At 38.8% G+C, this 960208-nt stretch overlaps 7 protein-coding genes, 4 long non-coding RNA genes, 1 other non-coding gene and 2 pseudogenes across 82 annotated transcripts; 7 read left to right on the top strand and 7 right to left on the bottom strand.

Annotated features, from left to right (window-relative positions):
- Positions 1–15188: 15188 nt before the first annotated feature.
- Positions 15189–17106, top strand: LOC134809596 (uncharacterized). The gene is made up of 2 exons (XR_010155793.1): positions 15189–15244; positions 15496–17106. It is a non-coding gene; the product is annotated as an uncharacterized LOC134809596 (long non-coding RNA).
- Positions 17107–66303: 49197 nt separating this feature from the next.
- On the bottom strand, positions 66304–73356 carry NUDT16 (nudix hydrolase 16). 2 transcript variants are annotated; one of them, NM_001359380.1, is given in 3 exon segments: positions 66304–71958; positions 72805–73074; positions 73178–73356. In NM_001359380.1, coding segments are annotated over 3 exon segments (588 nt in total). In that variant the 5' UTR covers positions 73316–73356; the 3' UTR covers positions 66304–71778.
- Positions 73357–73587: 231 nt separating this feature from the next.
- Positions 73588–84464, top strand: LOC101059375 (uncharacterized). Its single transcript, XR_010155792.1, has 4 exons — positions 73588–73839; positions 78417–78516; positions 82814–82969; positions 83657–84464. It is a non-coding gene; the product is annotated as an uncharacterized LOC101059375 (long non-coding RNA).
- A 5585-nt stretch (positions 84465–90049) lies between these two features.
- NUDT16P1 (nudix hydrolase 16 pseudogene 1) lies at positions 90050–93331 on the bottom strand (annotated as a pseudogene). Its single transcript, XR_002943200.3, has 3 exons — positions 93094–93331; positions 92721–92990; positions 90050–91817 (listed from the first exon to the last, which is right to left on the bottom strand). The product of XR_002943200.3 is annotated as a nudix hydrolase 16 pseudogene 1 (transcript).
- A 189-nt stretch (positions 93332–93520) lies between these two features.
- On the top strand, positions 93521–126286 carry LOC107970768 (uncharacterized). The gene is made up of 3 exons (XR_001713635.4): positions 93521–93596; positions 124337–124395; positions 126209–126286. It is a non-coding gene; the product is annotated as an uncharacterized LOC107970768 (long non-coding RNA).
- NEK11 (NIMA related kinase 11) lies at positions 104751–428380 on the bottom strand. 50 transcript variants are annotated; one of them, XM_063807176.1, is made up of 21 exons: positions 427605–427751; positions 427295–427367; positions 425418–425683; positions 419475–419615; positions 373986–374151; positions 363046–363200; positions 362105–362322; positions 344702–344820; positions 321865–321929; positions 320711–320837; positions 302108–302257; positions 301936–302014; positions 299524–299609; positions 292123–292242; positions 289142–289235; positions 286057–286164; positions 284095–284209; positions 226333–226493; positions 211490–211550; positions 181415–181511; positions 104751–105654 (listed from the first exon to the last, which is right to left on the bottom strand). In XM_063807176.1, exons 7-21 carry the CDS (start codon positions 362174–362176, stop codon positions 105435–105437), a joined length of 1674 nt encoding a protein of 557 aa, XP_063663246.1. In that variant the 5' UTR covers positions 362177–362322; positions 363046–363200; positions 373986–374151; positions 419475–419615; positions 425418–425683; positions 427295–427367; positions 427605–427751; the 3' UTR covers positions 104751–105434. The 50 variants fall into 50 exon arrangements, with proteins under 50 accessions (XP_063663246.1, XP_063663248.1, XP_063663255.1 ...); XM_063807178.1 differs by lacking the exons at positions 427295–427367; positions 427605–427751 and adding an exon at positions 428291–428380; XM_063807185.1 differs by lacking the exons at positions 362105–362322; positions 363046–363200; positions 419475–419615; positions 427605–427751 and adding exons at positions 356871–356996; positions 375978–376084; positions 428291–428372.
- LOC112208742 (U6 spliceosomal RNA) lies at positions 361682–361788 on the top strand. The gene has a single exon (XR_002943318.1). It is a non-coding gene; the product is annotated as a U6 spliceosomal RNA (small nuclear RNA).
- A 56-nt stretch (positions 428381–428436) lies between the features above and the next one.
- On the top strand, positions 428437–441429 carry ASTE1 (asteroid homolog 1). Of its 3 annotated transcripts, none has more exons than XM_009446463.4 (7): positions 428437–428790; positions 429704–429824; positions 429967–431293; positions 436587–436797; positions 438248–438307; positions 438958–439153; positions 440917–441429. In XM_009446463.4, exons 3-5 carry the CDS (start codon positions 429992–429994, stop codon positions 438295–438297), a joined length of 1563 nt encoding a protein of 520 aa, XP_009444738.1. In that variant the 5' UTR covers positions 428437–428790; positions 429704–429824; positions 429967–429991; the 3' UTR covers positions 438298–438307; positions 438958–439153; positions 440917–441429. The 3 variants fall into 3 exon arrangements, with proteins under 3 accessions (XP_009444738.1, XP_063663262.1, XP_063663263.1); XM_063807192.1 differs by having other exon boundaries at positions 428437–428794; XM_063807193.1 differs by having other exon boundaries at positions 428533–429109.
- ATP2C1 (ATPase secretory pathway Ca2+ transporting 1) lies at positions 438585–602688 on the bottom strand. 17 transcript variants are annotated; one of them, XM_054680997.2, is made up of 29 exons: positions 561078–561245; positions 560420–560605; positions 524663–524773; positions 523054–523170; positions 520484–520573; positions 517723–517758; positions 514496–514557; positions 513524–513632; positions 501270–501425; positions 500166–500234; positions 499067–499142; positions 495929–495995; positions 491177–491301; positions 490227–490324; positions 488033–488128; positions 487854–487943; positions 485877–485981; positions 479798–479954; positions 475867–476037; positions 474603–474700; positions 462307–462357; positions 461210–461376; positions 459185–459253; positions 458500–458616; positions 457542–457689; positions 456908–457003; positions 455638–455779; positions 453961–454085; positions 438585–439145 (listed from the first exon to the last, which is right to left on the bottom strand). In XM_054680997.2, the coding sequence occupies exons 2-29, from the start codon at positions 560423–560425 to the stop codon at positions 439050–439052; spliced, it is 2850 nt and encodes a 949-aa protein (XP_054536972.2). In that variant the 5' UTR covers positions 560426–560605; positions 561078–561245; the 3' UTR covers positions 438585–439049. The 17 variants fall into 17 exon arrangements, with proteins under 17 accessions (XP_054536972.2, XP_063663230.1, XP_001145788.1 ...); XM_063807160.1 differs by having other exon boundaries at positions 453991–454085; XM_001145788.5 differs by having other exon boundaries at positions 560857–561237.
- On the top strand, positions 536492–537093 carry LOC129143532 (cysteine and glycine-rich protein 2-like; annotated as a pseudogene).
- A 13776-nt stretch (positions 602689–616464) lies between the features above and the next one.
- LOC107970767 (glutathione S-transferase omega-1-like) lies at positions 616465–625428 on the bottom strand. Its single transcript, XM_054680995.2, has one exon. The coding sequence runs from the start codon at positions 625385–625387 to the stop codon at positions 624680–624682; it is 708 nt and encodes a 235-aa protein (XP_054536970.1). The 5' UTR covers positions 625388–625428; the 3' UTR covers positions 616465–624679.
- Positions 625429–629883: 4455 nt separating this feature from the next.
- On the bottom strand, positions 629884–649129 carry LOC129143531 (uncharacterized). The gene is made up of 3 exons (XR_008547091.2): positions 648974–649129; positions 638890–638972; positions 629884–630358 (listed from the first exon to the last, which is right to left on the bottom strand). It is a non-coding gene; the product is annotated as an uncharacterized LOC129143531 (long non-coding RNA).
- Positions 649130–706534: 57405 nt separating this feature from the next.
- On the top strand, positions 706535–774180 carry PIK3R4 (phosphoinositide-3-kinase regulatory subunit 4). Its single transcript, XM_016941905.3, has 20 exons — positions 706535–707067; positions 708108–708883; positions 717368–717501; positions 719249–719831; positions 722923–723057; positions 724723–724944; positions 729843–730016; positions 734579–734724; positions 736516–736719; positions 744616–744817; positions 745974–746161; positions 747339–747549; positions 749231–749396; positions 762458–762622; positions 766687–766898; positions 768732–768863; positions 771510–771610; positions 772038–772126; positions 772382–772490; positions 773624–774180. Exons 2-20 carry the CDS (start codon positions 708151–708153, stop codon positions 773792–773794), a joined length of 4077 nt encoding a protein of 1358 aa, XP_016797394.1. The 5' UTR covers positions 706535–707067; positions 708108–708150; the 3' UTR covers positions 773795–774180.
- Positions 774181–777451: 3271 nt separating this feature from the next.
- Positions 777452–928522, bottom strand: COL6A6 (collagen type VI alpha 6 chain). Of its 2 annotated transcripts, XM_009446459.5 has the most exons (37): positions 928283–928521; positions 885210–885304; positions 882295–882891; positions 880345–880965; positions 878687–879247; positions 877345–877902; positions 874547–875122; positions 871427–871996; positions 864053–864396; positions 863889–863967; positions 859294–859448; positions 856789–856881; positions 854930–854983; positions 853412–853483; positions 853302–853328; positions 852926–852970; positions 852779–852832; positions 851688–851750; positions 847595–847660; positions 846215–846268; positions 839033–839068; positions 837051–837113; positions 835310–835372; positions 825786–825848; positions 821121–821183; positions 820299–820349; positions 818585–818620; positions 817454–817516; positions 811407–811469; positions 810278–810313; positions 810122–810158; positions 808149–808160; positions 803584–804077; positions 794344–794440; positions 790803–791474; positions 788016–788109; positions 777452–777943 (listed from the first exon to the last, which is right to left on the bottom strand). In XM_009446459.5, exons 1-37 carry the CDS (start codon positions 928297–928299, stop codon positions 777748–777750), a joined length of 6840 nt encoding a protein of 2279 aa, XP_009444734.4. In that variant the 5' UTR covers positions 928300–928521; the 3' UTR covers positions 777452–777747. The 2 variants fall into 2 exon arrangements, with proteins under 2 accessions (XP_009444734.4, XP_063663229.1); XM_063807159.1 differs by lacking the exons at positions 777452–777943; positions 788016–788109; positions 790803–791474; ... (2 more) ...; positions 808149–808160; positions 811407–811469 and having other exon boundaries at positions 810011–810158; positions 928283–928522.
- Between the last annotated feature and the right edge of the window lie 31686 nt (positions 928523–960208).

Raw genomic sequence — 960208 nt, 5'->3', positions numbered from 1 at the left:
CCGTGTTACTGCTTATCATGCTTTTATGAACAGTTTTATAATGGAGCACTTTCGTGATGAGGTAGGGCATGTTGCTGATAACTTACTGAACTGCTGAACCAAGAGAGTGAAGACAGGCAGACAGAAGCAACTCGCTATGCTATGAGGCCACCTTGGGCAAACATCTTCAATAGCTTTATAATCGTGTTACTTCATGGCTACCTGTTTTCTCTATGGGAAGAAGTTCTTCACATGAGAGTTTATTTTAGTAGTGATAGATAAAGCTTCTACTCTCTTCAGGGACTTTTCTTAAAGTTGACTTTACTATAACAACAGACAGTTCTTCAGTTTTCAGTTTTATTGCTATTTCTGCTAGAACACCTCATCCACCAGCTTGGCCCCATAAATGATAGTGGTCTCTCAAAGCATGTCCCACCAGACAAATGAAGACTGTCATTCAGACTTTGCCTCCAGCAATTACCTAGGATTCCCTGGAATAAGAGGACTCAGTGTCATTATCCCCTCCAGAAAACAGCCAGTCCTGAGCATGCAGGGTTGCCAGCCTCAATTTCATCATTTGCTTTTCTGCTTTTAAATGTTTGCAAACAATAGCAGTCCATGTCACATGTTTTATTCCTTTTAGATTAATGAGGTGGCCTGTTCAAGTTAGACAGGCCATATTAATTTCAGCGAATGCGGTCCTTAGCACCACAAAAGCAAACAAATGATTTTGACTCAACTGGACAAAGAGTCTTGGCATAGTAGGTGCGTAATTGTTGGTTTTTGGATTTGACTGGAGACTGAGAGTTGTGATTTTGATTCTCCAAAAGCAGACTATATGAGCACCAAGTATATTTTAGGTCATTTAGAAAGTTTGTTGTTTGAACAAATGAGGATAAGACATCCATCAGTTTTTGACACTGCACCAAATCTGCTTGATTTCAAAAGGAACTAACTAAACACTCCATCACAAGAGTCCTGACAAAGATGCACGGATGGCTATATTAACGAGACTGTGTCAAAATGAATAATAATAAATGGCTGTCTTGAGAATCCAACGTAAATTTCGTTATCTAAAATAGTGGTTTGTTTAAATGATGAAGCAAAGATGGCATTGGAGCTGTTGGCTGACTGTCCCTTTTTTTCTGCTAACTGCAGAAGCACGGAATCTGATGCCCTACCTTGTGGGGTAATGGTGTGCTTATCTCCCCCTCCTCAAACAGAGTTTGGCACGTTGCTAATAACAGCCAGCCTACTGCTAAAATATCAATGACAGAACAGAAGAAATAGATATTTAGGAAAACATAAATCAAAGCTGAGGAAGTAGGCAAAAAAAAAGTACTGATAGAAAGCAAATAAAGAAAGATCTATAATACTGGGACAGGCAGCATCTCTCTGCTCACATGGTAATTTTCTTTAGCCAGTAACCAACGAGGATGCCTGCCATGGGAAGAAGGTGTGATTTTGTGATTTAATGATCCAAAGCCCATTTTTAGACACCACTTAGCCATAAAGAGAGGCCCAAGTTTCTGTGGTCCAGGAGTCATTGAGATAAGTATTTATGACAAGGTCCACCCAAACACAAGGGGACACAAGAAGGGGGCATGTCAGGCACAGGGAATTTTCACAGTGGCTTACAAAGGCAAGTCTTACTCTTACCTAACACAGTAGTTCTCCACACTGGCTGCATGTTAGATCCCCACAGAAGAGCTTTTAAAATCCCCAATCCAATATTCTTGGAATTGGGGGGCAGGAGAGAGTAGGAGACCCAGTCATTAGTGGTTTTTAAAGCTCCCCAGTTAAATATTTAACTCCCATTTGAAGAGGGGCTAATAAGCTGAGATTAAGAAATACTGACCTAAAACAACATGACGTAGACAGGCAAATCATTTGTGGAACTCAGGCCAGTTAATTGGTCATCTCCCTGAAACAATTCAAATTGGAGAAAATTCTGTACAAATGTAGTAATAGTGATGTTTTATATGTGTATAGTATTTTAAATTTTAAGGTGTTTTTATGTTCATGTCAGGGTGCTCTCAGGAAAATGCTTAGCATCTTGTAAAACTGCAAATGTTAGATATCATCAACCCAGTGTTATAATTGAGAAAACAAGCAGAGTGCAAGTCTAGGACTTATTTGGAGTCTCACCAAAGAAGTGGCTGGCAAAGCCTAAAATTGGGGCACTGGACACTTTCCTATATTCTTCTATCCTGGGAATCATGATTTCCTTTGAAGAATGCTGTAAAATGTTGAGTGTATTTGTTTTTGTCTGTTATGAACTGTGATTGGCCTCACACATAAATAATGAATTCTTTTAGGTTGCTTTAGGAATGTGTTACTTTAGTATCTCAAATCAATAATACAATCACAAGTGAAACAAGCTGTCAATCTTGCCTAAAGTTTTTAAGTTAGGGTTGTCCTGCATCTGCACCAAGTATCAAAGGTTTAAGAAAGAGTACTGAGAGGAAAAATTGAGAATGAAGAAAGTTTTATCCATTAACTTAGTTTCTGTTTTTACAAACTGGGATAGATCAAGATTGTTATTTTCTTTTTATGGCTGAATGTTTTAGTACAACTCCAGAGAAACTGGTGTGGAGATGGATAATCTTGAGTATAGGATGACATTGCACCAGCAGATTCCTAATGGTTGACTTAGTAATCAATGAATCCTCCTTCCCAGGCCTCATCAGGGCCACTCTCCCTTAATACTTGAAGTTTTGAGTCAAAACTACATGGCATTTATTGAACACCCACTGTCAGATGTTTCACACATGGTCTCTCATTTAATCCTCAATCACCCTGCCAGGTCATTGTTATCTTTGCTTCATAGATGAGAACATTGAGACTCAGAGATTGTGTAACTTTTCTGAGTCAGATATCTAATGAGTGGCTAATGTAAGACTAAGAGTTAAAGGTTGCCTCTGCACTCCAAGTCATTCATTCTGAGAAGAACCCCAGCTTCCAGTCACCCAAGTTTCCTAGCCATTCTGGTGAATGCCGCTGCATAAGCCCTCTCTTAAGCTTTGGGGAGAGATGAATCCCCCTCCCCTGTGTCATACCCAAAGACATGGCATAGACAAATTTTCTGGGAGGCAGTTTCTCCCATGTATCCAAAAGAAAAGAAAGTGTGCATTGTGTCCTTTAAGTTCTCCGCTTCCCTCTTCTCCCATCACCTGAGCCAGGAAGACAGTTGAAAGAAGATTGCTAGAGCTTGAATGAGGGTGGGCCAATTCACCTACTGGACTGCAGAACTCTGGGTGATGCCATTCCTATTTATATGTGAGTGAAATTGCATATTTTTCAGGGCTGTCTTCACCATCCTCAGAGGTGAAAAGGGTTGAGTATGTATTGGGGGGGCTGAGTGCTGTTGAGGATATATTAAAAATAAGGAAAACATTTGCCCTTTCACTCCAGGTTGCTGGTCAAGATGGTCAAATTACCCTCTCAACAAACTCCAAAATTAGACTTGAGCAAGGGTCCTGGGCCTAACAGATATTGTTTAGACCTGGAAATAGCTCTGAGCAGTAAAACATGTGAAACTTTTTTTTTTTTTTAATCTTCGAAATGTTTCCTTATTAGTACTACAGAGCTACGTCTGAAGGCTCTAGGGGAGGATTCTTTTTGCCTCCCAGCTTTTAGGGGCTCCAGGCTTTCCTTGGCTTGTGGCTGCCTTTGTTTTCACATGGCCTTCTTGAAACTTTCTTTAAGAAGACAAATTCTTAAAAGACAGTTTCCGGAATATCAAAGAAGTCATATAAGCCAAAACTGCTGAGTCATCTAAGGATTGATTCAAACATTAAAGAGAGTTCTTGCAGCTTTTTAAGGACGATGTTCCAATTTTCTCTCCACCTAACAAAGTGGTAAGGTACATTGGACAGGACAGAGAGGCACCCTTGACTTCTGCGTGTCTCTTCATGGACAGGCAGACCTAGGAAGAATATCCATGGATGAGTCATTTCTCTTCTTTACTTGATAAATTAGGTTGACCTAATCAACCTGATTAGGTTGATCTGGCCAACTTTAAGAAATCCTCTAGTGATCCTTTCCTCTTACCATTAAGCAGAAAAGTGTCTGAACGTCGTGTTGCCCTTAAAGCATAACATTACTTATGTAATTTCCCAGTTGAGAATGCATAACCTGGATCTAATCATTGAGAAATATTAAATCCCACCAAAAAAAAAATGTATTTCTCCACACTCCTTGGTGGCCTCACATGTACACATCCCCAGGGGTCACCCACCCCCCGACCTTGACCCCTCCTTGTGAGCTCAAAAAAAAGAGAGAAGAGAATGTATTCTTCAAAAATGTCAAATGTATGTCTTATGGCGAATCAAACCACCTTTTAAAAGAGAGGAAAGACAGACTTGGTGGCACGCCTTTGACCCTCTCTCAAAAAAAAAAAAAAAAAAGACGGGAAGGAAGAAAGGGAGATCGACTGGAGGCTTTTGCGAGTGGCTGATTTGAAACTGGAACTGTAATTCTTCGGTTCCACTTTAGTTTACTTAAATGTATTCCCTCCCATTTATCCAGAAGGAGTTGGACATGACAAGTGTTCATTGAATTCTTGTTTACTAAAGACTTAAATTCAGGAGTTAGGAAAATACTTGAGGTCATGTTTCCCAATACTTCCTTGTGGGAAGGAAGGATGAAGAAAAGAAGGAAGGAGAAATAAATGATGGCCTGGGAACATCTCTTTAAACTACAGATAGAGCCTAGAGCTAGAATTAGCACTGCAGAGCAGTTGTGCCAGCCATTTCTCCCCGCTATGAATGAAGCTTGCATCTGAGGGTTCAAGCCTAATCTGTAGACAGTGATCTAGGGCACATTCCAGGGTCTCTGATTCTGCCAGTGCTTCTAGTAACACAAACTGATGTTTCTAAACAGAGATGACAGACTCCTAAGAGATGCTGAGAAGCTGTTAAAGGCTAAAGAAGGGAGCAGCATGCACGTTGAACCCATTTGTAGTTTTCACTGGTGTCTGATAATTGCTTATTGCAGAACACAGAAAGCCAAGGTCTGCATGCTTTCAATTGATGCCATGGAAGTCCCTGCCTTTTCCAGGTAGTTCTGTCCCATGGGGCAGAATATAGAATGGAGCTCTGAGGAAAAGTCTCCAGATTTTAAATTATATTTTTCTCAAGAGAATTTTCTTTAATGTGTGATATACTGGCATTTCCTTTTTGTGTACAGTTTTTCTAGACTGTAAATTAACAAATTATGAATTAATCATACAACATTAAATATCATCAAACTATTGATGATATTCCAACAAGCACTTTACTACCTGCTGTGTTAAGCAGGGCTTTCTACTATTATTTGATCCACCTAGTTATTTTATTTGCTTTTCTCTGTTCTGGTTTCCCTTCTGCATCCCCATGTCTAGTACAGTGCCTGGCAAATGACATCTAGAACTTCCAGAAGGCTTATTTGGTAAATGGATGAAATGAACATAGAATCTTCTTCATCTTCATCTTTTTATTTCCTTGATTGTTTGATTTTCTCTCGGTTGACTTCAACACCATAGTGATATTCTTGTAAAAGTTTAAGATCATTCTAGAATCTTACAAGCCAATAGCACATCCATGTACCCTATGCGTATTACAGAAGATATGCCCATTAGAAATGTTGGCCAGATTAAAACTTTAATAAATGGAGAGCAGACCTGTTGCTGATGAAGAGACTGCATACCACAAAATTCCCTGTTATTTCTAAGTTAATTTGTAGGTTCAACACAATGCCATATTCCACCAGCGTTGAGGAGAGCCATGAGTAGAAAAGGCATGGGGGGTATAATTTTGTAAAAGTGGTTCTAAAATTCATCCAGAATAATACGTAATAGGGTCAAGATTTATCTTTCCAGACTCTAAACGATAGACTCTGTCTTAAGAAAGAACAAAGTGCATGTGGTACTAGCACAACAATAAGTAGATTTAAAAAATAGAACAAGTACAGAAAAATACTTTTAAAGGTCAGCTTACTATTTTTAAACTTGGAAAACAGGAATCCGGAGTTCATACCCATAATAATAAATAAACAAGAGAAAAGGGAGGACTGTCGATTACAGTAGAATGTTGAGTACCAACTAATAAATATAGTAGGGGTGTTCGAGTTGGAAAATCCAACTTTATTATTAACTTCATTATTTTGCAACCATCATGATAAAGATTGGTTCACATAAGAATCATCAATGGATACTAAATCTAGGATTAGGGAGGGATAGATTTTGTTGGGGAGCAGGATATGTGTATGGTCTTAAAGTGTCCCCCCACAGCTTGCTTATTAGTTGAAAGAGGAAAATTCTAACTATACAATGATTACTAAGTGAACAAAATTAATATGTCAAATGAGGGACAAATGAACATCATTTGTCACCAGATATGAGACACCAAAGACATAACATCACTTATGTAATATCCCAGCTGGGAATGCATAACCCAGATGTAATCATTAAGAAATATCAGGCAAATCCCACGAAAAGACAAAGAGAATTTCTTCAAAAATGTTAAATGTCATAAAAGACCAAACAGAAGACTATACCAGATTAAAAGAGATTAGGGAGCCATGACAACTAAATGTAATACCTGATGCTAGACTGAATCCTGTATTGGATCAATTGGTAAATCAGAATATGTACTTTAGATAAAAATGTTATCAATGTTTACTTGATAAGCCTACTATGGTTATATAAGAGAAACTCTTATTTTTAGAAAATGCACACTGAAGGTATATAGAGGTAAATAGATATGGGATATACAACTTAGTTATTCTCAAATGTTCAAGAAGAGGCTCAGAAAAAAATATTTAGGTAGATGATAGAGATATATAGGTAGGTAGTAAAGTAAATAATAAAGCAAATAAAGGCAAAATATTACCAATACATAAATCTGAGCAAAGGGCATATGAATGCACTGTACTATTATTGCAACTTGTGTGTAAGTTTTAAATTATTGCTAAAGTTTAGAAATACATACAGTTATGGTTCCATTTATATGAAGTTCAAGAATAGGCAAAACTAATATTTTATATGAAGTTCAAGAACAGGCAAAACTAATATGTAGTACTAGAGATCAGAATTGAAATTGGCAAGTTACTTCCACAGAGGAGAGGATATTGACTGGGAAGGAGCTCACAGGAGCCATCTGTAATGTTGGAAATGCTCTGTATCTCTATCTGGGTAATGACTACGTGAATGTATATGTTTATATGTAAAATTTTATTGTGTTCACTTAAAACTTATGCACTTATATATGCTATATCTCAGTTCAAAATGAATTTAAAATATTTTTTATTAATTGTTAAGAGCAAGTCGTGTATGGAAGGGTGGAAATGGAAAGTAAGGGATATAATGAAGGGCTGTCAGATGGGCTCAAAAGTGAGTAATAGAATGGTGCCGAAGAAAAACTTCAAAATTTGCCTCAAAACTTTATAGGTGAAGCAACTGTTTTAAAGTACCATAGAACCATGCACAATAGAATAATAATAATATACCTTTACCCACCATTGCTGAAGGGATTCTAAGTCAGAAGGATTGTCAGAAGAGTTGCTTAGGAAAGATATCCAGGAGACTTGAGCTAGGATTGGAAAGGAAATTTAGAAGTTGGAGGGAAAGGGAAATATACAGCATACTTCTTCCAAATTTATCTTCTTTGACCATTTATGTAAGCTTTTAGGTTTGTGAGGCCTTTGTTTGAGACTAGTTTGATCTTCTTTTTAATGCACAAATATAGAACTAAAAAATTAACACCTATAAGATAAGGAAATAAATGAACATCTCTCTCTGAGAAGAGGCTTTTAAAAAGGACTGTAGTGATAGATTCTCAAAACATGAGGCTTCGAGATAAGGCTGGCACCTACCAAGTCAACAAACTCAAATCAGCATTTATGGAAGACCTCTCCCATGTCCTGGACGTTGTACTAACTCTGGGGAGACCATGATGTGGAGCTCATAGCCCCTGCCTTCCAGGAGCTTATATACTTATAGGATTATGCAAAGAGTAATATTAAGAATGGCAAGTTGGGACTTCTGAACAAAGTGAAATGAGATCATGGTTTTTTTGCACCTCCTTTGCTTCAAAACATAGCAGTGATAGATTAAGTATAAAAATAGACATAGCCATGTTTCTCAACAAGATAAACCATAAAAGGAAAAAAAAAAAAACATAAAGCAGAGAATAAACTGAAGCACAAGACTCCTAGGACATAGGTAAGAAGAAAAATGGTAGCAGTGGGATTTAAGGGGACCAAAATGCTTCACCCAAGAGGAGAGACCAAAGCCAAACTTGTTGCATGAAGCCAGAGGTTCAGAAGGAATTTCACCACTCCAACATCTACATCAAATGAAGACAAGAAAGAAAAACTGTACTGCTGCCTATGGCATTTGCTTGCCTGAGGATGTGGGAGATCACCTTCGAAATTTTATGACACCTAAGGGATAAGTTTTCATTGGCTCAGTAACAGGAATTGCAAAGTCTTCAGTATCACTAAAGGTCAGGATCCCTTGAGGCCATTTTGTACTGCAGGCTCAGAAGCCAGATAGAAGCAACTATGCAAACATCAAATAAGGACAGACGAGCATTGAACTATAAAGACAAATAGAAAATACTGCCTTTTTTTTTTTTTTTTTTTTTTTTTTGAGATGGAGTCTCGCTCTATCACCCAAGCTGGAGTGCAGTGGCACGATCTTGGCTCACTACAACTTCCACCTCCTGGGTTCAAGCGAATCTCCTGCCTCAGCCTCCTGAGAGCTGGGACTACAGGTGCGTGCCACCATGCCTGGCTCATTTGTGGTATTTTTAGTAGAGACAGGGTTTCACCATTTTAGCCACGATGATCTCGATATCCTGACCTCGTGATCCACCCGCCTCTGCCTCCCAAAGTGCTGGGATTCCAGGCATGAGCCACCACACCCGGCCCAGAAAATACATTGTTAAGAGGAAATAAAATATCTCCCATTCAAAATCCAAATTCTAAAACATAAAAAATCAATGCAAAGAAAGAGCCAATATGGGTCAGGAGCGGTGGCTCATGCCTATAATCCCAGAACTTTGGGAGGCTGAGGCGGGCGGATCACTTGAGGTCAGGAGCTCAAGACCAGCCTGGCCAAAACGGTGAAACCCTGTCTCTATTAAAAATAAAAACATTAGCTGGGCATGGTGGAGGGCACTTGTAATCCCAGCTACTCAGGAGGCTGAAGCAGGAGAATAGCTTGAACCCAGGAGGCAGAGGTTGCAGTGAGTCAAGATCGTGCCATTGCACTCCAGCCTGAGTGACAGAGTGAAACTGTCTCAAAAAAAAAAAAAAAAAAAAAAAAGCCAATGTGATCAACAGAACAAATGTCTTCCATATAAAATTAATTTATGCAAGAGTTCAACAAAAGTCTTAATATGTTTAGGATGCTGCTATGGTCTGAATATGTCTTCCTAAAATCAATATGTTGAAACTTAACTGCCAAAGTGATAATATTAAGAGGTGGGACCTTTAGGAGGTGACTAAGTGATGAGGACAAAGCCCTCATGAACAAGATCAGCACCCTGATCGGTTCGAGGTTCAAGGGAGCTATTTGCCCCCTTTTTCCATGTGAAGACACATAAGGAAGTGATATCTTGGAAGCAGAGAGCAGCCCTCACCAGACACCAAATCTGCCAACCCCTTGATTTTTAACTGTTCAGCCTCCAGAACTGTGAATAAAAATAGATTTCTGTTTTTTATAAATTACCCAATCTTAGATATTTTTATAGCAGTAGGAGTGAACTAAAACAGATGCTCAAGGAGGTAAATAAAACTAATTTTATTCAACATAGCAAGAAATTACAAAATAGAAATAGGCAGATAGGAAACGAATGGATTTCCATGAAGAATTTAAAATGCTAGAAATGAAAAAAATATTTAATACAAACTTTAGATGACTAAAAGGAGAATTAAGAAAGAAGATAGTACTGAGAAAGTCATACAAACTATAATAAATATAAATGGATTAAATTTACCTATAAAAGATCGAGATTGTGAGATTAAAGAAATACCAGCTAGATGTCATTAATGAGAGATCTCCTAAAACTACAAAGAAGGGTTTAAAATACTTTGAAAGGAAAACTATGTGTATCAAGAAAATATTAACAAAAAGAAAGCTGGTTGTAGCAAGATTGACATCAGACAATGTAAGCAAAAACTGTTAGCAGAGATAAAGAGGAACACTAAATAATAATACAAAAAAAAAAAGGGCTGGGTGCAATGGCTCATGCCTGTAATTCCAGTACTTTTGGAGGCCAAGGTGGGAGGATAACTTGAGTCCAGGAGCTTGAGACCAGCATGCGCAACATAGCAAGACCCCCATCTCTACCAAAAAAAAAAAAAAAAAAAAAATTAGCTGGGCATGGTGGCATGTACCTGTAGTCCTAGCTACTTGGGAGGCTGAGGTGGGAGGATCACTTGAGCCCAAGAGTTCAAGGTTACAGTGAGCTATGATCATGTCACCATACTCCAGCCTGAGCAACAGAGTGAGACCCTGTCCCTTAAAAAAAAAAAAGTAAAATCTTTTATCAACAACTGTTATAGTTATTACATGTTGGACACAAACAATTTCATGTACACCAACAGCAGACTAGGCTACTCTGACCATAATGGAGCAAGACAAAAATAAGGTCTCTCTAAAGTTGTGTCCAAACACAGAAAAAACAAGAACAATCCAACCCATTAAAAATGACCAAATATCCCCCTCTTTTAGCTAATATGAGTGATTACTTGTTCACAAATTACAGCCTTTAACTTGCTTTATTCCTCTCATCTCCTATATAAAAATTATTAAGCCATAATAGAATTGCTCCCACTTCTAGACAGCACTCAATTCAGAGCAAAACAATACTTTGAATTCTCTCCCACATCACCTAACACAAGTTCATATTCCTGTAAACAGCCTTACCCTAACATATTGTTTTGGAAATGCCTCATGGCCTCTTTTGATGTGGCATTTTCCTTACTGCAGCAAGCCACTGAAGGGACTGTTTAATTACAGTGTATTCCTTATGGTCTTTGGCTAGAGGATATTGGTAGCTCCATTTAACACATAAGAAAACAGGCACAGAAAGGTTAAGTAACTCAGTTACACAGGATATTGGGCTGCAAACAGTGGTCCTCAATCCTGGCTGAACATCAAGTTCTTTGGAGATAGGGCCTAAGTATTCATATATTTTAAAAGCTCCTTACAGTGATATGCAGCCAAGATTGAGAAACATAGATGATGTCTATAGCAGTACTTCTCGAACTTTCACATCCCTATTTATCACTTGAGAATTTGTTAAATAAAATGCAGATTCTGATTCAGTAATTCTGGGTGGAGCCTGAGATTCCACTTTTCTAACAGTTTAGCAGGTGATGCTGATGCTGCTGGCCAACAGAGCATATTTTGAATAACAGGGTCTAAAGTACCTTACAGCTCCAAATCACTGACTTTCTAGAAAAGTGCTTTGTTTGCCGGGGTCAGTGGCTCCTGCCTGTAATCCTAGCACTTTGGGAGGCTGAGGAGGGCGGATCACCTGAGGTTGGGATTTCAAGACCAGGCTGACCAACATGGAGAAAACCTGTCTCTACTAACAATACAAAAATTAGCCAGGCATGGTGGCAGGTGCCTGTAATCCCAGCTACTCAGGAAGGCTGAGGCAGGAGAATCGCTTGAACTCAGGAGGCGGAGGTTGCAGTGAGCCGAGATCACACTATTGCACTGCAGCCTGGGCAACAAGAGCAAAACTCCGTCTCAAAAAAGAAGAAAAAAAGAAAAAGAAAAGTGCTTTGTTTATCAAAAAATTTTATGTATTCATTTATTGAACACGTATAATTTATCCAGCAACATCCTAGGCAGTGGAAATACAACAGTAACCAGACAGAAAATGTCTCTGCCCACCCAAGTATCAGGCTGTCCAACTAAAGCAAGGAGTCTGGAGACCTAGGATCAGCTTTTTATGCTTCCACTGTAGCTTGGTGACTTTGACGATGGTTGGGATCCTGATATCTTCCTTCTAGCATTAACATTTTATTTTATTTTTCCCCTGAATAGTATGATTTGGGGAATCATACGTTGTTTCTAGATGCATTTGTTTGCTAAAATAGCAGGAATGCTGTTGGGGGAGGAAGGAAAACCAATATACAGGTCATGAAAATACAAAGTATGTTGTTATTTTAAAACCACAGCAACTGTAATGGAATTTAAAAGTAAATTATTTAGCGTCCACGAGCTAATCCCCCAAAGATTATCACAGTTTTAAAGTAGGTCAGACTCTGAGACTATGTGTCTCTAGACTGTACCTATAATAAGTAAAATTCAAATGTTTTCATTGCCCTTGCATTCAAATATTTTGAATGCAAATTTTATTATTTTTGCATTCAAATTTTAATTCGTCTTCAAAAGCATTCTACTGTTGGGAGCTTGAGGAACATGTTAACCCTGTCTTTTGTGTTTCTCCTGAATGGGAGACTAGTAAAGCCAGTTTATTTAAAACTGGAATTTTCTTTCTCTTAATGTGTGGTTAGTTCTAAGGGGTGACAAAAGCGAAAAGCAGTCCTTGACACCTGGAAGCTGGCCTGGTACTATCAGCTGGGCCTTGGTGTTCTCCTGTCGAACACAACTCTTTCACAGAAAAACAACATCAGAGAAGGCCACTCAGTGACCCTGATGGATCAAAACAAAACAAGACCACACTGTAATCATGTCTGAACACGAAGCATGAACATTGTCCAAATCACAAAAATGACCAAACATCCCACATTCTAGCTAATGTGAGTGACTTCTGCTTCTTTGACACTTCCAACTTTAGCCTTGGTCTATTCTGTCCTCCTTCTAGACAAGATTTACAAAGTAACTTAATCATAGAATTCTCCTGGCATATAGTGGCCACTCACGATAGAATTGTTGAATAAAACTCCAAATTCTTGATTTCATACACTCCTTTCTTTGACCACTATTTTCTGTTCTAGCTCATCTGCCTTATCTCATATGCACTGATCTTATTGAAAGCAAAGCCTGGCTTTTCGTCTTCTCCAGGCCTGGCCTCAGCAGCTGAACATTGCTGGAGAAAAATCACACCACTTTAGGTTCATGAACTTGGGCAGTATCAGACTGCTCACACATATTGTGGGGCTTGTAGGACAGATGATGCAGGATATTTTCCTGGTGGTAATGCTGAGCAGTGTTAAAATCTGGGGAAGGGAAGAGAAGTTTGAGATGGAACTAAAGGTGTGATGGAGAAAGCAGAACTTCCAGTATTCGGTTAGGCAAACATGACTGCCTGGGGCTGGCGGCAGAGGAAGGCCAGGTAAGTTGACACTACTGCTGTTTGTTTAGAAGTGGCTGGAAACACCAGGGGCTGAAACCTTTGCAGAAAACCCTTTTATTTTCTGAAATGATCACTCAGTTCACGCAATTCCAGTGTTCCCATTGCAATGTTTAGCTCTCACTTATAAGTGTACCCAATATTTAGCTCTCACTTATAAATGAGGACATCCAGTATTTGCTTTTCAGTTCCTGCATTAATTTGCTTAGGCCTAGTTGAGAAGAGAGCTCAGTGGAGCTCAGCTAAGGTTTGGTCAAGGAGGGAGTCTTTATCAGAGCTAAGAGGGCAACCCACTTGGGTCCCCTTCCACACTGTGCAAGCTTTGTTCTTTTGCCCTTCACAATAAATCTTGCTGCTGCTCAAAAAAAAAAAAAAAAAAAAAAAAAGAGTTTAAGTAGATCTGCTGATATCATGGAGGATAGTATAGAAAGTTCATACTGCTGATCTCCAGGTTTCTTTTATGTGAAAGAAAAGTCCAATCCCTAATTTGTTTTGAGAGAAATTGTTGTCTCCAATATGAGCTGAATACAGTTACTAACTGATACATTCCTAATAACTGACCTCCTGTGAATACTTACCATGGGTTCAATTTTGCTGCACCAAAAACTACTTCGCTTCCTAAAACCATTTTGATGAGCTACCTGTGTTCTGGAGTGCCCTGTGGGGTTGGTCAAAGGTTTGTCAGTCCTGTATCAGGGTTCACCTTCTTCCGCCGCCTCATTCTTCTTGCTCCCTGCCTCTTCTACAGGTATTGATCTCTAAAAAACATCCTGTGCCCCAAACTCCATCTCAGCCTCTGCTTCAGGAGATCTAATCAGATATACACTCTGTGATTTGTACTTGCTAGGGTATATCTGGTTCTAATGGTCAGTGTGGAAATAAAAAGGGAGAAAAAATAGTGTAGAGAGCAAGGACGTGGGCAAGCCTGGTTTAAATTCTGTGCTTCCTAGCCATGTAACCTTGAAGTAATGACTTGAGTTTTCACATCTTTGAGAGACAAATAATATTCTCTCCTTTAGATAATTATTATGTGAATTAAAATGAGTTAAGGCTAGGCATGGTGGCTCACACCTGTAATCCCAGCACTTTGGGAGGCCAAGGTGGGTGAATCACTTGAGGTCAGGAGTTTGAGACCAGCTTGGCCAACATGGCAAAACTCCATCTCTACTAAAAATACAAAAATTAGCCGGATGTGGTGGCACATGCCTGTAGTCCCAGCTACTTGGGAGGCTGAGGCAGGAGAATTGCTTGAACCTGGGAGGCGGAGGTTGCAGTGAGCTGAGATCACTCCATTGCACTTCCAGCCTGGGTGACAAAGTGAGACTATGTCTCAAAAAAAAAAAAGAAAAAAAAAAGTTAATGTTCCAGGCACAGTGGTTCATCCCTGTAATCCCAGTGCTTTGGGAGGCTGAAGTGGGAGAATTACTTGAGGCCAGGAATTCAAGGCCAGCCTGGGCAACATAGCAAGACCCTATCTCTAAAAATTAGCCAGACATGGTAGTGCACACTTGTAGTCCTACCTATTCGGGAGGCTGAGGCAGGAGGATCACTTGAGCTCAGGAATTAGAGGCTGCAGTGAGCTATGATCATGCCACTGCACTCCAGCCTGGGTGTCTGTTACAAAAAAAGTTTAAAAAGTTAAAAGATAAAATAAAATGAACTAATACACGTAAAGTGCCTGGCATATATAATAGTGTATGCTAATAACATTATTACAACTATTCTTTTGGCAAAACCTTATTGTCTTCTCTGCTTCATACAGTGACCTACATAAAAGAGCTATATATCAAATGCTTATTAAGCAGCAAACACTGAGATTTATATGTATTTTCTCATTTAATGCTCATGGGAACCCTATAAGGTGATAGTTGTTGTTACCTCCATTTTACAGGTGAGGAAGTTGAAGCTCAGAGAAGTTGAATAACTTGCCCAAGATCACATAGCAAGTGAGTATTAGAGCCAAGATTCATATCTGGGTCTCTCTGTGTCCAGAAGCTAAAGGCATAACTATTTTGCTGCACAGCCTTCTGTCCTGTGGCTCGTTCCCCACCATGAAACCCTTATATGGGTAGTGGGAGCTAAAATAAAGATTGTTAGTTTAATATTAGGCATTGGAAAATCTCAGGGAGAATAGATATAAAAATATTTACTTATATGCATTTATATTTGTATTTAAAAAAATTTTGTGTGTGTGTAGAAAGATAACCTCAACACATGCCCTGGATCAAACTAGGAACATGACTGAAGAATAAAATTGCTCCTCCTGCAAAGATGGAAGAATGTTGAGCTCTGTGAGAGCTCCCCACAGCATGAGGAAATAAAGGGGTTGAAACCAGAGAGAAGCTGAGTGGAGACCAAGCAAGAAGGCAGGAAAGTAGGAGCCAGGAAGAGACAGTGAGTAGCAAGGTACAGGTGGGAAGATTGGTGGAGGAACTTCTGAAAACAGGGATCCCTGATATCTGATATTAACTGACCTGCTGTGTTTACCCACGGGGCCTCCCAACCCCAGAACTATGATTGCCCCCACAGACCCAGTAGCAAAGGCTCCACAGGAGTGTGAGGTATATTTGGAGAAGGCAAGGAAAGAAAGTTGGATCCAATGTTTGGGTGGATGCAAGGCAGAAAGAAGGAGGTGGCTGCAAGGGACAGCAATCAACAGAAGCAGGAAGTCAGAGCAAGCAATAACTACAAAAAACATGTGCCTTCAAGAATCCCCCCAAATATTGGGGGGGCCAGGATTCTGGAGGACTTGAGACAGTCCAGTGGTGCTAGGTCGGACAGATTAAAAGCCAGCTGGGTGGCTTCCGCTTGGTGTCGACTGCACCTGTACTGGCAGATTCAGGGCCTTGGATGTTCCCACCAAGCCCTTTAAAGGATACTACTGGGGGCAGGGGGAGAGAGAGATGCTGTCCCACCCCGGGTTACCTAGAAGCATGTAGGGGACAGGGAGGAGGGTTTTCTAAGACTGGGGCTGGCACTTCCTTGGTCTCCCCTTAGGCTCCAGCTCTCACAGTTCTCCAGTGCCTTTGAGATCCTGAAGAAGGGAGAACCTCAGAAAGGGTTGCTGAGGGCTGCAGGGAGTCATGCACATGAATGGGTCCTGCAAAGACCTAACATTTTCTCTCCTCTAACCACAGTAAAAATAAATGCCTCTAATATCAATACTTATAAGGTTAAGTTCTGCAAGTTAATGGAAATCACTGAAGAGAAGCCACCTGGAGGGAGAAAAACAAGGGGGACATTAACAGCTATCAACTAGTGAGACCCAAGTAAATTAGACTCATAAGATATTGGCTCCCTATAAAAGCAAAAGATGACATCTTGACATATGTTCTTATTTTTTCCCCCAACAAATGGAAAATGTTGACCACCATCAAGTAGACCTCAGTTAAGAAGGAATTGAGAACTACATTCTGACCATTGTTCTTTGTTCTAAATTTCTTCCTGAGGGTCCTGGAAAAGGTCATGCCCACAGACCACACCTTAACATTTCTTTCTGCTGACCCCAAGTTTTTAGCAAAAGCCTTGCTTCCTTGACCAATTGCAAAATCAAAGAATCTCTGAATTCACCTATGACTTGTAAGCTCCCACTTCAAGATATCCTACCTTTTTGGGCCAAACCAATATATAACTTCCATGTATTCACCTATGATTTTACTTGTAACTTCTGCTTTCTTAAAATATACCCCTGCCTTTCAAAACTCTTGCTTGTAAGCCATCAGAGAGTTCAGGTCTTAAGCATTAGCTGCCTGATTCTCCTTGCTTGGCACCCTACAATAAATGCAATAATTTCTCTTGCTGCAGATCTTAATATTAGTGTTTGGCTTTTTCTGCACACAGGGCAAGTAGAGCCAAGTTTAGTTTGGTAACACAGCCAAGTCAATCTCCATTTCCCAACCCATGGAACTGTGAGAGATTAATAAATTACTACCTTTGCTTTAAGGTACTAAATTTTGGGGAGATTTGTTATACAGCAATAGAAAACCAATATATTTCATTATATATCTAAATTTCAGGTAAATTTTCATTTGAAAAACTCTTGCTTAAAACAATAACAACAACAAAAAATTATAATAGTCTAATCCAACTTTCTTAATTCATTGACGGAGAAACAAGCCATGAAAGGTCCAGACAGTGACATAACCAAGTCATGGCAGAGCCAAGACTAGCACATAACCTTGATTTCTACTTAATTCCAAAGTCTATGGCCTATGCATCTATTACTCTCTATCATTCACTGTTGTCATTTCAATAGAGGTGTTCCTAGTCATTTTCCAGATGGGAAGTGTCATAGCGAGGCTATCTTTCCAGGCTATCTTTCTACTTTCCTGAAGAATTCTATTCAACGAGATTAGATATTCAGGGAAGAAAGTACTAAGAGTGCTGTTTAAAGAAAAGACTGATTTATCCAACCTAGTTATTAAGACAAGTACCAAGATATTCTTAAGTTTAGATAAATATGTTCTTCAGTGTTGATTTGACAGGAAGAGTTGAAGTAAATGGTAAAAGAACTTACTGTTAATCACTACCCTGAATATAATGAATGATGAGTTGGAACTTTATGGGCCTTTTAAAAAATACATGTATTTTATAAACAAGTTTAGAACTCCTCAATCCATTAACTAAAAAGCTTTGCTGCCCAAACATGACAATTTCCTAAACACCAAATCAGTGATTTGCTGCATAAATAAAGCAATCAGAGTGATGAAAATAGAAGGCTTCAGCAAAATCCACTTCTGAAAGCTGCTGCCAAAGGGAGAAGGGAAAAGCATTTTCAAGCTAAAATGTTGACTGAAAATGACCTAGAATAAGCTGAAAATTATCACTACTCCCTGAAACCTACCGGTTAATTATGCTGTTTCACAGCAAGGTAGGTATAGATGCAGCTGGGATAAAAGAGAAATAAACGCACATTCAGAGAGAATTCAAACCACAATTTCGTTGGTGGTATATTACATGCCTTTTTTTTCTAACATAGGCCAGGTTGCAAATGTTATGCTGATTTCAGTAGTAGTTGTGAAATTGCTAGAAAATGGCTACAAGTCTTTGCTCTGTCTTTTCAAATGACCTGTTACCAGATCTCTCATTTCAACACTCCCTTTTCATTGCTTATTTATGTTCCCATCTGGGAGCATATGGCAGTGATGTGGGAGAAGCCCCAGAACTTGCTGAAGTTCTGGTTGCTTCCTCAGACTGTATAGCAAAAACTAGAATGTCTCTTATGTGCAACTGCTGGGGTCACTGCAACTCTAGAGGAACATTCTTTCCCCTCAACGGACTCAAGATATGCTTTATATTATTTAATTTTTATATAAATGTCATCTACTTATTGAAGACAGACATTAATAGGACTGTTAAAACAATTAGAGCAATCATATTAGCTCATGCTGGATGCATGAGCAGGATCATTTACTGAGAAATCAATTTGTAGATTTCCACAACCTTCTCTCCTCAAGTCCTAAACTGGTATTCAGGTCCATAATATTTCCTTGCCTTGGGGATTCTTGTAGAGGAAATAATAGAAAATGCTTACAGCTGAAAACATGTCTTGCTTTTTGTGAAACCCTTGACCTCAACAAAGAGCTCGGTCTAAGATGGGCAGAGGGGAGCACAGAATCCCTAGAAAAGTAGTAGAGAGAGAGACTTCCCCTGAGACAGAGAAGAAGAAAGATCTGTGAATGCAGGCCCACAGCCTGGTTTGTGGCAACACCTTTGGAAAGGACCCTCCAGAGGGGGAGGTATGTGGTGCACTCAGCAGGAGTAGACCCAGGTTTAGGGGCCCAAAACTTCTGGAGGACTCCCTTTAAGGAATTTACGCAGAATAAGGCACCAGTGTTAATATTTATTTAGAGTAAAAAAAAAAGATTGCAACAAATGAAAAATTAAAATGTTCTAACAGAAACCACATGCATTATAAAATCCAGGAAAAAAGTGATAGTTTGATTAATTAACTGCCCACCACACTTCTATAATTTTTTTCTCTATATTTTTAATTGTAAATTCTTTTATCTCTTTTTTCATATAAAAGTTCTGTAACATTATTTTCTATAGAGAAAATGGAAAGATTGTATATTATCTAACATGGCTGATTGAAACTGTTAATGTTTTATTTTTTATTTGTTTTTAATTTTTATGGGTATATAGGTATATACATTTATGGGGTACATGACATATTTTGATAGAGGCATACAATAATCACAGGATAATCACATCAGGATAAATGGGGTATCCATCACTTCAAGCATTCATCTTTTCTTTGTGTTAAAAATAATTGAATTATACTCTTAGTTATTTATAAATGTACAATAAATTACTGTTGTCTGTAGCCACCCTGTTGTGCTATCAAATACCAGATCTTATTCTTTTTTTTTTTTTTGAGACAATCTTGCTCTGTTGCCCAGGCTGGAATGCAGTGGCAGGATGTCGGCTCACTGCAACCTCTGCTTCCCAGGTTCAAGAGATCCTCCTGCCTCAGTCTCCCGAGTAGTTGGGATTACAGGCATGTGCCATGATGCCCGGCTAATTTTTCTATTTTTAGTAGAGACAGAGTTTCACCATGTTGGCCAGGCTGGTTTTGAACTTCTGACCCCAAGTGATCTGCCTGCCTCTGCCTCCCATGTAGATCTTATTCGTTCTATCTAACTATATTTTTGTACCCACTAACCACCCCCACTTTTTCCCACCCCCACTACCCTTTCCAGCCTCTGGTAACCATCATTCTATTAATACTTTCTATCTCCATGAATTCACTTGTTTTAATTTTTAGCTTCCATACATGAGTGAGAATATATGAAATTTGACTCTCTGTTCCTGGCTTATTTCACTAAACATAATGTCCTCCAATTCCATCCATGTTGCAAATGAAAGTATCTGATTCTTTTTTATGGCTGAATAATACTCCACTGTGTATATGTACTACTTTTTCATTATCCATTTGTCCATTGATGGACACTTAGGTTGCTTCTAAATCTTGGCTATTGTGAATAGTGCTACAATAAACATAGGAGTGCAGATATTTCTTTGATATGCTGATTTCCTTTCTTTGGGATATATACCTAGCAGTAAAATTGCTGGATCATATGGTACTTCTGTTTTAGGTTTTTGAGGAACCTCCAAACTGTTTTCCATACTGGCTGTACTAACTTACATTCTCACCAACAATGTGTGAGGGTTTCCTTTTCTCTACATCCTTGCCAGCATTTATTATTGCCTATCTTTTGCATAAAAGCCATTTTTACTGCAGTGAGATAATATCTCATTGTAGTTTTGATTTGCATTTCTCTGATGATCATTGATGTTAAGCACCTTTTCATATACCCGTTTGCCATTTGTATGTCTTCTTTTGAGAAATGTCTATTCAGATTTTTTGCCCATATTTAAATTGTCTCATATTTTTTCCTATAGAGTTGTTTGAACTCCTTATTCTGGTTATTAATCCTTTGTCAGATGGATAGTTTGCAAATATTTTCTCCCATTCTGTGGGTTGTCTCTTCACTTTGTTGATTGTATCCTTTACTGCACAGAGGCTTTTCCATTTGATGTGATCCCATTTGTCCATTTTTGCTTTGGTTGCCTGTGCTTGTGGAATATTACTCAAGAAATCTTTGCCTAATTGCTCTAAGACTTCCAGTATTATGTTGAATAAGAATGCTGACAGTGGGCATCCTTGCTGTGTTCCAGATCTTAGAGGAAAAGATTTCCATTTTTCTCCATTCATTATGATACTAGCTGTGGGTCTGCCTACATTGCTTTTATTGTGTTGAGGTATGTTCATTCTAGACCCAGTTTTTTGATGGTTTTTATCATGAAGAAATGTTGAATTTTATTAAATGCCTTTTCAGCATCAATTGAAATGATCATATGATTTTTATTCTTTATTCTGTTGATATGATGTATCACATTGATCGATTTGTGTATGTTGAACTGTCTTTGCATCCAAGGGATGAATCTCACTTGGTCATGGTGAATGATCTTTTTAATATGTTGTTAATTTTGGTTTGCTAGTATTTTGTTGAAGATTTTTGCATCAATATTCATGAGGGATATTGGCCTGTAGTTTTTTAAAATGTATCTTAGTCTGGTTTTGGTATCAGGGTAATACTGGCTTTATAGAATGAGTTTGGAAGTATTCCTTCCTCCACTTATTTTTTGAGTTTGAGAATTGGTTTTCATTCTTCTTTAAATATTTAGTAGAATTCAGCAATGAAGCCATCAGGTTTAAGCTTTTCTTTGCCAGGAGACTTTTTATTATGGCTGTGATCTCATTACTTGTTATTGGTCTTTTCAGGTTTTGGATTTTTTCACAGTTCAGTATTTGTAGGTTGTATGTGTCTAAGAATTTATCCATTTCTTCTAGATTTTCAATTTGCTGGCAGATAGTTGCTCATAGTAGTCTCTAATGATCCTGTGAATTTTTGCAGTGTCAGTTGTAATGTCTCCTTTTTCATCTCTGATTTTGAATTTTCTTTTTTTCTTAGCCTAAAGATTTGTCAATTTTATCTTTTCAAAAAAATCAATGTTTCATTTTGTTGTTCTGTTCTGTTTTTTGTTTCAGTTTCATTTATTTCTGCTTGATATTTATTATTTATTTTCATCTACTAATTTTGAGTTTGCTTTGCTCTTGCTTTTCTAGTTCTTTAAGATGCAATGTTGGGTTATTTGAAATTTTTCTACATTTTTGATTTAGGTAATTTTGGCTATAAACTTTCCTCTTAGTGCTGCTTTCACTGAATCCCATGTTTTGATGTGTTGTGTTTTCATTTTTGTTTAAGACATTTTAAAATTTCCTTCTTCATTTCTTCATTGATCCACTGGTCATTCAGGAGCATATCGTTTAATTTCCGTGTGTTTATTTAGTTTCCAAATTTCCTCTTGTTATTAGTTTCTAGTTTTATTTATTTGTGGTTAGAGAAGACACTTGATATGATTTCCATTAAAAAAATTAAGTCTTGTTTTGTGGCCTAACATATGGCCTATCCTTGAGAATGATCCATGTGCTGAGGAAAATAATGTATATTCTGCAGCCACTGGCTGAAATGTTTTACAAGTATCTAATCTATTAGATCTATTTGATCTATAATGCAGATTAAGCCCAATGTTTCTTTGTTGGTATTCTGTCTGGAAGATCTGTCCAGTGCTGAAAGTGGGGGTGCTAAAGTCTCCAGCTATTATTATATTGGGGTCTATCTCTCTCATTAGCTCTAATAGTATTTGCTTTATATTATATCTGGGTGCCTTAGTGTTGGGTGCATATATGTTTACAATATCCTCTTACTGAATTGACTCCTTTATTGTCATATAATGACCTTCTTTGTCCTTTTTATAGTTTTTGTTTTGAAATTTATTTTGTCTGGTGTAAGTATAGCTACTCCTACTCCTTTTTGACTTCCATTTGACTTCCATGGAATATCTTTTTCTATCCCTTTAGTTTTAGTCTGTGTGTGTCTTTATAGGTGTAGTATGTTTCTTGTAGGCAACAGATTGTTGGGTCTTATTTTTTAATCAGTTTAGCCACTCTGTTTTTGTTGTTGCTGTGATTTGTTTGTTTGTTTTTAGAGACTGGGACTCCCTCTGTTGCCCAGGCAGGCATGCAGTGGTGCACAGTTATAACTCACTGTAACCTCAAACAGCTGGGTTCAAGCAATCCTCCCACCTCAGTTTCCCGAGTAGCTGGGACTACAAGTGTGCACCACCACACCTGGCTAATTTTATTTTTTGTAGAGATGAGGTCTCACTATGTTGCCCAGGCTGGTCTTAAACACCTGGGCTCAAAGCAATTCTCCCACCTCAGCCTCCCAAAGTACTGAGATTGTAGGCATGAGCCACTGTGCCTAGGCCACACCCTATGTCTTTTGATTGGAGAGTTTAGCCTGTTTACATTCGATGTTGTTAGTAATAGATAAGGGCTTAATACAGCAATTTGGTTATTTGTTTTCTGGTTGTTTGTGGCCTTCCCTCCCTCCTTCCCTCCCTTTCTTCCTTCCTTCCTTCTTTCTTTCCTTCCTTCCTTCCTTCCTTCCCTCCTTCCTTCCTCCTTTCTTCCCTTCTTCCTTCCATCCATCCTTCCTTCCTTTTTTGTGAAGGTGATTTTCTCTGGCAGTAGGTTTTAATTTCTTGCTTTTTATTTTTAGTTTTTTTGGATCTGTTATAGGTTTCTTGATTTAAGGTTACCACAAGGCTTAAAAATAACATCTTATAACCCATTATTTTAAACTGATGACAACTTACCATTGACTGCAGAAAAAAACTAACTAATGAAGAAGCAGAGAGAAAATTAATAAAAACTCTACACTTTAACTTCGTTCCCCCTGCTTTTTAACTTTTTGTTACTATTTATACCTTATTGTACTGTCTATGTCCTGAAAAGTTGCTGTAGTTATTATTTTTGAGAGGTTCAAATTTTAGTCTTTCTACAACATATGAGTAGCTTACACACTACAATTACAGTGTTATAATATTCTGTGTTTTTCTGTGTACTTACTATTATGTGTGAGTTTTGTACATTCAGATGATTTCTTATTGCTCATTAACATTCTTTTCTTTTAGATTGAAGAACTGCCTTTAGCAATTCTTGCGGGATAGGCCAGGTGTTGATGAAATCCATCAGCTTTTGTTTGTCTGGGTTAGTTTTTATTTCTTCTTTATGTTTAAATGATATTTTCACTCAGTATACTATTCTAGAATAAAAGTTTGTTTCCTTCAGCTCCTTAAATACCACTCTCTCCTGGACTGTAAGGTTTCCACTGAGAATTCTATTGTATTCTATTGTATGTATTCTATTGTATGTATTCTATTGTATGTATTGGAGCTCCTTTGTATGTTATTTATTTCTTTTCTCTTGCTGCTTTTAGGGTTTTTTCCTTTATCTTTGATCTTTGGGACTTTGATTATTAAGTGCTTTGAGGTAGTCTTATTTCACTTAAATCTGCTTGGTGTTTTATAAACTTCTTGGATTTGAATATTAATATCTTTCTCTAGGTTTGGAAAGTTTATTTGTTATTATCTGTTTGAATAAACTTTCTACCCCGATCTCTCTCTTTACCTCCTCTTTAAGACCAATAACTTTTAGATTTTGAGGATATTTTCTATATCCTCTAGTTTCAATAACTCTTAGATTTTTCCCTTTTGAGGCTATTTTCTATATCCTCTAGTCATGCTTCATTCTTTTTTATTCTTTTTTCTTTTGTGTTCTCTCACTCTATATTTTCAAATAGCCTGTCTTCAAGCTCACTAATCCTTTCTTTCACTTGATCAATTCTGCTGTTGAGAGACTCTGATGCATTCTTCAGTATGTCAATTGTATTTGTCAGCTCTGGAATTTCTGCTTGATTTTTAAAAAATTATTTCAATCTCTTTGTTAAGTTTATCTGACAGGATTCTGGAATGTTTCTCTGTGTTATCTTGAATTTCATTGAGCTTCCTCAAAACAGCTATTTTGAATTTTCTGTCTGAAAAGTCACATATCTTTGTCACTCTAGGATTGGTCACTGGTGCCTTATTTAGTATGTTTCGTGAGGTCATGTTTTTCTGGATGGTCAATGCTTGTGGATGTTCACTGATGTCTGGGCATTGAAGAGTTAGGTATTTATTGTAGTCTTTGCAGTCTGGGCTTGTTTGCACCTGTCCTTCTTGAGAAGTCTTTGATGTCTGGGCATTGAAGAGTTAGGTATTTATTGTAGTCTTTGCAGTCTGGGCTTGTTTATACCCGTCCTTCTTGAGAAGTCTTTCCGAGTATTCACAGGAACTTATGCATTGTGATCTAAGTCTTTTGTCACTGTAGCTGTATCTGCATTAGGGGACATCCCAAGCCCAGTAATGTGACTATTGCAGACTTTTATAGGTACTGCCTTTGTGGCCTGGGGTAAGATTCAAGAGAATTCCCTGGATTACCACGCAGAGACTCTTGTTCTCTTCTCTTACTTTCCCCCAAACAGAGTCTCTCTCTGTGTTGAGCTGCCTGGAACTAGAGGAGGGGTGACACAAGTGCCCCTGTGGCCCCCACCAGTGGGACTGCAGTGGATCAGACCTGAAGCCAGTGCAGCACTGGGTCTCACCCAAAGCCCACAGTGACCTCTGCCTGGCTACTGCTGATGTTCACTCAAGGCCCCAAGCTCTTCAGTCAGCAGGTGGCAAATCCAGCGATGTTTGTGTCTTTCCCTTCAGGGTGGCAAGCTCCCCACCAGCCCAGGAATGGTCCAGAAATGCTGTTCAGGAGCCAGGGCCTGGAGTCAGGAACCTTAGAAATCTGCTCTATTCTACTGTGGCTGAGTTGGCACCAAAGCTGCAAGACAAAGTCCTTCTCACTCTTCTCTCTCATTTCCTCAACCTGAAGGAGTCTTTCTTCACAGCCACCACCACCTCAGGCCTATGGCGAGTACTGCTTGGCTACCACTGATGTTTACTCAAGGCACGAAGGCTCTTGAATAAGCTTGCGGTGAATGCTACACATCCTGGGTCTCTCCTCTCAGGGAAACAGGCTCCCCTCTGGCCCAGGACAAGTTCAGAAATGTTGTCCAAGACCCAAGGCCTGGAATTGGGTACCTCAGGAGCCAGTTTGTTGCTTACCCCACTGTGGGCCAAGCTGATACCTAAGCTGCAAGACAAAGGTCACTTATTTTTCCCTCTCCTTTTCTCAAACGGAAGAAGTCTCTCCTTGCGGCCACCACAGGTCAGACTATGTTGGGTCTCCCCTGAAACCAGCACAGCACTGGGTCTCACCTAAGGCCCACAGAGAGTACTACGTGGCTACCACTGGTGTTTATTCAAGGCCCAGAGTTCTTCAATCAGCAGGTGATGAATCCTGCCAAGACTGGGTTCTTCCCTTCAAGGCAGTGGGTTCCCTTCTGGCCCAGGGTATACCTAGAAATGTCATTCAGGAGCTAGGGCCTGGAATGGTTTTCTGTTATACCATGACTACGCTGGTATACACATTGCAAGACAACATCCTCCTTACTCTCCCCTCTTTTCTCCTTAAGTGGAAGGAAGGAGTCTGTCCCACAGCTCTGAGCTATGCTCCTGGGGTTGGGGGATTCGGGGAGGGATGATGCAAGCACTTCCTTGGCTGCTCCATCTGGTGTCTCACTAGGGCATGTATACCCCAAGTCCACTGGATTCAAAGCCCAGTAACACCAGGACTTGATTAGGATATGCAGTCCTTGTGGTCTAGAATACCTTGCAAGTTTATTTAGAACCCCAGAAGGCTTTAGCCTGTGGCGATGGGATTAGCTGGAACTCAGGTTCCAGTTGCTGGAAGAGATGATTCCTCTCTGGCTAAAGGCTGATCTAAATGCTCCTTCCATGGGTGCCAGCTGAGTTCTGCCCTGTGTTGCTTTCCGCTATTGTAGGGCAGCACTGAGTTTCAATGCAAGTTCCACAGTCACTGCCCTGTCCCTCCCCCGAGTACACAGATTTTCCCCTCCACATCACGTGGCCACTGCCAGGGGATGGAGGAGGGGTGGTGCTGGCAATTCAGGACTGTCTTTCCTACTCTCTTCAGTGCCTGTTTCCTTGATATGATGTTAAAACCAGGTACTTTGATTACTTACCTGATTCGGGATTCTTATGGAGGTGCTTTTTTGTGTGGATAGTTGTTCAATGTGTTATTCCTGTGGGGGGAATGATCATTGGAGGGTTGTATTTCGCCATCTTGCTTCTGTTAACATTATTTAATTTTTTTTTTTTTTTTTTTTGAGACAAGGTCTTGCTCAGTTGCCCAGGCTGGAGTGCAGTGGCATGATAATAGCTCACTGCAGGCTTGATCTCCTGGGCTCAAGAGCCTCCTCAGTAGCCGGAACTACAGATGTGTGCCACCACACCAGGCTAATTTTTTATTTTTATTTTTTGTAGAGATGAGGTCTTTCTATGTTGCCCACGCTGATTTCAGACTCCTGAGCTCAACCAATTATTTTGCCTTGACCTCCCAAAGTGCTGGGAATACAGGCCTGAGCCACTGTGCCTGACCTGTTATCATTATTGATAGCTCTGAAAAGTTTCTTCGATCTTTAGTGCTCCTTATTGTGAAGTTATATAGGATTTCAGAATTGTGGTTAACAAATTATCCAGTTCCTTTCACATATGCACTGGAAGATTTTGAGGTATGTTTTATTTGAGTGGGTGTAAAAATTGCTTCTAGATATACTGATTGCTTAGTGCACAAGAATTATCCAATCAGTATACTTAGAAACCATTTCTGTGCCCAGTCACATACAACAAACCCTGTATTAAGGGTTTGAATTTATATATGAGCCACTGTCTGCAAAACTCTCCTAAGAAACCAGCCTGCTACCTTGCTAATGAGTTATCAACCTCACAGGTGTTAAGAAAGATCACTTCCTGGCAGGCCAGGAACTTTAGAAAATTGGGTAGACTTCAAGATGATAGGAACTAACCAAATTTACAGGTTCTCCAGGACAAATACGGTGGAAAGGTTTATTGGTCTTTGTTTCCAAGCTTTGGGGTAGGAAAGAAAATAGAGACTTTCCCAAGTTCAATTTGAGAGTCCTAATCTTTGACATCTTCATTTTATACTTGTATGAAAGTCATTTATATAATGTTTTGAAAAGTATTCTTTAACACCTACACTATAAATATTCCATCACTTTTGTAATGTGCCTCCATAGCCCAATCTTCCCACCCAGTTTATACTGTACAACCAGATTAAGCTTCCCAGTGCCCAGCTCTGACTATATCACTCCCTTGCTCAAAACACTACAATAGCCCCTTCCTCTGGATTCAAGATGGTTGGTATTCAAGCCCTCTTACCATCATAACCCAGCCTCTCTACATCTACCCTGGGCTCCAGGCACACAGAATTCTTCACCTCCCCAGATACCTTTTACTCTCTCACCTCCTCACAATTACTCTTATTGTTTTCTCTGCATAGAATGGCCTCTGGTTAAATCTTCCGTCCACCTTGCAAAGCTTTTATCAAATACCCCATGACCACCAGCAGATATTCTTTCTTCTCTACTCCCACAGTCCTTTGATTTGAATATCCTTCAATCACATTTCATGTTGGTCTTATAGTCAAAACTAGATTTAAACACTTTAAATTCTTTGAGGACAGTGTCTAGCCCAGTATTTCGCATACAGTAGGTACCCAATAAAAGTTGATAACAAATGAATGAATGAGCAAATTGGTTGATTCATTATACCATTTACCTAAATGTAATGGTTTGCTTTTTGTTTTTAAGAAAGAATGAAAGCTATTCCTTACCCTTATTGTGTGTGTCACCTTAAATATTTTCTTGTCATCCTTGTCTTAATGGGACTTACCTCAGAAGACAAGGATTCAAGTACAAGTAGTTTATTTAAGAGGTTATCCAAGAAAATACCAGCAAAGGAGTAGGAGAGTGAGTCAAGGAAAAGAAAGAGGCAATAAAGGATATGTTATTAAGCCAATTCCCACTGTGAGCAACAGGAGCTAAGTCCTATTGGGGTGATCTAGGGGGTAGTGCAAGACCCTCTTCAGAGCTGTCCCAACCAACAGGTGAGGACTCTGAGGGGGTATTTATCTACCAATTGGGTGAGTGTTGCTTCTAGGGATGTTATCTCCTGAAACTTCTAGCTCACCCTGCACACAGACCAAGCATACTCCCTTGGCCAGGCAAAAACCCTCAAGCTGAGAGTCAATGGTGTTTGCAGCATGCAACTATCAGTGTGCTCAGGGAATGTAGGTGAGACACCTACAGCTTGTGCTATAATACTGGAGGAGCTCCCAGCCAAGCAATTCCATGTATGTACTCCAGTTAAAGAGAAAAAACAAGTCCCATTCTCCCACTGTCTCTCTCTGTGTCCAAGAATGAATTTTTTTTTTCTGATTATACTCTGACACTGCAGGGTTCCATCACAGTCCTAGATTTAGCATTATGGTTTTGGAATATATTGATGGATCTCAGGAGTCACTAATGTTTGGCCATAAAGGAAACTAGACGTCTGCATTTTTTTTTTAAGATTGTATAATGTGGCTGGGTGCGGTGGCTCACGCCTGTAATCCCAGCACTTTGGGAGGCTGAGGCAGGTAGATCATGAGGTCAGGAGATCGAGACCATCCTAGCTAATACGGTGAAACCCCGTCTTTCCTAAAAATACAAAAAAATATTAGCCAGGCCTGGTGGCGGGCGTATGTAGTCCCAGCTGCTTGGGAGGCTGAGGCAGGAAAACGGCGTGAACCCGGGAGGCTGAGCTTGCAGTGAGCTGAGATCGTGCCACTGCACTCCAGCCTGGGCAACAGAGTGAGACTCCATCTCAAAAAAAACCAAAAAAACAAACAAAAAAAGGTTTATCAATTACAAGCAAGATGAGGCTGGTTGAGACTTCTGCTTGCCTTTATGGTATTACTTCTCTATGCATTTAATGTGCTCCCTCTGAGCTCTATTTAGCATGCTATTTACTGTGCTGGGAAGCAGAGGGAGGAGGAAAGGCCAAATGCTAGAAATTTGAATCATCCTTGTTAAAAAGATATTCTACATGCAAATAAGGAAAGAGAGGAGGGAGGTTCATATCCCTCTCCAAGGGGTGCTTGAAAAGCAATCACAGGAAGCCATCTGATCACCTCTGGAATGGAAACCAGAATGGAACACAGATTTGGGAACCCAGTGGGTCATGAGACATTTTAATTGGTGACAAAATTTAACCACCAATATGCTGCTCTACTGGTAGATGGCTGATTGTCAGTTCAGAGTGGATAATTACACCTGGAGAAATGCTACAGGCCATTAATTTATGCACCAAGCTGCTAGTCCTCTACCACTTCCCTTCGTCTCCCTCCCCCATCTCCAGCATGCTTCTTATCTCTCCGTGGTTCCAGTGTTCTTAGAGGCACATTCAGACTTGTAGTTATACTCAGGAACAGTGGTTCTCAAACTTCAGCCATATCAGCATCACCTAGGAGACTTCTTAAAACACAGATTGCTGGAATATACTCCAGAGTTTCCAATTCAGCAGATCTGGGGTGAATTTACAACTGTAACAAGTTTCCATGTGATGCTGATACTGCTGGTCCAAAGATCATACTTTGAAAGCTACTGCTCTGGGAAGAGTAGCAATTGGAGACAGATCTTTAGGGCCACCAAACATCTGCTCAGTCTTTACAAAACTGGTGAAAATATAGCACCTATTCCAAAAACCCATGCATGTCACTTAGCTCAGCTTTAGGCTGAAACTATCAGAACATCCCATGCTGGGCCTCTGAATTTTGTAATTTGCATCAGAAAGACCTCAAAAATTATCTGATCCACAATGGTCTACATTTTTGTTTCTCCTAAAAGCTTGTGGATTTTACTTGAGACCCCAGATGCATTCTTTTCATTAAATCTTTCACTCCCAAAAAGCCAAATAGCTGTCTGGTGTAAGTGTGACTGCTCTACATATGGGAAAAAAGAGTATATATCCCAGGAATCAAATCTAGAGATTATCATGGACCATGAACCAGTTGAATTGTTGAATTTAATGGAATTTGGGACTGGGGTCTTCTGGCTAAATAGTTGTGTCACTCTGGTTCCCTGGTCCTTTCTTTTCTTTTCTTTTTTTTTGAGACATGGTCTCACTCTATCACTCAGGTTGGAGTGCAGTGGCATGATCATGGCTCACTGTAGCCTCGATGTCTCAGGCTCAAGCAATCCTCCCACCTCAGCCTCCCGAGTAGCTGGGACTATAGGCATGCACCACCACACCCAGCTAATTTTTGTTTTTTTGTAGAGACAGGGTTTTGCCATGTTGCCCAGGTTAGTCTCAAACTCCTGTGTTCAAGCGATCCACCTGCCTTGGCCTCCCAAAGTGCTGGAATTACAGGTGTGAGCCACTGTACTGGCCATAAATCCTTTCAATTAATTTTCTTACTTCAAGGACAGCCTTTGGGTCACAACTGGGAAAAAAAAAAAGTAGCACCTTTGGAAATTAGAGCCCTGCATCCCAATATCCCAGTTCATTATACTTAATGGATGCTTTAGGCATTAGAATTTTATTTTCTCATAGAATACTCAGAAAGGCTGAGTGGTCAAGAAAAAGGAGTAGTTCTCAATTTTTTTCAAAAGTAGAATTCCTTTATATGGTCAATTTTTTTTTTTTTTTTTTTTAGATGGAGTCTCGCTCTGTCACCCAGGTTGGAGTGCAGTGGCACCATCTTGGCTCACTGCAATCTCCACCTCCCGGGTTCAAGTGATTCTCCTGCTTCAGCCTCCCCAGCAGCTGAGGCTACAGATGTGCGCCACCATGCCCAGCTAATTTTTGTATTTTTAGTAAAGCCGGGGTTTCACCATATTGGTCAGGCTGGTCTCAAACTCCTGACCTCAAACTCCTGACCTCATGATCTGCCCACCTCAGCCTCCCAAACTGCTGGGATTACACACATAAGCCACTGCACCCGGCCGGTCAAAATATTTTATATGTTCCCTTGCCCAAGTGAGTACCTATTAAATAGAAAGATAACTGACCCTTTAAAAAAAAAACCCAACACCTAATGTCCCCAGCTTGGAACTACAGTCCAGGCTCAGCAGTTAATGCTCAGTGGGTCATGGTCAGGCAGGCCACAGGGACAAATGAGTAAAAGTGATCAAGTTGAGATGGGAGGTAAGGCGAGGCAAGCAGGCAGGAGCTAGGAAGCAGGAGTTCTCAGAAGCTGGAATAAACTCAAAGGTCAAGAACAACACAGCATAGACAAGAGATTTTGAAAATGAGGGAAGATATGGCCACCTTGCTTCTGGCAGAAAGTCTTCTCTATGACTGTGGTTATATTAGCATCAGCTGATGCTAGGACATGGCCCTCCAGAGTCCAGGACTCAAAGTATAGATTAGTACAACAATCCTCAATACTTTACAGGGTCTAATAATGTGGGTCTAGGAAAGAGAAGGCTAGGAAGCAACATAACGATTAGAAGTCCAGATTCTGAAACCAAACTGCCTTTGTTCAAATTCTGCCTCTGCCACTTGCTAGCTGTGTGGCATTGGCTGGCCCTGAATTATTTGCTAGAGCTGGCTTGTCTGGTTCCTGAGAGCTGATTGTGCATATCTTCTCCCAACTCTCTGCTCAGTGATATTCTCTTGGTGGATTGAAATCAGCCATAGTAGGTATGTTCACATCATGGAAACCTACTGCAAATCAGGGCTTCCTCCATACTATCTCCAACCCCAGAGCTGGTTGTTAAGCATCTACCAGCATACCACTGCTCACTGCTAACATTTATGGGGCTCAGAATAAGAGTATAAAGACTTATCATGTATACATCCAAATATTTAGAAGTTATAGATTATTCTAGCAAACTGTCACATAGAATTATTCTATCTTCAACCTTGGCAAATATATCTTCATAATGACCTGGAGTACCTCCTTTTTTTTTTTTTTTTTTTTTGAGACAGAGTCACTGTGTTGCCCAGGCTGTACTGGAATTGCTGGACTCAATGGTTCCTCCTGTCTCAGGCTTCCCAAGTAGCTGGGACTACAGGTGCACACCATTGCACTTGGCTCTGGAGTGCCATTTTTTAAACTTAGAATTCTAATGCTCTTCAGAGTTTTGTGTTAGGTGGCAGTGAGGGAAGAGCCAGCCCTCCTATTTTCCCTCTCTTTCTACTCTGCCCCCAGCTCCCTCCCTCACCATGTGAGGACTCCCCATCCTACACACTCAAGCTGCCCCCAAACCTCACAATCAAAATAGCTGCTCCTTGGCCATCCCTCTGGCCCTAGGGTACACACATGTGAGGGGAGGTCCACACTCCGGAGGCCAGCCCTGGAGGAAAATCCTGCACAGGACCTGGAAGTGTTCTCAGGGCTGTTTGGGCAGGGAATTCTAGGGTACATGGCTGTGGTCTAGAAGGTAGAACAGAGCCTCCTGTTAAGCAAGCATCTTGGCCCCACTAATTATCCCACAGGGAACAATAGGCAAGAGGAGACCAGAATGGGGCCCTCTAAAGCCTAGGGCCCAGGGTTCCTGTTGTCCAAGTCTAAAGGAGGTACTGACTTTGGGCCAGTTACTTAACCTCTCTGTACTCAGTTGTCTCTTTTCACTATAAATGGCAAATAAGAGTAGCACGTACCTCCTAGGGTCATCATGAGAATTAAATATGTTAATACTTGTGCAGCACTTAGTGTTGGCCCGTAAGTGCTTGTATAAGGTTTTGTTACATATATAAAGCAAGTATTCATGATTTGAAATGCATACTGGACTGGAAGTCTAAAATCCTAGACTCTAGCCACTGCTTGCCATCTATTAACTCAGGGACATTCCTTCACTTTTCTGAGACTCAGTTTTCTTATCAGTAAGAATGAGAGTTGGACTAAATAATCTTGAAGGTCCCATAATTTACCATGGTTTATTTTTGTAATTAGTAGAAATTCCAGAAAAATCTTGTATTCACAAGGAAAGAAAAGATAGTTTCCATGGGGAGGAAAAAAATTATCTCTAAACCTAGTATTTTTGACTGAATTAGAATTTTAACCACATATAACCAAATGTCATTTAAATTTCTCCCTCCCTAGGATATATAATTTGAAGGGTATTCTTGTATTAATTATGAGTTTAGTATTATATTTTGATGACATTTACATTTGAAGAATCCCCGGCTGATCCTTTCAGGTCAGTGGCAGTGGAGTGACCTGCCCCTCAGCAAGGCTGCAGACAGAACTGGCAGTGAGGTACCACACAGATGGTGGCCAATCTCCATAGCTCCTCTCGCCTGTTCCTTCCTCATCTCAGCAGTGCTCAAGGATTCTGTAGCAGTTATCTATTGCTGTATAACAAAGTAGCCCAAACTTAGTAGTGTAAACAGCAACTGCCATCTATTATTAGATCTTTCACAGGTCTGAGGTCTGACTAAGCTCAGCTAGGTGGTTCTTACTTGGGGTCTCTCATGCATTTGTTTGTATTCAGATGGTGGCTGGGGCTGGGGTCATCTCAAAGTCTTCTTCATCCACTTGTCCAATGCCTGGGTTAGGTAGACTCAAGTAGCTGGGAGCTGGAACGGCTGGGGCTGCCCAGACATCTGTGCTCTCTCAACATGGGCTCTGCATCTGGTCCCCCAGTATAGCAGCTTCAGAGTGGACCTATTTCTTGCATGACAGCTGAGAGAACAAAAGGTGCATGTTCCAAAGAGAGACCCAGGCAAAAGCTCTATCACTCTTCATGATCTAAACTTGAAAATTGTGGGGAAAAGCAAGAGAGATCAGATTGTTACTGTGTCTGTGTAGAAAGAAGTAGACATAGGAGACTCCATTTTGTTCTGTACTAAGAAAAATTCTTCTGCCTTGAGATTCTGTTAATCTATAACCTTACCCCCAACCCCGTGCTCTCTGAAACATGTGCTGTGTCAACTCAGAGTTGAATGGATTAAGGGCGGTGCAAGATGTCCTTTGTTAAACAGATGCTTGAAGGCAGCATGCTCCTTAAGAGTCATCACCACTCCCTAATCTCAAGTACCCAGGGACACAAAAACTGCGGAAGGCCACAGGGACCTCTGCCTAGGAAAGCCAGGTATTGTCCAAGGTTTCTCCCCATGTGATAGTCTGAAATATGGCCTCGTGGGAAGGGAAAGACCTGACCGTCCCCCAGCCCGACACCCGTAAAGGGTCTGTGCTGAGGAGGATTAGTGTAAGAGGAAGGCATGCCTCTTGCAGTTGAGACAAGAGGAAGGCATGCCTCTTGCAGTTGAGACAAGAGGAAGGCATCTGTCTCCTGCCCGTCCCTGGGCAATGGAATGTCTCGGTATAAAACCCGATTGAGGGAAAAACTGCCTTAGGGCTGGAGGTGGGACCTGCGGGCAGCAATACTGCTTTGTAAAGCATTGAGATGTTTATGTGTATGCATATCTAAAAGCACAGCACTTAATCCTTTACATTGTCTATGATGCAAAGACCTTTGTTCACGTGTTTGTCTGCTGACCCTCTCCCCACTATTGTCTTGTGACCCTGACACATCCCCCTCTTCGAGAAACACCCACAAATGATCAATAAATACTAAGGGAACTCAGAGGCTGGCGGGATCCTCCATATGCTGACCGCTGGTTCCCCAGGTCCCCTTATTTCTTTCTCTATACTTTGTCTCTGTGTCTTTTTCTTTCCCAAGTCTCTCGTTCCACCTTACGAGAAACACCCACAGGTGTGTAGGGGCAACCCACCCCTACAAAAATCACACAGCATCACTTTTGCTACATTCTATTCATTAAAAATGAATCATTAAGGTTGGCCTGTATGCAAGGGGAGGGAAACTAAAGTCCACCTCTTGCAAACAGGAGTGTCAAAGAATTTGCAGACATGCTTTGAAACCACCACAGATTCTTCACACAGAGATTGGATGAAGTTAGAACACAAGGAAATAGACAGCAGCCTCCCTTCCCAAGGAAGTTTGTAAGCCTTGGGGAAAGAAGAGGCCAAAATGAAGTCCGCAGGGACCAAGTAAGGAGCCACACTCCTCATAGAAGGCTGGGAAATCCTCAGGCAGAGTGGGGCTTTGTTGGCCTGTCTCTTCAGAGTCCAGCACAGGGTCAAGCATGCCCTGTAGATGAGAGCCCTTACTCTCTGCACCAGGAGAAGCTAGTTTTTCCAAGTCTGTACTCTTCTGCCTGTAGAATCTGCCCCTTCTTGGGGAAGACAAAGACTAGCTGGACCAATTCTGTGATTCTGAGGGAGTTTCCTGAAGCAAAGCAGTTCTTTTGAACACTAGACCTACCATCGTTTCCCTACAACTAGATTAAGGGTTGGGGCCACTTGGACAGTACATCTAGCTAATAACTATGTATCTAGGTAGGAAGAACATATTTACTAGAACTCCTCTCAGAGAGAAGGTAAAATATGATAGAAAGAAATACTCTGATATTTCTTTGATGTTTGAGTCTCAAAGGGTATACTTTAGAAATGCTTTAAAATTGTCTTTTGTCACATAACAAACCACCCAAAATTTAGTGGTTCAAAGCATCAATAATCCATTATTTCTCATGATTCTGTGGTTTGACTGGACAGTTTCTCTTCTAGTCTTACTGGGGCTCACTCTTGTGGCTGTATCAGCTGGTTTGGTTGGGTTTTGAGGCCAAGATGGCTTCCTTTGCATGTCTGACAATTGGTGGTGGCTGTTGGCTGGGGCATCTCAGTTCTCCACATGGTTGCTTATAGTCCTGGAGCCAGACTGGCTTTCTTACATGTTGGTCTCTGGGCATTGTACCAAGTAAAACATGTAGTGTCTCTTAAAGCCCAGTCTCAACAGTTGATAAACAACACTTCTGCCATTTTATGTTGGTCAAAGCATGTCACAAAGCTAGCCTATATTCAGAGGGGGAGGAAACAGACTCCACCTGTTGGTGGAAGGAGTGGCAAAGGAGCATGCATATTGGGATGGGAGGAATTTGTAGCCATTTTGTTGCACTCTCCCTCAAGAAACACTTGATTTCTTCTAAGGAAGGTGGGCCCTGGAAACTCAGGACTTAAGGACCAAAGCTGAACTGTTTGGGAACACTAAGTGTGAGACTGAGCCCTGCCTCCAGCATTCCCCATCTCTGCCCTTACCCCTCCCTCAATCCCCCAGCTATCATCTGAATGTATATCTTAAGGCTATTTAAAAGGGTACTAAGTTATTAGCCTTACTGCATTAGTACCCACATGCCTCAGCATGACCTTACCTGTCCACTACCCCATGCCCAAAATTTATGGCAAAGATTCTCTGATACCCACTGAAGGGAGAACCACCCAAGTGGCCGTAGAAGATCCCATCAACCTGAGAGATGAAATAAACAAACAGAGGGTGGCCACACCATTTAAAAATAGAACTCTGATCCACAAACTCAGCAGCAACCAGTCCAGAAAGCCGAACCACCTCTGCAGCAATTGGTCTAAAATGGTCACAACTTGGCCAGCTTCCAACTCAGGACCAACCAGAGAAAACCAAATATGCTCCCCAGCCCAATCACATAGGATGCCTTGCTTCTAGTTAGCCCATTTCCTGCTTCCCCATACCAACAACTTCCAATCTAGCAAACATGAAGCCTTCCCTTTTCATACTATAAATCATTCACACTGCATTGCTTGCCTTTTAGTCTGTGCCAACCAAAAGGAATGGAGGCCAACTCTCTTGCTATAGCCAACTCTGAATACATAGTTTCTGTTGATTTTCATTAGAGTGGTCTTCATTTATTTCCACAAACCCAAGGGTTTCCCTCTAAAAAGGACTACAGAAGTAAGTTTTGTTGAGAGGTGGTAATGGTTTGCACCTGGTAGCAGGGGAGCAGGGGAGAACCAGAGGGTTTCTGAAAATATTTTAAAAGGAAGCTGTAGGAGTTGCTGATGGATCAAATATGTGGTGAGAGAAAGGTTAAGGATGACAACAAGTTTTGGACCCTAAGCAACTGGGTCAATGATGAAACCGTTTTCTGAGATGGTGAACATTGGATCAAGAGTTTAATTTTAGACATTTTGAGGTTACAGTTGAAGGTATAAATTTAGGAGTCACCAACTAGTAGATGGGCCTTAAAGTCATGACACTGGATGATATCACACTGGGAAACACCATTTCTTTTACTCAATATGAATTGAGCACTTACTATTTGCCAAGCATTATTTAAGCTTTGTGGATTTAGTGGAAGAAGACATAGACATTGGCCCACCATTGAGAAGTATATAGTATGAATTAACAGCACTGTATTGTACATTTTAAAAACATTTGTTAAGAGGGTGGATCTCATGTTAAGTGTTCCCGCTATGATACATTTTTTTTAATTGCAGTTTTGAGATCTTGCTACTGGAATTTATTCATGCCAGTGAATAGGGGACAAATATTATGAGAAGCAGTAATGAGAGATATGACCCAGCAGGAGACTTCTGAGTTGAGACTTAACTAAATGATGATTTGTTGTTAGCCAGGTGAAATGGAAAGAAGAAATCATTTCTGGCAGGGGTAAGAGCATGTGCAAAGGTCCTGCGGAAGAAGAGAGCTTGCCATGACAGACAGACAAGAGGCCATTTGGGTTATGAGCCCAGAGGTGGAGGGGCAGCCTCATGGGAGATAAACAGGCAGGGTCTAGACCATGTAGGACCTCATAGGACATGGAAACATGCAGAGTTTGGGTTGTTGTTGTTTTCCAAAAACAATGGGAAGCAATAGGAGGATTTTAAGTGTGGAGGATACAGGATCTGATTGGTTTAAAATACAGGGTCCCCAAACCTACCCTTGGAGACTCTGATTTAGGAGGTCTGGCCTGAGACTTAGGTTATTTGAATTTTCAGCCAGCACCCCAGGGCATGCTGTCATATGTATGAACCCCACTTGAAGAAGTACTGGGACATTCCTATTTATCAAAGTGTTGCTAAGCATCCAGTGACACTAAACAAGACTTGGGCATTGCAGAAGTTTGCCTCAGAAAGGGATACCTGTGGCCAGGTGCAGTGGCTCACACCTGTAATCCCAGCACTTTGGGAGGCCAAGGTGGGCAGATCACGAGGTCAGGAGATCGAGACCATCCTGGCTAACACAGTGAAACCCCATTTCTATTAAAAATACAAAAAAAAAAAAAAAATTAGCCGGGCGTGGTGGCGGGCGCCTGTAGTCCCAGCTGCTCGGGAGACCGAAGAGGAGAATGGCATGAACCCGGGAGGCGGAGCTTGCAGTGAGCCAAGATGGTGCCACTGCACTCCAGCCTGGGTGTCAGAGTGAGACTCCATCAAAAAAAAGAAAGAAAGAGAGAGAGAAAAAAGAGAAGAGAAGAGAAGAGATACCTGTGGGGGTTTACCAAGGCCATATGCTGCCTGATTAAAATAGAAGAAAATGCATGGAGAGGAATGTGCTACCTTGCAGGCACAGAAGACAGAGGACGCTGTCAACCTGCTAACCATGTGTGTGCTCCCAAGACAGCCAGCTTTGCATAGTTTCTTTTCTGTTCATGGTGGTTAAGCTGGGCTTTTCAGTAGTTGGATTTCAAAATTGCAAGTTCATAATTCCCAAGACTGGTGTTTGGAGAATATCAGCTCCAAACTTTGGGAAATCCCTATCCAAGCTCCTCTTCGTATTCTCCTTGCTGCTCATACAAACCTTTTCTCTGAGAAGTTAGTACCCACAATATTTGACTTCAGGTTACTAATTTGTTGACAAATATCACTGTAGCTCAGCCAAACCCTCACCCCTCACCCCTTCTGTACAATGATTTGTCTTCATGCCCCTTGCATTCCTGAAATGAAAAAGAGGCAACAGAAAAATAATCAGCAATTATGACTTTATTACGTATAAAATTTGAGAGTTTATTAAAAACAAGTATGATCTAAAGGAAATGAAGACACAAAAAGTTATTTGAATGCTTTTTCTTGGTCTCATGAGAATCTGGGCAGGTGATGGTGGCTTGAACTAGGGTTGTGACAGTGGAGATAGAGAGAAATCGACTGAATTGCCAAACAGTTTAGAGGTAAAAGCAACTGCAATTTCACCTTTAGTCCTTTGACTAGATTGCAAAAAGAGTTCTCAAATAATTACTAGGATTTTTCATGATTAGGGTGACAGGATTATGGGAAGGTTCTTCCTTAAATGACAGAATGCAAATCTCCCAGAGAAAGATAGCACCATCTCAATCCTTTTCTAGCCTTATCACCTTCGTGTGACTGACTTGACCAGTGTCATGCACAGGAGTCCCAGCCCAAAGGCCTTCCTGGCCTGGCAGATAAAGTAAAAGCCCCTCTACTTGGAAAAGAATAAACAGTGGTCAACACTATTGCCAGGCAACATGAGGAGTGCTGAGAACAGTGGGGATCTGCAAATCAAGCTTGCGTCTGGAAACAGCAGTTTTCCCAGCCCAGCCCATTGCTAGCTCCTGACAAGGTGAGCACAGGATTGCTGGTTTCTGCCTTTCTAAGAGAAGCCAAAAAATGTGGATTTTTCAAAAAGTGTGAGATCTTTTCACTTTTAAATATTGGAAATCAACTCAAACTTTAAGAAACTCTGTTGTCCAGACTGTATGCTCAGACATTAACTCATTTAATCCTTACATTCATCCTATGAGGTTAAGTGTGATTGTTCTATTCTGCAAATGAGAAAAACAAGTCTCAAACGGTGTGGGGCTTGCTCTATTTTAGTCCAAGATCATAGGCCTGAGTTTCTGTATCTGTAGAATGAGGAAGGGGTGGTTTCTGAGTCCCCTGAACTTGGGTGCGAGGGTCTGTACCAATGAAAATGTAGGCCATTTGCTCAGAAACAAATCCATAGGCTTCATCATATTTTCAAAGAGATTCCCGATCCAAGCAGGCTGGGTGTCACCATCCCAGAGAGGATTGAATGAATTCTACCAGGTAGTCAGATGTCCAAAAACATGAAAAGATGCTCAGCTTTCCTGTAGTCAGGGAAATGTAAATGAAAGAAATGGGCTTGTCAGAAAGATTAAGCTATGCATGTCTAAGTGCACATGGCTGGTGCAGTGAAACTGTAAATGGTTCATTCAATCATTTATGGATCCTTTGGTCACCCACTTTTCTCTTTCTGTCTGTGGTAGTTCTAGAGCTGATACATGCTGACATGTGCCCAATAGTGTCACAATTTCTGTGCGCCAGCCTTCAAGGAACAATTTTAAAGCTCAGTGCTTCAGAGTACACTGTTCAAGGCCAATTCTAGCTGTTTAAAACCATTTGGGTGTCTTTTTACTGGTTTTATAACACCCTGTCCTCCTCTATACTGCAAAAAAATTTTCAGTAATAATCATGGAATGAAACTAATCATAATGAAGATGAGAAAAGAAATGCAGACTGAGAATGTTTCTATTATTGTATTATATATGTTTAATTATGCCAAAAAATTTAAAAAATTAAACAAATATTGTATTACAAAAAGGAAAAATAATTATTGTTTTAAAATTATATCAATCTGATTTTTGAAAAAAGAAAATTACCAACTTTATCTCAGTAATGAAAACATTATATTTCTGTTTTAAAAATATTTTTATATTTCAATTGTTTTTTGGGGAACAGGTCGTGTTTGGTTACATGTATAAGTTCTTTGGTGGTGATTTCTGAGATTTGGCACTCATTATCCAAGCAGTGTACACTGAGCCCAATGTGAAGTCTTTTATCCCTCACCCTCCTCCCACTCTTTCCCCCAAGTCTCCGAAGTCTATTGTATCATTCTTAGGTCTTTGTGTCCTCATAGCTTAGCTCCCACATAGGAGTGAGAACATACGATGTTTGGTTTTCCATTCCTGAGTTACTTCACTTAGAAAAATGGTCTCCAGTTCCATCCAGGTTGCTGCAAATGCGATCATTTCATCCCTTTTTATGGCTGAGTAGTATCCATGATATGTATGTATGTATATATATAATATATATGTATGTATATATACTATATATTATATATGTATGTATATATACTATATATTATATATGTATGTATATATACTATATATTATATATGTATGTATATATACTATATATTATATATGTATGTATATATACTATATATATTATATATGTATGTATATATACTATATATATTATATATGTATGTATATATACCACATTTTCTTTATCCACTCCTTGATTGATGGGAATTTGGGCTGGTTCCATATTTTTGCAATTGCGAATTGTGCTGCTATAAACATCTGTGTGAAAGTATCTTTTTCGTATAATGACTTCTTTTCCTCTGGGTAGATACACAGTTGTGGGATTGCTAGATCAAACCGTAGATCTACTTTTAGTTCTTTAAGGAATCTCCACACTGTTTTCCATAGTGGTTGTACTAGTTTACATTCCCACCAACAGTGTCAAAGTGTTCCCTTTTCACCACATCCACACCAACATCTATTTTTTTTTGTTTTTTGATTATGGCCATTCTTGCAGGAGTAAGATGGTGTCACATTGTGGTTTTGATTTGCATTTTCATAATAATTAGTGATGCTGAGCATTTTTTCATATTTGTTGACCATTGGTATATCTTCTTTTGAGAATTGTCTATTCATGTCCTTAACCCACTTTTTGATGGGATTGTTTGTTTTGTTCCTGCTAATTTGTTTGAGGTCCTCGTAGATTCTGAATATTAGTCCTTTGTCAGATGTATAGATTGCAAAGCTTTTCTCCCACTCTATGTGAGAGAGAAAAAGCTGTCTGTTAACTCTGCTGATTATTTCTTTTGCTGTGCAGAAGCTTTTTGGTTTAATTAAGTCCCATCTATTTATCTTTGTTTTTGTTGCATTTGCTTTTGGGTTGTTGGTCATGACGTCTTTATCTAAGCCAGTGGCTAGAAGGGTCTCTCCAAAGTTATATTCTAGAATTTTTATGGTTTCAGGTCTTAGATTTAAGTCTCTGATCCATCTTGAGTTGATTTTTATGTAAGGTGAGAGATGAGGATCCAGTTTCATTCTTCTACATGTGGCTGGCCAGTTATCCCAGCACTGTTTGTTGAATAGGGTGTCCTTTCCCCACTTTATGTTTTTGTTTGCTTTGTCAAAGATCAGTTAGCTGGAAGTATTTGGCTTTATTTCTGAGTTCTCTATTCTGTTCCATTGGTCTGTATGCCTATTTTTATATCAATACCATACTGTTTTGGTGACTGTGTTAGTCAGAGTTCTCTAGAGGGACAGAACTCATAGGATATATATAGAGAGAGAACTCTGAGGGGTTGAAGGGGAGTTTATTAAGTGTTAACTCACACGATCACAAGGTCCCACAATAGGCCGTTTGCAAGCTGAGGAGCAAGGAAAGCCAGTCCCAGTCCCAAAACTGAAGAACTTGGAGTCCGATGTTCGAGGGCAGGAAGCATCCAGCACAGGAGGAAGATGTAGGCTGGGAGGCTAGGCTCTCCTAGTCTTTTCGTGTTTTTCTGTCTGCTTTATATTCTAGCTGTGCTGGTAGCTGATTAGATGGTGTCCACCCAGATTAAGGGTGGGTCTGCCTTTCCCAGCCCACTGACTCAAATGTTAATCTCCTTTGGCAACACCATCACAGACACAACCAGGATGAATACTTTGCATCCTTCAATCCAATCAAGTTGACACTCGGTATTAACAGTGACAATAGCCCTATAGTATAGTTTGAAATCAGGTAATGTGATGCCTCCAGATTTGTTCCTTTGCTTAGGCTTGCTTTGGCTATGTGGGCTCTTTTTTGGTTGCATGTGAATTTTAGGATTTTTTTTTGTAGCTCTGTGAAGAATGATGGTGGTATTTTGATGAAAATTGCATTGAATTTGTAGACTGCTTTTGGCAATATGATCATTTTTACAATATTGATTCTACCCATCCATGAGCATGGGATATGTTTCCATTTGTTTGTATCATCTATGATTTCTTTCAGTGGTTTTGTGATTTTTCTTGTAGAGGTCTTCTACTTCCTTGATTAAGTATATTCCAAAGTATTTTAATTTTTTTTGCAGCCATTGTAAAAAGGGTTGAGTTCAAGGGGTCAGATTCTCAGCTTGGTCACTCTTGGTGTATAGCAGAGCTACTGATTTGTGCACATTAATTTTATATCCTGAAACTTTGCTGAAGTCATTACCAGTTCAAGGAGATTTTTAGATGAGTCTTTAGGGTTTTCTTGGTATATAATCATATCATCAGCAAACGTGACAGTTTGACTTCCTCTTTACCTATTTGGATGCCCTTTATCTAATTCTCTTGTCTGATGGCTCTGGCTAGGACTTACAGTATTATGTTGAATAGAAGTGGTGAAAATGGGCATCTTTGTCTTGTTTCAGTTCTCGGGGGAATGCCTTCATCCTTTCCCCATTCCATATAATGTTGGCTGTGGGCTTGTCATAGATGGTTTTATTACATTGAGGTAAGTCCCTTGTATGCTGATTTTGCTGAGGGTTTTAATCATAAAGGAATGCTGGATTTTGTCAAATGCTTTTTCTGCATCTATTGAGACGATCATGAGGTTTTTGTTTTTAATTCTGTTTATGTGGTGTATCACATTTTTGAGTTGCATATGTTAAAGCATCCCTGCATTCTTGGTATGAAACTCACTTGATCATGGTGGATTATCTTTTTGATACATTGTTGGATTCTCTTAGCTAGTATTTTGTTGAGGATTTTTGCATGTATGTTCATCAGGGATATTGGTCTGTAGTTTTCTTTTTTGTTATGTCCTTTCCTGGTTTTGGTATTAGGGTGATACTGGCTTCACAGAATGATTTAGGGAGGATTCCCTCTTTCTATATCTTTTGCAATAGTGTCAATAGGATTGGTACCAATTCTTCTTTGTCTGATAGAATTCAGCTGTGAATCCATCTGGTCCTGGACTTTTTTTGTTGGCAGTTTTTAAATTACCATTTCAATCTCGCTGCTAGTTATTTGTCTGTTCAGAGTTTCTATTTCTTCCTGGTTTAATCTAGGAGGGTTGTATATTTCCAGGAATTTATCCATCTCCCCTAGGTTTTCTAGTTTATGCACGTAAAGGTGCTTATAGTAGCCTTGAGTGATCTTTTGTATTTCTGTGGTGTCAGTTGTAATATCTCCCATTGCATTTCTAATTGAGCTTATTTGGATCTTCTCTCTTTGTTTTGTTTTGTTTTGTTTAGTCTCATGAATGGTCTATCAATTTTATTTATCTTTTCAAAGAACCAGCTTTTTGTTTCATCTATCTTTTGTAATTTTTTTGTTTCAATTTCATTTAGTTATGCTCTGATCTTTGCTATTTCTTTTCTTCTGCTGGGTTTGTGTCTGATTTGTTCTTGTTTCTGTAGTTTCTTGAGGTGTGACCTTACATTTTGTATTTGTGGTTTTTCAGACTTTTTGACATAGGCATTTAATGCTATGAACTTTCCTCTTAGCACCGCTTTTGCTGTATCCCAGAGGTTTTGATAGGTTGTGTCAATATTATTGTTCAGTTCAAATAATTTTTTAATTTCTATCTTTATTTCATTGCTGACCCAACAATCATTCAGGAGTAGGTTATTTAATTTCCATGTATTTGCATGGTTTTGAGGGTTCCGTTTGGAGTTGATTTCCAATTTTATTCCCCTGTGGTCTGAGAGAGTACTTGATATAATTTTGATTTTCTTAAATTTGTTGATACTTGTTTGGTGGCCTATTATATGGACTATCTTGGAGAATGTTCCATGTGCTGATGAATAGAATGTATATTTTGCAGTTGTTGGGTAGAATGTTCTGTAAATATCTGTTAAATTCATTTGTTCTAGGGTATAGTTCAAGTCCATTGTTTCTTGGTTGACATTCTATCCTGATGACCTGTCTAGTGCTGTCAGTGGAGTATTGAAGTCCCCCACTATTATTGTGTTGCTGTTTATCTCATTTCTTAGGTCTAGGAGTGATTATTTTATAAATTTGGGAGCTTCACTGTTAGGTGCATATGTATTTAGGATTGTGATATTTTCCTGTTGGACTAGTCCTTTTATCATTATATAATGTCCCTCTTTGTCTTTTTTTAACTGCTGTTGCTTTAAAGTTTGTATGGTCTGATATAAGAATAGCTGCTCCTGCTCACTTTTGGTTTCCATTTGCATGGAATATCTTTTTCCACCCCTTTACCTTAAGTTTATGTGAGTCCTTCTGTGTCAGGTGAGTCTCTTAAAGACAGCAGATACTTGGTTGGTGAATTCTTTCTGCCATTCTGTATCTTTTAAGTGGAGCATTTAGGCCATTTACATTCACCTTAGTATTGAGATGTGAGGTACTATTCTGTTCATTGTGCAATTTGTTGCCTGAATATCTTCTGCTTTTTTTCATCATGTCATTATTATACAGGTCCTGTCAGAATTGTGCCTTAAGGAAATTATATTTTGGTGTATTTTGAGGATTTGTTAGAGCTCCTTTTAGCAGTTCTTGTAGTGCTGGCTTGGTAGTGGTGAATTCTCTCAGCACTTGCTTGTCTGAAAAAGACTGTATCTTTCCCTCATTTATGAAGCTTAGTTTCACTGGAGACAGAATTATTGGCGATAATTGTTTTGTTTAAAGAGGCTAAAGATAAGACCCCAATCCTTTCTAGCTTGTAGGGTTTCTGCTAAGAGATCTGCTGTTAATCTGATAGATTTTCCTTTATAGGTTACCTGATGCTTTTGTCTCACAGCTCTTAAGGTTCTTTTCTTTGTCTTAACTTTAGATAATCTGATGACTATGTTCTGAGGCGGTAATTTTTTTTTGTGATGAATTCCCCAGGTGTTCTTTGAGTGTCTTGGATTTGGATCTCTAAATCTCTAGCAAGGCCAGGGATGTTTTCCTCAATTATTCCCTCAGATATGTTTTCCAAACTTTTAGATTTCTCTTCTTCCTTGGGAACACCAATTATTGTTAGATTTGGTAATTTAATGTAATCCCTTCTTGTCAGGGATTACAAACTCTTGGAGGCTTTGTACATTTAAAAAAATTATTTTTTCTTTGTCTTTGTTGGATTGGGTTAATTTGAAAGCCTTCTACTTGTTTGATTCTATTGCTGAGACTTTCCAGTGCATTTTGCATTTCTCTAAGTGTGTCCTTCATCTTCAGAAGTTGTGATTGTTTTTTATTTATGCTATCTATTTCACTGGAGACTTTTCCATTCATATCCTGCATCTTTTTTTTTTTATTTCTTTAAGTCAGACTTCACCTTTCTCTGGTGCCTCCTTTATTAGCTTAATAATCGACCTTGTGAATTCTTTTCCTGGCAGTTTTTCTCCAGCAATTGAGAGATTTTGTCTTGGTTTGGATCCAATGCTGGTGAGCTAGTGTGATCTTTTGATGGTGTTAAAGAACCTTGTTTTATCATATTACTAGAATTGTTTTTCAGGTTTCTTCTCATTTGGGTAGACTGGGTCAGAGGGAAGATCTGAGAGTCAAGGATTGCTGTTCAGATTATTTTGCCCCACAGGGGTGCTCCCTTGATGAGGTCCTCTCCCTCTTCACCTAGGGATGGGGCTTCCTGAGAGCCAAACTGCAGTGATTGTTATTTCTCTTCTGGATCTAGCCACTCAGCAGAACTACCAGGCTCCAGGCTGGTACTGGAGAGTGTCTACAAGGAGTTTTTTTTAAGTGACTCATCTTCTGGTCTGTCGGCCGTGGATACCAGCACCTGCTCCGGTAGAGGTGACAGGGGAGTGAAGTGGACTCTGTGAGGGTCCTTGGTTGTATTTTTCTTAAGTGCACTGGTCTTGTGTTGGCTGGTCTCCAGCCAGGAGGTGGTGCTTTCAAGAGTGCATCAGCTGCAGTAGGATAGGGAGGATACAAGCTTGTCCTTGGTCAGGTGGTGTGCTGGGCCACAGAGCTCCTAAGAGATTGTGTCCTTTGTCCTTGGAGTTCCTCGGCTGTCCCATGGAGCCTGCAGTGGCAATCCACCTCCTTCAAAGGGCTTGCGGATTCTTTTCTCTTGGCTTTCCTGGTATATTCCTGTGGTGGTTCTTGGAGCAAAATTTCACGATGTGGGTCTCCACATGCTGGTCTGTCTATCCGAGTGAGAACTGCAAGCTAGTCCTGCATCCTATCCACCATTTTCCTCTGAAAACATTACATTTCTTGATTTTGAGCTTTAACTTCTGCAAATGTCAGTTATTTTGTCAACATTTGCATATTCATGTTAAAGAAATAGCCAGATTTCTCCACCTATCTTCACTCACAGTTCAGTAAAAACCCATTATTAATTTTAATTTTGAAAGTTTCAACACGAAGCAACAGAAATCTTTAGAAAAGTCTTAAGCATAAAGATAAATTAGAGATTAATAAAAATCACATTTCACAATAAATTCCAGAAATTGTACCATTGTTCACATCTTTGTTTCTTCAGGATTGACCTCAGTGGATTTCAAATGTCTCTGCAGTTGAAACACTTCCACTAAAATATTTTTGCCAGAAAACTCATTGTAAGTGTCTATTACATTTTAGAAAATCTCTGAAGGTTCCTCTTCTACTGAAACTTAACAAATGATTGAATAGTGAACACTGACATGATTTGATCCTCTGCTGTAGAGTAAATGTCTAGTTCTTGGTGAAAATAATCAAGGTGTTTAAATATTGCCCTTGTGATTTCTTTGCACTGTAAGACCAGCACATTTTATCATTTTTCCTGGCACTCTTTTTCAACATTTGATTATGTTTTTCTATGGAATTATTTATTTCCTTATTTTTCATGGTTATTGTGTTGTTCGTGGGCTTCACCACAATTTCTGTGCACCAAACTTCAAGGAACAATTTTAAAGCCTGGTGCTAATGTATCTTCAGAGTACATTATTCAAAACTGATTCTAACTGTTTGGAAATATTTTTGTGGTTTTTTTAATCTCAAAAAAGAAAAATTGCGTTCAGCTATCATGGTTTATTTTAAATCTCCTGTTTAAGCACAAAAATGTGTGGTACCACAATGGCTGCATACGTAAACCACACCTGAAATTAGGGAGAATTTTTGAGAACCTCATAAATTTACTCTTGAAACAAACATGTGTAGCTGAGTCCATGGATGTTTGAGGCCAAGTACATAACAGGGATTTGAAGCTTTACATATGTATTCTATCTATTCTTAAGACTCAACGGTAACCACAGAAATTGCCTAGAAGTTAGGCCAATGAAAGATTTTTGAGGGGAGGGATATGTTACCAATAACACTGTTTAGCATGGCCAATGTCTGGTGATAATAAAAAGCAAACCAACTTTTAGTCAGTTTTATTACTGTTTTTGTATCCTCTACATACAGTGTGACGTTTTATTGTTTATACCTTGGGCAGCTACTCCCATCGTTCCACCCTTGGTATGCTAATGTTGACAGATGTTACATTCATTAATAATTCTGAGAGTCATTAAAAGATGTGATAGCATGCAGTGCTGGCCAGGATGGGGGTGTCTGGAGTAGGGGGAGACAGAAGAGGAAAAGAGAGGGCAGATTACAGTAGACTCATGCATTGCTGGAGGACATGGAGATCATTCTAGCCCTTCGATAGAATTTGGCAATAGCTATTAAAATTAAATGTAAGCATTCCTTTTAATCCAACAATCCTACTCCTGGGAATCAATCCTGTAGAAATAGAAGTTTTAGTTTATAAGGATCTATGGCCAGTAATGTTTATTGGGCATTGCTTGTGATAGAAAAAATGAAAAGAAGCACATCAATAAGGGAAGATTGGAAATATTGTCATATGTCTGAACCATGGAATTCCACACAGCCACTGATAATTAGATTTGTACCGACCAACTTAGAATGATTTTCATAATGTTTTATTAAGTGAAAAAAGAAGGTGGGCTAAAAGTGTTTATCAACAACAACAAGGCCTTATGCATGTGAATATGTGACTTTGTATGGTTGTAAGAGCCTAGAGAAAAACTTTTATGAATCGAAGGGGTCATGCACTCTTGGTTTATTAGAGAGAAGAGAGGGGAAAGGCCAAAGGAAGAGAAAAAATATTTTAAAAGCTGTTTTTAATTGTGGGGCTCTTCTTTATTTTCTTTTATCTACAGCTTTTTACCATTTATGTAAAATTATGTGTGTGTCTGTACATAGCCACAGAGGGCTATGAAGAGAGAATGCCAGCAGACTCTCCAGCATCATCCACTAACACTTTCTAAGATGACAGAAATGTGCTACATCTGCACTGTCCAAAACAGTAGCCATGAGCCTCCTGAGCTGCTGAGCACTTGGAATATGGTTAGTGTGACCAAGAAAGTAAATTGTACTGTACTGGCTAAACTTAAATAGTTTAACTATTGTAGACAATAGTTTTCTATAAGCAATAGAGTGTGGTTTATTTGTATTTTCTTCCTTCTACTCTTCTATAGTGTTTAAATATTTCTATAGTTACTAATTATGTAATCAGAAAAAATTAGGGAGAAGTAGTATGTGTAGTGATTAAGAGCTCAGAGTTAGATCCAAACAGCCTGGTTCAAATCCTAGACCTCCTTCGTCATTGCTTAAAATTTTGAGAACATTTCTTAATCTGAAATTATTTCCCTCACTGTGCCTCAGTTTTCTCACCAGTAAAACGGACATAATCATGATACCTATGTCATGGAGTTATCATGAGGATTAAATGAATGTATACTTGTAAGTGCTTAGAACAATACCTAGCACATGGCAAGTGTTTGATAAGATTTACAAATAGATATATTATTGGTTGTACTTGTCAAGGGTCTTAGTTGCAAGGAATAGAAGATTCTGGCTAAAGAATTTACTGAATAGATACTTGTGACTCACAAAAATGTTAATGTGTCTGGAGGATCAAGTTCAAGGCCAAAGGGCAGATCCCAAATGATATCTCATTACTGGTTCTGGTGAGGAAGCCGCTGTGCTAATGTTGTCTGAGAGTAATTGCTTCCCTTCTATTCCAGAGTAAAAGTCTTTGCTGGTGCATCAGATTGGTAGAGCATAGATCACATGTCTGTGCCCTAGCTGCAAGGGAGTCTAGGTAAGCAAGCCCTCTTCTAACACTTTCAGCTTCTGTTGGGAAGGTGACCAAAAGTTGGGAGCTCCCTGCAAATAAAAATGAACTTCATGTGCTGGGCAGCCAAAAACAAAAGATTTTTAAAATATACAATAAATGCCATTTAAACTAGGGAAAGACTGGGGAGAAAGGGAAACTAATGTAAAATTTTTAAGTAGACCTGGATTCTGGACTCATTAAATACATTTTAGGGGTAACTAGCTCTCTGAAACCTTGTTTTTGTATCTGAAATCAAAGTGTTGAATCAGATGAACTCTCTGGATGTTGATGCTGTGAAGTGTCACATTCTCAGATCATCTCTGTGGTTGGCATGACTTGAAACAAAGAAAAAGAAGATCCCATAATTATGCTGAAAAAATGATTATTTTTATCTTAAGTCACCCCAAAATTTGTATTTAGAAATGGACAAGGTAAACATTTTTATAGGAATTTTTATTTCTTCCTTTAAAGTAACTTGTCAGTATTATACTGTTGGTTATTGGATTTGAGAGAAGACCTTCTCTCTCCAGACCCAAAGCCAGTCATCTTGTGTGCTCTGAAATGGACCAGACTATTTTTAAAAGGGAGAGAAAGAGGTGCCATGAGGTGATAAAAGGGACAAAAAAAGGTAGACTTTGTTTCTGTAAAAGTTTTTTGGAACATGATAGCTTTTTTCATGTCAGCCATACTCAGAGATAAGTGGGAAAAACTCCTGTCTAGTTCTCCCACATCTGCCATGAAAGTTACTAGGGTTCTTATAGGCTTTTCTTCTGAATTACTATAGCATATATTTAGGATTATCCCTATTTCATCTGAAAGTTTTTACTTAAATGTACTGCTTGTTTGCACATGTTTGTTTAAGTTTTGCTGAAATCTTAAGTATCATTCCGTGACTTCTTAATTTCTCTTCCTGTGGGGGGTGTTTCTCTTACTTCATAAACTGAAGACAGGGCTTTCCAAAAATGTTCACATCCAAGCACTCATAAAAATTGTATTTGTATCTGAGATTACTTCAGATCCTGAGTTGTCTTGGGGACTCCAGCCTAACCACCCTGAAAACTGAGGGCACCAATGATGCTGCCATCTGTCACTTTCGTGGTTCACCAGTGTGTGAGGCACTCCTCAGAAAACTCTGGCCTAAGCCCATGGGAAAAATTAAGTTTGATATACCAAAGCAGTCTTTACATACAGTTTTCCAGGGATGGGTCTGCTAAAGCATGCAATATATCAGAAAGGATAGATTTCATGAAAGTGAAGAGAATGGTGGACTAGCCCAGAGGTCTGTTTCAGTGAACTGAAATGGATGAGGAAACTGAGGCCCAGAGAGATAAGTGACTTGGCCTAGGTCACACAGCCACTTGGCAGCAGGCCAGGCCGAGATTGCTAGGTGAAGAACCCTCTCAGTTCTATCAGTTAGAAGAGGTTTGGCCTCAAACTTAAGCATTAATATCAAATGCATTTTAGAATCTTGGAGTTTTATTTTTATCTAATAATAGAGTTCTGCAAATTATAATCTTGGGATTTACCCAAGCAATTAATTAGTTCAATGATTCTTTTGTAAAGTTTGTAGACACTGGGGTTAAAAAGGAATGAAACAGTACTTTATTTTAAGCAGCTTAATTAATGTCTTTAGCTACTCCATCTATTTATCGCTTTATTCTAGAGTGTTTTTGCAATGCCCAATTCTTTGGCAGTGCATAGAGAAACACAGTTATTAATTACTATTATCATAATCACTTCACAAAGCAATAAGTACTCATACTTCCTAGGATTGAAAGTTTCACACCAACATTCCTCCAAGATAAGCATCTTTAGAGTAAAATATTCATATGAATCATCAAGAGCTATTATTAAACGCTTTTCAGAGTTTCTGAGTCATTACCTTAAAGATTTAACTTAGGTTTACTTTGAGGAAAATGGAAGGCTAGCATTTAATATCTTTTCTTCTCCTGTAAGAAGTGCTGGTTCTTGACTAGGCCTCCGTGGGTGGCCTTCCCTACCACTCTTATGGGGGAAGTAGACTCAGAGGTGCATTGTGTCTATAAGGAACATGTTCAGGCCTCTTCCTCTTTCTGTTAAGGTGGTATACGAGCATGGGCTGCTGGTTCCCTTCCCCTAAATTTACTGCAGATAGCTCCAGAAGCAGATGCAATCAAAGCTCTGAGGAAATTATCAGTGACACCCAAAAGGGTGAGAATGCCCTGGAGAGACAGAAGGCTGTCTAGCGCAGGAGTGTGAGGAATGAGCAGTGACAGGCTGGGGCAGACAGCTGGGCATGTGCAGCAGGCAGAGGGGATAGTGGAGGAAGGCCTTTTCCTCTTCACTGCCTGGCTTTAAATGAATCCTTGCCTGGTCCCTTTGCAATTGAAACTGGCAGCATCAACGCAGGCTGGTAGTGTTGTCAGGGTGCATAAATGTACTGCAAAAACCCTGTTGGGATGAGGGTTGATGAAAACAGGACTGGCCAGCTGATATTTAACATCCACTCATCCACCTCTTCCACATCAAACTCCCTGGGATGGCAGATTTTAATCTAGGCAACTATTGCCCACAGGAGTTGCCTAGCAGAGTGGTACCAAAAATAGTAGCCTATCGAATTCTGTGGTATCTGGAGCATCCAGCTCTGGGGTTTATTCCTTCTCTGTTCTTAAACTCACATAGAGGGATTCAGCTCCTGCTTAAAACACATTACCAGGCAGGGTAGATTAAAACAGAAACATGATTTCCCAGGGCAATATAACTGTCTCCTAAAGACAACAAACATTGACTGGAACTTATAGAGCAAGAGCTTAAATAAACAACAAATATAACTTAAAGTGAGAATGTATTAGCAATCTGAAGCAGGAAAAGAATGTTTCAGAGGTATATACATATGTGAACATTTATCAAATTGTACACTTTAAATATGTGCAGTTTATTTTATGCAAAGTATACCACAATGAAGCTGTTAAAAAGAAAACTAACCACTTACTCACAAAATAAAATGCAAGTCTAACAATATCACCCTATTTAACACTCTTCAATGGTTTCCCAATTATCTTAGGATAAAATTCAGTCTTTAGAATGTGGCTTGGAAAGCTTGCATGATCTGGTCCCTACTCAATACATCCTTTCCATACCCAAACTCTCAAATAGGAGACCCAGACATCTCAGTTTCTTTCAATTCTTGGGTCTGCCTCCAAGCATTTGCATTCTGTTGCTTGTTAGCATTTTTCCCATATTCCACCCCTACACATACATATACACATTTACCTGGATAATTGCTTTAGGATTCTGCTTAGATATCCTTTTCATGAAGCTCTCACTGACCATCTCTCCCACCCCCATGACTGGGTGGAATCCCTCCTATGCGCACCTGCAGTACTCTGGGCTTCCCATATTGCTACAACGTGGGTGTAGTTTATTTGACCCCACAAGTCTCATGTTGAAATTTGATTCCCAGTGTTGGAGGTGGAGCCTGGTGGGAGGTGTTTGGGTCATGGGGATGGACCCCTTATGAATGGCTGTCTGATGCCATCCTCACTGGGAGTGAGTCCTTATTCTTTGTTCCAATCAGAACTCATTGTTGAAAAGAGCCTAGCACCTCCCTCCCCTCTCTGTTGCTCCCTCTCTCACAATGTGACACACTGGCTCCTCTTTGCCTTCTGCCATGAGTAGAAGCAGCCTGAGGCTTCTGCCCACAGCAGATGCTGGCACCATGCTTCTTGTACAGCCTGTAGAACTGTGAGTCAAATAAACCTCTTTTCTTTATAAGTTACCCAGCCTCAAGTATTCCTTTATAGCAACAAAAATGGATTAAGACACAGAGCTTATCATGTATCCCTCTGTCTTGTGAGTGCCTGTTTACTTCTCTGATGCCTCACACCATCCTGTGAGAATGTTTGAGAGCAATAAATGTCCCTGTCTTGTGTATTGCAGCTCCAGTGCCTTGGATACTATCTAGAATATGGTATATTTGTTTAATGATTCAATCAATAAGTCAGTGGAACATGGAGGATCCGAGAGTAAGTCTTAATACCAAATTTAAAGGAAACCGAGGACAACCCTGTGAAAGGGAGAGAAGCAGGGAAGTACAGGGGTAAGAGCTCAAGCAATGTCAGGTAGACTTGGGTTCTCATATCAGCTCTGTCACTTAGTAATGTGACCTTGTGGAAGCTCCCTAACCTCACTGTGCCTCACAATATCCTCATCTGTTAAGTGGAGATAATAGTGATACCTATTTCATTGGATTATTTTGAGGATAAAATGAGATAATCTGTGTAACTTTAGGTTCAATGCCTAGTTTGGCCCAATAAGTGTTAATTATAACTAAACAAAACAATATCATAGTGCTTAAGAGCAAAAAGAACTAAATAATAACAAAAGCCAGTCAAATAAATGTTTCTGGTGTTACCAAAATGGAAAAGCCAGTTATAGGTAAGTAGCAGATTTGATCAATGGTAGCTCAAACTTACAGCTTAGCCTTATAGGCTTTCTGCCCAGTTTTCCTGTAGTGTTGGTGAGTCTAAGGGTACTGAAGTTTGTGTTTCATGTTTTTGGGATTTCTGATTTTCTTCAAAACCTTGCTGAAGTAATATCTAGAGCTGCGGAGCCCATAAGAACGTTCTAGCTAGGGAAGGTAGGGAGGAGATGCCACTCTCTGCTTACACGTGAAGAAGCCCTTTGCAGTGGAGACTGTGGTGTGTTTCCTGGAACCTCCACTCTAGGACCGAAGCATTCATTCCTCCAGCTTCTAGGTGTGTTGAAGTCCAACACTCAGGTGAGACCCTATCTGGGAATTTGCCATGGCTAGAGAGAGCTACCTCCCCCAAAGTCACTCTCTTCCCAGGGCGGCCTACATCTAACAGCTGATTGAAGTGGGAGTACAAAGGCATCAATCTCTCACACCAGTTGGGCACATCTCTGAAGGCCATTCTAGCCCCAGGCCTCCCTGTAGAATTGACCTCTGTGGTGGGTGCATAGCAGTTCAGCATTTCTCTCTGCCCAGTATGTGCCTGAGAGCACTTATCAACAAACTCCTTGCCTGCACATCTCAGGCTCAGAAGCTGCTCTCCTGGAAACTGGACCTGCGACTACCATCTCTTGACCCACTGGATGCCTTAATGCCCATATATCCAGGTGTCACTGGGCAAGCAGTCAATGCAGAGATTGGCCACCTTCTCTGAAGCTGAAGCAATGGGGCAGCAAAGAGTGTCTGCGATCAGAAGAATAAAGGAAAATTGCCACCATCCTTAGGAATTTGACATATGGAGTTATATTTCAGACAACATTTTGGGGAGAGGCCTTGAGTTTATTGAATGATCAGAAGAAAAAGGTATTTAGGATGGAAATCTGGGAGATCAAGGCACAGTTGACTGAACCATTCCAATTCCAAATTGTAAGCTCCATGAGGGCAGGGATTTTTGTCTAGTTCGTTCATTGCTGCATCTCTAGCCAGACCTAAAACAGCATCTGGCATATAAGAGGTACTCAATCAATATTTAGTGAGTCAGTGACTATGGAATTCAGCAGAGGAGAGGTGGTCAGGGAAGGAGGCAAACCTAAAAAGCAAAATGAGAAATGTGACTTAATTCAAGTCCTAGAGAGGGAATGAGGCAGTGAAATTTGGCGAATCAGATCATGAGCTGTGACCACAGGCAGATTTGAGTTCAACTCAGGCTTTGCTACTTAGTAGCTCTATGACTACTGGAAAAATCATTTAGCCTCTCCAAGACCCAGTTTTATCATCTGTACAATGGGACTTATATTAAATATGGTGATTCTGCAAATTAAATAAGGTGATTTGCATGACATCTTGTACATAGTAGACACTCAATTATCTGTTCATAAGGAGGCACATATGGTACATACATATGCATACACACACACACATGCACACACACGCACAATCTCAAGGGATTCTAGGGTAATAGTGTTTATAACATGCTTTCATATCCCCAAGAGGAAGAAGTATGCTACTTCGTCAGTTGTAAAAGGCTTGATAATATATTGGCTTTAAGGATGACACAAATTAATGCAAAAAACATGTGAACAAGTGGAGCTTATAAACTTACGAGGCTGCACCAGCCCATTACTTCGAGTCCTAACCATATGACTAAGTTTTTAGTTGCTTAAGCAAATAAATGTTATCAAACACCCTTTGAAGAACAAGTTAATTTGAAATTGAAGTTTTTTCTTAAATTGACCATTTGAGATATGGCTGCTGAGGTTTAAATATTCAGCTTTGACTTAAAGTAGAACAGTTATGCCAGATAGACGAGAGGCCATTTGACCCTTTTATCTCTGCCCAAGTATTCTAAACAACACAAGCTATGGACACAGATTGGCTATGTTTTTAGTTACCACAGTATATAAGCTGCACAATCCATTTCTGACTTTGGTCTCTTATTAAATATGGGGTGGAAGTGGGTAGGCTGTCAAGGAGAACCAACAATTTCATATAAATCCTTCAATTCCAGGGAATTGTTTGAAATCAGGCAGAAAATACAAGTGTCATTTGTGAACCTTTTATACTTCAATTGACAAAAATAATCGTGTACTTAATTTGGAGACAGAGTTCTGCCTTCCATGACACCCTTATTGTGGTTCTCTTCCTCTCCTCATTGAATGGTAGCCATGAAATTTGATCCTGTCCCTCTTGGCACAGTGACGGCTTTAGGTCGCCCAGGTCTCAGTCAATCAGCTCAATCCCTTCCTCTGACCACAGGGATTGGTTCAGGGTGGACCAATCATTGCAAACGTAAGGACTGTCTCTTAGATTCAAATAAGGGGAAGCAGCCTTGAGATGGAGCCTTCACTATACATATTAGAGTCTAGTGAGACAGAAAAACTGAATTATCAAGCCCCTGGATCAAATTCCCCTGAAACTCATATACCCTGAGATTTTCCAGTATACGAACCAAAAAGGTTTAAATTGGATTTTCTATTACTTACAACCAATGACTTCATAAATAGTACATGTCCATCAGCAAATAACAATGTATTTGCATTTCCAAAACTATATTTGACTTCCTACATTCCATGACAGGGGGCTCAGCACACAACTCCCTGTATTGGCACGTATAATAAAGGGAGATAGGCTTACTTAAGCAAAATGATTTTTATTCACATCGGAAGTGGAGTTTGAGTCCTGAATTTGCACTTTGTTTGTATGTGAGCACTGAATTTGAGCTATAGAGTTCCAGTCATTATGGCTGCCTCCATGAGTAGTAATTAAGCAGTTACTGCTCAGAAAGTCATGCAGAATCAGAATTAGATCTGGCACCCACCTGACAGGTCCAACATCAATGAGGCAACCAGACAGGCAAAACACCTTAATATCCATTAGCCAATGAATAGGTCAGTAGAAATTAAGGGTGAGTGCCCATACTTCTACAGGGTTAACTTCAAAAGGTCAGTTTTCTAGCTTGCTTTGTCAACAAGAAAGGGAAGATGGGTTTGCTTAAGGAAGTTCGGAATGAAGTTTATTAGTGAACTTACCCACCCTTTTCTTCCTGTCCATTTTGTTTGGTCTTCCATAATTGGCAGGCAGCATTTATTAATACATGTTCCTGACATAAAGCTATGAAGTAGGTTTTCCTCTTCTAGTAAGAAATTCGGTCAAAACCACCCAGGTGCCCACATCTCAATTAAAAACAAAAAGATAGGAAACAATTGGGTAGTTCTACTAGTTTTTAATATTCTGTTTTTTCACAGCCCAGAATGTTCTAATTGGGAATGACAAGATTGCAGATCACAGGCAGAGCTGGGAGGTTTTCAGCCAAATGTAATGATACCTGAAAAATCCACCATTCTTCCAATGGGCTTGGTTTACTGGAAATAACACCTGCTGTAAATAACTTACATCTTAGTATATGGGATAAATTGCATGAATAGTTTTTTGTTGGTTTGTTTGTTTTTTGAGATGGAGTGTCACTCTTATTGACCAGGCTGGAGTGCAACGGCATGATCTCAGCTCACTGCAAACTCAGCCTCCTGGGTTCAAGTGATTCTCTGGCCTTAGCCTCCCAAGTAGCTGGGATTACAGGAGTATGCCACCATGCCTGGGTAATTTTATATTTTTAGTAGAGTTGGGGTTTCACCATGTTGGTCAGGCTAGTTTCGAACTCCTGACCTCAAGTGATCCACCCACCTTGGCCTCCCAAAGTGCTGGGATTATAGGCGTGAGCCACCAGGCCCGGCTGCATGAATAGTTTTAATTCTCCACCTCTCCTTGTATCTATTCCCACCTGTTAGCATTTGACTTTGAAGTTCCTCTTACCAAAAGGCAGAATATATTTCCCTGCCTCTTAACTTTGGGTTCAGCCATGTGACTTGCTTTCACCAATGGAATGTTAGTGGGTGTGGTATCACTAATGGCTGGAAAAGCACTTGTGTAATTGTTCCTTGCTTCACTGCTGTAACCAAGAGATGAACATCTTGATCTAGCCCACTGGTCCCAGGAGAAGGATGAGAAACACATGCAGCAGAATCAGTCCCAGCCAAGCCCAACCCAGAATAGTTAACTCCAGGCCAGCTGGAGGGCTGCAGACACACAAGCTAAATAGATGATTATGTTGCTCACTGCTGACATTGTGTGTTGTTATAGAGCATGATTGTGGTAATTGTTAATTAATGGAATGTCAATTAATTGTTATTTAGTAAAATCCAGGGTGCCCCATGCCTCCTTCTGAACATAATTTTGTTTCCATTTTAGTAATGCCTCTGTCCCTCCATTTTTTATCCTTGAAACTTTGTGGTTTTTCCCCGATACTAACTTAATACCTTGACATCCAATACAGAGCTCCAAGGGAAATGTGGCTTGCCTAAGATTTTTAGCAAAGACTTTTGTTATACCATTGGCTATAACATATGAACTTGCAGGCTTAACCTGCCCACTACAACAAACGTATGACAAATTGCCACCAGCTGTCATACTAGCAGATCTGCAGTGACGATTTACTAATTTAATTCCCTTAAAATGTTATAATGGGCCAAGTGTGGTGGCTCATGCCTGTAATCTCAACACTTTGGGAGGCTGAGGCAGGTGAACGACTTGAGCCCAGGAATTCAAGACCAGCCTGGGCAATGTGGCAAAACCCTGTCTCTACCAAAAAATATATGTATGTGTGTATATATATATATATATATATATATATATATATATATATATAAATATAAATTAGCCAGGTGTGGTGGCACACACCTGTAGCTATTTGTGGGGGCTGAGGTGGAAGGGTCACCTGAACCCAGGGAGGTCAAGGCTGCAGTCAGCTGTGATCGCACCACTGCACTCCAGCCTGGGTGACAGAGTGAGACCCTTTTCTCTCTCTCTTTCTCTCTCTCTCTCTCTCTCTCTCTCTCTATATATATATATATATACACACACACACAGATATACATTCATATACATAGAGATATATATACTACTATATATATGATATATATATATGATAGCATGAAACAGGAACAATATTACTTCTCAACTCACCAATGTTATCTTTAAAAGCTCCATGTAGCTAATACATAAAGATATTTATTCTAGTATTGAGCACTATTGAAAAAAAATATGAATATTATACAGTTTTTTTAAAGATAGACCTTCACACTAAGAAGATGAATGATAAAATTTCAGGTATCAGCCAATAGGTGGGAGAGGGTCTGAGGAGTGTCTCTAGGAACCAATAAAACCTTGTTACTTGGTAATCGATAAGAATTAAGTTCCAAACTTCAACATGTACCTTAGGTAAATTTATCTGTTCTGTACCCATCATTTGAATGTAATGGTAGTAAGTTGCTAGGATGGTAATAAGTTGCTGAGATACCTCCAAGCAGCCTTACAAGTTTACTTTGTTAAACTATGTCCTATGAATTAAGAATTATTAAGTGTTTTGATTGGATGAGGTGAGAAGTGTTTATTTGCATTATGAGGAAACCAAAGAGTGCCCTTTGAGATTTGTCCAATCCCTTCATTTGTTTTACAGATTACATTGTTAAAATAAATATTTATTGAGCACATTCTGTGTGTCAGGCACTGTGCTAAATAATGGGAAATACAGGATACCCTTGAGAGGTCCACAGAAGACAGGGAGACCAAGAACCAGTAAGGTTAGGGAAGTTGCCCAAGGTCATAGGACCTTGTAAAAGAGACTTGAATCTTAGTCCAGTGCTGTTTGCCACAATGTGAGAAAACTCTTTGACAAAAGTTAATATAAATTAATATTCAAAATGAACTTCTATGTGGAGGCTTCTTTAGCTTCCATAAGAGCCAAGACTTCTCATGAAGCATGTGTTCAATAAGCATTTTACTGAGTGCTTATTGAGTTTACTTCATAAGAAACATACCATATGCTGGGGAAATAAAGTCGTGTTCTAGTAGGGCCAAAAGCAATTGAAACACAGAATCCTGGGCAATGATATATGTACTATTGTAGAGTCATACTCTGGTTGCCACGGTAGCCCAGAAGAGAGGGGGCGAAAGCTGCCCTAAAGGGATTATGAGTTTTGAAGGACAAGTCAGACATTACACGGGCTCTTGACAAGTGGGACATTCCAGGAATGAACAGCATGTGAGTTGCACTTAATGTGATTAATGTTACTAAAAAGAGGATTGACATTTTCTCAGTAGTGTCTGAGAGCAAGATGCCTGATACCTATGGAGACCATGTGTCCAGTTTCAAACATTCAGCTTCTTTGTCCTAAAAATTGGAAGTACCGTGGCAGACCACAGATCTGAGTTTGGGAAATGAGGTATTAAAGCCAATATTTGAGGCAGATCTTTAGGTAGAAAGTGTTGGATTCTCAGATAGGGGATGGGCCTACACATCATTGACATTTCTGACTTCTCACCTCTCAGACATCACTGCATTCCATGGGCTCTTTCTTAGAAGTCACTTAAGACTTCACCTGCCTCCGAGGTGAAAATGAGGCTCATCTCCTGTGTTTCACCCACTCTGAGACATCATTGATTGCAACGTGCATTAATATTTTAGGTACCATGAAGAAAGAAAAATACTGCCATGGAGCCATAACATGATGTTTTCTTGCCTATTAAAAGGTATTTTTAAAATTTTCTGCACATTAAGAGAGATCTTTCAGACTAATTTAGACATGAGCTTTTATTATAGATCACTTTTGTACATACACAGAAAGGAAAATAAGCAAAATAAAATGATTTAGATATCTCTAAAACTTCTACACAGCATCCTTCTCTTTGAACCACTTCAAATTGGGATCATAGGTGTCCGTATCTTTCTATAAAACATCATCCTCTGTGCCATTAAGAGCCATGATTTGCAACGTTTCTTAAGAGTTCCCCACATTCGTCTCTTGGATTTCTTCCCAAGCTGCTGACATTCCTTCTAAAACTTTTAAAGCCGTATGCAGCAAATATCAACTATGTCAAGAACAAAACCTGGCATCAATTGTAAGACTCATTCCTATTTCAGAGATTTTAAAGATGTGTGTCTTAGAATACCTGAAACAACGGTAAGCCAGACCTGAGGTTTCTTAGAACATTATTACGGCTTTAAAACTTAGAAGAAAAAAAGTCCAGAATCCAGAACTTTCCCTCTGACTTTTTACATGGCACCAACCTGTGTCCATCTGCAGAGGTTTCTAACGTGATTTGGCAGCCTCACGTCTGTCAGGCCCATGTGAGGTGGGAGCACGATGACAGCTGCAAGTCAAGCACCGGAGCAAGACCTGCTGCTTCAAGCACTCTGATTTTAATCCTGTCAGTTAGTGCTTGGCTCCATCCGAAATGTATTCAGGGCTGTGACAGAGTTCTCAGACCCAGTGCCTCCTTTTTACAACAAGGATTTCGGCCTGGCAGGGTGGCTCACGCCTGTAATCCCAGCACTTTGGGAGGCCAAGGTGGGTGGGTCACATGGTGGAGAGATCGAGACCATCCTGGCCAGCATGGTGAGACCTGTCTCTACTAAAAATACAAAAATTAGCCGGGCGTGGTTGTGGGTGCCTGTAATACCAGCTACTTGGGAGGCTGAGGCAGGAGAATCGCTTGAACCCAGGAGGCGGAGGTTGCAGTGAGCTGAGGTTGCACCACTGCACTCCAGCCTGGTGACAAAGTGAGACTCTGTCTCAAAATAAATAAATAATAAAAAATACAATAAGGATTTGGGGACACTGTAGCAGATTGTATCTTCCAAAGATTGCCATACAATATCTCCTGTCCCACACCATCTTCCAGAACTGTGCTGCTCCTTTATCAAGATTTGGAGCCCAGTCCTCCCACTTCTTGAATTTGTGAGTTTGTGTCTAGTTTGTTACCAATGGAATGTGGGAAAAGTAAAGTTGTGTGACTTATAAGGCTGAGTCAGAAAAGGCCATGAGACTTCCACCTTGCTTGATGGAACATTCATGCTGGAGCCCAGACCTGCCATGTAAGCAGTCTCACTGCCATAAGGTGGCCATGCTGTGAGGAAGCCCAAACAGACAACATGGAGAGGCCCTGAGATGATCTGAAGAGAGAGAGACTACTGCTCTCAGTTGAGAGACTACTCAAGCTCCCAGCTACTCGAGCTGTCGCCTCCATCTGACTGCAACCATGAATTGCTGTTATTCTAACCCACTAAATTTGGGGATGGTTTGTTATATGACATTGGTAACAGGAAGACTCCCTTTAAGGAGGGGTGTCACTCCCGTGGAAGACAACTGCCTTAGGGACATTAAATCCTCCATGTGACCACCAAGTACACCAACACCAAGGAAAGGCTTCAGGTTCAGAGGCCAGCGTTTCTCAGCCACTTACACTCACTGGGGTTCGATTACTCTCTCTCCCTCACCTCTTATCCTCTTCATCACCTCTAAGTCCTAGTATAGAACATTTACATAACTTACCGTCTCTTGGATAAATAAGGAATAACTTCAGTTAGTTCTACAAACTGAAAAAAACTCAAACAGATGATAGTTATTTCCCTATTCGTTATACCCCAGCTTTCTCGTTTGGGTCTCAGCCCCAGCATCAGGGTCTTCAGGGAAGGTAAGATAGTGAAAAGCTACTTCCGGCCCCACTTCACTCCATCCAAGTGTCCAGGGCTGCCAGGCCTCAATGCATAGGCAGAGCTATGTGTTGTGTGGGGCTTGAATCTTTTACAACTCTGGGAACACTTTTTAAGAAAAAGGAAATCAAAATTAGATATGAAAGGAAAGTGATTTAGAATATAAATTCACAACAAATTACAACTTGAAAAAACTAAAAAATCCTACAATCATGAAAAAATCCAGAAAAATAACATAATTAATTAATTACCTAATATGCTCTTATAATATTTTTCTACCTTTTTTTAGTTGCATACTATTTGATTAGTCTTCATATGACAATTTTATGCTATCATTCTACACATGGTGAATTGGAAGTTTATTCAGTTTTCCTCTAGGATGGTAATCAAACTGTGTTTTAATTACTGATAGTTTAAACAGTTTTTTTTTGGTTTCACAACTTGTTATTGGTAACATAATGTAAAGTTTTAAAATTTTTCTCAAATGTTAAAAAAACTCAAGTTTTTTGTGTTTTTGTTTGTTTTTGTATATGAGCTGTAAGATTAGGAAGAATTTTCCACAGACTAGCTTCTGGCAATATTAATTTCTAGCCTTGTTTCCTTTTTATTATCCTCATAATTCCAGGTTGGATGCCATAGGGCATGCTTCTTTTTTTTTTTTTTATTATACTTTAAGTTTTAGGGTACATGTGCACATTGTGCAGGTTAGTTACATATGTATACATGTGCCATGCTGGTGCGCTGCACCCACTAACTCGTCATCTAGCATTAGGTATATCTCCCAATGCTATCCCTCCCCCCTCCCCCCACCCCACCACAGTCCCCAGAGTGTGATATTCCCCTTCCTGTGTCATGCTTCTAACATAACATGGTCTCTGGCCCTGCACCTTTGTGTGAGTTCACCTGGCTTTGTTCTCCCTGCTGTGTGGTGGACATCAGGTGTTTGTGCTATACACTGCCTCCTCCCATACAGATCTTCTTCTCCCCCAGATCTTGATCTGGTGAGACTGGCAATCACAACTCTCCACCCTGCTGGCCACAGAGAGAGCAGAGGGCCCAGTCACACTGCATATTCCAGTCAGCACAGGGGATCCATGCGAGCACACGGCCCAGAGTCAATCAATCAGCCTCTAATCTGATTCTGATCACTTGGGGCTGGGGAAGAGATCTTCCTTCAACTCCACATATTACCCCAAAATGCTTATTGGGATAGGTCCCCACTTACCCATGAGCCCTTTTCTTTTGTTTTTTTAGATGTATTAGGGCTGGTTTCTATACACCACAAGAAAAAAATAGTTCCTTTTTATTATTTTTAACTGATCATTTTATGACCATAGAATACATACATATTGTGCAAGATTCGAACAATATAGAAAGGCATAACAGGAATATTTCAGAGTGTCTGTCCCTGTAATTTATTTCTAGTTTTACTACATGTGGTCCAGAACTCGGTATGTGCTTTATTATTTCTTAGAGGGTGATAGAAGACCAGAGGATTTACTGAGGTTATATATATATATACACACTGTAAGTTCAGAGGTTCACGTGCAGAATGTGCAGGTTTGTTACATAGGTATACATGTGCCATGGTGGTTTGCTGCACCCATCAACCTGTCATCTACATTAGGTAGTCCCCCTAATGCTATCCCTCCCCTAGCCCCCCAACCCCCATCAGGCCCCGGTGTGTGATGTTCCCCTGAGGTTTTGTTGTTGTTGTTTGTTTTGAGATAGAGCCTCTCCCTGTCACCCAGGCTGGGGTGCAGTAGCACGATATCAGATCACTGTAACCTTCGCCTCCCAGGTTCAAGCAGTTCTCCTGCCTCAGCCTCCTGAGTAGCTGAGATTACAGGTATGCGCCACTATACCCGGCTAGTTTTTTTTTTTTTTTTTTTTTGTATTTTTAGTAAAGATGGGGTTTCACCATGGTGGCCAGGCTGGTCTCGAACTACTGACCTCAGGTGATCCACATGCCTCGGTGGCATGAGCCATTGTGCTCAGCCTACTGAGGTTTTATAAGGTCCAATAAACGACTAATTTGCTAAATGTTTCCTGACCCTTTAAAATTATATTCACTGCTTGAAGTTACAGAGCTCAATATTTAAGCAAAGTACATTCATTATATTTTTGACTTTTGTGCTGAGTCTGTTTCGAGTATGAAGACAATAGTATCCCTACATCATAAGATTGTTCTAAGGACTCAATATGTTAATACACGAAAAGAGCTTAGAATAGTGCCTGCCACACAGTAGGCATCCCTAAAATGTTAATTGTCATCAGCATCTTCCTTTTTATTCTTTTTCGATACTACATAGGCATACTTACACCTGACATTTTAACTGTCAAACATTGATTGAAAGTATGGTAGCACTCTCTTAATTAATACTATTTTCTTAATTTCTAATAGACTTTGCTGTATATAATCTGAAATTGTTGGTGATTATGTGATTATTGTGGATAATCTCTTGATCAATTAAAGAATTCTAGTGCCTTTGATATTAATATTATGATGATCTCTTACTTTCTTACTGTAATTCCCTGGCATTCTTTCTCATCTTTTCATATTCAGCCAGAATCATATTGTTTTGGTATGTACTTTGAAATAGTAAAATTTCACGAGTCTTACCATTTTCAGAAATCAAATCCTGCTAATTTCCTCAGCAGAATCACATTTTTATGCTTCTTTTTCCCTCCTCACTACTCACTTTTACTAAAATAAGTGAGAACCTGGGAACTAGCATAAAATCAAATGATTTATTGTTATTCTTTATAAAATAATTATTTATTATGCTCAATATACATATTTCCTTTCAGATGTTAACATATTGTTTGATAGCCATCATTAACACAGTACTTAGCACTAAAATTGTACATAATAGGAGCCACTGCCTCACAGCCAGCTCACAAATTTCCTACAGTTTTCCTGTCGATCAGTTATTTCCTTTGATTCATTCTGTACATTCCTGAAAAACATCTGTATGGTTTTCCAGTAAAACTGCATGAGTAATATCCATGCTTTTGCACTTAAACGTCAATTTAGATAGACATGCAATTTGTGCTGTAGTAAGTGACCTAATTCTCCTACCTTACAAATTTCCTTCACACAAAAAACAGTCTGATGCTTTTTAGTTTTTATCTTTTTGTTCCCCTGAACATAGTGAGTACTGCCCACTTCTGGTGTAGTATCTTGAGTTTAGGGAAGTTTTTGTCCTGTTTCCTCTAAAATGTTGTTCCTGTTACATGTGTTCTGTTAGTATTTTCCTTCTATCACTTAACAAGACTCTGGATTCTCATTGTCTGATCTCTGTATCTATGATATTCTCTTTGGCCATTTTCCTTGTTTTGCACTTTTTCTCTGGGTTCTAGGGGATTTTCTTAAGCCTGGTCTCCATATCAGAGGTAGATTTTCCTGGGGCTGATGATGCTCTTGCTGTTTCGAGGGTAATGTTAAGTTCTCTAACAGAGAGATCCCTCTCCTTAAATTCTTTCTTGGTGTTGCCAGCTGTTCCTGCATGTCTTATCTTTTCTCTCACCTCATTTCAGAGTCCCTGCTCTCCTTAAATGCCCTGAGAAAATACCACTTCTACTCCTTGGAATGAATCTTCCAGAGCATGGTCTTTATCACGTGCATCTGGTGCTCGCATCCTCTTCTATTTAACAGACCTATGTTACTTGCTGTTTACTTAAATCAATTAGGGGCAGTTCTGCTCTTTTGGTTTCAAACAATTGGGGTCATTCACCTGTTCTCCCTTCCTTGTTTACCTGGCCTTTCCCTACATCCACAACCTAGGACTAGTGCTGGATAATAGGATGTTGTAAACCCATCAGTTCTGTCTTCTAGAGACCTGAAGAAGGTGGGAGGACTGGGACTGTAGGTGAGGGTCTTGGCTGAGTCCAGGAGCTTTCTATACTTGTTGAAAACCCCATCCAGGGGTTGTTATCCTGAGTGGAAAGAGGGAATCCTCTGCCCCCGCATCACCTGGGAATGCCTGTGGGGGGTACATACCCATGGTGAGGGCACAGGCAGCAGCTCCAGTCTGCATCTGTGCATCAGGATGAGCAGCACTTTGGTGAAAATGCTAGACACACAAACTCCCTCCATCTGGGAGCTGTTGGTGAGGAGCTTCCTTTTCTTGTTTTATGTCCTTCCCAAAGTCCTTTTGCTATTCTTGCTTTTCGAGTGTAAGAAGGGTTCCTTTGCAAGATTTCATCTCTGCCCAGCTGGCCCCTGTAGACTACCTCTACCCCTAAAGGGAACATAGCCCCTGTAGAGTACCTCTACCCCTAAAGGGAGCCTCATTTGCCCAAGCCAGAAGGGAAGTGGAGAGAAGGCACATGGTTTCTCTTTGTGGAGGCCCTAAGTCCATGGGGGTTTCCCATTTTTCCTTTTTCCTCTGCCCTGCCCATACTCCTCTTCCTCAGAATTGAACATGTTGTAAATAAAATCCCCTACCTGGCTCTTCTATACTTCTCTGATAAGGGCCAAGGTCCAGCATCTTTTACTTTGGTTCAAATTCTGATGCCATCCAATGATTTGTTTATAGACTAAACTTTTTCCTCTAGTTTTGACTCTCTGACACCCGTTTATGATTCTATTGGAGATAAAGGTTTCAAAAACATTTCTGTGCAACAAACTGAAACTCATATAGGAAACATGCCTTTCCTCTTCTCTTCCCCTCCCCTTGTCTGTTTCACTGGCCGGCTCCCGGCTCTAAGGGTTCCGGTAACTAGGAAAGGAGGAAGTCACTGTTGCCTCAAATGCTACAGCCCACAGCAGCAGCTTTGCCATATGCCAGGTGACCACAGAGGACTTTGTCTCAGGACAGGGTGGGGCTCAAAGTGTTTTTATTCTGCACCAGCAGAAAAGTGCAATGCTGAGAAGTGGGAACATCTTGCTGATTATGCTGAGAAAGGCAGAAACACGTGTTTGTGGAGAGGCGGCTGGGCCACTCACCTTGCAAGAAACAAAATGTGCTGTGAAGCAGGAAAGTACATAGCATCCTGTACTTTCATACCGCTCAATGCATCTCTGCAAGCTTATCCCAAGTGCTGCCTCGTCTGATCTCACCACAGGAATCACAGCAACATTTCAGATAAGGAAAAGGAGGTCAAGGGCTTGGGTCAAAGTCACCACAGCAGTTAGTGGGGGTCAAAGATTGCAATGAGCATTTCTCTTCTTCCCGCCCCAGATGATTGGACTTAACAAGGCCAAGGAAAGCTTAAGTGGGTCATCATCCCTGGCTTTCCTTAAACATCAGCAGGGTGGGAATGGCTAACAGGAGGAGAAACACAGAGTGTGAACTTGTATCACCCCCCCACCTGCCTACCCAGAGACTGTCTATGTGAGTGAGATGAACACAAACCCCAGTACAGTGAAACACTTTTATGAAGGCTGCCTGAGAGGTAATCTACTGACTTGGAGAGTATGTTCAAGGGATCATACAGGAAAGTCATGGGCTTTTCCCCACGCAACCATCTCCAGAGACCTAAATAAAAAGCAAATTTAATACAAATAAGTGGACAGATGAGCTGCCCAGTAGGCAGGCACTGAGAGACTGATCAGTGGGATACTCAAGCAGAGTGAGACAGAGCGGAACCTTCCAAGTGGTATTAGTGTTGACCTGGATTACATCCCATAATGAGTTCTGGATCCAGAATTACCTGAAGGGGTCTGTTAGCAGTGCCATAAAGGGTCAGTGGCTCTAATCTCCCGGGCGTCAGGGTCCCTTGCAGAGATGACTGAGAACCAAGTGCACAAAGCACAGATGAAGCTGCTACAGGCTGGAACCCCAGGGGCCACTGGAATGTCCATTTCCTGCAGCCTGCCTATACTGAGGTTTAATCTAGATAACGTTTGACAAAAGGGTCAGGGTAAGATTAGGAGATGATAATTAACTTCTAGGAGTCTACCTCATTGTACAGCTGCTCCCCCACTGGGTACTCCCATTCTTCTAAGACCAAGGGCTGCCAGTGGGAACCACACTGCTCTGCATCAAGCTTCCAGACCACTGCCCACCCTCCCTTCCTCAAAAGGCTCTCACCTGGGAGATGCTATCCTGTCATGCCTGCTTTCCCCTCTGGCAGGTGCCACTGGCCTTGTGGCCACTCCTCTTGTTCACCAAGGATGCTGACTCCTAGGTCACACCATTCTCCTCAACATCTGTCGGTTTCTTGCTTCAGCACCCATGTGGAGGCTCACCCTGCCCTCCAGCCTCGCCAACCCTAGATTTCACTTCTTAAGGCTCCTCCCTGGCTCTGGCCAGCAACCCCAGGTCATACCCTCTATTTTGCCTTTACCTGAGATTGCTCCACCTCTCAATTTCCAAAGCACTCCTGTCTGGCTCAGATATACCTCCCTGCCCAACCCCTCACCATGCTGGAGTTTCTATCTTGTCAAGACCTCTAATTTCCTAATCCCTCCCTAGTCACCTCCTGTTTTCAATTCCAATTTCTTGGTCAGATTAAACCTTAGACTGCACATTTCATCACTACAATTTCTCCTGTGTATGTCTTCTGAACTGACCCATCTTTCTCTCAACTCCTTTTACTTCCCTGGCAAAACCCCAACACTGCAGTAAGTGTACCCATCCCAGCTCCTGAATCCTAATGAGGGGAAGACAGGTGTGTGCAGATCCCCACTCAACACACACACACCTGAGTGCCCAGCATCCTACTCTAAACTGACCATCTCAGAGCTCAGCCTTGCCCTGCCCTTCTGCTGTTGCCTTAATCAACCTGTTTTCCAACACCTAGGAAAACATCTACTTCATACCTTCTGAGAACACACTCCACCCACATCTAGCTGATAGTCTCACTTCATTTCACAAAGAAGAGATTCAAACTCCTTCATCATTTCCCCATTAATTTAGTCATCCTAATCTTCTATACTTGCCCCTTTCTGTTTTATTGAGCCCTATGAGGCTGCAGGACTGTGTCTCTTCCTACAAAGGTCCCATCCCTACTCCTTTCTCATGGACTCTGCTCCTTCAGGGGTCCTCCTCTTCGTGCCCCTCCCATCTCTCTCATCACACCGTCTTGACTGTTGCCATCAATATTGGCATGCTCTACCTCCCATCTTAAACATGCCTTGACTCCATAGCTCTCTATTATTAACCTGAGCCCCTTGAAGGCCAACTTCTCACACGTTCTACTCCCCAACTTTCCATTCACTCAACCAATACAGCCTGCCTTCCACACTGCCCTTCCTGAAACTGCTGCCATCATAGTCATCAAACACTTCATGTTACTGAATTCAATGGACAGTTTTGCCTCTGTTTTAGTGAAACCCTCACAAGCACTCTGCATAGTCCACTTTCTGTCTTCTTTAACGTGCCTGGTTCCCTCTGCCCAAACTTTTAGGATTGGGCTTCCTCAGGGCCTTGTCCTGAGCCCTCTTCTTTTTCTCTCTCCTCCAGTCTATGTTTTTATACCACCTTTATGTAGATGAAGTGAAGGCAGGGTGGTGCTAGACTGGGGTGGGTCAATTCCCTTCTGATAGTCTCGGAGTCTCAGGCATCCCAAAGATGAAAGCTCTAGAGGAGAGACACCAGTCCTCACAGGTCTCATGTCCATGCTCAGTCCAAGGAGACCTAGCCACTTCCTTACCCTTCCTGCTCAGTTTCAGAAGAAAAGGATTGGGGATTGGTTGGGCTGCTCTCCCACCTTTTAAGAGCCAACTGCTTTGGTCACCACTCAAGACAAGAGCAAGTCTATTTTCAGGAAGCACAGGGGGTGCTCTGTTTCTCTATCCTCCCTAACAAATAGGCTGGGCTAGACCCTGGAGGGCAGCCATGGAGGAGTGTGGGAAGGATTCACCCTTGCTTCAGAAGCTCCTTGCAATCAGGGACCAGGGTAGTGTGACAAATGCCACTTCAAGGTTAAACTGGACATGACCAGGGGAAGGTGTCAGGCTGTGTGTTGTTACAGATTGTATATTTGCATGCCTGGGGGTTACCAGGCTGTATGCATATAAACAGGGAGGAGGCAGGCTCTGAGAACCTGCCAGGGTGCCTGGGATGAGCTGTGACTTTTTGCCCCTGATGCCTTAAGTTGGAGGGTCCTCCGCTCAAAACATATGGTACACACTTCTCCTTCTTTTCATCTGGTATCATGTATCATCTCTCAGATCCAATAAGAAAACATTCCCACGTCCTTCCCTCCCTCCCTAGTACCAAGGTCCTCATCTCAGTTTTCATGGGTCCATGGAGGGCTGCCTCTAGTGATGAGCTGGAATCTTAAGGCCTGAAATAGAGCCAGACTGCAGCAGTCCCAAGTCCTGGAGAGCTTCAAGTAACTGCTCCCGCGCACAGCCAATAAAGGAATTCTCCAGGAAGGTAGGCAGGCCTCCCACACCATCCCGCAGGGTATACAGGGGCACTCGCACCAAGCCCAGCACCTGTAAAAGGAAGGAGACAGGAGACACTAGGGCCCCAGGTGGCTCATTCCCTTAACTCCATCCTTTCTCCAGCAGATCAGGCCTCACCCCTTAATACTCCAGCAGAACCAGGCCCAAGGCTCACACCTCACTAAAGCCTAGTGGCCCAACCTTCTGCAGGAAAATGACCCAAAACATATTATCTAGCTCTATCAATTAATCTTTCCCACATCTGCTTCTAAACCTCTAGTGGCTACCGCCTCAAAGATGTATTCATACCCTTTCACCAGTGGTTGTCAAAATGTGGTCCTCAGATTATTTGCATCAGCATTATTTGGGAACTTTTGAAAACTACAAATTCTCAGGTTTCCTCTCCCCCCGCCCCACCACCAATGCAGGAATGCTGAGAGAAATCGCTATTTTAATAAGACGCCCCGATGATTCTGCTACCTGCCAAATTTTGAGAACCACCTTCATACATAATCTATCTACTAGCCCTGCCTGAAATATCAGGGCCACATCTCCTACACAAGAAAAGCAAACCCCAAGAATAAAACCTAGGTTGCCACACCTAGATAATGTGATAATCTATCACACTGTCAATAGGGAACAGCAGAGAGACATGGATGAGTGTGTTCTAGAAAGGATCTCTCCTGGTAAAGGGTGGGAAAGACCTTTACAGAAAGCCCAGGTTGGCAGTACTAATTCAGAGTATAGATGACCACGATCCCAACTCCACCAAGAAAACTGGGGAGAGGGCAAGGTCAGAGGGGCAAAGACTTTTCTCCAGGGATGCTTTCTTGGGGGAGAGAAAGCTTTGGGAGAAGAGGAAATTGGGAAAGGGACAGAGTCCCAGGCTGGTCCCACCTCCAGCCCGTGGTCCTTGGCGCGTGTTGCGCCGGCCTCCACAGCCAACAGCTCCTCGAGCGTCAGACGCTTGGCATAGAAGTGGGCCACAACGCGTGGCCCTGACCCGACGTGGGAGCTGCGGTAGTCAGTGCGCTCCACGCGGAAAGCGGCAGCCGCTTCGCCCAGCTCCTCGCGCAGCTCGCGGTTCAGCCCGTCCTCTAGGCTTCTGTCCTGCGTGTCCACGAATCCGCCGGGGAAGCCCAGGCGTCCATCGAAGCGCATCTGCATCTGCGGGAGGGGGAAGCGGGGATTGGCAGGGGCGCCCCAGAGGAGACCACCAGAGAGGGTGCGGGGCTCAGGCAGAAAGTGGCCGGGCACGCCCCCTTCTCACCAGTATGGCGTAGCGCAGCGGGATGCGGCCGAAGAGCATCCCAGGGTCCGGCGCGTAGAGGAGAGCGTGGCACGCATGACGCCAGCCCGACCCCAGCGCCAGGGCCTCGCCTAGCTCCAGCCTGCGGGCTCCGGCCATGGCCGGACACTGCTCCTCTGCTGTCCCGAAGGCCCAATGGGCAGAGGGGCGGGGTCTCACCTCGGACCAATCCGAGCCTGGGCGGTGCTGCCAGGCCCAATCCCTGCAGGGATAAGGGGAGGAACCTAGGCGCCTGAGGGCGGGGCGCCGCGACCGGTGCCGGAGGCAGCTAATCAGGGCGGGGCTTGCAGACCGGGTTGAAGTCCAGGGCCCAGGAACCCTAGGGAAACCGAAAGCAGCCTCTGGGTTGGGCCTGCGGTGGGGCGGGGCTAGAGGTGTGGCCGCGCCCTAAAACTGGAGCAAGGCCGGTACCTAAAGGCTCCTGGGAGCCAAAAGAGCAAGTCAGGGAACTAGCTTTGGTTGGGTTCGGTGGTACACAAAGCACAAGGCCTGGGTTGGGGTTAGGAGGAAATGAGACTTGCGGCGGGTCGGGGCTGAAGATGTGGCAGCGCCCTGAACCTGGAGAAAGGCTGGTACGTAAACGCCTGCGTCGCAATCTGGAGTCAGCTGGAGTGTCCCGGCAGGTGAGGAAGAGCTGGGGCGCTCAGTTGAGTGCTGGGAGCCAAAGAAGTAATAACTACCTTTGGTTGGGTGTGGTGGTACACAAAGCACAAGGCCTGGGTGGGGGTTAGGAGGAAATGAGGCAGGGTTGGCCTCAGACACCAAGGCCTATCCTAGGGAAATGGGGATGGACAGGCGCCAAGGTCTGACAACTATCTTGAGTGGTGAAATTGAGGGGACTTGGTGACTGAGTGAATGGGGAAGAGGGAGCGCTGGGCTAGTGGTGGTTCCGAGTTTCCTGGATGTGGTGTCATTTTCTGAGAGGGGGAGAGTAGGAGAAGGGTGAGCAGTGATAAGTGTAGTTCTAAGGAATTGGGGCGGCCATAGGCAGTGGGCAGCTGATCGTGGGGGTCTGACGCACAGGAAGTGGCACATAGAGAAGTCACAGGGCAGTGAGATTTTCAGGGGAAGGGTGGGGGTGGAAGGAGCTGTGAGTGAAATCCTGTGGCACAGGACTGGGAGTGAGGAGGGGTGAGAGATAGAAGAAGCCTCCTAGGCTTTCTAGTCTTTCCCTCAAACACCCTCAGACCTCTGAGCTATGAAGGAGGGTGGGTTACCCTACCACAAGGGCAGAGGTCTACTCAGGGCCTGATGCTGAGATGCAGGATCCCTCACTCCAGGCCAGGCCTTCCCCACCCTGCAGAGCGCCCCTACACCAGGTGTCGATATTGATTATGCAATAGAAAGCAGGAGGCAGCTCCTTGAGGGGGGCTGGGCATAAACTCACAGCCTGTAAGTGACAGCATATGGTGGGAAAGAGTCCGGACCCACCCAGAAACAGGTTTGTGCCCTTAACAAGTCACTTAACTCTCTCAGATCCCAGTAGCTCATCTGTTAAGTGGAGATGATACCAACCTATTAGGGATGTTGAGATATGTTAGGCACTTAGAACAGTGCCAGGCAGAAAGTAAATGTAGCCATTCTTGGAGTTGAGGGTTGGGGCACAGAGGGTTGGGGTCGTACGTTGAGGACCCAGGGCTGGGCACATACCTATAATCCCAGCACTGTGAGAGGCGAGGTGAGAGGATCATTCAAGGTCATGAATTTGAGACCAGTCTGGGCAACATAGCGAGACCCCGTTTCTACAAAAAATAATAATAATAAATAAAGACCCAAGTGTTGGAACTGAGCTGCACTCATCACGCTCCAGTGTTTGAAGGAGGGATGAGCTGTATGACATCATCTTTCCTGGCTTAGTCTTCTGCGTTGTGGGGCAGGGATATTATCTAATAACATGAAGCAACTGCATTAAAGTGGTGAGTCTGTAGGTGTGACACAATTGTCATTGGCCTGCTAGAGTTCCAGGGGGTTTGGAAATAGCCCTGCTTTAACATTAGAGTCACCTCGCAAAAAGCTTCTAAAAATTTTTGAAAGCTGCCACTTTTTCCTACCACAGACCAGTTGAATCAGAATGTATGGGGTCCTACAGGGACATATGCGGTTTTTAAAATATGTTTTAGGTAACTAATAACCAGGGTGGAGAACCAGGGCCTTCCCCCTTCCACTAGCATTCCAAAGGCGACTTGGTTTTTCTCCTAGATAGGCTACCTTTAATGATTTAGGATCAAACATGCCCTTTCCAGATCTTCAGGCTGTTCTTTCTTTCCTGGTTACTTGAGACTTTAAAGATGGACTTTTAAAGATGACTTCAAAGATTTCAAAGGCAACATGAAAAACTGTAAAACCAAGGCAACAGCTGTACGAGTTTTCATGATTTTGGAGACCAGAGCTTTTTCTAGATGAATATGATGAATATGGAAGTCCTTTAGAGCCCCCAACTTTGCCATCCCTTTCAAATCCTTCTCTGCCTCTGCCCCACCCCCACCAACCATCCCCCATTCCACTATCCTAAGGCAGAATGCCCAGGACTCAAGGCTGCAGGTAGAGGGCTGAGCCATGTACCTAAAGAGCTGTTCCAAGTTCATAATGGTACCTGGAACCAAAAATAACTCTGTAGTCAGCATGGGAAGATTCTAGAAAACCAATCTATTATTTTAAAAATAATAATGAAAAGAACTAAGCATTTATCCTGCCTTTTTTATATGAGCTCTTCCTCAGGGCCACCAAATAGTTAATGAGAGGAAATTTATTTCACAAAGTATTCCAGGTAATCAAAGAGGAAGGACAGAGCCAATCAAAATTTTAACATTTGTTAAACTTTAAAGAATTAATGGAATCTAGGGAATGATCATCATTGGTTGCTAACATCATGAATAGACAGTTGTTATACACATTGTGATAAAAGAGCACACTACCTCCTTTGGATTATCTCTGCCAAAATATTGAACTGTCATCTTGATCTAACAATTTATAAGAAATTCAAAGGAATACCTATTTAAAATATTAGGAAGAGACTAGAATGATCTATGTAGTAATAGATTAGAGTTTGAAACATCAGTATGAATTCATTTTTAGCTTGATGTAGATATGGCTATATATATACACACATACATACATGCACACATATATGTATACATACAAAGGTTAGTGTGCACACATATTTCCTTCCTCTGTCAGCTGAGTGGGCTTAGAAGCAATGATATTCCAGTAGCAACAAACACACCAACTGCCACATTTTGGTTTCTAATACCATTTTCCATTAAAGGAATCAAAGCCCTTTGGAGAAATGGCTGATTCTAACATTGGGCCAGGAAATATGCAACATGGATATACAATAAGCCTAAAGCATCTTGTGATGCCCGAAATTAAGGAAGTTCACCAAATAAAAAAGGACAAAAATTGATACTGATGGAGGTATGTCAAAGAAACAGAGACACAGGGACCAGCTGAAAAAGTTCCTAGTGGCCAAAGCTGAAAGAATTTGAGCAACAAAATAAGTAGTATTGGATTATAACTTGAGGTATCAAATAAATATCTACAGGCCCATACTGATAATACAAATAAATAATGAAAATTTGTTAGTAAATAAATGGAGGAGAAGAGAAAAATATCCCGTGCAGAAGAACTGGAAATAATTCATGTAGCTACTCTGTCCTCAAGGAGGTGGAGCATAGCTCCCCACTCCTTGTGGGTTGTGAATAATGACTTCCTTCCAAAGAGTACAGTATGAAAACAGGAGAAGAAAGGAGTAACTTTGTGGAGAAACCTGACAAACACTACCTTGAACACGTGATCAAGGTCAAAATCATCATTGACAAGTCATGTTGGTAGAATGCACCCTTAATATGAAGTAATGAAAACGGTACTTTTGTCTGTGGTTTTCCCTCAAAAAGATATAATCCCTCTCTAACCATGAGAAAATCACCAAGCAAATCCCAGTGAAGGGACATTCTACACAATACCCGACCAGTAAGCCTCAAAATTGTTATTGTCTTAGTCCATTAGGGCTGCTGGAACAAAATACCACAGATTGGGTGGCTTAGAAACAACAAATACTTGATTTCTCCCAGTTCTGGGGCCTGAGAAGTACAAGATCCGGGTACTGGTAGATTGGGTGCCTACTGAGGGTCCACTTCTGGGATCATAGAAGATAGTCTTGTGCTGAAACCTCATGTGTGAGAAGGGGTGAGGGAGCTCTCTAGAGTCTCTTTTATAAAGTCACTAATTTCAGTCATGAGAGCTCTGTCCTCATGACCTAATAACTTTTCAAAGGCCCTACTTCCAAATACCAGCACAATTGGAGTTAGGATTTCAACATAAGAATTTGAGAAGAAAAATATTCAGTCTATAGCAATCATGAAGTATAATGAAAGTCTGAGAAATTCTCACAACAAAGATGAGCCTAAGAAGACATAACATGACTAAATGGAATGTGGTATCCTGGAGAAGAAAAAGGACATTAGAGAAAAACTAAGGAAATCTGAATAAAGCATAGATTTTGGTTGACGATACTGTATCAAAATTGATTTATTATTATAAGAAATGTTTTATAATAATGTAGATGTTAATTATAGGGTAAAGTAGGTAGAGTGTATGGGAACTCTGTACTATTTTTATAAATTTTCTGTATATGTAAAACTTCTAAAAAATAGGTTTGTTTTAAATCAGGAGAATACAAACAGTGAAATATAAACTGAACAAAAATTTAAAGGAAAAATGACCTGATTTATTTAATTAATAAATTACAAAGGGAAAAAAGGCATGGTGGCAGAATCTATACATTAAGAGATTGAGGAAACATATCAATTGAAGCAGTTGGTTTATTTGATTCCTAATTTGTCCAAACAAACTTAGTGATCATTGTTTGAGGTGCTAATAGTATGGGGCTGTTTTGTTAGGGTTTTTATCTGTTAGAGATACATACTGAAACATTTGTGAATGACATGATAAAAATAATTCAATGAAGGGGCAGAGGCTGAAGTTATAGTAAAATTGGCCATGAATTGATAATTTTTGAAGCTGGGCGATGATGGATCTATTAAGGACTTATGTTATCCTGCTTACTTTTACTTTTATATAGCTTGATGTTTCCATAGTAAAAAGTTAAAAATAAAAAGATCTTTGGCATCTCATGAAGTAAAGGTAAAAGTTGTCATTTACATTTGAATAAAACTTTGCATTTCACAAAATTCTTTCACAGACAGAATCCCTTTGGTCAAGGAGAGGGAGAGAGAGGTAAGGGTCTGGTCTTACTTTTTAAGCAGGAAGAAGACTACAAACCACCATCTACCATCTGCCAGGTAATTTTAAACCAGTCCACTTAATCCCCATCAGATTTTCCAAATGCTTTGAATGCAGAGCTAAGGTTGAGAACCACTGATTTAGACAAATATACTATGGGGGAAGGGGAAGGAGGTTCCACCGGCAGAGAGCAACCAGCTAGAGCCATTTGGGGCTTATCACAAAGGACTTCTTGTCAGGGAAATTCACCTATTGAGAGACATTTTGGTTGTTTCCAATTCTGGACCATTGAAAAGAATGCTAATAAGCAAAGCCCCTCTTCTGCTATGAAACTAACAGTGGGCAGATATTCCCTCTCTGGCCCTTGAGTAACTGAAAGGAGGCTTATGACCAAAGCACAGCCAGTGAGATGCTCCTGCTCAGGATGTTGATTTTGGAGAAGTGACACAAGGTATATGATCAGAGTTAAGGGTTCAGTAGGCCAGTAATGAGTGCCAGTGGTGTTGGTTCCAGTAGCACAGTGGTAAGTATCCAGTTGAGAAGGCTCGGGTGGCAGCATCCTAAGCCCACTATCCCTAGCGAGATGCTGGCTGTGCCTCACCAACCCTCATCCCTGCCTCATCCTTGTTCTCCAGCTTCCCATTAAAACTGTGAGCTTCCTAATACTTTTCCAATAAATTAAATTTTGTCATAACTATACCATAATCCATTTCTATTGTTTGTTTGTTTGTTTCTTTTTTTTTCTTTTTTTTTTGAGGCAGAGTCTTGCTCTGTCACCCAGGCTGGAGTGCAATGGCACAATCTCGGCTCATGGCAGCCTCCACTTCCCAGGTTCAAGCAATTCTCCTGCCTCAGCCTCCCAACTAGCTGGAATTACAGGTGCATGCCACCATGCCCGGCTAATTTTTGTATTTTTAGTAGAGATGGGGTTTTGCCATGTTGGCCAGGATGGTCTCGAACTCCGGACCTCAAGTGATCCGGCTGCCTTGGCCTCTCAAAGTGCTAAGATTACAGGCGTGAGACACCGCACCCAACAATTTCTATTGTTACTATCCAAGAACATTGATGAGTATATGAGGACAAAAATACTAATCAAAAAGTCACATACAAATGAATGATTTGAAATGGCAATAAGTGACTTGAAGAAAAGGTACATGGGTGAAATTAATCTGGTCTGGAAGTTCAAAGTATAAAGAATGCTTCCCTTAGGAAATGACACTAAAACTGAGACAGACTCAAAGTTAATGAGGTAAAACATGTGGAGGGGTGGAGCGGTGGGAGGGTGATGGGTAGTAACAAGGGGAAAGAAGAGTGGGAAATGGAGCGCCAGTAGCCTGAGATCAAAATGGCTTTCTTAGCTCTGGTTGGTTTGGAGGGTAAGAAACTAAAGAGGAGGTGATTGAAATGCAGGTGACACATCTCAATGGAATATTATGATCCTTGTGGAGACTGCATAGTACCATGGAGCAAGTATTATGGTTGAAGATAGTAGACCTGTAGTTCATACACCAAAGAATTAAGGAATCACGCATGCCTGTTGGAACAAAAGGGTAGGTAGGTAGAATACCTGGCCTTGTTTTTCCCCCTGTGGCGGACATCAGGTGTTTGTGCTATATACTGCCTCCTCCCTTAGAGAACTGCTGCTTCCCCAAATCTTGATCTGGTGGGATTGCCAACCACAGCTCTCCACTCCCCTAGCCACAGTGAGGGCAGAGGATCCAGGCCTGACCAGTCAGACCGCATATTCCAGTCAGCACAGGGCAATCCATGTGAGCACATGGCTCAGACTCAGGCAGGCAGGCTCTGCTCTGATTTTGTTCATTTCAGGCTGGAGAAGAGATCTTTCCTCAACTCCACAAATTACCCCAGTATTCTTCCTGGAATGGATCCTTGCCCACCCATGAATCCTTTTTTGTTTTGCTTTTTGATTTATTAGGGCTACTTTCTGTATACATATAAGGAAAAAATTTTTTACTTTTTAACTGTTGTTTTATGACCATAGAATACATACATATTGTATAAGATTCAAACAATAAGAAAACACATAAAGAAGACCATTTCAGAGTTTCTATCCCTGTCACATATTTCTAGTTTTACTACATGAGGTAGTCTAGAACAATGTGATTTATGATTTCGGAGAGGGACTAGAAGATTCGAGAAGATTTGCTGAGGTTTGATAAGGTCCAATATATGACTAATTTGGTAAATGCTTCCTGAGCCCGTAAAGATATATTCTCTGAAGTTCCAGAGTGCAATATTTATCTGTTAGGCAAAGTATATCAATTACATTTTTGGCCTTTGTGCTGGGTCTATTTGGAGTATAGAGATAATAGTATCCCTATATCATAAGGTTGTCCTAAGGACTAAATGTTAATACATGAAAATAACTTATAATAGTGCCTGCCACACAGTAAATATCCCCCAAATGTTAATTGTTTTCATCATCATCGTCATTTTTATTCTCTTTAGATCCAGATATGCATACTTAGAAGCTGACATTTTGGCCAGGTACGGTGGCTTATGCCTGTAATCCCAGCACTTTGGGAGGCTGAGGCAGGCGGATCATGAGGTCGGGAGATCGAGACCATCCTGGCTAACACAGTGAAACCCTGTTTCTACTAAAAATACAAAAAAATTAGCCGGGTGCGGTGGTGGGTGCCTGTGGTCCCAGCTACTCGGGAGGCTGAGGCAGGAGAATCGCTTGAACCTGGGAGGCAGAGGTTGCAGTGAGTGGAGATCGCACCACTGCACTCCAGCTAGGCAACAGAGCGAGATTCCATCTCAAAAAAAAAAAAAAAAAAGCTGACATTTTATCTGTCAAGCACCAAAGGAAGTGTGTTTGCACTCCTCAATCTATTTTATTAATTTCATCCTACATTTGCAGATCATGCTATATATAATCTGAAGTTGGTGGTAATTATATGATCATTGTAGATAATCTCCTAGTCAATTAAAGAATTCTAATGCATTTGACATTCAATTTTGATATTAATATTATGATTTCTTACCTTTGACTGTAATTCCCTGACATTCTTTCCCATTCTTTCATATTCAGCAGAATCTATTGCTTTGGTATGTCCCTTAAAGTAGTAAAATTTCACAAAGACTCTTATCATCTTCAAAAACTAAATCATGCTATTCATCCCCTCAGCATAATTAGCACATTTTTATTCTTCTTCCCCATACTCCCTATTATCTAATTTTCATGGAATGACCTAGAATTGTGGGGCTATCATGTTAATCAAATTATTTTTTATATTACATACATTTCCATGTATTGGTAACATATTGATAGCCATAACACAGCAACTTAGCATTAAATTTGTACATAATAGGACCCACTGCCTCACAACCAGCTCACAGATTTCTTACACAATTTTCCTGATCAGTTAGTTACTTTGATTCATTTTGTGCATTCCTGAAAAACACCTGTATGGTTTTCCAGTAAATCCAAGCATATCCATGCTTTTGCACATCAATTTAGATAGACATGCAGTTTGTGCTGTAGTAAGTGGCCTAATTCTCCTACCTTACAAATGTTTTTCAATGAAAAACATTCTGAAGTTGTTTTTTAGTTTTTATCTTTTTGTTCCCCTGAACATAGTGAGTACTGCCCACTTCTGGTGTAGTATCTTTTGAGTTTAGGAAACTTTTCTTCTTGTTTCCTCTAAAATGTTGTTCCTGTTACATGTGTTCTGTTAATATTTTTCTTCCATCACTTAACAAGACTCTGGATTCTCATTGTCTGATCTCTATATCTACGATATTTTCTTTAGCCATTTTCCTTGTTTTGCACTTTTTCTCTGGATTCTAGGGGATTTTCTTAAGCCTGTTCCCCACATCAGAGGTAGATTTTCCTGGGGCTGATGATGCTCTTGCTGTTTCTAGGGTAACGTTAAGTTCTCTAACAGAGAGATCCCTCTCCTTAAATCCTTTCTTGGTGTTGCCAGCTGTTCCTGCATGTCCTATCTTTTCTTTCACCTCATTCCAGAGTCTGTGCTCTCCTTAAATGCCCTGAGCAAATACCGCTTCTACTCCTTGGAATGGATCTTCCAGAGCATGGTCTTTATCACGTGCATCGGGTGCTCACATACTCTTCCATTTTGTAGTATTTCTGGAACAGACCTATTAATATTACTTGCTGTTTACTTAATCAGAGGCAATTATTCTGCTCTTTTGCTCTCAAACCATTGGGGTCATTCACCTGTTCTCCCCTCCCTGTTTACCTGGCTTTTCCCTACATCCACAGCCTGGAATTACAGGATGTTGTAATAACAGGATGCTGGATAACAGGATGTTGTAATAACAGGATGCTGGATAACAGGATGTTGTAAACCCATTGGTTCTGTTTTTCAGATACCTGAAGAAGGTGAGAGGACTGGGACTGTGGGTGAGAGTCCTGTTTGGGATTTGTTTATCCAGGAGCTTTTTATACTTGTTGAAAACCCCACCCAGGGGTTGTTATCCTGAATGAGAGGAGGGTATCCTCTGCCACAGCTGAGAATGCCCATGGTGAGTTCCTAGGTGGGGAGACAGGGGTGCAGCTCAGGTTTAAATCAGGATAGCAGCACTTTCGTGAAAAGCCTAGGCACACAGACTCCCTTCATCAGGGAGCTGTTGGTGTGGAGCTTCCTTTTCCTGTTTCATGTCCTTCCCAAAGTCCCACTGCTATTCTTGCTTTTGGAGTGTGAGTGCTGCCTGTGAGAAGACTTCTTCTCTGCCCAGCTGGCCCCTGCAGACTGCCTCCAGCCCTAAGGGGAGCATGAACTGCCTCATTTGCCCAAGTCAGAAGGGAAGCGGGGAAGCAGGGAGAAAGCACATGGTTTCTCTTTGCTGGGGCCTTAAGTCCATGAGGGAGTTTCCCATTTTACATTTTTCCTCTGCCCTGCCCATACTTCTCTTCCTCAGAACTGAACATGTTTTAAATAGAATCCCCCAACCTGAGTTCTTCTGCACTTCTCTGTCTGATAAGGGCCAAGGTCCAGCATTTTTACCCTGGCTCAAATTCTGATGCCATCTAATGATTTGCTTACAGACTAAATTTTTCCCCCATTTTTGACTCCCCCACACCCGTTTGTGCTTCCATTAGAGATAAAGGATTTCAAAACATTTCTGTGAAATGAACTGAAACTGAAACATGGCTTCCCTCTTCTCTTCCCCTCCCTTTGTATGTTTCACTGGCCGGCTCTGAGCGTCCAGGTAACTGGGGAAGGAGGAAGTCACTGTTGCCTCAAATGTTCCAGCCGAGAAGTAGCAGCTTTGCCATATGCTGGGTGACTTTGTCTCAGGACAGTGTGGGGCCAAAGTGTTTATTCTGCACCAGCAGCTAGCAGACTCAAGGGAAAAGTGCAATGCTGAGAAGTGGGAACATCTTGCTAATTACAGTGAGAAAGGCAGAAATATGTGTTTGCGGGGAGGCAGCCGGGCCACTCACCTTCTAAGAAACAAAATGTGCTATGAAGCAGGAAGCACACACGGCATCCTGTACTTTCATATGGCTGGATGCATCTCTTCAAGCTTATCCCAAGTGCTGCCTCTCTAACCTCACCACACGAATCACAGCAACATTGCAGATAAGGAAATGGAGGTCAAGGGCTTGGCTCAAAGTCACCACAGCAGTTAGTGGGGGTCAAAGATTGCAATGAGCATTTCTCTTCTTCCCGCCCCAGATGATTGGACTTAACAAGGCCAAGGAAAGCTTAAGTGGGTCCTGATCCTTGGCTTTCCTTAAACCTCAGCAGGGTGGGAATGAGTAAGAGGAGAAGTATAGAGTGTGAGCTTCTATCGCCCACTGCCTGCCTACCCAGGGACTGTAAGGTCTAGGTGGTGAGATGAACTCAAAACTGACAACAATTAAACACTTTTATGAAAGCTACCTGAGAAGAAATCTACTGACTTGGAAGTTACGTTCAAGGGATCATACAGGAAAGTCATGGGCTCCTCAGCCATCTCCAGACACCTAAATAAAAAGCAAATTTAATAAAAGGGACTGATCACTGGGATACTCAAGCAGAGTAAGACTGAGTGCTGTAAAGGAACCTTCCAAATGGTATTAACGTTGACCTGGATTACATCCAGAATGAGTTCTGGGTCCAGAATTGCCTAGGACCAGATCCTCAGGGAAGGGATCTATTAGCAGTGTCATCAATGGTGAGTGACTGTGATCTCCCAGTCTTCAGGGTCCCTTGCAGAGATGACTGAGAGCCAAGTGCACAAAGCACAGATGAAGCTGCTGCAGGCTGGGACCCCGGGAGCCACTGGAATGTCCATTTCCTGCAGCCTGCCTATACTGAGGTTTAATCTAGGTAACGTTTGACAAAGGGGTCATGGTGACATTAAGGAGAAGAAGGTAATTTACCCCACCAGGAGTCTATCTATCTACCTAATCTGTACAGCTGTTCCCCCACCAGCCACTCCCATTTTTCCAAGACCAAGGGCTGCCAGTGGGAACCACATTGCTCTGCATTTAATTTCCAGACCACTGCTTACCCTCCCTTCCTCAAAAGGCCCTTGCCTGGAAGGCACTATCCTGTCATGCTTGTTTTCCCCTCTGGCAGGTGCCACTGGCCTTGTGGTTCACCAAGGACACTGGCTTCTAGGTCACACTATCATCCCCAACATCTGCCCTCTAGTCTGGCTAACCCCAGATCTCACCTCTTAAGCCTCTTCCTTTGGCTCTGGCCAGCAACTCCAGGTCATACCCTTGACTGCCTTTTCCTGAGATTGCTCCACCTCTCAATTTCCAAAGCACTCCTGTCTGGCTCAAATACACCTCCCCGCCCAGCCCCTCACCATGCTGGAGTTTCTACCTCGTCAAGACCTCTAATTTCCTAATCCCTCCCTAGTCACCTCCAGTTTTCAATTTCCATCTTGGTCAGATTAATCCTCAGACCACACATTTCATCACTACAATTTCTCCTGTGCATGTCATCTGAACTGCCCCATCTTTCTCTCACCTCCTATACTCCCCTGGCAAAACCCCAACACTGCAGTAAGCATCTCCATCCCAGATCCTGAATCCTAATGGGGGGAAGACAGGTGCATGCAGATCCCCACTCAACACACACACACCTGAGTGCCCAGCATCCTACTCTAAACTGAGCATCTCAGAGCTCAGCCTTGCCCTGCCCTTCTGCTGTTTCCTTAACTTGCTTTTTCACACCAAAGTGAATGTTTACTTCATACCTTCTGAGAACATGCTCCACCCACAGCTAGCTGATAGTCTCACTTCATTTCACCAAGAAGAGATTCAAATTCTATCATCTTCCCATCAATTTAGCCATCATAATCCTCTACGCGTGCCTCATTCCTGTTTTCCTTGAGCCCTGTTATGCTGCAGGCCTGTCCCTCCTACAAAGGTCCCATCCCTTCTTTTTTCTCATGGACGATGCCTCTTCAGGGGTCCTCCTCCTGATCACCCTCCCATCTGTTTCCTCTTGCCATCTTAACTGTTGCCATCAACATCCACATGCCCTGTCTCCCACCTTAAACACTCCCTGACCCGACAGCCCTCTCTAGTGATCACCCTAAGCCCCTTTAGGGCCAGCTTGTCCTACCTTCTGCTCCCTCATTTTCCATTCACTCAACCAATTGAGTCTGTCCTCTATGCCACCCTTTTTGAAATTGTTGCCATCACGGTCATCAAACCCTCATATTACTGAATTCAGTGTACAGTTCTGCCTCCGTTTTACCTAAACCCTCACAAGCACTCTGCATCGTCTACTTTCTAGAAGCAGGTTTCTCCTCCTCTTCTCCTTTTACATGCCCTGTCCCTCTGCCCAAACTCTGGGGGTTGGGCTTCCTCAAGGCCTTGTCCTGAGCACTCTTTTTCTCTCTTTATGGATTACCTCACCCAGTCTAAGTTTTTCTATCACCTTTATGCAGACAAATCACAAATTTGTCTTAACCTGCCCAGAATGTCTTCCTTGATCCTGTCTCTTTCAAAAGCTTATTCCCCCACCCACCAGGCTTTCCCTACATCCTCAATATCAACGCCTTAAGACACAAACATAAAAGTCATCTTTGAATCTTCTTTCTTCCTTACTCCCTTCCTCCCACAACCAGTCCATCAGTAGGTCTTGTCAATGCCACCACCAATATCTCACGCAATCACATCCTTTCTGCCCATCTCCACTGCCCCTCCCTGCTCCAGATCACCACCATCTGCCATGTAGCTATGTGGCAGCTCCCTCCGTCTCCTCCTTCCTCTACTAGCCCTTCTAGTCCATGTTCCACACAACATCAGGAGTGATTTCCCCAAAGCATACTCCAAGCCCCTCACATGGCCTGTGAGGTCCTATCTCATCAGACTCCCACCTACATCTCCACCTTGATCTCCTCTTACTCTGGTGTGCCCATATGGCCTTTTCCATTTATAGACCATACTTTAGTAGGTTAAAGTTGACTACCAGTTATTTGCTAGTCCTCTGCCCTATTCCTCATCACCCCTATCAAGAAATGGAGTCTAAAAAAATATTCCATGCAAGTGGAAACTAAAAGAGATTAAGGGAAATCTACACATCTATATGTAGATATAATTACTTCAAATAGACTTAAAGTCAAAAACTGTGAAAAGAGACAAAAGAATATCTTTATATAACCAGAAAGAGGTCAATTCATTAAAAGGATATAACAATTTTAAATACGTATGCACCCAACATCAGAGCACCTAAATATATAAAGCAAATATTAATAAATCTCAAGAGAGAGACAGACTGTAATACAATAATAGTAGAAGACTTTAATACCCCACTTTCAGCAGTGGACAAATCATACAGAAAAAAAGTAAATAAAACATCAGACTTAACAAATTTAGTGAGATTAAAATCATATCAAGTATATTTTCCAACCACAATGGCATAAAACTAGAAAGCAATAACAGGAGGAATTTCAGAAAATTCACAAATACATGGAAATGAAACAACATGCTCCTGAACAATCAATGGGTCAAAGAAGATATTAAAAGGGAAATTAAAAATTACCTTAAGATAAATAAAAATGGGGACACAACATACCAAAACCTATGTGATGCAGCAAAATCAGGTCTAAGAGGGAAGTTTATAGGATTAAACACTAACATTGAAAAGAAAAATGACCTAAATAAATAACCTAAGAGTACACCTCAAGGAACTAGAACAAACTAAGAACAAACTAAGCCTAAAGAACAAACTAAGCCTAAAGTTAGAAAAAGAAAATAATAAAGATCAGAGTAGAAATGAATGAAATAGAGACTAGAAAAACAATAGGTCAATGAGACTAAGAAGTTGGCTTTTTGAAAAGATAAACAAAATTCACAAACCTTTATCAAGACTAAGAAAAAAGAGATTATTCAAATAAAATTAAGAGGAAACATCAGAACTGATACTACAGAAATGCAAAAGACCACCAGAGGCTACTGTAAACAAGTATATGCCAACAAATTGAATAACCTAGAAGAAACAGATAAATTCCTAGACACACATAATTCTACCAATACTGAATCATGAAGAAAAATAAAATCTAATCAGACCAATAACAAGTAGATGCATTAATAAGAAATGCTTTCCCATCAAAGAAAAGCCTAGGACCTGATGGTTTCATTGCTGAATTCTACCAAAAATTTAAAGAACAATTCCTCTCAAATTCTTCAAAAAACTGAAGAAGAGTAAATACTTCCAAATTCATTTTATGAGGCCAGCATTACCCTGATGCTAAAGCCAAAGACACTACAGGAAAAGGAAACTATAGGTCAATATGCCTGATGAACACAGATGCAAAAATCTCAAACAAAAAATGCTAGCAAACTGAATTCAACAGCACACGAAAAGGATCAGTCACCCTGATCAAGTGGGATTTATTCCTGGGATGCAAGGATAGACCTTGTCAACAAATGCAAATCAATGTGATTCATCCTATTAACAGAATGGATAAAAAACATGTAATCATCCCAATAGATACATCTGATAAAATTTAACATCCTTTCATGATAAAAACTCTCAACACATTAGGCATAGAAGAAATGTACCTCAGCATAATAAAGGCCATATATGACCCACACACAGCTGACATCACACTCAATGGTAAAAAGTTGAAAGCTTTTCCTCTAAGATTATAAATAAGAGAAGGATGCAACACAGTACTGGAAGTCCTACCCAGACTTGGTAGGTCTTCCAAGACCTTGAAAGCCAGGTGGGGTGGCTCATGCCTATAATCCCAGCACTCTGGGAGGCCAAAGTGGGTGGATCACCTGAGGTCAGAAGTTGGAGACCAGCCTGGCCAACATGGCAAAACCCCATCTCTAGTAAAAATACAAAAATTAGTTGGGCATGATGGTGCATGCCTGTAGTTCCAGCTACTCAGGAAGCTGAGGCAGGAGACTTGCTTGAACCTGGGAGGAGGTTGCAGTGAGCCAAGATGGTGCCACTGCACTCAATCCTGGGTGACAAAGTGAGACTCTGTCTCAAAAAAAAAAAAAAAAAAGGAATTGAAGAAGACACAAATAAATGGCCCAACAAATAAATGAAAACAAATCCCTTGTTAATGAACTGGAAGAATTTATGTTGTTAAAATGTCCATATTACTCAAAGCAATCTGCAGATTCAATGCAATCTCTATCAAAATTCCAATGACTTTTTTCAAAGAAATAGAAAAGCAATTCAAAGATTCATATGAAACTACAAAAAAACCTTGACTAGCCAAAAAATCTTAACCAAAACAACAAAGCTAGAGGTATCACATTGCTTGACTTCACAATATATCATAAAGCTATAGTAACCAAAACAGCATGGTACTGTCATAAAAACAGACACACAGACCAATGGAACAGAATAGAGATCTTGGAAATAAATCCACACATTTATGGTCAATTGATTTTCCACAGAGGGTAAGAATACACAATGAGGAAAAGATAATCCCTTCAATAAATGGTGTTGGGACAACTGCATATTTCTGTGCAGAAGAATAAAATTAGAACCTTATCTCATACCATATAAAAAATAAACTCGAAATAGATTAAAGACTTAAATGCAAGACCTGAAACTGTAAAGCTACAGAAAACAGGGGAAAAGCTCCATGACATTGGTCTGGACAATGATTTTTTTGGATAAGACTTCAAAAGCACAGGCAACAACAACAAGAATAGACAAATGGGATTATGTCAAACTAAAACTTTCTGCACAGCACAGGAAACAGTCAACACAGTAAAGGGACAATCTATAGAATGGGAAAAAATAACTTCAAATCACACAACTGATGAGAGGTTAATAGCCAAAATATATAAGGAACATGAACAACTCAATAGCAAGAAAACACATAACCCAATTAAAAATGAGGCAGATGACCTGAATAGACATTTCTCAAAGAAAGGCAAATAGGTGTATGAAAAAATGCTCAACATCACTAATTATTAGGGAAATGAAAATCAAAACCACTATGGAATATCACCCCATATCTGTTAGAATGGCTATGATTAAAAAGATGAAAGGTAAGTATTAGAGAAAATATGAAGAAAAGGGAATGCTTACACAATATTGGTGGAAATGTACATTAGTATGGTCATCATGGAAAACAGCATGGAGGTATTTAAAAATAAAGAACTACTATATGGTCCAGAAATCCCATTACAGGGTATTTATTCAAAGTAATTGAAATTAGGATCTGGAGAGATAGCTGCACTCCCATGTTCACTGCAACACTATTCACAATAGCCAAGATGTGGGATCAACCTAAGTGTCCATCAACAGATAAACGAATAAAGAAAATGTGGTATATATACACAATGGAATACTATTTGGCCTTAAAATAGAAGAAAATTCTGTCATTTGTGACAATATGGATTAACCTAGATGACATGTTAAATGAAATAAGCCAGGTGAAAATACCACATGATTTCACTTATATATGGCATCTAAAAAAGTTAAACACATAGAAACAGAGAGTAAAATTATGGTTACCAGGGGTTGGGGGTAGGGAACAGTAATTGAGAAGATATTGATCGAAGAATATAAAACTTCAGTTAGGAGAAATAAGTTCAAAAGATCTGTTGCACAAATGGTGACTATAGTTAATAAACTGCATTAATTTGTGAAAATTGCTAAGAGTAAATTTTGTGTTCTTACCATGAAAGATGATAAATATGTGAGGTAATGCATATGTTAATTAGCTCAATTTAGCCACGCCACAATGTATACATATTTGAAAGCATCATTTTGTACACAGTAAACATAGACAATTTTTATTAGTCAATGTTAGAAAATATTTTTTAAAAAACTATGTAGTTTACAAAGCTTAAAGTATTTGCTATCTGGCTTTTAAGAAAATGTTTGCCCATCCCTTCCCTGGAGTCTTGGAGAGCAAGGATGGCTCTCTATACCTTTTATAGTACCTGGCATTTAGTAGGTACATATTAAATATCTGTTGAAAGAAGTGAAGAGCCTCAAGGCCCAGCTCTAACCCCTCTTTAATGGGAGGCTCTTTTTTTGGAAGGGCAGTGCTAGACAGGTATGGGTCAGTTCTCTTCTGATAGTCCCAGAGTCTACAGCGAACCAAAGATGAAAGCTCTGAAGGAGAGACACCAGTACTCACAGGTCTCATGTCCATGCTCCGTCCAAGGGGACCTAGCTACTTCCTTACCCCTTCTCAGTTTCAGGAGAAGAAAAGTGTTGGGAGATTGGTGAAGACCCTTTCCCACCAATTGCTGTGGTGAACCCTCCAGCAAGGGCATGGCTACTTTCAGGAAAGCAAAGAGGGTCCTCTGCTTCTCTATCCTTCCCAAAAAACATGGGCTGGGGGTAACCCTAAAGAGCAGCCATGGAGGACTGTGGGAAGGACTCAGCCTTGCTGTAGAAGCTCTCTGCAAAGCAAGAGGCAGGGTATGGTAACATGCCAATTCCTGGTTAAATTGGACTTGATAGGTGAAAGATGTCAGGCTGTGTGTGGTCACATTGTACATATGCATGCCTGGGGGTTACCAGGCTGTATGCAAATGTACAAGGAAGAGGTAGGCTCTGAGAACCTGCCAGGGCCCCTGGGATGAGCTGTGGATTTTTGCCCCTGATCCCATGAATTGGAGGGTCCTCTGCTCAAAACATATGATGTACATGTCTTCTTTTAATTTGGTATCGTCTTTAGGTCCGGAAGAGAAAACATTCCCTTCCTTGTACCAAAGTCCTCAGCTCAGCTTCCCTGAGTCCACAGAGGGTTGCCTCAGACGAACTGGGATCTGAAGTCCTGAGAAAGCACCAGCTTCCACCACTCCCAAGTCCTGGAGGGTATCCAGTAACTGCTCCCGGGCAGCACCAATAAAGCAATTCTCCAGAAAGATGGGCAGGCCTCCCACACCATCACGCAGGGTATACATGGGCACTCGCACCAGGCCCAGCACCTGTAAAAGGAAGGAGACAGGAGACACTGGGACTCCAGGTAGCTCATGTCACTACCTCCATCCTCTCTTTAGCAGATCTTTCTAGAGCAGATGCCGCAACTCTTAATACTCCAGCAGAAACAAGCCCAAGGCTCCTATCTAAAGGAGGCCCAGTGGGCTCAACCCTCTGCAGACAAATGACCCAAGACATGCTATCCAGCTCCATCAATGTTAATCCTTATGACTTCTGTCCCCTAAACCTCTAGTGGCTCCTAACGCCAAAATTCATGCTTAGCCCTGCAACAATGGTTCTCAAAATGGGAAACCTAGACCACCGTTATCAGCATCACTTGGGAACTTTTGAAAAAAGCAATCTCAGATTTCTGAACCCCTGCCCTCCCAGAACTTGGGAGTGGTGGAAGCTGGTGCTTTCTCACCCACAACCAGCGTTCTGGGAGTAGAATCTAGTCATTTTTGTTTTTATAAGCCTCAGAGATGATTCTGATACTTGACAAAATTTGAGAACTACCTCCATATACAATCTGTCTCTCGCCCTGGCCTTAAGTATTAGGGCCATATCCTCTTCCTAAGAAAAACAGAGGCCCAACAATAAGGGACTAGGGTAGATGCCTGGCCATTTTCACATTATCAATAGAGAGCAGCAGAGAGATGTAGATATGTGTGTTCTAGAAAAATCTCTCCAGAGCCCAGTAAAGGGCGAGGTGGGTGGAAATCTTCCCAGGAAGCCTAGGTTGGCAGTACCATTCAATAAGAGAAGACCAAGATCCCAACTCCACCAAGAAAATGGGGAAGAGGGCAAGTTCTGACAGACGGGGACCTCAATCCAAAAAGAGTTGCTGAGGCAAAGGAAGACATGGAAGGAAAAGGAATAAGATATGGGGCAGGGTCCCAGACTGGCCCCACCTCCAGCCCGTGGTCCTTGGCGCCTGTTGCGCTGGCCTCCACAGCCAACAGCTGCTCGAGCGTCAGAGATTCGGCATAGAAGTGGGCCACAACGCGTGGCCCTGATCCGGCGTGGGAGCTGCGGTAGTCAGGGCGCTCCACGCGGAAGGCGGCCGCCGCCTCGCCCAGCAGTTCCAGCAGACCACGGTTCAGCCCGTCCTCCAGGCTGCTGTCTTGCGAGTCCACGAATCCGCCAGGGAAGCCCAGGCGCCCATCAAAGCGCATCTGCATCTGAGAGAGGAGGAAGCTGGGATTGGCAGGGACACCCGAGAGTAGCGCCGCAAGGAAGGTGCAAGGCCAGAGCGGAGAGTGGCCGGGCGCGCGCCCTCCTCACCAGTATGGCGTAGCGCACAGGGAGGCGGCCAAAGAGAATTCCAGGGTCCGGCGCGTGCAGGAGCGCATAGCAGGCATGCCTCCAGCCTGGCCCCAGCGCCAAGGGCCTCGGCCAGCTCCAGCCTGCGGGCCCTGGCCATGGCCCGACACTACTCTTCCGCTGTTCCGAAGGCCTACGAGGGCACAAGGGCGAATCTCACCTCGGACCAATCCGAGCGTGGGCGGTGCCGCAAGGCACCATCCCTGCAGGGATAAGGGGAGGAACCTAGGCGCCTTAGGTCAGGGCACAGCGACCGGTGCCGGAGGCAGCCAATCAGGGCGGGGCTTGCAGACCGGACTGATGTCCAGAGCCCAGGAACCTTAGGGAAACCTTAAGCAACCTCTGGGTTGGGCTTGCGGCGGGGCGGGGCGGGGCTGAAGGTGTGGCAGCGCCCTGAACCTGGAGAAAGGCTAGTACGTAAACGCCTACGTCAGAATCTGGAGTCAGCTGGAGTGTGCCAGCAGGTAAGGGAGAGCTGGGGCGCTCAGTTGAGTGCTGGGAGCCAAAGAAGTAATAACTACCTTTGGTTGGGTGTGGTGGTACACAAAGCACAAGGCCTGGGTGGGGGTTAGGAGGAAATGAGGCAGGGTTGGCCTCAGACACCAAGGCCTATCGTAGGGAAATGGGGATGGACAGGCGTCATGGTCTGACAGCTGTCTTGAGTGGTGAAATTGAGGGGACTTGGTGACTGAGTGAATGGGGAAGAGGGAGCGCTGGGCTAGTGGTGGTTCCGAGTTTCCTGGATGTGGTGTCATTTTCTGAGAGGGGGAGAGTAGGAGAAGGGTGAGCAGCGATAAGTGTAGTTCTAGTCAGGAATTGGGGCGGCCATAGGCAGTGGGCAGCTGATCGCGGGGGTCTGGCACACAGGAAGTGGCACATGGAGAAGTCACAGGGCAGTGAGATTTTCAGGGGAAGGGTGGGGGTGGAAGGAGCTGTGAGTGAAATCCTGTGGCAGGAGTGGGAGTGAGGAGGGGTGAGAGGTAGAAGAAGCCTCCTAGGCTTTCTAGTCTTTCCCTCAAACACCCTCAGACCTTTGAGCTATGAAGGAGGGTGGGTTACCCTACCACAAGGGCAGAGGTCTACTCAGGGCCTGATGCTGAGATGCAGGATCCCTCACTCCAGGCCAGGCCTTCCCCACCCTGCAGAGCGCCCCTACACCAGGTGTCGATATTGATTATGCAATAGAAAGCAGGAGGCAGCTCCTTGAGGGGGCTGGGCATAAACTCACAGCCTGTAAGTGACAGCATGTGGTGGGAAAGAGTCCAGACCCACCCAGAAACAGGTTTGTGCCCTTAACAAGTCACTTAACTCTCTCAGATCCCAGTAGCTCATCTGTTAAGTGGAGATGATACCAACTTACTAGGGATGTTGAGATATGTAAAGCACTTAGAACAGTGCAAGGCAGAAAATAAATGTATCCATTCTTGGAGTCGAGGGTTGGGACACGCTGCTGTGTGTTATGTTAAAGACCCAGGAGTTGGAACTGAGCCACACTCATCAAGGCCCCAGTGTTTCAAGCAGGGATGAAAACTGTTAGGCATCATTTTTCCTAGCTTAGTCTTCTGAGTTGCAGGGTGGAGATGCCAAATACTAACATCAGATGGGCAGATCAAGGTGATAAAGCTGTAGGTGTGACACAATCCATGTTGGCCTGCTATCATTCTGGGGACTTGGAAATGGCCCTGGCTTCATGTTACACTCACCTTGCTCTAAAAGCTGATAGCAACTGCCGATTTCCGGGTTTCAACCAGAGCAACTGAATCAGAATCTGTGGAGGTAATACAGGGACATGTGGCTTTTCAAAGATGTTTCAGGTAACTAATAGCCAAGGTGGAGAGGAGGTGACCTACCCCTCTCCCCAGCATTTCAAAGGTGACCCTCTCTCCTAGATTAGCTACTTTTAAGGATTTAGGGTTAAACATGCCCTTTTCAGATCTTCAGGCTATTCTTTCTTTCCTGGTTGCTTGAAGAGACTTTTAAAGATGGACTCAACTATTTATAAGGCAACATGAAAATCTATAAAAGCCAAGGCAACAGCTATACAGGAATTAATGCTTTGGAGACCAGAGCTTTTTCTGGATGAAGAAAATGGAAGCCCATAAGAACCCCCAACTTTGCCATCCCTTTCAAATCCCTCTCTGCTTCTGCCTCACCTCCCCACCTCCGCCAACCATTCCCCATTCACTATCCTGAGGCAGAATGTCCAGGACTCAAGGCTGGAGGTAGAGGGCTGAGCAATGTACCTAAAAAGCTGCTTCAAGTTCATGGTGGTACGTGGAATCAAAAATAGCTCTGTGGTCAGTCTGGGAGGATGCTAAGGAACCAATTCATTTTTAAAATAATGAGGAAAAGAATTAAGCATTTATCATGCTTTTAAATTTTATTTATTTATTTATTTGAGATGGAGTCTTGCTCTGTCACCTAGGCTGGAGTGCAGTGCCGCAATCTCGGCTCACTGCAACCTCTGCCTCCCAGGTTCAAGCGATTCTCATGCCTCAGCCTCCCTGAGTAGCTGGGCTTACAGGTGCCCACCACCACACCCAGCTAATTTTTGTATTTTGAGTAGAGACAGGGTTTTGCTATGTTGGCCAGGTTGGTTTTGAACTCCTGACCTCATGTGATCTGTCCACCTTGGCCTCTCAAAGTGCTGGGATTACAGGTGTGAGCCACAGCGCCCAGCCCATCCTGCCTTTTTTATATGGGCTCTTCCTCAGGGCTACTAAATAGTTGATGAGAGGAAATTTTATAAGTATTCTAGCTAATCAAAGAAGAAGGAGCCAATCAAAATTTTACAATTTTTTTAAACTTTAAAGAATTAATGGATCCTAGGGAATGATCATCAATGTTTGCTAAAATTATGAAAAGGCAACCAGTTACTGTGCACTTCATGATGGAAGAAGACATCACCTCCTATTAATTTTTCTTGCACAAAATTGAAGTTGAATCTCAACCTAAATACCAATTATAAGAAATATAAAGGTGCCCCTTTTTAAAATATCAGGAAGAGACTAGAATGATCCATGTAATAGTGGATTCGAGTTGGAGACATCAGTATTAACTCATGTTTAACTTAATATAGCTACATATGTTTATATAGGGAAATATTTGTAGATATGTACACACCTCTTTTATAAAGTCACTAATCTAATTTGTGAGGCCCCTGCCCTCATGACCTAATCACCTCCCAAAGGCCCTACTTCCAAATGCCAATAAATTGGGAGTTAGGATTTCAACATATGAATTTAGGGGGAACAAAAATATTCAGTTGATAGCAATCATGAAATACAATGAAAGTCTGAGAAACTTTCACAACAAAGACTAGCCTAAGGACACATGACATGACTAACTGCATTAGATAAATCTGAATAAGATATAGACTTTGTCTAATGATAATGTATCAAAATTGGTTCATTATTGCAAGAAATGTACCATAAAAATGTAAGATGTTAATTACAGAGTAAATTAGGTGGGGTAATGGGAACTCTAGGTACTATCTCCACGCTTTTCCTGTAAATGTAAAAAACTTTAAAAAATATATAGAGGAGGTCTCAGTATATTGCCCAAGCTGGTCTCCAACTCCTGACCTCGAGCTATCTTCCCACCTGCACTTCCTAAAATATTAGGATTACAGGCGTGAGCCACTGCACCTGGCCTGCAAATGTAAAACTTTTTTTAAAGTTTGTTTTTAAAACCCATGAGGATGCAATCCTAGACTGAAGGAAAGTTTACAAGAAAAATGACCTGGTTTCAATAAATGAATTACAAGGGAAAAAGAAACATGGTGGTAGACTCTATACATTAAAAGAGATTGAGAAGACATATCAATTGAAGCACCTGTGCTTTATTCTAATTTGAACAAACAAATTCAAATAGTGAGGGACAGGAGAATACTGATTGGATATTTTATATACAGGAATTATGGATAATTGAGATGTGATAGTATTGTGGCTATGTTTCTTAAAAGAGTTATCTTTTAGAGATACATATATTTAAATAAAGTTTTGCATTGTACAAAACTCTTTCAATGAGAGGATCCCCTTTGGTTCAGGAGAGGGAGAGAGGTAAGAGTGTAGTCCCACTTTTTAGGCAGGAAGAAACTGACAGCAAACATCTGCCATCTGACAGTTATTTTTAAACCATTCCACTTAATCCTCATGAAATTTTCCAGGTGCTTTGAATGCAGAGCCAAGGTTGAGAACTACTAATTTTGAAGACTATACCATGGTGGGAGTGGGGAGGAGATGCCACCAGCAGAGAGCTATCAGCTAGAGGCTGTAATTTTACCCAATTACTTCCTGAAAGTGCTAGATGCTGTTGCTTCTTCTTCTTCTTCTTCTTATTATTATTATTAAGCATTCACATAACCTAAAATCCCATTCAGGAGCCTTAAAGGAGGTGCATTTTCTAGAAGCTAACACTGTTTTTGGTTATTTGCAGGTATAGCATCAAAACTATCCACTGCTCTGTTATCCGGAGTTCATTAAGTAGATCCATTTCACACTATCAGGACAGAATTTTTCAGACACCTGAAGCTGCGTGCCTAGACCTTTTATTTATTTATTTATTTATTTATTTATTTATTTATTTATATTTTGAGACTGAGTCTCACTCTGTCACCCAGGCTGGGGTGCATGGTGTGATGCACTCCATCTCCCAGGTTCAAGCAATTCTCCATCTCCCAGGTTCAAGCAATTCTCCATCTCCCAGGGTCAAGCAATTCTCCATCTCCCAGGGTCAAGCAATTCTCCATCTCCCAGGTTCAAGCAATTCTCCATCTCCCAGGTTCAAGCAATTCTCCTGCCTTGCCCTCCCCAGTAGCCGGGATTTCAGGCGCCTGCTGCCATGCCTGGCTACTTTTTGTATTTTAGTAGAGATGGGGTTTCACCATGTTGGCCAGGTTGGTCTCGAACACCTGACCTCGTGATCCGCCCACCTCGGCCTCCCAAAGTGCTGGAATTACAGGCGTGAGCCACTGAGCCCGGCCACCTAGACCTCTTTAATTGAATACCCCACAAGCACCCCAAACTCAAAACACCCAGGAATGAACTCAGTATTTTTCCAGCCGCCCAATCTGCATGTCTTCCTGTATCACCAGCTCTGTGAATGACCTATTTCCTGCCCAGTCACCTGTGCTGTAAAACTACCAGTCCTCACAGACCACTCCATCACTCCTCTACCCATCCAGTCAGTCCTCAGTTCTCTCTCATGACCTCCCCTCAGGATGTCTTGACTTCATCAGATGCAAGTCAGGCCTTCATCTTTTCTCACCTGGACAAACCTCCTGCCTTTCTGTCCTGCTTCCAGTCTCACCCTTTTCAAACCTGCTCTCCACCCAGTGCCATGATACAGCTAAAGATCATGTTCATCAATAACTTGGCAGTGGCTGCCCCTAAATACAGGACACAGCAGAGAAAATGTGACAGCATATATCTGAGCTTTGCCTTCTGTATTGGTGATGTTTTGCTGAAACATACCGTAAAATGTGTTAACACCATCACAAGAAACATTCATTATTTCACAGTGTCTGTAGGTCAGGAATTAAAAGGGGGTGGTTCTAGCTTAGAGTTTCTCATGAGGTTTTAGTCCAGATGTCAGCCAGATCTGTAGTCAAATGTAGGCTTGACCAGGGCTGGAGAATATGCTTCCCATAGCTCACTGACACAGCTGGCAAGGTGGTGCTGGCTTTTGGCAAAATGCCTCAATTTTTTATCCCATAAATCTCTCCATAGGGTTGCCTACATGTTCTTACAACATAGTGGCTGGCTTCCTCCAGTGTGGGTGATACAGATGAAATCCATGTGTTTTATGATCTAGTCTCAGAAGTCACACACCATCACTTCTACATTATTCTGTTGGTCACACAGGCCGCCCCGAGGCAGTGTGGGAAGGATCTACACAGGACGTGAATACCAGAAGTGAGAATCACTGGAAGTCATGTTGGAGGCTGGCCACTATCCCCTTCTCGCTAAACCTGACATTATCACTCTCATATTTCATGTTCCACCGGCACCAAAAGATTTCAGATTCCCAGAACCTATAGGGCTGTGTCTTCCATCTTTGTGTTCCTCATGCCTGCAAGATCTTTTCCTCCCTTTTGTCTGGTGAATTCTTATCATTCAAAATTGTGTGCTTATACTTAGTGCCTAGTACAGAATGGGAGCTCAACACATGTTGAGCTGAAATCCAAAGAATAGAATTAGAAGGGATAGTCCAGGTAGGCTCCATGCTATCATCCCACATTACCTTGAAATATGCTGAAGGCCAGGAAAGTCAGAGTTTGTGGCTCACCTGGGCCATATTGAAAAAGGGTATCCATATTTTGTCTAAGAAGCCACAGAATAATATAGTTGGAGACAAACTTCCTCCAGATTTATAAAAATCAATGCCAAAAAAATTTTTTTAAAGCCCAAGGATTTGATAAAAAAAAAAAAAAGTATTGGAGGAGGAATAAAGAGTGATGTCAGGAGAAGGAAGACATGTTGGTTAGCTTATTGACATAATAATGCCACATAACAACCAACCACAAATCCTGAATAGCATGCAGCAAGAAATATGTATCTCTTGCCTGGGAGTTTTACGTCCCCTGGAGTGGCTCTGCTTTGCCTGCAGTGGCTGAGATGACTTTGCGTCACTCTATGGGTTGGCTGGGGTGGCTCTGTTCCATCTCTGTCATCCTCCTATGATAGGCTGGCTGGTGATGAGGGAGATGCAAGAGAACATATCCAACTGCACCGACACGTTTCCAGCCCCTTAGGATATTCCTCAGCCAAAACAAGTTCCATGGCCAAACTCAGAGTCAAGGAGTGGGGAAATATTGAGAACTACAAAGTTATAAGGCAATAGTCAGGGGTTTAGGGAGGGGTAAATTGGGACTAAAAATTCAAACTATCAAAGTGGGAAAAGCCACAAAATTTTGGGAAGGAAAAAGAATGTTTCTAGCTGTTGAAAGATTGTCTCCTGAACTAAACCTAAAAATCTACTTTGCAAATATTCCTACCGGGGCCAGGTGCAGTGGCTCATGCGTGTAATCCCAGCACTTTGGGAGGCCGAGGCAGGCGGATCACCTGAGGTCAGGAGTTCAAGACCAGCCTGGCCAACATGGTGAAACCCTGGCTGTACTAAAAGTACAAAAAATAATAGCCAGGTGTGGTGGCACTTGCCTGGAATCCCAGCTACTCAGGAGGCTGAGGCAGGTGAATCGCTTGAACCCGGGAGGCGGAGGTTGTGGTGAGCCGAGATTGCACCACTCCACTTTAGCCTGGGCAACAGAATGGGACTCTGTCTCAAAAATAAACAAATAAATGAAATAAAAAAGAAAATATTCCTATTGGTGTCAAGTTTTCAATTCTGTATAAGTGTTAATAACTGTGGTACTCCTAGTGAATATTTGTATATTATTTTATAATGTATATTTGTTGAACCAAATTTCTGAACTTCCTTCTAAAGTTAAGGAAAAAACTTGAGCATCCTAAGATTTCTGGCAATGATGAACACTGTGGCGTTGCAGATTCATGAAGTGGGTTGAGGCACTGAAAGAAAGCAAGGCTGGTCTGGAGAGTCCACTGACTTGCCTTCCAGAGCTGTCTTCCTCATGGTTCTGTCAGCTCTTAGCTGGCTCTCAGCTAATTTCTGGTCAAGTGCTAGCTGAAAATGGCTAAAAGTGTTTATCTTTCAGGGTGCATTTGGATGGTAATTATAGAAGCCTAGAAACCTAAGGAAGTCTTCAGGGATGAATCTCCAATGGTGGAAGATGAGGTAGCTTAATAATACATTTAATGATTTTTTTTCCTCAAAGTTGAGAACATTTTATGGCATTTAAAGCACTTCTACACATTAGGCTGAATCACAGTGGCAATTTCATGTGATTCAACCTATTGTATTATTTATTCTTTACAGCAATCTTCAGACACAGGCAGGAAACAGATTCAGGGGAAATCACTTAGATCACACAGGGGAAATTGCTTTAGATCACACAGTAAATGTTAAGAATAGGCCTGGAATCCAAGTCATCTGCTATCAAGTTCAATTTTTTTCCTTACACAGGTGTGGCAGAAGTACTTTAAAACATTTTTTTTGCTCTGTGTCCACCCGTGCCTCTCTCCTTCCCCCAGCCCCACACTTTCTCCTTCTCTTTGCCTGTTTCTGTTTATCACCTTAGTGGCCTGGCCCCATTCTCTTCTGATACACTAGCTAGTGAACCCATCATCTTGAAAGAGGAATGTGGTATATTTCCCCCTGTTGAGCTACTGCTTAATTTGTCAGCCTCCTTTACTCTGAGCCCACTGTGATGGCTGGACTCTTAAAATATACCTAGGGCTTTGCTCCAACTTCAGCCCCAAAGACATTAAATAATTAACTTCCAGCACTCTCCTTTGTGTGCTTTATCTCTGCATCACCCAAAATAGCTGGTGGCATTTCCTCTGTATAAATAGAAAGCAGAAAGGTCAATTGGCATTTTTGAAATATATATGTATATATATATTTTTTTACAAAGCAGCAAGCTAGCAGGGTCCCTTTATTTGCTCATACCTGTGACTGTTTCATAACAAGAAACTTCCTAGTTTAACTCCTTAGTCAATTTCCCCCACCATCTTGCAGTTGGATCGTTACTAATACAATTTGAAGTCGTTCAAAATTAAGACTGAGTACAGCTGAAAGAGAAAGCATTTTCTCAATGGTAATAAGTAAAAGATTTAACATTCAAGTAATGTTAAATCTTGTTCCCCACTCCCACCCCAGTGAACCAAATGAAAGTAAACTTGAGTGAGCTTCTCTTTAGAGGCATGGAGCTATGATTCAAAATGATATTTCTTCCTAGCTCATTTTTCTTTTGAGCCTGATGAAGTGCATAACACAAATCCCTGGAGAGTAAGCTGTTTTTAGTCTGCACCTGTCTTCTAAGAACCATGTTCTGAAATGCAAGATAGGAATGTGAATCTGTTTGTGAAAGAAACTATTTGAAAATCTAGCTATTTCCTCTTAGGACCCAGCACACAAGTTTTGTTCTGTTCTCATGTTATAAAAACCATTGACAAGAAGATTGGGCAATTTTTATTAACTGGGGTAATATTATGGTCCCCGCTCTTCCAGTCATATTTGCAATCTGGTTGGTCACAAAAGGGCGTGTGAGCTCTGGGGAGCATTTTCTGGGGTGAGGTCTCTTCCCTGTTAATGTGATGGCAATTTGCATGCCTGCTGTCAGCAGCAGTGTGGTCACATGCCCCCATCATCCTAGGTTTCCCAGGGCAAACCTGATTTTCAGTGTTCTACCATGGCAACAACCACGGGTCGTAGATTTTGACCTGGGAAACGCACTCAAGTTCCAAATTCTGAAAAGTCTCAGATCCCACCTCCAGAAGCAGTATTTGAGGTCTGCTTTTCCTGCTGCAGACACAGGGGCTGTGAGAGCACAGACATGCTCCTGACCCCCAGCCTCCCAGCCAGGAATAATTCTCCAGTATGCAGGGAGGGAGGGTGAGAATGGGCATCGTTAGCTTTGGGAAGAGGCAGAATGAAGATTTGTGCAGCCCCCAAAACCTCTCTATAGTGTAAGGGAGTTGTGGGAACTCAGAAGAGTGATGTTCATAACCCTTGAGCACTAGAGAAATTGTGGGTTCACCTGGGTGGTTCCTTTGGTTGCTGGGCAGGGATAGAAGTGAAGCCACAGGATAGAGTGTTAGGGCACAGTGGCCATGCCCCTTTGTCCTTAAAATAAGCCCATTAAGTTCTCTCAAGTTATTCACACTGACTCCCCTACCACTCCACCCCAATCACTACTTGCTTATACTCGCTGTGAAGCATTTGAAGTCTTTGGACTCTTCTTGGAAGTCCTCATACCACCTTCCAAGATGTGAGATTAATTAAGCCCCCAATTAAGAGCAGCCAAAACACTGTTCCAAAAAGAGGGAGGGGGAGAAGAGAGACAACAGAAAGAAAGGTCTTGAACAATTGTTCTGTGTGGTACCAGTGGCACTGGCACCACCTGGAAACATGTTAGAAACGGTGATCTCTTGAATCAGAAATGCTGGTGATGGAATCCACCAATCTATGCTTCAACAAGCACTCCAGGTGATTCGAATGCATGCTCAAATGTGGGAATCACTGGTCTAAAAGAGTGCATCATGCAGGAAGCACAGCACCACTGAAAACAAGTTAGTAAGATGAAGAAACTCTCTTAGTTTCCTCAGTCATCAGCAGGAGGCTGAAAAGTGAGTAACAGTACTGTGGGCATCAAATTCACCCAGACAGTTCTGAAACAATAGATATGTTTTAGCCCTTTATCTTCCCAGAGAAGGGAGTGGGGTGGGTCTTGGTATTGACAAAGATTATCTCCTCGACCAAACTTTAGACAGGCTCTTTTGAGCCCTCTTTTTTATGAGGCCTCATTCTTGGCTCTGTCTTCAGCCTGCCAAACCCAGTTTTAGCAAGAATTCTGGTAAAGTCAGTTTATTGAGAATACCCCACATTTGATAGCTGATCACCCTCAGTATCTGATCAAATTCCTCATCACCTGCCCTCAATCTCTGATGACCCTGGCCTTCCTCCAGTGGGAATCTTAAGTCAGTTTAGCAGGAATCTCCCTGCTATGGTGTGAATATTTGCCTGCTCCAAAACTTATGTTGAAATTTGATCCCCAAAGTGGTGATGTTGGGAGGTGGGGCCTAGTGGAAAATGTTTGGATTATGGGGGAGCACCCTCAAAAATAGCTTGCTACTGCTCTGGAGTTCTTGCTCTCTAGGCTGGATTGTTTCTTGAAGGAATGGATTATTTCCCCAAAGGGTGGGTGTTATAATGCCAGGACACCCCTCAGGTTTCTCTATCTTCCCACTTGTCCACTTCTCCTTCATTGCCGTGTTGTGATGGAACACAACAGCTTTTGCCAGAAGCCAGGGCCATGCCGTTGAACTTCTCAGCCTACAAAACCGTGAGCTACATAAACTTCTTTTCTTTATAAATTACTCAGCTTCTGGTATTCTTTTATGGCAACACTAAACAGATGAATACAACCCCCAACCTTTGAATACTCCTTTTAGAAATTTTCCATCCACCAAGGCCCGTATCCTGCTAATTGGCTATTAATCTCTAGTTTTCTTTGCTTCAGCAAAGAAACTTCAGAGTTGAGCCCAATGCCTCTCCCATATTGCAATATTGTTGATACCTATCAAAATAGTCCTGATTACAGTCTTTTTGCCATTTCAATAAGCGTCAGAATAATTTTTTCATTAACAGTATATTTAAATGTGTCTATGTTTAAAAAGCTTCACAAGCAAATCTAATATAGTTCCATGGTTGAAAATTCTGATAGACACTGGTTAAGAGTATGGATTCTGGAATGAGACAGACCTAGTTTCAAATGCCAACTCTGCTTCTTGCAGCTGAGTGACTAAGCAAATTACCTAACCTGAGCATCTCTCTTTCTCTGTTGTCTCTCTCTCTCTCTTTCTCTCTCTTTCACTCTATCTCTCTCAAGTTAGTGAAAAGATCCAATGAAGGCCCTTAAACTACTAAGCACAGTACTAGTACCCAACAGGCACCAAACTAACCAAATATTACTGGCTCTAAGTAATAATTATCAAAGGATGGATATGTTACATTCAATAAGAAAGTTTTACATAAGGAAAAGATAAAATAGGTGATTTATTTTGTAACTGTGAAAACTATGTTTATTTTGAATACAAATCTTGAATTATCTATGGATGAGTTTGAAATAAATCATAGAAGAGAATCACTTGTTGGATTTTTAATCCAGGTCCTTGTGTGTGTATGAAATACACACATATCTTCCTTGTTAGTCATGGAAGGGCAAAAGTGGACCAAAAACAGGTCAGCTAAGACAGGCATGTCTGGCTTCTGGGCTGTAGCTCAGCATGTTGTAGGCTAGAGTCCAGTGACCTTCACTGGCAGGCTGCCCACAGTCCACGAGACCCTAGGCAGTCAGGCACTGAGCTCTGTCCTCCAGCTAAAAATAATGAAGAGCACACGGCTTCTCCCCAGTCATCGTCAGGGTGACTCAATCCTGCTGGAAGCCCTGAGGGCGCACATGAGAGAAATGCTTTTCAAGGGAGCCAAACTTGATCTATAAGCTTATCTCAGGGTATAGTCCAAATAACACTTATGACTCCAAGCATAGGCAGCCATGCTTACTACTCTCTAAAGAAGCTAGTACTTCTGATGAGGAATTGAAAGTCAAGATGGGAGCTCTGCTTTTGTATCCATTCCCCATAATAGAGTTCAGCTCATATGTTAAATGAATTTTCACATAAATTTGTCCACTTGAACTTCTGCTTCTTTTTGATAGTTGCCTAGAGATGGTTCTGGAGAGTAGGTTCTTTTCCCATCATGATCAGCAACTGCTCTTCAAAGTACAGGAGCTGGTCCACTTCAAAACAGTCACTGGCTCGAGGCACCACTTTTTCCAAACACTCGTGGATCTCTGCTTCGCTAGCATTCTGATGCCTTGCTCTCGTGAGGTAATTATAGACCTCTTCAAATACTTCTGTCCCCAGCTTCTGCATGGCTGATCTGTCAAAAAAGTTACAAAAGATTACAAAGAGTTACACATTAAGATCACCTGCAGGAAAATGTGCTTTTAAATCATTGATTTTACAAACATTGTCATTCTGGGATTTAGAAAAAAAGGGGGAAGAAAAGGCACAATATCTCCACCCTAAACATTTGACAGTATTCAACAAATAATGCCTCAATGTCTATTATGTGCCAGGTACCCTTCAAGGAACTGGGAATATAGCAGTAAACAAGTTAGGCAAAGTCCTGCCCTTGTGTGTGTGTATATATATAATACACAGATATACACACAGATGTGTTTATATAAACGTATGTATATATACACATATACACATAAGATATCAGATGGTTCTAAGTGCAATGAAGAAAAAGCAGGGTGAGGCGGACAGGAAAATCCTTCTGAGGAAGTGTCATTTGAGCAAAAGCTCTCAGGAAGTAAGACAAATACTAGGGACAAAAGAATTTGGGCCCTAAGGCTAAAACATATTGGAAAAATAACAAGAAAGCTATTGTGGCTGGAGTTAGTAGAACAAAGGGAAACAGGATGGTGGGATATAAAATGCAGAAATAGTTAATAATAACAAAATAATAATGAGGAGGAGGAGGAGGAAAATGAGGGGGAGAATAGTTTTATTTGCCACTTGCCAGGTCCTTTTCTACTCACTTCGCCCTTTCAATCACACTTAACCTTTACAACAGCGGTATGAAGGAGGCAATTTTTTAAATCCCTATTTTACAGATGAAGAAACTGAGGCTTAAAAGGGGTAAAGTTATTTGGCCAAGTTTCCACCAAGGCCAACATTCATTTTTTCCACACTTCCAGTGTTTGTCCATATGTCAACATAATCTTTATGTTATAATCATATTGCCATATCTAGTATGTTTATTTCACCGTTGACTATTTTCCTCTATCTCCAGAAAGGGTCACAAACTAAAGACCTATGGGCAACATTTGGTCCATAACATGTTTTGTTTTTCAATACCATGTTTTATCTTCCTTTATTATTTTTAAATGTTTTAATGTGAATGTCTTTCTGTGGGGCCTGCAAGCACTCTGTACTCTGCATTTTCTGACTGTCTTTGACCTACCTCCCCTATCTTTTATCATCTTATAGCAGGCTCCTTCTCATAGTTCTTCTACCCACTTAACTCAAGGGCATTCAATCTGGTGGATTTTGTTTTGCGGTTCTTCACTGTTGTCGTTTTTAATGGCTCCATATTGTTCCACTGAATTTATGTGCCAATATTTACTCCATTTTCCCTTCACCAAACAATGAGCTTTTTTTTTGCTCCTTTTCACTATAACATAGTGTGAATACCTCATCTTTAGATATTAGGCTTTTTCATTTTAGGGGAATATTTTATGACATCAAATTTTTAGGAGTTGGGCTATTATGTGTGTGTTCACTCTAAAAATTTATATGTGTACTTATGGTTTCTGCACTTTTCTCTGAAGAACAGAGGAAAGAGTAAATATATGTTGTGCTTGATTAAATGATAAAAATGTTATGGGAATGAGATTATTAGGTCAAAGTGTATAAATATTTGTGTGACTTTAACTTGAAGAAATATTACTTTTTCTTCATTTCAATGGATTTGGTAAAAAGAAAAACCAGGATGTGTATTTTTTTTTTTTTGGAGACGAAGTCTCTGCACTGGTGTGATCTCAGCTCACTGCATCCTCTGCCTCCCAGGTTCAAGCAATTCTCCTGCCTCAGCCTCCCGAGTAGCTGGGATTACAGGTGCCTGCCACCACGCCTGGCTAATTTTTGTAATTTTGGTAGAGATGGGATTTCACCATGTTGGCCAGGCTGGTCTCGAATTCCTGACCTCAGGTGATCCCAAAGTGCTGGCATTACAGGCCCACCTTGGCCTCCCAAAGTGCTGGGATTACAGGCGTGAGCCACCGTGTCCGGCCTTTTTTCACAATTTTTGAAGCATTAATGCTTAACAGTAATGATGGTAATGTTGATAATAACATTGGAGACATTAGTCACAGACTCATTCATTTTATAAACTTTTATTGTTCAGTGTTATTCAAGCTTGTAATCTCTAAATCATAGGATATGTGTTACGTATTGTGGCCTATAAAGAGATGAATAGGTAATTCTTCTAGCTCTGGTTTAAAGGCTGGTCATGACAATGCAAGACATAAATTTTTAATTTTAACTAACATTTCTATAGCCCTTTAGAGCTTGCAAAGTGCTTTTGCATTCATTATTTCAAATGCTCCTTATGAACTAAGCAATTCATTGAACATTTGTCTTCATTTTACAGATGAGAATAAGCAGGTTTTTAGTAGCCTTTCACAAGCTCACACAGTTAGTGTGGTAGAGTTTGGACTCAAATGCTGATCTTAAAACACCAGATGCTGGAGAAACCAGCAGCCCTAGGCTCCACAATAAGTTTCCCACCTTCTGTCATGAGATTGTCAGGACTGATTCCAGCATGCCTAACATCCCTAGTCACCTCAGTCACCCCCCCAAAATCCAGGTGTTTCTTTTGCTGACATCTACCAAACCCTGGTCATTCTCTTCATACACTGATTACTTCAGTGACTAGCCCACTCTTTCTTCTACCTTGTACTCCTATCATCATTCTTAACTTCTGTATTCTTGCTGTCTCTGGTTTTGAACTGCCTCGCATTCAGCCATCATTTCTTTTACCCTACCTGAGTTGCCCATTCCCATGATCATATCAATTGACCTCATCAGTGCCAATGACTACATGACCTCTGAAATTGATTTCAAGCCTCCTACTCTCTAATCACCCCTTCAATGCCCTCCCACCATACTTACCAGCTAATCTTCCACTTCTTGGTGCCCTTCACTTCGACTCTACCCCCATGATAATAATTACTCACTTCTTTTGTAACCTCATATACTCACTCCCCACCTACCTCCTCACAGTTAATTTCATGGCCCATCATCATAACCATTATCTCACAAATACCTTTGACTTTTTCTACCCCTTTCCCTTTGTTTGGCAAAGACCTAATGGTTAAACTCAGTCGTATACCTACTCCATGGCTGTACCCAAACAAGAGAATATTTATGGAGAAAAGCATCCAAATATACCAAGTCTCTCATTTAAGATGATAATCTTGATTCAGAATGGCACTCAGCACTGCCCAATGATCTTACCGTATTTCCCCAGTATGTTTATTTTCCTCCCAAAATGACTATTTCAAATGTTTTCCTTTATTCTTTTAAAAAATATTTTATTTTTGATTTTTAAATTTTATTGTGTATATTTGAGGTTTACAACATGATGTTTTGGGATACATATAGATAATAAAATGGTTACTATAGTGAAGCAGATTAACATATCTATGACCTCACATAGTTACTTTTTTATGACAAGAACAGCTAAAATCTACTTATTTAACAAAAATTCCCAATACAATTTTATTAATTTCAGTCCTCATATTGCACATTAGATCTCTAGACTTGTCCATCCTACGTATCTACTGTTTTGTATCCTTTGACCTACATTCCCTCATTTCCTCTCCCCTACCAACCCTGCCTGAGGTAACCATTGTTTCATTCTCTATCTCTGTGTACTTGAGCTCTTTTTTTTTTTAAATATTCCATATATAATTGAGGTCATGCAATATTTTTATTCCTATGTCTGGCTATTTTTCACTTAGCATAATGTCCTCCAGGTCTATCCATGTTATGGCAAATGACAGGATATCCTTTTATAAGGCTGAATAATATTCCATTGTATATATATGCCACACTTTCTTTATCCACTTCTCCATTGATAGACATTTAGATTGTTTCCATATCTTGGCTATTGTGAACAATGTTGGAATGAACATGGGAGATATCTTTATGAGGTGGTATTTTCTTCTCCTTTGGGTATATACCCAGAAGAGGGATTGCTGGGTCATTGGTAGTTATACTTTTAATTTCTTTAGGAACCTCTATATTGTTTTCCATAGTGGCTGTACCAGTCTACTGTCCCCCAGCAGTATATATTAGGGTTCTCTTTTCTCCACACCAACATTTGTTATTTCTTCTTTTTGATAACAGACATTCTTAGGGGTGTGAGGTGATATTTCATAGGTTTTAATTTGCATTTTCCTAATGATTAGTGACCCTGAGCACCTTTTCATATATCCGTTGGCCATTTTTATGTGATCTTTGGAGAGATATCTGTTCAGGTCCTCTGCCCATTTTAAAAATTGAGTTATTTGGTTTTTTGCAGTTAAGTTGTAAGAGTTTTTATAAATTTTGGATATTAACCACTTATTAGATATGTGGTTTGCAAATATTTTTTCCCAGTCTGTAGGTTGTCTTTTCCTTTGTTAATTGTTTCCTTTGCTGTGTAGAATCTTTTTAGTTTTATGTACTCCCATTAATTTATTTTTGCAAAAGATCAGAATAAAAATAAATAGGGAATAAAAAACATAGAAAAAAATTAATCAAACCAAGAGTTGGTCATTTGAAAAACAAAACACAATTGACAAAGCCCTAGCTAGACTAACTATGAAAAAAAGAAAAGATGCAAATAATAAATCAAATCAGAAATAAAAGTGGAGACATTACAACAGATGCATCAGAAATAAAAAAGGATTATAAGGGACTGATATAGTTTGGATATCTGTCCCTGTGCAAATCTCATGTTGAATTGTAATCTCCACTGTTGGCGGTGGGGCCTGCTGGTAGGTGTTTGGGTCTTGGGAGCTGTTCCCTCATGGCTTGGTGCTGTCCTTGTGATAGGGAATGAATTCTCACAAGATCTGGTTATTCTAAAGTGTGGCACCTCTCCCCTCCCCACTGTCTCTCTTGCTTTTGCTATGTTACATGCCTGCTCCCACTTCCCCTTCTGCCATGAGTAAAAGCTCCCTGAGGCCTTCCCAGAAGCCAAGCAGATGTTGGTGCTATGCTTGTACAGGCTGGAAAACCATAAACCAATTAAACTTCTTTCTTTATAAATTACCCAGTCTCAGATATTTCTTTATAGCAATGCAACAAATAGCCTAATACAAAAAATTGATACCAAGGAGAGGGGCATTGCTATAAAGATTCCTGAAAGTGTGGAAGCAGCTTTGGAACCTGGGTAATGGGCAGAAATTGGAAGAATTCAGATGGCTCAGAAGAAGACAGGAAGATGAGGAAAAGTTTAGAACTTCTTAGAGACTGGTTAAATGGTTGTGACCAAAATGCTGATAGTGATATGAACAGTGAAGTCCAGGCTGACAAGGTGTCAGATGGAAATGAGGAACTTATTGGGAACTGGAGCAAAGGTCACAGGTGTTATGCCTTAGCAAAGAGCTTAGCTGCATTCTATCTATGCCCTAGGGATCTGTGGAAGTTTGAACTTCAAAGTGATGATTGAGGGTATCTGGTGGAAGAAATTTCTAAGCAGCAAAGCCTTCAAGATGTGTCCTGGCTGCTTCTAACAACCTATGTCCAGATATCAGAGCAAAGAAATGACAAAATTTGGAATTTATATTTAAAAGGGAAGGAGAGCATAAAAGTTTGGAAAATTTGCAGCCTAGCCATGTGACAAAGAAAGAAAAAGCTTTTTGGGGGGAGAGAAATTCAAGCAGGCTATGGAGCAACCACCTGCTAGAGATATTTGCATACCTAAAAGTGGGTTAAGTGTAAATATCCAGACAATGAGGAAGAGGCCTCAAAGGCATTTCAGTGATATTTGTGGCAGCCCCTCCCATGACAGGCCCAGAGGCCTAGGAGGGAAGAATGGGTTCAGGAGCCAGGCTCAGGGACCCACTGCCCTGCACAGCCTCGGGACACTGCTCCTCACATCCCAGCTGCTGTGGTTTCAGCCTTGGTTCAAAGAGGTCCAGCTTAGGCCAGAGCTCCAGAGGGTGCAAGCCATAAACTCTGGCAGCTTCTACATGGTGTTAAGCCTGCAGGTGCACAGAATGCAAGAGTGAAAGTGGCTTGGAAGCATCTTCCTAGGTTTCAGAGAATGTACGCAAAAGCCTGGTGTTCAGACAGAAGCCTGCTGCTGGGGTGAAGCCCTCACAGAGATACTCTACTAGGGCAGTGTGGAAGGAGAATGTAAGGTTGGACCCTCACCCTAGTTCTCAGCCAATGACTTCACCTGTTTTCTCAAATGGAAAACCAAAATAATCACATAAACATTCCATTTTCCCAGTATTCAAACTGCCCACTTATTTGGATCAGTAACTATATACTTGGCCTCCTCTTCTGTGCCTAATTAAGGGATCCTCCCTGATCCTATCAAAGATAAAACTCTATCTGAGTGCTCTGGATCCTGGCCTCTGTCACCATCACAGTGACATTCCCTCCTGCAGTCATCTTCTCTCTTTACCTCACAATCACTTTCTACCTCTACTGGATCATTCCTGTTAGGGTACACACATGACCTGCTATATCTTTTCCTAAACAATGAAACCTCCTTTAACCTCCACATCCCCCAAGGCTCATCCCCTTCTCAACCCATCACTTTGATCTCTATTCCCAACAAAACTTGAAAGAGTTATGTTTGTTGCTTTTTTACTGCACACTCTTTCTGAATCCACTCCTCTTGAGTCTTGGCCCTTTCTTTTTCCCTGAAACTACTCTCACTATGGTATCAATGACTTTCATATGGCCAATTCCCCTGGTCACTTCTTTGTATACATATATTTTTTCTTTTTTAAAAATTGAGGTAAAAGTCATTTATCATAAAATTCCTATTGTGTATAAATTGGCCAGCCTGAAGTATTTTGTTATAGTATTGGAATGGAGTAAAATACTTAAATTTTCTATGTCTTCGGTTTCCTATATTTAAGTGGGGATTTCATACACAGACATACATGCATACATATACACACACACACCTCTTATCATGCTAGGTATTATTTTACTATCATGTACGTTATTGTTGCTTTCTCAGTGTGAATTGCATAGCAATCCTATTTCTGTTAAACTGGAAGCCTCAAACAATTTTGTAGCTCTATGTTGGTTAAGATACTATTTTAGATTTTTTAACTTCTCTGGATGAATTTGAAAAAAAAAAAAAAAGACACCAGGGACTAGTGACACAGTGGGAGTGAAAAACATGTAATTTCTTAGAAATAATCATGAAAACCTGGTTTACCAGAAAGCCTTAAGAGAACACAGGCATAGTTTAAGGAAACCCTGAAAATGATTTTGTGGAATGTAAGAAATCCCTGCACATCAAATATGTGTGAGTCACTGCAGGAATGGAATGGTACAATGTATTTTACCTTTAATATTGTCATTTCAACAATCATTTGGTGCTAACAAGCATCCGGAATCTTCATTAAGGATACATTTTACAGAAAGAGGTTTAAAATTCTCCATGTGTAGTGTTTCAAATGGCTGTCTCTGAATCAGGTGGGCAAAGACAGAACAGCTCTCTCTCCAGAAGCAGGCAGGTGAACTGGTAGAGGCTTCCATAGCCTGCAGCGTGCCCAGATAGAGCACGTGCCTTGAAGGCCTCTTTCTGTCAATGGCACTTCCCTCTTTCTCAGTTCACTCTGGGCAGGATCCTGAGTGCAAATGTTGGTTTAATATACTGTTAAAAACCATTTCTAAAAGGATTATATTAATTGTGACTTAAATACCCACCATCATTCATAATTATAGTAAATGTAAATGGACTAGACTCACTGACTAAAAAACAAAATCCAGCTAGGTGTTGTTACAAGAAATATACCCATAACATGACGGCATTGAAAGATTGAAAGTAAAATAATTTTTGACAAAGCTACCAGGCAAATAATAACCAAAAGAAATCTAGGGTAGCCATATTAATATGATAAAAATACATTTTAAGTTAAAAAAGCATTATTAGAGATAAAGAAAGTCACTACATAATAATTCAATTCACAAAGAAGAAAAAGAATTATAAATGAGCATATATCTAATAAAACAGAATCAAAATACATAAAGGACTACAAAGAGAAACTGTCAGATATATTCTCACAATGTTGGATTTTAATATACCTTGCTCAGTTATTGATAAGTGAAGCATTCAAAATATTAGTAATGATAGAAAATATCTGAATAACATACTTAATAAGCTGAACTTAATAGATACACATAGAGCAAGACATTCTTCCTAGGCTCTCATGTAACATTTGCGAAAACTGACCATGTGCTAGACAATTTAAGCCTCAATAAATGCTGAATAATTGGTTTCATATAAAATCTAGTGTCTGACCACAATAAAATTGTTAGAAATCTGTAATAAAAATAAAGATTAAACATTTACACATGTGAGTAAATTTTAAAATAATACATTCTAAATAAATTACGGGTCAAAAACAAAATCAGTCATCCCATAAACAAACTCATTTTAGGCTGACAGAAAAGCTATAGGTGTTCTAGTCTTGGAATATTGCCGTGTAAATTTATTCTGATATTTGGAAAACACACTATATTAGTTCTGCAATGATGCATTTGAATTTTTAGATTCATAAATAGAAAATTCAATTTAAGAGGACTCTCTTGCTGTTATCTAAGATGTGAGAGGGGAGGGCAGTATTCTCTGTGCTGTTCAAATTAAAAGAGTTCCTATGTTTCCTTTTTCAAAGAGAGGGACATGGGGTGGCAGGAACTATTCCTTTAGTTAGTTGGGTATCTCAAATAAAAAGAATTTATATTTTCATTGTTTTCTATTTCTTTCTATGGTGCATTTCCTTTCTAAATTTTATCATTTTGTTCAAGAATCAAAAGCCTTTTAAGTTTTTTAGGGATCGTCAAACATCATTTTAGTCCAAATACTTCATTTACAGGTTGTTTTGCCCAAGATTGAATTGGCAGTTGGGGACAAATAGGGGACTAGAGTCCAGGTTTCAGGACTCTCAGGACAGTGCTCGTTGGGCTGGATAATGGTCCCTTGACACAGGAGTCCTGAAGGAAGGTTCCCTAATGTTCCAAAATTTGAACTGCTTGGGGTCACATCCCGAATACGTGTTTGGCTGACTCCCTTACTGGTGAAAAACTATTAAACACCAAGAAAGCTCTTCTTCTCTCCCCTGCCCATTTCCTCCAAACTCAATCTCTCATCCTCCAAATTCCTTTATTACCTCTTCCTGTGCTTACCTTTCATTTATAAAAAATACATTTTATCACATCTACTTATTTGCCCATCAATTATAGACTATGCTGTGTACCCTCTAATTATTTATCTCTATCTAATAAGGGCTCTAAAGAATACAGCCATAGCTGCTTAGTTTTATAAGGATAATATCTAAAATGTCCTCATATTTTAAATATTATTTTAATTTTGAATCCCATACTTACAGAAAAGTTACAGGAATAGTATAAAGAACTATTTTGTCCCTGAGTCTTTTGAGAATAAGTTGCTACCCCAATGTCCCCCACTCATACTTTGTGTGTATTTTCTACGAATAAAAACACTTCTACATAACCACAAAACTGCCACCAAAATCAGGAAATTCACATTAATAGATCTGATTCTGTTATCTTGTATATGGAAACATTCAGATTTCCCCCAATTGTCCAATAACACTGCCTGATAACAAAGCATTCAAAATAATCATGAGTTCCATTTACTTGTCATGTCTCTTTAGTTTCCTTCAATGATCTGGATGCTAGAATGTCCCTCAATTTGCATTGCTCATGCCTTTGGGATTTACCAGCTCTTACCCTCTGGTCATCCATCCTTTTATGTATTAGCCTAAAGGATGACTTCAGGAGTAGTGTCTTTCATTATCTTGGGGTATTATTAGAGAGCTCCACCTACACCAGTTCAAGAAGGTTCTTACTGCTCTTGGGCAAAAACAAAGCCTTGATAGTAACAGGAGAGGGATCTTGCCACTTCCAGGTGCCTACTAATGATTCTTCCATGCAATCTGTTCCTATTGTTCCTGTTTACTGTAAGAAACAAGGACTCCTTTTAGGGAAGGGAAGCAGCTTGTGAAGTGAGTTTCCAGAAGCTCAGAATACAATGCTTTGTCCCAAATATTTCCCTGTACCCCCACCATCACACTTTATAAATCCCACCAGTGAAGGGTACATTCACACAGCTGAAGAAATCACTTCTCAAAGCAGCTGTTAGCTTCTTAGGATAAGGTTCAGGGGCTGCAAAGATGAGCACGGTGAAAAGACCAAAGCCCCGTTAGACACTCTAAGTGCTGGCTGGGATTCCGCCACCAACTTTCTGGGTGGCACTGGGTGAGTGACTTTCACTTTTCAGAGCCTCAGTTACTTCATCTGCAATGTAGACTGATTTCTAAGGATTCCTTCAGCTCTAAATGTTCAGATTCAATTACAAGTGAGAGCTCAGGAAGATATTCTTTGCTTATAGGTGATCGATAATTATTTGTTGAAAAAATGAAGTAAAAAATGACTTAAAAGCCAGAAGAAAATAGACACTTTGTGAGTCATGAATTTCACTCCTTTTAAAAATAATATCTGAGTAAGCAAATTCTTTTTAAGGGCTTTCAATCATGAGTAATTCTTGCTCAGGGAAAGGAGGGGAAAATAGAAGAAAACTTGTTTTTCAAAGAGTCTGTTAAGTCCCAGGAATGTTTTGTTTTTATTTCATCTTTGGGATTCCCTCTTTTATTTTTTATATATTTTTTAAATTGATAAAAAATATATATAACAAAATTTCTTCTTTTGAATGTACAGCTCTATGAGTTTTGATAAACTCATTCAGCCATCTAACTCACACTTCAACTGAGATACAGAGCAATTTCATCACACTCCAGAATTCCCTCATATCCTTTTGTAACCAAGTCCTCCCTCCACCCCTTGGTGATAACTGACCTGTTTTTGTTCCTTCAGTTTTGCCTTTTCCAGAATGTCATATGAATGGAATCATTCAGAATGTAGCTTTTAAAGAACTGGTGCCTTTCACTTAACATAGCATCTTTGAGATTCATCTAAACTGCTGTGTGTATTATAATTTGTTCCTTTTATTGCTGATCAGTGTTTCACTGTACGGATGTGCTGCAGTTGGTTTATGCATTCATAGCTGACCAATATTTGGGTTGTTCCTAGTTTTTGAAGATCGTGAATAAAGTTGCTATATGTATTCATATGTAGGTTTTTGTGTGGACATATATTTTCACTTGACTTGGATAAATACCTAGGAGTGGAATTTCTGGGTTGTATGGTAAGTGTATATTTAACTTTATAAGAAACTGCTTATTGCTTCTCAGCCGTTTGGTGAAGATCAAGTGTGAAGAAACCACTCAACTGTTTTCCAAAGCAGATGTTCCATTTTGCATTCCCACCAGCAGTGTATGACAGTCTTAGCTGCTCCATATCCTTGCCAGACTTAGTATTAAAAAAAAAAAAAAAAAAAAAAAACAGCTGGGCGCCGTGGCTCACGCCTGTAATCCCAACACTTTGGGAGGCCGAGGCCAGTGGATCACGAGGGCAGGAGATCAAGACCATCCTGGCCAATATGGTGAAACCCCGTCTCTACTAAAAATACAAAAATAAGCCGGGCATGGCGGCGTGTGCCTGTAGTCCCAGCTACTCGGGAGGCTGAGGCAGGAGAATTGCTTGAACCCAGGAGGTGGAGGCTGCAGTGAGCCAAGATCGTGCCACTGCAGTGACCTGAGATCACGCCACTGCACTCCAGCCTGGGTGACAGAGCAAGACTCCGTTTCAAAAAAAAAAAAAAAGAAAAAAAATTTATGCCAAGCACTTGATATCTATTTTTTAATGTTATTTACACAATCATATGAGGTATGCAATATAACTCCTGTTTCACAGTTGAAGAAACTGAGGCACAGATGTTAAGTATCTATCTTAACCACTAAATGGCATTACATGGAGGGGGGGTTCAGATTGATTCTCATTCAGGCTTTGCTCCTAGCTAGCTGTGCAGTCTAGTCACCCAATTCTCTAGGCCACTCACTGTCTTCCTTTATAAATGAAGACATTAACTTCTGGAACAATTTCTAAGCTGATTTTTATTTTTATTTATTTTTTTAAATTTTATTATTATTATACTTTAAGTTTTAGGGTACATGTGCACAATGTGCAGGTTAGTTACATATGTATACATGTGCCATGCTGGTGTGCTGCACCCATTAACTTGTCATTTAGCATTAGGTATAGCTCCTAATGCTATCCCTCCCCACTCCCCCCACCCCACAACAGTCCCCAGAGTGTGATGTTCCCCTTCCTGTGTCCATGTGTTCTCATTGTTCAATTCCCACCTATGAGTGAGAACATGCGGTGTTTGGTTTTTTGTCCTTGCGATAGTTTACTGAGAATGATGAGTTCCAATTTCATCCATGTCCCTACAAAGGACATGAACTCATCATTTTTTATGGCTGCATAGTATTCCATGGTGTATATGTGCCACATTTTCTTAATCCAGTCTATCATTATTGGACATTTGGGTGGGTTCCAAGTCTTTGCTATTGTGAATAGTGCTGCAATAAACATATGTGTGCATGTGTCTTTATAGCAGCATGATTTATAGTCCTTTGGGTATATACCCAGTAATGGGATGGCTGGGTCAAATGGTATTTCTAGTTCTAGATGCCTGAAGAATCGCCACACTGACTTCCACAATGGTTGAACTAGTTTACAGTCCCACCAACAGTGTAAAAGTGTTCCTATTTCTCCACATCCTCTCCAGCACCTGTTGTTTCCTGACTTTTTAATGATTGCCATTCTACCTGGTGTGAGATGGTATCTCATTGTGGTTTTGATTTGCATTTCTCTGATGGCCAGTGATGATGAGCATTTTTACATGTGTCTTTTGGCTGCATAAATGTCTTCTTTTGAGAAGTGTCTGTTCATATCCTTCGCCCACTTTTTGATGGGGTTGTTTGTTTTTTTCTTGTAAATTTGTTTGAGTTCATTGTAGATTCTGGATATTAGCCCTTTGTCAGATGAGTAAGTTGCGAAAATTTTCTCCTATTTTGTAGGTTGCCTGTTCACTCTGATGGTAGTTTCTTTTGCTGTGCAGAAGCTCTTTAGTTTAATGAGATCCCATTTGTCAATTTTGTCTTTTGTTGCCATTGCTTTTGGTGTTTTAGACATGAAGTCCTTGCCCATGCCTATGTCCTGAATGGTAATGCCTAGGTTTTCTTCTAGGGTTTTTATGGTTTCAGGTCTAATGTTTAAGTCTTTAATCCATCTTGAATTAATTTTTGTATAAGGTGTAAGGAAGGGATCCAGTTTCAGCTTTCTACATATGGCTAGCCAGTTTTCCCAGCACCATTTATAAAATAGGGAATTCTTTCTCCATTGCTTGTTTTTCTCAGGTTTGTCAAAGATCAGATAGTTGTAGATATGCAGCGTTATTTCTGAGGGCTCTGTTCTGTTCCATTGATCTATATCTCTGTTTTGGTACCAGTACCATGCTGTTTTGGTTACTGTAACCTTGTAGTATAGTTTGAAGTCAGGTAGCGTGATGCCTCCAGCTTTGTTCTTTTGGCTTAGGATTGACTTGGCGATGCGGGCTCTTTTTTGGTTCCATATGAACTTTAAAGTAGTTGTTTCCAATTCTGTGAAGAAAGTCATTGGTAGCTTGATGGGGATGGCATCGAATCTATAAATTACCTTGGGCAGCATGGCTGTTTTCATGATATTGATTCTTCCTACCCATGAGCATGGAATGTTCTTCCATTTCTTTGTATCCTCTTTTATTTCATTGAGCAGTGGTTTGTAGTTCTCCTTGAAGAGGTCCTTCACATCCCTTGTAAGTTGGATTCCTAGGTATTTTATTCTCTTTGAAGCAATTGTGAATGGGAGTTCACTCATGATTTGGCTCTCTGTTTGTCTGTTACTGATATATAAGAATGCTTGTGATTTTTGCACATTGATTTTGTATCCTGAGACTTTGCTGAAGTTGCTTATCAGCTTAAGGAGATTTTGGGCTGAGACAATGGGGTTTTCTAGAAATACAATCATGTCATCTGCAAACAGGGATAATTTGACTTCCTCTTTTCCTAATTGAATACCCTTTATTTCCTTCTCCTGCCTAATTGCCCTGGCCAGAACCACCAACACTATTTTGAATAGGAGTGGTGAGAGAGGGCATCCCTGTCTTGTGCCAGTTTTCAAAGGGAATGCTTCCAGTTTTTGCCCATTCAGTATGATATTGGCTGTGAGTTTGTCATAGATAGCTCTTATTATTTTGAGATATGTCCCATCAATACCTAATTTATTGAGAGTTTTTAGCATGAAGGTTGTTGAATTTTGTCAAAGGCCTTTTCTGTATCTATTGAGATAATCATGTGGTTTTTGTCTTTGGTTCCATTTATATGCCGGATTACATTTATTGATTTGCATATATTGAACCAGCCTTGCATCCCAGGGATGAAGCCCACTTGATCATGGTGGATAAGCTTTTTGATGTGCTGCTGGATTCGGTTTGCCAGTATTTTATTGAGGATTTTTGCATCAATGTTCATCAAGGACATTGGTCTAAAATTCTCTTTTTTGGTTGTGTCTCTGCCCAGCTTTGGTATCAGGATGATGCTGGCCTCATAAAATGAGTTAGGGAGGATTCCCTCTTTTTCTATTGATTGGAATAGTTTCAGAAGGAATGGTACCAGTTCCTCCTTGTACCTCTGGTAGAATTCAGCTGTGAATCCATCTGGTCCTGGACTCTTTTTGGTTGGTAAGTTATTGATTATTGCCACAATTTCAGATCCTGTTATTGGTCTATTCAGAGATTCAACTTCTTCCTGGTTTAGTCTTGGGAGGGTGTATGGGTCAAGGAATTTATCCATTTCTTCTAGATTTTCTAGTTTATTTGCGTAGAGGTGTTTGTAGTATTCTCTGATGGTAGTTTGTATTTCTGTGGGATCAGTGGTGATATCCCCTTTATCATTTTTTATTGTGTCTATTTGATTCTTCTCCCTTTTTTCTTTATTAATCTTGCTAGCGGTCTATCAATTTTGTTGATCCTTTAAAAAAAAGCAGCTCCTGGATTCATTAATTTTTTGAAGGGTTTTTTGTGTCTCTATTTCCTTCAGTTCTGCTCTGATTTTAGTTATTTCTTGCCTTCTGCTAGCTTTTGAATGTGTTTGCTCTTGCTTTTCTAGTTCTTTTAATTGTGATGTTAGGGTGTCAATTTTGGATCTTTCCTGCTTTCTCTTGTGGGCATTTAGTGCTATAAATTTCCCTCTACACACTGCTTTGAATGTGTCCCAGAGATTCTGGTATGTTGTGTCTTTGTTCTCATTGGTTTCAAAGAACATCTTTATTTCTGCCTTCATTTCATTATGTACCCAGTAGTCATTCAGGAGCAGGTTGTTCTGTTTCCATGTAGTTGAGCGGTTTTGAGTGAGTTTCTTAATCCTGAGTTCTAGTTTGATTGCACTGTGGTCTGAGAGACAGTTGTTATAATTTCTGTTCTTTTACATTTGCTGAGGAGAGCTTTACTTCCAACTATGTGGTCAATTTTGGAATAGGTGTGGTGTGGTGCTGAAAAAAATGTATATTCTGTTGATTTGGGGTGGAGAGTTCTGTAGATGTCTATTAGGTCCACTTGGTGCAGAGCTGAGTTCAATTCCTGGGTATCCTTGTTAACTTTCTGTCTCGTTGATCTGTCTAATGTTGACAGTGGGGTGTTAAAGTCTCCCATTATTATTGTGTGGGAGTCTAAGTCTCTTTGTAGGTCAGTCAGGACTTGCTTTATGAATCTGGGTGCTCCTGTATTGGATGCATATATATTTAGGATAGTTAGCTCTTCTTGTTGAATTGATCCCTTTATCATTATGTAATGGCCTTCTTTGTCTCTTTTGATCTTTGTTGGTTTAAAGTCTGTTTTATCAGAGACTAGGATTGCAACCCCTGCCTTCTTTTGTTCTCCATTTGCTTGGTAGATCTTCCTCCATCCTTTTATTTTGAGCCTATGTGTGTCTCAGCACATGAGATGGGTTTCCTGAATACAGCACACTGATGGGTCTTGACTCTTTATCCAGTTTGCCAGTCTGTGTCTTTTAATTGGAGTATTTAGTCCATTTACATTTAAAGTTAATATTGTTATGTGTGAATTTGATCCTGTCATTATGATGTTAGCTGGTTATTTTGCTTATTAGTTGATGCAGTCTCTTCCTAGTCTCGATGGTCTTTACATTTTGGCATGATTTTGCAGTGGCTGGTACCGGTTGTTCCTTTCCATGTTTAGTGCTTCCTTCAGGAGCTCTTTTAGGGCAGGCCTGGTGGTAACAAAATCTCTCAGCATTTGCTTGTCTGTAAAGTATTTTATTTCTCCTTCACTTATGAAGCTTGGTTTGGCTGGATATGAAATTCTGGGTTGAAAATTCTTTTCTTTAAGAATGTTGAATATTGGCCCCCACCCTCTTCTGGCTTGTAGAGTTTCTGCCAAGAGATCTGCTGGTAGTCTGATGGGCTTCCCTTTGTGGGTAACCCGACCTTTCTCTCTGGCTGCCCTTAATACTTTTTCCTTCATTTCAACTTTGGTGAATCTGACAATTATGTGTCTTGGAGTTGCTCTTCTCAAGGAGTATCTTTGTGGCGTTCTCTGTATTTCCTGAATCTGAATGTTGGCCTGCCTTGCTAGATTGGGGAAGTTCTCTTGGATAATATCCTGCAGAGTGTTTTCCAACTTGGTTCCATTCTCCCCATCACTTTCAGGTACACCAATCAGACGTAGATTTGGTCTTTTCACATAGTCCCATATTTCTTGGAGGCTTTGTTCATTTCTTTTTATTCTTTTTTCTCTAAACTTCCCTTCTCTCTTCATTTCATTCATTTCATCTTCCATCACTGATACCCTTTCTTCCAGTCGATCGCATCGGCTCCTGAGGCTTCTGCATTCTTCACGTAGTTCTTGAGGCTTGGCTTTCAGCTCCATCAGCTTCTTTAAGCACTTCTCTGTATTGGTTATTGTAGTTATACATTCGTCTAAATTTTTTTCAAAGTTTTCAACTTCTTTGCCTTTGGTTTGAATTTCCTCCTGTAGCTCGGAGTAGTTTGATCGTCTGAAGCCTTCTTCTCTCAACTCGTCAAAGTCATTCTCCATCCAGCTTTGTTCTGTTGCTGGTGAGGAACTGCGTTCCTTTGGAGGAGGAGAGGCGCTCTGCTTTTTAGAGTTTCCAGTTTTTCTGCTCTGTTTTTTCCCCATCTTTGTGGTTTTATCTACTTTTGGTCTTTGATGATGGTGATGTACAGATGGGTTTTTGGTGTGGATGTCCTTTCTGTTTGTTAGTTTTCCTTCTAACAGACAGGACTCTCAGCTGCAGGTCTGTTGGAGTTTGCTAGAGGTCCACTCCAGACCCTGTTTGCCTGGGTAACAGCAGCGGTGGCTGCAGAACAGAGGATTTTCATGAACCGCGAATGCTGCTGTCTGATCGTTCCTCTGGAAGTTTTGTCGCAGAGGAGTACCTGGCCATGTGAGGTGTCAGTGTGCCCCTACTGGGGGGTGCCTCCCAGTTAGGCTGCTCAGGGGTCCGGGGTCAGGGACCCACTTGAGGAGGCAGTCTGCCCTTTCTCAGATCTCCAGCTGCATGCTGGGAGAACCACTGCTCTCTTCAAAGCTGTCAGACCTGGACATTTAATTCTGCAGAGGTTACTGCTTTTTGTTTGTCTGTGCCCTGCCCCCAGAGGTGGAGCCTACAGAGGCAGGCAGGCCTCCTTGAGCTGTGGTGGGCTCCACCCAGTTCGAGCTTCCTGGCTGCTTTGTTTACCTAATCAAGCCTCGGCAATGGCGGGCGCCCCTCCCCCAGCCTCGCTGCCGCCTTGCAGTTTGATCTCAGACTGCTGTGCTAGCAATCAGCGAGACTCTGTGGTTGTAGGACCCTCCGAGCCAGTTGTGGGATATAATCTCCTAGTGCGCCGTTTTTTAAGCCCGTCGGAAAAGCGCAGTATTCGGGTGGGAGTGACCCGATTTTCCAGGTGCCGTCTGTCACCCCTTTCTTTGACTAGGAAAGGGAACTCCCTGACCCCTTGCGCTTCCGGAGTGAGGCAATGCCTCGCCCTGCTTCGGCTCGCGCACAGTGCACTGCACCCACTGTCCTGCGCCCACTGTCTGGCACTCCCTAGTGAGATGAACCTGGTACCTCAGATGGAAATGCAGAAATCACCCGTATTCTGTGTCGCTCACGCTGGGAGGTGTAGACCGGAGCTGTTCCTATTCGGCCATCTTGGCTGCCCTCCTTCTGATTTTTAATATCTATTAATTCTTAACAAACTGGAGACATTGCTAATGGTTTAATGGATACGCGGAAGGTCATTATCATCTAATATTCATTACTCAAGCCCCCAAATTTACAAGGATTTTTAAAGCATCAGAACTTAAAAATATCTACTGATAAATGGTTGTGTATAAAATTAGTCCACCCTGAAAACTGCCTCTTTGCTGAATGCTAGTTTCTATCTCTGTCCATCACACTAAGAGTTCTGTTACCGGTGAGCTGTGACAGGGTAAACACAAAGTGCAAGTGCAAAGTAAACTGACTTCATTAAAATGGCACTGCAAAACTTGCAGATGCAGGATGTCACATAGTGCATGAATGTGTCCCCCAAGGTTCACGTGTTGGAAACTTAATCCCCATTGCAGCAGTGTTAAGAGGTGGGACCTGTAAGAAATAATTTGGTCTTGAGGGCTCTGCCTTATGAATGGATTAATGCTGTTATTATGGGAGTGGTTAGTTATTGTAGGAGTGGGTTCCTGGTAAAAGGATGATTTTGCCCCCCCTCTTCCTTCTCTCTTTTCCCCTCTTTCTTGCCCTTCCGACTTCTGCCATGGGATGATGCAGCAAGATGGCACTTACCAGATGCTGGCACCTTGATATTTGACTTCCCAGCCTCCAGAACTGTGAGAAACAAATTTCTTTTCTTTATAAATTACTCAGATTGTGGTGTTCTGTTACAGCAACACAAAATGGACTATGTGAAGAAAACCATGTTGGAATCTTGTGCTGTCATTGATAAGAAAGGATCTGAGCATTAGGTCAATTACCAAAAAACTGAAAAATCAGTAACAATGATGACAGACTCTTCAAATAAGATGATTTAAATTTTAGGAAATTGGAAGAAGACTCCAAGAAACTTAACAAGGCCCTCCAATATTTTCCCCAAAATGATCTTCTCTGATTTGACTATGCTTGTTCCTCCATATCTCCCTGATCCCTAGACTTCTTCTGTCCTCTATCCACATTCTCTCCCAAGGTGGGTCATCTAGTTTCATGACTTTAAATCCTCCCTTAAACTGTTGGTTCTCAAATATGCACTTGTCACTTCTATCCTAAACTCCAGACTCATGTATTCAGCTACCTACTTGACACTTCTGTGTGGATGTCTAGTAGGTAATAATCTTAGTATTATTGTGCCCTGTCAAATTCCTGCTCTTCCCTCTAAAATATCTTAATACTATTCAGTCTTCCCCATTTCTGTTTATCTCAGTTCCTGCTCAGGTCAAAAACCTCTGAGTTATCTTTGATTCCTCTCTTTCTCTCACATTCTAGTAGTCCAGTTTCTTTCATAATCAGATCAATTAGTAAGCCCTATCAGCTCCATTTTTAAAATGTAACTAGAATCCCAACACTTCTCACCATTTCCACTACTACTCTGTCTCCCACCTGATTCTTTCAGGAGCCACTCAATTAGTTTCCTGCTTCTACCCTCACTACTCTACAGTCTATTGTCAGCTCAGCAGCCATGGTAAGCCTACTTTCACTTCCCTGCTCAAAACTCTATTGGATTCTTCATCTCAGAGTAAAGGTCTTTTCAGTGGTATACAATATCCAATCATATCTCTCCAGATTGCCTACCTTCCTCCCCTCACTCCCTCCATTCCGGCTGCACTGGCTCCTTGCTCTTCTTTGAACACATTAGGCACATCCTGCTCCAGGACATTTGCACTTGATGTTCCCTCTAACTAGAATGCTCTTTCTCTGGATATTCATATGTTTCTCTCCTCATCACCTTCAAATCTTTTCCCTCATGTCATCTTCTCAGAGAGACATATTCTGACCACCCTCTTTAAACTGTAATCTTTACTGATATTCTGTACTACTTATTCACCATCTCTGCTTTTGTATTTTCTTCTTAGTATTTGCTACTTTCCAGCATGATCTGCTTTTCCCTAATATTTTATGATTTATCAATCACCCATTAGAATATAAGGTCCATGAAAACACGAAAAATATTTTCTTCTTTTTTTTTTTTTTTGACTGATCCCACTGCCTAGAACAGTGCTTGGTGAATAGTAATTACTCAATAAATATTTGTTGGATGAATGAGTAGCTGTCTTGAAAGTCAAATAGGAAGGAATATGGTGATGTCATACAATTTTATTTAAAAATATATGCATCCCTAGTATTCTAAGAATTAGCACATAGTAAAATTATAGCCTAATTTTATAAACTCTAAAATCACTTTTATGGTTTTTAGCTGCTGTTTTTCAAGATAAAACTCCAAACAAGTACAGTTTTCAGTATTTCTTATGATATATTCATCATTATTTCAAATGAATTGGCTTTATGGGGCCTGCACAATCATCTGTAGATAAAAATGACCTCTTATATTTCTGGGTGACTAGACACAAGCCTTAATTAATTTTTAAAAAGGAATTCTATGCAGAAGGGACAGTGTTTCTGCCTGTCTTCTTTCACACTTTGCACACCCAGGCCATCTGGAGTGAAACTGAAGTCTGCCCAGAGCTGCTGGAAGCCCCAGCTGCCCTGCTGCCCACGGAGTCCTCTGAGGACGACTCCAGAGTCCCTCAACTCCTTGGAGGAGATAAGCAGCCAACACAGTGTTGTTCAGCAGATGCCACCGTCTGCCATGTAAGTTAAATAAGGCAGACAGCAGCAGCTAAGGAGATTTTAGCCTCCTGTTCTAAACAGTATTTTAGCTTAACAGCAGAAAACGTTTAACATGTTCCCCCCCTCCTAGAAAAACAAGCAATTTATCTTCAGGGAGAGGGAGAAAAAGCACTTTCCACCATTCTGATGGGTCATCAAGTTTAAAAGCTCTCTTATCCCTAAACCTTTAGAGAAACTAACAGAAAGTATGTTTCCCTTTCCCTGGAGCTTATTTACCTTGCAAATCGTTTGTCTGCCTGGAAGTGCTACAATAATGGCTACATATATATTTTTGTTTCCAGATTCATTAATGATGTCAGAAGTGTAAAACTAAAGGCAGAAGACTGTGGTTTTCAAGATTGCTCCCCAACTAGGCTTGGCGACCCATGAAGGCAGAGGACCTTTCTGAGTTATCTTTGTACCCTGCATAGTCCTGGCACAAAATAGCACCTAAGTCATTCATTTAGCAAATTTTTTAAAACAATATTCCTGTCATGACACATTCAGCAATTATTTATTTATTTATATTATTTTTAGAAACAGGGTCTTGCTCTGTCACCCTGGCTGGAGTGCAGTGGTGCAATCATAGCTGCAACCTCGACCTCCCAGGCTTAAGTGATCCTCCCACCTCAGTCTGTAGAATAGCTGGGACTACAGGAATACACCACCACAACCCAGCTCATTAAAAAAAAAAATTCTGTAGAGACAAGGGTGTCTTGCTATGTTTCCCAGGCTGGTCTCAAACTCCTAGCCTCAAGCAATCTTCTCATGCTGGCCCCCCAAATCACTAGAAGTACAGGCATGAGGCACCATGCTTGGCTATAAGCACATTTTTAATGAGCACTTAGTATGTGCCACATGCTGCAGATGTAGCCACAAGCCTCTGACCTCACAGACCTCATATTAAACAAGTAAACAAGGTAATTTTAGATTTTTTTCAGTGCTACAAAATAAAAACAGGGAAATAGGAGAGAGAGTAGAGAACAGGACTTTGAGAAGAAAGTCTGGAATCCCCAAGAAGGTGGGTGTCAGAAAAGAGATTTGGCACAGACCCCGCCCCCTTTTTTTTTTTTTTTTTTTTTTTTTTACCACCAGGCCCTGGAATTTGAACCACCATCTTCTGGAATTTGAATCACCATCTTCTGGACTGACTCAAATGCAGAGGAAGCCAGGCCTGCTGCTAACATTTCTGAGAGGCGGCAAGAGTATAAATGGAGATCCACATATGTATAAATAAAGAGTGTGAATCAAGCTAACAAACTGTTTAATAAAATATGATCTACCCTCTTAGCTTGACAAATCAACTTTTCAAACACCTGGAAGAACAAGTTTGCACTCAGGATTCTCAGACTCCTCAGAGTTCTGCACTGGGATGTGGAAGGGCTGTGCAAGCCAGCCCTTGGGTCCCTGATCCCTGTCTCCTGGCCTGTGCCCGTCTCTTCTCAGCCTGGCTCCAACTCCCATTGAGAGGAAGTTCTTGTACACATATGATACTGCAGCCCCTATGTCTAATATTTATCCATACCTTCTGCAAACAGCCACTGTGTGACCACCCTTGGGCTTCCCAGGGGTCTGCAAACTGACAATACAGACAAAGGGAACCAAGGCAGAGGCTCACAGACTGTAGAAATGGGCTTGGGGCCATTTGGGCAGAGACTTGTGGAATCCCAGGTAAGCAGGGCATCTTAGTTTGCTCGTGCTGCTTAAATACTATGGAAGAGGTAATTTATAAATATTAGAATTTATTTCTCAGAGTTCTGGAGGCTGGGAAGTCCAAGGTCCAGGTCAAGGTGCTAGCAGATTTGCTGTCTGGTGGGAGCTGCTCCCTCTGCTTCCAAGATGGCACTTTTTTGCTGTGTCCTCTGGAGGGGAAGAAAGCTTAGACGGGCAAAAGGGGGCAATTATCTCTCTGAGACCTCTTTTGTAAAGGTATTAATCCATTCCTGAGGGCTCTGCCCTCATGACTTAATCACTTTCCCAAAATCTCATCTCTTAATACTACCTCAATGAAGATTAAGTTTCCATATGAATTTTGAAGGGGTCACATTCAAGCCACAGCACAGAGCATGACCTAGCAGAGGAGATGCAAGCTCTGGGTGTGTAAGTCCCCTTTGCTCCATGGACTTCTTGCTTCATGGGAAGGGATGTGGCTGGAGGGTACCCCTCTACAGCACAGGGCCCAGAGCACCCCTCTTGCCTTGGGTTTAGGGATAGTATAGGTGGTGGTGGTGACGCTACTTTTGCTCATTAAGAAAAGCCTCTTTGAGGGGTGGGACCGAGAATGTCATTTGAATGGAAACTTGAATCATAAAGATGAGTCATACAAGCCAAGACTTGGGAGAAGGGCATTCCTAAATGAGAGAAGAGGATATGCCCAGCTCTCATAAGCTCTAAAGAAGAGTCACCAACTGTGGTGGGTGGAGCCTAATTAAGAGGAGAAGAATGGTAAGAGACAAGGTGAGATGGTCAGGCAGGAGCAGGGAGCCTGGAGGTCAGGTAAGGGGGCTTGACTTTGCCATGGGTGCAATGGGAAGCCTCTGGAGGGTTGATATGATTTGAATTCTGTTACAGCACGATCACTCTGGGTGCTGTGTGAAATGGATGAATAGCAAGGAGCTGCAGCCAAGAGCAAATCAACAGAAGCACCACTCAAAATGCGTCAGTACCCATTACATAAGGATTCTTGTGATTAATTCTTCCCCAAAATTTAGAGCCAAGAAAAATCCAGCTCTCCTACTGAGAGTTGTAGATTAGAGCTTCTGTTTCTAATCTACAAACAAATGTGTGCAATGTCTTTTCATGACAATTCCAACTTTATCATAAGGTTGTCTACTAAGAAACTAGCAGGCAGGTTTCTCTTGTCTAGACCACCTGAAAGCTCATAGCTGAGTGTGCACTTATTTGCAGAGTAAACTGCTCATTTATCAATCTGGCATCCAATCAACTTTTTAGCTAACTACCTATATGTTTTCATAAACTTTTCTCACACAGTATAAATTTTAAATAAATAACTAGCAATTAAGTAGTAACAACTCGAGACTGGTATCTGACTAGTGGTTCTTTCACCAGTGTGTACACTGGAAGTTTTGTTTTGTTTTTTGATGTTTGTACATTGTAATTGCAGGACAGGTAGTAAGAAGATTTCAAATTCACATTAGCTTTGCTACCACTAAATTATGGTGACTGTTTCTAATTTGCAAACAAATGTATGCAATCTCTTTTTATGATTATCCCGACTTTATCGTAAGGTTGTTATATTTTAAGACATATGAAAAGGTATAAAGTATAATACAGTGAATACATATATATCTAACTCCCAGTTTAAGAAATAAAACATTAGCAAATACAGCTGAAGTTCCATGAATTCCCCTCCCAAATCATACTCCCTTCCCACCCGCAGAGGGAACCTCTATTCTGAGCCTGGTGTTTATCACCACCAAGAATTAAAAAAATACTTTTACTATATATACACAAGTATGTACCCCTTAGAAATGAGTAGTAGTACTGTTCTGTGTGTCTTTACACTTTAAGTAAATGGTATAAGTTTTTTCTTGTTTTTGCTCAAAATTGTTGATATTTATGCCCTTTGATTCTATAGCTGATTGACTTTCACTGTGAGTCATTCCATCATTATTTCTGTATTCATTCTCCTGCTGAAGTACATTTCAGGTTGTTGCTATTCCTCTGCTGATCCCCCTCCCCCAACACACATGATTTGTTAATAAATCTGCTGGAACATTCTTGCATACATCTCCTTGGATGTGTTGTATCATAAACCACAAAATATACTGAGCTTTTCAGACAGAGGTTCTACATTAAGTCATTATTTTCAGATTGATTTACCATTGCTCATATTCAATCCTTTAGAATGGCCTCAAGAGGATATTTTATAATATTGGAGCACAATCCAGAGAGGGACAGAGTAATCTTAAAAATCAGAATTATAGAATTTTTTTTAAATCCCTGTAAGGTACCAAGGAGCTCACCTAATCGAACACCTTCATTTTATGGACAAGAAAACCAATGCTCAGAGGGGGAAGGAGTTGTCTAGTAGTGAGCACTGGGCTATCGGGGGAAGCAGATACCTTCATTGAGCCTCCACTGTGATGGACATGTGTACAAACCATAAAAATAAACCCCTTGCTTTCCCTTCTGTTCTCTAAGCCTCACTAAACAATGTGCCATGAAACATAGCCCACTGGATGAAGTCCTTCCTGAATGAATTACAGTTGTGCTTCCTTTATCAATTCAAGCCACACTTTTTTTCATTTTTGAAGAGTCAATTTCACCACAGCTTTACTGAAGTAGAAGCAAAGATCAGAAGATAAAATAGATTTCTTTACCAAGCATAACTAGAATAACTAGATTTACAAAGGACGATTTTTTAAAAATCAAAAAGGAGAAAATAGAGCATAAAGTTGGAAGAATTTCTCAGAGCAAGGATGACTTCCCATGACTGGGAAACTATTCAGCTTCCTTAGTTAAGAGTGAATTTTTAAATCTGCATTTCATTTGGTGAGTTTCAACAAGGACTCTTTCCTTGACCAAACCTTAATCATGTTCCTCTGAGGCCTCTTCTTGACTAGGCCTGGTCCTGGCCTGCAGAGCCCAGCTCAGCAAGAATCCCCTGACCCTTAATACCTAACCAAATTAGTAATTTCCTATCCACTGACCCCTTCGCCATGCCCATTGGCCATAAATCCCCAGCTGTCCCTGCTGCAACCAGAGTCAAGATTAATCTCTCCCCTGCTACAGTAGTCTTGAATAAAGCCTTCCTTGCCTGTTTAATTATGTTTCATGCTTTTTTTCTTCAACAGATTCACCTCCCAATACCAAACTGTCACTGAGTCCTTCATCCCAAACTGCCTGTAATTAGGATGGCCATGTGTAGCCGTTTACTGAGACAGTCCCAGTGCATGCCTGACACAGAAGCACAATAACCAATGGCTGCCCAATCTACTCTCAAAAGTGCCTTGGTTTGCACAATAAATTGTCTTCACACACATGAGGTGTGAAATTTACTGGCTAGAGACACTCATTAAGAAGAGGACTTTAAAAATGGTGCTACAGCAATATACACAGAACAGAAGAGAGCAAATTCATGAAACTAGAACACTCCCTTTTTCATAGTGCCTCCAGAGGCATAGTTACATTTGATTTGTATCATATTCTATCCAAGTTAAGTGTTTCACCATAAATAAAAATTGATTTTCACGAATTTCTCATTCAAACATATTCATACAATGCCTTTATTATGCCTCTCCTTTGGCAACTACAAATGGGTTTATTATAGAACACTGGCCGGAAATGTGACATGCATTCCAGAAAGAGAGGAAGATGGGGGAAGGAGACAGGTAGAAAGGAGATAGATAGAAAGAGACCAGGAAGGCCAATGTGGTATAGGCTTCAGGAAAAACAGCTGAGATTGGGAAATCGATACCTCATTTTACAGAAATTGCATTAAATGACTGAAATGAATTTGCAAAACAATAATTGAGGCTGACACCTGCTCTTGACAGAAGGGATGAATCAAGACTGAGCTGTGCTTTAGCACCTGCTGTGGGGAGAAAGAACAAGAGGGGAACTGCTAAAGCTTTTTGCCTAGAAATGCTGAGTTTTTTAATTGCTTTCTGAAGCCAAAAGAGAACATTCCTCGTTAAGGTAGGGTTTGCTGAGTGATTTTTGAGCAATGGTTTGTTTGTCCTAGCTACTTCCACGTATTTGAAAACATTTGCAAGAGACCCTTATTCTGCAGAGCTTTCTTAGGTCTGATGGAATGAGATGAGAATAACAACTGCACACTCAGTGAGTAGGATCTCAGGCATGGGCTTTCAGACATAAGATGTGATGCAGGGAAGAAGGGAACAAGTTAGATCATATAATCTCCAAAGTTTCCTCTAACTGGAAAGTCTAAGGTTCTGCCATTCAGTGGACTCTCTACATGGGTTTGTTAATCCCATTTTACAGAAGGAAAGATTCAAACAAGGAGAGAGCAAGGACAATGAAGGGGAGCGGGAGCCTCTTCATCAGTGCTCAGTATGTGACCCACAGGGTCAGACTGACAATTTAGAAAAGAGGAGCCAAGGCCATCACAAGGATGCTCCGCTGAAGCCTCAAGGAAACGTGATCCCACCAGCAGCATTGCATCACATGTGAGCTGCTTAGACATGCAGAATCTCTCACCCCTCCTCAGACCTACTAATCACAATCTGCATTTAATGAGACCCCAAGTTCTTCATATACACATTAGAGTTCGAGAAACACAGGCTCTGGTTTGCATTTCTCTGATGATTAGTGATGTTGAGCAGTGATTACATTTATAGTAGCAAGACTCTAGAAAGTAGTTACAACTATGAACTAGCTTTTTAAAAATATAATTTCAACTTTATTTTAGATTCGGGGGCATGCATACATGTGCAGGTTTGTTACATGGGTATACTGTATATTGTGTGATGCTGAGGTTTGGGATATGAATGACCCGATCACCCAGATAGCAAGCATAGTACTCAACAGTTTTTCAACACTTTCCCCTTCTCTTCCTCCCTCCTCTAGTGGTCTTCATTGCCTATAAGTGACAACATGTGGTATCTGGTTTCTGTTCCTACAATAATTTGCTTAGAATAATGGTCTCCAGCTGCATCCCTGTTGCTGCAAAGGACATGATTACATTCTTTTTTATGGCTGCAGCATATTCCATGGTGTATATGTACCACATTTTCTTTATCCAGTCCCCCATTGATGAGCACCTAGGTTGATTCCATGTCTTTGCTATTGTGAATAGTGCTGCGATGAACATACATGTGCATGTGTCTTTTTGGTTGAACACTTTGTTTTCTTTTAGATATATACTCAGTAATGGGATTGCTAGGTCAAATGGTATTCCTGTTTTAAATTCTTTAAGAAATCTCCAAGCTGCTTTCCACAGTGGCTGAACTAATTTACATTCCCACCAACAGTGTATAAACCTTAGCTTTTCTCTGCAGCCTCACTAGCATCTGTTGTTTTTTGATTTTTTGATAATAGCCATTCTGACTGATGTGAGATGGTATCTCATTGTGGTTTTGATTTCCATTTCTCTGATATTTAGTGATGTTGAGCATGTTTTCATGTTTCTTGGCCACTTGTATGTCTTCTTTTCAGAGGTGTCCATGTCTTGCCCATTTTTTAAATGGGGTTATTTGGTTTTTTGCTTAATTATTTAAGTTCCTTAAAGATTCTGGATACTAGACCTTTATTACATAGTTTGCAAATATTTTCTCCCATTCTGTAGGTCGTCTGTTTACTCTGTTGATAGTTTCTTTGGCTGTGCAGAAGCTTTTTCATTTAATTAGGTTCCACTTGTCAATTTTTGCTTGTGTTGGAATTGCTTTTGAGAACTTATTCATATATTATTTCCCAAGGCTGATGTCCAGAATGGTGTTTCCTAGGTTTTCTTCTAGAATTCTTACAGTTTGAGGTCTTACATTTAAATCTTTAATCCATCTTTAGTTAATTTTTATATATGGTAAAAGGTAGGGATCCTGTTTTATTCTTCTGCCTATGGCTAGCCAGCTATCCCAGCACCATTTATTGAATAGGGAGTCCTTTCCCCATTGCTTATTTTTGGAAGACTTTGTCAAAAATTAGACAGCTGTAGGTGTGAGGCTTATTTCTGGGTTCTCTATTCTGTTCCATTGGTCTATGTGTCTGTTTTTGTACCAGTATCATGCTGTTTTGGTTACTGTAGCCTTATAATACAGTTTGAAGCCGGGTAATGTGATGTGATGCCTCCAGCTTTGTTCTTTTTGCTTAGGATTGCTTTGGCTATTTGGGCTCTTTTTTAGTTCAATGTGAATTTTATAATAGTTTTTTCCTAATTTTGTGAAAAAATTCTGTTGGTCATTTGATAGCAATAGCATTGAATCTGTAGATTGCTTTGGGTAGTATTGCCATTTTAACAATATTGATTCTCCCAATTCATGAATATGGAATGTTTTTGTATTTGTTTGTGTCATCTATGATTTCTTAGCAGTGTTTTGTAGTTCTCTCTGTAGAGATATTTCACCTCCTCTGTTAGATATATTCCCAGGTATTTTATTTTTTGTCTCGCTATTGTAAATGGGATTGCCTTATGAACTAGCATTGACATAGAATTCTGACATTCTTATAGGATCAGGCCAGCTTTCTAAGCTGGGAGGCATTGTTTCCCATACAGCATCCTCTACTGAAATACTAAGCTTTCTTTTTTACAATATGAGTTTAAATCTGGTAAAGGTACTGTAGAAGGAGTTACCATCAATTTCAGGCTACAGCTGTCTTTCCTTCTCTCTCTCTCTCTCTCCCTCCTCTTCCCCATCTCTGGAGGACAGATTTGCATTAATAATAGTTTTGATTTTTAACACATTGTTAGTATTAATTAGTCTACTGTTCTATGTCTTAAGAGGAGACCAGCCTTGCATGAGATGGAGATTATGAATCACAGTTTGTTTGGTAGTTTGCTGGATCTCCTAGTCCACATTTACTCCTGACTTCTAATTCTGCATTGGCTAGAATTTTCTTTGCTTAACTAAGCAGGAAACTATTTTCTCTTTAATTTGGGTACTACTACATTCTAATTTTATTTTACTGATGATCTGACTAGAAAGTGACAACCAAGCATAAACCTGTGGTAATAATTTAATTTTTCTTTTATTTTCTTTGTATCTGGGGAAGGTACTGCAGAAATTATTTGTTGTAAGACAGTTTTGATAAGATCTAACATATGGGCAATCCTGGGGAAGAAAAAAAAGAATTAAATCACAGGTTTTATGTTGAGCTATATGGAATTGCCATTTTTACAGGTTAAAAACAAGTCAAATATGGGCAATTTCATATAGTTCAGATTAATTAGAATATTTTAGTTTAGAATTTCTTGACAAGAAATATTGAAAAAATAGAAAGTGCTATTTCTGGAGGCTGCATTGTTTATTTTACTTGGAGACTTGTTTTTGTGAAATTAAAAAAAAATGTTTTCAGAGGCTAGATAACCATCTTTGTATTCTAAGCCACCATAAAGAATAGTGTATTAGAAAGTAAGGTTCAGTTATAGATTCAGGATGAATGTATGTGTCCTTGAAGGAGATTTATTTTTTGCATGTGTGAAAGAAAGGTAGATATAAATGGTGCTAGACTTTGACACCAAAAACTAGGGCAAGTTTCTTTTCTACTTCCTTGTCACAGTCAGGTAAACTCTGATAGGAGTAAGAAGAGAAGATATTTCCCCTACAGACCCACCACCAAGTTACCACCACTCTAGTTGGAAGGTGGCAGAGTATTTGAATATTTCAAAGCAAAGTAGTCCCTTTTTGGTTAATTATTACAATCATACTATAAGCATGCTGAGTCTCCTTGGCACTCTGGGCATAATTCTATGACAGCCTGAACTGCATCACAGTGTAATTGTGTGTTTCAATGTCTGTTTTTCCCATACCAGCCCAATATCACACTTTGAGTAGTAAAGTAGGAATCATGCTTATTTGTAATGATGTGCCTAGTGAGTGCCAAGGGAGCTTAGCACACAGTAGGCATTAATAAGTATTTTCTTTCAAATGTAAAAGTTTGTTAAATAAATGACTTTTAATAACAAGTCACATTAGAAAAAATTGAAGATTATATTAAAAATCTTTGTGGAGTATGGAAATCAATTTGGCAATAAGTAAGAATCCTGTGAACTAGCAATTATAATAAAAGGTCACATCTATGAACTAGTAATTACAAGATATTTATCTTAGTCTGAAATTTGAAAATAGCATTAGGTAAAAAAAAGTTTATGTCAAATATATGAGTTATAAAACTGAAAACAACCCAAAAACCCAAGAGTACAATATTATATTATAGAGAAATTAATGATGTTTTTGGAATATTTAATAATATTGGAAAATGCTCAAGAAAGGTGGGTCAAAAATAAAAAATGATATTAATGTCCTGCTTACATTAGTTCAGTTAGCATTACATCACCAGAATGTCCTAAGTTATTCAAATTTCTACCAAAATAGTTTTTTTAATGGCTATAGAATATGCCATTGGATATAAATATTATAAATTATCAACTGTTTTATAAATATATATATATACACACGTACATACACATACTAAACAATGACATATGGATGAGATCATATTATGCCTATTGTTCTGCATCTTCCTTTTCTCGGTTAACAATATACTCTAGAGAGCTCACCACACAAGCGTGTGCAGATCTTTCTCACTTCTTTTTAATGCCAGGACAGTATGCCTTTGCAGAGATATATGTTGACTTTCCAAAACAACTCTTATTGATACTTTTAGGCTATTTATAGCTTTTTGTTATTAAAAAATTCTGTAAGTATATACCTTTGATATATGTTTTTGTGTATTTATACAAGTATTTATATAGCATAAATTCTGAAATTTGCTGAATTAAAGAGAATTTTCACTTAAAAAATTTGAACAGACGTTGCCAAATTGCTCTCCAAATTATCACACTAATTAACATTCTCTTCTGTATGAAAGTAACTGCTTCATTTTAAAATGGAAATAATGAATGGGATATATTCGTGTTTATGTATTTGTTTGGGATTGAAATAGAGCTCAAGAACTCCAATGATACTATGGCACAACTGAAGTAGGTTTTTCTCCCTCCTTCCCTATCTCCCTTCCCACCTCTTTTTCCTCTTCACTTTCCTTCAATTTTTCTTTCCTTACTTCCCTCTTTCCCCTCTTCCTCCTTTCTTTCCCATCATTCTACCTTAGTATTTTATCTAATGGGAGAAGAGATAGAGGAAAAATTAGACTGAAGGACAGTGAAGAATCTGAAGAAAGCAGGAAATGGGATTAAGTTGGAAGCAGACTGTTGGGAATACATGGAAATCTGCAGAGTGGAGCAAGTCAGACATACTGAGGAGGACAGTTTGGATATGATTTTCTCATCCAGGGAACTTGTTTAAAAATGAGGTCTGCAGTAGGGCCTAAGATTCTGCATTTCTTTCTCTCGTTCCCTCCCCTCCCCCTCTCCTTCCCCTCCCATCCCCCTCCCTCCCTCCCCCTCCCCCTCCCCCTCTCCTCATCCTTCTCTCCTTCTCCTCCTCCTTCTCTCCTCCTCCTCCTCCTCCTCCTCCTTCTCCTCCTCCTCCTCCTTCTTCTTCTTGGGTGGGGGTAGAGACAGGGGTTTCACTATGTCACCCAAGGGTTTCACTGTGTCACCCAGACTGGTCTTGAATTCCTGGCCCCAAGCAATTCTCCCGTCTCAGCCTCCCAAAGTGCTAGGATTACAAGCATGAGCCACCACAGCTGGTCAGATTCTGCATTTCTAATGGGACCTCCAGTGATACTGCGGCTCCTCATCTGGGACCACACTTTGAGGAACACCAATTAGTTGCCATAAATTATAGGCAGGAGTGTTCCTAATCAGTGGTAAGGACTGTGATCATCACTATTTACAGCCAAGGATGCCTCCTGGAAATGTAACAAGGGGATGAAAGCAATGAGTGGGAGCAGTGTATCACTACTGCTTCACCCATCAGTTGCAACCTGTGCTGAAACCAGCACCAGGACCAAACAGCTGCTGCACTCATACTAATGCTTAGTTTTTCACTCTGGCAGGAACCCTTATTGAGGAATCAGGTCAAATTTTATTTGTTTCATCTCTAAAGCTCTGTCACAGAGTCCTTCAACATTTCCTTGATTCACATAATATCTGGTGCTGCTGACACTGTCCTAGGTTTAAGTGGCAATTGCTTGCCTTAGCTTCAGTCCTGAGGGTGCCCACAAACTGCAGCTGGTAGGATGGAAGCCTCACCCCATTATTTTCTATATTGGATGAGAAGAACAAAAAGGAAATTATTGCCTAAAGGCCCAGCATTAAAATAGTTTGAGTCCAAGCTTGAAAGCATCTCAACTTCCATTTGAAATTTTAAGCCATTTTTAAGCTCCTCTATAAACTCTCCATGCTCCACTGAAATGGTTTTTGAAGTATTACATTCCAGCAAAGTTAGGATTGTTCGTGTATGCTTTGGAACCAGGTGCTTTTATGTTTAATTCTTCCTGTGTAATAGTTTCTTTACCATCAGTTTTTGCAAATCAAGGAAAGTACAAATGCTAACTTCAAAAAACTCGCAAGCCGAAGTTGAGAGGAATATTTTCTTCCTCTCTGATCTAAGCCAGACAGTGTTGGATGCTGGCATGCCTAGGTTTTCCCTCTCTCAGTTTCCATCTAAGGACAGGATGACATAAAGATACTGTTTTTAAAGTACCAACAAAAAAAGCAAAAACAAAGAAAAACAAAAAAGCAAAAACACACATAATCAAAATACAGGCAGGAGCTCAGGCTTGGAGCCTTAAGAAAACTAGTTAATGCATATATTCTCATTTACAAAATATAATCAAAAGGACAACACTCAGAATAGCACAGGTCTTAAGAACTTTGTCACCCAGTGAAGCTGTTAAATGTACCTTCTGTGTCATGCCTAGGATGATGGCACTTGCATTCGAGAAATAGGTTCAGTGTGAGTAAAACTGTGTGTTTCTCTAAAGCTGGGGAGGGGAACAGGCATGCAGGGTTAGCTTTATGAGTGACAGATACAAATTAAGGACACACAAGAAAAGTTTCTAATATGGCAGTATTCACTTTAGATTTTTCTCTAATTAAGGATAATTTTAAAATACAGTGATTAGCAATTAGGTTGTTTTATGCTTGATTCATGATTTTATTTGAAATAAAAAGTTCTGTTTAAGTAGAAAATAAGATAGGCATAATGTTTTTTTCCTTTTTCAGAAAATTAGGCTGTTTGAATCATATGTTTATAGTAACCACAGAACTACTGTCTGTCTACCTGGTGTATGAAACAAAACAAATAGCCTTTTGAGAATTTTCTTTGTATATCCATATATAGAAATCCATAAAAATATTTATGCCTTTGTACTGATAACTAAAAAAATAAAAGCATGCCATCAATAACAGACTGGATAAAGAAAATGTGGTAAACATACACCATGGAATACTATGCAGCCATAAGAAGGAATGAAATCATGTCCTTTGCAGGGATATGAATGGAGTTGGAAGCTATTATCCTCAGCAAACTTACACAGGAACAGAAAACCAAATACCACATGTTCTCACTTACAAGTGGAAGCCGAATAATGAGAATACATGGACACAGGGGTGGAACAACACACACTGGGGCCTGTCGGGGGTTGGTGGGGGAGGGATAGCATCAGGAAAAATAACTAATGGATGCTGGGCTTAATACCTGGATGATGGGATGATCTGTGCAGCAAACCACCATGACACATGTTTACCTATGTAACAAACCTGCACATCCTGCACATGTACCCCGGAACTTAAAAGTTGAAGAAAAAAAAAAAAGAAGCATGGCAAGATATAGAAACAACCTGTGTTTACTGATGGATGAATACACACACACACACACACACACACACACACACACACAGGAATATTATTCAGCTTTAAAAAGAGGAGATCCTGCCACTTGTGACAGCGTGGATGAACTTAGAGGACATTGTGCTAAGTGAAATAAGCCAGACACAGAAAGAAAAATACTGCATGATCGGAATCTAAAAAAAGAAAACAGATTGCATACAGCACATAGAAACAGAGAATAGAATGGTGGCTGTTGGGGGAAGGGATTAAATGGGAAGATGTAAGTCAAAGCATACACAGTTGCAGGTAGGATGAATAGTCTAAAGATGTAATATACAACATGAAGACTAGAGTCAGAAATATTGTATACTGGTAATTTGCCAAGATAGTATATTTTAGGTACTTTTATTACATACACACAAAGAAACTATATGAGATGATGGATATGTTAATTTGCTTGACTACAGTAATTACTTCACTATGTATGTGTATATCAAGGTACATATATCAAAACATCATGTTGTGTACCTTAAATATGTACAATAAAAAAGTGAAATAAAAATAAAATATAATAAGCTCCTCAGTAATTTCCATCCCTTAAGATAATTTATAAGTTATTTGTTTGTTGCTTTTTAAACTATTTAACTTGAAGCTTGTTTGTCTGCTATATTTGGCATTGAATAATAAGTGAATAATGTAATAAAATATATTTTTAAAACATGAGTATGGGAGCTTAGAAAGGCTTGTCCCAGGACAACTGAAGTCAAGGCTGTTTTCCACCTATGATGCTGAAGGAATTGCTCAAGTTTCATGGTGAAGCAAGAAACACAGAAGCATGATATGCTCCAAGAATGTTTTTGGTGTGTGGTGGGCAGGCAAGTTGTGCCAGTTTTTCAGCTATTATCTCAGCTCCAAGCCCACTCTTCTGTACGCCACCTTGTGATGTTGTGCCCAAGGCTCTGCCAACCCTATTATAGCTTTCCAGCTGCTTCCTACTAGGTAGGCTCTGCCAATAGGAGGTGCTAAAGAGAGATTGGAAAGCTGGAAGAGAAAAAGACTTATCCTACAGTTTCTGTGAATGTCATGGTGAATGACAAACAAGTTGAGAATGGCTGGGTAGGATTCCTTTTCAATATGTAACATTCTTAAGCATAGAGGATTTTCTCAAAAGATTTGTTGTGTAATTTGATATTAAATCAGCTACAGGTGGAACAACCTGGTCCTTGTGTGGAACATCAGAAATGAGCACAAGAGAACACAGTATTCTTGATGGTTGTTCCATGAGTTTCCACCTCCAGCTCCTGCTGTTGATGCTGTAACAGCACAGAAGATAAACAGTGATGTGGTGCAAAATTGTGGTTACAGTATTCTACAACTTCCTTAATGCAAGACACACACACACACTTTTTCTCCATGGATAAACTGGAAGAAGGCAATGAGATATTTCTGGAGAAGAATCTGGAGATTATCAATCAGAATACTGGGTATAGTTAAACAGAATTAGATGTCATTACAAGAATAAATGCCAGCATTGTTGAGTTGGCAGCTGACACTTATTTCCCAATATATTGTACTGAAAAGTAAATATACCTTAACTTGAAAACCTTTTAAATGAGTTTTTAAAATTGCCAATTCATTTATTGTTAGGAAAACGCACAATGTTGAAATGCTACTTGGTTCATATGTAAACCTGTGGGGCAAAACTGTTATCCCAACTTTGCGCTAAAATGCTACTGTTGTAAAAACAGTGTTTGTTGTAAAGTCCCCTTCTTGAAAATTCCTAAGATTGTTTTGTTTGTGTTGGTTTAAAACAGCAAAATTTTGCATGGAGACATGGTAATATGAACATCTTCAGATGTGTTGCTCTGTCTATAACATAGTGAAAACTTCCTATGTCTTACTTTTCAGAAGATATACGTGTGGCCAACAAACATATGAAAAAAAACTCAAGATCATGGATCATTAGAGAAATGCAAATCAAAACCATCATGAGATAGCATCTCACACCAGTCAGAATGGCTGTGATTATAAAGTCAAAAAATAACAGATCCTGGTGAGGTTGCAGAGAAAAGAGAACACTTACACACTGCTGGTGGGAGGTAAATTAGTTTAACCATTGTGGAAAGCAGTGTGGAGATTCCTCAAAAAGCTAAAATAGAACTACCATTCGACCCAGTGATACCATTACTGGGTATGTAACCAAAGGAATATAAATCATTCTATCATAAAGATACATGCATGTGTATATTCACTGCAGCACCATTTACAATAGCAAAGACATGGAATCAACCTCAATGCTGATCAATGGTAGAATGGATAAAGAAAATGTGGTACATATACACCATGGAATACTATGCAGCTGTAAAAAATGAGATCATGTCCTTTGCAGCAATATAGATGGAGCTGGAGGCCATAATCCTTAGTGAACTAACACAGGAATAGAAAACCAAATGTCACATGTTCTCACTTGTAAGTGGAAGCTAAATGATGAGAACACATGGACCCAAGAGGGGAACAACAGATGCTGGGGCCTACTAGAAGGTGGAGGGTGGGAGGAGGAAGAGGAGTGGAAAAAATAACTATTATTGGGTAGTAGGCTTAGTACCTGGGTGACGAAATAATCTACACAACAAACCCCCCGACACGAGTTTACCTATATAACAAAGCTGCACATGTACCCCTGAACTAAAAAAAAGTTTTTAAAAAAACTTTTGTCTACTTCCCTTACCTCTAATTTTTAGCCTTCCTATTTGAACTATTCTGAAACAGGTGCTCGTGAGCATCTTAGGGGTTCTGAAACTTGGCTGAATCACCCTTGGCCCTATTCTAGATTAGTAGGGATCAACTTGAGTTTGTGCTGTTTGTTACAGATGTAGAAGGTACAATTATGAGGCTGAGTTGACTGACCATTCAACAAATATTAAGTGTCTTCTAAAGAAACAGATTCAGGCTATGAATAGATTCCTCAGAGGAAGGAGCCCTGGAGCCCACACTCACCCTGGTACCCACACTATACATAAATTGCCTGGACTAGTTCTCAGGAAATTTGGATTCTAGGTCTTCTCTGTACATATGTTGAAGCTTAGAAGATACTTGTTTCATCTGTAAAATGGGCTCATGTCTACAATGATTATCCCACCCTCACTCCCCCATTGCCCCAAGGTCATGGCTTTCCATGAGTCCATTATGCTAATCACTTAACGTGTTATCTAATTATTTCAACCCTGGAAAGCAGGCATTGTTATCCACATTTTATAGATGACTAAATTAAACCTTGAAGAGGTAAAGCAACCTGCCCAAGATCATAAAATTGTTTAGTGGCAAGAAAAATCAGAGTCCAAGTCTCCCTGACTTAAAGAACCGTGCTCCTAACATCTCGGCAATCACACATCCTCATCCAACTCCACCCTTCCCCATTTTGGCTTTACATGCCCTCTCTTGGACAATTCAAATTTTATGGACAAAACCCATGTCTTCTTGGGTGACTGTGGCCTGGTTGCCTTCCGAGCTTTTCTATATATACCTGGTAACTATGGCAGGTTCTAACATTTTCCTAAGATACGTTACCCAACCAGTTATTTCAAATCAAAAATAAATTCAAATATCTCTAGACTTTGTGGGCTTCCATTGAATTTTTCAGCAGCTCTCTAAAACAACAGACAGTGGTTTACAATTTTTGCTAAATCTTTATCTTCTCTGGGATGTTTATCACTAGATTTTACTGATTTGCATACAACAAATATTTGCAAGAACTATACTCTTCAAACATATTCCTTTCAGTGCTGCTCTCAAGTCTCACTTCCAAGTGGCAAACATCAGCTGCCTTAGCACACTCTGTAATACTTCTGCTCTTCCACAATCATCCATGTTTCTAACATTATTCACTCAGCAATATTAAGCCAACACCACAGAATACAACAAGGTGCTTCTATTTGCTTTGTTGCATTTAATTCAAGGTTCATAATAAACCAATGAGAGTAGGCAGCATTAATGATCTTTTACATTTAATGGAGCAGGAAGAGGAAGCCCGGAAAACTTAGGCAATTTGCCCAAAGCTACAGGACTAGTAAGTCACAGAAGTGATTTAAAAGTCTTGGGCTTTCTTGTGTGGGGTTGAGGGGGGTGAACAAAGGTTAGTTAATGGATACAAATATACAGGTAGACAGAAGGAGTAAGTTCTGATGTTTGACAGCAGAGTAGGGTGACTATAGTTAACCACAATGTATTGTATATTTCAAAATAGCTACAAGAGAGGACTTGAAATGTTCCCAACACATAGAAATGATAAATGCTGTAGGTCATGGATATCCTAAATACCCTGACTTATTACACACTCAATGCAGGTAACAAAATATCACATGTATCCCATAAATATGTATAAATATTATGCATCGGTTTAAAAACTTTTTGAAAAAAAGTCCAGGGCTTCTAAATCTCCCAAAGCTGATATAATTCTGTACATATTTACTTAAGCAAAGGATGAGGGATCCCAGGAACCCCACTAATCCACAGGGGAGTTATGAGAGGGGAAAATAGCTATCAGGGTCAATAGCTATTTCCTTCTCTCCTAACCATGGCTTAGGAAGGTCTATGATGCTCATGCTGGGGAGCTAGAAGCAATTACTAGGCTGCATATTTTCAGACATCCCATCAAGGGTATTGACAACAACAGCTTAAAAAATGAAACACCTTCATTTTAGGGCACAGTCTGGGTGATGCAAACTGCCTAAGGTGCTGCATTAATGTTGCTGTGTGACTCCTGTCTTTTCCTGCATTTGTCATTCTTCTGTGCAGATACACACTGTATTTTTTTTTTGCAGATGTTTTAGAAGCAGCCAAGAAACACATCTCCCTGCAGCTGACACTCAAAAGGTGTGAATATCAGCACCTCTGACATCACTTTTCACTTTAAAGTTTGAAAGTATATTTGTCATGTATAAAGTAAAAGTAAGAAACAAAGAAGAAAAATTGAGATGCAAGGGATTTTTAAAATAAAAATCTTTAGAAGATAATAGCTAAGTCGTTCATCAGTGAAGTTGTCTACAAAATATCTCGCATCTAATCCTGAAAATTAGTCTTTGAGGTCTATGAGGTATCTCCTATAATCACCTCGTATTAATCATCACATTAAAACCCAGTTCCTCACTGGAGCCTTGCATCTTGTCCAGAGAAAACAAACCTATCGGCACCTGAAAACTGTCCCTAGAACCCATTTTTCTTAAGCCTAATCACAATCCATTTAGGATAATCAAATATCTGAATTATCATAAATTAGTGAGCAAACTTTTGGAGACTCAAGGGTACAACAGAGAATAAATACTTTTTATGACCTCATATTTCATTCATTCATCTATTCACTCACCCAACAGCTATTTATTGAGCACTGAACTTTGTGCTGGGGAATTAGCAATGAACCAATGAATCCTGTCTAAATCATGTGTCTTTTTTTTCAATAGAAAAATGCAATAAGGAAATCATGTAATCATGTAATCATATCTACAGGTTTTTTTTTTTTTTTTTTTTTTTTGAAACATGGTCTCATTCTCTCACCCAGGCTGGAGTGCAGTGGCATGATCATAGCTTACTGCAGCTTCACTCTCTCAGGCTCAACCGATCCTCCTGCCTCAGCCTCCTGAGTAGCTGGGACTACAGGCATGTGCCACCAAGCTTGATTAATTTGTCTTTTTAATTTTTAGTAAGAATGACTCTTACTATGTTGTCTAGGTTGATCTCAAGCTCCTGAGCTCAAGTGCCTTTTAAAATAAAATGTTTTACCCTCTTATTTCTGAACAAAAGGGTAGTTTTATTTATAGAATTCTTCAGGCTGTCTGGCAAAAGACCCACTTCCTTAATTTACTCAACATCCATTCTTCCACTTCGGCAGATAATATTGTCAAAAAAAAAAAAAAAGTAGAAAGCATTTTTCTTGTACCCAGATGTTCCAGTTCATAAAGAATCTTGGTGTAATTTTGAGAGGTAATGAAACATCACTGTTTGGGACTTGTGTTTAATGAGAACATCTTCCTGAGCTACTGCAAGTAGGAGGAGAGGAGGTTGTTTTAAGACATATATGCTTCTGACAGTAGAAGATCCATTTTACCCTGGATTTCAACTAGGAAATGACTCTATGCCAATGATTACTTTTTTTTAACAATCCAAGTAATAATGCCAGAGCCCAGCTTATGTTGCTTTGTTTCTTCCCCCAAAGATTCAATTAGGAAAGAGTATGTGAAAAATGAATTTTAAAATGCCTTTCCCAGGACCACAGCAGTTAGAACACTTACACAGACAACAAGAATCCCAAAGTTAGAGAGTGATACAGGCCAAATAAACAGCAGAAAGCATTCTGGGGGAATTAAGTAACACCAAGCATTTCACCTAGTGCGTTAGAGCAGGGGTCCCCAACCCTTAGGCCGCGGACCAGTACCAGTCCATGGCCTGTTAGGAACCGGGCCACACAGCAGGAGGTGAGCAGCAGGTGAGCGAGCATTACCACCTGAGCTCTGCCTCCTGTCAAACCAGTGGCAGCATTAGATTCTCATAGGAATACAAACTCTGTGGTGAACTGCATATGCAAGGGATCTAGGTTGCGTGCTCCTTATGAGATTCTAACCAATGCCTGATGGTCTGAGATAGAACAGTTTCATCCTGAAACCATCCCCCACCCTACCCCCACCCCATCCTTGGAAAAATTGTCTTCCACAAAACCAGTCCTTGGTGTCAAAAAAGTCAGGGACAGCTGCGTTAGATGATGCACAGGTTATAGAAATCATCCAATGGCAATTACACTTAAATTGAATCTTGAGAATCCTCAGGTGCGTGTATAAACTTTTGCAAATTATAAAAGGACTCTGTTACAAAGAATAGATTATCCTAGTTCAGAGTAGAATGGGACATGCAGAAGACCATCAGCAAAATGTGTACCATATAAGGAAGAGAAAAATGTAGACCAGATGGGAGAAGTCATACAGTGAGAGGGTAATTCCTAATTCTTAAAGACAGGGGTGTAAATTTATTGTGTTCACTTACTCTTGTCCTCTGCCCCCATTCACTTAGCCATCAGAATTTGTTTTTATCTATTTTTGCATTCATAAATTATTCTCATGCCAGAGTGTAAAGTTGATTACACACAACAAATCCTTGAGCTGCTTTAGACAATTCTGAGTTAAGAACTGTTTTATTGTATTAAGACTTTCTTGACTATTATGGGTAAGATTCTACTGCCTAAAGAATAGGCAAACCAACCCAGCAGAACCCCTTACTAAAGACTGATGAGGCTCCATGTTGAGTTACTAATGGATGCTATTCTGCATCTTGCCTTTCTTAGAATATCAATAATAGTAATTGTGCTTTAACACTCCTTGATTAAGAGGTGACCATAAAAATAGAAAGTCAAAACACAGTTAATTAATGCATGACAGTAGAGAAGCATACTCATCAAATCAGCCAAGGGCATTCCTGTCATTTATTCCTCTGAGAATTTAAATCAAAATCTGCCTTCAGTTTTTTTTCCTTCTTCAAGTGTCACATATTTTTAATTTTAAAAAGTGAGAAGCAAACATTTAATTTTAATTAAAACCAACAGATTGTAAATTCTCTAGGTACTTGAAATTTTACCACTGAATAGCGTTAGACCCTTGGAAGGCTACATAGTTTAGTTCATTATAGAACAGCTTTTTGTCACCAAAGAAACCGCCTTTATAAAATTCACACTGCAGTTCATGCAGAACTATTGAAGATATTGCTGTGCTCAATATGCTCTATATAAAACATCACATGATAAGCTCTGTCTTCCCTGAAGAACTGGCAGCACATTTGCATTCTTGATAATGAGAACTAGGAATTGTATCATGTTTTCCCTTTTTGACCTGGCTTCCTGGAAGCTCAAACTATATATTCACACAGCAACTATGGTCAGCACATTGACTTCCTCACCTTCCCTTTGATCTTCACTTTCTATAGATATTACTTTGTTATTAGCCTTACTATATATTGCATTTGATGTAAAAGGGGATTAAATAAATGTCTCTCAGATAACTCTAATGAGTTAAGCCCTGCTCAGCAAAATGTGCTACACATATGCATCAACTGGCAACTTGATTTTCAAATCCTTTTGACAAAGAGTTCGGGAACAAATATATTTTCAAATGAAATAGACTTTCAGTCTCTCAAAGGCAAAGACTATTCTATTTCTCTCTCCACTTTATAGCAGTAAGCACTATTCTCTGCAAACGCAGTGGCTCAGTAAAGGATACTGAAGGCAACAAGAGTTAACACTTGTTTATTGAGGGTTTGGTTTATATTTCTTGAAAGTTGATATAACTTGGGAGGTTATTTTTAATCCCAAAATAGGAGGTACAGGATACGAAGAAAGGTGGAGGACTTCTAGTTTCTCATTTTCCATGAAAGTCACTTAGAAGGCATCACTCCCTCCTAATAAGTAAAAGGCTGAACAGAGTTTTAAAAAAATCAACAACTCTTTTAGGATCCATTAGAGAGGTGAGGACACAGGGCAAACCTCTGCCCCCAATATTGGAGACACAGGCAGGCAAATCCATGGAGTCATGGCTTACCAGAGGAAACTCACAAGTAGAAACCATTGCGGGGACCAGTGCTGGGGTAGGAAAACATGAACTGTAACTGATGAATTCCTGGAGGCTCAGTGTGGACAAATCAGAAAGTTAAAAGCTCCAGGTAAACCCAGTTATACAGGGTCCCCATAATTGAGTGAGATATACCTCCAGGAGCTTGACTATGTTATCCCAGTAAATATGGGAGAAACAGCTCTCCATGCTTCCAGTAGGGGGAAAAGAGAAGGAACCATTTTGAAATATGTCAGTGCACTCTGTTCTTCTTAGCAAGCCTTGCTCTTAGGAGAAATTAGTTAACCAGAGCCTAATCTACTAATCAGAGCCTAACTGGCCCAGGTGAAAGAAAATGTCCAACTCCAGTTAGTTCTAGCCTTCCATGTGGAAGAAGAAAAATAACCAGCTCTAGCCCACTCAACATGAGAGAAGGAAAATACCCAACTATAGCCCACTTTAGCCATCTTGCCCCTGAGTAACTGAGAACTGAGAAAGGCTTGCAAAGTTCACAGCCAGAGGCACAGACACATTTAAAAGCAGAGAACTTATTCCTAGGAGTGTAGAATGCTTCTCCTCCCCCTACACTTACTGCAACATTACTAAAGGCCCATTTACAGCAGAGATTTTACTCAGTGTAACATGTTTGGTTATCAAAACAAAAATTATAAGACATATTAAAAGGTAAAAAACACACTTTGAAGAGACAAAGTACCAGAACAAGACAAGGCAGGGATGTTGAAATTATCAGACTGGGAATTTAAAACAACTATGATTATGCTAACTCTAATGGATAAAGTAGATAGCATGTACAAAAAGATGGGCAACATAAGCAGAAATCTTAGGATTTCTTAAATCCTAAGAAAGAACCAAATTTCATAAGAAATCTTAGGATTTCTTAAATCCTAAGACAGAACCAAAAAGAAATGCTAGAGATAAAAAACGAGGGCCCAAGCCAAAATGGCTGTCTAGACACAGCCAAGAGGAACATATCCCATCAAGAGACGGGGACACTGGGAAGACTGGGACACTCCAAGCAGATCTTTGGAGAGAAGGCATTGAGAGTGGATAGAGGGAGGACCCAGATGCTTAGCTGTAAGGGGAAGAAGCTGGGAGCCCTGCGTGGGGCTGTCAAGAACCAAGACTCATTCCTAGCCCCAGTGACTCTGAGAAAGGGTGAGTTGAATAGGTGAGGAATGGCCCACTCTTGCCATCAACCTCTGGAATCCTAGCAGCAGAAGACCCCAAGATCTCCAAGGACACTTGAGCTGGCAGGGAGAACTGTTCAGAGAGGTGGACGGGGTGAGATTCCAGCCTGTGCAGAGCCAAGAGGGTTTGGTGTAGGAACATCTGCAGTGGAGCCAGGGACAAGACATGCCAATTCCCCAAGGCTCACCATGTTCCTTTAGGAGACTTTAACCTTAGGGAGACTGTTGGACCTAGGCAGAGCATGGCAATCTTGCCTGTGGAATGGGGCCAGTCCAATCTGAGCACTCCTATGTCTGCTGGCTTCTCCTGGGGCCCCACCCTCACCATGCCTGCTAGCAGTGCAGCCTTGGATGCCCAACCAGGATATTTCCCAGAGGCCCTCATCATAGCTCTTTCACCAGCAGGCCACAGTTGACTGTTGGAGAACTCCAGCAGACCTGCCCCTGCCAAAACACACCAGCTCACCTGAAGCTTCCCTTCGCCGTTTTGTTAGCACGCACTCACCAATGACCTTCTTACCATTGTCTGGCTGCCATGCATGTGTAGACAGACCTTCCCTCCCTCCCCCACCAGTGCACACACCATAGCACTGCTTCTGCTGGTGTGAGCGTACCCCACTGCCCCCTCCACCAATGTGTGGGCACCCCACCATGCTGCCACCACAAATGCATGCACAGATGTTGGAAATCCCTCCCCTGCTGCCACCAGCACAAGCACACACACAAATGCTGGCAACCCCACCCCTGCTTGCACCCCACCCAGGCATGCCATCACTGCCACCAGCACGAGTGGGTGCAGGAATGCCATCACTCCATTCCCAATGGTGCTCCACCCCAGCTGACACATGTATACCCCATGACTATGTCTCAGCTGATGGCATGTGCGCATGAACACAGATCCCACTGCCATTGCCCCAACAGAACTCTTTGGCCAGCACCAACTATTGGCATGTTGTGGCTAGCAGACCGGGAACACCTCAACACCCCCCCAGTGCAGCAGGTTCCTAACCTCAAGGGTCCAGAGAACAAAGCTCGGGCACTGGTACCAGCCTCTAGAGTTAGAGCACACAGCTCAGCTTATTCCATAAACAAAGCCAGATGCCTGAACCCACCCTGTACCACAATCAAACTCCCAAGGGCATCAAAGAAGATAAAAGCAAAAAACCCATCCACAAGAAAGCAACTTCAAAGATTGAAGGAACATCAGCCCACAAATATGAGAAAGAACCAGCACAAGAACTCTGGCAACTCAAAAAGTCAGAGTGTCTTCTTACCTCCAAATAACTGCACAAGTTCCCCAGCAATGATTCTTAACTTGGCTGAAATGACAGACGTAGAATTCAGAATATGGATAGAAAAGATCATTGAGATTCAGGAGAAAGTCAAAACTCAATCCAAGAAATCTAAGGAATGCAATAAAACAATACAGGAACTGAAATATGAAATGGCCATTTTAAGAAAGGACCAAACTGATCTGATAGAGCTGAAAAACTCACTTCCAGAATTTCATAATACAATTGCAAATAGTAATACCAGAATAGACCAAGCTGTGGAAAAAATTTCAAAGCTCAAACGCTGGTTCTCCAAATTAACTCAGACAAAAATAAAGAAAAAAGGATAAAAAAGAATGAACCTCTAAAAATATGGAATTATGTAAAGAGACCAAATCTATGACTCACTGGTATATGTGAAAGAGAGGGACAGAAAGCAAGAATTATGTAAAGAGACCAAATCTATGACTCACTGGTATCTCTTAAAGAGAGGGAGAGAAAGCAAGCAATTTGGAACATATATTTAAGGATATTGTCTATAAAAAATTTCCCCACCTTGCTAGAGAGGCCAATATTCAAAATCAGGAAGTGCAGAGAACCCTTGTGAGATACTATACAAAGATGAGCATCCCCAAGACACAGTCATCAGATTCTCCAAGGTCAAAATGAAAGAAAAAATGCTGAAGGCAGCTAGAGAGAAGGGACAGGTCACCTATGAAGGGAACCCCATCAGGCTAATGGCAGACCTCTCAACAGAAATTCTACAAGCCAGAAGACATAGGGGGCCTATATCCAGCATTTTTAAAGAAACAAAATTCCAATCAAGAATTTCATACCCAGCCAACTAAGCTTCATAAACAAAAAACAAAAACACAACAACAACAACAACAAACCCTGAGATCCTTTTAAGACAAGCAAATTCTAAGGAAATTCATTACCATCAGACCCACCTTACAAAAGGTCCTTTAGGGAGTGCTAAATATGAAAAGGAAAGACAGTTACCAACTACCACAAAAGCACACTTAAATACATAGACCGTTGACACTATAAAACAACTACACAATCAAGTCTATATAATAACCCCAGCTAATAACATGACGACAGGATCAAGTCCACACATATCAATATTAACCTTGAATGTAAACAGACCAAATGCCACAATTAAAAGGCACTGTGTCGAGTTGGATAAAGAAGCAAGGCCCAACAATATGCTGTCTTCAAAAGACCCATCTCACATGCAATGGCACACATAGGCTCAAAGTAAAGGGACTGAGAAAAATCTGCCACAAAAAGGGAAAACAGGAAAAAGCAGGGGCACTATTCTAATTTCAGACCAAACAGACTTTTTACCAACAATAATCAAAAAAGACAAAGAAGGGCACTACATAATGGTAAAGGGTTCAATTCAACAAGAAGACCTAACTATCCTAAATATATATGCACCCAACACAGAAGCACCATGTTCTGAGAGACCTACAAAGAGACTTAGATAGCCACACAATAATAATGAGAGACTTCAACACCCCACTGACAGTATCAGACAGAGCACCGAGGCAGAAAACAGATATTCAGGACTTGAACTTGACATTTGACCAAAAGGACCCGACAGACATCTACAGAACTCTCCACCCCAAACAACAGAATATACATTCTTCTCATTGCCACATGGCACATACTCTAAAATCAAACATACAATCAGCCACAACACAAATTCTCAGCAAACTGAAAAAAAATCGAAATCATACGAACCAAGCTCTCAGTCCACAGCACAATAAAAACAGAAATCTCTAAGGAGATCTCTAAAAACCATATAAGTGCATGAAAATTAAACAATCTTCTCCTGAATGACTTTTGGGTAAGCAATGCAATTAAGTTAGACATCAAGAAATTCTTTGAAACTAATGAGAACAAAGATACAACATACCAGAATCTCTGGGACACAGCTAAAGTAGTGTTAAGAGGAAAGTTTATAGTGCTAGATGTTCACATCAAAAAGTTAGATCTCAAATTAACAACCTAACATCACAACTACAAGAATTAGAAAAACAAGAGGCAAACCAACCCCAAAGCTGAAGACAAGAACTAACCAAAATCAGAGCTGAACTGAATGAAACTGAGATGTGAAAAACCTCCAAAAGATTAATGAATTCAGGAGTTGGTTTTTTAAAAGAATAAATAAGACTGATACACCACTAGCTAGAATAATAAAGAAAAAAATGAGAAGACCCAAATAAACACAATTAGAAATAACAAATCGGACATTACCACCAACCCTATAGAAATAAAAAAAAATCCTCAGAGACTACTACAAACATATCTATGCACACAAACTGAAAAACCTGGAAGAAACTGATACATTCCTAGAAATCTACAACCTCCCAACATTGAACCAGGAAGAAAATGAACTCTTGAAAACAGACCAGTAATGAGGTCCAAAACTGAATCAGTGATAAAAAGCCTACCAACAAGAAAAAGTCCCATACCAGAGAGATTCACAGCTGAATTCTTCCAGATGTATAAAGAAGACCTGGTACCATTCCTGTGGAAACTATTCCAAAAAATTAAGGAGGAGGGACTCCTCCCTAACTCACTCTATGAGGCCAGCATCATCCTGATACCAAAATATGGCAGAGACACAACAACACCCTGATGAACATAGATGCAAAAATCCAGGATAAAATGCTAGCAAACCAAATCCAGCAGCACAACAAAAAGCTAAACCACCATGATCAAGTAGGCTTTATTACTGGGATGTAAGGTTGGTTCAACATACACAAATCAATAAATGTGATTCACCACAGAAACAGAACTAAAAACAAAAACCACATGATCATCTCAATAGATGAAGAAAAGATTTTTGAGAAAATTCAACATATGTTCATGTTAAAAATCCTCCACAACAAACTAGGCATTGAAGGAACATATCTCAAAATAATGAGGCATCTCTGACAAACCCACAGCCAACATCATACTGAACAAAAAAAAAAAAGCTGTAGCATTCCCCTTGAGAAACAGAACAAGACAAGGATGCCCATTCTCACCATTTCTATTCAACAAAGTACTGTAAGTCCTAGGCAGGGCAATCAAGAAAGACAAAGAAATAAAAGGCATCCAAATAGGAGAAGAAATCAAACTATCTGTTTGTAGATAATATGAGTCTATATCTAGAAAACCCCATAATCTCTATTCAAAAGCTCCTAAATCTGATAAATGACATCAGCAAAGCTTCAGCCTACAAAATCAATGTACAAAAATCAGTACCATTTCTATAAACCATCAATGTCCAAGCTGAGGCCCAAATCAAGAATGCAATCTCTTTCACAATAGCCACGGAAAGAACAAAACACCTGGGAACATAGTTAACCAGGGAGTGAAAATTCTGTATAGGGAGAATTACAAAACATTGCTCAAAGAAATCAGAGATTACACAAGCAAATAGAAAAAATATTTCATACTCATGATTAGGAAGAACCAATATTGTTAAAATAGTCATACTGCCCAAAGCAATTTACATATTCAATGCTATTCCTATCAAACTAATAATGACATTCTTCACAGTATTACAAAAAACTATTTTAAAATTCATATGAACCTTAAATAGAGCCCTAATAGCCAAGGCAATCTTAAGCAAAAGAACAAAGTTAGAGGCATCACATCACCTGACTTCAAACTATATCAAAAGGATACCATAACTAAAACAGTATGTACTGGTACAAAAAACAGACACACAGAACAATGGAACAGAACAGAGAGCCCAGGAATGAAGTCACACACCTACAACCATCCGATCTTGGACAAAGTTGACAAAAACAAGCAGTGGGGAAAGACTTCCTATTCAATAAATGGTGTTGGGATAACTGGCTAGCCATATGCAGAAGATTGAAACTGGACCCCTTCCTTACACCATACACAAAAATCAACTCAAGATGGATTAAAGACTTAAATGTAAAACCTAAAACAATAAAAATCCGGAAGGTAATCTAGGAAATATCATTCTACACATAGGCCTTGGCAAAGATTTAATGATGAAGATGACAAAAGTAATTTCAATAAAAACAAAAATTGACAAATGAAACTTAATTAAATTAAAGAGCTTCTGCACATCAAAAGAAAATGTCAACAGAGTAAACAAACAGCCTACAGAATGGGAGAAAATATTTACAAACTATACATCTGACAAGGTCTAATATTCACAATCTATAAGGAACTTAAACAAATCAGCAAGCAAAAAACCAACAACCCCATTAAAAAGTGTACAAAGGATATGAACAGACACTTCTTAAAAGAAGACATACACATGTGGCCAACAAACATATGAAATATGCTCAATATCACTAATCCTCAGAGAAATGCATATCAAAACCACAATGAGATACCATTTCCCACCAGTCACAATGGCTATTATTAAAAAGTCAGAAAATAACAGATGCTGAAGAGGATGCAGAGAAAAGGGAATGCTTATACACTGCCAGTGGGAATGTAAATTAGTTCAGCTATTTTGGAAACCAACTTGATAATTTCTCAAATAACTTAAAAATAGAACTACCAATCATCCTAGCAATTCCATTATTGGGTATGTATCCAAAAGAATAGAAATCATTCTACGATAAAGACAAGTGCAACACATGTGTTCATTGCAGCACTATTCACAAAAGCAAAGACATAGAATCAACCTAAATGTTCATCAGTGGTAGACTAGATAAAGAAAATGTAGTACATATACACCACGGAATACTACACAGTCATAAAAAGAATGAGATCATATCCTTTGCAGTAACATGGATGGAGCTGGAGGCCATTATCCTAAGCAAGCTAACACAGGAATAGAAAACCAAATGCTGTATGTTCTCACTTATAAGTGGAAGCTAAACATTGAGTATACATGAACACAAAGAAGGGAACAACAGACACTGAGGCCTACTGAGAGGTAGATGGTGGGAGGAGGGTAAGGATCAAAAACTACCTATCAAAGGCCAGGCATGGTGGCTGATGCCTGTAATTGCAGCACTTTTGGGAGGCTGAGGCAGGTGGATCACTTGAGGCCAGGAGTTCGAGACTAGCCTGGACATCATGGTAAAACCCTGTCTTTACTAAAAATGTTACTGTGATGGCACACACCTGTAATCCCAGCTACGCAGGAGGCTAAGGCATGAGAATCACTTGAAACCAGGAGGTTGCAGTGAGCTGAGATGGCACCACTGTACTTCAGCCTGGGTGATAGAGTGAGGCTCTGTTTCAAACAAAAAGAAAAACAAAAGCCACCTATAAATTAAATGCTTATCACCTGGGTGATGAAATAATCTTACATCACACCCTTGCTACACACAATTTATCTGTATAACAAACCTGCACATGTAGTCCTAAGCCTAAAATAAAAGTGTAAAAAAATACTGTAACAGAAACAAAGAATGCCTTTGATGGGCTTATTAGTAGATGCAAAATGGCTGAGGAAAAAATCTCTGAGCTTGAGGATGTCTTAATAGAAACCTCCAAAACCTGAAAAACAAAGAGAACACAGACTGAAAAAAAAAACAGAAGAGAATATCTAAGGATTATGACACTACTACATACATACATAGATGTATGAAAAATACTAGAAGGAGAACAGAGAGAAAAGAAGAAATATTTAAAACAATAATGCCTGAGAATTTCCTCAAATTGATGTCAGACAACAACCCATAGATCCAGGAAGCTTAGAGATCACTAAGTAGGATAAACACCAAAAAGAAACACCACCACCATTACCACCACCACCACCACCACCACCACCACCTAGGCATATTATTTTCAAACTACAGAAAATCAAAGGTAAAGAAAAAATCCTGAAAGAAGCCAGAGTGGGGAAAACCATTTTGCCTATATAGGAACAAAGATAAGAATTACATTAGACTTCTCAGAAATCATGCAAGTATAAGAATGCTTGTGATTTTTGTACATTGATTTTGTATCCTGAGACTTTGCTGAAGTTGCTTATCAGCTTAAGGAGATTTTGGGCTGACAGAGAGCCAAATCATGAGTGAATTCCCATTCACAATTGCTTCAAAGAGAATAAAATACCTAGGAATCCAACTTACAAGGGACGTGAAGGACCTCTTCAAGGAGAACTACAAACCACTGCTCAATGAAATAAAAGAGGATACAAAGAAATGGAAGAACATTCCATGCTCATGGGTAGGAAGAATCAATATTGTGAAAATGGCCATACTGCCCAAGGTAATTTATAGATTCAATGCCATCCCCATCAAGCTACCAATGACTTTCTTCACAGAATTGGAAAAAACTACTTTAAAGTTCATATGGAACCAAAAAAGAGCCCGCATCACCAAGTCAATCCTAAGCCAAAAGAACAAAGCTGGAGGCATCAGGCTACCTGACTTCAAACTATACAACAAGGCTACGGTAACCAAGACAGCATGGTACTGGTACCAAAACAGAGATATAGATCAATGGAACAGAACAGAGCCCTCAGAAATAACGCCGCATATCTACAACTATCTGATCTTTGACAAACCTGAGAAAAACAAGCAATGGGGAAAGGATTCCCTATTTCATAAATGGTGCTGGGAAAACTGGCTAGCCATATGTAGAAAGCCGAAACTGGATCCCTTCCTTACACCTTATACAAAAATTAATTCAAGATGGATTAAAGACTTAAACATTAGACCTGAAACCATAAAAACCTTAGAAGAAAACCTAGGCATTACCATTCAGGACATAGGCATGGGCAAGGACTTCACGTCTAAAACACCAAAAGCAATGGCAACAAAAGCCAAAATTGACAAATGGGATCTCATTAAACTAAAGAGCTTCTGCACAGCAAAAGAAACTACCATCAGAGTGAACAGGAAACCTACAAAATAGGAGAAAATTTTCCCAACCTACTCATCTGACAAAGGGCTAATATCCAGAATCTACAATGAACTCAAACAAATTTACAAGAAAAAAATCAAACAACCCCATCAAAAAGTGGGTGAAGGACATGAACAGACACTTCTCAAAAGAAGACATTTATGCAGCCAAAAAACACATGAAAAAATGCTCACCATCACTGGCCATCAGAGAAATGCAAATCAAAACCACAATGAGATACCATCTCACACCAGTTAGAATGGCAATCATTAAAAAGTCAGGAAACAACAGATGCTGGAGAGGATGTGGAGAAATAGGAACACTTTTACACTGTTGGTGGGACTGTAAACTAGTTCAACCATTGTGGAAGTCAGTGTGGCGATTCCTCAGGGATCTAGAACTAGAAATACCATTTGACCCAGCCATCCCATTACTGGGTATATACCCAAAGGACTATAAATCATGCTGCTATAAAGACACATGCACACGTATGTTTATTGTGGCACTATTCACAATAGCAAAGACTTGGAACCAACCCAAATGTCCAACAATGATAGACTGGATTAAGAAAATGTGGCACATATACACCATGGAATACTATGCAGCCATAAAAAATGATGAGTTCATGTCCTTTGTAGGGACATGGATGAAACTGGAAATCATCATTCTCAGTAAACTATCGCAAGAACAAAAAACCAAACACCGCATATTCTCACTCATAGGTGGGAATTGAACAATGAGAACCCATGGACACAGGAAGGGGAACATCACACTCTGGGGACTGTTGTGGGGTGGGGGGAGGGGGGAGGGATAGCATTAGGAGATATACCTAATGCTAAATGACAAGTTAATGGGTGCAGCACACCAGCATGGCACATGTACACATATGTAACTAACCTGCACATTGTGCACATGTACCCTAAAACTTAAAAGTATAATAATAATAAAATAAAATAAAATAAATCATGCAAGTAAAATGAAAGTCGTGTGAAATACATACAGTTATAAAAGAAAATCCCACCAACCTAGAATTTTGTTCCTTGAGAAATTATCCTTCAAAAGTAAAGGAGAAATAAAGACTTTCTCAGACAAACAAAAATTGAGGGAATTTGTTGCTAGGAGACCTGCCTTGCAAGAAATGTTAAATGAAGGAAAATAACATAGGTCAGAAACTCAGGTCTACATAAAGAAAGATCACTGAAGAAAGAATCAATGAAGGTAGGTTTTACAGACTTTTATTTTTCTTAATCTAACAGACAACCTGTTCTAATAATAATAGTAAAAATGTACTCAGTGATGTATGCTTATGTGTGCATGTGTGTGTGTACATATATTTTCTTATGTATGTTTATATATAAATGGAGTGATGGTAATTATAGAAGGGATGGAGGAGAGAATTAGGATTATTTTGTTATTATAAGGTACCCACATTACCTATGAAGTGGTATAATGTTGTTTGAAAGCAGACTTGGGCCAGGCGTGGTGGCTCATGCCTGTAATCCCAGCAATTTGGGAGGCCAACGCAGGTGAATGGCTTGAGCTCAGGAGTTCAAGACCAGGACCAGGTTGGACATCATGGTGAAACCCTATCTCTACAAAAAATACAAAAATTAGCCAGATGTGGTGGCACTCACCTTTGGTCCCAGCTACTCAAGGTGGCTGAGTTAGGAGGATCACTTGAGCCCAGGAGGTCAGGGCTGCAGTGAAATGAAATTGTACCACTCCACTCCAGCTCAGCAACAGATGAGACCCTTTCTCAAAAAAATTTAAATTTAATTTAAAAAGGAAAGTAAACTTGGATTAGTTGTAAATGTATACAGCCAATTCTAGGGCAACCACTAAAAAAAGTATAACTGATATGCTAGAAAGGAGAGATAAGGGAATCTGCTCAATTAAAACCATAAAAAGAAATCAATAGCATACTAGTTAAAAATAGATGGTGTATCCATAATATAGAGTATTTTGCAACAGTTAAATGAAATGGGGCAGATATATTAACTTTATGTAAAAGGCAATCTATTGTTTTTAGAACCAAATTGGCCTTAAAAATTGTTTAATGCAAAAAAATTACACATAACAAAATTACAGCCTCACAATATGATGTGCACTCATTTCTAACTTTTCCTTCATGATTTGCATGATAACGTACTACACGTTGAGTATCCCTAATCCAAAAATCCAAAATTTAAAATGCTCAAAAATCTGACACTTTCTGAGCACCACCATGAAGTTCAAAAGAAATACTCATTGGAGCATTTCAAATTTCAGGTTTTCAAATTAGGGATGCTGAACCAAATATTCCCAAATCCAGAAAAAAAAAATCCCAAATCTGAAACAACTTCTGGTCCTAAGCATTTCAGATAAGGGATACTCAACCTATACTGACTATTCAAATCAGCCTTAAAAATCTTTATTTGCCCTGTTTAAAAAAAAAGGCAGAAAGGACTAGAAGATAGAAATGGAACAAAGAACAGAGACAACAAATAGAAAACAGTAAGAAATAGGGTAGATATTAATCCAACTACATCAATAATCACTTTGAACATCAATGATCTAAATGTACCAATTAAAAGACAGAAATTGTCAGGGTGGATCAAAAAACAAGATCCAACTACATGTTAATTACAAGAAACTCACTTTAAATATAAAGACACAATTAAAAGCAATTGGTTGGAGAACAAGATACCATGTGAAAACTCATTAAAAGAAATCAAGGGGAGCCTTAATAATTTCAGACAGAGCAGATTTCAAAGCAAGGGAAGCTATGAGGGATAAATAAAGGCATTACATAGTAATAAAGGGGTCAATTCTCTAAGAAGTCAAAACAATCCTTAACACACATGTTCTTTAATGTGTATGTGTCTAACAACAGAGTGTCAAAATACATGAAGCAAAAACTGACAGCACTGAAAGGAAAAATAGATAAATCCACTATCATCATTGGAGACTTCCAAAATCCTTCTTTCAGAAATAGACAGATACAGCAGATAGAAAATCAGTAAGGACATAGTTGAACTTGACAATACCATTGATCAAAAGGATAAAACTGACATCTACAGACTACTTCATTCAACAGCAGCAGAATACAAATCTTCTCAAGCTCACATGTAATATTCACCGAGATAGACCATATTTAGGGCCATAAAAGACATAGACTTTATTTAAAAACAGAAATCATACAATGTCTGCACTCAGACCACAGTGGAACTAAATTAGAAATCAATAACAGAATAACTAGAAAATCCCGAAACACATGGAGATTAAACAACACACTTCTAAATAACATATGGGTTAAAGAAGAAATCTCAAGATAAATTTTAATGTATTTTGAACTAAATACAAATGAAAACACAACTTATCAAAATTTGTGGATATAGTGAAAGCAATGCTTAGGAAAAAATTTATAGCAGTGAATACATATATTAGAAAGGAAGAAAGATATAAAATCCATAATCTAAGTTTCTACCTTAGAAAAAGAAAAAGCAAATTTAATCAAAGTAAGCAGAAGGAAAGAAGTAAGAATTAGAGCGGAAATCAATGGAATTAAAAATGGGAAATCAATACAGAAAATCAAGAAGACGAAAAGCTGGTTCTTTGAAAAGATCAGTAAAATTGCTAGGCCACTAGACAGGCTAATTAAGAAAAAAAGAGAGAACACAAATTGCTAGTATCAGAAATGAAAGAGGGGACATCACTATAGATGTAAGAAACATTTACGAGATCATAAAACAATACTATGAGGGACTCTATGTCCACAAATTTGATAACTTAGATGAAATGCACCAATTCCTTGAAAGACACAAGTTGCTAAAACTCATACAAGAATAGACTATTTATTCAATAAATTGAATCAATAATTAATAACCTTCCACATCAGAAAGCACCAGGCCCAGATGGGTTCACTGTTGCTTCTACCAAACACTTAAGGAAGAAATTATAACAATTCCCTACAATCTCTTTCTGAGGATAGAAGCAGAAGGAATATTTCCTAACTCATTCTATGAGACCACCATCAACCTAAACCAAAATAAAAACCAAAACCAAAGATGTTATAAGAAAATTAAACTACAGACCAGTATTTTTCATAAACATGCACATAAAAAGTTTTAACAAAATATTTGCAAATAAAATCCAACAATATATAAAAAGAATTATACAACATGACCAAGTGGGATTTATCCCCTCTAAGTGAGGCTAGTTCAGTGTTCAAAAATCAATTAATGTAATTCATTACATCAATAGACTAAAAATAAAAATATCACATGATCATATAAATAGACACAAACAAAAGCTTTTGACAAAATACAACACCCATTCATGATAAAAATTCTCAGTAAACTAGGAATACAGGAAAAATTCCTCAACCTGATAAAGGATATCTACAAAAAACTTATAGTTAACATCATACTTAAGGGTGAGAAACTCAAAGCTTTTCCAACTAATGTCAGTTACAAGGCAAAAATGTTCTCTCTCACCACACTTTTTCAACATTGTACTGGAAGTTCTAGCTAATGCAACAAGATAAAAAAGGAAATAAATATATAAAGATTGGGAAAGAAGAAATAATGTTCTCCTTCAGTGATGACACGATTGTCTATGTAGAAAATTTTTAAAAATCGATAAAAAGACTGCTGGAACTAATAAGTGATTCTAGCTAGGTTGCAGGATACAAGGTTAATATACAAAGGTCAATCACTTTTCTATATATCAGCAATGAATAAGTGGAATTTGAAATTAAAAGCATAATACCGTTTACATCAGCACCCCCCCAAAATGAAACAGGTATAAATCTAACATAATATATACAAGATCTATATGAGGGAAATTATGAAGCTCTGATGAAATAAATCAAAGAAGAACTAAAAAAATGGAGAGAGATTTTATACTAATGGATAACAAGACTTATTATTGGCAAGATGTTAGTTCTATTAGCTGGACATAGTGGCACACCTCTGTAGTCTCAGCTACTTGGGAGCCTGAGGCAGAAGGATCACCTGAGCCCAGGAGTTTGAGGCTGCAGTGAGCTATCATCACACCACTGCACTCCAGCCTGGGCTATAGAGTGAGACTCTAACTCTAAAAAAAAAAAAAAAAAAAAAAAAAAAAAAAAAAAAAAAAAAAAAAAAAAAAGATGTTAGTTCCTCCCAACTTCATCAATAGATGCAAAGCAATCCCAATAAAAATCCCAGCAAGTTACTTTGTGGATGTTGACAAACAGATTCCAAAGTTTATATGGAGAGGTAAAAAAGGTTTAGAATAGTCAACACAATTGAAAACAAAGTTTGAAAACTAACAATATCTGACATCAAGAGTTACCATAAAGGTGCAGTGATCAAGACAATGTAGTATTGGCAAAAGAATAGACAAATAGATCAATGAAACAGAACAGAAAGTCCAGAAATAGACCCACATAAATGTAGTCAATTGATCTTTGACAGATAACAAAAGGCAATGCAGTGAAACAAAGACAGTCTTTTCAATAAATGGTGCTGGAACAACTGTACATCCATATGCAAATAATTGAATCTCGGCACAGACCTTACACCCTTCACAAGAATTATCTCAAAATGGATCATAGACCTAAATGTAAAGTGCAAGACTATAAAACTCCTAGAAGATAACATAAAAGAAAACCTAGATTACCTTGAGTGTGGCAATGACTTTTTAGATACAACAAAGGCATGATTTTTGAGAGCAAGAAATGATAATCTGGACCGCTCCGTGAAAGACAATGTCAAGAGAATGAGAAGACAAGCCACATACTGGGAGAAGATATTTGCAAAACACTTATCTGATAAGGGGCTATTATGCAAAATATACAAAGAACTCTTAAAACTCAACAATAAGATAACAAACAACCTAACTAAAAAATGGGCCTTAACAGGTACCTCACCAAAGAAAATATATAGATGGCAAGTAAGCATATGAAAAGATGTTCCATATCACATGTCATCAGGGAAATGCAAATTAAGACAATGAGATACTACTACATACTTATTAGAATGACTAAAATCTGGAACACTGACAACACCAAATGCTGACAAGGATGAGGAGCAACAGGAACTCTCACTCATTGCTGGAGGGAATGCAAAATGGTTCAGCCATTTTGGAAGACAGTTTGGAGGATTTCTTGTTTTATTTTGTTTTTTGTTTTTACAAAACTGCACATATTTTTACCACATGATTCTGTAATCACACTCCTTGGTATTTACCTAGAGGAGTTGAAAATATGTCCACAGAGAGAATTGAACATGGATGTTTATAGCAGCTTTATTTATAGTTGTCAAAACTTGGAAGCAACCAAGATGTCCTTCAGCAGATGAATGGATAAACTGTGGTATATCCAGACAATGGGATATTATACAATGCTAAAAAGAAATAACCTATTAAGCCATGAAAAGACATGGAGGAATCTTAAATATTACTAAGTGAAAGAAGCCAAACTGAAAAGGGGCACATACTATATCATTACAACTATATGACATTCCGGAAAAGGCAAAACTGTGGAGACAGTAAAAAGATCAGTGGTTGCCAGGGTTGGGAGGGATGACTAAGCAGAGTACAGAGTATTTTTAGGGTAGTGAAACTATTCTGTATGATACTATAATGATGGATACATGACATTATACATTGGTTGAAACCCATAGAATGTACAACACCAACAGTGAGCCTTAAAGTTAACTGTAGACTTTGGGTGATTATGCTGTATGAATGCAGGTTCATCAGTTGCAACAAATGTACCATCTTGGTGCAGGACATTGATAATGGGGAGGTTATGCATGTGTGGGGGCAGGAGATATATGGGAAATCTCTGTATCTTCCTCTCAATTTTGCTGTGAACCTAAAACTAAAGACACCTTTTAAAAAAAGAAAGGGAAGATCTTGATTTTTCCAGTAAGCAGTTATCTGATCTTACAGAGTTTGGCATACTAGTAGAAATCTAGGTGCATGGTTGAAAGCTGTCTCAAGCCTCCTGCATCAAGTGCTGGGTGGGGTCACAGAGAGTCTGGCAGCATGACAGCAGCAGGGGCCATCCCTGGGCCTAGAACACTAATTGACAATTGTCTAGTCAACAATGACTTTGGCAAGAGACAAAGGAGACAGAACCCCTGACCTGGGTAGCAGCCTGGGCTTATGTAAGCTGCATTCTCCCTGCTTCTCTCAAGTCTCAGCTAGTTCACTGATTTTCACCATGGTGAACATCACAATTTCTTGAGATCAGAACATTGCTGCTGACAAAATACAGTGCAAAATAATTCTGCCTTCTTTTCTCTTACGAGCTGATACAACAGCAGAGGCACTCCTGCTATGTCTGAAATTCCTCTTTCCTCTCATTTTTGACCTGACACTGGTGAGGGTGCACACATTTTGATGTAAGTCAGGACCACACATTAGCTCAGTTTCCTGCCCATGCTGCCAGGCATCAAGGGTAAGTCTATGACCAAGAACTGTAACAGGGCTCTGCCCAATAGTGTAATTAACAGTGCAAAACAGAGGCTGAGCCATTTCTGACTTGCATGGGAAAATACATTTCAGTGTCTCATAATTATTTGTCTGTTCAGAGACCTGGATAATGAGTTGGCTTTCTTCAGACCTCCTGGAAAACTCACTCAGTTGTCTGCTTCAATCAAAGGCCCTGTGTTTTAACTGCTGGTGTCAAGAATTTGGACACTTTGACTTGCAGAGATAATGTTAAGAAATCAGAGTTCTGTCTCCATCTTTGGATGACAGGTAAGGCAAAGATGGGCCTGCTTTTTCCCATTTCTCCAAGCTGCGTTGCACCATGACAGTGAAGTCAGTAGCACTGGGTTTGTCTTATCAAGAACCTCTGGGTGATAACAGACCATCCTGAGAATAATCTGTGTGAAAGTCAGGTGTGCCCTGGACCAGTTGTTGCTGAGATACAAGCTGTGGTGCTGCTGGCAGGTCTGGAACTGTACACCACCTAGAACCTGAGACCTAGGCACAGGAGTGGACAAAAATTTCTAATGGGAGAGCATAAGGCTTGTCCTCCTTATCTGTCACGGGTGACACTAAGCAAAAAAGGTTACAAACCAAATCCCATCAGTCACCTCTGTTCTACAGGTGGAGATACTTTGGAAGGCATTTGATGCTACTGCCATGGTCTGTGCAAGTGCCTTCCAAACACTCATACCTATCCCTCATGACCAAGGGAGAAAAGGGCCTGTAAGAAAGTCCTTCCACCACAGATAATAAAAACACCTTATGTTATAGACTGAACTGTGTAGCCCCCAAATTCATATGTTGAAGTCCTAACTCCCATTACCTCTGAATATTTGTATATTTGTAGACCAGGGCTTGAAAGAGGTGATTAAGTTAAAACAAAGCTGTTATTGTGGGCCCTAATCTAATCTGACTGGTGCCCTTATAAGAAGAAATTTGAACTCACAGAGACACCAGGGATGTGGGTCCACACAGAAAAAAGGACATATGAGAACACTGAAAGAAGACAGCCATCTGTAAACTAAGGAGAGAGCCCTGAGGAGAAACCAAACCTGCTGGCACCTTGATCTTGGACTTCCAGCCTTCAAAACTGTCAGAAAATACATTTCTGTTGTTTAAGCAACTTGGTTATGGTACTTTGTTATGGCAACCCAAGCAGACTAATACATCTGATTTTTCTGATGAGTTCTGATGAGTAGCTTTAATCTGGGAGGGGAAAGGAACGTTTTTAATCTCCGTTTTATAGTTCTGCAATTTATTTATTACTATCTACCCTTGCATTTCACAAAGCATTTGAGGGAGCCTAAAAGAACATATATTATACTATACAAAACATTAAACTAATTAGTTGAAATCAGGGTAGAGGAAAAATAAAGTCAGGAAAGTCATAATCTAAGAGTAAGATTAACACAGAAATGCATACCATATAGGCGGGGCGTGGTGGCTCATGCCTGTAATCCCAGCACTTTGGGAGGCCAAGGCGGGCGGATCACCTGAGGTCGGGAGTTCGAGACCAGTCAGACCTACATGGAGAAACCCCATCTCTACTAAAAATACAAAATTAGCCAGGCACGGTGGTGCATGCCTATAATCCTAGCTACTCTGGAGGCTGAGGCAGGAGAATCGCTTGAACCTGGGAAGCAGAGGCTGTGGTGAGCCTAGATCACCCCATTGCACTCCAGCCTGGGCAACAAGAGTGAAACTCTGTCTCAAAAAAAAAAAAAAAAAAAAGGAAAGAAAGAAAAGAAAGAAAGAAAAAGAAAGAAAGAAAGAAAGAAAGAAATGCATACCATATAATCTTCGAAGACAGAGGTAAATTTGATTCTATGATTCCTAGTGGCCAAAGCAGAAAAGATGATCAGTATGCTCACCAACTCAAACCCTAGGATTAAAAACAAACCTGCTACTCAGGAAAAACAGCTTCCCAGATACTAAGGCAGCAGAGAAAGAGAACATTGCAATGTGGAGGAGGAAGACCTGAAAACATGGCATGATACAGAAGGTGACAATATCTCTTGTCATATCCTTAATTGAAATCAACAGCATGAAATCAGAACACACTCAGGACAAACAACTGGGAGTGAGAGCAAGTGGGCAGAGGAGACCTCTCTCCCCTTAAATGTCATGGTCATGAAATGGGTGGATCCAGTAGTAAGATTTAGAAGATGGGGAGAAATTGGTGGTGGTCATATCTTTCCAGCAAACCTTTATGAATATGAATTTTTGCCACCAGGTTTTTTATGAATATTGGACAGCAAAGAACTCATGATAGTTTCTATGGCAGGAACATGGAATGCATGTAAATCTATATCATGTCCAGAGAAAGGGATACCCCTGGGATGAAGTGGAGAATGTTAAGGCAAACCAAAATCTCAGCCTTCCTTACATAATATTACTGGTATAATAGTGTTCTCCAAGGGCTGAGATGCCACGAGGAAGCACAAATCAGAATGCTCTGGAGTTAGACCAAGGTGGGCTGGCTCAGCTTGGCATCTGGAGGGTTGAAGGACTTGTGGCAAGTAGGTCAAATCCACAGCCTTTCCCATGTTGATAGAGGGAGGATAGCATTTCTGAGATACTCTTATAATTCAGATATCCCCTGGGCCTTAAAAATCTTAGATAGAAGTAGGCTTGAAACAAAGATCTTTGGCAGGGCGCAGTGGCTCACTCCTGTAATCCCACCACTTTGGGAGGCCGAGGCAGGTGGATCACCTGAGGTCAGGAGTTCGAGACCAGCCTGGCCAACATGGCGAAACCCCATCTCTACTAAAAATGTAAAAATTAGCCAGACGTGGCGGCACATGCCTGTAATCCCAGCTACTCAGGAGGCTGAGGTGGGAGGATTGCTTGAACCCAGGAGGTGGAGGTTGCAGTGAGCTGAGATCGCACCACTGCACCCCAGCCCGGGCGACAGAGTGAGACCCTGTCTGAAAACAAACAAACAAACAAAGAAACATCTTTGGACCATCCTTGAAACAGATAAAGTGGGCCATGGGTCCCATTCCCATGATACACCCTTACCTCTTGTTCTGGAGGCAGGGATCTCTGTGTCTGCTGAACAATCCTTGGCTGCACCAAAGAGTATGCCTGCTCCTATGAGATTACCTTTCCCTGCAGTCCAGCTTCCATGGGCACAGATGGACAGAAAAAAACTGCTATTTCATATGGAGTGGGCAATACTAGGGCTCTAATATTCTTCCAGTTTTTCTAAGGTTTCGCCCATTATTCTGCACCTGACTCTACCCAGAGTGCTTCTGGCTGCTCTGTTTGTGCATTCATGTTGCACAAGGGTGACTTACCTGCATGTGCCCCTCACACCCCGAGGGGCTTAATGAAGGACAGGTGCAACTCCTTGATTCTACCACCACCTTATCAAGAATCCAAAATAATCTCTTTGTAAATTTTTTTTGTCAATATCTTCATACCATACTGTCAGAGTAAACTTGCCTCCTTTCTGAGATCCCAGGCATTGGAAGCCCAGATATGGCAGTTTATTCTGAGAATTGAAAGGTTCATGTTGCATGCTTTCTTTTTCTAATTTGGCAATTTGAAAACTATTAGGCAAAACTCAATGATACAGAAATAAAAACAAAACTTCCTGCTTAGCCTGTAGTACCTGGTGGTGTTTAGGGTTTTCAACACTGAATAATATAATATAGATATTTCAAAATACTATAGGAACAGCTGTATCCATTTATTTAATTTTATCATAAAACATGCTTAATTGTTTAAAAATATCTAGCCCTCAGCTGGGAAAAGTACACTTTACTACAATTCAGGCATGGTCATAATGGAAATCAAATACATGTAACATAGTTTACTTACAGCTCTAAGAAGAAAAAAGAAACATGAACAAGAAAGAGTAAACAGGAGCTACTAGGAACACTGAAGAAGCCTTGGCACTATGAACATAAATACTGCCCAAGAAGTCCTTGAACTCTGCTCCCACATGCCCGCTACACCCCAACCCTGGCCATCTGTTTTGCAGTTGATAATAGCTAATGGGTCTGCTTTAGGATTGTTTGCTTGGAAGCGGATTTCAAATTTGTGTAGTGAAAAAACTAATAGAACAAATATTTTCATAGTCAATGAGACACTAACTCATAAAGTCAGGGCCTGCAGAATGGCAATTGAAGTGGCCAAGAAAGAGGGGTAGAAGGGATGGTATTTATTGGGTGACCACTTAATACACAATATAGTGCTATTTTTAATTATTCCTCCATTGTACAGGTGAAGAAACTGAGGCTCTGAGAAGTAAAGGGACTTGTCTAAGACCACAGAGTAAAAGTAGCCAAGTTGCAAACCCAGATTGTTCAGGTCCTAAAATCCACATTGTTCTCATTATAGCGATTTATCTCTCTGATGCTTCCCATCATTACTGAAATGGAGCAAATGGAATTAGGGTACAAATGTGTTAAGCATCAGCTGGCACAGACATGCGTGCACACACACGGAAATTATTTATTTAGAAAACAATAGGCAAGGATGACTTTTGTGAAGAAAGATGAAAGCCTGAGGACATAGTTATTAGTAAAGAAGCAGAAGAATGACTCAGGTGCCCGCATGAGAAAAGTTTGTTTTGCTCCTGAGAAACGTGGGAAAGCGAGAGATGCCAGAAAACTGGAATGGAGCTGGGGATGAAGACTGTTTTTCAAAATAGAGAAGTTTTATTCTCCACCTACTTGGAGTGCCCTTGGGAGACAGATTTCAGCCATCAGCCCTCTTGAAGAATTGCCCTCAGCTGAGCTCAGCTCAAGAACTGCCTCATCAGGGCTCATGCCCTTCCTGCATTCCTGCAGTGAGTGACTGGTAGATGTAGGGCTCTTGAGCTCAGCCCCCTCAATGAACTCTGCAAGGCCATCCCAACTTCAGTGCACCCTGTGCTGTTGACCAGGCCTTGCTGAGATGGTACCACAGCCCACCTTCTCTCTCTACCCACTCCTGTTTCCTTCCTTGCCCCTGTATAAATGGATCCAGAGAGCTGGCCATCCCCAGAAACCTTTCCACATGAAAATCATCTCAGAGCCTCCTTTCCAATGGGCCCACCTGCTAAAGAGCATTTTTAAAGAACAGGGATGCCTAATGATTAGTTTGAAGTTGCTTATGTCTTTGTGACATGAGGCTTTTATTGCTAGCTTTCAAATTTTCAAAAAAGTCAAGTGTACTCACAGAAGATTTGGGTGAATAGGAGTACATTATTCAGGGTTCTCTAGAGGGACAGAACTAATAGGATAGATGTATATATGAAAGGGAGTTTATTAAGGAGTATTGACTTACACAGTCACAAGGTGAAGTTCCACAATAGGCCATCTGGAGCCAGGAAGCCAGTTCGAGTCATAAAATCTCAAAAGTAGGGAGGGCAACAGTGCAGCCTTCAGTCTGTGGCCGAAGGCTTGAGAGCCCCTGGCAAACCACTTGTGTAAGTCCAAGAGACCAAGAGCTGAAGAACTTGGAGTCTGATGGGCAGGAAGCATCCAGTATGGGAGAAAGATGAAGGTCAGAAGACTCAGCCAGTCTAGTCCTTCCACGTTCTTCTGCCTGCTTTTATTCTAGCTGTGCTGGCAGCTGATTAGATAGTGCCCACCCAGATTGAGGGTAGGTCTGCTTCTCCCAGTCCACTGACTCAAATATTAATCTCCTTTGGCAACACCCTCACAGACACACCCTTGACTGGATTTGCATCCTTCAATCCAATAAAGTTGACACTCACTTAACCATCACAGGGAGTATTGGGGAAAATGAATTAAAAGCCTAGATTTTTCACTCTGCATCAATATGGGTCAGAATGGGGACAACAGAGACAGAAGCCCAGAGGATGAGATCATCACAGCACCCAAGAGTCTGTAGAAGTCTTAGGAAAGGCTTTGAGCTACCACAGGGCATGTCCTAAGGGCTTAAGTCAAAGTTGCCTAGACCTGGAGAGGCAGGGACAAGCTGGCTGACATCTGGGCTACAGTTATGCTAGTGAACCTCCGCTTCAGAGAAAGATGATAAGTCATTCCTGGAGCAGGGAAACAAATACAACAGGTCAATTTCAGGGAGAAGTGCATGAATCTGCTCACTCCTTTATAAGAGATGGGCCTCCTCCTCTGAACTTCCAGAGTGCTGGCTCCACTCCAGTGGCTCCTGGCATTTGCCCTCAGTCTTGTAAATCACACTTACAGGTGTCCGGTTTCCCTAGCTAGGTGGTAAGGTGTCTTTTTGTTCTATGCCCCAAAGCACAATGCCTCACACCTAACAGACTCTCAAGAAGAATTCAATTAATTGCTTCCAGGCCTTGAGACAGCTGAGTAAGAGGTCTGACAGGCTCTTTAAAGGATCTCTTAAAACCGACATATAAATTTAGAACCACTACTCTTTGGGTAAGGAACCCTTATTTGCTGATTACCAAGCTTTTGTTACGTACAAACTTTTGTTGTTTTGAAATTGAAATGCTGATTTCAATCAGCAGTTTCTTCAGAAACACTGCCTGATACTGACCTTTTATTTTAAAAAGGGAATGTTGGAGGTACAACTAGCACTTTTTCAATGAGATTTGGAAAAGGAATGAGAAAAGAACCATCACTGCATCTGTTTCTCCCTTAAAGGGTTACTTCAATCAGTGAAACAGAACGAGCTTTGTTCATAAAGCACTTGGAAATCTTGAAATAGTAAAATAGTACATTCTAGTGATACACACACACACACACACACAGTAATAGCCTGAGTTCAGAGAATGAGTGCTGTCAAAATACACATACCAATACCTGCCAATTCAGAAAAGCATGTAAAAGGGCATAAAATATGACAGCAGACAGACCAACCCTAGAAGCCAGCTTTGGTCTTGGGTGTTTAACTTAACCTCTTTGAATCACAGCTTCTGCATCTCTAAGGTGAGTTGGTTTGTACTTATGGCTACCAAATGAAAACAAATAGGTTCCAGAGCATGATGCCAGGTACATAAAAGGCCTGTGGTAATTAAGAGGCTTCTTTAGAGTTCCTGATGAGATCTAGACTTTAGCATCACTCAGCTCCCACTGTTCCCATCTCATCTTGGCAGTACTTTCCAGCTCTAGTTTTAGAATTAACTACACTTATATTTGAAGTGTAGCCTTGCCACTTACTAGCTATATGGCAATGGGAGGGTTTCTTCACCTCTTGAAATACAAACTCTTTACCTATAAAATGGAGAATCCTCCGCACCCCACAGGTATATGGTGAGAACTTCAGGAAACAGAAGGTGTCTGGCTTAGCACACTCCCTGGCACAAAGGAGGCATGCATTGAAAGTTAGTTTCCCGCCATATAAACATTGCTATGGCTTTGGTCCAGTTCAAAAACTGAGCTGGTACGATTATAAACTTCATGTTACTACCCCATCTTAGGAACATTTTTAGCAAGTGCTTAATGTCTCACCATCATTTTTACAAGTGATTGCTACTGTACCATGAGCTATATATCAGGTTAACAAGAAGGACAATAAAGATCACGGACTTCTCATGTTCTGTTTAGATCTTCCTGTCAAGATCTTCCTGTGATTGAAAGTGAAAGAGAAATTTCAAGAACTTGTGAACCGGCTATCTGAGACTGAATCAGTTATGAGGTCTGACCTCACTGTTATTTATAGAAAATCCCTGTGCCTTCTGCAGCCTCTAAATAGTTGACTTCAGCCCTCACGGCAGCACTATACCAGGGCTGTGCTCTGACCTGGGGAGGAGAACGGGCATCTATGACACAGATGCAAAAATACAGAAACCTGTTTTGAGCATCAGCAGTGGCATGCACTGTGGTAGCCATTCAATATACCAGGGCATGAGACAGTTCTATGAAGATCACCTTACCCCTCATCTTCCTCTATAAATACTATAAACACAATGTCCACATATAGGAGAAGCAATGCCCACTTGGGCATGATGTGCATGTCACTACACTGATCTCTATGGCATTAATAACGCCAGACTAATGTCTGATCTCTAGGCATTAATAATCTAAAACTGATGACACCAAAATCAGCAGCCCTGGAAAGGTGATTCCTCCTAGATATTAGAGATTTAGAACACCACAAACCCCCACTCCTCATTAAGATAATTTAAACAAAAATCTCTGGCTAAATAGCTAAATGAGAAAAAAAAGTATCGCTTTTATTAATCTTTGCAAGCAACACCATTTGACTCCCAGTAAGCAAGGTTTCTGGAAAGCTGTGTTGGATATCTCAGCTGAAACCTGAGGCTAAAAGTGGTTTCTTCCCTTCCACTCCAAATTTAGATGTGGGGACATTTTGTGTACTTTAATCTCAAGTGTGTTTGCTGTAAGACATGAAAATATAGCTTCCTAAATTCCAAAAAATATACCAAAAGCAAGTAAAATAGACCACACAATGAAATACTACATTTATAAAAGACAAAAGTAGATATACAATAGATGGATGGATGGATAGATAGATAGGCAGACAGACAGACAGGCAGAATAAACTCCAAAAGTTTGATAACGTACTTTGTGGGGAAACATCACTCTCATACATTGCTGGTGGGAATGCAAAGTGGCATTTGGAAATACCTACCAAAATTATGTATGCATTTATTCTCTAACTAAGCAATCTCACTTCTAGAAATCTATCTCAAAGATACATTGGCAATAAAACAAATAAAAAACCCTGAATGCGCAAGGCTATTAATTACAGCACTATTCGTACTAGTGAAAGATTGCAAATACTCGTATGTCCGTCATTAGGTTACAGGTTGAATAAACAATAGTACATCTACACAGAGGAGAACTTGGAAGCTGTAAAAAGAAGTGAAGAATATTGCCATATACTACTGTGCTCCAGCATATATTACTAAATAAAGGAGACAAAATGTATATAATATGTTACCAATTTCTTAAGCAGTAGGAGAGAGATTCATTTATCTGAATATATTTTTAAATGAAAGGATGAGCCCTGAAATTTTTAAACATGGAAGGGAGGAAATAGGGCAAGGGATCAAGGATAGAAGCTAGTCTTCATTAAATATGGCTTTTAATAGATCTGACTTTGGACCCATGGAAACATGTTACATAATTAACAAAAGTATTAAAACAAAAGCAGTTTAAAAAATGTGAAGCAAAAGAAATCAATAAACCTGTGTATACCCACACATACAGTGTGATTCAGCTGAGTGTAGACCAGCACGTGCATGTGAGGAGATTACTGAGCTGAGAGAGGGAAGGACATGAGAGGATGAGAGAGAATAGTACTTGGGGCTCACATTGGGCCATGAATGGTGCCTCTTCAGACCTTCATACTTCCCAAACTGGTAAACCTGGTCATTCATCAGCCATTGCATAGAGAACCCAGAAGGGTCTTGCTGCAGTAATGGGAAATAACCAGCTGTAGCCTAAATGCTGCCCTGGTCCCACATAACAAAGCTCAAAGTAAAAACCAAAAGTATCAAACTGCTTCCAAGCAACTAAAACAAAGATCCAGGCATTTATTGGAATACAAAATTATCCAACACCCACACAGGGTGAGTTTTAACTCACAATGTCAAAGACATCAAAATAATTAGTATAACTGTACTCTACTTGTTAAATAGAGGAAATATTGAACATGTTAAACAGAGACAAGAAAGATGTAACAAAAAGACTCAAACCAAACTTCTAGAGATGAAAACTTAATGTCTAAGATAAAGAATACACTGAATGTTCCAGTCAATTTTGCTATGAATCTCAAACTGCTTATAATGTCTATTTATAAACATACACTGAATGAGATTAACAGTAGATTAGACATTGCAGAAGAAAAGATTAATAAATTTTAAGACATAGCAAAAGAAACTATCCAAAATGACAGACAGAGAAGGAAAAAAAGCCTTAAAAAAAAAAGAGCATAGCACCAGTAAGCTGTGGGACAACTTCAAATAGCCTACTATATGTGTAATTGCAGTTCCTAAAGTGGAGAACACGTATCCCTACAAAGATTATTTTTTTCCTGTGCTCACTGCATGAATTGGCAATGCAAAGGTGATTCAGAGAATGTCACCAGAAAATGATGTCATCCCTGTCATTAAACTGTTTCTTAGGGCCCAGATGTTTTTCAGGTCCCTGACTTCCAATTGGAAAAGTGGGCTCAGAAGATCCCCCAGATTCTCAGGCCTTTTCCATTATTGAGCTTTTTAGTGAGGTGGATCTGATCCCTAGAAATCTCAATAGAGCAAGACGAAGGAGACTCCCTCTACTCACACTGTTTCCAGGAACTAAGGCCTCCCAGCCATTGCAAAAAGCTGACAAGTCTGACAGGGAAACCAGCAGTTCAGCCTCAAAATTTTCTGGGTAGCAAGTTTCTCTAACAGCAGACTCTTACTGGGGACAGAAACCTTCGGGACAGCTGCTAGTGAGGTGCCTGTGACTTTAATGCCAGACCTGAGTCTCCTTGTGACAGTTCTGTGGAGAATGAAGTTATTCAAAATTGCAAGGCTCTAGCATATGACTATGCATAGATCTAGATCCATATTCATAACATTGTAACTATCCAGTTATAATGGGGGTCTATGATGCTAAGTGATGATTTCACTAATATGACATTATAAAAAGGAAAAACTATAGGGACAGAAAGTAGACCATGGTTGTGAGGTACAGGGTATGGTGGGAGGAGCTGACTACAAAGGGGGAGCACGGGGAATTTTCGGGGACAGAGAACTGTTCTATAATAATCTTGATTGTGCTGATAATTATACGACTATTTGCACTTGTCAACACTGATAGAACTGTTTACTAAAAAGAGTGAATCTTATTGTATACAAATCAAAATTTATAGAACTATATATAAAAAGAGGTGAGTTTTGCTGCATGTAAATTATATACTCCTTATTAAAATAAATGGAAAATAAGTGAATTTATTTTATTTTTTGAGACCGAGTTTCACTCTTGTTGCCAAGTCTGGAGTGCAATGGCGTGATCTCAGCTCACTGCAACCTGTCTCCTGGGTTCAAGTGATTCTCCTGTCTCACCCTCCCTAGTAGCTGGGATTACAGACATGTGCCACCATGCCCGGCTAATTTTTGTATTTTTAGTAATTTAGGCTGGTCTCAAACTCCTGACCTCAGGTGATCAATCTTCCTCGGTCTCTCAAAGTGCTGGGATTACAGGTGTGAGCTGCCACTCCCAGCATAAGTAAATTTTAAAAAGTCAAAAATATTAGGGCCTTAAAACATAAATATATTAATATATTTTATATAATATTTGATTTTTATTAAGACTGATTCCAACTCACATTCTGGTAACAAATAAATTTCCAAATAGTTTAAAATTCAGATTCTGATTCAGGAGGGATGAGGCCAGAGAGTTTGCATTTCTCACGGGTTTCCAGATGATGTCCCTGGTGCAGGTCAGGGACCACACTCTAAGTAGTAAGGCACAGGACACCAGTGGTCTTACGTGATGTATAAAGCTGAGGCCAAGAGGATAATTCATTTAGATAGAGCAGGCCCTTCGTGTACATTGCCTTGGCCTCTGTGAGTTAAAGGACCAGTCTTAGTCACAGTGTGCCCCTTGCCCTCCTCAGAGCTGAAAGCTGACGAGCCGTCATTCCACAGGGTCTCCTTTTTGGCTTCTAGTGGGAGCATGGAGCCAGGCCTGGAATTTAATCTGGCTTGAGGTGTAAAAAAACAAACAAAACAAAACAAAACAAAAAACTTTTTTGAACAGAAACCCTTTCCTGACAGCAGAAGTTTCAGGAGGACCATGGAGCCACAAAGGCCCACTTATCCACCCGTTCACCCATCCATCCACCTACCTATCCATCAATTCATCTATCCATTCATCATTTATCTATCCATACATGAATAGCAACCTCTCTTCAAATGTACATGGAAATTCCTCAGTCAGAAAAGAAGTCAACACTGACTTCTTGTCATTTTGCCAAACTTCCAATGACTTTGAGCAGTACCACCTAATAACTTCTGAGAGCTGGTGTTGTCTGTGCACCAGTAGGGGAGTTTCATTTATGGAGTAGTCTCCCTGCAAAAGTGAGAAGTGGCTGTGGCCAGAAGTCAGTTGGAGAATGGCAAATGTCTGGAATTTATATTAAACAACTTCATGGCATTTTCTCAGAGAATTGGCACTAGCACTTTTCGCATGCTAAAAAGATACTACATGCATGTCTTAACAAACAGCTGCTTCACTTACCAATGCCCTCAGGTATAAAACATCACAAACACATGTCAACACCTTCAGACACTTGGCTTGGGGATTTTCAAAGTGTAGCAACCACACATATATTGAGAGTCTAAGTTGTTAACATTTACTGAGCACTTACTATGTGCCATAAACTATTCTTAGTGCATTTCATACATTATCTCAACTCACCCTAACAACAACTCTATGAGGCAAAAATCATTATTAGTCCCACTTCACATATGAGAAATCTGAGGCCCAAAGAGTTTGGTTAACTTGTCCAAGGACACATATTAGTCAGTGGCAAGGAGGGATATAAATCCCAGCAGCTTGCCCCCTGCATCTTCCCTTCTGACCACTGTGCTAGGGTCTACTCTATGCCTGACATCGCATATATTAATACTTACAAAGCCCCAGGGCCCCCAGTTTAGAGAACTTGGAGAAGGATGGCAGCATGATCACCAGGTGTGTTGCCACCCAACTTCTTCATAGAGGAGATGACAAAGTCATTTGCCTGATATCCTTAAATTGTCACACACTAAGTAAGCCTTCAGGCACTACTTACTGAGCTGGAAGGTTCTTTCTTAACTAGATCTTGCCTTTGCTTATGTAACAATGGGGAAGTCTGTGGAGGGGGCAGATGTGGTAGGGAAATTTAGGAGTTCAGTTTTGGAAACCCTGAGCTTGAGATGCCTAATGGACATCCAAGGGAAAGTGTCAAAGAGCAGATTAAAATTCACATATTTATTTAAATACTTATGGATATAACATATGATGAATAGGACTTCCTTAAAAGTAACATGTGAGAACAGTTGGAAGTATAGAAAAACAAGATTGGTCATGGGTGATAACTGTTGAACTGGTTGGGTTGATTAGTCTACAGAAAAATTATACTACTCTGACTACTTTTATATGTGGCTGAAACTTCCTATAATTAAATGTTTAAAAGTTCAGGACACACAATATTTCTTATGTAGGCTACCACCAAAAGTGTATAACCTGAAGCTCATAATGAGGAAACAACAGACAAACCCACAGTAAGAGATATCTTACAAAACAACTGGCCTGCACTCTTCAAAAATGTCAGAGTCATGAAAGATGAGAATGACTAAGGAACCATTCTAGAGTAAATACACCAAAGAGACATAGCAACTGAGTGTAATGTGTGATCCTGGCTTGTATCCTGAATCAGAAAAACAATTGCTATAATGGGTATTATTGGGATAATCAATGAAATCTGAATATGGATTTGTATGTTAAATAATAGTATGTACTGATGTGAAATTTCCTGAATTCAATCATCATACTATGGTTATATTAAGAGAATGTTCTTGTTTTTAGAAGCTACTCATTTAAATATTTAGGGTTGAAGAATCATGAAGCATGGAATCTATTCTCAAACGGATCAGTAATAATAATAATTTATAAGTGTATATGTATATATATTATATAGATAGATATAAAGAAGAATTACAAAAATGTGACAAAGTGTTAACAACTGGTAAATCTAGTTGAAGTCTATACTGGTAAATACAGAAGTGAACATCTTGTTCAGTCACGGCCCCTTCCCAGAGTGGCCCACATGCAATGTCTGATTGACTTGGGGTTACAAAGGCCCTTTTGTCCCAACTCAGCACAGTTCTGCAGGGCCATCTAGCCCCAGAACTCCCAATGGGGTTGGCAGAGGCCTCTAATGACCCATGTCACAGCTTGACTTCTCCCTGACCAGTCTGCTTCCTTCCTCCTCCTTTCTACAGGTGTTGGTCTCCAGAAGATTCCCTCACAAACCTCCTCCTACACATTAATCTCCATCTCTGAGTATGCTTCCTGGGAATCCAGCTGTGGCAATTAATATGACCATTTTATAGATAAAGAAACTGAATCTTAGAAAATCACTTGTCAAAAGTTAGACAGCCATTTATTAGTGAAGCCAAGACTCAGACACCAAATCTGCTGACCTCCAGCTTCTCCTCCTTTTTCTTTACCTCTCCAAATTACATCCCTCTGTGAAGGCCAAGGTGAAGGCTAAGTCCCTGCTTCTCCCAGAGGTCTCCCAACTTCCCCTTTCTGACCTTAGAGCTCTCATCATCTATTTGGCTCATGGCCATGCTCCTATTTGGGGACTTTTCTTAATTATCACCTCATATTACATAACCATTATGTTGTCACTTAACGTTTTGCATTTGAAGTTTTGTGTTTTCTCTACATTATAATCTCTATGGAGACAAATGTCATTAAGTATTCTTCTTGGCATCCCAATAGTTGCCATCCATATGCTGAGCATGCAGTATATCACAGTGCAGAGAAAGAACAGCAAGATTTCCTCTCTCTGGCTGGCTTCTAAGTCTTTGAAACTGAGAAAACACAACATGCTCAAAAGATACACAGATTTGCAGCCTTGATTTCCTTTTTGCCTTTTCTGGAATGGCATAAGGATTCACAATATAAAATATAAAAGGATGGCAGGTTATTCCACTAGAGGAGCAATACCATCCATGGGGGAGTAACCCAAACTGCAGTAGCCCACATTAAAAAGGTGAGCCAGAAAGTACTTGGTCAATTACAGCCAAGCAATAAGGAGAAAAAAAACAACACACTAGGAATAAAATCATTAGAATGCATCTTGGCCAATTAATTTAGCAAAATATTTTCATTTTAATTATTTAAAACATTTCATAATATGCTAGGAAATGGGGTATTGTGTACTTTGCAAAAGTAATGAAGTCTTAGATCAAAAATCTGACACCACATTGTTAACTTTTACGGGTAAAATAAGCAAACCACTTTTCTTCTCTTTAAAGACTATCAACTGGGAAATTAGCAACACCTTCTATATTATCTCCTCCAAGCAAGGAGAGGTGGAGGTAGTTTCCCTCTACAGAGGGAAAAATTAATCCATACTCCCTCACTTTCAATTTCTGGGAATCAGTTCTTGCCATGGTAATTATGTTATTATAAGACCACTCTCAAAAGAAGACATTTATGCAGCCAAAAAACACACGAAAAAATGCTCATCATCACTGGCCATCAGAGAAATGCAAATCAAAACCACAATGAGATACCATCTCACACCAGGTAGAATGGCAATCATTAAAAAGTCAGGAAACAACAGGTGCTGGAGAGGATGTGGAGAAATAGGAACACTTTTACACTGTTGGTGGGACTGTAAACTAGTTCAACCATTGTGGAAGTCAGTGTGGTGATTCCTCAGGGATCTAGAACTAGGAATACCATTTGACCCAGCCATCCCACTACTGGGTATATACCCAAAGGACTATAAATCATGCTGCTATAAAGACACATGCACAGGTATGTTTATTGCGGCATTATTCACAATAGCAAAGACTTGGAACCCACCCAAATGTCCAACAATGATAGACTGGATTAAGAAAATGTGGCACATATACACCATGGAATACTATGCAGCCATAAAAAATGATGAGTTCATGTCCTTTGTAGGGACATGGATGAAACTGGAAATCATCATTCTCAGTAAACTATCGCAAGAACAAAAAACCAAACACCGCATATTCTCACTCATAGGTGGGAATTGAACAATGAGATCACATGGACACAGGAAGGGGAATATCACACTCTGGGGACTGTGGTGAGGTGGGGGGAGGGGGGAGGGATAGCACTGGGAGATATACCTAATGCTAGATGACGAGTTAGTGGGTGCAGCGCACCAGCATGGCACATGTATACATATGTAACTAACCTGCACAATGTGCACATGTACCCTAAAACTTAAAGTATAAAAAAAAAAAAAAAAGACCACTCTGGTACAGGTAGGGCTAGAAAACAATAAGTATATAAACATAGTAACAGCTTTAGGCTTGGAAATAATTTTCAGCATTTTTTTCTCCCTTGCTTTCAAACATTAGCATGGATGAGAATGTGCTGTGCTGCAAGAATACTATAAGTGCAAATCAACTGAAAAATAATTCTTGCTAAACTTCCCTAATTATTCGACCAGCACCAATACAGAAAGTGAATTTTAGAGAGAAGTTTCTAAGTTGGAACAGCTTAGTCCAAGGTATTTTGTCACAGCAGCACAAATGGACTAAGACAGTATCACATGACTGGGTCACACACTTGGTCAATATGCTTTAACACTGCACCTTCCTAGGGGGCAGGCAACATGCTACTTACTCCCTCATGCGTTTCATCTTGGTCCTGGCCATCGCACTGTTGAAAATTGGTGGTCCTGGGGACATGTCTTCAGCCATGGTGGTGATGGTCTTTGTGTCTGAAAATCAATGCACAGCCCTTATTGACTTCATCAGCAATCCTGCAACTTCAAGGCGATGTTCAAGGTCAATCAGAAAACAGAAGCTAATCCACCTTTGCCACATGGTAATGCTACATTAATTAGAGATGAATTCAATTATAACACACACATTAAGAAGATTTATTCCAAATGACAAGATTATTTACAGTTTTAATATGCACAAGGCATTCCAGGAGAAAGCCTCTCTCACAAAGGATTGTTTAAACAAAACACCATTATTTAAAAGATGAGCTTTTTATCCTAGAAAACTCAGGGGGAAATGTATCTATAGAAAAGCAAGTGTTCCTGAGGACCCTTTGGCCATTCTCTGTCAGCAGGTGTGGATGTTTGACTAAGTGACTAGGAATTTTTCTAATAAGCTTAGTTTTCCTTTTATCTTAATCTTATACCTGAGCATTAGCTTTTTTTGCAATGGAAAGCAAAATGCTGACCAGAGGTCCTATCTGCAGCTTTAAACTTCAGCAGAATGGAGCAGAAGGCCAAAGTTGTGTTCAGAGGGTAAGAATTGGTAATGAAAGTTGAGGTGTAATGAAATCTGCTGAGAGAGCTACAGTTTTTAATGAAACATCCTGAAGGCTCTTATAAAACATGTTGAAACTGAGGGAAAGAAATATTCCATCAACTGAAACAACACTACTTTCCATTAAAAAGCTAAAACTGGGTTGGGTGCAGTGGCTCATGCCTGTAATCCCAGCATTTTGGAAGGCTGAGGTGGGCGGATCACCTGAGGTCACGAGTTTGGGACCAGCCTGGCCAACATGGTGAAACCTCGTCTCTACTAAAAATATAAAAATTAGCTGGGTGTGGTGGCACTTTCCTGTAATCCCAGCTACTCTGGAGGCTGAGACAGGAGAATCACTTGAACTTGGGAGGCGGAGGTTGCAATGAGCTCAGATCGCACCACGGCACTCCAGCCTGGGTGAAAGAACAAGGCTCTGTCTCAAAAAAAAAAAAAAAAAAAAAAAAAAGAAGCTAAAACTGGCCCATTAGCAAGAGCTCAGGGCAATCCATAGAGCTGAATTTACAATTTGGCCCTATGCTGCTCTTTCCTCCCTGGAACTGGGAGCAGAGTACTCCCTGTGCATTTCCTTAGATCTCTTATAAGGTGCTTCACATCCCATCAGTAAAAAACTGTCCACTCCAATGATCATTTATAAATTATATCCATGTAGTTGCTATGTCAGAGAGAAGAGACTCATGTTATGAAATTCCCATTCTTTTCTCAACATATCTCATATAACATGTGCCTGCTTGACTTAGGGACCAAGTAAAGAAGCAAGGTGGAGTCCCCATTTTACATATTAGTAAAACTTTTTCTTCTTCTTCTTCTTTTTGAGACAGAGTTTCGCTCTTGTTGCCCAGGCTGGAACGCAATGGCGTGATCTCGGCTCACCACAACCTCTGCCTCCCGGGTTCAAGTGATTCTTCTGCCTCAGTCTCCTGAGTAGCTGGGATTACAGGCGTGCGCCACCATGCCTGGCTAATTTTGTATTTTTAGTAGAGACAGGTTATCTCCTGTTGGTCTCCTGTTGGTCAGGCTGGTCTTAAACTCCCGACCTCAGGTGATCCGCCCACCTCGGCCTCCCAAACTGCTGGAATTACAGGCGTGAGCCACCACACCCGACCTTTTTATTTTTTTGAGATGGAGTTTTGCTCTTGTTGCCCAGGCTGGAGTGCAATAGTGAGATCTCGGCTCACTGCACCCTCCACCTCCTGGGTTCAAGCAATTCTCCTGCCTCAGCCTCCCAGGTAGCTGGGATTACAGGCTCCCGCCACCATGCCCAGCTAATTTTTTTCTTTTTAGTAGATACGGGGTTTTGCCATGTTGGTCAGGCTAGTCTCGAACTCCTGACCTGAGGTGATCCGCCTGCCTCGGCCTCCCAAAGTGCTGGGATTACAGGCGTGAGCCACCCCGACCGGCTCTATTTTTAAAATTTTAAAAGTTAAATGCAAATTCTAATATGTCTCACATACATCCTCCTTTTGCACTACCTGTTGGGGCATGTATCCCACTTTGAACTTCCTGCTCCTATAGATGTAATTGAGATGAATATTCTCCAGCTTAATTCTGTGCCAAAGTCTCTGATCTTTCCTTGGACTAGATCCCTAGTTATGGAAATACTGGATTAACAGGGACAAACCTTGTAAAGGGCATAATACAAATTAACAATGTGTTGCTCATAGTACATTCACCAGTTATGCCTTCATGATAAAGACACAAGTACCAGCGACTGATTGCTCCCATTTCTCTCACTCCTGGAGATTGCCCCTTCCACACCTGGAGAGAAAATTTGCCTCGGCCCTCACTGCAACTGGACAGCAGCTTTCTGTCAGCTCCAACCTTCCCACTAGCTCTGGCCAGGACAGATACTTTTCCCCAGGAAGCTTGGGGAGTGGGCAAGAGGAAGGCATAGGGGTTTATTTCATATTCCTGTTGGTTGCTTTTTACAATAATCTTTCCTAGAACCTAAAAAGTTACTAAAACAACACCAACCATACCATGTCAAGTAACTCACATGCAAGCTCAAAAATCAGTTCCACCAAGAATAAAAATAAGGTGCTCCTTTCCCATCTTTTCCAGAGCTAGCAAGTTTTGAAGACTTATGCAAATAAAGGTCAAAGCAATTTCCAGGAGAGCTGCAGTTTATTTTAAGCTGGCTACAGTTCCCCTCAATAAGGCACTCAGTGCTGCTAGGAAAGATGCTAAGCCTTAAGCCCAAGGGTAGAAAACAGGGCAAGTATAATTTCGAGTAACAGGGTTGGCAAAGCTTGGTGCTCAGAGCAATTCCTTTTTCAGTGTTTCTTATTGGCCAACTTTCTTTCCCTCTGCCTCCCATCTTCCAACATGAATAGTAGTTGCTTTATGTCAAAGAAAAGGGCAATTCATTTAACAATCATAATAAAAATAATTGGGGCAAGAACATAGATGTCATCCAATAGGTGACTGAAGCCCAGAGTGTGTTTTAGACCACTGCTTCTCAAACTTTAATGTCATACAAATCATCCTGGGATCTTGTTAAAATGCAGATTCTTCTTTAGTAGGTTTGGGTAGGGCTTGGGATTCTGTGTTTCCATACGTTCCCAGGTGATACCAGTGCTGCTGGTCCTGCAACCACACTTTGAGTAGTAAGGCTCTGGACAGGCCAGCTACATAATTTGTGGGGCCCAGTGCTAAATGACAACGCAGAAATCCTTGTTCAAGAAACAAGAGAAAAGCTGTTTTTTTGGGGGGTCTGTATTTGTCTGTGGACCTGTCATTGTGCTTTTTGTTGGGTATTTAATGTCATTCTCCCTCGGGAACTAGGGCAGATACTCTGCAGGGGAGTGTAGACACTTACAGGGACCTGGCAGTCTTACCTCACGGCAACCCTTCCTCACTATTACCTAGGATCCCATTGGGAATGGAAGATTGCAGTAGTTATGGGATGGGGATTAAGGGCTAGGTGGCAGAGGAACCTTCCCAGGTAGATGTCTTAAAGGCAAGACAGCACATGAGCAAGGCTTTAAGCCTTGAGCCTGTGTTCCACTGTGTTATCAGCTTTCACTCATAAAACACAAATTCAAAGATAAAATTTTACGAAACCCCATGTGTGGGCTCCTTCCTGAACCTAGGGCTCTGTGTAACTGCACTGGTCTCACGTCCATGAAGCCCTGGTTCTAGAGCTCTGCTTTCTTAAAGCTCTGCTTTCTGAAAAATAGCTGAATCCTTAATCCCCATGTTAATTTTAAAAAACTACTTTTGGATGGAATGGGCAAGATGGCCGAATAGGAACAGCTCCAGTCGGCAGCTGCCAGTGAGATCAACACAGAAGGCGGGTGATTTCTCCATTTCCAACTGAGGTACCAAGCTCATCTCATTGGGACTGGTTAGACAATGGGTGCAGCCCACAGAGGGTGAGCTGAAGCAGGGTGGGGCGTCGCCTAGCCAAGGGAAGCCATGAGGGACTGTGCCATGAGGAATGGTGCACTCTGGCCCAGATACTATGCTTTTCCCATGGTCTTTGCAACCCACAGACCAGGAGATTCCCTCGGGTGCCTATGCCACCAAGGCCCTGGGTTTCAAGCACAAAACTGGGTGGCCATTTGAGCAGACACTGAGCTAGCTGCAGGAGTTGTTTTTCATACTCCAGTGGCACCTGGAATGCCAGCGAGACAAAATCGTTCACTCCCCTGGAAAGGGGGCTGAAGCCAGGGAGCCAAGTGGTCTAGCTCAGCGGATCCCACCCCCAGAGAGCCCAGAAAGCTAAGATCCACCAGCTTGAAATTTGCACTGCCAGCACAGCAGTCTGAAGTCAACCTGGGATGCTCAAGCTTGGTGGGGGGAGGGGCATCTGCCATTACTGAGGCTTGAGTAGGTGGTTTTCCCCTCACAGTGTAAACAAAGCTGCTGGGAAGTTTGAACTGGGCAGAGCCCACCGCAGCTTGGCAAAGCCTCTGTAGTCAGACTGTCTCTCTAGATTCCTCCTCTCTGGGCAGGGCATCACCGAAAAAAAGGCAGCAGCCCCCGTCAGGGGATTAAAGATAAAACCCCAATCTCCCTGGGACAGAGCCAATGGGGGAAGGGGAGGCTGTGGCACAGCTTCAGCAGACTTAAATGTCCCTGCCTGCTGGCTCTGAAGAGAGCAGTGGATCTCCTAACACAGTGTTCGAGCTCTGCTAAGGGACAGACTGCCTCCTTAAGTGGGTCCCTGACCCCCATGCCTCCTGACTGGGAGACACCTCCCAGCAGGGGTTGACAGACAAATACAGGAGAGTTTGGGCTGGCATCTGGTGGGTGCCCTTCTGGGATGAAGCTTCGAGAGGAAGGAACAGGCAGCAATTGTTGCTGTTCTACAGCCTCCACTGGTGGTACTCAGGCAAACAGGGTCTGGAGTGGACCTCCAGCAAACTCCAGCAGACCTGCAGCAGAGGGGCCTGGCTGTTAGAAGGAAAGCTAACAAACAGAAAGGAATAGCATCAACATCAACAAAAAGGACATCCACTCAGAAACCCCATCTGAAGGTCACCATCAAAGACCAAAGGTAGATAAATCCATGAAGATGAGGAAAAACCAGCACAAAAAGACTGAAAATTTCAAAAATCAGAACGCCTCTTCCCCTCCAAAGGATCACAACTCCTCAACAGCAAGGGAACAAAATTGGAGGGAGAATGAGCTTGACAAATTGACAGAAGAAGGCTTCAGAAGGTGGGTAATAACAAACTCCTCTGAGCTAAAAAAGCATGTTCTAACCCAATGCAAGGAAGCTAAGAACGTTGATAAAAGGTTAGACGAATTGCTAACTAGAATAACCAGTTTAGAGAAGAACATAAATGACCTGATGGAGTTGAAAAACACAGCACGAGAACTTTGTGAAACATACACAAGTATCAATAGCTGAACTGATCAAGTGGAAGAAAGGATATCAGAGACTGACTATCAACTTAATGAAATAAAGCATGAAGACAAGATTAGAGAAAAAAGAATGAAAAGGAATGAATAAAGCCTCCGAGAAATATGGGACTCTGTGAAGAAACCAAACCTATGTTTGATTGGTGTACCTGAAAGTGATGAGGAGTATGGAACCAAGTTGGAAAACACATTTCAGGATATTATCCAGGAGAACTTCCCCAACCTAGCAAGACAGGCCAACTTTCAAATTCAGGAAATACAGAGAACACCACAAAGATACTCCTCGAGAAGAGCAACCCCGAGACACATAATCGTCAGATTCACCAAGGTTGAAATGAAGGAAAAAAGGTTAAGGGCAGCCAGAGAGAAAGGTCAGGTTACCCACAAAGGGAAGCCCATCAGACTAACAGTGAATCTCTCAGCAGAAACCCTACAAGCCAGAAGAGAGAGAAAGGTCAGGTTACCCACAAAGGGAAGCCCATCAGACTAACAGTGGATCTCTCAGCAGAAACCCTACAAGCCAGAAGAGAGTGGGGGCCAATATTCAACATTCTTAAAGAAAAGAATTTTCAACCCAGAATGTCATATCCAGCTAAACTAAGCTTCATAAGCGAGGGAGAAATAAAATCCTTTACAGACAAACAAATGTTGAGCGATTTTATCGCCACCTGGCCTGCCTTACAAGAGCTCCTGAAGGAAGTACTAAACATGGAAGGGAACAACCAGTACCAGCCACTGCAAAAACATGCTAAATTGTAAAGACCATTTAAACTATGAAGAAACTGCATCAACTAATGAGCAAAATAAACAGCTAGCATCATAATGACAGGATCAAATTCACACATAACAATATTAATCTTAAATGTCAATGGGCTAAATGCCCCAATTAAAAGACATGGACTAGCAAATTGGATAGAGAGTCAAGACTCATCAGTATGCTGTATTCAGGAGACCCATCTCACATGCAGAGACACACATAGGCTCAAAATAAAGGGATGGAATAATATTTACCAAGCAAATGGAAAGCAAAAAAAAGCAGGTGTTGCAATTCTAGTCTCTGATAAAACAGACTTTAAACCAACAAAGATTAAAAGAGACAAAGAAGGACACGGCATAATGTTAAAGGGATCAATGCAACAAGAACAGCTAACTAACCTAAATGTATAAGCACCCAATACAGGAGCACCCAGATTCATAAAGCAAGCCCTCAGAGACCTACAAAGAGACTTAGACTCCCATACAATAATAGTGAGAGACTTTATTAGACAGATCAATGAGACAGAAAATTAACAAGGATATTCAGGACTTCAACTCAGATCTGGATCAGGCAGACCTAATAGACATCTACAGAACTCTCCACCCCAAATCAACAGAATATACATTCTTCTCAGCACCACATCGCACTTATTCTAAAATTGACCACATAATTGGAAGTAAAAACACTCCTTTAGCAAATGCAAAAGAATGGAAATCATAACAAACAGTTTCTCAGACCACAGTGCAATCAATTAGAACTGAGGATTAAGAAACTCACTCAAACCACACAACTACATGGAAACTGAACAAGCTGCTCCTGAATGACTACTGGGTAAATAACTAAATAGGCGGAAATAAATAAGTTCTTTGAAACTGATAAGAACAAAGACACAACGTACCAGAATCTCTGGGACACAGCTAAAGCAGTGTTTAGAGGGAAATTTATAGCACGAAATGCCCACAAGCAAAAGCAGGAAAAATCTCAAATTGACACCCTAACATCACAATTAAAGAACTAGAGAAGGAAGAGCAAACAAATTCAAAAGCTAGCAGAAGGCAAGAAATAACTAAGATCAGAGCAAAACTGAAGGAGTTAGAGACAGGAAAAACCCTTCAAAAAATCAATGAATCCAGGAGTTGGTTTACTGACAACAAAATAGATATACCGCTAGCCAGACTAATAAAGAAGAAAAGAGAGAAGAATCAAATAGACACAATAAAAAATGATAAAGGGGATATCACCACTGATTCCACAGAAATACAAACTACCATCAGAGAATATTCTAAACACCTCTATGCAAATAAACTAGAAAATCTAGAAGAAATGGATAAATTCCTGGACACATACACCCTCCCAAGTCTAAATCAGGAAGAAGTTAAATCCCTGAATAGACCAATAACACATTCTGAAATTGGGGCAGTAATTAACAGCCTACCAACCAAAAAAAGTCCAGGACCAGATGGATTCACAGCCAAATTCTACCAGAGGTACAAAGAAGAGCTGGTACCATTCCTTCTGAAAGTATTCCAAACAATAGAAAAAGAGGGATTCCTCCCTGACTTTTTATGAGGCCAGCATCATCCTGATACCAAAACCTAGTAGAGACACAACAAAAAAAAAGAAAATTTCAGGCCAATATCCCTGACAAACATCGATGCGAAAATCCTCAATAAAATACTGGCAAACTGAATCCAGCAGCACATCAAAAAGCTTATCCACTACAATCAAGTCAGCTTCATCCCTGTGATGCAAGGCTGGTTAAACTTAGGCAAATCAATAAAAGTAATCCATCACTTAAACAGAACCAATGACAAAAACCACATGATTATCTCAATAGACACAGAAAAGGCCTTTGACAAAATTCAACACCCCTTCATGCTAAAAACTCTCGATAAACTAAGTATTGATGGACCATATCTCAAAATAATAAGAGCTATTTATGACAAACCCACAGCCAGTATCATACTGAATGGGCAAAAGCTGGAAGCATTCCCTTTGAAAACCGGCACAAGACAAGAATGACCTCTCTCATCACTCCTATTCAACATAGTATTGGATGTACTGGCCAGGGCAATCAGGCAAGAGAAAGAAATACAGGGTATTCAAATAGGAAGAGAGGAAGTCAAATTGTCTCTGTTTGCAGATCACATGAGTCTATATTTAGAAAACCCCCTCGTCTCAGCCCAAAAACTACTTAAGCTGATGAGCAACTTCAGCAAAGTCTCAGGATACAAAATCAATGTGCAAAAATCTCAAGCATTCCTATATACCAATAACAGACAAACAGAGAACCAAATCATGAGTGAACTCCCATTCACAATTGCTTCAAAGAGAATAAAATACCTAGGAATCCAACTTTCAAGGGATGTGAAGGACCTCTTCAAGGAGAACTACAAACCACTGTTCAACAAAATAAAAGAGAACACAAACAAATGGAAAATCATTCCAGGCTCATGGATAGGAAGAATCAATATTGTGAAAATGGCCATACTGCCCAAGGTAATTTATAGATTCAATGCCATTCCCATCAAGCTACCAATGACTTTCTTCACAGAATTGGAAAAAAACTACTTTAAAGTTCATATGGAACCAAAAAAGAGCCCACATTGCCAAGACAATCCTAAGCCAAAAGAACAAAGCTGGAGGCATCAGGCTACCTGACTTCAAACTATACTACAAGGCTACAGTAACCAAAACAGCATGGTACTGGTCCCAAAACAGAGATATAGATCAATGGAACAGAACAGAGCCCTCAGAAATAATACCACACATCTACAACCATCTGATCTTTGACAAACCTGACAAAAACAAGAAACGGGGAAAGGATTCCCTATTTAATAAATGGTGCTGGGAAAACTGGCTAGCCATATGCAGAAAGATGAAACTGGATCCCTTCCTTATACCTTATACAAAAATTAATTCAAGATGGGTTAAAGACTTAAATGTTAGACCTAAAACCATAAAAACCCTAGAAGAAAACCTAGGCATTACCATTCAGGACATAGGCATGGGCAAGGACTTCACGACTAAAACACCAAAAGCAATGGCAACAAAGCCAAAATTGACAAATGGGATCTAATTAAACTAAAGAGCTTCTGCACAGCAAAAGAAACTACCATCAGAATGAACAGGCAACCTACAGAATGGGAGAAAATTTTTACAATCTACTCATCTGACAAAGGGCTAATATCTAGAATCTACAAAGAACTTAAACAAATTTACAAGAAAAAATCAAACAACTCCATCAAAAAGTGGGCAAAGGATATGAACAGACACTTCTCAAAAGAAGACATTTATGCAGCCAACAGACACATGAAAAAATGCTCATCAACACTGGCCATCAGAGAAATGCAAATCAAAACCACAATGAGATACCATCTCACAGCAGTTAGAATGGCGATCATTAAAAAGTCAGGAAACAACAGGTGCTGGAGAGGATGTGGAGAAATAGGGACTTTTACACTGTTGGTGGGACTGTAAACTAGTTCAACCATTGTGGAAGGCAGTGTGGTGATTCCTCAAGGATCTAGAACTAGAAATACCATTTGACCCAGTGACCCCATTACTAGGTATACACCCAAAGGATTATAAATCATGCTGGTATAAAGACACATGCACATGTATGTTTATTGTGGCACTATTCACAATAACAAAGACTTGGAACCAACCCAAATGTCCATCAATGTTAGGCTGGATTAAGAAAATGTGGCCAACTATTGCAAGGACAGAAAATCAAACAAAAAGAGCCCACATTGCCAAGACAATCCTAAGCCAAAAGAACAAAGCTGGAGGCATCACACTACCTGACTTCAAACTATACTACAAGGCTACGGTAACCAAAACAGCATGGTACTTGTACCAAAACAGAGATATAGACCAATGGAACAGAACAGAGCCCTCAGAAATAATACCACACATCTACAACCATCTGATCTTTGACAAACCTGACAAAAACAAGAAATGGGGAAAGGACTTCCTATTTAATAAATGGTGCTGGGAAAACCAGTGAGAACCACATGTTCTCACTCATTGGTAAGAATTGAACAATGAGAACACTTGGACACAGGGTGGAGAACATCACACACCAGGGCCTGTCATGGGGTGGGTGGAGGAGGGAGGGATAGCATTAGGAGATACACCTAATGTAAGTGATGAGTTAATGGGTGCACACACCAACATGGCACATGTATACATACGTAACAAACCTGCACATTGTGTACATGTACCCTAGAACTTAAAGTATAATTTTAAAAAATGTGGCACATATACGCCATGGAATACTATGGAGCCATAAAAACGGATGAGTTCATTTCCTCTGCAGGGAGATGGATGAAACTAGAAACCATCATTCTCAGCAAACTAACACAAGAACAGAAAACCAAACACTGCATGTTCTCACTCATAAGTGAAAGTTAAACAATGAGAACACATGGACTCAGGGAGGGGGACATCATACACCAGGGCCTGTCGGGGGTTGGGGGACAAGTAGAGGGATAGCATTAGGAGAAATACCTAATGTAGATGACGGGCTGATGGGTGCAGCAAACCACCATGGCATGTGTATACCTATGTAACAAACTTGCACCTCCTGCACATGTATCCCAGATCTTAAAGTATAATACAAAACCCTAATTTTGCCTTTATTAAAATACTAGTACGTCAAATCCAGTAACATGAAAAAAGGATAGTATATCTTTCCTCCTGACAAGAATGTCTTCTCTTGCCATTTTTATATGACATTGTACTACAGGTTATAGCCAGGGAAATTGGGCAAGAAAAAGAAGTCAAAGGAATCCAAATTGGAAAGGAAAAAGTAAAATTATCTCAATTTGCAGATAACATGATTTTGTATATAGAAAATCTATGTCCTATAGAATATGATAGGCATATTCAGGTTTTCTATTTCTTTTTGTTAAAAAAATTATTTGTGTATTTATGTTTAGAGACAGACTCTTGCTATGTTGCCCAGGCTGACTTTGAACTCCTAGGCTCAAGTGATTCTCCCACCTCAGCCTCCCAATAGCTGGGACTACAGGTGCACATCCCTGTATTCAGCTTTCTATTGCTTCTGAGTCAGTTTCAGTGATTTTTGTCTTTCTAGAAATTTGTCCATTTCATCTAATTTATCTGATTTGTTGGTATACTGTTGTTCGTAGTATACCTTTACAATCCTTTTTATTTCTTTAAGGTTAGTAGTAATGTCCCCTCTTTCATTCCTGATGTATTAATTTGAATCTTCTCTTTTATTTTGTTGATCAATATTTGTTGTTCTTTACAAAGAACCTATTTTTTTTTTGTTTCACTGACATCCTTTATTGTTTTTCCATTCTTTATTTTGCTTATTTCCACTCTGGTTTTTGTAATTTTCTCCCTTCAATTTGCTTTGGCTTTAATTTGCTCATCTTTTTCCAGTTTTTTAAGCCATATATTTTATATGCTCAATAGATGGGAGTTAAATCAAAAGCAATATAAATAGTAGCTGTGATTCTTAACCTATAAAAATCTTGCAGTCAATTAAGAAGATAGGCTATCTATACAGATGATCCCTAGTAGTACTATGGAGTACATATACATAAGACACTATACTAGGTATGGGGCATGCAAAGAGGTATAATGAGGTCCGTGGAAAAAGCAATAACCTTCATGTTAGGGGACCACAGTTATTCTTTTAGTTCTCTCACCAGCTCAGGCCACCTCCCTGGGTCTCACTTCCCTCATTTTATATTTCAGTAGTTTCATTAGACTGAAGGCCTTCCCTCAATTCTAACATTCTGTGATCTAAGACATAGGTCAGGCATAGCATTTACTTGGGAAGACAATGCCTATGCTAACAAAGATAAAGAGCAATCAAAGGAAACAAATGCTAAGAAGCAAATGGCTGGGACCAACAGTAAATGTTATGAGCATTATGTCAGGCAAAATCATCCTGAAGTCTCTTTTCTCATCTGTGAAATATAGAATGATGAGCATTATGACACTTGACAATATCCCATGGGGATGTTTTGACAATGAGATGAAAACAAAATGATACGAAGACACATTTGGCAATTGGATGCTGTGTTTCCTAAGAGTGCAAAGCACAGCTCATAATAGTAATATTGTCAGGATTCTTCCTACTTCTATGGTCTCTCACCAGCAAAGTTATTTTCCCTGAAGGAGTGACAGCTTGATAATTCTGACATTTCACCAGCAGAGAGTTTCTTCTCTCATTGCTTTGAAAAATTTCTTCTAAAATTTCCCTTTACCCATTTCAGTTGCTGGACAAATGACCTTGATCATAAAAGAAAAAGCTGTGTTTGCCCTCCCTGCTAAACACCCTGCCATGTGGGTAATAAAGAGCTGATGCAGGGACCACAGAGGTGGATATTTTGGCAAACAAGATCTCACTTAAGCACCTGAGACATTGCTTACTCAGGAATCCTCACAGACACTGCCCTTGGTGCACTGTACATTTAGAATGCTTCTTACCTAATCTTTAACCCTCGTCTTGCTCTTAATTTCCTAAGGAATACTTAGGAAATAGCAGTTACTTGACTGATACCACTCTTTGCCAAATTATTGCAAAAGCATATCCTCATGGCTCATATTTCTCCTCCTACTCCTTGGAATGCGACATGACAGAAGATTTGCCTAGATCAAGGTCAGCAAACCCTTATCTGTAAAGGCGCGGGTAGTAAATATTCTAGACTTTATAGACCATAGAATTTCTGTTGCAACTCAAGTCTGCTTCAGTAGCATGAAAACAGCTATAGGCAATAGGTAAATGAATGAGCATGGCTGTGTTCCAGTAACATTTTATTTACAAAAACAGGCAGTGAGACAGATTTGGAATGCAGGCCATAGTTTGCTGACCTCTGGCCTAAATGATAGAGATTCATCATGATTCTGAGCTGGATGTGACCCTAGAACACCTCAAGTCAAATTTCTTCATCTTACAGGTGTGGAGACTCAGGCCAAGAGAGGTTTTATGACTTGCACAAGGTCATAGAAAGGGGCAGGGCCCAGACTAGAACTGTGGTTTCCTGACTCCCAAATGAGTGCTCTAACATCCCATAGAAGTGCCACAACCAAATAACGAGTTTCATGTGATAATTAAAAAAAAATAAGATCATCAGACAGAACTTCCCCTCTAAAAGGTTGAAATTTGGGGTGATCATTATGTCTTCCATCTCATTTCTCCACCTCTCCAGATGACAGCCCCATGACTTATTATGAGGGGCTGTGAATCAGCAGGGCATTGTGAAAGCTGCTCTACTCTGCTGAGAGGCTTAGCTGACCCAAACTTGGTGAAGATTTTTCCTTGAGCTTCTCCTGTGACAATAGTGGACATCAGAATGGCAACAAAACTGTCGAAGAATCTGCAAAACAGGGTGGTCTCTGCACTGCCTCACCTCAACACCTCAACACCCCAGAAATGGAGATGCACTATGCAGATCCTCCTTGAACTAAGAACTTGCTACCCCAGCTGTTGGGAGTAGACAGCCTCCAGCTGTGGCCCCTTCAGGAAATTCTTCAGCCTTAGAAAGCTGCCTTCCCCCAAATCATGCCCCTCCAAGTAGCAACCTTTAATGACTGATCATGGTAGAGGTAGAGAACCTAACCATTATGGCCTTTGCTGGCAACACCCATGGGACTGGAGCTCCCTGAGGGTTTGGCTAAGGCTTGTCAGGCCTTCATCACTGCTCAACTTCTCCCTCTGCCTCATCCTGCATCCTTCTCCTTCTGTCCACAGGGTCAATCCCAAGGGCACTCATGCATAAAAGTCCTGCCTACTCAACTCTGTCAGAGACAGCTTCCTAGAAAACCCAGCCTAAAGGTTGAAGTGGATAAGGTTGAGGGCACGGAGATTATTGTCTTGGTTCCTTTAACAAGTTGGGTATTTGATAAGAGCAGTATTAGAAATAATGACATGACCATTCCTACCACTTCTTGTCCATCCCCAGCTCTTTCAGAGAATTGATTTTATTGGTACAGGGCAGAAGCCACTGCCAAAGAAGTTGTTGTCAACCCTGTGGCATCGGCGGTGTCAATGCCAAACCACATTAGGATGCTGGAGTAGAAAAGCACAGGAGGAAAAGGAAGAAGATGGTCTAGGAGAGAACAACCTCAAATGCTTTCCAGTAGGAAGGGAGCTGGGGCATATTAGGACAAGTATGTGAGCTGGCTTAGAGGACTTGGGTTTGAATCCTGATTCTGTGAGGTTTGGAAAGGTAAAAATCTGTGACTCAGTTGCCTCATTGATACAAAAAAAAGAATCCTATCTTCTATGGCTCTAGTAAAGCTTAAATGTATATTAAACTTATATATAAAGGTGCATTATTGCTACAAAAGACCCAAGGCAAATTTACACTACCTCCCCATGATGTCCACCACAATGCTTTGCATGGAGCAGCTTCTCAGTGTATCAATAGGACTCCACTGCCTACACCAAAATTAAATAGTTGGGAAAAAGCGGATCAACTTGGGAAAAGCAAACTTGCTACTTATAGGAAATATGATAAATACCAGAAGATAGAAAATAAAATATTTTTATTATGGTTATTTCACACTGCAAATATTCACCTGAATTTTATAGATGATTAAAAACAACAAGAGTTAAGGAGTTTGGAAATTCTTGTTTCCTTTTGAATACACCAGGAAAAACCTCTAAGAACAGTAGCTACCAGTAAAAGGAAGAGACGAAGTGTCTGTTTTTTGGATTGACATTCCGTAATTAAATGTGGATACAGGCTAAGATGAGATTTGTGGAAGCCAGACCCTAACTTTTTCATTTGTGCTTTCCCTGTGGAGACAGTAGCCAATGTTTGGGGAGTTTAATTATTCTTATCTGCCAACATGAAGAAATTTAGCTTTAAAAACAAAACCTGCTTTTCTGTAATAGGAGGTTGATCTGGCTTCAAGACTGATTCAAATACTTAAGGAAAGTGTATCAGCAGTACTTCATTCTCTTTTTTTAAGTTTTTTAAATTTTTGTTTTATTTTATTTCAATAGTTTTTGGGGAACAGGTGGTTTTTGGCTATATGGATAAGTTCTTTAGTGATGATTTCTGAGATTTGGGTGCACCCATCACTAGAGCAGTGTGTACTGTGCCCCATGTGTAGTCTTTTATTCCTCACCCCCTCCCACCCTTCCTCCTGAGTCCCCAGAGTCCATTATATCGTTCTGCCTTTGTGTCCCCACAGCTTAGCTCCCACTTATAAGTGAGAACATATGATGTTTGGTTTTCCATTCCTGAGTTACTTCACTTAGAATAATGGCCCCTCTAACTCTATCCAGTTTGCTGTGCATGCCATTATTTTGTTCTTTTTTATGGCTGAGTAGTGTTCCATGGTGTATATATATATACCACATTTTCTTTACTCATTGGTTGATGAACATTTATGCTGGTTCCATATTTTTGCAATCGCTGCTATAAACATGCATGTGTAAGTATCTTTTTTCATATAATGACTTCTTTTCCTTTGGGTAGATACCCAGTAGTGAGATTGCTGGATTGAATGGTAGTTCTACATTTAGTTCTTTAAGGAATCTCCATACTGTTTTCCATAGTGGTTGTACTAGTTTACATTACCACTAGGATGCGTTCTCACTTTTCATTAGAATGTGAATCCTGACAATTGCGGGGGAAGCATGTAGCTCTCTCTATCGTCAGCAGAACAGAAGATAAATTGAAAAATGATTACCTGGTATCATCTACTCCTTAGCTTCTATGAAAGCCAAAAGAGGAGATGTTTCCACAAGACACCGCAAGGGCCATCTCTCCTTTCACATCTCTAGTTATTCCTAAAATTCTATCCTTACAACAGTGGAGCTCATTAATATAGTAAATATTTGTTATTTTTGGCCTTACATTCTCATTTCCCTTGTAAGGGGAATCTTCTACTTTGTGAGACAGAGCCTGGCTCCCATTAAAGCCATGAATGCTGAAGACTAACTTACCAGTCTCCCATGTAATTAGGGTGTAGAAATATGACCAGCCTCTGCCAGTAAGATGAATTTGGCTGGACATGGTAGTTCACATCTGTAATCCTAGCACTTTGGGAGGCTGAGTCAGGTGAACCACTTGAGCCCAGGGGTTCAAGACCAGCCTGAGCAACATGGCAAAACCCCATCTCTACAAAAAATACAAAAAAAAAAAATTAGCCAGGCATAGTGGCACATGCCTGTAGTCCCTGCTGCATGGGAGGCTGAAGCGGGAGGATTACCCTGAGCCCAGGAGGTCAAGGCTGCAGTGAGCCATGATTGTGCCACTGTACTCCAGCACAGGCAATAGAGTGAGACCCTGTCTTAAAAAAAAAAATTGATAATGAGAAGAAGCAGAGACCACATGAAGTCCATCCAGGCAGGTTTGCGGTAGGAACATCAGCCACATCCAGGTTCCCAAGGCAGCAATATTGGTCAGTCTAAAAACTGTGCCCAGTATCTAACATTATTAGCCTTGAGGACACTCAAGATTCTCTGTGGAAAGGCCAATTTGGAAGGGATCTGAGGCCAGCTGTGTGAGTCATCTGGGAAATGCAATCTCCAGCCCCAGTGAAGCCTTCAGATGACTGTGGCCCTGGGTGATAGCTAACTGCAAACTCATGAGAGACCCTGAGCCAGAACCAGCCAGTTACGCCCTCCTAAATTCATGACCTACAGCAACTATGAGAGGTAATAAATGATTATCATTGTTTTCAGCCCATATGTTTTTCAGTAATTTGTTATGCATCCATAGAGGACCAATATAGGCATTGAGCTTTTATGGTAGGTCAGGATAAGAAACAAATACATAAAAAATATTTCTGCATTTACCTTAAAACCAGTTTTGCAATCACTATATTGGTGCATAGTCTTTGTAGAAGACCTATGTTACAGTAAGTTTTTAGAACTTAGGGTTAAAAGATTAACTTTGAACAAATTAATTTCTTAAATCTCTTAAAAATGTTTTAAATTTTGTTTTCATTGACACATAATTATTGTATGTAATTATGGGATACAATGTGGTGTTTAGATAAATGTATACATTGTATAAAAATCAAATCAGTGTATTTAGCATATCCATCACCTTATACATTCATCATTTCATTGTGGTAAGAACATCCAAAATCTTCTCTTCTAGCCATTTTGAAATGTACAATATGATATTGCTAACCACAGTCACCCAACTGTGCAATAGAATACTGAAATTTACTCCTCCTATCTAATTTTAACTTTATACTCATTGGCCAATCTCTTCCTATCTTCCTCTCTTCTCTCCTCCCCAGCCTTTGGAGACAAATTTAACTGTTTATTTAAGCAAAGAATGATTTATGAATTGGACAGCCCTCAGAACCACAAGAGGTTTGGAGAACTCTATTCTGCAGGCAAGCAGCATTTATCGATAGAAAACGTAAGTGAGGTATAGAACCAGCTTTATTGGTTACAGCTGGGCATTTGCCTTATTTGGACATGGTCTAATCAGTTGGCAACCCAAGGAAAGCTTTACAGAGAAGTAGAAGGTTTGTAATTCTGGTATTTGTGAGGGCAGGGCAAGGTTGTGTTCACTGTAATATTCTCAGAGGCCAACACATAGTATGGCATACAACTTTTTTTTCAATAATCACTTAATGAATGAATAGAAAGATAGAAGTAGAGCTGCCAAGCAGTCGGGAGGGGAAGCATTCTCCAGAAAGGATCAAGCAGTGTGAAAGCTCAGAAGTGTGAAACAACTGAGTATATTCACGGAAATATCAAGAAGTTTGGTGCTACTGGAATGTAAGGTGTGAGGAAGGGATTGATGAACCTAGATGTATAGGGCCAAGGCCAGAAAAAAATCTTGTGTGCCAGGTTAGGAGTTTGAATCTCATCCTGTGGGTTAGGATACCACTGTTTTATTTTTTTAAAGTATGATCTGAAAAGGTCACCTTTAACAAACAAGGAGAGTGCTTTGAAAGCAGTGACTTGAAATGTAGAACTGGGTATGCGTTATTACTACTCAGATAACAGATCACATGTTACTATAGTAACTGTTTAGGATCATCATTGCTCAGTAAGAAAGACAGAAGATGACCTCTAACTTCATTTTCTTTGAACTTCTTGGAAATGAAAATTCTGTCTCCATATCTTAGTAACTACATTATGAGCCAAGGTAATCTACAAACTTTAACATTCTTAAATGTTTGGGAAATTAGCTGTTCTTTCTCTCTTTCTTTCTTTCCTTCTTTCTTTCTTTCTTTCTTTCTGTCTGTTTGTCTGTCTCTCTCTCTCTCTCTCTTTCTTTCTTTCTTTCTTAGATGGAGTCTTGTTCTTGTCACCCAGTCTGGAGTGCAGTGGCGTGATCTTGGCTTGCTGCAACCTCCACCTCTTGGGTTAAAGCGATTCTCCTGCCTCAGCCTTCTGAGAAGCTGGGATTACAGGCACCCACCATAACGCCTGGCTAATTTTTGTATTTTTAGTAGAGACGGGGTTTCACCATGTTGGCCTGGCTGGTCTTGAACTCCTGACCTCAGGTGATCCACCCACCTTGGCCTCCCAAAGTGCTGGGATTACAGATGTGAGCCACTGTGCCCAGCCAAATTAGCTGCACTTCTAGCTGAGAAAAGTTATCAGCAGAATTATACATGTCCTTGGTAAACTATATTTATAAAAAGGCTTTGTACATCCAAACTGGATGTTGTTTCAGAAGTAATTAGAATTTCACAGATGCTCCAAAACCTCACTTCCCATTAAGATTCTTTTAATGTGTTAATAGGTCTGATCAGTTTTGCTGTTTGAAAATTGTTACCCCTCAATTCTTCCATAGAACTTTGGTAATAATTCCTTAATCTCTGCTAAACAGTAACACTGATATAGACCAGAGAAATCATCAGGGCTTCTGAATCCCTTAGAAACTTCCCTTGCTTAAGCTCTTCAAACTCTTAAGCCATTAAGTGTGGTGATGACTTAAAGTCAGTTAATCTTGCACTATTGTGTTTTTCACCTTGACAGAAAAAAATTTCTCATGCTAGTCTCACAGAGATTTCAACATACTGTTTTACTTTGGTTACTGACACATTGCGACCACTTTCATTGGAAGAGAGAAGGGATATTCTGGATTATAAGCCACTTGGATCATTTTGATGTGGATACACAATATCTGTTTTCCCTTATCCCTTCTGTTTATGTCTTATAGAGATTTATGTCTTATGAAAAATTTAAATTTCTACAACTTCTTTAAAACTCCAAAGAACGCAACAGATTCAGGATTAGTGACAACTTACGGAGAACCTGCTACATGTCTGCTACCTTGCCAGACAGCTCCATTTGATCCATGTGTAGCAAGGGGAGGTGGCAAGGAAAAGACTTTGTAATATAAATAAATCCCTTTAACAATATTATTAATTACTCTAATTAGCATACTCATAGCAAAGAACATTATGTATATTGGTGTTAACTAGAAAGAAGTTCCAGTAATCAAGTTTACATAGCTAAAAGAGAAACTCACCAATCATTAATTCACTTAATACACATGCATTATGGTTTCATTGAAGTTAATATACTTTGTAGCAGGGATATTGTACATTGCACTGGGGTTATACCCCAGTACACACCCAACACACATTTGCCTTATTCACAGTGTATGATGTACTCATCACAGTATTCTGTAATTATCTGCCTCCCTGACTATACTGGGAAATCATTAAGACAGGGACTTGTTTTCTTCGCCACTCTATCTGTGACATCTGGCTTATAATGCAAACTTTATAAACATTTGTAGGGAAGGAAGAAGAGGAAAAGAAATCAAGGATAGAAATTTCAACTACTGAAATGTCATGTTTCAAAGTATCTGCCCTCAGTAAAATAGCTATTGGCTATATTATTGGCTATTCCCCATGCCCTCATTCTGGACTTTTTTTCTGTTCCCTTTTCATTTCTTCCCTCTTTCTTTCTCCTAATTCTGCCTAGAATCACTTAATATCCTGTTCATGTCTGGTCTTGCTTCTTGTATCCCATGGGAAATTTTGGTGGGAATTTAGGGTTTTGTAAATGAGGGGCCTTCATGTAAGACAATTTGTTTTCCATGTATGGAAAAAGCACCTAGTAGGTATTCCCTGGTACTTTCACAAAACTTTGCACTGATCTGTCCAGGAGCCCACCTCATGACAAGGACCATATTCTAAATGAGTCTCAATATCCAACTCTTTATGCAATGCCTTGAACCTTCATGAGCTCTCTAAATGCCTGATGTGGATGCTGAGGATCAGGCAGAAATACAATACCACTTCTAAGGAAGCTCAGTAACTCTTATACACAGTGCCAGATAGCCCATCACACAGGACAGGATCACAGAAAGAAAGAGGAAAAAAATCTAGGAAGAAAACATTTCATTTTAGCTTAAAGCTTTTAAGTTCTCTATAATTTTTGGAAATAAAATTTTTATTTTACACTTTAGTATTGTTCTGTTTGAATTATAAATTGGGGTGAGTGTGCACGATAATCCTTTCAAGGCTTAAAGATTATAAAGCCATAGTTCTTAAAGTGCAGTCTGGACCCAGAGCATCAGCATCATGTAGGAAGTTGTCAGAAATACAAATTCTTGGACACATACCAAACCTGTATTTTAAGCCCTCTAAGTAATTCAGATGCATGCTCAAGTGTGAAAATCACTGATCTCAAGGCTTTAATCTGATCTTGATGCTATAAAGGAGACTAATACACTGAACTTGAAATGCAAAAGGTCATCTTCAGGATCTCCTGAAGCCACACAGATGCTAACTCATTCATTCAGTCCACTCATCTGTGATGTAAGAAAGAAAAATATCACTGTCCCTGTTCCAAGTAGAATTCAAACTAAATCGGGGTCAGGAATGGGGCCAAGCCACTACACACAGCATTTTCAGGGTTTCGAAGTTAAAAATTTCTTGGTTGAAATTACCAGAAAGAACATGTGTATGTCTGTTTTTCTTTCTTCTCTGGTTAAGAGATAGAAGAAGCTCTTGAAGATGTTTGTAGAAGATACATACATATCTTGACATGCTCTGCAGGCAGGTGCATTACCAAAGTGCCTAGGCAGATAATGAGCATGAGTAAAGCCTAGTTCAATTCACAGAGGTTTCACTTTGAAGTGAAAAAGCTTATACTCTGACATACTTAAGCTTAAATTGTCCCCGGATCCTGTTAACATTCTGACATATATTAACAACCACAATGATTAATAAGCTCTAACTATTATTACAGTTAGTGGGCCTCCCAAAAATGTAATAGGAACAAAGCAGACACCAGCTACCTGGGCAATGTTAGACCCTTATAAGACTATGTGATGGGATTGTCTTCATGATTTCTATATAATGACAGGGAAGTTCTTGCAGTCCTGAAAGCAATAAAGTTCTCATGTGTAATGAGGGTCCTGCTATGAGTTTCCACACCAGACAGGTATTTCAAAAGCATGTGCTCCCACCATCTCAATGTCTGTAGCCATAATCAAAGAACTCCTTCCATTTCAGCAGCAGCATTAATTAAATTCTACTGTTCTGGTAACATAAGAGGTCACACACAATAAGGGGTCATCATAGTCATAAGAAGCAGTAGAAGGGTTAAGGGGCTTCCTGTGTTGCACAGTTTTGGGCAGCAAGCACTTTAGCAGTTACATGGAATGAACACTGAAATGTCCTATAAATCATCCCAGCAGATGCCAGGACATAAGCAGAGAGTAAAGGTATCCAAAACTGAAAAATACATTTAATTAACGTATTCAGAACCTTGCAATCAGATAATCTGAAAAGAAGCTATTATAACTTCGGGGTATATGTATTTTTTATTTTATAATCTAGTTTCTTTTTAATTTACAAATTTAGTTTACTATAATCTTCTCAGAAATCAAAGTGTCCAAAAGTCTTAATCCAGCCTTAATAGCAGGCACACTAAAATAATGGAGGGCAGAATTGGGCTCTTTGCTTTCCAACACTTACCTCTTTTTAAAAATTGACTTCTAATCTAAGAATTCATGTACCTAGTACTTTTTTAAGTCAAAGCTTTTAATGTTAAAAACAAGAAAGCTTCCTGCCTCACCTTCAAGTTCCAGTCTCCAAAGTCAACCATATTCTACTCTTTAACTTGTTTTTTTTTTTTTTTTGTATTTACCTTTATCTCTCTATAGCACATGTTTATACAACTATTTTTTTTTTAACTTTTCTGTTTTAGACAATCTGTTTTGGACTTCCTACTATAAATAGGGAATGTTAATTTTGTTCTTTCTTTCCTCTCTCTGTTATAAACACACACACAGATGCACACATACGCTTACAAATATTTTTCTTCCCTCCATCTTTCCAATATAGTTACATCACATTTAAAAAAAATTATTATGACTATGCAAATATTGTATACAGCTAAGCACTCAGTGTGTGCAGATTACATTTTCTTTTTAAAAAATGACTTTTTGTTTTTCCAGGAGTTCATAATTGCCCTGGATTTTTCACTTTGTTTAGTTTTCTAATAACTTCTAATTCATCCCTAAACTCACCAAAGGAACTGCAAACTCCTCTCATTATGATAAAATCCAAATGGGTTATCCATTAGTTCCATTCCTCTCTAGGAGATATTTATTTACCCCTTGGAATTCTCTGACTCATTCTAGTCTGAATGGATTGTTTCCCAGGCCTGTTGCCCACCTATCATTCAGTGACCTTTCTTTACTCTCATTCTGGGAATCCCCTTAACCTCTCTCCTATATTGGATTTCCTATCACCTGAAGTTCATGTCTTCCTCTTTCTTGATTGACTCTTAGGTTTGATGAAGCATATCCTCTAGGAACTTCCTAAGTAAAGTCATGGGAGGTAGATATTTTTCAGACCTCATTTTTGATATTCGATGCCTGCAAATGTCTTTCTTCCTTTCTCACACTTGATTGATAGTTTGGATAGATAAATATTTGTAGGTTCAAACTTTATTATCTTCTAGCTTTTAGGTATTGTTGAAAAATAAGACACCACTCTTTTCTCTGATACTTGATAAGTGGTCTGTTTGATTCTCTCTAGATATTTTTCTTATTTATTTGATAATTTTTTTCATTTTCTGTTCTTTTTTCCTGGAATTTCTATTTGTTAGGTGCTGAATCACGTAGATGAATCACTTTGTTTTCTTACCATCTATTAATTATATTCTGGTAAATTTCCTCACTTTTATCTTCCAAACCTTCTACTGAATTTTTATTTCTGCCATTAAAATTATAACTTTAAGAGCTCTTTCTTATTCTCTGTATGATTTGCTTCACAGAGGTAATACTTTCTCTGCTGTCTTTTAGAATTTTAATATTGTTTCTTTAATTTTTTATTTTAAAAAACTTTTGTGGATACACAGTTTTTGAATTTTTATTTTCTTGCCTACATTGTCTGTTTCCTGAGTTCTTTGTATATTTTTGTCTTGATTTCTCTTTTTGGTTAGATTTCCTCAGATACTGGCTACTGCATTGCTACATGTTCACATTTAAGTGTGAAAAATTAAAAGTCAGTTTAAGCTCTTTCTGCAGATTCAGAGATTGTCAACTGGTAGCGCTCATTCCCACCATTTTGCTGAGGAAATGTTAACATCCTTAGGATTCTCAGGCTGGTAAATGCTGTCAGAGAGATATCTTTTAAAGAGTCCATGCTTTTCTGAACCTGAAGGAGTCCATGCTGTTCTTCCAGTGTTTCAGAAGCCAAGAAGGAATGGTATCTGGGGGTTTCGTAACTTAATATGAAGACTTTCAACTCATCTCTTTGTTTTCATCACATCACATCACCCTGTCCTTTGGTGTCCCTAAATCCAGAACCTTCCTGATTCAATGTTCCACCAAATCGAGTCTATTTTCTTCTGTCTTGACTGTGGAGAGGAATATTGTGGCTGTGCCAGTGGAGAGAAAGGCACCTGGGGTCTATTTCTCCTTACGCACACTGTCAACCAATCTTCCCATTTTAATCTTCACCTATACTGTGCCTTCAGCGGTAGTTGAGGCCTCCAAATCTTAAGCATTTATGAGATTCTGTAGGTTCAGTTGCCTTGCTTCTCCTAGCCTACACCTTACCTTCCCTTCTTTCCTATATACATCTTAGGCACTTAGCTTTCAGCTTTCTCTGTTTTCTAAATCAGTTATCACTCATCTATCTGCTTTATATCTTTCTCAAGTTCACTAAAGCTCTCATCTGCTTCCAACTCCTCTTATGTTCTCTTTTTTTTCTGTAGGTTTATATTAGCTTTTTTCCTTTTTTGTCATGTTAGTGGGACTTCAAGCAGAGATAAATGTGTATTTTTACTCCATGATTCTAATGCTCATTTCTTTAAGGAAAAAAAAAAACACCCAGCCTAGAAAGGAATTTGGATATTAACTATTCAATCAGTGCTATTTCAATTTTTAGCAGTGGAATCTATCTTTTTCCAGACACAATCTTTTATAGAAATTCAATTTATAAAACAGATAAGAGTGAAGATAATTTTGGTTGAAACTGGTAAAAGAACAGGGTCTGCATCTAATTTCTCCTAAAAATATTTTTAAATATTTCACATGGAAAAAGCAAAATAGTGCACAGAGATTCACACTATAATCTTTTATTCAAGAAAGAACAGAGGAATTCACTGGAAAAGGAAAGATCCCAGTGAAGAGAGGATGGGTAGACAGCCTGCATGCCAACAACTGACTGAGAACTGTGAGTAAAGAAAGCCCTAATATGGGAGAGTGAGAGAGACTGTTTCTCTGTGATCCAGCTTTCCACTGGGGGACCATGCAATCCAGGCCATGGAAGAGCACCTTGTCCCTCACCAGCCCTGGTGCTAACTTGGAGAAAGGCTGGCAGGCTGTAAGAAAGAAAGGCTCCAGGAAGTGCCCCAAGCATTTTTCCAGACCCAAACCTCAGCTTCCATGATATGATTATTATGTATTGTATGCCTATTTAAAAAATCTCATGTACTCCATAAACACAAACACCTACTATGTACCCACATAAATTTTTTAAGAACCATATGATCATCTATATAGATGCAGAAAAAGCATTTGAAAAAAGTCAGCATTCTATCATGATAAAACCTTCTATAAATGAGGCATAGAAGAAACCTACCTCAAAATAATAAAGGCCATATATGACACATCTACAGCCAACATCATACTGAATGGGGAAAAGTTGAAAGCAATTCTCCTAAACCTGGTACAAGTCAAGAATGCCCACTTTCATTACTCCTATTCCACACAGTACTAGAAGTCCTACCCAGAGCAACCAAGCAAGAGAAAAATAAATAAATAGCACCCAAATTGGAAAAAAGAAAGTCAAATTATCTCAGTTTGCTGATCATATGATCTTATACCTAGAAAACACTAGACTTCTCCAAAAACTGTTAGATTAGATGAACAAATTAAGTAAAATTTCAGGATACAAAATAAACATACCAAAATCTATGGCATTTCTGTACACCAATAACAATCACATTAAGAACCAAATCAAGAAGGCAATTCCATTTACAATAGCTACAAAAAAAAAAACCCTAGGAATACATTTAACCAAATAAGTGAAAAATTTCTACAAGGAAAACTACAAAACACTAATGAAAGAAATCATAGATGATGCAAACAAATGGAAACACATCCCACGCTCATGGGTGGAGAGAATCAACATTGTGAAAATGACTTCAATGCAATTCCCATCAAATACCACCATCATTCTTCACAGAACTATAAAAAGAAACTCTAAAATTCATATGAAACCAAAAAAGAGCCTGCATACCCAAAGCAAGACTAAGAAAAAAGAATAAATCTGGAGGCATCACATTACCTGACTTCAAACTATACTATATTATAAGGCCATAGTCATCAAAACAACATGGTACTGGTATAAAAACAGGCACAAAAACCAATGGGTCAGAATAGAGAATCCAGAAATAAAGCCATATACTTATAGCTAACTGATATTCAACAAAGCAAACAAAAACATAAAGTAGGAAATGGACACCCTATTCAATAAATCGTGCTGGGATAATTGGCAAGTCACATGTAGAAGAATGAAACTGGATCCTCATCTCTCACCTTATACAAAAATCAACTGAAGATGGATCAAAGACTTAAATGTAAGACCGAAACCATAAAGATTCTAGAAGATAACATCGGAAAAAACCCGTGTAGACACTGGCTTAGCCAAATACTTCATTACCAAGAACGTGAAAGCAAATGCATCAAAAAACAAAGATAAATAGATGCGACTTAATTAAACTAAAAAGCTTCTGCACAGCAAAAGAAATAAACAGCAGAGTTAACAGACAACCCACAGAGTGGAAGAAAACCTTTACAATCTATACATCCAACAAAGCACTAATATTCAGAATCTACAAAGAACTCAAACAAGTCAGCAAGAAGAAAACAAAAAAAAATCCCATCAAAAAGTGGGCTAAGGACATAAGTAGACAATTCTCAAAAGAAGATATACAAATGGCCAACAAGCATATGAAAAAATGCTCAACATCACTAAGTATCAGGGAAATGCAAATAAAAACCATAATGTGATACCACCTCACTCCTGCAAAAATGGCCATAATTTTAAAAATCAGAAAATAATAGATATTGACATGGATGCAGTGAAAAGGGAACACTTTTACTCTGTTGATGGGAATGTAAATTAGTACAACCACTATGGAAAACAGTATGAAAATTATTTAAAGGACTAAAAGTAGATCTTCCATTTGAGCCAGCAATCCCATTACTAGGTATCTACCTAGAGGAAAAGAAGTAATTATATGAAAAAGATGCACATGCATGTTTATAGCAGCACAATTTGCAATTGCAAAAATATGGAACCAGCCCAAATGTCCATCAATCAATGAGTGGATAAAGAAAATGTGATACACATACACATGTGGTACACACACCACGGAATACTATTCAGCCATAAAAAGGAATGAAATAATGGCATTTGCAGCAACCTGGATGGAAATGGAGACTGTTATTGTAAGTGAAGTAGTTCAGGAATGGAAAACCAAACATCCTATATTCTCACTCATGTGGGAGCTAAGCTATGAGGACACAAAGGCATAAGAGTGATACATTTGGACTTTAGGGACTTGTGGGGAAAGGGTGAGGGAGGTGAGGGATAAAAGGCTACACGCTGGGTACAGTGTTCACTGCTCGGGTGATGGGTGCACCAAAATCTCATAAATTGCCATTAAAGAACTTATTCATGTGGCCAAACACCAACTGTTCCCCAAAAACCTATTGGAATAAAAAAATTTTTTTTGTTTAAAGAAAACCTAGGGAAAACTCTTCTGGACATTGGTCTATGCAAAGAATTCATGACTAAGACTACAAGAGCATAAGCAACAAAACCAAAAATAGACAAATGGGACTTAATTAAACTAAAATGTTTCTGTGTAGCAAAAGAAACAAATCAACAGCATAAACAAACAATCTGCAGAACAGGAGAAAATATTTGCAAACTATCAATCTGGCAGGGACTAATATCCAGAATTTATGAGGGACTCAAACAACCATCACCAAAAACAAACAAACAAACAAAAAAACAAAAAACAAAAAAACCCCAACTAACTCGAATAAAAAGTGGGCAAAAGACATGCATGAACAGACATTTTTCAAAAGAAGAAGACATAAATGGGCAAAAGACATATGAAAAAATGTTCAACATCACTAATCATCAGATAAATGCAAATTAAAACCACAAGAAGGTATCTTACACCAGTCAGAATGGCTATTACTAAAAAGACAAAAAATAACAGATGTTGATGAGGATACAGAGAAAAAGGAACATTTATACAGTATTTTGGTAGGAATATAAATTTGTACAACCTGTATGAAAAATAGTATGGAGATTGCTCAAAGAACTACCATTCAATCTAGCAATCCCACTACTGGGTATATACCCAAAGGAAAAGATCATTATATCAAAAAGATACCTGCACTTTTATGTTTATTGCAGCACTATTCACAACAGCAAAGATATGGAACCAACCTAAGTGTCCGTCAAAGGATGATTGGATAACAGTACACACACACACACACACACACACACACACACACACAATGGAATACTATTCAACCACAAAAAAAGAATAAAATCATGAATTTTGCAGCAACATAGAAAGAACTGGAGGCCATTATCTTAAGTGAAACAACTCAGAAACAGAATGTCAAATACCAATGTTCTCACTTATAAGTGGGAGCTAAATAATGTGTACATATGGATATAGAGTGTGGAGTAACGGACGTTGGAGACTCAGAAGAGTGGGAAGTTGGGAGAGAGGTGAGGGATAAAAAAATTACTTAATGGGTATAATGTACCATATTCAGGTGATGATTACACCAAAAGCCCAGACTTTACCACTGTGCAATATATCTGTGTAAGAAAACTGCACTGTACCCCTTTATTTTATAGAAATTATAACAATAATATATATTTTTGAGATAGGGTCTCACTCTAGCACCCAGGCTGAAGTACAGTGGTATAATCACAACTCACCGCAGCCTAAATCTCTTGGGCTCAAGGAATCTCCTAGTTTCAGCATCCCATGGAGTTAGGACTCCAGGCACAGGCTATCATGCCTGGCTGAATTTTTAAAAATTTGGTTAGAGACAGGGTCTTGCTATGTTGCCCAGACTGGTCTCAAACTCCTGACCTCGAGTGATCCTCCCACCTCAGCCTCCCAAAACGTTGGGATTACAGGTGTGAGCCACCACCTTCGACCACAAATATTTTAAAATATTTTTAGAGCCTCTGCTGCACCAGACACAGTGTTAGACTCTGGAAAAATAGAGATGAGCAGTACAGACACAGCTTCAGTTCTCATGCTGCTTAGTACCCCCAACCCCTCATCCTGGAGGTCTCTAAGGAGCCTAGATTGAAAATTAGTCATCTAATCTGAGGTCTAGAGAGGAAAAAGCCTTCCTGGTCTTAAGTCATGCTTTGATGTTAAATGTACTTGTTAAATGTTAAATGCATCAAATAAGTGTATTTGATATACAATTAAACAGATCACAGGGTGATGGTCAGGTGAGAAAATCAAAGACCTATGTTATGACTGAAGCTTCCCATATGGAGATGTGGAATAAGCTAGAAAAAGGCTATAAATTGTGCATAAAGCTCCTAATAAAAGAGTGAATGTTTGCCCACCTGAAAACTTAATTGTTTGTTTTTACCCTGCCATTCCCTTTGAAGAGATTGCTTTTGGTTTAGAGTTTAAATTTTTTAAATAAAAACTTGTAATCAAATTTAGAAGAAAAAAAATCTCAGCCCTTTTCATCTAGTAAGAATACTCTGTGTCACTGTTTATCATCTAGTGCTAGAGTGTATCACAGTTAGGCTTCTCAGATTAAAAAAAAATAGAAGAAACTAAGAAATAGGGCTTTATCCCTGAAGCATAGCAATCCTATTTATTGAGACTGACAATGCTAAACAAGTTTTAGTTTCGTTTTTCAGACCAAATCTCTTCAAATAACTGACTGACCTTCGGAGTGATGGTCCTCCCAGCTTAACTGAATGTACTGTGCTCTCTGCTTCTAAAGGACAAGTTAGGTAGGGAGGTTCCTTTTTCCAGAAACTGCACAAACTTGTTATTATGCACTGCTAGGCTGCCATTTGATCACAAGGGACCACTGAATTTCAATTATTTCATCCTTGGAGACTAAGAGTTACTTACAATAATAATAAGCAATTTTTCTTTGAGTTTCCTGGCCTTTGGGTCAGACATTCAACTTCTATTGGCCTCAGTTTCTTCATCTGTTATACTAAGATATCAGACTTAAACACCTGTAAGATTTCTTCCAAGTTATTCCAAGATAATCAGTAGCTGTCAATGTATTTTGAAGCCTAAAGGAACTTACTCACCTAGAGAAGTGCAACCCAGGACATTTTCCAAACACCTGGCCAACGCTTCGATATCACTGTCCTGTCAAAATAAGGGAGAAATGTTTATTTTCCCTGTATAGTAGAAGCATACTTAATAACATGGAAAAATGTTCTCACTACATTTAGGCGAAAAAAAAATCTGGTTCCAAAATTATTTCAGTATAATCCTATTTTTAAAAAGAAAAATAACTTTATGTATATCTACATCACTCTCTCCATAACAATCTCTAGATTTATTGCTCTATCTCTCATGGCAAAAACATACAAAAAATTGTTAGCAGCGGTTTTGACTAAAAGGTTAAATTATGAGTGATCTTTATTGTCTCCTTCGTGTGCTTATGTCTTTTCCAAATTATCTATAATAAATACATATTAAATCTATAAATATAGTAAACGCTATTAGAATAAAAGAAATATTTTATTCAATTTACAATTTAGTCAATACAGCAGAAATCTAATGCATTTTTTCCCTTGGAGAACAACTAGCTCTTCTTTGGAAATGTATGGTCTTCAAGGAGTGCTAAATCTAAGAATACCACTCGTCATTTACCTTAACCCTCATTAAGAGTCAGACTTCCCCCATAATGGTTGGGGAAATCACAGAACTGTATTTGATTTAAAATATTGTCTTCAATACAAAATAAATCTGTCCTCCACCAAGCAGGCTTGAAATAATCCAAAACAGCATCCTAATGATCTGGGAAAAGTATTAATTATTTTCAGGTTTGTGGTTATACTAAGGAAAATTAAGAATTTATGGCTGGGCACAGTGGCTCACGCCTGTAATCCCAGCATTTTGGGAGTCCAAGGTGGGCAGATCACCTGAGGTCAGAAGTTCAAGACCAGACTGGCCAACATGGTCAAACCCCGACTTGACTAAAAATACAAAAATCAGCTGGGCGTAGCAAAGATTCAGTCAAAGAAAACATCTTTCAGGAGCATATTATGGCCAGTGTGATTGAGAATTATGCTGCTGATTGGAACTTTTGCATTTCTTCCCTGTTTCATAATTTAAATTGAACTTTACTGGAGCTAAGTGGCCTGAGAGAGTAACTGCATCTTGCTAGATGCCAAATTCCAGTGTCACCAGCCTTCAGTCATCTCAGCCAAGTGCTGGGAAGCCAGATTTTCAAATGCTGTGAAAATAACAATGGCTTCTTTGTTGATGAACTTAAATGTTCTTCAAGTCTCCTTCCTCCATAGCCACAAACCCCTCCATTATAATAACATGCCTTAGAGGCATGAGGAATATCTCGTAAGATTCAATTCTGAAAAACTGTCCCACAGATTCAAGTTTAGTCAAATGCCCACATTTTTTTTCAGAAACCTATGCAGTCATTTCACTAATGAATTAGACATTGCTTTTATGGAGAAATGGTAGCTGTTCTCAAAAGGTCCAGTCAGATCCATGAAGTACATGATAACTATCAATGCCTGCCTAGCAGCCACAGGAAAAAACTATCATATCTGAAGGAATCTCCCTTTTTAGACAATGTCAATATACAAATATTGAAAATAATGTTTTCTCTAACAATTCCCATTTATTTTTAATCTGGAAAATATAGAAAATTATCAAAGAAAATAAATACCCCAAATCCCACTGCTATTAATACAAACACACACACATAAACATATATAGTCAGTCTTTTCTATATACATCTATCTCTTAGATATTTCAGATCATACCATATATGTATGCTATATGCATGCCTATCTTTTAGATATTTGAGATTATACTATATATGTACGGTATGTGTGTCTATACATAAAATACACAAAAAAACAGTACAATGTACTGTTGTACAATATTGTTTGGAATATTAAATTTATTAAATTAAAGGGAGTTGGTACTGATATAAAAAATGTTTCTGTTTTTAGAACACACATTTCAGTCACTGCATTCTCAGGTATTCCAAGCCAAATATGATGACATCAATAGATTGCATTTTAAAAACATTGTTTGGTTTTTCTGTTTCCAAACAGAAAATGTACAATATTGTTCAGACTTTTTTCTGACGCTATTAAAAATTCTTCAGAAGCATAATTTTAATGGCTGGACCATTGCTCCCTAAAGGCATATCATATGTATTTATCCATACCCTTATCATTGGACATCTAGATTGCTTTCATTTTATTTTGTTTTAAAGAATACTGCAATGACTATCTTTACACATACATCTTTGTTTCATGTTTATTGTTATTTCTTTAGGTTGGCCCATCAGAAATAGAATTATTGGGTCAATGAATATGACAATTTAGAAACCCTCCTCTTTCTCTGCTCTTACTCTTTTCTCTACACTCCTACACTTCCCAACGAGTATATTTTCTTCACAAGGAGCTAATATATGCCTTCATATTTATTTTCATTCTCCTATCTATTAAAATATGCTCTCTGTCAAGAAGAGATATGACAGATCCATTAAAACCAAAAATGGTTGATAAAGTTTATGTGTTATCTCTCTCAGGATATTTGTATTTCATAAGGCATATGACCTCATATCAGAGGAGTTAATTTCTAATAGGAAAAGTTTAGGCAGCAGCAAGCAGGCAATCTCGAAGGAGAAAGTCAGATGGGGTCTTCACAGGATTGTAAAAATCACTCCATGTAGATCTTCATTTAGTTATCAGGCAGTTGTTTGACAAAATAATCCAGATGATCTCCTCACTTAGAGCTAGTCATAATGAAAGATTCAATTCACAAGAAAAAAACGGTGTCACTTCATTATCCAGTTGTATTTCATTCAGAAAATATTTATTAAATTAAAAGGGGTTGGAACTGATATAAGAAAATGTTTATGTTTTTAGAACAGACATTTCGGTCACTGCATTCTTGTGTATTCCAAGCGAAATATGACGACATCGATAGACTGTATTTTTAAAATATTGTTTGCTTTTTCTGTTTTCAAAAATAAAACCCTGTTTCTAACAACAACAACAACAACAACAAAAACCAATTATGTGTCAAATGTATACAAAGACAAGGAAGAGAGATGAAGCCTTAGCCTCCCATTTGGAGAAAAATAATCCTTTTCTGACAGTTTGTTTCTCAAGCTGTTGCTGACAGTCACTTATCCAAGAGACTCTGGTTGTGGTGTACTGTCCAAGCTGCAGCCAACTCCAGTGAAAAAGGTGCAGCAAGGTAGGAAAGAGGTTTTGCCACACCTATTAGGGAACAAACCAATAAAAACCCACTCATGGGAGAAGCCTAGTTCTAAGAGGTTTGTTTTTCCCAAGTCTAAGAACAGTTAGCCTTTCTGTGGATAAAGATTCTGAGAAAGGAGCCAGAGGAAGGCAAGGCTTAAAGACATAAGATGCCATATTCTTCCCTCCTCCACTATCCACAGTGAACTTGCTCTCGCTAAATGAGTTAAAGGGAAAAAAAAATTACATTGACTAAAAACAATAGATAAATGATTTGGTTAAGAAAAATATTGACCAAGTTTGAAACTTAAAGAGTTGGAGATGAAAAACCAATGACAGAGTTTTGTTTGAAAGTTAGGTAAGTGAAAACCATTTACACAGTTCTCATTGAAGCTGAATGGATAACTAAGGGAATGATATCTGTAAAATGATAACTATATATAATATTATGTATATTGTTTGGTAACAAATGAATTGTGACTGTGTGAATGAATGAATGAATGAATGAATGAAAGCTACCTAGCTGCCACAAGAACTTAGTTTGGGATGAGAGCTCAGTTTGAGCACCAGCAGTCCCTTAGAGATTGCATATCTATCTTTAGATGTTCTTGAGAGTCTCCCAAAAGGTTATTCTTTTGCTCACTGCTCCTTCACCTTGAAGGTGTGAAAACTCAGCCATCTGTCTACATCTAGCACCCTCAGCACTCTCCTGGCTGGTAGGCTATACTGACTCCCGAAGGCATATCTAGAGAAGGCTTGGCACATATCAACACACACATAGATGGGTTCAGAGCTACAGAAGTGTTTTATGTTTCCAGTGGCTGAAAGCTGCTCTGAGTGAGAATGGATGCATGCATGCTTTCATGCTGTGCTGCCAGGCTTGACACCATGTCCTCCATCTGCCAAACAATCCTGAGCAGGCATAGACCTATAAATGTATATATAGAGTAGAGTACGCATAACCTTCTATCATAGCCCCAGCTAGGAGAAGTGCTCAGCTGAGCTTCATCTTGCTCAGACCCCAGGCACATCCTCAGTCAACCTTATGTCAACAGATGTTAGGGTATAAAGGGGCTGATTTCTTTCACCTCTTGGTCACCTCTTCTCTCAGAGCCATCCCATAGAGAAGTAAATCCCACCAAATCATACAAAACCCTCTTCCTCTTCCCTCCTCACCCAGAGTCACTCTGGACCCATGTTTTTTTTTTCCTGAGAGGCTTCATTTGAGTGTATCCAGACCTTCTTGAAGCTGTGGCCAGGCACTGTCCACAAGCAGCCAGGAAGTGGCCTCAATGCAGGCTGCGGACCTATAGAGCTCATCTATCTACATGAATATTGCCACTCTGTTGTAGTTTTTTTGTAGTTTTTCTTTTTTTGATGTCATTATTAATGATGCATTATTTTTATTGAGATAAAATTTGCACATGGTGAAATGCAAGATCTTAAGGGTACAATTCTATGAGTTTTCAAAAATGTATACACCTGTGTATATGCCACCTAAAGCAAGGTAAAGAATATCTCTATCATCCCCAAGATCTTTTTGCTCACTATGATCTTTTTGCTCACTATGATCTTTTTGCTCACTATGCAGTTTCTGGAACGTGCCCAGTGTTTTCATGACCTGGAGCTTTCCCTCACTCTCTGTTCCCTCTCTGTGAAGCACTCTTCTCCCAGTTCCCTTTTGTCCCATCAAGGGCTGGCTCCTTTCCATCCTCCAGGTCATGGCTGAAAAGTCAATCTCTAGAAACTCTCCTTGACTTCCCTTATTAGTAGGTCTTCCCTAAACCCCAAATGCCCATTCCTCTATCACTTCAGCTTCTTTGTTTTCTAGTTGCTCTTACTTCTTTGTTTGTGTCCTGGCTAATTGGCTACCTGTACCACTAGACTGTACACTGCATCCATTCATTCATGTATTCCACAATATCTACTAAGTATTTGTTCTGTGATAAACACTGTTCAAGGTGCTGGGAATATAGCAGTGAAAAAAAATAGAATATCTGCTCTACTGGCTTTCATTCTAGTAGAGGGAGACAGGCCATAAAAGAATAAGCAATAGTGGCCACTCAGACGGCAATAAAGACTATGGAAGAAAATAAAGTAGGAGAGGAAAGAGGGGATTCTCAGTCCAGTGAAAGCTATTTCATATAAGGTGGTCAGAGTCCTCCCTGATAAGATGACATATAAACAGAGACTTGAAGACAGGGAGGGAGCAAATCATTTGTGTATCTGGCGGGAAGAGCATTCAAGGCTCCCAAAGGCAGGGACATGCTTGGTGTGTTCCAGAAACTGGAAAGAAGCCAATATAACAGGGGTGGAGTGAGTGAGGACAATTCTCGTGTTGATGGAAGAGAGGGGCTTAGTGAGGTGATGATGATGAAGTACTGAAAAGCCTTTCTTTGCTTTGAATGAGACCGGAGGGTTAGTAGGAGAACAGTAAGAAGCTATGACAAGGTGATGATGGCTTTCGCAGTAGGAATGCAGGTAGTAAGTAGTGGTCAAATTCCAAGTATACTTTAAAGGTCAAGCCAATAGGTTTTGCTTATGGATTGGATATGAATGTGAGTGAAAGGATGTCAGTCGAGGTTGGCTCAGGAGGAGCTAATTTGGACTGAGGGTAGAGTATATGAGGGGCTTAACTTTAGTACATGCTTATTTCAGGATGTCTATTAGAGACTCCTAACCCTACTCCCAGGCAGACTGGATATGTGAGTCTAGAGTTCTTTCGTACAAGCTTATTTCAGGATGTCTATTAGAGACTCCTAACCCCACTCCCAGGCAGACTGGATATGTAAGTCTAGAGTTCTGCGAAAATAGAACTGAAGAATAGAAGGCACACATTTAGGAGCTGTCAATCAATAAATACTATGTAAATATGTAAGGCTGAGTGAGATCCCATGAAGGTAGAACTATGTCTATTGTGTTCACTACCATATACCCAGTGCTTAGACCATTCAAATATGTGATGCATAAATGAATGACCCAAAAAGTAACTCATCTATGTTGCATTTTTAAAAGTGTTTTCTTGAGACAGGGTCTCATCTGTTGCCCAGGCTGGAGTACAGTGGCTTAATCATTGTTCACTGCAGCCTCAACCTCTTGGGCTCAAGTGATGTTCCTGCCTCAGCCACCCAAGTAGCTTAGTGCCACCATGCCACCATGCTCAGCTATTTTAAAATTTTTTTGTAGAGATTAGGTCTCACTATGTTGCCCAGGCTGCTCTCAAACTCCTGAGCTCAAGCAATCCTCCCACCTCAGCCTCCCAAAGTGCTAGGATTACAGGAATGAGCCAATGTACCCAGCCCCACCTACTTTTTTCTCCAAGTTGCATTTTTAAACTATCATCTACTCTCCCACAAATGGTGTCCAGAACAGCCCTGGAAAATGTCACTAAGTTACAGAAACCAAAACACCAAGGTGACCTTATCCATCTTCTTCACACTCAGATGTACCTTTCACAACTCAGCTTGAACTCATTAGAAGCCAAGTCCTTGCTTATATGCATTCATAATTCATAGGAAGGCAGAAGATGCCGTTTAGCACAAAGCCATAGGACAGAGCTGATGGCACCTTTGTGAGGGCTTCCCTGAAATCAGGAAGCTAATATCGTAACTCCTATCTCACTACTGATGGCGGCCTTCTGCCTTAAAGTGTGTGCGGTGATAGGAACACAGAGCCACATCTGCAAAACTCAAACTGCCAACAAGCCCCCACAGCTCCCATAAGACTAAAAGCCTCTTTCACTGAATTCCGAATTGCTGAAACGTGACTGTCAACGTGTCCACATTTCACTGCTAATGCCTTGTTTACTCTGCATTATTAAAACCTTCTAACTGCAGCTGTCTCTTATTAATGCCCAGGTTCTCAGCAAGTCAATGCCTGTGGGATTGCTTTAGGGTTTCAAAGACATTCATAGGTATCCAATGACAGAACTCTTAAGACATTTAGAATTACGGTTTAGAAATGTAAAGGATAAAGAGACGAAAAAAAAAGCAGGGCTGATAGAATGGCAACGTAACACCTACCCAAAACAGGGCAATGGATTTTCCAGGAACTGGTGAGGCCTGTACTCCCTCTGCAACAATCCATTTCTAGAATTCCAGCACAGTGAAAGAAAAGCTACCTCTAATCAATCCTTCCACTTGCTCTTTATTAACTACTTAATCTCTTTCCACTCTATACATACAATAGCCTAGAGAAGAAAGTCCTGCAATTTAAGGGAGGTTTATTGCCACAAAAAGACAAGAATTTTTCAGTCCAAAAGATAGTCATTGTGATACACAGTTGTTTATTGCAGATTTCTATTTTTAACTCTAGTTCTAGCTTTACTTTTATTTAAATCCCACAGAGTAAGTGAAAAATGTAGCCCTGTGATTTAAACATGATTTTAAATCATCAGCTCATAGTCCATTTTCACGCACTTTGGAGCTGTCACTTAGGTCCCAAGAATCTCCTTTTCTTCTCCTTTACCAACTTCTACATTAAGTTCTATACTTACTCCAAATTCCTAATAGTTGGTACAACAAATATTTGCTGGTTTAAACCCCAGCTCTGTCATTGGATGGGGTAACTTAGGTCAAATTAGTTATTCTGTCTGTTTCATAGTCTTCTCATTTGTAAATGGGTGAGAGATGTTAATTGCATTGAGTGCTGTGAGTATGAATGGGATAAGGCATGTAAAGGGTTTGGCACAACACCTGGATGCTGCAAGGTAGCTCTGTCTTATTATGACTGGTGTTTTCCCAGGGATGACATAGACCCCTGTGCCTTCAGATTACCAGGTTATGTGGGAACAATGCACCCCCAACAATGGCCCCCATGTGTCACAACCCTTTCCTCCCAGGCTGGACACCATGAAATGGTATTTACTCTCCCTGTCTAGGTGAATGAAATATTCAGAAAATTAAAATAAATTTCTGATCACAAAACAGTTGGATGGGACTTGTATTTTTGTTTGCCAACACTGTTTAGGATGGTTTTCATATTTTTTGCAGGGTTTCTGTGCACCATATGGTCAGGGCACCTCAGCTCTGATGATAGCTAGGGAAATAGGGATTAATGTAGGGTAGTGGAGGGAGAAGATTGTTGGAGAGAAAAGCACTAGAGGGTCCATTGCAACTACTCTTATCAGCTGTGTCTCACCACTCTCACCCCAAAGTTCCAGGAGCAGCACAGCGGAGCACAGGACATCTCACAGTGAAGGTCACCGTCCCTTTATTTGCCCATTGACCTGTGGACCTCTGATCAGCCACCAACAAGGGAGACTGTGGGGCTGGTGACCTCTCCATCTTCACACTGAAGGGAACACTCAGACACTTTGCATTCCTGCTCAGATTTGCTTTGCCCTTTTTTCACCCTGTTGCCTTTCTCCTTTTTCTCCATGCTTTGGTATTGGGGTGAAAAATGTAGGTGTGATCCTAAACCCTATAATGGACCTAATTTTAAAGACTTAATGTCTAAGCCTCCTACAAAGCCCACAAACTCACGCATGTACCCCCTGAACCTAAAATAAAATAAAGGCCAGAAGAAAAAAAAAGAATAGTATATCAAATTGTTAAGAGAAGTAAGTGATATAATGTAAAAAAAAAAAAAAAAAACCCCACTGTGCTGTATTCCACAGCAAGGTTTGACTGGTCCTAATATGACTAGCAATGAGCTATGCTTTGATCTGGACAAGAAATGGGAGAGAGAGAAGGGGGAAGAATCATGACGGAAATGAGGGCTGGGATGGGGGGTAGGGGTGGAAATTGTCACCTCAAAGTCTCTCCTTTGAGCAACACACAGTCTACAGAAGGCCCATCACCTAGAAGGAATGACACACCAAACTGGGAGTATCCACTAACACTGTAGCAAGGCTGATGGCTTTACAGCCTGGGACGCGGGCCAGCGGAATGCTAATGGAAAAATGATCGACAATCTGAAACAGCTGGGAGTCTGCTTTTTAGAACTGATGACCTCTAAGGTTGATTTAAGACAAAAAGTGTTTCTTCCCAAGTATGAAGGTAAATTAATTAGGTCAGATCATGTAAAAATAACAGGCAAATAAGTCCCACTACTGGGACTCAACAGTTCTGGCAACTTATCTTAAAAAAGAAAAGGACATAGTAGGAGGAGATAAATCTGTATCCCATAACAGATGAGAGATGTTGGGTCTTTTTTGTTTTACTTTTCATAACTCAGCACTCTTCCTGGAACTGGTTTAAATTTTGCCTTGTACATAGCACAGTCATTCTGTTTAGTAAAAAGGTCTTGCCAGAGTACCAGATAATGCAATGGCCCTGCAGCTATTCCCTTGCATCTAATGCATTTACTCTATCATCAGTGGAGGAGAAGCAATTCTAATTGTTGTGCAGAGGAAAGACTGTATAAAGCAGAGGCTAAAAATAAATTCATACAGTCCAGTTCTGCTACTTACTAGCTGTGTGGTCTTGGAGATGTAACTTAATTTCCTTATGCCTCAGTTTCCTCTTGTGTGAAGTTAGGATGTCACAAACAGTATCTTTCAAGGGACTTAGGTTTTAAAGTCAGCACTTGAAATATCCTCCACTGCTGTTTCTTTTTTGAGCAAATGAAATAGCTGATTTGCACTTAGGGACTAGATTGTGTGAAAAATATGTATCTTAAATACTGGAAGTCTACAACAATAATTCAAAGCAACAAGAGGCTTACAATCTGAGAGATGCAAGAACTGAGATGCAGTAGAGGGACTGGATTTATATCTCTCAGCTCATTTTGACTCTGGAGCATTCAGTAAAAGTCACATGAAATCCCTAACTCATGATCCCTTCCTTTCTCCTACCTTCACCTTCTCCTTTATCTCTGCCTTCTCCCTTATTTGAATTCCAGCCAGTTAAATTCTAGTTTGATGCAGTTCATCTAGAATATATGCATCAGAGTTGTTGCAAGAATTAAATGAAATAATACACCTGTGACAGCCATGAGATATGCCACTTACAAGTCCCTTCAAGATAGACCCTGCTGCAAGGAGCCTAGTGATCTGACAGCCCTCGGCTACAACACCTTTGGGATGCAATGCAGGGTCCACGCTGAGGCCCTGCTCTTCCCAGGCAACTCCCAGGCAATGTAAGCACTATGGGGAAGTTAGGGCCAGGCCATTCTTTCGCAGTGCTGGACTCCAGCAACACACCTTGCGCTCCCTCTTGACAGGGCCAAACCTTTTTCAGAAATGCAGTGCAGCCTGAGGCTCCCATCCAATTGCTCCCTCTCTCTCTCCCTCCCTCCCTCCTTCCCTACCTTCCTTCCTGCCTGCCAGCCTGCCTGCCAAGGTTTTATCAGAATTGCACTGCAGTCTGAGGTTCTCATCCAACCAACCTTCCTTCCTTCCTTCCTTCCTTCCTTCCTTCCTTCCTTCCCCTCAAATATATCAGTATGGTTTAAGACTCCTCCCACCTACTTGATAGGAATTTCCTTTTTATTTCTAATTCTGTCTCATCACCTGCTTCCTGGAGTACCTGAACTGACACAGCATGCAAAGTACCGAGCATAGAATGAAGATTCTGGAAATACTAGCTGTTACTGTTATCATTACTATGATCTGATTAAACTAATGACTCGACTAACAGCAGGAACTCTTGGAGGCACCTACCGTCATGACAATCAGATCCAAGGGTCCTCAGCAGAATCTCAGGCCTTGCCTATCGCATATCCAGTTCTCTGCCCCTGGGACAATGTTCCAAGAAGAAAATCAATTGTTTTTCCTAAGAATTTCAAAACCTCTGAATGATTTGGGGAAAAAGCATTGAGAACTTCAGAATTAACTGGAATAGTGGAACTCTGCCGCCTTTCATCTTAGGAAGAACAAACACCATAGTCCTGAAGAGCCTTCTTAAAACAAGCCTCAGTGACAGCCACATTCATTAAACAAAGCCCTTCCAAGGAAGATTTGTGTCGAGTCATTATTGTCCACCTAGTATGTGTATTACTGGATGCATCTGAGCCATTTATTAGTCTTGGAGAGAAAAATGATAGTCAAGGCAGCAAAGGAAAGACAGAAGAGTCTGTGAAAACACTCGTCAGCCTGCAGCCCTAAGCCATGTCCATTAGAGCGCATAAAACACTTTTTAGTGACAGGTTGCACAAGTGTTGTGGAGAACCCTGTTATGATGGCAGCTATAAACTCAATTCTCCTGAGATCTAAGATGCTGGCTCCAATTCAGTGACCACAGACTTGGCAGAGGAGCCATCAACAATATGATAATGGCTTGTGATAAAGGTTTTATTGATGCTGTGCTTATCACAGCAGAGAAACAGTTGGCAATCATCAGCAATTAGGTGCTTAATAAAACTGCTTTGGAGACACTGCTACTAAAAAGATTGTCATGGGTGGCACAAAGAACTCAGCAATCAATCTCAATGAAGTCCATGGCTGTGTTTCTTTTTGAAAGCACTTCTTTCATCAAAATAACTATGTGACTTTGGCTCCATCTAAAGGAAGGGGAATCAACTTTGATCTGATTACACACATAGAAGGCATTTGTGTGATGACCACCTAAGCAGACCCTGGCACACTCAGAGGTCCAGGGAAAGACCAGGGAAAGGGGAGAAGAGGCCAATCTGAGAGATGGCAGCAGGTCTCTCTCAATTCACAAAGTTGACCATGACTGAGTTCTGTAGTGTAATTTGTATGTTGCTAATGAAAATAACCTGAAAGGGAAGAGTCCACATTCATCACCTTTGGGGAAGGAGAAACTATATTGAATTACTGGAAGAAAACAAATGGGGTTGTAATTACCTGTCTCTAATACAAATTACTCTATTGTGTAATTTTTTTTGCTACTCTATACAAATTACTCTATTTTTTGCTAATCTATACAAATTGCTCTACTGTGTATTGTTTTTGCTACTATAGAATGTATATTGACCTAGAATGGACTTGGCAACACTTCTGTTTCCCTTATGCCAAGTCCATTCTAGGTCAATATATATTCTATAGTAGCAAAAACATTGACTTGAGAATGTGACTGATGTGGGCCTGAGGCATGAGTCTGATCCTTGCCTAGGTACGTGACCACAGGAAGGCTACATCTCTCTCAGAAACTAACTTTCCTCAATTAGAGTGAGCAGAGATCATGCCACTGCACTCTAGTCTGGGCAACAGAGCGAGACTCCGTCTCAAAAAAAAAAAAAAAAAGAAAGAAAAGAAAGAAAATAGGAATAAGATAACTACCCAACAGGGTTTGTGAGACAAAATACCACCATGTATGTGAGAGGCTGTATTTAGTCTGTTCTCACACTGCTAATAATGACATACGTGAGGCTGGGTAATTTATAAAGAAAAAGAGGTTTAATGGACTCACAGTTCCACATGGCTGGAAAGGCCTCACAGTCATGGTGGAAGGTGAAAGCCATGTCTTACATGGCAGCAGGCAAGAGAGAATGAGAGCAAAGTGAAAAAGGAAACCCCTTATAAAATCATCAGATCTCGTGAGACTTATTCACTACCATGAGAACAGTATTGGGGAAACCACCCCATCATTCAATTATCTCCCACCATGTCCCTCCCATAACACATGGGAATTATGGGAGCTACAATTCAAGATGAGATTTGGGTGGGGATATAGCCAAACCATATGAGAGGCCTTAGCATCTTGTCCCAATAGATTACTTAAAATCAATCACAATCTGTCATGTAACATGTGATAGATATACAACCCAGAGAACAAAACTGCTGCCCTTATGTTTATCATCTGCCTTAAGACTAATAAGAAGGAATTTTTAAAAAATTACTTAAAAGCAAGTTAGAAAATCTCACTTTAACATTAAGGAGTTTTGGCAGTATCATAAAGAGGTACTGGATACCTTGACTGAGTAACTTCATAATAATAATAGCTAATATCTCATGAAGTATTTTATTAAATTCTGAGCATTATTCTAATTACTTTATATTGATTACTTCATTTAATCCTCAAAACCACTCTGTGAGGTAGAAACCATTATTCTCCCACTTTACAGATTAGAAAACTGAGGCACAGTGAAGTTCAGTAATTTGAACAAGGTCACGCCAACTGCAAGTTATAAAGACAGATGCAAGCAATCTGATTTCCAACCCTATATTCTAAGTGCCAAAGATGGATATTCTGAGACTGGAAAAAATGTATTTCCTGACCTAGGAGCTGTTTGCCATATAGTATTTTATTCATGTGGTTCTAAATCTGTTTTATTTTCTTAAAAAACATTTCTAAGTGATAATATTAGTAGCTAAAATTTTACCGCTTGATGCTTTGACCAAAAATTGAGCACTGTATGTATTTTGCATATCATGTGTTTTGCAACCATAGGCCCAGAATGAAGGCTCTGTAATGCTGCAATAATATCCGTTACAGTTGTTTATGACAGTGGCTCAGAAGGTAGTAGAAATTATATTTTCGATTTGTGGTAGGAGGTGCTGTTGTTTTCCAGATTCCGTTGGAAAAAAATGGGGAAACGGTATAAGCAAAGTTTTTATTTTGGCATTCTGAATCCCCCCTTTAGCTGTATTTTTCTCAAAATGTATTTGTTTCTCTCTTCATGTATTTGTCTCCTAAATTATCTCTCTCTAATCCTTTCTCTTTATCTCTTTCTCCTCTTTATCTCATCCCTTTTTTTGCTTGGCCCCATACCTGTACCCTTCACTTGCCTCTCTCTCTTAATATCAAATTGGAGAGCACTTCTTACTGCTTTTATTTATTGAATATTATGACACATAATCTTTATTAAAATGGTTGAATGGATTTAAGTGGCTGAATGGATTGAATATTATGATATATTGCATAATCTTTATTAAAAATGGTTGAATGGATTTTTGGAGTGAATCATCTTCACTCCAAAAATCATCTCCTCTAGCTGAGTCTTCACTCAGGTGCCCTTTGGTAGACTTTTATTTTAGTAGCTGCATGGTTCTCAGTTAATAAAAGCTTCTGTAACTCATGGAAGTTTAGGATTGGAAGGTAAGAAGAAAAGAAGGTATGTATGTACATTGCCCAAAGCTTTCCCCTTCATCTTCATATGCCTCTTGCTTTTTATTCCTCTCTTGCAGACACTCAACACTGAAAGCACATGTCAGGGGTGTTTCTTGACCTATGGCCCATATAAGGCTTAATCTTGCTATAGTTAAAAGAGATCTACTACAAGGGCATAGGGCATATACTCAGAGAGACCTCACCACTTAAGCAAGAATGTGTCCTCAGAGGCTAAAAGTAGCTAGAAAGATTATCCCCTAAGCCCAGGATCTTTGGTTCTGATCCCCAAAACTAAGTCAGTCTTTACAAATTTTATTTGCATTCAATTTGTGAATATGACCCCAAAATATGATTACCAGACAGAAAGGTATATAAAAAGTGCCATTCTCTCTGCTAAAGAGATATTTGCATTTTTTAATTCAATAGCTGGGTATACGAAGCCCTCCTCAGTGTGCAATATGGTGTGTGCCATCTCCCAACCCCCCAAATAAGTGCAGCATGCTCCAGTTCTTCCCCCATCAACATGGTCCAGATCAGATTCTCCAAATTCCATAGGGCCCTGCCTGCCTCTGGACCTTGAAAAGCCAGACTTACCACAAGTAGCTATTATAATAACCCTGTTCCCCATGTCCCCAACTTCACCTTATAAGACTTCCTTTCTTCTCTGGGAGAGTCCAATCAGTACCTTGAACAGTTCCATGGCTTCTGACAGGGAGCATTACATACCTGTTGGTTTGTTCTGTAAGCAGGCTGGGATCCCTCATTCCTGATTTCTTTCTCTGGTCTTTCTAGCGCTATTTCTTCCTCCTCCTCATCACTCTCTTCACAATAGGAATCAAATGCATCAGCGTAGTACTCTTCAGCCACAAGTGGGTCTTCTGGGATCTCTGAAATAATGAACCAACAGTCAGATACTACCAGTTATTAAAATTATAATGAGGTAAGAATACTGTATCTTTTCACAGGGATGTATATTTTGCTTGCGCTGACAAAGCTTCCATGGAGTGTAGAGCTGAATCTCAGCTTCCTGGAAGTATTTGGTTGAATGTAATAAACACTCAGCAAAATAAAACCAGTACAGGAAAGGAGGAACATTTCCATTAGCAACTACCGTTTGAAGGTAAGAAAAAAAATCATTAAATAAGAATAAATAATATGCTTTAACATTTTGACATTTGGAGGCATGAATCCTTATTAAAAATGAGGAAATTTAGGAGCAAAGGTAGGACAAGATGTCCTGGCTGAAGGGTCCTACTACACAACACACATAAAGTTTTTAGCATAGGAAGTTGGAGCAAAACTACCACAGCATTTTTCCTAGATATTTCTTTTTTTTTTAAATGTTACTGGTAAGACCAAACAAGATGAACAGGATATATAGCAGCATCGTTTTGGCAAGCTGGGAAAAACACAATTCTTTTCTAACAGGTAATGATGGCTTTTGAGATGGAGTTCACTCTGGTGGGTCCTACTTACTCAACCTTACATTCAGCACTTATTTTAAAAAAGAATACCCACCTAAGCTGATGACAATAAGCATCTACCCAAGTTACTTGATGCAACATTGTTAGTAACTAGAATAAAGTTGGTGTTTATAACAATCTTCAGTGAAGAAAGGCCATGAATGGATCACAAGAAAGCATAACAATATAAACTCTAATTTACTAATGGGGGGCTAGAAATAAAGAACTACCCAAACAACTACCCTTGGGCTGGGGGAGGAGAAAATCAGAATACTCAGCTGCAGCAAAACAATAGGCATTTTAGACTTTGCACCATACTCAGACTTAAAATTAAAATTTTTCTTCCAAATTGTAACACATTATTTTTCAATCTATTGTTGCTATTTCTGGTCTAGTGGGAAAAATATGAAATTTGGGTTCAGAAAATCAAGGCTAGAATCTAGCTCTTCCACCTTTTAGATGAAAATTTGTGCAAGAGACTTAAACTCACAGAGCTCCAATTTCTGTGATAAAATTAACATAAGTGTAATCTAGTAGAGTGGCTGCTGAGATTGAGTAATAGAATTCTCATGAAAGCATCGGTATGCAGGGAAGTTTCATACAAATGTTCACTCAATTTCCAAGTCTGTACAAATGGGCTTTTCATTAAATGAGTCCAGAATCCTTTGAAAGTAAGATACTTAATGGATGTAGAATTCCCTGGAAATAGAAGATGTTAAAATGTGTTTGTTATCTATGGTTTCCCACTAAAACATAAAAGGCTGCTGTACAGTAGAATAAAAATTAGTCAGCTCAAAAGACAAAAATTACATATATTCAAAATTGCCTTTGCCAGTTCCTCAGAAAGCAGTGTACTAGGGATCTCATACCTTCTCTCAGCAATTTCAACACAACGTATTTTTTTTTTCACATCAGTTCAGATCACTGATTTTCAGCTGAGCAACAGATGAGATAGAATACTGTTATGGCGAAGCCACAGTTTTTATTATTTTTATTATTTATATTGAAATGATATATATTATTTTTATTAAACGTGGCTTCTAGTCATTATATCAAGACACCTGCACGTGTCTGTATGTACACATATATATATAACATACCTATCCACATATGTACATGCATATAGAACTTCAATACCTTTTGCATACAAGTGGTTTTTGGTTACAGGGGTGACTTTTGTAGTGGTGAAGTCTGAGATTTTAGTGCAGCCTCACCGAGTAGTATACACTGTACCCAATATGTAGCTTTTTATCCCTTACCTTCCTCCCACCCTCCTCCCTTCTGAGTCTCCAAAATCCATTATACCACTCTGCATGCCTCTGTGTACCCATAGCTTAGCTCCCACTTATAAGTGAGAACATATGGTATTTGGTTTTTCATTCCTGAGTTACTTCACTTAGAATAATGGCCTCCAGCTCCATCCAGGTTGCTGCAAAAGACAGTATTTCATTCTTTTTTTAATGGCTGAGTAGTATTGCATGGTGTATATATGCCACATTTTCTTTATCCACTCATCAGTGATGGGCAGTTATGTTGGTTCCATATCCTTGCAATTGTGAATTGTGTTGTGATAAACATAAACGTGCAGGTGTCTTTTTGCTGTAATGACTAGAAGCCATGTTAATAAAGATCTTCATTTTACTTACACTGAGAACGACAAGAGAATCACAGCATGAGAAGTGTATGAAAACTAAAATCTCCTGAGAGATCTCCAGTTCTGCCATCAAGTAGGGACATGTGCTTGCTGAGTGGAATGAAAGACAGAACCATACGATGTCTTCCTTCTCTTGCCCACCCTCAACTCTCCCTGAATCTCTGTGTTTCTTTCTCTGAGTTGTCCATTCTCCCTCTTTCCCCACTCTTTTCTACTTCCTCTCCCTCTCCTTGAGTCTCTTTTTCCCTTTGACAGTTATTCATTCTCTCACTCATTCATATTTTTCCCTCTTGCTCTCCCATTTTTTCTTTATCTTCATTCCTCCTTGTCCACTCCCTTGGCTTTCAAACTACGACACGGTAAGAAATATCATTTACATTGTTGCCCAGTGCACAGAAATGTGCTTATATATGTATGTTTATAAATATCTTTATAGTCGAAACAAAAGTTTCATACATCAAGACCTACTTACCCAAACTACATATGACACACTCTGGTGTTTTTCATCCTGTTAAATTAATTTTTTAATGCTGGTTGCAACTCACTAAACTGACCTCTCAACCTGCAGTTTGAAAAACACCCCAACCTAGCTAGAGAGGCCAACATTCAGAAACACTCCTTTAGAATGCTGGCTTTGGCATAAAAACAAAATCTGCATTTAAATCAAGCCTCTAGCAATAGCTCTGTAACACTGTGTTATTTAAGCTTTCTGCACTTCAGTTTTCTCATCTATAAAATAAAGATGATAATATTCATCTCATGGAATTGTTGTGAACATTACATAGTATAATGGATGCAAAGTATGTATCAAATAAGGCAAACACTCAGTAGTTTTTCCTGTAATACCCAACACCAGGAAGAAATAACAGTCATGCCTCACTTAACAATGAGGATATGTTCTGAGGAATATGTCATTCAGGTGATTTCATCATTGTGTGAACATCATAGAGTGCACTTATTACAAACCTCGATGGTATAACCTACTACACATCTATGTTTACGTGGTATAGCCTATTGCTCCTAGGCTACAACCCTGTACAGCATGTTACTACACTGAATACTGTAGACAATTGTAATACAGTGGTAAGTACTTGTGTATCTTAACATTAAAAATGTACAGTAAAAATACAGTATAAAAGATTTTTTAAATGGCACATCTGTACAGGGCTGTTACCATGAATGGAGCACGCAGGACTGCAAGTTGCTCTGGGTGAGTCAGTGAGTGAGTGGTGAGTGAATGCGAAGGCCTAGAACATTACTGTACGCTACTATAGACTTATAAACACTGGACACTTAGGCTACACTACATTTATAAAAAATGTTTTCCTTTCTTCAATAATAAATTAAGCAGCTTACTGTACATTTTTTAAACTTCTTGACTCTATTGTAATAACACTTAGCTTCAAACACAAACACATTGTACAGCTGTACGAAAATATTTTCTTTTTTTCATATCTCTCCTAACTAGGAGATAGTCAACAAGCATTTTTTCTTTCTTTTTCTTTTTCAACTATTTTGTTAAAAATGAAGACACAAACATACACATTAGTCTACTGCTACACAGCCTCAGGATCACTGATACCACTGTCTTCCACCTCCACATCTTGTCCCACTACAAGGTCTCTAGGGGCAGTAACACACACAGAGCCTCCATCTACTGTGATAACAGTGCCTTCTTCTGAAACACCTCCCGAAGGACCTGCCCAAGGCTGTTTTACAGTTAATTTTTTTTAATAAGTAGAAGGAGTACACTTTAGAAAAATGATAAAAAGTATAGCAAGCCAGGCATGGTGGCTCACTCCTATAATCCCAGCACTTTGGCAGGCCGAGGCAGGCAGATCACCAGAGGTCAGGAGTTCGAGAACAGCCTGGGCAACATGGAGAAACCCAATCTTTACCAAAAATACAAAAAATTAGCTGGGTGTGGTGGCGCACACCTGTGGTCCCGGCTAACTGGGAGGCTGAAGTGGGAGGATCACTTGAGCCTGGAAGGTGGAGGATGCAGTGAGCCGAGATTGTGCCACTGCACTCCAGACTGGGTAACAGAGTGAGACCACACCTCAAAAAAAAAAAAGTATAGTAAATACATAAAGTAGTAACAGTCATTTGTCATCACTATACTGTACATAAATACATGCATTACACTTTTATATGACTGGCAGTGTAGTAGGTTTATTTACCCAGCATCACCACAAGTATGTGAGTGGCTATGTTGCTCTGCAATGTTATGATGGCTATGATAGCACTAGGTGTTGGGAATTTTTCAGCTTCATTAACTGGACCACCATTGTACATGCAGTCTGTCATTGACCAAAAGATTGTTATGCAGTGTATGACTGTATTAGACAATTGCAAATATATACTCAAGTTTAAAATATTTATTTATTTTAAATAGAATAACTTCTCAAAATCCATACTGAACCCAACTGAAATGGGCAATATGGAATCTCGCCTCTCTGTGGTTTCCTTTCTGTGGACTCCACAGGAACCCGCAGGCATTTCACCACACTGTTCACCTCCCACTGTCCTTCCTGTCCACTGATTCCATCAAGGTTTCCTTCAAGCAGCTCAGAAGAAACCTCTGCAAGGGGGGTTGACAAATATGTTCTGTAAAGGGCTAGACAGTAAAACAATTTTAGGCTTTGCAGATTACGTGGTCTCTGTCACAACTACCCAACTCTGCCTTTGTAGTGTGAAAACAGACAATACATAAATAAATGAGTGTGGCTATGTCCCAATAAAACTTTATTTACAAACATAGGCAGTGGACCAAGTCATATCTCTACAACACAGACAAACCTTTCTTTTGTTAAAATACTAAGCTCCTTTTCCCAAAACGTAGCTCATTGTGTACAGACAGCCTTAGTCCCTTTCCCTCTCCTACCTAAGATTTCCTCCTAGAAGGGGAAGAAGGAAAGAAGTGGCCAGGGAAAAGTGCCATTCTGCCACCTAAGCTGTGAAACAAACTGGAATGAATCTGTCTCCAGTATTTCTTAAGTAAGCACCACTAATTTGGTGCTTCCCACAAAAGGACTCATTTTCATTTTCAAAGGGAAAAGTCAAAAGAAACGTAAGTCCGTTCAAACTGTGTTTGTCAAGCCTCATGTTTTTCATACATAGACCCAATTTGAAGCCTTGTTAGCTTAAGATTCCTTTCTCCTGTCACTAAGGGGAAAAGAGTCTGATAAATAGCTTTAATTTCCTTGCACCCTGAAGTCAGCCTCATAATGGGTATACTGGAGTGGCATTCCAGATCTTCTGTATGCCAGGCAAGCAGTAACAGAATGTGTTTATGAAGGAATCCAATAATGGCTGCACGAGTTTGGACACAGATGTTTCAAATCCATGCTGGAAAAACGAATACATCACCCTGTTCCAGGAAAATGATGGCCTTTATCAGATCCTTCAATTAAGACCCAAATAAATGCCTTTCTCTAAGACTTGTGTGAGCATCAGGATCACCTGCGGGCTTGTTAAAACGGATCTCTGGGTCCCACCCCAAGACTTGCTGATTCAGCAGGTCTGGTGTGGTACCTGAGAATCTGCATTACTCACAAGTTCCCAGCTGATGCTGATGCTGCTGGCCTGGAGGCTGCACTCTCAGAATCACTGCTCTAGAATGTGACTAGTTCAAAGAAGAGTATACACTATAATAAAATCTAAAAGATTTTATACTATTTCTACATATTTCAACCTTTGTATGTTAAAGACAAAACGTAAACGTAAGAAAAACTTTACCTTAGAAGAGCTCAAGTTACTGTGCTATTAGTTGTCTAAATTACTTAAAATCTCCATGGAGGTATAAGTAATTCAACTACTCCCATTTTGTTGATAGAAAAGAACAAAGCTAAGGGTGAGCAGCCCAAAGTTATAATCTTTATATTTGTGTGCATTTTACAGTTTAAAAAGCACACTGATATACATTTGATACCACAAAAATTTGATACCATTTAATAGCACAAAGATACCATTTGATCTTTGCAACAACTCTTCAATGTAGACTAGAATGACATTTTTCTGCCCACTTTTCAGATAGGAAAAGTAAGGTTCAGACAAGCTAATGACCAACCGAAGGTCACACTGCTGCATCTGAATCCCCTTTCTTTCACTGAATAAGTCTATTTATGGTTAGTTAGAAATTTTCATCTTTGCTAGTAAAACCATTTCAGAAAGGTCATGATTACCTTTCTTGTAGCTCTGAAAGATATTAGACAACAAGGGATAGACTTTTGACTTACGAGACAGAAAAACTGAAGCTTAGTCATCCTGGTAAACCGTCTTAAGGGAGCTGGGAGAATCAGATTCAGCCTGAGCCTAGTTCTCACTACCATCTATCTCAGATGTGTCAAACTTGAGTGTGCCTCAGAATCAGCTGGAAGCCTTGTTAAAACAGATTCCTGCTCCCACACCCAGTGTTTCTGATTCAGTAGGTCTGGAATGGGGCCTGAGATTCTGCATTTCTAACTATGCCACTCGTCTGGAAACACACTTTGAGAACTATTGCTCTATCTTATAGAACCTTCGAGGAGAAAATGACATACAGATGCAACTGTTAAATGAAAAACTCCCTGTCACTTCATCTACTGCATTAGCTCTTTAAACTGCTGAAACGATCCAGATATACATTAACAATTTTTTTTAAAAAGCGTGTTTTCATAAAACAGGAACTTTGCCTGAAGAGAAAACCAAGTTTCCTCTAAAGGAACTTAGTTCCTTTTAGACATTTAGAAGATCTCAGCCTGTGGGCCCACCACCATCCCAAATGGTTTTAACCATTAGAATGCCTTAAGCAAATCCGTGTGACAGGCTTCCCAGAATGGTTCTTAAAGGGTGGTCCCCAGAATAGCAAGAACAACATCACCTGGGCTCTTATTAAAAATAAAAATTTCCAAATTTGCCTATACCTCCAACCTACTGAATCAGAAACTGGGATGAAGGTCCAGCAATGTGTGGTTTGACAAGCTCTCCAGGTGATCCTGATGCACCCTTAAGTTTGAGAACCACTAATTCAGCACAATGACTGGCACTTTATGTCTGCTGAAATAAAAATCCCTTCTAATATTCCAGGTAGATGGTAAGCTCCAGGAGGGCAGAGGCCACACCCATCCTGCTTACCATGGTATCCCCAACACATGATTCAAAGCAGACACCCAAAACTTCTTGCTGAATAAATGAGTACATAAATCTCTAAGAGATAAGGACTTTCAAATTGCCACATAATATCATATACAAATAATTAACTAATCTTTTGGGAGAGTAACGTGGAGAGGGGAAGCTGAGGAGAGGAAGGAGATACAGATGTTTTTCCTAAGACCCCCCCACCCCTTTCCTCTTTTTCACATACTTTGAACTTATATCTCAGATGTAGTCATACCTTCGAACTGCAAAAAATGTCTTCACCATACTAAAACTTCCAGTTACATCCTGCAGGCCCACTCAGTCAAGTCCCAGAACTCAGTCAAGAGGACCCAGAGTGTGACAGCAAATGCTGTTAGGCTGGAGCTTTCTCCAGGTGCCCTAGAGTCTGCCCCAGACACCCTGCCTCTCTCTGCATATCTAATCATAGTTCAGCATTAAAGTTTGCGGAGCTGGCTGTCATGGGGCAGACAGAGGGTGGGTGGTGGGAGCCCTCAGCAGAAGGCAGCTACCAAAAGATGTCCATCTCTATTTTTCCTTTCTTTTCTAGTTTTCTGAAGAGGGAAATGGCTTTATTACACCAAGCCAGAAAATACTGAACAAGGCTATTATAAGGCTCTAATAAGAACAAACTGATTTATTCTTGATCTCAATGTGGCCTCTATGAAGACCATGTTCATTCATTACAAATTGGGAGTGGCAGTGCTTAGAATGATTACAGTTATTATTTGTATTAACATGGCAGCCATCAAAGCATTTCTTAATTTCCCAAAAATAACATTTGTGGGTGTGAAAAACTGCTCAAATTCATTTTTTAATAAAAACATTAAAAATAAAAATATTATTTTCTCATATGTATAGGAAACCTATGATTAATATGCTACAACGTCCCCAAAACCATAAGATTTTTTTTTACCTTTTACATAAGGTAAAACTCAATACTTAGAGAAGACACACAGACATAGGCATTGTGCTGAGTTGCCTCAATTTCCCCCAGAAGCTCCATTTTGTATAAGGTAAGCACAATTTAGATGAAAACAAAACAAAACAAACAAAAAACCAAAAAGAAATTGAAGTCAAAGTTAACTGGTGACATCTGCTGCTTCTGAGAAAAACTGCCTTGCATCGGAAGTGATGATACAAAGTAGCGACTAGGAGGACCAGCTGTAGGGTCAGATGGCAATCAAATTCTGCCTCTGTTGCTTATTGGCTGTGTGACCTCAGGTGGGCTACTTCACTTCTCTGGGTCACGGTGTTCTCATTTGTAAGTGGGTGTAGTGGCTACTATCAATGCCCCACACAAATTCTCTTCCCAGACACACTCCAAAGTATAATTGGCACACCCTCGTCTGCTAGCTGCTGTGCATGTTGGCTGCTGTATTAAGTCAGCTAGAGCTGTCTTGAGAAGATACCACAGATTGGGTGATTTAAACAATAGAAATTTATTTCCCAGAGTTCTGGAGGTTGGAGATTAAGGGGCCAGCAGGGTTGGATTCCTCTGAGGCCTTTCTCCTTGGCTTCCCTCTTGCTGCTTCTTCACAAGGTCATCCTCTGTGCATGCATACCCTGGTGTCCCTGTGTCCTAATCTCTTCTTCCTCTTTTTTTTTTTTTTTTGTATACTTTAAGTTTGGGGATACATGTGCAGAACATGCAGGTTTGTTACATGGATACACACGCGTCATGATGGTTTGCTACACCCAGGTTTGCTGCACCCATCAACCCATCATCCACATTAGGTATTTCTCCTAATGCTATCCCTCCCCTAGTCCCCCACCCCCTGACAGACCCCAGTGTGTGATGTTCCCCTCCCTGTGTCCATGTGTTCTCATTGTTCAACTCCCACTTATGAGTGAGAACATGCAGTGTTTGGTTTTCTGTTCTTGTGTTAGTTTGCTGAGAATGATGGTTTCTAGCTTCATCCATGTCCCTGCAAAGGATGTGAACTCATCCTTTTTTATGGCTGCATAGTATTCCATGTTATATATGTGCCACATTTTCTTTATCCAGTCTATCATTTTTGGGCATTTGGGTTGTTTCCAGGTCTTTGCTATTGCGAATAGTGCTGCAATAAACATACATGTGCATGTGTCTTTACAGTAGAATGATTTATAATCCTTTGGGTATATACCCAGTAATGGGATTGCTGGGTCAAATGGTATTTCTGGTTCTAGATCCTTGAGGAATCACCACACTGTCTTCCACAATGGTTGAACTAATTTACACTCCCACCAACAGTGTAAAAGCATTCCTATTTCTCCACATCCTCTCCAGCAACCCTATCAAAAAGTGGGCAAAGGATATAAACAGACTCTTCTCAAAAGAAGACATTTATGTGACCAACAAACATATGAAAAAAAGCTCATCATCACTGGTCATTAGAGAAACGCAAATCAAAACCACAATGAGATAAGGTCTCATGCCAGTTAGAATGGCGATCATTGAAAAGCCTAATCTCCTCTTCTTATGAGGACACAGTCAGATTGGCTTAGAGCCCACCCTATCAGCCTCATTTTAATTTAACCACCTCTCTAAAAGCCATGTCTTCAAATACAGTCACATTCTGAAGTACTGGGGGTTAGGGCTTCAACATATGGCTTTTAGTGGGGACTCAGTGAAGCCTATAACAGTTGCTGACAGCACACAGATACTCTATTCTCCACAGAATTGTTCTTGGATCAAAGAAGCCCTCCTTACTGAAAAGATGATGCCACATCTCTGCCCCAGGGGCAGTCCTGGCCAATGACTGAGTGACTTAAGGTAAAACCATCTTTGTGGTGTTACTCATGCCCCAGAGCTCCCTGTGTGAGCAGACTGAGGCTAGTCTCCAGCTGAGACCACATCCTTGCTCAGCTCCTTTTATCTGGACACAGCCCCCAACCCCACACCAAACTCTATATACACACACCCACATCCTTAGAGCTCTCCACAATAAGATACATGCACCAGATACACATCTCAGGCTGTGCTTCTAAGGAACCCATCTAAAGACTTGGACATTATAATAAAAATATCTTGACTCATGGTTACAAAACAAAATATAAAGGATAAGTGACACTATACAGTAAGATAAACATCTCTTAAAGAAAAATAGTCAGGTGCCAGCAAAGTCACATTCTTTAATATTATAACTTTAATCCTCAGACCTTCAAGAAAATAATAGAGCCCACATCTGTGGCACTGCTAAAGTGAGTCCTTTGTCAGATATCAATTACATCTCAGATGACTAAATTTTTTTCTCTCTGGAGGTTTAGTCTCCTGGCCCTCTTCAAAGTCTTCTTAAAATGCTTCATCTTGCATAATGTCCAGAACATGGTAGATGCTCCATAAAATGGCACTTATTAATTTAGTAGGTAGAAAGATTCGCTTTTATAATTGTTGTTGTGAGAATTTTTTTTAAGAAATTGTATTTAGAAAAATACCTAATAAAAGTGCAGGGAAAGAAAATGATATGATCCCTTCTGCCAGGGAACAAGAGGAGGGCTTTGGCCCTGTTCCAGAAAGGTGGAGGGAAAGAGAGTGGGAGGGGCCAGAGTGAGATGGTGGCCGATCATGTGCTCTGTAAGACGCCAAATTCACCTGAAACTTAGCATAAATGTACCATCTAGGTTTGTGGGAGTACACTCTATGATGTTTGCTCAATGACAAAATTGCCTAAGGACACATTTCTTAGAACACATCCCCGTTTTTAAGTGATGTGTGACTGTACACATAAAGGGCCAACAGCATAGCTAGAGGAAAACACTTCCCAGGCAGAGGTCACCTGCCCTTCAGGATGACAGCTGAACTCTCCCAACAAGATAAAAACCACTCCTAAAACCCCAGCCTTCCATTCTCCCAGCAGCTTATAAGGATACCCAGTCTCTCCCTCCCCCATGCCTTCCCCGGCACTATTAAAGAAAAAAAACTGACTCTTTTGATACTTTGCTGTTGGGGAAAAGGCATTTTATCCATCTCAAAACTTCAATTCAACATATATTGTATTTTATTTTTTCCTTTTCAATTTTTAAAAGCAATCTCTCTCCCCACTGTGAACCATGAAATAGTTTATCAGAATTATGCAGTGAGTCATCGGCTGGGCCTCGAACACTGTTTTCACGGTGTCCTAGTTCCCGGTGACAGCAGTTAAGATTGCTCATTGGAGCTCAGAAGTCATAGAGAGGGAAGGGCACACTCTGAGACCCACAATTGTTCCTTTCCCTGGTGACTCATCCCCTTTTATGATACCATGGGCCCCTGCTGGAGGTCCCAGAGAAGCTGTTACTCCACATGCCAAATGGCTGCTGCATCTCTATTTCATTACAAAGAGCCCCCTCTGCGCCCAAGGGAAGCAACTGTAATTTTCAATCACCGTAACTTTTAGTGGGACTGGAGGCGTGCAGCAGCATATTTGCTAAGAAATGTTTCAAACCAATGTTCAAGCCAGAGAAGAATATGGACAGCCCCCAGTGAAATAAACACACTCATATTCTGAGGGAGAAATGAACAATCCAGGTATCTTTTAACACTCAGGTCTGCAATCATCTCCTATCTTCCATTGGCATCATGTCTTACACAGGCTGCTGCAGAAATGTTTTGAACCAATGTTCAAGCCAGAGAAGAATATGGACAGCCCCCAGTGAAATAAACACACTCATTCTGAGGGAGAAATGAACACTCCAGGTATCTTTTAACACTCAGCTCTGCAATCATCTCCTATCTTCCATTGGCATCATGTCTTACACAGGCTGCTGCAAGCCTTGCCTAATGCACTCACCATGTGACTCTCCCCTTTCAATGATGCCCTCGCTGCCAATAAAATTGAGTATAAAATCTTAAGTTTGGCAGGCAAGACCTTTTATCATTTGCAACCCACATTCCCAGATCTGCCTCTTCTTACCAATGAATATGGTAGATCTCATTTAAAGGTATGTACCAAAAGACTCTGACTGGGCTGTCCTGGTCTGGGTCTAGGAAGCTTTATTTTTCTGATGCTTTCCAGATAGTTCTCATATGTACCTTCAGAATCCTGGCTTTCATAACCTGAACTCTGTATTTTTCCCTGAATTCACTCTTGCTTTCCCACTTCATCTCTTTAAAGTACCACTTCTTTTAGAATTGACCTAATATGGTAGACACTAGCCACTTGTGGCTATTTGAATTAAAATTATTAAAATTAAATAAAATGACAAATTCAGTGGCACTAGCTACTTTTCAAGTGCTCAATAGTCACCTGTGACAAAATTTTAGAATATTTCCAACACTGCAGAAAATTCTACTGGACAGCACTGTTCTAGGCTGTCACCTCTCTAAATAGAGGGCCACAGCCGCTGCTTTCAGTTTGGCCAGATTTCTTTGAAGCTCTGGGATGTGAGTCACTTTACCTCTCTGATCCTCAGTTCCTCTCCTGGCCAGCACACCATCTACCATCACCAATCCCCACCTCTGCAAAAAGAAGGCAGAATCTCCTGGCCCTTGAAAGTGCTCCAGCTCTCACAGTTGTGGATGTAGCAGGGGAGAGGTAGTGTCTCCATCGCACCCCAGCCCTAAGCCTCTTCATGTAACCGAGTGCCATATCAAAGGATGTATCCAATCAAATCTTCTCATCTGTAAGATGCCCTTTTCCGCCTTCTTTTACACCATATCTACATGCACAGGTTGAATAAATGCCCAACCCCAGCCTTCTGGGCAACCCCCTTGCCCAGAGAAAGGCAAGCTCATGGACCTCCCACACCCCCATGGTAGACAATATCTTTCTTTTCTTTTTTTTTTATATTTTTTTTTGTTATACTTTAAGTTCTAGGGTACATGTGCACAACGTGCAGGTCTGTTACATATGTATACGTGTGCCATGTTGGTGCGCTGCACCCATTAACTTGTCATTTACATTAGGTATATCTCCTAATGCTATCCCTCCCCCCTCCCCCAACCCCACAACAGGCCCCAGTGTGTGATGTTCCCCTTCCTGTGACCAAGTGTTCTCATTGTTCAATTCCCACCTATGAGTGAGAACATGCGGTGTTTGGTTTTTTGTCCTTGTATATTTCACAGCACAGCAGGAATCAAGACAACTTTGAGAATAATATCACTAACTGTAAGTGGAACTGAACCTCAAATACAAACAATATGTTTATATTCTTAGGATGGGGGTGCACATCAGTTGCTTGGTTTGCCATGATGCTTTCTTTCCTCACACAATAAACTATAGGGTTAGTACCTTGACCTTTTCTAAAATAAACTTTCAAAACCAGGGCTAAATTTAACTACATTGATTAGCTTAGCCTACAGCATCACACATGAGGTTGTGAAAAGAAATAATTTTCTTAGACAAAATGCATATTCATGACCCTTTCTGGAGGGCTAAATTAAGTACAGTACAGTACTGGTTTTTTATATATAGGACAGCAGGTTCTGCTGTAAGTGTCTCTCTAAGTGACACCTCTATATTTGACTGAGTGTACTAAAAGCTCTCCACTCCCTGCTACACACACACACACACACACATGCACGCACATTCACGTGACAGAAATAAGCTCCATGATCCTTTTGGAAATAGGTCTCCCTCAAGCTCTAGAGTCTGCACTTTTATCCTATATGTCAAGATGATTTTCCCTCAGGAAAAACTGTAATGTTTCCCTGAAACTTTTCTTTCCTGCTTTAGAGAGTAAAAGCCAAAATGACAAGGTAACATTTGTCTTTTCTCCCCCAAATTCAGAGAAATGAATTCAGGCCAGGAAATTCATTCTGTCAAGGAGAAATGTAGAAAGACTTCACAGAGACTCTGAAAAATTTGGTACATAGTGGGATGTGCTGTGTTTGGAGGCAGAAGACAACTCGTTCTATGACTTTAGGCAACTGGTTTAAGCTCCCAGGCCTTAGGTGTCTTACGTGTAGAATGGGATGGTGATAACTCACCAACCTTAAAACCAGAGCCTGAACTGAATGATTTCAGGTTACTTTTCTGCATTAAGACTTACAAATTTACGACAAGGAGTAATAAACTAGACCAATATCTTAGTTACTTTGGGCTTCTGTAACAGAATACTATAGACTAGGTGGCTTAAACAGCAGAAATTTATTTCTCACAGTTTTGAAGGCTGGGAAGTCTAAGGTCAAGGTGCTGGCAGATTCAGTGTCTGGTTGAAGGCTCCCTTCCTGATTTGCAGACTGCTGTCCTCTTCTTGTATCCTCATATGGTGGAGGAGCATGGAAACATAGAGACAGGAAGCCAGCTTTCTCATGTCTCTACTTACAACGGAACTAATCCCATCCTGTGGGCTCTACCCTCATGACCAAATCACCTCCTAAAGGCCTCATCTCGAAATATCATCCCACTGGGGATTAGGGTTTCAATATGATGAATCTGGGGGGACAAAAACATGTACTGCATTACAACCAGTGTGCACATGAATCATCTGGGGAACTTGATGAACTCTGGGTTCAGATTGGCAGGACTGGAGTAGGGCCTGAGATTCTGCATTTCTGACATGCTTCGAGGTGATGGAGATGCTGCTAGTCCACAAACCACACTTAGAGTAGTAAAAGAATAGACCACTGATTTCTGTTCCTGGCCACCAAATATTTGTCAAAAAGTAAGATTCTAACTAAGACCACCACAGCTGAAGGATTTAAATTACTACCATAGGCGGCCTGTCCCTACTCTCTTTTACTTTTTTCTGGTTGTATTTTCTCATTAACAAAGTTTCTGTCATGTACATTGGAATGCACTTAGCAACTTGTATGATTGTTGGCAGACAGAACACCTTGTAAGCCAAATGAGAGTTTCTCTTCAATAAAATCCTAACATCATAATTTCTCTTTTCCACCTCTGGTCTCCTGGAAAACATTTGTCTCCCATTGGCAGCACCCTTCTGTTAACCGGCCATCTGGAGGCAGTCAGGAAACTGCTAGAACATGCTTGCTGGCCTAAAGACATTCTCGGCTCACCAATGTGAAGAGGCAAACTTAACACAGCAAGATGGGATGTGTGTGTGTGTGTGTGTGTGTGGAGATGGGTGGCATGGGGGGGTTTAAGGAGTTGGTTCACATTCACACAATTACGGGGGCTGGCAAGTCCAAAATCTGCAAGGTAGGCCATGAGGGTAGGGCAACAGGCTGGACACTCAGAAAAGAGTTAATGTTGCAACCTTAAGTCCAAAGGAAGCCTGGAGACAGAATTCCTTCTTCTTTGGGGAAGATCAGTCTTCTTCTCTTAAAGCTTTCAACTGATTGGATGGGGCCCACTCACATTACGACATTATCAAGAGTAATCTGCTTTACTCAAAGTCAACTGATATAAAAATATTAATTGCATCTTAAAAACACCTTCACAGCAACATCTAGACTGGTGATGGACCAAACTACCATGGCCTAGCCAAATAGACACACAAAATTAACTATCACAGGATCTAACAGGAGAATTATTTTGCAACTTGAAATCTGACAGAGAATAAAGTTGCCAAAGAGAACTCAGATCTTCCATGCAGGCTGCAAAAGTCCCTAACAGTAGAATTCCAGGCCTCTTCTAGTACTAAGAAACATCTTGACATTTAGATGTTGACTTTTTGGCAAGGGTAATTAACAGTTTCTTAACAAAGATGGCCTAATAGGAACAGTTCCAGTCTATAGCTCCCAGCGCGAGTGATGCAGAAGACGGGTGATTCTGCATTTCCAACTGAGCTTTGAAGAGAGCAGTGGTTCTCCAAGCACGGAGTTTGAGATCTGAGAATGGACAGACTGCCTCCTCAAGTGGGTACCTGACTCCCGAGCAGCCTAACTGGGAGACACATCCCAGCAGGGGCCGACTGACACGTCATACAGCCAGATGCCCCTCTGAGATGAAGCTTCCAGAGGAAGGATCAGGCAGCAATATTTGCTGTTCTGCAATATTTGCTGTTCTGCAGCCTCTGCTGGTGATACCCAGGGAAACAGGGTCTGGAGTGGACCTCCAGCAAACTCCAACAGACCTGCAGCTGAGGGTCCTGGTTGTTAGAAGGAAAACTAACAAACAGAAAGAAATAGCATCAACATCAACAAAAAGGACATGCACACCAAAACCACATTCGTAGGTCACCATCATCAAAGATCAAAGGTAGATAAAACCACAAAGATGGGGAGAAACGAGAGAAGAAAGTCTGATAATTCTAAAAACCAGAGCGCCTCTTCTCCTCCAAAGGATCGCATCTTCTCACCAGCAATGGAACAAAGCTGGAGGGAGAATGACTTTGACGAATTGACAGAAGTAGGCTTCAGAAGATCGGTAATAAGAAACTTCTCCAAGCTAAAGGAGGATGTTCGAACCCAGGAAGCTAAAAGCCTTGAAAAAAGATTAGAAGAATGGATAACTAGAATAAACAGTGTAGAGAAGACATTAAATGGCCTGAGGGAGATGAAAACCATGGCACGAGAACTACGTGACGCATGCACAAGCTTCAGTAGCCGATTCCATCAAGTGGAAGAGAGGGTATCAGTGGTTGAAGATTAAATGAGTGAAATGAAGCAAGAAGAGAAGTTTAGAGAAAAAAGAGTAAAAAGAAATGAACAAAGCCTCCAAGAAATATGGGACTATGTGAAAAGACCAAATCTATGTTTGATTGGTGTAACTGAAAGTGACGGGGAGAATGGAACCAAGTTGGAAAACACTCTGCAGGATATTATCCAGAAGAATTTCCCCAACCTAGCAAGGCAGGCCAACATTCAAATTAAAGAAATACAGAGAACACCACAAAGATACTCCTCAAGAAGAGCAACCCCAAGACATAATTGTCAGATTCACCAAAGTTGAAATGAAGGAAAAAATGTTAAGAGCAGCCAGAGAGAAAGGTTGGGTTACCCACAAAGGGAAGCCCATCAGACTAACAGCAGATCTCTCAGCAGAAACTCTACAAGCCAGAAGAGAGTGGGGGTCAATATTCAACATTCTTAAAGAATGTTCAACCTAGAATTTCATATCCAGCCAAACTAAGCTTCACTAATGAAGGAGAAATAAAATACTTTACAGACAAGCAAATGCTGAGAGATTTTGTCACCACCAGGCCTGCCTTACAAGAGCTCCTGAAGGAAGCACTAAACATGGAAAGGAAAACTGGTACCATCCACTGCAAAAACATGCCAAATTGTAAAGACCATCAATGCTAGGAAGAAACCGCATCAACTAGTGGGCAAAATAACCAGCTAACATCATAATGACAGGATCAAATTCACACATAACAATATTAACCTTAAATGTAAATGGGCTAAATGCCCCAATTAAAAGACACAGACTGGCAAATTGGATAAAGAGTCAAGACCCATCAGTGTGCTGTATTCAGGGGACCCATTTCACATTCAGAGACACACATAGGCTCAAAATAAAGGGATGGAGGAAGATCTACTAAGCAATTGGAAAACAAAAAAAAGCAGCCATTGCAATCTTAGTTTCTGATAAAACAGACTTTAAACCAACAAAGATCAAAAAAGACAAAGAAGGCCATTACATAATGGTAAATGGATCAATTTAATAAGAAGAGTTAACTATCCTAAATATATATACACCCAATACAGGAGAACCCAGATTCATAAAGCAAGTCCTTAGAGACCTACAAAGAGACTTAGACTACCACACAGTAATAATGGGAGACTTTAACACCCCACTGTCAACATTAGGCAGAACAACGAGACAGAAAGTTAACAAGGATATCCAGGAATTGAACTCAGCTCTGCACCAAGCAGACCTAATAGACATCTACAGAACTCTCCACCCCAAATCAACAGAATATACATTCTTCTCAGCACCACATTGCACTTATTCCAAAATTGACCACATAGTTGGAAGTAAAGCACTCCTCAGCAAACGTAAAAGAACAGAAATTATAACAAACTGTCTCTCAGACCACAGTGCAATCAAACTAGAACTCAGGATTAAGAAACTCACTCAAAACCACACAACTACATGGAAACCGAACAACCTGCTCCTGGGTAAATAACGAAATGAAGGCAGAAATAAAGATGTTCTTTGAAACCAACGAGAACAAAGACACAACATACCAGAATCTCTGGGACACATTTAAAGCAGTGTGTAGAGGGAAATTTATAGCACTAAATGCCCACAGGAGAAAGCAGGAAAGATCTAAAATTGACACCCTAACATCACAATTAAAAGAACTAGAGAAACAAGAGCAAACACATTCAAAAGCTAGCAGAAGGCAAGAAATAACTAAGATCAGAGCAGATCTGAAGGAGATAGAGACACAAAAAACCCTTCAAAAAATCAATGAATCCAGGAGCTGGTTTTTTGAAGAGATCAACAAAATAGATAGACGCTAGCAAGACTAACAAAGAAGAAAAGAGAGAAGAATCAAATAGACGCAATAAAAAATGATAAAGGGGATATCACCACCGATCCCACAGAAATACAAACTACCATCAGAGGATACTATAAACACCTCTATGCAAATAAACTAGAGAATATAAAAGAAATAGATAAATTCCTGTACATGTACAACCTCCCAAGACTAAACCAGGAAGAAGTTGAATCCCTGAATAGATCAATAACAGACCCCGAAATTGAGGCAACAGTTAATAGCCTACCAACCAAAAAAGTCCAGGACCAGATGGATTCACAGCCAAATTCTACCAGAGGTACAAAGAGGAGCTGGTACCATTCCTTCTGAAACTATTCCAATCAATAGATCAATAGAAAAAGAGGGAATCCTCCCTAACTCATTTTATAAGGCCAACATCATCCTGATACCAAAGTCTGGCAGAAACACAACAAAAAAAGAGAATTTTAGACCAATATTCCTGATGAACATCAATGCAAAAATCCTCAATAAAATACCAGCAAACCAAATCCAGCAGCACATCAAAAAAGCTTATCCACCACGGTCAGGTTGGCTTCATCCCTGGGATGCAAGGCTGGTTCAACATATGCAAATCAATAAACATAATCCATCATATAAACAGAACCAAAGACAAAAACCACATGATTATCTCTTTTCTGCATCAACGGATGCAAAAAAAGCCTTCAAGAAAGTTCAACAGCCCTTCATGCTAAAAACTCTCAATAAGCTAGGTATTGATGGGACGTAGCTCAAAATAATAAGAGCTATTTATGACAAACCCACAGCCAATATCATACTGAATGGGCAAAAACTGGAAGCATTCCCTTTGAAAACTGGCACAAGACAGGGATGCCCTCTCTCACCACTCCTATTCAACAGTGTTGGAAGTTCTGGCCAGGGCAATCAGGCAACAGAAAGAAATAAAGGGTATTCAATTAGGAAAAGAGGAAGTCAAATTGTCCCTCTTTGCAGACGACATGATTGTATACTTAGAAAACCCCATCGTCCCAGCCCAAAATCTCCTTAAACTGATAAGCAACTTCAGCAAAGTCTCAGGATAGAAAATCAATGTGCAAAAATCACAAGCATTCATATACACCAATAACAGACAAACAGAGAGCCAAATCATGAGTAAACTCCCATTCACAATTGCTTCAAAGAGAATAAAATACCTAGGAATCCAACTTACAAGGGATGTGTAGGACCTCTTCATGGAGAACTACAAACCACTGCTCCACGAAATAAAAGAGGACACAAACAAATGAAAGAACATTCCATGCTCATGGATAGGAAGAATCAATATCGTGAAAATGGCCATACTGCCCAAGGTAATTTATAGATTCAATGCCATCCCCATCAAGCTACCAATGACTTTCTTCACAGAATTGGAAAAAACTACTTTAAAGTTCATATGGAACCAAAAAAGAGCCCACATTGCTAAGACAATCCTAAGCCAAAAGAACAAAGCTGGAGGCATCATGCTACCTGATTTCAAACTATAATACAAGGCTACAGTAACCAAAACAGCATGGTACTGGCACCAAAACAGAGACATAGATCATTGGAACAGAACAGAGCCCTCAGAAATAATAACACATCTACAATCATCTGATCTTTGACAAACCTGACAAAAACAAGAAATGGGGAAAGGATTCCCTATTTAATAAATGGTGCTGGGAAAACTGGCTAGCCATATGTAGAAAGCTGAAACTGGATCCCTTCCTTACACCTTGTACAAAAATTAATGCAAGATGGATTAAAGACTTAAATGTTAGACCTAAAACCATAAAAACCCTAGAAGAAAACCTAGGCAATACCATTCAGGACATAGGCATGGGCAAGGACTTCATAACTAAAACACCAAAAGCAATGGCAATAAAAGCCAAAATAGACAAATGGGATCGAATTAAACTAAAGAGCTTCTGCACAGCAAAAGAAACCACGATCAGAGTGAACAGGCAACCTACAGAATGGGAGAAAATTTTTGCAATCTACCCATCTGACAAAGGGCTAATATCCAGAATCTACAAAGAACTTAAACAAATTTACAAGAAAAAATCAAACAACCCCATCAAATGTGGGCAAAGGATATGAACAGACACTTCTCAAAAGAAGACATTTATGCAGCCAACAGTCACATGAAAAAATGCTCATCATCACTGGCCATCAGAGAAATGCAAATCAAAACCACAATGAAATACCATCTCACACCAGTTAGAATGTTGATCATTAAAAAGTCAGGAAACAACAGGTACTGGAGAGGATGTGGAGAAATAGGAACACTTTTTTTTTCTTGAGATAGAGTCTCACTCTTTCACCCAGGCTGGAGTGCACCCAGGCTCGGCTCACTGCAAGCTCAGCCTCCCGGGTTCATGCCATTCTCCTGCCTCAGCCTCCCGAGTAGCTGGGACTACAGGTGCCTGCCACCGCGCCCAGCTAATTTTTTGTATTTTTAGTAGAGACAGCATTTCACCGTGTTAGCCAGGATGGTCTCGATCTCCTGACCTCGTGATCCACCCACCTCAGCCTCCCAAAGTGCTGGGATTACAGGCATGGGCCACCGTGCCCAGCCAGGAACACTTTTACACTGTTGGTGGGACTGTAAACTAGTTCAACCATTGTGGAAGACAGTGTGGCAATTCCTCAAGGATCTAGAACTAGAAATACCATTTGACCCAGCCATCCCATTACTGGGTATATACTCAAAGGATTATAAATCATGCTACTATTAAGACACATGTGCACATATGTTTATTGTGGCACTATTCACAATAGCAAACACTTGGAATCAACCCAAATGTCCATCAATGATAGACTGGATTAAGAAAATGTGGCACATATACACCATGGAATACTATGCAGACATAAAAAAGGATGAGTTCATGTCCTTTGTAGGGACTTGGATGAAGCTGGAAACCATCATTCCCAGCAAACTATCGCAAGGACAGAAAACCAACCACCACATGTTCTCACTCATAGGTGGGAATTGAACAATGAGAACACTTAGACACAGGGTGGGGAACATCACACACTGGGGCCTTTCGTGGGGTGAGGGGATGGGGGAGGGATAGCATTAGGAGAAATACCTAATATAAATGATGACTTAATGGGTGCAGCTTAATGGGTGCAGCACACCAACATGGCACATGTATACATATGTAACAAACCTGCACGTTGTGCACATGTACCCTAGAACTTAAAGTATAATAAAAAATAAATAAATAAAACAATGCATGTTAAGAGAATGATGCAGTACCTGTAATGTTAGCCCTCTAGTGATGCATATTTTTATTGTTTCTTACTTGAATTTTTGCTTGTGTGATAGATAAATGTGTTATTGTATTCATTTTAATTGAATTTTAAAAATTAAGAGTGAACCCTAATGATTCTAATATTTTTATTAGCTGTTTTACTTTTTGCTCTGTGACTTGTTAATATTTGGCTTAGGACCAAGGTATTTGTGCATAAATTTTTTAAATGTTAAAGCTATTAAACCTTTGTTAAGTTTAATAATAAAAACAGTTTCTTAACAAATAGAAACTTGCAACTACTATATCTTACAGCCTATCTGGAAAAGCTCTTTATCTCTAAGTATTCATGGTAAACTGTCTACAATTTTCTGGTAGGGTTCTCCTCAGTCATTCTCAGAAAATCATTGTCATCTTCACTTTGTCTGAAGTTTTCAAACCTATCTGGAGAGCCTGACTATTTGGGTGAAGACACTGATGCCCACCATGGACAGAACCAGGTAACCAGGTCACGTTACGGCGTGGTGCCTGTACAACGCTTCTTTTGGTGAATGTGGGTGCTCTGTGTTATACTGTAACCATAGAGAAAGTGTCAGCACTAAAGACTCGGAGATTCATTAAAATCATTTTCCTTACTTATACGCAGTGATTCCATGGTTATCCTGTGACACAGACAACACATCAATAAAATCATCAATATTCTTTAAAAAATGTTTAAAGCCTAATTCAGGAAAAACTGATAAGAAAACTCCCCCAGATCTCATAAAACAGCTAGGAATTACTTCCAAATTTTTGAAAAGCTAGGTGTCTTAGGCTGAATTCCCCAGAAAAAGACTCTTGAGATGAGAATTTTTGTAAAAGTTATTTATCAGAAAGGCAGTATCAAGCAGAGGTCCACAAGGCCTAACTTTGGCTTAATCCCCTGGAGCTCTAGAGACAATTAACAGGGAGGTACTGGAGTGTTTATGCTCTTCCATACATTAGTCATTTTGAAAAGTCTGCCTCTTGAGGGCTGGGGGTGTGGGAGAGAGGTATATATTCCCAGGCCCTTCTGGCTGTCTGAGTATAGACAGGTGGAGCTCTGGCAGCTTGAGAGCAGTCCCCCCAAAAAGAGACACAGCTGGGACACAAAGCACAAGGAAATGGTAAAGGGATCAAACAGGGTATGAACAACCTGATAGCAACTGCTATACTGGTGCCTTTTTTCCTGACACTTGATTCCTATTCTGCTTTCTCCAGTTCTACCTGTTTGTGGTTCCTCTAATCAGACACCCTCCTGCTACATGCCTCCACTGAGAATGAGTAATGAAAGCCAAGGTGGTTACCTGTTCTGGATTCAAAAGTGCATTCCAACACTTGTTGGCTGTCAACACTTTGGACCAACACTTTCATTTCTTATTTACCATTTAAATTTCAATTTGATCTAGCCCTGTCCATTTGTGATTTTGCTTTTACCAAACCCAAATCCCAAAACCAAGTGAATCTTTAGTTCACTTTGCACCAAGCCCACCCAACTCCAGCATCTTGCCATACAGAGGTTAGTTCCTTAAGGATGGTGAGTCTTACCTTCATCCCTATCCCCAGTCCACTTGGCCTCCTGATCTGGACTGGGCCTTTTATATATCATCTTAAATTGCTCAGCCATGGTGTTTATTGAACTATAACTCATGTTTAGCTGATCACTTTCCCAAAAAATTAGCACCCTCAATGGAGAAAATCTTGAAGTCACAAGGTTCAAGGCCCTCTCCCCATCAATATTCTGTTTCTGATTCTCTCAGAGCACTTTGACGGTCCTCACGCTGCAAACAATGAAAAAGCCCGGGGCATGCCTACTGATTTGCATCAAATTATTTTCATAAACAGCAATGCTAAGTCCTTCCACTAGAAAATTAATTTTGGCCTATTTAATGAGTAGGGAGAAATAGATGTGTTGTACATTTGCATTGTAATAGTATTTATTTAAAAAAAAACCTCAAACCATTTTTCCTCTGCTGTCCCACCAAGAAAACAATCAATACAGAAGACACCTGTGACCAAATGTGTGGGTGTTTTTCCCACAAACAAACAAGCAATTAGTACTGCAATGGACACCAGCTGGGTGTTCCCCTAATTCAATTCTGACTATCTACAATATCTATCTATGACACTGGAGATGGTGTCAGATCTCACAGGTTGAGAGCTCAGTCCCCAAGACTGCCCCCCTTCAAACACCAGTCACAAATCCAGGCCTTCTGATCAACTGGCTATAAATCAGCTTCTCACAGCCACCTCCTTGGGTTTGATTAATTTGCTAGGGTGACTCACAGAACTCAGGGAAACATTGATGTTTACTGGTTTATTATACAGGATATGACATAGGATACAGATAAAGAAATGCATAGGGTAAGGCATGGAGGAAGTGGCATGGAGCGTCCATGCCCTTCCTGGGTGTGCCACCCTCTAGGACCCTCCATGTGTTCAGCCATCCAGAATCTGGGCAAACTCCATCCTTTTGGGTTTTCTGGAGACTTCATTGCATAGGCATGGTCAAAGCATGGATAACCGTGTCAAAATGTGATTGGACAAAAAGAGTAAGATCTAAACCTAGCAAAGCCTCTTTGTTCAGATTCCATTTGGCCTCTCTATGCAGCATCTCTTTCTCCAGGGTATGGAGCAGGACCCTCTCTAGAATGAAGGTCTTATGACTCACAATCAGATTAGAGTTCTATTGTAGGTGAGAGAAAGGAGGGCAGGGGAAGGTCAGAGAAAGAGATTCTGTTTACTGAAACAAGAGCTATGGAAGTTATGAGCTAGGAACCATGGGTGAAAACTTTATATATATACACACACACACACACACATATATATACATATATATAATATACATATATACATATACATATGAACTTTATATATGTGTACTTTATATATGTGTGTGTGTGTGTATCACAATATCACTGTTTTGAAAAATTTTGTTTCAGCGGAGCTGAAGCCAAGTTTCTTTTTTTTTTATTATACTTTAAGTTTTAGGGTACATGTGCACAAAGTGCAGGTTTGTTACATATGTATACATATGCCACATTGGTGTGCTGCACCCATTAACTTGTCATTTAACATTAGGTATATCTCCTAATGCTATCCCTCCCCCCTACCCCCACCCCACAACAGGCCCCGGTGTGTGATGTTCCCCTTCCTGTGTCCATGTGTTCTCATTGTTCAATTCCCATCTATGAGTGAGAACATGCGGTGTTTGGTTTTTTGTCCTTGCAATAGTTTGCTGAGAATGATGGTTTCCAGCTTCATGCATGTCCCTACAAAGGACATGAACTCATCCTTTTTTATGGCTGCATAGTAATCCATGGTGTATATGTGCCACATTTTCTTAATCCAGTCTATCATTGATGGACATTTGGGTTGATTCCAAGTGTTTGCTATTGTGAATAGTGCCACAATAAACATACATGTGCATGCGTCTTTATAATAGCATGATGTATAATCCTTTGGGTATATACCCAATAATGGGATCACGGGGTCAAACGGTATTTCTAGTTCTAGATCCTTGAAGAATTGCCACACTGCCTTCCACAATGGTTGAACTAGTTTACACTCCCACCAACAGTGTAAAAGTATTCCTATTTCTCCACATTGTCTCCAGCATCTGTTGTTTCCTGACTTTTTAATGATCGCCATTCTAACTGGTGTGAAATAGTATCTCATTGTGGTTTTGATTTGCATTTCTCTGATGGCCAGTGATGATGAGCATTTTTTCATGTGTCTGTTGGCTGCACAAATGTCTTCATTTGAGAAGTGTCTGTTCATATCCTTTGCTCACTTTTTGATGGGGCTGTTTGTTTTTTTCTTGTAAATTTGTTTAAGTTCTTTGTAGATTCTGGATATTAGCCCTTTGTCAGATGGGTAGATTGCAAAAATTTTCTCCCATTCTGTAGGTTGCCTGTTCACTCTGATGGTAGTTTCTTTTGCTGTGCAGAAGCTCTTTCGTTTAATTAGATCCCATTTGTGTATTTTGGCTTTTGTTGCTATTGCTTTTGGTGTTTTAGACGCCAGGCTTGCCACCTCGCAGTTTGATCTTGGACTAGCAGTGAGGAAGGCTCCATGGGCGTGGGACCTGCTGAGCCATGTGCTGGATATAATCTCCTGGTGTGCCATTTGCTAAGACCATTGTAAAAGTGCAGTGTTTAGGTGGCAGTGTCCCGATTTTCCCAGTACAGTCTGTCAGGGCTTCCCTTGGCTAGGAAAGGGAAATCCTCCGACCCCATGTGATTCCCAGGTGTGGTGATGCCCTGCCCTGCTTTAGCTCACCTTCCGTGGGCTGCACCCACTGTCCAGCCCATCCCAATGAGATGAACCAGGCATCTCAGTTGGAAATGCAGAAATCACCTGTCTTCTGCGTTGATCATGCTGGGACCTGCAGACCGGAGCTGTTCCTATTCCGCCATCTTGGAATGGACCCTTGGCTCACACTAATCCCAGCACTTTGAGAGGCCAAGGTGGGCAGATCATGAGGTCAGGAGATCGAGACTATCCTGGCTAACATGGTGAAACCCCGTCTCTACTAAAAATACAAAAATTAGCCAGGTGTGGTTGTGCACACCTACAATCCCAGCTATTCAGGAGGCTGAGGCAGAGAATTGCTTGAATCCGGGGAGGCAGAGATTGCAGTGAGCAGAGATTGTGCCACTGCACTCCAGCCTGGGCGACAGAACGAGACTCTGTCTCAAAATAAAATAAAATAAAATAAAAATCTGAATTTACATTTCTCATGTGCTGTAGGATTTCTTGATAAATTAACATTAAATTGGTCTGGAGTAGTTATACAGGATGCCTGCCAGAAAGAAAGAAAAAAAATGACTGGAGGGACATTCCTACAACCTGCTGTTTAGCATTTGCTCAGAGAAAAATCTCCACTCATGATAAACTCTCAACCTAAATTTACTTACACACTTCAATGTTGTGGTGAACAGATAACTTTGCAAAGTTTGTAGAGGTATTTCTGGATGATAAACTACTATAAGAAAATGCTGGGTAAAAGGAGAGGCACATTTCTGTCAGAGAGAACATTTCCCCTAGATATGTACAGAGTTTGCTCTCTCATTTCATTTGTTTCTACTAAAATGATACCTCCTAAACACTACCAAAGAAGTGCAATATAATAAATATAAAGCAAATACTTGCAAAACTACTATATAGGTCGAGAAACTTAAAATTAACCAGTGGCCCAAATGCATCACCGACATTCCGATATTCCACATCCCTTCCTATTTGTAAGCCTGCTTTTCACTCTAGAAATAACCAATATTTTAACTTTAATGGTAAGCACGTCCTTGCTTTTCTTTATAGTTTCATATATATATATATATGAAAGTATATATATATATAGTTATATATATATGAAAGTACATATATATATAGTTATATATATAATTCCTAAATGATATAGTCTGGTTTATCTGGTTTAATGGTTATGTAAAAGAAATCATATCTTAGGGAATCTTTCATATCTTGCTTCTTTTAGTTATATCATGTCTACAAGATTTATCTATGTTGTTACAGAGAGCTGAAGTCCATTTACTTTTATTGCTGTAGAGCATCCCATTGTATGAATATGCTATAATTTATTTGTTATGCTATTAATAGGCATTTCATTGTTTCTAAGGCTATTACTGCATTCTTGTATATGTCTCCTGGTGCACATGTTACCGAAACACCATGGGTTTGGTCTAGGTCCTGCTGCTCACAGCACAGAAAGCCAATCACTGAGACAATGAGTACACCAAGGAAGAAGGCTTTAATTGGGTGCCGCAGCCAAAAAGATGGGAGCTCAGCCTCAATTCCATCTCCCTGGCTCACTAACTCTAGGGTTTATATAGCAGGGAAGAAATGTAACAATGTGTAAGAAAGCAAGAACTACAGAGGGGCAAGGAGGCATCTGGTGAGTTTTGGTGCTTTGATACTTTTTTGAGAGGCCTGATAGTCCTTTCCTGAGAAAGAAACTCAGATAAAACAAAGACAAGTTTCAAGCTTTAAGAGCAGAAGGGTCAATTTCTATGTTTATCCCAAAACAATTGTCTATAGGACTGTTGGGCTGGTTTCACACATATGCATACATGTTTCTAAGGAATACACCCAGGAGTAAAATTATTGAGTCATAGGGTATGCATCTTTATTAGATGATGCCAAGAGCTATTTTCCAAAGAAGAGGCATCAGTTTATACTCCCACCAGTAATGGAAGCATAATTTGTCTTTGTAGTTCCACATCCTTAACAACACTTGGTATTATCAAACTTTTACATTTTTGTCCTGAGTGGTATGTAGTGGTATCTCAGTGTGGACTTTAATTTTCATTACCTTGATTTACTCTATGAATTACAGGTTGGAAGTTACTTTCTTTCAGTACACAGAAGATGTCAATTACTTATGCCTTTCTTTATTGCTATTTAGATTAGCAATAATTAGTTTCCTTGTCACTTGTTTGAAAGTAATTTATTGGTTTTTCTCTGGATTCCTTCAAGAATCTCTATATCTTTGGTTGTCTGAAGTTTTAATATGATATATCAAGCTATAGATTTCTGTATTTTGTTACTCGGTATTCTTCAGTCTCTTGAATTTATTGAATGATATCCATCAATTCTGGAAAATTTTCCCCTGTTATTTCCTGAAATACTGTTTCTCTCTGGGACTTCAGTTAAGTGATATTAGATCTCACTGTGTTTCCCCGGTCTTTTGCCCTTTCTTCTGTAATTCCCTGTTTTTGCTGTCAGTATTCTAATGTATTCTCACCTTTCTTTCAGTTCATTAATTTCTGCTTTAGTGGTATATAAGCTTTATGAAAACTAGTCTAGTCTAATCTACTGAAATCTTGCTGGCATTACCCAGCCTACATTATCAGAAGTAGAATGCCACTGTGTTTTATAAGATATTATATTTTACTTCTATTTGTAGTTTTTTGTTCATTTTCTAACTTCTCCTACAGAATGTTATATTCCAAGAGGTTAGGGACTTAAAAAAAAAAGCATTGTATTCTCAACACCCAGAGAGTTCTTTACATATGATCTTTTTTTAAAAACTGTTGAATAAAAATGTTAATTTTTTAAAAAGTTGTAAAATATTTCTTCAAAACTATTATGCATTTTACCAACAATGTATAAAAGTCCTGTTTTCCCCCACACTTTTGTTAACATTGTATATTCTGTCTTGTAAATCTTTCCTGTTTTACAAAACCATGACATATTATAGTTTTATTTTTATTTATTTAATAAGGTTGAATCACCTTTTATTAGCCTTTTGTGAGATTCTTCATGAAATTGGTAATTTCCTCCGCTCATTTTTCTGTTGGGTTTTCTTTTTTTGCTAATTTAAAGGGGTAGGTAGAATATATATTTTATACATTATAACCTGTATATATTGTAAGAATTGTAAATGTTTTCTTAATTTGTTATTTCTCATTTGTCTTTTATCTTTATTATGTGTTTTGCTATATAGAAATTTTGCGGCCAGGCTAAATTTCCTCATTACCTGTGGCTACAAGGTTTCCAAACCAAAGGCTCGGCTCTGCTCATAGCAGGTTAAATACGTAGGGACAAAATTATCCAAAGGCACCAGGGCACTCAGTGAGGAACATATCCAGCCTATACTGGCTTGTCCTCATCCCAAAACCCTAAAGCAACTAAGAGGGCTCCTTGGCATAACAGGTTTCTGCCGAATATGGATTCCCAGGCACCGCGAAATAGCCAGAACATTATATAATTAAGGAAACTCAGAAAGCCAATACCCATTTAGTAAGATGGACACCTGAGGCAGAAGCAGCTTTCCAGGCCCTAAAGAAGGCCCTAACCCAAGCCCCAGTGTTAAGCTTGCCAACGGGACAAGACTTTTCTTTATAAGTCACAGAAAAAACAGGAATAGCTCTAGGAGTCCTTACATAGGTCCGAGGGATGAGCTTGCAACCCATGGCATACCTGAGTAAGGAAATTGATGTAGTGGCAAAGAGTTGGCCACATTGTTTACAGGTATTGGTGGCAGTAGCAGTCTTAGTATCTGAAGCAGTTAAAATGATACAGGGAAGAGATCTTACTGTGTGGACATCTCATGATGTGAATGGCATACTCACTGCTAAAGGAGACTTGTGGCTGTCAGACAACTGTTTACTTAAATATCAGGCTCTATTACTTGAAGGGCCAGTGCTGTGACTGTGCACTTGTGCAACTCTTAATCCAGCCACATTTCTTCCACACAATGAAGAAAAGATAGAATGTAACTGTCAACAAGTAATTGCTCAAACCTATGCCACTTGAAGGGACCTTTTAGAGGTTCCCTTGACTGATCCCGACCTCAGCTTGTATACTGATGGAAGTTCCTTCATAGAAAAAGGACTTCGAAAAGCGGGGTATGCAGTGGTCAGTGATAATGGAATACTTGAAAGTAAATCCCTCACTCCAGGAACTAGTGCTCAGCTGGCAAAACTAACAGCCCTCACTTGGGCACTAGAATTAGGAGAAGGAAAAAAGGGTAAATATATATACAGACTCTAAATATGCTTACCTAGTCCTCCATGCCCATGCAGCCATATGGAGAGAAAGGGAATTCCTAATTTTGAGGGAACACCTATCAAACATCAGGAAGTCATTAGGAGATTATTATTGGCTGTACAGAAACCTGAAGAGGTGGCAGTTTTACACTGCCATCATCATCAGAAAGGAAAGGAAAGGGAAATAGAAGGGAACCGCCAAGCGGATATTGAAGTCAAAAGAGCTGCAAGGCAGGACCCTCCATTAGAAATGCTTATAGAAGGACCCCTAGTATGGGGTAATCCCCTCCGGGAAACCAAGTCCCAGTACTCAGCAGGAAAAATAGAATAGGGAACCTCACGAGGACATACTTCCCTCCCCTCCAGATGGCTAGCCACCAGAGAAGGAAAAATATTTTGCCTGCAGCTAGCCAATAGAAATTACTTAAAACCCTTCACCTAACCTTCCACTTAGGCATTGATAGTACCCATCAGATGGCCAAATTATTATTTACTGGGCCAGGCCTTTTCAAAACTATCAAGCAGATAGGCAGGGCCTGTGAAGTGTCCCAAAGAAATAATCCCCTGCACTTCAGGCCATACATTTCAATCCCTGTATCTTTAACCTCCTTGTTAAGTTTGTCTCTTCCAGAATTGAATCTCTAAAACTACAAATTGTTCTTCAAATGGAGCCCCAGATGCAGTCCATGACTAAGATCTACCACGGACCCCTGGACCGGCCTGCTAGCCCATGCTCCAATGTTAATGATATCGAAGGCACCCCTCCCAAGGAAATCTCAACTGCATAACCCCCACTACGCCCCAATTCAGCAGGAAGCAGTTAGAGCAGTCATCGGCCATCCTCCCCAACAGCACTTGGGTTTTCCTGTTGAGAGGGGGTACTCAGAGACAGGACTAGCTGGATTTCCTAGGCTGACTAAGAATCCCTAAGCCTTGCTGGGAAGGTGACTGCTTCTACCTTTAAACCCGGGGCTTGCAACTTAGCTCACACCTGACCAATCAGGTAGGAAAGAGAGCTCACTAAAATGCTAATTAGGCTAAAACAGGAGGTAAAGAAATAGCCAATCATCTATCGCCTGAGAACACAGTAGGAGGGACAATGATTGGGTTATAAACCCAGGCATTGGAGCCAGCAATGGCTACCATTTTTGGGTCCCCTCCCTTTGTATGGGAGCTCTGTTTTCACTCTATTTCACTGTATTAAATCTTGCAACTGCAAAAAAAAAAAAAAAAAGAAAAAAGAAAAGAAAAGAAATTTTGTGGCCAGGCATGGTGCCTCACACCTGTAATCCCAGCATTTTGGGAGGGCGGATCACAAGGTCAGGAGTTCGAGACCAGCCTGGCCAATATGGTGAAACCCCATTTCTACTAAAAATACAAAAATTACCCCAGCGTGGTGGCACCACCTGTAGTCCCAGCTACTCAGGAGGCTGAGGCAGGAGAATCACTTGAACCAGGGAGGCGGAGGTTGCAGTGAGCCAAGATCACGCCACTGTACTCCAGCTTGTGTGGCAGAGTGAGACACTGTCTCAAAAAAAAAAAAGAAAAGAAAGAAAAAGAAAAAAGAAATTTTGCATTTTTAAATAGGCAATTCTGTAAGTCTTTTATGACTTCTGGGTTTATTTCATAATTATAAAGAAATTCCTTACTCCAAGAATATGAAGTTATTCTTCAATATCTTCTTTTATTATTTGTTTCATATCTTAAATATTTAAATTTTTAATTCACTGAAATTTATTTTTGTGTGTGTTATACAGTAAGAATCTATTTTTTTTCCAAACAGGCAATTTTTCCAAGACTACTTATTTAAATATGTCTTCTTTCTTCACTAAATAAAACGATGCATTTGTATATACTAAACTCATATTTAGGCAATGTTCTGGATTCTTTACTTTGCTCCATTGATCTGCTTATCATTGCATATCTCTGGAAAATCTTAAGGACTGCTAATAGGGTATTTGAAAAGACATTTAAGAGTTTTATATCACAGTAGGACCTAGATATTTTACTAATAATCATTTTTCATATTCTATTTAATGTTTATCATAAATAATAACTTACAAAGGACTTTCAGTATATTATCACATATAATAGTCACCAAACCCACATAAAATATGCTCCCATTCATTCATTAAGCAAGTATTTATCAGACGCATTTTACAAATAACTAACTGTACTGGTTAATGGGTATAAAAATTATCAAAATTGACAGAGCTCCTACACTTATGAAACTTACATACCAATAGGGTGTATAAAAATTTCTTCAATTTTATATATATATATATTCTGAAATATATATTCTTTATATATACAATTTGTAGACATTATATGTACCACAACTGACAAAGGTGCTATAAAGGAAAAGAACGGTTTCAGCATCAACTCATGGTACAACTCCGGGGACCACCTTCACATCATCTATGGAGGTCCCTGATGTTGTGCAGCACACAGCAGGCACAACTGTATGCAGTAGCCCTGTGGGTGCTAATATAAGAATGACACATGAGATCTAATTTATATCTGTGACTCAGGGAAGGATTCTCTGCAAATAGGACCTTTAAACTGAGGCCTGAAGGATGGATAGGCATGAACTAGGTACATGGTGAGGGCATATGATGTGGCTTCCAAGACAAACAGACATTTCAAAGATGGGAAAGATGTGGGCACACCCAGAGAACAATATGGCTGGACTATCAGGAGTGTAGTGGGCAACCATTCTTGTTTTCAGTGCTTAAACTAAGAAAATCTCAGGCAAACTGGGATGGCTGTTCACCATAACAGGAGTGAGATGGAGTGTAGTAGCATGGGGTGAGGTTGGAGGTGGGGTGGGGAAGAGCAAGCAAGCAGGGGCCTTATAGGCCACGTGAAAGTTTTTCTGTTGTATATCCTACACACAACAGAAAGCTAATAGAGGTTTCAAGCAAGCAATGGCAAACTCTGCTTTACATTTTTAAAAGATCACTTTGGTATGCATGTAGAGAATGAACTCGTTGGGGGCAGGAGACTAGCTGGAGGCAAATGCAGCACTTGAGATGAGATGAGGGCTCCTCAGAGTTGGGCAACTGGAGGTTCTTACCACACTCATTACCATGAGCAGCCTGGTAATAGTACCTCAGAATCCATGTTATAGATGACAGTGTTGAAACTTGGGAAAGTTTCAGAACTTGTCTGACATCACACAGCCAGCATAGGAAGGCTAGATTCAACCTCAGATCTTTTCACTCTGTATCTCTTGATTCTCACTATACCATGCAGACTTCTTGCTTTATATTTCCTATATAAGAAAACAAACTTGAAAAGATGCATTCAATTGCATGATCGGTAGGATGACAGTTTCTTAGAAAAATAAAAGAGGAAAATATATTTTGTATTTAATAAATGTTGTAGTTTCTCCTAATCGTTTGTTAAAACTCAATTTAAAACACAAAGTTCACGGTAAAATGTTGAGATAATTATTTAATTATAAAATATAAATTTATAAAAACTTAATGTAAATAGTGTAAATATTGTGTGGCTTCACTCAAAAAATGAAAATGACTATTTTGAACAGTGGGGAAGAGAAACATTATCAATGTTGAAGTAAGAAAATATTATGCATTTCTGACTCCAAGTTCTGAATTTATAGGATCGTATTGAAAACACCTAGAAAACTCTCTAGGATGTAATAAATCTTGACAATGGAAGAGGTGCATATATATAGAAATATAAATTTGGGCCCATCATACTATTGCTGTACATTCAACTAGAACTGCATTTATTCCAATTGTACATTAAGTGTCTTTGTCAAATGCACCTAATTTTTCATAAGCTATTCGACTAAAAATAACTATATATCTTTACAAGAGAAAATTAAACAACAAAAGGAATACATTCATTTAAGAATATAACTGGGAAAACTGAAATAAAACTATACTTGCAATTTGTCAACGCTGACATAGAGCAATCCATCTAAAGATATTCTCTGAAATCCATGCCACTAGGGGCAGAAAAACATTTCACTGTCACCATACCTCCCAGTGTCTGAAAGTTTTATTTCCATGACGATAAACCTGCAAATCAACTTGCTGTAATGTGTTGATTGCATTTGCTGATACTACAGCTTTCCAAGGACTATTTTTTTGAAAAGTTGACAAGTAACACAAAATTATTTATCAGACAATTGCATCTTATTTGAGATTCTTCAGTGATGAAAAACTGCTGTGCCTAGTGAATGCTGGAGCCAGGCATTTGGCTGATTCATTTAGAAACTCTCAAACTCTTGGGAGAAATATTTAAGTAAATGACTGTACTTCACCACACAATTATCCCCATAGGAGGCCCCCCAACAATTTCAAGATCTTGCACCTACCTACTTAGCACATAAAATGATATCTATTAAAGCATAAAAGTGCATAATCTCAGTAAGAATGTAGAATTTTATGATCATTACAATAACACTGAAAACATTAATTCTGTTTATTAATGATTTCACACCCATGAAATTCAAATAAAGTAGGGCTTTTACCTTACATACCCTATTTATGAAATGGATTCCTATTGCTTCATTATTCCTTTTCCAGTTTATTAAAATTGTTTAATAGTGCAGAACAAATGGAGAAATTATTCATGATATCCTGGAATATTTAATGCTAGCTCTTGCAGTGTCATTTTATGCCTAGAATAGAAGTTCTCAAACAGTGGTCCAGGAACCCCTGGAAGTCTCGAGACTCAGGAAGTCCAAACTCTAACAATACCAATATGTTATTTGCCTTTTTCACTCTTGTCCTATCATTAATAGACAGTTTTCCAAAGGCTATATGGCATGTAATATTACAATAGACTAAATACAAAGCAGATATGAGACTACCACCGCCTTCTCTTAGGCTAGTCACTAAAAAAAGGTAAAAATGTAAACTAACACCATTTCTTTAAACAAATTTTTTATTTTGGAAAATATGGTTAACTTTCATGATAAGTATGCAATTTATGTTAATATGTATAGATTTATTACTGTTATTTTTAAGTGACTATTTTTAAATTCTGTTTTACTTTCTAATACGGTATATATCTATAGATATAACCATGTAAACAAAAGCTCTTCAGTGTCCCAAGCAATTTTTAAGCGTGTTAATGTGTCCTGGTGCCAAAAAGTTTGAAAGCTGCTAACCTAGAGTTTATTCAGTAGCTGGGGACACCAGCCGATTACCACACCATCACACTGTTGTGCAACCATCACCACCATCCCTGTCCAGAACTTTTTATCTTCCCAAACGGAAACTCTGTACCATGAAACAATAACTCCCCATTACTTCCTTCCCCCAAGCCCCTGACAACCACAGTTCTACTTTCTGTCTCTATGATTTTGGCTGCTATACGTATCTCATTAAAGCAGAATTATGCAATATTTGTCCCCTTGTGTCTGGCTTATTTCATGTAGCATAATGTATTCAAGGTTCATTACATGGTGGCATGTGTCAGAATTTTCTTCCTTTTCAAGGCTGAATAATATTCCATTGTATGTATGTTATACTTTTTTTATCCATTCATCCATCAATGGACATTTGAGTTGTTTTCACCTTTTGGCTATGGTGAATAGTGCTGCTGTGAACATCGGTATACAAATATCTCTTTGAGACCCTGCTTTCAATTTTGGAGGGTATATAATCACATGTGGAACTGCTGGAAAACATGGTAATTCCATGTTTAATTTTTTGACAAATCACCATACTGTTTTATACAGCAGCTACCCCATCTTAACATTCCCACCAGCAGTGCATAAGGGTTCCAATTTCACCACATCCTGGCCAACATTTGTTATTTTGTTTTTTGATAGTTGCCATTCTAACAAGTGTGAAGTCGTATCTCATTGTGATTTTTAATTGCATTTTCCTAGTGATTAGTGATATGGAGCATCATTTTATGTGCTTATTGGCCATCTGTATATCTTCTTTGGAGAAATTTCTATTCAAATCTTTTGTCCATTTTTTAATTGGGCTGTTTGATTTGTTGTTGTTGTTTTCAAGAGTTCTTTATATATTCTGGATACTAATCCCTTATTGGATATGTGCTTTGCAAATATTCTCTCCCGTTCTGTGGGTTGCCACTTTACTATGTTGATACTATTCTTTGATACATAAAAATTTCTCATTTTGATGAAATCCATGTTTATCTATGTTTTCTTTTGTTGCTGGTACTTTTGGTGTCATATCAATAAATTACTGTCATATCCAATGTCATGAGCTTTCTTCTATGTGTTTTTATAGTTTTAGGTTTTTGATCTATTTTAATTTTAATTTTTGGTATGAGGTAAGGGTCTAGCTTTAGTCTTTTGCATGTAGATATCCAGTCTTCCTAATATCATTTGTTGAAAAGACTGTCCTTAACTCTCTTTTTAAACATTGTATTTTTTTTATCAGAATTCAGAGTATTTGTAGTAGGCAGAATAATAACCCCCAAACAATGTTCACATCCTAATCCCCAGAGTTTTGAATATGTTATCTTACATGGCAAAGCAGAGTTAAGATTAATAGAATTAAGATTGTTAATTAGCTGCCTTTAAAATAGGGAGATCATCCTGGATTACCTGGGTGGGCCCAATATAATTATAAGAGTCCTTAAAAATAGAAGAGGGCACAGCACAGAAGAGGGAGAACCAGAGAGATGGCAGCATCAGAAGGGCTTGGTCCAGTGTTGCTAGCTTTGAAAATAGAGAAAGGAGGGCACAAACCAAGGAATGCAGGAGCTCTATGAGCTGGAAACAGCAAGGTCACTAGAGCCTCCAGAAGGAATGCAGCCCAGTGACATCTTGATTTTAGCCCAGTGAGACCAATCTTGGACTTTTAATCTCCAGAGCTGCAAGAGAGTCCATTTGCATTGCTTAAGCCACTAAGTTTGTGATTATTTGTTACAGCGGCAATGAGAAAGCAATACAGTATTATTTTTTCTAGGTATTGAATGTATTTTTTGAAATTATCAAAGAAAAACTGAAACTGAGTAGTTGCTGAACTTTAGATAATTGTTCCTTTACCACAAGAGATATTAGTTAATAACATACCTCTGTAAGGATAAGAATAATAATTATAACAATGTGAAGAGGCTGGAGTCATTGTATCTTTTATTGGCTATGTGTTTCACTTTTAGATACTATTAATTGACTTCCTGCTGTTAAAGAAGTCTGTACACTAAGGCTTTTTTCCAACTCACCTTTCCATACCTCCCAATTTTGGTAACATGTTATTTTTATGTTGTTAAATGTTGTAATATTTACAATCATTATATTTTGTTCTGAAATCATAATTTCTAGAGATCTTTTAGTCTTCAGAACTGGAAGATTATCTTCTAATTTTACCCTGGATTAAGAGATTCAATGCCCCACTAAACTTGTTACCATAGCGTATTAGTCCACTTGTATCACTATAATTATAAAGAATACCTGAGGATGGGTAATTTATAAAGAAAAGAGGTTTATTTTGGCTGAGGGTTCTGCAGGCTGTACAGCAAGTGTTGTGCCAGTGTCCACTTCTGGTGAGGGCCTCAGGAAGCTTAAAATCATAGCAGAAGGTGAAGGGGGAGTGGGTGTCACATGGTGAGACAGGGAACAAGAAGGGGGAAGAAGCTACACTCTTTTAAACAACCAGATCTCATCTGAACTCATCAAGTGAGAAATCACTCATTACTTTAGGGATGACATTAAGCCATTCAAGAGGGATCTGCCTCTATGATCCAAATACCTCCCACCAGCCCAACCTCCAACATATTTGTCTGTTTATTTTCCATCGCCCCCAGTTGAATGGAGGCTCCATGGAGGCAGGGATTTGTGTCTGCTTTGTTCACTCCTGAATCCTCAGTGCACAGGACAGTGCTGGGCACATGTGAGTGCTCGAACAGTAGTTTTTGAGAGCATGAATAAGTTCATTTGCTGCTAAAGAATTTTTGCTTCTTTAAAAAAATAATTTCTAGCTCAAGTTTCCCAAAATGACTAGCAAAATACCTTGAACTTAGCAGTTTCTCAGTAAATATTTATGGATCTATACATCGATGTGTAAAGTTAAATACAATCACAAGGCTATATGTGATTAAAAATAGTAGAGATATAAAGTCCTATGGTAAGTGAGCAATTAGAAAAAACATTTCTGTTTGGACTGGCTGTGAAATATTCTGTAAGCCTTCAACAATAATGAAAATTAGTAAAATAGTAGTAAAATAATTATTAATCACTACATTCCAGCAACTTCTCTAAGTGCTTTTAAATTCCTCACAGTAATGCTATGACATCAATATTATTGTGGTTTCCATCTAACAGATGAGGAAACTGAGGCACAGAGGTTTATGGCATTTGACCCAAATGCCATAGTGATTGGCAAAGATAGAATTATAACCCAGACAGTCTGCCTAAATAACCTGTTCTCTTGACTGCTATACAAAAATGAGATAAAAGGGTTTATGTTTTTAAAGTGAATAAAGGAAATGCTTTGGTTTTAATGTTTGTGTCTCCCCTAAATTGATATGTTGAAACTTAATCACCAATGTGATGATATTAGAAGTTGGAGCCTTTGAGGGGTGATGAGACTGTGAGAATGGAGGCTTCATGAATGGGATTAGTACCCTTATAAAAGATGCAGTGAGAAGTCATCATCTATGAACCAGAAAATAGGCCCTTGCCAGACACTGAATCTGCCAATGCATTGATCTTGGATTTCCCAGTCTCCAGAATGGTAATAAATAAATTTCTGTTGTTTATAAGCCACCTAGTCTATGGTATTTTGTTACAACAGCCTGAACAGACTAAGACAAGAAGTGTTTTAGTTTTCTAGGCCTGCTGTAATGAAGTCCCACAAATTTGGTGGTTTAAAACAACAGAAATTTATTCTCTCGCAATTCTGGAGGTCAGAAGTCCAAAATCAGGGCACTGGCAGGGTTGGTTCCTTCTGGAAGCTCTGAGGAAGAATCTGTTCCAGGCCTCCCCTCCTTCCTGGCTTCTGGTGGCTGTTGGCAATCCTTGGTCTTCCTTGGCTTGTAGGTGCATTACTACAATCTCTTCACATCATCTTCTTTGTATTAATATATCTCTGTGTCTGTTTTATTTTCTCTTCTCTGATGAGGACTTGTCACTGGATTCAGGGCCCACTGTAATCCAGGGTGATCTCCCCCGAAGATCCTCACCTTAATTTTATCTGCAAAGATCTTTATTCCAAATAAGGTCACATTCTGAGGTTCCAAGCAGACATATCTTTTGGGGGTCATAATTCAACTCACTACAGGAAGTAATGAGACACTTTGGGGTGGAGGAAAACTTCACTGTAGGCTCTATAGGGCAGAACCAAGTCTGTCTTGCTCACTACTGGATTCCCTTTTCTCAGCAGAATGGATGCCTGATAAATATTTGTTGAAGATTGACTGTTGATGAAAGATAAAAGTGGTGCTCAGGGAATGCTTTTTCTAAAGGATATGAAAGGCAATTGCCTAGGAGCAGGAAAATCAATTAGGATTCAAAAGTGCAAGGATATAATGGTACCTACAAAGTACAAGGATAACAGCAATGTAAAATTCCTAAAAGAAAGGACTCCAGAATTCCTAAAAGGAAGCCCAGAAAGAAGAAAACAGGTAAATTTGAAGAGATTTCTACAGAGCCACGTAAGATAACCACTTTTGAAGCTCAAAGAGGCAAACTGCCACTTAAGAAAATAAAGTCTATTATACTAGGTTAGTGCAAAAGTAATTGCGGTTTTTGCCATTACTTTCAATGGCAAAAATTGAAATTGCTTTTGCACCAATCTAATAATAAATCTTTTAGAGGAAAAAGAAATACCACTGACTATTTTCTTATCACCTTAAAATCATACAATTTAATCACAAAGGAGCCAAAATAAATGGACATTGTTTAGGCCACACAAGCACTTTGGAGACATGAACTCACAAAATGCACTTCTATGTACCAGGCTATGTAAGAAACAGCTCATTACACAACTACACACAAGAGACACACTCACACTATGGCACTCCAGGCCAGCTCTAGTCCCAGTGTCAAGCCTCTATCTGCCTGTGTACCCTTCATTAACTCAGGGTTTGTTTATTTGCTCCTAGATGTCACTAATGACTGTTAGCTATTTTACCTGACCATCTCTAATTAAATTGTATTTTCTCTTCAGTCTTGTAAAATCAGCTGGTTTGAACACTTCTGACTCATTAACATGATCAACTGGTTTTTAATAAATGTAAGCTTTGTCTTTCACTGTGGGAAGGAATTATTATTAGGTAAACTCTGAAATACTTTATTTTCAATCTGTGTGACTTTTGGGGCTTTCACTTACTACACTATGGTCTGAGGCAGCATAATAGTATCACAGTGTTTGGTCCTAATATGCTCTGGAAGTAGGACTTCAACCAAAACACCTGTACTCATTTCTTCTATTTAGTGGAAAGCTGTCACAGCATAGAAGAGAAACCTCTGAAAAAAATTTGCAGATGGGGCTGGGCCCAGTTCAACAATACCTCCTTCATCTTTTACCTCTTTGCACTTCAGTGTCCTTCTCTATGAAAAAGGAGAAGAGTTATTGACACATGTTGTCAGTATTTGAGAATTTCAGTAGACCAATCCCTCATTCCAAGGAAGAACTGGAAAATGAGGGAAATAGAATCTTTTGTGAGTTTTAAGTTGAAATATAAGATCAACATTTAATAGTAGTTATAGTGATTTTTGAAACAGGTTTCCCACCAGAATCACCTGTGGAGCTTTTTCAAAATTTAGATACTTAGATTTTACTCTGGAACAGTGCTGCCCAATAAGACTTTCTTCGATGATACAATGTTCTAGAAGTATGCTGTCCAACACAGTACCCACTAACCACGTGTAATTATTAAGCACTTGAAATGTGACTAATGTGACTGAGGAACAGATTTTTAATTGTATTTAACTTTAATTAATTTAAAGTAACCACATGTGGCTAGTGGATTTCAAATCAGACAGCATACTTCTAGACAAATTGCTTTCAGTGTGTGCTCCTCAAACGCACAGCACCAGAAACAAGCACAGACTTTTCCTTGTCTTCAAAATCTATGCTATGAAAAAAACGCCTGCTGAAATTTCTTCATATTCCAACTAAAGGAGAAAATAATGGAAGTAATTCAAAGCAATTTGTCTAAAACCAGGAGTTCACTTATACATACAGCCTCTGAGGTAGAGTGGATAACAAATCCCTATGTATCAGGAAAATTACCTGATTTTATTATAAACCCAAAGCAGAGGATTACATTAAAATAAGCCACATGTATTACCTAAATATTTCCATTGCAAAAGTCATGGTTATGCCTACCAAGCTCTATATTTTAATCTATTGAGTTTGGCCTAAATCTCAAATGAGACTACAATGGAAAAATGGATACATATTCTGGTCCTTCTTATGCTCCTTAGCACAAAATATATTTACATTCATAATGTACTTAGAGTAAATAGATGGAAATTTTAACTGCTAGTGTATGGGCTCTAAACGGCTGGCAAAGGAGCGTCTTCTAAGGAAAGAACTTTGTCCCAGGTCCTACTTCTGGATATAACAGTGGTATCCCTGATGCACCAACAGGAGGGCAATGCCTTCCTTGGCATGAATTGGGTCATTAACAGTTTGCTGCACTCTCCCTACATTATCTTGATACACATTTGTAGGGCCTTGGCTCTAATTCTGGGGGCTGTCTACAGACCTGACGAAGATGATAATTTATTTTGGTACTAAGTTCACTGGCCCAGATAGGCATCATTAAGACCATCATTTGATATGCAGAACTAATCAGCCAAAGTGATTTTATATTTTTCATAAATGCAAAAACAATAGCAAATAAAAATACTGTATTCTAAATTATTCTTAATGCATATAGTGAAGGTGTTTATGGGCTAAAATTATAAGGTTTCCTGGTGATTAAAGTTGAAATACTATTGATCATCATTTCAAAGGTTTTATGTGAAACTTGAGAAAATATTGCAACTTGCTTTGACACTGATTATACTCCTTTAGTAAAAAATCGTTGTGTACTTTCTGTTTCACGTGCTGTGCTAAGCTTTGTGTATCATCTTATTTGTTCCTCACTAAACCCCTGCAAAGTGGGTGTGATTATTCCCATTATACAGATGAGAAAACTGAGGCTTGGGAATATTAAATTTTTTGTCCAGGTCCACATAGTTGGTAAATGCCATAAGTAAGGAAAAGACAAAGTCTGGCCCCAAATCTCTTTAAAGTATACCAGTGGCCATCAGTTTAGTGGATTTTTCTGAAATGTGTACGAATATTCCAGAAATTTTAGTCATTCTTACTTTGAACATATTGGAGGTACAGTTACTTTAAGTCAGAGAAAACTACTGAATTATAGACTGTTATCGAAATACTCTTTTACCATCTCAAGCATATGGAATGGCTCAAAGGAACCACTATCTATGAATCATCTGTGGAAGTCTGCTTCTCAGGTCCTTCAAGAATTTGATGATTAGCTGCCAGGCATGCAGTGAACCCAGCGCCTCCAACTGTAAGATATTGGGGATCAGTTGAGCATTTGAGTTGGTGGGGGACAGTAGGGCATAGCATTTCTGTCCAATATGGGATTCCTCTATGGGAAATCTTTGAACCAGTAAAAGCTGGTTCAAAGCCACCCATTGGGCTGAATGAGGCTGTCTCAGAGCTCCAGTGCTGTCTGAGACTCTTCTTGCCCAGTCTGTTTTCCTTCCTGCTTGCCTTTCACAGGTGTCAGACCTGCATCATAGTCTGAAGGTTCTCTGCCTACTCCCAATCTTTCTATCAGTTTTCTTTCAACAGACATTACCCTAATACAGCTCTTATACTTCTAACTCTGTCTTATTATCTGCTTTCCAGAGGATCCAGCCAACACAACCACTAAAAAAATATTTTCACGTAATGGCCCTACTAGGCCTGTTATTAAAAAATAGTGACTCAACCAATATTTGCTAATGTTCTGTCATATGGAAAGTGCTGTCATGAATTCCATGGGGAGACTAACTGATACAAACAAAAGAAACAAGTGTGCACCTGTAATACAGACTATACTTCATACAACCCTTTAATTCCCAGTAGTTCTTAGGCAGGACACATCCCAAGGAGTCTTGGGAGGATTACTCTGTGACCCTTCTATTAAAGGATGGCTGGCCATTTCTATTAAATTAAATACTATTCTATAGTTACTGCAGAAGAACAAACCATATTTTTAAACTGTTGGTGACTTACCTAAAATATTATTTAAATGTAGGGGTATCAATAAAGAAAGATGCAACAGCTAGGGGACTCAAAAAGTATGCATGGAGAATTCTATTTCCTTATTTCAGAAATTCCTTTATTTTTCATTTTTCCAGTATTCATCTAGCGAAATTAGATTACAGTCTCCTTTAAGAAGAAAGAGAAAAATTTTATAGATGAACAGTGATGCATACAACTTATCCTCTCCTGGCAACTTGTTATTCTACTGCTTCCCCAACTGAATTAATCTCTGCGTGAAATGTATGCTGTTTAAGATAAAAAGCATTCGTGTTCTTAATAGGATTTTTCCCTAGGTTTAGTCATTCATTCAACAAATACTTAGCAACACCAACTCTGAACTAGTTACTGTATAAGTAGGTAGGAATAAAATGGTGAGCAAGACGGACATCGTCCATACTCTTTTGGGTTTAGAGTCTAGCTCAGTCCTTTTCAAACTTTAATGTGCCTACGAATCACTGAGATGTTGTTAAAAATGCATCTTCTGATCTAGGAAGTCTGAAGTGAAGTCCGAGATTCTGCATTTCTAACAAATTCTCAGGATGCCAGTGATTGTAATCCACAGGTCACACTTTGAGTAACAAAGAACTAGTTTATTGACTCTAAGTTGCTGTGGTATGATACATTCCTATACTGTGAGTACTTCCTCTGACATTTTTGAATCAATGAATATTGCCAATATAATGGAAAATACATGTTTTTACCATGATGCCTGCTGGATGGAATTTTGAGCTGAGAGAGCAATGATTATAGGAATATGATTTACTGAGAGCAAAAAGTAAGAGGCGAGGCATCGAATGACATCATGATGGCACCAAAGAATCATGGAGTTCCTAGGGACAGGTAAGAAGATGGCCTCTGCGATTATAAAAAGTCGAGAAACAACAGATGCTGGCAAGGCTGTAGGGAAATAGGAATGCTTTTACACTGTTGGTGGGAATACAAATTAGTACAACCATTGTGGAAGACAGTGTGGCGATTCCTCAAAGGCCTAGAACCAGAAATACCATCTGACCCAGCAATCCCATTACCAGTATATACCCAAAGGAATATAAATCATTCTGTTATAAAGATACATGCACATGTATGTTTATTGCAGCACTATTCACAATAGCAAAGATATGGAATCAACCCAAATGTCCATCAATGATAGACTGGATAAAGAAAATGTGATACATATACACCATGGAATACTATGCAGCCATAAAAAGGAATGAGTTCATGTCCTTTGCAGGGACATGGATGGAGCTGGAAGCCATTATCCTCAGCAAACTAACACAGGAACAGAAAACCAAACACCACATGTTCTCACTTATAAGTTGGAGCTGAGCAATGAGAACACATGGACACAGGGAGGGGAAAAACACACACTGGGGCCTGTCGTGGGGCCAGGGGGAGGGAGAGAATCAGGATAAATAGCTAATGCATATGGGGTTGAATACCTAGGTGATGGGTTGACAGGTGCCATAAACCACCATGGCACATGTTTACTTATGTAACAAACCTGCACATCCTGCACACATATCCCAGAACTTTAAATTTTATTTAATTTTCAAAAAAGAAGTTGGCCTGTGAACATGTTAGCATAGTCAGGGCAATGACCTACTCTCCTCAAAAATGGCACAGAGCTAAAGGGGCCAAGGGAAACATTTTAAAATTTTTTCTAAAATCTGCTCTTTCTTAATCGGTAGTCACCTTTCAACCCTCTCAAATATACCACTAAAATTTTTCATTTGGGATGTCAAAAACACACAAAGGTTGGTCCTGTTCAAAATGTATAATCTCACAAATAAAAGGAGGCAAAATTTATTTGACTAGACACCATATGCTCATAAGCAACTGCTTATGCAAATTGTCAAATTATTATATCTTAAAATGGATTTGTGGGAGGTAGAGGGTGGAAGGAAAGAAGCAGGTTAATTTAGTTTTATGCTATTTGAAGCCAAGAAAACAGGTCATGTGGAATTGAGCTGGAAGAAGGGTTGAGTTTTTTCATTTCTTCTAGAGTCAAAAGAGAAAATCAATCTGAGATATAAAAAAGGGTAAAGTCTCTTTGATTTCTACAACCCAAAATGCCCAGGCGCCAATGCATGCAATGAAAGACTGCAGGCATCTTAAACTCACCTACAAATATTTACTTTGCCAGCTAATCTTCAATAGTAAGAAGAACTCCCATTAATAATTTAAACAAGCCTTGGCCAGAAAAAAAATTCAGACAAATGAAGGGGTTAGCAGGAAAGGATCATCAAGGTTAGCTGTAAAGGTAGGTAGGTATGTTTATACTACACATTCATATAGATATATCCCCACATGTGGATGCCAATGCACAGAACAATGAGATGGGTTTGCAAGAAACCCATCCTGCAAGATCAGAGACAAGTCTACCTGGTGAGTTGTAAATGCTGGCGACTTCGCATACTTCCCTGAAGACAGAAGTGGAAAATTGACGATAAAGGAGAGAATAAGTCAAATTCATTATACTGCTCACACTTATACACACTATTATGAAATGCAACGATCATTTTGGATCTTTTTAGAGGTTTCCTATTTTTCTTTTTTTGAGTTTTTTAGAAGCAAGAGAAAAAGAGAAGTCAGTTGAAAATGTTGTTACTGATGAGTGAAAAAGATATTAGGTTTTGCTGCCATAGTTACTTGCCAGAAAGTTCTTTTTTCTTTTCTTTTTTCTTTTTTTTTCTGGAGATGTGCTATTTCACTTCAAAAAATGAAAGAGTTTGACAGGTGATTCTAGGGGATCTCTCACTTACAACAATTAGTGTCTGGTACTGAGGTGGCCCTTAATGTCACAAAACAAAATAGGAAGTTCCTTTATAAAAATCAAAGAATATTAATTAAAATGCCTATCATAAATTTCTAAATTAAAGTCTGGCCTAAACACCAAAGCAAGCTATTTCAATCACTTCAACAAAAAAAACTAGCATATGAATCAAAGATGGTGGTTATTTGACTGGAAGCAGACATAATCCAATATAGCTCTATTAGTTTTCTACGTCTACTGTGACAAATGACCACAAATTTTGTGATTTATCATAACACAAAGTTATCTTTTCTTTTTCTTTTCTTTTTTTTTTTTTTGAGGGGGAGTCTCGCTCTGTCGCCCAGGCTGAAGTGCAGTGGTGCGATCTCAGCTCACTGCAAGTTCTGCCTCCTGAGTTCACGCCATTCTCCTGCCTCAGCCTCCCAAGTAGCTGGGACTACAGGTGCCCGCCACCACACCCTGCTGATTTTTTGTATTTTTAGTAGAGATGGGGTTTCATCGTGTTAGCCAGGATGGTCTCCATCTCCTGACCTTGTGATCTGCCCGCCTTGGCCTCCCAAAGTGCTGGGATTACAGGCGTGAGCCATTGCGCCCAGCCAACACAAAGTTATCTTTTAGTTCTGTAGATCAGAAGTCTGACATGGATCTCACCAAGCTAAGATACACTTGTTGGCAGGGTGCCTTCCTTTCTGGGGGATCCAAGGAGGAAGAATCCATTTCCTTCCCTTTTCTAGCTTCTAAAGGTCACCTGCTTTCCTTGGCTCATTGTCTCCTTCCTCCATCTTCAAAGCTAGCAATGTTGGGCCAATTCCTTGTCTCACTGCCATCTCTCTGGTTCTCCCCTGTCTGCCTCCCTCATCTACTTCTAAGAACCCTTGTGGCACTGAGCACATCCAAATAATCAGAATAATCTCCCTATCTGATTAGCAACCTTAGTTCCATCTGTAACCTTAATTCATTCCCCTCTGTCATGTAACTTAACATATTCACAGGTTCCAAGGATTAGGACAGCCTTAGGACATCAGGATTTTAAGGACATCTTTGGAGCCCATTCTTCTTCCTACAATAATAACTTTCGTTAGCTGGCAGAAATGAGGAGCTAAGAAAGACTGTAAATATTGCCCTTACAAATATAACCCTGTTCTCCAGCAGTTTTAGCAAGGCTTCATATGGCCCCAATATAGAATTTTACATATTATAGACTGAATTAAGAGATTCAAGAACCAACTTAATAAATGTCTCACATATATTGCACATTTGAACACCTCTGAAATGGAGATGCATTTTAAAATAGATGGCATATCATAATTTCATGGACAGTAGTTTTATTAATGATATATAATATAATGATTCATTTCAAAATTGATGGTGTCTTTGATTCTGTAAAGTACAGTATGATATTTCTCAATTGTATTGGTCAGGCTAGGCTACACTTGCTGCTGTAACAAATACACCTGCTGACCTAGGTAACAAGGGATTTATAGCTCATTCCTTTTTTAATTATATTTTGCTTTTTAGGTTTAATCAGGAAATTTAAAACTAAATAAAATATTGTTTTTGTCATCAGTTTTATGATAGAATATGAAGAAATAAGCCTATTTTATAATAGTTCATTTTGGTACAAGTCAATATATTCTTTTGTAAAAGAATAAAGGTATTAGTTTCTCTAATTGGAACATAAATTTCACATCATTCAATTATATATTTGGGTTTTGTTCATTACCCTAATTTCAGAGTCAGGTAACTAAGATAGATTGTTGTGGTAAGATCAGTAGTGTTCACCCATGTCTGATTCTCTCCTCCTTGGGCACAGGAAAGACTGTACTTCCCAGGCCCTTGGTGGAAAGTTGGGCCACATGACTAGTTTTAGTCAATGAAATTGCGAGGAAGTAATTTTCAAGCTGAAGAATTTATGTGTGGGTGTGCTACTTCCAATCTACTTCTGCTGCTTGTGGGAACATTGAAAGCCAAATGCTGAGATGGTGGTGGTATAAAATAGAAGAAGCCTTGGTCCTTAGTCACTGCACAGGGAATATCTGCCCTGAGAGATTCTTTCCCACATAGGACTTTATAGGAATGAGCTATAAATCCCTTGTTACCTAGGTCAATAGGTGTATTTGTTACAGCAGCAAGTGTAGCCTAGCCTGACCAATACAATTGAGAAATATCATATTGTACTTTACAGAATCAAAGACACCATCAATTTTGAAATGAATCATTATATTATATATCATTAATAAAACTACTGTCCATGAAATTATGATATGCCATCTATTTTAAGATGCATCTCCATTTCAGAGGTGTTCAAATGTGCAAAACTGTGTATTTTAGACTGGATGAAATATGGTATATGTCTAATTGTAAGGAAACCTAGAAAATTTTAAGACTTGCCTCATTTTCTAATAAGAATATCAAACTTGAATGTTGAACTATTAGGAGTATAAGTCAAACAGATAAATTTCTATTTATAATACATTGTTAATTTAGTAACAAATTTAAACTTATGTTCCCATATTATATAAAATATTTAGAGCTACTGCTTTTTTCCCACTCTGAAATTTCATGAAATACAATTATTTAAACTCCTCACATGCATACAGACTAAGTGTCCTTGTCATGACTATGAGTTGTGCAACTCCTTACTTCCAGCTCATATTTTTCAGATAAAGCTCTCCTTGAAATCTGCATAGGAAACTGTCAGTACAAGTTCTATCCTTTTCTTGGCCTGTCTGTGCTATTGTAACAAAATACCACGGACTGGGTAATTTATAAAGAACAGAAATTTATTTCTCACAGTCCTGGAGGCTGGGAAGTCCAAGATCAAGGCAACAGCAGGTTCAGTTGTGTGGTAAGGGCTGCTCTCTGCTGCCAATATGGCGTATTATTGCTTGATCCTCTGCAGTGAAGGAACACTGTGTCCTCACATGGTGGAAGGTAGAAGAACAAGAGGGATGAACTCACTCCATCAAGCCCTTTGATAAGGGCACTTAATCCCATTCATAAGGAGGGAGTCCTCATGAGTGAATTGCCTCTTAATGACCCCACCTCTTAATACTATCACACTGCCAACAACTGAGTTTTTGAGAGCAGACATTCAAGCCATAACAATCTTAAAGTACAAGTACAGTCATGCACTGCATAATGACGTATCAGTCAACAACGAACCACATATACAGTGATGGTCCCATAAGATAATAATTAAACTAAAAAATTCCTATTACCTAGTGATGCAGTGTAAACACACATACTGCACTGTCAGTCATATAAAAGTATAGGGCATACAAGCATGTACAATATAATCGTAATTATGTTACTACTTTACATATTTACTATACTATACTATTAACATTATTTTATAGTATACTCCTTCTACTTATTTAAAAAATGTTAACTGTAAAACCTTCAGGAGATATTCCAGAGGAAGGCATTGTTATCATAGGAGGTGACAGCTCCCTGCATGTTATCGTCCATGGAGATCTCCCAGTGGGACGAGATATGGAGGTGAAAGGCAGAAGGCCTAGGCTAATATGTGTGTTCGTGACTTCGTTTTTAACAAAAAAATTCAAAAGTTAAAAAAATTAATGTTAAAAATAGAAAATGCTTATAGAATGATATAAAAAAGAAAATATTCTTGTACAGCTGTACAATGTGTTTGTGTTTTAAGCCAAGTGTTATAAAATAATCAAAAAGTTTTTAAAATTAAATTGTATAAAGTAAAAAAGTTACAGTAAGCTCAGGTTAATTTATTGTTGAAGAAAAATATTTTAAAAATAAATTTAGTATAGCCTAAGTGTTATATATATAGTGCTTATATATAAAGTCTACAGTAGTAAACAGTAGTGAATATCCTAGACCTTCACATTCACTCACCACTCACTCACTGACTCACCCATGGCAACTTCCAGTCCTGCAAGCTCCATTCATGATAAGTGCCCTATACAGGTGTACCATCTTTTATATTGTGTTTTTACTGTCTATTTTCTATGTTTAGATATACAAATACTTACCACTGTGTTACAATTGCCTACAATATGCAGGACAGTAATATGCTGTACAGGTTTGTAGTGTAGGAGCAACAAGCTATACCATAGAGCCTAGATGCGCATTAGGCTATAACATCTAGGTATGTGCAAGTATACTCTCTGATGTTTGCTTAAGGATGAAATTGCCTAATGACACATTTCTCAGAACATATTCCTGTCATTAAGCAGTACATGCTGTATTCACGTGAGTGATATTTGAATAGGTTTTTTGTATGTTGTTGTTCATCCTGTGTCTGTAATTTTTATAATATAACTACTTACTATTCTTTTTAAAGTGCTTTTCAAAGACTTGTTAACAAAGACATCCCAGTTTTTCAACCTACACTAGGGCAAGAGTCAGGTTCACAACCTCAGTACTGTAAGGCAGCATAGGATATGTTCTAAGAAAGGAGAAAAATGATCAGGGAGATTAGTCAAAGAGTCCTGGTAGGAGACATCTTCTGACGACGAATCAAGGAGGACGTCTTTGAGCTGGGTCTTAAAAGATTAAGTTCAATTCTAACAAGTAGACAAGAGGTGATAAGCACCATCTAACCATTCTATATCTGTCTTGGTAGTAATAGCTCCTGTCACTGATTGAGCGAAATACAGTAACAGACATGTATGTTACTGTATGTTAACATATGTGTTATATCAAATACATGTTGTCTCACTTAATACAGTAAATTTTTCAGATTGGTATTACTAACTGCATTTTATTGATGAAAAATAAATTTGAAAACTGCAGATGACAGAAATTATGTTCCTTAAAATCACAGTGCGATCACATGGGAAAGTCAGGACTCAAAGGCAGATCTGAAAGATTCCCTTTCATATGGCAGCTTAGCTTTCTTTGGCCATCATAACAATGTTCTCCAAGTGGTAAGCACATAAGTATGGAGCACAACTGTGAAACCTGCATGCATGGAAAATAAATTCATCAACTAAAGGAAAACCATACCGTGGTATGTGCAGAGCACTGTCTGAAACACACATTCTATACGGTTTTACTCTATTACATTTGTTTCTATCCAACCTTAAAGCTATGATTGATACTTATTTAATTTTCTGCTTAATTGATTTGTTCCAAATCTGAGCCATGATGACCCAAGCAAGGCCACTTAAGGATGCCCTCTGCCTTACTAGCATGACCTTTAGTATAATAACTACTATATGATTTATATTTAGCTAAGTGATGATCCATGGGATCACATATAGCCTTCCCAGGCGGTTTACTTATTTTGGGATGTCCGTGGGTGCTGGTTTTCCCCATGAATACCTGACGTTCTGGGACTAATTTTCCCCCTATTTATATTACGTTTGCTTAGGATGCCATGTCAAAGTGGCTTGTTGGGCAGGTGTTAGACAGCACCCAGCTTAATTTTTCAAATTGGATATAATCTTTGAAATTTTAGTTAGTGACTTGTCGTACAGAAGGAACACTCTAAATTATTAAATATGCCTCAGGGTGGAGAATCAGCACATCTTCATTCAGTATTAGATTCATTCTAATTATCCTCTAGAACTCAGAAATTAGTGAGAACTGCAGGCATCTTTATTCCTGAGAGCAAGTATTAGAGTCAGGTGGAAACACTATTATGAAATGCAAATGTAACTCAGTGGAATAAGTGACAATTATGAAATAAAACCACCATCAATTTATCTTTATAAATCAAGTCTTGAAGACATCTAAAGCTCCAGAAGTGATGGAAGATCTAGGAATGTGGAAGTAACCCCTGGCATTTGTTTGGTCTTCTTTTCTGAGAACTAAAGAGCCAGGCAGCTCCACCAGCTTCTCCATCTTGGGCTGGGCATTGGAGTCTGAGCTATCACCTTTTGTTGTATTATGCTCCAGTGGCCTTAGTGAGCACTAGGTCCTTTTAGATCTGCTGGTAGGGCTCTCTGCTACTCAGATGTGTGCACCTCCACCCCCAACTATAAAGACTGAAGAGAGAGGAGCTAAAAGATCCCTGTCCCTTATCTCCAAATAGCCAACTTTCCTCCTTGGAAAGGACCCCAAAGCTTTGTTAACACTCCTTGTGGAAGACAACGTTGTTCAGCTGATGCTAGAAGAAAGTCTCAAACCCTGTGATCACCTTCTGGATTAAGGAGTTTGTGTCCCAGGTGATACCCAAAGATCTCCCAATTCTTTTCTATCTCCATGACTTCACTCACATCTTTCTTGGCCATTCATTCGCTAACACATAGACAGCTAAGCATTACATTGTTTCTTCTGAATATTTTAACATTTTTTTAATTTATCAATTTTATTTAGGTATAATTTATATACAATAAAATGCACTAATTTAAAGTATTGAGTCCAATGAGTTTTGACAAATTTACACATCTGGGTAGCCATCACCACAATCAAGATAGCAAACTTACAAACTTTTCTATCACAAAAAAAGGTTTCCGTGTGCCCTTTTAGAGTCAACTCCCACCACTACCACGCCCAGGCAACCACTGGCCTAATTTCTATTACTATAGATAAGTACTTCTGGTTCCAGAACTCATAGAAATGGAATCATTCAGTATGAACTCTTTTATGTGAGGCTTCTTTCACTTCACATAATTTTAAAAGTATTTATCTATATTGTTGTATATATTGGTGTGTGTTCCTTTTCAGTGTCAAATAGTATATATTCCATCAACAAACTACACATTTGCTTATCCTTTCACCTATTGATGGACACTTGTTTTTCATTTTGAGTACTTATGAATAAAACTTCTAGAAACATTTGTGAACAGGTCTTCTTGTAGATGCATTTTCAGATAACTATCTAAAAGTGGAATTACTGAGTGAGTAGAGGTTTTCTTTCAGATAACCATCTAAAAGTGGAATTAGTGAGTGAGTAGAGGTTTTCTTTTTAAAATTAAAACAATAAAAACATATCATATTTAATTAGCAAAGTTCAAATCACTTTATTTCCACTTGGACATTTAAAAAGAAGAGGTGATGTCGTAAGTCATAGACAGCCCAGAACTGTAAAGGGCATGTGGGGCTCCTACAGGCAAGCAAAGCACAACCACCTACAGGTCTGAGCTATCTCTGAGCACTGGGCTCAGTGATTGCTTAAAGAGTGGCTGAACAGGAAATGAAGAGGTGACAGCTGGTCAGGATGTGGGTAAGCAGCCAAGGCCTACTTCACTGCATTCTCCACATCTGAATGGTGGGGTAGGGAGTCATGCTCCTTGTAGACCCAGGCCCTAGAGTCTCAGGCTATTCCAGCTTTGGAAAAAACACTGCTCTGAAAGTCAGCTGTGAGTTGCTAAAAAATAAAATAAAAAACAAATGCTAGAGTACAAAGAAGTTCCTGGCAAAAATTAATGTGCAAGATATCATTAGCATTACATATAAGAAGTTAAATGGGGATAATTTCTTTAACATTCCAGTTGTACTTTCTCATTTGGTTATAATGGTTACCCATGACTTTCACTAGATTAAATCAGCTATAGTCAACTAATGCACATCAAATGTAAATAATAAGTCTTATCCTGTCTTTCTTCTCTGCAACTAACTCCTCATATGCCAGAGGGAATTTTCCAATTCAACCTCAAAGACTAATTAAATGTTTGGTGTAGGAGCTTTGAAAGAATGACTGTATAATTTTATTTTACATATACATGCCAAATAAAAAATAAATACAAATTTCCTTTGGGTGCTGAAAGTTTGCAGTCTAATCTTCTAAAAGGCAAAAAATAATTAACCACTTCAGAGTTCATCAACAAATTAAGTCTCATGTTTCAAAATTTCACTTCAATTAATCTCTGTGATCACTAATTTTCTGGTAGTTGCCCACCATTCTAATGATTTGTCAAACCCAAAGGTTGCATTTTCTTTTTTTCTTCTTTTTTTACTTTTATTTTAGGTTCATTATAGCACTATTCACAATAGCAAAGACATAGAATCGACCTAAATGCCTATCAAGGCTGTATTTTCATAGTTCTAAGTTTATTTTTTGAATTTAATATTAAGAAAGAATAGCATTTAGAAAGTATGAATTTACAGACAGGAAAAAATAACGGAAATGTTTAAAGTATTTTACAAGGCATCTGATCCACCTAAAACTATTATGTATTTTTTCTAATCTGATAGTTTATCATAGAGGCCTAAATAGTGTTTACATTACAACATGAACAAAGTGGTCAAAGAAGTAGATTTGACGATTTCCAGTCTGGCTGGTAAATCAACACACTGTCTACCATACTGAAACCTCCATGACAAAAGACAAAATGAGAGGTAAGAAGGACATAGCTTGGGTTTTCCATAGTAGCCAGAACCTGTGGTCAAGACTAGCTTGGGAGTAATTTGGCTATAACAGTTCACAAAAATTAGCAAAGAGACACATGACAAAGACTCTGCCTTTCGAAAGTCCAGTTCCTTTGACATGTTTTTCTGTTTCTTACAAGTCAATTGCTTCTACCTACCACCACCGAAAACACACACTTTGGGGGAAATGGAAAGGGTGGTATACTAGATAGAAAGCAGGAACTCTGTGGTCCTTAAGCAAACCACTTAATGTCTTTGGCTTCCCATCTATGAAATGCAGTATTAAGTACTTTTCCTATTTGAAACCAGGAAGAAGCTCAGACTTTTTGGTCCTAGACCACCCATTCAATATCTTGTCCTGGGGCTTCCTATGCATAAATAGTGATGGCTCTGTCCTCCAGCAAAGCACAAGCCACAGGTATTGGGAGCTACATATTGCCTAACTTTCTCAGCTTTCTGTCACTGGCAAAGGGTCCGATCCAGACCCCAAGAGAGGGTTCTTGGACCTCGCACAAGAAATAATTCAGGGCAAGTTCATAGAGAAAAGTGGAGGCAAGTTTATTAAGAAAGTAAAGAAACAAAAGAATGATTACTCCATGAGCAGAGCAGGGGCATGAGCTGCTCGACTGAATAGACTTATAGTTGTTTTTTGATTATATGCTAAACAACAGGTGGATTATTCATGAGTTTTCCAGGAAAGGGGTGGGAAACTCCCAGAACTGAGGATTCATCCTACTTTTAGACCATATAAGGTAACTTCCCATGTCATCATGGCACATGTAAACTGTCACGGTGCTGGTGGGAGTGTCTTTTAGCATGTTAATGCATTACAATTTACATATAATGAGCAATGAGGATGACCAGAGGTCACTTTCTTTGCCATCTTGGGTTTGGTGGACTTTGGCTGGCTTCTTTACTACAACCTGTTTTATCAGCAAGGTCTTTGTGACCTGTATCTTGTGCTGGTCTCCTGTCTCACCCTGTGACAAAGAATGCCTTAACCTCCTGGGAATGCAGCCCAGTAGTTCTCAGCCTTATTTTACTCAGCTCTTATTCAAGATGGAGTCGCTCTGGTTCTAATGTCTCTGACATTTCTATTTTTAGAAAGAGAAGTCCATGGGATATTTCTATACTTCCAAATTTCACTTTTGGAAATTAACAAATAATATATCAAATACCATAAAAGGCCTAAGACAGAAATCCATCTGAAATATATATTTGTTTGTCAAGAATGTCTGTTACAAGATGGCTTCCATAGCACCATTTTAAAAGCTGGCTAATGCCAATCTAAAGAGCTTCAGGTGCTTGTCTCCATACAGCTGAAGGAGGCAGCACAGGCTTTAACAGCTCTAGTAAGTGCAAATCCGGTGAGAAGACAAGATAATCCAAGGTTCACTACCTTAATTCTCAATTTGAGAAGACAGCTAAACTGCTGCCAAAGAGAGTTGTTACATCATTGTGCAGCCATAAGGATGCACTTGCAGACCTCCAACAACACAGAGTGCAACTGGCCCAGGATCCCAGCTGCTATGCTCTTAAATCCATCTCTGCATTCTCTCAGAGGCTATGATGCCTCCTGATGGGCTACTACTGGAGCACAGTAGGAATACAAAGGCAGGCCTGTAGGATGGCTGACTTTGCTAGAGGACTTCCTGATGCCTTTGCTACCTCTAACTGCAGAGGAATCTAGTTCACCTTCACCAAACCTCTCTTTTCACTTGGAATAAGACTTTAATCAGTGGTCTAATGGTTCCCCTGGTTTTTTCTAGCTCTTTCCTATTTTCTTTTATATAAGCATTTTCTCTAAAAGTAACGTTGCAATTGTAGTCCCATCTTAGCATCTGCTTCTCAGAGGACCAGACTAACATTCACTCATGTATTCATCCACTCATTAATTCACTCAAGAAATATTTATTGAGTGCTTAGCATGTTCCTGGAAATTTGCTCTAGGCACTGGGGAGACTGGTGAACAAGACTGAGAAGACACCTATATTGATAACCCTCCTCTGCTCAAAGTGTCATAACTGCTTCCCCTTCTTTAGCACTTACTGTGTGCTGGGCACTGAACTAAGACCACTCCACATGCCACGTCTCATTTGCTCTTCACAACAACCCTGAAAGAAGGCATTATTATTCTTATTTCATAGATAAGAAAACTGAGACCTAGAGAGATTATGTTGTCAGGGCCTTCTCTGATAGGGCCAAATTTTTTACTCCAAAACTCATGCATTTAACCATTAGCTTATGATGTACCTACTCCATTTGCATGTATCTGCTCCATTTGGACCACTAATTAAAGTCTTATTCCAAGTGAAAATAGAGGTTTACTGGAAGTGTACTCATTTGCTGTGTGGTCTGAGGTAGCAAAGGCATCAGGAAGTCCTCTAGCAAAGTCAGCCATCCTAAAGGCCTCCCTTTGTATTCCTGCTCTGAGCACTTTTATTTTCTGGTAATGCACATCTGCATAGCTGATTTTCCAAAGCCTGGCTTCATTTCTTCAATTTAAATTTATGACAACTGGAAGAACCATTTACAGAACAGGGAAGACACAGTGCTCCGGAGTATTCGGAGTTTGCACAATTCCAAAGTCAGCTTAACGACAACATTGTTTAACCCACCCAGAAGAGGTCTCTCACCAGGTGTGAGTTTCCAACTCATCCTCACTATTGCAAAGAAGATAGAGAGGACAGAAAAATCCTTGGCTTCTCCACTTTTCATCCTGGTCATAGCCCAGCCCTGGTAAACTGATAATAGCTGCATACACTCAGAGCTTCTCCCAGAGGCCAGACAGACCCACTGCAAAGTCGGCCACAGCAACCTGTGCAGCAGCTGTGAGCATCCTTCTGAAAATCAATGCAAACACATACCATGATATCCAAGGTCAGATGTGGCATCCTCTACAATTGATTCAAGTTCGCGGAGGTCCATGGAAGGAATAGGCTGAGACTCAGGCAGGTTCTCTAAAGTTGGTTCATCAGATTCCTTGTGGAAGGTAATTAACAATTCATGAGATGCTGATAGAAGGAAACAGCACTACCACAAATGAAAAAAATATTCTTATTTAGAAGACTACTTGGAAACAAGCCTAACTAATCCTCTCCCTTAAACGTTTTCAAACTTCAGGAGGTAAGTTGGGATAAGAGAAACAGCCCTGAATCAATGAGACAGGTGACCTTGCACAAAGCATTTAACCTTCATGGGCTCAGTTTCAGGATCATGACTAGATAAGCCAAGTGGGATGCCCAAGGTACCAATTGAAGGTACTCACTCCATTGGCAGCTGAGGGGGGCCTTCTTCAATTTGGCACCTAGGGTGTTCCACTTACCACACCCTACTCCAGCCCTGCTCAGTTTCTGCATCTCAAAATTAAAGGTGTTAGCCTGAATGACTTACAAGTTCCCCTCTAGCTTTAAAGCTCTGTGATTCTATGAATTCCAATTTCCTGAAAGAAAAAGATCTAAGAGACCACATGATGAAAGAATTCACACTTCAAAAAAATAAAAGGTTTAGCCAAAATCAATAGGTATTTCAAGAAATCATTTTGCCTTTTTCCCTTAGTTTTGTGTGTGTGTGTGTGTGTGTGTGTGTATTTGTGTTTGAACCTGGAGCTGGTGCTGAGTTGATCTATTTTTCTTGATAAATGGTTTTCATGGGAAACTACTCCAGGAGTGTCTTTTTAATAAAAGAAAATTTAAAAGAAAGTTCAAACTAATCTTAATAAGTAAAATGAAGCCATGCCACACTGCAGTGCGGTATTTGTGAGAATATCATCATAAAGTGTTTTTAAGAAGTCAGTTTTCTGTACTGTATAATAATTGTTTCAGGAGGTGAAATTGGTTCCAGATTTCAAAGGATCACTGAGAGCACACAGAGAACTTTACAGATAAAGAACAGAGAGTACATGAAATACGTCTTTACGTGCACTTCAGAAATTATTTGAAAATAAGTATGTATTTGGACTCTCAATTAACTTTGATTTGCTGAGTTTCTCTTTGAAGAGAAAGATAGAATTGTTATAATTGCTTCTCTTAGAAAGAGAAGGACATGGTCTGATCTTTGATCCCCATTACCTCTCCACGTATGGAGACCTGATCTGCTATGTACTTTTCACAGAGACCTAACTTTAGCCCCAGCAAAACTGTATATGCCACAGGATCAAAGACAGACCTGGCCTGTCTTATGTATTATGGTATCCAACTGTTTTAAGCTGTGATTCTTTAGAGAAACAGTGCCTAACATGATTCCACATTCGATGGTGCTTCAAGATTTCAAAGCCCAAATTCAGCCAAGCAGAAAATGCCTGCTAAAATAAAAGGCCTTGTCAGCTAGGGTCTGAAAAACAAAGCAAGCCACTCTCTCTACATGCCTCAAATAATTTTTATAACATGTTTGAGAGGCGACATAGAGCCCATTCTCTCCCATAACTCTGATTCTCTCCTGTAAGTGCTTTTGAAATATAAAGTAGCTTGCTTCCACCAGGCAAGAGAGATGCAAAAAGGAATAGAGAACAGAGCCCCAATGAGATTAGCAAGAAATTAAATCATAAACATGTATATGGGCAAGGGGAAGGAAAGCACTCAAAGATGGGAGCATTTTCCTCTTCCTCTTCTCCTTATCACATTTTTCTTTAGCCTCTTGCATCTGATTAATCTAATTTCTTTCCTATATTTATTTCATCTTTTTCAGCTCAATGAAGCTTTTTCCTGCTACATTTAAAACCCTTCAGGCTCCTCTGCAAAGTGTTCGGCTTCCCATTTTCTTTCCCCTTTGTTCTCTGGATATCATTAAACCTGCCTCACTTTTGTGCTTGTGAATATGATTAAACTTGCCTCTTCCCTGCCTTGCCACCTCTCTTCATCCTCATCCTGGGGTGAACAAGAAAGTCTTGCCTCAGGTTGCTCCTCCTTTTCTTCCATTCCTTTTAAATGTGTTTTTTCCTAAAGAGATTATGACAAGGTCTGTTCAGCAGTGGTTTTCCAAGTCTTTCTTCATCTAGAGGTGAAGTGCTGCTTTCAGGAGGCCCATTTTCTATTCATTATTAATCAAGGTATACATAGGAAACAGACCAGCAGCATAGGAATTAGCAGAGGGATTATAAGAAATGCAACATCTCAGGCTGCACCCTGGACTAATTGAATCAGAATCTGCATCTTAACAAGATTCATAGGCAATCAAGGTGCATTCCAAGTTTGAGAATACTATAAGCCATAAGAATTTGGAGGAGGGTCCACTGATTGTGGACCCAAGTAGGCTGACAAGGTTTTCCTGAAAACAATTGAAAGAGAGATGGATGCTGACAATGTGCCAGAGGGAAATGACTGATGTGACTGCACAAAAGAGGGCAGGATGCCTGGCGATGCTGAGCCATCCAGTCTGTGGGCCTGAACCAGCTGGCAAGAGGACACAGTGTTCAAGCAGAAAGACTCAACAGCCATCTATCTGCCTGGAGCATTTCTGCCCCCATCAATATATAAACATAGGAAACATGCTTCTGGAAAGCTCAGGGCCAAAGACAGTGGTGGCACTAATCTCAGAAGATCAAAGAATAAACCACAGTCTTTGTCCAGAACAGCATCAGCATCAGTCGCTTCCCCTCCTGCTCCCTTTGCTCCTTGCTGATGGGAAGGGGATGAAAATGGGAAGTCACTGGGGAAGTGATGAGTTGGGAGTTCATAGGATCCTTGTGAAATCCTCTCTTTCTTCATCTGAGTTGGGCCAAGATCAGAACTTTGTGTCTAGCTCCCATGTTCTGTGGAGTAATATATGCATAAGAACATTTTTTGGGATTCTGCCTGCCATATGGTCTCAGGCTTATCTTCAGTTACTTCAGGGCCCCCAAAGGAACTTGATTTATAAGAGGAAGACAAGACCTCATAGAGTATAGTTATAACACCAATAATAATTCCATCCAATAAAAAAGAACACAAACATGGTGATCTTGAAGGGTCAAAGAAGAAAAGCAAAAAAGGTAAGTAAATTATCAGACACTAATATTTAAGCTCATACTTGAAACTACATTTCTTTTTTGCCATATGGTAACTTCAAGAATGAAGTCATTTAGATTTTATAGAACAAAATAATACCATGCCTGTACTTCTCAATTTTCAATCTTAGGGGGAAAATCCCTTAGAATCAGTGATCCCTGATTTATAAGAGGAAGACAAGACCCTGAAGAGATTATGACAAGGTCTGCTGAGCAGTGGTTTTCCAAGTCTTCCCTCATCTGAGGTGAAGTACTGCTTTCAGGAGGCCCATTTTCTATTCATTATTAATCAGAGTGTACATAGGAATCAGACCAGCAGCATAGGAATTAGCAGAGGACTCATAAGAAATACAACATCTCTGAGCAGTCTAGAAAAGTATGTCCCCATTTCTATAGCTGAATAAACAGGTACTTTACACATTAACAAACTCGGAATTCTTATAATTCTGTCAGCCTCCTTGTCAGGATTTGTGGAAATGTGCAGTTCTCAGCACTGCAGGGGGACAAAGCAGACTGCACCAGAGAAGAAGAGCCACCTTAACAGGCTATCATTTGCAGGGCCTAGAAGTGTGTGGGAAGCTGAAGAAATGCACCCAGTTTTCAGAGGGGGCTTGAGTCCTTCCATAGTGGTGGCATCAAGACCTTTCTCCAACTAGGGATCCAGCCCTATTGTTGACCCCATGGCCTTTCAGTCAGCAGGTTCTTCACTCGCCAAGTTCCCTGAGCAGGAAAGAACCCATCTCCCAATTCTCTGTAGCCTGCAACAGATCCCACAGGGGGGCTTCACTTAAATGGTGTGTCAGAGGGGTTGGAAAAGGGGGATGGAATTGAGCACATATTACCATCATCCCCACATTGTCTGCTAACTGGTCCATCAAACAGAGGAAGACTCCTGAAATTAGAGGAAGCTAGGCCTCTTATTGGTCCCCACTTGGGATTTTTAGAACTCCAAAGCACACAGAATCCCTAAATAATTGAGAAAGATGCATTACTGGCAGATCTCCCCCTTAAAGAGGGGCCCTGTCTGGCTGAGGGTGAGGTCTCCTGCATGCCCCAGGGCTTGGAGCCATCTGATAACTAAGCTACAACAGAATTAGCATCCCTGGGGCTTGGGGGATTGTCCCCACAGCCTCAGGGAGCTTGGTGCTTCCTGCTAAAGGACAGAATCTCTCGCATGCAGGGATCTCCATGAATAAAAATCAGAATTTGAGACAGTAGAAGTTCTCTATAAAAATGGCTTCATCCCAAGTTGCTTTTACCTGAAGTGCTATGAGGTTGGTATTGATGTCTATTGCCCAAATTTGACGTTGTAAAGACCACCTTATTAATCAGAGCCTACCCAAGGCCTGTGGAGATATTGTCAACCATTAGAAAAAATGGTGTTTGCTATTTACAGATTTGGAATGCTGAGGACATGAATTTGGGGTCATTTCATGTAAATCTGCAACTCTATTCATTATTGAACATCTATGACAGTTAAAATTTGAATGAAATTATTAACACAATGTACAACAAAATGGGTAGGAAACAAAATAAAAAGGAAAAGAATAAAAACCAGACAAAGAGAACAATGTACTAAAGAGGTAAAGCAACAATAGCATGGGTGGAATTAAAAATTAGATATACACACATTTGTTCTGTCAGCTAATCATTTTAACCCATCAGTTATGCATTCAGTGCCAATTCAGTTGTCTTGTACAGAGTAGGAGCTTGATTTTTGTTAAATGGATCAATTGATCCACCTCTCGCTACAGCCGCTTTGAATCGTTGTCACCAGCTGTTGACCTACATTCTAGAATCCTTCCTGGAATTGGGTGAAGTTAATCTGGATGTTCTTGTTTTCTCCCTTGTCCCTTTTCCTACCCAATCATCGCCATGAACCTAAAGCAAGAAAAATTTTTATGTAAAATTTAAAATAAGAGGGTACTTACATGGAGTACATCAACACTCAGCTGCTGAAAGTTCCGAGATCTCAATTCTTGCATTCGTTTGCTATTTTCTTCATATTTTTCTTCCACAATCTTTCTGTAAATTTAAAGTGAATGTAGAAAAATAACTGCGAATTGCTAAAACCATGTCTATATTATACAGATGAGTGTGATCCTTATTTCAACAGACTGACTGGGGGATTAGAAAGCCAGGCCATCAGGTCTCTTCCTCATCAAGGTGGATGTGGTGCAGCACCCAGCTGATTCTCTTTTAAAGCACACACAGGATACTCTGGTTCCTTATTCACCCTTACAAATCCCAAAATGCAGCAGCAGGAGAAGGCAGTGCTCCTCTCTGTGCGTTCTCCAAGTGCGATGACAGGGCTATGTGTTCCCAATGCCTAGCACAGTGCCTAACACATACTAATAACACAAAAACTGCTTTCAGGATGAACAAACCCATAAAAAGTAAAACTAGAGCTACATATCAAAGGATTTATGAGGAAATATATGGGAGTCATTGCACAGGGGAATTTTTCTAGACACATTTACTTTGTTTTCTCTATTACAGGAGAGTGAGTTTAAGCGACCTGCTACTAAACTGGAAGAAAGATTTGAGTTCTTATGATTACTTGTGGGCTAATTTATACTCAGGTTTTCATCACTGAACACCCTTCTAGTCAAACTCTCTTGTCTCTAAAATGGGTACATTATAATTCTTCTGACAATAGAGTCATTTTCTAGCTAAAACACATGATCCCCCTTGATTCTATAATCAACAACTAGAAACAATTCCAATACAATTTATTCACAAAATCAAGACCAAACTTTATTTAAAACCATTACTTTCAAATAAGAAAAATATATTAGTGTATCATGTGAAAGATATGTGACTTCTTTGTATTAAAAAACAGTTTTAATGTAAATATTTTGTAATCTGTATATGTTATTAAATTTGCCTTTTTAATCTGTTCCTATCAGAGATTTAATTTTCCTTTTACCCTCAGCCAATGACACGAATCATGGCACCTTGGAAATATCACCATTTCTGAGGTATTACGAACAGATTTGGGGCTGTGAGCTGATGCAATGGCTCAAGCAATTTATGTGAATATATTTTCCCAGTAAAACTCACACTCAATGTCATAGTGGTTTGCAGAATCCAACTTGTATTGGCTCAAGAGCAGATTGTGTAAATATCTTCCCAACTGAATATTAAATGGTATCATATTGTTAGCTTGATATTGGCCACAGTGGAAGTATTTATATCACAGAAATCAGCAAACAAATCAGCAGTCCCCTTCAAACCCAGAGCTGGTTGTTAAATATTTACCAGCACACCACTGCTCACAATGTACTTTCATGGAAATCTTTCTCTACCAATTTATTAAAGAAAGCAAATGTTACGGGAAAATAGACTCATAGATTCTTACTTGGCTTATCATGATATTCATTCCAAGTACAAGGACACCTCTAAATCATTTTTTGGATAAATTAACAAGGGAACAAAATGCGTAGATTTGTGTTCAGGTTCTTTCTGTCTCTCTAGTTCTTGATTGGGGCTCCTAAACTACCAAAATATTGGCAGAGGAAGAAAAAATAAGAAAAATTTGGAAATTTGATAACCTACCAACACATAAATCAGTCTTTCAGAAATTGAGGCTCTAAGCCTCTTTGAAATTCCATTTTTATGCATGTATTTTTTCAGCTTTATTAAAATTTAATTGACAAAAAATGTTTAGATTTATATATACTGTGTGATGTTTTTATATATGTATACATTGTGGGATAGTTAAATCAAGCTCTACTCTGTTAGCAATTTTCAAAAATACAAAACATTGTTATTAATTACAGTCACCATGCTGTACAATAGATCTCCAGAACTTATTTCTCCTGTCTGAAACTTTTTACCTTTTGACAACATTTCCCCATTCATGCCCCCCTGCCCCTAGTAACCCCATTCTACTCTCCCCTTTTGTGAATTTAACTTTTTAAGATTCCATATATAAGTGATATCATGCAATATTTGTCTTTCTATGCCTGGCTTATTTCTCTTAACATAATGTCCTCCTGGTTCATCCATGTTGTTGCAAATGATGGGATTCCCCTCTTTTTTAAGGCTAAATAGTTGTACTCCATTGTGTGTATTTATACCACATTTTATTTATCCCCTTATCTGTTGATGGATACGTAGGTCGAGTCCATATCTCGGTTACTGTGAATAATTCTGCAATGAACATTGGAGTATAAGTATCTTTTCTATATACTGATTTCATTTTCTTTGGATATAAGTCCAAATGTAGGATTGCCAGATCATATGGTAGTTCTATTTTTTAATGTTTAGAGGAATCTTCATGCTATTTTTCCATAATGGCTGTACTGACTTACATTCTCACCACTACTGCACAAGGGTTCCCTTTTCTCTACATCCTGGCTAACACCTGAAATTTCACTTTTTCATGTAAATACTCTAATTAGCAACACCGCCCTGAGCATAGACTTTTCTAAATGCTTCACTTGACAGAACAGAGCTCTGTTTCCAGTCTACTTCTTCCAAAAGCTAACAATTTCCTGCCAATAAAGTCTCCTTCCTATAAATAAGTGAGGTCTCCTGGTAGAAGGTACGCAGCAAGCACCTAGGGAATCCGGGTGAAACAGTGATGTCTCCTGCTGGGGTATGTGCAGAAGCTGTCAACAACAATGAGATTTCGTTTGGAAACTGACCCTATTTTCATCACTAAATAACCTCCCAAATAGTTAATCTTTCCCTTCACACAAGACTGAAAGCCTGATATTAATAGCACCTGACATTCCATCTATGGCTCAATAATCATCTTGGAGTGAACGAGTGAATGAATAAACACATAAATACATAATCGTATGCATTGGGGTTTCCTGTTTTGGTTTTTGCTTTTCCCTGTAAATTCCCTGAGAGCCCTGAGAAGTAGTCCCGAGCATGAGTGCCTAAAGGAAAAGCAGCTTACTTCAGCTTCCTGGCTTTCTCATCAGCCGCCTGGAGCTTCCTCAGCCGCATCCTTTCTCTTGGCGTCATTTTCTGTACTTCTGACAGTGCCCTCAGAGTCTGCAGGTGGATCCTTTTTTGCCTATAAATAACAAAGATTCCCCTCATATAGCCCATCCCAAACATGTTCAGAAAAATTAAACAAATATTTTATAAAAGTATCACTACACTACTGAGAGCAAAAGCATCTTGAGACAGGCCAGGCAAAAACTAATAAGCTTTGGGTATGTAATGAGCCAACCAGGACTGTAGTTAATAAGCAACATTTTTCAAATTAGATTTTTGTTTAAAGGAAATTATTTACTTTCCAAATTCCTGCTCATTTCATCGCCAATGACTAGTTTTCATAATGTAAAACAAATTAGGATCTTGGCCATTAAAGAGTAAATAGACTGGCTCAGTAATTCCACCATGTGGATAAAACACATAATCTCTAGAGTTAGGCAGGGTTTGAATCCCACCTCCACCACTCATTAGCTCTGTGGCCTTGGGCAAGTAACTGAACCTCCCTGAATCTCAGTTTTCTCATCTGTAAAGAATGGGCTACAGTAAGTATCATATGAGATAACATATGCACAGTGCCTAGCACATAAAAAGTATTCCAAAATGCTAGTATTTTAATAGCTAAATCTTATTTTTTTATTTTTTAACTTTTATTTAAAGTTCAGGGGTGCATGTGCAGGTTTGTTATGTAGGTAAACTCAAGTGATAGGGGTTTGTTGTACAGATTATTTTGTCACCCACGTATTAAGCCTAGTACCCATTAGTTATTTTTCCTGATCCTCTCCCTCCTCCCACCCTTCAACCTCTGAAAGATTCCAGTGTCTGTTGTTCCCCTCTATGTGTCCATGTGTTCTCATCATTTAGCTCCCACTTATAAGTGAGAACATGCATTATTTGGTTTTCTGGTCATGCATTACTTTGCTAAGGATAATGGCCTCCAGCTCTGTCTATGTTGCTGCAAAGGACATGATCTTGTTATTTTTATGGCTGTGTAATATCCCATGGTGTAAATGTACCACATTTTCTTTATCTAGTGTACCATGGATGGGCATTTAGGTTGATTCCATGTCTTTGCTATTGTGAACAATGCTGCAATGAACATATGCGTGCATGTGTCTTTATGATAGAATGATTTATATTCCTTTGGGTATATATCCAGTAATGGAATTGCTGGGTCAAACGGTATTCTATTTTTAGGTCTTTAAGGAATTGCCACACTGTTTTCCACAATGGTTGAACTAATTTACATTTCCACCAATGGTGTATGAGTGTTCCTTTTTCTCTGCAACCTCACAAGCATCTATTTTTTGACTTTTTTTTCTTTTTTTTTTTTTTTGAGATGGAGTCTTGCTCTGTTGCCAGGCTGCAGTGCGGTGGCGCGATTTCGGCTCACTCCAACCTCAGCCTCCTGAGTAGCTGGGACTACAGGCACACGCTACCACGCCCAGCTAATTTTTGTCTTTTTAGTAGAGACGGGGTTTCACCGTGTTGGCCAGGATGGTCTCGATCTCTTGACCTCATGATCCACCATTCTGACTGGTGTAAAGCTTTCTGAGAACTTGCCCTATGAATCTGGGTGCTCCTGTATTGGGTGCATGTATATTTCGGATAGTTAGATCTTCTTGTTGAATTGAACCCTTTACCATTATGTAATGCTCTTGTCTTTTTTGATTATTGTTGGTATAAAGTCTGTTTGGTTTGAAATTAGAATAGCAACCCCTGCTTTTTCCTATTTTCCATTTGCTTGGTAGATTTTTCTCCATCCTTTTCTTTGAGCGTATGTGTGCCATTGTATGTGAGATGGGTCTCTTAAAGACAGCATATAGTTGGGCCTTGCTTCTTTATCCAACTCGACACTGTGCCTTTTAATTGTGGCATTTCGTCTGTTTACATTCAAGATTAGGATTGATCTGTGTGGATTTAATCCTGTCATCATGATGTTATCTGGTTATTATGCAGACTTGTTTGTATGGTTGCTCTATAGTGTCACTTAGAGTCTGTGTACTTCAGTGTGTACCAGTAGTGGCTGGTAATGGTCTTTCCTTTCTATATTTAGTGCTTCCTTCAGGAGGTCTTATAAGGCAGGTCTGGTAGTAACAATTCCCTCAGTATTTGCTTGTCTGAAAAGGATCTTATTTCTCCTTCGCTTATGAAGCTTATTTTGGCAAGATATGAAATTCTTGGTTGGAATTTCTTTTCTTTAAGAATGTTGAATGTTGGCCCCCAATCTCTTCTGGCTTGTAAGGTTTCAGCTGAGACATCTGCTGTTAGTTTGATGGGCTTCCCTTTGTATGTGACCTGACCTTTCTCTCCAACTGCCTTTAAAATTTTTTCTTTCATTTTGACCTTGGAAAACCTCATGATTATGTGTCCTGGGGGATGATCTTCTTGTGAAGTATCTTACTGAGGCTCTCTGCATTTTCTGAATTTGAGTGTCGACCTCTTTAGCTAGGTTGGGGAAGTTCTCATGGATGAAATTTCTATGTTTCTATGCAATGTATTTCTGTGTTTTCCAAATTGCTTCAATTTTCCCCACCTCTTTCAGGGACATGATTTGACCTCTTTTACATAATCCCATATTTCTTGGAGGTTTTATTCATTCCTTTTTCTCTATTCTTCCCTGGCTGTCTTATTTCAGAAAACCAGTCTTCAAGCTCTGAGATTCTTTCCTCAGCTAGGTCCATTCTGATACTAATACTTGAGATTGCATTCTTTTTTTTGGAGACGGAGTCTCACTCCATCATCCAGGCTGGAGTGCAATGGTGCTATCTCAGCTCACTGCAACCTCCGCTTCCCAGGTTCAAGCGATTCTCCTGCCACAGCCTCCTTGGTAACTGGGATTACAGGCACATACCACTACACCTGGCTAACTTTTGTATTTTTGTAGAGATGGGGTTTCCCCATGTTGGCCAGGCTGGTCTCGAACTCCTGACCTCAAATGATCCACCCACCTCAGCCTCCCAAAGTGCTGGGATTATAGGCATGAGCCACTGGGCCCGGCCTGAAATTCTTACAGTGTGGTTTTCAGCTCAATCAGGTCAGTTACATTCTTTTCTATACTAGCTATTTTTCTGTCAGCTCCTGTATCATTTTACTATGTTTCTTAGCTTCCTTGGATTGTGTTTGAATGTGCTCCTGCATCTCAATGATCTTCATTCCTATTAATATTCAGAATTCTATTTCTGTCATTTCAGCCTTCTCAGTCTGTCTCAGAACCCTTGCTACGGAGGTACTGTGGTCACCTGGAGGAAAGAAGGTAGTCTGGTTTTTTGAGTTGTCGAAGTTCTTGCACTGGCTCTATCTCATCTTTGTGGGCTGAAGTTCCTTCAATCTTTGAAGATGCTATCCTTTGGATGTTTTTTCCTTTTATTCTACTTGATAACTTTGAGGGTTTGATTGTGTTATAAGGTGGATTCAGTAGACTGGTTTTGTTTCTGGAAAATTTTAGGCAGCCAGTGCTCAGCTCCCAGCTCCTGGGCTGTGTGCTCTAACTCTGGGAGACTTGTACTGGGCCCCAATTTTGCTCTCTGGCTCCTCAAGGTCGTCAACTCATTGTGCTGGGGGGGCCAATGTGCTCCTGGACAGCTGGTCACTACACTCTGATGGATGGTGCCAGCCATACCATTTTGTAGGATGGTGGCAGCAGATCCATCCTTGCTTGCATGTGCCAGCGGCGGCAGTGGTGGTGGAGTGGCAGTGTGGAGGGGTGCACACTTGTCAGCTGTGGAAGGGTGCTAGCAGGTGTCAGGGTGCCTGTCTCCCTGTGGGCATTCACAGCAGCAGCAGAGACAGAATGGCTCAGGGAGCCGGGGCCCTCCACTGGCAACTGTGCATGTGGTCCTGCTGGTGGTGGTGTTAGCACAGGGTGCAGCACTTGTAGGCATAGGTCTGTGTGCAACCTCTGTGCATGCTGACACAGGTAGGGGTGGCCACTCAGGGCAGGGAAGGGTCCGCTGTTCTCTGCACCTAGTTTCACTCCAGCAGCAGTGTTGGTACAGGGGCAGGGTGCTGGTAGGGCCAGGGCTGGCTGTCTCTGTGCCCGCCAAGGCTCTGATTGCAATGGCAGGGGAGGTGAGGTGGGATACACTCCTGTCAGCAGCAGTAGCAGGGCAGTGTGCATGCACATGCACGCTGGCAGGGCAGGAAAGTCAAAATCTGCCCATGTATATAGATGCCAGAAAAGCAACATGGGGAGGGTGGTGGCTGTGAGCCTGAGGAAGCTGCAGTTAGGGGAAGGAGCAGGCCTCCCTACTGGATCTCTCCTCCAGTCAGGCATGATTCCTCAGCAGTACAGGAGCTATGATGTAGACCCCCAAGACACCCATGGCTGCACTGCAAGCAGGCATGGCCAGGCTGGGCCTCAGGAGAGGCCAGAAGATCAAGGGGTGCTCAGGTCAGATCAGCCCCCTCTGATGGGTAAGACTGCCTGCAGAGTTCAAGTCTGACAGTTCCCCTGGGTCTAAAGTCTCCCATGGGAGCAAGTCAAGCCTAGGGGGATGGTCTCCCTGGCCATGCTCTGCTGCAGACACTCAAGCACCAAACCCTCTGGACTCCACATCAGCTGGTGTGCTGCCCCTACCACTTCTCTAAGCAGCTCTCCCTACCAACTCAAGTGTCCCTGGTAGTCAAGGGGTGTCCTCCAGCCAGGATTCCAGAGGCCTGTGGCAAGAATAGGTTGCTCTCTGCCAGTTCAACTCACCCATTCCCCCAGCGTCACTGGAGGTCCCGGTGCACAGGTGTACAGTGGCCCCATGCAGGATTCCCACCTTCCTCCCCCTTCAGCCCAGCTTCTGTGTCTTCTCTCCAACCACTCTCAGTTGTTTCCTCTGAAGATCTGTTAGGAGTGTGCCAGTCATCCTGGTCCCTCAGTGGCAGCTGTTCCACCTGGCTCACCTGGCTGCATCTAGCCAACTAGAGGTAGGGCATCTTGTCCCCTACCTCATGCTAAATTTTATTGACTATGTTTTCTATTCCAGGCTTAATACAGTAGATATTTTTGTTGCAGCATGGTGTAGTGGTTAATCGCACAGATTAATAACACACTCTGTGTTCAAGAATACACAAACTTTTTCCCACCGCCCAGACTGTAATGGACAATGATCACACTCCCAGGGCCAATGCAAGGTTTAGGCTAGTGAGATACCTCAGGCGCAAAATCTAAGGGGGCACCAAAAAAATTCAGTAACCAACATAATTTTAATGAAAATTATTTTAAAAAGTCAAAATTAATGTCAAAAAGCCATAAAGAATACAATAGCAAAATTTTAAGGACAGGATCCTACCCTGAACTTACACAATTCCACCTCACTTGCCTCACCTGATCCTGGCCCTGCTGGACCCTGTCTTTAAACTTTTAATATTTTGTTACCAGGGATTTTAAGCATTAATTTGGAATTTTACAATATTGCATTAAAATTTGATCTTGATTCTGAATTTTGGTGTCCCATTGAAATTTTGCCACAGGGTCAAGGGCCTCACTTGCCTCATCCTCCTCCCAGCAGATCCCTGTGAATACCTTTTGACTTTTTTTTTTTTGTGGAATGCTCACAGCCTCTTCAGTGTTTTCGATCCCAACAACCAGCACATAAACATCTTTCAATGTATGATTAATGTTAAGCATATTTCCTTAACTGAAAAAGAGGCTAAATAATCACATTGGCTAACATTTTAGCAGGTAATAACTCCGTGCTTGTAAGCACTTTACATGAATTAACTCACTTAAATGCAGAGCAACTCTATGAAGTAGGTACTTTTTTTTATAGTCATAGAGAGGTTAAGTAACTTGTCCAAAGTAATACAGAGTATTACCTGGGAACTAGAATTTGAATTGAGAGAGTGTTATTAGTCTGTGCAATTAACCACTACACCATGCCTCAGCAAAAAATATCTACTGTATTAAGCCTGGAATAGAAGACACAATCAATAAAATTTAGCATGAGGGAAGGGGCAAGATGGCCGACTAGAGGCAGCCAGATAGACAGGGATGACTGACACACTTCTAAAAGTCTTCAGAGGGAAGGCACATTGAAAGAACTCCAACCACATTCTCAATGGCATTTGCTTCTCTTCCTGACTGGGTTAGGACCCAATACTATAGAAGACCTTTCACACCCAACTCTTTCCTTGACAAACACTATGAGAAAATTGTAATGACCTCTGAGGACAGTTCTAATACCTCTCTGATACCATCCAGACAACAGACTCCAGAGGACATGCAATTTTCAGGAATATACATCTCTTATTTTGTCAGACCAATGGATCTCCTTGAAACATAGTCATAGATCTCGAAAATAGCAGTGACCATCTGAAGTCAATATTTCATAATGTAAAATACCCTCCAAACAACTGGATTCTAGAACACTGTTAATTGTAAACAGTGTCAGTTTTATAACTACAGTACAAAATAATAGCTAAAACTAGTCCAGTATTTAAAAAATATCTACTACTCTTACATCTCTAGTTAATAAAATACAATTGGAAATTTCGACATTTCTTGAAATAGCAGATAATAAACCATAAAAACAAGGTTATTAAGAACACGTCTAAAAATTTACCCCCTGTGGTATATAGTGTATCTTAACTGGAGATCATGCAAATTTCCTCAGTTTGAAAGTGAGGATGGAAAGCAAACATGGTAGCGTTGAGAAACATTGGACTGGGTGTTGGAGGAGTATATTTGTGCTAGATCAGCCTATTGAGGGCTTCTGTTTTCATCCCACTTCCTGCACACCTCCTGTATACCATAGTTGTGCATGACTGCAAAACTATGCAAAAATCCAGAACATAAGAACCTAGTATTCTGGGTTCTTGCAAGTTATAGAACAAAAATTTTGAACGAGGTAGGAGAGAGAAGTTAGATCAGGAAATAATTATGTTTCTTTGGGGAATACAATGTTTAGTTCTTATGTGAAGGAATGTATATTTCAAGAAAGTGAATTTCGGCTTATTTTCAATTGTCTCAGGACTCCACAATGTTTTCTTGTCAATAGATACTCTGTCAGTTCACATTAAACAAACAACATGTGAAAGCCATTTATGGTTATTATGGAAGGCTCATTAGCATAAATGTTACTAAATATTTGAGATATTAACTTCTCTATATCCTTGCAAGGCAACTGCAGAGCTACCCTGCAGATCTGTAAGCTGTGCAGTGGTTTAAACTTTCATGATTTCAATTTGATACCACCTGGGGTAAAGGGCTTTGGAACACCAAGTTCCTGAAGCTCCTTAATTTCTTGGCAAGACTTAAGTGAATTCTAGGATACTCGATGCAGTCAGTTTAGTGCTAATAGATTTTTAAAGACAAATACATTTAACATTTACACTCGATGGGCTTTTTAAAAACAAAGCAATTACTTACATGGCATTAATTATATGAGCAGCCTCCTTCTGACAATCCAAATTTTTGTCTTCCAGAGTCATTTCTGAATATCTACACATTAGGTTCTGAAAAAAAGATCAACCCTGACATACCTTAAAGGCTCCTCTTTAGGGATGAAAGGGAATAAATTACCAAGAATCTTTTCAGATTTGGGGTGCTTTTGACCATGGCAGGGAGCCTGAGAACAAAGCATGCTAGTTTTCCCTGGGTTATGTAAAATTACATGTAGCTTTTCCAAGAAGATCTTGCAGGGTCAGGCTCCTGCCTGTCTCTCCAGCTTCATCTTGCACTGCTTGCTCTCTCACTCCCTTTTGCCAATCATGGGCAGGCCTACTTTCAGCTACAAGAAGACACAAGCTTTTTCCAACCTCCCAGACTGTAGAGGACAGTATCTACACTCCCAGGGCCAGTGCAAGGTTTAGGCAAGTGAGATACCTCAGGCACAAAATCTAAGAGGGCACCAAAAAACTCAGTAGCCAAGATAAATAATTTTAATGAACATTATTGTTAAAAATCAAAATTAATGTCAAAAAACTATAAAGAATACAATAGCAAAATTTTAAAGATAGGATCCAACCCTGAACTTGCACAATTCCACCTCACTTACCTCACCCTAATCCTGGCCCTGCTGGATTCTGTCTTTAAAGTGTTAATATCTTGTTACCTGGGATTTTAAGCATTAATCTGGATTTTAAAAATATTACTTATCTTGATTATGAATTTTAGTGTCCCCTTAACTTTTGCCCCAGAGTCAAGGGCCTCACTTGCCTCATCTTGGTCCCAGCAGATCCCTGTGAATACCTTTTGACCCATTTTTTTTTTGAATGCTCAAAGCCTCTTCAGTGTGTTTTTGATCCCCACAACCAGCATATGAGGCTCTTTCCAGAGGACCACCTGCAGGTTCTACTGGATCCCATTTGGCCTGCACAGAAGGAGAGCTGGAAGTATCAGGAAACCTAAGCCTGCCTCCCTCTCCTGTCCAGCCTTCCCCATGACCGCATGGGCTTCCCTGAGAGCATATGCTTGCATAAGAACCCTCCCATCTGTACCTACCTCCAAGGCACAACATAATCAGGACCTCTCTGTGCCAGCTATTCCCTGTGATTCAAACACTGTTTCTGAGGCTCTTTACATGGCTGGTTGCTTCCCATTGGCTCACTGGTAAAGAAATGTCACCTATTCCTTTGACCGCCAAAGCCCTTCCTTTCTCCCTTATTTTTACAGTATCCTGTTTGTTTATTATACTTTCTTCCCAGTGCTAGGCATATACTTATTTTATTTACATCCTTACTTTTTCTTGGTTATTGGATTCTCTCACTAGCAGTCAAGCTTCAAAAGGACAGGAAACATACCTGTTCCTTTCATTTTGGCATCCCCTGGTGTCAGCACAGTGCCCAGCACTCAACTAATAAGTACACATCATTTATCACCTTTGCTTCCTTTGGGTTTGGAACATGCCCCACTGATGAAAAGGTACCCACAGTTTTTAAAGTGGATGACCATTTTGTGGTTCCTCTTAAAGTTAAGCATAAAATTACAGAGGAAACTTGCTTCAGGGACCTGTATTGTAAAACCCTGAGAAGTTTAAAAAAAAAACAAACAAAAGCCCTCTAAAGAGGGGACCATTTTCTGCTTTCTTAATACCTGAGACACAGCCTCTATGTCAAATTTCCTAATTTACAAGAAAACAAAATAAACCTAGCTAATCATTAAAAAGTATTATTGAGATATGTAATAAAGGATTGGAATTATATATGGTCAATGATAACCCTAGATTTTAGTATCCTCTGTTAGCATATTCTTGTCCTTGCAGGGATATAGTTACAAAGTGTTCAGGTAAGATCTGTCAACAGAGCTCCAAGGGTGGATGTTGAGTTTTGGCATAAAATCAGAAACCTAACTTCTTATTTTCAGTGGCACTGGGGAATGGGAGTTCACACACACCTTATTTTGGAAAGGGATTGTCCTGACTACTATTTTTCTCAGCTTTAAAAAAATTTTATTTATTTATTTTTGAGACAGAGTCTCACTCTGTTGCCAGGCTGGAGTGCAGTGGCACAATCTCGGCTCACTGCAACCTCCACCTCCTGGGTTCAAGTGATCCTCCTGCCTCAGCCTCCTGAGTAGCTGGGACTAAAGACATGCACCACCACGCCCAGCTAATTTTTTTTGTACTTTTAGTAGAGACGGGGTTTCACTATGTTGGCCAGGATTGTCTCGATCTCTTGACCTCGTGATCCATCCGCCTCGGCCTCTCAGCTTCTTTTTGGCCTTTTTCCTCCTTTCTGGTTGATTCTTACTGAATCATATCCCCACTGCATATCTTCAAGTCATGGAATGTGTATACAAATGCTCATACCTGTTTCCCAGAATCCCTTTCATTTTAAATACCTGTAGCTGCTCATCAATGTAAGGGATTTTTAAAATTTCGATAGCAGATGGTCTTAATGAAGGATTCTTGTTCAACATGCTGTAACGTTTAAACAGAAAATTATTTTTCAAATAAACTAAAATATAAGTACAATTTTAAATTATTTCTGTGACAACATATTTATTTCTGTACCTTTCCATGATGGCATTTAGTTCTTTTGGATATCTCTCAGGGAGAGAAGGTGTGTCACCTTCAACAATTTTTAAAACAATGGATAAGAAATTGGAGCCAGCGAATGCATGATTCATGCAGCACATCTCATACAAAATGCATGCCAGTGACCTGAAGACAAAGTCAAAGAATTTAAATAAGGAACAAATATCCTATTTTAAATTTTTTCATCATACAAAACCTCAGATGTGTTGGGGCATTGGCTGTGAGGCACAAACATACAATCAGTAGTTGACTTAAAACTGCAGTTTCATACTGTTTTTTTCCATTTAAATACATGTTTACCAAAAAAAAAAAAAAAACAAAAAAGTGAAAGAATAAAGCACAAAAGTAAGTCTGAATGACAGCTTTTTTATCAAAGAATAAGCAGATCAAGAGTTAACAATATGCCTGCACATTGTAAGAATTCTAAGTATTTGATAAATGTAAGGATTTTTTGAATTAGCTTTTAATAAATAAAATGCAACTGAATATTATCTTCCTAAGGCAGTTTGATAATTTTATATATGCAAAATATAATTTTAATTTAGCAGCCTAACCTTCCCTCTAATGTGTATCCAAGCATTTTGAAAAGGAAACTGGCATTATTTATTATTCTCTGAATATAATCCATTTGCAAGTGGAGTGGAAGAGCAGCTACTTGAAGCCCACATTAAAATGTATAATTCTCCCATGGTGAGTATGAAACAGAATATTAAAATTCTAGATAAGTCCAACACTGATTTGGATTAACCATGCAAATCAATAACCTCTAAACCAGCAGGAAAATATTTTAAATAACTCTACATCATTAAAAAAAACTGAAAGGGAAATTCCTGTCTGAGCTTATTATTAAGAAATAATGGCACTTCTCCTGAATAATGAATTATTTTTATCTTATGGACATTATGAATTATGTAACTGTCCAGGTTTTCCTTTTCATGTTAGTCACTTGAAAGATAAGAAATAAACTTGTGATTGACCTTGTGTAAGTTACATTTTATGTAACTTTTAACAATGTCCTTAATACAACAAAGGATAGACAGAAATAAATACATGAATAATACCATTGAACTATTTTGTGGGTGCTCATGAAAATGTGCATTTGTAAGAGAATTTTGGATACGTAGACTGAGAATATTTCTGTTCCAGTAAATAATAGCACTAAACATTTCCAACTGAGCTGACTGGTACTTTACATTTTACAAAGCACTGACAATATCTCAACAATCCCTTATAACTTCCCAGTGAAATAGAGCCTGTGTAATATTTTTCCCATTTTTATAGATTAAAAATTGGCTCAGAAAAGTTAAATGACTTGGCCAAGGTCACATAGGTAGTAAATGGTAGAACTGACTCTTGAATTAAGGCATTTATCTTTCCAAATCCTAGACTGTTTCCATTAAAGAATGCTAGAAAGAAGAGGGAGATGTTAGAAGAAAGTGCATGAAATCAACTAGAATACCAATATCAATGTAAATATTAAAAATAATGAAAATTATTTGAAAATCAATAAATTTTGCATCTATCTGCAAGACTATTAAATGGCATCTGGTTAGATTTCTATACCCAGAAAAAACAGTCCTTCAAATTAAGAGGAAATAAAGATGTTTTTAGCCAAGCAAAAACAGAGATTTCATTACCAGCAGGAAAGCATTTCTTAAATCCTAGACATAAATTTTGCTAACAGAAGAAAAATGATCCAGACAAAAACAATGAGTACAAGAAGAAATAAAGAGCACCAAAAATAAGCATAAATGAATATTAACTCTACAAAATAAAATTAACAATATTTTGTGGTGTTTAAAAATTATGTAGAATAAAAATTCATGACAAAAATAAGGCAAATGTCACAAGAGGGAAAAGACTCCAATTACAAAACTAAATTATCAGACTGGAAAAAAGGTATATTCTGCTCACAAAACAAACTTTAAATGTAGGAACACAGACAGGTTGATAGAAAAACCATACAAACACCAAAATGGCAAGAAACACTACTAAGATTAAGATGGTGGATTAATAAAACAAACCACCAGGAATATAAAACAATTCTAAATCCGTATACACCCAATAATGTGTATGTGTGTGCATGTGCATCGTGCGTGTGTGTGTGTGTGTGTATGAAGCAAGAACTGACAATTAAAAAAATCAATAAAGATAGAAAAAATCTACACGATGACAAAATGGACATAATTGGCAAGGTGATGTAAATGCAACCAACAATAACAGAATTCAATTTTTTTTCAAGGGCACATGGAACATTTACCAAAATTGACAATACACAGGGCCATAAAGCAAGCCTCAACAGATTTTAAGGACTGAAATCTTCAAAGTCAGACCACAGTAAAATTGTGCTAGACATGAATAACAGAGTGACAGAGAAAAAGAGATAATTGAAAAACTATAAAATTGCCAACTGCTTGAAAACTAAGAAATACACATCTAAATAATCCTTAGGTCAAACAAGAAATTAGAAAACACTTTTAATGGAATGCTAATAAAGATACCAAATATCAACACATTGAATGCAGTTAAGGTGCTTACAGTAAAATTAAAAGTATTAAATGCATATATTACAAAAAAACTTAATATCTATCATATAAGTCAATTTGAGAAGTTAAAAAAACAGCAAATCACACCAAAGAAAGTTTAAGGAAATAAATTTTAAAAGAGAAGAAATTAATGAAATAGAAATAAACAATAGAAACAAAATCAGCGAAGACTAATACATTTAATAGATTTCTAGCAAGGCTGATCAAGAAAATCAGAAAAAAACACAGATTAACAATAACAAATAGAAAAAAGTGCAACACTGTAGATTCCACAGATATTAGAAAGTATTAAGATGACATTATAAACATGTTTTTTCAATAAATTTGATAATATGAAGTTAACAGTCTTTTAAGAACACAACTTACTGACACAAGAAGAAAAAGATAATCTGAATAGTATTTATCTATTAAACAGAGATAATTTCTTATTTAAGATAATAAAACTCAAAGCAGAATTACCATTTGACCCAGCAATCCCATTACTGGGTATATATACCCAAAGGAATACAAATCGTTCTACCATAAAGACACATGCATGCATATGTTCATTGTAGCACTATTCACAATAGCAAAGACATGGAATCAACCTCAACGCCCATCAACGGTAGACTGGATAAAGAAAATAAACTATGGAATATTATGCAGCCATAAAAAAGAATGAGATCATGTCCTTTGCAGCAACATGGATCAATCTGGAGGCAAACTAACAGAGGAACAGAAAACCAAATATCACATTTTCTCACTTATAAGTGGGAGCTAAACATTGACTACACATGAATGCAAAGAAGGGAACAACAAACACTGGGGCCTACTTGAGGGTAGAGGGAGAGGAGGAGGTTGAGGAACTCAAAAATAAAAATAAAGAAGGCGGTTGCTGTAACAAACTATAAACAAACAAATAAATAAAGGTTTAAACACAAAAAATATAGTTAACAATAATTTATTATATATTTCAAAATAGTTAGAAGACTTGAAATGTTCCCAACACAAAGAAATGATAAATGTTTGAGGCAATGAATATCTCAATAACCTAGATTTGATCATTATGCATTGTAAGCTTGTATCAATATATCACATGTGCCCCATAAATATGTATGACTATTATGTATGCATAAAATTTATTTTTAATGAAAAAAAAACTACCTATTTTGTACTATGCTTAACACCTAGGTAATGACATAATCTGTACACCAAGCCCTTGTGACATTATATATATATATATATCTGTAACAAACCTGCACATGTACCCCGAACCTAAAATAAAAGTTAAAAATAATAATAACTGAGATAGACAACTGAAGTATCCCCTGACCCTCTATCTCAAAAGTAAATATTATAAAGCAATCCTTATAAGGACCCTATATTTGTTTGGCTTTGTTTTTGCCTACCAATGTATTTTCAGCACAACAACAGAACAGTGGCTACCTTTATCTTCTCAATATAGATATTTGTTGAATACAGAAAAATAAAATAATAAAAAGCTCTTGCAAAGAAAAACTCCAGGACCAGATGGCTTTACTGATAAATTCTTCCAAATATTTAAGAAATAAATAACAATAATCTTACTCAACCTCTTCATTTCGTAAGACCAGGACAAGTTTGATACTAAAATATAACAATGATATTATGGGAAAGGAAAATTATGAGCAAATGTTTTCGTGAACGTTGATTCAAATAACCCAAATTTACACACACATATTAGCAAATAGAATACAATGACATATTAAAAAGATAATACATCATGACCATGTAGATTTTATTTCAGAAATACAGAGTTGACTTAATATATGAAAATAAATCAATCAAAATATATCTCATTATAGAAAAAAGTTGAAAAATTGTATCACCATCTCAACTGATGCAAAAAAAGCATTTTATAAAATTCAAAATTTATTGTATTTTTAAAAAGAAGAAAACTCCTAGCACACCAGATATAGGAGGGAACTTCCTTAATGTGATTTTTTGAAGCTTAAAAATATATAGTAAACATTACGCTTATTGGTGAAATATTGAAAGTTTATTATTTTCTTCTGAGATTAGGAACAAAATAAGAATGCCTACTATCATCACTTCTATTCAACATTGTAATGAAGGTGCTTCCCAAGGCAATAATGCCAGAAAAAGTAAATTTTTAAAAAAATCTATAAAGATTAGTAAAGAAAACATTAGACTGTCATTAATCATGTCAACATGATTGTGTACAGAAAAAATTCCAAAGACCTGACAAACTGTTAGAACTAACGAGGGAATTATGCAAGACTGCTGAATACAAAGCCCTTTATTTCTATAAACTTGCACAAAAACACACTTAAAGAGGCCCATGAAATACCAACCAAAATCCTAGCAGACATTTTGGCAGGAACTGACAAGCAGATTCTAAAATTTATATGGAAATACAAAGCAACCTGAATAGCCACGGCAATTAAACAAGAACTAATTTGGAAGTTTTGTATGACCAAATATCAAGATTTATTATAAAGTTATATAGCTTATATTATAAAGTTATATTACCTATGAAAGTGTGGTATTGGCAAAGAAGAAAAAATATATACCAATGCAATCAAATAGAGGGCTCAAAAACAGATTCACACATATTTAATCACTTGATTAATGCAAAAATAAACTGCACTGCATGGTAGAGGAAAATATGGCTTTTTCAACAAATTATGCTGGGCCAACTGAATATTCATATAGAAAAAAACGTACTTGGATTCCTGTCTCATACCATATAGTCACATACACACACAGATCAATTATAGATAGATGTTACTGTGAAAGATAGAATGAAATTGAGTCAGCTTTAAAAGAAAACAGGAGAAGAAAACTGAGTTTTAAAAGAAAACAAGAGAATATCTTCATGATCTTGGAGCAGGCAAAGATTTCTTAAGACATAAAAGGCACTAATGATAAAGTTATGAACTTATAAAATGAACTTCATTAAAATTACAAACTTCTACTCATAAAAAGACACCATTAGGAGAGTGAAAAGGAAGACACATAGTGTAAGATATTTGCAATTCAAATATTCATCAGACTACCAAAATATGGATAAAATTAATTAAAACTTCTATAAATCAATAAGAAAAATGAGAGAATCCAATAGAAAAATGGGCAAAAGACTTGAACGGACACTAAATGGCCAAAAGTCATGAGAAGACGCTCAACATTTTTAGTCATCAGAAAAGTGCGAATTAAAACCACTGTGTACTACCACTACATGCTACACACTCATCAGAATGGCTAAAAAGAAAAAGACAGACAATACCAAGTCAGTACTTGTTATACTATGAAAAAAAAAGTTTCCTTAGGAAAACAAGAGGGGCTAAATATCACTAAAAATATATAATCATCAAGTTGAACCAAATACTTTTACTAATGTAGAATGTTTATGTTATGAATTGCCACAATATACTTGGTTATTTCCCCACAGAAGAATCTATAATTCAAACTTCAAGAATGTCTTCTTACACAGAATAGTAGAGTTACAAGAGACTATAAAGATTTGCTCATTTCAAACTCTGGTTTTATCAGTGAGAAAACCAAAGCTCAGAGAGAGGAAGTAATTTGCCCAGAAAGGTACCATGTCAGATCAGCTCATGTTGGTATTGGTATTAGTTCTCATCCAATACTTTTTAAAATTTCTCTTTTAAAAAGTTACATTGATCACATTCTGTTATGTAGCCTAATACACACATAATAATCTGAAAACTGAAAAAAAGAAATCAAATTTGCAAGTCCAAGTAACAGAAGGCTAGCAATCACTCAGCACCTACACACTCTATTCTGATGATTTATGCTCACCCCACGTAGGCTCAGGGTCTCCTTGAGGACAAGATTAGAAACAGAACAAGCTAGACAACCTCTCCTGGCCTGGGCATATCGGAAGGGCTATAACAACAACCCTTGGGAGCAACAACCCCTGATCCAGAACATTTTAAAGTGTCTTGGAAGCAGCTATTAGATTGTCTCCATCAATAACACAAATGGTAACAACAATAATGATAATTATAATAATAATAATGAAAATGATAGCTGGAATGTTAATAGTGTTTACTATGAGCCAGGCCCTCTTCTATGTTCCTTTCATATTTTAACTCATTAACTTACACTCACAACAATCCTGATGAGGTAGGAACTATTATTATTCCCATTTTTCAGATGAGAAAACCATAAGATTAGGTAAACTGTTCGAGGTTCCACACTGAGTAGGTCATAAAGCTGGGATTGTAGCCCAGGCTATCTGGCTCTAGAGACACAGACTCTCTATGCTATCCTGCCTCTGGATCTTGCACCAATCAGAGCATTTTGGATCACGAAAGTCTCTCTTGAGTTGGAAATCAGGGCTAGCCCTGACAGAGCCTTTTAAGCAGGGGCTGATTTCCCAAGGTAATTTCAGGTTCTATATAGAACCTTAATTCACTTTTAAAAATCACTGGGGCCTTAGACAACAAGCTATGCAGGGCGTCACACCACGGCAAATATAGGGCACACAGACTATGAGACCTTCTGTGGAAAAAGGAAGGCAGACAAGTTTGGCTTTTGTCTTTTCATTGCTTGGAAGGAAAGAGGGCTTAGTGGTCTATTAACAGTGAATTGATCACCATTCTGGTTTGATGGAGATATAACTCTACTTTGATGAATTTATTAAGGTTATAAAAAGATGTGGTAGGCCAGGCACAGTGGCTCACACCTGTAATCTCAGTGACTTGGGAGGCTATGGTGGGACAATGGTTGAGGCCAGGAGTTTAAGACCAGCCTGGGCAACATAGCAAGACTGCATCTCTACAAAAAATAAAAATATATTAACTGGGCATGGTGGCCCACACCTGTATTCCTAGCTACTCCAGAGGCTGGAGTGGGAGGATCACTTGAGCTCAGGAGTTTCAGGTTACAGTGAGCTATGATTGTACAACTGCACTCCAGCCTAGGCAACAGAGTGAGACCATCTCTAAAAATAAATAAAAATAAAAAAGATATGCAATTATCTGGCTAAAGAAACTATGGAACAATTAGATTTATAGGCTAACTTAGTAATCAATTAATTCTCATATAAGACTACAGTACTCTCTGTTTTGGAAATCCTCTCAGCTACACTGTAGTATGCAGTGCAATTACCTGTTTCACTTTGATGACTAGTATTTGCTTGCACTCTAGCACATAGAGAAGACTTCATTTATCAGCCAGTAACTTGTGGAAACGGACCTGCTATAGTGGTCCCAGTGCACCTACCTGGAATGGGCGCCAGTAACTGAAACTTGGACAATCTGATTACAGAAACTACCTTGATATTCAAAGGTAAAAGATTTTTGGTTACCTACCATATCTCAGAACCACTGTCAGTGTTTCCCAAACTTTAACATACACGCAAATCGCTTAGGGGTTTTGTTAAATACATATGGTAGGTAACCAAAATACATATGGTGACTATATTTCTATGTACCAGTGTTTCTTTTTTCTAGTTTCCAACCAGACATTTCCATATAGGAATCATCTAAAACTCTTCACTTCCATCCTTTTAAAATAATTTTCTCTTATTTGACTCCCAGGTCTTAAATCTGCTGATACAAAAGCAGATTGGGGGTGGGGGAGAACTGAAATAAACAAGTGAGATGTGTATTTTACTTAGAAGTCTATAATTTGCATTTCTTTCTTTTTCCAAAATACAGACAACTGTGAAGAGATAAGCAAATAAATCCCTGAGGGAGTATGAATACAAGCAATGAAAAAGAAGGCTGGGATCAGGTGTCTGTGAAGCAAATTACACCTGAACTCCATAAACTTGCCATCTGTCCAAATTGAACAACTTGTCCGGAACTACTGAGAAAATTTCTGAAGCACAGGTTGATTGATAATAAATCACAAATGTAACTCAGACTTTGTCTTGTCTTAAGGTAACTAAATTTACCCTTCAAAATCTGCCAGACTCTGCAAACAGATGCCTGCCCCAGAGCAATGCATGACTCTAGTTGGTTAGGAAGTTTTGTTGATCTTCTAGATAATGTTTTATTTTGATGTAATTGAGGAGCATCCTGATATATTCATCTAGAAAAGAGGAATCAGTTCAATCTATGGAAAGAGTAATGGAAATGCAATAAAAGAGTAGTGGGTTTTGCTTTAGTGTGTATCACCCTAAATGAAAGTCTTTACTTAGGTAGAATTGAGTATTAACCTAAATTCAGTCTAAATATAATGAAATGAAAATAAATATAGTGAAAAACATTGGGCTGCTTGAAGTAATAGTACTTAAGAAAAAATATTATATAGCAATTTTTTTATGAATGATCTACCTTATCTCAAAACCTCTATCAGTGTTTCCCAAACTTTAACATATATGCAAATCACTTAGGGGTTTTGTTAAAATGCTGATTCCGAGCATTTGGGGGGAAACAGTAGATACAGTGGAAGCATAGTTTTTAGATCTTTCTTATCTTTCTTGAATCCACATATGAAAACAGAGCAGCTACAGAACAAAACTCAAAACCCATGAATAATATTTATTATAATTTAATAATAATTTAATTTATAAAGCCAAGTTATAAGGTGTCCCCTTGAACCTTGCTGTGCAAGTGAAGGAACACAAACCACACAGCTACTTGACTGGCATAGTATCAGCATCTGTGTGAGAAGAAGCAGAGGGAAGCAATGGAGTGATCAAGGCACATGAGAACAGAAGAACCTCAAACTATCCAAAGTGGACCAATCTAAGCATAGCAATTAAACCCAGCAGGGGTTCTGCCCAATCCAAAAGCAGGATGAATGCAAGAAATCCCAAGATAAGGCTTAAAGCAGCTGGAGCAAAATAGTTCAGGGCTGTCCAAAAGAATTTATTGAACTCATAGAAATGTTCTTATTTCTACAAACAATAGCCACCAGCCACATTTGGCTTTTGAGCACTGAAAATGTGGCTAGTGTGACTGATGAGCTAAATTTTTTAAAGAATATTTAAAAAGAAAAGTGAACTCATTTCTCTTATCATATTCTAATATACTGTCACATTTTAGGGAATACGACCCATAAAATTATAGACAAAACAAGGTTTGGGTGAATTTTCTCCTGTTCATACCAGCTCTTTCTAATTACTTTCCTCCACAACTGAGCTTTACAATGTTTCAAGGAAGATTATCAAATCTCTCTCCTCTGTAGTGGTCCCATGTCCTCCATACCATAAGAATGTGGCTAATGGAGGAAAAAGATCAAAACCAGTGAGTGAGGAGGACAAGGAGACCACAGGGTGGCAGAAGAGAAAAACTGGCTAAAAGTCAAAGCTTCTTTGCATCTTTAGCTATTCTTAAGGTCACAGTTATAGATTTTATGCAAACCATACAGCTTAGGAAAGGATGTGGATAGTGTTTGGAGTTGGGGTAGGGAGGTAGGTTGGCAATGGAAACAATGATCAAAGCATCCTTACATAACCAACTGTTATTTACTCAGCCACTCTATTAAGACCGAATATGGCAACAGCCGACACTGCTTATGGGGCATGAACTGCTTCACATTTTGACTGAATGGCTGTGTTCCAACTGCTTTAATAATTTTATATGATCTCCAGAGGCTCTTTTATGATGGACAGAACATCAAAAGTAGTAGAATGTGCCAGGTTAATAGAAGACCTACCTATCTCCCTCCTTTAGTCTCCACCAATCTTCTCCCTCCTGTCAGTTTTCTATAGCCCAGCTGGCATCATAATAAGACTGACTCCCCTGGTAGATTGATTGCTCTTTGCAAATATTCTTTTTCCCTTCCCCCACAGGGGGAATTGGCACAGGACTTGCTTCAGCCAGTGGAATATGGGTGGATATGAAGTGTGTCACAACTAACTGAGTGGAGGATCTAAAGGCAGACACATGCTCTTTCTCTCTAGCACTGTATTGTCCATGTTTTTCAGAGCATAACCTGTGTCCTGGAACTGGGAAAACTATGGATCAGAGCAGGACTGCAACTGGAGCAGAAACTCAGTTAATCTGTAGTCCTCAGGTAAGGCAAAGAATCAATATATGAAGTACCTGAGATTTTTTGGAGTTCTTTGTTACTGCAGCAAAGCTGACTGATACATCATTCCTCTGCTTAACAGCCTTTAGCAGTTTCTCATACTCCAGAAGATGAAAGTACAAGCTTCTTTTCATAATTACATGGGTCATTCACCATCTGACCCCTGCCCGCCCTTCAGTCAAATGTACCAACACTCCCCTCCTTGCCACATACACACTTTGTCCTACAGCTAATCAGAAGAACCTGAGCTTTCTCATGCTTCCATGTCCTTTCATACCATTTCTCAGAGTCTTTCAGTAGTCAGAGAAGGTCCAAGTCATTTGTAACTATTTTTAAATTCCCAGTATATATTTTAAATGAACAAATAAATACCCCAATAAAAGTTTCAAAATTGGTGATATATCTGAAATTTTGGCATTAAATAAACACCTTTAACATATACCACCTCATTTGGAAATAATTTTAAACACATACATTTGAGGCCCTTCATGAATGAGAAGGCCCTGGCCAAATGGTTCTTCTGGCCAGCCACTTTCTTTCCCTGCACAGTTCCCTCCCTCTTCTCCCAGTGGGCACCCCTCACTTATGGTCATTGACATTGGGTCTTTTTACCTGAAATACATTTTGCCAAACTCTTCTCCATTTTTCCCCATCCTGAGCAGGAATCATGCACTCTCTAAGACTGTAGCTGATGCTCTCTACCCCTATCCCCAGCTGTCAATCACTCTCTGCTTTATACATCAGAACATGTATTGCACTATAACAGTATACAGCAGTTTGTTTATATGTTTATCATTCCTTTGAGGACAGAAACCTTCATGTCTTCACGTCTCTTCCCTTCTGCAAATACCACCCTAGGGGCAAGAAGGAGTAAGGCTAAAGGTATGAGCTATTCTGGTACACTGCCTTTCTGAGGTAGGAGGAGAAGCCCTAATTTACAAATTTCCATGGTATAAATACCATGGTTGTTTTCAAGTTACTAATGTGACATCAGTGAACATTGACTTGAGAAGAAAGTGGATAATTGGGTCTTATGAGCTGGTATGAGCTCCAGCATACCACTGAATCATGGGAGTGATAGAAAGATAAGGCTGGAGTCAGATGGTCCAGTGCTAGGGGTGACGTTGAGGTGGGGGTTGGGAGAAAGAAGGCAAAGTCAGGAGGAATGAAAGAAGAGTTCTGAGGCACATGGAAAAGTTGCTGGTCTGGAAGTTCTCAGCTGTGGTCCAGGTTCTTGGGTTCTACCCATCAAACAGACCAGCAAGTAGAGTGCCAGATTGCTTTTCTGGCACAAGCCACTTCTCTTAAGCAATTTATTGAGCCTTTTGACATAAAGAAAACAAACACTGCCAGATTGTCACATGGAGGCCTAGATTAGAGGCTACTTCTCAACTCCTGCTTGCCGTTCTCCTGATGAAGTCCTGCTCCAGTCACCACTGCTGCCTAAAAAACCACCCCAAACCTTAGTACCTTAAAACAACAATAATCAGTCATTTTGATCATGAATCTTTTTGGCCAGAGATTGACAGGGAAGCCTTGAACCTGCTCCCCACAGCATCTGCTGGTGATGCTCAACTGAGGCTTAAGGATCCACTTCCAAAATGGCTCACGCACATCACTGGCCAACTGATGCTGGCTATCAGCTGGAAGCTCAATGGGAGTAAAGACCAAAGGCCTTGGTTCCTCTCAATGTGGCCCTCTCCATGTTGGTCTCTCAATGTGCCACTCAGGCTTCCTCACAACAGGGTAGTTGGGTTCCAAGAACAAGAATTTCAAGAGAACCAAGCAAAATCTATATTGTTTTTATTACCTAGATTCAGAAGTCACATAGCATCAATTTTGCCATAATCACAGGCTTACCCAAATTAAAGGTGAGGGAACACAGACCCCACCTCTCAGTAAGAGTGTGTCAACATCACATTATAAAAAGAACATGTGAGAAAAGAACACGTGAGAAGTGATATGTTATGATGGCCATTTTTGGAAAATACAATCTGCCACATGCCCCTATGGATCATGGGACATTTTACCTTATGCTCCTATCCAAAGGGGTCTCCTTCGTCAGAAACCCAGGCCCTGCCCAGGCTCTCATGGCCACACTCTTTCCTCGCCCCTGATGCTCCTCGCTACAAAGTGCCCAATCCTGGAATTTGAAAGATTCAATCCCAATTTGACTTCCTATAGAAAGACTAGTCTCAACTAGGGATTCCAAGACTTAAAACAAATTTAAAAAGCAACGTAAACAATGAAGTGTGGTGATAAGATTTAATACTTGCCAAATAAATTTGCGTGTTTGAAATAAGAACTTGTTAACACAACTAAATTTTTCTTTAGTAAGAGGAATGAAAGAAAATCCTGAACTAACCCTCCCTTCTCCAGCTCTCCCACAGAATTAACAAAACAAGAGTATATAAATTTGCCACATCATTTATTAATGAGTTAAATCTGTTTGGTCTTCTATAACCTTCTTATACTTATATATTAATATCTTTTTCTAGATTCAGGAAGTTCTCTGTTACTATTCCTTTTAATAAACTTCTTACTCCTATTTGTTTCTCCACTTCCTCTTTAAGGCCAATAACTCTTAGACTTGCCTTTTGAGGCTACTTTCCAGATCTTGGAGGTGTGCTTCATTCTTTTTTTTTTTTCTTTTTTCTCTTATCTCCTCTGACTGTGTATTTTCCAATATCCTGTCTTCGAGCTTACTAATTCTTTCTTCTACTTGATCAATTCTGCTATTAAGAGACTCTGATGCATTCTCCAGTCAATTGGATTTCTCAAGTCCAGAACTTCTGCTTGATTCTTTTTAATTATTTCACTCTCTTTGTTAAATTTATCTGATATAAATCTGAATTCCTTCTCTGTGTTATCTTGAATTTTGTTGAGTTTCTTCAAAACAGCTATTATGAATTCTCTGTCTGAAAGGTTGCATTTCTCTGTTTCTCCAGGTTGGTCCCTAGTGCCTTGTTTAGTTTGTTAGGTAAAGTCATGTTTTCCTGGTTGGTCTTGACACTTGTGAATGTTCATCAGTGCCTGGGCATTGAAGAGTTAGGTATTTATTGTAGTATTCACCATCTGGGCTTGTTTGTACCCATCCTCCTTGGGAAGGCTTTCCAGGTATTTGAAAATACTTGGGTGTTGTGATCTAAGCTACATCTGCATTGGGGCCACCCCAAGCCCAGTAACACTGTAGTTCTTACAGACTTGTAGAGGTACCACCTTGGTGGTCTTAGATAACATGCAGAATAATTCTTTGGATTACAAGGCAAAGACTCTTGTTCTCTTCCCTTACTTTCTCCCAAACAAATGGGGTCTCTGTATTAAGTTGCCTGGAACTGGGGGTGGGGTGACACAAGCACTCCTTTGGTCACCACTACTGGGACTGTAGTGGCACCAGGTCTCGTCCAAGGCCCCCATAACTACTTCCTATTACCTATGTTCACTCAAGGCCCTGGAGCTCTACAAGCAGCAGATGATGAAGCCAGCCAGGTTTGTGTCCTTCCCTTGAGGGGTGTGAGTTTCCTAGGTCCTGGGCAGGTCCAGAGATGCTCTCCCAGAGCCAGGGACTAGAGTTAAAAACCTTAGAAATCTGCATGGTGTTATATTCTACTGTGGCTGTGCTGGCACTCAAGTCACATGACACAGTCCTTCCCACTCTTTCCTCCCCTTTCTATGTGCAGAGGAGCTTCACCCCATGGCCACCACCACTACAGGCCTACAGGGAATATTCCCAGGCTACCACTGATGCTCAATTAAGGCCTAAGGACTCTTCCTTCAGCTTGTGGTGAATACCACCAGGCCTGGAACTCACCCCTCAGGGCAGTGGGCTCCCCTCTGGCCCAGGGAAGGTCCAGCAATGCTATCCAAGAGCTAAGACATGAAATCAGGGACTCCAAGATCTCACTTGGTCCTCTACACCACTGTGGCTGAGCTGGTACCTGGTTTTTGGTTCTTATGAAGGTGATTCCTTTGTGTAGACAGTTGTAAAACTTGGTCTTCCTCAAAGGATAAATGCTGGAGGAGAAGGATACCACATTTTCCATGATGTGATTATTATGAATTGCATGCCTATATCAAAATATTTCATGTAACCCATAAATATATACATCTACTGTGTACCCACAAGAATTAAAAATTTAAATTTTTTTAAAACCTGGTGTTCCTGGGGAGGGGCATGATCAGTGGGGCCCTTATTCAGCCATCTTGCACTGCCCCTCCTCCATCAATATCAATTTAACAAGGATTTATTAGCTATGTTATTAACCCTTTTAAAATTCATCAGGCCAAATTAGTACTATCTGCAGAGTTTGTATCAATCATTTCATGCTAGTCATTGAAAAAAATATATTAATGTTCAAATATACTTCACCTGACTGAAATGTTTTCTTACCTAAGCTTCCATTGGATGAAAATACTGACACCAGTGCTTATTCCCTGGGAAAGCACTCCCTGGTCAATAGCTTTCTTCTGAACCCACATAAGAACTTCCCAGGCCATGGGCAAGTGAAAAAAATTAATTCTTTTGCTCCAGAGCTTTCTTCACCAAGAGGGAGCTGATGAAGCTGTTGGCTGCCAGCTACTAGATGGCCTCATTTTAGTTACAGGAAATGCTGGCAAGTTGGACTGTATTTCTCAAAAAAATAGGCTGTTGTCCCCATCCCTTCCCTGTCCACCCTGGAAATGTTCTTCCATGAGGATACTTTCTTGGTCCTGGCAGGTCAGGCAGGTGCTGGTTCTTCTCTGTTTTCTTCTACTCACAGCTAATCCTTGCATGACACTTCTGCCCCAAGATCATGAAAGCCTGAGTCCAATGTCGGGCATGAACTAGATTCCTTCTCTGTCCCCCACCCAACCAACCTCCACACCAAATTTCTGAGAAAGACCCTGAGAGCTTCACAGTACACTCTAGATGTTGCCACTATTCCCACCACTGTTCCCTTTACTTATATCACCCAAAGAATATGGGGGCTACAAGATCAAAGAGCCATCTGGTTGGGTTCTCACAACAAAGTAAATAAGACCAACAGTGAAACATGGTTTTCTTTCTGTCTAATTGCAGTACCATTATTCAAATAATATTGTCCTTTATTTGTTTCTCCTACCAAAATAACATACTCTAAATATTCATAGTTTAAATCAATTTAATGAGCTGGCCTAGGAATCCAACTCATATTTGTATTTCTCCTGTGGGTATAAGAGTATTCAACAATTGCTTATACAAATCAGCTGTGATCAAAGCATTGTTCTCAGTAAACCTAATTATCCTAACTTTGCAAATAACTTTATAAACTTTTGGAACCTAACCCACTTTTAGGAGAAGGACTTCCTGTACTGAATGCTATAAATAAATGAAGCCAGAAAAGTTTAACAGATTGCAGAATGAAGATAATGTTACATATGGGCAAATATTACAGATGAAAACATAATTAGTATTAGGCCAATTCTCCTTTAAGCAAATTCTCCTTTAAGCATTATAAATATAATATGTACAGCTATTAGTGCTAAAACAAAACACTTGTCAATTATTCATAAGTGTTTCTAATCCTAAAAAAAAATTCCACAATAAACAGATGCTACACACTGAGATTCAGAGACAGGTTCTCAACCTCATTCAATCTAATTTTTCTAAGAGTGTCTACTAAAGATTACTCATCACACGTATGTATCTGACACTATAATTAATAGTTCTCTCTTATTATTTCCATTTTAGGTTTGGCAATAGAAATTTCATTACCAGATAAGCCCACTTTGATTCTGATACAACCAAGGTAATTACTAAATCCATAATAAGGTGGTTATTTAGGGTCAGGATGATGATGAATCCTAAGCTTGTACTTGCTGAAAAGTTAATCTCTGCAAGGAGAGCTAACCTAATGCTCAGAGAAACACATTAAAATCCTTCTGCTTTGTATATTTTGGAGGTTTTGGTTGTTTTTTTTTTCTTGAGTCAGACAGTTTTGTAATCCTAAAGTATAGCAATACTATCTGATATCCCATAATACTCCGGGTAATAGTAGGAGCAATTTTTTAAAAAGAAATAACACTGACATAACTGAGACAAATACTCTATGCTTTCCTTTCCTCTCTGTGGGTTCTGTTGCTTTTGTTTTCTAGGAGATATTCATCTGATCTGGAAAGCAGATATAGCTGCCTGTCAAAAGGAGCCAGGTTTGTTACATATAATTCCAAAAACTTAAATGATAGGCTTTGTAAATTAATTTACTCTTAATTCAGATGGCATAACATAACATCTTCTTGAGATACCATATAACCTTAAACTATAAAGATATATATTTGAATCTATTTTAAAATGTCCATAATATTAATTTTTAAAATTAAATGTAAAGAGATATATAGGTATATAACTGAAATTCGATCTGAAGCAAAGCCCAAAATTGATTTCTCAAACTAGAGAAAGGGACTCCAAAAGAAGCAAGATTTCTCTTGATAGGTAGGAATCCTATCACTTTTGCTTTATACCTAAGGAATGTTACACAGTCTTGGGCAAATAGTAGATGTTCAATAAAGCAAAATTTAAAGGAACTCATTAGTTATTCCTCTATACATACCTTTGCGATGTTTGGTTTTATTTGGTTTGGGTTTTCTTTTTCTTTTGGATGTGGTAGTTAAGGGGGTTAGAAGGAAAGAAGACAGAAGATGATAGGTGAATTTGAAAAGACCTCCAGGGCAGAAGTAAGCCAATGATGAAAAAAACACGTGAATAATTTAGAAATGAACAATTGCAAGACTGAATTGAAAGGACGGGATTCATGGGGAATTGCCATACCCAGACCTAATCTTGACAATGTTCTCTCCCATTTGGTAGGCACGAGAACAAGGAACAGATAATGACCCTTGTGAAAATCCTAAGCAATATCCCCTGTTGTGATTCACTTTTCCCTAACCAGAGAAAATGTAATTTTCTACTTTGTCTTCTTTAGAAGAGTGAAGTAAGCACATCTTTTACACTGCTTGTCTTTGAAAGCTCAGAACTATTTATGTTGATTTGCATACAGTAATTATTTACTTAATTAACAAGCCCTCAGCTAGATTGTTCTTTCAACCCTCAACAAGCAGAAAAGTATATAATAAGATTCCTCTTCTAAGGAAAAGAAATAGGATCTATTGCTTACACTAGAACATACTGAATACAATTTTCCACATGGCTTCTGCAGTGAGATTTCACTTAGTTCCATAACAAGGAAGGAGAAATTCCTTTAATATAAGAGCTCAGAGAAACTGAGACATCTCAGATGCATCTGTCACTGAAAATCCAGAAATTTTAAAATTTAGTTTATCCTAGTCTGGGCGCGGTGGCTCACACCTGTAATCCCAGCACTTTGGGAGGCTGAGGCAGGCAGATCATGAGGTCAGGAGATTGAGACCATTCCGGCTAACACAGTGAAACCCGTCCCTACTAAAAATACAAAAAATTAGCCAGGCGTGGTGGTGGGAGCCTGTAGTCCCAGCTACTAGGGAGGCTGAGGCAGGAGAATCACTTGAACCCAAGAGGTGGAGGTTGCAGTGAGCTGAGATCACGCCACTGCACTCCAGCCTGGGCAACAGAGCAAGACTCCATTTCAAAAAAAAAAATAGTTTATCCTTAAAGCCAATATCTTTAGTAAAATTCTTAAAAGTAACAAAAAGAAAAAAAATATAGAAAAGCTGTACATTCCCCACAGAGATTGAAGTTAACCTTAAAATAGAATAAGCACAGTACTTAGGGTTACAAATACTTTATTTAATAGGTTAACAGAAATGTATTAAAATTTAATGCTTATGGTACATTAAGAACTTTCCCTTGTGATTCAGGAACCAAAAATCCAAAACCAACCAATTATCAATGAATAAAAAGAATTTTTGAAACTAGTTTAATGAAATATATCGAGTTCTAAATGCAAAAGACCTTCTTTTACTCTGGTCACAGAAATATTCATGTCAAAGGGATAAAGTGAATGTATGCAGTAAGTAAATGAGCTGAAAGACAAAATGTACCATTCTTTTAGGGAAGCAGATGAAGAGTCTAGCCCACTAGCCCACTCACCAGATGTCCGACTTTGTGTCATAGCCTTGGTGTTTCAGAGCCTCAGGACTCATATAATGGGGAGTTCCAGTTAAAGTTGTGGCCAGGTCACAGGATCCCATTAGAAGTCGAGAAACTCCAAAATCTCCTTGAAATAATAATTAATTTTTATGAATACTTTAAGCCAATGAAAAATTAGCCCTGGAAATTAACAACTGAATGAGTGCCTAATTTGACCATTTTATTATGCAATGGTTCATAGCATTTTAACAGGAAAGAAAAGTAATATATCTGAAATTATACAATGCTGGTAAATAGTTTTAAAAACATAAGTTTTATAGGAGAAAGAAGACTTTGAGCCAGGAAAGTGAATTATGTAAGCTAAAATTCTTTATTTCTGGAATTATGGGAAACTAGACAATTTGATATAAAAAGCTATTTCAAGTCTGAATAATGGCAAACAGAATGATTTTGGAAAAACTGAATAAGATGATATACAATTTCACCTGAGGGGAGAAGAATTTGTTCTTAAATTTACAATAATGGAGCATTTTAAAGAAAAGATCTGAGACTATTTAAGAACATGACTATAAAAATTTGAATCTATCAGCTTTTTAATACTTGCCTAACTAGTTGCACGCTTTTATTCCTTCCTTCCTTCCTTCCCCAAGAACACCCTATATGATGATTAGATGATCCAGTAGCTGTTATGAGGAGAGGTACAGTTCTGAAGAACTAAAGGTTAATAAAGCCATTATATCAACATTTTCATTATCTATAACCACTTATTGCTTGTGATGAAATAATATAAATGAGAAACCTGTAGTAACTAATCAAACCAGTAAAATGATTCTAATAACTTGTAAAGTGCCTGGCATGAAACAGGGAACTCAAAGTATATTTGAAAAATCTATCAAATATGTGGTAAATTTGTACACCTCAATTTATATCAGATACTCAGAAACAAAACAATTAGGTTTTGTTGGGCCCATCAGGTAAGAAACCTGAGAAATTTAGTGTTCGTTTCAGCAGCACATGTACTTAAAAATTTGAGAAATTTAAATAAACCAATGATTACTCTAATACTTCCATGTACCATTTACTTCAATTTGATATGATAATATCTAGAATATACTGTTCTGCGTTTTTGGAATTCATACTTTTTAAAATCTTACCAATTTTAAGTAGATTATTTTTCAGAAATACATTCTTTGACTTTAAGTCTCGATGAAGTATCCTCCTACAAAAGGCAAAAAAGATATACAACTTCATGCAGAATATAACATTTTTAAATCCCCATGTAAATAATATATGTTGTTGCACATGATTTACACATAAATATATACTCCCATAGATATATCTTTCAGTGTTTAAAAGCTACAAAGCCACAACACTTTCCAGTTTCCCTGAGGAAACAAAAGTTTTAAAATAAAGATTTTAAAGGTTGGGGAACATGTAGTTTGGAGAAGGGTGATATGCTTTCAACTATTTCAATAGGCTATATTTTATTACGTTTTTGTAGCATAATCTACATAGTACTATATCCAGTAACCATATCCTCAATTGATAGACCAGTTTGTAATCTATTATTACCCAAATGTCCAAGTTTTGTATACTTGTGAAAATAATAACGTTGTTGATGATATTTAAGAATAGGTAACATTTATTAAATCCGACTATAAGTCAGTAATGTAAATTATGTCAGTTAAGACCTTTATTTTATGGAATTATAAAGAACTAGAAAACTTGAAAATCTTTGCATAAAAAAACTAAAATGCCGAATAAAGTATACAAATATCTTCATATATGCACAGTTGAGCTCACATAAAAATGAAAAAAAAATCCCTGGGAATTATTCAAAAAGAAACTGAAAGTCATTCTAGGCCATAAAACATTAACAAATTTGAAAGAAGAGAAATCATACCATTTCTGCTCTCACATCAAAATGGAATCAAACTAGAAATTAATAACAGAAAGATAACTGGAAAATACCAAAATATGTGAATATAAAACCACACACTTCTAAACAATGAAGAAGAAATCTCAAGAGAAATTTTAAAATATTTTGAACTAAATGAAAATGAAAACACACTTTATCAAAATTTGTGTGATATAGCAAAAGCAGTGCTTAGAGGGAAATTTACAGCACTGAATATATATATTAGAAAAAAAGAAAGCTCTAAAATCAGTTATCTAAGCTTCCACCATAGAAAACTAGAAAAGAAAAGCAAATTAAACCAAAAGTAAGGAGAAATATTACAGCAGAAATAATAAAATTGAAAACAAGAAACCAATAGAGAATATCAACAAAAATAAAACTGGTTCTTTGAAAAGATCAATAAAATCAACTAGCCTCTAGCCAGCCTAAGTAAAATAAAAAGATAGAAGACAAAAACTATTAAAATCAAAAATGAAAGAGAGGGCGTCACTACGGATTCCGTGGACATTAAAAGAATAAAAAAGCAATACTATTAACAATCTATAACCACAAATTTGATAACCTAGATTAAAAGAACCAATTCCTTCAAAGACACAAGCTGCCAAAAATCATACAGGAAGTAGACAATCAAATAGGCCCATCTTCATTAAATACATTCAATCAAAAATTAGTAAGTTTCCAAATAAAAAACACTGGGCCCAGATGGGTTCACTGGCAAATTCTACCAAATATTTAAGGAAGAAATTGCACCAAATATCTATAATCTCTTTCAGAAAATAAAAGCAGAGGAAATACTCCCTAACTCATTTTAAGATGTCAGCATCATCCTAACATTAAAACCAAACAAAGAAAAGAAAACTAAAAACCAGTATCTCTGATGAATGTAGATGAAAAAATCCTCACTGAAATATTAGCAAATCAAATCCAACATTGTAGGCCAGGCATGGCGGCTCATTCCTGTGGTCCAAGCACTTTGGGAAGCCGAGGTGGGTGGATCACCTGGGGTCAGGAGTTCGACACCAGCCTGGCCAACACGGTGAAACTCCGTCTCTACTAAAAATACAAAAGTTAGCTGGGCATGGTGGCAGGGGCCTGTAATCCCAGCTACTTGTGAGGCTGTGGCAGGAGAATCGCTTGAACCCGGGAGACAGAGGTAGCAGTGAGCTGAGATCACCCCACTGCACTCCAGCCTGGGTGACAGAGCGAGATGTTGTCCAAAAAATATACATATATATATCCAACATTGTGTCAGGAGAATTATACACCACAACCAAGTGGGATTTATACCAGGTATGCAAGGCTGCTTTAACACTTGAAAGTCAATTAATGTAATCCATCACATCAACAGAATAAAGAAGAAAAATCACATGAAAAAATCAATAGATGCAGAAAAAGCAATTGACAAAATCCAATACCCATTCATGACAATAACTCTGATAAACTAGAAATAGGGAATATTTATAACAAACCTACAGCTAACATCACACTTTACAATGAGAACCCTGAAGTTTTTCTGCTGATATCAGGAACAAGGGAAAAATGTCCCCTCTAATCATTTATTTTCAACATTATACTGAAAGTCCTACCTAATTAAGTAAAACAAGAAAATGAAGTGTAAAAGGAATAGAGATGGGAAAGGAAAAAACAAACTCTCTGTTTACAGATGACATGATCAGCTAAGTAGAAAATCCAAAAGAATCAATTAAAAAAACCTCCTGGAATTAACAAGTAATTAATTCTGCAATGTTGCAGAATACAAGGTTGATACACAAAAATCAATTGCTTTCCTATATACCCGCAATGAACAAGTAGAATTTGACATTTATATCAAACTATATTTACATTAGTACCCCTGAAATGAAACACTTAGGTATAAATCTAATAAAATATGTACAAGATCTATATGAGGAAAGCTACACAACTGTAATGAAAAAAAATCAAAGAAGAACTAAATAAATGGAAAAATAATCCATGTTCATGGATAGGTAGACTCAATATTGTCAAGATATGGATTCTTTCTAAATTGATCAATAGATGCAATGTAACCCCAATCAAAATCCCAGGAAGTTATTTTGTAGACATTGATAAACAGTTTCTAAAATTTGTATGGAAAGGCAAAAGACCCATAATATTGGGTCTTTTGAAGGAGAACAACAATGTTGGAGGACTGATACTACCTGATGTCAAGACTTTCTATAAAGTACAGTAATTAAGACAGTACAGTATTGGAGAGAAAAAAAATCAATAAAACAGAATAGAGAGCCCAGAAATAAAACTGCATGAATACAGTCAACTGATCTTTGACAAAGAAGCAAAGGCAATGCAATGGAACACAGTCGTTTCAACAAATGGTGCTGGAACAACTGGGCATTCATATACAATAGATGAATCTAGACACAGACCTTACAGCCTTTGCAAAAATTAACTCAAAAATGAATCATAGGCCTAAAAAATGTGAAACTATAAAACTGCTAGAAAATAATATGTGATAAAATCTAGATGATTTTAAGTTTGGTGATAACTTTTTAAATATAACACCAAAGTCACAATCCATGAAAGAATTGAGAAGCTAGACTTTATTAAAATAAAAAATTTCTGCTCTGTAAGAAAACACTGTCAAGGAATAAAAAGATAAGCCACAGACTGGGAGAAAATATTTGCAAAAGACGTATCTGATAGACTGTTGGCCGGGTGCAGTGGCTCAAGCCTGTAATCCCAGTACTTTGGGAGGCTGAGGCGGGCAGATCACAAGGTCAGGAGATCGAGACCATCCTGGCTAACGTGGTGAAACCCCATCTCTACTAAAAATACAAAAATAAAATTAGCCAGGCGTGGTGGTGGGCGCCTGTAGTCCCAGCTACTTGGGAGGCTGAGGCGGGAGAATGGCATGAACCTGGGAGGTGGAGCTTGCAGTGAGCCAAGATTGTGACTCTGACACGCCTGCGTGACAGAGCGAGACTCAGTCTCAAAAAAAAAAAAAAAAAAAGACTGTTATCCAAAATATACAAAGAACTATTAAAACTCAACAATAAGAAAATAATCTGGTTTTAAAATGGGCCAAAGACCTTAACAGACACCTAACCAAAGATGATATACAAAAGGCAAATAAACCTGAAAAGATGTTTTACATCATATGTCATCAGAGAAATGCAAATTAAAACAACAATGAAGTACCACTACACACCTATTAGAACGGCCCAAATCGAGACACTGACAACACCAAATGCTCACAAGGATGTGGAGCAACAGAAACTCTCATTCGCTGCTAGTGGGAATACAAAATGGTTCAGCCACTTTGGAAGACAGTTTGGCAGTTTCTTACAAAATGATACAAATGCTTATCACATAATCCAGCAATCATGTTCCTTCGTATTTATTCAAATGAATTAAAAACTATGTCCACACAAAAACCTGCACAATGGTGTTTATAGCAGCTTTATTCATAATTGCCAAAACTTGAAAGCAACAAAAGTGTCCTTCAGTAGGGGAATGGTTAAATAAACCATGGTACATTCACACAATAGAATATTATTTAGTGCTAAGAAGATATGAGCTATTAAGGCATGAAAAGACATGGAAGAAACTTAAATGCATACTACTAAGTGAAAGAGGTCAGCCTGAGAAATCTATATATGATTCCAGCTATATGACAATCTGGAAAATGTTAAACTATGGAGACAACAAAAAGATAAGTGGTTGCCAGGGTTTAAGAGGGAGGGAAGAATGAGTAAGGAGAGCACAGAGAATTTTTAGGGCCATGCAACAACTTTGTGATACTAAAATGATGGGTACATGTCATACATGTGCCCAAACTCAAAGAATGTATAGCACTAAGAATGAACCCTAATGTAAACTATAGACTTTGATGATAATGATCTGTCAATGTAGGTTCATCTGTTATAACAAATGTATGACTGGTAGCAATGCTGATAACAGGGGAGGCAATGCATGTGTGGGAGCAGGGTGTATAAGGGAAATCTCTGTACCTTCCACTCAATTTTGCTGTGAACCTAAAACTGCTTTAAAAAATAAAGTTTATTTTAAATTTTTAATCAGAGCTTTGAGTAGATTCAATAAACTTGGATTTCAGGGTCCACAAAGGAAGAGGTATCTTAGTAAAAAACTAAACCCTTCAGCTGAAATCTCTGAAAAACTTCTTCATAGAAATAAAGGCAAACTGAAAATAGACCAACCCTCCAAAAGCCTACAGCCTACAGTTAAACTATTTCAGTTCCTCATTAGATCAAGGTGATCTGCCCTAAATATAACTGTCAGGCAGAGAAAAAAAAAATAAATCCTTTCCAGAGAAAAGTAATATCATCTAACATCTCTCAATATTTCACATATATTGTTCAGCATTCACTCAAAAACTACCAGGCATGCCAAAAGATAAGATCAAATGATTAAAAACCAAAAGAAAAAAAGAGATATAGAAATAAATACACAAGTGATCCACCTATTGAAATTATTGGACAAGGATTTGAAAATAACTGTGATTATTGCTCAAGAAAATAACTGACACAATGGAGAATTTCAATAGAGAGCTAGATTCTATATATTTTCTATATAGAAAAAAATATATATTTTTATATGCACTAGAAGGAGTGCATATATATATATTTTCTAGGAATCAAATGGAAATTCTAAAACTGAAACAAAATTTTACTAAAATTAAGAATTTAGTGCATATGTTTGAAATCAAATTAGACACAGCAGAAGAGAGGATTTAGAAACTGGAATAATGGTTAGTGAAAAGTATTTCAACTGAGGTGCAAAAAGAAAAAAAGATTAAAAACATAGAAAAGGCTAGGCACAGTGGCTCACACCTGTAATCCCAGCTCTTTGGGAGGCCGAGGTGGGTGGATCACCTGAGGTCAGGAGTTCAAGACCAGCATGGCCAACATGATGAAGCTCATCTCTGCTAAAAGTACAAAAATTAGCCAGGCATGGTGGCAGGCACTTGTAATTCCAGCTACTCAGGAGGCTGAGGCAGGATAATTGCTTGAACATGGGAGGCGGAGGTTGCAGTGAGCCAGGATCGCGCCACTGTACTCCAGCCTGGGCAACAAGAGTGAGACTCTGTCTCAAAAAAAAAAAAAAAAAAAGAAAAAAAGAAAGAAAGAAAGAAAAAGAAAACATAGAAAAGAGTATAAGAGACATCTGAAATACAGGCTTAAAGTTCTAATATATATATAAATGGATTCCTAGAAGGAGTGCATAGCAATGAAGAACAGAATGTGATGGTCTAACATACATCTTTAAGCATTGTAAAAGGAGAATAGGGGAGAAGCAAAATTCAAAGAGAGAATGACGAGGTATTTTCAGAATTTAGAAGTTTTCATGAATTCACAAGCTCAGAAGCAAAAGAAATCCCAAGCAGAATTTAAAATAAAAATCCACAAGTAGACATAACACTGTAATATTGGAAAACACCAAGGACAAAGATGTTGAGAATCAACTGAAAGAAAAGATATTACCTTAATAAGAATGTCTGTTACATGGAAAGTGACTTAACATCAATAACAGAATCCAGAAGACAGTGAGATAACATTTTCAAAATGTCAGATAAAAATCTGTCAATCTGGAATTTCATTTTTAATAATAGCTAAATAATAATACATTTTTAGCTGAAATAGTAGCTAAACTATTATAAAAGGATGAGGAAAAAATAAAAACATTTTCAAACAAACAAACAAAGAAACTGAGTGTTTATCATTCACGTAACTTAAGGATTTGTTTTAGGGAGGAAAAAAAATGACCACAGAAGGAAGACATGGGGTGGAAGAAGTGGTGAACCAAGAGATTGATAAAAGTGGGGAAATCTAAACTAGTTTTGGCTTGTAAACCAATAATAATGGTAGCACTAATTAATAATTTGTGGGGTACATAAAGGAAGTAGAACTGAAATCCTGAATAAAAATAATAGAAAAGAAGGACACAATTGGAGTTAAAGTCTTTAAGAAGAAATTGACTGCAGTGTATCTGTCCCCCTGCTTAAATAGGAGAACCCAGTCTGGGAGCAGTATTCTTGAGCCTTAGGTCAGAAATGGGGTTGTGGCTTTATAAAATGAAAATCTGTCCTTTAAACACCAACTTAAGTCCTTCAATGGCTCTGCACTGCTTCCAGAATAGTCTACAGTTCTATACGTGGCCTGCTAGAGATTTCAAGATCTGGCCCTACCAATGCTTCTGGCAGCCTTAGCAAATGCTTGAGCCACATTTCTATTAATATCATCTCTTCCTCTTCACAGTTCTTTACTCACAGGAGATGCTCAATAAATGCATGTTGGTTTTTAAAACACTATCCTTGGTACAAAGATGAATACTATCTAGTGGGACTCATTCATTAATCCAAAAAACAATTATTGAGTGCCAACTAGATGTTATGTGCTGTACTACATAATGTGACAGATACAAAGATTCATAAGACAAGGCTATGTATCTCATAATGCTTACACTCAGGTTAGAGAGTTTTTTTTTAAGTACATCAGCAACTGTAAGAGATGGCAGAAGGGAAACCTAACCACTGTCACTTTACTAAAGAATTATTTATAATTGTAAATAATTACCAATAAAGACATTCACCTGGTCATAAGGAAATATCTCTCTCAGTAAATGATCACTCTCAGTTACATGCCCACCAAATTAATATTACTATTATTAATTAAAACCAGAAATATCAATTATAAAAATAATTTTTACCATTAGAATTAATGATAGTACACATGTAATAATGTTACCTTTGTAAAGTGTTCAGGCCTCAACCATCCAGCTTTATTCTGACTAAGCAAATTCTGACTAACAACATTTTAAAGAAAAGTCACTCATAAAGATCATATAGTTTACTTTATAGGACACAAATGGGCAGAAACTCAACCGGGCCTATAAAATCAGCATATAAAGTGAAGAACTGGATATGATAGTGAGAATTTCCCCTAATTCAAATAATCTTTAGCCTCTTTAACCCTTTAGTGGATTAGAGAGGAATAAGTATGTTTCTAAGAATAGAGAGAAAAGAGAAGAGCAAAACTAGACAATGCAACACTAGGCCACTTCATCTTGAGGTCCATAACCCCAGATGCTATCATCCTAAGCACTATACTACTATTTTTTTACTGTTATGCCCAATCTGGAGATGAGGAAATCAAGGCCTAGAAAGGCCAAATAACTTGCCCAATGTTGTATAGCCTATTGGTTCAAACTGAGGTCTCTTTGACTCTATAAACCACTATTCTCACATAGGTCTGTTTATCTATAAAAACTTTGCTATTTAATAACTATTTTCTACTGCCTTCTTACATTCCCACGATACCTAGACCTATGCTGTACATGAGTATGTTGCTGACTTCTTAACTGATTTAAAAAGAGAACAACAGTATTTACTAACCGTGTTAAATGAAACCTGGCTTTCTCTATGCCTACTCTGGGGTTCTCTTGGTGTGGCAGGAACTGTGAAATGCCTACCCAATAACCATTCTCCTCCTCTTCTCCCTTGACACCAGAACCCCATGAGCCTCTGGGGAGGCTCAGCCCTCCTCAGGCCTGTTAGGTAAAGGAAGTGGGGGGTGTAGGGGGTGAATGTGGCAGGGGGATATGATTGCTGAGTTAGATACAAAACTGGTTAATGCCCAACAAGGCCATAAACCATCATCACCAGGGATATCTGTTCTACTGGACAGAAATTATTTGCATCTCTGCTGGAAAAAAATATTCAAGTGTGCCTCTGCCTCCACAGAGTTAGGAAGTAGCCCAGATAATAGAAAGTTAAGTCCAGCACTGCAGTGGAAAAATATCCACTAATATCTTTTGTCTCTTCCATGTTTTTTGAAATTTTTCTAACATCAATGAGACATAAGGGAAGTCTGCTGGAATCTTGTAGGAAATACTTCCCTACTCTTATAAAAGACAAAAAAAGGGGGGAGTGACATGCCATATGTCCCTTTTACCTTTTCTGGAGTTTGGTTACTGTTGTGTGAAGGCGGGATACGTGGTCGTGTTACAGCCATTCTGGCAACCACAAGAGGACAAGTCTGACTACAAAAGCCAAACACACTGAGAATGGTGGAATAAAGAGAAAGAACTAGAACCCCAGAGAATACTGCTCAGCCACCCAAGTTAACCAGCTCTAGAACAACTCACTTTGGAGACTTCATGTTAGGCAAGGTAATAAATTTTCTCTACTGTTTAATCTGCTTCTGTTATTTGCAATTAAGAGCGTCTTAAGTTGATCACTTGGTTTCTATAGCTATTGATTCTAGGAAGTCAAAGAGACAACAGGTTTAGGATTTGCAATAGTGAGCTAAGGAGCCCACCAGAAGACTTGGTGCTGTAACTTTGGAGTAAGTAAAACATTCCAAAGAAACTCACCTGATGACACCTAGACTAGACAAGCAGAAGATGAATTACAAATAATAATACATTGATAGGCCTCTATAAATATATAAATTAGTAACTCATCAGTAGATACTTTAAGAATAAGGCATACAATATGTTAGAAAGCAGTTATGAGAAGTAATTAGCTGGCACTGTGGTAATGGAACAATAAATTCTATGCAACAAACCAGGTATCAAGCTATTTGCTAAATATCTATTGAAAAATTATAATTGGCCGTGCATGGTGGCTCATGCCTGTAATCCCAGCACTTTGGGAGGCCGAGGCAGGCAGATCACAAGGTCAGGAGTTCGAGATCAGCCTGGCCAGCACGGTGAAACCCCATCTCTACTAAAAATACAAAAATTAGACGGGCATGGTGGCGTATGCCTGTAATCCCAGCTACTTGGGAGGTTGAGGCAGGAGAATTGCTTGAACCTGGGAAGCAGAGGTTACAGTGAGCCGAGATCATGCCATTGCACTCCACCCTGAGCGACAGAGCAAGACTCCGTCTCAGGAGAAAAAAAAAATCGTAATGTATTGGCTTTGTGGTTACAGTAAGCCAAAATGAGCCAGCATAATTTTATCCTATGTTTGGCTAATATCCATTCCTTTGAAGTATATGAAAATGAAATCCAACAGATAATAAGGTAACAGGCAATAAAGTTTATATGAAATCTTTCTTCTAAAAAGCTCAACACAGTTCTCCATCTATTATCTCAAGTGCACCATACCATATCTGTTCAAGTGGTGGGTCCCTCTCATTTCTATGTTTCATGACACCCAAGTGATCTGGTTAAGATTTGCTGACAGTTTCTGGTTCAAATTCATGCTAAAAATCCCATCTCCATCTCCCCATCAGGTCATTCTTCCCCAGCATCCAGGGCCCATGCTAGGATGAAGAACAGTCTGTGGAGGTACAGAGGGCAGGCATTTCTCAGGCCTCCAGCCCAAGGTAGAACTGTGGAGAAGGTATGGACAATTCCTCTCACCTCCCCTCAAGCCCTAATATGAACAGTTTATGAAACCCTCCCTGGAGGTCTATCCTTCATCTAGCAGGTTCTCAGGGTGGATCACAAACTCTTCTTGCCAAAGGTGCTGGCACAGCCAATGGCTCCTTTGTGATGCACAACCCAGGCAACTCCTGTTACTGGTCTTTGCCATGTGGCCCCTGTCCTGGGCACTGAGGCACCTGCCTTTCTTCATCAGTCTCATGTCCCCTCACTAACACAATGAGTCCTCTACGTTGTAAGTCAGAAGCAGGGTCAGGTCTTCCTCAAACTATTGGCCACTGTCAGCATATCAGGAGTGTGCCTACACCTGGCTCAGGGGTGAGGTTACCTTGAAAAAGTGACTGCAGGATATCCTCAAGAAGTGAGGACCAGGAGAAAGCAGGAATCTCCAGTAACACCAAACACAACTTCTCTCTGCTTTTCCATCTTCAAATCTGGGGTAGGACACCTCCTTCCACAGTCATATTTACTGACTCAGATTTCCAAGTATGGCTCTTCCCTGGAAGCCTCACTACATTAAAAATGAGTTCTTAACACTACCTTTCAGGAAAAAACACAACAGGGAGGAGGTTCCAAGATGGCCGAATAGGAACAGTTCCAGTCTACAGCTCCCAGCATGAGCGACACAGAAGATGGGTGATTTCTGCATTTCCAACTGACATACCGGGTTCATCTCACTGGGGCTTGCTGGACAGTGGGTGCAGCCCACAGAGCGTGAGCTGAAGCAGGGCGGGGCATCACCTCACCTGGGAAGTGCAAGGGGTCAGGGAATTCCCTTTCCTAGTCAAGGGAAGCCGTGACAGATGGTACCTGGAAAGTTGGGACACTCCCACCCTAATACTGTGCTTTTCCAATGGTCTTAGCAAATGGCACACCAGGAGATTATATCCCATGCCTGGCTTGGAGGGTCCCGCACCCACGGAGCCTCTCTCACTGCTAGCACAGCAGTCTGAGATCGAACTGCAAGGGGGCAGTGAGGCTGGGGGAGGGGCGTCCACCATTATTGAGGCTTGAGTAGGTAAACAAAGTGGCCTGGAAGCTCAAACTGGGTGGAGCCCACCGGAGTTCAAGGAGGCCTGCCTGCCTCTGTAGACTCCACCACTGGGGGCAGGGCATAGCTGAACAAAAGGCAGCAGAAACTTCTGCAGACTTAAACGTCCCTGTCTGATAGCTTTAAAGAGAGCAGTGGTTCTCCCAGCACAGAGTTTGAGATCTGAGAACGGACAGACTGCCTCCTTAACTGGGCCCTGACCCCTGAGTAGCCTAACTGGGAGGCACATCCCAGTAGGGGCCAACAGACACCTCCTACAGCCAGGTGCCCCTCTGAGACCAAGCTTCCAGAGGAAGAATCAGGCAGCAACATTTGCCATTCTGCAATGTTTGCTGTTCTGCAGCCTCTGCTGGTGATACCCAGGCAAACAGGGTCTGCAATGGACCTCCAGCAAACTCCAGCAGACCTGCAGCTGAGGGTCCTGACTGTTAGAAGGAAAACTAACAGACAGAAAGGACATCCACACCAAAACCCCATCTGTACGTCACCATCATCAAAGACCAAAGGGAGATAAAACCACAAAGATGGGGAGAAACCAGAGAAGAAATGCTGAAAATTCTAAAAATCAGAGCACCTCTTCTCCTCCAAAGGAGCTCAGCTCCTCGCTAGCAACGGAACAAAGCTGGACGAAGAATGACTTTGACGAGTTGAGAGAAGAAGGGTTCAGCCGATAGGTAATAACAAACTTCCCCGAGCTAAAGGAGGATGTTCAAACCCATCTCAAAGAAGATAAAAACCTTGAAATAAGATTAGATGAATGGCTAACTAGAATAAACAGCGTAGAGAAGACCTTAAATGACCTGATGGAACTGAAAACCATGGCACAAGAACTATGTGACGCATGCATAAGCTTCAGTAGCTGACTTGATCAAGTGGACGAAAGGGTATCAGTAATTGAAGATCAGATGAATGAAATGAAGCGAGAAGAGAAGTTTAGAGAAAAAAGAGTAAAAAGGAACGAACAAAGACTCCAAGAAATATAGGAGTATGTGAAAAGACCAAATCTACATCTGATTAGTGTACCTGAAAGCGACAGGGAGAATAGAACCAACTTGGAAAACACTCTTCAGGATATTATCCAGAAGAACTTCCCCAATCTAGCAAGGCAGGCCAATATTCAAATTCGGGAAACACAGAGAATGCCACAAAGAAACTCCTCAAGACAAGCAACTCTAAGACACATAATTATCAGTTTCACCAAAGTTGAAATGAGGAAAAAATGTTAAGCGCAGCCAGAGTGGAAGGTCGGGTTACCCACAAAGGGAAACCCATCAGACTAACAGCGGATCTCTCAGCACAAACTCTACAAGCTAGAAGAGAGTGGGGGCCAACATTCAACATTCTTAAAGAAAAGAATTTTCAACCCGGAATTTCATATCCAGCCAAACTAAGCTTCATAAGTGAGGCAGAAATAAAATCCTTTACAGACAAGCAAATGCTGAGAGATTTTGTCACCACCAGGCCTACCTTACAAGACCTCCTGAAGGAAGCACTAAACATGGAAAGGAACAACCAGTACCAGCCACTGCAAAAACATGCCAAATTGTAAAGACCATCGATGCTAGGAAGAAGCTGCATCAACTAACGAGCAAAATAACCAGCTAACATCATAATGACAGGATCAAATTCACACATAACAATATTAACCATAAATGTAAATGGGCAAAATGCTCCAATTAAAAGACACAGACTGGCAAATTGGATAAAGAGTCAAGACCCATCAGTGTGCTGTATTCAGGAGATCCCTCTCACGTGTAGAGACACACATAGGCTCAAAATAAAGGGACGGAGGAAGATCTACCAAGCAATTGGAAAACAAAACAAAACATAAAAGCAGGGGTTGCAATCCTAGTCTCTGATAAAACAGACTTTAAACCAACAAAGATCAAAAGAGACAAAGAAGGCCATTACATAATGGAAAATGGATCAATGCAACAAGAAGAGCTAACTATCCTAAATATATATACACCCAATACAGGAGAACCCAGATTCATAAAGCAAGTTCTCAGAGACGTACAAAGAGACTTAGACTCCCACACAATAATAATGGGAAACTTTAACATCCCACTGTCAACATTAGGCAGAACAACGAGACAGAAAGTTAACAAGGATATCCAGGATTTGAACTCAGCTCAGCACCAAGCAGACCTAATAGACATCTACAGAACTCTCCACCCCAAATCAACGGAATATACATTCTTCTCAGCACCACATTGCACTTATTCCAAAATTGACCACATAGTTGGAAGTAAAGCACTCCTCAGCAAACGTAAAAGAACAGAAATTATAACAACTGTCTGTCAGACCACCGTGCAATCAAACTAGAACTCAGGATTAAGAAACTCACTCAAAACCGCTCAACTACACGGAAACTGAACAACCTGCTCTTGAATGACTACTGCGTACATAACAAAATGAAGGCAGAAATAAAGATATTCTTTGAAACCAATGAGAACAAAGACACAACATACCAGAATCTCTGGGACACATTTAAAGCGGTGAGTAGAGGGAAATTTATAGCACTAAATGCCCATGAGAGAAAGCAGGAAAGATCTAAAATTGGCACCCTAACATCACAATTAAAAGAACTAGAGAAGCAAGAGCAAACACATTCAAAGCTAGCAGAAGGCAGGAAATAACTAAGATCAGAGCAGAACTGAAGAAGACAGAGACACAAAAAACCCTTCAAAAAATCAATCAATCCAGGAGCTGGTTTTTGAAAAGATCAACAAAATTGATAGACAGCTAGCAAGACTAATAAAGAAGAAAAAAGAGAAGAATCAAATAGATGCAAAAAAAAATGATAAAGGGGATATCACCACCGATCCCACAGAAATACAAACTACCATCAGAGAATACTATAAACACCTCTACTCAAATAAACTAGAAAATCTAGAACAAACGGATAAATTCCTGGACACATACACCCTCCCAAGACTAAACCAGGAAGAAGTTGAATCCCTGAATAGACTAATAACAGGCTCTGAAATTGAGGCAATAATTAATAGCCTACCAACCAAAAAAAGTCCAGGACCAGATGGATTCACAGCCGAATTCTACCGGAGGTACAAACATGAATTGGTATCATTCCTTCTGAAACTATTCTAATTAACAGAAAAAGAGGGATCCTCCCTAACTCATTTATGAGGCCAGCAACATCCTGATACCAAAGCCTGCAGACACACAACAAAAAAAGAGAATTTTAGACCAATATCCCTGAGGAACATTGATGCAAAAATCCTCAATAAAATACTGGCAAACTGAATCCAACAGCACATCAAGAAGCTTATCCACCACGATCAAGTTGGCTTCATCCCTGGGATGCAAGGCTGGTTCAACATATGCAAATCAATAAACGTAATCCATCATATAAACAGAACCAAAGACAAAAACCTCATGATTATCTCAATAGATGCAGAAAAGGCCTTTGACAAACTTCAACAGCCCTTCATACCCAAAACTCTCAATAAACTAAGTATTGATGGAATGTATCTCAAAATAATAAGAGCTATTTAGGACAAACCCACAGCCAATATCATACTGAATGGGCAAAAACTGGAAGCATTCTGTTTGAAAACTGGCACAAGACAGGGATGCCCTCTCTCACCACTCCTATTCAACATAGTGTTGGAAGTTCTGGTCAGGGGAATCAGGCAGGAGAAAGAAATAAAGGGTATTCAATTAGGAAAAGAGGAAGTCAAATTGTCCCTGTTTGCAGATGACATAATCGTATACTTAGAAAACCCCATCGTCTCAGCCCAAAATCTACTTAAACTGATAAGCAACTTCAGCAAAATCTCAGGATACAAAATCAATGTGCAAAAATCACAAGCATTCCTGTACACCAATAACAGACAGAGAGCCAAATCATGAATGAATTCCCATTCACAATTGCTTCAAAGAGAATAAAATACCTAGGAATCCAACTTACAAGGGATGTGTATAGGACCTCTTCAAGTAGAACTACAAACCACTGCTCAATGAAATAAAAGAGGACACAAACAAATGGAAGAACATTCCATGCTCATGGGTAGGAAGAATCAATATCGTGAAAATGGCCATACTGCCCAAGGTAATTTATAGATTCAATGCCATCCCCATCAAGCTACCAATGACTTTCTTCACAGAATTGGGAAAAAAAACTAAAGTTCATATGGAACCAAAAAAGAGCCCACATTGCCAAGACAATCCTAAGCCAAAAGAACAAAGCTCAAGGCATCACACAACCTGACTTCAAACTATACTACAAGGCTACAGTAACCAAAACAGCATGGTACTGCCACCAAAACAGAGATATAGACCAATGGGACAGAACAGAGCCCTCAGAAATAATACCACACATCTACAACTATCTGATCTTTGACAAACCTGAGGAAAACAAGCAATGGGGAAAGGATTCCCTCTTTAATAAATGGTGCTGGGAAAACTGGCTAGCCATAAGTAGAAAGCTGAAACTGGGTCCCTTCCTTACACCTTATATTAAATTTATTCAAGATGGATTAAAGACTTACATGCTAGACCTAAAACCATAAAAACCCTAGAAGAAAACCTAGGCAATACCACTCAGGACATAGGCATGTGCAAGGACTTCATGACTAAAACACCAAAAGCAATGGCAACAAAAGCCAAAATTGGCAAATGGGATCTAATTAAACTAAAGAGCTTCTGCACAGCAAAAGAAACTACCATCAGAGTGAACAGGCAACCTACAGAATGGGAGAAAATTTTTGCAATCTACCCATCTGACAAAGGGCTAATATCCAGAATCTACAAAGAACTTAAACAAATTTACAAGAAAAAATCAAACAACCCCATCAAGAAGTGGGCAAAGGATATGAACAGACACTTCTCAAAAGAAGACATTTATGCAGCCAAAAGACACATGAAAAAATGCTCATCATCACTGGATCAGAGAAACGCAAATCAAAACCACAATGAGATACCATCTCACACCAAGTAGAATGGCAATTATTAAAAAGGAAACAACAGGTGCTGGAGAGGATGTGGAGAAATAGGAACACTTTTACACTGTTGGTGGGATTGTAAACTAGTTCAACCATTGTGGAAGACAGTGTGGCGATTCCTCAAGGATCTAGAACTAGAAATACCATTTGACCCAGCCATCCCATTACTGGGTATATACCCAAAGGATTACAAATCATGCTGCTATAAAGACACATGCACACGTATGTTTATTGTGGCACTATTCACAATAACAAAGACTTGGAACCAACCCAAATTTCCATCAGTGATAGACTGGATTAAGAAAATGTGGCACATATACACCATGGAATACTATGCAGCCATAAAGAAGGATGTGTTCATGTTCTTTGTAGGGACATGGAAGAAGCTGGAAACCATCATTCTGAGCAAACTATCAGAAGGACAGAAAACCAAACACTGCACGTTCTCACTCATAGGTGAGAACTGAACAATGAGAACACTTGGACACAAGGTGGGGAACATCACACACTGGAGCCTGTCATGGGGTGGGGGGAAGGCGAGGGATAGCATTAGGAGAGATACCTAATGTAAATGACGAGTTAATGGGTGCAGCACACCAACATGGCACATGTATACATATGTAACAAACCTGCACGTTGTGTACATGTATCCTAGAACTTAAAGTATAATAAAAAAGAAAGAAAGAAAGAAAACACTACCTTTCAGGGAACATTTTAGCCACTCTACCACAATACCTCGCCAAGCTGGCTGGGAAATCCATGGGCAGTGAGGTGATGAGGAAGCCGTCTTGGAGTAAGTGCCCAGCCCTGTTCTCTCCTCCACTTGGAAAGCACCAAAATCAGCAAGGCCTTGAGACCACCAGCAGGTGGGCTCTCTGCAGAGAGGCTGCTCTGTCCTTTATCTTAAGAAATTGACATAACTGAACTCCCCGCCCAGAACAGTAATGGGTTTCAGTGCAACATTCTCAAGATAGCTTCTAGTGAACTGTGAATTTTCTCAGCTTTTAACATCATTATTTATGTGTTTATGCCATATGTTATAGATTTAGAATAATGTATAAATAAACCAAATTAAAATAAGTACAGGAAGCTCCAAAGGAGTGAACAGATTCTTCACTTTTTCTGTAACTTCATTCTTCTTAGTGTTTCCAGGGTCTTCTTTATCTCCTCTACGGCTGCACTGTATTAGTCTGGGTTCTAATGATAAATGATTTATTATGAAGAATTGGCTCATGAATTAGGGAGGCTGAGAAGTCCCACAATCTGCTGTCTACAAGCTAGAGACCCAGGAAAGCCAATAGTGTAATTCAGTCCCTGTCCAAAGGACTGAGAACCAGGGGAGCCAATGGTGTAAATCCCAGTCTGAGGGTAGGAGATGAGATGTCTAGCTTAAGTAGTGAGGCAGGAACAAGGGGGCAAATTCCTCCTTCCTCTGTCTTTTGTTCCATTCAAGCCATCAAGGGATTGGATGATGCCTGCCCACACTGTGGAGGGCAATCTACTTTACTGAGTCCACAGATTCAAGTGCTAATCTCATCCAGAACCATCTTCAAAGACACACCTGTAAACAATGTGTAATTCTGGGCATCTACTGCCCAGTCAACTTGACACATAAAATCAACCATCATATATATAAACTAAAATTTTTGCAAGGCATTTGCAACAAACCTAACCTCTTCACATGTATTGTTTCCAGCGTAATCTTAACTCATATGTAAGCCAATTTATGTAATTTTCAAAATATACTTTAATATATACTGTAGATCATATAAGGAGAAAACTAGAATAATGCTTTGTAGACAAGCCTATATTTATCAGCTGTAATTTGAAAGATTTTAGTTTAAAGCTGAGTGAAACATTGTAGTAGACTTATTCTTGTTCCCAAGTATTCACGCTTCTTATTCCTTGCAGTGAGGGGTCCCTTTGGGAGGAAGAGGCATCTCCACCCCCTCTGACATTAAGAGTGGTCATGTGACTTCTCTGGTTAATGACATGTGAGCAGACTGGATGACTGTCATGTCTGAGCAAGGGGTTTCCACTCTCTTGCTTTTCCCTCCACCAGGAGTAAAGCCTGTCCTGGATAGGGCTGCTCCTTCAGTTTGGGTACTGGAACGAAGACATGTAGAGCAGACTTGCAGATGACCCATATCTGTCAATATGCAACATGAGCAGGAAATGATTGCTGCTGTAAGCCACGACACTGGAGTTTTGTTAATACAGCATGACTCCCTTCGGCAAGAACATGTTTTAGTGCTACGTTCTCAAAGTAGCTTTCAGTGAACTGTGAATAGTCTTGGCTTTTTAATTATTTATAAATGTTTATGCCATATGCTAAAAAAAATCATTCCTTTGGATTTAAAAAGTTTTAAAGTCAGACAATTAAGATAAATAAGTTTATTTTCTGAAGGAAACATGTTTTATACTAAATTAAATACTGAAAACCAACAGAAGTGAAACATAGATTATACATTTACAATCAGGAATAATATATATATAACTGCTCCATTTAAAAACCATTCTAAAATTGGATCAAGATGAAGACAACTTCCTCCCCCTCCTCACTCCAACTTCCTCCCCCTCCTCACTCCAAATTCCCAGAAATACAAGAAATTTTTCAAGAGGAAATTCACAATAGTGCTAGAAAACAATAGTTATATTTAAGCAAGATTGCTTTTTTTTTTTTTTTTGAGATGGAGTCTTGCACTGTCATCCAGGCTAGAATACGATGGTGCAATCTCGGCTCACTGCAACCTCCACCTCCCAGGTTCAAGCCATTCTCCTGCCTCAGCCTCCAAGTAGCTGGGAATACAGGTGCCTGCCACCATGCCTCGCTAATTTTTTGTATTTTCAGTAGAGATGGGGTTTCACTATGTCGGCCAGGCTAGTCTCAAACTCCTAACCTTGTGATCCATCCGCCTTGGCCTCCCAAAGTGCTGGGATTACAGACGTGAGCCACTGTGCCCGGCCTGCTTTTTTCTTTTTCCCCCCAAAATTCAGGAAAGAATGCAGGAAGAGAAACTCAAAACTTAAAACACTATTAGAAGAGTCCTGCCTCTGCATCCTTCTACCCACAGCAGCCACTAGTTCAACCATGCATTCTGCACAGCTTTTCTGGCTTCTCCTTCTCACTCTTCCCACTTATTGGCTTCTGATTTCTAAGATTACCTCCTAAAACTCTATTTGTACCCTAGTCTTTGTTTCAGGGCTCTGATATTGTAGGAACCCAAACAAAGTCAAGCCCTGATGGTTCCCTAAGATCCAGAGCCTCACTTCTAACTTCCTTCTCTCATTCTCATTCTCTCTCTCTCCTCCCTCTCCTTCTTCTCTCTCCATATTCTACCCAGCATATTCATAATTAAACTCATCACCATTGTTTCAAACCTGTCTTTCCAATTTCTCATTCATCCAGGCACAAAACCTCAGGTTCATCTTTGACCTTCTATCACATCTCAGATACACTTAATTGCAAGTCCAGTCATGTCAACTTACTGAGTTCATTCTCATCTTTCCTCATTCTACCCACCTCTGCCAGCTTGGTTTAGGTCTCACAATCTCATGCATGGATATTATAAAAGGTTCTTGACTGATAACCCAAGTTACCTTCTCTCCTTGATATAATTTATCATCTAACCTTCCTGAAGCAAGCTCTGGCAATATTATATAACTCCACTCAAAAAGCTCTTGTGGAGTTCAATGTCTATGCTCCAAAATAAAGCCCTCTTGACCTCAGCCTACCTTTGCAAACAACTTTATTCATTACTCCAACAGCCTTCCCAATAGAACTACTCATGATTCTCTCTAAAAGTTCCATGTTTTCCCACCTCTGTGGCTGTGCTCTGTTCCCTATATCTGGAAAGCTCTGACCCATTTTTCATCATACTTGAAACCTACCTTGGGTCAAGTGCTACTTCTTCCAAGAAGAAGCCTCCATTGATTCTCCAAATGAAAACATTATCTCTCTTCTGATCTCCTGTAACACTAAATTGTACTTTTCTTGGCCCTTTTATCACTTGTTTTAAACTAGAGTATAACTTACATTAAAATGCAAAAATCTTAAATTTGATGATTTTTTACATATATATCAACATCTGTACCACTCTTGTAATCCTCTATCCAGATTAAGATATAGAACATTTCTAACATCCCAGGTTTCTTTGTGCCCCTTCCAGGCAAAACCCCTTTGCAAGAGTAATCACTATTCTGACTTATCTTAGGTTAGTTTTGCCTATTTTTGAACTTCATATAAATGTAGTCATGCAGTATACACTCTTTTGCATCTGGCTTCTTTCATCCTACCTCTGATCTCTGAGATTCACCCAGGTCATGCTTATTATCAATTGTGTATTGTTTTTAAATTATAGAATAGTAATTTAAAAAGTCCATTATAGGGCCATACCACACTCATGTTAACCATTCCACTGTAGATGAATATTTTTTAATGTTTTCACTATTACAAAAAAGGCTTCTATGGACATTTCTGCATACCTTTTGTTGGACATCAGCACTCATTTCTACCCTTAGGAATAGAATTACTGGGTCATAGCTATTTGTATGTTTGGCTTAGAAAGTTTTGCAAACATTTCTCAAAAGTGTTTATATCAATGTATACCCTATTAACAATATAAAATAATTCCAGGTACTCCATATGTTTACCAACACTTGCTACTGTCATCGTTTTTAAAACCCCTTTTGATGTCTGTGCTCTCATTTCTATATTAAATTATAACAACAACATTACATAGAGCTTAACATTTTGCAAACTTTTAAACTGTCTAATATCTGAATGCATATTTTCTACCCTTTAATGTAAGCAAGGAGAGTCCTATTATTATCCTTACTTTATATTAGGTAGGTGCAAAAACAATTGTGGCTTTTGTCATTAAAAATAATGGCAAAAACCACAATTACTTTTGCACCAATCTAATAGATGAGGAAACAGGTTCAGAGAGGAGAGCTTGCTCTCATGACCAGCTTGCTCAAGGTCATGAATCTGGTGAATAGTGGAGACACTGAATTGTGCACATCCACCATGGTACATGGCCTATAGTTATAAGGGTACATGTTTTATGTCGGCTAGCTTACTAACAGCTCTTTGAGGTTGAGACTTATTTTTAATTTATCACTATCTAATGAAGGAATGAATGAACCGAAACATAAAATTGTGATTTCTCTGTACATAAATATTTTACAGTAATTGGTTATAATAACATAATGACTAAGAAGCACCATCACTTGTTACCTGAATCACAAAGGATTGTATTTCAGATCCACAGATTCACAAATATCCAAATATTTAGTCTCATTTAATGACTTTCTTTGAATATTAAAGGATTAAAAATTATAAGCCTCTGTTCAAAGGGTTATTTTAAACTCATTTATTTTAACTATTACTAAGCAGTCTTAAAGGTATCAAAAATATGTGGGTTCTTAAATCAACCAAATTCCAGTTTTGTATTTTGTGCATAGAATACCATAGTTAGCATCTTAATATGTGTTGTTTTTTAGTTGTTTTTCTTGCATATAACCTAACAATATGCTAAGAAATAAAGAAATAAAAGAAATACCAATATAAATGTATGTACACAGAAGTTTTACAGTCAGTAGCTTTGGGTAGCTTATTAAAAGATTATTTGATTCATTTAAGTCAAATAATCTTTTAATAAAAGATTTCTAAAGATAGTTTGACATCATCCAACAGATTGTTATGAGGTGTCAATAAATCAGTAGCTATCTGTATCAACAAGCATGTGTTTTAGAAGATACATGGCGAATTACAGAATAATCCGATTACTTTTTATGCTGTCAGAAAGTACAGATGACACATTTAAGCAATCTGACATCCATGGATAGTTAGACCTTGGTGTGCTTTATAAATTACCCCCTTTCGTTCAAGAAGAATGGTACCATGTGTTAACGCCCACTTCCAAGGTGAAAGCGACCACAGACACCTCAGAATATCCACTTCTTTTTTGTCTATGTATGTTCATCTTTTCAAACGTGTTCATATCATTTTATGGGTCTCTAAAATATTTAACTTCTAAAACTTCTTACTTTTGACCTATAAAAATTCATTAAAAGTTTTAAAATACATTTTTGAGGCAGAGATTGTAAATGTAAATCATAGATAATCAAAATAATTGACCTTCATTATCAGATACTTCATATCAAAACTGACTTTCTATCTGAATACTTATCCCTCTGAGGTGAAAGAATACATTCTGTCTTAATTACTGAGCTCTTTTGGGATGTGAACCTAGCTAAGTGTGCACTGACACATTCCAAGGCGACCACACAATTCATTTGTGGCATACTAAGGTACTTACAACTCAAGCCTGCTGTAAGATACAATAAATTCATAGGATGCCAAAGGTTTCTGAGAACTTCCTGTAATTCACAGGACATGATCAGACATAATGAAATGTGTTTAATACAAATTTCTGTCTTATATTCAAGGCCAACTTGAGTTTTAGAACAGCAACAAAAAGCTATGCAAGTAAATCCTCTAGATATAATCATTCAACAGTTTTCTCAAGGAAAAACATATTATAGATGTTTAATTTTAGCCATATACCTTTTGAACTTGTTTTCTTTCAATTATAGAAAAAAAATTCACTTTTCAAGTTCAAACATGACTGTTAAAAATATATCATGCTCCCAGTAGCAAATGAACATACCTCTCATGCATGTAGTCAACTCCCAGCAGCAGCTGGATAAACCATTCTATTATTTGATTTTCTGGAAAGATTTTTCCAGCTTGTTTATATTCCTGAATTTTATCGTCCAGATCTCGGCCCTGAAATGAAGAGCATAATCTTTCGCATTTTTTCAGCTTATATGTTAAAATCAAGTTCACTTAACAACAGTTAATACATAGCAGTCACTGTTTATAAGAAAGTGCCATTCTGTAATTATCACTGACAAAGATTCTCTCTTTAATCAAAGTCTATCCAGGTTCCTTTGAGCACTCTTCTCAGCTCGGCCTCAACATTAACCTATAAAGACGTTAACAAACACGAATCTATTAATAGTTTCTAAAAGCCCAAGGCCACAACCCTAGAATGGTCCTACCCTCCTACCCCTTAAAGTTCCTACCTGAGAAAACTCAAGGTAGACAGAAGAATTGACAGTTTCTTCCAGCCAATGCCTGAAGATAGGGCTCTTGTCTCCCAATCTCTAAGGAAGGTTAGGAGTCTAACTTTGATGAGCACCAGATAACAAACCCATATGAGTTTACAGGGACCAACCTCCACTTCCTGATTTTTGTAATTTTTCACTTCCTTGACTCTGCTCAGGCCCCTGCTGTTCCTCTTCCCTACTCCCTTATTCTCCCTGAATACCCAGTCACTCTGCACAAATTAGAATGGAGCTTAGCTCTTTCCTCTAGTATCAGTAGTTACTTCATAAAATCTGTTTTAAATGCTTTAATGATATCACTCCAGGAAAAAACCCTTATAAGGAGAAAAGTTATCACACAAACCTTCAATCTAAATTATTTTTTATTATATTACCTATATATGCACCCACATAAAACTAGCAATAACTTTTCTTACACTTAGAGTTGTATATAATTATAGAATCTTAACATATATAAAACTCAAAAAGGTCGGCCAATAAAATTCAAATCAGTGATATGAATTTAATATAAAGTGATGATTTTTGGTGAAACTAAATTGGTACTTATATTGTGCATATAGCTGCTGTAGTATAGCTTCTTTTGAGTTCAGCATGCCCAGGGTACCATGTGCATTGGGATGACTGAATTCTCCTTTCCTCTATGTAGCTATAGCAAAACCCTAAGGAATATAATAACTGTGGATCTATGTGGGGATCCAAGCACATCGTTTAAGCATTTAGTTAAGCTCTATCCTATCACTCACTGGCAATAAGTAAAATAATAATACTTATTATTAAGGCCAAAAACTAACTATGATCAAAAATGACAAACATCTAAAATAGCCTGGCAGTGTCTGATATAATGCCCTTTCTGAATATGGTTGTACTGATGTATTTCAATTGCTATAAAAATAAAAATGTCAAATGCTAAATTTTCTTAGAGAACCCTTAGACCTGATCCATTTTACTGTAAAACACCGAAAACTTAGAGATAATTTGAGAAATGTTCCTCTAAAGAAAAGGATGGATTCAATGTTAACTGTGTTTGGTCTTTGCAGGATGCAAAACACAGGCCCCATAAAGAGTGGGAGAGGTCCTTATCATGTTCATGGGGAGCAAAAGTGGAAAAAATAAGCTAGTCATAGACTACTCATGACAGAGTTGTTGTTAAGATGCAAAGGAAGAACATTTATAGGCAATGAGACAATCCAAAAGAAATTACTTCTAATGAAACAATATGAGGTCAACTGATTCACTTCTAATGCATTTTTTATTTCCTTACAGTGCAATGTGCAAATATTTGCTTAGCATTTTCTCTCCTACACAGGGCCGTAACAAATCAAAAGTATAGCAAATATTCACTAGCAGCCTAGCTCAAGTACGGTTTCCTGATAGTTTTTCTGGGCCAAGGAGAGTGTTCCAAAGCTTGGTGGAATTCAAAAATATGGCGAATTGAATACTTAACTCCTTGTCTAAAAGACTATCATTTCTTTCTCATTCTTCAAACCTGCCTTTATTTCTTCTCTCTTTTTACTCCTTGAGTTTATCAGAATTCTGTTGAGCCATATAAGCTGTACTCTCATGTTTCTGTAAGTTGCAAAGAACATTTCTGACAATAGATCATTATAACATCCTGTGTTGCAGACATGAAAGTCCTTCAGATGAAAGGTGACCTGTAAACATACAGTTGACCCTTGAATAACATGGGTTTGAACTGCGTAGGTCTGCTTAATATATCAGTTTACAAGCTTATAATATCAGCTTCTAAACTGATATTTTTTCAACCAAACACATATTGGAAATACAATATTTGCAGGAATGGAAATCTGCATATATGAAGGGCTTTTGTATATACGAAGTTTCTGCAGGGCCAACTGCAGGACTTGAGTATGCGAGGATTCTGGTATATCTCATTTAGTTTCTCTGAACACGATAAAACATCTCCAGTGGCAGAAAGACTATTGCCTACATGTTGCCATCTTCTTCCTGAATACCTTCAGAGGAGGAGTGAAAGGAGAGAGAAGAGGATGAAGACAATGATAAAGAAAAAGGAAAAGAAAAATTTGCCTTAAAGAAATATCAGTGAAGCTACCTGATAGCTTCTTTTTTTTTATTTTATTATTATTATACTTTAAGTTTTAGGGTACATGTGCACGACGTATGTCAACCCAATGTATCGCTTTAAAAACACCAAAAATAAGCACAATTTTCTCCACGTACAAAAATTATGGTCCCAGAACCTGTGCATTTTTAAAAAATGTGTTAACCTTACTAAGGACAAGCTAGAATTACAGTGGCCACAGTGAAGTTTTAACCCAGATAAAATTGGTCACTTGTGAGGCACATTAGAGAAGAAAGGATCCAACATACCACAAAAGCAATGGGACACACTCTTTAATGGATACACAGAAGTATTAAATATCTAAGATATGAAATGAATCAAAGATTTCCTCTTTAAAAGATTCCTTAGAGAAGGCCAATGGAAAAAATCTTAAGTCTTTTCTACAAATATCAGTCAAAAGCTTTAGCCATCTGGGTGGGTAATCTTGTTCCCTGGGCCAGAAAAAAATTCACTTCCAGATTAGTGAGCTTTGTGTTATTGTACTTGGCACCTGGCTAAAATTTTTAAATGAATACTACAAGATCTGTTTTTATGTTTATATTCATGTATGTCAGTATGTATGTTATGAATGTGTAATATATTTCTTTTTCTTTATGGTATTGCCAAAATTAAGTTGTAAAAGAGAACTATTTAATTGGCTTAAAGAAAAATAAGTGCTTATATAAAATAGGTATTCCTTAAACCCTTAGAAACAAACCTAAAATATTTTTCAAGTTGACATAATCTTGGATAATCTTGGGTAAATAGTAGCTAATAAAAACATATTGGCTTGATTAATGCAGGCATACCTTCAGAGTTGTCAGCATTTAGTATAATACAGATGCATAACTCTTCTCCCCTAGGTTTATTTAGTAAAATAAGTTCATGTTATCTCTATGTGACATAGCTTGTCAGCAAGAAAAATAACTTAAGGTGATGGCTAGCTATTTAATGTCTCATCTTTATGAGCATTTCAAGCATAATTGTTAAAAGCAAGAGTTAAATAGAGGTAAGATAGAATTCCCATGTGAAAAATGTCATTTCTATACCAGAAACTTTTAACATTCTTACGAAGGATGGGGAAAAAAAAAAAGCCCTAACAGGATAGAAATAAAAATTTGTTTCCTCTACAGTTTCTTACTACAGAGAGACTAAAGACAGTTGGGACTGTTAATAAATGTTCTGTGCCACATTGAAAAAAATGTATTATAAAAAAGTACATGCTCCTAGAATTATAATTCACAGGTTTTCCAATCTATAGACTGCTGGCATGATATTCACACTTGCTTGCTTCCTAGTGTTCACTAGAAATTAAAGTCATAAAGGGCTAAGAATTCTAATTAAAATATGTAACTAAAATTACTAGAAATCATAAGGAAAACAACTTTATATGCAAGTATACAATATAGGTAAGATGTGCTTTTGGTAAGGAAAAGCATAAGTTATGAGGATGTGTATTGTTCTGTTAAAACAAAAAGAGAATAATTTTTGTTCTAGAGTAGAATGATTGATCCAAAATGAGAAAGAACTATTTGGGGAAAAAAACTGACTGGATATTAGAAAGTGATATGGTTTAGCTGTGTCCCCACCCAAAATCTCATCTTGAACTGTAATCCCCATAATCTCCACAGGTCAAGGGCGGGACCAGGTGGAGATAATCAAATCATGGGGGTGGTTTCCCCCATGCTGTTCTCATGTCAATGAGTGAGTCTCAGAAGATCTGATGGTTTTATAAGCATCTAGCATTTCCCCTGCTTGCACTCACTCCATCCTGCTGCCCTGTGAAGAAGTGCCTGCTTCTCCTTTGCCTTCCAACATGATTATAAGTTTCCTGGGGCTTCCCCAGACATGTGGAACTGTGAGTCAATTAAACCTCTTTCCTTTATAAATTACCCAGTCTTGGCTATTTCTTCATTGAGAATGGACTAATACAAAAAGTCTGTAGAAGGGAAACCTTGGGAAAGAAATTTTATACGTGATTAAGCTAGCTAAGATTAGACGTGCTATTTATAAATTTTTCTAAAAATTAAGCATTAATATCAAAAACACTATGAAGGGAAATTAGAATTTCATCCTTTATGTTAAAACAACTTTTTCTTGAGGTACTGGTCTACTTTTAACAGGAAATTGTGAAAAGGTTTTTTGTTTGTTTGTTTTGTTTTTACCTTTTAGGTAATTGGCTAAGGAAATATTCTGCATTTTGTCAAGATAATTAAGAAAGTTAAAGAAATGCCATGATGGCTGACTTGCCAAGATGACTGACTAGAAGCAGTTAGTGCATGCTGCTCTCATGGAGAAGAGGCAGAGCTGCAAGTAAACACTAGATCTTCAAGTGGATCATACAGGAGGCCATGTTTTGATTCATCAAAGAAGCAACAGCGACCCACAGAAAGCAAAGAAGAGCAAGGTAGGACAGCTGCCCACCCAGGATTGGTGCAGAGCCAGAGGAGGCTCCCAACTGCAAGGAAAGGATGAGTGAGAGTCCCCAAGGACCATATGTCTGCATGAGCTTTGTAATCTTGGGCACAGGAGAGGCCCCCGGCTCCCCTGGGCTTCCAGATCGACACAGAGAGCTTGTGGAGTCTGCAGAGCTACCACTGAAGCCCACATTGAGCTCCATGAGCCTTGGATCTCCGAGCATGTTGGTGCCAGCTGCCATAGCCCTACAAACAAAGGAGCTCAGGCTCTCTCGTGCACCTCTAGGATAGGTACCACATGCACGGTGCTGAGGAGAGGATGAACTGCAGACTGTACCTCATCAGGCAAGGTCCAATCACAGCCACCCCACCCCAACCTGAACATTCCAGCTGGTCATCGCTCTTCTTTCCTCTGGGATGGAGCTCCCAGAGGCAACTGACAAGCCTGCTGCAATTGCCACTGCTACAGCCCCTGCCCCTGCTGTCCTCAGGCTGGGGAGAGAGTAAAGAATCTAAGAACTGTCATTGGCCTCCAGAATGCCACAGCTGCCATACAGTAAGGCGGCCAGACTGTTTTCCATGCAGCTCTCTGAACTTGCTGCTCCTGATTGGGCAGGGCCTTCCAGCTTAGGCCCCCAGAGCAGCTGTGCCACTCCCACCTGATCAGTTAGTGGTGGTTCTGCATTTCTCTGGGGTGGAGCTTCCAGAGACAACTGACAGGCCCTCTGTCACTGCCACCACCATAGTACCCACCCATCACCCCCAACACCCAGGCTAGAAAGGGAACAAACAGCCTGATTGTTGTTGCAGGCCTATAGCACACCACAGCCAACCTATGGAGAAGAGGCCAAACTATCTTCTTTTGTCTTCCCTAGGCAGAGCCCCCACCCCACCTACTCCCAAGCTTGGGCCCACAGCAGAGCTGCCCCATCCCTAGCTGATCACTCAAATTAACCATGGCTATGCATTTCTTTGGGGTGGCACCCCCTGAGGTAACTGGCAGGCTGTATGCCATTGCTGCCACTGCAGCCCCACCTCTGCTGCCCCCAAGGTGGGGAAGGAACAAAAACCCTGATCTCTCCCCAGGGCTGCAGTGCATAGCCTAGGAGTACTAAGGCACTCGAGTGGGAATGGAGCCCACATTCTCAGAGCACTAAGAGGGTTGAGTCACGTGGGTTCATGGGCCGCAGCAGGAATAGGCATGCCTTTCTCCACAGAGCCAGACTGAAAAGGTATGGTCTATCTCCCTACTTCAGCCTCTGACTGAGGGAACCCTGCAGCCCAAACATCTAACAAAAGAAATGCAGGTACAGTGCCAGTGATTGGAAGGAGTTCCCCCAAGGCCCAGGAGTAAATGCAGTGAAGGGGTCACCTCTCTTGCCACTGCACCACAGAGCAAGCTTGCAAGTGGCAGGAAATACAAAGGAGCCATGCAGCAGAGTAAGAGCCTCTACCAGCAAATACGCTTAAGCTTCATCTACTGGATTGCAGCCCAAACTACAACAACAAAAATACTTTGCTAATATAACCCCCTATAAGACCAAGGGTAAGAATTCAGCCACAAATAAAGAACCTGCATAGAGCATTGGCCCTCTGAAAACATCCAGAAACGAAGCCAACTAACTATACTCAATTTACACCACAATTAAAGGAACGCCAACCTTCTCAGATGAGAAAGAACCAACTCAAGAGTTCTGGCAATGCAAAAAGCCAGAGTGTACCCTTACCTCCAAACAAGTCCACTAGCTCCCCAGCAATGGTTTTTAACCAATCAAAAGTGACTGAAATGACAGACATAGAATGTGGACTCTGGATGACAAGGAATCTCATGGAGATTCAGGAGAGAGTTGAAACCCAACCCAAGGATTCCAAGGAATTAGTAAAATGATCTAAGAGCTGAAAGATGAAATAGCCATTTAAAAAAGAACCAAATTGAGCTTCTAGAGCTGAAAAATTGACTACAAGAATTTCATAATATAATCAAAAGTATTAACAGAAGGATCAAAGCTGAGAAAAGAATCTCAGAGCTCAAAGACCAGTTCTTCGAATCAACTCAGTTGGACAAAAATAAAGAAAAATAATTTTTAAAAATGAATAAAACTTCTGATAAATATAGGATTATATAAAGAGACCAAATCTATGACTCAATGGTATTCCTGAGAGAGAGAGAATAAACAACTCAGATAATATATTTGAGGATATAGTCCATGAAAATTTCCCTAATGTTGCTAGAGAGGATGACATGCAAAACGAATAAATACAGAGAACCTTGGTTAGACACCATATAAGTCAACCATCCCCAAGGCACATAGTCATCAGATTCACCAAGGTCAAGGTAAAAGAAAAAATCTTAAAGGAAGAGAGAAAAGTCAATTCATGCACAGAGGGAAACCCATCAGGCTAGCAGCAAACCTCTCAGCAGAAACCTTACAAGCCAGAAGAGATTGGGGTACTATTTTCAGCACTCTTAAATAAAAGAAATTTCAACCAAGAATTTCATATCTCATCAAACAAAGATTCATAAATGAAGGAGAAATAAAACCCTTCTCAGAAAAGCAGATGCTGAGGGAATTCATTTTAACTAGACCAGCCTCACGAGTGGTCCTTAAGGGAGTGCTAAACATGGAATTGAAAGAATGGCACCTGCTACCACAAAAACACACATAGGCACATAGCCCACAGGCACTGCAAAGCAATCTTAACTCTACATAACAACCGGCTAACAACATGATGACAGGATCAATATCTCACATATTAATAATAACCCTGAATGTAAATGAGCTAAACATCCCACATAAAAGCAAAAGAGTGGCAAGCTAACACCCATCTAACATGTAATGGTACACACGGGCTCAAAGTAAAGGGATGGAGAAAGATTCACTATCCAAACAAAAAAACAAAAAAGAGCAGGAGTCACTATTCCCATATAAAATATCCCAGATTTTAAACCAACAAAAATTAAGGAGAACACAGAAGGACATTACATAATGGTAAAGGTTTAATTGAACAAGAAGGCTTAACTATACCAAACATATATGCACCCAGTACTATAGTAGCCAGATTCATAAAACAAGTTCTTCTTGGCCTATGAAAAGACTTAGACAAACACATAGTAATACAGTGAGGCTTCAGTACCCCACTGATAGCATTAGACATACCATCAAGGCAGAAAACTAACAAAGAAACTATGGACTTAACACTTCACCAACTGGACATAATAAACATTTATAGAACACTCCATCCAACAACCACAGAATATATATGCTTCTCTTCTCCACATGAACATATTCTAAGATCGAAAACATGCTTGGTCATAAAGCAAGTCTCAATAAATTCAAAAACTTGAAATCATACCAAGCATACTCTCAGACCACAGTGCATAAAAATATAAATCAATATCAAGAAGACCTCTCAAAACTACACAGTTACATGGAAATTAAACAACTTGCTCCTGAATAACTTCTGGGTTAACAACAAAATTAAGGCAGAAATCAAACAATTCTTTGAAATTAATGAAAATAGAGACACAACATACCAAAATCTCCAGGGTGTAGCTCAACATGTTAAGAGGAAAGTTTATAGTACTAAATACCTTCATCAAGAAGTTAGAAAGAGCTCAAATTAACTATTTAACTTTGGACCTAAAGGAACTAGGAAAAAAGAACAAACCAACCCTAAAGCTAGCAGAAGAAAAAAAATAACTGAAATTAGAGAAGAACTGAATGAAACTCAGATGCAAAAATCTATACAAAAGGTCAGTGACACCAAGAGTTGGTTCTTATAAAAAATAAACAAGATTGGTAGACCTCTAGCTAGATTAACAACAAAAAAGAGATCCAAATAAGCATAATCAGAAATGACAAAGATGATATTACAATCAATCCCATAGAAATACAAAAGATCCTCAGAGAATACTACGACCAACTTACACACACAAAATAGAAAATCTAGAGGAAACACATAAATTCCTGGAAACACACAATCTCCCAAGACTGAATCAGGAAGAGATTAAAACTCTGAATAGACCAATACTGAGCTCTGCAATAATAATAATAATAAAACCTACCAACCAAAAAAAGTCCTGCACCAGATGGATTCACAGCTGAATTCTACCAGTTGTACAAAAAAAACTAGTACCAATCCTACTAAAACTATTCCAAAAAATCGAGGAGGAGGGGCTCCTCCCTAATTCACTCTATGAAGCCAGCAACTGCCTAATACCAAAATCTGGCAAAGATGCAACGAAAAAGGAGAACTTCAGGCCAATATCCATGATGAACATTGATGCAAAAATCCTCAATAAAACATAGCAAACTGAATCCAGTAGCACAGCAAAAAGTTAATATGCCAAAATCAAGTAGGCTTAATTAATTTATTTATTTAGAGATAGAGTCTTGCAGTGTCACTGGCGCTGGAGTGCAATGCCATGATCTCAGCTCATTGCAACCTTGGCCTCCCAGGTTCACACGATTATCCTGCCTCAGCCTCCTGAGTAGCCACCAGCTAATTTTTTATATTTTTAGTAGAGACGGGATTTCACCATGTTGGCCAGACTAGCTGCAACTCCTGACCTCGTGATCTGCCCACCTCAGCCTCCCAAAGTGCTGGGATTACAGGCATGAGCCATCATGCCTGGCCCAAGTAGGCCTTATTTTTGGGATGCAAGGTTGGCTTAACATACACAAATCAATAAATGTGATTCACCCACCACATAAACAAAATTAAAAGCAAAAACCATATGATCATCTTAATAAATGCAGAAAAAGCTTTTAAGAAAATCCAACATCCATGATAAAAACCCTCAACAGACCAGGCATTAAAGGAACATACCTCAAAATAATAAGAGCCATCTATGAAGAATTCTCAGCCAACATCATACTGAATGGCAAAAACTGGAACCATTCTCTTTGAGAACTGGAACAAGATGAGGGTGCCCACTCTTATCACTCCCATTCAACATACTACTGGAAGTCCTAGCCAGAGCAACTGGGCAAGAGAAAGAAATAAAAGGCATCCAAAACGAAGTCAGCTATCTCTCTTTGCTGACAGTATGATTCTATTCCTAAAACACCCTAAAGACTCCACCAAAAGACTATTAGAACTGATAAACAATTTTAGTAAGGTTTCAGGATACAAAATCAATGTACAAAAATCAATAGCATTTCTATAAACCAATAATGTCCAGGCTGAGAGTCAAATCAAGAACACAATCCCATTTAAAATAGCCACAAAGAAAATGAAATGCCCAGGAATACAGCTAACCATAGAGGTGAAAGATCTCTACAAGGAGAAATATAAAACATTGCTGAAAGAAATCAGTGATGACACTAATAAATGGAAAAAACATTCCATACTTATGGATTGGAAGAATCAATACTGTTAAAATAGCCATACTGCCCTAAGCAATCTACAGATTCAACACTATTCCTATCAAACTACCAACATCATTCTTCACAGAATTAGAAAAAACTACTCTAACATTCATATGGAACCAAAAAAGAGCCTGAATAGCCAAAGCAATCCTAAGGAAAAGAACAAAGCTGGAGGCATCACACTACCTGACTTCAAACTGTATTATAAGGCTATCGTAAACAAAAAGCATGATACTAGTACAAGAACAGACACATAAACCAGTAGAACAGAACAGAAAACTCAGAAATAAAGCCACACACAACCATCTGATCTCTGACTAGGCCAACAAAAACAAGGAATGGAGAAAGGATCTCTTTTCAATAAATGGTCCTGGGATAACTGGCTGGCCATATGCAGAAGACTGAAACTGGACCCTTACCTTTTACCACATACAAAAATTAACTCAAGATTGATCAAAGATTTTAATGTAAATCATCAAACTATAAAAATTCTAGAAGAAACCTAAGAAATGCCCTTCTTGACATTGGTCTTGGCAAAGAATTTCTGGCTAAGTTCTCAAAAGCAGTTGCAACTAAAACAAAACAAGTGGGACCTAATTAAATGAAAGAGCATCTGCACAGCCAAAGAAACTATCAACAGAGTAAACAAATGATGTACAGAATGGAATAAAATATTGACTAATGATGCATCCAACAAACGTTTAATATCCAGAATCTATAAGGAAGTTAAATCAACAAGGAAGAAAAGAAAAACATTTAAAAGTAGGCAAAGGTCAGGAGTTAGAGATCAGCCGGACCAACATGGTGAAACCCCGTCTCTATGAAAAATACAAAAATTAGCTGGGTGTGGTGGTGCGCACCTGTAATCCCAGCTACTCAGGAGGCTGAGGCAGGAAAATCGCTTGAACCCAGGAGGCAGAGGTTTCAGTGAGTGGAGATTGCGCCACTACACTCCAGCCTGGGCAACAGAGTGAGACTCCATCTAAAAAAAAAAAAAAGTGGGCAAAGGACATGAACAGGCACTCCTCAAAAGAAGATATACAAGTGGCCAAGAAACATATGAAAAAATGCTCATCATCACTAATCATCAGAGAAATGCAAATCAAAACCATAATGAGTTACCATCTCATACCAGTCAGAATGGCCATTTTTAAAAAGTCAAAAAACAGATGAGTAGGTTGTGAAAATTTTCTCCAATTTTGTAGGTTGCCTGTTCACTTTGATGGCAGTTTCTTTTGCTGTGCAGAAGCTCTTTAGTTCAATTAGATAGCATTTGTCAATTTTGGCTTTTGTTGCCATTGCTTTTGGTGTTTTAGACACGAAGTCCTTGCCCATGCCTATGTCCTGAATTGTAATGCCTAGGTTTTCTTCTAGGGTTTTTATGGTTTTAGGTCTAACATTTAAGTCTTAAATCCATCTTGAATTAATTTTTGTATAAGGTGTAAGGAAGGGATCCAGTTTCAGCTTTCTACATATGGCTAGCCAGTTTTCCCAGAACCATTTATTAAATAGGGAATCCTTTCCCCATTGCTTGTTTTTCTCAGGTTTGTCAAAGATCAGATAGTTGTAGATATGCGGCATTATTTCTGAGAGCTCGGTTCTGTTCCATTGATCTATATCTGTTTTGGTAGCAGTACCATGCTGTTTTGGTTACTGTAGCCTTGTAGTATAGTTTGAAGTCCGGTAGTGTGATGCCTCCAGCTTTGTTCTTTTGGCTTAGGATTGACTTGGCGATGTGGGCTCTTTTTTGGTTCCATACGAACTTTAAAGTAGTTTTTTCCAATTCTGTGAAGAAAGTCATTGGTAGCTTGATGGGGATGGCATTGAATCTATAAATTACCTTGGGCAGTATGGCCATTTTCACGATATTGATTCTTCCTACCCATGAGCATGGAATGTTCTTCCATTTGTTTGTGTCCTCTTTTATTTCATTGAGTAGTGGTTTGTAGTTCTCCTTGGAGAGGTCCTTCACGATTTACAAGAAAAAAACAAACAACCCCATCAAAAAGTGGGCAAAGGATATGAACAGACACTTCTCAAAAGAAGACATTTATGCATTCAAAAGACACATGAAAAAATGCTCATCATCACTGGCCATTAGAGAAATGCAAATCAAAACCACAATGAGATACCATCTCACACCAGTTAGAATGGCAATCATTAAAAAGTCAGGAAACAACAGGTGCTGGAGAGGATGTGGAGAAATAGGAACACTTTTACACTGTTGGTGGGACTGTAAACTAGTTCAACCATTGTGGAAGTCAGTGTGGTGATTCCTCAGGCATCTAGAACTAGAAATAGCATTTGACCCAGCCATCCCATTACTGGGTATATACCCAAAGGACTATAAATCATGCTGCTATAAAGACACATGCACACGTATGTTTATTGCGGCCCTATTCACAATAGCAAAGACTTGGAACCAACCCAAATGTCCAACAATGATAGACTGGATTAAGAAAATGTGGCACATATACACCATGGAATACTATGCAGCCATAAAAAATGATGAGTTCATGTCCTTTGTAGGGACATGGATGAAATTGGAAATCATCTTCTCAGTAAACTATCGCAAGGACAAAACACCAAACACCGCATGTTCTCACTCATAGGTGGGAATTGAACAATGAGAACACATGGACACAGGAAGGGGAACATCACATTCTGGGGACCGTTGTGGGGTGGGGGGAGGGGGGAGGGATAGCATTAGGAGATATACCTAATGCTAAATGACGAGTTAATGGGTACAGCATACCAGCATGGCACATGTATACATATGTAACTAACCTGCACATTGTGCACATGTACCCTAAAACTTAAAGTATAATAATAATAATAAAATAAAATAAAATAAAAATAAAAAGTCAAAAAACAACAGATAATGGCAAGGCTGTGGAGAAAAGTGAATGCTTACCCAGTGTTGATGGGAATGTAAATTAGTTCAGCCACTGTGGAAAGCAGTTTAGAGATTCCTCAAAGAACTCAAAAGAGAGCTATTATTCAACTCAGCAATCTCATTATTGTGAATATACCCAAAGGAAAATAGATCATTCTACCAAAAAGACATATGCATGCATAATGTTCATCACCACACTATTCACAACAGCAAAGACATGGAATCAGCTTAGGTGCCCACCAATCATTGATTGGATAAAGAAAATATGATACATATACACCACGGAATACTCCACAGCCATAAAAACGGAATGAAATCATGTCCTCTACAGCAACATGGATGAAGCTGGAGGCCATAATCCTAAGCAAACCAATACAGGAACAGAAAACCAAATATCACATGTTATAAGTGGGAGCTAAACATTGAGCACACATGGATATAAACAGAGGAACAACAGACACTGCCAACTACTAGATAGGGGAGGGAGGAAGGGGGATGTGAGTTGAAAAACTACCTATTGGGTACTATGTTCACTACCTGGGTGCAATATACCCATGTAACAAACCTACAGATGTACCCTCTATAACAAAAATATGTCAATTTTTTTAAAAAGACAATTTCCTGTGCTTCGTGTGGTCTTTATAAGTCTTTTGATCACTCAAGAAAACAGTTCTCTCTATTTAAAAAGCTAAGGTTTTTCTATAATTATGTAACTTTCTTTGAAGTATTTTAATTATCACTCTGCTTAAATGACTACTGTTGCCAGTGACCTCTGATCCTATTTTAATTAAGTATTTTAAACCCTTTGACATTTTTTAACCACTTCTCAAAATCAAGCATTAAATTAAGGCCTTTCGACCTCAAACCAACTTTGGAAGTTTCCAAACTGACTTCTGGAATTTCTCAAAGGAATTTTTTCCTCTCTTCTTATAAAAAAGAGAGATGTTAAACTAATTAGGCTTATTTGATGTGTTAAATTGCATGGGAAGCATTGTCAAATAATAAGTGTTGCTGAACCATCTTTAAGTTATATTGCATGAGTATGTTATTAATATGTTTTCCAGAAATTATATGAAATTCCCAGAAACTTGATAGTCTTGACATATTACTATCACTCGTAATTTTAATTTTTTCTGTATATACAGAAAAGGAAACAAAATTTTCTTGTCAATTGCATTATAATTAATTTTCATCAGACATTTAACCATTATCATTTAAAGTCTTGCCATCCACAGACAGTTAATTGTTTTACTTTGGTATTTTCCTGAAAGCTATTGAAAACAACTATAAACCTAAATTTTTCAACTTTGAGGGGATTCATGGAAAGAACTCTGACAACATAGGCTTCTGATAACCTTAGGTTCACACAATTAGATTAGATAAGAATTTCTAGAATGCTAATGAATAAATTGATTGGTTCATAAAACCACTAACCCCACATCAAGCGGAACACCAATTAATTGGTTGCTAAGGAAATGCTTTGGCAGGTTTTCATACTAAGTCCGCCAGTACTGAAATTGTTAAGATATACAATTTGAATGAGCTCCATAAGATTGATCCAAGTCAAATTACCTATGATGAACTATTTCATAAACAATGCTTTGTGCCCGAATTGGAGAAATCAACTGGTATTTAAAAGGATGTAAATTCAATGTTAAGTGTGGGCTAATGGAGGGCTTGGACAGTTGCTTGGTCCTTCCTGAGTCCTTAAAGCTTTAATTATTAGAAGCTCTGTACTCCTTAACTCATCATAGGAGAGATAAAATAATCCCAATTATTTTAAAAAATACTGGCAGGCTGTCTGTTCTAAAATTCCTAAAATGGTTTATAACCACTGTCTGGTTTGTCAAACCCATAATTTTGACAAGACAAAAAAACACTCAGATGATACATTTCCGGCACCTGCTGGATCATTTGAATACTTACAGATGGACATCACTCAATTCCTACCTTCAATGAATAGTTTCTGGATGTACAGAAGCCTTCCCGTCATGCAGGAAGGTTGCTGATATAACAGTAGCTAAAAGGTTATCATGAAATGTGTTTGCTTTATGGAATATTCCTGGAGAAATTTCCAGTGGTAGAGGCGCTCATTTCACCGGACAAGTTATAAAGCAGTTAAATAAGTTATTACAAACACAATGGTATTAGGCAAAGCTAACTGAATTGACTGTATTGCCTTGTTCAAAGGTATTACTGATTGATGGCAGTCAGATCCACCCCCCTTGGAAAACACAGATTGACCCCTTATAAAATAGTTACCGGAAGGTGTATGGCCCTAATAATAGAACCTCATGAATCTCACACTTTTATAAGTTCTGACATGACTTAATATTGAAAGATTTTAATGCATTATGCTAAAGTATATTTTTACCAGTTAAAAGAAACCCTTTGTGACCCACCAGCTGATGACAACTAGATCTTTCATGATCTAGAACCCACTGAATGGGTCTTTTGGAAGCAACACCAGAGAAAGACTGCCCTCGAGACTCACTGAAAAAGATCATACCAAGTTCTTCCCACCACCCACACTACTGCAAAATTTCAGGGCCTCAAGCCTTGGATCCCTATATCTCAACTCAAGAGAGCCCCTCCAGACTCTTGGGACAGTAAATCCACTGGAGATCTCAAGGTAAAGCTGACTAGGGAAGCTTTTCTCCAGAAGCAAATGGCATCCTAGATGTGGACAGCTTTCCCAAGATCACAGGTCAAGACTGTTCTCCTCTGTCACTATGAAATCTTTGTTCCCTTTCCTCTTTGTTTTCTTTTCTGTTTATATATGGCAAGATAATGTGATAATTAAGATTTCATAATTGATAGCTTTTGCAGGGAACTAGACTGAATGTTGACTATGTCATGTTAAACCTGAATCCCTATATGATCTTAGAGATATTCTAGTTCACCATGTAACAAATTTCACTAATATTCCAAGGGTGACTATTTGTTCAAATTGCACATCTGGGCTAAGCGCAGTGGCTCACGCCTGTAATCCCAGCACTTTGGAAGGCAGAGGTGGGTGGATTACCTGAGGTCAGGAGTTCGAGAACAACCTGGCCAACATGGTGAAACCCCATCTCCACTAAAAATACAAAAATTAGCCAGGCGTAGTGGCACACGCCTGTAATCCTAGCTACTCAGGAGGCTGAGGCAGGAGAATTGCTTGAGCTGAGGAGGCGGAGATTGCACTGAGCTGAGATCATGCCACCACACTCCAGCCTGACAGACAGAGCGAGACTCTGTCTCAAAAAAAAATTGCACATCTGGTTCTTTCCACATGATTAGGTTTTTAGATTCATATATTCAGACTCTTGTTTAAATCTAATAGTAGGAAAAACCTATATTGAGGGTTTTGCAGCTAAATTATGCCAGAAACTAAGAAAACCAAAAGAAAGATAAGTTGACAGTTTGTAGACAACTTTATAACCCTAATCCCTTCTTACTGGTAAGAAGTAATCTACCATACAATGATTCAATAATGGACCCTTGGATAAATATTACCAGTGCTTCCCAACTGGTGATTTCTAACACACAAAGTATCACACAAGGAACTGTCTCTTGTGCCCCTCCAGGATATATTTTTATCTGTGGAGGATTTAATGATCAACCATATGTGTGGGCAACTCCTTGTCTCAAGTGGAAAATAAGGGACCAATGTGGATTAGAGATTCTAACAGTACCACTGTCACTTCATAAGCAACTGGAAACTGAACATTGTTCTGTATCCCTTAATTTGTGCCATGGATTAACGAGAAATGGTGCTTGCTTTGGCAGCACATATACTAAAATTGGAACGATACAGAGGAGGTTAGAATGGCCTCCGTGCAAGGATGACATGGAAATTCATGAAGCGTTCCGTATTTAAAAATAAAAATAATAAAGAGGAATTTTCCGGCAGGCTTAAATCACTCTAAATGGGCATCTTTTGTAGAATGGTTCTTCTTTGGCTTGGCATAAATGTATATAGAGTTATTATCAGAAATCTGTCTCAAATATTAGCTACTATAGCTGACTCTATTGCAAAGGCTATCGTTGCCCAGAATCCTTTATAAATTCTCTTGCTAACATTGTTTTAGACTGTTTTGGACTACTCGATGAACATGGGAATATGTATGCTGCCCTTTCATAAATATGTCTGATATGGTAGAAACTCAGTTTTAAAAAGTAAACAAACAAGTTACTTGGTTAAAACAAGTAGATTCCTCTTCTGGCTCATTTTTTTGATTCATTTTATTATAATTGTTTTGGTTCATGGTGGCCTCTGTTAAGGAATACACTTCACTCTCTTAGTATTATCCTCCTGATAACCATCACAATAGTCTCCCTGGTGTTCTGTATTCTCTCAAGTGTCTTAAATGCTCATATACAGCCATCTGTTGTACATCAAATGGTCTCATTACTGTTAAAACAACAAAAACACAAAGAGAACATAAGGAATCATTCAACTAGCCTGATGCCATGAATTATGTATTTCATACCAAGACCAAAAAAGTCCATGACGATGGTGACAGAGTGGCATCAATGCCCAATTTTGAGAGACTGACTAATATGGAGAAATTGTTAAATTAACTTAAATTTGGCCTGAAGCTGCCTCCATACCTTGCATTCCTGTGCAGCAAACCTCACCCTAACGTAGTATGTAAACAAACCAATACACAGAAGAAATAGCTGAGTTTCAGCCAATCACAGGCAGCCAAATCATCACACCATGCCCAAATAAGGCAAATGCCTAGCTATAGCTAATCAAATGATTTCTCTGGTTTGCTTTTGTGTCCATCCTATAAAAGCTCATTGCTCAGGTTGCTGGGCAGAAAGAGCTCTCTGAACTTCTTCTAGTTCTGAAGTTTGCCTAATTCAAGAAATTTTTTGTGTGTGTGCTCAAATAAACTTTGGTAAATTTAATTTATTTAAAGTTTTTATTTTAACAGTTATAATACTAAAATTTGGAGACATTTGTGCATTAAAATAGCATTCCTTTCAGGAATTTATCCCCAAACTGCAATGCTGCTTTTCACATCCTATTGTCATTTTTAAACTGTGTTAAAGAAATATTAAATTCTATACATTTTATATCAACTTCTTTATTTTTTGTGAATGAGCATAATTATGTTTTCTGGGTTACCTTGCCATATGGATGCATGCTCTCTGAGTGACATTTATTGTTGGTCTGACAATCACCTGCTTACAATCTTTCAAGTGGAAGGAGAGATGCAGAACAACAGAGGTGGGTAAAAGTTGTGTGTCTGTTTCCTGCATTGATATTAAGTGCCTGATTTCCTGTAATTAAATAAATATATATTTAGACTATTGAAGGAAAAACCAGAAAAGAGCCTTCAATAACAGGCCTCAAAGTGAAATGTCCAAAGGAAATAGCCAAACTCCCCATTGCCTTCTGGGTAGAACTTTAAAAAGAAGAAAGATATCTGTTGTTAGCATTAAGCAAGGGCTATGTGAAATCGACAGGAAGAGAGAACACTGAAAGATTAAATTAATCCAAGATCTGTGTCTTGTGCTTCTTAAGTTATTCTTCCTATTTCCATTTTACATGTTTATCCTCAAGAAAAACTATTTGTTTTGCATTTACTGTGTTCTTTAATAAACACAGCCAGATGCAATCACTCACATCTGTAATCCCAGTAATTCAGGTGGCTGAGGTAGGATGATCACTTAATGCCAGGAGCTTGAAACCAGCCTGGGCAACATAGCAAGATCCCATCTCTAAAAAACAATTTTAAAATTAGCCCAGCCTGGTGTCATGCCTATATTCTCAACTGCTTGCGAGCCTGGAGCGGGAAGAGCATTTGAGTCCAGGAGATTGAGGCTGCAGTGAGCTATGATTGCACCACTGCACTCCAGCCTGGTGACAGAATGAAACCCCAATCTCAAAAAACACAAAAAATAAACAAAAACCTCTGATTTTTTCTAAGGATTTAATTATGATAGACAAGTCACTCAAAGATTTAGACACAACAAATTATGATTTGACACAACAAAGAAATACAGTTTTTAGTCTGATTTTAACTCAGCAATATGAAAAGCATTACTTTCTTTCTCTAAGCTGTCTTTAAAGTAAAAAGCTAATGTTTTTGATGAAATGTAATGCGTTGGTCTAAGAAATTCTTATTACAATATCTGTAAGTATATTCTGTTTTCTTAACTTTGTCCTTGAGAAATATTTAATAGTGACTTTTATTGCTAAAATAACTTTCATGAAAAATGTATTGACTTTAACTGACCCAAAATTAATATTGCCCTAAGTCTATACAGCTATCAAAAAATGTTTTCCTTCACTAAGATTATCCCTTGAAGGTTGCAATAAAAGACTTGATGTTAACTTCTAAGGTTTTGAAAATCTGTAACCCAAACTGTAACATTTGATGGATTAATAGTATCTCCTCCTTTCACCATCCCAGTTAGCCAATGACAGATTGCCTTTGAAATGCCGAGGCTTTAAAGAAATGAAGAACAACCCAAATTCAGTGTTCTTAACCCCACCTTTGATTGTTATTATCAAATTTTAAATCCTAAAAGGATTTGATTTTAAAAATTAATCCTTGTATTAACATTGGCAATCAAAGCACTTACAACCTTAAAAGACAAAAGAAGAGCATTCTCAGAAGCCTGAATTTAAAACAAAAACAAAAACAAAAAAATCCCTGCAATGTTTAAGGCTAAAAGGAACTTCAAAAATTATTCTGTCCTACTTTTTATTTTAAAATGAAAAAGCTTCCGTTATTAATTCGCTGGATTGACAACTTAAAATGCTCTTCCTTCATACCCTACCATATCTCCATTAAATAAGCATTCTTCCAGTGGACCTCAAATATTATGCATCAAAATCTTCCAAGTTGCTTGTTTAAAATGCATATCCCTATTATCATCAACTATCATTATCATTATCATCAATAACTCTGACTCAGTAAATGCAGATTGGGTGCAGTGGCTCATGCCTGTAATCCCAGCACTTTCGGAGGCCAAGGCAGGCAGATCGCTTGAGGTCAGGAGTTCGAGACCAGCCTGGCCAACATGATGAAACCCCGTCTCTACTAAAAACACAAAAATTAGCCAGGCATGGTGGCACACGCCTGTAATCCCAGCTACTCGGGAGGCTGAAGTAGGAGGATCACTTGAACCTAGGAGGCAGATGTTACAGTGAGCCAAGATCCCATCACTGCCCTCAAGACTGGGCAACAGAACAAGACTCCATCGCAAAATAAAACAAAATAAAATAATGAAAAAGCTTCCCTTATTAATTCACTGGATTGACATTTTAAGTGCTGTTCTTCATAGCCTACCATATCTCCATTAAATAAGCATCCTTCCAGTGGACCTCAAATTTTATACATCAGAATCTTCCAAGTTGCTTGTTTAAAATGCATATCCCTAGACATTAGCAACAATAACTCCAACTCAGTAAATCCACATAGACCCAAGGAATCTGTATTTTCAACAAGCATCCTTCGTGACTCTAGGACAGGTGGTCCATGGAACAAACTTTGAGGCATGATGCTAGGCAATAATATAAACAGGCCATGTACTTAATATTTAGCCTGTCAGTGGAAACATTTTGTCTAAAATTTGAACAACTCCAAAGGCAAAAGATGTACTTGAGAAAGGCAGGGTTGAATAAGAGTCATTTTACAATAACATGTTTTTGAAACTCTGTTTCATTACTTAGGAGAATACCAATAAATGGAGGTAAAGGCAGTGAGGGAGGAGATCCTTTGTCATTATATTGTACAACCCGAGGACATTTTCCTAGAATTTTGGAAGTGCACTTTAAGAGACTGCATAAAACGTGGGGGAAATGTCAAGCCACATTATGCTCTTAAAAGCAAAACAAGAAAAAAACCAGCTTCTAAATAGGTACTGAAGAATGCCATGCAGTATTATGATTTTCATTTCTAATAATATAAATGAACATCTTGAGTTTAGTTAGTATTTTTTTCAAATTCTTTTAGAGATAGTGTTCTTTTTGCTGAGGTAAATGTAGATGAATAAGAAATGGCAGAACTTATTCTTAAGTGATATGAAATAATGTGAAATAATGCTTTTATCTATAAAGCACAGGGTTTTTTAAAAAAAACCATTTGAAATAAATTAGTGTGATTCTATTTTTAAACACTTGTATTTATATAAATTCATATGACAGCTAAAGCCTTACCCCAAATGTCATAAACTCTACTGGGTTTGCAGATTGCTTTCTATTAGTGCATTAGTGCATTTCTTTTCAATGAAACTGGTCTTGCTTTTCAATTGTTAGATTTAACAATTTTAGGTAAAAATCAGTGGTCTTATTTTTTATTGTTTTTCATTAAAAGGTCAAAATATTTCATAGTTTAAGAAAGAAAGTAAATGGAACAAACCAAATGACTTTAATTTTGATACTTATAAAAATCACAAATGGATCAGTTTAGGTATATAAAAACATTAGACACTCGTATTATTTACAGCCTTCCCCAACTGGACAAAATCTAGACCCATAGAATTGACACAGGATAAATTCAGGGAGGCCTACCTACTCCTAGATGGAGCTGCCCAGGAAAATCAGAGGGCCCCGATGGGACCCACCACTCTGAAAACAATGCTTAGTTCCTTCAATCAGCAGCAATCCCAGCAATGCAAACCACTGAAGACAGTCCTGAGGTGTGTACAGCCCCAATGTGTGGATGCCTGATTTGAGTTCACAGTAGGAAGGATGATCACCAATCAATGTCACAATGGTCAAATTCCAGGGGTGTTCCTCATCTATAAATAACCAATCCTGGGGGGTGGTGGTCCCAAACAGGCTTCAGGACTATAAGCAGTGGCTCTGAAGCACAGAAAAGGATTTGTTTCTAATACTAGACACAACACACCCAATATGAAGTTCTACAAGGACCCTCTGAGAACTAGTAAGCCTGGTGGCTGCACGTCATTGCCAAATTTACTTGTAATAGTCTATTGACACGCACTAGAGATTCAAGATTGCAAAACTCAACCCGCTTACTTGGTTTGTTTAAATACTTTTGCATAAAAAAGAAACATATGAGGAAATTTCAAATGTTCCGTTTTATAGTACAATCAGTTCGGAAAGTACTTGCCTCAAAGTTACTATCAGGCCTATTAGTGGTTAAGAATTTGCGGCCGGGCACGGTGGCTCACGCCTGTCATCCCAGCACTTTGGGAGGCTGACGTGGGCGGATCACAAGGTCAGGAGATGGAGAACATCCTGGCCAACATGGAGAAACCCCATCTCTACTAAAAATACAAAAATTAGCTGGGCGTGGTGGCACGCGCCAGTAGTCACAGCTACCCGGGAGGCTGAGGCAGGAGAATTGCTTGAACCTGGGAGGCGGAGGTTGCAGTGAGCTGAGATTGTGCCATTCATTGCACTCCAGCCTGGCAATGAAGTGAGACTCTGTCTCAAAAAAAAAAAATTGCATATTTCTTCCTTTTGGCATGAATCCTCATACTAAAGGCTGCATGACAAAATCTCAGAGGTAAAAACTAGCTTTACTTCTAGAAAACAGCTGGAGGGAGGAAAGGGGGGTGAGTAACAGTGAAATAACGAACAATTATAATAACTTTCATTATTGAAAATCTACTAGGAGAAAAGCTCTGATAGTCACTTTTTCAACATTCATTATTTCAAATCCCTATAAAAACAAAATACATGTTATACTCTCTTAAGAAAAACGGGTCAGAGAAATGAAATAATTTGCTGAAGGAAATGGACAAAGATTTGAATAGAAGATGCCAAAGTCTACACACTTTCCACTATTTAAAACCTTATCTAGTCTTCCATTGAGAGAAAATAATCATATCATCACATTAAAATTTGCATTTGTGTACAAATAGTTTATGTGAATATGTATACGTATTATAGAAATAGAGATGGATAAAGACACTGAAAATAATTGAGAATAAGCCAAGAAAAGGAGCATCTATCCCAATACCCCTGGTCCTAGTTCTGCCCTGGATTTAACAGTCAGAAAATCACTCCACTTTCTGGGGTCCTGTTTCTTCATCTGTAAAATGGAATTAATAAGCAAGAATTTACTTCTCCTCAAAAAAGGATAGGGGCATGTTAAAAAGACACAGGAGCCAATCTGAAGGAATCCCATTAGCCAAAGTTGGAACAATTTGAGCAACAAAATAAACAGTGACGGTACTGGGTGTAACCCATATAATATTTTAAAATCCATGAGTTCATACTAATATAAATAAATAACTGAAAAAATACATGGATGGAGGAGAAGCAGCAGCTCTTCCTTACAGTGGAATACCAATTAGTAAATACAGAAAGAATGAGAGAAATATATAATCACAATTAGGTAAAGAATAGAGAGTAAGAATCGCCACAGGCAACTTCCACTGAAAGAGACTAAAATTAATGAGTGAAGATTTGAAAAGAAACAGGCTATTATTAATAGAAAACTCTCAAACTATCTTACCCAGGATATTTATCAATTTCAAAGGGAAAAAATAGTAACTTTACAGTGAAAAACCCCACAAGACAGAACCTTAACCAAGTGATCAAAGTTAACATCATCAGTAATAAGATACAGCTGGTACCCCTTAATATGATGTACTGAGAAGAATACAATACTACTATTGTAGTAGTCTTGCCAAGAATATGTAACCTCAATCTAATCGTGATAAAACATTAGACAAACCCAAACTGAGAGACATTCTACAAAATAGCTTGCCAGTTACCCATCAAAAGTGTCAAATTCATAAAAAACAAGGCAGGAAAGGGAAATTGTCACAGATTAGAGGAGACTAAAGAAATAGAACTAAATGCAATGTAGAATCCTGGATTGGATCCTAGAATAGACCAAAGGCATAAAGGGGAAAACTAGTAAAATATTAATTTTCCTAGTTTTGATAATTATACTATGATTATATAAGTTGTTAAAATTAGGGAATGTATTTAACTGCAAACATATTACAATTAAAGGTGAAGTACTGGGTTCCTAAATCACATCCCATGCTTTTCTACCTCTGAGCCTTTTATCACATCATTCCATTTAGCTGAAATGTCCTTGCTCTATTCTTCTTGGCCAAATCTTTCCCGTACTGCGAACTCAAATAGAATGCTAGCCCCTTCATGGTTCCCATGGTCAGAAGTCATTTCTCTCTCCTATTACCCCCACAGCACTTTAACCATACCCTTCCCATAACACATACCACACTCCCCCTTGTATTTTAGCAACTGATATAAATGACTCATTAATCCTACCTGACAATTCATTAAATATTATCATATTATCTCTGTTATGCCACACAATGACTATAATTGTATCTGACACAGATCTGGGGCTCAGTAATGGCTTTTGGAAAGTCCCTTGATTACAATTGCCATTGTGAACTTCAAGTTCATAAGGCATCAATAAATAATCCAGATTGCCAACGTATTCATACGCAATGAGAGCTAGAACCGCCAAGGCAATAGGGAACTCATCTCAGGTTAGCCAGCATATTTTTTCCTATTAGAGGAGACATATATGGAAAGCTAAATTAGGATCAGAAGGTTGCCTGGGAAGCAAGGAGAACAAGTTGGGCAATTTTCATGAATAAGAGCAACAGGCTAAATGGCTTGATCATAAAACTACACTCACTACAGGGCCAGACTCTCTTGTTCTCAGCTCTGGGCCTCATCTTTGCTTAGTGCTCCACCAATAATGACAAATTTTTCCTTTATGACTATTTGTCTATTTCCACACTAACTATTCTCTCATTTTGAATTTTTAAAATTATTTATTTTGCCATTCTCAGCCCTGGCTGCATTTTAGAATCACCTGGAGAACTCTCAAAACCCTGATGCCTGGGCCATTCCCGAGGATCAATTAAATCAGACTTTCCAGAGGTGGGCCTCAGGCCTCAGGATTTTTGATAGCTCTTCAGGTGATTCTAAGATGCAGCCAATGTTGAGAACTAGTACTACATTGATAAAATTTTTATTTACCTATGTTAATGTCACCAAGCAGAAAATAGAGAAGTCCAACATTTCCTGCCTTTTTCCCTATCATATGTTCTCTCCACCACAACCACTACCACCACCCTCTCCTGAAGATATGTGATCTCACCCATTCTCTAGTGTGTCTACTAATTTAATGCCTAGGTTTCTGGAGATGCTTTGTCTTCACCCAAATGGAAGGCTTTCAGGCAGTATCTCACAGGTCTCCAGTGCAGCACATTGTTAGGTATATCAGCACAGTAAGGTAGGACAAAATACTTTTAACATATACAACAGGTAGAAGGATTCAATATTTTATCATTACCATTGGTGTTTGACAGAAATGAGGTGGGAGGCAGCTGGAACCAAGAGGTAAAGAATACATCAAAAAATATCTTGAGTGCTAACTTCTTTGTGGTTCACTATGTGGGTCCACGATGTGATAGAAAAATGAATCAGAAAAAGATCAATCCCACATGCTGAGAATCTGACATGGCTCATATGATGTAAACTGTGCTTTGTACCATGAGAGATAAAGATTCTGTGAGAGTTGAGGGGATTGGGATTGGGGTGGGGAGTGATTTCTAGCCAGGAGTTTATGAGAGGCTTTGTTTATGGGAAAGGAACCTTGTTTATTGGAAACTTTGATTATGAGAGAGGAGGTGGCATTTAAGCTGGGCCTGGGAGTCAGGGTAAGATTTGAAGATGTGGGACTAGGAGGAAGGGCATTCTCAGAGGATATGGCCTAAGCAAAGATGAAAAGGTGTGAAACTGTGGAGGATGGGCAGTAGTTCCATTTCCTTCCTACATGGAGGAAAATAGAAGACACCAATATTTGAAATATTCTGCCATTCTGGTAGTTTTGGAACTATTCCCCATCAAAGATTTGGTTAAATCTTGACCAGAAATTATGAGAGTTCAGTTGTCTGCTGTTTTACACTCATAATCTGATGTATGTGTCCAAAGGGTTAGGTAGTAGATGCAGAAGCCTCACTAATGCATTTATATATTTCAGTCTTGAAAGGCCCCCAATTAAATTACAGAAGAGGGAACCTGGAGATAAAGAGATAAGCCATTTCAATGGTAGTGATAGCATTTTTCTATGAGGTGCAATTTTGGTCACCTGCCATTTCCTATACTATTATTTTACCTTAATAAAAAGGATAACACCAGCCCTGTGCCAGTTAAGAGTAAATTTGGGTCTGATGATGAGAAATATCTCTGTTAACAAGAACAGAGCAATCTGTGCAAGTCACTCCTCAGGAGTCCAGGGAAGTGGCAACCTGCCAGCTCAGTGGCACACAGAGCCCAGGCGGCCCCACAGCTGTCTCTCAGCACTGCCAGCAGCCATCACCATGGCAACAGCCCCTCCCGGGAGAGCAGCTCAGCCCACTGAAACCACCCATCATTTAAAAATCAACACAGATGATTCCGGATGAGATCCTGTGCAACAACAACAAAAATCTTATAGAACTGTCCCTTCTAAGAATGTAATTCAGACAATATAGACTGTGAATTAGATGGGTGATTCTCAAAATTCAGTATGCTTTGGGCTCATTTGGCAGGCTTGTCAAAACACAGATTGCCAGAACCCCACCCCCAGAATTTCTGATTCAATGCAGCTGGCTGGGGCAGAGGCAAAGAATTTGTATTTCTAGCAAGTTCCCAAGTGATGCTGATGATACTGGTCTGGGGTCACACTTTGAGAACCACTGGGTTTCATACTAGCATTGTATCACTGTTGATTTCCTGATTTTGATTACTGTACTATGGTTACATAAAAGAATGTCCTTGGTCTTAGAAAATACTCACAGCTGTATTATATTTAGGACAAAGGAGCATCATGTCTGAAACTTATTCTCAAATGGTTCATTAAAAAATGTAGATAGAAAGATAAAGCAAATGTGGAAAAATAACAATTTGGGAATCTGGATAAAGGGCATATGGAAGTTCATTGTGTTATTCTTGTAACATTTCTGGTAGTTTAAAATTACATTAAAATTATAAATTTTTTCAATTAATACAGGGAAAGAAAGTTATAGCAACATATACTATGTATGTCTAATACGGTAGTGAGGAGCCACATATGGTTATTTAAATTTAAACTAAATAAATTTAAATAAAATTTAACATCCAGGCCCTCAACTGCACTATCCGCACAGCAAGTGCTAAAGAGCCATGTATATGACTAGCGACTACTATATTAGACAGCACAACTATAGCCATTTCCATCAGCACAGAAAGTTCTGTGAAATAGTGCTGACTACAGTTTAAAATATTCTAAGACATGGAAAGAGTCTTTGAAAAAGTCAATGTCCTAAAAGCAGCAATAGAGGTAGCAGTAATAGTTATAAGCAGTATGAGTCAGTTGTTTCTAAAATAACACAGTTTATTAACTGAAGGAGGCTAAAGAAGAAATATGAACAAATTATAGCAGGTGGATCATAGTATGCAACATATGCATATGCAAATATCTGTAGTTTTGCACGAATTGGTGACATATTTGCCAGAGTAAATATTCAATATCACTGATCACACCTGACATCATCTTACTGATTTTCTCAGCAATCCACTGGATGATGGACAAGCAGATATCCAAATGACCTGGTTCTTCTCCACTCACCCTCCACCCTGTCCACTTTCCTCCAAGCAAAGCAGGGTCAAGACATAGATGGGAAAATACCCAGCAAGGCTGAGGCTGACCTGAAGGGGAATGGCCAAGACATGGAATATTTCAAACTTGTTCAGTTATTTTAACTTGGCTATTGGTTTCATTTTGGGTGATACATCAGCTAATGTGTAAAGCAGGCAAGGTTGTTTTCGCTGCTATCCCTTTTCCTTCTGAGCTTCTTTTCTTTCTCCTGTCTCTTCTTTTCTCTCTCTCAAACAAATGGCACCTTCAAGTTAGGTCGAGTTGTCCAAAGTTTCTGGCCCAAACAGAACTGCCGTCTACTCTAAAGAGCATCTTTTTTCCCTCATGTCTTTTGGGCTCCAGCAACATCCAAGTGATAACCTGACTTCATCCTAAAGTATGAACAGTACCAAATTCTCCCAAGGTGCATTTGGCTAACCCTAGCTTCCATAATATTCTGGGAGATACTTTTTGAGCGTAGTCATCTTTGGGTATTCTCTACCTGACCCAAGCCCTGTCAATCCTCTCTCCATAATGTCTCAGGAGTAAACACACAGATTCACACTGCAGCTACACATTGTCCACTTTCCCCTCTCCCACTTCTCTAAGCAGCTTCACACTCCCTTGGGGCTCAGTAAAATACACAGCTATTACTTGGATAGAAATCAGAGTGGTTGGAAAAACTGTAAATACTTCAAGCTGTAAACCACAAATTGATAAATATGAGGAATTCTTGTGGGGAAAAAAGCCATATTTCCATTTCCAAACTTCCACTGAAGAAATTAAACCATAGAGCTGGAATCCAAAACTCAGGACATATACCTCTACTGTAACCAAGCATCTGTTAGAGCATTTAAATGTCCGTCTAAGCATCAGACCATTCTAGAAGGTTTGCCCTTCCCCCTATCAAAAAATTGTTGACGCATTCTTCTGCAGTAATTTCTCCTTTTTGTTTTTTGTTTTTCTTAGAGATAGGGTCTTACTCTATCGCCCAGGCTGGAGAGCGATGGCATGGTCCCAGTTCACTGAAGCCTTGAACTGCTAGGCTCAAGCAATCCTCCTGCCTCAGTCTCTTCGCTAGCTGGAACTACAGGCTCATACAACCACGCCCCGCTAATTTTTTAAATTTTCGGTAGAGATGGAGGTCTTACTATGTTTCCTAGTCTGGTCTTGAACTCCTGGATTAGCAATCCTCTCACTTCAACCTCCCAAAGTGCTGGGATTACAAGTATGAGCCACCACACCTGGCCTCCACCTTAAAATATATTCGTTTTTACTGAGTTTGCCAATGGAGGGAAAAACCCTTCCTTAGAAACAAGTTTTGTCAATTATCTACAGATAATCATTCTTAGCTGCAAGACATGGGATCCCAGGTCTTTATAGTTCAATTTATGGTGTGATAATTGGACTTTTAAGATCTCTTTACAGAAGGCTTTTTACCATTCAGCAAGTTTTTATAAAGACTTCCAAGAGAAAAGGAGAGTCTCACCTCACAGTACTCCGTGATAATGCAGAAATTATCTTGCTCCACAAAACTTGCATGGAACTTGACAATGGCTGGGTGGTCCAGCTTGGAGAGGAGTTGGGCTTCCAAATTGGCCTGTACAGTTTCATTTGGATTTAGTTCTCCAACAGATATTTCCTTAAGTACCTTTCTGCGATCAAAAAAAAATTTAAAAACATTTAGAGCTGAAAAACACATTTAACAAATATCATCAAGTGGTACAGAGCCATTAATTAATGCCCAGGTTGTGACCTACTCATATATCTGGTATTGCCTATTATGACACTGTGTCTCCTGGTGGGACCTGGGCCTGTTTTCCTGTCCTGCTTCCCCAAGGCCTCTGACCTCCTCATCTGTGTATCCTACAGTTCTATAAGGGCAGCCATGGAACTAATCTTGAGCAATATTGCTGGGGTGGCCCTTCCTCCACCTCTCTAGATGTTTCAGTGTCTCTTGGTTTCTCTTATAGTTATCTATTTCTGTCTGTCTCTTTCTATGTGTGTTCATACACACACACACACACACACAAACACACACACACATATATATATGTAATCCATCACTCTGTCTCTCTGTATCTTATTCTTTCTTTGCCTATCTTTCCTTCTGTGTCTCTGCCTCTTTCTGTGTCTCTCTTTGCCTCTGTGTATGTATTTACATGTATTTACACACACTCACAGGCATGCTTCTCTCTCTCAGCTTAAAATTTTCCAAATATATCGACTTAATATCAATAGGAGCAATATTTATTTATTTTCTTTTTAAAACTATCCTTGGCATATCATACTTCATTACTACCAGTATTTAACAGGAAAAATTAACTAAAAACATTAATAGAGATATTTAGTATTTCTAACATGTATAAATGAGAGAAGAGCTCATTAAATCCCCAAGTCATTAATTTAAAAATTGTGATAACTCTATGAGGAATAGACCAAAACATTATCTCTTCCCATCTAAGAAAAAAAAGAGTCTGATAAACAAATCAATTATAGTACCAAAGTGTGAACTAGACTATAGGAAAAAATACTTTAGAACACCAATTATGTTTGCAGACACAGTCTGATGATTATAAGCAAGCATTGGCAGTTCATTAGGGCAAGTTCTGCAGGACCTGTACTAGAAAACATTTTACAAAAATCTTCTTTAGGAGTTGCTACCTATGCATATCAATAAAAATGTATTATAGTGGAAAATTTCTTTAGGCCCTTTAACCAATGCATAGATTAACCATCATTCTCCAGTCCTTCCTAACAGATGCTGACAGATGCCCTTGCCACAGGGAATGCCTCCAGCTAATAACCTCTCCTTGGCATGCCCATGAACTTCTGCCCTCCCAGTTGAGATGTATGCTTACCAAGTCATTGTGTTTATTCCCAAGCCTGCTAATGCCAGTTATGCTCATCATTGTAAATTTATGACTTCAATATAACTTAAATGAAGAGTGAGCGTGAAAGTTATCTCTGCTAGGAAAACTAAGTCAAATGATTACCAAAAAACTTGAAAATAAAAAGTTGCAAAAATAAACAGCTGTCAAGTAACTGAAAAGACAGTTCTAAAAAGGTTAAAAATGTGAAAATCTAGTATTCTGAATTCAGATTGTTACAGAAAATAAATCTAGAAAACTAGGTCCTAAAAAATAATATAAAAATAATATATATTTTATGGATGTAGTTTATGCAAAAAAAAAAAAAGATGAAGGAGTCTCTAACCAGAGGACACTGGATGCTGGCTATACAGCCAAAAACTGGAGAAAATGTACAGTTATATATTTTAAGTTGATGTAAATGTTTTAATTAATGTCATTTTATTTTAAAATTGTTTCCTTTTTTTAACCAAGTACCAGCTTCAATCACATTGGAGAGAAGAGCTTCTACCATTTTTAAAAATGTGATTATGCTATTAACTTCTCAGTAATTCAAACAAGCCTCTCCCTCTGTTTTACAATGGAAGAACCGTAATATCCTCAGGCATTACCAGAGGTAGAGCTTTCTTCTTGTTTCATATTCAGGGTCTAGAAGTTTTGATATTGCAGTCAGCACACTATTGTATAGTATTCCCCCATCCCATTTCTCAGTGAGAGACTACAATTAAAAAAACAAAACAAAACAAAATTAAAAACTCGTTACAATTCTAAGTTAGGAAATCTGTCCTAGAAGCTGAGAGCCTAAGTAGGAAAATGTAGAAAGTGCCCTTATCCTATTCTGGGGTTGGGTAATGTTTGACCTTTTTTTTCCCAGAGCAATAAAAGCTGGGTTAAGTTTCCATTCTCCAAAAATCTCATAAGGAAAACCTTCTAATCCAAGATGACCATTACTGGGAAGTCACTTCCCCTGAAATTTGAGTCCTTTAATATTTTATTCACTTTAAATATTCTCCATGGTCTTCCCATTCTGAACTCATCTCATTCCCAAAAGACAACCAACAGCAGGCATAAGCTGCTTCCACAAAGAGGAGGCCAATTTGCATTAGAAAGGGCAGCTCTGCCTCAGGAACCTCACAGGCAAGGACTCAACTATGCCATTAACAGGTGTCTTTAAATGTGACTGCAATATAGAAAGTTGGAACACTTGTCTTCCTTCCCCTAACGTGTTTTCACATTGGTTTTAAACAGCCTATTAGGCTCCTATTTAATAAGAAGTAGATTCTAGAGAAATGCCTGCTTGGTAACACTCTGAAGAAAGACTGTTCTATCAAGAATTTGGTTTAAAATGACCTAATGTTATTAGGAGTGGCATTTCAGACTGTTAGTATACCCAAAGAAGCTAGAAATGACATACAAGACACTTTTTTTAACTACTGAAGATTACAAAGCAGCAGGCGAAGCACAAAGACATTTTCATAGAGCTTTTCAGTAATTTACTGTACCCCAGCTAGCATGCAGTTATAAAAGTCACAGTGGTTAAGCACGACAATATAAAGTCTTACCAATTTGCAATATTCTCTTGCTGTGAAGGAATAAATGCTCTAAAAAGCTTCAGGATACTTATTTTTCCTTGCAAACACCAACTATTGTGCAGCAGAGCATGAGATTTTACATATAAAATGTAACTACCTGAGCCCCGTCTGGCACCTTGATGATAAAGCATAAAATCTCATTTGTCCACAGTTTAGCAGATGAAGGTAGGGCTATTAAGACAGGTGATATCTATTATAATCTCTCTAGCTGATGCGGAGACGTTCACCTTCCTTACCTAAAATCACGTCACTGAGCTGACAGAGGAAACTCTCATTGCATATCACTTAATACGAGATCTGTATCAGCCAAAGACAGCATGGAAACTTACCAAGTCAAGGGACAGTTTGTCACTTGCTCAGTGATTCCAGCCTGTCACCCCTCCTAAATAACATGACTGACATTTATTTTATCAGAGCCTCAACCCAGGAGAAATTTCAAGACAGTAGCAAAACTAGGCATCCCCGGAGACTTCCCAAGTTACATGCTTTCTTTCTTTCTAGCATCAGTGAACTGACAAACTTTGAGAATAACTTTGGAAATTCGGGATAACTATGGCTAATTTCATTCCCTTGAAATTGGCCTACCTTTTGTAGAAATGGGGAAGATGACATCTTTGAGATATTAATTAAGGGTTACTTTTCTCCAAATTTTCACATATCTTTTCACATTTTCCCTATTCAACCAGCAGCATACACTGCTTCAGGTAAAAGGTGAAATCACTACAGAAATGAGTCAAACACATGTCTTTTGAGTTTTTAAAGAAAAGACCAAGACTAAAGAGAAAGGATCTGGAGGAACATATGAACAGTGAATGGGTGAGCATTCTTCCTGCTGCCAGGTGAGAACAAGATCTTTCTCTAGACCAGGGGAAGGGGATAGGGTCAGAGGGCAGGTAAAAAAATTAGAAACTGCTGAGCCCTTGAAAATAATTGCTGTGCTGTGGGTCAGGTCCAGAAAGGCAACTAAAAAGAGAACTCCAAGATGGGTAAGAAGGCCTGAGAGCAAGAGACCTGTGCTATCCCTCCAAAGTAGGGCTTAGAGGATTGCAAAACTCCCACATTTTCTTATGTCCAGCAAGGGTAAGAAGCTGCAAAAAGCTCTCCAAGGGGCGCGTAAACAGATGGGCCTAAGAGAGCTCTAGAATCTCTGGTATCCCAGTAAAGCATGGGGAGCAGCAGAATGACATCCCATCCAGTCAACAGCCATCTCAGTGAGGGCCAGTCAGCTGGTTGAACTGGAAAACTTTGCAGTAGAGACAATGGTCCTTTCCTTTCTGATTTAACTATTAACATTCATTACAGGTAACTAGTAAATACCTACTACATGACTACAGTGTGGTGGGCACTGAGGAGTTATTGTCTCTGCTTTTGTGTCTACTGGGAAAGACAACAGGTAAATGTGCATGAATGTGTATATATCATGTATGGTTGTGTTTTTCAAAACTTCAAATTGCAATGAATGCTATAAAGTGAGGTAAGGATGTCTGAGGCCTTTCTGATTTCAGAGCTGTGACCCTGATGTGATTAGCAGCTACTGTACCCACTTAGCCTAAGCCACAGGAAATTTTAATTTCAACTTAGACAAACGAGTAACTTTTTGGCTTTGGATTTTGCTTTTGTGTTGTTTTATTTATCATTTGCCTGTTTTACAAAGAGAGACTATGAAATATAATCAGGGGTTTTAAGATTTTTCATCCCTCTAGGAAGGCAGGAATTATTTTTATCTGCCTTTCTTAAATGGGAAGGTCTCTTTTTTCTAATTTACAAGGAAATAGTTTCATTATAGAAAAATTTAAAAACACAACATAAGGAAAATATTACCCACAATCCAACACAGAAACCATCAGAATTAACATTTCTGTGTATTTCCTTACAATCTTTTTGCTACATGTATTTCTTAGTAGTAGAGGCCAAACAGCTTACACAATTTGCTTACTGCTGTTTTCATGAGACATTATTGTAGCAGACACTTGTCATTTGTGGCTGCCCACTTTAGACAGCTTCCTTACACTGTGGCAGATCCCTGGGCTGTAAGTCTTGCCTCCCCTGGAGAGATAAAAACAGACAAACCAACCCTATGACTGCCAGCCTCTCTTGAGCTTGGGTGCTGATGTGTGACCTAGGTTCTGTCAGTCAGCTGCATCCACTCAACACTTTGATGTGAGTGTGAGCTGCATCAAGAAACAAGGTGGCACAGCATCTCCATTTTGCAAATATATGTGTCATCAGAAACAGCATGGCCCTGAGCTCAAGGGCACTAGGTCACTTCACTGGTGATGTTCTGCCCTCTAGCCTGCTCCCCCAGCCCTCCCACCACTGCTATGAACTATCTGTGTTCTGTAACAAAACCTTTTCTGCTTAAACTGGCAATGGGTGGCTGCTCTTACCTGCACCTGGGAGTCCTGACCAGTGCAATTATGCATCACAGAAGTACTTTCAGGTGTTACCACAAATAACTATAAACACTTTGGGGCAATGAAAGCCAAACCTCCAAAGGTCTGGCTCATTTGGGTTCATTTTCATTTCCACCTTAGACTCTTCTAATGTATTTAAGGCTGCGGTAATTCTTTCTCCATTTACATGTAGATAGAAATTGATGGTGGAAAACATCCTGTTTTAAAGTTATTTCATCTCTTTTAATATGATATATAACTTTTAAAAGTAAAGGGGCATGAAAAAGATATATAATGGCAGAGAGTAATATTTATTTTAAAAATTGGCACATTGATAAAAATAATGGAAAAGCCAGGAAACAAAGTTACATAAAGGAATAGCTGGTAGGGGAAAAAAAAGAGTAGAGGTTAGTAGCAAGTATACTACAGTATACTACAGATGGAGTTTCATTTTATTTCTGTTGTTTTTCCTTCCCTTGGTAAAACAAAAATATTATTTTTATGTCTGTGTCACATTAAAGGACAAAATTATTTTATGGGTTATCCCCATATGCCACAATATGCACTGCTTTTTGTTTTTTAACAATTAACCCCGTGGAACTAGCTCATTCGGGGGTTAGAACTCTCTAATTCATCTTGTCCATTCTACGTACCCCGATCACAAACATGTAGCAGAGCCTTACAGCAGGAGTTAAAAGGGCATCATGGTGCAGTGCAGGAATGGCAAACTGTAGGTGCCCATGGCAGACATCAGCAACTGAGGAACAAACTGCCAAAGACTTTGAGACAGGAAATCTCACCCTTCTGTTACTTTACTGTCTATTAACTATCTTCTATGTGCCAAATACCATGCCATGTGCTGGAGATACAAAGATGAAAAAGACAAAACTCCTGCCCTCCAAGAGAGCTCAGTCCCATGGGGAGGCCAACAAGTATATAAATAGTTGGACAACTTCATGATAAATGCTAAAATAGAGCTGGGGGTGGGCAGTAGGATTCCTAACCTTTCTTTGAGCAGGAAGAAAAGGCAAATTCCACGGACTAGAGCTTCAAGATGTTCACTTTTGCAAATGCAAACTGCTTTATACTTGCTGCATTGCCTTTTCCCTGGGTGGAGCTCAAGCAGCAAAATAAATGAATGTATCATTCTTTACCATTTGCCCTGTATAAGTCAATATCCAGTAGAAGAGTGTCTGTATTTGCATTACCTGAATAGGCTATGAAAGTTAATCAGCATATGACTCTTTTAAAAAATGACTTTATACATTATATTATATATTACAATATTTTATATATGCTGTATATTTCCTTAGAGTAAACACATACATACACATACACAAAATCACACTATACATTATGGAATGTGGAATTAAAATGTTACAGGGAGGAGGAGTATTTTTTAAGAGATATAAAACTGTAAAACTGTCAGGTTCATAAACCTCTCCTTCCCTCCTTGTTTTCTTTCTTCCTTCCTCTCCACCCATTTATTCCCCATTTTTTCCAAAAAATATTTAAGCTTTACATAGCAAGATCTTTAAAATAAGCATGAGGAACCCTCCCATTAAGCCATGCTTTGCTCTGAAGGACTCTCTTCATTTGGGTCCCCTAGAAGGCGAACCCTGAGACAAGGATTTGAATGCAAGTAGTAATTTGGGAAGTAATAGGAAAGTGGGGAAGTGAGACAGGAGGGGAAGGAAGCCATGAAAGGGTATATCATCAAGACAGTTACCACTGAGGGCAGTTGGAGCTTAATTCTGTCAAGAAACTCCGGGAGCTAGTGTAGAACATTAACCTCAGAGTTCTCCTGCCCAAAGGGTGAGGAGTAATGGGGCTGGGATATTAATCCACCAATTCCCATTATTCACTGGCTAAAATTGCTCCCTGGAAGTATTAATTCCTCCACTCTTCTCCCTTGCCAGAGCACAGGAAATCCTAATGGCTAGAAAGAGCACTCAGGCAGAATTGCATGTGCAGGCAGTTGGAGGCTGAGTCCATGCATAAGAAAATGTTAAGTGCCCAGGGGATATAGGCAGGACCCCAACACTGTCTTCCACAGGATAAAAATAAAGGAAATTCCTCCCATTTTAAATTCTGGCCCGGTTTCCCTATACTCCTGAAGATGGCTAGCAAATAAAGATTCCTAGACAAAGTAAAATAAAGTGCCTCAAATATTCAACAATGAAACTGCAAACCAATTACAACCTATAGATAAATTCCATTTACTATGCTTTTCAAGACTGATTTTGTTTACAAATATTTTAGCAGCATATGAGTATTACATACAGATAATAGGCAAATAATTAATAATACAGCTAATAAAGAACAAAAAAGGAGTAAAATTATTTCAGATATTTTTGTTTGGCAAACATGCTATTTCTGGCTGCTGTCTAGATTATATTTCCATTTGTGGTGACAACTTTCATGCAGTGTCTCAGTGCTGGTACTATAACAAATCATTGCAAGTTGCCTTTTAGTTTTAAGGAGCAGAAGAGGATAAACAAAAATTCTAGGAGTAGGTGGTTTGAAGACAAATATTGCATGAATAAAAAATATCTAATAACCATCATGTGAATTCTATGACTTTTCCCATCTGTATAAATAAGCAAAATAGAAATGACTTGAGCACATGTCTCAAGGCTGGAAATAGTGCTGGTGCTCCCTGGAGTTCTCTGCAGAGAATCTCTGGTGTCAGTGCAAGAATAGAGCTGGCGTCCAAATGGACCATGTCCTGCATTTCCCTAGAGGGCTTCCTGGAAGTCACATGGAGAAAAGATAAAATGTCTGACCGCTGTGTCATGCAAAGCCCTTCCCCAAGCACATGACCAAAGAGTTGATAGCCAAGCCAAAAAAAATGCATCAGAGCATGTTAATTAACTGGGGAGCAACAAAAGTCTGCATTTGTTCAGGCAGTGTTAAAAAAGCTTGTGCATTTGTGCCCTCACAACATGACAGGCATTTCCCCCCCATTTCTAAATCACAGCCTCCATAAAAGCTGCTGGGGCTGTCTCGTAGAAGAGTGGAGAAAAAATTGCCCTTCCCCCTTCTTTTACCTACAATATGAGTGGATTCCCTTCATGGAGGAGACAGCTTTCTGGAACTTCTTTCTATTTACTTCTCTAAAAGTTCTCTTTACAACCAAGGATGCCTTGTGTCAATTCTAACTTCCCCTTAAAATCATATACAGCTCCTCCTTGTCCCTATCTTTCTCCCCCACAACCTGAGACAAATGGTCAAGCAATTCTATTTTTCTTATTTATACAGATGGGCAGAGTCATCGAATATTGTGGCCTCCTTATTGTGAGAAACACTGATGACTGCCTACCCCACAAAGTCATCCCCCAACACCCCTACCATCATATGCTCTGGAAAGGAGGATCCTCTCCCTAGTTCCTGTGGTGAATCATAATTGGTCTGGAAAAGATGTTCCTCACTGATAAAAAGAGAAGCATGAGAGGAAACTCATCTTTAATCCACCTCTGCATGTGATCATCTGCATGTGACTCCTTGAACTATGGCAGCCAGCTGGAACCATGAAGTAAGCCACCCTAATATGAGTGGCAGAAACATGGAGAGGTAAGAGAGAAGGCCCCAACGTCCCTGATGATGTTGCTCAGCTGCTGAATTAGTCAAACCAGAATTGCTCTCTCTCTAGACTTCTTGATAGGAGGACAAGAGTTTCTTATTGTTTAAGCCATTTTGATAGCATCAGCCATTTCCTGATACTACCACTTTGCTACAAGAAGGAAGAGGAGATGTTTAAAGAAGAAGAGATTAGAATCAGGGGTAGAGAATGTAGTACAGTAAATATTCCACTCATTTGTAAATGCTTAAGGTTATAAAAACCCAAATGATAAAGTTATTTAGGTATAGCTATGCTGTATAAAAAGATTAGAAGAAAGGTAAGCCCTTTGAGAACTGGGCTATGTCTTACTTACTTAGAAAGCAGTTAATGAGTCTACTAATTTAAACAAAAAATGTATAACTTGGCTCTTTTCTATTTGAGCATTGATATGAATCTTTTAAAAATCATGACAAAATGAACTACAGTGAACTACACAGAAATGAACCTATTGTGAGAAAAAAAACTGGGGGATAAATGACTAAAAATTCTTTGTTATTAGTACATTTCAAAAGTAAAACAACATGATATTTGTTTAATTTGAAAACATAATTCAAAATTATTTTATATAAAAATTTTTAAGTTATTTAAAAACACCAGAATTCAAAATTATTAAAATTCCACCAGTGTTATCCTTCTTCCCTTAGGTGATGATATAGAAGTAATAATAGCAAACAGAAGATAATCTAAAATGAGAGGCAAGAAAGAAAAGAGTGAAGCAAGGGGAATGGATGATTCGCCAATCAAAAAATATAAAGATTTTAAAATAAATACTGAGTTGAAAAAGACCAAGAAAAAAAGAATTCTTAAAATATTTGGTTTTCACTCTCTCCTGCCAAAAAAGAAAAGGAAAAGAAAATACACTTTACAAACAGTAATAAATATACCTTTTTCTATAGTTCTCTAGTGATAGGAGATAAAAAAGTACTAAAAATGCAAGTTTATAAAAATTTGCTTGCTAACATACTTGCTGGAATAGCTTTGATCTGGAAGCTGAATTACCCATGGGAGCTGATAATAACATTAGCATAGACAAAAAAATGGCAGATATTCATACCTGAAAAAAAAGGTTTTGCTCTGATGTTTCACAATATCTCAGAGAAATGATAATACCCATTGTAATGGCCTGGCCCAAGAGAAGCACAAAGCTACCAAATTTTCTTAATGTGTTCCCCCCATATTCAGCTTCTTTTCCAGTTTTGAAATGGATTTTATGTTTTTGTAGAATTTTAAAGCTGGACAAGACCCTCAGAAAGCAGATAATCAAAGTACCTCAATCAATTGAAGTCCTGGGACATTAAGCAATTTATCTAAGGTCACAAAGCAAGTTACAATGGAGCCACCATTTACCTCTTGAAGGAGGAAACAGACCATCAATTCTGAAGAATAGACTTTTGTCTCCAGATTTAATGGTTTTCCCTTTCTGCTGTTAGTATAGAGATCTTCAGTGTCTAATGAGTAAGACAGTCTAAAATTTTTCATTTTTCAAAGAACAAAAACTCCTGACACCTGCTTTCTTCCCTTCCCTAGCATTAAAGAAAAAAGGAAAAAAACAAAAACAACTTGTCGTTGTGATTGGAATAATGGTTTTGCTTTCGATGAGGCACTAATGACCCTATGTCTGTTCTTCATTATCATTTGAGAGTTACAGAAATCTCACGGAAGCTAGGAATATTGCCAATTATAGCGCCGCAGATTTGGAGGTTTGGGAAAAGACATCATACAGAAGAGGGAGGCAGTGTTTCTCAGGACTTATTCTCCTAACAAGGTGGTGAAGTCTACATTTTGAGGTTGTTCCAAGTACCACAACCCTGCAGGTATAATTTTGTGTGTTTGAGGGCCAGTCTTTTTAAAAGTTCAACTGAGCAAAATTCATTGATTTAAAATTGTTAAACAATGGAAAAGTAGTAATATGCCTTAAAAACAAAAATAAATATTGATAACATAAGACTCTAGGCAACAAATCACTCATTCACCCCATTACGCTTTGAGAAGTTCTGAGCTTACAGCAAAGATCCTACTTATGCAGGTGAGGAAATTAAGGAGCATAACAATGTTAATAAGGATATAAAAAAAATTTACCACAGATAATTTGGTTAGCTTCTGTTACAATTATTATATGCTCCAAATTTAAAATTAGTGTTAGGTTAATATTCAAAATGCAATATTCTAATGAATAATTCATTCCAGGTTTGTATTTTTTTTTTATTATACTTTAAGTTTTAGGGTACATGTGCACATTGTGCAGGTTAGTTACATATGTATACATGTGCCGTGCTGGTGCGCTGCACCCACTAACTCGTCATCTAGCATTAGGTATATCTCCCAATGCTATCCCTCCCCCCTCCCCCTACCCCACCACAGTCCCCAGAGTGTGATATTCCCCTTCCTGTGTCCATGTGATCTCATTGTTCAATTCCCACCTATGAGTGAGAATATGCGGTGTTTAGTTTTTTGTTCTTGCGATAGTTTACTGAGAATGATGATTTCCAATTTCATCCATGTCCCTACAAAGGATGTGAACTCATCATTTTTTATGGCTGCATAGTATTCCATGGTGTATATGTGCCACATTTTCTTAATCCAGTCTATCATTGTTGGACATTTGGGTTGGTTCCAAGTCTTTGCTATTGCGAATAATGCCGCAATAAACATACGTGTGCATGTGTCTTTATAGCAGCATGATTTATAGTCATTTGGGTATATACCCAGTAATGGGATGGCTGGGTCAAATGGTATTTCTAGTTCTAGATCCCTGAGGAATCGCCACACTGACTTCCACAATGGTTGAACTAGTTTACAGTCCCACCAGGTTTGTATTTTGAATATTACAGAAAAATACAAGAATTGCAGATTTCAATGAGACAATCAGATGACAATAAAATCAAGATACAGTAACAAATTGAGTTTTAAGAAGCAACAAAAGCTGATTAGCTCCATTTCCTTGAGTAGGTAAAAATGAGAAAAGATAAACACTGTTTAAAGTAAAATTAAATTATAATCTAGGCAAGAAGTTGTTTAAACTAATAAACTAAAAATAAAAAATAAAAAAATCTAGGGTTTTAATGAAATAAAGTTCTTTAACCTTGTTTATAATAGCAGTGGTTTGGCTGTCTTAACAGTAAGACAGCCAAAATAGCAAAAGTTTATAATTCTAAATTTCAATCTCTATTTCATCATCATGGCAAGTGTAATATGCAGGCTTGAGCTACAACTTTTTAACTATAGGATAAAGCCAGTTGTTACTGCATTTAAGTTTGAGATGGAAAGGGAAGAAAATGAAACTCTGTATAAGCATACTTCCCTTAGAGGGTTTAAACACTGATTCTGGGTCTTATATTTTTGCTGAGTTGTGCTTATACCCAAATAAAAGTCTTTTTTTGTGCACCTAAAAAGTCAGGGCATAACCTACCAAGACAGCTCAAAGGAGAATCTACTACTAGGAAGGATCTAGTTTCCCTGAATGACAGCTTATGGATTTAGTCATTGATTTGTAACACACACAAAGTCACCAAGGACTGTGTAAGAGGAGGGGGAGACAGGGAGAGAGACATGGCTTGCCTGTCTTTGATTACACAGGCTTCCTTTTTCAGAGACAGGAGGGCGGGGGGAGCCTGGCTAAATAAATTGCTTTGGACGCTCAGCACTTGCTGCAGTCACAGAGATGCTGTGTGGTTTCTCCCGCCTGCCCAAGTTGTCTACAGGAGCTCTGCAGCAGAGACATCCTCCTCAGGACATAATGTTGAGTAAGGGACACTAAAAAAAAGAAGCTTGGGCATGGTTTTCTATGAGTTTTGTTTCTAGAGATTCTGGAATCTGAGAATAAATCAAAATATTTTCATGTTAATATGATCAAAGGAAAACATTAGAATCAAAAAGTGTGATACTTGAATACAAAGAAGGGACACAGGGTCTTAGAGCAGTGCTTCTTGAATTTTGTTGTGCATACAAATCACCACAGGATCTGTTCAAATGCTGCTTCTGGTTCAGCAGCTCTAGAGTGGGGCCTGAGAGCCTACATTTCTCAGGTCTCAGGTGATGGCTGCAGCTGCTTGTCCAGGGACCATACTTTGAGTAGCAAGGCTGAGAACAGGTAGGGGTCCGGAAGACTGCCAGGGCTAAAAGTGTTGAAGAGACCCAGTGTTTTCTAGAGGCTTGGGACAGAGGGTGGATTTGAAGAGCAGACCAGCAGACAGGGACTGTGTCCCCCTCCATCCCCCAACCTACTCACCCCTCCTTCCCAGCAACCTTGAAATCTCATTTGAAAACAAAGAACTGGGAACAGCTGCTAGTCCAGCTTCATCATCTTACAGATGAGAACACTGGAACTCAGAGAGGCTGCAAGAGTGGACTACATGCCCTCCTGAGAAGATTCCACAGCCAACACTGATATGACCCCAAAACCGTCCGTTTTAAAATACTATGAAGAAAATCTTCCTTACATTTTAGCCCAAATTCTTTAAACTATAGTTTGCACTGGTTTTTTCTTGTTCTGTTCCCAGTAATGATAAAGTACAGCTGCCCAATGACCCTTTGAACATTTCTTATTACATAATTTATTACCTTAATGTATTTATACTCAGCCTCATTTCACAGACAATTTGACATAACTTACATAATACAACAAAAAATTAAGACCAGCAAGAATAGAACACAAATAGGGAAAAGAACACAAATATGCTGGCCAGAAATTATTGCTATGATTGAGCTTCAAATTTAATTCCAAACTTCTTGAAAGGTATTTTTATTATTACTATTAATACTATTGCTGTTGTTGATGGTAATGTGATACAATTCTTGCCTATTACGAGGGGTATTTCAATCTTTGGATCCCGAGTGTCATAAGCCAGTTTTAATTTTAGTCACATAACAGTGAAGATGTTTCCCAAGGAGAACATCAGTGGTTCTATTGAATAGAATTCATTCAGAAACAGAATTCCAACTTACATATGAAATAATGCACTTTGATGTCTAACTTAAGAAAAGCTTCTCAACTATTACCTTAATTCCAGTTTCTAAATTCAGTACACGTGTATGGGGCACCTGATCTGTGGAAGGTACTTTACTTGTCACAGGCACAGCCTCTGCCTTCAAGGACTTTGCAATCCAGTGGCAGAGCAGAGACAAATAATTAAAAGCTATAAGAAACTGTCATGCACCTTAAAAGGATGAAATCAATATCCTAAAGAGGCAATCAAAGACCAAGATATGAGATAATCTTGAGAAAACCTCTACCCACTAAAATAGTGATACTGGTGATGATTATGGCAATAGTAAGTGCCATACATGAGACAGTTATTTGGCACCATGTACTGTGCTAGGAAACTATTAAAATCCTCTTGAAATAAAGAAACTAAGACACAGAGAGATTAAGACACAGAGTCTGTTAAGTGACAAACCACACTCAATAATAATGAAACTGAGATCCCACTTGTAAATCCTCTTTTTCTTTTTCTTTTCTTTTTTTTTGAGACAAGTCTGGCTCTGTCGCCCAGGCTGGAGTGTGGTGGTGTCATCTTGGCTTACTGCAACCTCCGCCTCCCAAGTTCAAGTGATTCTCCTGCCTCAGCCTCCCGAGTAGCTGGGATTACAGGCATGTGCCACCATGCCTGGCTAATTTTTGTTTTTTTTTTTTTTAGTAGATATGGGGTTTCACCATGTTGGCCAGGCTGGTCTTGAACTTCTAACCTCAAGTGATCAGCCTGCCTTGACCTCTCAAAGTGCTAGGATTACAGACAGGCGTGAGCCACCGCACCTGGCCCCCACTTCCAAATCCCGGGCATCTAACTATCTCACCCCTATGTGATGCTGCCTTCTGAGTTTATGAAGTCAAAGTCCAATGAGCTTCACACCAAGAACACAACTCAAAAATACATCTCTGCACAAGGTTGATAGTCTGAATAATCCGGAAAAAAAGGGAGAGGTGCCCTCCTGCCCTCCCTGTCCCCAAGGCACATGTACATGTTCCAATTTTTATGAACAGTATTTTTCAAAAATTTTACAGCAATAATCCTGACACAAATCGCTGGCAATATTGAAGAACTGATGATTAAACAGATGGCTTGTGAGAATTTAAAATATAAAGCAGCGGCCAGCAGGAGCTCACATGGGCTTATGGAGAATATGCCAAATTAACCTAATTTCTTTCTGTGGAGGGTTGATTGGTAGATCATAGAGAAGCAATTAGTTGTGGTATATCATGATTTCAGCCCATCTGATAAAACCATGTTAACATGTCAAAGAGATGAGTCTGTGATATCCTTTTCATACAGGAGAAATCCAGTCTTCTTGTGGATTCATAGCTGGTCAAACAAGCAGACCAAATATGCTGGACTCTCATGTCTTAGGCCATTTTTCAGGTGGTACTTCCTAATGCCATTGAGATCCCTAACAATATCCTCACTTACATTTTATTAATGACTTGGATGAAAATCTAAAAGGACACATTTACCAAGTTTGTAGAAGACACAAAGCCAGACAGCATAATCAATAGGCATAAGGGAAATTCACCTTTTCAAAATGACTGAAGAAGCTGAAACACGAGCTGGAAATCACCAAGACTAAATTTTGCAAACTAAAACCTGAAGTTTATAGTTAGAGTCAGGAAAATCAAATCCTCAAATCTAAGATGAGTGACACCTGACTTAACAGCAGAACAGCTCATCTATAAAAACTCTGGGGAAAGTGTGTGGGAAGGGGAATACTTCCTCCCCCACCACCCCAATTCAATATGAAACAGTATGTGACTGCTAAAAGAGCCGATATTCCAGACTGATTTTGAAATGTATGAAAGATTTTAGTATCATTACACTTGGTTCCATCATACCCCTGGTGTTCAGGCCTCATTTCAAGGGGAATATGGTCACCAAAGTTACTTCAAGGAATGATTTTAAGATGTTGAGGGGTCTTAAAACCAAGTTATCCAAGGAATAGTCAGAGAAACAAGGAGATGGACAGAGCTAATGTATTTCAAGGAATAACTTGTGAAAATGTGCTAGGAATGTTTTCCTTGTCATTCATTTAAGACTTACAACCATATAGAATCATCCTTATTTTCCCCATTTTACAGATAAGAAAACTGAGACTGGTAGTTTAGGTAATTGTGCAAAGTAAGTGGAAAGACTGAGATATAAATGCAGGAGATCTGACTTTAAGACCAAAGCTCTTTCTACTCATTGTTAATGTAATCTTTATCCAGCATTTAAATTTTAATAATAACAAGAGAAAGCAGACTAGCAAGGGCATGATAACTGTGTTGTAAAGTTCCTTCCTTGTACATGCCAGGGTTTTCATGCCTTTGTGCCTTCACTTATGCTATTCCGCTGTCTGGGACACACTGTCTCTACCCTTTCTCTGCCAGATTTATATTCATTCTGTAAGTTTGGCTCCAACGTTCACTCTTCCAGAATGTCTTCTCTACTCTATAAAAATAGAATAAGCACATCTCCATCTAGCATGCCCTGCAAGGGGTTGAAAATGCCTATTTACATTCTTGTTTGCCTGACTGGTCCATAAGCTCTTTGAAGGCAAGAGCTATGTCCAGTTTAGTTTTTATTTTTTGTTACTAACAGTTTTATTGAGACATAATTCATGTACCATTAAATTCACTCTTTTCAAGTGTACAATTCAGTAGCTTTTAGTATATCCCCAGAGATCTACAACCATCAACACTGTCTAATTTTAGAACCCTTTATTATCCTTATTATGGATTGAATTGTGTCCCCCTAAAATTCATATGTTGGTCTCAACCCCCAGTGCCTCAGAATGTAACTGTATTTGGAGATAAGGTCTTGAAAGAGTCGATTAAGTTAAAATGAGGCCAGCAGAGTGGGCCCTAATCCTATATAAGTGTTGTTCTTATAAGGAGAGGGAGAGACCAGGGACACGCTTGCACAAACACAGAAAGGCCATGTGAAAACAGAGCAAGGAGGTGGCCATCTACAAGCCAAGGAGAGCAGCCTCAGAAAAAAATCACCCTGCTGGCACCTTATTCTTGGACTTTCGGCCTCCAGAACATGAGAAAATAAATTTCTGTTATTCAAACCACCTAGTCTGTGGCATTTCATTATGGCAGCCCTGGAAAACTAACACAGTCCCCAAAGAAATCCCTTATCCATCAGCAATCACTACCCATCCCCACTCTCCATAGCCCCTGGCAACCACTTTTCTTTCTGTGGGTTTGCCTGCTTGATATTTCATATAAGTTGAATCATAGAATATGTAGTCTTCTGTGACTGTCTTCTTCCACTTAGCATATTGTTTTCAAGGTTTATCCACACTGTAGCATGTATCAGTATTTCATGGCTTCTCATGGCTAAATAATATTCTATTGTATGGATATACCATATTTTGTTTATCCATTTATCAGTTGATGGACACTTGGGTTGTTTCTACCTTTTGGTTATTATGAATAATGCTGCTGTAAACATTTGTGTACAAGGTTTTGAGTGGATATACGTTTTTATGTCTTTTGGGTATGTACCTAGGAATGGAATTGCTAGGTCATACGGTAATTTTACACCTGTAGTAAATTTCCTGGCTGGTGAGTTACTCTATGATTTCCTCAAGCTCAAGGATAATCATTTTTCAAATACTACTTTTATGTCACTCTCTTGCTAAAGATCTTCTCTTGTATTCCCCATCAGACAAAACTTATTAAGCCTCAAGTTCAAGGTATTCTATCAACTGGACCCTATCTATCGGGACTGTATTAATCATTATTCCCAAACCTGACCCATCCACCTCCTCTATTCATGATCCTATCTCTGTATCCTTTTTCTTGCTTCTGTTTCCCACTCTGTCCCCTTCCTTTCTACTACATCTGAGAAAAAGGACAGATGCCCTCCAAGAGTTGTCTTGTATTCAAGACTCAGAATTCAGGGCATAGAGAAGATGGTCCTGGAATGAAAAATACTCTGCTGAATCATCTTAATTAACCACAGAGTAAGGGGCTTGGGTTAGATGATGTAAAAGCTCCATTCAGGCTAGATGCAATGGCTCACAACTGTAATCCTAGCACTTTGTGAGGCCAAGGCAGAAGAATTGCTTAAGTCCAGGAGCTTCAGACCAGCCTGGGCAACATAGTGAGACCCCCTCTCTATAAAAAGTAAAAAAATTAGCTAGGCGTGGTGGCATGTGGCTGTAGTCCCAGCTACTTGGGAGGCTGAGGCAGGAGGACTGCCTAACCCTAGGAGTTTGAGGCTGCAGTGAGCAGTGATTGTGCCACTGCACTCTAGCCTGGGCATCAGAGCAAAAGTCTGTCTCTTAAAATAACAAAAATAATAATTTTTTAAAACTTCATTCATACCTAAGATTCTCTGATTCTGTTGAGAGATTATCTTCATCAGCTGGGCCTACCCTGCCCTGAGATCCCTTTACTTCCATTTCTCTTGCCTAGCTTTATGTAGTTGGTTACAGTGAATGCCTGAGTATCCTACTACAGCATTAGTGGGGATCGGTTGGAGCCTGGAACTGGCCAGAATAGAGGAGATGATGTGGTGGTTCCTTTCCTCCTTGACAGTCAGAGCTGTGGAGTCACATCTCTACTAGCACCACGACTTGTTTAATCAGGCTGTGGTGCTAAATCTCTAAAACACAATGCTGAGTGAAGGAAGCCAGACGAAAACAGTCCATACCACATGGTTCTATTTATTCAAAATGCTAGAAAAGACTTACCTATAGTCACAGAAGCATATCAGTATTTGCCTGGGTTTGGGGTGGAGGAAGATTAGAAGGAGCACAAGATAACTTTTTAAGGGTGTAGGAATGTTCTATATTTTATTTCTGGTGGTGGCTACCACAGTGTGCAAATTTGTCAAAACTATTAGAAATGTGTATTTCAAATGGGTATCTTTTATTGTCTATAAATTATTCTTCAACAAAGTTGGTTTCTTAAAAAGTCAGGCTACAGTAATGAGAGGGCAGCAGAGGAGAGAAAGTCTGCAAAGGCATTTTTAGCCTTTAACCTGGAAGGTTCTCCGGTTCAGATCACAAGGTTGAATACCTTGTTTGGTGATCAGAGTTCCAGGGATAATAGGAGCTGCCATGTACATCTATTCCCAAGTTACACAGCAATATGAAAATTACTCCACAACACTGTAGTTATACTGCTACACACATGTTCTGTCACCCTAAATCGTGTTCCTTGGTATGGGGAATGTTGTTGCCTAACAAGTTTTGTGTGCCTCAGCTCTTCCCCTAAAATGTAAGCTCCTAGAGGAGGGTTTTGGGTTTTATTTGTTGTTTGTTTTTTACTTGTTTTACTTGCTCTTTGGTGCCTAGTGTTCCTACTGCCCATTGAATTCATTCGTTATCAACTCAGTTATCTTTTGATTGAACATGGTGTACGCTACAGTCTGATGCCCTGGACTTAGAACTGGGTGCTGATGACATCAAGAATGAGGGGCCTCAAGAAGGCCACTGTGGTGGTAGCAGAGGCAGCACGATGGAGTTCCTAGGCAGCAGTGCCATGGGCCCCAGCACCAGTGATGGCAGGGAGGTTGTCCTTAGTCTGGCCCTCCAGAAATCCTTGGTGAATCTGTGACCCACCCATTAAATTTATAATAAATTCCTTTTGGGCTCCGGTCAATATGCTAAGTCTTATTTTGTTGCTTGGATACGAGAGACCTGATAAGATAACAGAAAGGAGGATACATATGTATTAGCAGTCTTTAAAGTAAATTACTTTGTGTAGAACTGGTGAAATCTTGTTTTCCCTTTCTCAGAGAAAAGCAAGAGTAGGGAAATGAAACAGAAGTAGGAAAAAAGTACACACTGTCCTTGAGAAGAGACTTTGTCATTTTATATATAGCCAACACCGAGATACACTATCTGATCATAAGGCAGAATAAAAATTAGATGGGGTCTACCAGGTATAGAAATAGCATAACATCCCCAGAAAGACTACATCCTGCCCTACCTGCCCTACATTCTACCCAATGCAAGACTTCCTTCTGTGGCAGATGGGCCAGCTAAACTCAACTTGACACCACTTAATGAGGCAATGTGCTCCTGCCTGTGATTCTTGTCTGCTAGTCCCACTTCTGCAGTCTAGAACAGCATAAATCATGTTTACCTCTAGCTCTTCAGATGTTTAAAAAGTCTTTAGTTAAGGCAATGGTACTCAAACTTCAGAGTGAAACAGGACCCCCAGGATCTTGTTTAAATGTAGATCTCTAGGCCTAAGTGTGGGAAGTTTGATCTATAGCAGGTTTCAGCTGAGTTCTAGGAGCTGTAGGTGATTCTGCTACAAGTGATTTATGACTTTCATTTTTGAGTCCCTACAGTATGCCCAGTTCTGGACGGGGGACTGGGAATATAAAAACAAACAAATACAGTTCTCCAAGGAAGATATACACATGGCCAATAAGCACATTAAAAACTAGTCAATCTCTTTAGTTATCAGGGATATGCACATCAAAACCACAAGGAGACCACTTTACACATACTACATACTAGGAAAGCTAGAATCAAAAGGACAAATGATAAGTATCAGTGAGGATGAAGAGAAATTAAAACCCTCATACACTGCTGGTGGGAATGCAAAATGGTACAGCCACTTTGGAAAACAATCTGGGCAAAGAGAAGACAGTCACATGTGATACTGTTTACCAGTCTTCAGAATTATGAATATCTACCCAAGAAAAGGATATTTTCCATTTGATTTGCTAAATTTTGGACACTGCCTAGATACTCAAGTGGAAATTCCTTTTAGATCTCTGAAAATATGAGATTAAAAAAATGGATGAAAGATCAAAACTACAGATGTAAGCTTAGGATCAGGAAAACTTGGGAAAGTAAGTAGAGTGAATGTGAAACACACCTATACTTAATCCATCATCCTTCAATCCAGAGAATGTTTTGCCAGATAAACTTGGATTGAATTATTAGAAGGCTAGATAAATTGCCTCGATGAAAAAAGCAACCAGAGCCAGTTAACAAGGGCAAGACCAAGCATATTTTCTCTCACTAAAAATGGCCTCCAATACCTTTATGTTTAAAACTCCATGTGAGGTTATACAGATCTGCTCAAATGAGATAACTTCACCCTTGCTCATTGTTTTTAGACCCTTAGAGCCAAAATAGTTCAATTATTCTGATTGCTACTGAACTATGTCATACATCTGTCTTTTAACAGGGGACACTTTAACTGCCCTCCTTCCCCATGACAATATCCATAATATTCTGTGTTCAAGGCCATAGAATTGGCATAGTACCTGTGCAGTCACGTAGGGCCCAGTGCTTAAAAGAGACTCACACTTGGATTAATGCTCTGCTATCACTGGCTTGAAATTCTTAATAATTTTTTAACAAGGGACTATGCATTTTTCACTTTGTACTGTGCCCCACAAATTATATAGCTGGTCCTGTCTGTGTTAGTCAAGCATACAACCTATTTATAATTGACTCTTGCTAAACTAACCAACCTCATTCTTGGTCACTGGATCAACTTTGCTTTTACATATTCCATTAAGTGAGGCAGGGCTCAGTTCTGTCAACCCTCTATGTGTCTGTCAATACAGTAAGTTCTCTGAAAGAGGTGCAAGATGGTGGTTGCAGATGGGGAAGTCAAGGAGGCTACAGAAACACTTAAAAGAACTAAAACATCATCTGTCAATGCAAATGGGAGTCAATTGTGTGCATACTTTGATACAAGTCCATTAAACGCATATACTTCACACTATGTAGATGGAGCTTAATTTGGCTTCTTGAAAGGGCTATATGGAATAATTAAATGCACATATCTGTACATTTAAAGGGCGTCAATGAATGGTGTGCCTCTGATGGGACTTTTATTACATGTTCAAAACCAGGTTTTATTTGTTATGGGTTACATTTCTAAAGTTCAGGAAAATATGAATATTAAGTCATAATAGTTATACAGTAACATCAAAAATATGTGTAAAACACAAAAATTAATGTACATATTTCCCCTCTTTATAACAACTTTATTGAGATATAATTTATATACCAAAAAACCTGCACACTTAATGTATACAATTTGATGGGTTTGGGCATATGCATACACCATGCTACTATTACCATATACAATTTCTTTCTGTATTCTATTCTCCAGCTCCAGATAAAAGTACCTCAAAATAAAATTCATAGTAGTTTTGATTAGCTAAAACATATTTTCAGGGGAACCAAGAAGACTGATACTTCTCCATAACATAATTTCAAATGTATTTTCATTGTTCATTAACGGTTCTCCTGAACCAGAGATCAGTTACACCTTGTATTAACAATTTTTTTAATCTTTCTTTTGAAGGCTCCTGATAGAACTACTATAAAACCAAATGAAAAGATGCTTTTGAAGTACTTAATTTTTTCAAAAGAAAAAGTTACACTATTGTTAATACGGAAAATGGAAATTTTCTGGAATAGAAGTATTATTAGCTTTATGAAATTTTACTTCCATTTGGGCCAGCTGCCTCTCCTCAGTTACCTCAGTTGTAACCAGGGATAATTCCTGTTACCCAGACAGACTTGTCTGTGAGGATGGGAGAGCTAATAGGTATGACTATCTTAGCAGCTAAAATTAGGGCTGATTTCCCTCTCTTGTCTATACTGTATTATGAATCTCTTAAGGGAACTGTGATATCTTGAGGCATAAAGTTGACTGTAGTATGACTCTCTTAAGGGAACTGTGATATCTTGAGGCATAAAGAGATGAAGATAAGTCAATGGGTTGTATTTACATAAAATACAATGACATGCAGTATCTAGATATTACACCCACAGCTTTCTTTTAGTCCTCAGCCTAAAGGGGAGATTCCTCAATGTCCAAGCAGCTCTAATCTGGGGCTGGTATCGCTCTCTCTAAAACTAGATTCAATGCCATCCCCATCAAGCTACCAATGACTTTCTTCACAGAATTGGAAAAAACTACTTTAAAGTTCATATGGAACCAAAAAAGAGCCCGCATCGCCAAGTCAATCCTAAGCCAAAAGAACAAAGCTGGAGGCATCATGCTACCTGACTTCAAACTATACTACAAGGCTACAGTAACCAAAACAGCATGGTACTGGTACCAAAACAGACACATAGATCAATGGAACAGAACAGAGCCCTCAGAAATAACACCGCATATCTACAACTATCTGATCTTTGACAAACCCGAGAAAAACAAGCAATGGGAAAAGGATTCCCTATTTAATAAATGGTGCTGGGAAAACTGGCTAGCCATATGTAGAAAGCTGAAACTGGATCCCTTCCTTACACCGTATACAAAAATTAATTCAAGATGGATTAAAGACTTAAATGTTAGACCTAAAACCATAAAAACCCTAGAAGAAAACCTAGGCACTACCATTCAGGACATAGGCATGGGCAAGGACTTCATGCCTAAAACACCAAAACCAATGACAACAAAAGCCAAAATTGACAAATGGGATCTCATTAAACTAAAGAGTTTCTCACAGCAAAAGAAACTGCCATCAGAGTGAACAGGCAACCTACAAAATGGGAGAAAATTTTTGCAACCTACTCATCTGACAAAGGGCTAATATCCAGAATCTACAATGAACTCAAACAGATTTACAAGAAAAAAACAAACAACCCCATCAAAAAGTGGGCAAAGGATATGAACAGACACTTCTCAAAAGAAGACATTTATGCAGCCAAAAAACACATGAAAAAATGCTCACCATCACTGGCCATCAGAGAAATGCAAATCAAAACCACAATGAGATACCATCTCACACCAGGTAGAATGGCAATCATTAAAAAGTCAGGAAACAACAGGTGCTGGAGAGGATGTGGAGAAATAGGAACACTTTTACACTGTTGGTGGGACTGTAAACTAGTTCAACCATTGTGGAAGTCAGTGTGGCGATTCCTCAGGGATCTAGAACTAGAAATACCATTTGACCCAGCCATCCCATTACTGGGTATATACCCAAAGGACTACAAATCATGCTGCTATAAAGACACATGCACACGTATGTTTATTGCGGCATTATTCACAATAGCAAAGACTTGGAACCAACCTAAATGTCCAACAATGACAGACTGGATTAAGAAAATGTGGCATATATACACTATGGAATACTATGCAGCCATAAAAAATGATGAGTTCATGTCCTTTGTAGGGACATGGATGAAATTGGAAATCATCATTCTCAGCAAACTATCGCAAGGACAAAAAACCAAACCAAACACCGCGTGTTCTCACTCATAGATGGGAATCGAACAATGAGAACACATGGACACAGGAAGGGGAACATCACACTCTGGGGACTGTTGTGGGGTGGGGGGAGGGGGGAGGGATAGCATTAGGAGATATACCTAATGCTAAATGACGAGTTAATGGGTGCAGCACACCAGCATGGCACATGTATACATATGTAACTAACCTGCACATTGTGCACATGTACCCTAAAACTTAAAGTATAATAATAAAAACAACAACAACAACAACAGAAAAAAAAACTGGAAGCCCAGGACAGGAGGGCTTGCCCCTGTGGCTGCATCCCTATAGACATAGAGGGCATCTGCTTTGACCCCCTTTGTTATCTTCTCTCAAGGCAGAAATGGGAGGCCCTTGATGACACAACTGTACATCAGGATGCACAGAGCAAGTTTCTCTGTGTTCTCCACTAGAACCATAGAGAACAAGCTGGCAATGATTTCTGACCAATAGGGATATGACTCACAGGGAGTTTCAAACATTGTGTGTTTCTCTCACTAGAACATGCAGCATATCTTCTGAAAGAAGGCACTCTGATCTTGGGGTAACACTGTTAAGAATAAACACTAGTCACTGAACATCAGAACCATGAGCTCCCCAGGAGAAACCAAAATGAGAGTGTCTGGATGCTTTTCGGCCCCAAGTGGATGATTTCCCTGAGGTCCTTCATATCTAACCATGATAAGGGAAAAACACAGTGAGTGTCCTGACCCTTGCTAGAGGAATAAAATATCTTCAGGCACTGCATGAAGCTGAAATCTGGAAAACACAGTCTCTCTGAAAACACCTAACTCCTAACATAGGCAAGGAGACCATGTCTACAACGGGAGAGATGGGGCAACCATCTAGATCTCTCTATTCCAATTCCATAGCGCCCATTCATCCCAGTGTGAAATCTCTTCAGCAGAGCAGAAACACACAATGAGGCAGAGACAGACAGAACCAGCCCAGAGACCTGAAAGTGAAAGTGTTCACTGATCTCAAGGCAGTAAAATGAAGCCCTTCGGAAGAAAACCCAAGTACCACTTCTCCCCACCCTCATTCATGCCTTACTCCCCTGTAAAATGGTTCCAACTCTCCAGAAAAAGGGAACTGATTAACACACAGTATACTTGGTCTCTTTGCACTATTGCCCAGACACAGAAACATAAACATAAGTAAGAATACAGTATCCTGCTACTGGAAAAACAAGAGCTTTAGTGGTAAATTTTGCTCCAAAATCTCTTCCAATGATCTTTCATTTTGGGTGTTTTTGTCAGACTAAATATTTACTGCTGTTTAATACCAAACGTAATATGAACTACCAAGTAGCATTTACCAGATATACACTCAACACTCCTTATCCTCTTTCCTTATTTTTATTTCATGATGATTATTATTTTTAAAGACAGGGTCTCACTCTGCTGCTTGGGTTGGAGCGCAGTGGTGCAATCATAGTTTGCTGTAGCCTCAAACTTCTGGGCTCAAGTGATCCTTTCATCTCAGCCTCCCCAGTAGCTAGGACTACAGGCATATGCCACCACATCCTGATTTTGTTTTTGGTAGAGATGGGGTCCTACTATGTTGCCCAGGCTGGTCTCACACTCCTGGCCTCAAACAATCCTCCCATATCAGCCTCCCAAAGTGCTAAGAATACAGGAGTGAGCCACCATGCCTGGCCCCTTATTTTTATCTATAGCCTTTAATCACATTTTAGTATATTATATATTTGTATTTATTGTCTATTTCCTTCCAAAGCCTAACTAGACTGTCCCCTCCCTGAGAACAGAGACTTTGTTTTGTTCACTGTCTGAAACAGTGCCTGACATTGTCAGCAATCTATCCATTGACCAAAGACTGAATGAAGACATTCACGTTGTACATTACTTATAGTAAACACTACTTCCTAATTTTTACAGACTAAATGATTCTATTGCATTAAGCACTTGGCTGATATAAACTGTGTCTCTATTTTTTACTGCAGGACCTGAAGAGATAGATAGGTCTTCAAATCAAAGTGACCCCCTTCCTGCCTGGGGAACACAGCAAGACATCAAGGCTCTCCTGCCCCAGGGGTGCCATGGTCTAGACAGTTTATTAAGACATCAGCCTTGCTTGCCTGAGGCTAGTCCTTCTGCTACATCTGGAAAGAAAGGTGAAGCAAGCTCGCCCTTGGATCAGAAAAAAGGAAAAAGCAGGGTGAAAAAACTGCCCAACTATACCTTAGAAGGGTAATTTCAAGCCTTGGTTTCACCAACTAAGGTACAACCATCAACCTAAATGATAAAAGCCCTCCCTTGGCCATCTTCAGCAATTCCATATCTATCGGGTTCATTTATTTATTTATTTATTTATTTATTTATTTATTTATTTAATTAATTTATTTATTTATTTAGAGGCAGGCTGTCACCCAGGCTGGAGTGCAATGGCGCAATCTAGGCTCACTGCAACCTCTGCATCCCAGGCTCAAACGATCCTCCCACCTCAGCCTCCCAAGCAGCTGGGACTACAGGCATGTGCCACCATGCCTGGCTAATTTTTTTATTTTTTTCGTAAAGACAGGGTTTCACCATAATGGCCAGGCTGCTCTCCACCTCCTGGGCTCAAGCGATCCACCCACCTCAGCCTCCCAAAATGTTGGGATTGCAGATATGAGCCATAGTTCCCCTCCATCAGGTAAGTTGAGATATCCTTCACTGGAAGAACCTCCACTCCCTGCAGTTCCTCTAGATTTATCATCTGCATCAGGACCTATGTCTCTTTTTCTCAGGCCTGCAGATTTATGAGGGGCTTCAAATGTTGACTTTTTTTTTTTCTTTGAGACAAGGTCTGGTTCTGTCACCCAGGCCAGAATGGCATGACCTCAGCTCACTGCAACCTCTGCCTCCTAAGCTTAATCCTCCCACCTCAGCCCCCAGAGTAGCTGGGACCACACCCGGCTAATTTTTGTATATTTTGTAGAGAAGGGGTTTTGCCATGTTGCCCAGGCTGGTCTCAAACCCCTGGATTCAACCGATCCACCAGCCTTGGCCTCCCAAAGTGCTGGGATTACAGGCATGAGCCACCCTGCCTGGCCAAATGTTGACTCTTAATAAGAGCTCTAAACCGGGTTACACCCTCTGTCCCTAAGACACACTGGCAGCTTGGAAAGATGTTCACCACAACTTTAAATGTGTGTCCCATTTCTGGGCCACCCCAAGTCTAATACACTAGGAATTAAAATTTATAATAATCTTGTCAGTTGTGTAGTCACATTGTATTGCATTTTGGTATGTTAATTTTTTGTCAAATGTAAATATTTAAAGCATATCCCATTTTTGTTGTCCTGTGTTACAGTCTTACAGTTAAATAGACTTCAAAAGAATGGAAGTGGCTCAGATCCCTCTCAACTTCTAAGAGACCCTGATCTCTCATCCCATTGGCCCTTCTAATAGAGCTATTGGCATTCACATCCTATTTTCAGCCCAAATGTCAGTTCCTGGAGTACAAAGGCGGTGGCTGCTTCAGATGCTTCAGACTGAAACTGCTCTTTGCCATTCTCATGGACACTGGAGAGTTAAGTTTGGTTAAATTGATGGCTTTTTCTTTTAAAAAAGAAAGAATACACATATACCTTTGTGTACACACAAGCTAGGAAACATCAATCTAATACATGGATGGCAAGAAAAACCAGATCTAGCTCATGCCAGTTACAATGGTCTGTGAAGATAAAAAGATTTCTTCAGATTTATTTCTCAGCCAATTTCTGCTTTTCCTAGGGAGAAATTAAAAGTTTGTTAAATACCTATGTTTAGCCTTTTATTAATTTAGCCGGTGAAATTAAAAGTACTGGTAGACTGTAATTAAATTAAGACGTTTTCGACCTTGAATTAATGCTGCCACTGGAAATGTTGACATGTCTTAATAGTTGGTCTGCATGTTACATTACCACCATCTACTGTTCATAATGGTCAATTTTTAAATAATGACTTTTATTCTTATTTCCCTCAGTGAATCTTTTGTAAATGTAAATATCACATATGCTTGTGACCACTAATTTGAATATGGGGCCCATGGCATCCAACATGGGTAGTATTTCCCAATCAGGGCTCCTTGGTACATTAATGCTAATAAGAGTGTCCCGGGGGGGCGGGAAAGAGGAGTTCAGTAGTCAAACTTGTTTTGGAAATGCTGCTTGCTACATCCAGGCTTAAAAAGTTACAATTTACCCCAGCAAATTTAAGGATCTGAAGAGTTCTTCAGTAAAGAAACTGGTTCAATGTTGTGGAACCCAGTGTTTTCCAAGCTTGTATAATCATGGAAATCTTTTTAGGTAAACCACCTATTAATAGTTTTCAAGACATCAGAGTTTGGTGCTGTAGGGCTTTAGGTCAGAGGGTACTGGGCCTATTCCAAAAACTCATAGCTGCAAGTGTTTCATTCTATCAAATGCCAACAAGAAAACTAGACAATTTTACAACATAATTTCTGCTCATAAATAATTTGCCGCCAGGTTTACAGTTTTCTTATACTACCTTCGAGAGACATAAGGTGGCAAGGTAACACTGTTGTCACTATCACTTCACAGCAGTTATTTCTGAAAGTGAAAAATCATCCTACCACTAGGCCTTAATAACAAGTTTATGGCAGAACTTCTCAAATGTTGCCAGCAAAACACCCCTGATAGTAAAGAAGGATAAATTCAAACCCCTGGAATGAGACTGCTAAAAACAGCACATTTCTGAAATGTTATGTTTTATCTTAAAAATTCATGCAAGAAATAGTGGCATGTTTGTGAAATGACAAATGTTCAGGGTTATCCACTGCAGTGATATTTTTAATAAGAAAAGATTTAATATAACTCAAATGCACATGAACAGGAAAATGGTTAAATAAATTATACTACAACCACACCATGGAACATGCTATTGAGCTGTTTAAAAAAAAAAGAATGGGGAAATGTTCTACACACTAACATGGAAATATCTCCAAGATATTGTCATATGAAAAAAGCAAAAAAAAAAAAAAAAAAAAAAAAAACCAGAAGTGTATAATATGCTAGCTTTTATCAGAAAGGGGAAAAATAAGACTCTGTATTCTTAAGTTGCTAATGTGTGCATAAAGCAATTCTAAAAGGATCCAGAAGAAACTCTTAACAGTGGTTACCTTTTGGGGAAGAGGATGAGAACTCAAAAAAGGGGAGAGAAGGATGAGGAGAAACTCGAAACTTGATCTTTTGATGTTTTTTGAGCCATGTGAATGTGTAACCTATTAAAAATTATATTATAAAGTCAAAAATCATGCAAATGTTTTACTCTACTCCATGACATATTCAAATTTGTCTTAAGAGTTTAAGAAGCAGGGTATAACTACTCTGGAGGCTGAGGAGGGAGGATCAGTTGAAACCAGGAGTCTGAGACCAGGAGTTTGAGACCAGACTGGACAACATTGAAACCCTGTATCAAAAAAAAATTTTCTTAATATATATTTTTAAAGGTTTTAAAAATTACCCACATATTTTCACAACAGTACAACTAAATCCATATTTCAACTCTGATTGGTAGGTTATCTGAGATATGTAGGGTCTTGTGTGAAAGGTATGGGTTTAGGCCATTTAAAAGTTGCTTAAACATTTAGCCTTCATTCCATTTGGTAAACCAACATCAATACAAAAAATGATCTGGAATCTCCACTAAAAAGTACTTGTTTGACGTTTGGGATTTTTATCTACAGGCCGGGGTATTTTAGACCTGGCAAATATTAACCCCAGGGTCCCAGGACTCATGCTCAAAATTAGTACTAACTTATTTTGGAAGTAACTACAGAGAAAATGCCACAACACTGAAATGACAACCCAAAATGTGGAGTGTCACAGAGTTATGTGCACTCCTCAGTGCCAGAGTGTCCAACGGAAAGCCAACTGGTTGGGAGGCAAGAAACCTCAAAGGCAAACCTTCTGCTTTATAATCTAACGTAACTGGAATTAAAACTCTCCAAGTATTTTCAAAATATTTTTTAAAACTTGTTGATTATTTTTAAAATTAAGTAGTCTGGCTTAAGCCAAACAATTTTCCACTACATTTCCCAAATTTTAAAGAAGTAGGCTTCATTTGGTTATACTAATTTTTTTTGGAGGCAGGGTCTCACTCTGTCGCCTAGGATGGGATGCAGTGGTGCAATTCTAGTTCACTGCAGCCTTGACCACCTCAGGTGCTAAGGCAATCCTCCCACCTCAGCCTTCCAAGTAGCTGGGACAGACTACAGGCATGCGCCACCATGCCCGCTAATTTTTTATTACTATTTGTAAAGACAGAGTCTCCCAATGTTGCCCAGTCTGGTCTGGAATTCCTGGGTTCAAGCGATCCTCCTGCCTCAGCCTCCCAAAGTGTTGGGATTACAGGCATGAGCCACCGTGCCTGGCCTTATTATACTTTCAGAGAACTTTTACTAAAATGCTTTCTATATATGTGGAAAATATATGGCATTTTTATATGGTCTAATAAATAAAATATAACTCAGATATAACTGATGAAACAAGCAAATGCAATATGATTAGTGTCAATAAAATGTACTAAAGGTTCCTGCATTTTATTCCAGAAGATACTCTAGGTGTAAGTTTTATGTCCTTGTCTACCTCCTAAGAATGATTTAATAAACCAACAGTGTCATAAAAGTCTCCTACATTCTTTCAAATTGAAATTTTATTTCTAGGTATAAATGAGGCCAGAATTAAAAAGACAAACAGCATGAATAGATGAACCGTGCAGCACGACCAGCAGGGAGTCATTTGTTACTGCTTTCTTTGATTCTGATCCCGTCTCAGAAGGCTGTTCTCTGTGGAATCCCTTCAGAGAAACAAACAGGCAGTGGGGACTGCAAGGGCTTAAAACTCTACTGCAATCTCCTGATGATCTGTTGGATATTCATAAGTGGCAAAATGATTCCACCTTTAGGTTTCATTTCAGTTGTAATAAAGAATTATGAATAATTGATCACTAGGTAATAAATTATTCAGGTAGGCACACAGTTTCCAAGGAATCCTGGAGTGAGTCTGGTTAATGGCAAAGCAGGAGCTTGAGGCAGCTGCTGAGGGGACACCCCCACATTAACCTCACACTGCAAAGGCATGGGTAGTTAGTGCCTCTCAGTGTGGGCTTTTCAATAGGGGCCATATTAATGCCTTTTGATTTTTTTTTTTTGGACTGAAACACCTGTTTTATTTTCCCAATCTAAACAAAATTTCCTTGACGTTAGTGTTGTCACAAGCAACAACTTTTTTAAAATTGTTTTTGTTATTTATAACATGTAGTTAAAAGTATTCATAGGTATATAGTTTAAAAAACAAAAAAATCCTCAGAAGATCTCTACTTTTAGAAAATGAAGTTTGAACAATATCTGGCAAATTTGGAGGATCATATATTATTGTTATAAATGAGGCAATATAGGAAATAAAAACACAAAACTGACATCTTGGTTCTGCATAGTTTATCTGACAAACTCTTGAAATAGATACCGTTTAGTAGAAAATACACGTTTGACAACAGAGTAACATATATGGGCTAAAGTGGGCTTAACGTGCCACTGATGGACACACAAATTAAGCCGTTTGTGGGACATAAGTACAAATACCAATTAAAGAAATGACAAATAATTTTGTAAATTGTCATCTAAAAGCAAGAAGAGTCCCAAAATAAATGACGTATAGAGTGACGATACAAGTGGGCTAAGTCTTAGGATAAAATTTTCATTCTTAAACTCCATACCACTAGGACATATACTGCGTAACTACTGCTGTTTCACAGGACTAGCAACCGTCAATCATCTCTTTGCTAATTGGTATAAAAACTGCACAGAAATTATGTATCTGAAATTGGGTCTCTAAATTCGTCTCTAGATTCTACATAGAACATAATCATGCTGAGTCCATACCATGAGGTCCATTTGTTATTCTACATGGATTTATGCCTTTAATCTACATGGAATGTATGACCAGAGAAAATTTAAAATGTGTTTTAGAACCAAAATACTAAACTAACGAAACTTTTAGCTAACTACAACCAAAAAGCAATCATTGTTATTGTATGTACTATTAATTAGAAAAGGCTATACTAGTTCAAGCCTTAGGTTCGCGAAGTCAAAATGGACACCAAGTCTTCCGTAGGCGGAGCAAGTCAGCAGGCAGCTATCCTCCTTACAGTGCTTCTGTACACAGGTGCCAGCGTCTCAATGCAAGAGCTCAGAAGAGAAGCTCCAAGATCAGGAGGGCTCTACTCCTTAGGCGGAAGTGACATGTAAATGATGCATCATTCCACTCAGAAGTTACTAGCCAGGACACTAGAAAAAGAAATGGTGGATAGGAGGCAGGACTAACTTGCAGCTCCCACTCAGACAGACAGAGCAGCGTGTGAAGACTCATACAGAGAACTTTTGCTCCAAGAACTACCACAGGAACATACCGGGAAAGCGAGAGGATCCACAGATCCTTCGAAGGAAGCGGATTGCTGCTGCAGGCACCTGGAGACAGCCAAAACACTCTGAGTGCCCAAAGTGTGAAAGAGGGATCATCTGCCCCCAAACACACACCCTCACTGGGGAACCTGAAGGTCCAGATCACAGAAGGATCTGACCTTACCTGGAGCTGAGACAAATTTAGAGAGCCAAGTGAAATACAGGTGTAGAAGCAGCAGCAGGAAGAGCCCTGTGGGCACTCTTGGTCCCCAGCGAAGCCGTTTCTGACTTTGTCTCACAGGGGTCCTTGGGGAGGGCTGCCAGAGGAACTGGGAAAAGACCACAGGGAGAAGGAAACTTCCAGCTGAACTTTGTAACCATTTTGACCAAACGCAGTTTCCTGTACAGAACCTGGGGGAGGGGGCGAATAGGGAGTGCAGACACAGCACAGAAGCTGTGGCAGGTGGGGAAACACAGAACCTGAAAGTCCTGCATACTTTCTCAGCGGGGAAGCTGGTAGCCTGGGGAAAGTTCCCAGCTGTGTTCACCCGCTGCCTGGAAATAAACTCAGTGCTATTGAGAGGGCACGGTAGGAGTAAGACTGGCCTTTTGGGATACGTGGGAGCTGCATGAGGCCTGTAACTGCCGGTTTTCTCCCACTTCCCTGGTGACCTGCATGATGCAGCAGAGGCAGCCATAATACCCCTGGAAACATAATCCCACTGGCCTGAGAACCACACCCACATACCCCACAGCAGCCACAGCAAGCCCCACCCAAGAAGAGTCTGAGCTCAGACACACCTAACCTTGCCCCAACCTAATGGTCTTTCTCTACCTGCCCTGGTAGCTGAAGACAAAGGACATAATCTCCTGGGAGCTCTATGGCCCCACCTACCACCTGATCCTTCCTATACTACCACAGCTGATGCTCTCTTGAAAGCGCCACCTCCTGGCTGGAGGCCAACCAACACAAAACTAGCACAATAAACAAAACTACAACCAAGGACCCTCGCAGAGTCCACTTCACTCCCCTACCACCTCCACTGGAGCAGGTGCTGGGATCCAGGGCTGAGAGACTGAAGATGGTTCACATCACAGGATGCTGTGCAGACACTCCCCACTAGCAGTCCAGAGCCCAGTAGCTCTGCTGGGTGGTTAGATCCAGAAGAGAAATAACAACCACTGCAGGTCAGCTCTCAGGAAACCACATCCCTAGGGGAAAAGGGAGAGCACCACATCAAGGGAGCACCCTCATGAGACAAAAGAATCTAAACAGCAGTCCTTGAGCCCCAGATCATTTCTCTGATGTAGTCTACTCAAAGGAGAAGGCACCAGAAAAACAATCCTGGTAATACGAAAAAACAAGGTGAACACCCCCAAAAGATCACACTAATTCACCAGCAACAGATCCGAACCAAGAAGAAATCTCTGAATTGCCAGAAAAAGAATTCAGGAGGTCAATTATTAGCTAATTGAGAAGGCATCAGAGAAAGGTGAAGTCTAACTTAATGAAATCAAAAAATGATACAAGACATGAAAAGAAAAAACTTTGGTGAAATAGAATACATAATAAAGCGATACTTCTGGAAATGGACACACTTAGAGAAATGCAAAATGCACTGAAAAGTCTCAGCAATAGAATCGACAAGTAGAAGAAAAAACTTCAGACCTTGAAAACAAGACTTTCAAATTAATCCAATCTGAAAAAGACAAAGAAAAAATAATTTTTTAAAAAAGCCTCCAAGAGGTTTGAGATTATGCTAAACAACCAAACCAAAGAATAACTGGTATTGCCAAGAAAGAAGAGAAATCTACAAGTTTGGAAAACATACTTGAGAGAATAATCAAGGAAAACTTCCCTGGCCTTGCTAGAGATCTAGGCATCCAAATATGAGAAGCTCAAAGAACACCTGGGTAATTCATTGCAAAAAGATCATCGCCTAGGCACACACTCATCAGGTTGTCTCAAGTCAAGATGAATGAAACTATCTTAAGAGCTGTGAGAAATACCTAATGTAAATGACGAGTTGATGGGTGCAGCAAACCAACATGGCAAATATATACTTATGTAACAAACCTGCACGTTGTGCACATGTACCCTAGAACTTAAAGTATAATTAAGAAAAAAAAAGAATCACTTTATTGGAAACCAGATACATATTCTGATTAAGGGGAAAAAAAGAGCTGTGAGGCAAAAGCATCAAGTAACCTATAAAGGAAAACCTATCATATTAACAGCAGATTTCTCAGCAGACACCCTACTAGAAGGGACTGGGACCCTATCTTTAGCCTCCTAAAAGAAAATAATTATCAGCCAGGAATTTTGTATTCAGTGAAACTAAGCTTCATAAGTGAAAAAAAAGATACAGTCTTTTTCAGACAAACAAATACTGAGAGAATTCACCACTACCAAGCCAGCACTGTAAGAACTGCTAAAAGGAGTTCTATATCTTGAAAACACATTTTCGCAATACACCAAAATAGAACCTCCTTAAAGCATAAATCTCACAGGATCGATAAAACAAAAACAATGAAAAAATAAAAAGGTATTCAGGCAAGAAACCGCATAAGGAATAGAATAGCATGTATCTCAATACTAATGTTGAATGTAAATAACATAAATGCTCCACTTAAAAGACACAGAATGGCAGAATGAAAAAGAATTCACCAACCAACCATCTGCTGTTCTCAGGAGACTCACCTAATACATAAGCACTCATGTAAACTTAAGGTAAAGTGGTGGAAAAAGATATTCCATGCAAATGGGCACCAAAAGCAAGGAGGAGTAGCTATTCTTATATCAGAGAAAACAAACTTTAAAACAACAGCAGTTAAAAAGGACAAAGAGGGACATTATACAATGATAAAAAAAACTTGTCCAAAAGGAAAATATCACAATCCTAAACATACATGCACCCAACACTGGAGCTCCCAAATTTACAAAACAATTACTACTAGACCTAAGAAATGAGATAGACAGCAACACAATAATAGTGGGGGACTTCAACACTCCACTGACAGCAATAGACAGGTCAGCAAGATAAAAAGTTAATAAAGCCACAGGACATACTAACCAGCAACTATAGAATATACATTCTATGCATCAGCATGTGTAACATTCATTCTCCAAGACAGACCATATGATAAGCTATAAAACAGGTCTCAATAAATTGAAGAAAATTGAAATTATATCAAGTATTCTCTCAGATCAAAGTGGAATAAAACTGAAAATCCACTCCAAAAGGAACTCTCAAAACCATGGAAATACATTGAAATTAAATAACCTGCCCCTGAATGAGTGATGGGTGAACAATAAAATCAAGATGGAAATTAAAAAATTATTTGAAGTATAATAGTGACAAAACCTATCAAAACCTCTGTGATACCACAAAGGCAGTGGTAAGAGGAAAATTCATAGACTTAAATGCCCACATCAAAAAGTCTAAAAGGGCACAAATAGACAATTGTCGATTTTAGGTCTTTCCTGCTCACATCAAAAAGTCTAAAAGGGCACAAATAGACAATTGTTGATTTTAGATCTTTCCCATTTTCTCCTGTGGGCATTTAGTGCTATAAATTTCCCTCTAAACACTGCCCTAGCTGTGTCCCAGAGATTCTGGTATGCTGTGTCTTTGTTCTCCTTCATTTCAAAGAACTTATTTCTGCCTTAATTTTCTTATTTACCCAGTAGTCATTCAGGAGCAGGTTGTTCAGTTTCCACGTAATTGGGCAGTTTTGAGTGAGTTTCTTAATCCTGAGTTCTAATTTGATTGCACTGTGGTCTGAGAGAGGGTTTGTTATGATTTCTGTTCTTTTGCATTTGCTGAGGAGTGTTTTACTTCCAATTATGTGGTCGATTTTAGAATAAGTGCTATGTGGTGCTGAGAAAAATGTATATTCTGTTGATTTGGGGTGAAGAGTTCTGTAGATGTCTATCAGGTCTGCTTGGTCCAGAGCTGAGTTCAAGTCCTGAATATCCCTGTTAATTTTCTGTCTCGTTGATCTGTCTAATACTGACAGTGGGGCATCAAAGTCTCCCATAATTATTGTGTGGGAGTCTAAGTCCCTTGGTAGGTCTCTAAAAACTTGCTTTATGAATCTGGGTGCTCCTGTATTGGGTGCATATATACCTAGGATAGTTAGCTCTTCTCGTTGCATTGATCCCTTTACATTATGTAATGCCCCTCTTTGTCTTTTCTAATCTTTGTTGGTTTAAAGTCTGTTTTATCAGAGACTAGAGACTAGGATTCCAACCCCCCCCCAACCTTTTTTTTTTTTTTTTTTTTTGCTTTCCATTTGCTTGGTAAATAGTCCTCCATCCTTTGTTTTGAACCTATGTTTGTCTTTGCATGTGAGATGGGTCTCCTGAATACAGCACACCAATGGGTCTTGACTCTATCCAATTTGCCAGTCTGTGCCTTTTAATTGGGGCATTTAGCCCGTTTACATTTGAGGTTAATATTGTTATGTGTGAATTTGATCCTATCATTATGATACTAGCTGGTTATTTTGTCCATTTGTTGATGCAGTTTCTCCATAGTGTTGATGGTCTTTACATTTTGGTTTGTTTTTGCAGTGGCTGGTACCGGTTTCTCCTTTCCATATTTAGTGCTTCCTTCAGGACCTCTTGTAAGGCAAAATCCTCAGTATTTGCTTGTCTGTAAAGGGTTTCATTTCTCCTTCATTTTTGAAGCTTAGTTTGGCTGGATATGGAATTCTGGGTTGAAAATTCTTTTCTTTAAGAATGTTGAATATTGGCCCCCACTCTCTTCTGGCATGTAGGGTTTCTGCAGAGAGGTCTGTTGTTAGTCTGATAGGCTTCCCTTTGTGGGTAAACCAACCTTTCTCTCTGGCTGCCCTTCACATTTTTTCCTTCATTTCAACCTTGGTGAATCTGATGATTATGTGTCTTGGGGTTGGTCTTCTTGAGGAGTATCTTTGCGGTGTTCTCTGTATTTCCTGAATTTGAATGTTGGCCTGTCTTGCTAGGTTGGGGAAGTTCTCCCGGATAATATCCTGATGAGTGTTTTCCAACTTGGTTCCATTCTCCCCGTCCCTTACAGGTACACCAATCAAATGTAGATTTGGTCTTTTCACATAGTCCCATATTTCTTGAAGGCTTTGTTCATTACTTTTCATTCTTTTTTCTCTAATCTTGTCTTCACACTTGATTTCATTAAGTTGATCTTCAATCACTGATATACTTTCTTCCACTTGATTGATTTGACTATTGATACTTGTGTATGCTTCCTTCATGAAGTTCTTGTGCTGTTTTTCAGCTCCATCACATCATTTGTGTTCTTATCTAAACCAGTTATTCTAGTTAGCAACTCCTCTAATTTTTATCAAGGTTCCTAACTTCTTTGCGTTGGGTTAGAACATGCTCCTTTAGCTCGGAGGAGTTCGTTATTATCCACCTTCTGAAGCATACTTCTGTCAATTTGTCAAACTCATTCTCCATCCAGTTTTGTTCTCTTGCTGGCGAGGAGTTGTGATCCTTTGGAGGAGAAGTGGCATTCTGGTTTTTGGAATTTTCAGCCTTTTTGCGCTGGTTTTTCCTCATCTTCGTGGATTTACCTACCTTTGGTCTTTGCTGTTGGTGACCTTTGGATGAAGTTTTTGCATGGTCATCCTTTTTGTTGATGTTGATGCTATTGCTTTCTGTTTGTTAGTTTTCCTTCTAACAGTCAGGCCCCCCTTCTGCAGGTCTGCTGGTATTTTCTGGGGGTCCACTCCAAACCCCATTTGCCTGGGTATCACCAGCAGAGGCTGCAGAACAGCAAAGATTGCTGCCTGTTCCTTCCTCTGGAAGCCTCATCCCAGAGTGGCACCTGCCAGATGCCAGCCAGAGCTCCCCCGTATGAGGTACCTGTCGACCCCTGCTGGAAGGTGTCTCCCCATCAGGAGGCACGGGGGTCAGGGAACCACTTGTGGAGGCAGTCTGTCCCTTAGCAGAGCTCGAGCACTGTGCTGGGAAATCTGCTGCTCTCTTCAGAGTCAGCAGGCAGGAACGTTTAAGTCTGCTGAAGCTGCACCCACAGCCGCCCCTTCCCCCCAGGTGCTCTGTCCCAGGGAGATGGGAGTTTTATCTATAAGCCCCTAACTGAGGCTGCTGCCTTTCTTTCAGAGATGCCCTGCCCAGAGAGGAGGAATCTAGAGAGACAGTCTGGCTACAGCGGCTTTGTGGCACTGCAGTAGGCTCCACCCAGTTCGAACTTCCTGGCAGCTTTGTTTATACTGTGAAGGGAAAACCACCTACTCAAGCCTCAGTAATGGTGAACACCCCTCTCCCCACCAAGCAACAGCATCCCAGGTCGACCTCAGACTGCCATGCTGGCTGTGAGAATTTCAAGCCAGTGGATCTTAGCTTGCTGGGTTCCATGGGGATGGGATCCGCTGAGCAAGACCTCTTGGCTCCCTAGCTTCAGCCCCCTTTCCAGGGGAGTGAACAGTTCTGTCTCGCTGGCATTCCAGGCACCACTGGGATACAGGGAAAAACAAAACAAAAAACAAAAACCTGCAGCTAGCTGGGTGTCTGCCCAAACGGTTGCCCAGTTTTGTGCTTGAAACCCAGGGCGCTTGTGGTGTAGGCCCCTGACGGAATCTCCTGGTCTGTGAAGACTGTGGGAAAGGTATAGTGGCTGAGCTGGAATGCACTGTTCCTCATGGCACAGTCCCTCACAGCTTCCCTTCGCTAGGGGAGGGAGCTCCCCAACCCCTTGCACTTCCGGGGTGAGGCGACGCCCCACCCTCCTTCTGCTCGCCCTCCGTGGGCTGTACCCATGTCTAACCAGTCCCAATGAGATGAACCAGGTACCTCAGTTGGAAATGCAGAAATCACCCATCTTCTGCATTGATCTCGCTGGGAGCTGCAGACCAGAGCTGTTCTTATTCGGCCATCTTGCCCTGGAATCGCCTTTTGAATTTTTATAAAGTAGAAGTCTCCACTGAGTACTTCCAAGTACTCAATACTGAGTTCCTGTCCAAGGATAGTTATGAAATATTGAGCCCTTGCCTCTTCATCCGTCAGAACGGGATATTATTACCAGCTGAACACAACTTTTGCTGCTGAAACTAGTGTTGAACTAAAAAACTGTCCAATTAAAAAATGCATACACAGATACACACCTTAAACACACACACACACACATATATACGTGAGTATATATTTATGTATGTATACACATACACACACACACACAGAGTTTTTATGGTTATGTGAGCTAGCAAAATAATGCCAAAATAAGCTTTATCTGTGGGAAATTATCTACTGTTGTCAGTTTTCAAAACCTTTTGAATATGTACTTACTCCCTGCAAGTTCAATAGTCAACTGCTTTAAAGCTTACTTAAAATGCAATTTCAGATATGTGTCAGGTCCAATTCATATGGAACACCCAAATGTTTCATTTTTTAAGTAATGTTAAACTGCCTTGCAACTCACATCTGTCATTAATCCTTCCTGTAATTTTTATTACTAAAGCAATTCTAAAAATAATAGAAACTACTCATTAGAGCTCAATAATCTTTGCACCAAAATGTCTTTGAAATAGCAATATAAATTAAAAGCAGCTGATCACCAAATAGCAAATCCAATATTGCAAAAAGTGGATTGGCCGATATTATCCCCAAACTCACAGTGTATGCATTTGTATGAGGCTTATGAGATGAAAGACATAAGAAAAGAAAGAAGAGAGGAAATGAAGGGCTGTTGAGCCACAAATCTTCCTTGAATCTCCCCTGAAGGAAAGCAGCCATAGCTAAGTGATTAGGTTTTAAAGGGTTTCTCAAAATTCAAACTAATAGGGAAGTGGAAACATCAACCAAACTTTAATTAAAATGCTAAGTGACTGCTGCATGTGGGAGAGACTGAGAAAACTGACACCCAAACACATTCTAATCAGAAATTCAATGTTCCAAATTTTCCACTCTTAGAAAGTTGGAAACCTAGTATGTAGGACAATATTATCAACTACATTTTGATCTTCCTTCTTCACTTGCCCAATAAAGGTACCAAAAACAAAGCCTATGATTTTTCTCTGAGCTAAAAACAATAAAATTGGCTGATATGAACCCAAGATTAAAAAGCAGCACTCAGCTGAAAGTATCAAGTTTCATAATGATTATCATTAGTAACTGCAAATTCAGCCAGTTTAACAATCTTAAGGGTTTTCATATATCATGGTACAGGGTTTTTGCTTTTTCTAAACACAATTGTTAAGGTACAATTGACATAATACACTGCACATATTTTAAGTGTATAATTTGCCAAATTTTGATATATGTATATACCCATGAAACATGACACCATCTCTACAATCATGATAATGAGCATATCCATCACCCCCACACGTTTCATCAGGCTTAGTGTTTGCTTTCTTAATAACTAAAACTTTGGGTGTTTTTTTTTTCATATACCTACCCAAATAAATACAGCACTACTGTACTAATAAGTATGTTCTATAGCATGTCAAAGGTTCATAATTATTCATTCATGAGTAGCAGGGACTAGGGCTTATAAGAGTATCTGAGAAATAAAAAGTGTTCTCGTTAAACTACGGAATGGAAATTCAATTTCACAGTATTTTAAAGCAATAAAGGTCACGCAATATTAACTGCTTATTTTTGATACTACATAACGCTATTTATACAATGCACAATTAGTGGAGTAAACTACTTTTAGAACTCTGGTGTCAACAATGTTTATTTCCCACATAGATGTACAAATTACTCTTAATTAAATTTACAAATTACTCTTTCCAAAAACCAAGCTTAGGAATAACTGACCAAGAAACTATTACTAACATGAGGGTTGTTTTTCTCTCATGTTGACTTGTAAGTCATGCACATCACTCAAAGTGCACTATTTAAACATGGATGTTATGGCAACTAAACTTTTTTCCCCAGGAAAATCAGTTGAAGAGTAATAAATTGATCCAGAAACTAATTTTAACTTGAGAATTTTCCCCCTTCTCATTTCTTTTAAATTTAAGTCATATATATATCTCATTTCAAGTTACTTAAGGGTGGATGATATCACAACTAAAGTTTTCAGTTCAAAATAGGTATAAAGTTGGGTGCTGGCCAAAATTGCCTATATTACCCTTGAGAGACATTCATGCGTCAAAAAGGAACCAGATCGGTTTAGAAGGAAAGGACTGAGTAAAACAGATGCCTCCCTCAACTGATCCAGTTAAAGTAAGCGATGGTAAAAGGGAACTGCCTGCTGTCTGCCAGGAAGAGAGCTGGGCTGCCGGATGCACCAAAAGTTGTTGGAGGAAATATTCTCCCAAAAAGGCTGCTTGTGTAGAAACAACAGCAAGAAGGGCTAGTTACAGATTATACTTGAGGGTGTCGTGCTTGTTTTGGGGTCAGGAAATTAAAGTTAGCTGACTGAATATTCTAATATTCATCAACCATTAAGAACTCTGGATTTGGTTATTGAGGTTCCTCTGGACTCTATTAAAAATCAGCTCACTTTTTATTATAATACATCTCGATGAAAAAAGCCCTTTTAGGGGAAGGAAAAAAAAACCACAAGGTAGACTATACCCATCAAATTTTGCTCTTGCATTTTTTGCACTCATCCTAAAATACTTTATTAATTGAATAAATGAGATACAATAACTTAATAGGCTTAACACAAAAATCTTGCACTTTAAAAATTTTAGGAAGTCAACAAGGACAATGTAAAGGGATCAGCATATCCAATTACATTTATTATTACTATTATTTACTAGAATAGCTTAGATATTCCCCTATCTCATACATTTAAATGAAGAATGCTATTCCATATTTCATGGGATGTCATTCAGTGTTAGCCAAACCATTAGCTTCCCTACTCACAAATCCACCAGAACAACACATTGAAAGAACAGAGTGGAATGATAAATTTAAATAAGTCTGAAAATCTAACAAGTATACTATTGTAATTTGAATATACTTTTACTGCTGACACTAACACGGCTGTAATATTTTAAATACATCACTTTTGTTTTCTTTCAAACAACAGTAATGTAAGAAAAAAGAATTCTTTTTAAGAAGAATTTTTGAGTATTGTTGCCTTCTTCCTAACTGTTGTCCTCTTCCTAAATGTTTCTTGGCAATTCAGTCTTAAAAGGAGGCTTTTTTGGCCCCCTGCCTAAGCCAAAAAGAAACTGAGGGTTTCCCTGCAGCCTACTCATTCTAATATTTTATTAGTCATTTCTGATCTGTAAATATTAAAAACCAGATAGAAAGCACATGGATTCTTTTATGCTAACACATGCAGCAAAGCGGCCTTAGGAAAGTCATTTATCTCAGAATATTGACTTCATTACCATGATTGAAACTAATCAAAGTAACTATGTGCCCTTGCATTTTCTTCTCTCCTTATCCATTCCATCTCCCAAACTTTAAATATAAGATGGCCAGAAGCTCAGAGGCTTGACCTTATTGTGTGCAGAGAACTGACAAAGCCCAAAGCGAAGTCCAAGTTCAAATGTACTCTTTCTATATTTACCTAGAGGAACCTAAGCACAAGATTCCGAGAATCTGAACTGTTTTTAATATTAATTTTAGTATTAAAATTTTTAATATTTTAATATGCTTTCATGTTATACTTTCTCTTAAAAGATAAGCAGGAAGATTTTTTTTTTTTAACTGTGAGAAACTGAAAGAAACTGTGTTTTGAGGTCTGGCAAGGCAAAATAGAAAGAAATCATTAGTTTCTTCCAAATTGTTTTCATAACTCTCCACGGCGTAAACCACTGAATCCTATTAAATTAACTCGTCCCACTCAATAAACCCACTATCCCATCACAGATAACCACTGGAGAGAACTCCTAGACATAATATAGAAATAGTAGCTTTAATAAGAATACATAGATTGAGTTCAAAGTTGGACTCATTAAATCTATTGATGTTTTGTTTAAAATGACTCAAAATTGAAAGTAAAGATATGTTAAAATGATTAAATAAATCAGACAGAAATATCCATAAATAGGTATTAGTAGGTACAATATATAAACATTAGCTTTGCTAAAGGCGATCAGCTATTAAATGGCAGAAATTACAGTCACAATCTGAATTATTGAAAGTGTATTTTTAATATTACAAAAACCCACACATTTTAGTAACAATTATTATTCATGCTGGGCATGGTGGCTCATGCCTGTAATCCCAGCACTTTGGGAGGCCAAGGCAGGTGGACCACGAGGTTAAGAGTTTGAGACTAGCCTGGCCAAGATGGTGAAACCTTGTCTCTACTAAATATACAAAAATTAGCTGGGCGTGGTGGTGGGTGCCTGTAATCCCAGCTATGCGGGAGGCTGAGGTAGGAGAATTGCTTGAAACTGGGAGATGGAGGCTGCAGTGAGCTGAGATCACACCACTGCACTCCAGCCTGGCAACAGAGCAAGACTCCGTCTCAAAAAAAAAAAAAAAAATGGATGAAGTTCTTTTTATCTAATTACTACAGTGCAAATGTAGCTATAACTCACAACTGACCCAAAAAATGCTTCCACTGAATGACACAGAATGCCTGTCATTTCTCAGTGACCGAAGCTTGCATTCCTTAGTTTTTCAGTTATGCTACTGACAGGAAGAAAATGCTGACCAGTCATCACATCAAATCGCTGAGGATGCTAAAAGGCACAATAGTCTTCTACTTCAAAGAAGGTACTAGAATCTAGATATCCAACAAGTGGCCGTTAAATGACAAGAAAGCCATAGACTATTATGCAGGTGTTAAAAATTATGCTTTTAAAGAGTATTTACTAACATGGGAAAATGCTTATATTTTCCTGCTTTAAAAAAGCATGTGAGATTGTATATACACTGAACTCTATTCCATTTTAGTGCCATTCACACTGAATGCAACTCTTCTCCTATCCCTTTGCCTAGTACAAGGATCCTCAAAATGCAGTCCTCTAAGATGTAGTAACAGCTGTTAGAAATGCAAATTGTCAGGCCCCTCCCACCAGACCTGCTAAATCAGAAACCTCTGGGGTAGGGGGGAGCCCAGCAATCTGTTTTAATAAGCTCTCCAGACAACTCTGATGCTCAACAAATTGTGAAAACCACTAGCTACTTCTTAATAATTCTTCAGATTTCAGCTCACAGTTCTCAGGGAAGCCTTGCCTCACCCAACCTTCCATCCTGCAAGCAAAGATGAGTTTATTGTACCTCACAAGAACCAAGATTTTTCTTTCACAAGTTATTGCAGCTAAAATTATTTATGATTATGTAAGCAGAGTTTTTATCTCCAGTTGAGATATTTCAAGTCTAGTGACACATATGAATCACCTGGAAGTTCTCAAAAATCCTTGGCCATACCCCAGACCAAACAGAATTCACTGGAGTATGACTCAAGCATCTGTACTTTTTAAATATTGTGATTCCACTGTTTGGCCAAGGTTAAGAATCACTATACCAGACTCAAGCTCCAGATGACCAGTAAATGGTGACCAGTATTTGTTGAATGAATATGTGGGTTTTTTCACTTTATTTTATAGGTTTTGTTTTGTTTCAGTCTTGCACATGATACAGAATTCCAAATGCACAGAAAGGGTTCAGTGAAAAGTGAAGTCTCCTTCTCTTCCTATCTCCTCTCAGAGGCAATGACTAGGACCAATGCCATGTTTCGTTAAAAGACTGAATATTTGGCAGTGCATACAGAAAAGACCACAGGTTGGATGGCAGGATTATAGATTATTTTACTGCTTCTTTATGCACATCTGAACTTTTTGTAAAATGTATACACATTACTTTCAGTATTGGGAAAGGAGGTACCCTATGAATAATTGTATGGGGGTGCATCCAGAGCTATTTAGTAGATAAACACTGGGTCTTAGGGCTCCCACAACAATAGCCACTTAGAATGTACATACAGCTGTTCCATTTTGTCAAGTTCTTAGAAGAGACATTTTACCTGGTTTAAGCGAGTAAATGCCCAATTATTCCACCTGCTTATTTTGGTTATATTTTCACTTCTCATTAGATATACAGCTTCTCCAGAACTTCTACCAGAAAATGGTGGGAGGGTGCACAAAAGGAGGAGGTACTGTTCATCCTAGGAACCAGATTAAGAAGTGGGATCATGGTTTATAGATCTATCTTGTCTTGATTTAGTTAACATAAGCTCCTCTCCAAGACTGACCATCTCTGGGTGTATGAATATGAAAAGCTGAGGCCTGGACCCCAGGGTGGTGGCTGAACCCCTGAGCCCTTTTGACTCCATGCCAGTTAGTGATTCTGTCTCAATACAGTACTTTGGAACAGGGCTGGACATCTGAGATTTCTATAAGTAGAAACTGGAGTATGAAGAGCTTTACAACAATGGACCCAGACTTTTTTTGGCTTTTGGGGTTTTTTAATTATCTTTTTCTTACTTTCTACCTCCCTTACTCTTATGGTCTAAGACCACTCCCCTCTGTTGTCAGTATGACTCATTCTAGCATCAACTCTTGGCCCCCTATCCTCCATTTTGTTTCCATAACTGGGTGGAAAATCAGCTTGCTAGGACTTTTAAAAATCTACTCTAATGTAGACCCAAGAGCTCTCTGAGGAGGCAAGAGCCTGGACTTGAGGGCCATTTCTTTAAGGACTTGTAGGCCTTTTACTATTTAACTCCTGATCCTTATCTCAGGCAGACATATGAGATAGAGGGGGAAAAAAATGCCTTCTGTAGAGATAAAGCATTTCCTTGTTACCATTTTTCCTATATTTAGACAAAGACCAAGGTGTACGATCACAGTTAAGGGGTAAAATATTTGGATATGCACTTGGATAGGACCAAGGGGAAAATACACATAAAAGTTAGATAGTACACAGAAACAAGTAAGATAATATTGAGCTGGAAAGGGAGTTAGGCAGTAGCCACTCCAACATCTCCGAGTGCAACCTGCCACACAGATACTTAAGCATTGTCTTGTACTGTATACTAGTTGTTTTATGTGTGTTGATATAGTCTTCCGGACTGGAAGCACCTGAAGGCTAGGCCTTATCTCCTACTGCTTCAGTTTCCTCTCTCGTGCTGAGTCCAAAGCAAAGGTCTAATATTTAAATTGTGGCCGGGCGCGGTGGCTCACGCCTGTAATCCCAGCACTTTGGGAGGCCCAGGCAAGTGGATCACAAGGTCAGGAGATCGAGACCACGGTGAAACCACGTCTTTACTAAAAATACAAAAAATTAGCCGGGCGTGGTGGCGGGCGCCTGTAGTCCCAGCTACTCGGGAGGCTGAGGCAGGAGAATGGCGTGAAGCCGGGAGGCGGAGCTTGCAGTGAGCCAAGATCGCGCCACTGCACTCCAGCCTGGGTGACAGATCGAGACTCTGACTCAAAAAAAAAAAATTTAAATTGTATTAAATACTTCATAGTTGACAGACTAAAACAGACTACAGCATAAAATCAACTCTGCATAGTAAGATCACTGTATCTTAAATGTGATAAATTTTTAAAAAATCATTATAACCAACATTCTATGCTGATAAGATGAATGTTGAAATTCACTGTAGCTGTGGCCATGATTAATTACAAGTTTAATCATGTATTTTAGGGTAAACCTATTTCCTTAATATCTCTTTTCTATTAAATTACATGCACTATGCTAATGTTAAGGGCCAAAGTAATTTCTGGGCTGATCAAATCTTTTGGGTTTGATTTTTTGAAAAGATACTTTGACAATTTAACAATACTATAAAATAAAATGAATAAGAACTAGCACAATCTTTTTAGGACTATGACAACATAATTAGACTAGAGTGTCTATAATTATGAAAGAAAATATTCTCAAATATTGTTTTATGAATTTCATGATGCATAATAAAGGAAAAACCTCTATCTCATTCACCATACATTTTAACAGTTTAATTTTATTCTACTGTGATAATGAAAAAAGGGATGCCCAATATTTATGCCAGGAAGAAAACTCTCCAAACATGCATCAAGCAAGTGTAATGTCTGTACTGTAGGTTTTATTTTAATCTCACAGCTAATTCAGAAAGTGAATAAAAATGTAAAGGAATATGGTATTTACATTGTAATTAAAGGTCACCCTGTATGCAAAATGTCAATGGTAAAGTGATGCCCCCAAGTGGCATAATGATAAATTGCAATACTTTGACGGAAAAGTTAAGTACTATGTACATACAGCTGTTCCATTTTGTCAAGTTCTTTGATTAAATCTAGAAATGTATATAATGAATCTGTATTTCATAGAAACTAGTCATAAGTCCTACAAACTTATTGTCATTCCTTTAACACTGATACCAAGGGATAGTCTGATACCTTCCTTATGAGCTCAAAAAGTTAAGGGTGTATCTGCAAAACAAAAAGGGAAGTCTTATCTATTCTGATGTGTTGAAGGAATAGCATTCATACCATTATAGAAATCTGTATAAAGTATTCATCTTCTAGCCACCTCTAACATTAACCAATTCCTTATGTTTGTGGTCTAGTATGTAAAGCATAATTTAAAACCTTATCTAGTCAAATTGCTTGGACAAGTAGTGCTAATAATGTGCTTTGCTCACAAACTAATGGTTCAGTATCAACACTAAAAAAAAAAAAGAGTTTAGTTTCCTGCCTCATACATGCATTAAACATAACAATCACTGATGAATTGATATCTTAGCTAAAAGGTTTACATTCTGAGAACCAATTTATTTTGGACAGCCACAGAGATATAAAAGATGACAACAGAATTGTTACAATCTCAAGACACATCTTGAATAAGTTTTTTAAATTACATGCCTGGTTTCAGATTGGTTTATTTGGGAAATTTTTCTCATTTAAAAGTAATCCAGAAAAACCTTCCATTTATTAGAAGTTTCCAATTGCAGTCATTGGGTGGTAATTAGCTAAAGTTTTCTTAGGCTTCCTTTAATTATTCCTTTAACTTGGATTGTTTATAATTAAGGTGAATCTGTGCTGTTTTTGAGGAATAATTATGAGCAAGGCAATGTGACATCTAAATCTTATATAAATAGGCAGATATCGTATTCTTATTACAATCCTATGAGGTATTATACTCATTTTAAAGATAAGAAAACCAAAGCTCAGATTAGGAATGTACAGAATGTAGACTTCACATTAAGAACAGGTCTGGCTTTACTCTTTGTTCACATCCAAAGCTGGGATTTTAACAATGACACCATACTGCTCTGTTTCTATTACAGCATTCTAGAATTTTGTGAGTAGTCACATTCATACTTTTTTCTGATTTTAGCAAATAATTCCAAAAGCAATTGTCTACAAAGGTCGGCACGTAGTGGAAAGGTGTGATGCAGCTGTATGCCAGAGACAGTAAGGAGAGGCAGGAATGTGGCTAACTGGAGAATACAGAATTTGTCTAAAGGAGTAGCTGCTGCCTAGCTTTAGCAGTCCATTGTGGCTACACAGGAACTCATGTTAGCAAACGTTCCCAAATCTTTTTTTTCTAGAAAAGATGAAATGCTCAATTTATATGAGCTGCTCATTTAAAAATACTGACTACTGGCCAGGCGCGATGGCTCACGCCTGTAATCTCAGCACTTTGGGAGGCCAAGGCAAGAGGATCACCTGAGGTCAGGAGTTCAAGACCAGCCTGGCCAACATGGTGAAACCCTGTCTCTACTAAAAATACAAAAATTAGCCAGGTGTGGTGGCGCATGCCTGTAATCCCAGCTACTTGGGAGGCTGAGGTGGGAGAATCACTTGAACCTGGGAGGTGGAGGTTGCAGTGAGCCAAGATCGTGCCACTGCACTTCAGCCTGGGAGACAGAGTGAGACTCCGCCTCAAAAAAAAAAAAAAACTGATTAACTTACTAAAAAGAAACACTACCCAGGCCAAACAAAAGACATCTGAAAGCCACATGTGGCCAGTATGCAATATGTTTTAGATTCTGATGATGAATGATTCCTTTCCCAGAGATTGTGGACTAGACCTTCTGGTGCCAAATGATTTTTGTCCGTTATCCTCACCACTGGATTCATTCCACAAACATGTCTGCCATCTTCAGCTCCAGTCATGTGTTTTTTTAAGATTGGTTCAGGTACAAGAAAGATCACTAACAAATCACTTGCCAACCAACCAGCCCCAGCCCCCTTTCTTCTCTCTCATTCTCTTTCTCTCTCTCTTCCCCGCTGACTACAAACACACTCTCTCCACTCACTTATTATCTTAAGTCTAAAGGTTTCAAGTTTGATCTTCATACATCTTATTTTACATCCTTTTAATTAACTTTTTAGTCCTCCTGTGAATTATCTTAAAATTTTTCATATTCCTCATTAGTTGAAGAAACCAAAATTGGATATGATCCTACAGTGTAGTTTTTAGAAGTATTGGGTCTGGTTTAGGTCTTACTCTCAATGTTTCCATAAAGGTTATCTAATAATTGTCAGAAATTTATCATTCTATTCTAAATGGCTAGAAGAGCACCTCTAGGATTAAAGGGAAAAATTCCTTTTCAGCAGGAATCATAATGCATGTTCTAAGGACATCAGAAAAATGCCAGCTCTTTTATCATCCCTCATGTAGAAATTGACTAAAAACTATAAATTCTAGATAATTACAGCTTTTAAAAATTCTGGACAGAGACCATTTAAAAGATTGAGTTTTAAAACAAAGTAGTAACATCACTAACATTTACCTTTACAATTCCTATGACCTATGAAGATGTAGAAAAGTGTTTATCACACTGATTTTAAATCCACTCTTAAATATCCAATAGGCAAAAGCTGGAAGAACTTAGAGTAGCCTTAAAACCTCAGAAGAAAACAATATATTATGGGATGAAAATGTGGTCTTCTGGGGTTAAGGGCTGATATCTTGGATCATTCTTCCTTCTGCTTTCTGTTCCTCCTGTGTTTCTGATAGGCAAGTTTCTTACCCTAACTTCAGTTCCAACTTACTTTCCACTGCAGCAAATTAAAAAAACTTTACACCAAAACTGGAGGTTTATCTGTAAGGGAGGTACTGTCTGAAGCTATTAAGAGTTTTTCTCTACTATGAAAGTGTATAGGATCCGATCATAATCAAAAGAGACGAGGTGACAAGGGGGTCATTAACATAAGCTAATTTTAAATAGGAGTGTCCATTTGGTTTAAGTGTTTAATCTGACAGCTTTCTGACTACGGAATTTGAAAATCCTCGCCATGGAAAGCCCAAAGAAAATTAATACTGTCACTTTCTTTGGTATACCCTATTCATCTCAAATGTGAATAATTGTTTATTTGCATTTTGTAACATTTCTAAAAATAGTCATTATGAACAATTCTTATTTTCTCATTCAAGAAGTTCCAATCAAGTTAAGTGGAAGCAATATTGTCACTGAGACTGTGGCATGCCCAAACATCTTATTTTCACATAATCTATCCCATTTCTAGCTCCCTTCTTTAGGTCATTTGGATACTTTATTCACCTGCTGAAATGCCTTTAAACCTAATATGAAAGATTAATTAGGGAGCTTACCTATATTTATGAAATACTTGCTTTGGTATAAAGAGCAAAGTGGACATTACTCCATGTTCTTTTTTTTTGTTAGTCTTGCTCTGTTGCCCAGGCTGGAGGGCAGTGGCATGATCTCGGCTCACTGCAACCTCCACCTCCTGGGTTTAAGCAATTCTTGTGCCTCAACCTCCAAGTAGCTGAGATCACAGGCATGTACCACCCTGCCTGGCTAATTTTTGTATTTTTAGTAGAGACAGGGTTTTGCCATGTTGGCCAGGCTGGTCTTGAACTCCTCGCCTCAAGTGATCTGCCAACCTTGGCCACTCACAGTGCTGGGATTACAGGCATGAGCCACCATACCTGGCCTGCTCCATGTTCCTAATCAGCTAAGACCTGCAAACAAAAAGCAGCCTACTCAAGATTCATAGGAAGCATTTTTACTTACAATTCCTCTCCTCGTTTGGCTTTCTTGTCTGAAACCAGATAGACAGTTCCAAAACTTCCACTGCCAAGTTTTTGTTGAAGCACGTATCTTCTTGCAATCAAGGTCTTTGGATAAGTGGAAATGGCTGTTGATCCACTCACACACTTAGCTGCCTCTTGGAATTTCAGCATTGCTCCAAACAAGAGAGAACTGGTTCATTCATTTATAGAAACTTAACATTCCAGTCTCCTAAGAAATGGTCAAATTCATCCAGTGTTGGTCAGTTCCTTAAAGATGAAAAGTTAAAAGATCAGGTCTAAAGGATGGTAAACGATGTCTAACAAAAAGTGTTAAGTGCAGTGATATCTGCACCTTGATCAGCAGACTGACATCATATTGGTTAACAACTTGAAAAAAAAATGTTAAAAGGTAGAGATACCACACATTCCAGAAGGCAATCTTTCACAGGAACAGCCTCCCTTTGTACATTGAAATTTGGCAGAAGTGAATTATAGCCAACTTTCCACAAATTTCTGGGATGTACATCTGTTTTACAATGAGCAATCTCTTCATTTATTTAAGATTTATACTCCCCAACTACTTATAAAAGAATCCAAATACAAGAACATTATCACTTCCTTAAATCTATACATCTGCATCAACCTTTTTGTAATGCCCTCTTCTCACCTTATATTTACTTTGGTTTACAAAGAGTGAGTTAGGATTAAACGAGGAATTAGCAGGTGCTGTTTCCTTTAGATTTATTTTTTTCTGTAAATGTTAAACCACAGTTTTTGTATTTATTAGGACAGATGCAAAGAAGGATAAGGATTGAGAATTTTTTCCCATGCTCAGCAAATTCTAGTTTCTGAAGTTCCTATTGTACACATTGTGTATAATCTCTCTGGATTAAAAACAGGAAGAGTTACAAATTCAATTCAAACCTAAAATCCCATTTAATGTCAGTGGAATATAAATGTTACAGATAAATCTGTAATTCCTCAGGGAGCTATGAGACGTGGCAGTTATGAAAGGCAGGACTGTTTAGGCCGGGCGCGGTGGCTCACGCCTGTAGTACCAGCACTTTGGGAGGCCGAGGCAGGCGGATCACGTGGTCAGGAGATCGAGACCATCCTGGCTAACACGGTGAAACCCCGTCTAATACAAAAAAATTAGCCGGGCATTGTAGCGGGCGCCTGCATTCCCAGCTACTCGGGAGGCTGAGGCAGGAGAATAGCGTGAACCCAGGAGGCGGAGCTTGCAGTGAGATCTCGCCACTGCACTCCAGCCTGGGCGACAGAGTAAGACTCTATCTCAACAAAAAGAAAAACAAAAACAAAAACAAAAAAAAGAAAGGCAGGACTGTTTCATATGAGTAGGTACAAAGTAAAATCACTTTTATTTCATCAGAATGTTAAATGTTTTGTTAGTTATCAAGAAAAGTGTGCTTTTGTTTTAAATCTATATAGAAATAACATTTTAAATTGAAAACTGCCTACACCTTGAAGTTAGGTTTTCATATTCAACAATTCCAAAGCTATGAGACAAAAACCTAGTTTTTAAGGATGGTCAATGGGCTTTACGTGGTGGTGTCCGTCAACCACAAAAACTACCAGGGCAATTAACCACAAAAATCCTCAAAACAGAACATAAGTAAATGCCCATTTACAACATTTTCCTTCTTAAAATGTATGAATCAGTTAAGTTGTACCTAATACCAGTGAGATTAGTTACCAGCTTTTTCTTTTCCCTTCCAAAGACATGTTAGTAAAATCTGCTGGAAAAACAACTAGAGAGCAGGCCTCTAAATATACCTTTTGTTTTTACTTCCCCTTCACTGTCATAAAAGTGATGCCGTCTGGCCATACTAAGCTGTTCAAATAAATATATGGACTTACAGACTTTCCAGCTGAAAAGGGTCCTTCAGGTCACTCAGTAATTCTCCTTATTTTAAAGATGAGATTAAGGTTCCTTTTAGAGAAGGACAGAATTAGGGACGGACAGAATGAGAAGTTCACTTCTGGCGGCTCTTATTTTAAAGGACAGTCTAAACCCAGCAGTGCTTAAGTAGTCTGGTCCAGGCTGCAGAAGACTCTGGGACTAGGTTCCCTCCCACCCAACCTCACAGACTCAGCCCTGCCACCCCCATCCCAGTCCACTTTTAGGTCATCCATTCCATTAGTCTCCTCTGTGCAACCATAAACCTACCCAAGAATGTGTCGCATTGTCTAGATTCTAGAACTATCTGTTCACTTGACAACACGCTCCCCCTCGAGGTTTGAGTGAACTTGGGCACTGCGAACACATCTTCTTTATTTCTGCATCCCCAATCCCTGGCATACCTCCTGGCATATACTAGGTGTTTAACAAACCTTGTTAAGGCAAGTAAGTGTCCAGCAGATCAACTGCCGCCCAAAGGAGAGAAAAAAGGTTGGTTAAGAAAGCTAGATGGGAACTTGGAGAAAGTTACTACCTTGTGCAAACTACCCCTTCTCGGTGAAACAGATCTGGCTGGGGGCAAAAGACAACGGAAGGAGTATTTATCACAAGTTGAAAACCAGTAGTTATCTTCCCAGGTAATAAGAGGAAGGCAATTTGTCACCAGTTTCTGCTACAGCACAAATCTACCTTTAAAGTAAATCTTAACCTTAAGGTAAAACGAACAATTCCTTGCTTCTTCACCTTTTTAAACATTTACATTTTGGCAAAGCAGGTTAACGTTTATTGAGGGGCACTGAGACTGGAGTACATCCGGAGGTAAGACGTCCAGGAAAGCGAGGAGATCGCAGCCATGGCGTCCTAGAGATTCGGAACCCAGCCCGGGCAGCTTGAAACCATTACCTTCCTCCTCGCAGGGGAGCCTGGCTAGCCCCAAGGAGCACAGTTCGCTTTACCTTTCCCTGTCGTGGTCGGAGCGGCGCCCGGGGCTGCCCAAGTCTTGCGGGTAATCGGGCAGGCCTCAAACTAGGGGCAACCACACCCACCGAACGCCAGACACCGCGGGCCACGGCTGTTTGGAACCGTGGCCAGGGAGACGGCGCGGGGCATACTGGGAAGTCGGGGCGAGGCGGCACCAAGGCGGAAGTGTTCGCCGACCCAAGTAGGCGGAGAAAGCAGAGGAGGACCGGCGGGCCAAGCTTTCCTAGCCTGACAGCAGCCATTTCGGAACGTACGTCCCAGCCCTCTTTAGCTACTTAGCGCCTCCGGGCCCGAGAACACCTGCTCCTTGGCTCAGTCTGGCGCCACCGGCATCACGGAACTGTACTTCCCAGAGACGTCACACCGGGAGACTTCCGGTTCCCGCTCTTGAGATTGGACTCTCACGTGCAGGAGCCAGTCCTCGCTGGGCTCTAGCGGGCTTCTGATGGAGGAGCTACTCCTCTGGGAGGACAGAGTAGGTGGGCTCTGCTGCAGGTCCGGGCGGCGGGTTGTGAGGGCCGAGGTGGCACGGTGTATGAAGGCCTGTGTTTGAAGACTTAGGTCAGACCTTTTGCCCGCCTTTCCCCTATGCAGCTCTATGCAACTGTCTGTGCAAGGTCCTGTAATTTGCGTAGGACGCCTTGACACAGTCTCTGCTTATGGACGCTTTACAAAACTATCTTGCAAAGAAATAAGTACTATACAGGATAAGGTTCTGAGATACTGACAGGGCTGGAACTAGGGTGAGATAAGTGTAAAATGTAAATGGATGCCAATAAAATTCAGTAATCAAGGTAAGTTTTAATGCAATCTCTAAAAATCAAAATTATAGCAAAAAAAATCCATGACTGACAAAATGTCACGATTTTAAGTAATAGTAACAGTACCGTGCTGTGCCATATTGAAGCCCGAGGTGTCAAAAGAAAAACCATCAATTCTGATCCTGCGAGTTAAGTTAGCCAGGTGAGGAAGCGTAGCTGGGCCAGATATGCAAAATAAGATGATGAAAAGAGCTCGTGGTTAGGGGTGTAACTGGATAGAGGGGTTCCTAGAGGCATGAAGCAGTTTTCCTTATACCAAAAACTATGCCAATTAAGAAGGGCCCACAAATCCAAAGCCTGAAAGAAGTTCCGTGACTGATTGTCAATACAAAAGAAAAACTTGATCCTTATCATAGGTCCTACACACCTTACTTTACTGAAGCCCAAATGCTTTGTGATTATGAGATGAATAATGATATCTTTTTTTTAGCTTAGGACTTTTTACTTTGACCCCACAAAACAAATACTCTGTGCTGTAAGATGTTGACTATTACCACTTAAGAATCAAAGTTCACAGAACTTCTATACTGGTGTGTCAGTAATGGACTTCAACTGATTTTTCTTTAGAATTAGCAGCAGCCTCTGTCACCATCCAAAGATTACAACCCATGAAACCATTGAGTTTGTGCCTTGTATCAGAAAGCAAAGGAGAATGAAAAAGCACAGCTAACATTGCTTGAGGATCTAGGTAAGAATTTATGATGTTGATATCTATGTTCTATCTAAAGAGCACTTCATAACATTTGCTATTGATTTAATGGTGCTGGAAGCAATGACTTGGTGCCCCATAACTAGCATCAATTGAAAATGTTTTCTGTTGTTTTAAACAGGCGATTAATTCTTTAGACTGTCATCATGGGTATCCGAGGACTAATGAGTTTTGTGGAAGATCATAGTAATGAGTTCTTCACTGATTTGAAGTTGCGGGACACAAAAATTGTCATTGATGGTTATGCTCTTTTCCACCGTCTTTGCTTCAGTTCAAACTTGGATCTCCGGTATGGAGGGGACTATGATTCTTTTGCAGATGTTGTACAAAAATTCTTTGAATCACTGTTTGCTTGTAATATATGCCCATATGTTGTATTAGATGGAGGATGTGACATTTCAGATAAAAAGCTTACAACTTTAAAGGATAGAGCTAGAGAGAAGATCCAGATGGCCCATTCCCTTTCTGTTGGTGGGAGTGGGTATGTATGTCCCTTACTCATCCGGGAAGTATTCATACAGGTTTTGATCAAGCTGCGGGTGTGTTTTGTCCAGTGCTTTTCAGAAGCAGATCGGGACATTATGACACTTGCTAACCATTGGAATTGCCCTGTGTTATCATCAGATAGTGACTTTTGCATTTTTGACCTGAAAACTGGGTTTTGCCCATTGAATAGCTTTCAGTGGAGAAATATGAACACTATTAAGGGCACACAAAACTATATCCCTGCCAAATGCTTTTCCCTTGATGCATTCTGCCATCACTTCAGCAATATGAATAAAGCTCTACTACCTCTCTTTGCGGTGCTATGTGGAAATGACCATGTTAATCTACCCATCATGGAGACATTCTTAAGTAAAGCACGTCTTCCTCTTGGAGCTACCAGTTCTAAAGGGAGGAGACACCACCGAATCCTGGGACTTCTGAATTGGTTGTCTCATTTTGCCAACCCTACCGAAGCACTAGATAATGTTCTGAAATACCTCCCAAAAAAGGATCGAGAAAATGTTAAGGAACTTCTCTGCTGTTCCATGGAAGAATACCAACAGTCCCAGGTGAAGCTACAGGACTTCTTCCAGTGTGGTACTTATGTCTGTCCAGATGCCTTGAATCTTGGTTTACCAGAATGGGTATTAGTGGCTTTAGCTAAAGGCCAGCTATCTCCTTTCATCAGTGATGCTTTGGTCCTAAGACGGACCATTCTTCCCACACAGGTGGAAAACATGCAGCAACCAAATGCCCACAGAATATCTCAGCCCATCAGGCAAATCATCTATGGGCTTCTTTTAAATGCCTCACCACATCTGGACAAGACATCCTGGAATGCATTGCCTCCTCAGCCTCTAGCTTTCAGTGAAGTGGAAAGGATTAATAAAAATATCAGAACCTCAATCATTGATGCAGTAGAACTGGCCAAGGATCATTCTGACTTAAGCAGATTGACTGAGGTAAGTATTTTTAATACTAATGAAATTTCTGTAAAGTACTTTACAGGATACAAAGTGCTGTCTTCTATATTAGTTCACTTACTATAACAAACTGATGAGGTTGAGTGCTATCTTGCCCTCATGTCGTAGCTAAGAAATCTAGAACTTGAGTGAACTAGGTAATGTCTTAGCCAGAAAGTGTCAGTGCTAGGACTCAAACCCAGCTCTTTTAGCTCTAAATCTACCATTTCCACTGTACTTCAGTAGTCTGTGTTATCTTCACAGTTATTACTACTATATTGTTATTACTACTAGGTTAATACTAGCTATCAATAGAATGGGTTACGTGGCTGAAAAAAAAAGGAAAAAAATTCACAACTGCAAAAAAAGTGTATAGACACTAATCATAGGCACAACATCTCAGACTACATCGGATTTCAGATAAGGTTAGTACTGATGCTAAGGTCTAATTTTTTAACTTTTATTAATGAATACCTTTTTTAAAATAGGTTTTTGTGTCATTATGGTTATTTGCCTAGTTTGATACAGAAAACATGACTCTTAGTCTAACTTAGTGTTGCTTAAACCTGAGTAACACCCAGACCACCTTTTCAAGGAGAAAAAAATTCTCATGGATCCCAGTGTTGTCTTTTTATATTACATATATATTTAAAATTACAAATAGATATGAAACTATGCTGATAAAAGAACTAGATTTAGACATTAAATAGAGATAACTTAAAAAAAAACAATTGCAATGCCCATTAGGGGATCTTCTTAGATCCAATGAAATATTCAGTCTCACAAAACTCACAGACCACACGTGGCACCAGTCTACTCAAGGATGTAGGACGGCAACCACAGCTTCCCAGTGGATTTAAGTCAGGTCTTCCTTTTCTGTCAGAGTTCTCCCAGCACTGTTATCAGTCTACACCAAAGCTTTATCACCATTGGTGATTTTGTCCCCCAGAGGACATTTGGCAATGCCTGGAGACATTTTTGTTGTCCCTACCTAGGGAGTAGAAGGGGTAGTGGTTGCTATCGGTATCTAGTGGGGAGAGGCCAAAGATGCTGCTAAATTTTACAACCTGTAAGTCTTACAGTGCACAGGAAAGTGTCCCATAACAAAGAATCTCTAGCCCAAAATATCAGTAGTGCCATTCCCTGGGCTATACAGCTGACCAGGAACTAGCCTCTTAGCCTCCTCTTCAGTCACATCTCAGACAGGAGGAGATAAATGTCATAGTGAATGAGTGCAAGAGCCTTCTTGGCATTGGGCAGTGAGTCCAAGAGCCTTCTTGGCATTGGCGAGTGACTGTTAAACCCCCAAGGTTTCTTTGGTTGGGGGTGAAGAAAATGTTTTGGAATTAGTGATGGCTGCACAAGTTTATAAATATACTAAACCAAGGCAAGATGGCTCATGCCTGTAAGCCCAGCACTTTGGGAGGCCAAAGTGGGAGGATCACTTGAGGCCAGTAGTTCAAGACCAGCCTGGGCAACACAACAAGACTGTCTCTACTAAAAATAAAAATAAAAAAAAAAATTTTTGCCAGGCATGGTGGTACAGCTACTCAAGAGGCTGAGGTTGGAGGATTGCTCGAGCCCAGGAGGTCAAGCCTGTAGTGAGCTATGATTGTGCTCCCTGTTGAGCAAAACCCTGTCTCTAAAAATATATATACACTAAACCCACTGAATTGTATACTTTAAAAGGATGACTTTTATGACATATGAATTATACCTCAGTTAGATAAAGGAGAAGAAAAGGTTTCAGTAGCTTAAAAGCCCCGTTCCCTATAGGATCCAGTCTTTCTTATAATAATTCCATAAACATAGCTAGGTCCCTGCAAGGGACATCCTACTTACAAGACACTGCACTCAGGGAAGCCCCAAGATATGGTGTCCCCATCAGGTGTTTATAGTTCATTTATATATAGTTTAAGCTTAGATGCAATTTTATAAGTCATTTTTATAATGCTTGGTAACACAACTGACAATCTACCTTTAGCACATTTCCAGGGGTACAAAACTAGAAAATGGAGCGTAAGTCAATCTCAAACAAGGGATTTATTAAAACTTTACCCACACCAATAAAATTCAAACTAGCTACATTATTAATGTTTTGCTGAAATTACATTTCTACTCAAACATAAATGGTGCTGTTGGGGAGTTTTTTTTTAAAAAAATGTAATGGCTTTACTGAGAAATAAGTAGTGTACAGTAAAGTGCACATAAAGTGTGTACTTTGATGAGTTTTGACATGTCTACATCTGTGAAGTCATCCTACAATTAAAATAATCAATGTATCCATAACCCCTAAAGTTTCATCTTGTTCCTTTGCAATTCATGCTTCCTTGAGTATAAACACAGTAAAGTGCCCAAATAATCGTACAGCATGATAAATTTTTGCAAGGTCTATACATCCATGCAAAGAAGATCCAGATGAATCATTATCGCCACCCTAGAAGCTTCTCCTAGTGTCTGGTTCCAGTCACTCGCTCTGCAACTCTCTATAATCACTCTCCTGTTTAACAACACAATAGTTTTAACTGAATTATTACTTTAGAAATGAATTCTTTCATCTGGCTTTTATTCCACATGAGATTCATTCACATTGCTGTGAGTAGTTGATCATTCATTTCTCATTGCTGTAACATTTTTCTATTTTGGTGTATTACCATTATACACTTAAGAACATTTTTTTTCATTACACAGCTTATGAGCATTTGGGTTCTTTCCAATCTTCCATTTCCATGTGTTCATTAGCCATGTGATACTCTATTATATGAAGTTTCTGTACAGTTTTTTGCTCATTTTTATCATATACGGGTCCTTTGTCAAATAACATATTGTGAATAGTTTCTCCCATTGTTTATTCACTCTTTAGTATGTTTTGATGAACAGAAGTTCTTAATATACTGTAATTTAAATTTTTATTATTTATGGTTACCACTTTTGTGAACTGCTTAAGAAACTGCCTACTCCACGGTCATGAAAATGTTTTTTTGCTGTTCACATTTAGATCTATAATGTATCTAGAATTGGTTTTTTGTGGGTGCGTATGATGTGAAATAGGGATCAGGATACCTTTTCCCCCCACATGGAAATCCAACTGAATCCATGAGTATAGCAGGCTGCTTATATTCCTTGCTAAGTAGAGATGACTTAAGTGTTCTCATCATTTACCTGGATTCAAAATAGAGTGAAATTTTAGTTCATTCTCTGCGCTCTGCTATCACCCAGCTTTCTCTTGGCATAAACTTATCAATTCTGAATTTAGCTCAGTGCTAATGGTTCTAATTAGCCCCTGAAAATTATAAATGTACCAGGTGCTCATGTGATTCCAAACACAAATGCAAGTACAAGTATAGAAACCTTGTGATAGTACCTATTCATTTTGTTTTTTAGATCTTGTAATACATTATCTGCTTTGGCCAGCTGTTGTTAATAAAAACTTTATACAGTCTCTCATTTAATTCCCGCAATAACCACATGGGATAGGGTTTCATTTTGGTTATGTTAGTTGCAATGGACAGAGCACCATTCAAGTTAACCAATGGGAGGTTAATCATAAGGAGACACAAAAGTGGATCATTCTTAAGGAGTAAGGCAGCCAAGACCAGTCTCTCTCTGGGCATCTCTGCCTCTCGGGGCAGCTGCTTCTGCAGGCTTGTGCTTTCGCTCCCCCTGGGGAAGAGGGAAAGTAGTTGTCACATGGGATAAAACCTAACTAACGTTAAGGGCTGTGAGTTGAGTACTTCCCCTTTTGGAAGGGACTGTGGACTGGTGGGTTTGATGAAACATCTTATACAAGTCATTATAATGACCATTTTACAGATAAGTCAGACAGACTGTAGAAAAGGTCAGAAACCTTTCGACCAAAGCCACAGGGTTAGTGCAGGGCGGAACATCTCTGAAGTCAAAGCCCAGACTGCTTTGTTTATGAAAAGTTGTAACTTGGCTCTATAATTCAGTAATTTAAATATATATCAGGAAAGAGTTGGTGTATTTTCTTAGCTCTACTTAGTGCATTTTAAAAACCAGTTTAAGAGTTTAGTTTCCACTTTACTTAAAATTTAAGTAGTTAAAACTACTTCCAGTAGGGGTGATTGGTTATACTATAAAGTTCTTTGCATATTTCTAATTTTAAAATTTGTATCACAATATTATTAAAAGCAGTATTTAGAAATAATCGTACTATTTAAAGTTTTCATGCATTAATGATAAAACTATTTTGTCATTTATGATGTGTTTTGTTTCAGGTTAACATCTTTAGTCTCAGCTGTCAACCACTCTTTCTACTAACTAGATGTTACATGCTGAGAAATGTTATTACCATCTCAACTTTCCAGAAAGCAGAAAATCTTTTTCTGGCTGTGTGCAGACACTAGGAATACAGCTTTTGTGTTTCTTAAAGTTTGATTATAAAGTCCCCCACAAGATGACCTTTTAATATTCCTGAGTGCATGACCTGTAAGGTCCCCCTTCTGGTTCTTACAAGGTCTTGGTAATTCATTAAGGTAAAATTATTTCAACAAGAACCTCAGTGCTCTTATAGCTGTTTTACTTCTGAGCTTTTATTTGAAGTACACGCTAAACCATGAAGTAAAAGTATGGCGTGTTACTCCAAGCACAATGCAAGTAGTCCTTAAAATATTCCTATCTCCCTTGAATATACCTCTAATCTACAAGCAGCCACCCTGGGACACTCCCTGTGTGTCTTTTATGCAAAGACAATAAAGCATTCAACAGGGAAGGGACATGAGACAGGACCCAAACAAATAGAGTATATGCCACATAGGGTTCCTATAAGCAACGTTTGTCTTCTGGAGGCAATTAGTAATGGCATCATGCTGAAGGCAAATGCCTGTTGCACAGGCATATACAGGTGGTGTTGAGTATACAGCTTTGTTTCTCAAAGTAGAATACTTGGGCTGCTAGTTAAAATGTATATTCCTGGGCTCTCTCTCAGATTAGTCAATCAAAATTTATGGAGTAGGGCCTAAGGATTGAATTTTTAACGAGCTTCCCAGGTGACGTGCACTGAAGATGCTCACCAGCGTATACAAAGAGGATGGAATGACATAAGTAAAGGTGTAGGAGTAGGCAGTACACCCATTCAACCAACCATATTTATAAAGCATCTTACTAATGTTCTAAATGCTGTGAGTGTGGCTGATTTTTTTTCCCACAAGAAGGTAAGTTTAACAGCTGACAGAAGTTTCAGTAGCATTAAATCTCTTCATGCTATGGTGGAAAAAAGAAATAACAGACATTTCCCAAAGTAACTTGCAGGATGCTTGGTGTGTATTTTCAGCTCTCCTTGAGGAGGCGGCAGATGCTTCTGTTAGAAACCCTGAAGGTGAAACAGACCATTCTGGAGCCAATCCCTACTTCACTGAAGTTGCCCATTGCTGTCAGTTGCTACTGGTTGCAGCACACCGAGACCAAAGCAAAGCTACATCATCTACAATCCTTACTGCTCACAATGCTAGTGGGGCCCTTGATTGCCATAATCAACAGCCCTGGTAGGTAACTGGAAATTACAGGAGTATATTGTGGCATGTTGCTTGCAAACTGTTTACTCGAGTTTACACAAACAAAAAAGTATTCTTGGATTATTTACTCCCATTAATTGTATCAGAACTTAGATGTGGAGGCACCAAAATGTCATTCATTCATTGGTAAATATTTTTTAACACTTCATGTGCCAGGCTCAGTGCTGGAGGGCTTGAATCTTAAGTATACAGCAGTGAGATGTGTTGGGGTACTGCCAACTCCCATCTGTTTGGTGGCACCTACTCCTTTAACTTGTGAATTGTGACAGTGTATTTTGCCAGCTGCATTTTGTATTCCATGTTACCTATCCAGTTATTAGCACAGCAGCAACGTCATCACAAGAAACTTGCCCAGAAGTGAAACTTATCTAAATACCTACAACCACTACATTCTTGCTTATACATCTTTTTATTCCTTTTTCTCTGCTGTAGGTTTCAATTAGTATGTAAGTAGTGATGGCAGAAATAGTAATTTGTCCTTTTTTTTTTTTTTTTTTTTTGAGATGGAGTCTCACTCTGTTGCCTAGGCTGGAGTGCAGTGGTGCAATCTTGGCTCACTGCAACCTCTGCCACCTGGGTTCCAGTGATTCTTCTGCCTCAGCCTTCCGCGTAGCTGGGATTACAGGTGCCTGTCACCGCGCTCAGCTAATTTTTGTATTTTTAGTAGAGACGGGGTTTCACCATCTTGGCCAGGCTGGTCTTGAACTCCTGACCTTGTGATCCACCCGCCTCAGCCTCCCAAAGTGCTGGGATTACAAGCATGAGCCACCGCGCCCGGCCAGTAATATCTCTTAAATACACTGAGGCAAGTTCATCTGCATATAATACCAGGTGAAGTAAATGCTGAAACACTGGGACACTTTAATACTTCAGTGGAATATCCTCTTTAAAGATTATGAATGCTCTAACACTGTATAAACATGCATAATAATTATACTCTAGAATAGTACTATCTAATATGGTGGCTACTAGCCACACATGGCCAAAGTTAAATTCCATTTAAATTAAAAATTCAGCTTTTCAGTCACACTAGCCACACTTCAAGTGTCAGGTAGTTACATATGGCTATAGGCTAGCCTACTGTATTGGACAGCACTGCAGAAAGTTCTATTAGATCGTGCTACTCTAGTTTACTATTTTAATAAGTTAGATAAAAGAATGAAACAGCATGGATTCCTGTTTCTAAAGTATTAAGGCTCAAGCTTGACAGCTGTCAGAGGGACTGTTGTTATATGACAGCCAACTTAACACAAAACAAATCAGTTAAGTCCCACTGCTGCTTTATGAACACAGGTTTAGAGTATTTCCTCTGATTGAATAATAAATACAGTATAAGAAAGCTCTCAGAGCACAAGCCTATTAAGTTTTTACCTGAGTCCAAGAGAAGGGGCATGTCAAGGGTCTGTTTCTTTTCTTTTAGGAAATGTGGACCCTGTACCCAGGCAGGCTCAGTGTCTTGCTCCTCGCTAGTTGGTAAAAGGTGGGCCTCCTTTTTATTATTTTCAAATTGGTCCAGATGTTATTTTGTGCACCCCTGCCCAAACAAATCTGTAGAAACTTACAGCTAAAAACACACAACATTCCTTATTTCCTAGGATTGTTGCTTCTTGCCCCTTATCCTCTACTATGAAAAGAAAATGATTATTTGCCAAATTCTCCAAGTCATACTTTAGCTTCCTCCTATAAAACACAGAGGTCAAAATGTGTTTTGAACACACAGGTTGTTTCTTTAACACAAATGCACCACAGCTTGGGAGTTTCGGTGAAAGAGAACAGTAAAGAGAATAATATTTAATAGTCATTTGTATTTTTCATAGACACAGATTTAGGGTTTAGAGAATTCAAATGCAGACATGTTTATGGTCAGGTAGTAGACCAGTGGAAAAGATCTTATTTCAGGGAAAAAGTAAATTCCGATGGGTTGAATAAAGTTAGGTCATCATTAAAAAGACAGTTCAGTATCAATATTTCAATTTATACAGCAAGGCATTTATGAAGCCAGAAAAGAAAAACATCTTAGTTTTTTTAAATTAATTTCTTTCTTTATAGAATTTGTAGTATATGTGGAGAAAATGAAAAGCTGTTACAGTGCTTTTAGAAATACTGCCCTTGGGCTGTTTCTTTATTTAGGTAAGGAAGAGCTGCAGGAAGATGGTGCTAAGATGTTGTATGCAGAGTTCCAAAGAGTGAAGGCGCAGACACGGCTGGGCACAAGACTGGACTTAGACACAGCTCACATCTTCTGTCAGTGGCAGTCCTGTCTCCAGATGGGGATGTATCTCAACCAGCTGCTGTCCACTCCTCTCCCAGAGCCAGACCTAACTCGGTAAGCACCATGGGAAACTTTAGTTCAGATGGAAGCACACAAAAGTAAATACAGTATTTTCACTTATATTTAAAGCAACAAAGTTACTTAAAAAAAAAAACCAAAACAAAAAAAAAACTAATCTTAATGTAATTGATTTTGAGTCACTGTTACAGCTGAAGAGCTGGAAACGGGAAAAATATTAAATTATTTCCATATTCTCAAAGAATGTTTCCATGATTCAATCCAATTTTAAAAAATCAGTTCCTTTAAGTAATACATTAATATGTGGGAGAGGGGAGGCAATCATTGGTAGGATACAACTCTCTCCTTTCCTGTCGGTCTTTAAATGTCACTTTGTAGAGCCTTTTTCTGATAACCCACCCTAGTGAGACACACTGTCTACCCTCATTCACTCTAGTCCTGTTACTCTATTTTTTTTTCAATTGCATTTCTTACCACTTGGCATATGGCTTACTCATTCATTCAGATATTAAATGCCTACCTACCCTGTGCTAGGGTGTAGGGACAAAAACAGAATCTCAGCTCTAATGGAGCTTTCATTCTAAGTGAGATGATGAGTAGATGCCCAAGTGAACTTAACCTAGGATGTTTGCTTTACCAGGCAAGAAGGACAATAAGGGAGTTGAGCCTATGTGCCACAGAGTAATTATAATGTTTGTCTGTGGAGTTTAAGCTGGGTATGATAAAAAGAAGTGACAGCAGCAGTAGGGTGTGGAGCAGTGAAAAAAGTGATAGGATCAATGGATTGGACATCTTGGTAATTTGACCATCCAGGAGGTAGTTGAGGGAGAGATGAAGATAAAAAGGAGACAGATTGTGTTTTGTTTGTCTCTCCACTCAGATGTAAACTCTGTGGGGGGAGGGGCTTGTCTATTTTATTTGCTGTTGCAGCCCCAGTGCCTTCAATACTTTGAATGAGGATATATGGACGCATACAAAATATGGTGGGACTTTACATGTTTCAAGGTAAAAAGCCTCCTGGCAGTAAACAGTGTTGTTAATATATCTCTGGGCCTTACATCTGAGCTAACACAAATAAGACTAATTGGCCTTTGACCCCTGGATTCTTTATTTCTTTCATTTAATAATTTAAGGCCATTCTTGACTGGATCCTCTTTAGTTACCACAAATCCTTTTAAAACAAAACAGGAAATGCAAAACAAAACAGTTCTCTTAATAATGATTTAAACAGCAGGATTGTTCTTGAATCTTAGCATAACCAAGGCTTTTTACACAGAGATGTTACACTGATTAAATGATGGTTCTACATGGATTGCTAAGGTACCAGTTTATCAGCTTTGTCCATAATAAACTTGTGGATTCCAATTAATCCCATCTTCTATTTGTGAAGTAGGTTTTTAGTCTCAGTGAATGACCTTGCAAATGATGCCAATAAATTTTCTCATATTCTAACAAACTGCCTGTTTGGTTTATCAGGGTCCTTTTAAATTCCTTTTCTTTAAAATTAAAGTGTTTGTTAAAGACACCTGCTCAGCCTGGGGCTAGCTGCAAAACCACTAAGCATGCATCATGTAATTTGTTGATGAAAAGTTTTTAAGTATCACCAGCAAAGAATCTTTGTCATACCAGCTCAGTTCCTTCCTTCAAAGAACAGATTATTCTTAAGTAATTTCAATAATATTATAGAGCAATAAGAGCTCTCATTGTTTAGATGCATTTGTTGAAGCTATGTCAATGGTAGTTATCCTGTTGCACTGAATTACTTCTTTAACAACATACTTTTTTCTTGCTTTGAACAGACTGTACAGTGGAAGCCTGGTGCACGGACTATGCCAGCAACTGCTAGCATCGACCTCTGTAGAAAGTCTCCTGAGCATATGTCCTGAGGCTAAGCAACTTTATGAACATCTATTCAATGCCACAAGGTCATATGCCCCCGCTGAAATATTCCTACCAAAAGGTAGATCAAATTCAAAAAAAAAAAGGCAGAAGAAACAGAATACCAGCTGTTCTAAGAACAGAGGGAGAACCACTGCACACACCAAGTGTTGGTATGAGGGAAACAACCGGTTTGGGTTGTTAATGGTTGAAAACTTAGAGGAACATAGTGAGGCCTCCAACATTGAATAAAACTCAGTTTGCATCAAACTAGATGTATTTAATATAATCCTTACGTAAAATTCTTCTGTTACCACCCTTGAAACAATTAGCTTTTTCTTTAGGACTGACCTGTTACGGGATAAACATCACAATAATCTGAATTCCAAGTTATTTTGTATTTTGTTTTTAATAAATACAACCTGATTTAAGAAGCTTCTGTATTTCTAAATATGTTTGAAACCATGTTTATACTTCTCATGTTCCATTTCAGCAAGTTAATGGTAATATAGTCTATATGCTTTAAATTGCAGCAATTCAGCCAGCTACATTCTCAGAAAGTAGAAGTCTCACTCAATTATTGCCTTTAAGTAGCAGCTGGTTATCATTTCAAAAAGTTTTAAAAACAGTTTCCTCTTTGTACTTTAGTATGAAGTCTGGCCAATGAAAGTTAGAAGTGAGGATGCCAGACAGAAAACTGTCTCTACTAAAAGTAAGTACTTAGTCAATGAGACCATGACAGGACTGAAGAGCACTTTAGGTGCACTCCAGGTTTTAAAGGAGAAGTTGAAACTAATGGCTTCAGCCAAATAAGAAACAGCATCCTGAGCTGTTAGACCTGGAGAAGGAGGAAAGAGTGAGAAGTGAAAATATCAAGAGATATATGCAGCAATACCAGACCCTATGCCCTCTTTATACTACAGATTTTGACCCATTAATGAGATGTGAAAGTATTTAATGAGTCATACCCAGCATTTTTTAATGAAAAAGTTAGAATGGAAAATATCAGATATACATATCAATCATGTATTAGGTGATTGTGTAAAATATATTCCTTACTGTGGACTGTAGGGAAAAAGTTTAAAAGGTACTGCTCTGGAAAATACTGCCAAATAGAGGCTGCTAAAATTAGAAATACCCAGAGTTGTGAAGGTGCCGGCCAGTTCCAAATGAGAACTTGAAAATAAAGAGAACCAAGTAGAATAAATGCATTGGGCAAGATCTGAAAATATACTCAACCTTCATTTTACTTGTATTCATACAAATTGTGTTCTTCCTTCTGTACTCTCCCACTGGTATATTCCATCAGGAATAGCCCTAAAGGTAGCTTTAAAGCTGCCATTTTGAGCAGGCCTATGTACAGTTCCTAATATCTGATAAACAATTTTCTTTACTAGAATTACCATACTCTTAGAGAAATAAGCCCAGCATCAGCCAGTGTCAAACACACACCTGCCAAGTGTTGACTTTTACAAAAGGCACAATACATCATTTGCCCCTAGAGTATTCAACCCTAACAATTACTTTGTTAAATAAGAGTTCTTGAAATAAGGAAATTTTTATTATTTTCAGAGGATTGCATGGGAGTTCCTCAGTAAGGTTATTTTTATAACCTTACTAACAACCATCTCCAAAGAGATGGTTATTCCCAGAAGAATCAAGAAAAGAGTAGTCAAGTACATCTATTTTTGAGAAGAAATGTTACTGGAAAATAAGGTATCTAATGAGGACTATAAACATGTGAGACCGGTGCTGGATGTAGTGGCTCACACCTGTAATCCCAGCACTTTGGAAGGCCAAGGCGGGCAGATCATTTGAGGTCAGGAGTTCAAGACCAGCCTGGCCGACATGGTGAAACCCCGTCTCTACTAAAAATACAAAAATTAGCCGGGCATCATGGAGGGCACCTGTAGTCCCAGCTACTCAGGAGGCTGAGGCGGGAGAATTGCTTGAACCCGGGAGACAGAGGCTGCAGTGAACCGAGATGGCGCCACTGTACTCCAGCCTGGGTGACAGAGCAAGACTGTCTCAAAAAAAAAAAAAAAAAAAGAAAAGAAAAACCATGTAAGACCGTTGTTATATCAAATCCTCCCTACCTTGATTCCTGGAGTTTGAAGCTAATCTGGAGACTATATTAATATAACTGTCCCATTTCCTGGGTTATCATCAACACTGCTTCTTAAAACCACTGAATTACATCTACCATGTTTTTCTTTCATTAAAAGTGTCTTCCTCCAGCAGAAGTAATAAGTCAGGTTCCTTTCTCTAACCATGGCACTCAGGACCATTCCACTGAAATTATCCAGCCTTGCAGTAAAGCAGCGACAGTCTAATAATGTCCCTTTAAGTATACTACTCTGGAGTATATCTTCTCCTACATGTATTAGATGAGAGGTCACAGGCACTTCACAGGAGTATGTAAGGTGGTTCACCGAAAAATGATGACATAGCACCTGAACCCCCTGCAGAAGACATTCTTGTTCAGGCTGCTTGGGAGACAACACACAATGAAATGACAAGAGATTATTTTATTAAGTTGGTGCAAAAGTAACTGTGGTTTTTACCCTTATATAAAGCAGTCTGTCAAGTGCAAAATGGCAAGGTGCAGATTGAATACTACAATAAGAAAACAGCAGTCACCAGGATGAGAAGAGGTTAAATCACAAGAAGATTCTCAGACCTGGCTTTTGACCTGGCTTTAAAGAATAGGAATTTTAAAATTGAGATCAGATATACATTAGGAACACCTGTGTAGAAGCAGACTATTGTACATCCCATATTCCCTTTCCAAAATCTAGTTTCCTATGTTTGCAATCAAGTGATTAGGTCCTGCTCTTTCTAATTCAGTTCTAACAAATAAAATCTCATCTTAGGCTTTGGAAACTGTCTTCAATTAGCAGTTCAAGTAACAAAAGGAACTCTGGGCAGCTAAGATGAATAAATTTTAGAGAGAAAGCTGCAGAGACAGGAAAACTTTTACTATAACCTAATCGTGTTCTGTATTTAGTAGTGATAAAATTATACTAGAAGTCTATTTTTTACAAGCACTTTTTGAGACACCTGGACCTTGAAAGTTTAATATGCATCCTGTAAATATAATCACAGGTCTTTCATGCCATTTGATCATGGGGAAAGAATTAAAATTAACCTTTTGACATCTGAATTTGAATTTCAGAAGATAAAGACCATAGCTAAAAAGCCCTTAGAATTATCTTTTTCTCCTTTGTGCACAAAAGGAAATAAATCAATGACTATGCCTCAGTTGCCCTACCTGCAAAATAAGGATTATAACAGTCCAAATTATTGTGTAAAAGATACAATAACAAGTATATTTAAGTTACTTAGCACAGTGCCTGATACTAAAAGTGTGTTATAAGTGATAGCCATTGTTATATCCGCACATGAAAAGCCAGGGCAAAGCAAGGAATGTGGGAAGAAGTGAGTGAGTGTTAAGCAGTACAAAGATTAAGACAACGTGAGACCAGAGTTGCCACAGGTTTAAGAGCAGAATTTTGCAGAGGCAAAGGAGATCAACACTATCAAATATGGTGAAGAAGAGAGATGGGCAGGAATGTGAGAATATTATAGCAACTCCAGCAGTAGCCACACTAGAAAGGGTAGAAAACTATCAAGACAATTTCAATGGGCAGCCAAGCTCAAACTTAGAAAATAATGAAAAAAGACCAGAAGGAATTATCCCCATGTGAGTACCTGTCCCCCTTGAGCCCTTTTTCCTATGTTCAGAGAGTTTTCTGTAGTGTTTTTAAAGCTCAATTTGAAAGAGCCCTTGGCATGTTTAAAGATAGAAAAAGGTGGCCGGGCGTGGTGGCTCACACCTGTAATCCCAGCACTTTGGGAGGCCGAGGTGGGCAGATCACGAGGTCAGGAGATCGAGACCATCCTGGCTAACATGGTGAAACCCCGTCTCTACTAAAAATACAAAAACAATATCATCAGCTGGGTGTGGTGGCGGGCACCTGTAGTCCCAGCTACTTGGGAGGCTGAGGCCGGAGAATGGTGTGAACCCGGGATGCAGAGCTTGCAGTGAGCCGAGATCGTTCCACTGCACTCCAGCCTGGGCGACAGAGCAAGACTCTATCTCAAAAAAAAAAAAAAAAAAAAAAAAAAGATAGAAAAAGATGAAGAGCAGATATTACCATTTCCTAGGAATTTCCTCTTCCTGCAACTACCAGGGTTATAACCTGGCCCTACTCCATAATCCTAAGGAGGCCAAACCCAGTTTTCCCCCTAGCAAGTTTGCCAGATTTCACTGGGTGCTGCTCTCTACCACATGCTGTTTGGCTGGCTGGTGTACCATTTACCTGAGCAGCACCTGGAAAGCTGTCACTACCAAGACCAGGAAGTTCCATAAAAGGATAAACTTTCAGTGGTGCCTGACTCAAAATATGACACTGTATTTTCAATAAGATAGATGTGGGGTACTTGGTGTTTATCTCGTAATGTCTTTTAATGACACATTTCAGTCATCACAGCTGAAAGTGATTCTGCATCCTGTACCAATTTGAAATTAAATACTACTCTTGGAAAAATGTATTAAAAACATTACACCCCACTTTCAGCAACAGCTTTCTGAGCCATACAGGATAAGCTGCTTCTGCATTTCTTTCCAGAGGTGTGAGTAATACCAAATTCAAGTTCATCCAGCTGTAAAAATTCTAAGACGAGAACTTCATGTTAAGGAAGGAAGTTTTAAAATTTAAAAGGCATGACTGCACCAGGCCATATAACAGTCTGTTAAAATGAGAGAAGTAAATGAATGAGATAATACATGAAAGAAGTATTTCCAGCTAGTTTCACTGGATTCTGTTTTTAGGGACAGAAATCAAATGAAAAATGAACATGCTACAATGCACATGCAATCTCTTCTATTCCTGCTACTCCTGAAAACATTCTATTTGGTTAAAATAGCTAAGTCTTTCTCTCAAAATATAAATATATTTTTATATTTATGTATACATGCACATATACAGTCACCTTTTGGTATCTGTGGGAACTATGCAAATATGTTTTGGTTTAGAATGTTCTGTTCTGAAAAAATGAGTTAGTGAGTATATTTTTTCCCTAAGACTGAGCTGTTAGGATAGTTTAGTTTCTGCTATTACTAAATGTTGTCTTCTCTAAGCAAGATAACATACTTTAGCCTATTCAGATTAAGCTTTATTTCTCTGGGTTTGTGCAACCAATAGGAGGGAAACCTCCACTTCTCTTGTGCATCCAAGAGGTAGAAGTGAGCCCATCAACCAGATAGGAGCAGACTGCTTCAGATGGATAAAAAATTGGGTGAGCAAAGAGAGAGAGATGGGAAGCACAATTCAGATGGGACGGCAGATCAGAACACTCCAGCCACTGTAAGAACAAGAAGCCTTGATAATGTGATGGCATGTCCTCCTGGTTGATGATGTTTTAACAACAGTCTGAGACACTCTGACTTTCTCTACATGGGGGCCTTGATGGAGACTCAGAGTAGTCACTGACATCAAATCTGCTACCAAGAGCATCCATTCAAGAGAGAATATACTGTTGGGAGATTGGCGGGTAGAGAAAATTGATGGTACTTCCTTTCTAATCCACTGAATGCAAGGTACAGGGCCTATTTTCCTCTTTTTGAGTATCTAAATGAGTAGGCAAACTTTCTACAAAGGGCTAGATAGTAAATATTTTAGGCTTTACAGGTCATATAGTCCCTTGCAACTGCTCACCTTTGCTGCAACTGCTCACCTTTGCTGCCACAGCATGACAGTGCCAATAAACAATATTGTAAATGAATGTGGATAGTTGTGTTCTAATAAAACTTTATTTACAAAAATAAGCAACAGGAGAATTTGACCAGCATGGCACAGTTTTTCTTTTCTTTCCTTTTTTTTTTTTTTTTTGAGACAGTCTTGTTCTGTTGCCCAGGCTGGAGTGCAGTGGCGCAATCTAGGCTCACTGCAGCCTCCACCTCCCAGGTTCAAGCAGTTCTGGTTCTCAGCCTCCCAAGAAGCTGGGATTACAGGGATGCATCACCACGCTCTACAGATTTTTATATTTTTAGTTTCGCCATGTTGGCCAGACTGGTCTCGAACTCCTGGCCTCAAGCAACCCGCCTTCCCCAGCCTCTCAAAGTGCTGGGATTAAGGGTGTGAGTCACCATGCCTGGCCATAGTTTCTACACCAAAACTAAATAATAGCTCCATGTGGGTGAGTTAAACAAGATCAAATTAAACTATTTCCCTAACTTGTAATACCTCTAGCTGATGCATGGACCATCCAACCATCCAGACCCACTCCACATAGAAAAATACTTACAAAATCTAATGCAATCCTATTACGCAACCACACAGATGAATATGAGACAGGAATAGGAATTAAAACATACTAATTTATAGCTTGTTAAAATTGATCTAATAATGCTTAAATGTAAAGTTTGTCATGTCTTTCCTATCAGACATACATTTTCTACAGTCACCTATTTGTAAGATGCACATATCACGTGTTTCACAGTATGCCTGCAAGATGCAGACCTGATAAGAGCAATGGTCCAGGCATTATATGGTATTTTATTTATGACCCTAAGATGGCACCAAATTGTCACTTGTCAACTAAAGGGCACTTTGGTATACTTATCAGAGAAAACTTTAATAGAAAGTTCTTTAATGTAGTTGAGAAGATTAGTAATTTTTTTAAAAACTGTATTAAAAGGCACATTTTTCAAAAGCTACAAATCCAGAGCCCAAAAATGGATCTCTGGAATTTATATAGAACAGTTTGCTCAGTTTCTGGCATTGAGTGCTCATAACAATGAGATGTGGTTTCTACTCAAAAGGGTTATTAAGTAGAGCAATGCAACTATTGCTTAAGAAATAATGATTCTGGGGCACCCTTGGGTTAAATATGAAAAGAAGTTCTGTCAGGCCTAACAGCCATGAAGCCACCACAGAAATGTGGGCCTTTGTCAGTATATTTGTCAGTTTGGCCAGATTTGCGTAAAACAGGATAGGAATAGCAAAATCAGGCGTGTACGGTGACCTGCAAATGAAACACCATCTACCTGGAGCAGCTGTGCAAGCACAGGCTGTTACATCATATATGTTCACGTGTACACGAGAACACCAGCAGATTTACATTAGAAAAGGATTTCTAAGGATAAAAACTAATGGCTCAAATAATTGTTTTCACTTTTCTCCCCAAACTTTGACATTTAATTTTGAATGAAAGAGATCACCAAATTTCTGTTTAGATTCATCAACAAGTGTTTTCAACTTAAATTTTTAATGCTTTCTAAAACATAAAATCCCACAATTTTATATGCAAACTTATTGCTACATTCAAAGAGTGTTTACAAGAAATGAGGCTGGGCGTGATGGCTCACGCTTATAATCCCAGCACTTTGAGAGGCCAAAGTGGGCAGATTGCTTGAGCCCAGGAGTTTGAGACCAGCCTGGGCAACATGGCAAAACCTAATCTCTACAAAAAAAAAATACACAAAATTAGCTAGGTATGGTGGCATGCGCCTGCAGTCCCAGCTACTTGAGAGGCTGAGATAGGAGGATCACTTGAGCCCAGGATGTCCAGGCTGCAGTGAGCCATGATCACACTACAGAGCAACACCCTGCCTCAAACAAAAAAAAGTGTACAAGAAACTGTACTAACACACACACACACACACACACACACACACTAGAAATCTGGAAAGGTTATTCTTGTTGGCATTTCACTGGGCTCTGAAGTAGAGGTAAAAGCTCTGATTCTCAACATTGGGACAGAGAAAAAACGATTTCAACTTAAAGTAACACTGTCCAAAATGATCTGGAAGTGGACTGTATTGGAGCATTGTGTAGGATATGAGGCTAGAAAGGCCAAAAAAATTACGAGTAAAATTTAAAAAAATAAACAGGCCAACCGTGGTGGCTCATGCCCGTAATCCCAGCACTTTGGGAGGCTGAGGCGCATGGATCACCTGAGGTCAGGAATTCGAGACCAGCCTGACCAACATGGTAAAACCCTGTCTCTACTAAATATGCAAAAATTAGCTGGGCATGATGGCACAGGCCTGTAATCCCAGCTACTCGGGAGGCTGAGGCAGGAGAATCACTTGAACTCAGGAAGCAAAGGTTGCAGTGAGCCAAGATCGCACCACTGCACTCCAGCCTGGGCAACAGAGCAAGACTCCTTCTCAAAAAACAAACAAATGAAAAACCAACATTGTTTTCTACTCTTCTGCCATAATTACTCATTCAGAGTAAGTAGCTGTTTTCTAATGGTAATGTTATTTACTCATTGGGGTTTCCTTACGTGGCATACCTTAAGCTATGTGGTATGCCACATAAACAGACACACACATATACACACACACACACACATGCTCTCACCTCTTAGAAAGTGTCTTACTACATGTATCAAAAAAATTGCTACCAGTAATTCAGATCAGTGTTTTCCAGTCAGTAACCTTAATAACAGATTCCCTATTAACATTCAACAACAAAGGAGATTGAAATATTCTTATCTTGTCCTTCTGCATTTTGAATTTACAACTGTTTGCTGATTAATAACTATGCTAAAGGAAAGTTTTTAAAGAAAATCTTATTTTGTGAAAGCTGAGTTTACTTTGACTTATCGCTTAATTTAACAACAACAAAAAAAATGGATGCTTGTTTTTCTACTAGCTTATAATTAGTCAGCTATAGCTTTGATTAACACATCCGGCTGGGAAATCTCAAAGACACCACAAGCTTTACATTTCAGATGGACCTGTGTCCCATTAAACCCTGCTTAGCTTAGGTTCTTCTGCTAATAGCTCTACTATTCAAGCCAAAGGCCACAGACTAGTATCTTTTCCATTTTCCTTTTCTCCTGTCCAGTCATGTCAATGCTGTCTCTCAGAAGATACAAATTCAAGGCTGGGCACAGTGGTTCACACCTAATCCCAGCATTTGGGAGCCCAAGGCTGGTGGATCACCTGAGCTTAGGAGTTCGAGACCAGCCTGGGTAATATGGTGAAACCCTGCCTTTACCGAAAATACAAAAAAATTAGCCAGACATGGTGGTGTGCACCTGTAATCCCAGATACACAGGAGGCTGAGGTGGGAGGATCGCTTGATTCTGGGAGGCAGAAGTTGCAGTGAGCCAAGATCACACCACTGTACTCCAACCTGGGGGACAGAGTGAGACCCTGCCTCAAAAAAAAAAAAAAAAAAAAAAGACAATTCAAATTCCATGCCTTTCTCTCCATCCTGACTGCCACAGCTCAATTATCCCTTTACTCCTTAAGCTTCCTTGATTTTCTAACTGGTCTCCCTATTTCAGTCTTCACAACTGACCCTCTGTGCTTCCATCAGCATGTTATGATACAAAAATCCAAACTCACATCAAACTCTTGAAATGCCCTGGCATGCTATCAGACAAATCAAATGTCTCTGCTTTCAGCATTAGGCTCCTGCCTATCTCTCCAACCCTTCACACTGTACCTCCTGCCTTAACAGTGTCAAACTCATTGTGGTTTTCACAGATTCCTTATAGCCCCTACCACCACCTCTGCAGAGGCTTTGCTGTTTGGCTGCACTGTCCTACTGCTTCTCAGCCGGAGTTTCCCAACTTAAAATTTGATTCAGCTGTCATTAGTTCTAGGAAATTTCTATGACAAATTTCTTTGAGGATCCCATGAAGTTATTTCTCTCCTTCAACTACTGTAGCATTCTGGACAGCATTTACCACTCTACTGGATATATTTCACATTGGTCTCCAGAACTGACTGAAAACTTCCTGAAGGCATGATACTACTTTTTCTTTTTAAATCTAAACCTACAACAATGTTTATGGACAATTGTATCTACATTAATACCAGGGACTGGTTAACCATTATCCATTATTAACAATAACCAACTCTTGACAACCAAAACCCAAAACAATGTCATTAAATAAGAGTTAATAGTTCAAGTGGTAACTGAGCTCAAGGAAACTTAACCATCAGAATGATCTGTCTGTCCAATCACGTACTAGTTAAGGATGAACATCCATACCATGTTTTAGTACGCAAATCAGCTGCTGTTTGGACTGCAGGAGCTCAGTCTTAAAAAGCACTTCAAAGATTTTCAAATGCCAATGTCAAGGAAATATCTAGTGAAAAGTGCACTGGACTCATTTTAATCTATGTGTATTTTTAAAGTAAATGGGCAAAGATCCCTATTTACTTTCTTGAAACAGCTTATTAGCAGTTATATCCCCTGCTATCTGTGTTCATGGGCTCCTACAGGGCAGGGATGCCATTATCGTTCTACTTCTAGCACACTCCAGGTACTAAAAAAATGTAATGAAAAGATAACCAGTTCATCATCTAACTTCATGGGTGAGTCATACGTGGAAGTGAATTGCCAAGTGACAGAGGCAGAAAGCAAGGTAGAGTTAATTAAGTTTCCTAAATATTATGTTTATTGTTTGCCTCCAATTCATTTCAGTGAGAAACTATTTTTAAGTGTGACCAATACTTACTTTACTTATATAGTATATCAAGGAGACCAAAACTTAAGTGATCTCAAAAAGACTACCAATGTAAAATACATACCCTACATGGGCATGGCAGGTAAATAATGTGTCTTATTCTTGTGAGGGTGGTTACTGCTATATAAATAAAGCCTGTATCCTGAGAGGGGAGGGTCTTTGGGTTTCATGGTTTCACTTTTGTTTCATCTCTGGGTCATGCAATGTCCAGCACAAATGTGACACAACATGTTCAGCCTTGTTCTGTGTGGCCAGTTTTGATCATTTCAGAACTGTTTACCTAATCAGTGAATTATTTTAAGTTCTTTTCTTTTCTTCCCTGATGTTTAGCCATTATGGGGCCAAATAACTCCATAAGGTAGTCTAACAGGGAAAAACATCAAGTAAGTTAGTATTGTTAGGGACTCTAGCAAGTCCTAGGATTAGGAAATAGGGTAAAAATTTAAAATTTAGATACTAGCCCATTTAAATCATCCATGTCAACTTGGATTAATATATTATGGAAAATTGCAATCTGGATCTGTACTGTACATTCAACTTCTTTTTAAATCATAGATTCTGTGTACTATGCATTCTCCAGCATCCATATGGATAATTTTAATTTCTGTATCTTCAGCATCCATATGGATAATTTTAATGCTAATAGTCCCCACTGGGATGTCATTAACTTAAGAAATCATTTTTATTTTTATAGTACAAAGCAAATGAATGTATAGGCACATTTATTTCAATCAAGTCATAATCTGAACCTAAAATGCAAAGCAAAACATTAACGTGCATTTAATACGTATTTCAAGTCTTTGTAACAGAGAATAAAAATCATTACAAAATTAAGGTATGAGACATCAAGTCACTAATGATAGAGTTGATTAGACAATGGCTTCCATGTTCCATCTAACGACATGGAACAATGTACATTTGACAATTCAGCCTTAAAGGGTTAAGTAGAATAAACTGCAGCCAGCTCCTTACACTCAACTGCCTCAGTAACAATGACTCAAAGAATAGGTATTTTCCCTATCAATGACAATATTTCAGTGCTAACACTTGCAGTTTAATATTGGATAAAAGCTAAGGAGTGGTTCATCCTGACAGATTATAAAAGATAAAACTTATTGGCTTCAAGAAGGATTAAACCTGTTAGAATTGGGACCAATTTTTGTTTTATACTCAACAGAAAAACAAATTTCTAATTTTAAATTTCTGGCCCACATACTCAAAACAAATGACCTATACCTCATCAAGCTTTCATAAAAACTGATGGCATTACACACAAAATCCACCTATTTCCCTAGCATGCCCAATGAAACAAAAAGAAGGTACAGAACACATGATGAAAGTAGAAGAGATATACTCAGGTTTGTGCTAAAATCTAGGCCAAAGAAGCTTCAGATGCACACAGAGCAAGACCAGCAAAGAATCTTCCACATATACTCTGGTTCATAAACCATTTGTTTGGGTTTGGGGACTTTTTATTCTAAGTCCAGTAGCCTATACTTCCTAAGAAATATGATTAAAAACATACATAACAGTAAAAATAATAAAATAGAATTACTTAGCTGAGGTATTTGGATTTATATTTAGAGGATGACAAAATGATATTTGACAAAGTATATATCTTTACCTCAAAAAGGAAGACATGTTAATATAATTTATTATAAACTTCAACCCAATCAGTCTTAAATGTTTTTGACTCTATGACTAAGCGTTAATTATGGACACTGTTACCCTAGAATACCACTTGATAGCCCTGCATGAATTCTGCCAAACCAAAGACATACCTTTTTAAAATAAAAATAAAGCAACCATTTACACTTACTAAGAAAAACAAAAATTTACTTCAAATTGTAGTATAGGCTTTTCAATCACAAAAAGAAAGAAAAGAACAGTGATCTGACAGTGGTCACATCCTGTGCAAAAAACTTGATACAAAAATGATAGCACATGGTATCTGAGCTGCTTACATTACAAGAAAAAGGAAATACAGTAGCTGAAATATGGCACTCCTGGGAATCAACTTCTAAACCAAATAGAATGCCTTTGAAATGATTAAATTTATTTGTGTATTAGTAAGAAAGCCCCACCACCATAAATAGTACAATATTTAAAAATAAAAAAAAATATATCTATCTAAGATAGATAGTGTATTTGTACTGTTAGACTTCTTTAAGTGCAGAAGGTGGTTCAGGTTTTGCCTTTTTAATTAAATAACTGACCATATGCTTTATAAAGTTTCACTCAATCACAAAAGCCAATTTAAATCGAGGAATATGATATCAAAGTTGCATAATTTCATTTGGGACTGCCAGCAGGTTAAAGTCTTAAGTCTTTAACATTAATGTTCATTTTTAGTCAATGAATAGTTAAAAAGTTCTCAAATCTTCATATCCTCTTGAACTTGCCCTTCTAAATGATCCTCAGACTGCAATTCCTAGTTTGCAAATAAAATAATGCAATATGCATCATACTTCAAGAAAAGATGATGATGTCGAACTAACATGCTTCTGGATCTTTTCCCTGCTCCTTTCAACCTTCTTTATAATTTCTGCCACTATGCACACTGATGAGGTGAGACCCAAAAGAAACAACAGATCTGCAAGAGAAAATAAGTTGGGTTTTACATTTCTTTGAAACTTACAGTTGCAAAACTTAATAGCTTACATTTTTCTAGCATTTTAACACAACTTTTTTTTTTTTTTTCTGAGATGAAGTCTTGCTCTGTCACCCAGGCTGGAATGCAGTGGCATGATCTCAGCTCACTGCAACCTCCGCCTCCTGGGTTCAAGCCATTTGCCTGCCTCAGCCTCCCAAGTGGCTGGGATTACAGGCATGTGCCATCATACCTGGCTAATGTTTGTATTTTTAGTAGAGATGGGGTTTCACCATTTTGGACAGGCTGGTCTTGAACTCCTGACCTCAAGTGATCTGCCTGCCTCAGCCTCCCAAAGTATTGGGATTACTGGCGTGAGGCATGGCGCCTGGCCACCACAGCTTTCAAACACATTGTTTCACAACTATTCCATAAGGCAGGCACAATCACCCTCAGTTAAAAATAAGAATAGAAAAAAAGATATTAAATGACTTATCCAAAGTCACATAACTAGGAAAGGCAGCAGCCAGAATTAGAACCCAAGTCCTCTGACCACTTTCCCTGAAACCTTATGTGGCTAGCCTTTAACAGTATCACCAACAAAAGGAGTTTATTTCATAGATCACACAGCCCTTTAAAAAAGTACTGTATCAACAGTAGTAGACAATTTGAATGAAAATGCCTATCTGAAGATTAAAAATTTGACATTAATATGTTCTATTTCAAAGCATAGAAGACTTGTCTTTACAATAGTATCCACACTATCTCAATTCTTATTTACTGCTTGGAAAATTGCAGATGTTTCCTTAAAATGCCATTTTTTTAAAAAGAGGAAGAAATGTGAATATGGAATTAAAATACTGAAATTCAACTAGTTCAATTTTAAGGTAAATTTTAACTTACAAGAAAAAATACAGTGAAACTGTATAACTCCTTTTCATAAATACCCAAATTGAGAACTCAATAAAGGATAGCATTACTGTCAGATATATCACTCCTCACACTTACATAGGAAAACTAATTTTTAAACGCACTGTATTATACATTTAATAAATGGTAATGTAAGAAAAATGTGTAATTTCCAAATAGTCTTTATAAAACATTCTGCTATTTGGTCAGACTGACATTTTGTGAAATTAGAATGTACAAACAAGAAACAATAATGAAATTATTAGTTTACTGAAAATTCTAACTTTAAAGAAGAGAGCAACTTGGTTTTCAGGGAGATTAAGTCTAGTTTTCTCTTCATACAAGATGGCATAGTACATAAAAAGTTATAAACTATACTCTAGAGCAGGTTTTGATTTGCTATATTTGAGAATCACGTATTATGATTTTTATAACAATTGATAACCTATAAAAGAGCAAAAACCAAAACCCTGGAGTTAGGAGAGTAATTCCCCTGAGCTTCCCCAAGTGAAAAAATAGACTCCTTTTTCAAATCAAGTGAGTTACTTATTTTGCTATTTTAAAAGAATTTTAAAATTAAAACAAACACATTAGAAAATATGATTTATCTAAAATACATAAATGATAAAGATAACGTTTTCTTTACCCAGTATGCTTAGGCTCTCAGTCTGAAAAACCTTCTGAAGCGGAGGAAAGTAAATAACTAGTAATTGTCCCATGATGGATCCAAGAACTGCATAGCAAAACATTTTATTACTGCAGAGTCCAATCTCAAACACAGACTTGGTCTGTTGGCAGAGCAGAGAGTTCATTTATTACTCCTTGGTCACAGAAATAACTTCTTTATTATATTCACTTCTAATTTTTAACAAGCAGTATCACTTTATCACTGAATTGTGCAATGTCAATTCTATGAAATCTCTTAAATTTTACTATTGTTTTGGAATAATTCAGATGGAATAAAAGTAAATATTAAAGTAGCTTTTATTTTATTTATCAAGAAAAGGCTTGCTTAAAAAGTGACACTATATAATTCAGACCATAGAAAGAAAAGAAACCTTTTAACATCCCAAACATCAAGAAACTTTATTTGTATTTTGCTAAATCATTTCTATACATTCACTAAGGTAGATAATCTAAAATCCTTTCTTGGAGAATGGACCTAATTGTGTGTGTACTGAAAAAGTAAAACCACTTTTCATAAAAAAATAAGTATTACAGCTTCTTCAAAAATTGGTCAATTAGTGAGAATTCACTGTACTCAGAAGTTCCAGCATGGCAAATGGTAATATAGTTAAGGATTCATAAAGTGCTTTAAAGCTGAAATGAATAGTCATGCCTCAAATGAAACTAGTTTTTAAGGACAATATGCTCTAAAAAAGTACCATAAAGCTCTAGCCCATTATTTTCTATCAAAACACTTAGACCAAGAAGCAGCAGTCACACCTTAAGATACAACAAGGGAAGAAAAGCAAAATTAGAATGTCCTAAGCTTTGACACAGTGACAAGAGTGATGGGAAAAAAAATAGGCACATAACTGCTCTTATACTCCTAGCAATACTGTCTTTTAAAATGAGACTAATAAAATCTCAACAGAAACTATGAGGTTTGTTCTATGCTCAAATAATGTTAACCACGATCTATCTTATAGCTATAGCCAGCTAAACGCAGATGACAACACCTGTGAATTATTAATACTTTAATGTTCTAGTCAGACATAAAGCTTACCTCCCACAAATGCCCCATCCTCACTGTGACCAATGGCACATGTTTATAAGAAGGCTGTGTCTGGGGCTGCAATCTGTGGCTACAAAATTAAGCAAAGCTAAAAACCCATAATCTTTGCCTACTTATTAGAAAGCACTCTACTCAAGTGAGTCAATCAAGTCAATCAACTAAGTTCACCTAAACATACCTGGGATCTGGAACTTAGTGCATTGAACATGTCAAAAAACACAAAGCATGTGAAGGTCATTGTTGTGTCTCGAGGTGTAATCACATTGTCTCGTAGCTGTCAAGAGGCAATAACAAAATTACTTTTCAGTGGCTGAATTTAATGGATAAATCGCATGCTTTTTAAAAAATATGAACATTTTCTTTCCATTAGGAAGAAATAACTTTAGCCTAACACATGAAACATAAAAGCTACCTAAATTTCCTATAAATCACCTAGTGAATAGCTGTAATCCACATAATAAAAAGTAAAAAAAAAACTTCTCATGAACTATGTATTAGATATTAAAATACTGTTATTTAAAAATAATAAAGTGGCTCTATGATTTTAAGACTCAGATTTTCCAACTTCTCTCTAAATTTTCATGTATTTTTATTGTAACTGATACTTCTCTGCAGATTTATTCTAATACATGAATCAATAATTTTATTTATCCATAAAGATGGAAATCAAACTCTTTTAAAATGTTCTTATATTTTTCACTAAAAGAGCTCCCTTAACTTCCCAGCCTTCTGGGTAACCCATCAAAATAACTAAGAATCCTATCAGATATACAGAATTCATGTTAATATAGCAGCTTGGCCAGTGAATATACCTCACGCCAGAAGACAAACAAAGTCCCACAAACAATGATTATTGATGAAACAAGTATTTTAAGTATCAAGTTTTTAGTCAAAATGCTGTCTTTCCAGTTGCGAGGAGGTTTACGAATGACATCTTTATCCACTGGTTCTACTCCAAGGCTTAAAAACAAACAGAAAAATAAATTACTTTCAAGTTTTAAGGTTTGGATTTGTTACTTTCACCACCTCACTAACCTCAATTATTCGGCAAACTAAATGCTTTCTTATAGAAACAAAATGTTGCATCATAAAACGCTGGCTGATTACGCAAAAATAACCACTGATTTTGTCACTTTTTCTCTCCTCTTTATTTGTTTGGCACAATTTGATAGGGGATAGATAATCAACTTTCAAAAAACCATCCAATTCATTTACATGTAAGTTTACCTATTTCAAATACGGTGTGAAATACATGACCTACCGCCTGAATTTTGAAATATCTTTCATATAAAGAGGTTTTAACTGGGATGATTTGCTGGAGTGGCCAAATGACATCTATCCCTCAACTACCCCATTATTATTAAATTTTTTTAAAAAGTTATGACACTCAGGTCCTCTAATACTTTCCCAAAGTCTCTAAAACTGACAGTAGAACCTAGATAATAAAACTGAACCCAGAAATTTCTCCATTATACCCATTTCTTAGAAATAAAAGGCTTACTTACTTCCTGAGGACAGGGATAGCACCTATTCCTGATGTATTCTCAACCTTAGGCTAGGCATCTAACAGTGGAAAGGCTCAGATCTACACTGCATGCACACTCAAAAAGAATTAATAAAAATACACACATCACACAATTTATAACATAAATGTTAAAACATTTGCTGCAAAGTTTTCCAACACTGTCCATAAATCAAGTTTTAAAACTTAATTATCAGGGTAGTACACATTCCTTGTCTTTCCAGCTCATGCAATTAAAAAACTCGTACCTCTGAGCTGGGGGTCCATCCATAATAATATTGATCCACAAAATCTGCATGGCATTGAGAGGATTAGGAAAGTTCATTAATGTAGCCAATGAGATTAAAGTTAATGCTGCTATACTCCTGTTGAAAAAGAGAGTCATTTAAAAATATCAGCATAGTAAATCTGTTGATTCTATGATACCACTTTTTTAGCATTTAAAAATCTCTTACTACTATGCTTTTAAAGGAAGACTGTTTCAAGTAAACTATTCTTCATTCACGTGGACATTTTAAAGCTAAGAGTATTTTAACAAAGGATTTTCAAGATGTTTAGACAACAGGAACAAATAAAGAATTTTTATATCTGCATGATAGTTTCAACAATATTTTGGTAACTGTTTTTTGACTACACAATACCCCTTCTACTTCTGGAAAAAGATACCAAGAGGAAACAATGAGATGTGAGCTATTAAATAAATCACAAAGATTTATACATTTTGATGATACAGACATCTAATTGTTACATTTACAACCTATTTATCATGCCATTTAAAATTTTAGAATACAATAAATTTTCTTTTTGGAAAACTGACATATGAACAATGCTCAGAAATATAAGGCAGAGAAGTTTCTAGGCATTCTGCTTAAGTTCTACTTTTCATATAATTTATCCAGAAGACCCATGGTGACAAATTTCTTGCAAACTTACGTGCTCAGCTGGAATCTAACGAAATTTTTAATGTTATTATAAATCCCTTTACCCTCTTCAATTGCAGACCTGAAATTTAAAAAATAAAGATGAAGTGAGAAAATATTATCATACAAAAATGTATCTATACTAAAACACTGTAGAGCTAATTTTGAAAATAAATTTCCAACCGGGCACCGTGGCTCATGCCTGTAATCCCAGCACACTGGGAGGCCGAAACTGGCAGATCACCTGAGGTCACGAGTTCGGACCAGCCTGGCCACCATGGTGCAGCGAAACTCCATCTCTACTAAAAATACAAAAATTAGCCGGGTGTGGTGGCGCATGCCTGTAATCCCAGCTACTCAGGAGGCTGAGGCAGGAGAATTGCTTAAACCCGGGAGGCGGAGGTTGCAGTGAGCCAAGATCACACCACTGCACTCCAGCCTTGGCAACAAAGTGAGACTGACTCAAACAAACAAACAAATAAATAAATAAATAAAATAAAATTCCAACTAATACAACACATGTATCAATATGGAAACATTTATTTTAGCAAAGAATTAAAGTCAAGCCTAAGCTCTACCTGAACTAATTTGTCACAATATTAAAATTCTTATTCTGAAGAAGATACTTCAACATTAAAATCATACATTGTCTCTTCACACAAGAGAAAATACTTCACATTCATAATACATAAAATGATTACCTTTTTTTTTTTTTTTTTTTTGAGACAGGGTCTTGCCCTGCTTCCCAGGCTGGAGTGCAGTGGCACAACCTTGACTTACCTGCAGCCTCGACCTTCTTGGCTCAAGCAATCCTCCAGCTCAGCCTCTAGAGTAGCTGAGACCACAGGCTCACATCACCACTCCCAGCTATTTTTTTTGTATTGTTTGGAGAGATGGGTTTTGACATGTTGCCTAGGCTGGTTTCGAACTCCTGGGCTCAAGTGATCCATCCACCTCAGCCTCCCAAAGTGCTGGCATTACAGGCGTGAGGTACCCTGCCCAGCCGCGATTATCTTCTTCACCTTCCTCTAAGCTCATTTTTCTTAGTGGTACAAAATGCAGGGTAAAGGTTTAAACTAATGCATGTCAGGAATCAAATGGCAATGAGATATATAGGAATTATAGAATTTAAGCTACGTGTTGCTCCTACACATCAAGTAGATCACATGTTGCAGAGGAATTAAATGAAGAACATGGTTTACAAGGATTCATATAAATTATCTCATTCATTTAGCTGAATCCAGGAAAATCTATGCTTTTTAATCAACTCCTCATTTCTTCTAAGATTTCTATATAATTATAATAATGGAAAGAAAAAACTCATATCCTTGCAAAAGCTTGGCAAATACTGTGAGTCCTAAGCTCCCAAATGTTTCCCTGTAGGCCAAAACAGAGTAATAAAGCAGCCTGGAACATATAATTGGAATTTATCACTAAACTCAGGTCATCCAACAGGTGGCTACCCAAAAAATAAATAAATAAATAAATGGGATTCACATGATCCCCACCTGAACACTGTGAAACTGACACCACCATGTATTACACTGGAGTCTTAAATCAACTGGAAACTGTGGCTGACACAAATAGAGCTATTTAAATTTAATAAATTATAACATTAAATGAGGGCAAGATGAATAAATTACTGATATAAAAAACAGGTATGGATGTAAACTTCATAATTTTCAATATTTATTATAAAGCCAAAAAAAGAGCCATACATATGCATATTTCTAACTACCTGAATTTAACTAAAATAAAGGCCATTACTATACCATCATATTAGTGCCCAGAAAAAGGTGACATGTGGCTGGCACTTGGCAAATACTTCTTAAATGAGGGTCCTGCCATTTACTATGCCTGTTCCAGCCACACAAATCATCTTCTTCATACCATAAAATAGGATAATTACCCTAGAAAAATGGTTTAGTTTACCTAATGTTTAAATACTAATTCTTTTCCAGTTGAATTCTCTAGGGGTGGGGGACAGGAAAGGATAGGGGAAGATTCTCTGATAGGCATTCACTGAAACAAAGCTTACATTATGGTTTGAAAATCATCATCCACTAGGATCATGTCTGCTGCCTCTTTGCAAACATCTGTACCAGTCTGGCCCATCGCAACTCCAATGTCTGCAGCCTTCAGAGCAACTGCATCATTTACTCCATCTCCTGTCATGGCTACAACTGAACCGTTCTTCTGTAGCGACTAGAGTGGAGCAGAGGACAGGGGAGAGGAAGGAATTTTGATAAAAATGTTGCTTCCATACAAAGCGATAAACAAATCCTCCCTATTTTTTTTCACATAATTAAGATTAGAAATAATATAGACCACCCATTGTTCAATGAACTTCAAAAATGGAGATCTCAGTAAGATAAAGCTTAGAAAAAGTTGCTACTAATATTCCCATCTGTGAGAACTGTATCTCTAAATTCTGTTCTTCAAACAACTATACAATGATTCTCAACCAGGGGCAATTGTGTCTCCCAAGGGACATCTGACAATGTTTGGAGATGTTTCAGACTATCAGGATTTGGGGGATGTTACTGGCACCTAGTGGGAAGGGGCCAAGAATGCTGCTAAACATTCAATAACATATGGGGCAGCCCTTCACAACAAGGAATTATCCAGTCCAAAATGTCAATGGTGCCAAGGTTGAGAAACTCTGAACTACACAATGGCTGGCTATCATAACTTAAGACCATTAACTACTGGATACTGTATCAGTTGCTTTAAATACATTTGACTAATTAATATAAATAATCATAGCCTTTTAAGTACTGTTCACAGTGTCACAACACTATTTCCTTGCTGTATTTATTTAGTTTCTAACTAATTACTGCTATTTACGCTGGGATGACTTGGCTATGGACCCCAGTTAGAACATTGTTTTATACTGTCTAACTGTTTAAAGAAGGCTGTATTTGCAGATACTTCATTCAAGTTTTCTTCTACATCTTATGCCAACTAAATTCTCTATTAGTGTTTCTATGTCAAGCTCTTACAAAAAAAAAAAACTGTTTTGCTTCACAGTATTTCTGACCTTGATGCTCTACTCCCTGTAATGCAAACATAACAAAAGTAAAGTAGCAGCATTTTGTATACAGAAATAAAACAATCTGATTCTTACACACTCACCTTAATAATTTTCATCTTGTGCCTTGGGCTAGCTCTGTAAAATACTGCAACCTGTTAAAATACAAGATACACTAAAAATCTTCAATATTAAGATTTCTACAGAATAACCCATGCATTCATAACTAATGATGAAAAACTCATCAATTTAAGCTGTATTTAATTTGCCACTGAGATCAAGCTTAAGCAATATGCCATATGTTTGTTAAGACATTAATCTGACATGGTCATTTCAATCTTTACCAAAGGTACCACAGGAAATACACAATCTAAACAAGTCATCCAATTTATATCATTATGTGTAAACTCTGGAAAGAAAACAGCCTTATTCTTGAAATGTTCCAGAGACAAAAAAAGGAAAAATTCTCTTGCGTCTGTTTCCTATGACACTCGCATAAAACTAAAATAGCCTTTTCCCTTTGTTCTGTCTTCAGGAGCAATAAAGAACAGCTGCTTCTCAGTGTCTGTAGAGCCATTTTTTACAGTGTCAAGTGTCTGCTCATTCCCTTTTACTCAGGTTAACTCATTAGCCTCTCTTCCACTGTACTTCTAAATTGCTTATATGATTTTTATCTCTCCAAAATAAATATTTAATCCTTTTTTCTGACCCCATCTCCTGATCTCCTAAAATCGTTTCACTGTGTTCCAACAAATCTCCTCTATTTTTTACTCTTTTTCACTTTGCTCTAACCTAGTGTTTCCACAAAACACTACCATCCCTATAACCTCCTCAAATAGTACTTTGCTCTAACCTAGCGTTTCCACAAAACACTACCATCCCTATAACCTCCTCAAATAGTACCACCGGGGGAGCCTACAGGTGGAACACGGTATCTGCTATTCTCCCTTCATAAAACCTCAGTTCTGAATGTCAGATGAGACTGTAACTCACTAACTGTAGGCATTCACTGCTCCGGAGTTCACAGCCCCTCATTTCACAATGATTTTAACTTCTGCCTCACTGTCATGTCACTCTCTCCAACAATATTTACAACTTATGGTGATTTCAATATACATAATACACCATTCTCTTTCCTATTCTCCTAGAGGATTAATTCATATTAGTTTTCTCTCCTCGTACCTGCAATCTATCACCTTTCTCTAGCCTCCTTCTCAGCCGACCACCTTGCTTCCTACTTTGGAGAAATCAGAATCAGAAGAGAATTTCCACAATTCCCCCAACTCTGTATCTGTATCCAGGAACTAACCTCTGGTTTTACTACAGATGAACTGAATATGCATCTACTGCAGGTCAAAGATTCTACCTTCTTACCTATTAAGACCATTACTCCAGAAATTCTCCTCCCTCCTGTGCCAAAATGTTTTCCTCACTGCTATATCTTTACCGTCAGTATACAAAAACATGTTGTCCCTTCCATATAAAAAAAGAAAGAAAAACCACTTCTCTTCCCTTCCCATTTCAGCTGCCACCCTTTCCCTTTTTTTTCTTTATTTTTTTAAATGGAAGAGGAAACATGTTTGTATACTGATGGTAAAGTGCAGCAGCAAGGAAAAAATTTTGATACAGGAACGGGGAGGATTTTTGGAGCAGAGCTCCTTAGCAAGTAGCCTATACTTGCTGTCTCCCATTCTCTCTGAATCCACCCCATGATCATACTGTTACCACAACTGCAGTGAAACACGATTCGTGACTTTCAAAGACCTGCACCACCACCACCACCACCACATTGCTAATGCCTACAGTCATTTCTCACCTGACTTAATCTCTCAGCCGCACCCTAACGTAGCTGATTAGTCCCTCCTGAAACACCATCTTCCCTTGGCTTCCACCACCACCGATACTGGTCTTCCTCCTACCTTTTTGGCTGTTCCTCTTGTACAGACTTCTCCTGATCTCTCTTGATGCCTAGATGTTGGAGCACCCCAGGGCTCAGTTCCTTTCTCAATAAGAGGTCTCAGAATTCCCTACGCCTCAGGTGAGCATACCCAGGCACATGGCTTTGGATTTTACTTACATGCATTTTTTTGAATGCATTTTTATCTCAAGCCCAGACATTTCTTCTGAAATCCAGATCAGCAAAACTAACTCCCATCCCTACTTCACATTTCCTCTTAGATGTCTCAATCTTGCTCCTTCCTATCCTCTGTTAGTGAAAAGTACATATGTGCAGTTGCTGAGGCTCCAAATTTTGGGAGCCAACCTTAATTCCTCCATTTTTCTTATGTGCCAACAAGCAGTTTGACAGCGAATCTTGTTGACTCCACTCACAAATATATCCAGAATTCAACCACCTGACTCCAAAACCATTGCCCACACTCTGGGCCAATACCTCCAAACTGATTTTCTTATTTCTGCCCTAGTTTCCTGCAGTCAATTTGCAACACAGTAGCCAGAGTGGCACTGTTAAAACGGAAGTGAGATCACGTGTCTCTTCTCAAAACCCTCAAATGATTTCACATCTCTCTCAAAACAAATGCCTAAGTCCTTTATTATCTACCAGGTCCCTCATGAAGTTCACACCTCACTGCACTCCTATCATTAATCTTTTCCTGACTGAACTACATTGGCCTCCTCGTTGTTCCTCACACATGCCAGGCACACTCACTTCCAGCCTCCGCCCTTGTCTGGAATGCTCTTTCCTCGGATATAACATGGGTCCCCCTTCTGTCAAATAGTACCTTCTCAGTGAGGCCCTCCCTAGTCTTACTATATAAAAATTTCAATCTCCCTCTCTAATCATTCAAATTTTGCCTTTTTTTGTGGGGGGGGGGGGTTGCTCTTAAGCACTTATTTAACATTATATTCATTTATCTTCTAAGACTCATGAAGCCAGAGATTTTTTGTCCTATACCAACAGCGCTCTATAAAGACAAATAAAATGAATGAACAACTGAATAAATCTCAGTACTACCATAAAGACTGTTCCCTGGTTCTCTCCTTTTAATAAAGGTCTAAATAAAAAAAGTATTATTTTCTTAAACAAAAGACTCAGCTGCACTGTAATATCACACTACTGATTATCCCTAGGCAATCCAAATATCATGAATCACATAACTTATATTTGGGAAATATCCTTTCTTTCAAAAAAGTTCAAAAATCCATTCAGAAACTCTTTAGTGTGCCTTTAAAAAAAAGACTGAGTTACACATATATCCAAAACATACTGGTAAACCTTCCAAGTGAAAACTCTAATTACTGCAGAAATTAATCATGTAGCACACAGCACTGAAATATAACAAGTGTTTGGCAAAAGCTGCAAAATAAGTTAGCGAATGAAAGGTCGTGACTGTGAGTTGTCCATGTACTTCATGTGTTGAACAAAGAATTGAACAAAACACACAAAGGAACAAAAGAACGAAGCAACAAAAGTACAAACTTATTGAAGCAAAAGTACACTCCATAGAGTAGAACAGGCTCGAGCAAGCGGCTCATGAGTCCCAACTACAATGTTCTTTAGGGTTTGTGTTTTTTTTTTTTTTTGAGATGGAGTTTCGCTCTTGTTGCCCAGGCTGGAGTGCAATGGCGCGATCTCGGCTCACCACAACCTCCTCCTCCCAGGTTCAAGCGATTCTCCTGCCTCAGCCTCCCAAGTAGCTGGGATTACAGGCATGCACCACCACGCCCAGCTAATTTTGTATTTTTTAGTAGAGACAGGTTTTCTCCATGTTGGTCAGGCTGGTCCCGAACTCCCAACCTCAGATGATCTGCCCACCCTGGCCTCCCAAAGTGCATTACAGGCATGAGCCACCACGCCCAGCCGTTTTTTTGTGTTTGTTTTTTTTTTTTTTTTTGAGATGGAGTTTCGCTCTTGTCGCCCAGGATGGAGTGCAGTGGCGCAATCTCGGCTCACTACCTCCGCCTCCTTGGTTCAAGCAATTCTCTGCCTCAGCCTCCCAAGTAGCTGGGATTACAGGTGCCCGCCACCATACCCAGCTACTTTTTGTATTTTTAGAAGAGACAGGGTTTTACCATCTTGGCCAGGCTGGTCTTGAACTCCTGACCTTATGATCCACCAGCCTCGGCCTCCCAAAGTGCTGGAATTACAGGTGTGAGCCACCGTGCCCGGCCTAGGGTTTTTATTAAGTTAAAAGAATTTGGTAACACTACCAGGTGCCCTTTAGAGGCCTCCAATTGGTTACACCCTATGAAGGATTAGCCTGTGACCAATCAGAGACTGAAGTGGAGACTTGGTCCCCAGCCAATCAGAGGCTGAAGTGGAGACTACTGTCTTGTTATCACAGGATTAAGGATGTGGCCTAAATGCTGCCTAATCTTGCCTAGAACTGGCTGCATCTACTGTTCTTTTACTTATGCCTTAACCCTTGATTACCCTAATTCCCTATTCTGCCTCATTTCTCCCTGAGAGACATGATCCCCATAAATCTTTATGGGAGGCAGAGGCACTGAGGATCAATTTTCTGTAGCTGCTTCTTGCTGGTCGTGGGTGTCATCCCTGCCTATTGGGGATCATGGCTGTCCCGAGGTTAGATGGGTATCCGTGGGTTGCAGTGAGCCTTGTACTTGGTGGTAAAAGGTGCAGCTGGCTTGATCCAGTTGTGACAGTTGGGTATTTTGGCCTGATTTTAGATTTGGAGGAAGAGATAAAAATCATCAAAGAGAGTAGAACAAGGCCACATATTTTCAGAAGCAATCTACAAGGGGTATTTTTCTCTTCTTATGAGTCCTCCTTTTCAGTGTCACATTTGTGGTCAGCACTTACAGTTCTTTTGATGGAAATTAATAGACAAGATGTACTAGGGAAAGGAAGTTACAAAAAAAAAGAAAGGAAAATATTAAAGGAGAGATTAATGGAAAAGATGTGCCTTGCATTAGAATAACCTACCGAAGATCCTCAAATCTTCTAGGACAGATTAAAGAAAACTAATGCACTGAAGAAAAAACAAGTGATTGAAATAAAGATTTACAACCTATTAAAAATTAGACAATATATGAATTGCGATAATAATATGGGGACTTGGTGAATAGATTCAGTAGAAATATAAATGCAAGTAATGCTGTAAAAATCAGAAAAAGAAGAATGAAAGAGGATGACCACTTCTATCAATGGATCAATGGAAAATGTAGGACACACTAGAAAAAGTCATAAATGGAAAACACTGAGAATTCCCAGATGACTTAATAACAAGCAAAACTGAGTTTCAGTACTACTTTTTAACTGGCTCTAGGTCAAAGTACATAGCAACACTTCACATTCCAAAAGGAGAATGAAATGTGTTCGAAAGAATTATGAAAAAGGATGGCTGAAAAATATTTTAATGAGGGGCACAATTAATATGATTCTAGTACATGGGGGAAAATGTCAACAAGCTAATGATTTAGAACAAAAGGTCTGTTTTATTTGTAACAATAATAAAAGTTATTCAAACTGATGTGAAGCAAAAGCAGCAAACTGTCTGAGTGCAGTGGCTTATGCCTGTAATCCCAACACTTTGAGAGGCCAAGGTAGGAGGATCACTTGAGCCCAGGAGTTTGAGACCAACCTGGGCAACACAGCAAGACCCCATCTCTATAAAAAATAACAAAATTACCTAGGCATGGTGGCACATGCCAGTAGTCCCAGCTACTCAGGAGACTGAGTCATGAGGGATCACCTGAACTGGGGAGATCACCTGAACCCAGGAGTTTGAGGTTGCAGTGGGCTATGGTCACACCACTACACTCTAGCCTAGTCAACAAAGCAGGAGACTCTGTCTCAAAAAACAAACAAAGGAAAGCAGAAGACGAGGCTAGGTGCAGTGGCTCATGCCTATAACCCCAGCACTTTGGGAGGTTGAGGTGGGAGGATCACTTGAGCCCAGAAGTTCAGGACCAGTCTGGGCAACACGTGGTGAGACTCCATTTCTGCAAATCCTTTCTTTCAAAAAAGTTTAAAAATCCATTCAGAAATGGATTTTCTTTCTTTTTTTTTTTTTTTTTAATTACCCAAGCATAGTGGTGAGCACCTACAGTTACAGCTACTTGGGAGGCTAAGGCAGAGGATAGCTTGGGCCCAGGAATTCAGGGCAGCAGTGAGCTATGATCATGCCACTGCACTCCAGTCTGGGCAATAAAGCAAAACACCATCTCTAAAAAATAAAATAAAATAAATAAAATAAAATAAAATAAAATAAAATAATTAAAAAGCTGAAGGCCAAATAAACATATTGGCTATGAAAGGGTCACACGAACACAAAATGAAGTAGGGAAAAAGACAAGATGAGGGTGGGGGCCGTCCTGCTAACCTAATGAGACAAAAAATTCACTAATAATATTTGGAGAAAAGACTTAGGTATTCAAAAGATACAAAATACCTGGGAGGCAGGGCTGGTATTTATAGAATTCCACTTTAAAGTAGGATGAATTTAAGCAATTCAACGAGCTTCTGACAGGGCTTAGGTCTTATTTTGTTTTAGTCTCCTTGGAATAGCATCAGGATATCTGCTATAATTAACGCACACACACTCTCCTTGGGAAACCCCAACAATGTGATTTGTCCAGGCTGATGATGTAATTTGTAATTAGTTTCTTTCTTCCCTAACTATCTTTGGTTGGTTTCCAGAGTTCACCTTAATTTTTATAAGAGAGCCAGAGGACAAACTGAAGAAAGCAAATAAAATGAAAGTTTCACCACCTTTAGCATCTCTGAGAAGTTATGCAAAAGTCTAATGGTAAAATGTTTAAGTAACTGCAGATTTCACATACATTTACTAGTACTCTGTCCCAATACCACTAAAAAAATCCAATATGGGATTTATTCAGAAATAAACATCAGGAAGAGATTACCAGGATAGGACGTGCACCAAAAAAAAAAAAAAAAAAAAAGCCCTATTCAAATATATAAACACCTTCCCCACCCCAAAAACAAAGCAAACATCCACACTGCCCCAGTTCTCTGGGTGGCAGTGATCCCAACAGTCATCTATGATCCCAACATACTGGGATCATAATCTTGAAAGATGCAATACCAAATGCCATAATCCCAAATGCTGAAATCCCTAAAGATCAAAATCCCTAAAGTCTAAACTCCTGAAAATCACAATCACAGGATAGGAAAATTTAATAGAGAATGTTCATGTTAGTGTACATCGAATCATAGAATTTCAAAAAGAGCAGTGCCACGTAGAAAATGAATATGAACATACGCTGACAGCCATGTTCTTAAAGAAAAAAAAGCAACTACTCATCATGCTGCAAGACTTCAAAATATAGTTAATGATCGTGAAAGTCAGCCAGCTTTTATGGACTATCTCCATGCAACTGTCCATCATTTATCTCTGTAATATGCTTTTCCATGTCATATTTTCTTTTTAGGTTTTTTGCTGTTGTTGTTAATTTGGTTTTTTTTTTTTTGGTGGGGCGGGGGAGGTGGGGTGGGGGAAGGAGTCTTGCTCTGTAGCCCAGGCTGGAGTGCACTGGTGCAATCTCAGCTCACTGCAGCCTCTGCCTCCTGGGTTCAAGCGATTCTCCTGCCTCAGCCTCCTTAGAGTAGCTGGGATTACAGGCGCCCACCACCACACCCAGCTAATTTTTGTATTTTTAGTAGAGATGGGGTTTCGCCATGTTGGCCAGGCAGGTCTCGAAATCCTGACCTCAGGCAATCCATCCACCTCAGCCTCCCAAAGTGCTGGGATTACAGCTGTGAGCCACCACACCCGGCCATTATTTTTCTTTTTTTAGTTTCCTTTTCCGCTATTTTAAATTGTGAGCATTATTTTTTACAATTTGCTATGCTATGTATTTCACCTTTGCATCATTTCCAACACTGGAAGCGTAAGTTATAGAGACTTAAAGGATTCTAATTTGTTTTATGCATGTTTTGCAAATCTGACTTCACGAAAGTGCATGATCACAATGTTGACTTTGTAAGCATTGTACATGTATGTAAAAATGTTGAAACTTCCTCAATAAATGAACAGATGTCCTTTTCATACATCTGCATTTGTGAAAGATAAAAATGACCCACAGTTATAAGTGGGGTGCACACAATTAGCAACCATAGTGATAGGTGTTTATGCATTTCCCTTATGACCTATTTCTTTATAAATACAGTTCATATGCTCATAACAGTCCTATGTTATATCTTTCTGTCATATAATATGCCTGAGTGTTTATGCTTGCAAATGCTTGCAAAACTATGTAGGTTATTTATTATTGCTATTTTGTATAAAGTGACCAATGAAGCATTTTCATATTTTTATGTTTCTCAAATAAATTCCTTCTTAAAAATGTAAATTATTTTATTTTAAAATTATTTTTTCCAGAATTAGATTTTTAGGATTTTGATCTTTGGGGACTGTGGTTTTTCAGGATTTTAAGACTTTATGGATTTCAATCTTTCAGGATTTCAACATTAGAGATTACATCTTTCAGGACTATGGCTCTCTCTGAAAACAGCATTCATGAGTGATTAGAAGTTGAGAAATAAAAAATATGGATAAGCAAAATAGTGTATTTCTATTAGTAACAACATCCAAAATCTAACCACTTGCTAGAGGATAAGGGAAGTGGGGCTGGAGGTCTAGGGACTTAATGCTACTGTATGAAGTGTAGTTTATGGAAATATAAACAGAAACTTTTTCAGAGGACAATTCAGCAATATATGTTAACGGCCTTACAAATGTGTTGAACATTAGTCCAATCATTTCACATGCAGGAATTTAGTGTATAAAAATAATCAGAGATGTATATGGATAAGGGCAGTGGTAAAAAATAATAACAATAATAATAATAATAATCAGAGTTGGGTACATCTTAGGTTCAATAATATTCAAAGAAACAGCAAACAGCAGATGAACTCTGGAGCATACAGACCTGGATTCCAGTTCCAATGCCAACACCACCACTTACTAGCTCTGAGACATCAGCCAAGTCTCCCAAGTACTGTGGGCCTCAATTTCCTCATCTATAAAAATGGAATTGCCTGTTTCTTAAAAAACTAAATATACTCTTACCATATGATCTGATTCAGCAACTGTGCTTAGTATTTACCCAAATGAGTTGAAAACTTATGTCTACGCAAAAACCTGTATATGAATGTTTAGAGCAGCTTTATATATAATTGCCAAACCTGGAAGCAACTAAGATGCCCTTCAAAAGGTGAAGTGATAAACTGTGGCACTTTCATACAATGGAATATTATTTAGTGCTCACAAGAAATGAGCTACTAAGCCAGGAAAAGACATGGTAAAACCTTAAATGCATGTTGCTTAGTGAAAAAAATCCAGTCTGCAAAGGCTACATATGATATTATTCCAACCATACACATTCTGGAAAAGGCAAAACTACAGAGACAGTAAAAAGATCAGTGGTTGTCACGGATTCAAGGGGAGTGGGGAGGGATGAAAACGTCAAACACAGGGATTTTCAGGGCAATGAAACTACCCTGTATGAAATTCTAATGGTGGAGCGAGACTCCGTCTCAAAAGAAATTGTAATGGTGGATATATGTCATTATGCATTTGTCAAAACCCCTAGAAAGGTACAATACAAAAAGTAAACCTTAATGTAAACCATGAAATAAGAATGTATCAATATTAGCTCATTAATTGCAATAAATATATTACAGTAATGCAGTCTATTAATATGAAGGGGAACTGTGTAGGAGTAGAGGGTAGAGATGGAGTAGGAATGTAGAACTCTGTGTTATCTGCTCAATTATTCTATAAATCTAACACTGCTAAGAAATAAGGCTTATTAATTATTAGAATTTTTAAAGCGGTGCTGCCTATCTTTTATAAGGTAGCTATAAGAAGTAAATTAGATAATGTAGGTAATACATGCATTGGCAGATAATAAATGGTTGCAATTGTCATTATCCTTAAAGGAACATTTACAGTAGTAAAAAGAATAGAAGCTCAAATTTCAACAGGAAAATGGTTATGTAACTCTCTCTCTCTCTCTCTATATATATATATATATATGCATGCTGTGCATTTATACACACATACACATGGTATACTCAAAGTATTGTACAGCAATTAAAAACATGTTTTCTAATAATAATTGATTTCAGAAATGCCAAAGTTATGTAAAATGAATGTTCAGAATTATAACAGTATAAAGTAGCAACCAGGTTTTGTTAAACACATTTTTTTAAGTCATAATAGGTTAACTTATTATGGATACTCTGTGGATGCATAACCTGAGTGTGGGTTAGATTACAGACAACTTCTATTGTAGCTCTTACTTTTCTATATTATTTGATTTTTCTATGTTGAACATATACCACAAATGAATAAATTTTCTAATCAAAAAAGTATAGACATACCTTAAGATGCAGAAACAATTTAAGAAAATTCCACATTCTGAATATATAACTTGAAGTTCTAAGTGTAAAATAAATGAAGGAGGAGGTAGCACATTTTATTAGTAACAATGGATGGCTACAAAATAGCTAATAAAATAAATTCCAGATAAGTGCTTATTTTGAAGGACATACAAATAGATGTGCATATATAAGTTAACTAACAATAAAACCAAGAAATCTGAACTGTCAGCAACTGGGAAGACTGCTGCCCACCTCTTATGGGGCACTTCCTATGGGACCTGGGTATCCACAAACCAGGCTTTGATAGGCCCCTTACAAGGCAGCCCAAGATAATAAAGTAAGTTAATCTCATATCAGGGAACCTGGCTTTAAAGAAGCTACTGTGCTGTGGGGCAGGAGATACCTCTCTTCCTACAAATAATTTGTTAGAAAAGCATTATAATCAAAAGTAAAAAAGTATTTCAATGGAAAAAGGACAGTCTTTTCAACAAATGTTGCTGGAATAACTGAACATCTATATGCAAAGAAAATAAACCTTAACCCATTACAACATATACAAAAAAATACACTCAAAATGGATCACAGACCTAAGTATAAAACCCAAAACTATAAAACTTCTATAAGAAAACACGAAGAAAATCTTTGTGAACCTGGGTTAGGCAGGGAGTTCTGAGATATCAAAAGCATAGTCCATAAAAGAAGAAATTGAAAAACTAGACCTAATCAAAATTAAAAACTTCTCTCTTGGAAAAGACACACTACCAACTGGAAAGAAACATTTTCAAACAAATATCTAATAAAGGACTTGTATCCACATTATATAAAGAATGCTCAAAATTCAATAATTAGAAAACATAATTTTTTAAAAATAGGCAGGGCAGACACTTCACTAAAGAAGATATATGGATGGCAAATAAGCATATGAAAAGATATTCAACATCACTAGTTGTGAGGGAAACGCACATTAAAATCATAGTAAGATACCATTGTACACTTATCAGAATGGGGGAGGAGGGCAATGACAATCCCTTGTGCTAGTGAGGATGCAGGACTATTAGAAGTTCCAGGCACTGCTGGTGGGGTTGCAAAATAATAAAGCCATCTTGTAAAACAACTTGGCAGTTTCTTATGAAATTAAATATACATTAAGTGTATGACCCAGCAATTACTCACAGATATTTACCCAAGAGATATGAAAATGTATTTTCATGCAAAATAAATTTGTGTACAAACTGCAAAAGCCTGTACACAAATGTTGACAGCATCTTTATTCATAATCATCAAAAAGTGGAAACAATCTAAATGTCCTTTAACTGGTGAATAGGTAAGGTACACCTATAATAAAATATTACTTTAAAAAACAACAACAAACTACTAATACACACAACCAACACAGATAAATGTCAAATGCATTATGCTAAGTGAAAGAAGCAGATTCAAAAGCCTCATTCATATGGTATGATTCAATTTTTAGTGCATTCCAGAAAAGGTAAAGTGGCAGAGACAAAAAAAGAATTAGTGGCTGCCAAGTCCTGGAAGTAGGGGGAGAAGGTACCACAAAAAGGCATAAGATAATTTGGGGGGATGATGGAACTGTTCTATATCTTGATTGTCGTGGTGGTCACAAGACTGCATGCATCACTCAATGTTCAGAACTATACACTAAAATGGGCGAATTTTACTATATGTAAATTGTACCTAAAAAAAATTACATACTCATGCTAAAATTAAAATTGAACAAAAGAGTAAGAAGTATAAATCAATGATCTCTCTCCATCCTCTAATTCATAAATACAAGCACTATTAATTTCCACAGTACTTTTCTCAGAGGAAATCTGGTTCTTGCTAAAATTAATAATTTTGCTCTGATATTCATAAACATCATATCATAAATAATCAATGATAAGACTAATTCAATGATAAGACTTCATTTCAGGATTTGAACCAACAAATCTGGTGGTTATTTAAATCCCTGATGTTCACAATTAAACAGTTTCATTAAGATAGTAGTAGAAATGGTAACACTTAGAATAAGGCCTTTCAGTCCAAAAGGCTTTAGTTTAGGCCTACCTTTGGTACTATTTGTGAAAGCTGCTGAACATCCATTGCATCTATTTCTTCTCCTGAGACTGACTGGGAAGTTTTGGAATACAATCCCAGACGACTGGCTAAAGCAAATGAGAGAGAAAATGTAATAAACCAAATTGTTTTTGCTTGACAGGCTAGTCAACGTAATGCTCATTTAGTATGATTTGTTATCTGTTCTCTTTTGTTACCTACCAGTAATACAAACCTATCTGAATCAGTATTAAGTCTGGAGTTTTATGTTTGACTTTCATTTTTGTTTAAATTTAAGAATAAAGAATTTTCAAGGCTGGCCACGGTGGCTCAGGCTTGTAATCTCTGCACTTTGGGGCTACAGGATCACTTGAGCCCAGGAGTTCAAGACCAGCCTGGGCAATATAGCAAGACCCTGTCTCTACAGGAAAAAAAAAAAAAAAAAAAAGAATTTTGACTATTTAAGCTAGCATACCTAAGAATCGAAACTAGGCCAATCAGGTTCTGCTCAGCAGCTGAAATGTAACGAAGATCAGAGTGCATTTTAAGTACAGTGTCCAAAGCCAGACAAAATGGTGGTGGATCTGTGGTAATCATGTAGTTATACATAAATGAAAATAAACATTGAAAAGTTATTCTTCCAATAATATAATGTTCCTAGTGACCTGTTCTTAGACAATATATAGTTTGAAACTCCTGGACTAGCCCCTCTCCAAATAAGAATTAATGGAGTTTAGCCAACTGTTAAATTTATCAGTATGAATTACAGTTTAGAGGCTCTGGGAAATTAACTTTCATTCTCTTCTTCGCTCTTATTCTACTTCTTACGGTAATCTTAAATAGCATTCAAATATAGGTATACATGATGAAAAACAAATACATATAACAAGCTATTTTCTGCCAAATTATGCACAAGTCTGCTTTGAAAATTATACTTAAGTTGAAAGGAAAAACTAAGTTTCATGTTTCCTTTGACATTCATGATCTAGTGCTTTTTTTCTGTCATCACAGTGATCATGAGATTAAAAATAATTACCCTTCTGTGAATAAAATGCATGTGATTTCATGATTTAGTTATGCATGTCAAAGTTATTACTTTTTAAACTATAATCAGTTTTGCCAACTTTATATAGACCATGAGCAAAACCATGAGTCGATTTCAATTGCATAATCTCAGTATTACATAAACATATTCATAACTAATAGTTCACAAAATTATGCACCACAGTATTTTAAGAAAAACTATCGAAAACAAAAGAAAGCAGTCTAGTTATACCGATTGCAACTGCAGTCTCCTGTGAATCTCCAGTAATCATTTTTATTGATACTCCTGAGGCAATGAGTGTTGTAACAGCTTCTTTCACACCAGTTCTAGGTGGATCAATGATTCCCACCAAGCCAAGAAATGTCAGCTGTCCCAGTTCAGGACCAGAAGCCAAAGCAAGAACTTAGGAAATAATAAAATCCAAACAACAACAAAAAAAAGTGAGTCATGAAAACATCAGAATTTAGTTGATAGAAATTGGAGACAGTAACACTTCTTAAATAAATCACTTAAGACTATAATGTCATTTGTAAAATCAAAATGATTACAGACCAAAACATTATAGTTTAATGGTTCTGGATAAGGGGTCCCTTTAAGCTGTTTTAATTAAAAAGAATCAAACTAAAGAACTGAAGGGCAGAGTAGGCAAGAGACAGAAAATGAACAATATTTTCACATAGTAACCACATGCAGCTACTTTCAACAGGAACTCTACCTCTTTAAAAAATAGAATTAATTATTTAGAGAAACTATGGGTTTGTTAGGCTTTAAAGTCAATTTTAAACAGGCAAACACCTTTGAAGGTGGCTTCTAACGGATCTTCATCTTTCCATTTCCAAGATCTCCAGAAAAATTAAACACTCTGAAGAGAAGGCTGTATTAGTTAATTATACACAGCCTGTAACAACTTTGTACATGAAAACTCCTGGAAGGTAAAGCTAATTTGGAAAGTGGTTGTAAAACCATTAATACCAACAATAGTTTGGATTCTTTTACTCCTTCCATAACATGAACAGACATTTCTTATTTGTAACGTTGGTTCTCTAAGAGTATGTAAATAACGCCATCATATTATTATTTCTACTTATTTCCCTGTCATCATCCTTGGGCATGTAAGATATAGTACAAAGTACTTTTCATTTCCCAAATATCATTTAGCTTGCTCTCAGAATTATGGAACTCCGGAAACTACTTTTATTAACCAAAGGGATGTGCCTGCATCTGAGATATTAGACTGAACAACTTGTAACATGCACATACAAACTAAACATAAATAAGTCAAGAGGAGACTGAAAAGCTCCAGAGAAACCAAAGAAACTATCTATTCTTCATCAAGCAGAAGGTATGAAAGATTACATATGCTAAAAAAAAATCAAGGTTAAAGGCAAGTAATTCTATTTTTCCAAAGTAAGAATCATATACCTAATTATTTATGTAGATGTGGGCTCCAAAGGCTTTCACCCTTGAGAGAATGAGCCACTTCACAGTTCCTGGTGTTGGGATAGAGGCTGATGGTAACAGAAGGGGACAGTGACAAAAATATATGTCAGCAAATCCTAAGACGGAAAGATCAGCTCTGCGCACTCCTAATGGAGGGGTGGCACTAGTCTAGAGGTTAGTATCCTGTATTTATTTGCTTCTTTAGCACCAGTGAAAATCTGCTGCTACTCTCTGAGTCAAGGATAGGTAAACTTTTTTCATGTGGAGAGCCCCTGACATAAAACAAAATATACTCTAATATCAAAATTAAGAACCACAGTATTTTAAGAAACTTGTTTCATAAGATGTAATGTAAGTACATATCAACTGAGGTTTAAAATCTTTCTATTCTTCATTACGGTAATCTCAGGGGGAGGATGGAAGTGGAGCACAAGGGTAGATAAAGAAGAAAAGACATGAAGCAAGAGACAAATGAGCAGAATGTTTCCCAAAACCCTGTGCAACAATAACTTTCCCCTCTACCAACTCTGGTCTACTTCATAATGTTACAGTACAAAACACACATACACAAACCTCCACAATCCTTCATATGAAAAGAGTTAGTCAATATAATGAGGTAGGAAAACTTTGTTCCAGAAACTAAGAAAAAGAGGGAGCATATATTAGACCTTCAAGACCTCTTTAAGTCCTCTAAATCCATGCCACTTTAAAACCTCTTGCTATGTGCTGCTAAGAGTAGCAAGACTCTGCCCACTTCCCTACCTTTTTTTCTCCACTCTTTTAATGCTTTATTAATAGCTGGAAACAAAGCCAACAAACTGGAAGTGATGACATCCCAGAAGTTCAAAAGAGGAAAGAAATGGGTTCACATTTTGTTCACCAACAGTCTTTTTAAAAAATAAATAAGTGCATCTTAGCAAAAGTAAATTTAAAAAGAAAGGGTCAAAGCCCCAGAATCAGGTGAATCAGGGGAGTAGCAGGCCCTCTGCACCACAGTCTTCCCAGGATTGGCTCAGTGGAGCTGCCATTGCCCCTTCCTACACAGGCTTCATCAATCAAAACCCTAATTTTGTGGCAGCAAGGCCTCCCTGCAGTGCCCCTTAAGTCTCTGAAACTCCCACTTGCTCTAACGATTATAATCCTGGGTCAAGCCTTAACTGTCATTCTCTTTCCCTAGCTGAGGTGGAAAGTTGAGGAGTGTAAGGGGAACAAAAGTGTTACCCTGAGCCAGAGTATCTGAGCTTCCAAACAGTTTGGCCTGCCAACTGTTCAGAAGGGAGTGACGGTACAATGTACGAGGGCACCCCCTGTGCTCAATTATCCAGAGTGTCAGTTGGCAATTGTACATTTGGCTTGATAAAAACACATCAAAACCCTGTGGTTTCAGAGATCCTGCTATTCTTAGGTCTGGCCCAGGTAAACCAGAAAAGAGATTCCTCCTGCCCCAGAGATGACGCTGGGAGAAAGAATCTGCCTTGGCTTCAGGGGTCCAGAAAGCTTGAGGACTGAGGTGGGGGGATCCAGGGCATGTTCCAGATTCAGGCCTTTGGGATGAAACCCCAGAAACTCTAGAACCTGTCATCAAAGCCTCTTACATTAAAAGGGGAAAGGGGGAAGGAAAAGTTGTTTTCCTTTAAATTTTTTTCCATCCAAAATATCCATTTGCAAAATAACTTCTCAGCCATGAGTCTCTGCCTCCCATTTCCTTGGAGACAGGGGATGAAGTGTTAAGATGGTCACAATACAGCCCATATCCCAGATGAGATGCACCAGGCTCTGGGGGCAGGGGTGTGAGGAGTGATCTTGGTTCAGCAGCACAGAAGGTTCAGAGAGAAGGGCAATGGCAGCAGGCTGGGAGCAATGTTCTCTGCTGGTAAGAGTACCTTTCCAAACTTAGTTTATTTTAAGAACAGAAGCCCTATAAATCCATCAAAATGTTTAAAACTCAAAAAAAGCCTTTGCTTAAGTGAACAACAAATAAAAACATTTTTCACATAACTTGTTTTTCTTCCTCCCAGAAATTGTAGTGCTTAGACTCCTATTTCATTAAAATAATAAAATTAAGGAAGCCAACTCTTCCAACTGCTGTGAGAGACTACATAACTACATATATTCTGCAGAAGCCAGATGACTATACAGAAGGTAAGAATCAGGTTAGGACACCAACCACCAACCCCCGAGTCTTACACATGACATCCCTAGGAGAGGTGGCCTAATGTGTGTGTGTCCAGCAGACCCTCTCCCCATCACTGCTCAGTCAGCAGCATATAAGTAAGCAGAATCTGGGGACTTCTTTACCTCCCTGGTGAACAGTAACAGATCAAGTTAGCAATCACCTTAAAGGATATATTAGAGGCTTCAGACTCAATTTTTAGAAAAGTATTTTTGTCTTTAAAACAAAGTGATAAAAAGAGAGTAACACCATTTTACCTCGATCCATTTCCCTTCTCATAAGATAAACTTGTTTAAAATAAAATTTCTATCAGCTACTCAGAGACCTCTGGAGATCTAAAAGAACCAGTGATTCATATTTTGCTACATTCTCAAATTTCCATCTTTTGATGGCCAATTAACCAACTAAAACTTAACACCTCAATACTGGCAAGGGTTCTACAAATCCTGGAAGTGAGTTGGACAGCTCAAATGTGAAGCATGAATTCATCTGCAATTAAAAGAAGGCTCTACCTTTCCACCCCAGGGGACTATGCTGAAATAGCCTTACCTCTGAGTCCCGCTGAGCCCATGCGTGCCTTCTCTTGTTGGTACACATCTCTCTGCTGCTGAGTAAGTGTCAAGGTCTGCCCTTTGCTCTGGTATGTAGTACAGTACTTAATTACTTGTTCGTAAGCACCTTTCATAAAACAAATCTCTGGTCTGTCCTAAGAAGAAAATGTACCAAACACAAGTTTAATTTCAACTTGTACTTACCTGCCATTGGAGTCCAAAATTAAGTGGCATTCATTTCTCATAATTCCCAGAGAAGTTACTCAAGCCTAAGGTTTTGACTGCCACCTGAACTCTGAAGATTAAATATTCCTATAGGGGAGCTTTCTGTATCTTCTATAGAAAACATCTATCCCACCATCCCACACATAAAAGGCAATGCTATACTAAGCCCCAAATTTGGCACTCTGAAATGTGGAAAGAGGCTCACTGCAACATAACAGGAAATGGAAGAGAAATAACAGCTCACAATGGTTCAAGTTCTCTATTAGCTACTATATACGTCTATATCTATCTACCTAAAACACCATTTAATTCTCCCAATCACATTGTATTTATGGGTATTATCGCACTTTTTCTTTTATTTTTTGTCATGGTAAATAATCTTCAAAAGCTTATAATGAAATACTGCAGTTTCCTGTCCAACGCTTCTCACCACTAGTCCTACTCCATGGAAGCAAAATAATTTTAACTCTCTTAGCTGTTTTCTCTGATATTTACCCTCATGTTTTTAACATGTTTATACTGCTACTCCATCAGTTATCAATTTTATACACTGTCTATTGTGACAGATGTTAATTTCCCCATTTCCACTATCTATTCCCCCCTCCCCATCTTTATGATATAGCTAAAGCAAAATCTGCCAGTATTTTGTTTACAACAAGACTCTTTGCTGCTAAGCCAAGTGTGGTAATGACTATAGCAGTTCACAAATAATCCAGTTCTCCTGGGAGGCAGGAATGTATTTCCCTATTGCCGTCCTCACTCCAAAACGGGCAGGTATGACTTGCTTTGGCCAATAAACATGAGTACTTGTGTCACTTCCAAATGGAAATGTAGGTGCCAGTGCACAATTTCCTATTCTTCTACCCCTGCTGTGACAGTGTGTGCTCACATTAAAATGGAGCTTCCATCTGCCTGAGTTCCCAAGTAACTACAATGAGCAGATATTTGGGGACAGGGAGGCAGCAGGAGAGCATGATGTTGTTTTCATGGCCTATCCTGATTGATAGCTCAAATAGGATACTTCTTTTCCTGTTCAAGTTTTGTCTTTTATAAAGTTAATAACCACCTCTTTAATTTGTTTTCTGTATACCTATCATTCATTCTTCCTAAACTCTTCAATGTAATATAAAACCCTTCTCATGGTATTTTTTCACAACAACAAAGAAGCAGATAAGCTATTACCTCTATATTATTACTGGAGACCACCCTCCTTCAGTCTTCTTTCCATTTCTAATTGGCTGATTTCTAGGCCTGCTGTACCACTGGTATCTAGGAACAACCCTCTACCTCTATCCTCACTGAATTTTAAGTCTTTTAAGTCTCCCTTTTCTTTTTTTTCTTTTATCCACCAATATCTAAGAAAGGGTGTGTGGTGTGGGACACATTTTTCTTCTATCCTCACATTTGTAAGTTTAGCTAGGGATAAATTTCCTCTCATTCTGAAGGCTTTGCTCTATTATCTTCCAGCCTCCAGTGTCAATGTTTTCATTGAAAAGTATAAAGAAATTAAAGTAGTGCCCCCTTATCCAGGGTTTAATTTCCTGCAGTTTCTGTTACTTAGCAGCAGTTCAAAAATATTAAATAGAAAATTCCAAAAATAAATAATTCATAAGTTTCCAATTATACAACATTCTGAGTATGGTGATGAAATCCCACTCTGTCCTGCCAAGAACACCATCCCTTTGTCCAGCATATCCACACTGTATATGCTCCCTGCCCATTAATCACTTAGTAGCCATCTATGTTACCGGATCGAAAAAAACACGGTATATATAAGGTTCAATATTATTCATGGTTTCAGGCATCCACTAGCAGTCTTGGAATGTATCCCGCTGGGCTAAGTGGCAGACTACCGTACTTTAGTTCCTAAGCCCTTTTATATGATCTCCCCTTTGCTTAAAGCTCTCTAGAAGCCCTTCGAATTCTCCCTCTCCAAGTGTCCTCAAATTTCTTAATTATGGGTCTTGTGTTTATCCCTCACCCCACTCTGCTTTAACATACGTATTGTGCTGAGCAGTTGGTGGGCCACTTTATTCTAGATGCTAAAGTCTTTTCATTCTGGAAAATTTTCCAGCATTAGTTGATAAAATCTTCTCATTTTCTGTTCTTTCTTCCTATTACCTATTCCTATTACCCTTCCTATTACCACTATGGGGTAATTACTGGATCTTCTGTATTTATTTTGATTTTTCTTACCTTTTATACTGTACACGTCTTTGACTTTCTGTTCTACTTTGATACATTTCTTGACTTTATTTAATAAACATTTTATTGAAAGTTATTTTGTCTTTTTTATGGTTTTTGGAAATTTTCTTCAGCATCTGCCACTACCTTTCTCTAAGATCCCTTTCTCTGTTGGTTTGGTCTTTGGCTTTCATACTAAAGATTTTCTCCAAGTATCTAGTAATCCCTCCCTGTTCACTTGTATTTAATACACCATGGAATACTATGCAGCCATAAAAAATGATGAGTTCATGTCCTTTGTAGGGACATGGATGAAACTGGAAATCATCATTCTCAGTAAACTATCCCAAGGACAAAAAACCAAACACCGCATGTTCTCACTCATAGATGAGAAGTGAACAATGAGATCACATGGACACAGGAAGGGGAACATCACACTCTGGGGACTGTTGTGGGGTGGGGGGAGGGGGAGGGATAGCATTAGGAGATATACCTGATGCTAAATGACAAGTTAATGGGTGCAGCACACCAGCATGGCACATGTATACATATGTAACTAACTGGCACATTGTGCACATGTACCCTAAAACTTAAAGTATTAAAAAAAAAAAAAAGAGTGAAGAAACTAAAAGACTAGAAGCTCCATGAGCACTGGCAGAGCTAAGGATCAACTGGTAAGCCTTGCTGTAGGGTGATGAGATGAAGTCCAGGAGTAGGTAAGTGCTTCCAATGAACAAAGAGCTTAGCTCAAAGGTGCCCCTTATGACAGGGCTCCCCAACTCCCAGGCAGTGGACCAGTACAGTCCATGGTATGTTAGGAACCCAGCCACAAAGAAGAAGTGGGCTGCAGGCAAGAGAGCACTACTGCCTGAGCTCAATCTCCTGTCAGGTCAGCCAGGGCCTGAGATTCTCATAGAAGCAGGAACCCTATCGTGAACTACACATGCAAGGGATCTAGGTTGTGCACTCCTTAAGAGAATCTAATGCTTGAGGATCTGAGGTGGACCAGTGTCATCGCAAAACCATCCCCTGCCTGTGGAAGAGTTCCAGGAAACCAGTCCCTGGTGCCAAAAAGGCTGGGGACCACTGCCTTACAAGACCAGGCAGCTTTTCTAAAACTCTTGAATCTTCTTACTTAGGGAATGACAGTAGGGAGATGCCAGCCTTCATGTATTCCAAGAGACAAATGCTGTTAAGAACTAGGGCTTTATCCTTCAGGACAATGACATCTTCTTAATCATTCTGTTTTCAGTCTTAAGGCTTAATCCTACCCTCTACTCTTATCCCCAGATTTCTGGTGTTCCACAGGGGTAAAGGAAGGCTAACCGTCTGGCCTAAAGAAGCAGCAAAGGTACTTGGGGGAGTTCTATTGGTTCCTTATTCAGAATTTCAAATTTCTCTACTATTTTTAGCCTTATGCCTTACTCCCTGCCTTCAAAGGTACCTGGCACCTTTGAATCTTCCCTATACTTTCTGAGTTTATATCTTTCATTCCTTGTTAGTAATTTTGGTGGGTTCCAGGGAGATAGTAGAGATAAATATATATTGTCATGTTCAAGTGAAAGTCCTTTAAAAGCAAACTATTTGAGCCACTGAAGTTACTTTTAAAATGTTAAGTTTCCCTATCTGTGTCAGGATGACTTCTTCTAGATCCTGAGTCACATCTGTGGGTTGGGTTTTGTTTGTTCATTTCACTGGTTGGTTTTCATTTGCAAGAGGAACTCTTCAGGTCAGCAAGTGAGAAGAATAATCAAATGTTTCCAAACATATCCTGCCACTTTCTGTCCCCCACTCCCACAACTAAGAAGATTTAATCTTCCAATGTAAAACTTTGGTAGATTACATTAAAAGTTCCTGAAAAGTAAAATTATTAAACATTACATGAGCCACACTAACTTGAGGTACCGTGTGATGGTTTACAAAATGTAACGAAATAGACCTATCAAAAAAAGTCATATGCATATGCTTGCCATATAACTATGTGGTTAAGGGACATCAGCTGAAAATCGCCTAAGTTTAATGCAATTTCTGAAAGCTTTACATTAAAACGTTTAAAGTGAAAGGTATTGTATTTTCATAGTTTTATTTCCAATTGTCTTCTTTCACCTAAGCTTGTAAAAGTTCCTTTAAAGAATAGACGGAAATCTTTTTTTGGCCCTCATGAACATAGTTCCTGGAAGACTTCAATTCAAAGTTCAGTGTTAACCAACCTGGCCTTTCTTTTAAAAACTGTATGTTTCCACTTATATGAATGAAGGGAGATCCCTTCATTCCTGTTTTCTATAGAGACGTAATCATAGGTATCACATGCAAAAATCATGTGTTTGCTCATAGGTAAAAACATATAACCAACTAGTCATTCCTGTCAAAGGAACTATAAAAATAACAAATAAGTCCAGGCGTGGTGGCTCACGCCTGCAATCCCAGCACTCTGGGAGGCCAAGGTGGAGGATCATGTGAGTCCAGGGGTTCAAGACCAGCCTAGGAAACACAATGAGATCCCATCTCTACAGAAAATTAGCAAAATTAGCCAGGTATGGTGGCACGTGCTTACAGTCTCAGCTACTTGGGAAGCTGAAGTGGGAAGATCACTTGCGCCAGGGGAGGTTGAGGTTGCAGTGACCCGAGGTCACGCCACTGCACTCAGCCTAGGCAAAAGAGTGAAGGAAAGTTTAAGGGTGTGTGTGTGTGTGTGTGTGTGTGTGTGTGTGTGTGTGTGTGTATGTATATATATATATATATAAATTTTTTTTTTTAGACAGGCTGTTGCCCAGGCTGGAGTGCAGTGGGGTGATCTCGGCTCACTGCAACCTCCGCCTCCCGGGTTCAAACAATTCCCCTGTCTCAGCCTCCTGAGTAGCTGGGACTACAGGCACACACCACCACACCTGGCTAATTTTTGTATTTTTAGTACAGACAGGGTTTCACCATATTGGTCAGGCTGGTCTCAAACTCCTGACCTCAGGTGATCCACCCGCCTTGGCCTCCCAAAGTGCTGGGATTACAGGCGTGAGCTACCGCATCCAGCCCAAGCTTCAATATTTTTTAAAGTTAAGTTTCATCATCAAGCTGGTAATAGCAACTATGAGTGATATAATTATACACTGTAGATAATTCAGAACTCTTATTACACTAACTGGAAAAATTTCTCAAGCACCCAGGAACAAGGTGGCGGCTTAAAATATCGGTATGTCATTTTGTCAGCTTGTAAGCTGGAGTAATCAACATGAATGACATACATTTGCAAACTACTTTTCAAAAAGTAAGGTGGTTTCATTTGTTCTAAAGATAAGACATTCCTTCAGTGAAAGAACACAGATTGAAACACAGTCTGCAAAGACCTTATAAGGAACTGTCATGAAGAAGAGAAAAAATTCTGAAAAAATCTGATGTCACAAGCTTCAGGAGACTGAGACTAGGCTACAACTCATTTAAGCTGTTTGCTCACACAGCAGCAACTCCATGAATATATCTATGCATGGATTCTATAAGGAAAGACTATCAAAGAGAACACAAACAATTAAGAGATGAATGTACTATTAATTACATGTACTTTAAAGCAACAAGTCTTTATTATGTACAATGACTAAACCCAAAGGTGGACAGTCAATGAAAAAATAGTCATCTAAGCTAAACAGGAAATAAGTATTCTTTAAACAGATGGATACCTGCTGTGTTCGGTGTACACACTTAACAGCCATCCACTTTTGCTCAGAGCTAAAAGGGTATTCAGCTTTTCTGATGTAGTCTTGTTGAAGTCCATCAAGACCCATCTATATGGCACAAAGAGAAAGTTAATTCTCACCTATATGTGATTATTTTTTCCTTTAACAAAGAACAAGGGTCACCACTTGTAACTAGGTTGGCTGGATTATTTTTCAGTTAATAGTGAAATAGTAAATGCTCCATCTATATATACTGTACTTCCCTACACATCAGCATACATTTTCAACATGAAAGCCCAGGTATGTAGATATAGTCTAAGGCAGGTTTTCTGGATTGTACGCTGACTAAACCTCCCATACACACTGTATTAATCCCTCTACCCACTCAAATTCTGAAAGGAAGCAGGATATAAATAAATAAAAGTACCCAACCAATTCTGAGCATGTATTTTCATGATCAATAGAAGTTTTAGATTAAATCTCTCACTTCTTAGGGACTCAAATGGCTCACCTGTTATCATCCTAGTCCCTTACCCTCTACCACTTTATATCCTGAATACTACCAGTCATGTTGTTGTTTTCCCTCCTAATAGCCTTTGCATCAATATCAAATAACTAAATATCAAAAATATCAAAAAATATCTTCCAAATATCAAAAATGTTTAAACTACTCAAAATTCTACCATGTATTGCTTTCTACTTTCTACTGAAACATGTTCGGGCTCTTCTTGGCCTTAAAGGTTCTCCAGAAACCCACCACATACAGCGTCTATAAAAATCCTCCTGGTCGTGCAAATACGTTTCATTTCATCCAGTTTGGCCAACTCATTAGCCACAACCAACTCTATGCTCTTTTATTCCTCTCTACTTCTACTTTAGTTCATTCCCTAGCTTATCTCATCTAAACCCTTCCTATCCTTCAAAGCCCTCATATCCCAGCTCTGAATTTGCATTGTTCTTATCTTATATGTGACTCAGTGTTTAAGATTTCAGTGTCTGCTGTCTTGGACTGCCTTTTGTCTCAAGAATGTCAATATAAATTCCCTACCTAAAATGTGAGGTCTCTGCCCATAAAAAGATAGTTTCATATTCTTTATCCCTCAAAGAAACTAATATCTTTATAAGCATAACACAGGAAATACTTGATAACGGATTCATGTTTTGAGTACTATGCTGTTTTAGTTATAAGGAGACCAAATGATACAGAAATGTGCTTTTCTGCCAAGGAAACTATATATTCTAAAACTATCAATTTTATTTCACTAAATATGTTATAATAACCTGTAATTCTATACTGTCTCTCATTTCAAGCAACCTCATTTAGAAGCCTCTTGCTTTATACAAGTATCAAAATTTTCTCTGAATACTCTTAAAGGTAGGAATAGTTATTTTTGTTATGAGTGACAGGCTGGACTTACTAGGTTTCTCACTGAATCAAATATAGGACTTAGGGGATAAGGAGACGGATTGGGACAGATGAAAAGTTAACTGAGACTTCTTCTCCCCAAAACAAATTATAACTTCACAATCATTTTGAGAAATTAACAAAGGAGAGAAAGGAAAGACTGGGAAAACAAAGCTATTTTCTCATGACTGTGTTATTATCTTTACATAGAAATACTAAAGAATGTTGCCTTTTATTCATTCAAAAGTTAGTATTTATCAGCAATTACACACATTTATAAAGTATTTCACATGTAGATCTCAACATTGTGGAAGACAGGAACATTTCTTCACAAGAAATCAACGACTGCTCATTAGTTTGTAACTTGCATGTGAACAATAAAGTTATACTGAAAAAAGTCTATACTTTACATTTATAGGAATAAAACTGATACCTAAAAGATAGTAAAAACAATGAAATAGTATGAGTTTTTTTCACTCAATACCTAAAAACCAGTAATACTGAAATTGATGACACTGCATTCTGTTGTGAGGGCAGTGTCTCATATGTCAAAGAAGAGAAATTTAGGTACGTACCTTCATTGCAAGAGCAATTAAGGCCCCTTCTGTTGGCTTCCCCATTAGAGTATTGTTTCTAATTACAGCATCATTGCACACACAGCCCGCCTAAGAAAAATACACATAAACTATGAACCTATCACTGTGTCTTAAGTTATTATGAAGAAAGTCACCATCTTGGAAAAAAAAATACTTACCTCAACAATTCTGCTAACAGCTGGGTTATAGAATCCATGAACAACATCACCATCAACAATCACTTCCCCAAATTGATTATAGCCAACTCCAGTAACCTAAAGATCACAAAGTGGGATCAATAATACAAACACTACAAACACTTGGTGGTGACAAGACCTAAAAAACCCAAAAACTATAATGAGTTCTGTTCATTTTATTTATAATGACACTGTTAAAGTGTTCATCTAGAAAAGCATTAAAATTTGTCTTTAAAAAGGACATTTAGTAAAGAAATATAGATTCTAATTCTCATCACAATTATTAATCTAAAAAGACATTGTTTTCTAATTACAATATACTGTTAAAAGAATAAGCTATGAAAATATACATAAGTAAGCTTAAACTTATATGACATTACACTTATATAGCATACTACAGTTTGCAAAGAACTCAAATCCATTACCATATGTAACATATAACACAAAGCTGTGACTTAGACAAAAGCAGTATTCTTTTTGCAAACATGCAGGCCTGGAGACATTGAGATATATGCTAGCACTTACAAATCACTTTAACACAGCATATTACACACCAATTTTAAAAATCAGAGGTAGAGACAAACCAGGTATTTATATCATATGTCTAGAACAAACCAAGCCAAACGAAAAGAAATTTCACAATAAAAATCATACAATTTAGTGGCCAGGTGTGGTGGCTCACATCTGTAATCCTAACACTTGGGAGGCTGGGACAGGAGAATCACTTCAGCCCAGGAGTTCAAGACCAGCCTGGGCAACAAAGCAAGATTCATCTCTATTAAAAATAAAAATAAATAAAAAATGTTTAATGACATTAATTGAGAGATAAAACAATTAACAAATAGTTAATGCATTACATATAGCATGACCTTAAAACAAAAGAAAAACTAATATTCTACCTTCCATACCTGGATCATATAAGCACATGTAATCCCAATGACCCTTCTGAATCATCCAGAAAGGGCACATTCACCAACACAGCATGGGGGATCTTTGACCAGATCTAACACCGTAAATATCAAGAGTCTCTTTTCAAAACCTATGTAAAATGGACGTAAATAAACCCAAGTACAACTTCTGTCAATTTGCCTACTGCTTATTTTTCTCAATGAATTAGCTATAAATACATTTTAAATCACTGTACCCAACATAAGTAGTGTTAAGAGCATTCTAGTCAAAAATCCTGCATAGACTGAGTAGGATTAGACCTGTCCATAAGCACCTTCAGGAAGAACTACTGCACAGTGATGTGCACTTAAGAGACAATGTATCAATATATAATTGTTAAAATAAAGTGATTCATTCATTCATTCATTTATCGAGTATTTATTACTATGAAGCAGGCTGTGTGCTAGGCAATATAGCTCCTGCTCTCTTATAATGGGGAAAAGGGACAGAAAATTTTACCTAAGATAAGGACTAAGAGGTATGAAATGCTAAGACAACATATAACATAGGGCCACTTCTGGGTGTTCTGAAGAAGTGGGTTGGAATTAAGGTGCAAAGGATGAAGAGGCATTAGACTATCCTAAACAGTGACAAAGGCAGCAAAGTTCTTAAAGTAGGAATAATTGTGTCACATCGAAAGAACTATAAAGCCAGTATACTTGGTGCACAGAAAGCAAAGGGTAGCATATAAGGATAGAGGAGAAAATAAGGGACAGAACATGTACGGCTTTGAGACGCCACAGTTCAGGATCCTGATCACAATGGAAAACCATTGGAGTACCTTAATTTATGGAGTGACATGCTTAAAATTTGGTTCTAAAAAGATCCCTCAAGCTGCTTATGGAGTGAGGGCATCAAGAATGGAAAAAGACCAGTCAAAAAGCTTTATCAGAATGGCAGGTGAGAAATGGCGGTAACTTAAAGAAGCTGGCTATAAAGTAGATGGCTGGGAAAATTCTTTAGGAAGTCAAAATTGGTAGGATTTGATTATGGATAGATGAAGGGGTGACTGAAAGAGAGATGTCAAGGAGGAATCAAAGTTTTTGGATTGAACAAGTGTACAAGTGGAATGAGACAAAGACTTGGTAAAATCACAGAGAGAGAAAATAACTCCACTACTAATTTACAGCCCTTTTGAAGGTAAGACACTGGAACTGTTAGGAATGTTAAACACCAAGTTTCTTAAAGGGATACTGTTTTTGTTTGTTTTTAAAAACCTATAGAGTACCTCAGCATGCAGACCATCTGAAGTAAATATGTGAGTAACAGTCATTTCATTCTTCGTCAGTGTTCCAGTTTTATCTGAACAAATCACATTACAGCAGCCTAAAGAATTAAATCATTACAAGTCACCAAAAGAATCAAGGAGAAATATAGGTTCACTTAAAAAACAAATCAAAGACTAGAATCCTGTCCTACTTCTCTGAATTTTATAGAAATCAAACTCATTGTTAATTTTAGATTAACTTCTCTCATTATGCTTGTTTCAGCATAAGGTACAGTTTCTGAAATTAAAAATAAAAATTAGATGATGACATGTTCTTATTTATATACAGTTAGTTTCTACAAAGCTACTTCACATTAGCTTTATGTAATGATCTTATATAACATCTTTTCTAGAAAGTTTGGAGAGTTTCTAAATATAAACCCATATAATTTCTTCAATCAGGATTTTTCAAGGTATTTCAGCTTCTGATATATGGAGAAGATATTAAAATACAAACTAGAAATTAAATTCAGTACATTTTTGGAGTTTCAAAGCATATTGCACATAAAGTTTTGTTACAGCAATATAACTACTGTAAATTTACTGTTCTTACAGGCAAATTCAACTCAAGTATGACATTTGGGATCTGTAATAATACATTATCTTCTTTGACATGTCACAAGAAAAAAATTCTATTAATTTTACTCCAAGATTTCAGTTGTTGTATGGATTTTCTTAACATGATTTGTGCATTAGAACATGATGTAGAAAGATTTCTCTTCAAGTCCCCTCACCTAAGGGATAGGAATTTTTAATTGCCTTTTTTGGTTGTTAAAACCATATCCAATTTTGCCATAAGCCAAACATCATTATGGAAATCTCTAAGATAAAAACTGTAAAACTCTGAGATGATTCACTATTGACATAAACTTACGCATCATTGCATAAGAATGCTCTTAACACAGACTTACCCAGAGTTTCAACAATAGGCAGCTTTTTCACAATGGCCCTTTTCTTCACCATTCTCATAACACCAAGAGCTAGCGTCACTGTGACCACAATGGGGAGACCTTCAGGAATTGCTGCTACAGCCAAACTATAACCAACATATACAAAGTATTAAAATGTAGGTTAAACAGCACTCACAGCAAAATTTAAATTGGATGTTACTTAAAGCTTAATAAAACGCAAAATTAATATAGTCAATACCTAAAAAATAAACTTCTCAAAAGGAAGAGGAAGTTAACATTTACTGGATACCTAGTAGCTGCCAGGTTAAGCACAGTGGTTAAAAAATGTAGGTTCTGACATCAAATTGCCTGGATTTGTATCCCTGGCTTCACCATCTCTTACTTGTGTGATCCTGGGCTACTTACTAATCTAGCTCTGTAGTTTACTGTCCTCATCTATAAAATACAGATAACTACAAATGTTCAAACAAAAACTCATACATGAATGTTCACGGCAACACTATTCACGATAGCCAAAAGATGGAAACAGGCCAAATATTCATCAACTGATAAATGTAAAATTGTGACATCCGTGCAATGGAGTATTACTTTAGCCACAAAAAGGAATGAAGTACTAACACATGCTACAACATGAATAAACCTTGAAAACATTATGCTAAGTGAAAAAAGACAGATACAAAAGGTCCCATATTATATCATTTCATTTATATGAAATATCTAGAATAGGCAAATCCATAGAGATAGCAGATTAGTGAGTGGTTGCCAGGGACTAGGGGAAGAGGAAAACTGGGGAGTGACTGCTTAATGTGTACAGGGTTTTCTTCTGGCCTGATGAAAAGGTTCTGAATCTAGATAGCGGTTAACAGTTGTAAAACATTGCGACCATACTTAACTCCACCAAATTAACTCTTTAAAACTGTAAATTTTATAATATGCGTATTTTATCACAGTTTAAAGAATTATTTCACTCGCCTTTTATAATTAAATAATAACAAGTCTTTCTTTGTGCCATTCCAAATACTATCTCTTGACTCTGCTAGAAATAAGGACATAAGCAATTTAACCCTTCATTCTACCACTGTTCCCTCTGCTGCTTCTACTTCCTAATTTCCATTACCAACTTTTTCTTTGCATAATCTAGTACATTAGCATCCTTTTCTATAACCGTAATTGACTTTTTCATGCTTTATTTACTGGTTGATTTTAAAGCTGAAAGCACATAAGCAACAACATTATTGGCTAAACAATACACACTGAAGAGTCAAGAAATATGTATTATCATTAATACTTCCTTTTCTCCTTTGGGCTACTCAAAGAGAATGTTCCTAGTTCAAATGGAATCCTTTTTTTTCTTTTTTCTTTTCTTTTTTTTTTTTTTAAATGCTTCCATTAAGGAAAAATAGGCATTATCACTTACAATCTAGATACAATGAATCTTTTCAATCTTTTATATTTAAGTCATCTTAGCAAAACTTTGCAGAGGAATAATTAAACTGTAAAAAAACTTCACTCTAAATTTTCATTTTAATGATAACCCAAAACTATTCCTGGACTTGAAGGCATCTATACCTGAAATGGGTAACATCTTTTGGATGCAACTAACTGCTCATCTACTGCTTTTGGTGAACTTGGAACATATTTATCTTATAAATATTGATTTCAGATTTCAAAAAATATTTCTAACAGGCGCTAGCTTATTAATCTAGTTCTTCTTTCTTGCATTTGTTCTGTCAAATTGCAACACTTCTAAAACCACTGATGGCTCCCAATTGTGTTGAAAAGAGAACAGTTATCTTCTTTGGTCCATGACTGCAAAACATTTTCAATTTTAGATTTATAAACACCAATTACAATGATGAATCCAATGAATTTTTCTACTTCTGCATAATCTATTTCCTTTTAATCACTTTTATATTCATGCCAGCCTTCAGCATTTCTCCACTTAAAAGCAGTATGAAGTCAATGCTGATAAACAAGCATCATAAAAGATGAATGAAATAAGGTCATGCATTCGTTTAGCTAAAAGAGATGGTCCAGATTCTTGCTGAAAACTACTACATGATAGAGTCCTTGCTGCAGAATGATTAACTGGAAGAGAATACCTGTTTCTTTTTTGTCCTTAAAAACAGATTGCTCACTCATCAAAATTAAGGTGTTTGAGAAGATCTAGAGTATCATCATCCAAAGACTCAGTCTTGAGATTTCACTTATATTATTAATTTCACCCACATCATTACAGCCTACAGTGCTTCTATTTGGCTCTTTGCACTGATCTTCTGATTTGTCTAATAATTGTGAAAAGTCTTCTCTGTCAATTATTCTCTTTGCCATTATAGTAGAAAGTGAAAAATTCTGAATTCTCATTTTTGTTCAATGAAAGCTGTAACAAACAAACCTAAAGATTGTGCCTTTAGACTTCTTTTACACCTTCTTAAATGATGCAATACTTTAGGCAACACAATAAGAAAACTAAAGAACAAGAGAATAGTGATTATTTACTTTATTATTACATCAACCTTCTCAATGATTCCATCATTTTTCTGCTTTCTTATTGTTTTAGTCATCTTCAGCACTCTTGCAAATAATTGTTAAAATAATTCCTAGGGTGAAGAAATTGTAAAATACTTCAAGAAAGAGGAAAAATAGGATCATTAAAGGTCCCATAATGTAGCTTATACTTATAAAAGATTCCAATGGATCCATACTGCAAAACAGAATTGCAAAATAGAATGAGTTTTATTCTATTTGAAAATTTTTAAGTTTCTTGTCCTTTGGAAGACCTTGAAGAAAGAACAGAAGTTATGATATGTCAATCTGTACAAACAGAACTCAAAAAAAAAAAACCCCAAATCCTCAAAAACTAAAAATGATCCAGTGGATAATATGTCAATGTTTAATATCTCAAACTTATTCCCCATTTTAAATGTATTTTATATTTAACCCATGGCGTTTTTAAACACAAATTTAAACCAAGAGTTTCAAATTGCATTTTCACCCCCTCCCTTGAGAAAAAAAAAACACATTCTTTCACTATATCACAAATATCTTTTTACTTCTTATTCATTCTGATTCCTTGTAATCTATTTGACTTTTCTTTTTGAAAGACATTGACTTTTGTTCTAATATTTGAAATATTTCATATGCCTACAACAGAGGTCTACCAGGATTTCTTTTTCTTAGATGCCTAAGTAAGTTCTTGCCCTTTCTTATGTCTATTATCATCTTCCTTTCTTTCACCCTTGTTTGGCTGGAATTCATATAAGGATGGGTAGGAAATGAATGTTCTGAGTACTTGCCTACCTATTTGTCACTAATTGGACCAATCCTTTGGCTAGGCCTAATTTACAGATTTATGATCAATTGCCCCCCTAATTTGTTACCACGGCTCCACTTATTCTAATGCAATCTGATGTTGCTGTGGATGAACAGTTAATAAAATAATCTTCCCCTTCTGGATTTGATTAACTCTAGTTCTGTTCACCTAGTGACCTGGTAAGAATAATATGTCAAGTATGCTGCTAGATAACACTGCTATGATTAAGGGATCCCCTGACTAATAAAATCTCTCTGGACTAGGAAAGTTATAATTATCTTATAGGAAATCATAGCTTTGAGTTTCTCAAGTGTAGTAACTTGTAACTAGACATGTCCCTTGCAGGCATCTGGAAATGCATGTTTCAAAATACGTCTCTCATAGAACACGAGATATTTTAACCCAAGGTAGATCCCACACTCACAAGGTTGACCTTATCTCCTTGTACTTGAGTGAACTGCTACATGGACTGCTGCGGACTCTCAGGAGAAGGCTGCCTGAAGTTACCCTGCTGTGTTCAGGGCACAGGTATCAGATGTGGTCTGTGAAAGTCTTGTGAGTTGGAATGTTTAGAAGAACCCAAAAAGACCCTGTGGTAGAAACTGCAGTTGCTAATGAGAAGTCTGATGCCAGCGTAGTTACCCTTCCTTTGTAGATGACCTGACTTTTTTTCTTTAGTTTCACAACTATGTATCAAGGTTGAAGTTTTTTCCATTCTGCTTGGTATTTAGTGAATCCTTTCAATCTATAAAGACTTACTTTTTGCCTTAGCTTGAGAAAATACTTGTGTGTCATATCTTATGTAATTTTTGAAACTCCAATTAGTTACAAGTGGTATTTCCTGAAATTATTCCTCTTCATCATTTTATCTCATTCTAAGACTTTTTACTCTTTTTGGGGGGAGACCTCTTTGAATTTATATTACACCCCTACAATTGAATTTTTAATTTCAACAATCATAATCTTAATTTCTAAAAACTCTTTTTGTTCTCTGATCCTTTTCTACAACAATTTATCTCATGGATGCAGTTTCTTCACAAGTCTCTGAAAATACAAACACTTGGTTTTTAAATTTGTCATCATTTCTTCAATGTTTCGTTTTCCTCTGAAATTGATTATTCAATTTCTATATTGTGAACTTTCTCTTTCATGCTGCTAGTTTTCAATTTGACAATCCTTAATTGTATATTTATATATAAAAAGGCAATAATGCATTAGTAATTCCAGACATCTAGTATGGGTTTTCTTCATTACCATATACATACATTTTCATTTTTCTAAGGATAATTTTAATATATGACTTCTGAACTATTTATGTAGCAATGTTATACTCTTATGGGCTCCATGTAATACTGATCTCCGTAATAAAACGTAAGCTATGTCCATTAGAGAAATAAAAGAGGCAAAAGAGACTCCAATTATAAAGTATTGAGACTTACCTTACACTAATAGTAAACATTTCCAGGATATCTTTTCCCAGTAACCAGCCAACCAACATGATGATTCCTGAAAGATAATTAAATACTTATTTTTCCCTTTTACATACAATCACCTAGAAGGAACAGAACAAGCTGAAGGAATCTAAAACGTCCCTTGACAAAAAAGGGAAAGCATATCAGATCACAATTGGAAGATTTTATAAAAATCCATTAAACAGGGGAGGTTAAAGTTAACACTGCTTATTGTGAATGCTGTGCATACTCACATACGTACATGTGTGCACACACACACCACACATGCACACACACACACAGTTTTACTTTTGGTTGACATTGCTCCTACCCATCCCTTAAAGCAGTAATATTTTATTATTTTTAAAAAAATTACCAGTATGTTCATACAATGAAAAAAAGAAGGTGGCAGCAAACATATAGGTCTTCTATTTAATATCAAATATGCAAAATTAAACCCTAAAACTTTATTTTCCATAACACAATATCCAGACACTTCTCAGCAAATCCATACTACACACAAAGGGACACTTAGGACTTGGCTCAAAAAGTGATGTGCCTTACGTTAAGCACCTACAACTGCATTAACATCTAAAAATCACTACTTTTATGGCATTTCAAAAATTTAAAAATCAATTAAACCTTTTATCTTTGAAAAGAATAGGGGGAAAGGGGCGCACAAGCAGGTTTGTGAGGAAAAAGCAAACAGATTCACGAGAGGTTTGATAAAATAAGCTATCTCAAGATTGCAAATCAATATGAACATTTAAGACAAGTTTTTTTTTCATCTTTATATAACTAAAGAATAATTATCCAAATAGCAACCTTCTAAGATCCTATCCCAAATACTATCATGATGAAAGAAATTATGTCCAAAGGATTATACCAGGGGTCAGCAAACTATAATCTGTGGGTCTCCTGTCTGCTTAGGTAAATGAAATTTGTTGGAACATAGCCACACTCATTTATTTACATATTTTCTATGATTGCTTTCATGCTAATGGCAAAGTAAAGTATTTCCAACAGAGACCATATGGACTAAAATATTTACTATCTAGTTCTTTACAAAAAACAAAAAAAAAAACAGTTGCTGACCCCTGATCTAGCTCTTGACCTTGGCAAGAAAAATTATGTCCAATGTAATATACTAACATATAACCAGAGATCGTAAAGTTGAAACATATTTATTACTAAATTTGAAATGGTTTATGGTATAGTGCTAATAGAAACTACAAAGATTTAATTGGCTAGAATGTCATTCGATCTATCAAATTCACTATAAAATTTCTAGAAAATGAGCAATAATCAAACGGAAGAAGTTATGAGGGCATACACACCAGTAAAACAAAAACAACTAAGATAACTTCCTACCTTCTACTTTATGTTTACAATGAAGATAGATGGATAAACAGAATTACTATTTACAAAGTTATTTCAACTAATATTGTATTAACAGAAATATTGCTTTAAAATTGCATTAGTCCTGTAATCCCTGCACTTTGGGAGGCTGAGGTGGGCAATCACATGAGTTCAGGAGTTTGAGACCAGCCTGGCCAATGTGGTAAAATCCCGTCCCTATTAAAAATACAATAAAAAAATTAGCCAGGTGTGGTGGCGCACACCTGTAATCCCAGCTACTCAGGAGGCTGAGGCAGGGAAATCACTTGAACCCCAGGAGGTGGAGGTTACAGTCAGCCTGGATTGCGCCATTGCACTTCAGCCTGAGCAACAAGAATGAGACTCCATCTCAAATAAAAAAATTGTATTACTGACTTTGAAATACTAAACTAGCTGGAATAATTAACATGGTAAGAAAATTAAAGGAGAAAAGACTCCAAAATTAATGCAAGTGCTTAATGTGTGATAAAAACGTGACTTCAATCCAATGAATAAAGACTGGATTACAGAATTAATGGGATAATTAACTTGAGTAAAAAAGTTAAAACTCTGCCTTAAGCCATGTACTAAAATAAATTTTAAATAAAATAGTAAAATTTAAAAAATAAAAAACTATACAACAATGTTTTAATAAATGTTCTTATAAACATGAGGTTGGGAAAATCTTTAGGAACAGAACAAAACCAACTTAATTGCAGAGATTATCAATAGGAGGGTGATAACAGAATCTCAAGGAAAAGGGGATGTTTTAACCCATTTGTGTCTGAGGTTGCAATTTTTTGAATTTTTGCAACCAGACCTTGGCAATGACCTTGAGCAGTAGGATATAAGTCCCACAAGCTTAGCGTTCCAATAATGGAACACTAGGCATAAATGGTTAATTACATAGATTGTCCTCTTACCAAGTTTATTCCACATGCCTCAAAGGCAACTTAAACGGGGAAAAAAACTTATACAACAAAAAGATTGATAATCTAGTCATATAAAAAGCTTTTATCAATCTAAGACTCAAGACACAAGAAAAGGGACAAAAGAAATCGTTGGCAGGTCATAAAATGAAATAAAAATGATCAACCCACACATGACAAAGCATTCGGTTTCCCTAATAATGAACTGTGAAATCAAATAATGAGAACTCTTTTATTTACAGTTGAAGTTAATGACAATACTTAAAGCTGGCCAAAAATTTAAAAGTTATATGGATCCCCTTTGACTAAATAATTTTATTTCTAAGAATTTTTCCTTAAAAAAGAGAGGTATTTACCAGAAGACACCACACTAAAGAAGTATTTATATGACAAAAAAAAACCTCAAAAAATCCTAAATGTCTAGAAGAGGTCTTCTTATATGTTTTCCCACAAAATAGAAAACTATACAACCTTTACGTTTGTTTTATGTGACCATCAATTTAATGACAAGAGTTTTATGACAGGATATGTGAAATAAAAATAGAAAAGCAGTCCATAAAACTATCGTATTACATTCTTGTTGAAGACTAGAAAGACAAATACTAAAATGTTTCAAGAAATATTTTCTGATTACAAGAATCAGAGTTCTATTTTTTCTTTGTTGAAATGAACAATGGCTACTAGTAGTCTTATAATTTTAAAAAGTATTAAACTTAATAAAAAAAAGAAAAGCCAATAAATAAAACTAGAATACCACCACCCTTCACATTCAAAAAACAAAACTCAAATAAAAATATATACATACTCACTCTTCTCTTACCTATTATACCAAAGGAGTAAAAGGAAAGTTGTTTTCCTAAGAGGTCCATGCTCTTCTGCAGAGGGGTTTTTGGTGCCTTGATAAATTGAAGAAGAGTGTCACCACAATTAGCTATATTTACTAAGCTTTATCAAGTGCCAGGGGCTTGCTAAGTGCTTGACAAAGCAATTCCTAAGTTAACCATACAACTCTCCCATAAGGTAAATAATCACTTTCACTGAGAAAACTGAGACTTAGATTTTACACAATGCCCAAGGTCACACAGTGAGGAACAGAAATTCTCTATTTTTAAAAACCTGTTTATTATTTGAAAAGGTCCGTTCTCTCTATGCTTCCTTTTGAGGAAAAATCTGTTCTCCCTCCTACCAACCACTGCAGGACTTCATTACCATCAGCTGCTCTCTCACTTGCTTTTCCAATTTTCCCCTTTTGGTATCCACAAACATGCTAGTAACCCAGGTCTTTTAATCCCCCCTCAACTGCTAACCCTCTTCTCTATTCATCCCTTCACTGCCACGCCTCTTGGAATGAGTTCCCACTTTGCATCGCATACTGGAGTTTTGGCAGGTTACCTGAGAAATCCAGAGGATTTGGGGAGAACATGATATTTGCAGAATGCAGCTTCTTTTTATAATAAGAAAGTATTTAAAATGAACTCATCTTTAATACTTTTAGCCGAGAATATCTTGTAGGTTATTTTACTTGGCAATCTTTTCCCTGCCACCCTTACTTGGAATTATGTGAAGTTGAAAAAATTTGATAGAAGACATATTCCAAGGTACAAACATACTAATTACTAATCCTTAAAATTACCACAACACTAATTTCTGAAAATAATAAGATCTACAAATAAGTGGCTATAAGCCTTTTTCTGCTATAAACAATGAGTAAAGCTCAAAATCCTTTAGAATACTAACAACATCAATTTAGACCTTTTCAATTACAGGCTTTCCAATTATGTTTCTAAACAGAGACAACTGATTTCCATTCTGAATAAAATACTGCTCTCAATAGTATATAAAATAATCCAACATTCTCTACTTACAATGAAGAATTTCAGATTTGGAACAAATACATCATTAACATATTAAGTACTCACCTCTTCTGCTTGCATCATTTTAAAAACCTCCCCAAATTCAGAATTTTCTCCTGTTCCAATGACAACACCCTAAGGGGAAAAACAGGAAAATACATTTACATCCAGATGAAATGTAAACCAAAACACATACACACACACATCCAACAACTTTCAAAGTCTTACCTACAGTGAAGATGTCTAACATACACACTCCTAAGATTTCCTCAGCAAATTTACTTTTTTATGTTCCTGTCATTAGCATTTGCCCCTTATGATTTAAACTCTGGAAACAAACATTACATTAAACGTATTGCTGGCCGGGTGCTGTGGCTCACGCCTATAATGCCAGTACTTTGGGTGGCCGAGGTGGGTGGATCACTTGAGGTCAGGAGTTCGAGATCAGCCTGGCCCACATGGTGAAATGCCATCTCTACTAAAAATACAAAAAATTAGCCAGGCATGGTGGGATATGCCTGTAATCCCTACTACACAGGAGGCTAAGGCAGGAGAATCACTTGAACCTGGAAGGTGAAGGTTGTAGTGAGCCAAGATCACGCCACTGCACTCCAGCCTGGACGACAAAGTGAGACTCCGTCTCAAAAAAAAACGTATAGCAGACTCAATTCTGAGGCCTATTTTTTGCCTATATTAGTATTTCTGAAATACAAATATGTATTATACTCAATAGGAGACATTTAATATAGTTTCTTTTTACCCCTAGTGAATGGTGTCTTTTGCACTGGTGGAGTATCAGAATTCAGGAAAGGAAGCATTTGAAATCGATCAACAGGTGAGCAACATATAGTCAGATTATTATAGCCAGTATCATATTAACTAAATTAAAATTTATTTAATAATAAACACATCCATGAAAACACTGTTTCTCTCTTTAAAAAGAAACAGGTATTGAGGATTATCCATTATCTGGGAAATAGCAGAACTACGGAAATATTATACTTCGGGGACACAGATTCTCCCCAGTTTCACAAATAGATGTAAAGGGTTAAGTTCAATTTTATCCTTTGTCATGTATTTGAAAAATTCCACATAAAATCAGCAAAAAATAATTGAGAAAATAGTTTCAAACAAAGGAACTGCTTTTTTCAAATCAGGAAAAAAATTTACCTTTGCTTTGCCACATCTGACCAGTGTTCCCATAAAGGCAATGTTACTTCTCGATGCAAGATCTCCATTAGTTGCAGCTGGCTGAGGAGCTGTCACCTTAGAACAAGGCGTTGTCTCACCTGTCAAGCTGGACTCATCAATGGAAAGATCCACAGCCTTAGGGAACATAAAGAATCCCAGATTCAAATTTTGTGCTACATTTAACATCTCTAGAGTTCAAAACCATCATCACTTCTTCCTCAAATATCCCTTTTCCATTGATTAGCCACATCTTGTATCAAAACCATCACTCTAAAAAGACCAGAATCAGTACAATCATATTTTAAAATACAATTAAGTCAACAAAATCTAAGACATGCAAAGTAGAATGCTGTACCATGAGACTAGATTAGCCTAAAATTGAAAATACAACTAGGAAAAACTTGACACTAGCTAAGACTCAATCTTCATCTAGAGAAAACTCAACTTTTCATGACAAAATATTATTTCCTAATTTTGTCAAGTACCTAAAGTTCTGGAAATATGGCTTGGCAGATTAAAACCATCGACGATGACTGAAAGTGATAAATGAATAAAGGGGAAAAATGTTACTTAGAAATCATTTCATCATTTTGGAATCAATTTTCATAAAATCATTCTTGTTATACATGCCATTTATTCCAAATTACAATTTGCAAGACTCAAAAATGTGTACAAATGTTTTCATGCAGATCATAACTATCATAATATCTTCCAACTCTGCAACAGGGCTCAGTTTTGAAGGCTTCACTCCTGACACAGTATTTACCTACCCAAGCATACAGAAAAAAGAAAAAAAAAACAATTTTATGAGTATAGATACATACACACATACATACATATATACATACATACATACATACAAACAAGTGAGGGAGAGGACTAGGGCCAAGTAAGTCAGAAATAGTTAAGAGTTAAACAGCTTCCTCTACTGCAGTGCTCTCAAAACCTTCAATACATTAACATGAATCACCTCAACAGGAATACAGATATACAGCAAAGCTTCTGAAAGGAGGACAGCATCACATCCACTACCTCAGAACTTGTTAGAAGTTAAGAGTCCTTTGCTCCACCTCAAACACAGGGTGGAAAAAGTAAACCTAACAGACAGTATTTACAAGCCCTCCAGGTGATTCTGTTGCAAATTTCCATCCATTTTATTCCAGAAGCATTTATTCAAGGGTCCTTAGGATACTCTGTAAGAAACTAGGAATTAGTTCATGACTTTACTGATTTTACAGGCTCATTCATTCACCCAACAAACATTTATTGACTATCAGTGTTAGGCACTGAGCAAGCTCCTGGTAAGAAAACAGGATAAATTACTGCACAGTATCACTGCTATTTTAGGCTGAGTCAGTATTCTCAATCAGGCCTTTCTTAACTCTCAGTTCACACTATGTACCAAGTATTCTAAATTTAAATCTTCTTTTTCTTTTCTTTTGGTGGGGGGTGAAAAGTTATAAATTACATCTTTTCAAATGGTTCACTTCTGAGCATAAAAACCTCAAATAACCTCATGTAAAATGATTATTAAAAATTGGTTCACAGAATCTTCATCTCCTCAACAAAACTGTTTTAATTTGATCAACAACATTCCTACATTCACTTAACAAATATTTATTACTGCTTACAATGTGCCAGGCCCTGTGCTTTATCATACACAGTAGGATACTCAGCAGTGAATGAAACAAAGTTTCTACCCTTGGATATTAATGGGAAAGTGATTTTAAACAAGCAAGAGTATATAACATAATGCCAGGTAGGGGGAAAACAACAAACATAATAAAGATAGAGCCACATTTTAGAAGAAAACATTCCCCAAAACCAGGTAATCCTCTGCAGAGCCCTGACAGACCTGAGAGCTCCAAGGCTGGGCCATAATTAGGGAGAGTGGATTTCATGTAAAGGCAACAGAAAGTACAAAGACCTTGGGGACAGGAACATGCTTGGTGTGTTTGTGTGTTAGGCAAACATATAACTGCAAAAATTACAGTTTACAATAGATTGTTAAGTTTTAAAATATTCATCATGAAAATAAACATAACTCCAAAGAGACAAAATTGTGCTAGCATTTCCCAGAAGTTTAGATAATATGACAATGGAATGCATTTTAGTATCAAAATAAGCTTACAAAAATTATTCTTTAAAATACAGATCAATAGTCATTTAGACTTTAAAGGATTTTGCATTTAACATTAATTGTGTATACAAACACAAACCAGTTAATAAATCTGAGTTCATTACCTTAACACAACTGAAGATTTAAAAAACACCTGTCATGTTCAAAGGCAAGTGAATTTTTCTTTATTAAAGGAACATATTTATTTGACTTTTATTTCCACGTTAACCTTGGAACTATTTAACTTTTCACACTAACACATTTATTAGCAAGGTAAGAGAAACAGATCTTAAAATGGGCCCTTCTTCAAAGATAATGCCAATACTAAAAATCAGCTGACATTTCATTGCTTACCATCTGCTAGGCACTATGCTACATATCTATGCTAAATTATCACATTTAATCCTACTAACAACTCCTATGAGGCAAGTAATTACTATTATTATCTGTTTTACAGGCACTGAAAGGTTACTCATCCAACGTTATAGAGGTACAACGCTATGCAGATAAAATTCCAGTGTTGAAAGACTTTAACTCCAGATTCCTCTTAATTATTTAGAGGATCAATCTGCAAATTATTTCTCCTCCCCAATTTTGTAACCACTTATAGAAAAAGACAGTATAACACATAAAGCAAAGATATGTAAAAAATTATGTATTATCTGAATTACAAGTAAATTTATGTAAGGTTCATTTTATTTAGCAAGCTCATATTTAATGCTTGTTACAACAATCAGAGTTGCACGTAACTTTCCAAGATCTTAATTAGAAAACAGACCCACTAATATTTAAAAATACTTGTAGAAATTTACAGAATTCCTTCTGTAAGAGAAGTAAAACTCATGTTTTCCCTTTGAAGACTTTTGCTTTAAATGTAAATCTTAAACATGGATAAATACTAACATGAAGTGACTAACAGAGAAGGAATTTTTTTTTTTTAATCTGTTGTTTTTAAAAAGAGAAAAGCATGATTTCATGGCTCTGTCAGCAACCTAGCTCTTTGGTTTCAGCCTCAGAACAACAATCACTTAAGAGAGCCCTTGTCTGGTGGAACAGACAAGCTGATGTGGAAGAAAAAGGAGCTCAGGACCCTAATTTTTTCCTATATCATTATAAATTTGCAACTAAAACTCAAATGATCACGAAATTTGTCTAAATCTTACAATGTCCCAATCTGCAAAGATTTCAACTATCTGTTGAATACGAATACTAAGTCACAAGTTATCTTCTCTTAATAGTGATTGCAAGAGTTTTCCTAGGAAGTAGTTTTGAGGGAGTAGAGGGAAAGAAAAGGTGGAATTTAATAAATTAGGCAAGCCTATTACAGTTTAATAAAGTCACAATTTAATTCATCTGAGAAGAAAGATATTAGAGTCATTATTCATTGCATTCATGAGAGAGGGAAAGGTAGGATAAAGTGAAATCAAAGAATCAGCCAGCCCCATGACACCCAGCTAAAAGTTTAAGTATTAAACCCTCAGAAGACCTGTTAATGAACAAGAAAACTGATTTTCACTTTCATTCTTCTTCAAGCAGTCTGGTGGAGGTGTGAATATGCTATAAAGCAGTTCAAAAATCAGAATATAAATAAGAATCAAGACGACTATATAATCCACAGTCTAAATATTTAACATGTACACAATAAAAATGATTGGAAAATTCACAAGATTATTATTCCCATAAAACACTAGAGAGAAAGAAATCAAATGCCAGTCACAAAGGTTTCCTGAAAGGCAGAAAGTACTTTTAAAAATTCAGGTTAATATGGAACAACTGGCAGCTACAAATAAGTTCTTAAGCTAAAGAACGGTTTGACATATGGTACACTGATAAGGCAATCACCTCTCGAGTCTAGAATTAAAAGCAAATCATTAAAAAGCAGATTAGAAATGGATTTCTCTCCCCAGAAAACAATCTTCCAAAATATTCACCTGTAGCTGCCTGATCATGATAAAATTTCTTACTTCTGCTCTCAAAAATTAACATACCTCACTGTTTATGCAAATGAAGAAAAATGTAATTTAAAATCTTCATGTATTTAACTTACTAACACTCAAAGCCAAACCAACCAAGTGTTATGTTATGTATTACTGAAAACGATATATGAAATTAATTTTATCCCGTGGTAGATGCTTACATAAATTGCTAACTTTCTGATTCGAGTATACAGAAAAAGTTATTCAGAAGATACAGCTGTTTCATCTACATTGAAAATGTTCGGTACAACCACCTTCCTCAATGATCTTAGCTACATCTTCTGAATAACTTGCTGCAGCTTCTCCATCAACATCTGCTGCTTCATCTTGCACTTATATGTTACAGAGATGGCTTCTTTTCTTAAACCTCATGAACCAATCTCTGCAAGCTTCAAACTTTTCTTTGGTAGCTTCCTCACTTCTCTCGGCCTTCATAGAACTGAAGAGAGTTAGGGTCCTGCTCTGGATTAGGTTTGGTTTAAGGAAATATTGTGGCTGCTTTTATGTTTTATCGAAACCTTTCAAACTTTCTTCATATCCACAATAAGAATGTTTTACTTCTTATCATTTGTGTGTTCACTGGAATAGCACTTTTAATTTCAAGAATTTTTTCTTTGCATTCACAACTTGGCTAATTGTTTGAGGCAAGAGGCCTAGCCTTCAGCCTACCTTAGCTTTTGACATGCATTCCTCAGTAAGCTTAATCGTTTCTAGCTTTTGACTTAAAGTGAAAGACATGCAATTTTTCCTTTCACTTGAACACTTAAGAGGCCACTGTAGGGTTATTAATTGGCTTAATTTCCATATTGCTGTTTCTCAGAGAACAGGAAAGCCCAAGGAGAGGGAAAGAGCAGTCGGGCAGAGCAGCAGTAGAAAACACGCAACATTTACTCATTACATTTATAGTCTTACATGAACATCGTTAATGATGCCCCAAAACAATTTTAACAGTAACAGCAAAGATCACTGATCACAGATCACCATAATAGACATAATATTGAAAAAGTTCGAAATACTGTGAGAATTACCAAAATGTGACACAGAGATACAAAGTAAGCACCATGCTGTTGGAAAAATGGTGCCAACAGACTTGCCTGACACAGGGTTGCCACAAATCTATTAATATATTTTTTTAAATGCATTATCTTTGAAGCATGATAAAATGAGGTATGCCAGTACAATCTCAGAAGGAAAAAAGAGAAGGTGACAGAAAGAATAGCTGAAGATAAAATGGCTGAAAACTTCCCCAACTTGATGAAAGATATAAATCTACACAACCAAGGAGCTCAATGAAATCCAAATATAATAAACTCAAAGACATCCACAATTAAACACATTATAATCAAACCATTGAAAGATAAAGACAGAATCTTGAAAACAGCCACAGAAACAACTTATCACATAACAGAATTTTCATTAAGATTAATAATCCTAATCAGAAACTACAGAGGCCAAAAAGAGCAGACATTTATAATATTCAGGAAAAAAAAAGTCAACCAATAATTTTCTATCTGGCAACATTATCTTTTAAAAATGAAGGAGAAATTTTTAAAATCCTAAATAAACAAAAGCAAAAAGAGTTCATCACTAGTCAGACCTGACTCATAAGAAATGCTAAGAGACAGCCCTTTAGGCTGAAATAAGAAAGTAGAAAGTAACTCAAAGCCATATGAAGACATAAAGAATTCCAATGAAGCTAACTATGTAGGTAAACATAAAAGTCAGTATTATTGTATGTTGAGTTCGTGACTCCTGTGTTTGCTTCCTATATAATTAAAACTTATAAATGCATAAAATGCTTATAAATCTATATTAATGGGCACAGAATGCATAAAGATGTCATTTGCAAAAATAACAAAGATGAGGGAGGTGTGGGCTGTACGATTTTGTATGCTACTGAAGCAAAGTTAGTATCACTTCAAACTAGATTGTTATAAGATTAGGATGTTCACTGTAATCCACATATAATCACTAAGAAAATAAGTAAACAGTATGCACAGAAAATAATTTGAGGGAATAAAAAAGGTACATCAAAAAAAATCAATTGGAGGGGCGTGGAAAAAAAAACAAAGAAGGGCACAATGGAGAAACTGAGGAACATAAAAAGATAACACAAATAGAAAACAAGTAACAACAGAAGTCCTTTCCTATCAGTAATCACTGTAAGTGTAAATGGATTAAATTCACCAACTATGTGATATAAATCCTTACAATGGAAAATTATTTGGCAGTAAAAAACAATGACATACATGAATGAAGTACCTAAAAACATTACATTAAATGAAAGAGGCCAGACATAAAAGACTACATATTGTATGATTCTACTTATATGAAATGTCCAGAATAGGCACATGTATTTCAGTGGCAAGCAGATTAGTGGCTGCTAGAGGCAGGGAAAATACAGAATGAATGCTAAAAGGTAAGGGTTTTCTTTTGAGAGTGATGAAAATGCTCTATAATTAGACTGTAGTGATGGATGTACAACTGTGAATATACTGAAAACCACTGAATGATACACCTTAAATGTGTGAACTGTATGATATGCACATTATATCTCAAAAAAGCTGTTTTAATAATTTTTTTTTAATGTGGTGGATGGACCAGTGCTTTTGGCATGGTCTAAGAGCTGGTTAAGTATGCGTAATCTCAGGCCCCACCCTACACCTGCCAAAACAGAGCCCAGCTGATTCCTAGGCACATTAGAAGTCGGAATGCATTGCTCTAGGGCAACTCTGTGTCACAGTGACAAAACAGGCCTGAAAAAATCAAGCGGCTTGCCTAGGCTCACATGGTCAATTCATTTCATGAGCAGACACATATCATTCTTTGAATCACAGTTGTTTGCAAGCTGGTGTCTGCCAATGGAGAGGGCACAAACTGTCTTTTTCACTTCTAAGCCCTGAAGCCTGATACAATGTGCTGTACATGGTTTTCAAATATGTGCTAAATGGCGAAAATGGTTTCATAACAGACTGATTTCCTAAGAAATGGATTACAATTGCCTAAATTAGCTTCATTACCAACATAAGTAAATTTAAAATATCACTACATGCTTACATTTTATCAAATATTTGAAAACATTCTTTTTTGAAAAAGCATACCAAACCAAATCAGAATTGTAACCTGGGTTTTACCAGAGTATTTTTTCATTGAGTAAATGGAACATGTATTTTATTAACTCAGGAAATCAGAATGCTTGACACAGAGTGATTGCTCCAGTAATGGATTTACCCAACGTGGAGGAAGCTGCTTGTTAGCGGGTCTTAACAACAGACTGGGCAAGAATGTGAGCCTCACAGATAGGAACATAATGGCTACATGGGGTTCCAGTCAAGGAGATTATTTCTGACTCCTTCAGGTGGCAGGTAGCTAAAGTATATCTGTGCTGGCTCAATGATGCCCATTATCTTTGGTTTTTACTTCTCCTTAGAACTAGGGAACAGAAAGGAACAAGCCCTGAAAACACCAGAAACTACTCACTGAGCCAAACTGCTATACTATAACAAAGTACAAGGATTCATGAGATTAAAAAATGGCTCACAATATAATGCCCACTGGCGTGTTCTTAAGTTTGAATTCCTGAGCTTGGCCCCAGTTAGACCCTAACTCCTAATAGAACTAACCTTTCTGCCCAGATTAAAATGGTCTGATAATCCAGTATCATAAAAACAGCTTAATCTTGGCTGCTAGCCCAAGTGGTAATTCTCTGAAAGAAGTCTGATACATTTAGAAAATCATCAGATCAAAAATAGGTTTAAAAAAATGATGGGGGCCAACTATAAGCACATGAACCACAAAGCAAAGTGTCAACGGACTTATTCAGAACTTCAAATGAAAGAAAATCTTGCTATCATTTCAAGCGATGTATTATTCGGCTTAGAAAGTTATAGCTGAGAGAAGTAAAATATTTTCAAAAGACCAAAAAAAAAAAAAAAAAACCCACAACCTTTTTCCATCTGACCCTCACGCTGTTTTTTCTTACAAAGAGTTCTTTATCCAAATATTGATATAGACTTTACCTGGAACAACACCAAAAACACGCTGTGTTTTCACAAAGGCAAAACATACTGTTCAATGATAGACTGGATTAAGAAAATGTGGCACATATACAGCAGGGAATACTATGAAGCCATAAAAAAGGATGAGTTCTTGTCCTTTGTAGGGACATGGATGAAGCTGGAAACCATCATTCTGAGCAAACTATCACAAGGACCCAAAACCAAACACCACATGTTCTCACTCATAGGTGGGAATTGAACAATGAGAACACTTGGACACGGGGTTGGAAACATCACACACCGGGGCCTGTCATGGGGTGGGGGGAGGGGGGAGGGACAGCATTAGGAGATATATCTAATGTAAATGACAAGTTAATGGGTGCAGCACACCAACATGGCACTTGTATACATATGTAACAAACCTGCATGTTGTGCACATGTACCCTAAAACAAAGTATAATAATAAAAAATAAATAAATGAAATAAAAATAAAAATAAAATGTACTGTTATCCAGGCATACATAGTCAATAAGATTGCTTCATCTAAAGTCATTGTCTGACCAATCCATTGGTTATCATCAAGTAATTGGCCAGTGGTGCCTCTTCTCAACACTAAAAGTTAAAATAAAAACCCTCGGGGGGAAAAAAAACAAATAACATGCCCAAAGCTCAATTCCTCTAAGTTTTACTGTCCTAGCTCCATCAGTGCCTCTCAGGCTCCTGCTGGAAAGGCCACTGCCACCAACTATAGTCCTCCCTCTGTAGCAGTGGATTCAACCAATCACAGGCAGAAAATATTCAAAGAAAGTATAATAAAAAAAAACAACAGTAAAAAAAATACGAACTTTTAAAAATATAGTATAATAACTGTTGACATAGCATTTATATTTTATTAGGAGTTATAAGTAATCTAGAGATGAATTAAAGTATACAGAAAAATGTGCAGAGGTTATATATAAATACTACTCAATTGTATGTAAAGGACTTGAGCATCTTTGGATTTTGCTCTCTGTGGATCTACTAGGACCAATCCTCAGTGGATACCAAGGGAAAACTACCTTGGCTCAACCACTGGCTTCTGAAAACCTGACACAGGCAAGGGAAAAACTACACAATTCCTTAAGTTATTAATATTAGTCTTTAAAAAGTATAAACAAAATGGCAGTCTCAACCTGTTACAGTCTTAACTATGTATCCCAAAAAGTCACATGCTATATAGCTCTACAGTCAATGTTATAGTATTTGGAGATGGGGCCCTGGGAAGTAATTAGGGTTAGATGCGGTCATGAGGCTAGTCCTAATGATGCCATTAGTGGCCGTATAAGAGGAAGAGAGAGAAATTGCTGTCTCCGCCACGTGAGGACTCTGCAAGAAGATAGCCATCTCAAGCTAGCAACAGTCCTCACCAGAAACCAAACCCTGCCAGACCTTGACCTTGAACTTCCAGCCTCCGTAACTGTGAAAAATAAATGGCATGGTATTTTGTTAAAGCAACCCAAGCTAAGACACAACCTATGAAGATAAAAGTTGTACCAGATAAAAGTTGTACAACAGTCAAGTCACTGAATGTGCTAACAAGAAGCTGCTAAGGACCCAGGCAAGTTTACAGTCAAACTCTGAAAGCACTAAAATTTATGACAGTTACAAAATGATGACACTAAAGTTGCAACTGTGGCTTTAGGCCTAGTCTGTAAGAGAACTAACTACATAGCAGAAGTTCACAGACTTGCTTTCTCTAAAGTGAAATCTATGTGCTTTGGAAGAAATTAGTGATATCCCAAAGCTGACTAAGGAGTTTTCTGGTTCCTTTAAACCCTAATGACAGTTTATTTCATACAGTAGTATCAAATGACCAGCTAGCCTTACAAAATTATCCAAAGATCACCACAGCCAAACTGAGCCAACAAAACTCCAATAAGCCAATTTACTTTCAAAAAACTAGCAGCTTCTGTGTCCAGAAGAGAAACTGACTTTATCAGCCTATATCCTAAGTCAGTACATTTAAATTTAGATGGATAAAAGACCCCCAACTCTTTAAGGAAAGTTATTTCAATCTGCAGTCAAAGTAGTTGCAAAAGTCTGTTTGGGGTAGCAAGTAACAGGCAAAACAAATATGGCAGAATTAAGGTAGAGAGAATAAAAAATGTTCAACTATATACGTAAAAGTGGATTAACTAGAACAAAATCAACCTAACTACAGTACTGCAGAATAAAACGTGCTGATGAAGTGCTTGCAAAGTTAACAAGTAGGGGGAAAACAATAATAACTAATAAATTACTCCACAAGACATATGCTTATAATTCTTATTAAATTCACAATGTCGGCCAGGAGCGGTGGCTCACGACTATAATCCCAGCACTTTAGGAGGCTGAGGCAGGTGGATCACCTGAGGTCAGGAGTTCAAAACCAGCCTGGCCAACACAGCCAAACCCCGTCTCTACTAAAAATACTAAAAAATTAGCCAGGCGTGGTGGCAGGCACCTGTAATCTCAGCTATTGGGAGCCTGAGGCAGGAGAATTGCTTGAACCCAGGAGATGGAGACTGCAGTGAGCTGAGATCGCACCACTGCACTCCAGCCTGGGCAACAGAGTGAGACTCCATCTCAAAAACAAAAATAAAAAATTCACAATGTTTTCAATATATATTTGCTGAGTAGATAAAATACATACTAATCCATACTGACAGGTTTTCTTTCCTGTTTACATGTGAACTTTGAAATAATTAACTGTCAAGTCAATTAACCCTTAGTTAAATGAAAACCCTAAAATAGTTTAGCAAGCACTAACAGTGTTTTGAAGTTTCTATCATTATATTTCTCAAACCATGCAAATGAGAAACACCATCTTCTAACTATCCCAATGAGAAGTTCTGCTTCTCAACTGGAAGAGAAGCAGCCCAGAATAAAGAATGGCATGAACTCCATGAATTTAAATTAGGGTTTTCTGGGGGAGGGGGAAGAAAACTTATGCCAAGTGACAAGACTACTTAATCTCTGAGGAAGAATAATTCAAGGTATTGTCATCGGCAAAATATTAGGAACTGAAGGAAAGAAGAGTAGAAAAGAATTAACATTAAAAAGACCTCAAAGAGGAGAAAAAGGATAATGAAGTAAAATTAGTAACACTTGCAATATTATCAATTATTCCTAGTCACCCAATTAAAGCAATCCAGTAGCTTTCTAAGGATAAATTTCAAATATTTGGAAAAAAGGCCTCTGCTTAAAGATTAAGCCAAGTTTGTTCTTATTATAGTCTGAAAGGTTTTTCAGGCCTTCTACAGCATCTATGAGAACACTCATACTTTTGGCCATAGTATTTAAAGACTGACTGCTCTGCAGGTGTTAACAAACAGCTTAATTCCAATGGTGGATAAGACCTGCATACTAATGGGTTTTGAAAGCCTGTTAAACTAGGTGCCTATCTCCATTTTCCAGTTCTTCAATCTATTCTACACACTGTAGCCAGATTAAGGATAACATTATTTAGCAACTGCACAGGAGCCTCAAAAGGTAACTCCTAACCAAAAAAATCTGAAGTTAAGCCTAGTATCCAAGGCCTCTGAAATCTGATTCCATCACACGTTTTCTACCCTTACCATGTCCCAACAGAGTTTCATACACTGGAATGTTCATAGTGATTTGAATGGTGTGGCTTCATTGTCTTCCCCATCTTTGTCCAGTACTACTCTTCAATTATCACTGCCAAAGCCATGTGGTCTGAGGCATATTGTGATCTCATTCAAATCAGGTGGAACCTCTCCCTTCTTTAAATGTCTATATCCTATTCTTTGAACTTCTCTTACTCAATTACTGAGTTCTATTTTATGGTGAGTAATTTGTGTACACATAGTATGTTCCCAAGTCACAAGTATTCTATCATATCATCTTTGTATCTCCCACAGTCCCTAATATGCAGGTTTCTATAAAGATCTGCTGATTCACTAAACAAACACCTCAAAAGATGTTACAGTAGAGACAGATACATTTTAAGGAAAAAAAAAAGTTTATATATGTCACATTTTAAAGTAGAATACCAAGTGGTTCAAATCAACTATGTGTTAATTCCTTAAAACTAGTAATGTTTATCCTTTAATCTACATCCACGTATTTTCACTTATTACAATCAGATCCCAAATTTACCTCAAACAAGCGTAAGTCAGCAGGAACTCTATCCCCAACAGAAAGGCAAACTGTATCACCTGGAACCAAGTCTCGGGCAAGTGTATGCTCCAATTTTCCTTCACGCACACTGTAACATGAAATAGAAACAACCATGGTTAAAAAAAAAAAAAATTCATGCAACTTGTCTTAAAAAATTATTTCCAGTAGGCTTGTCTGAGGAAAAGGCAAATATAAGAACCAAGAAAAAGACTGTTTCTAAACACTTAAGATGCCAAGATGACAGAAAATCACTTGAAAAACAAATTATTTGTTCAAATGTAAAATGTGCAAATTGAAGCAACCTTTTGAATCACCTGGGTCTGTTTGATTGTGAATCACTATACCCAGAACAGGGCTTAGCACACACTTGCGCATGGACACGCGCGCGCGCGCGCGCACACACACACACACACACACACACACAGTTAAATACAGCCGGGCGCGGTGGCTCACGCCTGTAATCCCAACACTTTGGGAGGCCGAGGTGGGCAGATCACGAGGTCAGGAGATCGAGACCATCCTGGCTAACATGGTGAAACCTGTCTCTACTAAAAATACAAAAGATAATCTGGGCGTGGTGGCAGGCACCTGTAGTCCCAGCTACTCAGGAGGCTGAGGCAAGAAAATGGCGTGAACCCGGCAGACGGAGCTTGCAGTGAGCCAAGATTGTGCCACTGCACTCCAGCCTGGGTGACAGAGCCAGACTCCGTCTAAAAAAAAAAAAAAAAAAAAAAAAATCTGTTAAATACATCCATGTCTCTAGAATCTCGGATTTTAAAGTTTTCAATGGTACAGTTTTGCTACATTAATGAGACCAGGAACTTTTTGTGTCAGATTAATAGTATCTTCCTTATGTTCAGACAAAGTGGGGATAACAATATGTATGGTACTAGCCACATTCAACTTCTATTTTTAAAGGGGAAGAAATCCATACCAAAAAAAGGATCATACCAATGGCATTCTGGTGGCACAAGTTTACTCAATTCTTCAAGAGATTTTTCTGAACGATATTCCTATTCAAACAAAAAAAAGTAGAATTTAATTTTGCTCCCATGAATATATTCCATTTAGACTTATTAATCTCAATCATTATTTTAAAATTTCCCCCAATTCTCATCTTTTCCTTTACTTGTGCTTATATCCTTACCCAGAAAAGCTTGTCCCTTATTTTAAAATGTTAAATGTAGAGATCAATTTTGATAATTAAATATTCCCAGTTTTACATTTTAATATTCAATGTACAAACCTAAGGTTATTTAGAATAAAAATGAAAACTGACTAGTATGTCCAAAGAGTACATAATTTGAGTCATTAAAAGTTTTAAGTCATTGAGCCTTAAAATTTAGATAATCTTATGTTAAGTGTCTAATGACCACAGAAGTCAAAGATAATTAACTGTAAACAACATCTGCTTTAGGAATTTAAGCCCATGCTAACAGCAATGGTTTACAAAGTAAACCATTAGAACAAACATGGGATAAACAAGGAGTAAGATGTGGCTGGCTCTATACTGACAGACCCAGTTCCCATCAACCTGTGTATCCAAAAAGGAAAATTCTCAGGAGTTCTAACAATGTGATTTCTAGCCTTCTTCCATCCAGATAACAAATAGCTGAGGGTCGGTCAGAAACATCCTTCAACTCACAATACTACTTAGTCCACATTTCCATGAGCAGTCTTGCATCACACATCACTGCTATTTTTGCCTCATGTCTGTAGTAAGCAAAAGAATCTTCTAATCTAAGGTCAAAAGAGGGAGAGGCAAATAGTGGAGGTAGAAGGGTTGGGAATGTTTTGAAATGACTGCAGTGCTAGTACCAGTCAAAATGTCCTATCCATCACAAACTTCAAATAGAAAACACAAGGCTATGTAAGAATAACTTAGAACACAATCAGTCTCTACTTAATCTTAGAGTGACAAATATAAGGAAAATCTACAAATGTAAAAATCATAAGACAACACCCCAAACACATGAAGGATATTAAGGAATTTGGAAGTTTACCCAAAAATTCTGTAATATGCTAGAAAATACCCATCAATCCTAGATCCCAGTAATAAATGACATAGATGCTGCCCAATCTTTACCTATCTCTTCTGGTTTCTTAGCCTCTACTCCCTACAATTATAAAGATACCTCTATATCAAAATGATCATTAAACATACCACCTAAAACCTAATAAATGCCTAAAAGTCATTTTTCAAATTTATTGTAAGGTGACTTCATTACGACTATATAAAACAATTAGCTATTTTTATGGCTGGGAAGAAGTACAGTGGTGTGGGGAATGGGGATTGCAAAGACACACGGAAAAAAGGCAGGACATAAATATAAAAAGGAATATAAAAAGCCCTCTTAAGACACAGGTAATATAGCACAAATAACAAATAATGATAAAGTATTAAGAATTTTTTATACATTTTTGATAAAGAGCTTTTTGATTAAAGCATTATGATAAGTTCAACTGACAGTAAATAGGATCTTTTTGGAGAGGATTTTTACTTGTTTATAGACTATTTTGTTGGTTTCACAGGCATATTTGGTGATGGGTCACATGTGTGTAAGAATCAGACCTAGCAATTTGAAACTAGGCCTTTTATAAAGTTTTCATCCTTTTGTGAGATTTCTATCAAATGTACCTATCATAAACATATTTAATAGTCTCAGCCATAGCATTTAATGTGTATAACAACACTATCTTGTGTAAAATTCCATATTGACTTATGTTAAAATCACAATTTTGTGGTGTTTTTTGAAAGCATGGGCTTTCTAGTGACCAAAGAGAACAAGGTACTAAGGTCTTCCATACATAGTGATACTATTTGCAGGAATCCTTCTGAAGTAGGGCACTCCACATATCTGACACATTCTTAAAGATGCAAGAAGGTCCAGTTAGTGGTCCAGTGGGTCATACCACTCACTTGGCTGAATGAATAGCTGCCTTGAATAATGGTTAGCCTGAAATGACCTATGCTAGACTAACCAGCTCCACCTGACCATTGGCAACATTTGTCTAAGCAAGAAGATTCCCCTAAAAGCGGAACCCTGATAGTCTACTAATGGAGCTCACAAACCTACTGCAAATGATCTGATTCCAACTGGCTTTCTACACTGGGTTACTACAGAACTAATAACAACTAGGTTAGAGATTACCTTAAGAGGCTGGGATAGTGACAAGAAATACCCACGTAATAAATCGTAGATGTAAGAACAACCATAGTTATTCAAAGTATAGGCTTCAGATTCAAAACAGCACGAACTTCAGGCTTATGCAACAATATTACATTTTTCTCTAAGCTAGAATAATTCTATTCTTGTTAACCATGTTCTAGCTAAAAAGGAAATCTGCTGATATTGTGAAACACTGTTCTAAAATCTACAGAAGTTTCAGATATTTAAATAAACATAAAACTAAGCCTACATTTTTATTTGTCTGTACTTATTAATAGAAATCTTGACAGTATCTCCACATTATTCATAGTAATTTTTAAAAGGGGCTACTTTACATATGTTTTATTTACTGTTTGAATTACTTTGATTCAGATCACAACACCCCTTTTGTGGAGGAATGAGAAATTGTTTTAAAGGGAGGGGAGAGGAGGTCATGCCAACAATGAGTAGAACCATTTTAATTCCTCAAAACAGACTCAAATAAAATAAGGTTAAGCGATAAATTCAGCAAAGAAGTGTAGCATTTGGCTAAGGGAATCAGTCACAGAAACCTGTGGAATTTTCTTCAAATGGTACATCATAGATCGACCTTTAATTCTATACTTTTTTGTTTCATCTAGACTTAGCTCTAGTAGGCATTAAAACATAACAGTGTTATGAAACTATAAACTCTGGTCCAATTTTTTAATTGAAAAAATAAAAAAGTTTACTGCTGGATTTTATTTCTATTACTATGCTTTTTGTTTCCATCTGCTTCAGTTATCCTTAACATTATCAAATAAAAAACTAGATTTTCTTCATCTCGCTACCTAAATCAAAGCAGTTCCTTAGTCCCACACCACAAGCTTCCCTGAAGAGTTGTCTGTATCTGAAATTACTTGAAAAACAAAGAATAAGTTGTTCTGATGGGCATTACAACCCCCCAATAACGGAAGGTTCTACCACAAGACACCTTGATTTTTAAGCAATTAACATACCATTTTCATGTTGGCAAAATAGAGTACTTACCTGAACAAAGGCAACTGTAACAACGATAAGTATTGCCTAAACAAAAGAAACAGGCTTTTAAATCAGACATTAACTTGAGAAGTAACTGTTAACTGTATTTTATTTTTCTAACTATCTGCAGTCCCACAATAACAGATTTTAAACACTGAGATCAGCTGGAAAAGAAATCACAACTTTACCTTAAGGCCTGTGGGGAAAGAAGCTAACAGTTTACAGTGGCTTGCCATTACCAGGGCAGCTTCTCTAACTTTTTGATCTCAGGGCCCTTTTATGCTCTCACAAATTGAGGACCAGCTTTTAAGTGGGTTATATATACTGATATTTACCATATTAAATTTTTCAACTAGTCAGTTTTAATTTCTACTCATCAACTCATGTAAAAAATTTTAAACCTCATTACATGCTAACACAAATAACTTTATGAAAAATAAATTTTCCAAAAAAATTGTGAGAAAAATAGCAGTGTTTTAAATTTTTATATTTTAATATATGACTTTCTAGAAAGCTAGTATTCCATTTTACTATAACATATTGTTCAGGCTAAAGTGTATGAAGAAAATCCAGCCCCATACAGATACGGTGGAAAAGGGAGGAGCATTTTTTCTTTTTTTTTTTTTTTTAGGGAGGAGTTTTTTTTTTTTTTTTTTTTTTTTTTGAGACGGAGTCTTGCTCTATTGCCCAGGCTGGTGTGCAGGGGCGCAATCTCAGCTCACTGCAAGCTCCGCCTCCGGGGTTCACGCCATTCTCCTGCCTCAGCCTCCTGAGTAGCTGGGACTACAGGTGCCCACCACCACGCCCAGCTAATTTTTTTTTTGTATTTTTAGTAGAGACGGGGTTTCACCGTGTTAGCCAGGATGGTCTCAATCTCCTGACCTCATGATCCACCCGCCTCAGCCTCCCAAAGTGCTGGGATTACAGGCATGAGCCACCATGCCCAGCCTAGGGAGGAGTATTTTAACAGCTTTTTCAGATGATTGTGGATATTCTTCTTAGCTACTACACCAAAACTCAAGTGCTAGTTACTTAAAGGTAATCTGCAATGTAGAATATAAAACTGTATCAATGCACCTTTCATAATCTATTATATCGAAATCCATTGACCTATCTTGCATTTGAATGGATCTTTTACCATTTCAGATTTTGTAATGTCACGCATTGGTCTTCTGGGAAATATTGGTTCACTTGGTTATTCAAATCTTCCCCAAGATTGCCCAAATCTTCCCCAAGGTTACCACATTTCGTAACAATTTTTTTTTTTTTAAAAAAACACACATTTGTTGAAATCACTACTGATCTAATTGGAATAAAGTCTTAAATACTGGGATGCTATCCAGCCCATAAGAGTGCATACAAATTTTCCAAAACCCTAATTATTGCTTGAAAACCTGAATTTTATCATTAGCAACAAATTCTGCCAGTTGCCTTTCCTTGGTCTGATTCGCTCATTTAATTCACTTTCAAAAATAAGAATCTGCTGGTTACCCAAGTCCTAACACCCATAGTTTGTCTATGAGTCAGTCTTTCAAGTACAAGGCTAGTTTGCCTCACAATCATCACCCTTCCTTGAGACAACCATTGTATTTCAATATACAAAAGAGTTTCATGCATACTTCCCATTTTATTACATAAATTATTACGAAGGTATGTACTCAAGGGTCCAGATTTAATAAAATTAATTTTTACTGCTTTATCAAGAACATTCTTAAGAAACATGAAAGAAAACAATGACTGTTAACAAAGTTGGGTGCCATTACTCTGAATTGTGCTAAGGCTCTAACAGTTTCACCCGCCATTGTTTTTGTGCCATTAATGCCAAAAGTCTATAATTGAAAGACAAATAATGTTTTAGTATTATTAAAATGGTTGTGACCTCACATACCCCTTGAACAGGTCTCAGGGATTCCTGGGATACTGCAAGCAACAGTTCAAGAGCTGCATCTCTACAATAACATCTACAGTGTTCATAAGCATAAGTGCTTTTACTTGCTACAAATTTTTTATACAAAAATGAAACGGAGCAAGAAGGAAAAAGATGAGAAAACAGTTCAATGAAAGCTAGAATAACCTAGCTGGAAAGAATAAAATCATATATAGTAAATGTATGCTGTAAATACAGGATGCACTATAAGGAATATTTTTAATTTCACATGTCAGGCTTTAGTTCACAACTAGTTAAAATATATTCTCAACTGCAAAGTGAAATAAATTTAAAATTTAATCAGATAATTATAAAATTTCATATTTGTGAAAATTACCAGTTCAAGAATTTTCATGTGTGCTAATCATGGACTTTTGAACATTACTCAAAATGACTGTAACTATAATAAAAGCAGAATTTGAGCCAGGCACAGTGGCTCACACCTGTAATTTCGACACTTTGGGGAGGTCAAGGTGGGAGGATCACTTGAAGCCAGGAGTTTAAGACCAGCCTGGGCAACATAACAAGACCCTGTCTTTACAAAAAAATTTTAAAATTGCTGGGGGTGTTAGCATACACCTGTAGTCCCAACTACTCAGGATGCTGAGGCAGAAAACAGCTTGAGCCCAGGAGTTCGGGGCTGCAGTGAGTCATGACTATACCACTGCACTCTAGCCTGGGCAATACAACAAGAAACTGTCGCAACAAAAAGAATAAAATAAAAGCAGAATTTGGACACTGAAAAAAATCTGAGAGCACTTCTCAATTTATTTTCCAAAATAAAAACCAATCCCAATTTATACACTTACTCAACAGATTAAAAATATGTAATTTTTTTCTTACCACAGTGATACTGACGGCATCATCAAACTGATGCATTAAAACACTGATGACTGCAGAAGCCAGAAGCAGCATAATAAGGGGATTTTTAAACTGAAAGTAAAAACAAACAGCAATTCAACAGTTTTGTACATGACAGTTCTCTCAGCAAAGGCTTTAAAAAAAAAAACCGTAAGAGCATGACTGGAAAATTACAAAAGTCTATACTCAGTTTATTTTATGTATCTCTTCAATTAACAAAAAAAGCGTTTATACTTAACTACATTTAAAAGCTTTTTAACAGTTCCTTTTCAGAAAAAAAAAATTAAATAGCAATACTTAAAACTAAGAATTAACCAATTCCTTATACTATACAGCAATTTTTGGTATATTAATTTAAGAAATACAGCTGTTCTGAATTTCTACTGAGGCTAGAAAAAGCAGGAGAAGATGATTTTTAAGCTAAAAATTTGGGCGAAATACTGAATAGAACACTGAGATTCAAACATTTCTCAAGTACAATGGTGTAGATTACAATTCTGTGGTTGACTCACATATCACAGAAAAATTCCCTCCTCTCCACAAAAGAAACTGAAGATTTTCCTCAAGGCTAGCTTTCCTGGTTTCTATCTACCACAGCAAATCATATCAAAGAAACAGGACTATAGCATCAACCTGATCAGAAAGCATTTAAATGACCTCACACCAGAGTCAAACCCAAATTCTTCCAGTTGGACATTCTATTCCTTGAAACTCTGATGTTAGAATCTCTTCCTCTGCTAAAGTGTTACATCACTGTCAAAGTTGCAAAGTAATTAGGCTAAAAGGAATCCATCCCACCAGAAAGCCCCAGCCCTTAGATACCATAGCTCTGAGGTTACATGCCACCACCTCCAAAGCCCCTTTATGGTTCCATTCCCTGGAACAAGTCCCAATCCTTCTTCACATCGGAATCCTATAAGAAACTTTTAACAATACCAATGCCCAGATTCACACCAAGTTAATTAAATCAAAATCTTTAGGCATAAGGCCCAGGCTTTAGCATTTTTTAAGCACTCCCCAAGTGATTCTAATGAGGATTTTTAAAAAATAATAAGTTAAACTGCCCTAATAAAATAACACTGCAACTGCAATATGGTTCAGGGCTGACCAACCACAAACCTGACTGAGTCAGAGTACCTAGGTTTGAATCCAGTTGCTGGCATCTGTGTGTCACCTTAATCTTTTTAAGCTCCAGATTCTTCATCTGGTAAAACAGAACCTTATACCAAAGAACTGTTGTAAGGATTAACTAAGAATGTACATTAAAGCACCGTGTAAACCAAAAAAAGTTCTTAAAAATGTTAGCTATTAACGTCACACTTTGAGGGCAAGACCCATGATCTTTTTTATTTTCCCCTAAAAAAGCTGTGCCACATTACTAAGCACACCACTTGATGGATGGCAGGCTGCAGAGGAATAAAGAATCACCCAGTGCTTTGTGATTACGATTACTATTTACTGTTATTTGTTTAGTTGTGCTTAACTACATTACAGGCACTATTTAATTCTCACAGGAATCCCAAGGGGCAGGTGCTCTAGCTTTGGTAACAGGATCAAGAAAGTAAAACATTAAATCATACTGCCTAGGGATAAGTCAAATCATTACAATTTATAAATCCAGAGTAAACTATGTTAATGCTTTCTGAAGTCTTTGGTAATGTGGGAATGTGGTAAGTATGAAAATACAAAGACACATATAAATAATATTCCATAAAAATAAGACATATACACACAAGATTCATCCAACCTTTAAAATTCCAGTGTTGCTACTTTAGACAAACTCATTCGCAAAATTAAGCCTGGCAAATTTAAGCTCATTAGCAGAAAAGGCACTTTAGAAAAGTTAAACATAGATCGTTTTAGAAAGACCGCAGGTTAAAAGGCACAGACATTTACTAAAAAGAAGTTTTTAGCAAAAAATATTTGTTTAGCAAACCAACCTAATTACTTCAAAACTAATCATAGTAACCTGTAACTTTTTACATTAACACAATTGTTATCAAGATAAAAGCAGTCTAGAATAAGTCTTTCCTAAAATTTAGGATAAAAAAATATAAATAACTATCATCTACTGAGAGCTAATTATCTCCCGTAAGGTTATCATCACCATTTTATAGATAAGGCTCAGAGGATAATAAAGATGATACAACTGGTAAGAAATGAAGGTGTAATTTGTACCCAGGCAGCCTGAGTTTAACTTACCTAACTTACTTTTTACTAGTTTTCTGAGCTGGCCATGATTACCTTAAAAAATATTGCCATTCCTATCATTTAAATAGGGTAGGTTTGATATCAGCAAAGGACACTACTGTCAACAGTATTATCTTTGTGTAATATACCCATATGGAAAATGTTGTCTTTAAGATTTACATACTAAAAATACAGGAATTCCAACCTAACAGTAAGCCCCAACAAATGAAAAATTTTAGGTAAAAAACATCTAAAAATTATTTCCTTTCTCCATAAACAGTATCACAAAAGTAAGCAACTACATAACAGAAGTCCATGTATTAATAAATTACACAGTAGAAGAGGAAGTAAAAGTATCTCACCTGAGAAATATACTTCTTCCACAGTGGCTCATCTTCACTAATATCAAACTCATTCCAGCCATGAAAGGCTCGCCTATGACTAACTTCACATTTGTTTAGACCATTCTGAAGATCAGCCTATTAGAGTTTATACATGAAAGTTATTGAAAATGTTAGCACAGAAAAGAAAAACACAAAAAAGCACATAATATAATGTATTACATTTACAGAAACTACAACAGTCAAAACTAGTCTATTATGAGAGCAACCTATCAGTGGTTGCCTGGGGCCAGAAGTGACACATAGAGAGGGAGGGATTAATTACAAAGGGACATGGGGGAGCTTTCTGGAGTGATAAAAATGTTCTATTTTAATGGTGGTGGTGATTACATTTGTCAAAATGCAAATTGTACACTTTTAAAAAGTACATTGTATTTTATGTGAATTATATCTCAACAAAATTGATTTTTAAAAAAAAAATGTAAACAAAAAGGCAGAGTTTACCAAACAAACAAAATTTAGGGAGAAAAATAACACAATCAGCCACACGACTTACAGAAAGCGTAACAGTACATTTTAATTAGCTTTTTCCTTTTCATTGTTGTTTTGCTGTTTTCTAAAATTAGTTTCTCCCAAAGAACGTTCAATGGGCCATAAATGTCTTCCTTGTTCTCTGGGCCTATCAAAACCCTGGGGTTGGTATTAATTTATACTCTTGGACTGTGTAATTATTTCATGCTCAAATTTTGTGCTTCCTGAATTACTCAAAAGCAATGAAGTTCAGATGAACTTCTTCTTGGAACAGTTTATGTTCTATAAACACTACCTACATCCTTCAGTTATTCTCTCTCATGATTTAGTATTCTAACTATTAAAGAATAAAATTATCTGTACCCCCAAAATAGTTGCCCTGACCAAAAGGTTATTATAATAGAGTCCAATAAAGGAGCCTTTCAAAACAAACATATTACAAATAAGTGGTTTTAAAGCAGAGTATAAATACAATAACAACAACAACAAAAACCTAAAAAAGGATACCCATGTTTTTAATGCTATCACTAAGATATGTGACTGTTGAAGGAAAAATAAAAAATATTATCTTTTTCATGTTTCGATAGATACTACTTTTGAAAACCAGGAAGAGCCTACATAAGCAATTACAGATTATCTGCAATTCTAAACTTGTACTTAGTTTTTACTTTACCTTAGAAAACCCTTATCAAAAAAAGATAAACTCCTACCACTACTTACGTTAATTATTTTCCTAATCCAACCAATCCTTACACAGCACTAATATATTTCCTAGAAAAGCTATTATGTTCTAGAGCTGCACTGTCCAATCAGGTAGCCACTAAGCCACCTGTAGTTATTTAAATAAATTTAAATTAAATTAAAGTCAGTTTCTCCATCACACTAGCCACATTTCAAGTCATATAGTCATGTTTAATTCTGTCAAGTTTAACCCCATGTCAAGCTCAACAGTCCTGTTCAACTTGTGGCTACTATGCTGAATGGCACAGAACAGAATATTTCTATCACTGAAGAAAAGTAAATTAGACAGCACTGTTTTATAGAGTCTAAGTGACTGACTTTACACCATCTAGTCCCTTCCTCCCCACTAACCACTTACTTGGAGAATGCTTGCAACTTCACTGACTGGTAATTCACTTGCTTTTTTTGATGTCAATACAGGAATCATTGTCTCATTTTCACCATTAGGTATTTTTTGAAAACGTGCAACCTAGGAAGTAAAACCAAAGAAAAAATATTTGAATATAGCAAACAAGTGTAATGCAGTCTAGAATAATAAAAATCCAAAAGTTCACAGCAACTAATTTTCCAGTTAGAAAAATATTTCAGACTAATTATGTAGCTAGTCCTAATAGGAAAGACAATTTTATACTAACCACATGCTACTTCTCAAGAAATTACATTTCAAAAACTAAGCCATCGGTGCCCAGCTAGAACACAAAATTTTCACATTGAATGAAAAGCACGCTATTTCTCCACCAACATAAGAGTAAAAAGTAAAACAGATGTCCTGTCTAGCAGATCCTGATGATTACAAATAATCATAATCCTCTAAACTCATTATGTTTAACATGCAAGACAAAGTACAGCTAAGCTTTCTCCATTTTAACTACTCCTCTTAGTCAGTCAGCTCATAGCTGATCTACCCAGAAAAGACAACTGGCTACTCTTTCAACGCACCATGACAAGTCAGACTTTAAGAGCTATTCACAAACTAGGAGAAAAACAAGAAGTAAAAGAGACCAGACAAGCAAAGGATGCACAGGTTAGTGAAGGGGAGCTGGTGGGAAAGGTGGGGAAGGCTGTGAACAAGCAGTTAGTCACGAGATAGTAGTAATCAAGGTACCTACTTGATGCAGCTTCATAAGTAATTATCTATAGCTACAGAAAACTGTTTAACACAATTCTAGAAATAAATCCTCAACACAGACTTGTTTTGAGTCCTAAGCTGAGATTCTTTACAGACAAAAAGCTTTGAGTGAAAACAGAAGGGAGACAAAAGCTGCCCACTACTGAAACTTAAGAGACGAAAACACTTGAATTGCCACACATCCACTCAATTAAAATAATACTGAAACTAAAATTATCATCTTACTGCCCAGATACAAGTTTTTAAGCTGTCAGGTAAGATCTTTTCAACCTTGGATAATTAACATTTTTAGGATAAAATATTTCCCTAAAACTTTTAAAGCAGTATCTTTAAGCAAATGAAATCAAAGAAGATTCTACTACATTAGAGTGTCATTACAGAGGCCTGCACACATAAAGGCTTTTTGCATTTACTCCAAAAAACAGTAAATTGCTGAGGAAAAAAAGTCTTCTCTCAGTATGACTGAGTTTCTGGAACAATCAAATTCATGTTTTCTAATCTTATTTATGTAAAAAGTACATTGGACGTTTAAATACTTTAAAACAAAGAGCAGTAGTATTTTTCAACTTTTAATGAGATATCGGTGAATAAATATGAGGAAACTAGAGACAGATTACCTTTCTGTACTGCAAATTACTGAAATTATTTTATAGCATAATATTTTTACATAATTAAGAAATGTAAAAACTTAGAGGAAAGATTAGGAATTTTACAAAAGCCACACACATGTTTTAGAGCCACTGAAATGCCCTTATTTCAAATCTATAAAACAAACTAGGACAGGGGAAAGACTTCATTGAACCGTTCCTAAGTAAAACATTGGAGAAGATTCCCCCCAAAATGATTTAAATCTTAAAACAATGAGAATTGAAATAGATGACATAGTTATTTTATCTTGTGAGACCATAAAGCAAAATTAAGAAGAATCAAATATATTTACACTGCCTGCAGTGACAGATCAATAAAATCTCTTATTTTTAAGATCCCCAAACCTCATCTTCTTCATATATATAACCTGGAGATAATATGGCTAAACAGAGATGTTTGAGGATTAAATACACTAACACAGCATTTGACTTACCACTAGTAAGAGCTCAAATGACAGCTATTAATACTTTTCTTCCAACAAGGTCAATACAGACTAAACAAGGTGAGTAAAGTCAGTTCATGATAATTTCCTATTAATGTTTACTTTTCTATCAATAATATATTGGAAATTGCTAACTCTAGTACCCAGCATGCAATATGACAGCTTTACTCATAAAATGTTTCTCAACTAATCCTTTGGTAGTTGGTATATAGATAGGGTCTACATTTGAACACACTTTACATAAAACCCTTCGGGGGTATTCCATGGGCTCAAAGTAGCTGTAAATCTCCAGAGTAGGAAACGGTATTATTTCATATAATAAACAATAAAACACTAAAGGGGCATGATACTCTCTAAATATATAAAGGGCTGCTTTGAGATGCTCTCCAGCTGCAACCACACCTGCACCTCAAGTGTGTTCACAAGTGGAGGAGTACTAAGCAACAGAAAAGCAAGATGGTAAAGTCCATCCCAGAATGCCAGGCCATATTTAACTTTGTCATTCCACATGAGTACTGCGTGGAGTAAAAGGTAGCAGAAACTCATTTCAGGAATACAAGGAGATGAAGAGCAATAAGGCATGTAGGTATTTTAACGAAGAACATGGAAGCTGCCCATTTGGAGAGAATTGTTCCAAGTCTGCCTACCCTGATGGTGGTAAAAGGAGCCAGAGACAGAAAATGGGAACATAAACAGATACAGGGCCCAAGGAAGGAACCAACTCTGGGAGCTCACTGAGGAAACAGAACAGCAACCCCTTTGACAACAGTGAACAAGAGTCTGTCATCTTTGAGATAGGTGAGATGCTGCTTAAGCTCTGTCTGCAGGTGGAGATGATGACCTGACAGTCTCTGATGATAAATGCAGCTTGTTTCATGATAAGCTAGATGATTTTTACAACTTGAATATACAGCAACATTGCATGGCGTGTGAACTAGTCTGCTGAGACTCAGATGGTGGCTGTCCCCTGTGGTCATATAGCAGTTGCCTGTTTCTTTCCTAGGCAGGCCTAATCAACTCCAGGTGCAGTCATAATAATTTTTACTCAGAGCTGGTTTTCTCAATCCTTCATCTTTCCCCAAGGAATATACTGTTTTCTCTATTTTAAAAAGTTAAAAAGGCCGGGCATGGTGGTTCACGCCTGTAATCTCAGCACTTTGGGAGGCTGAAGCGGGTGGTTCACAAGGTCAGGAGATCGAGACCATCCTGGCTAACATAATGAAACCCTGTCTCTACTAAAAAACACAAAAAATTAGCCAGGCATGGTGGCAGGCACCGGTAGTCACAGCTACTCAGGAAGCTGAGGCAGGAGAATGGCATGAACCCGGGAGGCAGAGCTTGCAGTGAGCTGAGATCGCGCCACTGCACTCCAGCCTGGGCGACAGAGCGAGACTCTGTCTCAAAAAAAAAAAAAAAGTTAAAAAAAAAATCTTAAAGATGGTTTTCTTGTGAAATAAATTTAACTACCAGTTAGTATATGTAGGTTTGTTGTTTTACCTGTTTTCAACCAGATTCACATAGTACTTATATAGTGTTTATGAACTTTCCATATTCATTTTGAGGACACCAGATACAAAACTAAAAGCACTGGCCCTGCTTTGGGATCCAAGAATAGAGGTGAAGGGTAAAAGGATCTGATGTGGCAAGCAGACTTCTGCTACAGACTGAAGAGGTGGGTCCTTGAGATTTCCAGTGAAATATGTACATTCGTGTTTATATAGCTGTTTTCTACCAAGATGGTATAATTCCTACTATGTGTACTTGCTCACTGGTTTCATTGCACACAAGAATACCACTGGGCAACCAAAACCAGGCGCAAATGTGTTGAGATGTTTAATGTGTTTCACATGATAGGAAAACAGCGAAAGAACACATATAAAGATCACATGCATAAAATACACATGGAGTTGGAAGGTGACGCCCAAGGGCTGAGAGACCTGGTATGTGAGCGTGAGTGTGTGTGATAAGGTTCTCATCCCTGCATACATGTGACATTCCTAGCCTTAGTAGAAAAACTTGGTTTAATAGTTTGAGCCTAGTATGGCAGACACATTTTAAAGGACAAAGCAGTATACTGGTAATTACCATACAGCAGTGCTAGTTTTGTCTACATATTTATAGAAATGAGGATTAGCCAGAGCAGTTAAAACGATCTGGTTATCCCATATATTAACACATACTGGGTCTTGGATATACTATTTTATTTAATGTTTTAGTATCACCTAGGCTTTCCAGTTCAAGTACTTTTTGAAAACCTTTATCTCCTCATTGGAGTAGTTTTGCTATCCGGTTTTTGTGTTTGTTTTTGTTTTATTTGCCTCGTTCCATGCCTGAACTTTGTAGGTAGATACACATTATTCGAAACTACATCTAGATGCTCAAATTAAGATGGTGGATAGGAGGCAGGACTAGCTTGTATCTCCCATTCTGACAGACAGAGCAACATGTGGAGACTCACATCATGAACTTTTGCTACAATACAAGAACTACCACAGGAACACACCAGGAAAGGCAAGAGAATCCACAGACCCTTTGAAGAAGTTGGATCACCACCGCAGGTTCTCTGGGAGGCCTAAAAACTATGAGTCCATTTGCTTTCTCAAGGGGGAGGCTTGTGGTCTGGGGCAAAGTATCCACCCTGGTAACCGGCTACCTGGAAAAAAACTCGGTGATGTTGGGGAGGCATGATGGAAGTGAGACCAGCCTTTAAGACCACAGGTTGCATGGAAGCAAGGTAAGGTCTGTGACTGCCAGCTTTCCCCCACTTCCCTGGTGACCTGTATGACTCAGCAGAGGCAGCCACAATCCCCCTGGGACTATAACTCCATTGGACTGGGAACCACACCCTCACCCCGCCCCCCGCAACAGCAGCTGCAGCAAGCTCACCTAAGGAGAGGCTGAGACACCCCTATTCCTGCCCCCACCTCGTAGTCTTTCTCTAGCCATCCTGGTAGCCAAAGACAAAGGTCATAATCTCTTGGGAGCTCTATGGGCTTGCTCACTGCCTGAGAAACCTGAATACTTGACCAAGTGTCTCTAGGGCAAATGTGCATCCTCCCTGTAGCATCACAGCTGATATGCTCTTGAAAGTGCCAACTCCCAGCTGGAGGACAACCAACACAAAACCAGCACACTAAACAAAAACACAACCAAGGACCCTCACAGAGTCTACTTCACTCCCCAGCTACCTCCACCAGAGCAGGTACTAGTATCCACAGCTGCAAGACCTGAAAACGGATCACATCATAGGACTCTTTACAGACACTCGCCAGTACTAGCCTGGTACCTGGTAGCTCGACTGGGTGGCTAGACCCAGAAGAGCAAAAACAATCACTACAGTTTGGCACTCAGGAAGCCCCATTCCTAGGGGAAAGGGGAGAACACCACATCAAGGGAGAACCCCATGGGACAAAAGAATCTGAAAAGCAGCCCTTGAATCCCAGATCTTCCCTCTGACATAGTCTACCCAAATGAGAAGGAACCAGAAAAACAATTCTGGTAATATGACAAAACAAGGTTCTTTAACACCACCAAAAGATCGTACCAGCTCACCAGCAATGGATCCGAACAAAGACGAAATCTCTGAATTGCCAGAAAAAGAATTTAGAAGGTCAATTATTAAGCTAATCAAAGGAGGCACCAGAGAAAGCTGAAGTCCAACTTAAAGAAATCAAAAACATGATACAGGATATAAAAGGAAAATTCTTCAGTGAAATATATAGCATAAATAAAAAACAACCACAACTTCTGGAAATCAAGGACACACTTAGAGAAATGCCAAACGCACTGGGAAGTCTCAGCAATAGAATCGAACAAGCAGAAGAAAGAACTTCAGAGACAGAAGACAATGCTTTCGAATTAACCCAATCCGCCAAGATAAAGAAAAATTACTTTAAAAAAAAATAAACAAAGCATCCGTGAAGGTTGGGTCTATGTTAAACATCCAAAGCTAAAAATAATTGGTGTTCCTGAGGAAGAAAAGAAATTTGAAAGTTTGGAAAACATATTTCAGGAAATAATCAAGGAAAACTTCCCCGGTCTTGCTAGAGATCTAGACATCCAAATCTCAAGAGGCTCAAAAATACCTGGGAAATTCATCATAAAAAGATGGCCCAGGCACATAGTCATCATTACCTAAAGTCAAGATGAAGGAAAGAATCTTAAGAGCTGTGGGGCAAAAGTATCAGGTAACCTATAAAGAAAAACCTATCAGATTAACAGTGTATCTTTCAGCAGAAACCCTACAAGCTAGAAGGGACTGGGGTCCTATATTTAGCCTCCTTCAACAAAACAATTATCAGCCAAGAATTTTGTATCCAGCAAAACTAAGCTTCATAAATGAAGGAGAGATAAAGTCTTTATCAGACAAACAAATGCTGGGAGAATTTGCCACTACCAAACCAGCACCACAAGTTCTAAATCTTGAAACAAAACCTCAAAATACACCAAAATGGAACTTCCTTAAAGCATATATCTCACAGGGCCTATATAACAATGACGCAATGAAAAAAAACAAAAACAAAAACAAAAAACTAAGGGATTAAGGCAACAACTAGCATGATGAAAACAACAGTACCTCACATCTAAATACTCACATTGAATATAAATGGCCTAAATACTCCACTTAAAAGATACAGAATGGAAGAATGGATAAAAATCCACGAACCAAGGATCTGCTGTCATCAAGAGACTCACCTAACACAGAAGGACTCACATAAGATAAAGGGATGGAAAAAGATATTCCATGAAAATGGAAACCAAAAGCAAGCAAAGGTAGTTATCCTTTTTTTTTTTTTTTTTTTTTTGAGACAGAGTCTCACTTCATCACCCAGGTTAGAGAGCAGTATGCAATCTAGACTCCCTGCAACCTTCACCTCCTGGGTTCAGCTATTCTCCCACCTCAGCCTCCCAAGTAGCTGGGATTACAGGTGCCTGCCACCACACCTGGCTAATTTTTGTATTTTAGTAGAGACATGGTTTCACCATGTTTGCAAGGCTAGTCTTGAACTCCTGACCTCAAGCAATCCACCCACCTATGCCTCCCAAAGTGCTGGGATTACAGGTGTGAGCCACCACATCCGGCCTAGAAGTAGTTATTCTTATATCAGACAAACTAGACTTCAAAGCAACAACAGTTAAAAAAGGACAAAGGAGGCCAGGTGTGGTGGCTCACACCTGTAACCCCAGCACTTTGGAAGGCTGACACAGGTGGATCATAAGGTCAGGAGTTCGAGACCAGCATGATGAAAACTCGTTTCTACTAAAAATACAAAAAATTAGCCAGGCATGGTGGTGTGTGCCTGTAATCCCAGCTACTCGGGAGGCTGAGGCAGGAGAATTGCTTGAACCCGGGAGGCAGAGGTTGCAGTGTACCAAGGTCGCACCACTACACTCCAGCCTGGGTAACAGAGCGAGACTCTGTCTCCAACAAAAAAAAAAGAAAGACAAAGAGGGATATTATATAATGATAAAAGGACTAGTACAACAGGAAAATGTCGCAATCCTAAATATATATGCACCTAACACTGAAGCTCCCAAATTTATAAAACAATTACTACTATGCCTAAGAAATGAGACAGATGGCAACACAATAATAGTGAGGGAACTTCAATAATCCACTGACAACACTAGACAGGTCACCAAGACAGAAAGTCAAGAAAGAAACAATAGACTTAAGACTATACCCTACAACAAATAGACTTAACAGATATTTACAGAACATTCTACCCAACAATTGCAGAATATACATTCTTTTCACCAGCAGATGGAACATTCTCCAAGACAGACCATATGATACGCCATTAAACAAGACTCAATAAATTTATGAAAACTGAAATTATATGAAGTATCCTCTCTGACCACAGTGGAATAAAACTGGAGATTAACTCCAAGATGAACCCTCAAAACTACATAAATACATAGAAATTAAATAATCTTCTCTTGAATGACGACTTCAAGTCAATAATGAAACCAAAATGGAAATTTTAAAATTCTATGAACTGAGGGGTAACAGTGACACAACTTATCAAAACCTCTGAGACAGAGCAAAAGCAGTGCTAAGAGGAAAGGTCATAGCATTAAATGCCTACATCAAAAAGTCTGAAAGAGCACAGACAATCTAAGGTCACACCTCAAGGAACTAGAGAACAAGAACAAACCAAACCTAAGCCCAGCAGAAGAAAATAAGTAACAAAGATCAGAGCAGAACTAAATGAAATTGAAACAAAAAAATTACAAAAAATAAATGAAACAAAAAGCTGGTTCTTAAAAAAAAATAAACAAAATCAATAGACCATTAGCAACATTAGCCAAGAAAAGAAGAGACAAGATCCAAATAAGCTCAATTAGAAATGAAACAGGAGATATTACAACTGATAACACAGAAATAGAAAAGATCATTCAAGGCTACTATGAACACTTTTACATGCACAAACTAGAAAATCCAGAGGAGATGGTTAATTTCCTAGAAATATACAACTCTCCTAGATTAAATCAGGAAGAAACAGAAACTCTGAACAGACCAATAACAAGTGGTGAGACTGAAACAGGAATGAAAAAATTGCCAACAAAAAAAAAGTCCAGTACCAGATGGATCTACAGCTGAATTATTTCAGACATTCAAAGAAATTGGTACTACTGTTACTGAAACTATTCCTAAAGATAAAGAGGGAATCCTCCGTAAATCATTCTATGAAGCCAGTATCACCCTAACACCAAAACCAGGGAAGAATATAACAAAAAAAGAAAATTACAGACCAATATCCTTAATAAATATAGATGCAAAACTTCCCAACAAAATACTAGCTAACCGAATCTAACAGCCTATCAAAAAGGTAATACACCATGATCAAGTGGGTTTCATACCAGGGAAATCTACTGACCCTTGTGATGCAAGGATGATTCAACATATAAAAAATGTATTAATATACCACATTAACAGAATCAAAGATAAAAATCACATGATCATCTCAATAGATGCAGAAAAAGCATCTGACAAAAATCAACGCCCTTTCATTATAAAAACTCTCTACGAACTAGGAATAAAAAGAAAGTAACATAATAAAGACTGCATATGAAAAGCCCACAGCCAACATTATATTCAATAGCAAAAAACAGAAACTTTTCCTGAAAGATCAGGAACAAAGCAAGGATGCCCACTCTCCCTACTTCAGTTCAATATAGTACTGGAAATCCTAGCCAAAGCAATTAAGCAATAAATTAAATGCTTAATAAAATAAAAAAATACATCCAAATCAGAAAGGAAGTAGTAAAATTGTCCCTTTTGGGCCAGGCACAGTGGCCCATGCCTATAATCCCAGCACTTTGGGAAGCCGAGGTGGGTGGATCACTTGAGGTCAGGAGCTTGAGACCAGCCTAGCCAACATGGTGAAACCCCATCTCTACTAAAAACACAAAAGTTAGTCAGGTGTGGTGGCAGGCACCTATAATCCCAGCTACTTCGGAGGCTGAGGCAGGAGAATCACTTGAACCTGGGAGGCAGAGGTTGCACTGACCCAAGATTGTGCCCCTGCACTCCAGCCTGGGAAACTGTGCGAGACTCCGTCTCAAAAAAAAAGAAAAAAAAAAGAAAGAAAACTCTCAAGATTCCATTTTTAAAAAACTGTTAGAATAAACAAATTGAGTAAAGTAGCAGGATACAAAATCAACATATAAATATCAGTAATGTTTCCATACACTAACTATCTGAAAAGGACATTAGGAAAACAATCTCATTTACAATAGAAAAAAATTAACTACCTAGGAATAAACTTGAATGAGGTGAAAGGTTTGTTTATTGAAAACCAGAAAACAATGAATGAAATTAAACAAGACACACAAAAAAACAGAAACACCTATGTTCACGTTTTGTTAAGACTTAGTATTTTTAAATGCCAATATTACTCAAAGTGATCTATAAATTCTACGCAATCACTATCAAAATTCCAGTGGTATTTTTTATAGAAATAAAAAAACAATTCTAAAATTCATATGGAACCACAAAAGACCATAAATAGCCAAATCAATCTTGTAAAAGAACAAAGCTGGAGGCATCATACTTCCTGATTTCAAAATATATTAATATTACAAAGCTACCATAATCTAAACAGTATGGTATTGGCATAAAGACGGACATATAGAGCCACAAGAACACAAAAAGAGAGCCTAGAAATAAGTCCACACATATATGGTCAACTGATCTTCAACAAAGATGCCAAGAATATACAATGAGGAAAGGAATGGCATCAGGAAAACTTCATATCTACATGTAAAAACCTAAAAAAAATAAACTGGGCCCTTTTCTTACACCATACACAAAAATCAACTGAAAATGATTTAATAAACCTAAGACATGAAACTAAAACTCTTAGAAGAAAACATACAGGAAAAGCTTCGTGACACTGGTGTCGGCGATTATCTCAAGGATTTAATACCAAAAGCATAAGCAACCAAAACAAAAATAAACAAGTGGGACTACATCAAACTAAAAAGCTTCTACGCAGCAAAAGAAACAATTAACAGAGTAAAAGGCAACCTATGGAATGAGAGAAAATATTTGCAAACATCTGACAAGGGGCTAGTCTCCAAATATATAAAGAACTCCAATAATTCAACAGTAAAAAAACACAAATAACTCAACTTAAAAATGTGCTAAGGACATCAACAGACATTTCTCCAAAGATATACAAATGGGCAGTAAGCACATGAAAAGATGCTCATCATTAACCATTAGGGAAATGAAAATCAAAACCACAACACAATATTACCTCACACCTGTAAGGAAAACTATTATCAAAAAACCAAAACAAAACAAAACACAACTACTGTTGGTGAGGATGTGAAGAAATTGGAATCCTGTTGGTGGGAATGCAAAATGGTGCAGCCACTATGGAAAAAAGTATGAAGCTTCCTCAAAAATTTAAAAACAGAACTACCATATATTCCAGAAGTCCCACTTTGGGGTATTTATCCAAAAGAATGAAATCAGGATCTCAAACGGATATTACCACTCCGATGTTCACCACAACACTATTCACAATGTGATAGTGATAGCTGCAGAAACCTAATGTCCACCAACAGATGAAAGGATTTTTAAAATGTGGAATATATGTACAATGGAATACTATGTAGCCTTAAAAAAGAAACTCTAGGCCGGGCGTGGTAGCTCATGCCTGTAATCCTAGCACTTTGGGAGGCTGAGGCAGGCGGATCACCTGCAGTAAGGAGTTCGACAGCCTGGTTAACATGGTAAAACCCCTCCTCTACTATAAAAATTAGCTGGGTGTGGTAGTGGGCGTCTATAATCCCAACTACTCGGGAGGCTGAGGCAGGAGAATCGCTTGAACCTGGGAGGCAGAGGTTGTAGTAAGCTGAGATCGCGCCATTGCACTCTAGCCTCGGCGAAAAGAGCAAAACTCTCTCAATAAAAAAAAAAGGAAAGAAAGAAATTCTAAAATTCTAGGGATCTCGGACTCCCTGGACACTCCCTCCAGCCCAGCCTCTCTAGCTCCGCCTGTGATGCGTGCTCCTGCCTCCAACTCAAAATGCCTGCGTGGAGAGGTGGAAACAAGTGTGGGGTCTGCGGGAGGGCCGTGCACCACGCAGAAGAGGTGCAGTGTAATGGCAGGAGCTTCCACCGCTACTGCTTTTTGTTTGTTTGTTTTTTTAAGACGGAGTCTTGCTCTGTTGCCCAGGCTGGAGTGCAGTGGCGCGATCTAGGCTCACGGGTAAGCTCCGCCTCCCGGGTTCACGCCATTCTCCTGCCTCAGCCTCCCGAGTAGCTGGGACTACAGGCACCCGCCACCATGCCTGGCTAATTTTTTGTATTTTTAGTAGAGACGGGGTTTCACCATGTTAGCCAGGATGGTCTCGATCTCCTGACCTCATGATCCGCCCGCCTCGGCCTCCCAAAGTGCTGGGATTACAGGCGTGAGCCACCGCGCCCGGCCCACCGCTGCTGCTTTCTATGCATGATTTGCAGGAATAATTTAGATAGCAAGACAGTGGCAATTCATGATTAAGAGATTTACTGCAAATCCTGCTATGGAAAGAAGTATGGGCCAAAAGGCTACAGTTTACGGCCAGGGCGCTGGCATATTTAACATGGACCGTGGTGAGAGCCTGGGCATCAAGCCAGAGTGTTCAGCCTCACATGCCTACAAACAAATCCAAAGACTTCTAAATTTGCTCAGAAATACAGAGGTGCTGAGAAGTGTTCCAGATGTGGGGATTCCGTACATGCTGCTGAGAAGGTAACTGGAGCTGGAAAGCCCTGGAACAAAAACTATTTCCGATGTGCAAAGTGTGGGAAGAGTCTTGAATCAACAACTCCTGACTGAAAAAGAAGGTGAAATCTATTGTAAAGGGTGCTATGCAAAGAACTTTGGGCCCAAGGGATTTGGCTATGGCCAAGGAGAGGGCTGTTGTTCATGCCCAGTAAGGTGTAAACCCAGAACCAAGCATCACACACTGAGAATCTCTTCATAAGCTAGGCACAGATAATCTTTCTAAACTACTGCAAAATTCTACCAGCATTAAGTACTATATATTACCCTGTACTCGGATAGGCTGGCTAACTCGTAGGAAGGGAGCACTATATCTTATCCTTTTGCTTTATTCGCCAGCATTTTTTGGGAACCATTTCTTTTACAATTTAAATAAAACTTCAGCTTGAAAAAAAAAAAGAAATTCTACAAAATGGCATAACATGGGTGAATCTTGAGGACACCATGCTAAGTGAAATAAGCCAGTCACAAAAAGACAAATGACTGCATAACTCCACTATCTAAAATAATACAAATTCATAAAAATCAAAGAGCGGAATGATGGTTAGCAGAGGCTGGGAGAAGGGGAAATGGAGAGTAGCTAATCAAAGCTCACGAAGTTTCAGTCAGTCAAGATGAATAAGCACTAGAGAGCTGCTGTACAACATTGTACCTATAGCCAACAATAATGTATACTTTAAAATTCATTAAGAGGCTAGATCTCTTTACCACAATATTTTTAAGAGAATATTTTTGCAAGTAAAACAAAAAAGTTTTCACCTGATCCCAAGTTTTACTAGTGTTTTTAAATGTCGAGGTAAAATAAAAGCAAAAGTTTTACATCTTAATTTTTAGCACACACTACCATGTAAGCAAGATTCAGAAATAATACTCTGGCACTCATTCCCAGCTGTTATGTGTTAAACACAATTGCAAACCATCTATAACACAACAAAATCTAAAGTCTTACTTAGATAAAACAAATCCAAAGGCGTTCACATATTATTAATCTGCTTTTAAAAAAAAGAAATGTCTTTTACCTGGTAGTTAAGTTTATCTTCATAGAATCCACTATTCTCCTCAACTGCAATGGGATAATATGCCAACAAATCCATCATAAGTTGAAAGTAACAAGTCAAAAATGCATTTCATACACCTAACCTACCGAAGCGAACATCATAGCTTAGCATAGCCTATCTTAAACACACTCAGCAACACTTACATTAGCCTACAGTTGAGCAAAATAATCTAATACAAAGCCTATTTTATAAAGTGTTGACTATCTCATGTATTTAATAAATAATACTGTACTGAAAGTGAAGAACAGAAGTACAGTTTCTACTGAATGTCTACTGCTTTCACACCATCGTGAAGTTGAAAAATCCTAAGTCAAACCATCACAAGTCAGGGACTTGTGTGTACTTCATTTCTAGTAACCAATGACCTTAGCTGCTTTAAGGATACAATCAGGGAAGTGAAATCAGTCAGTACACATTGATTTACAAAAGCTATGTTTAGAAAAACCAATCCTCAACATGAGTAAGAAAAGTGGGCAAGAAAACACCATTTGTATGGTTTTTGGACAATAAAAAGATAGAGAACTGAGGGCTGAATAAAAAAAGAAAAAGAAAAATTGAGCTGTCGAGTGGCTGAATAAAAAAAGAAAAAGGAGAACTGAGGGGTCAAGTTACACATTAAGGTAAGACATTAAAGATTCAAACAGTCCTCCACTTCATTAATCAGGGAACTTGAATTCTGCCTGCAATGGTACCAGCTGTTTCCCCGCTAAGGCAAAAGAAATTGGTACTGCAGCAATACATAATGGCTTTGAAAAGAAAAAAAGAAGAAAGAAAAAATATATATATAAACTTAAGCACAAATTTAATCTTTAACCCTACTAATCAATCACCTTTTGGGCCCATCCTCCAAGAAAATCATAGTTTCGACCTCACTTTATTTTTTTATTTATTTTTATTTTTTGAGATGGAGTCTTGTTCTGTTGCCCAGGCTGGAGTGCAGTGGCGCGATCTCTGCTCATTGCAACCTCTGCCTCCCAGGTTAAAGCAATTCTTCTGTCTCAGCCTCCCAAGTAGCTGGGATTACAGGCACATGCAGCCATGCCTGGCTAATTTTTTTTTTTTTTTTTTTTTTTTTGAGTAGAGACAGGGTTTCACCGTGTTGCCCAGGCTGGTCTCAAACTCCTAAGCTCAGGCAATCCACCCACCTCAGCCTCCCAAAGTGCTAGGATTACAGACGTGAGCCACTGTGCCTGGCCTCCACCTCACTTTAAATACTCATACTCTATGAGGATCTCTAAAAGGAATGTTACCTAATAGGAGACTATAAGAATCCTATTTATTAACTATACTTAAATATTCTGTTGTCACAAATAAGTTTGCTTTACATGTACCAGTAATGCTGCCCTTCACATATAAGGATGGCTAATCCTCTATTATTAAGATACATAACCCATTTATTTAGTGACAGTGGATTTGGACTGACTCAGAACGCCTCAGGCTAAATATAAATTGCTAAATATAAAATCTAAAACCACACTACTGAAGTGGCATATGTAGAGGAGGTCTACCACTGAGTTCCTTTGTCTGAAATGCTTGTAGCACATTTCTGCAGGCAAGAGCCAGGTCCAGCCTGCACACTCCATACCCTACACTAAGCTTTTAGGCCTCATTCCTTCTATGAGCTTTTTTGTGTTGGCTTGCGACAACCCTGAACCGATTACTCACACTCAGTCCCCTACCACTTAACTATCACTGCTCATCCAAACGTGTTTTTCCCTCAACTACACTATAAACTCAATAGCTACAAGAACTGCAGGTCACACAAACCAACACTCACCATGCCTGGCATATAGCTGGTACTCAGTAACTGCTAAATAAAAGGATAAATGAAAAACTAAGCTAAGTAACAGACTTTTTCCCTAATTTTTTCAACTAACACTATATCCCTAAACAAAAACTGTACATTCTTATAATTAAGAATGAATTAGGCCGGGCGCAGTAGCTCATACCTGTAATTCCAGCATTTTGGGAGGCTGAGGCGGGTGGATCACTTGAGGTCAGGAGTTCGAGACCAGCCTGGCCAACATGGTAAAACCCTGTCTCTACTACAAATACAAAAATTAGCTGGACGTAGTGGCAGGCGCCTTTAATCCTAGCTACTTGGGAGGCTGAGACAAGAGAATCGCTTGAACCCAGGAGGCGGAGGTTGCAGTGAGCCAAGATCACGCCATTGCACTCCAGCCTGGGCAACAGAGTGAAACATCGTCTCAAGGGGGGGAAAAAAAAACCCAGAATGTATTAATCCCAGTAAGTTCACAATTAACTCTTTTCTTTCCCAATCTTTACTAAGAGGTAGGAAGGAACCCTCCTGTCATCCAAAGCAACAAACAAGTCAAAGAAGATTCAACAATCCAACTGCTTTCCCGTAGGTGCTAATGCTCTATTTGCTCTGTATTATAACAACTGCAGAATATCCAGATGGTTCTCATACTTATTCACAAATAATTGGGCTTCTTCTATTGAAATCTATGTTCCCCATGTTTTCATGTTCAAGGTATGTTATGGGGTAGGGAGGTAGAACGTGAAAGGGATGGGCAATCAAAATCTTAGTCAAGCAAGTTAGTCCCACCTACACAACTACTTGCCTAACATCTATCAGTAATTCACATCTATGTTTTTAATTCCTTGCTTCAACTTCCAATCCTTTTATTAAGATATAATCAAAGACACCCTCTACTTAGGAGGCTAACGCAGAAGATCAAGAGTTCAAGCCCAAGCTGGGCAAAATACCAAGACCCCATTTCCTTGCCCCCCAAAAAAGACAAAGACACCCCAAAATGATATTACTGAACACAAAGTAGCCAAAAGTAATTCAACATGAGTTACTAACCTGAATGGGTTTTTCCTTGTAAAACTATAGGGCTTGGCTGGTCTGAAGGCAGTTGAGTTATCTCAACTGATTGTTCACAGTCAGTTACAGATCCAACACCTTTCTACTCTTTCTCCCTTCTCACTGAAATGCACTTGACTAGTTAAAACAAATAAAAAAAAAAAAACAAACAAAAAAACCTACATGGCTTAAGCCTTAAACTAAAGAACAAAAATGTTTAGCTATGAAACTTTCACAGGGCACTTTCATTTTAAAAGATCAACTATTTATCCTTAAAGGATCTGCAAGAAATACGCTGTTTTTAGTTTGAAGCTTTGAGTTAAAAAAAAAGTCTAAAACTCTACTGATTTCACATTTAGTCATTTATATGTTATCACAGTAACAGTTGGAGGAAACATAATAGGAAGAAGAGTACTAAGGAGGAGGAGGAGGAGGGAAAGAGCAGGTTTGCCCGTTAAGCTGCTAAGTACCAGTGCTTGATGCTGAGTGCTTTATTTCTAATACTTCACTTAATCCTCGGAAAACAATCTGAAGAGGGCATTATTTTTACTACTTTTTTAGATAGGGAAATTAAAGATTAAAGAAGTAATGTGCCCAACACAAAAAGAAATTAACAAAACTAGTAAGTGATATGGCCAGGAACCGAACCATTGTGTAACACTAAAAGTCCTCCTTCTTAACTATTGTACAATATTTAAATTAGTCAGGTCATCCAAAAGTTTCAAAGTAAATCCAGTTTAGAGGACTAATTTTAGTATAGTGAGACTAGATTTAAGATCTAAGAATACAGGCTTCTTTTTAACCAAAAGCAAACTTAGTGCAAAGAATCTTTTCATCCTTCCACCTCCCCTCTTCCCCCATACACACACCAAAAAAATCTTAAATAAATACAGCAGATTTCAACTTTGGAAAAGGAGAAAACAATCATTTAAAAACAGCATGTCTTAAGTAGAGTAAGGCTGTACAGTCTTCTGATGCCAACAAGACATTTTATAAACACTGTCACATGAAAATACACAGCTAAACTGAATAATTTCTGACAGGTGAGCCAGTAGTATTAATAACTCAGTACCACTAGGTATGCCACGAGGCTCTATTCTGTTAATATTTTATCAACAACTCAGATAAATACTGAATAGCATACTTATCCAAGATGACATTAACTCAAGGCTGGAGAGGGATACCCACCTTGCCTCATAACCAAAACAAAATTCTTTTTTTTAAATTAATTAATTAATTTATTTATTTATTTATTATTATACTTTAAGTTTCAGGGTACATGTGCACATTGTGCAGGTTAGTTACATATGTATACATGTGCCATGTTGGTGTGCTGCACCCACTAACTCGTCATCTAGCATTAGGTATATCTCCCAATGCTATCCCTCCCCCCTCCCCCCACCCCATCACAGTCCCCAGAGTGTGATATTCCCCTTCCTGTGTCCATGTGATCTCATTGTTCAATTCCCACCTATGAGTGAGAATATGCGGTGTTTGGTTTTTTGTTCTTGCGATAGTTTACTGAGAATGATGATTTCCAATTTCATCCATGTCCCTACAAAGGACATGAACTCATCATTTTTTATGGCTGCATAGTATTCCATGGTGTATGTGTGCCACATTTTCTTAATCCAGTCTATCATTGTTGGACATTTGGGTTGGTTCCAAGTCTTTGCTATTGTGAATACTGCCGCAATAAACATACGTGTGCATGTGTCTTTATAGCAGCATGATTTATAGTCATTTGGGTATATACCCAGTAATGGGATGGCTGGGTCAAATGGTATTTCTAGTTCTAGATCCCTGAGGAATCGCCACACTGACTTCCACAATGGTTGAACTAGTTTACAGTCCCACCAACAGTGTAAAAGTGTTCCTATTTCTCCACATCCTCTCCAGCACCTGTTGTTTCCTGACTTTTTAATGATTGCCATTCTAACTGGTGTGAGATGGTATCTCATTGTGGTTTTGATTTGCATTTCTCTGATGGCCAGTGATGATGAGCATTTTTTCATGTGTCTTTTGGCTGCATAAATGTCTTCTTTTGAGAAGTGTCTGTTCATGTCCTTCGCCCACTTTCTGATGGGGTTGTTTGTTTTTTTCTTGTAAATTTGTTTGAGTTCATTGTAGATTCTGGATATTAGCCCTTTGTCAGATGAGTAGGTTGCGAAAATTTTCTCCCATTTTGTAGGTTGCCTGTTCACTCTGATGGTAGTTTCTTTTGCTGTGCAGAAGCTCTTTAGTTTAATGAGATCCCATTTGTCAATTTTGGCTTTTGTTGCCATTGCTTTTGGTGTTTTGGACATGAAGTCCTTGCCCATGCCTATGTCCTGAATGGTAATGCCTAGGTTTTCTTCTAGGGTTTTTATGGTTTTAGGTCTAACGTTTAAATCTTTAATCCATCTTGAATTGATTTTTGTATAAGGTGTAAGGAAGGGATCCAGTTTCAGCTTTCTACATATGGCTAGCCAGTTTTCCCAGCACCATTTATTAAATAGGGAATCCTTTCCCCATTGCTTGTTTTTCTCAGGTTTGTCAAAGATCAGATAGTTGTAGATATGCGGCGTTATTTCTGAGGGCTCTGTTCTGTTCCATTGATCTATATCTCTGTTTTGGTACCAGTACCATGCTGTTTTGGTTACTGTAGCCTTGTAGTATAGTTTGAAGTCAGGTAGTGTGATGCCTCCAGCTTTGTTCTTTTGGCTTAGGATTGACTTGGCGATGCGGGCTCTTTTTTGGTTCCATATGAACTTTAAAGTAGTTTTTTCCAATTCTGTGAAGAAAGTCATTGGTAGCTTGATGGGGATGGCATTGAATCTGTAAATTACCTTGGGCAGTATGGCCATTTTCACAATATTGATTCTTCCTACCCATGAGCATGGAATGTTCTTCCATTTGTTTGTATCCTCAATTTATAGCACTAAATGCCCACAAGAGAAAGCAGGAAAGATCCAAAATTGACACCCTAACATCACAATTAAAAGAACTAGAAAAGCAAGAGCAAACACATTCAAAAGCTAGCCGAAGGCAAGAAATAACTAAAATCAGAGCAGAACTGAAGGAAATAGAGACACAAAAAACCCTTCAAAAAAATCAATGAATCCAGGAGCTGGTTTTTTGAAAGGATCAACAAAATTGATAGACCACTAGCAAGACAAAGAAAAAAAGAGAGAAGAATCAAATAGACACAATAAAAAATGATAAAGGGGATATCACTACCGATCCCACAGAAATACAAACTACCATCAGAGAATACTACAAACACCTCTACGCAAATAAACTAGAAAATCTAGAAGAAATGGATAAATTCCTCAACACATACACTCTCCCAAGACTAAACCAGGAAGAAGTTGAATCTCTGAATAGACCAATAACAGGAGCTGAAATTGTGGCAATAATCAATAGTTTACCAACCAAAAGGAGTCCAGGACCAGATGGATTCACAGCCGAATTCTATCAGACGTACAAGGAGGAACTGCTACCAATCCTTCTGAAACTATTCCAATCAATAGAAAAAGAGGGAATCCTCCCTAACTCATTTTATGAGGCCAGCATCATTCTGATACCAAAGCCGGGCAGAGACACAACCAAAAAAGAGAATTTTAGACCAATATCCTTGATGAACATTGATGCAAAAATCCTCAATAAAATACTGGCAAAACGAATCCAGCAGCACATCAAAAAGCTTATCCACCATGATCAAGTGGGCTTCATCCCTGGGATGCAAGGCTGGTTCAATATACGCAAATCAATAAATGTAATCCAGCATATAAACAGAGCCAAAGACAAAAACCACATGATTATCTCAATAGATGCAGAAAAGGCCTTTGACAAAATTCAACAACCCTTCATGCTAAAAACTCTCAATAAATTAGGTATTGATGGGACGTATTTCAAAATAGTAAGAGCTATCTATGACAAACCCACAGCCAATATCATACTGAATGGGCAAAAACTGGAAGCATTCCCTTTGAAAACTGGCACAAGACAGGGATGCCCTCTCTCACCACTCCTATTCAACATAGTGTTGGAAGTTCTGGCCAGGGCAATTAGGCAGGAGAAGGAAATAAAGGGTATTCAATTAGGAAAAGAGGAAGTCAAATTGTCCCTGTTTGCAGACGACATGATTGTATATCTAGAAAACCCCATTGTCTCAGCCCAAAATCTCCTTAAGCTGATAAGCAACTTCAGCAAAGTCTCAGGATACAAAATCAATGTACAAAAATCGCAAGCATTCTTATACACCAACAACAGACAAACAGAGAGCCAAATCATGAGTGAACTCCCATTCACAATTGCTTCAAAGAGAATAAAATACCTAGGAATCCAACTTACAAGGGATGTGAAGGACCTCTTCAAGGAGAACTACAAACCAAAACAAAATTCTAACAAGCTGATTATCAGGCAGAATCAACGAGAAGAGGCAATATACCACCACCTCAACATTTACAAAAGCATACACGTATACTTATTAGAAATAAATGTAAAAACCTACTACTAGCTGGGTGCCGTGGCTCATGCCTGTAATCGCAGCACTTTAAGAGGCCAAGGCAGCAGGATCACTTGCACCCAGGAGTTCAAGACCAACCTGGGCAACATAGTGAGACCCTAACTCTATTGACAATGAATAAATATAAATATAAATATATATATAAAACCTACTACTATACTGTAAAACCAACTACTAACATACCAGATGCTAAGGCTCTACAATAATAATTCAGACAAACACATGGGTTAAGTTGACCTTATACATCATTTAAAGAGCTGTAAAAGCATTCTCAGTGTAAACCTGTTGCTAAAAAGGTAAACATTATCCTAAACTGCATTATGAGAAAGATAGCTTTTTAGTCCAAGCGAGTCAATGAGCCTAGAATATTTCACAACAATCCAACCACACCTTGAGAAGTCTATATTCAGTTTAGGGCATCATTAGAGCCTGCTACCAAGCATGGCATACTATGGTGACATTTCTGGAAATGAGGTCTTAAGATGATCAGTGGAAGGAATTAGGAATATTCGGCCTAGAGACGTATGAAGGGCAGTACCTGACCATTAATTGGATTTCAATAAAGATTTCTAAATAAAGGATATGACAGGTATCTTCAAATATTTTAAGATATGTTACATGAAACATGACATTCTCCCTAAAGACAGAACCAGCATCAACAGATAAAAAGTTTCCAATCACCAGGAAGTTTCTAGGAGAGATGTTGGTGCCATTTCTATATGGGGTGGGAAATTGGTCCCCTCACCTTAAAAATTCTAGGAACGGTCTGGCAAAATCCAGAGGGATCTCACTGCCTCCTTACTGCCTGTGGTACTAAGGTTTCTGAAAATGTATCAGTAACCTTTGTTAAGGGAGATACTGTGAAATGGTTACCTTCCTCACTGAACCTTAAGTTCCAGAGCATGAACCCAAAGAACAGTGGCATAATCAGGCTTCAATGCTCTTAAGTATTCTTAAATATTCTTTGTACTTAAAGAATTAAATATTCTTAAATATTCTTCATTTGATGAATTAAAAACTAGCACAATCACAACTCTTAAAAGATAAATCTTATTTTTCTCCCATACTTACAATATGTAGAAATGAAAAATATGGTTCCAAATACTATTAAATATTTGTACCCAAGAACTAATTCTAATCCATTTTCCACACAGCAATAAAAATCACAATAAAATGCATTTACCTCTGGATACCAACAGGGATTATATACAAAACAATCAAACTGCTCTGGAGACCAACAGATATTATATATAAAACAATCAAACTGACAGAAAAAAACAAATATTTTATTCCTAAAGAGTAGTATTAATTTTAATTTTACTTGCACTACTGAGTCGTTAATGATTTTTCAGAAAACAAAAACCTGCTCATTGTTTTAAATAAAGTCAAGTAATGAGAAAGGATTTAATGAGATTTCCAGTCCTACTGCCCAGAAGTAATCTCTGTTAACTATTTCTGTGTATACTGCCAGCCATTTTCTATACAGGTGTGTATACAAGTATTTCTGGTGTTTTTTTTAAATTTCTAATAGAACCACACAATAACAAATTTTGTCATTGAATACATCTTGGACTCCATGTCACCTTACATACTAACCTGCCTCATTCTTTTCAGTGGCTCACAGGGCATTTCATTGTATGTAGTACTTCAATTTTAACTAGTCCTCTTGATGATATTTAGGCTGACTCCTGTCTTTTGGTATTACAAATGTTGCTGCAGTAAACATCCTGTACAAACTTCTTGGTATATTTGTGCAAGTACAGGTACAGAATACATTTCTGAAAGTGAAACTTTGGTTGTTCATATTTTTTATTCTGATAGCTACTGCTACTGATCTCCAAAGGGACTGTGTCAAAAACTTCAAACTCAGAAGCTTCTATTTTCCCCACAGTCTAGCCAAGACTAGTCATCACTACACTCTAATCTTTGCCAATCTGACAAGTGAAAAATTATAATTTTGTTTTTAATTTGCATTTCTTCATGACTGAGGTTGAACATCTTTTCATGTATCTTTTGGCCTTCTATTTCTGTGAAATGCTTGTTACCTAGAATAAGGTCACACCCAAACATAGTACTCAAAAAGTCTTATGTTTGTACCTATGTAAGAATATTATATTCTCAAAGTAAAGGACAATTCAAGGCAATGCTTATGAAAATTCCAACTGCCTTTTTAACAGAAATGGACAAACTGATTCTAAAATTCATATGGAAATGCAAGGGACCCAGAATAGACAAAACAATCTGAAAAAAAAAAAAGAAAGGCAGACACTGTTAAAGGTCTCACACTTCCAGTTTCAAAATTAACTTACTACAAAACCTACAGTAATCAAAACATTATGGTACTTACATCAGCAAAGACATATAAACCAACAGAATAGAATTCAGAGTCTAGAAATAAACCCATAATTTCTGGCCAATTGATTTTTGACAAGGGTGCCAAGACATTCAATGGAGAAAGAATAGTCTTTTTAACAAACAGTATTGGGATAACTGGATATTCCATGCGAAAGAATGAAGGTGGGCCCTTATGTCACATCATATGCAAAAATGAACTCAAAATGGATCAAGCGTGAGAGTTAAACTATAAAATTCTTATAATCTTCATCACATCGAATCAGGCAATGGTTTCCTAGATATATAAAGCACAAACAATAAAAGAAACACATATATAAATTGGACTTCACAATTTTAAAAGTTTCTGATGTAGAGGATACCATTCAGAAAGTGAACAGGTAATCCACAGAATGGGAGAAATATTTACAAACCATATCTCTGATAATTATCTTATAAACATTGCTGCAGTGAACACTCTTAGGTAAACATCTTTGTATACTGGTACAAGTATAGAATATATTCCTATCCAGTATCCAGAATAAACGTGTGTGTGTGTGTGTGTGTGTGTACACACATATATATAAAGAACTCTTACAACTCAACAAAAAAGTAAATAACCAAATTACAAAATGGTCAAAAGATTTGAATAGACATTTCTCCAAAGATATACAAATAACCAATAAGCACATCACACTTCCTAGTTTCAAAACTAACTTATCGCAAAATCTACAGTAACCAAAACATTGTGGTACTTAGATCTGCAAAGACTTATAAACCAACAGATTAGAAGTCAGAGTGCAGAAATGATTTTTGCATATGCTGTGAGATAAGAGCCCACCTTCATTCTTTTGCATGAAGAATCCATGCAAAAGATCCTTGACACATCATTAGTCATTTGGGAAACGCAAATCAAAACTACAATGTGAAACCACTTCATACCCCCTAGGATGCAATGGAAAAAAAAAAAAACAGCAAAATGTTGGAGAGGATGTGGAGAAATTAATTAAAAGAAAGCCTCATACACTGCTAGTGGGAATGAAAAAATGGTTCAACCACTATGGCAGTTACTCAATAAATTAAAGATAGAATTACCATGACCCAGCACTTCTACTCCTAAGTATACACCTGAAAAAACTGAAAACATGTTTACACAAAAACCTATACATGAATGCTCACAATAGTGTTATTTTTTGACAAAAAGTAGAAACTGATGAATAAACAAAATGTGTATATCCATACAATGGAATATTATTCCATCGCAAAAAGAAATGAAGTACTAACACGTGCTAGAAGCCAGACATAAAAGGTCACATATTGTATGATTCAATTTATATGAAATACCCAGAACAGGCAAATCCATAAAGACAAAGTAGATTAGTGGTTACCAGGGGCTAGTGAAAGGGGAGAATGGGAAGTGACTGCTAATGGGTAAGGGGTTTCTTTCTGGGGTGATAAAAATGTTCTAGAATTATATCAATATACAATTTTGTGACTATACTAAAAACCACTGAATTATACACTTTAAAATGACAAATTTTGTGGTAAGTGATTCTATCTTGAAAAAGAAAAACCCAGTAAAGGACAGGGTCTACAAAATACTTCATGATTTACCACAGCTATGAGAGAATTAGTATTCATACTGTAGGTGGCTCTGGGTCTAAAACTGTGCATACAGAACAAATAAGATTTAGTCGATGGGCATGATTTCAAGCACTGACAGTTATGGGGCCACAGCTGATATCAATTCCCAAGTGTAAACGATGTAGAAATGAGAGCTGAAACTAAGGAACCAGGCAAGCAAGCCCAAGAGAATGATTGCCAAAGCACATGTCCTTTAACTGCTGTCTGGCAAAGAAATTACAGCTGTACCCAAACTTAAGCAAATCCAGTCCTTTTAAGAACACATCTTTATCATAAATAAATGGGAGAGGGATACTGTGCTATGATGAAACAGGATGTAGGAGGAACTTAAAACAGCATACAAACAATAACAAGTGAACCTAATTTTATTACAAGTGACTAACATAACCCTTAGGCAGGGATGAAAAGAACCCAAGTAACTTCTGAAAACAGAATTTGCCTGTATACCATAAAGTTAAAGACAAATATTGTACTCTAGTTTAAAACTGTGTTTCTCACCAGGGAATGAATAGGTCACTAATTCTAAAACTACTTTTGTTTGTGTGTACTCGGATGAAACAAGTAAGTCAATATACTGTGGTTGAGAACAGTTTCTCACCTTTGGAGAAGGAAGTAACAAAGAAAGAGAAAAGGGCTGAACAGGAAAAAAGACCAAAATGGACCCTATGGTGGAAGAACAGAACTGGCAGCATCACTGGCAGTTTTTTATTTATATACATAGATGGATAGATAAGAAAATAAAAACATATGTGTTCATACATGTTACCAAACATATACACTGCTAGCTCTATCTACTAAGAGAGCCTAGAAGCAATGACACCCAGTAGCATGGAGCACACCTGGCACCCAGATCTTGGTTTCTAGATATCATTCTCTAGTAAAATGAACTCAGCTCCCTGGAAAAATGGTTGATTCCATGGCTGGTGCAAGCAGGAAAAATACAAGATACACCCAGAACATCATGTGATACCAGAAAGTAAATTAGTGCTCACAAAATGAGAGAGGGTATTGTAGAAAAGACACAGGAACAAATTTTCAAGTGCCCTCAATAACCAAAGCGAGAATGACTTGAGCAACAATTACTGGATTTTAACCCATAAGGTAAAATATCCACAAAGCCATGTAAATAAATTAATTCGATAATTAATAAGAGGACAGTACTTCCTTAATTGTAGAATTCCAAATATAGTAAGAATGAGTGAAATAGAAAACTCGCCATTAAGCAAAGACCAAAGCAGTAATAACTGCTGCCAGTTAAGAACCATTGATAGATGGCAAAACTTGCCCATGTAAAGTATGATGGAACACAGGATATTGCAAAACTGGCCCATGATAAGTATGATGGGACACAGTATATTTGCAGTACCTCCCCACTAGAGGAAGGTATTAATTACAAATGAATTACTAATTATTATACAACTACAAGGTTAAAATGAACATTTATTATTACAAAGGAAAAAGCAGTAACTTTACAATGAAGAAATCTGGCAGACACAGCCTTAACCAAGTGATCACATTAACTTCACCCATCATAAGACATGCTAATCACGGGTGAAGATCTGACAACCCCATATTGAGAAACATTCTAAAAAATAACTAACAGTACTCTTCAAAAGTGTCAGTAACATTTATAAAAGATGGGAGAAAAAAAAGACTGAAAAGCTTAACAGATGGGAGGAGACTAACATGATGATAACTAAATGCAAGGTAGGATCCCAAATTGGATCCTGAACTAGAAAAAGGATAGTTTATAAATGTGAATGTCCTGGTTTTAATAATTATACTATGGTTATATAAGATGTTAACATTAGGAGTAACTGGGCAAAAGATATCCAGGACCTCTTTGTACTATTTTTATACCTTTTATGTAAGTCTAAAGTTATTTCAAATTTTAAAAATCAACATAATTTTAGAAGATTTTAGAAAAACCTCTCAAAGTAAAGTAAATCTTTCTACCATAATTGAGTTTACATCCAACAGTTAACTACATCTGAATTATACTGCCACTCTGGGAAGAATTTGGCATTTTTTGATCATTAAATTAAAAAGTGGGCATAATACTCCATCTACTGATACATCTGTTTGTGTAAATTATTCTAGGTTTGAAAGAAATTTGGTACAAGGATGGAGGAAAGGGGTATCATACCATCTACATATTTTTTAAACCCGTCCATTTTGTTGCCATCCTATATTAAGCATGCAACCAGTGTTTTTTAAAGCCTTCAGTGAGCAACAATTATTTTATTAGCAATACAGAAGACGGAAAGGAAAGGAAAGGAAAGGAAAGGAAAGGAAAGGAAAGGAAAGGAAAGGAAAGGAAAGGAAAGGAAAGGGGAAAGGGGAAATGGGAAAGGGGAAAGAGGAAAAAGGAAAGGAAAGGGGGGAGGAAGGGGCAGAAGGAAAGAAGGGAGGGAGGGAAAGAAAGAAAGTTTTTTTTTAGATTCCTTTATACCTTCTCCTAATACCTCCCCCACCATGACCAATGACATTCATTTCATAAAGCAGCTAACTGGTGAACCTAATTTTACAGGCTATGACAAACCAAACCCTTATGAAAAGACATTATGGTGGCATTCTTAACACCCTGTGCTTCCAGACCTAAATAACTACAGGTACAATGGGGAGCCACGTAAGCCTTTAAAAGCAGTTGACAGTCAAATACAATTTAATATCATTTAAAGCTACCAACTTTGAATCCTATACGGTTAAGTTAACCGATAATTTATTTGCTGTCACAAAATGTACTCTGTTATTATTTTCCATGTTTAAGTGGTGTTCCTCAAAAGCTAATTTTTCTAACCAACTAATTAATGAATGGAATATTTAAATAATCTTAGTTTAAGATGAAAAACAGGCAAGTTATTTCTAAATTCCACCTGCAATTAATAAAACGTACATTAGTAAGTCCAATACATAGTTTACCGAACTCAAGGACTTTAACCTACAGTAATTCCATTCTATAGATGGAGAAAATAATGTATAGTAAGAGTAAACCGGTTTTTTCCCTAAAAGGAAAGAAATAGCAGCAAAGAATTCCAGTGACTCCCTAAAAATGAGAATGCCACACAACTATGTACATGTAAGGAGACTTTAAACACTGAGGCTATGACTGGAATAGATCACTAAGGGATTGGTATTAGAGATGAAAATATCGGTGGTCCTGTCCCTAACATCACTGAAACATTCAACACCTTACAAAATAAAGGGAATATTCAACACCTTACAAAATAAAGTAAAAAGGCACCCGACAAGCAAAAGAAAGCCACCTAATGAAGACCCTAAAAAGGAAATCTAAGGAAGAGTTCTGACTTCGGGGGGGGTCTACTTAGAATAAATGGATAAAAAGGAAAAAGGCAATAGACACAGGAGGTCTAGCATTTTCCATGAGAAATAAAATTCAGTACATTTTGGTCTTGATTTCAAAGAATAGTAAAATTGCTTCCAAACAATAACAGTTCTGTGAGCAATAAATAATACATAAGATGTATTTACAGGTTAAAAAGTAAAATTTAAGGGCTTAACTTCATTGATCTATACTAAGGGTTTAACTTCATTGTCTACTGCTAGGTGAACACTAAATACTGAATCCTGAAATAGTACAAACCCAAACCAAAGTATAATCAAAATCATAATTTGATAAAACCATGAGAAAAGCATTAAGATTATAAAAGCTACTCTATGTTTCCTAGGCATCCCACTCACCTCTCAGAAAAAAAAAAAAACAAAAAACGTGAAGCCTTGAAATTAGCAGTTAAAAGACCAAAAGTAACTCCCCTAAATCTATTCATCAAGTAAGGTAAGGGAAATTAGCATTTGCTGAGAGGCTCTTTCATGCCAGGCACTTGTACACACCCTGCCTGGTCTAATTCTAACAAACCTGAAGTAGTCATAATCTCTTTACAAGTGAGGAAACCAAGGCTTAGAGGAGTCAACTTCCTTGCCGTTTGTTAGAACAGTGTTTCTCAATCTTGGCACCATTGACATCTGGGGCTAAAAAATTTTGAGGGTGGTGGGGGGAGGTAGAAGATGCTGTCTTACGGATTGTAGCATGCTTACCAGCATCCCTGGTCTCTACACACTGGATGCCAGTAGCATACTTTGAGTTGTGACAACCCAGCATTTCTCTAAACATTGCCAAATGTCCCCTGGGGGCAAAACAATCCTGAGATGAGAACCACTTAGAAGGAAGAAGCCAGCATTTTCATTCAATTGACAGTAGGTACGTCCCAGAGTCTGTTCAAGATGAATAAAGGACAAACTGAGGTCTCTGCCTTCAAGAGCTCACTTTGAATCCTGGTGCTTGATTTAACACCTCTCTCCATGCATAGCTATATGAGCCTCACATCATGACAGTCTGACCTATATATTCCCTTCAGCCAGCCCCTAAATCGGCTCACTCCTTCAACCACAATCAATGGCACCTTCACTGACCCAAATGACATCTTGCAGTCATGTCTGATTCAACTATTCCCTTGATTCTCTGTATCTAGTCACTGTCCAAGTCCTGCTGATTTTTCCTAGGAGTAAAATATCTCTGTCATCCATCCCTACCCTTCATTCCCATTACTCTAATATAGATACAAACCAAACTCCCTTTATCTTCTAACAGATGAAATCAGGAGTAACTAATCTCTCTTGGCCCCTCATATGAATTAGGGGTACATATCAAGATATAATAACTGATCTACCAACTTTTAGGATAGAGGGCTGGCAGACTTCAGAGCAGTCCCCAATGACCACATCTTTCTCTGGGGTGGGGAGGGATGCTGGAATTTCTCATCTGATACTAGTTTCATAAGCCAAATATTAACTCTTAAGTAAACAGTAGCCCTCACAAGCATTAAGAAAAGGACACAGCAGAAATTAGTTTGCATACCACTACAAAGTGGTTTGCATGCTATTTCTGGCATTTGTGCCATGAACTGCTTTTGCCTGCTTCAAAAGAAGGTAGAACTGACACTCAACAGAGCAAATAAGGTACAACTCCCAAAGAAAGCTTAATTAAGCCAACTAATATTTCCACCCCGATGATGCAGAAACCTAGATGAAGGCAGGTAAAGCAAACATGCTGCTAGGGAAACACTAAAAATAGATGGCCAAACAAAATCTAGTGAAATGCCTGCATACAAAGAGAGATATAAATCTCATATATAACATATACAAATAAAATCACAGCATCAAAAGGCTAATTTATTTATACTACAAATGAAAAAGGCTCCGATTTGAGATGAGAGGAAATCCAGGACCTGGTTCAAAGTTGGATCTTGCCCTTAGGCAGAGAATAACAGAACGTTTATGTACTAATGTACTAATGCTCTATTCTTTTTAACTTCAGGACACCATAACCAAGATAAATTTCTGAAATTCACAACTTAACCAAAACTTTTAATTTTTACTTTGCGTGTTTAAATTTTCAAAAAAACACATTTACATATTCAAAAAAAAGTCTGATGAGTGACATCCTAAATATTTCCACTTATTATTTCTGAGTTTTCCTATAAAAGGCTGATGGCAAATATATTTATTATTTAGGGTCCTGCTTTTTCCAACTTTATCAAGCTGTTTTAAGTAAGTAAATAAATAAATGAAAGTAATTTCTATAAGGATGCATCAATATCTCAAAGCTTTCTAAAAGAATAAAGAATGTCATACTAAAGCTGGGCACGGTGGCTCATGCCTATAATTCCAACAATTTGGGAGGCCAAGGCAATAAGACTGCTTGAGTCCAGGAGTTCAAGACCAGCATGGGCAATATATCAAGACCTCGTCTTTAAAAAAATTAAGAAATTAGCTGGGTATAGTGATGTGCGCTTATAATCCCAGCTACTCAGGAGGCTAAGGCAGGGAGATCGCATTAGTCCAGGAGTTAGGGGCTTTGGTGAGCTATAATGATGCTACTGTGTTCCAGCCCAGCCTGGGTTACAGAGTGAGACTCCATCTCAAAAAAATAAATAAATAAATAAGCACAAAGGGAAAAAAAAGGATGTCATACTAAATTAACGTATTTCCTTCTGAGGGAGGGACACGAGTTTAGGTCAGCATGTTTATGAAATGACCAAATGTCAAACCAAAAGGGCTTTACTTAAGAAAGCAATTACAACTAACAGGTATATTAAATAATTCCAATTCACACATTCTCTAATACCTATAGCAGAATTAAAAAAGCAGAGATAGAAATTGAATCAGACACCCAGTTACGGCCATCTTAAGATAATGCTTCTGACCCCGACTATTACTGTCTTCTGTCTATAATCTAGGACAGCTTTTCAACATTTCATTCAAACTTTTTCTAAACACATCACAAGTTTAGTCTAAACCAACCTAATTTAACACAATTGGTGTAATTTATTTGTAATTCTACGATTTATACTTTTGTCGTAGCAACTTAAAGCCTGAAGACAGAAGATACACAGTTGACTCTTTAACAACATGAGTTTCAACTGTAAACGTCTACTTATACTCAGATTTGCTTCTGTCACCCGAGACAGCAAGACCAACCCCTCCTTTTCTTCAGCCTACTCAAAGCGAAGACAATGAGGATGAAGACCTTTATAGTGATCCACTTCTGCTTAATGAATTATAAATATATTTTCTCCTCCTCATAATTTTCTTGCTAAGTTTTTTTCTCTACTTTATTACAAGAATACAGTATATAATACATATAACATACAAAGTATGTGTTAATTGACTGTTTATGTTATCAGTGAGGCTTCTAGGCAACAGTAGAGACTATTAGTAGTTTAGTTTTCAGAGAGTTAAAAGTTACATGCAGATTTTCGACTGCATTGTGGGTCAGCACCCCAACCCCCACATTGTTCAAGGGTCAACTGTATTAACAAATGCATATAAGTAGCAGTCATATACATCCAAGAGGAAATTATCAATTTAGCCTTTTTTTGAGAGATCCTTTCTTTCATGAAATGATGGCATTAACCTCAGGATGCACCCTTTACTGCCTTTTACCAACATTTGTCTACATGAAAAGCATAAAGATAACCTTGTCACAACTGATGCCTGAAACCATTATTAAAAAGAATTTGTTTCAACAAAGTAAATGTGAGGGGACCTCTTGAACTGATCCTTAAGATATTTTAAGATGCTACATGTAACAACGGTGTAATTTAAAATTCATGCTAACTTTACCATCAAGCCACAGTATTCCTGGCACCTTTAAAACAAAATTTAACCTTGCAAAACAGATCATGGCTAACTAAGATCTCCAAAACCAGTCCTGGGCCCCTAGGGGTGTGTTCCCTAGGAAACTATTTTGTTTCATAATGCTTTGCGTTAACAGACCTGAATTCTGCTGACTTTAAATGAATGACAAAAATATGAAGACAAATCAAGTATTTGGAATCCAACTGTCAGAAGGTTATTGCATACAAGTACTCTCTACAGCATCCTCTGGCTTAAATTACTACAGTTTACAAAATGTCATATATACAATCTCTTTTAGTTTCAACTCTTTTTCAGAGTACTAATTAAGACTATCATTTTATGGACAAAACTGCAAACAACATAAACTATATTTCCCACACCCAAAGATATATTTTTATAACCTGGTTTCCTATTTTCAGTTAAAGGAATAAAATTAAGGTGGCTTCTCATCCCTTTTTCCCTATAGCTTCTCCAACTATAGTAATGCAATTTTTTCTTGAGACATTCCTAGCTGATTAACAATTTGAAATTGAATTAAGAAACTGCTTTTAAAAGTAAAGTGTAAATACAACCATTTTCAAACGAAAAAGATTGGGGCATTGTTCTCTACATCTATTAGCTCTGTCTATAATCTTAAATTAACCATGTCCTGAAATCCTGAAGACTATTACATTTCTATCCACTAGTCAAACATTTAAGGCTATATTAAAGTTTCATGTGTATTAAAGTCACACTGAATTTTCTATGGGAAAGGCCAAATTTATTCCAAAAAATAAATCCATTACTAGAAAGGAAAACCTATGTGCAAGCTTCTCCAGCTAGACATATCTTTTCTAGTAAGCTATCACTTTAAACATGCAATTAACTTTTAAAAATCAGTTAAGAGCTGTTTACTTGTGCATCTCAAGATGCCTAAGCGGGATCTGTTTAGATTTGTGATAAACATGTAAAAACAAATTCCAAAGGATCTGGATAAAATCCTAACTCACGACTGAATGTTAAGTAGTCCAAAAATTCCAGGAAATTAACATTTTAAACGTTCCTAGTGACAAGCAGAAAGTGTTCATGAAACATCCTGGAGTCTACAGCTAAAAATTGGTCAAGCTTTGCTGAGAAAGTTTAAATGGGCCCTAGGAAAAAAGTCCAGAAGAATCGAAACCGAAGTGCCAAAGAAAATACCACCATTGCTGAAGGAACCAACACATGGATGAAACCATTTCCTCCCCACACCACTGTAAGCTACCTCAGAAACCTTCATGCTGATGCTCTAGGGAAACACTATCAATTCTACACTGTTCACACCCACAAATGTAACTACCTGCATACCTACTGGAGGATACTCTTACTAGGGAACAGCAGTATCACTCAATTCATCCAAGTTAACTGTATGTCAAACATTGCTCTGGCGGCTTCATTTATTACTCACATCAACTTTGCAAGAGGGCATTATCTCATTTACAGATGAGATAACTTAGAGGCTGAGAAAGCTTAGAAGCCTAGTAACTTGTCAGATTTTTCAGGAGAGGAAAACATTACTTGTCGGGCTTCAAATCCACACCTGTCTCTTTCTGTACTGGACCCTGGCTTCTTGGTAGAGCCCTAACTTTTTCTGTAGGCTTAAAAGCACTAATGCCATAGAAAATTCCTTACCTAACTCCACTTATCCCTCAACTAACAATGACAACTTCATTTTGAGCATTTGGCTACTACTGTTCCCCCTTCCAACATTTAACTGTCATGACAATATTAATGCCAGGTGGCCTATTAGTATGTATCAAACATTCAGCTAGGCAATTTATAATTAACATTTACCGAGCACTTACTATGTGCCAGATACTGTTTGAATGTTTACAACAACCTCATAAGGTAGGTTCTATCATTATCTTTATTTTATGAAGAAACGGAAGCACAGAAAACTTTAATATGCACAAAGCCAAATGGTAAGCGACGAATCCAGCATTCAAATCAGTCTGCATGGTTCCACCACAACTCAAGCTCTTAAACGTTATCATTCCTACCTCACAAGAGAATTTACACAGGGTTTCTCATTTAATCCTCTCAATTCTGTGAGTTAAAGATTATCAATCCCAATTTATAGATGAAGAAATACAGGCTCAGAAAGGTGACGTAATTTACTTAAAATCACACAGCTTTAAGTGGTTCAAGACAAGTTAGTCAAGACTTGAATCCATTTTTGTTTCACACCTCCAAATTGTTAATACTACACTATATCAAAGAAGGATGAAAACTACAAAAAGGCAAGTGAACAATAAAAAGGCACAGGTATCAATCTATGTAGTTTAATATGGTCAGTCACTTTTGAAAATTTCTAGGCTATATACAGGCTCTTCTTCAAACTGTTTATATATAAAAAAAAGTGACGATAGGGAGAAACTGACAAAAATGGTCTCTTGATGGTCAAGAATAACGGGACAGAAAACCCCACACGTTTTTAAGAACTGTATAATCTTTTACTATGAAACCACAAAATTCATATTTGGCCACAAAATACAGAGACAGACACAAGTAGGCACCATTCTCCTATCTCACAACCACCCCCTCCCACCTCAGTAGATAATGAGAATCGGCTTTATTACTCATGCTCTTCCTCCTGAGAGATCAAGAAACAAAAGCAACATGAAAGAATCCACCTACTTTAGGCTACCCTCTTAAATCTGGTACCATTCTGAAAACAAGCTCATAAACATACATTAAATGTTAGAAGTTATTAAAGATGTTTCTACCAAGAAACAAGTATATGAATGCATTTAACATTCTTTGTCTCATGTGCAGAATGGATTTGCCTTTCTTAAATCAATAAACTTAAAAGAGAGGAAAAAGGCTCAGAAAAGTGATTTTCCTTATCACCAAAAACATCACTGCTTTCAAATGTTTCTCAAGACCCAATTAGACAGTATAACTCCTCTGCAGTTATACACTTTAGTATTTCAGAAAATGTCTTCCGCCAATTATCCATCCAGAGTAAAATTTGTCAATATAATCATGCCTCTCATCATATTCCCTACATAGCCCAGAGGTCTCAGATAGCAAAACACATTACTGCATCTATAAGAAACACCCATTTCAAAATTACTAGTCCTAGTCAGACAATCAAGCTTACATTCTCAACAATGGAAAAACAAATTAGAAGCAGCCAGCAAGACTGCAGCTCCTTTATACCAGACACATATTTTTTAAAACAAATTATACAAGAGGAAAAAACTATCATTTGTTACGTATCTTTTATAGTATTTTGCAGCCCGGTTAAAGGCAGAAGAAGAAAAAAATGATCACGCACAAGTCAGAAGTCAGTCCAAAGAATAAGTGTTGTTTCAGGAGGGGGAAAAAAATCACTTATTCACAGTTGTTCAGCAATTTTAAAAATAATCAGTGCTGTGTAGGAAAAGCATTAAATATTTTAACGAGGCCAAAGGGATCATGTAACATGTGAATGACGATCTAATGTGTCCAAAGTGTACAGTGAACAAACAGGTTCCGCTGTCAACCTCCTAAATGATGTTTTGAAATAGGGTGGAACTTTAAGAAAAGCACTCACCTCATAACATTTCATTAAATTCACTGGGTTTTTTTTTTGTGAATTGAAAAATAATGAGTTTTTTCCCCAATGCTAGAGATAATAAAACATGGCTTGCTTTCTTATAAATGAATCCTGCCACACACCACATCGAGGCTTGAAACGCCAATATACAGAGATGCAGCCCCATCCCCTTGTCCCCCATTTCCACTTCCCCTCGAGTAATTCCTTTCAAATAGCTATTTAAACATGCACAGACGCTATCTGAAATGAAAACTTCCCTCCCATTCCCTTAAGCTGAAGAGAGCAGGAATTCCTCAAGAAAGCTGAATCAAGCTCAGTCACCCACAGAACCTCAATCTCTCAAATACCCCATGTTACCAAAATAAAAGCTGGATACCCTAAGTAAGCAAATCCTTGGACACTTCACATACACAGTAAATAAATAAGCTCACGAAAATAAAAAGATGGAAAAACAAAGACAACTTAAAAGCAAACCACCACACCCTCAACTCCGCGTTGCAACCGGTCGGCCAGGGGCCTTTACCTTCATTTTCCATCGAAACTGCACTCGGGTTGATGGCTACAAAGTCTTTAGTGTCAGCCACGGCCACACTGGGAATAGAGAGGAGAGGAGGAGGACAAGGAAGAGAAGCCCCCGGAATCCCAGGCTGTCACCCCCGCTCCCGGCCACGCGTCCCACGGCTGCTCCCACCACCCCTAGCAGCAGCATCTGCAAGAGAAAGCAGGAGAAGCGGCGCTGACGAGAGGCTGAGGAAGGAGTTCCCCGCCCAGCCACTATCTCGGGAGCCCCCTCCCCAAGATCCCGCACCCGCCCCGTCGTGTGCCCGCAACGTCCCCAGCTCACGCCAGCGGGGCGGCGCCCTAGAGATGCCCCCCCATCCAGGGGATCCCCGAACCTCCCCTTCCTTCAGAACCTGGAAGTTTCTAGAAATGGGGGCAGGAGGTAATACTGGTACCCACCCAAAGCCCCAGACAGCCCTCCTCCAGGCTGCGGGGTCTCAGCCGCGGGGCTCGCGGGGGCGCCCCGCGCGCCTCGGGAGAAAAGGAGCTGCTCGCGGGGCAGCGGTGCGAGGCGGGAGCCTGCTCCCGGCGTGAGAAGAAGCGAGCGGGAGGGAGGAAGGGAGGGAGAGAGGGCGGGCGGGGAGGGGAGAGGAGAGGAGGTGAGGGGACCCGTCACGCACGGTCCGCCGGGCCGGCTCCGCGAGGCCGTGCTGGTCTGCTCCCGCCTCCGACTCCTGCTCTCCGCCCCTCCCCGCCGCCGGCCGCCCAGTCGCGCCCCGCACTCCTGGGCCAGCCGCGAACCCAGCTTTGTCACTATTACTTCCGCTGAGAGAGGTGCGCGCAGGCGCATTCGTGTTCACGGGCTGGGAAGGCGGAAGTGAAGTGAAGGCCGAGACTTCGGCCCGGAATGGACAATGTTTGGGTTTGGATCCGTCCGGTAGGAGGTCGCTCGGGGTTGGTGGCCCGCCCTGTTCTTGCCGGCGCCTCCCTTACCCCAGGGACGATGTCCGCCCGTTTATATGCACCCCCTGAACGCGAGGGTCGGAGATTCGCCCACGCCCCGTGTCGGCCACGCATTCCCGTGGGGCGGCCGCGGGGTCGGCCCAAGCTGACAGTCATGGCCGCTGTCCCCGAGGCGTTTAAGCGCTCTCTACAAAGTCTGTAGGGGAAGCTGCTCCCGTCGGGGTGGCAGTCACAATCTCAGCAGGCAACGTTGAGGCCCGCGGAAGGAAGGGGCGAGGTGTCCATGCTCCTGCCAGGGACTGGAGCACCGTGAGCAGCCTCCCGAGTCTCGCACTCTCACTTGCAAAACCCTGCACTGACTGCTTGGTTCTTGCGGAAGCCGGTAATCGCGGGGCGACTTCCCAAAATTCTGTAAGGAGTGTGTTTAGTTACCATGTGTAATGAGAGAGCAAGGTTCAGCCTCAGAGAGCTCCAGGGAGAACTAATCTTTTTCATTCGTTTGTGGTATATGGAACTGGGGAGAGGCTGGAACAGCAATTAGAAACCAGTCGTACAGCGGTCGAAGCCAATGAACGAGCACTTCTTTAGCAGCTGTACCTTTGTCCAGTGTCAATGCCTTTTCACACGTAAACATTTCACTTGCTCGGCATCTTACCCAGACCCCTAATAAGTGCTTTTTAATGAACGATTGGTTTTAATAAACCGTGGTGAGCCAGACATATAATGTTGAACAGAAGTTCTCTCACACCCATAACCACTAGAGGGCAGGGCTTCACCTACTGAGTTGGTGATCATCCTCAAGAGAACTCAAAAGAAAATTTCCATATATGCTAGATGTGTTTTTCTCCATCAACACTTAGACACTTTACAAATTTGCTTTTTATCTCAGGTCCTGTAACATATCGCAGTGTGCTCTCTAACCACACGTTGAACATCAAAATTAACGGACGGGGTTGCCTGAGTTTCTATATTTGTTCCCAAGTAAGTGGTACTAGACTAGGATTGAAAATTCTGGACAGCTTTCTAGATTTACCTTTCTTTTAAGAAATATTGAACTTTTATTCAGCGAGGTCACTTTTAAAGATAAACCCATAAAAATCACTATCAAGTAGGTTTCTAGTCTTACGAGTGAACTATGATCCACCTCTGGCATGCATGGTCAGTGATTTTTGTCTGCACAATGACAGAGCCAAGTTAACGGACGGGGTTGCCTGGGCTTCTATATTTGTTCCCAAGTAAGTGGTACTAGACTAGGATCGAAAATTCTGGACGGTTTTTAGATTTACCTTTCTTTTAAGAAATATTGAACTTTTATTCAGCGAGGTCACTTTTAAAGATGAACCCATAAAAATATCAAGTAGATTTCTAGTCTTAGGAGTTACTATTTATGATCCACCTCTAGCATGCATGGTCAGTGATTTTTGTCTACACAATGACATAGCCTGTGATTTGTACAATGATTGTGATCTCTCGTAATCAATTTGTAACAGTTATTACTGTACATATTCAACCTTGAAACAGCATTATATTAAAAACAAAAGCACCTAAGGTAGGAAATTACACAATATAAACACTTTGATATTAACATATGCATTTACAAAATAGAGGGTAACTGTACAGAATTTGGTATTGGGTCACTTTAGCTGAAATATTTTTCTAAAGCAACTTTTCAGAACTATCTGTTGTATTAATATACTGCAATACTCTAGCATTAACACTGAATCTATAACTCCTCCAAAAGATTTATAGCTCCATGGTTTATTCCTAAAATGACTTAAACTGAAATTTTACTTTTGGTCCCCTAAATTATGAAAATCATTGTTCCTATTACTAAGCCAAAAAAGAAACTGGTAAGATCAAGATCAACTTTACCAAGAAGAATTGACCAATTAGTCATTTTATATAAAAAACTTAAGCATCTGGAAATTTTGGTGTCTGAGGGGGTTCTGGAACCGACCCCCTGTGGACAATGAGGGATGACTATATACATATATATGTCATACACACACATATGTATATGTATAGACAAACATATACACATATATATGTATATTCATACACCCACATATACATACACACTAGCCTTCTTTCAAAAGATTTTTGTAAGAATCTCGTAAGTGAACACAGGTTGCAAATTATAAGCACTATAGAAGTATAAGATTATTATAGAGAGAAACAAGGAAATCCCTGGAGTGTTAGCTAGCTACAATGGGATTGATGGCAATGAAACATATTATTTCCAAGTTTCAGCTTATTGCTTCCATAGAAATCAAAGCTCTAAAAATTCTTTCTACTCTCCTTTTGTCCTGAATATTTAACCTACAAAATTAAATGCATGTGATGCAAAAAGTGGTCACGTGCAAGAAAGGGAAATTTGTCAGGCTTTTCCGCTTGGGGGAAATATTACAAATGGGAAAGATTGAAGAAGAATGGTCATGACATTCTAATTTTCTTTATACTGTGCTTTATTCCACAAAGGGTGTGCGGTATCTTGTTTTTAATATCAAATTTGATAGCTGCATTTTTATAAACCTGGATGGTACAAGAATATGTGGTTCTTTAGGGATTTAAAAATTAAAACTTGGAAAAAATTATTTTAAAATCTTTCCTCAATTAATTAATGTCTTCTTTTAAAGGCTGTTTTAATGTTTAAAGTACCAGAGGTTAATAGTTAAGAAATTTCACCTAGCTGCTAGAAAAGAAATTGTAATTTTATTTTAAGTTGAACATTTTATTTATTTACTTACTAACTTACTTAAGAGACAGAGTCTCTGTCGCTGAGGCTGGAGTGCAATGATGCCATCATAGCACACTGCAGTCTTGAACTCCTAGGCTCAAGAGATCCTCTTGCCTCGGCCTACCAATGTGCTTGGGATTAGAGGCATGAACCACCATGCCTGGCAAAGTTGGACATGTTAAAAACATATAAAGATGCATCACTTTATTTTTATAAGCTAACCTACTCCAACAGAACAACAGAAGTATTTTTCTTCTTATAAGATAAAGGACATGCTAAATGTCAAGTTTAGAAAACTATAGTTTTATTGCCAAGAGTGTTGTACGAAATCAGTTCCTAACAAACATCTACCAGAATTGCTATAAATCTGCCTAGTTCCATGTTTTGGCAGTGCTGGAAGATTAAAAGTTGGAAGCAAGAATAAAAATTGAAGGACTCATATGAGCTACTTGTGTTTGGTTGGTTTTAATAGCACCCAGATCCAGATCCCCAAGTACTCTACAAATATTTTATCACTCACAAAATTCCATAGCCTCTTTCACACTTGCTAGCATTTTAAACATGAAATATTTGATGAAACTGAGATTAAATGAGAGAACTTATACTCTTAATTTTTATTGTTAAAGAAGTTTATTTCAAGTATGACATAGTCTCTCCATTCATTGGCTCAGATTCTGAGCCAGTGGTAATATTTGGGATCTTATATACTACCAGTCTTCTGGATTAGACATGAGTGTCGATGGGATGCATGTGAAAATAAGAAAGAGGTAAGAGCAAAGTGAGTGTGAGTCCCATGACCCAAGAGTACCATGACCAATGAACTTCATCATTTCCATGGAAAACAGACATACAATATTCCAAATTATATAAACTACAGGATTTGTTTTGAGATACAAAGGTATCCATTTAAATGATAATATTCCACCTAGTTTCCAAACTAGCATAATTCACCTCTGGCCCCAAAACATTTGATAGCAGTAAATATGTAATAAAGACCTATTAAATAAATGGATAGCCTGAAAAATGTTTATCATAAATATTTTTTGTTGAATGAATAACAATCTACTTGTTTCCTATGATCAAACTAAAATCCAAGCTCCTACTTTCCTGTAAAACCAAGAGGACTTAAGGGATTTTTAAGAAGTTTAAGGGTTTTTGGTGCATCTCACACCTGTAATCCCAACATTTTGGGAGGCTGAGGCAGGAAAATTGCGTGAGCCCAGGAGTTCAAGACCAGGCTTGACCACATAGTGAGATCCTGTCTTTACAGAAAATAAAAGCATTAGCTGGGTGCAGTGGCACACACCTGTGGTCCCTGATACTCAGGCAGCTGGGGTGGGAAGATTGCTTAAGCCCAGGAGGTCAAAGCTGCAGTGAGCTGTAATCATGCCACTGCACTCCAGCCTGGGGGACAGAGCAAGAACCTGTCTCAAAAAAAAAAAAAAAGTTTAAAGAATAAACCTACATCTCCAAAAACCACAAAGGGGTTAACTAGGACAACATTATCTGAATGGGAATAAGTCCTAATTGTTGTAAGAAATGCTCGATATTGAGCACTGCCCAGAGCAGATAAAATTGCACACCCAGATTTTGAGCCCAGGTAACCATTTGAAATTAAAAGATAACAGTGTTGAGGTGCTTGTTTCCATGCATTTGAGAAATTTTAGATGAGCCTGTGCTTTTGATTTTGATGGCATGAATATTAATGCCTGACAAAAAGCATTATACACTAGGTCCTCGAATAAGGTCATTTTGTTCAACATCATTTCATTAAATGATGAGAAAAAAAACATCAATTACTGGTGGGGCTACTGTATTGAGTTTGCACATTCTCCCTGTGTCTACATGGGTTTTCTCCAGGTATTCTGGTTTCCTCTCATATCCCGAAGTTGTGCATGTTAGGTTAATTGGCATGTCTAAATTGTCCCAGTGTGAGTGAGTGTGTGTACGTGTGTACCCTGTGATAGAATGGCATCCTGTCCAGGGTTGATTCCTCCCTTGAGTGCTGAGCCGCTGGATAGGCTCCAGCCACCTACAACCCGGAACTGGAATAATTGGGTAAATAATTACCTTATTTGTTTTATTAATGTTTCTTAAATGTATGTATAACTCACATTTATTTCAGTGTTTAATATTCGAAGTGTTTTGGAGAGCAGAGCAAGATGACAGAATAGAAGCCTGTACCATTGATAACCCGACAGGAACAACACATTTTAACAACTATCTGCATACTGGAAAGTTTAACAACTAACTGCATACCATCACAAGAACCAAAAATCAGAGCAATCGGAGTACCTGGTTTTATATTCATATCACTGAAAGAATCATTGAAGAGAGTAGGAGAAACAGTCTTGAATCACAGACACCACCCCTTCCCCATAACCTAGCAGCAGCCCTGCTACACAGAGAGTATATGCACTTGGGGGAGGGAGAGTGCAGTGGCTAGTGGTCTTTCTATTGAACTCAGTGCTGCCATGTCACAGTGGAGAGCAAAGCCATGCTGGGCTCAGCCAGCACTCATGCATGAAGGGAACATTTGGACCAGACCTAGCCAGAGGGGAATGGACCATCCCAATTGTCAGAACTTGAGTTTTTTGGCAAGCCTCACCACCATAGGCCAAAGTGCTCTGGGGTTCTAGGTAAACTTGAAAGTCTGTCTAGGACACAGGGATTACAGTTCTTAGGCAACTTCTAGTGCTGGGCTGGGATGGGCTTAGAGCCACTGGACTAGGGTGGTACATGACCTGGGGAGACACCAGCCAGGGAATCTAAGGGAGTGCTTGTGCCATCCTTCCCCCAACCCCAGGCAGCACAGCTTGAAGCAACAAAAGTGACTCCTCTGCGTATGAAGAGGAGAGCAAAGAAGATTTTGTTTTGCATCTTGCATACCAGCTCAGTCACAGTAGGATATGGCACTGGGCAGTCATGAGGCCCCCATGCTAGACCCTAGCTCATAGATGACACGTCTAGACACACCATGGGCCAAAAGGTAAACCGCTGCCTTGAAGGAAAGGATCCACACCTGGCAGGATTCATCACCTGTGAATAAAGAGCCTTTGGGTACTAAATAATCAGCCGCAATACCCAGGTAGTGCATCATGGCATGGGCCTTGGGTGAGACTCTGAGACGTGTCTTCAAGTGAGACCCAGAACATTGCTGCTGTGGTGGCTATGGTGAGAGACTCCTCTTGCTAGAGAAAAGCAGAGGGGAAAGTAAAGAGGACTTAGTTTTGCACTTTAGATACCAGCTCAGTCAGAGTGGGTTAGACCAACAAGTGGGCTCGTGAAGTCCCCAATCCCAGGCCTAACCTCTTGGATGGCATTTCATGACCTTCCCTGGGCCAGAGGGAAGCCCAGTGCCCTGAAGGGTATGTCCAAGCCTGGCAGCATTCACCACAAGCTGACTGAAGATCCTTTGAACTTTAAGTGAATACCAATGGTGGTGTAGAAAACCACCCATGGCCCAGTGATAGTGGTTGCCACAGGGAGAGGCTCCTCTGCCTGTGGAAAGGGGAGGGAAGAGCAGGAAGGACTTTGTATTGTGGTTTAAGTGCCAGCTTAGCTACAGTAGAATAAAACATCAGGTAGACATATAAGGATTTTTGACTGCAGTCCCTAGCTCCCATACACCATCTCTGGACCCACCCAGGGCTGTGGGGAACTCACTGCCCTGAAGGGAAAGACACAAACCTGGCTGGCTTCACCACCTGCTAATGGTAGAGCCCTAGGGACTTGAGTGAACATGGGTGGTACCCAGGTAGTGGTTACAGAAAGCCATGGGCAAGACCTAGTGCTGTGCTGGCTTCAGGTCTGACCCAGCACAGTCCCAGTGGTGAGGGCCGGGGGGTAGTATGTCACTCTACCTGCAGCCCTAGGCAGCTCAGCACAGAGAGACTTCATTTGTTTGGGAAAAAGTAAGGGTAAAGAACAAGAGTCTCTGCCTCATAATACAGAGAATTCTTCAGGGTTTTATCCAAGACCACCAAGGCAGTACCTCTACAAGTCTACAAGAACCACAACCTTACTAGGCTTGAGGTGCCCCCTCACGCAGCTATGGCTTAGACCACAATACCCTAGTTCTTTCAAATACCTGAAAAACCTTCCCAAGGAGGATGGGCACAAACAAGTCCAGACTGTGAAGACTACAATAAATACCTAACATTTCAATGCTTAGACACCAATAAACATCAAGACCATCCAGGAAAACATGACCTCACTAAATGAACTAAATAAGACACCAGGGATCAATCCAGGAGAAACAGAGATATGTGACCTTTCAGACAGATAATTCAAAATAGCTCTTTTTAGAAAACTCAAAGAAATTCAAGATAACAGAAAAGAAATTCAGAATTTTATCAGATAAATTTAACAAACAAATTGAAATAGTTAAAAAGAAGCAAAACTTCTAGAGTTGAAAAATGCAACTGGAATACTAAAGAATGCATCAGAGTCTCTTAATAGCAGAATTGATCAAGCAGAAAAAATAAATAGTGAACATGTAGAAAGGCTATTTGAAAATACATGGTCAGAGAAGACAAAAGAAATAAGGATAAAAAAGAATGAAGCATGGCTATAAGATCTAGAAAATAGCCTTAAAAGGGCAATAACTCTTAAATTATTGGCCTTAAAGAGGACGTAGAGAAAAAGATGGGGATAGAAAGTTTATTCAAAGGGATGATACCAGAAAACTTCCTAAGCCTGGAGAAAGATATCAACACTCAAGTACTAAAAGACTGTAGAACACCAAGCAGATTTAACCCAAAGACTACCCCCAAGGTATTTAATATATCAGACTCCCAAAAGTCAAGGGTAAAGAAAGGATCCTAAAAGCAGCAAGAGAAAGGAAACAAATAAAATAAAATGGAGCTCCCAAATGTCTGGCAGCAGACTTTTCAGTGGCAATCTTACAGGCCGAGAGAGTGGTGTGACATATTTAAAGTGCTAAAGGAAAAAAATAAAATTTATTGTAGAATAGTATATCTGGTGAAAATATCCTTCAAGCATGAAGGACAAAGACCTTCCCAGACAAACAAAAGCTGAGGGATTTCATCAATGCTAGATTTGTCCTAAAATAAATGTTAAACAGAGTTCTTCAACCTGAAAGACAAAGATGTTAATGAGCAATAATAAATCATCTATATGAATATTTACAACAAACCCTCATGACGTGTTTATCTATGTAACAAACCTTCATGTGTACCCCCAAATCTAATATAAAAATTAAAATACATATATATGTACAAACTCGCTGGTAATAGTAAGCACACAGAAAATCAGAGAATATTATAACTGATTGCAAAAACAAACTGTAATTGTGGCATGTAGAGTACTCAAGTAGAAAGTCTAAATGGTGAACCAATCAAAAATGATAACGACAACTTTTCAAGACATAGTACAATGAAACAAAGAGAAACAAGACGTTAAAAAGCAGGGGGACAAAGTTAAAGTGTAGAGTTTCTATTAGTTTTCTTTTTTTTATGTGTTTTTGTTTATGCAATCAGTTTTAAGTTGTCTTAAGTTTAAAATAATGGGTTATAAGATAGTATTTGCAAGCCTCATCTTGAAAAACGTACAATAGACATGAAAACTATAAGAAGCAAGAAATTAAATCATACCACCAGAGAAAATCACCTTCACTAAAAAGAAGACAGAAGGAAGGAAAGAAGGAAGAGAAGACCACAAAACAACTAGAAAACACATAACAAAATAGTAAGAGAAAGTCTCTACTTATCAATAATAACATTAAGTGCAAATGGACTAAACTGTCCAACCAAAAGACACAGAGTGGCTGAATAGATTAAAAAACAAGACCCAGTGATCTATTACCTATAAGAAACACACTTCACCGGCTGTGCGCGGTGGCTCATGCCTGTAATCCCAGCACTTTGGGAGGCAGAGGCGGGTGGATCACCTGAGGTCAGAAGTTTGAGACCAGCCTGGCCAACATGGTGAAACCCCATCGCTACTAAAAATACAAAAATTAGCTGGGCATTGTTGCAGGTGCCTGTAATCCCAGCTACTCCAGAGGCTGAGGCAGGAGAATTGCTTGAACCCAGGAGGCGGAGGTTGCAATGAGCCAAAATCGCGCCATTGTACTCCAGCCTGGGCGACAAGAGCAAGACTCCGTCTTAAAAAAAAAAAAGAAAGAAAGAAAAGAAACACACTTCACCTATTAAGATACACATAGGCTGAAAATAAAAGGATGGAAAAAGATATTCCAAGCCAATGGAAACCAAAAAAGAGCAGGAGTAGCTATGCTTATATCAGACAAAATAGTTTTCTTGACAAAAACTATAAGAAGAGACAAAGAAGGTCATCATATAATGATAAAGAGGTCAATTCAGCAAGAGGATATAACAATTATAAATATGTACGTACCTAACACTGGAGCACCCGGATATATAAAGCTAATTTTATTAGAGCTAAAGAGAGAGATAGACCTCAATACAAAATAGCTGGGGACTTAAACACTCCATTTTCAGCATTGGACAGACCTCCTAGACAGAAAATCAACAAACATCAAATTTAATCTGCACTGTAGACCAAGTGGACCTAATAGATATTTACAGAACATTTCATCCAATGGCTGCAGATTACACATTCTTCTACTCAACACATGGAGTAGTCTCAGGGACAGACCATATGTTAGGTCACAAAAGAAGTCTTAAACGTTCCCCAAAAATGAAATAATATCAAGCATCTTCTCTGACCACAATGGAATAAAACTAGAAATTAATAACGAGGAATTTTGAAAACTATACAGATACGTGGAAATTCAACAATATGCTCCTGAATGACCAGTGGGTCAATGAAGAAATTAAGAAGGAGAACGGGCACAGTGGCTCACGCCTGTAATCTCAGCACTTTGGGAGGCTGAGGTGGGCAGATCACCTGAGGTCAGGAGTTGGAGACCAGCCTAGCCAATGTCGTGAAACCCCCTCTCTACTAAAAGTACAAAAATTAGCCAGGCATGGTGGCCAGAGCCTGTAATCCAGCTACTCGGGAGGCTGAGGTGGGAGAATTACTTGAACCCGAGAGGCGGAGGTTGCAGTGAGATGAGATGACACCACTGCAGTCCAGCCTGGGTGACAGAGAAAGACTCTATCAAAAAAAAAGAAAAGAAAAGAAAAAGAAAGAAAGAAAGAAAAGAAATTAAGAAAGAAATTGAAAAATTTCTTGAAACAAATGCTAATGGAAACACAACATACCAAAACATATCAGATACATTGAAAGAAGGAAGTTTATAGCTATAACTACTAAGAGGGAAGTTTAAGCTCTAAGTACCTACATCAGAAAGAAGAAAGAGGGTTGGGTGCGGCAGCTCACATGAGTGATCCCAGCACTTTGGGAGGCCGAGGTGGGCAGATCACTTGAGGTTAGGTCAGGAGTTTGAGACCAGCCTGGACAACATGGCAAAACCCTGTCTCTACTAAAAAGACAAAAGTTAGCTGGGCGTCGTGGCAGGTGCCTACAATCCCAGCTATTTGGGAGGCTGAGGCAGAAGAATTGCATGAGCCTGGGAGGCAGATGTTGCAGTGAGCTAGGCTGCACTCCAGCCTAGGTGACAGAGCAAAACTCTGTGGAAAAAAAAAAAAGAAGGAGAAGAAAGACTTCAAATAAATATCCTAATGATACATCTTTAAAAAAATTAGAAAAGCAATAGCACATCAAACTCAAAATTAGTAGGAAAAAAGAAGTAATAAAGATCAGAGCAGAAATAAGTTTGAAATGAAGAAAACAATAAAAATGTCAATGAAACAAAAAGTTAGTCTTTTGAAAAGATGAACAAAACTGACAAACCATTAGCCAGACTAACAAAGAAAAAAAAGGAAAAGACCCAAATAAATAAAATCAGAGATGAAAATAGAAACATTGCAACTGATACTACAGAAATTCAAAGGATCATTAGTGGCTAGTATCATCAACCATATGCTAATAAATTGGAAAATTTAGAAGAAATGGGTAAATTCCTAGACACGTAACAACCTACCAAGATTGAACCATGAAGAAAGCCAAAGCCTGAACAGTAACAAGTAACAAGATTGAAGCCATAATAAAAAGTCTTCCAGCAAAGAAAAGCTTGGGACCTGATGGCTTCACTGCTGAATTCTACCAAACATTTAAAGGTGAACTAATACCAATGCTACTCAAACTATTACAAAAAATAGAGGAGGAGGGAATACTTCCAAACTCATTCTACGAGGCAAGTGTTACCCTGATACAAAGAACAAAGACACATTAAAAAAAAAAATCTACGGCTGGTGTCTCTGATAAATATTAATGCAAAAATCCTCAATGAAATACTAGCAAACCAAATTCAACAATACATTAAAGACATCATTCATCATGACCAAGTGAGCTTATCCTTGGGATGCAAGGATGGTTCAACATATGCAAATCAATTAATGTGATATGTCATAGCAACAGAATGAAGGACAAAAACCATATGATCACTTCAATTGATGCTGAAAAACCACTTGATAAAATTTAATATCTGTTCATGATTAAAACCCTTTAAAAACTAGGTAGAGAAGGAACATATCTCAACATAATAAAAGTTGTGGCTGGGCATGGTGGCTCACGTCTGTAATCCCAGCACTTTGGGATGCCAAGACAAGCAGATCACTTGAGGTCAGGAGTTTGAGATCAGCCTGGCCAACATGGTGAAACCTCATCTCTACTAAAAATATAAAAAATTAGCCAGGTGTGGTGGTGCATGCCTGTAATCCCAGTTACTTGGGATTACAAGAGGCAAGAGAATCACTTCAACCCAGGAGGTGGAGGTTGTAGTGATCCAAGGTCGCGCCACTGCATTCCAGCCTGGGCAACAGAGTGAGAAAAAAAAAAAGCAGAAAGAAAAGAAAGAAAAAAGTATGTGACAGACACACAGCTAGTATTACCCTGAATGGGGAAAAACTTAGAGTCATTATTTTAAGACTGGAACATGAAAAGGATGCCCACTTTTTCACCACTATTATTCAACATAGTACTGGAAGTCCTAACTAGAGCAATTAGGCAAGAGAAATGTTCTTTAACATCTAAATTGTAAAAGAAGAAGTTTCATTATTTTTATTTGCAGATGATATGACTATATATTGGAAAAACCTAAAGACTCCACCAAAAACTATTAGAACTGATAAATAAAGTCAATAAAGTTGCAGGACACAAAATCAAGATACAAAAATCAGTAGCATTTCTATATGCCAACAGAGTACAATATGAAAAAGAGGTAAAAATAATCCCACATGTAATAGCCACAAATAAAATTAAATCCCTAGAAATTAACTTAACCAAAGAAGTGAAACATCTCTATGATGAAAACTGTAAAACACTGATGAAAGCAATTGAAGAGGATGCAAAACAATGTAAACATATTCTATATTCATGGAATGCAAGAATTAATATTTTTAAATGTCCATGCTACCCAAAGCAATCTACTGATTGAATGCAATCTCTACCAAAATGCCAATGACTTTCCTCAAAGAAATAGAAGTAATAACATGGAAAACATGGAGAAACGTCATCTCTACAAAAAACTTAAAAACTAGCTGGGCATGGTGGTGTGCACCTGTGGTCCCAGCAACTTGGGAGGCTGAGGTGGGAGGACTGCTTGAGCCCAGGAGGACAAGGCTGTGGTGAGCCACGTTCACACCACTGCGCTCCAGCCTGGATGAGAGAGAGAGAAAGGAGGGGAAGGGGGAGGGGGAGGAGGAGGAGGAGGAGGAGAAGAAGAAGAAAAAGAAAAGGAGGTCTTAAAATAGGTGAGTAAGTTAAATTGCCACTGGCCAATATCTTCCACCAACTTTGAAAGCTTTGCTGATGGGTTGGTTGTTTTAAATTAAAACTGTGGGAAAAATTCTGTGTCATATCTTCAGGCCTCTAGCTGTGTTTGCATTAATAGCCTAGGCCTCCTCCCTCCATTTAAATGCTGTATCAATTTCATATCAGAAACATTTTCAGTCTCTCTTTATCCTGCTGCACACTGGGATGTGGGAGTGCTTGGGAAAGGTAGCATTTCCTCATACCTCCAAAATAGTACATTTTGCACTTAAAAGTTTTCTATCCCAGTAACTGCTGGAAGTCAGATATTTTCTGCAAAGCTTTCTTCTGTGTCTGAACTTGTCCCGTGTCCTTCCAGGCCCCCTGCAGAAATCATCTCTCTCCACTGTGCTTCCTATTGTGCAAATAAATGAGGAAAAAGGCACAAAATGCCATTATGATAATAAACTGGAGAGTGAGATAAACAGCCCCAAGGCTTTATGAGGATCCTGCAGTTTAGCCCAGGACAATCATCCAAACAGACCACTAGTCCCACTGAGCATACTATGGGAGATACAGAACCCATATCAATGAGATGGTTTTTGAAATAGATAATGAAAAAGGGGAAATTACAATTTGGCAATATAGTTTATGAGATAAATGATAGAGAAGGGTAATTACAAATTGGCAGGAAAGAGTTTTTGCAACACAAGCAAATTGTTAATCCTTTAGCTTAGAAAATTTATTGCTACAATCAAAGATCAGGTGGAAAATTGGATTAGAAGCATTTACAGTATGCCTTTGGACAACCTTATTTTTCTTCCTTGATTATAGAAGGTAATGCTTTTGTAGCCTATATCATATTTTAAGTTTTTAATAGTTCTAAATGTCCAATATTTAGGCGAATTGGAAAAATGAGGATTTGGAGGGGTAAAACTTCCTATGAGTGGGAACAGGTAAGCTGAGGTGAAAATTTGGGGCTTGAACTGACCCAATCAAGCTCCCAATTCAAACATCTGAATGCAAAACTATTTTCTGCAAAACTACTACATCAACTACTAGAAATATTGGTATTTTAAATGAGCAGTGTCCCAGTGTAGAATATTTAAGAGGAGGCTTACAAACTAAAAATGGCACCAGGCCCTTTGAGGTGAGTAAAGGGAACTCTGTAATTTTCCAAATGATAATTATAGTATATCTTTTAATGAATGTCATAAGTAATCCTCAAACATCCATTCCCAGCCACCATCAACATCTTTGCACTCCTCCTAGGTACCTGCTGCCACCACCACACCAAATAGGGGTTAAAGGACCAGACCACATGAGGGTTCACTATCACTTCTGCCAGCAACCCAGCCCATTCCAGCGATGAGGTCATCATGCACCCATGTGCTGCCCAGGGGCCCAAGGATCATCTCACCTGGCATCCCCATCCAGCACAGCTTTCCCACAGACAACTGCAACCTAAGCCACTGAGGAACTTGCAGACACCACTGATGTTGATGACAGCCAAAGAAATTATACAGAGACTGTACTATTGCACCCACCCAGAATGAAAGCCAAAGCACTCTACCCAACTTACATTATGAATACATCTATAGGAAAAAGTCTTTTTCTATGAAAGATACTCTATAAAATTGGAAGAAAACAACAGTTACACCAGATGCACAGATATTAACATAGAGAAACAAAATAACATGAAAAAGCAAGGAAATATAACAGCACCAAAAAACAACGGTAATTCTTCAGTAGCAGAATACCAAAAAAGGAAATGCATGAAATGCTTGAAAAGAAATTCAAAATAATTATCTTCAGAAAACTCAGTGAAATGCAAACAAATACAGATAAACAATACAATAAAATCAAGAAAACAATTCAGGATCTGAATGAAAAATTCAACAGAGGTACATTTCATTAAAAAAAGGGAAAAAAACAGAAATATCAGCCAGGCATGGTGATTCACACCTGTAATCCCAGCACTTTGGGAGGCTGAGGCAGGTGGATCATGAGGTCAGGAGTTCAAGACCAGCCTGGCCAACATGGAGAAATGCTGCCTCTATTAAAAAATAAAAATACAAAAATTAGCTGTGCATGGTGGCATGTGCCTGTAATCCCAGCTACTCAGGAGGCTGAGGAAGGAGAATTGCTTGAACTGGGACCCAGGAGGCAGAGGTAGCAGTAAGCCAAGATTGTGCCATTGCATCCAGCCTGGACAACAGAGTGAGACTCTGTCAAAAAATATATATATATAAAAACTGAAGAACCCAATGTATGAAATAAACAATACTTATATAGTTTCAAATAGCTAGAAAGTGTATGTTGAATGGTCCCAACAGAAAGAAATGTAATTTAATAAAATAATAGCTGAAAAATTCCCAAATTTTAGGAGTGATATAGACATCCAGATACTGGAAGCTCAAAGATCTCCAAATAAATTCAACACAAAAAGGTTCTATTTGAAATGCATTATAGTTACATTGCCAAAAGTTGAAGAAAGAATTCTGAAAACAGCAAGAGATAAGCATCAAGTCACATCTAAAGGAATCCCCATCAGAATAATAGCATATTTCTCAGCAGAAACCTTATAGGCCAGGAGAGAATGGGATAATATATTCAAAGTGCTGAAAGAAAGCAATTGTCAGGCAAGAATACTATACCCAGCAAAGCTAACTTTCAGAAATGAAGGAGAAATAAAGTATTTTCCAGAAACCAAAAACAGGAAACTCATCAATACCCCTCCAAAAAATGCTTAAGAAAGTCCCACATTTGGAAGCTAAAGGACAATGTCATATTTACCATCAAGAAAACACATAATAGTGTAAAATTCACTGGTAGAACAGATACAAAAATAAGACAGAAAAAGGAACTAAACATTATCACTACAGAAAATCATTAAACTGCAAAGAAAAACAAAAAGAAACAAAGGGTACACAAAACATTCTGAAAACAATTAACAAAATGACAGAAGTAAATTCTCATTTATTAATAGCAACCTTAGGGCTAAACATTTTATGATTTTTTTATTATACTTTAAGTTCTAGGGTACATGTGCACAACGTGCAGGTTTGTTACGTATGTATACATGTGCCATCTTGGTGTGCTGCACCCATTAACTCGTCATTTACATTAAGTATATCTCCTAATGCTATCCCTCCCCCCTCCCCCCACCCCACGACAGGCCCCGGTGTGTGATGTTCCCCACTCTGTGTCCAAGTGTTCTCATTGTTCAATTCCCACCCATGAGTGAGAACATGCAGTGTTTGGTTTTGTGTCCTTGTGATAGTTTGCTCAGAATGGTGGTTTCCAGCTTCATCCATGTCCCTACAAAGGACATGAGCTCATCCTTTTTATGGCTACATAATATTCCATGGTGTATATGTGCCACATTTTCTTAATCCAGTCTATCATTGATGGGCATTTGGGTTGGTTCCAAGTCTTTGCTATTGTGAATAGTGCCGCAATAAACATACATGTGCATGTGTCTTTATAGCAGCATGATTTATAATCCTTTGGATATATACCCAGTAATGGGATGGCTAGGTCAAATGGTATTTCTAGTTCTAGATCCCTGAGGAATCGCCACACTGACTTCCACAATGGTTGAACTAGTTTACAGTCCCACCAACAGTGTAAAAGTGTTCCTGTTTCTCCACATTCTCTCCAGCACCTGTTGTTTCCTAACATTTTAACGATCCCGTTCTAACTGGTGTGAGATGGTATCTCATTGTGGTTTTGATTTGCATTTCTCTGATGGCCAGTGATGATGAGCATTTTCTCATGTATTTTTTGGCTGCATAAATGTCTTCTTTTGAGAAGTGTCTGTTCATATCCTTTGTCCACTCTTTGATGAGGTTGTTTGATTTTTTTCTTGTAAATTTGTTTAAGTCCTTTGTAGATTCTGGATATTAACCCTTTGTCAGATGGGTAGATTGTAAAAATTTTCTCCCATTCTGTAGGTTGCCTGTTCACTCTGATGGTAGTTTCTTTTAAACATTTTAAATCCCCCCAATTGAAAGATAAAGACTGGCTGAATGAATAAGCAAAAACAAAACCCAACTTTATGCTGCCTACAAGAAACTCTTGTCACCTGTAAAAACAGACAAAGACTGTGAGTGAAGGAATGGAAAAATGTATTCCACACAAATGAAAACCAAAAGTATATAGGAGTAGCTATACTTATATCAGACAAAATAGATTAGGCAAGAGAAATAAATAAACAGCATCCAAATTCAAAAACAGGAAGTCAAATTGTCCCTGTTTGCAGATAACATGATCTTATATACAGAAAAACCTAAATACTCCACCAAAGTACTTTTAGAACGAATAAACAAATTCAGTAAACTTGTGGGAAACAAAATCAACATACAAAAATCAGTAGCATTTCTGTATGCCAATAACAACAACAATAAGAAGAAATCAAGAAAGCAATTCCATTTATACTAGCTACAAAAAACCCCTAGTAATAAATTTAACCAAGGAGGTGAAAGACCTCTACAATGAAAACTATAAAATGCTGATGAAACAAATAGTAGAGGACACAAAAACAATGGAAAGACATCCTATGCTCATGAATTGAAAGAATTAGTATTGTTAAAATGACCATATTACTCAAGCTACAGATTCAATGCATTTCCAATTAAAATACCAATGACATTCTTCATAGAAATAGAAAAAACAGTCTTAAAATTCATGTGGAAACACAAAAGATCCTGAGGAACCAAAGCAATCCTAAGCAAAAAGAACAAACCTGGATGCATCACTGTATCTGGCTTCAAAATACACTACAAAATTTTAGTGACCAAAACAGCAAGATAAAAACAGAAACAAGGACAAATAGAACAGAATAGAGGACCTAGAAATGAATCCAACTATTTACAGCCAACTAATTTTCAGAAAAGAAGACAAGAACATACACTAGTGAAAGAACATCCTTTTCAATAAATGGTGTTGGGAAAACTGGATATTCATAATAAAGAAGAATTAAATTAGACCCCTAACTCTCAGCATATATAAAAATGAACCCAATATGGATTAAATAATTAAATGTAAGACACAAAGCCCTAAAACTACTAGAAGAAAACAGGGAAAATGCTTCTGGACATTGGTCTAGGAAAAAATTTTATGGGTAAGACTTCAAGAGTACAGGGAACAAAAATAAAAGTAGACAAGTGGGACTATATCAAACTAAAAGCCTCTGCACAACAAAGAGTATCATCAACAAAATGAAGAGACAACCTGTAGAATGGAAATAAATATTTGCAAACTATTTACCTGACAAAATATCCAGGATATACAAGGAACTGAAAAAAACCAACAGCTCAAAAAATAACTCCAAAAAAACCTCAAATATTTTGATTTAAAAATGGGCAAATGATCTAAAGACACTTCTCAAAGCAAATGGCCAACAAGTACATGAAAAAAAAAACACTCGACATCACTAATCATCAGAGAAATACAAATCAAAACCACGATGAGATATCACCTCACACTTGTTAGAATGACTATTGTCAAAAAGACAAAAACTAACAAATGCCAGTGAGGATACAGAAGAAGGGAAACTCATACAGTATTAGTGTGATTGTAAATTTGTACAGCCGTTATGGAAAACAGTATGGAGGGTCCTCAAAAAACTAAAAATAGAACTATCATGTGATTCAGCACTACCGGGTACCTATCCAAAGAAAAGCAAATCAGTATATTGAAGAGGTATCTACACCCCCATGTTTATTGTAGCATTATCCACAATAGCCAAGATAATGGAATCAAACTACAAGTCCATCAACAGATGACTGGATAGAGAAAATGTGGTATATATACACAACAGAAAACGATTCAGTTATAAATAAGAATTAAGTCCTGTCATTCATGGCAACATGGATGAACCTGGAGGATGTTATGTTAAGTGAAATAAATAAGGCACAAAAAGATAAATAACACATGTTCACACCCATACATGAGCTCAAAAGTTGAACTCATAGAAGTAAATAGTAGAATAGTGGTTACTAGAGGCTGGTAAATGTAGTTGGAGGGGAGGAATAGGGAGAGGTTGGTTAATGGATACAAAATTGCAGCTAGATAGGAGAAATACATTACAGTGTTTTATAGCACTGTGGGATGAGTATAGTTAACAACAATTTACTGCATATTTTCAAAAAACTGGAAGAGAGGATTTGGAATGTTCCCAACAAAAAGAAATGATAAATTTTTGAGGTGAGGGATATGCTAATTGCCCTTACTTGATGATTACACATAGTACAGATGTATCAAAATATCATTCTGTGTTGCATAAATAAATACAACTATTACATGTGAACTAAAAAGAAAAGAAAAAATCCATTCGTTTCCAAGATCATTAGTCTAAGTTAATATTTCTCAGTGTGGCTTTACTATGAGCAGCATCAGCATCACCTGGGAATTTATTAGAAATGCAAATTCTCACACTCCGGCAGGTCCTACTGAATCAAATTCTGGGGATTAGATGCGGCAGTCTGATTTAGCAAGACTTTTTAATGATTCTGAATGCTTGGAAGTACAGCAGCCACCTTTTTATCCCTCCTTCTACCCTTCCCCTGAGAAAAGACAATACTAAGAATGGCAAAGTAGTGACTCGAAGAAGCCAAGTCCTTTAATACATAATTAAGCTAACAAATAAACCAACTCTGGGGCCTGCCCTACCACTAGACTTCCTCTAATGTGAGATAATAAATAAACTACATTTTCTGTTACATACAATCAGAAGAATCTTAATTGATAGATTAAATGAGAGGAAAAAATTTAGTTTAGATTAATAGGTTAAAATATTGGTTGATGATTGTTCCTATAAAAGTGAAGAGTTTAATACAATATGAATTATTCAAATGATAAAATGTTACAAGTACTTAAAATGTTAAAGGTGATATTAATCAATAGGAAGTTACAGAATAAGATGTCCAAAAACTGAATAAGAAGTGTGTCTGTTTTTTAAGTTAAATAATTGCCATATTAGCAGATAAAATTAAAAATTGGCTATTGACTTCAGAAATTCCATTGACAAGTTTTCCTTATCACTCATTAGAAATATTTTAAAATTATATAACTGACTGTATTTTATTCTTAAACATTGATGATCTTTTAGAATTTTTACTTATATAGTTGCATGCCCTGGGCACTAGATTTTTTTTCTTATCTTTTCTTTTTCTTTTTTTCTTTTTTTTTTTTTGAGACAGAGTCTCGTTCTGTCACCCAGGCAGGAGTGCAGTGGTGTAATCTCAGCTCACTGCAACCTCTGCCTCCCGGGTTCAAGCGATTCTCCTGCCTCAGCCTTCTGAGTAGCTGGGATTACAGGCACCCGCCACCATGCCGGGCTAGTTTTTGTATTTTTAGTAGAGATGGGGTTTCACCATGTTGGTCAGGCTGGTCTAGAACTCCTGACCTTGTGATCTGCCCACCTCAGCCTTTCAAAGTGCTGGGATTACAGGGGTGAGCCACGGTGCCTGGCTAGATTTTTTTTCTTTAACTAATGATTACTTAGTGACAGATTCGACTATGGAATTGCTAAAATGAAACTAAGTTTACACTTACTTAAAGTATAATATAGTCTTTTCTTTTTCCCAAAAGCTAGGCAAAAATATTTACTATTTTGTGGTTTGCACATCAACTTGTTTCTATTAGCAGACACAATTAGAACAGTTAAAAAGCTATGACATTTGAGTTTTTAAAAAACTTATAGTTATTTTTTCCTCATTTAAATGACAAAAATGTTATTTTAACCCTGGAAAAGTACAAAAGTACTTGGAAAGGTAAAGATGTCAACATTACACATTTGATTAAAACGTTTAAATTACTTTTAGGGAAGTGAGAATCAATTCTCACTGAACAGACACCAAAAGTACATATTTATGTATAATTAAATTTAATGCTCAAAACGTTGCGAAGTAAGCAGACTAGATTTCATTAATTGCTTCTTAAAGGTGATGAAGATGAGACTTATACAAAGGAAGCTCCCTGCTCAAGAATTTCTCAGTGTTTAATGTCAAAGTTAGGAGTCTAATACCCATCTTGGCTTGGGTATCCCTCCATCCCTCAATGTTTCCACAATGCCTTATTGGAGAATATATAAGAAGCTGCTCTGTTTATTTAGTTACCTTTTGTAGTTTATCATTTTGTTTGTTAAATTCTTGCCTCTTTCAATTCAGTGTGGCCCCCTTCAACTTTAATAGTGCCTAATTTCTGAGTGTAGGATATGTGCCCCATAGCTAATTTGATGACACTCAAGATTGTATTAATTAATAAGGTAACTGTCTTTCTTAGTCACTCTTAGTCAATATCTACATCTATTCACTTGTTTTTATTCAACCTTCAGATACCATTACTGGAGAAATTATTCTCCAAGCAGACCCTCTTCTAGAATCCCTTGGGTTTATCTTCTCAGAGTTGAAAAGTACTGCTCAAGCTGGGCACGGTGGCTCACACCTGTAATCCCAGCACTTTGGGAGGCCGAGGCAGGTAGATCACGAGGTCAGGAGCTCAAGACTAGCCTGGCCAAAATGGTGAAACTCCGTCTCTACTAAATATACAAAAATTAGCCAGGTGTGGTGGTGGGCACCCGTAATCGCAGCTACTCGGGAGGCTAAGGCAGGAGAATCGCTTGAACCCAGGAGGTGGAGGTTGCAGTGAGCCAATATCGTGCCACTGCACTCCAGCTTGGGTGACAGAGTAAGACCCCATCTTTAAAAAAAAAAAAGAAAAGAAAAGAAAAGTACTCCTCAAAGGGGAGTGTAGTCTCATGAATAATAATCACAGATAGGCATAGTACTGGTAAAATGGGAGTGTAATCTCATGAATAATAATCACAGATAGGCATTTTAGAGAGATTATTCAATAGGTAATTGAGACATGTTAATTAACATGATCTATTGAAAAATCAACAGAATACATATTAAACATATGTCCTAAACCTAAAAGCCACTAAGTAGTATTAAGAATACTGATTTCATCTTTCCAGTTAAATTTTTGTTATTCAGAGTCTTTATAATTATATTTAAACAATAAGCAGAGTAAGGGCTAGGGAAAAAATGAGGGTTTTATTCTTTGTTTCTTTTAATTAAGACCTCATAATGGCTTTAGAAAATATGCAGGACATAACAAGGATTATATCTTTTTGTATATTCCATGATTTAAATCAACAATTGAAATTCTCAGTTGCTACATCACTTTAATCAGCTATCAAAGATGATATAAACATAAGAACATATTTTAGATTATATTCTTAGGGCCAAGACATTGCTTAAAGATTTTTTTTTTTTTTTTTTTTTTTTTTTTTTGAGACAGAGTTTCACTCCTGTTGCCCAGGCTGGAATGCAGTGGCATGATCTCCGCTCACTGCAACCTCTGCCTCCCAGGTTCAAGCGATTCTCCAGCCCCAGCCTCCAGAGTAACAGGGGTTATAGGCACGCGCCAGCACGCCTGGCTAATTTTTGTACTTTTTAATAGAGATGGGGTTTCACCACATTGGCCAGGCTGGTCTGGAATTCCTTACTTCAGCTGATCCGCTGGCCTCTGCCTCCCAAAGTTTGGATTATAGGGGTGAGCCATCACCCCTTGCCTAAAGATTTCTTACTAAGCATTAAGTAACACTAGGCATCAGCCAAGGTGAATGAAAATGGTCAATTAAGAACCTGTGAAACTGTAAGTCATGATTAGTATCCCTTTGGCTTTGACAATGACTTACCATCTTCTAAGCAGCATACATGCTATTCTTGAGTAGGTATGACAAGCCCTGTCAGCTTTGATTTTGGAAATATACATCATCAAATGATCTGCAACAGTGGTTCTGAAAGTGTGGTCCCTCCCACCTGGAATTTTTTTAGAAATGCAGACTCTTGGGCCCCACCTCAGCCCTACTGTATTAGAAACTCTGGAGGTGGGGCCCAGCATTCTGTTTTAATTAGTCCTTTAGGTGATTCCAATGCATGTTAAAGTTTCAGCACTGTTTACAAGAAGCATTAATCTTTCATCTAAAAATATTTTGATCATGCCAATAGTACTCAATTCTAAAAGTGAATAAGAATGTACAGGGATAACTCAGAGATATTGTGAGCTTGGTTTGACACCACCACAATAAAGCAAATATCACAATACAGAAAGTCACACAAATTTTTTGGTTTCCCAGTGCATACAAAATTTATGTTTACACTATATTGTAGTCCATTAAGTATTCAATAGCAAGTCTAAAAAATGTATATACCTTAGTTAAAAAATACTTTATTGCTAAAGAATGTTAATGATCATCTGAACCATCAATGAGTCATAATATTTTGGCTGGTAGGGGATCTTGCCTTGACGTTAATGGCTATTGACTGATCAGGGCGGTGGTTGCTGAAAGTTGAAGTGGCTGTGGCAATTTCCTAAAATAAAACAATAATAAAGTTTGGTGCATCAATTGACTCTTCCTTGCACAAATGATTTCTCTGTATTGTCTGATGCTGTTTAGTAGCATAGTAGAACCTCTTTCAAAATTGGAGTCAGTCCTCTCAAACCCTGCCACTGCTTTATCACCTCAGTTTATAAAATACTCTAAATCCTTTGTCATCATTTCAACAATGTTCACAGCATATCTACCCAGCAATAGGTTCTATCATAAGAAAACATTTTCTGTGTTTTCTTATGAGGAAGCAATTCCTCATCTGTTCAACTTTTATCATGAAATTGCAGCAATTCAGTAACATCTTCAGGATCCACTTCTAGTTATCTTGCCCTTTCTACCACATCTGTACTTACTTCCTCCACTGAAGTCTTGAATCCCTCAAAGTCATCCATGAGGGTTGGAATCAACTTCTTCTAAACTCCTGTTAATGTTGACACTTTGTCCTCCTTTCATGAATCACAAATGTTTTTAGTGACACCTAGAATGGTGAATCCTCTCTGGAAAGTTTTCAGTTTACTTTGCCCAGATCCATCAGAGGAATCACTATCTATGGTAGCTATAGCCTTATGAAATGTGTTTCTTAAATAATAAGACTTGAAAGTTAAAATTCTTCCTTGATCCATGGACTGCAGAATAGACAGCAGACATGAAAACATTATTCTCCTTTTATCTCATGTCAGAGCTCTTGGGTGACTAGCTGCACTGTGAAGAGCAGTAATATTTTGAAAGGAATCTATTTTTTTTTGAGGTCTCAATAGTGGGCTTAAAATATTCAGTAAACCATGCTATAAATGGATCTGCTGTCCTACAGGCTCTGTTGTTCCATTGATAGAGCACAAGCAAAGTAGATTTAGCATCATTCTTTAGGGACCTAGAATTTTCAGAATGATAAATCATCATTGGCTTCAACTTAAAGTCAACAGCTGTATTGGTTCCAAACAAGAAAGTCAGCCTGTGGCTTTTTATCCACATTGAAAATCTATTATTTAGTATAGCCACCTTCATCAATGATCTTAGCTAGGTCTTCTGGATTACTTACTGCCACTTCTCCATCACTCCTTGCTGCTTCACCTTGTACTTTTATGTTATGGAGATTGCTTCTTTCCTTAAACCTCAAGAACCAACCTCTGCTATATTCAAACTTTTCTTCTGCAGCTAACCCTCCTCTCTCAACCTTCACAGAATTCAAGAGAGTTAGAGACTTACTCTGAATTAGACTTTGGCCTAAAGGAATGTTATGCCTGGTTTGGTCTTGTATCCAGACCACTCAAACTTTCTGCACATCAGCAAAAATACTGTTTAGCTTTCTTATCATTTGTGTGTTCACTGGAGTAGCACTTTTAATGTCCTTCAAGAATTTTCCTTTGTATTGACAACTTGGCTAACTGATGCATGAGGCCTAGCTTTCAGCCTACCTCAGCTTTCAACATGCTTCCTCATTAAGCTTAATCATTTCTATTTTTTTATTTAAAGAGAGGAATGTATGACTCTTTCTTTCACTGGAACATTTACAGGCCATTGTAGGGTTATTACTGGACTACTTTCAGTACTATTGTGTCCCAAGAAATAGGAAGGCCCAAGGAGAAGAGAGCTGGGGAAATCACTGGTCAGTGGAGAAGTCAGAACACACACATTTATCCATTAAGTTTTCTGTCTAATGCAGGCATGATTCAGAGCACCCCACAACAATTACAATAGTAACATCAAAAATTACCACAGGTCATCATAACAGGTATAATAATAATGGGAAAGTTTGAAACATTGCAAGAATTACTAAAATGTGACATAGAGACATGATGTGAATACATGATTTTGGAAAAATAGTGCCAATGAACTTCCTCAATGCAAGGTTGCCAGAAACCTTCAATTTATAAAAAACACAATTACCTGTTAAGTGCTATGTATATATAAGTGAAGTGGAATAAAATGGAAATATGACCGTATATGAATATTTAAACCTCCTCCAGCATTCTTAAATTATATAAGGATTTGAATTTCTTTGAGTAGACACTTATTGGCCTAAAACCAGTTATTTTAAAATATGAGAGGAAAGAGTATTAAAATCATAAAGAAATCATACTTCTCCCCTCTTAGGTAATTGAGTATCACATTGGCAAAACCACAGTTTGAGAGAATAAGAACAAAAGTTAGCAATTCAGTGATAATGGAGCTACAGTTGTCATCCTAGCTATGAAGCCAGTTTTTGTTTTCTTATTCCAGGTCAGGACCTTTGGAACAATGCTTCTTTGAGGTGTATCAGGCTTTAGCAGCACCAGTTAGATGAAAGAAGAGGAGTAGGGAAGCTTCACAAAGTAAGGATAAAATGCCATTTTCTTGAAACTGGGTTTCTCAAACAAATAATTTTATCCTTAAAGAAAATAAGTTGTATAACATTTCAGAGGCTCTAAAAATTTCAAGTATATTACACACAAATTTTATGTTGGGGACAGAGCAAAAGGAGTTTTTTGACGCTAGTGAAATGGCTTTACACTATTCTCACTATTTAATCACTTGAAACAAACTTATGTCTTCATTATTTAAGGCTAAAATACTTCTATAATTTGCTTTATTTATTTTGAGATGACTTATAAGCCATGATCTAGTTAAGTTGTAAACTTGGGTAATATAGTAATGGTACAGAACAGAATTGTAAGCACTGCTTACATTTAAGGATAATTATGCATATATAATAAAAAAAGGAGGATTCTAGAGTTTCAGCTAAGAATAGGATATATATGAAAAAAGTAGACATTTCAATACATTCTCAATGAGCAAAATTCAGCAAAAAAGGTCAACATATGATTATGGGGATTAAACAAAGTTAAAAAATTTTTAAATCAACATAAAGATGATCTTTATCTAGAGTATCAGACAAGTTTCAGAAACTATGTATATTAGTCTGTTTTGATGCTGCTGAAAGACATCCCCAAGACTGGGATAAAAAAGAGGTTTAATTGGACCTACAGTTCCACATGGCTGGGAAGGCCTCAGAAACATGGCAGGAAGTGAAAGGCACTTCTTACATGGTGGCAGCAACAGAAAATGAGGAAGAAGCAAAAGCAGAAACCCCTGATAAACCCATCAGACCTTGTGAGACTTATTCATTATCATGAGAATAGCTTGGGGAAGACTGGCCCCTATGATTCAATTACCTCCACTTGGGTCCATCCCACAACACATGGGAATTCTGGAAGATAGAAGTCAAGTTGAAATTTGGGTGGGGACACAGTCAAACCATATTATTCTGCTCCTGGGCCCTCCAAATATCATCTCCTAACATTTCAAAACCAATCATGCCCTCCCAACAGTCCCCCAAAGTCTTAAGCCATTTCAACATTAACCCAAAAGTCCACAGTTCAAAGTTTCACCTGAGAGAAAGGCAAGTCCCTTCCGCCTATGAACCTGTAAATCAATAGCAAGCTAGTTACTTCCTAGATACAATGGAGGTACAGGTATTGAGTAAATGTGGCCATTCCAAATGGAAGAAATTGGCCAAAACAAAGGGGTTACGAGGCCCATACAAGTCCAAAAATTCAGTAGGGCAGTCAATTTTTAAAGCTCCAGAATGATCTCCTTTGACTCCAGGTCTCACATCCAGGTCATGCTGATGCAAGATTGGGTGCCCATGGTCTTAGGCAGCTCCACCCCTGTGGCTTTGCAGGGTACAGCCTCCCTCCTTGCTGTTTCATGGGCTGACGTTGAGTGTCTGCGGCTTTTCCAGGAGCACGGTGCAAGCTGTCGGTGAATCTACCATTCTGGGGTCTGGAGGATGGTGGCCCTCTTCTCACAGCTCCACTAGGCAGTGCCCCAGTAGGGACTCTGTATGGGGGCTCTGACTCCACATTTCCCTTCCACACTGCTCTGGCAGAAGTTCTCCATGAGGACCCCACCCCTGCAGCAAACATTTTCCTGGGCATCCAGGTGTTTCCATACATCTTCTGAAATCTAGGTGGAGGTTCCCAAACCTCAATTCTTGACTTCAGTGCATCCGCAGGCTCAACAACACATGGAAGCTGCCAAGGCTTCGGACTTCCACCCTCTGAAGCCATAGCCTGAGCTGTACATTGGCCCCTTTCAGCCATGGCTGGAACACATGGCACCAAGTCCCTAGGCTGCACACAGCACAGGGACCCTGGGCCCAGCCCATGAAACCACAGGCCTCCAGGCCTGTGATGGGAGGGGCTGCTGTGAAGGTCTCTGAAATGGCCTGGAGATACTTTCCCCATGGTCTTGGGGATTATCATTAGGCTCCTTGCTACTTATGAAAATTCCTGCAGCCAACTTGAATTTCTTCCCAGAAAATTGGTTTTCCTTTTCTATCACATAGTCAGGCTGCAAGTTTTCCAAACTTTTATGCTCTGCTTCCCTTATAAAACTGAATGTCTTTAACAGTGATGAAGTCACCTCTTGAATGTTTGCAGCTTAGAAATTTTTTCTGTCAGATACCCTAAATCATCTTTCTTAAGTTCAAAGTTCCACAGATCTCTAGGGCAGAGGCAAAATGCTGCCACTCTCTTTGCTAAAACATAACAAGAGTCATCTTTACTCCGGTTCTCAACGAGTTCCTCATCTCCGTCTGAGACCATCTCAGCCTGGACCTTATTGTCCATATCACTATCAGCATTTTGGACAAAACCATTCAACAAGTCTCTAGGAAGTTCCAAACTTTCCCAAATTTTCCTGTCTTCTTCTGAACCCTCCAAACTGTTCCAACCTCTGCCTGTTTCCCAGTTCCAAAGTCACTTCCACATTTTTGGGTATCTTTTCAGCAACACCCCACTCTACTGGTACCAATTTACTATATTAGTCTGTTTTCATGCTGCTGATAAAGATATGCCTGAGACTGGGAAGCAAAAGAGGTTTAATTGGACTTACAGTTCCACATGACTAGGGAGACCTTGGAATCATGGCGGAAGGCAAAAGGCACTTCTTACATGGCAGCAGCAAGAGAAAATGAGGAAGAAGCAAAAGCAGAAACCCCTGATAAACCCATCAGATCTCATGAGACTTATTCACTATAATGAGAATAGCATGGGAAAGAGCAGCCCCCATGATTCAATTACCTCCCCCTGGGTCCATCCCACAACACCTAGGAATTCTAGGAGATACAGTTTATTGAGATTTGGGTGTGAACACAGCTAAACCATATCACTATACTATAATTGCAAATAACACATGAGTTTGCAAAAGCTTGATTACGTCTTAATGAATTCTTAAAGACTTTATCTTTCTTTAGTGACGTTTTAATTTTTCCACTGTGTGATCTTAAACAGCAATAACACAGTCTTTCTCTGTGTGTGTGTGTGTGTGTTAACTGGTCTGCTTGGAAGAATAGTAAATGGTGTGTTTAATATTAATTAGACTAATATAGGAGTATAGAGATCTATTTGTATTTGCAAAGAATCCCTTTGCAAATAATTCTTTTTTGAATATAAATGGTGGCAGAGGAGTCTGAGACCTTTGAGTTTTAGCAGTACCAGAACATCTATATCTTCAACATATTATTTATAAAATATACTGAATAGAACATCCTCTACTTCATTCAATGAGTTTGGGAGCTGAAGCTGCTCAGAATAGGATCTCATATAACATCATTTTTTGAAGCGCTATATGGCATGGACTCTTGTGTATTATAGTGTAATACCATTTTTTTTGGTTACACCTTTCCTCCAGAGCTGGGTTTTCTTGGAAGCCAACAAAGCTTAAGCTTCAAGGTCCCTCACTTGCAGAACCCTCTTTAAGGCCCTGAGAAAGACTCTCTAGCATTGTTCTCATAATCTTATGTTTCATTAAAAATTTGCAAAATATGTTTTAACTGCAATTGGCTTGAGAGCACTCTTTTTACTGACTATCCCTCCTTCACAATTCTACTCCTATCAGGTGGCACTGAAGTGGCCATAGGTATGTCTTGGATCTGGCTCAAAGAAAGTTGAGATGGGGATACCCTTAGATTTCATTTGGATTTAGTGGATTATATAATTGTGGTTTGTAGTCATGCCTGTGCATGGTTAAGTTATTGCTAACTGTTTTGGTGGAGAAATGACATACAGGAATATCCCTACTACCTGTACTAAATCACTGGGCTCAAATCTTCATATAAATATGTCCTATGGTGCTCAGCACCTGAAGTATGTGGGTAGTAAAGGAGAAACAGAGCCAAAAGCTAGGCAATGGAACCTTTCTAGACTCTAATGAAAAACAATTAACTATGTCAGGGGAGTATCTGAATTATCTTTCTATTATCTCTTTATAGAATATTTAAAAAATCAGCCAAGTGCGGTGACTCACACCCATAATTTCAGCACTTTGGGAGGCCGAGGCAGGTCACCTGAAGCCAGGAGTTCGGGACCACCCTGCCAACATGCTGAAACCCTGTCTCTTACTAAAAATAAATAAATAAATAAATAAATAAATAAATAAAGTGAATAAGTAAGTATAATAAATAAAAATAAAGGCCAGGCACAGTGGCTCACGTCCGTAATCCCAGCACCTTGGGAGGCCAAGGAGTAGGGATCACGAGGTCAGGAGACTGAGACCATCCTGGCTAACACGGTGAAACTCCGTCTCTACTAAAAATACAAAAAAAAAAAAAAAAAAAAAATTAGCCAGGCGTGGTGGCAGGCGCCTGTAGTCCCAGCTACTCGGGAGGCTGAGGCAGGAGAATGACATGAATCCAGGAGGTGGAGCTTGCAGTGAGCCAAGATGGCGCCACTGCACTTCAGCCTGGGCGACAGAGCGAGACTCCATCTCAAAAAAAATTTTTTTAATTAAAAAATCAAAATAAAAATAAATCATCATTGTGTTAGGAGGTCATTAAAGATCCTGTAGCCCCCACATTGTAGGAACAAAACATTTAGGGTGTATTCATTAATTTTTAATTGGTAAAAACACTTATTTCCTAGATTTTGTGATGCCTATGGTATTTGTCACTCAGATTTGTAATTTGTTGTGATTTCTTCTTCCATTCTAAATAAGTATTCACTTTGTATCTACTTTAATGTTGACAATTTTGTGATGTTAATTTTGTGTCTCAATTTTACTGGGCTAAGGGATGGTCAGATAGCTGGTAAAATAAATAAATAAATAAAATAAAAAAACACATTATATCTGGGTGTGTCTGTAAGGTGTTTGGGGGAAGAGATTAGCATTCGCATTAGTGGACTGAGTAAAGAAGATTCACCCTCATCAGTATGAACGTTCCTCATCCAATCCACTGAGAACCCAAATAGGACCAAAAGGCAGAGGAAGGGTGAATTTGCTTTCTCTGAACTGGAACATTGATCTTCTCCTGCCTTCAGACATTAGTGCTCCCAGTTCTTACGCCTTCTGACTCTGAATAAATTACATTGCTGGCTTTCCTGGTTCTCAAGCTTATAGACAGCAGATTATGGAATTTCTCTGCCTCCATAATTGCATGAGCCGATTCCCATAATAAATACCTCACCTCCTAGAGAACCCTGATACAGACTTTTGAGATAAGATCTCACTCTGTTACCCAGGCTGGAGTGCAGTGGCGTGATCTCGGCTCACTGCAACCTCTGCCTCTCAGGTTCAAGTGATCCTCCTGCCTCAGCCTCCCGAGTAACTAGGACTACAGGTGCATGCCACCAAGCCTGGCTAATTTTTGTATTTTTAGTAGAGACAGGCTTTCACCATGTTGTCAAGCTGGTTTTGAACTCCTGACCTCAACTGATCCACCCACCTCAGCCTCTCAAAGTGTTGGGAATACAGGCGTGAGCCACCACACCATGTCGAGAAACCTGATACAGATTTTATATTCTTTTTCTTAAACAAAGTCTCCCAAATTGAATAAACTTTAAACTTTGCAAAAACCTGTATTTCCACCTATATTTCTCATTCTATAAAAGATTTAAGGTATCTTCCAAACACAATAGTTATGATGGTTTTATTTTCAACTCCTTTATCCTCATAAATGAGAGAAAATCTGAGGTCAAGGAAAAAAGGAAGGAAAAAGTAAGAAAGGAAGGAGTGAAGGGAAGAAGGAGAGAAAGGAATCCTATCTATGGGAGGTATCTCTGTATGAGGGAATGAATTGGGCTTTGAGGTCAGACAGACAAACCTGGAGCTAAAATCTCAGAGTCATCATTTATGAGCTATGTAGCAAGTTACTTTACCTCTTGAAACCTCAGTTCTCTCACCCACGAAATGGGGATAATACCACTGACTTTGCAAGGTTATTATGAGAAATAAATTACAACATACGTAAAGCACCTTGTCAAGTGCCTGACACATATAAGGCATTTAATACAAATTTAAAATATTTTATTCTTGAATGCATAACCCAAGTTGTATCTCCTGAAATAGCCTTACTAATATGCCACCTTTAGGGTGAGTAGGAAAGAAATAATTCCAACATTTTTCCTGCTCTCTTCACAGCAAATCACGAGCAGTACAACATATGTGGGTATTTTCATTTTGTTTTCTGTCAAGACATGGGACTGTCTGTACAAGGTGCAAAAACATGTCATCTTTCATTCTGAACAAAAGCTAACAAAGTGTTGTAGATGAACTATCTAAAACATGGAATGGGATAGCAAATTTAGGAATCTTTATAAAAAGCTACACTGTCACAGAAAAGGGTTTTGCATTTTATGTTTGTTTTAATGAAAAATAATCATACATTAACTGTATTAGGGCAGTATCCAAATTATCTTTCTACTATCTCTTCACAGAATATTTAAAAACCATCACTGTATGAGGAGGTGATTAAAGACCGTGTGGCCCCCACAATGTAGGAACAAAATATTTTAGGATGCATCTGTTAACTTTTAATTGGTAAAAACACTTATTTCCTAGATTTTTTTGATGCTTGTGATATTTGTCATTCGAATTTGTAATTTGTTGTGATTTCTAATTCAATTTCTTATTCTAATAATGTGCTTATTTCAAAGACAAAGCAACAGTTTTGATATTCATCCATTTACTGACTCCCATGTTTCAAAGGCACCTGAGCACAGTAGGTTAGAACAATTTTAAAGTAAATGAAAGGATTAGAAATAGCTCAGAAGTCAACCCAGGGTCCAGGTGTCTCTTAGGCTTGTCTGACACTTCACTGCTGTGATGCTGTGGACAAGAAGGATGGAACACCTTCAGAAGGGACCATAATAAACGGCAAGTTGCCAGCACTGACTGCATTGAAGAAAATCTGAAGGTAAAAGAGGCTTGATTGAAGAAGAAGAAAAAACAACAGTGGTTAAAGTGCCACAAAATAACCTGAAATTTCTTGGCGCCCCCATTTATCAATGACTGCTATGTATATTTAGCTATTTATCGTTATACTGGAAGGGGTTAGATAACTTACAAACTATGGATTAGAAGTAGTTAAGTGGTCGATTAGGCTTAGAAAAGCTAGTCACAGGTACATAGCTCTTCACTTGAGGTCTTTGCTAGATGTAACTTTTGTTTTTTACCTTGATGGAGAATTACATGCTACTCTAATCACCAAAGGCATTTGATTCTGTCTTCTTTGGTCTTAGACTCTAGAGCAACATGCTAAGACTATGGAGTATTTACCACTAACCAAATAAAACGGGAATTCTAACTACACATCTATGCCCTCTGCCTTCTCCTTATTTCTAAAATATCTGAATTGTTCATCTCTCTATTGCTTATTATACTAGAATATCAGAGCTGGAACCTAATAAGTCATTCAATCTTCTCTTTTATGATGCAGAAACCATTGCCACAACATCCCCTAAGGAGGGGTCACACACCCCTGCACTCTGCAGAAGATAATTCATTCCTTTACCTTCCATTTTTAGAAAGTTCATCTTTATTAGTATATCATAACCCCTCCCTGCAATTCTACCCATTGGTCATGGTTATTTCCTCCGGAACCTCCCAAATGCATACCTATCTTTCTTCATGAATTAGCCCTATGATTCTTAAGTCCAATACCCTAATCACTCAGCCATTCTGGTACTACAGCCCTAAGATTCTTACAAAACACATACACAAACACATATACAAAAGCAGTCATATATCTTCCTCACAGAGTCTCAAGATTATTTCAAGTACTTCAGTCTCAAGATGGAATTCATTACACCCCTACTCCCCACATTCACTAATTCCACAAACTTGTATTCAGTGCCTTCCATCTGTCAGGCACTTTGCTAGTCACCTGGGATACATCGGGAATCAAATAGCCCCCACAGAAAGATGTGAAATTGCTACTAGGATAAATACAGCAAAGGACAGTTACCAAGTGCCTTCAAAGGATGTAATGAAGCAAGGTGGAAAAGTCAGAAAAGGCTGCTCTAAAGGAGTTAATATTGAATTAAAATCTGAAGGAAGAGTAGATACTAACTGAGGGAGGATAGAAAGATGATTATTGGAACAGATGCCCTAGCCAGGAAGTAGCAGGAAAACTTGCATACATAGAAGAAGGGTGCTATAGCTAGGGTTCAGAGAACAGGGGGTGTGATGGTTAATATTGAGTGTCAACTTGATTGGATTGAAGGATGCAAAGTATTGTTCCTGGATGTGTCTATGAGGGTATTGCCAAAGGGGATTAACAGTTGAGTCAGTGGACAGGGAGAGGCAGACCCACCCTCAATCTGGGTGGGCGCCATCTAATCAGCTGCCAGCACAGCTAGAATAAAGCAGGCAGAAGAAAGTGGCATGAGGAAACTGGCTGAGTCTTCCGGCCTTCATCTTTCTCCCATGCTGGATGCTTCCTGCACTGGAACATCAGACTCCAAGTTCTTCAGCTTTTGGACTCTTGGACTTAACACCAGTGATTTACCAGGGGCTCTCAGGCCTTTGGCTACAGACTGAAGGCTGCACAGTCAGCTTCCCTACTTTTGAGGTTTTGAGACTCAGACTGACTTCCTTGATCCTCAGCTTGCAAACGACCTATTGTGGGATTTCACCTTGTGATCGTGTGACTCATGTGAGTCAATTCTCCTAATAAACTCCCCATCATATATGCAAATATCCTCTGGTTCTGTCCCTTTAGAGAACCCTAACTAACACAGAGGGGCAAGGTCAACATGCAGCAGGGAGAGAATCAGAGCTGGACCATACAAATCCCTCCACATTAGGGAGCTTTGTCTGTATCCAAAAAGCAAATGGAAGCCAATGAAAGATCATAAGCATGGGGCTAGGTGGTAGTGTTCAGAAGACCTCTCTGACTGTAGTGTGGATTACTGGGAGACCAATGAGGAAGGTATTACAGTATTTCAGGCAAGAAGTAATGACGGTCTTTGGGCTAGGGTGGTGAAAGAGGGAAGTAGACCAACCGGTTTGGGAGTTATTTAGGGGTAGAATTGAATGGAGTTGGTGATAGATTAAATATTGACTAAGGGAGCAGAAAGCACCAAAGATGAACCTAGGCCTCTGCCTAAATATCAGGATGGTGATATTTTCTTAGAGAGTGAAGACATATTTGGGAGACAGAAAGACCATGAGGGTGGTTGCTGACAACTAGAAAGCCATTTATCTTTATGCAAGCTATCAATGATAACTCTCAGGCATCTTGTAGATAATGTGAAAAACCATTGGTAGCTTTTTATTTGTTGGTAAATACATAGCTCATTAAAAAAATTTCTCCCTTCAGATAGAGGAAAAGGTTGTCATTACCATAATAAAATAGTTCCACTTTTAATGTCACATTTAATAATCAGAATTATTAAAGTTCAACTTCATGTTGTCACAATTTAACTGTCAATGTTACCTATATATAATTATACAAATTCCTCCACAGGAGTGGCATAGACTCTCTGTCCTCTATCTTAACCCATTTGTTCCCAAAGTTGCAATTTTTTGAATTTTTGCAATCAGACCTTGGCGATGGCCTTGAGCAGTAGGATGTAAATAACTCCCACATGCTTATTGTTCCAATAATGGAACACTAGGTATAAATGAGATAACATTTATTAAGTTCTACAAGGAAAATCTTTTCCTCCTGTTTGTGAAGGACTGAAATTTTTTCTACTCAAGCACAAGCACAGGGGGCAAGGTCAACATGCAGCAGGGAGAGAATCAGAGCTGGACCACACAAACCCCTCCACATTAGGGAGCTTTGTCTGTATCCAAAAAGCAAATGGAAGCCAATGAAAGATCATAAGCATGGGGCTAGGGGGACATGGAGAAGCACTTTTAGTTTCCCCTCAGATATCATTTGAACTGACAATGGATAGCATTTCATGACTTTTCAAAAAGACTTTTTACAATGAATAGCTTTGGTATATACTCAAGATATAACCAACTTACTGACTTTATGGAGCTAAAAACATTTCTTAAATCAAGTTGTAGTGAAACGTCTATCATTTTACCTAGAGAATCAGAGCCTACATCAGCAATCTCAAATCCTTATTTAGCCTTGGAAATCTCAATATAGTTTTCTTTGGAATGGGGAGTTCTTAATTTTTATAGTATCATTCAGAGTAAGTATGAGAGCCAAAATGCAGAAATAAGTTTCTAAAATTCAAATTAAATTCAAATATTTATTTAACAATGCAACTTTGAGGTTAGCATTCATTAAGAAACAAAGCAGCAAAGAAAAAAAAATCCAGTGATCCCGTTCCAACTAGAAACATTTTCTTAAGCCATTGAAAGGAAACTTTAGAACAGCTTCCAAAACAAAATTTGATTCTACTCTGTAATTAAAATGTAGCTACAGTACATGCCCCCGGGCCCAAAGACCACTCTCCTCATTTTAAGCAGATTCACTGTTAAACAGGCAAGACTTGTCAGATCAGCCCTTGAATGGTATTTCTCAATCAGAAAAAAAAAATCTCTGTTCAAGAGAGCGAGACATTGGTACAGGTCATCCCAAATTCTTGTAGATTAAATTAGCTGGCCTGTGTTTTCTGACTCCTTGTCGGCTTTCCTCCTGCAGGGACACATAGAAGTGGGGATTCAGACTGGCGAGGCTGCTGAAGGGCAGTGTAAGTTGAGGGACAAGGCAAAAAAGAGCAGGCTCTGCTCTGCCTCAGTCTCTCATCAAAAGGTCTTATTTGTTATTGACAAGTTGACAAGTTGACCCTCAGGCATCACCTATTCTCTGAACCCATCCTGTAGAGTTTTTTTCTCCTATGGCCTTTTTCTACATCTCTGTTTAGGGGTTCACTATACATAACAGAATGAGAGTCAAGCGAACCAAATTCTAATCCCAGCACTGACACAGATGAGCCATGCGAGCTTGGGCAAATCTCTTAGTTTGTGACACTAGTTTCACGTCTGTAAAATAAATTCCTCTACATGATTTCCCCTAGATCTCAACAGCCTCTGCTTACTAAGGATAATAACCCTATTTTCACCATCTCTTACCCTTACCTGCATAAAAACACCTCAGCCCCATGAACCCTCCAGCCCCACGGCTTCTCTAATACTTACAAAGTCCCCTTCTTCCATTCAATTACATTAATTTATCATCTATGTGCCAGATTTATGCTTAGCACTGGGACTAAACTAGAAAACAAAATAATATCATATTCCCTGCATTGAGCTAAAATAAGATTTTCATTTAAAGCAGAAAATTCTGACTGCTACAGGAGACACAGATTGTAGGATAACCAGAGTGAACATGGAGACACGAATTGGAAAACTATTGCAATAGTTCAAGTAAGAAAGGATGGTTGGCAGGATTAGAAGGGTGAAGATGGAGAATTCAATAACTATTTTAGAAGTCTTACTAAAGGATTAGGAAGGGGACGTAAGGGGGAGAAAGGGAAAAAGAGACGTGCCAAGGTGACTCCCAGGTTTCTGGTTTGAGCTTTTGTGTTGATTGATGGAAAAACCTGGGGAGGAGCATGTTTGGAGCTTGTGGAGTTCTCTTTGGACACATTCAGTCTGCAACATTCACAAGACATTCAGATGGAGATATCAAGTAGATGATTGGATGCAAGGCTGAAGTGCTCTGGATATAAACATTTGGGAGTTTTCAGCAAATAGGTGTTTGAAACCATGGGAATAGAGGAACTCACCCAAGGAGAGAGAATAGGCTGTCCCACATGAGCTGACAAACTGTCTTCTCATTGTTTGGTGCTAGCACCCATATGTAGCCCAGGGGTGCTGGCCCCTAAGAGCAGTACTCCCCAGGGGTTCATGAGGTATTTGGTTCTTGGCAGGCATCTCCAGGCTAAAGCTAGACTACAGTCAGCCCAGAAGTGGAGCAAATTCTCCCTTCCACACTCAGTGTCCTGCTTGATCACCTGAGCCACAGATCAGGCTGCTGAGTCTCTAGTACTTAGGGGAACATTGCCTGCAAGTCTCACTCATTCCTTATAAACTAGACACCAACATCTGAGCCAGGTGCTGGATGTTGCCCTCAGACCAAAATAAAATAACTGAAACCAAACACCCTTATGCGTGCATTCAGCACACCTACTCAAACTCATCTGAGACTCCATTTAGGCTCAGGCTGCCCAACGTTCACCACCACCACTGTTACTACCACACCATTTGAATAATTCTGAGAGAAAGGTTAACAAATTTTCCCAACCTTCAGCATCTTCATCTCATTAATGCTGTTAATCTTCTACATATGTGGGGATTTGGCTTTGTGAAACACTTGCTGCAAGAGAATCTAGGGAAGCAAAGGATGAAATATTTGTTCTCAATTTGATAAATAACCTACCAACCTATTGATGGCTGTATCACAGGAATAACACTACCACCACCAGAAAAAGCTACCAAACAAATCAACCCTCGTGTCAAATCTTCTTGTCTGTATGACACCAAGTGCGAGAAGAGCACTAGGAGAAGTTTTAAACAATAAAGCATATGTGAACAAGGTGAGTGTAACAATGATCATAATTTGGACCACAGAAAAGGGGTATGGGGAACTTCTAGGCCTAGTAAAAACAACAAAGGAGGTCTGTGTCACAGTCAATCCAGTGTGTACCCTCTGCCTGTTGTGTGGGTCACCTTTACACCAGTATCTGCCAGGCTCCAGTATGCCTCAGGGAACAAAGAACAAGATAACATCCAGTGTCATGTGTGCATGTGTGCACGAATATTGACATGAAATCACATGATTTACTACATAGAATGTAGTAAGAGCTGTGTCTGAAGCAAACAAAATATCTTGGAAAAGGAAGACTTGATTCTTCCCAGCAGCACTGGAGAAAGCTTTTCACTGAGCCCATTTAATCCAAGTATTGAAGGATGTACAGGAGACCTCCAGGAGGGCAAGTCGTAAGTAAAGGAGAGAATTCTAGGCTAGAGGGGGGAGTTCATTTAAATGTGCAAAAGTAAAGAAGCAGATGGTGTTCTGTTATAATATTCCCCAAGTATGTGGAAGTCAACATGGTTGGTACCTAGCAGCGCTAAGTGAGGTGGGAGAAGATTTTAAGTGGCATGCAGACACTACATTCAATAACGCTGAATCATTTGGGATTGAAAAACATTATCTACCTTTTAACTCCTTTCCATCCTCACCCAGGAAACTTTCTCAGTTGGCTCCTAGGATGCTCTAATCTTTCTCTTAAAAGCTAATCTTCCGTATTAACAAATGAGCAGGTTTCAGGCTTGGAGGTTTTACAGGCAATAGTATCTACCTAGAATTTAATATTATTTTGCTTTTATTAATTATTTTTACTTACGGCTAATGACAATGGTTTTCCATTTACAGTCATGATATGAACTTTTTTTCTAAATAAACTCTAATAATGTGATTTAAGTATAAATACAGAAAAATATTGAGGAATTAATCATACAGATGTGGTAAACAGTAAAAATTATGACAGTGGTATGTGAATATAGGAAATTTTAGAAATACTCTCAAGGAGAAAAGTTAGCAGGCTGATATTTTGCTATTACTAGATTGTTCAGGGATCAAGCGTGGTAAAATGGATAAAATTTAAAGCCATGAGATAGAAATTCACATCTTCCTCTGGTACTTTCTAGCTGCATGGGCAAGGGCTCTTAAGGGCTCTAAGTCTCAATCCCTTCACTTTTATATCAAGGATCAGTTATACAAGAATGTAAGGATTAGAGGCAACAAATATGCAGGTCATAAGATTGTAGACATTATTAACCTCCTTTATAACTTCCCAACAAGCTTTCAAGGTTAGTTATGACGAACTCTGACCTAATTTCTCTAATTCTGTGAGACATTAGGTCTGCAGAGCTGTAGTTGGCTTTAAAAAGAAATCAAATATATTATTTCTCTTAATTATTCAATTCACTTATATAAGAATTTAAGAACTCAGCATAATACTCACTCCTAGCTGTTCCTGGGTTGTCCCAAATGGTTGTAAACTGGGGAAGGGACTACCCACCCTGTCCAAGTCAGAGGTTTTATGTAAATTCTAATGGTCTTCTGAATGCATTTTGTAATACTTCTTCAATAAACTAAAAACAAAGAACCATAGAACTACACAAGCAATATAGCCACATCTCTGAAAATTTACAATACTGAGAGAAAAAAAAATCACTCAATTCACATTCCACAGTTGTGGTCCCATCCTTTCAGCCACCTCTCTTCCTCCCATAATAAATGAGGCCTAAAGAAGCCTGTGAACATTAAAAGATTGGCAAACAAAAACTTACACAGCCCTACCACTTGGTTCTCTAGCTTTCTACTTCAAAAGCAAGTGCAGGCTGAAACTTGGAAACCAAGAGGTTTGTCTTTTAATGGTGACACCTTGCCTAAGTAAGATAAACTGGACCAGCCTAGCTCCCTTAGTGAACAGAGTCTGTTTGAATTTCTGGCCTTTGTAAAATTATTAAAGCAGGGCATACAGGCAGTTTCCTCTCAAACAGTAGCAATGATTTTTATTTTCCAAATTATGCATTGCCTTTTTGGGAAACTTGTCATGAGAGGATTTTCTGTCTGCTAAACCTATCTTGCATTTCCTGGAAGTGTTTTATTAAGTGGGTCATCTCATATCACAAAGGAGAAAAAAATACAGGACACTGGTGATATCTCCTGCACAGTTTTGCAGTTCTAGTTACAAGCACAATGCACAAGCAATTTATGACTGCTGGGTCTTTGGTATGGCTATACATTTGTCCTTCACATTTGTATACCACCGCCACACTTCTTCCTAAATGAATCACTAGATTTAAATGGATCAGATATTGCTACTTCTTCTAACAATTTGGTAAAATTCATAAAAATCATTTTTAGAAATGTCTTTTTTGGAGATCAAAGAAATGGAATGATATAAATCTCACACCATAAAAATGACTGCATGATTTTAAATGAGATGTGATCAGACATTTTAACAGTTTTTAAAATGCTTATATTCCCAAGTGATAGTGTCTCCTGCTGGAAATCATAGCTTTTGATTGGCTAAAAAGACTGAAAATGGCAGTGCTCTACCTCCTACCTTTTACACACACAAAAATGACCAACTGCTTCTGAATGATCTTTATAGCTTGTTAATGATCTGTTTAAGGTTATTATAGTTTATAAAATGTTTTTTGTTTTGCAAATTCTGGCTATGTAAACATAACCATAAATACAAGAAGACAAGTGTACTTCTAGGGTCTGATACTTTCTTTGTTGAGATATTAATAGTGTCAAATTTTGTATCTGAGGCATTGGAAAATGATCAAAGAATTCAAAATTTAACTTTGATAGAGTAGCTCTTTAGAAGAAAGAAAGCATGTGGCTTCATTACAGAACTCCGCTTAATCTCAGTATCTGAATGTTCCAAGTTTAAATAAATTCTCACAAGCCTGCTTGCTTTCTGATTGCCAAGTATGAACAGCCACAAGCAGGATCTGACCTGTACCTATAAACATGTAAACCAGCACAAATGAAATCACTAAGCGACGTAAAAGCAACAAGGAACAAGCACCCGTTAATTTTAAAGATAATATAAACAAAATGATACCTGTTCTTCGGCTCTTTGGTTTCTCAGCGTCGATAAATATCTCCTAATTGCATGGAGAGGATATTTTTTGAAATAAGAGAATCTAGATGGAGGCAACAGACTATCCATAGTGAGGAAAGCAAGAGGGTCCTTGTCTGCACCTCCTTGTCAGCAACCATATGAAATTAGAAACTTAGCAATTCCTCAGATGCCTAAAGATTTGTCTGTAGCTCGACCACTTCCCTCCTACAAACAAAGCAAATGTTCTCCTTGCTGTTTCCTCTTTTGGGTAGAGTTCCTGGTGAAACCAGACAGCCAAGTATGAACACTGTCTAGAAGCGTCCAGAAATGCAATGCCCAAAGGGCAATAGGAATTCAGGGGCTGGTCCACAGAATGCAAATTGCTTAGTGGTAGTGATGCGACTGTCCTATTTCTAGCAACAGTGTTCTGTTGCGAGCTATGTTAATATTAGCTAGCTGGTGACTTTCCATACCCACAGACTCTCGTGAGGCTTAATTTTAATTCTTCTGACACTTTTTCTAGTTCTTAAACAGGGCATGAGATGTGGTTTTCCCAGTTTCCTTCTAGATTTCTTATCATCATGCGCACACACAGACACACGGCTCAGTTGCGGTCTGAGCTCGAAAGTGTTGATTCATTCAGTCTTGAGAAGACTGTTTTAGGGGACTTCTAAAAAAAACTTAACAAATTACCTCACTCTTCATTGTTATCAAGGAGCTCATTGTCAGCACTGAAAACGTTTGGCTTGCACTGTGATGCATTATGCAACATGCCCAGTAACCAGATACTTTACATTAATTGAACAATAGCTGCAAACAGATTCTGTTCTGAGTTAAAAGCCTTCTCTCCTTGAATCCTTATCTCAAATCCACAGGCTGAATTCAGAAACATTAACTTTCCCCAGGCTTTTAAAAACTATGAATGTGAGAGAAAATGTTTTAAGTTTACTTTCTAACTCTTATTAAAAAAAAGATTCATGCTTAAAAAAAAAAAGAACAAAAGAAAAAGAAAAAAGAAAAATAATGCCAAGAGGTCTGTGGTCTTAGGGGACATGAAATCATAAAATTTGAAAGTTCAATATTTTCTTAATACTTTATAGAGATCACAGGGTTTTTCTAAACTAGGGCCCCAAATAGACTTTACTATTTTATTATCCTTTTAAACTTTACAGTAGCTGGTTCCTTTGATGGAAACATTTGGTCACTTCTGTGAGGGGCTGTCATGTAGAAAACAGACTGGACATCAACAAAAATTATGTGACCCAGAGTTTTCTTTAAGGGTGAAAGAAAGCCCTGGTTTTTCCCTCTTCCTAGAGAGCACTGCAAGTTGCGGGGAAGAGGAGGTAGGCAGAGCTGGGGAAATTACATTGCAGCCTTAGTTGTCCCCCTGGACAGCCTCCCTGACACTCCTGGATGGGTCACCTGCCTTCAGGGAACACACTTGATGGCCTAAAGCTGGTTGTGCTGCAAGCAGCCCAGGCCATCTGTCAGGTTGGCATTGGGCCCACTAGCAAGGTGATCTTCCAGACTCACCAGGACCAGCCTGGCAATTCCAAGAAGTCATTTACATATTGCTACTGGAGCTGGCTCCTAGGAGGAGGCCCTGCCCTTCTGTCACCTCTCCAGGTGCACCATGCTACATGCCTACAGAGGCTCTGCACGTCCTTCTCTGTATGCTGGAGACAGCTGACTCTAATGAGGGCAAGAGAGAAGCAGTGTGCTTGTGAAACACCTGAATGCTAAGGGCACAGTGCTGCATGCTCCCTGCCAGTTCATGACCCAGAAAAACAAGAAGTGTAGAAAGCCAGATACCCTGGGCCAACTTGAAGCCCTGGAAAGAGAGGCAGCCCTAGGGATTGTGTGGGCAGGGAAATGTGTCGTTCATACGAACCCTCGAGATCCACTAACTGCCCTTTTGCTTCTCTTTTTAAAAATATCTAAACCTTCAGAGATGCCTCTTTATTGTGGGCAGAAGCCAGCAGCCTGCTAAACACCCACAGCATGACTGGTGATCCAATCTTTTCCCAACAGACGAACACAAAGCAGACTTCATTTCCACAGTTGTTTCAGGATCACTTTTTCTGGGGCTGAGGTGAGTGATGAAAAGAAATGGGGAGGGAGAAATGCAGCATCCCCAAACAAAAACTGTTCTATTAGATGAAGCACAAAAAAGAAAAATGTGTGAAACAAATTCAATTAAAATACCTTTAGGAATTTAATTGATAACGAATATAAATCATATCTAATACTAATTGGGCCCTTTGGCCAGGTGATGTGCTAAAGTCTTTACATGTATTATCACATGTAATCCTACAGTAACATATGGGAAAACTAAAGCTCAGAGAGGGTAACAATTTGCTGAGGTCGCACAGCTGCAAAAACAGAGGCGAAGGGGATTCTAACCAGATAAACCTGACTCCAGTATCTGTATCCAACCTGTATACTGCAGAACCACTTAACCCACTCCCAGAAATGAATTCTCAAGGACCTATTAACTTGAAGAAGGAAAGACATGGTGTTACCTTGTTAAAGAGAAATACAGGCCAGGCATGGTGGCTCACGCTGGTAATCCCAGCATTTTGGGAGGCCAAGGCGGGCAGATCACTTGAGGTCAGGAGTTTGAGACCAGCCTGGCCAACATGGTGAAACCTCTTCTCTACTAAAAATACAAAAACTTAGCTGAGTGTGGTGGTGCGTGCCTGTAATCCCAGCTACTTGGGAGACTAAGGCAAGAGAATCACTTGAACCTGGGAGGCGGAGGTTGCAGTGAGCCCAGATCGTGCCACTGCACTCCATCCTGGGCAACAGAGCAAGACTCTGTCTCCAAAAAAAAAAAAGAGAGAGAGAAATACAAATACAGATGGCTAGGAATTTGCAGACTACGATTGGAGAGCAAGTACGTCTTCTCAAACAATCGTACAACCTCCTGTCCTGAATTCTCTATAAATAATGTTCATATCATTACCTACCTCTTAAAGATTCCTTTATGAAATGATTCTGGTGATGCTAAAATAAGCTGTATTTGTAGATACAGATATTCTGCTTCCCAATTTTTGAAAACTACTACAATCTCAGTTTCTGTTTGACATAGGTTTCAATGGTCCGTCTATATTTAATAAAATATGAATGTGGGAATTTATGCACCCTGTTTCTCAGGTGGTAGGCATAGTCTCCTTAAGTTTACAGTATGGACATCTCTGCCATCACAGCTTGGAGAAGTGCCTTTTTTTTTTTTTTTTTTTTAAGGCGTGCCATTTTTTATTGCCCCTGTGGCTCAGGTGCCTTAATGAAAGACAGCTGACCAGAGTCCTGGTGGCTACAATCTATATCTGCAAGGACTGAAGGGCCCAATGTTTCTTCCACAAGTATATGAGGTATATTTTGCCCTCTGCAAAGTAGCACAATAAAGAGTGGAAGCAGGCCGGGCACGGTGGCTCACGCCTGTAATCCCAGCACTTTGGGAGGCCAAGGCAGGCGGATCATGAGGTCAGGAGTTCAAGAACAGCCTGGCCAAGATGGTGAAACCCTGTCTCTACTAAAAATAGTAAAATTAGCTGGGCGTGGTGGTGTGTGCCTGTAATCCCAGCTACTCAGGAGGCTGAGGTAGGAGAATCACTTGAACTTGGGAGGCAGAGGTTGCAGCGAGCCGAGATCACTCCACTGCACTCCAGCCTGGGTGACAGAGCAAGACTCCATCTCAAAAAGAAAAAGAAAAAAAAAAAAAAAGAGTGGAAGCGGTTATCTGTTATTTTGCAGAACTCACTCCCACCCCTCGTCCTCGATAGAAAATTAACTAACAGAAACCATGAATCCAGGAAAGTCATAGGTTAAGGCTGTAATCCCACAATGAAAGGATATTTGTGTGTTCTCTGTGCTTTCTAATAATAATCTGCTTTTTTGCAAATGGCTTAAAGTATGGGGAATCCCAGATTCTTCACTTGAAAAGCAACATAATGAGGCAAAGCCAACACCAGGAAAAATAGTGGTAAGGGAGTGAGCAGAAAGATATTTTACAGTTTATTCTTTTTCAAATGTTAAAGAAGAAAGGATGAAAATGTAGGTTTGTGAAGTCATCTAGCACTGTGCATTGCACACAGTAGGTGTTTAGTTAACATATACCAATGCATATTCATTGAAAGAGAATGACAAAGAAGAAAGAATTGGATCCAAGGGTTAAATACAGGTTGAGAAACATGAAACAAGAATTGAGAAACAGTGTCTCCAGGATACCTTTGAATTGATGAGATTTTCAAATTGCATCAGGACAAAAATGAAAACCCTACTAATCTCCTCCTTCCAATCAGTGCTAAGAGTTCCCATCAGGAAAATGATTCCATTCTCTGGGAATTAACCCAGCCCGGATACAGAGTGAAGGGCCGGCAGTTAGGATGATGGAGAAGCTGCTAGCTCAGAAAACAGAAATCATTTATTATTATGAATTCCACTGAGAAATCACTCTCATCCCACTAGATCTGTAGATACTGGTCCAGTCTTACACTCCCCCAAGGACAGCATCAAATACAATCAAGAGAGGAATGGGAGGCATTTAATATTGCTCATCAGGGCAAGTTTATGCAGCACCAGATTCCACCTTATTGCATGATTAAAGCACTTCTGCTACTTCACAGGACAACATTTTCTTAGTGCCCTCACCACATAGGGAATAATTATCCTACATCTGCAGATGGTGCATTTTTACTTTCCCAAAATTCACTTTCAAAAATCCCTCTATATTCCCATTACAACCATCATTCAGCAACATTGATGTTTCTAATTGCTCTATAAACTGTGCAACTTTTATGCCTTTTGCTCTTCGGTTTCAAGTATTAATTTCTCAAATTTAACAATATTTCCATACTCATGAGACACTTGTCCTCCACTGAAGAAAAAAAGACATTTTCTGCATAGTTTAGGCCAAACTTGAACATACATTTGAATCATCTGGAGGGCTTGTTAAAGCACAGGTGGCTGGGCCCCACCCTCAGAGTTTCTAATTCTGTAGGTCTTGCGGGAGGAGCAGAGATTTTGCTTTTTTAACAACTTCTCCAGTGATGCCGATGCTGCTGGGAACCTCACTTTGAGAGCGACTGGTTTGGGAGCTATCAGGTAGGGACATGGCTGTAGAGGGATTTCCCGGGTGGAGTTTGAAAGATAGATGCCCTGTTTGCTAAAGCACTTTGAGAGCTTCCAGCAGGCCCACGATTTAAAATACACTTCCCCAGTAGGGGTGGTTTTCCTCAGGCCAATGCCCATCTCTTTTTTTGCAGCCACTTTCCCATAAGGAAATTCCTGTGTATCAGTCTTCACATGGGCCTCCCATCAGGTGATATCTTGACTTGATATCTGACTGCTCCCACATTCTCTCTCACTCATTTTCTCTTGTCAAGGTACAGTGGTGCTATTAGTAGCCTGAGTTCAGGGAAATCAACTCTTGCTTTAGGCCCAGGACCAAAAAATAGAGCCAGCTCTACCCAATGCCCCCTCTTCTCCCTCTTCTGCCACTAGCTTCTCGTCCTTTTCAAGTTGGGATGGAGGGATCCTAAACCTGAAACAGGGAACCCCCTTACCACCAAGAATCTCCCAAATCACATCCTTTCTCAAACCCATCGCCAAGTACAACCTGCTCATCTTTGTCTCCAACATGCCCATGGTTTGGGATGAATCCTCTAACTCTATCTTCTTTCATCCAGTCTTGAGAATTCCCACTCAGGATGGAATTGCAAATTATTCCTTTAACAGAAACATTCAAATCTCCCAGCAAACTTACTGTTTTTGATGGATTTGGGGCAGGTCTTTGAAGCTGTGTTGCCTTCTTCTCCCCAGCGGTCATGATTTGCTCCTCTGGGAGGCCTAGCACCAACTCAGAAGAAGAGGAAAGAGGCTTTTCTTTTTAAGGAAAATGGGGTAATTTCAAATTGGTGGGCATGCTACTGATAATTCTATATGAAAACTAAAAATATGGTTTTACTATAATGCTTCTCAATCTTTCATGTGCACATGAATTACCTGGAAGGTCTGGGATGGAGCCCCAGATTCTGCATTTCTAACAAGTTCTTGGATGATGTTGATGTTCCGTTTCCGTGTACCTTACTTTAATTAGCAAGAGTCCAGTACCTGTTTTGGAATGCAAAATCAACAGTATCTCAGAGGCTTAGTTTAAACTCCAATTTTAATTGCGTGAGTTTCTTCCATTAATACTCATCACAGTTTGCTATTTTTAAATTCATTTGTTTACTCTTTTTTTTTTTGGTCTCCTCTACTGGAACATAAGCTCCATGAGGGCAGGAATCTTGTTCATCTCAGTCACCATTTTGTCCCCAAAACTTAGCACAGATGGTAACAATGTGGAAGCCAGGGAACAGAAGAACAAGTGGTAACTCACTTAACAAATGAGCTGAAGGTTAAGGCAACAGCAAGGAACACAGAGAAGAAACCCAATTTGCACTACAGAATTCCCCAAAGGCTCCAGAATTGGCAGACCAAGTAATTCTGGAAATGGGGGCAGAAACAAGGTGGTTGGTTGGCAATTGTTAAGAAGCATTTTGACCAGACCCCTTCTTACTCCATTAAGGAGAGGATAGAAATTTCTTTGCGGAAGATTGGCGTTTATTTTCACTCCTGTTCTCTTGGCTCTTTGAGTTTGTACCTTTAAAAAATAGCAATCCTTCTCCCTGTATGCAGCTGCCTTCTTTTTCATTCTTTAGGCCTCAGCTTAAATCATACCTGCTTGGAGGGGGTTTCCATACTTTTCTATCTAGAATAGGTTCCCCCTGATTTTTTTTTCTCACTAGGTAAGTTCTTTCTGTGTGTAAGTTCTTCACCGAACACAGGGAAGTCATGGGGTGATATTATAAAAAGAAATTATTTTCTACTCCTACTATCCGTTTATATATGACCTGTGTGTGTGTGTGTGTGTGTGCACACCTTCCTCTGTATATGAGTAAATTTTGGAGCAGGCTGCATGACTTTTTTAGTTACTCAAAGGAACTAGAAAATCCTACAATAATTTCATCCTAAGCAAGTCTCAATTTGATATAGCCTAGTCTAAGAAAATATTTTCAACATGATTGACCTTCTCGCTTCACTTTAGCTGAAACCTACTGAGCACTGACTACTTTCAGCAGAAGAGAGAGGAGTGGTCTCACTCTTGCATTTCTCCTCCTCTCCTAGCTTGCTCACTGAGATTTCTGAATCTGCCAGGGCAAAGGCAGGGGTTGGAAGGAGAGACACTGTGAATAGAAAGCTCTCACTTGGCTGGTGCTGTTGTAAGTTGGCCTCATTCTCTCTGGGCCTGACAGTTGTTTAGAGGGTTCTCTTTCCCTGGCAGGCTCTTCATTCATTGCAGCATTAGGCACCTGGCTCAAAGTTATCCTGTCAGCCACAGGGCTGCTACCACCCTTAATGCATGTCCAATTTACCAGTGTTTGGTTCCTGGGTTTAACCAACTTGCTAAGAAAGATTTCCCTGACCCTGATGTTATAAAATATTTATCTTTCTTTTTTTTTTTTAGACAGAATCTCCCTCTGTCACCCAGGCTGGAGTGCAGTGGTGCAATCTAAGCTCACTGCAACCTCTACCTCCTGGGTTCAAGCGATTCTCTCGCCTTAGCCTCCTGAGTAGCTGGGATTACTGTAGGTGTACACCGCCACAACCTGGCTAATTTTTATATTTTTAGTAGAGACGGGGTTTCACCATGTTGGTCAGGCTGGTCTCGAACTCCCGACCTCAGGTGATCCATTCCCCCACCCCATACCTTGGTCTCCCAAAGTGCTGGGATTACAGGCGTGAGCCACCACGCCCAGCCTTTCTCCATGTTTTCTAATATGCTTTGTCTTTTACATTTAGATATTTAACACCATTTAAAATATATTTTTGTATATGAAATGAAGTAGAGATCTATTCTACTTTCTTTTTTTTTTTTTTTTTTTTTTTTTTTTTTTTTTTTTTTGAGACAGAGTCTTGCTCTGTCACTCAGGCTGGAGTGCAGTGGCTTGATCTTGGCTCACTGCAAGCCCCACCTCCCAGGTTCATGCCATTCTCCTGCCTCAGCCTCCCAAGTACCTGGGACTATAGGCGCCTGCCACCACGCCTGGCTAATTTTTTTTTTTTTTTTGTATTTTTAGTAGAGACGGGATTTCACTGTGTTAGCCAGGATGGTCTTGATCTCCTGACCTCGTGATCCTCCCGCCTTGGCCTCCCAAAGTGCTGGGATTAGAGGTGTGAGCCACCACGCCAGCCCTATTCTACTTTCTTACAAATGGATAGGTGATGTTCCTAGCCCCATATATTCATTCTCCACAGAATTATAATTCCACATTTATCATCTATTCATTTCTAGTATATACTGTGTATTAGTTTGCCAGGCCTGACATAACAAAGTGCTGCAGACTGAGTGGCTTAAACAATAGAAATTTTTTGTCTCATAAATCTGGAGGCTAGCAGCCTGAGATCAAGGTGTTGGCAGGATTGGTTTCTTCTGAGGCCTCTCTCTTTGGCTTCTAGGTGACCATCTTCACCTTGTATATTCACATGGTCTTCCTATCTCCAAATAAAAACCCTATCTCCAAATAACATCACATTCTGAGGTACAGCAGTTTATGACCTCAACACATAAATTTAGGGAGGGAAACAATTCAGTCCATAACAACTTGAATCTATTTTCAGATGCTCTACATGTCTATTCCTGTGTTATCATCACAGGTACAAACTTATAGATTACTTAGAAGACAATCTACTATTTAGAAATTAACTTTTCTTAATAGTTAATGTGTTACATCGTTTGTAAAACTGTCCCCAATCTCTTCAACTCTCCTGCTAGAAACGAATGCCTCTCCCTGTATTTTATTTCAACCTCCATTATAATACTGTTCACTTTATAAAGAGGTATTCCAACTTCTGTATTCAAACCAGATTGCAAGCTCCCAGGGCTCAAGTAACTAAATTATTACTAAATATTATTAAATATTCATATTTGATATTATTAATAATCATTTGTTGATGCTTACTCTGTGTTGAACACTGTGTTTTGAGTTTTGCTTGGATCTGCATCCTGTGAAGTAGAAATAAGGCTTAAAGAAGTCAAGTTACTTGCCTGAGAGCACATAGCAAGTTAGTGACCCACTTAAGATTCCAACCATTTCTATTTTACTCCAAATCCTAAATTCTTAGCCATTATGCATCACTGCCTTGACAGCTGTTTTGTACCCGCTTCCTTCTCCCTGCAGAGTGCCTGCTGCACTGTAGGTATTTAATATATGTGCTTAGAAAGTGAACTAAGCTGAAAAGCACACCAACCAACAAGTTTTTTTGATGTCATTCTTTCTATTTAAAAATTCTTGTGACTAATGAGCTATTTTAGGTCTGGATTACTGTGGCTGAAGTAACAGATATGTGATCAGGTCCTCCTCATCCCCATGACACATAGAGTGTATGCTTCCCAATACTGAGAGTCATCATTTCCTTCCTGTATATTCCTGGTCTTTAATATAACCTCAAACCAAATTCCATTACATTGTGTACTTGATGCTACCATTACTCAGCACGTTAAACCAATGCCATAGGCCAGGTGTGGTGGCTAGCACCTGTAATCCCAGCACTTTGGGAGGCCAAGGTGGGCAGATCACTTGAGGTCGGGAGTTCGTGACCAACCTGGCCAACATGGTGAAACCCATCTCTACTAAAAATACAAAAATTAGCCAGGCATGGTGGCATGCTCCTGTAATCCCAGGAACTCGGGAGGCTGAGACAGGAGAATCACTTGAATCCGGGAGGTGGATATTGAGGTAAGCTGAGATCTGAGATCACACCACTGCACTCCAGCCTGGGTGACAGAGCAAGACTCTGTCTCAAAAAAAAAAAAATAATAATAATAATAATCAATGCCATGAAAAGCTTTCATTTAAAGATCAAAATAAAATAATTTTATGAAAGATTAATTAGCAAATAAGTAGTCAATAAATGCTAATTATCCATGATCACTGAAGAATTTGTGCAGTGGTTGACCTATGAATAGTGTAACAATGTGTTGATTGGATGAGTCAAGTTGTTTTAGGATGGAAATATGGACGGAAGGCTCCTGGTGGTGGTAGTAATAGCCCATTGTTGGGCTCATTAATTATGACTAAAACAATACCTGTTTATACCTAAATTGCTCTATCTTTCCTAAATGTGAGGAATCAACATCTTTATACAATTTTGAATAATATTATCTACTAAAAATTTATTTATTTGATGCTTCAGTTCCCTGGATGAAGGAGCCCTGTATTAATTGTGTAAAACATTTCATCAAAATGAATAAATTCTCCATTACTATCTATCTTCAGCATTAAAATGTATCCTTATTCTAATTCACAGTTGCTTTATTTTAAATTATTTTAAGTTATTTCCTTAAGCTATTCCAAACAATCTCTTCCCTTCCTCAATATTAGCTTTCAAACACTTACATATTACTCTATCTCCCCAGAAGCCTTTGTTTATAGTTCTAACATTTTTATTGCTATAGAATTCCTTTTAGCTCTTTATGATTTCTCCTGCTCCAGGTCCTGTCTAGATCTGACATGTTATGATTCTGAGATGCTCCACAATGAAAACAATGTTTTAAACTCTGAGCTTGTCAAGCTCCAAAAGAATATAAGGTTGAAGAGGGGGATAGGGCAACAGAAGTGCTGTTATTGCCACTGTTCTGCAGAATTGGAAAAGTAGCTCAAAATGACAGCATGGGTTAAGTCCCCTTTATTCATGTGGCTACAAATGCATAAACGAGTCTGTTTCCAAGGTGTGTCAAGGTTTTCTCCTTCCCAAGAATTTTTCCCCAAGTGTTTTTCATGACTTCCTACCAGGCATATCACATAAGAAAACTGACTGCCCCGCCCCCCACTTAACAGCAGGTGTCCAACTTTCAACTTCCATCTGCATTATTTCTTACACTTCTGTCCTTATTAGGAGTTACTTCCTTTGTTTTGCAAAGAGGCAGCCTTGTAACAGGTGTCTTTATTTGGCAGCTAACATTGCCAGAGCCACTTGAGTTTCTTCCAGTCTGTGGCTGGGCTTCTTGCAATTGATTGTGGCAGATGTAATGTGGAGACTACCATTTGAAATGTAAAATGGATCAGATTGGCTAGAACATCTGAATGAAGATTTCATTTTGCTAATTTTAAACATGCAAGTGCTAAAGAACACATTTTTAAAGAATTTTACAGGACACCAACTTTTCAGTGTGGTCCTAGCTTAGCTTCTCTCTTCTCAAATGCACAGTTCGCCTTGTTTGTGGAAAACAAGGGGTCACTTATGACAGAATTCATGCTCTACCTTTCCTTCTGAAAGCACAGCCAGCTCCATGTGACCATCAAGCTATACTTAAGACAACCATTCCTTGGAAGCATAATTCCTTATCAGAGCCAGAAAAAGACAGTGTCCCCACTAAGAGGAGTATGCCAATTATTAAGTTATTGTTTCTCAACTCCAGACTCAAAATTCTGTTCTCTACTTAGCAACGCTGGGATTTTACACACTTTTTTTCTGCTTTGCCAGCTGTTCCCCATTAGCCTTTGCCAATGGAAAGAAACAGAAAGTTTGAAGGAATAAGAGGGGACTTATTCCTTTTTTAGTTTTGCTTCCTGTTCTTGACAATCACTCAAGCAACACTTTTTTCACCCCAGCGACTGGACTTCAGCAGCAGTAGTTCACTTTTTTAGGAGAAGCTGAATCCAGCTTGCAGTTTTTCTACCACTCCCAGCCAGTCTTCTCTCCTCAAAGATCTGGGTTCCAGCCCCCAGGAGCCTCCTCCTCTCCTCTGAGTTCAGACACAGGAGTACCAGCTGGCCAGTGCCTCCTTCCTCAGAGGTTTGGGTCTTAGACTTCCCCACTTTGCACTAGGAATACGTAGTAGGCCCAGATTTCTTGCATTTACATGCAGAGAATTGAAATTCAGCCCATTTTATTTGGATATATTACAGGTAAAGATGTCATAAGAAGGCTTAAGGACTTGGGAACATTCCATTTATGTGTTAATGACTCCCAAACCTGTATCTGAATACCAGATATCTTTCCCAATATAAGAACCTATATGTACCTCAAATTCAGCATGTACAAAATTAAATCGTTATCTTCTCTCTTAGATCAATGACTTTTGATATTATTGATCAGTTCCTAGCAAGTGCTATTTTTCACCTTCTCATACAGTCTTCAAGTGCTGTCAGTTTTAATTCTTAAATGTTTCCTACATTCCATTGTTACTTCACAATCCCAGTTCAGGTTCACTACTAAACTTCTATGGTACTCCTTAAAACCCTCCTAACTTGTCTCTTTGCTTTCCAGCTGTTTCTAATGTAACCTAATATTTCTAGAGTGTGTGTGGTTCTAAAAAAGATATAAAAAGATAATACACATTTATAATTTCCGGAACACTGTTCCAGATCTGTCCAGTAACTCTGAAATACTCCAAATCATGTAAGATTTTGCTCTTCATTATTGGTTTTGAGCAGTTTGATTATGTGTCTTGGTGTCTTCTATGTTATGCTTCTTGTGCTTGTTTTCACTGAACAATACATTCATTTCTTGTTTATTAAAAACAATAAATCTGTGGGTTTATTGTTTTAATCAAGTCAAAAAAATTTTGGCCATTATTTACTCAAACATTTCTTCTGCTCCCTCTTTAGGAGTCCTCAATAACATGTGTCTTAGGCCACTTAAAGTTGTCCCACAGCTCATTAGTTTTTTTCTTTCTTTCTTTCTTTCTTTTTTTTTTTGAGATAGAGCCACTCTGTCACCCAGGCTGGAGTGCAGTGGCATGATCTCGGCTCACTGCAACCTCTGCCTTCCAGGTTCAAGTGATTCTCCTGCCTCAGCCTCCTGAGTAGATGGGATTACAGATATGTACCACCACTCCCGGCTAGTTTTTGTATTTTTAACAGAGATGGGGGTTTTGCCCTGTTGGCCAGGCTGGTCTTGATCTCCTGACCTCAAGTGATCCAACTGCCTCAGCCTCCCAAAGTGCTGGGATTACAGGTGTAAGCCACCAAGCCCGGCAATTTCTGTATTCTTTTTCCCCATGTTTCACTTTGTATGCCTTCTATTGTTCATGTCTTCAATTCATGTGCTATGTCTAATCTGCTATTAATTTTATCCAGTGTACTTTTCATCTCCGTCATTTTAGTTTTTAGTCGAGTCTTTTCTTATATTTTCATATTTCTATTTAACATTTTGAACATATGAAATACAGTTATAATAACTATTGTAATGTCCTCATCTTCTGATTCTAACATCTATGTTGGTTCTGGGTTAGTTTCAATTGACCAATTATTTTCCTCATTATGGGTCATATTTTTCTGCTTCTTTGTAATTTTTGTTTGAATGTCAGACATTATAAATTTTACCTTTTGAGTGTGGAATATTTTTGTGTTGTTATAAATATTCTTAAGTTTTATTCTGAAATGTTGGTTAAGTTACTTAGATACAGTTTGATCTTTTTGGGTATGACTTGTATGATTCGTTAGGTGTACACATCTATGATTTATGATTTCTTAGCTGTATTCAGTCAGAGCTAATTATTTCCTCTTAGTAAAATAAAACCTTCCTGAGTTTTCTACCCAATGCATCAGGAATTTTGAGTTTTTCCCCAACTGGCTTAAGAACAGGTACTATTCCTGACATCATGTTAACTAGGTACTGTTGTTCTCTACTTCTTTTGGATGTTTCTTCCCCAGCCTTAGGTAGCTTGCAGATCATATATACACAGATCACTACCCAGCTAAATGCTCAAGGGGACCTTGAGTATATTTCTAAGGTCTCTCTGGGGTCTATGCTCTGTCACAGAGCAGTTCTCAGGATCAAGAGTTTTTATATATGTAAAGGCCTCTAACTTGTTGCCCAACATATAATTGGGGCTCAATAAATATTTTAAAAATCAAATTTAGATCTCCAGATACAATAAACTTTAGTGGACTTTTCTCATTCTTTTTTTTTTTTTTTTTTTTTTTTTTTTTGAGACAGAGTCTGGCTTTGTCACCCAGGCTGGAGTGCAGTGCCACAATCTCGGCTCACCGCAAGCTCTGCCTCCCTGGTTCACACCATTCTTCTGCCTCAGCCTCCCGAGTAGCTGGGACTACAGGTGCCCGCCACCACGCCCGGCTAATTTTTTGTATTTTTAGTAGAGACGGGGTTTCACTGTGTTAGCCAGGATGGTCTAGATCTCCTGACCTCATGATCCACCCACCGCGGCCTCCCAAAGTGCTGGGATTACAGGCGTGAGCCACCGCGCCTGGCCGTCTCATTCTTTTGACTACCCAGCATCTATAATTTCTTCTAATCAGGCAGAGCTTGTCTGCCATCATAGAAACTGCAAAGAAGCAAGTCAGAGAAGAAGCAGAGACAACACTGAGTTTATTCTAGGGACAGGAAGCAGCAGGGCAGTGAGAGCAGCTCCATCCACTCTTTAGAGGCAGCATTCTCGGTGGTCATAGTAATAATGGCCCAGCAGTGCAGAAGTGCGATTTTCATTAAATCTGTTCTGTGGTGAGATTTGGGGCACTTTTCTAGCTGTGTTGCCTGGCAATCTGGTTGTTCTTCCAAAGATTCTGCATGCCATCCAGTATCCTTTAACATTTTGCATTGTTAAAGTATAGCATATATACAGAAAAACACGCACATAAATTTTTTTTACAAAATGAATTTTTACAGACAGTGCATTTTTATAACCAGTGCTCAGATAAAGAAACAGAATATTACCAACATCCTAAAAGCTTCCTCATTCCCCCTCTAGTCACTACCATCTGCCATCCAAGGATAACCAAAATCCTGACTCCTAGCATCATAGATTAATTCTACTTGTCTTGTTTTTCTTTATACAAATAGAATCATACCACATTTGTTGTGTATGTCCAACATTATGATTGTGAAATTTATCCATGTTGTTTGGTTTAGTTGTATCTCATTCACTCTTACAAGTATAGCAAAGTATTCCATTCTATAAATATAATATTTATGCATTTGTGTTGGGGGTTCTCAAGACCACCCTCAGGCTCAATGATTTGTTGGGAAGACTCACAGAACTCAGAAAAGCTGTTATACTCATGCTTAAGATTTATTTCAATAAAAGGATGCAGATTAAAATCAGCAAAGGTAATAGGTACACAGGGTTGAGTCCAGGAGAAACCAGGCACAAGTTTCTAACTATCATCTCCTGGTTGAGTCACACAGATAGCGCTTAATTTTTTCAGCAATGGTATGTGACAACACATGCAAAGTGTTGCCAACTAGGGAAGCTACTTGAGCCTTGGCATCCAGGATACTTATTGGAGACTGAACTACTCAGTCTCCAGCCCCCATAGGTCAAATGGATACAGTGAGGCCTAAAGCCTCAGGCATACAAAAATAGGCATTTTGTTAGTGCTAACTAGCTGGCATAGCCCAAGGCATTAGGCATAAAAAGATACTCTTTTCGGGCACGATAGTCCAAGGGCTCAGACACCTTTTCCCAGGAATCAGGCTAAGGGCCATTGCTGAAGAACTTGGGAATATACAGGGTTTGAGTAGCCCAGGCCTACAGGGTTAACCATTTATACGTATCGTTATACTGCTGATGAGCATCTAGGCAGTTTACATTTTTATTAATATGAATAGTGCTGCTGTGAACATTGTTGTACACATTTTTGTTAAAGATTTGTATGCATTTCTATTGGGTGGTTAACTAGAAGTGAAAATGGTAGATTATAGAATATAGCATTTGCTCAGCTTTTATATATACTGCCAAAGAGTTTTCCAAAGTGATTGTGCCAGTTTACACTCCCAGCATCAGTGTAACATACGGTTCCAATATCTTTTTTAAAAGCAGTTTTATTGGGATATAATGGACACACAATACATTCTATATTAAATTATCCAATTTGATAAATTGTGACATACATTATATTTACATCTGTAAAACCACCACCACAAGCAAGATAGTAAAAGTATCATTCAAGATAATATAAGTATCATTCAACTCCAAAAGTTTCCTTATATTTCCAGTATCCTCTCAATTGATTCATTTTTCTATTAAAAATCAGCCAGAGTCAGTTTCTGTTGCTTAAAACTGAGACTTCCTAGATGATATAATCCTATCTTGCATTTGTCTTGCATTTGTGCCCAGCTTGGTCCTCTGCACTTCTTTTCATTTCAATTCTTGCTGAGCATCTTTGATGTATGCCAAGGACATAGATTCTGATTTTTGCCTGTGTGAGTCAGTTTGGTCAGATTCCAGGTCATCTGATTATGGCTTTGTCCTCAAGACTCCTGGTGATTCCACACAGCATTTTATCTCCAGTTTTCTGCATATACTTCTTCCTGAACTACCTTACAGCCCCTGGCCCCAGTACTTCCTGGTTGGCCCAGAACCAAACTCCTCTAGATTCATCCCTGAAAGGGTTTCCTAGATGTTAAGAGAAAGGGCTTTTTCCTCAGCTCTTCATTAAGTTGCATAGACTAGTGATATAGGTTGAATTGCATCCCTCCCTCCACCCCACCAAAATATATAGATGTCCTAACCTCCAGTACCTCAGAATGTGATTTTATATGGAGATAGGGTCTTTATTTCCATATAAGGCCATATAAGTAATCAAGTTAAAATGAGATTGGGGTGGACTCTAATCCAATATGACTAGTGTCCTTATAAAAAGGGGAAATTTGAATACAGATAACAGACATTTGAACGAATTTGGACACCATGACATAAAAACAAATAGAGGGAAGATGATGTGAAGAGAGACAAGGAAGAAAGCCATCTACAAGCCAGGGAGAGAAACCTGGAACAGATCCTTCCTTCACATCCCTCAGAAGGAACCAACCCTGCTGACACTTTGATTTCAGCCTTCTAGCTTCAGAACAGTGAGACAATAAATTTCTGTTGTTTAAGCCACATCATTTGTGGTACTTTATTAAGGCAGCTCTAGCAAATTAATACAACCAGGTAGGATGCATTAGCTTTTCTCCATCATTTTCAAATCATGTGAAGTACAACAGAGGATCAGAAGGCAGTGTCTGCCCTTTTGGAAACACTTCATTATAGAAATTGAGATTGGGGAGAAAATAACTTGGGAAGAGCAAACTAACTCGAGATTTTTTACTTTGGTCATTCATGAGACCCTGAATAGGAATGGCTAAATCCTGAAGTTCTATACTCCTTGTTCTTTTCTTTCCATTTTCTTGAATTGATAAGCACGATTCATTTTTCACAGCCATCTGTGGGAACACATGGACTACTTCAGTTAGTGGCTATTAAGATCTATTCTATAGTCTGAGGGGGGTGATTTGGGAATGCTTTTCTCCTAGGTCCTTTTCATGGAAACTTTTCCAAAACAAAAGGTTAATGAAATTTCAATAGAGGCAGATACAGAATGTCTTGAAAACCCCCTGAAATATTCTCATCACCTTTAATCGGGTCATCTGACAGGCTACCTTCAAAGAACCCGAATTTAGACTGAGTCCTTGTAAGGGCTGATTTTGCTTTACTTGTAAAATGTTATAAAGTCTACTTGCCTTGTTGGTCAAAAGTTGATTAAAGAAGAAATATCAAGGAGAAAGAATGACAAACAGAAAATATATTGAAAATAACTTGGTTCCATTCTCCCTGTCACTTTCAGGTACACCAATCAGATGTAGATTTGGTCTTTTCACATAGTCCCACATTTCTTGGAGGCTTTGTTAGTTTCTTTTTACTCTTTTTTCTCTAAACTTCTCTTCTTGCTTCATTTCATTCATTTGATCTTCAGTCACTGATACTCTTTCTTCCAGTTGATCGAATCAGCTACTGAAGCTTGTGCATTCGTCACGTAGTTCTCGTGCCATGATTTTGAGCTCCATCAGGTCATTTAAGGGCTTCTCTACACTGGTTATTCTAGTTAGCCATTTGTCCAATCTTTTTTCAAGGTTTTTAGCTTCTTTGCAATGGGTTCGAACTTCCTCCTTTAGCTCGGAGAAGTTTGATCGTCTGAAGCCTTCTTCTCTCAACTCGTCAAAGTCATTCTCCGTCCAGCTTTGTTCTGTTGCTGGTGAGGAGCTGCATTCCTTTGGAGCAGGAGAGGTGCTCGATTTTTAGAATTTTCAGCTTTTCTGCTCTGTTTTTTCCCCATCTTTGTGGTTTTATCTACCTTTGGTCTTTGATGATTGTGACGTACAGATGGGGTTTTGGTGTGGATGTTCTTTCTGTTTGTTAGTTTTCCTTCTAACAGACAGGACCCTCAGCTGCAGGTCTGTTGGAGTTTGCTGGAGGTCCACTCCAGACCCTGTTTGCCTGGGTATCAGCAGCGGAGGCTGCAGAACAGCGAATATTGCTGAATAGCAAATGTTGCTGCCTGATCGTTCCTCTGGAAGCTTTGTCTCAGAGGGGTACCCGGCCGTGTGAGGTGTCAGTCTGCCCCTACTAGGTGCCTCACACCCCTACTGGGTGCCTCCCAGTTAGGCTACTCGGGTGTCAGGGACCCACTTGAGGAGGCAGTCTGACCGTTCTCAGATGTCAAACTCCGTGCTGGGAGAACCACTACTCTCTTCAAAGCTGTCAGACAGGGACGTTTAAGTCTACAGAGGTTTCTGCTGACTTTTGTTCAGCTATGCCCTGCTCCCAGAGGTGAAGTCTACAGAGGCAGGCAGGCCTCCTTGAGCTGCAGTAGGCTCCACCCAGTTTGAGCTTCCCGGCCTCTTTGTTTACCTACTCAAGCCTCAGCAATGGCAGATGCCCCTCCCCCAGCCTCACTGCCGCCTTGCAGTTCGATCTCAGACTGCTGTGCTGGCAATGAGTGAGGCTCCGAATGGGCATATGATGTATTGCCCTTCCAGTTCAATCTGACAATAGAGAATATAATAAATTTGCCCCCCTGAGGAACTTCTTTTCCACTTCAAGTCCTTCCTTTGGCTATTTTCACCCTCCAATCTCTATCCTTTTCTAGTTTTTAGGTCTAAATTTGCAGATATTTCAGCAAAGCTGCATAATGACCTATTTGGTTGAGTCTTGGGAGTCAGATTCTGATTGCTTCTTGGAAGTGAGCACAGCGATATCCCCTGGGGCCTTGCTCTGATGCTATTAGTGAATATCTTGGTTTCCTGGAGATCAGAGATCCCCTTCTGCAGCTCTGGCTCCATTTCCTCCCGCTTCCATGGAGAAGTGTCACTCCGCTGTCTACAGAGGTTGCTTTTTTCTTCTTTTTTAAAAATTGAGATTAAATCCATATAACATAAAATTTACTGTTTTAACCTTTTTAAAGTGTACATTTTGGTGGTTTTTAGTATATTTGCAATGTTGTGCCGCTATCAGCACTAACTCCAGAGGGTTTCCAGCACCCCCACAAAAAACCCTGTACCCATTAACTGTCGTGTCCTGATTCCTCCATCTCCCTTTTCCCTGGTACCCACTAATCTATTTTCTGTCTCTATGGATTTGCCTATTCTGGTTATTTCATATAAATTGAATTATACAATACTTGGACTTTGTGTCTAGCTTCTTTCACTTAGCATGTTTTCAGGGTTCATCCATGTTTTTGCATGTTTCGGTATTCCATTCCTTTATTTGGCTGACTATCATTCCATTGTATAGATATACATTTTATTTTTATTTATTTATTTATTCATCAATTGATTAACATTTGGGTTGTTTCCATTTTGGGACTATTACGAATAATGCAGCTATGAATATTCAGGTATAAGTTTTAGTGTGGACATATGTTTTCATTTGTACGTATATGTATTAATATATCCACAGAGTATATACCTGTGATTGGAATTGCTGGGTCATATAGTAACTCTATGTTTATGTTTTTGAAGAACTTTCAACCATTTTTTAGTCTTTTCTTTTCGGGGAGAATAAGATGATAAGAGTGATTTCAGACACACTGATGTTTAGGAGAAGCTGAGCTATCAGAGAGAAATGCCCACCATGAGTTGAAGATGCAAGAGTGGAGCCCAGGTAGGCATATCAAGATTGCATATGTCAACTTAGGAATCATTCAAATGCAGTGACTGCTAAACCTATGAGGGAGATGAGGTCTTTGAGGGTGATAACAGATAGAGAGAAGAAAATATGAGGAGCCTATGATAGGCCCAGCACTGCCTAGGATTGTACTTTACTTGTGTTGTTAGTTTAATCATTACAACATAATTAAGTGAGTGCTACTATTAGCCCCATTTTATAGATAGGGCAACTGAAGCTCACTGAGGTTAAGCATAGGAGCTAGTCTGCATAGTTTGTATACAGCAGAGCCAGGATTTAAATGCTGGCAAAGAACATAGATATAGCCAGAAGACATTTAGAAGATGAAAGCAAATTAAAAAGAAAGAGAGAGAACCATTAAGTGCAATAGGATGGGATAAGTGAGTTATTGTGTTCCAGACTAAAAGGAAGAAATTTTTTTGTTTTTTGTTTTAGAAGGAATATGTCAATTGTGCAGACTGTTACAAAGGCATCAAGTAAATACAGAAATGGGATAATATCTAATTATCCCATTTCTGACCCGTTACAATTCTCAGGATGTTTGCTATTTAGCTTTTAACTGATCTGTCCTGGCTGCTGCTCTATATGCATTTTCCTCTGCAGAACACCAGGACATCACTGGGTTGCTATTATAGACAATAAATGCATTTCAGAATGAGTAAGGAAACCGATTATTTGCAGAGAAAACACTTTCACAAAAACTATTTTTTTTTTTTTTTTGAGACAGACTCTCACTCTGTCACCCAGGTTGGAGTGCAGTGGCACAATCCTGGCTCACTGCAACCCCCGCCTCCTGGGTTCAAAGGATTCTCCTTCCTCAACCTCCTGAGTAGTTGGAATTACAAGCACACGCCACCATGCCTGGTTAATTTTTGTATTTTTAGTAGAGACGGGGTTTCACCATGTTGGTCAGGCTGGTCTTGAATTCCTGACCTCAGGTAATCCGCCTGCCTCGGCCTCCCAAAATGCTGGGATTACAGGTGTGAGTCACTGCGCCCGACCAAAAACTAAAATTTTTCAGTAAAATGAGATTCTTTCATGGTAAATCATGAAGTAAAATTTTGAATGCATAACACTAAATAACTCTTAGTACTAGAAGGAAAGAGAATTATATTGTAGCACTGAAATAAAACTGTATTGTATGGGTAATGAAGCAGTACCCTCACCTTTCTTCAGTATTTTATATCTTTAGCTTTTTTTTTTCCCCCTTTTCAGATGGTGGCAGGTGGACTTGAGATTAAAGTGCCATTATTTCAGAGCACTGAAGCACATCCACGTAATGATGACATTATGTGAGAAATCTCAGGCAGTTTCAGTCCGTCAAGTCTTTTTCATTAGTAGTCGCAGGTATTGCTGGGGCTAGAGTCTTCCCCCGCTTCAGATTGTTGGTTTATTTGGCACTTCAGGATATTTTCAAAGATAAAATAAGGTTGGATTCCCTGAAAAACCAATTATAAAAGCTTTCCATACAAAGCTTTTGTATGGAAAATTGCCATGAAAAACTAAGGAACAAATGTTTTTAAGAGAAAAATAAGGTAAAAATAAAGTGAAATGGATGTCGTAGTAAGTCTCTGTTATTCACAAGTCAATGGGTGACAACCAAGCAACTAACTGGAATACATTCACCCATTGGCTTGTCTGCAACTCGATTTTACAGGCTGCTCTTTGTTAGAAAACAAATGGTTTGGAGGCTGCTTTTTATTAAAAGAAAAGCCTTACCGGGAGCTCCTATGCCCTCACTATCTGGCTAAATAGCTTTTTCTAACTCCTATATTACTAGTTGCCTGGTACCTGGCACTGGGATGATTAAGGCAGAGGAATATTGTCTCTTGGGTGTATGAGTCAGATAGTTGAGGCAAGACTCTGGATTGGTTAGTTTGCATATCAAAGGCATGCATGCTCCTGGCTGAGTCTTTTGCTGTCTCTAAGAATTGGCTAACCCTGAAAGGGGCTGTCTCTCCCCAGCTAGATAGGTTTTTTTAAGATGTCAAAACATCATAACATAGAAAAATTTAAAAATATACAATCGAAAATGTGGGTTTTTTCCATAATTTGTTAATTATCATGAAAAGGCTAAAGCAATGAAGCATTATTCTATTCTGAATATGAAAGAGGTAGTTATATTAAACTGAACTATAAGGTACTGTAAGAAAAGAAACCAAGTTCATTGAAGTCTTCCCAGTTTGGGCCATTTTCTAACATTAATTACATCTATGTTAATTACTTTTTGTTGATTATTCAAATTCATTCTATTTATTTATTTATAGATAGACTCTAGCTCTCACCTAAAAGGGATTTAGAAAGGAAAAAAGACCTAAAATCAAATTTGGATAAGTAATATTAAAAAGCTGTTACTGTCCCATCACTCTGCAGAAAGCAGAGTACATTAGTATATTAATGTGGGCAGCAAAGGCTATCTGGTTAATACAGGAAAATTTCAGAGAGATTTATGTTCACTCTTCATCTTTTTGCATCATTTTTTTCTTCAGGGTTGCCTGTCTTCCTTGTTACTAGTCCTTTGTGATTTGTGTACTATTTGATCTCTTCTCTAAGGTTTTATTAGAGTTTTGATACCAACTTTTTTTTTTTTGTAAGTGAAGGAAAACATCAGACATAGCTTTATTGCTGACTCCAGCCCCCTTCAGAGCCCATAGTCACAGGCCTCCAGGCTGTAAGTAGAGCTCTGTGAAACCTTGCCAGTCCTTCACACCAGTGAGCAGGGCTGAGACTGTGGGATCTTCCCTCATGGCTGCCATCCACAGTTTAAGTTCTGGAGTGTGGTCTACACACTCATTTAACTTCATTGCTTCCAGCCGTTCAAACGAGGGCCAGATGACATAGTCAATCATAGAGACGGAATTGCCACCAAAGAAGGTTGTCTTCTTATTAATCAGAACCTCCTCTAGCTTGCTAAATTCTTTACACAATGCTTCTTTCAGGCCAGCACCGTCTTCCTTATTTTGGGTTCTAAGGAAGCTTCCTACCAAAGATGGCACCTTAGAAAACAACTCAAAGACCATCTTCTGGCAAGCTTTCTCATAGGGGTCATCCGGCAACAGCTTCTTCCCTGAGTATGCTTCATCCAGGTACTCACAGGTGATGGCAGGCTCGTAGATCAGCTGACCCTGACTGTTTTCCAGAACTGGCACCAAACTAAAGGGATTTTTCTTAAAGAACCACTCAGGCTTATCTTTCAGGTTGATATAGATGACTTCATACCTGATTCCCTCGGCCTTCAGAACCAGACGCGTCTTCTCAGCAAACGGGCAGAACCTCATGCTGCAGATGCAGATCAGCCCCTCTGGGACCAGCCCCAGGGGCGTGCTTCCCTTCCCCAGGCTCCTGGCTGAGTCCTCTAACATCGCAGCGCAGCGCAGCGCAGGCCAAGCTGCCAGTGCTGCGGGCTCTTGACATCGACATTTTGAACATTTGACATCTCTTTAAACTTTAAAATATTTAGTGAAGTAAAAAAAATCTCCAAAGTTATACAAACACATATTATTTTTGAGTAATCATTGAGTATTGACACATTTAGATTAGTAGGACAATCTTATAACTACACTATTAAGTTCAAAAAGGAAGATACATTTCTATTTAATGTTACTCATAAAAAAATTCAAAACTCAGGTTTTTGTTTTGTTTTGTTGTTCTTATTTGGTTTTTGGAGACAGAGTCTCGCTCCTTTGCCCAGGCTGGAGTGCAGTGGTGCAATCTCGGCTCACTGCAACCTCCGCCTCCCAGGTTCAAGCAATTCTCTTGCCTCAGCCTCCTGAATAGCTGGGATTACAGGCATGCACCACCACGCCCAGCTAACTTTTGTATTTTTAGTAGAGACGGGGCTTTGCTATGTTGGCCCGGCTGGTCTCAAACTCCTGGCCTCAAGCAATCCACCTGCCTCAGCCTCTCAAAGTGCTGGAATTATAGGCTTGAGCCACCGTGCCTGGCCTCAAAACTCAGTTTTTAAAGATTAAGTAAAGAAATACTCAGGAGCTCATTCATTTCTCATCTGTCACCTGACAGTGTCTACAGTTATTAATGACCTCATGTTGTTTTCATTGCATTTGCATGCCTGTGCATAAATCGTCCAGAATCATTATATGAACTACTTTCAGCTAAACCTTGGGAGAAATCATGCCTTGCATTTCAGACAAAGAAGTGACCAGTCCAGGGAGGGAATCAACCATGCTTACAACATTGCTGCTAATAGGTAATCTTTTTTAAAAAATGTATTTACCGCCTGCCACCATAGATGAGCCGGTGTGATTTGGGCTTCCTGGACCACACCCGTTATGACAGAAACCTATTGGCATTTCCAAGACTCAAGACAGGCTATGTGCTCTCTGTTCCATAAGAAGAAGGGGCTAACAAGGCCTCAGTTATGACATTCAGGAAAGAAAACTGATATTATCAGTGGGGAAAATCCACTTATAACCAGCCCAGCATGTGTTAGCTATTGGAACCACTGTGAAAACTCTCTGTAGCCCTTATGTGTGGTCTAGAATCTTCTTTGCAGTTGATGACTATGACACAATTCAGTTCTAAGTCCACAAAAAAATATGTTTTAGCCAGAATTTCCTATATTAACTAGATTTTCTCTGCTATCCAAATTCATGTAGTTTACTTTCTGTAGGATACTAGGTTATCAACAGCTTTTAGGGTTGCTCACTCAAACTTCATTCTAGTTTTTTTTTCCTTCCTAATTTTTTTTGGGGTGAGAGTTGGAGTTTGTCTGTTGTTTTGCTGAATTTTATCTCCACAACCAGCCAATTCCCTTTCCCCACTTCTCTTAACCCTCCTTTGGTCCCAAGGATTTTCTCTCCTCTGGATACAAATGGACATCTCGGCTCCTCCATATTAGATTGATTGCCTAGCTGGCTCCCTGCATCAAAGAGAACTTTGGTCACAGGGCATACAGTAACTATTACTCCATCATCCTGCCTGTGCATAGTTAGGTGATAGCACAAGTGCCACCCCTCACCTTTCCAACAAAGAGAGAAACAAGATTAGAGTTCAGCACTTGGGCTATTATTTCATAAAGAGTTCAGTGCTTCAGCACAATTGCCTGATCTTTATCATCACAATTCAATTTTTCAGGATACATTGAAGAGAAAAAATCATGTTCAAGTTATCTTCCTCCTTGTACAAGAACATCCAGCAACACCCCCCTCCTCCCAATTCCCAGAGGAGGACAGCAGCCACTGCAATTACTGAATGCCATTAGAAATACCAAGATGAGTCCCCTCCATTTCAAGACTTGACAGCTTTGTGCTTTTTCAGGCACAGAGAGTTGATCTGACTTTTCTTCTTCTGAAAGCTTTCTGCAGGGCCCTGCAGAATAACTTTTGCTTTGATTACCCAGTGATTTACAGCCCTTCTCATTTGCTTCTCATATCTCCTTTTTCCAGAGTATAGGGAGCTCTCCTTTTACTCTGAGGAGGCAACCTCTCCTGTTGCCTCAAAGCAATTTTTCTTATCATCTCCTGGAATTTCAAGGCCTATCTCCTTTATGCTGTTTTGATTCTCCTAAATAATGATTGTCTATTTTCTTTCTTCTTTCTTCCTGCTTCCTATCTTTCTCCCTCCCTTCCTTTTTTCCTTCCTTTCTCTCCTTTCTCTCTTCCCCTCCCTCCCTCCCTCCTCCCTGCCTTCCCTCCTTCATTTCTGTCTGTCATTCTTTCTGCTTTTCTTTCTTTCTGACATCTGTGTTTTCATCACAGGTGCAGATTTAATATAAACACAGAGCACTGTAATTCTAATAGAGAAAGAAAATAATACATTCTTGATCTCATATTTACCTAGTTTGTATCTGCAAGTGGTCTTGTGAATTATACAGTTTTGTAGTAATAGTTGTCTCAGTATTCCTGATATGTCTGCAAAATAGCATGCCAATACCAGATATAAGAGAGATGTGTTAGCAGGGCTCCTCTCAGAAGCAAAGCTGAGACAAAGATTGAGTGCACATAGTCTATTTGGAATGTTGAGAGAGAAGGGCAGAAGAGAGAGAAAGAAATAATATAAGGAAGCTAGTCTATAAAGGGACACTATTAAGGCAACTACCATAGTGTCCACCTGAAGTTTCATCCTGTGGAGAAGTGTTTTAAAATGGTGCAAAACACATGCTTCATTATGATTCCAGTCAAGGGGCAAGGGAGCTGGAGTATTTATACATTGTACTTATTAAGTTTTTGTTAAAGGATACCACTGATGGGTTATGAGTTACCTAGGCACTTTGGATCTGCCCTGCATGGAGGCAAAGTGGGTTCCAGCAGTCTGAGGGCAGCCCTCTAACAAAGTTGTAGATGCTGACTGTTGGAAGGCAGGCTGGCATGCACCAAAGTGAGGCCATATGGAAGGGGCACTGGTGTATCTACTGTAGGGAACCAAGGGAGCGAGGCTGGAGGGCTTAGATTAAAATCCCACTACCTATGCAACAAGCAACCAATTTGAAAGTCATAATGGTGGTGGACTATGTTGTGACCTCAAAGTTTTCTACAAACAGGTGGCCCAGGTAAGCAGATAGTCAGAGGAGTAGCCATTTGTCATTCTTCTAGCTGCCCAGCCCCTAAAACCTTTCCTACTGGGGAGCTCTACACCATTAAGTGACTTGGTAAAATGCTCTCATTCCAAAAGCCAAAAGGGCTGGCTAACATTTTCTTTCCTTGCTTCCTTGTAGCCAGGATATGGGCAGGTGATCTGGCCTTAGTCATTGAAAGACTCCTACCTGGGACTTCTAATCTTCAGCAAGTAAGGCAAAGATGAAGGAACTGTGTGTGGGGTTTTTCTTGATGGTGCTGTTGGGAGTGCAGGAGCAGAGGAGTCAGTGGTAGCAGCCTAACAGCAGTGATGCAAGTATGACCTTGCTCCCTAATTTGTGCCCATTTTCACATGTCCTTCCAGCAAATTTGTCTTCTGTTTTACTTAGCAAGTCTTGGCTTCTGTTGTCTGCCACTGAGAACAATTGACCTTTGAGAATAACAAAATTTGGAATGCAGGCCATGCCCTGCTCTGTGCAGAGGACTTTTCTAGGATCTAGAGACAAGGATGAGAGAAATAAAGGCAATAGATAACAGATGTTTCGTCTTCAACAAACTCATAATCCGGTTGAACAGATAGATACAAAGTAAATTCATGCAAAAAAGCCTGAAATATACACACTTACATTATCTCATTTACATATGTTATCTCTTTTACTTAATTATCTTTTATATACTTGGGGTCATCTATCCTCAGAAACCCTGCCCAGGAAGTACTATTGCCTAGGATTTACAGAGGAAGAAACTGGGGCATGGAGGAATTAAGTAATATTCTCAGAATTCTACAGAGTTAAGTAATATTCCCTGAATGCTACAGTCAGGACATGACAAAATTTAGACTCAAACTCTATTGTGTCTACTCTGCCACGTGCCCTTCCCATTAGCGTTCTGTTTGGGAGTACCTTGCTGTACATGGACAAGGGGCTAGAGCAGGGGTTGGCAGACTATGACCTATGCGTTAAATTCAAACAGCCAATCCTTTTTGTAAATAACATTTAATTGGAGCACAAACATACTCATTTTCTTTTGTATTGTCTATGGCTGCTTTTGAGTTATAATAGCAGAATTAAGTAGTTGCAACACAGACCATATGGCCTGCAAGCCTAAAATATTTACTATCTGGCCCTTTTCAGAGAAAGTTTGCCAACCTCTGAGCTAGAACATAGATTTAAACAACTTAGTTTTGCTGAGTTAAGCTTCTCAGGGTCTTATAACTGGTGTCATCCGATCTGCACTATTCTAGGGACATTAATGACTATATGATAAGTACAAAGCAATAGCCATGTGATTATAATATATTAATAACGATGATAATAACTGTCGTTAATGAGGACTCCCTATGTTCAGGTTCTGTGATGAATGCTTCACTAATATGCTGTAACTAGCCCGATTTCAGGTTCAGGGAGGTTAAGTAAAATTGTGCAAGAGCAGAGAACTGTTAAGTGGCAAAGCTGGATTTACCCCACATCAGTCTGTCTCCAGAGGCTGGGTTTTAACTAGCATACTTTACTGTCTTTCACATCCATCATGAAGAGTGAAATCTAGAAAAAAAGAAAAGGCTAATTTTCTGAGCCTCTGTGGAGGCAGGCAGATCATCAAGGGCCACCTGAAGAAGCTGGTGTGAATGAGACAGTGAATGTCAGGTGATTCAGAGCAGGGAATGTTTGGTTGTGATGGTCACTTCTGAAGTTGTCAAGGTTCCACTTGTAACAAGGTTCCACTTGTAGTTACCAGAGTTGCTTTAAGTTTTCTCAGTGAAACATGTTGACAAACCATTCAAGATAACATTGCTGTAGAAACCTAACAAAGATGAAACAGAAGCCAATTTAGTTCCTCATCCACTAACATTTGGCTTTCAAGAACTTCTGAAAATTTTGAATGACCCATCTCCCAAACCTTTACAGCTTCAATGATAATATAGAGAATTTTCCTGCTCTACCCATGCTAGTGCAGCAAGAGGGTGGATTGTGAATCCTCTTAAAGACGATTTAAAATAGGCCTGCCTGGTCTTGGAATGTCAATTGCACAGTGCCCTGCCTTGTTGGGAGATTCAAGATAGTTCATGATAGTGATGCCAAGGGGCAACATCATTCCCTTGGCTTCAGCCTTACCTGCTCCCTGTGTTAAGGGAGCCTTTACTTACCCCAGGTGTTGGACACCCAAGGATGTAAGCAGCCTCAAAACTTCCCACTGCACCCTAAAATATGCAGAGCTTGGCACTGGTTGCCCTCAAATTTTGGAATCCCAGTTCTGAACACAGAACTGCAATGTGAGTCTTAGAGTCTAAATTATGGCCATTAGCCTGGACACTTTCAAGGGCAGGGAGAACCTCCTACTTCTCTTGGTATTGTCTGTGCCTAGCATATTTAGCATATTGCTGGGCACAGAGTAGATCATAGAAAAAGATTTAGTGCACCACTGTATCAGCCTCAAGGAAAGTCGAGACAGGACAGCTGGCTGTATTTCTTCTTTATTCGTGCATGGCATTCCCTGGGTTCCTGTGGGCTAGGGCCCAGGATCAGACTTCAACTCCTGAAACCCTTAGCCTGGTGCTCTGGGTCTCATGTACCCAGAAAAGAATAGTAATATTAATAATACAATAAAACAACTACCATTTTAGCAAATGCTAAAATTTATTTGATGATTAAACCTACCTATAAGTAGATGTTATTATCCCCATTATATAGATGAGGAGAATTAGACTCAGAGAAAAAGAAAAAACTTGTTCCTAGATTACTGTATTAATTTTTTATTGCTACATAACAAATTACATACCAGAAATTTAGTGCCTTAAAACAACATACATCTATTACCTCCAAGTCCTCATGGGAGAAGTCTGGGCACAGCTGGTCTAGGTCTTCTACCCAGGATCTCATAAGACTTCAATCAAAGTGTCAGATCGGATGTATCCTTACCTGAGTACTTGACTGGGGTAGAATCTGTTTCCAAGCTCATCCAGGTTGTTGGAAAAATTCATTTCCTTGCAGCTGTATGAGTGAGGCCCCAACTTCTTACTGGCTTTCAGCTGGAGGTCCCCTTCAGGTCCTTGAGATGACCCACAGTTCCTCCCATATGGCCCTTTTCATAGATAGTTTATATGGCTGTTTGTTTTTTCAAAGCTAGCAAAGTCTCTCACTCTAGTTAACTAAGATGGAGTTTTATATATCATAACATAAATCATAGGAGTGACATCAAATCGCCTTTGCCATATAATGCAACATAATTACATTCCATCAGTAGTGACATTCCATCACATTTGCCATATTATGTTGGTTAGAAGCAAGTCACACTTTCCACTTGCACTCAAAGGGAGAGGATTACATAAGGATGTAGGATTATGCAAGGGTGTGACTCATTGGAGGTGGCCTTAGGAAGTGCCCACTACTATTACATCACTGCTACGTGGCAGAGCAGGGATCAGAGCCATGCCACACTGCCTCCCTGACACTTCTAGGTTCCCTCCTTTCTCCATCTGCCCCTTTTGCTACATGGAGTTGTCCTGTCACATGAGTCTCAAGTCGTAGGATTAGAGACACCTTTGACTGCCCTCAAAGTCATGCTCATACATTTTTATGATTGAATCCTTTCCTTTTTTCAATATAAACTCTCTTGAAGAGGGTTTAAAACAGCCTTTCTTGTCTTGGATTGTAATTTACGTAGTACCCAGTCTTGTTGAGAGATTCCAGGTGGTTTATGATGATAAAACAACTAGCAGAGCCCTTAGAGTGAACCTAGGCAGATATACTATGAAAACTCAATACTCTCTTACATGGGCTGAATTCTATTTCCCCTAAGGACAGCTTCTATATACATGCAAACAAAGATTTAACAAATGTCCATAGAAGAAGAAAAAGACTAAAGGCTATTTTTCAGTTTAAGTCAGTTCAGAAATACTCATGTCTGGATATAATTTAAATTCCCAATGAAATGCAGTGGAGATAGATCAATGGCACAGCCTCCGTGAAGAAAATTGTCAACGCATGAGACACCTCTGTCAGAGTGTCCCATCATCTTTTTATTTCTGGGAAGACAGACCCTGTCTCATGACAGGGTCATGACAACCTTATCATAGAGGTTGGCATATATCTGTGGATGTGCCTGATTTCTTGGCCTTTTTTCATTTTGTCTAAATAGTGATACAGTATAGATCTGATTTGATGAGCAGACTCCACAGAGAGCTTTGTCTACTGTTTATTGGTTTGTGATGAAAAACAACTCTGCAGAAACATAAAGTGTGTTCTGCTCCTGAGTCTGAGACAGATTCCAAGTTCATTCAAACTCATAAAAAAAATTGAAAAAGGGAATAGAAACTCAAGCTGGTCTTCATAGGGAATAGGGATTGCTTTAGCAGGTATACTAAAGTTTTTCATCAAAAGTAAGTTAGGCAGCCCAAATACAATTTTTATAATATGCCAGTACATTGTACAGTGCTCCCATCAATCACAGCAGGATAATGTCACAGTAAAGAAAGGTCATGGAGGAAAGCAGAGAATTTAGCTGAGCTGAATTTATTAAAATACTGTAGAAGCAGATAAAGGCAGTCCATGCAAAGCTCAAGTCTATACAATACTATTGTGTGTATAAAAGAAGACAAGGTATTTACTTTTTGCCACCCAAACTTTAAAAAATACATACAATTTACAAAACCGTGTTGCTTTTTAAATTGCTTTTGAATTGGGGGAACTATTTATTTAAGCAGGTTAAACCAAGGAAATAAATGACAAAATAATGTTCAGTATTTTATGTAATGAGGTACTTGATTGAGTTCCACGAAAGAATGGTGATTACAGACTAGTCAGTGGGAAGCTGCTATTACACTAACCTTTTGCCATTCCTTTATGACACAGACCCACAGTGGAAAATGTAGTTGTTATTTTTGAAAGTGGATCCTGATTCTTACAGGACTTGATTGCTAGGGGCATGGGGGAGAGCAGTGAGGAGGAGAAGAAGGGAGGGAGAGAAGATCCAGAAGTTTAGAAAGTTAGACCTAGTATGACTGGGCACTGGCTGGGGTACAGGTGAAGGCAAATATCCCCCTCTACCCAACTCCCCTACCCTGATCCAATATTAGAGAAGAGTTGTGGAAGAAAAAAGAAAAGGTGAGATTGGTAATTATTTGATTCCTTAGGATACCTCTGCTATAATAGAAAACTAAATTGAGGCAACAAAATCATGAAATAGCTCCTATAATAAGAAGTTGGAGGAAGGAGAATCTCAGTATGAGGTGGCACTCTAAAATTCTCCTGGCGTTCTCCTCCAGCTGCAAGGTGGTAGCTACTGCTCCAAGCATCTTATCCTTACAGGATGCAGGGTGGGGGCTGGGGGAAGGTATGCACAGAAACAGTAAAAGGGATGAGTCTCACATGACCACAAGAAGCCAAAACACAGAGCAGAACTGGAAATTGTCCATGAAAAGATTGTCAAACTCTGTTAAATATTTGAAGGGATTTATTCTAAGCCAAATATGAGTGACCAATGGCCTGTGATACAGCCCTCAGGAGAGCCTGAGAACATGTGCCCGAGGTGGTCAGGCTACAACTCACAACTTGGCTTTATACATTTTAGGGACACATAAGATATCAATCAATGCATGTAAGATGTATTATATTGGTTTGATCTGGAAAGCAGAAAAACTAAAAGCCAGGACAAGGGGGCTTCCCAGTCATAGGCAGATTCAAAGATTTTCTGATTGGCAATTGGTTGAAAGTGTTGTTATCTAAAGACCTGGAATCAATAGAAAGAAATGTCTGAATTACAGTAAGGGGTGGTGGAGGCCAAGGTTTTACCATGCAGATGAAGCGTCCAGGTTTCAGAGAGAATAGATTGTAAATGTTTCTTATCAGATTTAAAGAGGCTGTTCTATTAGTCTTAAGGTCTGTGTTGATGTGGATGCTGGTCAGCTGTGCCTGAATTCCAAAAGGGAGAAGGGCATAATAAGGCATGAATTACTCCCTCTTCCCATCATGGCCTGAACTAGTTTTTTGGGTTAACTTTGGAATGCCCTTGGCTGAGAGGGGTCCATTCAGATGGCTGGAGTGTTAGATATGAGTTCTAAATTTCTTTTCAAAGAATTAATATGTCAGTATGTTCAATTCTTTGCCTTCTACTTTTAAACTTAACTTCCTTATAAAGCAACCTTTTTTGATTACCTACTCCACCCTGACTCATTCTGATTACCTGCTCCACCCTGACTCATTCCAATTACCTGCTACCTGCTCTGCCCTGACTCCCGCCAAAGCACTCACCCTGTCATTCTCTTTAAAGTAGCCAATTGGAATTACTTTAGCCTGTGCAGTCTAACCCTAGCCAATGGGGGAATGGCACAGCAGCAGGGTCCATGTGCATCAGGGATAAGAACTCCTTCCCCTCCCTTGTCCAAGTGTGTGCTCACCATTGTTCCATCTGTAAGGGCGCACCCTTTATAGAAGTAACTTGCCTTGCTGAGAATTAAAAGGAAAACTTTATATTCGAGTGCTATTCCTTTTGCAGCACTGAAACTTTATATATAACAGGAGGATCTTTGAATTTTATTTTTTGTTTATAAAATAAAATATCCTTTTATAAATGTAAGGAGTATGGGTTGGATTTAAAGAGGATGGGAAGAAGGGAGGAGAGAAGTGGGGGAGGCAAGTATGAATTCTGGCAAAGTGCTCTGATCTACCCTTGATAGATGCCATTATTTGGAGGAAGCAAAAGAAAAACCAATCACATGCAATTTACTTCCAATTCAAATATTTGGATTTATAGAAAACTTGGATATAGGCCCGACTAGGGCCAGAATAAGCTTTCAGGATTGTAGTTAAGGCTCTCATCAGAGCTATGAGTAAAAGCTACACAATGGCTCAATTCAAACATTTTAAAAAGTAGAAAGAATTCCAATCCCATTATATAATTTTAGTAGAACCCCAAATTTCAATTCACAAAGGCTCATAGGATAATTCCCCTCTGTGGTATTTGTCAGAGTCTCTCTTCTCATGAATTTATTTTCTTCTTCCTTGTTAGAGCAATGCCATACTTTTCAGCCTTGTTTTTTTTCTTCTCATTTTAGGCCTCAACTTTTTTTTCTGTCTAGCTCAGCACTGATGCTCACTCACTTTTCAGGGAAACAAATTATTTCAATATGAGTATGAACTTGTCAGACCAAGACCCCAGGAATACTGCTTGTTTTTAGGAAGAGAATTCCAGCATACAGCTGTGGCTTGAAAACTTTTAAACATCCTCGTATGTTTACGTGGCAGAACTGACAGGCATAGGTGAGATTTCCGACACAGACGAGCTTCCAGAGGGGTGGTATAGGATGATGAGTGAGATGCAGACTCTGGACTCAGACTGCCTGGGTTTAACATTTGATAAAATTAGGACCTATTCTGTGTCGGATGTTGCAAGCTGTGAAATCATATGTAATCATTTTGTCACCTGTAAAATGTGGATGATGTCATTAGCTACCTCATAGAATTGTTGTGAGGATTAGAGTTAAATATCACCAAATCCCAACTACTTACCATCTCCATTAATACCTATCAATGTTGTCTAAGCCGTCATCATCTCTTTATGGGTCACAATGTCCTCACTAGTCTCTTTGTCTTTACCTTTGCCCAGCCACACAGCAGCCAGATGTATTCTTTTGTAATGTAAATCAGATGTAATGTCATCCTTCCGCTCACCACCCTGCAAAAGCTCTCCATCTCATTCACTGGAAAGACAAAGTCTTCACAATGGCCTTATAGGGTCTTATAGACCCTAAATGACCAGGCCTTTCATGATCTCTCTGACCTTGTCTCCTGTCGGCTTTTCCTTCCCTCACCTATTCCAGTCACACTGGCCTCCTTGCTGTCTTTGAACACACCAGCTGTTCTTCTGCCTTAGAGGATTCACTCTGGCTGTTCCCTCTGCTTAGAATGTTCTTTCTTCAGATATCTACATAGTTCACTCCATCTTCTCCTCCCTCCCCTTTTGGACAGCTTTATTGAGACAGAATTTACATGTCATAAAATTCACCTGCTCTAAATACACACTTCAGGCCTGGCACAGTGGCTCACACCTGTAATCCCAGCACTTTGGGAGGCTGAGGTGGGCAGATCACTTGAGGCCAGGAGTTCAGGACCAGCCTGGACAACATGGTGAAACCACATCTCTATCAAAAATACAAAAATTAGCCAGGCGTGGTTGTGCATACCGGTAATCCCAGCTATTTGGGAGGCTGAGGCAGGAGGATTGCTTGAACCCAGGAGGCAGAGGTTGCAGTGAGCCGAGATCATGCCACTGCCCTCCAGCCTGGGTGACAGAGTGAGACTGTGTCTCAAAAAAATAAAATAAAATAAAAATAAAAATAAATACACACTTCATTGGTTCGTAGCATATTTACAGAGTCATGCAATTATCACCACAATCAATTTAGAACATTTTCATCACCCCAAAAAGAATCCTTGTACACTTTAGCTAGCATTCTTCACTTCTCCTGTCCCTCCCAGCACTTAGTGTGTTTTCAAGGTTCTTTCATGTTGTAGCATGTATCAGTACTTCATTTCTTTTTATGGTCTCATAATATTCGTTGTATGGATCTCTACCACATTTTGTTTATCCATTCACTCCTTGATGGAGTTTCCACTTTTTGGTTATTATAAATAATGCTGCTATGAACATTCATGTATAGATCTTTGTGTTAACATATTTTCAGTTGTCTTGGGTATATACCTAGTAGTGGAATTGCAGGGTCATATGGTAATCTAGCTTTAATCTTTTGAGGAACTGCCAAATTATTTTCCAGAGTGGTTGTACTATTTCACATCTCCACCAGCAGTATAAGAGGGTTCCAATTTCTCCACGTCCTCTCTCATACTTATTTGATTCTAGCCACTCTGGTGAATGTACAGTAGGTTTTGATTTGCATTTCCCTAATAATTAATGATATTGAGCATCTTTTTATCTGCTTAATGGCCATTTATATACCTCCTTTGGAGAAATATCTATTCAAATTCTTTGCCCATTTTAAATTCTGTGACTTGTCTTCTTGTAATTGAGTTGTAAGAGTACTTTATATGTTCTGGAAACAAGACCCTTATACATGTGATTTGGAGATATTTTCTTCCAATCTATGCATCCTTTTGAGAGGTGACAATGTGCCAGCAGCCCTCACTTGCTCTCGGCGCCTCCTCGGCCTCAGCATCCGCTCTCGCCATGCTCGAAGAGCCCTTCAGCCCGTCGCTGCACCGTGGGAGCCCCTCTCTGGGCTGGCCAAGGCCAGAGCCGGCTCCCTCTGCTTGCGGGGAGGTGTGGAGGGAGAGGCACGGGCAGGAACCAGGGCTGCATGTGGTGCTCCTGAGCCAGCGTGAGTTCCGGGTGGGCACATGCTCTGCAGGCCCCGCACTCAGAGCAGCCAGCCGGCACCGCCGGCCCAGGGCAGTGAGGGGATTAGCACCCGGGCCAGCAGCTGCGGAGGGGGTGCCAGGTTCCCCAGCATTGCCGGCCTGCTTTCGCCATGCTTGAATTCTTGCTGGGCCTCAGCCGCCTCCCCGCGGGGCAGGGCTCGGGACCTGCAGCCTGCCATGCCCAAGCACCGCACCACCCCCCACCCCGGCCCACTGCTGCAGTGGGCTCCCGCGCAGCCTGAGCCTCCGCAACCCATCAACTGCCCAGGGGCTGGGGAGTGCGGGCGCCCCGCACAGGACTGGCAGGCAGCTCCACCTGCGGCCCTGGTGCGGGATCCACTGGGCGAAGCCAGCTGGGTTTCTGAGTCAAGTGGGGACTTGGAGAACTTTTATGTCTACCTAGAGGATTGTATATGCACCAATCAGTGCTCTGTGTCTAGCTAATCTAGTGGGGACTTGGAGAACTTTTGTGTCTAGCTCAGAGATTGTAAATGCACCAATCAGCACCCTGTCAAAACGGACCAATCAGCTCTCTGAAAAATGGACCAATCAGCAGTATGTGCGTGGGCCCAGTTAAGGGAATAAAAGCAGGCTGCCCCAGCCAGCAGCCTCAACTTGCTGGGGTTGGCTTCCACAGCGTGGAAGTCTTGGTCTTTTGCTCTGTGCAGTAAATCTTGCTGCTGTTCAGTCTTTGGGTCCGCACTGCCTTTATGAGCTGTAACACTTACTGCAAAGGTCTGTAGCTTCACTCCTGAGGCGAGTGAGACCACCAACCCACCAGAAGGAATGAACAACTCCGGACGGGCCGCCTTAAGAACAGTAACACTCACCGCGAAGGTCTGCAGCTTCACTCCTGAAGCCAGCAAGACCACAAACCCACCAGAAGGAAGAAACTCCGAACACATCCGAACATCAGAAGGAACAAACTCCGGATACACCATCTTTAAGAATTGTAACACTCACCGCGGGGGTCCGCAGGTTCATTCTTGAAGTCAGTGAGACCAAGAACCCACCAATTTCGGACACACTTTCACTTTCTTGATGTCCTTTAAAATGCAAAAGTTTTAAATTTTGATCAAGTCCAGTTTATTAATGTTTTATTGCATGAGCTTTTGGTGTTATATCTAACAAATCATTACCCAGTCCAAGTTTGTGAAGATTTACACCTACATTTTCTTCTAAGTATTTCGTAATTTTGGTTCTTACATTTAAACTTATGATTCATTTTGAGTTAATTTTTTTTGTATAATGTGAGATAGAGGTCCAAATTTATATTTTTGCATGTGAATATACATACAGTAGTGCCAGCACCATTTGTTGAAGAGGCTATTTTACCCACATTAAATTACTTTTGCACCTTTGTCAAAAATTAGTTAACTGTAAGTGCAAGAGTTTATTTCTGGGCTCAATTCTATTCCATTTATTTATATTTCTATCCTTATGCCACACTGTCTTGATTACTGTAGCTTTATAGTCATTGTGAATTCTCCAAGTCTGTTCTTTTCTAAGATTATTTTTGCTCTTCTGGGTCTTTTGCATTGATATATACATTTTAGCATCAATTTATCAATTTTTGTGAAAAGAAAGCTATGATTTTTATAGGGATTGTGCTAAACCTATAGATCAATTTGGGAAGTATTACCTTCTTAGCTACATTAAGTTTTCCAATCTGTGAACATGGAAATGTCTTTCTATATTATTTAGGCCTCCTTTAATTGCTTTCAGTATTTTTGTAGCTTTCAGTGTTCAAGTCTTCTACTGCTAAACTTATTAGTAAATACTGTATTTTATTCTTTTTGGTGCTATTGTTAATGGATATTGTTTCTTAATTTCATCTTTGGACTGTTTATTGCTAGCTTATAGAAATACAATTTACTTTTGTATATTAATCTTACATCCTTCTTTGTCTAGTAGTTTTTTTAAGTGGATTTCTTAGAATTTTCTGTATATAAGATTATGGCACTTACAAATAAAGAATGTTTTATTCTTTCTTTCCAATATGGATTCCTTTTACTTCTTTGTCTGGCTTAATTGTCCTGGTTAGAATCCCCACTACCATGTTGAATGGAAGTGGCGAGAATGGACATCCTTATCTTATTCCTGATCTTTGGGGGAAACCATTTATTCTTTCATCTTTAAGTTTAATATTAGCTGTGGGTTTTTAGTAGATGCCCTTTATCAGGTTGAGGAAGTTCTTTTATATTCCTAGTTGCTTGAGTATTTTTTATCACAAATGAATGTTGCCTCACTCTCTTCTTGTCTTAGCTGAAATGCTGCATTCTCAGAAAGGTCCACTTTGGCCTCTCTATTTAAAGTATAATCTGCTTCCACCCACCCATGTCCCTCACCTTACTCTACTTTGCTTTTTTCCATTATAGCTGTAATCATCTTCTAATATACCAATGATTGTACTTATTTATTTATTTTTTACTGTGTCCTTTTGCTAAAATACATGCTCTACAAAGCCAAACATCATTTTCTGGTTTTTTTGTTTGTTTTAACTGATGTATCCCAAATGTCTTGCGTGATGCACATAGCAGGAGTTCAATAAATATTTGTTGAGTAAACATATTAATATAAAATGCTTGAGAACAGCATTTTTCAAATAGTAATATGGCTGTGAGGGTGATCTGGTTGCAACATCTGTCACCCCATTGATCACCAGGGTTGATCTGGCTGATCAGGCCGGCCAGGCTGGCTAGGAGGGTGTCTCCTTCCCTCTCTGCTCCATGTGCATCCCTCCTGAAGCTGTACATGTAGATGAAGACGATTACCTTTCTTGAGAGTAGAGGACCATTATTTGATCAAGGGAATATGAGTAGCTGCACTCCCCTGCTAGACTCTCTAACCAAGCTCTCAAATAGTAACCGCTACATAATTTTTTTTTTCCTGCAGTGAGAGAGCAATTCAAACCTAGTGCTAAAATCATCTTATTGTCCAGATCCACAGGTCCTTGCCAAAAATGCTTTTAAGCTTCCTGAATGCTTTTTTCTTAAACCACTAGGTATAAAAAATTTCTCTTACCATCGGGAGCTTTGGTTTCATTATAAAATAAAGAAGGCCGGGTGCAGTAGCTTATGCCTATAATCCTAGCACTTTGGTAGGCTGAGGCAGGCAGATCACTTGAGCCCAGGAGTTTGAGACCACCCTGGGCAACATAGCCAGACCCCATCTCAAAAAAAAAATAATAATAAACAAAATAAAATAAAATAAAATAATCTTCCTATTTACTTCATAGATGGCATGAAAATGAAATGAAATAATATGATATGTGTGATTCAAACTAGATAGAAGTTTCTGTCTCATATAATAATCTAGCACATTCAGGCCTCTCTGTTCTGTGAGGCAGCCCAGGCATCATGTTTCTACTATCTTGTTGTTTCTCAATCTCCTACAGTATTGCCTCTTGTATCACTTAGGTATTGATGCATAACAAGCTACCCCAAAAGTTAATGACTTAAAACAATTTTTTTTTTCTGCTTATTGTGGTTTTTAGGTGGTTCAGATATTTAGTCTGAACTCAGCTATATGGTCTCTTCTACTGATATCATCCAGGATCACTCAAGCAGCTGGACTTATCTGGTGGCTTGACTGGGGCTGGATGATCTAAGTGGCCTACTTACTTGCTGGGTATCAACCAGGTATCTCTCTCCATGTGGTCTGTCATCATGAAGGAGGCTAGGCCAGGTGTTTTTACATGGCAGTCACATAGCAGTCACAGGGTTTCAAGAGAGAAAAAGTAGAAGTCATATGGTACCGTGAGACCTCTTGAGAGCTCTCCATAGGTCAGCTGAGGCCTCAGTTAAGAACACATTGCAGGCCAGCTTCTCCCTCTTCCCAATTCTGCCCTTCTCACACCCTTCCCATGTATCTCGTTTATTTATTTACTTTTTAATTTTTTAATTTTATTATTATTATACTTTAAGTTTTAGGGTACATGTGCACAATGTGCAGGTTAGTTACATATGTATACATGTGCCATGTTGGTGTGCTGCACCCATTAACTCGTCATTTAGCATTAGGTATATCTACTAATGCTATCCCTCCCCCCTCCCCCCACCCCACAACAGTCCCCGGTGTGTGATGTTCCCCTTCCTGTGTCCATGTGTTCTCATTGTTCAATTCCCACCTATGAGTGAGAACATGCGGTGTTTGGTTTTTTGTCCTTGCGATAGTTTGCTGAGAATGATGGTTTCCAGTTTCATCAATGTCCCTACAAAGGATATGAACTCATCATTTTTTATGGCTGCATAGTATTCCATGGTGTATATGTGCCACATTTTCTTAATCCAGTCTACCATTGTTGGACATTTAGGTTTGTTCCAGTCTTTGCTATTGTGAATAGTGCCGCTATAAACATATGTGTGCATGTGTCTTTATAGCAGCATGATTTATAATCCTTTGGGTATATACCCAGTAATGGGATGGCTGGGTCAAATGGTATTTCTAGTTCTAGATCCCTGAGGAATCGCCACACTGCCTTCCACAATGGTTGAACTAGTTTACACTCCCACCAACAGTGTAAAAGTCTTCCTATTTCTCCACATCCCCCCCAGCACCTGTTGTTTCCTGACTTTTTAATGATCGCCATTCTAACTGGTGTGAGATGGTATGTCATCGTGGTTTTGAATTGCATTTCTCTGATGGCCAGTGATGATGAGCATTTTCTCATGTATTTTTTGGCTGCATAAATGTCTTCTTTTGAGAAGTGTCTGTTCATATCCTTCACCCACTTTTTGATGGGGTTGTTTGTTTTTTTCTTGTAAATTTGTTTGAGTTCATTGTAGATTCTGGATATTAGCCCTTTGTCAGATGAGTAGGCTGCAAAAATTTTCTCCTATTCTGTAGGTTGCCTGTTCACTCTGATGGTAGTTTCTTTTGCTGTGCAGAAGCTCTTTAGTTTAATGAGATCCCATTTGTCAACTTTCGCTTTTGTTGCCATTGCTTTTGGTGTTTTAGGCATGAAGTCCTTGCCCATGCCTATGTCCTGAATGGTATTGCCTAGGTTTTCCTCTAGGGTTTTTACAGTTTTAGGTCTAACATTTAAGTCTTTAATCCATCTTGAATTAATTTTTGTATAAGATGTAAGGAAGGGATCCAGTTTCAGCTTTCTACATATGGCTAGCCAGTTTTCCCAGCACCATTTATTAAATAGGGAATCCTTTCCCCATTGCTTGTTTTTCTCAGGTTAGTCAAAGATCGGATAGTTGTAGATATGCGGCATTATTTCTGAGGGCTCTGTTCTGTTCCATTGGTCATATCTCTGTTTTGGTACCAGTACCACGCTGTTTTGGTTACTGTAGCCTTGTAGTGTAGTTTGAAGTCAGGTAGCGTGATGCCTCTGGCTTTGTTCTTTTGGCTTAGGATTGACTTGGCGATGTGGGCTCTTTTTTGGTTCCATATGAACTTTAAAGTAGTTTTTTCCAATTCTGTGAAGAAAGTCATTGGTAGCTTGATGGGGATGGCATTGAATCTATAAATTACCTTGGGCAGTATGGCCATTTTCATGATATTGATTCTTCCTACCCATGAGCATGGAATGTTCTTCCATTCCTTTGTATCCTCTTTTATTTCATTGAGCAGTGGTTTGTAGTTCTCCTTGAAGAGGTCCTTCACATCCCTTGTAAGTTGGATTCCGAGGTATTTTATTCTCTTTGAAGCAATTGTGAATGGGAGTTCACTCATGATTTGGCTCTCTGTCTGTTATTGGTGTATAAGAATGCTTGTGATTTTTGCACATTGATTTTGTATCCTGAGACTTTGCTGAAGTTGCTTATCAGCTTGAGGAGATTTTGGGCTGAGATGATGGGGTTTTCTAGATATACAATCATGTCATCTGCAAACAGGGACAATTTGACTTCCTCTTTTCCTAATTGAATACCATTTATTTCCTTCTCCTGCCTGATTGCCCTGGCCAGAACTTCCAACACTATGTTGAATAGGAGTGGTGAGAGAGGGCATCCCTGTCTTGTGCCTGTTTTCAAAGGGAATGCTTCCAGTTTTTGCCCATTCAGTATGATATTGGCTGTGGGTTTGTCATAAATAGCTCTTATTATTTTGAGATATGTCCTATCAATACCTAATTTATTGAGAGTTTTTAGCATGAAGGGTTGTTGAATTTTGTCAAAGGCCTTTTCTGCATCTATTGAGGTAATCATATGGTTTTTGTCTTTGGTTCTGTTTATATGTTGGATTACATTTATTGATTTGTGTATGTTGAACCAGCCCTGCATCCCAGGGATGAAGCCCACTTGATCATGGTGGATAAGCTTTTTGATGTGCTGCTGGATTCGGTTTGCCAGTATTTTATTGAGGATTTTTGCATCAATGTTCATCAAGGATATTGGTCTAAAATTCTTTTTTTGGTTGTGTCTCTGCCAGGCTTTGGTATCAGGATGATGCTGGCCTCATAAAATGAGTTAGGGAGGATTCCCTCTTTTTCTATTGATTGGAATAGTTTCAGAAAGAATGGTACCAGCTCCTCTTTGTACCTCTGGTAGAATTCAGCTGTGAATCCATCTGGTCCTGGACTTTTTCTGGTTGGTGAGCTATTCATTATTGCCTCAATTTCAGAGCCTGTTATTGGTCTATTCAGAGAGTCAACTTCTTCCTGGTTTAGTCTTGGGAGGATGTATGTGTCGAGGAATTTATCCATTTCTTCTAGATTTTCTAGTTTATTTGCGTAGAGGTGTTTATAGTATTCTCTGATGGTAGTTTGTATTTCTGTGGGATCGGTGGTGATATCCCCTTTATCATTTTTTATTGCTTCTATTTGATTCTTCTCTCTTTTCTTCTTTATTAGTCTTGCTAGCGGTCTATCAATTTTGTTGATCTTTTCAAAAAACCGTCTCCTGGATTCATTAATTTTTTGAAGGGTTTTTTGTGTCTCTATTTCCTTCAGTTCTGCTCTGATCTTAGTTATTTCTTGCCTTTTGCTAGCTTTTGAATGTGTTTGCTCTTGCTTTTCTAGTTCTTTTATTTGTGATGTTAGGGTGTCAATTTTGGATCTTTCCTGCTTTCTCTTGTGGGCATTTAGTGCTATAAATTTCCCTCTACACACTGCTTTGAATGTGTCCCAGAGATTCTGGTATGTCGTGTCTTTGTTTTCGTTGGTTTCAGAGAACATCTTTACTTCTTCCTTCATTTCATTATTTACCCAGTAGTCATTCAGGAGCAAGTTGTTCAGTTTCCATGTAGTTGAGCAGTTTTGAGTGAGTTTCTTAATCCTGAGTTCTAGATTGCACTGTGGTCTGAGAGACAGTTTGTTATAATTTCTGTTCTTTTACATTTGCTGAGGAGTGCTTTACTTCCAACTATGTGGTCAATTTTGGAGTAGGTGCGGTGTGGTGCTGAAAAGAACATATATTCTGTTGATTTGGAGTGGAGAGTTCTGTAGATGTCTATTAGGTCCGCTTGGTGCAGAGCTGAGTTCAATTCCTGGGTATCTTTGTTAACTTTCTGTCTCGTTGATCTGTCTAATGTTGACAGTGGGGTGTAAAAGTCTCCCATTATTATTGTGTGGGAGTCTAAGTCTCTTTGTAGGTCACTAAGGACTTGCTTTATGAATGTGGGTGCTCCTGTATTGGGTGCATATATATTTAGGATAGTTAGCTCTTCTTGTTGAATTGATACCTTTACCATTATGTAATGGCCTTCTTTGTCTCTTTTGATCTTTGTTGGTTTAAAGTCTGTTTTATCAGAGACTAGGATTGCAACCCCTGCCTTTTTTTGTTTTCCATTTGCTTGGTAGATCTTCCTCCATTGCTTTATTTTGAGCCTATGTGTGTCTCTGCACGTGAGATGGGTTTCCTGAATACAGCACACAGATGGGTCTTGACTCTTTATCCAATTTGCCAGTCTGTGTCTTTTAATTGGAGCATTTAGCCCATTTACATTTAAAGTTAATACTGTTATGTGTGAATTTGATCCTATCATTATGATGTTAGCTCGTTATTTTTCTCGTTAGTTGATGCAGTTTCTTCCTAGCCTTGATGGTCTTTACAATTTGGCATGTTTTTGCAGTGGCTGGTACCGGTTGTTCCTTTCCATGTTTAGTGCTTCCTTCAGGAGTTCTTTTAGGGCAGGCCTGGTGGTGACCAAATCTCTCAGCATTTTCTTGTCTGTAAAGTATTTTATTTCTCCTTCACTTATGAAGCTTAGTTTGGCTGGATAGGAGATTCTGGGTTGAAAATTCTTTTCTTTAAGAATGTTGAATATTGGTCCCCACTCTCTTCTGGCTTGTAGAATTTCTGCCGAGAGATCAGCTGTTGGTCTGATGGGCTTCCCTTTGTGGGTAACTCGACCTTTCTCTCTGGCTGCCCTTAACATTTTTTCCTTCATTTCAACTTTGGTGAATCTGACAATTACGTGTCTTGGAGTTGCTCTTCTCGAGGAGTATCTTTGTGACGTTCTCTGTATTTCCTGAATTTGAATGTTGGCCTGCCTTTCTAGATTGGGGAAGTTCTCCTGGATAATTTCCTGCAGAGTGTTTTCCAACTTGGTTCCATTCTCCCCATCACTTTCAGGTACACCAATCAGACGTAGGTTTGGTCTTTTCACATAGTCCCATATTTCTTGGAGGCTTTGTTCGTTTCTTTTTATTCTTTTTTCTCTAAACTTCTCTTCTTGCTTCATTTCATTCATTTTGTCTTCCATCGCTGATACCCTTTCTTCCAGTTGATTGCATCAGCTACTGAGCCTTCTGCATTCGTCACGTAGCTCTCGTGCCTTGGTTTTCAGCTCCATCAGGTCCTTTAAGGACTTCTCTGTATTGGTTATTCTAGTTATCCATTCATCTAATTTTTTTTCAAAGCTTTTAACTTCTTTGCCATTGGTTCGAATTTCCTCCTGTAGCTCGGAGTAGCTTGATCTTCTGAAGCCTTCTTCTCTCAACTTGTCAAAGTCATTCTCCATCCAGCTCTGTTCCATTGCTGGTGAGGAGCTGCATTCCTTTGGAGGAGGAGAGGCGCTCTGATTTTTAGAGTTTCCAGTTTTTCTGCTCTGTTTTTTTCCCATCTTTGTGGTTTTATCTACCTTTGGTCTTTGATGATGGTGATGTACAGATGGGTTTTTGGTGTGGATGTCCTCTCTGTTTGTTAGTTTTCCTTCTAACAGACAGGACCCTCAGCTGCAGATCTGTTGGAGTTTGCTAGAGGTCCGCTCCAGACCCTGTTTGCCTGGATATCTGCAGTAGTGGCTGCAGAACAGCGGGTATTGGTGAACCAGAGATGCAGCTGCCTGATCGTTCCTCTGGAAGTTTTGTCTCAGAGGAGTACCTGGCCGTGTGAGGTGTCAGTCTGCCCCTACTGGGGGGTGCCTCCCAGTTAGGCTACTTGGGGTCAGGGACCCACTTGAGGAGGCAGTCTGCCTGACCTCAGATCTCAAGCTGCGTGCTGGGAGAACCAATACTCTCTTCAAAGCTGTCAGAGAGGGACATTTAAGTCTGCAGAGGTTACTGCTGTCTTTTTGCTTGTCTGTGCCCTGCCCCCAGAGGTGGAGCCTACAGAGTCAGGCAGGCCTCCTTGAGCTGTGTTGGGCTTCACCCAGTTCGAACTTCCTGGCCACTTTGTTTACCTAATCAAACAACTAACTCGGCAATGGCAGGTGCCCCTCCCCCAGCCTCGCTGCCACCTTGCAGTTTGATCTCAGACTGCTGTGCTAGCAATGAGCTAGACTCCATGGGCGTAGGACCTTCTGAGCCATGTGCGGGATATAATCTCCTGGTGTGCCATTTTTTAAGCCTGTTGGAAAAGCGCAGTATTAGGGTGGGAGTGACCCGATTTTCCAGGTGCTGTCTGTCACTGCTTTCTTTGACTAGGAAAGGGAATTCCCTGACCCCTTGTGCTTCCCGGGTGTGGCGATGCCTCGCCCTGCTTCGGCTCGTGCACGGTGCACTGCACCCACTGTCCTGCACCTACTGTCTGGCACTCCCCAGTGAGATGAACCCGGTACCTCAGTTGGAAATGCAGAAATCACCCGTCTTCTGCATCGCTCATGCTGGGAGCTGTAGACCAGAGCTGTTTCTTTTTGGCCATCTTGGCTCCTCTCCTGCCATGTATCTCTTAAGAGCACCTCCAATAAGTATTTTGCACACAACTCCCTGTTTCCAGAGAACCGATCCAAGACATATTTGAAATTACATGTGCATAAGGATAGTTTATAATAGCCGAGGATTGGAAACAACATAAATGCCCACAGAAGCAGACAGGTTAGATGGACTATGTGGCCTGTAAAGAGAATTATAGACTGACATGAAAATATCTCTGAAAATAATACTTATGGTAAAAGATATTGAGTAAAAAGCGCTTACTTTTTACCAGGCACTGTTTAAAGATCTTTATGTGTAGGTGCTCTTATTGTGCCCAGGTAAAGATGAGTAGAGAAAAGAATAAGGAAGAGCCTCCCAGGTAAATGAAATGGCATATTTGAAGGCGCAGAGGCAAGAGCAGTCTTGGAATATTTTTAAAACTGAAAAAATAATTATAGTATTATAGAAGCATAGAGTGTGAGTGAAAAAAAGACCAGAGATGGTGCTGAAGAGTTAAGATGGAACTAGAAGGATGAGGTCACATGACTGCATTTCAGGGACCAATTAGGGGGTTGTAATTCTGATCCTAGTAAGAGACAACAATGGCTTGAACTAGGATAGTGATGAAAGGGAACAAATTCATGGAAATCCATAAGATAAAGTTAATCCAGTTTGGTAACTTAGGTGTGGGAAAAGGTGAGGCAGGTTTGGTTTTAAGTGTGTGCTAGTGGTGGGGGTGCTGTTTGGTGTTAGGTTTAGACATACTAAGTTGAGGATCCCTCATAGACATCCACGTGGAGATGTCAGGAAGACAGTTGAGTATATAAGTTTTTAATTCAGTCCAAAATGGAGATTGAGTTGGCAGTTTATACATGTTATTTAAAGGCAAGAGACTAGATGAGCTCGCTCAGGATATGAGTGTTGGTAGAGAAGAGAGGATTGTTTGGTCAGTTATATATACACAGTTATATATAAACTAATACACATATATGAATAAAAGAAAATCTGTGAAACACCTACCTTTAAGGGGAAGATGAAACAGAAGGAGCACAGCAAAGGTGACTGACTAGGAGTGTGGAGAAAATGGATAGACAATCAGGTGAGAGAATGTGCCCTAGAAATCCAGAGATGAGAATGTTTAAGGGACCACTTGCTGAAGATATTTTCAAGGCAACTGAAAGCTGGCCCCTTGAGATGACCATTTATGAAGTCACTTGTGACCTCAACAAAAGCAGTTTTGGGTGGTGAAGACACAATCTTGTGTGATAGATTGAATAGTGGCAGTGGAGAGAAAAGGTATAGAATGAGGAAGAAAGAAAGGGAGGTAAGGAGAGTGGGAGGAAGCAAAGGAAGGGAGGGAGGAAGGAATGAATGAAGGCAAATGAATGGGGTATGTGTGGAAAGGTGTCATTAGGAAGCAGCACATAGTATTCAATAACAAATTCCCCATCTAAAATAATGACTATGAAGATCATAGCTGTATGGTTTTGAGCAAGTTACTTAACCTCTACTTTATTCAGTAAATGTGAGCATTAAATAGTTTAATATATTATGAAATGCTTATAATAGTGTCTGGTGCATACTAGGCACTGGAAAATGGAAATTCTTAAAATAAAATAGAAGCTATCATCATTATTTTTAGCATCATGGAACTATCATGAAGCACCACACTCTCAAAAGACAAGAAAGTGAGCCTCAATTTGAGATAGATTTAAAAAATCTCATTAGTACCGAAAACACATAGATAAATTAAATAAAGATTAGAGAAGAGCTGCAAGGGTAAGAATTTGTGTCCTTATTACTTGTTGTTATTTGTCATCCTAATTACCATCAATATTGTTTAACAGGTAGCCTGATCTCTGAGGGAAGCAGGGTGACTGAATTTCTAACTACAAGTGAAATAAATGTTCACTCCTGGGAGGTGTTATTTCTTTCGGCTCCAAGGAACCAGCTGGTGATATAAAAACAGTTAATTGGATTTTTCCACTTCCCTCAGAAAAAAGCTTCTAAAAGAATTTATTCTCTTTTTATATGGGAATATTTTATTCACAAAAATCTTCTTTTAGTATCCATCTATTCAAGACTTTAAGAAGAGTTTGGTACTCCATCTATTGGATCCCCCCGGGCCATTTTGACCCGCATGAATCCCAATGATTATTGAATGATTTTTCTTGTTGGAAGGGAGGCAAATGCTTTTAAGAAGGTCAATACAAAATTTTTTCCAAAAAGGAAATAAATGTTAAAGCAATTAATGGTTCTGTGAACTATGGCCCTTACTCAGGAAAAAAAAAATCAGTTATAATACCTCTATTTACATTTGCGATGTCCAACACAATAGCCACATACGGCTGTTGAGCACTTGAAATATGGCTAGTGGAGCTGAGACACTACATTTTAAATTTTATTTAATTTTAATACACTTAAATTAAAAACTGATACTTGATTGAGTTATTTGAAAATTTTAAGTAAGTTTTGAACAATTTGGGCATGTGAATCTACTTTTCGTTTCTTTTTTTTCCTAGCGGGCATTTATTTATTTAAAATTGTATATATTTCATGTACAAAGTTATCTTTTGATACATATATACATAGTGAAATTGCTACTGTAATCAAACAAATTAACTTATCTATCACTTCAAATAATTATCTTTAAAATTTGCTAGAATCTATTCTTCTAGCAAATTTTCAGTATACTATACAGTATTATTAACTATAGCCCCCATGCTATACATTAGATCTCTGGATTTATTTATCCTATGTAACCACAAGTTTGTACCCCTTAACCTACATCTGCCCATTTTCTCCCCCTCTCTGCCCTTGGTAAACACCATTCTACTCTCTGTTTCTATATATTTGACTTTTTTAAGATTTCACATGTAAGTGACATTATGCAGTATTTTTCTTTCTGTGTCTGGCTTATTTTACTTAACATAATATCTTCCAGGCTCATCCATGTTGTTGCAAATGGCAGGATCTCCTCCATTAGCAAAGGCTAATAATATTTCATTTTATATAAATGCCACAATTTGTTTTGCTTATTAGTCTCACTTTATTGTTTTTTAGCAAAAATGCTTAAAATAACAATATTTAAAATTAATAAGTCAAAGCATATTTTATTTATGTAGCATCCATTTTAAATTATAATTTAATAAGTATGACATGAAATCTAAGACAGCCACTATAAGGTAGAATTATTCTCAACTGAACATATAGTTAATACAATTAAATAAATAGCTATCATTTTAACTTAATATTGCTGGACATTTTTAAAAAATAGTGTCCATTTTTTTATATGATTTACATTTTTTTTTTTTCTTTGAAATGGAGTCTCTCTGCAATGCCCAGGTTGGAGTGCAATGGTACAATCTTGACTCACTGCAACCTCCGCTTCCCAGGTTCAAGCGATTCTCCTGCTTCAGCCTCCCGAGTAGCTGGGACTACAGGCTCGCACCACCACGCCCGGTTAATTTTTATATTTTTAGTAGAGACGGGGGTTTCATCATATTGGCCAGGTTGTTCTCAAACTCCTGACATCAAGTGATCTGCCCACCTCAGCCTCCCAAAGTGCTGGGATTACAGGCATGAGCCACGACGCCTGGCTAATTCACATTCTTTACATATTTGCCTCCTGTTCTTTTGTATTTGCTTTTGGAGATTTAATACCACCAGGTGACTCATTTGGATTTTGTTCTTTGTCTTAGAAAATTAAAATAAAAGCAACCATGTGGTCAACTTCCCTATTGCATGATTGACTGAAGGTGATTTAAATTTAGTTCTTGGGATACACATAGTTTGCTAAGAAACAGAATTGGCAATCACATGAAACTTTTGCTTTGTTTTCATTGAATCATTTATCTATTTTCTTGCAGTAAATATTTAATTAATCTTTGAATATTAAATACATCAAGAACCATTTTACATTTCTTTGTTAATATTTGAACTAATCGTGTAACATTGATTTCAATGGTAATTATATTTTCTTTCAGAGACTGTTTCTGCTATATTTTTCATGAAAGAATAACCTCTGTGGGGTGAGAGTAAAACTTTAAAAGATACTAAAGTACGTTAATAGGTTTATTTGTGCCTTGGTTTCATTTTCAAGTCTCTTAATAATTGTGAATATTGCAACTGTTGTGGGAATACAGTATGCATAATATGTGATCATAATGTGTTCCAATAGTTGAGTAGCCCTACAATAAAATCAAGAACAAAACAGAAAGAAGTTTAGAAATTATAACTGATAATTTTCAGAACTACAAAGGTAAAAGTCTTAACATTCTCTCATCACATGGCTTTAAGTAAATTTCCTAACTTCACTTAGTCTGTCTCTTTACATGAAAATACGAATAACAGTACTTACAGGTTATTGTGATAATACAGTGAATATTGTATGTAAAATTGCCTGGCCTGGTTCCTATCACAGAAGGTGTATTTAATAACGATTTTTTTCTTTTATTTTCTTTTTTTAAACAAACTGTAGAAATATTCCTTTTAATGGCTTCTCTACAGTTTGTAGCCATAAGGCAGGAACTATTTCTACTACTTTGCCTTTTATTTTATTTTTCTTTATTAAAAATATTTTTTATTTCAATAGTTTTTGAGGTACAAGTGATTTTTGATTACATGGATGAATTGCATAGTGGTGAAGTCTGAGATTTTGGTGCACCCATCATCCAAGTAATATACATTACACCCAATGTGAAGTGTTTGTTTGTTTTTTTTTTTTTTTGAAACGGAGTCTCGCTCTGTCACCCAGGCTGGAGTGCAGTGCCGCAATCTCAGCTCACTGCAAGCTCCACCTCCCGGGTTCAAGCAATTCTCCTGCCTCAGCCTCCTGAGTAGCTGGGACTACAGGCGTCCGCCACCAAGCCCGGCTAATTTTTTGTATTTTTAGTAGAGATGGGGTTTCACTGTGTTAGCCAGGATGGTCTTGATCTCCTGACCTCGTGATCTGCCCGCCATGGCCTGCCAAAGTGCTGGGACTACAGGCGTGAGCCACAACCAATGTGAAATTTTTATAGCTCACCCCACCTCCCACCATCCTCCTTCTGAGTCTCTAAAGTCCATTACACTACTCTGTATGCCTTTGAATACCCATAGCTTAGCTCCCACTTATAAATGAGAACATATGGTATTTAGTTTTCCATTCCTGAGTTACTTCACTTACAACAGTGGCCTCCAGTTCTATCCAAGTTGCTGCAAAAGACATTATTTTATTCTTTTTTATGGCTGAGTAGTATCCCATGGTGTATGTATAGCACATTTTCTTTATCCACTCATTGGTCAATGGGCACTTAGGTTGATTTCATATCTTTACAATTATGAATTGTGCTGCAATAAACATACATATGCGGGTGTCTTTTTGATATAATGAGTTCGTTTCCTTTGGGTAGATAACCAGTAGTGGGATTGCTGGATAGAATGGTAGATTTACTTTTAGTTCTTTAGAAAATGTTCATATTGTTTTCCATAGATGTTGTACTAATTTACATTCCCAACAACAGTGTATAAGCATTCCACTTTAACCACATCCACACTAAGATCTACTGTCTTTTGAGATTTATTTCATGACCATTATTGCAGGGGTAAGGTGGTATCTCATTGTGGTTTCAATTTTCATTTCCCTGATGATTAGCAATGTTGAGCATGTTTTCATATGTTTGTTGATCATTTGTATAACTTCTTTTGAGAAATGTCTGTTCATGTAATTTGCCCACTTTTGATGGAATTTTTTTACTTGCTGATTTGTTTGAGTTCCTTGTATATTCTGGATGTTAGTCCTTTGTGAGATGCATAGTTTGCAAATACTTTCTTCCATTCTGTGGATTATTCATTTGATGATTATTTCTTTTGCAGTACAGAAGCATTTTAGTTTAACTGGGTCCCATTTATTAATTTTTGTTTTTGTTGCATTTGCTTTCAGGGTCTTAGTCATGAATTTTTTTGCCTAGATCAATGTCCAGAAAAGTTTTTCCTAGGATGTCTTCTAGAATTTTTATGGTTTCAGAGCTTAGATTTAAATCTTTGAGCCATCTTGAGTTGATTTTTGTATAAGGTGGAGAGATAGAGATCCTGTTTCATTCTTCTATATGTGGCTAGCCAGTTTTTGCAGCACCACTTATTAAATAGGGTTTCCCTTCCCCAATTTATATATTTTTTAATGCTTTGTCAAAGATCAGTTGGTTGTAGGTATTTGGCTTTATTTCTGGGTTCTCTATTCTGTTCTATTGGTCTATGTGTCTATTTTTATACTGGTATCATGCTGTTTTCATAACTATACTCTTGTAGAATAATTTAAAGTCTGGTAATGTGATGCCTCCAGATTTATTCTTTTTGCTTAGGATTGATTTGGCTATTCAGGCTATTTTTTGGTTCCATATAAATTTTAGGATTTTTTTTCTAATTCTGTGAAAAATGATGTTGGTATTTTGAGAAGAATTGAATCTGCAGACTGCTTTGGGCAGCATTGTCATTTTCATGATATTGATTCTTCCAATCTATGAGCATGAGATGTGTTTCCATTTGTTTGTGTCATGTATGATTTCTTTCAGCAGTATTTTGTAGTTATTTTTGCAGAGATCTTTCACCTCCTTGGTTACATATGTTCCTAGGTATTTTAATTATTTTTTGGCAGCTGTTGTAAAAGGAATTGAGATTGAGTTTTTGATTTGGCTCTCAGCTTGGTTGTTGTTGGTGTATAACAGTGCTACTGATTTGTGTACACTGAGTTTTTAATCTAAGACTTTACTGAATTTATTAATCAAATCTAGGAGTCTTTTGGAGGGAGTTCTTCAGGTTGAAATGAAACAACGCTAAACAGCAGTGTGAAAGCATTAAAAAGTATAAAACTCATTGGCAAAGAAGACAAAAAAGAGAATACTTTATTACCATAACAGTAGTGGGTAAATCCATTATAATCCTACTATGGTAATTAAAAGACAAAAATATTAAAAACAACTGTAACTAAAAAAGTTAATGGATATATACTATAAGAAGTTGCAAATTATGACTTCAATAGCATATAACACAGGGGGAGGAGAGGTAAAGGCAGAGTGTTATTTCATGCAAGGGAAGTTAATTGTTATTAGCTTAAAATAGACTATCAAAGTATAAGATATTTTATATCAGGCCCTTGGTAACCACAGATAAAATAGTTATAGAAGTTCACAAAAGAAAAAGAGAAAGGAACCCAAACCTAGCAATATAAAAAAATGGCAAGAGAAAGAGGAACAAAAAACCCATGAGCCGGGTGCAGTGGCTCACGCCTGTAATCCCAGCACTTTGGTAGGCCGAGGCGGGCAGATCGCCTGAGGTCAGGAGTTCAAGACCAGCCCGGCCAACACGGTGAAACCCTGTCTCTACAAAAATACAAAAAAAATTAGCCAGGCATGATGGCTGGTGCCTGTAATACCAGCTACTCAGGAGGCTGAGGTGGGAGAATCGCTTGAAACCGGGAGGTGGAGTTTGCAGTGAACCAAGATCGTGCCATTGCACTCCAGCCTGGGCAGCAGAACAAGACTCTGTCTCAAAAACAAAGAAACAAACAACAACAACAACAACAACAAACAGAAAACAGTTATCAATATGACAATAGTAAATACTTTCTTATCAATAATTACTTTAAATGTAAATGGACTAAACCCAAGAAAGAGACACAGAATGGCCAAATAGATTAACAAAAACTGCATCCAACTGTATGCTACCTACAAAAGACTCTGTTTCAATTCATGGACAAACAAACTGAAAATGAAGGGGTAGAAAAAGATATTCCATGCAAATAGTAACCAAGAGAAAGCAGAAATGGCTATTCTTATGTCAAACAAGTAGACTTGAAGTCAAAAACTGTCTCTAGAGACAAAGAAGTTCATTACATAATGATAAAGGATCAATTCAACAGGAAGATGTAATAACTGTAAATATTTGTGCACCCAACATCAGGGCACATAAGCATCTATAGCAAATATTGACAGATCTGAAAGAAGAAATTGACAGCAACGCAATAATAGACGGAGACTTCAATATAGATAGAGCACTCATACAGAAAACTAAAAAGAAACATTAGACTTGAGCAACGGTATAGACCAAATGGACTTAGGCACATTTTAAAAATTATAGCAAAATATCTGGGAATTTGTCCAAAGAAAATATCAAAATGCAGAGAAAGTTTTATGCAGGATAAAATTCATGGCAGCTTCATTTGTAATCAGGAAAAATTGAAAATATTTTGTGTATACAATAGAGAAGTGGTTGGGTAAATTATAGAACATTATTTTAGTTGAATTATCATGAAATTATTAAAAATATTCATGATGTTCACATAGCAATATGTAAAATGTTTATCAACCAATGCTAAATGAAAAATGCAGAATACAAAATTTTATTTGTATTAAAATTTCAACAAATTTTAAGTTTTATATCCATAAAGACACAAACTGGAAACGGACATGAGAAAAGAATAGTTGAGTTGTTAGGCTAATGGAAATTTGTGTATGTTTCTTTATAAAAGGGGGACATTGTTTTGTATAATTATTATATAATAAACATGATTATTATAATATTTATATAATAAGTAAATATATAGTGGATCAGAAAAATAGGTTACAATGAGCAGAAAAACTTAAAAACTTTTTTTAGTAACTAAAAATGTTTCCAGAAAATAAAAATATTTGGATTGAATATACTGAGTCTCTCCATTTATGTAATACGGGATGAAGTTTCTTTTCCTTCTAAAAGTGTACCAAGGCCAAATGTTCTTCTTGGAGTCACATAACCCAGACAGAATCCTATTTAGTATATGTTCTGTTGGTGGTTTTAGAGAAAAGAAAATCTAAAAAGCATTTGGAAAAGAAGTGCTTTGATTGTTAGGAGTAAGACCAAGTTAAGACAGTCAGAAGCATTTGCAAATGTGTGAAGAGCTGCATTCCTCATTAAGAGAGGGGAAAAGGGATGTCACCCAGAAGATAATTTTGTGCTAATGTAGGTGACAGCACTATGATGTGTCTCTCTCTTTTCCTGACCAGATTTTTCATTTTTCTTGTTCCAGTTCATTCTGACAATTATGTGCAGCCTAATTACTTTTTTTGGCTTGGCTTCAATTGAGGCCCTTTATCCCCTATTCCTCACTTAAACTCAACATTACATAATTGTTTGCATTTTTCCTTTTTAACCCCTTCCGATAACTGCTTTCATCAGTGAATTTCTACTGACTTTAAAGCAAAGGATATTCATTTTCTTATATTTTGAAAGCTAAGTAACCTTGTCTAAAATTAATCAGCAAGACTTGAAGTAGGGTTATAAAAATGTTATTAGCATATGGAAATCATTAATCATTGATATATTATAATGCATTCAACCCACACCACTTCATAAACCTGACTTTAGAGGAGAATTAAGTGATTTGTGGGACACAATTTGAATACTGAAGAAGGATAGATTGTTTTAATATTTTAACCTTGGAATAATTTTTAAGTGATAGGTTTGCAGGTGCTGGCACTTATTCTTTCCTTATATTTACATAATGTGCAGGAATATTTTTTATTCAACAATCATACTTAGCATTGCTCAAGCTAGAAGATGAGTGTTTTAGAGGCAGTTTGGCTTAACATAAAGAGAGTAAGTTTTGGAATCAGAGAATACTGGGTTCTAATCCAATCTCTGCTATGGCATGCTTTAGGACAAGTTACTTAACCTCTTTGGTCTTGTTTTCTCATCTTAAAAATGTGAGTACTATCTCATTACATTGTAAGGAACATTAAATTAGCTAAAGTATGAAAACCACATAGACTCTGTCAGCACAGAGTTCTCAGTTAATGGTAGCTATAGCAAGTATAGGACTCCACTGAGATTGTTACTCTGCTTTAACAACACATTCTGAGACACTGAAGAGCACCCAAAGAAGATAAGTACGTATCCTGAAGTAGAAAAACAGGTCGTTCTCAAGCAAGTTTTAAGAAATAAAAGGAATTCAAATTATCTGAAATGGATGTATGACAATTGAAGGCATGACCTAATAGACCTCTTCAAATACATGAGGAGGTGTTATGAAGACAAAAAAGGAATCATACCGTTTCAGTTTTATTCTGGATAAAGGAAAAATGAATTAAAACTCAATGAGGGGTTTATGCTCAACAAAATGGTCACTATTTTAACTGTGAAATCTTAGACTCAATTCTAGGAGAGATTGCAGAATTTCCTGGATGGACATGGGTAGTTGCCTATACAATGTCCATTTCCTCTTCCCCACCCTCCACCCCCCCTTTTTTTTTTTTTTTTTTTTTTTTGAGACAGGTTCTCACTTTGCCACTCAGGCTGGAATGCAGTGGAGCGATCTTGGGTCACTGCAGCCTCAATCTCCTGGGCTCAAGAGTTCCTGCTGCCTCAGACCCCAAGTAGCTGGGACTACAGGCGTGTGCCACCACGCCCGGCTCCTTTTTTGTATTTTTTGGTAGAGACGGGGTTTCATGATGTCGCCCAGGCTGGTCTCCTGCTGAGCTCAAGCGATCCACCTGCCGTGGCCACCCAAAATTCTGGGATTACACGCGTGAGCCACTGTGCTCAGCCTTCCCTTTTTAATAGTACCCAGAATCTTCTATGCTTATCTATCCCTCTTTCAAATAGCCCAAAAGTGTTTGGGAGGGAATCTCACTCTTTCCCTCATTCCAGGGGTGGATCCCAATTTCCTTATGTTAATGAACATATCCACCACGCAGCTGGTTGTGGGATTTAAGATGCCCAATCAAACTAAATTTCAAGACTCTTATTTAAATCGCTGGGAAATACATGCTCTTTCTTCAGAGTGGTTGGTGTAATACTCAGAGGTGAAGCCTGGAACTGTGGCAATCATTTCAGGATAATGAGGGAAGTTGGCCTAAAGGAGGAAGAGTAGAGAAACAAGAAGAAATTAGGACCTCGATGACATTGCAGAGTTTACCAGGCAAACCAACTGCAGCCCACTTGATCTTTGGATTTCCTGAGATATAAGCCCAAGTTTTTTTTTTTTTTTTTCTTTTTATTTATTTTATTTTTTTTTAATTATACTTTAAGTTTTAGGGTACATGTGCACATTGTGCAGGTTAGTTACATATGTATACATGTGCCATGCTGGTGCGCTGCACCCACTAACTCGTCATCTAGCATTAGGTATATCTCCCAATGCTATCCCTCCCCCCTCCCCCCACCCCACCACAGTCCCCAGAGTGTGATATTCCCCTTCCTGGGTCCATGTGATCTCATTGTTCAATTCCCACCTATGAGTGAGAATATGTGGTGTTTGGTTTTTTGTTCTTGGGATAGTTTACTGAGAATGATGGTTTCCAATTACATCCATGTCCCTACAAAGGACATGAACTCATCATTTTTTATGGCTGCATAGTATTCCATGGTGTATATGTGCCACATTTTCTTAATCCATAGGCGTGGGCAAGGACTTCATGTCCAAAACACCAAAAGCAATGGCAACAAAAGCCAAAATTGACAAATGGGATCTCATTAAACTAAAGAGCTTCTGCACAGCAAAAGAAACTACCATCAGAGTGAACAGGCAACCTACAACATGGGAGAAAATTTTCGCAACCTACTCATCTGACAAAGGGCTAATATCCAGAATCTACAATGAACTCAAACAAATTTACAAGAAAAAAACAAACAACCCCATCAAAAAGTAGGCGAAGGACATGAACAGACACTTCTCAAAAGAAGACATTTATGCAGCCAAAAAATACAAGAAAAAATGCTCATCATCACTGGCCATCAGAGAAATGCAAATCAAAACCACTATGAGATATCATCTCACACCAGTTAGAATGGCAATCATTAAAAAGTCAGGAAACAACAGGTGCTAGAGAGGATGTGGAGAAATAGGAACACTTTTACACTGTTGGTGGGACTGTAAACTAGTTCAACCATTGTGGAAGTCAGTGTGGCGATTCCTCAGGGATCTAGAACTAGAAATACCATTTGACCCAGCCATCCCATTACTGGGTATATACCCAAATGACTATAAATCATGCTGCTATAAAGACACATGCACACGTATGTTTATTGCGGCATTATTCACAATAGCAAAGACTTGGAACCAACCCAAATGTCCAACAATGATAGACTGGACCAAGTTTTTTCTAATGTTCAAGTTTATTTTCTCTTCTTGCAAGAGGGAGTCCTAGTGGACATACGGAGGTCCTCCCTTCTGAAGTTTTGCCACATTTTCAAGTATGTTTGTGTTCTCCACAAAATGGGCTAAGAACATTCTCAGGGGTAGTGGTTATGAGTTCTGTTTATTTTAGATCTCCTACCACACCTAATGGCATGCCCTTTGTGCAGTAAACCCTCCAGAAATGTTTGTTTACTGAGGATCATGGCTGGCTGGCCCATTGTCATATTGTATCTATGATTCTCAGCAGGTGCACAGATTGGTTTATTGGTTATCTTCAAATCCTTTTCCCATGCGAGGCTGCCACTGTCATTATCTTTCAGACTGGGAAAATGGTTTCAGCAAATGAGTTTGCTACCTTTCATTTAGCTCTATGCCACTTCTGCATTAGCCAGAACCTAGACTATCTGGAAAAAAATGAGAGGTTTTAGGGGAATTCTACTAAAACCATCACAGCAGTCATAGCTCATTTTTAGGAGGTGTTAAATATCTATGGAAATAAAACTTGCAACTCCCAGAACTCTTAGAAAATTAATATTTTAATTCAACTTTGTGCATGGCTTGCTAGTGTAATATTACATATAATGGAAAAACTGAACCATTAGCTAATCTTCAAATAGTCTGTGATGTTAGCATTTAAACTACATCTATGGTAGGAAAAATTATGTATGATATTAATGTGATTAGCATAGTTTATCACATGCCATGGACTTCCAAAATCAGTGTTAGGTGAGTATCAAATCCTACTGTGTGTGATTCTACAATATCCTGCTATTCCTAGGTACTTGAGGATCTCTCTCATTGTTACATTTCTTCTACCCTGTCTTCTTATGAAGCTAAAGCCATGGCTTCCTTTTTCTTTTCCCAGATAAAAGCTTTTGACCAAAAGCTTTTGTAATTAATTTATGCATATATGTAATAATAATTTAGCGAAATCTTTGCCTCTCTGAATCTACTTTGGCATGACAAAAGCTATCTCCATCATTTCCTGTTTAAAAAGGCACACATTTTAAATCACGATTCCATCCTTGGCCCAATTCAGAGGTATATCTACTTTCAGGTGAAAGATTATGGAACTCAGGACAGGTTACAGAAAATGTCCTGGTTTGTATGACTCATGGTATTAATAGGATTGAAGTTCTTTGTGTTTGCACAAAACAAAAAACAAGGGCTGACAAAGTGCAGCCTTATTGCCAAGTTCCTGACCTTTTAAAGACTTGTAAAGATTGGGATATGTTCTCAGCATAGTGAAGATTCAAGGCCACTGAGAAAAACAAAACTATAAAATTCTGACAGTGACTTTTCCTCACAGTGTCCCTTTCCAAAGCTACCTGACAGCCTTCGGTATAATACTGTAATGATTATTAAGGATTTTTTTCCTTTCTCCCCATTTGTAATAGCCTGTCTGGTTTCCTAGCCATATAGTCCCTTCTCCCATACCAGTTGCAGGCTCTACTCTAAATAACAGGTAACACTTATTTAATGTATACCATATGAACCTCCCTCCTAGCTACTACATGTATTAATGCTATTTTCCTAACAATCCTATGAAGAAGATACTATTCTTATCCCCAATTTAGAGATGGAGAAATTGATACACAGAAAAGTTAAGTAGTTTGTCCAAGGCTATATAGCTAGCAAGTGGTGGGACCAGGATTTGAATCCAGGCAGATGAACTCTAGGAGTCTATACTATTAACCACTGTGTTCCACAGTCTTACAGCTGACTTCAGGTTCTAAGATCAAACTGACCAGCAAATAAGAAAAATTTAAGGCCAGATCAGCATCCTGTTGGCCTGCAGCTCAGACTTGATCTGCTTTGCCTTAGACCTCAGTTTTCATGATTGGGTATGTATTTCAACATCACCTCTTGCTCTCTCAAACCATAGTTCCTGCACAAGATAGGTTTTTTTTTTTGGAACTTATGTATGGGAAAGAATTCCCACAACCTGATGTTGGAGCTCCTGATCCTAGCTTGCTAAGTACTCTTTGCTTCCTTATCAGCTTGCAGACTCTGCGGCTTGCTATAGCCTGTTGCCTACTACCAAACCTCTCCATTCCTGACTTGGCCCAGTCTTTGGCCAGTTTGTTAGCTGTCTACCTCTCTTAAGGCTGGCAGACAGCTCTCTGGACTTCCTTCATGTCTGTCAGGACAGCCCTAACACCTGGCTTGCCCAATGAGTGCATATTGTTCATGGTTTTTGTTACCCTCAAAACTGACCCAGCCAGCCTCAGTTCTGACCCTTCCTTTTTTTGTCATTTCCCACTTATCTTCTTAGTGGGCTCTTCATCTGACTCCACCAAACTTTCCTCCCTCTACCTTTCCACCTTTCTTATGGACCACATCATTTTCTGCCTCCTCTCTATTTTACTTATTTTTTTAAATCTTCATAATATCACCTTCTTCGGTTTCTCCTGGAAACATCTTATTTTCCCTTTTTTCACATTCCCTATTAATTGTTTCCATCTCAATTCTCACATACTCTTCTCCTGCTACAAACTAGATGGTTTGGAATCAGCAGTTTTCTGATCTTGAAAGAGTAGATCTTTCACCTACGCTCTATATGCTGGAAAAACATCCACGCTTTAGACTCATGTTTCTGATTTGCAGTTTTCACAGCCTTAGTTTCCGCATCTGTGAAATAGGGACAATAATATTACTTCACAGAAACATTGTAAGGATTGCACAGGGTCATGTATTAGAAAGTACTTGAATAGTATATTACATTAAACAAATGTTAGGCATTATTAATACGAAGAATACTACAGGGCCTTTAAAATATAGAAGAATAAGTGATTTCTACTCTGCATCATAAACCAGCCCAAGAATTACAGCACTCTGTTTCTGTTCTTCAATGTTTATAGCAGATGTTGATATATAGAGCAGAAAGAACCAAATGCATTAGGAAGCTTAAGAGCTTGTAATAGCCATAGGCATTAGATATACAGGTCTCTGGAGACTCTCAACATCTTTGTCAAATTTTTCAGTACCTTTGTCAAGTTCCTTGCTTTCTTTACTGGACTGGGAATAAAAGTTTTTCTTAGATTAAATCAGACATTTTAAACTGGCAGTTTACTGGCTAAATTTGACTTTTTGATACACCTCATGTGACAGAATAGTAATCTTTTTAAAAAGATGCATGTGAATGCATTTAGGTAGTATTGTGGATCAGGTTCTCCCAGAAGATTCTCTAAGCCAAGAATTTGGGTGTGAGTGATTTATTTAAAAAGTGTTCCCAGCTGGACATGGTGGCTCATGCCTGTAATCCCAGCACGGTGGAAGGCCAAGGCAGGAGGATCACTTGAGCCTGGCAGGTTGAGACTGCAGTGAGCTGGGATCACGCCACTGCACTCCAGTCTGCACTCCAGCTCCAGTGAGCTGTGATCACACCACTGCACTCACACCAGGGCACTCTAGAGCAAGACCCTGCCTTAAAAACAAAAATAAATAAAGTGCTCCCAAGAGAAACTGATAAGGGAGTTGGGAAACATGATAAGGAAGGGGAGAAGCCCAGTAAGGGTGTGATTCCAGTTGAAGTTACAGACTAAAACAAATGATATCTCAGTTTATTGTTCCTAGTGTTAAAGGAGTTGCGCTTTTATATACCCTACTCCCATGCAGGAAGAGGAGACAGCATAATCACCAAGTTCTTCCCTCGTCCTTATCAGTGATTAACTTTAGGGCCCAAGAGCAAGCCTCTGAAGGCCACACGGGTGAAGTATTAGCAGCAAAGCATGTAAGAAGTGGGGGAAGGGCACGCAGCTGGTGAAAGAGATCTGTAGGTTCCAGTTGGGGCACCAACAAGGTCCACTACAAATGGGGTACATGCTATTTAATGTGCCACAGTCCTACCACTTCCAGTTCCCACTCCTGGCCAGCTGCAGCGCCAGGGTTTCTATAATGGAGGGATTGGCATGACACTGTGGCTGGAAGTGGAATGCTATCATGAGGCTGTGCTTACTTAGCACTTTATACAAGATGAGAAAACATCAATTGTCCATACCTGAGATTGGAGAATGTATTGGGGATTCAGGGAGTTTGTGTTAAATTCCTCCCTCCCCAAGCCCAGTTTTGTTTTCACCCCAACATTTAGCCATTTCATTATTTGGCCTGGCTCCTATATGCATTTTCATGTGGTGACTGCATAACTCGTGTGATAGGAGATTAACACGATGATAGAATGTTAGACTGAAGAGACTTAGATTATTTGAACCTCTCCCTTAACTTTACAGATTATGAAAGGAGGTTCCCAGATGTTGTGACTCTCATAAGGTCACAGCGCTAGTGGTGGGAGAGACTGTGTAGCACCTATGTCTCCTGACTCCCATGGGGTTGCTTAGTCTAGGGCTCAGCTTCATTCAGTGCTTCTACACGTGGGTTATGACGAGGCTGACTCCTCAGAGAGACTGAGTTAGATAAATTTATTAAATTGTAGGGCTCAATATAAATGTTTAAGTGTGGTTATGATCTCAAAAAGAAATATCTTGTCCAGCCAAAACTGATGAGCTTTGAGGGGCGGCAGCTACAGGTTATTGCACAGAAAATGGAGGGCATTAAACTTAATTCTCTGTATGATGCTTCTAATATCTCCTAAATGTGTTTTATATCCTCAACGTTTCCCACAAACTCATTGGTAAAGGCCTCACTTGATTTTAGTTCATTGGAGCTGATGACTGAGGTAGCTAAGGCAATTGGCTTATACTTCACACTTTAAAAACATAAGTGATCCCATACCATAACTTTTTGAACTGTCCCAAGCATCAGTTTGCTGAGGATACATCATTTTAGAAACATGGAAATGTCAATGAAATGAGTTAATGCCTAAACTAACATTTAGTACCATGCTTGGTGATATGGTTTGGATTTGCGTCCTCATCCAAATCTCATGTCAAATTGTAATCCCCAGTGTTGGAGGAGGGGCCTGGTGAGAGGTGATTAAATCAGGGGAGCAGATTTCTCCCTTGCTGTTTTCATGATGGTAAGTGAGTTCTCACGAGATCTGGTTGTTTAAAAGTGTGTGGCACTTTCCCCCGTTTCCTCCTGCTCTGGCCATGTAAGATGTGCCTCCTTTCCCTTTGCCTCTGCCATGATTTAAGTTTCCTGAGGCCTCCCTAGCCATGCTTCCTGTACAGCCTGCAGAACCATGAGCCAATTAAATTCCTTTTCTTTATAAATTACCCCATCTCAGGTAGTTCTTTATGGTAATGTGAGAACGGACTAATACACTTGGCATAAAGAAAGCAGTTGATAAAGTTTTTAAACAACAAAAATTACATAAAGGGCTAAGGGCTTCTGACTTAGGTTGGAGGAATATCTTGGGATGCTTTTCATTGTAATATTTTCCAACATCTACATGGGAAGCAAGAAACTTGGCCTGGTTGCTTGTTGAAACAATTCTCGAGAGGAGACCCAGGGAGTTCAGCCTGACTGTTGAGCATTGTTAGAACTTGAACAAAGGAGACTGGTGATTAACTCAAGGACAAATTTGTGGGTTGAAATATGAGGATTCAGGTTGACTGACAGGCTGAAGCTGGATACTGGGTAGGAGTAGAGAGAACCTGGAAAGACATTGCAGAGGATCAGAGAAAGAAAGGCAGAGTAGAAATTGGAGATAGAGGCTCAGATGTTTCATAGCCTGGCCTGGCCTGGAGAGGGTTAACAGCAGCAGGCTCTGGCCTGAATGATTGAGGATCATGCACTTTGACAGTCTGGAGGTCAAGTACTGCAAGGTTGCAAACCGCAGTTGCAAACCGCAAGGTTGTTCTGGGCAGCTAACAATTAGCCTGGTGTGAAAAGCCCTCTCATTTATCTTTCTTCATGGTTGACATCTGATGGAGTCATTCAATTCACGTCAAACTCTTTGACAAATGATGTTGGATATGATTTATTTGGCTCTTAAACAGTGTAAGTGCAATTCAGATATATGGTCTCCCTCCCTTCACCTATCAGAAGACAGTATCTTCTTAGCTACCAGGACAAACAGAAGATTCTATACTACCAGAGCTGTGCCCCAGCATCCTGGGTCTTTATGTTTCCATCTCTCCCCTAGCCACCCTCCTTCTCCTGCTGGTGTTTCTGTGGTTTAGTACACAGAATAGGCTGAGCCAATATGAGAACGAGATGGTTCAAGCCTCACTTTTTTTTCCTCACTGACCACTCAATTGCCCTAAGACCATCATACCAGGCCAAGCAGGTAGACACAAATTTTATTTATGGGAGGGTTAAGCAATTTTAGCATAAGTTTATAAAGAAGGCCAAGAGTTGATTTCTCCTTCCCCTGGATGCAGGGTTATGGGAAGGAATGACATCTTTTTTGCAACTCTGTATCAGGTATAGACAGACCACTTCCTTTTAATAGGCTTATTATACCAAGCACAGACATGCCTCCCAAGCATTATCTTAATAGGCTGGGAGGGAAAAAAAAACCCATTCTGAGGAAGAAAAAATTTATTCAATTAGCATAGAGTCTTATCCCAGGCCCTTGGAGTCGATGAGCCCCCATTGATTATGTGGAAATACACTTGATTTCTGTTCTGCTCTCTTCACATACCTACCAAAATAAAAAGAAGCTGTATTAGTCTTTAATGACCTATTTCTTTTTTTATAGCATAAAGGACTCTGGGTTGGGTTAAATTCTTTCAGTAGGGAGCCATTTTAACTTTTCTTTACATCTGCAGTACCCTAAGTGCAAAAAATATTTCATAAATGTTACTTATGATGATAATAAGTAAGGGAGACTGATTTAGGTCTTTTTTGGTTTTGATTCCTCTCATTTCTCCACTGCCAGTCTCCTTCTAGAGAGCATTGGCTCTGGATTAAATTGCAAAATAGATCAAGATTTCCAAAGTCATCTTTGCTCTCTATTCTTGCTGCTTTCCCCCATCAGTGGCAGAGGGGCCTCATTTCTCAGCCCCTGATGGTCCTATTCCTTTTCAATAAAAACCACTCTTGCTTATCTATACTGGAGTAGAATTAATAAAAGCTTAAAGAGTTACCCTTTCCAAGCCTATGGTTAGAACAGAGATTACCAGCTATTAATCACATTCCTACTGAAGCAGACAGACAGATGACTTACATGGGGAAATTGGGTGGATGAGCCAGAGAGGAGAGCTCATCATTGTCTAGTGATGAGCTGCTACTCAGCTCTAGCTGACTGTGACAATGAGGAATGCTGGCCCAGTATTGCCAAGTATTTTCCAGGTTTTCAGAAAAGCCAGAAAGCTTGATTTTAGGGGAAATCTTCCAATTTTCCAGTAAGTTAAATAGATAACTTAGAATACAAGTGAGCAATCCCACTCCTAAATATCTACCCAAGAGAAAGGGGTTATGTCCATAAAAACATGTGTAAGAATGCCCATAGCAGCTTTATTTATAAAAGCCAAAAAATGAGAAACAAGCCAACTGTCCCTTATTTAATGTTGGCTCCCTAAATTATCACTCAAACTACCTGTTGATAAAGACAAAGCTGAATCGAGAATGATCCTGACAGAGTCTCTGTAGTGTGACAGAGTCTCTGTAGTGTGACAGAGTCTCTGTAGTGTCTCAGAGTGGTAAGGACCAAGTTAGGATATTTACTGATAGCTTGAAGTGCTTTAAGGTGGGTCTTTCAGTGTAAGAGAGTAGGTCTTGGTTAGGAGCAGAAAAGGATACGATAATTAGGATTGATGGACACAGCAAGGCAAGGTAAAGGGTTTAAAGCAACTAAAGGTGTAAATTATTGTTTGTTGATTTCTATTGAAGAGTTTCAAGAATTTCCTGGAATGAATAATAAAGTGGTTTGTGACTTTTATCTTCCTAGACAAGAGTTTCTTAAAATAGTAAAATGATCCTGATGATGCCAGTGAAATAGCAGAGTCATGCTAATGTAGGTAGTGAACTGTATAAATGTAGATGGTTTGGGTTCTCATCTTCAATAAGAGAATGAATACATTCTGGCATATTTATAAAATTGAATACTACATACTACTCAACAACAAAAAATTAACAAACTATTCCTATACACAATAACATGGATGACTCTTATAGGGATGATGATGAGTGAAAGAAGCCAGATGCAGAAGAGAAAACAGTGTGATATGTTCAAGAACATATACATAAAGTGTCAAGAATAGGCAAAACTAATCTATAGAGATAGAAGTCAGAATAGTGGTTACCTCTGAGGAGGTAGGGCAGGTGGTAGGTGTGGTATTACTTGGGAAGCGGCACAAGGGAACTTTACAGTGTTGAAAATATTCTATAACTGAGTGGTGATTACATGGATATACATATGGTGATTGAGCAATCATTGAGCCCTATACCTAAGATTAGTATACTTTATGCACTTTCATATATGTCTCACGTCAATTAAAAACATATATACACACAAAATACCACCAATCTGCAAGAACACACTCAAATAACAAGATTTCCATTACACTCATTAAAACAGCTGTCCATGTTGGGGGTGAAGAGAAAATAGAAGTGAGGTATGGGAAAAAAATATTATGAAAACAAACATATAAGAAATGGAACCCCATCTCTACTAAAAATACAAAAATTAGCTGGGTGTGGTGGCACATGCCTGTAATCCAGCTACTCAGCAGGCTGAGGCAGGAGAATCGCTTTGAACCTGGGAGGCGGAGGTTGCAGTGAGCCAAGACCGCACGACTGCACTCCAGCCTGGGTGACAGAGTGAGACTCCACTTCAGAAAAAAAAAGAAAGGACTTTTCAGAATCAAAGGTGGCAATGCATCCTAAATTATAAATAGTTAATGATTCATTCAACTCTCTCCTTTTGAGATCTAAAATAATGCATATTTAAAAGATTTTTTAAAAGGTAAAACCAACTATAAAATGTACATGTGTCAAATATTTTGATTAACTCATTAATCAGTATGAACCAGTTACGATGCTACAGTGGGAACCAGTAAGATGCTACGACCAGTTCAAAAGACATTTAAAGAGCAGAAACTTACACAAGGGAATAAAAAATTATGAAATAAATTTCTAAACAGGTGCAAAAAAGATTTAAACAGATCTACCTATCTATATCATCTATCAATCATCTATATGTAATAATCAATTGTGTTTCACTAAACACAATGAATTTGTATGTCTCTCGACAAGAATCACTTATATTATTTGTTTTCTATAACTAGCAGAATTATTTTTAAAAGCAGCTCAGACAGTGAAAAGAAGTGATAACCTGGATGGGTGAGCTAGAGTGAAAAAAAAAAAACCTTTAAAATTTTGTTTATTATTCTTTTTCTGAATACACACATACACACAAATTTAAAACTGGGCAGTCTGAGAAAAAACATAGACACAGGCCTATTTTAGCTCAGGAACCTCAAAATTTCAAGCACTGTTTTGGAATTTTAAAAGTTGAGGGTGCAAAAGAGCCTCAGAGGTCATCTATTTTAAAAAGGCCTCAAATTACAGGAATGGCACTTTCTTATAGATGCTTGGCCACCAGTCAGCAAGAGGGTTACATTTTAAGAGACAGCCCGGTCTTTGAAATGTTCAGAAATTACCCCACCTCAGCCACCCCTCTTTTTGCTGGTATGCCTAACCCTGATTCTGAAATCTGGTCTCATTGTGTAATATAGAAGAATCTCATATGATAGGTCATTGTCTGGACTTCTGAAAAAATATCAGGATGTCTTTTTCATAGTCATCTAACTTGCTAGGTTTCTGTTTCAGGCAGTGGGATAAGATATAGCCTAATTCTTGATCATGAGCCAGGAGGAAAGGCAGAGAACTCTCAATTTCACAAAAGGAACAAAGCTTCATTTATAGCACACCACTGCGCATGATAGAATTTCATGAGTCAGTCGATAAGGATAATTAAACTGTGTAGGTCAAGGACTAGACACAACAATTCAACCTCCAGAAAATCCATTAAACAAAAGCATAAAGAACATTATTTAAAAGCTGCAATATTTAATTATTGGTGCATTTAAAAAATTGCTTTATTGCTGCTAAACAATGTTGAGAAAATAATAAAAGCCCAAATTCTCAACAATATTTCATCAAAAAAATCAACTTCAAAACATACTAACAATAATCCTTTTTTTTTTTTTTTAATTCACTGTGTAAATTCCCTACTTTTGTGCTTTGCTTCTGCCATTTCCTCTTCCTGGGCTGGCTTCTTGTCTCTCTTTTTGAGACGGAGTCTAGCTCTGCTGCCAGGCTGGAGTGCAGTGGTGCCATCTCGGCTCACTGCAACCTTCACCTCCCAGGTTCAAGCAATTCTCCTGCCTCAGCCTACCGAGTAGCTGGGACTACAGGTGCGTGCCACCACACCCAGCTAATTTTTGTATTTTTAGTACAGACGGGGTTTCACCATGTTGGCCAGGATGGTCTTGATCTCTTGACCTCGTGATTCACCCGCCTCAGCCTCCCAAAGTGCTGGGATTACAGGCGTGAGCCACTGCACCTGGCCTCTGGCTTCTTGTCTCTTTAAAACATCTCTTTAAGATTCTTTTCTAGGAAACCCTCTCTGGGGATCACAGCATGCTAAATTTTCCCCCATTCTGAATCTTTTTAGTACTTTTTATTTTATTTTTATTTTTAGAGATGGGATCTTACTATGTTGCCCAGGCTGGAGTGCCGTGGCTATTTTGAGGCATAATTATGGCACACGACAGCTTTCAACTCCTGGACACAAATGATCCTCCTGCTCCAGCCTCCCAAGTAGCTGGGGCTACAGGTGTGCCCCACCAGGCCCACTTTTGGCACATTTAAGGCATAGTTTCTTCTAGCACTTTAAAAAATATCCACTTTATTAAGCTATAGTTCACATATAATGCTACCCATAGTAAATGTAAGTTTGAAGGGTTTTGTCAAATGTATACACCCTTGTAACCACCACCATAATCAAGGTACAGAATATTTCTATTCCCCACAAAATTTTATCATGCCCTTGTAGGTAATTCCATTATATCACCACTTCTGCCCCCAGACAACTCCTGATCTGCTTTCTGTCACTGTAGATTAGTTTTGCCTGTTCTAGTTTCATATAAATGGAATCGTATGATATGTACTGTTTGGTGTCCAATTTATTTGGCTCAGCATAATATTCTTACAATTTACCTATGCTGTTCTGTCAGTATTTTATTCCCTTTGCTTGCTGAGTTGTAGTCTGTTGTACAAATAGATCTCAATTACTTGATCCATTTACCTACTGTTGGAGACTTAAGTTGTTTCCATGTTTTGCTACTATAAAAAGCTAATATGAACATTTTTGTACAATATTTGTGTGGACATATATTTTTCTTTTAAAAATATTAATCGATTAATTTTTATTGCATATATTTAAATTGTCTAACATATTCTGATATACATATAAATAGTGAAATTACTATGGTTAAACAAATTAACATATCCATACCTTACATAGTTTATGTGAAAAGAGCACTTAAAATCCACTCTTAGCAAATTTTCAGTATACAATACAGTATTGCTAACTATAGTCCTCATGCTGTACATTAGATACCTAGACTTATTCTTTCCACATAACTGCAAGTTTGTATCCTTTGGCCTACACTTCTCAATTCCCTCCCTCTCCCTACCCTTGGTAACCACCCTTCTACTCTCTACATTTACAATTTCTTTTCGATTGTGCAGACATATATTTTTATTTCTCTCTTACACACATGTATGCATACATATATACCAGCTATATATGTATATGTACCTACATACGTATAACATACACATATATGATTTTGTATGGTAAATATATGTTTAACTTTATAAGAAAACTGTTGACCTGTTTTTCAAAGTGTTGTACCATTTTACATTCTCACCAGCTGTATATGAAACTTTCAGTTATTACACATTTCCATCAACACTTGTATTGTCAGACTTTCTTATTTTTGTTATTCTAGTGGATGTGCAGTGATATCCATTACAGCTTTAATTAGCATTTACCTGAATGCTAATAATGATGAGCATGTTTTCATGCACTTATATAAAGTAGGAAGAAGCTAGAGGATGGGTGGAGTCAGATTGTGAAGGAACATCTAGACAAGCTAAGTAGACAAGCATTTGCCAGATCTCCTCTCCTCAGGCCCTTAAAACAATTTCTGGAACCACTTTCACAGAAATATATAACATTGCAAATAATTTTTTGATCATTTAATCATTTTTATGTGCATGACAATTGAATGAACTGAAGTAAAATATATAACTATTAAAAAGTTTATTTTAGGTACACTATTTAATATCAGTAATATATGAAGACAAGTCTTGCCTATTCCCCTATTAAGAATGCATGCATGCTGTTCAATTTAAACTCTATAAAAAGTGTGATTTGTCAGCTAACAAATTAAAATATGACATATACTGTGTTTGGCTTTGGAACCTAATATATACTGAAATGTGGAAGTGAAATTTAATTTTATTCTGTGGGATCAAAAAGTATTCAAATTGTTTTCATGTCCTGATATTTGAAATTCCTGTTTTACTTTAAGAGATCAACAGGTTTGTGTTTATCTTTTTTATGTTTTGCTTCTTAATGGCATGATGGGAGATAAGGGTTCAGAATTCTCTTGGAAAATAACACATGGCAGGAATGCATTATGTTCATTCCTGAAAATTAAGAGCCAAATGGAATGTAATTGTCACTATGCTGTCCATGTTTTTAACACTGTTTTTGTAACTATTTGATGCACTCTCAACGCTTTTGATAAGAATCATGCAATTTACAGATCTATTGAAGTTCTATTTGAGGCAAATTAATAGTGATATTATTATTATTATTATTTGAGACAGAGTCTCACTCTGTCGCCCAGGCTGGAGTACAGTAATCTCGGCTCACTGTAACCTCCGCCTCCTGGGTTCAAGCGATTCTCCTGCCTCAGCCTCCTGAGTAGTTAGGATTACAGGCACCACCATGCCTGGCTAATTTTTGTATTTTTAGTAGAGGTGGGGTTTCACCATGTTGGTCAGGCTGGTCTTGAACTCCTGACCTCGTGATCTGCCTGCCTCGGCCTCCCAAAGTGCTGAGATTACTGGCGGGAGCCACCATGCCCGGCCAATAGTGATATTATTTTTTATTTTTATCAGCTTATTATATTTCAACACTTATATTCAATAGGCTTTCTGTTTTTAATTAATGGTCCATACAGCTTAATAAATTAGTATAAGGCAAACATCCTTACAACCACCATTCATGTCAGAAGACAGAGACTCTCCAAATACTCCACAAATCTTACATGTTTTCAGTCCCAGTTTCAACTCATCCTTCCCCCAACAGTAAGCACTGTGCTGACTTTATGATATTCACTTTCTTATTTTTCTGTACAGTTTCACAACCCAAGTGTGCATCACTAAACTGCCATTTACTTTTGCTTGTTTTTTTTAAAGTTTGCCTTTTGAATCTTTTAATTTATAGGTTTCTTCTTCTTCCCTCTCTTGCCTTGCAATTATTTGTTGTAGAAACATGATTATCTCTCCCGTGTTTTCCAACAGTCTGGGTTTACTGATTATATCCCCTTTTCACAGGTTCCTCTGCCCTCTGTATTCCTATGAATTGATATTTGGATCTTGAAAACTAGTCAGATTCAAGTTTGGTTGTTTTAGCAAGACTTTCACAGGCGATGATGTATATACTTCATCAGGAGGCACACAATGTTTGGTTGTCTCTCTTTCTGTGCCCTGAGCAGCTTTGGTTGCATATTGCCCAAATGATTTAATTATTTACAAATTGCAAAACGGCAGTATTCCTATTGTCACATTCCTTCTTCATTTATTTGCTGAAAATTTTAATGAGAAAGTTTGCCTTATCTACCATTTGATTATGTGTGATAGAGTTCATATAGGAAAGGAAGGATAAATAGTTCTTTCCTTTTATTTACTAATTTCCAAAATAAGTAATTGGTTTGCTAGCATCTCCAAGGTGATCAATTAGCTCATGCACGCACATGTGTGTGTGTGAGAGCGAGAGAGAGAGAATTGACTCATTGATTTATACATATTTCATGTGTTTAGAAATCTGACAGATACTACCCTTATTCGTGCTAAAATTATCTCATTTTGGGGCCAACTCTGAGTTGGCTCCCAAGTCTACAAAAGATGTATTTTAGAATTCTTTCTAACAAGAATCTGGCTGTGAGAAAAGACCACAAAGGAAATAAGAATTTTGCACCAAAAGGATTTGCTTTGGCTCATCTAGCAATTTTGTTTTATAGTCTGTACATGCCCTATTTTACTAGAAACTGAATTATGCTTCATTATTTTTAGTCTCATGACTGTGTGAGTGGCAGGATTTACCAAAGACAAGCAGTATTAGAATGTGAATTACAGAAACTCTACCTAACTTCTAGAGAAATAAACATTGTCTGACAGGTGTAAACTATCACTCTTACTGGTAAATAACCACAGCTGGCCTTGAAGGGGAACCACTTTCCTCTCTAAATGATGCATAGCCAGGCTTTGACAATAATTCACAGTCTCTGGAGCACAGCGCTGTCTGGGTTCATTTATGTCCTCAAGCCTCTTTGTCCTTAATTGCAGCCTCCCTTACTAGGCTCTATTTTTAACCCCTTAGAAACTATGGCAAATGTTTGTTTTTTTACTAAAATATTTTAAACATAAATAAATAGAGAAGTATTATAAACATCTGTAGAATGACTATCTAGAATTCCCAAATTGTATTATTTTGTAGTATTTGCTTCAGACCATTTTAAAAAAGAAAAAATATAATAACTACATAGTCCCCTTAATTCTCTACACTAGTTCTATTTACCTCCCTCATTGCAGAGGCAACCACTATTTTGATGTTGATTCGAATGATTGAATGAATGTTGATTCATTCTATGCATATTTTAATGCTTATGTTCCATGTCTAGATCTATGAAAAATATTTAGAATTGTTGTGTCTTTTCAAAGTTTTATAAATGTTATTATACTATTTGGCATCTCATCCACTAACTTGCTTTTCTCACTGGATGTTTCATTTTGGGAATCTATTTTTGTTGCTGTTTTGTTGCTGTCTTTCTCTGTCACCCAGGCTGGATTGCAGTGGCAAAATCACGGCTCATTGCTGCCTTGACTTCCTGGGCTTAAGCAATCCTCCCACCTCAGCCCCTTGAGTACCTGGGGCTACTGGCCATGCCACCATGCCCAGCTAATTTTTAAATTTTTTTGTAGAGAGGGGGTCTCATTGCCCAGACTGGTCTTGAACTCCTGGGCTCAAGAGATCATCCTGCCTTGGCCTCCCAAAGTGCTGGGATTACAGGTGTGAGCCACCATGCCTGGCCTGGAATCTATCTATGTTAATACATCTAGTTTATTAATTTTCATTGTTGTATCCATTCTCTTGTTAATGGGCATTTATGTTTCAATTTTTTCCTATTATAACACAGTGCTTCAAATAATATTCTTAAATATGTATGTGGGAGAGTTTCTCTAAGGATAGATGAAGAAGCAGAATTTCTGGGGTACAGAGTCTCATATATCTTCAACTATATCAAATTACTCTCTGATGTGGTTACATATTTTTAAACATTTTATTGTGTGTATTTAAGGTGTACAGCATGATGTGTGAGGTACATACAGATAATAAAATGGTTACTATAGTGAAACAAGTTAACATATCCATCATCTCACATAGTTATGCATTTTTTCTGTGTATGGCAAGAGCAGCTAAAATGTACTAATTTAGCAAAAATCCTAAATATAATACAATATTATTAACTATAGTCCTCATGTTGTACATTAGATCTCTAGACTTGGGCATCCTACGTATCTACTACTTTGTATCCTTTAACTTACATCTCCCCATTTCCTATCTCCTCCTAACCCCCCATCTTTGGTAAACCACTGTTTTATTCTCCATCTCTGTGTATTTAACTTTCAAAAAAAGATTCCACGTATAAGTGAGATCATGCAATATTTTGCTTTTTGTGTCTGCCCTGTTTCACTTGGCATAATGTCTTCCGGTTTCATCAATGTTGTTGCAAATTGTGGGATCTCCTTCTTTTTTAAGGCTAAATGATATTTTGTTATGTATATAATGTTATATATAACAGTTTATTTTTCATTTAAGCCTATTAAATTAAATTTAATTTTGAAGATTTTTATTTTCAAATTACTTTGATCATTACACATCATGTATCAAATTTGAGTTATTAGCATATCCATCACCACGAAAATGTATCATTTCTTCGTGATGGGAACATTCAAAATTCTCTCTTCTATCTACTTGAAGATATAAAATAAAGTATTGTTAACTATAGTCACCCTACGGTGCTACAGAACACTAGAACCTATTCTATCTAGCTGTAACTTTGCATCTGTTAACCAACATCTCCCTATTCCCACTTCCAACTCTTTCTCAGCTTCTAGTAACCACTTTTCTACTTTTTACTTTTATGAGTTTCACTTTTCAGCTTCCACATATGAGTGCCAACATGTGGTGTTTATCTTAGTGTGCCTAACTTACTGCATTTAACATAGTGTCCTCCAGGCTCATCCATGTTGTTGTGAGTGACAGGATTGCATTCTTTTTGAACAGTATCCCATTATGTAGACATACCACATTTTCTTTATTCATTTATTGATGGACATTTAGGTTGATTCTATATCTTGGCTTTTGTGGATAGTACTGCAGTAAACATAGGGATGCAGATATCTCTTCAATATACTGGTTTCCTTTTCTTTGGATATATACCCAGTAATTAGATTGCTGGATCATGTGGTAGTTCTATTTTTAGATTTTTGTGGAGTACTGCTTTTCATAATGGCTATACTAAGTTACATTCCCACCAATAGTGTACAAGGGTTTCCTTTTATCTGCATCCTTGCTAGCATTTGTTATTTTTGTCTTTTTGGTAATAGCCATTCTAAGTGGGGTGAGAATGTGGTTTTCATTTGCATTTCCCTGATGAACAGTGATGTTGAAGCATTTTTTCATATATGGGTTGGCCATTTGTATTTCTTCTTCTGAAAAATGTCTATTCAGATCATTTGCCCATTTTAAAATCAGGCTAATATTATTTTTAATGTTGAGTCTTCTGTTTCTTGTATATTCTGGATATTAATCCCCTTGTCAGGTGAATAATTTGCCAGTGTTTTATTCTCTTCTGCAGGTCGTATTTTCACTCTACTGATTGTTTCCTTTGCTCTGCAGAGACTTTTTAGTTTTATATAATCCTATTTGACTATTTTTGCTTTTTTTGTCTGCTTTTGAAGTCTTATCTGTAAAATCTTTATGCAAACCAATGCTATGAAGCATTTCCCCTATGTTTTCTTCTTATAGTTTCGGGTCTTACATTTAATTATTTAATTCAGTTTTAGTTAATTTTTGTATATGGTGAGAAATAGGGATCTAGTTTCATTCTTTAGCATATGAATATCCAGTTTCTCCAGCGCCATTTGTTGAGGAGGTTGTTTTTCCCCCAATGTATGTTCTTGGTGCCTTTGTCAAAAATCAGTTGACTGTATGTATGTGGATTTATTTCTCAGTTCTTTAGTTTGTTGGATTGGTCTATGTGTCTGTTTTTATACAACTACTGTGCCGTTTTGGTTACCACAGTTTTATAGTATATTTTGAAGTCAGGTAGTGAGTGCAGTGCCTCCAGCTTTGTTCTTTTCACTCAGTATTGGTTTTATTGCTGTGGCTCTTTGGGGTCTTTTGTGGTTCCATGAATTTTAGGATTTTTTTTCTGTTTCTGTGAAGAATGTCTTTGGTGTCTTGATAGGGATTGCACTGAATCTGGAGATTGCTTTGGGTAATATGGTCATTAGGTCATTTCTATATCTTGGCTATTGTGAACAATGCTGCAATGAACATGGGTGTGCAGATATTTTTATGAGGTGATGATTTCATTTCCTTTATGTATATACCCAGAAGAAGGATTATTGGTTCATATAGTAGCTTTTTTTTTGTGAGACAGAGTCTTGCTCTGTTGCCCAGTCTGAAGTGTGGTGGCACGGATTTCGGCTCACTGCAAATTCTGCCTCCCAGGTTCAAGTGATTCTCCTGCCTCAGCCTCCTGAGTAGCTGGGATTACAGGCGCACACCACCATGCACAGCTAATTTTTGTATTTTTGGGTAGAGATGGGGTTTCACTGTGTTGGCCAGGCCTTGAACTCCTAGCCTCAAGTGATCCACCTGCCTTGGCCTCCCAAAGTGTGAAGATTATAGGCATGAACCAGGGTACCCAGCCAGTAGCTCTATTTTTAATTTCTTTAAGAACCTCCACAACGTTTTCTGTAACGGCTGTATTGATCTGGTTATGGTAATTTACATGTCCATCAGAAGGGGTTCAAAATTCCTTTTTCCCCATTTCTGGTATATCATACCTTCTAATTTTTGCCAACCTGATAGATATGAAATGGTACCTCATTGATGTTTTAATTTTTATTTGCTTGATTACTAAAGAAGTTGAATACCTTTTTATATACTTATTGGCCATTCTTTTCTTTTTTCTTTTGTGAGTTCTTGGGCAGTGTTCTTCAAATTGCTGAAGGATGATCAACGTAATGAGAAAAGTTGGAGGTGGAAGATCACTTATACACTGGCACAGATTTCCAGTAGTCCTCACTAGTCTCCTCCCCAACTTACATCTTTATCTTAAATCTGTGTGTCTCTTCCCCCTTCTTCCTGTGCATTTATTGTGTGAGGTATCTGAGAGAAGGCAGATGAACTAGAATAAGGAGGAAAGACAATAAGGAAATAAGCTCAAAATTAAGAATAAAAAGAAATATAATAGAGACTGCAATCTATTGGCGTTTAGCATTATAAAATCCCTATTTTGTTCATTGGATTGAGAAGAACACTAGTTTAATATTTTACTAAGGAACTAGAAAGGGAATCGTAGAATTTAGATTTTAGACTTTGTCTTTATATTTTGTAACTTTGCGTTTTAGAGTGTCCACCTCTTTCATGGCCTCTGAAGGTATATCTTCGGTGTTTGAGGAAAATGAACAGATTAATGTCTGGGGTGGGTTGTATATGGTTAAGAATGGGGCTATGGAAGGCGGTTCTAGGTGTAGTTGCTGGTTCTGTCACTTACTAGCTTTGACAACTTGAAAAGTTTTATAACCATTCCAGATTTCATTTCCTCAAGACAACAAATAGCACCTACTTTATAGGATTGAAGTAATGATTAATGGAGTAATATATGAAAGTATAAGAACAATGCCTAGAGTATAGTAACTACTCAATGTCAGTTACAATTATCATCTTGAAAAGTAACATATAAATGAAAATATACTATATAAATGCAGATTCTTATCTTGAGTGGAGAACTCTGAGAGTTCATATGACATTCCTGGAAGTAGATATATATTTTTTTCATGGTTGATAGGAACACCAGCAACTTTAGGGTAACTTATGTGGAAATGATTTCATCCTGGTATTGGAGAAAAGATGACTATGTTATGAAAGCACTCATCTATTCATTCATCCATCCATTCATCAAGCATTTATTAGAGAACTGCTTTGTGCCATGAATGCCCTGTGCAAGACAATGGAGGAAATAAAAAGTTAAATGATACTTAGTATCTGTTATTAAGGAGATAAGTAGGAGAAATAGCCACATGAGTAAACTTATTAATTTAACAAATTTTAGAACAGTGAGAGCACAGAGGAGGGAGTTGCCAACTCTACAAGAATATATTAGGAAAGCTTCTATAGAGATATAAGTTAGGAGGAAAGGAGACCTTCCGGTGCCTTTAAAATTCCACCAGGAAGTTGCTATTGGACTAAGCCAAGGGGGTACTTCATGGTTAGAGGTGGTATTGGAGAGGAGAGGTCTGGGAATAATGTCAAATCAAGAGGGTGTTTAAACCAAGTATTCTGTGGATTCATTGCCAGGAAAAAAATGCAAGGTGGTCACTGGAAGGTTCCAAAGTCATGACCAGGAATATGAAGCATGGTCAAGTTCAAGGCAGGACCGAGGCCCATCTGGAAAATAATCAGTGAAGTTGAAGTTCAGCTCAGAGAAACAAAGGAAGTTTGTTTTTGAGATCTAGCTGGAGATTTAGGCTCATTCAGTCAATGAGCCTCTTTGGCTGTGCTTATTATCAGCCGTGGGGTAGTGTGAAGTTATTTCAAGGAACTCTGCCAAGCTGAACAGATGCTGCCTAATTTGCCAGCTCATAAGTCTGGTTTTCTGGTTATTTTTCCTCTTTATTCTAGTTCATGTGGGTACTCTTATCTTTAGCACAGTTTTTCTATGTCCTAAAAGTTTTTAAATCCTCCTTAAAAAGAGATCTGTTTCCACTGAGTCATATTCAGGCAGTAAAATATATAACTTGTCTGTATTATGTGAAATATATCCTATGGAAATTGTGTTTACTAGGATAGATATAAAATTACGTCATCCTGCTTAAGGGCTTAATGAGGGATTCCAGGAGAAGGTGACCAAACTGTGATGATTCAATGTTGAGGGTGGCCCAAAAGAGAAAGGTGCTCCCTGTCGCAGCTACTGGATTAATGGGCCAGATTTAAATGCTGAAAACATGTCCAGTGCTGAAATTTATCACCAAATGCATGCCAGAACAGTGGCCCACTTGGCAAATAACCTACATCCTATGCCTTGCCTTTCTACTTGTGCTATTAATTTGCTTTCCGTGGATCAATGACTACAAAGTGTGAATCAGTCTTTACAGGAATGGCCAGCTTGCTGGCAGGGCAGTAGCTCTTCTGTAACTTTGCCAAAGTTCACAACTGGGAAGAGATAATTAAATCCAAGCACGAAGCTCAGACATCTTTGAAAGCTTCCCATAAGGTTACCTTCTGCTTCAGGATTTGAGGCTGAATTCAAAGGTCATCCTCTGAAAAGTCAGAAACCATCCAAACTGACCACATTTAAGATAATACTACTAATGAAATCCCCAGAGAGCTTTCTTATCATTAATTCAAGGAACACCTGTTTGTCTCTCTGCATATCCCCTTAGTAAATTACTTTTGCCCCTAGACAAAGATATCTTCTGTCACCCTGCCAAGTCCTTACCTACACACTGGATCTACATTAAGAGAAGAACACAGATGGATAGTAATTGCTGCCATAAGAAAGCTTAGCCTCCCTGAATATGGGGAAGTTAGCTTCTTTGTGGGTTAGGTCTTTCCTGGAATCCATGGCCAGGCATAAGACAGAGGTTCCCTGAATCTAAGATACTAAACTGGGAAGGAAGAACCTTGCTCACACACTAAGGATAGTCTTAAAGCCTATGTCAAATATTCACCCATAGTGGGGAAGCTGAGGAGGGACTAGAGAGTCCAGCCTAATCTATATAAGTCCTATGACCTGACAGATGAAGGCAAGTTGTGTGTGGGTAGGTGCCAGCGGGCAATGGAGGGGCATGGTCTGGTATTCAATAGTGTTGAATGAGAATCCAATACAAAGAGAAGCATTTAAGTTAAAGTCATGAGCAGGTGTGTGAGAGGATATTATGGGCAAATCTTGAGATATGCTATGGCCAGTTTTCTGTCTTCCTTTTGCCCTATGTGGGGCAATGCATAGGAAAGTCAGACCCATTCAAAGGGACAAGTATGGGATGTGTTTTGACCCTCTTTGTTCAATTTGCTTTACATGTTCTGGTAGATCCTGTTTCCAAAGGCAGCATTCCATTACTGTCCTTTCAGCCACTCCTTTCTTAGTGAACCAAACACTGAAGTGAGATTTGATGTGCCCAGGAACCCATTGCATCTTCTCAATCTTGGTTCACTGGGGCTAGGCACTGAAATATGGGACTGAGGATAGGATCTTTGTGGGCAGCAGAGAATAGTAAAAATTTTGTGGATGCACATGGAAGGGAAGGTGGGTACTATAGTATAGGTGATGGGGCAGATGATCTCTGTCATCTAGAAGTAGTCCTAGTAGAGGTCATCTGGTCCTTGTTGTGAGTGAGATGTTAACAATGAATGGAAGGGGAGTAAGATGGAGGATAGCACTTTGAATTTCTCGATGCTTTTGGCATGTAGCTCTTCTTGAACTATAGGTACCGCATCTTAGTACAGAATAGATCCTAATTATTGTGAAAGGTAAGATTCTAGATGAGGTGCTACTGTGAATCATATCCATATGCCAAGATAACTAGATCAGCCTTTGACTGTAGGAGTGTTTTCTCAGCAGCTATAGACATGGGTGAACTTCGAACGTAGATTTTGTGCTCTATCTAATAAATGATCTATAGGAGGTGGGAAGTGGAAAGGCAAATGAATTTTTTTTTGTTATTTTAGTAGAGCCCTATAAAATAGAAATAGGCTATCAAAATCAAAGAGTGTGTGGTTGGCTCTTCCATGAAGAGGGGTAAGTTCCTTGAGAGGAGGACAATGGTAGAGAGGGGACATATACATTTTCTTGAGGATATTCACAAGCAGGATAGTGTCCTTGTATGGGGAGGGGACAGTCTGAAATGAAGTGCATTGCCATAATGTTTCATTTAGACTTAGAGTTGGGAACAGCTACGTCATCTTGGCTTATTTCTCTCAAAGTCTCTGAAGATTATGTTTAATCAGTTATCCAGGGTAGTTCTAGGATGACAGCATTTCAGATTGTGAAACAAAGCAGGTCATCCTACTAGATTAGTGGCCTTTGCAACCCTTGACCCCGGGCCTCATCTGCATAGCTCTGAGCTCTAGCAGGAGCTACTGCATCATCTTTGTCACCTGAAACTGGGGAGGGATAGCCAGAGTTCTTGTGCCAAAGTGTCCTAGGGCCTGGTGCCCTCACTTTGCCATCTATTTTAGGTTGAGTTTTCTGCCTGGTGGGGCCAGGGCTAGGCAGGGAGGAGCCAGGGATTCTACCTCAGGCTCTCAAGGATATATATCCTAGTCTGGGCCCACAGCAGTTCTATTGCCATCAATCAAAGAACACTCACATCAGGGAATTTTGTGATGCCAGGATTGGTGAAGAGATGAGATGGTCATCTATGTCCTGTGGTTCTCAAGCATGGAGAGTCATCAAATCATCTGGGGAGGTGTGTGTGTGTGTGTGTGTGTGTGTGTGTGTGTGTGTGTGTGTGTTTTGTTTTGTTTTTGGAGACGGAGTCTCGCTTTGTCACCTAGGCTGGAGTGCAGTGGCATGATCTCGGCTCATTGCAACCTCCGCCTCCCCGATTCAAGTGATTCTCTTGCCTCAGTCTCCCGAGTAGCTGGGACTGCAGGTGCCTACCACCACACCTGGCTAATTTTAGTATTTTTAATAGAGACAAGGTTTCGCCATGTTGGCCAGGCTGGTCTCGAACTCCTGACCTTAAGTGATCCACCCGACTCGGCCTCCCAAAGTGCTGGGATTATAGGCATGAGCCACCGCACCTGGCCTGGGGAGTTTTCTTAAGTTATAGAATTTAAAACCTCTGGAACTTGAACTATAAAAACAAAAAATTACCCCTCCTCCAGTGATTCTGATTATCAGCCAGGTTTAGGAAATACTGATAGGTAATAGCTTTTGGATCCAGGATGTTGAGTAGAAGAATCCTGTAGTTCAGGCAATTATTGACTTGCTAAACTTGTCAAGGTTGTAGGTGCCCTAGAGGTCCAGCTTTATGTGGGTCAGGGCCACCCAAAAGGCAAAGATCAGAGTGTGTCAAGTTGAGGCTTCTGAACTATTTTATATACATCTAGTTTCACATTCTTCTAGATGCTTATGGAGCCCTTGTTTCCTGTTTCTAGAGTATACCTCAGTGATAAGAACTTGCCTTGGGATCCATTAGAGCTTACTTTTTCCTTAATTTTCAATTTTTGTGGGTACATAGTAAGTGTATATATTTATGAGTTACATGAGACATTTTGATACAGGCATACAATGCATAATAATCATATCAGGGTAAATGGGGTACTCATCACCTCAAACATTTATCCTTTGTGTTACAAACAATTCAATCATACTCTTCTATATATTTTTAAATGTATAATTAAATTATTTTTTACTCTAGTCACCCTGTTGTGCTAGCAAATACTAGGTCTTATTCATTCTTTCTATCTTTTTGTATCCATTAACCATCCTACTTCTGTTGCACCCACCAAGCCTACTATCCTTCCCAGCCTTCAGTAACCATCCTTCTACTCCATCTCCATAAGGTCTATTGTTTTAGTTTTTAGCTCCCACAAATAACTGAGAACATGTGAAGTTTGTCCTTCCATGGCTGGCTTATTTCATTTCACATAATGACCTCTAGTTCCATCCATGTTGTTGCAAACGACAGGATCTCATTCTGTTTTATGGCTAAATAGTACTGCATTGTATATATGTACCGCTTTTCTTTATCCATTAATCTGTTGATGGACACTTAGTTTGCTTCCAAATTCCAGCTATTGTGAATGGTGCTGCAGTAAACACAGGACTGCAAATATCTCTTTGATATACCGGTTCTTTTGGGTATACACCTAGCAGTGGGATTGGTATGGATCATATGGTACTTCTATTTTTAGTTTTTTGAGAAACCTCCAAACTGTGTTCCATAGTGGTTGTACCAATTTACACTCCCAACCACAGTGTACCAGGCTTCCCTTTTATCTACATCCTCGCCAGCATTTGTTATTGCCTGTCTTTTGGATATAAGCCATTTTGACTAGGGTGAGATGATATTTCATTGTAGTTTTGATTTGCATTTCTCTGATGATCAACGATTTTGTGCACTTTTTCATATACCTGTCTGCCAATTGTATGTCTTCTTTTGAGAAACATATATTTAGATCTTTCACAAATTTCATAATCAGATTATTATATATTTTTTTCCTATAGAGTTGTTTGAGTTTCTTAAATATTCTGGTTATTAATCCCTTGCCAGAAGAATAGATTGCAAATATTTTCTCTCATTCTGTGGGTTGTCTCTTCACTTTATTGAATGTTCCCTTTGCTGTGCAGAAGCTTTTTAACTTGGTGTGATCCCATTTGTTCATTTTTGCTTTGGTAGGCTATGCGTGTGGGGTATTACTCATGAAATTTTTGCCCAAACCAATGTATTGAGAGTTTCCCCAATGTTTTCTTGTATTCATTTCATAGTTTGAGGTCTTAGATTTAAGTCATTAATCCATTTTGATTTTATTTTTGTATATGGTGAGAGATAGAGGTCTAGTTTCATTCTTCTACATATAGATATCCAGTCTTCCCAGCACCATTTCTTGAAGAGAGTGTGCCTTCCCTAGTGTATGTTCTTGGGACTTTTTTCAAAAATGAATTCACTATATGTGTGTGGATGTTATTTGTAAGTTCTATATTCTGCTCCATTGGTCTATGTGTCTGTTTTTTTATCCCAGTACTATGCTGTTTTTTTTACTATGTAATTTCTCCAGTTTTGTTCTTTTTGCTTAGGATAGCTTTGGCTATTCTGGATTTTTAGGGTTTCACATACGTTTTAGAATTTTTTTCTATTTCTGTGAAAATGTCGTTGGTATTTTGATAGGGATTGCATTCAATCTATAGATTGCTCTGGGTAGTACAGATGTTTTAACAATATTGATTCTTCTATTCTATGAACATGGAATATCTTCCCATTTTTTGGTGTCCTCTTCAATTTCTTTCATCAGTGTTTTATAGTTTATATTATAGAGATGTTTCAATTCTTTGGTTAATTCCTAGGTTTTTACTTTTATTAAATATGATAAAATTGACTATTATAAATAGGATTCTTTTTAAGTTTCTTTTTCAGGTTGTTCACTGTTGGCATATAGAAATGCTACTGATTTTTGTATGTTTATTTTCTATCCTATGACTTTACTGAATTTGTTTATCACTTCTAATATTTGTTTAATAGAGCCTTTAGGTTTTTCCAAATATAAGACCATGTCATCTGCAAGCAAGGATAATTAACTTCTGTCTTTCCATTTTTCGATGCCCTATATTTCTTTCACTTGTTTAATTGCTCTATCTAGGAATTCCAGTACTATACTAAATAACAGTGGTGAAAGTGGGGATCCTTGTCATGTTCTTGATCTTAGAGGAAGGGCTTTCAGTTTTTCCTCATTCAGTATGATACTAGCTATGGTCATATATGGCCTTTATTATGTTGAGGTATTTTTCTTCCATACCCAGTTTTTTTAGGGTTTTTATCATGAACAGATGTTGAATATTATCAAACGGTTTGTTAGCATCAATAGAAATGATCATATGGTTTTTGTCCTTCATTCTGTTAATATAACATATGACATTGATTGATTTGCATATGGTAAACACTCTAGCATCCCTGTGATAAATCCCACTTGATCATGATGAATGATCTTTTGAATATGTTGTTGAATTCAGTTTGCTAGTGTTTTGTTGAGAATTTTTGCATCAATATTCATCAGGGATATTGGCCTGTAGCCTTCTTTTTTTGATGCGTCTCTGTTCAGTTTTGGTTACCAGTATAATACTGGCCTCATATAATGAATTTGAAAGTATTCCCTCCTCCTCTATATTTTGGAATAGTTTGGGTAGGATTGGTATTCATTTAAATGTTTGGTAGAGTTAAGCAGTGAAGTCACTGGGTCCCGGGCTTTTCTTTGCTGGGAGACGTTTTATTATGGCTTTGATCTCATTATTTGCTATTGATCTGTTCAGGTTTTGGATTTCTTCATGGTTCAATCTTGGTAGATTTTATGTGTCTAGGAATTTATCCACTTCTTCTAGATTTTTCAATGTATTGGCATATAGGTGCTCATAGCAGCCACTAAAAATCCTTTGAATTTCTGTGGTACAGTTGTAATACCTCCTTTTTCATCTCTGATTTTATTTATTTGTGTCTTCTCTTTTTTTTTGTTAGTCTGGCTAAGAGTTTGTCAGTTTTGCTTATCTTTTCAAAAATCCAACTTTTTGTTTCTTTGATCTTTTGTATTATTTATTTTGTTTCAATTTCCTTTATTTCTGCTCTGATCGTTATTTCTTTTCTTCTACTAATTTTGGGTATGGTTTGCTCTTGCTTTCCTAGTTCTTTAAGATGCATCATTGGGTTACTTGAAGTTTTTCTTCTTTTTTTTTTTTTTAGATGGAACCTCGCTCTGTCGCCAGGCTGGAGTGCAGTGGCACGATCTTGGCTCACTGCAACCTCCGCCTCCTGGGTTCAAGTGATTCCCCCTCAGCCTCCCGAGTAGCTGGGACTATAGGTCCATGCCACCACACCTGGCTAATTTTTTGTATTTTAGTACAAACGCGGTTTTACCATGTTGGCCAGGCTGGTCTCGAACTCCTGACCTCGTGATCCACCTGGCTCAGCCTCCCAAAGTGCTGGGGTTATAGGTGTGAGCCACTGTGCCTGGCCAGTTTTTCTTCTTTTCAACGTAGGCACTTACAGGTATAAACTCCCTTCTTAGTACTGCTTTCACTATATCCCATAGGTTTTGGTATGTTGTGTTTCCATTTCCTTTGTTTCATGAAATTTTCCAGTTTCCTTGTTAATTTCTTCATTGACCCACTGGTCATTCAGGAGCATATTATTTAATTTCCATGTATTTGTATAGTTTCCAAAATTCCTCTGTCATTGTTTCCTAGTTTGTGGTCAGAGAAGATGCTTGATCCTATTTCATTTTTTAAAAATGTTTTAAGACTTGTTTTGTGATCTAACAATTGGTCTATGCTTGAGAATGATCCATATGCTGAGAAAAAGAACATGTATTCTGGAGCTGTTGGATAAAATGTTCTGCAAATATCTATGAGGTCAATTTGGTATATAGTGCAGATTAAGTCTGATGTTTCTTTGTTGGTTTTCTGTCTGAATAATTTGTCCAATGCCGAAAATGGAGGTGCTACACTCTCCCAATATTATTGCATTGGAGTCCATCTCTCTCTTTAGCTCTAATAATAGTTGGTTTTTGTATCTGGGTGCCCCAGTGTTGGGTGCACATATATTTATAATTGTTATATCCTCTTGCTAAATTGACCCCTTTATCACTACATAACCTTCTTTGTCTCTTCTTACAGTTTTTGTCTTGAAATCTACTTTGTGTGACATAAGTATAGCTACTTCTGCTCTTTTTGGGTTTCCATTGGCATGCAATATCATTTTCCATCCCTTTATTTTCAGTCTTTCTGTATCTTTTTAGGTGAAGTGTATTTCTTATAGGCAAGAGATCATTGAGTCTTATTTTTTATCCATTCAGCCACTATTTCTTTTGATTGGAGAGTTTACATTCAATGTCATTGTTGATAAATAGACTTACTCCTGCCATTTTGTTATTTGTTTTCTGGTTGTTTTGTGATCTTCTCTTCCTTCTTTCCTTTCTTCCTGTGTTATTTTTAGTGAAGGTGATTTTTTCTTAGTGGTATGGTTTAATTTCTTGCTTCTGTGTGTGTACATATATGCATTGTATGTTTTATTTGTTGTGACCATGAGGCTTGAAAATACTAACATAACCCATTATTTTAAGCTGATAACAAATTAACAGTGTACAAATAAACAAACAAGGAAAAAGAAAACAAATGACAAGTCTAGATCTTAACTTAATCCCCACTTTTTAACTTTTTGTTGTTTCTATTTACATTATATTGTACTATCTATGTCTTGCATAGTTGTTGTAGTTACTATTTTTGATTGATTCATCTTTTAGTCTTTCTATTTAAGATAAGAATAGTTTACATACCACAATTATAGTGTTATAATATTCTGTGTTTTTCTGTGTGCTTACTATTACCAGCGAGTTTTGTACTTCAGATGATTTCATATTGCTCATTAGTGTCCTTTACTTTCTGTACTCCCTTTAGCATTTCTTGTAGGATAGGTCTGGTGTTGACGAAAAATCCCTCAGCTTTGGTTTGTCTGTGAAAGCCTTTATTTCTCCTTCATGCTGAAGGATATTTTTCACTGGATATACTATTCTAGGATAAGTTTTTTCCTTCAACACTTTAAATATGTCATGCTACTCTCCTGCCCTGTGAGGTTTCCACTCAAAAGTCTGCTGCCGGCCAGGTGTGGTGGCTCATGCCCATAATCCCAGCACTTTGGGAGGCCAAGGCAGGCAGATCACTAGGTCAGGAGGTCGAGACCATCCTGGCTAACATGGTGAAACCCCGTCTCTACTAAAAACACAAAAAAATTAGTGGGGCTTGGTGGCGAGTGCCTGTAGTCCCAGCTACTCGGGAAGCTGAGGCAGGAGAATGGCGTGAACCCGGGAGGCAGAGTTTGCAGTGAGCCTAGATCATGCCGCTGCACTCCAGCCTGGGTGACAGAGTGAGACTCTGACTCAAAAAAAAAAAAAAAAAAAAAAGAGTCTGCTACCAGGTGTACTGGACCTTCACTGTATGTTATTTATTTATTTTCTCTTGCTGCTTTTAGGATCTTCCCTTTATCCTTGACCTTTGGGAGTCTGATTATTAAATGCCTTGAGGTAGTCTTCCTTGAGTTAAATATGCTTGGTGTTCTCTAACCTTTTTGTATTGAATGTTGATATCTTTCTCTAGACTTGAGAAGTTCCAAGATATTATCCCTTTGAATAAACTTTCTACTCCTATCTATTTCTCTATCTGCTCTTTAAGGCCAACGATTCTTGGATTTGCCCCTTTGAGGCTATTTTCTAGATCTTATTGGTGAGTTTTATTCTTTTTTTACTCTTTTTTCTTTTGTCTCCTCTGACTGTATATTTTCAAGTAGCCTGTCTTCAAGCTCACTAATTCTACTTGATCAATGCGGCTATTAAAAGACTCTGATGCCCTTTTCAGTATGTCAAGTGTATATTATTTCAACTCCAGAATTTCTTCTTGATTCTTTTTAATTCAATGTTTGCTAAATTTATCTGATAGAATTCTGAATTCCTTCTCTGTGTTATCTTGAATTTCTTTGAATTCTCTGTCTGAAAGGTCACATATCTCTGTTTCTCCTGGATTTGTCCCTGGTGACTTATTTAGTTCGTTTGGTGAGGTCATGTTTTTTTGCATGGTCTTGATGCTTGTGGTTGTTCATCAGTGTCTGGGCATTGAAGAGTCCAGTATTTATTGTAGCCTTCACAGTCTGGGAATGTTTGTACCTGTCCTCCTTGGGAAGGCTTTCCAGGTGTTTGAAAGGATGTGGGTGTTGTGATCTAATCTGTATCTGCATTAGGGGTCACCCCACGCTCAGTAATATTGTAGTTCTTATAGATTGTAGAGGTATTGCCTTAGTGGTATTGGATAAAATCCAGAAGAATTCTCTGGATCACCAAGCAGAGACTTTTGTTCTCTTTCCTTACTTTCTCCCTAACAGAGTCTCCCTCTGTGTGCTAAGCCACCTGTAACTGCGGGTGGAGTGACACAAGCACCCCTGTGGCCTTCACCACTAGGACTGCACTGGGTCATATCTAAAGCCAGCACAGCACTGGGTTTTGCCAAAGCCCACTGTAACTACTTGGCTACCACTTACGTTTGCTCACAGCCCTAGGGCTCTACCATTAGCAGGTGGCAAAGTCAGCCAGGCTTGTGTCCTTCCCTTCATGACAGCAAGTTCCCACAGGCTTAGGGTGCACACAGAGATTCCATGCAGGAGCTAGGGACTAGAGTCAAAAACCTTAGAAATGTACCCAGTGTTCTATTATATTGCAGCTGAGTTGGAACTCAAACCATGAGACACAGTCCTTCCTACTCTTCCCTTCCCTTTCCATAGGCAAAGGAGCCTCACCCTGTAGCCACTACCACCACAGGCCCACTGGGAGTACTAACGGGCTACTGCTGATGTTCACTTATGGTCCAAGCACTATTCAGTCAGTTTGTGGTAAATGCTGCCAGGCCTAGGACTCACCCTTAAGGGAAGTGTGCTCTCCAGTGGTCCAGGGTGGGTCCAGAAATGCCATCCAAGAGCCAAGGCCTATAATTGGGAACCCCAAGAGCCTACTTGGTACTCTACCTGACTGTGGCCGAGCTGGTACCTAATGTGCAAAACTAAGCCCCCTTTAGTTTTCTTTCTGTTTTTCTCAAGCAGAAAGAGTCTCTCACCATAGCCACTACAGTTGGGAATGTTCTGGGTCTCACCTGAATCCAGCTCATCTCAGAGTCTTACTCAAGGCCCCTGGTATACTACCTGGGTATCACTGTTGGTTACTCAGGGCTGAAGGGCTGCTTAGCTAGAAGGTGATGGATCCTGCCAGGACTGGGCCCTTCCCTTCAAGGCAGTGGGTTCCCTTCTTGCCCAGGGTGTGTCTCAACATGTTGTCTGGGAGCTAGGGCCTGGAATGGGGGCCTTATGACTCTTACCAGTGCCCTGTCCTACTGTGGCTGAGCTGGCCCAATATGCACGACAAAGTCCTCTTTACTCTCCCCTCTTTTCTCCTCAAGCAGAAGGAAGGAGTCTCTTTTGGAACGTGAGCTGTGCTGCCTGAGTTTATGGGAGGAGTAGCACAAGCACTCTCTTAGCCACTTCGGCTGGCTTCTTAGTAGGTGGTGTACCCCTCAAGTCCACTGGTTACGAAACCAGCTCAGCACTATTACTCTCCTAGGGGTTGCAGTCCTTGTGGCCTAGACTGTCTTTCAAGTTTATTATGGCCCCAGAGCACTTTAGCCCATGGTGATGAGGCTTGCTGAAACTCAAGTTCTGACCATGGGGATGGGTAATTTCCCTCTGGCTAGGGCTTATCTAGATGCTCCCTCCTTCAGCACACACTGGCTGACTTCAGCTGGGTTTTGCTTTCTGCTGTGATAGGACAGCACTGAGTTGAATGCAAAGTCTCACAATCGCTGTTCTTTCTCTCTTGCAAGTGCACAGATTCTTCCTCTGTACCATGCAGCCACTGCCAGGGGGATGGGGGAGGAGTGGCATCGGCGATTCAAGACTGTCTTTACTACCCTCTTCAATGCGTCTTTCAGTGATATGAAGTTCAAACGTGGTACCGTGAGTGCTCCCCTGATTTTTAGTTCTTAGGAAGGTGCTTTTTGGGTGTAGATAGTTGTTAAGTTTGGTGTTCCTGTTGTGGGGGACAATCAGTGTGGAGCCTTCTATTCAGCCATCTTCCATTAGAGCTCATTTGTGATGGGCAGGTGGGTTAGGGGGACAGCTCCTCAGCTTCCTGGTCTGATGATATTTCCTAGTGGTTATCAAAAGCCTGATGTTCCAAGAATCTATCCTTGGTTTAAACACGGATTTGGGTAACTGCCATCCTTAGTTTCATAAGAATGTGTTGTCATTTACATCTGAGGTTAGAATTCAAGTAGGTACAGGAAATTCCTAACCAATTTCCTCTCTTAACTGGCCAGGTGAGGTCAAATAAATAGGGAGATGAAAAAAGTGAACAATAAGTTTATATAGTCAGAGGAAGTAGTAGTTATAGTGGAGATGTTGGTGATGATGGTGATATCGGTCATCTGTGTAACACTGATGCAGCCATGATGTAGGAATAGTAGGTGTAATCTTGACAAATGCCTGTGATGACAGTTATTGCCTGGGGCTGGCTTTTAGTTGATCTTTTTCACATGATAGGTGGGTGAGTCAGCTACTTTTAAAAGGCTAAGAACAGAGTGGACATGTATAAATCAAAATTTTATAAATTAAATATTTCCACTTTGATTCATACTATAATTTCAGAGACATTCAATCTTTATTTCTGAATGACCTTTCATTGTCAGTGATGGAGTATTTTAGCCTTAAGTTACAATGCCCTGTTGCCTTTTTGTTATTTTGTAAAGAAATTCCTAAATGATTACAGGAACTCATATTTAAACAATCATTTTGATAAAGAGTAATTGTCATATTTGACATATTTCTATTTTTCATCAGATGAAATTTTCTTACACTGAGAGTTCTAAGAGAAATATACTATACTATCCCAAGGCTACATAACTTGTGAGGAATAATATTTAAAAGGATTCAGAGATAACTTATTTGTATATTCCATTTTTTTCCTTTGGGTGTTGACAGTTTATTCATTTAGGAAATGAAAAGAAATAGCAAAAATGTGATAATGATATTCTAGACATTAAAATGAGAAAAATAACATTTTGTAGCTACATGAAAATTTTTCTCTCTGGAGTTTAAAATGCTGAAGATAATAATAGAATTATTCTCTCATCGATATGAGAATAATTTCATTTACAGTCAATAAAAATATATATTCCATCACAAGCTCTCCATTGTAAATGTAAATAAGATATACTATGCAATAAATCTCTAAACAACCTACTCCAATAATTAAAATTATTTTATTTTCCTTTTTAGTATTTTTTGTCATCATCATCCTGTGATTTTTTTTGCTGAGCAATATTATATGCCTGGTTCCATGCTGGACTTTTATATATATATGATCCCTGTTAATGTTCACAACAGCCCTATGTAGTATCTGTAATTGCCTCTGCTTTACAGATAAAGAAACTGAGACTCAAGAGATTTTAAACAACTCATTCAAGGACAGTGGTGCACACAGGAATGACCCCAGGTCTAAGATCATGTTCTCAAATACTGCACGATATTTGACCACAAACATACGTAATTTTCAAGGAGCATCTGAAGTCATTTAAAAAAATTCCTGTAGCTGTTTTATTTATAGTAATATTATATCACAAACACTTTCCGTGTTTGCCACATAACTTCTTAATCAGACGTCCTGTGCACATTTGCTCTGAGCCTCCACTGGGGTGCACTGCCCTCTAGTGGAATACTATTCTTAAGAAACTTTTTGCCCTCTTTCTGCCCCCAGGATAAAAAGTTGTTTTCTTGTTGCATAACTGTTTATTGTTACTGCTTTATTTTAAACATGATAAAATGTTACAAGGTCTTTTATCTTGTATTCTTTAATGTAGAGAGATATGATTATTCCTATTTTGGGGGGTATGTGGAAAATAAATTGAACCCCAGAGAAGTTCAGAAATGTACTTCAAGAAAGAATTCATTGTTCCTCACGTTGAAATAAACATGGCGCCACTATTTCCTGAAGTTAACAGGATATTTAAAGCATCTCTCCTAAAATTACATTTAAAGGCTTGAGGATATGTCAAATTGTGATAGGACCAGCACTGAAAGACAAAGTAGACTCTCCTGGGATCCATAAATAACTTGGAGATATATTTAAAACACAAGAAATTCAAATAGACCAGAATTTGTTTTTGTCTGAGCTCAGGTTAATTCCTCATTTTTAAATATGTTTCTTTTTCTTTTCTTTGTTTCTTTTTTCTTTTTTTTTTTTTTTGAGACACAGTCTCACTCTGTTGCCCAGGCTGGAGTACCGTGGTGTGATCTTGGCTCACTGCAACCTCTGCCTCCCAGGTTCAAAGGATTCGCCTGCCTCAGCTCCCAAGTAGTTGGGACTACAGGTGGGGGCCACCACGCCTGGCTTTGTATTTTTTTATAGTAGAGACGGGGTTTCACCATGTTGCTCTGGCTGGTATCAAACTCCTGGCCTCAAGTGATCCGCCCACCTCAGCCTCCCAAAGTGCTGGAATTACAGGCGTGAGCCACCCACGCATGGCCTAGTTTTTAATATGTTTCTAATGAATCTTTTTCAGTTTGATATTGTTAAAAATCCTCACAGTGTTAAAATGCATAATTGGATAGCTTTGTTTTAATTAGGAAGGACTTTGGTTAATATCGCATTGTTTTAGAGAAAGCAACAGGGATAATGTTTTTTGTTTTGCTTTGTTTTTAGTGAATTAGGCCATTATTTCTGCTACTGTTCATCAGAAAAGAAGCCCTGGGCAAAATTGCTGATGCTATCACATGGAAAAGGGCTGACATGAGTTGTAATTGCTTTGTGTGCACCCAGTGGAACATGCTGTGGAGGGGAGGGGAAAACCCTTCAGCTTCATCTTTACTAGAAAGCCAGCTCTTCAAAATTAGATGTCTTCTTGTGCTTAGTGAATGACCAATATGAAAAAGGAGAAGCAGCAAAGACAGGGTTATATAGCATGTATAACATTTAATAAAAGACAGAATCATACAAGACTTCCTAAGGAAATTATATTAATATCTCTGTGCTCTACATTAAAATTGTTTATTTTCTTTGAGCTTAGGTTTCAGGACAGGTAAGAGGATGGTCAAAACTAACATAAAGCAATTTTTAAGACAAATACTCTTCCAAGTAGTACACAAATAAGTTACCCACACAAGGGTAAAAAAAAGACGATGGCAAAATGCCTTCTAAGTGTGGAAATGTAGGATAGGTAAAAATCATGGATTATGTATATTGATAAACTCTTTTGTTCACTGAGAATTGACATTCAGCATATTATATACGAAATGAAAATTTGCCTAGGCAATGATCTTTGCTATTTGTAGACCATGCCATATATAAATACCACATTGCAAATAAAATCTTATAGTTAGAAGACTTGAAGGATGTTGATGTTTTCTATAGGTTCCTCCCCTTACGGTTTAATTATTCTAAATACTTGTAGAGTGTTAATATTATAAGGCAGGATTTCTCAACCTCTATTATGTTACCGATAATTCTGGTTCCTCCCCCTACAGTTTAATTATTCTAAATACTTGTAGAGTCTTAAAATTATAAGACAGGATTTCTCAACCTCTGTTACCGATAATTCTCTCTCTGTATGTGTGCGTGTGTGTGTGGGTGTGGGTGTGTGTGTGTTGCTTTTCTATGAATTGTAGAATGTTTAGCATCATCCCTGGCCCCTAAGGCTAGATGCCAGTAGCAAATACTACCCATACCCCATATGACAATCAAAAATATCTCTAGACATTGCCAATAAAATCAAAACACTTGTATATATGGCATGGCTGTTCATTCAAGAGATGAGATAATGGTATAGTATTACAGATTGTGTTTTTCAAAGATGACTGCTTCAACATATATATATATGAGATATATATGATAAATATATATAATTTCATATACATATATCATATATGTATATATATCATCTTGCTTGCTTTTCATATAATGTGACCTTGACATGCATCAATTGAAAGGTGTGTGTGTGTGTGTCGGGGAGAGGATATCTATGCTCCTTTCCCTTGAACCAGGTTGTAACTTTGTAACTGTCTCACTGAATATAAGGTCTATCACTGAAGCTAGGTTATAAAAGGCAACACTGCTTCTACCTGGATGTCTCTCTCTCTGGATGCTTGTCCTAGGAACCCATCCAGAATGTTGTGAGGAAGCCTAGGTCACAGGAAGAGATTATGTGTGAGTATTCTGGCCAACAATCCCAGCTAGGCCTCCACCACAGCCAGCACTGACCTCTAGACTTATGAATAAGAGGGCCTCCAGATAATTCCAACCTCTAGTCTTTAAGGCTTCAGCTAAGGACCCAGAAATCATGGAGCAGAGGCAAGCTGTCCCTGTCTAATTCCAGATCCACAGAAATAGATGGACAATAAATTTTTTAAATTACTTTCAACTACTAAGTTTTAGGGTAATTTCTTATACAGCAATATATAGCTAAAATATATAGTTTGAATCAGATCTCAAATATGTGTGTACATATAATATGTATATGATATAGATGTAATTTTTTAAATAAGCAGAGTCTAATATTATTGATTAGGATTAAGATTGGCCAATAATACTGATTTTACCCTGTCCTTCTCCACAACGTACAAGCATTCCAAAAGGAGAAAGAATCTCTGTCTTCCCGAGTTCCATTAAAAACAAAACTAAATGACTAAAAACAACCATTCTCATCCCATAACTACCAGGTCCTTCTCCCATACCACTACTTTATCACTAGTGCACAAAACATCATATTGATTTATGATATGGCAAGCACTGTCAAACTGAATCAATTAACATTTTAGGGCCATTTCATTCCTACAAGCAAACCACATTCAGCTGCTAGAAACACATGAACTAAAGGCCATGGATTTGGTTTTATTTTCCAAGCCACATGGGCATACCCACCTGCTACAAACAAGAGACCCATAAAGGTCAGACTATAATAAAAAAGCCATCTCCAGTATAACTGCAAACTCTGCACAGTGACATCCCCTGGAATTAAGTGACTTCAAAGTTCTAGAACAAGATAAATTAGTCAACTTTTTACACTACTTTATCAGTAGTGTAATCTTTGGTTACAAATACAGAAAATCTAACCAACACTGACATCAACAAATGTTTCTTTTTCCCATGTAATAAGATGTTTGGAGATCAGGGCTGTGGGTTCAGAGGCTTGACTATTATCAGGGCCAGCATTTATTTATTTCTTTTTGTTTGTTTGTTTGAGATGGAATTTGGCTCTTGTTGCCCAGGCTGGAGTGCAATGGTGTGATCTTGGCTCACTGCAACCTCCGCCTCCCAGTTTCAAGCAATTCTGCCTCAGCCTCCTGAGTAGCTGGGATTACAGGCACGTGTCACCACGCCCGACTAATTTTGTATTTTGAGTAGAGATGGGGGTTTCTCCATGTTGGTCAGGCTGGTTTTGAACTCCTGACCTCAGGTGATCTGCCCACCTCGGCCTCCCAAAGTGCTGGGATTACAGGTGAGCCACCTTGCCTGGCCTAGGGCCAGCATTTCTGTTACTCTCTTTACCTTTTCCTCATGCTTCTTGAATCGTGGTCACATTATAGCTACTGCAGCTCTGAGCAATGCATCTGTATTCAAGGCTGGAAGAACGTCAGAGGGGAAATGGGTGGTGCCAGCAGATTTCTCCTTGTATCTCACTGGACAAAACATAAGGCATGGCTGTGCCTCAGTGTAAGGAAAACTGGAAAAACAAGTACCGCCAATGGCCGCATAAAAATGTGTTCAATGATGGACCACATATACAATGTCCCATAAGATTATAATGGAGCTGAAAAATTTCTATTGCTAACCTGTTTGTGGTGATGCTGGTGCAAAATAACCTGCATTGCCAGTCATATAACAGTCTAGCACATACAACTATGCACAATACAGAATACTTGGTAATGACAATAAACAACTATGTTACTGCTATTTTTAGTATATTATACTTTATATCATTAGAGTGTATGCCTTCTATTTATGAAAACAAGGTTAACTGTAAAACAGCCTTTTGTGCTTCTCAGTTACCACTTTTGACTTATTAGTAATGTGATGTTAGGAAAGTCATTTACTTCTCTGCACCTTCATTTTATTATCTGAAAAACAGGGACAGTTTTTTCACAGAATTGATGGGCAGTTCAAATGAATTAATATCTGGCATATTTTATGCCCTATACCAGGGTTAACTTTTCAAGGTAATATGACATGTTCTGGCCGGGCGCGGTGGCTCACGCCTGTAATCCCAGCACTTTGGAAGGCCGAGGTGTGCAGATCACTTGAGGTCAAGAGTTTGAGACCAGCCTGGCCAAGATGGCGAAACTCTATCTCTACTAAAAATACAAAAATTAGCCAAGCGTGGTCGTGGGTGCCTGTAATTCCAGCTACTCAAGAGTTTGAGGCACGAGAATTGCTTGAACCCGGGAGGTGGAGGTTGCAGTGAATGGAGACTGTGCCACTGCACTCCAGCCTGAGCTACAGAGCGAGACTCTTTCTCTCTCTCTCAAAAAAAAGTAATATTACATGTTCAAATGTAAAGGTCAAATAGATATTGGATACATGAGTTCAGTGACCAGGTAAAGGTTTGAGAGGGGAAAAAACAGTATTATCAGCATACTGATGATATTTAAATCCACAGAACTGGAAAAAGTCACTTAAGGAGAAATTTTAAATTGAGATGAAGTACCTAGAAAAACAGAAGATGCTATAAACATATTATTGAATTGATCTCAAGTAGTGAGCACCATATTTGTAGTGAGCACCATATTTGTAGTGAGCACCATATTTGCCAAACCACTTACCTAACTCAAAAGAAAAACTTTGCCCTGGCCAGGCACAGTGGCTCATGCCTGTAATCCCAACATTTTGGGAGGCCAAGGTGGGCAGATTGGTTGAGCTCAGCAGTCTAAGACCAGCCTTGGCAACACAGTGAAACCCCATTCTACAAAAAAATTTTTAAAAATTGGCCAGGCATAGTGGCTCAGGCCTGTGGTCACAGCTACTCAGGAGGCTGAGGAAAGAGGACTGCTTGATTCCAGGAGGCAGAGGTTGCAGTGAGCCAAGATCATGCCACTCCATTCCAGCCTGGGTGACAGATGTGAGACCCTGCCTCAAAAAAAAAAAAAAAGAAAAGAAAAAGAAAAAGAAAAACTTTGCCCGTGATGTTTAACATGTTAACAAATGTCTTCACTGTAAAGATTCAAAGAAAAAAAAATCTCATCTGGATTTTGGCCTAAAGAAAAGCTTTTCATTTCATATAAACTAATTTATTCCCCTTTACTGAACAATGAGAACTACATAAGCCACAAATTTACCTTTTGTGATTAGCTGCCACAATTTCAAAGCTAAATTAATAATTTAACTTTTGTTTGTTTGTTTGTTTGTTTGTTTGTTTTCGAGACGGAGTTTTACTCTGTCAGCCAGGCTAGAATGCAGTGGTGTGATCTTGGCTAACTGCAACCTCTGCCTCCCAGGTTCAAGTGATTCTTCTGCCTCAACCTCCTGAGTAGCTGAGATTACAGACACCTGCCACCATGCCTGGCTAATTTTTGTATTTTTAGTAGAGATGGGGTTTCACTATGTTGGCCAGGCTGGTCTCAAACTCCTGACCTCAGGTGATCTGCCCGCCTTGGCCTCCCAAAGTGCTGCGATTACAGGCATAAGCCACCACGCCTGGCCAAATTTAACTGAAGTTTAATTTATTAATTCCAAGTACTATTTCTCTGCTCCTTTTGAATGAATATTTATTATTTATTTTTTCATCCTTTTATTTGAGTTAATTTTGTAAAATCATTTCAAATCTTTTGTGGAAGAGAAGTGGTGAAGGATTAGAAGTGGATAATAGTGGAAGATAGAGGAATGGCTTGGATATATGTATTCTGTTTGCCCACCTCCTCCTCTGCAGCCAGCATCTCACTCACTGCCCCTTCAATCCCCCACAGTGGCCTACTCTTTGTTCCTAACTTGTCAAACTTCTCCCCACTGCTAGTCCTTTACCTTTACTCTTCCTTTCGCTTACAACACTATTCCCATTGTTCGTTATTTAGCCAAAACCTGTTCATCTCTTACATTCCAGATTAAATGCCCATATCATGGGCATGTCTTCCCTGACTGCCCCTTATTATATATTCTCATGGACCCTGTACTTTTTCTCCATAACACTTATTATCAATGAAATCCTTTGATTTTTTTAACTAATCATCTTCTTTAAAAAACATTAGCCCTTTCATTTCCATTTATTCAAGAACAGTTTTACCCAAGATTATACATTCCAAGAAAATTGGAATCTAGTTCTCCCTGTCCTTTGTCTGCCAACTTTTTCATATGTAATGGTGAAAGAGCTTTAGGCCAGGCAGCTTAGGTGTTTTTAAATAAGACCCAGAGAAGTGATAGCAATGAAATAATTACCAACTTTTAAAAACATTTCTGCCACTTTGTTTCTCTCTGAAATATTCAATCTATATTCACATTTCTTCAATTATGCATGAAATGTTTTTTATAGCTGTTTCTAATCCTGGATCCAGTTGAAGCTCACACATTGCATTTAATTTCATGTCTCTTTAGAATCTTTTAATTTAGAAAAGTCCGTCCATATTTTTCACGGTATTGACTCTTTGAAGAATCCAGGCTAATATTCCATTTTCTGGATCTGTCTGATTGTTTCCTGATGGTATTGCTAAATTAATTTTTCTATTCCTTTTATTTTTTATAGGCTGGAAATTGGGTCTAGAGTGGGGTTGTCTAATAAAAACATAACATAAGCCACATATGTAATTTTAAATTAGTAATCACATTTTAAAAAGTAAAAAGAGGCCGGGAGCGGTGGCTCACACCTGTAATCCCAGCACTTTGGGAGGCCAAAGTGGGCGGGTCACGAGGTCAGGAGATCGAGGCCATCCTGGCTAACATGGTGAAACCCCATCCCTACTAAAAATACAAAAAATTAGCCGGGTGTGGTGGCGGGCACCTGTAGCTCCAGCTACTTGGGAGGCTGAGGCAGGAGAATGGCGTGAACCCAGGAGTGGAGCTTGCAGTGAGCCAAGATCCCGCCACTGCACTCCAGCCTGGGTGACAAAGTGAGGCTCCATTTCAAAAAAAAAAGTAAAAAGAAAGATTCATTTTAATTAAATATTTCCTTAACCCAATATATCTAAAATGTGATTCCAATGTATAATACTTATCAAAAATATATTAATGAGATTTTTTCATTTTTTTGTACTAAGTTCTCTAAAATCTGTATGTTTTCTGTACTAATAGCACATCTCAATTTGTAGTAGCCATATTTCAAGAACTTAATAGTCAAATGTAACTAGTGGCTATCATATTGAGCAGTGAGGTCTAGGGGCTTGATTGAATTCAGGTTACACATTCTTGGCAGCTGGGTGAGGTGACTCACGCCTGTAGTCCTAGCACTTTGGGAGGCTGAGGTGGGTGGATCACTTGAGATCAGGAGTTCAAGACCAGTCTGGCGAACATGGTGTAACCCCCATCTCTACTAAAAATACAAAAATCAGCCAGGCATGGTGGCATGCACCTGTAATCCCAGCTACTTGGGAGGCTGAGGCACAATAATTGCTTGAACCCGGGAGGCAAAAGTTACAGTGAGCTGAGATCATGTTACTGCACTCCAGCCTGGACAACAGAGCAAGACTGTCCAAAAAAAAAAAAAGAAAGAAAAGAAAAAACCCAAAAATATTCTTGGCAAGAATGCTTCCTGGGTGACAGTATATATTTCCCATTGCATTATATCAGGAGCCTCATAATATCTGTGTCCTACTATTAGTGATACTAACTTTGATCACTTGGATAAAGGGGTTATGAAAAGGTTTTCCACTATAAAAAGTTCATTTTCATTCCTTTTTAACATAGAAAATAATCTGTAGGTATTCCCTGGGTACCATGAGACTATCTTGTTGTTCCACAACTTTTACCCAGTGATTTTAGAACCCATTGACAATCCATGTAGAAATCAATTATTGCACTGCAGGTTACAAAATGGTAATTTCTTATAATTTATTTTGCATGTATTAGCTGGCATTCTTGTATAAGAAGATAAAATATTTACTATTAACTTGAAGGAGCTGTTTACATTAGGGATCCTTCCCCCTTGCCTTATTTTTTTCCCTTAGGATGCAAGGATAGCAGAGCTCACATGGACATCTCACAGGACTGCAAGTGCACTGGTGGAGTAAGCAGCCCAGGAGAGGGAGGAAATGAATAGAGATCAGGCAGATGAATGTATTTATAAAGGCAAGGCTAACTGCTATAATTAATAGATTATGAGATTTTGCTGGCTTATAATGGGGTATACTTTTGCGTATGTAAAAATTCTATGTGAGTGTGCCTGCTAAGCAAGGGTCTTTCTCCAGGCTGTGATTCAGGGACACAGGCTCCTATCATCTTGTGGCTCTGGCATTAACTAGGGCCTTTAAGTCTTCTGCAACCAGGCTAAAGAGGAAAGAAAGTGGAAATCATTCACCTCTTAACTATTGTGTACTAGAAATGAAACAAAATTTCCACCTGAACTTCATAGTGAAAGCTAGTAAAATGGCTCCACTTAGATGCAAACAGTGGCGTGGGACTGAAAAATTTGGTTCCTATAGTTCAGGCACTTCCCAGAAACATCTGTTTTCTGTGGAAGGGGACAGTTAGCCATCACTGCCAAAATGCAGCTGCAAGGACACTGGCTAGAGGATGGTCCAGTGTTTGCTGGCTCTTTCTTAGTTTGACTTCAACAGCAGCAAGTAAATTTTATCTTTGATTTGCTTTGAAAAGAAATAGGTGAGATTTCTTTAAATAATTCTCCATGGACAGTCATGATTGCTGTTTAACAATAGAAGAAAGGAAAGAAGGAAGAAAGAACGAGAAGGAAAGGAAGAAAAAAGAAAACGAAGAATTGGAAAAAAAAAGAAAAGAAAACCATAGTAGTGAGTATAGAAGGCATTGAAAAAATCCACAAGTTATTTCACAAAATGTAATGTTGGGGAAAAATACAGGTTGGGAAAAGCAGAAATAATCTAAATTGAGACATATTTACCATATTTCCATGCCATTATTTCTCTATTGGAGAGATATCTAAAGCACTTACATACATGGTATTCAGAGTCTGAAATATAAGCTTACTCTTTAAAAAAATATTATCTGGTAATTAACTGAGTGCTTCCACTGATTTTATGTATATATTTTAGATGTTCCCAGTCCTGGGACTCCTGACCTTGGCCCTAATGATCACAAATCTCACAAAGTCCACATTTATTGATTCAAAAAATACCGATTGAATGTCTATCATCTGTTAGGTATGGTTCTAGGTGTTGAAGACACCCTCGTGAGTAAGAATCACACAATCACTGTTGTTGTGGAGTTTACGGTCTAGTGGTAAAACAGACAATAAGCAAATAGTTATCCATCAAACTTAAAATAATTCAATAATAATAAGCACTGTGAAGGAAAAGTAGAAGGTCCATGAAAGTATATAATGGGGGGCAGTCAGTGAAGAATTGCATGAGGTGATGGCACCTAATCTGGGACTTGAAGGATAAAAAGATTTTGGCTAAAGAATAGGGGAAACAGTGTTCTAAGCAGAAGAAAGAGTAAATGTGAAGGATGAGCAGTAGGAAAAGGTTTGACAAATTAGAACAGGATAGAAACAAAGAGAAAGCCAGTGTGGGAGCTGAGAGGGACAGTGAGTAATGTCAACTGGAGTGCAGCAGGTGGGCAGGGGTCAGATCATGCAAGGTTTTGTAGGCCAAGATATGGATTTTTAAAGTTAACCTAAAAATAAGGAGGATCTTCTAGAAGGATGTAGGCATAGATGTCTTTTGATTATAATTTCATTTAAAAAAGACTACTCTAGGACTAGCCATGTCAGACATTAAAACATCATACAATTATTTTAAAAGTACTGGTAGATGAATTAAATAGTACCTCAATGGACAGAAAAGAAAGTCCAGCAGAAGACCCAGATATACATAGGAAATCTGTTATATGGTAAATTTGACATTTCAACTAGGTGGGGGGAAATGTATTACTCAACATTTTTAGATAACTGAGTAACTCTCTAGAAAAAAATAAAGTTGTAGCTATACTTCAGAAATTTAAGAGCACAAAATGAAACCATAAAAGACCCAGAAAAAATTTTGGGAGAAGTATACAAAATAATATCAGGAGTGAGGAGTGCCTTTTCTTTGTGGGTTTCAAAATGTAGACATCAGGACAATGATGGTTACTTGGCCTAGGCCTTGAGAAGATGGCAGTGAATGGGTTCAAGGCATATTTTGGGGATAGAATCAGCAAGAGCAGGTGATCACTGAATGGGAGGAATGAGTGTGGTGAGGAAGGAGGGGGAGAGTAGGAATATGTTAAGGATGACTTAATGAGTTCCAAATTTATAGTCTTGAGGAATTCAGTGGGTAGTAGTGCTGCATATTGAGATGGAGAAGAAGGGAGGAGGGAATGTTGCAGGGATAATAACGATTTCAGCTTTGGATTAAAACATTTTGTGTTTCAAAGAATACTATCAAAAAAGTGAAAAGACAACAGAGAGAAAATATTTGCAAATAATATCTCCAATAAGGGATTTGTATCTAGAATATATAAAGAATGCTTACAACTCAATAATAAAAAGACAAATAAACCAATTAAAAAATAGTCAATCATAAACATTTCTTCAAAGAAGATATATGAATAGAAAACAAGCACAATAAGAAAGATGCTTAACGGAATTGGTTATTAGGGAAATACAAATTAAAACAACAATGAGATACCACTTAACAGCCACCAGGATAATAAAAAAAGAAGATAATAACAGTGTCAGCAAGAATGTGGAGAAATTAGAGCCCTCATACATTGCTAATGGGAATGTAAAATGGTGCCTGCACTTTGGAAAACAGTTTGGCAGTTTCTCAAATGTTAAACATAGAGCTACCATATGAGCCCACAATTTCATTCCTCAGTATCTATCCAACAGAAATGAAAACATACGGCAACACAAAGACTTATAGACTAATGCTATGAACATAGGAACATTATTCATAATAACCTAAAAGTAAAACAACTCAAATGTCTATCAGCTGACAAAAGGATAAACAAAATTATTTGCAACAACAAATAAATGAAGTACTAATACAAGCTACAATAGGGATAATCCTCAAAAACATTACCCAAAGTGAAAGTCAGTCACAAAGACCACATATTATATATAAAATGTCCAGAAAAGGCAAGTGTATAGAAACAGAAAGTAGATTAATGATTGCCTAGGGCTGGAAGGGGGAGGAGAAATGGGGGAGAACAGGGAGTGACTCCGAATGGTTTCAGGGTTTCCTTTTGGGGTAATGAAAATGTTTAAAATCAGGCAGGCTGGGCGCGGTGGCTCATACCTGTAATCCCAGCACTTTGGGAGGTCGAGGCGGGCGGATCACTTGAGGTCAGGAGATCCAGACCATCCTGGCCAACATGGTGAAACCCCATCTCTACTAACAATACAAAAACTAGCGGCCGGGCGCGGTGGCTCACTTCTGTAATCCCAGCACTTTGAGAGGCCGAGGCGGGTGGATCACGAGGTCAGGAGATCGAGACCACGGCGAAACCCCGTCTCTACTAAAAAAAAAATACAAAAAATTAGCCCGGCGCGGTGGCGGGCGCCTATAGTCCTAGCTACTCGGGAGGCTGAGGCAGAAGAATGGCGTGAACCCGGGAGGCGGAGCTTGCAGTGAGCCGAGATAGCGTTACTGCACTCCAGCTTGGGTGACAGAGCGAGACTCCGTCTCAAAAAAAAAAAAAAAAAAAAAAAAAAAAAACCTAGCTGGGCGTGGTGGCACGTGCCTGTGGTCCCAGCTACTCTGGAGGCAGAGGCATGAGAATCGCTTGAACCCGGGAGGTGGAGTTTGCAGTAAGCCGAGATGGCACCACTGCATTCCAGCCTGGGTGACAGAGCCAGACTGTCTCCAAAAGAAAAAAAAAAGGCCGGGCGCGGCGGCTCACGCCTGTAATCCCAACACTTTGGGAGGCTGAGGCAGGCGGATCACGAGGTCAGGAGATCGAGACCAGCCTGGCTAACACGGTGAAACCCCGTCTCTACTAAAAATGCAAAAAAATTAGCCGGGCGTGGTGGCGGGCGCCTGTAGTCTCAGCTACTCGGGAGGCTGAGGCAGGAGAATCGCTTGAACCCGGGAGGTGGAGGTTGCAGTAAGCCGAGATCGCGCCACTGCACTCCAGCCTGGGCGACAGAACGAGACTCAGCCTCAAAAAAAAAAAATAAATAAAAAAAAAAATAAAATTAAAATCAGATTATACGGATGATTGCACAACTCGATAGATGTATTAAAAACTACTGCTTTGTACATTTTAAGCAGGTGAACTTTATGGTATGTAAGTTATATCTCACCAGAACTCTAAAAATCCAGCTTGGTATATATTAGTTTTCCTAAATATTCTTGAGTTCTCTTAACTCTGTTCTGCTGTCCTGGGAGTGAAGGCGTGTCTGAGCAGATTCTAGGGGATGTCAGAAACCTCAGCGTTCGTGAATGAAAGGTAGAGGAGCAGGAAGGGGAATAGATCTTTGTCAGAGCATCATTTTCTCCCTGTAGACTCGCCCAAAGTGAGACCACGCCTTCCCTAGTTTCCTAGCAACCAGTTTCCTACCCTGGCAATTCCTCAAGGCTCACTCTTTTTCGTCACTTCCGCTCGGCGACAGGAAGTGAGGTCAGACCGGTTGCTTTCCCGGGAGTTCGGCGTTTGCTGGGGCTGCAGCAGCTGAAGTGTAGTGTTTTGTTGGGACTGGCGGTCTGCACTTCTCTCCCGGGTTCCATCTCCCCCCGCCCGGTGGTGAGGCCCTCGAGGAGGGCTCGGAAGGGTGTAGCGATCCGCGCTAGAGGAAGACGAGGCCCGGGAACGCATGGCCCCCAGGGCAGGTTAGGGGGCTGGAGGGGTCAAATCCCGGGGTACTTGTGGAGACTCTTTAGCGTGGCTTCTCTCTGCTGAGACCCCGAGAGCTTTCCCAGTTCTCCTCCCAGGACCACCGGGGTTCCTGAAGATCGGGACTTTTCTGCGCCCCTCCCCCAACAGCCCATCTCCTGTCTATGAAGAAAGACCCTTCGTAGAAACAACTTCCCCGCTGCTGACGCGTTTTCCCGTCCCGTCCCCGAAGTAGTCTACTATGACCTCGTTGTGAGCCTCTGAACGATTTTTGACACTTTCCCGAGGCCTAGGGTAAATGTTTCTGTGTGCTCAAGGTCGTGTGTGTATATGTGTGGCATTTATTTCCTGCAAAACCTGAGTTAGCAGAACCCTGGGGTACGTTTAGCTAGTGTATACTTTGGTCTACTTTTCTTTAACATCTGTGGCAAGGTTTCTTGTTGCAGACCAGCGAAGTTTGCACCTTCTTTTAGCTGGGTGAGAGGGCACACTGGAATTAGGCAGGAAGTGTCCAGGAGTTAACTGAATTTTTAGATCTTAGTTTGACCTTTTCAGTTTTCAGTTTTTCTTTTCTTTTTTTATTTTTTGAGACGGACGGAGTCTCGCTCTGTCACCTAGGCTGGAGTGCGGTGGCGGGATCTCCACTCACTGCAACCTCTGCATCCTGGGTTCAAGCAATTCTCCTGCGTCAGCCTCACGAGTAGCTGGGATTACAGGCGCCCACTACCACGCCCGGCTAATTTTTGTATTTTTAGTAGAGACGGGATTTTAACCATGTTGGCCAGCGCCGTCTTGAGCTCCTGACCTCGTGATCCGCTCGCCTCGGCCTCCCGAAGTGCTGGGATTACAGGCGTGAGCCACCGCGCCCGGCCAGTCTCTTTCTTATTTCCAAGAAACTACAGATTCTTGGACAAGAACTATGTCGTATGGTAACTTTGTGATTCTCATAGCCCCAAGCACAGCACGGAACACATAGTATAAAGGCTCATTAATATTTTAAATTTAAATATGAGAAAATAACACAAACTAACATTTTTGGCTTAAAGTTGGAAGAGGCCTATCTAAATATAGTTCAGCTCCTGGAAATGGCGATGCACAATAGCAGGATATTTTTAGGTAAAATAACAAGGTCTTCTTGGAGAAAATAACAGGGTCTTTTTAGATAAATGTGTGTGAAATTTAGAGGCTGCCCCAGAAGGCTAGGTACAGTGCTGTTAGTGGAAGAGAAATATGCTGCATCTGTCTTTTTGGAAGAGACCAAATAATGGAATAATGGTGTTTCACAGCTTCTTTGTTTCTTGTCTTTTTTCTTCATTTGTTTTTATTTTAAACAGGTATTATATCCTAACCTTACTGACCCCAGAGGTGCTTGCCATTATGGGAAATCAGCTTGCTGGCATTGCTCCCTCCCAGATCCTTTCTGTAGAGAGTTATTTTTCAGATATTCATGACTTTGAATATGATAAAAGCCTGGGGAGTACTCGGTTTTTTAAAGTTGCTCGAGCCAAGCACCGAGAAGGCCTGGTCGTTGTGAAGGTTTTTGCAATTCAGGATCCCACATTGCCTTTAACCAGCTATAAACAAGAGCTGGAGGAACTGAAAATCAGGCTTAATTCTGCACAGAATTGTCTACCTTTCCAGAAAGCATCAGAAAAAGCATCTGAGAAAGCAGCTATGCTCTTTAGGCAGTATGTGCGAGACAATCTCTATGATCGCATCAGTACCCGTCCATTCTTGAATAACATTGAGAAGCGCTGGATTGCTTTCCAGATCCTGACAGCTGTGGACCAAGCACACAAATCTGGAGTTCGTCATGGGGACATCAAGACTGAGAATGTGATGGTCACCAGTTGGAATTGGGTTCTTCTAACTGATTTTGCCAGTTTTAAGCCCACTTATCTTCCAGAAGACAACCCGGCAGATTTCAATTATTTCTTTGACACATCACGGAGGAGAACTTGCTATATTGCTCCTGAACGTTTTGTTGATGGTGGGATGTTTGCCACTGAGTTAGAATATATGAGAGATCCTTCAACTCCGCTTGTAGACTTAAATAGCAATCAGAGAACAAGAGGAGAGTTGAAGAGAGCAATGGACATCTTTTCAGCAGGTATTTGAGTGGGTCACATTTGCTAAGGGAGCTTGTGTTTTTCTTTTAACTGTTAAACAGAAATGTGGCTTTTTTTAGTCACCAGATACTGAAAAGTTAATGTCTTGGTTTGTCCTCAGACGCTGTTTCAGTTAGAGGCAGCATTCCTGCATTGGATATGTTTAAATGCCTAGGAAATGCAAACAGCAGTTTATTTACGCAAACATCTAAACATATTTGCTTGCCTACTTTTATTGTATGCGTCAGGCACTGTCCTAAGTGCTAGGGATATTGGTGGATAATATATTTTCATAATGCTTCCATTTTAAAGTGACCGTGGATATTGCAAAAGGACATTTCAATGCGGTGTTGTTTGCTGTGGTGGTGATAAGCATAGGGTGCTGCTATAGGAACACATAGATATTTAAATTAGTCCTCATGGTGGTGATGAGTCAAGAGGTGGGATCAAGAAAGGCCTCTTTAATAGAAAGATGATATTTACATTGAAACCTGAAAGTTGATTGGGAGTTAACTTTCGTAGAGTAGTTTGTTTCAGGCAGAGGATGTTGCCTATACAGAAGCTTAAAGACCAGAACATGATGCACTGATGTGTTTTCTGGAACACAGTGTGAATTAAGCAAGGCCCAAACTCAGCCAGATCAGAAAGGGTCTGGCCTGACTGGAGCATGGAGAGTGAATTTTGCAGGGGAGCTACACAGAAGACAGGAAAACAAGTTAGGAGAAAACTGCCACAGTCCAGGTAAGATGATTGTGACTGGCTTAAGATTGTGGCAGAGTTGGAAGGAGTGGAGAGAAGTGGTAATGCTTAAGAGATAATTAGTAGATAGAATTGTTAGGATTCTGTCATTGGAAGATGAAGTCACAGGAACTTCTCTCGCCCACCAAACTGAGTGGATGGTGATGCTGGTCCCTGAGATAGGGAGACACAGGAGGAGGAACAGGTTAGGTTGGGAAGATGATGAGGTCTGTTTTAGATATGGTAAGTTTGAGATTTCTGCCAAGTATTCAGGAGAAGATGTACAACATGTATTTGGTTATGTTTTTATTTATTTTTAATTTATTATTATTTTTTAGAGGTAGGATCTCACATTGTTGCCTAGGTTGGTGCCCAGTGGTGCAATTGTAGCTCACTTAAGCCTCCAACTCCAATGATCCTCTTGCCTCAGCTTTCTTCGTGTAGCCGGGACTGCAGGTGTGCACCACCACACCCAGTTGATTTTTTTTTTTTTTAACATTTTTGGTAGAGACTATTTTACTGTGTTGCCCAGAATGTTCCTGAACGCCTGAGCTCAAGCTGTCATCCCACCTCAAGCTTCCAAAGTATTGGGATTACAGGCATGAACTACCACACCTAACCCAGCAGTTGGTTATAAATTTTTGGGCATAGAAATCTGGGATAGAGATGGAGATTTGGGAGTTATCAGGAAATAGGTAGTAATTGTAGCCAGGGAAAGGTTGTACAGAAGTGATTCTGAAGCTTTTTTGGATACCCTTAAAAAATTTAATGAAATCAATGGACTCCTTCCCCAGAAAAATGTACCATGCATTCATTCCTATATATTATTTCACATACACAGACCACATGAAGCTGAGCTATGGATTCCAGATTATTTAAGAATTTGTGGGATAGAGAGGAAGGAGAAGTGTGTTGAGAGTGGTACTCTGATAGACTTCAAAAGAAATCTGGCATCAGTGCCATTTTTGGTAAATTTTGTGATGGTTTGGCTTAATTTTTTTCTCGCTTGTAGGTTTATTACAAAAAACATAAATTGAGCCAAATTTTAGATTATTTAGGAAAATTAATTGATGAATGAATGTATTTCATCTACCAGAATGAATAATGTTATTCAGGATTGCACCTATGTTGGTCTATTTAGCTCACTAATCTGTGTCCCAAGATAATACTGAGAGATGTTTTGATGAGATAGGGTTAGCCTCAAGGTTGTAAATACAGTATAACAAGGTTAGAAATGTAATCCATCAAAGTTCCAGTTTTGTTGATCAGTGTATTAAAATTTTCTTGAACCATTTTTACATTTTAAACTCACTAATTGTTATGTAATCCTTTAGCTTAGGAATTGCGTCACTTTCAAACTTCAGGGGATCATTCATAGGTTTAAAATTTCAGTGGTTGATAAGCTTATATTTATCCTTTTTTTGTGCTTTATAGTTTTGTAAACTTCAACAAAATTCACACTCAGCATTTATTTTTCCAGACCAAAGAGCCTTACATTGTTTTGGCTGAAGGTAGGCCCTTCCGTTCCTTTGAAAAAGAGGTGGGTGGCATCTGTCCACTTCCCAGTGCTCTTAAGATTTGAATGCTTGGGTTTTGAGTGCTACTTTCCCCTCTTGATGGATATCCATGGTTCCAGGCTGCTGGTTTGGGAGAAGTGTTCAGCGAGTCCTGACGTCCTTGATAGGCTCTTGGAAACTGCTACTTTAAGTGAAACAGTGTAAAGCAGGTCCATCAAATAATGTCGTTGTTTTCATTATACTGAAATGGTGAGAAAATAAATGGTTTTGTTGTACGTTGTTGTACTTAAAGTTGCAGTTTCCAAGAACCCATCGATACCGTTGAGGACTTACCATATATATTCTGCCTCTGGTCCAATACATAGGCATAGCCTCGTGTGCTGAAGATCTTTCATTCATTTTGACATGCATTTGAGCATATTATGTGCAAGCCATTGTTACGTAGGTGCCAGGAGTACAGTTGACTAAGCTTTTGCCATTATGGAGCTTTCATTCTAGTGGGGAGAGAGATAGAATAAACAAGTAAATAAGAAAGTTAATTTTGGTTAGTGATGTGTTATAGCCAAGCAGAATGATATTGAAAAGGCTGGTAGGGCACTACTTTAAGATAAAATGGTCAGGGAAGGCCTCTCTGATGAAGGTAACATTTGAGCTGAGATTTGAATGATACAGACTCAGTGATGATAGTGATGACTTAAACAAGTTGTTCCACAGGGAAATACCACCCAATAACATCTTTCAGAATAAAATTGTAAAAGTTTTGAGAAAATAAATATGAATTCACTGCTGCATTAGTTTGTTAGGGATGCCATAACAAAATACCATAGAGATGGTGGCTGAAACAAGATTTATTTTCTCTCAGTTCTGGGGGCTGGAAGTCCAAGATCAAGCTAACAGGGTTGGTTTCTTCTGAGACCTCTTTCCTTGGCTTGCAGATAGCCATCTTCTGGCTGTGTCCTCATGGGTTTTTCTCTGTGAATGAGCATACATGGTGTCCTTTCTTATAAGCACACCAGTCATATTGGATTAAGGGCACCCCTTATTACCTCTTTAACCCTAATTAACTCCTTAAAGGCTCTGCCTACAAATACACTTAGATTCTAAGGTATGGAGATTAAACATATGAACTTGCAGGAGGGGAGGCAGGGGGTACTTGACACACAATTCAGTCAATAAAACCTCCATTTAGTTATAAATAGTCATATGTCACTGTGTTTTTTTCTGACTTTATTTGGAAATACTGTAATTTCAAACTTGAAAGCCTTAAAAACTTACAGACTTTTAAACTTGCAAAAATAAAAATAGAACAAAGGAACACCCATATACACTTTACCCAGATTCACCTATTGTTAACGTTTTGCCCTGGTTGCTGTATCATTGGTATAGTTTTCTTCCTCACGCCCCATTTTTTCCCTAACCTTATGAAATAAGTTACATATATTATGGCCCTTTACCCTGAAACATTTCAGTGTGTATTTTTAAATTTTTATTTATTTTTATTTTTTGAGACAGAGTCTTGCTCTGTCACCCAGGCTGGAGTGCAGTGGCGCGATCTTGGCTCATTGCAACTTCCACCTCCTGGGTATCATGCTGCTGCCTCCTGAGTAGCTGGGATTGCAGGCATGTGCCACCATGCCTGGCTAATTTTTTTGTATTTTTAGTAGAGACAGGGTTTCTCCATTTTGGCCAGGCTGGTCTTAAACTTCTGGCCTCAAGTGATCCGTGCCCCCTTGGCCTCCCTGAGTGCTGGGATTACAGGTATGAGCCACTGTGCCCGGCCTTCAGTGTTTTCTAAGATGAGGTATAGTCTGTTACAAAACACAATATAGTTAATGGCTGCAGTAATTTTAACATTGATACAGTAATTACACTTTTTATTCTAATTTTGTATTTGACCCAATAATGTCTCTTATAGCATTTTGCCTGTTTCAGGACAGGACCTTGTTTAGGGTTCAGGTATTACATTTAGTTGTCATATCTCTTTAGCCTCCTTTAATATTTCTACAGCCTTTTTTTCTTTTTGTTATTATCACATTGCCATTTTTTGAAGAATGCCTCCCCCCACTTAATTTTTCAAAATCATTTTTATACATTTTCGTTTGAAATTATTGTAGAATCAAAGGAAGTTGCAAGAATAGTGATGTATCCTTCACCCAGCTTCCCCCAATGATGACATTTTATGACGGTTGTACCATATCAGAATCAGGAGTTGCCATAGGTGCATTACTGTTAACTAGAGTATAGCCCTTACTCAGTTTTCACTAGCTGTTACATGCATTCTCTATGTCACCCACTCCTTTGTTTTTTGATAGGATGTTTCTCATTTTGAGTTTGTCTAATGTTTCCTCATGATTAGATTTACGTTATAACTTAGTAGGAATACTGCATAGATGGTGATGGATTTTCACAGGGTCACATCTGTAAACAAATGGTGGTTGTTTGTGATGTTAATTTTAATCATCTGGTCAAAGTCTTCCCAAATTGTCTCCCCTCTATAGTTTTTTATTTTTTTTTCAATCCCTTGCAACTAATAACCTGTGGGAAGAAGTTTTAAGATGTGCAAATATGCCTGGTGTGGTGGCTCAAACTTGTAATCCCAGCACTTTGGGAGGCTGAGGTGGGCAGATTCTTGAGCCTGGGAGTTCAAGACCAGCCTGGACAATATGGTGAAACCCTGTCTCTACAAAAAATGTAAAAAATTAGTTGGGCGTGGTGGTGTACGCCTGTAGTCCCAGCTACCCGGGAAGCTGAGGTGGGAGGATCACCTGAGCCCAGGAGGTCCAGGCTACAGTGAATTGTGATCACACCACTGCACTCCAGGCTGGGTGACAGAGTGAGACCTTGTATCAAAAAACAAACAAAAGGCCGGCGCGGTCGCTCACGCCTGTAATCCCAGCACTTTGGGAGGCCAAGACAGGTGGATCACGAGGTCAGGAGATCGAGACCATCTTGGCTAACACGGTGAAACCCCGTCTCTACTCAAAATACAAAAAATTAGCTGGGCGCGGTGGCAGGCTCCTGTAGTCCCAGCTACTCGGGAGGCTGAGGCAGGAGAATGGTGTGAACCAGGGAGGCGGAGCTTGCAGTGAGCTGAGATGGCGTCACTGCAGTCCGGCCTGGGTGAAAGAGCGAGACTCCGTCTCAAAAAAAAAAACAAAACAAAAAAACAAAAAAAGGTGTGCTAATATCCTGCCCATTACCACAGTTTATCCCTTGACATTTGGCATCTATTGATGATTCTTGCCTGATTGAATTTTTGTTATGATGGTTGCAAAAATGATTTTTCCACTCAAATACGTCCTCCACATTCAACAGTAGGACCTCAGCATTCTGCTGTACTCAAGGATCCTCTGTTTTGCCCCATTTATTTATTTATTTATTATTGGTATAGACTAATTCTTAATTTTTTTCAGTTGTATATATTTATTACCTTGTTAATTATATTGGTGCACCAGTTGTCTCAGATTTGGCCAGTGGGAGAAGGAGCCTTCTCAGGCTGATTCCTGTGTCCTTGTGACAGTCCTCATCTTTTTTTTTTTTTTTTAAGCATTTCTTTACTTTTTGATATAAGATATCGTACTTACCCTGCCTTAGTGCTCAAACCAGCCATTAAGGAATCCTAATTCTTTTAGTGTGTAGTGAATGATATTAGAAGCCTCTATCTAGTGCTCGTTGCCATTAGATTGTCTTTGACACTTTGCTCTTACAGCTGACAAAGCCAGGCAATATATGTAGTGTGTGTGTGTTGTACTCTGCTTTTGTTGGGTGGAGTGTTCTGTTGATATCTGTTAGATCCAGTTGGTGTTTTTCCCTACTGTTTTTTTCGCCTCAGCACCAACTTCTAGATTATATTTTATGTGCTTATGTTCCTCAACTTACAATGGAGTTACATCTCAGTAAACTGATTAGAAGTTGAAAATATCATAAATAGAAAATGCATTTAATACACCTAACTTATTGAACTTCATAGCTTACCCTACCTTAAACTTGCTCAGAAACTTACTTACATTAGCTGGTTAATTTTAATTGTATTTTTCGGGTCCTCTGTTTCCTTGTTGCTTATGGTGTTTTTAATAGCTCTTTTTTGAAGTCCTTTATTCTAAAATGTGACACTATACAGAGAGAAATTAACAAATTTATTGAGTGTTTATTATGTGTTAGGAACTTAGTTGCTGGAGATTTTTCAATGAATAGAGAAAAATAGAAAAATCCCTTCCTCATGTAAATTGCATTCTAGTGGGCATGTAGACAAGAAGAAACATAGAGACTGTCCCCACTTTGCAATGGTTCAGCTTATGATTTTTTGATTTTACCATGGTGCAAAAGTGATACACATTCAGTTGAAATGTATTTGGAGCACCCATACAATCATTCTGTTTTTCACTTTCAGTTCAGTATTCAATAAATTACGTGAGATGAATCACTTTATTGTGAAATAGGCTTTGAGTTAGATGTGTTTGCCCAAATGTAGGCTAATGTAAGTGTTCTGATCATGTTTAAGGTAAGCTAAGCTGGAAAATTCAGCAGGTTAGATGTATTAAATCCATTTCTTTTTCTTTTTCTTTTCTTTTTTTGAGACAGACTCTGGCTCTGTTGCCCAGGCTGGAGTGTAGTGGCCCAATCTCTGCTTACTGCAAACTCTGCCTCCTAGGTTCAAGCGATTTTCCTGTCTCAGCCTCCCAAGTAGCTGGAATTACAAACGTGCAGCACCACACCCAGCTATTTTTTGTATTTTCAGTAGAGATAGGGTTTCACTGTGTTGGCCAGGCTGGTCTCGAACTCCTGACCTCAAGTGATCTACCTGCCTCGGCCTCCCAAAGTGGTGGGATTACAGGCATGAGCCACCGTTCAATATTTTTAACTTTTCGTTGATTTATTGGGATCTAACCCCATTGTAAATAGAGCAGCATCTGTACATAAAATATAACCTGGAAGTTGTTGCTATGGGGGAAAAACAGTAAGGAAAGGGAAAAGGGAATGTGTCCGGTGAGGGGTGTGGCGGTAGTTGTGGTAGTGGGGCCTGCAGTTTTAAACAGGCAATCAAGAAAGGCTTTACTGCTGAGTGACATTTGAGCACCTGAAGATCTGAAGGAGGTGGAGGTATAAGCCACATGGATCCTTGGGGGAATAGCATTCTAGGTAGAGGGAGTAGCAAATGCACAGGCTGTGAGGTGAGGTTATTTAAGGATCTCTTTAGACTTGTTAAATGCCTGTCATGTAATGATTTCGGTTAAACTGTGTTGTCATTTTGGAAATGTGGATACTTAAAAAATTTCTGGTTTGAAGATTATATAAGTGCAAAACGAGAGTTATCTCTCTTTTCCTCTCCCTAATCTTACAGCTACACGTTTTAGCATTTCACATATTATGTTTGTTCACTGCTTTATTTTCTGTCTTCCTTCCTAGAATGAAAGCTTCATGAGGGCAAGGATTTTATCTGCTTTATGTACTGCTTGTGCCTAGGGCATAAACTTTCTGTTTAATCATGAGTAAATGATTTGTCGGATATGACTTTGTAGTAGTAATTCCTTATGAATTTAATGTCTGTAAGTCCATACTTGAAAAAAAAAGTTTCTTGTTTTATCATTCTATGTAAATTGTATATATTACATATATACATTCATTTTATTTTATTTTATTTTATTTTTTTGAGATGGAGTCTCACTCTGTCATCCAGGCTGGAGTGCAATGGCACGATCTTGGCTCATTGCAGCCTCTGCCTCTCTCTACCTCATCTCCTGGGTTTAAGTGATTCTTGTGCCTCAGCCTCCCAAGTAGCTGGGACCACAGGTGTGTGCCACCATGCCCAGCTAATTTTTGTATTTTTGGTAGAGACGGGCTTTCATCATGTTGACCAGGCTGGTCTCGAACTCCTGACATCAGATGATCTGCTGGCCTTGGCCTCCCAAAGTGCTGGGATTACAGGTGTGAGCCACCACATCTGGCCTATACATTCATTTTAAATTATAGAACGGGGGAATTATTTAAGTTTTTTTAAGAGGGAGAAAAATTGTATGGCTCTTCTTTGACTTTATGCTTTAGAAACCAGTGTTCGGGTAATAGACATTTTCTCTGTCAGCTTGATTGTAGTTGTATGTTGCATTAAAATTTTTAATTTCATTTACTTTGGGGTTTTGCATTTTGGGTTTTATGAACTGTCTGAGTTCTCAATCTATATTGCATGATATTTTTTATCTCTTTTCTAACAGAATTATACCTGCTATTTTTCAGGTTGTGTGATAGCTGAGCTTTTTACAGAAGGTGTACCATTATTTGATCTCTCTCAACTTTTGGCTTATAGAAATGGACATTTTTTCCCTGAACAAGTGCTAAATAAAATTGAAGATCGCAGTATCAGAGAATTGGTAACTATGCTACAAATATTCGCCATAAAGTTTTTAATAGGATCTTGTTCCCACTTTTGCTTTAATCAGATTTCTGGAATGTTGTAAATTTGGAATCAAGCAGTAAAACACCATAGACTAATATAAACAGCCTTTTGTTATTACTTTGTTAGGGAAGAATGTACTGTTTTTTTCCCCTTCAGGCACAGAGCTCATTTGACTTAAAAAAAAAATCTATTTATTATCTATTTTCCCACTATAATCTTCAGTGTGCTTTTTACAGATTTGGAAGGAGGTAAGGTAGTTTCTAGGGGTTGGAGAGGTTGTGAGGTTGTCCTGGCTAGAGCTTGCTAGTAAGAAATGAAGAAGACAGACATTTGAAATGGAGGGGACAGGAAATGTCAACTTGAATATAATACAGCAATACAGGGCCATTGCATATAGAAGCAAATAGCTTTGTATTAAAATATGAAGCTGAGGGCAGTTCTGGAAAGGCAGCTACAGAAGCACAAATTAGTATAGCAGAATGGGCGTAAGGAGTCGTGTGGGGGATCACCTAAGCCACATAGCTACGTTACTGTTTGAGGGCATCTTTTCTAAGTCAGTTATAGGGTAACTGATATTGTGGTGATGACTCTGAGTCATGGAAAAGATTGTGGTGTGTTTAGAATACTCTTTAATTATGTAGGGAGATATGTAATACATTTTAATTTCTCTTAAGTATGTCAAATATTAAAAAATAAGGTGCTTCAGAGAAAGCCAGTTGAGGCCATATTTATTGAACAGTGCACTGGATGAGGAGTTGGTGTAGTGTTCTGTCTTTGGGTATGGCACATACTTGTTACGTTGCTTTGGTTATATAACTTCATGTCTTTGGGCATACATTTTCTTAACTGTGAAAGAAGTGAATTTGTTTAATTTTTAGGGCCTAGTCCAAACTAAAAGCAATTCTAACTAGTTAACATTTTCTTTTAGTACATTTGAGTCCCCCATGTTCACTACTAAGCTCTTATTTAAACTGTAAACAGAAAGTTCAGATAACTCAATACATTTTGTGATATTGTATTTAAATAATGACTGATACCCTATGAGTGTCCCAGAAAGATTAAACTATGTTCTGTGCATTGAAAAATATTTATTTCCCTATGATACCAGAAAACATAGGATAAATTCAAATTAGGTGTATCATTTCTAGTGTTTGCAGAATTTAACATCTCCTTGACACTATTTGAAAACTTTAAGCCACTGATTCCCCTACTGATTAGATCCTAGAGCTATACTTAAACCACAGATTCCTTTGCACTTGTGGCAATAAGGTTCTGAACCATAACTCAACCCGGGATATGTAAATGGATTTTAGGGGTTCTGTGATTCCTTCCAGAATTGTATGCGTTTTTTAATGCAAAAATTGTGTGTATACATTTTTCTCTGGAAGAGATCCATTGCTTTCCTCAGCTTCTTAGTGATATCTCCTACTTAGAAAAGTTTGTAAGAATCTTTGAGTTGTGGACAGCAATATGTTAGTCCCTATTTTAATAAATGGGGAATACTGAGCCATGGTATAACCTCCTCTTTATGTGTCAGGGCCATCTGTAATATATTTGTATATAATTTTTTACTGCTTTCTGGGATGATGGAGTCACAAATCACTTAGCAGTCAGGTTCTGAAAGATCCTTTAAATCGTATGTAAATTGCCTTTGTAGCTTTCATCTGGTTTACTTTTCTATTCTCAAATCTATTTTAATTCCTTTTCTTCCCTTGGTATAGGTAACTCAGATGATTCACCGTGAGCCAGATAAACGTTTAGAGGCAGAAGATTACTTAAAACAGCAGCGTGGCAACGCCTTTCCTGAAATATTTTACACTTTTCTTCAGCCCTACATGGCCCAGTTTGCCAAGGAAACGTTTCTTTCTGCAGATGAGCGTATTCTGGTTATACGGAAGGATTTGGGCAACATTATTCACAATCTCTGTGGACATGATCTGCCAGAAAAAGCCGAAGGAGAGCCTAAGGAAAATGGGCTGGTTATCTTGGTATCTGTTATAACATCCTGCCTACAGACCCTTAAATACTGTGATTCCAAACTAGCTGCTTTGGAACTTATTCTTCATTTGGCTCCAAGATTAAGTGTTGAAATCCTTTTGGATCGTATTACTCCATATCTTTTGCATTTCAGCAATGACTCTGTTCCTAGGGTGAGGGCTGAAGCCTTGAGGACGTTGACCAAAGTTCTTGCTCTCGTCAAAGAGGTTCCTCGTAATGATATCAATATTTATCCGGAATACATTCTGCCAGGCATAGCCCACTTAGCCCAAGATGATGCTACTATCGTTAGACTAGCCTATGCTGGTAAGAGTTTATTGTCCAAATATTAGCCACTTAGATATTTTTTAAGTTAATGACTATAATACTGCTTGTTTTTCTGATTTGTTTGAGAATTGCAAGTATGAACTTTGCTCTTTGAACTATTTGTGTACATTTTGATAATATTTCTAGTTCCTCTGTTCCTGGGAATCAACATTTGTGTGTTCTCTCACTTTTGAAATGATCAGAATTATCAAGTGATGGAATTTTGTGGTTTTCTTAGGAATACTACATTCGACTTGGAATAAGACTAATGTTTACAAGTATGTGCTTCTGATCTAGTGTCTTTAGGCCTTTATGAAGTTTCTGTGACAAATATGGTTATTTGACTGTCAGTTTTAGCATGCAACAATCTATTGCTGCTGAAAAAGATTAATTTTGCTAGATAATTTGATGTTGAAAGAACCTAGCATACTAACTTACTGAAGTTTAAGGTTGTTTTCCCAGTTACTGTACTGTTTAGGATATACATCTTCTTTGTGATGAGGTGGGTGTGTTATACACACCTACCTGTTTTGCCTGTCTCACTCAAAATCAGGTGATACAGATTCATGTTTCTAGCTCCCCAAATTAATTCTGAAAGCTTATTTCTGCATGAGAAATACCACTGAATATATATAATATCACTGAATATATATAATTTATTTCTATAATATAATCTGATAGAAATCAGGGATTCTGTTTTGAAGTCTTTGTAAATAGTACGTGTGTGGTAATGATATTGTCTTTTTTTTAAAGAAATGTAGTTCATTCATTTTATGATTTGCTTGTCATTATTTTAATGAAACATGTGAAAAGTGGTCTTTGGACTCTGGTCTTATCTCTAGGCACACCCACAAAGTGGTGATTGTTAGGTGTTTTTATGTTTCCTCATACATATATTTTTATTTATGTTTATCTCTGCCTATTTATTTATTTATGGTTTCTATAACCATACAGGTATGAACTTCAGGCCCAGAAATCCAGGATTTCTCTTAAGACACATCAAAGTTTATCATTTATAACAAAGCATAGTTGTAACTCACTTGGCAAATATAAATAATTGAACCAGATAAAATCAAATCAAATCAAAGTTTATCAGTTTTAAAAACAAGCTCTGTCTTCTTTACCAGAATTTTATGATCCTACTTGTTGGTGCAGTGTATCTTAATCTGTTCTCAATTGTGTTAAACAGGTCATGTTCTGATGAGGTGCCATATTAACATATTGACACTCAGTTACTAATAGCTATCACATAAAAATAATAGCTACTGTTTATTGAAAAATCTGCTCTAGGTTGTTGCAAGGGTTAGCTGCAACAACCTTGAGCGTTAGATGTTATATTACCTTCATATGACAGGTGAGGAAACTGGGGTTAGGAGAGACTAAATAATATGACCCAAATGTATCCGGTCTAATTCTCAGTTCTCAGAGTTCCTGCTCTACACCTTGGTTTTGAAGCAATCCTGCTTTTCTTTGGTCTTCTGGGTCTTTATGGTGAGAGTCCGTGATAACCCAGGGTCAGTGCCAGCACCTTGCATTGTTATTTCTTCAAGGCCCAGTATGTGATCACCCAGGCTGGAATGCAGTGGGGAGATCATGGCTCACTGCAGCCTTGACTTCCCAGGCTCAAGCCATCCTCCAAACGTAGCCTTCCAAGCACTATAGGTGTGTGCCACCACGCCTCGCTAATTTGCGGTCTTTTAAAATAGAGCCAGTGTATTTGAATGTGTATGGTTAAATATAATTAAAATACATGTGTTAGTAATTATAAAAGTTTAAAATCAACATTTGTTTCTTTACAGTATTTTTTAAATATCATAGATGCTGGTACAGATTTGTGTAAAGTGAACTTCCAAGTGTGCTGTGGTTTATGGACTCAAAAGGGGAAATAAGCATAGATCTACTCAGACTTTAGAGGTGCCCAGGAAAGTAAGAGACTTTTCCTAATAAAGATTTGCTCATTAAAGTGGGGATATTCATCTAGAATTTTGACATATTATCAGGATATGGCCCAGAGTTTTTCCATCTTTAGGGCGAGCAGGCGTTATAGGGTATTTACATCTTGCTTACTTAGAGGTAAATTTTTATTCTATTCAGAGCATTGTTGAACCTAGCAGGGGTGGGGAGTGGGACCCCAGGATGAAGGGAATAATTGTATTTGATTGACTCAAAGATCTCAACTGCCATAAGGTACATTTTGATTTCAGAGATGTTGGAAAGCAAGGAAAAAGTAAGGTTATTTTAAGTTTAAGGTAGTTAAACTTTATGTTCAGTGCTCTTCACTGCTAAGAAGGAAAAGAGTACAGTCTTTGACCGGTTGTGATCATATGTTAAGAAACACATATGTTAAGTGGCAGGCAAGGTAGGAGAAGAAGGTGTAAGTGAAGAGCAGATACAATTGATAGTAAATGTGACAGCAGAAATTAGAAGTAGTTATTTTGTAGTGGTGAGGAATATCAGACAGTCTTTGTAGGTCATCAGAAAGAGAAAGGAGAAGATATAGACAACTGTAGAAATGTGGCAAACAGTCTGCCACTTTGGTTCACTAAGAACTTGAGTATCACTTGTAAAGCAGTCTAACAATGGTTTCTCTTTGAGGCAGTTGTGACTTTTCATTTATATGTGAAGAAACAGTCTCAGATTGCTTAAATGGTCAAGTTAGTAAGTGGCAAGGTTGAGATTTGAACCCAGGTCTTTCTGATGCCAAAGCTTAGCTTTATCTGTTATTTTAATGTGGATGTTTCTTTGTTAGTCTAATAAATATCTCTCACTTGTCAAGGATACTGTTTAAAAGGTAAGTCCCTGCAGAGAATTAGGCTTTTTTTTTTTTGGTCCTAAGTAGATGGGGTATTAGATTATTTTTATATTATTATTTTTTTAAGCTGTGTTTCAAAAATAAGACTAGTGGTTTGGAGACAGTTATAGATTATGAGCTGGGTTACTAAAATCTGATTAGGTTAAATGCTAAATTGAAAAGTTCTGTTTTTCCCATAGGCCTATGATTATTTATGTATAAAGACAGGGAGGAAAAGTTAATAAGCTTTACAGAGAGTTAAGATTGTAATTATAAATTTTCTTCCTTTTTATTTTATAGAAAACATAGCTCTGCTGGCAGAAACAGCTCTGAGATTCCTGGAATTAGTACAGTTAAAAAATCTTAATATGGAAAATGACCCCAATAATGAAGAAATAGATGAAGTTACACATCCAAATGGAAATTATGACACAGGTTGTATAATTTTCTCTTCTAGATTTCCTGTTATTTAGAATGAATTGCTGATGCTAACTTGTAAAACTATCATTTGTAGTTTTCATGTAAGGTGAAGGAATACCAGATCTATATATTAGTTAGGAAGAGTCCCTGGTGTCTAATTATTCTCTCTATCCTCATATACTGTTATCTTGCTCAAAAATAATCAGCTTGTCACCATGGATACTAAACTCAATTGTTTGTCAGCCAGAATTGATTTGTGTGAACAGTAGAGCTGGCTGAATTATATAATTCTCATAAAAGAAAAAATTAGAAACATCATAGCTAAAGAAGCTAAACCTTTTCTCCTTACGTGAGTATATTCTGAGTATCCTCAATCATAAATTGTTTTTATTTCATACTATTTGTTATTTACAAAAAACCATAAAGGAACAGATGTGATGATGGTAAACTTATTGATGTCAAAGTCCTTGTCTTAGGTTTCTTTGTGTTATACAACTCTTTACAGATTTTTACTTAATGTTTGTTGAGTAAAAGATTTAGAAGTAAAGTAATAGATGTAATTTTCTCCAAGATGCTTCTAGTTGTGAAAAACTAGAGAAATCTAGTTTTTTAGAATTTTATGCTGCAAACAACTACAATTGTTGTTACTTGTTAGAATGGCACCATTTTTAGACAACATATATTATCTAGAGTTGAATACAGTGGAATAATTTTGAAGTTATAGGAGGATGTATCAGGAAATCCTAGCCTTTTTTTATGGAATTACTTGGAAAATAATACTGTCCTATAACCATGTAATTGGACCTGTTGAGATAATAAAGTTAAATGATAAAATTTTTGGGGAGGGAGTCTAAAGTTTTTCTTAATGTGAGCATATAGTTTTGCATGTCAGACCAGTTACCTTTTTCCTTGACAGTAGTAGCTGGACCAAGAGTGGCCCCTGTCTTCTGTTTATTCACAGATAATTGTTAAAGATTAGCTCTGCATCAGGCAATTAGGAGCCTGCCCTAAGCACTAGAGCATGGTGGTGAATAAGATAGAAACGATCCTTGCTCTTGAGCTTACATTTTAGTAAAAAGAAGACAGGCAGCTAAGTAAATAAATAAGTGAGAAAAAGTGAGGGTGAGGAAGAGAAGAGATAAGGCCAGAGAAGACAGTGGCCAGATGAAGTAAAGCCTTGACGGAACTTGCAGTGTGTTTTCTGGCTTTCTAAAATAAACTGACCTTTAAAAACATTTTCTAAAAGGATTGCTCAGTACCATCATATTATATCCTGATCCTATTCCAGTATTTTCAAGTCCTTGATTAACTGGGATCTTACTGGGGCAATGTGATTTCCTTTCTGGTGCTTCTCTATAATTTTCTCCTTGAGCTAATAAATGAAACTATTTGATTAGTGAGATAGTAACTATGTTTGTGGCATCTGCTTGTTAGGATATTCTTCACTTTATATTTCAGTTTCCCATCCTTCAGAGCTTTGAATAATGCAAAAAATTGGTGATTAAAGACTTCGGTGGATTCTGTAATCAGTCTCTCTGATGAGTAAGAAAGAAGACTGGGATCGCTTCTCGGCCTTTTGGCTAAGATCAAGTGTAGAAAGAAGACTGGGACTATCTGTATGGGGAAAAATTGATCTTTTCTTAACTATTTCTTTTCTTTCTTTCTTTCTTTTTTTTTTAGAGCTCCAAGCCTTACATGAAATGGTCCAGCAGAAAGTTGTTACTTTGCTAAGTGACCCTGAAAATATTGTAAAACAAACCCTGATGGAAAATGGAATAACACGGCTGTGTGTATTCTTTGGACGTCAGAAAGCCAACGATGTTTTGTTGTCCCACATGATTACTTTCCTAAATGATAAGAATGATTGGCATCTACGTGGAGCATTTTTTGATAGTATAGTTGGTATGTTTTTTGCTTTTAAATTCCTTTAAGATTTTTAATCATCCTCTCAAATACTTCCATGCAATCTGAAGGATAGATGATACTACCAAATTTCATTAATAATGAAATGAATTCCTAGTATTTCTGTCTTCATGCTGCTTTTGGATGATGTAAGTATTTTGGCTTGGTAAAATAAAGGGTTGGTATATCAACCTGTGTTACATCCGTATGAAGGAATACCGTGTGGTCATTAACTATATTTAGACAGAATAATGACCTGGAAAGTACCATGAAGTATGTTAAAGTGACATAAGTAGGTTGTAAATCCTCTTAAAGAATGATTTCTGTAGTGTAAAGGTAACAATAACAGAAATCATATATGTTTGTAAACATGTTAATAAAAGTGAACATGCATCACTTTTAGAATCAGAAAATAAGTTAAAATATCATGGTTGAAAATCAATGTAGTTGGAAAGAATTAAGTTAAAGGCTTTGTTTTGTGTAACTGAAAATTTGTGAAAATTTAAGCAGCATTTTTTTTTTTGCTGTTCTTTCATTTTACAATTCTTGATTTTTAGATATATCTAAAGTCAGACATCTTGTGTTTTATATGCATGACTTCTATTACATTTGTATTCAGAATTAGAAGTAAATGAAGTGGACAGTATTTTGCATGGGTTAAGTCATGTTTGATACAGGATTTAATGTTTTTCTCTTTTGAATAATAACTGATCCCCTTTTCCCTGAATGTACTGATCTTTTCAGTTTAAGATTTGGCCAATTATGAAATATATGCTAAATTCATATTATTATGATTATCCACTACCCCCTATTATATCATTTCCCACATAGTTGTAACAGTTTATCTGTTAACCCGAAAAGTTTAAAGACTATTCTGCACAATAGAAAGCTTGGCTGGTATCCAGACTTTCTTGTGAGGCAGCAGGAAGCTGTAAGACTTTAAGGGCCGGGCGCCATGGCTCACGCCTGTAATCCCAGCACTTTGGGAGGCCGAGGCGGGCGGATCACGAGGTCAGGAGATCGAGACCATCCTGGCTAACACGGTGAAACCCCGTCTCTACTAAAAATACAAAAAATTAGCCGGGCGCGGTGGCGGGTGCCTGTAGTCCCAGCTACTCGGAGGCGGGGTGGGGGGCTGAGGCAGGAGAATGGCGTGAACCCAGGAGGCGGAGCTTGCAGTGAGCTGAGATTACTCCACTGCAGTCAGGCCTGGGTGAAAGAGGGAGACTCCGTCTCAAAAAAAAAAAAAAAAGACTTTTAAGTTTTGGTTCCCAATAATCTGGGAAAGGTTTGCTGTTTGATTTTTGTTTGCTAAAAAAATAAAATGCAAGAAACCTATGTGGCAACAGGATTGATATTTCTGCAAATGCTATCATATGTTTTGGAGGAAAGGGTACTTTCTACTTTGAAAAACTTTCAAATTCCCGGTTATTTTTGGAAATTACTGTACCTGTTTTTTTCTTTTCAGACATCTTTTGTTTTTTATTTTTGCATTAATTTATAGATGCATCTTAGCCTTCCATCTAGGACTTCATCTAACTCAGTTCCTGAATACAGTATTCTTTGATTCTTACATCTTTTTGTCTTGCTTGCTCTCTTCTTCTTCCAAATAATGATATTTATTTCTTTTCTCGGGAAAAGTCGGTTCTTAAAACTTCCCCTATCTATTGGTCAATTCATGTGTTCTTTGAAACACATACTAGTTTGTCTTAATTTAAAAATAAATTTTTTATTTATAAAAGTAATACATGCTTATATTACTTTTGGAAATAAAACTTAGAAAAATTTGGAAAATACAGAAACCAGAAGAAAATAAATGACCATTAATCCTACAACCCATGTACAATGTCTGTTAAAGCTTTGATGTTTTTTCCCATAGCTCTTCCTCTTCTCTTTCCATCCCATTTATCCCTTTCTGTCATATGCTGATCGTTAAGAGCAGGCATTGTGGAGCTATACTGTTGGGTTCAGGTGTTCACTTTGTCACTAGCTGTGGTTCTTGGAAAATCATTTAATTTTTTTGTGGCTTAGTTTACCTATCTGTAAAATGGAAATAAGAATAGTGCCTGTCTTACTGGTTGTTGGGGGATAGAATGAATTAATATATGTAATAGTGCCTGGCGTAAGTGCTATGTATATATTATATTACTTCCAAATTTTATTTTATTATTTCTTAAACTTTTTTCTAATAACATACTTTAAGCATTTTCTCATATCATTAAAAATTTATTTGAAATCATAATTTAATAGGTCTAAACTATTCCTTTATATAGTTTTGCACAAATTTAACCCTTCTTTTGGATATTTAAATTATTTTCATTTTTTTCTGTCATATATAGATAATCTATATATTTGGTATAAATATGCAACGTATGTATGTAAGTAGTTGTTTCTGATTATTTTCTTAGGATAGAAGTAAAAAAATTTTAATTACTGTGTTAAAGAATGTGAATTTATTTTTAAAACTCATGACACATTTATAAGCTATTCAAAAAGATTATATCATTTTGCATCCCCATCTCCGTTAAGTGCTGCACACCCATCCAGTGTGAAATAGGCTTTACTTAGTCCTTGCCTGTTGGAAGGGTAAAATGATAACTTGTTTTGATATATATTTCTTAGCTTAACTATCAAGTTGAAAAACTTTTTCATGTTGATTATGCATTCATATTTCTAATTCTATGAATTTTAAAATTCATTATTTTGGCTTATTTTTTTCTGATACTTATGCTTTTCTTGTTCTTTTCGAGCCTTTATATACATATTAAGAACATTGATTTTTTAAATCAATTTTAAGCTCACGTTTCTTAGTTCTTTAACTTGATTTTTAAATCTTTTCTGTAGACAGTTTTTCTGAAGTCAGTTTATTCGATCTTTTTGCTTTGTGATTTTTTTTTTTTACTTTTGTATGTAAAGTCTCTTCCCATTCCAGAATTAGATTAATAATCTGTTGTGTGCTTGTCTTTTTTTCTTTTTCATGCTTTAGTTTTTACACTTAACTGTTTAATTGATCTTTATTTTTGGTCTGTGATGTGGGGTGAAAACTAAATTTTCTTTTTCATCTCAGATATGTAACTGATTTTCCAGCATAATTTATTAAGCATTTTTTTTGTTTTTTTTCTTACTGGTTTGTTTCTTACTGTTTTATAATCTGTTGCATGCTTCTGTCTGTTAAGGTCAGTTTTCTGGCTATCTAGTCTGTTCCATTGATTTTTCTCTTCTTGTACTCATATTCATAGCCATATTCAATTTACATTATTATATATTTTTAATCACCTTTATCATCTGATAGGGTAAGTTTCAGATGTCATTCATTTTCAAAATAGTTTTAGCTATTTTAGCTCATTGTACATTTCAGTTTGTAAAGTTCCTAAATATAATTCACTGGAATTTTAGATAGAATTTTTCCTTTTATTAAAGAAAACAATTATAACATATTTTTTTAATCATAAAGGAAATAGGCTTTTAGAAATTATTTAAAATTTAATCAAAATTTATAATGTATGAAAAACAGTAGTCGAAATTTCCAGAGGCAACTACTCAGCTTTCTGCTTTTATTTTAGTGTTTTCAGGTGATTATTACCATATCTCTAAATAATATTTTCATATTACTATTTTTAGAATAACCAGCTTTGGACTTTATCTCTTGAATTTTTTTCTGTGCCAGATGAAGATTTAATTCCCTCATAACATTCCTTGATCCTTCTTCTCTTTTCAGTTTTTGAGATGTTGACTACTATTTTCTGTGCTTTAGTTTTTGGTTTGTTGTTTTAATAACTTTAAGTAATTAAATCTATTTTGTGTGCTCCACCTCTGATTTGCAGTACAAGATTAGTGCCCCTTTTCTTTCTCTTTACCTATGTCTCTCTTTTTTATTGTTTGGTTAGTTGAGAATTGAGAATTCTCAACAATTTTTTTGTCATAGTTAATAATACATTCTGTTCTATAACACAATGAAGTCTTTTATGTATAGACTGATTATGAAGCTTCAAAACAAAATACATGATTATGAATGTGTAAATTTTATTGACTGTGGAGCCAAGTAATATACTGTAATTATATTTGCTTCATCACAATCCCAATTCAGTGACTGCCCCCCTCACCATTTGAGTATGTTTATAGCAAGGCCAGTGGATTCTACTTTACTCCCTCTTCTAGTTACTAAATACACTATTTATTTTAATTTCATATTTGGACTGTGATTTTCTTGAGCAATTTCCGGAATTTTATATTTCTTTGTTTTCCTTTTAGAAAGAAAAGTAATAAATTGTCACCATATCCGTAATAGCTAGCTTCTTTCTTATTAATTTTATTTGTTGCTTAGAATCTATTCCGTTTTCTTCTTGATGACATTCTTGAAATTTATTAGCTTTTAATTCTAATCTGGGCTGACTGATTTCTAGGTCTTTGCTAGCTTTTTTTTTGCCCTTCAATTCTTAGGTTGAAACTTTCCTAGAAAGGGTTGCATGGGAGGCAAACTTTTAATAGTCCGTACATGTCTTGAAATGACTTTTTTTTAAATTTAATTGACAGTTTGACTGAAAATAGAATTCTTTTCATAACTTTTAATGCCTTGCTTGCCTATGTCTTGTCTTCTAACCTCCATTGTTGCTGACGATTATATAATTACAGTCTGATTCTTCTTCCTTTTTAGGAGACCTATATTTTCATTTCTGTAAGTTCTTAGGATCTTAGCTTTTCTGTGGTGTCCGAGAATTTCCTGATGATTTGCCTTGCTGTGGGTCTTTTTAACTTTATCATGCTGGGTAGGAAGTGCAATGTTCTTTCCTAGGTAATTGATTAATATGTTTGGCTTTTGCTTAATTTTATTGCTTTACTTAATGATATATGTACTTTTAGGTATTGAATAATCACATAATATTGCTTTTCATTTCCAGGTGTTGCTGCCTATGTTGGCTGGCAAAGCTCCTCAATTCTCAAGCCCCTGCTGCAACAAGGTCTTAGTGATGCTGAGGAATTTGTCATTGTGAAAGCTCTTTATGCCCTTACTTGTATGTGCCAGTTAGGACTGCTACAAAAACCCCATGTTTACGAATTTGCCAGTGATATTGGTAAGTTTCTGTTTCTCAAAATTAGAATGAGATTGGAAGAACTTTATAAAATTTCTAGGTAATATAAAGAATTGCAACTTTATTGTTCCTGCTATTGATTGTGTGGGGTTCCTACTATTGATTGTGTGGGTGTGCATGTATGTATGTGTATGTGTGCATGCTTATATGTATGTGAGAGACAGACAAGCTGACTCATTGGGTCCTCCAGCCCGGTTGGGAAGTACTGCTTTGTTTTCATCTGTTGGTAAGTCTGTGTTACCCTTGTCAAAAAGGAAGACTTTGGTTTTTCTTTTGGCTTTCTTTTTTTTATTTTTAATTTTTTTTTTTTTTTTGCGACAGTCTCTCACTCTGTCGCCCAGGCTGGAGTACAGTGTGTGATCTTGGCTCACTGCAACCTCCACCTCTGGGTTCAAGCCATTCTCCTGCCTCAGCCTCCTGAGTAGCTGGGGTTACAGGCACCTGCCACCATGCCCAGCTAATTTTTTTTTTTTTTTTTTTTTTTGTATTTTTAGTAGAGACGGGGTTTTACCATGTTGGCCAGGCTGGTCTTGAACTCCTGACCTCATGATCTGCCTGCTCCAGCCTCCCAAAGTGCTGGGATTACAGGCACGAGCCACCGCTCCTGGCCGAGACTTTGTTGTTAAAAAAACCATGATGTGGGTAAAGCCTTGACTGGTCTGAAGATGAAAATTATTTTTGGGCACTTGACCAGCAGTCAAGTTGAAAATTGGATGTGAAGGGTCTGTCACTGCATTGATTACCAGTTAAGAATTCATAGACTTGAATAATATGTTTATTCTATTATAATTTCACATAATACATTGCTTCTGTGGCCTAATTAGTTATTTCAAAATAATTTTTGGAAATTATTTTTGAAATTTAATATAGCTTATAATTAGCATTTTATTTATCTACAAAACAGATGCCCATCAATTTTAAAGCAAAAATCATCATGAAAATAGTTTTTTACCCCTGCACTCAAAGTTTGTGGAGATTTTTCTGGACCTTGCTATTTCTAGTCTTTGATCCCAGGATGAATATATGGAGTGCTCATATATCTTTAGTGTCAAAATAAATTATGTTTATATACAGAATAAACCCAGTGTAGTACTACTTCTTCAATGGATAACTCCCTTAGAACTACAACTGAATTTGATATGAAAACTATGGGGAGAAAAAAACACCTTACCAAGAAAAATCAAGTAAACAGTAATTTCTTGGCATTTAAAACTGTTTAAAAGTAAAAAACAATTTTAGTAACTTAGAAACACCTACTTATTTAAAACAAATGATAGACTATATACATCTCTCTCATTCTGTTTTTAAACTATGTGTATTCTGTTGTTGTGATTTTTTCCCCCAGCTTTATTGAGGTATAATCAACAAATATAGTATATTATGTTCAACATGATATTTTGATATATATATATACTTTGTGAAGTAATTATGGCAATCAAGTTAATTGACATATCCATAGTTCTTTTTCTTTAGTGGTAAGAACATTTAAGAGTTACACCCTAGTGATTTTCCAGTATACATTATTATTAATTATAATCACCATGCTGTACTTGCACATACTGTACAAGAACTTATTCATCTTGTCTAACTGAATTTTTGTATCCTTTGACTAACACCTGCCCATTCCACCCTCCCTTCTACCCCAGCCTCTGGTAACCACCATTCTACTTTCTACTTCTAAGAGTTCAACTTTTTTAGATAATATGTATTAGTTCGATCATAACAGTATCTGTCTTTCTGTTTCTGGCTTATTTTACGTAGCATAATGTTCTCCAGGTTCATCTGTGTTGTTGCAAATAACAGGATATTTTTATTTTTTAGTGCTGAGTAGTATTTTAGTTGTATATATATACCATTTTTTTTTATTCATTTAGTGGACACTTAAATTGATTTCCTATGTCGACTCTTGTGAATAATGCTGCAGTGAACATGGGATTGCAGATATCCCTTCAACATACTAATTTCATTTCCTTTGGATATATACCCCAAAGAGGGATTGCAAGATCACAGGTAGTTCCATTTTTAATTTTTTTTTTTAAGACACAGGATTTTGCTCTGTCACCCAGACTGGAGTGCAGTGGCATGATCACAACTTACTGCAGCCTGGATCTCCCTGGCTCAAGCTATCTTCTGGCCTCATCCTCTCGAGTAGCTGGGACCACAAGCATGTGCCACCACGCCTGGCTAGTATTTATTTATTTAGAGACGGAGTTTCACTCTTGTTGCTCTGTGCTGGCTGCCTGGACTTTGGGGAATGTTGACATGGGTTATGTGAAACTACCCTTCCTGCCCTCTTCATTGGGGCTTTTCTCATTTTTGTGCTATACCCAGGTGCTGTAATCTCTCACCTGGATTCCTTTGTAATGGTGTTTTCATGCATTGATAGTTGTTAAAACAGATTTTTTTCTACAAGAGGATGAACACTGAAATGTCCTATTCAGCCATATTGTTTTCACTGCCTAGTGACTCTTAAAGAGAATGGTGGTGGTGGTTTTGATGATGATTATGATTTCTTTGTTACTCCTTTTAAAAACTATACTCTTCCCACTTAGCTATTATGAATATTTTCCCCCACATTTGTCTTCTGATAAGTTGAATGTGTTAGACAAAGAAAAGATTGATTGGGAGGCCAAGGCAGGCGGATCACCTGAGGTCGGGAGTTCAAGACCAGCCTGATCAACATGGAGAAACTCCGTCTCTACTAAAAATACAAAATTAGCCAGGCTTGGCAGCGCATGTCTGTAATCCTAGCTAATCGGGAGGCTGGGCTGGGAGAGTTGCTTGAATCCAGGAGGCGGAGGTTGCGGTGAGTCGAGATCGCGCCATTGCACTCCAGCCTGGGCAATAAGAGCGAAACTCCGTCTCAAAAAAAAAAAGGAAGAAAAGATTGAATATGCTATTTCATAGGCAGTTCTTTAGATTCAGGCTTCTTCTTGTTTTGAGTATTTGAGGTGCTTTGTATCAGGCAGCTACTTAATGATATAATAATGCTGTAGAACAGTCAACCACAGAATCTCAGTAAATCCTTCAGTAAATTTTTCTTCATGCACCTGTGGGTTGTATAGGTGGCCCTGCTTCAGGTTCTGCATCTCCAGGTTGTCTGTGATGACTGTGATTCATCTGTCTCATTCTGGGGCCCTCATTGTAGGGGCAGTAGCTACCCACATCATGTTCTCATGGTGATGGCAGAAGCACGAGAGGGCAAACCCAGCTATGTAGCACATTTCAGATTCCTGTTTGTCGTAATACTCATTGGCCAAAGCAAGTGATATAAACCAAAAGAAAGGGGGCAGAGAAGTATCCTTTGTATACTACAGGTGTATACAAAGTGAATGAGTGTGGTTGTGTGATACAGGGAAGTTAAGAATTGGGGTAAATAATTCAGTATAATACAGTTCCCAACTCCTGTCAAACCGTTATGGGTTTAGCTACTTTCTGGAGGTTTACCAATGTTTTTCCAGTCCTCATTTTCCCTCTTATCGCAGGGAAAATACCCAGTGTCCCTTGTTGGATGGATCAGAGGCTGCAGGGTATTTATGAAATAAACAAAATCTTCTTCATTTATAATTAGAAGAATTAGAAATGCGAGACCTTGGGAGATAGATATTTTGAACGCATCTTTTCTCCTTCCCCTGTTAATATAAGTATTATTAGCCTATGATTGTATTCCTATTTCTCTATTAATGTGTATTTCTTATATACACTAAATAAATATTAGAAGATAAAGAAATATCCTCTGAATGCTGGTGTGTTTGCATGCTCAGAGCTAATACAATTTTTCTTGCCTTTAAAAGTTTGGATTTTATTCTAAATCAGGTTAGTCTAATGTCGACTAGTTGAAATCATTGATTTTATGTTTAATACATAAAATCGTTAAAAGGTATGAAAAGACATTCATTTAATTTTCTGGTTTAATGTTATATTTTAAACTTTTTAAGAATAGGTATCATGTTTTCAGCCTTTTTGTTTCCATTCGTCATTGCCTTGTGAAAGTAACTGTGAGTTATGTATTAGATTTGATCAAACTCCTGCATTAAAAAGAATATCAGATAGGCTAGATTGTTCCCTTAATCTTTATGCTGTAGCTTGGAGAAGTAACTTCTCCCCAATTTCTCTGCCCCTTGGGTGGTAGAGGGGATATGTCCTTGAACTTCTGTGGGGGTACAAGTTGGGGAATAATAGTTAGCTATATGCTGTTGGGACTTGTTATGTCTCTAACAGTTTTTAATCCAGTGTTATAAATGAGTAGGTGCCCACACACTTTTACTTCTGACTAAAAAAATATAAATTTTAAGTCCTCAGCTATGAGGTAACTGTTTTTATTCTTTTGTGGTACCGCTGTGATATTTATAATACGAGAATATTATAATAACAGTGTGTCCACTTGATTGAGTTTATGCTTCAGGGTAATTGAGTATGTGAAGGCTCCTGATAGTAACACTGTGGCAAAATCCTTTTGTCAGTTACGTTATAAGGTAAAAATTTGTTTATCCCGATACTTTGAAATAACTTATTTGATCCCTACCTTTTCTTTTCCTCTTTAGCCCCCTTCCTGTGTCATCCCAATTTATGGATACGTTATGGTGCCGTGGGATTTATCACAGTGGTAGCTCGTCAAATAAGTACAGCTGATGTCTACTGTAAACTGATGCCTTATCTTGACCCATATATTACCCAACCAATAATACAGGTATACATGTTCCAAGTTGGAGTCAGTCTTTCCTCCAAACTGTGCCTCTTTAAAAAAAATGTTTAGAGAGTCCTATTTTTCTTAACATTTTTTAAGTATTTAAATTGGGCTATAGCATGTTTATATTCCTTTCAAGCTAATTAATGTTAATGAACCAAGCACCTTTGAAGGTCAGAAAAGTGCAAAAGATTATTATGTTTTACATCATGTTTAATGTAGCGTACAGTAGTTCATATATTTTCTTTTGTGTAATATTATAAAGCATCTGTTAAAAGTGAAATATAGTCTAGCAAAAATGTATATTGATGGCCCTCTGCTTTTTATTTTAAAAAGTATAACTGATTGCATCCAGTTATAATAAATTAGAAAAAGTCTTTTTCAGATTTAAGTTTTTCACCGCTAACTGGTTGTTTTGATGTCTTTTCTTTTTTATTCTAACAACCCCGCAACCTCTGCTCCACGTTTAGCAGTACTTGGTGATAAACTTTGGGTCTTTGGTTTGTACAGGGCAAATATTATTCACCTAGATTTTCAGTGTTTATACCCTTCATCTTGCTAGACAGCAAACTATCAAGATAGGCATTAAATGGATTGAAATGGCGAAGGATGATTCTAGCTGTTAAAACATCTGAAAGTTCCTATTTTTACCAGAACTCCATTTCCCATTTGGAATTCACACACCTCTCTGGCTTTCTCCCACTTTTGTATTTCAATGTGCCTTCCCTTTGGAGAAAATGGCCTTGGATAAACTCTGGAAACTAGGAAGCTTTGGTTATACCTTCTTTTCTTCATAGATTCATTCATTTCTAGAGGTTATCATTCTTTATTTCATAGAGTTTGTAGGATTTTTTTTTTATTTTTACCCCAAGAGCAACTTATATATACATGAAAGATGGATAGCACTATCAGAAAAAAATGGCTTTTTAGAAAAGTTTATGCTTCCTTGGAAATTAAATCTAGAGATATCTACTCCTTTTGAATAGTTACTCTATTTAAAAGTTTGCTCATTGAACTTTTTCTTTTGTCATTGTTTCGTATTTTGAAAGGCCAGGATCAGAAGTTGAGAGGCTAATTATTCATTTGCTTCATGAATCTTATTTTCCTACAATTTGGATTAGACAAAAGATATCTTTTTATGCTGGTTTCCACTGGCTGACTTCACCAAGGAGTTAAATATATCTAAAGGAAGTCCTCTTGGTTCTTTTGCTAGAGTCACAGAAAAAAAAAAAAGAAAAAAAAGAAGATAATCTTCTTGGTTACTTTTAGCAGTACTCATCCATTTTATTTGCATTGACAAGGAATGTATTCCTTTTGGATAATTAAAGGAAAGATTTTATAAACACTATGGAGATAGCAATGTTTTTTAGAAGTGATTGAATCTACCACGAAAATGTGATGACTGAAGGAAGACCTGTGGCTGTTGAGCATCTTTTCTGGATCAGTACCTGCTGGTTGTCAGACGTGTGAACTGCACATACTTTTTAGATCTAGGACGTTGTCTGACATATTGGGATCTAGAAAAGGCTCTTTTTGTTTTCTAAAATTTCCTGGGTTGGATGATTAGTCTTCCAATGATAGACGCACATGTGTGGTCTAGTGCTACAATGAAAAGTAAGAGATACCTTAGCTCTTTAAATTTTACTAGTATTCTTTTTTCTTCTACACACTTACAGATGTTGATATTTTCTTAGAAAATGAATATGTTAACTTTTCGCAAGTTGTATTTATTGAATTTGAAAATAACTGTACATGTTATATTTTTGGCTGATCCTTTTTATTTTTCCAATATAGATTGAAAGAAAACTTGTTCTGCTCAGTGTTTTAAAGGAACCAGTAAGTCGTTCTATATTTGATTATGCTTTGAGGTCTAAAGATATTACTAGCTTGTTCAGACATCTTCACATGCGTCAGAAGAAACGAAATGGTTCTCTTCCCGACTGCCCTCCGCCAGAGGATCCTGCCATAGCACAGCTTCTGAAGAAGCTGCTCTCACAGGTTGTATCACCCTTCCGAAGTCTTACATTTAAATGCGAATTTCATAAAAATATTGAAGTGTCCATTTAGTTTTTAAAAATGTTTTTGATTGATTAGATTACATCATAAAAATGAGTAAGTAAATCTGGCAAACATCTTAGGCATTTGCTTTTGATTCCTAAACAAAGATAATAATAAGATGATGATAAGGTATCAGGTTAAGCTAAATAAGGAATCATGGGAGACCTCTTAAGTTTCTTTTGTAATTACTGGCTAAATAAATGAGGGAAAGACAGTAGAAACAATCTTAGATTTAGTTAGTAGTCTTGATTCAGTTCTATGTTTTACCAAAAATGTAATGAAATTTAGCTGGAAGAAACATTGCAAAACACAGATGCAATATAGAAAAATCCTGGTTCATTTCGATCCAAATTTGTAATTAATATTTGTAAACAGCTGAAATAACTTGTATTTAGAATGCATCTTAGGTTTAATAGACCAGCAGTTTACTGGTATATCTTAAAAGCCTATGAATTTGAATCAATTAACAAAATCTTACTACATTTGGCATTGGTAATGCCTCTTTAGAAATATGAATTGTATTCATGACAAAAAGGCCAAAAGCAATTGCAACAAAGTCCAGAATTGACAAATGGATCTAATTAAAGAGGTTCTGCACAGCAAAAGAAACCATTATTAGAGTGAACAGGCAGCCTACAGAATGGGAGAAAATTTTTGAAATGTACCCATCTGACAAAGATCTAATATCCAGAATTTACAAGGAACTTAAACATATTTACAAGAAAAAAATAATCCCATCAAAAAGTGGGCAAAGGATATGAATAGACACTTCTCAAAAAAAGACATTTCCATAGCCAACAAACATATGAAAAAAAGCTTAACAATACTCATGATCAGAGAAATGCAAATCAAAACCACAATGAGACACCATCTCATGCCAGTCAGAATGGCAGTTATTAAAAAGTCAGGAAACAGGCCAGGTGCCATGGTTCAGGCTTATAAACCCAGCACTTTGGGAGGCCGAGGTGGGTGGATCACCTGAGGTCAGGAATTCCAGACCAGACTGGCCAACATCGTGAAACCCCATCTCTACTAAAAATACAAAAATTAGCCAGACATAGTGTTGTGTGCCTGTAATCCCAGCTACTCGGGAGGCTGAGGCAGGAGAATCGCTTGAACCTGGGAGGCGGAGGTTGCAGTGAGCAAAGATCGCACCACTGCACTCCAGCCTGGGTGACAGAGTGAGACTCTGTCTCCAAAAAACAAAACAAAACAAAAAGTCAGGAAAAAATAGATCCTGGGGAGGCTGTGGAGAAATAGGAACACTTTTACACTGTCAGTGGGAGTGTAAATTAGTTGAACTGTTGTGGAAGACAGTATGGTGACTCCTCAAGGGTCTAGAACCAGAAATACCATTTGACCCAGCAATCCCGTTACTGGACATATACCCAAAGGAATATAAATCATTCTACTATAAAGACACATGCACATATATGTTTATTGTAGCACTATTTACAATAGCAAAGACATGGAACCAACCCAAATGCCCATCAATGATAGATTGGATGAGAAAATGTGGTACATATACACCATGGAACACTATGCAGCCATAAAAAGGAATGAGAGCATGTCCTTTGCAGGGACATGGATGAAACTGGAAGCCATCATCCTCAGCAAACACAGGAACAGAAAACCAAACACTGCATGTTTTTACTCATAAGTGGGAGCTGAACAGTGAGAACACATGAACACAGGGGGAAACGACACAAACCAGTGCCTGTTGAGGGGTGGGGGGTGAGGGGAGGGAACTTAGAGGATGGGTCAGTAGGTGAAGCAAACCACCATAGCACACGTATACCCATGTAACAAACCTGCACATTCTGCAGATGTATCCTGTTTTGCTTTTTAAAGAAAAAACAAATTAAAAAATAAATACATGAAGTCTAGGCCAGGCATGTTGGCTCATGCCTGTAATCCCACCTTGGGAAGCCAAGAAAAAAAGAAATGTTAAATCTAAATGTACATCTTGTTTTATGAGGGGTATGTGGAACTTAGGGAAGCCAAGATAGGAATAAAAATGGTTAAAAATAAAGAATACAGTCGCTGAATATGTGCTCTATCAGCCATAATGCAAATTTTAAAAATTTAATTTGATGTGACTTGAATTCCTGGAGAGCTTTTTCTTTGGGTTTTCTTTTAACCTTGGCTTGTACGTTAGATATGTTTTGTATTTTAGAAAGCAATTTGTGGAAAATTGGATTCTGAATCACGTTTTTCTGTTGTTTCTCCTGAGTAAGTAATCCTTATCAAAGAGATTTCAATGTGCAGTAAAAATCATCTCAATCTAAGTGTTTCTTCAGCCTTGGCCATTGTGACTATTTCTCTCTCCCCTACCTATCCTGTATATTAATTTAAAAACCTTCATCCCAGGCCCGGCGCCGTGGCTCATGCCTGTAATCTCAGCACTTTGGGAGGCTGAGGCGGGCAGATCACAAGGTCGGGAGTTTGAGACCAGCCTGGCTGACATGGTGAAACGCTGTCTCTACTAAAAATCCAAAAAATTGGCTGGGCATGGTGGTGGGCACTTGTGGTCCCAGTTACGTGGGAGGCTGAGGCAGGGAAATCGCTTGAACCTGGGAGGCAGAGGTCACAATGAGCCGAGATCGCGCCATTGCACTCCAACCCAGGTGACAGAGCAAGACTCCATCTCAAGAAAAAACAAAACAAACCTTAATCTTGACATTTTCTTTTCCTTATCAGTCATTAGTTACCTCATGGGGCCACCCTAGCCCCTCATCTCTTCTTTTTACCTTGCTAAGGTATAGGTTTTGACACTGCCATGGGTAAAAGGAAGGAGTGGGAAGGAACAGTTTCCATAGCCTTTCTACTTCCTGCTTCCTACGGTTCTTGTAACCCCTTCTACCACTACTGCTCCTTCAATGCCAGCCCCCGTTACTGGGTGCCATGATAAAAATCACTAAAACTCCCTGACCCGTATTCCTCTGAAATGTTAGTGCTTGGTATATTCATTGGTCTGTCAGTGATCCCCTCATTTGTCTGAGTGGAAAAAGAGGAACAAATAATCCCCCATTTTATGTTATTTCTGGTGCCAGTGGCTTTAGGAGACTCCTAAAGATTAGGGGACAATCCTCTGTTCAAGAGATAAGCACTGCTAGTAGAAGGGAGAGCAGGCCAGAAACTCTGAGGTTCTTACCAGAAATAACAGCATAACAACACCAGCTTCCGGTTTTTTGAAAGCCAGCAATGACTTTACCAGTGCAGTTTGTGATTTCCATATTTTTGACTATCCTTAAAACAAACTTGAGCAACAGGTGTTATTCCTATTTTATAGATAAGGGAATGGAGACACAAGGAAGGTAGTTAACTTGCTTATGTTCATATAGTGCAGTAAGTTTCAGAGTTGGCATTTGAATCTAAACCTATCTGATTCCAAAGCCTACACTCCTACACTGTGCTGTGTGGCCTCTAAAGTAAAATAAACAGAGGACAGAGAGCTAAGACCCAGAAGCTGGCTTGGGTTTTATACAGACTTAGGGAGAAGCCCATGTGCAGTTTATCTCCTCCAGCCCCTTACAAGCCTTTTATCTACCTTCACTTCTTTTTGGTCCCTGTGCTACCTGAGTTTCTTAGGATTACTAGTAGAGACTTGGATCCAGGGGAGGCTTTGGAGATAGGAATTGAGTCCTTGTTTCTTTTTTTTTTTTTTTCTTTTTTTAATTGAGATGGAGTTTGTTGTTGCCCAGGCTAGAATGCAATGGTGTGATCTCGGCTCACCACAACCTCCGCCTCCCGGTTTCAAGCGATTCTTCTGTCTCAGCCCCCTGAGTAGCTGGTATTACCGGCATGCACCACCAGGCCTGGCTACTTTTGTATTTTTAGTAGAGACGGGGTTTCTCCATGTTGGTCAGGCTGGTCATGAACTCCCAACCTCAGGTGATCCGCCCGCCTTGGCCTCCCAAAGTGCTGAGATTACAGGCGTGAGCCACCTCACCCGGCGAGTCCTTGTTTCTAATGTCAGGGCTACAGAGCGAAGGGCCGTATTTTTAGCTTCCGCAAGCAGGCAATATGAACACTCCTACATAATTTTTTTTTTAGCTTAGAGTTCTTCAGTGCTCTTCTATACGGGACTGTACTTGAGACACATCATGGGTAAAGTAGGCCTTTCTAGACCAGCGTAGCATTGTTTCTATGGGAAAATATGTTAGTAGTTCCAGTTAATAGACTTAACGTACACTTTTGGAACGTTACCCATATGGGAGTTGGAATCTGTACTCCAGATTTTCAGTAGAACCTAAATCAGGAGATGACTCACGGAGGGGCTGTTTTCATTTATCTACAATAGCTCCCTGTTTTATTTGTATCCATTTAATCAGGTGCTAATAAATAATACAAAATGATTTCACTCCTTTAAAAAATGAGTTACATTTTTAATGATTTTTTATTTTTGCACTTTTTGACAGATTAGTATAAATACAGGTTTAAAATTCAAAAACTATAAGAAGATATATAATGCAATGTTAAGTTTTTATCTAATTCCTGCCCTCCAGCCATGCAGTTTCTTTCTCTGTGGATTGTGAATTTTATGTTGGGTGTTGAATTGCTTTGCAGTGTTGGACTTGTTCTGCTGTGCAGTTACTTGGAATCAGTTTCATCCTTTTAAGCTTTGCTTTTAAGCTTTGTTAAGATAGGTTTAGGATAGGTCCAGACCAACCCTTAGTTGGTCACTTTAGTCCCACTACTAAGAACTCAGAACATGATGCTTTGTGTATATTAAGAGGTCTTGCACTGTTCCCAACCTTGTGTTGTTCTTTCTATGGCCTCAGGTGGTTTCCTTATGCATACATAGTTTCATATTCAGCCAAAGACTTGAGGAGACCCTTCTGTAGCCCTCTGAAGCTCTCATTCTGTGCAGATCCTCCTTCATTTCTCTGCCCCACAGAGTTAGCCTTTGTAACTGTCTTGAACTCTGATGTGTCTCTTGAAATCAGCTCTGTTTTACTCTATGTTCCTTCTGCCATAGCCTGGCAACTCTCTCTAGACAGTATTGCTGGGACAGTCATAGGACTCAGTTTTAAATATTCTAGGCATTGTAGCCCTGTCTGCCTGTTTTCCCATGCCTGAAAAGTGTGTGTCTGTGTGTGTGTGCGTGTGTGTGTGTGTGTGTTTTGTACAGTTTGAAGTTGTTTAAAGTGGAAGGGTAAAACTAGTCTGGTCCCTGTTATTTCATCATGGTCAGAAGCTGAAGTTTGTGGGTATGTTTATGGACTTAACACTAGTACTGCACTTTCTTAGTTACCATAACTTAGGCTTGATCTTTGGTAGAAAAAAACATCTCCCAGCTTGTTTTTTTTTTTTTTTCTTTCCTTTTCAAGATTTTCTTGGCTATCCTTGGTTCTTAATATTTCTTTTTCTTTTTCAAGAGTTTCTTGGCTATCCTTGATTCTTACACATTTTCCATGTGATTTTTTTCAAGTCAGCTTGTCACTTTATGCAATAAAAATTTACTAATGTATTGATTGAGATTGCATTGAACCTATAGAAGTCAGCTTGTCACTTTTGATTATTTTGAGTGCTATTACAATTGGCATATTAAAACATTATTTTGTTTGTAGCTGGTATATGGAAAAATTTTTATATTTCCTTTTATCTGGCAACCTCATAAAATTTATTAATTATAATAATTTGCTAAACATTTTCTTTTGAACTTGTACATTCACAGTTGTATCATGTGTGAACAGTGACTATTTTATTCATTTTTTTCCAATCTGAATACCTTTGTTTTCCTTGCCTTATTTAAATGACTAGGATATTTAGTATAGTATTAAAGGGAGTTGGTGTGAGTGGGCATCCTTGTTTCTCATATCAGAGGGAAAACTCTCGACATTATACCATTCAATGTGATTTTTGCTATTAATTTTTTTGTACAATCTTTTGAACAGATTAAGGAAATCCTCTTTCTGGAGCTAAGATGATTATTGGAAGAATGTTAAATTTTATCAAATGTCTTTTATCGAGATTATTATATGGTTTTTCTGTTCTGTTAATGTGTTGAAATATGTTGATTGATTTTTCATATTTTAAACTTGCTTTATTCCCTGGATATTTGAAATAAACACAGCTTTGTCATATTATATCTATATATAAATGTAGTTTTAGAAAATAAATACAATATAAATATATAAAATGTTTTTATATATACTGGATTTGGTTTGCTCACTTTAGTGGATATTTTTTCATTTGCGTTTATGAACAACCTTGTCCTATAGTTTTCCTTTCTTGTAATGTCCTTGTCAATTTGTTTTTTCATGGTGCAGTGCTAACATTTTTTGTTTTTTATTGAGATACAATTCACTACCATAAAATTCACTCTTAAAGTGTACAACTTGCTGGTTTTTAATACATTTGCAAAGTTGTGCAAACATCACCACTGTTAAATTCCAGAACATTTTCGTCACCCTGAAAAGAAACCCTGTATCCATTAGCAGTCATTTTCTTTCCCTTAGCCCCTGGCAATCACTAATCTGCTTTCTGTCTCTATGGATTTGCTTAATCTGGACATTTCATATTGATGGAATCATGCAATATGTGGCCTTCTGTGTCTGGCTTCTTTCACTGATCTTAATGTTTTTAAGGTCCCCCTATGTTGTAGCATGTATCAGTATTTCATTACTATTTATAGCCCTTACTGTGGCCCTCCCTTTTGTGGACTAAAACATAGACTAACAAAAAGAGAGCTCTTACTTTAGCTATAAGGTAGCTATTGTCTATTTAAAGCGAATTTTAGGAGGAGACATGAAAATAAACCAAGTATTGCAAGTTAACACTGGGATTTAGTCAAGAATATGTCTATTATTATTGTACTTTAATGCAATTTTATTTCATGTTTTTTAGCTTTGTGCCCTCCTAGGGTTGGTTTTATCATAGTCTGCCTGAGAATTGTGAATATGACTCTAAACTCTAGTGGGATTCTAGATTGAGGCCTCAGAGAACTGATATTTTATTAAATGAATGTTTTTTATTCCTTTACATGATGAAAATGTACTAGAGGATTCTGTGGATGGTTGGAAAGAAAGACACTCAGAGCTGCCACATTTACCAGAATATTTAAGTTGCCAAGGAATTAATTATTTAGATTGATTACTTAGTATTTGTCCGTTTCAAGTGCACTATTTTAGGTGGATTAACATGTAAATTTCACTATAATCTGATAAGATGGGTGCCAGTAATTATCTTTATAGCTAAATAGAGGTGCACAGATACAGTAAGTAGTAATTAGGGCTGGAATTTGAACCTAGGCAGTCTGACTTCAGCCATTATCCTAGATTGCTACTGGGTTTGTTGCTCACATTTGCAGTTGAGGCAGCATTCCAATCAATCCCTTAGTTGCATAGTATGTTTTATATATCGTAGAATGCCTTTACATACTCATTCAATATAAATTTCTCAACACAACCAGGAGCAAAGTTGAAGTAGGTACACTTTCTTTTGCTTAATATTGTACATTCAGAGTTTTGTTCACATAATAAATATTTATTCAACAGTTGTATTTTAAATACTACTAGATATCACACATTGTGTTCTTTGGAAATCCCAAAGATGAGTTATGTGTGAATACTGTCCTTTAGGAAGAAAGTTAAGATATAAATCATGATACAAATTACAAAGTGCCCTAATAGAGTGTTCTGGGAGATCTTAGTCGTGACATGTCATTCTGTATTGTTAGCTTTATTTTTCACTTGGACTTGGTTGTTTCACCCTTCTGACTCTTTTCAGTTTTAAATTGGGTGATTTGTCCCTTCAGTTGTTAGTCATTCTGAGGCTTGTTTTTATTATTTTTGAAAATAAACTAGAACATATGGTTTTATTTGGTTTTAGGGAATGACAGAGGAAGAGGAAGACAAACTTCTGGCACTGAAAGACTTCATGATGAAATCTAATAAAGCAAAGGCCAATATAGTGGACCAGAGCCATCTTCATGATAGTAGTCAGAAAGGTGTAATTGACTTGGCAGCTTTAGGCATAACTGGGAGACAAGTTGATCTTGTTAAAACCAAACAAGAACCAGATGACAAACGGGGTTAGTATGCTTGTTTGTGTGTGTGTAGCTTGTTGTTGTTAGTTATTTCATAAGACTGTTTTTTAGCTAATTAATAATAAAATAAAAAGCCCCATTTCACAGATAAAGAACTTTCAAATACAGTGACTCCGTTACTTAGCAGGGAGATTTTGGGGAAGAAAAATAGGGAAGCGAACTAACAGTTAAGGAAGTAACTTGCCAGAATCACAGCTCTGTATGTGACAAACCAAGGTCTGATTCCAAAGCTCTACTTTTACAGTAAAATCACGTTGTCACCATGGAGGTGTATGATTGAAGATGAAATTCTGTTTTTTAACCCTTTAACCAGCAACCCAAGAACAATAGTTTGTGTAAAATGGTATCAAGTTTTCTAGTTCATTAGTAGTAGGTAATGCCCAATGAATTAAAAACAAAGGTCTTGCTATTAACAATGAAATACAAGAGTAGAGACCAGACAAGACTTAACCATTTGTAGTCTTGAGATCTGAAACTGTGAGCTCTTGTGACATTGACATTGTATGAAGTTTTTTAGGATCCTGTGCATACCCTTTTTGCACATATATTCACTGCCAGTTACATGCCTTTAAAATTTCCTCTATTCTAGCATTAGATTTTGAAGGCAGCTAATGAATTACATTTAAAATAAACTTCTAATTGCCAAATTTGAGAAAAAGTATTTGTAACTTAAGTTTTAATGGCTTATATCCATAATATATAAAACATAGAAATTAATAAGAAAGCAAGCCAAAAAAAGAAAGATTGAAGGATATGAACAGACAACTGATAGAATAGAATGCATATATATGAAAAGGTAAATAGTTTAATAAATGCGAATTAAAACATGCTATTTTCTTACTATTCACTACTTTAGATATAGTGGTTACTTGAAATTGAGCTGGCTTTGGGAAACTAGGAAGTAATTAGGTCTTATTATTAACATCATTGGAAGCACATCTCTTCCATCTGCCCTAGAAATGAAGTGAGAGTTAATGAATTGATACATGAATATGAATAAATTAGAAATCTTAAGGAACAAATAGAATATGAAGTGTATTGCTATCCCTGCCTCCTCTCCTGTCCCCTCCAAAGGCAATAAAAGCACATAATGGTTTTAAAGGCTACCTTCAGACTAACTATTCTGAATATATTTTCATAGCCAGAAAACATGTAAAACAAGACTCAAATGTAAATGAAGAATGGAAAAGCATGTTTGGGTCACTGGACCCACCAAACATGCCACAGGCCCTACCTAAAGGGAGTGATCAGGAGGTGATTCAGACTGGGAAACCTCCTCGTTCCGAGTCCTCTGCTGGCATTTGTGTCCCTTTGTCAACTTCTTCACAGGTACTGTGTCACCCAGTCAGTAGTCCTCCTAATGCCTTTGAACGCTCTTCTGCTATTTTGGTTGTTTAAAGGCTGTGTACTGTAGTGAAAAAATCAATATGGTGACTTGTCTTTTAGGGAGGTCATATTTCTTTCTAAGACAGGTTTATCTTTAATTTTATGGTGAGGAGGAAATCTAGTTATTGAAAGTACTAAAAAGATCTCATTTTAGAGTACTTGGCAATACAGTGATCTGAGATTGTGGGTTGAAGACATTATTATGAACTGTGATTATAATTAGGCTGCAGTGAACCTTTTAAATCTTTTTTATTCCTCCTCCAGTATAACATAGCCATATCTATAAAATAGCAAAAATACTTCTGGGAAGAAGTCCCAAATTTCCTATGTGTGATAAATGTCATGATGCTTTTTATGTACAGATCATTCCTGACTTAACGATGGTTAGACTTAGGATTTTTTGAGTTTATATGGTGTGAAAGTGATATTCATTCATTAGAAACTGTACTTCCGGTACCCATATAGCCATCCCATTTTTCGTGTTCATTACAGATTTCAGTAAGTTACATGAGATATTCAGCACTTTATTATAAAATAGGCTTTGTGTTAGATAATTTGCCCAACTGTTGGCTAATGTAAGGTTCTGAGCATGTTTAAGGTAGGCTAGTCTAAGCTGTGATGTTCAGTAGTTGGGTGTATTAAATGCATTTTCGACTTAATGATATTTTCAACTTATGATCTGCTTTTTGGGATGTAATGCCATTGTAAGTCGAGGAGCATCTGTATTTGAAATAAGTTTGTAATTTAAGGCAGCTCTTTCCTAGTCAGTCATATCTTAAATAAAAAACATTAATTGAACCAGATTAATTGAATTGAAATTCCATTTCTTCTTTTCACTTAATGATAATTTTTGTTTAATGTTATTTTCGTGCTGATCAGTTTTTTTATATATAAAATGTAGGATTTATATAAAAAATGGAAATGTAGCATTTGTGGTTATACTTCATTTTAACTGGGTTTTCACTGAAAAAATGTAATTGCAATTATATCGATTTTAAAATTGGTACATTAATGAGGACAAAAAGCTGTTATAATTTATAGATAAAAACATGGGTACACTTCTGTCTTCAAATATACTTTGCTTATGACGTAAATAGTTAGAATTCTATTTGTTTTGTAGGTTCCAGAAGTGACAACTGTCCAAAATAAAAAACCAGTAATACCGGTTTTAAGTAGTACAATCTTACCATCCACCTATCAGATTCGAATTACAACTTGTAAAACTGAACTTCAGCAACTCATCCAGCAAAAGCGGGAGCAGTGCAATGCTGAGAGAATAGCTAAGCAGATGATGGAAAATGCTGAATGGGAGAGTAAACCACCACCACCTGGTAAAAGTTCCATTGATAGGTAGTTGTAGTCTAGTCTAGGTGCTTAAGGCTAGAATCTAATAGAGGAAATGAATACTTAACTACCAGACAAAAGAGGTAAGAACAAAAATGTTATTTGGGAAACCCAGAGGAAGAAGCAGTAGTAAGTAAGAAATCTTGTCATTATTTGTGGAGTTGGATCTTTTTACAACTGGCAAAGTCATGTTTAGGCCAATCACGTAATAATTTAGCCTATCTGTGCTTCATTTTCCCCATTTATAGTACTAGGTTTTACCTGTTAAATGCCTTGCCACTTTTTCACTTGAATGTCTGGCTTCTTTGACCAAATTCCTGCTTTTAATTTCTGGAAGGTTTAACATACTTTCATTAATATTATTTAAGAAAAAGTTAGAAAATTTAGAAAATGATGAGTACTTTTTTTAAAAAGAAAACAGGCTGGTTGTGGTGGCTCACGCCTGTAATCCCAGCACTTTGGGAGGCTGAGGTGGACGGATCACTTGAGGTCAGGAGTTCGAGACCAGCTTGGTTAACATGGTGACACCCCATCTCTATGAAAAGTATAAAAATTAGCCAGGTGTGGTGGCACACGCCTGTGATCCCAGCTACTCCGGAGGCTAAGGCAAGAGAATTGCTTGAACCTGGGAGGTAGAGGTTGCAGTGAGCTGAGATTATGTCACTGCATTCCAGCCTGGGCGACAGAGCAAGACTCTGTCTCAAAAAAATAAATAAATAATAAAGTAAATAAATAAATAATTAAAAAGAAAACAACATCACCTCTAACCCTATGCCTTAACGATGATCAACATTAAAATTTTGAGGAAACAGTTCCATATTCTGTTAAGAATTAAAAGCAATTTAGAGATACTTAAAATGAAAATCTGACTCAGCTATCTTAACAGACTTGCCTAGTGTAATGTAGCAGAGTTAGTCTTTGATACTAGATTTGTAGGTTTAAAAATATTTTTTGAGTTTCTGTCTACATTTTAATGATAAACATTGAAATTGAGAAGATGCATAGTGTGCTTATATATAGATATTTACAAATCATGTGAATTCCCATGGGCTACTGATGTGGACTTGGGGAAAATGCTGGTAAAGGTCAATGATTTAAAGATTTAGAAAGTATTGTTAAGTGGCAAGTGGCATCGTTAGTTGCATAAATTTTCTTATCAAAATAAATATTTTGGAATTGTTTAATGTTCAAACGGTTTTTGTGATATACCAGCACAACTTTAAAAACAGTGAAAAGTTGATCATAAACTGCTGTATTTTATGATAGAATCTGTCTTTGTAAGTGGCGTATTATACTTAGAGTAACACATTTTATTTAATAAATCACAGAAAAGATGTCAAATTTTGTAGTTCAGGGATTTCAGAGGTAGCAGGTACCCCTGTGCCTTCATTTTCAGGTAACTGCTGTGCCTTCTCAGATCCTGGAGAAGGGCCCCAGGGGCTGCCTTTCTGAAGCTATTTAAGCAACACTTAATTGCTAAATTGATGTCTCAGTAAATAATATCTGTCATGGTCCAGTAGACCACTCTTTATTGGCAACTATTGGTACTTTCAAATATTTTAGTTCTTATGATTGTTTTCAAGCTGGTTGTTGGTTATTATAACGGGATGATGGGGACATTGTATTTGTAAACTACAGTTTATGATATACTCCTTTGCTTTTCCTTAGGATGGCGTCCTAAAGGGCTGTTAGTTGCCCATCTTCATGAGCATAAATCTGCTGTGAATCGAATTAGAGTCTCTGATGAACACTCACTTTTTGCAACATGTTCAAATGATGGCACAGTGAAAATCTGGAACAGTCAAAAGATGGAGGGGAAGACCACCACTACCAGGTACCATATGCTCAGGAATGAATCAGTTCATTAATTCAAATCAACAAATGTTTATTGAGTATTTACTCTATAATAACCACTGTTTTGGGTACCAGGCATACAGCAACGATAAATGGACAAAAATCCTTCTTCTGCGGAGTTTACCTTCTAGTGGAAAGTGAGAGACAATGAAAGTATAAGTAAAACAGCTAATGTGTTAGATGGTTAAAAAAAATTGTGGTAAAAAATACAGCAGGAAAGGAAGCTAGGAAATGCAGTAGAGGTGGGGTAGGATAGAATTTTAAATAAATTAACCAGAGAATGCCTCACAGGGAAAATGACATTTGAGGAAGGACTTGAAAAAAGTGAGAGAAAGCCATATGGATATCTTGTGGAAAAACATTCCAGGCAGAGGAAACAGGCATTTCAAAAGCCCTGAGGAAGAAACATGTTTGGCATGGTTGAGGAACAGCAGAAAGGTCTTTGTGGCTGAAGCAAAGTGAGCGAGGTGGAGGAGTAAGAGGGGCCAGTTAGATATGGCTTTGTAGGCTGTTGTAAAGGACTTTGACTTTGACTCTGAGTGAGGTGGGGAGCCTTTGAAGAGTTCTGAGTAGAGGAGAGATGTCATCTGAGTTAGTTGTCAACAGAATTACTCTGGCTGTTATGTTGAGAATAGACTGAAGAGGAGCAGGGCAGAAGCAGTTAGAAGACTATTAAATAATCAGGCAAGAGCTGGTCGCTTGGTAGCAGTATGAGGTGGTGGGAAATGATCAGATCCTGGATATAACAAGATTTGCTGAATGAATGGATTAGATGGAATATGATCATGAAAAAAGTAAAAAAATTATAGAATGGCTAACTGTGTAAGGAAAACAAATAGTGTACCATTGCCACACTCCTGCGGACAAGAAGGATATAATTTATGACTTCAAATCCCTAAGACTTTAAATATGCATGATGTGATTTTAATAAATGTGATTATGATAAATATTGTAGATTTGTACAACTTTATAAGTATGTCCCTATCTGATTTGCAGTTTGTCCTCCCTGTCTTTCTTTCTTTCTCTGTATTGGTTCTACCATATTCTTATTTGTTCTTTGCCTAGTTTGGTCTGAAAAGAAAGATGCTAGAAATCAGAATTGACTCTCATCTATGTAAACAGATGTGGAGAATCTCTGGTGCTTTTCTTGTTATAAGTTCATTGACCATAATTAGCCACAAAATCATCAAACAACAAAATATCTTTGATAACTAAAATAATTTAAAAATTTACTCTTTACTTATCAACCTAAGATTTTGTGCCGATTAGCTCTATATTTTTACACCATGCTTAATTATTGTATTTTTCCTCATTCTCTGTTTGTGTTGTATTGGTCAGAACATAATTTAAACAGAAGTAAAGACTCCTAGGTCCGTGTAGCAATTTTTTTTTTGTCAACATTTTACTATAAAATATTCAAATATGCAAGCAAAGTTGAAAGTGTTTCACAGTGAACATCCATGTACTTGCCACCTAGATTTGTAATGATTTTACTATATTTGCTCTGTTCTATAACTATTCATTTATCTGCCTCCCATCAATCTATTCTTTAAATTTTTTATTTTTATTTTATTTCTTAGAGACAGGGTCTCTTTTTGCCCAGGCTGGAGTGCGGTGGCCTGATCATAGCTCATTGTAACCTTGCACTCCTGGGTTTCAAGCAATCCTCTCACCTCAGCCTCTCAGGTAACTAGGACTACAGGCGCATGCCACCACACCCAGCTAATTAAAAAAAATTTTTTTTTTACTTGAGAAATGGGGTCTCGCCACATTGGCCCAGGCTGGTCTTGAACTCCTGACTTCAAGCGATCCTCCCCTCTCAAGTCTCCCAAAATGCTGGGATACAAGTGTGAGCTACTACCTGGCCCCATTTTTTTTTAATGATTTCAAAATAAGATACAGACATCAGTATGTGCCCTCTAAAAAGTTCAGCATGCACATCATTAACAGGATTTCAATATTTATAGCTCTTTTTTCTTCTTGATATAAAATTTGTATGCTATGAAGTACACAGATCTTAAATGAACCATTCCATCAGTTCTGACAAATAATACCACTGCATCCTGAATCCCTCTCAAGATGCAAAATTTGACCATCATACCAGCAGGTTCCCTTCTATCCCTTTCTTTTAAATCCCTGCTCTTTCCTTCCCCTGCTACTACCATTCTTTTGATTTTTTCCTAACCATTCTTAGCCTTTTTTTTTTTTTTTGAGACAGTCTCGCTCTGTTGCCCAGGATGGAGTACAGTGGCACGATCCTGGCTCACTGCAACCACCGCCTCCTGGGTTCAAGTGATTCTCCTGCCTCAGCCTCCAAAGTAGCTGGGACTACAGGTGTGTGCCACCACATCTGGCTAATTTTTGTCTTTTTAGCAGAGAGGGGTTTTGCCATTGTTGGCCAGGTTGGTCTTGAACTGACCTGAAGTGATCCGCCCGCCTCAGCCTCCCAAAGTGCTGAGTTTACGGGTGTGAGCCACCGCACCCAGCCCATGCTTAGCATTTTAATTAGCATTTTAAGTACCTCTTCAGATAATTGTTTTCCAAATAGTTCTTTGTTATTATCAGTTGGATTCATTGTCCCCTTTATTAGGATGGTAAATTGCAAAAACCCTGCTTGTTAGTTCTCAAGTGATTTTTATTACAGTCATACCTTCTGTATCCCAGTGTCATGCTTTAGACAGTGGTATTTTGGTATCACATTTCAGATAATATCCCCCAAATTTTGGTAATTTAGCTGACTTTATAGAATTTGGGAAGTCTGTATGGTTAGGAGACTGGATCTCCTCTGAATGCAATTACTCTTTTGCTTTGCTGTAACACCTGCTCTCTTGTTTGTGGCCAACCATGGGCCTTGGCTTGGGAAAGAGGGTAAGAAAATGCAATGTGTCGCCCTTATCACATGCCTTTATTGACTGGTGAGGGGAGAAGGAAGCAATTCTTATTGCCAGAGCCAAGTGGGAAACAGCTGGTGGCAGGGAAAGAACAGCAAAGCTAATGTGTTTTCTTAGGAAATGTTACTAGTACATTCTGACTAAGAGGAGTTTCCCCCATGAGTGATGTTGGCAGACCATTCAGTTCCCAGTCCTGATTTTCTTACTGAATTATGACTGGTGATTTGGACTACCTAGATCTTGGCTCTGCCATTTTCTTTTTCTTATTTGAGTTAAACTTTCAGTTTGTCCCTTTGGGACTAGTTCTTGAAAAATTGCTGTTTTTCTAAACTTTTGCACAGCTTTTTCAACTTATTTGTTTATAGTATTCTAAATTATATTTTCTATGTTTTTTTCTTGTGCTACCTTATTTCTGGCTCATTCAGCTTCTCAATTTTAGGGGAGATGGATGCGTTTGGTATTCGTTGAAATTGGGGTGGTAGTAAAATATCTAAATGGAGTTCTATCACAGTGAAAACTTAAAACAATATGAGCAGTACAAAAGAAAGTTGTCAATGTTAGGGTTACATGTTTTGGAGTCACCGGTAGTGTTGAAAGTCAGCGTTTTTGAATGGCTATGAAGTAAAGGGAATATGAAGGGCAACAAAAGCCTGATGTCTGAATCTTAGGAAGTTAAATTTTTGGAACAGGAAGAGAGGGGCAAGAAAGGGAAAGAGAAGAAACCATTTAAGTTAATATAAACTACAATGAAAGAGAAAACTTATGAAAAGAATATGTAGGCCTCTCAATGAGACAAAAACCCTACTAGCATGAAAACCTCATAATGCCATTGGTGCACTCTCATATAGTGCCCTCTGGTGGAATGCAATTGATACCTCTTTCCTGGAGGTTTTTTTTACAATATATGTATCACAAGCCTTTATGATGTACATATCCTAAGGAAGTAACTAAGAATCAACTCAGATTTAGTTTCAAGACTGTTCAGATTGACTTTCTTTATAATAGCAAAAAATTAGGAGCAAACTAAAAGTTCAGCAGCAGTTATCAATGAAAAACATTGATAATTGTGTTTTTTAAAATTAGGTTTAAGAAAAGCATATGGGGTTTCTATTTTGGAATGGCAGAGTAAGGACCTCCAAAAATCTGTTCCTCCATAAAGCAATGAGAATACTGGCAAAGACTGTCAAAGTCAATTTTTTGAGAACTTTGGAAATCAGCTAACACCTTTCAGCAATCTAAAGTGGATTCAAGAAAAACACCTGACTCTCAGTAAGAATAGTGAGCCATGTCGTCCTTAACTTACTGTAATCTCATCCCCCTTTACCAGCTCTGTGGTAGTCTGGAAAAACAGCCTCACAACTATGGTAGTTATGAAAACTAGCCCCTTAGTAGACAGTGGAGGGGTCATAATGGCATTGGAGCTCCCCAAAAGCACATCTCCAGAGAATTGTCACTATTTGACCTCTGTGCCAGCTGGCTGAAAAGTTCTGTTTTCAGGGCCGATCTTTATTTGACTTGGCCCATACCTTGTTCTTTGAGAAAACTCTTACTCACAGGGCACTTGTTGAAACTAATCAGCACCATTTATTTAACATAGCAGTCATCTTGAGGTGGCATCAGGAGGCTGACAGAAAGCTTAAAAGGAAGAACTGGGTAATGAGATGTCCATATGGGCCTTTGAAAAGTTTTGATCTATTCCTGGGTCCTTATAAGACCACATGTATGTGTAGAGTTGTGCACATACCCAGGAAGAAACTGAAAAGACCAAATTCTCATGTCTGGCTGGCTTTGAGACTCTGTGCAAGCAAGAACTGAAGGCTAAAGCAGAGATGTAAAATGCGTGATGGAGTGTTGAAGGTGTGCCACAACACAAACAAAACCCTCACTTAATTGTTCAAGGCATTGAAAGAAATACCTGCCAGTTATTAGGTGATCACTTACCTAACTGAACAGAGACTTCAGTGGCCACATATGACAAGGAATACAGACTTTATAGAATTAGTGGAGGAAAGTCATTAAACAAACAAATAGCAACACTTTGGAATCTTTTTTCCAAAATTGACACATTATATTAATTTTGAATGCACAGTTTTGAACAAAAGATTACAAGTTAGGCAAAGAAACAAGTAAGGATGGCTTATACCTAGGAAAAAACCTTACTAGACATAGATTTTAAATCAGCTATTAAAAATATGTGCAAAGAACTAAAACCGTGTCTAAATATTTAAAGGAAAGTATGAGAACAATGTCTAACCAAATAGACAATATCAATAAAGAGGTAGAAATCATAAAATAGAAATTCTGGAACTGAAAAGTATAATAACAGAAAATTTGCTGGAGAACTTCAATAGCAGATTTCCACTGATAAGAGCAAAAAATCAGAGAATTTGAAGATGGTTGGTATTATCCAGTCAGAGGTACAAAGAAGAAAAGAATAAAGAAAAATGAATAGAGCCTTAGAGACCTGTGGTGCACTATCAAGCATTCTCACACATGCATAATAAAAGTTCCAGTAGGAGAGGAGAGAGAAAAGGGGACAGAAAGAATATTTGAAGAAATAATGGCTGAGAACTTTTCATGTTTGATGGAAAACATTAATCTGCAGACCCAAGAATTCAATGAATTCTAAATAGGACAAAATCAAGGGAGCCATACCTGGACACATCATAAACTGTTGGAAGACAAAGACAGAATTTTGAAAGCAGAGAGAGAAAAGTGACTCATCACATACAAGGGATGTTCTATAAAATTAACAGTTGATTTTTAAGTCAGAAATGATAGAGGCCAGAAGTCAGTGTGTTGAAAGGAAAAGACTGTCAACCAATAATTCTGTGGCAGTAAAATTGTCCTTCAGAAACCAAGGAGAAATTAAGACATTTCAAGATAAATAAAAAGAGGGAATTTATTGCCAGCAGATTTGCCCTAAAAGAAATACTAAACGGAGTCCTTTATGCTGAAATGAAAGAATATGATACAATAACTTCAATCCATATAAAGAAATGAAGAGCACCAGTAAAGATAACATAAGTAAATATAAAAGTACAAATTATTTTTGTTTGTAACTCTTTTTACCTGCTATCTGATTTTGAAAGATGACGGCATGAAGAGATAATTAGAAGACTGTGTCAATGGGCGTATAACATGTAGATATGTAATTTGTATGACAATAGTTATACATATGAGGGAGGAGGGAAGAGACATATTAGAGCAAAGTTTTTATGTATTACTGAAATTAAGTTGGTATTAATTTGATTATTTTAAGATGTTCATTGTATTCTCAGAGCAACCACAACTTGTAATCACAAGGCAGAGTTGGTACAAAGGGTGAAAAAACATGATCCAACTGTATGTTATGTATGATAGACACACTTTAGATTTAAAGACATAAATAGACTGAAAGTAAAAGAATTGAAAAGATAAACCATGCAAATAGTACCTAAGAAAGAGCTAGGCCAGGCACAGTGGCTCATGCCTGTAATCCCAAGCACTTTGGGAGGCTGAAGCAGTGGATCACCTGAGATCAGGAGTTCGAGACTAGCCTGGCCAACATGGCAAAACCATGACTCTACTAAAAATACAAAAAAATTTTGCCAGGCGTGGTGGCACACGCCTGTAGTCCCAGCTACTCGGGAGGCTGAGGTGGGAGAACTGCTTGAACCCGGGAGGTGAGGGTTGCACTGAGCTGAGATTGTGCCACTGCACTCCAGCTTGGGTGACAGAGCAAGACTCCGTCTCAAAAAAAAAAAAAAAAAAAAAGCTGGAGTGGCCAATGTCAGATAGAACATAAACTTTTAGGCAAAAATTACTCCTAGAGACAACCAAGGAGATTTTATAATGGTAAAAGGATCAGTTCATCAGGAAGACATAACAATTACAAACATACTTAACAGCAGAGCCCCAAAAACACACTAAGCAAAAACCGATAGAATTGAAGGGAAAAATAGATAATTCAGTTATAATAGTGGGAGGCTTTAATAGCTTATTTTCAAGATGGATAGAACAACTAAGCATAAGATCAGCAAAGAAATAGAAAATGTGAGCAACACTACAAACCAACCAGATTTAACAGGTATCAGTAGAATACTCCACTCAGGAACAGCAGAATATAAATCTTCCTTAAGTGTACATGTAATCTTTTCTATATTTAACCATATATTAGGTCACAAAACAAACCTCAATAAGTTTAAAAGGATTGAAAGCATATGAAGTATGTTTGTTAACCAAATTGGAATGAAACTAGGTATCAGTAACAGAAGGGAAGTTAGGAAATTCTGAAATACATGGAGATTAAACAACATATGACTAAATACCCAGCGTTTCAAAGGGAAATTAGAAAATACTTTGAGATGAATAAAAATGGGAACAGCATACTAAAACTTGGATAATGCATCTAGAGGAGTATTAAAAGGGAAATTTATCACTGTAAACATTTATATTAAAAAAGAAGAAAGATCCCAAATTAGTAATTTAACCCTAACCTTAAGAAACTGGAAGAAGAGCAAACTTAAAGCAAGTAGAAAGGAATGATAAAGACTAAAGAGGAAATAAATGAAATAGAGAATAGAAAAAAAAATCAGCAAAAGTAGAAATTGGTTGTAAAGATCAACAAAATTGGCACACCTTTACTATAGTGATCAATAAAAAGGGAGGACTCAAGTTACTAAAAACAGGAATTGAAGGGGGCACATTACTACTGACTTGACAGAAATTAAAAAAGAGTACTATGAAAGGAATACCATGAACAATTGTATGCCAGCAAATTAGATAACCTAGGTGAAATGGATGAATTCCTAGAAAGACACAAGCTGCTGAAAATGACTAAAGAAGAAATATAAAATCTGAATAGACCTATAATAATAAAGAAATTAGTAATCAAAAAACCTCCCACAAAGCCCCGGCTGAGATAGCTTTATGGTGTATTCTACCAAAGGTTTAAAGAATTACAGTAGTTCTCCGTTATGTGTGGAAGAGACAATCCAAGACCCCTAGTGGATGTCCCAAACCTCGGATAGTACCAAACCTTATGTATACTGTGGTTTTTGTTATGTGTACATATCTATGATAAAGTTTAGTTTATAAATTAGGCACAGTAAGAGATCAACAACACTAATAGAACAGTTACAATAATATATTTTAATAAAAGTTATGTGAATAGAGTCTCTATCTCTCAAAATGTCTTACTGTTCTGTACTCACCCTTCTTGTGATTATCAATCTAATAACTGGGACAGCTACTAAGTGACTGACTGATCAACTAGCAGGTAATGTCTTCAGCTGGATAAAGGAATGATTAAAGTCCTGGGCAGGAGGGAACAGGACAGTGTGAGATTTTATCACACTACTCAGAATGGTGCACAGTCAAAACTTATGAATTGTTTATTCTGGAATTTCCATTTAATATTTTCTGACTGCGGTTGACCACAGGTAACTGAAACTAGGGAAAGTGAAACTGTGGATAAGAAGGGACTAATGTAACATCCATTCTTCAAAAAGTCTTCCAAAAAATAAATGAGGGAACACTTCTTAACTCATCCTTTGAGGCAGATGTCAATCTGATACCACAGCCAGATAAACAGTTCACAAGAAAGCTATAGACCAATACCCATAATTAATATAGGTGTAAAAGTCTGCCACAAAATAATAGTAAACTAAATCCAACATGTAAAAAATAATATCATGACCAAGTACAATTTATCTTAGGAATATAAGGTTGGTTCAACACATGAAAATCAATGAATGTACCATATTAATAGAATAAAGGGAAGACCAAATGGTCATCTCAACAAACTCTCAGAAAGTATTTGACAAAGTCCAGTATCATTTTATGATCATAACCAACTCAACAAACCAGTTAGTAATAGAAAATGAATAAAGGCCATCTACAACAAAAAAACCCTACAGCTAACATTGTACTTAATGTTAAAAGATTGAAAGCTTTCCCCCTAAGATGAAGAGTTAGACAAGAATGTCCACTTTTGCCACTTATTTGAATACTGTACTGAAGGTTCTAGCCAGGACATTTGGGTAAGAAGAAGAAATTGAAGGCATACAAATTGGAAAGGAGAAAGTAAAACTTTCTGTTAGTAGCCAGCATGATCATGTATATGGAGAATTAGCAATAATTAAACAATAATTGTTTTAAAAACTTACTAGAACTAATAAGTTCAACAAAGTTGCAGAATACAAGATGAATATATAAAAATCACTTGCATTTCTTTATGGTAGCAATGAATAGTCCAAACATGAATTTAAGAAACCATCCATTTACAGTAGTATCAAAATGAACAAAATACTTGGGAATAAATTTTACACAAGAAAGTATAAGATTTGTATACTGAAAAATACTAAAGATCATTGAAAGAAATTAAAGAAGACTCAAATGAATAGAAAGAAACCCCATGTTCATGCAGTGGAATACTTAATATCAGTAAGATGGCAGATCTCTCGATGTACAGATGCGATGCCATCTCTATGGAATTTCTAGCTGCCTTTTTTTTTTTCCCTGAAATCGATGATCTGATCCTAAAATCCATAAAGAATTACAAGAGACTCAGAATAACCAAAACAATATTGAAAGAAAAGAACCAAATTGAAGGACTCACACTTCTGTATTTCAAAACTTGCTACAAAGCTACAGTAAATTAAGACAGTGTAGTACGGGTATAAGGATAGACATAGATCATGTCTATGTCTATGTCTGTGTCATATATTCATGGTATAGAACTGACATGCAGAAGTACATTTATGGTCATTTTTTTTTGACAGAGGTGTCAGGATATTTCAGTGGGGAAAAGAATGGCCTTTAGAACAAGCAGTGCTGGGATTATAGGATTTCCACATGGAAAAAGATGAATTTCAGTAGACTTATTCAAAATGGATCATAGACTAAATGTAAGAACTAAAACCATAAAACTTAGAAGAAAACATAGGCATGTAAATCTTCATGACCATGGATTAGGCAAGGATTTCTGAGAAATTACGTGAAAAACACAAGTAACAAAGGAAAAAATAGACAAATGGGACTTCATCAACGTTATAAACCTTTGTGCTTCAAAGGACTCTATCAAGAAAGTGAAAAGACAATCCACAGAATGGGAGAAATAACTTATATATCATATATCTGATAAAGATCTATTATTTAAAATGTATAAAGAACACTTACAACTCAACAATAAAAAGACAAATGACCCAATTAAAAAGCAAATGATGTGAATAGATGTTTCTCCAAATAGGACCAATAAGCACATGAAAAGATGCTTCTTAGTCACTAGAGAAATGTAAATCAAAACCACAGTGAGATACTCCTTCACACCCACTACAATGGCTATAGTAAAAAAGGCAGTGACCAGTGTTAGGATGTAGATAAATTGAAAGCTTTATACATTGCTGGTGAGAATGTAAAAACAGTGCAGTAACTTTGGAAAACAGTTTGGTAGCCTTTCAAAACGGCAGACATAGAGTTACCATATGACCCTATGATTCCATTCCTAGCTATATACCCAAGACAGTTGAAAACATATGTTCACACAAAAATCTGTACACAAATGTTCATAGCAGCATTATTCATAATAGCCAAAAAATGGAAATTATAAAATGTGGTATATCTATACAGTTGAAAACCAGCCATAAAACGGAATGAAGTACTGCTACATGCTATAATGTGAGTAAACCTTGAAAACAGTATGCTAAGTGAAAGTAGCCAGATCCAAAGGCCACATATTGTATGATTTCATTTATATTAAGTATTCAGATAGATAAATCCATAGAGACACAAAGTAGATTAGTAATTGCCAGGTGCTGGGGGAAGGGAGCATTGGGAAGAGACAGCTAATGGATACAGGGTTTCTTTTGGGTATGCTGAAAATGTTCTGGAATTAGATAATGGTGATAGTTGTAAAATGTGGTGACTTTGTAAACCCCTTTAAAAGGGTAAATTTGGTGATATGTGAATTATATGTCAATATTAAAAGAGATGGGGAGAGAAAGCCTAAGTGTGTGTGAGAGACCAAGCATATTGGCACTCCCATCTCTGCCATTGCTTGTCACTGGCTGTCTTTACTCATTTACAGTACTGATTGGGCCCCTGTGGGGCCCCTGTGGGCATTGTGTTTGAGACATTTGTCCACACAAAGACTTATACACAAATATTTATAGCAGTGTTATTCATAATAGCCAAAAGGTGGAAATGACTCACATGTTTATCAGCAGATGAATGGATAAGCAAAATGTGATGTAGCCATACAGTGGAATAATATTAAGCCTAAAAATGAATGAGGTATTACATACCACACCATAAACTTTGACATTATGTTATATGAAAGAAGCTTGATATAAAAGACCACACAATGTATGACTGTATTTATATGAAATGTCCAGAACAGGGAAATTCATAGAAAATAAAGTTGATTAGTTGTTGCCAGAGGCTAGGGAGAGGGGGAAATAAGGAATGAATGCTAATGGGTGTGAGGACAGCTTATTTTTTGATTTCTTATAATTAATAAAAATGGCCTGGAATTACTGGTGATCTTTGCAGAATTCTGTTAATATACTAAAAATAATTGAATTATGCACTTTAAAATCTATGGTATTTGAAAATCATTTCGGCAAAGCTGTTAGTAAGAAAAACAACTAGGCCAGGTGTGGTGGCTCACACCTGTAATCCCAGCACTTTGGGAGGCTGAGGCAGGCGGATCACTAGGTTGGGAGATCGAGACCATTCTGGCTAACATGGTGAAACCCTGCCTCTATTAAAAATACAAAAAAATTAGCTGGGTGTGGTGGTGGGCGCCTGTAGTCCCAGCTACTCAGGAGGCTGAGTCAGGAGAATGGCCTGAACCCAGGAGGCAGAGCTTGTGGTGAGCCCAGATCACACCACTGCACTCCAGCCTGGGCGACAGAGTGAGACTCTGTCTCAGAAAAAAAAAAAAAAAAAACAACTAGAGAGAGATACTGATAAAATATATGAAATATTACAGATTTTTTTTAAAAAAACAAGTGTGAATGTATTGTAATATGTATAGAAAACCTTTTGAAGGATATGTAACAAAATGTTAAGTGTTTCTGGGTGGTATTATTATAAATGTTTTTACATTTCTGTATTTACTACACTTAATGTGCATTAACTTTTATAATAAAGTGAAATAAATTACACAAGATAGATGAATGTGTTCGGTGTTTAGGGGCTTTTGACCTTTTAGAGGTATGGCCCCTTAGAAGCGTAAAGTTGCAGTCTGTGTGGAGGGTAATGGAGGAGGGAGTTGGTGATAATGGAGGTCCCCTGTGTAGATGATATATTCAAGAAGTTTGGCAGTGAATTCAAAGAGAGTAGAAAACACAGCTTGAGAGGTCAGCATATGTGTGGGAGAGACTGAATATTATAATTTTGCATTTATGAATGTTTTATGGTTTACATATTACCTGATTTTCCCTATGGTCCGGTTAGGGAAATAGGTCAGTACTTGTTTTGTAGATGAGTAAACTGAGGCATACAACTGGTTAAGTAGCTTGACGAACATCATATAAGTAGTTGGTAGTAGAAGTCCGTGATTCCAAAGCCAATGCTTTTCCTTCTGTGCCAAGCTGTGTGATAGAATAACTGAAGGGTATAAGAGTGAGGGTTTAAGATATTCCAAGAGTTGAAGGAGATAGGATCAGGACCACAAGTATGGGAGTTCTCATTAGAAAAGAGTTCAAAACCAGCCTGGGCAACATGGCGAAACCCCATCTCTACAAAAAATTAGCCAGGCATGGTGATGCACGCCTGTAGTCACAGCTGCCAGGGTAGCTGAGGTGGGAGGATCACTTGAGCCCAGGAGGTCGAGGCTGCAGTAAGCTTTGATCGCACCACTGGCCACTACACTCCAGCCTGGCAACAGAGTGAGACCCTGTCTCAAAAAAAAAAAAAAAAAAAAAAAGAGAAGGAGGGATAGTCTATGATAGAGAGAAGTGTGTGCAGATGGCCATTTGAAAATATCGGAAGAAAAGGCAATTTTTGTAACAGTTCTTTGGAGAGGAAATTCTTGTTTTTGTCCTGAGATCAGGGAGATTAAATGGACCTCAAAGTAATAATTTTGCTTGCTAATGGCCATGTGGATATTTAACATTAGCAGTGACATTGGTTCATAAATGAATTTTATTTTTCTTTCATTCAGATCTATTCTTACATACAGCCGAATTGGAGGACGAGTCAAGACGCTCACATTCTGCCAAGGCTCCCACTATTTAGCCATAGCATCTGATAATGGTGCTGTCCAGCTTCTTGGAATTGAGGCTTCTAAGCTGCCCAAGTCTCCTAAAATCCATCCTCTACAAAGCAGGTATCTTATCTTTTGTCTTTCTTAAACATTGTATTTAGTGCAGTACAGTACCTTAAGTCTCCTTTCTACCCTGCAATGTAGTTGGGATCAACTAAGGGCCTCTTACATTGCACTTCTTTTTTTAAGCCCATAAAATAAATAAATAAATAAATAAAAATTTAAAAATGTGCTTCCAGCTCAAAACTGTCAAATGTGGTTAGTCTCAGAAGATGGTATCTATGTATCTTATCTTCTGCAAACTTGTCAAGAGGTTAAAGGGGCAGCTTTGAACTTGCAGCTCATCCCAGTCTAGAATTTGTCTGAATAACCTAAAATTACCAGTTATATCTTCTGTCTCAGCTACTAAAAATACAACTGTGCCTGATTTTGAGAATGTGAGTGTTCTTCATTAAGGAAAACTCAAATGTCAGCATTCCGTTGCTTGGCATTAAAATCTCTGAAGTTGATGGGGACATGGAGAAGAGCATTTAGACAGATGATTTGCTTATCATTTTAAAACAAAATAGCAGTGGTTTTATTTAAGAATTTTCATTTTTTATAAATTGTGGTTGCTTGCAGATTAAATGCATACAAGGTAAGATATTTAAAGACAAAGCAGAACAATTTTTGACCAATATGTGTTACACACTGAAGATTTCAAAGACAAGATATGTTATGCTTTAAGAATCTACAGTCTAGTGGAAGAAATAGACAAGTGAACAGACAATTTCAGTGCAATGTGGTAATTTTTACATGGATAACAGGAGCCAGCTTGAAAGGGAAGACAACAGGCAAGACCAGGTGTGAGTTAGCCAGGTGAAGCAAGGTGGTTAAGAAGGGCCAGGTGGAGGTGGTGGACCCCACAGAAGGAAGCAAAATGAGTTGTTTAGTGGATGATAAGCCATGGCCATTAGGTAGCTTAAGGCAGAAAGGGATATTTGTTGGGTCACCTGGGCTTTTGTTTTGTTTTGTTTTGCTTTTTGCATTTAAAAAGATTTTCCACACATTCATTGAACAGATTTAAGCAGCTTTTGTCCAGGACATATTCTTTATGGCCTTTAATAACAAATACCAGCCTATTTTTAAGAAAGTCTGTTTCCGCAGATGATGTCTGTATAGTAACATATCTATTGAGTTTCATGTAAATTGTTTAATAACTTGGCATAGTGCACTGTGTGATGACTGAGCCCACAGGCCCTACACGCAGACAGACATGCACATTCAGTGCACGGTTGTCTCTCAGCCAACGGCACTTTTCACTGTAAATGTTACTGTCTTAAAGCAAACACTAGATAACTACCTAACTACCTAGATAAGGAGACTGGCAGGATGTTTAGCTTTTACTCTGCCTCACAGTGTGTGCTTCAAAGAAACTTTGCCATAAGGTCATAAGTTTTTGATTGTTTTGGTTATATCAACTGTTCTCATAGATAGCTCTTACTAATTAGAATTTGTGGAAGGAACCATTTTACATTTTAGTTGGCAGTTGGATTTTTTCATCACTCCTCAATGGGAAAATATGGTCAAAATTAGAATATTTGTAAGTATAAGTGTTTATCCATGGGTTAGCAGACTACAGCTTGCAGTATGGTCCATAAAATAAGAATGATGTTTGCATTTTTAAAGAGTTGCAAAATAAAAATAATATTCAACAGGAATGTATGTGATTCACAAAGCCTAAAATATTTACAATCTGACTCCTTATAGATGATGTTTGCTGACCTCTGATCTAAAAGATAAAACTAAAACGGCCTGTATGAATGCATGATATGTGTGAATAAAGGAGACTGGCCAATGTTTTATGATGTTCTTTTTAGTTTTAAAAATGCCTCAGCTTCAAAAAAAACTAGTATACTTACATAGTAGAATAATAATCTGCATTATAAAGGAATGAGTTATTGACTCATGCAACAATATTGATGAATCTTAAATGCATTTTGCTAATTAACCCACTGAACTGTATACCACAAAAAATGAACTTAAATGTATGTAAAATTTAAAAAGTTAACCAGGATGTAAGGGGAAAGATGGAATGCAGTCTGTGACAAATTAATCTGTTTTACAAGTGAATCACATAATCACATTGAAGGGCATGGCGAATAAAGGAGTAACTTTGGAAAACAGTTTTTAAATTTGACACTGGGAGGCCAATGACAAAAGGAACTCAACTCAAACATTGTATTCTAGTTGGTTGTTTTTCACAGGGTTAACAATTTCATTTTAGCAGTTTCAGGTTTAACAATTCTGAAACTTTACCCTTCGTTTGTATACTCAGGTTGAACAAATAAGTAAATGTATTGTAGTTATGAGAGCCAGGTTTGTCACTGTTAGAGAAAGGTATTACAGATGAATGAACTCTGGTGCTAGATAGGAGTTGGAGATTATCAGTATGGACTCATGATATTTGTGTATGCATAGGCATAAATATATACATGTATACAAACACACGAACAGATACAGAAATATAGATGTGTCCACATGCCTGAAGTAGTGTACATAATATATCTTTTAGCTCTGGCCATTGAGAGGAACTAGAAGCAGGCACACTGCCGTAGCAATGAACACATAGGGCTTAGATTTTTGTTTCTAAATACCATTCTTCAATAAAAGGAACTAGTACTTCTAGAACTGGTTGATTCCAGGTGTGTGGGAAAAATAAAACAAGCCTGGAGCATCTTGTGGTGTCAAAAAATTAGGAAGTATTTTAAAAAGTACATTGAAAGGGCACAAGAGCTAACATGAAAGAGCTTCCAGTGGGCAAAGTTGGAACAACTTGGGCAACAAAATAAATAATTGTAGTATTAGATTATAACTCAAAGAATAAAATAAATATCTATGAATCCATAGTGGTATAAATAAGTGAATAAATGAGTTTATGGGGAAGAAGTGACAACTTACAGAAGAATCCCAGTCAACTAATGTAGAAGGACTGAGGGAAACAAAAAGTCACCATTAGCTCACCACAGGCATGCTTCCTCAAATGGATGTTAAAATTAGTGGGCCAAAGTTAAAGCAGAAACTGAATTTTTGCATTGTCTCAAAGTATTTTTGCCAAATATTGAGTAATTATAAAGGGAAAAAATGTTTCCAATGGAGAATCCTAGCAGACACCAGCTTAATTCACATGATTCAAGTTAACATCATAAGTGATTCAGGTTAAACATTTCTAATCTGAAAATCCAAAATGCTCCAAAAACTGTAAGTTTTCGAATGCTAATATGATGTCACAAGTGAAAAATTCCACACCTGACTTCATGGGACAGGTTGCAGTTAAAACTTTGTCTCATGCACAAAAGTATTTTGTACAAAATTACCATCAGGCTAGGTGTATAAGGTATATATGAAACCAATGAATTTCATGTTTAGACTTGTGTCCCATTCCCAAGATACCTCATTATGTATATGCAAATGTTTCATGCTAAAAAAAAAAAAAAACCCCAAATCTGAAACAGTTGTGGTTGTGAGCATTTTGGCTAAGTGATAATTAACCTGTACATGCTAACATCCGGTCCTCCGTCACATGATGCACTGAGAAGGGCACATCACTTCTGTGGTATCTTTCCCAATAAGGCATAATTTCAGGATAATAATGAGAAAACATCAAACAAACCCAAATTGAGGAACATTCTCTAAAATAACCAGTAGTCTTCAAAAATATCAAGGTCATGAAAGACTGAGGAACTGTCACAGATTGGAAGAAATTTAATATTGCCCTGTGTTATCCTGGATTGGATCCTGGAATAGTAAAAGGACACTATTGGGAAAACTGATAAAATCAGAACACGTTCTGTACTCTAATTACTAGTATTATACCAAGGTTAATTTCTTAGTTTTGATAAATGTTCTATGGTTATATAAGTTGTTTACCTAAGGGGAAGCTTGAGTGAAGGATATGCAGCAACTCTACTATTTTTGCAATTCCTCTCTACATCTGGAATTTTTTTAATGTGTCGGCTTTCGTTTGCTCGATAGAGTCACATAGCTCTGGTTTCTTGACTATGGGTAGGATATAAAGTCATCTTAAAGGCAGACTAGTGCTATGTTTTCAGTGACTGGAAACGTCTGTGTTTTGTGTATTTCTCTAGAATTCTAGATCAGAAGGAGGACGGTTGTGTTGTGGATATGCATCACTTCAACTCTGGGGCACAGTCTGTTCTTGCCTATGCCACTGTGAATGGCTCTCTGGTTGGCTGGGACCTTAGGTCTTCAAGCAATGCGTGGACTTTAAAGCATGATTTAAAGTCGGGCCTCATCACTTCCTTTGCTGTGGACATCCACCAATGCTGGCTCTGCATTGGTAAGCTAACTTTCAAGTCATTGGCTGGGTTTTGAATGCCACTAATGCCTGCAATTACTGTCTTGTGAAATCAGTTTTTTCCTCTTTGTTCATTGGTAATTTTTCCCGTCTTTTTTTTTCATAGTCATGTTAAAATAACTTGCAATTTTATTTTTTTTTCATTAAAAAACAGGTTTGAAAGGGTGGAATCAGTATCCTAAGGCATAAAACAGTTTCCTCATTGTCCTTGTTCTTAAATGAGCCTCCTTACTTTATAATCATTAAGTGATCAGATTTGCTGGCATTCTCTTACTCTGCCAGTGAAGCAGCAGACTTAAGGAAAATAGCATCCGAGTTTGGGCAGGCATGGTTTAAATTCCAATAGCTTTAGGCAGGTTATTTAACTCCTCTGAGGTTCAGCTATCTTCATCTTCAAATGGGGCTAATCCTTTCAAGGGCAGCTTTGAGGATTTAATGAAGTAAAAGGATCTGTCACAGTGCCTGTTACTGAGAGAAGAGCTAAGCAATGGTTTCTTACTTTATTGTTTGCCTTGTCTCCAAAGGCTAAAGACGAACCAAGTGATCCAGCTTGCTTAAGCAGGATTTTAAAAAATGTATTGTTGCATGATATTCCATTTTATAGATAACAATTTGTGTATCCCTCTATCCCTCAGTTGATGGATAGCTGAGTTGTTTCTAGTGTTTGTTTGGCTTTTCGGAGTCAACCTGCTGTAAATATTTGCAAATAAGTCTTTGTCAGGACATATATTTCCATTAATTTCAGGCATATATATACCCAAGAATGGGATTGTTGCTTTTGTAAAATTTCTTTTTTTGACAAACAATTGTATATATTTATCGGGTACAGTGTGCGATGTTTTGATACATGTATTAATTGTGGGATGATTAAATCAAACTAACAAATCTGTCACTTTACATACTTATTTGCTATGAAAACATTTAAAATTTACTCTTGGCAACTTTGAAATATACACTGTATTATAATCACCATTCTCTGCAGTAGATCACTAAAGCTAATTCCTCCTAACTGAAACTTTGTACTCTTTGATCAACATTTCCCCTTTTCCCATCTGCCCCTTTCTTAAGTTTCACGTTTTTCCCTCATGGTGTTTTGAACCTGCCGCTTGAGAAACTACCACATCTTATTCTTTTTTGGTTGGCATGCTTATTCAGAGAGTTATCTTCTGTGCTTGAATTTAGGTTTTCTAGATTCCCTAACTCACATCTGTTACACTGTTAAGTGTGTGCCCTTTGCTTTATTACTTTTTATATAGCTTATATGGAATGCATTTTTTTTGCCTTTTGTGTGAATAAACTGCACAGGGATAGAAAGATGTAACATACCTGTCTATAGAATGTTTAAGAGGGAAGGGCAAATGGAAACAATTGAAATCTGATGATAGCTACAAAGCTGCTGCTACTTTGGGATTGGTAAAGTGATCATTGAATACCAGTAAAACATCTTTGGGTATTTAAGGCAATCTGAACATTTTGACTTACCAAATTCATTTTATATCTTCTCAATAGCTTCTGTTTTTGTGGGTGCCTTCGGCAATTAATAACAATGTCAGCAACTAATAAATTATTCATTTTCAATTTACATTATTAGTAGTAGCATTATGATAAGCACTTTATATCTCAGTTATTTATCAACCAAAGGGGTATTGTTTGAAACTGGTGAGACAGCTTCATGAGAACAAAACTTTTTTTTAAGTAACGAAGGCATTTTTCAAATAAATTCATAAAAAGCTAATACTATTTTTCATTTGTATAAATGCAGCTTGATGCACTTTGATCATTAGATGGTAATCTTTTTTTCCTTTTTTCTTTAAGGTACAAGCAGTGGTACCATGGCTTGTTGGGACATGAGGTTCCAGTTGCCAATTTCAAGTCACTGTCATCCTTCCAGGGCTCGAATCAGACGCCTCTCAATGCACCCTCTGTATCAGTCCTGGGTGATTGCAGGTAAGATGGAGGGCTGGCTTTCATGTGTTGGGAGATTTTCTTGGAAAGTACATAATAACCTGTTGCCAAAACTCATGTTTTTAGTTTTATTTTACATATGAACTGAATGCTTGATTCTCTTCTGATTATGGAGGTTGCCACTATTGATACCTCACTGTCATCTATGTTCAAAAATGATCTCATCAGTCACCATCATTACTCCATTCTTAACTGTCCACCACCATCTCCTATCCTTTTTTTCTTCCTCCTGTGTCTCCTATTTTTGTTACAGCTGCCACCATCTTCCTAGAGAGCTAAGTTAGAAACCTTGACTCATCCTTCTTTGTTGCAATTTCTTGTTGCTCTGCTTCCTTTGTGTTGCTTGAAAGCTTCCCTTCCCTTCCTTCATTGGGCACCCAAATTTTCTTGTATGGCTCCTGGGCATGATACTTGGGCAAGTCTTGAAACTGATTTTCCTCATCTTTAATACGTAGTTAAAAATACTTAACCTTGTAGAGTTATAGGGAACTGAGATAAAACATGCAAAATACATACTCTAGCACACAATTAAAGCTTGATAAATAATAGCTCTTATTATTCTTATGTTTTCCCCTCAGCCCTCTTGCCTCTAGGCTCTTTGTGGTCCCTTCTTGTACACATAGTCCATCGCATACACTGCTGCTATCAAAGTCACCGTGTTGCCAAGTTGTAAGGCTGTTATTGTGAGCCCTTTTCTTATTTGACTTATCATTTGATCAGTTGATTTCTGTTATTTTCAAATACTTTCCTTACCTGGTTTCAAGGACATTTCTCTTGGTTCTCCTACTTCTTGATCTGCTCCTTCCTTCTCATCTTCCTGGCTTTTAAATTGTGGCCTGCCTCAGGACCCAGTCTTTGGTCTCAACCACTTCTCCTACACTGGCTCTGTGTGTGATCTCATGCAATCTCATGCTTTAACTACTAAATTTATTCAGACTCATACCTATTTAAAATCTCTCTTAAGATGTCTAATAGCCATTGTAAACTCAACATGTCTAACTAAAATGAATGCTTGATTTCCTCTCTACTAAATGTCTCCACCACTGCCTCCTACCCTGCTCTTCCTATGGTATTCTTTCAGTAAATGGCAGCTAGGTGCTCAGAAGCCTGGAATTATCCTCGACTGTTCTTTTTCTCATCCCACTTCCAGTCCATTAGCCAGTCCTGTAAGTTCTATTTTAAAGTATAGCCAGAATTTGATCACTCTTCTCTACCTCCATCACTGTCTCCCTAGTCCAAACCACTATAATCTCTTTCCCCTATTAATGTAATATCTTCTTCACAGCCTGCTTCTGTCTGTACCTCTTAAGACCATTTTTTTCTTCTGCTCAGTACCTTCCATTGGCTTCTTGGTCCAAAAGACTTTATGGGACCAGCCTTCTTGCCACCTCTCTGACCCTTATCAGTTAGAATTCTAACAGGAAACAGTAGCACACTCAAGGTAGGATAATTTAAGAATTTATTTTCAAATAAAATTGTTTACAAAGGTGTAGGGGGTATTACAAAAGATAGCACAGTAATATGGGCTGGTAACAGCAGAGTAGCAGTAGAAGGCATGAGGGGAAGAGGGCATGGTTACTGAATTTGGGAAGGAGTAGAGAAGGCCACCTTGAAAGGAGCAGTGACTTTGAGATGAGGGATACAACCAGCCTGATGTGAATGACTTGACTTTCTTCCCTCCCTCCCTTTGATCTCCTGCTGCGGTTTCCCATAGGCATGTATTAGTTTCCTATTACACCACAACTTATTTTTTTAATAATTCTAGAGGCCAGAAGTCTGAAATGGGTTTTGTGGACCAAAATCAAGGTAGCAGCAGACTTGTATTCCCTCTGGAGGCACTAGGGGAACATCTATTTCCTTGCCTTTTCCTGCTTCTAGAACCAAATTCCTTGGCTCCTTCTTTCATCTTCAGAGCCAGCAACATAGCATCTTGTTTCATTGTTATACTGCTTTCTGTTCTTGCTGCCAAATCTGCCTCCCTCGCCTAAGGAGATTTGTGATTACATGTAGGGCCCCCTGAGTAATCCAGAATAATCTGTCTCAAGGTCCTTAATTTCATCACATCTGCAAAGTCACTTTGCCACATAAGGTACCATTCACAGGTTCCAGGGGATAGGACTTGGATACCTCTGGGGCCATTATTTAGCCTACCACAGGCTGGCGGACCCAGCCAGAGCGGGTACAGAAGCTTGTTGATGTGGTTCATTCAGGTCAGATTTAGAGCAGCAAATGGAAAATGACCAGCACTACTGCCCTTTTTCCTACTTATCTCCCATTCTCAGTCTGTTCCTGCCACACTGACTTGTTTTTTCAACTAAGCACACTCCTGCTTCAGAAGGGCCTTTGCATTTTTGTCTGTTGTCCCCACTAGAATGGAAGTTCCATGAAACTGGGAATTTTTCTGCTTTGTTTGCCATCTCTTCTTCAGTGCCTAGCGCAGTGACTAGCCCATAGTAAAAATATTTACTGTATTTACTGGCTCAGTAAATATTATTAAGTGAATATTATATTGTCTCTCCCCCTGAAAGAAAGTTTTTCTTTCTTTCTCTCAGGACTGCAATTTGTTTTGTTGTAATCTTCTCCAACTCTTTTTGTCTGAGTCAAGATTCTGGCCTTTGTTTCCTTTAGCTGTTCAGGGCAACAACGAAGTGTCCATGTGGGACATGGAGACTGGTGACAGAAGATTTACTCTCTGGGCCAGCAGTGCACCACCACTTTCTGAATTACAGGTTTGACTTCAGTTTTTACTGTAAAGGATGATATTATTCCCCACATCCTAAGTACTTTCAGGCATCTAATCAAACCTAGTATCTGCTGGGCTTTTGGGTTATGTTTAAATTTGGGTTTTTAATAACATCAAGTATCATGTGGCCATTGCTACATGAGTGTTTCCTTGTTAGTGTTCTGCATTATTGGGTAAATAAAAGTTGCTAGCCCATAAAGCTTGTGATGTCTCTTTGGAACCCCAATAAGATCTAGCATAATTAGGAAAAGGCCAGATTGAAGTAGATAGGGCATACATAACTGGTCTCTCATTTCTTCAGTTAACCAGGTGCTTGTAAAGCTACTGACAGTTAACTTGCCTCTAGAAATAGCACTATCATTTATGGAATACACGGATGTCTTTTATTTGACTCCACATCTATTTCTTTTAAGCCTTCTCCTCATAGCGTCCATGGTATCTACTGTAGTCCTGCAGATGGAAATCCTATCCTGCTAACAGCTGGCTCAGATATGAAAATAAGGTACACTATCTCAATACTTTAATAAAATGGATACTTTTACAAGCTGTTATTATAGATACTGATGGCACTGTAATGTTTAAAATCATCTTATAAGGACAGCTGTTAATACTTTATTTGTAACGAATGGTATGCTGTTCTATGAAAACCTCTTTTCCTAATGCAAAAGAAAAAATGCATTGATGAAGATAAGCCAATGATTATTAGTTCCTCCCATTGTCCTAAAGAGATTGTCATCATTTATTTCCTCTTTCCTAGGTTTTGGGACTTGGCTTACCCAGAAAGGTCCTATGTTGTTGCAGGAAGTACTAGTTCCCCATCTGTGTCCTACTACAGGAAAATAATTGAAGGCACTGAAGTTGTCCAGGTACTGTAGTCTTTTCATTCCTTTCACCTTTTGTAAGCACAAACATGGCTTTTGTAAACAGAATTGATTAAAATAAATGGCTTGACCAAGCGAGGAGTACTTTGAATTTAGGAAATTTATTTTTTCTTGAATTTTCTGTATTTAAAAAAATTAACTTTTATTAAGGTAAAATAAGCATAAAGAAAGTGCATATAAGTAATAGCTCAAATGACCAGTATGTACTTTATAACATCGTAAGGAAGCACTTTTATTATCCTCTTACAAATGAAAAAGGCACAGTGAAGTTAAGTAACTTGTTCAAGGTCACACAGCTAGTAAACAGAAAGCTGGGATTTAAACCTGGCTTTGGGACTGTAAAGTTTGTATTCTTGACTCAGGCAAAAACTTCAAGTGAGAGAATATACCTTTAGCACCTGGGCCAAAGTAGGTGCTCTGTAAATGAAAGTGTGCTTCCTTCATGACAAATATTAACGAGCTTTAGAAGTGGTAGAACATCTGCTATGTATTTTTTATATTTTGGTCATTTATACCTCTTTTTTTTTTTTTTTTTTTTTTTTTGAGACGGAGTCTTGCTGGAGTGCAGTGGCACGATCTCTGCTCACTGCATCCTCTGCCTCCCAGGTTAAGTGATTCTCCTGCCTCAGCCTCCTGAGGAGCTGGGACTACAGGTGTGCGCCACCACACCTTGCTAATTTTTGTATTTTTAGTAGAGACGGGGTTTCACCGTGTTGGCCAGGATGGTCTCGATCTCCTGACCTTGTGATCCACCCGCCTTGGCCTCCCAAAGTGCTGGGATTATAGGCGTGACCCACCGCGCCTGGCCTATACATCTTTTAATTATATTCTATCCCTTTTTTCTTTTGATGTTGGCAAAAGTTAATATGCACAGAATATTGACCTAAAATAAGTTTTCCATAGTTATAAGTGGCTACTCATGAAATCCAATGACTAGGACCCTAGAATGTCATTTTGGCTCCTCTACTCCTTTTGCTCAGTGTATTCGTGAAAGCATGACTACAAAAGGTGTTAACTTAAATACAACAACAGTATCTCAGAAGCAGGACTACTGACGAGAGGAAAAATGTGGTACAGACTTTTAACTTCTGGCTTGCTCCCTTTTAATCACCAAACAGGAAATTCAGAATAAGCAGAAAGTAGGACCAAGTGATGACACCCCTCGAAGGGGCCCAGAGTCCCTGCCCGTGGGACATCATGACATCATCACTGATGTCGCCACATTCCAGACCACACAGGGCTTCATCGTAACTGCTTCTAGAGATGGGATTGTGAAGGTGTGGAAATAAAACCTACTGATTTGTATAAATTTAATAGTTAGTTATAAATATAATACTAAAACTCAAGAGAAAAGGCATTTCTAGAGAACAGATTCATTTGCTTAATTTTCAAAATTATGTCTCCATATTACTGTTTCATGACTGACTGACTAAATGACACCCAAAATGGTTAAGATGTACTTGACTAGTTTACTTATGCATCTCTTTGCAAGAATCAGCCAGCCAACAATGTCTGGGATTTTTATTGTATATGTTATAGAGGTGAGAAATGTAAAATATGAAAATGAATATGTTTATTTTGTATTGAAAAAGATGGTTGAAAAGATGGTTGTAAGCTATTATAGTATAAACACATTTTTGCTATTAAAAATGCTATTCAAAGCAGTTAAACTGTATTCATGCATCCTAAGAGTTTGTGGTTTTGGTGGTATTTTTAAATGGTAAATTTAAGCAGAGGAATAATCTCTCCATTAAGCAGAGGAATAATCTCTCCATTAAGCAGAGGAATAATCTCTCCAGCAGCATTTGTTCTAAGGTGAAGAAATGGACTCGATGTCACAAGGAATCAGTGACAGAACCAGGTGTTTGTTAGGTCCAAATCTCTGGACTCTAAATATTGTGCTCTTTCTGCTCTAATATTTCCTGTGTGTTTTACAGTCTGTCTTATTAGTTATTTAACACTTTAGAATTGATTTCCTGCATATTAGTTATACAAGTGTGCCTCCTCTTGGCCATCATTATTTTTTATGGGCTGTACCATAAATTCTGACACTTGGCCCAACAGGTTGCTTCTATCCAGTATAGACTATTGAATGCATGAAAAAGAAAAATAAAAGTACACCAAAAATATACATTTTTAAAAGGCCAAAATTGGTCTTTTCCACTAAGATAAAACCCTTCAAGGTTATGGATTACTATTTGCATACAGACTCTCTCCATATTTAATTCATATCCACTTGCAGAAGGATTTATGGTATTCAGAATATTTTAGTTTAAAATTAGTTGCATGAGTCTGTAAAAATCTCAGCCAAGGGAAAAGCCTACTTGCTTAGAAATACTGTAAGAATTTTCTATATTTTTATAATTATATGATTAAGTTACAGTACATATAGTTTACAAAACATATATCTAGTTTCATGATTCAATACAATCATCCCTAGGTATCTCTGGGGCATTGGTTCCAGGACCTCCCAAGGATAACAAAACCCACAGATGCTCTAGTCTCTTACATAAAATGATGTTGTATTTGCATATAATCTACACACATCTTCTCATATACTTCAAATTATTTCTAGGTCACTTGCGATACATAATACACTGTAAATGCTAAATAGTTGTTATACTCTATTGTTTAGAGAATGAAAAGAAAAATGTCGTCTGTACATGTTAAGTACAGACACAACCATCCTTCTTTTTCTGAATATTTTTTATCCACGGTTGAATTCATGGATGTGGAACACCCACAGATACAGAGCCAACTGTACTTAGTTTTTAGACAGGTAAACAACAAAACTGTCAGAAAATGCCAGTCGTTCAGAAATGTCAAAGTTAGGAATGATGGACTAACTAGGCCTGATAGCTTAGTGGATTGGTAGAAATTGCAAATTTGGCATTGTCATGTTGCCTTGCCTTTGTTTCCCTTAATGTCTGCTAAGACCATATTTACAGGGTTTCTAGCTACTAAGTCAGATTTAGAGTCTCCAAGGGGGTTGGGGAAAATTTTTTTTGATATATAAACTGTAATGCTGAGATTGGACTTCAGCCTGGAGCCATTAGATAAGCTGTAAGACTGATAAATACGGGAAGTGCTAAGAAAAAAAAATGGAGTGGGCTGACAGAGATATGATCCTTTTCTCCCCTTATTTCCTGCTACCACCCATTCTTCTCTGTCTCCTTGCCCCACAGAAAAGCCCCAGTTTTGAAAAAAAGTTATTTGGTTGAATTCTAAGTATTACAATCTGATGCCGTGTTAAGTTGCATCTCCTTTTGACCTCTACTTAAAAAAAAAAAGTTTGATTCATAGCTCAGTGCAGAGATAATGGGAGGCAGTTCCTTTACAGTTGATTAATTCACATTTTTAAACCAAGAAGCATCCTGCTTGTGTGATTCTTGGGTTAAATATAGCTTTATTAAATTTATATTCAACTTAATTTTTGCTGTTTCCACTTTTAGGAGAAAGAGGTAAATCAGGGAAAATACTAATATTAGGGATTTTTAAAAACGAACTTCTATTTGCAGCATGCTTTAGAGCTCTCACCTATTAGTGATTCAAAAGATGGCCCAAAATACTAAAAATAATCTGTCACCAAGGGAATATTTGTTTGATGTTCTTTACTTGCCAATGCAGAAAAACAGACAAATACATCTTAATGGTATTTCCAACAATTAACAAAAGAAAGGAGTTCGTGCTTAACTCAGAGTTAACTAGAAAAAATCCCTTTTATTAAAATACATCGTAAATATTGCTCATTAATTTCCTGTACTTGAAACATTTTTTCTGAACCCCTAAGCACCACTTAGGATAGATGAAGCAAACCTGATGTGTTTTACTCTTCTCTATTACCTGAGTATGAATGTGACATTTAACTCCTTGAACTTCTTGCTCCTCTGAAGACATGAGGTGCTATCTCTGGATTTCTCTAAGTAAGAATAGCAGAAGTCGTTTTAAAAAAATACTGCAGATAGTTTTTCTTTCCAAATTTTATGAAAATAGGTATAGGAAAGAAAATCTGAATGTCCTTGGTGTCAGTATCCATCTGCTGCATGCATCCAGGCAGGGCTTCTTTCCATTCCCAAAGAGGGGGACAGTCTGCCTAACAGGGCCATTGCTACCAACTGTGGAGCCAGCTCTTAGACTGAGGTAAGGTCTGAACATTGGGTGTTTCGTTGTTGAAAATATCAGCCCTATCATAAAAACAAAAATGCAGATGAGGACACAGCCATCAATACTTTTATAAAACCTTTCCTACTTTAACTTACTCTGATCTCTTTTGCATCTCTGCAACTGCATATGAATTTGTAGATTAAAACAATGATTTTCTTACATTTTTCTAAACTCAGTGTGTATTTAAGGCTGTTTTTAAGAGCTCTGCCCATCCTGTTTTGGTGCTGTTTATTATTGACTAAACAGCTACCTGATGGGTAAAAGTAACTCAGAGCTTCATCTATGACAAGTTGTTTCTTGACTCTCCTTGTCTAAAGAATATATGGATTAGTGAAAATTAATAAATGACCATAACAGGAAAGACAGACTAGAAGTCCATCAAAATGGGGGCTTCAAGCTCCATCAAAATGGCAGTAAGCTTCCTAATGAAGAGAAAACTTCCAGCTCAAAAGCAATAATTTATGTTCTGCGGGAATTAATGAGTTTTTCAGTGAGTTCAGGAGGATTTAGAGATGGAGAAAATTACCCTCTTCTCATCAGTCCAAGCAAACAACTCCCACAGTGGTGTGTTTAAGTGGAATAGAAGGTTACATTTTAAAAAAATACGACATATAAACAGCATCCATTTCTAGGGTAAATTTTGGAGTAGCTTAAAACGTTAAAAAATAACTTTGATTAAATAGATGAGCATTAGACATTACTAAATTAGGAAAGGAGGATGGGTTTGCAGAAAATGAACTGGACAGAGATAAAAGAATTAACATTGACCCATGTACACATATGCATACATCACATAAATTTTACCTTCAAATTATATCTCCATTAGACTTTTCAAAACACTTCTTTCATTCTTCTGTCTTCTAATGAAACAGTTCTTCGACATATCAGTCGTAGAGTGCTGGAATTGTCAGGAGTGGTCAAATAAATGAACAAGATATATCTTAATTCCAATGAATGCAGGGGGTCAAGTCACCTGATAACCTACAAACTGTTGCTTGAGTTCTGGCAGCAGATTTAGTTACTATTTAAGTCCAGAGTCTTACCATGCTTCCTAAGGCTAAGTTGTTCAAGCATTTTTTTAATCATGTCGTTTGGGAGCACTTTCTATCATCCTTCCATTCTTAAAGGTATGGGAGGTGCTTCTCATAAAATTTTGAATAGCATCATCTCTGCCACTTCTTGCTACTCTTGAAAGATATTTTTTATCTTGAAAGAATTTTGCCTTCTGTAATACATCTTCTTTGAGGGTAGCTTTAAGTGGTCCAGGAACAAAGCTATACAACAAAAGAGAACATCATAGAAGATAAATGCCATTTCAACTTTAATAGACTACATATTAATCTGTCTTAGTAAATTAATTGTTTCACCCATTTCCTTGTTGCAGCCTTCCTCCAGGGTAATTTTAAAATTAAACTGGGTACTTAAACTGGCTCATATATCAGAAGCTGACAAATGATACATCTCATCAAAGTATGCAAAAGTATTATTTCAGCAGCAAAGTTTCTTCATGGAATATGTACCACTCATTTCTACCTATGGTTGGTTCTTCTGATTGTTTAGATTTGGGTTCAAATGGTACCTCATCACAGACCACCATATCTATAGTTTTCCCAGATCCACTCCTACTTACAGTCCCTCAGCACATCATGCTATTTTCATTATAACACTTGGCACTATCTGAACTTTTATTTACCTGTAAACTTCCTTATGGTCTGTTCCTCACTTTTCCACCCAACCAGACAGAAGGTTCATGAGATCTTGTCTGTTCACTATAGTAATCCCAGGAACCTAAAAGTGCTTAACACATAGCAGTCACTCAATAAGTATTTGTCTAATGAAAGCATGAATGTATGCCATTCCCTTATTTCATCTCTTCCTTTCTTCCATAGGTCCATCCATCCATATGTTTACTATCTGCTTAATAGAAGGCACGGTGTTAGGTACAATGGGGGACATAGAAATAGAGCCCAGTCTGGCAGGCACAGAAAGAGCCTGGCTGGGAATCATGAGTAACCCAACAGTAAAGAGGAGCTGGAGTCAGACTCTGGAAGGGCTTGCGGGACAGGTTGAGAAATCAGGGAATCATAGAAGCCAAGTGCTAAGCAGAACTTAGAGCCTGTCTGAAAAAACCTCTGCTGACAGAAGTGTCCTAGAATCTGTACTACCTATATGGCAGCCATGAGCCACATGTGGCTTTTGAGCACTTGAAATGTAGTGTGACTGAGGAACTGAAATTTAATTTTAATTAACCACATATAGCTGGTGGCTACTGTATTGGCCAGTATAAAAAGGGAGCCATTTCAGACAATCGTATTTTACAGGGATGTTGTGGAAAGAGTTTTGGGTTCAAACACATTCTTACATTTTAATATTCTAGCCCCTAGCCGAGCAGCTTTGGGCAAATCATTTAACTAGAGTGACCCTTGTTTCTTCAGGTGTAAAATGGGAATGAAAAATAACTTCTGTTGTTGTGAGCAACAACTGAAGTCCCCTAGACTAGTTGTATATATATTTATTTGAGACAGGGTCTCACTCTGTCTCCCAGGCTGGAGTGCAGTGTTGCCATCATAGCTCACTGCAGCCCAGATCTCCTGGGCTCAAGTGATCTTCCTGCCTCAGCCTCCCGAATGGCTGGGACTACAGGTATGTGCCTCCACACCTGGCTAATTGTTTTATTTTTGGAGAGCTGAGGTCTCACTATGTTGCCCAAGCTGGTCTTGAACTCCTGGGGTCAAACAGTCTTCTTGCCTTGGCCTCCCAAAGTGCTGGGATTACAGGAGTTAGCCACCCATGTACCATCCCAGCATTTCCTTATTATCTTGCAGAGTGAACATTATAAACTCAAATTCCCCAAAGTGACGATTGTATGCATAGAACATTGGCTCCACTGATATGGGAAGGGCATTCTTTTGAGTCTGAAGCACGCTGTTTTCATGGTCTTACCTTTACTGGACTCTTCCCTAGCCCCTTCACGCTGCCTCCCCCCGCCCCGCACCTCTCCCCACCTCCCCGCCTTTTCCGTTAGGTCCTTTGTTTTCTTTTATGGCAGGTTTAGTTACTGTTACCTTTCTTCCCATCTTTGTTAAGAAAAAATTGTTAAATTAGTAAGTGCTTATATAGCATGATATTGCTATATTTTTTCCCCTCTCAAATATTTTTATTCTCAAAAGGTTGAACATTAATACCTTATCTTTGAATTTCCGTTTTTCACTATGTTATATGTAGGAGTTTGCACTTGGGTTTTGTTTTTTTTTTTTTTTGAGATAGAGTCTTGCTCTGTCGCCCAGGCTGGAGTGCAGTGGCACGATCTCGGCTCACTGCAACCTCTGCCTCCCGGGTTCAAGCAATTCTTCTACCTCAGCCTCGTGAGTAGCTGGGATTACAGGCACCCACCACCACACCCAACTAATTTTTTTTTTTTTTTTTTGAGATGGTGTCTTGCTCTGTTGCCAGGCTGGAGGTGCAGTGGCACGATCCCGGCTCACTGCAACCTTTGCCCCCCCGGGTTCGAGTGATTCTCCTGCCTCAGCCTCCCAAGTAGCTGGGACTACAGGTGTGTGCCACCACGCCCAGCTAATTTTTGTATTTTTAGTAGGGATGGGGTTTCACCATGTTGGCCAGGATGGTTTCGATTTCTTGACCTCCTGATCCACTCGACTCGGCCTCCCAAAGTGCTGGGATTACAGGTGTGAGCCACCACACCCGGCAATAATCACTTAATAAAAATCATTTGGGCCGGGCACGGTGGCTCACGCCTGTAATCCTAGCACTTTGGGAGGCTGAGGCAGTTGGATCACTTGAGGTCAGGAGTTCAAGACCAGCCTGGCCAACATGGTAAAACCCCTGTCTCTGTTAAAAATACAAAAATTAGCCGGGTGTGGTGGTACACATCTGTAATCCCAGCTACTCAGGAGGTTGAGGCAGGAGAATCGCTTGAACCCGGGAGGCAGAGGTTGCAGTGAGCTGAGATCACGCCACTGCACTCCAGCCTGGGTGACAGAGTGAGACTCCATCTCCAAAAAAAAAAAATTTGATTACTCAATTTGAGAATTATAAGACTTTGTTTCTCTTTATCCTACTATATATTGTTCAAATAATTCTTTGCTGATTGGTAACTCCAATAGCTTGTCAAGACAAAGAATGAAATCGTCTATTTTGCAACTTGTGCTCAGCTCCAGTAAAGTTTGTGGAAAGATGGATGTGACAAATTCTAGATAAGGTTAGGTGGGACTAATTGTAGTTCTCTGTGATCAGATTCCTCCATCTATGCAGATATTCAAGAGTCAGCCATGCTACATCTATTAGTTGACTGGATGCACTGAAATAGAAAATGCAGACAAGATTGCTTCTATTTCCAGAATTCTTTTACATTTGGTGTGCCCAGAAAACGTACTTTGGAAAGCAGAATTATAACAGATGCATTATTCATATGGCATTAGTGATTATGTCCATTTTTACAATTCAATTGTTCTGGCTCAGGCCTATCACTGCTTTAAAGTCTGGCACAGGTTCTTCCCTGGCTGGATGAAGCAATAAACAGGTGGCTTTCTGCCTTTATTGTTTCTGAGTAGATCTAAGTGCTTATATAAAGAGGGTGCCCTGCTCTCTCATCCTCATGGGCCACCTGTCTCCTTGGTAGCTTGTGGTTTGATTCAGCTCCTTCCTTTTCTATCTGATAAGCACCAGCTTCTACATGTATTTGTCATAATCTCACAGAATGACCTAATTCCTATGCAAGTCATTCTAAAGACCTGATGAGTCATCTTTATATCCAGACCTCTTTCCTAGCAGGTATTCTCATCTCCCTCAATCCTGTGTGTTCAATTGTGCCTCACCTCTCTTGAATGGCTCAGGTAAGGAGTTTCAGAAGCAGCTGTGTGGCTCATAACTTTTGATTAGTTAGAGTCTTTGATCACTTATAGAATGGCTGGCGAATGCACAGACAGTGGTATGGATTTCATGTCTCAATTCCTTGATGCCCCAGCCATTTGCTGACATTTCACCATTTCAAATACATAGGAGAAGCTGAGCATCCAGTGAATCTGGGGCAGTGTGGCGAAAGAGGAAGAAACTTCCTGTCCAAAAGCACTGTGGATCCCCTCTTCCCACTCATATTTCTCTGCAAACATAAAGCATGGTAGGAGTGGTTTTCAAAAATGCCTTTTAATTGCATAGGTTGGCTCCCACATGTGTCCTTGTAGCATTCATGGCTGGCTACATATGTGGAGAGCCGACGGCAAAATGCAAATTCAGGCCCTTAAGTCTAAAAGCAGGGAAAAAAGCTTTCTTCCTTCTGCAATCTCTCCATCTGCCATGGAGGTTTCTATTTGTCATTCAATAAGCTTTCCCCATCCCCTTTACTTGGTGTGTGGCCAGCTGTTGAGTTCCTTTTCCCAACAGCCAGAAGTCAAGCCAGGCATCTCCCCTCTTCCCTTGGCTGGCCATCCCAACCTACAGCAGAGGGGTGTCCAGTCTCTTGACTTCCCTGGGCGACACTGGAAGAATTGTCTTGGGCCACACATAAAATATACAAATGCTAACGATAGCTGATGAGCTTGAAACAAAAAGTCACACCAAAATCTCATGTTTTAAGAAAGTTTGCAAATTTGTGTTGGGCCACATTCTAAACTGTCCTGAGCCTCATGCAGCCTGTAGGCCACAGATTGGACAGACTTGCTCTAGAGTGTTGCAGCCTCTTTGCTGGGACATGCTGGGTGCCTCGATGTAGGTGGGCAAAAGAGAAATGCAGCGTGGCACTGCCAGCTTGGGGTGGATGGCCGCTGCCTTCCCTGTCCCAAGACTGTGGGAGCATAACTGACCCTAAGCCTCCCAGTCTAGGGTAGGTGGGGTGGGGGAACCCCAGGGAGCTGGGAGGTACACAGTGGTCTATGAGAACCAGTCCTGGGGAAGTGGAGGGAGGTTGACTGGCAAGTGAACCAAGTCTCTAGGTTCCGACTCCCCAACACTTGCTTTATTATCCCATTGGACTTCACTATAAAACTCAAATTCAAAAATAACATTAATAGTGACTGTAGAGCACTAAACCCCAAGTGCTGTGCTCTACTGAGCACCCAGGCCCTGTGCAAGCTAACCAGCTTGTAGCACTTAGCCTGACTTGGTGAAAACACTGCTTTAACACCAGCTTTAATGTACTCTCCATGCCAAAGATACTGTCCTCGGCAAGAGTCACATGCACGGCATCTTGTCTATGTCCCTTTTCCAAGCTGCCAGACACCTGCAGCAGGGGGAGACCTGCTCTCCTTGGACTTAATTCACAGGCCTGTTTTAGGCTTGACTTCAGGAATTATTTGCTGCTGGACAGTTTCCCTGGACAGCTCACCTGTCAAGGTAAGCAAGAGATTCCAGGTGGAGGCTTCTCAGAGGTGACAGAGCTGGGGCTACTGCATTAGGAGTGCCTCCCTGGCCTTGATCACCATGCAGAAATGCACACATCACACAATAAAAGTAGGCACATCGCCAAAGGTATTTGCCTAAGTGTGGGTTCCAGGTGCTGGTGGACATTCGACTGTGGTTGGTGGCTGGGTAATGTATATGTGTGTTTGTACAAAATAATTTACCACAGAAATAAAGACAGTCCCATTTGATTTCGCTTATTTCTAATTTTTAAGAAGTAATATTCATACATGCTAAAGACACAATATATATGCACATTCTTAAGTTTTGAAAGAACTGACTTTTGCCTTTGTTGATACTATCTTAATTTTTAAAAAATATTAAGTTCTACTCATTCATTTCTTTGAACATAGTCTGTTTTTTCAAATATATAACATCTTCAGATCAACGCTTAGCTCATTAGCTTCTTGAATTTAAATAACTTCTCACTTGAGAATTAAGATAAAATTTCCTAAATCATGACTTCTGGTGCATCCTACAAGTTTTGACATATAGCATTTTGATTGTTACACAGTTCTAAGTATTTTTAAGTTTTCACTATAATTTTTGTCCCATTATTTATTTATTCCCTTTAAAATGTATAGGTTTTTAAAATATTATTTTATTTTTATTTATATATATATATTTTTGAGACAGAGTCTCACTCTTGCCCAGGCTGGAGTGCAGTGGCATGATCTTGGCTCCCTGCAACCTCTACCTCCTGAGTTGGAGCAATCCTCCTGCCTCTGCCTCCCGAGTAGCTGGGATTACAGGTGTGTGCCATCACGCCTGGCTAATTTTTGTATTTTTAGTAGAGATGGGGTTTTGCCATGTTGGCCAGGCTGGCCTTGAACTCCTGACCTCAGGTGATTCACCCACCTCAGCCTCCCAGAGTGCTGGGATTAGAGGCGTGAGCCACCGTGCCCAGCCTAAAATATTATTAATTTCTAACTTAATTGCATTGTGGTCAGACAGTGTGGATTGTATGACACCAGTTCTCAGAGATTTGTTGACACTTGCTTTATAAGTTAGAAGTTGCACAAGGAACACTTGTAAACACTCTACCTTGATTTAACAGTTGTTAATATTCCATATGTTCTTCAGAAGAATGTCTAATTTTTCTGTCCAGGGTTCTGCATGTATCTATTAAATCATTTGTTACTTATGTTTACATCTTTTATATCATTACTAATTTTTGTCTGTTTGACCTATCAATATTCAAACTAGTGTACTGAAATCTCAAATTTTGATGGTTCAATGACAATTTCTCCTTATGGTTTTTCAGTTTCTCTTTTGTCTATTTTAAGATTTTACGACCCTCATCAATTTAAAATTGTTTTATCTTCCTCATAAATCGAACACTTTGTCATCATGTAGTCATCCTGTTTATCTCTACAAAATGGTTTTATTTAAAAGTATATATTATCTGATATAAATATAGCTATTCTACCTTTATTTTTGATATATTTGCCTGGTATGTTTTTTCCATCATTTTACTTTCTGCCTCTCCATTTCCTTATATTGTGGATGTGTGTCTTGAAAGCAGTTGAAGCTAGATTTTATTTTTTTGAGATGGAGTTTTGCTCTTGTCCCCAAGGCTGGAGTGCTGTGGTGTGATCTTGGCTCACTGCAACCCCTGTCTCCTGGGTTCAAGCGATTCTCCTGCCTCAGCCTCCCGAGTAGCTGGGATTACAGATACCCGCCACCACGCCCAGCTAATTTCTTGTATTTTTAGTAGAGATGAGGTTTCACCATGTTGGCCAGGCTGGTCTCGAACTCCTGACCTCAGGTGATCCACCTGCCTCAGCCTCCCAAAGTGCTGGGATTATAGGCATGAGCCACCGCGCCCAGCTGAAGCTGGATTTTATTTTGTTTTCAAAATCAAATCCATCAATCTCTGATTGTAACTGGCATGTTTAACCTATTTTTTTTTTTTTGTGATTACTCATATATTTAAATTGACTTGATTCTGCTGTCTTTGTGCCTTCTACTTGTCTTTTTTTTTTTGGCCTTTTTAAAGAAACTTTCTTGGCTTTTTATTTTTAAAAAATATTTATTACATTGTTGTTTTTTTATCCTATTTTCCCTCACTAGATTTTTGGTAGTTAGCTAATTTCTATTTTTCTTTTTCATGTGTGCCCTTAAAATTTGTTATGCATTTTTTAAGCATCTCAAGTTTTTCAATAGCCTAACCCCCGGCCCAAATGATACAAGCTCCTAGAATCTTTTAACTCCATCTATCTCCCTGTGACTTACATTATTATTACCCTCTTTTTAGTACCACCTTGCTTTCCTTAAAGTCTAAGGCTTCATTTTTTAATAATACAAGATTATTTTTGTTGATGTCTTTTCTCATATTTAAATAAATCAAAAACATTTATTAATATTTATAGTCTTAGAACTTTTTCTGTTAAAACCACCAGGTGAAATGTTTTATTTTCATAGCTTTGTTAACAAGTACAGCTTTTTTATAATCCCACAAGTTAAGATATATTACTTAAAAATGCATTTGTTTAGGCCAGGTGCAGTGGCTCACGCCTGTAATCCTAGCACTTTGGGAGGCTGAGGCGGGTGGATCACCTGAGGCCAGGAGTTCGAGACCAGCCTGGCCAACGTGGTGAAACCCCATCTATCCTAAAAAATACAAAAAATTAGCCAGGTGTGGTGGTGCACACCTGTAATCCCAGCTACTTGGGAGGCTGAGGCAGGAGAATTGCTTGAACCTGGGAGGTGGAAGTTGCAATGAGCTGAGATCGTGCCACTGCACGCCAGCCTGGGCGACAGAGTGAAACTCTGTCTCACACACAAAAAAACATTTGTTTAGATTTAACTAAATACTGATAAACTTTATCACTTACTATTGCCTCTTGCATCTCATTCCCTTCTTCTGTGGTTATTTTTTATTTTTCTTGAAGTACATACTGTAGAAGTTTCTTTAATAAAGACTTTTTTGTAGTAAACTATTGTTTAAGTCTAAATTGTCTTAAGACAGTTTTTCTAAGTTGACAAAATTTTCTTCCACTAAAGTTATTCAGTAGTTTTGTGGTTTCCACTGTTACAATTGATAAATCACCTACCAGCCTAATTATAATTTATTTGTAGATAATCTGCCCTTTCTTTTTGGCTGCTTTTGTCTTGGTGTCCTGCATTTCCCCATACTATGTCCAACTGTTGCTTTCTATTTATCTTGCCTGTTATATCTTTTTTCTTCATCTGTGAACTCATGTCATTCATAAGTTCTAGAAAATGATAATCTCTTTATGTCTTTGAATATTGGCTCTCATTATTTCTATTTTATCTTTCTAGAATTCCAATTAGATATAGGTTAGATCTTCCCATTTCGTCTCTAAAATTCTTGATCATCTCTGCATTCTATTTCAGCATTTTCTGTAATTATGTTTCTCTGCAGACACATTTATTACTGTTTACTCTTTCACTAAGTTTTACAAGTTTTAATTGTGAAATTCACAGAAAATTAGAATGAACAGAATCATAAATAACCTGTATATCTTTCACCTATATTCTCCAACTGTTACTATCTTGCTATTCTTTATATGTATATATGTATATAATGTACACATATATTCATTCACGCACACACCCTATCCTACTTCCCTTTAGGAAAACCATCTGAAGGTAGGGTGCAGCCATCATACATGTTACTCTTAAGTACTTCAGCATACCTATCTCAACAAAGACATTCTCTTATAAAAACATGATACTACTACCACATACAAGGATACTGACATTAATTCAATAATATCATCCCACATATTGTTCATACTCAAATTTTCCCTATTGTTCCCCAAATATCATTTATATTAGCTTTTTTCCAATCTTGGATCAAATTAAGATTCACACAATTACATTTGACCATTTTGTCTCATTTGTCTCCCATTCTAGAACAGTACCCCATGTCCCTCTGTTCTTCATGATATGAATCCTATAAACAATGTAGGCAAGGTGTTCTGAAAAACATTCTAGATTCTGGAATTGTCCATTGGTTTCCTCATTATTAGACTTGGATTAAACATCCTATCTGAGGTCCACCAAGACGCTCATTTAGGTGACGTTGTGCACCTCCCACTGCATCCCCTCAGGAGGCACATAACGCCAGATCTCACCATGTAAAGGCACATTTTCCTGTTTGTAATTAATAAGTAACATGTGAGTGGTTCTGTCAGACTATTTAAACAGCCTGTTCCCCAACAACCTGTCACACGATGGTTTTGGCACCCTGTAATGATCAGTTATTGTATATGTTATTAATATTGTTATTACATTGTGAACCACAAACTGGTGATTTTCTAATTCTACCATTCCTTCTACATTTATTAGCTAGCATTCTTGTATAGAGAACATTTTCTCTCTTCCTCCATTTTTGGAGGTGTCTATATAGACTTGCGGATTTTAAAAATTCAAAGTGTTATAATTCATTATCTTTATACTTTCTAACATTCAACTTACTCAAAATTAGGCCAGTGGGAATCCCATCAAGATGACTCCTTTGTCCTTTTGAAAAGACATTGTTGGTTTTTAATTATTTTCTTGCTTTCTGGCATAACAAGTTTCTCCAGGCTAATATTGTACCTTCCCTGGGGCAATCTAGAATTAGGACTTTCTCTACGAAACCCTGGTTCCTTTTAAAGATATTTAGAAACCACAATGTGGTTATCAGGCATGCTCATTGTCACTGGGGTGTCCCATTTGGGTGTTTTATTTCAACACTTAGCTTTTCCATTAAAAAAAAAAAAGCAATTTGTTTTTCAGATCAGCATGGTCATTTTAAAAAGTTATCTCTTGTTCCTTCGAATTATATTTTAATATCATGTAGCAATAGATTTTTGTCCAAATAAGATGAAGGAGGAAGAAAAGCAAGAAAAGGAGGAGGAGGAAAATAGAAGAAAGGCAGGGGGCATTTTCATTTATCAAGTAACACCAAACAGACAATACCTTCGGAATGGTCGTGGGGGCTGCTTTGGATCTATAGAGTTAAGTCTGTTGCACTTTATTTTTAAGTTTATTGGTGGATATTTGTTGATTGCACCTAGAAGAGAAAAGTCTGTGATAAGTCTTGTATTCATGACTGTTAACATTACTGCAATCTGCTCTGTACACAAAGTGCCACTTTACTGTTTTAAATAGCCATCAAGAAAAATACCAACTAAGGTGATCACATGAAATGAAAGCAGATTTCTCAGGGGAATCTTTAAAACTGACTTTAGAAAACACATCCCTTCTGAATTTATAGGTGAATTCAACTAACTTTTCAGTAAGATCCTCTTAGCTGCTAAAGCGGGTCAACCATTAGAGGAGATAACAATGAGCCAGTCCTAATGGTCTGGCTTTTAATTGATATAAACTAACAAGAGTAGTTATTTATTTGCTCCTTTGCAATATCAAAATGCAAAGGAAAAAAGACATTTTCTTTATGATCTTTGAAACACTAACAACAGCAACAATAGCACTAACATCTTGGGTTCAGTTCATTAGTGGCTCATTTCATTTGGAAGTGTATTAATTTTTCATAACAATGAAGCATGCCTCTTTTTATACCATGTAAAGATTTAAAAGCCATTTTTGATGGGAATTCTTAAAAATGTATTATCTATTTCTTTGAAGCAGTAAATCAAATAGATTTGCTAAACACAACTAGATCTCTTCCTGGTCACCCAGGGTCATCATAAGTAGCAAGTTTGTCCTGGACTGTGACCCAACACTGTCTCCAGAGCTGCTGTTGTAAGTAAGACTGTGTGCTCTGGACTGAATGGCCTAAGACTGTGTGATGCTTCTGTTATTGTGCACCTGATTTTTAATTTTTTTTATCTGTGTTAAGTATCAGATGGTTTGTCAGCAGTTTTGTTTCTCTTAGAAAATGTGTCGATTTTGATGTGGACTGTGCTTGATAGTCAACTCTATTATAACAGTATATCTAAATAAGAGCCACAAAGCGAGGGAGCTAGACCAGAAGACCAGTCAGTAACCAAGACTGTTTTGGTCACTCCTTGATACCCAGCATCAGAACAGTGAGTGGCTCAGAGAAGTTCCCCAGTAAATATATGTTAATGTTGAATGTGTTAGTGCAAGTCTGTGAGCCTGCTATGGAATTAAGCATGTAGACTTGAACATGATTATGCAAAGTCTTTCTTGACTTGTACTTTTATAGTTACATTTTAAAGATTGAAGATTTATAGATCTAAGTTCTAGAAGAATGGTGTATAATTTCATCATGGTTATAATTTTCCCAAAGCACTTTATGTATCTCTCATGTACCCTAAGTACTTTTTTCTTAAAACATCTTTTTACCTTTCCTCAGTTGAGGGTTGGGGTGGTGCCATTTATCTAATAATATAATTTGACTAATAACCCATGAAACACTACCAAGAATTTTGGGGGAGTGGGGAAGGAAATTCCATCATAAGACTTCTTGCAACTTCTTGCCTGATGAGAGTTTCTTTACAAGTTATCAGTCTTTAGAGATGTACTTTTTTTACCCTTACAAATGCCTTATGATTCCTTTCTTCAGAATGGCCCCATCCCCATTTTTTTCCTTTTTTTCCTCAGCTCTTCTTTCTGGCTTCTATTCCAGAATACATCCACATAAATTTCATTCTGGGGGCTTATTGTTCCCATCCAAGTGTTTCTCAAACCATAATATACATATGAGTCACCTGGGGATCTTTATAATATGCAGATTCTGGTTCAGAATGACTGGGTTGGGTCCTAAGATTCTACATTTCTAACAAGCTCCCAAGTGACACTGGTACTACTGGTTCTAGAGTCAGTTTGAATCATAGAGGATATACTATCAGCCCCAACAACCATCTCCAAGGCTCCTTAGACCTCACCCTACACTGACTGATAAGTCTGTGTCTCTACAGCTTTAACTGGGCTTGCCACGTAATATCAGAGGCACATTTGAGACACAATCAGGACCTCAGTTGAACCACACTGGGTACTCTTTTGCCTGTGTGTTCATTTTTCTGTATCTGGACTGCAAGGGATCATTTACCATGAAAACGTTTGCAAGTCCTACCAAGTGCTTTTCACCCTTCAGAATCATATTAGGATTCAGCTTTTTATCCATCCTGTTGCATTCAAAATGGATTGCATATTTTCAAGGCAAACTTACTCCAAGAAATGCAGCCCATGTTTCTTTTTTATGGGCACCAGTTACTCTAATTACTGGCATCATAAAAAGAGCCATTAACAAGGCTAAGAAAGTTTTGCAAGGCTCTATTTTTCATTCTGACAGGTAAAATGGTATCTCCTAACACTTCAAACTCTGCCTCAGGAACTTGTGAAAGCAAAGCCAAGAACTGTTTAATTTTTCTTTGGCTCTCTTTTTTGGTGCCTTAACAGATGAAACTTTCCATCAAAGGGCAGTGTGCTAAGGTTACACGGCAAGGATTTCTACTTTGTAGCTAAAGTCCAGGCTGTGACTTCACACCCCCGGACTGCACTGCTCCATGAAGACAGATGTGTGAACAGCTGCTTGTTATGATTCCTTCTCTATAGGAACCAGAGGCATAAAAAAAAAAATAAGCCAGAAAACTAAATGTGTAGGAATCAGAGGTTTCCTCCCTTCTACCATCCGTCATTATATATTTTCCTTTCTGACCCTGAAGTGCCCTTGAAGACAGACAAGAGGTTTCCAAGTATCCATGTTAGCTCATCAACCTTTTTTTTAGTAATACCAAGTATATTCTTAAAGTGCAGAGAACAGATTTTATGACTTACGCCTGATTGAGTTTATAAAGGACTTCACAAACTTCACACCATAACTGTGGTCAGGTTTATGAATTCGGCCAAGCTGGACCAGGTGGTGATCCAAAGGGTGGCTGGCGAGATCCTCCAGTTCCTTGTCATCCCAATTAGGGCCAAGGGAAAACACAAATAGGGCATATCCCTGACATTTGGCTCGCAAGGATTCCTTCTTTAAGATTTCCCCATCTAAGTGGCTGGTTTCCCCAGCAGATATCACAAATATGACTTTGTTTCTTCTCAGATTGGGTGTACTTAAAAATACATTGTCCAGAGTCCACTGTAAGGCATGACCAATAAAAGCATCTCCATTTAGTTGTTTAACTGACTCGTGCACATGCCTCTTCATGAGGCGCTTACTTCTGTAGGTGGTAAGATTGAACTCAGCTCTAACTGGACTCTTCTGAGTGTTGGGTAGGAAGTCGGGGGGAGCATGGCTCAATAGGGCCACCCGGTCTCCAGTGACAGAAGTCTCCGGCTCTGGGGTGATTTCAAAGTGATCTAACAGTGCTCCAAGGAAGGCTCTTATGTCTTCAAATTCAGCACTTCCCATGTTCCGGGAGCCATCCAGAAGGAAAGCAGCATCCATGTAAGACTGCACAGGGGGTGGTCTGGCTTGGTCACAAGAAGCATCTGGTTTGCATACATCTGTGAACCAAAAGTCACTCTGGGTTACTAAGTAGAAATAGAAAAGGGAAGATAGCATGTCAAATATTTTGACATTTGGAAACTGCATAGTCTTTGATGTTAAAATAGTGACTAAATACTTTAATAGTAACAGGAAGATTTCCTAGTACATGGTTTGCATCTGTCTCCCAAAAGTACAGATTTTATACCCAGCTTGTGTCTTGGACTCCATTTACTAATGCTATCAGACTTTTAAAGATTAGGCTGTTTTCAACAGAAGTTTAATCTTGGCTGTGTCTCAAGTTTATGTCATTTGAAGTGGACAACTGGCCTCATGCATGCAAGGGTATACGGTATCACAACATAACAGTGACTGATCCCTCTAGATTGACAATATTATCACTATGCTTATATTGTTCTACTATGAAGAAGTGCTTACAAAGTAAAAGTGAACAAAGTAATGTATCTTTTATTTCAATTTAAATAAGTTTATAACTCAATGTCTACCTATGAGTGATCCTTAAGGACAAAGCTCATCTTTGCATTTCCATAGTGCTCATTAGTTGAAAACTGAATACATGTTTGTTAAATGAATATTAGATATTAATGGACTTTCCTAAATGAGGTCATTTTATAAATATGCATATCTCATTTAATAAAAGAATGCATAGTAATAAAAACAGGGGATTTTATTGAATATGACCACAATGAATATTCAGAGGAATAAAAAAATGGAAATGGAAGGTTCTTAAAGGTCATTTAATGTTGTAATTTTACAGAAGAGACTGTGGCCAGGATAGTAAAATAATTTTGCCTAAGGACACACCAGTATTTCTAGAAGTTTCTATATAGGAAGTCAGTATTTTATTGTTAGAGATGAGGCCAGGTGGTATAGTAGTGGGGAGGCCCCTTGGCCTGAGAGCTGGGATGCTTGGGTTCTGGTCTCGTTTCAGTAACAAGCTGTGTGCCCCTAGCCAAGTCACCACTGGGCTTCAGTTCAGCATAGTTCTGCAAAATTAGGTGGTAGGACCAGACTCACCTACAGACCCCTTTCAGGGCTGACATTTTGTAATCCTGGGTTTTCAATAGTAGTTGATGGTTGAGGATGAAAATAGCCTCTTTAATAACCAAAGATAAGAAAGAAAAATGGAGTAACATGAGTATGGACAGTTGGTACTAGATATATAGGCATGGGCCACAAATAAAAACTTAGATGAAAGATTAATAACCAGAGTGCTGATCCTAGGGGATGTAAGAAAATTCTCACTACAGTCTTGTTCATGGACTCAATAAAGATGTGACTTTGGATAAGTTATGGTTCCCTTACTGAAATTAACTAAAATTTTATGGTCCTGTATAATGGTCAGATGATAGAACAGTCACCTGTGTGCAAAGCAGTTTCTAAAATCAGGGACAGCAGGCTGCCCATTTGCTCAGTTTTGTAGGATTTTTAATTGCAGGAAGCAACAGCCAAAATCTCTTTTATTATATGCCTAAGAGACAAAACAAGGGTTTAAGCCAAGAAATGAAGCCAAAATCTATCCCCAGTCACACATGTGCAACTTCTGACTATGCAACATACCATCACACTGTTGTAACTGACATGTTTGAAAAAGCAACTGAGAATACATAGGGTGGAATGTATCTCCCCACAGTATGTAAAGCACTTTAACTGTTTTGAGTAAGATTGTCAGCGCCTAAACCAATTCTGTGCAGTCAAGAGAAGGAGAGGGAAAGAGGGAAATTTGATAGAGGGGAGCAGAGGGAAGACAGAAAGAAGAGGGGTTATTAGAAGACCAGAAACCCTACTTCTCCCTCAGAATTACTACCTTCCTCATTTAGGTCATTTATATGGCAGGCATTTGCATCTCACTGATACATGTGAAGGAGAAAAATCAAGCATTTTCTACAGGCTCAAATGGAGAGGTTTAGGGAGCAGAAGAATGAGACCTGTTTTTCATAAACTGCAGACAGTTTAGAGTCAGCCTTCTTGGGTTTAATATGGCTGTGAAGCCCTGAGCAAATTATTATCTCTAAGCTTTATTTTTCTCATCTGTAAAATGGAACTAATAGTAGTTTAAATGTTTTAGGGTGATTTTAAAGACTGAATGACATAATTCATTTAAAGTTATTAAAACAGTGCTTGGAACATAAGCACAATAGTTTAAGTATTAACTGTCATTATCACCATTATTGATATTACATGAATTAGAACAGTGCATGGCCTATAGAAAATGCTTTATATCTCTTAGCTATTACAGCCACCAATGATTCCAGTGGCTTCCACTGTCTTTGTAATTATTAGAACACTCAAATGGAAGATTAGAGTCCAGTTTTCTAGTTAGACCTATACATTATGTATAAAACACTACAAATAAATCAACACTGCAAATCTTTCTGATGCTTAATATTTGGGAGTCTATGAAGCCTTTTTTCAATGAGAAATGTATGAATTTCTGCTATTTTCCACTTTGACTGTACTAAAAAATATTCCTAAGCAGGTAGGAGGGTGCTGAATTGCTTTCAAGCATTTCTTTGTGGCTGTGAACATTTGAGATTTAGAAAACACATAAATATACTTTATAGCATAAAAACTTGGCAATGAAATAGGCTGTTTTTCTAAGAATCATTACTGTTTCCTGTAAGCTGCACTATGTAGAAAGGCCTGGAATGCAACTCTTTTGCTGGGATATATAGGAAGAGACCATGTTTGCTGAGCTGAGAGGATTCATCTGTGGAAGATGAAGTGTGACAGGGTGCGCCCAGAACCCCAGAGAGGTCCTCCCAAGGCCATGAGTATCGCTGCTGCCAAGTTCCAGTTGCCCCTGCCAGTGGTGACTCATCATGCTTAATAGGCCTGACCAAATTATCTTCTCTCTGTGGGTCTTACCATAGCAGAAAGTGCACCGCTGGAGTCTCTCTAATGCTGGTATGTAGTCGGCCCCGGAGGGAACCACTATTACTTGAAATGTGCCAGTGTCGTCAATCTAAAAGAAGCAGAAGCAACAGAAAGAACTTAGTGGGTAGGGCTGCAAGAACCTCTTAGGACTATATAGAGAACTGACATCTGGAGAGAGTAACACTGCTCCTTCTAAGAAGGTACGGGGGAGGCACAGCATGTAAGCATGGCTAAGAGCTCTGTCTGGGTTTAAACCTTGACTCTCAATTTAACTGTATGACAAGTTATTTTCCATGTTTCTTTATCTGTAAAATAAGAGTACTACTACCTCCTAACAGGACTACTGTGAGCATTAAATGGGTTCATATTTGTAAACCACTTGCACAGACTGAGTACAGTGTGGGTGGTTAATGATCACAAAACATTTTCGTATCTATTACTGCAGCAATACAGTGAGTTATTATGCTCATCATCCCCATTTTGCAGATGGGGAAACTGAAGCTCAATGAAACATTAAAAGGACCGATCAAAAGACACTGAAGCCATTTAAGAAAGAGTATCAGAGACCTCCTCTCCCCTACCTAAGTCTCAGAGACCCATGTAAAATCACAGGATGCCCTTTATAAACTATCTTTAGGTTTCTACTATAAACTAGGCATTGAAGCTGTCTTTGAAATACACTCAGATCTACGTCCATGCAGCTCTCTGAACAACTCCCAGCCCTTTCCCAACTCGGCCCCATTGTTAGTAACCCACAGGGGGAGCTTGAGGGTAGAGAACAGGTGGAAGATAAGGAGGCTCTGAACAAGAATTATGAGCTTTGCTAATTGACCCAGAGATCATTGATAATTAAAGAAAAACTGTAGGCATGACCTTATCTAATGCCTAAGAGATGAGTCAGATGATATTTTAGTTTTTTCCTGATTCTCCTGTCCTAAGCTAATGACTACCCTCTTTCTCTGGGAAGATCCCCCATCACCATAATTAATCCACAGAGGTAGAACTTCATCAGTTGTTTGTATGGCGTAACTCTGTCTTCAACCAGAGCTAACTGGACTAGATATGGTGTTAAAGTACATTTGGCCTGAGGACACCTCTGTACTTTGAGTCCTCATGTAACCAACTGCAACCTAACTTAGTACGTACTAACTGAAAACCTATCTTAGGAGTTTTTTTTTTTTTTTTTTTTTTAAACAAATAGCCAAGTCTTAGCCAATCATAGCAGCTACGCTTGTTAGTCACAAGTGGCCAACTGATTAGACCATGTTCAAATGAGGCAAAGGCCGAACCGTAATCAGTCAAGCTGTTTCTGTAGTTCACTTCCATTTTCATCCATAAACACTGCCTGCCACATTGTGACGAGCAGCTCTCTGAAACTCCTCTGGTTCTGAGGGCTGCTCAATTTGATGGCAGTGGTGGCCCATCTGGAGTGGCCACTGCCATGATGCTGGCTGCAGTCAGGCCCACTAGGCTTGTCCCACTCATTCAGCCTGGCAGGCTGTGCTTGGCTCATGCTACCTGAGTGCAGTCGGGGCTGCACACTCCATGGAACCCTGGGAGCTGGGAACAGGTGGAAGCCCCACCCGCTTCTGAGTTGGCAGGGTAAGAGCCTCCTGCTTCTTGAATGCAATTGCGGCCATCCAGCTGTGGCTCCAGACCCAGGCATCCCTGTGCTCTTGGGGGCTGGGAGTAGGCAGGGGCCCTGCCTTCCTGGGAGCAGTTGCAGCCGCCTGGCCGTGGCTGTGGGCCCAGGCATTTCTGCGCTCTTAGAGACCTGGGAAACCCCTTGCCCCTACCAGCTCAGAAATGCCTGCTCCTGCTACCTAGCCTCTCTCTGCTCCAGCACCTGCTCTGATCTTGGAGCAAAGTTGAGGCTGAGCCCAGGCACTGTTGCAACCCGGCCAGGTGTGCACACACCATGGGCAGTGCTGACATGCCAGCCTCACTGCCTCAGCCCCCTCCCGAATTTGGGTGCTAACAAGCACGAGAGGGAGTCCAAGGGGGGTGCTCAGGGCAGCTTGGTACTGACCTGTAGGCACCCCTCAGTGCAAACAGCCTGGGCTCCATTGGATGACAGAAGGAGGCAGACAGGCCTCTGTGTGGAAAGGGGTGGGTCCTCAGTGAAACCCCACCTTCAAGCCAGGGGGGGCCCGAAGCCTGGGGGCTGGGCTGACCAAAATGGGAACTTATGGTGCTTTTTCTGGCCCATCAGTGGCCTCCCATTAATCAATCAGCACACACTTCCTCCCCTCTGAAACCCATAAAAACCCTGGACTCGGACAGACTCAAGGAGGCCACCAGATGACCAGCTGCAGAGAGGAGCTACCCACCTCAGGGCCTCCTCTGCTGAGAGCCAGACACTCATCAGGAGACCCTGTCTGCGGAAAGGAGCTACCCACTGCAGGTCTCCTCTGAGCTGTTCTGTCACTCAATAAAGCTCCTCTTCACCTTGTTCACCCTCGTCTGTGTACCTCATTCTTCCAGGATGCAGGACAAAAACTCAGGACCTACTGAATGGTAGAGCTAAAACAGCTGTAACACAAACAGGGCTGAAACATGCTCCTTTTTCACCACGTTGTAGGTGACAACAAGGTGAGGAGAGAGGAGAGAAGAGAGAAGAGCTGCAGCCCTCTGGGGAGCCCAGACCTAGGAGCTCCTCAAGTCAGGGCTGTGATACCCTCTCTGGGGGTCTGCAGTTCCTGGCATCTCCAAGCTTCCAGGTGCCACCGTGTTCCCCAGTGCCAGCTGTGGAAGCTGCTTGAGGTACACCTGGTCCAGCCACAGCCTCGCTGGGAGCTGCCCACCCTGCCACCCCACAATCACTTGCTCACACACCCCTCGCTGCTCCATGCCTGGCTTGCCCTTGGCAGGTGTGAGATTCAGGCTGGTAGCATGAGCCAAGCACAGCCTTCCAGGCTGAATGGGTGGAACAAGCCTAGTGGGCCTGAGTAAAAACTTGGGCAAAGGCACCACTGGCCACAGAGGTTTCCAGCTGGTGGAGCAACACCCCAAAGATCCCATGACAGATTTACAAATGGCTCTTAGTGCAAATAAACTCTGCAAAATTTAACTTGCCTAAGGTTTTTAACACTTTGGTATCACAAATGGGATCCAAAGTAGACTTCCAGTGACTCCCAGGTGCACCAAGTAACCAGGTATATATACCTGCCTGGTCCATTGTGCCCATTGATCTCTCACAGCAACTGGGATCATGGGTGAGTTCTCTTTGATTCAAGCTCCACGAACTTGTGTTTTGAGCTCTTCAAGTTTATTTGAGTAATTTTTATATTGGCTGGGTCCAAGATCAGATTGGATCCTGTAATTAATAGGATTGCATCCAATTAGAGGCCTCAGATGTCTGACTGGGTCAGGCAGAAGCTGGACTGGGTCCAGTAGGTTGGTAAGATTAAGGAAGACAGAGAAGAGTGGGATCATCTGGATTCAACAAGTCTTCTATCTTGGAACCTATTCTCTTCTAGAGAAATGGGTGAACCTTACCAAAAATAAGAGTTACAATGGCCACCGTGGGAAAGATTTAACCCAAACAAAATTGCTTATCTATGAGGCACTTTGGAGGGTAAAAAGGGGATCCTGGACACCTCAGGAACAATGGGCTATATTACTCATTACTAGCCATTATTCTGGAGCTCGCAAGATACATAACTTCCCCAATTTACTCCTACAGATAACATCACTACTGTAGAACCTATGATTGGCCCTTTGAGATGTCTTCAGGTTATTTTGCATTTCTGATAACTAATGGCTCCACCTGAACCCACCAACCACTCCTGTGGCCCCACCCAGAAGTGACTCAGAGTGTATGAAGACCATTTTCCACACCCCTATGATTGCATTTCCAACCAATCTGCAGCAAGTGCCATTGCCTAACCACTCCCCTCTTCCCCCAAACTATCCTTGAAAAGCCCTAGCCTCCAAATTCTCAGGGAGACTGATTTGAGAAATAATAAAACCCCGGTCTCTTGTTCAGCTGGCTCTGCATTAATTAAGCTCTTTCTCTACTGCAATTCCCCATCTTGCTAAGTCAGCTCTATGTGGGCTGTAGGCAAAATGAACCTACTGGAAGGTTACATGAGCACAGGGTAAGAGCAGAGGCTGCTTATCTGGACTTAGGACCAGAGGACACCTGAGCTCCAGATACTTATAAAGTCTACTTAGGATGTGTGTATATGGGTATACCTAAGCTAGCTTAAATTGGTTTTTGTGATCTGTAAACAAAGTAGTCTTGACTATACACCAGGAGAGTTAGTCTGCATTATTAATAGCTATTAAGAGGTGTCTCTTTGCAATGTTTTAAGTGAATCATGCCTTCACTCCAACTGGATTGTGGTAAATGACTGGAAACCAAACCCAGTGTCAGTTCAGACAGCATAGCTCAGACTAGCTGGGAAGGGCCAAGAGCTTTCTTATTGCCAACTATCAGGATCCAGGGGGAAAAAATCACAGAACATTTGATCTAGAAGAAATCAGGAATAATGTCATCTATTGCAACCATTTAAAGATGAGCCAAGTGAGCCTCAGAAGGGGTGGATTATGGAAGGCTCCGATTTAAGTTTTGCTCTCCCCAAACAAGGGCTACCTTCCATCTTCTGTATTAGCTACCTTTATGATTACAGTTTTTTATCAGTGGGTCTCTAACTTAATTTAGAGCAGTGTTTCTCAAGACATTGCCCAAACATTGCTGCCATTTGCTAACTAGTCTTGTATTCTACATGTTCTACATGTCTACAACATGACCACTTCCATATTTCTGGTGTTGGTCCCTGCTGATAATTTAGGCTCACATTTAATCACGTATCAACACACTGGTGTCAACTTAGAGCAACATCAACCTTCTCATTGATTCTAGTGAGTTGTTTTATGGGGAGAGTCCACAGGGGGTCTGCACTCTCACCCAATACCTCCCCACTTCCCCCAACCTTTCCCCCTTGACCAAGTAATCTTTCAGTCAATAAAGTCGGGAAGATGTAGTTTTAGAGTTCATTCATCCTACCACATATCACTGGAATAAGTATAGTTAGCATATTACAGAAAAATTCCTTAAACTGAATGTGGGCTAAAGATTTAAAATAAAATGGTCCTATTATTTATGTTTCTTATTGCTCACTCTCCTGTGGATTCAAAGAAGCACCAGCTTGGATGAAAGCACAGCTATTACATTCACAGATGGGAGGTTTGGGGCAGTTAGCAAATGGTTCTGAATGATACCCTACTCTTTCTTCTCTAAACATCATGGGGCATGTCTAAACATCTAAGAAAAAATACAATGAATATTATGAATAATTCTCTTCTAGACAATTATATATAAACAAATAAAAATTATCTTCAAAATAAAAAGGTTGGGTGCCAAAATTCTTGTTTTCCATGAGAAGTCTCCCCCCATTTCAACTCTGTCTCCAATCATGAGAATCATCTATAATGTCAAAGACTACACTTAATTTTCCTCTTAGCTGCGACGCCACACAGCAGTGTAAAATAAAAAGCCAGGCTAGCTAAAAGACATATTTCTTATCAAAATATTGGAAAGGGAGATTCACCCTAGATTAGAAGCCTCAATGTGCAGCACGTCAAATTTTATCAGAAGAAGCAATTGCTAAACAAATCTAAAGGCAAATTCCTAGGGACAAAATAAGCAAACAAACAAAAAACATGTTTTTCCATTAAAAAATGGTCCTCCATTTGTGAAGGAAGGCACAGCTTGCCACTCAACTTCATACTATCATGAAAAACTTCCAAGACGGTGATCACAGTCCATTTGCTAAGAAACAGGGAAATCAGTACATGCTGTCAGAGCGGGTGCTTCTGAGTCCCAACACACATGGCTGCACAGGTACCAAATTTCATGCTGGACTACTTAACTCCCAGATGGATCAAGATTTAGAAAAGCCTTGGTAGGTATGAAACAAACTAGGGTTTTAAAATGTGGGCCCACAATAAAAAATGCATCGTATCATGAGACTTTCAAGTTCTGTTCTTAAAAAATAATGGACAACAGTTTAAATGTAGGTAAAGCACAATGGAAGAGAATGGATAAAAGAAAGAAGGCGGCAAATAGAGGTAGTAATGTAATTTCTCTTCTGTAATATCAGACATTGGGTTCTAACCAAGTTGCATATATGGCTCTGTTTTGAGCCCTTCCAGACAACCCTGCTTGGTTTCATCTTCCAACGTCAGGGTGGGCCTTTTGGTTTTCCAGTTTGCTCCTGTATCCTCAGACCCTAGGACAGTACCTGGTGTATAAGATGAGGCACTCACTAAACATCTGTTGGATGAAACTTGGGAGCAATTCTGACTTCATCTCTGACTCCATAGCAAGTCTGAGTTCCTGAGCTTGTTATAAAGCAATGTGGTCCTTGTTGTGTTTATCATCTCTGAATCTGACTTGCTGATATCTGAATGAGAAGAGGTACCTCTCCACGAGAAACACATCACTGGGGTTTCCTTTAACCAACCTACATCCCAGCATTAGGCATCTCACACATTATTAAACTTTTGTTCTTTCTATACCTGTTGCAAAGAACTGCTCTTCGCTGAGCTTTTTCATTCATTCAACATTTGTTAAATATCTGATGTATGGCAGGGACCAATAAACTAGAAGATCAGCAGTTACTGTTCCTATCGCCACACATCATAAATTAGGAAAAATAAACATTAATCAGATAATCACATATAAGTTGCAGTGTTGGGGGCCAATGCTGCTTACATTAATGGGGGTCATTATGAAGAATTTAAACCTTCATTGGTGCTCTTTTGAGATGAACTTCTTCAAAAAAGGAGTTAAGAGTTTCTAGAAGATTTGAGTAGAATCAAGAAACCAGATTCATCAATTTCTAGGTGAGACTGTGAACACTCAAAAGTTTAAAACACAAAGTACATTTTCAGAAGTTAAATGTTGTACACACACCTTTGAGTGGGTGAGTGGAATTGTGTCAGTTTAAGTTTATATCACAATTTGCATCAGGAGAGAAAGTTGTCTCCTTTTATGACTAAACAAAACCAAGGGATAAGGGAATTACAAGGACTATGTAACCAAAATCACTTATTGAATTTTTTAGCTACTGCTACTTCTCATAGCAACTCTATTCGCATAGCCCGGCCCCACTCTTTTCTACTTTATTGCATTTCCCTATCTGAACCTGATCCATCAGCCTTTCATTTGCATAATTCTAAGGTTAGTTCAATGATGCTACTATTAATAATAGCAGTTTCAGCTCCTTTACAACCTAGATTATTATTAAACAAATTTTTGTTCAGGATCAAGCAACTGAATGCTAATAATTAAAGCAAAAGCTATCTTTTTTTTTTTTTTTTTTTGAGACGGAGTCTCGCTCTGTCACCCAGGCTGGAGTGCAGTGGCACAATCTCGGCTCACTGCAACCTCTGCCTCCTGGGTTCAAGCGATTCTTCTGCCTCAGCCTCCTGAGTAGCTGGGATTACAGGCACACGCCACTGTGCCCGGCTAATTTTAGTATTTTTAGGAGAGACGGGGTTTCACCATGTTGGCCAGGATAGTCTCGATCTCTGGACCTCGTGATCTGCCCGCCTCAGCCTCCCAAAGTGCTGGGATTACAGGCGTGAGCCACCGCACCCAGCCAAAAGCTGTCATTCTTGATTGCTCACTACATACTGGCACTAATGCAGTGTTGCATAAATTAATCTTCACACTAACTTTAGGAACCAGGTGCTTTCTGCTTTCCATATTTTACAGATGAGAAATATATTCCAACTCTGTTATGCTTATTTCAACACTTTCACAGAAAATTTAGAACAGTGGAAATGGCCTCAAAAGGCCACTTTTAGCCTCTAATCTAGGAAAAATAGAAGTCACCCTCCACAGGTGAGTGACCGCCCTTACAAAAGACCTGCAGATAAAGGTAACATCTTGACTACTGGCATTAATTCATGCCCAGTCAATCAACATTGCCTTTCAAAAATTCTTTTTTAAAACCTAAAGTTTCCTACTGCTGTCACCCCTAGTTTCTCTAATAAGAGATTTTGCAAATTTGGAATTCAGCTGGCTAATTTTCTCCACAGTAATACTTTTTCATACGCTTGAAGACAATGATTGTTTCTTGTCTTATTTTCTCTAAATATATTTTCAAATGGCTGGCCTTTTTCTCTCTCTCTTTTTTTTTTTGAGACAGAGGCTCACTCTGTCACCCAGGCTGGAGTGCAATGGCACGATCTTGGCTCTGCCGCCTGGGTTCAAGCGATTCTCCTGTCTCAGCCTCCCCAGTAGCTGGGATTACAGGTGCCTGCCATCGCGCCCGGCTAATTTTTGTATTTTTAGTAGAGACGGGGTTTCACCGTGTTAGCCAGGATGGTCTCGATCTCCTGACCTTGTGATCCACCCGCCTCAGCCTCCCAAAGTGCTGGGATTACAGGCGTGAGCCACCGCTCCCGGCCCTGGACTTTTTATTTAAATTTTCCAATGCCTCTTTGCTGCTCCCTGGCCCCCCCCCCCCCCTTCACGGTCTCCACATGGAGAACAGAACACCATGTGGTGCCAAGAGGCCAACTGGAAGGACCCTTTGCTGGGCCCAGCAGGTCCCCAGTGATGAAGCCCTGCCACTGAGCCACTATTAACGGGATATTTTAAAGTTATCATCAGTCGTCTTAATCCCAGGGAATTTATTTAGGAATGCAACACATTTGAGATTTTACTCCTCAAGCTAAGAAGCTATAACTGCAATGGCTTTTCCTTTATAAATTGTGGGTCGTTACATAATTAGTGAAGTTATAAAATCGGCAAATTGGCTCTCATCACACAGCAACAATTACTACCCTGACTAAGTGACATGTATGTTTACCGGCCTCCTGATTCAGTATCTTTAGATTCAGAGGCAACTCAAAGAGTAGCTTGGGGAAGCACTAGAACAGCAAATTTGGAGTAAAGTTCTGACATTGCCATTTCTTAGCTGTGGGAACCGTGAAAAGTGGCTTAACTTCTGCATGCTCAGTTTTCTCATCATCTATTTTATACATACTACTTGTGAAAATTAAACAGATAAATAATAGACATTATCCCATTTAATAGAAAGAGCTTAACATGTTCCCAGTACACAGTAAGAAATACTTATTCTACTCTGCCAATCCAGAATTTTTTAAACTTCCTAACAAATGGCCCTGATTTTGAAGGCAAGGTAGTATAGGGGCTTCTGAATACAGGCAAGATAAGTAAGAATTGTCATGTGAAAGGTTTCATCCTCATACCGCAAATGCGCGCCTGACCGAGGGCACGTTGCTGAAAGTGATCACCACGGGAATGATTTCAAGGGCGCCGAACTCCATGGCGGCCGTGGTGATGGAGTGGGCATCCGCGGACTGACCGCTGCTGAAAAATGTGGCGATTTTTCTCGTGTGTGCCCCCGGAAGCGTCCGCTTGAAGACATTCCTGGAAATAAACCGCATTGCTCTGCCAATCTCCCTGCTGGCAGAGGATCTCTCATAAGGAATAGCTTCAATTTCTCTGAGAAGTTGACTCTTCTTGTAGGCGTCTGAGAAGCGCACAAGGTGCCTGGCGTGGGAGTTATAGGAGAGGATGGCGATGCGCACTCCCACGGGACAGCTGTTCTCCCAGACCTTAATGTCTCTCACCAGGAAAGCCATCATCTCCTTCATCCGCTCAAATTCCTGCTCAGTGACATCCCGGGAGTGGTCCAGGGCAAACACCAACTCGGTTGGGTGCACTGGGCATTCCGGTTTTCCTAAAAGACCATATCCCTTAACACATAGCATCCTTATTTAAAAAAAAAAAAAAAAGATACATAGAAGGCAAAGTAATTTTAAATGTTAAGCATTCAAATACTTAAAGAGAATAATTTAAGTATTAAAACAAACATGTAAAATATATTTAAATCTTGAATAATTATAGATGTTATTCCAAAAGCTGAGTCTGCTCTTTTGAATCAAGCACAAAAGGAAAACATCTGGAATTCAGTTTTATTTTATATGAAATGTTAAAGTTCATTATCAAATTCCTTCTAAACAATAGAGAGCTCCTGGAAATACCCTTCACCTGCAGAGACTGGATCAAAAGTATCAAGTTTTGTTGCTGGAACTTTACTCAGTTAAACACATTTCTTTTTTTACTTAATAAGGAAATGTAATAAGAGTTAAAAAGGAAAGGCTGTGAAAGCTCTGATAATTTTAGAAAAATTGGAAGAAAACTGACATAGTTTACAGAGCAAAGAATGAGACGCAAAGAGAGTAGGCAATACAGGGTAGAGTTTAGTGCCCTGGCCCAATCACTAACCAGCCATGTGACCCTGTCTGAATTACTCATCCTGTCTGCGCCTCAGTTTCTTCATCTGTAAAATGTGAGTCATAACATCACCTGCTACATAGGCCTGAGGTGAGCATTAAATGAATCAGCACAGGTAAAGTACTTAGAATAACAGAACCTGGCACATAGTAGGTGCTCAATAAATGTCAACCATTGCTGTTATAATTATCATTCCAGACTTTTTCATTGTGAGAAATACATCACTAAAAGGAGACTGAGGAAAGCTTTAACAGATACATTTTTGTTTAACAGTTACAAATGCAAGTTTACTCAATAAGTATGCCTTATTACTTAGAGAAACTGATTATGGTTGGTAAACTCTACTGTAAGTGTTAATTGCATATTTATGCATCCATACTCATTGGTTCCAAATCATTCTAATTTCGGTACTTTGCACTTGTCACAGTTGACAACTTATTTTTGATTATCTGATTATGTTCATTTATCCTAGTTTATGATGCATGGATAGGAAGAGTATCTGCTGACCTTCTAAGTTATTAGTCCCTGCCATGTATCAGATATCTAACAAATGCTGAATGAATGAAAAAGAGCTCAACAAAGAGTTCTTTGCAACAGGTATAGAAATAACAAAAGTTTAATAATACGTGAGATGCCTAGTTGCTGGGATTTGGTTGGTAAAAGGACACCCCAGTGACGTGTTTCTCTTGGAGAGGTGCCTCCTTTCATTCAGATTTCAGCAAGTCAGATTCAGAGATAATAAACACAGCAAAGACCATCTTGCTTTACAACAAGCTCAGGAACTCAGACTTGCTGGGGCTCACGTAGGCTGGCAAGGAGACATCCCTCTGCCATGGGCCAACTGGGCCTTGCCCACCTTAGTGCTAAACTATGACCTCCTCCCGTCCTTGACTCCACATCCTTCAAAGGCAAAAGAAGTACCAGTGAGAATAAATGTTCAAACCCAAATCAAACTGTTCATCTCAATGGAGACAGGAAATCATGTATTAGTCTCTAAGTCTAAATTACTGGGCTGAACAGATTTTTATAAATTGAGGTGTCACTTTTATCGTTTAAAAAAGTCAGTAGAACTAAACATGAAGGTGATTCTTCTGATTTTTTGGGGGGTGGTTATTTGCACATGGAAACAACAACAAAAATGCTTCAGATACAATTTAGAGAGAAGGGTGGGTGAAGGTTCACAGCACTGGCTGAAGATATGAAAAAAAATTCAAGTTTTTAGGGGAAAAACCTAAGGACTAATTCAGCTTCCAAAACACAAGCCCTAAAAACCCAGCAAGCTGCCAGGAGTCCCAAGGATTCTGAAGAAGCCCAGGCTGGATGGCAGTGGTACCTAGGAGGCCCTCCTCAAAAAGGGAAGGATTGCCACGTGCGGTTCCCCAACTAACATGGCTCTGTGACCTCACACTATGTACTGAGGACTGCTACTTGCCACAGAGGAGGTGAAAAAAAGAACAGGGAGGCAAGGATCAGCCCAAACCACTGCCATGTAACCTAAACACAACACTGATGGTCCTTATCCAGGTCGCCACCATATTTGCCTGAATACTACAGTCCTCTCTAAACTAGGCCTTTGGCTTTGACATTTCCTACCCTTCACCCTTGCCACAATCCACTCTCCCCACAGCAGCCCAAGTAATATTTTAAAATCAGATCATGCTCCTCCCCTACGTACTTTCAACATACTCTTTAATACCCTCCCCATCACAACTCAAATAAAATCCAGCCTCCTTATAATGTGCAAAGCTCAGCTTGCTCTGGCCTCTGCCTATTCCCCATGTTTTTATGCACTACTCTCCCCCTCCCTATGTCTCAACCTTGTTGGGCTCCATCAGTTCCTAGGAAATGCCCAGGTCTGTTCTGTTTCATGGCCTTTGCACTTAAAGTTCCCTACGCCCAGCTCTTGAAAGATGGCTCCTTTGGTTTTTTTGTTTGAGACGGAGCCTCACACTATCACCTGGGCTGGAATGCAGTGGTGTGATCTCGGCTCACTGCAACCTCTGCCTCCCAGGTTCAGGCGATTCTCCTGCCTCAGCCTCCCAAGCAGCTGGGATTACAGGCGTGTGCCACCACGCCCAGCTAATTTTTTGTATTTTTAGTAGAGACGGGGTTTCACTATGTTGGCCAGGCTGGTCTCAAACTCCTGACCTCGTGATCCGCCTCCCTCGGGCTCCCAAGTGCTGGGATTACAGGTGTGAGCCACCGTGCCCAGCCAAAAGACAGCTCCTTTGTGTTCTTCAGTCTAAACTTTAATTTCACTGCCCCCAAAAAGAGCCCTCTGTCCAAAAACATCTCCCCCCTTACATTATCCCAGGACACAGCATCCTATGCTTTATCTCTTTCTTTTTATTTTTTATTTTATTATTATTATACTTTAAGTTTTAGGGTACATGTGCACAATGTGCAGGTTATCTCTTTCAAATAGCACCTAATGTGCTGGGCTTCCCTTTGTTTATTTGTTTGTGATCTGGATCCTCCATAAGAATGGAAGTTTCTGAGCACAGGAAGCAGATTCATTATTCAACTCTGTATCCCTAATGCCTACTACACATACTGGCACTTACTAGGCTTTCAACAAATATTCTTAAATGCATGGACAAGCAATCAGAGGACATGGGTTTGTGGGCTTATACAAAAGTTAAAAGTGTATAAATGTATAAGAGGGTGATAAGTTTATACAAAAACATCATGTAAGAAGCATTTGTAAGATACCTGAAAACTAGCACTGAAAAATATGAAGCCAACTTGATAATTAATATTAGGCATGAGCTCCATGGATTCTGGCATTATCTGAGTTGCACATCCCACTTACTTGCTATCTGATCATCCCTGCTTTTATTCTGCCTTCTGCCTCTTAATCCCTAATTAACCACTGGATGACAGAGATGATATGACACAGGGAGAAAATGAAGGGAGTAAGAAATACTATTTTTGGCCAGGCACAGTGGCTCACACCTGTAATCCCAGCACTTTGAGATGCCAAAGCAGGTGGATCACTTGAGCCCAGGAGTTCAGGACCAGCATGGGCAACATGGCAAAACCCTGCCTCTACAAAAAATACAAAAATTAGTCAAGCATGATGGCATGTGCCTGTAGTCCCAACTACTCCGGAGGTTGAAGTGGAAGGATCACTTGAGCCCAGAAGGTCAAGAATGCAATGAACAGTGATCAGCCTGTGTGACAGAGCAAGACCCTGTCTAAAAAAAACCCCAACATATTTTTTAAACCTTTAAAAGCAAGGTGAATGGTGATGTTAGTCATTAAGATATTAATATCTTAATGATTTTTTATTAATAAAAAAGCAAATCGCTTGGTTGAGAAATAGCTGTGAAGCTCAGCTACAGCTGAGTGATTTATTGGAGGCAAGACTCTGCTACCAGTATGAGGCAGCAGCAAAGAAAGCCCAGATAAAATTTGTGTCATTTGGAAGCCAATACATTGCTCTAACTCATCTTTCCAGATGTATGACATTTTAGAGCTTGATTAAAGCATGCTGTAAATAAAGATTACTCACCATGCCTGCCAGCTGGGGAAGAAGAACAAAGGAGATTGGATTATTATTTGGTAGGAGAAGAGAGTTCTGTATCGTGCAGGAAAGAAAGGTTCTATCCTGTCTGCTTTTTGTAGATGACTCAAAAATCAAGGCAACAGAGTTTGGAGAAAATGCAGACAGAGTCTAACATCTTGGTAAAAGCACTATTCTTTCCAAAGGGAAGAGGATGTGAGAAATGGGACAACATACAGCCATAAATCAGCGGCCTGCAGCCGGCTGTCAAGAAACAAAGACTTTTTGCCTGGGAGGGAAAATGACATTGCAGGGAGGTGCGCTGAATTTGGAAAGCTGAAAGATCCAACCTCTCTTTACTCTAAATTTTTCCCATGTAGATATCTATAACTATCATTTATATATACACACACACACACAAATGTATCTATATCTTTGTATAGTATATATGTATATACTATATGTATATTATATGCATATTTATATTTTATGTAAGTATCAGAGGTGGATTTACTCTGAATTAAATGTACACTTGCTTTAGACCTGTACTGTTCAACATGGCAGCCACAAGCCACATGCAGCTATTAAAATTAATTAAAATTAAATAAAAATTCAGCTTCTCAGTTGCACTAGCCACATTTGAAATGCTCAAAGCCACATGTGTCTTGTGGCTACTGTACTGGACATCACAGAGAACACTTCCATCACTGCAGAAACTTCTATTGGACAACGCTGCTTTAGACTTCTCTCTTGCAGGGGTCCCCTTGCAATGCCTTTCCTGGCAGGAACCCTAGCCATGTTGTTCGCACAATCACATACTCTTATAAAATAAAATATGCAAAAGTTAATGGTTATGATTTCTTTTTTGTTCTAAATAACACTTACTTTTGAAATACCTTTGCACCCACTTTTAGATTTGCGATTTTTTATGGAGTCCCTTAAATTTTAAAACATCAGGTCTCAATATACTTGGATTTGCCCTTGAGTCATTACAATTTACATGGTTCCTATGTCATAAAACCCACCGCACTAATTGAGCCCCAAAACAACCCATCTTCATGACTCAATGTATATACGTGTTTTGATTCCCATCATGGTTCTATTCTGCTACAACAAGACAGAGTTCCAATAGACACTGCATTCAAAGCTTTTAAATGTCTGTCTTTGAGACCAATGTTCTCTACAGAAATAGGCTCTAATTTATTTTTCTTCCCCCGAAATATCTGGAGGAAACTTTTGGCTCCTCTTTTCTGTCATATTGTTATTTGGAAAGTCATTGTGCATTTGTAGATGAACACTGAAGAGTCAACTCTCTCCTAATCTTGCACATGAAATTTTTTTTGATGGTATCAACACATATTTTGATAGAACAGGCTGTTAGAAAGGTTTAAAACAAATTCTAATCAGCATTTGCCAAATCAAAATGTCATTTTGATTTTAAAATTTTGAGAAAGAAAAAATATTGGCAGAATGAGTATTACTATGAATTTTTAAAGCAAATCAATCTGTCCAACAAAAAATAATCAAACATATCTTCCCGGGAAAGGAATAACAAACAATAAACCAAAGTCAGGACTCGCACCCACCAGGACACCCTATTATCACGGCTGCTTCTTTCATGCCAGGTGAATTCAATTCTGTCAGTTACTGTCAGGCGTTAATAATCATCTTTTAAAAAGTTCCGTGTGACTCTCAAGTGATTGATTTCACTATTAGGTGAATTCAGACATCAAATCTCAATTTTCTTTAGATTAAAAGCACTCAATAGATTATTTCTTACTGCTTGACATGGGTTTCAATAGACATGATAGCAACCAGAGAGGGAGTTAAAAGTCACCAGTCTATGCTGACTCAAAAATACATGCAGTGACATCTCCAATTTTAAGAAATTGGCTGGCGAATTCAACTCTGAGTGTAGAGTTCTCTGCTTTTCTTGTATGAATGCTGACAACTTGGGTGATCATTTTAAGCAGGGTACTTACGACTGCGGTCTCGCACATACTGAATGAGCTCACATGTCTGCAGTTCGAAAATAAAACAGAAACAATTAAATAACAAATTGCTAGGCCCTGAAGTTTAAAAATAAGTAAATTTAATGGAGCACTCAGAGCACTCTGTTGTAGTCGGGAGATACGTACGGAAAATGAAGCCAAGCCTTTGGCTCCTTTCACACCCTAGAAAACAAACAAAACATTGTTTTAGTGCCTCTAGACATACACATCAGTAGCCAGTGTGCACCAACATTGCCCTCAGAAAGTGATAACTTTTAAAAGTTTTATTCTCATTAAATTGTAAGAGGCAAAAAAGAATGCAGGTAGGTACTCATTACCTAATTAACAGTAACATTCTGGAAAGAACAAACTTTAAGCAGCAAGCTTGGTGCACACAAGCCTTGAGAGGCCGCTTTCCTCCGGGTCCATCTCTGGCTAACAAGCATTGTCCAGAATTACCAGGATGGAGCTGACAACCTGACACTTGCCGCAGAGCTCTGGAGCACGCCTACGCCTCAGGACTAGCTAAAGTGAGCCACACATGTGCAGCTGCCCTCTTTCATAGCAGAAGTTTCAAGGTCTTCAACCCCCATTCTTTGACTGAGCCACTGAACAGCAGCCAGAGCTGAACCTTCATCTGTTCCCATCATTTGTTAGCTGACAAAAGGATCGGACTCAATTGAACATCTGGAAAGGTTATCTCAACTACCTTCCCAAAACAAAAAATACACACACACACACACACACACATATATCTGTCAGAGTTTGGGATAGAAGAACAAATGGAACTGGTTTTAATCTCATGTGTTCAATCCCATCTTCAGAAGAAGAGTCTGGCTTCTTTCAAAGAGAGACACCCAAGAAAAAAATGCAACAGAGCCCCCCCTGACCTCCTGAAGCAAATAAGTTCCATGTGAATGCAACATTGATCACAGTCATTGTTTATTTCCTTTCACTTCCATTCATCCAATGATCATTTATTACATATAGAAAGATTGCACAGATACAGAATATGATAATTGAGAAATACCATTTTAGTCTAAACACTTTTGGTTTCCTCCTTCGATTTCCCCTCTCTCTCAAGAGATGTATTTAATCAGTATTTTTTCACCTCTAAATATTTAATCAGTATTTTCTCCCCCATAAAAGTGGGAAAAAAGTGGCCAAGAAGCAGAGACAGAAGGCATGCACATTTGGACAATGAAGATTTCATGCACGGACTTTTTTTTTTTTTAATGGAAAAGGACCTGCTGTGGCTTATAGTTTTTCTACTTACCTTACGTCCAGGAGGTCCTGGTTCCCCAGGGGATCCCATCTCTCCTGGAAGCCCAGCAGATATCTCAAAGGAGAATTTATTTTAAAATTGTATTTATACATGTATGTATGTGTGTGTGTAAATTCAAAAAAATTAAAACTCAAAGGTGAAAATTCAAAAGTGAAAATTTCACTTTTATTTTAGAAAATTGAGAGTTTTCCAAAAAACATAAAGAAGGAAAAAATGTTGCCAGCAATCCCTTCTTCCCCAAATAATCCTCATTAACATTTTGATGTCTTTTCTTATTTTTTTTTTTGGTATTAAGACATATATTCCTTTTTAAAACTCATTTGAATCATACTTTTCTCTGTTACCTTTTAAACTAAATATATCTCTGGACAATTTCAGTTAGTAAACATTATTTGGCAAAATCATTTTTCACAGCTGCATAGTATCCCATCACATGGTTGTACCATGATTTAGTTAGTCCCTTACTGTTTGTTGTTGTAACAGGCAATAGGTAATTTAGTCAGTCCCTTACTGTTTGTTGTTGTAATAGGCAACAGGTAATAGGACCCCCACCCACCAGGACACCCTATTATCACAGCTGCTTCTTCCATACCAGGTGAATTCAATTCTGTCAGTTACTGTCAGGCATTAATAATCATCTTTTTAAAAGTTCCGTGTGACTCTCAAGTGATTGATTTCACTATTAGGTGATGCTATTATAAGGCAATACTATTATAAAGTTATATGCATAATTCTGATTATTTCCTTAGGGAAGATTGCTAGGACTAGAATTGCTGGTCAACGGAAAACTTTTTATCTAAATGGAGTGGTAGGTAACTAAACTGAAAAAACAAAAAGCAAAAAGTCTAGAAAAACAAAATTGAAATACAAAAACTTTTAAAACAACAGAAACACAATCATTATTTGGAAATATTGTAATGAAATGGGGAATAACAGCACCAAAAACAGTTGTTATCTGCTTACTAGATGTCAGAAATATTTTCATGTGCATTCAACAATAAGTTTATCATAAAGCTAGGACTTAGTTTAAAAATTGGAATATTTCTTTCTTCATTCAAAATGCCACAGGATTTACAACATTTACAGGAATAAAAAATGAAGTTTAAAATCAACTTAATTTGTAAAAGCATTACCTATAAAACAGTAAATAATGATTGATATCCTTTGGGCATTCCAATGATATTGACAGTGTGCTTGCTTGAGTGAAAAATAAAATATTTTTATTTAGAAGATAAAGGTTAACCTCCAAGGAGAAAATAGCAGATTGAGTACATATATTTACTTTCATTCCTTTCCAATATCTTACTAAAATGACAGTAAGTAGATTATTTTAAAGGCAAAAAACAATGGTGGGGAGAATGAAAAAGGAGATGACAGCCATAAAATGTGAATCTGGAAAGCAAATGTGTAAGTGTTAAATGACTGAACAGACCTGAGAAAGTTGAATCCTAAGCCAGCAGCAGGGAAAGCCAAGAACCAATGTGTTTTATATCATACGTCCCAGAAAGCTGAGGATTTGGCAGCACCGGGAACCTCCAGAAGTGGAGGTGAGGGAAAAAGGTGAAGTAAAGATGTTTAGTTGAAAATCATTTTAGGAATCTCCAAATCTCCTCTCTATTCTCAAGGGTTGGGTGAATGTCCCTTTTCCCACCCTAGCAACAAAGAGAGGTAAAACCAAGGTGGGACTCCAGACTGAGTTGAGAACCTACAGTATCTGAGACAGGGAGAGTAAATGAGGGTATGTACAGTAAATGTGTGAGTCTCCAGCTCTCTTTTTCTATATGGCTCCTAGAAAGCTGGCAGCCAGACCTTTACTCTCCAGGTAGGAAATTGTAAGAAGTTTTTTCAGGAGAACTTCACTAGACAAAGAAGAAAGACCAAAAGATATTGATTTCAGAGGTTTGCTAAACAAAGAATTTAGCTAGATCACTCTCTGGGAAACTGGTAGTTGACAAGCCCCACTCATGTTCTCAGAGCTTCCAATCAGTCGCTTTTTTTTTTTTTTTTTTTTTTTTTTGAGACAGGATCTCAGTCTCACCCAGGCTCGAATGCAGTGGTGCAATCTTAGCTCAATGTAGCCAAGACTTCCTGGGCTCAGGTGATCCTCACACCTCAGCCCCCTGGTAGCTGGGGCTACAGGTACATGCCACCACGCGTGGCTAATTTTTGTATTTTTTGTAGAGATGGGGTTTTGCCATGTTGCCCAGGCTGGTCTCAAACTGCTGGGCTGAAGCAATCTGCCTGCTTAAGCCTCCCAGAGTGCTGGGATGATAGGCGTGAGCCACCGCACCTGACCCCAATCAGTCTTTTTGTCTTCAATTCTTAAATATGAAGAAATAGCTCATTCCTGAAAAATCTGAGTAATAGAGTTCAAAACAGAAAGGAAAATAAAATGCAGGAAACAGACTATGTTGGGCAAAAAAGACAAAAATATTTATATTCTCAGAAAGGTAAGAGAAGATATTTCAATCATGAAACAAAAACAGTATGCTATAAAAAGGAACATTCAGAGAACAAGAACAAGCTCTTGAAAATTCAAGTATGAAACACTGTAAAATAAACTCAATGAACTCTCCCAGAAAGTAGAGCAAAAAGACAAAAAGCTGGACGACAGAACAGAAAAAATAAGAAAATTAATACTAATACACACAATAATAGGTATTTTATAAATAGGGAATGGAGAATATAAAGGGCAAGAAATCATCAAAATAATTGACCAACACTTCTTTGGAGGACACATATTTCCAGGCTCCTAGTGCCTATGAAGGACCTACCTAGTGCCCAGGAAAATGGATAAAAATGGACATCAACTCATAAAACCCAGGAAATATCAAAACACTGCAGACAGAGAAATTATGCAATAAGGTGCCAGAGAGAGAACACTGGCCACATCAGGAATCAGAATGGCTTTGGGCTTCCCCAAGTAACAAAAGAAGTTAGAAATAATGGAGGAATGACAGCCTTCAAAATTCTGAGAAATTAATTCCAACCCAGAACTGTATACCAGCCAAAATATCCAATCACATCTCAAGGTACTACAAATCCCTTTCAGATGTTAGCTGTTTCAAAAACTATACCTTTCATTCACCCCTTCTTAGCAGGCTACTGGATGAGTTTTCCATGAAACAAGGGAGAAATCCAACAAGAGGAGTCTGAGAATAAGAATGAGAAGCAGAGATCCAACGCAGAAGAGAGAAAAAGGGAAGGGTGAAGGTGAAGGACGATTGCAGTATGGCAGCTGGGCACCAGCCACAGACGAACCTCCATCGGGTGGGTCAGGTTGGAAGGCTCTGGGTTGGGATTAAGTTGGAGAGAACGCTTGCCTCATCTAAATGTTTTCAGACAGGATTTAGATAAGGGAAAATTAAGAAAGGTACATCAGCAACTTTTATAGCAGGAGGAATCAGTTCATGATGCTTAAAATTTATAAATCAAAAAAGTAAGAATGTATGATATTTAGAGGCATATTGTCAATTCTGAAACAAATCAGTTCAGAAGTGACAGCTGTTGTTTCTGGGGAGAAGGAAATGGGAGTGAGTGAGGGGGTGAAGGATTTTTTTTTTTTAAATATAACAAACTTTGTTATTTGACTCTCTAAACCAGTGGTTCTTAGCAAGGGAGAATTTTGACTCCTTTTTTTCCCTGGGACATATGGCAATGTCTGAAGATGTTTTTGATTGTCATAACCTGGGGTGTGGGAAGGACAGAGGGTAGCTGATGCTGGAATCTAGTGGGTAGGTGCCAAGGATGTGGATAAACATTCTACAAGGCACAGGACAGCCCCTCAACAAAGCCTTATCCAGCCCAAAATGTCAACAGTGCTGATATGGAGAAACCCTGCTTTAAACTATGTGCGTGCTTTTAAAGGTGGGAAAAAGAAAAACAAAATGCATACAAACATACATATATACACAAAATAAAACAGGTTAAAAATCATGGCAAAATTTAAAAAATGTTTTTTGAGGAAAAAAAAATCAAGGTGAAGATTTAGAGAATTTAAACAAGGAGTATAATCATTCAAAGAGAACTGACGAAGCATTCAGAATTTAAGTTGAAGTTTTACCAAAATCTTCCAACAGAAACTTCAGCTCTTTTAGAGAGAAAACCTGGATATTTTCAATGTCTAAACTTCAACTTCAAATCCAAAAACACTAATGTAAAGCTGGAAAAAGTAGCTGGGTGGGTGGAAAGAGCAAGTTAAGAACAGTGATAAATTGTCCAACATGGAGAAAAAAAAATTTCCAAACATTTTCAAAGGCCAACAGAAAAAGTTTATGTTTCCCATTCGTTTATTGTCTTTAAAAATGATTAATGTGCCTTTGTGGGGAGGGATCCAACCATGAACTTGTTAGCGTGCTTCTGATGTTCAAGGTTAAACTTCTTCATTAATAAGCCAAGGGAAATAAATGATCCAGAGATACTTCAATGCAGATGACATCTGGATTAATTTGAAAGTCTTTTCCAATTATTTTTCTAATTATATCTGTGTTCGTCTTTTTTTTTTAGAGCATAATGTTAATGGATAGCCATCCAAAAACATGTATGAGGACAAGCATTATAGCTGGGAGGCAGTTCTCATTGGAGGAGGAGGAGGGGGAGGGGGAGGGAGAGGAGGGGGAGGGAGAGGAAGGGGAGGGGGAAGGAGAGGAAGGGGAGGGGGAAGGAGAGGAAGGGGAGGGGGAAGGAGAGGAAGGGAGGGGGAAGGAGAGGAAGGGAGGGGGAGGGAGAGGAAGGGGAGGGAGAGGGGGACAAAGGGCAGGGGGAGGGGAGGGGGAGGGGAGGGGAGGAAGGGGGGAGGAAGGGGAGGGAGAGGGGGAGGGAGAGGAAGGGGAGGGGGAGGGAGAGGAAGGGGAGGGAGAGGAAGAGGAGGGAGAGGAAGAGGAGGGAGAGGAAGGGGAGGGAGAGGGGGACAAAGGGCAGGGGGAGGGGAGGGGGACAGAGGGGAGGGGGACAAAGGGGAGGGGAGGGGGAGGGGAGGGGGAGGGGAGGGGGAGGGGAGGGGGAGGGGAGGGGGAGGGGAGGGGGAGGGGAGGGGGAGGGGAGGAGGAGGGGAGGGGGAGGGGGAGGAAGAGGCAGAAGAAGAGGAGTTTCCTTATTTTGTACCCCTAAAACCTACACAAGTAATATCTATACATAAAGATCGTATAGATTGTAGAAACAAAAATAGATCAGAGCAAAATTAGCTATGAAGACAAAACTGGAAAACAATTTCAAGTATACATTTTTATCAGACTTTTAAAATTCTTGCTAATTGACATGATAAATTAAGACCAGTTTGCCTGATCAGTGCTGTTCTGAAGAAAAAAGATGATCGCTGTATCAAGAGACAATTATCTTAGGACTGTCTTTTAAAAAACTAAAACAGCATTCTCACTTATACACAGTCTAAGATATATAGAGAGTCAGCAAATGCAAGAAATCCATTCTTAATCCACAGGAACCCAAGGCAAGCCTACAGGATGAATTGTACTGGAGACCTGTGTTTATTCCAAGTGACTCAAAGCACTAGGCAATATCTAAGACCCTCTACAGAATAAAGACCTACTCAGTTACACAGTAAGCAAACTTTCTCACAAAGCTCAAGAGATAACCTCCTTGAGCTAAATGAGAAGACCTTTCTGCATGTATCTCATTAAAAGTAGATTAACAAAACCTGAATAGTGAAGACAAGATGCCAGTGGGCATTAGGTTGCAGTAAACCTGCCAGGGAGACAGGATTAAACTAACTACATTTTGGCAGTGTAAAAGCTGTTTTGAATCACAAGGATTTCTTTTAAAAAATCTTATTACCAGTGTTAAGTATGGTACCCTGGCAGCTAGAACAGGTGAACTTGCTCACTAAAAGCAAACAGTTCATTGTTTTTGCACTGGCATTGAGAGATGACTATCCATTCCCCTTCCCCAAGTTTGCCTTAATAGAAAACACATGCATTTTGCAAGTCACTGGTAACAAAAGACAACTCAAATTATTGTAAATGCACGAAGGAGGACTTCCCAATGTAGTGAGGTTGTCAGCAATTGGAATCTAAGAAGCTTACCATTTTGCCTCTAGCTCCCTTCAGCCCAGTCTCTCCTGGACCACCAGGGTCCCCAATCTCACCCTAAATACATTTATTAAAGTAAAATAGTTATTAAAATCAAACATATACATATGTAACATATTTGCATCTTTAAACTGATTCTAACATGAAGACATTTTTCATATGCATTTTTAACAGTCTTCTTTGAAGAGTGTGAATGTGTTTCCATTTGTGTAACTCTCTACATAGCACACTGCATCAGCATTGTTTCACTCTGCTGTCTCCCCAGTGAGAACACTGGCTCTTTGGAGAAATGAACTTTGTTCTTTATTTTATCCTCTGACTCTATCATAGGACCTGGCATTTACTGAGTTCAGTAAGGGTTTCTAGAAAAAGTGGTATCTCCAAGGTAGAAGATGTCATTGCTAACTAGTTATCTAAAGATGATTTATAAACATATTGGGAAAACTGAGACAGGTAAAATCAAATAACTCTTATTTTCTTTACATTACACTTTTCTTTCTACTTTTATTTTTTTTTGGAGACAGAGTCTCGCGGTGTCACCCAAGCTGGAGTGCAGTGGAAAGATCTCAGCTTACTATAACCTCCATCTCCTGGGTTCAAGTGATCCTCCCACCTTAGGCTCCTGAGTAGCTGGGATTACAGGCATGCACCACCACGCCTAGCTAATTTTTGTATTTTTCGTAGAGATGGGGTTTTGCCATGTTGGCCAGGCTGGTCTCAAATCCCTGACTTCAAGTGATCCACCTGCCTTGGCCTCCCAAAGTGCTGAGATTACAGGCATGAGCCGCCACGCCTGGCCTTACATTATACTTTTCTTTCAGTAAATAAGAAAATATATATGTAGAGGGAAGGAGTAAATTTGAGGAAAAAATTTTAAAAGGATAAGTTTTCTATCTTCTCATACTAATTAAAAAACTACAAATACTTTTTAAGCCTTACACTCCTAAACAAATGTATAATCTTAAAAATTGAAAAAATATTGGTCTATTTCTTTCTTCCCTCCTTCTCCCCACAAAGGTAGGACATTTATTTATCATTAACTGTTCTTCTACTGGCTTAGGATACATTTCATAAACCCCAGGAGTATTTCTGACTGATCTCTAGTTACTAGGAAGCACACGGTACCTTAGGTCCACTTTCTCCAGGGAATCCTTCTTGTCCCTGTAATGGACAGGAGGGAAGATTTATACAGGCACACATCACCCAATGAAGTCTACATTGATTTTCAATTTACCTGCTGCCCTGTGTAGTTTTGGTACCTCTGAATTAAGGAAGGGCCAAAACAATTGAAATCTGGAAGTGAAATAGCAGTATTTGAGAAACAAACTAAATTATAAGTTAAAGTATTTAAGGGTTTCATCAATATATCATAACTACCTAGGTGGCTAAAAGTATACATCTGAAGAGTTACAATTCGGCTTTCCTTCTTTTGTATGCATATAACAGCATAGGTGGTCATTTGGCCATGTGTCTCTGACACAATCTTAAAATGGATTTCATTGGAGAAATTTGGAAAGCCTATGGAGAGTCTAAACTTGATCATTCATTTTAGGGTCCTCTGTTTACCTTACTTTGTTCAAAGACTATAATTGAAGAGATATAATAATCCCTACTGGATAAAAAAGTATATAATTAATTTAAAATAAAGTTCATTTCCTGATTATAATAAATCCTCAAACATGTATAAAATCAAAAAATAGAAAGAAGAAAAATCACCAAAATCTTACTGCCCAGAAAGATTATATACATTTTGTTATTTCCTTTTAGCTTTTAAAAATGCAATGTAACACAATTGGGATAAATGTTTTTCAGAGTATATTCTAAATTTTTACTTGAAAGTGTCACATAAAAATTTATTTACATAATTATAAACTTCATATACATTCATTTTATAGGGTGGCTAATGTTCCAATGCCATAGGCTACTTAATATTTCCCTTCTTGTAAGATATTAAGGGATTATATTATGGAATATTAACTGTTCTCTGTTCTAATGAACATTTCACTGGAAATCCCTCATTCATTAGTTTTATTTTTCAAATAGTTCTAGTTTTTGGTTCTTTATTCTTCCAGATGGCCTCTTGCATTATTCCCGTTGGGATTTCACTTGGAATTATGTTCATCCTTCAATATTTTAGACTTTCCAACAAGATCTTGGAATGCCTCTCCATTTATTGAAGTTCTCTTTTCTGTCTCAGCAATTCACTGTTACAGGTCTCAAACATTTTGCAGACATGATATCCTTAACTATATTATGTTTTTTGTATTTTGTAATTATGGTGGGATCTTTTTCATTCTGACTTCTTAGTGGTAATTGCTAGTATACAGAAATCACTGGTCTTGGTAAACTTATCCCTCAGTTCCAGCCACCTAAATATTCAGTGACAATATCAAATTACTATTCTGATATACAGTTTTATTTTTAAGTTATTGCTCGGGCCAGTATATTTAGAAAACTCCTGCACAACCTCTCACTACTGGCTAAATCAAACATAATAATAAGAGGACTAATTTTGGAATGCTTCCCTGAGTAAACTTGAGCCTAGAGCGGCTAAGATTACACGCACTGTTCAGGCTGGAACAAGTCAGACTAGGGCCGCATATCACTGCAGAAAACAGAAAATTTATTTTCAAGTTTCAGTTGTTGCCTGCACCTTAAACCATCACATTCTTTTCTATCACATTCCTCATGGGATAGCAGCAAATAAATTATTGAAATATATTTCTAACTGTCCAAGATTGCCTTATTCCCTGCTTCCCTTTTGCTCTTAAATATGGCAAACAAAACCAGCAACAAAAAATAAATGGAAAACGTCCAGCTTCCAGCAGACTTGACTTACCTTTGCTCCCTTGCGTCCGACACTACCATAACCCGGACTGCCATCATTGCCCTGTAAACAGAGCAATTGATTACCAACATCCCAGACTACAGATAGAGACAGGCTTATTCCTCAAGAGGACAACATTGCCAGCTTTTTGGTTTGATAAAGGAAAACCAGGACACAGGATCCTCCTTCTAGGGCAGGACACCAACATTTTATGATAGTAGTACTAAAGGCAATTGTTAGTAACAGATACAGACAATGCACTGTCCCTAGGTATTCCCATCTGTAAGCTGGGAATAATAATTATACCTACTCATGGGTTGTCATGAGGATTAAATGAACAAAAAATCAGGCATATAATAATCTTTCAATAAGAGGAGATAATAGTATTACCTCTCCCTGATAACACTTCTATTTTAATACCATTTTCAGTTTGCTAGACAAAAACAAGAAGTAAATGCCCCAGTATTGGCTACTGTCTGACCCTTGTAGAAACCCTGAGCAGTGGGGGAAGGATGGAATGGGTTTCTGACGAAGAGGCTCTGATAAAAGGAAAGGCTGGAAAAAGGGTTACGGGATTGCTGAAGACAAGTTTTGTTCATTTTACTATTTGGCTTCAAAAGCATTCTGGCCATGATGTTTGGCACCTGGGGAATTGCCACCTTGGGAAAGCTGGCCAAGGAACTAAGATGAAGACAATATCCCTCCTAATTTCTAGAAAACTATAAAACTTCATGAGGATTGTATCCTTAAAACTCTCTTCAGAGAACCACACCAGATGTCTACTGAACTAAAAGATTCCAAGAATCTAATCAAAACTAGTGTCAAAATACAAACCTGCAAGCCACGAGGACCAGGAAACCCAACAGCTCCTTTTTCTCCCAGATCTCCAGGTTCTCCCTGTTAAACAGAAAGATTGTTTTTAGGTTGGAAATTGGAAATGATGGCACTAATTCAGCTCATCTGTGTGGATCACACACAACAATGGGTTTGTGCCCAGAACTGTGTGTCCTGCAAGTGATACAAGAGGAACTGCTGTTGTTGGCCAGGGAGGTGTCCTCCATTGATCAGCGAAGCCTCAGCAAGCATGATTTATTGTTTAGTGCAAGTTGCCATCTTAGCAGCTCAATGCCATGAAAATGAGTCAAGAGAAAAGCTCTGTACTGTTTTAAAAAAATTAACAAAATCGTTTCCAGGATGATTCATGCAAATCATCTGGCCTCTGCAAAGATGGCAGATTGATTAATCTAGTTTTAATATTCTGAGGGAGAATCAAGTTAACCAAGGGAGCATGATATCCTGGCAATAGTTTCTAACTTCTGACTAGTAGAACATCTACTGTGTGTTATTAATCAATCTCAGTATTATGTTGAGGAAAGTTCAGTTACATGGGAAATCAACACAGGTTTACAGAGGAAGGTTAACTCCTTTTTAAGAAAAGGTAACAATTTTAATTTTGGAATAGTTTTAAATTTACAGAAATGTTGTGAACATAATATGGAAAGTTCCTATATGTCCACATCAATTTGCCCCTATTTTTAACATTACATTACACTAGTTGCATTTGTAGGGTACATTTGTCACAACCGAATCAATACTGATTTATTAACTAAAGCCCATACTTTATTCAGATTTTTTCTTTTTTTCTTTTTAACCTGATATTCCTTTCCTGTTCCAGGATCCCATCCAGGATCCACATGGTATGTCTCCGTAGGCTCCTTTAGACTGGGACAGTTTCTCAGACTTTTTGATAACCTTGACCATTTTGAGAAGTATTGGCCAGGCATTCTGTAGGATGTCCCCCATTGCTGTTTTTCTGATTAGACTGGGCTTATGGGTTTGGGGGAGGAACATTACACAGGTAAAAGGCCATTCTCATCACATCATATTAAGGGTATATACAATCAACATGACATCACTGTTGATGTTAACCTTGATCTTCTGGTTGAGATAACGGCAGTCAAGTTTCCCTAATGCCAAGTTACTCTCCATCTCCCTCCCCTTCTCTACTGTACTCTTTGGAAGAAAGTGTGAAAGTATGTGCAACCTACATTTAAAAGGTGGGGAATCATTACATCTTTCTTAAGGACAGAAAACCAACATAAGGGAAAATGGACAAGTGACCACCAGCACTGAACTCTGGGGTAACGAAGAATAGGATTCTATATAAGGGAAGCAGGAGATCATCTGCCTTGATGCCTTTTAGGACAGCGGTTCTCAAAGTGTGCTGTGGGGACCACAGCCACATCCAGGGTTCATGTGTCAAGAAAATTCTTGGATCCCATTGGATTAGACTCTGGTAAGTGGAACGCAACAATATGTGCTTTTACATAAGCTTCTCAGCTGATTCATATGCACACTAAAATTTAAGAACATCTGCCTTATGGTAAGGAAACAAGGAAAGTCATATGGCTTTTCTAGGGCCACATGGCTTGGTTATTGGTAGAGTCAAGTGTTAAGCCCAGGATTAACTGCCAGGTTGCTTGCCTCCTGGAAATGTGAACTTACTGGAGTAAGGTAGGGGTAAGTGTTTGAGGTTTATCTCAGTGAATCATGAGTCTAGAGTGCCCAGTCCACCCTGGGGCAATACAGAGGATTTGGGTTTTCTTTGGGGCACTTGCCATCTAAATTCTTGACCCACCCCCGACCCCCGACCAAGTCTTTTGTATTAATAATGATCTTCTAAGGCACAACTGCCCTGCTCCTGTTTATCTACTTCCCCACGGTCACCTCTATCCAACTCTAGGGTCCCTTTATCTATGTCTATCCCTGGTAAGATAAACTTGATTTTTACCAGTGACACCACTTCCCCTAGAGCCTTCTTCAGGGACAAGAAGGCAGCATTGTCTTTGTTCCAAACTTTGATTTCCCGATTACATGCCATATATTGCTACACTACATGCCATAGAAGTCCCTTCCTTTTGCAGTTGACTGTTCTTGTCATCCACATATCTTGTTATGTCCTACAATAAACTGTCTTTGCAACATTCAACTTCTGGACTCCATCATATCAGCCTTGAACAATTCTTCAGTACAAAGTTAACCCCTTTTCTTATGCCCTCAAGCTCATCCTCTTTGCCAAATTTCTCCGTTAATCATCTACTCTGTCTACTCTTTCTTACATTTTCAATCTCCTCTTTTCTCCCTGGCTTTCTCCTCTGATTATAAACATGCTTGTCTCTCCTGTCATTAAAAACAAACCAATATCCCACATCAACCTTTCCTAGACCTTGCCAGTATGAGTAGTTAATGTCTTCTTCTTCCCCTTAAAGGCCTAGGTTTTCCAAAGAGTAGTTTACAGCTTTTTATCCATTTTCTCCTCACACATTTCTCGGTCCTTTGCAGTCTGTCTCCCTTTCTCTCCTCTCAATTGCTACACTTTTGAAACTGTTCTTTAGAATGTCTTAGCCACCAGACATCATGGCTTCTCCACTCCTCCCCTCCTTAACTTTTCTTTACCAGTTGGTACTCTTCACCTCCCTTCTTGAACTCTACTCAAAATCCAGTGTGCTTTTTTGTTGATTTTCCTTCCTTCCCAATAATTCATTGTCTTGTTTCCTCTTGGACTTCTTACAAAGAGGCATCACCAAGAGCTATTTTTAATCCAAATGACTCTGAAATTTACATCTCCAACCAGACCTAAACCCTTTCCTCTATCCCCCAAGTGATTTTCTTTCCTCTTAAACCCACTCTTCCTAATGACTTTCCTATGTCTGTGATAGGGTTACCCCTCATACACGAAGCCGCCAAGTCATCTAGCCCACTCCTCTCTGTCTCAGTCCCCTATTGGAAGAGTTCTATGGAATCATCACAAGTTAAGTCCTCACCCCGTTAAGTCACCTAATCACTATTTGCCTTGGAGACTATAACAGTGTACCAACTGTTTTCCTAGCTTTCCATCTCTCAGACTTCATAATATTTATTTATTTGAGATGGAGTCTTACTCTGTCACCCAGGCTGGAGTGCAGTGGCAGGATCTTGGCTCATTACAACCTCCACCTCCTGGGTTCAAGCAATTCTCTCTGCCTTAGCCTCCCAAGTAGCTGGGATTACAGGCATGTGCCACCACACCTGGCTAATTTTTGTATTTTTAGTAGAGATGGGGTTTCACCATGTTGGCCAGGCTGGTCTGGAACTCCTGACCTCAAGTGATCTATCTGGCTCGGCTTCCCAAAATGCTGGGATTACAGGGGTGAGCCACCACGCACAGCCTAGGCTTCATAATATTTCTACACTGAGTTGCCTATTTAAAATCTTCCAAAAGTCTGGCTGTGTTCATCCACTCCATTCAAAAGTTTTAGATAACACCATGCTGGCCACTGAATAAATTCACCACAGACTTTCTTGTTGTTTTTGGCCTGCCAGACAGGATCATTTTTCATGCCTAGATACCTCCTCTTCTCTCAGGATTTTCCAACCTTGTGCCTTCCTTCACACCGCTTTTTCTCATTACAGTCCCCCCATTCCCTTCTCTGCTTGCCAAAATTTTTATCTTCTAAGTCCTACTTAAAGTCTGTATTTTCTTTTCTTTGAGACAGAGTCTCGCTCTGTCGCCCGGGCTGGAGTGCGGTGGTGCGATCTCAGCTCACTGCAAACTCTGCCTCCCGGGTTCACACCATTCTCCTGCCTCAGCCTCCTGAGTAGCTGGGACTACAGGTGCCCGCCACCTCGCCCGGCTAAATTTTTGAATTTTTAGTAGAGATGGGGTTTCACCATGTTAGCCAGGATGGTCTCGATCTCCTGACCTCGTGATCTGCCCACCTCGGCCTCCCAAAGTGCTAGGATTACAGGCGTGATCCACCATGCCCGGCTCAAAGTCTGTATTTTCTATGATGCCTCTTTTTGCATCCCAGAAATACTTCTAATAATGCCATTTAAAACTCCATTTTAGCCCCTTATCTTTATTTTATGTCATAGATTGTTATGAATATATTCTTTGGGGTTGGTTTCATGTCATATATATTATGCCACCCACAGATTCATTTATTCAATATTTACTAATCACATATTACATGCCAGGCACTGTTCTAAGCATGGAGGATGCAATCAATGACCAAAACAAAGATGTCTCTCCTGGAGCTGATTCTTCAGCCCAACCGAACGCTCAGTACAGTGCCTTGGTCTTAAAAGGTGCTTACCAAAAGTTTGTGTGAATGGAGGAAAGGAAAAAAAAAAGGGGGGGTAGGTGAGGGGAGGAAATTAAGAGAGATTGGAAGAGAGAAAGGAAGGCCTGCCCCAGAATATCCCTTGTTCCCTGAGATCCTTCAGCTCCAATAGGGTGTATCCCTCCCCTCTTAAATTACACTGAGCTGGAATCCCTGATTTCATCCAGGTCCACACCCACGTCCTTAGAGGTTGTTGGCTCTCTAAGAATCAAGCCAGGGTTTAAGGACCAGAAAATGTGTTCTTGTTTGTGTTGAAAGGGCCCTGGCTAATACAATTAGACACAGTTCTCTTGAGCAGAAAACCTCAACTTTGGTGAGTATAAAGAATGTGACCTACTTTATTTCCTTGGCTTCCCAAACGGCCTTGATTCCCTGCCTCTCCTCCGGGTCCTGGAGGCCCCTGAAACAAAACAAGGGGTTTGCAAATATAGCAAAACATAAAGCAACTTTTCTTCAAACCCTCTGTCTTATAAGAGGAAAGTGAACCACAGACGAGAGAAGAGTTATGGCTGTATCGATTCTTGCTCTGGAAAAAAGTATTGCCACCATCAAATAAAGACCGGTAAATAAAAGAAAATTAATAAAGTAATTCATGCCAGATGTTGTCTAAAGAATTGTGCTTCCTTGTGAGTTTTCTCTTCCAAAGTGATTTCAGGTTGTTTTGCTCTAAGAACAGATGTTGTTAAAATGCCTAACACTTAAAGAAGCCATTCCAAATGACATTTGCCTTGAACTATAAGCCTTCTTGTCCTTTGGTAGAAAGGACTGGCTTTGGTAGAAAACATTTTTTGGAAGACAGAATGATCTTTATTGGAAAATCATATGATATGTATATTAGAAAGCTTAAGAAACTTTACTAAAACAGTGTTCATAAGATATGTTTAGGTAGCATAAGATAAATATTCTGAAATAATTTTCTCTTTCCTAGTGATAAGTTAGAAAAGTAAATGTAAATAAATTCCCACTTACCAAAAGAAGAAAAAAACTGTAAAATGCTTAGAATAAATTTATCAAGAAAGATGCAAAACCTAAAGAAAGAAAGCCTTAAGATCTTATTGAAGAACATAGCAAAACTTAAACAGATGATAAATATAACACCTATCTATATGGAAAAGCTATCAGATATAATGGAAGTAAGTCCTTCCAACATTCTAGAAGGCATGTTTCATTGGAACAACTTTAGACTGAACATTTTAAAATACCAATTCAGAGATGACACAACTACCTTCCTCTGTTATTAACACTTGGAATCAGATTTTTCCTTTGGGATATCTAAACATATGGAAAGAGAAATCTCTTTTGGTACAACTGTTTACAGGTATTTGTATATAATCCCAACCCCAGTGAGCTGAAATCATTTGCACAATTTTTTCATCATGGTTGTTGTAATTTAAAAGTAAATAAACCAGCCTTTATGTAATGAGCATGATACTTGCAAATTTATTTCATTCAGAACAAAAATATTGTAACTTTAACATTTTCATCTTTTAAAAAATTTAAAAAGCAATACATTGGACATAAAAAATTTCCTAATAGGAAGGATTGTTGAACAATAAATTGGTTACTAACAAAGATAAGAATCTTTCCATAATACCCTATCTCTCCCCCTTCCTTCATCTTTAAAGAAAATTCTCAATATTGTCACCCTCCATAGATAGCTCTCAACCCATTCCCTTCTAACTTTCACTTCCACCACTACATGGAGCTAACTCCTTTGACTTTCATGTTCAGTCCAGTTGACACTTTTTTGCCGTCACCTTTTTTGAGTTTGATCATGCGTTCTTTGAAACTTTTCCCTTAACTTCTGTCACACCAAGTTACCATGGTCTTCCTGGTCCCTCTCTAGGCTCCTCTCATGAACCTTTGAAGGCTCCCCTTATTCTATTTGCCTCTTAAATTCTGTGTGCCCCAGGGCTCCATCCTCTGACCTTATTTTTCTCACTTTATCCCCTCTTCCTGAATGGCACCCGTATGAATTCACATATCACTTCTACACAATGACTCCTAAATACATGCTCTCCAGTCCCAACCACTCAACTGAACACCAGAGCCATATATTAAAAGGCTGAGTAACACAGCAAGCCTCTATGCCAAAAAACAAAACAAAACTCAAGACTTAACCAGGCACAGCAGCACACACCTGTAGTGCCAACTACTTGGAAGGCTGAGGCAGGAGGATCACTTGAGCCCAGAAGTTCAAGGCTGCAATTAGCTATAATTGTGTCACTGCACTCCAGCCTGGGTGATAGAGTGAGACTCTGTCTAAAAAAATAAATAAAATTCCCATTGGACATCCTATTGAATAGAAATGGATTCTCAAAATAATCATATTTACCCTAAATCATGCTTCCAGTCTCATTTTCTTTTCATCAAGGAATAGTATCACCCTTTACTACCATTGAGACCCATGCCAGAAACCTGAGAATTATCCTAGACCCTTCCACTACCTCACTTCTCAAAACCCCTCAGCTACAAGGCCCACAGTAGAATCTGTCTACTTTCTGTACCCCTCCCTCTTCCATTCCCATTACTTGCCTTCAGGCCCATCTTGCATCCTGCCTAAATTCTTGGCTCTCCTAACTGTAGCCAGGTCTTCCTCTAATCCATTCTCCACCCTTTTTAGAGAGAGATTTAAAATGTCAGGCTGATGTTACCGCTTTGTCTGAAATTCTGAATATCTTTCAGAATAAAGTTTAAGGTCTTCTTAATATGTAAAATCCCTCAAAATGTTGGAATTGCATGCCTCTGCAGCCTCATTTTCTGTGACTACTTCCATCGCTTTATGTTCAGGCACATCAAAGCAAGTGATTCATCAAATGTTTGTCTTACGTCTCCACACTCATGCAAATTTTTCCCTCAGCTGGTCCATTTTTTTCCCTCTAGGGAGAGGTACAATCTCCCTCCTCTGAAAAATCCTACCTTTAGCATCACTGTTTCAGGGAGAATACTCAAACTTCCTAGCTGTGTTGGGTCTCATGCTTGTCCCCCCGATTCCTCTACGCTGTAAGTAATTGTTAGTGTATTTCTCTTTCTCATTCCTTAGAGACTAGACTGTATACTTCTTTAATGGGCACGTCCTATTAATTCATATCTCTGGCGCATCATAGGATACCTAGAACCCATCAACCCATCCATTTATCTACCCAGGAAAGATTCTCAAGAGGGATGAACTACTGTGTTTAATTTGTTGGTTTTCCATATGAAATTTTCATGCACTGCACAGAGAAGTAGAGAGATTCTAATTGTCCTGAAAAGCAATGTATACATTGGAAGATCTGTCTAGAAGCCTACTCTCCATTCTTCATTCAGACATCAATTCTGAGACAGAGGATGATTTTGGGAGATTATTTCATGTGTAGTTACCTCAAACACACACAAGAACAATGAGAGATTATCCTGTTTTAAGAACTTTCAAAATAAAAAATGTCTTGGATGAGTAGATGGTTGGATACATACAGGACCTTGCCATTAGAGAATCAGAAAACCTGATTCTGTTTCCCATGCAGGATCTTGCAAAGCACCAAAGTGAGGTTTGTGACTTAGATGAATAAGGCTCAAGCCTCAGTGAATGGTTACCGAGATAAATCACCAATAACAAACACATAGAGCTTGTGACTGCAGGCAATGTTCTAAGCACCTACATACATTAAATGGTTTAATTTTCACAACAATCCAATGAGGTAGCTACTATTACCATCCTTATAATTACAGTAAAAAACTGAAGCACAAAGTGGTTACATAAATTCCCCAAGGTCACAGAGCTAGTAAGGTACAAAGTTAGGAATCAATCCTAGGCAGTCTGGCTCCAGACCGTATACCATTTACCACTATGCTATGCTTTGTGAAGACAAAAACAGAAATTCTACTCCGGACTCCAAACTGCATTGAACATCTCCAAACTTTCTTGATATTGTACAAGCCACTAGTGATTCATTCACTAAGAAAGCATAAGTATTTAAAAAATAATTACAGCTTCAATTGAAATTTGTATTTTTGTGTCTGATTTTCCATCCTTTTTTTTTCAGGCATTGATTAAATTAGAACAGGGCCTTAAGGTAAACCAAAGGGGGAATGAAGGAAGGTAGAGAAGAATATGCCATTCCTTTCAAAGCTCTTTCTTCCTTTTCATTGTGCCATGGACTGTATTCTTTTGTATCATAGTCATATACTTGGCTGGATTAGCACACATTTGATTTATACAGAATGCCAGTTAAATAAGCCTTCAGAACATGGTCAACAGAAATCACATCTTTTCCTAAACATATATCCTAAGAAAAACTTCAAATCCTGAAATTACAAAGCACTCATGTTATTCTATTCCAGTGGCTGGTCCTTGTGTGCTGTAAAACAATATGAAACCTATGGCAGGGAATTTATAGAACCAGTGAAGAATAATACTCTCTTGTGTATCTGATTGTGTTCATCTCTGTGGCTTTCTTTTGGACACAACAACTTTGTGACCCCATTCATCCATGTCCTAAACATAAAAAGTTGTACACATCTTTGAAATAGCATTTTCACTGTATTGACAAAGGTGTTTCAAGAAAACCAAGCACAGAAAGAAAAACCATGTTTTCCAGTCAGAAAAATGGTAGACATAGACTAGAGAGAAGTGGTACCTTCTGACTAACTCTGACGATGCCAAGAGGCTGAAAGATTTATGGCCATGACCAATCTTGCCAAAGCAAGATTAAAGGGCACTCATTCACAGACGTGCTCTGCACAGCCCGTGGATGCAATTTTGGATTCTAGACCAAGAGAAATACCAAGATTTTGGATTTCCACCCACTCACATCTCCATATTTTATATAAACAGATGAGATAATCACATGATATATGTTTTTCTTGGCATTTCCATCTTTTAAAATTTTCAACTTATGGTACCAGCAAGCTTTTATTGATTCAAGGATATGAATGTGAAATAGTTATTTTCATCAAGTTATTTCTACCATGACATTTTAAAGTTTTTATGCTTTTTGAAGAAGCACCTTCATCAAAATTAAAAACAAATATCTTCACAAGCAATAATTAACATGCTTTAAAACAGCATCATGACAGTATTAGGCAGATCATGCAGGCAGGAAATTAACAAAGATACTCAGAACCTGAACTTGAACACTTGATTTAATAGACATATAGAGAACTCTCCATCTCAAAACAACAGAATATTCATTCTTCTCATCGCCACATGGCATATACCATAAAATTGACCACACAATCAGAAATAAAACAATCCTCAGCAAATTAGAAAAAAAACAAAATCATATCAACCACACTCTTGGACCACACTGAAATAAAAACTAGTGCTAAGAAAATCACCCAAAACCATATAATTACATGGAAGTTAAACAACCTGCTCCTGAATGACTTTTGGGTAAATAATGAAATTAAGGCAGACATCAAGAAATTCTTTGAAACTAATAAGAACAAAGATACAACATACCAGAATCTCTGGGATGCAGATAAGGCAGTGTTAAGAGGGAAGTTTATAGCAATAAATGCAAGAGAAAACCAACCCCAAAGCTAGCAGAAGACAAGAAATAACCAAAATCAGAGCTGAACTGAAGGAAATTGAGATACAGAAAATCATACAGAAGATCAACAAATCAAGGAATTTGTTCTTTGCCAAAATAAGATCGACTAGTCAGCTAGACTAATACAAAAAAAGGAGAGAAGATCCAAATAAACACAATGAGAAATGAAAAAGGGGGCATTACCACTGACCCCACAGAAATACAAAAAGACCTCTCAGAGATTACTATGAACACCTCTATGCACACAAACTAGAAGATCCAGATGAAATAGATAAATTCCTGGACACAAACAACCTCCCAAGAATGAACCACAAAGAAACTGAATCCCTGAACAGACCAATAACAAGCTCCAACGTTGACTCAATAATAAAAAGCCTACCAACCAAAAAACAGCCAGGACCAGAAAGATTCAAAGCCAAATTCTACCAGATATATAAAGAAGAGCTGATATCATTCCTACTGAAACTATTCCTAAAAGTTGAGGTAGAGAGACTTCTCCCTAACTCATTCTACGAGGCCAGCATCATCCTGATACCAAAACCTGGCAGAGACACAACTAAAAAAGAAAACTTCAGGCTGATATTCTTGTTGAACATAAATGTAAAAATCATCAACAAAATACTAGCAAAGCGAATCCAGTAGCACATCAAAAAGCTAATTCACCACAATCAAGTAGGCCTTATCTCTGGGATGCAAGGTTGGTTCAACATATACAAATCAATAAATGTGATTCATCATGTAAATAGAACTAAAAACAAAAACTACATGATTATCTCAATAAATGGAGAAAAGGCTTTTGATACAATTCAATATACCTTCATGTTAAAAACCCTCAACAAACCAGGGATTGAGGGAATGTACATCAAAATAGTAACAGCTATCTATGACCCACAGCTAATATCATACTGAATAGGCAAAAGCTGGAAGCCTTCCCCTTGAAAACCAGAATAAAGGGATGCCCTCTATCACCAATCCCATTCAACATAGTACTGGAAGTCCTGGCCAGAGCAACCAGGCAAGAGAAGGAAATATAAGGCATCCAAATATGAAGAAAGGAAGCCAAACTATCCCTGTTTGCAAATGACAAGATTTTATATCTAAAAAACCCAGTAGTCTCTGCCCAAAAGCTCCTTGATCTGATAAACAACTTTAGCAAAGTTCTAGGATACAAAATTGAAATACAAAAATCAGTAGCATTCCTATACACCAACAACATACAAGCCGAGAGCCAAATCAGGAATGCAATCCTATTCACAATTGCCACAAAAATGTAAAAATAAAAATATCTAGGAATACAGCTAACCAGGAAGGTGAACGATCTCTAAAATGAGAATTACAAAACACTGCTCAAAGAAAGCAGAGATGACACAAATAGGAAAACATTCCATGCTCATGGACAGGAAGAATCAATGCTGTTAAAATGGCCATGCTGCCCAAAGCAGTTTACAGACTGAATGCTATTTCCATCAAACTACCAATGACATTCTTCACAGAAATAGAAAAAAACTATTTTAAAATTATACAGAACCAAAGAAGAATGTGAATAGCTAAGACAATCCTAAGCAAAAACAACAAAGCTGGAGGCATCACCTTATGTGACTTCAAACTATATTACAAGGCTATAGTAACCAAAACAGCATGGTACTGGCATAAAAACAGACTCTAGACCAATGGAACAGAATAGAGAGCCCAGAAAATAGAGCCACACACCTACAACTATCTGATCTTTGACAAAGCCAACAAAAACAAGCAATGAGGAAAAGACTCCCTATTCAATAAATGGTACTGGGAGAACTGGCTAGCCATATGCAGAAGATTGAAACTGGGCCCCTTCCTTATACCATATACAAAAATCAACTCAAGATGGATTAAAGACTTAAATGTAAAATCTAGAAGCATAAAAACCCTGGAGGATAACCTAGGAAACACCATTCTGGACATAGAACTTGGCAAGCATTTCATGAGAAAGATGACAAAGGCGATTGCAACACAAACAAACATTGACAGACCCAATTAAGCTAAAGAGCTTCTGCACAGCAAAAGAAATTATCAACAGAGTAAACAGACAACATACAGAATGGGAGAAAATATTTGCAAACTATATATCCAACAAATGTCTGATATCTAGAATCTTAAGGAACTTAAGCAAACTTACAAGCCAAAAACAACCACATTAAAAAGTGTGCAAAGGCTATGAACAATTTTCAAAAGAAGATATATACATGGCCAGCAGGCATAAGAAAATATGCTCAATCCCACTCCATACAACCCTCCCCTTTCTGATGCCCCCATGCTTGTAACCCACCTCTCACCCTCATGTACATAGACCTCACCAGAGGGGCCTCATTCTCATTTTTTAATCCAGCGGCATCCCCTACGCCCAGGCTGTCAACCCTGTGTTGTGCTACAGGTCAGAGGAGCCCTGCAGTCCTCCCATGAAACCCAGGGAGAGAAGCACAACAAACACTTATATTTTTTGTAGTGTTAAACACAGTTTTGTATTATTTAAAACTGCTCAAAATCACTGCTTAGAGAAATTAAAATCAAAACCACAGTGAGATACAGTCAGAATGGCTATTATTAAAAGTCAAAAAATAACAGATGCTAGTGAGGTTGTAGAGAAAAGAGAACACTTACACACTCCTGGTGGGACTGTACATTAGTTCAGCCATTGTGGAAAGCAGTGTGGTGATACCTCAAAGAACTTGAAACAGAATCACCATTCAACCCAGCAATCCCATTATTATTTACCCAAAAGAATATAAATCATCCTACCATAAAGACACACGCATGTGTACATTCATTGCAGCACTACTCACAATAGCAAAGACATGGAATCAACCTAAATGCCCAACAACATTAGAATGGACAAAGAAAATGTAGTAAATATATACCATAGAATAGTATACAGCCATAAAAAGAACAAGATCATGTCCTTTGCAGCAACATAGATGAAGCTGGAGGCCATTATCCTAAGCAAACTACCACAGGAACAGAAAAACAAATACCACATGTTCTCACTTATAAGTGGGAGCCAAACAACAAGAACACATGGACACAAAGAGGGGAACAACAGGCACTGGGGCCTACTTGAAAGTAAAGGATGGGAAAGGATCAGAAAAAAATACTTATTTAGTACTATGCTTCTTATCTGGGTGGCAAAATAATATGTATGCCAAACCCCCATGACATGCAGTTTGCCTGCATAACAAACCTGCACGTGTACACCTAGACCTAAAATAAAAATTATAATTAAAAAATAGTGTCATGAGATACAAGTTTATGCAAATAGCCTCTTAAATTTTCTTAAACTTTCTGGTGATAAACACAACCACTTACATATTGGACTGCCTGGTTCAACTAATGTACACACGTAATGGACTCCTTTTACCCTAGCGTTAGTGGAGAACACAATTTCCGACTGTGTCTCATTCACTCATTTACTGTTTGATTCATTATTCAAATATGTGTTGAGCTCTACTATGTGCCAGGTACTGATATTCTGGACTCTAGGGATAGAGTGTAATAAGACAAAGTCCTATCTTTTATGGAGCTTGCAATCTAGAAGGAGAGACAGGCAAACAGCTAAACAAATAATATGTACTATGACAGCAGGTAGGTGAGGGCCAGATCATGTAGGGCCGTTCTATTAAAAATGTGGTCTGGATCAGCAGCATCAGCATCATCTGGGAGCGCCCTAGAAGTGCAGAATCTCAGGCCTTGCCCTCGACCTGCTGACTCAGAATCTGCATTTTAACAAGTTCTCTAGTTAACAATCCCCTCTAGGGGGTTCTTCTGCACTGTGAATCTGGAGGAGTGCTAATGCAGAGCAGTCATTCCCAACCCTAGGTCTATATTAAGATCTCCTAGGGAGAAGTTAAATTACTGCTACCCTGGCCTCATTGCCAGAGATTCTGATTTAAGTGTCCTGGGGAAGGTTCTAGGTGGTGGAATGTTTTATAATTCCCCCAGGAGATTATCATATTTAGCCAGTTTGAGGACTACCAAAGTAGGCTGTATTCTGGGGGTGGGATGGGGATAGGAAACCCCAAGAGAATTGAGATCAGGGGAGTGATGGGACCTGATTTACACAGCTGAGCAGCTGAGGCAAAGAGGGCTAGATTTTCTACCTCTGTGTCTGATAGTGATAGCCTGCTCTGCAAGATGGGGACCATGATGCGATGTGGCCACCACATTGAGCTGAAGTGAAACCTAATACACGTTCCTGGTTCACAAGCAGTAAATAACTCTACCTGTATGGAAGAAACCACAAAGACATATCAAGCCAAGATCAAAGTCAGATGCAATCATTTTTCTCATTACATACCTGGGGACCTTTACTTCCCACACCTCCTTTTTCTCCTTTCACACCAGCCTCTCCTCTTGGGCCCTAAGTACATAGAATTAAAGCATTATTTTTTGCCTAAAGGAGAACATTGACTATTAAATTGAATATTACAAGTAGAAATACTAAGTCAGTAACAAGGACAGAAATGGGAAAGAGAGCTCCAATCATGCCTCTGCTTCCATCCTGGCCTGTGGAGCTCATTCTCATTTGTGCAGGAATATGAATGTCCAATCTGAAATTTAGGCAGTTGAGGATTTGCAGTCAAACTGACTGGGGCTTGGAAAAAAATACTGAATGGTTGAGCTTTTCCATATTGCTTTCTACATTTCCCTACATTTCTTTTGTTAGAAAGAAAAATATTCCTTACAAATATACATCTGAAACCAGAACATTTAAATAAGTTTTCTATTCAATAACCACACTGAAGACTGGTCATAAACAAGATATGGTATGTGGTAAGATGAAATCTGACTATTTCTACTTTGGGAATATTATACTGCCTATTAGCTGTGGCTTTCATATGTTATGCAGAGAAACTTTCATGCTGTGTTTGGTTTTTGCCTCTGCTTTTAAATTACACCATTAAAAAAAGTAAGTTTCTATAAAATGGAAGAAGGGATGCTGTAGTATTACTTGCTTAGCATGAAATAAAGCAGTCAATCTACTGAAATGCTTCCCCACAACCCCAGTGGCAACTATTTCTCGCTTGAAGGTAAAAAAAAAAAAAAAAAAATGTGAGCTTTCCTCAGCTGGAAAGCAACAACAAAGAAAAGTAATCAAGCTAGGAAGATAAAGGTCCAGGGGGAAGACTGTGCACTGCTCTGAATCTTGGCAAAATGTGGACAAACTTTCCCTTCTCATGTTTAAGGATATTTTGCCCAACTTCCATGCAACAAGCTGCCAACATATAATAGTTACTTTTTTTAACTATGTGGATTAAAAGTTTGAAAAATAGCAGAGCCGTTGATTGTCCTGCCTATGCCAAATAGAACACTTATTCCTCAAGTTTTCAAAACTAACTTTGGAGAGGAAAAAAAAAAGTTCTAACTTTTTTGTGGTCTGACCTTTCTTTCAACTCAGTATTTGCTAGGACTTCCTTTCCTTTATCATAATATGTTAGCTAAATTTTGCCCTCTCTGGCCCCTCATGTGACCCCTCATGCAACCCCTCATGTGATCAGTGTAAACAGCCAAGTATGGCTTGTTCCTTGCAAAGGAAAAAGTGCCGGAGGTAGCTCCCTGGAGAAGTCAGCTGGCAAGGGCAGGCTGAGTGCTGCACTGCAGATCACCCCGCTGATGTCTCCAGCTGTCTTTCGAGCAATTCTTTCCTAAGAGTAAAGCCAATTTTTCTACATCATGAGCACCAAGATATGTAACACTGAACTATTACTGTGCTAAATTGACCACAATTCCCAGATCTGAGGTTCAACATTTTCCTTGGCTCAAGCTCTCCCTGGAATATCTTACTTACCCTGAACCCAGTACACAAGGACCACTGCCTAGTTTGCTCATTCACTTTTCACTTCTTGACTGGGACAAAACTTAAAGCAGACCAAGTGCTGCATGAGTCCAAACTGTGTTGCTTCCTTACTTTATTACCATGAGAACTTTAAACATGGAATTCTGCAAGGGAGATTTGAGGGTTTCTATCAGGTCCTCAAATTTTTCCATTCCCAGATTCTTCTTTATGTTCTCACACGCTGATTGGTCTTGATATGTACCTGAGGGCCCTTAAGTCCCAGGAAGCCTTCAAGTCCATCTGGTCCTGGGATGCCTGCTGTTCCCTGTGGCGAGAAAGAATCAATCTGTTAACACTGTTTCCTGAACATTTTGTCTCCTTTACCTGCAAGCTTACAAATATTTTTTCAGTCACAATGTCAATGCAGGATCTTTGCAAAAAAAAAAAAAAAAGGTGAAAAATAAATGCAAATACAAAGAAAATAAAAATCTATAATCTCATCAGAGATAACCATAGCTAGTATGCTGGTGTATTTCCTTTCCATCTTTATATATATGCATGCATGCACACATGCAGCCCCCACCCCTTTCCTATAAAATTTGTATTATATCTAACTTAGGTTTGTGGCCTTAAAAACACTCAAAATTTAGTTCGCATTTTCTTCAAACATCTTCAAGCATCTTACACGATTATATTAATATTTATATTCAAATCAATTAAATATCTAGGGAACAAAAGTTGAGCATTCTCTTCATATTGTTCTTGAATTCTGTCACAGACAAGAATTATAAAAAGCATAACGAATTCAAGAAGTTTATAATTTAGGCAACTATTAGGAGAGCCTAAGTTTATATTTCAGTTGTTATACAGTTGGATGTGATTAAATGTCACTTACAGATACCTTTTCCTAGAAATCAGAAAAAAATTTTTTAACATCTTCTCTCTCCAATTTCATTTATATCATGCCATTTTACTGGGTAGGTTCTCCTTTTTGCTGAAGTCTAAACTTGAAATGTGCTGTAGTCTGAATGCATGCATTTCTTCAAAACACGTATGTTGAAACTTAATCCTCCATGCAATAGTATTAACAGGTGGGGCCTTTAGGAGGTGATTAGGTCATGAGGGCTCCATCCTCTTGAATGAGATTAGTGCCTTTATAAAGAGGTTCAAGGTAGTTGTCAGCCCCTTCTGCCATGTGTGGATGCAGCAAGAAGGCACCATTTCTAGAGTGAACAGCAAGCCCTCACTAGACACTGAATCTGCTCATGTCTTGATCTTGGACTTCCCAGCCTCTAGAACTATAAGAAATAAAATTCTGTTGTTTATAAATTACCAGTTTAAGGTATTTTGTTACAGAAGCAGAAACAGATAAATAAAAAGTATGTGGGAGGGAGGGATAATGTCTGGATGGTAAGGTCTCTTTGTCTAAAAGTGTCTATTTTACATTACACATAGTTTAGCTAGGTATAAAATTCTAAGTTAATGATTATTTTTCCACTGTACCTTCAGGTTATTACTCTGTTATTTTCTGGCATGTATTATTGCTGAACAGAAGTTGCTGCAATCTAATTTGTCATTCTTTTCATGAGTAAAGCTATCTTTTCTCTGTGGTAATTTTTAAGATGCTTTTTATCTTTAACATTCTGGAGTCTCACCATGTTGCCATTGAGAGTGGATTATTTATCCTCATTGTATTTTTAATCTGAGGATGTGTGTTTTATAAAATTATAAGTCACAACCACTCTTTCATAAATATTATAGGTTCATGAAACACATATAATGTATCACCAACATACACAATGAGAATGGGATATGGTTTTTGATTTAACCAACTTTTTGAACAAAATACTCAGAATATCCAATTTGTACAAGAGTTTTATTGTATTCTTTTGGCTTATATGGGGTTTTTTATAATTGTAAGATTCCAAAGTTAAATGAAAATGTAAAAGAAGGGTCATCTACTAAGTTATTCAAGTTTGTACTTAAAATCCAAGCAAAGTTAAATTTAACAATAATTGTGCTAAGTACATCTCTGGCCATTATTTTTTATGGTTTTTGACCAAAGTTCCCACATCATTTTAAAATATGAACTCTTAAAATCTTAACCTAAAATTTTTTCAGCTTTCTATTCCATAACCAATATCATCAAAAAGGGAAGTTTAGAGACTTTACAGAGACTTTATTCCAGCTCCTTGATTGGATGCAGTATTTGTTATTTGGAGTTAAGGGGAAAAATCATTGTACCTGTGGGCCTGTATGTCCCCTTCTGCCATGAGCTGCCTAAAATAGAAGAAAAGGTGGATATCATTAATTCAGAAAAAAATGCTTTTTATATATGATTTAAATTCATAATGGACACTTTAAGGCACCAACATACATAACAATTCCCAAATAGTGCTTACAACATTCAATTTTCCACTGTACCATGAAAGCAAAATACTGCTAAATCTAAATTTCTATCCTAGGGCAATTGAATATTTGTCTCCTTGAAATAACTGACAATAGAAATAATAGACAATTGAAATCTACAGATACTTATGAGAACAGACTGTGGTCAATAATTTGTTCTCTGTTAAACTTTTACTAGAGCTGTTCACAAGCTGCAAATTGACTTATTTGAATTTTATTTCTTTTATTTTTCCTTAAGCACTACCAAGGAATCCAGGAATCAGGGGTAAACTAGCCAAAAGGCAGGAGGCCAGAGGAAAAACTGGGATAACTGACTCCATGTACTTTATAATAGATTAAGTTCAGACATAAAGATGGCCAAACTAATTTTATTTTTAAAAAGCCAAATAATATGCTTACCTGAGAAAAATGAATTATCTCAAACATTCAAAAGCTACTGAATCCAGTATATTAATATTCAATCAAAATGATACTACATAATCAAGTGAGTTTTCCTGCCACTGTCATATGTAAGTGTAGGGTCTAGATATATTCTAGATCAATATTTCATACACCTGGAAATCAAGAGACCATGACATTTTGTTGTCTAACTTAGGATCATTCAGTAATGTTATAGTAAAAGTAAAACCCAGCATTTGCAAAATTCAATAAAATCGGAATTGTCATGATTGAAATTTGAGATGTTCTCTGAGAGGCCAGTATTTCAAACTTTAAATTCTGCTAATCATATTTCAGTCAAAATCTATTTGATAGAGTTTGGCTGTGTCCCCACCCAAATCTCATCTTGAATTGTAGCTCCCATAATTCCCACATGTTGTGGGAGGGACCCAGTGGGAGATAAGTGAATCATGGGGGTGGTTTCCCTCATACTGTTCTCATGGAAGTGAGTAAGTCTCATGAGATCTGATAATTTTATAAGGGGTTTCCCCTTTCACTTGGCTCTCATTCTGTCTTGCCTGCCACCATGTAAGACATGCCTTTCACCTTTTACCATGATTGTGGGGCCTCCCCAGCCACATGGAACTGTGAGTCCATTAAACCTCTTTTTCTTTATAAATTACCCAGTCTCAGGTATGTCTTTCTCAGAAGCGTGAAAATGGACCAATACGCTATTGTTATAAAAGAAACAGACTGTATTTCGGGGAAATGATTAGAGGTCTTTATTTTATTTTTACAAAACTGATGAACCATCATGAGATGAAACCCTAAATCTTCTATCAGAGGGAAGAAAATAAGCTGTTTCCATTCCTTCAGCACATGGGTTTGTCTGTTCTGATTCAATTCACTTCTCTTTTATTCAGAAAAATATCAGTAGATATTTCCATTTGACAAATAGCAATAGATATTTTCATTTGAAAAATATACTACCCACAAAACACACTAGATGGGAAACATGGGAGCATAAAGATCACACACACACACACACACACACACAGTCCTGACCTCAGGGGACCCTCATTCTTTGGGTTTGGGAGGAGGAGATAAATATTACAAATATTTACAAGGCAAAGTATTGCAAATGCCATAAAAAGGGGAAAGATAGAAATACAAGTTTTAAAGAAAGCAATCATATCCAGTTGGTCAAATCAGGAAAAGCTTCCTGGAAGAAGAGATTTTTGAGATGGGTGTTTCAGAGGATGGGTAGCAGTCCTACAGGCAGAGGATGTATCAAGTCTTTCCAGCAGAGGTACAGCCTAAGCTATGAAGTAGAAACAGAAAAACAGGAAGCATATTTGGTAGCAGCAGTAAGGCCATCTGTGTCAAAAGTGTGAGAAGAAAGGGAAGTAGCAGGGTTACTAGGCTGAAAGGTCCCCACAACATTTAGCAGAAGCCACTAGGGTTTTTGGAGCTGGAAAAGTACATGGTCAGACCCCAGCTTTAAGTGGATACATCTGGTTGTGGTAACAGGAACTGAATGGAACTTTATATTCAAGCAAAATAAAGAGCTTCCAGTATGTTTAACGGAAGTGCAACAGACCTCCATTTTCAAAAATCTACCTCCAGCTTGCTGTCGCAATGTTTCAAACATCATCAACAAACATTTTTTCCCCTTGTGTCTTTAAGGTTTGATTTTGAAAGGGCTTGCTGAAAATAAATTATTGTAACACATATTTATTGAGTTCCTGTTCCCTTCCAGGAACTGGGCTGGGTGGTGGGGAACAAAATCTGACTCCTGACCCTAGTTAGTTTATAAGCCTAATGGATGAGAAAGACTTTAATCCACCATTCACACAAATAATGAAAACATCTCTAGAAACGATCGCATAGCATCTTTGTTAATGGTTACTTGGGATTTTTTTTTTTTTTTTTTTTTTTTGAGACGGAGTCTCGCTCTGTCGCCCAGACTGGAGTGCAGTGGCGCGATTTCGGCTCACTGCAAGCTCTGCCTCCCGGGTTCATGCCATTCTCCTGCCTCAGCCTCCCGAGTAGCTGGGACTACAGGCGCCCGCTACCACGCCCGGCTAATTTTTTTGTATTTTTAGTAGAGACGGGGTTTCACTGTGTTAGCCAGGATGGTCTCGATCTCCTGACCTCATGATCCGCCCGCCTGAGCCTCCCAAAGTGCTGGGATTACAGGCGTAAGCCACCACGCCCGGCCCAGTTACTTGGGATTTAAGCTCCAAATGAAAGTCATGGGAGAGATATATTGGGTTGCTGTGAGAGACAGAAAACAAGGAAATATGGAAGATGATTTTGCAATTTTGCCTAAAATTTTCAAGTGTTTTATATGAGAAAGATGAAATTTCAAAATATCTTAATGGTTTACCCAATGACTTGCAAATGTCTGATAACACATCTAGATAACCTGACTTATCTTTAAACAGACTGTGAATGGGCACATCAGGAAAGAAAATCTCCCCAAAGCGACCTGAGAAGAAGATGGCCAAGAACAGGGTACTCAGTCCTTCATTCCCCCAAAGCCTGGCTTTCTGGTTGTTTACAGGGCCCCATTTCCTAGATATAGAACCATCAGGATGGAGAATTATCAGGAAAAAAGCAGGACATTCTGAATGGTAAAACATCACATTAATACTGAGTCTCAATGGCAAGCATTTACAATGATGAACAATTGTCCGATACCACTTCAGAATGCCTGTAAACGAGTGCCAAGAGGGATGAAAAGGGCAAGTCATAACTAACAGCCCTCTAGACTAACTAGGAATGAAGGATATGCATTAATTTGAGGCTACAGTTGCTTCTCATTATCCTTGGCACAAGAATCTGTTCTAATTCTCAGGTTTGGCTCAGAAAGAGACGCTCCCCCTTTCTTCCTCATCTCCCCCACAGAACTACCACATTCTAACCCAGATTCTTCCTTCTTGTCTGTCCTTCCTGCCTTTTCCCCCAATTCATTATAGTCTGCTAGCACAGCACTGGTAACAGCTTATTAGCTCTACAGGTCCATCCCCTCTACAAAGTGATTCTCAGCAGGAAAGGGGGGATTTAGCACCCTCCCTTTCCCCAGAAAACACTTAGCAATATCTGGAGACATTTTTCATTGTTACAGGTCAGGGGTGTTACTGGCAGCTAATGGGCGGAGGCCTAGCCCCCCACAGCAGAGAATTGTTTAACCCAAATGCCAATAATGCTGAAGGCTGAGAAACCACACTCTACAACATGATTCTAAGTTCCTTGACAGGAAAGATGGTCTTAGTTAAGCTTGTAGTTGAGTTTATTTCTAGTATTTAGTAGTGTTGCTGGTGGACTGTAGGTGTTCAAATGAGTAAAGGTCAGATTTGCTGTTTATTTCCCCGCATGCCACTCCTACCACTGGCCATCCTCCAATCACTTACCCGCTTAGTGGAACCTAAGTGCGCTGACAAGTCCTCCATGCTCATTGTAACATTCATTTTAGAGTTCTGCAGTGAACACTAGATTTTTCTACTTTCTCAAAGAATGACTTTACTGTTATGAGGATGATGCATGCTGATTTAAAAAATATTTGAATACAGAGAATACAGAAAAAAAATTTTAAATCACCCAACTCCTCCATCTAGAAATATTATGTTAATCGTGATTCCTGACATCTTCTATATTCATTCTTATAGATAAAATTCTAAATAGTGTTTTATTAAAAAGCAACCATATTAAACTATTTTAAAATTAAAATATTACATCTAATTTTACTTGAATAGAAGAAAAAACAAAGAATAGAAATGTCAGGTGTTAACATGTCTTACATATCTACTGTTTTCCCTTCCATTTCTCCTCAAGCACTGCCAACTTGCTTTCTTCACTTTCTATTGTCTGTGTTTCAAACTTTAAGAGCAATAATGTTATCTTCACTTCTTTGAGACTCTGGAGAACTATTTGCCAGAATTCATATTTTTCCTTGAATGATTCCTCTTCTAATGAGGCTTTATCTGCCCTTTGCCCATGGTTTTCTTTCTCTTGCAGCTTTATGTCCTGATTAATCATCTAATTAATAAAGATTATTAATGTTCCTGACCACTCACCATCTTTGAATAGGACCACTTGTTTATTGAAGAAATTATGGGGATGTGTGCCTGGAACAGGGCTGGTGGCTTTGACACAGATATTTTGCCTCAAACACTTTCTCATCAAACGAATGATTTCTTTTTCCTTAGAGCTACATCTTCCTTCTACTATTGATGTTTAGAGATTCATGGCACTCATATAAAGCCCCTTAAGTCATAGTTTCCCTGTGTTGTGATAGACACTGTTACCTCTCTCCTCATTGTTTGCAGCCTCCATGGCCTTGGTTGCTAGTTGTACATAACACAAGTGGAATATTTTCCAGTTTCTCATTTTGCCTCCTCTGTTGAACTGTGGCCCTATGTGTATATTCCCTGCTTCACTCAAAATCTACCATGTCCCTGGATTTTGCTCACCAGTTTTTTCAGGACTATGGCAGTTAGTTTTGAAGAAATCTGATCCCTGCATGAAGTCACACTTGATGTATCAGCTTTCTAAATCCTTACTCATTAGCGTTGAGATTTGAAAACAGTTGGCCGGTATTTGTCATTACTTGCAGCTTGAAGCTGTGGTTATTCTTTGTTTCACCATTTTTAATTTCTTTCGTTGCTTTTGGTGAGATGCACGTAAGAGGAATAGTGTGAAAACAGCTTTACTCTGCCATTTCAACTGAAGTCCCACTTTTACTCCTGAATGACATGGCTGAATCTATAACCCAAGATGGGGGTCATATTTCATGGGAATGGTGTGGTTTAAATAATGCATGGCAATATTGCATTAGCCCCTGGAGGCTATAAAACAGTGAAAGTACATCCTTACATGCCAGGATTTCCTGGATGATATTCTTTAAGTTGAAAATATTTTCCAGGGGTATATAAGCTGACTACACCCTTTTAGAAAGTGAAATGAATAGCAAATGCATTTCTTTATAAGCATTGAAACTGCACTAGTAAAGCACTTTTCCAGCAATCAAATTCTGCATATTTTAAACAATCTCTTTTCTTTTCATTTTCTCTGCCTTGCAAAGAACACAGGTATGCTCCAAGATAAAAAAAAATTTTTCAATGGAGTATAATAGCTGGCTCTATAAACTTCTGCTCAGAAAAGACAATGTGTAATAAATGCAATATACTAAAGTAGTTTCTACTTGTGCTTAATTTTAAAACATTTTCTATTTGGGAGGGGGTGGGGGAAATTGAAGGCTGGATAACTACATAAAGAATGGAAAGAAAACCTAGCAAAATGAAATGAGACAGCCTAATTTAGACCCTGATGTAGGCATCTAAGTATATTTTATTAAAGTTATCTCTTCTTATTGAATATTTTATCATCTCTGTGCTTTTCTGCACACAAATTTTTTAAAGTACTTAATGAAAAAGTAACAAATAAAATAAAAAACAAACCAAAACTGCACCCCCAACAAGCAAGTGATACAATTTCACTCTCAGATATGCCTATACCAGGACTGACTTCTTTTCTTTCCCCCTTTTATTTTTTCCTGTTTTAAATTTTTATTTTTATTTTAAGTTCCAGGATACAAGTGCAGAACATGTAGATTTGTTACATAAGTGTATGTGTGCCATGTCTGCTGCACCTATCAACTGTTCATCTAGGTTTTATGCCCCACATGCATTAGCTATTTGTCCTAATGTTCTCCCTCCCCTTGCCCCACCAACCCCCAACTGGCCCTGGTGTGTGTTGTTCCCCTGTGTCCATGTGTTCTCAATGTTCAACTCCCATTTGTGAGTGAAAACATGAGGTGTTTGGTTTTCCATTCCTGTGTTAGTTTTCTGAGGATGATGGCTCCAGCTTCATCCATATCCCTGCAAAGGACATGATCTCATGCCTTTTTATGGCTGCACAGTATTCCATGGTGTATATGTACAACATTTTCTTTATCCAGTCTATCACTGATGCGCATTTGGGTTGGTGCCATGTCTTTGCTATTGTAAATAGTGCTGCAATAAACATACGTGTGCATGTGTTTTTCTAGTAGAATGATTTATATTCCTTTTGGTATATGCCCAGTAATGGGATTGCTGGGTAAAATGGTATTTCTGGTTCTAGATCCTTGAGGAATTGCCATACTATCTTCCACAATGGTTGAACTAATTTACATTCCCAACCAACAGTGTAAAAGTATTCCTATTTCTCCACATCCTCAGGAGCATCTATTGTTTCTTGACTTTTTAATAATCACCATTCTTACTTTTCTTAATAGTCATACAATTTGGCAAAGAAAGAATAGAATTTGGATTTAAAACGCTATCACAGGTGATCTCAACCTAGCTAGTAGGCCACACTTTGACCACTTTTCCCCTAGCTAGAGGTTTTTTTGGTTTTCTTTGCCCAGCTCTCTCTCCTGACTGGCGATCTGCTCTGCAGTCAGCACTTTCCTACCTCAGCTTCCAGGGCTTTCCCAAGTCCTTTGCCAGCCCTGGTCTGCGAGATGTCCTAAGTTAGTTTCCCCAAGGTAGTGAGCTCCAGCAGAACCATCCCACCCACTCCCCCAAGTCAGCCATTTTCACCACGACATGAGCCACCGGAACAGTGGGTCTCCTTGTCTAGAAGGGCTCTTACTGTCTTTCTTCTGGAGCCTGGTGTCCCGGGGGGGCCTGGCCAGCCTCTTCTACCCTGTCAAAGGAACAGACAGATGTGTGACGGTAATTATGCAGCATTGACAGAGTTTCTCTTTAACATCAACTTTTACTCCAGGGAGGATAGATAGGTTCACACACCAATGAGAGAGTTACCTTTCCTTTGGAAAATGGCATGAACTCTACTGATCATAAGTCACATTTCTATATGAGTCATGAGGAATTGCAGGAAAAAATGCTAATGACATGGCTTCATCTGTTCATCATTCATCACTACTGTCTAAGTTGTATTTGGGGTACATGTCTCAGATAATTCAAACTATCCCTACCACGTTGCCACAGTGTGGATAACTAAAGCATACTATGTGTCAGGTACGGCTACTACTGGTTTGGATTTCTACTTTTGAATTGCTTGATCCATTTGGCTAATAAAACAGATTATTAGCTTACTGTAAATAAAGTCTCATAATAAAAAGACTTGGATGATCACTAGATGATCACTTGAGATGATCATTAGATACAAAAGTAGGCAATAATTTATGAGTCTTCTATGGGACTTACATTTACCACTTACTAATAATGGCAGATAATATTTACTGAAGGTTATAATGTCATTAAATTAAATATCATTAATTCCCATCATGACCTTCTAAAATAGGCTCTTCACCCTATTTTGCAGATGAGAAAATTGGGGTTTACAGAAAGTATCCCAGGATCCAGAGCTGGTAAGCAACGGAGCATGAGATTGGACCCAGTACTGTCTCCAAGGCACAGTTCTTTCCACTATATCATACTTCTTTCCTAGGTACAGTCATCAAGGGAACATTATCCAAGAAAATCCAGTAACGCATTTTTTAGATAACTATTTTTAAATACTGAAAACAGGTTTTGATGACCACATTGTGACTTATGAGATTAAGCCCAAGAACTATTCTTGATTCTGTGGACCACGTCTATCTACCAGATCTTGTTCTTTTTATAATGTACTACTAATATGTCTTTTTAGGGTATGTTACCTCCAGATACTGGAAAGGCCAACAACTCTTTTGCTAGCACAGTTCTTTCTATCAGCTAGCCCTATATTTTAAGTTAGAGTTCCAATGTTTATATTCATGAAGACCTCGAGGATGTGTCTTGGTGAATCAAGTCACCCCAAATTTAGAGGAGGAAGACAAGAATGTTTCTCAAATCCCAGAGTAGTACATAGGCAGGAGAAAAGATCATTTTGCTCCTAATAATGGTTTTTCTGTACCAAGTATATCCACTTTGATTCCATTTTTTTTGTTAAGCATTTCATATTCTACCAATAAGAACTTAAGCCCCCCAGTTGTTGCACCGCGATTTTACAAGCCCACATAATTACTTGTCTTCCACGTTCTCCTTTCAAGCCTGTGGGTCCTTCTATGCTATTATCAACTCCAGGAGCTCCCTAAAAATAGAAAATAAAGAGAAAAATTAATATATTTGGACATTTCTCCTTAAAAATATAACTTATGTATAACACTTAGCTAACTCTTGAGAAGTTGACAAGTCCAACCCATTTGAAAGCAGAAATAGGTTAAAATTACAGATGGCTTACAAGTATTTTCTTTTCCTCCTGTGTTTGACATTATCAGAGAGAGAATGGAGACCTAAAGCATGTGTGTGGGGAGAAAGAGCTCTCCATAGAAGGCACAGCCAAGGCAAGCCAGGGTGATGTGACTCATGTGCATGGCAACTCTTACCCTGGGTCTGGAGGAAATCCCTCGTGTTACTGCCACCCCTTCTCTTAACTTTTCCTCTTTTTTCTTGGAGGCTAGGCAAAGTTACACTTGAGAGTTGGTAGATTTTATTCTACCATACCCTTGGGAAAAGACAAACATTTGTAATGGGTTCCACTCTGATAATGTAATAAGCACACTAAGTGACACTGAAGATTCTACCTGCCACCAGCTCCCTCTTTCTCTTCCTGAATACCTGGGCACTCCCATATCCTACCCCCATATGTTCAGCCCTACTTTTCCAGTTTCCAAAAAATCCTGAAATTTTGAATTTTCCCGACTATTCATGCAACTGTTTCCCGGGAACTCACTGACAACAAGCATACGTTGTGGAATATTCTCTTTAGCAGGCCAAACCAAAGTCTTTCTTGCTTGAGTCATATGAACCACAAACAGAGCTGTGTCTCCATGATGTTGAGACAATCAATTGAGCTAGTCAATTCAGTCAATGCTCCAATAAATTGAGAGAGGACAACAATTATCCAGTCCTGCTGAGTGCCAGCTATGGGGCTGCTGGGCTGATAGCAGCTCAGATTTCCTTCATCAATCAATAAGTAATTTGCGGTCACCAGCAGGGACATATCATTGTTCCAGATACTTAGTAAGCTTTTAAAACAAATGGTTTTGTACTTACAGAGCTTATAAGTTAATGGGGTGAAAAAGATGGGTTTGGAATTTACTTTATAACACTGATATTACTAAAATGTAGGTGAAAAATTGCTTCTTTCCTCCACCTACCAAAGCCAAATATCATTTTCTGTATCTTCTTTTTCTTCCTTAAGTTTACATATTTGTCTCTTAAGTTCTCCAAGCAGGGTATACCTCAATTACAATATCAGAAAATTGTATTTTGGTGGAAAAAGCAAGGAAGGAAAAGGAAGGTCACGTAAAGTCCAGAATTTTATTTCACTGGACATAAAAGCGCCTTATTGTAGTTCAATTCTAAACTACTTGAAGAGATAACATAAAAAGAATCATATACCAGCACATTTTACAGAATAGAACAACCCAAATTGCATATAGACAGTTGGTCAATGTGAATCTGAACCAATTTAGTCTTTCTATATGTATACAACTGGGTAAAAAATCATTATCTTCCACAAATTTACAATTAAACATGGGCTTATAATAATATATTGTCAAAATGAACCTTACTATAGCCTCTATAGATCAAATTATTTAACTGTTTTCCCCCAATATTTCTTTTTTTTAAATTTTATTATTATTATACTTTAAGTTTTAGGGTACATGTGCACAACGTGCAGGTTTGTTACATATGTATACATGTGCCATGTTGGTGTGCTGCACCCATTAAACAAACACTTCCAGTCAGTATGGGAAATTCCAAACAGCTCGTCAAGATGGGAAATTCCAAACAGCCAAATGCACTTCCACGTGATCATAAATCCTATCTGAATAAACTTAGGGTTTCAAAAATTTGCATCATTTACATGCTTTCCTAAGAATAAACTGATCATGTGTGTTCTATTTATTTATCCCCAATTTTTCCTGAAATAGTAATGCACTGAAGCCACATGTAAAAAAACATAGAGTTGTTTTACAGTTGGAAGTCATAGAGCATTTCTTTTAAAATAGAAAGCTCTTTACATTATTCAGACTCTTTAAAATATGTTACACAATCACACGATCTTTAGCAGACAATTTAGGAGAAATTCTGATCAAAATCAGTGGAGGTTATATAGCAATGCCCCAAATGAATTTTTGGTCATCATATATGGATGACTGAAACGTCTTTGTATTTGAACTAATATTTCTAAGTTGTGCTTATTATGTGGATAGTTCTTTGGTTCTAAATTAGATTCTTTGAAGTTGAAAATTCTCAGGACACCATTATCAGAAGATGTCACTTAGTCAACAATGTTTTCTTCATGTGCAAATTCCTCTGTTTTTAAATACAGTTGCCTAACATTTACATGTTCATATATATTGCATCAAATTCCTTCTCTGATCAACCCATTGTATAAAAGAGGTTATATTAAAGAAAACAAAAATCCTCATGAGATTCCCAGGTGTCCCACATCCTTATCAGCACTTGGTATTGTTTTTTATAAATTGTAACCATTCTGATGAGTGTGTAATACCGTTCTCATACATTGCTAGTGGGAGTATAAATAAATACAAACTTTTGAAAACCATTTGACTGTAAAGACAATCTGAGTATGGCCATACACATTATAATCCAGAAATTCTACTCTTAAAATATAGACCCAATATAAATATGTACAAAAGTGCATCAAAAGACATATATAAGAATATTCATAGCAGCACTATTTATAAAAGCAAAAACTGGGAGCAACCCACATATCATTAGTATAACGAATAAATCATGGTATATTCACACAATGAAATACTATGCAATGCAGCCACGAGATTGAATGAACTATTGTTATACACAACATTGATTCATCTTACAAGTATAAAGCAAAAGAGCCAGAAAAAAAGAGCAGACACTTATATGATTCCATTTATATCAAGTTCTAGAACACATAAAACTAATTTATAGTGACAGGATAGTGATTACCTTGGGGAAGGTGAGTAGTGGCTGCAGTGGGCATGAGGGGGCTTCTGAGATGCTGGTAATGTTCTATTTCTTTACCTGGTGGTGACTACACAGGTGTATTCACATTCATTAAGCTGTGTATTTATAACTCAGGGACTTTTCTGATGTATGTTACAGTTCAATAAACATTTTAAAACAAAGCTAAATCTTAATTCATTAAGGTTTTGGAGACTTACTTAAGTGTGGGTATGGTGATGAAAATCCTATAGTACTGATGTTCTATCGGACTTGGCATATTCCCTATATATTAGTGAGTATCTTTTTTTTTTTCTTTAACATGGGTCCTGCCTACTCAACTGGGTTGTGCTCCTGCAAGGGCAGTGCCTTTATGTCATAAGTTTTGCCTAATATATTTCTACTTGGCCTGGGTTACAGGAAATGAGACTGATATTCTTGAGAAAAATTCTTGGAGAACTGATAGTGGTTTGGCTGTGTCTCCTCCCATATCTCATCTTGAATTGTAATAATCCCCACATGTCAACAGTGGGGCCAGGTGGAAATAATTGAATCATGGGGGTGGTTTCCCCCATACTGTTCTTGTGGTAGTGAGTAAGTCTCACAGGATCTGATGGTTTTATAAATGGAAGTTCCCCTGCACAAGCTCTCTTGCCTGCTGCCATATAAGACATCCTTTTGCTCTTTCTTCATGATTGTGAGGGCACCTCAGCCGTGTGGAACTATGAGTCAGTTAAACCTCTTTCCTTTATAAATTACCCAGACTCAGGTATGTCTTTATTAGCAATGTGAGAACAGACTAACACAAGAACAGAAAAAAAAGACATGGCTTTGTTTCTGTCATTGTGTCTGTATTTTGAGGTGCTTGGAAGATAATGAAGTGGACCAGAATTTCTTCATTGTTTTGAAGCACAAGAACAATTCTGAGTATGCATTTACAAAATTGCATTTGCAAAAGACATGTAAAGGCTTTTTACTGCTCATACTCATTCAGTATATGAAGAGGATCTAGCACAGGTACCTGAATTTAAAATGTTACAATCATGCCTGGGGTGTTTTAAACTCAGGGTTACTATTGTAGTACCTTGAAATCGAGACTCCCTATCAGAAGTACGGATGGGAATCAAGCCCTAACTCCAGTTTGCAGCCCATGCACTTACGGGATCCCCTCGCAGGCCCTTTGCTCCACGGTCACCAGGAGTCCCTCTCTTCCCTGGGCTTCCCTAAAGTTAATACAAATCAGAAGAAAAACAAGACAAGAAGTTTTAATAAAATTAATAAAAACAGAGCTTTTCTTCTCCCTGGTGTGAATAATTAAATATTTTTCTACCAAGGCTATTTTTAAGTTGGAAAGATGAACAACCGAAAAAATTAGTTTCAAGCACCATATAAATAATTTAATAGTGAACTCAATTATTTGCCACAGTGGTGAACTCTGTGTTCCAGACACACTTGTCATCTTGTTTTTTACAAATATTCTATGAACCAGGTATTCCTTATTATCTTTCTTTTATAAGGCAACTGAGATTCAGAAAGAATATGCACTTTGCCCAAGATGGTTGTTTCTGACTCAATTGTTCACACTCTAAAGACAAAGTAGAGGATGAAAATATGGCTGCTGTTGGTATTTATTCTAGGTGGGCATGAGGGACATTCACTCTTCAATGTGCTGCCTGGCACCACGGACCCTTGTCAACACCCCACTTCTATTCTTACTATGGTAGTTGCTTGTCATTGATGGCCCCAGTTCTTCACCTCTCCCTATTCCTGTGTCCTTTGCCATGTAACTCTACAATGACTTCCAACTGTGGTGGGCAAGATTCCCTTCCTCTGAGTTTGGCAATACGCATTGATTTGGCCAACAGAAAGAGATGCAAGTGTTGAGAGAGTTCTGACCCTAGGTCTGAAGAAGACCTGAGAGTTCTAGTATGTTTCCACTTGCTTTCTTGTGCTTCTGCCATGGGCATAAAAAGGTCATGGCTAGCATGGTTAGGCTAGCTCCTGGTCCCAGGAGGGTAAGTGACAGATGGAGTAAAGCCCCCGGCCACCTTACAGACATGAGCCATGTCCAGCCTCAATCAGCTGAACCCCTCAGAAATGTAAGAAATAAATGTTCATCGTTGTATGTGATTGAGGTTTTATGACTGTCACAAAACAGTTTTGTAGCAATAGCTGACTGAGTATTCTACTCTGTTAATCACACCCTTAATCCCCAGTACAATTTTTATGTTCTTCCTTTTTAAATCCCTACCTGAGATCCCTCATCACCCTTTTCTCCTTTTCTTCCAGGAAGACCATTATCACCCTAAAAAACAAGAAGGGAAAGCTGTTAATAGAATTCTCATTTTCATAATGGTAAATAGCTCAGAAGGGTCTCTATGGTACAAGAAGGCTCTACCTGTTCTCCGTTTAATCCGTCAATTCCATTTTCCCCAACTTCTCCCTGAAAAGATAGATATGATTAGAACAGAGTACATCACATGCATGTGTAAAGAAGTCAGATGCCAAACAAAAACTCTATTTTTGTGTTTCACATACAGCCTCCTTGTGAGGCTGGGCCTGGGTAATATTAAAGGTTACTCAGTAATAGAAACTATCAACAAATAATATGTATTGCCTATAATGAAAGAGAAGAAGAAACAAAATGAAATGGCTGGCAATAAAAAAGGAAAGTCAATGACAACTTTATTTGTATAATTTACTGATAAATAATCAAAATAAAAATATTTCTAGATAACATATGGGTAGGTAAATGGATGTGCCTGGTACCATACCTCCTGTCCATTTAGTCCTCTGTTTCCCTGAAAATAAAAGGACAGTTATAGTTAGTGTAGGAAAATGTAATTAATATTGAGAAAACTCCACACTCTTATGCAATCCTTACCTTAGGACCTTTGGTGCCATAGCATCCCTTAGTACCTTGCTCTCCCACTGGTCCAGGGGCTCCTCTTTCTCCCTGAGAAAGGGCACATATCCAAATGAGCTTTTTCTATTGTAATCTGGGATCTGTCTTGAAAACTTGACAAGTTTTTTGTTACCAAAAAAAGTGTGAATGCTCATGGTTCACAATCCAGAGTTCTTGCTTATAAAAACTAAGAGTAGAAATAAATCAGAGATACCCTGATGATAGACAGCCCTTTGCTTTGGATCCCACTTGCATACTGCCTGTGCGAGACTTCTCTCTCACCAAGTGGTCACCAAGTTACGTCCTTCCAACCTTCTTAACATATCTAGTCATACTGTCCTAAGCACAAATTAGGACCTGTCTTGCACCTATGACTGCAAGACTTACCTATAATCTTCACCTTATCATCATCTGTAATGTTGCTTGAGCATGCTTTCTAAACACTCCCATAATTTTGACCCCTGTGCTTCCCACCATTCAGTGACTGCCCACCAAGTAGAAGACACAATCCAAATCTTCAGCAGGGGATTCAAGACTCCCAATAACCTGACTCTTACTTGCCACATATATCTTCCTCCTGCAGTGACCTGGGTTCCATCCATGTTGACCATGTGCCATCTTATGAACATGATCTTCTCTGACTCAGATACATGCCCGTGAACATACTGTTCCCCCAAACTTTGCCTGTAGACATTCCTATTCATCCTTCAAATGTCTGCCCAAGTACTACTGCTTGTTCACAGTGTTCCCCTCTCAAGCCCCAACTTTAGCTAAGGCTGTTAGGTAACTCAGTTGTTCTGCCACACTCCTTTGCATGTCTCTATACTTCTAGTGTAGCCCTTGTGTAAAACAACAAGAATCACTGTTGTCTCATTTGCATTTCTACTAGTTTGAAAGTTTCCTGGAGGTAGAAACCATATTTTTCCTTTTATTTTTCTTATTGCTGAAGCCTACAAATATATGTTAAGTATCTGATAATCTGCCAGGCACACATATACATAACATATATTTGTTGAATGAACCAATGAATGAGTATGTTAAAGTGTGAGGTCTTTGATAAATAATGTAGGAAATGGTAAGATGTTTAATATATAATTGGTAAACAAATGTTTGGATGGATTGATGGGAGGATGGAAGGATGAGTGAATGCAAGAAAGAGTGGGGTCCTTGATACACAATGTGGTGAGTTGGTTTACCTTTATAGAATGCTCCAGAATGGGGGAAACAGCAGTGATTCAACTCCCCTAGTGAAGAAGGTTACTTCCGCATTGAATTCATTGTGCAATGTTGGTGGGTAGTCAAAGAAGAGACAATAGGTCAATAAACTACTAATGACCACCAGAAGCAAAGCACAATGAGGACAAAAGAAGATCTGAGATTCTGTACACGAATCCTTAGAATCTCACCTTTCTTGCTTCCCCCTGAATTGACTCAAGGAAATTCATATTGTAGATGTTTTTAGGGATAAATGGAGGTAAAAAAAGAGCCCTGACTTACAGCGATTCCCTCCTCTCCCAGGTAGCCTTCACTGCCTTTAAAACCTGGAGGTCCCTGGAAATAAGAAAAGGAAGAAAACATTTGCATCTATGGACCAAAAATCAGAGGTAACCAAACCAAATTCAGTTTTACAGTTTTACTTCATGTGGAATAGTAAGTGTTTGAAAAAAATGGTCCTTCCTTCCCAATGTAGGTTGCATTTACACACATAAAAAGAAATGGAATTTTGGCCGGGTGTGGTGGCTCATGCCTGTAATTCCAGCACTTTGGGAGGCCCAGGCGGGCGGATCAAGAGGCCAGGAGATCGAGACCATCCTGGCTAACACAGTGAAACCCCGTCTCTACTAAAAATATAAAAAATTAGCCGGGCGTGGTGGCAGGTGCCTGTGGTCCCAGCTACTCGGGAGGCTGAGGCAGGAGAATGGCGTGAACCCGGGAGGCGGAGCTTGCAGTGAGCCGAGATCGCACCACTGCACTCCAGCCTGGGCGACAGAGCGAGACTCCATCTCAAAAAAAAGGGACAAAAAAACCAAACACCGCATGTTCTCACTCATAGGTGGGAATTGAACAATGAGAACACTTGGACACAGGAAGGGGAACATCACACACCGGGGCCTGTTGTGGGGTGGGGGAAGGGGGGAGGGATAGCATTAGGAGATATACCTAATGTAAATGACGAGTTAATGGGTGCACACACCAACATGGCACATGTATACATATGTAACAAACCTTCACGTTGTGCACATGTACCCTAGAACTTAAAGTATAGTAAAAAAAAATATATATATATATATAAAAGAAAAAAAAGAAATGGAATTTTGAGACAAGTGTCCAGTTAACTCAAGGGGGTGTCAATCATAATATTGTAAATCTGGGTTTATATATAGTTCCAGAGCTTCTTTCTAAACATTCAAGTCAACACAGCTATATTTGCCACTGATAAACTAGAATTATTCTCCCTTTATTAAAAAATCTTTTAAGATTTATGCTACACATAGAAAAATAGACCACACACCTTTCTTTCCATTCTTTCTGAGCCTTGTTTTTTAAAAAAATCTACCACTCTCTTTACATGAAGCTGAAACATTCAGGAAATAATTAGTCCAAAAACTTTCAGAGACATATTCAGAGACATAGCCCTGGTGATTTGGGAGTTACAGTGCTATCTATAAATTATTCAAAAATAAAACACACGTAAACAAACTGTATTGAAATCATTATAACATATCCACAGTGTTTATATGTATTTAAACATTTCTTAAAGTTCAAAATAATATTTTCACATATACTTTTTCTGGTTAGGAAATATATGAATCAATGTTGTTGGTTTCTGTTTTTAAATAATGAGCCTGTTTTTGTTTATATATCTGTGATAACATTTTGACCTGGCTTAAGATGAATGAGACATCTTAACATCTTTTGCTATAAGAGAGTGATCTGATCTAGCCTGGTTTTCAGCAGAGTACACAAAGTATCTTCTGCTTGATTTTAATAACTCTGCCATCATTAAAAATGAATGCCGAAATGCATTATTCACATGGAGGAGACTTTCATTATTCAACATGAGGAATTATAGCTGATTTTTCTGCATCATTGTCATCAGTACTAGAATACTGGATAATCAAGGATCTTGACAGTTGTTTCTCCTGAGTCTTCCACAAAAACTTTTTAAAAAGACTCCAATTTAGAATGCCAAGGAAAATCCATGACTAACTTAACATATAAAAAGAGGAGTATAATAAACTCTTATATAAGAGGCTCTATTTAGAAGTTAAAAATCACCCCTTATTTCTACTTAAACCCATGTCTGAAGGACATACTACAACTCAAAGTAACCCATAAATCTGAACTAAAATCACCCTTTTCCCTGGTGGTCCAGGATCTCCCATTGTGCCATCTCCTCCAATGCACTTGCAGAACAAACAGCAGCATGTCCTTTCAGCAACATTGACCTTGGGAGAGGGTAAGAAATACATTACATTTGGTGGTATTGCTTCCCAAATCTCATACACAAGTTCAACCATGCGATCCAGACTTCTACCACAGTTTCAGAAGCCTGGTCACCATTCAAATGACTGTGCTTTAGAAAGAATGCATGAAACTTTTTTTTTTTTTTGCTTCCATCTTTTCTTCTATCATCTGCACTCTCCACCATTTCAGGTATTCCAAATCAACTCAAAAATGTTTCTGTGTTTTCAAATTGGTATCAGTTTAGCTGTGGCAAACTGACTGCATGCCAACTGATGTGGTTGTCTGTCCCTGCCCCATCTCACTCTAGCACTGACCATGATATTGTCGATTTCTCTATATATTTCTGCCCCAAATATTTTGTTCAATAAAATGAATGCATGCTATTTTCCTCATTTTGTGAAATCTTGGTATGCTAGAGAATTTAGACGGTGCCCAATGTAACATGTCTTGGAACTAAGTCCAGTGGTTAACTCTTCCAAAGCAATTCTGATAGGATTTCAAAAACACAACTTACACGTGCAACATTTTGGCAGCACTTGCTGTAGGGGATTGGGGCACAGGAGAATATTCCTCTTTATACTCTGGTAAAAACATCTATATCATATATTTTAAAACATTAATAAATGTCATCCTGGACTTACCCAGCCATCCCTTGAATAGATGACATATTGTTTTACATTTTTACAATTAACTCACCAGATTTACTTTTAGAAAAATTCTATTTTCAAATAAATGTTATACTTCACTTTAGTGGGGCAGAACCAATCTTTGTATTGTGAAGTTTCCCAATAAATTTCTAGTGCAATGAAAAATGAAAATCTTTTGTTATAGTCATTTAGCAATTTTCTCCCTTTGATTGTTTCCTACTATATAATGTTCCTTTTCTGACATTATGAAATTCTTTTTCCTGACAATTTCAGAAAAAGCAACCAAACTGGAAATGTGTGAAAGCAAACAATAACAAAATGGATACTATGATTTTATATCAGATAACATCAATTTTCTTTGGATCACCAAAATTCTACAGCATCAAATCTATTACTATTAACATTAAAACTGATCTATGATTAAGTTTTTCTTGTACAGTGTTCCATTTATATGATATACAAAAACTGAGAGTTTTGTTTGAAGAAGAATTTCCTTCCTCTATGAATTACCAAAGAGATTTCAAAGAGTAGTCGACAGGAAAAAAAGACACATTTTGTAAAAACACTGTCTTCCCATGTGGAAAGGAATTCCAACAAAACTTTCATGTAATTATTTTTACATAATTACAACACTGAACAAGCTGCTTAAATACCTATGTGTATATGAATTTTATAGGTGGAAAACAGCAGGAGCTAGCACTTCCTTGGAAAGTGTTCTCATACACTGATTAAAGATTTTATAAGTTATATGCAAATTACAAAATTACTAGCAATTCATTAAAGTAAAAGTAGAGCCACACAGAGCTTGCTGACACTTTACCACTTGAGTTTGAATTCTCGTATGTTTTTGAAAGAAATACAATTGAGATGCATCTTATATAGGCATTAGGTTTAAAAATAGAACATAAGATGACGTCAGGAGTTCAAGACCGGCCTGGCCAACATGGCGAAACCCTGTTTCTACTAAATATACAAAAATTAGCCGGGCATGGTGGCGGGCGCTGGTAATCCCAGCTACTCGGGAGGCTGAGGCAGGGAGAATTGCTTGAACCCGGGAGGCAGAGATTGCAATAAGCTGAGATCACAACACTGTACTTCAGCCTGGGCGATAGAGCAAGACTGTCTCAAACAAACAAAGAGAATATAAGGTAGAAATCTCAAGGAGTCACAACCCCTAATCTTTCAATTGCTCATAAAGTACAACATGTGAGGTTTACTGTCACTAGGCATTTCCTCCAGCTTTAGAGCAGATTGCTCTTTCTCTAGTTGAACTCCAAATGTAATTTGCTTTCATTTACAGGCCTTATCCCAGGAAAAATACACATCTTAAACACTAGAATTACATTCAGTACGGAAAGCTGTTATGCCTAGGATCTGCAAGGGGTGTGAAAACTGGCTGGTGGAGGTTAACGGCCGATTCACGCTCGCATCTCAGATTCTTTTTGTCACTTATGTTCTTTGGCTATAATTTGGACATGATTGTGGGTGCTATTTAAGTTTTCTTCTTTTTCCCTCTTTCCTCCTCCTATTTTTGCCCAGCGTATAAATTAAACATGCTTTGACATCTCTTTACTGTATTACATTTCTTCCAAACAAACCCTCTTACTTAGGCTGTTCACTAATTCATAAAAACCTTTCTTCACTCTCAAATAAACACAGTAAGTTCAAATTCTTAAGCGTAAGTATTAAACTTATATACAAAATAATTGAAAATTTAAGCTCACCAGCCTTTTCAGAATAACTTACCAGCTGCTTTGACAGCCGGCTTCCAAGTTCTCTCATGCCAATAGAGAGCTGTGTCCTGTACTCAAATCCTTTCCCAAATTCAATATAGGGAAGATCAGCCAAGTCACTTGAATCAGCAGGTCCATCCAGAGCAACAGTTACGAGGGCATTCAGGCCTATCCAACACAGTTTACAATGTTCCAGGTGAGGTGGGTTTGGTTACTTTAGTTTTTTGCAAGCATATTTAAATTGTTATTCTCAGTGAACAGCTGCAAGAAGAACAGTCAGTTTACTGTCCACTTCCCCCAAACACATGATGTAAACCTGACAAGTGACAAGACTATAATAAGAGTACAAAAGGAATTATGTTTTTCAAAACTAAATAAATTGGAGACAGGGAAAATTGTAACACAACTTCCAGTTCCCTGATTTGAAGGAGACAGTTCTAAAAGATCTAAAGAGCATGCTAAAGTACAGAGAAATTCACACACTAAGAAAGTCCAGCTTGGGCAACATGGCAAGATTCCACCTCTACAAAAAATTTACAAAATTTTACAAAATTAGCTGGGCATGGTGGCATATGCCTGTGGTCCCAGCTACATGGGAGGCTGAAGTGGGAGGATCGCTTAAGCCTGGGAGGTTGAGCCTGCAGTGACCTGTGATTGTGCCCCTGCACCCCAGCCTGGGCAACAGAGCAAAACCCTGTCTCAAAAACAGAAAATACATGTTCTACATTTTTGCCACTCAGTGGGGGATCCTTGAAGCAGCAGCACTGGCATCACCTGGGGGCTTATCAGAAATACAGAATCTCAGGCCCCATCCCACACTTACTGAATCAGAATTTGTATTTTAACAAAATCCCCAGGTGATTTGTATACACATTAAAATCTGAAAAGCACAGCTCTGTACGATCTGATAAGACATCAATAACCCAGTTGCACCTATAAGTAGTAAAAGAGTAACAGGCCTATTGTCAGGCAATTAGGAACAGATGACACACAATCATCCAGGAGCTGTGGCTCAGAGGCTTTGGGGTTTTATGAATACGATTATTTCAAAGAAAACTGTTGGTTAAGGACCAACATAGGGTTGCCAATGACTTATTTTGCTAGGTAAGAACATTAAATAATGATGGCAATAAATCTGACAGTCATTATGGTGGAGGAAGTAATTCAGCAACAACAGTGCTATCATTTGTTGATACAAACTGTGTGCCTGGGAAATGGTTAAGTGCTTTACATGCATTATCTTATTTGTAAGGTTTAAATATAACTCTATTGGTATGTACAATTATAGGCCTATTTTACAGACAAGCAAACAGACTTGGAGAGGTTAAATGACTGCTTGTAAGTGGTATTTTTAGGTTTTTCACCCAGATAGCCTAATTCCATAGCCTACATTCAAAGGATATTTTGACAATAAAAATGTGCTAAAGATATAATCTTGGAATAAAGAGCAGTCTTAAAATCAAATACGTTTAGCTTCATGTAAACCTTACTCCACTGGCAACATTTTTCTCATTTTATTATTGATGGGTAAAGAATCCTTTGATGAGAATTGGGTACCAATGAACCAGAATAGATAAAGGTTCAAGGACTTGGCTGAGAGTCAAGAACACCTTCTTAAATAAATTTATATGATATGATTTTATATGAAATGAGTAGATGAAGAGAGAAATCAAGAGAATGAAGTTTCAGGGACATATTGGAGAGGTTCAAGTTCCAAGAGAGGCAAACAGAATGGTTAGCTGCAGTGGAAGAAAGAAAGAGGCCGGGTGCGGTGGCTCACGCCTGTAATCCCAGCACTTTGGGAGGCCGAGGCAGGCGGATCACAAGGGCAGGAGATAGAGACCATCCTGGCTAACACAGTGAAACCCCATCTCTACTGAAAATACAAAAAATTAGCCGGGTGTGGTGGCAGGCGCCTGTAGTCCCAGCTACTCGGGAGGCTGACACACGAGAATCACTTGAACCTGGGAGGTGGAGCTTGCAGTGAGCCGAGATGGCACCACTGCACTCCAACCTGGGCAACAGGGCAAGACTCCATCTCAAAAAAATAAATTAATTAAAAAAATAAAATAAATAAAAAAAGAAAGAACAAACGAACCACCAAAGAAAAATAGGGTGACAATTTGTCCTCATTTCCTGGGACTTTCCTGGTTCTAGTGTCGAAAGTTCCCATCTTGTTCCCAACAAAACAGGATAGTCAGTCATTCTTCTAGAATGAGAATGAGGAGGGGGAGAAAAGAGGTTGTAGAGTGGGCTGGGATATGAAATGCTTGTACGTCAATTGGTGTTTAGTTATCAAGAGAAGGCATGCTAATGGATCTACTTATAAGAGAAATGAAACCTTCTGTCATCTGATTTTTCTTATAATATCCAGGAAATGTAAAATTTTAAGAGTCATAAGAACCATGGGACTGTTGACTTGCAAGAAATATGCATATAACTATTATTTATAACTGTTTTTCTTGGGATCAGGGGACTCCTATCTTCTTTCAGACTCATCCAATAAATGAGTCATATGATCCTAAATACAATGTTTTCAATTTTCTAACAGTGAATTAAGAAAGAAAAGATTTTCAAACTTGGGAGAATAAAGAATCACTGAGTAGATTCTAGGGTATTCAATTCTAAAAAATTAATTAATTTAAGCCCCATTCCATGTGCATAAGTTTTACAGCCACGTCCGCCATCAAGGATTGTTTTTTCCTTGTCTCCTCTTGTTCAGTGATGATTGCATACTTTACACATGTTGATGCCTGGCCTGAAATTAAGGAAGCTTTCCTAGGTGAATAGATCATAGGGCCCAGCACCAAGTGAAGTCCTGTGTAAGTATGGGAAGCCAGCGAGAGAGATACTTCTTGTCCATACAGAAAACCACTTTCTTTTCTTTATTAAAGAAAAAAACAAAACCAAAAAATTCAGCAGATCCTTTGAGATCTTGCTTGGTGTAAGTCTGACAGGTGAAGAAACTGGTAACCAAATTATTCACACTCAACCATGTCAAAGATGGTCACTTTCAAAGAACTAGACACTTTTCAAAGAACATTATTGCCATGATTTCTCTCTTCCATTGGAAGAATCTAAATATCTGAGGATATTATTCAAAATATAGCTTCTGAAGTTGATACCCATTTACTAGTTTTTCAGTAGGCATTGGAAGAAAGATGTTTGGTCTTAGAATTCTGGATATTCCAAAGCACTTCCTGGAAGAAACTCTACTGTCCTTTGCAAGAGAAATACCTTCTCCCCACAAAGGAAAAGCTGAAATAAAAGAAAACAAAATAACAGCAACCACCAAAACAACCCTACCCATCCCAACTAAGCACTCTAGTATCTTTTTTCAGTCTTAATGAAAACCTTCATTACAGCTCATGAACAAAGGCCAAGACCAGAGAGAATAAAAACAAGGCATACTTCGTAAATAAGGGATAAAATAAAAACTTTACTCCCTAGTAGTAAACTCAGATAATTTTGCAATTTGTTGAAGATTGGAGAGAGAGAACAAAATAGAAAAGACAAAGTCTTGTCAACCCCTATTAGCTAACCTGAGAGATAATGTCTTAGGTCATGTTCCCTAGAAACAGAGTTTGAGATAAGGATTTGGAGGTACACAAATTGTTGAGGAAGCACTTTCAGAAGAAAGGGAGTGAGGAAAACAGGATAGGGCAGGGGAAGTTGCTGAGCAAGAAGACAGTGTTGCAGCTGGAGTCTAGCTTTATTTAGCCTGATCCCAGGAAGCTCTGGAGCATAAATTGCAGCACACCACTGGTGTCATTTAGAGGCAAAGGTCCAACTCTGTAATCTTATCTGCTGCCCAAGGATGGGGTGGAGAGCAACCTTCCAGGTGAGGCAGCTCTACTGTCCAAGGGCAATTCTTCAGAGAAGGAGTAAGCTGTGAGTTGTTAGCAGCGAGAGGATAGGTGAATCTGCCAGTAAAGGAGATCTGGGTAGGGCAGAAATAGCACCCACTTACAGAAGAGGACTTCTATTCTGAGTCAAACAAGAACTTCTTTGTTTGACTAAACAAGAACATCCACATGTTCTTGTTTGACTCAGAATAGCTTTTGGTTCAAAAGCCAAAAGCCTGGTGCCAGAGCTTAAAAATCTCAAACACCATGGTTGGCCAATCCGTGGTCTGAAGGAAGGAACTGATTAGAAAGCTGCAAAACATGAGTAAATTTATCCAAAAATGCTTGCAACTCTGGGAACTTTAAGAGTGTTAGAAGAAAACTGACTCTCATTCCCTGGTCAAGGAGAAATATACTCTTCTCTTCTGGTGACACTAAAGAAGTAGCAATATTAGACAATGTGGGGCGAGAGAGAAAGGAACATTCTCCAGGAAAGGTCAGGAAGAAGAAATACAGTAATATGAAACAAAGGATAGGACTTTGTATTCAGTGCTGTTTCATACACATGAGGCATGAGGAAAAAAGTGGATGTCAAAATATTCTGAGAGCTCATTTGTTCTGCCTAGTACATACAGAATATGGAGATTGTCAAAATCAGGGTTATTCAAAATTTAAGAGCCTGGAAATTTAAGAGCCAGAATTTAGTTCTGAGATTATAAAGTTAATAAGCACTCCCTTCCCACTTCTCCTCCATACTCAGTACCTTCTTTTCTAAGTTCATCAGATTTTTGTTCAAGTTTCTCAACATCATCATCCAATCCATCTGAAAATAAAAGGACCACCTAAGAAAGTATTCAAAAAAAGAAAAATGAATTAAAAAGGGTTCATTGCAATCATAGACCAACAAATAAGATAAATCCATGTTACCTTTCCTCGAGCAGCTGATTTATTCTGAAATGTATCCCATAGAGAATCCAAGAGGTTTGCATTGAGAAGAGATGGTCCTTTAACTGTTATATCCTTCAAGCTATTCAGTATGTTTTCACTGTAGATCTCAAACTTGGGAGAATATTTTTCCATGGCATTGGTCACTTGAAAAGCCACACTGACCTGAGTCTCTGTGCCCACCTCACAGCTTACTCCATTGAGGGAGCTGATGGCACGTAAGATGTCTTGAAGGTAGGTTTCCATCCAAGGCTGACCTTCAAGCAAAGTCTGCCCTTTCTCCTGAGTTGAGACATCAAATCCCACCACAACATCCACGAAACAGTCTAGGATTCAAAGGAAAAGCATGTCTTAATAAATCAACAAACGCCTTTATTTAACTCAGACACCATGTCTGAATCAAGGGACTTGGAATTCTATTTCAGTTATAAAGTTGGAACACAAAGAAAGGCATAAATGAATAAAGAAAGAGGCTAAGAATCAACTCTTTTCTAACCTGTAAAAGTGTAAGGGTTCATTATTATTTTTTCAGGTCATATAAAATCTGATGATTCTATAATGAAGTTCTGAAAAGTTTTATTTTAGCTATTGAAAAAGTCATGCAGAATCATTTAAATATCCCTAAAGTACACTGTGGAAATGTAATTAGTCTAAAATAAGACATTCATATAATGCTACTTATCAATTGAGGTCATTCAACAAATATTAAATTATAATAATCATAAGGGAAATTTAAGAACATTTGAATAAAGTCATCCAGAAAAAAATAAATCACAAAGGACTCATCTAAGGAATGGTTTTGATGATTTATATTTCTAAAAAGGGCCTTTTTGATTCCTCTTGTTGTCTTCTAACATCCACGCAGAAAAGAAAAAAAAAAAAACTAAAAAATTCAGGAGATCCTTTGAGATCTTGCTTGGTGTAAGTCTGACAAATGAAGAAACTGATAACCAAATTATTCACATTCGACCATGTCAAAGATGGTGCTGCTTTCAGGAGCTCAGCCATTCCAGAAGCCACGGACACTGCCATTTTGAGGTTAAATACTTAGAGGCGTGTTGCATTAAAGTGCTTTGCTCTTATTCTTATTAATTCTAGGGAAACTTAAGAGTTGGAGAAACTAGAAAGGGCTTGATATTTTAAGCTGAGTGTCCTAAAGGCAGTTAATTAGAGAACAATAAAGTCATGTGACTCATACACTCTCCTTTCAAGAATTTTTAACTTGGCTAAAAACTCTAATTTTTTTCAGCAAACTGAACACATACAGCTTGCTTGATAAAATGAGTGGTTGTTTTTAATTTGGTTTGCTTAGATCAGCAATGTTTAAGATATTCCTTGTAAAGACAAATGCTTAACTACTTCCCAGACACACTGGTCAGTTGGACATTTGCAAATGCTTAAAACCAAAATCATCAATTTCAACTTTTAAAACAAGTGTTGGCAACTTGATTTTTAATGAGAATTGACGGAGGGAAAACAAAAATTTTATTTGATAATCAATTTTCATCATGAGATTCAAGGTAAATCAAAGTGTTATCAAAAATCTGGAAGACTGAGCATCTTATTTTACTGTATTTTATTGGAAATCTCTTCTTAATCAGAAAATAAGATAAACTATTTAGAAAAAAGCAGAATATATCCTTTCCAAAATTCCTCTTGCATCTACGTCTTCTCATATCTGTCTTGAGCTTGAAAGTTTCATTTTTGATGATGACTGTTTAAACCTGAGCAGAAAACCAGGTAGTAACCAAGATATGATAATGTCTTTAAGGAAAACAGAATTGTGTGAAAAAAACCAACCAGCAGAAATACCAAAATGACATCAAGTGACCTTGAGAACTGTTGCCTATAAACATTGTGTATTTTAAATTTTTGTCTAGATTGCTGAACGTACAAAGTTATTTAGGTAAACAAGTTCCTTGTGTTTAATTTAAATTGACAAATGATTCCATAATAATGTGATAGAAGGAATGGAATTTGGTGGACAAGTCCAGAATTAGTAACCATGTGTCTAAGTACAGTGAGAGAGACCAAACCATACTGAGCAAGAGGCTCTCATGCAACAGCCTAAAAACTCCACTGAGACATCTGCCCTTAAATCAGGAGCCCTGTCTTGAAGTCTTCCATGACACAGGTTGTGCTTTAAAGTGAATCTGCCATTGGTGACTTAAAAGGACTGGAGGCAGGGAGTTTTGGAAGTGAGCTAGGGAGAAGGCCGAAATTGGATTTCCAAAGAAATAATGAAGAATTAAAGTAGGATAACAGCAGTGGGAATATGAAAGGGCTAATAAAAGCAAAATATTTAAGAAGGTAATTGGCAGGACTGGCTACAGAGGGTGATAAGAGAAGTAAGAGTAGCCCGCTGAGCCCTTGACTAGTCCTCCAAATAGCAATGTGGAATCCTGGGGGGCAAGTCTGTGAGTGGGAAGACAGAAGTTCAGTTTCAGTCACATGCTGGTCACCATTCTGTTACTGCCAAACTACTTTTGGCAACTCTTATCCTCTCTGGGCATTGATTTTCTTGTCTATAAAAATAAGGGGGTTATATATTTCAAAGTAAAAATACAAAAGCACAGAAAAGAGTGAATTGGATCAGACAGTTATAGTCTCATTGTTTCCTGCCAAGCCCAAAAGCTGATTCTAATTATTAATTTATAAAGACAGTACTTAATTGGAGCTGATGATGGCAGATTCTTGGTATTAAGAAATACTGTCAAGAGGCTAGGGTACATTTGTAAGATTAGAAGACAGATTCTTGAGAAAATAAAGGGGAAAGTGGCAGTTATTAGCTGGGATAGGAGAGAAATCTGTTTGGGACTTTGAAAGATGGGGTATTTTAGATTAAAAAAGAAAGGATGATCTATAAAGTATAGCTAGGGACTGTTAGAGACTCAGTTTATATACCTCCCAGATTTGCTTCCTCCCTTTCCCAAGGCGTAGACATTTGTCCACGGAAGAGCCCTAGCTGCCACCATCCTTAGTCTGCTAACCGCGGAAGTGACAGCCTGGCTTTGACACAGCCTCCACCATGCTCACTGCAGAACGGCCACCTTGGCTCTGGTGCCCGTGTGCAACCCACGTGAACTTAGGGAGGCCCTGGTCCCTTCAGCATTTCCTGCCCTAGGTGTAGTGCACTGTGGGACCTGTTTCTGGTTTCCCCAGCAGTTTCCATAAGGGGCTGGATAACGCAACCCAGTAGTGTAGGGAAGTTAACTCTCTGACTTATGAGAGGCAGTAGATGGGAAGCAATTGGCAGGTAAATCCTCTCCTTTATTCCCTCTGCTGGGCTGGTATACACGGTGGTTTTATAGGGCTTCTCTAGTGATGTTCTGCATGACCAACACACCAGTTATGCTTTCTTAAGCTGTGGCTAACTTGGTAAGATACTACCTTGTATTTACTTTCCCCTCCTTTCCTGCATCACTTCCCTTCCATTCACTCTTGCTTCCCTGGGACTGCACTCCCAATAAAGTATTGGCATGTAAACTCTGCTTCAGGCTCTGTTTTCTGGAGAACCCAGACCCAGTTAAGGCAGGAATATAAAAAGAGCTCCTTATTAAGAAGAGTTGGACATGAACATCTATTTTTTTCCTTATATTTTTCACATCTCTTGAATCAAATCCTGAGGTTGTCTCTTACCCTAATGAGACTAATCTTTTGCTCAGTCTCCCTTTTGATTCATCTATCCATAATGATAGATACATCAGATGAGAGATGCTCCTGATTCTCTGCTACCTAATCATGGCTCCATGCTAAAAAAACAGGCAGAACCTCCACATCCTAAAAATTGCTCAAAGTCTCCTCTAGTGGACAGAATAGCCAGTCTCAAAGAAAAACCAAGAAAATAAGCATGGATAAAGGTGAGAAAACAGTTGCTTAAGAAAATACCATGTATATTTATTAAATTTGAATATAGCTCTGAAATGTGGCTAAAATATTTAAGTCCCTAAACTAAGGAATTCTTGGTAAATTGTCCTTCTGTGAATTAACCCCATTACTCCACAAATTTTCATTCAAGACATCCCTTCATGGTACTCTCAGCAACATGCTATGATATTAGCTAACTCTCAATGAACACTTACCATATACTTCCAATTCACTGTCTCACTTCTCCTCATAAGACACAGAATAAGTAGAAGCTCTTTTTCATTTTGCAGATGAAGAAGCTATGACAGAGAAGCTTGCCCACGATCTCACAGTTAACACTGTGTCTCTCACACTTGGGATTCAGATCCAGACTTCTCTGGAGTCCACATGCTGAACCACCTTATTCTACCACTTCCTGGTTAGCCAGTGATGACAAGTCATGCAGGTTGCTAGTTCTACTACTAGATTATGTTATTGGAAGTGACAGCAGGAAGTGGTTTCCTTAGGGAATATCAGCTTGTGGAAACAATTTCAAAGATACAAACCTATGATGTCTTAATAAGCTCCAGCTATTAATTGGTGAAGCACAACACTTAGATATTAGTTCTTTATAATGTCAATATCAGATAACCTAGACAATAACTATATCAAGAAAACAGCTTAATTTAACAAAAAAGTCAGGGATGGGGGTGGTGAGAGGAACAGACGGGGGTCAGACAACCCTAGGTTTCAAAATGTGCTTAGTCTTACTTCCTGTATGATCTAGACCAGGCTACCAATATTCCCTTGAACCCCAGTTTCCACATTTATGAATGAAAACAAAAACACCAACCATGTAAGATGTTGGGAGAATTGAGTGAGATAGTACATTTAAAGTGCTTAGAACACCAGGCTTGACCCTTCGTAGATGCTCAAAAAATAATGATTCTTAGTCACCTCCATCATACCTCCATGCGGCTGACCTCCCTTTCACATATGTTGAATCACAGTATACAATTAGAGGAACTTTTAGAGATTATTTAGATTTACAAACCAGAAAACTAAGACTCAGAAATGGTACTGACATCTCCAAAGTTATGCATATTTTAATAAGAAGCACAGCAAGTGTTCAGGCCTTAAGTCCAGTTTGTTTTGAACCGTACCCAGCTACTGTCTGATTTCCTTGTTTTGGGATTTATAGTTTAAAAAGAACTGGCATCCCCTAATATATTTGTACATGCCTTTGAAGCTTTATCAGTGTTCATTCCAGCTTCGTCAGTCCTCAGCTCACAGCCTGCCTCACATTCTTCCTTGCTGGAGTAATAACCTCAAGTTTATCTTAATATAGAGTATTTTTCTTATTTTTTTTTTGCATTCATGACTATTTAAAAAATAACTCATTACTTACTTGGAGTTCATACTTCTGTTTTTTACTTTCCACATGGTTTTCTTTCATCACACTCAGATAGAAACTGGATGGTCCAGAGAGAATTTTCTGCCTAATAATTGGGCTTGAGTATTTCACATGAAACAAGAAATTAATGTGGAAGGTTTGGCTGAGGTAATCAGATACATTCCAAAGTATGTGAAGCAGGACTTAGAGAGTCAGTAGTCCCAAATCAACTACAGAACTCTTAACCTTTAACCTGCACATCAGGTCTTATTAAAGGTTTGAGACTGCAGTTTGGAAAAGTGTTTGGAGAGAGCTGTTGATGTGCTGTGGGCTCTCCCATCAGGCACACACACATATACGCAAGGAGAGTGGGTGACTTCCTTTTCAAGCTGAGAGAGGGGCTTTCAGAGATAATCTGGAGATAACCTAATCCTGGAAATTCTAAAGCATGAGACACAGGATGGAATATTGCCCTCCCTACAAAGAAGAGGCAATCACGCTGGCGGGCTGTGATTCCCAGTTTTTATTAGGGCAATCGATATGTTATTGTTGACCATGGAGCTGATATGGCTGAGTAGAAGAGCAAGCTGTTGTGGGCTCCTCTGATCTCCCATCTAAGAAGCCCCTGGAGGGGGCAGAGAAACCTCAGCAGAACAAAGCTGGAGGCATCAGCAGATGCCCAGAGGCTGAGAAAGGCATAAGGGACACTCTGGAATAGAGACATACTTAGCCTCCTAAAAAAAAAACTGTGATGGAGAGATCTTTAGACAAAGGTGGCTTGGTTGGGGCGGTGATGATGTGGGGCAGGAGGTGGAATCTTTGAAGGACCTATGAATGGACCCAGCTTTAGACATGGGCTATTTTCAGAGAAAACCAATTCCTGATAAGGGCCATCAGATTAAAAACTTTCCTGTACCCTTTTAGTTGTTCCCCCTTTCCTAGTACCTTCTCCTTCTGGAGAGGCCAGAAACTATGGTTAGTAAGATGGAGCAGCACCTGGAAGATGGGGAGTGCAGTGAAAGTCCGGGAACATTGGGTGAAATGTCAACCACTTCTCTCACAGCAAGGCAGCCTGTAGCAAGCTGGAAATGTGGGGTAACCTTGAATAAAATGTAAAGTTTTAACATTACACTGGGATGGACATATTAATCACCAAAAGAAGGTTCTTTTATTTCCTGAAAGTGATGATGGGCAAAGGAAGAGCTAGCTCCCATTCATAAATTTAATGGTCACTGGTAGATAAAAATGAAGGCACTTTATAATTATATCTCAGGTGTTATGCTCATTAAAGTTTAAATATGCATTTTCTCATTTAATCCTCACAATGTTCTTTTGAACTAGGTACTGCTATTATTCACATTTCAAAGGTGAAAAAATTAAACTTAGAGAAGTTAGGCAACTTGTCCCAGAAAAAAATGGCCATAGAGCAGGGATCTGCTGTCAGGCTGTCTGTCTTCAGAGCTGCCTCTTAATGACCTTGCAACTTTTTTTTTTGAGTGGAAATCTGGGATTAATGTTTACCATTGGTAGTTACATAGAATCATAACCAACCCATAAGATAACTTTATAACAGAAAAAGTGACTTCTCCTTTAAGACACTTTACTTCCATCTGTTGAAAAAAGTGTCAAAATGCACTAATTGTAAAGAAGATATTTACTAATTTCTGCAGTAAAATTCATAATAAAGATATAAACCTCTAGGGAGGTTTCTTACCTACCTGTACCACAGCTCTTGGCAGCCCTATAGGCCCTATTGCCAAGCAACCAAAAATCAGTCAAATATTTCCTTTCTTTGAGGCATTGCTCTTCAACCTCTGAAACCAGCCAGATTGCAAACAATGGCCTTTTCCTCACACCTGAAGGCAGGCATTCCCACTCACAAAGGAGGCATGCTCCCCCCGGAGACAGGGAGAAAAAAGGGCACAGGATATCAAACACCCTGTTTCTCAATCCACAGGTCAAGACAAATATTTAATAACTGTGAAAAGCTCAATTTGAAATCCAGAGGCACAAATCTAAATTCTCCCACTAGCCCCAGTGGATGACAATGGAGCTGGAAGAAAATGCCAGAGAAGATGGTGTAGGGAATCGATATGAAGAACTTGCTAAACACTTACTGCTTTCACCCCCTGTGGTACAGATGTTGCGAACGATCCTTTTATTGACCTTCTTCAGTTCATCGAAGTTGTGCACTGTCAGTTTTTTCTCTGCAGTCCCGGTGATCTGAATGAGCTGCTGGTCATCCACATCCCCAATGCCCACGGAGTAGATGTCGATACCTCTGTGTCTCAGGGCTTCCGCGGCCTGGGCGACCTCGTCTTGGGACTGGCCATCTGTAAGGACCAGCAGCACCTGTGGGGTACCTGTATTTATCCTGCTGCCCATGTCTGGCCTGAAGTAATGTTCCACCTCCCTGAGTGCAGCACCGATGTGTGTGTTTCCAAAGATCTGCTTGATGTTTTCAATCTGAAATGATATCTCTTTTTCACCTATGAAAGTTCCCAGTGGAAACTCCGGGTGATAGGTATCGCTAAACTGGGCCGCTCCTATTCGCACTCTGTTGAGGCTGACATCAAAATCTTGAACAACAGATGCCAGAAATTCCTTCATTTTCTTGAAGTCATTTGGCTGAATGCTAGTTGAACCATCCATAAGGAAAACAAGATCTACTTTGTCAATTTCACAATCTACAAAGAAGAGAAGGAACAACAGAAAACCCAGATTGTTATTCTTTCCTTAATCCACCAAGAGTAAATTCAATGTTTGCAGCTATAGGCCGGGCGCGGTGGCTCACTCCTGTAATCCCAGCACTTTGGGAGGCCGAGGCGGGCAGATCACAAGGTCAGGAGAGCGAGACCATCCTGGCTAACATGGTGAAACCCAGGCTCAACTAAAAAAAATTAAAAAAATTAGTTGGGTGTGGTAGTGGGTGCCTGTGGTCCCAGCTACTCGGGAGCCTGAGTCAGGAGAATGGCGTGAACCCGGGAGGCGGAGCTTGTAGTGAGCCGAGATCGTGCCTCTGCACTCCAGCCTGGGTGACAGAGCAAGACCCCGTCTCAAAAAAAAAAAAAAAAAAAAAGTTTGCAGCTATATAGAAATATTTCTGAAAGTGGTTTCTTATCTTATGCTAGCATGTGGTCACAATAATTGTAGAGGAAATAAAGGCAAATGATCAGTTCTTAAAGTCAGTACAAGGAATGAATCACTCACACATCTTTTTATGCTTCTCTTGGCTTGTTGATTTGGTATTAGGCCATTTTATTTTCTGAGATGCCAGAGAACTGGGCCAGTGCTACGGAAAACTTGTTCTCATCTACAACCTAGCCTCAGCTCTTCCAGAAAGCCTGGTGACAATAGTAGCACACCAAGAGAAAACAAAACACACATACATTTAGGGATTCAAACAAAGAGGCAGATAGTTCATATTATTGATTTAGCCTCCCTGGTCATTTGAGCCAATAAATATTTTTCTAGTTCATTAGGGCATATTGAGAAGAGGTTTTAAAAGGATGCCTTTTGGTCTGTATCTAGTCAGTTTTCCTTTTTATCAGCCCCTTTCTGCTGTATGTAGGCAAAAATATCTATTTGAGAAAAATATTTGTGAACAAGCAATGCAATATAAAGATGCTTCCCCCATATTAACACAGCAAATATAAAACAAGAAGAACATGAGAGACCACTGCCAATGAATGAGTTATGCTTGGCACATGTGTGTTCGTTAGCTTTCTGGTAAGCATGATCGTTTCCATGAATTCCCCAGTGATCTCACCACTCTCCGAACTTAGTTCTCATCATAGCCTCAGAAATATTAAAGGTATCTGAGATTCCTGAAGTCCAGGTAAGCAAGAAAGTGTTAAGAAGAAATATGGTAAATCGATCCTTTAGGAATTGGTTAACTTATTAAATTGTTTCAGATTTCAATAAAGGAAATCTAGTACTGTTTTTCTGTCCCAAGGAGAATTTTCAATATGAAAATGCAATGTCAACTTCTACAGTGAACTGGAGAAGGATAGATCCAATTTTAGACAATGGCTACAAGGAAGGAAGAGATTTGTCCCAGTTTTCAGTAAGACCCAGAAAGATTTTATTAGTTTTGTGAAAGAAAAAGATAGTAGCTGCATTCTAAGGAGGCAAGGCTTAGGAAAACCAGAGAAGTTAGATGAGTTTTAAAAAGAACTACTATATCTAGATGTTGGAATCATGAATTAATAGCAATTCATCTAGTAAAAACATTTAGTATCTTTAGTAAAATACATCTTGGGAAAAATACTCAGGAAACTAAGTAGAGAACAATCTTTCTCTGAACCAAAAGTATAAAATGATAGAAAAATGATGAAGGAAGGAATACATACATACATGCAGCAATGCAATCTCCAGCTGCCAGAATAGAAGCCCCACTATGCTCTGTCCTGGAAACTTCTGAGGCTGGAACAAAGTTTTTAATACTGGGCTTCACATTTTAAATGACCTTGTGCCACAATTGAAATAAGCAAAGAAGCTGGTGACTTCTAGCCTGAAGGAAAGAAGACTTCAGGCAATTCTAGCTGGTTCTTAGGAGGAGAATTTGATTTCTTGCATAAAGAGGAAAAAGAACTAGTGGGTGGAAAAATGTGTAAGCACATATGTGTTCTAATGAAGGCTGTTCAAAACTGGTGAATTCAGCTCAGTGTAGTGGCCCACACTTGTAATCCCAGCACTTTGGGAGGCCAAGGGGGGCAGATGGCTTGAATCCAGGAGTTTGAGACCAGCCTGGGCAACATAGTGAAACCCTGTCTTTACAAAAAAAAAAAAAAATTAGCCATGCCTTATGGCACACATCTGTAGTCCCAGCTCCTTGGGGAGGCAGAGGCAGGATGATCACCTGAGTCCTGGAAGTTGAGGCTGCAGTGAGCCGTGATCATGCTACTGCACTCCAGCCTGGGCGACAGAGCAAGACCCTGTCTTAAAAAAAAAGCCTAAACAAAACAAAACAACTTTTGAATTCCCCATCATTAGAAGAGTTTAGGAAGAAGTGATTAGAAATGCTGCAGAAAGTATCTCTCTTTGGGGAGGAGACTGAATGAAATATCCCTGAGGTCTTTCCAACCCTCAGATTTTATAATATAGAAAGTCCTATGAAACAATTAGAGCTCCTTCTCTCCTCTCTGGAAAACTTGTTCCTGAGAGCCATTGCTTTGCTTTCTCTCTCATTTGTCCCTCTGCTAATAATTAGGAAAAACTTAGTTGGCAAAACTTACCTACTTTTGAAGAGTTGCAGACACTGGCTGTCACATCTGAAAATATTCCCTTCAGACCTCCAAAAGTCTCCACGAAGAAGTACTTGTCGCTTGATCCTGCCATGGCTAACAGCTCCATGGGATTGGCACCATCAATCCCCACAGCCAGGACAAGAATGCCTTTGTCCCGCAAGGCCTTTGCCGTGGCATTGAGTTTATCAGCATCATGGGATTCCCCATCGGTGATCACAATGAGGACTTGGGGGACCCCCTTGTTCAGGCGGCTGCCCCGGGCTTCAGTGAACATGTGGTCTGAGAAGCCCAGTGCCTCAGCAGTATAAGTACTGCCACCCATGGCTTGGTCATTCTGGAGCACTGAAATTACCTCCAGTTTTGTGCCAAAGTCATCCAGATAAAACAGCACCTCTGGGTCATCAGCATACTTCAGAGCCCCAAACCGGACCTGATTCTTGCCCACATCAGCTTTTTTCACTAAGCCAATCATAAAATCCTTCATGATATTATACTCATCATAGTCAATGCTGCCAGAGCTATCAATGACAAACACAACATCTAAAACTTCAATCCGCTTGCATTCTGAAAGAGGAAGAGAGAGGTAAACCATATGAGATTAGCTTTGGACAGCATGGGAGACGCCTCAACCTTTTTATAAATTGCTAGTGTTTTCTCTCCATGGGGATCATGCTGTGCATTAGAATGTCAGTTCCCTGGATAAGAGGACAATACACATACATTGGTGCTGGAAGTATACCGTTAATACTCACTTAGGTGAGCTTGTAAGATAAGGCGGGAGTCAGTGGGGGCCCACTGCAGGGAGTGGGATGGGGTCAAGTGACAATCACAGGATTGCCAGGAATAAAAAATTTTAAAAGCTTTGGACTAAAAAAATCAATTCTGTGTAAATTTTCCTGTATAAGTGGTTTATCCAACATGTGCTTTCATTTATACAATTTTTTTCTTTTTATTTTAGCCACGATCTTGAGATTTGTATTCTTAATATAAACCTTGGGGAAATGACCAAATGAAAATGAATTTGGCAACACTGTATATTTTTCATGATTCTCTGATGGCTGACTTTTTAAAATTACTTTTTCCTCACTTTTTGACTTTTTTGAAACATCTATTTTCATTTTTGGGTTTCATCATAGAAATAAGCCCACTTCGCACTTGGTCCAACTAAGCTGTTCTAGCACGATGCTCCTATTAACTTTTTAAATCTGAGGTCAGCACCATGGAACAGAAAAGCAGGAAAGACCCAATTAATTCTTAATCCATGTGTAGCATGTTCCCTCCAAAGGTGCAGTGTTCCAAAACTAACTCATCCATTCTGGAGAAGGGGAATTGTAAGATGGTTTGTTATTTAGTCCTTATGTAGCACATTCTCTCTACAGGCCATAGAAAGGTATGATCCAAACATTAACTCATCCATTCTTGAGAAATGGAATTGTGAGAAAGCACCCACCCCCCAGAGGCTTGCCACATTTTCTTCTTTCGCCAGCCACTTGCTGGCTATGTAAGGGCTGTTGAAAACCTTAGAGCCATTGTACTTATCCCCACTAATTGCAGGCCATATGTACAGGGCCATCAACAAAATTCCCAAGAAAGCCTGGCTGTACTTGGGAATTTACGTAGAAGAACTATGTCCCCGTGGTCCTTGACTGCCTGGGAAGCCTGCTTGGATTACCCAGGAGACTGGGAATACATTACTCAGTGTCAGAACGCTTCAGAAAGTTCGTATTTGTTCTGGGCGAAATTACCAGGAAATAGAAACCAGGTGTACTCTTTTTCTACAAAATACAGATCATGAGCACCAAACCTTCCAGTGGGAGTTGAACAGAACTGTTATTTGAATAAGCAAACAATGTTCCTCTCTCTTCCCTTTAAACTCCATGCAGATCTATGTCCTTCATTTTCAGAATGCCTCTGTCATCAAGCCCTATGGGTCACATATAAATCAGCCCCTTATTTTGGCTGAGCTTTTATTTGATCATTTCCATTACTCTACATTCCCACTACTTTTGATCATTTCCATTACTCTGCGGTCTCATGGGAAGACAGTGGGGACTAGGTTCCTTACTTCCTTTGAAGCAACCATTGCTCAAGTCCTCTTAGTATATTCCTGCTTTATAAAATTTAATAACTATCAAAGTGTTTTCACAAACATTATCTCATTTGATACAAGTATTGGTCTTTAGAAATTGCAAAAATAAGCACCACATATAGTAGATGTGTAGGTCAAAGAGGAGCCACCTTGCCCAGGAGGATAAATGCCAGGCCTGCCTCAGCAACCCACATGTAGCCCACGTGACACAGGGTACACAAGGCTGAGCCCCTCGCCTCAAGGTAGGACCAACTCTGTAATTCATGGTCTGGAGCTCCCCACGGGATCAGGCCAAACTAGACTCCAGCTAAGGTGATTTCCTTGTTCAGTTCCTACCCATGCCCTGACCTGTTTCCTACACCCCTTCTGAAAATACCTCCTCAATAAATCACTTCCAAAGAGCCCCTGACTTAACTTCTGCTTCTAGGGAACCTGATCTAAGAACTGGTATGATACCATTTTTCTTAAATGGAGATCCATCACTGTAGTGCTATTTACCTACAAATGGGAATGGGTCTAGGTAAACCAAAACTCTTCCTCACTGTCTGTTTAATTCAACAGGTCAAAGCCACTAGGAGAAACATTTCAATTAAACCAAAAGTTTACAATATGTAAATAGAATTAAATTCAATAAATAGAGGCTAAAAAAGACATCTGTTGTTCGGATGGTCCTGCTAGTGAGTATGCCCATGCCTACCTTCACGGGGGCTGCATATTCCAAAAACAAGATCATCTTCAATGCGCTGCAGAATGTCAAAATTCTCAACATAAAAAACCATCTCGGGCCTCCCACTGATCTCCTCAAGCTGGGTGACATTGGAGCCAAACACTCCCACAGAATAGATGATTACACCTTCTTGCCGAAGCACTACTGCTGGTTCCTTTACTATGTCCTGAGCTTCACCATCCGTGATGAGGATGAGAAACTTTCTGATGTTGGGCCGGGCGCCCTTGGTGGGGCTGAAGTACTGAGACACAAAGCTCAGGGCACTACCAGTCAGGGTGGTTTGTCCAATGTGAGCCATTTGGTCTATTGCATTTGAAATGTCGCTTTGGGACATGAATCTGTTGAGCTGAAACTCTTCCTTATTGATGTCGCTGAACTGGACTACACCAATTTGCACCCGATCTGGTCCAATCTGAGACTTGCTCACCAGGTTTTTCATAAATGTTTTCATTTTGCTGAAGTTTTCAGGTCCTATACTTCCAGAACTGTCCACCAGAAACATGATGTCAGCTTTCATATCTTTGCAAGCTGCATAGGAAAAACTGTGATGTTTATTCAAGTCAGCTACATGTAAAAAGTTCAGAGTAAACAGGAAAATCCAAAACACAAATAATTTTATATGGACGTGTGTACTTAGTAATAATTAGTAGTAAATAAAGCATAGAAGACAATAAAAGTGAGAATATTCTATTTGTTATTTAGTAACTTGCTTAAATACATAACTCAGGGTTACTCAACCTCAGCACCATTGACATCTTGGGTATCATTTTTACTGTGCCAAGTCTGTGTGTTGTAGGATACTGTAAAATGCTTTGCAGTATCCCTGGCCTCTACCTCTTAGATGACAGGAGCACCCTCCAGTTATGACCATCAGAAATGTCTCTAGGCGTTGACAAATAACCTCTAAGGGTGCAAAATCACTCCTGGTTGAAAACAGGAGCTCTAAATGATTTCATAAAAGCTGTATAAAAAGACATTCATATAAACCTGAAGTACTCCTTACAATCTGAAATCATTTTATCATATTACACGTGTGGTGTACACTCATATATCTATCCTGGCAAGAAATTGTGAGAGGAAGCTGATTAATACTTATTAGGGAAATTCCTCCAAATATTTTTCTTATGCTTCAGATATTATTTAGAACAACAGTATAATGGGCTCTTAGCTTTGTTCTAGAGAACACAGTTACATAAGTTAACAAATCTCAACTTAGTAATTTATGTTGTTTTTCTAAAGCAGCAATGTCAATTATTGCCAGGATAGCAATTTGCGAGTGAAGGTCAGTAGGTAAAGCCACGATTTCTCTTACCTTCTTCAGTACAGATTTCTTGAACAACTTGGTTTCTTATGTCTTTCAATGCATCAAAGTTATGCACGTAATACACTCTCTTTTCCTCTCCTGCAATTTCTCTCAGCTGTGTTTGGTTGGCCTCCTTGATCCCGATAGCATAAACTCGGATGTGCTCTTCTCTCAGTCTGTTTGCAGGCTCCAAGATGCTATCCTTGGACATGCCATTTGTCAGGACAACAAGGTGGCATGGAACTTTGTTTCCTCGCTGCTTCTTTGCTTTTTGCAACAGACTCAGTGTGAAATTCAGTGCTGCGCCTGTGTTTGTATTCCCACCCATCTGCCTGATATTCTCAATGGCCTTTCCCAAATCCTGCTTGTTGGAGTATTTATTGATCTCAAATTCCAAGTCCCAGCTGTCAGCATACTGAACGGCCCCAACCCGCACCTTATGGGGAGCAATGTTGAACATCCCTACCACCTCTGACAGGAAGGTCTTCATTTCATGGAAATCTGTGGCCTGGGTGCTCCCTGAGCCATCGATAAGCAGATAGATGTCTGCTTCTTCAGTGTCCACACAACCTAAAAAGAAATCAATAAGTTGCATGTGGCATTTGAGCAAGCATGAAGAAGAAATGAGAGCAGATGGAAAGAAGAACAAATATGAACCTCTTCAGACAGAAAAATGGGAAACAGCTTCTAGGCTTAAAATACATGCTTTGTTAGCTTAAAATGGGGGAATCTTAACATCCCCTTCAGCCAAATGAATCGCTTCTGACACCTTAAGACTATTGCCCCAATTCTCTGCCATGAATCAGGATAAGTCTGAATATAGTAGGAGATTTAAAAAATTTGAAGCTGCTTTTTACAAGACACTTCACCCATTAGTAAATAACTGCTTAGCAAAAAGTCAAGTAGTGTGTTGGGAAATGGAGAAGGTGTTTAACTGGACAGGTATTTAACTGGACATTGTGGGCCCATGAACTCTCTTGAGCAAATTATTTACTCCTTAACTGCTCCTAGTCATCTAACTAAGGCTACTATTCATGAGTGAGACAATGACATTTGTAGTAAATATGCTATAAATATTTATGGAAGAATATACACATCTATATGTATACCAATACATAAAAATATTTATAAGTGTATATATGAAACATAAAATACATCACCTTCTGTCTCTGTCCCTGCACTGGTGGATGCTAGAATGGTACCCCACAACAAATTACATAATTACTTTTTTCTTCATTCAAATCACACTCCTGTTTATTCTCTAAATTGGAATTTGGAAATGAGGGAAGATGATTTGGGTGAGAAAAGTATAAAAAGAATAAAGAAATAAAGGGAAGAGCAGGGGAACGTGAGAGGCAAAAGAGAGAAAGACAAAAGAAGAGAGAAAAATAGCAAAGGAAGGTATTCTGGAGCATGGATGAGTAACAAATCCAATTAAAGCTGCACAAAAGAGGAACTAAAAGGGGAAATCTCTTCTCCCCATGCCAACACCTCAATGGCTTTTATTGTCCCCAAATTAGGCTTCATATTTTCAAGCTCAAGTAAAAAAATTAGGAACTTATCCTTCCCATCCACATCTTCCCAAGCCAATCCACTTTGTATACAGAATATTTGAAAGAGAAGAAAAAAAGAATCCAAACAACCCTTCTTTCAGCAGAAGACCTTACCAGATTTGAGTGTTTCGGTCCTCTCTGAAAAGACAGAGACTGTGTGTGTTATTTGGTTCCGTAGCTTCTTCAGAAATGTCTGGTTGTGAGCAGCCAGGTCAGCGAAGGTCTTCAGTTTGGAGACATACTGCTCAGCAGGGTGGGATGCTATCTTTTCCAACTGGGTGTCACTGGCGCCCTCTATGCCCAGGGTGAAGATGGTCACACCCTCCCGTCGGAGGTTAACAGCTGCTTTTGTCACATTGTCTTCTGAATCTCGGTGGGTCACCAGCACGGCAATCTGGGGCACCCCCTGATTCTTCCGACTGCCATTCCGTGCACTAAAAACTTCCTTCCTGAGCTTTTTGATGGCAGCTCCAGTATAGGCCTTCCCAGTTCGGGGAGAAAGGTTCTGTATATGCTGGAGAACCTCTGACTTATTTATGCCCATGCTCAGTGAATTTATCACTTTTGTCTCATTGCTATAGGCCACAAGGCCAACCCTCATGCAATTTTCCTTTATGTCAAGGGCAGATACACTTTCTTCCAAGAATCCTTTAAGATAGTCAAAGTTCTCCTCACTTCCATTGATTGACATATCCAATAGGAACACAACATCGGCCATAGAAGGGCCTTGGCAAGCTGTGTGGCAAGAAATAAACAAGCACAATTTTAGCTGGTGGTTCAGCATCTTTGGTGAGCATTAGAAGGCATGAAGACCATACAGCAGAGCTCAGTTATGCACTTAGAGAAGGAGGTAGACAAATAATTATGAAGTTGAGGTTAAAGAGACCTGAGTTCAAATACTACATCTTAGCTAAACTCCCGGCTTCAATTTCCTCATCTGTAAAAGGGAGACAATATTAATCTCATAGAGTTGTTATGGGGATTTAATGCGATAATATTCTTAGCATGGGGCCTGGTACATAAAATTCATTCAGTGAACCATAGCCATTGCTATCATATTAAAATCATTTAAGCATCATCCACACTATAGTCAGCAGTTACAGTCCAAATATTCCTAAGGGATAGTAACGAAATAGCAATTCCATTTTCAGTTCTTTTATTTGGGAATGATGCTAGTAATAAGGACTCATAGTTTCACAGATGACCCCAAGGAAAGCATTCTCTATTATCAATAGGTAAGTATATATATCAGCTCATTCAAACTGATTTAATCAGGGATAATGTGAGTTTCCTATATAACATATTTGGACATGTACACTTTGAACACATTGTTTTTTACTGGCTATCCCCTGCCCTTCACTTGAATGATGATCACAAACTCTTGACCATTCTTGTTACTAGAGTAGTACAAGAGGACAGACCAGGAGAGAAGTTTGGCCACAGATCAGAACACAGGGAAAACTAATTCAGAACAGGGCAGCAGGAAGCAAGGCAGTCTGGAGCTGAAACTACATGGCTGGGAATTGGGAGATCTGGCCTGCTAGCTCTGACTTTAAGTCACAGCCTGGCCCCTGGGCCAAGGCACATCACTTCTAAGGATATATATAAGTTCTTACTTGCAAAAAAACAGGGGGATCTGGACTTCTGGAAGTTGCCTTTAGGTCTAACATTCTATGATTATATTATGTGGTTTTAAGAGTCAAGAATTTCTTTAGAAGCAAATTTACCTTTTCAATGAACCAGTACTAAAACTACATAGCAACTAAAGCCCAGGGAAATAGCTCAGAGATCAGCTGGGTGGCAGGGAGAAAGCATCCTTAAATTTTAAGAAGTCTGTGAATGTCAGGCAACACAGATAAGTGAAACATGAAAAACCAAGACTTCTGGGCTTCACTGAATTGAAAATGGTCATAATCACTGGACTCTCTTAAACGATGGGTACATAACATCTGAAAATGCAGCCCATTTTGGGGATAGGAATATTCATAGAATTTCAATCCTCTCCCCATTTTAATTTTTCAAAAGCGTTTTATCATCATTCCTATACACATATCCTAAGCCCACCTTCTACAAAGATGTCATCAACTGCTCCCTCCTTGTACTTTGTTACATCCTTGATGATGTGCGTCATGTTTTGGGAAAACATGCTGAGGTCTCTGACTGTCCGAAGGTTGAAATGAAACTGAGACGTGGCCATGGCCTTCAGGTTTTCCTCAGAAGCTTTCTGCACCCCTACAGAGATGATTTTCACTCCGTCTTTCCGCAGGGCCTTTGATGCCTCTTCCACATCATCCTCAGACTCAGATGAAGCCAGGACCACTAGAATTGGGGGAAACTGTTTCTTGTCTCTCCCATTTGTGGGTGCAGAGAAATAAGTCCTGTGAGCCTCCTGAAGAGCCTTTCCTATCTGCAGGGACCCGCCAATGAATCCAAAGTTCTTCCTTAGGTGGTTCAGCATGGGGCTCCTGCCTTTGAAGGTGCTCAGGTGGAATTCACTGTGAAGTTTATCACTGTACTGGGCCAGGGCCACACGGTATTTGTCGGCCTCTATGGGGAGACTGCTGATCATTTTGGTGATGAACATTTTCACAAATGGGAAGGACTTGGATCCCAGGCGATCAGAGCTGTCCACCAAAAACACAACATCTGCATACTCAGGGCCTGCAAAACCACAAACATATGAATGAACCGAAAACTTTAAAAAATTTACTGCCATATTTAATGCCAACTCTATGGCGGGGAAGTACTTTCCTCTTTATTTTTAAAATACCTTCCCAATAAACCGAAAATAATAACCTGCAACTGCACATTCTCTCAAGAAAAAGAAATAGCTGTATCTTGGGCTGATTATTTTAAACAACTTCTTATTTGAACTTATCACAAAATTAAACATAACTTTTGCAAGGAATTGGTTAATTAGAAACAGATAGTGATTAACAATAGTGACTGGAAAAATAAAACAGAAATGAACAGAGAAATAAAAAATTATGGGTTTTATACCTTTTGTGGATAATTTCCTCTTGTAGTTTTTTTGGCTTTTGGAATTTGATTTCAACTATGTCAACTAGATAAAAATTTTAATTGAAACTCAAACTCCATCAAATTCACTTTAATGGTAAAATCTGAAAGATGGCCTTTCTCATTTAAGCAACACAACAGTTTATCTGATTAACTTAAAAACATATAAGTTTTACATTCCAAACAGTCACATTAAGTTTAAAAAAATCTATAAATCATAAAAACATGGAATAGTCAATCTTTTTCAAGGTTATTTTAAATATCTTAATATTTTTGATGAATTACATGAATGAGCATTGTATTATAACTGGTGAATTTTATTCTCACACATGCAAAATGTGATGGCACCAACGTATCTTGGGCTAGAAAAGGGATTCTAGTTTTAGTTTCCATTAAAAATATAAGTTTTATATAGGAATGTAATACTTTGCTTAACTTTTAAAGCTTCATTCAATGTCAGATTCAACACTACTTATCTGGTACTACATTTTTACATGATATAGAATCATTGGATTCAAACACTAACTGTTGTTTAGTAATGGTCTGCTGGTTTGAACTCAGAGCTCTCTCTACCTTAGCATAAGATCCATTTCTTGTCTGGGGTAGGGAGGGAAGTATGTGTGTGGTGTATGTTTAAGAAAATACAGCATGATGGAACAAGTCATGAACACCCTGACTTTGGCTTCAGCTAACTCTATGAGCTCTGTCAAGACATTCAATATACTTGGGCCTTAGTTTTTTCTTCTTTAAAGTAAGTAGATTCAACTAGAAAATATCTAAGGTACCTCCTCACTCTGAGATTCCAATTATCTAAAATGGTTACTAGGTAAGTTCTAATCAAATTGGAATAACTTCAATATTTTCCTTTCTACACTGGCTGGGAAACCAGCTTTGGCAGCCCTGTGTGTTATTTCATTCCTTTTATGGCCATCTGATCGAGGCATAATGGGTAAAATAATTTCTTGTCTTTTAAATAACCCAAATCTAACCACTCTGAGATTCTTTTCATGATTATACAGCCAGCAGCATCTCAGGGGAAGAAATAAGTGAGAGTGTATCAACACCTCCCTCCCAAAGAAGCCTGAAACCCTGTGAAGAATGCCAGGGGAGCCCTGCCATGGGTGGCTTGATTTGTGACCACCAGTGACTTTCTATTCATGAATGAAACCCTACATCTTTTGTGGAGAAAGGAAATGTAGATGAGTGGCACATAAGGTGGACTCAGGTTCTGATAAGGTCCATCACTACGTCTGAACCATGAAACAATGGAGGAAAAATCATGGCTTCTACTTGAGAAGCTCAAGGCTTAGAGATACATCAAAGGAAGATGTTTGCAGGGCAAAGTCTGGTTTATGTCTTCACAAAACTTGCTTACAAGGTCAGTGTCCTCGAGGAAGCTGTAAAAGCCAATGTAAGTTGCTCTGGACAAGAACCAATTATTTAGGAGATGGTGAGGTGGTTAAGGGTGTGTTAGTGTCTAAAGTCCACAGGACAGAGATTGCCAACAGACAGAAGGCAGTGCTATGAAGCTTTCTCTCCAGGGAAAAAGCACTTTCTTCACAATAAGCAGCCAAATAATTTAATCTGGAGCAAATCTGGACACTAAACCAAGACACCCTTTTGACACAAATGAATTAGGATGGGACATTCCAAGTTTTCCAGGCCCGAGCCTAATATTAACAGAATTTTTATGCAACCTCCCAGAAGACCTAAAAGGGGTTGAAGCAGGACAAAATGACAGCTCTCATATCTATTATTAACAAGGAATAAGATCCAGAAACAAATGATCTTCAAAGGAATACGGAGTGACCTTACAAAGAATTTGACTTACCGCCCTTAATCTCACTACCATCAAAATCAAAACAAAGTGATACAAAACTTGTAACTTTTAAATAGGTCAAACTCATGTATTATCTATTTTCTATAATCAAAATTAAGAATTCTTTCCAGTTTTTCCTTACCGGAATCTTGGTTCACAGAAATGTGGGAACAAATTATCACGAGGAACAAAATTAGCAACATCATATTATGACCTGAAAAATCTTCAACTTCAAATCTGAAAAGGCAAAAATATAAACAAATTGTTGTGGATATTATTTGGGAATTAAGACTCACATACAAGAGCATACAAAATTATATAATAAATTGGGTGTAACAGGGGACAAGGAATTTCTGAGGTTCACTGACCTTCTAATATGTGAAATGCCTTAGAGAAAACAATCCATCAATATTTACAAAGTCATAAGAGTTTTTCTTGGTCCCCAGACCTAGTAGAAACATGAAATTTTGGACAGTTGGTAGAAGGAGCCAGATGGATTTTAGTGCTAACAATATTACGTGTTCCTAGTATTTATTTTCCTGTACCCTAGTGCCATCCTCTATCTATTCATTGCTAAGACAATTCAGAGTTCACAGTTGGGACACACCCCAAGACCTATTTCGTAATCTCGCCATCATGAATATGTAGGTGTACTTTATCTTTGAAGACTACTTATTTTTAGATGTGATCAAAATTACATATTTTTTCCTTTTCCTCCCTAATTGAAACAGTAGCTATTTCAAAACAAGCAGTGATTTTCCATATTCCATATAATGTCTTGCTCCTCAGAATAAGGAGCTCAGCTTACACCATTTTATGTCCAACTTCCCAGAACTGCATGAGGCAAGGGTTTTCCAATCTCATTTTGGCCTAAAGCATTTTCAGCCACCTTGAAATGTTCATTTTATGGAATGAAGCAGGATATTAAATGCATTGAAAATAAATATTTAATGAAGCAGGTTGGGCTTATTTTTTGCTCATTTATTAATTGAACAAAAAATGAATTGATCCATTAATAAATCAGTGTCTCCATGTCCTGCTTAATTGTGCAACACTATATATGTTTATCTCACCCTATACCAGGCAGGCTCCGAGTTTCTAATATTCAATCTCTTCAGAAAAGGGACATTTATCATGAGAAGTTCCATCCCTGTTTCCTCACCTACATCACTGTCCTTCTGACATTCTGCAACTTGAGACTCTCTTCTAGTCCTTCACAAGTCTAGACGATGTAGAGTTTTCAGTCTGTATATAAATTTATTAGTTCTATTCAAGTTGTAACCAGTGAGCTAGAAAAAGATGTTAGGAGGTAATGTGTAGTACAAACCTTTTCATTTTAGAGAAACTAAGTCCCAAAGTGAAAATCAAGTCATACCATCTGTACAATTTTTATTAATGTGTATAACAATAAATAATAAATTCTGCCATTTGTTGAGCTTTCACTATGAGCCCTGCCCTGTGCCAACAGCTTTACATTTGTTCTCCTGTTTGATATTGGTAACAACTCTAGCAGCAGGTATTATTACTATTCTTGTTCTTATTTTGCAAATGAGGAAACAGACTTTTAAGGGGAAGTAACTGATGCAAGGTCACATTGGTAAAGTCAGCCACAATTTAGACTAGAACCCACATCTGCCTGACTCCAAAACCTTTAAAACTCAGTTACCCTGCAGATTAAACTCAATGTTATGAACACAAAATGTCTTCTAGTTTCTTCATTCTACATCTTTTTTCTAAGAACTAAGAGACTTTGGTACTTGTTTTCATACCTTTTTATTTTTGCTTATAAAACCATGGTTTTACACTATTTTCTTCTTTTCTGTTTATATTATGAGCTTTATAAATTATTGTAGTCTTTTGGAGTTATGAGAGAGAAAATGCTTTGGGAAGAATCCATAGGGCCAATGTCAAAAGTTTGCAAACAGTCACAATGGGAAGAAATCGGTATTGAGTGAAGGATGAATATCTGGACAGAGAAGCGAGGATTTGGAAAGGCTACAATAGTCCCAAAGCAGCATGCAGCATCTGGAAATTTCCATATGCAGATGTCAATCAATACCTCTAGTATTTACTCAAAAGTTAAGTTCTCTGGATTAGCATCTTGTGGAACAATTTTCTTGCAGTCTTTCAATGGAATCCAAAGTCTAGTGTGCTGTAAGGCTATACAATGTTGAAGCCTGGTGAAGCGTTCTTGAGGTGTGTGTGCCTGACTTTGTGTGTGCATGGGGTGGGTGGTGTATGATAAGACAAGCTGTAGGACCAAACCTCCAAGGTCATGCTCGGGAGGTAGGGAAAATGGGCTCATTTACACTGTATCAAAACACAGATGAAGTGCCTGCAATCTGTATGTTGTTCTATTACCAGTTATGACCAGGATTTTCATACTTACATTATAAACAAACATAACCGATCACCTGAAGACATGTGAGGGCAGAATGAAGGTGAGGTTTATTTAAAGCAATCAACATAAAATTTAAATTCATAGTAAGCTCTATCTTAACAGTGAGATTAATTGCCTCTCATTATAAACACTCTCAAAGGTACATGTCTCTTTAATCTGAATATGTTTTGCATTCAATTCATTCTGAATCAAGTAAGCTGAGGCTAATGCTTTCTCTTTATATGCTATAAAGGTCTTTTTAAAAAATCTAGATCTCTGTAAACTAGAATGTTTCTAATTTAAACTACAGCTGCAAAGCAACACAGCCACCCAAGACTTGGCTTCAAACCCAGAATGTTTAGAACTTGTACAACACCTCCTGGGGCTATTAAGAACGCGGAGTCTCAGAGAAACTTCTGCTCCATACAAACCAATTCACAATCCAAGTCCTATCTCTGAAAAAAGGTAGTAAGATCCCATAAGGGAAACAAAAGAGACTTCAGCAAAATTAAGATAAATATTCTTCCTTTAAAATAAGGTATGCAGGATACATCATTTTTAAGTACTGATTTTATTTTTCTTCAGAAACAAGATTATCACTGTTTTACTGTAAGAAACAACATTGGGTCTCTGCCACAGTGTTAAAGATAAATGATCATTTGCTTATTTAACCCTTGATGTCTCCATTATTTCCTTTCTGCAGATGTCTTCATTATTTCCTTTCTGCAAGCCATTCTACTCTGAAGTCAAAAAGTAAAAAGAAAAATATTCAGAGTGAGCCTTAAGTTCATGTTAAAATGCTGCAGGATAAATCCTTGGCACGCAATAGGCACAGACAAATATTGAATAAATGCTGGTGAGAAAAACAAAACAAAAGCATTTGTGGTACAAGCAAGTTGCACAGTTTTTACTTTCCCCCAGTTGCATTTTCTGGAATTACAAAAAGGAGCTTTGTATGTTAATCATATTTAAACAGGGTCATGCAGGTGAACTTGCCACTTTATAAAATGATACTCTCCTGTGTAGAGGAGGTGTTTGGCTGAGTGAAAAGTGCACAGGCTATAAGGTGTCATGGCCTGGGTCCAACTCCATTCCTAAACTGCCGTGTGACCTTAAACACCATCACCTAGGTTCCTAATCTCAAGCATAAGGGATTACAGTCTCTCTCAGTCCAAGCAGTTCCACACCTTAACAGTTTTCTGACCTAACAAATACAAGTAAAATAAATAAAAATATGAATAATTAAGCCAAGAGCACATTTGAACACTGAACGCCTGTTTTGAAACCATCCCCTGGAGAAAACTGCCCCTCAGATGACCACCTATGGCAGGCCCTCTGTGGGAAGGGCTGGCAGCAGCAAGGGAGGGAGCATGTCTTCAGCGCTGATCCTTTCTGGGTCAAAACTTGTTGGAATCCTTCAGGATTCACCCATCTACATGAACTTCAGGGGATTAAAATTTTAATAGTGCAAAGAATCCACTAGAAATTATGTGCCCAACACAGAAATTAGAAAAAAAGAATAAATCTAAGAAATAGATACTACAATACTAAAAATTAAAGCAGACATCAAACTCAAAAAGAAAATTAATCTTTGAAAAGAAAAATCTCAGAACAGACTGATCAATAATAAAAAGAGAAAATGCAAATAGATAATCATTGATCAATAATAAAAAGAGAAAATGCAAATAGATAATCATATAAATGAAAAAGGAGATATAACTAAGGATAAGGAAAGTATTTTAAAGAAATTGTAGTTAAAAATATTCACAGAAAGTAAACACCAGGCCTTTGGAAAGTTCCACCAAACTTTCAAGAAACAGATTTTCTGAATCTTTTATAAAGTATTTTAGAGAGCAGAAAATAAAGGAATATCAGCCATCTTATTTGTATAGGGCCAGTATAATCCTGATATATAAATCAAACAAGGACAATATGAGAAAGGAAAATTAAAGGCCCATTTCACTCATGAAGATAAATATTAAAAAATCCTAAACAAGACATTAGAAAATTAACTCCCACAGTATATAAAAATCATGCCTTTTGCAGCAACATGGATGGAACGGTAGGCCATTATCTTAAGTGAAACAACTCAGAATCAGAAAGCTAACCACTGTGTGTTCTCACTTGCAAGTAGGAGCTAAATAGAGTGTACCCATGGACACAGAGTATGGAATAATAGTCCCTGAAGATTGAGAAGGGCAGGACGGTTGCAGGGGAGTGAGGGATGAGAAACTGCTTAATGGGTACAATGTACACTACTTGGTTGATGGTCACACTAAAAGCCCAGATTTCACCACTACACAGTATATCCACTTAAAAAAAAAAACTGCATTTGTATCCCTTAAACTTATAACAAAAAAGTTAATATACCACTATCAAGTTGAGTTTCTCAGAAATGTAAAGATGTTTTAAAATTAAGAAATACATAAATATAATGCACATTAATAGCTTAAATAATAAACTATAAATATTTTTAAAACCCCACAAAAAAAAACAAAAAACACCCATCATTCAATTCATGATTTTAAAGAAAAACTTAGCAAATTAGGAGTAGAAGGAAACTTACTTAACCTAACAGAAGATATATTTTAAAAATCTGGAATACATATCATCCTAATGGGGAAATGTTAAAAGTATTCTCTTTAAAATTAGGAAAAGGAAAAGGTGATCCACTCTTATTCCTAGGTGCTAATGAATTTAAAGCCACAAAGATTGAAAAAAAAGAACAGGGACAGGGGGCAAGATGGCAGACTAGCCGCAGCCAGGGGATCATTTGTTAGCAAGGGACTGGGACACTGGGGAGACTGATACTCTCTCAGACCTTCAGAGCAAAGGCATTGAGAATGGACAGAGGCAGGACACAGATATGGGGCTGAAGAGGGAGGAAGCTGGGAACCATGCATGGGACTACCACGCACCAGGTCTTGTTCCTGGCACCCAGTGACTCCTGGGGAAGGGGTGAGTTCAACAGGTGAGGAGCAACTTGCTCTCATTACAGACTTCTGGAATCCTGGAAGCATGAGACCCCAAAATTGACACTGGAAATGGCAGAGAAAGCTGCTTAGAGAGGTGGTAGGGGCAGGACTCCAGCCTATGCAGAGCCCAAAGAGTTTGGTGTGGGAACATATGCAGTGGAGCGTGGCCAGAATGCCCACCCCCCAAAGCTCACCCTGCCTTAGAGGAACTGTTGGACCTGAACAGAGCACGGCAACATTGTCCATGAGATGGGGCCAGTCTGACCTGAGTGCTGCCCTGTCTGCTGGACTCTTCTGGGGCCCCAGCCTGGCTGCCCAACTGGGGTACCTCAACTGAGGTACCTCTCAGGGGCCCACGTCATAGCTCCTATGCTGGCCGACTGTGCCTGACCCTCAGAGTGCTCCAGCAGAGCAGTCCCTGCCAATATACACTAGCTCACTGACATGTTCCCCTCCCCCACTGCAGCCTCCCATGTTGCTTTCTTTATCAGTGAACACTCACCCATTGCCACCCCCTGCATCACTTTGCCAACATGCATGCACATGAGAAGACCTCACCTCCCTTTCTCCACAGGTGGATGTGTACACCTTATGGTGTGACTGCTGCCAGTGTGAGTGCACCCTGTGATCCCTCCACCACACCTCCAATGCCAGCATGAATGAGTGCATGGAGACCAGTGGCTCCCCCCTCACCGTTTCCACTGCCATCTGCATGAACACACACAGGGAGACCAGTGGCTCTGCACTGCCACCCAATGTGAATATGCACACAGAGGCCACCAGCCTCGTGCCCACCAGCACCCCATTCCCAGACTGACACCACTGCCAGTGTGAACGTGTACAAAAATGCCAGCACCTCCACCTCCCAGCACCACCACTTTCATGAATGCCTAGATGGAGGTCAGCATGTCTGCAGCAGCCAGCGCCCCACCCCCATGTCAACACCATTGCCACTGTGAAAGCACACATGAATGCCAGCAGCCCCACTCCATCTTGTGCTGCCACTATCATGAATACCTGCACAAGAGCTGGCACCCCTATACCAGCCAAGAAATGTGCACTCCAATGCATTATCGCTGCTGGTGCCACATGCAAAAGAGCACAGAGCTTGCTGCCACCACCCAACAAAGCACTTTGGCTAGCACTACCCACCAGAGTGTTGTGTCCAGCAGTCCAGGGACACATTGGCCCCTTCAGCACAGTAGGTTCCTAACCTCAAGGGGCCAGAGAACAACGCCAGGGGCCTGATAACAGATCCACAGAGTTAGAGCATGCAGTCCAGCAGTGCTAAGCTGGGGCTTGGCCCCCTAGAATCTTCCAGAAATGATGCCAGTCAACACAACCATTCTTATACCACAATCAAACTCCCAAGGACATCAAAGATGAAAGCAAAAAAACAAAACAAGACAAAAACACAAAAAAAAACCACCGCAACACCCATTCAAAGGACAGCAACTTCAAGGATTCAAAGAACATCAGCCCATAAAGATGAGAAAGAATCAGTGCAAGAACTCTGGCAACTCAAAAAACCAGAGTGTCTTCTTACCTCCAAATGACCACACCAGTTCCTCAGCAATGGTTCTTACCCAGATTGAAACTGGCTGAAATGGCAGAAAAAAAAACCCAGAGTATGGATAGGGATGAAGATCATCAAGATTCAGAGAGAGAGTCAAAATCAAATCCAAGGATTCTAAGTAATACAATAAAATGATACAGGAGATGAAAGAAGAAATGGTCATTTTAAAAAAGAACCAAACTGATCTGATAGAGCTGAAAAACTCACTTTAGGAATTTCAGAATACAATCCCAAGTATTAACAGCAGAATCAACCATGCTGAGGAAAGAATCTCAAAGACCACTTCTCCCAAATAACCCAGTCAGACAAAAATAAAGAAAAAACAAAGAAGAAGAATTAACAAAACCCAAAACCCTAGAGAAATATGGAATTATGTACAGAGACCAATCTATGACTCATTAGCATTCCTGAAAGAGAGAGAAAGCAAACAAACAACTTGGAAAATATTTTTCAGGATGTCATCCATGAAAGTTTCCCCAACCTGGCTAGAGAGGCCAACGTTCAAATTCAGGAAACATAGAGAACCCCTGGGAAATACTACACAAGATGGCCATCCCCAAGACACATAGTCATCAGATCCTCCCAGGTCAAAATGAAAGAAAAAAAATGTTAAAGGCAGCTAATGAAAAGGGGCAGGTCATGTACAAAGGGAACCCACCAGGCTAACAGCAGATGTTTCAGCAGAAACCCTACAAACCAGAAGAGATTAGAGGCCTATATTATTCAGCATTCTTAAAGAATTTCCAACCAAGAATTTCATATTCAGTCAAATGAATCTTCATAAAGGAGAAATAAGGTCCTTTTCAGACAAGCAAGTGCTAAGGAAATTCATTATTACCAGACCTGCCTTAAGAGAGGTCCTTAAAGGAGTGCTACATATAGAAAGGAAAGACCATTACTGGCTACCACAAAAACACACTGAAGTACATAAACCAGTGACACCGGCAACCACACAAACAAGTCTGCATAATAACCAGGGTTAAGTTAACAACACAATGACAGGATGAAATTCGCACATATGAATACTAATCTTGAATGTAAACAGGCTAAATGCCCCCAATTAAAAGGCAGAGAGTGGCAAGTTGGATTAAGACCCAACTTAATCCAACCTAATAGTATGCTGTCTTCAAGAGACCTATCTCACATGCAATGACACCTATAGGCTCAAAGTAAAGGCATGAAGGAAAATATAGCAAGCCAACAGAAATGAGAAAAAAAGGAGGTCTTGCTATTCTAATTTTAGACAAAACAGACTTTAAACCAACAAAGATAAAAAAAGACAAAGAAGGACATTACATAATAGTAACAGGCTCACATCAACAAGAACATCTAACTATCCTAAATATGTATGCACCCAAAACAGCAGCACCCAGATTCACTAAGCAAGTTCCCAGAGACCTATGAAGAGACTTAGATAGCCACGCAATAATAGTAGGAGACTTCAATGACCCACTGCCAGTAGTAGACAGATCATTGAAGCAGAAAACAGAAATATTCCGGACTTGAACTAGACACTGGACCAAATGGATCTAAATACATAGAACTCTCCAGCCAAAAGCAATAGAATATACATTATTTTCATCGCCACATGGCACATTCTCTAAAATCAACCAGACATAAATAATCCTCAAATTAAAAAACTAAAATCACACCAACCACACTCTCATACCATGATGCAATAAAAATAGAAATCAATACTGATCACTCAAAACCAAACAATTACATGGAAATTAAACAACCTGCTCCTGAATGACTTTTGGGTAAATAATGAAATTAAGGCAGAAATTAAGAAGATCTTTGAAACTAATGAGAACAAAGATATAACATACCAGAATCTCTGGGATACAGCTAAAGCAGTGTTAAGAGGGAGGTTTATAGCACTAAACACCCACATCAAAAACTTAGAAATATCTCAAATTAACAATCTATTATCACAACTAGAGGAACTAGAGAACCAAGAGCAAACTGAACCCAAAGCTAGCAGAAGAAATAACCAAAATCAGAGCTGAAATGAAGAAAATGGAGATGTGAAAAAAAAAACCCAAAAGATCAATAAATCCAGGGTTGGTTCTTTGAAAAAAATTAATAAGAGATGTTAGCTAGACTAATACAGAAAAGAAGAGAGAAGATCCAAATAAACACAACTAGACATGAAAACGTGGGCATTACCACTAACCCCATAGAAATACAAAAAACTCCGATTCCTATGAACAGCTCTATGAACACAAACTAGAAAATCTAGAAGAAACAGATAAATCCTGGACACATACAATCTTCCCAAGAGTGAATCAGGAAGAAATTGAATTCCTGAACAGATCAATAACAAATTCTGAAACTGAATGAATAATAAGCCTACCAACCAAAAAATGCACAGGACCAGGTGGATTCAAAGCCAAATTCTACCAGCTGTATAAAGAAGAGCTGATAATATTCCTACTGAAACTATTTCTAAAACTTGAGGTGGAGGGACTCCTCCCTAACTCATTCTGTGATGCCAGCATCACCCTGATACCAAAACCTGAAAGACATACACACACACAGAAAAAAAAAAAAGCTTCAGGCCAATATCCTTGATGAATGTAGATGTAAAAATTGTCAACAAAATACTAGCAAACTGAATCCAGCAGCACATGAAAAAGCTAATCCACCATGATCAAGTGGACTTTATCTCTGGGATGAAAGTTGGTTCAACACACAAAAATCAATAAATGTAATTCATCATACAAACAGAACTAAAAACAAAAACCACATGATTATCTCAATAGATGGAGAAAGGCTTTTGATAAAATTCAACATCCCTTCATGTTAAAAACCCTCAACAAACTGGGGATTGAAGGAATGTACTACAAAATAATAAGAGCCTGATATGGTTTGGCTGTGTCACCACCAAAATCTCAACTTGAATTTTATCTTCCAGAATTCCCACATGTTGTGGGAGCGACCCAGGGGGAGGTAATTTAATCTTGGGGCTGGTCTTTCCCTTGCTATTCTTGTGATAGTGAATAAGTCTCACAAGATCTAATGGGTTTATGAGGGGGTTCTGCTTCTGTTTCTTCCTCATTTTCTCTTGCTGCTGCCATGCAAGAAGTGCTTTTCACCTCCAGCCATGATTCTGAGGCCTCCCCAGCCATGTGGAACTGTAAGTGCAATTAAACCTCTTTTTCTGCCCAGTCTCAGGCATGTCTTTATCAGCAGCATGGAAACGAACTAACACAGAGCCATCTACGACAAACCCATAGCCAACATCATACTGAATGGGGAAAGCTGGAAGCATTCCCCTTGAAAACCAGAACAAAACAAGGATGGTCTCTCTCATCACTTCAATTCAACATGGTACTGGAAGTCCTGGCCAGAACAACCAGGCAAGAGAAAGAAATAAAAAGCTTTCAAATAAGAGGCAGTCAAATTTTCCCTGTTTGCAGACAATATGATTCTATAACTAGAAAATTCTACAGTGCCTGCCCAAAAGCTTCTTGATCTAATTAACAACTTCAGCAAAGTTTCAGGATAAAAAAATCAATGTACAAGAATCAGTAGCATTCCTATATACTAACAGCATCCAAGATGAGAGCCAAATCAAGAACGTGATCCCACTCGCATTAGCCACAAAAAGAATAAAATACCATCTCATCAGGGAGGTGAAAGATCTCTACAATGAGACTTATGAAACACCACTCAAATAAATCAGAGATGACACAAACAAATGGAAATACATTCAATGGTATTCCTATCAAACTAGCAATGATATTCTTCAGAGAATGAGGAAAAGAAACTATTTTAAAATTTAGATGGAACCAAAAAAGAGCCTAAATAGCCAAGGCAATCCTAAACAAAGCTGGAGGCATCACATTACCTGACTTCAAACTATACTACAAGGCTACAGTAACCAAAACAGCATGGTACTCGTACAAAAGCAGACACACAGACCAATGGAACCGAATAGAGCCCAGACATAAGGCTGCACACCTACAACCATCTGATCTTTGACAAAGCTGACAAAAACAAGCAATAGGGAAAAGACTCCCTATTAAATAAATGGTGCTGGAATAACTGGTTAGCCATATGCAGAAGGTTGAAACTGGATCCCTTCCTTACATGATATACAAAAAAAAAAATCCAAGATGGATTTAAAAAACTGAAATGTAAAACCCTCAAGTACAAAAACCCTGGAAGATAACCTAGGAAATACTATTCTGGACATGGGACCTAGCAAAGATTTCATGACAAAGACATGAAAAGCAATTGCAACAAAACCAAAAATTGACAAATGAGACCCAATTAAACTGAAGAGTTCGAGGCCAGCCTGAGCAACATAGTGAGAGCCTATCTCTATAAGAAATTTTTAAAATTGGCCAGATAGGGTGGCACAAGCTTCTCAAAAGGCTGAGGTGGGAGAAGTACTTGTGCCCAGGAGGTCAAGGCTGCAGTGAGCCATGATCATGCCACTGTACTCTAGTCTGGATGACAAAGTGAGACCTTGTCTCAAAAAAACAAAAATATGAATGAATCTTAGCAATATAAAGAGCGAAAACATGAATCCCAGAAAACTACATAGAGCATAATATCCTTTTTATAGCATTAGAAACAACTAAAGTTAAAATAGGTTTAAAGGAGTATAAATGCGATAAAATTATATTTTAAAAATCAAAGGGATGGTTTCCAGCCTAGCATATAAGAAGCTTGGAGGTCATTGTGCCATCCTAACAAGTAAAAAGCTGAACAAACTGAAAAATCAACTATTTCTCTTAGATCTGTAACACAAGAAAGGTCACAGGACAAACCCCTGCCCCCATTGGAGAGAATAACAGGCAAATACAGAGAATCACAACTTACCAGAAAAGAAATCCATGAACTAAACCATCTGTGTGAACCCATGCTGGGGTAGGAAAACCTGAACTGCAATTGACAAACTGCAGGAGACTTAAAGTGTACAAGTCTGAAAAATAAAAACTCCAGGCATAGAGAACCCACTTTTGTGAGTTTACCTCCTGGTGCTCTACTGGGAACTCACAGTGAATACTGGAAAGAAATACCCTCATGCTTCTGGCAGAAGGAGACAATTAGGAGCCACTTTGAAATATGCCAGAGCACTTTGCTCTTCTTAACAAGTACTGCCCTCAGGGGAAAGTAGTTAAGGAGATCCTAACCAGCTGGGGTTTTATCAGAGCTTAACTGACCTGGAGGAAGAAATATCCAACTCCAACCCCCTTTAGATTTGCATGTGGGAGAAGGAAAACACCCATCTCCAGCCCACTCTAGCCATCCAGTCTCACCAAGGTGGGACAGGGGCCTGAGAAGCACTTGTGGAATTCATAGTCCAGAGACACAGGCTAACTAAAAGACTGAGGCCTGCTCATAGAACTATGCAACACTTCCTCTCCTTACCACCACATTACCAAAGGCCTATTGACTGCAGTTCCTTTTACCCAGCACATTGCATCCAGCTACCAGGAAAAAAATTACAAGACTTTCTAAAACATTAAAAAAAAGTTTGAGAAGACATAGCAAACATCAGAACCAGACTCAGACATGGCAGGGATGTTGGAATTATCATACTAGGATTTAAAACAACTAGGATTGGCCAGGCACAGTGGCTCATGCCTGTAATCCCAGCACTTTGGGAGGCCGAGGCAGGCGGATCACCTGAAGTGAGGAGTTCAAGACCAGCCTGGCCAACATGGTGAAACCCCGTCTCAAAATACAAAAATTAGTCGGACATGATGGCAGGTGCCTGTAGTGCCAGCTACTCGGGAGGCTGAGGTGGGAGAATCACTTGAACCCGGGAGGCGAAGTTTGCAGTGAGCCGAGACGGCACTGCTGCCCTCCAGCCTGGGTGACAGAGCAAGACTCCCTCTCAAAAATAAATAAACAACTAGGATTAATATGCTAATGGCTCTTATGGATAAAGTAGACAGCACACAATAACAGATGGCCAATGTAAGTAGAGAGATGGAAATTCTAAGAACCCAAAAGAAATACTAGACATCAAAACACCATAACAGATCATGAACGCCTCTGATGAGCTTATGGGCAGGCCAGACACACTGAGAGGTGACAACATGCTGGCGGCCCTCACTCACTCTCAGCACCTCCTCCGCCTTGGCATCTGCTCTGGCCACGCTTGAGGAGCCCTTCAGCCCGCCACTGCACTATAGGAGCCCCTCTCTGGGCTGGCCAAGGCCGGAGCCGGCTCCCTCTGCTTGCGGGGAGGTGTGGAGGGAGAGGCACAGGCCGGAACCAAGGGCTGCGCGCAGAGCTTGCAGGCCAGTGCGAGTTCCCAGTGGGTGCTGCCTCAGCGGGCCCCCGCACTTGGAGCGGCCGGCAGGAGCCACCAGCCCTGAGCAGTGAGGGGCTTAGCACCCAGGCCAGCAGCTGCAGAGGGGGCGCTGGGTCCCCCAGCAGTGCCAGCCCACTCTTGCCACGCTTGAATTCTCCCTGGGCCTCAGCCACCTCCCTGCGGGGCATGGCTCGGGACCTGCAGCCTGCCATGCCCGAGCCCCTCTGCAGTGGGCTGCCTCGTGGCCCAAACCTCCCAGATGGGCGTCGCCCCCTGCTCTGTGGCGCTGGGTCGCATCAACCGCCCAAGGGCTGAGGAGTGCAGGCACGCCACGCAGGACTGGCGGGCAGCTCCACCCACTGCCCCCATGTGGGATCCACTAGGGGAAGCCAGCTGGGCTCCTGAGTTGGGTGGGGACTTGGAGAACTTTTATGTCTAGCTGGAGGATTGTAGATGCACCAATCAGCACTCTGTGTCTAGCACAAGGTTTGTAAATGCACCAATCAGTGCTCTGTGTTTAGCTAATCTAGTGGGGACTTGAAGAACTTTTGTGTCTAGCTAAAGGATTGTAAATACACCAATCAGCACTCTGTGTCTAGCTCAAGGTTTGTAAATGCACCAATCAGCATCCTGTATCTAGCTCAAGGTTTGTAAACGCACCAGTGGGTGCTCTGTGTCTAGTTAATCTGGTGAGGACTTGGAGAACTTTTATGTCTAGCTAGAGGATTGTAAATGCACCAATCAGCACCCTGTCAAAATGGACCAATCAGCTCTCTGTAAAACGGACCAATCAGCTCTCTGTAAAATGGGCCAATCAGCAGGATGTGGGTGGGGTCAGATAAGGGAATAAACGCAGGCTGCCTGAGCCAGCAAGGGCAACCTGCTTAGGTCCTCTTACACGCTGTGGAAGCTTTGTTCTTTTGTTCTTTGCAATAAATCTTGCTGCTGCTCACTCTTTGGGTCTGCACTGCCTTTATGAGCTGTAAACACTCACCTCGAAGATCTGCAGCTTCACTCCTGAGGCCAGCGAAACCACGAACCCACTGGGAGGAATGAACAACTCCGGACGCACCACCTTAAGAGCTGTAACACTCATCGCGAAGGTCTACAGCTTCACTCCTGAAGCCAGCGAGACCACAAACCCACCAGAAGGAAAAAACTCCAAACACATCCGAACGTCAGAAGGAACAAACTCTGGACACACCATCTTTAAGAACTGTAACACTCACCGCGAGGGTCCGGGCCTTCATTCTTGAAGTCAGTGAGACCAAGAACCCACCAATTTTGGACGCAACATGACTGAGGAATGAATGTCTGAGATTGAGAATAGCTCAATAGAAACTTCCAAAACTGAAAAACAAACAGAAAAATGACCAAAAAACCCTGGAATCTCCGATAATTGTGGGGCAACTAGCAAAGGTATAATATGTGCAAAATGGGAATACTAGGGAAAGAAAGAAAAAACGAAGTAGAAGTAATATTTGAAACACTGAGAGAATTTTCCCAAATCAATGTCAGACACCAGATCGCAGGCACAGGAAGCTTAGAGAGCACCAAGCAGGATAAATGCCAAAAAAGTACACCAATGCATAACACTTTCAAACCACAGACAATCAGAGATAAAGAAAAAAGCCTGTCCGGGCACGGTGGCTCACGCCTGTAATCCCAGCACTTTGGGAGGCCGAGGCTGGTGGATCACCTGAGGTCAGGAGTCTGAGACCAGCCTGGCCAACATGGTGAAACCTGTGTCTCTACCAAAAAATACAAACATTAGCCAGGAGTGGTGGCAGGCGTCTGTAGTCCCAGCTACTCAGGAGGCTGAGGCAGGAGAATCACTTGAATCCGGGAAGCGGAGGTTGCAGTGAGCCGAGATCATGCCACTGCACTCCAGCCTGGGCAACAAGAGAGAAATCCCATCTAAAAAAAAAAATGCCTGAAAGCAGCCAGGAGGTGGAAAACCCTCACTTGGAGCAATGATGAGAATTACATTCAACTTCTCCTCAGAAATCATGAAAGTTTGAATAAAATATTTAAAGTTTTGAGATAATTCTGGGAAATTACCCTTCAAAAGTTAGAGAGAACCAAAACACAATAGAGAAAGGATAGTCTCTTCAATAAATAGTACTGGAGAAATGGTATATCCACATGCAAAAGAATGAAACTGGACATGTATCTTACACCATCCACAAAAATCAACTCAAAATATATAAAAGACCTAAATATAAAACCTGATATGATAAAACTCCTAGAAGAAAAGATAGGAGAAAAGTCTCTTGACATTGGTCTTAATGATTTTGGTTATCACACCAAAAGTTCAGGCTGCAAAGGCAAAAATAAATAAATAAAAAATAGATGGGCATATATCAAACTAAAATGTTTCAGCACAGCAAAGGAAATAATCAACAAAATGAAAAGGCAGCTTACAGATTGGTAGCAAATATTTGAAAACCATATATCTAATAAGGAGTTAATATTTAAAAAACCTCATACAATTGGATAGAAGAAACCTGAATAAAAAATGGGTAAAGGACCGGAACAGAAATTTTTCCAAAGATGACATACAAATGGCCAACAGGTATATGAAAAAGTGTTCAACATCACTAATCGGGAATGCAAATCAAAACCACAATAAGGTATCAGCTCACTCCTGTTAGGATAGCTATTATAAGAAAGATGAGAGATAACAAATGTTGAAGGTGTAGAGAAAAGGGAACCCTTATACACCGTTGGTGGGAATGTAGATTGGTGCAGCCACTGTGGAAAACAGTATGGAGTTGCCCAGAGAAATCAGAAATAGAACTACGTATGACCCTGCAATCCCTGCATCCCTCTTCTGGGTATATACCCAAAGGAAATGAAATTACCACCTTGTAAAGATATCTGCACTCCTTTGTTCATTGCAACATTGTTCACAATAGACAACATACGAAAACGACTAAAGTGTTCATCATGGATGAATGGGTAAAGAAACTGAGATACACACACAGAAAGGGAGGGAGAGAGAGAAAGAGAGAGGAATATTATTCAGCCTTAAAAAAGGATATCCTCCCATTTGCCACAACGTGGATGAGACTGGATGACACTATGCTAAGTGAAGTAAACCAGAAACAAAGAAAAAAACTGCACGATCTTATGATCTTACTTATATGTGGAATCTATTTTTTAAAAAGTTGAATACACAGAAATAGAGAATGACATGGTGATTACTGGGGGAAGTGGGAGGATATAAGGAGATATAGGTCAAAAGATATAAAGTTGCAGATATATAGGATGAATAAGTCAGGAGATTTAATGTACGTGAGAATTACAGTTAATAATATACTATTGTAGTCACAAGTTTCACTAAGAGATTTTAGACACTCCTGCCACTGTGTTAGATGAATGATATATTAATTTATTTGGCTGATCGTTTTACTATATATATCAAAATATCATGTTGCATATCTTAAAAATACACAATAAAAAAGTGAAGAAATACTTTCTCAAACAAAAATTGAGATAACTTGTAGACCTTCTTTGCAAGAAATATTAAAATAAACTTCTTAGAAGGAAAATTATGTATGTCAGAAACTCAAATATACATAAAAAGCATCAGAAAATAAAATACAACCATTTATTTTTCTTATTCATAACTCATCTAACAGACAACAGATGAAAATAGCAACAATGCATTTGATTATATATGCTTGTATGTGTGTGTGTATATATGTGTGAAGTGAATGACAGCAATGTTACAATAGATGGAAGGGAGAAATTAAAGTTATTATATCTTACTTGCCTTACTCGTGAAGCAGTGTAAGTGTTATTTGAAAGTAGACTTGGATTAGTTGCAATGTATATCGTATACTCTAGGCAACCATTAAAAACAGCGAAAAAAAAGGAAGTGTAACTGTCACGCTAAGCAGGGAGGGAAAATGTAATCATAAAATGCTCAGTTAAAACCACAAAAGATAGACAAAGAATGGAAGATAAAAATAGGAGCAAAGAAAAAGGGCATCGAATAGAAACAAGAAACAAATATGGTAGTTATTGATGCAACTATATCAATAATCATTTGAATGTCAATGGTCTAAATGCCCCAATTAAAAGACAGTTTGTCTGAGTGGATCAAAAAACAAGATCTCACTATATGTTCTGCACAGGAAGCCCACTTTAAATATGAAGCCAGATATAGATTAAGAGTGAATGGGTCGGGCACGGTGGCTCACACTTGTAATCCCAGCACTTTGGGAGGCCGAGGCGGGCAGATCACGAGGTCAGGACATCGAGACCATCCTGGCCAACATGGTGAAACCCTGTCTCTACTAAAAATACAAAAATTAGCTAGGCATGGTGGCACGTGCTTATAATCCTAGCTACTCGGGAGGCTGAGGCAGGAAAATCCCTTGAACCCGGGAGGCGGAGGTTGCAGTGAGCCAAGATGGTGCCATTGCACTCCAGCCTGGTGACAGAGCAAGACTCCTATCTAAAAAAAAAAAAAAAAAAAAGAGTGAATGGATGGAGAAACATGTACTATGTTAACACTAAGCAAAATAAAGCTGGAGTAGCTATATTAATTTCAGACAGATCAAACTTCAGAGCAAGAAAAGTTATCAGGGATAAGGAATGACATTACCTAATGACAAAGGAGTCAATTCTCCGAGAAGACATAATAATCCTTAACAGGTATGTGCCTAAAATCAGAGTGTCAAAATACATAAGGCAAAAACCAATAGAACTGTGAAGAGAAACAGATGAATCCACTATTATAGTTGAAGACTTCAATACCCCTCTATCAGAAATAAACAGATCCAGCAGGCAGAAAATCAGTAAGGACACAGCTGAACTCAACAATGCCATCAATCAACTGTATATAATGGATACCTATAGACTACTTCATCCAACAACAGCAGAATATACATTCTTCTCAAGCTCACATGGAACATTCACCAAGGTAGACCACATTCTGAGCCACAAAACACGTTCACAAATTAAAAAAAACAGGAATCATACAATGTCTGCTCTCATATGACAATGGAATTAAACTAGAAACAACAAAAAATGTAGCTGGAAAAATACCAAAATACATGGCGATAAAACAACATACTTCCAAATAACATGAGTCGAAGAAAAAAATGAGAAATTAAAAGATGAATAAAATGAAAATAGAAACAGAGCTTATCAAAATTTGTGTGACGCAGTGAATTAAATCCAAAGCAAAGAAAAAAGGGGAAAAAATAAAAATTTTAAAAAGAAATCAATAGAAAAAAAAAATCAACAAAACCAAAAGATGGTTCTCTGAAAAAGAAAAAAAAACCAATAAAATTGATAAGCCTTTAGCCAGGCTAACTAAGAAAAAAAGAGGACACAAATTACTAATGTCAGAAAAGAAAGACAGGACGTCACTGCAGATCCCATGGACATTAAAAGGCTAATCAAGGAATATTATGAAGAACTCTATGCCTGCAGATTTGATAACTCAGATGAAATGGACCAATTCCTTGAAAGACACAAGCTGCCAAAACTCACACAAGAATATACAACCTGAACAGGCTTATCTTTAGTAAGTAAATAAATAGTAAACTTCCAAAACAGAAAATATCCAACCCACGTATGTTCACTGGTGGGTTTTACCAGACATTTAAGAAAGGAATTACACCAATTTTATACAATGTCTTTCAGAAAATAAAAGCACAGGGAATACACTATATGTCATCAGGAAAATGCAAATTAAAACAAGGTACCACTACAGACCTCTTAGAGTGGCCAAAGCCCAGAACACTGACAACATCAAATGCTGACAAGGAGTTTGAACAATATGAACTCTGATTCATTGCTCATGGGAATGCAAAATGGCATAGCCACTTTGGAAAACAGGTTGGCAGTTTCTTGCAAAACTAAACCACAAGATCCAAATGAGTTGAAAACTTATGTCCACACAAAAACCTGCACATGGATGTTTCTAACAGCTTTATTAGTAATTGCCAAAACTTGGACGCAACCAAGATGTCCAGCAGGTAAGTGGATAAAGAATCACTGGTCCATCCAGACATTGGAATAGTATTCAGCACTAAAAACTATCGAGCCATGAAAAGACATGGAGGAAACTCAAGTGTTTATTGCTAAGTGAAAAAAGCCAATCTGATTACTGTGGCTCTGATTTTTCATTTCTCCAATGATCAGTGATCTTGAGCTTTTTAAAAATATGTTGTTGGCTGCATGAAAGTCCTCTTTTGAGAAGTGTCTGTTCATGTCCTTTGCCCACTTTTTAATGGGGTTGTTTTTTTCCTTGTAAATTTGTTTAAGTTCCTTGTAGATTCTGGACATTGGATTCCTCAAAGACCTACAACCAGAAATACCATTTGACCCAGCAATCCCATTACTGGGCATATACCCAAAGAATATAAAAAAATCTATTATAAAGATACATGCACACATATGTTCACTGCAGCACTATTCACAATAGCAAAGACATGGAATCAACCCAAATGCCCATTAGTGATAGACTGGATGAACAGAATTGGTACATATACACCATGGAATACTATGCAGCCATAAAAAGAAATGAGATTATGTCCTTTACAGGGAAATGGATGAAGCTGGAAGTCACTATCCTCAGCAAACTAATGCAGGAACAGGAACCCAAACACCTCATGTTCTTACTTATAAGTAGGAGCTGAACGATGAGAACACATGGACACAGGGAGGGGAACAACACACAATGGGGCCTGTTGAGGGAGGGTGGGGTCAGGGAGGAGAGCATTAGGGAAAAGAGATAACGCATGTTGGGCTTAATACCTAGGTGATGGGTTGATAGATGCAGCAAACCACCATGGCACATGTTTACCTTTGTAACAACCCTGCACATCCTGCAATGTATCCTGGAACTTAATTAAATTTTTTAAAAAAGAAAAAAAGGGCAGAGCACAAAGGATCTGTAGGTCAGTGAAATCATTCTGATACTATGATGGTGAACACATGTCATTATACATTGTCTAAACACATAGAATGGACCACATGAAGAGAAAACCCTAATGTAAATTATGGACTTTGGGTGATGATGTGCCAGCGTAGGCAGGTTCATCAATTGTGACAGATATCCCACGCTGATAGAGGATATTGATAATCAGGGAGGCTATGTATTTGTGATAGAGGATATATGGGAAATCTGTCCTTCAGCTCCGTTTTGCTGTGATGCTAAAACTGCTCTAAAAAAGTAGTCTATTTTTAAAAAGGAAATAACCATAAGGGTCAGGATAGTAGTTACATAGGATGTGGGGGGCAGAGAGAAAGGACTGAAAATAAACTCAATGTAGATATGTTATTATCAACATTCCAGTTTTCATGTGGTAGAGGTTTATGGTTTATTATTAACAAATAAGCAAATAAATAGAACCTCTTGCAAGGACCCATAAATGAGTATGTAATGAACTGTGGGTTAGAATTAACCCAATTCTATGTACCTGAGATCCAATAAATGTATATTTTTTAAAAACTCAAAATTTTTAGAATTAAATACTGTTGAAGGAAAGAGATCAGGCAATTAAGCCTCCAGTTCATTTAAATGCTGAGAGCAGGTATGAAACAATTGCAGGGAATATTTGTCCCACTGAGACGGTCATCTGTAATAAGTTTTGTATTAGTGTGGCAGGAAACAAGGAAGTAAAGAGCATATTTTGATAAAAAAAACCTTCCTTGAGCCCATAATTTTTCATGGTGTACTGCAGAACCCAATTAAAGGAACTCAAAGAAATAAAAAAAAAATTTTTTTTTGAGACGGAGTCTCGCTCTGTTGCCCAGGCTGGAGTGCAGTGATGCGACTTGGCTCACTGCAACCTCCGCCTCCCGGGTTCACGCCATTCTCCTGCCTCAGCCTCCTGAGTAGCTGGGACTATAGGCGCCCACCACCACACCCGGCTAATTTTTGTATTTTTAGTAGAGACGGGGTTTCCCTATGTTGGTCAGGCTGGTCTCAAACTCCTGACCTCTTGATCCACCCGCCTCGGCCTCCCAAAGTGCTGGGATTACAGGCGTAAGCCACCGCGCCCAGCCCAGAAATAAAATTTCATCAGTGAAAAACCACCTAGCAATAACCATAATCTCTGTGGCTGACACTTCTTAGCTGTTCACCAAAAATTAGCGCTGCCCATTCCGCATTGAGAAGTTGTCACTGAGCCATGGCGGCCAGCAGGGTGCTATATTTTCTAGCTCCACTTGCAATGGCAAATGAGTGCCAGCCAATGCAACCTCAGCAGAAATTCCCACAGGGGGCACCTCAATCTTTCTTCCCATTCTGATTGGCTGGAATGGAGACAACCTCAAGCACCAAATGTTGAGGATGGCAAGGTTACTCTCAGCATGGGGACCTGAATGGCTGTGTGGACAGGGGCCACCCCATGAATGTGTTTACAGACCTACTTCTGTTAAATCAGTAATAATTTAACTTACTATTGTGTGTGCATCAGTATACATTTTTAGGTTTATTAGCTACAGCAGCAAGCATTACCCAATGTAGCCTCTAGTACCTATGATTGTAGGATAGCATGAAATAGTAGAGATAGGAGAAAAATTCTGAGCAGGGGATAGGAGGTGTGGGACAAATTCGAGGCACAGGCAGAATCACTCCACTGAAAATGACTTGGCAATACTGAGGTCACACTCCAATTATACTAGGATCCACCTGTAAGGCTGTGTAGGCTAGTAGTTAAACTCATGGATTCTGGCATCAGACTGCCTAATTAAAATCCTAGTTCTATAGCCCACAAACTGCATGACTAGGCAAGTAATTTAATTGCTTTGAACCCGTTTCTCATCCATAAAATGGTGTTAGTAACCACATCCACTTCAAGGAATTGTTTTGGGGGTTAAATGAACTGATGTGTGTAAACGAGTTGGCACAGTATCTTCTTTGCAGCAGATACTAAGTAAATGTTAGCTGTTGTCATTATTTTTATTTTTGTTGCCATCTTTACAAAGGGACAGCTTGTGAGTAACCTAGAAAAGGCACCGCCTGGCAAGGAACTTTATTTACTCTCTCTCCTAAAGTCTTTCCTTATCACATTTTCAACTCTTAACATGTCTACAGGCTTGTATAACATTTGCTGAGGTATAATATTTTGCAGATTTCCAAGTCTTTTCACAGCCATTATCTCCCTGAACCCTGAGAGTACCCCTGTAAAGTAGGTATAATTTTTTATTCATTTTTTACAAGGGAAACATCTAAGTCTTGGCAAAGTTGAGCATTTCCTCAGGTCACAGCCAGTCCTGCTGATCTGAGTCCAGTGCTTTTTCCACTATATCATATTGCTTTCCTTGAGGCAAAGCTTTGCATGCTATCCAGTTCTCTGCAGATGAAGGAATTTTATCTAATGTGTTAGAATGTACCAGATAATCTGTGTGTAATTATTTTTCACTGGAAATTTCTTTAAGTTGTCTTCTTTCTCAATGAATGGATACCAACTGCTGTGAATTTCTGCCATTGACAGCTAATCCCATTAAGTCTGAATAGAGGCTCTGTATCTCCAAGTTGCTGTTTTTCTGTATTTGACCAAGATACAAAAGGGCAGCCATACTGACACAATTTATAACGGCCAATAATGACATCAGCTAGTCTGAAATCTGTCCAGCAATACCCAAGAGGACTAGAGAGGTAATAAAATATTTGGTCACTGATAAAATATTCATTACAGCTAAATCAAAAGCATGCATGGCAGGAAAAATGAGGTTTAACTGGTACTCTTGAATATCCCAGCAGCTAAGCCCAAAGTAGACATTCAACAAATATCTGCTAATTGTTGACCACCTAAGTTTTAGGCTTGGAAAAGCAAAACACAACTAAAGAGATTCACACAGGGTAGCATTTGAAAGCTAGCATGGATTTTCTCTATTAGCTCAAGTATTAAGTACCTTTGAAAAATAGTCTGACCTTGCATTGAGCAAACTAAGTAGAGAGAAACTCATAAGATCCCTGGGCTGACTGACTACAGTTGGTGGGGTGTGGGGGTGTTTCTGGAACGAACAACAGCTACTACTGAGCACTACTAAGTGCCAGGCATTATTCTAAGAGCCACACTTAATTGTCTCAACAACCCGATGAGTACCAGACCCACTTTACAGATGAGATTGAGTTAGAGGGTTAAGTAGCTTGCTGAAAGTCACACAGCTATTAATTGATAGAGCTAGAACAAACTAATCAATCAAATGTGAATGTAGTGTCCCTAACTGTGTTAAGGGAAACAGACAATCTAATTGCTGAGCTGTAACAAATACACTAAAAAATAATTAACTGTTAAATAATGCACAGTTGAATATGACTGCCATCTCAGTAAGTGGTACCACTACTCACCAAGTTTCCTCAGCTAGAAACATAGGAATAATTAACTCATCTCCTTTCACATCCCTGAGCAGACACTGTTAGTTTTACTTAAAAAAATTAGATCTCAGATCCAGCCATTCGTCAATACCTTTTTTACTTCCACCTTAATCTAAGACACTATCATCTCACCTGAATTCTAGCAAAAGCTTTCTAATTGGACTCCTTGCTTCCACTGTTGCCAATTACATATTATTCAAGTGTGCTTCATTTTAAACCAAAAAATGAGATAGTTTCACATCTACTCAAAACCCCTTTCCATGTTCGTCAGGGCCTTCCATGGTCTAGGCCCTATTAATCCTCTGACTTCATCTCCTTCCTCTCTCTCACCACTCCAGCTTCACTGATTTCACTTTTCCTTGAACAGGACATGCTTGTTCTACCTGAGGGCCTTCGCAGTTTCTGCTACTTTGGTTTCCTTAGATGTGTGTTTAAATATTACATCCTTCTTAAAGGGACGTTTGGTTAGCACCCTATTGAAAATAATTTCCCCTTCTCTACCCGTCTACTCCCAATCACTATTATTTCTCTTCAGAGGACTTGTCTTCGTCAGCGAATCTACTGTGGCAATATTTGTTTCCTTGTTTATGGTCTTTCCTCATAAGAATGTGAGTACCACAAGGGCAGGTATGTGTTTTTGCAGGCTGCACCCTGGAGTCTGGAACAGTGCCTGACCCACTGTGGTACTTGAATGAACAAGTAAATGAATGGATGTATAGGGATGAATGAATGAAAAGAGACAGGTGTCTCTTGTGTAAGGACAGAAGGACTCACAGAGAAAGTGAGACTTGAGTGTGACTTTAAAGGATGAACAGAATTTGGTTATGTGTAGAAAAAAGTGGAGAAGAATTTGTTTCATGAAGATGCATGAGCAGAAATCACTACGTAAGACTCACTATTGGAGAAGTTTTCTGTATAGCAGAGTTTACAAGAGCATCCCCTTCTATAAAATCAAAAATAGAAAATTTGGCTCACTGGCCTGGAGAAATGGCTAGAATAAGGATATCAAACTCTCTATATGTGTCAGCTACCATTTAGTATTCATAGCAATTCTTTGAAATTCTATTATTTTCTCCACTTTCCAGATGAGGAGTTGAGGCTCAGAAGCTAGGTAACTTTTCTAAGGTCCTACAGTGATAAAGTAGTACAAATGGGATTTGAACCTAAGCAGTTTCACAGTCGCGAGACTAATCAAAGTGTTTTACTGGAACCCTATATTAAAGAACAATCATAGATAAGAAACTTAGAAGTCTGGTGAAGAGTAGATAGAGGGCTTCACCCTACAAAATCCATATGGTACAGGAGTCCCAAACTGAGGAATTAATGCAAAAACTGGTTTCAACCATGAAACTCCTCAGCAGCTGCAGAGGCAAAGGCAAAACTCTTTAGGGGCATTTTCACCACTTTAGGAGCATAGGAATCTCTCAAACACGTAAAAATAGCCACTGCTGAAGATGAGTGCAGAAAAAGTTACAACTACGGAAAAAAAAAAAAGAATCACTCAAAGGGAGGCAGAAGGTTTCACAAAGAGGAGATGTGGCATCCAAGACCACTGGCTAATAAAATAATTCAAAAGACATTGCAAAAACAAATTTGTGAAAATTTGTAAAGAGATGATAGAAAGCCACAGTGAAAAAAAGGAAAAGCATAAAATAGCTGGAGCACAAAAAAGTATAAAATGAGGTATGAATTTGAAAAACAACCATAAAAATATCTATCCATGGAAAATATGTGCACTGGAACTAAAATTGATTCATTAAACGTTGTGTTTTATATAGCACATTTAAAACAAGAATTAGTTACCTAGAGTAAAGCAAAGAAAAATAAAGATACAGAAAATATAACAGGGAAGTTAAAAGCCTGGAGTGAGAACAACTGGCGTGGGTCTAATAGGAATAGTGAGGGGAAAAAAGAGAATGAGAGGCAATGTCTGAAGAGGTCATGGATGAGAATTTTCCAGAACTGAAGGAAAATACTATGAGTTCTCTTGGGTGGAGCAAATGAAGACTTGACTTGAGGAGGTAAAATAAATCAACAAATGAACGAGATTTGATGAGCAAACTTGTCATTCATATCGATAGATGCCAGAGACTAATATAAATGCTACTATAACATAGTAGGAAAAACCCAATACTCATTATAATTCAAAAATGAGAGTGAAATAAAACATTAACAGAAAAAAATCTACTTCTAGATTTTCACCTGAAACACTACGATTAAACCCAGAAAAGAAAATGAAGGAAGCAATGGTAATAATTTGAATGTAGGTAAATCTAAGTAGGTGCTGGCTGTGAAAAAAAAATAACCCAGGGTGGTTTAAAATAAAGTGTAGCTAAAATATTCGCAATAAAAATGTGAAAGATGAGAGGGAAGTCATCAAGGAAAACATATGCCTGAGTTCTCATGTTAGGTATTTACTAAGATAGGTTTTTACTAAGATTAAACTCTGATAAAATCACACACAATATTCCAAAGGCAGTATGTCAAAATGCAAACCCAAACCATTATGACTTTGGAAGAAATTAATGAAAGTACAGTAAGTATAAATCATAAAGGAGAGGATTGGTGAATGGAAATACATTAAAATGTTAGTGCTGACAAAAGACATCATAAATAAGAAATAAGCTACTATAAGGAGTAATATATTTAATCTCTGAATCAATATGAAATCACTGACTCCAGCAGAAAGATGAACAATGAATATGAACATGAAATTCACAGCAGAGGTAATCTGAATGGTCAATAACCACATGAAAAGATCCTTAGCCTTATCAGTAACAGGGAAATGCATATTAAAACAGTGAGATTCCATTTCCTTCCTATTAGACTGGCCAAAATGAGTTTGACAATACCAAAAGTTGACAAGGATGTAGGGAAGTTAGAACTTATATACATGGCTGGTGGGAATATAATTTGATGCACTCACTTTGGAGAGCAATTTGGCAATTTCAAGTAAAATTAAAGATGACCTAGCAGTTTCATGTAAAGCAGATACCCTACAGAAACCCTGGTACATGTGTACAAGACAATATATGTTCGTAAAAATTGCAGACTATTAATGTTCATGCAGAGGTTAAAAAAGATTAATTGAACTGGCGTGCACACACACATACGTGGGAATATTGTTCAAACATTAAATGAATACTTTAGATCTACATGCCTTGAAGAGGAATAAATCTCAAAACATTGTGAGAAAACTAGTTGTAGGTTGACATGACCTACCCACAACAGGGCTCCTATCCTTGGATGAGAGGCTTAGGGAAGAAGTCTCAGAAGTACAATACCATCCATGTAAAATTATTAAAACACACCAAAATACCAAGTGTTTAAGCAGAGGTACATTAAAACAAAACTTGGAACAATACAAATCAACTTCAGAACAGTGGTCCCCGCTGGGAATGCAAAGTGGAAAATGGGAGCAGAAAGGGGGACCAAGAGGATTTCTAACTTGTCTGTAATATTTTATTTTTTTAAAAAGTCTGAACAAACACTGAAAGATGTTATTGTTAAATCTGGGTAAGGAATAGTTATTACATTATTCACTATGCTTTTCTGTGTATTTGAAAAAAGTCATAAGAAAAAAGGAATGCTAAATGATGTCATGCAAGAAGAAGGAACAAACAAAGGTCTTTCAAGAAAGGAGTGTTCATATCTTGTGAAAACCAATCTGGTAGAGGGTTGGAGGGTAAGTGGCAAGGAGGTGATGAAGTGATGAAATCCATTGTTATTAAATTAGGTGGAGCACCTGTGCTTGACACCGTTTTTGCTTTTTTTTTTTTTTTTTTTAATTCCTGGGATGTAAGGCTATGAAAGAATTATTGACAGAGGCAACAAACTGCACTTGTTAGAAAATACGGTAAAATATGGCCGCTATTTCTTTGCCACTGCTGCCACTGAGAAGAAAAGTCGATTTTCCCTTCCCCTAAATCTAGGTTAGCTTTAATGACTTACTTGATCAGTAGAATGTGGCAGAAGTGATGGACTCAGGCTTTCAATGCTAGGTCATAAGAAACCTTGGAGCTGGCATGTAGGCTCCTGAGGCACTTGCTCCGGGCCAAGTCAGCTGCCAGTAAGGAGTTCCGCTATTCTGAATCCATATTGTGAAAAAATCTAAGCTAGCTCCATGGAGAGGCTTTGTGAAGAGGTCAGGAGAGATGCCTAACCAGCTCCCAGATGATCCAGCCCTCCCAGCCCAGGTGCCAGACATGTGACTGAAAACATAGTGATGACTCTGGCCACTATCTCACTGAGACCCTAAGCAAGAATTACCCAGAAACCCAGTCAACCCACAGAACCATGAGAGATATTAAATTGTTTTTAGGCCACTACTTTTTGGAATGATTTACTTTGCAAACTTAGACAACTGGTGCATAAAGTAAGATCCAGTTTTAATTCCTTGAAGCACAGAATCTGAGGTGTCCACAAGTCATAGGAGTGGAGACATCCCACAGGCAGATGGACATGTAGTATTGGAAACTTAGTGAGTCACTGCTGTCACATTCATGAGTAAGTCACCTGCTTTGGTCAGTGTACCAGCCCCTGGGAACACAAAATCCAGCAAAGACAGCCCCGGACATCATGAAATCAGAGTCTGATTGGGGACGCAAGGGGCAGACCTGTGTTCACACAGGTGGGCGAGCCCAAGGTAGGAGTGTAGAAGATCAGAAAAGGGGCACATTAATGCCTTGGCAGAGTGGGATGGGGGAGTACAGAAACTATTTTTCTGTAAAGTGGCTGCTTTAATAAGTTCTGAAGGAAAAATACTCAGTGTCAAGCACAGGTGCTCCCTGAGTGAATAAAGACAACAGACAATAGGGGTAAGGAGAAATGCTGATAAGTGGCATCATTTCCAGGAATTTGAAGTCAATAACTAGGGAAATTGCATCGCCTTGTCAACTGCCCCATTAGGTTATTTATATATTAATCTCAGAAGGACACAGAAAAGATCCTATTTCAAAAGCTATCAAAAGAAAATTAAAGCAAAATGCAAAATATGATATGCAAATCCATGCATTTACATGTTCATCTGGCATTTTTCAAAAGTCATATTTCATCCTAAACACACCTCCCAAAACCTCTTCCCCTGTGCTGTCTATCTCTATACCAGAAAAAGGCATGGTTTTTCTTTGAGGAAAACACATACACAGTATTTTTATAGTTTATAAATTGCTTTTACATTATAACCACTCTATGAGGTAGACTCTACTCTTCTCATTTTATAGATGTTAACACTGAAATTCAGCAAGAACGAGTGACTCTACCAAGGCCACAAGCTGGTAAACAGCAGGATTTTGACTCAAATCAAATCATCTGCTTCTCTTTCATGGCTGCCCCTGCCTTCAAGGGGTTTCAATGGAGAAGGACAAAGCACAGGCCTATGAGACTATAAGAAGCACATTAGAAAACTCTGTGAAAAGACAGGCATGAGAGCAGAAGCTCAAGGGGGAGGCAGGTTATTAGAGCCACCTTTGATAGTGATTTTGAGCCAGACTTTGTGGACAGTGTTTTGATGGGGAAAGGGAAGAGAATGTAGGCTATGTGGGCAGCAGAGCAGCACTGGTTCAATGGGAGTGAACTAGGGGGAAGAGCTCATACATTTTCCTTTTTAAACCAGTTGTTCTCACCTGGAGATTTTCCATTCCCAGTGGACATTTGGCAATGTCTGGAAATATTTTTGATTCTGCTGGGGTGTGGGGTGCCACTGACATCTAGTGGGTAGAGGTCAACCCACTACTGTTGTTAGTATGCGGCTAATAGGATGTTAGATGCTGCTAAACATCCTGCAGTGCACAGAAGAGTTCCCCAAAATAAAGAATTGTGCAGCCCGAAGGTCAATAGTTGAGAAACTATATAGGTTGAAAAGCCTGGACCTACACATATTTAGCACATTGAATTAGGGTTCTCCAGCGAAACAAAATCAATAGGTACAGAAAGGCAATGTGTGAGTGGCAGAGAGAGAGAGACAGAGAGACAGAGAGACAGAGAGAGAGAGAGAGAGAGAGACTGTGTGTGTGTGTCTGTGTGTGTGTGTGTGTGTGTGTGTGTAGAGGAGGGGGGTGGAGAGGAGAGAAAGAGAGACTTCAAGAAATTGGCTCACGTAATTATGAGGGTTGACAAGTCCGAAATTTGCGGAGTAGGCCAGCAAGTTGGAAATTCCAGCAGGAGTTGATGTTGCCATCTTAAGTCTGAAAGCAGAATTTCTTCTCCCTCAGGGGACCTCAGTCTTTTTCCTTAAGGCCTTCAGCTGATTGAATGAGGCCCACATGCATTACTGAGGGTAATCTACTGCACTTGAAATCTCCTGATTTAAATGTTAATCATATCTAAAAACACCTTCACAGCAACACGGAGACTGGTGTTTGACTAAATAACTGGGCCCCACAGCCTAGCCAAAGGTTAAGCACCCTAACATATTACAACCATTTAACTTTCAAAACCCTGTGAGGCAAATTTAATCCTTGTTTTAAAGACAAAGGAAATAAAACTCAGAGAATAAATTTTCCCAGAGTTGCACAGTTAATAATACTAACAGTTAACATATTTTCACCACTTACTTTGAGCAGTGCTGTGTTAACAGCTCTAGGTTGTTTATCTCATTTAATCCAATTCAGGTAGCTACTAGTATTTTTATCAACTCCATTTGATAGATGAGAATGCTGAGGTACAGAAAGGCGATGTAAATTTTCCAGAGCCAAACGGTTTTTAAGCAACAGAGCAAGGGTTTTGAGGCCAGGCAGTCCGGCTTCAGAGTCCATACCCTAATCCATGGTCCTCACACTGGAACAAGCTTCAGACGGTATTTTTATCAACTCTATTTGATAGATGAGAATGCTGAGGTACAGAAAGGTGATGTAAATTTTCCAGAGCCAAACAGTTTTTAAGCAACAGAGCCAGGGTTTCGAAGCCAGGCAGTCTGGCTTCAGAGTCCATACCCTAACCTGTGATCCTCACACTGGAACAAGCCTCAGAATCGCCAGGAGGGCTAGACTGAAACACTGACAGCTGGGCCACAGCCCCAGAGACTCTGAATCAGTAGGTCATGGTGAGCCTCAGGATTTGCATATCAAACAATGTTCCAGGTGATGCTAATACGGAAGGGCTGAGGACCACACTTTGAGGACCACTCCTCTAAACCACTGTGCTGCCCTCTGCTGAGGAGGGGGACTGAGTTCGTGCAATCCTCAAAAATTCACTGAGCCCCTGCCATATACCAGGTGTTGGAGATAAAATAACAAGGCAGTCATGGTCCTTTCCCTCATGAACTTTTCCAGGGCCAGGAGGTTAAATTTATGTCAACAGAAAGAGATCTGGCTTTAATAGAGAACCTCACTAAGGTCTACAGGTGCTCCCAGCAGGGGCCCCTTCTCTGGGTGTGGGACCAGGAAAGATACCTCAGAAAAAGCAGATGACTAAGCTGAGGAGAAGACTTGAAGGAGAAGCAGAAATTAAACAGGTGATTGTAATGAGGTGAGGCAGCATGTCCAAGGCAGGGAGATCAGCATGTATCTGGAAAGGCCCAGAGGGGACAGAAGAGCTTAAGCAGTTCAGCAAGCTAAGTCACAATAGGTTGCCTGTGTCTCCCTGGCATATCATCATACAATCTGCACAATACATTTTCTGTGCTCCATTTTCCTCATCTGTATACTAGGGATGAAAATACCATATTTCCTGAATTCAGAGTGAACATTTCCACTCCACCCTGATTTTAACATGCATGAAATCAGGATGTGTGTTACTAGAGATTTGTACACTTCCTGCTTTTTTTTTTTTTACATTTCCTGCTGTGTTTTTATACATTTCCTGCTGTGTTTTTCCCCTCTTCATTGAAAGCTATTGGTCAACTGATGATCTCTCAGAATTAAGAAAAAATGGAGTCATTTTGCCTTGCCTATCTCCTAGGGCAAAGAGAATAAGGGGCTATCAAATGAGATTGAGGCCCAGAGTGGCTCTCAGCCCAGGCTGCACCTTGGCATCACCTGGGGATGTTGCCCAGGCTGGAGTGCAGTGGCGGCATGATCTCAGCTCACTGCAAGCTCCAGCTCCCGGGTTCACGCCATTCTCGTGCCTCAGCCTCCCGAGTTGCTGGGACTACAGGTGTCCACCACACCTGGCTAATTTTTTATAGTTTTAGGAGAGACAGGGTTATGCAACGTGTCAGCCAGGATGGTTTCGATCTTCTGACCTTGTGATCCACCTGCCTACGGCCTCCCAAAGTGCTGGGATTACAGGCGTGAGCCACTGCTCCCGGCTTACCTGGGGAGCTTTTTAAGTCTATCAGTGCCTCAGTCCCATCCCCAGTGATCCTGATTTTATTGATCTGAAATAGGAACCTGATGGGTGATTATTCAAACCCAGGTGACTTTGATGTGCATCTGAACCTAAGAACCAATACCACCTGATTCTGCCCCAGGAGTCAGAAAACCATGGTGTGTGAGCCAAAATGATGCTCTGCTTTGCTAAAGCTTTATTGGAACACACCCATATCCATTCACTTATGTACTATCTACGGCTGCGTTTACACTACAATGGCACAGCTGAGTAGTTGCAACAGAGACAGTATGACCTGCAAAGTCTAAAATGTTTATTATCTCACTCTTTATAGAAAAACTTTGCAACCCTTGCCCTATTCCATTGCTACTTAAAGAGTGGTCCTCAGATCAGCATGATCAGCATCACTGGGGGTCAGAAATGCAGGATCACCTGTCCTACTGAATTAGAATAACCATTTAACAAGGTCCCCAGGTGATCTGCATGCCCATCAAAGTTTGAAAAGCCCTGCCCCATGCCCATCTGGCCACTGCCACCCTCTCTGGCAGCCTTTTTGTTCCTCTTTCCTTGTTCCTGCTCAGTCCTCGTCTCCAAGTCTTCATTGCAATGCTGCTGCCTCAAGGAGGTCCTTTCCTTCTGTCCTTATTAACTTAGGTTCCCTCTGAGATTTTTCTGTCATAGCATCTTATTATTTTTCATAGCATATCTCAAATCTATGATTAAGCTTTCATCTGAGTGTTTATCTCTTCAATGTCTGTCTCCTGGAAACCTCATAAGGGTTTGGGTCTCAGAGCATCAGAAACAGCTCTGAAAAACGTAAAGGCACACCAGGCGTTGCTTCCAAGAGGAGGGCAACAACAACAACCAAAAAAAAAAAAAAAAAAAAAAGGAAAAGTAACATTGGAAGTAACTTGATGGGAAACAACAGATAAAGTTACTATGCTGACCATGGGGGATGCAGCCTAGAAGGTCCCAGATGATAAGCAGCTAGGTCAGGTTTAATTTCCTCTTTTGTATTCTGGGGTAAATGATTAGTATTCAATCACACTGAAACTATGAAGTGCTTTGGTAAACCTCTACAGAGCAAGGATCCAATTTTACCAGCTGTTCATTAAATGAAATATCCATATATATGTATCAGCAATTTAATTAGAAAGGCAGAGTGCCAAGGATGTGATCATTGCTTGGGAAAGTTACATTTCAGGCAGCTTTTGTCTTCCAAGAGAACAGAGGAGACTCTTAATTGTATTCTATTCTCCTTTCCCTCTTAATCACAGCTTGCCTCCACTGATTTTCTTCAAAATGCCCTTGGCGGGGGGTGCTGAACATTTTTGAATGGCCACCGTCTTATATAAAGATTAAGCACACCAGCTGCTCTTGCCTAAAGACCTATAGTGTCTTTCAAAACAGGACACAAATCAGATGGCTTAGGCTGACCTCTTTTGGGTCCTAAGCATAACACTCACCAATAGTGAGTTAAGATTAGTTATCTTTACTGGAGAAGAAAACAAAGTCAAAGAAGAGAAAAAAGTGTAATAGACTTGAGCTACCTCAACAGAGCCTCAAAGGTGATTAGAATAACTCTTGACTGCCATTCATGAGTGCCCGGCTAAACAGACTAGTTATCCATTAGGAGTTTTTGAAACACATTTTGGCAACCCTTCCCTCCCCACAATAAAAGAGTATGAGGTTCACAGTGGCTCTACTGCAAGAGAAAAAGTAGCCTAAAAGAGGAATGTAGAGACATGGGTTCTAGTCTGAGCTGAGAGGCCTAAGGCCATTTCCTTAACTTAAACTCTCGGAGACCCATTTTCCTTATCTATAGAATAAGATCGTTTTAGTTTATGTATTTATCCGTTCACTTATTCATGCCTTCATTCAAGTAATATTTATTAAGCATCTATCACCTGGTAGGCAGTCAGGCAGTGGGTATGCAATGAAAAGTAAAAACAGACATTTTTTTTTTATCTCATGGAGCATATAGTCCTTTGAAACTATAAGGTGCTGATTAAAGAATTACATGAATAAGTGTAAAGTTACAACTGTGATACATGTAAAAAAGAGGTTTCTCTGAAACTCCTGAGCCAATACATCAGCAAATCTTGTCAATAGTACTTCAAAACATGTTTTAAATCTAACCACTTTGCACCAGCTGCAAACCACATCACTGCCACCATCACTTCTTGGCGGAACTACAGCACTAACAGTACTTGACCCTTGTCCTTCTTCACAGATCCTTCACACAGCAATCAGAGGGATCTTTGAAGACCATAAATTAGATTGGTGCACCTATGTTCAAAATCTCTAGTGACTTTTCATCACACTTAGGCTAAATTCCAATTCCTTACACCCAGTCCATAAGGCTCTTAATGATGTGAGCCATGCCCATGTGATCTTTGATCTCATCTTTACTCTCCTCATTCCCTCCACTCCAGCCACTATGGCCTCCTTGCATTCCATGAACAAGCCAAAGTTGTTCCTGCTTGGAAGTGTCCCCCTACCCGACTTCACAAAGAGGGACTCATATTTTCCTCCCATATTCACTCAGATCTCTGCTCAAATGTCACCTCCCCAGAGAAGCCTCCCTGACCAACCCATCCAAAATTACCTCCCACCTTCTTTATAGTCAGTCATTAGCTCCACAATTAATTTCTTAATTAAGGTAGCATGGAATACTACCTATAAGTCATTTATTGACTTCTCTATTGTTTATATCCTCCTTGGAGCAGGGACTTTGTCTGTTTTCCAGCACCTAGAATAGGGTTTGTACATAAAAAAAATGCTTAATAACTATTTGTTGAATTATTATACACTGTGATGACATATATCACTACATAATGAGGAGAACTGATTAACTTGGAAAGTCCAGGGAAGGCTTCTTTGAGGGAATGCTGTTTGAGCTAATGATGAAGGAATGGTGAGAGTTAACTAGCCCAGGAGGAATGTGATGTTCCAGGAAGGGAGGAGAGCTGATGCAAAGTTCTCGTGGCAAGAAGGAGAATGGCGTGGTCAAGGAAGCAAAGGAAGTCTAGTATAAATAGAACACAGGGAGAGAAGGGGAGCATGGCACTGAATGAGACTGGAAGAGAGGAAGAGTCCAGGCCATTCACAGCTTTGCAGGACCTACTCATGACTTCTGTCTTTTTCCCGAGATCGACAAGAATTCATGAAAAGATTTAAATTGTGGGAGAGCATAGAGGAAGAACCAATCACTTTTGCTTAAAAAAATACTTGAAACGATTTGTAAGATCCATTTCTGCTCTGAAATTCTAGGATTCTATAAAAAGTCAAACAGCAAAAAAAGGAGAATGGACTTTTGAAAATATTTACTAAAGTCAATTTCAATAACAGAGATCCAAGTCCCTGAGCGACTTCTCAAACATCGCCATTTTGAGACTTCATGTTCACAATGTTAGCAGTCTCCCTTTTTTCCCTCTTCTAAAAAATACTGAGTCAAAATTTCCTCTTACCATGAAAAATATGACTTCTGAACTGTTATTCTGAGCATCCAGGGATCTAAATTTTGTCCACATTAGAAGTTTCTAGGCTTTTGAAGCACACATTTTCCAGATTACCTGGCAGAATATACAGATAGCAGTATCAAGGCCTGAGTTTTAACCACATCCAGAATTTAAATCTCTTTCATTGGCCAGCTGTGATTTGAGCAATTGATGAACCTTGAAATCCTGGACTCTCATTTGTGAAAGCAGGATAATGGGTTGTTGTAAGGATTAAATGCGATAATGTATATAATATGTTTAATAAATGCTGAGTTCATTGATGTAGAAAACTCTGGATTGGAGTATTCGAAGACCCACCTTGTGAAGAGCTGAAGTCATTCATCTCTTTTTCCCTAGGGTATTTCTATCCCAGCCCAAAATTGCTTAGTGGCTGCAGTTAGTGGCATGGCTTCAGCTCTGCATCCACAGCGCATATCTCCTTTCTCAAGGGGGAGTTTAGCAGGGATGGAAGGCATGGAATCATGCAGTCGGTGCCCAGCACACTGCCCAACTTAACAACTTTTGCTACTGCTGATTGAGATGACATAGGAACATCTATTGCCTAATTGCTGTTTTCTCCATGAAGAAATTTAAAGACTTGATAAGAGCACTGAGAAATAAAATAAACAGATAAATAAAGTCCTTCATGCTTTTGGAAGTAAAAAGGCAACTACTTAAAGAATTTTGCAGCTAAGAATACATATTTATGAATTTATCTATTCAAGCCGATCCAAGAAAATGAGGTGGGACTCCAACATAGACAACACCATTAACCACCATTTTGCCTATTTTTCTGAGTATACTGACTGTTACTTACAAGTGACTATGTATTCCAAAATTGTTAGGATATATAGGAAAAAAAAGGAATTTATACACTTTGTATGTTTAGAGTGGGGCAGGGCACCTCTGGCCCAGTGAACTTGAAAACTGTTTTGCTATGGACTATTAGGTAAGTGTGTCAAAGCAGTAACTTACTAAATACCTAAAAGCCCTTAAAATGTGCAGACAGCTCCCTGAGGTGCTATTATCCCAATTTCCACCCCAATTATGTACTTAATTCACCTCTCTACTAAAAGCTAAGAAATTCTCTGCCTTCATCATTCACCAGTGCAAGCTGAGGAACTTGTTTTGTGCTTGCCTCTACCCAGTTACATTGCCTGTAAATGTACATCTCAGTTCCTGAGCATTTTGATGACAGTTCCCCGGAGGCTCAAAGATTAGGTGCTTAATGGTGCCATTTCAGGTTGATGACAGTAATCGTGGAGAAGGGGGGAAAAAAAACCAAGGAGGAGCGGGGAATAACTAATTAAGGCAGAACTCTTGGAAAAAAATCTCAGTTTAGAAATTGGATTCATGGCATTAATCCAGGGAATGCAGATATTGAAACTCAAGGAGAAAGACTGTTTGGAAGAAACTGTGAGGGAATTAGATGCCATTATATGTAGTTACATCACTTGCATTTCCAAAAACACACCTCTTGAAAGGTTTTAAAAGACCTTTTAGCTTTTAGCTAAATGATACTTTCCTCCCTCTGGGTTCCTCCCAGAGCTGCTACATCAAAGTGCCCCTTTAACTTACACCTTCCAGGATGTAGCCTTTACTGTCTCAAAACATCATGAGGCAAGGCAAGCCTAGTTCTACCTTGCTGAATCCAAAATAACTTCTATGTATTGAGCACCAACTTAGGTGTCAGGAACCCCAGATCCATAATTTCATCAACTCCTCTCAATCACCCTGTGCTTGAATATTATTTCCACTTTGATGAGAAAACTGAAGTTCAGATAAGTTAGGTGACTTGCCCATGTTCATCAGCTAGTAAGGAACCTGATTTCAGCTCATTATTCATACAACAGATACTTCAGCAGCTGGCACTGAAGGCAGTCTGGTGAACATGAAAGACTAAGAAATAGAGCTTTTAGTGGGAGAGCGATATGGCTAAGGAAGCCCAGGCTATTGTGGGGATCCAGGGAAGGGCACTTTTCCTAGTAAGGGGGTCCAGTAATGCTTTTTCTCAAGGAATGAACATAGTAGCTAAGTTCTAAAGGGAAAGAAGCAGTTAGCCAGGTTGAGAGTCTGGAGAATATGGTTTTAGGTAGAAGAGATTCCAAAATGCAAGTGGCAGGAGGTGAGAGAGAGCAAGATCTCCCTAAAGAACTAGAGGACTGGGAGTAGTGGGAACAAAATAAGAAGAAGGCATGATGCAGAAGACGCAGTTAAGGTGGAGTGGTGGGAGGATTTTCAACCAGGATAAGGATTTTGGATTTTACCTAAAGCCACTGGAGCATTTTAACCAGAGAAAAGTGTGAGCAGATGTTTTCAGGCTGAAGTGTGGAGAATGCTACAAGAGGGGCATGACTAGATACAGGGAGGGGCACTAGGAGGCCGGTGTTGAGTGAAATAGATGACGGTGTTTTGGAAATGCAGTGATGACAAGGAGAATGGAGAGAAGTTTGTAGAGATTGTCAGGAAATTAAATTTGTAAGACTTGGAGACTGATTAGATGGGACTGTTGATGAAGTGAGAAGGACAGATCCTCAAGGCTACTTCAAAGTTTTCTGATGGGGCCACTGGGTTGTGCCATTCGCAGGAAGAGGGGAGGGTCTGGGGGAAGAGAATGAGTACCATTTGGGACTTGTCGGACTTGTGGTGCAAACAAATCTTCAAGTGCCTTGTGGGCAGTTAGATATCTGGGACTGGAGTTCTCAGGAGAGGTCTGGCCTGGCGGTATGGATTAGAAAATCACTGATAAATAAATGGTGACCCAACCTGTGGAGGGGATAGGAACACCCAGCAGGAAAATAAAGGGCCCAGCATTATCTTCACTGAGCATGTGTTTGAACCACTTTCCAGAACCTCTTTACATAACATGAGCAGAATGTGTTCTTTGTGCTATTTCTCTAATTATGGGATCACACTAAACCCTCATTGTTCTGGAGTCACACCAAATCTTCACTGATATCTCCCTCCATGTCCCATGACAGTTTCCAAAAAAGGCGATGAGAATTTAGGATCCAGTTATGACCAATAAGATACAAGTGAAACAAGACACCAAGACACCAATGAAACAGTATTAGCTACAGACAAAATTCTGTTCTCCACTGTGGAAAGCAAGAATTCCATTCATGATTTACTTTTTGGCTAGAATGGCATCTATAGTCCACTTGGCTAAGTGTAAGCTATACTTAGTTTACTGCAGTATAACCTATACTGCATTTACTGAAATAGCCAAAAAGTTTATGGTAGACTGGGTTCTCCCAAAAGCAGACCCTGGACAAGAATTCATTCAGTTAGTTTATTTGGGAGGTAACTCCTGGTAAAGGAGTGGAGAAGTGAGACAGAGAAGGGAAAAAAGTCAATGTTAATGAGCAGGTAGGTTACCACTATGAGCAGCTGGAGCTCGGTTCCATTGGGTACCTCTGGAGGAATGTATGGTTCATACCTCAAAAGTTGCCTCACCTAAGATGTGAGAAAGTGGGGTATTTACTCACCAACTTTCATATATTATTGTGTAAGGTATTGCTCCAGGGGTGTTTACTTCCAGGCCCTTCTGGCCTACCCTACATGGGTCAGGCAGGCTCCCAAGGCCCGATAAAGCCCTCAGACAGAGTCACAGTGCTTGAAGTAAGAAGCCTCCAGCATGCACTGAAAGAAGGAACACAGTGGGAAAATATGGGCAGGGCCCTCACATTATCTGTAGCCAGCAGAGAGGAGAAAAGCCTGGATATTGAGGGAATCTGCTACAGTGTATAATGTCATCTTCACATTAAAGTTTCTAGCTGTCCCAGAGAAAATGTGAAAGTAAACAAGATTATAAAGTTAACTACACATGCTGGCTTAGGATGAGGTAGGGGTACGAAAATATGGTACACAGACCATTTGACATACTGTGGGATTGTTTTATAACAAACAGTAATAGCCAAATATGACTGTGACTTGCTTATGATCTTCAAAGTTCTATTGTATTTGGAAGCATATAATGGAGAATTTTAGTCAGAATTTCTTACCAAACATTAATCAAGTTGTTTTTAACAGACTAAATAAGTGATTAGCTTATGGTTTTTCAAGCCAACACAAATGCCTTTGCCAACTAACTCCGGCAAAATCTTTCCCCTCTAAAGTGTAGGATACAGTACTTAGAGCAATACAAAAATATTTTAGAGTCGAATCAATGTTCACATCCTTAACTGTAAATGGTTTTAAAATGGTTACATGTATATTTATTTGTGCCTTTGTGACTTAAGGAGAATACTGAGGTTTACATTTGCAAGACTAAGTTGGTTTGTATATTCTATTCTTCTTCCCTCCCCTCTACCAGTTGAGCATTTGGGGAAAAATTTTCTCATCATTCCAAAATTAAATGAGTACATCTCCTTAGACTTGTTCTTAGGGACTGTTAAATGTATTAGTTTTTAGGGTTATGTCAGTCAATCAAAATAGCTCATAAAGATAAGATTTAGAGTCAGTAGTGATAGACCAGGTGTTTTAGTAAGACTGAACTTCAGAAGTAGAGACACAAAGATGATACTGCCTCCTTTATCTTGTCCCGAGATTTTTCATGTTTGGAATTTTCCCTGAGATTTTGCATGTTATTGGATTTTCTAAGTGCAACTGCTACAGCTTTACATGAGACGCATAATTTAGCCAGAATTTTGAAATTTTAAGTCCTTCACTTACCAAATATTACTGAATACCTACTAAGTGCTAGGTATTGTGGGAAGCATTAGGGATACAAGAGACACAAAAGATCTTTTCTTCTGTACATGACTTATGTTAGCTAATGGTATCTATTTTTATGTGGTAATCTCCTCTAAATTTCCATGCCAAGGCCTTGGGGTCACCTCAAGAAAAAACCAGTTTTGGAAGGAGGGCGAGGAAACAGAAGAGGAATTGAGAGTAAGACTCAGTTATTTTTTCATTTAGAAAGTTCGGCCTTTAGTCACTATTTTGTAAAGGATCATTTATGCCTTTTAAATTCCTTTGAAAAGCTTAGCGTAGCTTTTGGTAACTGCTTTAAAATTCAGAAAATCTAAATATAATACCCTTCTGCTGAAAGTAGAAAGACATTTTTATTATTGCAAAAGCATTAGCTAAAGAAATTAAAACACCGAGTGCACTTTTAAAAGCCTCCTACCTGCAGGCATAATTTGACCCTCACGGAAAAGTCTCCTCAAATGCTAAAGCCTAAGATATGAAGAAATTTGTAGTAAAAGCAAAACAGCCACAATCCTCAAACATCTCTTCCAGGATAGCAGCATGCCAGAGTGACAGGCCCTAAATGATCTCCATGATCTCTACAAACTAGAACACTTCCAAGGAGATTACAATGTTTGGCGGATCATTCGTTCCTGTTAATCATGTATTACATTCCATGGAAACAAAGTATTTGAGTGAGGTCAGAACACAGGATAAAATTGGGCTCAATATTAACTAAATTATTGGAAACAATTCTATTTGCCTGATCTAATGATGATGATGGCTTTACCACCACCATCGCCATCACCATTGTCCTCATTTATTGAGCACTTGTGCTTGGCATTTTACAAAGATCTTGTTTTTTTCCCCCATACACCCCTGTGAGGTAGGTAGATATCACTGCCCTATGTGACAGGTGACAAGAATAAGACTCAGAGAGGTAACTGCATTGTTTGAGTTTGTCTATAACTTGAATCTAGACCTGTTGGAGAGCAAAGCTAATCCACCTTATACTTTAAATAACGACAATAAGGTCAGGAAAGGAAAAAAAAACAATTTTGGCCAACAATCATCCTGGAAAAGTCATGTTCATGAATCTTTTAGAAGCATAAGAAGAAGCATAGAAAATCTAACCTTCCTACTTATTTCTTAGGACTGTAGGAATGAGTATTCTTAGATTACAACACATAATCATTAGTCTGGATCACTTTTATATATTTGCAGGGGGTCTAGCTCACAAACCCATATTTTTGAGGAATTCCAGGGTCAGCGGATATTTACTGACAGAGAAGTTCTTTTCAGTCATTTTTAAGACCATTGTATTAGTGGGACTTTATAGTGTACTAAGTATAGAGATTATTAAATAAGGCACCAATTTTTATTCATAATTTTTACAACCTGATCTTCATTTGGTGACTTAATTAGATGCTCTTGATACTGTCTATACAAATAAATAAATATTTTCTGCAAAATATTCAAAATACTGAAACTTTCTGAAATTCAGACTATCTGAAGGGAATGGAAAAACTGAAAATTGCAAGTATTTATATTCAACAATAGTATTTCCGGAGAATTGGTTCATAAAAAATTTAGCAAAATTAAAATTTTTAAATTACTAAAATATAAAAGCCAAAGGTGATTCTCCAATGAATGCTTAACCTAACATCTTTCATGAACATTATAAAATTTGATTTCACATGGCACAACATCCAAAACACACCTTCTTTTGAGGCACGGTATTTTTTTTTTCCTCCTTCTTTTTCTCTCCTCTGCACTTCTAATATTTTGGAATAAAATGAGGGAGAAATTGCTGTAATCCCAGCACTTTGGGAGGCTGAGGCGGGCGGATCACCTAAGGTCAGGAGTTCGAGACCAACCTGACCAAAATGGAGAAACTCCGTCTCTACTAAAAATACAAAATTAGCTGGGCGTGGTGGCTCATGCCTGTAATCCCAGCTACTCGCGAGGCTTAGGCAGGAGAATCGCTTGAACCCGGGAGGCGGAGGTTGCGATGAGCTGAGATGGCGCATTGCACTCCAGCCCCGGCAACAAGAGCGAAACTCCGTCTCAAAAAAAAGGAGAAATTAATTGACAACTTCTTTTATAAAGACAAGAACTATTAAGGCTGTGTATTTTAAAGAACATTATTTAGAAGTTTCAGGATTTTTATGTAAGTGACTTCCTCTATGAAGACACTGAACAATAAATTTAACATTGAACATTTTATATTAAAAATACTACTCATTAAATAGATTAGTTTAGAAAAAGTAACATGACTGCTGAATTCTGTAACTATAGAATTCTTAACAGAAGACTACTGTTATCCTTCCTGCCACAAGTGTTAGGATTTTTACTGTCTCAGATATTCCTAATCACCGTCACCACCCCTCTCTCCTATCACCCCCACACCCATCCACTGGCAAAGGTCCTCTTTAAATATATCCATAGAGTAGACTTTTAACAAGAGGAATGAGAAATCCTTGTCACAAAAGGACAAAAAAGAAAAGAAAATCACTTCCTAGTTTTAACTTTTTTTTTCCTCTTCCAGCCTGCCTCCTCTCCTCTTCAAAATTACTTGCATGGTTGATACTGAGCCCGGTAATTGGGGTTCCGCTCAGAGTAGAATGTTTCTGGGAATTGAGAAAAGGGTGCATTTTCTCTGCTTTCCTTCCTCCCCTCAGACAGCAGTAAAAGTCCAACCCTCTTTAATAAATTTGTGTGAAGTGCAAGAACAAAAGTACAGGCTGGGAATGTACAGGCTTGGGAGTGACTTTTCCTGACTCACCCTGATTAACTCCATTCATTTGTTTCCGCGAGTGGTCCACTGTACATGCCACTCGCCAGGCCCTGTGCTGTGAGGACACAGTGTTGGGTGACGCACCTCTCAGGAGGCGCCCTGGTGCGCGGTGGGAGACGCGGAGATGGGAGCAGAGAATGACAAGAGTGTGCTGTAGGTTCTTCAACAGTAGGATGCGAAAAATTAAAAGAAAGACGAGGTGAGGGCAGTTACTCTTGTTTGGAGGAGGAGAAAAGCCAAAGGAGGAGATTTTGAGCTTCTGAAATTCACTTATTTCCCTCCACCGCAGTCTTTCTCATGCAGCCTCCTCTATTCTGGCCGGTCCCTCCCATCCAACTACTGATCACTTGTAAACCTAGTTTTGGCTCTTGCTGTCCTAGCGTTGGCTCCTGGCCTTACCTTGGGGAAACTTCCATGCAGCCCCCAGCCCTGCACTTCCAAAGCCCGGGGCGGATTTCCTCTGGACGCGCACTGCGCGGGCAGAGCGCACCGCGGGGAGCCCAGAGTTTGGTGCCGCCTGCCGCGCGCGGGGAGACGGTGGAGACCTCGGAACTGTGGAACGGACAGGCAGCGGCGTGGGCAGCCTCTTGACTCCGGTGTCCCGCAGGCAAGCGGGTGGCAGCTCCCACGCCCCTCGCCGACATATAAACGCTTCTCCCCGCCCCGGGCCCGACCCTTCCCCGCCCCGGCGGCCCCGGGCCCAGCGCACGTCCCCCAGGAGGGGGGCGCAGCCTTAGGGAGGTGACGGAAGCGGGACTGGAGACATTATGAAGGCTGTTACTGCTCCACCGGCTTCTCCCCTCTTGAAACTCCTACCCTAAGGTCCCGACCGTGGGAGAAAAGACAGAGGGGAAGTTGGGGCTTTCATGGTACGCGCCTTCTCTGTACCCCAAAGATAGGCAGGGCGTGCAGATCCGAGGCGCACTGAAGGCAGTAGCTCTGCTCCTACCGTTGGAACTGTTGTTCTTTGGCGGCTTTGCCTGTATTCTGGGGTCTTCTGGCAGAAGGCAGGATCTAGCAAGGGAGCCAGAGAGAGTCTTTGGGTGGTAGGAACTCCTCCCTTTTCCGTGGAAACGAAGACCGTGAGATTAAGGTCCAGAGCCACCACCTCATCCCACCCTCAACGCCCCCTACCTCCCCAGTTTCCCTACTCTCTGGTCCGAATTCAGGAGTCCCAAGGAGAATATCCTTGACTCTTTGTCTACTGACCTTTTTCTCTTCTCGCTATCTGTCCATTCACTCATCTATCTATTTTTTGTTGTTGTTGATTCCACAAATATTTGAGCACCTACTATGCACTACTATCAGATGCTTGGGGTAAAAAAAAAACAGCAAAGTCGGCACCTTAGCTCACAGTTTGGTTAGGGAGATAGACAAGGAAACAAAAAGCAGTGTGGCAATTGCTGAATGGGGAAATGATGCCATAGGAACCCAGAAGAGGGGATCCCAACTCAACCTTGGAAGGCCAAAAGAAGCTTCTCTGAGGTAATTAAGTCCAAACTGAAATCCAAAGATGGAGCTAGACAGAAAAGCATGGAAAAGAGGGTCTCAGGCAAATGGAAGAGCAGCAGGGAAGAGAGAGGGAGCACTGACTTCTCCAGAGTAGCCAAGTTTGTGTGATTTTTAAAATTTGATATTTGTTGTCATCCTAAGGTAAGAAAATTTTAAAGACAGGTAAACTTGTAGGTGGTGGAACTGGATCTGACTGCAAGCAGACTAACCATGGAGTGTGCATTTACCAGCTACTCCGTATGTAGTATGATGTGTCAACTTGGCAAATGACAAGTTAAAAAACAGATTATTCACCAAGGAGTGGGGATTGCTCTGGAGTCTGGGGCATGATTCAAGTCTCTACTGGACCACTCATCAACTGCAAATTTGGCCAGGTCCTTAACCACAGTTCTTTGTCAATGGAATGTAAATAGTAAAGATGCTTTCCAATGTCCCTCGTTGAGTGTCCTGGATCATGAGGCTTCATGCTCTGGTCCAGAGACTTGGTGGAACAGCACCAGGACAGGTGTCTTCAATATGGTGATTCCTCCATGGACTCCTTGGCTTTGCACAAGGAAAGCTGGGAGAACACTGGAACAACAACAACAACAAAAGAATGAACATTGGAACGTCTCAAATTATTATTGCTTTTATCTAAAACAATTAAGTAATTCAGATTTTCACATTCTTTTTAAAAATGCACTTAACACAAGTATCCTTTTCTCATTCCAGGGTCACTACTGAAGAGGCAGATGTGAATTCCGGGTGGCAGGGTTCCTAGCAATTTGCCAGTCCCCCACCCAAAACTACTTTTGAAAGTGTATATTTTAAAATAGCCAGAAGAGAAGATTTGAAAGTCCCTACCACAAAGAAATGATAAAATGCTTGAGGTGATAGATATACTAAATACCCTGACTTGATCATTATACATTCTATGCGTGAATTAAAATATCATAAGTGCCCCATAAACACATACAAATATTATCTGTCAACTAAAAAAATTTTAAGTGTGCCATACATGCAAGCAAGGCTTATTCTTTGATAGCCCTATAGGAAATCTAGTCTGACAGAAAGGCTTCTGGAAGTCAAGAGCTTGTGACCCATGGCCCCGCCAGGACAAATAATCATGTCAGTCCAATGGGAAGGTTTGGCAGCACTGCCTTAATAACCAGCTGAATCCTTTTGACATATTGTTCTGAGACATCTAAAAACACTCTATCTGATGCCCTGGACCTTCTGATGTCCAAACCGGTTTTCACAACTGGATCATACTTGGATAAGCACCCCAAGAACTAGGCTTCCTTTTACCCAGCCTAAAGCAAAAAGACAGGGAAAGAAGAGGGTTCCTTGGGTTTTATAAATGCAGGTGGTTGCCTGAAGTGACTCCAGTTTTTCCCATTGTGCAACCCGTGATTTCTGGACCAGAGAAATAATGGGCAAGTAGCCAGTGCTCTTTGCTGTCTTTCTGGAGCTTTTTCAGGAACATCTGTAACTTAAGAAAAAGTGTGGTGCCATATGTGTCTGTATGGGTTTTTGAAGCCCATGAAACCTCACAAGCTGGTCATTAATTATATTAGAAGATAAGGGCAACCCTTAAGCCAAGCCATACAGTGTCTACAATGACAGTGCTGGGGCTCTGTGAGCCTTGTCTATTCATAGTTCAAGCCTTTGGGAGAAAGTCAGCTACCATTAGCCTGGGAAGATTCATGTTGACTTCTGAAATGTCTCCAATTTTAACCCAGCTAGACCTTCATACTTTAGACCCACAAGCTACTAACGTTGGCTTTTATGTGGTATTCCAAAGTCCAATCTTCTCCTTCATTCATCTCAACCCATCCAACTCCTGCCAATTCATTCTTCATTCTTCTGACAGAGGGATCCTTCTAAACCACATATCTGATTAATTGCTCTACTGACTTCATGCTATATTGAGGTACCCACTACCTGGAGAGCAGAGCCCTCACTCAAGACCCCTTATCTCTCTCCTCATTATTCCTTCTTGCCTCATTTCCTGCCATCCTGCCACACTCTCACCACTACTTGTGAGTTCCAGTGCTTTCGTAATGACCCACATTGCTTGATTTCATGCTGTTTTAATATGTCCTTACTATTGTTAAGGTTGTTTCCTTACCGTTTATTTACTTATTCATTCAGCAAAACATATACAAGAGGACTTCAACAAGTTCATGGAAAAATGGAACTGAAAGATACAAATAAAAATACCAACTCTACTTTTTAACATAAGCTCCATCACACTGAAGACACTTATAAGTGATGATACCAGCCGTTTAGTCCATCCTTAAAGAACTGAGGGTCCTGGGAATTTAACCATGTCAGTGCAGTCTTTTTTACATTATTAACTGAAGAAAAGTGGGTGCCTGTTAAAGACTTTTTAAGATTAGGAAACACAAAAAAGTCAGAAGGAGCCAAATGAGAACTGTAAGTTGGGTGCCTAATGATTTTCTGTCAAAAGTCACAAAATTGCCCTTGTTTACTGAGAGGAATGAGCAGGAGCATTGTTGCAGAGAAAAAATTTCTGATGAAGCTTTCTCAGCACTTTTCTGCTACAGCTTTGGCTAGCTTTCTCAAACACTCTCATAATAAGCAGATGTTATCATGCTTTGGCCCTCCAGAGAGTTACCAAGTAAAATGCCTTGAGCATTTCAGATACCTGTTGCCATGACCTTTCCTCTTTACCTGTCTGCTTTTGCTTTGACTAGACCACTTACACCTCTTGGTAGCCATTGTTTTGATTGTGTTTTGTCTTCAGGATTATATTTGTAAAGCCACGTTTCATCTCTCTTTACAATTCGTTGAAGAAATCCTTCAGAATCTTGATTCCACTTGTTTAAAATTTCCATTGAAAGCTCTGCCTTGTTTGCAGCTGATCTGGGCACAATGGTTTTGGCATCCATTGAGTGGAAAGTTTACTCAACTTTAATTTTTCAGACGGAATTGTATAAGCTGAACCGATTAAGATGTCTATGGTTAGCCATTGTTTGTGCTGTTAATCAGTGGTCCTCTTCAATTAGGGCAAAACGAGATGAAGTTTTTCCTCACAAATTGATGTGAATGGTCACTGCTGTGAACTTCATTGTCAACATCATCTTGTCCTTTCTTAAAATGAGTTATCCATTTGTAAACTGCTGATTTCTTTAGGGCATTGTCCCCATAAACTTTCTGTAAAGCATCAGCAATGCCATTCTTCCACTGAAGCTTCACCATAAATACGATGTTTGTTTTTGCTTCAATTTTAGCAGAATTTGTGTTACTCTGTAGGGGCTCTTTTTAAACTGATGTCTTATCCTTTTTAGTGCCTCAAACTAGATATTGTTCAGACATATTCTAACAAGTTAGTACAGTATTATTTTAATGTCCCAAAATTCTGAAATCCATGCTTAGTTTTTTTTTCATAAAACACATTTTCAATATTTTTGAAGACTCCTAATATATTGATTACTTACCATGGGCCAGGCACTGTGAACCTCTATATTTTTATAATAATAATCTTTACTTTTTCATCGTAAATTAAAATAATATACTTAAGACTGACATCTTAATTGAGTTATTAAAATCCATTTGTTTATCAAACATGTATTAAACACCTACTATATGGCAGATACTGTATGAGACACCAGGATGCGTTCAGCCATTGTCTCTGCCCTTACGACCTCAGAGCCTAGTGTTGGAGATGGATAGGTAAGCTAATTATTAATGTGATAAAGGTCTGTATGCACTGGGCACCATGGGAGGAACCCTGGAAAGAAGATGATGCTTGGGATAAACATTAGGCCTGGAGTTGAGTGAGGAAGGTTGGGAGATGTGAGGCATAATAAGAGAAGGAGAAACATATATGAAAGTATGGAAGTCAGTGGTGGCCAGAGTGCAGGGCAATGGAGGGGCATGGTATGAAATGAGGGTAGAGAAGTAAGCAGAGGCAGGATTCGATGTGAATGAATGAGGAGTCTAGGATAACTCTAAGGCTTCTGGCTCACAACTACATGTGGGCAACACCATTTACTGAGATAGTGAATATAGAAGGGGGAGGAGGTTTAAAAAGAAAGGCAGAAGAAAATAATTCTATTTTGAATATTTTGAGTTTGAGATGCCTGGGAGCTGTTCAAGGAATGACTCTCGGTGGCCGGATGGATTTGTATAGGTCTGAGGTTTGGGTGTGAGGCCTGAACCCATGGATTTGGATCATAACAAAATGGGTAGTTGAATCTACAGAAGTATATGAGGATACAGGGAGAGTTTATTCAGCCATCACTCATTGAATAGATATTCATTGAGCACCTACTATGTGAGAAGCACTGTTCTAGACCCTGAGGATACATCAGAGAACAAAGCAAACAAGATTCTTGCTCTTGTGGTGCTTGTGGGAGAAGGGTTGGGATCACCTTATTAGATGGCAGGGGAAGGTTACAATTTTCATGCAGTGTGAAGGTGACATTGGGCAAAGTCTTGAATGGAGGTGAGTAGTAAGTCCTGAGAGATATCTGAAGAAAGAGTGTTCCAGGAAGTAGGAACAGTCAATGCAAAGGCCCCGAGGCAGGAGCACAGTTGTGCATTTGAACAAAAAAAAGACCAGTGTGACTGAAACTGAGTGAGTGAAGGGAGAGGTAGGAGGGGGACATGAACTCAGAGACATAATGGAAGGGGCACAGATTGTAGGGAGAAGTGCAGTGTTTCAAGCAGAGACTGACATGTTATGACTCCTGTTTGTAAAGTATTACTGTTTATAAAAGATAATAGACTGTAGTAGGACAGGGTTTGACAGCAGAGTCCTGGGACATAGCTAACATTTAAGAGATGGGAAGAACAAAAGGGTGTTTAGGGAAGTGGGAAGGTTGACAGTCAAATCCAGGTGGTCTTAAGAATGTTAGGATCTTAAGATTCTCCAGGACTTGGTGACTAATTAGACATGGTGACTATTTATGACAGAAAGGCCGGCAAGGCAGGAGAAGACCAAGGAAAAGACCTGTCTAGAATGCTAGGGAGGATAGCTTTGTAGGAAGAGACTCATGGAAGGTGCCAAAGGCCATAGAGAGGTTAAAGAGGATAAAACTTGGGAAACATCTTTTGGACTTGGCAATGCAGGGAGCCCTGTGACTGCTGCTAGAGTGACTGGTGGAAGTGGAAGTCAGAGCCTCAGAGTGAAAGGCAGATAAAGAGAGTGGATTCTTTGAAGAAATATGGCCAAGAAAGGAAGATTAGGGTTCGTAACTTCACAAAGCCATGGTTTTGAGGGAATGCTCATCTTATTGATGATAGCACAGTTTTTCTCACAAGTGTAAGACAAATGCAAGAGGACTTTTGTGTTCATAAAGAAAACCAGGGACAGAGAAAGAAGCGGGTAGATGTCTGCATTACAGGAATTTTGATTCTGCACTTTCCAAGCTTTGACATCTTTTTTTAATCTTTCAAAAGAGAATCTAGGAATAAGGATACATGAAACCGTCTTATCGCAAATAGGAAATGGGGAGAACTCTAGGACAATCTTATTGTGCCACAGGGATTCTAAAGTAGTGGAGTAAAGCCCCAAGTAGGTGAATTTGGACCTATCACCACAGATTGATTGATTAGCTTCTTTCTCCTACTCACGCTCATTTTCAGACGGAGTGGACTCAAGTTCTTATCACGTATGGGAAGGATGAAGAGATCAGTTAGGAAATAATCACCAAGGACTCTCCAAGCTACTTGCTCAGTTGAAAACAGTATTAATTTCACTACGTTTACTTTTGTACCCTCTGAGATTATATAGACTCTCAAAAATACTGATTTTCATTAACCTCATGATAACACAACTGAATTTTCTGCAAATGATTTTCAGACTATACTTGTCATATTGTGTCACGTATACTGGTGTAATTACTTACTTAAGGCATGCATTGGATCATTCTAAGATAAACAACCTTTTTAAAGCCCTGAGATTTTTGAATCAGCTATGAAGTCAGAGTAGAGGAAGACTTTTTTCCACTATTCAGTCAAATTAATGTTAAGAAACTAGAGACATCAAGCCAAATTCTCTCATTGTGTGACTTTATACAATTCTTACACCATTATATGAGAGGCCAATTCGCTTTCATAGGCCATTAGGGTAAAATTAGGATTCAGCAGAAACTTTCTAAATTCTCTTCTCAAGATTGAATAGTAAGTACTTTATATTTAAAGGAACAGAAAACAAACCCCAAGATGGAGTAACATTTCTCTCACTTTCTCTAAGAAAACCCACTAGTTTCTATAATCAAACCAAACAGTAATCCTCCAAGAATGGAAAGTGAAGGACAGATGGACCTTGTGATCTGACCACTGAACCCAAAATTTATTTTGTTCGTGGGAGCTTTTCCTCATAGATGCTGCTATCACTCCAAAGTACCTCATCTTCAAGGAGAGGTTTGTAAGCCTTTCCTTAATTTCTGGATCACAACCAAGAAAGGCCAAGCCAGCCATACAGGACAGAGAAAGAATAATAACAACAACAATTAGTTAACCCCACACATTAAGTATCTTTTACAGATGAGGAAACAGGCATAAAATGTCAAGGAAGCTGCCCAAGCATAATTGTTGAAATTGTTCAACAAGTACTAATTGTTGAAGCCAAGATTGAACTCAGACAATGAACAAGGAAGTGAATACAGGGATAATGTAAAAACAAGGAAGCAATCTGCCATACAAGGTATGGGTGGCAGATTGTATTTCCAAAACGGTTGCAGCAATATCTCCCATATCTTTGTCTCCACAATTCAATTAAACATCATTTTACTGTCCACTCTGTGCTAGTCATGGAGATTGTCCTAGTTTGCCCCCCGTCCAGTCCCACCCAAAAGCAGACCCTGAGACAAGGGCTCACGTGCAAGTAGTTTATGTGGGAGACGATCCTAGAAAACACTTCTACAGCAGTAGGGAAATGAGACAGGAAAGGGAAGGCAGCCAGTGAAGAGTGTGTTATCGAACAAGTTGCCTCTGTGGACAACTAGAGCTCAGTCCCACTGGGGAATGCTGGGAAGAAGTGTAGGACGTGCTCAGTTATCTGTTAACAAAATCCCTGTTTGTTATTGGCTGAGAGACGCTCTCAGAAGGATAAACTCTCTGGCAATGGGTCTTGCCCTGGGATCAGGCAGTGCAGCCTTTAGCATGTGGAATCCAGTGTGAAGAGGGGAGGAGCGTGGAGGCGGACTGAAAACATCTGCTGGAGAAACCTTTCGAGTCTGCAAGTCTGCCCGCTGGGTCAGTGTGGGAGCTCCCAGGAGTGTAGAACAGCAACAACAAAGAATATTAGGACCCAATTGAGGCTCACATTACCCAAATCAAACGGAATGTAAAATCCTCTTGGGGCTGTGTGCAGGCAAGCTCCCATACTGGCTTCTGTCACTTTTCTCTCTGAGTCTCTGCTTGCCCAAATTGTTCTTCCTCTCAGTTTCCCTTGTCCCTGCCAGTCCTTTGGGGCTCATGGTGGAAGTGGGGCAATGCCTGTCTGCCTGCATGAATGTTTCTTTAGAAACATTGACTGCTCTATCTGGGGAACATCGCATGGAAAAAGTCCCTTGTGTCGTTCAAAGAGGCTGTGTCATGTGCTTTGTGCAGCACGGGCCTCATTGGGGTTCCTTAACACTAGCTGCTGATGAGTTTAGTTGAGAATTATTGAAAAAGCACCATATTAAAACCTGGCTTACAATGTGATTTTCCTTTATCTGACAAGAAATGTTTATCTTGGATACATCTACAATAATTCAGTATGCTGACTGGGTGCCTAACCCAGATGACCAAATCTCTCCAAATTGGAAATTAGAGAAAAGCTATGAGAAAGGCTTAAATTCATAATCTGAGTGCCTTAATTGTACGTATTTTCCTTTCACAAAGATGTGGATTGATCTATCATATTGCATTTTCCAAAGGTTTGTTCTGAGGGTTGGGGATGGCTTAAACAGCAGAAGTTTATTTTAAGGAATTGATTCCCATGGTTGTGGGGGTTGGCAATGTAAGATCTAGATGTCTGCTGGGTTGGTTTCTTCTGAGCCCGCTCCCCTTGGCTTGTAGATGGCCGCCTTCTCTCTGTGTATTCACGTGGTCTTCCCTCTATACCTGTCTGTGTCTATAGGACACCAGTCATATTGGATTGGGCTCACGCTGATGACCTCATTTTATTTCCCTCTTTTAAAATTTTGCCTTTTAAATGCTTTTGCGTTTTGTTCCAGCTCTATTGAGGTATATTGACAAATAAAATTATATATATTTGAAGTGTACAGTGTGATGATTTGATATACATATATATTGTGAAATGATTGCCACAATCAAGTTAATTAACACATCCATCACCACATATGGTTAACTTTTTTGTGTTTGTGAGAGAATGCTTAAAGTCTACTGTCAGCAAATTTCAAGTATGCAGTATTAGTATTACTAACTGTCACCATGCTGTGCATTGGATACTCAGAATGTATTCATCTTCTAACTGAAAATTTGTATCCCCTGACCAATATTTCTTAACTGTGCCACTCCCCTCAATCCCTGGCAATCACCATTCTACTCTGTTTCTATGAGTCTGACTTTTTATTTCATTAGATTCCACACATAAATTATACTATACAGCATTTGTCTGTCGCTGTTTGGCTTATTTCACTTACCATAATGCAAAGTATCAATAATTTTATTCTATTTTGATTTTATGACATGATTCTGAGGTTCTCAAGAGTTTGTGAGGAAATTCCTTGGTAAAATACATTATACTCCTTGGAGGCAAACTTCATTTGCAGTTCCTTATCACTTTCCAATTATTTATGAGTTTAAGCTAAGGCAGATTTCTATAAAGTGACCACAAATATTAAATTTTATAGGGCTACAGTTTCACGTTAATAATAATGAAGTTTCAGGATTCAAAATTAAATGTTAAACAACTAGGAAGTATAATCTCTCAATCTGCAAGCATATTATTTGCCTTTAAGTCTTATTTAAGGAAACATAGGTCAGTGGTTGTAGTATGTGTTTTAGGAAGCATAACCGATTGTATTGGAAAGCTGGATCCTCCAATCCCTGTCCACACTAACTTTGCAGTTTTTCAAGAAGTATGAAAAGAGGAATGTTGAATTTGGAGGGAAACTTGTGGTAGGCACATAGAAAAAAAAAAAAAAGCCAGGTGCAGTGGCTCACACCTGTAATCCCAGCACTTTGGGAGGCTGAAACGGGTGGGTCACCTGAGGTCAGGAGTTCGAGACCAGCCTGGGCAACATGGCGAAACCCTGTCTCTACTAAAAATGCAAAAATTAGCCGAGTGTGGTGGCATGCCCCTGTAATCCCAGCTACTCGGGAGGCTGAGGCAGGAGAATCACTTGAACCCAGGAGGCGGAGGCTGCAGTGAGCCGAGATTGTACCACTGCACTCAAGCCTGGACAACAGAGCAAGACCACACCCAACTCAAAAAAAAAAAAAAAACCAGACAAACTTTCTATTAAAATTTTATCTTAGGTTTTCATGAAAGAAGTGGAAGTTCTACTCTGAAGAAGCCCTACTCAGAATTTTTGATCATCCAGAAGAGACTGTGTTATTTGAACTGTCTGAATGAAAGCCACATTTTAGGCATCTGGAGAAGCAGCAATCTCTATTGTTAAAAAAGAAACAATAAGTCCAGATTTTCAAAAGGGTATGATTCATCCACTTGAGAACATTTATGGCAATTACATGTTTCTAGCAGCTTTTAATACCCTAATAGTAGACTGCAATAAGACTAAGAAGGGCAATTAATAAATTTAAAGCCTCAGTGAACTTTATTACAGGAGCAATAGCAATTGACATTGCTCCAACTGGTTATTTTACTGTAAGAAAGATTATTGAATAAATATGTGCAAACATTTCAGTTTTTATTTCAGGGAAGCCCATTTAAGGAATAATTTGCATTTTTTCCCCGATTCTCACAAAACTCACCCCTTCTTATATGTTATTTCCATCCCAAGGTTTCTTGTGCTGGACCGTTGTTATTAAACATTAGATATGGTATTTTCCTCCCACTCTTATCCCCAAAAACTCTGAAGAAGTTCAGACTTACTGTGATTAGTCATCCATCCTCTGGGATCTCTGGTGCAGAATTAAACATATACAGGCACATGAGCATGTACACTTACACGCCATGCAGAGATTTATATATGCATTCTTCCAATTCGCTGAAACTGTGGTTTCTGGGGACAAAAACCAGAATTCTCCTACACAGTAGTTCCAGGAGTGATGGAGAAAAAATAGTTATGGCCATGTATAAAATCAAAATTTTCCTCAAGAAATGGAATAGTTAGTAAATGCATCCAGGCACAGAGCTTTATTTCCTATGACTTAAGCTTGGGGTTTAACTGGTCAGCACTTTGCTGAGAGCAGAGTCTCAGAGCACTATCTCCTCTTAATTACAATTTTGAGAACAGATGCAGAATTTGCTTGTTTAACTTCCCTCCTGCACGCACACTATACCCTACTCACCATTTCAGTGGGTCCCACAAGTTAAATTCAGGAGGTAGGGAAGAAAAGATACAGGTTCATTTTTTTCCTGCTGAAATTGGGAACTCACGTAAGTTCTAAGCTGAGGATAATAATCTATTCCTGAGACAGAATTCTAAGACATGTCTCTTCATTTATAATTGCTAAGGCTCAGGTCAGTTCCTGTTGCTGTTGTGGCTAAGAGAACACTATGCAAAGGTGGAAAAATCTACAATTCCTACCCTAACTTCTTTGAGGAGAGGATTATTTCATAGGAGAGAACATTAATTAGCAATCACAAGTATACATCATGGTATCATTTCAATTTTTCCAGGACTGAAGCTTTTTCAATAGTATTTACGCTCAGAGTCATATTATGCCCTGAGCATATTTATGCTCAGAGTTTAAAAGCTTCAAGATTATCCAATCTAACTCCTTCCTTTTCCCTGTGAAGTAATGGAGGTGCAAGGAGGGCAAGCAAGGTCACCCAGCCAATGGTGGCAAGGCTACGGCCAAACGACTGTTCCCCAGATCACTCCTCTAGGCCTCTTACTTTGTACCCGGCCACGCAGGGAAATATACAACCCAAACCAGCTTTTTTTTCCCGAGAAATCTTCCTCTAAGTTACCCATGACTGATACCTTTTTGGGAAACAAGTTAAAATTTCCCATAAGCAAATTCTTAGCCTAGAAAGATATAGACTTTACTATGTATTTTAAAAACAAAGAGTCACAACTGGGCTTCTATGTTTTCATATATTTTTTTGAGAAATAAACTACTGGAGGAGACTAATACACAAGGTGAACAATGAGATTTTTCTAACAGAAACAACTGGTTCTCTTATTTTTTTGCTGTCCAAAGAAGAATAGCATTACATTTTTTTGCTAAGTGAGTGTGTCCAACAGCTGGCTGCTCCACCAAAGATTTGTGCTCCACCTGCCATAGTGTGAATGTTTACTGGAAGCTAGAAACCACAGTTCCCAGATTCCTTTCTGTCTGAATGTGGGCATATGATATTTTGGCCGATAGGAATGCAAGTGAAGGCAAGGCATTATTTCCAGACCAAAGAGCTTAAGAAGCAAATTTTACTTCTTCACATACTTTTTCACTTGCTCTTCTTCATAGACTAGCTGCATCCATAAGGGAAGCACAGCATCAGAAAATGGAAGAAGCATGCCTCCTGGAAGCCTCTAAGTTACCATGTAAAAGCTCGCTTACTCACCAAAATGTCAGCACTGGACTATGACTGAGAAATAAACTTCAATTTTTTACTCTGTATCTGTTATCTATCACTATGCAACAAACCACCCCAAAAGTTAGAGGCTTAAAATAGCAACAATCATGGATTTTACTCACAGAACTTTAATTTGGACAGGGCTCTGTAGGGGTAGTTTCCCTCTGCTCCACATAGCATCCTCTGTTGTAGATCTGCTGGGGGCTGAAGGGCTGACTTTCAAGGTGGTGTCTCAGATGGTGGGCAAGTAAGTGCTGGGAGTCAGCTGGGACCTGACCTGAGGGCTGGAGGTCCGCAGTTCCACTCCATTCTGGCCTCTTCATAGGCTGCTTGACTTCCTAATGGCATAGAGACTGAGTTCCAAGAGCCAATGTCCCAAGAGACAGAAAGTAGAAGCTAACACTTTTTCAAAGTTTGGGCCCAGAAACTGACACAATTTCACCACTGCCATAACTTATTTATCAAGCAGAGAGCCCAGATTCAAGGTATTAAGATGTAGGTGACAGTTTTCAATAGGAAGAATGTTAAAGAATTTGGGGAGCATGTTTTGAAATCATCACTTAATCCTGTGATTTTTGAGATTTATATGTTACAGCAGCTAGTGTCACAGTTACAACTACTACAGTGACAGAAAAGAAAAAGCACCAGCTCTATAACTGTCACAGCTTATTTTAATTGTAGGTCACAAACCAACCAACCAACTAACAACAACAAAACTTGCAAGGGGTGGGGAGGGCTTTAACTTTTGCCAAATAACAAAATGAAGAGATCTTTAGGTGGCTTCTGCAAAGCCCTATGATCTTAGCTTCAAAATATACTTGCAGATCTCTTATAAGTCAGCATAAGAAAGATGAACACTGCAGGATAAAAATGTGCAAAGGACATAAATAAATGATTTGCAGAAGGAGAAATGAATAGCCAATAGAGGAAAAAACTCATGGTCATTTGTTGGGTTGATGGCTCACGATCCATTTCCCCTTCCTGACAAGACTGATTTCCCTGGAGAAATTACCACTGTCTCTCTGGCTTATGGTTCAGTGGGATTGTAATCCGGGCACTGTGCATTCTTAGTCTAAGGGCAGACATGTGGCCCAAGCTAAGTCAACTGGAACTTGAATATTGAGAATGAAATAAAGGACCAAAAATGTTGGGTTCCAACCCGTTCTTGTGACTATGTCCTGAGCAGACCCAGCCCAAGGATGCTCTTCTATATTGAGTCCAATGCTGAAGTGCCTGTTTCCTCACCTCCAGAAATGCCTGTCCTGCCCATTCCTAAGCCTGGAAAATCTCCAGCCTCTCATTAATTCTGTGAGCCTCTGATGTCCTTTCCCTGCATTTCCCTTGATTTAACCCACCCAGAATTGTTTTCTGTTGCTCGTAATGAAAGAACATTGATCTGTACAAATGTTCACTTAAAACAATAATGAACTAAATACATATTAAGGCAGTAAGACACAATTTCACTTACAAAACTAGAAAGGATTCTTAAAAATGAATAGTACTATCCGGTTTTTTCAGGTTTTGGAAAAATGACTCTCTTTGTAATTACTGGTGGGAGTGTTAAGAATCTCTCTGGAAGGCAAGGTAATATATATCAAAAAATTTAAATGTACACAAACTTTGATCCAGTCATATAAAAATTCTATGTAAAGACTTAGCCGCAAGTATATTTATTGCTGTACTGTTTATATTAAGGAAAAATAAAAATAATTACATAAATTGGGTAACCATATAATGTATCATTCAAAAGGGAATACTTTTGGGAGTAAAAAGAGGCTCTATTAATAATTATGCCAAGACAAGAAACATAAACCAAGCCTGTTTCAGGCACACCGGGATAACAGTGGTTACCTTGTATATAACCAATCAATGATCAGGAGTTAGTTATCATTATTTTAAGGAATATAAACAATTGGCTCATGTGATTGTGGAGGCTAGCAATCCAAACTCTGCAGGTTTCATAATGGTACCATACATCCAAACAACAGAATCAATCAAGCTATTAAAATATGAGTATAATAAAATTATTTATTTGGGTCTGTTTCTGGAACTTCGTACCATTTCAGTGATTTGCATGCTTATTTTTGCACCCACTTAAAAAATATTATGGTTTCATGGTATGTTTTAATGTGTGATAAAGCAAATCACCCAATATTAGTTTTTTACAATTCTTTCAGATAAAATGTATAATAGTTTGCCCAGTTTCCCCAACATGTTAAATTATATAACACTTTGGGAAGAAATTCATGTTTAAATATTCTGCTTTTTAAGAATATGGAATTTATCTATTTTTGGTTTCTTTCATATTGCTCAGTAGAATTTTATAGTTTCTCTACATTTCCTGTTATGTTTATGCCTGGGCATTTTACACTATTGTTCTTGTAAATACTGTTCCTTCATCATTGCTATATAAAAGGTTATAGATTTTTGTACATCTATATAACCAATCCTACTGAGTAGCCTTTTCAATTATAATTAGAATTTCATTACATATTCCTCAGTTTTCCAAGTTGATAATCACATTATCTAAAAATAACAATTTTGCCTCTTTTTCCCATTTTGTTTTATTGTCTCATTATACCTGTTGGTATTTCTTGAATGAAGTTTGATAATAGCGGTGTTAACCAGCATCAAATCTATTTCTGATAATGTGCCATATTGCTTGTCTTCTCATATACTTCTTTCTCTTCAATTCAACTCCTTAACTTCCCCTACTAACTGTTACTTATTCTTCAGATCTTAGTTCACCTCCTCTTCTAGGACAAACAACTCTGATGGCCTGGACCAGTCCAGGTCTCCCTACTACATTCTCTTAGCATATCATGTACCCTTACGTCATTGTACTCATTACAGTTGTAATTTCAGGCTTATTTGCATAGTGATGTGACTAATGACTGTCTCCTCCATTCATCTGTAAACTTCATGAAATCTAAGAACTCATCATATTTTGCTCACAATGGTATATCTAGTACTTAGTAAAGGGCTAACATGGTTAATGCTCAATGAGTACTTATTGAATTAATTAATTCTAGCATTTTATCATTAAGCATGATACTGCTCATCTTCTGTTACATTTTATCTATTTATCTATTAGTGATTTATTATTGAATTTTAGAAACATTTTATGGTTTTATTAATTGTCCAGAATTGGAATGATTCCCTGCAATGCTCACATCATAAGAAGTCAGAGCAGCCATTCAAAAGTTGAAGTCTTGGAAGCTTTTCCTTTGAGATCTGCCATCTGTGACAACTTGGTGTACACTGGCCATAGAGTGGAAGGTTATCACATGCAGAGGCTCCAACTCTCCCTCACCACCAATCTTTGTCCCTCTGAGATTGTTTTTGCCAGACATTCTTCCCTTTGCTTCTGCGTAATTTTCTTGAGAAAGGGAATTCAGTGTTGGCTCTTCTTGGAAGCTGGTCCAAATTCAACAGTATGTTGAAAAAAAAAATCCTTGAAGTTTGGGTTATGCAGGATCATGTTAAGAGGATATTTTGGTAAATAACCACAGCTATACACATGGATCTTTCCACAGGAAGAAGTGTTGGAAGAAGGGACATTATAAGAGTAGCTCCACATTTTAGTGGAGCTAAAATGTGTAAGTATTTTAGGGCATTCTTAATTTAGAAATCCACCTGGAGAATCCCTGACATTAGTCACCCAGTCTTGGCTTGAATACCTTTTCTGCAAGAAAAGTTATTACCTCTCAAAATTTTATTGAACAGTAGAGAATTTAACATAATTTAATATATCAACACTAAATCTACCACCTTTGCTCAAATAGCCTCTATTACACACACCCATCAAGACACAGATTAAAATCTATACAAATTTTCTTAAATTTTGTGTAATTGAATACAATAAACATTTTTCCTTTGTGATTTACTTCACAGCTTTTGTGTAGAAATGATAGACAAAAAATAATGAATAGACAGTAAAATAGGGAGTACAAATGATCAATAAATACGTGAGGGTTCAACCTGATAGTAATCAAAAGTATGTACATTAAAATTATGAAATTTATTTGCATGTAAAATTGGCAAAGATAGAAAAAAGATAATATTGATTACTTGCTAGAGTGTAATATGATGAGTTAGCTCGTACACTGCAGATGAGAATGTAAACAATCACAATGATATGGTATTGATCAAGAACAAAACTTAGTGTGATGGTTCATTTTATGTGTTAACTTGGTAACCCGTGGTAACCAGATATTTGGTGAAACATTCTAGATGTTTCTGTGAAGATGTTTTTTAGATGCAATTGACATTTAAATTGATAGACTTTGAGTAAAGTAGATTACTCTTCATGAAGTGGCTGAACCTCATTCAATCAGTTAAAAGCCTTAACAATAGAAAGAAGCCGGGCGTAGTGGCTCACGCCTGTAATCTCAGCACTTTGGGAGGCCGAGGCGGGCGGATCACGAGGTCAGGAGATCAAGACCATCCTGCCTAACATGGTGAGACCCCGTCTCTACTGAAAAAAAAAATACAAAAAATTAGCTGGGCGTGGTGGCGGGCGCCTGTAGTCCCAGCTACTCGGGAGGCTGAGGCAGGAGAATGGCGTGAACCCAGGAGGCGGAGCTTACAGTGAGCCGAGATCGCGCCACTGCTCTCCAGCCTGGGCGACAGTGCGAGACTCTGTCTCAAAAAAAAAAAAAGAAAAGAAAGAAAGAAAAACAGAAAGAGAAAGAGAAAGAAAAGAAAAGAAAAAAAGAAAAAAGAAAGAAAAGAAAAAAGAAAAAAGAAAAACTGGCCTCCCTGAAGAAGAGGGAATTCTGCCAACAGACTACCTCTGGGCTTCAACTAAGGCATACACTCTTCCCTTGGTCTCCAGCTTGCTAGCCTACCCTGCAGAGTTTGGATTTCTGGCATATATATATCATCCTAGTGGTTCTGTTTCTCTCTATATATATATACACACACATATATATGTACATATATATGTATATATGTGTATATATACACATATATACATATATGTATATATACACATATATATGTATTTCATATGTATATATGTATACATATACATATATGTATATACGTGTGTGTATATATATATATATAATCCTAGTGGTTCTGTTTCTTTAGAGAACCCTGTCTAATATACTTAATAATACTTAGTAATACCATTTCTAAGAATCTATCCTAAGAAAATAATCATAAATATAGTATAAATTTGTACAACAAAATGGAAAAAACATTAATGTTCAAAATCATTGAGAATAAATAGATAAATTATGCCATATATACCCATAAAAGGAATGAAGAGATGATATAGTCCACAATCACTGAAAATCTTGTGTTGGAATAATAGTTATTGATATGAGGATATGCTTATATGTGACATATCCATAGCCACATCCCTATCTCTGTGTCTATTTTTCTATATAGCTATCCATCTATATCTGTGCTGTCTAATGCAGTAGCCACTAACCACATGTGGCTCTTGAGCACTTAAAATGTGGCTAGTCAGAAAGTGGAACTGGAGTTTTAACTTAACTAAATTTTAATTAATTTAAAATTGTAAAAACCTTATGCCCAATTTAGCTATTAAAAAATCTTTAAGGGTATTTGAAACAACTTGAGTATTTCAATCTGCTTTTTTTAACTTTAAATTTTATGAAACTGAAATACAGATAAGTATTTTTGATGAAAATTGAGTGCCCAAGATTAGAAAATTTGTAACTGTAAAATATATGGTAGATTTTAATGTGAATTGTATATATTGAATTTTTTTTTTTTTTTTGAGATGGCGTTTTGCTCTTGTCACACAGGCTGGAGTGCAATGGTGTGATCTCGGCTCCCTGCAACCTCTGCCTCCCGGGTTTAAGTGATTCTCAGCCTCCCAAGTAGCTGGGATTACAGGCACGTGCCACCACGCCCAGCTGATTTTTGTATTTCTAGTAGAGATGGGGTTTCACCATGTTGGCCAGGATGTTTTCAATCTCTTGACCTCGTGTTCCTCCCACCTCAGCCTCCCAAAGTGCTGGGATTACAGGCATGAGCCACCATGCCTGGCCCTGAAGTTTTCTATAATGGATACACATTACTTTTATAAAGAGAAATATGATTTTTATAAGTTCATCTTTAGCAGCAAGAAGTAATAAAAATATTCCCAAGTGTGCCTTTCACAAATATTCTACTTTTCAGGAATATGAGTTTCTAGACTATTGGGAAAATGACATTTCATTGAGCAGTACCTAAACTTAAAGGAAATCAGTTTGGATACACATGTGGGAACTTGAGGACATTTGTTAATATTTCAAATACAATTATTCAACACATTGTGTGAGAACTCTTTTCTTGAGCCATGAATAATTTATTACTATCCTGAATTCTGGCTGTGAGCTAATGTTTTCTTATTCCTGGGGGATCTTACAGTTAAATTTCAAAAAGATAAACTGTCTTTGGAAACTATGTGAAAGACTCATTTCCAATCAGCCCTGTTCTTATGGACAAGTCACACTTTGCCTAATGAAAGAGAAAGTTTGCAATTTTTATTGACTTTTACCCCTTTCGTTTGCAATGTAACAATTTGTAAGTTATCTTTGAGGAAGATTCCCTACCAGGAAGTTTCTGAAACCGAATTAGTAGGTTGAGTTAGTTGAATGATCACTCCTTATCATCCATCTTTCATTCCATACTATGGGGCAAAACATTGAGGTTCTACAGGGATTGCAGGGATTAAGCCTATGCTATTTGTGATTTTCTTCCTATGTGTGGTCCAGTTAACTCTAAGTAACACTCAAAATGGAAAACATGAACCACCATGCACTAGCATGGACTATGCATGGGTGGGTATTTCTATCTCTTTTTAAAGACAAAGGTACAGCTATTACAGAAATAATATGAAGGTTCTTCAAAAAAATTAAAAATCCAGCAATCCCACTTCTGGGTGTTTATCCAAAGGATATGAAACCAGTATGTTGAAGAGATGTCTGCACTCCAATGTTCATTGCAGCATTATTCACAATAGCCAACCATGAAATGCCCATCAGTGGATGACTGGATTAAGAAAAATGTATATATACACAATGGAATACTAGTCAGTCTTAAAAAAGAAAAGAATCCTGTCATTTGTGACAACATCAAAGAACCTGGAGGACATTATGTAAGCAAAATAAGTCGGATGCAGAAAGACAAACACCACATTATTTCTCTTATATGCGGAATCTAAAGAAGTTGAACTTACAGAAACAGAGTAACATGATGGCTACTAGAGGCTAGGGGGTAGAGGGATTAGGGAGATGTTGGTCGAAGTGTTCAAAATTTCAGTTAGGGGAATAAGATCAATAGACCTGTTGCACATCATGATGACTATAGTTAATAACAATATATTATAAACTTGAAAATTGCTGAAAGTAGATTTTAAAGCATTTTTACCATTAAAAAACAGCAAGTATATGAGGTGCACCTGTTAATTAGTTTGATTTAGCCATTCTACAATGTACACATATTTCAAAAAATTATGTTGTACACCATTAATGTACAAAATTTTGTTTAATTTAAAAAATAAGTACATTTAAAATATAAAGACAATGAAGCTGAGTTTCAGATATATTAAGTGTGTAGTGACAGAAATGACATCTATCCACATCTTCCAAATTCCAATGCCAGTGTTTTTGTTTTACTTCAAGTATTTCACTAAACAACACATTATAATAGAAATATTTCCTGTGTATTGTACATCAGAAAATAAAGGAAGCTTTTTGCTCAACAAGGTGGATGACCACACACATCTATCTCTTCTTGGAATCCCTTTAAATACCAAAAAGAAAAAGAATTTTAATGTACAAGGACTGCTAAGGTTTGGGTATTTGTCTCCTCCAAGCCTCATGTTGAAATTTGATCCCCAATGTTGGAGGTGGGGCCTAGTGAGAGGTGTTTGGGTCCTAAGGGTGGATTGCTCATGAATAGAATAATGCCTTATCTGAAGGGGGCTGTGGGGAGGAGTTCTTACTCTATTACTTCCTGTGAGAGCTGGTTATATAAAAAGCCTGGCACCTTTCCCTTTTCTTTCTTCTTCTTTTTTTTTTTCTTAGATGGAGTCTCTGTTGTCCAGGCTGGAGTGCAGTGGCATGGTCTCAACTCACTGCATCCTCTGCCTCCTGCACTCAAGTGATTCTCCTGCCTCAGCCTCCGGAGTAGCTGGGATTACAGCTGTCCACCACCATGCCCGGCAAATTTTTGTATTTTTAGTAGAGACAGGGTTTCACCATGTTGGCCAGACTGGTCTTGAACTCCTGACCCCAAGTAATCCTCCCACCTCAGCCTCCCAAAGTGCTGGGATTATAGGCGTAAGCCACCACGCCTGGCCCTTTTCTCTTTTGCTTCCTCCCTCACTGGTAATCTCTGCACACACTGGCTCCCGTGACCTTCTACCATGAGTGGTAGCGGCATAAGGCCCTCACCAATGCAGATGCCCAATCTTGAACTTTCTAGCCATCAGAACTGTGAGCCAAATAAACGTTTTTCCTTTATAAATGACCCAGCCTCAGGTATTACTTTTTAGCAACACAAATGGACTAAGACAAGGACAAAGAGAATGAGAGAACATAGAGCCACAAACAAGGATTAACACAAATTTTTCAAAGAGAGAAATCTGAGAGTGGTGACTTTCTTTCTCAGCAGAGTGGAGAAACCTATAAACTGTGTGTGTCAGAAAGAGATACAGAAACCAATCTGATTCTTCCTTTAGAACCCTGGAAAATCTCAGGATTTAAAACGGTGAGTACAGCAAAAGATGTGAGTTAAGTGTGAATCTGAGTATACAGGGATTGATCGAAATCTTTCATGCAAAATGGTTGGGTTCTTAGGTTCTCTTTCTCTCTTCAGAGTTGGTTGACAAGCTCCTCCTGTACACAGAGTTTCTAATCAGTTATTTGCTGTCACACTGTTAAACGAAAACAGCCTGGGTTCATACACATTTGAGGAAAGTTTTCAATATGAGAAAGATACAAACCAACAGAATAAGCAAACTGGATAAACAGAAAATACAGACAGAGCCAAGGAAATCACTAAGAAAGTGGAAAAACAAAAAAGAGAGAAGTAGAGAATAGGAAATAGAGGATAAGAAATTTGGGGAGGTCAATCTGGGATATTGAATTTTCAACCAATAAAGAAGAGGAAATTGTCAAAGAAATAATGTAAAAAAAATTTCAGGACCAAAGGACTTGACTTGCCAGATTGAAAAAGTTCTCCATGTGCCCATGTCAATTAATGAAAACAAAGGAACCACACTAAGATAGATCCTAATGAATATTAGTTCACTTATTGAACTAAATTTGGTGAATAAATTTTAGGACACCAGAGATAAATACATGATACTGAAAGTTTGTGGTGGGGGACACTTCACATACAAAGAAATGGAAATTAAAGTGGCATTAGACTTCTTAAACCAACATTGGAAACTATAATGACATAGAGCAGTGCGGTCAATAATTTGGAGGCAGCTGATGCTCAACATATACTTTTTTGTTTGTTTTGAGATGGAGTCTCACTCTGTCACCCAGGCTAGAGTGCAGTGGCATAATCTCAGCTCACTGCAACCTCCACCTCTCCATTTCAAGCGATTCTCCTGCCTCAGCCTCCCGAGTAGCTGGGATTATAGGTGTGCACCACCACACTCAGCTAACTTTTATATTTTTAGTAAAGACAGGTTTTGCCATGTTGGGCAGCTGGTCTCAAACTCCTGGCCTCAAATGATCTGCCTGCCTTGGCCTTCCAAAGTGCTGGGATTACAGGTATAGGTCACTGTGACTGGCCTCAACACAGAATTTTATCCCAGATAAATCATGTGTTAGTTTCCTGTGGCTTCCACAACAAAGCACCACAAACTGGGTAGCTTAAAACAACAGAAATTTACTCTCTCACAGTTATGGAGGCCAGAAGTCCAAAATCAAGGTGTCAGCAGAGTTGATGTTTTTTTTAGAGGCTATGAGGGAGAATCTGTTCCATGTTTCTCTCCAGGCTTCTGGTAGTTGTCAGCAATCCTCAGTGTTGTTCCTTGGCCTGTAGATGTATCACTCCAATCTCTGCCTCTGCCTTCACATGGCCCTCTTTCCTCTGTCTGTGTCTCTGAGTCTTTATAAGGCCTTCTTATGCGGACACCAGTCATAGGATTTAGGGCCCACCCTAATTCAGTATGACCTTATCTTACCTTAACTAATTACATCTGTGGAGATCCTATTTCCAAATAAGGTCACATTCTGAGGTTCTTGGTGGATGTAAATTTTGGGGGAACACTCGTCAATCACTCTCAACCAAGTGTGAGGGCAGAATAAAGATATTTTGGGGCAGGTAAGTACTGAAAAACTATCCTTGCAATGCAATGCACTGTTTTTTAAGGAAGTTACTGGAGAATGTACTTAAAGTAAGTAAATAAACTAAGAAAAAGCAAAACATGAGACAAGGAAATAGCGAACTAATAAGGAAACCAGAATTAAAAGTTCATGCAGAGGAGAATGGGGAACTCTGGGAGTGAAGTCTTCAAGGGCAAGGGAAATAAAATGCTAAGTATTTGATACCTTAAAGTATTTAGAAATTAAAATTGACAGTTGTTGGATAGAGCTGAAACTCTAAGATAAAACAGAAGTTCAATGAGAAAGTGAACATATTCACAGTCCCTTCTTGGATCAATATCAGACAATATTTATATAGTTACAAAATAGCAACCCTAACTCTTAACAAAAACTTAAGGGACTATATCAAGAAGGTGAGAATGGATAATTATGCTAGGTAAATTGCTAAATATTAATCATAATAGAAAGTCAGCAGATAATGTCTAAAATATGATACAAAATTGCAGTATTGGCATGTTATTTAGAAATAGGAAGGTAAAAATTGAAGAAACTCATAAATGTATAATATGTTGTTTTAGTCCATTTGGCCTGCCATAACAAAATACCATAGACTGGGCAGCATATGAACAGGGAAATTTATTTCTTGCAGTTGTAGAGGCAGGAAAGTCCAAGATCAACATGTCAACCGCTTGGGTGTCTGGTGGGAGCCTGCTTTCTCATAGATGGTGCCTTCTGTCTATGTCCTTGTATGGTAGAAGAGACAAATTCCCTCAGTCCTCTTTTATAAGGGCACTAGTCCCATTCATGAACACAGATCTAATTACCACCCCCTCCCCCACAAGGTCTCAGTTTCTAATACCATCACCTTGCAGGTTACAGTTTCAAGGCATGAATTTTGGGGGACATGAATATTCAGAACTTAGCATGTGGTAACTTCTGGAAAGTAGAGGTGGGCAGGAGAAGAAAGGTAGTGGCTATCTTTCATTATGAACTTTTTAGTATTCGAGTTTAAAACATGTTTGAGCAAGTAATTTTTTTATAGCGACACAGATTAAAGAAATATAATACACATAAGAATTATCTAAAGAGTGTGTTAAAATGCAGCTTCTGTGTTCATATCTAGATATTCTAATTTAGCCAGTCTGGAGGCACCTGTGCAGTGGTGCGATCTCGGCTTACTGCAATCTCTGCCTCCTGGGTTCAAGTGATTCTCCTGCCTCAGCCTCCTGAGTAGCTGAGACTACAGGTACACACCACATCACCTGGATAATTTTTGTACTTTTAGTAGAGACAGGGTTTCACCGTGTTGGCCAGGCTGGTCTCGATCTCCTGACCTTGTGATCCACCTGCCTCGGCCTCCCAAAGTGCTCGGATTAGAGGCATGAGCCACTGCACCTGGCCGGGAACATGCATTTTAACAAGGCTGAGGAAATTCTGATGGAGGTGGTCCCTGAACCCCACTTTGAGAAACACTTGTCTAGAAAACAGCCACAACATTGTGGGGACATCAGCTTGAGCTGGTTTCTGGTAGAGGTCAAGCAAGTTGGAGTCTATGTTAGTTGTATCCATCCCCTACTGGTATTGGGGTAAAACAGGGTTGCATGCTAAAACCCTGCTTAATCAAAGGTTATTCTAACTTTAAGAGTGAGTGATGAAACAAGAAACCTAAATGCTGATGTCAGGACATGTTTTCAGGCAGCTGTTAAGTCTTCTGCCCAGGCAGGTTGCTAACATTGGCAGAAGCCTTGGGGACAGTCACTCCAGTGTTCGTAGGGGGCTGAACCAGCCTGCTGCATTATAGAAGGTATATGCAAAAGGACTGCCATGGATCCTGCTCCACCATGCGATCAGCCCGTTGCTATGCAATTACTATGAGTTTGAAGGTGCCGGGAGTCAGATCCCAGTTGGTGTGGAGGAGAACCTTAGAAATGTTTCCAATAGGAATGCCGAAGTGAAAACTATTGCTGAAATCTGCTACTTACACAGCAACAGAAGTGTCACTGTGACTGCAAGTCTACTGTAAAAGGTTTAAAACGCCATGATTAGCCCTCTCCAAAATTCTACACGACCCTGTTCCTTAGCCTACCCTGAAGGCTATTGCCAGCTTCCCAATGGAGTCATTAGGGATGGTTCCCAACTTCTGCCGAGGAGCTGCTGTGAGCCAGACACCATATAAAGCACCTTAATGTGCCAAATCGCACAAAACCAATTTCACAGATGAGAAAAATGGAGGTTCCAAAAAGTTAAACCACAAGTCCAGCATCACATAACCAGCATGTGGTAGAACAAGTTTTACTCTTTCCATAATTCCAAATTGCATCTTGGACACATCTTCAAGCCTACGGGGCATCAGATAACAGATAATATCATTAGCCTCAGGCTGCAGAATGTGGTCCATTTATCACTGCAAATGTGTTCACGGAATGGAATTCCTGCTGACCTGGCATAAGGACGGTCACGCAGGCACTGCAGAGGTTGCTGAACACAGCAACACTGCGCAAGAGACATGATGGAGCTCCTGCGAGAGTCACCAAAACACTGACATAGCTCTGTGGCAGCAATGGATGGCCAGGAAACAGCCACAGCCAGCCACACAACCCAGGGGAGGGGATGAAGTGGTAAAATAGAGGGTTATAGGAAGAGGGGCTGATTTTAAACAAAGACCAGTTCTTAAGATTAAGTCACTAATTGAAGAGTATCAGAAAGTAGCTGTAGACACCAAAGAAAGTAGTAAATTCTTAATCACAGCATTCATAATATGAGGGAATTTTAAGGACGACTAGCCCAGTTCCCTCATTTTACTGAAAATGAGGATGAAGAGGAAGTAGATAATAAGAGTTAATGTTATTTAAGTATCTTCCATATGTCAGGTATTGTGCTAGGTATTATTTAATCTGATGAGGTTGGTAAAAATTGTATCCCCATTTTGATGATGAGGAAGTCAAGGCCCAGAGAGATGGAGATTCATTCAAAGTGGCACAGCTATTTAGGGGTAGAGGTAGGGTTGGGATTCAAGCACCTGATGCCTAGTCCTGGCTATTTTTCTCTGTACTGCATAACCAGTTTCTCTTCCAACGAGAATGCGTGCAAATAGTCTTTGGAAGAACCAGGCAAATTCACACCTAAATCCCTCTTTACCTTGGATTGTGTGACCATCTCTCTCTGAGTTCAGGATCCCTCATGAAAGGAATGGAGATAAGGATATCTTACTTTTGCTTTTGTTGTCAGCATTAGATGAGATAATGTACATAAAGTACTTACTATACTATCTGGCACATAGTAAGAACTCAGTAGATGTGTTTTTTTTCTTTCCCCCCTTACTCTTGCCTTAGGTGTGGAAGTAGTATCTATTTTATCTTTTTAGTATTTGTCCTTTTAGATAGTAGTCATTATATGCTATATTGATCTTCCAGAGAGATTGACTGTATATTTACACACATATCAGGGCACACATAATGAGGTATTTGTAGGAATATGTAAAAATAATTTTAACAAATTTAATGCCAAAATGGCTCCTTTGCCTGTATTCCAAATATAATTAAGTTGTGCTTAGCACTGGAGTCACCGGGAGCTTTAAAAATGCTGTGTCCAGTCTGCATTCCACAGCAATTCTGTCAGGATCCCAGGGGTGAGATGCAGGCATTAGTAGTTTAAAAATCTCCTCAAGTGATTCTAGCAAATTACTAAATCAGAAACTCTGGGGTGAGGCCTAAAAATGTATATTTTAATAAGCCCTCCAGGGGATTCTGATACACACTCAAGTTTGAGAACCACTGGTCTAGACACCCAGTCTTCTCCTCTCCCTTATCTTCTGTCCAAACCCATCGATGATCATATGCTAATTTTATCTTTTAAGTATTTTCCTCATATGTCAACTAATTTCCATCCTGAGCACCACTATCCATTCTTGCCCAGAAAACTGGTTACCCTGTGACTAGTTTTTCTTCCCTCCAGTTCCCTCTTGTTTCAGCAGCCAGTGTGAGCCACAATAAATGTCTAACCACGTCTCTTCTCTGTCCTCAGGGGCAGCCCAGTACCTCCAAAATAAAATCTAAACTCTTCAGCATGGTGCACAAGGCCCTCTGCGGCTGGCTTGGGCTAAGCTCTCTATCCTCCTCTCCTGTCACTCCTTGACTCCATTTCAGCAATATAGAATCTGTACAGTCACTCCCTCTTCCCCATGAATGCAACAGGGCTTGTGGTTTAAACAAAAATCTACTTAGGAATGAAGAGCCAGGAGGCCAGGAGAGGCTCTTCCTTCATTCTGGGTTGCCTATCTTATTTTTTCCTGGATAAATTTTATCTAGTCATTTTCATTGAGATCAAAGGAACACCCTTGAAGAAACCCTCTCTGGGTTCCCAGTCTGGACTGAGTCTTTCTCTATATCCCCACGCCACTCTCTGTATATCTTCACCTTAGCACCACTACATGAAATTAAATGATCTCTTTCTGGGTCGGTCACTCCAGCTAGACCATGATTTCAAGGCACATGCCACCTTTTATTGAGCTTTCTATTCCCTGCCGCTGGCACAATGAATGTTATATGGTAGATACCCAATATACTATGCCATTCAGAACTAAAAATCTATAAAATACATCTACTCATTCACAGAGCTCCAAGCAAATGAATTCTAGGCCAGCACTTTGCAAACTTAGATGTGCATATGAATCACCTGGAGATGTTGCTGGAATGCAGATTCTGATTCAGTAGACTTGGAAAGGAGCCCAGAGACTCTGCATTTCTGACAATCTCTCAGGTCATGCTGGTGCTCCCAGTTCAAGGACCACTAGCTATAATATGATTAGCTAGCACTGTGGCCATCCAAAGCCATGAAACACAAGGTGCTTGTAGATCAATTTATGTCATACTAGAAAAACTTTTTGTATTGCAGAAATACCAGCCGCTGAGAGGAAAAAAGATAATTTGTGTTGTTTACTAGTCTATTCTTATGATATCCATCATTCTGGACTCTTATCTATTCTTTGAAAGAGATTACAAATAGTCCTCTTGTGAGCCAGTCCTCTGCACAGCTATTGTTCCCAACACAGGAGGTGAGAACTTCCTTATCATCAGCAGCCTTTGTGTGGAGGGCAACTCCTAGTTATTGTAGGATTTACAATCCGAATTCATCTTGGGAAGTAGAACCTGTGGAGAAGAAGAGAGAGAGGCCAACAGGATTTTACCCAGGCTCAGCAAGACAGGGCTTATTCATTCATCCCTTCCTCTATGAATAAAAATAGGTGTTGAACGTCTATTAAGTTCCTAGTGTTCCACAAAGTGAGAGAGTCTAGGGTTTTCAAGGTGGATAATGCACATCTAGAGAAGAAATTTGGTCAAAAGAAAATCCCAGGGTTCTGGGGCTGGATCTCTGGTAATCTTGCAGTGGGAGAGGTGTTCTGCGAGTACAGACAGGTTACTCTAGAAAGATGGAAAAGTGTTCCAATTTAGGGAGGCTTACTGGAGCTGCACAAACTTTCAACTGTGCCTATTCAAATTTTCACCCCCACTGCTCACACTCAGATAAGACTTAGAAATTAGGTTTGAAATGTCAACTGCAGTTTTCCAGAGATATCACAGGATTCTTAGTCATCTGTAATTCTGACCAGCTGTTCTACAGCATATTTTCTCATGTCACGTAAGGCTGCAGTGGGTTGGCCATGGGTCATTTCTGCACAGAACTCTGAAAAATGGGTGCTTAATGCATATACCATGGCTCCTTTTTGAGGGCATGCAGTTTTGCTTACAGATCATCCCATATTCAAATTGGATGTTGTGGAATGGTTCAAGATTTTTTTTTTAATTTGCTATTTTTAAAGGCTTTTTTAAAAAGGCACTTCAGCCACTCACCACACTTGCTGTGGTCTCAAATTTCCAATCACACTGGCCTCCATACAAGCCAATTTCTCCACTTGCCTTAGTGCACAGATACACAGCTCTTTCTAGCTTTTGTTTTCTCATCATTGCTCATGCCAGTTCCCCTCACTGCCTTCAAACCAAACCATATTTATCCTTCAAGGCGAGTTCGTTCACTCATTCATCAAATCCTTATTGCATGCCTTTTAAGTGCCAGGCACCATCCTGGGTACTGGGAGCACAGCGATAAACAAGATGGAGAAGCTCACTTCAGTGCCTCTTGAGGATATTGACAAATGAATGGGCCATTATAACTCTTCCTAATGAGGGCCCAGAGGGAGAGATCCGGGTACTAGGAGAATATACAGTGTATATTCTAACTGTATATGGCAATCCCAGCCCCACTGTATGCAAGGTATTCCTAAGCAGGTGAGAGCCAGCATGGAAGAATAAATAGGAGGTAGAGAGTGGAAGAGGTTCCTTGCAGTGAGAACAGATTGGGCTGGAAAGGCGAGCAAAGGTCAGATTAGAAACTGACCTATAGAAACTCCTTCTAAGACATGAAAGGATTTCTCATTGTCATTATGAAGAAACTGGAAGGAAAGCATTGTGAGCCTTTAAGTGGGGACCTGGTGTGAATCCCATTTATTCTTTGAAGTCTTCTTCAATTATTTAAATCCCAGGTGATTTTTTTTTTCCTTCTTTGATTTCCAAAGCACTTACTGACTGTACTTAGCAGCCTGACTCTGAATTCATGCACTGTATTTTTATTAACTTATGTTCATTCTCTGATGTTGTTGACATTTTGTGCCCACAGTGCACATTCAGGTGTTGTATTTTTTTCTTGAATGCCCAAAATTTATTTATTTATTTATGTATTTATTTTTTTGAGACGTAGTCTCGCTCTGTCACCCATGCTGGAGTGCGGTGGCACGATCTCGGCTCACTGCAAGCTCTGCTTCCCGGGTACACGCCATTCTCCTGCCTCAGCCTCCTGAGTACCTGGGACTACAGGTGCCCGCCACCACGCCTGGCTAATTTTTTGTATTTTTAGTAGAGACGGGGTTTCACCATGTTAGCCAGGATGGTCTCTATCTCCTGACATTGTGATCCGCCCACCTCGGCCTCCCAAAGTGCTGGGATTACAGGCGTGAGCCACCGCGCCCAGCCCCAAAATTTATTTTAAAGCTCCCTGTATTTACAGTGTAATTGCTCCTCCAATGAAACAATGCCACTTAATATCACCCATCTTAGCTCTTATGTGCATCAAATTGTGCTGTGCTCTGTGCAACCTCAAATGCCCAGACATAAAATTTTTACGCTGTTGGTGGGACTGTAAACTAGTTCAACCATTGTGGAAGTCAGTATGGCAATTCCTCAGGGATCTAGAACTAGAAATACCATTTGACCCAGCCATCCCATTACTGGGTATATACCCAAAGGACTATAAAATATGCTGCTATAAAGACACATGCACATGTATGTTTATTGCGGCACTATTCACAATAGCAAAGACTTGGAACCAACCCAAATGTCCCACAATGATAGACTGGATTAAGAAAATGTGGCACACATACACCGTGGAATACTATGCAGCCATAAAAAAGGATGAGTTCTTGTCCTTTGTAGGGACATGGATGAATCTGGAAACCATCATTCTCAGCAAACTATCGCAAGGACAAAAAACCAAACACCGCATGTTCTCACTCATAGGTGGGAATTGAACAATGAGAACACTTGGACACAGGAAGGGGAACATCACACACTGGGGCCTGTTGTGGGGTGGGGGGAGGGGGGAGGGATAGCACTAGGAGTTATACCTAATGTTAAATGACGAGTTAATGGGTGCAGCACACCAACATGGCACATGTATGCATACGTAATAAACCCGCACATTGTGCACATGTACCCTAAAACTTAAAGCATAATAAAAAAAGAAAAAAATTAATTTCATACATTGATCAACATTATGTGGCATATCAGTGAAGGGGACAAGTTTCCCAGGTGCTCAATGTTCAAGAAGAACCATTATCTCAGAAGGTTACCTAACTCTAATGACCTTGACTTAGTGCAAACTCCTCAAGGTCAAGTAGAGTTATCTAATTAAAAAAAAAATCCCTCTCAATTCCTAACATAGTCCTGGATGTAGCACAAGGATTTACTTGAATTTTGCATTTTTATTACTTAATTTACTCTTTTAAATTATGAAATGTCAGGCACTGAAATATGTAGAGAATAATAGTAAGGAATGTACATCTTTTCCATCACCCAGCTTAAGAAATAAAACATTATGATGATAATTGGACCCCCACTTTACCTCTTACCACTGAAAGATAACCGCTGTCTTGAATCTGGTGTTTGTCATCCCCACATATGCCTTTGTGTTTTCACTCCAGTTGTCAGTAGCCATAAACATTATGTGGTATTGCTTCTCAGGTTTTAAAATGTATAAGTGATGTCATAATGTATCCATTTGCAACTCTTTCTGGTTCAATATTATCTTTGAGATTTGTCTCTGTTTGTAGATACAGCTCCAGTTTATCAATTTAGCTGCTCTATCATATGCTATTGTATGAGTAGACCACATTAGGATGTTCATGTTGGCTTCAGCTCCTCTCTAAAACACACAGTGCTGCAGTGAACATGTTTGTATTTGGTTCCTGGCGTACATATGTGAGAGCTTCTCACACGTAGCTGTAGAGAGCTAGTAGTGGGATTGCTGGGTTTTAGGATACGTGTATCATCCATCTAACTAAATATTGCTACAGTGCTGTTTAAACAATTTACACCCCCATCAGCAGAGGATTAGTTCCTGTGGCTTCACATTCTTGATAATCATGTCATTTTCAGATTTAGGTATCTGATGTATTCTTCATGCATGTGTTTACACACACACACACACACACCTACACTTATCAGGGTTCTTAGGGGAAAACAAAACTTTACTAAATGAGTAGAGTTGAATATGGAACTTCCCAAA

Source organism: Pan troglodytes, chromosome 2 (assembly GCF_028858775.2).
Source record: "Pan troglodytes isolate AG18354 chromosome 2, NHGRI_mPanTro3-v2.0_pri, whole genome shotgun sequence".
In the NCBI taxonomy this organism is placed as follows: domain Eukaryota; kingdom Metazoa; phylum Chordata; class Mammalia; order Primates; family Hominidae; genus Pan; species Pan troglodytes.
The sequence above is the reverse complement of the archived record's forward strand: the minus strand, read 5'-3'. Positions and strand labels throughout refer to the sequence as shown.

Bases quoted from the DNA above. Each gene is read 5' to 3' on its own strand.
- PIK3R4 (XM_016941905.3), top strand. From the start codon at position 708,151: ATGGGAAATCAGCTTGCTGGCATTGCTCCCTCCCAGATCCTTTCTGTA. The intron at 719,832-722,922 runs GTAAGAGTTTAT...TTTATTTTATAG, and splicing joins CGTTAGACTAGCCTATGCTG to AAAACATAGCTCTGCTGGCA. The intron at 734,725-736,515 runs GTATACATGTTC...TTTCCAATATAG, and splicing joins TTACCCAACCAATAATACAG to ATTGAAAGAAAACTTGTTCT.
- COL6A6 (XM_009446459.5), bottom strand. The intron at 854,984-856,788 runs GTGATTTTAGTT...TCTTATTTCCAG, and splicing joins CTGGACCACCAGGGAAAAGG to GGACCTCCAGGTTTTAAAGG. The intron at 818,621-820,298 runs GTAAGTCAAGTC...TGTCCATTACAG, and splicing joins TCGGACGCAAGGGAGCAAAG to GGACAAGAAGGATTCCCTGG.
- NUDT16 (XM_016941934.4), bottom strand. From the start codon at position 73,315: ATGGCCGGAGCCCGCAGGCTGGAGCTAGGCGAGGCCCTGGCGCTGGGG. The intron at 73,075-73,177 runs GTGAGAAGGGGG...CCCCTCCCGCAG, and splicing joins CGCTGCGCTACGCCATACTG to ATGCAGATGCGCTTCGATGG.
- ASTE1 (XM_009446463.4), top strand. From the start codon at position 429,992: ATGGGTATCCGAGGACTAATGAGTTTTGTGGAAGATCATAGTAATGAG. The intron at 431,294-436,586 runs GTAAGTATTTTT...GTGTATTTTCAG, and splicing joins ACTTAAGCAGATTGACTGAG to CTCTCCTTGAGGAGGCGGCA. The intron at 436,798-438,247 runs GTAGGTAACTGG...CTTTTCTTTTAG, and splicing joins TGCCATAATCAACAGCCCTG to GAAATGTGGACCCTGTACCC.
- LOC107970767 (XM_054680995.2), bottom strand. From the start codon at position 625,387: ATGTTAGAGGACTCAGCCAGGAGCCTGGGGAAGGGAAGCACGCCCCTG.
- ATP2C1 (XM_009446464.3), bottom strand. From the start codon at position 602,179: ATGGATAGTCTGTTGCCTCCATCTAGATTCTCTTATTTCAAAAAATAT. The intron at 474,701-475,866 runs GTATAACTAGAC...CATTTGCTTTAG, and splicing joins GGAGACTGCAGTTGCAATCG to CCAGTCGTCTGGGATTGTAT. The intron at 459,254-461,209 runs GTAAGCTTTGTT...TTTAAATTTCAG, and splicing joins GATGATTTTCAAACCATAAT to GTCTGCAATTGAAGAGGGTA.
- NEK11 (XM_054681001.1), bottom strand. From the start codon at position 425,587: ATGCTGAAATTCCAAGAGGCAGCTAAGTGTGTGAGTGGATCAACAGCC. The intron at 289,236-292,122 runs GTAAGCTGCTTT...TTAAATTTACAG, and splicing joins GAGAAAGCCAGGAAGCTGAA to AAAGATTGTGGAAGAAAAAT. The intron at 181,512-211,489 runs GTGAGTAAGTTC...ATTGATTTTCAG, and splicing joins CCTGGGTTGCACTTCTCTAG to ACACAAAGACCATCACCACC.